Source organism: Ascochyta rabiei, chromosome 15 (genome assembly GCF_004011695.2).
Source record: "Ascochyta rabiei chromosome 15, complete sequence".
NCBI lineage: Eukaryota > Fungi > Ascomycota > Dothideomycetes > Pleosporales > Didymellaceae > Ascochyta > Ascochyta rabiei.
Window position 1 is genome coordinate 80666 of NC_082419.1, and position 1051536 is coordinate 1132201.

At 51.2% G+C, this 1051536-nt stretch overlaps 322 protein-coding genes, 3 non-coding genes and 1 pseudogene across 336 annotated transcripts in view, besides 468 other annotated features; 179 read left to right on the top strand and 147 right to left on the bottom strand.

The window, feature by feature from the left end:
• Positions 1-969: 969 nt before the first annotated feature.
• Positions 970-1022: a tandem repeat.
• Positions 1023-1059: 37 nt separating this feature from the next.
• Positions 1060-1104: a tandem repeat.
• EKO05_0008476 (plasma membrane localization protein) lies at positions 1105-4617 on the top strand (the record flags this gene model as incomplete). Its single annotated transcript, XM_038946536.1, has 1 exon — positions 1105-4617. The coding sequence occupies one exon, from the start codon at positions 1105-1107 to the stop codon at positions 4615-4617; it is 3513 nt and encodes a 1170-aa protein (XP_038796013.1).
• Positions 4058-4086: a tandem repeat.
• A 147-nt stretch (positions 4618-4764) lies between the features above and the next one.
• Positions 4765-4855: a tandem repeat.
• A 3294-nt stretch (positions 4856-8149) lies between these two features.
• Positions 8150-8185: a tandem repeat.
• Positions 8186-12394: 4209 nt separating this feature from the next.
• On the top strand, positions 12395-13180 carry EKO05_0008477 (uncharacterized protein; the record flags this gene model as incomplete). Of its 2 annotated transcripts, XM_059637319.1 has the most annotated exons (5): positions 12395-12551; positions 12649-12709; positions 12782-12844; positions 13004-13109; positions 13172-13180. In XM_059637319.1, 5 exons carry the CDS (start codon positions 12395-12397, stop codon positions 13178-13180), a joined length of 396 nt encoding a protein of 131 aa, XP_059493302.1. The 2 variants fall into 2 exon arrangements, with proteins under 2 accessions (XP_059493302.1, XP_059493301.1); XM_059637318.1 differs by having other exon boundaries at positions 12395-12709; positions 13004-13180.
• A 278-nt stretch (positions 13181-13458) lies between these two features.
• On the bottom strand, positions 13459-14824 carry EKO05_0008478 (uncharacterized protein; the record flags this gene model as incomplete). Its single annotated transcript, XM_038941589.1, has 2 exons — positions 13459-14552; positions 14605-14824. 2 exons carry the CDS (start codon positions 14822-14824, stop codon positions 13459-13461), a joined length of 1314 nt encoding a protein of 437 aa, XP_038796015.1.
• Positions 14825-15609: 785 nt separating this feature from the next.
• Positions 15610-15683: a tandem repeat.
• A 397-nt stretch (positions 15684-16080) lies between these two features.
• Positions 16081-16564: a mobile genetic element.
• A 2-nt stretch (positions 16565-16566) lies between these two features.
• Positions 16567-16734: a dispersed repeat.
• Positions 16731-16734: a direct repeat.
• Positions 16735-16903: a long terminal repeat.
• Positions 16735-21994: a mobile genetic element.
• Positions 16735-21995: a mobile genetic element.
• Positions 16853-16891: a tandem repeat.
• Positions 21827-21995: a long terminal repeat.
• Positions 21945-21983: a tandem repeat.
• Positions 21995-22372: a dispersed repeat.
• Positions 21996-21999: a direct repeat.
• Positions 22373-22814: a mobile genetic element.
• Positions 22805-24674: a mobile genetic element.
• Positions 24190-24221: a tandem repeat.
• Positions 24675-31396: a mobile genetic element.
• Positions 30371-30408: a tandem repeat.
• A 61-nt stretch (positions 31397-31457) lies between the features above and the next one.
• Positions 31458-31481: a tandem repeat.
• Positions 31482-31502: 21 nt separating this feature from the next.
• Positions 31503-35761, bottom strand: EKO05_0008479 (SNF1-interacting protein; the record flags this gene model as incomplete). 2 transcript variants are annotated; one of them, XM_038941714.1, is made up of 3 exons in its annotated part: positions 31503-31857; positions 31905-35639; positions 35700-35761. In XM_038941714.1, 3 exons carry the CDS (start codon positions 35759-35761, stop codon positions 31503-31505), a joined length of 4152 nt encoding a protein of 1383 aa, XP_038796016.1. The 2 variants fall into 2 exon arrangements, with proteins under 2 accessions (XP_038796016.1, XP_059493303.1); XM_059637320.1 differs by having other exon boundaries at positions 31503-35639.
• Positions 35466-35499: a tandem repeat.
• A 16-nt stretch (positions 35762-35777) lies between the features above and the next one.
• Positions 35778-35835: a tandem repeat.
• A 275-nt stretch (positions 35836-36110) lies between these two features.
• Positions 36111-36146: a tandem repeat.
• A 174-nt stretch (positions 36147-36320) lies between these two features.
• Positions 36321-38347, top strand: EKO05_0008480 (Kinetochore protein Spc24; the record flags this gene model as incomplete). Its single annotated transcript, XM_038941546.1, has 2 exons — positions 36321-36549; positions 36597-38347. The coding sequence occupies 2 exons, from the start codon at positions 36321-36323 to the stop codon at positions 38345-38347; spliced, it is 1980 nt and encodes a 659-aa protein (XP_038796017.1).
• Positions 36437-36471: a tandem repeat.
• Positions 36904-36935: a tandem repeat.
• Positions 37195-37246: a tandem repeat.
• Positions 37294-37330: a tandem repeat.
• Positions 37766-37812: a tandem repeat.
• A 1707-nt stretch (positions 38348-40054) lies between the features above and the next one.
• Positions 40055-41230, bottom strand: EKO05_0008481 (uncharacterized protein; the record flags this gene model as incomplete). Its single annotated transcript, XM_038946537.1, has 1 exon — positions 40055-41230. The coding sequence occupies one exon, from the start codon at positions 41228-41230 to the stop codon at positions 40055-40057; it is 1176 nt and encodes a 391-aa protein (XP_038796018.1).
• An 808-nt stretch (positions 41231-42038) lies between these two features.
• Positions 42039-43727, bottom strand: EKO05_0008482 (uncharacterized protein; the record flags this gene model as incomplete). The annotated part of the gene is made up of 1 exon (XM_038946538.1): positions 42039-43727. The coding sequence occupies one exon, from the start codon at positions 43725-43727 to the stop codon at positions 42039-42041; it is 1689 nt and encodes a 562-aa protein (XP_038796019.1).
• A 2694-nt stretch (positions 43728-46421) lies between these two features.
• EKO05_0008483 (uncharacterized protein) lies at positions 46422-47456 on the top strand (the record flags this gene model as incomplete). Its single annotated transcript, XM_038946539.1, has 1 exon — positions 46422-47456. One exon carries the CDS (start codon positions 46422-46424, stop codon positions 47454-47456), a length of 1035 nt encoding a protein of 344 aa, XP_038796020.1.
• Positions 47457-48548: 1092 nt separating this feature from the next.
• EKO05_0008484 (uncharacterized protein) lies at positions 48549-50337 on the top strand (the record flags this gene model as incomplete). The annotated part of the gene is made up of 3 exons (XM_059637321.1): positions 48549-48614; positions 48661-49797; positions 49852-50337. The coding sequence occupies 3 exons, from the start codon at positions 48549-48551 to the stop codon at positions 50335-50337; spliced, it is 1689 nt and encodes a 562-aa protein (XP_059493304.1).
• A 1055-nt stretch (positions 50338-51392) lies between these two features.
• Positions 51393-51443: a tandem repeat.
• A 199-nt stretch (positions 51444-51642) lies between these two features.
• Positions 51643-51733: a tandem repeat.
• Positions 51734-51954: 221 nt separating this feature from the next.
• Positions 51955-52008: a tandem repeat.
• Positions 52009-52065: 57 nt separating this feature from the next.
• Positions 52066-52090: a tandem repeat.
• A 280-nt stretch (positions 52091-52370) lies between these two features.
• Positions 52371-52410: a tandem repeat.
• A 7-nt stretch (positions 52411-52417) lies between these two features.
• Positions 52418-52448: a tandem repeat.
• Positions 52449-53218: 770 nt separating this feature from the next.
• Positions 53219-55108, bottom strand: EKO05_0008485 (cAMP-dependent protein kinase catalytic subunit; the record flags this gene model as incomplete). Its single annotated transcript, XM_038946540.1, has 1 exon — positions 53219-55108. One exon carries the CDS (start codon positions 55106-55108, stop codon positions 53219-53221), a length of 1890 nt encoding a protein of 629 aa, XP_038796022.1.
• Positions 55109-56056: 948 nt separating this feature from the next.
• Positions 56057-56099: a tandem repeat.
• Positions 56100-56120: a tandem repeat.
• Positions 56121-56243: 123 nt separating this feature from the next.
• Positions 56244-56389: a tandem repeat.
• Positions 56390-56805: 416 nt separating this feature from the next.
• Positions 56806-56900: a tandem repeat.
• A 393-nt stretch (positions 56901-57293) lies between these two features.
• Positions 57294-57367: a tandem repeat.
• A 1238-nt stretch (positions 57368-58605) lies between these two features.
• Positions 58606-58634: a tandem repeat.
• Positions 58635-58654: 20 nt separating this feature from the next.
• Positions 58655-58823: a tandem repeat.
• A 21-nt stretch (positions 58824-58844) lies between these two features.
• Positions 58845-60792, top strand: EKO05_0008486 (Acireductone synthase; the record flags this gene model as incomplete). The annotated part of the gene is made up of 5 exons (XM_038941647.2): positions 58845-58908; positions 59178-59218; positions 59639-59819; positions 60151-60468; positions 60662-60792. The coding sequence occupies 5 exons, from the start codon at positions 58845-58847 to the stop codon at positions 60790-60792; spliced, it is 735 nt and encodes a 244-aa protein (XP_038796024.2).
• A 453-nt stretch (positions 60793-61245) lies between these two features.
• Positions 61246-61324: a tandem repeat.
• Positions 61325-61399: 75 nt separating this feature from the next.
• Positions 61400-61441: a tandem repeat.
• Positions 61442-62866: 1425 nt separating this feature from the next.
• Positions 62867-62896: a tandem repeat.
• Positions 62897-63537: 641 nt separating this feature from the next.
• Positions 63538-68140, bottom strand: EKO05_0008487 (uncharacterized protein; the record flags this gene model as incomplete). The annotated part of the gene is made up of 3 exons (XM_059637322.1): positions 63538-64717; positions 64768-68010; positions 68130-68140. The coding sequence occupies 3 exons, from the start codon at positions 68138-68140 to the stop codon at positions 63538-63540; spliced, it is 4434 nt and encodes a 1477-aa protein (XP_059493305.1).
• A 390-nt stretch (positions 68141-68530) lies between these two features.
• EKO05_0008488 (uncharacterized protein) lies at positions 68531-70323 on the bottom strand (the record flags this gene model as incomplete). Its single annotated transcript, XM_038941718.1, has 3 exons — positions 68531-69452; positions 69502-70062; positions 70160-70323. The coding sequence occupies 3 exons, from the start codon at positions 70321-70323 to the stop codon at positions 68531-68533; spliced, it is 1647 nt and encodes a 548-aa protein (XP_038796026.1).
• Positions 70324-71759: 1436 nt separating this feature from the next.
• Positions 71760-75687, bottom strand: EKO05_0008489 (uncharacterized protein; the record flags this gene model as incomplete). Its single annotated transcript, XM_059637323.1, has 6 exons — positions 71760-71832; positions 71936-72336; positions 72383-72828; positions 72950-75334; positions 75435-75436; positions 75488-75687. 6 exons carry the CDS (start codon positions 75685-75687, stop codon positions 71760-71762), a joined length of 3507 nt encoding a protein of 1168 aa, XP_059493306.1.
• Positions 75688-75804: 117 nt separating this feature from the next.
• Positions 75805-75833: a tandem repeat.
• Positions 75834-76167: 334 nt separating this feature from the next.
• EKO05_0008490 (Rab GTPase ypt31) lies at positions 76168-77166 on the top strand (the record flags this gene model as incomplete). The annotated part of the gene is made up of 5 exons (XM_059637324.1): positions 76168-76188; positions 76248-76260; positions 76321-76710; positions 76787-76867; positions 77036-77166. The coding sequence occupies 5 exons, from the start codon at positions 76168-76170 to the stop codon at positions 77164-77166; spliced, it is 636 nt and encodes a 211-aa protein (XP_059493307.1).
• Positions 77167-77635: 469 nt separating this feature from the next.
• Positions 77636-78508, bottom strand: EKO05_0008491 (uncharacterized protein; the record flags this gene model as incomplete). Its single annotated transcript, XM_038946542.2, has 1 exon — positions 77636-78508. One exon carries the CDS (start codon positions 78506-78508, stop codon positions 77636-77638), a length of 873 nt encoding a protein of 290 aa, XP_038796029.2.
• Positions 78359-78397: a tandem repeat.
• A 489-nt stretch (positions 78509-78997) lies between the features above and the next one.
• On the bottom strand, positions 78998-79994 carry EKO05_0008492 (Replication factor C, subunit RFC4; the record flags this gene model as incomplete). The annotated part of the gene is made up of 4 exons (XM_038941834.1): positions 78998-79140; positions 79249-79695; positions 79752-79903; positions 79954-79994. The coding sequence occupies 4 exons, from the start codon at positions 79992-79994 to the stop codon at positions 78998-79000; spliced, it is 783 nt and encodes a 260-aa protein (XP_038796030.1).
• A 1369-nt stretch (positions 79995-81363) lies between these two features.
• EKO05_0008493 (uncharacterized protein) lies at positions 81364-83914 on the bottom strand (the record flags this gene model as incomplete). The annotated part of the gene is made up of 5 exons (XM_038941573.1): positions 81364-81617; positions 81670-81949; positions 82002-82631; positions 82683-83534; positions 83615-83914. 5 exons carry the CDS (start codon positions 83912-83914, stop codon positions 81364-81366), a joined length of 2316 nt encoding a protein of 771 aa, XP_038796031.1.
• Positions 83631-83666: a tandem repeat.
• A 478-nt stretch (positions 83915-84392) lies between the features above and the next one.
• EKO05_0008494 (uncharacterized protein) lies at positions 84393-87168 on the bottom strand (the record flags this gene model as incomplete). The annotated part of the gene is made up of 2 exons (XM_038941572.1): positions 84393-86968; positions 87018-87168. The coding sequence occupies 2 exons, from the start codon at positions 87166-87168 to the stop codon at positions 84393-84395; spliced, it is 2727 nt and encodes a 908-aa protein (XP_038796032.1).
• Positions 87169-87618: 450 nt separating this feature from the next.
• Positions 87619-89257, top strand: EKO05_0008495 (uncharacterized protein; the record flags this gene model as incomplete). The annotated part of the gene is made up of 2 exons (XM_038941682.1): positions 87619-87981; positions 88034-89257. The coding sequence occupies 2 exons, from the start codon at positions 87619-87621 to the stop codon at positions 89255-89257; spliced, it is 1587 nt and encodes a 528-aa protein (XP_038796033.1).
• Positions 88633-88694: a tandem repeat.
• Positions 89258-89788: 531 nt separating the features above from the next.
• Positions 89789-92605, top strand: EKO05_0008496 (Dynamin-like GTPase that mediates homotypic ER fusion; the record flags this gene model as incomplete). Its single annotated transcript, XM_038941634.1, has 4 exons — positions 89789-89955; positions 90021-90461; positions 90511-92255; positions 92307-92605. 4 exons carry the CDS (start codon positions 89789-89791, stop codon positions 92603-92605), a joined length of 2652 nt encoding a protein of 883 aa, XP_038796034.1.
• Positions 92606-93679: 1074 nt separating this feature from the next.
• EKO05_0008497 (uncharacterized protein) lies at positions 93680-95116 on the top strand (the record flags this gene model as incomplete). Its single annotated transcript, XM_038946543.2, has 1 exon — positions 93680-95116. The coding sequence occupies one exon, from the start codon at positions 93680-93682 to the stop codon at positions 95114-95116; it is 1437 nt and encodes a 478-aa protein (XP_038796035.2).
• Positions 95117-95716: 600 nt separating this feature from the next.
• On the bottom strand, positions 95717-97232 carry EKO05_0008498 (Pectin lyase; the record flags this gene model as incomplete). Its single annotated transcript, XM_038941731.1, has 3 exons — positions 95717-96426; positions 96478-96951; positions 97010-97232. The coding sequence occupies 3 exons, from the start codon at positions 97230-97232 to the stop codon at positions 95717-95719; spliced, it is 1407 nt and encodes a 468-aa protein (XP_038796036.1).
• Positions 97233-98535: 1303 nt separating this feature from the next.
• Positions 98536-99843, top strand: EKO05_0008499 (uncharacterized protein; the record flags this gene model as incomplete). Its single annotated transcript, XM_038946544.1, has 1 exon — positions 98536-99843. One exon carries the CDS (start codon positions 98536-98538, stop codon positions 99841-99843), a length of 1308 nt encoding a protein of 435 aa, XP_038796037.1.
• A 344-nt stretch (positions 99844-100187) lies between these two features.
• Positions 100188-100943, top strand: EKO05_0008500 (uncharacterized protein; the record flags this gene model as incomplete). The annotated part of the gene is made up of 1 exon (XM_038941612.2): positions 100188-100943. The coding sequence occupies one exon, from the start codon at positions 100188-100190 to the stop codon at positions 100941-100943; it is 756 nt and encodes a 251-aa protein (XP_038796038.2).
• A 770-nt stretch (positions 100944-101713) lies between these two features.
• EKO05_0008501 (uncharacterized protein) lies at positions 101714-103807 on the top strand (the record flags this gene model as incomplete). The annotated part of the gene is made up of 1 exon (XM_038946545.1): positions 101714-103807. The coding sequence occupies one exon, from the start codon at positions 101714-101716 to the stop codon at positions 103805-103807; it is 2094 nt and encodes a 697-aa protein (XP_038796039.1).
• Positions 103808-104506: 699 nt separating this feature from the next.
• EKO05_0008502 (uncharacterized protein) lies at positions 104507-106462 on the bottom strand (the record flags this gene model as incomplete). The annotated part of the gene is made up of 1 exon (XM_038946546.1): positions 104507-106462. One exon carries the CDS (start codon positions 106460-106462, stop codon positions 104507-104509), a length of 1956 nt encoding a protein of 651 aa, XP_038796040.1.
• A 913-nt stretch (positions 106463-107375) lies between these two features.
• EKO05_0008503 (uncharacterized protein) lies at positions 107376-109494 on the bottom strand (the record flags this gene model as incomplete). The annotated part of the gene is made up of 4 exons (XM_038941584.1): positions 107376-108243; positions 108293-108671; positions 108718-109410; positions 109461-109494. 4 exons carry the CDS (start codon positions 109492-109494, stop codon positions 107376-107378), a joined length of 1974 nt encoding a protein of 657 aa, XP_038796041.1.
• A 3286-nt stretch (positions 109495-112780) lies between these two features.
• On the bottom strand, positions 112781-114382 carry EKO05_0008504 (General amino acid permease; the record flags this gene model as incomplete). Its single annotated transcript, XM_038946547.1, has 1 exon — positions 112781-114382. The coding sequence occupies one exon, from the start codon at positions 114380-114382 to the stop codon at positions 112781-112783; it is 1602 nt and encodes a 533-aa protein (XP_038796043.1).
• A 721-nt stretch (positions 114383-115103) lies between these two features.
• EKO05_0008505 (uncharacterized protein) lies at positions 115104-116148 on the bottom strand (the record flags this gene model as incomplete). Its single annotated transcript, XM_038941569.1, has 3 exons — positions 115104-115400; positions 115447-115954; positions 116003-116148. 3 exons carry the CDS (start codon positions 116146-116148, stop codon positions 115104-115106), a joined length of 951 nt encoding a protein of 316 aa, XP_038796044.1.
• Positions 115655-115693: a tandem repeat.
• Positions 116149-117537: 1389 nt separating the features above from the next.
• Positions 117538-119849, bottom strand: EKO05_0008506 (RNA polymerase III subunit C82; the record flags this gene model as incomplete). Its single annotated transcript, XM_038941560.1, has 3 exons — positions 117538-119496; positions 119705-119761; positions 119823-119849. 3 exons carry the CDS (start codon positions 119847-119849, stop codon positions 117538-117540), a joined length of 2043 nt encoding a protein of 680 aa, XP_038796045.1.
• A 302-nt stretch (positions 119850-120151) lies between these two features.
• Positions 120152-121777, top strand: EKO05_0008507 (ubiquinol-cytochrome c reductase core subunit 1; the record flags this gene model as incomplete). Its single annotated transcript, XM_038941565.2, has 4 exons — positions 120152-120403; positions 120516-120690; positions 120776-121626; positions 121682-121777. The coding sequence occupies 4 exons, from the start codon at positions 120152-120154 to the stop codon at positions 121775-121777; spliced, it is 1374 nt and encodes a 457-aa protein (XP_038796046.2).
• Positions 120695-120757: a tandem repeat.
• Positions 120861-120918: a tandem repeat.
• A 400-nt stretch (positions 121778-122177) lies between the features above and the next one.
• Positions 122178-122314: a tandem repeat.
• A 296-nt stretch (positions 122315-122610) lies between these two features.
• Positions 122611-122679: a tandem repeat.
• A 190-nt stretch (positions 122680-122869) lies between these two features.
• Positions 122870-122886: a tandem repeat.
• A 132-nt stretch (positions 122887-123018) lies between these two features.
• Positions 123019-125670, bottom strand: EKO05_0008508 (N-alpha-acetyltransferase, non-catalitic subunit; the record flags this gene model as incomplete). Its single annotated transcript, XM_038941558.1, has 5 exons — positions 123019-124636; positions 124684-125153; positions 125201-125268; positions 125410-125544; positions 125595-125670. 5 exons carry the CDS (start codon positions 125668-125670, stop codon positions 123019-123021), a joined length of 2367 nt encoding a protein of 788 aa, XP_038796047.1.
• Positions 123544-123595: a tandem repeat.
• Positions 125671-125959: 289 nt separating the features above from the next.
• EKO05_0008509 (uncharacterized protein) lies at positions 125960-126326 on the bottom strand (the record flags this gene model as incomplete). Its single annotated transcript, XM_038941813.1, has 3 exons — positions 125960-126049; positions 126122-126236; positions 126295-126326. The coding sequence occupies 3 exons, from the start codon at positions 126324-126326 to the stop codon at positions 125960-125962; spliced, it is 237 nt and encodes a 78-aa protein (XP_038796048.1).
• Positions 126327-126336: 10 nt separating this feature from the next.
• Positions 126337-126380: a tandem repeat.
• A 342-nt stretch (positions 126381-126722) lies between these two features.
• On the bottom strand, positions 126723-127630 carry EKO05_0008510 (Proteasome endopeptidase complex; the record flags this gene model as incomplete). The annotated part of the gene is made up of 2 exons (XM_038941719.2): positions 126723-127340; positions 127481-127630. The coding sequence occupies 2 exons, from the start codon at positions 127628-127630 to the stop codon at positions 126723-126725; spliced, it is 768 nt and encodes a 255-aa protein (XP_038796049.2).
• Positions 127399-127478: a tandem repeat.
• A 252-nt stretch (positions 127631-127882) lies between the features above and the next one.
• Positions 127883-128507, top strand: EKO05_0008511 (Vacuolar protein sorting-associated protein 55; the record flags this gene model as incomplete). The annotated part of the gene is made up of 2 exons (XM_038941807.2): positions 127883-128092; positions 128160-128507. 2 exons carry the CDS (start codon positions 127883-127885, stop codon positions 128505-128507), a joined length of 558 nt encoding a protein of 185 aa, XP_038796050.2.
• Positions 127985-128043: a tandem repeat.
• A 363-nt stretch (positions 128508-128870) lies between the features above and the next one.
• Positions 128871-128896: a tandem repeat.
• A 33-nt stretch (positions 128897-128929) lies between these two features.
• EKO05_0008512 (Vacuolar protein sorting-associated protein 68) lies at positions 128930-129561 on the bottom strand (the record flags this gene model as incomplete). Its single annotated transcript, XM_038941617.1, has 3 exons — positions 128930-128993; positions 129050-129414; positions 129469-129561. The coding sequence occupies 3 exons, from the start codon at positions 129559-129561 to the stop codon at positions 128930-128932; spliced, it is 522 nt and encodes a 173-aa protein (XP_038796051.1).
• Positions 129562-129901: 340 nt separating this feature from the next.
• Positions 129902-129949: a tandem repeat.
• Positions 129950-129952: 3 nt separating this feature from the next.
• EKO05_0008513 (60S ribosomal subunit assembly/export protein) lies at positions 129953-130641 on the top strand (the record flags this gene model as incomplete). Its single annotated transcript, XM_038941758.1, has 2 exons — positions 129953-130414; positions 130498-130641. The coding sequence occupies 2 exons, from the start codon at positions 129953-129955 to the stop codon at positions 130639-130641; spliced, it is 606 nt and encodes a 201-aa protein (XP_038796052.1).
• Positions 130642-130753: 112 nt separating this feature from the next.
• On the bottom strand, positions 130754-132217 carry EKO05_0008514 (uncharacterized protein; the record flags this gene model as incomplete). Its single annotated transcript, XM_038946548.1, has 1 exon — positions 130754-132217. One exon carries the CDS (start codon positions 132215-132217, stop codon positions 130754-130756), a length of 1464 nt encoding a protein of 487 aa, XP_038796053.1.
• A 398-nt stretch (positions 132218-132615) lies between these two features.
• EKO05_0008515 (Protein-tyrosine-phosphatase) lies at positions 132616-135546 on the top strand (the record flags this gene model as incomplete). Its single annotated transcript, XM_038946549.1, has 1 exon — positions 132616-135546. One exon carries the CDS (start codon positions 132616-132618, stop codon positions 135544-135546), a length of 2931 nt encoding a protein of 976 aa, XP_038796054.1.
• Positions 132949-132983: a tandem repeat.
• Positions 133254-133370: a tandem repeat.
• A 550-nt stretch (positions 135547-136096) lies between the features above and the next one.
• Positions 136097-136165: a tandem repeat.
• A 595-nt stretch (positions 136166-136760) lies between these two features.
• EKO05_0008516 (uncharacterized protein) lies at positions 136761-139264 on the top strand (the record flags this gene model as incomplete). The annotated part of the gene is made up of 3 exons (XM_038941826.1): positions 136761-136909; positions 136962-137131; positions 137187-139264. 3 exons carry the CDS (start codon positions 136761-136763, stop codon positions 139262-139264), a joined length of 2397 nt encoding a protein of 798 aa, XP_038796055.1.
• A 451-nt stretch (positions 139265-139715) lies between these two features.
• Positions 139716-140769, bottom strand: EKO05_0008517 (uncharacterized protein; the record flags this gene model as incomplete). Its single annotated transcript, XM_038941825.1, has 2 exons — positions 139716-140230; positions 140334-140769. The coding sequence occupies 2 exons, from the start codon at positions 140767-140769 to the stop codon at positions 139716-139718; spliced, it is 951 nt and encodes a 316-aa protein (XP_038796056.1).
• Positions 139734-139769: a tandem repeat.
• Positions 140258-140300: a tandem repeat.
• Positions 140531-140613: a tandem repeat.
• An 864-nt stretch (positions 140770-141633) lies between the features above and the next one.
• EKO05_0008518 (uncharacterized protein) lies at positions 141634-143322 on the bottom strand (the record flags this gene model as incomplete). Its single annotated transcript, XM_038941789.1, has 2 exons — positions 141634-142772; positions 142872-143322. The coding sequence occupies 2 exons, from the start codon at positions 143320-143322 to the stop codon at positions 141634-141636; spliced, it is 1590 nt and encodes a 529-aa protein (XP_038796057.1).
• A 1331-nt stretch (positions 143323-144653) lies between these two features.
• Positions 144654-145255, bottom strand: EKO05_0008519 (uncharacterized protein; the record flags this gene model as incomplete). The annotated part of the gene is made up of 2 exons (XM_038941664.1): positions 144654-144975; positions 145026-145255. The coding sequence occupies 2 exons, from the start codon at positions 145253-145255 to the stop codon at positions 144654-144656; spliced, it is 552 nt and encodes a 183-aa protein (XP_038796058.1).
• Positions 145256-145475: 220 nt separating this feature from the next.
• On the top strand, positions 145476-146693 carry EKO05_0008520 (uncharacterized protein; the record flags this gene model as incomplete). The annotated part of the gene is made up of 1 exon (XM_038946550.1): positions 145476-146693. The coding sequence occupies one exon, from the start codon at positions 145476-145478 to the stop codon at positions 146691-146693; it is 1218 nt and encodes a 405-aa protein (XP_038796059.1).
• An 803-nt stretch (positions 146694-147496) lies between these two features.
• On the top strand, positions 147497-148732 carry EKO05_0008521 (uncharacterized protein; the record flags this gene model as incomplete). Its single annotated transcript, XM_038946551.1, has 1 exon — positions 147497-148732. One exon carries the CDS (start codon positions 147497-147499, stop codon positions 148730-148732), a length of 1236 nt encoding a protein of 411 aa, XP_038796060.1.
• A 249-nt stretch (positions 148733-148981) lies between these two features.
• Positions 148982-150196, bottom strand: EKO05_0008522 (uncharacterized protein; the record flags this gene model as incomplete). Its single annotated transcript, XM_038946552.2, has 1 exon — positions 148982-150196. The coding sequence occupies one exon, from the start codon at positions 150194-150196 to the stop codon at positions 148982-148984; it is 1215 nt and encodes a 404-aa protein (XP_038796061.2).
• Positions 150197-151477: 1281 nt separating this feature from the next.
• Positions 151478-153326: a mobile genetic element.
• A 1431-nt stretch (positions 153327-154757) lies between these two features.
• Positions 154758-155252, top strand: EKO05_0008523 (uncharacterized protein; the record flags this gene model as incomplete). The annotated part of the gene is made up of 1 exon (XM_038946553.2): positions 154758-155252. One exon carries the CDS (start codon positions 154758-154760, stop codon positions 155250-155252), a length of 495 nt encoding a protein of 164 aa, XP_038796062.2.
• Positions 154901-154951: a tandem repeat.
• Positions 155253-155981: 729 nt separating the features above from the next.
• On the top strand, positions 155982-157907 carry EKO05_0008524 (uncharacterized protein; the record flags this gene model as incomplete). Its single annotated transcript, XM_038941707.1, has 6 exons — positions 155982-156410; positions 156473-156631; positions 156806-156866; positions 156916-157157; positions 157208-157634; positions 157687-157907. The coding sequence occupies 6 exons, from the start codon at positions 155982-155984 to the stop codon at positions 157905-157907; spliced, it is 1539 nt and encodes a 512-aa protein (XP_038796063.1).
• A 396-nt stretch (positions 157908-158303) lies between these two features.
• Positions 158304-159051, top strand: EKO05_0008525 (uncharacterized protein; the record flags this gene model as incomplete). The annotated part of the gene is made up of 4 exons (XM_038941832.1): positions 158304-158357; positions 158446-158492; positions 158786-158839; positions 158898-159051. 4 exons carry the CDS (start codon positions 158304-158306, stop codon positions 159049-159051), a joined length of 309 nt encoding a protein of 102 aa, XP_038796064.1.
• Positions 159052-159328: 277 nt separating this feature from the next.
• Positions 159329-160350, bottom strand: EKO05_0008526 (Proteasome endopeptidase complex; the record flags this gene model as incomplete). Its single annotated transcript, XM_038941680.1, has 6 exons — positions 159329-159605; positions 159667-160010; positions 160075-160153; positions 160207-160219; positions 160276-160297; positions 160348-160350. 6 exons carry the CDS (start codon positions 160348-160350, stop codon positions 159329-159331), a joined length of 738 nt encoding a protein of 245 aa, XP_038796065.1.
• Positions 160351-161464: 1114 nt separating this feature from the next.
• EKO05_0008527 (uncharacterized protein) lies at positions 161465-162376 on the top strand (the record flags this gene model as incomplete). Its single annotated transcript, XM_038946554.1, has 1 exon — positions 161465-162376. One exon carries the CDS (start codon positions 161465-161467, stop codon positions 162374-162376), a length of 912 nt encoding a protein of 303 aa, XP_038796066.1.
• A 1802-nt stretch (positions 162377-164178) lies between these two features.
• EKO05_0008528 lies at positions 164179-166116 on the top strand (annotated as a pseudogene). Its single transcript has one exon. A coding segment is annotated over exon 1 (1938 nt).
• Positions 166117-166763: 647 nt separating this feature from the next.
• Positions 166764-166815: a tandem repeat.
• Positions 166816-168383: 1568 nt separating this feature from the next.
• Positions 168384-169292, bottom strand: EKO05_0008529 (uncharacterized protein; the record flags this gene model as incomplete). Its single annotated transcript, XM_038946556.1, has 1 exon — positions 168384-169292. One exon carries the CDS (start codon positions 169290-169292, stop codon positions 168384-168386), a length of 909 nt encoding a protein of 302 aa, XP_038796069.1.
• Positions 169293-169879: 587 nt separating this feature from the next.
• Positions 169880-171447, bottom strand: EKO05_0008530 (alkylphosphocholine resistance protein lem3; the record flags this gene model as incomplete). The annotated part of the gene is made up of 6 exons (XM_059637325.1): positions 169880-169964; positions 170020-170182; positions 170231-171014; positions 171080-171176; positions 171239-171275; positions 171351-171447. 6 exons carry the CDS (start codon positions 171445-171447, stop codon positions 169880-169882), a joined length of 1263 nt encoding a protein of 420 aa, XP_059493308.1.
• A 770-nt stretch (positions 171448-172217) lies between these two features.
• Positions 172218-173279, bottom strand: EKO05_0008531 (uncharacterized protein; the record flags this gene model as incomplete). Its single annotated transcript, XM_038946557.2, has 1 exon — positions 172218-173279. The coding sequence occupies one exon, from the start codon at positions 173277-173279 to the stop codon at positions 172218-172220; it is 1062 nt and encodes a 353-aa protein (XP_038796071.2).
• A 3102-nt stretch (positions 173280-176381) lies between these two features.
• On the top strand, positions 176382-177173 carry EKO05_0008532 (uncharacterized protein; the record flags this gene model as incomplete). Its single annotated transcript, XM_038946558.1, has 1 exon — positions 176382-177173. One exon carries the CDS (start codon positions 176382-176384, stop codon positions 177171-177173), a length of 792 nt encoding a protein of 263 aa, XP_038796072.1.
• A 297-nt stretch (positions 177174-177470) lies between these two features.
• On the bottom strand, positions 177471-178699 carry EKO05_0008533 (proteasome regulatory particle subunit; the record flags this gene model as incomplete). Its single annotated transcript, XM_038941723.1, has 3 exons — positions 177471-178097; positions 178149-178420; positions 178516-178699. The coding sequence occupies 3 exons, from the start codon at positions 178697-178699 to the stop codon at positions 177471-177473; spliced, it is 1083 nt and encodes a 360-aa protein (XP_038796073.1).
• A 455-nt stretch (positions 178700-179154) lies between these two features.
• EKO05_0008534 (uncharacterized protein) lies at positions 179155-180449 on the bottom strand (the record flags this gene model as incomplete). The annotated part of the gene is made up of 4 exons (XM_059637326.1): positions 179155-179278; positions 179324-180158; positions 180211-180246; positions 180299-180449. The coding sequence occupies 4 exons, from the start codon at positions 180447-180449 to the stop codon at positions 179155-179157; spliced, it is 1146 nt and encodes a 381-aa protein (XP_059493309.1).
• A 916-nt stretch (positions 180450-181365) lies between these two features.
• Positions 181366-182061, top strand: EKO05_0008535 (uncharacterized protein; the record flags this gene model as incomplete). Its single annotated transcript, XM_038946559.1, has 1 exon — positions 181366-182061. The coding sequence occupies one exon, from the start codon at positions 181366-181368 to the stop codon at positions 182059-182061; it is 696 nt and encodes a 231-aa protein (XP_038796075.1).
• A 334-nt stretch (positions 182062-182395) lies between these two features.
• On the bottom strand, positions 182396-185303 carry EKO05_0008536 ([Histone H3]-lysine(4) N-trimethyltransferase; the record flags this gene model as incomplete). Its single annotated transcript, XM_038941603.2, has 3 exons — positions 182396-183061; positions 183109-184757; positions 184817-185303. The coding sequence occupies 3 exons, from the start codon at positions 185301-185303 to the stop codon at positions 182396-182398; spliced, it is 2802 nt and encodes a 933-aa protein (XP_038796076.2).
• Positions 182600-182632: a tandem repeat.
• A 531-nt stretch (positions 185304-185834) lies between the features above and the next one.
• Positions 185835-185868: a tandem repeat.
• A 793-nt stretch (positions 185869-186661) lies between these two features.
• On the bottom strand, positions 186662-188932 carry EKO05_0008537 (uncharacterized protein; the record flags this gene model as incomplete). Its single annotated transcript, XM_038946560.1, has 1 exon — positions 186662-188932. The coding sequence occupies one exon, from the start codon at positions 188930-188932 to the stop codon at positions 186662-186664; it is 2271 nt and encodes a 756-aa protein (XP_038796077.1).
• Positions 187759-187792: a tandem repeat.
• Positions 188558-188591: a tandem repeat.
• Positions 188933-190982: 2050 nt separating the features above from the next.
• Positions 190983-192095, bottom strand: EKO05_0008538 (uncharacterized protein; the record flags this gene model as incomplete). The annotated part of the gene is made up of 3 exons (XM_038941681.1): positions 190983-191764; positions 191866-191980; positions 192051-192095. The coding sequence occupies 3 exons, from the start codon at positions 192093-192095 to the stop codon at positions 190983-190985; spliced, it is 942 nt and encodes a 313-aa protein (XP_038796078.1).
• A 2681-nt stretch (positions 192096-194776) lies between these two features.
• EKO05_0008539 (uncharacterized protein) lies at positions 194777-196186 on the top strand (the record flags this gene model as incomplete). The annotated part of the gene is made up of 4 exons (XM_038941766.2): positions 194777-194883; positions 194977-195577; positions 195629-195947; positions 195999-196186. The coding sequence occupies 4 exons, from the start codon at positions 194777-194779 to the stop codon at positions 196184-196186; spliced, it is 1215 nt and encodes a 404-aa protein (XP_038796079.2).
• Positions 196187-196606: 420 nt separating this feature from the next.
• Positions 196607-196664: a tandem repeat.
• A 487-nt stretch (positions 196665-197151) lies between these two features.
• EKO05_0008540 (Ribonuclease P) lies at positions 197152-197799 on the bottom strand (the record flags this gene model as incomplete). Its single annotated transcript, XM_038946561.2, has 1 exon — positions 197152-197799. The coding sequence occupies one exon, from the start codon at positions 197797-197799 to the stop codon at positions 197152-197154; it is 648 nt and encodes a 215-aa protein (XP_038796080.2).
• A 503-nt stretch (positions 197800-198302) lies between these two features.
• On the bottom strand, positions 198303-201347 carry EKO05_0008541 (uncharacterized protein; the record flags this gene model as incomplete). Its single annotated transcript, XM_038946562.1, has 1 exon — positions 198303-201347. The coding sequence occupies one exon, from the start codon at positions 201345-201347 to the stop codon at positions 198303-198305; it is 3045 nt and encodes a 1014-aa protein (XP_038796081.1).
• A 550-nt stretch (positions 201348-201897) lies between these two features.
• Positions 201898-203459, top strand: EKO05_0008542 (DNA helicase; the record flags this gene model as incomplete). The annotated part of the gene is made up of 4 exons (XM_038941704.1): positions 201898-201906; positions 201954-202400; positions 202449-203309; positions 203367-203459. 4 exons carry the CDS (start codon positions 201898-201900, stop codon positions 203457-203459), a joined length of 1410 nt encoding a protein of 469 aa, XP_038796082.1.
• Positions 203460-204795: 1336 nt separating this feature from the next.
• Positions 204796-205853, top strand: EKO05_0008543 (mannosyltransferase; the record flags this gene model as incomplete). The annotated part of the gene is made up of 3 exons (XM_038941686.1): positions 204796-204929; positions 204985-205162; positions 205212-205853. The coding sequence occupies 3 exons, from the start codon at positions 204796-204798 to the stop codon at positions 205851-205853; spliced, it is 954 nt and encodes a 317-aa protein (XP_038796083.1).
• A 1002-nt stretch (positions 205854-206855) lies between these two features.
• EKO05_0008544 (uncharacterized protein) lies at positions 206856-207497 on the top strand (the record flags this gene model as incomplete). Its single annotated transcript, XM_038946563.1, has 1 exon — positions 206856-207497. One exon carries the CDS (start codon positions 206856-206858, stop codon positions 207495-207497), a length of 642 nt encoding a protein of 213 aa, XP_038796084.1.
• Positions 207498-207518: 21 nt separating this feature from the next.
• On the top strand, positions 207519-208301 carry EKO05_0008545 (uncharacterized protein; the record flags this gene model as incomplete). Its single annotated transcript, XM_038946564.1, has 1 exon — positions 207519-208301. The coding sequence occupies one exon, from the start codon at positions 207519-207521 to the stop codon at positions 208299-208301; it is 783 nt and encodes a 260-aa protein (XP_038796085.1).
• An 881-nt stretch (positions 208302-209182) lies between these two features.
• On the bottom strand, positions 209183-209776 carry EKO05_0008546 (uncharacterized protein; the record flags this gene model as incomplete). The annotated part of the gene is made up of 1 exon (XM_038946565.1): positions 209183-209776. One exon carries the CDS (start codon positions 209774-209776, stop codon positions 209183-209185), a length of 594 nt encoding a protein of 197 aa, XP_038796086.1.
• A 4006-nt stretch (positions 209777-213782) lies between these two features.
• Positions 213783-213814: a tandem repeat.
• Positions 213815-213822: 8 nt separating this feature from the next.
• Positions 213823-214566, top strand: EKO05_0008547 (uncharacterized protein; the record flags this gene model as incomplete). The annotated part of the gene is made up of 1 exon (XM_038946566.1): positions 213823-214566. One exon carries the CDS (start codon positions 213823-213825, stop codon positions 214564-214566), a length of 744 nt encoding a protein of 247 aa, XP_038796087.1.
• Positions 214130-214185: a tandem repeat.
• Positions 214567-215162: 596 nt separating the features above from the next.
• Positions 215163-215196: a tandem repeat.
• Positions 215197-215335: 139 nt separating this feature from the next.
• Positions 215336-215352: a tandem repeat.
• A 25-nt stretch (positions 215353-215377) lies between these two features.
• Positions 215378-215396: a tandem repeat.
• An 843-nt stretch (positions 215397-216239) lies between these two features.
• Positions 216240-216289: a tandem repeat.
• A 23-nt stretch (positions 216290-216312) lies between these two features.
• Positions 216313-216345: a tandem repeat.
• Positions 216346-217272: 927 nt separating this feature from the next.
• EKO05_0008548 (uncharacterized protein) lies at positions 217273-219337 on the bottom strand (the record flags this gene model as incomplete). The annotated part of the gene is made up of 4 exons (XM_038941620.1): positions 217273-218751; positions 218945-219176; positions 219230-219265; positions 219321-219337. The coding sequence occupies 4 exons, from the start codon at positions 219335-219337 to the stop codon at positions 217273-217275; spliced, it is 1764 nt and encodes a 587-aa protein (XP_038796088.1).
• Positions 217346-217393: a tandem repeat.
• Positions 219338-219551: 214 nt separating the features above from the next.
• Positions 219552-219598: a tandem repeat.
• Positions 219599-219656: 58 nt separating this feature from the next.
• Positions 219657-220340, top strand: EKO05_0008549 (uncharacterized protein; the record flags this gene model as incomplete). The annotated part of the gene is made up of 1 exon (XM_059637327.1): positions 219657-220340. The coding sequence occupies one exon, from the start codon at positions 219657-219659 to the stop codon at positions 220338-220340; it is 684 nt and encodes a 227-aa protein (XP_059493310.1).
• Positions 219666-219757: a tandem repeat.
• A 268-nt stretch (positions 220341-220608) lies between the features above and the next one.
• Positions 220609-223586, bottom strand: EKO05_0008550 (uncharacterized protein; the record flags this gene model as incomplete). Its single annotated transcript, XM_038941553.1, has 2 exons — positions 220609-222453; positions 222906-223586. 2 exons carry the CDS (start codon positions 223584-223586, stop codon positions 220609-220611), a joined length of 2526 nt encoding a protein of 841 aa, XP_038796090.1.
• Positions 223587-224508: 922 nt separating this feature from the next.
• Positions 224509-224570: a tandem repeat.
• Positions 224571-224699: 129 nt separating this feature from the next.
• EKO05_0008551 (DNA polymerase alpha accessory factor Mcl1) lies at positions 224700-227510 on the top strand (the record flags this gene model as incomplete). Its single annotated transcript, XM_038941691.1, has 4 exons — positions 224700-224736; positions 224790-224947; positions 224999-225150; positions 225197-227510. 4 exons carry the CDS (start codon positions 224700-224702, stop codon positions 227508-227510), a joined length of 2661 nt encoding a protein of 886 aa, XP_038796091.1.
• Positions 227075-227118: a tandem repeat.
• Positions 227511-227847: 337 nt separating the features above from the next.
• EKO05_0008552 (alpha-tubulin) lies at positions 227848-229572 on the bottom strand (the record flags this gene model as incomplete). The annotated part of the gene is made up of 6 exons (XM_038941742.1): positions 227848-227901; positions 227955-228553; positions 228605-229135; positions 229189-229291; positions 229412-229452; positions 229548-229572. The coding sequence occupies 6 exons, from the start codon at positions 229570-229572 to the stop codon at positions 227848-227850; spliced, it is 1353 nt and encodes a 450-aa protein (XP_038796092.1).
• Positions 229367-229408: a tandem repeat.
• A 348-nt stretch (positions 229573-229920) lies between the features above and the next one.
• On the top strand, positions 229921-230738 carry EKO05_0008553 (uncharacterized protein; the record flags this gene model as incomplete). Its single annotated transcript, XM_038941609.1, has 3 exons — positions 229921-230214; positions 230280-230526; positions 230578-230738. The coding sequence occupies 3 exons, from the start codon at positions 229921-229923 to the stop codon at positions 230736-230738; spliced, it is 702 nt and encodes a 233-aa protein (XP_038796093.1).
• A 1022-nt stretch (positions 230739-231760) lies between these two features.
• Positions 231761-232781, top strand: EKO05_0008554 (2-dehydropantolactone reductase; the record flags this gene model as incomplete). Its single annotated transcript, XM_038941673.1, has 3 exons — positions 231761-231947; positions 232027-232186; positions 232235-232781. The coding sequence occupies 3 exons, from the start codon at positions 231761-231763 to the stop codon at positions 232779-232781; spliced, it is 894 nt and encodes a 297-aa protein (XP_038796094.1).
• Positions 232782-233330: 549 nt separating this feature from the next.
• Positions 233331-235100, top strand: EKO05_0008555 (uncharacterized protein; the record flags this gene model as incomplete). Its single annotated transcript, XM_038941769.1, has 2 exons — positions 233331-233414; positions 233472-235100. The coding sequence occupies 2 exons, from the start codon at positions 233331-233333 to the stop codon at positions 235098-235100; spliced, it is 1713 nt and encodes a 570-aa protein (XP_038796095.1).
• A 331-nt stretch (positions 235101-235431) lies between these two features.
• Positions 235432-235482: a tandem repeat.
• Positions 235483-235553: a tandem repeat.
• A 285-nt stretch (positions 235554-235838) lies between these two features.
• Positions 235839-235906: a tandem repeat.
• A 108-nt stretch (positions 235907-236014) lies between these two features.
• Positions 236015-236077: a tandem repeat.
• Positions 236078-236098: 21 nt separating this feature from the next.
• On the top strand, positions 236099-237973 carry EKO05_0008556 (uncharacterized protein; the record flags this gene model as incomplete). Of its 2 annotated transcripts, none has more annotated exons than XM_038941740.2 (3): positions 236099-236154; positions 236242-236745; positions 236800-237973. In XM_038941740.2, 3 exons carry the CDS (start codon positions 236099-236101, stop codon positions 237971-237973), a joined length of 1734 nt encoding a protein of 577 aa, XP_038796096.2. The 2 variants fall into 2 exon arrangements, with proteins under 2 accessions (XP_038796096.2, XP_059493311.1); XM_059637328.1 differs by having other exon boundaries at positions 236099-236133.
• Positions 236337-236388: a tandem repeat.
• Positions 236842-236879: a tandem repeat.
• Positions 237122-237154: a tandem repeat.
• A 206-nt stretch (positions 237974-238179) lies between the features above and the next one.
• Positions 238180-238330: a tandem repeat.
• Positions 238331-238558: 228 nt separating this feature from the next.
• Positions 238559-242346, top strand: EKO05_0008557 (DNA-directed RNA polymerase; the record flags this gene model as incomplete). The annotated part of the gene is made up of 3 exons (XM_038941564.1): positions 238559-238573; positions 238636-242119; positions 242180-242346. The coding sequence occupies 3 exons, from the start codon at positions 238559-238561 to the stop codon at positions 242344-242346; spliced, it is 3666 nt and encodes a 1221-aa protein (XP_038796097.1).
• Positions 238689-238718: a tandem repeat.
• A 1651-nt stretch (positions 242347-243997) lies between the features above and the next one.
• EKO05_0008558 (uncharacterized protein) lies at positions 243998-244684 on the top strand (the record flags this gene model as incomplete). Its single annotated transcript, XM_038946567.1, has 1 exon — positions 243998-244684. One exon carries the CDS (start codon positions 243998-244000, stop codon positions 244682-244684), a length of 687 nt encoding a protein of 228 aa, XP_038796098.1.
• Positions 244685-245940: 1256 nt separating this feature from the next.
• EKO05_0008559 (uncharacterized protein) lies at positions 245941-247143 on the bottom strand (the record flags this gene model as incomplete). The annotated part of the gene is made up of 1 exon (XM_038946568.1): positions 245941-247143. The coding sequence occupies one exon, from the start codon at positions 247141-247143 to the stop codon at positions 245941-245943; it is 1203 nt and encodes a 400-aa protein (XP_038796099.1).
• Positions 247144-247459: 316 nt separating this feature from the next.
• On the top strand, positions 247460-248152 carry EKO05_0008560 (uncharacterized protein; the record flags this gene model as incomplete). The annotated part of the gene is made up of 1 exon (XM_038946569.1): positions 247460-248152. One exon carries the CDS (start codon positions 247460-247462, stop codon positions 248150-248152), a length of 693 nt encoding a protein of 230 aa, XP_038796100.1.
• Positions 248153-249565: 1413 nt separating this feature from the next.
• Positions 249566-250810, bottom strand: EKO05_0008561 (uncharacterized protein; the record flags this gene model as incomplete). Its single annotated transcript, XM_038941637.1, has 3 exons — positions 249566-249857; positions 249906-250267; positions 250316-250810. 3 exons carry the CDS (start codon positions 250808-250810, stop codon positions 249566-249568), a joined length of 1149 nt encoding a protein of 382 aa, XP_038796101.1.
• Positions 250811-251192: 382 nt separating this feature from the next.
• EKO05_0008562 (Mediator of RNA polymerase II transcription subunit 6) lies at positions 251193-252227 on the bottom strand (the record flags this gene model as incomplete). The annotated part of the gene is made up of 1 exon (XM_038946570.1): positions 251193-252227. One exon carries the CDS (start codon positions 252225-252227, stop codon positions 251193-251195), a length of 1035 nt encoding a protein of 344 aa, XP_038796102.1.
• A 169-nt stretch (positions 252228-252396) lies between these two features.
• Positions 252397-253215, top strand: EKO05_0008563 (uncharacterized protein; the record flags this gene model as incomplete). Its single annotated transcript, XM_038941591.1, has 3 exons — positions 252397-252434; positions 252482-252882; positions 252944-253215. The coding sequence occupies 3 exons, from the start codon at positions 252397-252399 to the stop codon at positions 253213-253215; spliced, it is 711 nt and encodes a 236-aa protein (XP_038796103.1).
• Positions 253216-254072: 857 nt separating this feature from the next.
• EKO05_0008564 (Amidase) lies at positions 254073-255781 on the top strand (the record flags this gene model as incomplete). The annotated part of the gene is made up of 2 exons (XM_038941827.1): positions 254073-255609; positions 255660-255781. The coding sequence occupies 2 exons, from the start codon at positions 254073-254075 to the stop codon at positions 255779-255781; spliced, it is 1659 nt and encodes a 552-aa protein (XP_038796104.1).
• A 486-nt stretch (positions 255782-256267) lies between these two features.
• EKO05_0008565 (SNAP receptor) lies at positions 256268-257081 on the bottom strand (the record flags this gene model as incomplete). Its single annotated transcript, XM_038941710.1, has 4 exons — positions 256268-256330; positions 256388-256793; positions 256847-256991; positions 257048-257081. The coding sequence occupies 4 exons, from the start codon at positions 257079-257081 to the stop codon at positions 256268-256270; spliced, it is 648 nt and encodes a 215-aa protein (XP_038796105.1).
• Positions 257082-257936: 855 nt separating this feature from the next.
• EKO05_0008566 (uncharacterized protein) lies at positions 257937-259462 on the top strand (the record flags this gene model as incomplete). Its single annotated transcript, XM_038941556.2, has 2 exons — positions 257937-258626; positions 258677-259462. The coding sequence occupies 2 exons, from the start codon at positions 257937-257939 to the stop codon at positions 259460-259462; spliced, it is 1476 nt and encodes a 491-aa protein (XP_038796106.2).
• A 3018-nt stretch (positions 259463-262480) lies between these two features.
• EKO05_0008567 (uncharacterized protein) lies at positions 262481-264752 on the top strand (the record flags this gene model as incomplete). Of its 2 annotated transcripts, none has more annotated exons than XM_059637329.1 (6): positions 262481-262925; positions 262973-263152; positions 263280-263513; positions 263574-263660; positions 263708-263809; positions 263896-264752. In XM_059637329.1, the coding sequence occupies 6 exons, from the start codon at positions 262481-262483 to the stop codon at positions 264750-264752; spliced, it is 1905 nt and encodes a 634-aa protein (XP_059493312.1). The 2 variants fall into 2 exon arrangements, with proteins under 2 accessions (XP_059493312.1, XP_038796107.1); XM_038941805.1 differs by having other exon boundaries at positions 262973-263119.
• A 1665-nt stretch (positions 264753-266417) lies between these two features.
• EKO05_0008568 (uncharacterized protein) lies at positions 266418-268346 on the top strand (the record flags this gene model as incomplete). Of its 2 annotated transcripts, XM_038941835.1 has the most annotated exons (4): positions 266418-266569; positions 266626-266867; positions 266917-267245; positions 267294-268346. In XM_038941835.1, 4 exons carry the CDS (start codon positions 266418-266420, stop codon positions 268344-268346), a joined length of 1776 nt encoding a protein of 591 aa, XP_038796108.1. The 2 variants fall into 2 exon arrangements, with proteins under 2 accessions (XP_038796108.1, XP_059493313.1); XM_059637330.1 differs by having other exon boundaries at positions 266418-266867.
• An 829-nt stretch (positions 268347-269175) lies between these two features.
• EKO05_0008569 (uncharacterized protein) lies at positions 269176-270466 on the bottom strand (the record flags this gene model as incomplete). The annotated part of the gene is made up of 4 exons (XM_038941658.1): positions 269176-269674; positions 269729-270170; positions 270222-270261; positions 270314-270466. 4 exons carry the CDS (start codon positions 270464-270466, stop codon positions 269176-269178), a joined length of 1134 nt encoding a protein of 377 aa, XP_038796109.1.
• Positions 270467-271236: 770 nt separating this feature from the next.
• Positions 271237-272389, bottom strand: EKO05_0008570 (Phytanoyl-CoA dioxygenase; the record flags this gene model as incomplete). Its single annotated transcript, XM_038941559.1, has 4 exons — positions 271237-271275; positions 271323-271415; positions 271465-271679; positions 271729-272389. The coding sequence occupies 4 exons, from the start codon at positions 272387-272389 to the stop codon at positions 271237-271239; spliced, it is 1008 nt and encodes a 335-aa protein (XP_038796110.1).
• A 478-nt stretch (positions 272390-272867) lies between these two features.
• On the top strand, positions 272868-274691 carry EKO05_0008571 (uncharacterized protein; the record flags this gene model as incomplete). The annotated part of the gene is made up of 5 exons (XM_059637331.1): positions 272868-272875; positions 272927-272955; positions 273006-273146; positions 273203-273597; positions 273645-274691. The coding sequence occupies 5 exons, from the start codon at positions 272868-272870 to the stop codon at positions 274689-274691; spliced, it is 1620 nt and encodes a 539-aa protein (XP_059493314.1).
• Positions 274692-276640: 1949 nt separating this feature from the next.
• EKO05_0008572 (uncharacterized protein) lies at positions 276641-277964 on the bottom strand (the record flags this gene model as incomplete). Its single annotated transcript, XM_038941696.1, has 5 exons — positions 276641-276786; positions 276854-276875; positions 276939-277596; positions 277646-277728; positions 277779-277964. 5 exons carry the CDS (start codon positions 277962-277964, stop codon positions 276641-276643), a joined length of 1095 nt encoding a protein of 364 aa, XP_038796112.1.
• A 398-nt stretch (positions 277965-278362) lies between these two features.
• Positions 278363-278415: a dispersed repeat.
• A 112-nt stretch (positions 278416-278527) lies between these two features.
• Positions 278528-278552: a tandem repeat.
• Positions 278553-279415: 863 nt separating this feature from the next.
• Positions 279416-279474: a tandem repeat.
• Positions 279475-279476: 2 nt separating this feature from the next.
• Positions 279477-279671: a dispersed repeat.
• Positions 279600-285307: a mobile genetic element.
• Positions 279662-279665: a direct repeat.
• Positions 279666-279871: a long terminal repeat.
• Positions 279666-286959: a mobile genetic element.
• Positions 282295-282464: a mobile genetic element.
• Positions 285067-285099: a tandem repeat.
• Positions 285308-285332: a tandem repeat.
• Positions 285333-286969: a mobile genetic element.
• Positions 285355-285378: a tandem repeat.
• Positions 286757-286959: a long terminal repeat.
• Positions 286960-286963: a direct repeat.
• Positions 286960-291573: a dispersed repeat.
• Positions 287853-287890: a tandem repeat.
• Positions 290381-290389: an inverted repeat.
• Positions 290381-291117: a mobile genetic element.
• Positions 291109-291117: an inverted repeat.
• Positions 291138-291202: a tandem repeat.
• Positions 291444-291479: a tandem repeat.
• A 732-nt stretch (positions 291574-292305) lies between the features above and the next one.
• EKO05_0008573 (uncharacterized protein) lies at positions 292306-293709 on the top strand (the record flags this gene model as incomplete). Its single annotated transcript, XM_038946571.1, has 1 exon — positions 292306-293709. One exon carries the CDS (start codon positions 292306-292308, stop codon positions 293707-293709), a length of 1404 nt encoding a protein of 467 aa, XP_038796113.1.
• A 219-nt stretch (positions 293710-293928) lies between these two features.
• EKO05_15t1 lies at positions 293929-294010 on the top strand. Its single transcript has one exon. It is a non-coding gene; the product is annotated as a tRNA-Thr (tRNA).
• Positions 294011-294248: 238 nt separating this feature from the next.
• Positions 294249-295550, bottom strand: EKO05_0008574 (uncharacterized protein; the record flags this gene model as incomplete). The annotated part of the gene is made up of 1 exon (XM_038946572.1): positions 294249-295550. One exon carries the CDS (start codon positions 295548-295550, stop codon positions 294249-294251), a length of 1302 nt encoding a protein of 433 aa, XP_038796114.1.
• Positions 295551-297541: 1991 nt separating this feature from the next.
• Positions 297542-298117, bottom strand: EKO05_0008575 (uncharacterized protein; the record flags this gene model as incomplete). Its single annotated transcript, XM_038941781.1, has 3 exons — positions 297542-297671; positions 297723-297845; positions 297915-298117. The coding sequence occupies 3 exons, from the start codon at positions 298115-298117 to the stop codon at positions 297542-297544; spliced, it is 456 nt and encodes a 151-aa protein (XP_038796115.1).
• Positions 298118-299042: 925 nt separating this feature from the next.
• EKO05_0008576 (Ribonuclease H) lies at positions 299043-300561 on the bottom strand (the record flags this gene model as incomplete). The annotated part of the gene is made up of 3 exons (XM_038941783.2): positions 299043-299676; positions 299728-300352; positions 300405-300561. 3 exons carry the CDS (start codon positions 300559-300561, stop codon positions 299043-299045), a joined length of 1416 nt encoding a protein of 471 aa, XP_038796116.2.
• Positions 300562-301390: 829 nt separating this feature from the next.
• Positions 301391-301855, top strand: EKO05_0008577 (uncharacterized protein; the record flags this gene model as incomplete). Its single annotated transcript, XM_038941651.1, has 2 exons — positions 301391-301655; positions 301707-301855. 2 exons carry the CDS (start codon positions 301391-301393, stop codon positions 301853-301855), a joined length of 414 nt encoding a protein of 137 aa, XP_038796117.1.
• Positions 301856-302726: 871 nt separating this feature from the next.
• EKO05_0008578 (6-phosphofructo-2-kinase) lies at positions 302727-305057 on the top strand (the record flags this gene model as incomplete). The annotated part of the gene is made up of 1 exon (XM_038946573.1): positions 302727-305057. The coding sequence occupies one exon, from the start codon at positions 302727-302729 to the stop codon at positions 305055-305057; it is 2331 nt and encodes a 776-aa protein (XP_038796118.1).
• Positions 305058-305319: 262 nt separating this feature from the next.
• Positions 305320-305339: a tandem repeat.
• A 6-nt stretch (positions 305340-305345) lies between these two features.
• Positions 305346-305384: a tandem repeat.
• Positions 305385-306101: 717 nt separating this feature from the next.
• Positions 306102-306288: a dispersed repeat.
• Positions 306289-306685: 397 nt separating this feature from the next.
• Positions 306686-306781: a mobile genetic element.
• A 32-nt stretch (positions 306782-306813) lies between these two features.
• Positions 306814-306900: a dispersed repeat.
• A 1497-nt stretch (positions 306901-308397) lies between these two features.
• EKO05_0008579 (uncharacterized protein) lies at positions 308398-309808 on the top strand (the record flags this gene model as incomplete). The annotated part of the gene is made up of 5 exons (XM_038941663.1): positions 308398-308577; positions 308629-308665; positions 308720-308790; positions 308837-309078; positions 309187-309808. 5 exons carry the CDS (start codon positions 308398-308400, stop codon positions 309806-309808), a joined length of 1152 nt encoding a protein of 383 aa, XP_038796119.1.
• A 677-nt stretch (positions 309809-310485) lies between these two features.
• On the top strand, positions 310486-312442 carry EKO05_0008580 (uncharacterized protein; the record flags this gene model as incomplete). The annotated part of the gene is made up of 5 exons (XM_038941685.1): positions 310486-310652; positions 310725-310955; positions 311003-311105; positions 311155-311382; positions 311432-312442. The coding sequence occupies 5 exons, from the start codon at positions 310486-310488 to the stop codon at positions 312440-312442; spliced, it is 1740 nt and encodes a 579-aa protein (XP_038796120.1).
• Positions 312443-312594: 152 nt separating this feature from the next.
• EKO05_0008581 (Adenosylmethionine cyclotransferase) lies at positions 312595-314130 on the bottom strand (the record flags this gene model as incomplete). The annotated part of the gene is made up of 4 exons (XM_059637332.1): positions 312595-312762; positions 312816-313922; positions 313977-314032; positions 314082-314130. The coding sequence occupies 4 exons, from the start codon at positions 314128-314130 to the stop codon at positions 312595-312597; spliced, it is 1380 nt and encodes a 459-aa protein (XP_059493315.1).
• A 1156-nt stretch (positions 314131-315286) lies between these two features.
• On the bottom strand, positions 315287-317158 carry EKO05_0008582 (velum formation- protein; the record flags this gene model as incomplete). Its single annotated transcript, XM_038941756.2, has 1 exon — positions 315287-317158. The coding sequence occupies one exon, from the start codon at positions 317156-317158 to the stop codon at positions 315287-315289; it is 1872 nt and encodes a 623-aa protein (XP_038796122.2).
• Positions 316024-316082: a tandem repeat.
• A 1046-nt stretch (positions 317159-318204) lies between the features above and the next one.
• Positions 318205-318261: a tandem repeat.
• A 44-nt stretch (positions 318262-318305) lies between these two features.
• Positions 318306-318444: a tandem repeat.
• Positions 318445-318612: 168 nt separating this feature from the next.
• Positions 318613-318656: a tandem repeat.
• A 710-nt stretch (positions 318657-319366) lies between these two features.
• Positions 319367-319408: a tandem repeat.
• Positions 319409-320048: 640 nt separating this feature from the next.
• Positions 320049-320083: a tandem repeat.
• A 216-nt stretch (positions 320084-320299) lies between these two features.
• Positions 320300-322712, bottom strand: EKO05_0008583 (uncharacterized protein; the record flags this gene model as incomplete). The annotated part of the gene is made up of 3 exons (XM_038941618.2): positions 320300-320858; positions 320911-322341; positions 322390-322712. 3 exons carry the CDS (start codon positions 322710-322712, stop codon positions 320300-320302), a joined length of 2313 nt encoding a protein of 770 aa, XP_038796123.2.
• An 802-nt stretch (positions 322713-323514) lies between these two features.
• Positions 323515-323549: a tandem repeat.
• Positions 323550-325581: 2032 nt separating this feature from the next.
• Positions 325582-325612: a tandem repeat.
• EKO05_0008584 (uncharacterized protein) lies at positions 325603-326866 on the bottom strand (the record flags this gene model as incomplete). Its single annotated transcript, XM_038941812.1, has 3 exons — positions 325603-326535; positions 326611-326776; positions 326826-326866. 3 exons carry the CDS (start codon positions 326864-326866, stop codon positions 325603-325605), a joined length of 1140 nt encoding a protein of 379 aa, XP_038796124.1.
• Positions 326867-326881: 15 nt separating this feature from the next.
• Positions 326882-326915: a tandem repeat.
• A 515-nt stretch (positions 326916-327430) lies between these two features.
• Positions 327431-327464: a tandem repeat.
• On the bottom strand, positions 327458-330606 carry EKO05_0008585 (uncharacterized protein; the record flags this gene model as incomplete). The annotated part of the gene is made up of 2 exons (XM_038941700.1): positions 327458-328191; positions 328242-330606. 2 exons carry the CDS (start codon positions 330604-330606, stop codon positions 327458-327460), a joined length of 3099 nt encoding a protein of 1032 aa, XP_038796125.1.
• Positions 329550-329627: a tandem repeat.
• Positions 330300-330401: a tandem repeat.
• Positions 330607-331421: 815 nt separating the features above from the next.
• EKO05_0008586 (uncharacterized protein) lies at positions 331422-332708 on the top strand (the record flags this gene model as incomplete). The annotated part of the gene is made up of 4 exons (XM_038941747.2): positions 331422-331560; positions 331612-331811; positions 331856-332162; positions 332215-332708. 4 exons carry the CDS (start codon positions 331422-331424, stop codon positions 332706-332708), a joined length of 1140 nt encoding a protein of 379 aa, XP_038796126.2.
• Positions 332641-332686: a tandem repeat.
• Positions 332709-333076: 368 nt separating the features above from the next.
• Positions 333077-333158: a tandem repeat.
• Positions 333159-333453: 295 nt separating this feature from the next.
• Positions 333454-333544: a tandem repeat.
• A 35-nt stretch (positions 333545-333579) lies between these two features.
• Positions 333580-333713: a tandem repeat.
• A 2-nt stretch (positions 333714-333715) lies between these two features.
• Positions 333716-333820: a tandem repeat.
• A 555-nt stretch (positions 333821-334375) lies between these two features.
• Positions 334376-334401: a tandem repeat.
• A 77-nt stretch (positions 334402-334478) lies between these two features.
• Positions 334479-337005, top strand: EKO05_0008587 (uncharacterized protein; the record flags this gene model as incomplete). Its single annotated transcript, XM_038941750.1, has 3 exons — positions 334479-335065; positions 335112-336359; positions 336408-337005. 3 exons carry the CDS (start codon positions 334479-334481, stop codon positions 337003-337005), a joined length of 2433 nt encoding a protein of 810 aa, XP_038796127.1.
• Positions 335812-335848: a tandem repeat.
• Positions 337006-337903: 898 nt separating the features above from the next.
• Positions 337904-339497, top strand: EKO05_0008588 (uncharacterized protein; the record flags this gene model as incomplete). The annotated part of the gene is made up of 2 exons (XM_038941772.1): positions 337904-338205; positions 338255-339497. 2 exons carry the CDS (start codon positions 337904-337906, stop codon positions 339495-339497), a joined length of 1545 nt encoding a protein of 514 aa, XP_038796128.1.
• Positions 339498-340156: 659 nt separating this feature from the next.
• Positions 340157-340208: a tandem repeat.
• Positions 340209-340885: 677 nt separating this feature from the next.
• EKO05_0008589 (uncharacterized protein) lies at positions 340886-343687 on the bottom strand (the record flags this gene model as incomplete). Its single annotated transcript, XM_059637333.1, has 4 exons — positions 340886-341833; positions 341884-342006; positions 342056-343488; positions 343537-343687. 4 exons carry the CDS (start codon positions 343685-343687, stop codon positions 340886-340888), a joined length of 2655 nt encoding a protein of 884 aa, XP_059493316.1.
• A 694-nt stretch (positions 343688-344381) lies between these two features.
• On the top strand, positions 344382-348061 carry EKO05_0008590 (uncharacterized protein; the record flags this gene model as incomplete). 2 transcript variants are annotated; one of them, XM_038941602.1, is made up of 3 exons in its annotated part: positions 344382-344537; positions 344617-346858; positions 346905-348061. In XM_038941602.1, the coding sequence occupies 3 exons, from the start codon at positions 344382-344384 to the stop codon at positions 348059-348061; spliced, it is 3555 nt and encodes a 1184-aa protein (XP_038796130.1). The 2 variants fall into 2 exon arrangements, with proteins under 2 accessions (XP_038796130.1, XP_059493317.1); XM_059637334.1 differs by having other exon boundaries at positions 344382-346858.
• Positions 348062-350455: 2394 nt separating this feature from the next.
• EKO05_0008591 (uncharacterized protein) lies at positions 350456-351175 on the bottom strand (the record flags this gene model as incomplete). Its single annotated transcript, XM_038946574.1, has 1 exon — positions 350456-351175. The coding sequence occupies one exon, from the start codon at positions 351173-351175 to the stop codon at positions 350456-350458; it is 720 nt and encodes a 239-aa protein (XP_038796131.1).
• Positions 351176-351849: 674 nt separating this feature from the next.
• EKO05_0008592 (4-hydroxyphenylpyruvate dioxygenase) lies at positions 351850-353076 on the top strand (the record flags this gene model as incomplete). The annotated part of the gene is made up of 1 exon (XM_038946575.1): positions 351850-353076. One exon carries the CDS (start codon positions 351850-351852, stop codon positions 353074-353076), a length of 1227 nt encoding a protein of 408 aa, XP_038796132.1.
• Positions 351901-351917: a tandem repeat.
• A 572-nt stretch (positions 353077-353648) lies between the features above and the next one.
• On the bottom strand, positions 353649-354881 carry EKO05_0008593 (Bacterial leucyl aminopeptidase; the record flags this gene model as incomplete). Its single annotated transcript, XM_038941636.1, has 3 exons — positions 353649-353885; positions 353942-354682; positions 354732-354881. 3 exons carry the CDS (start codon positions 354879-354881, stop codon positions 353649-353651), a joined length of 1128 nt encoding a protein of 375 aa, XP_038796133.1.
• A 762-nt stretch (positions 354882-355643) lies between these two features.
• Positions 355644-355669: a tandem repeat.
• Positions 355670-356179: 510 nt separating this feature from the next.
• On the top strand, positions 356180-357177 carry EKO05_0008594 (uncharacterized protein; the record flags this gene model as incomplete). The annotated part of the gene is made up of 2 exons (XM_059637335.1): positions 356180-356334; positions 356388-357177. The coding sequence occupies 2 exons, from the start codon at positions 356180-356182 to the stop codon at positions 357175-357177; spliced, it is 945 nt and encodes a 314-aa protein (XP_059493318.1).
• A 677-nt stretch (positions 357178-357854) lies between these two features.
• EKO05_0008595 (uncharacterized protein) lies at positions 357855-360389 on the top strand (the record flags this gene model as incomplete). The annotated part of the gene is made up of 3 exons (XM_038941534.2): positions 357855-359559; positions 359607-359993; positions 360043-360389. 3 exons carry the CDS (start codon positions 357855-357857, stop codon positions 360387-360389), a joined length of 2439 nt encoding a protein of 812 aa, XP_038796134.2.
• Positions 360390-362238: 1849 nt separating this feature from the next.
• EKO05_0008596 (uncharacterized protein) lies at positions 362239-363519 on the bottom strand (the record flags this gene model as incomplete). Its single annotated transcript, XM_059637336.1, has 2 exons — positions 362239-363131; positions 363192-363519. 2 exons carry the CDS (start codon positions 363517-363519, stop codon positions 362239-362241), a joined length of 1221 nt encoding a protein of 406 aa, XP_059493319.1.
• A 493-nt stretch (positions 363520-364012) lies between these two features.
• EKO05_0008597 (Protein-serine/threonine phosphatase) lies at positions 364013-365591 on the bottom strand (the record flags this gene model as incomplete). Its single annotated transcript, XM_038941640.1, has 4 exons — positions 364013-364779; positions 364829-365264; positions 365314-365394; positions 365445-365591. 4 exons carry the CDS (start codon positions 365589-365591, stop codon positions 364013-364015), a joined length of 1431 nt encoding a protein of 476 aa, XP_038796136.1.
• A 289-nt stretch (positions 365592-365880) lies between these two features.
• On the top strand, positions 365881-366879 carry EKO05_0008598 (transcription elongation factor spt4; the record flags this gene model as incomplete). The annotated part of the gene is made up of 1 exon (XM_038946577.1): positions 365881-366879. The coding sequence occupies one exon, from the start codon at positions 365881-365883 to the stop codon at positions 366877-366879; it is 999 nt and encodes a 332-aa protein (XP_038796137.1).
• A 1902-nt stretch (positions 366880-368781) lies between these two features.
• Positions 368782-369051: a mobile genetic element.
• A 137-nt stretch (positions 369052-369188) lies between these two features.
• On the bottom strand, positions 369189-371166 carry EKO05_0008599 (uncharacterized protein; the record flags this gene model as incomplete). Its single annotated transcript, XM_038941689.2, has 2 exons — positions 369189-370581; positions 370634-371166. The coding sequence occupies 2 exons, from the start codon at positions 371164-371166 to the stop codon at positions 369189-369191; spliced, it is 1926 nt and encodes a 641-aa protein (XP_038796138.2).
• A 586-nt stretch (positions 371167-371752) lies between these two features.
• EKO05_0008600 (uncharacterized protein) lies at positions 371753-372385 on the top strand (the record flags this gene model as incomplete). Its single annotated transcript, XM_038941730.2, has 1 exon — positions 371753-372385. One exon carries the CDS (start codon positions 371753-371755, stop codon positions 372383-372385), a length of 633 nt encoding a protein of 210 aa, XP_038796139.2.
• Positions 372079-372300: a mobile genetic element.
• Positions 372386-373311: 926 nt separating the features above from the next.
• Positions 373312-373401: a dispersed repeat.
• A 423-nt stretch (positions 373402-373824) lies between these two features.
• Positions 373825-373876: a tandem repeat.
• A 3835-nt stretch (positions 373877-377711) lies between these two features.
• Positions 377712-378478, bottom strand: EKO05_0008601 (Ubiquitinyl hydrolase 1; the record flags this gene model as incomplete). Its single annotated transcript, XM_038941753.1, has 2 exons — positions 377712-378088; positions 378139-378478. The coding sequence occupies 2 exons, from the start codon at positions 378476-378478 to the stop codon at positions 377712-377714; spliced, it is 717 nt and encodes a 238-aa protein (XP_038796140.1).
• A 1067-nt stretch (positions 378479-379545) lies between these two features.
• On the bottom strand, positions 379546-379855 carry EKO05_0008602 (DNA topoisomerase; the record flags this gene model as incomplete). The annotated part of the gene is made up of 3 exons (XM_038941694.2): positions 379546-379581; positions 379631-379756; positions 379811-379855. The coding sequence occupies 3 exons, from the start codon at positions 379853-379855 to the stop codon at positions 379546-379548; spliced, it is 207 nt and encodes a 68-aa protein (XP_038796141.2).
• A 513-nt stretch (positions 379856-380368) lies between these two features.
• EKO05_0008603 (uncharacterized protein) lies at positions 380369-385268 on the top strand (the record flags this gene model as incomplete). Its single annotated transcript, XM_038941727.1, has 5 exons — positions 380369-380480; positions 380533-381982; positions 382033-383416; positions 383464-384573; positions 384627-385268. 5 exons carry the CDS (start codon positions 380369-380371, stop codon positions 385266-385268), a joined length of 4698 nt encoding a protein of 1565 aa, XP_038796142.1.
• Positions 385269-385851: 583 nt separating this feature from the next.
• Positions 385852-385886: a tandem repeat.
• Positions 385887-386562: 676 nt separating this feature from the next.
• On the bottom strand, positions 386563-387676 carry EKO05_0008604 (replication factor C subunit 4; the record flags this gene model as incomplete). Its single annotated transcript, XM_038941611.1, has 2 exons — positions 386563-387532; positions 387585-387676. 2 exons carry the CDS (start codon positions 387674-387676, stop codon positions 386563-386565), a joined length of 1062 nt encoding a protein of 353 aa, XP_038796143.1.
• A 382-nt stretch (positions 387677-388058) lies between these two features.
• Positions 388059-388199: a tandem repeat.
• Positions 388200-389099: 900 nt separating this feature from the next.
• EKO05_0008605 (uncharacterized protein) lies at positions 389100-390638 on the top strand (the record flags this gene model as incomplete). The annotated part of the gene is made up of 2 exons (XM_038941675.1): positions 389100-389171; positions 389292-390638. The coding sequence occupies 2 exons, from the start codon at positions 389100-389102 to the stop codon at positions 390636-390638; spliced, it is 1419 nt and encodes a 472-aa protein (XP_038796145.1).
• A 939-nt stretch (positions 390639-391577) lies between these two features.
• On the top strand, positions 391578-392858 carry EKO05_0008606 (uncharacterized protein; the record flags this gene model as incomplete). Its single annotated transcript, XM_059637337.1, has 1 exon — positions 391578-392858. The coding sequence occupies one exon, from the start codon at positions 391578-391580 to the stop codon at positions 392856-392858; it is 1281 nt and encodes a 426-aa protein (XP_059493320.1).
• Positions 392584-392641: a tandem repeat.
• Positions 392723-392760: a tandem repeat.
• A 151-nt stretch (positions 392859-393009) lies between the features above and the next one.
• Positions 393010-393051: a tandem repeat.
• Positions 393052-393149: 98 nt separating this feature from the next.
• Positions 393150-393193: a tandem repeat.
• A 43-nt stretch (positions 393194-393236) lies between these two features.
• Positions 393237-393266: a tandem repeat.
• Positions 393267-393440: 174 nt separating this feature from the next.
• EKO05_0008607 (Long-chain-fatty-acid--CoA ligase) lies at positions 393441-395666 on the bottom strand (the record flags this gene model as incomplete). The annotated part of the gene is made up of 2 exons (XM_038941668.2): positions 393441-393546; positions 393652-395666. 2 exons carry the CDS (start codon positions 395664-395666, stop codon positions 393441-393443), a joined length of 2121 nt encoding a protein of 706 aa, XP_038796147.2.
• Positions 393558-393599: a tandem repeat.
• A 1680-nt stretch (positions 395667-397346) lies between the features above and the next one.
• On the top strand, positions 397347-398838 carry EKO05_0008608 (uncharacterized protein; the record flags this gene model as incomplete). The annotated part of the gene is made up of 3 exons (XM_059637338.1): positions 397347-397505; positions 397558-397783; positions 397832-398838. The coding sequence occupies 3 exons, from the start codon at positions 397347-397349 to the stop codon at positions 398836-398838; spliced, it is 1392 nt and encodes a 463-aa protein (XP_059493321.1).
• A 584-nt stretch (positions 398839-399422) lies between these two features.
• On the top strand, positions 399423-400886 carry EKO05_0008609 (uncharacterized protein; the record flags this gene model as incomplete). Its single annotated transcript, XM_059637339.1, has 2 exons — positions 399423-400641; positions 400699-400886. The coding sequence occupies 2 exons, from the start codon at positions 399423-399425 to the stop codon at positions 400884-400886; spliced, it is 1407 nt and encodes a 468-aa protein (XP_059493322.1).
• Positions 400887-401593: 707 nt separating this feature from the next.
• EKO05_0008610 (GID complex subunit containing RING finger motif) lies at positions 401594-405925 on the top strand (the record flags this gene model as incomplete). Its single annotated transcript, XM_038946579.1, has 1 exon — positions 401594-405925. The coding sequence occupies one exon, from the start codon at positions 401594-401596 to the stop codon at positions 405923-405925; it is 4332 nt and encodes a 1443-aa protein (XP_038796149.1).
• A 281-nt stretch (positions 405926-406206) lies between these two features.
• EKO05_15t2 lies at positions 406207-406292 on the bottom strand. Its single transcript has one exon. It is a non-coding gene; the product is annotated as a tRNA-Thr (tRNA).
• Positions 406293-406532: 240 nt separating this feature from the next.
• On the bottom strand, positions 406533-407318 carry EKO05_0008611 (uncharacterized protein; the record flags this gene model as incomplete). Its single annotated transcript, XM_038941555.1, has 2 exons — positions 406533-406822; positions 406877-407318. 2 exons carry the CDS (start codon positions 407316-407318, stop codon positions 406533-406535), a joined length of 732 nt encoding a protein of 243 aa, XP_038796150.1.
• Positions 407319-409413: 2095 nt separating this feature from the next.
• EKO05_0008612 (uncharacterized protein) lies at positions 409414-410183 on the top strand (the record flags this gene model as incomplete). The annotated part of the gene is made up of 2 exons (XM_038941809.2): positions 409414-409794; positions 409848-410183. 2 exons carry the CDS (start codon positions 409414-409416, stop codon positions 410181-410183), a joined length of 717 nt encoding a protein of 238 aa, XP_038796151.2.
• A 2642-nt stretch (positions 410184-412825) lies between these two features.
• EKO05_0008613 (uncharacterized protein) lies at positions 412826-414344 on the bottom strand (the record flags this gene model as incomplete). Its single annotated transcript, XM_059637340.1, has 2 exons — positions 412826-413930; positions 414106-414344. The coding sequence occupies 2 exons, from the start codon at positions 414342-414344 to the stop codon at positions 412826-412828; spliced, it is 1344 nt and encodes a 447-aa protein (XP_059493323.1).
• Positions 413964-414006: a tandem repeat.
• Positions 414345-414577: 233 nt separating the features above from the next.
• Positions 414578-415096, top strand: EKO05_0008614 (uncharacterized protein; the record flags this gene model as incomplete). Its single annotated transcript, XM_038946580.1, has 1 exon — positions 414578-415096. One exon carries the CDS (start codon positions 414578-414580, stop codon positions 415094-415096), a length of 519 nt encoding a protein of 172 aa, XP_038796153.1.
• Positions 414744-414796: a tandem repeat.
• Positions 415097-418413: 3317 nt separating the features above from the next.
• Positions 418414-419468, bottom strand: EKO05_0008615 (uncharacterized protein; the record flags this gene model as incomplete). The annotated part of the gene is made up of 2 exons (XM_038941799.1): positions 418414-419353; positions 419437-419468. 2 exons carry the CDS (start codon positions 419466-419468, stop codon positions 418414-418416), a joined length of 972 nt encoding a protein of 323 aa, XP_038796154.1.
• Positions 419469-420110: 642 nt separating this feature from the next.
• On the bottom strand, positions 420111-421245 carry EKO05_0008616 (rRNA biogenesis protein rrp36; the record flags this gene model as incomplete). The annotated part of the gene is made up of 3 exons (XM_038941622.1): positions 420111-420250; positions 420306-421011; positions 421060-421245. The coding sequence occupies 3 exons, from the start codon at positions 421243-421245 to the stop codon at positions 420111-420113; spliced, it is 1032 nt and encodes a 343-aa protein (XP_038796155.1).
• Positions 421246-421628: 383 nt separating this feature from the next.
• On the top strand, positions 421629-423266 carry EKO05_0008617 (uncharacterized protein; the record flags this gene model as incomplete). 2 transcript variants are annotated; one of them, XM_059637341.1, is made up of 3 exons in its annotated part: positions 421629-422089; positions 422156-422224; positions 422279-423266. In XM_059637341.1, the coding sequence occupies 3 exons, from the start codon at positions 421629-421631 to the stop codon at positions 423264-423266; spliced, it is 1518 nt and encodes a 505-aa protein (XP_059493324.1). The 2 variants fall into 2 exon arrangements, with proteins under 2 accessions (XP_059493324.1, XP_059493325.1); XM_059637342.1 differs by having other exon boundaries at positions 421629-422224.
• Positions 421704-421735: a tandem repeat.
• Positions 421867-421912: a tandem repeat.
• A 404-nt stretch (positions 423267-423670) lies between the features above and the next one.
• Positions 423671-425224, bottom strand: EKO05_0008618 (uncharacterized protein; the record flags this gene model as incomplete). Its single annotated transcript, XM_038941604.1, has 2 exons — positions 423671-424970; positions 425043-425224. The coding sequence occupies 2 exons, from the start codon at positions 425222-425224 to the stop codon at positions 423671-423673; spliced, it is 1482 nt and encodes a 493-aa protein (XP_038796157.1).
• Positions 425225-425877: 653 nt separating this feature from the next.
• Positions 425878-427776, bottom strand: EKO05_0008619 (bifunctional phosphoribosylaminoimidazolecarboxamide formyltransferase/IMP cyclohydrolase; the record flags this gene model as incomplete). The annotated part of the gene is made up of 3 exons (XM_038941735.1): positions 425878-426317; positions 426367-427707; positions 427758-427776. 3 exons carry the CDS (start codon positions 427774-427776, stop codon positions 425878-425880), a joined length of 1800 nt encoding a protein of 599 aa, XP_038796158.1.
• A 597-nt stretch (positions 427777-428373) lies between these two features.
• On the top strand, positions 428374-429843 carry EKO05_0008620 (uncharacterized protein; the record flags this gene model as incomplete). The annotated part of the gene is made up of 2 exons (XM_038941650.1): positions 428374-428909; positions 428958-429843. The coding sequence occupies 2 exons, from the start codon at positions 428374-428376 to the stop codon at positions 429841-429843; spliced, it is 1422 nt and encodes a 473-aa protein (XP_038796159.1).
• A 1912-nt stretch (positions 429844-431755) lies between these two features.
• Positions 431756-433231, top strand: EKO05_0008621 (uncharacterized protein; the record flags this gene model as incomplete). Its single annotated transcript, XM_038946582.1, has 1 exon — positions 431756-433231. The coding sequence occupies one exon, from the start codon at positions 431756-431758 to the stop codon at positions 433229-433231; it is 1476 nt and encodes a 491-aa protein (XP_038796160.1).
• An 827-nt stretch (positions 433232-434058) lies between these two features.
• EKO05_0008622 (uncharacterized protein) lies at positions 434059-436537 on the top strand (the record flags this gene model as incomplete). Its single annotated transcript, XM_038941792.1, has 5 exons — positions 434059-434176; positions 434238-434261; positions 434323-434705; positions 434755-436343; positions 436396-436537. 5 exons carry the CDS (start codon positions 434059-434061, stop codon positions 436535-436537), a joined length of 2256 nt encoding a protein of 751 aa, XP_038796161.1.
• Positions 436538-437052: 515 nt separating this feature from the next.
• EKO05_0008623 (uncharacterized protein) lies at positions 437053-438807 on the top strand (the record flags this gene model as incomplete). Its single annotated transcript, XM_038941596.1, has 2 exons — positions 437053-437170; positions 437222-438807. 2 exons carry the CDS (start codon positions 437053-437055, stop codon positions 438805-438807), a joined length of 1704 nt encoding a protein of 567 aa, XP_038796162.1.
• Positions 438177-438217: a tandem repeat.
• An 893-nt stretch (positions 438808-439700) lies between the features above and the next one.
• Positions 439701-440677, top strand: EKO05_0008624 (tRNA (carboxymethyluridine(34)-5-O)-methyltransferase; the record flags this gene model as incomplete). Its single annotated transcript, XM_038941615.1, has 3 exons — positions 439701-439799; positions 439851-439975; positions 440077-440677. The coding sequence occupies 3 exons, from the start codon at positions 439701-439703 to the stop codon at positions 440675-440677; spliced, it is 825 nt and encodes a 274-aa protein (XP_038796163.1).
• Positions 440678-441279: 602 nt separating this feature from the next.
• Positions 441280-442662, bottom strand: EKO05_0008625 (CAAX prenyl protease; the record flags this gene model as incomplete). Its single annotated transcript, XM_038941551.1, has 4 exons — positions 441280-441864; positions 441915-442292; positions 442398-442444; positions 442599-442662. The coding sequence occupies 4 exons, from the start codon at positions 442660-442662 to the stop codon at positions 441280-441282; spliced, it is 1074 nt and encodes a 357-aa protein (XP_038796164.1).
• Positions 442663-442785: 123 nt separating this feature from the next.
• Positions 442786-442840: a tandem repeat.
• Positions 442841-442857: 17 nt separating this feature from the next.
• Positions 442858-442885: a tandem repeat.
• Positions 442886-443362: 477 nt separating this feature from the next.
• Positions 443363-443404: a tandem repeat.
• Positions 443405-443711: 307 nt separating this feature from the next.
• On the top strand, positions 443712-445988 carry EKO05_0008626 (uncharacterized protein; the record flags this gene model as incomplete). Its single annotated transcript, XM_038941711.1, has 3 exons — positions 443712-445249; positions 445300-445884; positions 445937-445988. The coding sequence occupies 3 exons, from the start codon at positions 443712-443714 to the stop codon at positions 445986-445988; spliced, it is 2175 nt and encodes a 724-aa protein (XP_038796165.1).
• Positions 445989-447106: 1118 nt separating this feature from the next.
• On the top strand, positions 447107-447980 carry EKO05_0008627 (Eukaryotic translation initiation factor 6; the record flags this gene model as incomplete). Its single annotated transcript, XM_038941588.1, has 3 exons — positions 447107-447141; positions 447199-447270; positions 447350-447980. 3 exons carry the CDS (start codon positions 447107-447109, stop codon positions 447978-447980), a joined length of 738 nt encoding a protein of 245 aa, XP_038796166.1.
• Positions 447981-448395: 415 nt separating this feature from the next.
• Positions 448396-449805, top strand: EKO05_0008628 (uncharacterized protein; the record flags this gene model as incomplete). Its single annotated transcript, XM_038946583.1, has 1 exon — positions 448396-449805. The coding sequence occupies one exon, from the start codon at positions 448396-448398 to the stop codon at positions 449803-449805; it is 1410 nt and encodes a 469-aa protein (XP_038796167.1).
• Positions 449806-450466: 661 nt separating this feature from the next.
• EKO05_0008629 (uncharacterized protein) lies at positions 450467-453897 on the bottom strand (the record flags this gene model as incomplete). Its single annotated transcript, XM_038941544.2, has 5 exons — positions 450467-452500; positions 452548-452655; positions 452711-453672; positions 453747-453820; positions 453878-453897. 5 exons carry the CDS (start codon positions 453895-453897, stop codon positions 450467-450469), a joined length of 3198 nt encoding a protein of 1065 aa, XP_038796168.2.
• Positions 453898-456000: 2103 nt separating this feature from the next.
• Positions 456001-456036: a tandem repeat.
• A 381-nt stretch (positions 456037-456417) lies between these two features.
• Positions 456418-457770, bottom strand: EKO05_0008630 (uncharacterized protein; the record flags this gene model as incomplete). The annotated part of the gene is made up of 1 exon (XM_038946584.1): positions 456418-457770. One exon carries the CDS (start codon positions 457768-457770, stop codon positions 456418-456420), a length of 1353 nt encoding a protein of 450 aa, XP_038796169.1.
• A 722-nt stretch (positions 457771-458492) lies between these two features.
• Positions 458493-459392, bottom strand: EKO05_0008631 (uncharacterized protein; the record flags this gene model as incomplete). Its single annotated transcript, XM_059637343.1, has 2 exons — positions 458493-458864; positions 459171-459392. The coding sequence occupies 2 exons, from the start codon at positions 459390-459392 to the stop codon at positions 458493-458495; spliced, it is 594 nt and encodes a 197-aa protein (XP_059493326.1).
• Positions 459393-459732: 340 nt separating this feature from the next.
• On the top strand, positions 459733-461181 carry EKO05_0008632 (UV excision repair protein rad23; the record flags this gene model as incomplete). Its single annotated transcript, XM_038941587.1, has 6 exons — positions 459733-459750; positions 459803-459850; positions 459909-459981; positions 460050-460129; positions 460182-460505; positions 460558-461181. The coding sequence occupies 6 exons, from the start codon at positions 459733-459735 to the stop codon at positions 461179-461181; spliced, it is 1167 nt and encodes a 388-aa protein (XP_038796170.1).
• Positions 460579-460615: a tandem repeat.
• Positions 460732-460799: a tandem repeat.
• Positions 461182-462129: 948 nt separating the features above from the next.
• On the bottom strand, positions 462130-468492 carry EKO05_0008633 (uncharacterized protein; the record flags this gene model as incomplete). Its single annotated transcript, XM_038941816.1, has 6 exons — positions 462130-463614; positions 463667-463968; positions 464020-464251; positions 464305-465579; positions 465625-465987; positions 466036-468492. The coding sequence occupies 6 exons, from the start codon at positions 468490-468492 to the stop codon at positions 462130-462132; spliced, it is 6114 nt and encodes a 2037-aa protein (XP_038796171.1).
• A 223-nt stretch (positions 468493-468715) lies between these two features.
• EKO05_0008634 (uncharacterized protein) lies at positions 468716-469700 on the top strand (the record flags this gene model as incomplete). The annotated part of the gene is made up of 2 exons (XM_038941632.1): positions 468716-468873; positions 468929-469700. The coding sequence occupies 2 exons, from the start codon at positions 468716-468718 to the stop codon at positions 469698-469700; spliced, it is 930 nt and encodes a 309-aa protein (XP_038796172.1).
• Positions 469701-469912: 212 nt separating this feature from the next.
• EKO05_0008635 (uncharacterized protein) lies at positions 469913-470231 on the bottom strand (the record flags this gene model as incomplete). Its single annotated transcript, XM_038941739.1, has 2 exons — positions 469913-470152; positions 470202-470231. 2 exons carry the CDS (start codon positions 470229-470231, stop codon positions 469913-469915), a joined length of 270 nt encoding a protein of 89 aa, XP_038796173.1.
• Positions 470232-470702: 471 nt separating this feature from the next.
• EKO05_0008636 (Delta(3)-Delta(2)-enoyl-CoA isomerase) lies at positions 470703-471613 on the top strand (the record flags this gene model as incomplete). Its single annotated transcript, XM_038941660.2, has 2 exons — positions 470703-470890; positions 470983-471613. 2 exons carry the CDS (start codon positions 470703-470705, stop codon positions 471611-471613), a joined length of 819 nt encoding a protein of 272 aa, XP_038796174.2.
• Positions 471614-472091: 478 nt separating this feature from the next.
• On the top strand, positions 472092-473477 carry EKO05_0008637 (uncharacterized protein; the record flags this gene model as incomplete). Its single annotated transcript, XM_059637344.1, has 2 exons — positions 472092-472937; positions 473064-473477. The coding sequence occupies 2 exons, from the start codon at positions 472092-472094 to the stop codon at positions 473475-473477; spliced, it is 1260 nt and encodes a 419-aa protein (XP_059493327.1).
• Positions 472969-473022: a tandem repeat.
• Positions 473289-473392: a tandem repeat.
• A 382-nt stretch (positions 473478-473859) lies between the features above and the next one.
• EKO05_0008638 (Tuberous sclerosis 2-like protein) lies at positions 473860-478805 on the bottom strand (the record flags this gene model as incomplete). Its single annotated transcript, XM_038941645.1, has 3 exons — positions 473860-474969; positions 475022-477294; positions 477344-478805. The coding sequence occupies 3 exons, from the start codon at positions 478803-478805 to the stop codon at positions 473860-473862; spliced, it is 4845 nt and encodes a 1614-aa protein (XP_038796175.1).
• Positions 478806-478834: 29 nt separating this feature from the next.
• Positions 478835-478902: a tandem repeat.
• A 113-nt stretch (positions 478903-479015) lies between these two features.
• Positions 479016-479060: a tandem repeat.
• Positions 479061-479104: 44 nt separating this feature from the next.
• Positions 479105-479156: a tandem repeat.
• Positions 479157-479292: 136 nt separating this feature from the next.
• Positions 479293-479332: a tandem repeat.
• Positions 479333-479546: 214 nt separating this feature from the next.
• EKO05_0008639 (importin-alpha export receptor) lies at positions 479547-482589 on the top strand (the record flags this gene model as incomplete). Its single annotated transcript, XM_038941576.1, has 3 exons — positions 479547-479616; positions 479733-482100; positions 482148-482589. The coding sequence occupies 3 exons, from the start codon at positions 479547-479549 to the stop codon at positions 482587-482589; spliced, it is 2880 nt and encodes a 959-aa protein (XP_038796176.1).
• A 474-nt stretch (positions 482590-483063) lies between these two features.
• On the top strand, positions 483064-483903 carry EKO05_0008640 (uncharacterized protein; the record flags this gene model as incomplete). The annotated part of the gene is made up of 1 exon (XM_038946585.1): positions 483064-483903. The coding sequence occupies one exon, from the start codon at positions 483064-483066 to the stop codon at positions 483901-483903; it is 840 nt and encodes a 279-aa protein (XP_038796177.1).
• A 140-nt stretch (positions 483904-484043) lies between these two features.
• Positions 484044-484097: a tandem repeat.
• Positions 484098-484378: 281 nt separating this feature from the next.
• On the bottom strand, positions 484379-485207 carry EKO05_0008641 (uncharacterized protein; the record flags this gene model as incomplete). The annotated part of the gene is made up of 2 exons (XM_038941670.1): positions 484379-485089; positions 485139-485207. The coding sequence occupies 2 exons, from the start codon at positions 485205-485207 to the stop codon at positions 484379-484381; spliced, it is 780 nt and encodes a 259-aa protein (XP_038796178.1).
• A 519-nt stretch (positions 485208-485726) lies between these two features.
• Positions 485727-485750: a tandem repeat.
• A 553-nt stretch (positions 485751-486303) lies between these two features.
• EKO05_0008642 (uncharacterized protein) lies at positions 486304-488686 on the top strand (the record flags this gene model as incomplete). Its single annotated transcript, XM_038941619.1, has 2 exons — positions 486304-486316; positions 486417-488686. The coding sequence occupies 2 exons, from the start codon at positions 486304-486306 to the stop codon at positions 488684-488686; spliced, it is 2283 nt and encodes a 760-aa protein (XP_038796179.1).
• A 773-nt stretch (positions 488687-489459) lies between these two features.
• Positions 489460-494093, bottom strand: EKO05_0008643 (uncharacterized protein; the record flags this gene model as incomplete). Its single annotated transcript, XM_038941635.1, has 3 exons — positions 489460-492744; positions 492791-493860; positions 493919-494093. 3 exons carry the CDS (start codon positions 494091-494093, stop codon positions 489460-489462), a joined length of 4530 nt encoding a protein of 1509 aa, XP_038796180.1.
• A 627-nt stretch (positions 494094-494720) lies between these two features.
• On the top strand, positions 494721-499874 carry EKO05_0008644 (uncharacterized protein; the record flags this gene model as incomplete). Its single annotated transcript, XM_038946586.1, has 1 exon — positions 494721-499874. One exon carries the CDS (start codon positions 494721-494723, stop codon positions 499872-499874), a length of 5154 nt encoding a protein of 1717 aa, XP_038796181.1.
• A 394-nt stretch (positions 499875-500268) lies between these two features.
• On the top strand, positions 500269-501393 carry EKO05_0008645 (uncharacterized protein; the record flags this gene model as incomplete). Its single annotated transcript, XM_038946587.1, has 1 exon — positions 500269-501393. One exon carries the CDS (start codon positions 500269-500271, stop codon positions 501391-501393), a length of 1125 nt encoding a protein of 374 aa, XP_038796182.1.
• A 127-nt stretch (positions 501394-501520) lies between these two features.
• Positions 501521-501556: a tandem repeat.
• Positions 501557-501782: 226 nt separating this feature from the next.
• On the bottom strand, positions 501783-503082 carry EKO05_0008646 (uncharacterized protein; the record flags this gene model as incomplete). Its single annotated transcript, XM_038941538.1, has 3 exons — positions 501783-502924; positions 502971-502991; positions 503043-503082. 3 exons carry the CDS (start codon positions 503080-503082, stop codon positions 501783-501785), a joined length of 1203 nt encoding a protein of 400 aa, XP_038796183.1.
• Positions 503083-503513: 431 nt separating this feature from the next.
• EKO05_0008647 (uncharacterized protein) lies at positions 503514-504599 on the bottom strand (the record flags this gene model as incomplete). Its single annotated transcript, XM_038941581.1, has 3 exons — positions 503514-503626; positions 503676-504233; positions 504284-504599. 3 exons carry the CDS (start codon positions 504597-504599, stop codon positions 503514-503516), a joined length of 987 nt encoding a protein of 328 aa, XP_038796184.1.
• Positions 504600-505136: 537 nt separating this feature from the next.
• Positions 505137-506719, bottom strand: EKO05_0008648 (uncharacterized protein; the record flags this gene model as incomplete). The annotated part of the gene is made up of 2 exons (XM_038941586.1): positions 505137-506406; positions 506463-506719. The coding sequence occupies 2 exons, from the start codon at positions 506717-506719 to the stop codon at positions 505137-505139; spliced, it is 1527 nt and encodes a 508-aa protein (XP_038796185.1).
• Positions 505489-505521: a tandem repeat.
• Positions 506720-507374: 655 nt separating the features above from the next.
• Positions 507375-508874, top strand: EKO05_0008649 (multidrug transporter; the record flags this gene model as incomplete). Its single annotated transcript, XM_038941770.1, has 2 exons — positions 507375-507520; positions 507572-508874. The coding sequence occupies 2 exons, from the start codon at positions 507375-507377 to the stop codon at positions 508872-508874; spliced, it is 1449 nt and encodes a 482-aa protein (XP_038796186.1).
• Positions 508875-509875: 1001 nt separating this feature from the next.
• On the top strand, positions 509876-510298 carry EKO05_0008650 (Histone H2A.Z-specific chaperone; the record flags this gene model as incomplete). The annotated part of the gene is made up of 3 exons (XM_038941593.2): positions 509876-510004; positions 510063-510072; positions 510123-510298. 3 exons carry the CDS (start codon positions 509876-509878, stop codon positions 510296-510298), a joined length of 315 nt encoding a protein of 104 aa, XP_038796187.2.
• Positions 510233-510265: a tandem repeat.
• A 4104-nt stretch (positions 510299-514402) lies between the features above and the next one.
• On the top strand, positions 514403-520917 carry EKO05_0008651 (Alanine dehydrogenase; the record flags this gene model as incomplete). The annotated part of the gene is made up of 3 exons (XM_038941773.1): positions 514403-514590; positions 514645-514685; positions 514739-520917. The coding sequence occupies 3 exons, from the start codon at positions 514403-514405 to the stop codon at positions 520915-520917; spliced, it is 6408 nt and encodes a 2135-aa protein (XP_038796188.1).
• Positions 519258-519294: a tandem repeat.
• A 1012-nt stretch (positions 520918-521929) lies between the features above and the next one.
• EKO05_0008652 (mitochondrial escape protein 2) lies at positions 521930-524219 on the top strand (the record flags this gene model as incomplete). The annotated part of the gene is made up of 2 exons (XM_038941755.2): positions 521930-523269; positions 523322-524219. 2 exons carry the CDS (start codon positions 521930-521932, stop codon positions 524217-524219), a joined length of 2238 nt encoding a protein of 745 aa, XP_038796189.2.
• Positions 524220-524692: 473 nt separating this feature from the next.
• EKO05_0008653 (Adenylate kinase) lies at positions 524693-525743 on the top strand (the record flags this gene model as incomplete). Its single annotated transcript, XM_038941709.1, has 4 exons — positions 524693-524855; positions 524916-524968; positions 525042-525196; positions 525281-525743. 4 exons carry the CDS (start codon positions 524693-524695, stop codon positions 525741-525743), a joined length of 834 nt encoding a protein of 277 aa, XP_038796190.1.
• Positions 525744-526450: 707 nt separating this feature from the next.
• Positions 526451-527140, top strand: EKO05_0008654 (protein transport protein bet1; the record flags this gene model as incomplete). Its single annotated transcript, XM_038941771.1, has 2 exons — positions 526451-526855; positions 526934-527140. The coding sequence occupies 2 exons, from the start codon at positions 526451-526453 to the stop codon at positions 527138-527140; spliced, it is 612 nt and encodes a 203-aa protein (XP_038796191.1).
• A 301-nt stretch (positions 527141-527441) lies between these two features.
• Positions 527442-527496: a tandem repeat.
• Positions 527497-527872: 376 nt separating this feature from the next.
• On the top strand, positions 527873-528685 carry EKO05_0008655 (uncharacterized protein; the record flags this gene model as incomplete). The annotated part of the gene is made up of 1 exon (XM_038946588.1): positions 527873-528685. One exon carries the CDS (start codon positions 527873-527875, stop codon positions 528683-528685), a length of 813 nt encoding a protein of 270 aa, XP_038796192.1.
• Positions 528686-529200: 515 nt separating this feature from the next.
• Positions 529201-530666, top strand: EKO05_0008656 (uncharacterized protein; the record flags this gene model as incomplete). The annotated part of the gene is made up of 2 exons (XM_038941605.1): positions 529201-529441; positions 529492-530666. 2 exons carry the CDS (start codon positions 529201-529203, stop codon positions 530664-530666), a joined length of 1416 nt encoding a protein of 471 aa, XP_038796193.1.
• Positions 530667-530884: 218 nt separating this feature from the next.
• Positions 530885-533454, bottom strand: EKO05_0008657 (Homoaconitate hydratase; the record flags this gene model as incomplete). The annotated part of the gene is made up of 2 exons (XM_038941653.1): positions 530885-533347; positions 533404-533454. The coding sequence occupies 2 exons, from the start codon at positions 533452-533454 to the stop codon at positions 530885-530887; spliced, it is 2514 nt and encodes an 837-aa protein (XP_038796194.1).
• A 613-nt stretch (positions 533455-534067) lies between these two features.
• EKO05_0008658 (Phosphoserine transaminase) lies at positions 534068-535405 on the top strand (the record flags this gene model as incomplete). The annotated part of the gene is made up of 2 exons (XM_059637345.1): positions 534068-535274; positions 535335-535405. 2 exons carry the CDS (start codon positions 534068-534070, stop codon positions 535403-535405), a joined length of 1278 nt encoding a protein of 425 aa, XP_059493328.1.
• A 1721-nt stretch (positions 535406-537126) lies between these two features.
• EKO05_0008659 (uncharacterized protein) lies at positions 537127-539404 on the top strand (the record flags this gene model as incomplete). The annotated part of the gene is made up of 4 exons (XM_038941580.1): positions 537127-537398; positions 537447-537610; positions 537658-538034; positions 538082-539404. The coding sequence occupies 4 exons, from the start codon at positions 537127-537129 to the stop codon at positions 539402-539404; spliced, it is 2136 nt and encodes a 711-aa protein (XP_038796196.1).
• A 184-nt stretch (positions 539405-539588) lies between these two features.
• Positions 539589-539659: a tandem repeat.
• A 36-nt stretch (positions 539660-539695) lies between these two features.
• Positions 539696-539727: a tandem repeat.
• A 77-nt stretch (positions 539728-539804) lies between these two features.
• Positions 539805-539838: a tandem repeat.
• Positions 539839-539964: 126 nt separating this feature from the next.
• Positions 539965-540008: a tandem repeat.
• Positions 540009-540107: 99 nt separating this feature from the next.
• Positions 540108-540130: a tandem repeat.
• A 110-nt stretch (positions 540131-540240) lies between these two features.
• Positions 540241-540283: a tandem repeat.
• Positions 540284-540413: 130 nt separating this feature from the next.
• Positions 540414-540473: a tandem repeat.
• A 350-nt stretch (positions 540474-540823) lies between these two features.
• On the bottom strand, positions 540824-542749 carry EKO05_0008660 (uncharacterized protein; the record flags this gene model as incomplete). The annotated part of the gene is made up of 2 exons (XM_059637346.1): positions 540824-541672; positions 541721-542749. The coding sequence occupies 2 exons, from the start codon at positions 542747-542749 to the stop codon at positions 540824-540826; spliced, it is 1878 nt and encodes a 625-aa protein (XP_059493329.1).
• Positions 541858-541899: a tandem repeat.
• A 662-nt stretch (positions 542750-543411) lies between the features above and the next one.
• EKO05_0008661 (Leucine--tRNA ligase) lies at positions 543412-546431 on the top strand (the record flags this gene model as incomplete). The annotated part of the gene is made up of 2 exons (XM_038941726.2): positions 543412-543798; positions 543867-546431. 2 exons carry the CDS (start codon positions 543412-543414, stop codon positions 546429-546431), a joined length of 2952 nt encoding a protein of 983 aa, XP_038796198.2.
• A 469-nt stretch (positions 546432-546900) lies between these two features.
• Positions 546901-546923: a tandem repeat.
• Positions 546924-546958: 35 nt separating this feature from the next.
• On the bottom strand, positions 546959-548215 carry EKO05_0008662 (Leucine--tRNA ligase; the record flags this gene model as incomplete). The annotated part of the gene is made up of 3 exons (XM_059637347.1): positions 546959-546975; positions 547028-547733; positions 547874-548215. The coding sequence occupies 3 exons, from the start codon at positions 548213-548215 to the stop codon at positions 546959-546961; spliced, it is 1065 nt and encodes a 354-aa protein (XP_059493330.1).
• Positions 546995-547042: a tandem repeat.
• Positions 547241-547279: a tandem repeat.
• Positions 547746-547779: a tandem repeat.
• Positions 548216-549064: 849 nt separating the features above from the next.
• On the bottom strand, positions 549065-549421 carry EKO05_0008663 (uncharacterized protein; the record flags this gene model as incomplete). The annotated part of the gene is made up of 2 exons (XM_038941661.1): positions 549065-549256; positions 549311-549421. The coding sequence occupies 2 exons, from the start codon at positions 549419-549421 to the stop codon at positions 549065-549067; spliced, it is 303 nt and encodes a 100-aa protein (XP_038796200.1).
• Positions 549422-549685: 264 nt separating this feature from the next.
• EKO05_0008664 (Peptide chain release factor N(5)-glutamine methyltransferase) lies at positions 549686-550932 on the bottom strand (the record flags this gene model as incomplete). Its single annotated transcript, XM_038941768.1, has 2 exons — positions 549686-550583; positions 550634-550932. The coding sequence occupies 2 exons, from the start codon at positions 550930-550932 to the stop codon at positions 549686-549688; spliced, it is 1197 nt and encodes a 398-aa protein (XP_038796201.1).
• A 462-nt stretch (positions 550933-551394) lies between these two features.
• EKO05_0008665 (uncharacterized protein) lies at positions 551395-553110 on the bottom strand (the record flags this gene model as incomplete). The annotated part of the gene is made up of 1 exon (XM_038946591.2): positions 551395-553110. The coding sequence occupies one exon, from the start codon at positions 553108-553110 to the stop codon at positions 551395-551397; it is 1716 nt and encodes a 571-aa protein (XP_038796202.2).
• Positions 553111-554756: 1646 nt separating this feature from the next.
• Positions 554757-555809, top strand: EKO05_0008666 (Cytochrome-b5 reductase; the record flags this gene model as incomplete). The annotated part of the gene is made up of 1 exon (XM_038946592.1): positions 554757-555809. One exon carries the CDS (start codon positions 554757-554759, stop codon positions 555807-555809), a length of 1053 nt encoding a protein of 350 aa, XP_038796203.1.
• Positions 555810-556234: 425 nt separating this feature from the next.
• EKO05_0008667 (uncharacterized protein) lies at positions 556235-558030 on the top strand (the record flags this gene model as incomplete). Its single annotated transcript, XM_038941655.1, has 4 exons — positions 556235-556482; positions 556532-557198; positions 557243-557575; positions 557626-558030. 4 exons carry the CDS (start codon positions 556235-556237, stop codon positions 558028-558030), a joined length of 1653 nt encoding a protein of 550 aa, XP_038796204.1.
• Positions 558031-558067: 37 nt separating this feature from the next.
• Positions 558068-558107: a tandem repeat.
• An 885-nt stretch (positions 558108-558992) lies between these two features.
• Positions 558993-560714, bottom strand: EKO05_0008668 (uncharacterized protein; the record flags this gene model as incomplete). Its single annotated transcript, XM_038941810.1, has 3 exons — positions 558993-559754; positions 559804-560573; positions 560624-560714. The coding sequence occupies 3 exons, from the start codon at positions 560712-560714 to the stop codon at positions 558993-558995; spliced, it is 1623 nt and encodes a 540-aa protein (XP_038796205.1).
• Positions 560715-564739: 4025 nt separating this feature from the next.
• On the top strand, positions 564740-566493 carry EKO05_0008669 (uncharacterized protein; the record flags this gene model as incomplete). The annotated part of the gene is made up of 2 exons (XM_038941784.1): positions 564740-565328; positions 565379-566493. 2 exons carry the CDS (start codon positions 564740-564742, stop codon positions 566491-566493), a joined length of 1704 nt encoding a protein of 567 aa, XP_038796207.1.
• Positions 566494-566898: 405 nt separating this feature from the next.
• EKO05_0008670 (gamma tubulin complex Spc97/GCP2 subunit Alp4) lies at positions 566899-569687 on the top strand (the record flags this gene model as incomplete). Its single annotated transcript, XM_038941820.1, has 2 exons — positions 566899-569268; positions 569325-569687. 2 exons carry the CDS (start codon positions 566899-566901, stop codon positions 569685-569687), a joined length of 2733 nt encoding a protein of 910 aa, XP_038796208.1.
• Positions 567294-567312: a tandem repeat.
• Positions 569688-570103: 416 nt separating the features above from the next.
• Positions 570104-571132, top strand: EKO05_0008671 (uncharacterized protein; the record flags this gene model as incomplete). The annotated part of the gene is made up of 1 exon (XM_038946593.1): positions 570104-571132. One exon carries the CDS (start codon positions 570104-570106, stop codon positions 571130-571132), a length of 1029 nt encoding a protein of 342 aa, XP_038796209.1.
• Positions 571133-571417: 285 nt separating this feature from the next.
• Positions 571418-571458: a tandem repeat.
• A 156-nt stretch (positions 571459-571614) lies between these two features.
• EKO05_0008672 (uncharacterized protein) lies at positions 571615-571908 on the top strand (the record flags this gene model as incomplete). The annotated part of the gene is made up of 1 exon (XM_038946594.1): positions 571615-571908. One exon carries the CDS (start codon positions 571615-571617, stop codon positions 571906-571908), a length of 294 nt encoding a protein of 97 aa, XP_038796210.1.
• A 623-nt stretch (positions 571909-572531) lies between these two features.
• Positions 572532-574742, top strand: EKO05_0008673 (uncharacterized protein; the record flags this gene model as incomplete). Its single annotated transcript, XM_038946595.1, has 1 exon — positions 572532-574742. The coding sequence occupies one exon, from the start codon at positions 572532-572534 to the stop codon at positions 574740-574742; it is 2211 nt and encodes a 736-aa protein (XP_038796211.1).
• Positions 574400-574486: a tandem repeat.
• Positions 574586-574652: a tandem repeat.
• A 141-nt stretch (positions 574743-574883) lies between the features above and the next one.
• Positions 574884-574927: a tandem repeat.
• Positions 574928-574950: 23 nt separating this feature from the next.
• Positions 574951-574984: a tandem repeat.
• Positions 574985-575115: 131 nt separating this feature from the next.
• Positions 575116-575143: a tandem repeat.
• A 637-nt stretch (positions 575144-575780) lies between these two features.
• On the bottom strand, positions 575781-578682 carry EKO05_0008674 (mRNA binding protein puf3; the record flags this gene model as incomplete). Its single annotated transcript, XM_059637348.1, has 4 exons — positions 575781-576008; positions 576060-578410; positions 578471-578572; positions 578673-578682. 4 exons carry the CDS (start codon positions 578680-578682, stop codon positions 575781-575783), a joined length of 2691 nt encoding a protein of 896 aa, XP_059493331.1.
• An 88-nt stretch (positions 578683-578770) lies between these two features.
• Positions 578771-578802: a tandem repeat.
• Positions 578803-579219: 417 nt separating this feature from the next.
• Positions 579220-579255: a tandem repeat.
• Positions 579256-579285: 30 nt separating this feature from the next.
• Positions 579286-579364: a tandem repeat.
• A 133-nt stretch (positions 579365-579497) lies between these two features.
• Positions 579498-579534: a tandem repeat.
• Positions 579535-582099: 2565 nt separating this feature from the next.
• EKO05_0008675 (uncharacterized protein) lies at positions 582100-582642 on the top strand (the record flags this gene model as incomplete). Its single annotated transcript, XM_038946596.1, has 1 exon — positions 582100-582642. The coding sequence occupies one exon, from the start codon at positions 582100-582102 to the stop codon at positions 582640-582642; it is 543 nt and encodes a 180-aa protein (XP_038796213.1).
• A 668-nt stretch (positions 582643-583310) lies between these two features.
• On the top strand, positions 583311-586519 carry EKO05_0008676 (mannose-ethanolamine phosphotransferase gpi13; the record flags this gene model as incomplete). Its single annotated transcript, XM_038941590.1, has 2 exons — positions 583311-583510; positions 583558-586519. 2 exons carry the CDS (start codon positions 583311-583313, stop codon positions 586517-586519), a joined length of 3162 nt encoding a protein of 1053 aa, XP_038796214.1.
• Positions 586520-587237: 718 nt separating this feature from the next.
• On the top strand, positions 587238-588940 carry EKO05_0008677 (uncharacterized protein; the record flags this gene model as incomplete). Its single annotated transcript, XM_059637349.1, has 3 exons — positions 587238-587526; positions 587571-587881; positions 587945-588940. 3 exons carry the CDS (start codon positions 587238-587240, stop codon positions 588938-588940), a joined length of 1596 nt encoding a protein of 531 aa, XP_059493332.1.
• Positions 588941-589817: 877 nt separating this feature from the next.
• EKO05_0008678 (Pectin lyase) lies at positions 589818-591004 on the bottom strand (the record flags this gene model as incomplete). Its single annotated transcript, XM_038941574.1, has 2 exons — positions 589818-590654; positions 590702-591004. The coding sequence occupies 2 exons, from the start codon at positions 591002-591004 to the stop codon at positions 589818-589820; spliced, it is 1140 nt and encodes a 379-aa protein (XP_038796216.1).
• A 748-nt stretch (positions 591005-591752) lies between these two features.
• EKO05_0008679 (uncharacterized protein) lies at positions 591753-593085 on the bottom strand (the record flags this gene model as incomplete). The annotated part of the gene is made up of 3 exons (XM_038941794.1): positions 591753-592793; positions 592844-592858; positions 592909-593085. The coding sequence occupies 3 exons, from the start codon at positions 593083-593085 to the stop codon at positions 591753-591755; spliced, it is 1233 nt and encodes a 410-aa protein (XP_038796217.1).
• A 1410-nt stretch (positions 593086-594495) lies between these two features.
• EKO05_0008680 (uncharacterized protein) lies at positions 594496-596580 on the top strand (the record flags this gene model as incomplete). The annotated part of the gene is made up of 4 exons (XM_038941774.1): positions 594496-594516; positions 594566-594875; positions 594927-595475; positions 595523-596580. 4 exons carry the CDS (start codon positions 594496-594498, stop codon positions 596578-596580), a joined length of 1938 nt encoding a protein of 645 aa, XP_038796218.1.
• Positions 596581-597025: 445 nt separating this feature from the next.
• Positions 597026-598117, top strand: EKO05_0008681 (uncharacterized protein; the record flags this gene model as incomplete). The annotated part of the gene is made up of 2 exons (XM_059637350.1): positions 597026-597217; positions 597281-598117. The coding sequence occupies 2 exons, from the start codon at positions 597026-597028 to the stop codon at positions 598115-598117; spliced, it is 1029 nt and encodes a 342-aa protein (XP_059493333.1).
• A 255-nt stretch (positions 598118-598372) lies between these two features.
• On the bottom strand, positions 598373-599047 carry EKO05_0008682 (uncharacterized protein; the record flags this gene model as incomplete). The annotated part of the gene is made up of 2 exons (XM_038941811.1): positions 598373-598874; positions 598926-599047. 2 exons carry the CDS (start codon positions 599045-599047, stop codon positions 598373-598375), a joined length of 624 nt encoding a protein of 207 aa, XP_038796220.1.
• Positions 599048-600229: 1182 nt separating this feature from the next.
• EKO05_0008683 (uncharacterized protein) lies at positions 600230-602816 on the bottom strand (the record flags this gene model as incomplete). Its single annotated transcript, XM_059637351.1, has 7 exons — positions 600230-600370; positions 600426-600888; positions 601093-601430; positions 601522-601842; positions 601890-602503; positions 602551-602605; positions 602658-602816. 7 exons carry the CDS (start codon positions 602814-602816, stop codon positions 600230-600232), a joined length of 2091 nt encoding a protein of 696 aa, XP_059493334.1.
• Positions 602817-603375: 559 nt separating this feature from the next.
• On the top strand, positions 603376-605934 carry EKO05_0008684 (uncharacterized protein; the record flags this gene model as incomplete). The annotated part of the gene is made up of 5 exons (XM_038941814.2): positions 603376-604332; positions 604383-604687; positions 604743-605081; positions 605324-605460; positions 605513-605934. The coding sequence occupies 5 exons, from the start codon at positions 603376-603378 to the stop codon at positions 605932-605934; spliced, it is 2160 nt and encodes a 719-aa protein (XP_038796222.2).
• An 878-nt stretch (positions 605935-606812) lies between these two features.
• Positions 606813-607097, bottom strand: EKO05_0008685 (uncharacterized protein; the record flags this gene model as incomplete). The annotated part of the gene is made up of 1 exon (XM_059637352.1): positions 606813-607097. The coding sequence occupies one exon, from the start codon at positions 607095-607097 to the stop codon at positions 606813-606815; it is 285 nt and encodes a 94-aa protein (XP_059493335.1).
• A 632-nt stretch (positions 607098-607729) lies between these two features.
• On the bottom strand, positions 607730-608788 carry EKO05_0008686 (uncharacterized protein; the record flags this gene model as incomplete). The annotated part of the gene is made up of 1 exon (XM_038946598.1): positions 607730-608788. The coding sequence occupies one exon, from the start codon at positions 608786-608788 to the stop codon at positions 607730-607732; it is 1059 nt and encodes a 352-aa protein (XP_038796223.1).
• Positions 608789-609478: 690 nt separating this feature from the next.
• EKO05_0008687 (uncharacterized protein) lies at positions 609479-611068 on the bottom strand (the record flags this gene model as incomplete). Its single annotated transcript, XM_038941713.2, has 2 exons — positions 609479-610318; positions 610487-611068. The coding sequence occupies 2 exons, from the start codon at positions 611066-611068 to the stop codon at positions 609479-609481; spliced, it is 1422 nt and encodes a 473-aa protein (XP_038796224.2).
• Positions 611069-611707: 639 nt separating this feature from the next.
• On the bottom strand, positions 611708-612384 carry EKO05_0008688 (uncharacterized protein; the record flags this gene model as incomplete). The annotated part of the gene is made up of 2 exons (XM_059637353.1): positions 611708-612129; positions 612186-612384. The coding sequence occupies 2 exons, from the start codon at positions 612382-612384 to the stop codon at positions 611708-611710; spliced, it is 621 nt and encodes a 206-aa protein (XP_059493336.1).
• A 290-nt stretch (positions 612385-612674) lies between these two features.
• On the top strand, positions 612675-613259 carry EKO05_0008689 (uncharacterized protein; the record flags this gene model as incomplete). The annotated part of the gene is made up of 1 exon (XM_038946599.1): positions 612675-613259. The coding sequence occupies one exon, from the start codon at positions 612675-612677 to the stop codon at positions 613257-613259; it is 585 nt and encodes a 194-aa protein (XP_038796225.1).
• A 186-nt stretch (positions 613260-613445) lies between these two features.
• On the bottom strand, positions 613446-614512 carry EKO05_0008690 (uncharacterized protein; the record flags this gene model as incomplete). Its single annotated transcript, XM_038941597.1, has 4 exons — positions 613446-613805; positions 613856-613986; positions 614037-614168; positions 614218-614512. 4 exons carry the CDS (start codon positions 614510-614512, stop codon positions 613446-613448), a joined length of 918 nt encoding a protein of 305 aa, XP_038796226.1.
• Positions 614513-615402: 890 nt separating this feature from the next.
• Positions 615403-615491: a tandem repeat.
• Positions 615492-615520: 29 nt separating this feature from the next.
• EKO05_0008691 (uncharacterized protein) lies at positions 615521-615925 on the top strand (the record flags this gene model as incomplete). The annotated part of the gene is made up of 2 exons (XM_059637354.1): positions 615521-615698; positions 615759-615925. The coding sequence occupies 2 exons, from the start codon at positions 615521-615523 to the stop codon at positions 615923-615925; spliced, it is 345 nt and encodes a 114-aa protein (XP_059493337.1).
• Positions 615926-616366: 441 nt separating this feature from the next.
• Positions 616367-616409: a tandem repeat.
• A 952-nt stretch (positions 616410-617361) lies between these two features.
• Positions 617362-620523, top strand: EKO05_0008692 (uncharacterized protein; the record flags this gene model as incomplete). Its single annotated transcript, XM_038946601.1, has 1 exon — positions 617362-620523. The coding sequence occupies one exon, from the start codon at positions 617362-617364 to the stop codon at positions 620521-620523; it is 3162 nt and encodes a 1053-aa protein (XP_038796228.1).
• A 470-nt stretch (positions 620524-620993) lies between these two features.
• Positions 620994-622574, top strand: EKO05_0008693 (uncharacterized protein; the record flags this gene model as incomplete). Its single annotated transcript, XM_038941535.1, has 4 exons — positions 620994-621205; positions 621281-621308; positions 621368-621881; positions 621934-622574. 4 exons carry the CDS (start codon positions 620994-620996, stop codon positions 622572-622574), a joined length of 1395 nt encoding a protein of 464 aa, XP_038796229.1.
• Positions 622488-622534: a tandem repeat.
• Positions 622575-624426: 1852 nt separating the features above from the next.
• EKO05_0008694 (uncharacterized protein) lies at positions 624427-628649 on the top strand (the record flags this gene model as incomplete). The annotated part of the gene is made up of 4 exons (XM_059637355.1): positions 624427-624666; positions 624786-624883; positions 624938-627970; positions 628106-628649. 4 exons carry the CDS (start codon positions 624427-624429, stop codon positions 628647-628649), a joined length of 3915 nt encoding a protein of 1304 aa, XP_059493338.1.
• Positions 625247-625309: a tandem repeat.
• A 1938-nt stretch (positions 628650-630587) lies between the features above and the next one.
• On the top strand, positions 630588-632076 carry EKO05_0008695 (uncharacterized protein; the record flags this gene model as incomplete). The annotated part of the gene is made up of 2 exons (XM_038941738.2): positions 630588-631510; positions 631575-632076. 2 exons carry the CDS (start codon positions 630588-630590, stop codon positions 632074-632076), a joined length of 1425 nt encoding a protein of 474 aa, XP_038796231.2.
• A 1312-nt stretch (positions 632077-633388) lies between these two features.
• EKO05_0008696 (uncharacterized protein) lies at positions 633389-636172 on the bottom strand (the record flags this gene model as incomplete). The annotated part of the gene is made up of 10 exons (XM_038941683.2): positions 633389-633657; positions 633705-634408; positions 634459-634646; positions 634694-634966; positions 635019-635438; positions 635489-635544; positions 635593-635787; positions 635832-635918; positions 635969-636050; positions 636107-636172. The coding sequence occupies 10 exons, from the start codon at positions 636170-636172 to the stop codon at positions 633389-633391; spliced, it is 2340 nt and encodes a 779-aa protein (XP_038796232.2).
• Positions 636173-638100: 1928 nt separating this feature from the next.
• On the top strand, positions 638101-639742 carry EKO05_0008697 (uncharacterized protein; the record flags this gene model as incomplete). Its single annotated transcript, XM_038941659.1, has 3 exons — positions 638101-638333; positions 638380-638980; positions 639032-639742. 3 exons carry the CDS (start codon positions 638101-638103, stop codon positions 639740-639742), a joined length of 1545 nt encoding a protein of 514 aa, XP_038796233.1.
• Positions 639743-641087: 1345 nt separating this feature from the next.
• EKO05_0008698 (uncharacterized protein) lies at positions 641088-643965 on the bottom strand (the record flags this gene model as incomplete). The annotated part of the gene is made up of 5 exons (XM_059637356.1): positions 641088-641099; positions 641153-641329; positions 641382-641465; positions 641878-643863; positions 643921-643965. The coding sequence occupies 5 exons, from the start codon at positions 643963-643965 to the stop codon at positions 641088-641090; spliced, it is 2304 nt and encodes a 767-aa protein (XP_059493339.1).
• A 156-nt stretch (positions 643966-644121) lies between these two features.
• Positions 644122-644150: a tandem repeat.
• A 629-nt stretch (positions 644151-644779) lies between these two features.
• EKO05_0008699 (uncharacterized protein) lies at positions 644780-645160 on the bottom strand (the record flags this gene model as incomplete). The annotated part of the gene is made up of 2 exons (XM_038941817.1): positions 644780-644904; positions 644989-645160. The coding sequence occupies 2 exons, from the start codon at positions 645158-645160 to the stop codon at positions 644780-644782; spliced, it is 297 nt and encodes a 98-aa protein (XP_038796236.1).
• A 536-nt stretch (positions 645161-645696) lies between these two features.
• EKO05_0008700 (uncharacterized protein) lies at positions 645697-646860 on the top strand (the record flags this gene model as incomplete). Its single annotated transcript, XM_038946603.1, has 1 exon — positions 645697-646860. One exon carries the CDS (start codon positions 645697-645699, stop codon positions 646858-646860), a length of 1164 nt encoding a protein of 387 aa, XP_038796237.1.
• An 889-nt stretch (positions 646861-647749) lies between these two features.
• Positions 647750-648580, top strand: EKO05_0008701 (uncharacterized protein; the record flags this gene model as incomplete). The annotated part of the gene is made up of 2 exons (XM_038941646.1): positions 647750-648065; positions 648165-648580. The coding sequence occupies 2 exons, from the start codon at positions 647750-647752 to the stop codon at positions 648578-648580; spliced, it is 732 nt and encodes a 243-aa protein (XP_038796239.1).
• Positions 648581-649299: 719 nt separating this feature from the next.
• Positions 649300-653024, bottom strand: EKO05_0008702 (uncharacterized protein; the record flags this gene model as incomplete). Its single annotated transcript, XM_059637357.1, has 5 exons — positions 649300-651278; positions 651423-651649; positions 651797-652218; positions 652552-652572; positions 652764-653024. 5 exons carry the CDS (start codon positions 653022-653024, stop codon positions 649300-649302), a joined length of 2910 nt encoding a protein of 969 aa, XP_059493340.1.
• Positions 653025-653608: 584 nt separating this feature from the next.
• Positions 653609-653635: a tandem repeat.
• A 2468-nt stretch (positions 653636-656103) lies between these two features.
• Positions 656104-657525, bottom strand: EKO05_0008703 (uncharacterized protein; the record flags this gene model as incomplete). Its single annotated transcript, XM_059637358.1, has 5 exons — positions 656104-656396; positions 656472-656536; positions 656600-656715; positions 656792-657321; positions 657381-657525. 5 exons carry the CDS (start codon positions 657523-657525, stop codon positions 656104-656106), a joined length of 1149 nt encoding a protein of 382 aa, XP_059493341.1.
• Positions 657526-658667: 1142 nt separating this feature from the next.
• Positions 658668-660035, top strand: EKO05_0008704 (uncharacterized protein; the record flags this gene model as incomplete). Its single annotated transcript, XM_038941542.2, has 1 exon — positions 658668-660035. One exon carries the CDS (start codon positions 658668-658670, stop codon positions 660033-660035), a length of 1368 nt encoding a protein of 455 aa, XP_038796242.2.
• Positions 660036-663375: 3340 nt separating this feature from the next.
• Positions 663376-663423: a tandem repeat.
• An 839-nt stretch (positions 663424-664262) lies between these two features.
• Positions 664263-664288: a tandem repeat.
• Positions 664289-664543: 255 nt separating this feature from the next.
• Positions 664544-667126, bottom strand: EKO05_0008705 (Mannosyl-oligosaccharide glucosidase; the record flags this gene model as incomplete). Its single annotated transcript, XM_038941777.1, has 3 exons — positions 664544-664786; positions 664835-666789; positions 666886-667126. The coding sequence occupies 3 exons, from the start codon at positions 667124-667126 to the stop codon at positions 664544-664546; spliced, it is 2439 nt and encodes an 812-aa protein (XP_038796244.1).
• A 572-nt stretch (positions 667127-667698) lies between these two features.
• Positions 667699-668310, bottom strand: EKO05_0008706 (uncharacterized protein; the record flags this gene model as incomplete). The annotated part of the gene is made up of 1 exon (XM_038946605.1): positions 667699-668310. The coding sequence occupies one exon, from the start codon at positions 668308-668310 to the stop codon at positions 667699-667701; it is 612 nt and encodes a 203-aa protein (XP_038796245.1).
• Positions 668311-668850: 540 nt separating this feature from the next.
• EKO05_0008707 (uncharacterized protein) lies at positions 668851-670158 on the bottom strand (the record flags this gene model as incomplete). Its single annotated transcript, XM_038946606.1, has 1 exon — positions 668851-670158. One exon carries the CDS (start codon positions 670156-670158, stop codon positions 668851-668853), a length of 1308 nt encoding a protein of 435 aa, XP_038796246.1.
• Positions 670159-670748: 590 nt separating this feature from the next.
• Positions 670749-672062, top strand: EKO05_0008708 (uncharacterized protein; the record flags this gene model as incomplete). The annotated part of the gene is made up of 4 exons (XM_038941703.1): positions 670749-671124; positions 671179-671343; positions 671393-671463; positions 671511-672062. 4 exons carry the CDS (start codon positions 670749-670751, stop codon positions 672060-672062), a joined length of 1164 nt encoding a protein of 387 aa, XP_038796247.1.
• A 455-nt stretch (positions 672063-672517) lies between these two features.
• On the top strand, positions 672518-673098 carry EKO05_0008709 (uncharacterized protein; the record flags this gene model as incomplete). Its single annotated transcript, XM_038941613.1, has 3 exons — positions 672518-672726; positions 672782-672839; positions 672892-673098. The coding sequence occupies 3 exons, from the start codon at positions 672518-672520 to the stop codon at positions 673096-673098; spliced, it is 474 nt and encodes a 157-aa protein (XP_038796248.1).
• A 260-nt stretch (positions 673099-673358) lies between these two features.
• Positions 673359-674064, bottom strand: EKO05_0008710 (uncharacterized protein; the record flags this gene model as incomplete). Its single annotated transcript, XM_038941644.1, has 2 exons — positions 673359-673637; positions 673684-674064. The coding sequence occupies 2 exons, from the start codon at positions 674062-674064 to the stop codon at positions 673359-673361; spliced, it is 660 nt and encodes a 219-aa protein (XP_038796249.1).
• Positions 674065-675504: 1440 nt separating this feature from the next.
• Positions 675505-676242, bottom strand: EKO05_0008711 (uncharacterized protein; the record flags this gene model as incomplete). Its single annotated transcript, XM_038946607.1, has 1 exon — positions 675505-676242. One exon carries the CDS (start codon positions 676240-676242, stop codon positions 675505-675507), a length of 738 nt encoding a protein of 245 aa, XP_038796250.1.
• A 2950-nt stretch (positions 676243-679192) lies between these two features.
• Positions 679193-680633, top strand: EKO05_0008712 (Formate dehydrogenase; the record flags this gene model as incomplete). Of its 2 annotated transcripts, XM_059637359.1 has the most annotated exons (4): positions 679193-679195; positions 679340-679366; positions 679419-679594; positions 679721-680633. In XM_059637359.1, 4 exons carry the CDS (start codon positions 679193-679195, stop codon positions 680631-680633), a joined length of 1119 nt encoding a protein of 372 aa, XP_059493342.1. The 2 variants fall into 2 exon arrangements, with proteins under 2 accessions (XP_059493342.1, XP_038796251.1); XM_038941759.1 differs by having other exon boundaries at positions 679193-679366.
• Positions 680634-681085: 452 nt separating this feature from the next.
• On the bottom strand, positions 681086-681658 carry EKO05_0008713 (uncharacterized protein; the record flags this gene model as incomplete). The annotated part of the gene is made up of 2 exons (XM_038941785.1): positions 681086-681559; positions 681632-681658. The coding sequence occupies 2 exons, from the start codon at positions 681656-681658 to the stop codon at positions 681086-681088; spliced, it is 501 nt and encodes a 166-aa protein (XP_038796252.1).
• Positions 681291-681339: a tandem repeat.
• A 439-nt stretch (positions 681659-682097) lies between the features above and the next one.
• Positions 682098-682144: a tandem repeat.
• A 270-nt stretch (positions 682145-682414) lies between these two features.
• Positions 682415-682474: a tandem repeat.
• Positions 682475-682626: 152 nt separating this feature from the next.
• On the top strand, positions 682627-688000 carry EKO05_0008714 (uncharacterized protein; the record flags this gene model as incomplete). The annotated part of the gene is made up of 2 exons (XM_038941594.1): positions 682627-687126; positions 687176-688000. The coding sequence occupies 2 exons, from the start codon at positions 682627-682629 to the stop codon at positions 687998-688000; spliced, it is 5325 nt and encodes a 1774-aa protein (XP_038796253.1).
• Positions 682976-682997: a tandem repeat.
• Positions 683293-683325: a tandem repeat.
• Positions 685726-685763: a tandem repeat.
• Positions 687693-687744: a tandem repeat.
• Positions 688001-688252: 252 nt separating the features above from the next.
• Positions 688253-688282: a tandem repeat.
• A 117-nt stretch (positions 688283-688399) lies between these two features.
• Positions 688400-688435: a tandem repeat.
• Positions 688436-688568: 133 nt separating this feature from the next.
• Positions 688569-688667: a tandem repeat.
• Positions 688668-688669: 2 nt separating this feature from the next.
• Positions 688670-688688: a tandem repeat.
• Positions 688689-688725: a tandem repeat.
• A 664-nt stretch (positions 688726-689389) lies between these two features.
• EKO05_0008715 (uncharacterized protein) lies at positions 689390-690322 on the bottom strand (the record flags this gene model as incomplete). The annotated part of the gene is made up of 1 exon (XM_038946608.1): positions 689390-690322. One exon carries the CDS (start codon positions 690320-690322, stop codon positions 689390-689392), a length of 933 nt encoding a protein of 310 aa, XP_038796254.1.
• Positions 690323-690611: 289 nt separating this feature from the next.
• EKO05_0008716 (uncharacterized protein) lies at positions 690612-691505 on the bottom strand (the record flags this gene model as incomplete). The annotated part of the gene is made up of 2 exons (XM_038941804.1): positions 690612-691407; positions 691471-691505. The coding sequence occupies 2 exons, from the start codon at positions 691503-691505 to the stop codon at positions 690612-690614; spliced, it is 831 nt and encodes a 276-aa protein (XP_038796255.1).
• Positions 690672-690723: a tandem repeat.
• Positions 691202-691226: a tandem repeat.
• Positions 691307-691350: a tandem repeat.
• Positions 691506-691512: 7 nt separating the features above from the next.
• Positions 691513-691543: a tandem repeat.
• Positions 691544-691576: 33 nt separating this feature from the next.
• Positions 691577-691606: a tandem repeat.
• Positions 691607-692268: 662 nt separating this feature from the next.
• Positions 692269-692328: a tandem repeat.
• Positions 692329-692386: a tandem repeat.
• Positions 692387-692427: a tandem repeat.
• Positions 692401-692456: a tandem repeat.
• A 40-nt stretch (positions 692457-692496) lies between these two features.
• EKO05_0008717 (uncharacterized protein) lies at positions 692497-696281 on the top strand (the record flags this gene model as incomplete). 2 transcript variants are annotated; one of them, XM_038941791.1, is made up of 4 exons in its annotated part: positions 692497-692987; positions 693036-693091; positions 693164-695519; positions 695570-696281. In XM_038941791.1, 4 exons carry the CDS (start codon positions 692497-692499, stop codon positions 696279-696281), a joined length of 3615 nt encoding a protein of 1204 aa, XP_038796256.1. The 2 variants fall into 2 exon arrangements, with proteins under 2 accessions (XP_038796256.1, XP_059493343.1); XM_059637360.1 differs by lacking the exon at positions 693036-693091 and having other exon boundaries at positions 692497-692962.
• Positions 696282-696794: 513 nt separating this feature from the next.
• Positions 696795-696835: a tandem repeat.
• Positions 696836-696883: 48 nt separating this feature from the next.
• Positions 696884-698104, top strand: EKO05_0008718 (uncharacterized protein; the record flags this gene model as incomplete). The annotated part of the gene is made up of 1 exon (XM_038946609.1): positions 696884-698104. One exon carries the CDS (start codon positions 696884-696886, stop codon positions 698102-698104), a length of 1221 nt encoding a protein of 406 aa, XP_038796257.1.
• Positions 697891-697952: a tandem repeat.
• Positions 698105-698570: 466 nt separating the features above from the next.
• On the bottom strand, positions 698571-700089 carry EKO05_0008719 (uncharacterized protein; the record flags this gene model as incomplete). The annotated part of the gene is made up of 5 exons (XM_038941652.1): positions 698571-698849; positions 698901-699220; positions 699268-699721; positions 699767-700020; positions 700071-700089. The coding sequence occupies 5 exons, from the start codon at positions 700087-700089 to the stop codon at positions 698571-698573; spliced, it is 1326 nt and encodes a 441-aa protein (XP_038796258.1).
• A 1411-nt stretch (positions 700090-701500) lies between these two features.
• EKO05_0008720 (uncharacterized protein) lies at positions 701501-702908 on the top strand (the record flags this gene model as incomplete). Its single annotated transcript, XM_059637361.1, has 4 exons — positions 701501-701582; positions 701638-701780; positions 701827-702833; positions 702881-702908. The coding sequence occupies 4 exons, from the start codon at positions 701501-701503 to the stop codon at positions 702906-702908; spliced, it is 1260 nt and encodes a 419-aa protein (XP_059493344.1).
• A 1955-nt stretch (positions 702909-704863) lies between these two features.
• Positions 704864-705018: a mobile genetic element.
• Positions 705013-705178: a mobile genetic element.
• Positions 705148-705186: a mobile genetic element.
• Positions 705187-705266: a tandem repeat.
• Positions 705267-705566: a mobile genetic element.
• Positions 705555-705753: a mobile genetic element.
• Positions 705754-706129: 376 nt separating this feature from the next.
• Positions 706130-706162: a tandem repeat.
• Positions 706163-706258: 96 nt separating this feature from the next.
• EKO05_0008721 (uncharacterized protein) lies at positions 706259-706487 on the top strand (the record flags this gene model as incomplete). Its single annotated transcript, XM_059637362.1, has 2 exons — positions 706259-706260; positions 706310-706487. Coding segments are annotated over 2 exons (180 nt in total).
• Positions 706488-711356: 4869 nt separating this feature from the next.
• Positions 711357-711440: a dispersed repeat.
• A 47-nt stretch (positions 711441-711487) lies between these two features.
• Positions 711488-711932: a dispersed repeat.
• Positions 711590-712365: a dispersed repeat.
• Positions 712255-712366: a tandem repeat.
• Positions 712367-712586: 220 nt separating this feature from the next.
• Positions 712587-712590: a direct repeat.
• Positions 712587-719808: a mobile genetic element.
• Positions 712591-712746: a long terminal repeat.
• Positions 712591-719809: a mobile genetic element.
• Positions 712960-713014: a tandem repeat.
• Positions 714104-714173: a tandem repeat.
• Positions 719649-719809: a long terminal repeat.
• Positions 719810-719813: a direct repeat.
• Positions 719814-720707: 894 nt separating this feature from the next.
• Positions 720708-720764: a dispersed repeat.
• Positions 720765-725891: a mobile genetic element.
• A 2882-nt stretch (positions 725892-728773) lies between these two features.
• Positions 728774-728945: a dispersed repeat.
• Positions 728946-732948: a mobile genetic element.
• Positions 732949-732999: 51 nt separating this feature from the next.
• Positions 733000-733029: a tandem repeat.
• A 15-nt stretch (positions 733030-733044) lies between these two features.
• Positions 733045-733423: a dispersed repeat.
• Positions 733090-733873: a dispersed repeat.
• Positions 733430-733466: a tandem repeat.
• Positions 733797-734004: a tandem repeat.
• Positions 733871-733997: a dispersed repeat.
• A 27-nt stretch (positions 734005-734031) lies between the features above and the next one.
• Positions 734032-734857: a mobile genetic element.
• Positions 734858-734914: a dispersed repeat.
• Positions 734915-735222: 308 nt separating this feature from the next.
• Positions 735223-735279: a dispersed repeat.
• Positions 735280-740421: a mobile genetic element.
• Positions 739873-739926: a tandem repeat.
• Positions 740406-742626: a mobile genetic element.
• Positions 742612-749841: a mobile genetic element.
• Positions 742616-742620: a direct repeat.
• Positions 742621-742775: a long terminal repeat.
• Positions 742621-749841: a mobile genetic element.
• Positions 748118-748172: a tandem repeat.
• Positions 748996-749036: a tandem repeat.
• Positions 749687-749841: a long terminal repeat.
• Positions 749836-750777: a mobile genetic element.
• Positions 749842-749846: a direct repeat.
• Positions 750778-750791: 14 nt separating the features above from the next.
• Positions 750792-750839: a tandem repeat.
• A 385-nt stretch (positions 750840-751224) lies between these two features.
• Positions 751225-751479: a mobile genetic element.
• A 2313-nt stretch (positions 751480-753792) lies between these two features.
• Positions 753793-756263: a mobile genetic element.
• Positions 754078-754115: a tandem repeat.
• A 12-nt stretch (positions 756264-756275) lies between the features above and the next one.
• Positions 756276-756303: a tandem repeat.
• A 31-nt stretch (positions 756304-756334) lies between these two features.
• Positions 756335-756475: a dispersed repeat.
• Positions 756476-756485: 10 nt separating this feature from the next.
• Positions 756486-756515: a tandem repeat.
• A 442-nt stretch (positions 756516-756957) lies between these two features.
• Positions 756958-757136: a dispersed repeat.
• A 367-nt stretch (positions 757137-757503) lies between these two features.
• Positions 757504-759152: a dispersed repeat.
• Positions 758522-758544: a tandem repeat.
• A 364-nt stretch (positions 759153-759516) lies between the features above and the next one.
• Positions 759517-759785: a dispersed repeat.
• Positions 759786-761656: a mobile genetic element.
• Positions 760515-760645: a mobile genetic element.
• Positions 760518-760645: a mobile genetic element.
• Positions 761656-761817: a dispersed repeat.
• A 190-nt stretch (positions 761818-762007) lies between these two features.
• Positions 762008-762056: a tandem repeat.
• A 545-nt stretch (positions 762057-762601) lies between these two features.
• Positions 762602-763926: a dispersed repeat.
• Positions 763927-764376: 450 nt separating this feature from the next.
• Positions 764377-764524: a dispersed repeat.
• A 126-nt stretch (positions 764525-764650) lies between these two features.
• Positions 764651-764768: a dispersed repeat.
• Positions 764766-764893: a dispersed repeat.
• Positions 764894-764927: 34 nt separating this feature from the next.
• Positions 764928-768330: a mobile genetic element.
• Positions 766615-766679: a tandem repeat.
• Positions 768331-768532: a mobile genetic element.
• Positions 768533-771785: a mobile genetic element.
• Positions 768609-768653: a tandem repeat.
• An 11-nt stretch (positions 771786-771796) lies between the features above and the next one.
• Positions 771797-773933: a dispersed repeat.
• Positions 772852-772903: a tandem repeat.
• Position 773934: 1 nt separating the features above from the next.
• Positions 773935-774187: a mobile genetic element.
• A 4894-nt stretch (positions 774188-779081) lies between these two features.
• Positions 779082-779090: a tandem repeat.
• Positions 779091-779124: a tandem repeat.
• Positions 779125-779132: a tandem repeat.
• A 1387-nt stretch (positions 779133-780519) lies between these two features.
• On the bottom strand, positions 780520-780844 carry EKO05_0008722 (uncharacterized protein; the record flags this gene model as incomplete). Its single annotated transcript, XM_059637363.1, has 2 exons — positions 780520-780620; positions 780667-780844. The coding sequence occupies 2 exons, from the start codon at positions 780842-780844 to the stop codon at positions 780520-780522; spliced, it is 279 nt and encodes a 92-aa protein (XP_059493346.1).
• Positions 780845-782257: 1413 nt separating this feature from the next.
• Positions 782258-787422: a mobile genetic element.
• Positions 782772-782828: a tandem repeat.
• Positions 787421-789554: a mobile genetic element.
• Positions 789555-789619: a mobile genetic element.
• Positions 789620-793725: a mobile genetic element.
• Positions 790505-790565: a tandem repeat.
• Positions 793551-793559: an inverted repeat.
• Positions 793551-793624: a mobile genetic element.
• Positions 793616-793624: an inverted repeat.
• Positions 793723-794569: a mobile genetic element.
• Positions 794570-794581: 12 nt separating this feature from the next.
• Positions 794582-795429: a mobile genetic element.
• Positions 794992-795061: a tandem repeat.
• A 2019-nt stretch (positions 795430-797448) lies between the features above and the next one.
• On the top strand, positions 797449-797883 carry EKO05_0008723 (uncharacterized protein; the record flags this gene model as incomplete). The annotated part of the gene is made up of 1 exon (XM_059637364.1): positions 797449-797883. The coding sequence occupies one exon, from the start codon at positions 797449-797451 to the stop codon at positions 797881-797883; it is 435 nt and encodes a 144-aa protein (XP_059493347.1).
• Positions 797884-798463: 580 nt separating this feature from the next.
• On the top strand, positions 798464-799925 carry EKO05_0008724 (uncharacterized protein; the record flags this gene model as incomplete). The annotated part of the gene is made up of 3 exons (XM_038941764.1): positions 798464-799181; positions 799231-799390; positions 799439-799925. The coding sequence occupies 3 exons, from the start codon at positions 798464-798466 to the stop codon at positions 799923-799925; spliced, it is 1365 nt and encodes a 454-aa protein (XP_038796261.1).
• A 1302-nt stretch (positions 799926-801227) lies between these two features.
• Positions 801228-802112, top strand: EKO05_0008725 (uncharacterized protein; the record flags this gene model as incomplete). The annotated part of the gene is made up of 1 exon (XM_038946610.1): positions 801228-802112. One exon carries the CDS (start codon positions 801228-801230, stop codon positions 802110-802112), a length of 885 nt encoding a protein of 294 aa, XP_038796262.1.
• A 1139-nt stretch (positions 802113-803251) lies between these two features.
• EKO05_0008726 (uncharacterized protein) lies at positions 803252-803416 on the top strand (the record flags this gene model as incomplete). Its single annotated transcript, XM_059637365.1, has 1 exon — positions 803252-803416. The coding sequence occupies one exon, from the start codon at positions 803252-803254 to the stop codon at positions 803414-803416; it is 165 nt and encodes a 54-aa protein (XP_059493348.1).
• Positions 803417-805381: 1965 nt separating this feature from the next.
• Positions 805382-805385: a direct repeat.
• Positions 805385-810397: a dispersed repeat.
• Positions 805386-805551: a long terminal repeat.
• Positions 805386-813829: a mobile genetic element.
• Positions 810437-810520: a dispersed repeat.
• Positions 810559-810976: a dispersed repeat.
• Positions 810670-811478: a dispersed repeat.
• Positions 811332-811512: a tandem repeat.
• Positions 811526-811555: a tandem repeat.
• Positions 811610-813824: a mobile genetic element.
• Positions 812175-812263: a tandem repeat.
• Positions 813385-813428: a tandem repeat.
• Positions 813663-813829: a long terminal repeat.
• Positions 813830-813833: a direct repeat.
• Positions 813834-813912: 79 nt separating this feature from the next.
• Positions 813913-813951: a tandem repeat.
• Positions 813952-820028: 6077 nt separating this feature from the next.
• Positions 820029-820059: a tandem repeat.
• A 64-nt stretch (positions 820060-820123) lies between these two features.
• Positions 820124-820164: a tandem repeat.
• Positions 820165-826828: 6664 nt separating this feature from the next.
• Positions 826829-826858: a tandem repeat.
• A 588-nt stretch (positions 826859-827446) lies between these two features.
• EKO05_0008727 (uncharacterized protein) lies at positions 827447-828355 on the bottom strand (the record flags this gene model as incomplete). Its single annotated transcript, XM_038946611.1, has 1 exon — positions 827447-828355. The coding sequence occupies one exon, from the start codon at positions 828353-828355 to the stop codon at positions 827447-827449; it is 909 nt and encodes a 302-aa protein (XP_038796263.1).
• Positions 828356-829919: 1564 nt separating this feature from the next.
• Positions 829920-829958: a tandem repeat.
• Positions 829959-830452: 494 nt separating this feature from the next.
• Positions 830453-831207: a mobile genetic element.
• Positions 831208-831305: a mobile genetic element.
• A 1998-nt stretch (positions 831306-833303) lies between these two features.
• Positions 833304-835436, bottom strand: EKO05_0008728 (mRNA 3' end processing factor; the record flags this gene model as incomplete). The annotated part of the gene is made up of 2 exons (XM_059637366.1): positions 833304-835199; positions 835275-835436. 2 exons carry the CDS (start codon positions 835434-835436, stop codon positions 833304-833306), a joined length of 2058 nt encoding a protein of 685 aa, XP_059493349.1.
• A 164-nt stretch (positions 835437-835600) lies between these two features.
• On the top strand, positions 835601-835771 carry EKO05_0008729 (uncharacterized protein; the record flags this gene model as incomplete). The annotated part of the gene is made up of 1 exon (XM_059637367.1): positions 835601-835771. One exon carries the CDS (start codon positions 835601-835603, stop codon positions 835769-835771), a length of 171 nt encoding a protein of 56 aa, XP_059493350.1.
• Positions 835772-836248: 477 nt separating this feature from the next.
• EKO05_0008730 (Transcription factor iws1) lies at positions 836249-837695 on the top strand (the record flags this gene model as incomplete). The annotated part of the gene is made up of 3 exons (XM_038941692.1): positions 836249-836798; positions 836849-837407; positions 837458-837695. 3 exons carry the CDS (start codon positions 836249-836251, stop codon positions 837693-837695), a joined length of 1347 nt encoding a protein of 448 aa, XP_038796265.1.
• Positions 837696-838682: 987 nt separating this feature from the next.
• EKO05_0008731 (uncharacterized protein) lies at positions 838683-840621 on the bottom strand (the record flags this gene model as incomplete). Its single annotated transcript, XM_038941667.2, has 2 exons — positions 838683-839196; positions 839255-840621. 2 exons carry the CDS (start codon positions 840619-840621, stop codon positions 838683-838685), a joined length of 1881 nt encoding a protein of 626 aa, XP_038796266.2.
• A 1611-nt stretch (positions 840622-842232) lies between these two features.
• On the top strand, positions 842233-842489 carry EKO05_0008732 (uncharacterized protein; the record flags this gene model as incomplete). The annotated part of the gene is made up of 3 exons (XM_059637368.1): positions 842233-842242; positions 842302-842400; positions 842452-842489. 3 exons carry the CDS (start codon positions 842233-842235, stop codon positions 842487-842489), a joined length of 147 nt encoding a protein of 48 aa, XP_059493351.1.
• Positions 842490-842814: 325 nt separating this feature from the next.
• Positions 842815-844210, bottom strand: EKO05_0008733 (Nucleoporin nup57; the record flags this gene model as incomplete). The annotated part of the gene is made up of 3 exons (XM_038941641.1): positions 842815-842928; positions 842981-843639; positions 843685-844210. The coding sequence occupies 3 exons, from the start codon at positions 844208-844210 to the stop codon at positions 842815-842817; spliced, it is 1299 nt and encodes a 432-aa protein (XP_038796267.1).
• Positions 843836-843958: a tandem repeat.
• Positions 844097-844115: a tandem repeat.
• Positions 844211-844593: 383 nt separating the features above from the next.
• EKO05_0008734 (ndufa8, NADH-ubiquinone oxidoreductase complex I 19kd subunit) lies at positions 844594-845212 on the top strand (the record flags this gene model as incomplete). Its single annotated transcript, XM_038941570.1, has 4 exons — positions 844594-844613; positions 844667-844894; positions 844946-845078; positions 845129-845212. The coding sequence occupies 4 exons, from the start codon at positions 844594-844596 to the stop codon at positions 845210-845212; spliced, it is 465 nt and encodes a 154-aa protein (XP_038796268.1).
• Positions 845213-845907: 695 nt separating this feature from the next.
• Positions 845908-847114, bottom strand: EKO05_0008735 (uncharacterized protein; the record flags this gene model as incomplete). The annotated part of the gene is made up of 2 exons (XM_038941677.2): positions 845908-846966; positions 847082-847114. The coding sequence occupies 2 exons, from the start codon at positions 847112-847114 to the stop codon at positions 845908-845910; spliced, it is 1092 nt and encodes a 363-aa protein (XP_038796269.2).
• Positions 847115-847609: 495 nt separating this feature from the next.
• Positions 847610-847861, top strand: EKO05_0008736 (uncharacterized protein; the record flags this gene model as incomplete). Its single annotated transcript, XM_059637369.1, has 1 exon — positions 847610-847861. One exon carries the CDS (start codon positions 847610-847612, stop codon positions 847859-847861), a length of 252 nt encoding a protein of 83 aa, XP_059493352.1.
• A 2271-nt stretch (positions 847862-850132) lies between these two features.
• On the top strand, positions 850133-850528 carry EKO05_0008737 (uncharacterized protein; the record flags this gene model as incomplete). The annotated part of the gene is made up of 1 exon (XM_059637370.1): positions 850133-850528. The coding sequence occupies one exon, from the start codon at positions 850133-850135 to the stop codon at positions 850526-850528; it is 396 nt and encodes a 131-aa protein (XP_059493353.1).
• A 3802-nt stretch (positions 850529-854330) lies between these two features.
• Positions 854331-854393: a tandem repeat.
• Positions 854394-854610: 217 nt separating this feature from the next.
• Positions 854611-854644: a tandem repeat.
• A 235-nt stretch (positions 854645-854879) lies between these two features.
• On the top strand, positions 854880-856607 carry EKO05_0008738 (SPT3 Dosage dependent suppressor of Ty-induced promoter mutations-like protein; the record flags this gene model as incomplete). Of its 2 annotated transcripts, XM_059637371.1 has the most annotated exons (2): positions 854880-855008; positions 855057-856607. In XM_059637371.1, 2 exons carry the CDS (start codon positions 854880-854882, stop codon positions 856605-856607), a joined length of 1680 nt encoding a protein of 559 aa, XP_059493354.1. The 2 variants fall into 2 exon arrangements, with proteins under 2 accessions (XP_059493354.1, XP_038796271.1); XM_038946612.1 differs by having other exon boundaries at positions 854880-856607.
• Positions 856608-857605: 998 nt separating this feature from the next.
• Positions 857606-857644: a tandem repeat.
• Positions 857645-858159: 515 nt separating this feature from the next.
• Positions 858160-860094, bottom strand: EKO05_0008739 (ATP-binding protein; the record flags this gene model as incomplete). The annotated part of the gene is made up of 3 exons (XM_038941786.1): positions 858160-858374; positions 858424-859605; positions 859683-860094. 3 exons carry the CDS (start codon positions 860092-860094, stop codon positions 858160-858162), a joined length of 1809 nt encoding a protein of 602 aa, XP_038796272.1.
• Positions 860095-860129: 35 nt separating this feature from the next.
• Positions 860130-860174: a tandem repeat.
• A 558-nt stretch (positions 860175-860732) lies between these two features.
• Positions 860733-863078, top strand: EKO05_0008740 (1,4-alpha-glucan branching enzyme; the record flags this gene model as incomplete). The annotated part of the gene is made up of 6 exons (XM_059637372.1): positions 860733-860802; positions 860856-860980; positions 861032-861244; positions 861299-862323; positions 862371-863001; positions 863052-863078. The coding sequence occupies 6 exons, from the start codon at positions 860733-860735 to the stop codon at positions 863076-863078; spliced, it is 2091 nt and encodes a 696-aa protein (XP_059493355.1).
• A 794-nt stretch (positions 863079-863872) lies between these two features.
• On the top strand, positions 863873-866696 carry EKO05_0008741 (atp2, beta subunit of the F1 sector of mitochondrial F1F0 ATP synthase; the record flags this gene model as incomplete). Its single annotated transcript, XM_038941797.1, has 7 exons — positions 863873-863883; positions 863947-864103; positions 864222-864308; positions 864362-864404; positions 864461-864777; positions 864825-865021; positions 865964-866696. The coding sequence occupies 7 exons, from the start codon at positions 863873-863875 to the stop codon at positions 866694-866696; spliced, it is 1545 nt and encodes a 514-aa protein (XP_038796274.1).
• A 923-nt stretch (positions 866697-867619) lies between these two features.
• Positions 867620-867641: a tandem repeat.
• Positions 867642-867673: 32 nt separating this feature from the next.
• EKO05_0008742 (uncharacterized protein) lies at positions 867674-868085 on the bottom strand (the record flags this gene model as incomplete). The annotated part of the gene is made up of 2 exons (XM_059637373.1): positions 867674-867842; positions 867913-868085. 2 exons carry the CDS (start codon positions 868083-868085, stop codon positions 867674-867676), a joined length of 342 nt encoding a protein of 113 aa, XP_059493356.1.
• Positions 867882-867907: a tandem repeat.
• A 453-nt stretch (positions 868086-868538) lies between the features above and the next one.
• Positions 868539-868563: a tandem repeat.
• A 293-nt stretch (positions 868564-868856) lies between these two features.
• On the bottom strand, positions 868857-869323 carry EKO05_0008743 (ubiquitin-like protein atg8; the record flags this gene model as incomplete). The annotated part of the gene is made up of 3 exons (XM_038941629.1): positions 868857-868893; positions 868948-869180; positions 869234-869323. The coding sequence occupies 3 exons, from the start codon at positions 869321-869323 to the stop codon at positions 868857-868859; spliced, it is 360 nt and encodes a 119-aa protein (XP_038796275.1).
• Positions 869324-870366: 1043 nt separating this feature from the next.
• EKO05_0008744 (Coproporphyrinogen oxidase) lies at positions 870367-871703 on the top strand (the record flags this gene model as incomplete). Its single annotated transcript, XM_038941678.1, has 2 exons — positions 870367-870627; positions 870681-871703. The coding sequence occupies 2 exons, from the start codon at positions 870367-870369 to the stop codon at positions 871701-871703; spliced, it is 1284 nt and encodes a 427-aa protein (XP_038796276.1).
• A 1983-nt stretch (positions 871704-873686) lies between these two features.
• EKO05_0008745 (Cytochrome c oxidase subunit 5B, mitochondrial) lies at positions 873687-874336 on the bottom strand (the record flags this gene model as incomplete). Its single annotated transcript, XM_038941638.1, has 3 exons — positions 873687-873785; positions 873853-874140; positions 874190-874336. 3 exons carry the CDS (start codon positions 874334-874336, stop codon positions 873687-873689), a joined length of 534 nt encoding a protein of 177 aa, XP_038796277.1.
• Positions 874337-875417: 1081 nt separating this feature from the next.
• Positions 875418-875457: a tandem repeat.
• A 1025-nt stretch (positions 875458-876482) lies between these two features.
• Positions 876483-877698, top strand: EKO05_0008746 (Glyceraldehyde-3-phosphate dehydrogenase (phosphorylating); the record flags this gene model as incomplete). Its single annotated transcript, XM_038941762.2, has 4 exons — positions 876483-876494; positions 876549-876598; positions 876655-876718; positions 876811-877698. 4 exons carry the CDS (start codon positions 876483-876485, stop codon positions 877696-877698), a joined length of 1014 nt encoding a protein of 337 aa, XP_038796278.2.
• A 1910-nt stretch (positions 877699-879608) lies between these two features.
• Positions 879609-882459, top strand: EKO05_0008747 (Histone deacetylase; the record flags this gene model as incomplete). The annotated part of the gene is made up of 8 exons (XM_038941697.1): positions 879609-880194; positions 880242-881268; positions 881318-881429; positions 881484-881585; positions 881640-881731; positions 881779-881858; positions 881905-882020; positions 882079-882459. 8 exons carry the CDS (start codon positions 879609-879611, stop codon positions 882457-882459), a joined length of 2496 nt encoding a protein of 831 aa, XP_038796279.1.
• A 1411-nt stretch (positions 882460-883870) lies between these two features.
• On the top strand, positions 883871-885527 carry EKO05_0008748 (uncharacterized protein; the record flags this gene model as incomplete). The annotated part of the gene is made up of 3 exons (XM_059637374.1): positions 883871-884314; positions 884474-885075; positions 885395-885527. 3 exons carry the CDS (start codon positions 883871-883873, stop codon positions 885525-885527), a joined length of 1179 nt encoding a protein of 392 aa, XP_059493357.1.
• Positions 885248-885330: a tandem repeat.
• A 14-nt stretch (positions 885528-885541) lies between the features above and the next one.
• Positions 885542-885572: a tandem repeat.
• Positions 885573-886166: 594 nt separating this feature from the next.
• Positions 886167-886230: a tandem repeat.
• Positions 886231-886952: 722 nt separating this feature from the next.
• Positions 886953-886985: a tandem repeat.
• A 24-nt stretch (positions 886986-887009) lies between these two features.
• On the top strand, positions 887010-888379 carry EKO05_0008749 (Pho80p cyclin; the record flags this gene model as incomplete). Its single annotated transcript, XM_059637375.1, has 2 exons — positions 887010-887863; positions 887920-888379. The coding sequence occupies 2 exons, from the start codon at positions 887010-887012 to the stop codon at positions 888377-888379; spliced, it is 1314 nt and encodes a 437-aa protein (XP_059493358.1).
• Positions 887082-887126: a tandem repeat.
• Positions 887506-887576: a tandem repeat.
• Positions 887613-887637: a tandem repeat.
• Positions 888380-889616: 1237 nt separating the features above from the next.
• On the top strand, positions 889617-892090 carry EKO05_0008750 (uncharacterized protein; the record flags this gene model as incomplete). The annotated part of the gene is made up of 3 exons (XM_038941716.2): positions 889617-890420; positions 890487-891651; positions 891702-892090. The coding sequence occupies 3 exons, from the start codon at positions 889617-889619 to the stop codon at positions 892088-892090; spliced, it is 2358 nt and encodes a 785-aa protein (XP_038796281.2).
• Positions 891821-891847: a tandem repeat.
• A 522-nt stretch (positions 892091-892612) lies between the features above and the next one.
• On the top strand, positions 892613-895924 carry EKO05_0008751 (uncharacterized protein; the record flags this gene model as incomplete). Its single annotated transcript, XM_038941684.1, has 3 exons — positions 892613-892949; positions 893014-894668; positions 894719-895924. 3 exons carry the CDS (start codon positions 892613-892615, stop codon positions 895922-895924), a joined length of 3198 nt encoding a protein of 1065 aa, XP_038796282.1.
• A 111-nt stretch (positions 895925-896035) lies between these two features.
• Positions 896036-896066: a tandem repeat.
• Positions 896067-896194: 128 nt separating this feature from the next.
• Positions 896195-896235: a tandem repeat.
• Positions 896236-896276: 41 nt separating this feature from the next.
• Positions 896277-896295: a tandem repeat.
• A 98-nt stretch (positions 896296-896393) lies between these two features.
• Positions 896394-896431: a tandem repeat.
• Positions 896432-896484: a tandem repeat.
• Positions 896485-896619: 135 nt separating this feature from the next.
• Positions 896620-896683: a tandem repeat.
• Positions 896657-896701: a tandem repeat.
• A 43-nt stretch (positions 896702-896744) lies between these two features.
• Positions 896745-896766: a tandem repeat.
• Positions 896767-897377: 611 nt separating this feature from the next.
• Positions 897378-897422: a tandem repeat.
• A 303-nt stretch (positions 897423-897725) lies between these two features.
• Positions 897726-897781: a tandem repeat.
• An 848-nt stretch (positions 897782-898629) lies between these two features.
• Positions 898630-898646: a tandem repeat.
• Positions 898647-902523: 3877 nt separating this feature from the next.
• Positions 902524-902562: a tandem repeat.
• Positions 902563-902621: 59 nt separating this feature from the next.
• Positions 902622-902676: a tandem repeat.
• Positions 902677-902994: 318 nt separating this feature from the next.
• Positions 902995-903030: a tandem repeat.
• A 32-nt stretch (positions 903031-903062) lies between these two features.
• Positions 903063-903108: a tandem repeat.
• Positions 903109-903661: 553 nt separating this feature from the next.
• On the top strand, positions 903662-906999 carry EKO05_0008752 (P-type H(+)-exporting transporter; the record flags this gene model as incomplete). The annotated part of the gene is made up of 3 exons (XM_059637376.1): positions 903662-903911; positions 904199-904342; positions 904394-906999. 3 exons carry the CDS (start codon positions 903662-903664, stop codon positions 906997-906999), a joined length of 3000 nt encoding a protein of 999 aa, XP_059493359.1.
• Positions 903953-903988: a tandem repeat.
• A 629-nt stretch (positions 907000-907628) lies between the features above and the next one.
• Positions 907629-907645: a tandem repeat.
• A 193-nt stretch (positions 907646-907838) lies between these two features.
• Positions 907839-907876: a tandem repeat.
• A 2760-nt stretch (positions 907877-910636) lies between these two features.
• Positions 910637-911923, bottom strand: EKO05_0008753 (Checkpoint protein hus1; the record flags this gene model as incomplete). Its single annotated transcript, XM_038941687.1, has 6 exons — positions 910637-910663; positions 910713-910789; positions 910853-911609; positions 911661-911673; positions 911725-911830; positions 911881-911923. The coding sequence occupies 6 exons, from the start codon at positions 911921-911923 to the stop codon at positions 910637-910639; spliced, it is 1023 nt and encodes a 340-aa protein (XP_038796285.1).
• A 291-nt stretch (positions 911924-912214) lies between these two features.
• Positions 912215-914389, bottom strand: EKO05_0008754 (uncharacterized protein; the record flags this gene model as incomplete). The annotated part of the gene is made up of 1 exon (XM_038946614.1): positions 912215-914389. One exon carries the CDS (start codon positions 914387-914389, stop codon positions 912215-912217), a length of 2175 nt encoding a protein of 724 aa, XP_038796286.1.
• Positions 914390-914779: 390 nt separating this feature from the next.
• EKO05_0008755 (GTPase activating protein) lies at positions 914780-917454 on the bottom strand (the record flags this gene model as incomplete). Its single annotated transcript, XM_038941793.1, has 5 exons — positions 914780-915141; positions 915192-915510; positions 915558-915820; positions 915898-917257; positions 917314-917454. The coding sequence occupies 5 exons, from the start codon at positions 917452-917454 to the stop codon at positions 914780-914782; spliced, it is 2445 nt and encodes an 814-aa protein (XP_038796287.1).
• A 157-nt stretch (positions 917455-917611) lies between these two features.
• Positions 917612-917659: a tandem repeat.
• Positions 917660-917902: 243 nt separating this feature from the next.
• Positions 917903-917928: a tandem repeat.
• A 17-nt stretch (positions 917929-917945) lies between these two features.
• On the bottom strand, positions 917946-918809 carry EKO05_0008756 (uncharacterized protein; the record flags this gene model as incomplete). Its single annotated transcript, XM_038946615.1, has 1 exon — positions 917946-918809. The coding sequence occupies one exon, from the start codon at positions 918807-918809 to the stop codon at positions 917946-917948; it is 864 nt and encodes a 287-aa protein (XP_038796288.1).
• Positions 918076-918103: a tandem repeat.
• A 682-nt stretch (positions 918810-919491) lies between the features above and the next one.
• Positions 919492-919600: a tandem repeat.
• A 515-nt stretch (positions 919601-920115) lies between these two features.
• Positions 920116-920201: a dispersed repeat.
• Positions 920137-922003: a mobile genetic element.
• Positions 920932-921041: a mobile genetic element.
• Positions 921939-922011: a dispersed repeat.
• A 42-nt stretch (positions 922012-922053) lies between these two features.
• Positions 922054-922529: a mobile genetic element.
• Positions 922346-922509: a mobile genetic element.
• Positions 922352-922509: a mobile genetic element.
• Positions 922526-924371: a mobile genetic element.
• Positions 923494-923609: a mobile genetic element.
• Positions 924372-924596: a mobile genetic element.
• Positions 924395-931719: a mobile genetic element.
• Positions 925949-925968: a tandem repeat.
• Positions 926778-926917: a mobile genetic element.
• Positions 926781-926893: a mobile genetic element.
• Positions 926781-926917: a mobile genetic element.
• Positions 927060-927190: a mobile genetic element.
• Positions 929793-929825: a tandem repeat.
• Positions 930034-930069: a tandem repeat.
• Positions 930966-931011: a tandem repeat.
• Positions 931688-931734: a mobile genetic element.
• A 321-nt stretch (positions 931735-932055) lies between these two features.
• Positions 932056-932064: an inverted repeat.
• Positions 932056-932652: a mobile genetic element.
• Positions 932056-932653: a dispersed repeat.
• Positions 932644-932652: an inverted repeat.
• A 205-nt stretch (positions 932654-932858) lies between the features above and the next one.
• Positions 932859-932974: a tandem repeat.
• Positions 932975-934269: 1295 nt separating this feature from the next.
• EKO05_0008757 (uncharacterized protein) lies at positions 934270-935112 on the top strand (the record flags this gene model as incomplete). Its single annotated transcript, XM_038941608.2, has 1 exon — positions 934270-935112. One exon carries the CDS (start codon positions 934270-934272, stop codon positions 935110-935112), a length of 843 nt encoding a protein of 280 aa, XP_038796289.2.
• Positions 935113-935956: 844 nt separating this feature from the next.
• On the bottom strand, positions 935957-937750 carry EKO05_0008758 (uncharacterized protein; the record flags this gene model as incomplete). The annotated part of the gene is made up of 1 exon (XM_038946616.1): positions 935957-937750. The coding sequence occupies one exon, from the start codon at positions 937748-937750 to the stop codon at positions 935957-935959; it is 1794 nt and encodes a 597-aa protein (XP_038796291.1).
• Positions 937751-938196: 446 nt separating this feature from the next.
• Positions 938197-939091, bottom strand: EKO05_0008759 (uncharacterized protein; the record flags this gene model as incomplete). The annotated part of the gene is made up of 2 exons (XM_038941743.1): positions 938197-938787; positions 938840-939091. 2 exons carry the CDS (start codon positions 939089-939091, stop codon positions 938197-938199), a joined length of 843 nt encoding a protein of 280 aa, XP_038796292.1.
• Positions 939092-940248: 1157 nt separating this feature from the next.
• Positions 940249-941271, top strand: EKO05_0008760 (uncharacterized protein; the record flags this gene model as incomplete). Its single annotated transcript, XM_038946617.1, has 1 exon — positions 940249-941271. One exon carries the CDS (start codon positions 940249-940251, stop codon positions 941269-941271), a length of 1023 nt encoding a protein of 340 aa, XP_038796293.1.
• Positions 941272-944314: 3043 nt separating this feature from the next.
• Positions 944315-946735, bottom strand: EKO05_0008761 (uncharacterized protein; the record flags this gene model as incomplete). Its single annotated transcript, XM_059637377.1, has 7 exons — positions 944315-945341; positions 945397-945666; positions 945727-946151; positions 946221-946320; positions 946368-946477; positions 946533-946556; positions 946610-946735. 7 exons carry the CDS (start codon positions 946733-946735, stop codon positions 944315-944317), a joined length of 2082 nt encoding a protein of 693 aa, XP_059493360.1.
• A 1923-nt stretch (positions 946736-948658) lies between these two features.
• Positions 948659-950212, bottom strand: EKO05_0008762 (uncharacterized protein; the record flags this gene model as incomplete). The annotated part of the gene is made up of 1 exon (XM_038946618.1): positions 948659-950212. The coding sequence occupies one exon, from the start codon at positions 950210-950212 to the stop codon at positions 948659-948661; it is 1554 nt and encodes a 517-aa protein (XP_038796295.1).
• Positions 948855-948891: a tandem repeat.
• Positions 950213-950832: 620 nt separating the features above from the next.
• On the bottom strand, positions 950833-952075 carry EKO05_0008763 (uncharacterized protein; the record flags this gene model as incomplete). Its single annotated transcript, XM_038941537.1, has 7 exons — positions 950833-951053; positions 951105-951438; positions 951491-951584; positions 951636-951723; positions 951773-951872; positions 951947-951954; positions 952009-952075. 7 exons carry the CDS (start codon positions 952073-952075, stop codon positions 950833-950835), a joined length of 912 nt encoding a protein of 303 aa, XP_038796296.1.
• A 701-nt stretch (positions 952076-952776) lies between these two features.
• Positions 952777-952876: a tandem repeat.
• Positions 952877-954306: 1430 nt separating this feature from the next.
• Positions 954307-956196, top strand: EKO05_0008764 (Ribulose bisphosphate carboxylase large chain; the record flags this gene model as incomplete). The annotated part of the gene is made up of 5 exons (XM_038941567.2): positions 954307-954362; positions 954414-954491; positions 954545-955027; positions 955075-955787; positions 955841-956196. The coding sequence occupies 5 exons, from the start codon at positions 954307-954309 to the stop codon at positions 956194-956196; spliced, it is 1686 nt and encodes a 561-aa protein (XP_038796297.2).
• Positions 956197-957001: 805 nt separating this feature from the next.
• EKO05_0008765 (Dolichyl-phosphate-mannose--protein mannosyltransferase) lies at positions 957002-959423 on the top strand (the record flags this gene model as incomplete). The annotated part of the gene is made up of 5 exons (XM_038941671.1): positions 957002-957127; positions 957186-957316; positions 957368-957920; positions 957969-958917; positions 958969-959423. The coding sequence occupies 5 exons, from the start codon at positions 957002-957004 to the stop codon at positions 959421-959423; spliced, it is 2214 nt and encodes a 737-aa protein (XP_038796298.1).
• A 449-nt stretch (positions 959424-959872) lies between these two features.
• On the top strand, positions 959873-960959 carry EKO05_0008766 (Ribonuclease H; the record flags this gene model as incomplete). Its single annotated transcript, XM_059637378.1, has 2 exons — positions 959873-960089; positions 960142-960959. 2 exons carry the CDS (start codon positions 959873-959875, stop codon positions 960957-960959), a joined length of 1035 nt encoding a protein of 344 aa, XP_059493361.1.
• Positions 960960-961036: 77 nt separating this feature from the next.
• Positions 961037-961061: a tandem repeat.
• A 542-nt stretch (positions 961062-961603) lies between these two features.
• On the top strand, positions 961604-962799 carry EKO05_0008767 (uncharacterized protein; the record flags this gene model as incomplete). Its single annotated transcript, XM_059637379.1, has 2 exons — positions 961604-962070; positions 962127-962799. The coding sequence occupies 2 exons, from the start codon at positions 961604-961606 to the stop codon at positions 962797-962799; spliced, it is 1140 nt and encodes a 379-aa protein (XP_059493362.1).
• Positions 961942-961969: a tandem repeat.
• Positions 962576-962601: a tandem repeat.
• Positions 962794-962859: a tandem repeat.
• A 571-nt stretch (positions 962860-963430) lies between these two features.
• Positions 963431-966416, bottom strand: EKO05_0008768 (Carnitine O-acetyltransferase; the record flags this gene model as incomplete). Its single annotated transcript, XM_038941708.2, has 3 exons — positions 963431-963564; positions 963997-965934; positions 966011-966416. 3 exons carry the CDS (start codon positions 966414-966416, stop codon positions 963431-963433), a joined length of 2478 nt encoding a protein of 825 aa, XP_038796300.2.
• Positions 963683-963711: a tandem repeat.
• Positions 966417-967578: 1162 nt separating the features above from the next.
• Positions 967579-967613: a tandem repeat.
• A 119-nt stretch (positions 967614-967732) lies between these two features.
• On the top strand, positions 967733-969592 carry EKO05_0008769 (DNA repair protein rhp57; the record flags this gene model as incomplete). Its single annotated transcript, XM_059637380.1, has 2 exons — positions 967733-968097; positions 968623-969592. The coding sequence occupies 2 exons, from the start codon at positions 967733-967735 to the stop codon at positions 969590-969592; spliced, it is 1335 nt and encodes a 444-aa protein (XP_059493363.1).
• Positions 969593-970429: 837 nt separating this feature from the next.
• Positions 970430-974926, bottom strand: EKO05_0008770 (uncharacterized protein; the record flags this gene model as incomplete). Its single annotated transcript, XM_038941757.1, has 2 exons — positions 970430-970597; positions 970649-974926. 2 exons carry the CDS (start codon positions 974924-974926, stop codon positions 970430-970432), a joined length of 4446 nt encoding a protein of 1481 aa, XP_038796302.1.
• Positions 974545-974598: a tandem repeat.
• Positions 974927-975429: 503 nt separating the features above from the next.
• Positions 975430-975714, top strand: EKO05_0008771 (uncharacterized protein; the record flags this gene model as incomplete). The annotated part of the gene is made up of 1 exon (XM_059637381.1): positions 975430-975714. The coding sequence occupies one exon, from the start codon at positions 975430-975432 to the stop codon at positions 975712-975714; it is 285 nt and encodes a 94-aa protein (XP_059493364.1).
• A 1289-nt stretch (positions 975715-977003) lies between these two features.
• EKO05_0008772 (uncharacterized protein) lies at positions 977004-978473 on the bottom strand (the record flags this gene model as incomplete). Its single annotated transcript, XM_038946620.1, has 1 exon — positions 977004-978473. One exon carries the CDS (start codon positions 978471-978473, stop codon positions 977004-977006), a length of 1470 nt encoding a protein of 489 aa, XP_038796303.1.
• A 1358-nt stretch (positions 978474-979831) lies between these two features.
• On the top strand, positions 979832-980113 carry EKO05_0008773 (uncharacterized protein; the record flags this gene model as incomplete). The annotated part of the gene is made up of 1 exon (XM_059637382.1): positions 979832-980113. One exon carries the CDS (start codon positions 979832-979834, stop codon positions 980111-980113), a length of 282 nt encoding a protein of 93 aa, XP_059493365.1.
• Positions 980114-980238: 125 nt separating this feature from the next.
• Positions 980239-980799, top strand: EKO05_0008774 (uncharacterized protein; the record flags this gene model as incomplete). The annotated part of the gene is made up of 1 exon (XM_038946621.1): positions 980239-980799. The coding sequence occupies one exon, from the start codon at positions 980239-980241 to the stop codon at positions 980797-980799; it is 561 nt and encodes a 186-aa protein (XP_038796304.1).
• Positions 980800-980840: 41 nt separating this feature from the next.
• Positions 980841-980857: a tandem repeat.
• Positions 980858-983189: 2332 nt separating this feature from the next.
• EKO05_0008775 (uncharacterized protein) lies at positions 983190-984264 on the top strand (the record flags this gene model as incomplete). The annotated part of the gene is made up of 2 exons (XM_038941552.1): positions 983190-983766; positions 983822-984264. The coding sequence occupies 2 exons, from the start codon at positions 983190-983192 to the stop codon at positions 984262-984264; spliced, it is 1020 nt and encodes a 339-aa protein (XP_038796305.1).
• Positions 984023-984126: a tandem repeat.
• Positions 984265-985238: 974 nt separating the features above from the next.
• On the bottom strand, positions 985239-985657 carry EKO05_0008776 (uncharacterized protein; the record flags this gene model as incomplete). The annotated part of the gene is made up of 2 exons (XM_059637383.1): positions 985239-985315; positions 985465-985657. The coding sequence occupies 2 exons, from the start codon at positions 985655-985657 to the stop codon at positions 985239-985241; spliced, it is 270 nt and encodes an 89-aa protein (XP_059493366.1).
• A 3054-nt stretch (positions 985658-988711) lies between these two features.
• EKO05_0008777 (uncharacterized protein) lies at positions 988712-988882 on the top strand (the record flags this gene model as incomplete). The annotated part of the gene is made up of 1 exon (XM_059637384.1): positions 988712-988882. The coding sequence occupies one exon, from the start codon at positions 988712-988714 to the stop codon at positions 988880-988882; it is 171 nt and encodes a 56-aa protein (XP_059493367.1).
• Positions 988883-988909: 27 nt separating this feature from the next.
• Positions 988910-991245, top strand: EKO05_0008778 (uncharacterized protein; the record flags this gene model as incomplete). Its single annotated transcript, XM_038941746.1, has 9 exons — positions 988910-989022; positions 989073-989342; positions 989395-989688; positions 989738-989830; positions 989875-989989; positions 990036-990315; positions 990368-990726; positions 990775-990938; positions 991008-991245. 9 exons carry the CDS (start codon positions 988910-988912, stop codon positions 991243-991245), a joined length of 1926 nt encoding a protein of 641 aa, XP_038796306.1.
• Positions 991246-991487: 242 nt separating this feature from the next.
• On the bottom strand, positions 991488-993248 carry EKO05_0008779 (uncharacterized protein; the record flags this gene model as incomplete). The annotated part of the gene is made up of 2 exons (XM_059637385.1): positions 991488-992810; positions 992859-993248. The coding sequence occupies 2 exons, from the start codon at positions 993246-993248 to the stop codon at positions 991488-991490; spliced, it is 1713 nt and encodes a 570-aa protein (XP_059493368.1).
• Positions 992467-992498: a tandem repeat.
• A 340-nt stretch (positions 993249-993588) lies between the features above and the next one.
• EKO05_0008780 (uncharacterized protein) lies at positions 993589-997125 on the top strand (the record flags this gene model as incomplete). Its single annotated transcript, XM_038941828.1, has 6 exons — positions 993589-993737; positions 993786-993814; positions 993868-993963; positions 994013-994640; positions 994686-996873; positions 996925-997125. 6 exons carry the CDS (start codon positions 993589-993591, stop codon positions 997123-997125), a joined length of 3291 nt encoding a protein of 1096 aa, XP_038796308.1.
• Positions 995361-995405: a tandem repeat.
• Positions 997126-1000198: 3073 nt separating the features above from the next.
• Positions 1000199-1000244: a tandem repeat.
• A 1304-nt stretch (positions 1000245-1001548) lies between these two features.
• EKO05_0008781 (mitochondrial splicing system protein) lies at positions 1001549-1003373 on the bottom strand (the record flags this gene model as incomplete). The annotated part of the gene is made up of 2 exons (XM_038941782.2): positions 1001549-1003051; positions 1003110-1003373. The coding sequence occupies 2 exons, from the start codon at positions 1003371-1003373 to the stop codon at positions 1001549-1001551; spliced, it is 1767 nt and encodes a 588-aa protein (XP_038796309.2).
• A 314-nt stretch (positions 1003374-1003687) lies between these two features.
• On the top strand, positions 1003688-1004763 carry EKO05_0008782 (Protein MAK16; the record flags this gene model as incomplete). Its single annotated transcript, XM_038941725.1, has 2 exons — positions 1003688-1003697; positions 1003748-1004763. The coding sequence occupies 2 exons, from the start codon at positions 1003688-1003690 to the stop codon at positions 1004761-1004763; spliced, it is 1026 nt and encodes a 341-aa protein (XP_038796310.1).
• Positions 1004373-1004424: a tandem repeat.
• Positions 1004533-1004541: a tandem repeat.
• Positions 1004542-1004595: a tandem repeat.
• A 2409-nt stretch (positions 1004764-1007172) lies between the features above and the next one.
• EKO05_0008783 (uncharacterized protein) lies at positions 1007173-1010509 on the bottom strand (the record flags this gene model as incomplete). Its single annotated transcript, XM_038941648.1, has 7 exons — positions 1007173-1008717; positions 1008773-1008798; positions 1008846-1009039; positions 1009092-1009132; positions 1009240-1009755; positions 1009809-1010112; positions 1010166-1010509. 7 exons carry the CDS (start codon positions 1010507-1010509, stop codon positions 1007173-1007175), a joined length of 2970 nt encoding a protein of 989 aa, XP_038796312.1.
• Positions 1010510-1011218: 709 nt separating this feature from the next.
• On the bottom strand, positions 1011219-1011683 carry EKO05_0008784 (uncharacterized protein; the record flags this gene model as incomplete). Its single annotated transcript, XM_038941631.1, has 2 exons — positions 1011219-1011591; positions 1011643-1011683. The coding sequence occupies 2 exons, from the start codon at positions 1011681-1011683 to the stop codon at positions 1011219-1011221; spliced, it is 414 nt and encodes a 137-aa protein (XP_038796313.1).
• Positions 1011684-1012282: 599 nt separating this feature from the next.
• EKO05_0008785 (endoplasmic reticulum retention protein) lies at positions 1012283-1013153 on the bottom strand (the record flags this gene model as incomplete). Its single annotated transcript, XM_038941662.1, has 5 exons — positions 1012283-1012319; positions 1012375-1012631; positions 1012683-1012961; positions 1013016-1013074; positions 1013129-1013153. The coding sequence occupies 5 exons, from the start codon at positions 1013151-1013153 to the stop codon at positions 1012283-1012285; spliced, it is 657 nt and encodes a 218-aa protein (XP_038796314.1).
• A 392-nt stretch (positions 1013154-1013545) lies between these two features.
• EKO05_0008786 (Mannosyl-glycoprotein endo-beta-N-acetylglucosaminidase) lies at positions 1013546-1015675 on the top strand (the record flags this gene model as incomplete). Its single annotated transcript, XM_038941628.1, has 2 exons — positions 1013546-1014243; positions 1014292-1015675. 2 exons carry the CDS (start codon positions 1013546-1013548, stop codon positions 1015673-1015675), a joined length of 2082 nt encoding a protein of 693 aa, XP_038796315.1.
• A 645-nt stretch (positions 1015676-1016320) lies between these two features.
• Positions 1016321-1016857, top strand: EKO05_0008787 (uncharacterized protein; the record flags this gene model as incomplete). Its single annotated transcript, XM_059637386.1, has 2 exons — positions 1016321-1016402; positions 1016448-1016857. The coding sequence occupies 2 exons, from the start codon at positions 1016321-1016323 to the stop codon at positions 1016855-1016857; spliced, it is 492 nt and encodes a 163-aa protein (XP_059493369.1).
• Positions 1016858-1018096: 1239 nt separating this feature from the next.
• On the top strand, positions 1018097-1019679 carry EKO05_0008788 (uncharacterized protein; the record flags this gene model as incomplete). Its single annotated transcript, XM_038941838.1, has 2 exons — positions 1018097-1018289; positions 1018346-1019679. The coding sequence occupies 2 exons, from the start codon at positions 1018097-1018099 to the stop codon at positions 1019677-1019679; spliced, it is 1527 nt and encodes a 508-aa protein (XP_038796317.1).
• A 491-nt stretch (positions 1019680-1020170) lies between these two features.
• Positions 1020171-1020242, top strand: EKO05_15t3. Its single transcript has one exon. It is a non-coding gene; the product is annotated as a tRNA-Ala (tRNA).
• Positions 1020243-1021242: 1000 nt separating this feature from the next.
• EKO05_0008789 (uncharacterized protein) lies at positions 1021243-1022071 on the top strand (the record flags this gene model as incomplete). The annotated part of the gene is made up of 2 exons (XM_038941705.1): positions 1021243-1021294; positions 1021542-1022071. The coding sequence occupies 2 exons, from the start codon at positions 1021243-1021245 to the stop codon at positions 1022069-1022071; spliced, it is 582 nt and encodes a 193-aa protein (XP_038796318.1).
• Positions 1021587-1021702: a mobile genetic element.
• Positions 1021596-1021705: a mobile genetic element.
• Positions 1021752-1021996: a mobile genetic element.
• Positions 1021890-1022065: a mobile genetic element.
• Positions 1021893-1022065: a mobile genetic element.
• Positions 1021896-1022035: a mobile genetic element.
• Positions 1021950-1022068: a mobile genetic element.
• An 881-nt stretch (positions 1022072-1022952) lies between the features above and the next one.
• EKO05_0008790 (mitotic fidelity of chromosome transmission- protein) lies at positions 1022953-1025161 on the top strand (the record flags this gene model as incomplete). Its single annotated transcript, XM_038941679.1, has 4 exons — positions 1022953-1023017; positions 1023071-1023213; positions 1023286-1025013; positions 1025073-1025161. 4 exons carry the CDS (start codon positions 1022953-1022955, stop codon positions 1025159-1025161), a joined length of 2025 nt encoding a protein of 674 aa, XP_038796319.1.
• Positions 1025162-1026820: 1659 nt separating this feature from the next.
• EKO05_0008791 (uncharacterized protein) lies at positions 1026821-1027261 on the top strand (the record flags this gene model as incomplete). Its single annotated transcript, XM_059637387.1, has 1 exon — positions 1026821-1027261. The coding sequence occupies one exon, from the start codon at positions 1026821-1026823 to the stop codon at positions 1027259-1027261; it is 441 nt and encodes a 146-aa protein (XP_059493370.1).
• A 2209-nt stretch (positions 1027262-1029470) lies between these two features.
• On the bottom strand, positions 1029471-1031034 carry EKO05_0008792 (uncharacterized protein; the record flags this gene model as incomplete). Its single annotated transcript, XM_038941699.1, has 2 exons — positions 1029471-1030218; positions 1030370-1031034. 2 exons carry the CDS (start codon positions 1031032-1031034, stop codon positions 1029471-1029473), a joined length of 1413 nt encoding a protein of 470 aa, XP_038796320.1.
• A 3447-nt stretch (positions 1031035-1034481) lies between these two features.
• Positions 1034482-1034534: a tandem repeat.
• A 9-nt stretch (positions 1034535-1034543) lies between these two features.
• Positions 1034544-1035078: a mobile genetic element.
• Positions 1034830-1035053: a mobile genetic element.
• Positions 1034836-1035053: a mobile genetic element.
• Positions 1034836-1035059: a mobile genetic element.
• Positions 1034842-1035065: a mobile genetic element.
• Positions 1034842-1035077: a mobile genetic element.
• Positions 1034856-1034864: an inverted repeat.
• Positions 1034856-1035619: a mobile genetic element.
• Positions 1034893-1035077: a mobile genetic element.
• Positions 1035086-1035118: a tandem repeat.
• Positions 1035400-1035408: an inverted repeat.
• Positions 1035400-1035996: a mobile genetic element.
• Positions 1035400-1035997: a dispersed repeat.
• Positions 1035611-1035619: an inverted repeat.
• Positions 1035661-1035671: an inverted repeat.
• Positions 1035661-1036229: a mobile genetic element.
• Positions 1035988-1035996: an inverted repeat.
• Positions 1036193-1036320: a tandem repeat.
• Positions 1036219-1036229: an inverted repeat.
• Positions 1036321-1036702: 382 nt separating the features above from the next.
• Positions 1036703-1036732: a tandem repeat.
• A 130-nt stretch (positions 1036733-1036862) lies between these two features.
• EKO05_0008793 (uncharacterized protein) lies at positions 1036863-1039204 on the top strand (the record flags this gene model as incomplete). The annotated part of the gene is made up of 3 exons (XM_038941702.1): positions 1036863-1037114; positions 1037637-1037847; positions 1038930-1039204. 3 exons carry the CDS (start codon positions 1036863-1036865, stop codon positions 1039202-1039204), a joined length of 738 nt encoding a protein of 245 aa, XP_038796321.1.
• An 802-nt stretch (positions 1039205-1040006) lies between these two features.
• Positions 1040007-1041714, bottom strand: EKO05_0008794 (uncharacterized protein; the record flags this gene model as incomplete). Its single annotated transcript, XM_038941787.1, has 2 exons — positions 1040007-1041507; positions 1041563-1041714. 2 exons carry the CDS (start codon positions 1041712-1041714, stop codon positions 1040007-1040009), a joined length of 1653 nt encoding a protein of 550 aa, XP_038796322.1.
• A 244-nt stretch (positions 1041715-1041958) lies between these two features.
• Positions 1041959-1044429, top strand: EKO05_0008795 (uncharacterized protein; the record flags this gene model as incomplete). The annotated part of the gene is made up of 3 exons (XM_038941822.1): positions 1041959-1042058; positions 1042109-1042141; positions 1042187-1044429. 3 exons carry the CDS (start codon positions 1041959-1041961, stop codon positions 1044427-1044429), a joined length of 2376 nt encoding a protein of 791 aa, XP_038796323.1.
• A 257-nt stretch (positions 1044430-1044686) lies between these two features.
• Positions 1044687-1044716: a tandem repeat.
• Positions 1044717-1047034: 2318 nt separating this feature from the next.
• Positions 1047035-1047959, top strand: EKO05_0008796 (basic helix-loop-helix protein; the record flags this gene model as incomplete). Its single annotated transcript, XM_038941548.1, has 2 exons — positions 1047035-1047560; positions 1047616-1047959. 2 exons carry the CDS (start codon positions 1047035-1047037, stop codon positions 1047957-1047959), a joined length of 870 nt encoding a protein of 289 aa, XP_038796325.1.
• An 87-nt stretch (positions 1047960-1048046) lies between these two features.
• Positions 1048047-1048496, top strand: EKO05_0008797 (uncharacterized protein; the record flags this gene model as incomplete). Its single annotated transcript, XM_059637388.1, has 1 exon — positions 1048047-1048496. The coding sequence occupies one exon, from the start codon at positions 1048047-1048049 to the stop codon at positions 1048494-1048496; it is 450 nt and encodes a 149-aa protein (XP_059493371.1).
• Positions 1048163-1048203: a tandem repeat.
• Positions 1048204-1048221: a tandem repeat.
• Positions 1048222-1048255: a tandem repeat.
• Positions 1048404-1048456: a tandem repeat.
• Positions 1048465-1048494: a tandem repeat.
• Positions 1048497-1048522: 26 nt separating the features above from the next.
• Positions 1048523-1048548: a tandem repeat.
• A 242-nt stretch (positions 1048549-1048790) lies between these two features.
• Positions 1048791-1048819: a tandem repeat.
• Positions 1048820-1048874: 55 nt separating this feature from the next.
• EKO05_0008798 (Factor arrest protein 11) overlaps positions 1048875-1051536 on the top strand; it is a gene marked incomplete at both ends in the record, with an annotated part of 3570 nt that continues 908 nt past the window's right edge. The window contains one exon of the mRNA XM_038941566.2: positions 1048875-1051536. This exon is cut by the window's right edge and continues 88 nt beyond it. Within this exon, the coding sequence (XP_038796326.2) occupies positions 1048875-1051536 (2662 nt within the window).
• Positions 1049139-1049204: a tandem repeat.
• Positions 1049269-1049322: a tandem repeat.
• Positions 1049770-1049832: a tandem repeat.

Genomic DNA, 1051536 nt, shown 5'->3' on the forward strand with positions numbered 1-1051536 from the left:
CCTTTCTTACCCCTTCCAGAGCCAGCCAGCAGCTCTTGGTGTGTGACTTCTTGACCTTCTGTCCAGGTGTGCGAAAGGATGGCATAAGGCGGGGGGTTATCATTGTCAGAGGATGTCTCAGACAACTTGCGCAGCACATGTGGTGATTTAGGGCTGAACAACGCTAGCCGAGTCATGTGCATCTAGACCAAAACAGGTGTCCGTGGGCTTTGCTGCATCACATCGCCCTGTTATCAACCACACGACTGCGCTCTGTTGAATTCTGGCCACGCCTACGCGTTGCACACGTGCAGCTGCCCAAATGCATATCCGTTTGCCACAAGATGGCTAGGGCGAAGACGGCTATAGACATGCGTGGCCTGGGATGCACGCGCATTTCTGCACTTGTACTGCAGAGTATGCTGGAGAGGACCACGTGTTCTCGAGAGGGGACTCCGTATATAAGCATCCGTTACTGTGCCTGGTAGGGCGTGCACAGCAGGCCAGACATGTGAAAGTGGGTCTACCAGAAGTGCGGGAACAGCGTTCAAACATGGTCGAAACTTGACTCCAAGAGCTTCAAGAGCTTCAAGACGCTTCGCACCAAACATGTACTCTTCGTAGATTGAAAAACAATTGCGCATGCCTGGTACCATGCACTGCACACATTCCATCCCAATCCAGCCGACGCCTGCCTCCAACGTCCGCAAACATGGGCTTCACTGTCATGTTCGTCATCGCCATGGCGGACTCGGGCACCAAGGCTTCCCTTCGCACGTCCGTCCGGGGGAGTTGGCCCGCGGCGTTGACGTTTCGTGCGAGCTGCATGTATCGATTCCGTATTTGTTGCGTACAACACCCACCTCCACACCTCCCAACACGTCCGCCCCCCGCGCGCTGTGCTGAGGTGCTGAGGCCGCATTGTTCATTCCTGCCCTGGGCGTGCTGTGCGAAGTATCTTCGCCTGTGCTGCTCGCCGTCTGCCGCGGCCTGCCGTCTGCCGTCCGCCGTCCGCCGTCTGCCGTCTGCCATCTGCCGTCTGCTCCCCTCCATCGCCCTCCCAGGCACGCCCCACCGACGTCGCCCTCGCCCTGACCCTCGCCCTCGCCCTCGCCCTCGCCCTCGATGAACGCCGCGCGCCAGGCGTGCCGCCCCAAGCACCAGGTGCTCGTGCTCAAGTGCTATCCCAAGTACAACAAGCAGAATGTCGAGGTGCGCGCCAACTCGTCGGAGCTGGCCTATCTGCTCTACTACGCCTCCACACGGCGCTCCAAGCTCGCCAAGGTCACCGACTTCCTCGACAAGCGCGCGACGAGCGACGTGTGGAAGGGCCGCACGGGCAGCGTGCAGGTCACGCTGCAGATTGTGCGCGCCCTGATAGACAAGTGCCCGCGCGACCTGCCGCTGTACCAGCACGCCGTCCTGCGTATCCTGCGCACCATCCTGGCGAGCAGCGACGTCGGCATGGTCGAGGAGAGCGTGCCGGTCTTTGCGGCGCTGTGTGCCCACCAGGACCCGGCCAGCCTCGCCGCCGACGTCGAGTACGTGCGCCAGTACGAGGCCATTGTCCAGCTGTACGCCCACTTCGCCGCAAAGCACCCGCCCGCCGCCGCCAATCAAAAGGCCCCGCAGAGCTGGCCCGTCGCCCTGCGCCTGCGCAAGGCCGGCCTGCACGCGCTGAAGGCCGTCGCCGAGTCGGAGAGCCTGGGCAGCGAGACGGCCCGCCAGCTCGCCCTCATCGTGCCCGTCGTGCTGGCCAACATGTACGCCGACTCCGCCGCCTTCCTCGCCCGCCTCGAGCAGCGCGAGCGCGACAGCGACGCCCACGACAAGGAGCTGGCCCTGGGCCGCCGCAAGAGCCTCTCCGCCCCGGCCCGCACGAGCACCAACGACGAGGACGAGCGCGCCGACCCCGTCGCTGCCGAGGCCACCACCGAAGCCGCAGACCGGCTGGCCGAGGAGAAGGTCGGCGTGCTGGCCCTGCAGGCCCTGCGCAACATCTTCCAGGGCGTCAACCGCGGCCAGCTGCGCCTTGCCACCTCTGCCGTGCTCGCCTTCATTGCCGACAACGTCAAGCGCCCGCACGCGCCCGGCGAGAGCTGGGCGACGAAGCTCATGGCCATCATCTGCGCCTGGGCGCCTGTGCAGGACCGCTACGCCATCTTGGTCGCCGTCGTCGAGGCCCTCGTGCGCAGCCCCATTGTGGAGGCCGACGTCGAGCGACAGCTGGTGCTGGCGACCATCATCGACCGCCTCCTCAGTTCCACCATCAACTTCATCGGCCTCAGCGTCATGGACGTCCTGGTCGGCCTCATCTCCCACACATTGCTGCTGCTCCAGCTCGGCGGACCCGGCTCGACCGTCTCGCCCCACCACCAGCAGACGACGTCGGTGCTCTCGGAGGAGAGAGCAAACGGACAGCCCTCCCCAAACAACACGGGCGTGGTGATGGAGCTGGTCAGCGAGCCCTCACACTTGAGGATGCAGCTGCTCGACGTCGTGCGCAAGTGCATGGCCGACCTGGCCACACACGTCTACTACACCGATCAGGTCTCCGACATGATCGAAGCCATCCTGAGCCGTCTCAAGCCTTCGCCCGCGTCTACCACCACCGCCGAGGCCATCGAGAACCCAGAGGAGGCGCTCGATGCCGTTGTCACGTCCGGCAGCCTGCGCGAAAAGACGCACGTCGACAGATTCTTCTCCTTCGAGACCGCGCGCATCACAGCACTCGAGGCTGTCAAAGCCATCATCGAGACCGCAAACGCGCGCCGACCAGACGGCTCCTCCGCATCGGTAGCACGCAGTAGAGTGGGCGTGAGCGTGTGGGAGGGCACCCAATGGCTTCTGCGCGATCCTAGCGGGGCTGTGAGGAAGGCCTATGTGGATGCGGTGGTCACCTGGTTGAGCTTGGAGAAGACGAGGCAGGATCTGAGGATCGTGGACAACCACCGCAGGAAGGACAGCGATCACGACAAGGGTGGGCTGACGAAGCGCGCCGTGTCGAATGCATCGCAGCGCGAGAAGTCGCCAAAGCCCGGGAGACACAGCTTCCTGCCGCTCCTGCATCTGGCTGTGTACGAGAATGCGTTGCAGTTTGTCGACTCGGAAGCGGACTACATGCTTCTGCACCTGCTGCTCAGCACCCTGGTCGAGCGGCTGGGAATCAACGCTGCGCGGAGCGGACTCCCCATGGTCATGCGCCTACAGGAAGAGATTGCAACGGTCGAAGAGCCGACCGCAAAAGTGCGCATAGGCAGCCTCGTGCATGGCTACCTGTGGGCTCTCAGCATGGCGCTCGACTTTGAAACATCAGCAATCGGCCGCACTGTCCACAACGAGATCACACGGCGCAACAACCACGGCCTGTGGCTCAAGAGCATCCGCGTACCGCCCATGCCGGCCGACCGCATCGACACGCCGCACCCTAGTCTCTCCCAGCTTCCCACTTCCGTCGTACAATCCGAGTCGCTGATCCCGTTCGACAACCGCGACGCCCTTGTCGAGAAGATGTCAGAAGGCTACTCGAGCTCGCTCCACTCGCCGCCCTCCTCTCTACCGGGCTCACCAGGCCGTTCCATGTCCGCATCATCGTACTCCGGCCTTCCCACGATCCACCAGCCCCCGACCATCGAGACCAACAACATCCTCTCCGTCCCCACGCTCCCCTACAAAGTCCGCGAAGACCTCCTCGCAGACTGGTCGCGCGAGCAGTGCCTCGCCATCAACACCAAGGGCTCCTCGAGCGCGTCCATCTCCGGGAGCAAGAGTGGAACGCAGTACACCGGGCATCGAGGCAACTTCCTCGGCGTCCGCATTCCCAACGGCGGACTCGACAGCACGGGGAGTTCGCCTGACCAGAGTCCGCGCCGCGCACACTCGCGCCCTCCATCCATGGCCTACGGTCTTGTGGGCCGCCTCGCCTCACCACAGAGGCGGAGGAGCCCGAGCGAGAGCGGGGGCAATGAGACGCCACGCAGCAGGTCGTCGCTGCGCTCCAGCGTCCGTGTTGATGACTTGAAGAGGGCGCTGAGCGGCTCCGGCCGCGCACCGCGCACATCCTACTCGATGCGGCCCCCGACACGGCGCGACGACGACGAAGAGACGGATTCGCTGGTAAGCGCGCACTCGCTCAGCGACGCCTCCTTCACGACGACCCACGAAGCGCTCGCCCGCGACCGCGCTGCAGCCCAGTCTTCCGTTTCAGACGACCCAGGCACACCCGCCGCAACACTGACACCGCGCCCGCTGCCCGCCAACCAAGACGGCAGCGCCCAGTACTTCACCACCCTCAACGGTGACGTCATCCCGCCCGTGCCCGCCATCCCCGCCGATCTGCGCAGCGACGCACCCGCCCCGCACATCGACTTTGCCCAGCAGCAGCACCCTGCCAACGGCACTCCATCGCACGCCACGTCCAGCGCCAACGCAGGAGGCGCCGTGAGCAGATCCCGCAGCGTCAAGAGCGGGATCAGCAGGGGCCGGAGCGGGAACCGAACGCACAGGGGCAGCGAAGTCGCGGCTGCGCCGGTCGTCGATGTCGGTGCTTTGCTCGGGAGCGTGGGGTTGGATGACGATGACGGTGACGACGAGGGGTTGAGTACGAGTGGAGAGGGGCTGGGAAGGGCGCCGTATTAGGACTGCGGGTTGTAGGTGGTGTGGCATGACGGTGTTGGGTAACGAGGCGTGATGTGCTGTGCTGTGACACGGTGATGTGGCGAGCTGGTGGTGGTCAGCGAAATAGTAAACATCGCTATCTTCATTATCACACCTCATGCCTTGTACCTCTATTTCCATTCCTATCTCCATCCTCACTCCTGCTTTGTCTCATGTCCTAGTCCATTCCGCCTCCAGTTCAATTCAAACTCCCATCTCCCTACCAAAACTTCACCTCCCCGTCCAATGCCCAACGATCCCTAACAAAGAAAAAAAAGGGGCGGTGGGGGATAAAAATTAAGTTTAAGCGCTCCCCTCTGTTCCCTCTTCTTCTGTTGTGATGTCTACCACGTCCTCTGCAGAGACAGGTACAAAGATGTTACGTACCGCTGCAACATAGCTTCTGTCTGCCACATGTCGTTTTCTTTGCCAAAAGCTGCCCTGTTCAAAGCACACGCAGTGCTCAATCACTCCGGCTGTGATTTTGGAGACAGAAGGTTGTAGTGCTGGCGTTGTATAGATGCCATGCATAAGGCAGTGGTGAGGTGCACGAAGTAGAGTAAAGTGCGTGTTGCAGTGCATAAAGTAGTAGCGAGGTAGACAAGGTGCAGATGAGGTGCATGAAGCAGCTCATGAGGTGGTGTTGAGGTGGATTGAACCTCACGAGGTGGTTCATGAGGTAATGATGAACCTCGTGAGGGAGCGAATGAGGTGGGGTAAGCCTCACGGCGCGGTGCATGAGGTACATGAGGCAGTGCATGAAATAGAGTGAACCTCACCACGATCTTCCCTTATACAAGGCCGTCTCGCTTCTGGAAGTTGAGGTCTACCTATCGTATGCTCTTCCTCCTCTAAGAACCGTCATATCGTGGCCGCATTTTCATATCGCGACTGCGTGAATGCGACGATAAATACATTGATGTAGGGGACAGCTGTCTTTGTTTTATTCTACACCTCTTCTGCCCTCTCTTCTGCCAAAACAATAACAAGAAAACGCATTGTCTGCGCCTGGTCTGTGTGTTGTACGAGCTTTCACTAATTGTGCTTGCACGGTCGCAATCTATTAGACCATCTTCAACGCTCAAAAATTCGACCGCCTCACTGCATGGATCTCTTGCCTTTTCCAAATAATAGCATACATAACTAATATTTCCTGCACGGACTGCGATATTTCGTATACCGATTACCTTTTTCTTCGTTGTGTTTTTCTCAAAACAGTATCTGGCCGATGTTATGTCAGACATGAGATCCTTTCTCAAAAACCTGCACAAACTAAACCCATCTCTTAAGTCGTCTCCAGTCGGCTGTGTAACCAGTAGCTATTCCTTCTTGTCCATCCTATTCAGTTCAATTGTCTAAAAATAATTGCATTCTCCCTATGTCCTTTGATAACGACTTCAAATATTGTTAATGGCAGGACTGGCCACGGTTGTTTCTTCTAGCAACATCCCGCAGAATTGCATTCCAAGCTACAGAGTGAAGTAACTCAAGGGCGCGTCTTCTCGCTCGTCTTTGTTGCTCTTACTAAGCAAAAAACAAGATGCTGAACCCTTCATGTCTTTTGAAAACGACTTCGGATACTGTGCATGGCAGGACTGGCCGCTCTTGTCTCTTCTAGCGATTTTTCTGCTGGTGATGCACCTCAAAATTCAAATTAAAAGGCCATACAATCAATTGCTCTCTACTGTTTCTTTGTACATTTTGATTGTGGGAAAAAGAAGAAATCAACCCTCTTATTTCTTTCCAACAATTTCAGGTGCTGTTTAGGACAGAACCCGCCGCTGTCCCTTTTTCAAGTTACCTGATCCAGCTGAAATTTCACCTCATAAAAATAAAGTCAAGGGGATCAAAGGCATGTCTGTCTGCTGTGTCCTGATTTCTTTTACTACGAGAAAGAGTTTCAAATTCTCGTCTCTTCTGAAAAAGCATTGAATTGGTAACCTATAGAGGGCCCTGCTGCTCTTGTCTCTTTCATAGCAGCCTCCCGCAGCTGGGAGTGCACTTGAAAATCCAAAGTCCAAGAGGCCACCGGATGCGTTCTGCTGCTGTATCCTTGTCCTTTCCACAGGCCATTCTTTCATCGAACTCTAACTCCGCAGTATCAAAAGTTGATTCTGGAACTCCGTGTGTAAAACCTCCGGACCATCAAAACCGTAAAGTTGGATATGATGTGCAGAGCTCCCGTCCTTATACCTATATCGAATTTTGCCACTTCTCCCTTTCTCAGCAACTCTGTCTTGCTGGGATTATGCCTCGAAATACAAAAGCAAAAGAAAAGGGTGAATGTCTTCCCTCCTCTGTCCTTGTTCTTTCCAAGGGTCGTTCTTCCATCAAACTCAGATTCCGCAGCATCACCGGCTTCGAGAAGTAGACAGACTTGAGAATACATGATATGCCTTCTTCTTGTATCAATTACGAGGCTCCGGTCACATGTCGGGGTTTGTTGAAGAGACGTCTGCTCCATGGTCGTTGCTCTGAGTGGGCTCATTGCGCTTGGAAGACCAGACCATCATGCGTCCAAAGAGCTTCCTTTCAACTTTAACATTTTACTGGTATCTGATTCAAGTTTTTCAAACGAAGCGTTCTTCTTCTCATTCAGCTACTTACAAAAACTGCACCTTGCTGAAAGAAAGTAATCTTGCTCCACCCACATTTGCAAAAGAGATGACCAGTCATTCCATGGGCTCAAAAAACATTTTTCCCTCTTCAGCATGATCTGGTGCTTCTCCTGTCTGAAAAGATATGTCACGTCTTGCTGTGGCTGATGAGCACGACTGCAATCAACGACGCGCTTTATCATACACTCAAGGCGCATGCCTCCCAGCTCTCGGTTCCAGATTCTTCCTCTCAAAAACCCACTGTCACATTACCATAACCTCTGCGTTGCGATCGAAAGGTACCAAGACGGTCTTAATGGCCGGAGCTGGTCGCCGCCGCAAACAACTACCACCTTTCCCTGACGTGGTTTTAAAACATTCTTTTCTCAAAAACTCCAACTGTCACAGCCATGGTTGAGGTTGGCGTCGTTCCTTTCTACACTATAACATACGTTTTCTACCTTGTTTATCAGTCTTCAACAAACGCGCACGATCCTAAAAAGGTCAGAATCAGCGACCCATGCTGTCCTGTTTTCCGCATTCCAAAATTACAAGCCTGCGGCAGTGTCACAGATACGTTGCTAAATCAACAGCAAAATAATCAAAGTTGGAAACGACTGCGCGCATGCGTCAAAGACCAATACAACAAACTTAAAACCTGCGTGAGGGCTCTTCGCAATTGCTTCTCAAACTATTTGCTCACGTACAAAGTTACTAAGCCTGATTTCTATGCTAAGACATCTTTGATTCTTCCTACAGTGGTGGAAGCTTCTCCCCTTTCCATCCTGCTTTCATTTTGTACTTCTCGAAAAACGTCGAAGCCGCCGTTATGTACATACTGCTCGCTTCCTCGTTCCTATTTTGTTCTAGTTCTATTTTAAATTTGGTTTCAACTAAGTTAATCACGACAAAGTCGGCTTTTCACTTTTTTCTCCTCTCTTCCCTTTTCTTCTTGTTTTACTCTGATTATATCTACATGTCTATACTCCGACGCGCTGTGTAGAAACTACCGCATACCTAAGCTTCCTTTCATCTCGGTAAAAGGACTGAAAACGCGCCGCTTCGTCTCACTTCTGACACCCGTCCACCCGGCACCGAGCTCTGTAAACATCGTCAGGGTCCGGTGCTTGGCAGCATGAAGAGCCTTGGGCGCAGGGAGCTGGTCCATCAGCACAGAGACCGTTCACGGGGATGGTGAGCACGACGGGATCAGGGTTGACGCAAGATGTCGTTGTCGAGATGATGTTTGTCCTCTGTCGGCTGTCAGTGATGCGGCATAGTCTAATATAGGGGATTGATGCAATGTCCGACGTACGCTTGGTGCTGCCGTCACGGTGGCGGTGGTTGTTGCCCTGGGCTTGATGTTCAGACAGCAGCAACCTGCCGAGATCTTTGCGTCCGCGAAGGCGATTAGCAAGGGAAGGAGGTTGACTACTGGTTCGGCCTCAGCCTCGCGCGCCTTCTTCTTGACCATCGTGATGGCTTGGGGGCTCGGATCCTCCGCCGGAGCAGGACAGACAGAGCTGAATGTGGTGACCGTAACAGTAGATATGACGATGGTTCTGGTTGGGATTATTGTCGCGGTGGCTGTCGCTATGGCGGGGATCTTGAGAAACGAGCTGCAGAATGTTGTTGCTGGTGTTCCGAGGTTCTTTAATACGGCGATAGCACCGTCGACTTTTGCACAATTTATGGGACCGCGAGCAGCGAGGGTGGGCTCAGCAGGCAGGGCGCTGACTGAGCCGACGGCGGCGACGAAGAGCAGATGGTAGAGCATCTGGGAACGGTCAATGAAAGTGTGTTGCAAAGGGAGCGTCCCCAGTGTACTCTTTCGCGACTTTATATCCACTTGAACAGGACCATTCCACAATTTGAGTTCCAATCACAAGCTGAAGCAGGCATTTGCTTGTCCGAGGCCGTGCCCGTTCGGCCAGGTCGAGCTCTAGCAATTCAAGACTACTTGAGCAAAGCTGCGCACACTTTGGTGCACCTGTCTAACATCGCTCCTTGACAGCTGAGGTTGTACTTGGTGGCTGAGGTGCTACGACGCGGTAGCCGTTCGAGACTGGGGTCTAGCAGCCCTGCTAAGTGCCGCATGGTGTCGATCGCAAGGCTACCGTGCTCGCATCCCGCAGCCTTGCAAGTAGAAAGTGCCCAGATCGAAGGTTGCGTTGTGTGAACGGTAGTCTCTAGAATGCCAGTTCACCGGTGAGCTGGCCATGCGTGCCATGCTTCGTAGTGGTTGATGCTTCTTTAATCAGACAGGTGTCGGCCCAGTAGCTTCCCATTGACGACAACATTACTCACTCGGTTGCTCACACGGGTTGAATTGCTATCATGAACGCGGGGTTCTTGCGTTGCTTTACCCCCTCATCGCGACAATGAAGACGGTCTGTGGCTCCTTTCGCTGGACAGCGGGGGAGTGCGAGGCTTATCTACGCTGTACATTATCCAAAGCATCATGCACCGCTTGAACAACAAAAGAAAAGGACAAAGCCTACACGTAGTCAAGCCTTGCGATGTTTTTGATCTTATTGGCGGTACTAGTACAAGAGGGTTCGCGCTCACAGTCTCGCTCTTCAAGCATTGGCACAGCATGCTATCGCGGAAAAAAATGCAGACTGCTATTGCTACGCTCGATAGTCCCGTTCTTACCCGAGGCGAGAACGAAGTTGTATTTGCCCAACTATTCATCAGAATACAGCTAAATGCTGAGATTATACAGTCACGTATAGCCAGTGAAAAACCTTTGCACATACATCTTACCGTGGGCCACGAGAATCCGGGACCTGCCATTCAAGACGAGTCGCCATTCAGGAAGATACACGATGTTATCGAATTTTTACAAGATTCCAGAGGTCACATACCGCAAGGTTTAACTTCTCTCTTCATCCTCCCACCGAGTCGTTCCTTTTCATACCATGTATCAGAACCTACTATTTCGTACCGGTATTAGAATGGAGGGCCTGAGGTTCTGACCTGTCTCTCATTTCATGATACGAATAGGACTACTTGGTTGAGGAAAGCATAACGATGTGACGGTACTCTTTATTGTCTGCTGTCTTTAAACGGGCTGGTCTCTTCATTCAACCTCACAATGGTCAAAAGGCGTCCGTTGACCTTGTCAGAATGGAATGAAGTCACTCGGTACCGATTGGAAAATCCCTGCGAGCGGGCTACTTACGATTTCAACCGTGGGTAGATCCACTATGGTCTCCGGCGAAAGTAGGGTTACGCGTAGCGATCCTCGATTACAAAACCTTTACGCGACGGCAAAGTTAAAATTCGTGAGGGTGCGGCTACAAACCAAGATGCTGGGTCCATATCCACGACCCAAGAATCACCAAGCCGGTCGTGTCGAATGATTTCCACATTTTCCTCGGCGGTGACACTATGTATTGTGTAAAGTGGTCTGCTGGGACCTCTCCTCTAATGAAGATGATCAAATTTGAACATTCACTTTGCTAAGATTGCAACCCACCTACGATCATGCGAACCAACAAAGCTATCAGCCTGGTGAGAGTGATAACTAAATAGCAATTCGAAAAAGGAACGTTTGCGAATTACTGTCGATTAAGACTCCATAATGAGAAAAAGGCTGATATACAAGTGCGGAAGCAACTAGTGCTGACAAAAATTGATAACAATGTGGTTCATGACGTTGGCATGTGTTCCAATGAGCGCAAATGGGTTCATCGCGAGGTAGTGGGTCTAGTGAAGTGCTATTTCCACAAATCTACTGCCATGATATCCACGAAACTACGAAGTTGGCAGCGCCTTGCAACACTCTCCCTAGGCACAACATGGGCACGAAATTGGAGTATACTCGAAGCATTAAAAAGTCAGGTTCGACTGATGCCAATACCAATGTCAACAGAGACAACGTCGATTCCGACAACACACCACCAACCTACTAGGACTCTGAGCCATCAGCTCAGCCACCACAATACCCTGATTACCAACGCACTTCGTCCACTGAACCGCAAACGGCGCCCACGCCACGACATGATCCCGCTAATCAACACATTTGTGTTGCTGACAAAAGCTTCTTTCCTTTTCCACATGTGAAAAAAGATGCCGCATCCACTGCGGTGCGACATCACCTCTCAAGATCGCGGCGGATTCAAACTCGTCCAGAACTCGCATATGTGCGTTGTCACTCTCTCCACTTTCGAAAACTCATAGATCGATACCTGGTTTCGATGCACCAATGGTAGCCACAGCCCATCTACCTAGAGTGCCTCTTCTACGGGAGGTATGTTCAAACCAAGATCCTCGTTTGCATTATATTAAAAAAACTAGTATCTCAAGCTCCTTTACCAGGCATTCTCTTTCCCTATGTGAGCCTCTGAATCATCACTACCGTGTATCAAAACCACATATGGACATGAAAACAGCCCAAGCATTTGTTACGTGGCCTTCCTTCTCTGTCCATTTTTCATTTTCGTGAGTGCTACACAACTCGCCAAAAGGTGATGCACATGCGATCTGCCAGTCAGAAGAAAGACTCTTCATCTACAAATCAAAGACTGCGAGAAGTAATGCGAGCTCTCTGCTTAAGAAAGACCGATCGCTTGATCATCCTCAGACTATACCACCTATCTTACACTATGACTTTCAAAAGACAAAATGAGGCATCGCATGCGGTGCCGGCTAAATTATTAATGTAGAAAACCTCACAGCGCATATCTCTCTATTACCCTGACCATCTTGTCAAACCAAGCCTTGCACCGCCATCTCCACATGTCAAACCTCTACCTCACCAGCTTCTCCTGGTACCAAATCTCGTAAATTACACTTTATTCAATCCTCGATGTATCCTCCGCTTAAAGTGAATTTGGTCCTGCAAATCGGACATTCCACGATACACCGAATCAACGCATATCTCAGCAAGAACACAAGACATGTATTCTCAGCTCATTAATTATCTCTTCCAGTCGGGGCCTAAGGTACATCATTTCTAGGTCCAATGTCGTTTTCGTATCAGACATGTGAGGAGTCATAAGCTTCTTGGATTAGCTCATCCGGCTACAAAGGAAGAGACTTGTTGGGAGTAGTCTCACAGTGCTTAGTTGTGACCTCAGTTCCTACTGTTCCCTGCTCATTTATTTCCTGGAAATGTAAATACAGTGGCAGTACTGTGCAGTGTGGTGTGGTTGCATATGGTCTCCGACAATATGATGATCATGTATATACCCCCCGCCATCCACATCAAACCGTCAACACCAGCACACCTTAATAAACACCTCAGCATCTCAGTCACCAATCCCTCGCGGTCTAAGAACGCCATCGACAGCCAGAATTCAGGTCACGTGCCAAGTAAGTACCCCGATGGCGCGCGGCCATCACGGTACTATCCACACATCCCCCACCCACGCACCCAGCAAACACACGACACCTCCGCTCACGATTGCAGAAAGAAAAATCACAAAGAAAACTGCTCTTTGTATCTGCGAACTTGCATCCAATATCCAAAGGTTCACTTACCCTGCATCCACTGCCCACCTGCCCAGCATCTCAGAAGGCGCTGCTAACAGCCCGGCAAACAGCATGTCCCACGAATCAGTGTGGTATTCGCGGCCGCGTACCTACGGAAAAGGATCACGGAGCTGGTGCGTCTCCTTTCCCCCTTTCTCTCCTCCTCTATACCACCATTCCACCAGCGTTATCATCTAATCTACTTACACCGCAACCCTCCGCATCGCCACCTCACTCCCCCAACTGTCAATGTTCAAACCATCCCCAGCGCTCCAGGTACTGACATTCAAAAGCGTAGTGACAGGCTCGCGCAAGCACGCGGGTCTAATCCGCAAATACGGACTCAACATGAGCCGACAAGCGTTCCGGGAGAAGGCGGCTGAGATTGGATTCGTCAAGGTGTGTGTTGATTTTCTTTCCTGTGTTGACTAGGACATGTGGATCGGACTAACAGACTTTAGTACCGATAGGTGGCTGATTGGGTCGATGGTGGGTGGGCAAGTGAGAAATAAGTAGGAGGGGACGGTTGGATTGGAGGTGGTCCTAGGAAAAAGCTGAACAACGCCGTTCTATCCAGATGCCAATTCTGATTCCGATTCCATAGAAGTTTTTCCTTCTTCCAACACCCCCATGCAGCGTAACCCCATGGTGTATACCGAGATCAGCAATAGCTGATTCGAAAGCATTGTAGTTCGTGCAGTTCCCAAGCCAAAATACAGCCTGAACTTCAATTGTAAGCATACGGACCTCAAAACGAGGCGATGTGGACAGACTCCAGCTGCTTCTTGAGATCAGCGAGCGTGCGGAATTCGCGAAGCGGACCGCCAGGGTTGGCCAAACCAACCGGACGACCGCCGATAGCGACTGTGGTTGGCTTCACTTCCACGTCCTGCTCGTCGTCGATCTGGGCAACAGACTTGACGTCGGCGAAGTTGCCGTAGATGCTGCTCAGCTCCTCGTACATCTTAAAGAACGGGAGACCATGGCGGGCGTAATCACTGGCACGCATCGGTTGGGTTGGAGGAGCTTCGCCGGTGACGCTGTGGTAGATGACTGAGTTGAGGATCTGGACATTGAACACCGTGGTGCGATTTGATTGCCACTCTGAGCCTAGCAGGTCAGGCTTAATGCACTGCGTGATCTTGCCTCCGGCTGCGACACTCATCTCGTGAGGCGGCTCCTGGTAGCCGCCACGAAGGCTGAGGACTAAGTGCAAGGTACTCTCGATCCCGATCTTGTAATAGGACAGCGCTTGATGAGGCTCAAGCCGCCGTCCGCCAAAGACAAGGCGCTGCTGATCTGGCGGTATACCCTCTTTCGCGTGGATGCGGGTCATGACAGTGAAAACGGTCTCTTGAAGGTCAACTCCTAGCGTTATGACCTTGCCGGTAAGTGTCTTCACAAAGATCCGATGTTCTCCATTAGGAATACGGCGAGGTGCGGACATGGTCAATAGATCAACCTGAGGCTTGTAAGGCGTGATCTCGAACTGAATACCGCCCACGCTATCCTTCCCCGACACCTGCGATTCCACGGAGTAGCCGCTGCCAAACGGCATCGCCACGAACTGTCGCACGTGGCCGCCAAACTCAGCGATACCATCGAGCCAGCGTTGTGCTGGAACAACAATGTAATCTTGCAGAGCTGAAGCAGCAACACGAGGGTCGTGGTTGGACCTATCGTCTCGATGCATAGCCGCCCACTTCGCTTGGCGCCTCAGCCTCGTTGCTCCATCCTCGACCGCCGGCTCACCGGAAATGGCATTGACGCCGCCGACATAGATCTTGATCATGTATGACTGGTCTTTTGTGCAGGAGAAGTTGATCCACATAGCTTCAGACTCTGAAAGCTGTCAGTCGCACTACTTTCTCAGGAGGAAAAGCGAGGGACTCACGGTACATGGGGAAGAACAAGCCGCCCTTAGCCCTCATCTCATTGCGCATCTTGCCGGTGTACTTAGATACAGGCTTCAGCGGGAACTTGCCAAGATCTGGCGGGAGGAAAGAAGTCTGGTGGTTGTCTGGGACACGGACAGTGCGCTGAAAAGAGATACAAAGGATGCCGTCGACAAGCACGGTGTCGTCTTCCAGCTTCATGCTTAGTGGCTCGGTCATATTGCCGAAGGTGTGGTGGTGAGTTGGAGCAGAAAAGCAGAGCAGAAAGCGCTGAGGTAGGCGCGGCGCAAGCGAGGCAGGCAAAAGCGCACGTGCCGGTTCAAGCGAATGTGAAAGAAAAGGTCCGCACGAGACCGTCTCCGCGAGCAAACGAAGTCAGACATCGTCATCAACCATCGAAGCAAGCGATTGCCAAATACAGTGTATAACAGAAAGAAAGTGATAGATTGGTTGTTTCATCCATGGTGTGCTTGTCATAAAGCAGGCAGTCTAGCACTAGTGTGGGAATGGAGTGAGAGAACATACATCAAGTACTCGTCCACGGCAGTCAGCCAAATTCCGAGCGCCAACCCACACGAGAACGCACGCCCGATGCAAAGAAAGGTGTGCGACTAACCTACTCCACACTAGCAGCTAAGAGTACTGATCCAATTGTATTGCAGGACCGCGCTGTTCATGTTGTGTGCTTCCTTGCGTCTGCAGGAAAACTAAGTTTTGGTTAAAAGGAGTAGACAGTTCATGCTGTCAATCTCCTCTAGGCCTGGCGGTACAATATATTCAAGTGAACTTCTTCTAAATGCTACACTATAGTTCCAATGCTAGTATATAACCCTACCTAGGAATTTTTTTTCTCCTCCCTAATTAAGTACTAACCTCGCACTAGCAAGACCACCCTAATATTTACAATGTAAAAATATCCAAACAAAGCAATAACCTTTCTCTATATCTAGTAAGTATAAATGCCATCTAAACATTATCTTCTCCTCTAAACAGAGCAGGAAGTTTATACCAGTACTAGTACTAGTAAATATACATATATAAACATAAACAATATAAAATACCATTTAAATACACCATACTAACCCTTCTCTACATCCAGTAGATATAAATTTTAAAATCTAAGCACTATCTTCTTCTCTTCTAAACAAACAAGTAGGTTAGTACCAGCACTAGTATAACAAAAGCTTAATAGGATACTAACCTTTCTCTACATCTAGTAGACGTAGATACCAAGTCTAGACTAGACACCATCTTCCCTCACCAACTTTACACCAACATCGCACTAACTTTGCACTAGCACTAGTAAAAAAAACAAGATGAAGAAAGATGTATACAGCACTAACCTTGCTTAATATCTTATCAAGTAGCTATATAGTAATTACAGTGTAAATATTATTATCTCCTCTTCTAAACAGAGTAGTAAGTAAGTAAGTGCCAGCGTGAAGAAAGGGGATAATGGTATGAGAAAAGGTGGGTGCTGTGAGGGCACTGTAGGCAGGCAATGGAGCAGAGCGAGATGGGACGAATAATGGGGTAATATTAAGAGATAAGACAAATCCTTAATAGATAAGTCTTAAGGTTTATAAATATTATATACGTGTATGGCCAGTAGGTCCCTAGGCTTAGCCTAGGACCTAGCTGAGGTATCTCCTGGCGTGGGGAGAATACTTATAATAATAGCCCCCCCCTCTTTAAAGGTTTGTCCTAAACTGTAGAGAGGTCTCTAGTAATATTATTAAGCTCTAGAAAAACCTTCTGTAGAGGGAAAAACTTAGCAGGAGAAATGTAGCGCTAGTAGGGGTCTATTAGTTAGCGTTTGTAGGGATAGGAAGCTGTTTAGCACGTAATAGACGCTAGTAATCCTATCCTTCTAACGTTTGCTTAGTAAGCTACTAGGGCAGTGTTACTGCGCAGCTAGGTAGATAAGTCTTATTTGCAAGAGACTAGCTAAGGCTAAGTCTTCCCTAGTGCCTTTGTTAGCTGCTAGTTAGTAAGCTGTTACTTCTGCTAGATGTTACTGTAAATAACGCCTTAGCAGTTATTAGCTCTAAAACCTATGTAGCTAAGGCTATAGGGAGTGTAATAATTATACACTAAATAGGTAATATATAAGGGGTATTATTTACTCCTGTTAAATGAAAGGTATTAGAGAAATAGGTTAGGCGATATACCTGCTAAGAAACTATACAGGGGCCTCCACTAGAACCTAGATAAGACAAAAATCACCCTTACATAGAACAAGAACAGATTATTAATACATTATTATTAACTTATTACTATTACTATCTAATCTAACAATTAAGAGTCTTACTGCTGCTACAATAAGCACTAATAACAAGTAAAATAGCAACTAGCTAAAGCTAGAGGGACGCAACAGTTATTCTTACTAACTTAAGTAAATAGATCCTCTAGTATTGCTAACTTAAGATGTAATGCAAAGCTCTAGAAATCTAGGACATTATAGACCTAGAAGGTAACACTTAACTGCGCGTAAAGCCTATTAAACTACAACCTCTACTTATCTTAGAATACAAACCAGCCTCTGCTCTAAGGAGCACTTAGGCATCCTCCTTAACATAAACTATAAGGGGCAATACACGCACAACCACACAAGAATTAATTAACCCTATTAATACCTTTATAGCAACAACTAATACCCTAATACAATACTTAGAACTCTTAGCAGAAGGAAAGGAAGCATACAACAGCAACGCGTAAGAATTTAAAATAATTTTTAACTTATATAAAATATATAAATTAAAACTACTAAGATAAACAGAAATATATAGCTATAATAATAAAACACTTAAATGCTACAGTTAGCCCTTATCTATAAGTAAGCTGCTTTAATAAACACAGCACCCTATAGACCTAGATTATAAATGTCCAGGCAGTAGTAGGAGTAGATCTTAATAACAAGATTAGAAGGGTACAAGAAAGGTACTATAAAGCACTAAAGCCTATAAAAGTCCTGCAAAATTAGGAACTATAGCTTAGTAAATACAACTAAGCTTTAACTTATATAGAAGCCCTTAAAATAGGAGATATAATATAGAGCAAGCTAGTTGTAAATAACTTCCTAAAAGCAGTCTTAAAGATTGCCCTAGTATAGATGGCAACATTTACTAGTACAGGAAGCGACTAAAGTAATATAGAGAGAAGATAGATAATAAAACTCTTCTGTAAGCATATAAGCCTAGCCTATCCAACATAAGGCAGAATAAAAAGTGCCTTTATAACAGATAGTAGAGCCTTTATAGTAAGCAGTAAATCTAACTTAAACACATAGAGGGACGCCTTAAGTATGCAAATTAGAGCGCTATCTGCAGCCCTAAACTAAAGGCAATTAAAGCGCAAAATGTATGCGTCTAGCAATAAGTCTAAGCAATTCTAAAGAAGAAATGCAGCAGAAGCTGTAGATATATGTCTAGCTTATAAACAGCGCTATAACATTAGTAACTATTACTATGTTAATAATAATTTAGAAACCTCTAAGTAGTTTAAACTAAATTAAAATATTATAAAGCTAGTATAGTATAAACTTTAACATAAGCTAGACTTATAAAGAACAGTAAACAAACTCAATACTAGTTTAAAGCAACCCTGCCTAGTAACAACAAACTCTTAATTAATTACTCTACACATTAAGACGTCTTAAACACTAAACAAGATTATTAAGTAACTAGATAGCTAAGAAATTACTTATGTTAATAAAGGTAGTATAAAAGCAGTATGTAGCGTAAGTAATTAAGGATATCTATTAAAGGAGGCATTTCTCCTAGATTCTGGCTTAACTACGCATATCTGCAATAACCTCTTAAGACTTAGAAACGTACGCCAGCCAGCAATAGGAGATTATATCTAGACTAGGAACTCTAAGGTCTAGATATAAGGATATAGTACTGTTAATATATTAATAAAGGGATCTTAAGGAAAACAAGTACTACGCTTAGACAATGTTGCGTAGTACCTAGATTTCCTCTGTAACCTAGTATTATTTAGGTTACTCTAAAGATAAGGAATATAGTAGAATAACTAAGAAGATCTAATAATGCTACGTTAAAGAAACAGCAACACTATAGCTATCCTAACAGAAAGCTTTAGACAGTAGGTTATTAAACAACTAAATATAGCTACAGTAGCACTCTATGTACGTATAAATTGCAATAGAAGATTACTACAGAGAGTAACAGCTATAATATAGCATAAGAGGCTTAGACATCTAGGACTATCTGCAATTAAGCACCTTATGCATTAATCTAAGGGGGTAAAAATTAAAGGCATTATAATAGTGCAATGTGACACATACAGACAATTAAAATTAAAGCATTAAATACAAAGAACCCTACAATTAAACAACAAAGGCCTAGGTAAACAAATAGCTATAGACTTCTATAAATATAAAGCAGGAAGCTTTAATAAGGAAAAGAGTTAAATGCTTATTACCTGCTAACACTCTTAGTACGTGTAGGACTTCTATTTTAAGGACAACAGGCCTGTAAGATCTATTATCTGTCTACTTAGGATCTTTGTCTAGTTCTTAAAGAAACAGTTTAACATTACAGTTAAGGTAATTAAGACAGATAATAAAATTGTTATAGTTAAATAAGAGGTTAAGAGATAGTGCACGTCCCTTTTAATAAGACTTAAGCCTTCTGCTCTAGACATATAAGCTTAGAATAGAGGAGCTAAATACTTAGGGGGTGTAATAAAAAAGAAGGTACCTATAATTTAACTAGACGCAAATCTACTATAGGAACTCTAGCTAGAAATTACTAGAGCAGCAGTATACCTATATAATTAGACGCTAAATTATCTAAATAAGTAGAGGTTACTGTATAAAGTATTCTTTACGCACGCAGCTACTATAAATAGTATAGTTACTAGACCTTAAAAACTAAACTAGGCTTACTTAAGAGTATATAGATGCAAAGCATTTACTATAACTAATAACACTTATTAAAGAAAATTAAGGCTATAAAGACTAGACCTAAAGGCATAGATTAGATACTTAGTAGGATACTAGTCTACCAACATATACCAAATCTAGGTCCTATTAATAGCTAAAGTAATTAGTACCTGTAATGTGGTGTTTAATAAAGAAACAATATTTAACAGCAAAATAGAGGATATTATAGATAACCTTATGCATAACATGTTAGAGGAAATTGCAACTTAGATTAGTATAGTTAAACTCCTAGCTATATAGAGCTATATATGTAAAACTAAAATGTTCTATAAGGACAAGACAACGCAGGAGAACACTCTGCGTGCTAAACAACCCTAATATTACTAAGGCAGGAAGATTGTAGAGGCATACCTAACGCCTCTACTAACTCCTCTGCTAGCAGTATTCCTAACTAAATAGATAAGCTATAATAAGACAACAGACTAACTTAAATAAGACTAAGGAACGTCTGTAATCACGCTGTAGGCAGCTGCATTTATAGCAGGCACTAAGGTAAGACACCTTAGTTAACATAAAGGAAAACCTTTTAATAAAGCTTAATTAAAGAGGATTATAGCAAAGAGAATTAAGCTGCATTAGAATAAACTCCTGCTATTACCTACAGCATACTTAAAGCTAGAGGAGCACCCTCTCTACAAGATATTTAAATAAGCAGAAAATAAACACCTGTAAAGCTATAAATAAATAGAGTTATAGACTAAAGTTCTAGCAGCTCTAGTTTAGAAGTCTAGATAATAAATACTTAACTGTATGTAGGTCTATACATATAAGTTTAACAAACACTACTACCTTAATAAGTATAAAGCAAGGCTTATAGTTAGAGGAGACTAATAATATAATATTACGTTATAAGACATATATACAGTAACACTTACAGGCTAATTACTTAGAATGCTAATTATAATTACTGTAAAATATAATCTTAAACTAAAATAATAGGATGTTATAAATGCGTTTGTCTATGCAGCTATTAACTGCAAAATATACATAAGGATGCTAAGAGGATACTAGAAGACAGGCACCTTACTAAAGGTACAGAAAGCCTTGTACAGACTCTGTATCTCCCCTCTGCTGTAGCAGAAGGAATTTACAGCAATATTAGCTAGAATTAGATTTAAATAAGTACTATAAGAGCTATGCTGTATAATTAAGGATAGAATAATTATCTTCTTCTATATAGACAATATTATAATTGCATACCACCTAAAGCATAAATAAGAGGCAGACAATACTATTAAACAGATATAGAAGCGTTACCTGTACACTAGAGGACACAACCTTTAATAGTTCCTTAGTATAGAAGTCTAACGTAATAGATAGTAACAGATAATTTAATTATTATAAGCTGCATACGTTAATAAGATTAGTTAATTAGTAACTAGACAGGACGTAAGGCATGATACGCTAATGTCTAGAATTAAACTTAAGCCTAGGAACAGTCTAGCTAAACTGCTAGAGATTAATTAATATCAGCAAAAGATTAGATCTCTGTTATTTGTAGTAGTAACTACTTAACCTAATATAGCGTTTGCTATGTCGCAACTTACACGCTTTCTAGTTAACCTAAGTAATAAACACTAAGACGCTGCTGACTAAGTACTCCTGTACCTACAGAAGACAAGGAATCTGTTACTTAACTTTAGATAGGGCAAAGGACTTAAAGTTACAAGCAACGCATTATTTGCTAACAACACTATAGACTAGAAGAGTTCCTAAGGATACGCTATTAAGCTATTTAGAGGACTTATTACCTAGAGAGCAAATAAACAAGATACTGTTACAACGTTAACTACTAAGGCTAAGCTCCTAGTACTGTCTTAAGTAGCTAAGGAAGCAATATTTACCTCTTAACTATTAAAAGAGCTTTAGGTAACCCTAAGTAATCCTATAATTATAATTAAATGCGATAATATATAGACATTACGTCTAGTTACTATAGATATTACTAAGATATAAACTAAACTTTAGCATGTTAATATACATAACTACCAGTTATAATAAGAAGTTAACTATAAAATAATTAAGGTAGAATATATCCTATCTAATAATATAATTGCAGATAGATTTATAAAGTTGTTGCTAATTAGCAAATAGGCTAGCTTTCTTAATTAGTTAGGACTTATTAAGGGCTAGAAGGGTACATTAAGGGATATCCTGCTTAAGAAGATGCAAGAGCAACTAGAGGACCTTACGTTAAAGAGTTAATTAACTAGTTTACGCAGCTTGTAATAGGATTCTAAGCTAAGGGGGTGTGTTAAATAAAAGGTATTAGAGAAATAGGTTAGGTAATATACCTGCTAAGAAACTGTGTAGGGGCCCCTACTAGAACCTAGATAAGACGAAAATCACCCTTACATAGAACAAGAACAGATTATTAATACATTATTATTAACTCATTACTATTACTATCTAATCTGACAACTCCCTATGTGGCTTACGCAGCGCCTAGCACTAGGCTAAGGGTTGCCCTAGGCGTGCCTGCTGTTTGCTTTCTGCAATCTCCTAAGTAATTAGGTGCCTTAATCCTAGGGCTAAGGCTGCTGGAGGCGTAAGTAGTTAGACGTTGTCTGCCTTGTAGGCTAGAGCAGTAAGTCCCTAACTAGTAACGTCTGTAAGAGGATTGCTAGCAGCTTCTACAGCCCTGTTCCTGCGTAAACTAGCCTAGGATTTACTTATTTATAGGGGATATTGTCTGTATACTAGCAGTAACAGTAAGCTATTAGCCTTACTATGCCTAGCGCCTTGCCTAGACCCTTACGCAGTATAGTCTAGGCTCTAGCATTTGTTTATAACATAAATCTTAGGTAAGATTACTAGTTACCCTTCTAGCAGTTAATAGACCTGTGCCTAGATATTTGTAATAAGAATTATCTTCCTGCATAGTAGATTGCGACAGGTAAGAGAGTAGTAAGAGGCTAGGTTATTACTAGAAAGCTGCTAGGTAGAGGGAATTTAGTATATATAAGGACTGTATCTGCTTACTTATAGTGCCTTATTATCCCTACACCTTTATCTATATCTGCCTTCTAGCCCTTACCTTCTATACTATAACGCCTCCTTTAACGTATATCTTCTATAAGGCTCTACCTAACTACGTCTACTAGCTGCCTAAGAGTATATAGCCTTAGCTGTTGCTTTTACAGCACTAGTGCTATACTAGCATTACGCACTTAACTACCTTATCTAAGAGTAACCCTAATAGCACTATCCTGTCCTTTATCTGTGTCTTTTATTAACGTATTCAACAGGTAAGTCGGCCACACGGGCGAGTCGGCCACTCTGCTAAGACCACACTAACATTCTACTCTATTATGGCTTGTATTAGCCTACATTAGTATTGTTTATAGTAGTATAGTATATAATATTATTTAGTAACACCTTCTTTAGGCTTTTTACACGTGCGCGAGTTATACCCTATATTATAGCACTTTTTACAGCATCTTTAGGTTACCTTACCTCCTTTAACACATACTTGCTTCCTTACCTTCTTACTATTACTACGCGCCCTAAACTTAGTTAGAGTAGTTAATTAAAGGCCTTCCTTAGCTGTTAGGACTCCCTCCTGCTGTAACTGCTTTCTTTTATGCGATTTACGTTGCATAGCAGCCTTATTTGCTGCTTAAAGCCTAGTAATCTCCCTTTAAGCTAACACTAGCTTATACGCTACTATAGCTGCGCCTTTAGCAAGCTTTTTAAAGGCCTTAACTATTAAAGTTAGTAAGCTGCTTGCATGCCTTTAAATCCTCTCTTAAACCAGCGTTAATTGCGACCCTAATTACAGGGTAGTGCTTAGGGTTTAGGACTGCTAGGGATTATCTTCTATAGTAGGTAGCGGTAGAGTACGTAGGCAGACATTAAGACCTATTATAACCTGTTCTAGGTTAAAGGGGACTATTCTAGCGCCTTAGAAGCCTCCTTAGATATTGCTAGAAGTAAATGTCTCCTTATAGGCGTCTATAAAGCATAGTAGGAACTTAGTTTTAGTAATATAAGTAATATAGTTACGTATAAGATTCTTAGCTTAGCGCCTATATACCTTCTTTAGAGGGGTAAAACAACCTATATCTAGTAGTTGTAAGAGGTAAAATAAGTGTAGAGGTATACATAGTGTAATAATCTTTACTTCCTTACAGTATTGTTAGAAGTTAAGGGAGTTGTAGCTCTTATAGCAATTAATAAGGAGCAGCTAGTACACTCCTTAGGTGCGCGTCTTTGTATAGGCATTAAAGTGCTTTAACTAGTCTAGACCAAGCTTGTTAGTAGTCTATCTGTTCTTAGAGACTCTAATAACCCAGTTATAGGGCAGGTTGTCCTCTTTATACCAGGCAGAGAGGTAGTTACAGCCTTTAAAGATAATAAAGGGTAGAATAGCCTACCCTGTGCCATTAATGCCCTGTATAACCGTTGTCCACTCTTAATTACCCTGCTACACTACCTTTAGCTGTCCTTAACACTCTAAACCTGTAACAACTACTCCTGTAGATATCTAGCCTATTATAAAGCCTGTCTTATTAAAGTTGTACATGTTATTATTCTAGATGCTATACTTAGCTTTAACATTTGCTATAAGCCTAAACCAGCCTTATATAATCTCTAGATCCTTACAGAGGGCTCTCTTATAGTTATACTTACAATTAAACTTTACTTTAAGGTTAGGGCAGCACTTAATAAATATATTAGGCTAGTTTATACTAACATAGCCTATATTACGCTTAGTACGTAAAGAATTAGCTATATTAGCTACAGCAGCTAGCTAAGGGGTAAATCCTTATGCATCTAGCTTAAGAATGTACTTAGCAATTACATCCTCCTTAGTCTAATCTATATTCTGTTAACTTGGCGTATAATTAGCTTATGTAGGTTGTCCTATATATTAATTATGTAGTATACTGTAAGGCGCGTTGTATATGGCTGCAACGCGTTATATAGTAAGGTTTACGTCTTATTTAAGTGCCTAGAGCGCAAGCTGTATTGCAGCCTCTTTTAAGGGCGTAGGTTTATGTTATTATTAAGTTATCGCGTTATAAGGTAGAATGTTGGTGTAGTCTTAGCAGAGTAGCCGACTCGCCTGTATGGCTAACTCACCTATTAAATACGTTAGCCTAGTAGGTATAGGCTTTGTAAGGACAACTTTAGCATATACCTCTACTGCGTCTAATTAAAAGAAGAGAGGTATATTAAGGTATTTCCTACACTGTCCTAGTGTCTACTCCTGCTAACTTTTATAGATTAACCCTGTTTTCTGTTAAGCCTGCAACATACTTAATTTCTTAATTAAGCATACCCTCTGTAAGACAAATAATAAGACAGTTACCTAAGGTAACTAGGTAACTAATAATAATATAATTGCTTAGGTGTAGGTGTACTAGCAGACTACCTATAACTACGCTAAGGCTTATTATAATAGCTTTATTACCTATAATACTGTAGTTTATTACTATATTAATAAGTCTAGTTTAAGTAAGACTAAGTATGCTTAAGCCTGTTAGGTTTCTTAGTTATATAACCTTAAGTAGTATATTATAGGTGTTTTTCCTCCCCCTTTTTCTTATACAGAGCTAACTTATTATAGGCTACTGTTAGGACTGTTAGTATAAAGCTTCCTAATAACATTATAATTAACAGCATAATTAAGGATTACTTCTAGAAGACAGGTAGTGCTTATAACGCAGAAAAGCAGTAGTACAATTATAGTACTAACCTGCCTTCTGCTGTTTAGGCTCTGTTAGCTCCTTTTAAGCAGTTTTTGTTATCTCTAACTAAACCTACCCTAGGTAGTTATTATTATTACAGCCCCTCCTATAAGAGAAGCCCTTCTAAGGGTTACAGAGAAGCTGCTTAAGCTGCAGTTATAGTTATAAAGACCCTCTATTCCTATAATACTTCTTAACAGACTAGTAGATAATAATAAAACTCCCCTCTCTTATAAATGTGCTAGTCTTTGCTAGTAATATATTAGATAGACGCTAGGCCTCCTTTAGCCTCTAGTTGCACAAGTCCTAGGACTATCTATCCTTACTTTCCTATTAGCTATTTTAGAGTAGGGTTTATAAGGCAGGCTTCTAAGGACGTCCCCTCTTTTACTTTAGTTACACTAGTCTGTTAGTTATAGGGTAGCCTATTCTTAATAGATTACCTACCTAAGCGTATTAGTAATAATCCTAAAGGATCTTATTACAGTAGTTAAGGTTCTTAAGTAGTTCCTAGGTGGCTTCTTTATTTAGCTAACCTAGCTACTTAACTCTGTACTTCCTTCCCTAGGTAGTAGTATCTCTATGTAACAGTATACCTTTAACTTTAAACCTGTTACTAGGTAAGACGTCTTCTAGTATACTAATATAACCTAGCTAGAACCTACTGTTTATAAGGGGTTCCCTCTAGTGCTTAAGAAGTAATATGTTAAACACTAGGTGCACTCTATCTATAGATAGGGGCAGCTTTAGCTTGTATGCTAGCTTACCTACCTTCTTAATTACTACAAATAGCCTAAGGTATTAAGCGTTAAACTTCTTTAAAGGATAACTTGTTATTAGGTTCTTAGCCTAAAGGAGAGTAGAGTCTCTCTTAGCAAAGTGTTGTTTAGACTGTTTTATATTATACTACTAGGCGTTGCCCTTTTATACATACTCTAAGGCCTCTTTTACTATTTTCTACATTTTATGCTAGTTTAATAGGCGGCTAGTAACCTGCCAGCGTAGTTCTAGTGTTACCTTATCCTTATCCTAGACAGTTTAGGGTTTTTGTAGCTAGTGCTTATTAGGCATCCTGTTAAATCCTTTAGGGTCTGTGCTAAAGGTAACCTTTATAGGAGATTCTCTGTAAGTAGAGTAAGCTTTAGAGTTATAGGCGTACTTAGCGTATAGCAGGAGGTCTACCTAGTTATCCTGTTAGTAGTTTATGTATATGCAGAGGTACGTTTCTAACTTCTAGTTTTATTACTCTGTCTGCCTATCTGTCTAGGGGTAGAAAGCTATACTTAATTAGTAGTTAAATTTAAGGTAGTAGCATATATTAGACTAGAATTAACTAGTAAATACTAAACCTTAATCTAATAACAACATATCTAGTAGTTCTTACTTTAAAAAGCTCTGCTCTATAAGCAGCTTAGCTAGGCATTAGGTAGTAATTATCTTAGTGTAGGGTAGGTACTAGACGTACTTGCTAAAGCAGTCTATAAGGACTAGTATAGAGTTATACTTATTCCCCTTAGCATCTGTTAACTTTAGCAGGTCTGTTATAAAGTTAAGGGAGAAGTACTACTAGGCTGTATTTAGCACTAGTAATAGTGTAAGCAATCTCTATAGCTTATACCTTCTAATCTTATATAGTTAGTATATAGGACACCTTTAGATATACTTATATACGTCCTTTATTAGTTATAGCTAGTAGTACTTTCTCTTAAGTACTTTAGTAGTCTTATCTATACTGTAGTAACCTCCTATAGGGTTATTATAATTCCTTAAAAGGATAGTTTAGCGTAGTATAATATTGTTAGGAATCTAAACTTTCCTACTTCTGCGTAAGGTCCTACTAGGGTTAACCTCCTAGTAGTACTGTCCCTTCTTTGCTTTGCTGTCTGTCTAGGTTATTAATAACTAGTTTGTAGGGTATGCTGCGTCCTATTGCTAGACTTACTTAACAAAATCTATTAGGAGTTCTAGAGTTTCTAAGGCGTAAGCAGAATCTCCCTACGCAGCTTTGTTTGTAAGGTATATAGGGGCACTAACTCTATTATTTAGGCTATAAAGGAGAGCTTCTGCAACGTTAAAGTCTAGTCCCCTAGCTTTAGTGTCTTTAGATTAACCCTAGCTTTAATAGCTATTAGATAGAGGGTTAAGAGCTAGGGGAGACAAGTCTCTAAGGCTAATCTAATGTTAGCAGAATTCCTTAGGGACAATTTTAGGTAGTTATTAGACCTCTGCTAGGTCTTCTATAGGTATGTTACTCCTAGATGTTACCTATACATCTTTTTAAGCCCTAGACTTTTAAATTATCTAGATCTAAAGCTTCTATTATAAGGTAGGTAGTATAGCGTCCCTAAGGGCTTACTATTCCCTAACCTTAAGACCTTATATGTAATCTAGACGTTGTAAAGGACTATCTACTACATTCTCTAGTCCTAGCTTATATTTAACTTTAAAGTTAAACCTTACTAGCTCTTCTGCCTAACAGGCTTATTTTAGAAAGAGCTTCTTTATTATTATAAAGTACCTTAGGTTGTTATAGTCTAAGAGTACCTAGATTGTTACAGGGGCGTGTTTAAGGTAATGCCTCTACTGTCTAAAAGCTTTAATAATTACTAAGAGTTCCTTATTATAGGTATGCTATCTAATAGATAGACCTTAGAAATTCTAGCTCTAGAACGCTACTGGTTTCTAGTGCTGCTCTGTTGCTACTTTAGATGTTTAGGGTTGTAATAAGATAGCTGCTATAGCAAAGTCTAACGCATCTGTAAGAATAATAATAGGCTTATTAGGGTTAAAGTGTTGTAGCACTAGGGCTTTTATAAACTTCTCCCTAATTATAAGGAACGCTGTTTAGGCTTCTTCTAGCTAGTGCTATAGTTTGTACTATTTTGTTAGTCTCTTTTAGCTTTTCTTTAGTCTTGCCTTCCCTTTTTCTAGACTAGAGACCCCCTAGTCTTCTGTTAGGTTCTAGGCGGCTGTTATATAGTCTATAAGCAGTTAGATAATTCCTAAGTAGTTAAAAATAAATTATTAATAGAAGTTAGTAAAGCCTAAGAATACCTAAATGTCCTTATAGCTTAACAGCTCTAGCTATTTAGTAATAGTGTAGACCCTCTTAGGGTCTATAACTATACTGTCTAGTGTAATAATAAATCCTAGAAACTCTACTAACTTGCTAGAGAAGACGTACTTACTAGCCTTTGCAAACATCCCCTACTTAACTAGGCAATCTAGGACCTCCTTAACGTGCTTATTGTAGTCCTTCTTATCCTAGGAGTAGATAAGGATGTTATTAAGGTAGACTACGCAGGTTCTATCTAGTAGGCCTTCTAGGGCTTAGTAGATATAGGATTAAAATGTAGCTAGCGCGTTTGCTAGGCTAAAAGATATTACTAGGTATTTAAAATAACTATACTATGTCTTAAACGCAGTCTTCTACTTATTACCTTCCTTAATCTAGAGCCTATAGTAGGCGTTATGTAGATCTAGCTTAGTAAAGACCTTTACTTTTAACAGGTAGTCTATTATCTTACTAACTAGCAGTATAGGGTACTAGTTCTTAATAGTTACCCTATTTAACTCCTAATAGTTAATGCATAGTCTTATAGTGCTGTCTAACTTAGGAATAAACAGGATAGGGGCACCTGCTAGCGACTTGCTTAGGCAGATCTAGCCCTTTTCCTGTGCTGTCTTAAGGTACTCCTAGAGGATGTCTAGTTCCCTGCAAGACAGGTTATAGATTAGGAGGTTAGGAACTTTAGCTCTATCCTTAATCTTAATAGAGTAGTTATACTTCTAGTGTAGTGCTAATATACTTATTTACTATTTACTAAAGGTAAACTATTTATAATAGAGGTGTTTAGGCACGTACTTAAGTTCCTCTACGTCTAGGGCATTATCTCCTAGGATAGCGCTGCTGTTAAGTCCTACTACTATAATTCTTAACTATTTAGTAAGACAAGCTGCCTCTAATGTCTGTCTAGCGTCTGCCTAGTAGGCGTCTGTTAGACTACCTATATTTAGGCTCTTAGGATATAGCAGATATAGCTGCTTACCTAAACCTAGTTTACTAAATAATTGTTTAGCTGTTAACAGCTAGACTCTTTTAGCGTTGTTAGTAAACTACTTATAGGTTTCTGTTAAGAAAAAGATATATAGGTCTGCTTTAGCTAGCTATAGGTAACCTAGGACTAGGTTATACCTAACAAATAATATAGACTAGAACTTAGTTAGTCTAATTATCTTAGGTACTCCTTTGCTGTTATAGTAGACTACTATTAACTAGTACTAGTTAGTTAAGGACAGCTCTATGTTGTCTAGGACTACAGCCTTTAGTTGTTAGTTAGTGCCTGTTAGGTTAAGCCCTAGGTCCCTAGCTATATCCTTAGTAATAAGGTTTAGCTCTAAGCCTAAGTTGTATAGGGCCTAGAGGGTCTTAGGGTTACTGTTAGTGTTGTTAAGCTAGACTATAACTGTTATGCAGGTTTACTTCCCCTTAGTTTCTAGCCCTAGTGTAAGGTAGGACAGGTTAGCGACTAGGGCTTGCTATTTCCTAGGTTTAGCTTGCTACTAGAATGTTGTTAGCTGCCTCTGCAGCCTCTCTAATAGCCCTACTGCTAGTATCCCTAGGTATATTATCCCTAGTTCTATAGTTAACCTTAAGATTATTAATAGTTGTTTCCCTTAGGGTTCTATCTTCTGCCTAATAAATTAGCAGCACTAGTTGTTAGCTAGGGGTCTCCTAGGTGCTTCCTAGTGTCGCTCCTAGAGGGGGTTAACGCCTAACTATTATACCTTTTAAACTTTCTCCTAGCGTCTAAAGAAAGAAGTCTCTTATTTCTACTGCTACTTTTAGTCTGTAACCCTAAGTTTAAGAGGACTGTTAAGGTTTCTGCGTTTTAGAGGGCCTATTTAAACTCTGCCTACTTAGTAATATATTCTAGACTACTATTCTGCTAGATTTTATGTTAGAGTGTAGGGGGCGTAAGGCTCTATATAAATGCTATCTTAAACTTATAGTTATTACTGCTATTTTTAAACTTTACAAAGTTATAGGGTAGTAGAGACTCCTACTTATTTAACTTTATTAGGAAGGTATTAACTAAATTATTAGACTTCTACTTATAGTTAAAGTACTTGTTATAGTTTTTGTACTGTGTAAAGACTAGGTCTTAGATAAGCTACTTCTCTTCTGCGCAGAGGTTAGCCTATATCTAGATTAATACCTTATTAATACGTTGTTAAATTAATTCCTAGTAGACACTATAGTAGATAGTGCCTATAATCTAGTAGGTATAGGTTATAGAGTCTTTAAGTACTTAAGTGTACTAGAATGCTGTATCTATATCCTTAATCTACTAGTCTACCTGCTAGGTTAATAGAGGCTTGTTATCTATCCTAAGTTTTAGCTTAGGCTAAACATTATTAAGGACTTATATTATTCTGCTAGCCTTGTTAAACATAAGGTGTTAGCTACCTAGTGCTTATTCAGCATGCGTCTGTTATAGGGTTTTAACTACCTAGTTAAATTATTATTGCTAGATTTTAATCTCCTGCTTAGTAGCACTAGACAGTTCTGCCTTATTAAGTGCTTCTAGTAATAATAGGATAGAAGCTTATAATAACTCTATTATAGGTTGTGTAGTGTGTAGTATTAGGATGTCTAGTGTTATAACGCCTACTATTATAGTATCTAACTTACCCCTAATATAAGGGTTAAGTAGTAGCTCTATAGGCAATAGCGACACCCTAAGTATGTTATTGCGTTATTAAGTATCTAGCTCCTAACTAAGGTTATTATAAGGGGGTAGCTCTTCTATGTTACTAGTATTTAAGTAGAGGTTATATTATCCTCCTGCTATTGTAATAGCTAGGTTTTTCCCGCTCCTCTACTGCTAATTAGCTGCCTGTTCTAAGAGGAGTATAAAGGATTTAAATTGTAAGGGCACTATAGGCAGGTAATAGAGTAGAGCGAGATAGGACAAATAATAGGGTAATATTAAGAGATAAGACAAATCCTTAATAGATAAGTCTTAAGGTTTGTGAATATTATATACGTGTGTGGCCGGTGGGTCCCCAGGCTTGGCCCGGGACCTGGCCGAGGTATCTCCCGGCGTGGGGAGAATACTCGTGACAGGTGCGGTACCTGTATTTACAACAGGTGCTATACCGTGCACGCCGCGCCAGGCTATGCTGGAGAAGAAGAAGAAGAAGAAGGAGATTGCACAGACGACGGCGGTTCTCAAATCAGGCCCTGGCGCCCCTCTCTTACCGCCCTCAGACTGCGTTCGCAATCCCCGCAATACCCCTTGACCCACGCCTGGACGTTCCCATCGCCCTTGTTCGCACCATCCAACAGGGTCCCCACACGGACGCACTTGTGCGTTTCGTCCAGCAGCCAGTGCTCGTACGCCGCGTGCACGACCTCCGCCTCGATGCGGTTGACGACGCGCAGGGCGACGAGCAGGTCGTGCCGCTGCGAGCCGAGGTTGCGGCGGGTGCGCTCGAGACGGCGCGGGCTGGACGTGGTGGGGTCGTAGAAGGAGTGCGGGGACGCGGAAGAGGGGTGGTCGAGGAGGTGGGTGAAGGTTTGGTGGCTGGTTGTGGTCAGAAGGAGGCTGCGGGAGGTGGAGCACGGACTTACCATCTGTTCTCGGAGACGCCGTCGGTGGGCAGGGCGAGGTCAAGGCTGGTGTCGTTGGGGTGGGCGAAGGCGTCGGCGATGTCGCGAAGGTAGACGGAACGCGTCAGGCTGATGGGCGGACCGACTCCGAGACGCGACATGTAGCTTGCGGCGTTGCGCTCGTTCCACCAGGCCCAGCTGTCTCTGGAGGTGTAGAAGAAGTTGGCTCCTCCGCTCAACAGCAGCAAGAAGACTAGCAGCTTGTGTGCAGAGACGACGCCGCCGAGTCCGGTGACGATGGCGAGCACCCAGCTCATGACCGTCGACAGGAGGCTGATGATGACGTTGCCTACGTACTGCGCAATGAAGGAGCCTGTCGTGGTTGGCCGCAGCTTGAACTTGCGTGGGCGATTGGGCGGTGGGATGTCTGCTGCGTTCATCTGCACAGCTTGTGTGCTCACGCCAATCTGACCGAAGATGTTCGTGACCTTTCCCGTGCTCTTGTTGTGTCCCAGACGAGCGACTTGGTCGTTGATGACGTCGACGAGATCTTGCGACTCAAGCTCCAGATCCTGGAGACCCTGACGCTCGATGAGCTTCTTCGCAATGCGCGGATTGCGCTTCCAGTCGATCTTGGTGTGAACAGCGAGCTTGCACCTCGCCTTGGAAACGTGCGTGATGACGACCTTGCTGAGGAGCACGAATCGCTCGTGACCTGGCAAGTACCACGGCGTCTTTCTGTCCGAGACGACGTAGCAAAGATGGTCATTCAGCACCTCGATGATCTGGTAGTCGTTGATGACAGCGGTCGCTCCGCTGTTGCCGGGCTGTGCGATCTCGTACTCAAAGTCTCTGCGCTGATGCGTCTTGTCCGTGGCTGTCCAAGGCCCTTGTACGATGCGCTTCGCCAAGCGTTCCCTGTACAGGAGCTGGAAGACGGCGCTCTTGTCGCCGAAGAGGATGTGGAAGAGAGCCTTTGCGCTGATCTCGTACTCCTTCTCGACCGCGACTCGCGTCATGCCGGCAGGAGCAAACAAGACGGGCTGGGATGGCAACTTGAACTTGGCTGTGCTCTTGCTGGCGTGGACGCCGGACGGTCCAAACAGATTGCCGTCGATGCGCAGGCTTGTCTTGATGTTCTTCCCGCCGTAGCCAGGATCCATGGGCGTGTCTGGGGATATGTCCTCCCAGCCTTCTTCGCCCGCGGAGTGCTGGCTGTCGTCCGCCTCCATCCTGATGAGTGTCTTGACGACCTCGTCCATTTTGTGTTCGCCCGAGGTTGCGTTTCGAACCAAGAAGTTGAGGCGTCGCTGCAGCAGCTTGAGAGGTTCGAGGAAGGTTTTGACCGTGACCCTGGTCGCGCCGTCTTCCCTCGCGCCCGTCTTGAAATGCAGGAAGAGGAAGTCGCAGTCCTTGCCGGGTGCAGCCGTGACCTCGTCGATCTGGCCCATGTCGATTCCCGTGATGAGGACGAGGCCGAGGTGGTTGCTGTAGAAGTAGATGTCTCTGGTGGTGACGTAGACACGACCGGGGAACTCCTGCTGCTCGGTGGGGTTCCACACAGCACGGAAGACGAGGACGAGCTTTTGGGATCGCGGCACCGTGGGGAAGAGGATGCGGAACTGTGCGTCCTGCATCCTGAGGGCAAGAGGGTAGAAGGTGGGGAAGTCTCCTTCGGAGGTGTCCGGCCTGGTCAGGTCGCCGCCCAGGCTCATCGTCTTTCGGTGAGCGGGGCCTGCAGGCTTTGGGTTTGTGGAGGCGTCCGAGGCCGCTGCTGCACGCTCCGTCTTCCACGCGAACGGCTCTCCCGGAGGCGGGTTGACGGGACTCGGTGGGCCGGAGAGGCTGCGATCGCGCGTGGCTGTCTCGTCGGGCTTGCCAGTCTTGTTGACATATCCCCAATTCACAGACCCCCACAGGTTGGCCATGAGGCCGCCGGGCATGTTGCCGGACTTGCCGATGCCCAGACCTCGCTCGCCGCTGACGGCGACGGCGGCCTTGCTGAGGTTGGTCGGGGCTGGCGGGTTCGCAAGGGTGGAGGGAGAGAGGCTCGTGTGAGGAAGCGTCTGGCCCATGACCAGGCGGGTGTCGGGGAGGCCTGGGGCAGGGGCGGCGATCTGCCCGACCTGGACGATGTTGTGGCTGGCCGAGGCCAGACTGGCGGATATGAGGCTAGCAATGCCGCCGGTGGCCGACGAAGGGTTGCTCCCGCTCAGCTGGGGCCCTGCCGTGGACTTGCGCGACAGATCGAGCTTCTCCATGATGCGCGCGGCGTGGTCTCGTCGGCCCAGGTCGCCGTCGCGGTCCGAGGCAGGGCCCCGGCGAGAGACGTCCATGCTGGCGGCGCGTGAGGCTTCGCCGGCAGGCAGGCCCAGAGACGTCTCTGCGCGGTCGAGGGCGGTGATGTCGTCGCTGGGGTGCGCAGCGTGGCCTTCGGACGTCTTGGCCGCAAACTCGGGCGCGACGGGCGGGCTGATGGAGAAGGCAGCATCGACGGAGGCGTGGGCGGCGGGGCTGTCCTTGGAGGTGTCCTCGAGGGCCTTGCGCTTGGCGAGCTCAAAGGCGGAGATCCAGTCGGTGATGCCGGCCTGGGTCTCGGCCTGCAGCAGGATGGTCGTGTCCTTTGTCTTGACCTCGAAGCAGAAGCGGCGCTCTTCCTGGAAGGCGGGCCGGATGCCGCAGAGCAGGACGCCAATCTTGTCCGACTCCTCGACGGCGCCGGAGCGGGTGGCCTGGGTGAGCCAGCCGAAGACGCCGTGCTTGACGAAGAACCAGCGGCGGACCCAGTAGGTCCTGGCGGGCTTGCCGGTGATGGTGCGCTGGAAGAGCCAGCCCTGCTTCTCGGCTTGTTCGTCGGCGGGGGCGGGGGCGGGCTTGGCGGGGGCGGCGGGCTTGGCGGGCGAGGGCGAGGGCGGCGGGCCGGCGGCGGGCCCTGGGTTGCCGAGATAGGCGACGGTGGAGGCGGCGTAGGCGTCGAGGTCGCGGGACGGGCGGGCGCTCAGCTCGGCGGCGTGCTCGATTTGGTGGCGGGCGAGGTGCAGCTCGCGCTTGAAGACGCGCTCGCCGTTCTCCATCTCCTTGCTCCAGCCGCGGACGCGCTCGACGTCCGAGTTGCCGTGGGCAAAGGCGGCCGTCGGAGCGTCGCTGGCGGCCTTGAGGTCGCGCCACTGCTCGTGGATCAGCTTGACGAGCAGCTTGTCGAGCGTCAGGCGGACCTGCGGGGCCAGGATGCAGAAGTTCATGCTCGCCTGCAGGTAGGCGCGACGGGCCTCGTGCAGCTGGAAGGCGTCCTCGCGCAGCGACGAGGCCTCCTTGGCCTTGGGCTGGCCGGCATAGCGGGCCACGGCGCCGTCGAGGGTGCGCTGGGTGGCGTCGAGGTTCTTGCGCGCCTCCTTGAGCACGCGCAGGTCGTTGTTGAGGAAGGCGCGGAGGGGCTCGCACACGCTGCTCTCGGCCCTGGCCATGCTGCGGCACGCGCTGTTCCAGTACTCGCGCGCGCCCTCGCCGAACCGCCGGAGCGCGAGCACCGTGTAGTCGTGGTCGATGATGGCCTCGGACAGCTGCAGCGGCGGGTGCGACGCCTGCACGTGCGCGTCCACGATGCCCTGCAGCGTGCTGAGCTCCGCCGCGAGGCGCGAGGTGGCGCGCACGTACGAGTCGAGCCAGCGCTCGACGAGCTCCATCTGGTCGCCAAAGTGGACGGCCGTGGCGCGGAAGGTGGGCGAGTCGAGCGCGGCTTCCTTGATCACGACGGGGCTGGCCGGTGTCAGTGTGCGCTTTCCGCTGCGGCCTCTTGCCCACGTCGTCCCAACCTACATCAGCGCCAGCGGCTTCGACACGGGCTCGAGGGTGGGCTGCTGGGCCTCCTCGTCTGCCATGATCGGGGTGTCCAAGGGAGCAGGAGCAGGCAGAGAAGAGAACAGGAGCAGGCGGCGAAGGGAACAGGAGCAGGCGGCGAGAGAACAAGATTAGGCAGAGAAGAGGACAAGATTAGGCAGAGAAGAACAAGATGATGCAGGGGAGAGAACAAGATGATGCAGAGAAGAACAAGATGGTGCAGGGAAGAGAACAAGACGAAGCAGAGAGAGAACAAGATCAGGCAGAGAAAACAACGAGAAGCTAGGATACATGATATCAACAGCAATAGCAGCCGTCAACCGCAGACAACAGTAAGCATCAAGAGCCCTGTCACGGTGCAGTCGCGGTGCACTCCCCGTACTGCTCGTACTCGCCTCGCCTCGCCTCGCCTCGCCTCGCCTCGCCCGCACTGCCGTAATGCCCGACAAAGCGCACGGATGTCAACGCTGCAGCCTGCAGGGGTCGCCCGCCTACCATCCGACCCTGGCTCTGCGAGAAAATTAGTCTTGGCGGCGCGTGAAGCAAGTCTTGGCTGTGAAATTTCAAGACGGGCGCAACCCACCCCCCGCAGCCCCAGCCATGCCCCGAAGCGCCTCCAAGAGCAAGCGCGAGCTCAACGGCGACGTCGCCGTCCCTGAGGACCGCCCGCAGAAAAAAGCCAGGCTGCTCGACCACACCGACGACGAAGACTCGGCCGCAGACGCAGACGCAGACGCAGACGCAGACGCAGGCGGTGCAGGCTTTCAAGTCAACGAGGAATATGCGCGCCGCTTCGAGCACAACAAGAAGCGCGCCGAGCAGCATAGACGTACGTCGCCGTTGCGTGTCCACAAACCACGTGCTGACCACGCGCAGTCGAGGAGAAATACGGCAAAGCCCGCGCTTTCCAGAACGAAGACGAGGACACGGAAGACTCCGAAGAGGGCGTTGAAGAAGACGATGCCGCCAACCTGCTCGACGAAGCGCTCGACGACGAGGTCATGGCCACGCTGAAGGCCCTCCGCTCCAAAGACCCCCGCATCTACGACAAGGACGCCAAGTTCTACACCGACCTGGCAGACGATGAAGACGGCAACAGCAATAGCAACGACACCGGCAAGAAGGAAGCCTCCATGACGCTCCGCCAGTTCCACACCAAGAACCTGCTCGAGGGCAACGTGCCCGGCGACGACGACAACGACGACGACGACGACGCCCCGCCCAGGACCTACGCGCAGGAGCAGGAGGACGTCCGCAGGAGCCTCGTCAAGGAGCTGCACGCTGCCGCCGACGCCGAAGACGACGACTTCCTCGTCGCCAAGCCCAAGCCCGCGACTTCCAAAAAAGACCGCGTCAAGATCACCCAGGACGACGTCATCAAGGCCGACCACGACCCGGAGCTCTTCCTGTCCAACTACATGGAGTCGCGCGCATGGGTCCCCGCCGACAAGACGCAGTTCCAGCCCCTCGAGTCCGACGACGACGAAGCCGACGCCGCCGCCGACGACTTCGAGCACGCCTACAACACCTACTTCGAAGACACCACCGGCACCAACGAGAAGCTCACCACCTACGCCCGCGACGCCGTCGCCGCCACCACCGTCCGCCGCGACGAGGGCAACACCAGGAAAAAGGCCCGCGACGCCGCCCGAGCCAAGCGCGAGGCCGAGCGGAAAGAGCGCGAGGCCGACCTGGCACGGCTGAAGAAGCTCAAGGTCGACGAGATGGAGGCCAAGGTCAACCAGATCCGCAAAATCGGCGGCCTGAGCGGGCGCGACTTCAACATGGACGAGTGGAAGGACGTGCTCGAGGCAGACTGGTCAGACGACCAGTGGGACAGGGAGATGTCAAAGCGCTTCGGCGAGTCGTACTACAACGAGGCCGACGCCGCCTTCGACAGCGACGAGGGGACGAGCAAGAAGGGAAAGCAGCCCAAGAAGCCCAAGAAGCCCAAGAAGCCCAAGTTCGACGACGACATCGACATCAAGGACCTGGTCCCCGACTTTGTCGACGACAAGGAAGAAGCCCGCCCCACACTCTCCTCGGACGACGACGACGACGATGATGATGCCATGGACGTGGACGCCGAGACACAAGACCCAGCCGCCTCCACATCCACAAAGAAGCGCAAGCAAGACCGTGCAGACGCCAAAGCCTCCGCGCGCCGCGACCGCCGGCTGATTGAGAACCTCGTCGCCGAGAACCTCAAATACGAATCCGCCCTCGCCGCAAAGCCCTCCAAGACACCCGCGCGCTTCCGCTACCGCGAGACCAGCCCCACCACCTTCGGCCTCACAGCCCGCGACATCCTGCTCGCCGACGACAAGCAACTCAACGAGTTCGCGGGCCTGAAGAAACTCGCCGCCTTCCGCGACCCCGTCAAGAAGAAAAAGGACAAGAAGCACCTCAGCAAGAAAGCCCGGCTGCGCGACTGGCGCAAGGAGACGTTTGGCGACCCCGAGGGCCCCAAGGGTGGGTTCGAGACGCTGCTCGGGCCCGAGGAGGCGCAGCAGCCTGCCCGCGAACAGCCCGGGAAGAAGAGGGTGCACGAGAGCGAGGGCGGCATCATCCAAGGCGAGAAGAAGAAGCGCAGGCGCAAGAAGAAGAGCGCCGAGGAGGAACTGTAAGGTTCTTGCTTCTTAATTCTAGGCCCGTGTAGACAACTCTAATCCATCACGTTCAACTTCTCCTTCCCATCTATCCCATCCCCTCTCCCTGTCTATACTCCTGCTATTTCTTATCCTAATTACCCACTAGTTCTAACCCTAGGCCCTAAGAATAGCATTAAAACATTGCTTAGACCTGTAGAGGCGCAGTAGCCTACTTATAATTAGATAAGAAAGAGAGTATAGGAAAGCTAGAGCTGTATAATTAAAGTAAAAAAAAAATGTATAGGTAGATATAGATATAAGAAGAAGAGCGCTAAAAGGTATATAAAAATCCTACTTCTTAACCTTAGGTATATATAGACAACTAATCTATTATATCTAACTCCTTCTTATCTATTTTATCCCCTCTCTATACCTATACTCCTGCTATTTCTTATCCTAATTACCCACTAGTTCTAACCCTAGGCCCTAAGAATAGCTTTAAAACATTGCTTAGACCTGTAGAGGCGCTGTAGCCTACTTATAAATAGATAAGAAAGAGAGTATAGAAAAGCTAGAGCTGTATAATTAAAGTAAAAAAAAATGTATAGGTAGATGTAGATGTAAGAAGAAGAGCACTAAAGGGGATATAAGAAACCTTCTTCCCTAGTATGTTATAGATAAATGTAGATTGTTTCAGTTTATCACATTCACCTTTCTTCCTTCTATTCGGTGTCGTTCTCTCTTTCCATCTGCGCTCCTCTTCTACACAATAGTTGCTCGGCTGGGGAATCGGGTAGCGTCGCGAGGGCGTGTCGCGAGGCCATTGCAGCAGGACTGCTACGGTGCACATCACCACAGCGAGCAGAAGTGTAGAAAGAGGGTGATGAAACAGCCGATCCTCTCTTTTGTCTCAGGTGGTGCTGCGGGATTGGCACGGCGTGGCACGGCGGTGTATGAGGAACTCCATGCATCCACTATACAGCATGGTGGCTAAACAGAGGGGGGGTGGGGTGTATGTATGTCTCTAGAGATTGGGGGTTGACGATTGTATATGTTTGAATTAACTATCTATTCACCATGACCGAGTCACCGTCGACTCCGACAAACTAAGCACTCGACGTATCTGCCAATGATGGATTCGAGTCGTGGTACAGCTTCGACAAGGAATTCAGATATACGGATCTGTATTCTTCTTTTGCGGTTTATCACGCTACGCTTTGCCGTCGGGTCAGCCTTCTGCTCTGCACATCCACACCATGCCGATGCAAACTGCATCCACGCTCGCAGCGCACTTGCGCTGTACACTACACATGTAGTGTCGTCGATAGTAAAGAGACGTTTAGCTCGTATAGCACGCGGCTGAGATGCTGCTCCACGATGGTGGAGTAGTCTATGCGTCTCCGAGAGAGAGGTGGGCGGTGGCGGAGTGGAAGTGCTGAGTTCAACCTTGATTACGCCCTGGGCGCAGCGCTTCGATAGACGATAGAACAATTGTACGCGGGCAAAGATTGAGTTCATGAGAAGTGGCTGGGAAGTTTGAGTTCCCATCGCTTTGGTCAAGGAGTTCTGCGTGCATGGCCTCAAGGAGTCGGTCCAAACTTAGGGCTTCGTGCGTGTGGTCGTTTGGCTTACCTCGGCGCTTTCTCCAGCCCAAGGAAAGCCTTGCGATTGTGGGATCGGGCTTGAACTCGGACTGGGTGTATAGGCGGCTGGTTTGGGCTATGCATGTTCATAATACAAGGATCAGAAGAAGCTCGCCTCGGGCCGGCACGTCTTGAACAGAGGCGACTTTGGGCGGAATACACTGTCTTTCCGCGCCGTTTGAGACACAGAAACTGGGCTTGTCGAGGCAGACTTCACCTTCTCAAACCGCCAGCCGTACGTTTCCGACTTCTTCCCCCGGACCAGGCTGGTGCAGCTCCCTCTGCCAGTGGTGGATAGATTCAAAGCACCAACCGAACGTCCCAACGAGCGCTTCGCAGAGGTGAGCCGGACCCTGAGGGAGTCCAGATGTGTTGCGTGGAACGCCCGCCCTTTGATGTACTCGCCGATCCGCAGCACTTTCCTCTCGGCATTCGCAGGCGCAACCCACGGGCAATAGCGCACGAGGTCGTCGCGTAGAGTGAGGTCGGCAATCCCGTGGGGCAGTACCTCCTCCAGCTTAGCTGCAAAGTCTGGATACCAGCCAAGTAGCATTATCATAGGCACTTCTGCTTTGACCAGCCGCGGCATGTACTTGAGCATGGCCAAGGTCCCTTGTATGGCTGGAAACCGAACGCTGGCGAGAGGGTACTCTGTCGTCGATATGGAGCCGGGGCCAAGGCGCAGTATGAAGTGGCATTCCTCCATGGTGTTTTTGACGTGGAAGAGAGCTTTGTTTAGCTCGTCAAGCCCGAGATAAGGCGACAGAGAAGGACCACTGGGTGTCGCAGCGTTAAAAGCGAATTCATGCTCGAGGTAGAGATATCTCAGTTTAGGGGTGGCGGATAGCAATTCACTGAGCGTTGCTCTACTAATGTTGGTGCGGAACAAGGTCAAGGAAGTCAAGCTGTAGCTGTGTGGTGTCCTGGCATCATTCCATTTGAACCGCCAAGGCTGAGACATGGAGCACTCAAACTCGGCAACTGTCGACGAGTAGAAGATTGGCCTTATGAGAGTGAGGTCCATGTACAAGACATTTCTGCTTGATTCGAGGTTCTTGTCTCCGAGGACAACATGGCGCAGCTTGGGGAAGAGATAGTCCGTCCTCTTTAAGAGTTGTGGTAATAAGACCGAGTAGCGTAGAAAGCCCTCGCAGATATCCAACGAACGCAAACCAGAGAATCGGGTCAACACCAGCGTAGCTAGAGCGTCCATATAGCTTCCTCGGAATCGTTTTTGCGATGGCTGCATTTCATCGTCCACAAACTGATAGAACATATTCGAAGCAAATTTGAGCTGCGCTTTCGAGAGTGTTCTACAGTCCTCGAGTCCCCATAGTCTGACTTTGGCGCTTCGATCTTCTTCTCCTAACCGCGGATTGCATCGATTCCAACACAGTCGCTCGCCAGATAGTTTGACGGAGACGACGTGAGAAGCGAGATGTGGCCGCTCGAGTAGGGTGCGTGCTAGCAATGCAAGTTTTCGTGCGCACGATCCGGATTCAGTGGCTGCAAATTTGAGGTCGCGATACAGCCAACGGGTTGTTTCTTTGCTCGTTGTACGACATGTAAGTGCTAGGGTGAGATGTTCTTTTCTAAAGAGAAAACTGATAATGTGGAAGAGAAGATTCGGAGGTAAGTCCAGAAGGCGAGCCATTAAATTTTGAGGTACGTTTGTTGCTCTTCTTCGCGCCAGTCACCATGAAGATGATCTGTGATACAGAACCAGCGGTCTTGACAATTGACAGCTCTCATCAGGTTTCAATGAACGTCCGTCAACATGCGCAGGTGCGGTTCGATGCTCACTAGGCGCCCAACATATGCATTAGTTGCTGACAACATTCACCAGAAGGTTTATTGCCGGCTTCGTGCACATTCGTATAGCATCGGCAACAGACACATCCAAAGTATCTACTAGTAGAGTCGCTGTGCAATTGGTCGCTATAACCAAGTCGCACATTAGGTTGGGAACCGATGTGGGGTAGCGTGGCGTGAATCTACTGTTACCCCTCAGAATGGGGCCCTTGTCAAAACTAGCTTCTCCTGCCGCAACAGATCTGCTCTCTGAATTCGATGCGCGTTCGCCTTCACCGATTTCGAACGAGATGAGATTGCAAGCCACGGAGATGGTACTGCGATGCCAACCCCAACGGTATCCCTGCGCGCTCTTGTCTTTGCAGGCGCTCAAGACGGTTAACCTTGGACCCCGACGGGCTAAACATAATCTCCTCGACTAGATCTCGGTGTTCTGGCTTCCTCCGACGGAGTAGCATGGGAAATAGCATGAAACCAGTAACCGACTTGTTTCTGCACGTTGTCGCGAAGTCGGCTACCTGCCCTTCAAACCACGTGAGGGACGGGTCTGCAGGCTGCCATACTGAGATACTTTCTAGGTTTGTTGCGTGTTCGAGTAGAGCGAGAGTAGCATGGTAGGTATAAGACAAATCCATCCGTGCGCTCATTGTGCATCGCGCCTCGGCTTGGGATTGCTGCAAAGTTAAGTCTTGAGGCAGTATCGACGTGTCCAATTGGTACGATAGCTGCGCATGAGACAGGTCAAGACGTAGAGACAGGTGCCTCAAATTGGGAGGGAGCAGTGGATAGATATCTGCAGTGATCGAGAACTCGACGTCGCCGGTCAGGAAAGGTATGGGAACTTCCACAGTGTGCAACTTCTCAAAGCCGGTCAGGTTGAGGAAGCCATACAATCGGGGTCCAATTCTCGGTTGCTCGAACGCGTACTTTCCCGAATCAAAATACTCGACTGCAAATACCAGGATTTTGAGAGTACACATGACAGCGTTCAGTGATGTGTTCCAGGCATCAAGATCAATCCAACGGTCTGGCGCTTCATTGCGGTCGAGGGAATCATAAGAGATGTCATACGTGAAGGACTGAAGCTGTGGGGTGCAGGCGAGTAGCGCACGCACAGCTAGAGCGCACGATGGGGAGTGTCTGACAACCACTCTTGTGATTTGTGTCGGTCGAACCCGACTAACAAACTGTTGATTCGGTAGATGAGCCATTAGACCTGGGTTCAGGGCTCTGCGCATTGCTTCCTGCCTTTCGGTCACTGAGAACTCCAAGCTGTTAAGACCATGCAGATTAAGGATCTGATCGAGATTGAGGCGACCTCTCGCGTTGGAATACGGAAGCCCAGACTGCTTATCGAAATTGCAAGACACCGACTTGATACCAGAGAGTCGCATCAGCAACGCTGGCGACGCAAGGCGTTTGTTCCAGGCTCGTTCAACGTTGAGGTTGCGTAGAACGGTGTGGAGACGGTCCATAGTCGCGTACGCGAAGTCTGCTATGTCCAGCTGCTGCAGCGTTGGTAGAGTCAGCACGATCAGTGTTGCGTATGCAGAGTATTCACGTTGGATGATGGCGTCTCGCAGATAGTCTTTGTTGGTGATTAATGTTTCGTCGCTCAGAGCGACCATGGCCTTCTCATACAAGGCCTCGTCGTCGAAGTGTTTGTCCTTGGGAAGCCAGCGTTGGCCTTCTTTGACACCGTTCTCTGATGACGGACCCAGGCGAAGTGTTTCAACTCGTGCCGCTCGCCGAGGGTCATTCAGGATGTTGAAGCAGAACCTGTCGATGCGCGGGATCTTCTCGCCTGGATGTATGACTTGGTCAACATGGCGATACAGGTAGGGCATGGCCAGTGTGCTGAGGCTTTTGTTGACTCTAGACAAGGCGTACAGGTCGGCTTGCGTCGAGTACGACGCGACAAATTCGACTAGCTCAGCCGGAAGGAGGGAGAAGCTGGCCATGATGGGCAGAATGGAGGTAAGGCGTTGCGGTCAAGATCCAGCGCTGTGGCAGTATAGCGAGGGAACATGCTTGGCGAGCGGTGCTGCCTAACGATCTACCGGTAACGAGTGTGGCTAGGCCCCATCGATAGCACGTCGCGAGTCTGCGCAGTCAGCTGTGTCCTTGCGCAAGTTCATACTGTTCATCAGTTGATGAGTACGCATGGTCCACTCAAACGCGCTTTGCCCTCAAGCTCGTGAAATGACGCGGGAGCATACACCCACACACCGCTTCTACCGCAGATTTCGCTTCTCACTCGCAACGAGTTTCAGCCACGCAGGTGTTCTGAGGAGTCTTGGACGTCTCTTTGTGTTGCTGGAATACTGCCCAGAGATCTAGTGGTGGTGAGCGGCGGTTCGAAGAGATGGCTCTTCGCATCGTGGGCAGGGTTGTCAACAATCAAATAGATTCAATAATATTGTTTTAATTTTGTTTAATTATTCAAAACAATTAAACAAATTGCCGCTGCCCTTAATAATTAAACAAAATTAATACTCTAGCTTCTAATTATTGCATCTGTTTAAATCTGTTTAAATATTTAAGCAAGGGTAGTAGAAAGGGTTAGGAATGTTATGTAGAAAAGAAAAGGTCACGTAATGTCACGTAATTAGGGCTTAGCTAAGGCTGCCCCTAACTGCCTATGCTATGTGCCCTACCTTCCCAGCTACCTGCCAGCTACCTGCCCCTTTTTTTAATATTCAATTAATTAAACAAACAAAACTAGCTAATTAGAGCTTAATTTTTAATTAAACAAAAGCCTGTAGCTAAGAATTGTTAAACAAATTAAACAGAGGCCTAAAATATTGTTTGTTTTGTTTGTTGACAAGCCTGATCGTGGGGCAAGGCAGAATTCACTACCCCGCACCGAACGCACCCATGTCGAACAGACAACCACCGATATCGGAAAAGTCGACCACGTTCGATTTTGACCACATTCTTGTGAAAAAGCTCGGCAGGTACAACATTCGATGGTTTCTGTGTCCGGCACCCGAGTCGCCGGAAAGCCGTCAGGTCTGCTTGTGTCCAGAGCAGAGGAATGTATGTTTGCGGAATGGGGTCACACAGCAATGCCACGTTGCCGCGAAGGGTTCTGAGGACGGATAGCACAATACTCAGACGACTGTCAGAGATATCACTGTATGTCGATGGGTCGGCGTAGGGTGTTGTCGCACTTTGGGTAGTGATTGCAAGATTGTTCAACTTGGACGAAACAACGAACAAACTATGTTTGCAGATTAGAGTCCTCGGGACGTTGCCGAGGCGCTCAGCAGCACTTCTCGAATAGGATATCGGTCTAACATGATGACTGGCCAGGCACAGAGTCGGGAGAGGCAAGTTCTTCTGAGTTCAGGGATTGGATGTTGCGAGCCTTGCTTGTGTATTGAGCTAGGTATTGATGAAACACAGGGCTTACAGGTCGTACGTCATTCGTAGGGTTCCGCTCTGCCCGCACGCAATTAATAGATATGGCTGCTATGCAGCTCGAGTTCCAGAACAACGCAGTTCGAGTCGCCTTGCGAAGATCTTGGTAGTACACTTGAGTGTGACTGCGGAGAATTGGTTGCCACGGAATGTGCCCGTGAGAGTGTGGGCTACTAGCACTGATTTGACGACCTCGTTATCAAATCTCAAGCCTGCTGAACGGGAGGCATCTTCGCCACCAACCTTCGAAGGCAAGGCTGGACGTTTAGACGTCCCTGCCAAGGGCATCTGCGTTTCCCGCATTGAGCAAGCGCGAATCTAGCGCAATCCCCCTCTGGTTGGCGATGGTCTGAATATTTCCACTGCGTGCCAACGGCAACTTCTCCCTTCCTCTTGTCGCTGGTCAAGTGCCAAGCCTCACTGACGTCCACCTCTGGCTGTCATGATGTGGCGACGGCGGTTCCGTGTTTATGATGATGCTCGTAGAGTTCTCCGTCGCTGGCACCATGGTAGTGGGATTTCAGGCCACGCGTTGCTGTCATAACCGCAAACGGATAACGACTACAACAACACTGTGTCGTCATTTCACAAAAACACCTTTGTACAGTCGCCACTTACGGCTGGCTACCGAACGCCCTGTACTCTCTGCCGCTCCGTGGTGACCATACAGCGCCTAGGCTCGAACTGAGGTGCCGAGAGGGACTGGCAGTAACGCCCCACCGTAGCTATCCTACGCGTCAAAGATCGAAGTGAGGATCGAGGAACAGGCAGGTGTCTCCTGCAATCTCTCGCTTAGTCTTAGCTTCGTTCCTCAAAATGCCTGGGCAACCAACGTCACTGCATCTCCATGCATCTGTTGATCGCCTACTTTCCTTTCATCACAGTCTTGACGACGTTCTTTTGATCAGCAACTACTGAGCCACCCCACACTCTTTGCCATCCTCTGTATCAATTCTCCACGCTCCTTTGTTGGTGGTCGCCGAAGTCGCGCTTGACCCGGAACGACAATCGCTGCTTTCGTCGAAGCTGTCAGTAAGTTGGCTTTTCTTCCACCACACAGTCAATAGTGGCAATCTTGCAATGAGGTCTTCACCTCCATCCGGGTGTTGCGTTTCCGGTAGATCTGGACGGGCGCAGATTGACCGTTGCAGTATATATATCGACAGTGATTCTACTTCAGAACACACATCAAACAGCACACAATCACCTCCAAGCTCTTGGTTCTCTTGACAATGCATTCTTCCGCTCTCCTCACTTCTGCATTCGCAGTGGGCGCTCTGGCTTGGCCTAACCCGTTTGAAAAGCGCCAGCAAGCTACTGTTACGGTTACGGTCACGTTCAACCCATACGCAACGCCTGCATGGACTGCGCCGCATTTCTCGCAAACACCCAACACACGTCGTCCTACAAACGCCCCGCCTCTATGGACTCCTCCACGTGTGGGTGCTTCGAGTGTCGTAGCCAACCCTGCCCCCATTAGATCATCTTCTGTCACATCGAGGCCTGCTGTGCCCATTACCTCGACCAGGCCTTCTTCTTCTGTACCACCCGTTATTGCTCCCATCTCCAACAGGCCGTCCACCTCGGTCGCTGTCCCTGTGTCAGTTCCGTCTGTCGGCGTCCCTAGACCGTCATCTTCTTCTATCAGAGCGCCGGGAGCGTCCTCCAGCGCCGCTCCAACGGCTGCGCCTTCAGCTATTGCTGGGAACGATCACATTTCCGGTACATCGCAAGCTTCTCTTTCAGTCGGACCCGAGTATCAGCGAGCGATTCTCTATCACCACAATGCTGCTCGCGCTAACCACAATGCCGGCCCATTGGTTTGGGACGATGCCGTTGCTCAGACTGCCGCCCAGGCTGCCAACACTTGCAAGTTTGAACACTACATCCCTACGGGAGCCAACCAGGGACAGAACCTTTTCACTACTTCCGGTACTGTCTTCAATGTCACTGCCGGTATAACCGAGAGCTGGTACAAGGGCGAGTTCCAAGCTATGCTGCCTTACTTCGGCGCGGCAAACATTCCCGATGATGTTTTCCACAACGTTGGTCATCTCACACAAGTGCTCTGGAAGGGCACTACCAAGGTGGGCTGCGTCTCTCTTGATTGCGGCACCAGGATGATGGTTGGCGGCCAGCCATCCAACTTGAACAAGTACACAGTCTGCAACTACTCGCCTCCAGGCAACGTTTATGGCCAATACGCAACCAATGTCGGTTCACCCATTAGCCAGAGTGATGCTGCACTAGGTCACTGGTATGACTAAACCCACTTGGTCATATATTTCAATTTGTATAATTTCCTTTCTATCCATTTCCTAGGCGTCGAAATGTTGCTCGGTGGCGTGGATGTTCACATCAGCAAGAGTCTTGTCTTTTATCCCATCCTCTTGGGGCTCGTATTTCTATGCGCTCGCCCGGGAGCCATTAGTTAGGGGTCACAATTTGTGGAGCGCGCTTAACTGTACATGCCAACAATTCACAGTCTTTACGAGACGTTACGCCATTATGAAACTATCAATAGATTATTCTTTGCAAAACATTGATTTCAATTCAATTGTTGGTCCTTCTGGCGGCTGACCGTGTCCCTTCAGACATCACATGTACTGGAGTACTAGCATTAGTGTACCGAGCGTCTTGACGCATTGCTGTACGTCGTACACGAAGCTTAAGTTGACACTCAATGCTGTAATATCCATGTCTCCCCTGTCGTCATCGTCCCAACAAACATCAATAGCTCAACTTAGCAACCGTTCTGACATTCATTTCACTTCTATCGCGTGCACATTCACCGTTTCTACCTTCTACTGCAGCAATATATTTACTAATGCCGCGAGATTACGGCCTCAACACGCCCAGCTGCCTTTCCCGAACCAACCCAGGCCATCTCAATGTGTGAACTACACGCTGCCGCACACGACCGCACCGCTTGATCGTCTGTGTTAAGCTGGGAGTGGCTCTATTATCAAGCGAAAGTGTGTCTGAGTTGACTGTGTTGGATTCGTGCTTTGTGGATATGATTGCTGGATGATTATCGCGTGAAGTATTCTGGATAGATGAGGGGGTTCTTGGTGTCTGGCTATGGTACTTGGGTGAGAGGTGTGAAACTCTAGTGTTCTTCCATGATCCCGGCTGCGGTGCCTTCGTATGTGTGAAGTGTGTTCCAGTAGCGGTGGTCGGTTGTGATTCTATGGCGGGGAGTGCTGCAGTGCTGTTAGCCGAGCGCTGTAGGCGAAGCCAAATGAAGGTGAAGGCAACACGGGCCCATTTCCACTGAAATTCACCCTCCACCAGAATCCTGCTCAACCACCTCTCCTCCACTACTGCCTGAAAGCTCGTTTTGCGCGACTACACCTACTATGGCCATCAAAGGCAACAGCTTTGGTGGTTTGTCCACTGAGCTTGAGTACATGATACTTGCTTTCGTAAGCTATCGAACCGCGCCTTCTGACAAGTGCTGATCAAATACAGCTGCCTTGCTGCGAACTCAGGACCGCTCGTCTTGTGAACAAGAAGTGGGCGGTTGAAGCAGCATCATTGTTATTCGATACAGTCAGGATCAGCCTTAGTGATACCGAGAATCGAAAGGTGAACGCCCTCATTGACGGTCCGCTAGGTGGTTTTCTCAGCAGCGTTAGAGATCTGTGCATCTCCGATTCACCCAGGTTCCACTCGCGGGAAGGGGTAAGGACTAGTTTACTTCGACTGCTCGGCGCCCTCCCCAGAGATACTCTGACCACCTTTCGGTGTCTTATTCCTCTCGATCAGCACACCATCGGCATTCTTCTACGTACCCAGTCGCGGCTCAATCATCTGGATGTACCAGTAGACATGAACGAGCAAAATGGCTTGCCAGGACCAAATTTTGTCCGTGCAAACTTGCTTTGTCTCCGTCGCCTAGTTATCACAGTCACAGGCGGAGTCGGCACCACGTACCAGGGATATTCTGCTTGGTTTTCGTACTTTTCTCTACTGGAGGAATTGTGCATACAGGGCGGTTCCTATGAGGTTGACTACTTCGAAGGTTGGACGCCACCGAGAAGCAACGCACTGCTCAAACTTCGCTATCTCTTGCTAAACGATATGTTCCTTGCAGACTCAGTTTCAGACCTTTCTGAACAAATACATTTGCCATCACTGCAGAATTTAGCAATAAGACGATGCAAAGGTACTGCTGCGCTACTGGAATCGTTCACTGCAGAATTCCCCAAATTAGAAGACAATGCTCTCGAAGTGTTTGAGCAAACCAACGCACAAGATCTGCAGGATCATGAAGCTGCTTCAAGACTTCTCCAAGTCTTGAACAGGCTTCAGGTTGTTATTTTGACCAACGAGACTTATCTCGACGATTCTCTTCTCGACTTGACAGCTCTCTGTGAGGTAGGTCGCACAATTCGCGCTGTGCACATCAGCACTTCCCTGGGAACCCGCTACTACAACGCCGACGAACTCAAGCAACTCTCTGCAACGTGTCCCAATATAGAGTTCTTATGCATTGGTCTAGTCAATCTTTGGAAAGACATCAATGATACTGAGATCCTGGACGACTTCGAGTTGTTTCCACCGAGTGGAGGCTCGCCAACACGTGTTGAGTTGAGAAAATCACTCGTAGGCAATGACTGCAGCGGAGCTTCTGAACGTTACATGACTGACAACCTACAGGAGATCTTGGCTGGACTATCAAAGCTCCGTACTCTGAGCATCGCCAACCACCCACTTGTAACCTCCACAATGGCCGAATGCCGATACCGCCATCAGCGGCTGGCCGACTCAATTATATCATTTCTTGCAGAGCTTGGATCGCCGATTGAACTGATCATCTTCAACCCAGCTTACAAAGACAACTTGCCCGACTATCTCCTTCCGGACTCCAGCGGTCATAGGTGGCCTTTCTACTCTTATCAAAGAGGCACTATTTCTTTTGCGACTGCAGTACCCCGCCCAGTTGGTATGGTCGTCGCTGTACCTATCAAGCGCGAGGAAATTGGTTTGATCGAGCCATTGTATAATTACTTCGATCAAGCTAAACTTGATCTGCTGTGGGATGGAGCGCGTAATCATGTCTACGGAGCACACAGAGGGAGGTATAGGCACACAAAGAAATACCAGAGCACGTTGAGAGAGCAACAAGGCATGGGGGAATCTTAGGTTTTCCTATATGGATTATTTCGTTCCGGTGCTAGTGATCGTCTTCAGTAGTGAACGCATATACAGTGACCTCACCTTCGTCGTGTAGTGTGATGGCGTACATTTCGCAGTTTCTCCGCTCAACTTTGATACCATGTGGCCGCTTAGTTTTAGACCCTACTCAAGAGTACTGTTCTTCCACTACAGTTTTGAGCTCAAACGTGATTTTGTAAGCCCTCATACCGTTTTATTGGACGTGAATCAGCTGCCCAGTCCTCTATAGCATCCTCGCACAATCCACCAGCACGTACCACACATTCGAAGGAGCTGTAAATGCGCTCAACTTTGTTATCATGAAGACGCCTTTTGCGCCGCGGAGACTGGTGACTTGCTCCACCGCCCTGGCTCCAACCCACGATACATTTCTCCGTCCAACGCTCCCCCTTCTTCCTCGCCGTCTCGTATCTACTGTGTATCTCCTCCGCCTCTTTCGTATCGGTAACTACATCGGAGCTGCGAGGCAATTCAAACTTGCAATTCAGATCTTCCAGCTCAGCAACACGCTTCAACTCGCGCACAACCCTCGTGACATAGTCGTGGAACGCCGTCCTCTTCTTCCCCCCATCCGCCTCCCCACCTTCCAGATCCGAGAGCGTCTTGACCTGCACTTTAACATGCCCACCGTTCCGCGCTGTGGCGCCGCTGCACAGCTGTCACGCGTCAAGGAGCACGACTTGGATTTTTCCTTTCCCACTCTCTTCATTGCTAGACCCGCTTCCCACTCCATCCTGCTTCTGTAGCTCAGCTTCGCCCTTACCCGCATCTGTGTCGGTCGGGGTGAGAATTTGATACGCAGCCAACACCGCCGCGAGTCCCGCTCCCACGACCACGACATCGCACTCCCCCGGCAAGCGCGGCGAGGAGCGCAGATCAGCGTAGACGTGTGGGTCGCAGAGCCAGTAGCTAGGGACAGGGCTGGGAACAGGGAGGATCTAGCGCGTCATGCTCGAGTCGCGGTGCTGTGTTGATCGCGTAGGTAGCGTGATGGTGTCTGATATGGCGTGGTACGGTATGGTGTGCTGCGTGCTATCGTGCTATCGTGCTGCGTGCTGCGTGCTGCGTGCTGCCGTACTGCCGTACCATCGCGTCACCGTATACCTCCTTATCCTGCAACCCCTAGTCCCAGGCTACAAATCGACCTAGTCCATGACCGAACCGGGTGGTCATCCACTGCTCCACCGTCCCGTACTTCACATAACCTCACACATCCAACCCCCCTGCGCATCCACCGTGCCGTGCGCAGTCAATCGCGTGTCCCACTCCACCATCCTACACCATCCTACGCAATCCCAATCAAACCAGTCCTGGCCTTCTCCTCGCCTGCCCTATCCCATCCTATCCTACACCAATCGCATCCACTCTACCAAGCATCAAGCACCTTTCAAGCACCAAAAAAAGTCCACCGCACCTCATCGGTACCTATCCAATCCCTCGTCCAGAGCAAGGGATAGCCAGTGAGCAAGGGATAGCCAGTGAGCGCATGAACAGACAGAAACCAAGCAAGCGCTCCGTGCCACCCACGAGCCAACAACCCTCTACATCTATCTACACACAAGCCTACCGCAGTCCCAGGCGAAAGCAGAGTCGCACAGCACAGCCGGTGCGGCGAGTCCAGTGCAGCGCCGCGCAACGATCCGTGTGTGGGTTGCAACGAGCGCGCACGCGCGGATGCCGGTGCTGCAGATGGCCGAGAGAGAGAGAGAGAGAGAGAAGACGCCCGCTAGGCACCCAAATAGTGTGAAGTCAAAAGCAAAATATAAAAGATGAAAAATCGCCAGTCGGACTGGACTTCTTTCCTACCTAAGCCTCTGCCGGCTGGCTGGCTGGCCTCCCCCCCCCAGCTTTGCACGCGGGCCATGCATGCGAGTGACGCTCTCTGCTTCTGCTGGGCGGAGGAGACCTAGCGTACCTACGCCGATGGTATGACCAGCCCTCTGCTCTCGATGATACCACGGCCGCTGCCGCTGTCTAGCTAGTGACTTCGATCGGCGTTCGGCATGGCGTGGTATGGCATGGCATGGCATGGCAAGGCATCGCTCGCCCTTCTTTCCTTCCTTCCTTCCTTCCTACCTATCTATGCCGTGCTGCCGCAGAAGTCATCATCTGCAGGCGAGGAGCCGGATTCGTTGCTTATGCCACCTTCCCAGTTGGTTGCCGTGCAGTGTTCTTATCTAGACACTGCACGCGATCTACAGATCTGTACATTTGCGCCAATCAGAGCCAAGGAGCCCCCGACTGAGTACTTCGTAACTGCAGATGAAACACTGCTACAAACCATCAGCAGCAACGTCTCGCCTTCCTTCTTCCACGTAGATGAACAAAATCACAACTACAGCATCACAGCAGAAGAGGGGTTTTGAGTGGGTAAATCCCGGATCCAGCAGAGCCCAGAAGGGGAGTGCGAGATCTCCGACGGATACGAGTCTTGACTAACTAATCATCCCTACGAAGTGAAGCGATAACAAAACTAAACGCCTTTCCAATGCCATGCTGATCGCTCCGTGTCATACAGTCTGTTGAATCGCCGTTCACTACAGTCTGTGTCAACCACCTGATGATGCCAATGCGCTACGCAAACCAAAGTAACAAAGGAAAGATACCAAGCGACGAGATAGGGTCGAGAGGATGAGGTTGAGTGGTGTCGGAGAAGAAAGAGTACAGGAGAGGAGGAAATGGTATCTACAGTTACAACTGGCCCGGGTATTGTTGTGTTGGTAAGCTCATGGTGGTGTTGAAAGTCCCTAGGATGATAATCTTGTTTTCCAGACAACGTATTTCAAAACAAAAAGGAAAAAAAAGGGAAAGGGATGAAAGTGTCAAGACTACAAGTGGCGGCAATTGCCTACCACACCCACTCAAGGTCGCCAAGGTCGTCGTCTACCACGAGGGGAGGACTGTTGTAATGGCGCCATTCCTTGCTCTTGTACTTGTTGTCCACAGCAGGAACCTTGGGAATGTTCTCGTGCTGGCTCGGACCCCAGTTGATCGGTCGCCTCCAGGTGCCAGTCCGGCTCCGCTTACGAGCAGAGTTGGGGGTTGGCTGAGCTTGCTTGGGGGACTTGATGGGCTTGGACGGAGTCAAGGGCAAGTGCTCTTTGGTTGGCGACGATTGACCACGACGGCGGTCGCCAAGAGCGGCCCACTTGTCCGTACCAGAACGCTTCGCAGGTGTCTGGTGCTCTTCGAAGATGAAGCCAGTGTTTTCACTGACGTGGTCGACGTCACGGCGCTTCGTCGGCGAACGACCCCTGCTGTTGTAAACAGTGGCAGGGTTCCTCACCTCCGATAAGCCGCCGCGAGGGGTGGAGACACCAGAGCCAGCCTCCGAGATGACCTGCTTCGCTGGCTTCTCAGCCTTGAAGGCGTGGAAGTTGTTCTCGAGCTCGGCCATGAACTGCGCGTCATCGTCTTCCTCCTCCCACAAGTCACTCCAGCTCTTGGAGAAGGCGTCGCGCTTCTTACCAAAGACCGACGACATGCTGCTGTAAGGCTTGGCCGGAAGGGAGCCAGAGATCGGCATAGGCTTGGAACGCGTGAAGCTGATTGGCTCTCGTTCGGTGTGTTCGGTGACGTCAGTCGACTTGAAAGATAAGCCCAAACCAGAGTCCACAAAAGATACGATGGACGCATGTTCTGGTTTCACAGCGTAGTCAGAGGCCGGGAACAGGTCGTCCGAGTAGATTTCGGTATCAGGGATGACCGAAAGCTGGCGGAACTGCTGCGGCGGAGACATGGCGAGAGCCTTGGCCCAAGGGAACGAGCCGTTCTTGTCCAGCGACGGGGTGCTGATGGAAGGAGTGCGCAGAGGTTCACGGTTGGCGCCAACGACGAAGGGCTCACGCTCCTCGGTACAGAACTCGTCCAGAGCCTCGTCGTCGGTAGTGAAGGTGACGGCACGAGCAAGAGCCTCCTTGACCGCGGCGAGGTCGCGCTTCTCGGGGTCGATAGCCAAGCAGTGTCGGATGACCTCGTAAGTATCCTGGGACATGTTGGGAAAGACATCAAAGAGGCTCTGACGGTCGAGAACAAAGTCGGCGAAGAGAGGATCGGACTGCGCTGGGACTGCGAAAGGGTTGCGCTGGAAGAGCACGTTGAGCAGGCAGATGCCAATCGCCCAGATGTCGGCCTTGGCAGTGGAGTAGCCGGCGTTGGTAGGATCGTACTGCTCGGGAGCCATGTAACGGTCACTGCCCACAGCAATCTCCCAAGACCAGTCGTCGGAGGTGGCCAGACCAAAGTCGCCGAGCTTCATCGAGCCATCTTGGGTGAGGAAGATGTTCTCGGGCTTGATGTCGCGGTGGTAGATGCCCTTGGCGTGGATGAACTCGACGGCACCGACCAGCTGCATCATGAAGTCGCGGACGTGCTCCGTCTCCAGGGGACCCTTGTCGAAGCGAATGGCCTCGTACAGGTCGCCATTGGAGCAGTACTCCAGCACAAGGTAGATGTGGTTCTGCGTCTCGAAGGACTGGAGAAGATTGACGACGTTGGGGTGCGCACCCAGGCGGAGGTGCACACCGAGTTCCTCCGAGCGCTCATCGACAGCAAAAGCAGACGGGCAGTTGGCAGCGGCAGAAGGCTTGGTGACGACCTTGATAGCCACGAGGTCGTCCGTCACCAGGTCCTTGGCCTGGAAGACCATGCCAAAGGAGCCATGGTTGAGGGCGGATATGGTTTCATATCGGCCGTGTAGTACAACACCTGCCTGCAGCTGATCACGCATGCACTCCATGAGGAAAGATGGGACGAGGTACAGGGAGCGAAGCAGGAGAGAACTCGTAGAGTCTACCCGGAGCTAGGCGCAGCAGACGAGGGTGACGGTGAAAGCCGCCACGTGAATGGATGAAACGACCAGATTAAGGAAGTTTTGGTGAGTCAACGGATCGACAGCCGTTAACCCAAAAGACGATGCTCTATCGAAATTTTTGAAGTCGCGCGGAAGCTTGGAAAAAGATAGCAATAAGATGTGTTGCCGTTTGCTCTGTCCAGTAGAGGATAGGGTCGGGCGGAGATGTCGTGATGTGTGGGGTGCAGTAGGTCGCTCACAGGAAATGGAAGCAAGGCGAGTCGTCGGTGGTATGCACAGCGTCCGTCGACAGGAACAAACAAGGAAAGTGTTAAGAGATTGTAATGCGCATCTGGCGGTATTAAGTTGCGGTATGGATGGCCTGGTTCAACAGGCTGCCGGACGGAATAGAGCTGCCGGACGAGGGGAGGGGAGTCCGGGGGAGCGAGAAGGGGTGTCGATGGAGGCAATCGCTGCGTAAGAGAGGAGAGTCGTTATGCGTGGAAGGCGGTCGAAGGCAGACAGTAGGTAGCTGTCTGATGACCAATTGACGGTGGTGAGTCAGGTGCACGGACTCGGGGAGCTAGCAGCGGCGGTGATTGCGGTGCCGAGCTGGCGGCGTGCGGTGGAAAGGGAGTTGGGTCTTGAAAAGAGTCGAACGTCTCTTTCACGACGCGGGGTGGAGGTCGGGTGTCGAGACGAGAAGATGTGGGGTGGTGGTACGAGGTCGAGCGTAGCTGTCAGGTACGGATTGGGAGATGGCCAGACAGAGAGCTCTCTCGCAGTCACATCCAATCAAGGGCCGGCGGCGGCGGCGAGGTAGATGGTCGAGTAGACTGCAGTGGCAGAGCTGTGTCCTGAGGGCACGGCACGGTGGACGAAGGAGGAGGAGGAGGTGGTGGTGGTGGTGGTGGTGGGTGGTGGGTGGTGTGGTGGTTGTTGTTGTTGTTGTTGTCGTGCAGGTGAGCAGCGGTTGCGGAAGGAACGAGTGGAATGCGGCAGTCGGTCAAGGCAGCAGCAGCGGCGGAGGGTGAGGAGAGGACAGCGCGGTGAGGAGGGTGAGGAGGGTGAGGAGAGGGTGGCAGAGAGTAGCAGAGAGTAGCAGAGAGTAGCAGAGAGTAGCAGAGAGTAGCAGAGAGTAGCAGAGAGTAGCAGAGAGTAGCAGAGAGTAGCAGAGAGTAGCAGAGAGTAGCAGAGAGTAGCAGAGAGTAGCAGAGAGTAGCAGAGCTGTAAGGTGGGAGCAGCAAGCAACAGCGACAAACAAGCAACGACGAGGTCAAGTGTGGTGTCTCAGGACGGCATAGGTAGGGTTGACATGGTGTGGTAGGATCGAGTGAAGCAGCCAGCAGGGTGGCCATCCCTATAACGGGGCCCGTCGAGCACCGGAGGGACAAGGAGCGGTGACACGGCCGAGACCCAGTTTTGTGCCGAAGCGGACTAGCGCAATGTGCTGCGTGATGCAAGCCGCAGGCCAGAAGCGGGCTAGGCCGGGCGGGCGACAGCGCATCATTGGGTCATTGGGGAGTCGGGGGGAGGGTCAGAGGGCGGCGCCAGCCCGGATCGGCAACCGTTCATTCGCCGCCGGGGATGCTGGCCAGGGCTGCGAGGGTGCTGGGCCCTGGCCATGGCTGTGAGCCTGTGAGGTGCTGGTCGTGCTGGTCTCGCGCTGGTCGTGCTGGTCTTGCGCTGGTCGTGCTGGTCGTGCTGGTCATGCTGGTCATGCTGGTCATGCTGGTCGGGGTGCTGGTCTTGTCCCTCCCTGCGTCCTGCTTCCACGGCCTTCGATCTGATTCCGTGCGAGCTCGTCAATCGCCAAGTCCGAACGGCCGTGGTCGCTTTCTCTGGGTCGACAGCACCGTGACAGCTCCAGAACCCGGCTCGCTCGGCCAGGGTGCAGCCGTCGCCCATGGCGTGCCACGGTGCTATTGTGCAATCATGCAATGAGACAAGCCGCCCTTGTTTCGAGCGGGCCCCGCGCCCTCATGACGAGGCTGCGAGCATGATGACGCCGCCCGGACGAGCATGGCAGTCCTGCCCTGAAACAGCCTCCCGGCTTGACACGTCTGCTTCTCTGTGCTGCCTGTGCCAACTTCCTGCGACCACTCTAGCCGCTCACGCCCCGGGCACAGCCTGGCAAATGGCGATTGGCGAATGGCGAATGGCAAATGGCAAATGGCAAATGGCAAATGGCAAATGGCCAATGGCCAAAGCAGGCGCCGGCTGACGACCTCTCATGATCGAGCTCGGAGCTCGCACGACATGCCACCGACGGCTGTCTGCCTGACAAGGCCACCTGGCCTCTCATTGGACCTGATCCGCCCCGAAACAGCGACTCCCTCTGCGAGCGTCCTCCCCCCTCCAACGCCTCAACGCTGCCAACCCTTATCCGCGCGTTATCGCGATGCTTGCCACTCCAAAGTTCCATGTGGCTCTCAGGAAGCAGCGCATCCACCTCTCCCCTACACAATCCACCGCTGCCATGAACATGCTCGCCCTCATCGAGCATGACAAATCTTTCCACTCCTGTACATGCCCACCGAGAGAGAACAAAGTCGGTGTACCAGCCCTGCGCAACACATCGCACGCTTTCACACCTCACCTGTCCTGTCTTGCTGCTCTCTTTCCGAAGCCCGGCACGCTGACCAGTACCGTGGCGCCGTACACCTGCCCGGCCCTGGCCCCTAGGCTTGCGCCGCGCTCTCTTTGTTGGCTTGCAGTAGACTGCAGTAGCCAACAACCACAGCTCACGATTCGCCACCTCGCACGCGTGCTGGACAACGTGCAGCACCGCTACTGCACGTTGCAGCGGCCAGACTTGCCGTGACCCACCTCTCTGTACCTGTTCCTGAACGCCTTCACGGCGGTGTGGAGCGACAGCACCCTCCCCCACACACACAACACCTCCGTATCTCCCTGTTGACAGCGCCTACACACATGGGAGTACGGACATTGGTGGGAAGCGGGCCCTGATCCCACGGCATGTGGGTATCTCGCTCGTGGCTCTACGGACGCTATCCGTCGCTGTGCAGCAACTGGCCAGTCTCGACGCGAGCAGCAGGCTACCCTCGCAGACACCTCGCTCTGTTGTGACAACACACGATGGTGAGGCTGACATGGTGCCATCATTCAGTCGGTGTGCGCCCGACACCGAAATCCCATCCCACCGTGTGATCGCAGCAAGGAAGTCGACCGGAGGCAAGCCCATGCACTTGTGCATCTGTTCTCACGTCTAGTTCATGTCATATCTGTAGCGTGCATCTGACTCCCGTTCGTGAAAATTTTCCCACACACATGTGTAGGGCAACTACGCCTGATTCGTCCACTATCTAGGGAATGGCTATACACCACCAATCTCCTCGCGTACACCGCTCGCTTTTTGGCATCTCGTGTCTCAGGCGGGTGCACCAACCAACGCTCTTGCCAGACACACAACACCAGCAACGCTTCACCCTCACAACACCTTCACCTCACCGCCTTTCACCGCCTCCAGTTCAACAACAACAACGACAACGACAACGACAACAGCAACGACAACAACGACATCACGACCACCATCAACGACAACAACAACGACAACAACAACGACAACAACAACAACAACAACAACGACAACAACAACAACAACAACGACAACAACAACAACAACAACAACAACAACAACGACATCAAGACCACCATCAACATGCCTGCCGCGTCTCTCGATTCTGCACGCTGGACGGCGTCCGACCTTGTGCTGCTCGACATTGGTGAGTAATCCCAGCTCTCGCGTTCCATGGCTGGGGCGAACCACTGCAGCCAGCCTCCAAGACCTACCTCCCAGCCACTGCGACGCACGCAGCCTTGTTGCAGCGGTCTGGCCAGAAAACTCGCGCACCCGCAACGAACCACGCACTGTTGTTGCTCACCCTGTTTCGCTCGCTACCCCACACCCGCTCACGCCACCGTCTCAATGGCCCTTCACCCTTTGCACAACGTTACGCAGAGCCATGCTAACCACACCACGGTCTTGTTGTAGAGGGAACCATCTCGAGTATTTCCTTTGTCAAGCATGTCATGGTAAGCTTCTCTTGATTCCCCACCGCCTTTACCCTTCTCGTCGCATGATAAGCTTCTCTCGATTCCCCACCGCCTTTACCCTTCTCGTCCTCTCGAGCGCACGCCAACCCCGCTTTCGGAAACTGGGCCAAGATCACCACCACCAAGACCAGTCGAGAGCGTAGCGGCCCGCGCTTCCATGCCACCGGTGATATCGGTACTCCCCAAGCCACTCCATTTCCTTTCGCGTGCTGTGCCTCGTTCCTCTTATCCTGAACCTGTCACCTGGGAGATCTCGGACGTTTCCGTCATCTGTCGCGTCGTTTCTCTTATCCTGGACCTGCCCCCTGGGAGATCTTGGACGTTTCCGTCAGCTGTCACGCGACGCACGTTGCTGCGGTGGAGCTCCCCTTACTGCGACGTAGCTCACCATAGCCGCAGTATCCGTACGCACTTGAGCGTCTCAGGAGATTAGCACGCGGCTCATGGTCCGACTCGGACTTTCAGGACCTCATTGCGGGGTTCCCAGCTGAGACCAAGCAAGATGCCGATTCTCTCCTGGCCCATGTCGAGGACTTGACGCGGCGAGATGTCAAGGCCGTGTACCTGAAGCAGCTCCAAGGTGGGTGATGAGTCTGTGCAACATGTCTGTTCTGTTCGCCCTTGTACACAGCCTGGATGCTTCAAAGGATCAGCGCGCCGATAGCGTGCTAGTTGGTAGTGGGGATCGAGGGCAGTTGATTCGGTCGCGTCATCGCTGCAATTGCTATTGTGGTCGCAGCGAACCGTGAGAGCGCCTGTCGCCATAAGCTCGCGGTGCCCATCACCAGCGTCTGGCTGTGTACGGCGGCGGCGACACATCTTGCGTCGGATTGCCTAATCGGGCTCCGCTATGAGATCACACCGAGACGCAGCAACGACGCAAACCCACCAGCTAGACTAACGACAAGCAGGACATCTCTGGAAGACCGGATTTACAGAGGGCGACCTCAAGACCCCGCTCTTCGCCGATGTAGTCCCCACGCTCACAGCCTGGAAGGATTCCGGGCGAACACTTGCCATCTTTTCATCTGGTAGCGTGCAAGCGCAGCTCCAGTTCTTCTCCTACGTCGAGGATGGCGCAACGACCAGAGACGTCAAACCGCTCTTCTCAGCGCACTATGACACAGTCAACGCAGGCCCAAAGCTAGAGAAGGCCTCGTACCAGAAGATCTGCCGCGAGATGGGCGTAGACGTGAAGAAAGTCACCTTCTTGACGGACAACGTGAAAGGTATGCGGTATAACCCAGCCACCCCTACAGCCCTACACTCCACATCATCATCCTTCATCAAGCCAGCGCATCTTCACCAGCATCCCCAGTCGACCCTAAAAGCGATGCGAAACACCAGCCAAGCCTCGACCAACAACGTTTGATGAACCGACCCCGCACTCCACACCACACCCCGCTGACTTGCCTTGTGCAGAGGCCGAAGCTGCGACCGCAGCAGACGTATACGCAGTCATCGTCGATCGTCCTGGCAACGCACCGTTGTCCGACTCGTCGAAGAGCACGTACCCCATTATCACGTCGTTGACCGACCTGCCCGCTTTATAGAGACGATAAGACGAGCATATCACCTAACAAGCGACGCAGCAAGGTTGGCCCACATACTATGTGGTGTATCGCAAGCAGGGCTCCTCAGCCCCCTAGACGAAACAGGATAGACCGCAATTAAAACTAAACCTTCGTAACTATCCATGTCATAATTTACATTCGCCCCGCTCCGTCCTGTTCCGTTCGGTGCTAGCTGAGAAACTCTGCTCGCTTTCTTGTATTCTAACAATAAACTCTTAACCTAATTCTAAAAACCGATAATACAAGCATACCATCTAACAGGCAACAGTAGCAAGGTTTGCCGCGGAAAGTAAAATGAATTTGTACATCATTCTACAAGTAGAACTCTATACACAAATCGTTGGCCTTTCTTCTTTCTCTCCTAGACAAATTAGAAGAAACCATGATGAAAACTGAGTTGTAATAACTATTTATATATGTTATTTACATCTTCTCTACTCTACTCTACTCTACTCTACTCTACTCTACTCTACTCTACTCTACTCTACTCTACTCTACTCTACTCTACTCTCCTACACCCTCCATCCCGCGCCAGCCAGCGCCCTACCGACTTCCAGCAATCCACCAACTTACCCCAGCCCTAAAAACAGACAGACAGACAGACAGACAGACAGACAGACGACAACAGCACGCGCCTGCAAACTACATGCACAGCCAGCTAGGCATTAAACGAGGTGCTCTCAGAACTTCTTTGATCGAACTAAGCGTGACGAGCTCGAGAGTGTGCCTAGGTGAGCGATATCAGTAAACTGGTAAGTACGTATCAAGAAGCACAAACAACGCATCATTCTACACGTAAAAGAAATCCGCAGAAGCTGTGGGTTGATTGTAGTAGAGGCTGTGTGTAGACGTAGCTTCGGTAGCTCGCTCGACGCTAGGTACTCTTGTGCCAAGGTAAGAGCGCGGCATGCTGTGCTCTGTACGCTCTGTTGCGCGACGCGGAGTCGTTAATGATTTTCTGTGGGTTGGTTTGGAGTTCGTGTACTTTACTTCCTTGCTTTGTTGGCGGGGCACGGGAGGGCTTGTATCGGGGTTTCTAATCTGCTGGTTATGTTGTGGTGGGATGGGACGTATGGATGCCAGGGCTTCGCTACGTACTCTTACAGGTTGAAGGCGCACTGTGTGTAGTCTGCTAGGAGGAGTCTGGCTACATTCGGACTTCGTCACCGCACACATGCTGGATGTGTGTTGTTCTGTTGCTGCAGTCAGGAGGAGGGGGGTTGCGATCTAGACACTTGCGTTAGAGTTGGAGAGATGATTAACGCTCGGCTTCCTTCTCACGCATCTACCAGGTCCTCGCTGGCATATCTTGCCTTGACTGGGATTGTATCAGTGCTTGGCCGCTCTGTTCTGCTTGGGCTAACTCATCTCTGTGATTGTCTGATTCTTTCTCATGCCTGTATCTAGGGCTTGAAGATGGAATTGTGGAATAGAGCTTTAGTACACATCATCTTACGAGGAAAGCGGTGTTGGAACGGAGCGGCTAACTAGTCGGTACCAAGTCCCTACATCATCATCACAGCTCGTCGTACGGTATATGGGCACAGCCATTGAGGACGCTCGCTCATCAGCTCTTCAGCCAGTAGTTTGTGCATATGTTATGGTACAGTGTAAGAGGAGAGTGCTCGTTGAATGTTAAGATGCCTCACCTGACCCGTCACATCCCCATCACAATACGAACCCCCCAGATTAAAACCTCACGGCTTCGCACGAACAAACTTTGCCGATTTCAATGCATTCACCACGTGTTCTGAAGGAGAGCCGTGGTGCCATATACAAAAGCTTCACAGCCATCCCAGAACCCCTCAACAGCAAGCACCAAAGTCCAAACACTCGCCCCGCCACCACAAACAACACCAACACCTCCATCCCCGCATCATCACACATCGGAACACCGAACCCCCGCTCCTCAGTGCAGACTCCGTACCAGCTCGACCCGTAAACCCAGAACATATCACCATAACACAACCACTGCGAAACTGAATCCATAGCTCGTAACCTGCCACAGCAGTGTTGCGCATGTACGCCGCGCTGTTTCGTCCCGCGTCAATTGAAGCAACGCAAAGCAAAGCAAAGGAAGCAAGGGCGGCTGTGCCCGCGATTCATCTCGCACCAGCAGATGTGCTAAGGCAACGTAACCCAGCTCAAATCGCCTTGGTACCATGTACCTTGATCTGGTGGGATGGGAGGGTGGCTTTTTTGTCTCACTTAGTGACAGGTGACGGGTGGGTTGAGCAGACACTGTGTTTGAGACGTGCAGGTGAATGAGTGTAGTCGTGGGGGGATGCGAAGGGAATGGGGGAGAGAGTTGGGTAGAACACGACTGGGGAGATGCTACGATTTGATCTTTCTTGAGGGTGAATTTGTGTATGAATTGTCGCAGTGAAGGACAACGGTCATGTGAGCTAACTGCGGATCAAGCTGACTACGGGCCCAACCAGGATCAGACCAGGTAATCAGACTAATCACACTTCTAGACTAGGGCGTAGGCAGCAACGTATATAGGCCTGATCCTTCACTTAGAATAATCAGACAAGGAACCTGATCAATTCTTTCACTTCGATCCTCTTGTCTAGTTATTTCAGCTCCAACATGAATGTATTTCTATTTTGGGTGTGGGTATCATGTGTCGTGCAGGCCAGCACTGAGCCATGTATGCATATGTATTTCAGTGTTGCGCTCCTCAAAACTTAATCTTCCTGATCGTGTATCGCCCCTTCGAGCTCACAGCGGCGGACTCTGGGGCCGGTCAATAGCAAGTCCAAGGTAGTAGTCCGTGAGTGCGTTCATCTCATCTCCAAACGTCGTATCCACATCCTCCATCCTCTCCATGTACGACGCTATCTCAAACCCCCTGATCGGCGGGACATTAAGAGGCGTGCCCTTGAATTTAGGCTCCTGATCGCATTCGTAGCCCAGAGCACCAACGCTCCATACTCCTGCACAGTCATAGCACTCGAGTGTCGTGGCAGTTCCAGCAACGCAGGCCGAGCCGCCACAGCGAAAGCAGCTGAAGGAACATCGCTCACAGAGCGTCGTGCTATCTGCGTCGAGCGAGGGTAGCGCTGGTCGGCCGCAAGCTGCACATTGCGATTTGCCTGCAATAGTTCGTACACTCTCATCGAGCCACTGTTGTCGTAGTTCATCGGGTATACGCTCGGCGCTGCGGCCCGAGTCACCGACTTCCTCGTAGGTGGTTGTGTTGGTACTGTCGAGGCAGGCGGGCAGCTTGCATTGCGGTCCGCTTGCTGCTGCCATTTTTCTCTGAAACACGGAAGCCTGTTCTCGTAATGACATCGTGTGATCGTTATCGCCTTGGTCGAAAGGTCCGTCGTAGTTGGGTCCTTGGACAACCTGCCGTTTGGGCATGCCACTCATGGGTGCCGATTGCAGCCGCCCGGTTTCGAGCCACTCACGTGCCTCTGCAGCTGCGACGTCGGTCTCCAAGTGGATGCTGGTGGCTGCCTTGTCACTGTAGTAAGGATAGTATTGCAGCTTGTCTGCGTCTTTTAGAGTAAAGTCATCTCTGCCTACCTCCAGAACGTGGGCAGAACCATTGACTTCTCCAAGTATAAGTTTGCTGTAGTCAGCACTGAAAGCGCCTGACATGATGCCGGAGGTGGTGGTAGTCAGGTCCTTGACAAAAGTGTCTTCTCGAGATCTGGTTACATCCCAAACCTTGACAACGCCATCTGATGAGCCTGAGTAGAGTCTCGTGGCATTCTGTCCCCACGAAAGGAAACGGACTCCGGTGTCTGTCTGATCATGGGGTATGTCATCTTGCAAAGGCATTATAGAGCTCCCGTGGCTCAGGGTGTATAGCACTTTGTGTGGCACACGGAGATCCCAGACATAGGACCGCCCATCGGTGCACCCAGCTGCAAACAAGTTCTCGTCGTGCGGACTGTGTTATGTTAGCTTGCACGCACAATGGTATCAACCCCCCTGACTTACCACCAGACGATGTCATTCATATCGTATGCCTTGCACTCGAGCTCGACCGGACATGTATGCTTTCTATCGCGATCGTTCCACGCACCCTTTGTTGTGTAAAAGCGGACAACTGAGCGAGTACCTCTGTTAACATTGCCACTGGCTACACAGCCTACGGCGAAGAGGCAGTGCTTTCTTGGATTCGGGTTGAAAGTTACGTCGAAAACATTGCGACTAGAACCATGGACGTGTAAATTGATGCCATATTCCACGTCCCAAAGACAAATATCGCCGGTAGTGTCCAGGCCGCTGTCTTCGCAGAGATTCGCTCCGAAGCCCGCCAGCAACACACTGCCACCAATCGGATTGAACTGGAGGGCATTGACGGTCATTTTCAGATCTGGGCGGCTCATGGCTTTCGCAGAAGCAAAATTCCGGACAGTAGGTTTCCAGCTTGCGTCGTTGATGACGTCCTGGTTAAGGCGGACAAGCTTGATAGAGTCATTCGTCGTCTGCTTTGATGCTGTTGCAATTACGTCTTCGTACGGCGGATTGACAGCTAATATGTCTACCTCCGCATTGTGCTTCAAACTCGTGATCAATCTTGACAATGACGTGTCCCAAACACAAACAGTCTTGTCGTAGCCAGCCGAGTACAGCCAATCTCCTGAAGGGGAGAATGCGACCGAGCTGACTGTGGTGTACAAATTGGGATCTTGAGAGACGTACATAGCATGCGTCGAATTTGCACCATTGTCCGTCCTTGTTCGATCGATCCTGTGTTCGCCCAGCTCATGAATAGTACCTTCATGAGCATTGCCAAATAATAGGTTGTTGGGCCGGTTGTACTGCATAGAATCTACATCAGTAACCGCCACAGCCCCTGCCGCGAAATGCTGGCCTTTGGGAGACCAAGCGACGGTGTGAACATCGCTTGAAGCGCCCGTCCATGTGTACTTAGGCCCGATCGTGTCCATCATCCTGTTCTTTGTTTGATATGTCAACGGACTAGACGCTGTCCTCCAACCCCTTCGCGATTGGAAACCGAGCTCGCGTTGACGGATGACAGCCGGAATAGAGGGTCTCTGAATACTGCTCAACTTTGTGTTGGGACTAGCAGCTGCATAACGTTGTATTTGCGGCGCTTCCGATAATTTACCAGTAGCAGCATCCTGAAGGAAGGACTTGATACTCTGAACACCACGAGAACGAAGATGGCGGGCGATTTCATAGGCCAGCTGCTGTAGTCGGGGTTCAGCGAGTTTTTTAAGAACTGCCCGTAAATGTCTTCGATAAGTGCTGTGGCGCGTCCGTCGGGCTGATTTGACGGTCTCCCCAACGACGTTCTCGACTATCTGCAACTCTGCCGAACTAAAGTCCACATGCAGAACAGCACCTTGCCAGTCTGGATTAGTCTGGTCCCAAGTCCACTCTTCAGATCCTTCACGCATGGCAATGCGTTGCGACAAGGACAAGTATGGCATTCGTTCTTGTTGAACACTGCGCAAACCTCTACCTGTAGCCAAGCCCAGCAAGGAGTCTTTTGCGTGAAAGTTCATCTCCAAGAGCTTGGTTTGAGTTGCGACTTTAGGTTCAGAGACCACAAGAGTTCCGTCAGCTGGTGATTCAGAGCGTATAGGCGCGTTCAGACGGGATTTAAGGCGAGGCGTGCACTTCTCGTCACTGACATCACCTTCCAACTCGTCTGCGGCGAACCTGGTTCCCAGTTTTGCCCACGTATAGTCGACTGGGGCAGTCCGTCGTGACCTCTGCCTCTGAGGGCCAGAGTCTGTTCCAGAAGACTTGTCATGATCCCTGATTTGCTGAACTGCGCGTGGCTTGCTATTTTGGTATTCGTTCTGCTGTGACATTCCGTTGAGGCTCAAACCAGCGACCTCTATCCGGGGACTCGGTCCAGGAATGTCCGCATGTACTGTCTGCCAGTCAACTGTAGCTTCTGCTGCAAACCTTGCGGGCAGATTTAGAGTTGGTGGGTCTTGTGTGCGGTCTCTTCTGTTCAGGGTTTGCGAATAGCGTGATTGTAGTTGGACATAGCTGCGTCTGGGGATTTCCCTGTTGAACTCTGCAGTAATGTCTGTCCATTTAAGTTTCTTCACCTCCTTCAAGAATATTAGAAGGTGGTCTGCTTGTTCGCTGATGTGATTTGTTTTCGTCATACATGACGGTTTGGTAGTGGCTGGAGGAGTAGGCAATACTGCAAGAGGCACTCGAGGTGTTTCTGAAATTTGCTGCATCTTTCGAGGTGTCGGTTGTCTCACAGCAAGCCCGGATGACGCAGTGTTCCTGTCGTGGTGAGGGGCTGGTGGTGGGGAGAAGGACCGCCGCAAAGATTGTGTTCGCACTGAAGCATTCAGCATATTGCCACTAGGCAGGGCTGCACGGCTTTGGAGGCCATGGTCGCTTTCATGTCTGATGACACTAGCTTCTGTCGCTCTGTCGGCGTGAGGAAGAGAGGGTTGGACAAGCTCTGGTTCATCATCCGAGTCAATCACTACGACCTCGCTCTCTGGGGTCGTCGTAAGACCAGGACTGAGAAGGCCTGTCATGGCATGGTCTTCAGACAGGCGACCAATAGGTAACGGCCGATGTGCTTGCAAGAGTACATCGTCCAGGACTGGCACAGGTAAGCCTGTGGGCTTCAGTGCTGCATTCATAAAATGGACCGAAGGCGCTCCATTCATATTGTTAAGCTTTGCACCCAGGTTGGTGTTTCGACTGGAACCCGCGACATTTTGTGCCAATGTGGGAGCTGCATCACCATGTGTGCTGGACTGCTTCACGATTTTGTTCTGCCCGACCTCCGGCCTGTCAAGTGTTGTGAGCTTCCTCCTCTTCGCGCTGTTTTCTACGTGTGTGCTTGTTCTCGCAGCACTGGGCGCCGTGAGTAGTGCTGCAGCAACATCCTGCGAGGTTGAAGCATTGCGACCCATGTTTGCAGGACTGGCGATGGTCGTCGTCGATGTGCTAGAGCTCGCATTCGTGGCTCTGCCGGTTGGTGTGCAGCTTTTCCTTGATTGTACGCCTGCAGATTGTTCTGAATGGGCGTTGGAGGCACTGCCTGGTAAAGGCACTGGGGGTGTCGACGGACGTGTTGCAGGTGTGGAGGCATACGAGGGGCGTCGTGCTGGAGCGAGAGACACGTATGCTGCTCTCGAGCTCGCCGTTTCAGAGACAATGATATCATCTTCGCTGTCAAAGTCGGAGTCAAGGGTAAGGTCCACCAGTTCTGGCTCCCTTCTTGAGCTGCTACACTCGTCAGTAGTTGTTGTTCAAAAGTGCACTGAACGATAGAAAAATGCCTGAAGATGCGCTTTCCTGGTTGCCTAGATACGGGAGAGGGCCAGGAGTCGTGTGTAACTTACCTCAGGGCCATTCGTGGCAGTCGAACGCAACGACGCGTCCATGCGAGGGACGGGGTTGGAGAGGGTGTTTGTCGCGTAAAGTGATTGGAGCGCGACCCGCGCTAGGTACTTGCATGCATGTGGAGCAGCCCAGCACATCATGCTGCAGCCTGAAACTCTCACTCACCTCGCCAAGCAATCTCACTGCACAAGTACTTTCGTAGTAGGTACTGCCGAACGAATGTTCCCTTTCAGTATCTTTGATCATTTCTTCATTCTTCACATGATGTCAAGTCTAGAATGTACGGTAGGACCTTCAGCAGATCACTCTGAGCTTGCAGTTTCGTACGTTTCGTACGTTTCATACCCTCCGGCTTTGTTCGATAACACGTACATTGGACTATTGATGCAACAAGCTGAGCTTATATCTTATCGCCCTTGGCCTCCACATCGCCATTTCTTTCATACTGGCTGTCCGTCACCGCCAATCCAGCAACCGCTACCTCTTCACCAGGTGCAACATCCTGCGGCACGGGAGGGCCCGTGAAGTTCTTCCTGCCATTAATGACATACCAGAGAAGACTGATCAACGCAAAGCCTGCAAAGACCACGCTCGCGTAGTTCATTGTGGCCGGCTCCACAGGCAAGCTGACAGGCATACAGAACAGCACTACCGACAGACAGATCCAGACAATCATAGCGACGTTGATTGCATATCCAAAGCGGCCGAGCGAGTACGAGGAGTTCTTGACCGCCTGACGACCGCGGATGACCGAAATCAGGATGGGCATGCCGTAGCTAGCCGAGAGACAAATCGTGGCAACTCCAGTAAAAGAGTTGAATGCAGCCGAGGAACCAAAGTAGATCAATCCCAGGAGGCAATCGACGGCAGTCGAAAGAACAAGCGCCATCAGCGGGACGTCGTACTTCTGCGACACCTTTTTCCAGATCTTGGACCCGGGGATCGCGTCATCACGGGCAAAAGCGTAGGTGCATCGCGACGCTGCGGTCAGCGCACCGATTCCAGCAAAGAACAGGATGCCCAGGATCAAGAACAGAAGTCCAAAGCCTCCCGCAGCGGAGCCAGTCACCGTCTTGAAAAGAAGACCAATAGGCTGCCCGTTCGCGACTTCAAGCAAAAGCTGCACGTCAGGTAGCACGAAGAGGATCGGAATCAGGTAGATGACACCGGTCACACCAGCGGCGGCCACCGAGAGGACGATGGCCTTGGGGACCTCGCGTTCGGGGAACTGCACTTCCTCGCACATGGCTGCTACCATGCCGTATCCTGTCAGCACATACGCGCCCTGCAGCAGCCCGACGAAGAACGCCCATCCACTCGGCCTAGAACTGGTCAGCTCCTCTTCCTCAAAGTAGACCCAGATGTACTTACCATCCACTCGCGCTTGCGTCATAATGTGTAAAAACGAAATCGGCATCTCTCTTAACGTCCGCCATTGTCAGAAGCGTGATCATAATGATGATGACACTGCTCCCGGTCCAGTAGATGCAGATCTTGTTGATCAAGTCGAGGTACTTGGCCCCAAAGATGTTCACAAGCATACATATAATCATGACAGCCCAGAACATAAGCACCGTCTGCCACTGATTGGGCACAAAGTCCACGTTCCAGAGCGTAATCGCACTCAAGATGAGCTGAGCACCCGAGAAATTGATCGAAAGAGTGACGGTCCAGTTGCCCACGAGCGTCAGCCAGCCAGTCACCCACGACGTGATGGGCGCCCATTCGCGCGTCGACAGCATGGCAGACCAGTAGTACACGCCGCCGGCCGTGGGGTAAACAGCGCAAATCTCGGCGAGCGAGGCGGCGATGCACAACGAGATGAGCGAGACGAGAACCCACCCCCAGAGGACGGTTACGGATTGCCCGTCGGTGAGGGTGATGTACATAGTGGTGGAAAGACCGAACGGCACGGCCATGATAGCGAAGGAGCTGTATAGTGTTAGTGGCTGACGCATTCAAAATCGCGACCGGATGGCAGAAGCCACTGCATCATTCTCCACGAACTCGAAGTTGGCATTGTACTTACAGTCCCAAAACACTGAACATACTCAGATTCCTGGGCAGTTCGCTCGCATACCCCATCTTGGCGAGCGCCGCATCGGCGTTGGGATCTTTACTCGCACTCGCGACCGACGCCTTCCTGCCCGCTGCCGTCTGCGAGATGCTCATGCTTCTCTTATTCGAATCCATATTTCCAAACTATCGCGCCAGCAGCTCTCTATTTCTAACCTCTTTTTCTGTCTTTTCTTACGATGCGCGCCCCAACTCTTGCAACGCTTCAGCCTTTCTTCCCTCGGTCTCGCAGCGCAATCAATGGTAGAGATGAAGTCGCAACAACAAGACGGAACGAATCGAAATAGGTAGAGTTGACGTCGCACGCGTGGGCCCGCAGACTATCTATGCAAAGCAACCGTCAAAGCGTCCGAAAGCAGGCAGGCAAGGAACGGAGACCCAGCAGGAATCCCAGACCGGGTTGTCGCGTGTGCAGAAAAAGCCACGAGCGCCTCTCCTCCGAAATAGCCCAGGTGCCCGAAACCAGGTGCGCAGGTGCTGAGTACACCGCGCCGAGGACTTACGACTCAGCTGCGGGGAAAGCCACAGAAAAAGGCCCAGAGAAGCGCCCGGAAAAAAAAAGGGGGGGGGGGGGGCGGCTAGACATTTTTCTTCTGTCCCGCACGCGTCTGCGTTGCTGCTACCGGTAGGTAGGTACGATGATTCAAACCGCCGATGCTAATATCTGGCGCGGCTCCAAGCTTCGTACCTAGATTGTGCTGCGTTCGGGCGCGTCCGCGCAACACGCGATAAAGGCGTGTAATAATAGTAGGTGCCGGTATCCAGCATGCACCGACCGACGCTGCATCACCGGTTACCGGTATCGCGCAGATGATCATGATCCGCGCTCTGATAACCAGATAAAGATGACACAACTGATTGGAAGCGCGCAAACTGTGATACGGGGCGCCCGTTATCGAATTGGACGAGTCACCGAGTTGCGCCCAGGTTGGAGGGAGCCTCGTGCGTCATCTGGGGCCACTGCGTTGGATTGCCCTAAGCGTGGCTGATCGGCAGATGGGGGGTGGGGACGGACTGCGTACGTATCTTGGCTATCGCCGGGGAGGAGATTGAAAGATAGATAGCTACTCCGTAGGTGGATTAAGAATCAAGAGATTGTGTTGGATTGTTTTGTAACGCTTTAGCTGTTGAATGGTAAATAGGTAGCCTTGTGAGTATCTAAGCTTCGTACCCCCTTGCGCCATGCAGAACAACTTGTTCTGTCCTAATACGCTGTGTGCTCGACTGCCTCAATCTCCATCGCATCACCAGAACCTTTGTCGTTCTCCTTCGCCTTCGGTCTCATGTTCCAGTCCAGAAAGTCAAAGAGACTCTCCCTGCTATCCTTGCCAAGCTCCTCGACGCACTGTTCTGGTGTAATGACTTCAGCGATAGTCTGCACGCGCTTCTTCCACCGCTGCGCACATGGCGCTTCTGGTTCAGTATGCACAACGTAGAATTGACGGTAATCGCGTCGCATAAGGGTTTGCATCATGGCATAGTATTCAATCATCCGAATAGTGGCGTCTTCCTGGCTGTTTGCAAGGCAGTTGAAGTAGTCGAGCGGTTGTTGATCAGCGATGGTGCGACGTTCGGAAAGGATAGGGTACTTGTCCAGAACCAAATTCGGAGCCTCGGGGGATTGATCTTGTTCGATGTAATCAGTTAATGTGAGGAGATGGTAGAGTTCGACATGATTACAGTATCATGGTCAGTTGATAGAGTCATTAGCCTCGTGCTCAGGACTTACCTCGGATGGTCAGGATCCGTATTGTCCTGGCATTTCTGGAATAGGTACTCCATCAGCTCGGGGCGGACGCAAAGCCGCCAGAGTAAGCATGCGTCGTACACTTCGTACCACGGCGACGCCGGTCCGTCTAGGCTGCGCAGCTGCTCGATCTTGGCAAAGAAGAGCTTCACGATGCTCAGTACCAGCTGCGGCGTCTGCTCCAAGACGTCGTCGGTGATATAAATAAACCCGCCATGGGGAAAGACATTGATGCAATCGTGTCGCAATACCGCTGGAGTTAACGAGACTCTGGGCTCGAAGTAAGAGGGCGGCTGCAGACCTACAGACCACACACGTATCTGGTTCTTGAGCACTTGACCGAAGCCTGGCAGGCCGGTGTACAGTTCAAAGTTCGGATGCACCTAATAGGGTCAGCGTAAGTACCACGAGTGGGGCTCTCGAACGTACAACGATGATGCCCGACCATCCTCCCTCCACTACTTCTTGCTGGAAGTGACTCCAGGAGCCATCGTACCAAAGATTTCCGACTTCAACTTTGTGCATCAACAGCCAACGCGTGATCAATTCCATAGTTTCCGAGTGTTCTTCAGGATGGTACAGCAGCATTGCCTTTCGGTCAAGTATGTAGTCGCTTGTTACGCTAGAGCCGAACATCTTGGTCATGTTCAACTTGTAAAGCTGCTCGATCTGCCGACTCAGCTGAGAGGATGCTGTGACGGTCGATGACTGCATTGGCGGGACTCCTTGCGCCGCGAACAAGGCAGAAGCCTGAGCCACATCGCTCTCAACGCCTTCAGGGGTGAGATCGGGCGTGTCAACATCAGGCTCAGCCGCTGCGCGCGACAATTTCGGTGCCGGCAGCTCACTTCGACCGTTGGTCACCTGTGTTGGATCTGTGGCGTGAATCAGCGGACTGCGATACTTCTCAACGGAGCTGCAGTGGTGTCGATATAATAAGAGTTACACAGGGCGATTCGTAACTACAAATAGCTTTTTTTTTGTTGGAGGACTTACCGAGTTTTCGAGATCGGGGCAACTCTAAAGGATCGAGCTTTTCAGAGCGGCGAGATTTACCAGGCTGTGATAGCCATCCAGTGTTTACGTGAGCGAATTTGCAAGCTTGAGCAGACTTTATGCAGCCTTCTGGATGTCTTAACCAGAAACGACACGTGATTGATGGGTTGCTGTTCTTTGCTTCTGGGTGTTGGGATCCGTAACGTGGCTCTGTTCTGGCTCTCTTCGCATCGAGAACGCTGCGAGGTACTTGATTGGGATCCAAAGGTACCGGCAAATCGAAGGGCCTATTTTTGGGTGTGCACCAGCCGGTGTTCCGATGCTGAAATTCGCAGTCGTTTTTAGACTTAGGGCAGCCGTCCGTATCTCTCAACCAGGAAGGACACGTAATGGCCACCTTCGATCCGGGCTGTGAATAAAGCGGCGACTTCTGAGATTCAGGCGCCCTCTTTGGACCATCGCTATTGGTATGGGGCAAGGTGGGACCGGTTGCGGTTTGTCCGAATTTAGATCTCTGACTGCAAGGCAGCGCATTTCCATCGATTCTCTCGGCCTGAAGGGCGGATAACCCTGGTGGGGCCCAGCCGGTATTTCGATGAGCGTACCTGCACTCGTCGTCTGGCTTGGTGCAACCTTGCTCTGCTCTCAACCAGAATGGGCAGGTCACGGGTGGGTCGGCGTACTTGGGCGGCCCTCCGCGAGGCCTCATGCTTGGGACTATCTGTACAGGCTGGCCCCGGTTGTCAGTCTCTGGAGGCGCCCACCCCGTGTTCCAATGAGCATATTTGCAAACCTCTTGTGATTTGATGCATCCATGAGGATCTCTCAACCAATACGTACAGGTAACTGGTGGATCTCGATGCTTGAATGGCACCAAATGTGGCGGCACATCGCAGACATTACTAGTGGTAGAAGCTTTTGGGAGAAGATGAATGCGAATCGGCTCCCCATTGTGTTCAGCCCAGCCTGTGTTCTCATGTGCGTATTTACACTGCTCAGGTGTCTTATTACAGCGCCCTTCGTACCAGAATGGACATGTGATAGGCGGATTGCGATACTTGAACGGCACCCAACCGTTTATATCACCCATGGAATACTGTCGCCCCATGGGATCAAGATCACGGTGCATGAAACGGCACTTCTGCGGACCGTGAGGGCAGTTACTACTGAGTCTCCATGAAGCGCACATTTGAGGGATCTTGTCGGTCTCCCATTCTGCTAGAGGTGCCGGGTCATGCGCGGTGCCGCGTCGTGGACGATCCTCGAGATCTTCTTCGGAAACCCGACGATTGGTCATATCGCGACGTCCATAAGGATCACCAGTTGAAGCAGACGTAGACCACTTAGGAAGAGTAGGTGGAGGGCCATTTACAAAATCAAGCTCGTTGAAGTCAGGCGTCCCCTCAGTGCGAGACCGCCTCTCCGCGATACCTCGAAATTTGAGTTTGTTATAGTGATGGTCAGTCGACCATGACTTTCTTTGCTGCTCTCTGGGCTGGTCTATGATTCTAATCGCACGGGATGTCTGCTTTGGTGGAGCAGTCCTGATAGCCCGCATGGCGTTTGGTTTTGGAGTACGAACATCCGCAGTTTTCGAACCTGTTGTGGACATCACAGTGCCGTGATCTTTAGCGCCAGAGATATCAACCGCTACTTTTCGCTGTATTGTTGGCTTGTTAGAGATACTAGCATTTGTCAGTCGTTGCGTCGATGGCCCATAGGCAGAGCTTTTAGCGGTTCCGGCCTGCTCTCTAATGGCTTTGCCTTCACGATCGCGTGGACTGGAACTCATGTCCGCCTTGGAGGCCTTGGGAGCCTTGAAGAGTGACCCAGTCTTCTTCAGGTGTTCTGGCTTGACAAGGGAAATAGTTGTTGATGGTCTTGACACACTCCGATCCAGCTTCCGCTGGGAGATTGTCTTCTTCTGCAGCTCACCTAGCAATGAGTCGTCAGAAGACTGTGCATCAGCACCGGACTCTTCTTCAGAAGACTGTTGCAAGGGTGCAGCGCGAGGCACAGGAGGCTGTCTCGCGTGCGAGCCACCAACAAGCAATGAAGCGGGATCGGACGGTTCCTGAGCCTCCACGAACAAACTCTCGTCCCCGGTAGTCCTCGCCCGTGCCAAGCCCAGAGGCTCTTCATCGCTGCTGTCGTCGTCAGGAACAATCGTTGGACGGCTCTGTCGTTTCAGTCTTCGGCGTTTCTTCTCCCGCTTCTCCCGCCTGCGTTCTTTGGCTGCCCCGGCTCTTTCTACTGCGTTCTCAAAAGCCGCCATGTTCTCCTCATTCTCGCGTCGAAAGGCAACTTCACCCAGCTCTTGCTTCACTTGCTCCCAATTGGAAACGAGGTCCGAACCCTCCAGGTTCGCGGGTGGCTCCCAGGTACCTTAGGCTGGTCAGTATGCAGCGAGTGTGATTAGCAGGATGATGGTGGGTGCGCAAGGGGCACAACGTTGAGATGAGGCTTTTGAAAAGTCGCTGCTTACAGCTGAGTGGTGCGTCAGTGAGTGGGAATCTAGGTCGTCCTGGACAAACCTACTCGTGGAGCTGCCAGTCTTCCCACTTGACGAGGTAACAGCTCTCCTCTTCTGGTATCTCGGCTATGATGCAGTCTGCAGTGTAAAACGGCTCTGCTGAGCCGGCATCAGTAGAGGTGACAGAGACAGCATCCGTGTCGCAGTCGGTCACGAGATCATGCTGTGCGGACAGGGCCTCGCGCAAGATGTCAAGGGCTGACATGATTGGCTCGAAAGACAAGGCGCAAGAGTAAAACCACAAGGGCGCCGGCACTCGGCGGAAGGTGGCAAACGCAAGTGCGACCCTTTTCCCAGCTTGACCGTTTGGTTGACGTGAAACAGTCGAGCAGTCGAGTCGAGAAGGTCGAGAAGGGCGACAATGGCGATGACCACGATGCCGCTCTTAGATGGCTCCAGGCTCCAGCTGCTCTGGAGCAACTAGCATGGCACTAGCCTGCTAGCGCGCTTGGCGACACCTGCCGCCGCAACTGCTCCACGCATTGCTTGTCGATGCAGGAGGCAGCCATAGCAATAGCAATAGCAATACCACCACCCACAGCCACACCGACGCACCGACGAGGCCCTGCCAGCGCCCGACTCCACGCACACTCGGCCCACGACTGCACTGCCTCCACGGCCCTCTCCCCGCGCCAGCACACCGGCGCCCTCCCCCTCGGCGCACACTCCCCCGCTCACCGCAGCCATGGCCAACGACGAATATGACGTGAGTCCCCCGTGCGACTTGTGCTCTGCTGCGAGCCTCTACTGACACGCCGCGCGCAGTTCCTCTTCAAAGGCACCACCCCCTCCCCTCGGCGTCTTCGCCTTCACGCACACCCCCGCTAATGCCACGCAGTCGTCCTCATCGGAGACTCAGGTGTCGGTAAATCCAACCTGCTGAGCAGGTTCACCCGCAACGAGTTCAACCTCGACTCCAAGTCGACCATCGGCGTCGAGTTCGCTACCCGCTCCATCCAGGTCGACGCCAAGACCATCAAGGCACAGATCTGGGACACGGCCGGCCAGGAACGATACCGCGCCATCACATCGGCCTACTACCGCGGCGCTGTGGGCGCGCTGCTCGTCTACGACATCAGCAAGCACCAGACCTACGAGAACGTCACAAGGTGGCTGAAGGAGCTGCGCGACCACGCCGACTCCAACATTGTCATCATGCTCGTCGGAAACAAGAGCGATTTGAGGCATCTGCGGGCAGTGCCCACCGAGGAGGCCAAGCAGTTTGCGAGTGCGTATTCCTGATCTGCGGCATGCGCTGTCACATGCCCCCTTATACCCACAGCCACTGACAAGCTCTTCCACAGGCGAGAACAACCTGTCTTTCATCGAGACGTCTGCCTTGGACGCCAGCAACGTCGAGCTTGCTTTCCAGAACATCCTCACAGGTACGCGCTCTTTCGCTCCCAGAAATTTGTTTCCTACACAGCGCATACAGCTTGCATCACGGCTGGATCCGGCAGTGATAGTGCGAGCACACCGCCACTTGCCTGCGACCCATCCTGCGGCGCTGAGTCTGTGACCTCAAGGACAACCGCGCTGACCAATGCCACCAGAAATCTACCGCATCGTCTCTAGCAAGGCCCTCGACCAGGGAGAAGGCAGCCAAAATGTGCTCGGCGGCGAGCGCAAGGTGCTCGAGATCAGCAAGTCGCCCGATGCAGACGCGAAGAAGGGATGCTGCTAGACGGACACTCGCCCGCGTCCTCTCTACGACGTACTGCGCCTGTGTTTTAGGCACATCTGATGGAGGCACTCGTCTAGGCAGACGATCGCACATGCGCTGCACTGAACGACCAGATACGCCTGTCATGTGCAAATGTCCACGAGTCATGTCAAGTTTCACGGCGTCCAGGATGTCTCTTTTGGTCGATTACCCTCTTTCCAACCTCTACTTCCTGTTTCTGCCCCCATTGCAGGCGCTTGGCTGTGCTGGAACGAGCCGGCCTAGAGGTCTGTGTCTTGGTTTCCTGCATGCTGATGGTCTTTTTCTTTCTGTAGTTGAAAGCGGTAATATGACTCTGCTGCTGTATGACAATGCAATGCAGCGTATACTCACTTTTACATCTTGCAAAGTTATGCGCCTCACTTCGTTATTATCCTCGCCATCAATTCAGTTTCATACGCCTCATTGGCCTCGAGACTCTGTCTTCTGCTCAGAACTTTCGATACCCCTTGTCCCCACCGACCATGTCATTGCTGATCTTCTGCACCTCGTCACTATTCTTGACCCACGCACTGCTCGCATCCGCCCACTCCCCAGACCCAAACTTATCCACACACCACTCGAGCACCCTACCCATCTCCTCCCTGATCCTCCCTTTCAGCGCTTCCCCCTCCGCACCCCCACCCCTCCTCTTCCTGTACCCCTCAACATCATCCACAAGCCTCAACCCCTCCCCAACCCCTCCCTGCCCATACACAAACACCACAAGCGAAACCTCCTCCCCTCTCCCCTTCCCCTTGCACCCCTCCGCAACCTCTCCTTCCAACCTAACCCCCTCCCCCCGCTTCTTCGGCACAAATCCACTACACGCATCCCCGACGTCGCTCAACCACAGCCGCGCATTCTGCATGTCCCCCTCGCTGCGGTGCAGAATCGAATGCAGCAGCATCCCCTCCAGCGCAGGCGCGGCCTGCAGGTGCCGGACTAGGAAGTGTGCGCTGGGAAGGTCGTGGTTTAGGATGTGCAGCGCTGCTTCGAGGGTTGGGTGGAGGGCGAGGGCGGAGATTTGGGCGGTTAGCGAGGGGGTGTGGGGATGGGCTGGGGGGTGGGTGAGGTTTGTGGAGGCCAGGAGGGTGGCGTGCAGGGTGCTGAAGGTTGGTGGTGGCATGGTTGGGAGGGGGGATGGGGGGATGCTTGGAGAGCTAGATGAGGCTGTGTGTGTCTCTCTCTCTCTGTGTGTGTGTGTGTGTGTCCTAGGTTCAAGTCTTCCAAAAAGGTATGAGTGTCTGACTCGCAGTTGATTGTCCAGATATCTACACAATACGCTTGCAGCCGTGTACAAGTAGCCAAAGCGCGTAGACATGTGACGTTCACGACTCCAGTGAGCGCTGCATTGCCGACGTCATGATAGACCCTGGTCTATACGACCCACTATCTGGGTAGGCTAAGAGTAGCAACATTTCTGCTAGAGCTGTCTTGCGATACTCGAGACCCGAAAGATTGGGACCGTCAATGTACAAGGCAGTAGGATGGGTGATGATCGTGGAAAGCTTATCACTGGTTGTCATTTGTATGTAAAGGTACTACAGATCGTAAAACATTTGAATTGAATTCGCAATCGTAGCACCCTTTGTGGGGGTCGATGTTTACAATCAAAGCCGCATTTCATCCAATCGGCAAAATCACTACAAGTACAAAGGTCTTAGGTGCGTAAAAGGGTCGCAGCCGCCAAACGCCGGAAATGTTGCTGTTTCGATTAGGTGTCGCAGGATCACGAAACCTTTAAAGTCTGGATCGCGAGGTCGAGGTATTTCGAGGTGGTCGGAGGTCGTGAGATTGCGTCAAGGTCAATCTAAGACTTGGCACCAGACCTGTCTTTCTCCTCCTTCTCCTTCTGTGCCTGGTCTTGCTTCTTCTTGTTATCGGGGTGCTCGCGCTTGGCCTCGATGTGAGCATTGCGCTCCTTCATGCGCTCCTCTTCGGCCTCAACCATTTCTGTCATTTTGAGTCAGCATGTCGTCTTGAACAGACTGTGTGTAGTCGGACGCTGTAAATCATGACTAATACAGCTCGCCCCGTCATAGAGTAAGGAATCAAACGTACCTCTCCACTGGTCCTCACCGGCATACCTCTCGTGGTGAATCTTCTTCTCGATGATGTGCTGATGTGTAGGGTCGTTGGGGTCCAAAACCTTGATTGTCTCCCACCTTCCCTTGCCCTTTGCAACATCGTTACCCTCGATAGCGAACGATGCGAGGAGGGCTGCGAGTGTGCCACCCTGCGCGTACATACGCGCCTGCACCAACTTCTGGGATCCGCTGAGGTAGGGGTTGCGGTTGACCATGGTCCACGAACCAGCCATGGAGGCAACCCAGAAGCCGAAGAGCAGAGGGTAGCGGTTCTCGTTGGCCCACTCCTTGGCCCGTTCGAACGCGGTCTTGTTGGACTCGAGTAGCGCCTCTCGCTCCCTGTCGCGCTGAATCTGCGCCTTCTTCTCGGGTGTGTTCTCGATGTCGTATGCGGCGGAGGCGCGGTCGGCGGCAATGACAGCTACAAAGCGATTAGCACTGCGCCCAGCTTCGCACCTGAGGCAAGACAAGACATACCAACAAACGTTCCTGCGGATGTGACAAGGAAAGCACGGAAGGGCAGCGTGAGTGCCCGGAAGGACGGGTATCTTCTGCTCGCACCGATTACAGCGGCGGCGCCAACTGCTGTACCGATGAGACCACCAATTGTTCCACCCTTGACCGAGGCACTGAGGCCATGTCAGCAGCTTCTCGCGTCTCTCGCCACACGAGGACTCACATGTAATGCGCCTCTTCCTGCTCTGGCGTGAGAACCTTCATCCTGTCTGGTCGAGCTTCTTCTGTGTTGCGTAATCAGGCCGGACTGGAGCTGCCGGGTCGTCTGTTTGTTCGTAGGGTGAGAGCGGGCGAAAACGTGAGTGATGTATGGTCGGAAGCAGCAGTGGAGGTGGGTGCACGCAATGCTTATAAAAAGATAATGCAGCGCTCAAAACGACACCATGGTGACGTCGCCGACAGCCCGGCAGCTTAGCGCGTTGAGGCAACGCCTTTCGGCAGGCAGGGTCTGCCTCTGCGGCCTCGCTCCCGAGCATCTGTCAGCCAGAACATCGATCGAACCACCGCGCCCTGATGTTTTGCACTCCAGATCCTTTCTGCTCCGCTTCCTGCATCCCAGCGAGCGTCTGTGATAATCGCCCCTTCGTGCTGGGTCTGAGTTTATGCCGCTGATCTCTCAGACAAAGGTCCATTCAGTACTGCAAATGCGTGACCTCATGATTCTGGGGTTCCCACAGCCTCCGAGCACAAACGCGCAAGCAGCCATGGATCGAAACCTGATCCATCAGCCCTGTGGCCGACCAGGCCGAGCAGTCAGCAAGGTCCCACAGACGACCAAGCACGGCAAGACCTCGTGCATCGCAAATTGCTCGCATCATGTGGTGAAGCCGCTGCGGCATCTCTAGCCTTGCCGCTGGCCGCTCCCGCCCAACGAACGAACGACTCATAAACCGGCCATGTCCACCACTGCAAGGCTTTTCCATGCTCCCTAGAATCTTGCGCTCTGTAATCTGCTCTGTGAATCTTAATTCTTTCCTTCTATAAGTATCGTGCTCTCTTGAATGGTAGATCCACACGATCCCGAGCGTGCCCGAGTTCCCTCCGATCTCCGAGAATTCGCTGTGAAGTCGGCCTTCAGCATCAGCAAACCACAAAACATTGCACGCCATTCGTGACGCAACCAAAACGCCTCTCCGTATCCCCGAGGAACGCTTTTCATTAAAAGAGCCAGATGCACAAGAGAAGGCGCGAGCATGATGCACAATTGCTCATATTTGGAAGGAATGTTACAACCATTTCAATGCCCACCTTGCAGCATGTTCCTTCTCCATCAGTTCCAGTATTTGAAATTTTCAGTTGACACCCTGCTTCTCTCGCCGACTCGTCAAGACCAACAGGAAGATGCTGAGATAAACAAAAAAAGCTAGACATGTTCCGAGAAGCGATGCTGATCTGACCAACACAAGGAAATGTTTCATTTTCGCCTTATCCCAATCGGTTCGACAATCTTCTTCGACATGAACTGTAGCTTGGGAATATCCCTTTGGTGAGATCGACAATGAAACGAGTGCGTTCGTGGTCACAATAACCAACATTGTGTGTTGGAACCAGATATACCTATCAAATGAGGCGTTCAACGGAAGCTGCCGGGAAAGGCTGCGCTACGAGGAATGGGGTTGTTGTAGCGGGGGACCATACCGGTGGGTGGGCCGGGGCGCGTGGTAACAGCTGGGTTGCAACACAACATGGCGACGCGCGAGCCGTATTTGGAACCGCGAAGAGAGACCATGTGCTTGCGAATCTGACTGCCGACAATCTCGCGGTGCTGCGCGCCGGAATTGGTCAAGATGTACTGAATGAGATAGTTGCCAAACTGATCACCAGCAACTGTGACACGTCAGCTTCAGGATAACATAAACGTCGGAGCATCACTACTTACTGTCGATCAAAGGCATGCGAGGACGGTCGGGACGGCCTTCGCAGACGCGCTCTAGGTAACGGTCCAGGAATTCGGTGTTACCAATCTTGAGACACTTCTCGATGACCTTAGAGGCGTATTGATCCATGCTGTACTCGGTCGCGAAGCGGAGGATGTGATCAACGGCGCGACCACGATCGGCGGGAGCGCCGTGCTCACAAATGTGCTGGATGCACCAGTTGCCGAACTGACCGTGAGCAATAACGTCGATGCTGGCTAGGACTTCGTTGATACAAGGACGCTGTGACTGGTAAGCAGATATCGAGTGGATGAGGATAGAGCATTCGGCATACCTTGTCCTCCTCCAGGCAGTTCTCAAATATATTCTGAACAACTAGACTGCCTGTCTCACCCAGAGCAACCTCATGCCACATACCTCGGAGCGCTTCGTTGACGTATCGCATGATCTGAGGCGGGGAGTCGCTCCAACGGAGTTCGAACAACTTCTGCCAAACATGGCAAGCATAGCGATGAATGACAGTCTCTGGGATACGACGCAGCAATTCGTGAACCATGGTGGCCTTGTACTCTTCAGGGACGCAATCAAAAGCCTTCTGGATGACGTGGCAACCGAAAGCGTCCATGCTGAGAACGAGCGTATTACCACGGATCGCTTGGGCAATAGCGACAATCTGGTCAGGTGTGCCATGCTCGAAGCAGCGCTGGACTAAGAAGTTACCGAAGCGGTTGATCATCAGGCAGTAGGCTTGAGCGATGATGGCCTCGACGATATCGTATTTCTGATCTGGTGTACCGACTTTGAGCTTCTGCTGAAGGAAAATCGAGGCTTGCTGGTCGTTGTTGCAGATGATTTTGTCTACGATGTACTTCCAGTTGCAGCTCATGTTGCGATCCAGCAGTCGACGATAGTTCATTGGCTCAACGGCGGGCATGTACTGCGCAGCTCCACTCTCGCTGGGCGCCTATGGGGTTGTTAACACACGTCACAAGACTAGCAGTTATAGTGTGCTCACCTGAGAGTTCCATGGAGATGGTCCCATTCCAGTAGAGATGTCGAACTCGCTCGCAACGGGAGACAGTCCGCTTCCACGATTGGACCCAATTGGTACAGGATAGTTCGCAGCTTGCATAGGCGGTGCGCCATACTGGTTGTACGGAGGATCGAAAGCGGAGTCGGGACGGCTAGGTGGATTGCTCATGCTGTTGTTGTAACCCATGCTGAAGGCGGTACCCATGCCATTTCCGATGAAATTGCCCATACCGTTGTTCATGCCGCTAGTGCGGAAACCCTGATCAAGAGGAAAGTGAGTTGGTTCATTGAGGTAGCTGTTGCCACGTCGGGCTGCTGGTTGTCCAATCGTCATTGGAGGTCGTGCTTGAGCCTGTGCTTGACCTTGATACTGAGAACCGAAGCTATTGTTCGCACTGTAAGGCGGGCGAGGCGGGTCGTTGTTCCATCCGTCGTTGGGGCGAGTTGAAGCGTTGAAATTGTTCTGGAGCTGCGTGAGGGTCTGCTCGGTCACCTCTCCAGCATAGCCGTAGTCCGCTTCGGAAGACTGACTGAGGTGCTCCATGGTAGACTTTGCGACCAGATGGCTGTGTATCTCTTGGTTCATACGAGTGACCTCATTCTTGGCCTCTTGTAGCTCCGCTCTGATCTTCTGTAGCTCTGCAACACCGACAAGGACGGAAGATTCTGCAGAAGTGGTGGTAGGTGGCGTGCTCGTATATTCCTCGGTAGCTGGCGTGATCGGAATGGAGCTGTTGGAGGAGGACTTGTAGGGGTCATCTGGTGAAGACCGCTCGTTGAGGCGCCTCAAGAGAGAGTCCATGACTGACGGATCTTGGTAATGATCACCTTGGGTCTTGCGCATGTATCAGCTGGTTTTTGATGCAGTAGGTGGGAAGAGAAAAGAATTGCTCAGCCGGAGGGCACACAACTGACCTTGAAGCCACCAAAGTGGTGTTGCGGCTGCTGTAGCTGCTGTTGTTGCTGCACTGAAGGCGTGGCAGCGTTACCCGCAGTCGAAGAACCGAGTGGCCGCTTCAGACCCTGCAAATTGGACGTCAACGATAAGCCAGATGGAGAGTAACGACCGAATGGATAATAGTTCTGGCTATTTCCGTTGATATGGCCCAGTACCTCTGGTGAAGTATCGACCCTCAAGTCTCCAGAAGGCATGTTGAACCGTGCGGGACCCTTGCGAGGCGTAGGGGAGCCGTCTGAAGTTATGTTGAAGGCCATGACTGCTGGCAGTGGGGCGGCAGGTAGATGAAAGAGATTCGAGAGATGTGCGTGGTCTGAGACGACTGGGCAGATGCGAAGATAATATGCAAGACACAGCTGCTCGATGATACTCGGTTGGCGACGTAAATGGCCAAGTAGATGAAGAAGCGGAGGAGAAAGACAGAAAACGCGACTAGATTAGCAGTTGGCAGTAGCAGTAACACGCCGGAAAGAACGAAGGGAATGTGGGAGTAGTGAGAGGAAGTGACTGCGGTGGCGATGGAAGTAGAAGGGCGAAGTTGTGGAAAGGACGCGAGTTGGAGGTGAGCTAGCGGCAGGCGTGATCAGAAGGAAGTCGCGTAGGCCAACTCTCCGTCACCTCTAAGACTAGAAATTGACAGCTACTTCAAATCGCGGTAATGATCGTGACCAGTGCTGCGGTGAAGGTGAAGATGAAATGCTTCGGCTATTATTGCTGCTGAAACAAGTGGGCATCTCAAGACACAAAACTGGATGCAGCGACCTGCCATTGCGAGTCAAGAAAACCCATGGCCAGCGCACCTTCGATGCCCTTCCACTTCGCTTCTTCACCCAGCACCACGAAGTCTGGCTGACCCACACCCGTTAGCATTGGCACTAGTCTTGCAGCCTGCCTCAGACCTTCATCATCAGCTCCCCAGATAACCAGCTCGAGACTTTCGCCTTCCAGAGGCTGAAGCCACGCAGCGCCACGCGCGTTGTCATACTGTTGCTCGCGCCCGCGACTATCACGGAGAGAGACTCCTGATTCAGATATCTGTATGGGGAAGTCTGAAACGGCACCTTCAAAGCTGTCGCCAAGGACAAGAACTATGGCATTTTTCGCGCTACTAGCAGAAGTAGCCCTTGCGGTATTGGATACGATAATCGTATCAGCGCGGAAGTACTGGTGAAGGTTGCGGGACACCTGGAGAGCGAGGTGACGAGTATCAACAGTGCCTGGGTGTCGAATGATTATCGGGCCTCGGGCGCGCAATAACGCAGTCATGGAGCCTAGCTGGCGTCCTCGCCTGGACGATGAATGTTCTACAGTGCTGGCTGCTTCCACAATCCAGGTGTTGTCGGAGAATCGGGCGCTGACTGGAGCGTGTGATTTCGCAGTGTCGGTTGCAAGTTTTAGTGTTTGACCATCGACTATGACCGCACCCTTCCAGAACGGAGGGCTGAACTCGATGCTCAAAACGTTTGACGTTTTCACAGTGTGCCCTTGCACATACACCCTACCGTATTGTCCGGGGTCTTCCAGCTGTGTGACTTTGACTCCGCCCTTGCTGCCCATGTCGCCAGGATCCCCGACCACAATGCTAAACTCTTCCATGTCACGTGGCAACTCTTCTGTGCTTCTTGTCTGATTGTGGTAGAAATCGACTAGCTCTGGCGTTGTCATGATGCCATCCCACCAATGGTTCTGGTCTGGTACCTCATTATAGCTTGAGTTGCCACCTGTCAGATGAATTTGCTGGGCTAAGAATCGAGAATGGTATGCCGGTACGTTATCGTCTACCTCTCCATGCTGCTGCTGAATAGGGATGTCGCGGGCGTTAGGCATAAGCATCTCGTGTCGGTAACTGTTCAGTGATGCGCTGACTACGGATATACGTCTAGGATCGGCAGGCTGCCACAGTTCGTAAGACACGTACTTCTGGATGCTTGAATAGCCAGATAAAGGGATCGCAGCAAGCACCTTATCTGGGCGGTGAGTGAGAGCATACCAAGTGCCCTGACCACCATTCGAATGGCCGGAGACGATCCATCGATCAGTATCGACATCCGGACCTGCCCAGTTGCCGTATTGGATCCAGTCGGGGATGGTCTCGATAGCAGCTTCAACATCAGCAAAGCCCCAGTTGTGCCAGTCGTCGCCGGACCACGGTGTCACGCCAGTTGGAAACACTGTCCATGCGCAGAGATCGGAGACAGGATCTAAGGCGTCAGTGACCTCGGTACTATCGGCCTCTAGGCCTGCGCCATGCATATCTAAAAAGACTGGCAGCTTTGTTTGCTTGTGGCGGCAAGTGGCATTCTTTGCTGGAGGTCGAAGCATAGCGTAGGATACCATGCCGCCTGGGTGTATAAAGGTCATTTTATGGGGCTCGTAGGGAGACATATGCTTGAGATCTTGAGTGACCTCAAGACTTGCGCGATGGCTGCTATCAACGACCTTGTACGTGATGCTGTAGGCTATCGACGAAGCGTTGTGAGAGGGCAGCGTGACATTGAAAGCAATAGGTCTAGTCTGACCTGCGGCAATGATAATCCTGGTGCCTTGGGCGTTCTCGGCGGCATCGTTGGTACCCTGCTCATACGTTAAATCGTCAGTGTCTCGTGCTACAAGCATCTGACTTTTCGTGCCCAATCCTATGGAAGGAAACAGGGTGCTGACATTGGTGCTAACGTTTGCAGCGCGAACTCGGGTTATTTCGATATCCTGCACACCGCTGTTACGCAGAGTTATCGAGGCATGAGGTGTTGCGAGCCTGCCATCAATGACATCGGACAAGAGGATACCGGGCCTCGCTAGATCCAGACTTCCGGAGACCTGTTCGACGCCTACGACAACGTCGATGGTTGGCTCAAGGATACCTCCAAAGGCTCTGACATCCCGAACAAGCCGCAGGTCGATTCGGTGACTTCCAGGACCGAGATGCAACACAGGGGGAGCGTTGCGATAAGTATAGAAATCACCACCGAAATAATGTGTGTCGTTGATCCAGTACTCCAATAGAGCATCGGTGTAAAGGATGATGTGTTGAGTTTCATTGCCGCCGACGATCAGCTCACCGCGCGCCCAGGCTTGATATTGGACAGATGCCCAACCATAGACGGTCTTGAGGAAGTCCCAATCGACGTTGGAATAGCTGACGCTCAGGGAGGCATTGGCCGAAGCTGTCCCACTAGAGGTGTCTGCTATCGTGATGTTCCAATACGCGGTACCATTGGCAGGTAGAGAGCTCTTGAACGTCGCTGCTGGGTCATAATCAAGGCCCCGGAACCCACCGTCGACTTCAAGAGGATCTGCGCCCCACGTGGCCTCTGCAACGGGTCAGCAACAATTTTGTCGAAATGACAAGACTCTGCGCACCTCGCGTGCCTATTTGGAATGGCCCAAGAATCTGCCATGCGCTGTTGAAAGAAAGTAGGGGCTTGTGCTCAAGTGGGGTTGACCTGGAGCAACGACATGGCTGCAACAACGGCAACGCCCACCACGGGTAGAGTAAAGAAGAAGTACGCATTGTGCGGCCACCTCGATGCGTTTTCGAGAATCAAAGGCGATTGGCAGCTGCAACTTTGTTGCTGAACAGTGATGCTGCCTGGTCTAGCCTGCGCATGTCTCTGATTAGTCTGGTGGTGGTGGCTGGCAATGGGCATGATGGTGAAGCTAGACTAGTAGATCTGAGCTGCATTCAGACGCCTTTGCGTTTGCGTCTGCGCTGACGATGGCGTCGGCCGTCCACCGTAGCAAAGATCCGCCGCCGAAACTTGTACCCAACACGAGAAGCCTTTTCGTGCAGGTCCCACGACACCTGGCGAATCGTCGGATCCTTACCGTCGGTCTTCGCTGTACGACCGGCAGCTATCCGGACCTTGCAGCGAGTGCGTCAGCAGATACGGGACTGCCCGCCGCATCCATGGCCTAGCCATAGAATCTACATGACCTCCACGACTCCTGCACCTCAGCATCAATGTTCACCGCAGAGGCGCACAATGCTGGGCCGCACGCCACATTCAAGTTCCCCGCCTTCGAACCGGACCTACTGCCAACACACGAAGAGGAGCCGTTGGGTCTGAGCTCTTCACGCAACGCGAGCCCCAGCCACGCCGCGCATACGAACGTCTATGCCACACCGTCGGACAGGTGGCAACCCCGGAAAGAAGCACGAGTAGGGTTTGCGCACAGCTCCACGCCAGGACCCTCCAACAGACATGGGAGACAGAAGAGCCTTAGCGAGGCTTTGCACACGATACGGGCACGGAAAGGCAGCGTCAGCCAGAACGCGCATGAGATCGCAGATGCGCTCAAAGCGCCGCTTTCTCCAAAGCTCGTCGTATGTCGGGGCGTATCCACTGCGAACATGACGCCGACGCTAACGGACACAGATGCTCTGCGGTGTCTGGTACCTGACCTCCATCTTCACCAACATGTCGTCGAAGACCATTCTTACTGCGCTCCCAAGACCGATCACACTTACGACCGTCCAGTTCGCCTTCGTCTCGGGGTGGTGCATCATCCTGGCAGCTTTGGCTAAGCGTTACCCACGAATGAAACAGACAATGCCGTTCTTGAAGTATGGAATCCGCCGACCTCACAAGGAGATTGTTGTAGCAACGCTGCCTCTCACTGCGTTCATGATTGGCGGTCACATTTTGAGCGCCGATGCGACATCCAGAATACCAGTATCCCTGGTACACACCATCAAAGGACTTTCCCCACTTATGACGGTCCTGGCATACCGCTTCGTCTTTGGCATCTCGTACTCGATTCCTACGTATCTGTCTCTAATACCTCTCACACTGGGTGTCATTCTAGCCTGTTCGGCAGACTTCAATGCGAACTTCCTTGGTCTCGTAATGGCCTTTGCCAGCGCCATCGTCTTTGTAACACAGAACATCGTGTCCAAGCAGATCTTCAACGACGCTGCATCAGCTGAGAAGGAAGGCCTGCCACCGACCAAGTTCACAAAGCCCGACAAGCTCAACTTGCTCTGCTATTCTTCAGGCTTGGCATTCTTGCTCACGCTCCCTCTCTGGCTCTGGTCTGAGGGTTTTACTCTCTTGAGCGACTTCTTACACGACGCCTCCATCGAGCTGTCGGAGAAGCCAGGAGCTTACGACCACGGACGACTTCTCCTCGAGTTCTTGTTCAACGGGACGTTTCATTTTGGACAGAACATTGTAGCTTTTATCCTACTTTCCATGGTCTCACCAGTCACCTACTCGGTTGCCAGTCTGATCAAGCGCGTGTTTGTCATTGTTTTCGCCGTGGTATGGTTCAAGAAACCTTTGACGAGCACCCAAGCCTTTGGCTTCGTGCTCACTTTTATCGGATTGTATCTCTACGATAGGACATCAGATGCAGCCAAAGCGGACAAGCGCGCAAGAGCCCTGCAATCGAAGAGCCAAGGAACACTGCTGCCTCTGACCACAGACATCAAGTCAAGACCAATGTTCACTGGAAGCCCAGCCACCATGTCTGCCGGTACAGGCGCATACCCGGTGGCGAGAGATGAGAAGAGGGACGATGACGGAGGACAGCGAAGGCCCGACATGGGCTCCAGTTATCTTCCGCCGGGGACGAAGCAGGAGGAAACGTGGCGACGGTAGAAGTTGGATGTGTAGGATGAGTGTCATGTATACATACGATTAGATGATAGATGAATGAACGGGTACATTTTGCGCAGGTCTCAGTTCCAGTCCCCTCCTGCGGCCTAGACATTGTCGCACTGACAGCCCGGTACGGGTTCACGTGGCGCACTTGACAGGGGTCCGTGTTTCCTTGGCAACGGCACCACGATGGCAGTTTCCGCTGAGCTCTTTCACTCCGCAATCTTGGTTCTCGTACCAGGTATGCTGCTGATCTCACCGCAGCGTAATCTGTTCCTTCCTACAACCACACGCGGCAACCGGACCCCGCTTGCGCTCGCAGGCTGCAAACAAACGAAGCAAGTGATGCTCTAGACCGTCATAGGAACGGAGCACGTAGCCCTGTACGCCTAAGCGAGCATCCTAGCAGCGAATCATCGGCGTGCACCCTCGACTTCCCCTTGCCCTGTGACATCAACGGCCACCTTTCTCCTTGCCATCAAGTTATTCTTCCCGCACACGTGCAGCTGCCCGCGGCTGTACCATTGAATCATGGCCTCTGATGCTCTCAAGGTCAACGGGAGCCGACCGGGCAATGTTCGACACCCCACCGCGCCGGGCATGATGATGAACGCTCATTTCGCCAACGTTGGCGAGGATGCCGACAAGGAGGCTTACGAGCATGGCGTCCAAGTGGTTGACGAGGACAAGGTCTTCAAGTATGTGCAGTCTTTGCACGTTTGTGTTGCAGGAGTCACATCGCTAACCAGTCTGCGCAACACAGCCCAAATGTCTCCAAATACCTCAACATCGAGCATATCATCCCAGCAGGCTTCAACTACCACCTCATCGCCGTCTTTGGATCGCAATCTACGGGCAAGTCAACCCTCCTCAACCACCTCTTTGGCACCCAGTTCGGCGTCATGTCAGAGCAGGAGCGCCGCCAGACCACAAAGGGAATATGGATGAGCAAGAACAAGCGTGAGGCCGGTGGCTCGGGCATGGCGGAGAACATCTTGGTCATGGACGTGGAAGGCACAGACGGTCGAGAGCGTGGAGAGGATCAAGACTTTGAGCGCAAGAGTGCTCTCTTTGCGCTTGCGACCAGCGAAGTCCTCATCGTCAATATCTGGGAGCATCAGGTCGGTCTATACCAGGGCGCCAATATGGGCCTGTTGAAGACTGTCTTCGAAGTCAACCTGCAGCTGTTCGTAAAGGACAGCAAGTACGTACAGCGAGCCCACGTACCATGGCGCCAGGCTGACGCTCTGCAGAACCATCCCGAAATCTCTCCTATTCTTCGTCATCCGTGACCACCTCGGCACAACACCCCTCAAGAACCTACAGAATACCATCATTCAAGATCTATCAAAACTGTGGTCCGCCATATCGAAGCCCCCTGGCCTCGAGAACTCACGCATCGAGGACTACTTCGACTTCGCATTCGTTGCACTGCCGCACAAGATCCTGCAACCAGAGAAATTCGAGGAAGCAGTCACCAAGCTGAGTCAGCGCTTTAGGGAAGGGTACAACGACCCCAAGAAGAGTGGTCTCCTCGACGAGGCGGAGCTTCCCATCTTCCTGCCCCAGTACCACCGCCGCATTCCCGCAGACGGTTTTCCAACGTACGCGGAGGGCGTTTGGGACCAAATCGTGCACAACAAGGATCTCGATTTGCCCACACAGCAAGAGCTCCTGGCACAGTTCAGGTGCGATGAAATTGCAAGAGAAGTTCTAGTGGCATTCGACGAAAAGATCACGCCACTTGAAGACAAGCAGGCGGAGGATGCTAGAATAGGGCAGCCAACGATTATCCCAGATCTTGGACCTATCATGAACGCAGCACGGGCGCTCGTTCTCAAGGACTTCGACACAAATGCAAGTCGTTATCACAAGGGTGTCTACAAGAGGAAGCTGGCAGAGCTGGAAGGCAAGGTTGACACACGACTGAAGGCTCTCAGTCAGAAGCAGATCGGTGCCGCGCACAAGTCTGGTATCGACGAATTCAGCAATGCTGTCAGCACAGCAGTCAAGCTTGGCCAGAAGAAGGGGGGCTCGTACGACTTCGCTCAGATCGTGGACTCAGAGAAGAAGAAGGCTTTGGCCAAATTCGAGGAGGATGCCAAGTCGATCGCAATCCAGGGCGCCTCTTGGAGCGATACTACACATCAGCTGGCACTGTACCGCAAAGAGCTAGATGAGGTATCGAGTCGTCTGCGCAAGGAAGAGATGAGGCGGTTGGCCACACGCATAGAGCGTTGGGTTCGAGGTCGCCTGGACGAGTCGATCGGTCTTGAGTTTAACAAACTTGGATCCGGGCGAGGCGGTTCCGGCGCACCTGAGCACGGCGAGAAGCCAGCGACTGAGAAGGACCTGTGGGACCGTGTCTGGGTCATCTTCACAGACACTGTTTCCAGTGCCGAGAAGCGCTTCACTGACCGCGCTCAAAGTTTCGACGCCAGCCCTGACGAAGTTGAGGTTGGCCTGTGGAGGTTGCGCCGCAAGTCATGGAGTGTTCTCCGCGCGAAGATTGACGAGGAGGTCATGGAAGGCAACATCTTGCTCAAGCTGAGGGAGAACTTCGAAGACAAGTTCCGCTACGATGAGCATGGTGTCCCAAGAATATGGCGCCCCACCGACGACATCGAGGGTGTTTACACAAAGGCCCGCGAATCTACTATCACTGTCATCCCACTCCTCGCTCGCTTCAAGCTCTCGAAGACTTCTTCGCCGCCACCGCTTGACGCCTGGATTGGAGAGGCCCCTGCATCTGTGTCGCCTGCCGACGAGGAGGATTTGGCGCCAATCGGCGGTCTCGACGATGATGAGGGCAAAACTTTGCAAGAGGAAATGATCGTCTTGTCCGACAGCAAGCAGGCCGACCTACTGGTCCGTTTCAAGAAGACGGCAGATGGTGTCTACGTGGAAGCGAAGCGCAGCGCCATTGGCGGTATGACACAAGTGCCACTCTACTTTTACGGACTGCTGCTTGCGCTGGGCTGGAACGAGATAGTAACCGGTAAGTTCTCATCGTTGCGTTGTACATGTCTGCAGGACTAACACGTTACAGTTCTACGTAACCCTGTATATTTCATCTTCCTCATCCTCGCGGCCATCGGTGCGTACGTCACATACACACTCAACCTCTGGGGGCCTATGGCGCGCATGGCCAACGCCGCATCATCACAGGCTCTCGACATCGGTAAGGAGCGTCTCCGTGACTTCCTCGAGTCCAGCGAGTCTGGCAGGAGGGCTATTGCGCAGAGCGGTCTCGATGACAACACGCGTCCGAGAGACGTTGGTGTGAGAATGGACAGGCTGAATGCCAATGGGAAGAAGCATGATGACGAGGACTTGGACGACATTTGATGCGCTGATGTGATGCGATGATGGGCTTTGGCTCGTTGGATTGGGTACTTGTATGCTATTGATGAAGAAGACTGTGGGTGGTATTCTTAGATTCCTAGAGGTCGGCGACAAACACGTAATGAAGTAAGTTAACATAACGAGGTGTCTTTCAATGTTGGGCTTGAGAAACTGTGATCAGGTAGACTATTACCATTAGCAGACATAAGGCTCATGTAAGAGACGTGGCTGAAGTGTGGAGAATCTGGAGCACAACATAACTCGCGATGTTACAGTTTAGAGCCACACGTGACGTCGTTGCTTAAATTCACATCACCTGAAAACAAAGCGAACATTGTGCTATTAGATCTGTTCTTTAAGGCAGGGTCGGAACCGTCAGCGTTTTAAGCAGGGCACTCGAGGATTGGTCGAGAAGAATGGAAGTCGCGCCGCTTTGTTTGGACAGAGAAGTAGCACTTCCTCTTCCTCGTCCTTCTCCGAATAACCTCACAGTGTGGCTTGTGGGCAAGTCGACTGGGTCATCTCATATGGGAGCTTGCAGAACATGGCTAGCAGTGCGGGCCTGTCGCCGATCAGTATCGATAATTCTGTAAATCCTGGATCATTGTCCGCACATGATGTAAGCTTGAGCCCTGGCTATTGCAACGAGTCTGCAACGCTCTGTTCACTGCCACACTTTGCGTGATGAATCTTTCATTGTAACGAGGGATCTAGCTCGTGACCAAAGTAGTCGCTATGAATCTCCCAGAAGATAGACAGCAGCGTGGTCTTAATGACTACAGGTACATGTACCTCTCCAACACTGGGTCACCCGTCTCGCTACTCACGGCCATCATTCATCGACTAGCTTCCATTGTTAGCGCTTGGAGGTATCCACGTGATTCCTACCCGTAAACGACTAATCATTAGGCTGCTACGGTTTTCACCTCAGGGAAGCCACAAACGACCCCAGAAGTTACCAGCTCACGTGGACGGGAACGTCAAGAGCTCCCGCCCTCCGGATATCCATCTCTCTTACACCAAACATTATCGTTAGACTATTTGATTGCCAACATAGTAAATCATTCGCTCCACGCAATGTCGGTCGTACCTTCCGTGCATCTACCCTCTTCTCAGAGCAATGATCATTCGCTCCACCGCCTTGACGCCGATGCCGATTATTCCAGCTGTGCAAACTCCATTGGTTCAACAATGCTCACTTCCCAGACAGACGTCATGTCTGCAACGCTCTCCTCTCACCAAAAACAGACTGGCGAAAACCAGACGGTGTTCTACTACTACGGTCCAGGTGATGTGACATGGAGCTCGAATGCTGATCCTCTGGACTCATACACCCGTGTCATTTACGGTGGTGTTCATAAGCAGGATGATCCGGTTGGACAATATCTTGCGGAACGAGCTATTGCGAGAAGCCTTGAGACTTCGTCTTCGGAGCAACACTCTCATCACACGAATGGTCATGCCGGACACGAAACACAGAGCCAGATGTGTAGAAACATCTGTGACTCACACGCTTACGAATACACACCGTTACAGAGGACCATCTTACATTTTCCCGATCCAGAACATATTCGCCACCTCCATACTTTGCGCAGCTTACTACCCCACATTCAGCCAGAACGGAAGCTGAGCGCGCTGAGCGGTCCTGAGATCGATATTCTTGATGGAGGTACCGGCAATTGTTTCTGCAGGGCGGTTCCAAAGAAGATGCTTGTCCTCTTTCTGGGCAGGGCAGTTGTTTGCAAGTTTTTGGCCACAGTCCAACGAGAAGACAACGAAAACTGGAGGGGTCGCCCTACTCAACAGAAGATGGTTCTGCCATATGGAGTTGCGAGCCAGGCTGCAGTCAAAATCTTAGTGTCGTGGATGACACGAGCGTGCACGTTTGCCACCATGTCCACCATGAAACCGATCCGTATACCCAGCAATTTGTTCGCGGCATGCTCCCTTGCTCAGACACTAGAGCTATTCGGTCTACACAAAGACGCATACGGTATGGACCTGGTCATATCACAGCATCTATTCGAGCGCCCTATCTACCCGGTGGAAGTCGAGACGCTTTGGACCTGCCTGGGTGATCAGAACAAGTACGTCTACGGATGTATCAGATCTTTCAGCCAGCAGCTTCGAAGTAGACTTGCGAACGCCACTGAAGACCTGGAACGTCTCCGCATCAAACATCCGTGTTTATATGCTCGAATTCAGGATCCCACACTCAACAAAATGTACAGGCCTGGATTTGGCAGGCAGTGGTTTGCAGCAACCGGTTTGCGCGGTGGCGGCGACGTTAAGGCTGAGGATGACGACTCTACAACTTCAATTTTCGGAGATCCAACAACCCGCAGAGTACAGGTTCCAGATGTATCTGGGGCTTCGGCTTCTGCCACCTCAATATTTGGAGGTCCTACGTCTCCAGTGGCTACCCAGCAACAACAGCTACAAGTCGGCCAGATAGCAAATCAGAACGCCTCAGACTACCCGTCCACCCCTCAAAGTCCTCCATCACACACGTAGCAAGCGCGACAGGTGCAGGCGACACCCCTCGAGCGACCATTGAACGAATTCGACCAAGCAACGAGAGACGGTTCCCACTCATTACCTATGGCCAATTTTCTAACGGAGCCGGCGTGGGTCTACAGAGGTCGGTGGAAGTGCGGAAGGCCCCAGTGCGGACCAGGAATACATGGCTATAGGGTGGAGCACCGTTCTTGCCCCAGATGCGGCTGGCCGAGGACGGCGACCTGGACAGCTCAACCCTCACTTATCTGGCATGATCAGAGCTGGAGATGCTCATCGGGAAGGTGTCGATTTCACAACTCGCCAGAAGCTGTTCGTTGTCGGGCTTGCAACGGTCCAAAGATTGTTCTTCAGATGCCTATCATGATGATGGTAAATGGAGGCCTGTTGCCAGATTCGAACACGCAATCATGGAACGGGGTGTTCGGAGATGCGGTATACTAGATTATCCATGTACGCTCGAGAAACTATCAGCCATAGCAGGTCATACGCCACAGGAGTAGTAGTGCTTCTCAAGCAATGAATAATTAGGTATGCACATCTGAAACTCCTCCCTCCCTGTGTCTAGTTCCTAACCAGCCACATTACACGGCGAATTTACAAGCACTGACTGTAGTAATCATTCTGCTTCTTGCAGGTAAGACCGCTGGCACATGTGGTAGAGCCGGTGTATCTCTGGCCACCGCACTGGCCCCAGGCTGCAATAGCCGCACCGCCAGAAGTAGCTTCCTTTGTAGCAGTAGGCTTCTTGACAGTAGCCAGAGTCGTCTTATCAGCCGCATTGGTGGTGGCAGTAGCCTTGGTGGTGGTAGTAGCAGGCGCGGCAGCCTTGCTAGTCGTGGGCGCTGAAACCTCCTTCTCGGCAGCACCGAGGTTGGCAGGGCCAGCGTTGGCCTTGACGTGTGCAGCGACGTCCTTGACGGTCAGAGGCGTCACGTCGTTGCCTTTGAGCGCGGAGATGAAGCTCGTGGTTGAGCCACCGGCGAGCTTGCCGCTGGCAGAGTCAACGCTGTTGGCGAGACAAGCGCGGCCGAGCACGCTGGAACATGCTGAGCCGCCGTCGACAATGAAGGTGGAGATCTTTGCGGCCTTGTCGGTGGCGGGCTGATCGACGCTAGAGAAGGCGTTGCCTTCAACCAGCGCTTGGGCGCCTTTGTAAGCGTCGAAGGCGTGGCCCTTCATGTTTTCAAAGTAGTTGTTGACTGCGTGGAAAGTGCCGGTTGTGCCGTCTTGACCAAGCTTGGGTGCGCGGCCGGCGACGTCGTGGTAGTAGTTTCGGTCGAGGGTTACCTTATCGCCGTCGCCGTCTGGATTGTGTTAGCAGATGCTATATCTTGACAGAGAAGAGGAGTGCTTACAAAACATCATGGTCCAGTAGTGGTTGCCATTGCAGCTAGCGGAGGTAGTAGTCACACCGTCAAACTCGTTGTTCGAGACAGTAAGACGCGAGGCCGAGTAATGGGAGACAATGAACAAGCGGCCGATGAGAGAGAATTTGTTGTGGTCGACCCAGACACCGTCGTTGCCACCCTGGAAGTCAAGAGCATCACCTCCCCACACAACGCCGGGGTTGATGTTAGTGAACTCGAGGCCTTGGATGATGACGTTCTTCGCGTTCTTCGCTAGGGAAAGGCCCTTGCCCTTGAGTACACCCTTTCCGCCAACACCAAGGATCGACTTGTTACTGCCGACTTTGAGCGGTTCAGGGCCAGCGGTATCGTACTTGATAGAGCTGACAGGCACATTGTCATCAGAGGCGGCACAGGAGAGCTCGCCAAGGTAGAATTGGCCGCCGTTGGAGGCACTGCAGGACTTTCTGTCGCAGCCGGAACCTGTAGACATTGGAATTAGCAGGAAAAAGGTAGCCTGCTTCGTCTTGAGGATGTTTACCTGTCGCTGTCTTTCCAGTGAAGTCAAACTCCTTGGTGATCAAAATGACGCGCTCGGTGTCGTCAGATAGGTACTTTGCGAGTTCATCTGCGGTGGTTGGGGTGACCGCAGTGGCTTCTCCACCTCCTGTGACTCCAGATGCGAAACCATAAGATTTGCCGACGACAGCCTGGGCCGAGGCGCTGGCGGCGACAGCGATGAGGGCGGCTACTTCGAAACGCATGTTTTTGACTTTGGAACTTGTTGAAGCGAAAGCGAATTTGAGATTGGGAAAGAACGTTCACTCAGACCAGCCGGAGATTTTGCTCAAGGTATGGAAAGATTAAAAATGAGAGGACCTCTGGAATACCAGAAAAAGAGTGTGGGTATAGAAAAAGAGTGTGATAAAGACTGAGATGTTCATCGTGGGTCGTCGTGAGGTTATGCAGATCTGTTTCCAGAACTAAAACCGCTATAGCAGATTGCAGGTCCAAGAGCATTTTTCTGGGCATGGCTGGGCACTCGGAAAGGGCATTGACATTGGAACAAGCTTGACTATTCGATGCTAGTGCTCTGTCTCTGGTCTTGGCGATGCGTTTCAAAAAACCGTTCCTTCCCGTTCCAGGATGACAGCGGAACCGCGGTTGCCCACATGCTTAGCGCCTCAGAAATTGGTTCAAGCGTTGCAAAAAGTATCCAGCAAAGCGACGCTAGACTTGTGTCGACCGTTCATCCCGTCAGTGTGTCGGAAATGCAATGTTGTCTATGTATGTCGTGAGGGAACCAACATCAGGGTACGAGGGATCAGAAGGCTTGTTCTTGGCGGCGCCACTCTCGCCTCAGCCACAGGACCGTTTCTGTTGCGATGAAACAAATGAAGGATCCACGCATGAATCCAAACGCGGAGTTCAAGCCGCAAACATTGTGCTTGACGGGTCTTTGACAGCAACGAAGATAGCGGGTACGAACACCCGATTGCTGTGTTGGCCGCGGCCATGTCACTGACGTTGCTGAGAATTCTAAATATGGCTTAGATTCCCTTTCAATACTCAGAAGAAATGTGCTGAGATTATGTTGGCTTATATTTCTTCTAAGGCTCTCATCTTTACAGCTGTTTGGGGTTCTGGTTTAAACACTGCCAAGGGTCATGAGCACTGGTACAAGAGTGAGAACTAACAGCAGCTACGTGTCAGGCACATTTGCCAAAGTGAACGGATCTTGTGCAGGCCACTAAGCTGGTCAACACGATATTCCAAACAAGAGCGTCAACGTGAATGATATCGTTTGGGGAGAAGAACGATACTCAATTAAATAACGTTCTTCGTTGTTTGTTGGCCCCCTATCCGTAGGACTTTTGTACCGGCAAGGGGACACGAAAGGTGGCTGACGTGTCTGACATCGTGTGCTGGTCACTGTGCGTCCAGCAAGACTCACACGTTGTGAGTGCGCTTGTGATTCCATTTCACTATGCCTCCTTCTTACACTTGTGTCTGCGGTGTCGAGCACTTTACTACTCAGAATCTTTGGCGCCACTCTTGATCTTTACCATGAAATACAACTCGCGCAAAAAGCGCGCTCAGCACCAGCCAGTACCAGAGCCATCGTCCGCGGCCTCCAAGCTAGACATTGGACATGGTGCACTTAATTTGCAACAAGGTAACACACGAACGCCGTTCTACGATGATTCGAACCATGTCGCCTACGGCTGGCAACAGATGGCGACACTTACGGACTTCCCAGGCCTACACACGCTCATACGTGGTACGCAGGATGATCCACCATTGAGCCCTGAGAAACGATCGCAGACTTGGCCAGCCAGCGGTCATCATCGGGATGTGGGACAAGATGAGCCAAGTGGGTTCAATTCACATCCTAGACGAGGGCAAGGGCCGCGCCGTCCGCCATCTTTGACTGGAACTCAAGATCAAGGCGAGCATGGTGGCGGACGAAGAGAGACTTCCAACCCATTTGTTGGTCTGCCATCTGCCAAGCTAGATGCTACAAGCACTGAGAGTATCGATAACGGTATAATCCTAGCGGCACCGGTGTTGAGTTCAAGAGATGTGAGTCAGAAGTTGCAGATCTATAAGACCAAAGACAGTGTACGGACGTCTTTGGAGCTGGCAGATGGCCTGCCTAAGCTGAAGCCACAGCACCGAGCACAAAGACTGAGGGTAGATGAACTTGAGAACCCTCAACATGCTGTGAGGAAGACCGAGCATATGTCTATCATGCTTGAGGAGCCTGCGCCTCTTCGAATCCGCGAGAAGACCACCAACATAGGCATTCCAGAGACTCTTTCGCGATCCAGGACTCTCGAGCAAGCGCAAATGTCGCGCACCAACCACCAGCAGAGCAATGCAATGCACCTTTCCGTAAGGGCTGATAAGTGGGAGTCGGATCCTCCTAGATCTGGTGCCAACTATGGCGCGGATGCGGTGTCAAGCCGGAGTCCTGAAGGCGTCAAAGTAACGGTGTGTGAGGTAAACGGACTCGAGGACAAAGAAATGGACAGTCTCACTACTGCTATTACAGAGTGGCAGGTATCTGCATCTGATGAGAAACTAAATCACGAGTATGAAGACCACAGTGCAGTACCTCAGCCGTTGGACTTGGCAGCAATTAGAACTGCAAAGGAACATAAAAGGAAGCTTACCAGGCCGGAGGTTGACTCGAACATTGACTCCGACAGAGACAATCGAAGCGGCTCTCATCCAGCCAAAGCTGAGTCCGTCCAATCGTGTGCAACAAGCATGTCTTTGGGTTTTGAAACCCTTAATATGCCAGCTGGCAACGAAAATGAGCACAAGGGACCGGGGAGGAAGTGGTACAAAGGGTTTCGTCGCTCAGAATGATGAAAGGCTTGACGAATTTAGCCAGAAATACAGGCATCTCAGATAGTGTAGGCATTGATGCATGTACTATATCAGAATGATTCCACTAATATAATAACAACGATTGAGAAGCAGTAGTGAGTCCTGTGTAGCTCGCCACAAAGCGTAGAGATAACTTGGAATCATAGTCCACAGTAAGCTTTCTTGGGCAATCATAATCTGAACCCGCCGACGTCGTTCGCTGAGGTGAAGGAGCGGGAACTTTGATCGGAGCGGAACAACCTCTGGCCATAGCTTTCGCACACACGTGTGCTAGCATTCACTGCCAGACGAAGCCAGGTTGCTAACTTTGTTCGCCAACTAAGATGGCTGGCGGAATCCAAGAATGCCTGTGGCTGCTGAACATCTATCTTGCAGTCGCACGGGAGGCTAGTACACGAGTACGCTTTGCTTCTGGTTTGGACGCACTCCGTTTCGGCGTCGAGACTGGTGAGATCAGCTTCCAGCAACTGCTGGTGCTTCCTCTTAAGGAGAGGAGAAAGATCATGGAGCAGGGCCCAACGATAGACTGGTACCTTGGCGACACGCGCGTCTACAAGCGCACCACGCGAGCCCTTCTCTTTGCCTTCTGCCCAGATATCGGCAGGCATATCACGCCTTTGGACGGACGCTTTGTGATTCGACTGCCGCAAGGCTTCAGCAACGTACTGGCGGTCAAACTAGCCGTCTTGTACATGGAACAATATCTGCTGAGCTCGAGAATTCGAAATGCGCCATGGAAGGTCGAAGGTGATATCGCCACATACATCTACCTGGCTGAGCTATTCGCCTTCATAGGTATGCCAGATGTCAGCCGCGAGCTCGAAAAATCAATATTTTCTCGATTCCAGGAGGTGCCCCTGCAGGTCGAGCAGATTCGCGCTGTCTGGAATCGTGATAACCACGTTCAGCCATCGAGGTATGTGGAAGCTATGGCTGACAACATTGTCACATTTATGTGCGTACCAAAACTACACCTGTTCGCCATCGAACACGATATCGAGCCGGAGCAATCGTATGAGCTTGTGGTCAGGAAGACGTTGAAGCGCATGAAGGACGCGTATCCAGAGAAAAAAGGGTAAATCGGTCTCCAGGCTGTCGACTTTCGGATGGCTAAGGGTTTCCATTCTAACTTTGATGCAGATGCAATTGGTATCACCATGTACGGTGCGAAACGACGCTCTTGGAACGACTGTTGGCAGCACCCAGGAACGTAGCACTGAAGCAGTTGGTGTGGACAGCCAGCACCCAGACGCCGAAAACACCTACACGACCTGCCGAGTGGATCGAGATCAGATCCATCCACGGACGCGTAGTATCACAGCCTCATTTGCCGGGCGTGAGGAAGATTGTGTTGGCCAGAGCAGACGAGGAATAGAGTTTCATCGAGGGGGAAATCGGCCTTGAATAAGACAGAGGAGACTTGTATGGGTAGTGTTTTCGACGTATATTGAGAACGGATCTGACGTTCATAAAGCTAATTTGACACATGGTGTAGACCGTGTTCGAGGTATGGTAACAGACCTCATATCAAACTTTTGTAAGTACGTGTCGACAGTTGTATGCCACCTTTTGTGATTACGTGATTTTAATCCAGGTCTGGTAATCTCCACAGAGCCAGAAAACTTCCGAGCTGAAAATCCAATAAGCCATGCAGGCACGCGCATGACAAGGGCTGCATGGCGGGGGCGTCAGGTAGAGGTGAGGTCTGGCCCAATGCGCCAAGCTTTCCCGCGATGACGTACCCTGCGTCTGTCCACATGGCGCGTTAACCATCCGTTTAGTGCACCTTCCATACGGCCGTGACAACCGACCAGCGTTCCTTCGCCATGGTCCAGACAAGATATCCAACATGTCGTCCACATCCGCCCTGCTCGCGCCCGCGCAGACGCACGCCCTATTCGACATCTTGATCCACCACCAGCTGTACGCCGAAATCGAGGCCTTCAAGTACCCCTCCACCATCAACCACTATGGATACCCGTTCCGCAAGGCAGACGGCGTGCAGACGACAAGTCCACTGCTGCAGAACATGCTCAATAAGTTTGCGCTGACTAATCCGGCGCTCAAGAACTTGGACAACAGCTTTTGGCAGGACAAGATTCAGGCGTTGGTCGCAAGGATGGCAGAGGCCGAGCTGAGTGAAAGCTACGATAAGGGCGCTATTGGGTCCAGGAAAGCCTTGGCGACAGCTGCGAGTAGCATCGCAGAGTACATTGGGAGGGGTATGCTAGGTGGATATCCGGTCGCGCTGGGAGAGGGCGACGGTAAGAAGCAGTACGACACCAACAAACCTGGGGATGTTTTGGAAGCATGGGAAGAGTGCGCCCGCACTTTCATATATGGCAATCTGCTCGATCAACTGCTGGAGAAGGTCACAGCAACAGACAAGCTGGAGGACCATTCCAGCTTAGTGCAAGCCGGACACGAGTTCATCCTGCTGAATGTCGCCTCGTTCCTCCACCACATCTTCGTCATGTCGCCAGACGGCCAGTACCTCGTGCGCCTCCTCGAGAACATACACCGGCTCATACCATACTACATGATCAAGCAGACCCTCCGCGTCGGCAACGCAGCGTCCATGATCAACGGCATGGTCAGACTGATACTAGCAAAGCTCTCCGTTACGGCCATGACCAACTGGATAGGGCTGACCAACAACTCAAACGATGGCATGAACTTGATGCAGCAAATAATTAGCACTATCTTAGCCTGGGATACTGCCGAGTTCCAAAAGAGGGCGTCTAAGCTTGAGTCTATGCGAGATGCGCCAGACAAGAAGGTCATGAAGGCGATCAAGGCGCATGTCTATGCGTCAAGAGACAGACATGAGGCTGCGCGCAACATGTCCATACAGGAGGAAAAATCCATCGTCGCAATCATTCTCGACACGGCGGACACACGCATCAAATCTCATTCTCTGAAAGAGCATCAGCACGACATAGCCATGGAGTACTACAGCACCTACCTCTCGATTCGTGACCGTGAAGAAATCACAAAGGTGTTCTGCAAATCGAACCCCGACGTCCTCACATCTGCAGTGCGTGACTGCGTCTCAGCAATGGACCCTGTCATCCGCTCCATCCACAATGCCGTTGACCTCTCCAGCACCGTCACCGACGCCGAGAATTTCATAACTGACCTCGTCAAAGCCTCCAAACCGAAAAAGAAGTCCGGTCGCAAGAGCCGCGAAACGTCCAAGGAGCGCGAAGCAGACAATGGCAACGTCGAGACCCCACCCGCCAGCGTGACGGACAGCGACAACGGTGACGCACCTACAGTGGAAGATTTCGTCGTTCTCCTCCGCAAACACGCACCCGCCCTACACAAGTTCCTCCATCAAGTCACCAAGAACGCTCCAGACCTTGCACACGACTACCTCGTGTACGCCAAACAAATGTTTGGAGAATTCAAGGCCGACGACAAGACTCGCGAGGGTGGCGCAGGGAATATGACAGGCCCTCTCCACTCGCTGTTCGAGACGCTGCCGAAAGAGAAACAGGAGGAGCTGAAGAAGCTGTTAGACGAGCACGCAGAACACTTGGGCGAATTGAAGGACACAAGTCACTCGAGGCTGGAAAGTATAATGAATAACGGCAAAACAAAGGGAAGTACACATGGGCCGGGCATGTATCTGAGCAGGTGGAATGCACTGCTCGACTCGACGCTCATCACGCCGGCGACTCTCTCTGGTCCTGTACGGCGCGGATGGGAGGTCAAAGGCGAATTGGATGGCAAAGGGCTCAAGACATCAAGTGCGTTACAGAGTTCCAAGGGCGGCAAAACCGCCAATGGCGTGAGCATCGCAAATGGCCTAGGTGATGCACAGGACCGTAAGGAGAGGAAACGAGACAGCATGGAGGAAGACAAGATGGCAACGGTATGGGAAGCCATGCGCGACGGTTGGGTAGGCGTGTGCAGGGGGCTTGAAGTAATGGGTAGTTGAAGCCCTGTACTCGTCGCGTAATCATAACCCCCGCCCTTCCACGAAGCCGAACGAAGACACGACACGAAGGAATGATACACAGGAGGCATCATAGACGCATGGCACCAGACAGGAAACCATAGACCGACGCAATGAGCAAAGAACAACGAATGATGTTACAATCCGCTACACACTCGCAACTTCGACACTACAATGCTTTCCTTCAGTGCCTGGTGACGTCGGTATTTGTTTAGATTTATCTGAAGACCGTCCACGCAGCCAGTGCAGCCCTACGGTATCGGATTCACCGTGCTCCCGTATTCGCTAGCCGCCTCATCTGCAGCCCTACACGCTCAGCGGCGTCCGTGAGCACCGAGGTTCGCGATCTCTCACGGGGCTTCACTCGGCATGAGCACAGATCGACGCGGAAGTGGCAGCTTCTGACGTATGTTGTACGATGAGGAGAGCATCGCAGGCATGCAGGTTCATGTGCGCAATCTCAAGATCACCTGGAAAGTCCAGAGATTGAGAAGAAGTATTTGTACTACGGAATAATAATTTACGGTAAGGGTTGATTCGTATTCGGTCATAGTAGACATTAGAAATGATATCATGATACAGACGCCGGAAGCTCAGCTACAAACATGCCTCAACCAGGATCCGTGGTACAAAAATGCACAGCCATTTGAACGTGATCATACAAGCGAGCCCAAGAATAGTTCAAACCAGGATCATCTTGCCTGGGAGATTATTGAGGTCAGGGACGTTGAATCCGGCTTCATCGTCGTCCCAAGCCACAGTCTCGACGCTCTGCGTCCACGCTGCAAGCACGAGTCTTGCAACCGTAGCTATATTGTCGACACTGAATGGTAAGTCCAGCTTTAAGAGCGTTTCGACCTGCTTTCCTAGGTTGTGTTCAGGGAAAGTTATGGATTGTCGGTTGGAATCTAGACTTGATCGTCTGGAGCGGCACGCCGAGGGACGTGATGAGTTGGAAGCATGACGTTTGCTTCTTGGGTCGGATTCGGGACAGTGTGTGTCGACAACGATAGGTAATGGTGTTATCGATGGAGAGCCAAGGGCACTGGCCTGGGCATCTACAGCGTTGGCGTAAGAGCGCTGAATATCATGCTTGGTCGCTTCTTGTACCACCCTCAAGACGTCTTGCGGTTTCATGTCAGATACGAGAGCCATCAAACGTTCAAGAAGCGTGACATAGCGCCGCATGCGAGCGACTTTGTCCACAAGTGCTTCGGTAATGGTGCCTGCTGCTACTTTCCCAAGACGTTCGCGTTCGCGGAACAGGAGACCTGCGTTCTGTGGCTTGTGCAGAGGTCCAAAGATATCAAGTTGTGGTGAGTGTCTGTGTACTTTGTCGACAAGGCCTTCAAGGCGCTGGAGTAGGCGCCCGGGGGTCAAGCCGTCTGAGGCCACAAATCGAACAGTGCTGATGAGCGGTGCAGAAGCAAGTGGCGTAAGGCCGCCAACGAAAGGAAGCATTGCGATAGCTTGGACGAGCGGGGTCATTGGACTTGATCTTGTTGATACTTCCACAGTATGGAAGGTAAGCTCGCGAGAGCTTGGTAGCATCGAGAGGAACCTAGTTTGCGGTGTCTGCTGAGAACGTTTGTGGATCCTAAGTGGCACACCTGAACGCACAGCTTCGAAAGATTCGTTTGTGATGAGAATGCTACTGGTCGATTTCGCATCTTGCTGGAAGGGCAACGAGCCGCAAGCGAAGTGCTTTGCAAAGAGTGATGAGTGGCCCGATCCGCTCGACGTCAGCTGGGATAAACTGCGTTTATGTTGTCTCAGCGAAATCTGGTACCTCCCGTCTTCGATGGGATCACATCGAATTGTGATACCAAAAGCGCCTTTCTCGATGAGTGTAGTGCTGGTTCCAGTGTTGCTCGCAGTACGTATGACGGGGCTGCCTAGCAGCACAGAGAGCGTTGCGAGTTCCGCAGATGTCAGTCTAACGCCCATTCGTCCATGGTAGTTCTCTGCTGGCCGTCCGTCCTTCACCCATGTACGTTGTATAGTACTTGCGCTGTCTTGTTTGACTAGTCCATTTTCCATAGCAACCAAAGTTGGCGCCGGTCTTTTGATGGAGAGACTCCGTCCCAATCCTCGCTCTACGGCGGACATGTCAAAACTCTTCATCTTTGCGAGCGGCGCTCCATCTCCCCGCCCAGTGGTTGTCCTCCTGTACGACATCGATTGCACCCTCTTGGGGCTGGTCGCACTCCGCTTTGTCGAAAGTAAAAATCTGCCCATCTCCCCAGAGTACGCAGATCGTTCCGTCATCGATCGCGGTCCGAGTTCGTTGGCGAACGTTTCGCAGATTGCCTCGAATGAAACCTCCCCAGGATGGCCATGCGGGTTGGTGAACAGTGCGGAGGAGCACAAGCCCTCATCCCCAGCTTTGACAATTCCTGACAATGTCGGTACCCATTTCGAATTGTTGCCCTTCCGTTTCGGGGCGAACAATTGTTTCCATGAGCTGGGTGTGCGAGATGGCTGATACGATTTTCCACTATCTCCGTCCACCGTGTAGATGTCCCGGTTGTTGTCCTTGGAGTGCCGGTGCACGAGAAGTCGAGAGACGAGAGCCATGACAATAAGGAAGAGAAGACCGAATGCAATGCTCAATGCGATAACTGCTCTTCTATGCATCTTTCTCAGCGTGGAATGTGTACCTTATATGGAGACTGTCATTTGTTTGGGGTGGGCCCTGTTTGGGAAATGGTCGAGCTTAGCCAATCGGGAAGCAGCGCCTTCCCGGTCACCTGTACTCGCGCCTTCGGACAAGCTGGGCTACCGCTCCTAACGAATAAGGAAGACATTCGATCGGTGCGAATCGTGTTCGGTGATCGGCTTTTGTCAGGAAAGCTATGCGCTGTGGAACAAAAGGCAGCAAAAGACCGAAATATCGCAATAGACCGTGGAGGCCTTCAAGACGCCGTCCGAGCGATGTCCTTGCACACAGCCAGGCCCATGAAAAGTCTATATGATGAGTGCGCATTCAAGTGGTCCAAAAGCCCCGACCGATAACGTGATCTTTGGATGCGCCGCTTGCCAGGATCTTCCCGCAGCCCCACCTGCCATTCCAAAATTTGCTACACAAACTTTAAATTTTGTTTTGTTTTACCGACGGTAAAGGGATATGACAGACACCAGCGGACATAAGCAAACAATGTGAAACAATATGTGAGAGACAAGAACGGGTCCTCCAGACAAGTGAAGCCTAAGGAAAATTGGAATAGAACAGCGTCGTAGCCAAGAATGAGAGAGACAGCAACCTGCACGAGGTCTATGCCGCCCCTTGGGAAGCCCTAGACTGAGGACTTAAGAGTCAGACTGTTCAGACTGTCTGTAGGATCCTGGTCTTCAGCGACCTAGGCTGAGTCGCGGAAATTCGGAAAACGGATTGCACGAGGCATACCCGTGCCTATATAGTCAGTGTTGACATCATATTGTCTCGTGAGGATGAGTGCGATGTTGGGCCGCCTTATACCTACGGTGACCGGGATCTGCGGAGCTCCGCAAGCCGAATGAATTGATGAGCGGGATGAGCACATGTGTTTTGTTAGATCCTACGGTGGCTAGGCGAATAAGTCCCGATCAAATCCTGCACTTTCAATAATGTTCTCTGCGCTGTGATGATTGCTGTAGGGTGTTCGAACACCAGAACAATCATTGTTCGGGTTGCAGTCATAATCAGACAGCGTCGAACCCAGACCGAGTAGGCGTCAGCTCCAGGCTTTTTTTGTTGCGCCATGTTCATCGTACTGGGTGTGCGAGCTGCTGCTGCACCTACAGCACTCACCCAGTAAAGCGCACCAGACATGTTTTTCCAGAGATTGTTAGTGTCTGTGCGTTGGAGTGTTTCGTGCAGAGCCTCGGTAAGAGGAGTTTTGTGCGAACCTGCGCAACTGTCACGTCTAGAAAAGTATGTCGGTGTGTCGAATAAGTCGACGCAGTTGGGATCTGCGGCGACAGAGAAAGGTACGCCCATCACGATTGCGGCTGTGTATATCAGTGCTGTTATGCGGCATGCTTCGTATATCCAGTCCCCTGACACTAGCACACCAGGCGTATGGGCTGACGGCCGCGAAGCCATACGCATTTGGATTTCAAGGACTCTGGCTTCATAGTCGTCAGGTATAGGATGCAGGTGTTCAATGTCCATGGCATCAACATCGTATGTCGCATTCAAAGCTGCGTTATGCTTCAAGAACAGATTAGTAAGATCCCTCATATCGCATAACAATTCCAGGGCAGAAGACGAGCAGTATGCGTCGTTGGCAATCGTGAAGTAGTTATATCTCGGACAGAACAACGGCGATTCGGGCACTGCTGTTTTGCTTTCAAAAGGAGCGAAGCTTGTAGGCACCCTTTCCCGGAAGGGCGGCAATACTTCGCTTTCGCAGAAGATATCGCAATGCTGGCAGCAACTAGATTCGATCAGCTTGTACGACACGGCAGGTGATGTTGGATGCATACGCCACAGCCACCTCTGCCATTGCTTTGTTGTGGGCAAACGATGGCAAACCCCCGCGTCGGGTGATGAAGGTAGCAATACCATTCTCGTGGATTCGCAGAACTTCCTCATCACACACCCACATCTCTCCTGCGAACAAATGCAGGATAATTATGAGAGTAGTGTCATCCGGCTGCAAGACAGGGTTGGCCAAACGCTCATTGATCATAGTGATGGTTTCGGCTTTGACCAAAGCTGTTGTCGTGCTGTCGCCAGAGCACCGATCGTGCATATCAAGCCATGTTGATGCTAGGTTATTAGAACTAAGAATGATATACGGGTGTGACAGCATCAGTGGCAGCCATTTCTTCGTCGTCGAGTCCGAAGCGAACGCGCGCATGCCTGGCGATATCAGGACATTTCCTTGTTGCGACAGTTTGGTACTTACACGTGCGCGACAGATACAGCGAATTGAGCTGCGGATTTTGAAATTGCGGCATTACGTCAAAAGGATCGTGGGAACCGCTAACACTGTGAAATGTGGCTAAGCCATAAATCAGCGTTCGAAGTTGGCGTTCTTCGTGTTCCTTGCTCTCTTCATAATTAGTGACAGATTCGTCCGTGATGGTTTGTATCTGCGTTTGGTATTGTGGGAAGCAGCTTGCGTTTTCAATCGCAGTGAGTTGCCAACTTAAGCTACCAGCGTCAAAGGAGTGACTGGAGCTTGGGCTGAGATCCAATGGATCCGAATTCGTGATCGAGTACGCATATCCTTGCTGCTCCTGCTCGGTATCCGATGGACAAGACGGAGCTGAACTTTGAGAAGACCTCGGTCGACGTGTACGGATAGGACTGGATGCGACATACTCCGATCTCACAGGTCTGCCGCGGGTGGTATGGCTTGCAGGAGGGCTTGGAATCGAGCCAACCTCCACGCTCCCTCTCCTCTTCTTCTTGTTTTCTTCGTGCCTCCAGTGTATCATAGCCTGCGAGCGTACGCTCCTCTTCGCATCTTCATCTCTGAATTGCGAGGGATTGGTCGCAACAAGAAACTGAAGCTGTGGTGGGCCCTCACGCGTCACTCTTTGTCGCTTCAGCTTAGGCTTTGCCTGGCTGCCTGTGTCAGAAGATGCTGGAGAAACTACAGGTGGGTTAGAGAAGGTGTATTCATCGGGCCTTCTGTATGCCTACCTTTAGCCGCATCACCGGGGCGGTCCGAAGCCATGGTAATGGCACTTCTGTGGGCTGAGAGGCCGGTGGGAGTCGCAGGTATAGCCAACAGGGGCGAGGGGTGTTACGCAATGGCCGCTTTTATTGCGAGAGGAGCACATGTTTGCCTGTCAGGCGGGGAGCGTGGGGCCTAGGTGTCGCCCGCTGAGAGCGCTAAGACCATGCGGCTGATTCGCTCACCTCAGCAAAAGTGGGCCCGTTCTCTCCATCTTTAAGGTCTCTACTAAGTTTAGCTATAGTCTAAGTGTTTGAGTAAAGCCGTGGATATGCTAAAGATCGTTTGTATCTAACCCTTTAGACGCTGGACGCTCATTATGTAAGCAAGCTGCACCTGCAACAGGGGGTGCAACAATTCGTTCGCTGTAGATGAGATGATGTCATCATCTTTTAAGCCATAAGTTTAGTGGTCGGTCTGACGGTCACAACAGTAGAACAACGTGCTTCTTAAAGAATTACACATAAAAAAAGTAAAAGAATTTCCGTGCTTTTGAGTTATAATCTAAAGATTAAAGTATTAGAAGCATATTTTTTCAGTTTTCTGTAACACGTAAAGGTTAAAGGTCAATGACCTCGTCTTACCTGTCGCGGACGAAATATTGCACCGCCTGTCGCTTTGACAAAGTAGCACGTCATCTCCTTGCTAAGCGAAAGTACCTAAGCTCTGTCTTATCAGAGCTAATTTTGATTTGGTACATTACATCATTAAGTTTATTCGGTTACTGCTCTTGCGAAAATGGGATACTCGGGATATGCAATGTAATTTCCATCCCGGTAAGCACTTGTTCAATCCTAGTCTCCAATCGCTATAAGCCTCCAACGGCGGCAGTCGATTCGGTATGGCTTTGTTTGAAAGATCAGCAACACAATTAAGGGGTAATAATTTAAAGATATTAAAGCTGGAATGCCTGAGTAATAGGGAAGGCTATACGCTTTTGCTTAGCTAATAATTTATCTGTTTATTGCCTAGTGCTATTACTCAACTACTAAGAAGCACGTTCTTACCGGCCGAATGCCCAGGCACTGCCACAACATCTAGCAATCAAAAGCAGTAAATACGACAAAAGTGTCTATTTCTTATTTGGTAGACTCATAAGGACTAGCTATATCTCCAGGCTTCATGTCTCTTCAGAAACTAGGAGCTAGAAGCGTTCTCCGGCTGAAAAATTAGTCCAAGTGGTCTTAGCCTTCCTAGTGTTCTTGGGGGTGTTCGGTGAAAGATCAAAAACTGAGCTTCTCCGCATCACTGGACATTAGCTTTGAAGATGTCAACACTTGTTTGTTTTCAATCTCAGGTGTCCAAAAGAAAACACCAAGCTGATAAACATTCATTCAATTGTGACCATTGCGATGTTCGCCCATCGACGAAACAAACATCTACACCTACCCAACTAACGTTGATGAAATCGATAGACCACCACTCACGATCCGTCTGTGGTTGTTGATGTTGTAATTGAAGCCACGATACCGCAAGTACACTTATCACGGTAGGGAACATGGTCGCTTTGTTGAACTTTACGGACTTGCAATTGCAACGCAGCCTAACCGCATTGGTAACAGATCGTTACTCTGGACCTTGCAGGTACGACAGACAAGGTAACACTGCCAAGGTGGTATGATATCGTGATCATCGACTACTGGAAAGACCGTAGGCGGATGAGTACAGTGGTGCTCGCCAGGTGACGAGGTGCAGCTTGCAGCTTGCAGCTCCTCTCTGGAAGTCGTAGGCAGGCGCGGTAGAGGCTTGTCGTTATTTTTCGACGTGATGTTCATGTACACTGCTGTCGTTTCCCACGCGTTCAAAAGCCGAGCCCGAATCCCTCAATGTTTGACACCGTCTCAGAAACCCCATTCTGCCCTGATTTCTCCACTCCTTTCTTTTCTTCCTTAACCCTTACCTTCAGATCCTCGCACTCTTCTTGCTCCAGCATCCACTGCACTTCATCAGCATGCGAATGATTCACGCCCATGACATCCTCCAGCACATACCAAACGATCGCATCCCCAAAGGGCGTACATATCAGCCTTCCTTCATAGTGACACCAGATAAGCTCCACGTCTTCGTCAGTGACGAAGAACCTCGGACTCCCCATAAACTCTTCAAGTACAAGGTTCTCGATCCGCTCAGCGTCAGCATAAAGACCAAAGAAGCGGCATGCGAGCGAAGTAGAAATGCCTTCCCTGATGCCAGGCGGTGTATGAAGTTCGCCTGTGGGTCGACTGGAAGGGTTTAAGCACCAGCGGCGCATGTAGCGGATGACACAACGACGCCATCTTTCGAAGCATGCGAAGGGGGGACCGAGATACGGTTGAACCTGTGGCTAGCAAAAAGCAACGATGTCATGGTGTCGATGCCGCAGTAGTACTCGAGCATTGATAGAGAGACAACTCTCACATATACCTCAGCGGTGGTCTCCTTCACAATGTCGACTTTCGGACTTTTGAGAAGCTTTGAGAGGAACTGTGGGTTAATGTTCTTCATTATGGTACGTTGACTTGCTCGGGCCCGCTGAGTCAATGAGCGGGCTCGAGACAGGTTTGTGAATATCCGTTCGCGGCGACGTGAGCCTCGCTAACGGCGAGTCAGAGATGAAAGGTTCGTCAAAGTGAGTTGGTGTCACTGGAACTGCATGTTGTGGATTGAAACCAAAGCAATTTTCATATAAAGGCTTCGCGACGTCCTCAAAGTGTAAAGCAGGCACCGCTACGTTTGAGTTGACGCTCTCACTGTCGCTCTGGTTCTTGGCCTCGAAAAAAGCCATCCATGACTCCAGCGCATCAGAATCAACAGCGCTGACATTTAGCGCCAACTTTTCAGTGTTCTTACCTGCTGACAACGGGGCGTCTTTGATGTGAGTAGATGTTGAACCTTCAGTCGCCGCATCGCTTGGAGCGTCGTCACCTACAGCTGAGGTGATAGGCGGGAAGGGGTAGACATTTTAGCTTTCCCATGCTCCAGGCGTACCATGCACGATGATTACGAGTGTGTACCGGCGCTTTGGGGATTCGTGACGGACTGCATGAGTACTCTCGAAGAACAGGCGGCTTGTCCACGAACACCAAGCCTCGTTCGCCGCAGTGATATTCCAGACTCCACAGTTCTGTCAGAGGGTCATAATGTGTCGTTTCGGAAAGAATGTTCGAACAAAAAAAAAAGGTCGCTTATTCTACGTTTTAATAGTGAAGATGGGCGGCGAAGCCTGAGCTTCACGTGCCATACAGTCAACTAGTTATAGGAATTTCAAACGCACTTTGACTGCGCGAGTTGTAGATTCTGCGCAATCTCAGAAACTAGCCCAGATTCGCTTCAGGAAGCTTTGATGTTCAACAGGCTCAATAAACTCATCCTTGGTATCCATGTCCTTCCTCATTCCAGAAGTTAGATCAATCTCATGGCTTCTCCACCATCTTGTCTTCTTCCAAAACTTGTATACGAGGAAGATGATTCCGAACAGGGGTAACAGAATGTAAGCATCCACGAAGGTCCCGGCGTCGAAGGGTGCTAGCGTTGTCCAGCCTTGAACGAATGCAAGGAAGACGTTGGCAAACAGACCAAAGTACGCATTCCAGGGATGCAGAGCTGATCTGAAGGGAAGCTCGTTGGGTGAACGACCTTGCGCTTTCCATGCTTGTCGGAATCGAATGTGTGTAAGTGAGATGCCTGCCCAGACCAAAAATGTCGAGACGCCGCTTAGATTGATGATGTACGAGTAAGCCTTGCCGCCTCCGGTAGATATGTTCATCATTGAAAGTACCCCAAAGAGGTTCGTGAGGACGATGGCGTATACGGGAACTCCACGACTGTTCGTCCATCCCAGGAATCGCGGGGCACCGCCTTCTTTCGCCATAAAGAGTATCGTACGGGATCCAATGTAGATGGAGCTGTTGGCTGCTGAGACGACTGTGATAAAGATGAAGGCATTGATGAGATGCACTCCACCTTCCCACCCCGCGTTTTGGATAGCAATCGTCATTGGGCTCTTCAACGCACGGCTTTCCCCGTTGATCAGGCCATCAGCATTTGCAGGACAGGTGAGGCCGAAGAAGAACGCAACGCCCATGTAGACGAACAATATACGCCAGATGACCTGTCTGATAGCCAAAGGAACTGCGACACTAGGGTTCCTTGTTTCCGTAGCCGCGACTGCAACGGCTTCCACTCCGACGTAGAAGGTTGACGCAAAAACGAAGACCTGCGCGACTCCACGAAACCCGTTTGTAAATGCTCCTGGATCACGCCAATACCGGAAGCCCAGAGCTTCATCCTGACCGATCAAGCCACCCGAAGCGTAGATGATCGAGAAGATGAAGTACGCGCAAAGACCGAACAGTTTGACCAAAGCTAGCCAGAACTCAGCTTCGCCGAAGGACTCGACTCCGAGCATCTGGAAGCCTAGGAACGCGAACCAGAATATGAGGAAGTATCCCCACAGAGGGACCTTATCGCTCCAGAATACCAGGAGCGAAGAAATAACATTGTACTCGTTCGCAAGTACACAGCCCCAAACGAGCCAGTAGTTCCAGCCCATGGCTACTCCAAAGGCCTTGTCGACAAAGCGTTCCGAGAGGGTGATGAACGCGCCACCGGTAGGGTAAAGTGTCGTCATCTCTCCTAATGACTGCGTGATACTCCACGCGATGATCCCAATGATCCCAAAGCCGATTATAAGAGAAGCCGGACCGCCATTCGAGAGTGCGCCTCCAGTGCCCACCAAAATGCCTGGGCCGATAATGCCAGCCAGAGCCATCATAGAGAGATGTCGCGTCTTCAAACCTCGCTTGACACCCATCTCGGGATCAATGCGCTCGAAGTCTTCATCGTGGTCGTAGCTTGCAGACGGTGACGTATGTCCTCCTGGGTGCTTGGTAGAGTCAAAGAGCGCCATGCTGAGACTTGCGACGCGGTGAGGGAAACACGCGTGAAAACCCCGAGGAATTCATGGCGATTATATGTATCCGACTGCCATCATCTTGGCAGCTGCAGATCTAACGCGCTCGGCAGCTCTAGCCCTATGATAGCGGCCCTGCGAACGTATGGTTGAGCAAAGGGTCGCGGTAGGCGATGACGCGATTTAGCCGCCTGGTTTCGCAATGTCGTAAGGCGACAAGGGCGTGCACACATTGCACACGCGAGTTCCTAAATTGCTGGGCATCGAGGTTCTGGATACGTACTGGCTTGTGCAAGAATATGGCGTCGTCGTTGTGAGTAATTGTGGTGTGCTAATGGCCCATGGGGTGCAGATGTTATCATGACGCTAGCTGTATTTGTCTACTAGCTTTGTTCAACCTACTGCTTGTGGAGCACACCACGGCTCTTGCTCGTGCACCCCCACACGATCAAATACACAGATTACAAGTAACGGAAGGACTCTGAACCCAAGCGACACGTTCTGATGAGCTCGTACCAGTCTGAGCGGTGGGCTTTGGAACGTCGAGCAGTAACAATATCACTTCCGCAAATGGTCAATATTAAAAATATTCGTCTAACGTAGCGTTGCTCTACAATGTTCGCCATACACAGCGGATAGCCTCCAGCTACCAGCACGGAAGTGAGGCTGAACCCGTCAGCCTTCCTATCGACGCGGCTCGGCAGCCGCCCTCGATCATTTAGTTCTTGCGAGAGAGCTCCATGCGCTTCTTCAGCTTGTAAGCGATGGCTCGCTTCCTGGCAGCAGTGCCTTGAGTAAAGGCGACACTGCCACCGAAAGGACCAGCGGCGGCACCGTTGCGGACGCGCATGACGCAGACGTTAGGGGTTCCGGCAACAGTGGCATCGCAAGTCATGCCCTGAGGCATCTGAACCTTCATCTCGAACTCGGTGCTAGTGGCAAGAGAGATTCCCTGGACACCAAGACCGGGAACGTCTTTGGTGACAGTCGCCGACTGCATGGCAGCTTCATCGGTCTAAAATTGTCAGTCTGAGCGCAAGTGGCGAGAGGGGAAAACTTACTCCTCCACTGGTGCCGTCGACATCGGCAGTGAATGGACCAGCACCATCCTGGTTAATCTGGCGAAGTGTCATAGTGACTGTACCGTCATCTGCGCACGTCGGGAGGCCAGTAGAAGCACCTGCACCCTGAGCGGCGGCAACGCGAGCCTCGGGTGGGCCCTCTGCCTTGTTACCACCTCCACCCAGGAGACCTGCGATACCAGTCGCGCCAGCAGCACCGCCAGCGCCGCCGCCGCCACCTCCACCAAACAGTCCACCGAGCAGCTGACGCCTGCGGGCTCCGGCACCAGCACCACCCTGGGCATTCTCGGGCAGGTTGTCCTCGACGCCGACACTGCCTGAGGCGCCCTGGTTAGTGGGCGGTGCTGTACCAGATCCCATGAAAGCTGCGACCATGACGGAGGCATCGACGGGGCCATTGCCCTGCGTGCGTCCGAGAGGAGTCGCCTTGCCACTTGCGATGTCGCGGTCACGAATGATGGCGGTATCTGCCTGAGAACCGCAGCCGCTGTTGGATGTCAGGGTCGTCCTAGGAAGCTGAGATAGGGACACTCACTTCGACGAACAGTCACGCGGTGTACCGTCAGCGACTGTAAGTCCTGGCATATTGACGCCGTTCGCTCCCTGGATCTCAGTGACGACACCGTGTGCCGAGACCCAAGCTGCCAAAGTAGCGACGAGTGCGAATTGTGAAGTGTACATGATTACTGATTAGAAAATCGAGATCAACTCTGATTTTCAAGTACTAGTCTGAGGCAGGGAGTAAGATTAGAGAGGTAGCGCCAGGCCGGGGAGGAGAAGAAAAAGGCGGAGGAGTTGCTTGCTGGTGATCTCCAGTTGGACGCGTGCTCTCCAACCTCTTATACCTGCCTCGATCTTACAAGCAGACATGATTGCGCCTACATCCGCCGACCAATGACTTCACCACCTCCACTCTGTAGGCGCACGACAAGCCCAACATTCCCGGTCTTCTACAATGGCAAGTCAAGATCACCATGGTTGCAAAGCAGGACGTGCCTCAGACGCGCCTTTTTTTTTGCCTTTGCCTAGGACCAAACGTGCTTGGCTACGAGAAAGCGTTTCCCCAACCGCTTGGCTAGGGTAGAAAGCCAGTGTCGAGGCTTCTGACAGGTGCCGTCGTCGGACGCAAGGTTTCGAAGCAAGCCTGGTGAAGAGCTTCGAAGGCGCCAAGGCACACAAGATCAATGCACGTCACCGAAACACAAGAGCCCATCCTCGGCGTTGCAGAAGAGAGCGAGCGGTATTGGAGAAAAGCTCACCGTGTGCAGGCGACTACTTTGGACCTCGTCAGCACGCCTCTCGAGCAGCGATTGGCAATACATGCAGCAAGGGCGTGTCGTAGCGTTGTCACTGCCTTTCGAAGCGCCACACATCCATCACCCAAAACTCTGCATTGAGCTGTCAGATCCATTGCAGCCAAGTTGCGACAAGCAAGCCAGCTAAGCTACCATCCAAGACCCGCCCCTACCGCGAATCCACAAAAGGAGAAGAAGAAAAAAGAAAGATCCTCAAGTTTCGAACCCCAGCGTTCCATAATACAGGGCCTGTGCTCCCTTCTTTCCTCACGAGCGCGAGGTGTGGTCGCGTTGCAGTTCCGTTGCTCTAGCGTTTCAGCAAACACCGTCCCCAGCCGCTCGACGATCTCAAACACGTCACGCGTAGGGATCGAGGTCTCGACGCTCCGCCTGAAAATCGCGGCACTCGTGCTCCCGAGGCAGGCTGGCGTCAGCCAAGACGTGGGCGTGGCTGTGTATGTGGTGCGCAGGGTGGTAATGACGCTGAAGAGAGGGGTGGGAGGTGGTGTAGGGATGTGCTTTTTCTTTTTTTTTCGGGGTGGAGGGAGCCTATTGCAGCGCAGCGAGGTGGGTGTTGCACACGATCAATACCAGACGATTCTTGCTGGGAGCTGGAGTGGGAGGGGATGAGAATGAGGACGGACGTGGTCATACATGTGTTTCTCCCTAAGAATGCTATCTATATTGTACAAATCCAACTCCGTGCCAGATGCTCGGGGGTATCAAATATACCAGATGCTTTTTGTGTTAGATCCGTCTGCCCACCGTGCTGTCGTTACACCGAGACCAGAGGGCCGTGGAAGTCGCGCAGGGTGGCGACGAGATCGTCTTCGCGGAAGAGCTGCAGGGAGAGCTTCTCCTGCACTTCTTTCCACTTCCGCAGCGCGTCCAGCTCGGCTTGGCTGAGCCATTTTTCCTCGTTACCGACCACGTCGGAGCGCTCGGCTTTGCTGAGGAGCGGCTGGACTTTTTCGCGCTCGAACTGGATGCGCTGCAGTATGCGCACCATGCCCTTGTAGGTGTCGTGGAGGAGCTTCTCTCGTGCGCGCTGCCGGTCGTACCAAATCAGGTGGAGGGAGTGCTTTGCTTCTCGCCTCTCCACCTTGGGAATCTCCTGGGTCTGAACGAGACCCTGTACGGTGAGATCGTTCACGATGCCGCGGATGTCGTTTGCAGACATCATCATGGCATTGCATGTTGCGCGCTCGTCGAGCTTGCCTTTCTTCCTCAGCGCGCGGATGAGTTTGACGCCCAGCGTGCCCTTTCTCGCCGAGATTGTGTTTTCAACCTCGGTCTGGATGAGCTGTTTGGCAATCTCCTCAAACTCTATATGCCACTGCGAGAAGCCTGCGCGTGAGTGCCAGGTGACGAAATGGGTGGGGTCTTCGGAGAGCAGCTGGATGTGTTTGTCGACCAGTCTAGTCTTCTCGTCTATGCTGAGGGTGGTGGGATCGGTGGGCTGGCTGAGAACGTTAGCGCTGCGGACATGGCCTCTTCTGGTGATCTGAACGACTGCATTCGGATCCAGGCCCTCGCAGATGTCGACGTCGCGGCCGATCTTCTTGGCCACGTCTCGGGCGGTGACGAGGTTCTTGGCGTCGATCTGGTTGTCTGCGCCTTCGTCGCCGGCTGTTGGCGGTTCTGGGTACTCCTCGTAGCAGCGTGGGGTGTTGGCTTCCAGGATGCGGAGCATGGTCTGGTAGATGTGAGCCGTGACGGGCCCCAAGCGCTGCTCGACCAGCTGCACCAGCTGTTCTGTGCGCATGGCGACGGCAATCTTCTCTGGATTCACGCGAATGACCAGCTTGTCTTCTGGTGGCGCAGCGCCCGCGGTTGCGTACCCGTTTGCACCGTTGGTTTTTACGCGCTTGGTCGGGTTGGTGTAGTCCTGGTCTGGCTGCCGCCGTTTTGAGAATCTCGGGACGTGGAGCCACTTGTCGCGCATGTTTCGTTTGCGCTCGAGCGTGTTTCTGTGGCACAGCGCCTTGTCTTTTGTGCCGGTCGGCTGCTGGCCTGCGAGGTCCTGATCGATGGTCTCTTGCTGGAGCCTGTCGTGCATGTCTCCTGGCGACAGGTACTGGGACTCTGTCATTGTTCTGACCCAGCCGCGCTGAATGAGTCGCTCGATGATGTCGTACAGCTCGTCGGCTGACGCGATCTCGCCGTCTTGGTCTGCGTGCTCATGCTCTTGCTGGTCGCCCGGTCCGGCGTTGGTTGCGCCGTTGGTTGCGCCGTTCAGGCCCGGTTTGACACCGTTCGCCTCGGACGAAGCGGCCTTGACGAGGCCGTTGGTCTGGGCAGAGCCGTTGGTCTGGGCAGAGCCGTTGGTGTCGTTGGCAGACCCCCTCTTCCTCTTGGTACCCGCGCCGTTTGCCAGTCCGTCGTCCGAGTCGTCCGCGTCGTCGGTGTCGGCGGTGGTGGGGAAGTAGGCTTCCTTGAGGTCTGCGATGCGCGTGTGGCCGAGGCGCAAGAGGTTGGTCATGACGTTGGCGGCCTTTGTGCCGAAGCGGTCCTCGACGAGCTTGGTGACCTTGCCGAGGCGGACGAGGGCGTACGAGTTCAGCCAGTCGATCTCGTAGTAGGTGGGCTGGGCGTCGGTGCCCGAGTGGAAGACGAGGTGCTGCTGCAGCAGGATGACGAGGCCGTACTTGATCTGGCGGGCGTTCAGGTAGGAGGCGCGGGCGACGGCGGCGAGGGTCTGGCGTCCATGGCGAGCCAGGACGGAGTAGACGCGCTGTGAGTGTTAGGGCGAGGAGGGATGCGAGGGGGAGTGCGAGAGGCAGTGCAAGAGGCAGTCAAGAGGCGATGCGAGGAGGGATGCAAGAGGCGGTGCAAGAGGCAGCCAAGAGGCGGTGCAAGAGGCAGCCAAGAGGCGGTGCAAGAGGCAGCCAAGAGGCGGTGCAAGAGGCAGTCAAGAGGCGGTCCAAGAGGCAGTGACGTACCGCTGCGAGTTCGCCGTAGACATCCTCGACCAGGAAGGTGCAGAGCTCGGCGAGGATCTGAGGCACGTTGGTACACTGCCGAGTTCGATGGGGCTGGTGGAGTGAGGCGACGTCTTACCGGAGTCTCGCGCTGGTTGTACGACATGATGCTGCCTAGATATTTGCCAGATATCCAGGTGTCCACGGGGCTACCGGAGAGACATTGGGCGGGCTGGACGAGCTGTGCGCGCGCTGCTGGGGGCAGAATTTCATTTCCAGCTCGCGCGGGCGGGGACGCAGTACTTTTGGCCGAACCCTTGCGCCGTCGTCGGTGGCCAATCACAACGAGCGTCTTCGTAAAGCCCGGTGCTAAGACCACGACCAGCGCCTTCCTCTGCTTTTGCAACCACCGTCACTCCATCTCCCCCCCCCATCCATTGCCCTCCCCCCGATCGGTGCCCCTCCACGATGCTGTCCCGCACAATCGCCTGCCGGGGCGCGCAACGAGCTGCCCGCCCGCTGTCGACGACGCAGAGGCGCGCGCTCGCGGCCCCGGCCTCGGGCTCCTTCCAGTACCAGTCCGGCGAGGCCAAGGGCGTCAAGTTCGCCAGCAGGGACTTTGCCGGCCCCACGACCACGCTCGCCCTCGTCGCAAAGGCCGGCACCCGCTACGAGACGCTGCCCGGCCTGACCGAGGGCCTCGCCAACTTCGCGTTCCGGGTATGCCCCCGATAGATGCCCCCGATAGATGCCATGCACTGCCATGCATCGCCATGCACCGCCATTGCGCCGTGCCCACAGACGAGCTCTACTGACGCCAATGGCACCGCAGGCCACCGAGCGAAGGTCCACCCTGCGCATCGTCCGCGAGTCGGAGCTCCTGGGAGCCAGCCTGACAGCCCACCACTCGCGCGAGAACCTGGTCCTCGAGGCCAAGTTCCTCCGCGACGACCTGCCCTACTTTGTCGAGCTGTTTGGCGAGGTCGTCAGCCAGACAAAGTACCAGCGTATGTCTACGTCTCCGTCTCTGTCTCTTTCTCCGTCTCCGTCTCCGTCTCCGTCTGTCTCCGTCTCTGGTACTGACCCACCCAGCCCACGTCTACAACGAGGAGGTGCTCCCCTTGATCCACTTCGCCCACACCCGCTTCATCAACAGCCCCATCGAGATGGCCATCAACTCGGCCCACAGCCTCGCCTTCCACCGCGGCCTCGGCAACTCGACCGCCTCGGCCTCGCAGACACCCTACACCAAGTACCTCGACGCCGAGACCATCGAGCACTTCTCCAAGAGCGCCTACGCAAAGTCAAACTTCGCCGTCGTCGCCAACGGCGCTGACCACGCCGAATTCTCCAAGTGGGTCGGCCAGTTCTTCGACAGCGTCCCCGCCTCGCCCGCCCACCAGCTCACCCAGGGCGCCGACCAGACCAAGTACCACGGCGGCGAGGAGCGCCTGGCCCACGACGGCGGCAACGCCATGGTCATTGCCTTCCCCGGCTCCAGCTCCTTCACCGGCCAGTTCTACAAGCCTGAGATCGCCGTCCTCGGCTCCCTGCTCGGTGGCAAGTCGGCCGTCAAGTGGTCGTCCGGCTTCACCATCCTCGGCCAGGCCAAGGCCACCCCCAGCACCCAGGTCAACACCACCAGCGCCATCTACTCGGACGCCGGTCTCCTCTTCACCTCCATCACCGGCTCCGCCTCCAGCGTCGCCGAGACCGCAAAGGCCGCCGTCGAGGCCATCAAGAAGATCGCCTCGGGCGACATCTCCAGCGAGGCCATCGCAAAGGCAAAGGCCGCCGCCAAGTTCAAGGAGCTCGAGAACGGCCAGGACATCCGCGCCGGTCTCCAGCTTTCCGGCAACGGTCTCGTAAACAACTCCCAGGCCTACCAGATCGACGAGGTCGCCAAGGCCATCGACGGCGTATCAGAGGAGGCTGTCAAGTCGGTGAGTTGGACTGAAGTTACAGGTTTGGCTTGCAGCATGCTGACATACTTTCTAGGCTGCCAAGACATTACTCGAGAGCAGGGCCTCTGTCTCTGCGGTCGGTGACCTCTTCGCGCTGCCGTACGCTGAGGAGCTGGGTCTTAAGGTGTAAATACAGTCAGGGAGAGTGTAGAGCAAATGTCGTTGCAAACCTCGTTGCAAACCTCGTGGCAAACCTCGTGGCAAACCTCGTGGCAAATCTCGTGGAAAATCTCGCTTGGCTCGGGGCTTGTGTAACATTACCTTGTGATAGTCCCAATGGTCCAGATAGATGTTTTATATGGATTCTCATTTGTTCGTCAACCTACATTGCGTTCAAGAGTAGGTGTGCGCATGACATGTCTGAACGTTTGATCTATCCAATTGACTCGAAGCAAGATTGTCCCTGATCCCAATTCAACGCAGTGCAGTCCCGTGAGCATGCACGCGCAGTGCGCTCCATCTCTCGTCACGTGCCATCGCGCCTTGTCTGCACGTCCATCCCACGACACCACACCACACCATATACGCAGCAACAACAACAGCAGCAGCAACAACAACAACAACAACAACAGCAACAGCAACAACAACAACAGCAACAACAACAACAACAACAACAGCAACAGCAACAACAACAACATCAACAACAACATCAACAACATCAACAACAGCAGCACAGCAATCCCACGACAAAAGTCCACCTCTACCCGTCGACGCTCACACAGCTCCGTTACACTACATCCACGTCCACCACCATATATCGAACCTCTTTCGTTCCCACACCACCAACCCTCGACCAGCTCAGCCTCGACCAGCCTCGACCAGCCCAGCCCTTGCACGTCGACTACGACCCAGAGGACCAGCCATGGCGCGCACAGCGTACCCTCGCGCCCCGCTGCGGAGGATCGTCAAGGCGCATGCGAATCGCGCTGTTGGGAGGGATGTGGATGTTTTGGTGCGTTGTGCCTTTTTCTTCTTTAGCTTCTTCTTCTTTAGCTTCTTCTTCTTCTTCTTTAGCTTCTTCTTCTTTTTTTCCATCAACCATCCACAGCTGATGGTCTCGATAGATCTACCTCAACTACCTCCTCTTCATGCAGGACGTCCTGGGTGAAGCGGCGATTCGGGGAAAGGTCAAGGGTGGGCGGGGCGTCAGTGCGGGGAGTGTGCGCAGGGTGGCGGAGGGGTGCTTGAGGAGGTGTAAGGGGTGATTTGTGTCTCTTTACCCGGGGGGGGGGGGGGGGGTTGTTTTATTTTTTGGCGAGGACGTGAGTGTAGCAGAGTTTGAGATTCTCGACTACCCCACAGAGAAGACACGGCAAGAAAGGGAGGGAGTGCATCAAACCAAGGCAGAAGCAGATGTACTCGTCCTACTTCCTACTTGTTCACAACACTAACAACCACCCACCCCTCGGCATACCGCTTCTTCCCCTCCACCCCAGCACCGGGAATCTCAACACGGACGTCCAACGCCCCCAGCTCCGCCCCAGCTCTCCCCACCGCGTCCCTAACCCCCGCCGCCGCGACCCCAAGCGCGACGCAACTCGCCAGCAGACCCTGCACCTCGCGCTCCCACGCCTTCGCGACGCCCACCGACTTCGCCGCTTCGGGCCCCAGCCGCCTCAGCTCCGCAAACGCCGCTCGCGCAACCTGGACGTTCCCGTCGACTTCGGCCCACAGCTCCGAGGTGGCGTTCTGCACGTCGGCCGCGAAGCCGGCGTCTGGCGCCGTGTAAGGGCCGTAGGGCTGCGTGTGCGTTTTAAAGTCCGCGAAAGGGGGTACCTCGGGCGGTTGGACGGCGAGGAAGGGTTTCATGCGGAGTTCGTAGCGGAGGGGTTCTGTGCCGAAGGGCCGTTTGGGGAGGGGGAGCAAGCGGAGGTAGGTGGCGAGCATGTAGAAGCGGGCGAGTGCGAGGCTGAGGGCTGCGGTGCCGGTTGCGGCTGCTGCGAGGCTGTCGAGGTGCCGGGATGCAGAGGCCACGGCGGTTGCGGTGCGTAGGTCGCGCGAGCGCAGGAGCTGCGTGTGCCGTGTGGTGTGGTGGGTTTGGATCCGCGAGAGGAGTTCGCGACGGCGTGTCGCGATCAGAGAGAGGAAGAGATACATGCCCGAGAACTCGTCTGGGAGGTAGATGTCCTGCTCGAAGCCGAGGAGGATGACCTTCTCGATCATCCACAGCTTTCGGTGGTACACCCATGTGGAGAGGGGGAACTCGAGCATTTGGTCTGTGATGTTGAGCTCGGCGGCGGCGGCGGCCAGATCTGTATCGACGAGGCTGGCGTCGGCTTGGAGGAGGTCCCAGCCGGTGATGACGTGGGTGAACATGCGGCGGAGACGGCATCTGTTCTGGCCCAAGGCGACCCAGAGGTCGAGGTAGGGTTGCCCGGATCGGTCGACGAATTCGTCAATGAGCATGGCCATCTGTAGCCGAGGCGGTTTGGGCAGAAGAGGGTTGCGCGGTGGAGACAGAGTCCAGTTGATCGGGTCTACTATAGGCGACGCGAGGAAGACGAGCGTCTTGACGTCTGCTAGTGGTAACGACACGGCTGTGTTTAGGATCTCGGGGTGGAAGAGCAGCGTAGACAGATAGGATCTCGAGTATGCTAGCGGTGCAGGCGATCTCGACGCAAAAGCCCAGAGGAACGATTGGTATTCGAGCGGATCTTGGGGCAGATTGATGAACCGAGTGGCCTCTTCGCAGTCGACACAGATGTGCTCAAGCAGGTCCAGCGCGTCCTTGAAGTCGAACTCGACGATCGGCCGAGGTGGCACGGTCGAAGCTAGTCTGCGTTGCATTTTCGTGCTGAAGGCCCCGGGTACAGATTGTCCGAGCTGGTGCGTGGCCTTGATGGTGGTCATACCTCGCAGCACTGGAGGCCATGAAGATGTCATATGCTCGAGCGGGTGCTCCAAATCTAGAGCTCTCAAGAAATCTCTACGGAACTCCAGTCTAGACGTGATGGCCGAGCGAAGTGCATCCTTGACATCCAGTGCCGGACTACGACGTGTTAGCGTGCTGACGGTGTGGTATGCGGAGACACCCACTCTTCCATGACCTCGACAGCAGCATCAAGCTCTCTTAAGAAGACATCCATCGGCGTACTGACGAACAGGACTCTATTGTAGGTCTGTGTGCAAAAGTCTTCCTCCTCAAAGTAATCTCGACTGGTGATTTTCGCTATCACGTAGTCGCAACCTTTGATGAGTGCTAAGCAATACGCCCTCAGCACCTGCAGCAATGCCTGCACCGAGGGCCCGTGAGCGCTTTCACCGTTGGGGAGGAACTGGGATTGTTCGAGGGTCTTTGGCTCCGGCCAGAGCAGCTTGTCGATGTAGACGGACGTGAAGAGCGTCTGGGAGAGAGGGTAGCCTGTATGCCATGCCATCTCGTAGCAGAGCAGCTGGTCCATGATACCGATCAGCTCTTCTGGCAAGAGCGGTGTCGATGTGTCGTAATCGTCTTCAAGCGTCTCTCCGGGCTCCAGGAAGCCGCTGTCCATCTTGGGATCCATGATCTGAGGCGTTAGTGTCGTCGATTCACTTCCTTTGGGGTGATGCTCACTTCGATGGCTCCGATGGACTCGAAGAGCGTGAAGTAGTCATCTTTGACGAGTTGTCCAACCTCTAGAGCTGCAAGGTGTTAGTGGTTGTGTTCGAATATGGGTTGCACGGTACGCCTGCGGGTATTTGTGCAAGGCACAGCAGTAACCACCCCTCTTGCAGTGAACTCGCCAACGACAGCCACGTGACAGCAGTAACCTGGGAGCGTACCGTTGCTAGCTTTTAGGAATTTCTCCGTAATGTCATGGATCTTGGGTGGCGGCGCGCAGATGGGCTGTCTGAACGCCTGTCGCAGCGGCAAGTTGGTTTGCGGGGTGGGATTGATGATATTCACGTGGGGGGAGCCTGTTGAACATCAACATCCATATCACAGAGAGGTGGCTGGACTGTAGTACCAGCTCCGTCATGACGCAAAGCAGCCTCAGCATCCTGGAGCGGGGCGGTGCTGTGGCGGTGAGCGCTGTCGGCCATGGTCGTGGAGGAGTAGTCCCGCGGCGATGCGGCTGGCGGGAAAGTTGGATGCACATGCATGGCTCCCAGATTTCAATACCTCTGGTCCGCCGCCTCAGGGTCACGAATAGTTTGCTTTTCAGACAACGTCACGATGGCAGCAGCCGAACGAAAGTGTGCAGTGGGCTCAAATCAGGTTGTGCATTGGCTTTTGCCCGTCCTCCAGAAAGCTCCCGTCGGCATTGATAGTACATGTATACATTCACACCTCCGCGCTCCTACCCAGACTCTGTGCTTTGTCTTTGTGCATTTAAGCGGAAGAAGCAGCCTCAGCCTTGGCGGCAGCCTGAGCGGCAAGAGCAGCGTCGTTCAGCTCCTTGACCTCGCCCTGCTTGCCGTTCTGCGCATCGTCAGCCCGCGTCACTCCACACTCGCAACTTTACGCTCGCATCCGCATCCGTGGAGAACTCACCTCCCACTTGGCGAACCTGAGCTCGCTCACGCCCCTGCGCTCGGCGATGATGCGCTTGTCTTCCTTGAGGGATCGGCGGACGACGCGCGATGCGACCTGAATGTAACGGTTGTAGCTGTCAGACACTGTTAATTGCGGCGGCTCCGGGGCGGTTGCAGCGGAGCGGGGCGTACGAGAGACCGGCGGCTTTCCAGGCGGCTGCCATTGTGATGGTTGGATGCGGGTGGACGGGGTGGTGGGTGGTTTGCGGGTTGCGGGTGGAGTTGGAGGCGTTGAATCGAAAGTTGCGGATGCCGCTCGGAGCTGCAGCTCGGCTCTCACGTGACCTGCGTCGAGGTCAAGCGTCCTCGGTGCTGCAGCACGACTTCACATCACACGCGATATTCTGGAGGCAGTCACAACGGCGGTGTTGTCGACGATGGGCCTGGTGATGACAACTTCCTATTCTCAAAAAGACCACTGCATGAAAGTCGTGTTCATCGTATTTTCGTAGCTAGGCTGCTCGACCTTGTGGCTCCTGGAGCACGGGCGGGTCTCGCTCACAAGAGGACTGAGGTCAAGGTCCCCCCTCTCCTGCAGCTCGTCTGCATGCATCTCCGTTCTACGAGTCCGTCTCCATGGCCTCGGCACCGTCCTCGTTGCCACCCTCGGCGTTCTCAAACGTGGTCGACAGCCATTCCGCAATGTCCTGGCCCTCGTACAGGGCAAAGTCCTCGCCGACGCCGCCAATGCCGACGCTGGTGTTGTCGACGGTGAGCTCCTTGTCCTGGGACAGTGACTCCTTCAGCGCGCGCAAGGCGTGCTTGATCAGGTCCTCCCTGCTCGCGCTGTCGAACTCGTCCAGGTGCCTCTCGAGGTACGTCCTGGCCATCTGACTCCTAGCGCCAATACCGCAGGCCACCATCTCCTGTGTGACGCCGCTGGGCTGGAACTCGAAGAGGTGAGGGCCCTTTGCGTCGACACCGGCAATGAGCAGGCCGACGCCGTAGGGTCTCCGGCCGTACTGCTGGGTGTTGGTTTGCGCGCGGTCTGCGATGCGTGATGTGATGTCCGAGAGCGGGATGGCGCGGTCGTATGTCAGGCGGGAGGCGAGCGACTGCTGCTTCATGAAGTTGGAGAGGACGCGGGCGTCGGAGGCGAGGCCGGCGAGGGCGACGCCGAAGTGCGAGTCTATGGGGATGATCTTCTTCTGGTACGACGAGAGCTCCTCTGCGTTGCGCTGGTCTTTGTCAGCGTCTGTTTGGCCCAGTGCATAGTATTTAGTCGTAGTCGTAGTCGTGGTGGTGGCAGTGGTAGTGGTAGTGGTAGTGGTAGTGGTAGTGGTAGTGGTAGTGGTAGTGGTAGTAGTAGTAGTAGTACCTTGATTGCTGCGAGCACCGCATGTGTCTTGCTGACAATGCCAACGACGACGGAACCCTGCTTGACGGCCTCTTGTGCATACTCGACCTGGAATATGCGGCCCTGCGGCGAGAAGGTGACCGAGTCGTTGTCGTAGTTGTTGCGGAACATGCTGGCGGCGGGTCCTGTGGGGTGTGGGCGTGAAGCTCGGCGGGGCTGCGCTGTCGGGCCTGGGGCGTAGGGCTGGGAGGCGTCGCGGTGGCCGGGCAGAGGCGAGAGGGAGCGCGGGTCGACGAGTGTGGTGGGGGTGCGAGCTGTTGTTGTGGATGGGGCAGGCAAGGCAGGCGCTGTGGACGACAGCTCTCGGTAGCTCTTGCCTGCGGTGCCGCGCTAAGTGGTGAGCGCCAAGTCCCCAACCTCGACATGCACCACGTCGAGCACCGGCTTGCGCGCGCCGCTCTCGGCCTGTCTGCCTGCGACTCCACGACTCCACGGCCGGACACTGACGCCGAACCTGCTCCGTATACACACACGCACACACACACACACACATATATACACACACATATACACGCACACACCACCCGCTACCACGTCATGGCTGGCATCAAGACCATCATCGGGCTGTCCTTTGTACGTCTGCCTGGGCGCATGACTGCGCGCTGCTCGAGACGCTTCCGTGACTGACGAACCCGCGCAGGTCCTCGCCATCGGCTTTCTGCTCGTCATCCTGTCCGCAGCGCTGTTCCACAACTACCTCACGCTGCTCGTCGTGGCGACGTACGTAGTCGCACCGCTCCCCAACTGGGTCTGCGGGCGCGCCGCGAGCCAGGATGACTTCATGGAGAGCGCAGGGAACGGCATAGTCGACTTTGGCAGGTTCCTCACCGGCTTCTTCGTCGTCATGGGAATCGCGCTGCCCACGCTGCTCTGGCACTCGGAGCAGATTGCCGGCGGCGCCGCTGCCATGTCCATGATTGGCGGCCTCACCATCTACTCCACCATCATCAGCTTCACCCTCTTCTTCCACGAAGATCAAGACTTCTGACTAGCCGGCGGGAACGAGCGATGAGACGACGCCGGCCATGAGCACACGACATGGGCTGGGGAAGCGCCGGATACGGCATGTGTTTGTACGTAGCAAGAGCACACGGATCTGCTGCTTGGATTTTGGTCATCGATTTTGAGCGTTCTTGTACTGTCATGTTGGGTAGGCTGGGAAGAAGAGGTGCTGTCCGGCCGCTTGTGCCGGAGATATTCTTAATCCAGATGGCCAGCGTGGTCTAGTGCCACCGCTTGGTGGTGTTTGTGTCGTGGAAACGCTTCGAGTGTATGCATACAGCCAATCAATAAAACATCAACCTGAACAAAACAGCAGCCCTGCGTGCCCGCCATCACAAACAACCGCTCTCCCCCCCCCCCCCCCCCCCCCCCACCGCGCTCAGCCTCGTCAGACACGGAGCCTGACTCTCAAAGCGCCAGGTTGTACGCGTACTCGTCCTCCATGTTCTGCGCAATCCAGAGGGTTGCCGAGCTGCAACACACACGTCAGCATTCGTCCGTCGGACAGACAGCCTGGCTTGGACCCACCTCAGCATGATCAGGGCATTCGCCACCACGTTGCCCGCGCCCATCCAGATGGTCGGCCAAACATAGCCGGGCACAATGTATTTCATGACGAGCACGACGACACTCCCCGCCAGCCCCCCGGCCAGCAGCGCAAAGCCCAGGAACAGCACCAGCCGCGCCTTCCAGGCCACGCCGTTGCCGCTGTAGGAGAAGCTGTCGGCCGACAGACGCGACTTGTCGATCGAGTTGATGACGAGCATGCCCAGCGCCGAGCAGATGCCCGGTATCCAGTCGATGAAGGTGACGTGCACGGGCGGGTCCGAGGGGTTCTTGATCGACTTGGACCACACGGCCACGTCGATGAGCGAGTAGAAGCCGAGCGCAAACTAGACGTGCGGTTGTCAGCGAAGCCACTGCAGGTTGGGACGGCCGCTGCCTACCATGGCTCCGGCCGTGTAGACGCCCAAGGTGCGCGTGTTGGCACTGTTCAGCCACGCGGGCCGGGGGAAGCGGAAAACGCGGTTCTCCTCCATCGTGCCGGTATTTCTGCGTGGATGTGCTCGGGTGCCGGTGTGGGTGCGTGGGTGCGTGCGTGGGTGCGTGGGTGCGTGGGTGCGTGGTGGCAGTGAAGCGTGAGCGCGTGGGTGCGTGGGTGCGTGGGTGCGTGGTGGCAGTGAAGCGTGAGCGCGGAGCCTGGAGTGCGTCGAGAGCTGCGGGTGCCGCGAGCGGGAGCTTGGGTTGGCCGCTTGGCTTGACGTCGGTGGGTCGGTACAAGCAGCCATGCAGCCACGCAACCCTACTAGGCCGACTAGGGACCCAGCGTAGGCCGATCTGAAAAAGTTCCCGTGCGAAAGTCCTCCCAGCACGCACCCGCCCTCGCACCCCCACACTCACACCCTCGCACTCTCGCACCCTCGCACCGCCATGGCGCCCACGAAACCAAGCAGCAAGGGCAAGTCCGGTCCCAAGGGCAAGAGCGCAGGCGGCGCCGCCTCCAAGAGCAAAGCGCGCGGCAAGGAACCCGAGGGCATCTCCAAGCGCAAGCAAAAGTCGCTCTCGCTCGCCAAACCCGGCGGCGCGCAGAAGACCAAGTCCTTCCGCACAAAGGACGGCAAGAAGAAGAAGCGCGTCTACACCGAGGCCGAGCTCGACATCCCCAAGCTCAACTCGATTGTGCCCGCGGGCATCGCCAAGCCAAAGGGCCAGAAGAAGGGCAAGATCTTCGTCGACGACCCTGCGAGCATGATGGCCATCATGAGCGTTGTCAATGCGCAGAAGGAGGGCCATATCGAGAGCAAGATCATGCGCTCGCGGCAGCTCGAGGAGATTCGCGAGGCGAAGCGCAAGGAGGCCGAGGGCAGGTTGGACGACAAGAAGGCGGATTTTGTGAGTCTCTCCCACACCCAAAGGGACCATGTCCGCCCGTGCTTGGACGCAAGCTGCGCGAGCGGCTGCTAACACAGACACAGGAGGACAGGAAACAGAAGCTCAAGAAGAAGAGGAAGAGGAGTTCAGAGCCCGCTCGCGCCGACGAGGCGGACACCGAGTCGCCGAAGAAACCGAGCAAGAAGGACGGCAAGTTCAAGCCCAAGAAGCGGGTCAGCTTTGGCTGAAACAAAACACCAACAACGGGGCGCGTGTGAAAAGCCTGGTCTAGGAGAGTCTACCGTGTCTACAAGTCTATGATACCCGAGTTCCGTACAATGCAAGTCTGCTTCGCCCTTTCTACGCCTCCGGCAGGATCAGTCGTCTGTTGTTGGGGTCGAAGATGGGATACGCCTTGTTGGGCGCCTCGACCTTGTCCTCGCCGCGCGAGACCTTGGACGCGCCGTGGTCGATGGTCTCGTGCACTTTGCTCAGGAACGACGCCGTGGCGGTTGCGAACCATCGGCCGCCGCCGAGCTGGAAGGACCCCAGGTGGCCGCCCCAGTTGGTGGTGCACAGCAGCGCGTACGGGTTCTGCTTGAACTCTTCGTACGGGATGGCGGCTTTGGAGGAGATCTGTAGTGTATCGTAAGAGAGACGTTCAATGATGAGAAACTCGAGACGTTCAATGATGAGAAACTCGAGACGTTCAATGATAAGAAACTCGAGACGTTCAATGATAAGAAACTCGAGACGTTCAGTCATGGAAAACTCGAGACGTTCAGTCAGGGGAAACTCGAGATGTAGACGTACCGGATCATCCTCTGCGTTGATTCCTAGAAACGGCACCCTGATCGCAACCAACGCGTCCACGCTCTGCGCGTCCCTGTAGTACGCTCCTTCTGTCGGGTATCCCCACGTCGGACACTGCACGTGTCTATCAAACTCGTACAAGTACTTGCACTTCTCAATCACCTCGGCTTTGATCCCTGGGTCCTGCACCATCTGCTCCTTGTGCCGTTCGTACAGACCCATCAAGTTCCTGCCCATGGTGCGCGAGTACACTTCGACGCCCAACCACGTCCTATTCAGCTCCACGTTACACACCTCCAGGTTCCACGGGTTGGAGTTCGCAACAGCGGCCTTGAGCACGCACTTTCCCCCCTCCTCGCCGCAGTAGTTGGTTAGGATGTTGGCGCCGAGCGAGTACCCGACGGCGTAGAGCGGGCGGTTGGGGAACAGCGCGTGCAGTTCTTGAATCGCTTGCCGCACGTCCCAGGTAGCACGTGCGTTGAACAGCTGCGGTGAGGTGATTTTGGACAGAGCGCAGCCCCGCCCGTTGACCACGCAGGCTTCCCACCCAGATGCTGTGAGTGGCGCGAGGGTCTCGCGCAGGTACACTTCGTGGCTTCCGCCGGTCAGGCCGTGGAGGGCGATCAGCATGGGCTTGTTGTCATCGCTGCCTAGGTTCTCCCACTCTCTGCTGGTGTAGAGTGCCGTGCGTTCAGGGAGCTCGGTGTCCTTGGCTGCTTCGAAGCCTTCTTCCTTGCTGACTACGAAGTCGACTGCAAAGGTCCCGGGGTAGACGGTGTGGTTGGATGTATAGAGATGACGCTTGTAGTAGATGGGTGGTCCAGGATCCTTGACGGCCGTGTACATCGTTTGGAGATGTCCATTGAAGAGGAAAGGGTTCAGACGACATGGTGGTATTGAGGACTGGGCGAGTTCTGGAAGCGTGGTCTTGGTCCCGGATTTTGTTACCAACGGGATGGGCGAGGTGTGGTGGGTGTAGGACGTTTCAGCATGACCAAGTAGCCACGACATGTCTAGGAATCTCTATGCAGATTGCTTCCAACTGTTGTTGCTGAATAAAGTTCGACTTCTGCTTGTGGATGAGCGTATCAGGTCCAACTCCTTCTCTTAAAGACTCCCAACTCCCTTACACACCGCTGTACAATGAAAGAATACAGCTCTATGGAAGAGAAACAAGAAAATGTCGTTGGTCGAGGTACAAAAATGGTACATGCCTCGGCCCATCATGAATCAAGTAATCCTCAGACGCGCGCGTGTCATGGACCAATCGCATGTGACTGCGCGAGGCGCGCCTGCTCGTTGAACATCGCGACAGCCGTTGATACTTTCTCCACACCACCAATACTCACGATGTCATGACATATCACAATGCCTGGTGATCGCACCGCGCTAGAACTCAAATTAGAACAATGGATCCACGGTACAACCAGCAATACGGCTATCCCAATGGCCCAAACGTCCCGTACACTCCGCCACAACCACAGAATGGCTACCAGCAATATGGCCAACCACCGCAGTACCCCCAGCAGTACCCGCTGCCACAAATGCAGATGCACCATGGGTATGCGCAGCATCAGCAGCAGCAAAGACAACCTCAGGTGGTCATACCGCGACCACAGAGCCAGCAGTACATGCCAATGCCTCAGCAAACGTACTCGCCGCAGCAACAGTACCAGCAGCAACCATACCAGCAGCCGCAGTACCAGCAGCCGCCACAGCAGCAAACGCAGTACCGACAAGCGCCACTACCGCAGCCTCGACCACAACCACAACCACAGGTCATGATACCTCAGCGAGCCCCGACCGCAATGCCCTACCCTCAAATGTCCAGTCCGCAGCTGTCCAGCCCAAACATAAGACAGGTGCAGATGCCGGTACAGCGCACAAGCAATGCTGGAATCTCGCAGATGGACGGCAGTCAAGATATGTATCGAAGGCAAAGCATGCAGCAAGCTCCTGCTCTGCCTGTGTCGAGTTCAGTACAACAGACGGCGTCTCACCGTGAGCCTGCGCAGCGCCCGCAGCAGAGACATTTGCATACGCCGGTTCAATCTCAAGCTCCAGCTCCAGCTCCAGCTCAGGTTCGAGCTCCAGCTCGGGCACCAACTCAGGCACCAACTCAGGCACCAACTCAGGCACCAACCCAGGCACCAACTCAAGCACAGCAGCACCAGCAGCACCGCCCTCAACCACAGGTGCAAGTCCAGATCACGCCCAAACGCACTTCCTCGCAGTCGCATACGCTGTCGAAACCCATCCAGACCACGCCAACACAGCATACGCCGTCAGCGCAGACATCGTCACAGCCAAGATCCCACCCCAAGGTCGTCATACCAAGACCTCCGTCACATCAACTCACGTCTCCCACAAAGACCGCTCAGGCTCAAGTCCCAAATAAAGCGTTACCAGCCGATCTCTCCGTTATGCTGTTATCAGCAGCAGACGAATACATCGCTGCAGCGCGTGGCATGGGATCTGTGATTGCACGGCAGAGGAGGGATGGCGACATCCAGCAGTACCACAAGCTCATGTCGACTGCAATGGGTTGCATGGATACTGTGTTAAGAAACTACAACATGCAACCGCGTGACGAGGCCAAGCTACGCCTGAGATACGCAAGCCTGCTCATCGAGGAGACAGATAATACCGAGATCGATGAGATCTTATCGAAGGGTATTTCTCTTTGCGCTCGCTGTCGCCTTCAAGATCTCAGGTACAGCATGCTACACCTTCAAGCTCGTTATCAGTTCAAGACGAATCACCGCGCTGCCTTCAAGGCTCTCGACAAGCACATATCAGAGGCCGAGACTTTCCAACAGCTTGCCTGGGTGTATGCATTCCGGTTTTTGAAGGTTTCGCTGCTGCTGCAAAGCCCCGATCGCGTCGAAGCAATATCTGCGCTGCAGCACCTGCATGCCATATTGGCTTATGCAGAAAAGCGTGGTGACGTGGCAATAGCTTTCGCCTGCAACGCGCTAGAGGCGATGGTCCATCTGCGATCCAGTGCTCAGGACCGTATAGGGGAAGTTCAGCGAGCCATTGCAGCAGCTCGGAGCTTGCAGTCTACGATGTCTGCGAAACAGCGGGGGTCGTTTGGCACGCTTTTCAGTGTCATTGACCTTGCGTGCGGCGTACACCAGAACGCTCCTGACAGCGCGAAGTCGACGGCATTGATACAAGCCACCGCAGACGAGAATGATGATGGTCTTGGAACCGAGGATGGCGTCTTCACCGTTCTGCTGGATCGAACGCCTGGTGGCAGCTTGACCACGGACACTGGTGGGATCTTCAGGAAGAACAGCGAGGGCCGTGATGAGCTGGTCTTCGCATGGCTGCCCCGAGAAGACGTCAAGGCTCTGTGTTTCCACATATGTGCTCTAGACCAGGGTGTACATGAGAAGGCACTCCAACTAGTCCAGGAAGCGCGTTCTCGAACCAAAGACTCTCTGCGCAAGCAATCTCCCTACGATATCTCCATTTCGACTGCGTGTGCACAAACACAATGGCGCAAGATGTTAGATTGGCACGCTACGTTCACCCTTGGGCTTATAGCGACCCACCGAGAGGAACAAGCAATAGCCAAAGACGCTGTGGCCACACTCACAAGGCGAGCAGCGAGACCCCCTTATACCGATCAGCAACAATACAGCCAATCGCTGTCGTATCTGGAGGCCATCATCGATCAGACGAATGGTTACTTCGACTCTGCGCTGGCCACCTACTCTTCGGATGCGTTTGTGATTGCCAGCAAAAGCTCGGCACCGACGTTATCAAGTGATTTTGGGATCCTCGCAGCGCTGAATCGCTTGCTCATTGCAAGGGATCCCGCCCATCCAGATCACCAGAACGTCGGCACGCTGCTTGTACAACTACGATCAGCCTGCGAAGACCACCCAAGCCAGTACGTCCGCATGGCATACAGTCTCATCAACGCCCTCTCAACGCTCGACCCATCCATCAACCGCCTGAAGACGCTGATGAACAACGCCACCCAAAAATCACACGACCTCTTCAAGCGCACGCACAACCGTGAATTCGTCGTCATGGCGCTATGCTACTTCACAGCACGCTTCTTCATCGAGCCCGTCACCGACAAGTCCTCCTCAGCCGCAAACGCCGTGCGCCAACACGCCAAGCAGAGCAACAGACCGCTCTGGATGGCGGTCGCGTGCGGCCTCATGATTAAGGTGTTCGAGCACCACAACAACGTCGCTGAGACGCGCAAGTACCAGGACGTCTACGAGAAGGTCCGCGTCAAGCTGCCCCTGCCACTGCGAGGCGATGATGTCGACGCCGAGGGCGAGGATGATGATGATAATAGAGATCTGGAATTCGTGTAGTGAGGACTGATGTTATACAGGTATGATGCATAGGGTGACGTTCAAGACATGGTGCAAAAGCGTATCCACAGCATGAATGTCGTTACGATATCCAACTCATGGCGTTTGGGCAAAAATGGTTTATAACTCTAAACCTAAGGTTAGAGTAGTGTTTGTAAGTCAGTAGATTTAATAACCGCATTTAGGTACATGTTCTCCTTGATGAGAACAAAGTACTTGTTGGACACGCTCTTCCTCATTGTCGTTGCCATTATCGTTATCGCTGATGAACAGCGTCGTCAATAGCCTGTCTCTCAACACTCTAGCCTATAGCTGCGACGGCATGTATGTCAGGACGCAGGACGTAGAAAGCAACGAGGAACGAATCGAATGGTCTAGTAGAGCAGCTGTGCAGGAGCTGAGCAGTCGATTGTGGAACGGTAACGGGAGTGTGGTCAAAGCGTTTTTTTCTGTAGACGTGTGGAGAGCTGGGAGATAGGCTGGAATCTGCGGAAGAGGGGCGGGTGTGTAGTTGGGGGTGTTTTTTTTTTCGCTTTTGTTGGGCTGGGCTGGGGTGTGGGGGGGGGGGGGGGGGGGGGTCGGATGAGGATATGGTGCGGGTACGGGTATGGGTGTGGGTACTACAGGTGCTGTTGTTCTCTTAGTAGTCGATCCTGGCTTGCGGCTGAAGATGGCTACGTGATTACAGAGTGATATTTTTGCAAAGCCTTGCTTTCATTTTAGCTTATTGCTATCAACGAGTAGTCGTACCTGGAGTCAGATTATACAAAGTCAACATGGATCAGTGAAAGCAACCAGCTACCTCGTCGGTCAAGCGAACAGTGAAGCATCATTTCCTCTGAAATTTTTCGGTTGTCCATGTGACACAGTAAAGCAAAACAACAATAGACGTAGCAGGCTCCCAGGGCTGCTACAGTTTCACAAGCAGGGTAGCTGAGCAAACATGAGCGGAGCAGCAGGCTTGTTGGTCTTGTTCGAGGGTAAGTACCCAATACACTTTTTCAATTTCCAGGAGACATGCCAGATGTTCTTGGGTGGGACGGACATCAATCTGAAGTCTGGGTGGAACCTAATGGTAGAGTGGAGCATTATGATTTCGCGTTCGAGACCAAGATGCAGTCATGACTAAACCGCGCTAGTGCCGAGCATCGTGAACCTCGAACGTACACGTCGCCCGACGTCGTTCGCATTGAACGTCACCACGAAGAGTAACAATGGCCATGACGACTGAGGCGCCAGATCCTCGGACATTCCAGTCGTGGGAGGATGCCTTTCAATACCCGATTCCAACGGTGCGGAAGCTCGAACAACAGCTCCGCAGCACGGCCGATGACAATCGCGACAAGCTAAGGTCGCTCGTAGGGTACGAACATGTTGATGGATATTCAAGCTAGAGCTAGCTGACTCTCTTATAGTACGAGTTACCGTAACCTCCTCGACACTGCCGAAACGATTATCGATATGGAAAGTCAGATGGAACAGGTCGAATCGAATCTTGGACGCATAGGCCAGAACTGTAACTCAAGAGTCTTGGACAGGATTTCTGGGAACGCGCTCAAGATGGATACACATACAAGAGGCAGTGGTCAGTCTTTGGTACATTGCAGATGAGAGGATTCATTGTTGATGTGGGTCTGCAGATGTCGAGCGGTATACATTTGCATCCCAGCTTTCAGTCCTACGAAATTCGCCCACAGTCCAAACACGACTCTTGAGGAAGGACGACCAGCACCTGCTCATCGCAAAGGTCCTCGTAATCTCTCGACTCGTACACAAGGCTCTCAGTCAATCGGAGAGTAAACCGCCGATTGTGGACCAGCTCTGGGAGAAGTTACTCTCAGCGCGCAGGAAACTACTGCGCAGAATCGATCGGCAATTGGCGAGCACAACTGGCGGATCTGCGAGCTTAGTGGAAAGCATGTGCGCATACGCTTTGGCAACGAGCTCTGCACCGTCTGATGTCTTGAAGCACTTCCACAAAGTGCGCAAAGAAAAGATGGTGAACGAGATAAAGAAGGGTGGAGACGAGCTTGCCACGCGGGGCATCAACGCTCTTCGACTGTGCATCCAGACTTGCCAGGACACCCAAACGATCTTTCCTCGGCGTCTGGCTGAAGCTCTCGCGAAGCTAAAGGCGCACCCTTTGATCCAGGATTCAGAAGTGCGTGGTCTCTATGAGTTGAATTTGGACGTGCATGACCGTTGGATTGGCGATGAAGTGCGGAACTATACCCCTTGGCCGCGCCACGACGAGCTTCAGCGACCAGAGGCAGAGAAGATATTGTACCGTTGGTCGAAAGACACAATCGCAGCCTTTATGAAAGAAGTCAAAATTGCTCTCCAAGATGAGGTTCGGTTGGCAGAGGTAGCAAGCCTGCGACAGGAGTTGATCGAGACCTGGATGTTATCCGGTCCGCGAATGACAGGGGTCAAATTTGCAAACGTCCTGGATGATTTGCGTGACACAATGAACGAAAAGCTGGAGGCGATTGTGCGAGCGCGTACACAAGCATTGCAAGGCGTGCTATCCGAACTTACAGTGGGTCTGGACGCACTGCCTGCTACGGATGACACACCTGGCATGTCGCTGTGGAACAATACAGCAAACGGCAAGGATTTGAGCAACGGTGCGCAGACTTTTAAAACGACTACACTCAACACGTATCAGGGACGAGACCAAGCCACTCTTGGTGTGACGGCTGCTTTCGACAAATGGATGGATTCTGTCCTGGAAGTCAAAGGCATCGTGAAAAGCATGAAGGAAGCGCGATGGGATGATACTTTTGCAGATGATATTGAGGAAGATCCAGATGACGATCTGGGCGAGTCAAAACAGACACTGCTCAGCGCAGACGATCCCCGACTGCTGGAGGATGTCACGCAAGAAGCGCTTGGTGATTCATTACAAAATCTGGGCAAAGGCCTATCTCAAATTGCGCAGAGCGTGCCTGAGTATGGGGAGGATATGGCTTTGCGGAGGGCTGTGTTCATTCTTCGAGTCATTCGCGAGTTTGGCGATCGAATACCGCGTCTGCGCCTCCAGGAAAGGTCTTCGCCGTTCCCAACGCCATTCACGCCAGACATTCTGAAACCTCTACATACGACACTCGCTGCACGTGTCGCCGAGCTGACGCTGACGGCGTACGAGGCTTCTCTTGCCACTTCGATAAAGGATATTTCTCGAACACACATCTTATGGGAAGGGCATCCACCGTTACCGAGCCAGCCTTCGCCCGGTACCTTCAGGTTTTTACGAGAGCTGAACAAAGCCATGGCGCGCATGGGCAGCGATCTCTGGGCTCCTGCTTGTGTCGCGGTCGTTAAAAGCAAAATGTCCACTGACGTTGTTCGCCTTCTAGAAAAGCATGTTGAAACTATCAAGAACTCCAAGCCGCAGAAGGAAGCCAAAGCTGCTGCAGAGGGTGAAGTGTCAAATGAAGCTGGCGGCCAGGAGAAAGACACCGACGCCAGCGTCATCAATGCGTCAGCCTCCACTCCAGACGACAAAATCACAGATCAAAGGTTGAAGCAACTGCTATTCGATGCGCTGTACATGCAGCGCTTCTTCAGTGTTGATACCAAATCCTCACAAACCACGGATGACTTGATCAGAAAAGCCGATGTGGCAGATCTAGACGAAGCCGCAGTCCAGAGGCTGAGGAAGAACGCTGTGGAGTACACGAAGAAGACGTATCTGCTATTTGCTCTGCTGGCTTGAGTTGCATTGTGTCAAGCATCAGCACGCTACCGATACAAGCAAGCTGGTCTGAACCCGCCCTTCACGGAAAACCCTCCGTTGACGCGATGACGCGTGTCCGTGTTAGCTTCGCAACGGGGACCTTCCTGGAGCTTGCCAAGCTAAAGTGCATGCAGGAACGAAATGTCGTCAAGCCACAACGGCTGCACAGCGCTGATCGCCAGGTTAGTGGCTTATCTGAATGCATGAGGATGAGCCCGCTGGTCGCGGAAGCACGTACAGGGCTAGATCATTTCAGGCACTTTCTGAACAAACGTGTCGGAGTGGAGGCGGATCTGCCTAACGTATGCTCAAATGCTATCCTGGCTACTCTCCCTCTATTACCGAAAGGCATGACATGAATGGATATCTTGAAAATGCACGCTAGACGCTGCACAACCCTTCTCTCGCACCTCCTCTCAAGCTCCTGCTCTCAGGTCTCATCCATTTTATCCCCACATCTCAAATCCTCAATCTCCTTCCTCAACAGCCCGATTTCCTTCTCCTGCGCCCTCATCTTCTCAAGCGCCATCTCAATCAACCTCGCTTTATTCACTGTCTTCTTCTCCCCCGGCTTCCCCTTCCCACTCCCCTCACTCAACCCAGACAAGCCGCTCATCCCACTCGTCTCACTGAAGATACTCCCCTTATCCCCATCAGCACCGCCTTCTTTCCCATCGCCTCGCATAACGACAAAACACGTCGTCCCACTCCCAAACGTAACTTCGCCGTCCAGCAGGAACTCGGCGAGGTCCACCATTGCGGTTTTCATGCGGTCGCGCCGCGCTTGCTCAGCCGCGCGGTGCGTGGCGCGCTTCATCATGACGCCCGTCGCCATGGCGGTGCTGAAGTGCATGCCCATTTCGAGATGCTGGCCTGACGAGATGAGCTCGTAGTTTGATTTCGAGGCCAGGAGGTCGGCTTGCGGGGTTGTTACGCCGCCTGCTGCTGCGGTGGTTGTTAGTTGGAGCTCTGACAACAACAACAACAACAACAACAACAACAACAACAACAACAAGGAAGGTAGTATCGAGGAAGGGAGACACTGTACCGTTGCTGTCTGTCGTTGCTATCGAGGATGTGCGGCGAGCGATTGGCACACGCTTTGTTGGTTGTGGTGGCTGGGTCGATACCTCGCTGATTGTGGATATCGTACTTGCGGTGTCAGCTGCCAGACTTGGGCTGCGGATACTCTGGCTCGAAACAGAGGGACGCTTGATTGGCCGAATTGGGACAGATGTCTGAATCTGCGGCTGTGGTGGTGGTTGTGGTTGTGGTTGCATCTGGACATATTGTTGTTGTTGCTGTGGTGGTGGTTGCTGGGCTTGTTGAACTCGTTGCACAGGATGTGCTTGTGACTGCGCGCTTTCGCGTACGGGACTGTATCTCCTTCTCTTCTTGAACAATTGCGGCCATGTTCTGCTCAATGGACCGCGATGTGAGTGGGTGTCGGTATCCGCCTGGTGTTGGGCTGGATAGGGTTGCATGGTGGAGAACCGGCTATGGCATGTGGGAACAGCCGGTCCAGTAGTGAGTGATGCAATCAATGTTCAGTTGTTTTGCGATCTATTTATGCCCGCAACGTCTGTTGTATTCGCAGACACGTTTGAGACAGCTCTTTTGCTGTCATTGGTAAGAAAGACGAAGGTTGTTGATTAGATGCACTTCACGACTTGTGAGATACCGATATCGCCAGTATCTATCTGACCAGCCGTCACATTAAAAGCAAAGGTGGCTCTCGCAACCCTTCCTATTACCCCCCGGGCACATGTGTCGAAGCTTCGGCTTGGCACTGCTCGCCGTTGAGGTGCTCCGCGATGTTGCCCGCTCCGACCAACCGCATTCACTCCCAGACCCACGTGTAGCGCCAAGGCTCAGTAACGCCGCGCAGGATCGCTGTCAGAAGCGCTATGGGATGGCTGATCAGCCCAGTTGAGCACTGTAAGAATGCAGAAACGGGCCTGGCTCTATTGTGGAAGGTTGCCACTAGGTGCGGCAAGGCAGGAGATCGGGTGGAAGTTACCTGGGTGGAGCGTCGTTCCTAGCTCCCGAAGACGACGGGCGGAGCCCCAGATTGACGGCTATTGCCCAGGCGGTGAAGTGACAAGAATGCAGAAACAGCATGTCTGGCGAGGGGCGAAGAGCAATAGGCTTAGTGGGTTTCGGCACGTGTGACATGAGAGCTAGAGTTATACATTAGGCTGATGATGCTAGCTGGTGGCAGATAACACCATTCAGGGCTATGCATGATAAGACCAAGGCTTCATAGAGGCTCGTTGATAGGGGAATAATTGCGTCAACGTTAGAAATCGAGACGCATTGCTAATCAAGTAGATTGTACGTGGTAGCCCCTACATCGTGCTCACTCTGCTGACCATCTCATGACTCTCATGGCTGTTCTTATTCTTCGAGTGCCCACCAGGCACGTATTCTAGATCTTCATCTTCGAGATCTGTATCTAGCGCCTCATCGCTGAGCATCTGAGGGTTGAGGGCAAAAGCGCCTTTGGGTATGAAGGTACTCGTCATGACAAGCACGGCGATAATGGTGAATTGGATACCTGCTACATTCCGTATAGCAGGCTGGATCTGGTCGTTGTTCGCGTCAGACACTCGGTCGATGTATGTGCCTAAGCACACCGATGCGATGGCGTACGTGACGATATAGGCACTGTAAAGGAAGGCCATAACAGCGCCGAGTGCTGATACGTTTTTGGTGTCCGACTCGATGCGCGCAAGAGAAGCTTGGATATAGGCGGCGAGAGAAACGTCACCAGCAGCCCAGCCGAAGCTGATGGGGAGGAAAGTGGCTGCAACAATCCACGCCTGCCCTACATCGCCTCTAGGGGGGTGCCAGAACGGGAGGTACCAGACGATAAGGAGAGCCAGTGCGTCAAGACGTAGCCAGGGCATGGGCGTCTGCACAAGGTTTGTGAACATGAAGACGAACAGTGCACCTAGCAGCTCGCCGAAGTTCGAACCGCCAACCATAATCTGTGCCCAGGCTGAGTTTCCAAGGTATCGACGGGCGACAGCAGGAGCGATGGCGTTCTCGAGGTATCGATGGCCGTAGAGGGCGATTGCGTACCCAGGAAGCAACCACATGAATTTTCTGTGAGTGAAGATGATCTTGCCGCCGGTCCAGATCGATTCGAAGAACAGATAGAAGCCACTTCCAACCGCCTTGACGTAGGCTGGCTGGCCCTCAAGGACCAAACCTTCAGCTTGGGGCGCTGCTTCTTGAATGAAGAACCAGAGGAACGATGCCGCGGCGAAGAAGATTGGTGTGATGATGAAAGAGAAGTTGTTGCCGAGATGCGGGATGAGAGCAAGCGCTGTGCAGAAAGCGCCTGCTGTGCCAGAGACTTCGTAAAAGATGTGGACGAGCGAGTCGATGCGTCGCAATTTCTGGACGTTGCCGCCCACGAGATCGCGGGGAATGACTCGTCGAATGAGCTCTACCATGCCGTAGACTACACCGCAAACACAGTCTGTTGGTTGTCAGCATGTGTAAGTCTTATTGACTAGAGTCTGGAACGACGCTCGACGTTGTTGCAGTTGTAAGTTGGAACATGAGTAGGATGGCTTACAGATAGGGATCATGCCGTCGGTATTGTAGTCTCCATAGTAGCTGAAGTCCCCCTTGGGATGTCCAGTCGGTACGAACCTGCCACCAGTCGCTGCATCCAGTATCAGGAGTGTGCTGCTCATCACTCCGAATATCAGGATGGCGCAAGCCAGAACGTTCTTCGTCGGATATCTCTTGATCAGTGGAGCTATCAAGATCGATCCGACGCACTGGAATGCCTGGTTGAGTCCGGTCAGGATACCCACACGCTGGAACGTGATCGATATGTGTGTTCGTTTCTCGAGTTCGTCATACCGATTTGTTGCAAGAGCGATAACCGAGCCGTTGAATGCTTCGAGTCCAAACTTATACATCATAATTCCAGCGATGTACATGGCTATATTCCGCCGCTCGATGGGTGTGTAGATCATCCATGTCTCGCGGATGACCGCAATGGGTTGGAATCTGGCCATGTCGGTGTGATGTGCTACAGACAGTAGCAATAAACCGAAATGCGGAGACGCAGTTTATACACCACGATAGCCGTAGTATGGTTTTTTTGAAATGCCGGCCAATCAGAGCAACCACGTATTGCATGTGCAGATTGGTAACGCTACAGCCTCCTCCAAGAAAATATGGCTGCGACGCCCGCATGGGTGACAAGAGCGCATTGTGAGGAGCGCTTGGTTTCAGTATCCATAGAGGAGAGCGTCGCAGTGGTGCCATGGCCAAGGTGTGCCGCCGACAATTCAACCCAAAGGCGAACTTGGCGGGTTGCTCCACGTTGTCCAGTCAGGGTGTAGAATGCAGCACGTGGAGAACGCAAGCCTACTCTAGGCCACCGACACCGACATGGGTTGGCGATGTGCAGGAACGCATCCTAGATCTGGATAGTGCTTTGCAAATGAACAAAGCTTGCTGGAAATATCAGTACAGGATGCAGCGTTTTTTCAGACAGTCGATTATGCAGCAAGATGATAGAAGGTATAGAAGAGAGATCGACGACGGCAAAAGCTGGAGTGGTGGCATTCGTGCTCCGTTGTCGATAACAACGCGCCAGCAACGATGCTTCCAGACAGTGCGCGACAAGGCTGAACGGGCCTTGTGGAGCTGTCCGTGTCCTCAATATCCTAATCATGGCAAGCGCATCTGCACATTTGGCTCAGAAAGACTGCGCACTCGTGGCAATCAGTGCCGGTGAATCTGTCGATCCACTCGATTCGAAAGGTTCCTGCAGTAGGGTACATGATCTGCTATCATTAAGAAACTGCAAACCGATATGCAAAGTACCCTAGCACCTGCGCAAAGGTATCCGCAAACCTCGTTGCTCAATGTCGTTGGTGAACACTTCAACCCTCTGCTTGTCAAGTCAATTCCCGAGCAATGTGACAGGTACGAACGTTGTGCACCAGTTCTCATTATACGGTCGAGCATCATGACAGCGACGCGATTTGGGTTGCAGTGTCTACACCGAATCAGCCATTGATACACTACGATGTAAAATATAATGCTAACCTCTTGGCTATTCTGGCTTCGAGCGAAAATATAATGCTAACCTCTTGGCTATTCTGGCTTCGAGCGAAAATATAATGCTAACCTCTTGGCTGTTCTGACTTTCGAGCTCGCTCGCCAGGGTTCATGCTGGTCAGTCAGGATGACTGCAAAGCACAGTCACGTTACTGGCTAGCCAGCCAGCTGCTCGCGTAGTCTCGCTTGGAATACAGCGCTCAGTACTGATCTCGTGTCGGCGTAAAGCATGTAACCTCGAACTGAGGGATACAAGCAAGGCCTCACCCGGTTCAGCTCAGTCTGAATCGTTCTCGTTGTATCTGCGAGCCTCCCTTGCTCTCTCAGCCTTCTCTTCGTCCTCGGCTTCTCTCTTCGCCAAAGAATCCCGCAGGCGCTCTTCTTGCTTCCGCCAATGACTGCCTTCTTCATAATCCTCGCTTATGCCCAACGCCTTCCTCATCCTGTCGCTTTCTTCTGCCTTTGCCTTTGCCAAGTCGTGGACTTGATGTGACTTCAGTCGCTTTGCGTTGGGGCCGAGGTCTTTTCCGTCTTTTCGTTCCTGGTCGAGCTTTCTGCGCAGAGCCTCGCATTGGTCGTCGATGTCGTCTTCATCGACACTGTGCAGGGTTAGAGTGTACATGCTGCCTACAATAACGAACAGACATACCCTTCCTCTTCAAGCTTGTCGCGCAGCTCGAACACCTTGACTTCGATGTCGCGCTTAGCCTCATGCTCGAGAATGTCTGCGTCTGGCTGTCGCGGTCGGTGTCGTGCATGATCCAAGTCTTTCTGGTACGGCGCGACCTTGTCACGGGGTCTGAGCAGTGAGCGATTCTTCTGGACGTATCCGGAGGTGCCGCTACCTCTCGGTGTCGTAAGTCCAACGTTGTCGGCCATGATGTCAATGTTGGTGGTCGAGCGTGCAATCGTTCGCGTACCTAGGAAGAAGATGCGGAGGAGTGTTCGGAGGTGGGGCCGCCTATGCTTCCAAGTTCCAAGCTGCCGACACTTGCCCCGCCAAAGATTTCCGTTGTGAACCAAAGGACGACTCACACAAGATGAAGCCCACATATCGCGGCGCTTGCCTGTCAGTTCGCCGTCCATCCCACCACCCACCATGAGCGCTCAAGAGCAGGAGCTCACCGAGCTGCCTTTCCCACCGGTGACCAAGAAGCACATCCTCAACTGCTCCTACCACAACTGGCACCCAAAATACCGCGCAGTGACACCGAAGGCGCGCCTCGTGCCCCTTCCAGCAGCCTTCCTCGACTACCTCCGCTCCGATGGCATTGTGCTGCCTCCGGAAGACAGCGACAATCCCACATGGTCCGACGACGACAGCGGCATCTTCTCTGGCGCAGACAACAACGAGGGCGGCGAGGAAGAGGATGCAGACCCTAGCGTCCACTGGCGCGACACCCACGAAGCTATCGAGAGAACGATAGAAGAGCTGGGCGGCAAAGTCGCGCCAAAGCTGAACTGGAGCGCGCCGAAAGATGCAACATGGATCGCTGCTACGAACAGCATGGAGTGTTCAACACCGAACGACATCTACCTGCTGCTTCAGAGCAGTGACTTTGTCACCCACGATCTGGCGCATGCCTTTGACGACACGGCCGACCAGCTGACTTCGCCAGACCCAGAGATAGCATACCACCTCGTTCTGCGGAAGTGGATCAACCTCAACCCGAGTGTCGAGTTCAGGTGCTTTGTGCGGAATCGACAGCTCATCGCGTTGTGTCAGAGAGACCTGAACCACTTCGACTTTCTCTTCAACATGCAAGACAAGCTGCGACAGACGATACAAGACTTGTTCGACTCCAAACTGCGAGACACGTTCCCCGACCCCAACTTCACCTTCGATGTATACGTTCCGCCGCCACACGACCGAGTGTGGGTTGTCGACTTCAACCCATGGGCTGTGCGGACAGACCCTCTGCTCTTCTCGTGGATGGAGCTTCTCACGATGGAGGTGCCTCAGGCCAGCGACACGAACGAGGCCGAGGAAGTGGTGCGCATCCCCATTGCAGCGGCCGGTGGTCCTACCGTGGTGTCTCTGGACGACCTGGATGATATTGCAAGTGCGAGCGGCTCCGACGAGTCTGATGAAGATGATATCGAGGAGATTTGGCAGCCAGAGTTCCGGCTGGTGCGGAGGGACGACCCGGAGGCCTATGGATTCACAACACCACAGTATAGCGCACACAAGCTGCCCAAAGATGTCGTGGATGCCGGCAGCGGTGGGGAGGGCATGATGCGCGAGTTTGCCATGCAGTGGCAGGAGGCGCAGAGGCTGGCTGAGCAGCAGAGACAAGAAGACAGCGAGGAGGACTAGCGTACGGTCTCTCTGAGTTTTGGGAGGCACTGGGCAGCCTTGTAGAAGTACCTCAAGCTCATAAGCGTCCAACAGCCTGTGGATCTTTCTAGACGTTTTTGGTCCTTTGCACACTACTGCTGAAGACCTATAGGCAGTGTTGAGGGAGTGAAATGTGAGAGGTGCACTCTACTGCTAAAGACCTATAGGCAGTGTTGAGGGAGTGAAATGTGAGAGGTGCACTCTACTGCTGAAGACCTATAGACAGTGTTAAGGGAGTGAAATGTAAGGTGCACTCTACTGCTAAAGACCTATAGGCACTGTCGAGGGAGTAATGGACCCTGGATTCGACTCCGGTCAAGATGGGACTAGCTGAAACGCAAAGGTGCTGGCAAAGGCCGCGAAAGCGTGTGGAGATGGACTGCAAATGAACTGGATCGCCCACTAGAGCCCTAGAGCGCGTTTGTGCACATGTGTTGAAACAGGATTGTGCAGTGGGTCCGCGTTGATTCGTTCACGGAGGTCGCGAGTGGGCAGAAGCGAAGAGAAGAAGCGGTGACGAGCGCATGACTCGCTCCCTGGTTCGCCTGCTCTGGTTACCCCGACACCAAATCCACACGGACTATCTCCCCCACGTAGCTGAGGAACCACAACAAAGCCTGTTCCAGACTGCCGTTCAGCTGTCCACGGATTCCACGAACTCCACCAAATCCACATAGTCCACTGCCTCAAAGACCGTCTTGGGGTCGATATAACGCGCTGGGCACCCTGAGACAGCACTTGGAGCGCCTGCAAACGTCCTGGACCCGCGGATCTACTTCAAGATGCGCGTCCACGCCGCCCCACGGGCGCCCGCATGCTCCCCAGCGGCAGACACGTATTGCGGCTTCCTGTCCCTCCCCACCGAGCTGCGTTGTCACATCTACGACTGTCTCCTCGCCGAGCCGCACGCCATCACCGTTTCTGCCGGCTACACGACCCTCTTCGGCCACCGCCTACGCGACAAAGCGCGCAAAGTCGACGTGCCTGGCCTCCCCCTGGATTTCGCGCCCCTCGTGCGCAGCAGCCACGATGCTGCACTCCTCTCCGTCGCCACACCGCCTGAAGTTGCGCTCGACCAGCAAGACGGGTGGAGTGGCGGCAGCCCGCAGCTGCACTTGCCCGGCCCACTCGCCTTGCTGCGCACGTGTCGCATGCTCAACGACGAGCTCAGGGACTACATGCGCGGCCGCAAAGCGCGCAACGCTGCCCGCAAAGCCGCGCGCACAAACGACACGCCGCCCACGGCCTCACACGACACAGAGGGCCTGTCGCTCTACCTATCCTACCCTTACGGCGTCCTGGTGCTGAACCACCTCTACCCGTCTCTCCTCCAGCACGCGCGCCGCGTCTACCTCTCTGGCCACTACACGAGCGCCAAAGAGGCCCATCTGCCGCTCAATGCCTCCCTCGACTCCAACACCGACCTAAGCCTTACACCACAATCCTCCTTCGCAGCGCGCACCCCAGTACGTTCCATGTGCCGCGCCACCGCAAACCCCGCGCCCCGCCTCCGTTCCACTCGAACACGCCTGCGCCTTGATCCCCCACTGCAGCAAGCCACGCCGCCGAGCAAACCACCGACAGCATTCCCTGCTGTTGACAAATCCACTTCCTCGACGGCCCTGGCAGCCCTTGCAGACACGCTCCGCGTCCTCTTCCCCCCCACGCCCGCTCCCACCGCCTGCAGACCGCCACAGCTCGTCTCTCTGCACGCGCGCATTCTCTACCCCGGCGCAGACTCGTACTCCAGCGTCTGGAGCGACGAAAGCAGCCCAGTCAGCCATCTGCTGCGAGGCATCTGTGGAGGCAAGATTGACATGCAGGTCAAGCGCGGGAGTCTTGGATGTGGAGTCAGTGTCGGCGTTGTACCGCAGCCGAAGAAGCGGGTAGTCAGTACAAGCTGGGAGAATTGGAGGGTTGTCGAGCAGGCAACTGTCGCGCCCAACGGGAGGAGGATGACCGCGAGAGGCAGAGAAGTACGGACCGAGGACCTTGATCAGTTCTTGACAGGCGTCTAAGAGATGGAAAGGAAGCAAGTTGGTTGGCGGGGATTGATGAGACTCGGATTGTACGATGCCTGGACACGATGTTGGATACGATGTTGCATTACGACGACTACGACGGAAAGCATGCGACTGCTGGCAGTCAGGATATCATCACGCGGGCCGCTTGCTCTATTCACTCTTTGCAGGCCGCCCACAGTATCATTCTCATGTCTCACTACCAAATGTAAAACCCTGAACCACCGTATCCACACCAACCCACGCCTACCACTCAATCCACACCACCGTCCCCCCTCCCCTGCGCATCTGCTCCGCATCAGCGAGCCTCACCCTAGCCCTCCACGGCCCCTCATGATGAACATCTAAACCCACCATCCTCGCCGTCTCAGGAACAATCAAATCCCCCGACCCTTCCCCCGACCCATCCGTTATCCGATCCACGCCTCCCGCACCCGCCTGCTCCAGCCCCCACGCCACCCTCCCGATCCGCCCCGCCAGCACCCCGTCAAACAGCCCCTCTCGCCGCGGATGGCTTAGCATGAGCTCGATGGCCCGCTTGCGCAGCGCCACGCACGAAGAGGGCGCGCTGGTCGCTATCAGCCACAGTGCGGAGAGCGGGCCCGGCGCGGCGGTGTACACGGGCGCAGATGGCGAGGTGGTGGCGAGGAGGTGCACCGCGTGGGACATGATGGCTGTAAAGTGCGTGGTGGGGTTGTAGGGTGTGTGTGCGAGGGGGCTGGCGATGGCGAAGTGCTGGGCTAGCGGGGCGATGGAGGAGCGGAGGCAGTGGCTTGTTTGCAGGTGCAGGAGCATGGTTTGTGAGAGGCTGCGGGATGCCGAGGGGGTTGCAGGGGCTGGGAGACTGCTGAGTTTCTTCACGCTGTGGGATACGCGCTCGAACCGCCAGACTAGCGCGTGGTGTTCGTGCTGTATGCTGGTTCGCTCTGTGCATGGTCGGACTACGCAGCCTCGATTGAAGGCGAGGGTGTCGTTGAGCAGGGTCTCAACGCGGCTGTGTAGTTCGGATAGCGCCCGTGGATGGGACATGTCTATGTCGGCACTGTCCGAGGCTTGTGGGGATGAGAAGGCGGGCTCCCAGTTCGGGATGTCGGACCAGTTTATGCTGCTCCGTGCTTGTATGTCCAGTCCAGTGAGTATGGAGCGTAACGAGCTCAACGAGACGGGGTGCGTGTTGTCGACGTGGCTCTGTGAGCTCGTCTCCCGCAGCATGCGTATTCCGCTCCGGAGATGGTCGAGTGCTGCCTGTTGTTGGCCCTGCAGATTAGCCAGGCTGCCGAACAGGACACAACAAGTCATGACTGTCAGCTTGTCTGCTGCGTCAATCCTGCCGCCCTGGGTCTGTTGCTTGACTAGTTGCTGTATGGCTTTATTCGACTGGCTCAGAGCGAACTGAAAGTGCTGGTTCGCAACATCGCTATCGACGTGTGACGACGTGCACTCGTAGAACCTCCTGTACATGGCGCCAAGAGCGACGAGGCAGTGTTGTACGGAGGCATGCTGATGGGCAGCTTGCAGAACTTGACGCTGCCAGAATACTGAATTGGAACTCCGTGCCAGCGCAGGGCCAGCATGTGTTACGAAGAACCGGAAGCTTGTGTGCTCGTCGGCGGTCTCAAGGCGAAGCGATGGCACCAGAAATGATGGCACGTTGAAAGACCGAGTCTCTGACACGAAGTCGACAATGTCTTGGCCTTTGATCAACAGGGGTGGAGATGTGATGGGTGTCCGTTCAGGCAAAGACGTCCGTACAGAGGTCAAGTCAAGATTGTAGCCGTCACACGTGCGGCCTGTGGTAGTACACCGTCTACAATGAGGTTTGGCTTCGTCACACTTTACTTTGCGTATCCTAACAGGCGAGTATCAGTACCGTCAGGTAATACGTGGCTGCCTGGAACAGCGAATGCAACATAGATATCCGTCCGCTGTGCAAACATGCAACGAAAGTACTTCATGGCCGTGCAAAGCGGTGACCGAGATCAGCACTCACTTGCACGTTTTGCACCCTGTTTTAGTCTTTGGCCTATAGGCCCTGAGCCGCGTTCTTGCCACAGGTGCGGTAGCCATGGCTGGCGATAGCGTTCAAGCTGGTTGTCCGGGCAGAAGTGCAAGAGTCTGTGCGAACAAACGAGCTTCACGCGCGAGAGCCGATGTTGTCCGTGGGTTGGATCACGTATACGCGTAGGAAGACGCTCTGTGAAGTTTGGCGATGTTGGTGTTGCCGAAGAGCTCGGACGCAGTCAGGCTGGTATCAAACCATGCCTTGACAGCGAAGCCTAGTCCTTGATAGTGTCAAAACAATAATTCAGTGTGCCCATATCACCGACAGTCTCTCATCTGGTTGTAGTGCGGGCCACAATTGGGTACCTTTGGTCAGAAAACAAACCCTGAAATCAGATTTCACAGTACTTAATACCTCTGTGAATACTCTATAACATAATGCTTGCATTGGGCAAAGATGTTCTGCTAAAGACGCTCTTTTAAATAAAGCTATTCATCAATATTTTTAGACCAACAGTAGTGGTGTTATACTACGTCGAAACAGATTTTTTTTGGTGTATTGATTTTGGTTTTTGGGGTCTGGTTTCCGTCCAAAGGTACCTAATCCTCACCTGTAGTGCAGACTGCTGGAATGTTGGCAAAGTCGCGGCGACTGGTTCCAGCAGGACCGTAGGAGTAACTTGAAGCAGTGCCGTGCTCGAAGGTAGTCTCCACAATTTGGCCAATCAAGTTCAACCTTTTTGGTAACGTAAGCGGTAAGCGAGTCGCTCAGGCAAGCGAGTCGCTCACCTTTGCCAAGATCACACCTCCTTCAACCTTTCATCCAATGTCTTAACAACCTGATCTCGAATTGCTTTCTTGTGAGGATAGGATAGTCCTTGCTATCTAAGCTATAAAATCTGACGCGTTGCTAAGCTAGTAACGCGCTGCTGCTATCTATAACGTTCCTTAAAGGACCCTCTCTAACTAACGCGCTAAAACCACCTTACAACGCAATTCCTATCCTAACTTATCCTAGCTTACTAGGGTTAAAGAGGACACAATTATACAATATATAAGGAAGCTTAATATATAAGGCTTTGCCTCTACGCTTAGCTACGTACGTAAAATAGCTAATTAACTGCTAGCTGCCTGTTACAGTAGCCAGGTTAGGAAAAAATAGGCCAGGAACCTTATACGCTAGAAGCCTAAGATTAAGTCTTACGTAAATAGACAGCGCAATTACTAGAAAGTCCTATACAGCAACCTAGCTATTATTAGCCCCTAGTTTAACCTTATATATAACGTTAAAGCTAAGTATAGTATCCTAGACAAAGATACCTACAACTTTAATAAGACTGGCTTCTAGATAGGTGTTAGGGGGTCTGTTAAGGTAGTAACTGCGTCTGAGAGGCGTCTTAGACCATTGTAGGTCCAGCCTGGTAACTGTAAATAGGCAATGTTAATTGCCGCAATTAATGCTATAGGGTAGGTTATCCCACCCTTTATTATCTTTAAAGCAAAGAACTATAACTAAGCCTAGTATTACAACCTAAAGGATTAGCAGATTAGTGTTAGTAAGAATAGCTGGACAACAAATAAACTAGGCCTAGAGTAGCTAAAGCACTTTATCTAGTACATAACAGCCCAGACAGTAGGTAGCCACCAGCTGCTAATTATTAATAGCTACAAGAGCTACAAGTTACTTACCTTCTAGAATCTGTATAAGGAGAGTAAGATTATCACTCTCTATATACCTTCTTACACCTCCCACATCCTACAGCTACTTAATGTAGGGTGTTTTGCCCTATTAAAGCAGGCGTATAAGAAGGAAATTAATGTCTTAGTAAACTGTTATATTACCTACATTAACAAGAAAGCGTTCCTAGCTACCTTTAATCAGGTTTTTAATAAGGCGTTCTTATCTAGTAATATTTAATTAAGCTTCTAAGCAACAGGCTTAGTTCCAGATAACCTAGAGGTAGTGCTATTAAGGCTTAAAGTAAAGCCTTGTACGCCATCACCACCTCTACCAGGGCCTACCCCCTAGCAACCTAAAACACTAAGCAACACTGCTGAAATTAGAGCTTAGTTAACGCTGATATTAAAGAGAATTAGGGAATACAGAAGTTTATTAACAGAATTAATCTGTAAGATAGTGCAGCAGTTTTAAAAGGGAGCTGAAATAATAGTGCATACCCAGGTGCTGATAGCAGCTAAGATAGTTAAGCTTTAAGCAGCAAATAAAGCTGCTTCTGAGCGTAAAACACGTAAAAAGAAGCAGATCTAGCATAGTAGGACCCTATCTTAGCAAGAAGCAGAGGAGATAGTTAAGCGTAGGGATGCTGATGCGCTAGTTAAGGCTAAGAGGCGTAAGGAGAGGATGCGAACGGGTGGTAGTGGACAGGGTTCTTAACGCTGTAGGAGGTGTAGTAAGGTAGGGTACAACAAGCGCACATATAAGAAAGATACTGTAGACTAATTAGATTAATTTAACGTACTATAAGCTACAGTACGACGTTGTGGTGTTGAGTTATAGTGTTGCAAAGGTCTAAGGCTTGAAAAGGTGAGCGACTCGCTTGCCTGAGCGACTCGCTTACCGCTTACGTTACAACTTTTTCCCACTCTGCACAATTCCACCGATGAATTGACATTGGCCGGGTAGCTGTCAGTGCTCACTGTTTTTTTTTTTTTCAGGTCTGTTGCCTGTTCCGCCCGTCCGGTGGTTGGGAGTGGATCGCTGTATGAAAAGGGGATGCAGGGTGAAAATTTGTGCAAGCAAGATTAGTCAGGGGTCTCTGCGCTTCGAGTATAAAAGGTCATGCATCTCCGTCCCTCTTTCTGATCTGTAGTTCGACGATACTTCATAGAATCATTTCTATAGTACACGTCCTCTTCTGAGCTTCCTACAGAAGCCACAGATTCTCCAACCTGGTTGATGACTTTCAGCCTCGATGCCCCGGAGTGAGGCCTTATTGCATCTGCTTAGGCGGATGTGGCGATGATCTTCAGCCAACTGGGCTCGTACTTCGGTCGACCTGGGCGGCAGGGCGTTGATGGCAATCTGACAGGCCTTTTTTTCATTGATGTATCTGGCTTGCCAGGTGCTCGAGGAAGAATACTTTGCTATGTACTCATTCAGTCTGTTTGTGAATGCGTCCTCTAGAATATTGTTTCAGACAACTAAAAAAGAAAACATGAAAAGTGCGACAGTGAGCGGCAGATAGCGGCTCAATATTTGGTGTCACTGACATCATGCGGTGCATGTAATCTTGGTTGTATGCGAGCCATTCCCGCGTGGGCGGCATGTCATGTAGGCGCCTGCGAACGGCTGGCAGAGTTGCAGCCATACAGATTTCAAGGGTTCGTAAGGTGTGGAGGGGGGATACGACAGTGCATGATCGTGAACCAGGAGTGAGCAAATCCTGCATGCCGCGCGAATCCACAAAGCGATATGTCGAATAGGAGGAAAGCCCGCGACAATATCTCAAAGGGTTCCGAGGCAATATGGCCGGTGGCCAGCGGCGGCTATATTCTCGAGGTGTAGCTGTGCTCATGTTCGTCGCCTCGGTCAACCGTCGGAGTGTGAAAGTGCGCGCCGAATCACGATCAGCTGCTTTCCGATTTCTTCCACTGCCTTCACGGATCCGGCACAACACTCCCACAACGACCTTGGAAACCCACTCTCCACTTCCCCGCCATTGCGTATAAGAGAGCCGTCATACCCCGCCATCCTTAGTACATCGTTGTGAATCGAACCGCCTGCTAGAAGAGGTAGTCGTTGTGTACAGCTGCAGAACTGTGACCCGTTGTTACGTCACACGCACACCGGCCGCCTGTAATCGTGCAAGACAAACGCATACGTCGAGTCATCCAGGAGCGGGGAGCCCACCGTACAGTAGAACAAGACCTGATCGACCTGCTGGTGTTGTTTGGGAGAAGAGGTGCACAGTCTTTGGCTGGGTACAAAAGCGCGCACCAACTGTTGATGCACGAAGACCACCAGTACTCACTGGCAGGGCGAGAGGCCTCTGAGAACGCCATGACGACCAACAGACCCTTCTTCGGCAGCTTTCTGGCTGCCTTTCGCGCCCAGCCTAATATACAGAAAGCTGGCGCATCACAAGCAATATCGGCGGCGTCCTACTCACACACAACTGCACCAACCCAGATACAGAACTACGAACCATCAAACACCACACGCACCATCACCACCAAGACACGATCACCTTCACCTGGCGCGACGACAACAGTGGTGCAGACCACGGGCCAATTCCAGCCCACCAGGCAACACGCGGCACCCTACCACCGCTCCACATCGCCAACCCACACAAAGGCGTTCCCCATACCGGGTGCATCGCAAAGGAGTAGAAGAGGGTCTGACAGCTCATCAGACGGCTTCAATGAGATCATGGGTACTGAAAAGTGGTACATAGGCGGTCGAACAGCAACTGGCGAGGAGAAGTTCTACAAGCTTGGCATGGTGAAGCGTCGCCGAAGCGCAGATCGCTTGAGCGTGGATAAACTCAGTATATAAAGAGAGGATAATACTCACGTTCATACGCATGCAGGAACCGGCGTTTGCGGCATTTTCTGGGCTTCTCAGCATTTGCGAGATTATGCGCCAGGCGTTTAGGAAGGGATACCACATGCCAGGACCATGCAACGGTCATGAACCAACGATACCAATATACTTACGCTTTCTCGGGCTTCTTTGCTCGCTTCTCATGTCTCTAAAAACGCCGTCTGCATGCATGCATTTGCACGTTGGGCTTGCCAAGCGTTGGACAACCCGGCTTCAGTCTTATTTCCGAACACTGACTCTCCTCAGGGAACCCGCCAGCAGCAAATAAATAGCGTAGAGACACAACCGGACGACTTTGGTTGGTCATCGGTTCGTTTCCAGCCGGCGGTGTGAATGCCGACTCGGAATCCACAGAATTGCTTCCGATGCCCTGTCACACTACTCCGCTTTTCGGCAACTGGTCACAATGGGCTACAATCTTTTCACGGAAAAGCGTCTCTACAGACTAGACTATGACGGCAACATGCTCCCAGCCGCGGATAAGACCAGCACTAACGCTGCAAGATGTGCCACAATGTCGACCTTACAGATCTCGACTCTCCTGAGTCACCATTTTTCTTACTCTTCTTAGATAAGAGAACTAACTGTAGTCGCCGATCGCTGGTATCATCCACGATAAGTATTCTGCTGGAAGCCTACAACCAACTCTCGTTCTAGAATTGCTTTCCATGACTTTGAACCATGGCTCCTCAAAACGATCTGGTCCCAGCAACAACTGCTGCGCCTCAGATCAACGAGGAACCTCAAAAACAGGCGCAATACGCTTCTATCGTACCAGAAGGTAATCAGCGTTTGCAACTTCAGCCTACGATATCCTCGATCAGTCACCATGACATGGCCCACGCGACTCACGTGGTGACTGGAGACTTGGACGAGGTCTACAATCGCTTTACTGAACGACGAAAGATGATTATAGTGGCTGCTATGTCGTTCTGTAGCTTCCTTGCCCCCATCTCTTCCACCACTGTTTTGTCCGCTGTACCAGAAGTGGCAGCGACATACAACACCGATGGATCGATCATCAACATATCAAATGCATTGTATATGCTCTTCATGGGTATCAGCCCCTGCTTCTATGGGCCATATGGCAATATCTATGGTAGGAAATGGGTATGCAATAGTCTTCACCGGCAGTTAGGGCGATACAGTATCGTACTGACGAAATCATCCAGGTGTCTGTAGCAAGCGCAACGCTCTTCACTGCCTTCTCGGTTGGCACTGCTCTAGCTCCAAATCTGGCAGCTTTCTTTGTCTTCAGAATCTTGACAGCCTTCCAAGGTACTGCATTTTTGGTGATTGGGAGTGCCGCCATTGGAGACATCTACAAGCCGGTACGTAAATTTGTCAACTCCCTCACATGATGCTGCCATACTATGACTTCAACCTTGTCCAGCCAAGCACTCAGTCCTGACGTCCACGTCAACATAAGTGGGACTACGATGGACCACTGCAATTGCAGAAGGTACCCCCTTGGCAGCTGTTCGAACTAAACTGACATTCTCCAGACTGAGCGTGGAACCGCACTAGGTTGGTTCTTGTCCGGAACACTGATTGGCCCGGCGCTAGGTGAGCATGTCATATTATACCGGATGTATTGCCTTGCTGACTGAGGAAGGTCCGTTCATTGGAGGCATCATCGTCACCTTTCGATCTTGGCGCGACATCTTCTGGCTGCAGACAGCCTTGGCGGGTACCGCGGTCGTCCTTTGTTTCTTCGTCCAACCAGAAACCATCCATGTTAAACGCTCCGAAGAGCTCAATGGCCTTTCGACCCCAGAGAAAGCGCACAAGATGTGGCAGTGGCTAAATCCGGTCCGCGTTATTCGTCTCTACCGCTACCCGAACTTATTCCTCGTTGTATGCCTTCAATACCAGGGTCAATTGGATGATATACTGACTGCTTGCAGGCTCTATCGTCCTCCTCTCTCGTCTGGAATATGTACTCCCTGCTCACGCCCATTCGCTACGTCCTCAACCCGCGCTTCAATCTCTCCAGTCCTCTCCAAGGATCGCTGTTCTACATCGCCCCCGGCTGTGGCTACCTCCTTGGTACCTTCTTTGGTGGGCGTTACGCGGACCACATTGTGAAAAAGTACATCCGTATCCGAGGCCATCGCGAAGCCGAGGATCGACTACGAAGTTGCTTGTGGTTCCTAGGCGGCGTTATCCCGGCATGCATGGTCATCTACGGCTGGAGTGTTGAGAAGAGGGTCGGCGGCATTGCGCTGCCGGTTATCATGATGTTCCTACAGGGTGTGGCGCAATTGTTCTGTTTCCCAAGCCTGAATACGTATTGTTTGGACGTTATGCAGGGTCGATCTGCTGAGGTCATTGGTACGTTTCCTCTATCTAATTCTTGTTTAAGCTCAACACTAACGTCGAATAGCCGGCAACTACTTTATGCGCTACATGTTCGCAGCAGGTGGCTCGGCCGTCGTCCTTCCAGCTGTCCGAGCTATTGGCGTCGGGTGGTTTTCTACAATCAGTGCGCTCTTTCTCGTCCTCGGTGCAGGAGCTACATATGTTACTGCACTGTATGGAAAGGACTGGCGGGACGCTATCGACGCGAAGCAAGCGGCGAAGAAGGAAGGGGACAATCAGGCGTGAACTTTGACGTTCATGCCTCATGCATAGGGTTGGAGTACTGATGAATTTCAAAGTTTGCTGCAGGACTGTTTCTCTCACTTTGAGTTGCCATTAGATATTGGTTTATCGTGGGGTGCGAATGTGCAAGACGCACAAGGTAAGTGAAGGAGTTTTAGAAGAAGCAGCTTGCATTATATACCCAAATCAAATCAAAGGTCGACATTTGTACACTGATTTCCATCGATTTCAAGCAACCTCAGAGTTCAACATGCAGTTAGTGACCTAGCTGACCCAACCCGCAAAATCCCGCTTCATCTGATTGGCCCACGGCAGCCACGCCTTGGCACACCCGCAGCTTCTCAACTTCTCACGCATCCGCCGACATCGTCACCACATCGCAAACCCACACCCGCAACGATGCACGTCTCCGAGCCCGCCCGCCCCATCCAGGGCAAGTCGATCGCCGCTTTCGTAAGCTCCCCGGATACTACACCCAGCCATTGGCCGCTTCGTGGCAGCGGCGAGGGCGTTGTAGGAGCAAGAGGCTAATTGGGAATAGAGCCAGCGCAGCCCCTACAAGGCTTACAGGAGTCCTTTCGGTCCTCAGTACGTACACAGCTTTTCTTTCCGGGGTATTCGGACGGGACGACGGAGTAAACGGGGGGCTGGAACGAGCATGGGGTGGTGCGGGAGAAGAGGCGGGACTGGGGCGGCAGGCTGCGACGTATCATCAGGATAGGAGACGGATTTATTTCGCACGCCGACTAGCGGGATCGGAGAAAAGAGAGAGACAGGAGAGAGAGGGAAGAGAGGAGAGAGGAGAGAAGAGAGAAGAGAAGAGAGGAGGAGGATTCAATGTGTGCAAGTCGAGAACTCCATACTAACGTCAACCCCCCCAGGTACACCATCGCCCCCAACTTCCACGGCATCACCGCCCGCCAGCTGATCAGGGCGTGCGTCCCCCCACCTCCTCACCCACAGTACCATTTAGATCATACTTACACAACACAGCGGTGTCCTTGCAGGCGGTTTCGGCGGCGTTGCCGGCTTCTTCGCCCTCTTCTTCTTCGCCGAGGTCCCCAAGGTGCGCGACGACATCATGATGAGGACTCCCCTGGGCAGCTTCTTCAAGAAGGAGATTGCTCCCGAGGACAACCCGTTCTAGATGCTCTGCTTGATCGAAGGGGGTGTATTATACGAGGCATGGCTTTAGCGTTGGACTGGGCTGGCTTGCTGTATATTAGCGGCTGCAAGTGCGGAATAGACCTTTCTTGTGTTGAATGCTGTTCGCTTGAGGATGTGTTTGCGTGTGTGATGAAACCAGTTTCGTGGGGTGTGGTGTGATGTTCTGGCATTGATTCATTGCTTTCATGGTCATGATTCAGCGTTTAAGTGCTCTAACATGCTCTTTCCTTCCTTCCCACGCATGCATGTCGTAATGTCTAGTTTGTAGGCAGCCTTCCAACGACCTCCTCCATCTCCTGGTCGGTGTAGATCCGGAAGCCCTTGTCCTTGGTCACACTCGCCAGCTGCACGTTCTTGCTGTCCAGCTTCTCCTCCATGACCTGCTTCAGCGTCTTGAGGACAAGGACCTCGGCTTCTGGCAGGGTAAGCGACTTGTGGAACTCGTTCTGCAGCTCTGCTTGTGCGCCTTCGGATCCGGAGCCAATTGCCTTGGCGTCGTAGCGGTAGAATGTGCCAGAGGGCTCAGCGTGGTACCTTTAATCTAATCAGCCAATGCCCCAGCTCAGCTCAGGATGTGTGGTCGCGTATGACGTACAGACTTGGGCCGTCCTCGTCGTACCCAGCGATCAACAGCGCCACACCGAATGGTCTCGACATGATGCTCTCCTCACCCTCAGCACCCTCGCCGAATCGTAGCGCAAGATCGCATATCGCCTGTGTGCAGCTCTCTACTCTCAGAGGCTCGGCGTAGTTGAAGGCATGGTTCTGGCTCTCGACTCGGGCGTGCTCGACCATGCTTCGTGCATCGGCTTGCAGGCCAGACATGGCGCATCCGATGTGGCGGTCGATCTCGACAATCTTCTCGACTGAGCTGGTCTCAAGAAGGGTGGATGTCACGCGCTTCTCTACACCAAGGATCACACCTTCGCCGGTTGCGACCTGTCGCTTGTGAGCATGTGCATGTACGGTGGCCGGTGCGCGTCTGGCGGAAGGGCATGCGTACACCTATCGCTGTTGAGCCGAGCTTGATGGCTTCTAGGGAGTATTCGACCTGGAAAAGACGGCCTTCTGGCGAGAAGGTGCTGATTCAACGTAAGTTGGAGGGTTCGGGGCAGGAGGCGGTGGGGTTACAAACTTGATTCCACGATCTACAAGACGTTGTTAGCAAGCGCATACCAGGGTTGAGGTTCTAGCAGTGACTTACCATACTCGCTGCGTGCTATGAACTGCTGCCGTTAGCAAAGAGAGCTCCGGCGGGGCTCGGTGAATGACATACCATATTGGCGGTGTCTCTGGAGATCGGTTTAGGGTAGCGAAGATGCCAAGTATGAGTCTGTTACTAGACTGTATGTTCGTAACAGAGAAAGGGCGTGCGGTGGTTGAGACACGAGGCGGCGATGTTGTGTTTGTTGGAGTTAACGCGGTTCATGTTGCCTTGCCCGAGAGCTTGACGCCAAGCCCTCCGCTAGCTCGAGAGGTCGGCCGTTGGCAGTCCGTCACTTCACCTCTACGTTAAACCCCTGAGATCTTTTCTAGTTAATCTTCACCCCAACATGTTTCTAATGACGATGACGATAACTATAGAGGGTTGGTGACTACATGTTTGTTGTCCACTCTTGACCATGTCAGAGCACTACAATGCCACTCTCCGTTATTACTACAAATGCTACTTGCGTAGATTTCTTACTTGCCCTTTGTCGATCTCTGTATATAACCTGCTCACTGCGCCTGGCATGCTACAGTCCGCTGTGGGTGTAAAAACATACGATCTTCTCATTGGGCTGTCTTTTGCTGAGGTGTAACGGAGACTTAGTACGAGGGGAGGAAAAAAACGCAGCGGTGCAACCTCAAAAAAAGATTTGTAGATGAGCCACTTGAGGTCAGTATTATATACAGGTTTGACTTTTCGCCTAAAAAAGGCAGTCTGCGAGATGACTGGCGGATTTTACACAGGGCTAGACAATGTACTCTCCGAGGTAAGGCAAACACGGTAAGAGACAGTGGTCAGCGTTGTCGATCCACTGACAACAATTCTAAGCGCTAGAATAGGATGGCTGATCGTCATTCAAGACTCATTTCTACTCTCTGAGAAGATACTAAGGGCGTGAAGAAGAACATGCGACGTGGTTTACGGGTGGAAACGAGACGTACGAACAACTAGCAATGACTGGTGTGATAAGATGATATAGACCATGGATGCAGACGTGTTGCTGTGCTCTTTTCTCATTTGAGTTCAATATTGAATGTCATGCAAAGCTGAACCTCGGGAGATCTGCCGGAGGTCCCCCGCTTCATCATATCGACTTGGAACACTCCACCATGGGCAAGACATCGGGCGAAACATCACCAAATTCCAGAAGTACTGTCCACCGTGTTGAATCAAATCGGTAGTGATGTTGAAACTACCGGTCCAAAAGATCGACCTCAAACCCCCGCCTCTCGAGGATCTGATTGACTGCATTCGGAGCGGGCTGGGGCAAAGCTTCAAGTCGATCTCAGTATCAGTAGACCAGTGTCCAGATCTCCGACAGGCGCCCTATCACCTGGCCTTCACCGGCCTATGTGAGCGCCCTCGCATCGCCGACGTAGGCGGGCAACCAAACCTAGCACCTACACCGGACTTGACCAAGAAGTACGACCTCCTTGAGATTGCACGTCTCATGGAGATGCCAGAGGGCCAAGGTGCTCTCCTTGGTGCCGCAGCGGGACCCTTCCATGTTGTTGGAATGAACTCAGAGCTCATGCCAAATCTAAGCTGGAAAAACAAAGAGGTTTCGAACGAGACACACTTTGCAAAGGTCAGGAGCGATGGCAGTGCGGTCTGTGAGAAGCTCTCTTCACATGATTGCGGCCTGATGGCAAATCTCTTCGGTAGTTTAGGGCGTCCTGGCCCTTTGCTGCACATCACAGCATCCTCACGGACCGGCCCCCTCAACTTCACCGAAGCAATCCGCGGAGCCTTACAAGATGCATTTGGCACGCGAACCATATCTCTCGGCGGCGTCTTCCTCATTTCTGAAGGCAAAGCGAAGCTGCACGTCATGCCAGACTTCTCGCCAACCCCTCTGGTCACCGATAAGCAGAAGGAGGAATGGTTGAAGTTCTATGAAATGAAGGCACCATTGGTGTGTTTAAGTGTGCTGCACTCGCACGATCCAGGACTAGACTTGAGGATCGAGCATACACATTGTTTCTCCGATCATGGCGAGGGAGGGCATTACCACTACGACACTACACCAGCGGATGTTAAGTATGAGGCGTGGTTCAACATCGCGGAGGTCTTATACCGCATCGACAGGCCTTAAGGAAATCAAACAACTTAGGGATGTTCAAAAGTATACTCCTGTGTTGCAAAGAGAACCGGACACAGGCACGATTCTTCAGAACGGAAGGGGTAGTTAAAGCACAAAAGGCGATAGATTACAGAGCACTTCGCCTACACTAGCCCCTTTCAAAATTATACAGAAGACCTTCATGCTGTATTGTTGGAGTCGATAGCTTGCATTTCTCACGTCTGAAACTCTTGCAGCAGCAAAGCTGTACTTTTAGAAGACTCATCGATTCTATTGTGTCATCCCAATGTGGACTAGATTTAAACATATTTTCCGGTACAGGCAGACCCTGACGCTGCAGAACACAAATCGAACCACACATGCTTTAGAGCCATCCAGAGTTCTCTCATCACGATGGTATCGAACGCCTCCTGTCCAACCTTGCGGTACCTCGTCACCTCGGGTGACAAAAAAAAGCCGCACACCCAAACTACCTCCTCCACGTAAACCCACAACAATAGCCTGAATAAAAACTCTAAAAAAACGGATTTATAGTGAAAATTATTCTCTACAAGATTTTGTTTTTGTAGGCTCCGGAGTCTTGTTTGTGTTGAGTAAGATAACCTGGAAGATCGCTATGGGTGGTGGTGTTCCTGAACTTTTGCTAGGGCTTTGACTAGGTATACCTAGGGTGTGCGGCTTTTATTGGCACCCGAGTACTCGTTGCTGACGCACGTCAGTGCCACGTACTGCCACGCCGGCTCGTTGCTAGTGCACGAACCGCTTCCCCTGAGTACGGACCGGCGCGCTATCCACGTCATTTCATTCCGAGCGGCCCATTCCTGGCACCAGCGGCGGCGAGCAATTTTGTGCTACGCTGAGCCTCATTGTCCGAATTCACAGCACAATAGGGCAAGCCTTGTCAAACGACACCGTGGGTTTCAACGCCTTGCATTTGAGCAGGGTGACCCTGCAGGGTGAACCTGAGGCATTTGACGTATCGCTCCCCGGATTCACACGAGTTTGCTGCTAGTCTCGACCGGCTGTGATCTCATTCGGCCCACGTTGGAGTTTTCTGGGGCGGACTTTTTGGCGACTTTTGCGGTGGAGACATTTGTCAGGATTGACGACGAACTTGTTCCACCCCACGAAAGTTGTCCAACGTTCCCCTTTCTTTCAGGATGTTCAGTAGCAGACGCGGCTGCACAGCACAAGTCAACGTATGCTTCATCGAGGTACCTGGTCAAATTGTTTATGGATCTGATCCCCAGGTGCCAATCTTGTGGATGGGGATAGGAGTCTATTTTTATCTGGGCTCGTCAGGTACGTCGCTAGAACGAGGACTGACGTCGCCTTCTAGAACCGTTGAGAATTGGCTCCCCACAGTAGCCAATGACGAGCCAAGCCGGAGCCATAAGAGAAGCTTGTTGTGTTCAAGTGTTTGTCCGTACAGCAGCGCTGAGTGCATCTTCTGTGCGGTGCAGTCGAGTGCTCAGCAGAACCAAAAGGCACGGCTGACCTGTCATCGCCGCGCTCGCAACACCAAGGAGTACCGTGTACGGGCTCGCATGGGCTGGCCAGATGAGGAAGCACGGGGGACGCGGAAGTCCTTGCCCTGCCGATCCGCAAGTGCTTCTTTCCCAATAAGCAACTAGCTTGTGCCCGATCCCTGCCGTCGCTGAGGGTCAAGCGTCATGGTCCGATTAAGTATTTACTTCATTCCGCGCACTTTTTGCCTCACTCTCAACCAACCAGTCCTATATCTTTTGGTCTCTTTCTTCCTATCTACTCTTTCTTGTATCATCAGTCCTTAGACTTTATTCCCTATTTACATAATGCGCTTCACACCTTCCGTTGTCGCCTCGGCAGCTCTCTTGTCCACTGCCAACGCTGCTATTAAGGGCTTCAACTACGGTGCCCAGTTTAACAACGACGCCGCGAAGACCTTGGTCGACTTTCAGTATGAGTTCAATGCTGCGAAGAACTTGCCCGGTACCGACGGCTGGACGAGCGCTCGTCTCTACACCATGATCCAACACGGAACTCAAAACACCGTCATCGAGGCGATCCAGGCTGCTATTAACACCAAGACCAGCTTGCTCCTCGGCCTGTGGGCCTCCGCTGGCCAGGAGTCTTTCAACAACGAAATCGTCGCGCTGAAGGCAGCCATTGCCCAGTACGGCACCGCTTTCACTGACTTGGTTGAGGGCATCTCCATTGGTTCTGAGGACCTCTACCGTATTTCTGCGGACGGCGCTGGCGGTAACCCTGGTGCTCAGCCTGATGTTCTTGTCAACTACATTAAGCAGACCCGTGATGCTATCGCCGGAACCAGTCTCTCTGGTGCCAAGCTCGGCCACGTCGACACATGGCAGGTTTACGTCAACGCCAGCAACAGCGCTGTCATTGACAACCTTGATTGGATCGGCATGGACGCCTACCCATACTTCCAGAGTACCTTCGCCAACAGCATTGGCGCCAGCAGCGACCTTTTCTTCGAGGCTTACAACCAGACTACTGCTGCCGCCAAGGGCAAGCCCGTCTGGGTTACCGAGACTGGATGGCCCGTTACCGGCGAGACCGTTAACCAGGCTGTTCCCTCGCCTGACAACGCCCGCATCTACTGGGAGGATGTCACCTGCAAGCTCGTCAACGAGAACGTCAACCTCTATTACTACATCCTCCAGGATGTCCAGTATGGCAACCCCAGCCCTTCTTTCGGAATCAAGCCCGCAGGTGACCTCGAACAGGTCTCTCCCCTGTTCGACCTGTCTTGCCCTGCCGCGGCCAAGAACGTAAGCAGTCTCCCTGTTATTCTCATGTCGTCTGCCTTGTCTCCCATTCTTTTTACTCTTCTCACCAATTTGTCATTCCTCGCATTCGTACTCTTCTACTTTCTCCCCGTTGCTCAGCCACGTTGCAAATGTCCTCGCACACAGCACTTCCCCGTACATCCTCAAGCATGGGCTGTAAAGCCCTCAGTTTGGATTGCACGGGCTGATGCAAATGCGAAGTCGAGTTTGTCGACGATACTGCCTGCAGCAATCGGTAGCAGTAGTAGCAGAGTACCACTGTCAGGGTTCAATTGGCCGAGTAACGTCGCGACGATTTTTTTTCAGGGACATACTAACTGAACAATAGTAAAACCTTCTTCTTCAACAACTGAACCTACCATCGTCACTCCTCTCGTTACTTCATCGAATACCGCAGCACCGACCATACTAGCCCCCACGGCGGTCACGTCTGAGTTTCGTTTGGCAACTCCAATCCTTCCAACACTCAGCAGCCCTACTATTGGTATCCATGGCCTTTTCGAGGCCCCAAACCTGATCGTTCCTGTCGACAAGGCCGATCCGTTCAAGGTCATTGGCAATGGCTACTTCGCACGACTCTCGCTCACCATGTCTACTGTTCTTGTCTTTGATGTTCGCCCCGAACTCCAAGGGAAGACTTGCAACCTTGCTTTCCACATGCCACCAGCCTTTCCTTTTGCAGACTTTGCGCCTGTCAAAATTCGATCGCCTGGTGGTATCACTGTGTCTATCGTTGGTCAGCAGGTCGCTTCAGCAGAGATCAGTGCAAACAATATCGGCAATACACAACTGATTGGCTCGATACCTTCCATTGAGCCGGCAAACCAGTACAGTATCGCAAGTGTTCCTTGCGCAGCTGGACAAAGGGTTGCGTATCAACTTGAGTCTACTGGAGGGCTTTCTATGGACTTTTTTCAGATGACTGCACCGCCGCTAGGACTATTCATGTCGGTGTTTTGAACTCGATGTGTCACCTGAGGATGATGATGTTGGGTTCCTGTTTGTATTCTTCTGACGGCCTAAAAGTCTAGACATGTCTGTAAATATTAATTTGTCATCCCATCCAATTGCCACACTGCTATGCTATGTGCTTCAATTTTCGCATCTCATCATCACGTAACAAAGCGTGTTTGGTGCAATCATCGCCTGCACACGCCTTCACATCGCACATGGCTTGAAGCAACTGTAACGATAACGCATCCACCTAGCGACAAGACCTCGATCTTCCCAAACCCTACATCAAAACACAGGAATCCTGTACATCTGGCCGACCATCCACAATCTCCGCCTTGGCTTTCTTCGCGCCAACTTGAGCGCTCATGAATGTCCCTGCAAAGCGTCCCATATCGCTTTCTTCCAGCATGCTCCTCGCCCTAATCAAGCCAGTGGCCTTGATCAGCTGCATGCGCCGCTTCCAACCAAGAGATCGTAGCAGCACCGAAGCAAAGGCCCCGACAAGGACAACGAGTAGCAGGGATCGCAGTACGCAGCGCAGCGCCACATGACAAGTACTGCCGCACCAAACGTCCAGCGCCGATAGAGCCGTGGTAGCCCAGTTTTCTCCGGTTTCTGCGGTCGTGAACGCGTTGGAAATAGTAGTGGAAATAGTAGTAGTGGTGATAGTAGTGGTGGTGGTGGTGGTGGTTGTGTCGGTGTTGGCCATTCTCGATATCTTCTCCAGTCACGGTGTGTATGGTGGTGGAGCGATGGTGTTGTCCGAGCTGTACGAGCACAGACACACTATGTCGTGTGGTGTTGGACGCGCTTTCAGGAGGATTAATGTGTACCGCAGGACGGAAGGGGGTTTCGAGGACTGTGGGGGGGAGGGTACGGAGCGCTGGTGTGGGCGGAGACGCATTCAGAACAATGGGTTGTTGCTGGCCCTTGGCTGTTGCGGGGGAGGGGAGGGCTTGTGTAAGGGGCCTGTGTAGTGGCTGAAGGAGGTGGGGTGGGGTTTGCTTCTTTGTTGATGCGAGGACGACGTGGAAATAGGTGCTAGGAGGATATAGAGATTGTGCAAGTGCTGGCGTCCTGAGTAGCAATCCGAGCGACTTTGCAGCACGGTTGAGGAGATTTAAAACGTGGCAGCTCTAGATTCTGGGGCACTGCCTTCAGACGAATATGTCTGCTCCTTTCTATTGTTCTTTCCTAGAGCCTTTGGCGTCGCTTTCGTGCTCATGCATGGCCGCGCTTTCCGCTTCCGGAACAAAGAACTGCACGCAGAAGCTGGCCATTTCCTTACTATTATGGACAGATCAACAGATGTGTCTGAATACACAGGGACCTGAGGATGGCTTAATCCGTCCCTCGATACGAACTTCGAGGGTCACCAGGCTAGATCGTGGTAAGGCGGATCACTGTCTTGCCTTGTAAGGGGCGAGGCTGTGGTTCCACAAAGAGTTCCAGATAGTGAGGTTCGAGTGTGGATATTATGTGTCTTGGAACGAATCGAAAGCACTGCTCGGGTGGCACAAGAAGCTAGGAATAAGCTCGCTGTTCTTAGAGGGCTGTAAGAGGTATACAGTGCTTGTTTGCGGACTACTCACATTCTAGTGAAGTGCTGCAGCACAACAGCAATATCCACGGATTATGTAGAGTCTTTGGGGATGTGCTAAAACCCTTCTTGAAGTGATGCGAGGAGGCTTTTGCGGTTCCCACGACTCAAGCCTTCTTTGGCATCGACAGCGAGCGTTTTATCAGACAATAGCGAGACCCTCGAGTCTAGCCTGCCAGGCCCAAACTCCAGATCCTAACGTAGTGCGGGCGTTGCTGCGAGCTATTGGTAGCGGACGCCGTTGACCAGGTCACCAAGCGGGAAGGGGCACGCTAGCACGGGAGGGAAGGGGCACGCATACACAAAACGGTTCGGAATGCTAACCGACGTTCACGACATGACGATGCTGCTGGAATGTCGAAGTCTTCCATTCGTAATTGGGGAGGCTTGGATGCAACCGACATGTCAAACAAGACGAGAGAGAGAGAACGTGTGTGTATGTATGTGTTATTGAAGCGAATTGACGTATTCATGAGTCATCTAATAGCGTAACAACAACCTCAGCAACGAAAAACTCCATAAAAGCAACGCGTAGAAAGCCAATATGTGCAGAAGCCAATCCAGTCTAACCACGCAAAAGTAGCAGAATATACACGAACAAACTCAGCAGACTAGCGCCACACCACCACCACCGTCGTAACTGTATCGCTATACCACTGCGATTCTGGACTTGCTAGTTGCCATCCCGGAACATGCTCCACATGCTCTTCATCCGCTGCACCTGCAGGTCGGTGAAGCCCTCGTAGCAATCGTCGATGGAGTAGTCCATGTAGTTGTGAATAGGATCGCTCTCGCCGGGCTTCTGCTGGGTAGGGCAGCTCTGCTTCTTGGGATCGATGGGACAGCCATCGGTGGCGGTGCTCTCGACGGGGGTGTCGTCAATGTAGTCACCGGGTCCGTCGCATGAGTAGCCTTCGAAGGTGTGCAGTAGGCCGAGCCAGTGACCCGTCTCGTGTACTGCGGTCTTTCCCTTGTTGAAACCGTCCATCAGGCCATCAGGCATTGTGTTGGCGTTGATGTTGCACCCGTCGCCGGCATATACGGTCGGGTCGCCCTTGCCGTTGCCAATGGCGCTGGGGAGCGTACACCGGCCCAGCACGCCGCCAGAGAGATCGGTTTGGAAGTAGAGGTTGAGCGTGTTGTACGTGCCCTGGCGGAGCTGCTTCTTCATGTCGGTGTCGTCGTCCTTTTTGCCCACGGCCCACGCGTCGTTTGTGTTCCATGTCACGTTTTGCAGCTCGAAGTTAATGTTGTACGGGTTGTAAGCTGCGTTCATAGCATCCAGCTGTGCTTGAGGCATGGCGTTGGTGATGGAGTCTTTGGCGGCGTCGGTCATGACGATATGGAAGACAGCTTCGATTTTAATGGGATCGTCGCGGGCAGCGAGCTCAGCAGCGCGGGCAGCAAGACTGCCTTTTGCTTTGCCATTGTGCAGTTGTTGGATGGTGTCCAGGAAGCTCTGGTCGGCGGACTGGGTGCCTGTGCCGCAGTCGAAAGAGGTGCCACCTGGTGCGCCAGAGGGTTGAGGGTCCGCGGCAGATGCTAGGAGGCCTAGTGAGGCAAGGAAGAAGGGAGTGCGCATTGGAGCGGTGGGGTAGCTTGTGTCGCACGGAATGCAGACGAGTTGCTGAAGTAACTTGTGGGACAATTGCTTGCTGAGGAGAATGAGTGTGCTGAAAGCAAGCTGTAGAACTGATGTAGTGATGGCTGCATAGTGAGGATGTCCACGCGGCTTTTATTCCTCATCTCAAAGATGTTGTATCTGTTCTGGATTCCTGAGGTTCTAGAATGTCCAAGTTGGTTTATTTTGGCGCCCGTCTGGATTCTTGCCTGGCCCCTATCAGTTGGATGAATGCGGCTTCACCACGAGACTTGTCTCGGTACCACGCCGCTTGACAGCTTTGACACGAAGCTTATTTCCTGGAAGACCAGAGTAGTCAGTGCAAGGATGGTAGACAAATCAGAAGAGTATGACATGCATTAATGAAACAAAGAAAGACTTCGATTCAGTCTCTCGCTCAAACACCAAAACTCCAGGCCTTCTTGGCCTCGTGGTATCCATACAATGCCCGAACCCAGATTTTACTCATAATTCGGTACAGCCGCGGAAGAAAAGACGAGGAGAAACTAGACGTTCTGAAAACAAAGACGTTGTGGCAATACCTGCTGCTATGCCCCACCAACTCGTCCGGTAGTTGTCGCCGAGCTAGGCTGATCGCTGTTCCAGGTGAGATAAGTGTGATCGCCGAGTTTTCTGCATGGCTATTAGCAATCTAGGGCTGCTTGCGTGCAGACTTGAGGCAACTGACCTCGGTTTGATGAGATGCGCGGCAAGGAACACGGCGCCGAGTAGGATGCAAAGACCGCCAACGACGATGTAGGCAATGCCCAAAAACGGGTTTTTGCCACCCATCACGGTACGTGTAGAGATCAGGATGGACTTTGTGCCACTGTAAGCCTGTACCGGAAAGCCTGAAAACATGTTAGCTATTAGTTGACACACGTCACGGGCTGACTTGCGATCGTAGATCTTTAGCCGATAGGTGCCGGCTTTCAAGACATCGTTGTCATTGCGCTGGGCAAGCTTGCTGAAAGTTGGGAGACCAGCGGTGCGCATCCAGACTTGAAATGCCTCCCACGTGTGAACGTCTGGGAGCTCGTCTAGCGAGTCGTAGCTTCCATCGATGTATTGTTCCTGCCAGTTGGGTGGGGGAACAACGTCAGACGGCTTGTATTTTGTCTTGCCGTAGAGATCGCCCTCGTGGGGCCATGAGGTACCGTTTGCCGTCATTTGGTACACTGAGGGGCTGCCTCCGTTCTGCGAAGGATTCGATGCGTTCAGATTGGTGAAGGTATCGTTGAACATGGAGTTCGCAATAAGACCGCAGGGGTAGTAGGGCTTGCCGTTGACGGCATCTAGGGGACCGCAATCACCAGACTCGATGTCGCTCAGGGAAAGAGCTGTTCCTTTCAGCTGGTCAAGATCCACGCTCTTTACGTAGCGTCGGTGGTTCTGGTAGAAGTTGGTCAGGCGGTAGTAGAAGAGAATGGGCGGCTGGATGTCGTTGGGGATCTCGAAGCTGAGAATGCACACGCTGGTGTTCTGGACCCTGCCTGAAGGCCATGTGTAGTTCTCCCACGCCTTGCCCCACTGCGGCTGCGACTTGACGGCCGTCTTGAAGGTAGCCGAGACGTCGCCCGAGGGGATGTCGGCGAGCGTGCTTGGTGCAGAGGCATCGAAGACGGCGTCGGTAAGGGGCGCCGAGGTGTTGCAGTTGGTGTAGTCAATCGAGATTTCCTGGACCTGTCGTGCATGTCAGTCCGTCGTCCCGTGTTGCGTGCATGGCAAGCACGCGAGCTTGGGCTTACCAGGGAGCTCGCATAGAGCAGCAGGCCGCCGATGGGTGCAAATATAATGCCGACGATGAAGAACAGAGGGAGGACCGTCTTCGGGGTCAAGATGGGCCTGTGCCGCGCCGTCAGTTGCCAGTGCACGCCACGCCGACTCGCTCTGCAATGCACACATACTGCCATGCCTTCAATCGCTGCTGTCGAAACGCCGTGTCTGTGGAGCCATCAGCATTGCCTCATCCCAAGGCACCAAGGCCTCTCTGCGCGCGCGCCCAACGGCCTGGCTTACTCGGGGGTCGTCTGCTCTTCGTCTTCTTGGAGTCCTGGCGGCTTGGGTCCTGGCTCGAGATGGAGTCGGTGGCCTCCATCTGCTGTGTTTGTGACATGCTGGGCAAATCCGCGCTGTTCCGCAGCGACAGGCGTGGGTGCAAGTGTCGCAAGTGTCGAGCGCTGACGACGTTGCTTGCGGCTGCGGCGGACGCGGACCAAATGGCACAGGTCGCCGGTCGCCGAGCCCCAATCCCAAATTAGCCACAGTCCACAGCCTACCATGGGCACCCACCTGACATGTCCCGCAGCCCGCTTCACCAACACCCACTACCAACGCGCGCGCACTGTGGTGATGCAATGAGACGTGAACGTCCAGCAGCCCTGCTCGTTGGATTTGTTGCGCTTCGACGGGCGTGCCAAAAGGCTACTCACGGCAGGCTCTGAGCATTGTCGTTGCAAAGGCAGATGATCATCTATCTCATCATGTGATAGCACTGCTATCTAACACTATCTACTGACAGCTCAGGGTCCACACACGGACTACAACACATGTTGTGGAGGGGGGTATCGCATGATGCAGACAAGGAAAAATGGACGGGAGTGTTCAACGAACGCCGAAAAGGGGGAAAAAAAGGGGGGGGGACACATGCAGCCCTAAATACCATGTTCATGCCGGATCCAAAAACCATAAAACGCCGTCGTGAAAGAGGAAGACTGTTGAGGTCCATTCCATCGTGCTGGAATCTGCGTGACCCAGAGAAAACACACTGACAACGCCATATGCAAACGTAATCAATCATCATCACACAACGATCCATCCAGGGACCCCGAGCAAGTGCTCGAGCAAAAGGAAGTTGCGAAACAAGCAAAACACTAGCACCTAGGTCTAGGCATACCGACGGAAGTACTCGGCGTCAAACCAGCCCACTTTGTCGTAAGCCTGCCAGAGCTTGCTGGCCTTGTTGACGTCGATCTTGCACGCTTGCTGAGCGTCCGTTCTGCGGAACTCCTTGCCAATCTTGAGGGCGTTGATGCGAGCCTGGAACACGCGTCGCTTGCTGCAAAGGTACGTTGCACAGCTGAGGCGAAGCGTGGAAGCGAGCTCCAGCTCAGCCTCATGCAGGAGGTGGCGATCGGCATCATCGGAAAGATCGAGCTTGTTGCCCTTCCACTCAGCCTTCAACTTCTTCTCATTGCCCCGGAGTGACTCCAGTGGCGGCGAGTAGTCGGGAATGGCGTTGTAGTCAAGGTCATCGCGCGTGGTTGCCGGACGCGCTGCCTTGGGGGAGACACTGCCAATGTGCTCTTCAAATGAGTTGAGTAGCTGGGCTTTGGGTGTGCGTTTGGGCTTGGGCTCGCGGGCAGTGCGAGGGGTGGCCTTGGGCAGGGCAACCTTGGGCTGGCGGGACCTGGGGGCTGGTGCAGGGGCAAGCTTCTTCGGTGATGGCCGCTTCTGGATGCCACCAGCCTGGACAGAGGACCTGCTGTAGCGCTCTTCGAATCGGCGCTCTTGTGCACGCCATGCGTTGTACGTGCCCGGGTTCCGGAAGGCTTGTTTGAACACTGTGGCTTGGAACTGGGCGATGAGTCTGTAATCGTCTTCAGCTGGCTTGTTTGCTAGATGCGCGTAGTCGGTAGACTGCATGTGCTGAGTGATGGCCTCCTGGGCCGATTGCTGCGACGAGAACAAAGGCACGTCTGGAGCAAGAGCGCCAGTAATCGATTCCCTGCGAAAGAGCGGGGGATCCAGTGTGCCCTGCTCGCTTCCGTTGTCCATGTTCTCCTTCTGGGATTGTGCGTCGAATGGCGAGATGGGTGGTGAGGCGTAGGCAGGCATCTTGAACATGGGGGGCAGTGCAAGAGTGTGTTTGTCGGCGGCGGGGTCGAAGGAAGGATACCGCAGCGCAATTGAAGGCATTGAAGTGCCAAAAGAATGGGAACGCTCCATTTCCGGCGGAGAGAGAAGCGAGGAAACGGTAAGGCGGTTGCTTGGGGGTGATTTTTGCATTGGATTTGCCATTGTCCGTACGGGTGGGAACACCAAGTTTGCTGGGCAGCAATTGGGGCGATGCGAGTTTTATAGTCGAGTTTAGGCAGCAGATTTTGAGGGGGGGTGAGAGTGGTTGGTGAAGGATGGGCGAGTAATAATTGGCGAATTGGTTGCTGATTGTTGGCTACAATGGGTGGCGAAGCAGGCAGTGATAGGGCTCGTTGAATCGTGGAACGCGGTGGAATCCAATTGACCGGCAAGGTGGTGCTTACACCATCTAAAACAAGACCGGAGATAGGACGAGAGGAAGTCGAGCCAGCAAAAGGATTCCAAGGAACACACGGGGTGGGCTGACTTATAAGAGAACACCGACTGCTAGGCTGCGACAAGGAGAGTCATCCGTCCTTTGAGACACTGCCGCCCACTGCGGCGAACAAAGAGGGTGTGTGGTTGGTGCGCGTGCCATGGTCCTCTTCAGGCATCATCATTCGCATTCACGGCCGTGGAAGGGCGACGAATAGGAATGTCCAATTGCAGGTGTGTGACCAGGGCTAACAAGCGTGCGCAATGGGTCGCTCGCTGTCAGAAATGGATTGAGTCACTGTTGGGCTCGGTGCTGTTTGCGATGCGCTGGGTCGCTCCTTCCTGGGACAACGCTCGGGCGCTCTCGCCCTAGCAAACGCGGCTAGCCTCCCTGTCGGTGCGTGCAGTGCCCGAACGACTACCACTACCACAATCACGACTCAACGTCCGCCATCATGCTTCACCTGCTCTGAAACGGCGTGTTGCGTGCTCGTTTTCGAGCACTCAATTGACTCCTGCCAGCGGTTGCAAGTCCTGCGAGACTTGGTCCGTTGCCATTGGGCGCTGAGCCCTCGCAAGATCCAGCGTTTACGTGTCACAGCACTGCCTGATGTCCGTCGGTAGGCTGCCTACTATGGCTCCCTATTTGCGTCCCATGTAATATGCCCTAGACGCCCAGTCACCGCTTCCGTCATCTCACAGTTCAAGGTGCCCTGGCGTCTGCTCGAATTGCACGCTACAAGCACCCTTCTTGCGACCAGGCTGACCGCCATCCATGTCCAAAGCATGGTTCCACACTCGCTCCACATTCCAGAGCCATTGATATATCGTGTTCATGTTCATGGCTTCATGCAGCCTATGGCGCCATTGGCAAACCACCGCTCGACTTGCCAGGGAGCGAAAAGCCCAATTGCTTTCACTCCACCTGCCTGCCGTAGCCGGTGGCGCTCTAGCGAGAACTTCACTTGCAGAGTTCTCGCACGCCGCAAACCCGCAGCGGCGCTGGCCGAAGTTGCCGCCAGTTTGCGCGACCGTCTGGTCCCATTCGACCCGTGGCTGGAGGTCTTGTGATACGGCTCCTAGAACAGTACCAGTATCATACCTGGATGTGGTCATCACCACCAGCCATGGGGCTGCACTCGGCGCTCTACAGGGTTTAATGTCAGGTCGACATGTCTTGCAGCGAAACTGTGTGCCACACGCTGCCCGTGTCAGTTGCCTTTCTGTCGTCTCTCAGCAATGCAGTTGCTCAATTGCCAGCATGATTACTCACGGGACGCACACCCATCTCGTCATTTGCATGTGAAAGTCGCAGGACCTGGCTCGTCAAGAAGGGCGAAAGTTTCGCTTCGCCGCGAAACACCCGTCCCTGCAATCCGCGACTGGGGCGGTTCGCGCATCGTCCGCAATTCCCTGGACGAGCAGGTCACGAGTCGTCCTCCGTCTCACGCTGGCACACCATCTTTGGCGGTTCGGCACAGGCCAGCCGCCACATGGATGTTTACGGGGTCCTTATCACCCCTCTTGTGTGGGGTACGATAAGAGAGAGAGATGTGACCCCTCTTCGACACCACAGTGACCACACCTCGTCTGCCAAGTTAGGCCGTCTTGCGCTGTTGCCGAACCCTGGCATCTGGAAGCAGTCGGTGCCAATTCTAAGCAAAGCCGCCAATCGCCGCATGCCAGCCGGCTTTCATCTTGTCGCGGTACCCCTCAATTGCATCCTGCGACGGCTGCAGGGCCAGCTGAGGGGCAAGCATTGGTCTCCAGAGCGCTTGTCGATACGGACAATATACCCGCAACACACCATCATCCCAAGTACAATCGTCTCAATCGTCCAAGTGTTGCATGCTGGAACTACTGTGGTAGGTATTCGATACGACAGTCCGGCCCCCTTCAGCCGTGACTGCGTGCCTCGTTGCGGGATATGGATCTGGGTATGCGCGACACTTTGCATCCGCGATCTGCACCCTCAGCACGTTGCAGTTGCGTCTGCTGATAGGCCAATGCCACCAGATGACCCTGTCATTCATTTCTGCGTCTGCCACACCGTGGAGACCCTGCAGCGGCCTCTCAGCCTGCCGCTCATCTGCTTCAACCACAGGATCGCTTGTCCAGGACCCTACAATCGTGTCAGCTGCGATCCTGTCATTTCCACATGGTCCAAGGCTTCATGTCGTCAGTCTGTTGTTCCAGAGATAGCCTTGTGCTTCTGTGGCAGCCGTCCCGTTTATTGACTGATGCTCGCCCCGCAACTCCGGCCTGCGCCGGAATAGATGAGTGCTGACTGTGTTTGCGAGCCTATCCATGTTGCGTGGGTGAGCAGCGATCATGATTTGTAAACAAGCAATGGTCAATTGCCCCAATCCCTCCCACCTGCCAAACATACTCGGGTGCAACAAACGTCCGACTATGACGACATCGATGGTGTTCACATGAGCATCCTCGTTACGACGGCTTCGGAGCATGCCCTTGGCGATTAGGATTTGAACGTTCAACATCAGCATCACGCAATCAGGCGGTCAATGGGGATGGGTGTCTCAGACTTTCGATACTAAACGCGCAGCTTGAATGTCATCGTGCATTACCGCATTTGGCTGACGAAGTGGCGATGATCATCACGTGGGCGCGCGACCATTAAGCCTGCCGCTACTGCAATAGCTTCGACTTATCTCGGCTGTTCTTCGTCGCGTCTTCCTTCACCGATTTACGCCAGAACCAAGCTTCGGCAACGATGCCAGAGCTTCTCGGCCTGCGATGTCGAGCTCGACACTCCCTACATCGCGCGACTTCGTGACGCAATTGTTGAACTCGTTGCCTTTGCCTCCGCAACACGACGCAAATGCATTTTCGCTCAACGATGCGCCGGATTCGATAAAGAAGCAGCTTCTCTCCCTGCAGGTCCTGTTCCCAAATGAGTTCCTCCCAGCACTAGACCTGCTGGACCGAAAGCTCATCACTCGCTTTCTCATCGGCAATGCCGCACCACTGCCTACTACCAGCACAAACACGCCACGTGTAAATGTGCAGATGCAGGCTAGCGACACGCTGTCAAACAACGCTGGCAATCTTATGATCCCCGACCTACCAAAACCGCTACCACCACAACAAGATACGTTAAATCTCAGCGACACTGTCCACTACGTCCGCTCCGCCCAGCAACGCTCCTCCCGCTACAGCACCTCGTACGACAGCACCACGTCCTACGAGGTGCGGCTGCAAGCATGGAACTGCACATGTCCCGCATTTGCCTTTGCTGCGTTTCCATCTGTCCTTTCTGAACCGCCAGTGTTCACATACAAACCAACATCTGCTTCGATCGGCAGCAGAGAGGTTCACGAACCGAGCAGGGACGCTGTGGAGAGTGAGGCCATGAAGTGGGTTTTTGGTGGCGTTAGTCTGGGCCTGGGTATGCCTCCGGTGTGTAAGCACCTACTGGCTTGCGTGTTGGCGGAGCGATGTAGCGGCGTGTTTGGAGAGTGCGTGGAGGAAAGGAGGGTCAGCGTCGAGACGGCGGCTGGGTGGGCTGCGGGCTGGGGAGGTTCATGAGTGGTTGACGATTATGGAAGATGGCTGCATGAGATGCTATACCCAGCCGTGACAGCGCGGCCTATCGATCTCATAGGACAGGATACCAAATCGGTCGAAACATGTTTGGCTTTCAAGGTGGTCTTTTGACGTGATGCATTATCGTCTCAAGTCTATCATGTCATGATGCCACTATATCTTCGACCCTGGCTGTTTGCTTAATGTCGTCTTTCCACCTTTCCCAAGACCCAGGAGCACATTCCTACGGCATAGGATGGCGCTTCAAGTCCTCATATCTGCTCAGTCGTCTGATCACTTTCATGGCTTCTTCTTCTCATCCTTGCCCTTCTCTTTGCTCTTGTCGCCCTCCTTCGCCTCGCCGTTTACACCATCCGCCTTCTTGTCCTTGTCGCCGTCCTTGCCCTCGTCCTGCTTCGCCTCCTTGTCCTCTGCCTGCTGCTTGTTCTGGATCTTGTTCTCGATCAAGTCGTGGAAGGCTGTGATGGCGCGGATCAAACTCGAGAGGTAGATGGCCATGAGCTGGTCGTTTGTCTTGACGCTCATTGCACGTGCGAGCTCGCCGTTGTCGATGGCGCCTGCTGCGCCTGCTGCTGCTCCGACACCGTTGGCAGCTCCGCCGACCGGTGTGGGCTTTGGTGTCGACAGGTTCGGGAGGAGGTTGAATACGTCTTGTAGATTGCCAAGAATCGCGTGGTTCACGGGCAGGTCTTCATCGAGGACCTTTTGCAGGTACTGCCCGATATCGCGCAGTCGCAGATGCAGGCCTTGCAGCGACTGGAGTTGCGAAGTAATACGGGTGGAGAGAGTGCCGACTGCAACGTCGCGGATATCACGGAGAAGGTGCTCGACACCAATCTCTTCTGCTTCTTCTGCTTCGATTATCGAGGGTGTGTGGACGAAGGTCTTGGAGGTTGTTGTGCCGTCCTGGGATCAGATGAGTATTGCAATGGAGATTCAGGTAAAGCTAAGACTTACATCCTTGATCTCTTCGACGGCGAAGTAGGCGTCTGTTGGCACGCCCACCTCCTTCGGCTGCACGTCGATGATGACGAGCAGAGGGTTTGGTGTGTAGCGCTTGAATAGCTCGTTGACCTCCAAGTCTGATGCGCGCAGCTTGGGCCCTGTGTGATACCAGCCGATGAGCTTCTCGCGTGCGTTGATCTTCTTGAACATGTCGTTCATCGACTCGACGTAGTTGTGGTCCAAGAACCATACCGATGGGTCTTTCTCGTCCTCCTCGAACGGTACTGTATCTGCTGTCAGCTTCTGTTGTGCTGGACGAGAAGGCCCCGCCGCCGCCGTGACGAGCAGGCGGCAAACGGGCGGTTCAGCGCCTACACACCTGCGAAGCTGTTCGACACCCTGACGTTGGTGCCATCGTTCTGTCCCAAAAGCACACCGACTACTCGTTTCCGTGTCCCCTTTGCCTGGCGGCCGTAGTGATCTGCTGCCGAGAGGAGCACGAGCGGCGCAACCGAGACGGTGCGGGTCACGAGTGACAGCGTCTCTGCTGTCGTGGCGGGCATCGCTGATCTGTGCTGTTTTGCTGTGTCGTCAAGGTGGGGGTGTGGCGTGGGAAGTCTAACAGAGGCGGCGTTCGTTGGTGGCGGGCGAGCTTGCGGATGGGTGTTGATGCGGCTCTGTGATGCTCACGAAGTTCGGAATACGTACTAGGCCCTGTCCTACTGGCCCGTGCTTTAGCTCCAGACACAGGTATGTACTGACCAAGAGCAAGTGGTTGTATTTTATCAAGTTTCAAACTGGCTCTTATTCTCCGGCAATACCTTCTCAACTCAATCAGATATAAGAGGCTTCAACGTGAGCCGTATGAATCAGCAACGCATGGCTTCGCAGCGACATCCAAGAGGTACGACAATCATATCATTACATCGATGGCTCAAGCATACAAAGTATCTGGTATCTAAGAAGTTACGTGCAGTAAGGAGGTAGAAAAGACAAAAAAGAGAAGCCCGCAGTGGTTTTACAACGTGGTCGTCGAAAAATAGTACTGGTCCCACAAGAATTCGTAGTCCTCGATAACACCGCCGGCAATGTCGAGAATGGGCTTGCTCTTCAGCTTTCGCGTGATAGCGTGTATCCAGGATCTGCCTCTGTCAGTCAAGTTTCGCGCAGATAGAGAGTTGTCTTACTTTGTGATGTTCTCGTAGAAGGCGCCACGCATCGTCCACCACCCAAGTGCCCAAGCACGCTTCTTCAGCTCTTCCCTTTCGAGACCAGTCAGTCCCCGCAGCCCACCAGCCAGACGCTCCTGGAAATCTTTCTTTGCAAGCTGCCTAGCACCGTACTCGATGCTCACACCAATCAGCCATGGTCGCCAGCTCTTCCTGTCGCCACTGAAGTGCTGCATGGCTAGCGCATACGCGACCGGTCTCAGAATGTACAGAGCTTCCGCCAGCTCGCCCTTGCCACTGACACGGTGGAGCAAAGCCTTTGGTGGCTTTATATCGTCTGCTGTAAGCACCTTGGACAAGAGATAGCTCGAGATGTCTGACGAATCAGGTAGGCTGGGCATGGATAGGCCTGTCCTCGGCATGGTCCAGTTCTCGGCCTCCACCGAACGTTCACTCGGTGGGGTGTCCATGCCATCTGCAGAAGCCGACGAGTCTTCTAGCGAGCTTGGGTCGATCTCTCTTTGCGGCAGGGGTGGCGATAGAAGTGGCCTCGAGTTCGTCAACCGGAGCAGCAGCAGTCGGCAGACAGCCTTGATGATCTCCAACAGTACCACCACTCGCCATCTCATCTTCTCGCCTTTCCTCTTCGCCGCCATCTCCCACAAAAGTTCAGTGAATTGGAGCATCTGGAGGACAGTCGCGATGCGTTTGTACGTTGGCGACTTTTCAGTCCAGAACTTGGTGTAGCGGTGGTGCGGGGTGAGCGGCTGTCGTCGCGTCCCAGGCATCTGCGCCATTGCTTTGGCGAGGAGGGTGTCATGGTACAACGAGAGGCATTGCACACCGCAGTGCACTGTGAGGTGTTAGTCAGCTGTGTCCGTGGAAATGAGGGGGGTCGCGCGTGCGTGATTCAGATGCGATCTCTGATTCTCGGAATCGTCCTGGCCCATGTTAGCGACCTGCCAGGTTCAAGACGAAGCCATGCAAATGTACCAGGGATGATGTATGTGAGTGATCGCAGCGCCGACTCTATTTGTGAAACTGCGCTGCTGTTCTTGGTGATGAAGTCAGAGTACATGCCCAGCCACTTGGTGGGCTGCGACAGCACCTCGGTCGCGCCGTGCGTCGCTTCTTTAATCGTCATCGCGGTCGCGCCCGTCAGTGGGTGGTTCAGTGGCTACGTTGGATCCAGCACATGAGCTGGTGTTGAAGAGATGCGCTGCGCATGGGCGTGATATCGAACGCATGGAGTGAAGTCATGTCGCGTGGCTGCCGAGGTCCGGCTTCCCCAGACCCATCCACAAAGCTTGAGGCGGCAACACGTACCATGTGACAGCGCGCTCTAGATCATGTCCTCGCATTTCGATAAATGTCGAAGCTGCGCGTCCGCTCAATCTTACAATTAAAGTCATCTTAGGCATTGCTTTTGAACTTACATTAGCTCTCGGATGGCAGAGACCTCCAGATACAAGCATGTGATCGCCCTCAATTATGAGGGAGACTTACAGCTTTACAGTATCATACCCTTACAAGTATTTCGACAATCGCTTCTCTCTGTCAATTCAACACTGCTACCAAACGCTACTGACGATCTCTAGCTCTTCTGCAACTTGCAATCATTGGCCATCTTCACCCTTTGAAAAGTACAAAGAGCAGTGTAAAGCCCACCGGTCAAGCAATGGAAGGCGATGTTCAGACGGACGTTATCCTCGTAGGGTGATTTTTTCTCCTTGTCGTGTTACGTCAAAAGGGCGGTTGGCTGCTGCAAAGATACATTTCTGACGGACATGTGACTACGCGTTTTGCTAATTGCTAAGACGCGAGACCATACTCTTTAGAGACTCACATGAGCCACGTCCGTAACACCTGCTACTCACCGGTGCAAGATTGCTAAGCACAATCCACTTCTTAGAGCTTAGTGGCCGGTATATCTTGTTGTATAAGAGCGAGGGTTCGGTTGGAGCGAAAGGACAGACATTGAAGGATTTGCATCTACTCGCAAAATCCATCTCAATTTCAATCGACGCGTTCCCAGAAGACAGCCATCTCAGCCGCTCAAGATGACCACGACAACATCCACCAGAATACCAGTGCCGCAGGTCCCCATCTCTCCCAGCCAGGACCCACTCTTCACTGCAATAAACGCATACGTGCACACCTACATGTCGCAGTACGACAATTCGCACGACTACCAGCACATCCTCCGCGTCGTATCAAACGCCAACCGCATCCTCCAAGACGAACTCAGCACCAACCCATCCACATCCTACGACACCACCAGTCTCTTCCTAGCCGCCCTTCTCCACGACGTCGGAGACCACAAGTACGCCAAACCAGACGAAGACACGTCGACCAAAATCCACACCATCCTCCTCGCCCACGGCGCCGAAGCCTCCCTCGCAGCAAAAGTCCAAACCATTGTCCACCACGTCAGCTACACCAACGAAGTGCGCAACCCAGAATCCGTCACCGCCGTGCTGGCGCAGCACCCGGAGCTGGCCATCGTGCAGGACGCGGATCGGCTCGACGCCATTGGCGCTGTTGGAATCGGACGTTGTTTTTCTTTCGGCGCGGCCAGGTTCCCCGACCAGCCTATGGGGCGGGCTATCGATCATTTTGAAGAGAAGCTGTACAAGCTCGAGGACATGATGAAGACGGCGAGTGGGAAGCAGATGGCGAGGAGGCGGACGGATGTGCTGAGGGGTTTTGCGAGGGAGTGGAGGGAAGAGGAGGTGTTGAGCTTTCGGTTGAGCTGAGTTGAACGGGATGTGGATTGAGGATGATGGGGCTGGGTTGGGTTGGGATCATAGAAGTAATCTGCTAGCATGGCTTTAACACGTGTTCTTCACTTACACAAATCCACGAAAAATGGCAGACGAATTACCGTAATGTATTCAAATATTAGTACGCATGTTTGTGCGTCGTTCAGCAGTAAGGTGACGAGATGTTGCGCAATATCAGTCAACGCTCAGGGCACCGCTCGCCAACTGAAATTGCAACCACAAATGTGTGCGACAGTGACCAACTTAAATGATTAAAGATACGTAATGATGTAGTAAAGAAGCGTAAACATCCCTCCTCACGCGGTGGCTATCGCAGGCTGCTACTACCATTGATCCTGTTGTCACCAGCACCGTTCGTTGGCGGTGTTGCAAACTGCATCGGGCTTGGCTGACCGCCCGCTCGCAAGGTCAGTTTGCTGTTGGAAGGTGTTCCTTCTGTAAATGATCCCATCGACCCGTCATCCAACGGTGTAGCATCCGACTCGTCTAGCTCCATGGGCATATCGCCCACCGGTGGCGGTGGAGGCGGTGGAGGCGCTGGTGGCTCGTCTGTCCGCAAACGTATGTTGCGAGGCGAACTGTCCGCTTCGTCTTCCCTCTTGCGCTTCAGTTCCGAAGAGGAGTCGTTTGGCGAAACGTCAACCTCGGCCATGGCTTCACAAGGGTCGTCCATGTCGATTTGGGGTGTGTCCGGTGTTGCACCCTTATCGTCTTGTGCTGCATCGACACGAGCTGCTTTCGCCTTCCCACGTTCCTCCTTCTTCTTTACGGCTTTGTCCATGAAATCCTTGACGTAGTTCTTAACCGTCTTCTCGTGTTTCGAGCTAAGCTTAGCAGCGGGGTCCTTCACGCGTCTGGACTTGTAGTCGCCTCTGACGAGCTTCTTGGCCACCTCTTTCGAAAGACGCTTGAGGTCGTCCTTCTCAAGCTTCTTACGGTAGTGTGCAGCTACGGACATGACGTGTGGAGAGAGCTGTGACGATTAGTTATCTGCTCTGCATTTGCATGTCCTGCACTTACAGTGGCCTCATAGATCCTTTCCTGCTTCTCCTGGGGCAGACTTCGCCACTTCTCGCTCTTGTGTTTCCGGTCCTTTGATTCGTCGGCAGCAGGCTGTGGGGTCGTCGAGTCTGATGGTACGGTAGGAGTGACGTTGGCGGTGATGCTAGAGATGATGTCTTGCAGGAGTTGCGTGTCCGTCTTGGATTTGGGTGGCGGCGGTGGAGGCTGATTGGCCGGCATAGTAGGTCGCTGCCACTGCGTCGTTCCTGAGGAATTGTAATAGTAAGTTGAGCCGTTGTCGGAATTCGCCTGGAACCAGCCGGGAGGCAGAGGATTGAAAGGCCGTGATCGAGGAGCTGGACGAGGACCCTGGAAGAAACCACTGGCAGGCCCTCTTGGAGCATTGACAACACGAGGACCTGATGGAGCATTCAAGTTGGCTGGTCCTTTTGGCGCAGCTGTGGTAGATGGAGATTTTGACCTAGATCTTGATCGCTCGCGACCTCTCTCGCGACGTTCAAAATGGTTCTCAGTACGGAGAGGTGTGCTTGCGTTAGGATCCCTCTTCATGCGCGGTATCCGGTAAGCAATCTCCAGCTTACTCCACGCTGCAAGAAGCTTCTCTGCTGATTCTTCTACGCGCTCATCCCCACAACTCTTGAGCTTCTCTACCGCCTCCTCAATCTTCGAGTCTTGGATCTTGTTTCGAGTGATACGCGGCAGCTTGTGCAGAATGTCTAGAACCTGCATGACGACGTTGAAATCATCCATCCAGGTGGTTAGAGTTTTCTTAAAGGTTTCGTAACCGTGCATACGAATGATACGGTGGCCGACCTTATCACTATCACTTTGCTGTATGCGGCTGAGGAGCTTGACGGCAATCCACTTCTCTGTGCATTGTCGCAAAGCTGCCATGACCTTGGGTACCCCATCGTCTTCGAGTGACCGTGGCTGCAGATCGTTGACGTACTCCTCGTCGTCCTCGCTAACCTTCTTCTTACGAGCCTTCTTTGTGTGAACTGCTGTATCCCAGCCATCGCCGTCATCAATTCCGAGCGCTTCAATAGTCGCGTGCGAGAGCTTCGTAGCGTTGTCGGACTGAGTCTTCCCACCAATGAAGCCCGAGCAGTTAGGCTCGCCGCAGTAACAGGGCTGAGGGTCCGCTCCATAGCGATCGACATTGTAGTTGAAAACCAGCTCCTCGCCTGCCTTGACTTTTCGCTCGGCAAAGATGCCCATGCGCAGCTTGTCGCCAACCACCCATTTGTCCACGAAACAATTAGGGTTGCAAGAATGGTTGCAGAAACGCCCGAGGTTGCCCTTTTTGGTCGCATCCACGAACTCGCCTTTTGTCAAGGACATGAAGTAGAAGTGCTTAATGCCCTCCTGATCGTACTGGATCATGCGACGACGGAACGTCCGCTCGTCTATAACCTCGCCAATGTATTCGAATATGAAGTCTCCGGGCGCAAGGTCTTTGTTGGCTCGCAACCCAAAGCCCTTCTTCTCTGTCTTGATGACTGTAACATCGGCGTATTGCTTGCGTTGGAAACGTTGGTTCTGGCACTTCCGTCCGCAGCTGCAATCGCCCACACACTCCATTTTGGTGGCGCGATTGATGCAGTCGGAGTCTTCGCCGCAGGCATGGTTTCGTTTTTCAACCACATCTGTTGCCAATATCGTCAGCGTCTCGCCAAGATGCAAAATCAACCGTGAAAAAACCTACCCCACTCTTCGCTACAGTCACATTCTAGGGCTGGGTCGGTTGTGCCGATGTATTTGTTCGAGTACGTGCATTCCGGAAGAACAACGAACGTATCCTTGGCTGCCCCGGTGGAGTCTGGAAGATCGAGGTAGAGCGGTGGCGGGCGCGAAACGACCTTCTGTGAGGCGCTACGGGAGAGCTTGAGGGCTTTGCCCCCTGGCCCAGGCTCCATCTTCAGCACAATATCCCCTCCAACCACCTCCTCTTTGGTGCTGTCGGCCGGTGACGACGCTTCGGAGTCGTGCTTTGGCATGGGCGACTGGGACTTTGATCGAGAGGACTTGAGCCGGGACGGGACTGCAGAAGGGGTCGGGGCGTCTACGTCCTCTGCCTTTACTTGTATGCCGTCGCTCTCACCCGCGCTGAAGGTAGCGCCTTCCTCTAGCTTCATGTCGCGCAACTCGGGCCCGAGCCGCGCTGTCTTCTTCTCTCCTTCACTGTCCGACATGATGAGCGACCGTGGCTGCGAGGGGTGTGGGGGACGAGCTGGAGGTGGAGAGTGAGGAGTTCTGGTCCTGGAAAATCAGACGCTAGTGCTTCTACACCACAGAAGCAAGTGTGCGCTCTTTCACTGCATAGCAGCCTGCACGCAGGTAAACAAACGGAAGTGCACTGACGCTGTCCACCCCAGGCTGAAGAATTGCTGGGCGGGTGCGTCTAGAAACACGATGGGCTCGAGATTGACCGGGGGCAAATCTTCGCTCCCCTTGCTGGCGTAGGTCTCCAAGTCGAATCCTCCTATATGCCTCTACACTGGAATCGCATGTCGCGCGCGACAACGGTAGTACTGAAAGGAGAGCGCTTGCGGTAGGGGTTGGAAGGTGGAGCTGTCGACATGGATGTGCACGATTCGTGATGGTCGATCGAGGCTTGAGGCGCGGTAGACTCTTCCCTGTGGTCGTGGCGCAAAGGAGCGCGCCCTGTAGTTGGCAATCGCAGTAAAGCTTTGCTTCGGCTGATATATCGCGGCCCGTTGCGCAGGCTGTTAGGCTGTGCGGCTGTGAGGCTGTGAGCACACGACGGCACCGTGTCGTACTGGTTGAAGGTGCTGTTCGCAGCCACCCTAATTCAGCTAAAGCCGAGGCGCGCTCTTTCCGGCTTTTTGCAGCCCATTTTCAACTTGATGCTTCTCACATGAGGCCAGCAATTGGCCGCACCGGCTACCCCATTGCTCTTCGGTGTCTTGTCGTCCATGTGTTCCCTTACATGGGGCGGTCTGGTAAAAACCAAGCATTGGCAATCTGTTGGAGGCTACTACAGACGAATGAGCACACTGACTATATGTCAGAACAGCGGATACTTGTGAATACTTGAGCACATTGCTCTGTGCCTCCCCGCTCAGTTGTAAGAAATATTTTGTTATCTACCTCTATAAATCCCAAACCCCCTTCTTCTGAGTCAGATTCAGGACATACGCAGCATCGAAGGTTCACTGTTCTTAGCACCAGTGGTCACTGTTATGTGAACGACCTCTGCAGCGCGATCCATGGAATCACAAGTCGTCCAAGTCTATTTGCTGCGATCATAGAGACATGTGCAGGCAGATGATGTCTTGATCTTGAACGGAGACCACCAAAACAGCGAATCCCTACAGAAGTAGCACAGTGGACCTGGATGCTGGTAGCAACCTTGCTTCTAGCAACACTTGTAGAACATACATGAACAAAGGGAGGTTGCAGCTAGAGGGAAACTGTGTCTTGCCGATTGAGCACTGCATCGCCTGTTTGGCGCAATCCATGGATATTCAAAGGAGCTGTCCTAATACGATGACCCATTGAACAGGCACATTCCCTTTGTGGGACGCTGTTACCAGGCGTATCCTCCGCCCTCATCGTTAGCTTCGTCGTTACCGTTCCACTCATCGTCGCCGCTGGGTTCAGCGTCAAGAAAGTCGGCTTCCGCGTAGATCTCTTCTCGTGGTCGGAAGTTGTCAATGCGGAAGATCACCGTGTGACAGCGACCCTGTACAAAAGAGACTTTTTCTTCTTCTGCTTCGTGTTCTGAGTCTGAGTCTTCTGACTCCTCGTCGTAGCTTGCATTTACCTTGGCTCGTGAGCGAAGGCGCGTCGAACCCCACTGCTGGTCCTGCTTCTTGCGTCTAGACAGGAGCGGTGCATCGCTGTCGCTCTCTTCTGTAGCTTGAGTTTTTGTGAGCTCTTCTGACACTCCTTCGATGAAAGAATCAACCTTTTCTTCCTCTTCAATCTGCGATTCCTGGGTTCGCAGTGAATTCTGCCCCTCTTTCCACAGCCTGTAAGCTTTGAGCGACGCGAGGTGAGGATTTGGAGGCTCCCACTTCCTGGCGAATACTGTCTGAAAAGTTGCGGTCCACTTGCTCCTGAATTTTGCACGCTGTCGCCAATCAGTATCGACCATGGCAATAATTGTAAGATCCTGCAAGTTGAGCAGCTCTTCAGCCGAGTCTACCAAAGACTGAAAGAAGTGGCTAGCTGCGGTGGAGTCCCATTTACGTAGATACTGCATGTCGAGCGTGCGCAGAGTGGTGGGCCAGGTGGGAACCTCATTCTCGCCAAGCAAGGCCTCGTAGAGAGGCTCGTTATCGGACGACATGACTAGGGAGCTGTAGTAAGTCGTATCCATCCGTAGAACTTCTAGCTTAGGACACGACTGCTTCAGATCTACAAGGAAGGACAGGTCAAGAGCCTGGTTGTGGTGAAGAACAAGCTCCTCTAAATGTGCGCCGTGAGTTGTCAGGAAGCTGGATAGTACATCTGAGAGAAGTTCTCCGCAGTTGACGATGCTCAAACTGACGAGATTCGTTGGCAAAAGTGGTAGAAGGCGCCCTCGGACGATGCCGCAGGTCTCGAAAGTAAGAGACTTCAAGTTGGGCAGGACAGCCAACGCAGAACCAACCAGCTCTTCCATGGTGGGTTCCGTATTGGCTTCTTCATCGTCATCATCATCTTCTTCTTCTTCGCGAGAGGGTTCTGGGTGATACTTGACGAGTGTGAGTTCGCGCAAGCTTTGAAACGCTTGGTCGCCGTGTATGCCCTTCATCCACAGGGGGCCATACTGACAGAATGTACTGTTCCAGCGCCAGCTGCGAAGTCGCAGTTCGGTCTCACGGAGTGCTGTAAAGAGCTCATCTGGATAAACCCACCGACGTACTCGCCGCAACCGTTCGCGGAAAGGTGGCCTGTCGATGGGGTCGAAGAAGTCGATTTCGCGGAGCGTAGTCAACGATCTGACAAGCGCCGCTAGGTCGGCAACGCTGTGCGTGGGATCTGTCAATGTAGACATTTGAGTTGCGTCAAAGGTCAGCCGTTTTGGCATCACTCGGTAGGTTTCATGTGCCTCATCGGGAGGTTGTATGAGGTGATGAACGAGGTTCCTCCGGGTCTGTCTCATAGCAAAGATCGGTGGGTTGCGATAGAGAGCTGTCAGAGCTGGTTTTGTGAATGTTGAGCAAATACGCGCCACTTGGACCAGCCAAGGTATCGACGCTGTAGGTCTCAGGTTCTCATCATGTAGAGGATGTGACGCATACACAAAGACTTGAAGGAGGATGTGGTATGGCAGGGTTTGCCAGGCTGGTTTCTGTCCGTCGGAAGGGACTGAGGGAGTCTCTGCTGCTGCGTCTGGTGACCGGTTGGGCTTCCGTATCCGGCCTATTGCCAGCTTTTGCTTTGGACGACCTCGGTCCTTACCTTTTCTGCTTCTTTGAGGTCGCGGCGGTGGAGCTGCCGTTGCCGTTGCCGTTGCCGTTGCTGTTGCCCGTCGCTGTGATGTTTTCACATGCTCGTCAGGGACCTCAAAGTCCACATCTGGGTCCTCGTCTTCATCTGAGCTGATGTCCTTGTACGAAACTTTGTGATGTCGCCTAGTTCGCGACTCCTTGTATTTCTTCCTCGAGGGTTCGGGCGCAGGAGACGGGTCTGGGGTCGTCTGTCGACTCGAGTCGTCATCGTTGGCTTTGTGCCTGGCCGATCGTCGAGATGGTGCCGTGCGCTTCCTCTGAGGTGTTTGTTCATATATAGCGCTTTCAGAGAAGTCCTCGTCACTGCTCGGCTCCTTGTATGACACTGCACCGCGCTTGCGTTTTGTGGTATCGGCCATGGTTGTGCTGAACTGTGAGTGGTTGGAGTTGAGAAGCAGACAGAGAAAGCGAGCTGAGCTCGGAGAGCTATCGAGCCGGGAAATCGCGATCGCGTATGTTCATAGAGTCAACTACCACGGCAGTTGGGCGTGCGCCGAGTGAAGGTGATGCGTGAACGTCCAAAAAGTGAAGGTGAATGCAGTCGTCTGGGCCGGAGAGGCGACACATCAGCGCACGCTAGTAAATCGCCGATAACTCCGGGACGAGGCACACTTGCATCTGGTATTTGCACGGCGTCGGGCACAAGCATGTATTTTAATCGCACTGACTACTAGTGACGCTTTCGCTGGACGGCTCGCCATCAAATGTCACTTCAGCCTGCTCAAGACCATGGTCATACTTGCTTTCTTCCTGCTTAGGTTCTCTTGATGAGTTTTGTGCTCTCGCTAGATTGTCATGGGAGGTTAGATTGCAGGAAGAGTCGAACTGAGCTCCAGCTTTCGATCGCTCGAAACACAGATCTGAACAGCCTTGCGAACATATGGTCCGTGACACACCGTCACTATCGCCTACCACTCGACCAATCTGGACTCTGTCACGATACGCGAGAAGGATTCGCACACATCGGTATCCGATTTCCTCGATGGAAAAAGCAAGTCGGGATCCTCTCCCTCGGCCCGCAATAGCGCTCCAACGCCCTGGTCGCTGGAATTGCCATTTCGGCTACAGCGCTTGGGCGTGTGCCGAGTTACACAAGGAGCAGGTGATTATAGGGTAGCATTGCTATGGTCGGAGGAACAACATTCATGATACGGTATGTCTGAGGTATAAATGGAAGCATCCTCATGCTAACATGGCGCCCTGCTGATGCTCATTTCAGACGCACCTCCCTAGTTACCCTCGAACCGTCAGCGACATCGTCGACCCGCTTCCAAAGGGGTCGCTTTCTGCTTCCCTGCAGTCGCTAACTCTTCCAGTTCTGGCGTCATGTACCTCCTTTTCTCTGTGCAGTAGCGTACGTACGCACCAGCGCCGACCGCATGCAAGAACATGCAGGTCGAGCCATTTCCCAGCCAATCCTCTTCCCCAGTTTCCCGCAACGAAAACACTTGTAAACAGCAGCTCGTGTTGACGGCCGCGCGCTTAGATGAAAGTTTGTCGCGCGCTGAGTTGTAGAATTGGGACTGTTGTCAATGTTGCATACTGCCCCTGCGTCTGTAAGGCGCCCAAAATCGCGGTGGAAAGCTAAGGGTGGCACCAAGGTTTGTACTCGGCTTATAGGGTGAAACAAAATCTGTTGTCTGTATCGCCTGGGCTGCTCTTGACGTCGTCTAAGCAGCCAGGCACAGGGTTCCCAGCCACCTCGTTCCCGCCCTACTTGTCAGGCTGCAGGATGTTCATGTTGTGGGAGGGTGGATTTCCAACGTTTGACTGGACAGCAAAAGCGGCGCATTGGCTTGCAGAACCGAAGTGCAACCTAGTACAGGATAAGGCTTTGTTGGACGTGTTGACAATACTGCGATGAGAGCTGCTGGTAGGCTGTGGTTGAAATCTTGTATTGATACTCTACTGGTAAAAGTGTTTGTACAGAGGCCGTGAATGGAACTGATGCACAATATGGTGGGACAAGGCCCGTGTATCGTACATGTGGCAAGAGAGAGAAAGGCCAGCAAAGATACGCCGAGCCAGTGCATACCAACTGTTAGAGTTCTCAAAAGTCGTAAATAGGAACAATAAAACATTAGGTGATCTGCATTTTCACATTTCAGCGTTTGCGAAAAAACGTTGAAATGCGGTGCCAGTCAGACAAAGTGAAATGGCTGGACAAGAAGCTGTGTCAAGTGAAGATGCGCAGAGAATCGATGCTTCAAGGAAGAAGCAAAAGAAAATGGTAGGCGATACGCGTAACTGGAGTTCGTGATCGTGTGCAGAGGCCCGCAGAGACCGTGTAGAAGACCGCCATAACATATATATATCAGCGAAGTGTGGTCATCGTAATGGCGTGAATGTCGTCAAATGCTTTCAAATCAAGATTGCCGCCGTAAGTGCTTTTGAGACGAAGGAAACGCTTCATATGCCGACCGTGTCTTTAAAAGAGTGAGGTGTCGTGGTTCGTGGTTGAGCCTCTTCGATCCCTTCCATTCGCGTTTCTCTATCTCTAGAGCCCGCTGAAGATGGCAAGGGCGCAGAGATGGGCGTATAAGAAGAGTACGCGTGATTGCGATTGGGATCCGCAGACCCGTAGGTGAGAGGAGACTGCATTTCGCTGGAATGTCGTTGAGGTTTCTCTAATTCCAATGGCTGGGGGCGCGTGCGCCGCTTTTTGCCCGAAGAGGATTCGGAGCTTTGTTCTGCATGGACCTGGTGCTGTGGGGTCATGGCGTTCGTGGGCAGAGCGTGTCTCATCGATAATGGTGGGGTTTGCGCTTCTGGTCGTTGTTCTGGGCTGGGGCCAGAAGAAGAAGGTTCGGGCTGGGCTGTGTTTGATTGTCGCCCTCTTCGTGGAGGGGGATAGACTTCGCCGCGTGCAGCTGCCTCCTGCGCCCTCTGCTGCGCCTCTGCCTTGGTTGGTCTTCCCCGCTTCTTCTTGTTCGCAGGTTCGTTACCAGCATTGTTCGAGGACGCGTATGCAGGGCCGCCGGCGGAGACATACTCGCTGGCATATGGGTGGGGCGGACGAGGTTGCAGAAGGCGCCCAATCGGAGCCATGTCTTGCGGGTGAGGGCGTTTTCTAGCAAGTTCGGAGCCAGGGTACATGCTCGGGTTGGGTAACGGAGGACGGCCATAAGCAGTCGTAGAGAAGGAATTGGCGATGTCGCCATATGCTCTTTGGCATGAGTGGACTGAGCGGCCTGAGAGGGGAAGGGAAGTTAGCACTCGAGCCCAGTTTCGACGCCATCACCACTGACAGTCAAGTGGCTTCCTAGGAAGCACAAAGATTGGATGCACGTACCAGAGGGCAGGGCCATGTCGTTCCACCGCACCTGAATTTGGTTGTCGCGAATGAAGCCATAGAGGACATGAGAGGGTACTGGGGCTGCCTTTACTATCTCGGCAAGTAGGTATACCTGGCAAGGGGGGTCAGTTTCCTTCAAACTGTGTATGGCGGCGTGGAGCACACTAGACAACAATACATACCTTCTCATGCTCCGTCCATTGTCGCTCTGGGGCGGGCTGCTCCATGTTGTGACTCGCGACTGATCGTCGAGGGCAGGTGCCGATAAGAAGTAGTCACGAGGAGTCTTAGTTAGCTGCACCCAGACAAATGGAGCATCGAACGATCACAGGGCCGTATAGTAAGTGCAGAAAGCGGGCGCGAAACACCCTCGCGCGCGGTTGAACAACAGGACCGGCAAGGAACAGAACAAACGAGTCTTGAAACGAAACATGAACGAGTGAGTAGAAAAGAGCATCAAAAGGACCCACGATGGGCTCTATTCGTCATGCCAGCGTAGGCAAAAGTTTGTTGTGAAAGAGACGAGAGCATGAGGCTGATTTAGGAGAGAGGGCAAGCTGCTCATGAAATTATGGGACGCATGTCGTGCATGACCCTAGCGCGAATGGTCAACGGGCCATGTCTTCCTCACAACATTCCACAGCTTCCCAGCTCTGTTCGGCTGCACAGCTGCACCTGGCCTCGATTGGGGGCAATCTGCGATGCGGAGTTGACGGCCATGTCTACGTAACAGACACTGGAGGCGTCTTCTCCTCTCGAATCCTCAAGGGTGCAGCACTCGGTGTCGAAAGGGAACGCCTCGTTAGCCAATCGCTAGTGGCCCCTGTAGGTCTGACCAGGGAAATCCTGACACAAAACGGTAGCGTCCTTACTGGCTCGGGCCCTGCCATGATTCCTCGTCCCGTGTCGGCGCGCAAAGGCGCGCTGCGCTGCCCCTCCTCGAGAGGGAACTGTGGGTATGTGGTGTAGCGGTGGTTTTCAGCGCAGTTGCTGCAGCCGAGAGCCCAAGGTCTGTTCCAAGGCGATCGACTGGTTGACGATACGTGTTCTTCCACTACCTACGCGGGCGCTTCGGCACTAGCCCGCCGGGACGAGACGAGTTGAAGTGGAAGGGACCGTGCATCTATTGTCTCCATGGATCCCACCAAAACGGTCAACGGCAGTTTGGGATCGTAGAGGGCGATGGCATATTCTGCTACCCAGCATCATCATGAAAGGGTTGCAGCTGTGTAGCTCAATGGCTGGCATTGTGCGCATTCTTATATTCTACCAGTGACAGGAGTCTGCACCTGCATTTGCTCGCCACGTTGCACCAACCAGGACTTGGAGTCGAAGAAACTCTCACCGTACTTCCCATGCCTATGGCTATGGCACAACTTCAACCAACAGCGAAGCTGGCTGGAGCAGGCGGATGCTGTTGTTGCAGCTTGTGTCCCATTCTGCGGCGCAATTTTGCAGACAGGCGTTGTTGTCGCCATTGCAAGACTGTTGACAAACCCATCGTTTTTCGTGCTATCGTTTGAGGTGGGTGGAGGTAGTTGCGGAGCTTAAAGAACCGTTGTGCCGCGACGAAACGGCCGTTGTCCAAGCGCTGTGAATGGTGGTGCAGAGCGGGCGGATCTGGCTCCTCCTTGTCTAGTGCAAAAGGGAACATGGCGTTGGTACTGAGCAACTTGGCAATAGGCGGAAAACTAGGAAATTAGTCCCGTCGAGAGCTGCAACGTGTATAACTGGGGTCTGTGCACATCAGCGTTCCAGCCAAGTTGAACGTTCTCTTTCGAGGTCGGAAACCACCGACCGCCAAGACGCTATCGCCAGTGTGGATCGCTGCTCTCACTACTACTCCTCGACTTACTGATCGCAGACAAGGAGAGACGGCATGCCAAAGACGTTGAAGAGGATTGCTGATGGCAACGGGGTCGAAAAGGCTCCGAGTCCAGCGTCCCAGCAATCAAACGCGTACAAGGGGATGCTTTGTATGATGCCAACACATCATAGCTGTTGCGAATCGCCCAGCCGAACGGGGCACTTCAAGGTTATTTTGTTCGAGGGCATACCGCGATCGCTTTCGAGTCCTGTAAGTAGCGAGCACATGTCCTCTCGAGCTATCTGTATGGTATCAGTCTCTACGAAACCTGCTTCAGTCTTCAGCCAGTGTCGACCCAAAGGGAAGACCGATTACAAACAAGCAGAATCCTGAAGACTGGGAGACATTCAAGCTCCACCATCTTGGACATGATTCAAAGAGTAGAATCCAGACAGCAGGTAGCCCTGGTCACTACAGGAGACTGCTGCTCAAAGCGCAGTGAAGAGTACCCCTTCACCTTGGTTTCATCATGTGGAACAGCGAGGAATCGACTCGCTGCGTCTAATGTTTTCCTTGGAGAGGCGGCTCGAGGGTGGAATCAATGCTGGATGCAGTGCATCGCGTGAGGGCATATTTCGTACACGCACTTTGACACTGTATGTCACCGTTGGGTATGGGTCAGGCACCGACGTTGGGCCGCCACCTTGGCCACGGTTTTTATTTGACACAAAGTACTCTGGAGGCTGACTACGCTCCAACTCATCGGCCGCTCCTATAGGTCTGTTGCCATTTGCATTGGCTGCTGCCCGTCCAGAAGTGTGGCTTCGCCGGTCTGATGTTCCAACAAAGCTGAAGCTCTGGGGCGGAGCCAGACCGCTGACGCAAGTTGGACAGGGATCGTGGGCACAGCCGTTTGAGAGCATCCATCGCCTTCAACGACCGCTAGCAGATCGACCCATCGCTCCTGCCTTGTGTTAAGCACCTTGTTTACGATTTGAGCCGCATCCACCTCTGTCGTCCTGTTTCCTTGCGCGGCCCATACTCGAATATACTTATCACCGCCCTCCCTCTCTACCCCGCGCCCCCCAAAGAAAGCGCAACATGGCTGCACCCACTCCGCCTCACCCACCCGTCTCCCCCGACTCGGGTCCTACAGACCCCAACCTGCCAAAGCTGCCTGCGGGCTGGATCGCCCAGTGGGACAACTCGTACGTTGTGAAGACGCCAGCATCGTGCACCGTCGCCCCGCCCCGCCACCACACGCACGCATGCCCCGCGACAGGGTACTGACAAGGCCTTAGAAGTCGCAAATACTACTACGTCCAGATCAGCACCGGCGTCTCGCAGTGGGACCTGCCAACGAGTGAAGCGCCCATTGGCGGGAGCCACCACGGCACACCCGCGCAGAGCACAAATCCCTACAACAAGCCTGTCGGCTCAGAGGGGCCCGGCGATGTTGGGGACGGGTCAAGAGGTATCGGAGGCGATGGACAGACCGGAGACCGCTCGCTGGGTGGCTTCGCAATGAACGCGCTCATGGGCAACAACAAGCAGAGCCACGGCGGCGGCGGGTCCAGCAACCTCGTTGGCCAGCTCGCGGGTTCCTTCCTTGGCGGTGGAAAGCAAAACCATGGCAGCGGTTCTGGACATGGCAGTGGTGGACCTGGCAATCTGGTTGGCCAGCTGGCAGGATCGTTCCTCGGCGGCGGGAAGCAGAGCAGCTCCGCAGGTCACGGCAATCAGTCGAGCGGTGGACTCGGTGCGTTGAGCGGACTGCTGGGTGGCGGCAGCAGCAGCAGTAACAACCACGGTGGCAGCAACCCAAGTCACGGTAACCAATCGTCGTCAAGTGGTGGTGGTGGCCTTGGAGGCATGATTGGAGGCTTGATGGGCGGTGGATCGGTAAGCAATCGTCACATTATGATTCAGCCATGTCTTTGCTGATGATCGCAGCACAATAAGCCCTCCAACGACTACGGCTACAGCCACGGCTCAGGCGCCTCTTCAGGTGGAGCCTACACGGGCACCGCACCACCAACATCCTACCAGCCCGGCGGCCAGCACAACAGCGGCGCCCAAAGCCAGCACGGCTATGGTTCGCCCTCACCCGCACAGCAACACGGCGGCTACGGCGGACAACAGCAACACGGTGGCCCCCCAGGGCAGTTCGGCGGAGGACAACAGCACGGCCAAAACCAGTATGGCTCTCAGGCGGGTTACGGTGGGCAGCCAGGCTACGGGCAGCAGGGCCCAGGTGGCTATGGCGCACAAGGTAACCACCTTTATCGTTCGCATGTTGAGAGTAGGAGCTAACAGGTTACAGCTGGCTACGGAGGTCCAGCACAGCACCAGGGCGGCGGCCAGGGCTACTACGGCGGCCCTCAAAATTACGACAACCACCAGCACAACCAGTACGGCGGTGCACCACAGTACCCTCCTCCCCCCAGCCAGGGTGGCGGCTACGGCGGCCACCAAGGTGGACATCCAGGCCCAGGTCAGCCCGGATGGTAGAGTGATCCGGAGGAAGTACGCGAGAAGGAGCAGTTGGAGGCTGACTGGGAAAGAGAGGCCAAGGCCAAACGTGTCGAGGTCGAGCAAGAGGAGAAATTGACGCGAGAAGGCAATGATGCTTTTCAGAAGTATCAGGCATGTTGGGAGGCAAAGTTCGAGGGTTTGGAGAAGATGAGTCAGACGACAAGGGAGAAACTCGATGAGATGAAGGGACAGAGAAAGGAAGCTGGAGAGGTAGATCAGAACCACTGGGCGGCACAGGCTTTCGACATGCTCAGTGGTGAAGGTGCATTCCAAAAGGGGCGGGATTGATACATAAATTCAGCATTTTTCCACTGTAGGCTGGAAACAGTCGTAACTATCGCTGAGGGAGGATGCTCTGGTAAAGAATCGTGTCTTCTAAGCCACGCAGGCCGTCCCTCTTCTGCTCCTCGTTTTCTTCTATCCTTTGTACCCTTCTTGTTTTCTTCACTTCTTCCCGGGATTAGCATGCACGCCCACCCGCACTCAAGACTCACGCTGTCCGTTCTTCTGTACCGAGTTCAGAATCGGACTTATGGGTGGGCTTGCGAGCAGTTCATCGTGGACGGAAGCCTGTATCTACCTGGGCTGCGTGCTCGGCAGAGTTGATGAGGTTGTAAGCCCCCATTCTAGGAGTTGGGTCGGGGTAACGGCGCAAGGCCGGGGGGTTTCTTTTTTTTGATCGTGCTGTGTGCATCGTCGTGAGGATGTGTTTGGTTCCATTTTGTGCGAGTTGTTCGGGGAATGGCGAGGTTGTTGACGTAGCGGTCTTGTCCAAGGCCGGGCACAGGTTGATTGAAAGGCTGCTCGCACATTTGCCGCGCGATAAAGTGCAGTCGCGGACGCAGGAGAGAAGCTCGCGGCGCGTTACTCTCCTAGCTGGAGTGCCATCTTTTCCGCGGTTTCACCGTGTGCTGGAGCCATTCGCCGTGTTCTGCTGGAGCTCAGTACGCGACTTCACTCGTGCCGAAAACCTCGTCCCCTCCGCCTCTTAACAGGCCCAGACTCCCTCCTTTGCTAACAAACCTCCACGCTACTCTCACCCTCCCTCCCCCCTCTTCGACGCCAGGCACGCTCCCCGCATCGCACCCGCCAATCCATCCACTGAGTGCTGCTTGGAATGCTTGAGCGTCTTGTCTTGGTATGCGGATGTATGCGCTCCGGCTGTGGGTGTGCAGGATATCGATGGGTATAGCGGAGCCCGTGGCACCGAGGTAGGCCGTGAGAGGCTGGGAGAGGAGGGCAGAGACAGTGAGAGCGTCAATGCTGTGTGTTTCTAAAGAAGCGGTGGAGTTTGAGGGTTGTTGGACGGCTGTGCCTGGTGTGACGAGGATGAGGTGGAAGTAGGACCATGCTGGTTTGCGAAAAGTGGTTTGGTGGAGAGTGTGCGTCTCTTTCTCTTTGCGTCTGCGCTTCTTTGTATCTTGAGTTGACCGACTGCCGTCTTGTGTGTCTGCTGCTGGCGCATCCACCATCAAAGTGTCGGCATTGGCATCTACGTCTGGCGCGTTCGTGGGGTTGGAGGGCTCCATTGCAGCGGTCGGTGCTAGCAATACAGCTGTCGCGTTCTTTGTTCGCGGTACAGGTCCCATTGTGCCTGTTTCGTTATATGTAATCGAGATTGTGCGAGCGTAAGAGCAGCCCAAATTAGAGCTTGAAGCTCTGACACGAACTTTTGACCGGAGTTTGCTAGCGTGTTTCCTTATCGCCGTGCTGCTACGGAGACGGGTCATGTTCACGAACAATTCGTTTTCAGTATGTGAGCTACGTTACACTTGGAGGACGACTAGTTTCGTAGACAGAATACTATTCGAGAGGCAATTATCTCCTTGTTGCTAAGAACTATCAAATGGACTGCAGCTTCAGCCCAAGTGTGTGGGGACGCAGCTATTGCCAACCAGCCAGAAATGCGAGAGGCGACAGTCGGAGAATGCAATGATATGTTCATCATGTCGGGTATTATATCGAGCCATGTCTAGCTCCACCGAGAACACCTAGAATCTTCAAGTATGAGCTCATCGTCAAAAAGAGATGACGGGAGTGATGAATGTAGTGCAGGGTCAATACGCTGCGCTAGATAGGCAGCTGCAGTGTATCACTTGCTTTCGCCGCGGTGACTCTCACCGCCCTGCGGCGCTGGCATGGCGCTCAGGTCGGCATTGAAGTCGTGATGCCAAGTGAATTCTAGCGGGCCTTTTGGCAGATTCTGGTTCAAGCTCTCGAGAAGATCTTGCAATTGCCCGGTGACTATTAAAAGAGCTGGGAGGCGGCTGAGGAGCACCTTGTTGGTGGGTGTAAGGAACTTGTCGAGCATTTCGTCGAACTCGATACGAATCGTTGTCAAAGCTTGTTCAAGGCTTTCCACTTGCTCACAGACCGCTCTAATTTTGCCGTTTTGAAGCTCTTCGAATCGACGGTTCATAGACTTTGCAATAGAGTTGTTTGCTTCAACGAGATCTTTATGCACTGTGCCAGCTTTGGCCGCCAACTCGTTGCGAGCTCTGCGTTCCTCTTTGAGTGCGGCTGTAACCTCAGCTTGCAAGGTACCCATCGACTGCTGCAACACCGCAACGGACTCTGTTGTAGCGAAGGGCGTGCTGCCTGATCTGAGCGCGTGCATAGATGTTTGCAGGCCGCTAACTGTCCTTGATAAACCTTCGGTTTGCCATTGTGCTTTTGCTATTGCTTCTTTCATTGTTGTCAGCTCCTCATTAGTTTTTGCCAGCGTTTCCGGAGAGCCATTTGAACCCGAGGGGGATCTCACAAGGGCTTGAAGCTGTGGTCCAACCCGCGCAAGGGCGTTTAATATTTGGATAGAACGCGGGTCCCAGTTAGTCTGGTTCGCGAGGTCACGTAATTGTGCGACCTCTTGCTGTAGACCAGCGAACTTTTGAACCAAGTTGGCGGGAGTTGAAGGGTATTGTTGCAGGAACCAGTGGACCATCTTTGCGTGTAGATCGTCCGTTGTTATGTTATTGTACTGGTCCTGCAGGTTCCGTACAGCAGCTTTCACAGTATCGATCGCCTGTGTTGCGCTTGTAGTGTCCAGTTTGTACGCCAATTGCTGCTTCAAATCTTGGACAACTATGTCTCGGTACTCTGCCTCGTTTTTGACGGCATTCTGCAGAAGTGTCAAGGCCTGCTCAAAGTCTGCCAGCTGTGTGGCTGTTAGACCAGGAGCTGATGACCCGATTTGCTGTGTCGCGACTTGTTCCTCCAACTTGCTCAAAGACTCGGAATTGTGTGTTATGCATTGGCTCAGTGTTTCCAATTGCTGTGTAACCGCATTTCTGAAAGGATCGAAATTTTGGTCGAAAATAGAGACGAATTTGGAACGGCACAGCTCAATATCTCGTGTGTTATTGTGAGCCTGTTCTTCCATTCGGGCGATGTCGTCTTGAACCTCATCGATGATCTGGGCCAGTCCAGTCTCACCGTTGATACGATTTTCGACTGACTGGAGTCTTAGCTGTATGTCATGGACATCATACGAAAAAGGGGTACGAGCGACATGATTGTCTTCGACGTTAAAATTTGGCACTATGGCCTGTCTTGAAGCCGTCTCAAGCTTCGTGACGCGGTCCTTGATTTTGTTTTGTTCCTTAGACAGCTTCATCTGCTCAGATTCGAGGGACTTGACTTGGTTGACTATCCTCTCTGAGGCTGACACACGATCATCGAAGATATCCACGCGATTCGCAAGGCCCTGAGTATCTTCTCCAAGGCTGCTGACAATGGTCTTCATATCTTCGAGTCTCTTGCTCAAGGAGTCGGTAGGATTAGCAAGATCGTCCACCTTAGTGCAAAGTCTTTGCTGCTCGTTGTAGAGGCGCTCTTGCTCTTTTCGACGTAATCTTGATTCTTCTTCCTGGTTCTCAATTCGCTGTAGAATAGTGGTTTGATTTGCGCTTGTGTAAGCTCTCTTGATTGGCCCGATGTAGTCACAGATGTCATCAGAGAGATTGTCATTAAATGTATGCAAGTCTTTCAGACCACCCTCGAGAGTAGTCACCTTCTTTTCCGTTTTGTCAACGTTGCTGTTGATGTCTGTGACTTTGGTTTGTAATATCCACAGCTGTCCGGGTAGATTGCGCTTGTCAAGATCGTCACATACTCTCTGGTTAGCTTCCAGTTTCTTGGACATGCTTTCAAGCGTCTTGGTATGCTCTGTCCGGAAAGCGTCCAATTTTTTAATCTCTGGCTGTAATGCTGTCTTGATCGTGTCCTCGACCACATCGGGCTTCATGGCTTGTTGTTGTTCCTTAACACCCTTGATGTCTTCCTTAATGCTGGCTAGGTCGGTCTGAACAGTAGGTTTTGAGCTCTCAAGAGCACTAAGTCGACGTGCAATATCATCTGACGGCACCGTTGGTGCTGCTGCGCGATCTTGTCTCTCGAATTGTGCTTTAAGCGCTGCCAGCTGAGCTGGCAGAGTCTTGAACTCTTCCACTTGATTCTCCAGTTTCTTGACGCGGGTTTGGAGATTCGCTTCGCCCAGCTGCACGAGTCTCAGCTGCACCTTGAGCGTTCTGACCTCTATCGCAGCTGTACCAGCTGTACCTTGGGATACATTCGTTGCGTTGAGTACCTTTCTTGATCGTAAGAAGTTCAGAGTGTCGATGTTCAAAGATTCTCTAATGGTACTATAGCTCGTCGGCAATTCCTGAGTGACGGGTAAAATAGAAGGTACCTCCGGCGCAGCTTGCATTGGTGTATTGGACCCACTGCCATGACTTATCGGCGAGATGGTGTGTAGTGGGCTGCGGCCTATGCTGGCTGTTCGAGGGCTCGCTGTTGTCGCATCACTCTGAGGCTTTTCAAAACTGTGGGATACATTGCGGTTGCTGTTTGGCCTGTTCTGGTCAACGCGGCGTTCACGTGCTGCATATGATGTAGATCCAGGCCACGCATTAGCTGGTAAACCAGCAGCAGAGTTTTTCCTGGAGTATGGGGGGCTGGGAAGATTCCTAGAGGATGCTGTGTTTGCGTACTGTAGTGCTTTTGTTAGTTTTGGTAACCTCCCTCGTAGGACTGCTCGCACCCTGTCTGCAATGGAAGACTGCTCTGATTGGCGCCTCCTTTGACTCGGAGGACTATTGCCTCGTGACCGCGTCGCGGTAGGCCTCTTCCGCCCGTCCATAGATTTTCCTACCCCGGCAAACGAGTGTGCTATCAGCACTATCAGATGGGATCTGCGAAGTTATTGTTAGCAAAACCAAAGGTGTTACAACGGGCTAGTGGTCCGGTGGAACAGCGAACATTCGCAGTTGTCCCCACTAGCATACATGCACGTGAGGAATTACAGGAAAAATCTACAGAACTGTTTGCTGATTGTAAAAAGGGTTCCGTGTGCATGTTAGGGTTAACATACCTGGTGAAGCGCGGCGGCGCGCTGGTGATGAAGCGCTTGAGATGAAGGAGACGGTTCTAACGCGCATCTCGTGCACTGAAAACTCACGCAGGTCTGGATAGAAGCACTGCAGTCGTAATGAGAGGTTCCAGAAGTTGGGGGGCTGAGAAATCGGCGGGGCGGAGCGGGAGACCGTATATATAGAGCAAGGAGAAGGCGACTGGTAGGCGCGTTGCGGTGGTCCGTGCGAGACAAGAGCTAGAAGTGAGAGCTCATGGCGCGAGCAGTCGCGAACGGAGCGCAACACCGATCTCTCACTCACCACACACCATACGCCATCATGGCCGTCGTAGGTGATAGCAGCAGCTCTTCAAGGCCTGTACTGATGATGTGCAGCCCATTACCACCATCGCCGAGAGCAAGGAGCTCCGTGGCCTCAACCTCATCGCGGCGCACTCGCACATCCGCGGCCTGGGCGTCGAGCCGGACACGCTCGAACCGAAGGTATCGTCGCAGGGACTCGTGGGGCAAGAAAAGGCACGCAAGGCCGCAGCCGTGATCCTGAGAATGGCTCAGGAAGGGAAAATTGCAGGACGCGCAGTCCTGATCGCTGGCCCGCCAAGTACAGGAAAGACAGCCATCGCAATGGGCATGGCGCAGTCGCTGGGGGCGGATGTGCCGTTCACCATGCTGGCATCATCTGAGATCTTCTCTCTGGAGATGTCTAAGACTGAGGCGCTCACACAGGCTTTTCGCAAGTCTATTGGCGTACGGATAACAGAAGAGAGCGAGGTCATTGAGGGCGAGGTCGTCGAGATTCAGATTGACCGCAGTGTCACAGGGGTATGTAGGAGAGCAGGCTGATTTTGGACCGGCACTAAACGTCTGCAGAGCAACAAGCAAGGCAAACTCACTATCAAGACCACCGACATGGAGACGATCTACGACATGGGCACCAAGATGATTGACGCCATGACCAAGGAAAAGGTCATGGCAGGCGACATCATCTCGATCGACAAGGCGTCAGGCAAGATTTCGAAACTTGGTCGTTCCTACACACGATCGAGAGACTACGATGCGATGGGTATCGACACCAAGTTCGTGCAATGTCCCGAAGGCGAGCTCCAGCAACGGCGCGAGGTAGTGCACACTGTCAGTTTGCACGAGATCGACGTTATCAACTCGAGGTCACAAGGCTTTCTAGCCCTCTTCTCTGGTGATACAGGCGAGATCCGGAGCGAAGTGCGCGACCAGATCAACACCAAGGTGGCAGAGTGGAAGGAGGAGGGCAAGGCCGTCATAGTCCCTGGTGTGCTCTTCATCGACGAGGTCCACATGCTCGACATCGAGTGCTTCTCTTTTATCAACAGAGCTCTTGAAGACGAGCTGGCACCCATTGTCATCATGGCAAGCAACAGGGGCAACACACAGATCAGGGGAACCGACTACAGATCGCCGCACGGACTGCCGTTGGACTTTTTAGACCGGGTGGTGATTGTGAGCACACACGCATACAATTCTGAGGAGATGCAGCAGATCATCTCAATACGCGCACAGGAGGAGGAAGTCGACATTTCACCTGACGCGTTGGCGCTGCTGACCAAGATTGGTCTGGAGACCGGGCTGAGATACGCTAGCAACCTGATCACTACCTCGGACCTGGTGCGCAAGAAGAGGCAAGGGCCGGAGGTGACCGTCGAGGACGTCCAGCGCAGCTTCTCGCTCTTCTACGACCCTAAGCGAAGTGTCAAGGTACGTTTGTTTCTCATTGTGGCGTATGAGCCTAGAACAGTGGCTAACGCGATGCAGTTTGTGAGCGAATCGGAGAAGCGTCTAATTGGCAATGCAGGTGACGTGTCATTCACCGTCACCAACGGTACCGAGGCTATGGATGTTTCATGAGCATGTGCAGCTTTCATTCTTCCAGGCGTATGATAGGTTTTGGATGGGTCGAGCGTTTGAGCATAGAGCATGCTCGCTGAGTGCCATGGAAAAGTCATGACTTGTAATACCAACCACACTTTTGCTTTTAGCTAGTCGAAGCGTTATCTTCGCCGCGTGTTTGCTCGTAGCAGAAATATGTCCTGCTGGAAGTGTTTCCGCGACAGTGGCTTGCATGGTCTTGCCGCCCTGTGAAAGCTTACGCGGACGCTCTGTGCAAGCCTTATTCCGGACTAGGGGGCGCCAAATTGCATCGCTCAAAGTCTCCATCTGTCATCACTGTACCACAGCGGTGGCGGATGTTCTCAAGGCGACGAAGACGCTCTTGTGTAGCTGACCAGGACGTGACAAGAGAAAGGAACGAGAACCCTGTGTCTTGGCGTGTGAAAAATGCAAAAGTGGGAACAGAGCACGCAGTGGAAGAGTACGTCACAACATCGTCCAGCCTTATAAGGTGTGGAGCGCTGACGAGGCAATCAAACGGGCGTGACCCTTTGCGGACATAACGCACGCGACACGGGCAAGGTGTGACAGGGGATGCGTATACCTCGTATACCTCGCAAGCTCAATTCTCAACACCAACCTTTCACCTCGCCCAGCCAGCCCATGACCGTCTCGGTAATCCAGTGCAACCTGATTATGATGCCACAGAACTCAGGCGTCCTTGCAACACCTGTATCGTGAATGGGTTCGCTGTCTTGGTGCTGTTCCATCGATTCATTGTCGCAATGCTTGATTCTCAACGGCCACGCGTAACTGGGCGTCCCACTGTTCAAACAAGCATTTCGTACTCGGCACTCGGATCTAACGGCGCTAGTCTTGCCCTTTGCGTCCACATGCCAAGAATTACGAGTGTCGGTCACTTCGGGGCAACGTGGGTGCACGAAGCAAAAGGCCACGGGAAGAGGTGGGCTGTGTGGGTAGGTGAGATGTGTTAGGCGTGCGCGTCGTGGGCGTCGTGGGCGTCGTTGTTTCACGCTCTTCTTGTTGTCTTCTCTCCTCTTTGCTCTCATTTTGACTTGCATTCTTTGCTCTCATTTTGGATACCCATTCCTTGCGCCTGCCCAGTTGAGTCTTGTACCTGTACGCTCTTGCGTGAGACCAGCACGCGACCTTTTTCCGAAAACCGAACACGCCTATCAACGACCTCACGCAACATCAAAACATCCCATCAAACGAATCACCACTCTGCTTACAGCTGACAATCGCATTGCGACTGGGGCTCCATCTGTATACAACCGCATATATATCGCAGCACAGACACGGTCTCGTCATGAAACTATCAATATGCACAACCATGGCGGTGCTCTTCGCAAGCACATTAGCTGCACCAACAGCGCAATTTGACAGTTCGATAAGTTCATCAAACGCACCAGAGAGCGACATCGTACGGAGAGACGGTGGGGACGGCAAGTACTTTCATGAGCCCGGGTACGTCCTCCAACTGATCACCGTCGTCAACCCTTATGTTAATTGACATGTACAGAGGTGATAATACACTCGGCCACTATGACAAGCGCTATTTCCACGGCATCGTTTCAGACGAGGAGCGAAGAGACACGCAGAAACACATGGTGCGCGCATACCTAGACTTTTTCCGCATCAACGATCTCGACACATGGATCGCTCACGGAACGCTACTAGGCTGGTGGTGGAATGGTCAGGTATGGGTCTCTGTTTCTCAAGTATCACTCCCATTACTGATTTTCACAGCGACTACCTTGGGACTTCGATCTCGATACCCAGGTCAGCGGCGCAACCCTCCACCATCTCGGCGAAGCCTACAATCAAACAAACTACTCCTACACCTCCGACGATGAACAAGTAAAACGCACATACCTCCTCGACGTCAATCCTTGGATCTGGCAACGTGAGCGCGGCGACGGTAAGAATATCATAGACGCGCGCTGGATCGACGTCCGCAACGGGCTATTCATCGATATCACTGGTCTCTCAGAGACACACCCCGACAACCAGCCCGGGATCTGGAGCTGCAAGAATTACCACCGTTACCGTACCGACGAGCTATATCCTATGCGCGAGACAATGTTCGAAGGCGTCATAGCCAAGGTGCCGTACAGCTACGACAAGATTTTGACAGATGAATACAAAGTGAGCGCACTGGTAAACACTCAGTTTAATGGACACGAGTGGAATGCAAATGCTAAAATATGGGAGAAGACGGAGGAGACGTTGAGGCAGGAAGAGGAGGAAAGGAGAAAAAAGGAAGAAGAGGAGGAAAGGAGAAAGAAGGAAGAAGAGGAGGAAAGGAGAAAGAAGGAAGAAGAGGAGGAAAGGAAAAAGAAGGAAGAAGAAGGGGAGAATAAAGTTGTTGAGCAGGCACAGATGGCGTAGTGGGCCAGCTGGCCATAATTTTATGTTTGCCGTTGGGTTCCAGGATTAGCATTGCATTACATGAGCGTTTGGCGTAGCATTGTTGGCGTAGTATTGTTGGCGTAGCATTGTTGGCGTAGATGTCACTCGAACCCAATGTTTACGACGACTCTTGAGGTAGTATATCCCTCTCTTTTTGTCTTTGAAAACCTACCGATATCCAAAAATGCGACTCCGAACACGAGAGAGACGTATTGTAGCTCGTATATGACCCTTGTGCCCTAGTCGTCTTCACAGCATCCGTTGTAGCGCCTTCCGCTTCCGCTATCGCTTCCACAGTTCTGGCCTACCAACCGCATTCGAGCCACACCTATCTCAATACACCTTGAGGCTGGAACAGTGGAGGTTCTAAAGCGACTTGAGAGCACGTTATGTTATGATCGACGTCTGGAAGGCGCATCTCCCCATGGAGTGCTCGCAAAAGAGCGAAGAGATTGAAGCGTTTGTTCGTACAATCTGCTCACAAACCTTCTATTGGAGCACTGAACAAAATTGAAAATGTCGTCGAGCCGAGCGTCGAGTTGAGTCCGTCAAAGCCAACACAATACTCAAGTTCGGATATCTCAACAACCACAATGCCCTTCAAAGAAAGCTCGGCGTAGGAAACGGGCAATTTGACCAGTGCTTGCGAGCTACTAACACGTACTTGAAAGCATCGCACAACCTATTTAAGGACGACGTTTGGGCATGGGTCGATGGTTAGGACAATAAGTTTGAACACCCAACGTCATAAAGGCAGTCTTTCAATTCATTAAGCTACGCATATGGAACTAAAGATTATGGAAGCTCAGTTCGCTAGGAGCAAAGGTTTTTAAAAGTTTGTCAAGAATTGAGGATACCGGATCGCAGCAAGGCCAGTTACGCAGCAATGAAAGTGAAGGACAGAGTCTACTCAACTGACTACACACTAACACTTACTGAATACTCTCCAGTCCCACCACGAAGGTCAGACTACGCGTCGACATGGCGCAGCGGGGGCCTCTAGATCTCCTATATCTTCCAATTGAGCTGTTAGACGCAATCGTGGCATTGCTGGACCAACTCTCCCACTCCGCGCTCGCCTTGACTTGCAAAGCAACGAATCCGTCCGCTTCAAAAGCTCTGTATGCAACATACACCAACCGCGATGCACCGTTAAAGGCGCCATTCCACTTGTTTCTGCGCACTCTCTGCGAGCGGCCCGAGCTTGCAGCCATGGTGAAAGGACTGGACATTCGAGGCTGGCGATCCGAATTCGAAGTTGCGACCGGTGCGCCATGGCAAGGTGTTACCAAGCCCAGGGAGGAAGACAAGTCACGTACACAGCGAAGTGGACCATTGTTTGTATCGATCAGCAGACCGGCAGAGAAGGTGTCACAGTCATTTAAGCTGTTTGAGGAGACTGCTGTAAGAGTTGGTCTCATGTCACCCGACGAAATTTTCTCCACGCCTGCGCTGAAGAAGACGGTGATTGTCGGTACAACATTGAAAAAGCGAGAAGACTTTGCGCAGCTGTTGAAGCATAGTGCAGAGGATGCCCAGGTCGTGCTGATGCTTGCGCTACTTCCTAACATTGCGAGGCTCTACATTGACGGCTTGTCGGTTCACTCCAGTCTCGACTGGTAATATTTCCTGAAAGATTCCGACATGGCTCTTCGAGGGCTACGCGAAGTGACCATGCGTGGCCAGATGCCTCACCGCGGTGGTCCGATGCATGCTGCCACCCTTCAATTTTTAGAATTCGTCCCCGAGGTCGAGCAACTCCACCTATCGCACGTCAGTGTTGAAACTCCTCGCCAACTCATCAACCTCATGTCAGACAAAAAGCTCACGCGTTTCTTGACTTGGTGGACGCACGGCGATGGTCGTATGCTCAGAAGTATGCTATCCGGGCAAAGGCTTAAATTCTTCAAATATAACCCCGGCGGTGAAGGATTTCCCACTCCTCACCAAGACAAGTTATCAGAAGTCCACACTATCGACCTTCTTACGGATTCAAGGCAATCTCTCAGAGTACTCAAACTTTACTCGACACAAATGAGCAAATCACCTCTCCTTTCGCAATTCGATAATCTCGAACTTGTGGAGATGCCATTTGCGGCTGATCTCTTCAACGTCATTGCCGGGAGTGAGCATGGCGATGTCGCCAATGCCCTCCGAAAACGCATTCCCGAATCTTTGTCAGCGCTAAGTCTTCGATACATACCATCATCTGACGACGTGTGCGTGGTCTTGGCAGTCCTTGCAGAGCTGAAGCGTCAGGGGGAATTCTCTGCACTCAAGACGGTTCGCCTGAACTTTTGTCGTTTTGCGATATCACCACGGTTTCCTCCAGATCACTACAACATCTTGAACCCGGCCTTGGAGAAAGAACTTATTGGGGTCTTCAATAAGGTAGGGCTTCAGCTTGAGGTCGCCCAGACTGACTAGAGCATTGTGTTCACATGACACAACGAGCCTGCTTACAAAAAGATGCGATCTTTTGATAAGAAGACCTTTTGAGAGGATATTTCGGTGAGGTATTTGGGCTTCTATGTCATGTCGGACAGACCAGGATTTCACAGACGTTCTCGTCTGGCGATGGTGGTTGTACATCTTCAGTGATCGAGATGCAGGTCAATAGAATAGTAAAGCCTCAAGCTTGATATATCAAACGGAGAAGAATCCATGTATGGTATCTTTGCACTTCCATATGTATGGCGTAGCAACATATTGATGAACTTAAGTTTGGAGGCTGGCAGTTGTACCAGGTTCTCCCGCAACCCGAGACGACATCACGTGAACGACATTGCGTGAGGGTCGCTGATGCCTTGGTATTGCGTCCTGACGTAGGAATGCATTCCAAGCGTCTGCTTTGGTAAGCTTTCAAGCAGCATCCGCGACTCTGTCCGTGCATGCTTCGTGGGCGACAAAACAGCCACTCTTTCCGCTGCTTGGCCCGATACACAGTTCATTTAAAGACCTGACGGGGATCATTGCTGCTACACAAGAGACTGTTGCGGCCAGTAGCTCATTCGTGGCGGATTCCACGAGCACGAAGATCTGGAGCTTCACGGCTTCAGTCAGATGGTACAGATGCTGCTTGCCTCGCGATGGGTACAGCGTTACTCGTATGCGTCACTTGATTGACAACTCCTTTCAAGACCACGCAAAGTGCGACATGACAAAACGGGGAAGAGTTTGGTCGCTTGGTTGTATTTAAGCAAGTGCAGTAGTAATATGTGTAAATAGAAAGATAAGTTGGCACAAAGGGGTTCCAAAAGAGGTACAAAGAAGGAAAAGAGAAATGGCAGAGAGAAAGTTGACGCCATCTAGGCATAGTCATTCAGGAGTATCCTGCCAGCGAGGCTCCTCTTTAGCGGAGTCTCATCGCTACACACCTTGATGTAAAGATCGATATCGGACCCTTTACCCATGCACCCAAACACCGGATCCTCGAGACCCAGTTTCTGTTTCGGAAGATCGACGTAGTAAGACTGCGTCGGGCAGTAACTTCCAGCGGCGCAATGTACCTTCCCGCACGCCTGCTCCGGGCTGTCGATTGCCAATCCCTTGTCGTGACCAGGGCAGTTACCTGCGCTCTCGCCCCTTGCGCAGTCGACGAAGGAGATGTCGTACCAGACATTGCCGCCGACAATGCTGTACTCGAACTGTGTTTGCTGACCGGCAACAAGGTGGTCGGTTTTGCTAATCTTCAGCGAGGCGCCGCAGCCGCTGCACGCGCTGCGTAGCGGCTCGGAGTACTTTGTGCGTGCGGGGATGTGGATGGGTGGCGAGGAGTGGCCTTGATCGACGCTCCAGAGCCAGATGTCGTAGGGACAGCGGTTACTGACGATTGCGTTGCCGATTGCAGTGGCAAGGCTCACTTGCAGTGCCAAGCTGAGAGGGAGAGATTTGGTCAACATGGTTGAAGGTGTGATGAAAGACTACAATGAATGTGTATTCTCTGTGTAAAGACGGTGGTGTTTGGGATGGTAGTCGTAAGGGGCAGAAATCGATGGGTAATGAGCGAAGTCGCAGTTCTTCACTGAGAACCAACGTCAAGGTGGTTGAAAAGATGGCAGAGAAAGGATTGTGGCGAAGTTGAAACCCAGAAAGACAAAGAGTGTGTGCAACTGTGAAAAGCTCGACGTCGTTGTGGGCTCGTTGAAGGATGGTATCCTGGCCCCTTTATAACCATGTCCGGAAGACAATGAATGCATGTTGGCTTGTTCTTGGTCAGAGGCTGCACCTCGAAACATGGGAATGCGAGAACAAAGACAGACAGACTTAGTTAGGGAGGAGATGCATTGTCGCTACCAACGATGGTGTTGGGACTCACAGTGCATACAGCTGATTCCGGACTTTGGTTGGCCCGCTGAACTGTGCAGGGCGCCCCGCTTGCAGTTCCGAGATGAGCAAGGACAGGTTTGGGCGTGAATTACTGTGATGCTGTCAAGACATCCTTGTAGCTATAGCTGTATGTATTTGCTGTCAAGGACAACTATGTGATGATACGACCGCTGCATTGTGTTGCACAGCTGTCAACACGCAGACAGACGGTACGGCTAAAGGGTTGTCAAATACTCACCTGAATAACATCACATTTCCTCGTAGGATCCTCAGCAAACACGCATAATCCCACATCTTATCAATTACATGAAGTATAGGTCGTTACCTGAAAGAACGCCAGATCACAAAAGTCGCATACGTGGGGCTCTGAAACAGTGCATGAACTCTTAGACCAAAACCATGGCGCAAGATTCCCCGAGAGAAAGAAGAGAGGCAGCGTCCTGATCCAGTGCTGGATCCACAAAGTAGCAGACGTCGAAGTACAGCAGCTCGTTTCCTGACGCAACGTGGAAGCTGCGGGTAGTGAGACCTGCATATCCAGACCTTCAGCGTGGCTGATTCTGTTTTCGTGGAGCACACCATCAGCGCATTGCGTATTTTAGACAGTACCAACCATCTTCCTGTAGTCAGGAAGTGGTGTAGATTTTCGAAACGTAGGCGTGGTAGTCGTGATGCTTGTCGCCAATGGTCAGTAGTGTAGCTTCACATGCCAGACAACATGCGATCCTAGGAACGTATTGAAGCCGCAACAAGAGATATCGAGCGATATGGATCTTGACGATTTCAGATGGGAAAGGACGTTGACGCCGATGGTGTTCTGCTGTTCCAACAGATGCGTGTCGTCCAGATTGAATGCCAAGAGACCAGCCGAAAGCAGCTTGCGACGGCCTGACCTCAAACGGCGACTTCACGTCTTCAGACGCAAACGCAGACGCAGCGTTATCCTATGCTCCCCATCTCCAGTTTGCAGCCATGTAACGATCTTACGAGTCCTGGAAGGCTGTGCTAGCGACAAGAAGGGTGGTCTCCCTCAGCGTTTTAACGCGCGCGTACCACGTCGAATGGCCGTGACGACTCGATTCATTCCCGAGGCTCCATTCGAGGCTCCCAGCGCTCTAGTAAAACATAGGAAACACCGCTTGCCGCCGTTCAAGAGGATCTAGTCTTGTTTCTCCCGGAACCTGGCAGCAGAACACGTACTTTGCCACCCAAGCAGCACAAATTTTGCTCTATCCAGCTCACGCGAGCCCACCCCAAACGCCGATGTTGGGCTGCGACCTCCCGCGCACGTCCTAGATTGACGGACTCCTTCGGCGACGTGGGAACCTTTGGGGTCGCTATGGCATTCGTCACAACGTCAAAACCATCCACATGCATGCGCTGTCAAGGCTTCTGGACGCTGGCAAAGGTCCAGCGACCAGTCGTCATGATGCAGTGTACGCGCGTAAAGCATTTGGGTAAAGATTCTGCATGAGGGAAGCGAATCGCGAGCTTCGGCCGGCCGAGCCCACAAATTCAGGCGGAGACCCTTTTGACAAACGGTCGACAGGTGGGCTGGAAGTCGATCATCGGTAGGCATTGCCGAGCCTCTACTGCAGGTCCTATCTAATCGATAGGCGTCTTATCCTCCACACTTTTCAGAATATACGACAAGTCCAGCCGCTTTCAGGGAATCTCACGGCCGGCTAGAGACGTAGTGGTTGTGTTTGTAATCCTTACGACTCCGGATGCAACAGCGATATTTCGAGCCGAGTAAAGAGGCCGGCTGAAAACGACACGATGGGAACTTCGGCGAGCTGACCTAGCCAGACAAGTCTGACAAGGTGCAGCACGAAACGTCGATGTTAAGAGATATGATGATGGGTTTTTTGTAAAGAAAAACTGCGTTTTGCCGCAGAGAGTTGCATCCATCTAACATGAAAGCAACTCTCCCGAGGACGGCTCAGCTCTGGCGCAGCCGGGAGAGTGACGCGCAACCGTGCTGCTGTACGACTCAAGTGGAAAATGATCAGGAGCATCCAGTAGATTTCCATGCTCGAATGAAGTCGCCTTGCTACCTCAGGCCTGGCTAGAATGCGGCGCTTCATCTTGCAGGAGATGAGGGTATGAGGCAACAAGTTTAAGCGACAGCGGGTAGCAAGATTCAACTTGGATGGGAGTCCTTGCAACACCCCTCCCTATGGGCAGATGTTAATTCGCCGCTTCCCAGACGACGCAGGTCGAGAGATGACGTATTTTGAGAACTGGCAGGGCATCATCAGTTTGTGGATGTTTTCACCAGCCATCCGTGGCGCAGGCCAAGAGGAATATGCATAAGCGACAGCTGCCCAACAGCGTGCTGGCTTGTCGCTTGTCGATGGACGATGATACGATGGCTCGCTCGGGAGTGTGACGAGGTGGTGTGGTGTCGTTTCGTGATTCCTGTTGTCACATGGCTCGCGTGTCGTGGCTGCAGACTGCCACGACGGACCGCCGCGAAACATGTCCCCTCTTCCCCGGCCGATGTCACCAGCGGGATCTTCGATGCTCAAGGTTCAACGTTTCATGCTGCCTCTCGTCCCGTGCCTCATTCCTTTGCGGCTCCACCTCTAGAGGCTCGCTGGCGAGTCTCGAACTTCTTCGACATTGCCGCACAGACCTGCGCATCATCTCCGCCACTCGTCGAGCCCGCAGAGCCCGCAGAGCCACAGCTGTTGAACAGCCAGGATAGGATGAAAGCTAGAGTTGCTGAGTCGGACTGTTGTGCACGCGTGCACATGTGGGTCCCGGCGGAATAAGGTCCAACGCTAAGCCCTGACCTGAAACGCAGGCCTGTCCGAACCTCGACGGCCATATGAGCGACCAACCAGAAAAGTGCAACCAACCAGAAAAGTGCAACCAACGGAACTCCACAAGGTATTTTGCTCCCGACGTTAGTGGCTCGTCTAGAAGACCTGAAGCGCGTGATTTGTGAACGCTCATTGTGCGGTTACCCCTGCGCAAGCCTGTGCCCATTGTTGGTTACCCCTGATGCCCGTCACGCCCGGCTTTGTCAACAGGGCAACAAATCGAAGCACCGGCAGACGCCGCGACACCATGTCGTTGTTGCCTTGGACTTGCTCCGTACTCCCCTGTGCCAGGAACGATGCCCAGTCCGATCGGACAAAGAGTTGGACTCCCAAACAGCGAGCGGACCAGGCATACGACCAGGGCTGGTGACAATGGACATCAAGCCGCCAGACTGAAACGAAAGGACTCAATCGGGTTACCACGGCCTCGGCGGGGTTACAATCTTCGGCTAAGAGCTGTTAGGCCCAGGCACAGGAGCCTTTGCGGAGACTGGGGCCGTGGCGCTCGCATTCATCTCGCGCAAGCGCGGCACGGCCTTAGTGCCATGTGTGTATAAAGTATGTCATCTCCTCCCGCCATAAAATCCGAGATTCAGGTCTGCGACTTCCAGGTTATCGACGAATACACTCATTCACAGTCACTCTTTGACATCACGTTCTCTACGCCCTTCGGCACAACACTCACTCAACAAGCAATCTAAGAAACTACTTCGTCCAATCAACTCATTACCAACCCCAATAACTCCAACTCCAACAACAACAACAACAACAACAACAACAACACTCTCAAAATGCGCGCCACCACTGCTATCCTCGCCCTCGTCGGCACTGCTCTCGCAGCTCCCAACTGGCAAAGGCCCCAACCGAACAAGGAGGTGGAGAACGTTCACATCGTTTACGAGACTGTCCTCTACACCGTCTACCAGACCGAGGGACAGGACCAGCCCAAGCCTACCAAGGCTTCCACCCCGGTTCCCCAGCCTCCTGTCGTGACCACTATTGTCTACGAGGAGAACACCCCTACCCCTACTCCTACCAGCCCGGTCGTTGTCTACGAGACCAAGCCACCTGCACCCCCCAGCACCAAGGCCGCTGCCACCCCTGCCGCTCCTGCTCCTGCTGCCCCCACTCCTGCTGCCCCCGCTCCTGCTGCCCCCGCTTCCGGCTACCAGGCCATTGTCGACACTTGGCGTGCTAAGATGGGCCTGAAGCCCCTTACCAACGACGACAAGCTCCAGTCCAACGCCAAGGACTGCGTTGTCTCGTCCAACGGCCAGATGGTCCACAAGCTCAACCCCGGCTCTTACGGTCAGGTTCTTGCCCCCGGCAACGCGGACGACTTCGAGCACGTCTTTGTTGGTGGCTGGCTCTGCGAGATCCCCACCCTCCCCGGTCTCGACGGCATCTGCTCCACCCAGTCTGACGGCTGGGCCTACGAGGGCCAGACCGGCCACGCCGAGATTCTCACCTCTGACAACTACTCCAAGATCGGCTGCGCTCTGTACGCCGGCATCTGGGCCTGCGATCTTGCCTAAACGATTCACGCACCATGGAGATGAGATTTCCCGGGGAGTTGGAGGCATCCTCTTGGCTTAGGGACAGGCTCGCATGGCCGGCGCTGGACAAACTTCACTTCTTCACTTGTATCGTACGTTGGTTGTACGTTTCTTGTTCACCTTAGGGGCAGCGTTACGCTGCAATTTGACTATTCACGAATTACGATGCCGATTTGCAATTCATTTCGCTCTGTGACACCGTGTGTGACGTCGTCGTCAACTTCCATGTGTAAACGAATCAGCCATTCAACAGCCATCGAAAGCTCCAGCCTTGAAACAAAAGCAGGCCAACAAAGGTCCAAGATCGACAAAGAGTGCGAGCCTGACACCCCTGACCAGCACCCCGGCGGCAGCGGAAATGAGAGCCCCAGGCGCCTGAGCAACCGAGGCCCATCCATGCACGACATCGTATTCCACAATGTGCACACCCAAGCCAAGCCCGCCCGACTCGATAGCCTGCTGCCATGAAAAACAAACCCCCCAAAGAAGCCCAGCGCCATGCCCCTCGAGCCACGAGCTGAGCAGCTGCAAATAAGGCGGCCACGTGCAAACAAACTCTCACCACCGTGTCGCGTCGTGTCGTGGCGTGTCGTGGCGTGGCGTGGCGTGCGCACGGCCGAGTGCCCGCCGCTGTCGTATCTGGTGTTGCACTTGCACAACGGCTGCACGCGTTGTGCACGCAGCTCGCCACTCGACGTCCCAGATTTCCAGACAAGCTAGCTAGCTTGTCGGTTTCGTGGCCGACCGAAGCAGCAGCAGCAGCAGTGAGAGGAAGCTTGCTCGCATGTCATTTTTTTTTTTTTTTTTTTCCATGTTCATCTCAATTTCGGCTCATCTTACCGCTTGGCCTGGTCTGATCTACAAGGCTGCATAGTTGTGATGATTGCATGTTCTGCATCGCTGGATCATCTCCCGCCTTTGTGCACACACATGGTCATTTGCCATGGCTTGCGCGGTGAGAAGGGGCGGGCGGGCGTGCGTGTGGCACAGTCTGTGTTAGTTAGTCAGGCAGGGCAACTTCCGGGTTCCGGCTGCGGGAAAGTCGTTTGCTTCCGATTCGATGTTGTCTTTCGTTTGATTTGGAGTGGTTGGTGCGAGTTATTTCCCGGGCTTGGGGTGTTTGATTTCACGCGCTGTAATTGGAATTGAGCGTGTTTGTTGTGGGAGAGCGTTGGTCGGTCGGACTTTTAAATGAGGCGTTGGGTGGTGTCTGGTGGGAACCTGGTTAGTTGTGCACCACCATGACAATCACGAGTGCATCGCGAATCCTTGTTTGTTTTGAAGACGGAGAGTGTGATTGTGGATATGATACTACATACAGTCCGTACACATTGATCCGCACGACGTGCATTTCGAACAACACCGGGCATGACCAGCATCTGTGTCTCTCTCCACAACCTTCCCGTCCAAGTGATTTCCACCATCCATGTTTGTGTCTGCTTGCACGCGCAACACGACGCATCTCAAGCCCCAGAGCACCAAAAGCCCCACTGTGCACTGCACGACAGCCGCTGCACATTCCCACCGAACCAGGCGCTCGAACAACGAAGACAATCTCTCCCTCGCTGTTTCGTGATCAGGGGAGAAGTCGAAGAGATGCCGCCGCATTCAAGCTCCAGAGACCGCTAAGCAACGCAGTGTGTAATGAGAGAAAATAAATAAATAAAAAATAAATGAATGAATAAAAAAATAAATGAATAAAAGACTGAACCTACACGTGCAACCCAAGCACAGCAATCAAGCACAGCAACCAAGCAATATCCCCAAACACCTCCAAACACCTCCAAACACCTCCAAACACGCACCCACGCCACCCCCTCGGAAGCGAAACAGATGAAGACGAAGCGAAAGACAAGACGAAGGAGCCTGCCAACCAGACAAGCGAAAAGCGAAAAGCGAAAGGGAAAGCGAAAGGGAAAGCGAAAGGGAAAGCGAAAGGGAAAGTAAAAGGGAAAGGGAAGAGGCAGATGTGGTGATGGAGGAGGAGAGCTGGGCAGAGCCGCAGAGTGGACTGGAGAGGAGAGGAGGAAGGGCGTCTGCCGATGATGGCGTGGAGATGGGGGTGTACCGAGATGGTGGATGCATGGATACTCATGTCGGTATTGGGGGAGCACGCAGAGTGAGTGCCTAGTTGGAAGACACGGGCTGGCGTTGACGACGGGTTCGTATTTGCACCGTTCGTTTGGCAGTTCGAGTGTGCTCTGCAGACCACTTGACGCTGACCACCCCACATCTCTTCGTGTGTGCCTCTAGTGGAAGGTTTTGCAGCAATGGACAGCGTGCTTGAGTGCAACGACCAAGGTTGATGTGTAGGCACTTGTTAGGCACAGCAATTGAGAAAGTGAGACTGGTTGAGGGCACGGAACGTCCGGCCTTGTTCTTCATTTGATTTTGTTCATCGTTCTCATGACTGTGTCATGATATTCGTTCGTGCCTGATCCTTATATCCGTTCGCATGGCCTCGAGCTCATGCACTGACCCAAGAAACTCCAAAGACCAAGCCCATAGGACAGTGACTGTGTGAAAGTACTCGTACAAGTCGCTCAAGTAGACGCAAGATATCAAGGTGACTAAGGAGATATTTGGTCAAAGCCAAACGCATAGCAAAAAAACGGTCCATATGCCAAAGATGTGTAAGATAGGCATCACCAGTGAAGCGACGAACACCACTCAGGAACGTTCGACTCACTGTGCGGCGGGCTGGTCGAACAGAGCACCACCGCGGGGTGCACCGCGTCCGCCCCGGAAGCCGAAACCTCCACGACCACGACCACGGCCCCTGCCACGGCCTCGGTAGCCGCCACGGTAGCCATCGACACTGCCTTGACCAAAAGTCTCCATGTTCTTGTTTCGCTCAGCGGAGCGGAACTCCTGGCCACGGCGGCTGGCAGCCTCTTCTCGGTCCTTGAGTTCTGAAGAGATATTGTCAAAGAAGCTAGAGCTCTTGTTGTATGAAGCACCGGGAATGACCACGTCGTCTGCGACTTCGCTGGCGCCATTTTGTCCGTTCGAGATCGCTTCAATGGTAGGTGGGACACCTTCGCCAAGCGGAGATCCTGAAGCGATAGCTTCCTTGACCATGTCCTGCTTGTTGAACTTGGCGTTTGCAGCGTCGAAGTCATAGTCGGTAGTGGGCACTTCCATCTTCTGCTGTGGCTGGGACTGCTGTTGGTGGTGGGCACCGCCTCGACCGCCTCGACCGCCTCTACCACCTCGGCCACCAAAGCCGGCACCAGCCCCGGGGTTTCGGGGTTGTCGGGCATGCTGTTCACGCTCACGCATACCTTCTACCTTCTGTGCAAGGTTGTTTAGAGGATCAGATGCAGGTGCCGGTGCCTGTGCCTGACCACGGTTCTGCATGTTGAGCTTGGCCATGGCCTCAGCGACGGCAGCAGTGGCCAACTGGGTCGCGTTGTTCTGCTGACCGGCTGAACCGGTAGCCTGCTGGGGCTGTGCGGCAGGAGCGGGGGCCTGCTGCTGCGCGCGAGGAGCTGACTTGTTTACGTTCGGGCTGGCGATGGGTACAGCTGGGATAATGCGACCCCCCTTTGGTCTGCCTTGCGTTTTCTGCGCACCACCTTGCTGTGCAGGCTGGGTGTGCGGCGGCGCGAGAGCGGCCGAGACGTCAGGCTTTGTCTCGACGGGTGGTGGTGGAGGCTGCTTGGCAGCAGCGGTGGGCGCAGGGGCTTTTCCAGCCTGCTTTGCGTCTGCCTTTGGCTCTGCAAGCTTGGCAGAGCCATCAGCCTCTGCAAGCTTGGGCTGCGCCGGCGACTGCTCATCCTTTGCAGGTGTATCAACTGGGGCAGCACCGCGAGGGCCTGCCGGTGGCTGGTTCTGATTCTGGAAGCCAGGAGGACCTACGGGCATGTTGGGAGGGAATGGACCAGGAGGGCCGTTGAAGCTCTGCCCTGGAGGGAACCAGCCTGGAGGTGGTGGCCCGTAGGGAGGCATTCCGAATCCGCCAGGGCCTCCAGGGAACGGTCCAGGGCCGCCGGGAAAGCCAGGCTGGGGGGGAAAGCCTCTCCCATACGGGCCTGGGCCACCAGGGCCGAAAGGAGGGTACCCGCCAGGTGGGAACTGCCCTTGCTGTGGGAAGTTCGGAGGCCCTTGTTGCTGGCGCTGTTGGTCCTGTGGCACGTCCTGACGTGACTGTCCCTGCTGCACCTATGGCAACCACGATGTCAGCGAGCGAGCTATGCAGAGGCTGAACTCTAGGCGGCTTGTAGATGAGGTACTCAGAAGGAAGGCAACGGAAAATATCCACATGGTTTTGCGCTCTCGGTGGTATAAATGATTTACATCCGAAAATTTTACATCACTGGACCAGAAGATGGGAGGGTGGGTGGTGTGTACTTACTCCGATGATGGCCGGGTCCTGAGGCATGGCAGGAGGAGACTTTTCCTTGATCTGCTCTTCAATGCGGAGATCCTTCACATCGCTGCCCCTGAAGACAATCTGTTCGTAGATGACATCTGATGGCGGGTACTCGTCCTTGCCGCCCTTGCGACCCTCTGTGCCGAACGAGCACACATTGTCTAACGAGACCGTGGAGGCTTCGGAGTTGATCTCGACGAGGGTGCCGACGTAGCTGCGAGGGGTGAGTGTGTGCGCCCAATGGCTCCCCCATGGGTGCTTACTGACCGGATATCGCTCTTGGAGATGAGCGATATGCGAGAACTACGCGTGGCACGTCAGCGGGAGCTCCAGCGTGATGGAACCAGCTGCGACTGACCCGATGAACTCGGACATGGCGGCGGAGGGGGGTATCAAAACACGTGTAGGAGAGGAACAGAAGCTCGGCGAAGGAAGGAGAAGTGAGGGAAGTCGTACGGTAGTCGTGAAGAAGCGTGGTCGGGGGGTGGTTGTGGTGTCGAGGAGAAGAGCTTGCGTGGGAAGAGAAGGATGCGATCGTGGGGCTGGTGAGACAAGCGCTTGGCGTTTGCGTTAGCGAGCCGTGAGCCGTGAGCTTGGAGCTTGGAGCTTGGATCTTGGAGCTTGGAGCTTCGGAGCCCGCGTCGCCTTTACAGTTTACCCCACATCTCGTGTACCACCACCGAAGCTGATTGCGATGAGTGCTGCTGCCGCTGGCGCTGGAGCTGGAGCTGGATCGGAAGCGGGAGCTGGATCAGAAGCGGGAGCTGGATCGGAAGCGGGAGCTGGATCGGAAGCCAGCGCTCCTGCCGAGCTGCATGACACGTACGAGGCTCTTGAGAGATACCACTGGGACGACGATGTCGAGTTCCAGGCTGGTCTGAGTGCCATCCTCGGCAGCAACAGCTCGCCTGCGCAAGCCGCCGAGCTAGCCCTGCGAGCGCGTTGCTTCTACTATGCCAGGTGGGTAGACTGCCCAACTGCGCGCGCGCGCGTGTGTGGGTGGGTGGGTCGCAGGCTGACTGTGCGAAGAAAGTACAACACGGCTGTCGACTTTGAAGCGTACAAGGCCTACCGTGACGCCCGGGGCCGACCGCCGCCACAGACAAACGGCGTGCACCCGCTCGACTTCACCGAAGCCAGCTACGACGCGCCCAGTGGCGTGATGCCAGCGCCCACGGACCCCGGCGAACCCCCAGCGCCCTACCCCACCACGTTCGCCCACATCGTAGAGCTCATCACGAGTGGGCAGCCCGTCCCCGGCATCAGGGAGATTCCGAACACGGTCCTGGACGGCCAAGGCACACTGCCCGAGAAGGCGAAGAGGAGAAAGCCGTGGGAGAAGGACGAGCCTGCGGTGGCTGCCCACCAAGGGCCGTGAAGCGCCATCACGACAACAGGCAAAGAGGACGGAGCTCACTCGCCGTGCACGATGCCCAGGGTCCATCCTAGTGGTTGTGTTGAGCTTGTCCAGACAAGTCTATAGCGAGTGCGCAATGCGAACAAGACCCTACACGCTCACATGAGCTACCAGAAACCTTTCGCCAAAGCTGTCGAATCAGGGGGGTATATAGCGAGACCAAGCAAGAAACAAGCGCTAAACTCCACCTCTTCTACATACGCTGCGTGTCCAACAGCACCCGCCCAACCTACAGCACGGCCTCTAGGATCTTCTCCTTCAGCTTCTTGACTTCCTCCTCGCTTTCCCACAGCTTCCTCTGTGCCTCTTGAAACTTTGTTTTCCACGCCGCTGTTGCGTGTTGGCCAGGTTCGGTGCCGTCTGCCTCTTGCCCACCTGCTGTCGTGTCTGCGTGTTCCACATCTTCAGTGGTAGCGTGGAGACCTTTGGCCGTCCACTCGCCAGACAGCCCACCAAACGACACGGCGAAGAAGACGTCAAACGTCTCCTTGACCATGACGGAGCCGTGGACGCTCTCCATGTCGTCTTCGTGGTCTTCCATGGGACTCTCGTACCCATCGCCGCCTGTGCGGAAACGTGCGCACTCGACTCTCTTGACACCGCCGCTGGGCCCGCCAGAACCGATCCCTGCTGCGTTGGATAGTCCGAGACAGCTGCTGATGGCTATTCCCATGACCTGACTGCTCATGACCTTCGCTGGTGATGTGGGTCCGGCCAAAGGCTTTGCATACAGTGGAGCCAGTATCGACGATGCCAGCTTCTTCGCTTCGTTGCCCCGTAGACGCTTACGTCGACCCGTGAGTGGCGCACGAATGAGCTCGGCAGCCAAGGCACGATTGAGCGTGTCGAAAGAGATCGACGGGAGTGGGGGCGTCGACGTTGACAAGGTTGCTTCACTTTGTGACCCCGGTGGTGGCTGTGGCCGAGCTGGAGTCTCGACGGGAGTGAAGTGTCCGTGGAAGTGGAGATGACTGTTGCCGCTGCCGCTGAAGGACTGCGCCGAGAAGCTTCGTTCAGAGCCAAAACTGATTGCAGAGGATGCCGCGGCGGTGCTCGGAGTCGGGTCTTCTTCACCATTGACCAGCACAGTAGGGGTGATCAATCGCACGGGATTACCAATGTTCTGCGGCACTTGCAGGCTCAAACGTTGTCTCTGAGTTCCACCAGCACTGATGACCGGCGACTCCCCTGTCGAGGGAGGAAGTGCCGACGCAGGCGTTGGTGGAAACCGGAAGACAGGCTCAGGTGCTGGCGACCCAGATTGTCTTCGCTCTACTATGGGCGTTAAAGCACCCGAGTGTCTCTGTATATCTACAGGCGTGCCTTCTCTGCTTGGATTGACAGGAAAGGTGACAAACGGTCCGTCTCGAGTGGATCGATTGCTGGGTGGCCGACCCCGTGGCTTTCCACCAGGAGTGGTACTGCTAGCCGACCAAGCTGATGATACAGCTGGCCCATGACGTCTACGTGCGCGTGGTCTTGCGCTGGAAGGGGTCACTGCTGACTGGGGTTCGTCGAAGAAGTGGTGCGCAGACGATGGCGTGACGGCCGATAAGGGATGGGGCGTCGCAGGCTCCTGGCTGTTGAGTCGCCAACGAATCTGTTGCCCACCAGACAAAGGTGACGCCGAGTAGGGAGTTACGTTTTCCTGTTGCTTCAGACGATGCGAAGCATGCAGAGCAGAAGCAGGCGTGATGGCAGATGCGGCTGTCCATGGATCATGTGGCGTAAGGAAACCGCCCATGTGGTCGGGGTGGGCGCTGGTAGGGTACGCCGACTGCGGTTGTAGTGCATTGCCAAAAGGTATAGACGTATCGAGTTGCGGCCGCTTGCGAGCAGGCGTGTCCAGTTCAGCGTCCAGCTCTTCGTCAGCGTCATCGGCTTTCCGTCTACCACGCTTGGGTTTGAATTTTGGGTCAAGTGCTCGAATAGCCAGATCTTCCTCCAGTGGCACGCCGTCACGACCGTCTTCTGGGAAAGGATCGTGCGGGGGAGGTATCTGCAGATAGTAGGGGTGCTGTTTGTCGAGCAGATACTCAAAGAAAGCATCAATGTGCATGGCGCGCATCCATCGCTGCCGAGAGTCAGTACATGGTCGAGTTACGCTCCAAAGCGGTGTGCGTCGATGTGTACGGAAGAGAAATGTGTGCTGCACGACAGCGAACTGCCAATGCGGTAGTGTGCGCGACGCATGGGAACATGGCAAGAGATCAGCTTGTTGAGAGCAGGTAGGCTCACAGTAGCTGCATCGTTCAATAGATCCAGGCGCCTGTGCCGCGCTCCTTGTTGCAAAATGGCTTGATGCAGCTTGGATCCGGACAGTACTTGCAGACGGGCAGGAAGTCATAGACGAGCACTGGCTGCGCCGCATGCCTGAGGCGCATAACTCCACTCGAAAACTGACTCGAAGGCAAAGGGGCGAGCAGATACGACCTAGCAGAGAGACGCAATCGAGCAGGCGTGCCATTGGGAAAGCGCGCCAGTAACACAATGTGAAATGACAGGTGCAAATGAAAGCATCCTTACCTTCAACCTCACGGAGTACTGCTGGACTTTTTGCGTGCTCTGTCCCTTGTCCGTGTCTGGCGGCGATACGCCGAGATCCAAAGCTAACTGCGTCCAGGTCTTGATCTCTCCCGTGCTGAACCTGCCTATCAGCTCGAACAGGGTCCAAGTGCTAAACGCCTTTCCGTCGCTCTTCGGTGGTGTTCGAAACAGCTTCACCAACTCGGAGGTGTCTGTGGAGAGGGCGAAGCTGGGGTTGCAGTACAAGACAAAGCTGGCAAAGGCATCGTCGATGGTCTCGTCGGCCACGTCCTGCGAGGGAAGCGCGCGATCGTCTGGCGCATAGCTGGGGGCCGCGTGCTTGGCCTGGCTGGCAGGCGTCACGGCGGCGGAGTAGCGCGGCGAGGCATTCGAGGGCGTCGAGGGAGGCTGTGAGCTGCGCGCCATGTCTCCGTAGAAGCCGTGGGCAAGGTGCGCGCTGCTGAGCGAGGCATTGTCGGGCTGGAGCAGGTGGGTTGGGGCAGCGCGGGAGAGGACCGACATGGGCGCATGTCGATTGCGGTTGGCACCTGTGCTCTGCTCGAGGCCCGGATCAATTGCTGGTGCACCAGCGGCTGGGTGCCGAAACCCGGCGTGTTCGTAGTTGGCTGTAAGATGGAGGCTGTGGTTCGAATCTGGCCCGTCGCCATAGTCGACTTGCATTGTTTGGATGGTACAGAGGCTGCTTGGGCCCGTCAGCGCTCCATCCGCGCTCCGTGTGGCCTGTAAACCGCAGCCGCGTTATCGCGAGCGCCGTGCGAAACACTCGATAGGGAGTTGAGCGCAACACGGTACGGCGTCAGGGTCGCGGATCCAGCGCAAGACGGTCAAACGATAGGATGCGATGCGCCCAGCGCTGTCGCCGCGGTGTTGAGACCTCCAGAAAGGTCGCGGTAGAGTCGCTGGGACGGCGCGTTGGTATATGCGTAAATGCAGACAAGAAGGCGTGTGGTTGAGACGTAATTTGCACTGCTACGGCGGCTCGACGTCGTCTGCTTTACTCGTTCGCCTGCAGCTGGAGGCGTGCTAATTATAACTCGGTCATCCCGCCCCGTTCTGGTCCACTGCACGAAGCATCACGGCTTGGGCGCCTCTGAGTGGCCAGGCAACCCGCCGAAGGAGAAGCTGCCCACTCGACTGGTTCCTTTTGCTTACAGCTTTGTTTCGGACACCTTCACAGGGAGCACCTGAGCCTTGAATGCATGCATGGTACGCTATACCGTAGCAAATATAGCATGAGTCGTGCATCTGACCTTGGTCGACGCAGGCGAGAAGCGGGTGAAGTGCTCCTCGAGCGTCAGCGATTAAGTGCCGCAACACAAGACACGAGATAGTGACAGTAGATGAAGATTGGGTCGGATGACACACATGCACGCAGTGATCGTTCTTGATACGTCTGGATCGGGTCTGTCTCTCGTCTTGCTCCATGCACGAGGACATGGTTACCAGGGAACACGATCAGTGGCCGCTGGGCAACGCTATCGGTCGACTTTAGGGATACACAAGCTGGCCGACTCGAGACCACGAGATATTAGATTGTTGTTGGTCGGGCTTGAAATGGGTCTGACTCGACGCATGTTCAATTGCTGAAGCTGAATTTGAGGCTGGATGCTGAAGCTGAATTCGAGGCTGGATGCTGAAGCTGAATTCGAGGCGGGATGCTGGCCATTACCGTAGCGTGATTTGACAGCCCCACTTTTCTAGCACTCAACGCGGGTCGCGTCTCTCGCACGCGTCGTGCCAGGTCTGGCGCAGCAATCACGACTTTGCACAAACATGGCCTCGGAACAGCGACTGCGCAGCCGACAGGCTCGTACGTTTACTCATCCTTCACTGCATGCATTCCAGCTCACTAACTCGATCCAGACGCTCCCGGCGCAACCTACCTCGCCTATACACCGAACGGAAAGAAACTCATCACAGCCGGAGTCGACAACTACTGCCGTGTGTTCACAACCGGGTCAGATGACGAGCCCATCACCGTAGACGACTGTCAAGAGAACAATGCAGCAGTGGTGGCTGGCGTGGGTACCGTTGCACATAGGACACGTCCCAACCGCTGACCGGAATCGTAGAATGCCTTCTTCATCACTGGCTCAGAAGACGGCACAGTGAGCAAGTACTCGTTGGAAGGAAACAAGTTCGAGGAGATCCTCGTCAGGACCACGCTGCCTGTGCGAGATGTAGCCTTGAGTCCGGATGGCAATTGGATTGCTGTTGCGAGCGAGTACGTTGAGACCCCTAGAGCGTGAAGACGAAGCTGACAAGCTCAGTGAACTCTCGGTAAATATTGTAAACACAAAGGACATGACCAAAGTCCGTACACTACGCGATCAGCCACGCGCGGTCAAGCATGTGTCCTTTGACAACAAGGGCGAGCATCTCGCTGTCTCCTGCACCGACGGCAATATCTACGTATACAACCTCGACGAGAACGAGCCCGAGATGATCAAGAAGGTGGATGGCATGATCAAAAGCCTGGAGACTGAGTCTGAGTCAAGCTCAAAAGTGCTTTGGCACCCTGATGGAAGGGCTTTTGCAACACCTACAGCCCTTCGTGACGTGCAAGTCATGTCGACAAACGATTGGGCACGTCAGCGCGTTTTCAAGACAGGTCACACAGCAGATATTACAGCGGCAGCGTGGTCACCAAACGGTGCCCTTTTGGCAACAGCCTCCAACGATCTGGACCTAAAACTATGGGACACGAAGACACAAAAGTTGCTGAAATCGTTTGACATTGTCAAGGCAACCATACTTGCCATGGTCTGGCATCCTACCGAGAACATACTTTCCTACACAAACAATGAAGGAGAACTGTTCATCCACACAGACTTTGTGCCAGAAGAACACCTCCCATTGTTGAACAAATCTACCGTATCGGCGCCGTTCTTCCATGATCCTTCCGAAGGCCGAGCTGGAGTTGCACCTGCACCTCAGGCGAACGCCACAACAAGAGAGCTACCCGGACGACCACGGCAACGGGATGGCACGCCTGACTCCCTAGACGACCTGCTTGGCCCAGACTTCAGAGATGACGAGGCGAGAGATGATGGCGACGAGGACATGGAGGACTTTGTCGTTGATGACGATGGTGCAGGCTACGCACAAGCAGTCAACGGCCACGGAAAGCGGACGAGTGGCCACCTGAACGGCGCTGAGCCTGTGGCTAAGAAGCGTGCCACAACTAGTGCATTGTTCCGTCCACAGATTCATGAACCCTTTCAACCTGGTAGCACACCCTGGAGAGGCAATCGAAGGCTGCTCTGTTGCTCGTTGACTGGCCATGTCGAGACGATTTCGCAAGAAGGGCGGCATAATACCGTCTCTGTAAACTTCTACGACCAGCACACTTTCCGCAACTTCCACTTCACAGACATCTTTCTCTACGACAAGGCATGTCTCAACGAGAACGGAACGTTGTTTTCATGTCAGCCCAACAGTGCTGGCGATGGGAACCCAGCAATGATCTATTACCGCCCACACGAGACATGGACAACACGAACAGATTGGCGTACCAACCTGCCTGCCGGCGAGTCAGTAACGGCCATTGCACTATCCGACTCGTACGTCTGTGTAACAACCAGCACAAACTACATTCGCATCTACTCCTTATTTGGCCTGCCCATCCGGGTCTACCGCCAAAAGTCCTCACCCGCCGTGACCTGCGCTGCGTGGCGCGACTATATCCTCACTATCGGCAACGGACCCATCCAATCCGATCTCTCCACACAGCTGCTCTACACGATCGAGAACGTCAAACACGACACCATCTACCAAGACTCTGACATCCTCGCGCTCCCACCAAACACAACCCTCGACTCCGTCTTTTTCTCGTCCTCCGGAGACCCGTACATCTACGACTCGTCCGGCGTGCTGCTAACCCTGCTGAACTGGAGATCAAACGGGCAGGCACGCTGGGTACCGATGCTCGACACAAAATGCCTGTCCCGCCTCGCGACGGGCGGAAAGGAGGAATCGTACTGGCCCATCGGCGTGGCGCAAGACAGCAACGGCGCCTCCAAGTTCCACTGCATGATCATCAAGGGCAAGGAAAAGTACCCGTCCGCGCCAGTGCCGCACCTGAGCGAATTCGGCTTCGAGATTCCCCTCTCGAGCTCCATCGACCGCAAGAAGCAGATGGGAGTCCTCGACGCCGAAGAACTGAGCGACGAAGACGACGACGAAGAAGAAGCAGCAGGTGGTCGGAAGAAGAACGAAAGCAAGCAGCAGGAGCACGAACAGGCTTTCATCCTGTCTAGCACTCTGCATGCCCAGCTCGCCTCCACGCTATCCCACACCCGGCTCTCGTCCTCACAGAAACAGGATCTCACCAACCTGGAAGTCGCTATCGATCGTGCCCTGCTGCAGCTTCTCGGTGTCGAGTGTCTGGCGGGCGAGGATCACGGGATGAAAGCATTGGAGATTGTGAGTCTGATGCGCGATGCAAACGGCAAGATGCTGGATCTTGCTGGCAAGGTTGCGGGTCGATACGGAAGAGATGTGCTTGGGGAAAAGATCAGAGAACTCGCGGAAAAGAGGGCTGCAGGGAGAGAAGACGAGGACGTCGACGATGACTTTGCTTGAGGGCCAGCATCAAGCAAAAATGCAAATCTCACTTGTTCAGCTTGATACTAGCGAACCCAAACCTTCAACGCGCAGCCTTTCACAACGCAAATTCTTTACGCGCAAACACAGTTGAAGCCATTTATCGTGCATTAGTAAGAGAGTAGTAACAGAGAAAGAGGATAATCCATCCCAAAACGCTTTGATATGTAAGCTAGCAGTCCCACAAAACTCCTTTGCTCGCCATCGCCAAATTGCGGCATTGCTTCCGAAGTGTAGCTCCGACACGGACAACCAAAGGTAGCGATGCAGAACCGAACTGCTTTTCACAACGCCGCTGCGCTCAGCGCAAAACCGCTTAGTATTCAGCCTCGACACCGTCGTCACCCTCAAGGGAATCGGCAGCAACCTCCTGAAAAAATTGTTAGCCAACATCCTGCCCGAGAAAGGAGATAAACGACTCACCTCGTAGTCGCGCTCGAGAGCAGCCAAGTCTTCACGAGCCTCGGAGAACTCGCCCTCCTCCATACCCTCACCGACGTACCAGTGGACGAAGGCGCGCTTGGAGTACATAAGGTCGAACTTGTGCGACAGAGCGGACCAGGCCTCGCTGATAGCTGTGGTGTTGGACAACATGCAGACGGCGCGGTTGACGCCGGCGAGGTCGCCGTTGGGGACGTTCTGGGGAGGCTGGTAGCAGATACCGATCTTGAAACCAGTGGGGCACCAATCGACGAACTGGATGGTGCGCTTGGTCTTGAGGTGGGCGATGGCGGCGTGGGTGTCCTTGGGGACGACGTCGCCGCGGTAGAGCAGGCAGGTGGCCATGTACTTGCCGTTGCGAGGGTCGCACTTGACCATCTGGTTGTTAGGCTCGAAGCAGGCGTTGGTGATCTCCATGACCGAGTTGGCCTCGTGGGCGGCCTTGGCGGCTGAGACAACGGGAGCGTAGGCCACGAGAGGGAAGTGGATACGGGGGTAAGGGACCAGGTTGGTTTGGAACTCGTTCAAGTCGACGTTGAGGGAACCGTCGAAGCGGAGCGAGGCAGTGATGGAGGAGACGACTGTTCAATCTGTTAGCTAAACACATCAGCACATATGGAGCTTTTACATACCCTGAGCGATGAGACGGTTCAGGTTCTCGTAGTTGGGGCGCTCAATGCCAAGGTTCCTGCGGCAGATGTCGTAGATGGCCTCGTTATCAACCATGAAGGAGCAGTCAGAGTGCTCCAGGGTGGTGTGAGTTGTGAGGATGGAGTTGTAGGGCTCGACAACCGAGGTGGCGACCTGCGGCGCAGGGTAGACACAGAATTCGAGCTTGCACTTCTTGCCGTAGTCGACGGACAGACGCTCCATCAGCAGGGCACCGAAACCGGAACCTGTTCCTCCACCGAACGAGTGGAAGACGAGGAAACCTTGCAGACCGGAGCAGTTGTCGGCGACACGGCGGACCTTGTCGAGGACCTGGTCGATGAGCTCCTTTCCGACTGTGTAGTGACCACGGGCGTAGTTGTTCGAGGCATCCTCCTTGCCGGTGACCATGTACTCGGGGTGGAAGAGCGAGCGGTAGGTGCCGGTGCGAACCTCGTCGACAACGTTGGGCTCCAAGTCGGCGTAGATGGTGCGCGGGACGTACTTGCCCTGGCCTGCAGTGTGTGTCAGAAGGGGTGCGCAAACGGCAGAGTGCAGGCAGCGGTACCAGTCTCGGAGAAGAAGGTGCTGAAGCCGTGGTCGTCGTTCTTGGCCTTGCGCTCCTCAGTGAGGTAGCCATCGGGCTGGATGCCGTGCTCGAGGCAGTAGAGCTGTCGTGTTGTGTCAGCATATTCCCGCAAAGGCGGTCAAGGCACCCGCCGTTGCCCCCTCCTTTTCGCATTGTGGGCGACGGAGAGCTGCAGACGGCGTGCGGCGAGGGGCGAACGTACCTCCCAGCATGAGTTTGCGATCTGGCAACCGGCCTGGCCGACTAGACGCGTGCAGAGTCAGTATCAACAAATATCACTAGGATGTCCCGCCCAAGACGGGGCGGTCAGGGCGCGTGCGCGTGTGGGGGTTTCATACCGTTGAGGGAGATGACTTCTCTCATGATGGATGGAGAGAGTATGAATTGGTGTAGCTGGATGCCTTCTGCGCAGAAGCTGAAGCGGCTTGACGGGGACTGCGGGTGGGGAGCAGCGGAGACGGTGTGTCGAGTGTTGTTGGCACCTGGCGCCGTAGAAGATTTAGTGTGTTTATCGCGGAAGGAGCTAGCTGGTATGGTCTTAGGTCCGTGCCCCTCTCTCTCCAACCTGTTGACCAACCACAACACCACCAACAGGACGACACACGCTTGAGTGAAGCTGCGCGCCGCTCAATGATGCTGCTCTGGTCCACGTGAGAGTATGTGATTGCCCGTGTCGAGCTTCTTTCTCACCATTTGTGCTGTCCGCCAAAGATGCGCGTCGTAGCTGCCCTGCTCTGCGTTGTGTCACAGCAGGCCTGGATGGTGAACGCCAACGTCGAGAAGACAATTTTCCTCGGTCCCAGCGCTGTGACGCTGCCTGATATCCGCCCCAGCTTAGAAGACTTGCGCCTGCACTCGCTATCGAACCTTGAACCTATCCTGCCCACCCAGCTTCCGGTGCAGTTCCCCTCGCACACGAACCCCCACGGCATCGAGTCCTGGTACCTTCTGAGTGGCCTAGAAGAGGGCCGAAGATACGAGGTTCGCATATGCTGGCCAGCGACTGTGAGTCCTGTTGCTCTAATTTTCAAAACCATCTCAGGTATAGGCACATGTTGACGGTGCTGCAGTCACCAACAGACTTCTGGCTCGACACCTACTCAATCGCACAAGTCTTCGATACCCCAAACCTCATATCATCTCTCGCAAGCTACAGTGAACAATTGGCTGAGCCGCATCTCAAGAGTAGCTTGGACACGCAGAGAACGCTGAAAGAAGCCCAATCAATACTGTTCTTGAGAGTCCAGGCAGCAGCGTCGTATTACTCGACTAACCGCTCGTTGATGGAACGTCCGCCACTAGTCGATGTAGATATCAGTAAGTCACAGTATCGTTGCAGCAAGATAACCAAAAAGCTAACAAGCGCAGTTCTCGACCCCTTTCTCCTGAACGTCCTGCCTCGCTCTTTGGTACCGGTCGCTATATACATCACAGCTGTTGCTGTTGCAGCCTGGTTCATCTCAGGCTACCTTTATCGCTGGCTGCTCTCGGTCGTTGAGGAACCTCGCGAGAAGCCACATGCAGACTAAGGTCACGCCCAATTGCGGCGAACTGTCCGTCTGAGAGGGATCGCTGCTGCATCATTCGGTCGCTACGGACAAAACCTGCGCCCGGCATGACCTCTACTACTAGCGTGCTACCTACATCTCTGCTTCTTTCGTCAAGAATGTCGTCCTTCGATCGTCTTCCGGCCGAACTGCTGCTTGAGATATGGGAGCATCTTGATGTCAACTCGTCTATGCAGTTCGCACTTGCTTTGTTCCCAACGCTGCGCCGTCATAGTCTGATACCTCAGTTAACACTACCAACGTACATACGGATCATACGCGACAACATCCAGTACCGTACTCTTGGCGGAGATATCACAGAGCTGTTGGCGAGACTACCAATGGAACTTTGGCTACAGATAGCGGAGCTGGGAAATTCGAGAGATAATATCAGTTTGATGTTCGCTCTCGCTGGCCAGTTTTTCCGGTTCCAGGGACGAGCGAGCAAGGCGACGAAAACGAGGTTGCATGTTTGGAGTCGCCGGAAGCAGTGAGAGGCTTCGACTGATTTGATTCTGCTATCTCATGAGCCGGCGCTTGTCACACGTTGAACACCGTGCCCTATAAAATCAAAAGGCGACATATTTGTTCAAGATGATGCTACCCTAGCAGACATAGCTATTAAGGATGTTAAACGTATGCGCGAGAGCAAGCATTACGTTGATTGCCAACGGTATCTAAACTCACGTGGACAGCAAATAGAACCAAAAGGTCAGCTCCTTCATCAAGATGATACGTCGATCTGATAGATTTGTTGTCACTCGATATCTGAAGTGCTTGGCATACGATGACGTAACATTCTAGCACCCCACTCTCGGCGCCTCCCCTCGCTGCCATGTGTAAACGCCGGTGTTGTTGTCCGGACCTTTATTGCGTGTACTTGGACCAATCCATCATTGCCAGTTGCTCCAACCCTTGCCGGTATCGGTGTATAACCCTGCTGGATCATCACTCGCTCCAATCTCTACCCCTCACCAAAGTAGATATCCCACACTGCAACAACAATGGCGAAGCTTGACCTTACAATCCCAAATCTCAAGCTCAACGATGGCGCCTCAATCCCCATGCTGGGATACGGCACAGGTACAGCGTGGTATAAGACTGGTGACGAGTCTAAGATTGATCAGAGCATCATCGATGCTGTGAAGATGGCAATCAAACTGGGATACACGCATCTTGACGGAGCAGAGAGTACGTTCCAGTTCACTCTCAATTGCATCACGGCAGCTTCCTCTTTATAGCTTTATCATCTGCTGATACACCAATATAGTGTACAAGACAGAACAAGAATTGGGAACTGGTATCAAAGAGTCCGGCGTAGAGCGAGAGAAGCTCTTTGTGACTGGCAAGGTTGACAAGCCTAATGTCCACGACATCGAGGGCGCACTGCAAACAAGTTTGAAGAAGTTACAGCTGGACTACGTTGACCTGTATGAATGATTTGGAGCTCTTGTATGACCTCTACTGACCAAGTGCAGCTACCTCATTCACCAGCCATGGTTCGCGCAAACCGACGAAGACATTCAGAATGCCTGGGCACAGATGGAGGCCATCCAAGCCAAAGGTCTGGCGAAGTCGATTGGCGTTTCAAACTATGCTCCTGCTCACCTGAGAGCACTGTTGAAGACCTCCAAGGTGGTTCCAGCGTGTAACCAGATTGAGTTCCACCCTTACCTGCAGCGTACCGAGCTTCTGGCTCTGCACAAGCAGCATGGCATTGCCACAACGGCCTACGGTCCGCTCACTGCAGCTACAAAAGCTGTGCCAGGACCTTTGGACGACTACTTTGCGGCTTTGTCGAAGAAGTATGCTGTCGGCGCCGGCGAGATCTCCCTTAGGTGGTGCATCGACCAGGATATCGTGCCTATCACTACTTCATCGAAGGAGCAGAGACTCAGTGACTACCTGAGGGTTGCCACTTTCAAGCTCACGCCTAAGGAAATCCAGGAAATCAACAAGATCGGTCAGCAGAAGCATTTCCGTGGTTTCTGGCAGGTGAAGTTCGAAGACAGCGACAGGACTTAGATGCAGCGTTACCAGATTATGAACAAGAATGAAAGTACAGTGACGTACGGCTTGCCGTATTAGAGAGTTAAAGTCCAACACCCATGCATTTGTATCTAAAGTGGTAGGATATCTGGATATAAGCACGTGGTCACTCCACAGGTTAAGCGGTCAGCGGCAGCTTTGCAAAAGTAGTGCAAGTGTATACGTATTCAAACAACCGAAAGTCTTCATTATTATCTAAGATAACGGCTAAGATATTCCTAACTGCAGGAGGTATTGCTATTGTTTTTCTGCCACATGTTGCTGTTCAAGCTTTGGTGAAGGCTGGATTACGTAAGCGACAATCGCGAACATTCAGCGGAACAACTTTCTCGTCATCTCCACGACCTGCAACCTAACCCCATCGCGCGCACGCCCTACACCCCAGTCGCCACCACGCGTAAATCTAGGAACCAGTGCTGTTCAGATTCAAATTACCGATCTCACGCCATCGGGCGTTGCGCAACTGTGTAACAGTCGCCTTGAGGATCGCATCTCCAGCTACCCGTGCACGCAGCAGACACCAACATGTCGGGGGCAACTGCAGCAAAAGGAAAGAAGCAGGCAAACAAGAACGCCTATAGGCGCGCGAAGAAGAAGGCACATCGCTCTGTGAGCTCTTCCAAACCTAGAAATTGCTCCCGCAAAGCCATGCTAATGAAGACACAGGAGACACCATCCGAAGCTGGCGACTCTGCGCGTGAGAGCGAATCCGCTGAACCAGAAAGCGACACCAATAACGATGTACAGGCGGTGAAGTCTGCGGACTTGGTTGACGTCGACGACATCGCGAATCAGTACGATCTAGACAACCCGCTGTTCGAGCAGTATAAAGACATATTTGAGAAGTTTAGAGAACGAACTGAGGAGGAGGTTGCTACCAAAGACGAAGAAAAGCCGGAGATCTACTACAGCGACAATGACGACGTCAGCGAGGAAGAGGATGGCACACCAAAGATCTCTAAGAAACAGCGGAAGGCCATGAGCAAGCTCTCAGTTGCTCAGTTGAAGTCTTTGGTCAACAAACCCGAGCTGGTAGAATGGACTGACGTGTCTTCCTCGGACCCGCAGCTATTAGTGGCCATCAAAGGAGCCAAAAACGTCATCCCTGTACCGACGCATTGGTCTCTGAAGCGAGAGTACCTGTCCTCGAAGCGAGGTATCGAGAAGCCGCCTTTTGCGCTGCCGAAGTTCATTCAAGAGACTGGTATTGCCGAGATGCGTGATGCTGTCCTTGAGAAGCAGGCAGAGATGACGATGCGACAAAAGCAGCGTGAGCGCGTTCAAGGAAAGCTCGGCAAACTCGATATCGATTACTCGAAGCTTTACGACGCTTTCTTCCGACGACAGACGAAGCCCGAGTTGACACGGTACGGAGAGGTATATTACGAAGGCAAGGAGTTCGAGACCAACCTCGTGAACCTCAAGCCGGGCGAATTGAGCGAGGAGCTGAGAGAGGCCCTCGGCATGGCACCTGGCCACCCACCGCCATGGCTTATCAACATGCAACGTTTTGGCCCGTCACCTTCCTATCCCAACATGCGCATTCCCGGTGTCAATGCGCCCATTCCTCCAGGCGCTTCTTGGGGATTCCAGCCCGGCCAGTGGGGTAAACCTCCAACCGACGATGCCGGTCGACCGCTGTTTGGTGGCGATCTCTATGGTACCAGCGTTCTCGAGGAGCAGCAGCAGCCCACACACGAAGGTGAGCCCGTTGAGCGCACAACATGGGGCGTATTGCGCGCTGAAGGCGAGAGTGAGGACGAAGAGAGCGACGAAGAGGAGGATGAGGATGAAGAAGAGGAGGACGAAGAGGAGGACGCAAGTGGGATTCAGACGTCGATGACTGGCGCTGCATCTGCCATGCCATCGGAGATTGGTGGCACAGAAAGCATTGGTGGCGAGTTCACACTTCGCAAGCAGCGTAAAGGTATCGAAACCGAAGAACCAGGTGCACCGCGAAGCGCATACCAAGTCCTTCCTCAGAAGAACATTTCGGCATCGGGTTTCTTCGGTGGCGAGCACGCTTACGATCTCGATGCAGCGAAGAGGGACCAGCTCGGAGCGGCGCAGAGGAAACGAAAGGTGGGCGATGTTGACATCTCTGTGGACGTGGACCAGTTGGCGGATAGCGACAAGCTGGACAAGGATGCTCTGAAGAAGGAGTACGAGTCGAGGCAGCGAGCGGAAGCTGCAGGACAGTGGCAAAGCATTGATCAAGACGATCTGGCCGACATGATAGCGTCGGAGAGCAGAAAGAGGGTCAAGAGGGAATCAGAACGTGGTGGCAAGCGGTAGAAGGAGGAAGAGGTGGATCTCTGTACGAAAGAAGTCGCGGCTGCATGATTGGAGAGCTCAACGTTGAGCCGGCGTTATGGGGTTCCAAGGGGTTCTTAGGGTTCGCTGCCAGCATTGGGATACGGCGTTATGCACGACAGCCAGCAAGAACGTGTGCAATGAACAGAGTTGAGCTTCCGAAAGTCCAGTCTTGCCGGCTGATTGGGGGTGAGATGAAGCTCACAGTGACAAAGACGCCCCAGCTGGAAGATACGGCCACGATTGCGCGCCCGAATGAGCTGTTGCTGAGGATGCAGACGTTGCGAAGTGAAGCGGGAGGATAGCGACGTACTCGAGATTCGAGATTCGAGATTCGAGATTCGAGATTCGAGATTCAAGATTCAAGGTCCAAGGCTCAGATTCGAGATTCAAGATTCAAGATCCAAGGATCAGATTCAAGGTTCAAGGTTCAAGTGACGCGAACTGGTAGGAAAGTTGCGCAAAGACCATCACATCGTCCTGCAGCCAGTCGACGATCTACGGCCATGCACCACCGCCTACCTCTGCTTCGAACCTCCACGCCGCAGGTAGTGATCACCGATACAGTCGACAAGCGAGAGACGAGGCAGAAGAAGCTTGAGACGACGCTCGAAATAAGGTTTCCATGGCTCGTTGGTTCCACCGCGACCGCTGAGAGCTCGTGATCGACGTGCATACACGTGACGCAGGGCGTTGTTCGCGTGTCAAAGCCTTGGCCCGAACTTTCCACTTTCCACTTTCAACAGTCGACTTTCAACAGTCGACTTTCAACAGTCGACTTTCAACTTGGCTGCCCAGCTCGACCACGTACAATCGCCAGGCACCAGCACCAATCGTCCAGAACGCCATATATACGGGTAGAATCTCACTTGCTGTTCGTCACCGTGTGAGACTGTAGCAAGCAAGCAAGCAAGCAAGCAAGCAAGCAAGCAAGCAAGCAAGCAAGCAAGCAAGCAAGCTCCGAGTGGGTCGAGGCAATCATGGATCGAGACCGCGAGAGAGAGCGAGACCGAAGGTTTGTCAAGCCGACACCATCGTACGCGCGCCAACCGAGCAGCCCCCGCTTGCAGTGCACGCAACAAGCACCCTCGCGCAACAGCAACTGACTTGACGTGGTGCGCAGGGACGACCGGTACTCGAATACGTACAGACCACGTTCCCCCCGGCCCCGAAGCCGCTCCCCAGGGCCTCGCGCGGACAGCTACCGCGCAGGCCGATCGCCGCCCCGCCGCAGCTCTCCGCCTCCGCGACGAGGGTCGCCACCCCGCCGTGGTCTCGCCTCGGCCGACACGTACACGCCGGGAGGCAACAGTCGCCCGTCGCGGCCCAGGACTCGCTCGCCCGTCTTCAGGAGACGATCGCGCAGCCCGCGCCGAGACGACAGCTGGAGGGCCAGGCCGCGCTCGCCGCCCCGCCGCGCCTTCTCCCCGCGACGAGACGACTTCAGGAACGAGCGGGCGAGGTCGCCGCCCCGGAGAGACGGCTATGATTCGTACATCCGCTCGCCGCGCCCGCGCGAAAGGTCGCCGCCGCCCAGGACGCGTGAAGCCTCGCCCGCTAGGAGCAGGGGTGTGCGTTCGCCTGTGAGGGCGGCTCGATACGACGAGCCGCGCTCGCGCATCACCAGGTATGCACCGCCCACCGCTGCTGGAGCGAAGCCGCACATGGCTAACTGGACCAGTCCGAGACGCACTTCCCCTCCCCCCCGCGACAACCGTGACTTCCGCCGCCGCTCGCCCTCGCCGCGACGCGAGCGCGCCGACCCATACACAGCAGACACATGGCGAAGCCGCAGGTCGCCTTCAGCCCGGCCTGCATTCACCTCCAACGAACCCTCGGGCGTGCAGTCTGCGGCAACCTCGCGGAGGTCCTCCCCTCGACCGACCGTCCACCCCAGCAGGGCCGCTCTTGTAGACGACAGGCCAGCCAGAGAGCCCGTGTCCGCGCCCAGGTCGCCGTTCCGCGAACGAGAAAGCAGCAGAGCGCCCCGCGACAACTTCCGCGAGAGGGAGAGGGAGAGGGAGAGGGAGCGGGAGCGATCACCGCCTCGACGCAGGGAGGCCAGCCCGATGCGAGAAAGGAGTCCACCGCGGAGACGGGACGCCAGCCCTCCACGAGGACCAAGGGGCGACAGAGACAGGGAGTTTGCACCCCCTACTGGACCTTCGTCTGCCCGCCGCGACGGCGACTTCCCAAGGGCACCTCCTACAGGGCCGTCCAGCCGTAGCTATCCTTCGCCCGCCCTCTCACCGCCGGTTGGGCCTGCAAGCTCGGCACCGACGGCACCACCCGCCGGCCCTCGAGGCGGTAATCCCGCGCTCAGTGCGCCTACCAGGCCTCGCGGCGGCGGGCGAGGCGGCTATCCATACGACGCACCACGCGACTTCTCTGGCCCACCACGCCGGGGATCGTGGGGTGCTGGCCCTCGCGGCGGCGGTGAGTTCCGTGGTGGCTTTCGCGGTGGCTTCCACGACGGCCCTCCCTCAGGCCCTCGGGGCTCTGCGAGCGGGCCGTCGAGCTTCTCAGCCACGTTCCGCGGCTCCAACAACTCGACCGCGACGACGTATCCGCGCACCATGCGTTTCCGGGACCATCTTGCTGATTTGCCCAAGGAGATGCCAGGAGGCCAGAGGGCGCCTGAGGTGTACGACAAGAGCAAGATCCTGCGACTGGAAGAGGAGGCCAGGAAGCTGCGTGACCTTATCGACAAGAAGGAAGACGCGAAGAGAGCCAAGCTTCGGGAGTGGGATGCGCTGGAGAGGGATGCCGAGACGGCGCAGCTTCGCGTCGATCTGGCAGAGCAGTCGTTGAGAAACCTGAATGGCGAGACGGAGGTCGGAGGGGCTGCTTTCTAGTGGCGAGCAGCACTCGGTGGTTGGAACTGCGCTGTGCGGGGAGAGCCAGGGCAGGGCATCGGTGGTGCCATGTTTTGTGTACGATGGCTCTTGGAAGAGCTGCTTCTTGCATAGGTCGTTGGTGTGGTAGCATAGTAGCGGGCGCAGGGGTTGGCAGCATGTCCAGAACGATATCGAGATCTTGACCTTGACGTTGTTGTCATTTATGCATGTCTTTGCACGTCTTTGCATGTCTTTGCATGTCTTTGCATGTCTTTGCATGTCTTTGCATGTCTTTGCACGTCTTTGCATGTCTTTGCACGTCTTTGCATGTCTTTGCACGTCTTTGCATGTCTTTGCACGTCTTTGCATGTCTTTTGGCCCGTTCACAGCCACAGCCACGGTCTCGTCCTCCAGCATTCGTCGCCGGTGGTCACTCACCTCGGCGCCTCGCTGGGCTGCTGGCGGATTTCCTCCAATGGCGATTGGCCCACGCATCCCCACCGCGATCCCTGCCGTGACTCGCAGCTGCCGGCCGCGCCAACTTTTTCCCACTCAACGCCTCCAACGTGCTCGACCGAGGTCTCTTCGTCCGCGGTCGCAGAAATGGTGGGCACCAAGGTAGGACCAGGCGCACGAGCACCGAGGGCAGAGGAAGAGCATCGTCCCTAACATGCGCACAGGAAGCGCCAAAAGCCACCCCCAAAGCTCCCCCGCGCGGGGCAGCGCGGGCGAAAGCAGCGGCAGCAGCAGCAGCAGCAGCAGCCACAGACGGCAGCGTGCAGGACGCAGACGCAAGCAACGGAGGCCCCGTGGGCGCTGAGAGCGCGGCTGCAGACGGACAGCCGCCCGCAGACGTCAACCCGAACGCCGCCCTGTCCGCCGAAGCCACGCGCAAGCGCAAGGCGCCCCTCAACACGCAGGCCAAGGACGAGTTCGCCGCCCTCCTCGAGCCCTTCTACTACGGCAAGCGCCTCGATGAGCCCATCAACACCGCCCGCGACAAGTGGAACCTGCTGCCCGCCTTCCTCAAGGTCAAGGGCCTGGTCAAGCAGCACGTCGACTCGTACAACCACTTCGTCGACGTCGAGCTCAAGAAGATCATCAAGGCCAACCGTTTCGTGCGCAGCGACTTCGACCCCAAGTTCCTCCTCGAGTACACCGACATCCGCGTGCTGTCGCCCAACCGCCAGGAGGAAGATGACCTCGAACACCACCACAGTACCATTACCCCGAACGAGTGCCGTCTGAGAGACATGACCTATGCCGCGCCCATTGTCGTCGACATCGTCTACACACGAGGCAACGCAAAGGTCAAGCGGACCGGCATCAAGATCGGAAGGATGCCCATCATGTTGAAGAGCAACAAGTGCGTGCTGGCCGCCAAGAACGATCGCGAGATGGCCGTCATGGAGGAGTGTCCGCTGGACCCTGGAGGCTACTTCATCACCCGCGGGCAGGAGAAGGTCATTCTGGTCCAAGAGCAGCTGAACAAGAACCGTGTGATTGTGGAGAGCGCAAAGGGAATCATGCAGGCTAGCGTTACGAGTTCGACGCACGAACGACGCACCAAGACATATGTCATCCAGAAGAAGGGGCTCATGTTCCTGAGGCACAACACACTCTCCGAGGAGGTTCCTGTTGTGTTTGCGCTAAAGGCATTGGGTGTGCACTCTGACAAGGAGATCTTGCTCATGGTGGCTGGAGACGACAGCGCGTACCAGGACAGCTTCGCCATCAACTTCGAGGCATGCGCAAGAGAGGGAATTCACACGCAAGAAAAAGCCTTGGAGTATATCGGACACCGTGTGCGGTTGACGAAGAAGCCACTCGGCGCGTCGCGCATGCGCAACTACCATCTCGAGGCCATTGAATGCTTGTCCAACGTCATCCTGCCGCACGTTCCAGTCGTTGGCACAAATTACCGGCCAAAAGCTCTCTACGTTGCCTTGATGGCACGCAGAGTCCTCATGGCGATGCAAGACTCCAAGCTGGTCGACGATCGTGATTACGTCGGAAACAAGCGTCTCGAACTCTCCGGGCAGATGTTGTCCCTTCTTTTCGAAGACCACTTTAAGCGCTTCAACCATGACTTCAAGCTCAGCATCGACAAAGTCTTGAAGAAGCAGAACCGCGCCCAGGAATTCGATGCTTTCTCGCACTTCAGCGTACACAAGAACCACATCACCATGGGTATTGAGCGTGCCATCGCCACCGGAAACTGGAGCTTGAAGCGTTTCAAGATGGAAAGAGCCGGTGTCACGCACGTCCTCAGTCGACTTAGTTACATTGCTGCGCTGGGTATGATGACGAGAATCAGTTCGCAGTTCGAAAAGACGCGAAAGGTGTCCGGACCTCGTGCGCTGCAGCCAAGTCAGTTTGGCATGCTATGCACGTCTGATACGCCCGAAGGAGAGGCGTGTGGTCTCGTCAAAAACTTAGCGCTGATGACGCATATCACAACTGAAGACGATGAGGGGCCGGTGCGGAAGATTGTTTTCCTGTTGGGCGCGGAAGATATCTGCTCACAGACTGGAGAAGAGATCCACGCGGAAGGTGTGTACTCTGTGTGCCTGAATGGTACGCCAATCGCCGTCACAGACACGCCCAAGCGATTCCTGAATAGCTTCCGAAAGCTCAGGCGAATGGGTCGCATCTCGGAATTCACCAGCATCCACATTGATCACGATCATTGTGAAGTCCACATCGCTACAGACGAAGGTCGTATCTGTCGGCCAATGATTATCGTAGAGAACGAGCGCTCCAAAGTCACATCGCGATACCTCAAGGCTCTGCGAAAGGGTACCATGGAGTTCGAGGACTTCTTGACAAGAGGGCTCGTGGAGTATCTGGATACGAACGAGGAGAACGATACCAACATTGCGTTGTCTGAAAAGGATATCAACCAGCACACCACACATCTCGAGATCGAACCCTTCACCATCCTTGGTGCCGTCGCTGGTCTCATCCCATACCCACATCACAACCAGTCACCTCGCAACACCTACCAGTGTGCCATGGGTAAACAAGCTATTGGCGCCATTGCCTACAACCAGTTCAACAGGATAGATACCTTACTCTACCTGATGGTCTACCCTCAACAGCCCATGGTCAAGACAAGAACCATCGAACTCACCAAATATGATAAACTGCCCGCTGGTCAGAACGCCACTGTCGCAGTCATGTCATACTCGGGCTACGATATTGAAGATGCGCTCATTCTAAACAAAGCCTCCTGTGACCGCGGTTTCGGTCGCTGTCAAGTCATGAAGAAGCACGTCACACCTCTCAAAACCTACGCCAACGGCACATCTGACCGCATCAACGCCGGTGCCCTTGATACAAACAAACAGGAACACCAAGCTATCGGCGCAGATGGAATCGCCCAGGTTGGTGCTCGCTTGGAAGCCGGCGACGCCTACCTCCTCAAGTCCATTCCCACTGACACCGCGGGTCCGGCCTCGAACCAGTACAAGGACAAGCCCGAGCGATACAAGCTGCCGGATTGCTCATACATCGATAAAGCATGTATTACCGAGAACGAAGCCGGAACCACGCTCATCAAGCTCCTGATGCGACAGACACGACGCCCCGAACTCGGCGACAAATTCTCCTCCCGTCACGGCCAGAAAGGAACAACAGGTCTTATTGTCCAACAGGAAGACATGCCCTTCAATGACGCCGGTATCTGCCCAGACATCATCATGAACCCTCACGGTTTCCCGTCGCGTATGACGGTCGGGAAAATGATGGAACTGCTCTCTGGGAAAGCCGGTGTACTCAACGGAACGCTCGAATACGGTACCGCGTTCGGCGGAAGTAAAGTCGAGGACATGTCCGAGATCCTGGTCAGCAATGGATTTTCTTACACTGGTAAGGACTACCTAACGTCAGGTATCACGGGAGAGGCGCACCAGTTCTACACGTTCTTCGGTCCGATCTATTACCAGAAACTCAAGCACATGGTGCAGGACAAGATGCACTCCCGCGCACGAGGCCCACGCGCCATCTTGACCCGCCAACCAACAGAAGGTCGAGCCAGGTCTGGAGGTCTGCGTCTCGGAGAAATGGAGCGCGATTGCCTCATCGCCTACGGTGCGAGTCAGTTGCTGCTCGAGCGGTTGATGATCAGCTCCGACGCCCATGACGTCGACGTTTGCGAAAAGTGTAAGTCTTCTCGTCTCCTCTTGTTATCCACAGATATTCTCAAGTACTGACTATCCGCAGGCGGCCAGATGGGCTACTCGGGCTACTGCAAGCTCTGCGAGAGCGAAAAAGCAGTCCGCCGCATTACAATGCCCTACGCGGCCAAACTGCTCATCCAAGAATTGGGCAGCATGAATGTCAAGGTCACGATTGGACTGGAAGACGAGTTTCCCCGACACATGGACTAGGTAGCGGATCCATTCTATTTTGTTAAGAAAAAAGGCTGTCTTGGCGGGGAGGGTGCATAGCGCTGGCGCAATGGGATTTTTTTGCCTTTCCTTCTTCTGAGTTCTGAATTACGTCTTCTGATACAGAAATCACACACCTTACTCTGTATGCTCAACTCGCTCTTGCCTTGAGATATCAAACTACTACACTCCGCGCCCCGCGGCCTTCCTGGCGGCTGCGTCCAAAGGTGCCTGGGGAGTGTTGCGCAGCGCTGTTTCCACGCGCCGCCAAGTTCTCGCAGGGCAGATGTGCTGACGGCACCCAAAGTGGAAGTGACGTCTCAAGAGATCAACCGAATCCGGCTAGAGCTGGTCCACTTCAACCTCCTCTGTTCGAACTTCGGTCTGCTGGACTATCAGCTTCCATCTACTTACGATCTGGGATTCTCGTCTTTTGAATCTTGAGATGGCATCCGAGGCCCCATTACGGAAAATCAAGACTGGCGCTCGAGCCAATACTCCAACTGGGCGCTTCGTCGACGCTAGCCCTTGAGTTTGTTTGCTTGACTCCAGAATACGATACGTACCACTTGCCTTGGCTGATACCGAAACGATCAGGCTTCGTCCTGCGAGATGTGCGCGTGGAGCTTTCTAACGCTTTACTATCTGCTGTTGTTCAGCTCAGGTCGGCTAGCATCTCCACGTTGTCAAGCGGCAGCTGTCTTTGAGAGCTACTGTGTTTGTTCCGAAATGCCGATTGTGCCAACCTTCATGCTAAAAGGTTCCATGGTGTGGTGACATGTACACGCCGTGTAGGCTAGGGCGCAAGAGGTGGAGAGCTCGAGGGCGATGTGTGGCGCCGCTGGCGCGGTTACGTGCTGCTGAGGCTTGGAAAGGGATCTACTGCCTACGAAAGCTGGTGTTGAACCTGAGCTTTTGCGTATCTAAATTCTAACTCTCTTGCGTTACATCAGCTCATTCTTTTGCTTCAAGCATGCCTTGATGGTAAGAGCCGCCTGTGGTGGGAGAGGTTGCCTCCGTAGCTGCGGCCGAGACTCAAAAAATGCTAAAAGTTAGGCAGCACAGCTATATTCGCCTTCAGGGAGCTTAGCCGTGAACTAAGCTTCTCCGCGATCAAAGGGCTGAGTCGCTATTCGGTGTTTCATATGGAGGTATGCATTGGCAGACCAACACGCGGACAAGGCGGGTCTCTCCCACGCAGGCGATTTCACAGCCACCTCTAAAAATGGTACTTAGCTCGCTGGCTTTTCTTCTTCCCCCCTTCGCAACACAGCTTTGTCATCACCAAATATTAAAGCTCAAGCTATGAACTAGCGACGACCTTGGTGATTCTCCACCTAGAACTTGTGTCCTGAAACTTCGACACCGTGCTTTGCGGGTTAGCTTTCTGAACTTCTGAGCAGCCCTTCCTTGCGCCTCCAAATCTGTACAAGTATGCACCCCCACCTGATCGTAAGTCGAGCATGTGGTAACCACTCTTAAAGCTAGATTGGATCCCATCCTGTTATTTCAGGTCGCAGTGGCAGAGTCTTTGAGACACCCAAACAATGTAAGCTGGATGTCTCTCTAACCTAGCATATCTGCTGAACTTTCTGCCGCAACCCATCTAGAGTGTTAGCTTACCATTCTCCGGATTGCCCCACTCTCCATCATGAACCTGGATGTCCATCTTGATGAGCTCATGCTCGAAATCTGTCGAGACCTGATCAGCGACTCCGAAAGACTGCCCGCCCTGACCCGAGTGTCACGTAACATCCGCCGCCGCGCTTTCGAGGTCCTTATGAACAACTGCACTATCGATTTGTCTTCCAGCAGAAATCAAATCATTCACAGCGTAATGGCACACTTGTTTGCTCTCGTACACGACACTACTGTACCTGTGCCAGACGTGGCCATTGAGAGTACAGGGGATCCACTCGTGGACAAGCTCGTGAAGTATGCATCCAAGTTCAAGACTCCCAAGATCGACGCATTCGATCGCCACTGTATTCGATCTACCGTCAGCGGCTCAGTACTTTTACAGTACATATCGGCCGTACAGGTGCTGGAGAGTGCCACCATGTACGGAGCTAAGTCATGGAAGTCGAAATTCAGACGGGGCAAGATGGAAGACCTTCTGCGCTTTCTTCTGCGTGTCACGCGACACATCAGCACTCTAGAGATGGGACGCTCTTTGGAATGGATGGGTCAAGGTGGCATACAAGGCATGTGTCCTATGCTTCATGCACTCAAACTCGATTGTATTATTCGCCAGTCCTTTTCACACAAGTGCTGTAACTTCATTCAGCTTTTGACCACGAAGATGCTTGAATTCACTCGCAAGGGCGTAAAAAATTAGACGTTTCAGTTTCATGGGACTCAACTACTTGTGAAAAACCCTCCGCTTTATGGGCCGTTGGGTATCCCCGATGGGCTTGCAGAAAGCGATTCGGGCGTGTCGTGAACTCGAGAACCTTCGAATACTCGCTCGATTTCGATCGCTGGTCGAAGCACATCTCGTCGAGGCTGCGGCACAACTTAGCTCATCTGATCTCCGCCCTGCTCGCGAATTACCAGGATATGCTCAGGCATCTTACTGTCTTTGACTTGGAGGCTCAGGCGCGCGGCCTATGCCAGGACGTGGATCGCCTCTCTCAGGTCACAGTTCTGAGGACGTTGGCTATCAACCACCATCATCTGCATTCTCGCCCCAGAGGCGGCTACGCCGCCCCGTGTATAGCTGCTCTCAGCTCTCCCACAAGACCCCGGCTTCCCTTCTGCTGTCGCTTCCACCATCTCTCCAGAGGCTGGAGCTGCAAGTATGTAACCAAACATTGATCACAGGCACGCTCCTCGATTTCTCACACGGCATGGACATCTTCAGTGCTCTCCCGAGCCTCCGCACCATCAGGACAACGTTCGAGCGCCCCCTTGGGTCCTCCCCGCGTGACGAGGAGCAGGAGCCGAGGGGTTTGATTCCAAGACTGAACGCACATGGAAGCTGCACGGCGCTACAACAAGCTGCCCACCGCGTTCCCAGAGCTTACCTGATGCAGTTCGTGCCTGGTCCTGAGCCTCGGCGGCGTCCTTCCTGAGAGTCAGCCGACGTCGCCGTCCTGGACACGGTTCACTGGCTGCGACCTTTAGCTTGCCATCGCTGCTTCTCCAAGTCAAGCGTCTTCTTCGAGACCTCCGGCGATGCTCAGCCCAACTGACCCACACTTCTGTTCTTCCTTCGATTTGTTCTTGTACTTTCCGTCACAGACGACAACTGCATTGCGGCTGCTCACCTGGACCATCGCAGACCCTGGTGTGGCGAATACCTGTGCTTTCTTCTCTTCTGCAACGACTGAAGGGCTTCAGAAGTGTTCAGATAAAAAAGGGCTTATTTGTGAAGCTGTACGGCGACCTCCACAGGGCGTTCCAGTTTTGTGCACGTCACTACAACGAGTAGTATCCATGCTCTGAGCAGGGGGTTTTCTAGTTCTATATCCATGAGTGTAGGTGGTATGTAGACAAGGAAAGAACATCACAATAGCATGCAGGTTACGTTGCAAAGCTGATGTGATTTTGAGTGACTCTACCTTAATTTCTACAATGTCTATAGTCTATCCTTTACGACTCCTTGAACGGACACCCTTTGTCGGCACTTTGACTCTTCGTCTTCTCCTTCACGACCTTCCACGTCAAGTCCATGAGCCTTTCGCCAAGCTCGACGTCGTTCGCCTTGTCACTGCCCTTCTCTACAGTGGCAGGCGGGCAGATGTACTGACCGCTCTTCTCAGTTGTAGTAGCAGCGTACATGGTCGATACCGCGCCCTCGAACTGAGTCTTCTTGAACGGCGCAAGACCAACACTCATGGCGTATCCACCAAGTGGGAAGGCCTCGTGGATATGCTCCGTGGACTGTCTGGTCTCGACAATACCAGGGTGGATGGCGTTGGCAAGGATATTTGGGTGTTGAGAGGTGAGGTGGCGATTGAGGTACTTTGCGTACAAGAGCGCTGCGAGCTTGGAGCGTCCGTACTGCGGTTGTGCGCCGAGGTCGGTGTTGAGCTCGTCGACAGAGGCGAATTGCGTGTCGCTGGGTGTTTGCTCGTGAAGGTTTGAAGATGTGCATACAATGCGGACCTTATCGCCGTTCTTTGCTGTCTCCTTGAGGATGGGGAGCAAATGCGAAGTAAGTACGACGTGGCCGAAATGGTTCGTTGCCATGTGTAGGTCGACACCATTCTTGGCGAGCTGGTATGTCATGATTCCGCGTGCGGCATTGTTAATCAGGATGTCAATTCTGTCTGTCTGCTCGGCGATCTTGAAGGCCGTGCGACCGGTCTCTTCCCAATCCGAAAGGTCACACTTCATCCATACTACACGTTTGGCCTTGTCCTCACCCATCTCCTCTTTTATAGCGTTGATGGCGTCGGCGGAGATGTCATCGGACTTGGAAAGGATGAAGAGCTTCTTGATGTTCTTGGAGAGCAGAGTGTGTGTGCAGCCATAGCCAATGCCTTCTGAGCCACCAGTGACAACGGCAACCTTGCCAGTCAAATCTGGAACAGCATCGAGCGAGAATTGGTTCTCTGGTGATGCCATTTCATTTCCAGGGATAATCTTGCCGAGGTTCTCGGAGATGGTGTTCTTGATGGCCTCCATACCGGGTATTTGTGATTTCTGTGAGACGGGTGCTTTGAGGCGGTCTGTGTTCTCAGTAGAGTAGAGTCGGGACGACAGAAGAGTTGTAAATGCTCGCACGTGTGATGTTTGTATAGCTGTGCTTCTCAGTGAAAGAGCAGGTCTTAGTAACTTTGAAGATTGCATGATTGGAGGTCAGCTTAAATCTCATAAGAACAGGTATGTCGCTGGACCCCATCGAATCTGGCGTACACAAAGAGGACCCCATCATGACGTGCACATCCAATAGCAGTCGCCCTGATGTATCCAGCCTTCCCAGTGTGGAGTGAACAGCAGACGCATGATTTCGTGATGACGCCGTGATGTCGATCGACCCTAGCGCGGCGCTAGCGTGTCGCCTATCGATACCGTGCGGGTAGCTCTTGCTCCACGCGACGACGCCACGACGCGCTCTGTTTGTGTACTCCGCGGGGTGATCTTAGCTCGACCAGAGCTTGGAACCATGAGCACCGATCCGCTCCCTCCCGAGCCTCTCGAAGTCCAAGCCGCACGCCAGGTCCGCATTGATAGCGACATAATCAAACTTTGCTGCAAGCCTAAACCTCCGTACACCATACCGACAGTCCACGGTATCGGGCTGTACACGCATGTAGCAGGTCCCAAGATTGTACAACAAAACCCGCACGGCATCTATGCCGATAGAGACGATGGCGAGGTTGCTTTGCTACCGCTCGGTGGCCCTCACAAGATCTTACCCAGCAAATCACTAAACAAGGAGGTAGCAGCGATTTACAAAAAGTTACAAGATGCCGTTCAGGCCGAAGAGAAGATATGGAACGACATGAGGGCTGCTGCTGAAGCCAAGGGTGAAGCTGCCAAAGACGCATACAAGATGAGCCTCGAGACTCTCAAGAAGAAATACGGCGATATCAACACACCAACATCAGAGAGCGCAAAGCTACAGCAAGACCACTCGCAACAAAACAAGCGGAGACTCTCTGAAGCAGTGGGCAGTGGAACGGACGAGGTACTGAAGAGGAGAAGAGTCAGCTTTGCTCAGCACTCAGAGGCTCGACAGCAAAGTACTGATGTATCTATGGGCGGAACAGGTACGCATGAGGAGAAGCAAGAACGTGCGAGCAAGGCCGGTAATATGTACGAGGCCTATCGAGACCCACGAAGACAAGGGCGCTGAGAGTACTGTGGATGTCGAAGGCATTGTCGAGCATAGCCAGGTCTGATTTGGGGGGTGTTTTAAGCGTTCTTGGTCACAGCGGTTCCAGCAAATACCCGGATGGCGTAACTCTCTTACTATTGCCACTTGAATTGATTGATCATTTTAAATGCCAGCCGCCGCATTTTTTACAACCAACCATGGTGCAAACTGGATGTTTGCCAAGGCCATATTGATTCCACTAAGTCCGTTCTAAAAGTCTTCGCTGAACGTCTCTCAACAAGAAGCCAGATTAAAACATGTTTTGATAACGTAGGCCTTAGCTAGCGCACTGAGCTTACACAGCCCTCTTTTCCGATTTGGTTTGCCTGTGCCTTCCATTCCCAGGTAGATCATTACTACAAGAACCATGAACTCGCATACAGACTTTTGGTTACCCAACTCTCGTACCCGAGTACAGGTTGATCGTTGGCCACGTATGAAGTGAGAAGCTCAATGAAGATTCACCATTGCGAACAATATTGCCACCGAAGCCGTCACGAGCTGCCCAATCCCAACCGACAAACTCTAATCTCCTAAGAAGATACCAAAAATGACAACAATGATCCAGATCAAAGCAATCACAATACAGGTGCGGGGCAGTTCCAAGAGAAAGCGTTCAGTCTGCAAATCAAGCACGAGCTCGATGCCGGGCAGTGCTTCGAATGATCCGCTCGGGTTTTTATGACTCGGAACCTCGAAGCGACTGCTTCAGAGTTTAGCGACGACATGAGAAGATTGAATAATTAACCCACCAGCTATCAAGGATGGTGCTCTCTTGCGCTATATCATCCAAAGTTTGCAAAGTTTGCGCTCTCGCTGGGTACAACGCACAGTCTTTGATCAAGCATCGCCGTTTCATTTTGTAATTCGACGGCTATTGGCTTCTATGTCGACTTTGATGCATTCGTCTCCATGCAAATCGCGTCTTAATTCACAAATCTCGGTGTGCCAGCCATTATGGCAACAAGGATCGAACTCCAAGACATAGTTGTTGCGTTTAGAGTAGGTTGAGCTGTGAAGATCTAACGAGGCTGCAGAACCATGTGTGTAACCTAAGTCAGTCTGATTGAATTGTTGGCTTTACTGGTCTGGAGCACTGCCACTGGCCCGATCTGCAGCCTCATCCATGGCGTTTATGGGGCGCTTAGCGTATCGCAAGGCTGAGCAGCTGCCAGTGTACGCGACCAGCGCACAGCCTCATAACTTCTAACCAGAACCTGGAAGAGCTTGGGTTGTGCTGAAGGGTCTTGAGAAAGCAGTCTGGAAATGAGTTGAAATGGTCGTCCTTTATTTCTGATAATCCTTTGCTCGCTATATGGACATCTCGGCGCCTGCGTTGCTTATCATTCTAGCCGTAGTGGAGAGGTCTCACACTTCCAACTACTACAAATGCTAGGACTTCCGCTTATTACCTGTGCCAGTTTTCCCATCCCTAGTCTTACGAGTATGAGCTTGATCTACCGTGAGAGTGAGAATTAAAGCCACTGATGCCGCAAGTAGCTGTCCAAGTGCCGTCGAGACACTCCAGTCCCCGGCCAGCCCACCTACAGTAACCCCGATCCAGATGATGGCTATGATGACCCAAGCCTGTGTCATGTGGACTGGCATTTCACCAATGATACGATCGATCTGCCATCCTAAGACAATCTCAATTGCCGGTACCTTTTGATTAGGATCAGGATTACTGTTCAAAGTGTGAGCGAGTCCCACTTGAAGGGCAAGATCGACATACTAGTCTTTGAGTATGACACTTCTAGACAAGGCTAAGCCGTCCAACGTGTTGTAGTCTTTGCGAACAGCTTTTGCTGGGTCTCTGGCACAGTCTCTGATCAGACCAACCTTGAGCAAGTTGTTTTCTCGTCTTGAGGCTTCAACGCCTTGTAACTCGATACAACTATCAGCCTCAAATATTGAAGAGCATTCCTGGGCGTGTAAGTTCCTTTCTGGTTCGCAACAGTTATCATTGTAATAATCGAGCTTCGAAGGCAGCATCGCGAACTTTTTGTCGATGGAGTTTTGTATGTCATCAAGATCTAGCGGCAAAATCTCCACTCGAAACTGATTGGCACTCTCAGTCCCTCCCAGATAGCGGAACTGGAGCACGTCGTCAGCAGTGACCGTTACAAATACGTGTAGACTTACCTCGACCTCACGAGCATCAACGACACCATAGAATGGTAACCATCTTTTCCACTTGCCATGCTCTTGGTAGCACATGTCAACAATCTTGGTGTAGATAGTAGAATCACTCTCAAATTTGGCGTCCTTGATCGAGTCGGTCATTTGGCTAATGCTCCCATTCTCCTGTTTGATCTCCTTACGGACGCGACGTCCGTCTGGTCGGAAACATGGTATTTGAACGGCGTAATCTTCTTCTTTCCCTCGAATGCAGATGAAGCATAATTGCTGCGCATCGGTTGGCAACGTACGCTCATTAAAAAACAACGACAAAGGCCAGAGCCTGGTGGTAAACCTGAGCTTTAAAGAACCCTTGGTCTCCCCAAGGTCATATGGAATCTGGAGTGCCGGTGGGCTCGCGTCTCGATTTGATTTCATCGCACTGCGCATCTCAGGCTCTTCTGAGTCTGCAATCGTGGCCTGTCGTTCCTCGTCGTTCGTGGTCGACCGCGCAAACATATCGAATGGCGCAGGAGATCGAACAAATGTAAACAGCATACAAGAGTGGGCACTCCGAGGCTATATGATTTCTCAGCCTTGCAGATTAGTTGTTCGTGTCTGCCTAAACACTGCCACCGGCCTGATATGCAGCCTCGTCGAAAGCGCTTGCACTCGGCGCTTAGCTGGACGCAAGACTGAGAGGCCATTTCCTCACAGCACACGGCCTACTCGGCAATGTGGAAAAAAGGAACGAACTGACAGGCATGGGCTCCTCTTCTGTATCGCTTGATCTCACGGTAATGCGCGCATGGCGTTGTTATTGAAAGAAAATAGAGTAGTATTGGGTATCATAGTGGTCAAATACGAAAGGCGAACGGCTAAGCGTGAACCATGGACATGCCTACGACGCGGAACCGGCCGGAGTTGTAGGGCTTGTTAGTCCTTTGCTCTTCCTCCTTTTCCTTCTCTCTTCTTTCGGCAGACCGGCCAAACTGCTTTTCCTGCTTGGCGCGTCCAAAGCCATAGGCGTTGCGATGCCCTTTGGTGTTGCTACGACTGACGGCGCCACGCTTGTGGGCTGAGTGTCGGTCTTGATAGTAGGCTGAGAAGCTTGCGAAGCCTGAGTGGCCTGCTCCTGGGCTTTGTTGCGTGCGTCGACATGGCTCTTCGAGTTTGTAAAGACAAAGGCACCAGGTTCGCCCAGCAACGGGTTCTCGTCCATGTACTCGTCTCCATAGGCGTGTGACAAGTTCAGAGATTGCATGAAGAGGTCGTCTGAAAACTGAGTGGTAGATGTGGTAGGGTCGATAGCTGCTGTGGCGTCTTTTGTTTGCGATTGCGAGGTGGACGCATCAGGATCTGTGGGCGCGAGCGCAGGGCTGCCAATGCGACTGCCAGCAGTAGCGACCTTGACGGAATCATAGGAAGGTGGCATGTATGTGTGGCCAGTCGCTGGCGACCAGTGCGACATGTTCTTGGACAGCTCGGCCATCTGCTGCATTCGTGTTGAGACAGTCAGCAGGCGTGCCTGCACAACATCCAGTAGACTTGGTGCCATGAGAAGTCGTGTTCCCTGCGTATAATAATTGCCTTCAACGACTGTCTCCGGATTGCCAGTCTCTCTGTTCTCGACCTTATGCTGCCGTTGTATGAGCCAGGGCTGTCCCTCGGCCTTTGGTTCGCCAGCTACGATGAACTGCAGCCCAGAGTTGTATTTGCGTAGCTCTGCCTCGTACGTAGGGCGATCGTTGAGGAGTTGCATGCCATTGGGGTGACCTTGTGCAGTCGAGTATACGGCGCTGTTGTTACTGTTTGGCTCGAAGAAGGGTGAGTTCATGTGGTAGAAGATGATGTTGTTGTCGCTGTCCAGATGCGCAAGAGGCATCTGAGGGTCGGCATACTCCTGCTCATCGAGGGGCGGTATTATGGCCGGCATGTTGACTGCGGGTTCGGGACGTGTAATGTTGAAGAGAGAGGATGGCTTTGAGTCGTGGGGAAGAGCTCGACGGTCCAAGCTCCACCGAGGCAGGCACCTCCGTCCTCTCGCCGCAACTTTCCTTCCTAGATCACTCACTTCCCTCACTTGCACCACACAACCCTCCACCATGGATCTACTACAAACAGTGCGCAAGGAGGGAAGCCGGTAGGCGCCGTTATACCGCACGATAGGAAATTGCTAACACGTTACAGTGGCGGCCGCAACGAATTCAAATGGGAGGATGTCAAGAACGACGCGCAGCGCGAGAACTACCTGGGCCACTCGCTAATGGCGCCAGTTGGGCGCTGGCAGCAGAACCGCGATCTCAGCTGGTACGCAAAAGGCGACACCGAATCTAAGGAAGCCGAGGCTATGCGTATCAAGGAAGAGAAGCGCAAGCTGAAGGAGGCCGAGGAGGATGCCATGCTCGCAGCCATGGGCCTGCCGGTCCCAGAACGAAACAACGCCAACTTGACACCATTAGGCGAAAGGGCGCACGAAGCCGATGTAAAGGATGCAATAGAAGAAAAGGCGAAAAATGGCGAATATGAGGACAAATCTAAGAGGAGGGACAGGAAGGAGCGGTCGAGGCGACATAGAGACGATGGCGACCGTGAGAGGCGCAAGAGACATCGCTCGAGGACTCGTTCTCAGGACCGAGACCGCCGCCACAGACACCGAGACCGCTCAGGGTCCCGCGATAGGCGGAGAGATGGCGACCGAGAGCGCGACAAGCGCAGACACCGATCACGAAGTCGCGAACACCGGCGACGGGACGATCGTACTGAAACCCGAAGAGAACGCAAACCAGGTGAGGAGCGAACTCGATCACGGTCCCGCTCGAGAGACCGCCGCCGGAGGCATGATTCTAGAAGCAGGTCACCACACAAAGCTGAGAAGAGGCGAGACTGAACGCAAATACAAGCGCATCCTTTCATGGACCTAATGAGACCTCTGGATCAATATGAATCATTCCCTATGTAAGAGTGGCAGCATCTTCGAGCATTGTTCGGGAACCTCCCTACAACGTCCTTTTCTCAAATTGCTGGATTGAGGCCGTATCGGTAACACGAATGTCATCCTGAGGACCGGATCACCAACAGCAAGTACACGCACATACGAACCGTAGTATACTCCTTGCAACCGTCGCTGCACCTGAAGTAACCACTCATAGTGTAGTTGCGAATGGTGGGACCCGATTGCTTGGTGTGTCTATGCGTGTACGAAGCTATGCGTAACACACTACCAGAGAGGACTAGCCAATGCAGTATTGATAAACGCCAAGGCTGCCAAGAGCTAGGCAGATTCCTACATCATGGCGGTCTTCCCACTCTTTATGTAGGCGCAGTCAGCCTTGTTGCCTGGCTTGGTCGGTAGTGGCAATGGGAATGCTACTAAGTGTTCGATCAGGCTGGCTGCACGCGGGACTGATGAACCAAAAACTGCCGGGCAAGATTCAAATCCATGGCGGACATCTAGTTATCGTTGCTAAGAGAACAGCTCACAAAAGCACGTTGACGTGTCAAAACAATATCGCTGCTTGTGATCGCGTCGTTGCATCTGTGTAGATGTACCTACCCCTCAATGCCGGTACAGGCAGACCTGTTCCGAGTAACGTCGGCTCTCCACAAACTCCCCTCTACGCATGATGCAGAGTGCATAGCGTCCGAGTCTTGGCTTACACAGCATAGCTTTTCCACATGGTCAAACCAGTCTCATATATAATAGCTTTCCCGTGGTTTTCTGCACATTTGATTCGAACTTTAACGTGCTTCATAAAAGGAACACTGCATCGCAGACACAATGTCGACTCCAGAGCCCAACATGGGCGTAGCAGACTGGAGGCAACTTGCCCTCTCGAAACGCGTCTCGACGTTTAACAAAATCCCCCATGAATGGCTTCTCCCTATCGAACAAGCCTCGCAATACACCGAGACGAATGCCATCAGCGTGCTAGACGTACCACGGTCGTGTGGCATCCTGACCCAGCAAGAGCTGGACATTACAGAGAACTACGATGCCACTGAGCTCGTTCAGCATATGGCCAGCGGTAAGCTAACCAGTGTGGACGTCGTTACGGCGTTCTGCAAGCGCGCCGCCATCGCCCACCAAACCACGAACTGCCTGACGGAAATTATGTTCTCGGAAGCCCTCGCGCGAGCCCACGAATGTGATTCCCATCTCGAGAAGACGGGCGAAACCCTTGGCCCGCTGCACGGCCTGCCCATCTCGCTCAAAGATTCGTTCAACGTCAAAGGTGTCCAGAGCACAATCGGCTATGTCTCTTTCATTGCTCACCCGCCCGCGACCACCAACTCGGCCGTGGTACAGATCCTCTTTGATCTTGGCGCAGTCTTCTTCGTGAAGACCAACCTCCCGCAAACCATGATGACAGCAGACAGCCACAACAACGTGTTTGGACGCACCTTGAACCCTCACAATCTGTCTCGCACTGCGGGCGGCAGTACAGGTGGCGAGGGCGCACTCATCGCGATGAAGGGAAGCGTGCTGGGCGTCGCCACTGACATTGCAGGCTCGAACCGCATCCCCGCGCTCTGCTGCGGAATAAGCAGCATCAAGCCCACGGCATCGCGTGTCCCTTTTGCAGGCGGTGCGCCACCCGGACGTCTGGGGAGTCCGGGGCAGATTCTGCTGGCGATAGGACCGTGTGGGCGTTCGATACGGGATTACGAGTTGTTTCTACGTGCGGTTGCGCAGGCGCGGCCGTGGCTGCTAGATCCCACGGCGCTGAACATTCCGTGGCGGACAGCAGATGCCGAGATTAAAAAGAGGAAATTGAGATTCGGACTCATTCGCAGCACGCCTTCGCGCTCTTTGCACCCGCCAATTGCGCGCGCGTTGCACTCTGCGGCGATGACTTTAAAAGCTGCTGGTCACACAATGGTCCTGCTTGACGACAGGATTGGGGATATGTACGCCGATGTCGAGCTAGCGTGGAAATACTTTATGCTTGATCCTTCAGGTGCACCGTTTCAGCATATCCAAGCGAGTGGCGAGGATCCGATCCCAAGTTTGAAGATCAGCGGCTGGCCCGAGCTGAAGGAATGGAAGCCGAGTCTGGACGCCTTGTGGGAGATGAACATACAGAGGGCGGGCGTGTTGAAGAAGTATCATAATTTGGTGACTGGAGAGCAGTTGGATGCCATCTTGATGCCAGCATATCAGGCGGTAGCGCCGAAGCACGACACATATGGATTGCCGATATACACTGCATTGGTGAATCTGTTGGATTATCCTGCGGGTATACTGCCGCACGGGAAAGCGAACAAAGCAGCCGATGCAGCGTTCCTGGGGGACAAAGTTACGTATGAACCGACCTGTAAGTTTTTCTGGTCCTCAGATCGCAGACTTGAGGCTGACACATAACAGATGATCCCGAAGCAGCTGAGGGCATGCCATCACACATCCAAATTGTCGGCAAACCGCTCATGGACGAGGAACTGCTTGAGATCATGAAGACCATCGAAGCGGTGTTGAAAGATAGTTCTTAACTGCTTGAACACAGAACCGTCGTCCATCCAGCTCTCCAATCCACCCCGCTATTTCCACAAGGTCCGACAGAAACGGTAAAGGTCCGCTGTCGAGTCTGACAGTTGACGTGCGAACCTGTGAGGCCCGAGTGACGAGGGGTTTGGAGTTTGGGACTGGGCGTTGTCTTAGTGTCATTGCAACTTACGACTTGTAGCAGATCATGTGCCTCATGATCCGTGCTCTGTAGGGACAGGTGCTGATCAACTGATAACGCCAAAGAACACCTTGCTAAATCACACGTGATGATGTGTGGGCCTACTGCGTCGAATGATCCGTCATTGTTGACATTGCTTGCTGTAGATTGCATGTTACAAGATATGGAACTGGGTATATTCGTCAACCGTTACCTGAGTCGTTACTATGCTCCGCTCCAACTCCAGCGGCACTTGTGTTGCAGCAATATACCAATTCGGTGAAAGCTGTGGCGAGCTGGTGCGTGTACGCGTCTAGAAAAATCTCCACCAAATGAACACGATGACGATGAACGCAAGACCTCCAATCGGACCGTACTGCAACTGTTAGCTTCATGCTCGCTGCTCTGGCAGAACCCACCCGTTTTCACTCACCTGCTTCAGCAGGAGCTCCCAATTAATCCTGACTGCCGCCTTCTTGTATTTTCTGCTGTCTTCCCTTAGTCTGCTCGAGATGTCTCCCATGCGCTCTAAGCTGTCTCCTCTGTACAGCAGATCCTCGATGTTCTTCGTCATGACCTTTGTCACGTCTTTCAACTCATCGTTGAGTTTATCGAGATTCTGTGTTGCCCGCGAGTCTTGGTATGTCTTCTTGGTGCGCTGGATGAAAGTGTCGAACTCTACGAATGCGTACGGCCGGCACGACGGTAAGAGGTACTGTTGTGGCTGGTAGATGGTGGTGAACTCTTGCGAGAGATCAGAGAGATACGTGAAGGCGAGCTTTCGGGGGTAGGAGCGGTCGCATATGCAGAGGAAACAGAGATCGCCGCTGATGAGGTAGCTGTATCGCATGTCAACGTGTGGAGGCTTGATATCGGAGGCGCTGCGACGCACTGGTATGTGTAGGAGCCGCTTTCGATGCTGGCTTGCGGCTCTGAGTTGCGATTTAGGCGGCGCTGGACGAGCTTGACCTTGCCCTTGACCTCGCTGAATTCTGCGTCTTCTTGCCCATCGTCAACCGAAGCAGTCAGGATCAGACCTGCAGCTCGTTAGCACCCTGCCCAAACAATGACGTCTGTCTCTCTGGTTTCCTACCGTCGAGTCGCGAGATAATTGTGTGCTTGATCATGATTGCGGGGCAAGTGAGAGAGGATGTGGGAGCCTAGAATTGATCTTTTGCGCGCAGAACAAACCAAATGTCTGTCTAAAATGTGCAAAGGTGGTGGTGTTGAGGCTACGTGTCGAGGTTCAAGCTGGCTGCCATGCTCCTGGGCCAGCCAGGGTGACGACGCGGAGGTTCGCGAACGGACCATCAACACCAACACTCGACTTGACCCACCACAACACCACCCATCGCAAGACTTATCATGTTCTTCTGCAGCTCGAAATTTCACCCGTGCCGAGATATAGGTTCCAGTGAAGCGCTACAGCAACGAAGTACGCGCGCGTGTGCAAGAAGCAAGCTTGATGCTGAAGACAACGTGACTTGGCGCGTCAACAACTCCAACCACATGTCTGTTCGACACTCTCATCTTTTACATTCCATACCTCTCTCTGTACCATCTGCAAGCACGTACTAGCTCCAAGCTCCCTATGATCAATTGGTGATTAGGAATTCGCAATCACCGAGCCCTAGTCTCGTTACTGTCTTTCCCGCGTCACGATCAGTGTCACCCTACCTCAGCTGCGACTGCTCTCTTCTGAGGTGGGGTTGTCCTCAGCCTAACGCATACACCTCCAGCTTCAGGCCTCCAATCGCCTTTTCTCAGCTTGCACGGTACGCACACGCTCTTCACCTCAACGCTTGTCTACACGGCTGAGCGTATACCCCGCATTCCACACACCATCTGGACGTCTTTTATTTGTGGCCCTACTCACCATTTTTTTATGGAACCCTGTCAGTGGACAGGTAACGCGCAATTTGCCATGAAACGTCGCCTTTGTTGCACTCATTGTGATCGTTGTTTCGACTGACAAAGACAGGATGTCAAACAGAGCAGATCATGCTGGCAGCGATAGCCTGTCATACAACGCTTCGACTACATACACCAACAACCAAGCACCTCTTCAACAAACGACCGTTTTGACTTTATCTACATCCAAAAATAAGACCACCATGGATCAAGCAGCTTTGGGAAGCTCCTCTCTCTCCACCGCAACTGGTGGTTTGCATGCTTCGGCCAGGTCTGTTACGACTAATCCTTCGGTCCAACAATCATCCTCAAACCCCAGGCAACCACGTTCTGACTTGGATGGTGACAATCTATCCGAGCCTTCCACAAAGACAGGATCAGAGATACCCGCCGCATCAGCATCGAGCCATGCCATGGATTGTAGGGCTGGGCGAGCATCAAAGCGTATCAGGACAGATATTGGAGATGCGGATATATCACCAGTGCGTAAGAAGATTGCAAGAAATCCCAGGGTCGATGTAGTCATGTCAGTCACGAAGTCACCGCCCCAGGCAAAAGCACCGACCAACATGAGCAACGACAATCAAGATGCGTCAGAAAGTGATGAGTCTCCGGTCAGACCCGAAATCCAGGCCACGGCCACGCCAGCTGAGTTGGTAGCTCCAACACACAAATCGAAACCAGAGTCAACGACTGCGCCGATGAAACCGATCACCATCGCTGGTCGTTGTCGCGCTTGCGACACTTGCAGAAGACGTAAAGTGAGTGCCGAAACCCTCTCGGTGGGTGTCGTTTGGCTTACAACTAATAGGTGAAATGTAAACACAAAATCGCTGAGGAAGGGATCGATGACAACGCCAATTTCAAAAGAAAGACAACCCCGAAAAACTCCACGGCTAAGACGTCGAAAAGAAGAAAGCGTGTGCAAACTGATGGGTCAGACGGGCCAGCAAGCCTTGGAGCAGCGGCTCCGAATGCGGAAGCTCAAGGGGGGCAAATGGATGATGCGAATGATCACGGACAAGAAGTCGAGGAAGAGGTACCTAAGGAGACTAAAGCAAAGAAGAGAGCTGCGCCAAAGAAAGCCGAAGCTCCGCCAGCACGCATCAGCACACGTAACCGTAACGCTCCAGAGCGCTTTGGAGACCTTGAAGAGCATCCATCCGCCAAGGCAACCCCACTAAAGAAAACCACCAAAAGGGTTTTTGACCCTGTCTACATTACCACAAACTCTACCAGTCGTCTCGGCAAAGCAGACATGCATCGCATGCTTCTTTCAGATGCTGCGTGGACCAGCCTGTCAGCTGAGCAGCAAGTGACACTTGTCTCCATGCTCCCTAATACCTCTGAACATCAACAACTCATAACGAGGATCGAGGCAGGCGAGACAGAAGACACCAGACCGTGGGCTTTCACACTGTCCAACGACTGTTTCAGGACCGATGTTGCCAAATTCAAGGAGGACTTGAAGAACGGCCATCTGGCAAAGACATGGCAAGCCGCTGCCGAACAAGCTGTCATCGAGCGCGCAGCGGGCGAGTATGACGCATGGAAGGCTGAGGAAGCAGAACTGTGGTGGGGTCAGAAGGGCAAATGAATGGCTCAAAACAATGGTATGCAGGGGACGTTAGAGCAATGGCCAGCTAGCGGACTCACTTGTCGTGTCTAATGACCGAAGAGCCAGGTTGGTCTAGACTGACGAAGAGGGAGCGATGCAAGGCATACGCATAGTCTGGATGTGAAGAAACCGCTACAGCACCTTGCAGTCTCCAAGCAAACATGTAGAATCACACGCTCCAACGTCCCGTGGATATCTCCAAACTGTTACATATAAGATCATTACACATCACGCTTGCCTCCAATACTGGCCGTATCCTTTCCCCACTGCAATTATGCCATTATCCCAACCAGCATTCCCAGACAATCAGTACCTCGACACCATACTAAGTCGTGTTGCCCTTTCTAGCGCCGCAAGCCCCTGTCCCATCTGCCAAGAACCCTACTCGTCCTCCTCCCCACCCGTCCTTATCCCGGAGTGCGGGCACATATTCTGCCGCCCTTGCATAACAGCGTGGTTCGAGAGCGGCTTAGAAAACGCAAACACATGTCCTCTCGACCGCGGAGTTCTGTCCTCTTCGCAACGAGGAGCAGATGCGTCGGACCAGGACGGTGCTTCAGCGCTCGCACGCAGCGTGCATCTAGGTCCAGCGAGAGACATAGTTGAGAGGCCAATTGTAGAGCTCTTCATGGGCGGGGAGATCATTGCCGTTGATGGTCTGTTAATGCGGCAAGGCTGTAAGTGCGTAATCAAGGATTTGTGGTTCCTCACTGCGAGATTGCTACAGTCTACAGAGGGGTTCTGCGGTGGTGAGGTGGATGCGCTGGGGCTAGATGTTAAGCTTTTGAGAAGCTGCGTTCAGGATGCGCTGCCGAGAGGAGTCAGGTGTGGAGAGGAGGGTTGGAATGCGTTGTACGGGTGTGCAAGGCAGATGTTGGTGTGGCATAGTGAGGATGGGAGAGGTGAGTGGGAGGGTGGGGAGGAGGTGCTGGTGGAAGAGTTGAGGGGGTTTGTAATGAGTCTGCACGGGACTTTTAGTGGATAGTTAGGACTATGGTTGGATTTGGTAACCTATGTCACGCTGTCTCGCTATCCTGTTGTTGTTGGCTTAGCAAAGCGTTCTCAGTATGGCGTTGGGATAGTTGAACCACTGAAAACTTGACTCATTGGAGACGGGACGGGAAGTGCCCGATCATTCACCATGTGTCTTGAATGAGACCTAGGCTTGAGTCTTTTCCTGTAGTTCTGCTGACTGTATGGTTTGCTCAAAAGTATCACGCATGGACAATCGCTCCGAATCCGCAACAAATGATACAATGAGGATGTCAAAAACGGGACGAGCTGGATTGCGGTCTGACTGGAGACTGTGTCCTGGGGGAAGATATGGGCCATCCTGAAGATCTTCCTGAGTCCTACAGATAACCTGGGATATAGCACTATGCTTTGGAGAAACCAGCATGGTGCAAGCTTGACTCAAGTCGATGCGTGGATCGGCGCTACTCGGCTATACGTCATCTCGTCGCACTTTTCCATCCTTTCTCATCTAATTACCAACCATCTAACTTATTTAATAACAGTAGGAAATCCGAGGTATCTATTGGTATCTGCGAAGGATGGTCTTTGAGAAAGTGTGGATGTTGAAACAATCGTTTACCCGCCCTCTACGAGGTCCGGTTTACGTGACTGCCTTCAGGACAGCCCAGATCAGATGAAAATCGACAAAACATCGACTCAACACAAAATCAGTTGCTAGCCGAGCTGTTATGACCTGTTCCGTTTTGCAGAGTCGCGATTATCACTTCTGATCAACGTAAGATCTGAGCAAAGCGAAGAAACACAAAGCTTGCTAACCGAGTCCAAGCTTGTCCAGAGAAAGAAAGTGAACTCATGGACGGACGACTGCCAACCTTCAAACAACCAAAAATTGTGTGCAAAATGAGGAGGTTTGGTAAGGTTCTGTAGTCATGCAGATGTCCCACTGGATTACCGTACTGCTCATCGAGAGACCTATGCAGTAACGGTTGGCTGCTCAATCAGGTTATTGGAGCAAGGATGTTGTGGGAGAACGTTGCCAAAAGTGTGGCCATTGACTGATCCTACTTCGACGCGTAATGGTCTCGCCTGCTTCGATTGAACAGGTATCTGATTGACTGATGTGTAGCGTTCTGATGAATTCGACTGGAGAGGTATAGTTCATCTCGAGCGTCGTCGGATCTCTACTGACAGCGTGTGGTCGCTCTCTTTTGATTGTGGTTATAAGTATGCGCAGTATTCTTCCCCTTGAAAATGGAGCGATTCGACACTAGTCAGTAGGATCTGTTCTTTCGCACGGTTGGGCGACGTGTTTCAAGAGCTTTCTGCTATTTGAAGAAGCCCAAACCTCTGGAAATGAAGTGAGAGTGAACATCGAGGGATGTCGGCAAATCCAGTTCCTATTTGCGAGTTGAAAAGAAACCTTTTCAGCGTTGTATCCACGAACCGATTGACTCGTATGAACATGAAGTAGAGGTTGATACTGCACATCTCTATACTTTCAAAAATAGTTTCAACAAAAGGCTCACAGTGCGGATTGACACTGGACGTACATTGGTGGCCGAGTGCACAAATCACATGATTGTAGCCGTGCTGAAAGGTACCGGTACGGAGTTTTTAAGTCACTACGGAGAAGCTTCACCTTTACCGACACCCCGACATCAACGAAACTCCGCCCACCACCAAGATACGCAGCTTCAGGCCTGAAATTTCGCGCGACCGCTCAAAAAGAGTCTCAATAGACTTTCTTGCAAGTGCTGGCTGCGCACTCTCTATCTGAGTGCCCTGAATATCGCACCCACCACGACAACTTCTCAACGCCGCCGTTTCCGAATTTGACAAAATTTATGCGAAGCCAAAACTACCGCACTGCTCAGGTTTTCGAAACATCATAGCTACTCACCAGTGGATGTCTTAATCTGTTTTCCCCACCTTGCTTTGTCGATATCGACCGACCCGACGCTGCCGCTGGCTCTTCCTTAACCCCACTCCAAGGAACACCAGATACAGGTTGAACTTGGCGCGATGGAACCTAAACCCTCAAAGGAGATTTATCGACCTGACTCAGAGGCACCCTCCAAGAAGCTTCCAGAACATGTCGATGGCTTTATCGAGGTGCAAACTCTAATTGACATCCACAAGTATCTTGGCGAGAGCGAAAAAAGCGACGACATCTCTCTAGCCGCTTGGATAAGGGAGCGATACCTTTACGAGCCAATTTCCGAGGAAGCTCGTCAGATTCGCGATGTAGAAGGCTTTGCTAAGCTTGACGCAGCATATCGAAGGGTGCGATTGCTTACAGGGAAGGCGCAAGATAAGTGGCCATTCTTCTACAGGAACTGGAAGAAGATGTCATCTATTGTTGTCAAAAACGTTGTTCTCGGGGACGCCGCCATGAGCACGAACGTTCCAGTCACTAAAGGTGGAGTTGGGGATTCATCCACGAGCAATGGTTTCGTTGGCCAGCGTGGTAAAACTCGTGCGCAAGTTCGCCAAATATTGGCTGACAGTGCGTAGATTCTGCCTTATATGAGCCAAAGTTGCAGGTACCGTTCTTTACTAAGAAACCCACTTCACACCAGGTGCTGTCACAGAAGTCCTCACAACCAGCTCCTTCCGTCTTAGCCAGCCAACCCACGCCAGAGCAACAGGTTCAACATCGAGGTTTGTTATTCCGAGACTTTTCTCTATTTCCAAGTAGGTTGGCATTTGTTGTATCGATTGTGTTAACTGTCGCAACCCTGCGGTCCTTATTGCTATTGAACTCGTATTTTTCAATGTTTTGTACCACGTCGTTGGATAGTTTCTTTACTGACCGTAATAGCCCCAGAACCTTCCTATACATTCACCTCAGACACAACACTAGAGACTACCGTCTACGATAGCAATTCAGACCCGTCTGCATTCAACGGCACTGTCAACAGCACGGTAGTACCAACAACCGCATTGCGAGATGCTAGAGCCGGCCAAGTGCGTGGCTCTTATGGACGCTTTGTAAAAAGCACACTCTCTCCCATTACTGCGAGAAGTGGCCCTATCATCAAGCCCGTGAAGAAACGTAAGTCTACGGATCCTCACTATCGTTACGACGATATGCCCAAAGGCTGACAATATATAGTCAGAACCAAAGCTGCTCTCCATGCTGGAAAAGAAGAAGATGCATACTCGAGTAGCGAGGATGTCAAAGCGCCTCAGGCGGCTCATAGTATGTGATCTCTTCTGATCTGCAACATGCAGCACTAACGATAGCAGCTGTCGATAGTGGGATCACCTCAGACGACGACGATGAGGTCATCCAAAGCAGCAGTCCAAACTCGAACAAAGATATGGAGACTACGAATAGCTCAGTTAATGGTACGTAGTTTCAAGAGCTGTGTTATCGTTGTAGTGCCAAATATCAACACACTCCATGGTCGGCTTTCGCTTACATACCCTTCTAGACTCACCTGCATCATCTGTCCTTGCCGCTGAGGCTGAGGCTGTGCCATCTAATCTTGATCGAATGCCACCGGGACTCATAGGAAGGAAACGTAAGAGTGAGCCCGCGACTCAACGAGGTGCTAACAAGCGCGTTCGTGGATCACGGGGCGGAGTGCTCGGCAGACTCCGCAAATCTGAGCCGACGGCCATGGATTCTCCACCAAGCATAGTCGAAGACGCAAAGATCAGGCAAGTACCATCGGAGGGAGCAGATATTTCCAAAATGGCCACGCGGCGCAGCACTCGGAAGTCTGCTGTCTCTACTCTCAAGCGGCCAGCTTCACCAGAACCTTCTGCTCGAAATGGCTCGCAGGCAGTGCCACAACAGAAATCAGACGAGCCCAACAGTCATCCTGTGACAAAGGACGTCGTCGTTGCCCTTGGTAGTGATGGATCGGCCACAACGAAACCCAACGGAGCCTTCTCCATGAATGCCAACGGGATCGACAAGCCTGTGCGGGACACCTTTGCCGAGGATATGCCTAGCGATTCCCTTGTTCAGTCAGCTATGTCCAATTCTGAAGCTCCGGACACGCGGAAGGCCTCCAAGTCGTCAAAGCAGAAGAAGCGGGTCTCTTTCGTGCCAGAAACCAAGGCTAATGTGGCCGTTGATTACGAATTTTTCGCTCGAATTTATACTAGTGGGATAACAGAGGAGATCAGTTTGTCAGAGGAGGATCTCGATCATAGAGGGGATATCGCCAAACGTTATGCCGCGTGGCAGAAGTCAGGGGAGGCTAGTATCACATTCGAAACCTTCAAGAACATCGTGAAGTTCGCGAAACAGGATTGGCCGCGGTCAATAAATCGTCCATGACCACAGAAAATCACCAAGACAACGAAGCATACGAGGGAACAGCGAGGAACGATGACTATGGAAGATGCTCGAGCATTGGCGACTAGGAAGCTCTACCAAGTAGTAGGTGGATAGCTTCAAAGCGGCTCATTTGTGCTCTTGTTTTTGCCAAGCAAGGTCCCAAAAAGCCTAGATACATCTAAATAAGGTTTCAAGAATCTACCTCAAGCGCTCATTTGAACATATCCCCTGTGCAATACTGCCTGGTGGCCTTTTTGTAGTGCATAGCAAACATTCTGGTGAGGAGATTATTCGTTCGAACACGCGCAATTTCAGATATTCGAATTTGCCTTGGCTGGCAGCATTACAGTAGAACGCAACCTAGAGCGTTAGTTCGACTAGACGTGAAGTTTATTGTGGCACAGTTTCTAAAGCTGGATATGCTAAAACATACATCTGTATGCAAGGGGAGCCTGAATGAGGAAAGGCTTGATCCATCATGAATTGCCCCTCAATCGCAGAATACAAGACGTAGTTTCTAATGTTTTGTACAGTACTAGCTAGATACGTTACATCGAACTGCGCCGGCTTCACAACCACCAACTATCATGACAACTTTCGAGATCGTGGCCCTCGACAATGTCCACACGGCTTCCACAACGTCAGATCGTCGCTTTTACAGACCATCCTATTGGCTATCTCGTCCACCACGTTGGTGCCTCTAGATGGACCGCCCATCAAATTTTGTTCGCTGATGGTCTGTTCGGCTGACTTCTAAAAATTCCATCACGCCATAGCCGCAGCTTGTGCGAAGCCAACACTGTGCCTGCACTGTCAAACACATCTCGTGCAGTCAAAGCGCATTTTCGCACAGCTCGTGGCTGCAGAATTAAATTCAATACACCTCTGCCTTCGTTTGCAGGTATCGTATCTCAAGTTTGCCTTCTGCTCCTTCTAGGTCGAGCGTTCCACAACGCAGCAAACATCAGCCTAAATAAGTAAAGTTGATTGGACATGAGAGCCAATACGGAGATGAACCATCACACCTGGGCACGAGATTAAAACACTAGGGGAGAAGAGATGTAGTTAAGCGATGCAAGGCATCAAGTACACGTTCATGCTGCATGGTTCCGCGTGACCTTCGGTATCACAGAAGCGGAACAATACCATTCCATGACGGAAACGTAAAACCAATGCCCAAGAGACGGCATGAGTGGGCGCAAACAACGTTCGTTTCGATAGCGTGGAGCTGCGAGGTGAACAAGCGGCGCAACGGGAAGACGACGGAAAAGGAGAGACTGCGGCGAACCTGCGAATCAGCGTCGGCGGCCCTGGGCACACGCCGTCCCCCGTCTGCCAGGGAATGCTCTGTGGGCCGCATATCAACGATGTACTCACCCGCTAGCACTCTCCCTATATGCATGACTCTCAAGGCTGCAACGACACCTTCGATGGCCTTTTTCCCTCGTGAAGGTCCAGACGAGCGCAATTTCAGTTGGCGTGCCCTTGCGAGCATAGGGCAATCTGACCAGCACCCATCGACAGCTAGCAGTTCGCTCCTACAGAGCCGGATCCTGTTACCTATCTTACCTGCACATCCTCAACATTCCCCTTGCACCTGAGATCACGTTTGCTGTAGTCAGCCTGTACCCTACCCACGCGTCAAGAGTTGGGCAAAGCGAAAAAATGCGGCTGTATGGAAGCGCAATTGCGCTGCTCGCAGCAACAAGCGCCGCAGAGCCAATTCCACGTGCTGTTCAGGCACCCACGGTCGATCTCGGCTATGCAGTGTATGAGGGAAGTTTCGATGGCAACAACACAATCAATGCTTTCAAGGGGTAATGCGTCTGATTGAAATACAGCTGTTGAGCTTGCAAGCTAAAGAATGTATCAGAATTCGTTATGCTGCACCACCTGTTGGCAAGCTTAGGTTTGCTGCCCCTCAAGCTCCAGACAAGAACAGGACCTCGATCATCCCAGCTACTAGCGATCCTCCATTCTGCCCACAGACTGGTGCTTCATCAAAAACGCCTGCTGCTTATGGGTTTACCTCGGCTCTCGGAAACGAAGATTGCTTATTCTTGAATGTGTATGCGCCAGCGAACGCCAAAAATCTGCCCGTATTCTTCTGGATTCGTACGTTTTCCAAGCAAGGTAGCGTAATATCACACTGACAAGAAAGTAGATGGTGGTGGCTATGGCCTGTTCAGTGCTACAGGCCTTGACCCTACTGAGTTCATGAAGCAGAATGACAACGGGTTCATCAGCGTTATTATTCAGTACCGTCTCGGTGCTTTTGGTTTTCTCTCGTCTGAAGATGTCAAGAAGGGTGGTGCTCTCAATGCTGGTTTACTAGACATGAACTTCGCCTTGCAATGGGTGCAGCAATATGCTAAAAAGTTCGGTGGCGATCCAACTAGGGTCACGATAGCTGGCGAAAGTGCTGGTGGTGCAGCCGTCTTGTACCAGAGCATGGCTTATGGCGGAAAGCAGAAAGACAACCTCTTCCACAATGTAAGTGCCTTTATGAGGCCCGGTAGTCAGAATCTAACAGTAGTCAAGGTTATCACTGCTAGCCCATGGATCCCTTTCCAACATAAGTACAACGATGACCAACCCACTAAAGCTTACAACGACTTTGTCACAGCCGCAGGCTGCTCGGAATCCACGGAAAAGCTACTGTGCCTTCGCAGTGCCGATACGGTCATCGTCCAGAACGCCAGTGCCCTGGTCTCAGAGGCTGGTCCGTTTGGTACGTTCGCATTTTTGCCCGTAACTGATGGATCGTTCGTCAAACAACTCCCCAGTCAGCAGCTCGCTGCTAGAGCCGTGAAGGGAGTACGTGTCTTGTCCGGCAACATGGCCAATGAAGGTGTACCACTTAGCCCTCTAACTACTCGCACCCTTCAAGATTTCAGGAACTACATCGGCACCACCTTCCCCGACTTCACCCAGTCCGAGAAAACCGCCATTGAGAAGCAGTACTCCTATGTCGGTGACACCGAAGACGTCAATCCCGCGGCCCCTCTTTTCGCGACAACAGGCACTTCCGTGCCTACGGCTGTTAACCAATCCACCTTTGGCACCGGCCAGCAACAGCGCGTCCTTGGCGTTTTTGCCGAATATGCTTTTGTGTGCAACAGCTACTGGGCTGCATCGGCCTTTCCCATGTCTTGGAAATATCAGTTCAGCGCTCCGCCTTCTTACCACGGATACGATCTGCAGGCGCTATGGTCCGGAACACCAACACCTGGCGCGAGCTTCAAGCGCGCGTTTCGCAAGATCTGGGGTAACTTTATCACTGCAAACACGCCTGTGATCTCTGTTGAGGATGCCAAAGGTGGTGTTGCCAACAGTACGGTGCCTGTTGCAAGCGGGCATGGTGGCAACATCCAATGGCCAACTTGGGATGAGAAGAATCCTGTTCTGCTCAACTTGAATGCTACAGGGGGGGTTGCGACGTTTGTGCAGGCGACAACCGATCTCTTCTACAATGTGTACAGTGACCCGGGTGTTAGCAACCAGATCAGTCTGGCTAATGCGAGGAACTGGGAGGGTGAACGAGGCAAGAGGTGTGATTTCTGGAAGAGTGTAGCCAAAGACGTGCCGTACTAGAGTGCAGCATGTAGTTGCTCATGCAAGTGTTATTTTAAAACCTCAGCATGTGACGCTGCAGTAGCCGGGTACCAGCAGTACGTGCTGCCCAGCGAATTCCACTTTCACGAAGGCAACATACAAGTCCACGTACTCATTGGTGTCCTCCAAGTTTTACGATTCTTGGGATAATACCATTAGCTCTCTTTGTTAAATTCTTATCTTTAGCATCGATCTGGCCTGCCAATCCACAACGCGGCAACGCCTTCGGGAACTTTGATACGTATCACTCCAACTACGTTCGGATCACGCTATGTCCATGTGATAAGAAAATAATATAGTCCAAGCTTCATCGGATCAGGCGCCCAACGAGGATACTACTTCGGAGATTTACTTTTCGGACCTACGCTATCGTAGAAGAATGCACGGAGAATCGTTTTGATCGTGGGTTGTACATCGACGTAGCTAGCGCAAGGGGGCAGGACTGATTGAGGGAGCATGGCGAAAGGCTTTATGAAGCTCGAACAAGATGCACTTTAGGATCTGGAGGAGGTTGGAGGCGGCAGCTTAGCTGAGGAAGTTAGCGGTGCTGACATTTAATTCTGCAACCCTTTTACAGTTCAACAGGAAAGCCCTGGTTGTCTATTCCGTCGCTTATCAGCGATTCCTATCCCAGTTGAAGCCGATATATGTGTTCAGGATCAGTTACTTGTAAACTCCGAAATTGACTTCATGACAACTCTGCTGAACCGTGTTGTTGAAAGTGGTTCCGGCCCATGCGCTAGTCCATGTACCTAGATTATCTCCTTTGCGCTGTAGTCGTAAAATCATCGAGCAGGCAGTAGCTACCCTATCGTCGCACACTCCAAGTTGCCTTCCTCATGCCCGGTGGCAGCGGCCCCGAAGGACCATCGGCTTCATCATCGATCCTCTCGATCGTAGCCCAGATCTTTGAATTTGGCTTCGCAATAAGCTCCATGCTCTCCAGCTGCTCCCAACCGCCATGTGCTGCAGCTCCATTTTCCAGATTCGTCTGTATGCAGCTGCTATTCTGTGTTCGGTCGTGTCTCGTGAGGCTCAGTGCAAGCGCGCGCCGGTTTCGGTACGATGTTGAGCCAATGGTGGTTGTGTGGCCTTCGGAAGGTGATACTTCCGGCCCAGAGGTGTTACGAGGGAGGTTGCTTTTGCGCTTACGCATCATGTGCCAGATAATGGGGAGATTGGTACAGAGGATGCCGCCTAAAGGCTCAAAGACGGAGTATGCGCCGAGTGGTACATAGTACCAGGTGAAATCGGGGTTGTTATGACCAAGAATGACGGTGAGACGAAGAGAAGAGACAACGCAAGTCCTACAAAATGTGTTCGTCAGTAGGCTACGAATGTTGTAATAGAACGCAACTTACGCAAGACCAACACAGAAAATCAGACACAGAAGTAATTTCTTCTTTGTCTGTAGCTGTAGGTGCCATATCATGGGAACAGGCATCAAGAAAATCCATATATCGCTAACCAAATTTGAGAGGTTTGTAAAGTAAGTGAACGTGACAATAGCCAAGCAAGTACCATTCACGGTATGCTCCCAATAGGCATTGAGTGGCCGACACACAAGGAACAGTGTGACCGTGATGCCAATCCCCCATGCAATTACGAAGGCGACGGTTACGAGGACAATCTTGCGGAACACGGGGTAGATAAAAATTCTCCAGTAGAAGGCAAGGATACCGAGTTTTACTGATACAAGTGCAAGGTCGTAGAAATGGCTGAAGATGAAGTCGCCTTTCCGAACCATCGTCTTGTCGAATTCAGATACGTAGACAACGTGTCTACCCATACCATGAGGAGGGCCTATTGTCGTAAGTGACCACCGTGAACTAGTGTTGTACACGATGAGCTTACCAAATCCTAGGCCACTTGCACATTGCCCAATTAGACATATCTATCGGACGCTGTCAGAGCAAAGACATATTGGATGGTATGGGTGTACATACTGTTGCAATGATGATGAAGTAGTCGTCTAGGTGTATGCCAATCTTGCCAAGGTGCTTTGAGTACAGTCGCAATCCGGTGCTGATGATTGCGGCGGCAATTGGGACGCTATAGACCCAGCGTATCTCTGTTACTCTCGAGTCGCCCTCATGCATAGCTGCTAGCTGCGCCGGTGTAAACGGAGGGGCCATCTCTCATGCCCAGCCAGTCTATGTCGTTGTTTTGCTATTGTTGTTGCGAGTGACGTAGTTATGAGGCTGAAAAGCCTGGAACGCCTTTACACTGCGCTTCAATGGGGTCATGGGAGCTTCGAGGGAACATGATCCAAGTCGCGAATATAACGCCTATTCGGTCGATACGCTAAAGAGGGAGACGGGGAAATTATAGCATCGTTGCGCGCCGTGATTGTCGAATCGACTAAGAAGCGGAGGGGGCGCGGCGAAGAGACAGGCCGAGCGGTCCGAGTGAAAGGGCAGAGAGCTCAAAAGGGCCGTCTTTTATCGCATGTATATTAAGAGTTCGAGTCGGAGATGCCGCTTTGCATCCAGCTGCGGTTGGACCTTAGAAAATTTGTGCCACAGCCTTGGGAGAGCTGGTACAATCTTGATCACATAGACATCATAGATGTGTCTGGATGCGATGAGATGTGCAGCAGTGTTAAGCAGTGTGTAACCACGAAAGACGTGGAGGCTTCGGGAGCTGCAGTACTCTCAGCATGGGGAAGACTTCGCTGGAAAGCTTTGCTTATCATGACACAAAACATAACGTTGGCTTAAGCATCGGCACCACGGAAGAAGCTTGTGTACATGGTTCCATCACTGTTTATTATCGCTCTAGACTATTCGGTAGAGGGTATCGAATATACCTAGGCTCATTTGAAGATGTCCCATACCAAGATCCTCTATCCTGCCAGACACTGTCAGATCTATACGCCATCATTGAAGCTGTAGTCCTTGTCCCATCGCTGTCTTTGTCAGCAGCTGCAAGATATGCAATCTGAGAATCACCTACTTTGTCCCAAGGCTTACTTGAATCTACAAAACGCAAATCTGTGCCCACTCTGATTACGTTTTCTGGATCGTAATTCATGGTTGAAGCGTGGATCTGGAGATCATCAGCCATTACTCCAGCGCTGCAGGCAAAAACAACTTACCGCGAAAGGAGTATGCAACACCACATCGCCAGCTTCGTACGATGTCACTAACCACTTCCTGTCGAAAGTCTCAGAGTACTCGCGCGCGCCGTCTGCTAGTAGACCAGTTGCAAGCATGTTTTGGTTAAAAGCGTTTTTAGCCTCCTCGTCGGTCATGCCACTCGCTTTCGCCTTGCTTGTGAAGTCTGCCTCAACTTCTTGTCCGAGTGTATGTCCTGGACGAGTTTCAGTTAAACGTTCTCGCGTACGGTTCTACAGACTCACCATTCTTCAAGTAGATTAACCCCCCACCGGTAAGACTGACATCACCCATTGGCACCCATGCAGTGACACTGGTCGGTTCGCCATATCTCAGAAAAATCTGGTCGTAATGAACGCCGATGGCTTTATTTCCTGGTGTGTTGTTGCGAAGCAGACTCCTTCTCACTGGAAGCGTGTTTTCGTCGCCCCATCCTGTCATACGTGCAATGAAGTCTTTCAGGGTTGGATGCTTGCAAAACTTTTCTTTGTACCAGTCTTCGTAGTGTGCCTGCAGAGCAAGATCTACAAACCCCTTCGCTGTCTCTTCTCCAGGTCTTCCATTACCACCAGTTGCGCCAGCCCCGATACCTGGGTAGTCCGCAGGGTTCTTTTCAGGGTCGAAGATGCCATCGACGGGTTGTGTCCCTGGCTTCAAGACACCACTTGGGGATAAGAAGCTGAAGTACTCCTCGCGGGCTTTCAGGACATCTTCCTTTGGCAACAATCCCTTCAAGAAGACGTAACCATCCTCGTTGTATCTGCACCGTAGCTCTTCCATAGGCATATTTGGTGTCGACTGTCTCAGGGCGCCGACCTGCTCTGGACGAAGGAGGCCATCATTCACATACAGTCTCTCTCCGTTGAAACTTGGAACGTCTCGTTCTGGTGATGAGGCATGAGGCATGTTGGTACAGTGACGTTCGAATGCAAACAAAGTGCAGAAAACTTCGAAGGGGATAATTGAGTTACGAGTAGTGACGGGATTCTTTCGTAAGTTTAAATGTCGACCCAACGTGGCGGTATACTCCTTTACGATGACGATACCGGTGGAATTGCTTCCTACGTTCGATGACTTGAATCCCACATGCGACACGTGCGTATGGGGAAGCGGGGCTGAGAGCTGGGTTATCCCGTTTTCGATCAGCCCTGCGGCGGTTACGAACGCTAATATTTACTAAGAGCACGCTGTTCGATTGGGTGAAAGCCTGCATCTTCGGCGACACTGTTCCCGATGCAGAAGCGGGGTCCAATTCTGCTGCAATCCTCTAAACCTCCGTAGGCGAACCACACAGCCGCAAAACCTGGCGTCCATCCTCGCTGACGGGTAATTGCCCCGACAACAGACATTGGCCGCCAGATAGCCTTTCTGGACGGTGACACAAATGCCATGGTATGCGATATCGTAATTGGAAGTGCACTGCTTGTTTTCTAATCTACATAGCAACCGTTGTCGCACGCGTCATTACAGATGTAAAATTTAGCCTTCACCCCAAGTAAACAGACACTAAAGACTGCAACAGGCGATGGGGGACAGCCAAGATGTGGACGGTGTGAGCAAGCCAAAAAGCAATGCGTCTACGAGACGGGACGGCGCTTTCGGCGGTCGTCCATCCAAGAGACCTTCAGCGAAAATCAGCCTTGGGTCTCCATGCCTCCTCGCAGTACGGAAGCATTACTTACCTGTGCAGCAATGAAAAATAATGACCAATCTGAACAGTACAGTTCTTGGATGAATCGAACGACATACGCTCCCAATACTCTGATGAAGTATACTTCCCGTTCTACAGTCCTCCTACCGCACAAAGCTTCTCACCCCAAGCACTTTCGTCTGTAAGTGGTGGAAACCATACAGGCACGCCGTCGACCTCTGTTGTCACACCTGCCGAGGGCCTTACGGTTCTGTCGCTCCTCAACTCAGAATCGCCGGCTCAGTCTCACCATAACGCTGTTTCTCCTCCTTTTGATCATCATGCACCCTCGAATACATCACACCCCGATGAGGCTCGCATGTTCGTCTATCAACAACCTCCAGGTGAACCTATTCTTTGGCCTCTTGAGCATGAGCAAGAGGCAATGTTGCTGCGGCACTACATTGAGAATGTAGCACTATTTGTAAGTAGCACGATACCAGAAGCTGAATATCTGCTGAGACTCGTCAGTTCGATATGATTGATGATGAGTGCCATTTTTCTGTTCATGTTGTACAAAGAGCGAAGAAAGACAGCACATTGATGAATGCCATCTTAGCCCTATCTGCACGCCAGCTTAGCCGCACCACAGATTTCGATCCGTATATTGCAGATGCATATTATCAGCGTTGCTTCGACACACTCATCCCCGCGCTCAATAACAATAACATCGCGATCAAGGATGAGTCGCTTCTTGCAGCGACCATCATCTTGCGACTGCTCGAAGAGATGAACATCTCCATTATCGGCAATGATCCACAAGGGCACCTGTTTGGAACTCAGGCTATTATACGCGCCGCAGAGCAATCGTATGCTGCGGCAAGTGGGCCAAGCTTCCGACAGGCTATCTATTGGGCCGCTTTTCGCCAGGAGCTGTGGATATCGCTGATGACACAACGTGCCTTTCAGCTACATATCTTCCCAGCTGATCGGTCACTTGAGCCTGCTAGTGATCCAATATGGGCTACACGTACCATTGCTCATCTAGGCGATGTTTGCAATTTCGCATTTGGGGAAGACAGGCACAGTGTCTCACGCTACGGCCAGCTCATGGACGAGAACAGATCCTGGAGAACACGAAGACCTGACAGCTTCGATCCTTTCTACTATCGGCAAGACCGAGACGGCAGCGGAAGAAACTTCCCTGACATTCGGCTGCATGAGAAATCTCATGTAATGGGTACGCAGTATAACACACTCGCTCATATGTTGTTGGTTGTGCATGACCCTACGATCCCACAACTCGGCCCAGCGCATAAGCAGTCTCGCGCAGTGGTGGACAGGATGGTGCAAGAGGACGTTCGCACCCTCTGTGGTGTTGCGCAATCGAACGAGAAGTTCTTTCCGTGCAAGTTTGTTGCTTGCTATGCCATTGCTCTTGTCGGCGATCGCTTCCCAATGAGAGACGATCAAGAGCAGTTGCGCGAGCTTTGGTATGCGTGCGAGCGTTCGCACGGGTTTCCGCCAACAGCAACAATTCAGCAGCTTGAGGAATCCTGGGGATGGCACAATCACTGAGAGTTGGTATCTCGTATCAGCTATAGAGACTGCTCGCGAGATGCAGAGCACCTGCCTCATGTGCCACTCGTGGCATTTCAGGCGCTGCGCTTCGACAGAAAGACTTTCCAGTTACCGTCCTTAATTTCTTGAACCAGCGATGACTCGCATTGTGGATCGAACGCGGTGTGTAGTGGGTCAAGACTGGGCCGACGCTGAACATAGCATTCCATATCGGCGTGAGCGTTCAGTAAGGGTGCTTATGCCACACGTAATTCCAGTCAAAACGAGTGTATCATGAACGACCACGTATACGGTCGAGACGAGCAGTGAGGTGGAGCATCAGATATCAATGTCTCGTGCTTTCTTGTGGCTTGCTGTCCTCTATGTGGGTCAAGGAGAGCTCCAGCCAAATGTCTGCCGGAGAAGAAGAAACAAATCGATTGTCTCTCTTTCAAGATTTGACACATAAAGCCCTCCACTGGATCCACTTCCTTGAAGATACCCGGAGCCACTTCATCACACACGAGTGCAATCATAGAAGATGGTCATCAACGTATCGATGACGTGGGTGCATCACCACATCCACGTCCAGCGTTCGAAGTGCCTTTCGGTTGGCAAGATGCAGCATCTCCGTACTTCACACGTCGCTATTTCCACTTCACAGAATATAGCTGCTCTCAAAGTGCGTTAGACGCCTTGAGTGACACACTCCACCTCATCTTTAAGCTTGATCCACAAGTTTCTGGAACACACAAAATCTACTTGCACACTGGCCTCATCTCACCTCGTGACCCTGGCATCGTAGATATATCGCGTTTGTGGATGGCATGTTAGCTTCTCATGAATGCATGTTTGTTAGGCTGCGTTACCGATGAGCCGGGCTTTGCTGATAGGGCCATGGATGCATTGGCGGAGAAACTTGAGCCAGGCACATGTCCAGATGTTGTAACAGTTGCTCATCTCTTCAATACAGAGCAGAAGGGCATACCAACCACACTAAACCAACTTGTGATTGGTCGTTTCGATGATGCTTCACAAGCGGACCTTCAACTTCTGGACAACTTCAGCATGCCAGTGTCATTCTCCCGAGTTGCTCTCTAGACTGCACCGCATCGATTCGACCGAAATATAGATGCAGCTGTGCAGTCAGCTTGCGAGTATCACATACACAACACTAAGGAAGTCTGCTATAAGACGGTATTGACTCCAGCGTATGCGCTGAGTAAGAGGAAACGCGCAGAAGTCCGTGAGCTATGTGCTAAATATGCAGAAACGACTATGGCGAACGTCACACATAATGATGTCAAGAGCGTCGATCGGGAAAAACGCAGAGCTGATGCAAATCAGGCACTAAGGAAAGATACAGGCAGGACCTGGGTGGGACCAAGAGATTGGAGATTGAGATATCTGTGGAAAGAGCTGACGTCGTGAAGCAAGGTCTGGGGAGGCTCAAGAACGAAGTCTTTGACGACCACACGTCGAAAGATGCAAGGAAATGTCAAGAAATGACCGCATCAATCAACGAAATAATGGCGGCCTTCGACTTGAGGAGAACACTAGACAACTCACCCATTTCCTAGGGTCGAGATATTGAAAAGGGAACTGCTGCGACCTCTGTCCCAATCATAAAACCAAACAGCGAAACGCCGGGTTTCGAGACGACAACCTCTCACTCTGAGTCGCAAATTCAAGTCATCCACGTCTTTGCTGTGGAGTCTCCTGACAGCACTGTACACAAGTGTCCTCATTCTATGGAATGAAAGGGTTTGAAGAATCATGGGCAAGGTTTGAACTGCCCTGGCGCATACCCTGAGTCTACTCTAGGCGTGGGAGGTGCTGCTCTGGGGGAGAGTCGATTGAGTAGCCAGTGCTTTGTTGCAGCGTATGTACAGTACTTTGTGGATGTATGGGTACATATGTGGTCTTTGTTACAATGTCGAGTAGAGGTTAGAAACTTTCAGCTCCTCCTAGAAGATCGCAGTCCCGTTGACATGCGAACTGACACCTCCTGGGCAGTTTGCTGGCGCACTCGTGAAGAAGAAGGTCCACCTGTTCTTTTCTCTGCAAGTCTGTGCCAGTTTCTCCAAATCAAGCATTTCTCCCAACGGCATTCCTGTCATGTGTTAGAACGTCTACTCGGTGAAAGCCAGGTCACGGCCAGAATAGCAGCTGCGACTTACCCCAGAGTGCCAGGATGTATTCCTGTCGTGTGTCAGAATGTGTAAACAGTGATAACAGAGCTACGGTTCAAACGATGTGACTTACATGTAAGTGATAATCTTCGTGCGTCGGCCATGCTTCAAATGCTGGTGCATCACCACCGACTGTTGCGAAGTAGCAATCATGCAACCAATCTAAAATCTTCTGTTCCTGACTCACACCAGCATACCGTGCGCCGTCCTCGCCATTGGGACCGTGGCGCTTCGCGGCTTTTGTTCTGTCATCATCAGACTTGCTGTCGTACGCTTCCTTCCAACCTGATCGAATGAACAACATGTCTCCAATCTTGATATCACCACCCTGGGCTGCTGGACGGATATCGATACCTTGATCTTTTCCGCACTGATACAGTTCCTCCCATGAGATGGGGTAGTAATCATAAGGATCGTAGTTGATGCCTTTTTTGTGCGCATAGCCTCGGTAATCAAGCAGGATTCCGCGGCCTGCTACACCGTGCTCGGCCCAGTGGTGAATGGAACACTTGTGGTTCGCGGACGGCCCGGCAATATCAGAGCCTTTGGTCCCGTTGTAGAACGATCCAGTGGGGATGTGGGCAAAGTGGCGGAAGCCATCCCATTGAGTTCCGGATTGCGTATTTAAGTGGTAGAGGTCGTCATATGCGATGCCTTCCAGGAGGGTCTTGATCTCGTGCTTGAATGTTTCGCGGCCAAATGCTGGCTGCCCGGGAACATTCAAGGGAAGACTGAAGTCCATTCAGTAATGTTTCGGTGATAGTAGTTGGCTTCACTGACTTGACAGGTACGATCTCACCAGATCTGATCTCTTTGGCAGCAGCAGCTACGCGTGTGGGTGTGAGGAGGTTCAGACGGCCGATCTGCTAGTGATGAATATATGCCAACGTCACACGCAATTGTCAAATCGTACATAGTCATCGTTGCCCCATACCCAAGCAGCTTCTTTGGGTGCCCCCGGGATGTCAGGAAGCTCACTTCTGGTAGGGAACTTGGTGGAATTCGGATCCCACGGTATAGTCGTGGCAGTTTTGTTCATGGTCAAGAAGTCGGTGATCTGCGTCAAGCGCGAGTTGGCGGTGTTCTTTGGGTCTGCCATTGTGATGATCTGTTGAAGTCTCTCGGACTTGGGTAAAATGGTAACGCAAACCAGAAAAGTCAAGAAATGAAGCCATATAATATACCCCACTAGTGCCTACGTAATGACAGTCGCCCCGCATTTCTTCGCTGTTAGGAGCATTGTCAACATCGAACCGCCGAGGCATCCAAGTTGTGGGGTCACCTTGCCGCGCCGATCTGACTTTCGTTAGCTGACTCGGCTTGTCAGAGCCCTACAATGGTATTCGCAATGGCAGTTTCTGCGATAATGCAGAATCTGGAACGCGGTGGAGCTTTGTAAGGTTCTGCTTCGAGTCGAACGAAGATAGGTCTGTTTATGTGTGAGACCATCCATGCGCGCGAAGCATGACGTAACGCCTGTGCGATCTGAAGCTCGGGAGGCATCAGGTCATCGGACCATGAGATTTAGAGGGCGGACCATAGTCTAAGCCGCATAGAGTGGCGCTAAGACTAAAGCAATATTAGCGCGCTAGGCACTAGAACATATTTATAACATATTTTTAAGACATTTTATGTAAAATAATAATATAAAAATTTTTTATAACTATAACTACTACTAATACTACTAGCATAGCTGCCTAGCAAGCTACTACCTAGCTTAATAGCAACATATATCTTAAAGAATATCTTAGAAATATATTTCTAATATATTATAGGTAAACTATAAGAATTATTATACTTTCTACTACCTACTATATAGCTGTCTAGCCCTTACTTTTAACACTATAGGCAGCCTGTTTATCTATATTAGAGAGGTCTTCTACTAAGAGGACCTAAAAGGCAGAAACCTTTATAGTGTAAGAATAAACCTAGAATATTTTTTTAATATATTTTAACTTTATATAGTAATAACTTAGTAGGTAAAGTATACTATGTACCTATATTCTAGGCTAGTATAGCTATATATAGCTAGCGCCCTCTTTATACAGTACTAGCTACCTACCTACTATAGAGTACTAGTAAGTACTATATAAGTCTAAATACTATAATATATTTTTAATATATTCTAAGTTTATTATAGTTTAGTATAATGCTATTATAACTACCTACTGTAATATTAAGGCCTAGATATACTAGCAGCAGCTAGCCCTTACCTAAGCCTAAGGCCTACAGCCCCCTCCCTAGCTAGCAATCCTCTAGCTAGATAGTAGTGTAAGTGCAACATCTTCTAAACATATTTCTAGCTTATTTTAGTACATCTACTAAATATCTTTTAGCTTAATATTATTTATATAGCTACTGCTGTAGGTACGCTTAGTAGAGCTAACCTCTACCCTAACTATAACTAGTTAGAATACCTAAGTTAGTTTTTCTATAATATGCTTTTAACAGGTTTCTAATATATTTTAGCCTATATCTTTTTTACTAAGAGTAGTTTAGCCTATAAGAACTGCAATCTGTAGGTAGGCCTACTAGCTGTAGAAGAAAAGGATAATAACAATAACAATAACAATAATAATAATAATAACAATAATAATAATAATAATAATTAGGAGGAGGATAGGGGAGATAATAAGGAGAACCTAATATCTATTAGGTCCTCTGTCCTCTCCTCTATCCCCTCTAACCTTACTAGCCCTTAAACACGTTTATAACGTGTTCCTAGCTTATTTTCTATACTATAGTTATATATAATTATAAAATTAAGTATAGTTACTTAAGATTTCTCTTTAGGTATTTAAGAAATTGTTAGGCGCTAGGCCTGGGGGTACCTCTGCTAGTCTTGGCGAGCTACTATAGGGCTAGCCAGCCCAGACTATATAAAGGTGTTAGAGGTTATTACTAATACTCTAGTAATTAGTCTTATTACTACATACTACGTACCTTAATACACCTGCTATCCTCTTTAACCCTATCCTCTCTTGTAATTACTTTGTATACTCTTTATATTCTAATTACTCTTATATTATAATTAAAGATAGACCTAAGCTACTATAAGTCTTAAACTAAATTATCTAGGCTTACTGTCTTTAGAGAGGGACTAAGACAACCTACCTGTAGGAGAGCTGGTAGAGCGTAAGGTAACACCTCCCTCTGCAGATAAGGAGATACCTTAACAGACACTAAGTGTCTATAGTGCCTTAAGAGGATCTATAGGTCCTCTAGGCAGTATATCTTACCTTAGAATTTGCATCTATAGGGCAGCTTTAGCTAGAGAAGGCTAGAATAGCCTAGAAGTAGGTAATTAATAACAGGAGTTAGAAAACTTGCGTAACTAGTTATAAGAGACAAAAGACTATAAGGAACTTTCCTCTTTCTATAAACTTAGACGCAAATACAACAAAGGAGATCTAGTAATAATCCTATCCTTCTAAAAAGTACTAGAAGGGGTAGAGAAACTACAATCTTCCCTATCTATAAACCTTCTATAACCTAAACCCCTATAGAAGTACGTAAAGCGCAACTGCGCTAAATACAACTATTAGGAGAAAGATTGTAAGAGATACTTCTTCTAATCTCTAGTTAATTTCCTTATAGAGGAATAAAAGATTAACTTTAGCGTAAGGTACCTCTTAGAGAACCTAAAGATGTTGTAGCAGGCCTACTGCATAACTAACTGCTGTAATTAGCTAACCTAGGAACTAACATAGTAAGAGCTAAAAAGAATTATACTAGACGCTTTAGAAATGCTAGCTAAACGCAAGTAAGCAGTATACAAATCCTTAAAGTAATACAAGTAGTAGAAATTTTAGTCCCCTATAGATCTGTTAGATTTTATACGTCTACTATAGGAGGAACTAGGCAACTTATATACGCTAGAGCTTTAAGTCCTAGAATATATTGCTGTACTACTCCCTAGTATATAAAAGGACTTATTTCTTATCTTCTATAATTAAAGGGACACAATCCTAAAGGTAGAGGAACAAGCTAATATTATTAACTAGAGACTGGGTTAGTATAGCTAACAGCTACCTAAGAAGACTCTAGCTAAGGGTAAGATAACTAACAAAGGACTACAGAAGCGCTAATTTAGTAACTCTAGGTTAGAGGGGAATACAAAAACCCTAAAAAAGTTATTTAAGTTTAAGAAGTTCTGTAAGGAGCTAGTAAAGGGTAAAAAGGGCTAAGATAGGCTATATAAGACCTAAAACGCGTGCCTTAAGTATAGAGAAACTAGTTACTACTGCCCTAACTACCTAAAGCTAAAGTTAAACTAGAAAGACCCTGCTCTAGATAAGTTAGGAAAAGACAAGGGACCTAAGAGCTAATCTCCTCTCTTGTAGCCTATATTAAATTGTCTAATAAGAAGAAGGAGAATATCTCTCTTTATAAGGTAGTGTACCTAGAATATATATGCCTACTTATAGTTAAAGCATCTATAGGCAACGCAGAGAATGTAGAAGCCTTAATAGATAGAGGGTTATAACTAAACTTAATTTTAGTTCTCCTAGTAAAGGAGCAGGATCTAGAGGTTATACTATTAAATAAAATAGTAGCTAAAGGTGTAGGCAGAGCAGAATTGCCTATCTATAGAGTAACTATAGCAGAAGTATCTATTATTAACTCCTGTAGAAGATAGGAGGTCTAACAGATACCTTTTATAGTTACAGACCTATAAAGGTACAAGATATACCTTAGATTACCCTAGATTAACTAGATAAACCCTAAGCTAAGCTATTTAAGCTAGTGTATGCTCTTCTAAGGGAAGAAGTATAAGGACTCTCCTAAACTAGAGAAAATAGCGTTAGAAGATGCTAAAGAGTTTAAACACACTATAAGAAGTCCCTTAGTAGACGTTTATATATATATAGTAAACTTAGTAGGTATACATAACCTAATATCTGCTAAAAAGAGCCTAATTCTAGAAGTGTATTGCGAATATGCGCACTTAGGATTAGAGGATAATGCTTAGGTCCTACTAGAGTATAGAGAGCACAACCTAGCAATTAATATTACAGAAGGAGCTACTTCCCCCTACTAACTGTTATATAGTCTATCTGTAACAGAATTAGAGATACTTAGGAAGTATCTAGCAGAATATCTACAACGTGGCTAGATATAACACTTAAGGTTGCCAGCAGGGGCGCCTATTTTCTTTTTAAAGAAGAAAGATAGCAACCTATAACTGTGTGTAGACTATAGAGGTCTAAACAAGATAACAGTTAAAAACTACTATCTATTGCTACTAATTACAGAGTTACTAGAACAACTAGTGTAAGCTAAGTTTTATACTAAACTAGATATACATAAGGCATATTACTATATCTAAATTAAGGAAGGGGATAAGTAGAAGACTGCTTTTTAAACTAGGTATAGACATTTTAAGTATATAGTAATGCTGTTTAGACTTATAAATGCTCCTGCCTAATTTCAGGCCTATATAAACAAGGCACTAATAGGATTAGTTAATGTAACTTATATTATGTATCTAGACAACATATTAGTATACTCTAAGACAGAGGAAGACTATATTAGACATATTAAGAAGGTCTTAGAGAGGCTTTGCAAAGCAAACCTCTATATACGCTTAGATAAGTGTAAATAGCACTGTTAACGTATAGAGTACCTTAGGTATATAGTCTTACCTAAAGGGGTAAGTATTAACCTAGACAGGGTTAAAACAATCTAAGAATAGCTAATCCTGCGCATAGTTTGTAATATCTAAGTATTTATAGGCTTTATAAACTACTATTAGAGATTTATTACAGGGTTTTCTAAATTAGCCTTGCTATTAACCTAATTAACCTAGAAAGGGCTAAATTTAGCTAAATCTAGTTAAGTAATAAGGAAGGAGGAGAGTTAGCCTCTTAAGCTAAGCAAAGAATCCCTATAAGCTTTCTAGAATATAAAGGATTTATTTATTAACGTACCTATCTTAGTTTATTTTGTACCTAGGAGACAGACTAGGATTAAAGTAGATACCTCTAGAGGCGCTATCTTAGGAATCCTTAGTTAACTAGTCCCTAGGGAGGGGAAGCTGGCCTAATAGAGGCCTGTAGACTTCTATTTAAAGAAGTTAATCTAAGCAGAGTATAACTATAATACTTACAACTAGGAACTTCTTATAATTGTCTAGAGCCTACAGCATTAGCAAAGATACTTAGACAGTACCTTCTTTAAGATCTTAATAGATTACTAAAACCTAAAATAGTTTATAGAGACAAAGGTTCTTAGCTATTAGTAAGTAAGGGCATACTTAGTGTTATCTAAGTTTAACTTTATAATTACTTATTACCTAGGGTCTACAAACCCTATAGATAGACCCTTACAGTGTCCTAATTACATAAGAGAGGCGTAAGACCCCTTATAAAAGTATAATAAGGCTTTTATATAACCGCTTTAGGAGATCCTAACTAGAAGGAACCCTAATACTCCCCTAGTAGTGGCTATAACCCTCTGTTTGTCCGTAAAAGGAAGAAAGGACATAAGGGATCTTAAAAGAGAAGAATTAAGAGAGAACAGTTAGACAGAGCTAACAACAGACTTAGACAACACAGACAAACTCTCTAGCACTAAAAAAGAGTTAAGCAACGTTAAAATAGGACAAAATAACCTAGAAAAAGATAATATAGCTAAGGAGAGGTGTATCTTAATTATAAGGCTAAAAGATAAAGTGTAAGTTATTAAAGAACGTTATAATAACCTAATATTAGGACACTTTAGAGCACAAAGGACCTTAGAGAAGATTTAGCGCAGATATACCTAGAGGGGCATTAATAAGGATGTATCTAACTACTACTACAACTGCTTAGTATATAGGAGATTAACTACTACCTAATACAAACCATATAGGTTATTATAACCTTTACTAGTGCTAAGCTAACTATAGAAGGACGTAATAATAGATTTTATTATAGAACTACCCCCTAGCAAGGTGGCTAGGCTAGTGTATAACTTAATATTAGTAGTAGTGTACAAATTAACTAAAATATTACACTACATACCAGCTAGGGCTAATTAGGATAGAAAAGACCTGGCAAATACCTAGATTAGAGAAATTATCTACTTACACAGCGCGCTAGCACAAATTATCTTAGATTAGGGGCTGCTAATGAACTTAAAGACGTAGGAAACCTTTAACTACTATTTAAACTTAAGACAAGTCTTAACGTTAGCCTATTATCCCTAGACAGATAGCTAAACAGAAAGGCAAAATTAGACTCTTAAACAGTACTTACGTTGCTACTATACTCTAGAATAAGATAATTAGGCCCTATAAATTTTAATTGTAGAATTTGTATATAATAATAGCATTTACGTATCTATAAATGTAACACCTTTCTAAGCCTGTTATAGTATAGATCTAAGGAGTATAGATTAGCCTACTTTAGTATTAAAAGGTAGAGAATCTCCCCTTGTAAAGGAATTAGCTGCTAGAGTTATTGCCTTACAGGCTACCTGCAAAGTAAATATAGAAAAGTTAAACAAGTATTAAAAGAAACACTTAGATAAGAAACAACTACTAGCACCCTTTAAAGTAGGCGATAAAGTACTAGTCTCTAGTAAGAACATTAGGACAGTACGCCTAAAAAAGAAGCTAGACTAGAAATACCTAGGACCTAGGACTATTATAGCCTAGATTAGGCCTAGTGTATATAGAGTAGACCTGCTAGGAATAAAAGGGATCTATCTAGTATTCTATGCGTTACTGCTAGACCTATACACACTAAGAAGTTAACTCCTATCTATATAGGAACAAATACAAGAACCTATAGTTAAAGGGGAAGAGAAGGTGTAGGATATAGAAAAAGTCCTTAATAGAAGGTAACTAGACAATAGACAGTAGGAATACCTTATTAAGTAGGACAGATTCCCTAAATTAGAAAACTTCTAGGAAATTAGTACAAATCTTTCTAAAGAAGTGCTAAAACAATAGTAGAAAACTATAAAGTAACTGCTTAGACTGCGTAATAAGACATTAAGGTTAAAGTCTAAAAAAGAGGGGGACTAAAAAGGCTAAATACCTTTACTTAATTATAATTTTTCCCTATAGGGGTTTTTTAATTAATAAGTGTTTAATAGTTTACGCTAAGGGAAAATATAACCCTACCTTACCCTAAGAAATACAGACTAGCTAAAGCAGATATCTTTTAGCCTATTATAGCTATTTCTAATATAAGGAGATAAAGAAAGTTACACGCTATATTATATAGTTATAATTATAAGTAAATATAGGAGAATTAGTATAGAAGAACACCTTTCTAGTATTATTTAGACTATCTAAGAGTGTAATACACCTAATTGCCATATTAGCCTAATACTGTCTACTAACTACAAACTTAGGTATTATTAATCTAAACCTTCTATTATAAGGAATATCTACTAACTATAACTACTACTATAGGTATAAGTGGTAGCCTTACAACTACTATAAGGCTTCTTAGCAGCAGCAGCAGCAGCAGCAGCATTAGCGGCAGCCTGTTCAGCAGCCTCCTGCTCCTCCTGCTCCTCCTAGAGTTAACTAAGGGTCTTTCTAGTGCTAGCAATATGGTACTTTAACTAAAAGAAGTTAGACATTGTTAAAACAGGTTAAAACATGCTATAATACCTTCTTGCAGGGGGTAATAGGCGCATCTAGATTAGACCTACTACTGCTTTCCTCTAACATCTTCTTTTGCTTTATCTTAGCCTTAACAGCGCTAGCCTTAGATTAATCTTACTTCTTAATATAGATGCTAGACAAGGTTAACTTATGTGTGTAAGTGTTGCTATTATAGAGTATAAGTAGCTCTTTCTATAGTAAATAGTTCCTATAAAGGTTAGATTATGCTGTAATAAGCTAAAACGCGTTAGAACGTACTCTTAAATTATACCTAGCAATAAGCTGGCCTAGTTAATAATAGACTTGCCTATTGCAGTCTTCTTGTTAAGGGATATAGGCGTAGTAGTAGCAGGTGTTGCAGGGGTAGTCTTAACTCTAGCAGCATTAATAATAGCAGCATAAGCAGTAGTAACTAGGTAACAACTAGAGTAAAGGCGCGCTATGTTGCTAGAAAGCCTTAAATAGCTGTTAGCGTACTTATTAGGGCCCTAAATATGTTAAAAGATACTAAAACAAGCTAAAAGGAGATAAAACACGTACTAATAGGCAATTCTTGTTGCTATTATAACACTCTCTATAGTAGTAGGCCTAGGCTTCCCTATAGTGCAGGCTACCCTATAAAGCTAGGTTAGTAGAGAAATAACAGTCCCTATAGACATTACTATTAGCAATATAGTAGAGATATAGCATACAGCACTGCTTAGCAGTCCTACTATTCTTAGTAATGTTAATCTTGCAGTAGGCAGGCATTAACATAACAGCTATAGCAAATAGTAGTTAGTAACAGTTAGAAATAGTTAGTAGTAGGTAGTAGCGGTTAGGAGCAGTCTAAAGAGGTTACTAGGGCGTAATGTACAGTGCTATCTGCTAAAACGTGTTAGAACGTGCTAGAAAGACCTAGAAAATCCCTTAGCTATCCTTATAAAAGTGCTAGACAGAATAGGTTAGTACTTACTAAAACAAAGTAGGATATAGTAGTAACTAATAGAACTAGGGGTATAGATAGCTTATATGCTGCCAGCTACCTAGTTAGAGCTTTAGCCTGCGCAGATAGCTGCCTAGACCCTAGAGGTAAAGTAAGAGGTAAGAGAGGATTTCTGTTTAACTTTTACTAGGTAAAGGCAGAATTAGTATTAAGCCCTATCTAGCCTTACAAGGCGTCTAAAACGCCTAAACCTAGTTAGAATTAGCTATAACAGGACAGACAGAGTAAACACGTCTAAAGCTAGGCTAAAATAATACAGTATTGCTAATTATACTATTGTTTAAGCTAAACAATCTAGAGAAGGAAGGCATTATTAGGCGCTGGGCCTAGGGGTACCTCTGCTAGTCTTAGTAAGCTACTATAGGGCTAGCCAGCCTAGACTATATAAAGGTGTTAGAGGTTATTGCTAATACTCTAGTAATTAGTCTTGTCACTACATACTACGTACCTCAATACACCTGCTATCCTCTTTAACCCTATCCTCCCTCGTAATCGCTTTGTACACTCTTTACAGAAATATAGAAAGCCTAATGTGTGTATTATATCTTAAAGAATTACTTAGAAATATACTAATTTTTAAATAAGTATTCTAATATCTATTAGTAGGTAAATATATTATAAATATATTCTATATAAACTTACCTTTAAGATATAACTTCTTATAGTTTTGATATAGGTAGAGAATACTATTTCCTTTTAATATCCTAGCACATTCTTTATAGTTTAGCTGTCCCTTCTTTTTACCTAATTTTACGTTACTAGATTAGTAGAGTAGGTACTTAAATATAAGCTTTCCTTTTAGTATATTTCTCTTAAAATATATTTAAGGAATCTTTAGTGCTAGTTTAACTATAGTAAGGCTATCCTCTACTAAAAGACTATCTATAGAAGCTGTAGGTAGGCTAAACTATTATATAGGCATATCTAGAATACGTTTAGGTTAAACCTGTTTATTATTATCTGTAATAGGTCCTAGGGGCAAGGTAGGTTAAGGAGAACATGTTTTAGACACGTTCTTAGTCTATTCTAGGTTAGAAGCAGAATAAGCTTTTAGAATACTGTAGTGCTGCTTTATTATATTATAAAAGAAGTTAAGAGCTTTATGCTCTTAATAAACAGTAGACTAGCTAGTCTGTTAGGCTGCAGGCTTATAGTCTAAATAATACTTCTTAAGATAGGTAATAAGCCTACCTTAATTACTAAATTTCTACTAAATATATTAGTAATATAGTATAAAAATATTATTAAAGTATACTCTATAAAGTTAGTTCTTATATATAACAGCCTAATAGAACAACTCTCCTTCGTAGATAATAAGTTCTCCCTGCTTGTTATACTTACTAAACCCTACTAACCTAAAAGGTAATATTAGTAGAGTAGCATACTTATAGTATAAAGGCTAAATATATTAGGAATATATTTATAGTATATTTATATAAGCTTATATAAAGTAAGAGAGTCTTAATACCTATATAGTAGAAGAGTAAAAAGAAGTATTTAATAGTTAGTAGTAGAAAGGAAGGTAGTTTATTAAGACATGCTAATTCTTTACTTCTACTAGCATTAAATTTTTTTTACTAAACTAAGCCTACTTAAGGAGTAGGGAAACGTAGCTAGAACATGTTTTAAACACGTTCTTATAGCTAAAGTTCTTTCTTAAGTTACTACATAGCTAGCTCTCTTCTTTAAATATTAAGCTTCTGCTCCTTTATATAAAGAGTGTCCTCTCTTTGCTTAATATCCTACTCCTAAACTTCTTTTTTAAATTAAGCTTTCTCCTACTTCTGTTTAAACTCTTATATCTTATTCTATAGTTAAGATGCTAATTAAGTATTACTAGATTAAGGTATTTAGAACATGTTTTTAACGCATTTTATGTAATATACCTAACTTAAGTCTCTAGTTAAGTAAGAGATTCTCTTAGTGTACTTTTAATTTGCAGATATCCTAAATCTTTTCTTCTTTTCCTTTATTTAATATAGCTAGAAGAATTGGCTTATAAAAGAGCTAGTATATCTTTATCCTTACTCTTATAAGTTAGATTAAATACTTCCTACTCTACTACTCTTTCTTAGCGTCCTAAAACATATTTAGAATATACTTCCTACCTATTATATAGACAGCACTTACTCTTCTTATAACCTATATTATTATAGAAATATTAACTTAGGCTTAGTATACCTTAATTATTATATCTATTTCTATATTAATTTCTATTTATCTACTCCTAAACATCTTAAAGGTCTATTTATATAGCACTGCTCTAAACATATTAGTAACACGTTTAAGGCCTATTTACACATCTTACCTTTTAACTCTAGCTAGGAGCTGTAGCTATTAGCTAGTCTAATAACCCTTTAACTTAGCCTACTTAGCTGCATTTAAATATAATTCTAACCTATCCTAAATTTATTTTAGGATAAAGCTATATACTTAAATAAGACTAGCAGCTATAACCTAATTTTTCTTATATTTAACCTAGTTAAACATAGTAGATAAAAATTTAGTAGCTAATAGAAATTAATTAGATATATTTAAATATCTAGAAAGAGTTTTATTATTAGTACTTATACTAAAGAAGATTGCACAGCTTATAGTACTTAGCAGCTGTTTTAATATTAAGTAGAGACTTTAAGTGTCCCTATAATAAGTTCTTAATATATTCTGTCTATAGATATTCTTAATCTATACTTTATAGAAAGTAGATATTATAGAATTATATATAACTTATTAGTTACTACTACTATAGTTAATTAGAAGGATTAATTAAAGAGAGATATCTTCTAAATCCTAAAATTTGTTAAAGGCGTGTTTAAGCAACGTTAGAGTAACTTACTAGCTATCTGCTTGCTATCTATGTTAATAGTAGTTCTATAGAACCTATTTGTATAAAGATAGTACTACTAAATAGATATACTAGCTCTTTTAGTAATCTTTATAAAGAATAGCTTAAACTAACTCTTATATATCTAGCTTTGTTATAAGTTAGTAATAATTTAGCTACAAGTAAAAACTAGAACTAGGTTAGAACGTGCTCTTAAGGTGTTATAAATTAATTATACTTTTTCTATAGTTAGGTAAAAAGACAGTAAAGAGAACCTCTAACTATTCTCCTGTAAGTCTCTTGACTAACATGTCTATTTAAAATATCTGCTACTTAATAAAGATTTTTGCCTATTTATTATAAAAGTAGATAATACTTATCCTAGCTATAGAGGTTATAATATATTAAATATATACCTAGTATACATAAATATCTTTAAAATAAGTTAAAGGTATATTAACTTACTATTATAGGTTCCTAATATTTAAGTCTCTACTTAAATAGAACACCTTTAATATCTCTACTATATAGAAACTAAGTAAGCTTCTCCTTATTAATAAGACATATAATATAATCTTTATTAATAAAGGTAGTACTTAGATCCTTAATTAAATAGAATCTATAGCTAGCAAGATATGTAACTAGCTAAGGTAAATTTAAGAAGTCTGCTAAATATATTAGTAATATATTATAGGTTACTTCTTAGTATATACATCTTAATGTCTAAGGAGTTAGTATTAGATAAAGAATATTTATAATATCTAGTATATAATCTAGTTCTATAATAAATAGAGAAAGAAGAGTATATAAATATGTTCTAAAGATAATAAGAATAAAGTATAGAGTATTTTCTAGATTATCTAGAATAATTATATAAAATATAACTAGACAGTTACACTAACAAATAATCTAGCCCTATTCTTAAGGGTAGTTAACACCTGTTATACTTAGAACATACTTAGAACTTATTTCCTACTACTTACTATAGGTTTAGAGATTACCTATTATAGGCTTAATAACGTTATACTGCTCTCTACTATTCTCTTTATTCTCTAGTATAGGGAGACTGTTCTAGAAGAGATCTACTAGATAGCTTACATCTACCTCCTTTTAAACCTATTAGAAAAGATGTTTTTTATCTATATTTAGTTAATATAATCTATAAGTAATAAAGAACTTATATCTACTAATACCCTAAAACATATTAAGAATATATTTAACTATATTACATTATATCTAAACAGCTTACTTACCTACTCTTATTAGCGCCTAACCTATAGCTTGTATGTGTCCTTTTTTAGTATATAACACCCTTTATTAAACCTACAGTTAATACTAATATATAGCCTAAAGAAGATATTAGTATAATATACTTAAAATATATATAGAACACGTTTATACACCTATACCTGCTTTTATTTAGTTATTAAAACTCTCTTAGAGACACTACTCTAAATCTTATAGAGATTGTTATATATCTCCTCTATAACCTTACTATATAAATACGCTTTTAATCTATTCTAAAGATATTTATAGTACTTAATACTAGTATACTTATACTTCTATCTATAAGCATAGCTATTAAGAAATAGACAGAATATTAGTTATTTATATAATATTGCAGCCTTAGAGTACTAGAACTTAATTAAATATGTTAGAAACGTAGTAGAAACGTATTCTAGTAATATACCTAAGTTACTTATACTAGTACAGCTTCTTATATCTATAGTAATCTCTATATAATTTTAGTTAGCTAAATAATATATATATACCTATCTTAAAGACCTTTTAGATATAGAGGCAGCGCTGTACTATACTTAAGCCTAACAGTATTAAAAGTAGTACCCTGTAAACTTCTAGGTATAAATTAGATCTTTGTCTATAATATATTAGAAATATATATAAAACACATTTATATCTACTATACCTAATTTCTCTCTTTACTACTCTAAATAACACCTAGCTAAGTAGTAAGATCTATTTTAACTACTTCTAGAGTATTATAAAGACTAAAGCTACTCTCTTTTCTTTTATTACTATTATAGTTGCTGTTACTTAGGGTAGAATTAAATATATATAAAAGGTCTGCTATACTACAAAAATATATTCTTAATAGAACTAAAATATATTTAATTAAGTTATTAAGTAACTCTTAGTAAAAACTTATTACTATACCTAATATAGCTGTACTAGACTATGCTATCTTTTAGAGATCCCTGCTAAAGCATGGTCGCCTGCCTATCTAGGTTTAGTTATAGTCCGCCCTCTAAATCTCATGGTCCGATGACCTGCTTCCTGGAAGCTCGGTCCGTCGCTCTTCGACCCTTCCTGTAGCCCTTACCACAATATTTACAGATCTCAGCTGCGTTATTTTCCATGTCCAGTAGACGCAAAAGTTGTGGTTGATGACAAGAAATTGAAGGGTCGTGAAATGACTGAGAATGTTTGATGATGGCTGCCAGTGCGTCTTATTGTCTGTCGGCGGCGCCGCAGTGCGCCTTACTTTCATTACCCCTATCAAGCCAAGCAATGCTGACGGTCGTCGGATCCTAGCCTGAACTACTGCCATGGCTGCTGAGGTGAGAAGCTGGGTGTCTTTTGTGGATTCGACTGAATCATCACCTCAATCACATGTAGGATCTGTATTTGCTATCATAAAAGACGTGAGGACTATTTCTGGTCTCGTCGTTGACTGTCAGAGACAGCGATCCAAGAGAAAGATTATTTCTTATCTTCTAGGGGTCCAGCATTGCCATTGCCCATCCAAGAAGTGATATCCCAAATACTTTCGTTTTCATGATGGAAACCTCGTACAGGGAAAACCCCGAGATGGCCCGTGCTTCCGAGCCCTTCCTTTTGCAGCCTGTGTTGTGAAGTACGTACCGACGTACATCAACTCATCTCAATCTATACAACCAATTCCACCTGAGAATCTCCTGCGACTACAGATCCACTAGTGTGCTTCGGGGGCAGCAAAGAACTCCTGGACTCGATTAGACACCCTCTCTTAGGGCAATTGTCTTTACTGAATGCTTCGACATCTGCGATCGTTGTTGAAGGCTACCCTCCGACTTGGATTACCTATTTTGGCTTTCATCTTGATCTTTCACTTTCTGGAGCCTCTCAACAAGCAAATGCCGCCATCACCGTCTCAGGAGGTTGCATCCACTCTGCTTGCAGAAAATGGTCTTGACCTACTGTCAATATCATTATTGCAGTCGCTCTGGGCTGGATACGGGCAGATATGTCACGTCACTGCAGCCGATGGATTGGCTCCAGATTTCTTAGCTTCCCTGCCGGGAAATCTGAGGGACCCGCTCGTGAAAGAACACAGGGCCAAAATCGAGAAGCTGCGCAAGTCTTCGAAATCATATGCTGCGGATTCGACACCCCAACATACGCACTCCTTCATTCTCAAATTGATCACACCGCCACCAACAAGAGCAGGAGATGAGGGCCACACCAGGAAGATCTTGAGCTACCAAGTTGAACAGTATTTTTACAGTCACTTAGCACCACAGCTGCCTGCGTCTGTGTTCGTCGCAAAGTGTCTGGCGAGCATCAACAAACACCACTCGGATGGTACTTCTACCACCGCTATGATCATGAGAGATTTGAAGCAAGAGTTTCCTGTGGCCGGCGAAAAGCGAGGGTCCTTATCACGCACCCAAGTCAAAGCTGCACTAGACTGGCTGTCTGGATTCCATGGCTTCTGGTGGCCTCGAGTAGGTGATCTTGATCGCACCAAATTGGTGCTCCCACCGCTAGAGGAAGTCATGCATGATGGCCAAGATGCATCGGGCAAGACTGTCTGGCTCAACGGAGGGTACACCTACCTGGCTACGCGACGGAAAGAATACGACGGCCTAGCAAACGACTACGAATCTGAGTGGAGAGAGGTATTGACAGAGCCGTCAGAAGGCCAGAGCCGTTCTATCTCGGAAATGGTCGCTGCGTTCCTCGCACCATCGGTGTCGGGACACGGTCCTATCGAACAGTACCAGACGTTGATTCACGGGGACGTCAAGTCAGAGAACCTCTTCACCAGTGAGTCGGGAGAGGAAGTAGCGTTCTACGATTTCCAGTACACTGGTCTTGGTCTTGGAGCATGCGATCTGGCGAAGCTATTCACTTGCTCTGTGCCACTCAGCATGCTAGTGATCGATGAACACGTCCCGCGCGCGTTGGAGATGCAAGATGGCGAGAAGCAACTGCTGGAAAGGTATTGGAAGAAGCTAAAAGACACAAGCAAGAAAGAATATGCGTGGGAGATCTTTGTGCAACACTGGGAGATTGCTCTGGTTGATTGGCTACGCTTCCAGGCGAGCTGGGGCTTTTGGGGTAACACTGAATGGTTGGAAGCGCGTGTGAGGAGCATTCTGATGGATAAGAAGTTGAAGACCGCGTTGCAGAGGTCGACTGGTAGGACGTAATCACGGAGTTGGGATGGGTCAGACAGCCGCAATGAGGGGTTGTGTGCCCCACTTACCCCTCAATTCAAGAATCACTCGTCCACAGGCTCACTGTATATATTACTGTATAGAAAGCGTTCTGACGTTGATGCTCAAAGTAAGCGATTAGATTTTCTAGTATATAAATATTATTATTTCATTATTCAGCACAAGCTTGGTTGAATGTATCGACTTGAAGATGCCCGTTTGGCTTAGTGGTACAGCGTCTCACTCGTATGCCTGCGAAATGAGAAGATCCTCGGTTCGATTCCGAGAATGGGCACTCTTTTTGCATCTTCGTAATATGTTGACATCGCTTTGCCTGAGACCAGCATGGTCCACGACTTCCATGGTGGTCTTTTTTTTTTTTTTTTGCGTGGCCAGCTCTCCAAACGCTTCATTTATACTAGGACAGTTCTAATACATCATGGAGTAGGTGATCATGAGCAAGCTTCTCGCCGTTATTTTTATCTATGTATTCACATTGTGATCTGTATGTGGCTATAGAAATCTATAGGAAACTAAGCTGGACCAAGTCCATCAAAGAAGACCTCACCCAGAAGAGTGTATAATACCTGCTGGCCAGCCCATTGTTCCTCTGCAGCACCCCTGATCCTCTCAGCAGGCAGCACAAAGCCGTAGTCGCCGGTGTCAGGAAGCTCAATGGTATAAGAGAAATCAGCTCCACCAATAGCATACAGATGGTCGGGGGCAGCTCCAGTGGTAGTATACAGGGTGGCACCACTGGGTCCGAAAGTGAAAGTCGTGCGTCTGTCAGAGCTGTCGCGGATCGTCTCGCTCAAGACTGAAGCGGTCTTAGTCCACTTGCCGAGTTCGGGAGCGTACCACTCTTCCTTGGATCCGAAAGGCGAGAGGATGTACTGTCCATAACTGTGCCAGTCGATATACAACTTAATTCCGACAGTGTCGCGCAACTTGCGTGCGTAGGCATCAAGGCCCTGGTTCTCGATTGTATCCGACGGCTTCTCACCCCTGTAGGCCTGCGCGCAGGCGTTCGTAGATGCGCCCAGCGAATTCGCATCCCAGCCGTACTCCCAGTTACGGTTGATGTCGGTGCCATAGCAGGTTTGGTTCTGACCTGGTGGGGGAGGTGTGCGAGTCTTACGCCAAAGTCGATCCTTCTCTTGCGAGTAGACGAAGCCATCTGGGTTGACGATGGGGAAGATGTGAAAGTCGTATTGGTTCAGGACTGACTGCGTGGTGTTTGTGGCGTTCTTGTGAGCGTTGATGAGCTGCAGAGTAAGATACTCCACGGTCTTGGAGGTAATCCACTCGCGCGCGTGCACATTGCCGTGGTAAAGCACCGCGGGCTTTCCAGGACCTGCGTCACCGTATAGATGAATTCCCTGAATTGTGCGGTTCTCGTACGATCGACCGGAAGAGACCAGCTTGGAGTTGTTCGGGAAGGCCGCTTGGAGATCGGCAATATATTGCAGGTGCTCGGCGTATGGTGAGTAGGCATCGTACCATGACAGGTCTTCGATATCACGTTTGCGATAGGCTTTTCGTTGGCCTTCCTTTTCTATCGAGTCTCCGAGATCCTTGTGCAGAGTGCGGTACTTCAGGCCAAGCGACTGGAGTTTCTCGAACTGATCTGCCGAGACGACAATATCGACGTGGGTATCGGTATCCTCCCACTGCTGGTAGGAGATAGTCGAGAGCTTCTTCTGCACCTCAGCTAGGTGGCCCAATGTGTTCACACGAAGAACCTGATAGCCAGCATAGGAAACGGCACCGCTGGACGCGGCAACAAGGCCTGCAGCAAGAGATGCCAAAAGCGAACGCACAACGAAAGTCTTCATGCTGCAGTGTAACTCAACGAGGTTGGATGGACAAACTTGACGACCAAGAATCGGCCACTTTTATATACTTCTGCAGTGCTTGACATATTCTGGTAAGCGTCTCAAGTTATGGTGACGGCGCCACGATTGCGTGCGATGTTGGCTTTGTGCGCATATGATCCTGCAAGAATACCTGGTGGCCCGTCTTTCGCGACGGAACGGTCTTGTCGTACAGATCAGATTAATGTCAGGTACCGTTCTTACCTTCCACTTTAGTGCTAGAGGTTGCATGGCATTTCTTGACATTACCCAAAACCGCAGTTTTCGTGATACTCCTCATTGATGACGATCTCGGCTGCAGTGAACTTTGTGCCTGGAAACCCTCTGCAAGCTGGGTTCACCTCAATTGATTACGTGGTGGACGGCAGGCCAAGGGGGTCCTGGTTGAGTGAACACAGGTGTGGCTGGATATTTTCGTCACGCTCAAACCACCAGACTTCCAACGACCGGGAAGACTGGGGAGGCTGGAAAGACCGTCGACGAAGAGCTCATTTGGCGATGGAAACTAAGAGACAGTGCGAGAAGGTAGGAAGACGCGTGAGCGTGCCAAGAAATATAAGTGGGTCCAAATGACGCCAACATCGTAGCGCTGAACTCTCCAGAGGTGGTCAATCGCCACGACTTTGCCTACTGCCTGTTTCAATGAGAGTGAAATTATTGGTAAGTTGAAAACGAAGCATTGAATGCGCACAGCTCGCGTCGACGCCCGACACCAGAACAATATAGTCTTGAAAAATGTGTAAGGACTCAGATCCAGTGACCCGGGACCGTAACGACATGAAGGAAAGAGGAGAATTGACTTCGACGGTTTCGCTCAATGGCTATTTGTGGCGGGTTTATTTGAGCCGTCCAGGAACCTCTATACCTCCTCGATCATCTGATCTATGACCGTGTATGCAGGTGGGGAATTCGCACTGTGAAGCAACGGGTGAAGCGGTCGGTCGTCAACAAACTCGTCGCTCAGGCCCATGCCATGGTTTCTGCTTGCGGCCCAGATGCACTTCAAGATCTTCTGTAGCAGGAAGGAGGCGAAGAATCCAGGAATGAAACCGACGATGAATTCGCAGTCAAGGCCGGTTTCGAGCTTGACATTCCCACAGTGATAGAGCCGCTTCTGCGCGTATGACAGTGGTCGTTGGTATGCTGACCGTGATGTATTGCGTATTTATTTCAACGAAAATGCAAGGTGGGGCGGCTAACTCGAAAACATCATCCGAGTTGATAGCCACTGGTTCAGTCAGCAGGATCGGCACCAGCAGATGAATGATAGAGCCGATATGTTGAAAAAGTAGGGACGACCATTTGACGTTTGGCAGCGGTCAGCGAAAGCAATTCCGAGCTTATATTGGCGACTTTGAAGATTACGACGACGAGAAGTTTAGATAGAGGGAAGAACAAGGGTTCCAGGCAAGTACCTCCTCCATTCTGTACGAGTGTGCGTAGCTGTGGTAGCTCGCAACCACGGCTGAATTTTTTCCAAAAAACAATAATATCGCAGCATTAAGGTATGGACCATGAATTTAATCACGATGCTCTGCTGCACCACAACAGAATTGCACACAAAGGTGCAATTTGAACAGTATGCATCTTGCTACGCTGTATATGGCGTACATCGAGAGACCTATGTTGACATGAAAGGCGACTTGGAAGATCATCATGAATACAAAGAACTGGAAATGCTTCTCAAAAGGGGGCTGCAGGTGCATCTTGAGCGATCTAACGGTCAAACGGCGTCGAAACAATTCGTAGACATGTGAAAGAAATGGATACCGCAGCTCAACATAGCTGGTTATCTAACAAAACGCAAGACCACTTGCACCATGCGTCAAAGGAAAGATTGTCAAGGACGAGAAAAGGGTCAAACCCCCAAGCGATTCACTGGTTCAACCAGTTGGACGTACCACTGAATTTACCGTACAGATCCTGCACAAATACATAAACCGCACCCTAGACTACGAGCACGTCGGACTCGTCGACGGTCTTGACGCCGCATTGGTTGGATTCGACTGTCCACAACCATTCACCACGCCCAAAAGCGTGTCATCGACCGCAGCATCATAAGCCGCGCCACAGTTGGCGTCGCTACTCGACGTCAGCGTCACCGAAGCGCCGAATTAAATGTGATCGACGTACCTAGCGCCACCAGACGCGTTATTGAACCACGAGCAGACATCGTGCGAAAAGCAGTCCTGCGTGTACGCGTTGCCCAGTGCTGTACCAGAGCAGCCTGCGCCACAGCGGCCGTTGCATGAATAACTGTTCTCTGTCAGTCTGAACCATGTCTGCAATAGGTAGGTGTATCGATGATTGAGGGTCGGGACGTACTCTCCGCCTGTAACGCTATTGGTACCAAAGTTGCTACCGACAGTGCCAGTCCAGCTACATGTTTTGCCTGCGCTGTTTTTCCATGTAGCGGTCGCTGTGGCACCGACTTTCAGGCACGTCACGGCGCGTTTCTCGAGGAGCGCGGTCGGGGAAGTGGATACAAGACCTGCGAGGGCGAGGGGTGCGAGGAGCGTGAGCTTCATTGTGGGTGATGGGTGTTTGAAGGCAGACGAGACGGTAGATTTCGGTTGGTGTATGGGCGTTGCGTCTTCGTATATGTGATGGCCCGGTCTTCTCTGTTTACTGACGTGTATTTCGGTCTTATATTAAATGGATCCCTTCTTCCGTCAAAGCCGAGGGTTTGCTACTCACGCAGCGAGCTTGCGACGGAACTGGATACCGTATAGAGCTCAAGCATACACCACAAAGTCGTTCAGTAGAACCAGTGTACCACGTGCATTCGCATTAGCCTTCTGCTAGTAAACAATCGACGTACACGCATAGTTTCGGGCATACTTTTCCACCAAGTTCTCCGTCTAGGTCGACCAGACACCTCAATCAAGCACCCGTTAGTACAGCGCAGTGTGGACTTAGTACAAGGGGGGTGCCTGAACGGGGCAGAAATACGAGCTACTTGCACTGAGAATCTAGTGATCTTTTACAAGAAGAAACCCCGGCTGTGGCAAATCGTACTTCCACTCCGTTCAGGCACCTCCCTTGCAGCTGGTGGTAACTTGTTACACGGCCCTTTTAGTATTCACCATGTGGTTGATCTGCCCGACGTGTAATTTACTGCAGGACGTATTTCCTAATTCGGGTCGTCACCAGCCTTGGCCCGTCCGCATACAGCAGTGACGTTGCAAGTCCGGGGTAACGACATGCAAGGGTTCGATGTTGCAATGCCGTTGCACCCCACATGTTCGGCGATTTGGAAGCTGTGTCATTTGTTTGTTGTGGACAACAGTGTTTCGATGGTAATGTATTGTCGATGATCAATCCCTGTAGACGTAACAGTCATCTTGCGCACTGAACATACATGGCCACGACATTGCAACTGACAGACACCGGTAGATGTTCGCTACAGTCAAGCTCGAATCTATTATAGTCTTCGGCGACACTCGTTATTAATTAGATACCGTTCAAAAACGCTCTTCCGAAGCCCGCTCCTGCACCAACTGATTGTTGTGGCGGTGCGCTCTCGTCAGCCGCAGTCTGAGCTGAGACGTTGGCAGCGGTGAAGTGTGGCGAGGCCTGGTTCATGAATTGCTCGGCGGAGAAAGTGTCAAAAATCTCGTCTTCTTCCCTGTCCTCTCGTTCTTGCTTTTTGACTTGCTCCCACTCCTCCCTCGTCTTGATGGGGCTTATCAGCGTGGTTGAGAACTCGATTTGACCTCTCAGCTCTGGTGTGCTATGTCTTGAGCCGTTCACAGCCAGCTGGTCAGCTGCAACGTTGCCTGGATTATTGGCGTGCCCCTTGATCCACTTGAAGTTTGTTTTCGCCTTGCATGCTTCCCTCTCACATACTCTGGATACGATGGGCTCTACAAGGTCCCTGTTTTCAACATCTTTCCCAGCCGAGTTTTTCCAACCATTTCTCAGCCACTTCGGAGACCACTCTGTGATGCACCGTATTGAGTAATATGAGTCGGTGCAGATCAAGATGTCCCGATCGATAGGAGCATGATCGAGTGCTCGGGCGATAGCAGTCAGTTCGGCACGCTGGTTCGTCTGTTTCGACCCCCGCAGTGGCTCAGAAACATTCCTACTTGTAAGGTCAGCTTGTGTTCAGCCGAAGTGACCAGAGACCATTCACCTCTTGTCGTTTGGGCCAAAGTAGACGCCAACACCAGCCACTGCTCCAGTTTGACCATTTCCCAGTGCGCTGCCGTCGGTGTAGACGACGACTTGTCCCGTGAAATCGCCAGTCGGTTGCTTCTTCATGGCCATCAGCTCGGACTCGGTCTTGTGTCTTATGGCACCACTCTCGAGATCTATCTTCAGTGTGCGGTCGAAGCCGTCTTCAGCTCCATCGGGCAATGGCCCCATCCCGGGCTCATACGTGACATTGTCATTAGGGATGCCCGCTGTTGCCTGTCCATTGTTCTTCTTGTGCTTCTTCAACACGTTTTCACTGGTTCTGCCATCCTGGTCGACTGCAGATGGTGCCTCAGACAGGTCACCTCGCAAGCTGATGGGTACGCTGTGATCTCGTCTGTGCTCGTTGACAAAGGTCTGGGCTTCTTCGCGTGTGGCAAAGCTTTGCTGGAGCCCACCACTGCAGCCCTTGATCTGCGCTTGTGTCGACGGCCAATCTGTGTATACGCCAGGAACGTGCCCGATGGCTACACCATAGAATTTTGCCTTTCCTGACTTGGCTGCAGACTTGTGTGCGCTTTTTACGAAAGCTTCTGCGTCGGTAAGTGAATCGAACTTTCTGTCTAATCTCGTCAGCACGCATGGCAACGGAGCGGAAGTGAATACAAATCCCACATTCGGCTTTTGTGCCTTTGGTCTGTGCCTCGCAGTCACGCCAGCTGTAGTATACGCCTGGCGTTTGACCAACCCTTACGGCGTAGAAAGTAGGCCCCGCACTCCTCTTTCGCTTTCCGCTCGATGTGTTTGACGTCACTGACTTTGCGTCGCCCATGTCGTCGTCGTTTGTTCCTTCGTCTTTTTCTTCTCCAGCAAGAAACTCGTCAAAGCGAGCTTCGGATATAGGGTCTGCGTGGGTAGATGATCGCCGGCAATGGCGTGGCCAACGCGGTCGTTCTGGGAGCAAGAAGAGTGTGGAACAGGTTTTGGTGGCGTGCGTATCTTTGACGCGCGATGGCCTGCCCAGTTCAGCTTTGTTGGCGAAAGAATTAGAAGGTCAACTTACAGGCCGGAGGTCCGCAACTGGCTGACTGGGCGCTGACCGGCAAACAGCCTAGAAAGCCGTTTCATGTACTACACAGGACGAAGGGTAAAAATGTGGCGTTGTGTCTTGGCCAGACCGACTCGCTGTCAACACCTCACGCTGGTTGTGGTAGGGGAGGGGAGGGCAGGTGCGACCCAGGGCAGCTTGGGAGGTTGAGCAGGGACCCCTGGCGAGTCGAGGTCTCTCTTGCCTGGCATAGCAAACATCAATCTCTGCCAACCTAGCTGTCAGATCGTAACATGTGTAGACCAGACAATGGCAGCAGTCGTCATGCACATTAGTAGACACGGCAGCCAATGTGACGTCCAAGAGGATCACTACAATAGCTCGACACGGGCGGGGCGAAATGTCGCGATCCGAGCCTCGGCGTTATGGCGTCCGAAACTAGAGATCTAGAGACTACTCGAGGTTCACATGAACTGGACTTCTCGTGCACATCATCATCTGCCAGAGTGGTCTGTTGACTGCAATACAAGCTGTGCACGGCCCCAGCCCAGTTCACACGACGGCCACGTTGTTGTCAGGCTCACTTCTGCAAACACGCTCAACACCCATCGCCATGTTTGAAGGCCGTCGTGTCGCTGACCGCTACCACTTGCGCCTTCACCGCGCACGCTCCGTCATTCTCACCCCGGCCGAGATGGTAGAGATTCGCGCAGCGCAGCGAACCTTTGAAGGAGCTTACATTCGTACTGCCATTGGACAGTTCTCGTTTGCACTCATCGTGCTCAAGATCTTCACGGCCGAGTTCTACTCGATCGGTGCGCTGTTCGCTGTGTATGGAGCAGGCATTCTGTTCATCAGCTTGTTCAGACGACAGCAAGGTGTGTGCACCATCGAAGCACAGGCGTGGGCGTGGAGCTGACAGACGACAGGCAACAGACAGTTCTTCTCTGAGCTGGGCGAGGATGGGCTCCATAGGAAGAAATTCAGAACGAGTGGGAATGTGGTGAGCGTGTTGACGGCGTTGAGTATGTCGGCGTACATCTGCTTGCTGGTGCTCACGCTGCGACTCGAGACTTGATCAGCCGCCATGCACTCACTATGATGACGAGGCGTGGTGTTTGCGCCTCACTCGTCAGGATGAAATGCTCGTGCGGAGGAAGGGTCAGCTTCCCGTCAACACACATTAAACGCCCAGGTCTTGGACAGGCACGCATTACTGACACGCCTCCAACCGGGCTTGCACAGCTGCACAGTGCAGCGTCTCGAACCATTTCAAGAGGCCGACGTGGTCGCGAAACGAGGCGCTAGATATGGGTAGCCCGGTGCCCTAGATGTCGAGCGACGCCTAAATAAGCACCGTGGCAGCGAGCGACAGAGGATTCGTCGTCTCGAGCGCGTGTGTGATCGATTGGAAGCTGACGTGGGGCGGCCGTGTCGAGCAGGACAGCTAGGCGGGACGTAACCCTCCCAACAGAGAACAGACAGCAGACGGACAGGGCAGCTGCTCACTTCTTTATCTGAGCTTGATAAGACAACATCGCGTTCGTCGCGCAGAACCTGCCCACCGTCAACGTGTTCCTGGAGGCTCAGCGTCCGCTCTCCACCAGTTTTTGGCGGCGGACCGTTTTCAACGCTCACTCTGGTGGATACTGCATTTCGCATTTCGCATTTCGCACTGAACCCTGCCTGGAAAACAGGACAGTCATCGGCCGTGGCTCCCTTTCGACACGAACTACACGGAGGTAAAAAAGGACGCGCATCGCCAGCCTGCCTTTCCGACTATCTCCGCGTGCGTTCGCCCCAGGTACTTCACCTTGTCCTCTCTTTCCTTCACACGCTGCCTCACGACTTCACCTGCGAGCCTTCTTGTGCCCGCGCCCGTCATACTTGACACTCGTGGTCCGCGCTCAGTTTGCAGGGTGACTAGCAGCGGAGCTTCCCGGTGCGGCATGGCCGAAATCACACTGCCAAGACAGCATGCAACGCAGCTACATCATCAGCGTCGACGCTCCTCGGTCTCCAGCAACCCAGCAATCTCGACTCGCCGCACCAGCCCGCACTCCATTCACGCTCGAAACGTTCTCATGAGCAGCCTCAGCCAGGACCAGCAACACGCGCCGTCCTCGACCCCAATCAACGGCAACGCCGACCAAGCCCCGCGCTCCACGCCCGCCCCGCCTACCATCCCCTCCGCAGGACCCCCAAAGAGCGTGCAGGCCATCAAGGAACTTGCCGCCCAGCGCGGAGAGCTCAAGCCCCCACCTGCCTCAACCAGCGGCGCTCACCATCACCACCACACCCATAACCATGCGACCACAAAGGATGGCGTCGGCGTCGCCCTGAGCGACACTCCCGCGCCGTCGCAGCCAGGAAGCCCCAAGGGGTCCGTCCCAGAAGATCAGTCTGCCGAAGCGCTGCGTACTAACAGACCCAGGGCCCTGACGAGGAACAGCAGCGCTGCCTCGACGCCCCGCATTCGCCCAACCACGCTCGACATCCCGGGCCTCACCAAGTCCAAGGTTTCGCCCGACGGCAAGATTGCCCAGCGGGATGTCGGCTCCAAGCTCGTCATCGTCATGGTCGGCCTGCCCGCGCGTGGCAAGTCGTACATCACCAAGAAGATGACAAGATACCTGAATTGGCTGCAGCACGACACGAAAATTTTCAACGTGGGAGAGAAGCGCCGTGTGGCGGCTAGCGGACACGGCTTTCGCCTGTCGCAGCAAAGCCTGGAGAGAGTTCCTTCTGGAGTCAGGAACGCGCTAGAGCAACACAAGGACTCGCTCCCTCAGATTGCTGCCAACATTCTCATCAACGGCGACACGGCAGCCGCGGATAACGGAGTCGTGACCCCACTGAACCTAAAGGATTCTCTCCGCGACCCAAACAACTCCGCCGCTGTCGAAGAAACAGATGTACCCCGCGTGCAAGTTACATCGCCTGGTCCTCAGGCGTCAACGCAGAAGAACGGCGAGACAAATGGCGATCAGCAAGGGAACGGAGAGGAGGGCATGGACCAATCGGCTGACTTCTTCGATCCTAATAATCAAAAGGCCGCCCAGATCCGAGAGCAGTGCGCTATGGAGACCCTGGACGACCTTCTCGATTATATTCTGAACGGCAACGGCTCTGTGGGCATCTTCGACGCGACAAACAGCACTCTCGGTCGAAGGAAGCAAATCATGGAGAAGATCCGTGCGCGAGCCGGTCCTGAGCTGAATGTTCTTTTCGTCGAGAGCGTGTGCCAGGACAAGAGCCTCCTCGAGTCGAATATGCGTCTGAAGCTGTCTGGACCCGACTACCAGGACAAAGACCCCTACGCCGCGCTCGAAGACTTCAAGAAGCGTGTTGCTATCTACGAGAAGGCCTATGTACCCATTGGCGACTACGAAGAAGAAAACAACATGCCCTATGTCAAAATGGTCGATGTAGGCCGCAAAATGATCTCGCACCAGATTAAAGGCTTCCTCGCTGGTCAAGCGGTCTACTATCTCCTCAACTTCAACCTCGCACCACGCATGATTTGGATTACACGACACGGCGAATCTCTTGACAACGTCGCCGGCAAAATTGGCGGCGATAGCGACCTTTCCGAAAATGGGCGCAAATACTCAAAGGCAATGACACGCTTCATTGACAAGCAACGTGCCGAATGGGCCATTCGTCAAGCTGACAAAATGGCAAATACCCACTTCCCTCCCGTTCCGGGCGACCACACTCCACCCAACCCGTACTTCAGTAGCGATTTCGAACACAACAATTTCTGCGTCTGGACATCCATGTTGAAGCGTAGTGTCCAATCGGGACAGTACTTTTGCGACGAGGAATTCGAAGTCAAACAGATGCGCATGCTTGACGAGCTCAATGCGGGTATCATGGAAGGCCTCACCTACGACGAAATCCGTACCAAGCACGCAGACGAATATCTTCGCCGACGCCGCGACAAACTCGCTTATCGCTACCCTGGCCCTGGTGGCGAGGGTTATCTCGACGTCATCAACCGCATTCGCCCCGTCATCGTGGAGTTGGAGCGCATGCAAGACCACTGCCTCTTGATCACGCACCGCTCAGTGGCTAGAGTTCTCTTGGCATACTTCCAAGGGTTGAACAGGGAGGACGTGGCGGATCTAGATTGTCCATTGGGCATGCTTTATCAGCTTGAGCCCAAACCGTACGGTGTCGAGTTCAAGGCGTGGATGTACAAGCCTGAAAAGGACGACTTTGACTATCTGCCCATGTACAAACTGAGGAGGGCAACGACCAATCCGCAGCTCAACTAGGGGTGGTTCTTGCCGGAATGAGTTGGATGAGATGAGAAACGGTGTTTCGATGGGTGTATTACTATGACCTGGGTCCTTTGTGGCGGGCTTACGGGTTTCCCTGCGTGCTCGCGGCAGCATTCTTCCTCATGTCTCTAATGCTCCTTTATCATGTCTGAATGTTTTTGATGAAGTTTGATGCATCTGTCGGCGTATATACTATTGGGCCGGCTGAGACTAGTTTTCCCTTCTCCTACGGCCTATGCATCTTTCACTTGCGGCCTTTTTTTTTTTTTTTTTTTTGCATTTTTTTTGGCATTTTTGCATTTTTGCATTTTCGCATTTTTGTGCATATCTAGACGAACAGACCATCTTCTATATTTTCCTGTCTGCTCTCTCTGCTGCTTATGAGCGGTTGTGATGCGCTTTTGCTTGGGTCCAGGCTGCATGTTGACCATACCTTTTTTTGCTTCTCTCTGTTCCTTGCTGTTTCGATTACACGCTTTGCGCAGGAACGGACCGACAGACACCTATTCGCTTGGACCCGCATGCATGTTTATACCGTTTTAAGGTCTCCCTCGATATACCATGGTGTCAGACATATGCGAGTAACGGCGTCTAGGTATACTGTGTATGTACGGGCCGATAATGCAACAACGCTTGACATCTGGCTAAGCCAACAAGGGAGTCTTGGCCGCTGCACAGTCCTTGTTGCTTCCGTGATTTCAGGGAGAGTTAAATACAAGGGGTTTGGCCTGTCGCTACTGCGTGACATACCTTCACTATGCCTGTTACCGTAGCAGGGAGATGGTAGATCGATACCCTACTTGTTCAGGATCGTCCGTATCCTTATCAAGAATGGCAGTAAGGTCTGATACAGCCTCACAGACACTTGATTATGCCAAGCACCTGTATATTCAGACCCGCTCAATCGTCCATATGCAGTCTTAATATCTCCACTCTTCCAGTCCAGCATGGGCGGCCGTTCGTATCTACGAGTGGGGTGCCTGAGCAAGTGGAAATACGAGCTGCTTGCAATAAGCATCTACTGTGGTATGTCCCCTACTATAGTCTCCGGCGAAAGTAGAGTCCCATGGCCAGTGTAACGTGGAGAAAAAGCAGAGGCTTGGCAAGTCCGACTTCCAAGGTATTCTTTGGCTTTTTACTTTGTCATCTGCAATGGCGTCCGTGCGCGCTCGCTATAAACCATCGCACTGGCCATGGGACTCCACTTTCGCCGGACACCACAGTAAGTTTTGTTAGTATAGCGCCGGAACAGGGATGCTCAGCTATATCATATAGCTTAATACTGTCATTCTTTACATACAAAAGCTAGTACTTAGTGTGACCTCCCTAAGTGTTAATCACTGCCTGGCAAGTAACTGCATAGGCAACCTGTCTTAGAATACCAAGTAGGGTAGCAATCTCTACTGTGGTTACCGGCGAAAGTATTGTAGGTGGAGACCAGCGACAGGGGTCAAGGCCGAGATTACGAAGCGTATTGCTCACGATACTCGCCAATCGGACTAGCTTCGCAAGCTGACTGTGCATCCGTCTATCCAATCTTGAACTGTTAAAGTTGCATTACGACAACTAAACTTTCAACCACACCGAGCCCACCTACAATACTTTCGCCGGTAGCCACAGTAAGTAGGTATGCCTTGCTAGTTTAAGAGTCTGGACCTGGAGGCGTTGGTCCCGAGTAAGGTGCTTACTGCGGTAGGGAGGGGTAGATAGCTGGGTAGGAGAGGGAGAGGGTCGTGGCATTTTGATAAGAACACGCTGAGTGTAAATTAACAGATCAGCATTGTATTATATACAGAGCTAGGTGGGATTCGGTGACATGTAGTCAATAGGGCCATTCAGCAATCTTCGGAAAAACCCCTGTCGTACTAACAAAACTTTAGGGACTACAGTAGTGCTCGTTTACATGAAGGACCCCAGCTGCGGCAAATCGTACTTCACTCCGCCCAGGCACTCTCCTTGTACAACGGACTACGTACAATCTACACAAACACATCGGTCGCAATTTTGCCGTGTGACGTAGGCAAAACCAGGTATAGTAGCCAACCTGTTCTCTTGTATTGGCTCAAGATCCCAGTGATTCCCTTGTCGCAAAATTAGAGTCTATAGAGTTCATTCTCCTATCGCACGTTGTGGACGACGGAACCCCACCGACTCGTTGCCACACCTCTGACGCAGGAACGAAAGCTAGCATCAAGGGGCAATGTGCAGAGAGATGAAGGTGAACTTGCACGAAGGATCTGGTGGCGTGCAGCAATTCGGGCCGAGTCCGTCTGCTCGGACGGCGGATCCCTTCCCCACCTCCCGAAGCCAGGTGCATCTGCAGCCAGCCGCGGCTGTGTTCCTGTTCGCTGCACACGCGGAGCAACACGAGGGTCAGCCGCGTCTTGCGTTCAACAAAACGCTGCTATCTCGACACTACGACGTGGCAGGGTCTCAGCTTCGCCGGTGCCGCTTAGTTTGCGACCCATCGCCGCTACAAGATCTTTGTCAAGAAGACAGCGACTGTCTATTATTAGTGAGACGTGTACGAGATGAGGCTTTACAATGCCAACACTCTACCTTTTGCAAGCCCCAACACTGCCAGGGTGAGCTCCCCCCCTAGGCGTCTGGGTGAATAGCTGAACAAAGTTGTCAGCCCATAATCAGAAGCAATATTCGCGCATGTAGAGCTAGTATAGCACCTCCGAGTGATTGCACAGCACGATTGCAAACAGCACATGCCAATGCAAAGCTCTCCAGATTAGTGGAATCAACTCATCCTGCTCCACTGGTTCATGCGGAGCTGAGACTACTTACATCAAACATGTTCTCCTAAGGACCTTGGCCTGTGACACGTTTGGTACGCACCAGATCACAACTCCCGAGGACCGATGATTGAGTGGCGCAACTTGGTAGCGCCACGCAATGAAGTCCCCTACATGAAATCCGCCCTCCCTTGCATGCCGCGTAATGAGTGAGGAGTATGCCCTTGAGGTCGCGCTTCATCTACCGAATAAGTCCCTTTCACGTTTTAGTCGTTGTTAGGCGAAGATTCGGGAAAATTGCTTCCGTTTGCGGCGTGATTTCATGCAGTGACTCTCGTTAACCGCTCGTTCCTACCTATTGCTCACAAGCGTGCACGACTAGGGTGTTCGGAACGATCGACTGATCCGCAGAGCGTACATCTGCGCGGTCCTTTCTCCTCTTCGAGACCTCGTCCGCAATCAGCCCTGAAACCTATTTATCAAAGACTGAGCAGCTTGCCTACACGACATTGTTCCGCAGAACCTCCGTGGTTTCTCCTATCTTCACGTCTTCCAGAAGACGGAGTTTGACCGTCTCATGCTGATTAGCCATGGACCAACTTACACCTGAGGAGCTGGCCAGTCTGGCTGCAGATGATCGAGGGCCTGTCTGCAGAGATGTCGTCATTGCATTCACAGTCATGTCGTTCGTCTCAGTCTGTCTTCGGCTGTTTGTGCGGGTCAGGTATCAGAGGACTGGGTGGGAAGACTGGACGATAGTTTTGTCCACGGTAAGCGAGATGACTTGGCCGCCAGGTACATCCGCTGATGTACTGCTACAGATTGCATCCATAGGAATAGCTGTGTGCCAGGTGCTTCGTAAGTCCTCGAAGCCCTTCCGACTCCTAAGAATGTACGACTGACGCTACAAAGAGGTCGGAGCTGGAAGCGGAAAGCACGCAGTACTAGTGCCTTATCCCGAGGGGTTGTCGAACATTATGAAAGTATGTCGCAACCAGTGCGCTTTAAGACCTTACTGACAGCATCAAGTATCTCTTTTACAGCATCATTGCCTACAACATCAGCCTCACCATCACTAAGATATCTATCTTGTTGCAGTACCACCGCATCTTCACAATACACAAGATGCGCATACCCGTATATGCTGCATTGGCAATGACCAGTGTGTGGGGGCTGACGCTGCTGTTCACCTCCATATTTTCCTGCATTCCAGTGGAAGCCTTCTGGGAGGTGACAGAGCAAGGAAATGCGAAATGTGTCGACATCATGGCGTAAGTTTCTTTCTCGTTAGCGCGGAGGGGAGATGAACCGAACGTCTGAAGGACACCGGCTGCACACACTCCTCACAAGTGTGCTTACCTTGCTGACACATTCGGCAGGCTATGGTACACAAATGCCTCGGTCAACATCGTGACAGATATTCTAGTCGCCGCCATTCCTATACCGGGTATATGGGGATTACACATACCTAAACGCCAGAAGATTGCTCTTCTCGGCATTCTCACCATAGGCTGGTTCATTTGCATCGTCTCGGTCCTACGGCTCTGGAACGTGAGCGTGTTGGGTCAACACAGGGACGACATAACCTACTACAGCGCTCCAACGGCATATTGGAGTGCGATTGAAGCCAACCTCGCCATCGTATGCGCATCCCTCCCGGCCCTCAAGCCCTTGGTCGTCAGCATCGTTCCCGTCTTCGGCACTCGAAAGAGTAGTGGGCAAGGCTCAAACGCGGCGAGCGGGAACAACCACAGGCTGCGCAAGCTGATGAGTAGAGATACACTGAAGCACAGCGGCGACAAGGAGCAGTTGACGGGTGTGTCAAGCGCTAGCTGTGGACATTCATTCGCGTCGAGTCCGTCAGAAAGTGGGCAGAGTAGGAAGAACATCTACGTAACCAAACACTTTGAACAGCATGTTGAGGACATCAAAGGACCAGGGAATTGCGATAGCCAGAAGGAGGTAACGGCAGCCGAGATCCTAGCACGTGGAGATGTGTAAAATCACGGCAAGGTACAGACGAGGTACACAATCACCATTGTTCACCCTGAAAGCACTCGCTTGCGTTTTGATGTCGTTCTCGTTCAAAGGTTAAATCCGCTATCCAGAAGGCGTAAATGGGTACGCTAGAGCGACCAATAGGCACTCTCACTGCGATGACGTAACGAGCCAAGTCCTGTTGATCTGTGTAATGCAGTCGACCCGCGTAGATCCGTGCACCTGCCATCTGGCGGATGTTGAGCGGACGATCAAACCAAAGAAGCCGGCCTGTCACTCACTTTCTGTAGTGGAGAGACGCCGAACGGTCCAACCTCATATCAACCTTAACCCAGCCTCAACTTCTCTCCGAACTTCCTCGGACGTCGCGCTTGGCTGTGTCGGTGTGACAGAGCGGTGCTTACTCATGATGCGTTGGATACCGTGGTGTTGCACATGCAGACCTGCATATCGTGTTCACGCCTTGGTCAACGAAAACGATTCGCGCTTGTGCAATGCTGATTATGATGGGTGCTTCTCCATGGTCGGACTGAGCAGCGCTGTACTGCACGTGTGCCGTAGCTACGCAAGCGTACCTCGACAGGACCCTGATGACGAAAATACCTGGGGATCCGAACCGAAGTTCAGGTATATAAGCACATGCATGGCCGTACGCAGATGTTCTAACCGTCCTGCTCAAGATGACTTCATTGCGCCGGGTCTTTGCTACTGCAGCACTCTGCGTGCTTGGTGGACAGACTGTTCTGGCAGCGCCGCTCTCGAGTGCGCACGACCTGGCAGTTGACTTGGGCTATGGCGTCTACCAAGGCGCTCACAACTCCACCACGCAGCTCAATGTCTGGAAAGGGTGCGTAAATCTCAGAGACATACAGAGCAGGGTTCCCCACACCGCGATCTAGTACGCTGACGGTCTGTGTAGTATCCGTTACGCCGCTCCTCCAACAGCAGATCTCCGCTGGCAAGCTCCAGCTGCACCGGCGGTCTCTCAAAACGGCACTGTGAATGCGACTGTTTTCGCGCCGGGATGTCATCAAGCAAAACCATCACCGTTCCTCAGCGCCCCTTCACCTTCCGGCAGTGAGGACTGCCTGTTTCTCAACGTCTATGCACCCGACTATGAGGAGGGAAAGAATCTGCCCGTGCTTGTCTGGTAAGTCTTGCTCTGGTCGTGAAGCGGCGTGCACTGACATAGGCCAGGATCCACGGAGGTGGCTATGGTGCTGGTAACGGGCGGCAGGACATGAGTGAGATTATCAATGCGAACTCGAATAGCTTTGTTGCTGTTTCCATTCAGTACCGGGTAAGACATCAGAAACACAGCTCAAGAAACAAAGTTGACGCTCTACAAGCTTGGAGCGTTTGGATTCCTTTCTTCGGTGGAGGTGGAACAGAACGGTGTCGTCAATGCCGGCATCCTTGACATGGCTTTTGCTTTGCGTTGGGTGCAAGACCACATCGGTCAGTTTGGAGGAGACGCTTCGAGAGTCACCATCTCGGGCGAAAGTGCCGGTGCTGGCGGAGTGATGCTGCTCGGCATCGCGCAGAACGGTACGCTGGGAACGTCTCTCTTCAGTGGTGTATGTGGATTGTTTCGCCATTCTTGCGATCGTTCTAACAGCATACCAGATCGTGGCTGCTTCTCCCTACCTCCCACCGCAGTATAACTTCGATGCTTCGATACCAACGCAGAAGTACCAGAGCTTTGCTTCCCGCGCCGGCTGTGCCAATTCGACAGAGACGCTCGCCTGTCTTCGATCCAAGGACTCCACGACATTGCAAGCGGCCAACTCAGCCGAGAACAGCGCCAACTTCTACGGCAACTGGGCCTTCCTGCCCGTCACGGAGCCAGAAACCGGCTTCATCAGCACGCTCCCCAGCGCGTCTCTAGCCGCCCAACGCGTCAACGGCCAGCACGTCCTCGTCGGCAACAACGCAAACGAAGGCGCGCTCTTCGTGCCGCCCACCATCAACAGCACCGCAGCACTGCAGACCTGGCTCCAAGACGCCTACCCCTCCCTCTCAGCGACGGATCTCGAGCAGATCCTCACCGCCTACCCAGCATCGAATGCGACCAGCACCTCCAAACACGCAACTTCTGGCCTCGGTCCCGCAACCGCCCTCGACGTCAGCCAACTCGCCACCGGCCCCCAGCAACGCGCAAACAACATCTACGGCGAAGCCACTTTTGTCTGCCCATCCTACTTCCTCAGCGACGCCTTCGCGACCCACACCCGCACCGCCCACCACTACCAGTACTCGGTGCCCGGGGCGCTGCACGGCAGCGACGTCCCGGCGTACTTTGGCCCCGCCACGCCGAACCAGCCGCCGTTGTGGACCCAGGTCGTCAGGCACATCTGGGGCGGCTTTGTGCAGCGCGCGGCCCCGGCGAGCGCCGCTGGCCTGGGGAACTTGACGTGGCCCGCGTGGGTCCCCGACGGGGAGAGTCGGATGCTGGATTTGAACACTACGGGGGGCGTGCCGTATGTTGAGCCGTTGATTTTTGGTGTGAATGTCACGCAGTTTAGGGAGCCGGGGGTGGAGAATGTGTTTCGGGTTGTGGACGCGTTGAGTTGGGAGGGCGGGAGGGGGCGGAGGTGTGCGTTTTGGAGGGACATTGCGGGGAGGGTGCCGATGTAAGGGGGGTGGAATCGTAGGGACGTGGGAGGCGAGGATGGATGAGATGAGTGTGAAAGCGTAGGATTGAAGAGGATGTCTAGTCCTTTATGATCAGGATGGTATCAAGATGGACTGACACCGCGCGCAACCATGTCCAGACGATACACTACTGCCTATGTAGCCCCCGAGATGGCCGCAGAAGTATCAGCATCGCCCGTCTTCTCCTTGTTCGCCGGCTCGCCCTTCTCCTCAGGCTTCGTCGCCGACTGCGCGAACGACTGCACAAAGTCGGCAATGATATCGTCGATGTGCTCCGTACCGACCGAGATACGGATGAGGTCCTGTTCACGACATCAGCACAGCGCGAACAACAGCAGAAACAAAGCAAGCGTACCGCAGTAACACCCGACGCCTCCTTCTCCTTATCGTCCAACTGCTCGTGCGTCGTCGTCCACGGGTGGATAGCCAGTGTCTTGGAGTCACCCACATTCGCAACATTAGAAATCAGCTTGAAGTGATCCACCACCTGGCTCCCCGCGGCCTCCCCCCCTTTGACGCCAAACGACAGCACGCCTCCGAAGCCGCGGGGGAGGTACTTCTTAGCGAGCTCGTGGGACGGGTGGCTCGCAAGGCCCGGGTACGAGACCCAGCTCACGTTATCGTTGGTTTCGAGCCAGTGGGCGAGGCGCAAGGCGTTGGAAGCGTGGCGCTCGCAGCGCAAACTCAGCGTCTCGACGCCGAGGAGCAGTTGCTGCGCCGCAAACGGATTCAGGGCTGCGCCGAGATCGCGCTGGATCTCGACGCGCGCGCGGATGATGAAGGCGATTGCGCCGAACGTGTCCCAGAACCTCAGGCCGTGGTAGCCCTCGGACGGGTCGTTGAACTGCGGGAATCGCGAGGCGTGCTTGCCCCAGTCGAATCGCCCGCTGTCGACGATCACGCCCCCAATCGTCGTTCCGTGGCCGCCGATCCATTTCGTTGCGGAGTGCACCACGATGTCGACGCCGTGGTCGAGGGGGCGCACGAAGAAACCGCCGGCGCCAAAGGTGTTGTCTACGATGACAGGGACGCCAGCTTCGTGTGCGACTTTGACAATGGCCTCGAAGTCGGGGACGTTGTACTTGGGATTACCAATGGACTCGAGGTAGATGGCCTTTGTCTTATCGTCGATGGCAGCCTTGAAGTCCTCGGGCCTGTCGCCGTTGACAAACTTGGTCTGGATGCCCAGGCGCGGGAGGAAGACTTTGAACTGGTTGTACGTGCCACCGTAGAGGTTGGTGGTGGAGATGATGTTGTCGCCTGCGTGGGCTAGCGCGTTGATGGCGATGAACTGGGCCGCCTGGCCAGAGGAAGTAGCGAGCGCTGCCACACCGCCCTCGAGTGCAGCGATCCGCTGCTCGAACGTGGCAACCGTGGGGTTGCCGATTCTGCTGTATATGTTGCCGAACTCCTTGAGGCCGAACAGCCTTGCGGCGTGGGCAGAGTCATTGAACGTGAAAGACTGCTGGAGTTAGTTTGGTCTGGCCCACGCCGGGTCTGAGGCTCAGCAGCATACGGTAGTCGCGTATATTGGCACGGCGCGTGAATTCGTTGCCGAGTCGGGGGTCTGACCTAGAGCCGTTGTTAGCAGCGATGCGCTTCAAGGGCTGGAGAAGCATGCCGGCGTGCAATTGCAGCGTCTCAAAGTTCTTGGAGAGCTCCTCAGCCATGACGAGCGATCAGTACAGCGAAAGGAGCAAACGCGGGGAATAGGTAGAGTGGGAGGAGGTCGAAGGAATTGCACGAGAGCGGTCCTCAGTCACGTAATGCACTGTACGAGTCCCACCAGTTCTGAAGCTCGCTGTCAGACCTCGTGGGATGGCTGCGAGATTTATACAGCTCCACCTCATCCCGCCCACGCGTCGGCCGCAGGGAGCCCACAAGCCCGCCGTGGTGCCTTGGTTCGTTCCTGCTAACCCGATTGTCGCACACCCAGCAAAGGATTGCTGTCAGACTGGCCGTCTGGAGGCACGACTGCAGCGTAGCCGATCGCGTCATCTAGGGAGGGGTAGCTCACCCCGCGCTGTGTAAACAAACGGACTAGGTGACGACCAGGGTCTGGCCGACGCCGGCTCAGATTCCTACACATTGTTAGTGTGTCTATGCAGATATCGGACACGGCCGTCACGAGAAAGATTTGCGTTTCAGCAACACACGAGGACGCTGATGGGAACGAGTCATTTCCGAGAAAGATTTGTATTTCGGCAACACAGAAAAGGACGCTGGTGGGAACGATTCATTTCTTTTGAGCGCGTCTAAAGCTGACATGCCCATGTGTACCGAGGCACAAACGTGCATCATGAGCGACATGGCAGCAGACAAGACCATGTGTACTGAAATACAAACGTGCATCATGAGCGACATGGCAGCAGACAAGACCATGTCCAATCCCTCCATCTCTTTCACCAAGTGTTGCAGACAGCCGCCCCGGTCCTCGCAAAAATCTACCGACATGGGACGGGGACTGATGACAACAATGCAAGCATCATGTGGTAGTGTACGACTTGGCTCGTACGCGGACCTCAATTCACACCACCATCAACAAAAGACAAAGAAGAGCGGTGCATTAGGAAGAGCGGCAGGTGGCCGTTGCAGAGAGCGTGTGTACGTGAGGCAGCATGGTGCAGACATGAGCTCAACCATCATCCAAAAACGGTTGCAGATATATAAAGGGAAATGTCGCGAGGTCGCACATGGGTCGCTCTCGGGTATATCGATGTTGAAGGCAATCAAAGTCAGCTAGCGCCCAACCCCGTTACGCCAAGGTACAGTTGCAGAGCAATGGATCGATCAAAGGCACGTTTGCATGGGAAAAGAGGGTTGGGTCTAGACGTTGACCTCTGGAACGTGACGCTGACGCTGTGTGCCGTCTGCTCGTCGGTAGCTCATGGCCGCTCGGTCCATGGGCTCCTCCATGTCCGGCTCGTCGTAGGTGTAGCCCGGTCCCGACGGCACCGGTCGCGCACCTTGCGTCAGACGCTGCGTCATGTGACTCTGATCGAAGGTGCTGGAGAAGGATCGTTTTTGTCCAGAAGCTGACATGGGCGGAAGACTCGCGGCAGGGTAGCTGTGCAGAGCGTAGTTGGCGTTGGTAGCGTCCGAGTTGGCAGACATGGTAGCAGAAGAGAGGGTGTTCATGGGAGAGTTGTATGAGGGTGAGACGGGGTCCAGCTTTTCTGTGCCAATGGGTGGTTGCAGCGTCTTCAGTGTGGGCAGAGCGTGGCTGTTGTGCGGGTGCATAGTGCTGGGGCCAGATATCGAGGCAGCGCGCGCTGGTGTTTGCATGGGCTGCAAAGGCTGGCTGAGGGACTGCGAGCGTTGTTGGTAGGCGTCTACAGGACTGTAGGGCGACATGAGCGGTTGTTGGCTTGAGGGTGCGTATTGTTGAGTCGGCTGGGGGATCGAAGGCCTCCGGTAGTCGATCGGTTGATGGTGCGCGGCGGGTTGTTCCTGGCGGGGCTCGTAGTGAGATTGCTGCTGGTGGTGGCTTGGGTATCCGTACGACTGGCTCATTGGCATTGGGGCGTGAGTCTGGTAGCTGCTGTAGGCAGGCTGAGACGGAGGCTGGTGCTGATGCTGATGCTGGTGCTGGTGCTGGTGCTGGTGCTGGTGCTGGTGCTGGGGTTGCTGCTGAGGCGGCTGCGAGTACGAGGGCTGAGGCGGCTGCATCATGTGGCTTGCTGGCGGAGGCGCATACTGCTGTTGCTGTTGATACGGAGGCTGATACTGGGGCTGGGCTGGTACGTGAGAGTAGCCGTTCGTCTGAGGCGGGGGCATTTGCTGGTAGCTTGTGCTTGGCTGCTGGTAGGCCTGTGCCTGTGCCTGCGCCATGTCCTCCATGCTGGGGCGGCGAGGAGGCGCGAGCGAAGCATTGCTGGCATCAGACATGGAGCGAGGACGTTCATCTAGGGGAGCGCCCGGGGCCGGCATGCCGGGCTGTTGGCCATAGGACTCGGGGGTTGAGGTGCGTCGTGCTTGCTGTCCATAGTCGTTGTCGTCGTCGTAGGTATCCCAGTCCTTGGTGCTCTTGTTCTCACGGCGTCTCATCCTCACGTCACGGCGTATGCGGACACGGCAGCCTTGCTCGGCGACCATACGGCTGAGGGCGGTACTCTCGGACAGGCCTGGGAACTTCTTTGCGGAGAAGACGGCAAAAGGAGCTGACTTGACCTCGCAGCGGTTGGTGACGAAGCGGTTACCGTCGTGGATGACGTTTGGGTCGTCTGGGTCGAGATCCTTGACTTCGCTGAGGTTCTCCAACAGGGCAAAGCTGAGACGATACTTGCCCTCGTGGCGGACGGAGAGGTCGGGGAAGATGAAGTAGCCAGCAGGGGTGGGGCGGTCGAGATAGGCCATGCCGGCGACGGGGGTGCCGGTGAGGACGGGAGAGCTGGAGATGGAGGGAGCGGTGCGGCCGGCAGCGAGGGGGCGGGCATTCTCGAGACTGGCGTGCAGGAAGAAGTTTGCGTTGTAGGCGAAGGTGACGTCCTGGTCGTTTTCGAAAATGTGCAGCTCGACAATGGGTGGGGGGTCAACAGGACGGCGGTCAGCACTCGACTTGGCGCCACTGCCACAGGCACGGGCACGCTCGGGCTGCTGGATGACCTGCAGCTCATAACGGATGCGACGGCCGTCCTTTGTCTGGCGGTGAGAAGTGTTCTTGGTCTCGTTGGAGACGGGAATGACGGAGAGAGACATGTTGCCGGGGGGAGGTGATGGCTGGGGTTGAGTCAGTGACCGCGTGGAGGGGCAGGGGGAGGGGGAGGTGGAGGTGAGGATCAAGGTGAGGATCAAGGTGAAGATCAAGGTGAGGATCAAGGTGAAGATCAAGGTGAAGATCAAGGTGGACGTGTTTCCAGGGTGCTCGACGTCAGGGCCAGGACCACGAGCAAGGTTCGAGGGGCGTGCACTTACGTCGCGGACCTCGGGCCTGGAAAGGTGAGGGAAAACGAGGAACAGGAAGTGTCAGAACCTCGAGGACGGAACTCTGGCGTCTGGAAGGGTCAGGACGATGGTATGCGGCGCCGGCGCCTCGTGAGCGTGCCAGGAACAGCGTCCGCAGCACCGGCTCGCCAGCCCGGGCGGTCGGGCATTCCAGCGTTACGGGAAAGGCACGAAGACAAAGAAAAACACTCACGCTTGGGACGCTTGGGACGCTTGGGACGAAAGGCAAACAAAGAATTGAGTGGCGCGCAGGCCAGGCCGTCTTGGAGTCGGCGACAGCAGGGCGGTGGAGGGGTGCGATAGGCGGTAGTCGATGTGGGCGAGGTGGTGTCGACGAGTGCAGTGCGATAGGCCGTGGGGATGGGCGAAGTGGTGTTGATGAGTGCAGTGCGATAGGCCGTGGGGATGGGCGAAGTGGTGTTGATGAGTGCAGTGCGATAGGCCGTGGGGATGGGCAGAGTGGTGTCGATGAGGGCAGCGGCGAGGCGCTGGACAGGGCGAGGGTGTTCGCTGCGGTCGCTCTCCCGTCGAGGTCGCTGTGTGGTGAGCAAGAGAGGGCAACGAGGACGAGGACGAGCAGTGCAGGCCCAGAGAGGAGGAGCGAGCGCTGAGTGGTGGGCGAGCGACACGTCTGGCGGGCTGGCTACCTAAGAAGCTGGACACGCTAGCCAAGTCTGCGATTCACCGTCTCCAATCTCCATCTTTAGCCGACCCGCTCCTTTGTTCAGGCCTGGTCCGCTTCGGTTCCTCCAGCACCCAAGCGGTTCGCGGGTTCGCTAGCGCACTGGGCCAATGACGCATGAAGCCTGAAGCCTGAAGCCTGGGGCCTGGAGCCTGGAGCCTGGAGCCCGAAGCCTCAGCACGGCAAGGCCTGCGACGTGCATGGGCGGTCCGAGAAGGATTGACCTATTGACCTGTGGACCTATTGACCTGTGAACCTGTGAACCTGTTGACCTGTGAACCTGTTGACCTGTTGACCTGTGAACCTGTTGACCTGTTGACCTGTTGACCTATTGACCTGTTGACCTATTGACCTGTTGGTATCGCCATGGCCATGGATGCACCGGACGCCGCATCTCATCTCACGGCGCCTCACGTTGCTACCTGTCACTGGTCGCACCACCGCTGGGCCGGGCGGCAGGCGGCGGGCTCACTGCGGGACGCCAACCTGACCAAAGCTCCGGCACCCTCCAGCGCTCCATTCCTCGACTGTGCACTGTGCACTGTGCACTGTGCACGGCGCACGGTGCACGCTTCACTCTGCCCAGACCAGGCCTTGCTCCCTGCGCGCCCTGCTCCTTGCCGTAACCCACCGCGCCAAAACTCCTGTGATTCTCGTCAGCCTACACTGCTTGCTCGCTGCTCATCGCTCTGTCGTCTGCATCACAGCGTGCCATGGGGCGCATGCACGCCTCACACCGTTTGTGTTTCTGCCTCTTGCAACCCAGCGCACAAAGCTGCTGTTGTGCGACCAGCGCGCGCAGGCAGCCCACCCACGGCAGCCAACATGGCCTGATGTCGGCACCAAAAGGCACCTTACCAGCTGCTGGTCCTCGGGGCGGACAAACGCCGCGGTCCGTGGCTCCCCATTCCCTGCCGCCCTTGACCTGGAAGCGCAAGTGCTCCACTCCATGTGCCACACCCCCGCCTGATTGGCCCATCTCGCCGCCGGATGCACCCTCCCCACTCCGCACCAAGCGGACGGTGCGCGCAATTTCCCGCCCGTCGCGATTCGTGTGCCCATCAGCCCACCGCCCAGCACGACTCGTCTTGTGAACAAGGGCCGACTGCTGCACTCACTACCAAGTCATTCTTTGGCTCTTTTCGAAAAGAGTCTGCACCCTGTGCACGTGAGCTGCAGAGCTTCGTTGGGTAGCTTACCAAGGAAAACTGGATCAAGCGCGTATTTCTACTCCGTTCAACCCCCCTGGTAGCTTACCAAGGAAAAGTGGATCAAGTCCTTCCCTGACCGTTGCCCGCTCCGCTGTCCGCTCCGCTGTCAGCCTGGCATACACAGCCGACACCGAATAGACTCAATAAATCTACGGGTCCGAGGGCACGGCGCTGGGCTCGAGGAGTACTGCTGGCTGGAACCGTTTCCATGTAGACGTGACAATCATCGCTCCCCACCCAGACCACGCCTCAGGACGACCCAATCTCCAGGCTCGCTGACATGGCTGACGGCCACACCACCACCATCTCCGAGACGCTGCACTGTCGCCCGAGCGAAACAAACCCCAGAGCCTATGGTCTTGTAGCTGAAATTCCCTCATCATCCTCATCACCATCCTCATCACCATCCTCATCACCATCCTCATCACCATCCTCATCACCATCCTCATCACCATCCTCATCACCATCCTCATCACCATCCTCATCACCATCCTCATCACCATCCTCCTCATCATCCTCATCACCATCCTCATCACCATCCTCACCATACCATCGACGCAGCCCAAACATTGACCACCCCAACATGCGCACACCGGCCTTCCCTCTCCAGCCCCAGCCCGCCACCCATGGAGTACCCATCACGCACAGCGTAGCATCATCGACGCCTGCAACCCTCTCCTCGCGCCACGCCGCAGGCACTGGTTCGCGCCAGCCACAGTGACGTTGCCTTGACGAGTCGAGACCGACCTGCACCCCGATCCCAACTTCAACCCCAAACCTAACGCCCGTTCCGGGCTCACGGCAGCGCACGTGCAAGGCTCGATTAGCCTATAGCAACAACCTAGGCTGAGTCATGTAAACAAGTCATTTCCTTGGTACTTGTTTAATTACCTTGAATAAGTAATTACTTCATCTCCATCAGCCCATGGCTACAACCTGAGCTCGTTTATGCACACAGCCAATTGATCGAGTCCATCTTCGTTTGTAGAACGTGAAGCACACTCAACAACCACTTGCCAATAGCACCCTCGTTTCCCACCCCTTGCTCTCATCTCCCGTCTTGACGACAACCCACGAGTCTGGCTCCAGGTCTGAGGGCGAGAGCGCGATGCCGCCATCAGACGAGTCGGTGTCGTATGCCTCGTCCACCAACACTCCACCACCACCCGTCTGCTTCTTTTCCTTCTTGCCGCCTGCTGATTGGCTACGGATACCTGCGCTTGTGCTACCGCTCACTCTTTCCTGCACCACCCTCTCTTTCTTCCCCTTCTTGTCCTTGTGTGTTTCCCTCAATTCTGGGCGGAACCTCTCTCTCTTCAGGCGCTCGACCTCTTCGCGTGCTTTCACAGCCATCTTCTTGTCGTCCTGCGCGATGTGGGCTGCGAACTTGTCCCAGAGACCCGTCGCGCGAGACGGTGTGGGTGTTGGTCCGGCCGCTGGTTTCGGCTGTATGTCGCTGCCATCTTGTGGGGAGCTGGACTCGCCTCTGGTCCGCTTCCAAGGCGGAGAGGGTGGCATGGATTCGGTTGTGGTACGGCGATGAATGCGACGTCTGCTTGGCCTGCTTCTGCGTCAGTTTACTGGTAGAAGTCTCCTCTGAAGCTCATACGTACAGTGCTTTTCTAGGAAACCTGGCCAACTCTTCTCTCGAGCCGTGATATACGCAGCCACTAAGTTTGCTTTCAAGCAGAGCTTGTTCTTCAAAAGCACAGTCCTTCTTTGAGCTCGTTTGCGTCGCTTCCTTGTAAACACCCTGATCACAAGCTGTGTCAAACGCCTTCTGCTTGTCTGCTGGCAATGTAATGCCCTCGACTAACTCTTTCAAATCGGTCACGGGTACATGTTGCTTGTGTGCATCTCGCACGTCTTTGGCTGAGCGTTGTGGAGGGCACCTTGGTACATGAGCGCTGCGCAGTCCATGAATTCCAGCGGCGGCTCTCGAGCGCACTGTTTGTGCGTTAGTCTGTAGGATACCACCAGGTTCGACGCTATGTTCGAAGAGTTGCATAGGCTTATGGAAGACCGGCCGCGCGAAGGTTGGTTCAGTAGTCGGTCTCAAGGTACGGTCAGCCCGAACATGATGGAACGCTGGTTGCCATGGCCGCTCTGATGTCTGAATTCCGCTTTCTCGAGGAGACTGATCCTGCTTAGTATGGTCGTGGGCGTGAGAAATATACTTTTCCGCAGTTCGTGGCGAGTTCTGTGAAGGACTAGCAGTATTGGAGCCAAAGCGAACATCTCCAAGCTCCTCTCCGTCATCGAAACGGGCTTGGGAGAATGAAAGTGAATTGACTTTCTTTGACCGACGTTCCCCAATACCCTTGCTTGTGTACTTATAGTCACCGCCAGCAGGACGAGTGCGTGCCGCACGGAGCGGCTGGGCTTTTGGTGGAGAGACTGCAAATCCGAAACCATACTGTTCATCCCATTGCAGATACTCATCCTCTCTTCGACCTCGGTACGATTGAAATCGTGAGGTACTGGACTCTGGCGAGTAGCGCACTAGGGCAGTCTTAGACTCTTCTTCGTCATTATTATTATCGCTGCAGTAAGGTAGGTTCTTTGATACTGAGTTCACCGTTGCCTTTTGTGCGTCGTGAGGTGGTCGGCCTGAGGATACAGGTTCTTCATCAAGCGGTTTATATGCGCCATAAAACGCTTTGTATGAGTTCGATCGCGGTCCAGTATAAATCGGCCAGTGTTCATGATACGGCCCTGCTGCAGTCTCGTGATCGACCTGTCCTTGTAGACCCGCCTCTCGCAGATCAAATGGCACACCATCTGGACCGAGATAGCCGCTCTGCGCAGCAGTGTCGTGCTGAGCATGACTTGAGCACGTCTGCTGTACAATCCACCCATCATGCTGCCTCGGCCGTTCGTACTGCTGCTGCAATTGCTGTGCCTGCGAACATTCATAAGCACCACCACCACTGTGAGCCCAGTGTGTCGAGGACACCTGCCCGTGTCCCATCACGAACGGCGGAACACAGCCTGACGGCGACCAAGACGGCGATGTGCTCGCAATCAGCTGCGGAACCTGGTACCTAAACCCGTAAGCAACGAACCGCACAGCTCACTGTTAGAAAACCCACTGAGCCTGTTGATCAGCCAAGTAACCTCCTCTAGACTCATGACTGGACACGGTACCATACCGCCACGTCTCTGAATCCTGCAGTGGGGTTCGCGCAGCGTGGAACCCGCTCTGGCCGGCTGATTGTGAGTGGAGATGCTGGGGATACTGCAGCCGCAGGTCGGAAAGCTGCGGCTGGTGCGAGTGAGGTGGCTGTTGTTGCGATTGCCAAGTGTCCTGCCGCTGCTCGAGCTGGCCAATCCTGTCTTCATCCATGGGCGCGGTGAAGACGAAGTAAGAATACTGCTGGACGAGGGAAGCCCACAGGGTTTGAGCAAAAGACATGGTGGCGGCTTGGCGGAATTGATGGGGGTGATGAGAGGAGGAAGTGGAGGTGAAGGTGAGGATAAATGGGGTTTATTTGGGGCCTCGATTGGGGCAGGAGGCTAGAGTACTCGACATGCACTTGCCAAGGCAGCATTAAGATAAAGACGTCGTTGCATGCAGATAAATGGAAAGAGGGTCAGGAAGTGCATTCGACTAGCTCAAGGCAAGGAACTGATTCGGAAGCCGTATGATGACTCGTAAATAGTGCGCATATCTAATTAGTTGCGTCCCTCGCATTTGGTTCGTCACCTTCTCTATATCGGAAGGTCGACTATCCAGGTGGCACCACGGGGAGGCGCAAGGGTCCGACTTCTACCACCCGTCCAGCTCTTGCGGTCTTCCAGCACATTCGTGCCCGACCCAATTTCTCCAGGCAGAGTATACGCACCTGCCCCGCTATCGCCGACAACCACAGAAGCGAAGAACCACGATTTCGCGCGAGTACACGCACTTGAGCCAACAAGCAGACTAGGACAGTCAAATAGGACGATGAACCGAAGAGACGAGAAGTAGGATGGATCGAGGTTTCGAGAGTCTGAGAAACGCCACTTGGGTGAAGCTCGCAAGACTCTCGAAACGGGACCGGAGGGTGCTTGCAAGTAACAATACCAAGGACCATATGGCCTGTCAAAACCCACACCAGGAGCCCGAGAGCAGCCGCGTGGGTTTAGTATCTGTTGGCATCTTCCACACGCTTCCCCCTGAAAAGGAGAACACTCGTGGCGGGTTTCCCTACTGTGCAAGTTCCTCGTTGACGATCGACGACGACGGACGGACGGAAGGACGGACGGGACGCGAGCGGGTGCTCTAGCGAAGGGAATCGTGATCTGGACACAGAGTGTAGCCTCGATGGAAATGTGGGCGAACCCAAAGGGACAAGTGGAACGTGCAGCGAAGGTGCCTGTGGACAAATTGCCATGGACCGTACGGTCTGTCAGAGCAGTCTCCAAGAGACTGAATTTCGCAGGCATCTCCCACACGCTTCCCTCTGAAAAGAGAGACACTGATGGCGGGGATAAAGATCCCTGTCGCGCAGGTTCTTCGTGCGGGATCGTCAATGGGCGAGCGCTGAGGTGGGACCCCGTCTCAAGCCAGAAGGAACAAAACCGGATGCGAAGGCTGAGAGAAGCCGATACAAGACCACGGGGATGTAAACGCCCCAAGACATTATCGCAACAGACCCCAGGTCACTGACCTGAAGCTCACACCTTGGAGCGAGGAGTATCTGCCTTTCACTATGCCATGGACCGTTAGGTCTATCAGAGCTTTGTGAAAAGACTCCATGTCTCAGGCGTCTTCCACGCACTCCTTTCTCAAAAGAGAGGCACTGGTGGTGGGGGCCACCCCCTGATCAGCAGGCTCCTCGCTCCCGACTGGCGAACGGACGCAAGGTGTGGACGAGCGAAAGCCAACACCGTTGTCGCAGCGTTGTCTATCGATCGTGGTATTTCGAGTCGAGGTCACGGTCAGCCGGACTGAAGCACCCCAAGAAGGTTAGGGGTTAGTTTCGAAGGGTGCTTCAGATCAGCAACCGCGTGGTCTGCGACTCACGAGCATGCCACCTCACCATCCCAGCTCTTGATGAAAGATCCTTTGGGTGGGTGACACATACCAGAAACCCGTTGCCCATGAAGGCGAGATCGAAGCGGTCTCCTGCTGTTGTTCAGCTGCCATCAGATCCCTAGAAAAGGTAGCCGTGCATCCTTCCAGCTTCGCGCGACCCGGCCATGGACTAGACAGCTCGTCAGAAACTGTAGCTCAATCTGCTGGGGTGCCAGTCGTTTTTCCGACAAAACCTAAAGTGGTGAAACTGCATCAATACTCGGGGCGTTGTCGCAATGAGCTCTGCCGTTCCTTGGTCCAGCAACCAAATAGCTCATGGAGTCTTTGCCAGCGGTTTATGAGGTGCACTTGTGTTTCCTTCCTAATTGTGCTTTTGTAGTCCAAAGCATACAAGTCCTCGGCAGTCCCTACATGTATGTAACCGCAGCATCGAACAAGAGTGCTTCTGTGCAATTCTGCCAAGGGCATTGATGCCTGTCAGAGCCTGTGACTCAGTATCTGCTGGCCTCTCTCACGCTCGCTGACCTCAAAAGGCCGCACGGGTGATGGGGTTGGTAACCCTGCAAACGAAGGTCTTGTTCGAGCTTGGCTTCGGGTCATCTTGTGACAGGAGAGTACCATGTCGGTGTATGCCACAACCTGTGACGGTGATGGTTACCAGCAGCTTTTGAAAAGATCGATGAATGTGGTAGGTAGTAGGATAAGTGATCGAAGAGCAACAACGTGGAAGAAAGAGACAAGGCGCGCGTTGGTCGGAAAGAAGGCGCCGCGATACGCAAGAAGATGATCTAATGTAAATGAGGGCAAAGACAAAGCAAGATGATGAACTCCGTGGCTCGAGAGTCGTCCTGAAGGAGTAGGGAATCGCGTATCGAGGGTCAAGTAGAGTTGCAGGTCCCTAGTAGGAGGGACGGTTGCAAGCTTGGTGCAGAAAAGTGTCACGGGACAAGCGTCTCTCGACTTTGGCTCTTGGCTGAAGTGGCCTGACGCGCAGCAAAAAAGCTAGGTACCACAGTAAACAGCACCATACATCGTGGAAACACAGGGTAAGGGGTGATACCAAGTAGCTCTTCGGAGGAGCCGGGAACCAACCCTACCACGTCCGGTAATGACCACACGCCAGCAGAGTAAAGCACAAATGTGCCTGTCCCGTCGTCTCGTTTCGTTGTTGTTACCTAGGGCGATCGGAGGAGACGTCGGTCGAAGGTGCCAGCGCGCCGCTGGCAATGTACGATCCGATGGCCATTCCGCTCGCCGAAGTTGTCTAGTCGCTAGTCGCTAATCGCTAGTCGCTATCTTCCATCAGTTCGGCCAATTCTGCTTCCTCTTCGGCAGTCATCATGCCCTCCTTCTTCTCTGGCTCCATCTCCTTTGTCTTACCGAGCTGTTCGTCTTCAGCTTCCTTGACTGCCCTGGCGAGCTTGTGCGCCTCAAGGCTCCACTGCCGGACTGTTGCGTCGATGCTCACACTGACCAGCCTCTGGCCAGGCAACAGGACCAGCGCAGTGACTTCTTCGAAGTGGCCGGAAAAGGTATGATGCAGCTTGCCACTGCTCTTTTCCCATACGCGAACCTCCTCATCTCTGCATGCTGTGACGACCCAGCCGCCATCCTCGTCTACAGCTACGTCGCGCACAAAGTCGGGGTGTTCGAACGCCGAGTCATCTTCCCAATTTCTGCCCCTGGAGAGACACTTTGCGGTTTTGTCCGCAGAAGCTGTCCAGAGGTCTCCGTCCGAGTCGAAGTGTAGGGCGTCAATGCTGGTCTCATGTGCAATGAGTGGCGAGGACTCCATCTCCGAAGCCGAGTCAAAGCCAATGGACCAACGTCGTATCTCTCGGTCGCTGCCAGCACTGAAGACCGTTGCCGAGTGTTTGTTCGCTTCATAGGCGGTGAAGTCGAGTGCGAGCGCAAGGATCCCCCGTGTGTGTCCCTTCAGCGTGTGCAGCTTGTTGCCGGTGGCTGCGTCCCAAACGATGATGCTTGCGTCTGCCGAAGCGGAGACTAGAATCTCCTTGCCTTGCAGGGTGAAGGGCAAGACGGCCTTGACGAAGTCGGTGTGGCCTTGGAACCGCGTGGCCAGCTTTCGCGTGGACAGTGTCCATGACCAGACCGACTTGTCCCAGCATCCAGCGTACACGGTATCCGATCTTGGCGAGACAGCCAGCGATGTGAGCGGGGCAACAGGCCCAGCCAACGTTGCCGATACCTTTCTAGTCTGCAGTCCAAGGCACAGTCAGCGGGGGCTCGGCGCAAAAGGCGTGCGTGGGCGACGAGGGGAGGGCCGACCGACTTCAAGGTTGATCCGCTTCACGTTGCCGGCAGCCTCGGCGACGTATATCTGCTCCTCATCGTGCGGATCCGGGACGACGGCGAGGATCTTGGACGGGAGCCTGAGCGGGGCGCCATGGTCGTTCTTCGACTTGGCGGCTTTGCGCGATGTCTCGTTGAGCGAAGAGCTGTGGCTGGTTAGCGTGGGGCCTCGACGTGGCAGAGCGCGCGTCGTACGTGGTCTGGAAGTAGTGCCCTGGGTCATTCGACCGCGACATGGTGTGTTATATAAGGGGGACGGGGACGGGGACGGGGGCGGGGGCGGGGCTGAAGGTGACGTGTGACTTGTCCGGTCAGCTGCCTGCCCGCCCTGGGCTTGGGCGTCGAGAGGGCGCGCTTGCATGCAGAGACCCCACCTACCACGTGAGCCAATTGGGATGGCCCTGGGAGCTGCTTTCACCATCACAGGGACAACGAGGCGCGGGGAGCGGAGGCTAGCAATAACTGTGTGTGTATTTCAAGATCCCTATGTATTAGTCGCGGTACGGTGCAAGAAGGCTGAAGCAAAACGCCAACGTCGCCGTGGAAATGTCAAGCCCAAAAGATGCAGTCCTCTATCTCGAGCTAGATAGCCCAGGTCTTCCGTGCAAAGAAAGACAAGTCAAGTCAGGTCGTAAGTCATGAATAGGTCGTAAAGAGTGAGGCGCGCATCCGCGCACCCGTCGTAACACTCGGCATAGACGCCTTTTGCCTGGGGGGTATATGCCCAATATCCAAATGTGCAATGCAATCATCAAGTCGTAAGTGTGGTGAGGGCGAAACGCATCCACAGCCTGCGTTCGGTTTCAGCTTCAGTTCCAGTTTCAGTTTCAGTTTTCGAGGGCCCCGGCCGACGCGCTCGCGGCGAACTCTCGGATCGCCCATCTCCACCCGCCGCGCTGTTCACCGGAGTCGCGAATGCCGCCGACCCAGCCTTCGACTCGCCGCCGCCAGACAGCTTCCTCTTCACGCTGTCTGCGAATGAAGCTCGGGCCTACGTCGAATTCTTCGCCAACAAAGGTTGCATCGTCGGCGTTGGTGGCGCCGCCTGCTCCACCGGCAAAGTGGCTGCCGCCAACAACACTCTCGTTGTCTTTCAAGTCATCGAGGCCAGCGAAAGGGTCTTCTTCTTCGTCTGCATCCCCGACCGACATGGGCGACTGGGGGTTGGTCGAGTGTCGTGGGGCTTTGAGCCAAGTCATCTTTACGGGATCGAACACCATTCGGCCCTCGTACTGCACGCCCCGTGGAGCTGAAATCTGTGAGATCAAGGCTGGACGTGGCGGTGATGGCGCAGGCGCGGGTGCAGGCGGCATCTTGATCAGACGTGGCGACGACAGGTTCTTTTGTGCACAGTGGATCGACGATAGCAGCGTGTGCGACATGGACTGCGAACGGTCGTGTGCGCGGCCGTGCGACATGCCTGGTGGCGCAAAAGTCGGTGTGCTTGCTGTGGTCATTGCGAGAGTCGTGGTCGAGTTGTTGGGCTGAGAGAAAGACACGAGAACATCTTCGTTGCCTTCCCAGCGCTGCATAGACGGGTTGTAAACCATTCCTTTTTCGGCTGCATTGGTGTTAGCGACAACATTGGGACGTGCAGCGCACATGTCTTACTCTGTGTGTATGGCTGTGTCATCTGCCTGATCAGTTGTGGCTTCTGACCCGAGCTCTTCTTGCGAAGAGAAGTCGGGCTTGTGTGCGGGCTCCGAGCGGCAACCTGTGCCTGCCAGCTCACGGGGCGGGGTGTAGGCGCAATGGGTCCTTCACCTCGCGACCTTGTGCCTGCCAGACGCTGTTCACGGGCATTCCTACTAGCGGCAGTGTCTCGAGCGAATCGTGGCGTAAGGTCCGTCTTTGGCGGGCTCTTGGGTGTCTGGGGCAGCGGCGTAGCCATTCGGTCTGGCATGGGCAGACGGGAGGTGCTTGTCTGTGATCGGAGGGTCTTTGTGCTTGCGGTGTTGCGTGGAGTCTTCTCGTACTGCTTCTCCTTGGTGGCCGATGTGGGCAGGTCATCGAAGAGGTCGAGCTCGTGGCCGTCGCCAAAGTTCCTCTTGCGTTGGGGCTTTGTCAACTTCTTCGGCGGCGGTGGGTGACGGCCCAGAGCAGAGGGCGCCAGGTCGCGCCGTGCTCCAGCTCGAGCAGGCGTCTCCAACTGGCCGGAGATGGACATGCGAGAATGAGACCGCATCGAGGGCGACAGCGGCCGGCGAGGGTCAGAGTCGCGTCGGAGGTGGCCTTGGGAGCTCCGCGTGGTGACATGGTGGGATTGGGCGTTGGAGCCGCCGGCGGGCAGGAAGGGTACACTCGAGCGCGGGGTTGACTGAAAGTTTGCGTTGCGGAGCAGCGGCGCAGAGCGCTTTGCCTTTAGGTACTGGGCACTGGTGGTAGTGGGCATGGGTCGAGTGTTGCCATGCATGGAGGCGCCGGACTCGTAGACGGGCGTGAGCCTAGTACGAGCGGTAGTCGCGGTCGTGGGTAGTGGTCGAGGGATTTTGGAGCCCGACGGCTTGTCGGTGAAGGTGATGGAGGCTGTAGGCCGGGCGGCAGGAGGTGTGGCTGTCTTGGAGGCAGTTTTCTTCACTACGATGTTACGGTTTAGCGTGAGCTTCCTCGTGTCAAGGACCTCCCCTGCACCCAAATCAAGGCCATCCATGAAGTCTTCCTCTTCGTCTGCGGGCCTGGGTGGGGGCTGGGGCGAGGATGTTGTTTCATTCTCGAGCGGCGGCGAGGTGACGGGGGTGACGGCAGGCGACTGGGGGAGGGAGTGGGGCAGGGCCAGCGAGGGGAACGTCGCGGGCAGGTCGAAGTCTGCTTCGAAATCATCGTCGGTGGGTTCCTGGTGGACGGGCTGCTCGGCGGCGTCGGCCGGGGGCACGTCCTCGGCAGGGACTGCGGCGGGCACGGATGTCGGGGGCAGGTCGCGCTGGTGCTGGTGCTGGTGCTGGTGCAGTGGTTGTGGCTGGTGCTGGTGCAGTGGTTGTGGCTGGTGCTGGTGATGGTCGGCGGCCTTGAGCTTGATGAGGCGGGCGTTGAAGTCCAGGGGCTCGGTGGGCAGCACGAGCCCGGTCAGGTCGTCGTCTTCGCTCTCGAGCGTCATGCAGCTGCCCAGGCTGGGGCTCATGGCCGTGGCCGAGGCCGAGGAGCTGCGGCCACCGCGAGGGTCTCTCTTGGTGCCGGCGAAGCGGATGCCCAGGCTGCCCTCGCCCCAGTCGTCCAAGTCGTCGTGGTCGTCGGCGGGGGCGGGCGGCACGGGGGCCTTGAGCTTCAGCTGGCCGCCGGCGGTGGTGTCGGGCAGCTCGAGGTCGTTGCCCCAGTCGTCGTCGAGGTCCATCTGCCTGCTCGTGCGCGGCTTCCCGAGGCGCTTGATGCTGCCGCCCAGCAGGGCCGAGGCGGGGACGCTTGTGGGGATGGGGATGCCGGCCTGCTTGGCGGAGAAGATTGCGTTGTGGGTGGACAGGTGGTCGTCGGGGGTCAGCAGAACCTGCCAGTCGTCGTCGGCCGTGTTGGAGTCGGAGCGCACGCTGAGGCGTGACGACAGCGAGTGGACGGTCGAGTTCTTGAACAGCAGGCCGTCGCTGTCCTCGAAATCGGCGTCGTCCCAGTTCTCGATGCCCGAGACCATGCTGTTCATCGAGGCTATCCGCCCCGCAAAGCTGCGGTTCGGAGCAGCCATGGCAGTGGCAGAGCGGGTCGGCAGGTCGCGACGGGGGCGAGCGTGGGCGCGTGGGCGCGTGGGCGCGTGGTCGGCGGCGGCGGCGGCGGTGGTGGTGGTGGTGTAGCAGGCCAGGTGTGCGTCGGGTGGACGAGGTTGGTGTGCTGGCCCGCTGCCGTTCGCTGTTGCTGCAGGGTGCGTAAGCGAGGCGACGAGGCCCTGCACGCTTGGCCGTTGCACGCTTGGCCGCTTGAACGCCGGGGCGGTCGCTATTGCTGGACGCGGCCCACGCTGCGGCCGGAAGGCGTGCAAGCCCGACGCGTCCATGCAGCGACCCCTGCCCGCTGTCACACCGAGGGCCGCAGATGCGCCAAACAGACAGCAGAGGCGGTGCGGCGGTGCGGCGGTGTGGTGGAGAGCGAGGGCAGGATGCACGCAGGATCATAGGATGCACGCAGGATGAACGATGGATGATCATAGGCCCCCCCCCCACAGACGGCGGGCGTGCGCGTGGAAATAGACGTCGCCCTCGATGCCCTGAGTCGTGGCCAAACTCTGCGCCGTCTCGTGTGCCTGCCACGCTGCAGCCTCAAGGCAGCAGTCCTCTCACACGCGTGCACTGAGATAACTAGCTTGGCCTCGCCCCTCGTCCCACACGTCAATTGCTGTTTCGATAGTCCCTACGCCCGGGTGAAACCTCCGCCTCGCGTGCCTGCATTCGCTGCATTCGCTGCATTCGCTGCATTCGTCTCCACGCTCGTCAAGCTCTCGTCCACAGGGACCATCCTTAGTTTGTCCTTGCACTCGGCCAGGGCTGTCCCCAGAACGACGCCTGCACGCCACCACCTCAGCGTCATCTGCGCTTCACCTTCCGTCACTGGAGTGGTGGAACGCTGCGACCAGACTTGTAGACACGCTGCGACCAGACTTGTAGACACGCTGCGACCAGACTTGTTCAAGCTCTGCAACCAAGCTTGTTCAAGCTCTGCGACCAAACCTGTAGACAGCTGCGACCAGACTTGTTCAAGCTCTGCGACCAAACCTGTACAAGCTCTGCGCAGCCCGTGTCGCGGCAAGCAAGCAAACAAACAAGTAAACAACCGATCAACAAACACTCCAAGCTAGGCTAGCGGAGCACCACCATGCATCGCCGCATCGTGCCCGTCGAGCCGGCTAGCGGCCGCGGCGAAATCGTCGTCATCGACGTGCAGCAACACGGCCCTCACCAACTCGATGTCCGCCTGGTCGGATGCGAAGGAGAGAGTCCGTATGTGGTGAACAGTAAGGGTGGCCCTGACGCCCACCACCGTGGCCTGGCTGACATGCATGCAGTCCAACAAAGCCAGCTTCCCACATTCAAACACAACTTCAAGGGCACCAATGCAGAGTGGGAGGCCGTCCTGGCCTACTTCTTGCTGCAGAAACAGCTGGCGCCGGACCAAGCCAATTTATTGAAGGGTGCACGTATCATCTACGCCTTGAACAAGGACGACCTCCACCTCTCGATTCGGCAAGACGTCCAAGGCATCAAGGTATGACCACAGAGCCCCACCACACCCTGATCTAACCTGGCCAGGTGACCTGGGGCGAGATTGTCTTGCCCAGGGACGACGAGTTCGAATTCAATCCGTTCGAATGGGCTCAGGCATCAGCCCAAGCCCATTCGCAGACACTGCGGGAGCTGGTCGAGCTAAAGGCGCGCATCGACAGCGAAAGGGACACCATCGCCGAGCTGCACGCTCAGCTGGATGACTTTATCAAAACGAAGAATGAGGCTGAGACGGCTATGCTGCAGCAGTTCATGGAGTTGCTCAACGAGAAAAAGAGGAAGATTCGAGACCAGAGCCGTCTCCTGGCTGGCGCCAAGGTCGACAAGTCTACAGGTGTGCATGTCACTTGACCGAGATGCTGTTTAGCTAACCTGTTGCTTTGAAGCACTCGCCATACAGTCTGCCAGGACGGAGACCCCGCGCAAAGCAGGTCCATCACGCACCTCAAAGCGCAAAGCCCCTGCAAAAACAGCCAGAGCAGCACAAGAACAGAACTCTGATGGTGACCAAATGGAGATCCAAGAGGCCAGACGCGAGGAGCAGGCTGACGACGAAGACGTCCCTCGACCTGCTACTCCCGATCGTGGGTCTGATGCTGAGACCGAGTCCGAGGACGATGCTTCTGACAGCGGCCTAAGGAGCGGATTGTTTGTGACGCCCAAGTCGACTTCAACCATTGCACGGGCCACAAAAGAAGCTGCACCCTTACATGACGGGCCGCCACCGCCGCGCGCTCTCCCTTTTGGCAGAGCGGGCACACAAAGCCAAGGCCCGGCGAGGAAAGCACGACCACCTCCGCCGCCGCCTGCGCATGATGATGATGATGATGATGATGATGATGATGATGATGATGATGAGACGGACGAAGAAGAGTTGTAAGCAGCAGACGGTTGCATGCCCACTCGCCCTAGAGTCAAGTCTCAAACCTTGCTTCTGCGCCTAATCGCAAATTCTGGTCAATGGAATTCAAACCAAACAAGCAAAGTTTCTCGTTTCGAACCTTGTCGCGTGACGGGGAAAGGTGACGCGCAAGCTGGGAGCGTTTGGAACGTGGAACTCGGAATTTGAAACCGCGGTAGAGAGGACAGATGCCATAGCAACGCATCTGTACCGGACCGTAGAGAAGCACCAACGAACTCGACGATGCTGGTCATGACGTGCCACCATTACGATTGCCCCCGTCGAGGCCGAAGACGCTCATGTCACAAAGTCCCTCTGAGCCTCTCCGTCTGCTATAACCTGTTCCATGTGTGTGTGTGTGTGTGTGTGTGTGTGTGTGTGTGTGTGTGTGTGTGTGTGTGTGTGTGTGTGTGTGTGTGTGTGTGTGTGGGTATAATACACGATCAGCGCACAGCGCATAGCGAGATTACAGATTCTGGTTCCCACCAGTTGGCGCTTGCCGGAGGTTCGACGCGGCGAGCGATGCGCGGAACGACAGACTGCCCTTGGCGCAGATCGCCGCTCGGATCGCTCCTCGGACCCAAACAGGCCGGCTGGGTGGGCAACCGAGAATAGAAGGCGAGACGTCAGGTTCGGTGATCTGATCGGGGCGGGGCGGGACCGAGTATGTGCCAGTCGCAGTGGTAATGGCAATGGCAACGATGTAGCAACGATCAGGACGCTAACGACGACGACAGCAACGACGACGACGACGACGACGACGACGACAACGGCGACAACGACGACGACGACGACAACGGCGACAACAACGACGATAATAGTCTGTGTAGCGCTCTGCAAACGTGGATAGTGACTACTGACCACTGACTACTGACCACTGACTACTGACCACTGACTACTGACCACTTGTTACCGACTACTGATTACCGACTACTTGTTACTGACTACTGACTATTGATTACTGACTACTTGTTACTGACTACTTGTTACTTATTACTGACTACTTATTTTACTGACTACTTATTACTTGTTACTTATTACTTGTTACTTATTACTTGTTACTTATTACTGACTACTTATTACTGACTACTGACGTGTCATGTGTTTGCAAAGAAGGGGCGAGACAGCAAAGGCAGCGAAACATCTGATTGGTGAGTTGGTGAGTTGGTGAGCGGGTTCAGCCGGGCTGGCCCATTGGCTGCACAGAACCCGTCTGTCGCCCGGCCCACTTCACCATGCTCGTGCCAAGCGGTCACCGTCCCAAGGAAAGCGTTGCGGCCGTTGCGTACCGCTCTACCACCGCTCTCTGTCGAAATCGCGCTCCCAGGAATCGCGTCGCGAACACTGGCTGGCCTGTGTCTAGGCAATGGTTGGCTTCTGCTCAGGCGGTATCAGCTACACAGCGCATCGGAGGCTGAGGTAGCACCCACTTGTTCTCCCGCACCGTACGCTGCTGCTCTCCCCCTATGCGCGCCGCCGCCTGCCTGCTGCGATTCCATGGTACTGACACGCTCTGCAGCCCCCAACTGTCCGTCTTGGGTTGCGCCCCCGCGCGCCCGCCCACATCTGCCATCTTTCACCGCGATCCCCCCCAAGTCGAGCCCCCACCTCCACCGCCCACCACCCATGAACCGCGCCTCGCGGCAACGTCACGTCACGTCACTTCACGCCAAGCACACTCGCCCGTCTTCTCCGCACGCGGCCTCTGCACACGAACAACTGCGGTAGCCGCGACCGCGCTCTCTCGCCATGTCAGGGCCCGAGCTGCCGGACGCGCCGACCACGCGATCGCTCAAGCGCAAGGACTTCTCCAAGGACGACCAGGATGAGTTGGAAGAGCTGGACAGGATATTCGAGCGCACCAAGGCTGTCGTGCCCCCGAATCCCTACATCCTGTCAACGCCCTCCATGGACCCATACCGATACCACTCCCAGCAAGAAGCCCATGCGTGGATGTTGGGGCGCTTGTGGCGCCATGATGAGGAGCACATGCAGTATAGGACCTACCTTTACCGCGAACCCTGCCAGGATTGTTTCGAGCTGCAAGCGGGAGAGGACGACGAGCCAGAGCCGGAGCCACAACAGCCAGAGCGCCCGAGGTCGCAAGCCTCGCAGGCGTCCAACACCGCAAGTCAAGCGCCCAAGAAGAAGATCAGTCTGTCTGCCTATAAGAACAAGCAGGCCAACGGCGTCCTCACACCAACACCCGGCTCCAAGCTAGCCTCGCCCAGCTCACTACCTTCAAAGCCGCCACCAGCGCATGCAAACGGCGCAAAGGAGCCTGAGAAGCAGCAAGACTCCGTTCAGAAGACGGCAGTGTCAAGCTCACAGAAACAGTGCGTCAATGCCACTGCATGCAGCGACAGAGCTAACACGATACAGACCCACCGCCGAAATCCACAACGGGCGCAAACCGCAAAACGACAGGCAAGGTAGCAACCGCTCTCAACTACCGCCGCGCCCTCCAGCCCCACCTACCAAGCCCACCGATACCGACGATGCGAGACCCATCGACAAATCGAGTCCTTCCAACTCCACACCTCACGGTCTGCCACCCATGCTGTCGCCGGTACACGAGCCTTTGAGCAACCCATACGGACTGCCCAGCATTCTGTCGCCCACCCTGCCTTCCACTATACAGGCAGAGCTGGACAGACTAGAGCAGCAGCGGTCACGAGCAGTCTCGAGCGCGTCCGCCTCTTCGACCGAACCCAAGAGCCAAACACTGTCAGTACCGAAAGAGAGGGAGCGACCGCAGCTTGCCGACAAAACTGTCAAGACCGAACAACGCATACGATCAGTATCAGTGAGCGGAAAATCGCCATTCTTTGCTCCCACAGTTACAGTGGACGACAAACCCCCTTCCTTGATAGTGAAATTGAAGTTCTCAAAGGGCAAAGCGGCGACTGTGAAACAGGTACTTCGCTTACCCCCGAAGCGGCCTCTGCCAGAGAAGAAAGAGCGCCAGGACCCGCCGAAACAGTCTCCTGTCAAGATCCGCACAAAGGTTGTCGAGGAACCCGGGCAGAAGAAAGCAAAGCCAACACCGAAGATCGCTGCACGTCGACCCGACACATCGACAACATCCACATCCACACCCACACCCACACCAACTCCCAGTGCCAAGCCTGCGGTCCCGGCCATGAAGACTGCAGAGAAGCGGCCCAGGACCGACGATGACGCGTCACTCGCAGTGCCGCTAAAACGACAAAGAGCGCTTTCTGCCCAGGATCGGCCCAACACCCCAACACCGCAAGCCGCCTCATCTCCTGCCTTGTCGAACAAGGCCAGCGCTCAGAAGAATCTGGGGCAATATGTAACACCGAAGAAGGACCACAAGGCTGTAAACATGCTCCGTACCGGCTCCTCTGAAAGTCAAGATGCAACACCCGGTCGGTCAGGAGGCACTCCGGCGAGCTCCCGGCCTGATGCACGAGTCGCGCCGACGTCTGCCCCTCTGACGGGGAAGAAACAAGCTGACATTGCTCTGATGGCGCAGACGTCCATGAAGCTCAATCAAATGGGCCGCGCATTGAAGCACGAAGCTACCAAGATACTCACCGACAAGGGCAACAAGATAACGAAGCAGGACGAGAAGCGAGCGGCGGTGACCAATCTGGAGTGCATACTGTAGGGTGGTCCCTTTCTCTCCACAAGACAACACTAACCAGCACACAGCTCGTACATGGCTGCTTACTATGCCCAAGACCTCTCGCTCCACCTGCGTAACCGGGCTGGTGAAGTAGAACAGACGTGGAAAACGCTTCTGCCTTTGTGTCTGTCCTACGCCCGCTGCACCAAGGATTTTGTGCATCTCGACGGCCTACGCTCGTACCTCAGTTCCGTCATTGCCTCGACCATCTGCACGTGCGTTGCTCAGCGTTCGTCCATGGCCAAAGCGCACGATTCGCCTCAGGACGTCACACACGCCCAGCTCGCACGAGAACACACGTCTCTCGCGGAAAACTTTGCGCTGCTATCGGACCACGCAAAGAAGATGGTGGTGCACTACCAGGAAGCGAGGATTGCACTTCCGGTCGAGGACATCCAAACCATGTACAAGAAGACATGGGCCGGTCGAGAAGGCAATGCAAAGCTGATCAAAGAGCCGGAGAGGATCAGCGGTGCGCGCATGTCCGGGCCTTATTTCCTGCCCATTTCCAACGACACGACGCCCATCCAGGCTGTGCGGTTCGGGTTGAAGTTTCTGGGGGAGTACTGCGAGAGAGAAGGACTGAACTACTCGCTGCGGGTCAACCTGAGCAAGCCCGAGTAAGCAGCTTTGCGCTGCACCATTTCCCAGGACGATGGCGTTCTACACGATCTATTCTCTCCAAGCATACGTTGTATGTCTCGTTTGATTCAGCGGTTATTCATGGTGTTCTATTGTATAGCGAGCCACTCTGATCTTGCCACGGTGATACCCTCGAGGCGGAGACGCCTCTTTTGACACGATTTTTTTTTTTTGCGTTCACACGGATGCATGTACAGATATGGGAGGCTACGATAGAGTAGGACATGTGCTGGATGAACGTGCACGATGGCTCAATGCAAGCGGATGACGACCCCTAAGACCTTTGACATGGTGAACGACTGCGTGGTGTACGCAACGCGGAGTGGTAGTGGGTGACACAGAATGCAGCGACTTTCCGACCGTCCATCGGAAGGCAATGGAACGGACGATTGTTCGCGAGTTCGCGCCCCGGAAAGGCCTGCTGCATGGAGTCGGCGTGTAGAGCGTGTACTAGGGCAGCTACCGGCGTGTGGCGGCGACACGGCCCCTTGGTTATCTCCTAGTCGGGTTAGGCGATAAGGGTCCCGAGCTCAGCTAAGCTTTTGGGTCGCGTGGAGTAGCTTGGTTGGGGAAAGGCGCCCTTCAGCTTGCAACGACAACGGCCGGGTCTGATAACATGCGGGGTGGAGGGGAGTATAAAACGTATCTTGCCCTCCTCGAGGGAGCCGGTATCTCCGTTCTCCCCAAATCTTGCTGGTCACTGTCACTGGACTGCTGTTTGACTTGGTGACTCGCTGCAGCCGAACGACTCGCATTCCATCGCGCAACAGGTTCAAGCGCTGAGGCCCGCCCGCCCCCGCATTTCGAGCTCCCGGCCAGCGCTCGACATATTTCAGTGAGACTCGGAGCGTAGCCTGTGCCTCGACACCTCAGCTTCGCAATGGCGCACCTCCTCCGCACAGCAGGCCGCGCGCGGTCGTCGATTGTCGGCCCCACTGCACAGGCAGCCTCCAAGGTGGCGGCCGCGGTGTGGCGCAGGCAGTATGCTTCTGCGGCGGCCGTGGCTGCTGTCTCCCCGGACAATGGCGAGCACGCCTTCTTCCCTGGCGAGCCCAGCCAGCCGATGCTCAAGACACAGATCCCCGGGCCCAAGAGCAAGGCGGCCATTGAGCGCCTGGGCAAGGTCACCGACACACGCAGCTTGAACATGATGGCCGACTACACGCGCAGCAACGGCAACTAGTATGTGCAGCAGTATCGACGAACCGAACAGGCGATTGACGTTTCGCAGCATCGCTGACCTGGACGGCAACGTTCTCCTCGATGTCTACGCCCAGATCGCCTCGATCCCCGTGGGCTACAACAACCCCAACCTGCACCGCGCAGCCACTTCGCCCGAGATGGTCTCGGCCATCATCAACCGCCCCGCGCTCGGCAACTTCCCCCAGCACGACTGGGCCGACATCCTCGAGACGGGCATTCTGTCCGTCGCGCCCAAGGGCCTCACCCAGGTCTTCACTGCCCAGGCCGGCTCCGACGCCAACGAGCTGGCATACAAGGCCGCATTCATGTGGAAGCGCCAGCAGGAGCGCGGAGGAGCCGATGCCGACTTCTCCGCCGAGGACGTCAACTCGTCCATGAATAACCAGGCCCCCGGTGCCCCTGACATGTCCATCCTGTCCTTCAACAAGGGCTTCCACGGCCGTCTCTTTGGCAGTCTGTCCACCACCCGCTCCAAGCCCATCCACAAGCTCGACATCCCTGCCTTTGACTGGCCCCAGGCCCCCTTCCCCGCCTTGAAGTACCCTCTCGACCAGTTTGCCGCCGAGAACGCTGCCGAGGAGAAGCGCTGCCTGGAGGAGACCGAGCGCCTGATCAAGGAATTCCCCAAGCCCGTCGCCGCTGTGGTCGTCGAGCCCGTCCAGTCCGAGGGCGGCGACAACCACGCCTCTCCCGCTTTCTTCCAGGGCCTCCGTGACATCACCGCCCGCAATAACGTCATGTTCATCGTCGACGAAGTCCAGACGGGCGTCGGCGCAACCGGCAAGTTCTGGGCCCACGACCACTGGAACCTGCAAACCCCGCCGGACATGGTCACCTTCTCCAAGAAAGCGCAAACCGCCGGCTACTATTTCGGCAACGATGCGCTCCGTCCCAACAAGCCCTACCGCCAATTCAACACCTGGATGGGCGACCCAGCACGCGCGCTTCTCTTCCGCGCCATCATCCAAGAAATCGAGCGTCTCGACCTCGTCAACCACACCGCCGCCACCGGCGACTACCTGTACAGCGGCCTACAGCGGCTATCGGAGCGCTACCCGCAGGACATCCAGAACCTGCGCGGCCAGGGCCAGGGCACCTTCATCGCGTGGGACACCCCACGGCGCGACGAGATCCTCAAGCAGGCTAAAGCACATGGTGTCAATATCGGTGGCTCTGGAATGGAGGCGGTTCGTCTTCGTCCCATGTTGATCTTCCAGCGGCACCATGCGGATATGCTGCTCGAGAGGCTCGAGGCGGTGCTTAAGCAGTAGCTGTGGTGTCCTGTCATTTGACCTGATGGGTTTCTGGGGTGAAGCATGTATGGAGTTTTTACGGCGTTTGGTTTCGACAAATCGACATTTGAATTGAACATATCGGTATTCTTGGGGCCGTGCTGGATGCAGTCGTAGTTACCCCCCAAGTAACATGTGAATGACGACGAAGACGTTGAAGATATCACTCATTCATGAATCTACACAGCATGGTATACAACTCCACATCCCATCACGTGACGCGTTGGGAGTGCACAGATTGGCTGTTGATACGTTCGCCGGCGGGATGTTCAGCATCGACACCCGCATCCCCAACGCGCAGCACCCATCGACTCAATACAGGGCAGCGGCAGGCTCCCTATCCGCGCTCAAGCTGGGAGACCCATTGCCCTTGCCGATGGATGGCCAGCATAGACACTGCGCGCTGTCGGGCTGTGCTGGGATCACGGTAAAGAGTTTCTGCTTCCTTCTGCTTATTGGATGGAGATGCAGTGAGTGTTCTTGCTATCTAAAATTGACTCTCCTACTTTCAGCGCTTCATGAGTACCCTTCTGCGTTCTTAATATCTCCACTATAGCTTTAAGTGGTTATGCTAAATTTACGTAATTTAGCTAGAGGCTACCTATGCGTAGATACTTCTGCTGTGTAACAGTGGGTGTGTAGAGGTTAGGTAGAGGTAGAGGTAAGGGTAGGAGAGGTACTGCCAGAGGTTTCCTAGCACGTACTAACATCGTAGCAAATCTGATAGCTAAATAGAGAGAAGTGTTTAGTTCCGCGTAACTAGTTACAGCGCAGTTTAGCTAGCACCAAACGCTCAGTGCTCTAAAGACCGGCCATACTCCCCAGGGAAGAAGAAGAAATGGAACGCTTGAACTTCTCTACGCACGGTAGCGAACCCAGTCAAGCTTTGAGCATATGTGCGTTACAATGCTTGCAAAGCGTGAGCTGGAGTCTTCTCTTCACCCAGAGAGAGAGTTGCAAGCTGTTGTGGCTCCTGCAGAAGTACTGTGTGTAGTGTCCGAATCTGCGCAACGACCTATAATCCGTCTCTCCCAAGGTGAATTTCATGGCTGCTGAGCTACCAATACCTTCTCTGCTTGTAGCGTGCTCTGGTATGGCTGTAGTCAGCTACGTAGAAGAAAGATGCACTGCTCAAGCGCAATTAGAACCAATCCGTATGAAAGGGATGTAGAAAGCTAACAAGCCTATGGGTGGCGTTGATAGCATTGAAGTCATAGATCCAGCCATGTATTACAGCGCCAACTCTTCCGTAAGTCCATCTCGAATCATGGAGTACATCAGAGCTCACGCCTGAGAGATCCAAACCCGCACGTTACTCGACTTGCTCGACCTTGGACCTGGCAGGCTACCGAAGCTGCAGCTCAAGATCAACTACAAGGTACATTGAATTCCAACGCGTTGAAAATTTCCTCTCGTCTCTGTCTGAATCCGGTATACAGTGCTCTGGGTAGCTGTTCGCCCGTCATGACTCCAGGAAACGATGGCCGATTGAGGGTGGGAAATCTACCCGCGGCCGCCATGACATCGACCTGCTGCGCAGGGGATTCTGCGAGTCTCACCGGCACGCAATCCGCCCTGTCGCTTTGGCAATTCGGGAAGCATAAATCCAGCAGAGGTCCTGCTTTGTCTGGTGGACAGAATGACGGCACTGACCGACAGGAGAAACCTTTTTCGCATACCGACTCTTCTACTTTGCACTTCCTGTATTTATTTAGGTCTTTTAGGAACCTGACGTCTATGAGGCCCGCAGTCGCATTTGGTGATATGTCAAGCGAGTCTGATGGAGGGCCCTCTGGACCTTTGAATCGAGCGGGAGCTCCCGTACTTGGCTTGGGGGGTTGTTTACGTCCTGTTTTTGTCCGTGTGGAGAAACCGGTAGAGCCAGGGGTACAAGTGCTTGAGTTGGTCCACGCGGCTGTTGCGACATCTCTCCACAGCCGGCTCATGTTATAAACGTTATTCGGCGTGTAATACAAGCGGCAGTCTGAAGGCTCGTAGCGAAACTGAAGCGGAATAAGATCGTCAGGACGCATTTGGTCGCGGATATTAATCGAAGCGAACTTTGTGAAGGCTCCTGTATCTTTGCGCGGATGGAGGCGCTGGAAATCATCCTCATCGCCCAAAACGGTCTGCAGCCAGTCGTAGTCATTATCAAGGTCGTATGCTGTATAGGGGGCAGCTCCCCGGTTGCCACTCGCTGTTTGCATTGGTCCCCGTACAGGGCGTCCTCCCAGAGATATTGTTCGTACGTTCGCCATCGCCGTCATAAGCTCGACAAATATTGCGCAAGCGGAGGAACATAAACCGTCAGTGAGCTTGGATAAGATGTTAGATTGTTGATTGAGAAGTGGCTCTTGCTACTCACTAGTACGATGTTGTCAGGGGCCCATTTCTCATTTTCAACAGTGGAGCTCGAGTTTTCCCAAGCGCCATAAGTTGTTCCGAACGTGGCTCTGTCGAAGGCTCTGTCACTGAGATTGTAAGATTGCTTGAATGCAAGTCAGTGTATGTTGATCGTCAGCGATGACCGAGATTACCTTGTTAGAGAATTTATCACCGTGGTCCAAGACGGGTCCAAAGTACTCCGCCCAGGAATTGAATTCAAGACCTGTTGCAGCGTTGATGCGGTTCGTTGCAACCCATTCCGATGCAGCAAAGAATTCGTGGTCGTCAGATTGCTGGTCCAGAGATGTATCCAGGGACTGCCACCACTTTGTATACGCCGTCCCAAGTATGTCTGCTATCTCGTGACTCCTGATTCGACTTCCTGTGTAGGGGCTGATTGTGGGAAAGAACTTCTTAAATGTTCTCAGGGCAAGAAGTATGAGTCCGCCGCCGTTCTGCTGGAGATCAATGATCACACGCTTAGTGTTCTTCGCTGTCGCGTTCCCGATAAACTCGTCAATAGCGTCTGAAAAACTGTTGACATGGTTTTCTCCTTGATAAAAGCTTGGTATGCTGAGTATGCCGGTAGATATGTCCTCCATGATGTACCCGGAGACGACACCGGCGCCAACGATCGATAAGTCTCTCTGAACAACGACCGGATCATTTGGGTATGCTTCAATCAAACCATTGGAGACACTGCACCAGTTCTTGACCAACCCTGCGTCACTCGAACAGTGGAGATTTGATTCTGTTGGAGGTGCGACCAGATTACTTGAGTTCCACGTGATGTTGTACTCTGCTGGCCACCACACTGAAGGAGCACTTTCATCAAAATCAGCGGGCACTAAACCCATTACAAAATAATTGTAGAAATCTCCAGGAGTGGTCAGAGGGCCAGTGTAAGAGTCTTCCACATATATCGCAATCCAGATAGTGTCCAGAGTGGTGCCATTCTCAAACGTGAAGTTGAGCTCGTTGCCTGGATAGAAGATCAGACGCTGAAATAGACTCAGATACCCTTGCACATCATTGGCAGGACTATCCATGAGCGAATTCCAGTCGGCGTGTGGTTCCACATACCCGTCGGAATTGAGTTCTGCAAGAGAAGTCAAGTATTCCACGACTTCTACATTGTTGATTTTGGAGACGGGTGATGGGTTGTATTGGTCTATTGTAGCAGCGAGTAGGTCCTCCTGTAGGTAGATTTGAGGTTCTCTAAGGCCGTCTTGGGAGACAGATATGAGTGTGTAAGGACTGGCGTATCTGAAGGGTGACATTATGCCTGAATCTAAAATGACGTGGCTATCGTGCATGCGCCTTACGAGCAGCTGTACTTGTGCTTCAAAGGTGTATTGACTCTTGTACATGCCTGAGCTGATGTTTGCTCTGATATACTCGAGTTCCTGTTGGACGTTGACAGGCGGCTGCTGGTACCCTTCAGGAGGATTCTCCAAGAAGGTTAATGTGCTCTGGAATTCCAGTGTTTCATTGTAGTAGTCGATGAAACGAGAGGCTACTGCAGCATCGAAAGGTACTCTGCTAACACAATCGTACACGTCGGATGCGGGGAAGATGAAAACACCTTATGTACGTTGGTTAATGGTTACTTTAAGATTTTATAGTAACAGACCTTGTTGGGCCTGGCTTATGACGTTCAGGCATGGTAGATCTGACGAGACCGTATCCTGACGCTTGTGAAGGTGACCGAGTGAGATTCGTGGCGTAGCGCGGCAAGCGCATGCTAAGTATAGCAGTAACAAGCTCCCAACTATTAAAAACATGTTGGCAAAGAGATAAAGCACTGAGCGATCGATTTGGGTCCACTGGTAATGAAGACGATGGAGATGTCCTGGAAATCCAACTGCAGATGTTGCAATCACACAATGTACGAAGCCCCGCTACTTATGAAGGAAGCTCTTATAGAGAAATCCTGGAAACGGAAAGCAAAATTAGGAAAGGCTGACAAAAAGGCAACAAGGCAACTGTCACCGACGATGCGTGTGCGTTAATTTTGCAAGCCTCAGATAAGCATCAGCCCCGAAGGACGATCCCATAAGCTAGTCCTCCATGCTAAATTTAGTTAAAATTATGTAGGTAATATATTATAAGGTAATTGATGGTCATAAGGCTGGAAAGTGGTATGATCAGTGTGGAAGAGGGTTGGGGGCCAGATCCTGCTTGGCACACCCTAATTGGTCCTCTGCGTGGTTGCAAATCGGTGTTAACTCTGCATTGTCATGGAGCAGAACGCCTCTGATGCACCTTTGTTAGTCGTTAATGGAACGGTGCAGGTAAGACCATCTTTGCAGCCTGCAATCTTTTATCAAAAAGGGACGGCCCATTGAGCGGCAGGACTTGTTTGTGCATCTTTGTACTGCTCTAGCTACGAGTGATACAGCATCCTTTCTTGATACAACAGAATAACCCATACGAACCATCGTAGGCGATTAAGAGACCTTTTGATTCGGCTGCACCATGCGTCGTGCTGAACAAGAAGAACAGCTTGAACTACCCATCGACTTTCACGCTGGTCTCTACTGTGACCTACTTGATGACATCAGGTTTCGAGCTTGGAAACAAATACGTCGGCGCTGGCAATTGCACATTAATGGAGGGCCGGGAAGTGGCAAGGTGAGTAGCCGAGGAAACATTTGCGCCATCTATCACGAAGCTCGTCTGAATGATAAGAACTAATTCAGTTGTCCCAAAGACCACTCTAGGAATTCAACTTGCGAGACACCTGCAAGACGAAGGCAGGTTTCCGATAATACTGCTCCATGTCCACGATTACAAGCCACCCGTTGAAGAAACTGCTACGCTGTGTAGCCTCAGACTTCTTCACAATGAGGCCTACCGGTCAAAGAAATTCACCAAAAGCAATGAGCCAATCATAGTCAGCGGGCTAGATAGCTTGGCGTCAAACTCGGATTCCCAAGAACTGCACAAAACCCTGGCCAGATGTCTCTATGAATCAAATGGATGTTATCTCATCATTGATGGCCTTGACAAGTGTCAAGAATCCATCCAGAATCAAATGTTTCAAGGATTATCTGCCTTCGAAGCACAAGGACTGAGAGTGCTCGTTCTCAGAGGTGCGCCCGAGCTGCAGCCGTTCGACTGTTACTATTACTGCTGCGACAATTGCCAACACTCTCCCGTCGAAGCAGATGGTCTACAAATCTATTGGCAGTGCTCAACTTGCAACTATCATCTCTGTGACCCGTGCAAATCTATTGGTATGGATTGCAGTAGCGAACACCTGCAGATGATCGAGCCTTATAAGACTGTCAACATTGAGCTTGCCCCAAATCTCTCGGGGTTGGAAAAATTTGTGCAGCTTGACCTACGCAGGGAGTTTGGACAGGGTGTTGGCGATGAGATAATAGAAGATATTCTCGGACGGAGCGAAGGCAATATCAACCTTGCGAAGCTGAGACTAGATCATATCCGTGATTCTGGATCACCTCGCGATGTTTTATCCGTTAAAGATCGACTTCCTCGAGAAATTATTGCATTCTTCGACACAGAAATACAAAGCGTCAGCATCGGAGATCCTATGCAACGTTATCAAGCGCTGATTGCTTTGGTTACGGTGGCGGAAAAAAGATATGTCTCAGTATTCGAACTCGAACAAGTGCTGGGTTACACCGATAACTCTGAGCCAGGACCAATTGACGAGAGTTATCCATATGTGCACCGTGCACTCAACGCAACTCATGGGATGCTTCGTACCACTGTCTGGCTCGGCCGCCAGGATCCTAGCGACTCAGAATTGGATAGGCACAAAGTCACCCTGTACACAGAAGATTTGTACTGGTACATTCGTGATGACTATAACGAGGATCTGACTGTGGCTAAACAGTCTCTGCACCTGGCATTGAGAGAAGAAGAAACTCTGAATCGCAGCGACAGCTTGGGACAGGTGATAGGAATGGACAAAACAGACGTCGCAAAAATCAAATGCCTTAAAGGAGAACTGGGGCAGCCGAGAATCGTCAACGCTATACTCAGCGATCCAGGACCCATCTGTGAACCTTGTAAATATATTCTGTTCGAGAGCGAAGGTAATTCCGGATACCTTACTTGTTTTGACTGTGTTTTTCCGGTACAATGTCCCATATGTTCCTACATGTACAAGGAAATGAAGGACAATACGAATACTTCATCCGGATTCCGCTGGTCAAGACGGACGATGGGCCGAGCCTCAAATGTTACTGAGCAACTGTCTGTGAATTTAAAACGTGGTGGCTTCGGTACGACAAAGCTTGAGCGGACCTTCATCTTCATGCTCAAATCAGAGCTCAGTCTGGTTCCTAACTCGAATGACCTACGGACGAGTACACATCTTGGACACACCGGCACGCAGATCAGATCATGGCTCCAAACATGCCAGGATGAGCATGATCACTGTGGTCACAGAACTTCGAATTCGTATGTCCCCAAGCGCCTTGTAGACGTTGATACAGGAATCGAAGGGCTGTTCCGCATCATACCAAAGGCCGACAAGCGTGATGGACCTTACGTTACGCTGAGTCACTGTTGGGGCAGGAGTCCTAACTTTCTGGCACTGACTACAAACAACATGGAAAGGCTTATGGGTGAGGGGTTCTTATCTTCGGATCTACGCAACAGAAACTTCGACGAAGCGATCCAAGTTGCAAAGCATCTAGGTGTGAGGTACATTTGGATTGATTCTCTATGTATTTGCCAAGCAGGAAAGAAAATGGATTTCTCATCAGAAGGTCAATACATGCATCTGGTCTATCAACATTCCCTTTGCAACATTGTTGTGGCCGATTCGGAGAACGGGGACGGCGGGCTGTTCAGGCTACGACCACCAAAATCATTATTGGGTACAAGCATGAAGCAATCATGGGTAATACTGGAAAAAGACTTATGGGATAAAGAGTTGCTTCAAAGTCCTATCTACAAGCGTGGCTGGGTCTTCCAAGGTAATGTACCAGTCTTCATCTACGGAGCAACACTGACCACAAGCAGAAAGAATGCTCTCCCCTCGTATTGTCCACTTTACACGCTCAGAGGTATTTTGGGACTGTAGCGCAGTGAGCGCATGCGAAAGTCTGCCGCATGGTATCCCACTTGCGCTCTCTGCAACAGCCACCACGGATCGCGGCTGGCGTGGCCGTCTGCAAAGACAGAACTCCAACCAGAAAGCTGTAAGATCCACGACTGAAGACTCGCTTGAGTCGTTCTGGAAGTCTGCTATCCTTAACTATACTTCATGCGAGCTGACGAACCAGTCCGACAAGACATTGGCTATCTGGAGCGTTGCGAAACTAGTGCGAGACCAGTTGGAACTTGAGGATGAGTATGGTTGTGGTCTTTGGGCTAATGCGCTTCACGAGCAACTAGCTTGGCAAGTGGAAATAACGAAGAGAGAAGCCAGGATGGACTCGCTACAAGCAATATTCCCGAGCTGGTCGTGGGCTTCTGTGAATGCGCCAATCCAGTTACGTGACCGCATTGTCGAGAAAAGGTCCTACACGATCAAGAGTCACGAGAGGAATCGAGTCAGTTTCAATGAGTTTGTGGACAAGGCAACGCCGCGCGACCGCCAGCCGAAGTTTGCAGCATCCCAGTCACTTGCCATCTGCGGTTATTTGATTCCCGGGCATGTGTCCCAGAATCATCTTGACTTCACTTACAAATTTGAGTACACAACAGCTGCTACACCCGAAGACATCAATTACTTCAAGGTTACACTTGATGAGGTGCCGATTTTAGCACTTCTCGCTGTACAGGGGCTTCAATTCCTGCCGCTTGTAGCTAGGAAGATTAACGATGAGGGCAGCGCGTATTCCGGCACCGGACTTGTGCTCATTGCTAACCACGACTTTCGGCAACTCACTCAATCCAAGCTCAGAAGGAGGATCGTGGAGCTGGCCAGTCTTTATCGACCCCGAATTTCGGAGAACCGAAACAGTGAAGACTGCAATTTGGAAATGAGAAGACTGCGTGGAAGCATACAACTCCTAGACTCGTGGCTGCGCGAAATGAAAAAGAAGGATCAAGAAAAACCAAACCTTGCAGCACTCTCGTATCGCAGACTTGGTGCGGTACAATTCAGTGGTCTAGCTGCGGAAGTGTGGGACGAATTTCGCAACAGTGAGGAGAGGCGTCTTTGGCTAGATTAAGCACTTCGTCGACCAATATATTCAATTGAACGTAGAAGGCTATGAGAACAGGTGGTACGTAGTTCATAGTCAGACTTGTTACCGACCTAGATGCTGTAGAAGCGACAAAGATGATGGCGTATACTAAGTAGACCATGGCACACAACTTGATCTGCACGCTCCATTTCCCCAGTTGAAAATTTCCATGCTTTGGATGTCTACCAGCAAGCTGACGAACCGTAAGAAAAGCGATTGGGACGAGGCACAATATGTATAGCGCAATGGTAGGTAGGGAGACGAGTGAATTGAAAGTTGCCGCTGAGCAGAGATTGATAAGCGACAGGAGGCAACATCTAAAGCCAACAAAGAAGAGCGCAGGTATCAGTACATGTAGTGTCGGACGGATCTATACGCCTGTTAGTTGAGCAATTTTACTATAAGAAAAAACCTACATAGGTAAAGTGTTGATGGAAAGGAAGACCTTTATCGGATACGAAGCGCCAGACCAAACGAGCTACAGAGGCAACAATATTGAAGTTGCCTATCTGGTTTACACAGATCTCAGTATTTATTTCATTAGCTCTTGCTAAATCTTTACTCAGTGTTCTTTTTAATTGCATTACTTCGAAACAAATAGAGTCGCAAACCATCATATAACTTACGCCTATGGTCGCTTTCTACGCCCTTTTTTTTCTCTAATTCCGGTCTTATTCCAATGCCAGTTGCCACCACCTTGGGTTCTGATGTCAAAGATATACTCTACAGATGGCAACATATACTACCCGATCACGATTTTTAACATATCGACGGACGCTCTGCTCGCTATCTGGATCTTTCCAATCATTTCAGGTCTGCATATGAGGGCGCGCGCCAATTTTATTGTCATGTGGTTGTTCGGTTCACGGTTACTCATTTGTGCAGTGGATGTAGGGCGGATGCTAATCATTTGTTAGGCTCTTCAATCGAAAGATCAAACACGTAAGACTCCGTGTCCTTACCGAACGATAAAAAAAATCGGCTTTTTCGCATTCAACCCTTTCTCTCTTCTTTACAAGTAGGCCCAATGAAAATACACACCCCTGCAGCTCAGAGCGGCGCATCAGCATCAAGAGCGAGATGCAGCGCTGCCGCTCGCAAATCCCATTCGCAACACTGGGCGGCCGCCCAATCGAACACAAACCAAGCAAACGGGCCTGAGGTTGGGCGAGCTTCCTAAAAAGCATGGAATGCATTGTATGACAGCCTGACTAGGAGCCTCAATAAGACACCCAGCATCTCAGAGCAACCTCTACGATACCAGCAAGAGCAAGGTATCGCACTATCCACGACTATGTACGCAGGAAGAAGCGACCTCCAATAAAAGAGTGTACATCATAGTCAATTAGTAGCTACGTCGTTATCAAGTGAAATTGTGCACAGAGGAGAGGGCACAGGTTAATTAGGGGGTGTCAGGGTGCAGAAGGATGTCCATGTAATTCATAATCGAGCGTAAGATATCACGCGATGACACGGTAGATACGGAAAGCTCCTCTTACCGGTTCAGTTCTGATGTGCTACTTTTTCCTCGTACATCTGTGTATAGAAGTCATCTTTGTAACGGCTCAAAGCTAGGGCTGGTCGAGTGCGAGTCGAGAGTAGTTATGTACAGATATGCACACATATGTCGATATGTCTGATCTCAATAGCTGATTCGGCGCAATCCCTGGTTCTCCGGCTTTTTGTATGATGGTTGTACGCAGGTGGTTAATCCATGAACGAAACAATCCTAAAAAGCCTTTTGGGTGATTTACAGTGCCATCGCTTGCGTGACCACATGCCTAAAATATGGCATTCAAAGTATTGAGCTGAGACGTCTTCACGTTCAGCTGTGCTAAGCGTGGTGTCCCTTCGCGCATTCAAAACTTTCAAGAAAACCGTCGACCGGATCTGATTGTGGTGAGCTTCTACTTGTGTATTCCTAGTTTGTGGACTTGCAGTACGCATTGGTCAGAGACTGAGAGTTCGAGCTGCTTTGTACTGTGTAAGTTTGAGACATCCACGACGCTTGTACTCATTAAGAGTTAGTCACTGTTTCCCACACTGCAATATGGCACAAATACGATTAGATGACAGTGTCAGCTCTTGTTTATTGAGTCGGGATGATTGGGCATAGCGGTGCCACATTGGCGGCAAAATGTTACTGAGTTGGGATTGGGTACAAAGCGCAACTGACGGAGGATAATGTGTGCAATACCAGCATTTCAAGTGGAAGACATTGTACGCCATCCTTGGTTGAGCAAAAGAAGCAAATGATGTACATTACATAGTATGTACAAGATGCTGGTGTCTCGCCCTTCTTTGTAATATGATAGAGAGGTTGTACGCTCGCCATGATTCCGTCATCCAAGTTTCGTTACGTCTTCTTCCTTTTGAAAACTATGCCATTTCTCCCTTCCTCTCTTCCCTCAAAGCGTTCTTCACAATGGCTCCACACATTTTCGCATACGGGTTTGTTCGAACGCTCATTTCTCTTGCAGCCTCATCGCCAAACCGCGCAGCTGCTGCAAAGTCCTTCGATGCCAGCTCTTCTAACTCGCTCTTATCCATTCCTCTTAGTTCTGTTCCTGTTTCGCTTGCTTTTAGGTACAAGAAAGCACGATGGGAGTATGCTGTCCGTAATATGCGCGCCTGATATGATGATACCGGTGCTATTGGTGCAGCTGTAGGCAGTGAAAGAAGAATGGCGTGTGCTAGGTCTGTGAAAATCATTTCGATGTCCGGTCCCGGCGCGGAGAAAATGTTTTGATCGGTCGGTAGCGATGCTTCTATCTTCAGTCTTTGCAACATGGCCCGGTTAACGAAAGCGCTTGGATATGTTGGGTTCGATGTGATGATATCGTTTAGACTTCTTATTGCTAAGTCGATAGATGTGCTACTTGAGTCACTCGATGCTCGTTGGACGATTTGGTTTTGTTGAGTTTCGAGGATGGACAGTTGCGAGGAAGATATGGTAGGGTGAGGTGAGATTGATTCGTCTATCGCGGACGCATCTTTTGACTTCGCGACTGACGATGGGAGAGTCTCGGGATCGAAAAGCGCGTTTAGAATGCGGGCGTCGTTTGCTGACAACGAGGTGTTTATTATGTCAACGGCCATGTCAGCAAGGATATGTAGTAGATTGTTGACTTGTGGTGATGAAGCCCCGAGTTTTGATGTTTTTATTGTTATACTGATAATCTTCTGTGACTGTCTTTTGGCCGTTGAGGAAATTGGTCTGATATCGTTTGTAGGTTCGGCTTAACGGCCGGGCAGCCCAGGAGGCGGCTCCTGACGGGTTTCGATGGCCGCTTTACCATGAACGGCTAGGGCCCCTCCCAAAATGGACACCACCATTTCACCAACGCTCGCTGCTTGACAATGTGTATCTGACAGCTTATTAATTCTTGGGCATCGCGTATAGGCCCTATTTCGGCTCCCTTGTGACAACAGAAAGAGATACAGAGTTGTCAATCCTATTGTACGCCACAATGATCCGAACGCATGCTTCGGGTAGCGGCGGTAGCGGACATCAGCGGACAAATAGTGTCGCTTCAGGAAGGCACCGCACGTACGTGCTCTCGGCATAAGGAGTCTGATCACCGCAAGTGAGCAAACTTCGCATGGATTACAATCACGTCGGTTCTTCAAGGAAAGCAGTGAGTGGCGGACATCCTGGTAGATAAAGGCAAAAGCGGACCGCCCGGATTGAATAGCAAGTACATAACTTCGCACTTCTCCCGTCTACCTGAGTGTATAACTTATCACATAAGTTTCGGATACTTCCTGACAACATGGCCCCTGCAGCTATCTCACCCCCAGGCTCCCCAGTCCCTCCTGCCACATCTTCTTCTTCTTCTTCAGACCTCGCCTCGTACCGCGGATACCACCATGTCCACTGGTATGTAGGCAACGCTAAGCAGGCCGCTTCTTACTATGTCTCACGTATGGGTTTCGAGCGAGTCGCATACCGTGGTCTAGAGACCGGATCCCGAGCGATCGCCTCCCACGTGCTGCGAAATGGCAACGTCACATTCATCTTAACCTCGCCTCTGAGATGTCTTGAGCAGAGCAGTCGCTTCAGTGAAGAGGAAGCAAAGCAGCTGAAAGAAATACACGAGCACCAGGAGCGTCACGGTGACGCCGTCAAGGATGTTGCTTTCGAAGTTGACAACGTTGACGCCATCTACAACGCTGCCGTCTCCGCTGGAGGTGTGTCCATCGCCGCACCATACGATATTTCCGACGCACACGGTACCGTTCGACTCGCCACCATCCGCACATATGGCGACACAACACACACCCTGATTCAAAAGTCCACGTACAACGGCATCTTCCTTCCCGGCTACCGCGCAGAAGCCAAGACTCTCGACTCACTGAACCGCTTCCTGCCGTCTGTTCAGCTCGAAGCCATCGACCACTGCGTCGGTAACCAAGACTGGGATGAGATGGAGAACGCATGCGATTACTACGAGAAAGTGCTTGGCTTCCATCGCTTCTGGAGTGTCGACGACAAGGATATCTGCACGGAGTACTCGGCCCTGAAGTCCATCGTCATGGCCTCACCAAACGAGGTGGTCAAGATGCCCATCAATGAGCCAGCTAAGGGGAAGAAGCAGTCCCAGATTGAGGAGTACGTTGACTTCTACGACGGCCCAGGAGTACAACACATCGCGCTACGAACAGACAACATCATCGGTGCGATTACCAACCTTAAGGCGCGAGGTGTCGAGTTCATCAAGGTGCCTCAGACATACTATGATAACATGAAGATGCGTCTCAAGAAGGCGGGTCTTACACTGAACGAGGACTTCGAGACCCTCAAGAGCTTAGACATTCTCATCGATTTCGATGAGGGTGGTTATCTGTTGCAGCTATTCACCAAGCACTTGATGGATAGACCAACAGTTTTCATCGAGATCATCCAGCGCAACAACTTCAGCGGTTTCGGCGCAGGCAACTTCAAGTCATTATTCGAGGCAATCGAAAGGGAACAGGAGCTCCGAGGTAACTTGATATAAGATATGGATCGTGTAACAGATAAAGCGTCCCAAACTGTCCTCGTTATTAGCTCGATATTGATGGCGTTGTGGGTCTCTCCATACCAGCATAGCAATACAATTTTTTTCTGGACAACAAAACGTCTACGTATGCTCTGTGTAGGCTCTCAAACAGTCCGTATACCCGTAAGTGAGCAAATATGCAAAGCTACTTTAATCTGCGCCAACACCTGCCCTGCCTCAGCACGGTCACCCGAGTTTGTTGATTCTCATTGAAAATCTCAGCAAAGCTGCGGCGGTACCATTTGAACAGTCGCTAAGATTGTGGAGATTAGGCAGCCATCTCTTCAACGATGATGTGTACTCGGGTGTACTCGGCTCCTCGAAACCGCGAGTGATACGCAATTCCGAGACTGGGGATTTTATTCTTGAATTATGTGAACAAAATGGACCGGCAATATGATTTTACTCAGTCGAGATCCGGGAGGCAATCATCATTTTCCTGTCGCATATCCAATTTCAAATCGTCAACACCCAACGCCTCTGGGTATCTAAACTCAACAACTCCAAATATGCTCACCGCACACTTTTCTTCACTGGCTCTTACTGAAGCCAAGTTCGTACAGAAACCCAAGCACGAGCTGGCCGTGTTGGAGGACATGCTTGGGGTCAATGTGTTCGATGGTGTCGTTCGCTGTATGGATATAAGGATTGCGGTACTCGAACGCAGCTTCGAAAATGAAAGATGCCGGGTAACCATTCCTTGTAGCGGAGCCATGATCCGAGCAGGCATAGCCACACACACTGTTGACGCGTTCAATGTCGGTATACTACAACCGATTAAATTTTCGTGACTGGGAAATAATGAAGAGCGCGGAAACCTTACCTCATCGATGATACGGCCAACGTACTCGTTCAAATTTGGATCGGTAAAGTCTGTGATTAGACCAAAGCTCTCTGGCTTGCCTGCATTGATTGTACCTTTAGTATAACCAACCATATCCTGGTTCAACATTGCCCAGACGTCTTTGCCAGCGTTGGAGTACTGCGTGAAGATGTCTTGACTGCCACGTAGGCCACCCTCCTCAGCAGCGTACCAATGAAATTCGATACTGTTTTGCAACTTGCTCGGGCCAAAGTCCTTGTCGGAAAGAAGCACACGGAGCGACTCGAGCAGCAGGAAAGAGCCCGAAGCGTTATCATCCACACCTGGCGCTCTGGCTTCCAGACGGTTTGCGCCATTCACAGAGTCTAGATGCGCACCAACAACGACCGTTCTGTTGCTACGCCCAGGTACCGTGACTACAATAGACTTCTGTGGCCAGAGTGCGTGCGGAAAGGCCTTGGCAGTGACGCCCTGCTTTTTCGACTTCAAAACCACGTCCTGCACCTGACTTAAGAGCCACTCGGATGCTTGAGTGCCTGTGACGGTCTCGGAAAAGCGTGTGTGGTAAATTGCATACTTCTCGAGATTACTCTTGATATTGTCCCACTTGAGCTTGGGGAACAGGCGTCTGATGTTCTCTTCGTATTTGAATTTGGATGGGTATGGAGCAGGAACCTTGACGGCTTTGACCTCGGCGTTGAATTCTGTGATATCGAAGAAATGACTTCCGCAGCCACCGCTCTGTCCTGATCAGTAACACATCATAGTTTGAGTTACATCAATCACTTACAGACGACAACTCCCATCGCTCTTCTTCAGTGATTTGCACAGTCCGACCGGGAGCTGTTTCAATAGTATACAAAGCTCTAGGCTTAATCTGCTCCGGCTCCGCGATGACAGCGGTAGCACAGGCCGCGGCAATGAGAGTAATGGCCTTCATGTTATTGACACAGTTTGATATGAATTGGCGAAGTAGGTCTGAGCTGGGAGGTACGAATCATAGCGAGAACTGCTCGATACAAGTACTATCAACCTGTCTGTCGCGGTCGCCAACACGACATGCAGTCAGCGGATCCATCGCGTAATAACATGCTGTTTGCGATATTTCAGTAGTCAAGCTGGCAACACCAAGACCGGGAATATGCTGAAAGCACCAATGAATATTTTGCAGCAGTCTAAAATAATTCTCGGCGTTCTTGTCCCTGTGGAGCATGCGACGAAATGTCTTGTCGACTGCCTAATATGATTTAGTCTCGAATTGACTTTGCTGGTAGCGAGCATTTATGTGCCTAAAGCCAGTCAGAATTATCCAATATCTGCCTGTAGGATGGAGAAACGGCTGATGTTGATACCTGTGGGCATGCCGGGAGGAAGGCTTTTAGCGTTGACTCATGCGAACTAACTGTTGAAGGCCTGATCAAGGTAGTCAGGTAGTATTTAAGCCAGCTGTAGGCTCGAATACAATATCTGCGCGTCGTTCTGTGAGTATCTCAGAATCTTGCAAAGACATAAGGCGGTGAGCGGTCGTAGATTCCAGTTTCTACTATACGTGGCTAATATCTCGCCTGAAATCAAACGGTGCTACGCAATGTGAAGAGAACCTGGTCAAGACGCATAGTCGTGCGTGGTACAATGGCGCGTATTTCGTTTGTTGATGGTCGAGCGAATAATCTATCTAAGTTTGGTACCGGACTCTTTTTCCCACTTTATTTCACTTCACTTCACTTCCATTCTTGGTAGCCAACTGGATCGCCGCAAGCCGTAAGGTTAATACGCTGTTTTTTTTGCAGAAAGTTTGCCGCAATCTTTCCTGCGGCTCTCCCACGCTCGTCACGCGACAAACTCCCGTTTGAGTAGACTTGACCTACGCTCGTATTCGCTCAGTCCTGCACCAACTTCGCCTTTTACTCTGGAAGCGAATAAACTGTACTTGTTCTGTTATCAACTCGCTGTGCAATGCCTAGATTTTCACGCTTCTACTCTCCGTCCGAGGCGGAAGCACTTGCTAATATCACGCGGCTCCTTCCTCAACCGACGGAATGTGCGCCGCAGTTCACTAACAGCGATGCGGAACAGTTGTCTGGTCTTCTCAGTAGCAAAGTCGTCTATTCACGGCGCCCGCGGAACGATTTCAACCAGCCACCATTCAGTCTACCACAACCCGTACAGCCCGTCGAGCAACTATTGAGTATATCTGGTTTCAGTATCTCTCATGAAACCGTACATCGCAGTAAGAGCATGCACTATTCGAGCTCTTCCGAAAACTTAACGGAGTGGAAGACCAGGAGTCGGACGCCAAGCTCGGACGAGCCATTCCCTTCGCCAACCTCAAGTGTCAAGGCCGAGACTTCGAGCACCAGCAACAGCTCACCGGAGGATGATTCGGCGCACGCGTGGGTCCATATTGAGGAAGATGATCGTTGCTTATTATGCTAACATCGACCAGGGCTGCACCCACGCTGGGAAAGCGCGAATACAGCTGCGGCTTGTATTCAGACTACTACGCTGCCTATCCACAAGATATACTTCAAGGCATGGACACCCAGTTCAGCAAATACTCCTACGATCTTCACGAAGGGAGCACTGCTATTCCATTCATCATGGCCCAGGCTCCAGCAGACACGCACGCCCAGCTAGTTGCAGTCGATCGAAAGCTCTGGACAGCAGGTGGTAGCAATACTACTGAAGACACTCCAGCAAACGAGACAGCTGCAGCCACCGTTCTAGAACGCTTTCAGAACATTGAAAATCAGCGCCTGGCCTCGATCAGGCGGATCACACAGGCAGAGGGTGCCAAATCGGAAGATGTATACGCATTACACAACGACAGATCCATTTCAAAACGCGCGGCATTCATTGCGAAGAGTCAAGCCTCAAAACATAGCTTGCTTGTTGTTGGCAAGTCTGCGAACCAGAGACGCCCCGCGATGCATAAGAACAAGAAGCGGAGATCGATCATGCTATCGCCGCCCCCCACGGATAGGAAACATGAGCAGAAACTAAAGCCAGAGCTACCGGCTGAGCAGACAAGGCCAACCATCCTGATCTTGAACCAGAAGGAGGACAATCAACGACGCGACATGGACTCCGCTTTGCAGGGAAAACGTCTTGACTTGGACAACACGCAACATGTGCATGAATTGATGGAAAAATTGGGCAAGGCGATGACAGAAGACCATGAAGCCAATGAGGGTCAGATAGTGGGGGAAAAAGCGGGAGTAGGTGCATCAAATTAGACACGAGCGTCGCTGACATCTGAAAGGATAATTTCTCAGACGAGAAAATTGGGGATCAGGTAAGCAAGACGATGAGATTGAAAGGAAAGACGAGGAGGAATGCAAAGCATCGAATTGTACGATGAATGTTCGTCTCAGGCTGTGTACAAATGGTGTACTCCCGAACCTGGGGCATTGCAGCTCTATGAATATAACACTCGCGCAGCAACGCAAAGCAATTCAAATTAGAATTGTCTCATTCGGTGAGATCTCAATGTAGGCAATGGAGTTACCGCCATGTCGTGCTCGGTGTTTACTAAAGTCTTTGCGAGCGATACCACTGGCCAAAGCCGAACGGTGCCCCGCAATAGCCGGTAGGTCGTCAGCATGAGCCGTCGGAGAATCGCATTGAAGTGCAATTTCTGCACGCAGCTCAGCAATGTGAATCTCCAAAGTGAACCGAGAACACTGATTTCTTGTTCCAGGTCAAGCCGAGCTGTGTAAACGTTAGGTTCACATCGATCCGCCTCAAATGCTCGCTCTGTGAACAAGAAGGCTGTTAGCGTCGGCATTCCGCGGACTCGGCACTCGGTCCCGACGGCGCTTTACCCACAGGCAACCCTTTCAGTCACTACCCGCCGCCAGACTTAACAGTCTTGTTCCTGCGCCATCCGCGCAGCACTCCACCAGCCTGTGAGATGGCCACAACACAGGACCCGAACAGTGCCTTGGGTACACAGGATGCAAATTCGACCACTAAGAAGCGGACCCACCCCGAGGACTTCAAGCGCGCCTACAAGGCTTGCATTAATTGCCGGCAGCGCAAGGCAAAATGCATTCTGGGCACTGGGCCGGACGGTGGTGAGCTAAAGCCACCGTGCCAAAGATGCAAGCGAGAAATGCGAGAATGCGTCTTCAGATCTGAACGCTCATGGGTGAAAAGACGAAAGCCTGGAGAGGTGAGAGATGAGGAGGAAGAGGAGACTCTGAGCTCGAGACCTCAGACTCAGCCCCCTGCGCCTGCACCCGTACCTACCCAACCGTCTCCCGCGCAAAGGTCATCTATCTCGGGCCATGGATTCACGCCTGTGCAAAGTCCTTATTTGAATGGACGTGCACATCGCTCTGACATCCTGTCGCCACCGGCTCATTTTCGCCGAGTATCATCGTCTCAGCCAGATCTTGCCCACTCCGTGATGAGGACTGTTGTTTCTAGCGGCAGTGATGCTTTGAACCTGCTCTTTGAGGCTGCGAACCATCGCGATGCTATCGATAACCAAGAAGCAAACGGGTCGCAGGCGTACGAAACCCCAAGGTCAGGACCGTCTTGTGGGTACGATGCTGGGTCGCCGTACCACACATTCCGAGCGCAGCCAGTGCAGATGTCAACACCATCGCCAGAGACGCTCAAGATATGGACGTCATGTCGATTTGTGCAGATGGGGTGGTTTTCTGCGCACGAGGCCGTTACCTACGTGGATCTTTTTTTCAAGAACTGCTCACCTCTATCGCCTATCCTCGGCGACTTCTACTCGCATCACGAGAATCACTACTCATTAATAGCATTGGACCCGTTCCTGTGTGTCACCATACTCATGATATCGTCTCGCTACAACATCCTGCCTGGCGTAGGAGGTGCATCAAGAGGCTACTTTGTCCACGACCGATTGTGGGAGCAGTGTCAGCGCTTCATCATGAAGATCATGCTCGGTCAGGTCAAGCCTTCAAAAGCACAGAGTCGGACAATTGGCTCAATCGAAGCGTTGCTGCTGCTTTCAGAGTGGCATCCGCGCGCACTGCACTTCCCCACTGCGGCGGACGGATGGGACTGTGAGCTGATGATCGGCGCAAACAACACCACAGCAGAAGGCGCTAAGCTCTTAGAAGGAGACACGACATCAAGTCGATGGCTTGAAGATGTGATAGAGCCTGCCAAACGATCGGATCGGATGTCGTGGATGTTGATGGGCTCTGCCTTGTCGATGGCCCAAGAGCTGGGCCTGTTCGAGGACAACGCTAGCATCGACAAGGATCAAAGGTCATACCCCAAGTCGTCTACCGAGTTCCTGATATTACGGCGCATACGAGCTCGGAAGCTTCTCTATGTCTTGCTGGAGCAGCTGTCGTGGCGTCTGGGCTGCACTTCTATGATACCGCAGAGCCTGAACCACGCACTGATGGAGAAGATCCCAGTAGATTCCGCTACTGGCGCCGTTGAGCAGTGGCAATCGTTCATGAGTGCATGGGTCGAGCTCACCAAGCTCGCGCGGTCTGTATCTGACACTATCTATCCCTCTGCAGCGACAACGAAGAGCTTGCTGCGGACCGGACGGTACATCGGACTGTTGGAGCACTTCCAACCGCTATTGACCTCGTGGCGCAAAAAGTATCTAGATCCTTGTAGTATGTACCTTCAAATTTGTGTGCTGCCCAGACTGACTCCCGTGCAGAACTGAAGGTAGGACTACATGACATGCTCACGATTGAATACCAATATGTCCGCATCTACACCAACTCAGTAGGCATGCAAGCAGTCGTCGAACGAACCCTCGCCGAGACAGATACCGATGTCCCACAGGACGATATCTTACCCATGAACCTCGAGCCCAGAGACTACGACTTCATCCAAGAAGTCGTAGACGGAAGCTGTCAAATTCTGCAAAAGGTAGTCCAGCTCTCAGAATCAGGGGCCCTGCGCTATTCGCCCGTGCGGATATTTCTGCGCATTACGACGTCGTCGATATATCTGATCAAAGGTCTGAGCTTGGGATCACGGAACCAGAAACTGCAGTCGTCGCTCGACATCCTGGATGCCGCAATCCGCGCTCTGCGTGCCAGTACGTATCACTAGCTCTTAGCATCCATGCATAACTAACAGACACGCAGGCGTTCTCGATGACATGCACCTCGCCTCCCGCTACGCCACTCTCCTCGAACTACACGTCGCTCGCTTACGCGACAGTTTCGTCGTCTCCTCGCGCCCACCGCGGATTCCATCGCGCGCCACGTCTGCCGAGAGGAATGGCACCACGGGTATGGACTTCCTGAACAACCATGCTGGTCAGTCGGCGCTTGCGGGGCTAGCAGGAGATGTAACGGGCATGATGCCTGACGATGATTGGCTAGCACTGCCTTTTGATCCGGCGATGGCGCCGTTTGGACTTGACAATCAGCAGAATTTCCAGAGCTTTGACGATGGGACACTGGACTTTATCTGGAATCTGCCCATGTAGGATACAGCGAAATTGTTGGAGCGAACAGAAAAAGAAATCGAGGAATGATTCTTGTGTATTGCTACATATCAAAGCGGCGTAATCCAAAACGATAGTACTACACCGTTTGGGAACATGAACAGCGCATCCGACTGACTATGCACGATATGCAACGACCAATCCAGATGAATTACACTGTACTTTGCACCGGCCCATACACCCCAAGGCCCTCAGCATGCACCTGCACTGGCACACGCTAGCATGGAATCTTTTCATCTCTCTCTTCACCCTCCACCCTACGAAAACCGACCACAAGAAGATCCACACCCCCGATCACAAGCTGTAGCCCGCAATCAGTGGCTCGCATCGAACCCCAGCCCCGACTTCGGCTCCGAGAAAGCGTTTCCAGCTGTGCTCTCAACGCGGAACCTCTGACAGTACAAGGGGACAGTGACGAAGATACTTTTCCATTCCCAACTCGTCTCACTTTTACTTTCGCTTCCACAGCCCAGCATTTACGATTGACAGTAGGAGTGTCTCCGCAACTCCAGCCAAACGGCATGTTCCGAGCCCTCGGTGCATATCAACATTTTTATTTTTTTGATTGGCACCATTACGCGTGGCAGTGAGAAGAGATGTCTAACATCACGGAGGTGTGCTTTGGTCGGCGCTCAACTTGTGCAAGTAATTGTATTTGGTTAGTCGCATAGATACGTAAGTATTACAGATTACTCTATCATAACATTCCCTTCCCTCGGTCAGAACGTGTGCAGCGTGCCCTCTGATGCAGCTTCGTCAAGTTTTGAGCGGTGGCTGCGAAAACAAGGTGGACAAGGATATGTGTCAAGTTCAGAATTGGGGTAGGATAAGCAGACGGTATAGCATGACTGCGAGGCTCTTCCAAATGAAGCATTAACCCTGAAACTGTCCCAGCTGGTGTCGGCACCGGTAGCTAGCGCATCAACAGCAGCAGTAGATAGGGCAGTCTTTCCATCGAAAACACTGGGCCGGATTGGAGCGGAATCAGCTAGCTTGTTGGCTGCCGGAGTCTGGGTCTCTGGTGTAGCTCCAGGTGTATTGTCGAGAACAGGTGTCGCCTCAGGTGTGGGGTTTACGGCAGGTATAGCTCTGGAGCAGTTGTTGCGACATTTGACATGACTTTAAGTGTTACCGCCACATCGGTCGAAGACTCAGGTTTAGTATCATAAACGAGTGGTTGAATCGACTCCTGGAGTGTTCGCTAGGGTACAATGGACGCAACTTCAGATAGAAGCCCAAAGACACATATGTGGTCAAAACCCCCACAAAACTCGCCATTCATACAGCTAAGGAGATACCTAGGGTTTTCGTTGCATGAAGGACCTGGTTCTTTGTGGTTCTCTTTGTGTTGGAGTTGGAGATTGTTTTGTGTAGTTTGGTCATGCAGCGTTGGAAAATCCAAGGATGGCGCTGCAACAAAACTTCTTTTAGAAAACCCCCTGGATTCAAAGCTTTCGGAGAGCTAAGCAGCTCAACAGATAGACCAAACGGTTGCCCTTGTCAGATTCGATGCGTTTCCAAATTTACCTCCAAATGGCTGCCGAAGAGATTTTTTGCTTCAGGTTAATCCTCGTGGTTGTTTGATTGTCGTAGCGTAATTCTCGGATTCGAGAATTCACAGATCCATCAATCGAAACTTATGCACAAGCTCCAAATTACTGTCTTTCTCGACGTGTTGGAAGGAGAGCTTTCGGCAATACGTGGAAGGAGCAGTGACTGAGGCTAGGCCAGTCGTTCAGTGAGCGTGTGGTTTTAGATAGCCCGTACTGCGAGCATACAGTTACACTGGCTGCGTACGAGACCATACGTACGTGTCGGTGCACTGGCAACCTCAAGTCTCTTTGATGGCTTCAAGCTCCTCTGGTCTACCACCGCCAACCATGTGTGTGCCATCACCATTTCCGTCAAACCAGCGACTGCTTCTGTGCCAGCTAGGGAGATTCTCTGAATCTTCGTCCTCATTCTTGCAACCACGTCTACACCCACCGCCTTGTCGCCAGTTGGTACTTGCCCATTTCATGCACCGAGCGTACTCTGCGCATCGACCAGATCTTCTTTTTTTGTTGGCAGAGAATTCGGTGAGTGTCTGACGAGGAGAGAAGCGTCGCAGGGTGATGATCGAGTGTGCGCAAAAATCAGGTATCGGGACCGATAGATGCGTCAGGGCCAGAGCGGTAGTCTCGAGCGATTCGAGAGTGTAGAGTAGTTCAATAGTCGAGGATGTAAGGAAAGGCTGTTGCGGCTTTGAGAGTGTAATAGAAGATAGTGACGATGCTTTTCGCCGAAGTACCCTCTTTTGCCCTGGTCCCAGCTCTCTAGAAGGCATATGCCCATCCTCCACAGCTGTAGGAACCGGTGTGATGGCTCGAGCAAAGGCATCATCCATCTCTTCAAGAGCGCCAATGGCTGGGCCATCTATCTCCCACTCGAGCACCTCTTTGCTGCAGTCCGCCATGCCCATATAGATGAGATCCTTGAGCTCCATGAGCAGCTCAAAGATCATACGCTGCGGTATTGGACGCTGATCGAAGAGCGTTTGTATGGCTGGGAGGAACTTGCGTGCTATTTCTCCACCGGTGTAGATGTTCTTTCCGTGCGAGAAGGGCGCGTTGTCTGCCATCTGGATTTCGACTTTTGACATCTGGCGACTGATTCCGGCAGCTAGATGGCGGATTTGTACGAGGGGGTTTTGCGTGAGGGAAGCTTGGAGGGTCGGAGATAGATCTGGGTTCATGTCAGCCTTGCTGTCTTGATCACGGCAGAAGAACAGGTGCAGCTGCGTACCTGTAAATGAGACCTCGCCAGCAAGCATGACTAGAGCTTCGGCAAGCTCTTTCTCTTTTTCTCTCAGTTCTCGTCTCTGCGCCTGCATGCTCCGCCATGGAACCACAAAGCTGATGCTCTTCCCGCTAACATCCACTGCCTTTCCATCTTCGAGTTCTGAGGTCGTTTCAACCACGTTTGTCTTGCCGTATTTTTTGCCCTTGGAAGCTCGTACGTCGTCTTGGTGGTATTGAAGCGTGAGGTAAAAGTCATTTTTGTCGCGAGTGTTGCGAAGGTTGCGCCAAACCCCTACCAGGGCTTTTGCAGAGAAGATTTGTTGTGCAGGCATGGTGATGCGCAACGTGGAACGTCGCTCACATCGCAGAGTACGAACGTATAGTTTGCGACGTGTTGCTACGCGTACTCGACTCGGTGTCGAAAGAAGGTACGTGAGATGTGAGGGTGGAGCTTGCTAAGCTGGCCGTGCGTGTGGATTCCATCCTTGTTTACTTTTAGCTTCAAGTGGTAAACACGTGGGGCCGAGGTGGGGTGCTCTGTCGCTGGGAACACCAAAACGTCACCTTGCATGGTGGTTATAGATTTTGCTAAGATGCTCTCTTTGGTTCTACACAAAGCTGAGTATATTTTGACCGGTGTATCCTGGTATCTATACATACAGAGCTATCCCTCGCCTAACACCGACGTCCCATGATGGTAGCAAGATGAGCCCCAATAGACCCAAAATGTGCTGATGCGCCGAAGAACACCAAACTATGCATCGCTACAAGTAAGCGAACAATGACTGTCGAATCCAGAGCCAATCTGGATCTACGTGACCCTGTTTACATCAGACCCTGCATGCCATTCGAGGCGTACGCCATGGGCTTGATGTTCGGATGCGGCACGGCGTCGAACTGTGTGTACCTAAGCTTGTAGTCAGGGCCGATCTTAATGAAAGCTCCCTTGTTGCTCGTGCTGTCGCAGTAGTTGGGTGCAGAGAAGACAGTGATGCAGCGTCCGTCATGCTCAACCTCATAACCCTCCATGCGAACTTCATGCGATCGAATGATGGCCTCGAGGCCGTTGTTCTCGCAGAAACGCTTGGTGATGTCGGGTCCGAATTGCAGACCGACACCACGCTTGCTGGGTCCACGTCCAGGTGCAGTCTGAGGGTCGGTCCAGAGCATTTCCATCATAAGACCAGACTGGCCCGGTTGTCTCTGCTTGAATCGGTCAAGCTTCCTGACATCGTCCAGTGTGATCTTGTCATCCGAGAACAAACCACCATGAAGGACAAAGTACTTCTTGCCGATGAGCGTTGCGAGGGGCAGTAGTGAGAAGGACTCGGAGAACAGCTTGAAGATGCGCTCGGTGTACTTGGCTCTGCATTCACCCTCAAAGCCGTACATGCGGTTCATATCGTCGGTCTCGTGGTTTCCACGGTTGAGGAAGAACCTATCAGGGTATAGCCACTTGTAGGCGTACAACAGAAGGGCGATCTCGGTAGACCATGATCCTCGGTCGACAAAGTCACCGTTGAACAGGAAGGAGTGCTTCTCAGAAGGCTTGCCAGCAAGCTTGAAGATGTTCATGAGATCGAAGAATTGACCTGAATGTAGTCAGTACCGTCCAACGGCATGTTTCGCCGATTCACCTACCATGTGTGTCACCGCAAACTGTAACCTCATGTCCTTCGTCGACATCGTACTCGATCATGGTTGGCTCCTTCTTGGAGATTTCCATGACAGCAATGATGATCTGGTAGGCGTACTTCTTGGCCAGCTTCTTTCCGTTTTTGAACCTCTCAGTCATGTCTTCGATGAATTCGGGCGTCATCTTGTCTCCCAGCTCTGCGCCGTCGTAGCCAGTCTCCACGATCATGTTGTCGATGTCCAGACCCTCTGCGACCGATGGCGCATCCTCGACCTCGATGGCCTTGAGGAAGGCATCTCTCTTGATGATTTTCTCGCATTCGAGCATGCGCAGCTTCGCGGTCGCATCATTGGGCGCTTTCTTAACAACGAGCTTCCAATCCCTCAGAGCGTCTCGGTGCTTCAAAATGAGGGTGTTGGCCGAGGCGCGGCGGTAGTATGCCTGAATCTACGGTGAGCCTTTGCCGGACCTGTTGTGCGGCATGCCCTACCTTGACATTGTTGGGGTCGAGCTGGATGGCCTTGTCTGCATCTGCAACGGCAAAGCCGTATGCTTCGACCTTCAGATTGGCCTGCGGAAGCGAGTAAGCAAGTGGTCGTGTGCAGCGGCCAAGCCACGTACCTGTGCGCGGTTGGTGTAGAAGGAAGGCTCCTTGTCATAGGTCTCAATAGCCTTTGTGTAGAAGTCTAGCGCAGTAGGCCAGTCGTGGGCCTTGAAGGCGTCGTTGCCCTTGTTCTTGAGCGCTATGGCTTCCTCCTTGACGCCCATGATGCGTCTAAAGTTTGTGCGGCGTGGCGGGGTATAGGATGCGTACGAGTACGGCGCGGGCAGGCGCGATGGGTGGAGGTGAAAACGCGAGTTTGGAAGTAGTGGGCAGCGAAAGATGCTTTCCAAGAATGAAAAGGTGACGCACAACAAATTGTCGCGAGCTGCCAGCGCCTTGAGCTGCTTCCCGCGCCCTAACGAGTTATCAAGCCTCCAAGGTCCCCGCTATTCGCCTTGCCACCGACGCATTGACCAATCGGCGATCCCTGCAGTGGCCTAGCTACCCGCCAGCATGCCTCCCAGAACTCCCAGAAAGGGCCTCGCTACCAAAAAGAAGGTGGAGAAATACATATACTTGAATACAGACAGCGAGGAGATCAGCCCGCCCACCTCTTCTGTCAAGAGCGGCAAATCCGCCAAGAAGAGCAGTCCTTTCAAAGGCGAGAGCACCCACGCAAAGCAACCTCACCGGCGAAGCTGGTCTTTGGCCGAGTCTGACGAGGAGAACATCGATCCGGCAAACCCCCGCGGGCTCCCAAAACCATCTAGCGTAGCGAACCGCGGTCCGCCGAGCCACGACCAGCTGCAACAGAACAGTCTTGCCAACGCTCTTTTCCCACCTGACGAACAAAATTACCTTCCAGCACAAACCGAAGCACCTGCAGCCGACATCACTACAAGCCCTCCGTTTCCGCCCCACTGCCCTGACAGTGCTGTCGAAGACCTGCGCAGACCGATTCCTCTAGACAACCCTGACGCTCAGGTCGAACAGCAGGCCGTTAGCCGCGTTCAAACTTCACAGTGCCCAACTCGCGTCGAGCGCTCCAACTCGGACCGTACCATCACCTCTCACGCCCTCGAAACTTTCCCATCTGACCCTCCAATCTACGAACCCCTCACCAACATGGCCAACATGATCCCCGGCGGCGCCTTCGTTCCACCCAACCAGCAGCGTAACCTGCGCGCTTGCATGGTCTGCTCCGTCGTGCGCACCCAAGCACAGTTCATAAGTGCCGGCTGCCCCAACTGCGAAGACATACTTGAACTCATCGGCAACCCTGAAAACGTCACCGACTGCACATCAGCCGTCTTCGAAGGCTTGATCACCGTCGCAGATACATCGAAGAGTTGGGTCGCGAGGTATCAGAGACTGGAAGGATACGTCCCCGGCGTCTACGCTACACAGGTCGAGGGCATTCTGCCTGAAGAGATGGTTTCGGCTATTGAGGCTGCGGGCATCAACTACGTGCCCAGGGATGGCAGCGAGGACCAGATGATTCCCAAGGACTAGATGTCCAAGAGGTGATATCAATCACTGGCATTGCCGGCGTGGAGAGGAGGAACAGTGAACAGTACGGGCCATTACTTTTGCATCTTTAGCCATGGAGTTTCGGTAACAGGAGCATGCTCAGATGCAAAAATCTTTCAGATACCAGATGAACAGACGCGTACCACTGGAAGGAACCTACTTGTTTCAATCATTGCTGCGCACTGGGGTACGATAAGGTTGGATGCTAGAGGGTGTTGAAGACCCTGTCGACAAAATTTCGGCATCATAGTATGGTAGAGAAAATCGATCCTTCACATACGACCATAGGACGTTGAAAACAAGTTCTCTTGTCTGAACCACTATCTGTCGTGGTACCTTTTTAAGATTACTATTACCCGTTTTCAGCACCCTTACCGCCAACTGCCAAGTACAAACATGACTAACTACTATAAGTCAATTTGTTTAGTTGCCTCCATAGGACTGGATTTGGGAGCAGGTTTCAGGAGCTGTACATACGTGATATGTATATCTGTAGCCTATAGCCCAAAGCTTGCTAGCAAGCCTCTCCTTCTTCTTTTTCTAGACTGCAGCTATTGGCAAAGACGCACGTTCATTCAATCTCGAGCTTCTTTGAGAGAGCGCTCGTCAGGGAAAAGAGCCACAGCAATTAGTCATCCAGGTTGTTAGAGATGCCTTTTTAAAAAAATTAGCCTTTAATTCGTACCAGTATACAACAAGGCTATAGACAGAGTATCCTCCTACAATACACACGTTTAGGTAACTAAGCCAGCACACAGATCCATTAGCTATGTCGTAAATGACCTATAGATAGTATAGGAGCTGGTTATACCAGAACGATATCTGTAAGTTTATCGTAGAAATCCTTTATACAGGTGGGCATTAGGTCGTCGCAACCAGAAGCGTACAATTCCATGTACCCGTATCGGAAAATTGTTTCTCAGTCTCCTGTACTCAACTCTTCCAACATCAAACTAACATGTTTAAACTTTGCCACAGATTTAACAATACCCAGGGGCAGCCATTGCACAATGACTTCATAACATCTATCTTGCGACCGAAGAATCTCGATAACGTGAGGGGAGAGAAAGAACTCTACTGACCGGTTACGATCTAGCGTGTAGTAGGCCGTGTAAGATGTCGTTTTGTCATCGCGCTCATGACCAATACTTGCGGCCCAGGAATGCTCATCGAAAACGACTTTCACTAAAATCAACGGAGTTCTTATAAACAGCTGAGAATCGTCTTTTCGCTTAGCCTCGATATCTAAAGAGTCATCAATAGTAACTCGTCTCGCTGTTTGCAGCTGGCGATCTTCGTGTATAGTGAGGCATTCAGTTAAGAGGGAAACCATGCGGATTTTGCCACTCGAGGCCCAGCTCCAAGTGCGAAACTTCAGGTCCCGAAATTCTGTACCTTTTTCTAAGAGGAGTAGAATGCTCACTAAATATAATATCTGTTGTACCGAACTAAATTGATTTTGCTGTGTCCTTTGCTTGCTGCGCTGACTCAAGGTGCTTACTACTTGCCTGAACATTGCTTACTATTTGAGCCCTGCCACAGTATCGTCGCCCTTGGGTCAATGAGCACCTGCATCAAGTAGCATCTTGACCACCTGCTCGTGGCCCCCAGATGAAGCTGCATACCGTGCGTTGCCGCACTCTCCACCCTGCGCGTCGACCTCGGCGGCTCTGTCGAGCAGCATTTTGACTGTCTGATAGTGTCCAAAGAATGACACTAGTATAGGCGATGGCCAGGCAAAGTCCAAATGCAGGAGTGCTTGAGACACACTTTTGAGAACTCGAGGGTCCGATTTCCTGAGAACGAGAACGAGTGGCATTGTCCCGTGCCACTCTAGTGTGGGTAATGCAATTGGGTCTCCTTTTCATGACATGCACGATGCAAGAATTAGGTTAAATTACCACCTAAGCAAAGCTTGTAATGATAGGGTTGTAAAAAGTAGTACAGAGTAGACTATCTAGTTCAAAAGCAGAGTTAAGATATTTTAATATCAGAGTTAATTAACAAGGTTAAACACAAACTATAAGAGTTGTGTTTCTACAATCTATATACTAAGAAGATATAATGCTTATTAACAAGTAACTAGAGTTAGTTGGTCTAATAAGATACATAAGGGTGCTTATAGACAAGCATAACGTAGATTATTTTTAATAAAGGCTACTCTATTACACCACACTAAATATACATAAAGAGAATAAGTATTATAATGTAGAAGAGAAGTTTTAGTATATTTTAATAACTATAAGCTATGTCTAATGAATGCGTGACGAAATATTTTGAGGATCTCGGCCTTATGCATCTGATTCCGCCAGTCTTAGCCCCGATTCAGTTTCCTGAAGCCGCACTTTGACCTTGGTACTATGCTTCTGCATATCACCGACGTTGTCAAAACATTGGTCGTCTTCTTTATTCGACTCCAGTCCATGATACATGAGAGCAAGTGGCTCGGACTTCCAAGCAGCAACCTTGTACTTGAAGGACTGATGTATCGTGAGGACGAGGAATACAATTGTCAACAGGAGTATAAAGCCCAGAAATGTGAGCCACGGCCATCGAACCCTAATGTAGAGTTCTAAGGTCCATGCTGTGCCGACCACGGGCTCCATAGGGCTCAAGTCAAACATGATGTCGTCGGATTTGATCGCTTGTTCTTGGTTGTTGCCATCTGTGCGAATGAACGTTGTCATTGCCTTAGCGATATTGGAGAACATCTCTTTGGAACCAACTGCGTTCACCATCTCCAGCGTGTCCCAGAGGATCGCCGCTGGGGGTGCGTCGAAAGAGAAATTACTCGTAGTATCAGCGCTGAACATGAAAGAATCTTCATCGGCAAAACGGTCGAGCCACTCGACATACCTACTATTACTGAAGGTAAATCTCTGTCTCAAATAATTATAAATTGAGAAGGAGGGAGTTCTCCACACCGTAAACTGCGATGCACTGCTCTTACTATGACCAGGAAGGCTCATATTCCATGAAAGTCCGCTAACAGTCCATGTTCTCTGGGATTGCACCTCATGTTCGACAAGGCTGTCGTTGACAACGGCTGCTTCATATGTTTTCACGCACCAAGACAAAGAACTTTCAACAGCTTCCGCAGATGCATTGAGATCGCTGGCGGATGCGTTCAGCACTGATACGTTGATAACATCCGGCTCTTCAGACGATCGATCTCTTGGCTGTACGCTCGCCGCGATGGTAGAGGCATCGGAAAGAGATTGATTGATCCGGAGCCCGTTGGGTAGCGAAAAGTTGCAATAGGTAACATTCTTGCCATAGCTCTTAGGTTTCCACGACGTTTTACTAGTGAAACAAGATTTTTCTATCATTTGCGTGTGGTCCTCGCAAGAGGAGCATACGGCTAGGGAGTCGAATCTCGGGAACCTGCAGTCATTTGTCGGGCAATCTGGTACAACATCTAGGGTCCCCAGTCTTCTGGAGTTGAGGTAGATGCCAGAATACAATAACCCGCTTAATTCTAGCGGTATGATATCTAACGTTTCTGGATCGTATTTTCCTGGGCCATGGACCCTGGTAAGTGTCTGTGAGTAAGAGCGAGCCCGAGCTATGGTAGCAGGATGTCTCGTAAGTGTTGAACGCGTTTCTATTACGATAGTCTGTTGCACCGCTGGACCAATGCCGACTGCTAGAACAGTGAGAGCTGCACCAAGGCAGGCTAATCGCCTTTCAGACTCTATGTTAGCCCATTTTCAAGGATACAGGAGACACAACGCACCTGCTCCTGAGAACCCAAAGTAATTGCAGAGCGCCCCAAGGACCTCGGCTAGCAGCATCATAAGTCGTCAAAATGCCTAATGAGTGCTCCTTTTTCGCGTAGTTGATCCAAATTGATTGGCTGATGCATGCGGCAGCTGGTACGAGTAGAAATCCTTTTGTAATAGTTGAGAGCAGAGCCACAGCAGAGTTGAGTGTGATACCATAACGCCAAGCTGGCTGCGTCTTGCCATCAAACGCTATGAGCAGACCAACTATTCCACAATACCCAATTAGGCTGCACAAACATGCAGCCATCTCCCAGCCCCACTCCCTCAAATAGTGCATCCATCGCTTATAGAGGGTAGCAGTGGGCTGTGTTTCCGCGCGTAGACTCGATTTTGCTGTGTCCTTCGGCGACGTAAGAGGACGCAACTCGATGTCCGGGCCTGGATCAAACCGTGTGAGAGCCTCGGGCATGGCTGACGTTGTGTAAGACGAAGGCGTCATCCCAGCAGCAGAATTTGATAACTGTTCTTCCGCCCTCTGATCCATGAAGTGACGGGATGGATGATGCAGTCAACTGGTATCATTCGAAAGGGGGCGATATCAATGTGGTGGTGGATATGAATGACGCACTCAACATATATAAGGTATGGCATGTTATGAGTGTCAAGGTAGATGCTGGTTTGGGGTATAAGCGTGATGGCCGGCCTGATAAGCCTGCAGCGGAGGTTGAAATTTCCGCCAATGACGACGCGCAGATACTCTTGTATGGAAAAAATGCAGAGCAGCAATTGGCCAGAGCTCTGTGTTGGGCGTCTAGGCGCCCTGTGCTAATTAAACATGATCCGAGTCAAATACAGGGCATACCGCTGTCCTACAAGCTCAAATTATGGTTCTTCTAATTACAACAGAATAGACAATAGTTGTTCCTAGTCAGAGCGCTGCATAATGCTCAGTACTGTCTATGATTAAACTGTACGCTTACAGTGTGACGACCCGACATGCCACTGTCATCGAGCGATAAAATTTGGGCCTTCCTCCTGCACGCGAGGCAGTGTTCTCCCATCATTATCGATCCCAGCACCGTGACTACAAGATCGCTTCAGGCGCTTCAGAACGATGGTCAACGCAAGTAATGGACATAGTTGATAGGCTTCGACGTACAGGTCTCAGCGGGGTGGTCAGCCTGCCACAACTGGTTGTCTGTGGGGATCGGTCGAGTGGAAAGAGCTCTGTTTTGGAAGCAATCACTGAGATACCGTTCCCGCGCAAGGAGAACCTTTGCACAAGATTCGCAACAGAGATCATACTACGCCGTGATCCGACGTCTTCAATCGAGATCGCAATCAACCCCGACAAGAATCGCCCTGAACACGAACAGAAAGAACTCCGATCATTCAACAAGACCATCACAGACTTTTTGCAATTACTGGCTATTATTCAAGATGCCACAGCTGCCATGTATTTTGAGGTTCACCAGCCCGACGACAGCGGCCCAGACGTCGTTCCAGATGACGACGCGGCATGGGCGCAGGTTGGCGAGCAGATGGCCAAGGCGTGGGCCAACGTCGAGGCACGGGCGCAGAACCCCTTCCAGGAGGGGGAGAGAGACGAGGTAAACCCGTGGTTGGAGTGGACGCAGTGGCTGCCATATTTGGTCGGCATGGAGCGGCCCGAGCTGATGAAAGAATTCATGGTACGCTATACCACCGTATTCTTCATACGCTCTCATGGCGTAGAATTTCAGTGGAGCTCAGCAGTGAGGTAGTGCCGTCGAAAGTGTTCACCATGCTATTTGGCGTAACTCATGTGACTGGGCAAGCACAGCAGGGGTAATCGACCAATCATGCTATCATACCTTGTTCATGAACTTACGCCCAAATCAGGCGTATTGCACAGCACCTACCGTACACGAACACGTAGCGATTAGGGACGCGATCGCACAGAAGACGCCCCTCAGAAGTAGTACCAATTTTGGTCTGCTTTGAACAACTACCTGCAATTATCCAGTGGTCATCTTTGTAACAATCTATTGCAGATACTAGTCTGTAGTATGCTGCTGTCCTTCTTATGAATTACCAAAATTGGAGTATCTGCGCGCCCCCTAGCCTATAACTCGATTTCAGACGACCTCTTGCAAAATTTTAAGTGCGGATCATAGAAAACGCATAGCGGAGGGAAGAATCAATAGACCGATACTATGCTATTCAGGTAACTTAAGTATAGACACAGCTCCAAATTTATAGCCAAAAGCAGCCATGCTTCGATACGTAGCCAGGCGGTACAGTCGATGGCTGGGAGGAAGCCAGATTGTGTTCTCCCCTCCACGTAAGACCCAGTCTTCTCGAAAGGAGACCGCAGAGATCTGTTCAGATGTAGTGTACTGCTTGTTGCAGACAAGCAAGGTGGGATACGTTCCAAAGTTGGTGATGATATGTGACGAGTTGTGGGAGAACTTTAGCGAGGATACAGAGACTTTATTTTAGAGTGTGCAGAGCTTAGTGCCAGTGCCTGCGTCCCACAGCTTAACTGTATTATTATCAGATGCTGACGCCACCGTCTTGCCGTCTGGCAAGAATGCTACTGCCTTAACCTAGCCTTTGTGTCCTTCTGGACTCTGAAATAGCGCGTTGTGCTCTAACTTAAGTTAAGGCAATCTCTTTATACATGCTGGCAATTGATTAACAAATTGCTGCTTGACTATGCTTTTAGTTAGTGTAAACACTGTAACGACACAGGATGATAGAAGGCTCTAGGATGCGTGTGTATCTGCTATGAGGTGTATGGGAGCACTGGGATAGGTAATACAGAGATTCTTCCATTCCTGTAGGTCTTGTACGAGAGGATACTTAAAAACTAATTATCTAAGACTAATTCTTCTTGTTCCTTTATACCTTTAAGTACAGGGGAGTTTAGAATATAGTAACTAGGGTGCAGGAAGGAAACAGAACGTAAAGGGCTGAGTCGGATGTAAGTTAAGGTATAACACTTCTGGGAAACTGGTGCTTTACAAGTTTAGGATTATAGATAGCATTTTCTAGGATATTAGTGCCACATAATAGTCCTAATATAATTACTTTACACTGCTCTTGTATATGTTCTGTTGTGTAGTCTTAGGGTTTTAGTTTTGCTGTTTGATTTCTTCTACTCTGTCCGTAATCGTCACCCGTACCCTACCCCCCAGTTTTTGGATAGCGCTAACCACACGCTTGACCTCACGCTCGATCTCACGCTCTAGCTCGCACTTGACCTCACGCTCTAATACATGCTTTAATACACGCTCTCTGCCACAATGCCAGCTCAACCGGAGCGGCCAGGACGAAGAAACGGGTTGAGGTAAAGTATGAGATAGAGCGATTGAAAAATGGCTGCAAGGGTAAGCGCTAAGGAGGCTGGGATTTCTCAATGGAAGCACTAGGGCCGGGATAGCAATGACCTTAGCGAAGGGGGCTTAACCAACTCAAAGCCACCCTCCACCAGGCTGTTCTGCAAGGCCGTCTGATCCTTACTTCCGAATTGTCCTATGTTCTGCATTCCTGCATAAGGCAGTTAGTCTCTCTAACAGCGAGAAAGACTACGGCCCAAGTCAGTACCTTTTTTTGTTGATAGATGTGAACTAAGACGAGAAGGTTTTCAGCTGTGTTAAGGAAGTGGTCTCATACATCACAACGTGCTAGGACCGGTTTCCCTTGCGGAGCTTTGTCGTCTTCTGTCTGTGAGTGCGTCAATGGGTGAATCTTTGCAGCATCCTCCGGCAAGGACTATGGCGAGGCTGATTTCGCTGTCAAACGCTGTGTCAATGCCGTCAAATGCCCCTTCAATCCGCGACCTGACGGACTCAGCAGGAATCCGAATTCCTGTTGTATCGCAAAGTTAAGGAAGATTGGCACCCTAGGCCGTAGAGTTTCTTTCGACTAAAGTGCGTAGTCCCGCAGTTTCACTGGTCAGGAGCGCCAACCCAAACCGAATCAACCAAACCAGACCAAACCAAACCGACAACCACGAGCAATTACCCACTATCACAGTGAGGCACACATAACAGGCAGTCCGCCGCGCAGCAACGCCCAAACACGATGCAGATCAGTCTGTGCGACCCTAGCCAATGGAGTGGACCCCATCTCGAGAGATCAGAACGCCTACTCAAAAAGTCGAAACGGCGCTCGACAAAGAGCAAACCCACATGGAATTGGAGGGAAAATGTGAACTTCTGCTTCGCCAATAGAGTACAGCCTACTGTGGGAGCATTCATCCAAGAATCTCTGCCACAGATCCGTAGTGTCAATGATCACATGGTAGTGGATGCGTTCGCCGCAGTCTTGACAACGGAAGCCAAGGAGAGTGGACCAGAGCTTGTTGAATCTCGGATATCGCTGCTTGTATCATTCAGTTATGCAATCTTGAAGAAGCCGGATTTGCAAGTGAACCATGCAAAAGACTGGCGCAATGGCGCATTGATTGCTCACGCGATCATAGACGATCTAGTCCGCGAGGGCATGAAGCCGGTGCAAGCTACAATTTTACTCATCATGTGTAAGTGTATCTAGCGTCATGGTCACTCATTAGCTAAGGGACGTCAGCTGGGCCCTATCGTCCCTACCACTACCGGTACATGACGGAGACTTCTCGAAACTACTGGGTGCAGCAATTGAAGGGCTTGCATGCTCCCTTAGACCACGACGGTGAGAGGAACAACATTTGTCTCGCAAAGCTGCTCCCTGAGTTAGACAAATTACTACAGTCTGTACACATGTCATTTATCTGAGTTGTCGTCTGACAATAGCAGACTCGAAGATGTACATACCGCCCTTGGTTAAGATTCACGTGTACCACCTGCTTCCCAGAGCCCTAATCAACAAACGACGCCACTGATACTGTCAGTCCAAGACAAACAACGAGCACCGTTTGTGAACCGCTACTATATACGCAAAACAATGCATCTCGATCACCACAGATTGTAACGCTATTGCCGATGGGGACGGGATCGAGCATAACAGATCTCGCGCACACAGACCTCTACTCTCGACCGACAGCAGCATTGCTAACGGATGAGCAGGGGAATGGATGCTCCAATCTGAGCCTACAGCCACTTCAGGATAGCAGCAATGCTCAGACGAGTTTAACCACCTCAAGGCCCCAGAACCTGAGCAGCGCAACAACCTCAAGTTCGTCACGGGTTCCAGGCATTATCTCTGACCCTTTGGCACTGCAAGTCGATTTTGAGCTGCCCGTGGTAAGCGTGCATATTTTGAATGCAGTTTATGACCACCGGCCAGAAACGAATCAATGTAATGAGGGCTGGCGCATACGACAACCGCTTGCACAGAGCAAGGAACGTAGATCTTACCAAGCAAGGCACGTTAAGAGAGCCTCATTACCAGGTATCGTGGATCCAGGAAGCCGAGCATGCGTTCAAATTGCGACCGAAAATCTTGTGGCTGAGCCTCTGGCTGATCCTCCAACAAAAACCCACCAATTGGAGAGTCACTTATGCCGCAATTATAGCTCCTCTACCAGTATGGAAAGACCTCTTATAGAGAACAACTCTCCAGTGCCACAGGAAATCAGGATAGATGTCCTTATTGAAACTGGAAATCCTTGTGTTGTGGACATCAAGGAAACAGCGTTGTTGTCACCTTGTCAGCTTGGTAAGACCACAGCGATGTCTACGTTAAAGAACGAAGTCGGCACCTTTGGAAATGTCCGCAGCCTAAGCGATGGAGTCAGAGAGCTCTTGTGGCAGCCCCTCGACAGCGTGCCAGCAAGCCCTAACGGCAGCGCTACAGTAAAGAGGACAACGGCGGATGTTAGCACTCATGCACAAGATGACTGGCTACAGACCTTTTCCCACGTGGAAGAGATCAACCCCAGCGACGTAGTTGATAGCGTACTCAACAGTTGGGACAATAGGTTCAACAGGTTCTTTCGAGCCAGCCTGTCCACTCGTACAAATGCTGCTCTCAATATACACAATCTCACAAACGTGTACAACACAAGATTTCCATATGCGTCACAGCAATTCTTCAGTCGTATCTCTGTCGAGTTGCCATATGAATCAGCAATATTCTCCTTGGTACAATGTGGCGACATTGATGGCACGAGAACGCTACTTACGAGTGGAAAAACGTCACTTGATGCAGTCGATCCTTACGGGCTCGGACTCTTATATGTAAGCAGTTCTAGAGCGGCACTGTCACGCTATCTGACCGTGAATACTAGTATGCTTCTTACTACTGCTGGAGAGGACACAGCCCTATTGTCTCCTTCAATATGTGCAAGGCCCTGATAGACATGAGCGTTAACGTGGCTTGGTGCGATGAAATCGGGAAGTTGGTGCACAAAGACTCCGCTTGTCTGATCTTGTTATTTCCAGCTCAGCACGCCAGAAGAAACAATGCTGGACAACATCTTGTGTTCCAGAGCGATGGGACACCACTCTTCACGGGACATGATGTCAGCTTTCGCTGACATTGCATATCTGTTCAAATCGAATACAACGGACCTCCGGACAAAGTACGTCGCAAGTCGTGAGTTCACAGAAGTACATGAAATCCTCTTGAAGCTCAATGACGACGACGATGGTCTAAGCAATTCCCTCAGATCACTGAATGCTCAAGGTGAACTTCCTAGCGTTATCGATCGTCCAGACCATCGAGGCAGGAGCCCATTGGCTTGGGCAATTGAGTATGGCTGGGCAGACGCTGCTAGGATGCTGATAGAGTTCGGTGCAGACTCCAATCAGTCGAGACATTCAGTCAAAGGCGCATCGCCGCTTTTACACCTTGCCGTTGCTGGACCGAATTTGGGACAGTTTCGAGAAGTTATGAGAATCTTACTCAGGGCAGGGGCTGACATCAATGCCAAGGATCATAAGGAATGGACTGCGGTGCATGTGGTGGCTTCATGGAGCTCGGGTGATATGATGGTAGATCTTGTCAAGGAGCACCCGGACTTGAGTGCGGTCACCAATACCGGTCACTCAGCGCTTGATCTTGCGGTTGACGCAGGGGCTGACGATCTTATGGTCGTACTTCTGCGAGGTTCTTCTTGCTACGAAGGATGAATGAAACCGGATTTATGCAGCCGAGCAATTAGACCTAGTCGCGTGCAGTCCTGACAAGAGCCATGAGGTTGAACCCAAGGTTGTGACCTCGCTCTCGTTCAATGTAACCTCGCACAACTGCCATGCTAGCCTCGCTAAGCAGATCATCGTCGTGGTTCAACAGTGGCCCTTTGTCGATTGGGCCTTTTCTATCACCATCAAGTTCGAGGATGTGGGAATGTCTGTTCTTGACAAAGCACACGTAGTGATAATCAACCTCCTCTTCCGCGTCTTCTGGCACATTGCTGTCACCTGCCATAGCAGCTTTGCTGTATGTTTCTTCAAGCCTCGCGGAGGCTTCTAGAGTCCGTGCGAAGTCTCGTGGTGGTACATTTCGATGACGAAGAAGTTCTGCTAGGAGAGAATCTGGATCTGAAAAGGGGTAAGTCAGATGTACTTCTTCCAAAGTTGAACAGACTCACCAATGAAACTCACTGCATCCCCATTGCAGACAGCATGGAGAATGGCATAAAGGCCACAGGCATTATTGATTGTCTGTTTGAACCAGATCGTACCATCCGCATCAGGCCCAGTGTTTTCTTCTCGATCCGCATCTTCAATAGATCTGTGGGTTTCGTACGTCTCTGAGGTAGGGAAGATAAGAATGAGTGCCAGTGCTGGGCGCGGAAACGATGCCACGTCGTTGAGTGACAAGACCTCTTGGAATGACAGAGCTTCGGAGACTCCAAGCTGATGAATGAGCAAGGTGAAGACATCGGGATTAGACTCAAGGGGAACGAAGTGCTTTGTGTAGCCACTCATAGTTGTGGATGAGTGAATAGCGTATAACTGGTGACCACAGCAACGCACACATCTAGCGGCACATCGAGGCAGTAATCTTACACACCACGTGACCGCCAAGCTTAACGACTCCACCGTCATGGCGAGAAACACTGTCCTGAGATGGGATCACTCCCAGCTGACCTCAGTTTCTACCTCCATATCTGGTCGTCGCTCCATATACTTCTGTGCTCAGCAGCTTATCCTCACGGAAGCTATGACAAGTAATGTGTGACAGCATTTACTAGCAATCAAGTCGAGGCTTTTCTCCTCTGTCCTACCCAATAGGCTACCGGTAGGTCATGGCAGATCATAGTTTAGTGCAGCACAATCAGCCACAAGCCTCGCTGTTCCGCGAACCAATTCGTCACCCCAAGCCGATCACTGTCTCCGCTCCAGCAAACGTGTGCAATTCGAACAGCGTTTGGCACAGGCGGAGAGACTCGCGCTCCAGCGACCCCTTGCGCCCTGCCGCGATTCAGGACGCCGTCTTATACTCGTCGCGATGCTACAGCACATAGTCTAGCACCAGCCGCGTCTTGATGCTGCCGTATGCGGTTCAATTTATGGCGAAATTGGCTCACGGTCAACACGTGAAGAAATGTGTACATCGCACGTAGTGCAGCTCGAGGTTTTTTTGCTGACGCGCAACCTGGTGCACGAACACGTTTCGAAGGCGGGGCTGCTGTCCTCTCGGCGCTTCTTGACATCCTGCTCAACTTCACTTTTACTGCTTTTTACTCATCCCTCACAGTAATGTCTTTAGTCGGCACCCTAATCTCTTGCACATACTGTGGCAACTTGCTGGACAGAGTTGCACCCGAAGTGCAGAATATCGAATGCCAGTGTTGCCAAACGCTAAACCTACGTAGCTCTCGCAACACCCGTCAAGAACGGTGGTATGCTGATAATTTATAACGAAGTGAGAAGACCAGTAAAGTTTTCGGGCCTACTCCATGCCCACCCTGAGTTTCCTGTTCGAGCCTAGCGTGCCCGCTCCATTTCCAGTGGGAATGGGCCGCCCTACTTGGGTAGATAGATAGATATCCTCAAATCACTTCACCAAAAACATACTTCCGAACAGCCTACAATCGCGTCAGCGGAGAAGTGGGTACGCCGAGACTCAGTCCTCACCATAGGAAGGACACCCGGATGTTGCTGCATGCGAGCATACACCTTCCGATATTGCTCAACGGTTTCGTTCACAACCCGAGCCTTTGTCGTTCGTCCATTGCAAATGGCTTTCATCTTCAGCTCCAGCTACACCTGTCATTAGCAGCTCGTGATGGATATGGATCAAGGACATTATCTTACCTCCTTGCGCAAAAAGGGCTTCATCAAGTTAGTCTCAAACCCCATGTTCTCGTGGCCTTCAACCAAAGCGACCCCTAGCGTCGTGGGTATAAATTCCCGAACACCTGTTAAAGCGCCACCGCTACCAGCACCGCTATCTCTGCCGCCTCGACGACGGGCTATTGCAGCTCTACCTCTACGACCATTTCTGACTCTCGCTTGATCTGGCACGGCGACAGCATTGTGCCAGGAGTAATGGCATAGACCGTCTGAATTCAACATTCTAAGTGGATGTTTACTGTGACTGACCGGTCACTAAAGAGGCCAGATCAAGTGAACGAATCCTTGATCGGTCAAAAATGTCGAAACACGGTTTTAGGCAGACGGGTCGGTTGATCAGGACTCGGGCTGTGAGACAGGGGTTACGATAAGATAAGCGAAGGGAGCAACTAGAGCCGATCAGCTGTAGCTCGAGCCAACCGCAACGTTCACTCACTGCAGCATTGACCCCGTGAAGCTTGGTCGGCATCACCCTCTGTCCCGTAGTTGCAATTACCATCAACAAGGCGTGCGTGTTTCATGAGCGTAGTCGAGAATGCTGCGCCAGCCTTAGGTGCCCCGGAAGATGCCCCCAGGCCGAAGCAACACGAACCCACGGTGATGGATGGGCTGTCTAGCTCCAAGATCACGGGTATGGGCCCATTTATCAATATGGCGATCAAGCCTTGTGCTGACAAGACTAGTCGAGTACCATGATCCTTCCGGCGTGTTTCCATTGGTACAAGAGGACCTAGCTGCTCGACTGCCACTCCGGAATCTGCATTGGAAGGCACATACCAGACCTCTGAGGTCGATTGACTCCCTCCACGTGGATCTTGTGCCAAGCCAAGAGACTGCACAAGACGCAGGTACCGCTCAATCCACATTGGCGCCTCCTGCACAAGGAGTGCCGAACCGTACCACGGAGGAGATGATGAGACCACAGGCCAAAGAGAAGGAAAGGCGACATCAGATTCCAGGCCTAAGACGGACTCCATACTTAAAGGTATATCTCTTACGATGCGATGATTCTGAGACCTATAAAGGCACAGCACGCAAACAACTACGTGAGTGGATGAAAGATCACACGCCACCAGCTCAGAGCAGTTCGGCCAGCACACAAGAAAACCACGACGCCTACGAGTGGATGATCATCCATGTTGTTCTTCCCGACACTCCTGCAGCAAGTCAGCCGCGTGGATCGGGAAGTGCGGCCATTGGAGAGAAAGAGAAGGGTGGCACAGCCTCAGTCTTCAAACGAGCATCGACTACTATCCTCGAAAAGATTCGCGCAGACTTTAACATTGCTTCTAAATCTGCGCCTGATCGGATTGCTCAAGTACGGCTGAAGAAAGAGAGGGTACCACCCCAGATGTTGCCGGCTGCAGGCTCAGTCACAGCTCCGTCAGCTGCTGAGACTCAGCAAGAACACGATGGTGCCTGGACTGATGTTATCACCAAGTTCAAAATCTTGATACTCTCTTCTTTCGACCTTCGTGTCAGCCAGTACGAGGAAGATATTCGCAAGAACGATGCGCAGCGCTCCTTCCCAGGCTGGAACTTTAATACGTTCTTCGTATTGAAGGAAGGACTTGCGCGAGGATTCGAAAGCGCAGGCCTTGTTGATGATGCGCTGCTTGGATACGACGAACTATCCATTGGGCTTGATACTGTTATCCAAGACCAGACAAATGATGGTAGCGCGTTGCAGATGCTCGGCCATTCCGAGGATCTGTATGAGCAAGTGGTGAAAGTGTTAGAGCAGTCACAAGAAGAGCACAGCAACAGCGAAGATTATGTGCATTTCCATGATGACAAGCCGATAGACGCTCAAAAGAAAGACTATCGAGGGCTCATCCTAGCTAACAACATCTCGATATTCGAGTTCAGGGTGTACATCTTCGCACGTCAGATGTCGATTCTTCTCAGGATGGGCAACTCACAATCGGCTCGAGCAGACCTTGCGAACAAGCTTCAGCCACGGCCAAACGCCAGCGTCACACAAAAATCAGTCGATGACAGTCATCTTGGGACAAGATCGAGTGGCCAAGCAGTTGATACTGAAGACCTGCTCTCGCTTGCTGAGCTCTGTACTCGAGCACTCAACTTCATCACGTTTGCGGGTCGTCTGTTGCGAGAAGACCTGACCAATGGGTGAGTGGTCTCCTCATCTTCTTTTGCGGCATTACTGATACCTTCGATAGTGCAAAAGCCCACGGAACCATTCTGCCTGAGCAGTTGGTGGATAACCTGGTGCGATCATGGACTTTTTCTGCCCTGGACCAAGTGTTGCGAGAAACCTCGACTTCGTCGCTGCCATTCACAAAATCTTTCAGCGACGTAACTACCGCGTCGTCCGGTAAAAGCCTATCCTTCAGCGGTCGCAGCAAAGAACAGAAGATGAGTGTTTTGGAACCCAAGTCAATGATGCACCCGTCCAGATCTTCATCTCGCTCAGGTTCGACAGATCCTCCATACCTCCAGCCAACCACAAGCGGCCAAGTAGTATATGAGAACGGACAGTACCAAGATCGGCCAGCTTCAAATCAGCCAAACACGATTAACCAGTCAAAGAATGGTCTTATGGATTTAGCTGGGCAACGAGCGCAGCTTATTGGCATCCAACGAAGACTGCTTGAGCACATTGGAAAAACATTAGGATGGGCCGTCGGGTGGGCCGCTATACTTCCATCGCTCAGCCAAAGTGAGGATTTTACTGAAGTACACCTTAACAGCGACGAGGAAGAGGACGAAGCAGTAGCAAAAGAATCTGCAGATGTCAAAGATACTGAGGAACCCACTCGTGCCACCTCTGGTATCTCTGCCACTGCCCTTATCGGCGCCCTCACATCGGTTGACCACTTCCGGCAATTCTATGAGACTCTCAGTGACCAGATATTTCAACATTACAGAGCCGCTGGACAAGTCAAATCTGCAGAAAGTGTCACAGGCGACTTAGCAGCCCTTCGATACGAGCTCGGCGACTTCCGAGCGGCGGCCATGTATTTTGGTAGCATGGCAGGTATAACGAGCAAAGGCTCCCCAGATGCTAGCCTTTCGCTTTATGCCAAGAGCAGATGGAACAGTGTTGTAGCCACTATGTTGAAGATGTACGCTCGCTGTCTGAAGAAGCTCAACCGTAAGGATGAGTACATTCGGACACTGCTTGATCTTCTTGCAAGATCTTCCGCAAGTAGGATATCTCTTAGCAGTTCATCGAGGCGAGCGAGCGACGATGACACCTCTTCCATGCCGCAAAACTGGCTCAACGACGACAGAGTCGACACCGGTGGTGTGCTCAACGAGCTTGTTACTTACTCACAACAGCTCCCTTATGATGTGTCGGTCCAGATGGCCGACTACTTCACCGATGTCATAGTTGAGCCATACGTACGGCACTACGAAGACAAGGATGGCTTTCAGCTCCGTCTCCAGTTCAGACACATTCTCGAAGACGAAATTGAAATTCGCGCAGCTAAGATTCGACTTGTCAGTGCCGACTCGACGACTGCCAAAGATGTTTGGCTCAAAACTCCAGAAGCAATGACAATCAAGAGGGGCTTGACTCGCGTGTGGCTCGGATGCAATGTAAGTAATGCAACGAAAGAGTATCACAAGGTACTGATATATGACAGGTGAACACAGCTGGCCCCTACACTGTTGATAAAATTGTCTTTGAAGCGAAGCGCATTGTTTTTGTTCACGAACCTGTCAGCAAGACAGAGGCTCCAACACCTCTTGGTATCATCGCTTCCGCATCTGTAACTTCTTTAAAAGCTGCAAAGAAAGCCCGCATCCAATGCTTTTCCCGCGCCGAGGCGCTTGAGGCGCGTGTCTATCTCTCTCACTTCATACATATCGACAAGCCACGGCATATCGAGATCACCTGCAACACCGGCGCGAACGAGATCGAGCATGCAGAGATTCGACTTAAATCCGCATCAGCAGGTCTGCGCCTACGAACAGCCAATGCGAGCGTAGAGTCGGAAGAGCTCACCATCGAGGACAGCCAGAAGCCTGGAGTCATTTCTATCGGAGCTATGACCGCCAATTCTAGCGTTACGCTGAAGGTACCCTACGATATGGAGACAATCCTCCAGGACCTCACGGTCAAGGCCGAGATCGACTACTACACAACTAGCGGCCAATTCCAGTACTTCTCGTCCTTTATGATTCCGGTCGACCTGCCACTAGATGTCAACGTACACGACCACTTCAAGAGTAAATCATTGTTTTCAAAGTTCAACATCAAAACTGCGAACCAGGTACCGCTGGAGCTACTAGACGTCGAGCTCGAAGGCTCGGAGGAGTTCAATGTTCATGCGCCGAGAAGGTCCAAGCAAACTACGCATGTTTTCCCGAAACAGCCAGTAGCTGTCACGTACAAGATCACGAAAAAAAGCATCGATGCTGAAGAGGGGAGACAAAGCCGACCCTCCAAAGCAGGTCACCTCGCTCTCATGGTTGAATATCGCTGTCTGAATGAAGACGTTCTCGATCGCCTACGGGTGTTATTTGCCAATGCTGTCAAGGGCAGTGCTGTTGCTCGCCTGAGTCGGCTCTTAGTAGCAACTTTCATCGAGCGAGCTGAGCGGAAGATTATACCATATCAGTACGAGAAGATCGCTGTACTCGAGAAAGTCGACATCGGTATTTTCGATGAAGCGGACTGGACAGAATGTTTGGATAGCTTACCGCACTCTGCACGCGAAGAAGCGAGATCCTGGTTGCAGGACTGGTTAAAGGTGAGCCTTTCTCAAAGAAGCCCTGGTAACACACAGCTGACGAGCGAACATAGGACCACAAAACTGTGCACCTGCCCAAGACCAATTCGCCTACTTCACCACCTACCTCTGCTCCCCTCTCACCCCACCCACCTCGTCGCATGGTCATTACAGTCTCCATCCCTCAAACCCACATCTTACACACGACGTCTCTGAATCTCACGTCACCCTCATACAGTCCCAACATCACCATCGTTGGCCACCCTCTCCACGCAACCCTCCGTATCTCGCACACTCGCCGCTGGGCCTCATATGCATCGCTCATTGCGGCAGCAAACCTCGATTCGGCGGTTGATCCCATCGAGTTCGTCTACACGTTAGACGTAGCACCAGATCAGTGGCTTGTGGCCGGCCAGCGACGCGCATTGTTCACGGCTGTGGAGGACGAGGTGAAGGAGTTCGCGATCATGCTTATTCCGCTGAAGGCCGGTAATGTACTGTTGCCGAGTGTAGATATCAGGGCGAGGATCAAGCCGAAGGAGAAAGACGATGGGAAGGGCGGTGAAGAAGAGATTTTGAGTTGCGAGACGGACTACTTGAGCTACGGAGAGAGCGTCATGGTGGTTCCTGATGTGAAGAGTAGCACGGTAGGGGTAGGAGATATGAGTTTGGGTAGTCCAAGGAGTGTCGTTTGGTTGGAAGGTGTGGGGCAGTAAGGGAAAATATCGCATAAGTAAATAGACTCATCAAATTGTACAGTCCTGGGTTCCCCAGACCACCAGCCACTATTAATATCCAGCCTACTGCAGTACATCTTAGCCGTGAGCAACCAGTTTGGGTTTGTTATCCTGGAAATCCCTCCCCACCATCTTGACCTCAACATGCCCCAGTGCCAATCTGAGGATATGCGGCAGCCTCCTCGTGGCTTCGGACATTTACATCGCGGAGCAGAAGCCGCTGCTCTCATACCCCCGCTTCATGTACGGAACAGCTTTTTAGAAGAACTCTAACGCTATTTTCGTATAAGCTAGGACGATACTTGTGGCAACGACTTCGTCAAGTGATGACAAGGCACACACGTGATCGAGTGCATTTGCACAGCAGGAATGCTCCAATCTGGGGGAAATTGGGCTACTTCTAGCACTCTGATCATCTTAACCAAAGTCTGCTCAGCGCTAAGAACCCATGGTGCAAATGAGGCTCTTTCGGCAGATAAATTCCCACTCTGTCTGAAGATATCGGCCACCAGTCACACCAGTCAATGTAATGGCTGCTGGGCAGTAGAGCACCGCCACGAATCAACAATGACTAAATCGACAACAATAACAACAACAGTAGCCTCGATAGTACTGCTTGTGGGGGAACAAATGGATCGACCGCGAATTTTGCGTTTGCCATCACACTGTGCCCTCTTCACTGTGAACATGAACATACCAGACACCTCGCAAACCACGGTGGCAACCAATCCCCACTACACAAATCCAACCCAACAACCCGCTCATCCCATCTCATCGCAGCAAACCCACAACACGCAAAAGAACAGCCTACCGGCATGCCCTGGCCCGAACACCACGAAGCCACGTACCTCACGGCCAGCATTCTCATCTTCGCCGGCTTGCTATGGTTCGCCAAGAAACACAATCCAGACTTCCTCGTAAGCCGTCCAACACACACCGAGGAGGAGCGAGATGGTGAGGATGTTATGTCGGTCTCTTCGGAGGAGGAAGTATACGTGAGTACGAGGTCGAGTGTGGGGGGCTTGGGATTGCCAGGGGGAGGATGAGAAATGAAATGGCTGACGGGAAAGATTGGAAAGGGTGAAAGAGGGTGTAGAAAGCGGTATTGGACAGCGATGATAGATCAAGGAGGTCAAGATACGGCAAGGGGTATGAAAGTATGACTTGTGTTGTACATGCTGGTGTCCTTTATTGACCATCTTTCTTCCAACCGTACATGTGACACGCCAAAACGCCAGGCTAAATGCAGTGCAGATGCGACTCGTGTTACGACTCACTTCGATGGCATGAGGAAAAGCTGAGGCTGCATGTTGATCTTGCAGAGCTTGGCGATACATCCAGACAGCTGCAGTAGCGTCTGTACACCTTCGAGAATGCGCATATGAGTGAACCCAATCTCTTTGATGAACTCTAGCTTCGCGTGCTCGCTGAGGGTGTCGATGGTCTTGGTGACCCTGAACATGGTGCTGATGATGTCGTGACACGAGTAGCCCAGGTCCCACAGCTCTTTCAGTGTTGTCATTGCATCGTCTATCCTCTGCTCGTGGCACGCTTTGATCATGGCCTGCACCTTGATGGGGTGTGGGCTGTCCACCACCTTGAAGACGTTGTCGGCGTTCAAGAAGCCGAATCCAGCGTGTGTTGATTGAAGGTTATTGATCGCTTGTCGCATGTCTCCTTCAGCAGAGAAGACCAGCGCGGCGAGTCCGTCGTCGGAATACTGTACGTTCTCGGCTTCGCAAACTTGCCTGATTCGGCGGACGACTTGGGCATCGGTGAGGCGGGCGTAGCGCAGGATGGCGCACCTCGATTGGAGTGGCTCGATGATTTTGTTCGATTGGTTGCATGCGAATGCGAATCGTGTTGTAGCGCTGTAGATTTCCATGGTTCTTCTCAGCGCCTGTTGCGCTCCGCTTGTCATGCTGTCTGCTTCGTCGAGGATGACGAGCTTCTGCCTGCCTGGTGGCAGCGTCACCTTCTTCTGCGCAAAACCCTTTATCCGGTTCCGCACAACGTCGATACCACGCTCATCTGAGGCGTTGAGCTCCAACACGGCTTCCTTGTAGGCGTCGCCCAGCAACTGTCGCGCGAGACAGAGGATGGACGTGGTCTTGCCGATACCTGGCATGCCAGAGATGATCATGTGAGGCATGTTTCCGTCCTTTGCGATGATCTTGAGGCGCTCGATTGTCTCTGTATTGCCGACGACATCGTCGAGGTACACTGGACGGTATTTCTCGACCCTGTGTCGCCATCAGTCGTGGTGGAGTGGTGTGATTTGGCGTTGTCAATTACCATGGCAGCTCGTAGTTGGCGCCTCCAGCTGCGTTGGGATTCGCTCGCACGCCCTTGGTGGCGGCAGCTTTTGAGGACTCTCCTTTCGACATGTTGGGCTGTGGCTGTCGACTTTGCTGGAGGGGCTACGCGTGAGACGCGACTTGACGCGGTTGCAGGGGTGCTGCTAGCGGCATCACGTGCGATCTCTCTGGCATCTCAGCTACCAGCCTTGCAAGGGAACAATCTAGCCCTTCGGTCAGAACAAAGCTTGACCAAACGTCATCGGCAGGACGCATGCCATTGGCGATGCGTTGCAAGGGTGGTCTTTGCGGTCTTCCGGACCGTCCCTAGCAGCTTCACAGTCGTTGTCCGAACCCCGGTCCTGGCAGTGAAGATCTCCGTGGCGCCGGCCGCCGGGCACGACTTGTCTACATAGTACATGTCAGATGCAGCCGCGTGCAACGAGCGTCTCGCGCGGCATGCCCAGCTTCAAACATGAACATGCCGACCATGAATATGAACATGCCGACCGTGAACATGAACATGCCGACCGTGAACATGGACATGCCGACCGTGAACATGGACATGCCGACCGTGAACATGGACATGCCGACCGTGAACATGCAGAACATGGCCTCGATGCACCGCGTCGCTGACGCCAACCTGGCACTAGCCCTTGGCGCAGTGCCGGCTTCAAGGCCATGATGACATACATGGGACTGCAATCGAAGGTCGCCGGCGCATACGCAGTCGGACACGCAATACAGTCGGACACGCAACGCATCCGTCACCAGGCACAAGGCAAACGCTTCTCTTTGCGCTTGCCAGTGCAGACTGTCAGGCGGTACCGAGGCATCGAATCTGTCGGTCTCAGGTTTCTTTCACGCATGCGCCACGTTGCAAAGTTGCAAAGCTGCAAAGAGCTCCGTTCGTATGGAGGACAGTGGTCGAGCGCAAGGCTTGACCGGGTTGACCGAAGCGCTCAGGCCCACGAAACGCTTGTAGTCAAATCATGTCTCATGGCAAAGCACCGCCACCGGGCGACGCAATGCGACGGCCAGGCCTCGGACAGGCACCGCTCCTGTTGGCTCGAGGGTTTTCCAAATACTGCAGGGGCGGCGCCTGCTCCCAGACGGTTACGTGGGTAGCCGCACGATCCGACCAGCGTCCGCAGCCCGTGGTCAGCCTCCATGTGCGTCGTCATCACTGGGCTAGGTACTGGCAACTGGTTGATCGCCCCTTGTGCAAATAAGACTTGCAAAGCCCGCGCCTATTCTTCACCACTATTTGTCACCACTATTTATCACCACTATTCTGCCCGTTTGTCCGTCTTCACCGTCGCTAGCTTTGCTCACCTCAACCTTGAACCCTCCCTCGTCGTCACGCATCCAGCAGCCTGTTACGCACAACCCGGGTCAGCCAGTCCCGACTGCGACTTACCGCGCGTCAGATTTCCAGGCGCCACCGCATCAGCCGGGCATCCCACACATATAGACGGCTCTTGGATCGACTGCTGCATTCAGAGACGCCGTAATGAAGTACTCGACATTTCTCGCCGCACACTTGGTGTCGTCTGCGGCTGCGCTGAAGCTTGCGCCACGACAGGTAAGTCTGGTCTTGGCTTTCCCCGGAACGTTGCGAAGCGAGTCCTACCGTTGCGGCCTGAACGCCCGAGCTGCGGCACGCGTCATCCATCCTTGTCTGGAGCCAGACTGACAGCACCAGAACCCTAGAGCAGTAGGCCTTGATATCCAGCGCCGAAATGTTGTCGACCCAGTCGCCCACGATCGGCTGCGCCGGCGGCAAAAGACTGTCCAGGAGACGCTTGACAACCTAGAAACCCTTTACTTCGCAAATGCAACATTAGGCACACCGGAACAAATCTTCCGCTTGCACATCGACACGGGTAGCAGCGACCTGTGGGTCAACACGGTCAACTCGAAACTGTGCACCGAGCGCGGTAACCAGTGCGGCGAGTCTGGGACGTACAGCGCCAACGCATCGTCAACATACCAGTTTGTCAACAATGCGTTCAACATCTCTTATGTCGACGGCTCTGGCGCATCCGGCGACTACGCAACAGACACGTTCCGCTTCGGTGGCCAGACCATCACAGACATGCAGTTTGGCATTGGATACACGTCGAGTTCGCCCGAGGGCATTCTGGGCATTGGCTACACAATCAACGAAGTGCAGGTCAACCGCTTTGGACTGGAGGCCTACCCCAATTTGCCACAGAAGCTGAAGGACGACGGCACAATCGCGAGCGTTGCCTACTCGCTGTGGCTGAACGACCTCGATGCCTCGACCGGCAGCATCCTCTTCGGCGGTGTCGACACGGACAAGTTCTCCGGCCAGCTTAGCACGTTGCCCATCCTGCAGGAATCGGGCGTGTATGCCGAGTTCATCATCGCCCTGACCGACCTGGGCATTGGCAACAACAAAACGGCGCTCTTCTCCCATTCCAATGTTCCTGTCCTCCTCGACTCCGGCTCGTCGCTCATGTACTTGCCTGACAATGTTGTGACGGCTCTTTACACGCAGTTCAACGCACGCTACGACTCCAACCAAGGCGCTGCTTTTGTCGACTGCGGCCTTGCCAACCAGGACGGCTCTCTCGAATTTGGATTCAGCGGCGTCACCATCTCGGTCCCTTACAACGAGCTCGTCATTACGGCTGCCGTCAGCCGTGGACAAGCCGTCTGCATCCTGGGCATTGCACCGGCGGGTAACAGCGTTGCGGTGCTTGGAGACACGTTCCTGCGATCTGCGTACGTCGTGTACGATCTTAGCAACAACGAGATCTCGCTCGCCCAGACCAACTTCAACGCGACCAGCTCGAACGTCGAGGAGATCCAGGCTGGCTCCGACGGAGTACCAGGCGTCAGCCTGGTTCCGAACGCAGTCTCGACGGCAGTCGTTGGTACGGGCGGACCGCGTGTCAACGGCCCAACGATCACAAACATTGTGACGTCGACTGCTGGCGCAATGCCCATGATGACTGCAAGTCCGTGGGCAGCAGGTGCTGGTCTTGCCGGCGCAGGTCTGCTGATGGGGTTCAATGCCTTGTGAACAGCGGAAGTCTCTAACGAGTTTCCTATATCTACTTTTCCGACTGTGTATTCTCAGAGGTGCATCGGGTGGCGTTCAGCATGAGGGGGGCATGTGGATTTGATATCCAGGATGTGCCTATACGGGAGCATCTACATAGACCGAATCGTACATGCTTCGCGCTTTGACATGAGGTCATGCACGTAATTGGACCAAGACATCACGCTGGGTGTGATGGTGAAGTCATGGCTCTCAGCATCGAGTCATGCTTCTTTTGGCGTCATTCCAATACTTTTAGCGTCGATTGAATACGTTCAGCGTTGATTAAATACTGAGCGTTGATTAAATACCGAGCGTTGATTAGATGCTCTCAATGGTAATTAGATGGTTTCAATGGTAATTAAATACTGTAAGTGTTAATTAAATACTGGAAGCGTTAATTAAGTACTTTCAACAATAATTAAATACGTTTGATGGTAATTAAATACTGTAAGCGTGAATCAAACACTTCCAGCGTCAATCAATACTTCCATCGTCAATCAATACTTCCATCGTCAATCAATACTTCCAGCGTCAATCAATACTTCCATCGTCAATCAATACTTCCATCGTCAATCAAATACTCTCAACGGTAATCAATACTTTCAACGGTAATTCAATACCTCCAGCGTGAATCATCATGGTTGGATTCTAGACGGTGGTGGCCAAGCTAGTGCTGCAGGCAAAGGCGAACAAGGCAGCCTAGCAACCACCCTACTCCCGGACGCAGCTCTCCCACGCGCAAAAACAAACACGCTCGCAATCAACACGCCCTTGGGCGCCCCCGCCGCCACTTCCACGCCATTGGCACGTCCTGCTCCCCCCCCGCATCCACGCGCTGCAGCTGCTCTACGTGCACGAATCGCCGCAGCAAGCAAAGATCCCGCTGCCCCTTTGGGTTGCGCTAGCCTGCGGGTCGCCATGAGTGACGAGACGCCTGCCGAGCGGGTGTCCCGGTTCAGAGAGCACACAAACACGACCAGCTCCATCCGCCCCCCGCCCGACGAGCTGTGGAAGGAGGTGGGCATCGAGTCGCTACTCGACAAATTCCACGACGAGAACGACAGCACGCCGGCGGTGCGCAAAGCCAGCCACCCGCGCCAGATCATGTCCCCGACAGCCCCCGCGCAGCCTTGGACGGCCGCAGCACGCAAGGGCAGCGACGCCGCGGCCACGGTGGCGACGGCCGAAGGCACCTTTGGCCGCTTCTCGCGCGTCTTTGCCAACGTCTTCGGCGGCGTCCTGGGCAAGCGCAAGGCCGGGCACACGGACGCCGAGCCCAGCGTCGGCGCCAGCGTAGAGCAGGCCCGGCTGGACGAGCGCAAGAGGCAGGCCGAGGAGGCCTACCACATGGCCAAAGAGCAGGGCCTGCTCCCCGCCCCCAAGCTCTTCGTCCGCCCGGGCATGGCCCCGCGCGCCTGGTCGGCGGGTGGGTCCCTCGACGCACACTCGCCAGCAGACGATGCTGACTCCACGCAGACACGCCCACGCGCCCCCGGCCCCCCTCACCCCGCGCACCCCCGGCAGCATCGTCCGCTCGCCCTCCAAGAAGGACCTCAACAAGCAGAAGAGGCTCTCGAAGCGCGTCTCCAGCCTCGAGGTCAAGCTCGCCTCGGCCAAGAAGGAGCTCCAGTCGGTGCTGGGGAACGAGTGCTTCCCCGCCGTCCCTCCCTTGCCCCAGCACCTCTCCCACGCCCGCACCCACGCACGAGCGAGCCCCACGCCCAACACACCGCACCTCTTCAGCGACGACGCAATGCCCCAGACGCCATCCGCTGCCTTCGCCGAGGGCGCGAGTGCAAGTCTGCCCGGCAACCTCGCCAAGAAGCGCAAATCCGTCGCCCTCGTAGACAACGACGCCAACGCCGACCTCGACATGGACTACGCACCCACCACGACCGCCGTCGCGAGCGACCTCGACATGTCAGACCCCGAGCCCGAGCCCAAGCCCGAGCCCCTCGCCTCCCCCGCCCCCGAGCGCCAGCGGACCATCAAGTGCGTCAAGAGCGACGCCAGCAAGCGCCTGAAACGCACGAGCAGCCGCCTCACCCGCAAAGTAAGCAGAAACAGCGTCAAAGACAGCGACCTCGACCGCGACCGCGACGACAAAATCATCGTCGTCAAGCCCGGCGGCCCCGTGCCCCCCGTGCCCACCGTACCCCAGGGCATCCCCGGGAAGAAAGTTCAAGTCGCCTCGGATGATGGATTTGGAGGTCTGGGCCACGAGATATTCTAACCTCGCACCCTGGACTTGTTCACTCGCTGCAGGACCTGTGGGCCTTGGTTCTGTATGTACGCGGTCGATTGCATATGTAGATATTTCCTGCACGCTTTCTTTGTTGGGCTGGGCATCTTTCTTTTTTTCTTTTTTCTCTTTTTTTCTTTTTTCTTTCTTGCATATAACAGCGGGCTTGCACTCCGCAATCGGCCGCCCCGTCACGAAACAAAGCCCCGGGTGGGCTACGATGCTTTTACGATGCAATGGCTTGGTGATTTTTGTTTATTTTTTTTTCTTTTCTTTCCTATTGTTCTATTTTTCTGGCTCTCTGGCTTTCTGGCTTTCTTCTCCAGCGCGCCGTAATCAATCAAATCCATCATCCATCATCCATCAGTACCGTCTTCGAGTCAGACATTCCGTATGTACAGCAAGAGATTGAACAGCACCACAGTGTCACTGCATGCGCGAGCGAGAGCCTGATCAGACGCTGTGGATGGAGACGGTCTATCTATCTGTCCTACTCGTACATTCAACACATCGACATGGCAGCCCCCCAAAAGCCCCATCTACAGCTTCGCCTTGGCCTTGCCCTCGGCGGCAAGCGCCTCCTCGTAGCAGTCGTCCAGATGCTGTCGGAACGCCTTTGCCGTCTGCGGGCGCTTGAGCTTGAGTCTGGAGAAGGTCAGTCAGTCAGTACAGCACAGTACAGTACAGTACAGTACAGTGGGCGGCATTGTGTTTGTCGCGGACAGAAGACGGGGAGCCTAGATGACTTACGTAGGGGTGAGAAGCTGGTTCTCAATGGTAAAAGGGTCGAGGAACAAGCGCACAGCCTTGACCTTCTCGTAGCTGTTGAACTTGTTCTTGGTGCCTATTTTGGTCAGCTCTTTGAGAACCGCCTGCTCGATTCGCTTGTCGCCCAGCACGCTCTTCAGCTTGGCCAAGTCGCCCTCGGGGATCTTCTCGCCGAGGACATGGGACGCGAATTGCGGGAAGAGATCGGGCGCAACGCCGAAGATGGCCACCAGGAACGACTGGTGGCTGTCGCCGTGGACGTAGGCAGACGCGATCCAGCCGCAGTTGGCGAGGTACACGTTCTCGATGCGCTCGGGCGAGATGTATTCGCCCTGCGCCAGCTTGAGCACGTTCTTCTTGCGGTCGACAATCTTGAAGCGGCCCATTTCGTCGACGAGGCAGATGTCGCCCGTGTGGAACCAGCCGTCGGCGTCGATGGCCTTTGCTGTTTCCTCTGGGTTGCGGAAGTACTCCTTGAATGTTGTCGTAGAGCGGACGAGCAGCTCGCCACGAGGGTACGGCTTGTCCGAGGACAGGTACTCCATGTCTGGTACGTCGGCGAGGCAGACCTCTGTGTTGGGTGTTACGCCGCCGCAGTTGCCGGATGTAAAGTCGTTCTCGTGCTGGATGAGGGACACGGCGTACGTCTCGGTCAGGCCGTAGCCTTGGGTAAAGTTGCTGCCGAAGACGATGCGCAGGAATTGGTGCAGGCTGGGGTCGATGGGCGCAGAGCCGCTGACGAGGACCTTGCAGCGATCGAGACCAAGGCCACCAGCGACCTTCTTGGCCCAGATGCGGTCGTACAGCATGTGTGTGTTGGTCGGGTTGTGCTTGTCGTTGACGGCAGCTAGCTTTGTAGAGACAACGTGTCGTGAGAGGGCACCCTTGATGCCAGACTGCTCAATGGTTCCCTCCTTGATCTTGGCACCGAATCTGTTGTACAGGCGTGGGACGCCTGAGAAGACTGTGGGTCGGAGCATTTGCAAGTCCTCGACGAGCTCCGCAATGTTACCGTGGAAGTAGCCGATCGCTGAGCCGGCTGCCAGAGCTCCGTGCTCACCCAGCCGCTGGTAGATGTGGGCTAGAGGCAAGAACGAGCAGATGATCTGGTCGCTGCCAGAACCGAGGAGCACCATGGTTGTGCATGTCGCGGCGTGCGCATTGCGGTGGCTTAGCACGACACCCTTGGGGTTGCCAGTGGTTCCTGAGGTGTAATTGATTGTCGCAGTATCGTCTGGTGTGGGTGGATTGACGGGCAGAGGCTGCTTCTCGCCCAGTGCCTCGACGTCACGGATGTAGTGGATAGTCACGCCCAGCTCACTCGCCAACGAGTTCAAGAGATCTCCCTTGGACTCGCCAGGAAGCTCGCCAGCAGACAGAGGGTCCAAAACGACGATGATCTTGAGGGTCGGCAGCCGGGGCTTCAGCTTCAACAGCTGTGTGACGTGGTTCATGCCAGTGACGACACAGGCAAGCTCGGCATGGTTGATGATGTACTCGGTCGTGTCTGGGCCGAGGGTGTCGTAGATGGAGACTGAGTAGAGAGCCTGCGACATGCACGCCAGATCGGTAATCTGCCACTCGGGCCTGTTCTGACACCACAAACCAACGCCGTATTGCTTGGCAGCTGTCACGCCGGCCTGTCTGTGAAGGTGGACCAGGCCGGCGCCGAAGTTTTTGCGACGCTCCGAGATTTGCTCGTAGCTTTGCCAGACATAGGCGCCGAATGTCTTGGTGACGGGGTCGTATGGGCGATGGCCTAGGCAGTTGTTCTTTGGATATCTGGCTGCGCTGGCCTCGAAGGCCTCGTGCGGGGTGTTGATCTCAGGGACCAGGCTGTCGAGCAGCGGCTTGTCGGTAAACCTCCAGTGGCGGTAGACAGCGCTCTTGCCATCTGTCGCGGTGCCTGCAAGCGGCAGACTGTACGGATGGCCCTTTGGGGGCGGAGCGTGCAGCTCCTGCGCGCGCTGGAGCTGGGGATCGGTGGTTCCGAACATGGCAGGCGATGACGGAGTCCTGCAACTACGACGGTGGAAGGAGGGTTGAGCGCACGATCACTCGATGTGGACAGAACTCGAGCTGTCTGCTCCATGGCCAACTGTTAGCTTCCGCTGACGTCGGAGTGTCCGAGCCGCACGACATACCTGGGGTGAAGCTGGAGCGCCACCGTGTGCGGGGAGAAACAAGAGGCTCCAAAATCCAAATAGACCAAATGCACCTAGGCGACGTGCAGCAGTGAAGATGTGGACAGTGGAACTTGCAAAGATGCAAAGATGCAAAGATGCAATGTACCAAGGAGCTCCAGGATGCACCGGACGTTAAGGGCAAACCCACATTCCCTTCGCAGACGTACCGAGGCACGTCGGAACCGCCGACCGCTCGATGAAAACTGGAGCCAAGCTGCTTGCGCGTTGGACTCGGACCAGACGATGCGCTTCCGGCAACTCTGCGCCGTGCAACAGCTGCGGACTGCGGATCCTCCGCTTTCCTGGAGACGGCCAATTTCGCGTCATCCGTCACAAGCAAAGTCTCGTCTTCTGAGCATGGCTGCTCGGGCTTCATTATCGATTGCAGTATCAAACGAAAAACACATGCGCACATGCAAAATGCAAACATGACGCTTCACGTGTCGATCGGGGGGGGGCCACACGCACGCGATGCAAGCCATGCAGCGGGAGCGAGCATTCGGCCGTAGAGTGATTGGCTGCTCCGGATCACGAGTATAGTTGCACCATTTAGGAAAAGGCCTCGGCATCTCCACGCCAGGATCTTGTGCGCGACACTCCAGCTGCTTTGCACGCTTGATCAAACTTTCCACATGCAGTAGGTTACGCCTCGCAACGCCAAGATCCAGCTCCCGGGCCGCCGGGCTCAGGCTGTTGTCCACAATGTACGACCGGAGGCGTCAGAACCACAGCTTTGCTATCCGACAGGCCAGCACATCCTGGACGTTGCAACCCCAACGAGCCGTGAGTGCTTATTTCAGACACAGAATACATGTGGGAAATGGTTTGATTGCGCTGTCCTTGGTCTACTGCCGGCATTCCACCTGGTCACAGCATGAGCTTGGCAGCCTCCACACTGTGTCTTCGTCATTTTCCTCAAGGCCATCTCTCACCACTATGTACCACTCGTGCAACTTGGCCTAGCATGGCTGTTGAGATTGCTGTTTGTAGTACAGACGCAACAGCGTTGGGACGCAAGTCCCGTATTGTGGCAACCACACGCGTGGGAAAATAAAGCGCAGTGGGCGTATGGATCCCAGCAAGTCAATGTACGGTTGCAGGAAGTGGCGTTTGCGATCAACAATAGTTCACCTTCGCCAAACTCTTTCGTGGCCGAAAAACCTCTTTTACAGTGAGGTAAACTGTCAAATCTTACCGAAAAAAGAGCACCAAGACGTTCATGTACAGCAGCGACGCTGGCCTTTGAATCAACGCTATTACCATGGAGACGTCAGTTGGAGTGGAGATTGGTTGCCTGCTGTAGCACCGAAAGCCTGCAACGCCTCGGTTTCGAACGTTGCACAAGATAATGACCTCAAAACATGAAAACTGCATTTCATTTGCTTTCTCCGATCTCACATAGGATTCCTACCATTCCGCACCCACTCGCCATATCAACGGCTCGAATGACTCCAGACATTCCAACTCGAAACCCCCTTCGACGTACAAAATATGCATGTCGATGCCAAAGATGCTCTCGGGTCCTCGATACTTGCCATTGTCGTTACGCTGGTCTCGGTCGCGCTGTTAAGCTTCTCGCTCAGACTCTACACTCGTGGAAGACTCCTACGCAACCTCGATACTGATGACTGGCTTCTCCTTGTCGCAGCAGTAGGTGGCATGATGTCGAGACTGTCGAAGACTTACTGATGTCACTACCAAGCTGTGCACGATAGGAGTTCTGGTAATTACAATCTTACTGAGGACAAAGCTAGAGAAGCAAGTGTGGCCTACCACAACCGACAACGATCATACGACTTCGCTATTGGTATGGGTATTTGCCCTTTTCCATATTGTAGGCCTCGGTTTCGTCAAGCTCTCGGTGGCTCTTACTGTGCTAAAGTTTGCTCCCCGCAACTGGCACCGACACGTTAGCCTGGGGTTTATCTGTAGGTTGGACTTGTAGCTACAGGCTCAATCGCCACTGATCTTTGCAGGCTTGACGACCATTCTCACAGTGCTCTGGTTAGGGTCCACGTTACTTTTTGGTGGCCCTATCACTGTCGACTGGAGCTCCACTAGTAAACCCGAAGCTATCTGGAGGCTTGCTAGCTTCACCAACAGCGTACTGGACGTGGTGACAGGGTTCCTTGTTGCTTTGCTCCCTATCCCTGTACTCTGGGCCCTACGTCCTGGTCTATTAGCAACTCTGGCTCTACTTACGATTTACATATGCACCGCTGTGGTTATAGCTGCAGCGATCGTACGGATGTATTTGCTCCACACACTCTTGCAGAACAAAGATGTGGCACACCCAATTCGAATGGACATGCTCTGGTCATCTATAGAACTTGCTTCAGCCATGTCGGCGGCTTGCTTGTTCACATTACAGCCCCTAGCTTCGTCGATCAAGCTTTGTTTTTCCAACCGACGCAGTAAACATCTTCCAGCATCCCAAGCCGCACCACGATATCCATATCCCTCCCAGACGTACGCCTCGACTGACACCGTCATACATCGCCCCGACGCCCCACATCTACTCAGCCTGCGCTTTCACGACGCCGAGTCCAATCTTGATTTCGACATTGAAACACCCAATACTCGCACTCGAACGCAAACACTGCGCTCCCGGGCGACCCACAGCCGCAACGTATCGGACTGGTCTCAATTCTCAGGCTTCACATACTACACTACTACAGCCAACTCGTTGCACGACGCATCGCCACGCAGGTCACGAGTGGTGAGTATGAACGAGATGGAGCTGAGGACCAGGACCATAGGAGTAGGAACAGCACGCGTGGACAATGCGAATATTGGCATTGCCGTCACGACGCTGCACGACAAGCCCGTGCGAGACTCGGGTGCTGGTGAAGAGATGGCAGAGTTGGCGAGACTATTCGCAGATAACAGTAAGGATTGGGGTACGGAGACGTCTCGTAGTGTGCGCACAAGTGTGACGACCAATGAGACTCGCGCGAGCCGCCATAAAAGCGATTACTCATGAAACGAGTAAGGATGGATATTCCTTTTTTCTTGAACATACATATTTGACTGGTCAACATCTTAGTCTGTTGGTTGTATAGATGAGCACATGTCCGTAGCAGATACCGTAGCTAAAACCGTTTAGCTTTGACCCTCTACCACACTTCAGCACTAGGTCATCAGAACCAACCCGGGTCCAGGCATGAACAGCCACTGCAGCGATAGAGATCGCCTTGGACATTTTCGTAAGCATGGTGCGTGTGAAGATAAAGAACAAGCAGGAGGCATTGTTATGCACTAGCCATTTTGGGCATTAGACGAATGCACCGCCTCCACCTTCCCAGGCTCAGCCGCCTGTAAAAGAACAGCGCATCGCCGGTCACCACATTCGGAAAGCTCAGAGACGTCGGCAAGACAGCCTTGGGCAACAGCGTACTTCCATCTAGGCAGATCCAAGATGGCTGACAAGCTGTGCACAGGTGTGCGTCTCGGCGGAGGCAAAGGTTCCGCCAGCGTCGTTGAGCTACCACGGTTCACTTTCACTTGCTCACCTCTGGCTTCACACTACTGAACATACGAACTTGTACAGACGCATTCTACTTCGTAATGGCTGCAACCTCCGGTAACACTGGATCTAGCGATCCGGACATGGTACTGATTGGCGAACTCATGGAGGAGATGACACGACGTCCGCCCGCTATCTGTGCAAGAAAACTTCTTGTCGAGCACTACATGTCCATAGGATGGCTGGAGGCTGCTGTCGACAATGCGAAAGAGCTGAAGAACTTGGCGCCAGGGGATTCCGATGTCGCAAAATTCCTCCAGATACTCGAGAAGAAGCCCGAGCCGCCTGTTCTAGAGAAGAAGCCACTACCACCAGCATCAAAGATGCCTGCATCGCGAAGCATCGAAAAGCTGGAGTGGGATCCCAAGTTAGGACGGTACAAGAAGACTGTGGTGCCAAACTCTGTCGAGAGGAAACCGCAGGTTTCTACTGTTGTCGTGGGCGATGATCTGGATGCAGCACAGCAAGATCTCGTTACCGGCTATCAAGCATTGCGAGCGAAGGCAAATTTCATACTCGCCGATCTGGTGCACCTACAAGTTCTGCAAAAGAAAGCAGACCTTCTTCCTTCCAGAAGCACTTCTAAGATCCAGCAAATTGCGAATGGACAGGCGGGCACGTCGGCACAACTGTGCACCCCACGAAAGACAGCTCGTGCTATGCGCGACAGCCCGCAGAATGCTACCAGCATTGCTATTGCAGACATGGAGGAAGCGATGAGATGGCATAAGACCCTCCTCAGTCATGCTTCGAGCGCAAGTACTGATACAATCCGGGATGCCCTTGTGAAACGGAAAGCTGCGCTGGAGATCGCGTTACCCGACGAACTGAGAATACATTGCGAAGTCGCCATCATGCATATGGAGCACGAGTACCTCGAACGTAACTACGTAAACACTGAGACGATGTATGGTGACGAGGTGAAGGACATCCCGCGATCAAACTTCTATGTCACCGAGGACAACTACGCATGGGATTTGGAAGAGCTCGTAGCTGCCATCAAGGCTGGGAGTGGCGTTCTGCGTAATCCGCTAAGCAAGCAGATGTTCACACCAAAGGACGTCAAAGGTATATACACGCATCCGTTGGCTAAACCTCTCGCTGCGCTTGCAGTTGAGCAAAAAGAAATGTCCAAAGGAGTCCGTCCCGAAACCATCACCCATATGGAAAAGCTGTCCAACATACTACTTGAAGACCAATCTACCGATGCCATGCCGAGCCGCCACGCAGTGGACGAGTTCTTAGCTTACGTCGCAACCTGTCAGTACACCCTATTTCGTTTGTGTTCGTCCGAGAAGTATACTGATGTCCGAGCAGTACCCGAGCTCGAACAAAACGCCATCCAGGGCCTCAAGTGTCCTGCAAAGGACAGTCATACTGGTCAAGCCTACGACTCTAGCATCGGAGAGGCAGTACGCGACGCAAAAGGCAATCGAGTTTGTTTTCACAAAACAGGCGATTTCATCAGACAGGCAGCCGCGCATCTCCGACAGAGGCGAGGGTAGGTAAGAATGTCGCGCACAAACCTGACATTCATGCGTAGTGCCGCGCCTGATGCAGATAAATGCGGCGTCGTGTAAACCAAACCCAGGGTGCTCTCTTGCTAGGCACTCATATTGACACAAGATTTTGAACCCAATACCAATGGAGACACTGTGACCCATCGTGTCTCGGCTCTTAGTCGGCGTATATAGCTCCCACAAAGGTGTTCGTCAAATCATGGGATAATACGAACTTAGTACACTCGACTGCAAGGCATAGACAACTAGCTCTGCTCGCTTTTATTTTTTCGTCATGTCGTGCCCTCGCGCATTTGCACAGCCTAGTCGCTGACCGCTTGACAGTGCATTCATGGCGCTCACGATCGCTGTGCTTCTAGCCGTTTTGGGCTTTCGGTCAAGCCACAGATGGATGAGCCTCTCCGGTTCAGCCTTGTGCGCAGTATGATATGAAACTATTCAGGCCACTTCCACTTTACCGGCATGGTGGGCTCTCCTACGGTACCGCAGTTCTACAGTCTTGAATGGGGCAGACTGCTCCACCTGTCTGCCTGAGAGTTCGCTACAGCCTTCCAAAGCTGGCATACTCTCCCTATGATCAATTTTGGCGATAGACGCTGAAACAAGACTGCTTTCTTTTCAATGTGAGTAGTCTTCTCAATAATAATCATAACCGTGTACCTGCAATCCACAATCTCGGTCTCCCATCTACGATGTCAGAAACCACGATAATGCATGTCAACGATTTCCGAACGAGGAGAAGGATACCATTGAAACACTCCTTGCTCTTCAACAAAACCAAACATAGCGAAGACTGGCATCAAGCGATAGATGCTATAGCCGGTGTGCTACACCCGTCAGATCCGAAATTCCCGCACGCTCCCTTACGGCAAGCTACCGACGTGTATCTTAAGAAGAAGGGCAAGATCACCCTAGCGGATGCAGACATACGCCTAGCAATACTTATTGGTGCTCACGAAGCGAGAGACATCGCTATTGCTGCTGCAGCGCATGCTATGACAGCGACGAGTCTAAGAGCGACGCTACATGTAGACCTAAATGTTGCGCATGGAAGCTACTGGGGCTTGGAGACGTGGCTGCAGTGTCTCATAGCAGCAAATCATGGCAATCCGGCCTCAGTCACAGATATGGAGGCAAAGTGGGCGCAATACCTACTTCCCTTCGCAACACACGGTTCCGGAGCCGCAGGGAAGATCTTGATTGGTGTGAGCCGAGCATTGAGGGAGTGTGCGACATCAAACATGAACACAGTACCGGAGTTTCTGACTTTGACATGCCGTGCTTTGGCCGACTACGCAGCACAGTTGGAAGGTTTACGACTGAAGAACGACTGGTTAGTCGCCCACGGGGCCTCATACTGGATGGCAGAGCTTGGACGCACATCGCCAGCAACAACGCTATCGGGACTTCTACTACCAGAACACATACTCGATGCCCAATTTCCAATATGGCGGGTATGGGCGCGCTGGAGGCCAGACTTGGGGCGTATCACGCTCTTGAGCAGTATGGACAGTAACAACGCAGCCTTGCTACCGGAGCTGCTTGCTCTCGAAGGCCCAGACTTCATTAACGGCACCGAATGTACCTTGAGAAACGGTCTTGTCGAAAGATACGGATCAGGAAGGGACCGGGTCAAGTTGGGAAGGCTATTGATTGAGGTACCTGGTGGGACTAAAGATGGCCTGAGGAGTCTACTTGAGGGCGCCAGTTCGACGCTCGAAACAACGTGGGTAGCAGTGTCAGCAGATCGACCAAAGATCCTGTGGCTCTTTACAGAGCTTACCATCAACCGACCCATGACTCAGGAAGCCTTGAATCTTATGCAAGCAGTTTTATATATGCAAGAGAGCATCGACTCGGACCTCTTGATCGCCATACTGCGTACATATACTGATCACGGCTATCTTGGAGGAAGCCAAATTCGAGAACTGCAACGTCTTGTTCAATTGTTTGACCAGGATCGCGCATCCGGTCTTCGGGAAATACTTTTAACGCCTACAACATTGCAGGGCATTACGAAGTGCATAAAAGACTGTCAATTTGCAGTACGCACACTTATCGAGCAATGCCGGCCGTGGACGGAATTTGCTATTGAGCTCTACACATTCTGCAATGCAGTCAAGTCCTCGAAGAGCATCCCCGTTATGAGGGAAAAGATCATCAGTCAGATGTGCTTGCTACTTCCTTCAGCAGAGCATATGACCATGGCTGTTGAGATATACACTGCTGCGCAAAAGCTCCGGTCACAAACCTCAAGTTTGGAAACAAGCAACGAACGAAATGCTACGGAACGGACCGGCCAGCGCATTCCAGCGCCTTCTTTTCTTACTGGCCAGCTTGAGGGATTGAAACATCCCTTGGAGATAGTTGCGGAAGAATATTGCTTGCATCACCTTTTGGCACAAGAGGCGGCCAGCTACACCTCTCAACGTATGTTCGACTCCATCTTGAGGGTATGGGAAAGCCCATACAAACCAGAGCTTTCTCAAGACCGAAAAATACTAGCGGTCCTGGTAACGAAACACACAAGCGATGATGCCAACCTTGGCATCAGGTGTCTCAACGGAATAGCTTCAGCAAATGAACAACTAGGTCCAGGTCTCTCGATCGGTGATGTCAAAAATACCCTCTCAGGCTTGGAGAGAAACCCCGAGCGAGCCATTGTCGAGTTCACCAGACTACTCGTACAGTGTCCACCGACTGAAGATTTCAAGGCGCAAATCCTGTGCTGGCGAGACTTTGCGTACCATTTACTAGCGCAAGAGACTCATTTTAGAGTCTTCAAGGAACGAAATTTGGTCGGCTATACATTGAGAACGATGAAAGCGTTAGAGTGGTTATCTTTCCTGGCCGACGTGGAAACCGTGTTTGCTACTGGACCGAGTCTGCCTTCGGAGCAATGCACGATACCGCCCATCCTACGCTCTGAATTACAAGGATGGAAATGGCAGCTCGTGCCTTATTCGAAGACTCTCAAGCGACTAGAGGAGGCTTTGGACGACAAAAGCGAGGCAATGAACTGTATCTTGAGCGGCAGCGGTGCAAAAAGTAAAAATCTCCGGGCAATACTCCAGTGCTTGAGATCCGCCGAGGGGAAGCCCGTGGAGCCATTTCTGCATAAGATTGTTGGTCTTCTTTCGACAAGAGCTAAGAACGACTGGGAGATTTCAGATTGTCTCTCGATACTGTTACAAGCTTCTAAAGAAACAGTGGAGGTCTGTAAAAAGATATGGGACGCCAAACATGGCTATATGGATATTCCTGGTCTTCCAACTCGCGAGATACAGCCTACGCCTCAGACAGTTAATCAACGCAGATCAGTCGCAATCTCAACCTTGAATTCGACGGCTCCAGATACTTCATGTTCGACGGTAGTATCGACGCCAACCGATCCGGCCGCTCTGAAGTATCACGTCCCACTTTCGGTGGTCGAAGTCATGGTGGCAGGATGGCTATTGGATGAGTCGGTTGATGAGAGTACCAAGAATGCAGTGCATTCGATCTCTTGCTTGCTCAAGGTCGTGCAAACAGGATTCGAGATTTGTAAAGACCAAATCATCGAAGCGGCGAGTTTCTGGGAGAAGGTCGAAGATGAGCTGTTGCAAGAAGCCCAAAGACTGCAAGGTCTACAAAAGGCACTTAAAATGAAAGATCCCAAGGGAACGACTCTCCTTCTTCAGCAGCTCGGCGTGCCGGATACGACTGAGCTCGATGAAGAAATGGCAAAACTTCCCGCTGGAGTAATCGATGTGGTGGAAAGGGTTGACGACAACGAAGTTGAGATCAGCTTCTCCTTGGCCCACTTCACCCTGCTACAACGCACAGCGATCGGCATCCCGGAACTTGCCAATACGCTTCTACTCCGACTATACCGTGACGATAGCAAGAATTTACCACCGTCGTTTTGTTTGCATTACAGCACCGATACAAACCTCGAAACCATGGTCCATTCATTGTACAGCTGCTCAAAAACATCTGAAAATCCTACGCAACAAATATGCACGTCTGCACATACGACCCTCACATGGCAATTGAACCGTATTATTTATTCCCAATTACGCAGAGGGGAAACAAGTATAGCGGCTGTACATCAGGAAGTGGTGGTTTGGCTACGCGATTATGCTCAAGTTTGTGTATCGTGCAGTACCACGCACAACGCCCAGATGACCCAACTTCGTCGCTCGACCCCCTGCGACCTCTTCTCCTGTGCTCGACTCTGGTACAATCTTCCTCTTCAAGTCAGAATACCTGAGATACGAACCGACACCTTCGCTGTCGACATAGCTCTTTCCTCTGTCTACGCTGCTGCTATGACGGGAAAACCAGAGCTGCTGCCTGACTGCCCAATCCGTGGCAACGAGGCCGTAAAGTCAATCCTCAACGCCCTCCCTCGTATGGCAGTCATGCGCGACGCCGTCAATCTCTCCTCCGTACTCGCCTCATACCACGCATCGGCCGAGAAATTAATATCCTGGGCCGTACTCCACCACCGCGGCTTCCTAGCCACCGCAACAGGACTTGTCAAAATCCCAAACCTTCCGCCAGGAACCCACCAATTCGTGCTCGCCAATGCGAGCCCCATGCTCGAAAAAGCATTCGTGTCGAAAATTCATTCGACCAATCGAGACACCACTGTTCTCTTCCACGGCACACCCCTCGACCGCCTCCCCGCTATCCTCGCCCAAGGCCTCCGCATCTGCTCGGGCACATCACTCCAGCGCACTGGCGCCGCACATGGAAGAGGAGTGTACCTCTGCGACGACCCGGCTACGAGTTTCTTCTACAGTCCTGCTAGTCTGAGCTGGAAGAACAGTGGTTTGAGTAACATGAGGCTGTTGTTGGGATGTGAGGTTGTTGGGGGTGGGAACAAGGTTAATGGAAATATTCACGTGGTGGAAGATGTGGAGAGTGTGATGGTCAGGTATATATTGCTGTTCACACGCGAGGCGAGGGTACCCATCAGAGGCCACATTGAGCCGGCTATGGCGAGTGGAATGAAGGCGTTGAGAAGCGGTGCGGTATAGATTTGGGCCTTGTTGCCTCAGATTTGTCATGGTCGGACATCACCTATGCATCGATTTACTGCTCTTCATCCCCTCATCGCTGCTGGACTACCATTGCACTCGCTGTCAGAGGTGTTGCTAGCTTGTCAAGCCCGGCCTGAAAGTGAGGTGAGGCTCGCTTACGATAGTGCAGCTGTGAGTGGGGTAGATAGGAGACTTTCCAAATTGCCAAAAAGAAACCTCATCGATGCAAGTCTCCTACTTGTGCAGGCCCCCCAGACCATCAGGGACGCAAAAAAAGATGCCCTCTGCCAGAATCGAACTAGCGATCTTATCATTGCATTCAGGTGAATACTAGTGATACGCTTTACCACTAAGCCAAGAGGGCTCATTGCTGAGACCAAGAGATTCCAACTCTGTTGGATTGACTTGTGGCAAATTTTCGGATTGTCTGCCATATGTAGTCGTTGAGAGGTTTTCGGCGTCGTCTTCTATGTCACTCTCCTAGATGTTTCGTATCGTTGTGGGGCCGGCGATGTCTATATTAACAATGCTCGCTAAGCTCATTTGCTATTTTGCCGTCTCTTTTAGCTCGCATAGGATCGTGTCCATGCATGCCTTCCCCACTTCACCGCTTCTTCGAAGTCTGCTGCTTTTCAGGTGCTGGGCTCTGGCCACGGCTGTTCGCGCCAGAGTCTGTGGTCTTCCCTGCCATCCACGATGCGAGATCGAAGTTCTGGATCTGCTGCGCTGTGTTTGTCGTGCCTGATCCCAATACGCCGTTCTTCTGCATCTCCTCCATCTCAGCCTTCATCTCTGGGTCCATGTTCTCCATCAGCTTGGGCATGCCGAACATGAGCAAGCCGGAGAAGACTGCCATGAGAATCATGGGGTTCTTCAGGAAAGATAGTGGTGAGACTGTTTGTATTAGCATTTGCTGTGGTGGAAGTGTACGGTGGTTATGAGGCTTACATCCAGCGCGCTCCTGGTAGAACTCCTTTTGACCCACCGGTCTTGCCTCGATTACGAGACCATTGCCACCCTCTCCTCTGCTCTCGCCCTTGTTGTCCCATTCGTTGCCCAAAAATGTCTGCCATGCCCTGATGACCTCCTTCTTCTGCCCGCTTCCCTCAACGGACTCCTCTACGCTGACGTCGATGCGCAAGGGCTCAAATGCATAGTCCCGGCAATGCACAGTAGCAAGATAGCTTCCAGCGCTGACGTTATTGAAGTTGAAGGTGTTGGAGCGGGTCAGGTACGCATCAAGTGGGGGTCCACTAGATTGTAGAGTTGCGTGGGTTGTGGAGGAGAGCGCGGAAGGGTTCACAACGTGTGTAGTTGGAACCTGCAGGAGGAAGCGGGCGGCAGATGTGACGGATGCCAGCGAGGCGAGCACGGGGAACGAGGTGCGCATGGTTGTGTATGTAACGGCGTTGATGCTCTGACTGTGGACCGTTGCTTGGTGAGGGCGATGATCTGAAGCTGGGAAGCTCTCCAGCGGCGCTAGCGCAGCTTATTGCTTGGCGCTCGAACAACGTTCATGACTTGGGTTATCCTTCTCCCAGCTTTTAAAAGAACTTGGCTTCTGAATACTTCTTAACCGCCGACAGTATTGCTCTCTTGCTTTTGCAGATTCCTCAAATGACAAATTCTCATGAGGCAACGTACCAAATCATGGTTCAGGCTATGGATCACTTGGGTGACTTCAATTCAGAAACGCCGTTTATTGTACATAACAACCGCAAACGCGCGCAATCTGTTCATACCCCAACCGATGATGGAAGGCCACCCGTTTTATTGAGCGCAGACACGGTCGTAATTCATGAACTGACGTCGATGTACCAAATGCATCTCGGAAACTTTGCAAAGACAATAGGGTAACCTTATCACATATAGCGACGTCATTCAAGGCATTTCTTCATCACCAACATCGCCAAATGAGCGCTCAGATGGAAAGTTGCTGAAGCCTCTCGGTTTTATAGACAACAACAGTTTTCTCGTGGCGGCGTTAGAAGTTGACCATAACGTTCGTGCTAAGACGGAGGGTCTTAACGCACACAATAGCTACCATATATCCTCCTCTTACACCCACCCGTACACCAGAGACACTGCTATCTCACGAATCACCAGACCAGTCTCTGATATCAGCCTCGGACATATTCTCGCCTACATCGCTGCCTTCACACATGGCAATAAGTCCAGGTAGTCCAGGGAGCCCAGGGCATCCGTCAGGTTCTGTCAAAAAAAAAACGAACATATTATGCTCACCATCGCAACACAAGGATTTTCGATGAAGTTCTCTTTCACATGCCGGAGGCGGAGGAACATAAGAAGGCGTGACGAACACAAACAAATCCAGTCAAGTTTTACCATTGGACAATACTTCTACCCAAACACTGCTTCTCTCTCTTTCAACTCTTGACCTACTCTATGTGGCAAGCATAGGCCGCCTTATCAGAGCCGAAGTTGAGAGTTTGCCTGTGATCGAAGTGAGTGTCACTTGTGTAAAAGATATTCGTGCTGGAAGTGAGGTGAAAACCGACGCTACTATAACATTTCCTCTAGCTTCTGCTATTTTCCTCATATCGTCTCCTACACCACTACACCAAAGTTGCAACTGTCGATCATGGCGGCTGTACGCGCGTTCACTTCTATTCTACCAGCTGAGATGCAGCACATGATCTTCAGCCGGGTAAGTTCTCTTACTCACGTTCCGCATTTGGAGATATACGTTAATTTGTGCTCAGCTGCCAAAGTCAGACCTCAAGAACGTCCGATTTAGTAACAAATAATGGAGCGCAAACGCAGCTACTATTCTTTGGAAAAAGCTCACAGTCGATTTGATCGACAACGACACCCAGAAGATAGTTTCGATCCTCAACTCCGACCCCAATGGTATCCTCGATAATGTCAAGATCCTTTCCATCTCCACTATCGGATATGATCTGGGCTAAATCCTCCAGCAACAGGCCAAGGTATCTCTGCTTGTGTTACTAGGCGCTCTCCTAAGGAACTGTCTCACCACCTTTGATAGTAGAGAGTACGTCCTTAGTAATCACGACCTCGGCATCCTCTTGCGTAACCAAACCCAAATACAAGACCTGGCAGTATCGCTCAATGCAGAAAGAGGTGGTCCGCCAGGAGTAAACTATGTCAGAGACACGCTTTCAGTGCTAAAAACACTCCACGTCAGAGTGCTCGGATCTGAACACTACGCTTACCAAGGTTACAACAACTAGTTTGCCTACGCGCCAGAGTTACGTGATATGTGCATCGAAGGTGAGGCACACTCGGCTCCCAATGACTTCGATGCTTGGGTTTTGCCACGTCAAACACCGCTGCTTATGCTCCGCACCATCGTGCTTAGCGAAGTCCGATTGTCTGAGTCGCCAAGGAGTATTGTGGACTGTCTCTACCTACCTGATCTCTGGCTTCTGAGAATCCATGGCTGTGACAATATTGAACCATTGTTGAGGTCGTTTTCAACTGCATTCAAGAAGACACATCGCATGTCCCTTGAGACTCTTGAAATACATGCCTTTAGATCGTCCATATCCCTGCCTAGAGTTGCAGCGGAGCTCTTGCGAGCTGTCACAGGTTTACGCACTGTCAAGCTCGGCTTCAGCAATGGCGATCTGTTCGAACTGGAGAGTCTCATGGGATGTGGTCAGACGATCGAGACGTTAGAGATCTCCCATAAAGATCCAAAACGTCGATACAGTCCACAAAAACTCCAGCAGCTGACGAGCAGCTGTCCGAACTTGACTTCTATTGGATTGAACCTTGTCAGTCTGAGCCGCACCATTCGTGCCATGCGGCCATATGAGCCGCTCCAAGTATCAACGTCAGCAAACTCTGAACCGGCTCTCCATAAATTTACGAGATCGCTGGTGAGTATCCATCTTCAGATTCTCTGGTGTTCCTTATCTGAATTTTATCGCAGCAAGTGCTTGCGCAACTACCAAGGCTCGAGCGGCTTTGCTTGACACACCGTCTACGGAGGAGCCGTATCTACAACGCATCTGAGCGCCGGTGGCATTACGCACAAGTCGCTGACGAAATCATGCGGGTTCTTGCAGACAATGGTTCCCCTGTGCACGTGCTCCAATTCTGTCCTACTTGGACATATGATGACGATATCCATAATGTTGTATTTGATGAGAGTGGCCACGCATGGCCCAGATACACGTACAAACGAGGTGTGGTGTCTCTATTTGGAGATTCATCAGCCGGCACCAGGACTGTGGCTGTACCTGTGAAGGACGATACCTCGGACTAAGATCGGTTGCTCAGGCAAGACATGGATTGTACTTTCCAACGAAAGACGAAGGCAACAAAGCAAAATAATACATGGATTGCTTGGCCACACTCCAGAAGATTCGGCGAGAGAGGTCCTCCGCTAAATAAGCTTCCGGCTTGATATACCACGTGGGCCTTGCAGCTGAAGGCAATTGACTTCAGCCCTACGATCAGACGGTAGATACAGGCAAACAAATACAAGTAACATAATCTTTCACTCTCAGTTCAGAAAAATGAGAAGTCCATAGCTTTTCCCAAGATTTCCGAAGCAATCTGGCACTGTCTTTACCGTCAACGACAACAACCACTAATCCATCAACTGGACTACCGTGCCATGCGTTCAGACACAAACCGGATCCATTGTGCGCAGATTTTGTGACAATGGTTGATCTACGTATAGCTGGCAACCCAGGCTTCCCAAGTGGTCGGATTGATCATGAACGCCTGACGCCCTTCCACTCTCCAGTGCCCATGACATCCTTGAGCAATGCCGGCGGGCGAGGCCGAACGATCACATACCCATACGCAGCATGTCAGCAACCCTGCCTACTGACTCAACATGGCCTGACCAGTTATCAAGAGAACGCGTGAGTAGGAACGACCAAACAAAGGAAGCACGGCGGCCAATGAGTGTGCGGTAGATCGACGTCCCAGATCGGGACGCTTGCGCGGAATAGACGAGAGAGACACGATCTAAAGACCGTAGCGCCATCTCGCTGTAAGCGAATCAGAAGATATTATGAATACTCGCATACAATGAAGATGTGCAGGTGCATCAAAGGCCTCCCGCGCTATCATTCGACCGAGACTTGTGAGGACGGTTTATGCAGCAATTGTCCATATGCACTTCATCAGGACCTCTACTACAGGGAATGCCAACATGCAATTCACAGCTTCTGCGTCATCTCTACGCAACGCAACGCAGCCAGCCCTCAAAATAGCCATCCAATAGCTCCCGCAGCCTCATGACGCACAGCGCCTACCAAGTTACCAACTCGCTTTCAGCAGCATATGACTCGCACCCTTCGCCTCGTCTCGACACGCTCACCTCTCGACTCAGAGGCCTCGCTCGCCTCCATAGTTCCGACCACTCATCACAGTGGGGGCGGCAGCCATCCGATCGCCCAACACCGCCGGCCTTTGACTAGTTCTTCACGATTGGGGGGGGGGGCTAGTTGGCAAGAGCCGAGCGAGAAGATCGTCCAGCGCCCCGAAACCTTCTCGCTGATTCATGTCCCTCTCTTTCAGCAGCGCGTGGACCTAACCAGCACCGCTGCGTTCAGAACGGAGAATTCGTGCTGTCCCGCACCCTCGGGACGTTGGGAGCTCGACGGTGTCTACGCCACCAAGAGTTCGGCGTTTGTTAGGGCTTGCTTTGCGGATTGAGCCGCGACACGAGGCCCCTCCCCCCCTCCGACTCGAGAGAGCGCTTTGGTACCTTTGCACGCCATCCTTCGTAGCTGCCGATGCAGGTCCCCAATCGGCATTGGTGATTCGTATTTTGTCTTTCTTTGTTTCCGAATATAGACAGCGACTACACGGCAGCTATCTGTCAATCTTACGGCACTTGATGGCGGGTGCACAATGTTTGTACACCGATTATGTTAAACAGCTGGAATGAAATCGTCATGGTGCGAAGTGCTTTTGGCGACGCCACGCAGGCGACAACGCGCTACCTACCGATACAGGCAAGCAGGCGAAATTCCAGGTCGGGCTCGGTTCATAAATATGGAGATTGACGGCACACGAGTAAAAGAGCGGCTGTTTCGACTAATGCATGGTCTGAGCGCATAACGTTTCAAGGATGCCTGTAGCGATCCCAATGCGGGTCGTGAGTGTTGCTAGTGGAGATGTTCATCAGTAGGAAGGGGGTTTGAAAAGTGTTGCACAACAATGGTGATCTGGCGATCGAAGGGTTGTTTGTCTGGAATTGAACGTCTTTATTCTTGTCATGTGAGGTGGCGTCGCGGCACGTCGTCTCTGTGCGACAGATCTGCGTGCCCTGCGTTCTTGATGGCTGCAGTCCCTGCGCTGCCCAGCCACCGTGCTCCCAAACAGCCGGTGCGTCATCGCGCACCCGATCCTCGCATCCAATCACTACAATTGCAACCACCCTTGTGACTCAAAATCCCATTGAGCAAATCAAAAGCAAACAAAATGGAAATGTCCGAAACGCCCCCTAGGGTATAAGGGCGGCGGTATACCGACCCAGGGTGAAGAAAAAGGTAATGATGAATGATCATGAGACATGGTATGTTTCAAGATACCCAAAAGACTGAAGTCCAAACAACATCGGAGCGTGAATGACGTGCCAGAATCCCTAGCATCTTCTCGTCGAAGATTGAGCATTTAGAAGTTAAATGACAAACGAAAGCGTCGTATGTGGGAGGTGGGTGATGGATAAAATTTTGTCCTTGCAGGGTCCATTAGATTGCCGGCGTTTTTCGAACGTCTGATAAAAGTGAAGTGCGCGTGGGCCAGAACATGGCGGAAGTCGAGAAGAAGGGGTAATGGTGAGCAAACAAAGCGAAAAACGGTTGTTCTCGAGGTAGTCTCTATTCCAGGATGCGCCAGAATCGAGCCCAATGCAGATGAGGTATTGAAGTAGGCCTAGGCCGGGTATTACGAATGGAACAGATCCCAGGCTCTTGCACACAGACCAATGAACTCTTCCTTCTTCTTCTGCTGTGTCTCTGGAGAATCGCGGCCCTCTCCGAATGGTCCAATGCGGGGAGCTTGACGGCCGAGAGGAGGAGTACCGGCATCTCGCTCGTACTCATCACGGCCACGCCTCCTTGAGCTACCGCTGCGGTGGAGGTCAGCGTGCGGGGGGTATGCCGACTGGCCGTTCTTGGGCATGGGTGATGGCGGTGTAGGGGGCTGGTGGCCGCCGTAGTGAACAAGACGAGGCAGGAGATCCTCACGACCGCCAGACAGTGATTGCACTGCCTCCTCAGCTGACTTGTACTCACGAGGTCTCGACGTCAGTGGGGGTGGTACTGAGTGAGGGGCAGCGAACCCTGGCGACGGCAGAGGTGGCTGCTGGTTTGAGTGTGATGAGTGGCCAGGGCTGAAATGATTTCTCGCAGTGTGAAGAGGCTCTGGGAAGACGTCCGAGATTGGCGGCAAGCGGTTGTTGGTCTGTTGTGCTGGCACGTGGTGGATGTGAGAGGTTTGGGACAGTCCTGATGGGCCGTTGACAAGCTGCGCATTGCTGCGGAGACCAGTGAAGGTCTGGTTGATGGGTGCCGACTGGATGATCCTGTCGTTGGCGAACGTCTGGTGTGCAGGAGGTGCAATGGACAGGCCTGGAGGGGGTCCCTTCCTGCGAGATGTGTGAGGAGTCTTGATGGGCCTTCCAAATGCGCCGACCTCGGTGTTTCGTGGGGGCTCCTCGTCGACTGAGGCGCCCTTGGCGCCGTTCTTCTGGCGTGCCTCGATAATCTGCCTCTGCCTCTCCCTGACGTCCAGACTGCGCTGGAGTTGCGAGCGCATGGTAGGGTCCTGGGTGTGGAAGCCAGGGGACAGACATGCGAGACCCATGTCCATGACGTTGGCACTGCCTGGGCCAGAAGGCCTGGCGGTGAGGGCGCCGGAGGAGTGGACAATGTTGTGGTTAGACAGGTCCAGGCGTCGAGGGCGATGGCGTGTGGTGGTGGTGGTGGGCATATCTGGCGAGGCAGGCTCCTTCTTGACGACTATTCTGGGAGCTGGGGGGCCGCGTGATCTGCTCGAGGAAGGACGGTTAGACACTGCTTTGTGTGCATGGGCATGGGCATGTGCGAGTGCATGTGCGAGTACATCCTGGCGCGGGGGCGACAGCGAGGTCGAGGTGGGAGAGGAGGAAGAAGTTTGACGGCGATGCGTCGAAGGAGAACGAGAGGAAAGACTGAACGACGTACGAAAGAGGTGAGCGCTTTCCCTCCGCTCTCTGCTGCTGCATGGCTGCATCACTACTGGAGGAGGTAGGTGAAGCATTGTGATCAGGCAGTTTGGAGTGCTTGGAGGTGGGCGTCACGATGTGAGGTGACAAAGTGGAGGGCGCAATGGCAGCATATGTTCTGCTCAAGGCGGACCCGTCAGCAGCAGCTGGTGCCACATGCTGCACAGGGATCGGGGAATTGGCGACGACGGTGGTCATGGCTGCGTCGTATAGTGGCTCGGACAAGGTGGACGGGGAGGGGCAGGTAGATTGTAGGAGTGTCGCAGGATGCTTTAGATCCAGTCCGCTACACTGCGCGTCGAGGGAGGGCCACGGCGGGGGATATTACAGGCTGGGGCAGCTGGAGCAACTGGGGCAGCTTGGGGAGGCAAAGAGCGAGCGGCCAGTCGAGGGTCGCAGCGTGAGTGGCAGAGAGGGTTTGATGCGCGCGAATGCGTAGGGAGGAGCGACAGGCCGCGGTGAGGGGATACAAAGGTAAAAACGGAGGCACGGACACCAGCGCCGCAGCGCTGCTAAAGAGGCAGCGAGGCACGAAGGATGGACGCGGCATGGGGGCCGCGGTGCAGCAGCTCCAGACAGGCCAGGGTTTCGCTGGCCGGCACTGGTTGGCACAGGTTGGCACTGGTTGGCACTGGGAGGCACTGGTTGGCGCTGTGCATGCTCGACGGTGCTGGTTCCGCTGGGCAGGCTGGCTGGTGGGCGAACAGAGTGTCGCTCCCGTTACAGCAGACGGGCGCCACACGAACCATTGTTTCGAATCCACGGCTCAACTCCTCCGTGCTGCGCTGCACTGCTCTGCGCCGCTCTGCGCCGCTCTCCGCCGCTCTCCGCCTGTCCTTTCGGCTCCTTCAACCCCCGGCCCGTCAGAGCGTCAGACGCTACAGTGCTACACACCGCGCGCCGCTGCTGCTCGCCCTCCAGCTCCAGCTGCGCGTGTAACGCTGCCATGACTGGCCGCCCGGGTGCATGCAGCACGTTGCACATCCAATTGCCATTCCTTAGCGCGCCCAACCACCGCCCAATCACCGCCCGCTCCGCCCGCTTATGCTCACTCCTCCGCTAGCCCGAGGTCCCTTGTTTCACACCCACGTCTGGTCCCGCTCAGAGCGGCGTCGTCGACAGACAGCCAATCATCGCCTGGCCCGCTGCCCTTGATCCTGCTCGTTTCAACGCGCTGCTAGACGCGGACTCGCTCGCTGCCACCTGATGAGAAGAATGAAGACTGCGTTCCACTCCCAAACCGCCGCCCGCGCCGCAGCACAGCACCAGCGAGAGGCCAACCTCGTCTTCTGCCAGCATGCACCCAGCACAGCCCCAGCATGGCCCCAGCATCTCCCCTCGTCAATCACCTGCCAGCCCAACGCTCGTTCAGCATCATGTCACTGCTTCCACGTGGTTGACGGCATGAACCTGGCTGTGGGTAATAACGGGTCCACGTAGCGTATATCATCTCCAACATCAGCTCCCTTGGATACACGCAATCTGGCTCCTTCGAGCATCTCTCCGTCCGCCACTTCCATTCAAAATACATGTGCATGTCGGAAAGCAGATGAATACCTGCCGTCCTGTCCATCTCACGCCTGCTTCGTTTACAATTCAATCATCCTGCCTTTAGCACGAGCTTTACCAAACGTTTCTTGTCTGGCCACGAGCTAAACTTTTAATCTAATCTTGGCACGAGCTAAACTTTCGATCGAATCTTGGCACGAGCTTTACCAAATGTTTCTTGTCTGGCCACGAGCTAAACTCCCAATCTCATCAGAGGTCACGGTCCTTGTCCCTTGCCCACAGCTCCAAACGGCCGTCTGTCACTTCTGTCAGATCCACAAGCACGGCCGCATGACGGCTATCTCCTCCCCCATTTCAAGATCACGGCCCACTCCAGATTTACCCTCCTTCGTATTGCAATCAAATGTCCTTGAATCATGCCAGCAACCGTGTGTGCCGAGTGCACCTGTTTTGCTCCGCTCCGCCCATTTCCCGCCTCGCCTAGTGCAATTTGCTCATCTCCGCTCACCTACTCAGTCCGTAAATCGACCACATTTCACATGCTCTACAAGAATCGACAGGAAAATATCTCAATCAGCCACACTCTCACATGGCAGAGAAATTGGATATGACAGCTCTGGACTTTACGTGCAATAGGCAGTCCAGAAGTTGTCAGCGTAGACAGAGACTCTGCTTGAGCTACGCGTGATTATGTGTACTCGTCTACAGCTTTGTCGTCTTATGAGGGATCTGCAGTCTTGCGCCAGAGACTTCACAAACCTTTTTCTGCTCTGCATAAGCCTGGCGTGTGCGAAGCTGCTCAGACCTTCAGGGGCATTCATTTTTACCCGGATACTCGACCTTGATCATCACGCCTTGACACTTCCTGCAGCGGCGATCAGGTACGGTTCAGCAAGCAATTTACCTGTTCCAGAAGCGGTAGTCGCTTCGATATCGATGCGTGTGGGTCTCGAAGGTGACTTGCATGCAACCGAGCAATCGGGACAGGCCCTGTCAGAGCTTACACCGAACAGGAAGCTGGTATACAAGCTGTCTATCTCGAGATCAGTCATATGCCTGATACTGGCATGCAAGCTTGAGTGCAAGGCGTCCGTGAGAGTATCATGTCATATTCAACCGCCTGCTGAAATCAAGGCTAGGGTTTGAGCCTCAGCCCGCCTTCCTTAAGCCAACGCTGCGCCACTAATCTGCAGGTAGATCATCTGCATGGCTGCATGGCACCACTAGCGGCCTCGCCCATCCCAGATGTTATCAAACGCTTTTCCAACCTCCAGCGAAGATCCAATCTTACAGATCACGAACCATAGGTCCATGTCAAGAGTCAGGACTCATTGCGACCTCACACCACCCCAACCCGTCATCTCAACCTTCTCAGATCCTCACACATCCCGGTCTCACAACCGTCCTGTGCCACCACACATGCGTAACCTTCCCCATCGATCTGCAACCTGTCGTCCCACCGTCCTAATCCTCGCTATGCCATCCACTTTGAGCCGCACATGCCCGTTACAGTCACCCCATCGGTATGCGCTGCACGTCACACCAATATTCTCACTTTCCCCGCATGTCGCACCGCAAGGTTAAGATACTGCAAAAGGCTCTAAAGAGATGTGTTTGAGACACAGGACGTGAACACCCGAGGAGAGTAATGGTGAGCTCAGGTAAGGACTCGACACTACGTGTCGCCGCAGCACACCGCCATGTGCGTACCCGTCTCGGCTGGCGGGCGATCCCGCACATCCATGACTCTCCAGCAACCCTTTGAGCCACTGCTCGTGGATCAGTGGCCATCCGTAGTCGCTCAAGCCATTTGCAGCATGCCAATGTGAGACTCTCCGACACTCACTTCATATATCTAAACACAGCAGCGGAGTACTAGCCTAAATCGTATGGTCTGCGACAGTGACTGCTACAGTGACTTGAACGCCTGCATACTAACTCGATATGGCGAGTAGATACAAAGGCACGACAGCTCGCTTGCAGCATCGCGGAGATACACTATTAGCGATGGTGTGCTCGAGTCTCGCGTCCTGATACCAGACAGTACACAGCAGCACAAGCGATATGAAAACCACTCTCACCTGACTCCCTCTAACAAGTGGGAAGGAGATGCATGTCTCTCCAGCCCTCCCAAATGGCCTTGCCTGCAAAAGAAAGATCACCGCTTCATCTACACTACGTACGTAAGAGCAAGTAAGCATCAGCTCCGCTACGAGTCTCGGCGTTGACCAACTTGCAGAAGGCCGATGCACGACTCCTGTCTGACATCCAAGTCACACTGTAAGAGGCCTCTGCAACAAGGACGATAAGCACATGCCTCGCTACCAAACCTATCCAGTCGGAGAATATCTCCCAAATATCTCGAAATTGTAACGCAACGTCAGCATGTGCGACGCTCCAGCTCTGCAAAAAAGCGTGAGGACAGTCGAGTCAAGATGCATCGATGGCATGATAGTCACGGACTAGACAAGCCAAAGCCAAGCCAGGCACACGTTACAAGTCCCAAGATGTGTGAGTGCTGAACATGATAAGGATTTGGCTGCTGAGACACGATACAATACAATGCTCGAAACCCTCTCAGCGAGGCATTAGGTAAGGAAGAGAGGAAAATGTGAACAAAGGATATTGCGCGTCTGTTGGATCCATCCACCTGAACGCCCTGATGCACCATATTGCGTGATTTTCGTGCAAATTTGAACCAAATGTCCGGACGTCAACGTCGGACGTGAGAATCGTACGGCTCGTAGCCAACGGCGTTTTACGCCTTGAGCGAACCGAAGTCGCCGTTGGTGAGACCGTTGGGAACAACGTTGAGGCTGAACTTGCTGAAGTCCTTCTTCAGGTCGTCAACCTTGTTTCGTGTGCCGTTGGTGGCCTTCTGGTCCTTGCTGTCTTTCGAGATGTCGTGCTTGCTCTGCGTAGGGCTGCCAACGACCGTGTCGTCGGTCTCCTCGGCGTCATCGTTGTCCTTGTCCTCAGCCTCCTGCTCTTCGCCCTCGGCTTCGACTTCCTCGCCCTCGGCGCCGTCGACAGACTCGGACGCGTTGTCCTCAATGTCGGCATTTTGCTCGAGCTCGGCATCGTTCTGCTTGATCTGCTCGTCGACATCGATGAGGTCCTCGCCCTCGGCCGGATCGTCGCGCGCGTCGGGAACGACTTCCTCGTCCAGCCTCCAGTCCTGGATGGCGCAGATGATGTCGACTGCAAGCTGGCCGTTCTTGCGGAGAGCCTTGTCCCAGTGCGCAGGCAGGCCCTTTTCGAGCACCATCATGCGCGCAATAGAATGGACAAGCATGTGGCGCATGGGACTGCCGTTCTCGGTGTTTGCGTAGATGTACTGCACGCGACGGAGACCGGGGTACGAGTCGCTGAACTTGTACCATTCGCGCACAACTTGCAGGACATCGGCGATGAGATTGGGGATTTGGAACTTCTCGGCCATCAGGTACAGTTCGAAGAGCACGCCTAGGTCGGACTCCTCGCGGGGCACGGGGAGCGAAGAGCTGTAGAGCCATCCAACAAATGTCTTGAAGGCATTGTCGTCATCTTCGGGGAGGCCGAAGCTTTGTGTGTTGCTGCCCTTGGCATAGAAGATCTTGCGGAAAAAGGGCGAGTGGTGGCACAGCAGCTTCTCGTGCAGAATCCAGTGAGTGTTCTCCTCGCCAACATAGATGTCGACCATGGAGCGGGAGAGGAGCCTAGAGTCATTATGTCAATTACGGTTCATGCATACTCGCTAATTGGACTCCGCTCCAGCCACGCGAGTTCATTTGAGACGTACTCATTGAGCGGCTTCTCGTGTGCGCCAGACATGATGGGTGTAGTGATCTTCGACCGTTGCGACTAAATTAAATCGGCACTAAGTGGCGGCGCGTGAACGTTGAGAATCTCAACGGTCAACTCGTGGGTATAAGACAAGAAGTCGAAAAGGTATCAAAAACCAGATGAATGCAGAATGGACAACTTGAAATGTGGCCGTGCCGACCCTATAAGCTGGCAAGGAGGCTGGGAAGCAGACATGCATCGTTATGACGTCGACGTTGACGCTGTGGTGTGGACCGGCACGTTTCTTGGAGAGACCCCTGTCAGAATGAGCGGCCTGCCAGGGATCTTGGAGATCAAATCACCCAATGCGCATCGATATTCGCTAACGCCATCTCATTTTGGCGCCGTTCTGGATTCGAAAAGGCTGTCTTTGACACATTTAGTGGTGTGAGCTTGTGAAAACGTGCGAAAACCTGTGGGGGGCTGGAAGGCGATGCCCACAGTTGGACTGCAAGTAAGGTCTGGAGCACCAACTGCTTGGAATGCTGAGCCATCTCGAGGAAGAAATGGTGGAACGCTCTCATTTCACCAGCGCTTGCTCTGCAAAAAAAGGGTATAACATTAAAGTTTATCGACAACCCTGCTCTTCCCGTCCAGATCCCGCCCTGCAGCGGGTACCTGTGAGCTCGCTCATGCAGCGCGTCGCTCCGCGGGCATGTTCCTCCGCTCCTTTGAGGTCACCTTCTTGCGACGGCGCTCGATGGTCCTGTCGCGCTGCTTCGACTTCATATTCTGGAAGCGGTCGATTAGGGCAAGCTTCTTTTGCTCGGCTGTGTAATTTGTTAGCGAACGAACGTAGTAAACTAACAACAGCATGCAACATACACTTCTTTAGGTAGAACGGCTGCTTGCCGTCCTTGACCAGCTCCTTCTCCTTCTTTTTGTGTTCTCGCACAACAGCCTGCTGCTCATCCTTCCTCTGCTGCGCTTTCTGCTGAGACTCCATCGACTCCAATTGCTTTCTCATTTGTTCCTTCTCATCACCGTTTCTTGACTTCTTGATAGCCTTCTTGAGTTCCGCAATCTCGGACGCCTTGTAGTCGCTCAGGAACGCATAGCGCCTGCTGACCGTGTTTTCATCTGGTCGAGGTCCACCAATGTTCTCGAATCGGGGGTCACGGAAGACAGGTTTCTTGACATCGACAACATTTCGCTTGCGTGAGACCATGCGCTTGCTCGACTGCACAGCGGGTGCGTGTTTGCTAGATCGTGCGTGCGGCGCGGCATCTGATTCCGAGTCGCCCTCTCCTTCCTCGTTCTCGTCTGACTCATGGTGCTTTGTCTTGTTCTTTTCGGCGATCTTGGGCTTCTTGCTAGGCTTCACCTCGCCATTTGCAAGCTTCTCTGCTTTGATCTGCCGTAACCGCTCTCTCAATGCTTCCAGTTTGTCTTCCTGTGATTTGGAAGAATCGTCGCCCCGCTTGCGCTTTCGGTCGGTCGATTTTGAGAGCGCGTCTTGTGCCTTGGCCAGAGCTCCAAACGACACTTTGCTCATCTGTGCTTGTACTTGGTCGTCCTCAGACGCATCTAACTATGAAACATGAGCGCGAGACTGAGAAATCAGTCATCTGATACTCACCACTTCCTCGTCTTGAGAGCCATCTGCGTTCTCATCTGCACTATCTGAGCCCACAACCTCTCCAGCACCAAATTCGAGCACAGACTCAGAGGAAGATCTATCGGTCACTTCATAATTCTCGCTTTCGTCTGAGCTCTCTTCAGCAGCGCGCAGCTTACGATCAAGCTTCCTAGAGAGTGGCGGCATTTTGTGTCTTTTTAATCAGACTGAACATCGAAGGCGGTGATGCCGGCTTCTAAAAAGTTTAGCCCCACCGTTCAACCATAGTTTAGCCGGCGCAAAACCATGAGAGGCAACAGCGAACTTACACGTGCATGCTAGACAGACTTCTTGCTTGGACTTCATGCTGCAATTTTCACTTTCACCTTCACACCTCTTCCAACCCGTCTTGAAAACACTGCACGCCGCTAAGCGAGCACCGTTTGTTCGCCATGTCTGTCGAAAACGAACGGTATATTCCCCACGACGCTGCAGTTGCAGAACCCAACACTAACCCACACAAGGCCACTGTCGGTCGTCACGACAGCGCATCTCCTTTACACACCCACACAAGGCCTTCTGTCGCCGCCATGAACAACAACTTCAATCCTTGGGCGCAGCCGTTTTCGCCAAACTATGGCTACCCAGGACAGCCCCACGATCAGAATCGCAACCGCAACCGCAACTGCAACCGCAATCAGTGGCACACGCCATCGCAAGGCCATACCGATGCCTCGCCTGTAGCAAGCGCGCCATGGAACACAAATCATGTGCAGCCGCAGGAGTACTATCCCAACATTCAGCAGATTTACACCAACTCCGCAACACCACAGGCGCAGGCACAGGCGCAGGCACAGGCGCAGGCACAGGCACAAGCCTACTACCACCAGTGGGCGCAGTATTATGCATACAACCAAGGATTCACGCCAGCCAACGCCCCGCAGCAGGCTTTCGGACAGCAAGCTCCGAGCCCCTATCCCTTCTTTGCGCCATCCTTTGCGGTCGCGCAGCCTCACACAGGCCTACAAAGTGTCTCGAGTAGCGACCTACAGTATGCCTTCGACAAGCTCTACAAGGGCACAAAAGCAAGAAATCGCAGGACTAACGCCAGCCACAGGGCATCAACTCTATTCTCTGATGACGAGCCTGTGCAGGCAGTTGCAGGTAGCCTAACCAGGGCGCAAGAGTATGACTCCCTTCGTCGGGTTGGCATCAGTTCGCGCATTAACAAGTCTTATAGAGAGCCCGCAGCGTATCCCACCACCAAACCCACTGGAAGAAGCAGAGACCCGAAAATCATGTTACCTGCGCCTACGCCGACCGAAGCGTACATGGCTCAAGCGGCAGGAGAACCATCCACGGTCGCATTGTCAGGTCGTATACTCGTCATTCTCGACCTGAACGGCACACTGCTCTATCGCCCGAACAGGAACAAGAAGACGATGATCGCACGACCCTTCCTCATCCCCTTCTTGCGATACCTGTTTTCGAACTTTGCCGTCATGGTGTGGTCTAGTGCTCGTCCTGAGAACGTGGCTTCGCTCGTAGAGCAGTCCTTGGAAGAGGATCTGAGGAAGACTCTTGTTGCTCAATGGTCTCGCGGCGATTTCAACCTGAAGCCTGAACATTACAACCAGAACGTGCAGGTTTACAAGAATCTGGATATTGTCTGGAACAAAGAGGAGATCCAGCAGCAGCACCCGGACTATGCCAACGGAGGGCGCTTTGGGCAACACAACACTGTTCTGATCGACGACTCAATGCTCAAGGCAGCTGCGCAACCACACAATCTCCTCCAAATAAGCGAGTTCAGCGCTACAACACAACAGATGCAGGAAGATAAGCTGCGTGAGGTTGCCGGGTATCTCGAGGCTCTGCGTACACAGCAGGATGTTTCCAAGTTCATGAGGAAGGAGCACTTTCAACACAGCACTGGTAGATGGGCGTATGAATGGCCAGAGAAGGACGCCGCCACTCAAGGAACTGCCTACCCGGGTGGTGAACTGCAAGGCAAGGTCTCAATGGAGAGCCCATCGAAAAAGAGGAAGAACAAGCAGGACAAAAAGGCCAAGAAACGCGAGGCAGCTGCAAAGCTCAAGGCAGCTGGAGGTGCTAATCAGGGCAAAAGCATTGAAAAGGCAGACGAGGCCGAAAAATGCGAAAGCGATGATAGCAGTGAGAGTGACGAGGAGGCACAGAAGGGTCAAGGCGGTGTGAAGCTGGCTTAAGCATGTTGCCAGTCGCGATGATCTTGTATACGCGGACTTTGGTATGCATAAGTGGTTGCGTGCGATGACGGCCAGGCTTTATTGGCAGAACAGATCGCAACGCCCAGGTATGATTGTCTTGCATCTTATAGTTATATCGATGTAGAGGCTCCTAGATACCCAGCGATAATGAGACAGGATTGAGGTGTCCTATAGTAAATGCTTGCTAGAGCTGTTCACGGTTATTCCATCTTCCTACATTCCAGAGTTGAGGCCATTACCCCCCTCGCGATGTGTAGTGAGCTGCACAATAGGTCGTACCTGGATTCATAGATGCACAAACACCTTGATCGCCATGCGCGTCTATGCTACTCTTTTGCTCCGTCCTCACGTCTGAGTCTGTATAGTCTTCTCTGCAAATGCACTCAAACATCCCTCGTGTACTCGCTTCTCTGCCTCCACTCACTTCCGTACCTGAAGATAGCGGCCGGGATTAGAGCTACCATGGCCGCCACACCTCCCAGTACCGTGAAACCCCACCCGTAACCTAGATACTCGGCCAACGGACCCGTCGCCAGCGGCAAAAACGTCCCCATCAGACACCTCGTCACGATGACACCCGTCATCGCACTCGCCGAATAAAGTCCGCAGGCATCTACAACGTATGCTTGCAGTGGGATGATGTTGGTGAGCAGTGTGAAATCGAGGAGCGCAACGGAGGCAAGCAGAAGCGGTACAGGGAGTCGGTATTGTGCAATCCAGCCATACGCTGTAACGCTGAAGGGTAACAAGACAGAACCGAGGACTGCGAGGGGAAGGCGGTACTCCGGTTTGCCCACGTCTGGGGTAGAGCTTCGGTTGCGAAGCGAGACGTAGATTCTGTCGAGGGAGAAGTTGCAGAGCACGACGCTCATGAGTGAGCCGATACTGAAGATGACGAAAGCCGCGCCAGTCTCTGCAGGGTTGAAGTTGTAGGCTTCTTGCAGGATCAAGGGCAGGCTGATGGACATGACGTAGAAGAAACTGAAGGATATGGAGGCTTGTAGGGAAAGAGCCATTAGCACGCCGGAGCCGAAGAGGACAGCAAAGGGGCGCGTGAGGGCGTGCCAAATTTTCAGCAAGTCTTCGTGCTTGTTCTTCGTTTTTGCAACCTCCTTCTTGAACTCGCCGCTCTCGCGCTTGATACGCGCCATCCGCTGGTGCAAGATAGCCATCTTGTATGTCTCGCGAAAACACGTCAAGAAAAGGATCTCAGCGACGACGGCTAGACCCGCTGCCATCAGTAGCACTTGTCTCCAGCCCAGGGTTTGGGCAATAGCACCTGCGATGGCTGGACCAATCGCACCGCCGATCAGAGGTGCGAGCGAGATCAGACTCATAGCTGAGCCGCGCTGGTCAGATTCGAATATGTCGCCAATAATACTAGGGTTGAGCACATTGGAGGCGACAGCAAAGCCGGTGAGCCATCGCGCAGCGATCAGGAGTTTAGTGCTCTTGCTGCCAGCAGTGAGAAAGGTGGCGATGATGAAGACGATGTTACATCCGTTCATTACGGGATAGCGACCAAAAACTTCCGAGAGCGGTGCGATGAGAAGCGGACCCGCTGCTTCGCCGAGTTCCCAGATGGTGACGAGAAGGGCGCTGGTTGATGTGCTCGCGTGTTTGCCTTCGAGCTCGTCAACTATGTTGGCTGCTATTGGGACGACGCCGATGCACGTAAACGTTCTGTGTATTCGTAAGCGTGAGTTTGAACATCTCGAACAACGAGACATGACAGCGAGTACAAGAAGTTCTTACACAGTAAATGCCATGAAAGCGAGAAGAAATACAATCAACCACTTGAACTTCGGGTCCCATTCCCTAGGATTTTCAGGGTCTCCCGCCTCAAAGTCCAAAATCACCTCATCATGCTTTCCGTCCGCGTCAGCATCTTCAACGACCGGTCTGAGTAGTGGCTGTTGCTCTTCTACTGTTGCCATCGTTCCCCAACTCTTGCTGGAGATATTCGCTGTGCGGAATTGGTGTCTAAGAGGTCAAAGATCAAAACACGACGGAGGTACTTTTTTAATTACCAAGCTATGCTTATAGTAAACTGGAGTGTTAGCGCAAATCACGAATTTTTAATGTCCCGTAGCGTGATGCGATGAGTGGGTCTGACTCATGTGAGAATACGACCTGCCGAGAGTCGACCGTAGCATTTTGCATCAACGATCGAGCGACAGCTGATGAAATTTCAGGAGCATTCTTAGCTGTTTCTCGACATTCTCGTGCGCAAAGTGAAAGGTGATCTTCACGAGTCTCTACATCGACCGCGGAACGGGTGCTACCAGTACCCGAGAGGTATCGTCTATGTACCGATGTCCAATTTGTTGGATGTTCAGCACAAGCACATAGTGTACATGATGGTTGCATTACCCCCAATGAGTTCGCATCTCTGATCATACGTATTCTGTCGATGATTAGCGATAAAAGAGAGGAATGTGAAAAGGTCATGTTGAATGTGTAGTTGTCCGTCCCTGTAATCACGTGACCGTTTTGATATCTATGCGTTGGGGAATATGTTCCCAATCAAACCATCCTACGTGAACTTCGTAAACCCATGCGCCTGTTGGAAACACACATAATCCACTTCTTAGTGGTGGAACAGTCTGATGTGCTGCTCGACGAACGTGATACCCAGCTTCTCGGCGGTCTCAAAGACGGCGCCGTCATTTTGGCTTCCTGTTGGTGCAGCGATGTACTTGGCACCACTCCTGTGCGCCCTGAAGACATTGTCGATAAAGGGGAAGAAAGCGTCCGAGGACAGCGCAACGCCCTGGAGCTTCGACAACCACTCCTTGCGCTCCTCTGGGGTGAACGACTTAGGGACCTGGCCTTCCTCAAAATTTGCAGCGAAGTCATCGTACTCAATGCCAGCATCGGGGACGAGACCGGAGCAGAGGAGATCAATGGCGTTAGACTTGGAGGGACGCTTGGTGCCCTTCTTGAACTTCAGGTTGAGGGTACGTTCGTGGAAGCGCATCCACCAGTTGTCAGCCTTGTCGCCTGCTAGACGTGTGCAGTGGATGCGGGCTAGACGTTGATTAGCAAAGGTACAACATTTCGATTGTTTTGGACTTACACTGCTGACCGGCACCAAGACCAACAACCTGACCGTTGAGCGCGTAGCAGACACTGTTAGACTGTGTGTACTTGAGCGCAATGGTAGCCACCGTCAGATCACGCTGCGCAGACTCGGGCAGAGGGCCGGTACCCTTGGGGACAATGACGGTGTTGAAATTGTCCGCAGGCGCAATCTTGGCATCGTTGCGGTGCTGCTTAAGAGTGATGCCGTAGACCGTCCTTGTCTCCTCGGCGGATGGAACATAGTCGTTGTCCATCTGAAGGACGAGGTACTTGCCAGCCTTCTTTTTCTTGAGGATTTCCAGAGCCTCCGTGGTGTAGCCGGGCGCGATGACACCGTCAGAAACCTCTCGGCTGATGATCTTTGCAGTTGGCAGGTCGACCTCGTGGGACAGGGCAATCATGTCACCAAAACTGGACATCCTGTCGGCGCCACGAGCCCTAGCATAAGCCTGGGCGAGACCAGACTTCTCGATACCCTCGATGTCGTCGACCATGTAGACCAGCCTCTCCTCCGCGCTGAGGGGAACACCAATAGCGGCACCGGCGGGAGACACATGCTTGAAGCTGGCAGCGGCTGGGTAGTTCAGCGCTTTGCTCAGCTCCTGGACTAAGGGCCATGCATTCAATGCATCTAGCAAGTTGATGTATCCTGGTGATCCACAAAGAACCTTGAAGGGCAGAGGCTTGTCAGGCATGGAGACCGTCGCAGGCTTCTGGTGGGGGTTGGCGCCGTATCGCAGAGGAAGGAACTGGTCGCCCTCGCCAGCGTACTTCTTTCGGAAAAACTCAGAGATGGCACTGTCGTATGCGGACGTCTGCTCGAAAGCCTTGAGAGCGTATCGCTGCCTGCTCTTCTCAGAAACCTCGCCATTGTTTGCCTTGAGCTCGGTAAGGAGGTCGTGGTAGTCGTTGGGGTCACTGATGATAGTGACGCGCGCGTGGTTCTTGGCCGCAGCTCGCAGAAGAGTGACACCGCCGATGTCAATCTCCTCAACAGCCTCGGGGATGGTGACGTTGATCCTGGCGACGGTCTCGGAGAAGGGGTATAGGTTACAGACGACGAAGTCGATCTTGTCGATGCTGTTTGCCGAGAGGTCCGAGTCGTCCGAGTCGAGGTTGCGTGCGAGAATGCCGCCGTGGACAGCAGGGTGAAGCGTCTTGACGCGTCCACCGAGCATCTCAGGTGCCTTGGTAATGGCAGAGACATCTTCGACGGGGAAATTGGCCTGGCGGATCATCTTGGCCGTGCCGCCAGAGGCGAGCAGCCGGACGTTGGCCTCATGAAGACCCTTAGCCAGGTCGAGCAGACCTGTCTTGTCGTAGACGGACAGAATAGCTGTGCAGTGTTAGAAGGAACAGCTCCTCTCATTCTAGCCAGCCACTGACCAGTTTTTTGGCCACCCATGTTGATCGAATGCTTCAATGACTATGTGTGATCAAATGAAGTGGGAACGAGAATACGAGTCAAAGAGTTTCTGGGGTCGAATAGCGCAGACGCCCAGCGTGGGGTGTCTTGATATTTTTGCGCAGCAATCTGCCCCGCTGTGACGATGCTCCCTCCCCTCGAGTTCCGATCTCGCTGACTTCGCGTACGCTACGGCTTCCCCCTCCGGCAGCGCTATCGAGCAAACGGCATTACCAACAGCACCGTCTCCCAGTCCACCATCGACTGCTGGAGCGGCTGCGTGATACCATGCTGTAGTTGATCCATTGTGCTGATTGCATACTTCCCACTTGCACCACATAACCCCAGCTTACATGACTAGCGCTAGCCTCGGTTCTCCAGGCTCTTCATCGCCCAAGCTTACTGGATCATCTACATCATCTTCGGGCTGTATGACAGGCGGTGTTGTCTGTGGAAGTTCGTGTATGATTCTCCAGCTTCGTATATGATTTGTCGCACCACGTTATTGCGCTAGATATTCCCATCCCGTGTTCTACGTGACAGCGCCGTCGAGCAGAGCAAGCTACCACAGCTCGAAGCTAAGCGTCACACGCCAATATGCCAGCCCAAACAAACGCCGGAGATCTGATCGCACACCTCAAGTCCGTTCTCCTCGAACTCAACGCGCACCCGTATCCAGAAGTCGCGTGTCCTCCAGAGGTACCCAAACGCGCATCTGTCGCCCTGATCTTACGCGTGCAACCAAACTACAACCATTGGCCAGCATATGCAGATAAACCTCTGCACTCTGCATCACAACATCCGCCAAAACCGCGCCGACGATCCTCCGCGGCTTCAGCATCCAGCCACAAGCTGGAGTTTGAAGACATCCTACACGCCTTCTTCGAGCAGGACTGGGTGAAGCATGGCGATCCTGAGGTGCTCTTCATCAAGCGAGCGACGAGGATCGGCGATAAGTGGAATGGGCACGTAGCTTTGCCTGGAGGGAAGAGAGATCCAGAGGATGACGACGATGCTGTCACCGCTATGAGGGAAGCGCTCGAGGAGGTTGGGATCGATCTGGGTTACCACAACGCAATAGCAGTTGGTAACCTCCCTCAGCGGATAGTCACCACAAGCTGGGGTAAAGTCCCGTAAGCATCACCACTTATCCTGTTAATCATTGGTGCTGATACACCCAGACTCATGGTACTTTGTCCCTACATCTACCTCCTTACCTCGCCCTCCTATCCAGCCCAACGCCTCCAGCCCACCGAAGTAGCCTCTTCGCACTGGGTGCCCATCCGCGCACTCCTCTCTCCCGTCCTCCGTACCCACGAATACGCCGACGTAAGCGCGCGCCTCGCGAAATCCGAACTCGGCATAAAGCGCTGGTTCCTGCAGGCCATGCTCTCGAAGATGATGTTTGCAGCCATCCGCCTCGTACCCTCCAGCTCCACACACTGCGCCACGATACCAGACTTCGTGCCCGCTTTTAGTGCACCGCCAAAGGGCGCGGTTGGGAAAGCGAGGGACTTGGTCTTTGGAGAGGACCGTGGGGACGGAAAACCGCCGCTGTTGCTTTGGGGACTGACACTGGGCGTTGTGAGTGATTTCCTGGAGCACATTCCGCCGCACAATGCGCTAGAGCTGTGGACGTACCCCACGTTCACGAGCTGGGATGTGAGGTTCGTCATGTGGGCCATGTCATATCGATTCAGGCGTCAGAAATCAATTGAGATGTCGTCTATGTCTACGCGCTCCTCCACCACTGCGGGCGAGCAGGACCTGCCGGGCTTTGGCAGCGAGGCTGTAGGGCCCATCTTCAGCGAAGGAGAAGAGGCGGTAGGTAAGCCTGGTGAAGTGGGGATAGCAGGGCTGGGTGTTGGGCGTGGATGGGGACAAACTGGGAGGGCAAAGATGGTTGCAAGAGGTGCGGCTGTCAATTCGATGCTGGAGGGATACTATCCCATTGTGAGGAAAGCCGTAGCAACGGCGCTGGTGGGAAGGATAAGTGTGTTTGCGCTGCTAGCATTTGTAGCCTGGAAGAAAGTGGACTGGAAACGGTTGGTGAGCCTAAAAAGATAGAGCTCGCTGACCTTCTTCGTAGATAGGTATAATGCATACCACATAGACGTACAATCGTAGATATTATTGGCATCCCCTGCAGACCTTTGAAAAACTTCCCTCACCCATTGCCCGCCAAGCTCAAGGTTCACTGACTCCATGTCCCCACGCTTGGTACTGTTTGAGAGAAAATTACCTTGGGAAGCGCACATCGACGCTAGGTGCAATCTCAGTTAAGGGAAGGATCCGTACAACGGCGGGCAGGGGCCGATCGTGCTAAATGGATCTGGGTTTGGCTGGCATGTGAAAGTCTGGAGAAGACCCACTTTGGCGACGTTCAACGTTGTTTGAACGCCACGGTATAGCTGTGTAGTCGTGATTTGCCACGATGTTGTGTTGAGAAAGATTAGATTTATGTTTTGCTCGGAGTGTAGGTGTGTCTGATAAGAATTAGTGTACTGTATGAGCCAGTTCCGTCATGACAAGAACGTTTTTAGCTGTTCACAGTCGTTGGTTGACCTTGCAGACTTGATATCAAGGAAGATGCAGCAGCAGAGCGTGGTGGTTGTAGTTTCAGGCAATTGGTCGGCTTGGTCGGCTTGGGCGAGACGTGTGGTGGTTGATGCCTATCATTGGTCGTCATGAGCACCGGAGTAAATCGGTGGCCTGCAAACAGCTGAGTCCTGCTGTCAGCGGCTCAGCTATGCGGGTGTGTTGAGGCGATTCCCCCTTTCACATGAGCTGTCGAGGCGCTTTCATCCGATAACATCTGATAGCGATTGACACGATTCTTGCAAGGCGTGGATAAGCATTGATTTGATATGTCGCAATTCGAGTTGTACGTCAGTGTAGTTTAGCTCAAAGCTCACCGCCTTTACTGCCTTGACCAAAGCTATGGCTCTTAGGTCAGCATCTGGTACGAGATACATCGAACACTCGGTCAGTGTATGACAGCCTCAAGTTTGCCACAACAGGAACGGAGCTGAAGCCTCGGTAAGGTGGTTGGTCTCACCAATCACCTTATCGATAGAGACGCTAGCGCGATGCCCTGCAGGAAGGCCGGTGGGTCTTCGAAGTTTGACCCCGGCTTTGCACGAAAGGATCCGTTGGTGAAAATGTGCAATTGCATCTGCTGTTGCGTCGCTTTTGGGTTGCCAGTGTGCGCAGATACTGTCTCCGTTGCCTCGGCGCATCAGAATGCCATGTTACACTCGGAAGGTTCTCGGACGTTGGCGCAAAGCGGGTCGGCGCAAACTTGGTACCTGCTGAGATTGGGCCTCTAGGCGAGGCTGCAGAGCAAACCAACGGAAAAGAACGCGTGATAGGCGGTGCAAGTTGGCGGTCTAAAAGCCGTGCCCCTGCGCCAAGACAGCGGACAAAGCAGCGCCCCAGACAAGGCAGAAGGAGGAGGCGTGTTGAGGCTACAGAGTGTGCGATGCATGCCGCCACTGTGGATACTGTAGACAAGTCGTGTTTCGCACTCAGTGTAGTGCTCACGGTGTTCAATGCGGTGGCAAGTGTAGCCAGAAGAAACCAGTCTGGCATTTTTCCGAGTGGAGAGATGGAGATCGGAAGTGCATTAGCAGTCGAGCTGGAGCTGTCTAATTGGGACCCCTGTTCTCGAACACCTCTGCTCGCGACGCTTACCAGAGTTGTCAGGGTCTACCCAAAATTCCAATCGACACCGCCTGGCGCATCTTTGGTGCTTTAAAAACTGCAGCCCGCTCTCAATTGCTTGCCCTTCAATTCCTCCTGGATTCTTCTATTCCGCGACGGTCTTCAGCCTATCGTTCTTTTGTTGTCGTTGCAGGCATTCGACCTCAACAAACGATCTGCATCTCAACAAGTCTTCTGCAACTTGTCCCTTTCGTTGCCCCTCAACCACGGGCACTCTTAACGCCATCCTCATCGACATCCCATTGTTGTCTTCACGATGGCTGCCACCACCACTGCCCGCCCTGTGGGTGCTCTGAGGCGCAATGTCACCGCCGACTCGGCTCCTTCGACCATTGCAAACTCGCCATCCGACTCCCTAGCTGGATCGGCTTCCAACACTTCCCTGTCGTCGCTCGGCTCTGAGGCTGACATCGTCGCTAAGCCCGCCGGCAAGCTTCTCGATACCTACGGCAACGAGTTCGAGATCCCCGACTACACCATTGGCCAGCTCCGCTCTGCCATCCCCAAGCACTGCTTCGAGCGCTCCGCCGTCCGCAGTCTGGGCTACGTTGCCCGCGACCTTGCTCAGCTCGCGGCTACCTTCTACCTATTCCACAACTATGTGACGCCCGAGACCATCTCTTCGATGCCCGTTCGCGCTGTCCTGTGGACTCTGTACACCTTCATGCAGGGTCTGTCTGGAACCGGTCTTTGGGTCATGGCCCACGAGTGCGGTCACCAGGCCTTCTCTCCCTCCAAGGTCCTCAACGATACCGTTGGCTGGGTCTGCCACTCCGCTCTTCTTGTCCCCTACTTCTCCTGGAAAATCTCCCACGGCAAGCACCACAAGGCCACTGGCCACATGGAGCGCGACATGGTCTTCGTGCCCAAGACCCGTGAGGTCTACGCTTCCCGTGTTGGCAAGTTCGTCCACGAGCTCCACGAGTTGACCGAGGAGACTCCCATCGCTACCCTCATCCACATGGTCACTCAGCAGCTTGGTGGCTGGCCCACGTACCTGATGAGCAACGTCACCGGCCACAACTTCCACGAGCGCCAGTCCGAGGGCAAGGGTGTCGGCAAGAAGAACGGCTTCTTGAAGGGCGTCAACCACTTCAACCCCTCGTCTCCTCTGTATGAGAAGAAGGACGAGAAGCTCATCCTGCTCTCTGATGTCGGCATTGCCATCACCCTTGCTGCTCTTACCTGGGTCGGCAAGAACTACGGTTTTGCCAACCTCCTCGTCTGGTACATCATTCCTTACCTCTGGGTCAACCACTGGCTCGTTGCCATTACCTTCCTTCAGCACACCGACCCCACTCTTCCTCACTACGACGCAAAGACCTGGACTTACGTTCGCGGAGCCGCTGCTACCATCGACCGTGAGTTCGGCTTCATCGGACGCACTCTCCTCCACGGCATCATCGAGACCCACGTTCTCCACCACTACATCTCCACCATCCCCTTCTACAACGCTGATGAGGCTTCTGAGGCTATCAAGCCCGTTATGGGCAAGCACTACCGCTCTGATACCGAGGGTGGCTCGATCGGTTTCATCAAGTCCATGTGGAAGAGTGCTCGCATGTGTCAGTGGGTCGAGCCCACCGAGGGTGCCACCGGTGAGAACGCTGGTGTTCTGTTCTTCCGCAACCACAACGGCCTTGGTGTCCCACCCACAAAGGTCATGGCCCCGGTCGCTCAGACGACTGCTGGCAAGGGCGCGAAGATGGAGATTGGCCCTGAGGACGAGTAGACTATACGACGAGAGTATGATCTAGTGCAGATCATGCTGTGCTCTTTGAAAGGCGTTTGGGGTAATAGTGTTCTCTTCTTTTTGCTTGGAGTTGATTGTTAGGCTGCGTAAAGGCGGATAGATCTCGATATCCTGGCTTTGGAGCGACTTGCAGTGAGGCTTGTAGATCGACACGGCGATTAATGAAATGTATCGATATGTTCACCACTGCTGTCATCTATCCGTGTCAAGCGATGTGTGCTTTGGAGCTGCAAAGATGAGAGAGGGACGTAAAACTATCGTGATTCAAGCTTGCACGACCCCCGCCAACATCCGTGTGAGCAGCCGCGTGCCAGGCGTAACTGTTATGTCAAGACTCGCAGCACGTAGCGTCAAAGCAGCATGCAACGATTGCGAGGCTTAAACAAGACGGACATGTGTCTCTTCACACAGCATCGTCTTTTCGCAAAAGTAGCGAAACATTCATCTTCACAGCAATATGTAGCGACGTTGGTAAGGAACGAGATATCATCAGATGCCTCCTCTGCTCCAGCTACCTCGCACGGTAGGTCGTGCTCTGGGACACGTAATAGAGGAGGGCCGAGTAAAGGGCTCGACATTCCTACAATAAATTGTGTCCGTAATGAGTGAAGAGAGGAAAGAGGGTGAGGGCAACCGAAGAATTTTGTTCAGCGCACGACGCTCGGACGCCTGACCAATCACGCCTGCCACGAATTGGATGATTCCTGGCCTTGGCAACGTGCTCATGGAAGGTGCATCTGATAATCTGCAGCTACGACACGACCTCCCGCAATACGTCCCATCGCCCCCCTTCACACGCCCCCAACATGCTGCGGCAACAATTGATCCGGTCGCTGAAGAGGCCTGCCCACCGCGCAGCCCTCAATGGCAGCCGGGCTTTTACTGCCTCGGCCCCCCGGCCTGCAGAGGTCGAGCTCACAATCGGTTTGTGCCACCCCCCGTTGCCCGCGAGGCCTGCGAAGGCGAGCGCTGACATGCTGTACAGATGGAAAGAAGGTCTCAATCGAAGGTACGCTGCCTCACTGACCCCGCTCGCAGCTGCAGACACAGTCCTAACGCCCCCCGAACAGCCGGCTCGGCCCTCATTCAGGCCTGCGAAAAGGCCGGCAGCACCGTGCCGCGATACTGCTACCACGAGAAGCTGATGATTGCCGGTAACTGCCGCATGTGTCTGGTCGAAGTGGAGCGGGCTCCCAAGCCAGTCGCCTCGTGCGCGTGGCCGGTGCAGCCAGGCATGGTGGTCAAGACCGACTCGCCGCTCGTCCACAAGGCGCGCGAGGGTGTCATGGAGTTTCTGCTTGCCAACCACCCGCTCGACTGCCCCATTTGCGACCAGGGAGGCGAATGCGATCTCCAAGACCAGTCGATGAGGTACGGCGCCGACCGTGGACGATTCCACGAGATTGGTGGCAAGCGTGCTGTAGAGGACAAGAACATCGGACCTCTGATCAAGGTAGGACTCTCGTCACAGGACCTGCAAATTCTATGCTTACGACCCCCAGACTTCCATGAACAGGTGCATTCACTGCACGCGATGCATTCGTTTCTCCAACGACGTCGCTGGCGCTCCCGAGATGGGCTCCACTGGCCGTGGCAACGACCTGCAGATTGGCACATACCTCGAGACTTCCCTCGACTCTGAGCTTTCTGGAAACGTCATCGATCTTTGCCCCGTCGGTGCCCTCGTTTCGAAGCCCTATGCCTTCAAGGCTCGTCCCTGGGAGCTGTACAAGACTGAGACAGTTGATGTCCTCGATGGCCTTGGCTCCAACATCCGCGTCGACTCTCGCGGTATCCAGGTTATGAGGATTCTGCCCCGTCTCAACGACGATGTCAACGAGGAATGGATCAACGACAAGACCCGATTCGCATGCGACGCTCTTAGCACACAGCGCTTGGTCAACCCGCTCATCCGCGTCGATGATCAGTTCCAGCCTGCATCTTGGGAGCAGGCTCTTGTTGAAATTGGAAACGCCTTCAAGAAGATTGCCCCCAAGGAGAACGAGATCAAGTTCGTTGCCGGGCACCTTGTTGAGGCCGAGACTCTCGTGGCCGCGAAGGACCTTGCTAACAAGCTTGGCTCCGACAACCTGGCTCTTGACCAGCCTGGAGGCAGCCAGCCCATTGCTCACGGTATCGACAGCCGTGCTAACTACTCGTTCAACTCCAGGATTTACGGTGTGGAGGAGGCTGATGCCATTCTTCTCATTGGTACCAACCCTCGACATGAGGCCGCTGTTCTCAACGCCCGTATCCGAAAGCAGTGGTTGAGGTCAGACCTCCAGATTGGTCTCGTTGGTGAGGACTTTGAGAGCACGTTCGAGTACTCGAAGCTTGGAGACAACGCCAATGACTTGAAGAGTGCTCTGTCCGGCGAGTTCGGAAAGGTGCTCCAGGGTGCCAAGAAGCCAATGATCGTCGTTGGCAGCGCTGTCGCTGAGCACGCCGATGCCAAATCCATCTTCGAGCAGGTCGGTTCCTTCGTCGAGAAGAACAAGGCCAGCTTCGCCACACCCGAGTGGAATGGCTACAACGTCCTTCAGCGAACAGCTTCCCGCACAGGTGCTTATGATGTTGGATTCACTGTCCCCTCGCCCGAGGTCGCCAACACCAAGCCCAAGTTTGTCTGGTTGCTCGGCGCTGACGAGATCAACGAGGCCGAGCTGCCCAAGGATGCTTTCGTTATCTACCAGGGTCATCACGGTGACCGTGGCGCTCAGCTCGCTGATGTTGTCCTGCCTGGAGCTGCTTACACCGAGAAGTCTGTTACATACGTCAACACTGAGGGCCGTGTACAGATGTCCCGTGCTGCTGTCGGTCTGCCTGGCGCTTCAAGAGAAGACTGGAAGATCATCCGAGCAGCCTCGGAGTACCTCGGTGCTGAGCTGCCCTACGATGACGTTGAACAGCTTCGCGACCGTATGGAGGAGATTTCTCCCGCTCTCAGGAGGTACGACTTGGTCGAGTCGACTTCTCTGCCTGGCCTCAGCAAGGTACAGCTGGTAGACCAGAACAAGGGATCGCAGGTATCTGGCCAGGCTCTCGAGAAACCCATTAAGAACTTTTTCTTCACAGATGCCATTTCAAGAAAGTAAGTAGCACTCTGTCTCATCCGCGAATTCACGTCATGCTAAAAACTTTAGTTCGCCGACAATGGCACGATGCTCAGCAGCGAAGGAGCAGAAGAACCCCAAGACCAACTTCATGGCACCTGGATATCCTGACCCTCAGGTCGGCTACGGGCCTCAGGGAACACCTCAGATCGCGTCGGCAGCCAACATCTAAGCAAACGTAAAGCATGGGTTTGAGAAATCAGGAGGGAGTTTTGAATTGTACATAGGCTCACATTTTCCTTTATCAGTTCTGGCATGCGACTTGCATGATGTTGAGTGTATGAGAATACCAGCGTATTTGTTCAACTAGGAGATCTCGTCGTGATATATACTTACGATGTCGTTTACAGTCTACAATGCACTGAGGCCGACAACGGTCCGGTCAGACGCTTTTGATGCTTGATTGACACTTGCGCGAATTAACTCGTCATGCCAAGGAGCTATTCCAGTTCCAAAATCTTGTACCTTCTTCATCTGTGAATCAAACAGAGTCCTACTCAACATAGCAAGCGTTTGCCTTTCCACGTCATATCTGATGCTCTCCAAAGCAACGAAAATTTCTTCTTGCGATACTGTTACTGCTCCGGTCAAGTAAGCACACTGGTGTTTGTTCTAGCCATTGTTGAGCCAACCCCACATCTACCATATCTTTGGTATTTCTACGAGCTTTCGAGGACAACAATCACGATGCCGACTTTGGCGTTGACTAATTTCAATATTGTGTGCGCCTCCTTGGGTGGCTTCGTCACATTGTTTGGCCTTGTGTCTTATTTGATGAAGGAGAAGTTCTACCTTTCAGAAGCATGTAGGTCTAACATGACAGCCACTGTCTTTGCTCAAAATCTCACAGTTGCAGTGATCTCTCTGATTGCCGGACTTGTTTTCTCCCCACATGCCACCAACTGGATACGACCACACGAATATGCGCTGCAATCAGTTGAGAACTTGGACGCTATCACGTTGTACTTCACTCGAGTTGTTCTTGGAGTGCAGCTTGTCCTTGCTGGAGTTCAGCTGCCTTCCAAGTACCTGAAAACAGAATGGAAAAGTCTGGCTTTGCTGCTCGGTCCGGTCATGACGACTATGTGGGTCGTTACCAGCCTCCTCGTCTTTGCAATGGTCCCTCACATAAGCTTCCTGCAGGCCTTGGCGGTTGGTGCTTGTGTCACACCCACGGATCCTGTGCTATCTAACTCTATCGTGAAGGGGAAGTTTGCGGACAAGAACATTCCCAAGGAGCTTCAGAAAATTATCGTTGCTGAATCTGGAGCAAACGATGGCTTGGGTTATCCATTCTTGTTCCTGCCGCTTTACTTGATCCAGTACATCGGGAGTTCCGGACATGAAGACGGCAAAGCAAGTACTGCGGTTGGCTTATGGTTTGGAGAAACATTAGGATACACCATCATCTTGAGTGTAGTCTATGGCGCCGTCGTGGGGTGGCTTGCGAAAGAGCTATTGCACTGGGCTGAAGAGAAGAAGTACGTTGATCGCGAAAGCTTCCTGGTGTTCGCCATCACCCTGGCACTATTCATTGTTGGCACCGTGGGCATGATTGGCAGCGACGATGTTCTGGCATGCTTCATTGCTGGAAATACGTTTACCTGGGATGACTGGTTCCGGCTCGAGACAATGGACGACTCTTTCCAACCCACTATCGACATGCTGCTCAACGTATCAATCTTCATTTGGTTTGGAGCAATCTGCCCTTGGGCTGAATTCTACCACAATAACGTAATCCCCATATGGCGCCTAGTCATCCTTGGTATTCTGGTCCTCCTACTTCGCCGTCCTCCCATCGTCTTCGGTATGCACAAGCACATTCACCAGATCGAGCAGAAACGACAAGCACTATTTGTTGGTTTCTTCGGTCCTATTGGCGTGAGTGCTGCCTTCTACCTCTACGTCAGCATCGAATTCCTCAACAAGCTCAAAGTCAACGGGGAGACTAGAGAGGACGCAGCATATCTCATAGAAGTCATGAACGTGGTGATCTGGTTCCTGATCATCTGCTCGGTCGTTGTCCACGGCCTCAGCATTCCCCTTGGCAAGCTCGGATTCTTTATTCCCCGAACCCTGTCACGAGCCATATCAGCACGAAGTGACGAGCCAGAGCCCTTCTATATCGCAGAAGACGCTGATGACGCAACTACGGACATAGAGCAGCGTCTTCGACGGCGGCCTGGATGGTCCCGCACAGGAGGCGATTCGTTGCCGAACCGCGTGGTGCGCATTGGCAGATCCATCATTCGATCCGGAGACAACTCGAGGAGTCAGTCTACGAGTAATGTGCAGACCCCTGTGCCGTTATCGGCCGCCCCAACAGTAGCAAGAAGTGAAGGAGTGGTTGGAGCTGTCAGTGCCTCCACAAGCACGGGAGATGTGGGACTTCAAAGGACTATCAGATTTCCTGATGAACAGCCGCTGGGAACCAAGCCATGAAGTTTGGAACATCAAGGAGATGGTTGATATAACGGTCATCTAAGATGGCTAACAAGTGTCATGCCAAACGACACAAAGTCTCGAATTTTGAACCCAGTGGATGTCCCAAGAAGAAGGAAAAGTAAGCAAAAAAGTAGAACACAAGAAGAAGATGAAAAGACAAAAGCAAAATATACCGGCAATGTGCCACAACCTTTCATGAATCACTGTACTGCTCTAAGCACAGTAAAAAATGTATTGACTGAACTACAGATCATGCTCAGGGACGGCATTTCCACAAACGCATACATGGTAAATCCTACTTTTATCAAGGTTCACGTCACCCAAATGCTTGTTCTGCCTACCTCGCAGCTTTTTAGCTATTGGTAGCTATTGCAGTAACCCTGGATAGCTGAAGTCGCACTGGGATCCATTGCCTACATAATGGCACGGATAAGACAAATTCTTAACCCTTATAAACCGGCCATAAAAAGTAGGGCAAGGTTCTGGATGATTAGTGACACGACGTGCAAATTAATATTCTTGCATATCACGGGATACATCTAAGAGCACTCTTGTGCATGTCTGGCCCAGATAGTCTCCAAAGTCTCGCTGTCTTACTTCCATCGTAGGTTGTGTCATTCTTCTTCTGTATCATGTGTAAATACTGGGATCGCCGTCGTTCTGACATGACGTAGCCAATGAATCCAGATACTTTTAATGACTTCTTAAGCACCCCAACTACATGGTCGAGTAAAGAGGAAAGCAGAAGCTTTGGCGAGTGCAAGCCTAATCATGCCAGTGTGCAACCTCCCCCTCTAGCGCCTTGGCCCCTCCACCCATCGTCATTGGCTGCGTAAAACCCTACCTACGCACACCTCACCTCCTCTTGACAGCACGTGAAGCGCGCGCAAATGGCCTCCAACGACGACCAGGGCGCTTCGTATGAAGCCGAGCATGTGCACGAGGTTTACGAAGAGATTGCATCGCATTTCTCATCCACCCGCTACAAGGTGTGCGTCACCCCTCCTTCTCTCGCTACAAGACCGACTAACCACATCCAGCCATGGCCGATAGTGGAGAGGTTCTTGAAAGAGCAACCAGACGGTGCTGTTGGCGCCGATGTGGGTTGTGGGAACGGGAAATATCTGGCTGTTAACAATGAGGTGTTTATCGTAGGTTCTGATCGGTATGGTGTCCCCCACTTTTCGTGCTATTCGGTTTCTTCATGTCAATGTGAAGGCTACCATATGTTTGAAGAGGAATACGTTGACGTTGACACATGACTAGGTCAACAAATCTGGTCAAAATTGCAACACAGCACGAACCACACGATGTTGTCGTGGCCGACAATCTTTCCCTTCCGCACCCACCCCACAGTTTCGACTTCGCCATCTCCATAGCTGTTGTTCACCATCTGTCCACACCAGCCCGGCGAGTGGAAGCTGTGAAATGCATCTTGGATCTCCTACGTCCGTCACAAGCAGGCGCAGAGGAGAGCGGAGGCAAAGCACTCATCTACGTCTGGGCACTCGAGCAGAAGAGCAGTCGGCGAGGGTGGGACGAGGGTGGCGAGCAGGACGTCATGGTGCCATGGGTCATGACCGCAAAGAAGGAGAAAGTCCCGAAGAAGAAAAAGCCGCAGAAGAAGAGGGGCCAGGACACCATCACGCAAAACGGTGATGAAGCAGAAAAGAGCGCAGAGGAGCCAGCGGTGGGGAGATCAGAAGAAACGGTGGAAGCGAAGCCAGAGGGTGATAAGACATATCTGCGATACTACCACTTATACAGGAAAGGCGAGCTCGAGGAAGACATAGAGCAGGCTGGTGGCGTGGTCATTGAAAGTGGGTATGAAAAGGACAACTGGTGGGGAATTGCAAGGTTGAAGTAGCTCTCTGAGATGAATCGACAGAGTCAAGTCAAATCGAGAGCCTAAATAAGAAACACCACAAACCGACCCGCGGTGCCTTTTGACCAAACAATGATGATCAGTTCCACCGCCTCTTCTGATCGTGGGTCCCCTTTGTGAGTGACGACCTTGGCTTCATTCGTTTTACGAGTCGCAATAGATAATGGGCTGGTCTGGATCTTCGCCTTGTTGACGTTGCATGTACTGTCTGGCTCTTCAGGGCATGTACTCGCTCGAAGCCGAGAGATGCAGACGGGATGAAATTATTTCCTTCGTGGGTGGCTTTCTAGGTAACGTGGCTGCGTGTCGCGACTCGGTGGGATATGCCAGGTGATACAAGATACAATGAATGTGGTTCTAATATAAAAGAGAACATATGGGGTTAATGGTATGGGGTTGGCCAGTGTGTGCAGCAGGTTCAAAGCCCAGCACATAGAGGACGGTCGTTACTTGAGTGGTCATTTGGGATATGGGTGCTTACTTATAAAGAACCCAAAATCAGATGAACTGAGTTACAGGGCGAGTGATTGAATCCTCGCAATTTTTGATCTCTGACCTTACCGTCTTGAAAGGAGTGAAGACCGTCAGAACTGGTGCGGTAGCTGCGGGATCCCTGCCTTCGCCCCTGCTGTTACCTTGTCGTTCGTAGATTGGGCCAGTAAAGCGTGCGCGCTCTCCGTCAAGGGGAACAGCTGGAAGTAGAAACCTACAGCTCCCGCTACCAGAAGCACATAGTACGCTACTGTCCAAGCAACAGCCTGCCCTCGGTGCGACCATGCGCTCTTCGATCCGTCATTCTTCTTGTCTACATCTGGTGGTCCAATCGGTACTCCAGCTTCCACACCAACACGCCCGTACAATCGAGGGAGGCCCATCCAATTGCAGAATGTGTGTGCGAGTATGCATGTATAGACGTTGCCAGTACGGAGGTACAAGAATGTAGCAAAGAAACCAAACAGCGACGTGTACGTAAATTGGAACAGCGACCGTAGCGTAGCCATTAACATTGGAACTTCTGGATGTGTGATGTGGAACTCGTAGAGGTGGTGCACATGAGCGATGCCAAAGTATAGCGGAGTCAGGAAGACGATTTGCTTCTCGGTGAAGCGCGCGAGTAGGTGCAGTGGGACCATGAGCGAGCGCCATACGATCTCTTCGCTGACCGGGCCCTGTGGTGAAAGTCAGCATTTGTACTGAGTGTTGAGGTTGGCGTACGTACGACCACGAAATTTCTATATCCAATCCAACTGCTTAGCGTCTCGTGTACTCCCTTCAGCTTGATCCAGTCTTTCCAGTCATCGTCTACAATTCCATTCTCGTACAGGGGGCCGGCGAACAAGATGCACACTAGGAGTATGCCTCGCGCAATATCCAAGATGGAGATTGGCCACAGACCGAATAGATGCAGCAGCCGATAGGCGGAAACATCATGTTGGTACAGGTACAGTGCGGTGATGACGGTACAGGTGATGGTAGAAAAGGTCACCGCGCGGGTCCTGGCGCGTATAGAGGAAGGCGCATCGCGAGTGAGGGTGGGAGAGGGCCTTGTGGTCGCTGACAGATAGAAGGGGAGTACGTATATGACCACGAACGCAGCCTATAAGCGTGCTGGTCAGTACGCTTCTTGAATATGCTCGGTGTGACAGCGGTGATAGGCTGGGAACAATAGTAGTCGTGGAGGGGTGGGTAACTTGAAACGCACCGACAGTAGAGCCGCAGCGGTGGGAGAGACCGTGGGCGCCTCGGGAACTGCGAAGGCGTCAGACTTCATCATAGCCGTGGTGCGAACGCTGAGCGCCGAAATGGAAACGTAGACGCGACTTCAGCGTGGTGGGTCGCGCGGGCGGTAAAAGGTGCAGAGCCGGAAGGGAGCACACAGGCCAACCATTGTCCTCAAACTTACCGCCTTTGACGCTATCGTACATGTCGCTGAGACGCTCTCGCCAACCGGTCGCGGGCGGTGGCATCGTGTGTGTGCTAGCTGTCGCAAGCCTTTGCATCAGAGTTTGAAGCCAGAAAAGAGCTCGATGGTGGGCTTATACATGCAAGACTTCTCCCTGCGCGTTGCTCGAGCTCCAACATTCAACATACAGCATTCAGCATTCAGCATCAGCATCAGCATCAGCATCAGCATCAGCATCAGCACCCACCTTTTACCATCCCACCAACCACACCACACCACTGCCACACTTCGCTATCGATACCCCGACCGCCAGACAAACACTGCAAACGTCTTCCATCACGTGCACTCCAGACCTCCAACAGCGCCTCTTCCCGTTGCATCCCTGCTTCGCGCAGTTGTACAACCGGCAGTGGCCAGCCATCGCCTAGTGAAGATCAAGGGGAGACCGTTGCCTGGTCCGTGGCAGCACGTCACTGGCTCGTTAGATCCTCCTAAAGTCGCCTTCATTTCGCGCTCAACCCACTACGCGTCGAGCTGTTGATCGATAGTTCGACAGGGGCCCTCGTGGGCGAGAGCGAGGGGTTCCTGGAGGGAATCGCGTCTCTGAGCGATCCTGCGGCTCATAGACCCAGTTGCTGGGCAGCGAATCATCAATTTCCTCAATTTCCAGAAAAAGGTCTCTTTGCACAACTCGAAACTTTCGGCACGTGCTCCGGCACCGAACCAGGGGGAGCGCTGCACAATTGGCTCTGCATTGGACACCCTGCAGCTCGCAGCGCGAACCTGCATCTTGCAGCAGCCAGCTTTCGACGACTAGGCCGACGCGGCCGGCCACGCCTTCCTGGGAGTTATCATCTGGTGTCCACTCCTCACCTCCATCCTCTCTTTTTCGAAACTGCGCGCTTCTTAATGGCCTTGTGCCCCATTCTGTCACTCTTTTGACATGTTTGTACATTGTTTCTTGCCATTCCTTCTTTGACCTGACGTTTCAAACGTCGCTTTTCCTGTCGTGTCTCTTATTCCTACCCTTATCCTTAATGGTCCGTTTCAGCCCGTCCACACTCGTCCGAGACCTCACATTCTGTGGCACCTGGAACAGCATCGCACCACAGCATGTCTTCGAACTCTGATCCACGCCATCGCGCAACCAACTCGCAAAATACCATCACATCGCCGCTCGCACAAGCTCCCAGGCTCATTCCGCCGTCGCAACCGCGACCTGCTTCCGCTTTCCGCAGGCCGCTCTCCGAGGCATCAGACCAATCCAACCGCCATTCAGGCCCAACCATTCGCATAGTCGACGATCCTGGGAACGATGTTTACGACAAATTTCCATTACCAAGTGAACCCTCGCAGATCCTTCCACCTCCTCGCAATGCGCCAGGTTACGTGTTCGAGACCCCAGGATCCCGTGTTTCAAGTGGTAGCCGTGTTGCCAATGCCCTCGCAAAGTTCGAAGCCATTGGCGCCGGCACCACCCTTGCTCCACAGCCACCCGCCCATCGTCCAAAGAACACTTTCAGACACTCGGTGTCCACCAACACGTCTGAGGACGACACCCTTGTGGGAACTTTCAACTCGCGATCCTCCTTGCGATTTTCCCAAGGAAGCACACCCCCGTCTTCGCCCGGCCAGCATGAATTAAAGGACTTTGAAACAGAGCTAGAAGTACTAGAAGAAGAAACTACTCCTCCCGCTCGAAGGTCTACTATACGCGCTGTCCCGCCTTCATCGTCCGGTGGTGAATCAGTTACAAGTCGTACTCGTGCCTTATCGCCCCAGGAATCTGTTGCATCGTTTGCCTCGACTACGCCTGCGGCCTCACCTGCCTCACCTAGTAATGCCGACCGAAACTCGACGGGTGTCAGTCGACCGTTACCGAAAGAGTATACCCCGTCTGCCGGATCTGAAGACGGACGCCAGCAGGCTCTCGATAGTGACTTTTCGCATCGACAACTTGTATTGAAGCCATCCACGGAGTCGTTTGCATACTCTGACATTTCGTCCACCAGCATCGAACCCAAGCAACCTACCTTTTCGCCATCACCAAGTATTCATGAAGCGAGTACAGCCACTTGGGCAAGCGGGATCAAAGTCAACTATCCCGTCGTACGTCCCCCCACGAACAACAACCAGCGGGCCGAGTCCCAGACCACACCGAACATTGCATCACGGATGCTTGACCTCGGTCTTGCGCACAACTGGAGCTCTCAGCTATCCACTATTGCATCCGTTTCGGAACGTGACTCCCGATCACTTGCGCGTGGATCTCGATCGTTCAGCCCGAGATCGCTGTCATCCGACAGCTATGCAGAGAGAAGCCAGACTCACTTGCCAAGGAGGAGAGGGCAAACAGTGGGAAGCTACAACTCATCCTCCGACAACTACTCTTCTGAGCCTTCGGAGTCGGCAGTCCCCCTGCCGCTATTCTCGCCTCAACTGCAACCATCCAGCGAGTACAACGAGAAAAGCTTTGGAGATGAGGACCTTGATACGGTCTCGCCACTGCCTCCATCCAACACGATCCGAATGAAGAACTCTGGGTACCTGCGAAGGCAAAACAGCGATACATCTTTAAACTCTTCGCGACCAGGCTCATCACAATCCGATGTCTCCACATTCAATCGTAGCATTATCCCAGCATGGGCAAGGTAAGCGTTTAAAAGCCTTAAATTCATATCAGTTACTGACACAGCTTCAGGGCATACTATCAGCATGGTGAACGCATCTCAATGATGGCACCTCTTTCAGAATCATCTGGTAGCATACGTTTAGGAACTTCGCACAGCGGTCGCACCAACACGCCATCTGAAAGCAACTTCCCAGCGCACATTCATCGTCCACGCAATCGGCCACGTAATCGCGGATCGCACGCTGATACCATGTCGCTATCCTCGGAACAGCTGATCGATGACGATGGCTATGCAACTGGACCTCACATGCAACCCATTAGCGGCTGGTCAACACCACATCTCCGCACTGACAGGCGCGGATATCCTCGCTACAGCTTTTGGAAGGCACCTTCGATGGACAAAGATTTCGGCAAGCGACCCTTTAGCCGTCAAAACAGACAGATCCTCCTCTTCACCCTAGGATTCATCTTCTTCCCTGCATGGTGGATCGCATCTTGTCTGCCCTTACCATTCGACCCGGCTTCGGTACAGAACGAGAGTCAAGTCGACTTCGAGCAGCAGTATGCCCAACAGATCGCGACAGTAGACAACAAGGCCTATCAGAAAGCCAGTTGGTGGCGCAACTTGAACCGAGTGATGTCAGGAGTTGGAACGTAAGTTTGCGTGTGTCTGATCTCGAAAAATGTGTTTACTAACCCGCAGCAGGCTCTTAGTTGGCGTCATAGTTGCACTAGGCATTCTGGCTTCCAGAATGTGAAGCTCTGCTCTCCAACTCACAACGACATCACCGGTCTATACCACGTCTCCCAAGAACGTTTTTGCCACATCACCGCCATTTATGTATCTGCCATACCCGCCATTTCTAACAGCTCTCGATAACGAACCGACTTACGACCTCCCTGATGCCTTTTACGCCTGTTAATGTATTTCCTCGCTATATGACTGGTGCTCCATCGGGATTTCCACGAAATTTCGATTCGAGTCACTTTCAGCAGCGCTGTTGTACAAATCTCCTTTGATTGTTTAGACGCATCCTGCGCGCACATTGCATAGCTTAGCGGGCGTTCTCTTTGCTTCTGACTACCCATTTGTTCTATATTGCAGCCGCAGTATGCGCGCAAGTTTTCTTTTTGTATATCCAAAGATTTGAGGTCCGAACAGGGATCGCTGGGGTTGTAGATGTGTACCCGGAAAGGCAGCATCACAGTGCTTGCTCATCGATAATCATAGTTTCAGATCAACATTTGGTCCGCAAACACTGACTTTGTCGATTCATCAATCGACAACAATTTTGAAAATTCCACCAATGCATATTATGCTTGATTTGCGCCCTACTGCCTTCACTCTTTCTGAGTTTGCACAGCCTCCGTCTCACCTTACTTTTTGTGACACCGGTTAAAGCACAGTGACATGGTGCAAGATTTGAGGGAACGCGGCTTGGCCATCAATGCATCTGAGCATGAACGTGCAATCCTAGCTGTGGTGCACGAGGCTCGCTCGGGTACTGCCTGATCTGCCAAATGAGAGGACGTTTCATGATTCGAGTAAGAGACGGCCCAAGGGAAAACCATGGCCACCTGCCTTATGACTGTTCATAACCGAGTCATTTTTTGTATATCATCGCTTTGGGAAAGGATGCTGTGGCGAGGTGCAGTCTGAGGCTGGAAGGAGCGATTCGTAAGGATGAGTCGAAATAGTCCAAGCGCCTGGTGGGGCAAGCATGATGTCGCTCTAGATACAAATTGATCTACCGCCTACTGAATTCTTCAAAGAACGCCAAAGAGCTCTACTGCACGCGACTCCGCCTACCCTTCGCACTTTAATCGTCCTTCCTACCCAACAGATCCACAAGAGTATCGCACAAGACCAAGCATCATGGCTGTCCGCGCGCAATTCGAGAACTCCAACGAGTACGTACAGAGCGGGGCAAATGGCGCCGCACGAACAGTTACTAACCAGTGGCGCAGAGTCGGTGTCTTCTCTACACTCACCAACGCCTATGCGATTGTCGCAGTAGGCGCTTCCGAGAATTTCTACAGGTATGTATATCTATGTGCGCAAACGCAGACTGCCCAACAGCCTCGCCAGTACCAAGCCAAACTAACACACCACGTGCAGTGTCTTCGAAGCTGAACTCCAGGATGTCATTCCTATCTGTCACGCCACAATTGCCGGAACGCGCATCGTCGGCCGTCTGACCGCCGGCAACAAGAAGGGTCTCCTTGTTCCCACCACCACAACCGACCAAGAGCTCCAGCACCTGCGCAACTCGATACCAGACAGCGTCAAGATCCAGAGGATAGAAGAGCGATTATCGGCCCTCGGCAACGTCATATGCTGCAACGACCACGTCGCACTTGTGCATCCCGACATCGAGCGCGAGACGGAGGAGATAATAGCAGATGTGCTTGGCGTAGAGGTCTTCAGGCAGACAATCGCAGACAACGTTCTCACAGGCTCGTACATGGCCTTGAGCAATCAGGGCGGTATCGTGCATCCCAAGACATCGATCCAGGACCAGGATGAACTGTCGAGTCTGCTTCAGGTCCCGCTCGTCGCGGGCAGCGTGAACAGAGGCAGCGCGGTTGTTGGTGCGGGTATGGTTGTGAACGACTGGATGGCCGTCACTGGTCTTGACACAACAGCAACTGAACTCTCTGTCGTTGAAAGTGTCTTCCGTTTGGGCGAAGGTGGGGCTGAGAAGATCAACACGACGTACAAAGATGCCATGGTCGAGTCATTCTACTAGACGGCAACTGTTGTGTTGGGGCGATTTTTCTTTTCTCCTCTGGCAGTTCAAATGCCATGGATCCAGGCGAGTCAGCATGGCGTGTCCAAGAAGAATTGAGCAAGAAAACGGATACATGGCTGGTATCTATATGCTCTTCTAGCTTAGTGACTGAATGATACCACGACAAAAAGCAGTATATGTTGTACCAGACGAATGTGAACACTGCCGCGGCAACTCTTGTGCTCCCAGGGCTCAAGGCGGTGACACTTTTCTGCCGCTAGGCTACGCCATCAAACGCTCTCCTACCTTTCACAAGCACATACCAACCACACTGCCGCCGTAGGTGCACAGCTGCATGATTATATGACACAACCTCGGGCGCGTTTGATTCGTGACCAAGCCGCCTACACCCTGTGCGCGTTTTCTGCGCGACATGGCTTCTTCCAACTCGACGGCGCTCACGAAGCGCAGCGCTGCTAGTGCACTCATGCCGCCCCCTCCAGCACCAAAACGAATAAAGCGACCTTCTGTGGTCCTTGACGAAGACACATATGTCTCGGCAATATCACACATCATTCGCCGCGACTTCTTTCCAGGACTGGCCGAATCAGATGCGCAGCGCGAATACCTCAATGCGCTCGAGAGCAAGGACAAGTCGTGGATTCGCGAATCAGGGAAGAAGCTCGCTCAGGCCATGACTCCTGTGCCACATGGCCAACGGCGAGTAGCGGGAAGGACGAGATTCGACAGATCAGGCCTGAGTTCGACAGACAAGACTCCAAGCGTATGGGGGGCCGACACGCCCGTCACCGTTGCCGGCACCGAAGCAGAATTAGACGAAGACGGGCTAGGAAAGCTGGACAAAGTCGACTTGGACATGTCCCTCAATGCCTTCCAAGCAAAATACACCTCGGAAGACCAGGAAAGCTTCAGCGCTATAATCGACAAGCAGAACTTGAAGAAGTTTGAGAAGAATACCTGGCTCCACGACGGCAACCGCTACGCCTCCAAGCAACGCATCGCCCAGCAGAAGGTTATCGAAGCCCGAGTGCCAGACTCGCAGGCCCTAACGGTTCGTCCGAGCCAGAACCTCGATGACCGTCCTGCCGCACCCACAATGCACAAACACACCGCCTTCAACACGCTCATGTTCGCGCCTGATTCCGTCGAATCTTGGGCCCCGACAAACCGTGTGCGCGCCGAAACCGCATCCCTCGCCCCTCCCAAACAAACACGTTACGCAAACACACGCCTTCCCACCGAAACCGAGGTCCCACAGCGGCCAACAAGTCCAACACTCTCTGCGATCCGTGACGCTGTGTCAGGGAGACCAAGGCTAGGTGCGAGTGAAGGCGGATATACAGGTAGCGAGACACCAAGGGTGAATGGATACGCATTTGTCGACGCCCGCCCCCCAGATCCTGACAGCGAGGAGGAGGATGCGCCCGAAGATCTGCTAGAGCGATTTGGCGTCAGCAGCACGAGCTCAGCAACCCGATTCACCATCTCCGATGCCTCTGAGCGCGAGAAGATGGCGCACAAAATGGTCGACGCCATCGGTGTCAAGCGCGCCGCAGGCTCAAACAGCAGACCAGGCCCCGCAGGAAAGGGACTCGGCATCTTCACCAGCGAGACACCGCGATTCATGAGCGCGCCTACACCCGCAACGCGCCTCGCTGCGCGGACGCCTGGGCGGAAGGAGAAAGGCGATCTCACGCCTGCGGCGCAGAGGCTCTTCGAGAGGATGGGCAAGACGCCGCGAGGCAACGGTGCTGGCGGGTTTGGTAACACAGGAAAGGGCCAGGACTGGACGCCCAACTCGCGAGCAAAGAGGAAGTTATGAGGGAAGTGGATCGGGCGAGTACGAGGCGAAGCGGGGGACGACGTCGACCTGTACGAAGTGCTCGAGCAGGTCGGCAGAGATCGAGTGATACCCCCAAAACATATAGTGTTCCTACGTTTCAAACCCACAGTCTTATCACAGACCCTCACAGTATGAAAATGATACCGAGTGTGTGTTTGTATTTGTGAATTCAAAAATAATAATCCCAATAAAGTGTATTAATGTGCAAACTTGCCCGTGTCCAAAGACAAGACGAACGCTAGCTGACCAGCCGCCCGTGGTATTAGAAGGGGAAAACAAGAAATACAGGGATACAAATTACGGAGCCGTGTGTCGACGCTATGCCAAACGCCAACGCTGAAGCTAACGATATGCCGCAAGGCATGGACTGGCCATGGAGAAAGCATAGAGATAGTGAATAACAGATAATCCAAGAAACCAACACTGGAGGACACATTGTATACAGTCGACCCGCTTACCGATGGAGCCTTTGTTGGCCGCTCTCTGTTGCCACAGCTTCCACATACTGCCGCGGAAACTCTCGATCGGCGGGCTTTTGTTCGGTCCGCTGAATCCTCCTTATCGCCACCACTTGCGTATAAAGCAAGACAAGATCATCTCCAGTGGAGAAGTGTTCGATGCCGCGTATGGGATGGCTTTCCTAACTGCCGCCTCTTCCTCTCCCTCCACCAGGACCGTTGTACGTCCTGAACTGCGTACCCGGAGCATGATAGCTCCTATAAGGACGCCTAGGCCTAGTCTGGGGACCCATGAAACCGTTATCCCGGCGATCGCTCTGTTCGTTATGCGGGTTGGGCTGTAGTGGCGGAGGTTGCGATACCGGTGCTTGGCTTTGTGGTGGTGAGAAGGCGGGTGCTGTGACCGGCTGGCCATATGACATCGCCGGGCCCGAGTGTGGCGGGGGCGCCATGCTTGCAGGGAGGATGGGTTGGCCTCCATATTGGTGGATCTTGAGGGGTGGGTATGGAGAGACGTTTGGCTGTGGGGGAGGCGGTGCTTGGTAGGAACCGGGTGGCGGGGCGTACGCATGCTGATATGGTGACGGGTAGGTGTGACCATATGGCCCCGGTGGAGGAGGCACGTGAGGAGGGTGTGACGCTGATGGATAGTTCGGAGCAGATACCTGATATGGAGGTCTTGACGCTGACGGCGGAGGAGCCGGATCGTAGTGAGCGAAACGGAAGTTGATAGGTGCCGATGGCGGTGGACCAGGTGGTTTGGGTGGTAATGAAGCATATGGACTTTGATGTGCGGCGGTGGGCCCATGTCGACTCAGTTCACCACTGTAAAGCTGTGGAGGGCTCCCCTGATAGGGTGAGGGACGAGAAGCTTGCGAGCTGCTCGAACGTTTATCACGGTCCCAAGGCGCCGGCCCCCTGTCGTAGGATTCACGGTGGTGCGAGAGGTGTCCATTGGCATCAGAGCCACTTTGTAGCCCGGCAGACGGATACTGTGGATCATATCCGGGAGCAGTCTCACGCCTCTCTTGTGGTTTGTTATCGCTGTAATATTCAGCCATTGGGTGGTGAGACCTGTCCGGGGGAGGCAATCCATGTTCTGCGTGTTTTCTGTCGAGCAGTTCCCTAATCTTGCGCAACGTATCTCGTGGATCTTTCCGAAGTAAAGACTCGTCAGCTTCCACTGGTGGCAGAACACTCGGTGGCTGTAGGCTTGATTGCTGCCAGGTCATCCTATTTGGTCGGACTGGAGATGGTGGCTCGCTGGCCTGAGGCACGGGTCCACTCAAGGCGTCCATCAGCTGTTGATCGACAAGATGCTCAGTCTGTTCAGATTGCTCTGGCTGATTGACAATGTTTTCTAGACGCGCAGCGCCGCCTCGGGACGGTGTCTCGTGTTTTATACTAATGTCTCGTCTCGATGGTGTGCTCGGTAGTTTATGCTGCTCCTGTACCGGATGTTGTGATTCTCTTGTCCTCGAGACTGGCACGTCCTGATCGTCGTTTAGCATGTCCATTATCCTATGGGTTGTTCGCGCAGGGATAGGCTTCTCGGAGACCTCGGGGTTCATGAGGTTGGCTCCGTTGGGCTCAGACCGTGAGGCATCTTGAATATAGCTCAAGGCTGACTCTGTCGTCCTTGACGGACTAGTGTGGGCTGCTTGTGAAGGTAGAGCCAATGGTAAATCTGCAGGAGCAGAGACATGTGATAAGTGTCTGGCCGGTTGCTGTTCGACTAAAGACGGTACGGTCTTCTGAGGCTGTTTTGCTTCCTCGTGTGCTTCGCCTGAAACAGTGACGTTGGTAGTGCGGGTGGGCTCTGCTACCGAAAGATCCGCAAGCAGCATAAGCATGGTCGCTTGATCGTTCGGAATGATCTGGACTTGTGGCAATTGAATTTGCGGCGATGGTGTCCTCTCAACATCATGCGCAGCATCCGTGAGACTGCTGATATTGTAATGCGCGATCGCTTCCGTGCGGTCTGGTCCAGCAAACCGAGCGAAGCCACCAGACAGTTCCTCAATCGAGTCGTCCGCACCGTCTTCTTTATCGACAAAGACGGCGCGAGCTTGTGCAAACCGCTTGCGCCTGACATCGTCTTTAAGTTCTCGATCAGCCTCGACGTATGCTCGACTACGAGATGCAAACTTAGAGCTGAGTCGATCATCAACACCTTGGGTTACACCATCAGTGTATGTTGGTGGCAGCACATTGTCCTGGATATCGTTAGAACAGTCAATAGAAGATACTTGAGGTGCCCTACCTCATCGTCTGTGGCATCGTTCTGCTCGGCTTTCCATTCTCGCTCTATCTGCTTCATACGAAAGTAGCAGCGTTGCAGACAGTCGTCTCGCAGATCTTCGAAGCGATTCTAGGACCATGTTAGCGTTTTGTATAGAGCGCGTACCCAGGTCCCGATGACATACAATATACTGCTGCTTCTGGATCCGCTCTTCGGCTGTGCGCACTCGCTCCAACTGGTCCATCCGCTCTGAGCGCCATGCAGCGAGGTAATCAAGTTGAGTGTCTCGTTTCTGGTCCAAGCCCGCCATAAGAGGTTTGTACTCCGGACATTGCTTGTGGTAGTCCGGATCATCTTCAAGGTTTTTGTTTGTCCTTTGTGCTAACTCGTCTAAAACGCCCTTTAGTACTTTTGCAACACTTCGATAGCTTGTTTTGAGGGTGAGCTGTCGGCGCAGATCCACTTCCACGTTGGTGTCCGGATGTGGTTGGCGTCGGCGACCAGGGAGGCGCTTTGGAATCTTCACAGGCGCATCGCCGTGAGCTGGCAAAACATTTTGAAGATTGAGATTGATCGCAACATCAGGAACCTGCTCTGGAGAATTTGGTGCCGTGCTTGCATCTGTTAATTCCGGAGGCTGGTCGGCTGAATCGGCAGGTGCATCTGTTGTTTTGCGCTTTTTCCGGCGCGGTTGTTGTTCGGAGACATCGCTTTGAGTCCGGGTCAGAACACCATTCGATCGCGCTTTGCGGGACTGCGTCGAGTCGTCTGATGCGCGCCTTCTCTTCCCAGCGGTCTTCGATAACCGCAGTGTTGCTTCTGGTACGGAGTCGTCCAGATTTGGAGTTTGTGTTCCATTCATAGGCGTGTTGTTACCAAATGAACCATTTGGCGAACCAGAATCGGTCGACATTCGCTTGGCTGGTTCATCGTCAAAGTCTGACTGTTGCGCAATGTCGTCCAAAGAACTTCGACGGCTGCCAGAAGCTGCACTTGACGGTGCAGCTGGGCTCGTATGACTAGACGACGTCTTTGCAGCACGTCGTGTTGTCATATGTAATGGGATGTCTGGTGCCAGCCGGGACTGCTTCCAGTCTTCTCCTGGTTGCTTTCGCTTAGTGGATACTGCACTAGTCCCGGCACGCGCTAGTTGCCAAGTCAGGAACAAGTTGTATGAGAGGCGAGTGCCAGCGTCAGCAGTGAGAAGTAGGGGATCATACCGGATGACTTGATGTTGCTCTTCTTGACTGGTGTTGTAAGTCTGCTCTTGCGTTTTGTAGGCATTGCGGACGACCTAGGGCTTGAGGATTACCTCCTAATTCGTGACCCGGGCTGAAAGAATGTAACATACCGAAGGTCTCCTAGGTTCATAAGTACCTTTCAGAGTGAATGCGAGCTCGCAAAAAAACCGTGAAGATCTTTCAGATATGGTAACTCCTCGAGGCGGATGTAGACCTGCTGAGACGGTAAGCAAGTGCGGATGGCTGCTGCACACGTATCATCGGAGCGTGCAAAGTCAAGAAGAACTAGACCAAGTGGTTTGAGTGGCCTGAGCGGCTCTACTAGTGAAGATGCGACACAGTGTTTATAAAGCGCTAGAGGCTGGATGTGAAATGGTACTTACAGTGAACAGTGCCAGCTGGCACGTGTAGTAAGGCTTGCTGAACCACGCGATGCCAGAAGCGCGGCCACCAGGGGATATACTTCTTTATCGTCTTCGAGACCTTGAAATATTCCAGCAAAGGCTTTGCGGGACGTCGTGTGAGCCGCAATGGCAAATCCAGCTTCGTCTTTGGGCCAACCTTGCGGAGGAAAATGCTCCTTAGGGTCTAGATGGAAAGGAGTGTCAGGCGGAGGACCGTCGTCAAATATCGTTCAGATGAACTAGTGACCGCGGCGATCGCATTTTATGAGTTTGGGGGTTTGCTGAAGGCGCTGGAGGTTGAAGTTGATGGTTTGAAATGGTGAATCTCGTGCTGGGCTCGTCCACGGATCCACCTTGTCGACCAAATCAGGCCTAGCTTTTTCTCGGTGGCCAATGAGCTCCGGACAGTACGAAGAAAGGCCAGTCTGCACAACAGAGAGGAACGAAAATCTTTACAGAATGTCTTATCCGGGCTCTTGAACCAAAGCACTTAGGCAACTCCTTGCGACCAGGGGTCTTGATCAGGATACAGTACATGCGCAGAAACGTCAAGAGCAGTTGGCATACCAGCCTCGCGCTTGCAGACGCCACCAACCAGATGTGGAAAGAGCAAAGAATTCTTACGCTGAATATCACCTCATCATCTTGGACGCATTTGCCTTTGTCTGTTTTTACACTACAAAGATCGAGTACGGATCCGTCACCTCGCCATGTCTTCTACATGGATGGTCTCATATGCTTCGTTCGAAGTTTCATTGTCGCACGTCATTTAGCTGCGACGCTAAACAGGATCGTCTTCCGCCTCGGACCTTGCAGATTCTCCCCCTTTCATGCAGCAGACGAAACGAGTGCGAATGCACGCAAGGAGAATACCTTGGGGGCCTTGAACTGCTACTGATGAAATGTGTGCGGCGGCGCGATTGAATGAAGTGGTCCTTCCACTCTTTGTGTTGGTTCTTTAGAGGTCACAGCCAATCCAAAAGCAGCAGAATCCAGCTGCGCGTCAGCAACGCGCAGACGATGAATGTTGACTGCATGTGACCAATCAACGAATCTTTTTGTTTTTGACCCGTTCTTGTGCTGCCTTGCTCGAATGGTAGTGAAGAAGGAGCAATCGGAGTTCGAAAGTATCAGCATTCACAGCTGGTTAACAAGAATCTACCTGGGTGTTGTTGTGAGAGCAAACGAAGAGCTCCCGCATCCGAGCCTTATTACAACAACGGAGATTATACATGCCCATATCAGCGACAATTATTACAGGTCGATTTCAACATTAAAGCAACTTCCACCACCCTTCCAATCTCCCACGCTAAGCTTCGTTACCCGTCTACCCGCGCATCTGCTCGCCTGCGCACAGCGTCATGCGCGACACAGCGCCAACACAACATACGGTGAAGGTTGCTCCAGCGATGCAGAACCCACGATCCGCGCCTTCCAGATTCGCAACACCGGGAACTCTAAGTTCGGGTGTACAGGCATCAAGGCTGCAAGTTACAAGATAGCAGCAGGTATACAGGGTAGTGAGTACCGGTAGTACCGGTATTTAGGGCTGGCAAACTCGTCGCCCGTTCGTTGCGAGCAGGCATCATGCACGTTTTCTCGGTGGGGCCGCGCGCTCCGAAGCACACGTGTGAATCCTAAGTAATCAGCAGCATCGAAGGTCTGCGGAAGGGCTTTGGAAGCTGGACCGGACGAAATATGGGGTACGGAGATTGCGGTTTTGCCGTGAGATCACGATGTTCGTTATGAACGTTGGGACGCGAGTCAGGGGGGATGCACAAATGATGTCAGAACACCACCGCAAATTTTGCAAGACGGGGAAGCTCAGAGTGTGTAGTGTGCTTGTTGATGTGGTTTGTTTGTTGGCTCCCATTGCTGGGTGAGATCTATGGTCCGGCCATTACTACTAAAGGGTGTCGCAAGAAGCAATACTACTGGTAACAATACTGCTGCGACCAAGACTAAGTCGTTGTGTGGTATCATGAAGGAAAACGCTGACCAGAACGCTTGAAGCTCAAAGCTCAATCACCAGTATGTGAGAGCTGAGCTGGATGAAGTGAAGAAAAGGTATAACGCAGTATTCAAACGCGAAGTACAAACCAAATAGATGGAAAAGAAAACCTTTGGTTTATGGACAAGGAAATCGTAAAGCGTGCAGCACAATAGGTCCGTCATCACCATTGTGCCACCCCAAAATGAGCAAGACGCCAGAGACTTGAAATCTAGTGCTTCGTATGTACGAATATTCATCGATCAGGTGAGGTCCGGAGGCTGACCTTTCGTGAGCCGCTCATGCTGCTACTCGGCGACGAGTTGAGAATGAAGTCGGGGATGGGGGGTGTCATCTCCCTGCTAGGAGGCGAGGGTGTCCTGGGTCCTGCGTGAGGACTGATCGTGCGGCCTCGGAGGCTTTGTGCAGAGGTCAAAGGACTGGGACTTGTGGTGTTGTTACGCAAGTTGCTGTTCGATCGCATGCGCTGGTATGGTCTTGCCGGACATGTGATGAGTTGGTCAGCCAAAGGGCTGGCGACGATGCTTGTGCCAGGTGTGGCCTCTGGCGGCGGGATCGGACTCTCTGTCCTAAAGAGGGGATGGATGTGTGCCTCACTGACGGCAGGACTGGGTGGTCTTGAAATGTCTGGGATCATGCGTGGGGCAACAAGGTCTTCTTCGGACAGCTCCTCGTCAATTTCAGGGAGGAAAGGGCCATCCAGAGCGCGTGCGGGAGTGACTGATCGACTGCCCGGGATAGGCTCCAGAGGTGTGCCCTTCGACGGGGCTGTCTGCATCACAGCATCTCGAGCCTGGAGACCAACGCTGCTAGTGTCCCAGCTGTCGAAGCCATCTGAGTGGGATACATTGTCGATTGAGTGAGCGTCAGAATAGATACTCCTTGTGTCGCGATTGAAAGAGGGTCGGCTGATCAAGGTTGTGCGGGAGGTAACGGGTCGGACAGCGTGACGAACGGATTCCCGGAAGGACCTGAGCGACTGCGATGAACGGCTGGAGAAGGTTGGGGAAGATGGATGGGCGGGCTCCATGGTAAACAGGTTTCTGTTTGGTGTGGCGCTTCGCATTTCTGACATGACCGAATCCCTGGGGCCGGAGACGGTGATCGGTTGGAGCTCTGGAGTATGGCGCTTCCAGAAAACCGAGGAGTATAGCACAATTTGATTGAAGCAGGAAATCGCCCAGACGATGACATGACCAGCGAATAACCCTTCCCAGTTAGAGATGGGTCCTGATGACGAGGTGCTCAAGACCTCGTTCCATTTCGATCTGATAGAGATGATGAGGGCAAGCGATACGGCCAATGCAGTAGCGGACAGAACGACACTGACTCCGACCAATGCTTTCCTCGCTTGAATTGATCGCTCCATGAAACTGTCTCTTCGTCGTGCATATTGAACCACGTAAAACCCGATGCAGCACAAAGACACAACATCCAGCGCACTTGCTGCGGCGGCAATGTGAAGAAGAGACGCTTGTGTGGTAGAGATAGACGCTACCTCAACGATCGAGAGTGCAGTGTCAGCAGCAGTACTTGACCACGCCAGAGCCCCGAAGAGCGAGACGTAGAACTTGCGAGACCCAAACATGCTGTTGCCCACCAAAGCAAATTCAACGAACAAAGGGAAATGAAGAGTGCTCCAGTATCGATGTTGAGATCAGATGGGTACGGTCAGCGAGGATACTAGGAGCCAGTCCGGCTCAGTGGGGTTGTTTGTTGCCGACTTCGGTGTTTGATGAAACGTTCGGTGGAGAGGCAGTTGTGGATCGCCAGATATAGATAGATGGTCGATTGGCGATGCAATATTGGTGGTGGTTGAATCCTTTCAAGGAGAGTACGAGGGAAGTCGACTGGGCAATGCGGATGGGAAGAACGAGTAGCTCGTCGGTGTTGCTGTGGTAAGACGCGAGGCGGAGTACCAAACGCGTGAGGGTCACGAAGCGAAATGACGAATGGCTGTAGACGCAGCTAAGTATAGTCGAATTCGGTCGAGGGCGACGCGGAGGCCCAAATAGGAAGCAGGCTGTTGAACGAATGTGTGGCTGATGCTGGCGTCAGGTCCGGTCGACTTTGTACATAAACAACGGCGTGGAGACAAGGGCTGTGGTTGGTGGAGCGCACAAGTGAGCGTTTGGTAGAGGACGGGAGCGAAAGGAGTGTTGAACGAAGGACAGAACGGCACCGCATAAGAGGAGAGCATGTGGGGGCTCACGAGAGTTAATAAATTTAGCAGAGAGCAGGAAGCTGATTTGTGTCATTGTTCAGCAGCCGGGGGGGGCAGTCATTGCGTTGAGCAACGTGGAGACGAGACTAGGGATCCACGCCCAAGCTAGCATCCTGGATGTGTTGCAGGCATTGTGGGGTGCGATGTCGAGAACGGATGCTCGCACGACCTCTGCACCTCTGCGATGCACGCTGACAGCGTCGCACAGGGTCTGAGGCACGATTGGAGAAACTCTGGCGCAGCAGGATGCAGCACATGGCCCGGCAGCTGAAAGCACAGCCTGCCAGCGCGCGACGAGTGAAGCAGGGAGAGGGAGAAGAAAATTCATTGACAGCCAGGCGGAAATGCAGCGGTTGCGACCAATTGCGGATCGTCAGGTCTGGGCCCCGGTGCCCACAGCGTCGTAATGTTTGTGTAGGGGCTGGTAGGGGTCGCCTGTCAAAGTTTCTAGGGTGGAGCTGCCGCCTTGCTCAGTCTTCATTTGCGACGCGTTGTTTTGAGCTTGGTTTTGAGCTTGCTTCTTGGAGCAGCATAACAAACAATCCCGGGTTGGGCTGTCACGAGCTGAGGCTGCGGAGAAGTGCCAGAAGGCCAACAGCACTATGCTGTCATCTCGACCACGGCAGCTGATAGCTCCAAGCTCCGAGCTCCAAGCTTCCATGCTCCGACTTGTCTCTTCAGGCGCCTACTAGCCCAAAGGTCGTGGTAGCACAATACTGCGAGGCCAGCATGTCCGAGGCAATGTGAAACAGCACTGACCTTACCTTTCGCCTTGGTTGGCGGTCACGGTTCGGTATCCCGAAACAAACCAGGAGAAACGCAGAGGAATAGAAAGCGTCTACAGTTGCATGCGGACTGCGGCTGTGGGCGAGGTGCATGCAGGTGCGGGTGGGCGGCGGCATGTCCGCGCTGTGTTGTGTATCTGTTGACGATGTTCGGAGTGTTCGCCCCCAACGGCACATCGGCGTATCGGCGCATCGGCGCATAGCAGCAGCAGGTCTTGGCGATGGACGGGTCACGTGCAGCGAGCCTGTGGCTTATGTAACCCGTGGGTCCCGCATCTGAGAGCGGCGACGACGGTGATTCTGCCTGGCGCACTTCCATTGCCTTCTCTTGCTTCCCACAGGCAAACAGTCCACCGGCGGTCAAGCAACCCGCGGTACATCCCCCAACACAACCACTGCCTCTTACCTGCCCACCCTAAACCCCATCACCTCTTAGCTCTGCTGCATCTGAGCCGCCCGCCCTTATAAGCCCCGCCTCCCACTGCGTCACCGCACCCAGACAGCTCCACACCGCCCAAGCATTCACACTCCAGCCGCCACCATGAAGATCACATTCAAGGTACCGTGCCGCTGCGCCCTCTGCACCTGAGCGAGGCTGATCTTTTGCGCAGGATCTCAAGCAGAACAAGTTCGTCATCGAAGCCGAGCCATCGGAAACGGTACGTCTGAGCGGCAACTCTTCCCTCATGCATTGCAGTCTTCTAACACGTCGACTAGATTGGCGAGCTCAAGGCAAAGATCCAGAGCGACAAGGGCTGGGAAGTGCCCCAGCAGAAGCTGATCTACTCCGGTGAGCTTGCCTCTGCGCCCGCCAGCGTGTCGTGACACTTCGTCTGCAGGCGCTGACTTCAACTACAGGCAAGATCCTCCAGGATACCAACACTATCGAGTCGTACAGTATCGAGGAGAAGGGCTTTATTGTCTGCATGGTTTCCAAGGTCGGCACCCCAAATTTCTCAGCACCGCAATGTCCGCTAACCGCCGTTGCAGCCCAAGCAGCCCGCCGCATCCGCCAGCAGAGCTCCCTCAACACCTGCGAAGCCAGCAGCGCCAGCTCAGACACCCGCTGCGCCTGCAGCTCCCGCCGCGCCGGCTCCCTCATCCTCGACTACACAAAATGTCCCCGCCACACCCTCGCCAGCCCCTGCGCAGCAACCAGAGCGCTTCAACGACCCCTCGGCTCTGACAATGGGTGGCGAGCGCGAGGCAGCCATTGCCAACATGGAGAGCATGGGTTTCGCGCGAGCAGATATCGATCGCGCCATGCGCGCCGCCTTCTTCAACCCCGACCGTGCGGTTGAGTACCTTCTGACAGTAAGACAGCCGGCGTTTCTACCGCATTCGACATGTTCTGACCAACTTCTAGGGTATTCCAGAGAGCGCGCTCCAGGAACAGGCACAGCAGCAGGCACAAGCGCGTGCACCGACCTCGCCACCGCCCGCTGCGGGAGGGAACACAAGTGCAACACCCGCCGCTTCTGGAGGAGATGAGCCGATAAATCTGTTCGAGGCTGCTGCGCAAGCTGGTCAGGGCCGCGGGGGTGCTGGTGGTGCACGCTCAGGAGCTGCAGCAGGCGGAGCTGCAGGCGCTGGTGCTGGTGCTGGTGCGCTCAACGCCAACAGCCTCGACTTTCTGCGCAACAACCCACAATTCCAGCAGCTACGACAGGTCGTACAGCAACAGCCTCAGATGCTTGAGCCGATCTTGCAGCAAGTCGGCCAGGGCAACCCTCAGTTGGCGCAGATGATCGCATCAAACCCTGAGCAGTTCCTGCAGTTGCTTGCCGAAGACGCCGATGATGATGCGCCACTGCCCCCGGGCGCACAGTCCATCTCCGTTACGGAGGAGGAGCGTGAGGCTATCGAGCGCTTGTGTCGCCTTGGCTTTGAGCGCGACCTAGTGATCCAGGCTTACTTCGCGTGTGACAAGAACGAGGAACTCGCCGCTAACTTCCTCTTCGACCAGCCCGAGGACTTGGACGACCAGTAGAGGTTGTTCAGACACCTGTGCGCCTGCTGTCCGACCACACTATACCCGATTCCGTCACATCTCCATCTGATGCTATTGTTACAATGTCACAATCACCATTTGCAATATTGGGCGGCAAAGTCCTGATGCCACCCCAGCCTCTTCGCTCAGCGCAGGAGAACCCGCGCGCGGAATGATTAGTTTGGTGCCTGCGTTCACCCGGCGATGACACGGTCAGGAAAGAGCAGGGCCTGGAGGGCCGGCAAAATGGTTCGCTTAGCTACTCCACCTCGAACGTGTCGAGGCGGTTGAAGAATTCACAAACCATGAAACGTACACTTTCAATTACCCTGTGTCCTATACACATTGTGATACAGAATTGCTTAGCCCTGTGCACTCTCCCCCACCGAGCTAGAGCCTGCTGACCAAATACTCCCCCCAGCCTGCAGAGATCTTGGGGGGAAAGGCATGAATCGTAATTGAGCGCGCATTGCAAAAGCCTAAGAAATACGCACAGTACGGACCATGAGTTCCCTATAATCAACTTCACAATCTCCAAGCAGATACTACATATGAACCCTAAAGATAGCTGGTGTATTGTAAAGACGAGAGATGTCGCAGGATTGCGGGTGAGGCTCGATCGACCAAATGATGTGGAGAGCTTTCGGGGAAAGAAAAAGCGTGCTTGTTTTCCTAAACGGACGCGATGTGAAACAAAGCCCTAACTCTGCATGGTGAAGGTCCGCAGGGGGTTTTTTTGGGACATATCCCTGTGATCTGAATGTGCTGCGATTTCTTTTGAAGATGTAGTGTGAGGAGGAATGAACAGCGACTGGCGCTTAGTACACATGGGAACAAGAAGTTGAACGTGATGCAAACGCGTGGAACAGGTATATTACATCAAACCACATATCCGCTTCCGCTACATCGTTCATGCAAACAGCAACCACCGTCCTCATCGACGACCAATCAAGACCCAAAGTTCATCTTCAACGCAATCGTCGGCTCACCTTCTTCCTCCCTCTTAACCTCCTTCTTCTGCCCCTGCCCACTCTTCAATACGCCTTGCAAAAAGTCCCTCTGCTCCGCACTCAGCCCGGCGACCACGCCTTTGAACGCTTCCTGGTCTGCCTGCGCAATTTCTAACAACCTGCCCGCCGTCTCTTGGCCAGTCTTCGCGTCCTGTTGCACGCGCGCCAGAAGCGCAGGAATGACGACCTTAGATGCGAGTTGTCTCTGCTCTGTTGTTGGCAGGGTAGAGATGAAAGTGACGAGAGTTTGAGCAAGGAGGGTGCGTGACTCCTCAAGGCCCTCAATATCCGAGGGGTTGGCAAGGAAAGAAAGAATCTGTGGGAGGATCAAAGCGGCGATGCTGGATTCGAAAGCGCCCTTCTTCGGAATAAGAACGAGAGAGCGGCAACAACCGACAGCAACCTTGGATGTTGTCACGGTACCGAGACAATCGAAAAGACTATCAATGAACAACTTGATGAGAGGGTCGTTAGACGCGAAGGCCGATGATGCTGAGCTCACAAGAATTGTTGTTGCTAGGATGATGTTCTTCTCGCAAGCAAGCGCGGCGTCGAATTCTCGTTGTTGTGCGTGCCGCATGATGGTGAGGAACCGTGTCAGCGTTGCGCGTACTTGCTTGCTGGTATCGTCTGTAGCCTCAGCATCGCGAGTCAGGCTGGTGACAAAGCGCTTGAAAATGGGTAGTGCTTGCGGCACAACTGTCGCCTGGCAAGCCCCGGTACCAAAGATAGTGGCGAAGATGTGTAGTATGCAAGCGTGCAGATCAGCTTTGATGATTGCAGGGAAGACCTGAGCAGCATCAACCAGCGCAGCGAGTGCAGTCGTCAGAAGGGCGACGGCTTCTTCGTTCAGCTCGTGACGAGCTTTGGAGCTGCTGTCTTCCATTCCGGGTACCAAACCAGAAAGGACCAATACCATTATCTTTGTCAGTTCGAATAACTGATCGATGTCCTCTGAAAGATGATCATCACCAGGTGCTCCTCGGTCCCTCCTAGCAGATGGATGTCCGAGACACAGGTTCCTGGCGATTTCCACGATCACTGTTTGCACAGTCAGGCCTTCGGTGAGTACGAGGCGATCCAGCATGTCCATCGTTTCAGAAAATATGACTTCCTGGTAGATAGCCTGGCCAGATACTGATGGTCGTAAAATCTTCTTGAGAGCCTGGAGGATCTCTAAAATCTGCTCCTTCGAAGCTTGCAGATCACCTGGACGTCCTGCTAGAGCCTCAAATGCCAATCCAAAGAGTACGAAGAAGAAAGCCACAGGCTCATCTCGGTAGTTGATGTGGTCTGCTTTGGCAGGCGTTTGCGGCTCGGAGAACTCGGTCTTACCATCGAGAGCATCGAAGACGAACTCGCTATCTTCATCAATCAAGCTGGCAATAGCATCAACAAGGTTGAGCCACGATTCCTGATAGAACTATGTATGCACTGTCAGCGCACGATATCGTGATGTATTGGGATTCGCATACCTTCAGTAACGTCTCGCGGTTCAACGCGGCGTAAATAGTATCGAGACTCCCGGACAACGATGTAGAACCCATCGAAGATGAGATGTCAGGTTCAAATCTTAAACGAGCGTACTCTCGCAGAGATGCAAGCCACAATGGTGTAAGTTTTGCGATGTGCGGCCTCAGAACGTCGACCAAGTAGGTCTGTTCAGTACTGGCGATCTGAAGCTCTGCCCAGGCCGAGAAAACTGACATCTTAACCATGACAGCTGCGTTCGAGCTCAATCCTCGGAGATCACCAATGGCCGCGGTCTCCGTCTCACCTGTATTTTGTGAGTATCAAGTTAACCACTGCTCTACATGACGGAACTTACTTGAAAAGTTCTCAAGCGCCGAGATAAGAAGCTTGAGGATGCGACCCATACGGTCCACGTCCGTAACGATACCTGTGGCGATGAATGTTGCGCACACGTTGATAGCCTCTGCTGCAAGTTCTGGTGACGAGTCTGCTGCGAAGGCTGGGGTGAGTGCGGAACCGATCTGCGCTTGATACTGCTCAAGCAGAGTGACTTCTGCAAAGTCAGGGTCCGGAGTCTTGCCGAATAGCTAGATGATAAGTCAGTTCTGATTGAGGATTTGAGAGTCTCAGAAGAAAGTACCTTCAAAACCTGATCAATGATCTTCAGACCACGAATCCGCAGCTGAACGACCCCAGCAGTGGACGCAGAAAACGCGATGCGCACAACGTCAGCGACTCTGTGCTGCAAAGCAAGGACACATGGCGACTCTTCTCGGAAAGCGGCCTCCTTGCTGACCATAGCTACCAACTCACTCAAGAGGTCCATGCCAATGGTTCGTACTTGCCACTTGAGAAGCTCTTGACTTGTCTGCGAAGCTTGACCGACCTCAGCACCAGGTGCATTCGCAGCAGCAGCAAAACCAGCGACTTCTTCATCTTGTAAATCTGTTGCGCCAGCTTTTGGCTTGGTTTCAATCACTTCTTGTGCTTCAACCTTCTTTGTCTTGGTCAGTACCGAGTGGCAACGCTGCACCCATGCCGCAGTATCTGTTAACCCGGTTTGATGGAGCCAATTACGCAGGATGTTCCGCACGACCTGTTGATCAGGTTGTCTGTCAAGGACATGCCATAGTGCATCTTCCAAACCAGGGTCAGCCGCACGGATGATCTCTTCGGTATTGCGTCTCATAAGGTTGTGAAGACCATCAACTGCCATATCGCGAATCTGCGTCGACGGATTTTCTAGTGAGTGTTGCAAGTGCTTTACGTAGTGTGTGAAACGCATCTGGCCAGGTGCATAGAGCGAGACGTGTTCCTGGCAGCGAAGAGCCTCAATTCTCACTAACTCGTCGGGCTCTTTCTCGAAGAGACCAATCAGCGTCATGATCATGTCCCGTGCCTTGGCCATCTCTTGCAAGTCTGGGCCAAGAACATTGATGGTACTGTCTATGCATCGCGCAATGACGGCTGGTGTTGGAAGGTCGATCTCGATGTTGGATGAAGCTAGCGACGCAGCCTCTTCGTTGTGGGAGTCCGCAGCGTAAAGCTGTGCTAACATGCCAAGGGTGCTAGTGACATGACTGGAAAACGATAGGCCTGCAGAGTCTGCCACCCGCGAGAGACTATCGATGGCGGAGAAGTGTACGATAGGATGAGGATCGTTGCCAAGGGACATGAGAATCCCGAGTATGTTCTTCAGGTGATAACTGGCAGCCATGCCACCGAGCTGGGACAAGATGCAGCCCAGTGCGTAAGCATAACCTGAACGAGCGAATGGCTCACGGTTCGCAACAATCTGATCGACTAGATAGTTGACCTCACTGCGCGTTAGGGCGTTCCCTGAACTGCTGCAGAGACGGCCTAGGGCCTCGCCAGCCAGCCTACGAATAAACGGGTCAGGTAGAATGACGAACATCTCCACATGTTAGTAAGAGTAGCGTCATGGCTTGGGTTCACTTACATGTAGAAGCTCTTGCATGACCTTCTCCACTGCTGCACCTTTCAGGCTACCGGAAGTAGAGCGTGTCTCTTTCACAGCTACCTTGAGTGCAGATAATAAACCGTACGCAATGTTTACCATCATGGCGGTTCTTCTGTTAACGTCGCGCTGCAGACTTCCAGCTGACAGGAACGATGTCATCTGCTCCAGAATACTTTCTTGGACCTTTGGCGTCTGTAGAGGCAAGCAGATCGCAAACAGCCGCAGTGCGGAGTTCACAACCTCGGTGGCTGGAGGATCTGGAAGCTCTGTGGAGTCTTGGGAGAGAGTGTTGTACAACGATATCGAATCATGTTCGCGTGCGCCGCAGATTGGGGAGAGCAGCTGTTGTTGTGAGTCAACTGGACTATTAGGTGTGTGATTTCCACTTACTGTACGATCAATGATAGCTTCTGAGCCATGTCTTACCAACCAGTGGTGTCCATTGCTGCTATCGTGCTCCCCTGGTAAGGATCTGATGTCGAAGCCTCGCACCAGACCAGTCACGCCAAAGCCATGGTTATCTGCGACCTCCCAGATGCTCTCAAATGAGCCTGCAGCACTTGCGATGGCCGTACTGAAAGAACTGGTGGTGTAGTTGTCCGGATCTGCAAAATTGGCCACGGCAAAAGAAAGCAGATTGGTCTGTAGCAGGACCTCGTTGCTGCTCGCAGGCGTAAGGTCTACGAGCTTAGTGTAGCACTGTAACACTCTTCTCCGGACCATGAGATCAAAGTCGTGCAGCTGCAGTGCAGGAGACAAGCGTTGCGAAACATCGTCGGTGGTTTTCTTAACTGGTAGCGTGTTCAGGAACATCGTCGTGTTCTGGAGCATCGCAGCTAATCGCTTCGTAACGTCCAGCGTCAGGAGCCTGCTGTTGAACTCCAGAAAAGTCGATATTGAACCTAGGGCACACTCGCGCACATGAGACAGATAGCTGAGCTCGAAAACGTTTCTTTGGACCATGTTGTCCTTGTTGAGCGGCTTTGGTAGTGCATTTTTCCAGAGAAGAAGCAACTGCGACAAGTGTATCTTGACGAAGTTTGGTCCGAGTGTCATTAGTCCACCGATTAAGATCCAAGCAACTTGAACTTGCGTAGCCGAGATCCTCACATCTGAGTTGCCAGCAGACTTGAGTAATGTCGTTGCCTGTGAGAGGACTCGCGAATTCACGTCCACAGAACCGTGCAATGGCTGCGAGGTTGATGTGCTCAGCACTGCAGAAAGACCGTTTGCGAGACCGACGCACTTCCTAGGTGACTGTCTTCCACTCCCAAGCAGACCAAGCTCTCGATTGACGCTGTTCATGCATATCGTGACGGCGGGCAAAAGTTGAAGCGGGCAAGCAAGAACGAAAGATCGTATGCAGGACGATGCATGCACTTGTACGGTGTAGCTTGGGTGCTGTAGGATCTGGATAAGCGCATCTCGAGAATGATCTGCAATGACGTTTGAAGCAGATCCTAGGCTGTCGAAGAGAGCTGATAGGGTGCTGAGTGCCCCGATCAGAGTCTGTTTTGACGGCTCCGGTCGCTCCTTCAGGGCCTGTGGATAGTCCTTCAGAATCTCGTTGACAAGGAATCTTGCGGCATTGAGTTGTCCAGATTCTCCAAGCATCTCACGGCCAATGACGGTTTCCAGGATGACTGCCACATACTTGCGAGCGCTAAGGGTGCGATATCGGTTTTGAGTGATGACTTGACTGGAGAGAATGTCATTGAACAGACTTTGTGCAATCTCAGAGTACTTCGATTCGACAATCTGCTCTCCCAAGCCGCGCAGCACCTTCATATAACAGACAGCGATACCAGCTCTTGCGCGATGGGTCGTAGAAGGTCGGCAGTATTGTGTCGAGAGAAGTTTCAGGATAGTTGCGATAGTAAAAGTAATCTTCGCAGCCGATTTCTTGGGCGCAGGTGACTCCGGTCGCTCCATGATATCGTCATCGCCACCATCGATGGTCGACATTCTCTTGTTCTTCTTCTTCGTAGCGCCAGTGCCCACTCGCGTTATGCCCATGATTGGATCCTCTGCCGTAGCAGTCTCAGAGTAGTTCTTGACAAGTGCGGCGGAGACAGCTGAAGCGGCGGCATGGCGTAGCGTAGCCGAGCTACTGTCGATAGCCTTCCACGCGGCTGTCTGTAGCTTGTCGAAGTCGGTCGCATTGTCGAATAGGGCGGTGTACCTGATCAGCTGCTCGAGACAGAAGCATGCGCTTGACTGCACGAGTAACGACTTGTCTCCAGTACACGCATTCCGGGCCTGCTTCCATGCATCTCTTGCGACATTCTCCTCTGCTGAGGGAGTGATGCCCTTGAACACTTTCCCCACTGCCTTGAAAATAGCCGCCCTCAGCCCGGTATAATTTTGCGCAAACTTGATTAGACGTAGCAGAGACATTGCGGCTACTGGTGCCAGGTTGATTGCGCTGTCTCCCGCAGCCTCGAATATGCAGCCCAGACAGTGCGTCGCAGCATGCTTCGCCCTGACATCCTTCTCGCTCTTACCTACTCCATTGAGTATGCTGACACACTCGTTGATCGATTCGAAGAGAAGCTTGCGGTCTCCCTTGCCTAGTATGCCGGCGAATGCTCGTCCCAAGTTGTTTCGAATCACTCGCGTGGGCGCGGGCGAGGCCAGATTGATGACTTGGAACAGCTCCTTTTTGATGTAGATTTGATGCGCAGAGGCACCATCGGCGTCGAGCGAGTCAACATGGCGCGCAAGGTCGGACGTGAAAGTTAGGAGGTACAGGTCTTGCTGTTCAGTGGGAAGTGCGTGCAGCTTCTTGACGTCGAGCTCAGGGTTCGAGGCCTCGTCCCTCGCAGGCTGCTCATCAGATGCGGCCATCGGTGCACTCGTAGCCTGTGTGTATGTGGTTGGGGTGTTGAACTAGACAGCTCATTTACATGGCGGGGTGAGCTCGCCTGTCAGTTGCGGAGGGGTGCACAGGTGGAGCTGTGGTGCTCACTGTGTTGCGGAGTTCGGGGGTGTCTTTCTTGGCGGTGAGCGATGAGCTCAACTTTTGTTCCAGGCCTCCTTGTACTACAGCCATAATTTCGATATCGTTTCAATGACGGCCCCATTCGCTCGCGCAGTTCGCGCTTCACTGTCGCTCGAAGGCGCGGCTCAATGCGCCTGCCGTCAGGTCTTGCGACCGAGGAAGGTGCGCGCCCTGGAGCAGCAGGTGCGATGTTTGAGCGCCACATCTAGCTTCCAATCTGGCCATTCGTATGCCATATCTTACGAAAGAACACCGAAAGACACAAACTAATTCGGTGTACAGTAAATGGGCGACCATCAAGCACGACAAGGCCAAAAATGACGCCGGAAAGAGCAAGCAACGCTCTCTCATGACCCGCGATATCACCAATGCCGTCAAGATAGGTGGACCAAACCCTGACATGAACGCGCGCCTCCACCTAGCCATATCAACTGCAAAGAAGAGTGCCGTACCGAAAGCCTCGATCGAAGCCGCCATAGCACGAGGCCAGGGTCTCTCAGCCACCGGCGCGGCGCTCGAAAACCTTACTCTGGAAGCCATCCTGCCTCCTTCAATCGCCACCATAATAGAGTGTCAGACAGACAACAAGCTGCGTGCGCTGGCCGAGCTGAGGCTGATTGTCAAGGAAGCGGGTGGTCAGGTGTCAACAGTTGGGTTCATGTTCGAGAAGAAGGGCAGGATAATATTCAGCAAGAAGGAGAACGCCGGTGTGGACGAATTGCTTGAGCCTGCGCTAGATGCCGGTGCGATGGACGTGTTCGAGGATGAGGAAGGGCGTGTTGTGCTTTTTACCGAACCTGCGCAGACCAACAAGATCGCGGAGTCACTTGCAAAAGAGCTGGGGATGGAGGTTGAGGAGAGCGAAATCATATATGATCCCAAGGAGGATACCAAAGTCCCACTAGAAGATGGAGGTGCCGCGAAAGAACTCAGTGAGCGCTTCCTGGACAAGCTGCAGGATGTCCAAGGGATTCAAGGTGTGTACATGAACTGGAGTAAAGGGACGATACCAGACGATCTCTGGGAGGAGCTGAAGAGCAAAGTTACGGTTTGAGCTGTAAATTTCTGTGAATATAAATGTATAATACAACACTGTACAATAGTGTACACCGTTGGCGACAAAGCGCCCCATCCTGAACGCCCTCTATGCATTAGTGTCGCAAGGACAGTCGTTCATCTTGTTCATGCTACCTTCTCAACTCTCCTCGACCACCTCAAGGCAGACTTTGCGCGCAGGCGCAACGCTACTCCACCCGCAGAACTACTCTACTCGTCCTTGCTGATGCCCATAGCGGCCATGCGCCTCTCCTCCTCTTCTCTCCTCCTCTTGTTCTCCAAATTTCTTGCCTTCAGCCTCTCCAGCTCCTTCGCAATCTCCTCGCGCTCATATGGAATTCGGTGTGTCTGCTCGGGTTTCGGCCAGAAGTCTGGGACCGAGAACTTGCCGTCGAGGTTTGTGCCGAAGTAGTACATGATGCTGATCGGGAAGAGAATATACATGCCGAACTATGGAGATGTCAGCCCAGAAAATGATGGGGGCGGAACAAGAACGGACTTTGGCAACTTCGAGGTTAGGACCACCCATTTTGGCGCGAATGTTGGAGTATGGAGGAATGCAGAGTGTGGGGTTGCGCAGGCGTTGTAGTGTTAGTGGACTGATGAGGTCGAAGATATTTGTGGAGATCGTTCGGAAGGAAGTTGGAGATGGCCAATCGATAAGCGCGATCGCGCTTTCCACTTTCGCGTCTTCACGTGCTCGTATCTCCTATGTGGATCTTGCCATCAGGGGAAGCAAATCTACTTGTATTCTGCTTGAGTCTGTGGTACCACGTCCTTCAAGGCCTCTATCATCTGCACTAAGGTGTCCCCTGGTTGTAAGACTGCGTCGGCTATTGACCGCTGATCAGCTCTCCGCATTTCGATGAGCCTCGGCTCCATCTATCTGATCTGACGTTTGCGACTCTCAACTTTAGGTTCCTACACAACACTATATACAGCGAAGCTTGATAGTTGGTGAACTCCCAAACTCATCAATTGAACCCAAAATACCCCCAACATGTCCGAACCAGGCATTCTCGTCGAGTACAAGGGCAAAGTAGCCATCATCACCCTCAACGTTCCTAAGAAGCTCAACGCTCTCAATGGTGACCTATATTACCAGCTTGCACGCGCCATGAATGAGGTTGCCGCCCATGATGAAGTCTTCATTACTGTTCTTACCGGCAAGGGACGCTTCTTCTCCGCGTGAGTCCCCAGATCTACCCATGATAAGCACCAAGTGTGATCGAGGAATACAATTTGCAATTACCATCAGTCATACTAACAATACCACCCAGCGGCGCGGACGTAGCCTTCGGCGCTGCCCAAAAGTCCTCCACCGATATCGACGAGCGCCAAATGTGGCTCAAGAACTTTGTCTCCAACAACCTGCATATCACTCACGCCTTCTACACGCACCCCAAGATCCTCGTCACCGCTCTCAACGGCCCCGCCGTCGGCCTCAGCGCTGCTTTGATTGCCTTTTCGGATTTCATCTACGCCGCCCCGCACGCCTACATCCTGACCCCCTTCTCCTCGCTCGGCCTTGTCGCCGAAGGAAACGCATCCTTCGCATTCGTCAAGCGACTGGGGATCAGCAAAGCCAACGAAGCGCTCATCATGTCGAAACGAATTTCCTGCGATGAGCTGGTACAGACGGGCTTTGTGAATAGAGTATTTGACGTTGGGTCGAAAGACAGCCCCAAGTTCCTGGAGGAGGTGCTCAAGGAGGTTGACGACAGACTAGGCGATCACTTGAATGGCGAGAGTTTGATCAAGATCAAGGCACTGATCAGGAAGCCCGATATGGATACATTGGACCGTCAGGGTGTGGAGGAAGTGTTTGGTGGGTTGGGTCGGTTTTTGAAGGGCGTGCCGCAGGAGGAGTTCAGGAAAATTGCGAGTGGAGAAAAGAAACACAAACTGTAGAAAGTCCAGATGTGATTGAAGAGGAGCGAAGAAATTCCGGGGTTTGGATGAGCTTCTTCTTGACACTGTATCAGATGACGAACAAACGGCTCCTTCGATAGTTCGTAACGTGGAATTTCCATGTCAATTGCTGACACTCAATTCAGGGTTTTACGAGTGCATGACCAACCGCATATCTGCTCAAGAACTCTCGTTGGCGAGCGGTAGTGATGTTGTGTGCGCCGATGATTCGGACAGTCTGTTGTTATCCCCTCTAAAGGACTGAAGCAACCGCCTTCACGTATAGCTTGTTTTGGTCGTAACCTCGACAGCACGTGGAAGTGGGCCCTTCAGCCCTACGGCAGATCCCGCGTCTAACCGTCGTGAAGTGTTCTCCGATTACGGTCAAGATATCCCCGTCCACGCCTTGGCGATTGATGCAATCCAAGATGGCAACTCCAAACAACATCCCACGCATCACAATCCCCAGCCCGTCGAAATGGCCACACCGAGGCTCCCCTTCCTCTGGCCCATGCTATGGAAGCCCTCAAATGCGCCTCGGATTCGCGCCCGCGCCCGCGCGCCCCCTTCAAAGCGCTCTCTCGCAACAACCGCATACCGCTGCGTAGAAGCTCCTATCCAGCGATACGGCACAGCGCACGAACCGGCGCCATACCTGCGGGAAGAGCTATCGAAAGCAGACCCGACGCCGCCCAAGATCCCGCACGATCCGGCCAGAGATGTGGAAGAAGAGGACGACGAACACGAAGCCCACATACCGACCTCGACCCCCTTAACGCCAGGCCAGACTAGCTCGATAGAAGACACGCCCCCAGCATACGCACCGCCCGCAGCGCCAAAAACCGGCGACACAAAGCCCCTCGACAGCGTCCTCCACATGCCCGGCCCCTCGGAGGAAGACCACAAGCCGCCACACCTCAAAACGCCGCCGTACGTGCACCACTTCGACACCTACGGGCTCGTGCAGCAACTGTCCAAATCCACCTACAGCGCGCCGCAAAGCATAACGCTCATGAAAGCCGTGCGCGGCATCCTCATCGAGAACATGCTCCTCGCGCGGCAAGGACTCGTGAGCAAATCCAACGTGGAGAACGAGACGTACCTCTTCCGCGCAGCGTGCGCAGAGCTGAAGACGGAAATGGGCAACGCGCGGCGGGGGGAGGTGGAGCGGATGCGCACCGAGCGGGCCCAGCTGCAGCACGAAGTGGACATTCTGGGGCAGAAGCTCGGACAGGAGACCGGCAGCGTCAAGGACGAGCTCAAGGGCCTTTTCGACGATCGCAGAATGGCGGTGAGGCAGGAACAGAGGAGTATGGAGACAAAGGTAACCTTCCTTCCCTTAATCCCCCCCCAAAATCTTCCATCTTTCATCTTTCATCTTTTTCCTTCCTTCTTCTTTCCTTCCCTTCCCGCTACCAACACCCCACCACCTAACACCCCCGCGCCGCAGATCCAAGAACTCAACTACCAAATCACAATCAAGCTCAACTCGGACGCGCGCTCCGAAGTCGAGGGCCTCCGCTGGGTGCTCACCCGCCGCATCGCAATGGGCATAGCCGCGCTGGCAACCATGGTCGTGATCCTGCTGCAGTTCAACTCGAGCCGCAAGCACGAAGCGAAAGAGGGGGTGGCGAAGAAGAAGAGGGAGGATGTTCAGCAGAATACTGGCGATGCGGGTGGTGGTGGTGGTGGAAGGGCGAATGGAGGCAACGGAGGAGGAGGAGGAGGAGGTGGTGGTGGTGGTGGAGCAGGGGCGGAGGAGCAGAGGTTGGGGATGAGTGGTATTACGGCTGTGGGGAGTCGGGCGCAGGATGAGGCGCTTGGGGGGGAGTTGTTGGCTACTGAGGGGGTGAGTTTGGGGTAGTCGTGTATACAACAAGAACAATACAACACTGTCGTGAATGTGAAGAAAATTGCATGAAAAACTACTTCTGAGAATGGGCGATGCGTGGTTTGGGGTCGAGTGGAGACATGTGCTATTCTCGTTACTATACACTACGAGCCACGCGCTCCTTCTCCTCATCTTCTAATCCTGAATCCATGCATGTCCACGTACACGTCTTGCATGAGGGCCAAAAAACTTTTTCGTGAATGCTCAAGCACCCAAACACCGTGCGATGCATCCCAATACCGCCATGGGTTTAAAAACGACAAACTTTTGTGGGTAATGATAAATGGGGGTATATGTAAATGCGAGACGCGACTCCAGCGGATAACGACGACCTTGCGGTTGATGTGGTGCAGAATCACTGGTCGTGAGAGGAGCTGCTGATGGAGCTGCGACTCGTGCCTTCAGTGATGAAAGTGACAATACTGGAGCGCTGGAAAGGGGACGCGATGCCGTTCTGGTCGCGGGAGGTGGGGCTGGACAGAGCCTGGCTGCCACCGACGGGTGATGCGGGCGTGGACGTTGGATGCTGGTCGCTGATGCTGCCGCCGTATCGTTCGCGCAGACGCTTGATCTCGCGGAGCCGGTTGCGCCAGGACGAGATCTGCTCGCCGCCTTCTCGCTGGAACCAGACGTCGGAGAAAACGCATGCGTTGATGGCGATAAGACGACAGTAAGCGGCAATGTGCCTGCCACCGAGAATCTTTGTCTCGGCAGCCGGAGAGATATCAGGGAAGCCAGGTTTGGACATGACTTGCACCTTGTAGTAACGATCTTTGCCATCGGGGTCGGCGTCGATGCGACGGTCCACGAAGCTCGCCCGAGATTCTGGCGAGATGACAATGTGCACGTAGTTGAACGCGCCTGGGAAGGTGTCGAAGTTGTAGGGTAGACCGGAGTCGTTGAAGATGATGTTGACAAAATCGTTGCCAATGTGACGCTTTTTGTTTGGGTATGTCATGTCGTCGTTGGGGTCTGTTGGCATCATGGTAGTGATGTGGTACACCAGCTCTAAGCATCTGTCGCGCCAGAGATAGGTGAACTCTCCGTCTGCGTCGCCGCGGGTGTCGAGACCACCGGTGTTGAACTTGGCATCCTTGAGACGACACAATGTGCCTAAGCCGCTAACAAACGATGTGTAGGCAGGAGAGCCAATGTCATTCATGAAAATGTCACGCTCATTGGTTTGCCCTTCGCCTATGTAAATGACACCGACTTTGTGGCTATCGATTGTTGCCGTGCGATCGAATGTGGCAATAGCACGACGTGTCATATCGTCGTCTGGCAGAGCAACGGTGGTGTTTGTTAGATCCAGAGGCGCGTAGAAGCTTTGGAAGATGTCTTCTGGCAGTATGCCGACATAAGACGAGGAATAAAACGCGTCAGACGCAAGCCCGACCGTGATTGGCACTTGATGGCGCGGAGGCGGTACAAGCGACGGTCGCAGCGTAAAGAAGCGTGTTCCACACTGTGATGGACGAGTCAGCATTGAAAAGAGTCACCTGTCACAAAGTACGTACCGGTCGACGGGACGTGACCTGAGAAACACCCGTTCTTGCTGCTGTCTCGATCGTCAAGAGGCCGTTGTTCACGATCCATGTCTTCTTCCAGACCTCGCCGTCGCCTGGTTTCGAGAAGTTCTCATTGCGTACGGTATGATCCCGATCCGTGTAGGCCACCATGTTCATAATGTCCACAATGACCTGACCTTGCTCTTCCATGGTATGTCTCCCCGAGCTGTCCACGGTCAAGAGGTTCTTGGTAATCCATGGGATTTGCCTAGGCCGATCTTCCATCTTGAGTGCCATGAACCAGAAGGTTACGACATGGAAAGCCAATGAGTATAGATAATGGGGCAAGTCTTCTTCGACAGCGTGTGACCGTTGGGAGCCGTTGTCCGACGTCGGTGTAGGTTCTCTAGCCGGGCCGCTGTGACGCAACGAACTGTGGCCTCTCTGTGACAGGCTCGGCATGGCCGCGCGACTGCGTTGGTCTCTGATATGTTGCAAGTAGCGGAAACACACTCCAAACACAGTCTTGAACTCTTCCTCGCGGAAATTCTTGTACAGCTCTGGCAAACGGGCCAAGGAGGTAAGAAATTCTAGGATGTGAATTGCAGTCGCGGGCTTGGTTACAATCTGAGACATCTTCTGGATGATGGTGTCAAGAGACTTGCTGACAGACAGAGGAACCTCGAAGCAGCAGACGGACAAGGCGTGGATGCACCACTTGGAAGTCTTGTCCCACTGCACGATCCCTTGCAAGAACGCCTTGACAAGGTCATCCTCTTCGCTCTTCTCGAAATACTCGTGGTAGCTGAGGATGACTGTGAGGATGTGGTACAGGCACACTGCTACATCGGCCTTCTTGAGTAAGGTGTGAGGTGGAGGCTCGTGGAAGCTGTTGTTGCGGACTTGCTCGCAGAGGACGTTCCTGAGCATTCGTAGTTGCACTACGCAGCTTCGCACCAGAGCCTGATTCGACAATTGAGGTCCTAGGTGGACCAAAACATAGCTGTACACCTCCCAGTCAGACGGTCTCTGCAGCAATGAGATGATCAGCTCCAGCCACAGTGTAATCTCCATGTCATGAACGTCATCGCCGAGTGGATATTTGCTGGCATCGATGTGAGAAAACACGACACGACTAGGCTCGGAAGTGGGCTCTTCAGGCAGGCCTTTGGGCCCTGGATACATCCACAAAGGGGCGATCGGCTTCGATACACGGCCCGCTGTAGTAGTCGCACGACCGTTTTGCCGATGGAGGGAAGCATGTGGACTAGAGCCAGAAATCTTGCGCCCTGAAGATGCATCTTCGGATCGTGCGTGATCGTTCAACACAGACCCGTCGGTCTTGTCAGTGACAACGGCAGTTTCTTCCGTGCGACACAGCTCGGCAGCTATCCGCTCACCTTCCGAGGAGGCATTGACGGTAAGAGCGTGGCGTGAATCGGCACGCAATCGGAAGAGCAGCCTGAGCGCGGTCAACCGCGAATCGTTGTCGTACTTGTCGTTGCCTGCGATTCCTCGAATGGCGTTGTACAGAATGCGTGTCTTTTGCGCCGCATGGGCAACGTTTCGAATGAAGAGTCGTACAAAGGCCACGGCTATAACGTTACAGTGAGAAGGGTCTCCTTGATCAGAGCTCGGGAGGAACGCAGGCGATGATGACCATGGTTGAGAGGGGTTTGCGGCTGCTAGCCGTGGCTGGTCCAGTTTCCTCTGTAGCAACTGCATGACCTCTGAGAATCTGTCCAGCTGCGCTTTGTCGGCAACATCAACAGCAAAATCCACAAGCGCTTCCAACACTTGAACATTGCCCTCGGGTTCGATCCTGTCGAGCAGTATCGCAGCGCTCTGAGCAGCAACGTGCGTTGCGCAAAGTTGCTCCACCGCGTCGTAAGCGTCCCGGAGTGTCTTGATTGCCATTATTCGGACAGCGTTTGGCCTGGTCGCATCGTGCAAGGTTGCAGCTGCCACGTTACGAGAAGCGTCTAACCAGGCGATGTTGGAAGGGTTCAGGAGTCGCTCCTCGGCGAAATACTGAATCATCTTTTCTGCGATGGGGTCGCTCAGGCGGTTGGCGCAGTGCAGGAACAGATCCATGACGGCGTTTTTCTGCACATAGTCCATTGCGTTGCTTATGCGATCGAGTTTGACCAGTAGTCGGAAGATACAGTCGTCTTCGGTTCGACGGACGGCTTCGAACCTGGCAGATGGCACGGCAGGATTGTCGGCATGTGGACCGAAGTCTTCGTCGTGGCCTCCTAGAGAGGGGACTTTGTCCGATTTTGCTGGTCACGTCAGTATATCGCAGAGTTGGAGAAGAGGAAGGAAACCCACCAGCTCGCGCGCTACCATTCTCCAACGCGGACTGTGGCAACCCATGCGTGTCCTTGCCCGAGGCAGTTGGGTTCTCGGTAGATCCGGCCATCTTTGCGCGAAATCGGTCTTCATCACGCTCAGCGCAGACACGAACAATGTCTAGCATATCGGTCAGGTCTGCCTCGGCAAGCAGTGCATCCGTCATGGCTTCTTGCGCCAGTATAGAGTCGATGAGGTCGATGACGAACTCCTCCTGTGTGGCGTGCGGCTCTTTGATGGAAGCTTTGAGGGCGGAGAAGATGAGCGACATGGGAACCTTGGGCAGCTCGCTCTGTCCATCTTTCAGTACCAGCAGCTGCAGGACCTGCATGGTACCCCTGTATAGGCTGCTCTGTCGGTTCTTGATCGATGGGCCGTCTCTGAGCGTGTGCAACAGCGACATGATGGCTGCCTGGCCCACGTGCGACTTGAACAGGTTGCTCAACGTGTTCCAAGTCTGGTCCCGGAGTCCAGCCATCTGGCGGTGAATGGCGCAGAGAACCTCGAGACTCGGCTTGAGGGCGTTGATTGGGACGTGGACGTAGGTGATGATGGTGTCGAAGAGCTTGATGCAGTTCTCCATGTCGCCTTGTTGGGTGGTGTTCTGGCAGATGTACATGGCGCGTTCGAGGATTTGCTCGAGATTGTTGTCGGTGAGGATCCTAGCGTTGAACTTGCAGACATCGGTGGCGTACTGAAAGATGCGGCCGAGATTGTCGGTCTCTGGCAAGGGGTGGTCGACGCTGCGCTTGCTGCTTGCTTTCCGGTTCGAGCTGAAGGCGTCGCGGCTGGCTCTGAAGCAGGCATCCAGGGCGTTCAGCACAAAGGGCACAATGGCGGACTCGCAGGCAGCAATGTTCTTGCCGCCGCTTGTGAGGGTGGAGATGATGTCGAGGCGCCATTGGAAGCATCGTGTGGTGCGGGTGTAGGCGGCAGCGTCGAAGATGAGGGTGCGCTCGACGGGGGTCAGCTTGGGGTCGAGGGAGATGCTTCTGAGGAGCTTGAAGCCTGGCTCGGCGACGTGGTCGGGCTGGCTGGGCAGGATCAGGTCGCTCGCCACGGACCACAGGGCGAGCACGTTCTGCAGGGGGTATTCCTCCAGGATGGCGCATATGCTGTCGACGGCATCTGCTCTCTCGGCGAAGGGACGGGTCTTGTCCAGCTGCGCGAGCAGGCGTGGCAGCTCGGGCGGGCCTCCGGTGACGTGGGGCCTGGCGGACTCGGCGGCGACGTGGGTGATGCGCTGCAGGCTATCGGGGCCGCTCGCCAGGGAGGAGGGAGGCAGGGAGCCGACAGACAGCGCACGCACGGGGTTCACGGGCGGCGGCGGCGGAGGGGAGGGGTCGGCGCGCGGGCGGGTGCCGGTGAGCCTGCGGAAGGCATTGAGGATGTCGTAGGACGAGGCACGGCGGTCGTGGTCGGGGTCGGCGGGGGGAGGCATCGGGCGCTGGGGAGGACGCAGACGGCGAGGGCTACGCTACGCTACGGCGCGGCTACGGCTACGGCACGGCTACGGCTACGGCACGGCTACGGCTACGCGGACGGCTGCAGCAGCGCGGGCAGGGGCGGTGGTGGGCGGGGTTCGCGGGTTCGCAGCAGGGGCGCAGACGCTTGGTGTCGGTCATGGCCCATGGACGAGCGTGCTGTGCGTGTGCGGGCGTGCGGGCGTGCGGGCGTGCGGGCGTGCGGGCGTGCGAGTGTGCGATGCCAGACGCCGTCTAGGGGCGCAGGGCAGACATGGGCGGCGGAGGAGGCGGCGGCGGCGGGCGCTGAGGCTGGGGCTGCGCAGCGGTGCAGAGGGGCAGAGGGGCAGAGGGGCAGCCGTACAAAGGGGCAGCTGTACAAAGGGGCAGCAGTGTAAAGGGGCAGCAGTGCAAAGGGGCAGCAGTGCAAAGGGGCAGCAGTGCAAAGGGGCGGAGGTGCAGCGGTGCAGAGCTGCAAAGCTGCAAAGCTGCAAAGCTGCAAAGCAAAGCTGCACTACCAGGCGATGGTGTTAGAGCCAAAAATCTGGGGTACGCTGGGACCGTGCGCTCTACGTGCGAAGTGGGGCGCGCCGCCTCACAACCGCCCAAACATTTCACATTCCAGCGGGAGCTTTTTGCACCTGCACGCTCCGGCATCGTCCTCTCCCCTGCACCGGCCCCCCTCTGCACCGGCCCTCCGCTGCTGTCCCGTCGTCGCCATGGCCGCCGACATCCCAACCCTCTCCAGGCTGCTCGAGGCCAGCCTGGACCCGCGCCAGAACAAGCAGGGTGCGTAGCTCGTCCCCTCTGTTGTCTGTTTACGCCGTGTCCCGCAGTGCCCCCCTTCCCCCCCGCTGCATGCACACCCCCGTTCTTCCTTCACACCCCCCACTGACCCCCTCCAGCCGAGCAGGCCATCACCCACGAGCAGGCCAAGCCCAACTTCTCCCTCTCCCTCCTCCACATCGTCGCCACCGACTCGGCCCCCGCCACAATACGCCTCGCCAGCGCCCTCTACTTCAAGAACTTCATCAAGCGCAACTGGGTCGACGAGGATGGCAACTACAAGCTGCCCCAGGACGAGGTCGCGGCCATCAAGCGCGAGCTGCTCGGCCTGATGGTCTCGGTCCCCCCCAGCCTGCAGGCCCAGCTCGGCGAGGCCATCAGCGCCATCGCCGACAGCGACTTCTGGGAGCGCTGGGACACGCTCGTCGACGACCTCATCTCGCGCCTCACCCCCGACAACTCGACCGTCAACAACGGCGTCCTGCGCGTCGCACACTCCATCTTCAAGCGCTGGCGCCCGCTCTTCCGCTCAGACGACCTCTTCACCGAGATCAACCACGTCCTGTCCAAGTTCAGCACCCCCTTCCTCACCCTGCTCCAGAACACCGACACCCTCATCGCACACGCCCACGCCGACCCCGCCGCCCTCAAGAGCGCCTTCACCACCCTCGACCTCATCATGAAGCTCTTCTACGACCTGTCGTGCCAGGACCTGCCCCCCGTCTTCGAGGACAACGTCGCCGCCATCTCCTCGGTCCTCCACAAGTACCTGACCTACGACAACCCTTCGCTGCACACCTCCGAAGACGACGAGTCCGGGCCGCAAGAATACGTCCGGGCCGGCATCTTCGAGGCCCTGATGCTCTACATCCAAAAGTACGAGGATGCCTTCGGCGCCCACCTGGCTCAGTTCATCGAGACCACCTGGAACTTTCTCATGACCGTCGGGCTCGAGACAAAGTACGACATCCTGGTCAGCAAGGCGCTGCAGTTCCTGACCGCTGTCGCCTCCACACAGCACGCCGAGAACTTCAACAGCCAGACCGTCCTCGTCCAGGTCATCGAGAAGGTCATTCTGCCAAACCTGACCCTGCGCGAGTCGGACGTGGAATTGTTCGAGGACGAGCCGATTGAGTTCATCCGGAGAGATCTGGAGGGCTCCGACAATGACACCCGCCGACGAGCTGCCACCAACTTCCTCCGTCAACTCATGTCCAAGTTCGAAGGCCTCGTCACGAGCACCTCCCAGACCTACGTGGACGCCTACCTCCAGAACTATGCCCAGGACCCTGCCAACAACTGGAAATCAAAGGACACGGCCGTGTACCTCTTCACGGCCATCGCAGCCAAGGGCACCGCGACGGCCGCCCAGGGTATCCTCAGCGTGAACGAGAACGTCGACGTCTTGGACTTCTTCCAGAAGCACATCGCCTCCGACCTACAAACACCCGACGCAGAGGCCATCCTGAAGGTCGACGCCATCAAGTACCTCTACGTCTTCCGCAGCCAACTCTCCCCAGATCTGTGGCGAGCGGCGTTCCCCCTGCTCGTCAACAACCTCGGAAACGACAACTACGTCATTCACACATACGCTGCCATCGCCGTCGAGCGCGTCCTGTTCATGACGGACGACAACCGCCAGCCCATCATCCCCAAGGGCGACGTCGTAGCGTCGTCCAGAGACCTCCTGACACATCTGTTCAAGCTCATCACCAAGAACTCTGCCCCCGAGAAGATCCAGGAGAACGAGTTTCTGATGAAGTGCGTCATGCGTGTGCTCATCTTCATCCGGGACGGTGTGCTGCCCATCTGCGAGAACATCCTGATGAACTTTGTCGCCATCATCAAGGTCATCAGACACAACCCTAGCAACCCGCGATTCCAGTACTACCTGTTCGAGGGCCTAGGTGCCCTCATTCGCTTTGCCGCGCCAAGTCACCCTGAGGCCTTTGAGACGAAGCTCTACGAGCCCTTTGCGACGTGTTTGCAGGAAGGCGTCGAGGAGTTCTCGCCGTACATCTTCCAGCTCTTCTCCGCGCTGCTCGAAGCCAACCCGTCAGGCCAGTTGACCGACTACTACCGAAGCCTGTTCTCCATCATCATCCAGGGTGCCGTCTGGGAACAGCGCGGCAACGTGCCTGCACTGGCTCGCCTGCTCAGCGCCATGGTCACCCGTGACGCGCAGCGCATTGTCAACGACAAGCAGATTGAGCCGATCCTCGGTATCTTCCAAAAGCTCGTCTCTACCAAGGCGCACGAGCTGCATGCCTTTGAGCTCATCGACGCCGTCGTCACCTACGTTCCGGCCGAGGCTCTGCAGCCTTACTTCGTCACCATCCTCCAGCTGATGCTGCAGAGGTTGTCCAACATGAAGACAGAGAACTTCCAGCAACGCTTCATCGCTTTCTACCACCTGGTCTCTGCGCGACAAGACAAGGGTCTGGGTGCAGATTTCTACATCAGTGTCACTGACCAGGTCCAGCACGAGTAAGTGATGCTACGGCTATTCTGCAACTGTAGCTAACCCTGTGCAGCGTCTTCAAGCCCATCTACTTGACAGTCATCCTGCCCGACACCCAGAAACTTGCCAGACCCACGGACCGCAAGACTGCCGTAGTCTCCTTCACCAAGACGCTTGGAGAATCTCAAGCCTTCGTTGACCGTTACCCCAAGGGCTGGGGCCTGACCACACAGCGACTGCTCGAGCTTCTTATCAACCCACCTGTGCCTTCCACCGCCGATGACCTGATCCCAGATGCAGATGTCGACGAGGTTGGCTTTGGCGTTGGCTTCACCCAGCTCAACACATGCAAAAAGGCGCCGCGCGACCCCTTCCCGGAGATCACCGACGTCAAGCAGTGGGTTGGACAGTACTTAAAGGACGCAAACAGCCGGCACGGTGGAAAGATTGTGAAGCTGGTGCAAGAGAGACTGAACCCGGAGCTGCAGCAGGCTCTGTCATTGTATCTGAACTAGGACGATTCGCGTACTGTTGGTGTTGGAAGCGACCGGCGCTGAAGTGGATAGACGATTGCCAATGATATGATACCAGGGAAATGGTGGAGTTTTGCTAGATGGCATAGCGATTCGCATCAAAATTTACTGCTTCAACACGTGGCTCATCCAATCTTACGTGCCGTCAGTTGTCGAGAGAAGCGGCTAGAAATTCGAGACGACATGACGAATCATGTACCTTCCTAATCGGGCAACGCGCATGTCGTCTCTCGACATCAAGGGCGTGTTCTGCGTGGTGGTATCATCGTGAATGACAAACACTAGTCTTCATTCTGACTCAAACTTGGGATCACCATTGGTAAAAGGGTTCGAAAACCTCATTGCATGCAGCGCCTACACCGATCCATTTCAACATTCGTCCACCTCCGCAGCACCAGGACTACTTCATCATCAACATTCACCTCCAACCCCAGCACACCAAGGTCTTGCAAAACCATGGCCTCTCCAAGTCTCCCGACCACCAGAACAGAAGCCCTGTACCAGAAAGATGGACATTTGTACACGCACTCCGCGCCCATATCGTCTGTGCAGCCACTCTCCTCGTTACCACCAGAGACGCAGGGCTTATTCAAACCGCCTCCTGAAGGAGACCCGTACATTCTAACCACGCCGCAAACCATCTTCCACGCGCAAGGCGGCGGGCAGCCCAGCGACACAGGGACGATATCGTCCGGCGAGGCGGTGTTCAACGTGCATCAAGTGCGGCGCGTGGAGCCTGCGATTCTGCACATGGGGACGTTCCACAGCGCCGCGACCTTGTCCACGGAACGCGCAACAGACGAGAAACAGCAAGAGCCCGCGCAGCAACACATCGACGTCCCGAGACGGGTGCTCCACAGCCGCCTCCACACGGCCGGCCACATCCTGGGCCTCGCCGCCGCCGCCCTGAAGGAGCAAGGTGTCCTCCCCGCAACCCTCGTCGATGGGAAAGCCTCGCACTACCCCGGAGCCGCCTTTGTTGAGTTCAGCGGCCTGATCCCCACCGACGCGAAACCCGCACTGCAGGCCAAAACCGACGAGCTGGTCTCCCTCGACCTGCCCGTGCGGATCCACTTCTGGGACGAAGCCCGGGCGCGCGCCGAGTGCACGGGGGTGCTGGAGAGCTTCAAGCAAGACGAGGACGGGGTGAGGGTGGTGGAGATTGGCGACGCTGGGAGCTATCCGTGCGGGGGGACGCATGTACGGCGTACGGGGGAGTGCGGGAGGGTGGTGGTGCGAAACATAAAGAGGCAGAAGGGGGTCACCAAGGTGAGTTACGAGGTGCAGGATGCGTAGGTGTAGGAGGGGTAACTATATTCTCAGTAAGTCTGCTTAGAGTATTCTAGATCTGCAAAAGGGGTAGTGGGGTAGAGGTAGTTGTAAGGATAGAGCTGTCAGTTAACAGGTGTGGTTGCTAGTTAGAATAGAAGAAGAGGTTTTATTATATTTAATAAATAGTAGATAGTGTAATATAGTGTAGTAGATTATATAGAGTTAAGAAGGTAAGTGTATTCCGCAGTGAGTCTGCTTAGAGTGTTCTAGATTGGTAGAGTAGGCAGTAGGGTGAAAGTAGTTATGAGAATAGAGCTGTCAGTTAGTAGGTGTGGTTACCAATTAGAATAGGAGAAGAGGTATTATTGTGTTTAATGAACAGTGGATGGTGCAGTGAACGCTAGATGAATGCAGTGCAGTCCGCGTGCAACTTGCTTGCCAGGGAGATACGTCGTGGCGGCTAAGAAGAGGACAAAAAGGACAGAGTGCGCGGCTCGTCTTAGCAGCAGCCTCCCCAGCCTTGTTGTTTGCCTTTCTTCGCGGCGTCGTTCATACCCAGGCTGATGCCAGCACGGTTGCCGCCTCCCGCCCCCGGACCTTTCACGCCACTTCTCCGGTCGTTGAGGTCGTATCGCCCGGCCTCGATGTTCTGGTAGATCCTCTCTGCGACTTCCAAGAAAGCTCTCTCCACGCCCTCTCCGCTCTTAGCTGACGTCTCCACGTACTGCATGACGCCGTTTGCCTTGGCCCACTCCTCGGCCTCCTCTCGCGTGACTTGTCTCTTGTTGTCCGCCTCTGACTCTGACACCGTCGACGAGGCTGCCAAATCACTCTTGTTTCCCACTAGGACCACGACGATTCCCTCTTCGGCGATCTGTCGCAGGTCGTGCAGCCAGCTCGTCGCACTGAGGAAGGTGTTTTTGCGCGAGATATCGAAGACGAGGAGAGCACCGGATGCGCCTCGGAAGTAGCTCCTCGTTATACTCTTGTAGGTCTCCTGGCCGGCTGTGTCCCAGAGCGAAAGCTTCATGTGCTTCTGCGCCGGGTCCTTTTTCGACGGCGAGGGTGGAGGCTCTGTTTTCGAGGGGTTGTTGATGCTCAGTGAATGCGAGGCGGGTGGTCCTACGGGCACGATGCGCGATCCAAACTCGACACCGATCGTGACATCGTGGTGGGGTGAGAAGCGGCCTTCACAGAGGCGGACTGTGAGCTGTGGGAGTCAGTACGGGAGGATGCAGCTGAGCGTGGTGGCTACGCACACTGGACTTGCCGCAGCCCGAGTCGCCCAGCGACACAATCTTTGCAATGTAGTCCCACGGCTGAGCCATTTGCAGGGGCGGGTTCCGCAGAACGGGGCGTGGAGTCTGGGGAGACTTCAGGCGCAGGCTCGTGCTGTTGCGCCGAGGAATCGGGACACTTCCTGGGCCTGCGAGTGTGGGCGCTTGTCGCAAACGTAGAAGGCGCAGTGATGCGATCCAAAGCAGCTCAAAGTGTGCTATGTGTGGTGGGAGTCGGCGGTCGAGAGGGTGTCGATTGCAGGGTCAAGAGGCGTGGCCTGCGATGCGATCATAGCTCCTGCCGTGCTTGCTCCACAGGGGCCTGGAGAGGTCCGTCTGGGAGGTCCGTCTGGCGCAGGCAAACGAACGGGCATGTAGCACACAACCTCGACTTCAGACAGATGATGCAGGCCACACAACAGGGAGCGAGACTGCTGTTCCAACCGCTGGTCCGCCTGTTGGACTGGACGGGAACGTGTCCCACACCACGCCTTGCCTCTGCTCGGAGGTGCCCGCCAATAAGTTCAGGACCACCAACAGGCGTTGTAGATGGTCAAGACATGGAATTACGCAAGCACGCAAGCACGCAAGCAACTCCCCTCGTTGGCCTCATCGCCACGAGTCCTGAAAAGGAAGAATGCTGGCCCTGTCTCGTGACGACGATGCAGGACAGACTCCGGCAGAGCGTGACGTTGAAGACAACCGGTGATGCATAATCGATAGCAGTAGCGCGTGGCTAGGCCCGGGAGTCAATGGCGTAGGTGCAGCTGCTGAACGCAGGCGGTACCAGACCCCACAGCTCCAATCCCCATGTCGTGCGCCTCTGCTTGCCTCTCTACCTGAAGACTGAAGTACCGTGTTTCCCAGCTCCCTGTTTCCTATTCTTCCCCAGCAGCCACACGCGCCACAGCTTGCAAACAGCCGCATGTCTCTCTGCTGCGTCATCCGCTTGCTGCCTTGTTGTCCGGCTCCCGCGCTGCCTCACTGTCCGGCTACCGCGCTACCGCCTCACCGACAAGACCCAAGCTCGACCCCAAGGCTGCACCCGCGTTCGAGGCGCCAGGCAGGCCGCGAGAAGCGTGAGAAGCGTGAGAAGCGTGCGACGCTGCACAGGCACCAAATCACTCGCTGAACCACCTCGCCCGCCATGTTCTCCGAATGTAAGCCCCCTCGCGCCTTATCAGGTACATGTGACAGCTGCCGGCGCCTCTGTCTCGAGTGGGCCCTGGAGCTCGTGTGACTGACAGGCGTGCTGCACAGATGCCTCCAAGTTCCTCTCCCAGTCTCAGTCGCGGCTGTCACTGGGCCAGCCCGAGTCGACGTTTGCCCGCAACCCTTCAGACCGCCAGCGTCCCTCGTCGCGCGCCGCCCAGGCCTACCTGCAGCGCCGCAACATGCCGAACCCGTACAACTCCCAAGCCATGTCGCGCTTTGCCTTTGCATCGCGCACCTCCAACGCCCCTGCGCCGCTCTTCTACTCCGCCACCGACGACTTCCGCGAAGAGGACGACCATGTCGAGCACGACCGCGAGATGGCCGACCACTACGCCCTCCAACGCTCGCGGCGCCAGTTCGGCGCAAGCAACCTCTCCGAATCCTCTGAAGTCGACGACGACGGGCTCCACCGATCGGACCACACCTTGGAAGCCGACCGCGACGAGAACGATGCGCCCGACTACGGCCTAGGTAGAGGCATCAAGAGCTCCTGGAAGGGGGACAAGCCAGCACGGGGGAGATCGACTACCCTCACACGACTCGACGACGAAGAGCGAGATTCGAGCGTGCCCCTGTCCGAGTCAACAGAACCGAGCAGCAGGGGGAACGGGAGATTGGTCGATGTAGAGCTGGCTTCGACAGCGAGAGGCAGTATCGAAGAGCTGGACAGGCAAGAAGCATTCGATCACAAAGACGATCCACCGCCGTCCTACCAACAATTCCGAAATATGCCGAGAAACAAGCGCCTTCGCAGTCCACTACGGACCACCCTACCTGTACCGCAAGAAACAGACGAAGATGTGCTGCTTGAACGTCCGCGATCCATTAGCCCAGACCGTCAGACCGTCCCAGATCTTGTCCCTGAAGACATGACAGCACCCCCAAGACACAACTTCTTCTGGGCTGAGCTGTTCGTTATCGTACAGTGCGCCATGATTGGCATATGGTTCATCTCCTTCCTGCAAGAGTCGCCGCCTGGGAAGAAGAACCCACTCGGAGACACAGTCTATACCGTTCTCCGGTCCTCTTTCCACCTCATAGGCGTCTACTCATTGGTATCCGTTGTTGTTGGTCTACTATGGTTGTCCCTGCTACGCTCGTTTGCCCGACCTCTAGTCTACTTGATGCTTGTCGCAGTACCGGTCATCTCCTTCTCCTTCTGGCTGTATCCGTTCATTTCGAGCTTGAAGGGCTCGTGGCATGGAAACAGCACACAAGACAAGGCAATGCGCTGGCTCTCATTCGGCCCGCTCATACTCGCCATTTTCTGGATCTACACAGCCTTCAAGGCACGACACTCGCTGCACAAGGCTATCGGCATGCTCGAGTTCTCGAGTGACATCCTCAAGTCGCAAGCGCCCCTCCTCATGGTTGGCGTTGCAACACTTGCCGCCGTGATGCTCTGGTCATGGCTCTGGATCCTGATGTTCACTCGACTGTTTCTTGGTGGCCACTTTGCAAGCAATAAGTCACGCTGGATCGTGGACGCCAGTACTTGGTGGCTTGGGATTGCTTTCTTCCTCAACTACTTCTGGACATTGGGCGTCATTGCCGGCGTGCAGCGAGCAACAACAGCAGCAACCGTTTCCCAGTGGTACTTCCACCGCAACACGGCGCCCACACCACCAGCCTTGACTGTTGTGCAAGCCTCGCTCAACCACGCTTCGTACACCATGGCTGGCACCATTTGTCTCTCGACCCTGATCTCGCTTGCAGTGCGACTGCCCCTCATCGTCCTCCCCCGACGCATCGCCGGCATGATCGCCATGTGCGCATACTCCGTTGTGCCCACCCCAATCGCCGCCTTGACGAACCCTCTCACCCTGACTTTCGCATCGATCCATGGCGTGCCTCTCAACCAAGCCGCGCGCGGTCTCTCTCAGATGAATTTCATCTCAGCAGCGTCCCCAACAACCACGCTCGGCCCAAGCTCTTTCAAAAACCACGGTCGACCTTCACTCCAATCCTACCGCCTGGCCAAGCTCTTGCTGCACGCCATCCGCTGGGTCATCACCATAACGCTTGGTTTCGGAGGCTGGGTGTCGACCGCAAGAATGCTGCAGATCGGCAACGAGACCGTGCCGTACAAAGGCAGTCTGTACGCCTACATAGTGGGCATCATCAGCGCTGCAATCGGCTGGGGCGCTCTGGGCGCCATGGAGGGCGTTCTGGGCGGCATTTTGGACGCCGTACTCGTCTGCTGGGGCAGCGAGGTCGGGCGAGACGGCCAAGGCGAGGCGCGATACTGCGTCGATGCTGGACGACTGTTCGACGACGAGGTCAACGGACGCGGAAGGGGCCGATTCGAGGCGTGAGTCATTACATCAAGGCGCATTTCGGTGTTTATGGATTCCCCGGCGTTGGTAACCTACTACACCTACACTTAGAACTGGATACGCACGGTGTTTTGGGTATATCCCTGATGGCTTGCAGCAGTCCTGCCCCCTCTTGCATTACCTTGTTAGTTTGCGAATTTATCCTTGTTTTATTCCTGCTATATCTTTAGTAGTGTAGGTAACTTAGTAGTTAAAGATTCCCTAGCGTTGATAACCTACTACATCTACACTACAAACAGAATACGCACGGTGTTTTGGGTATATACCAAATGGCTTGCAGCAGTCCTGCTCCCCCTTGCATTACTTTGTCAGTTTGCGAATTCGTCCTCGTTTCATTCCTGCCATACCTTCGCTGGTGTGGGTGAAACGAAGCCGCAGACGCTTCGGCTCAAGCAGGCCTGATATCTACGCCCTCGAATCCGCACTCACCACCTGGCGCACAAACACACAGCACTCAACCTGGCCCTCGGCGAGTCTGGCCCGGGTGGAAGTGCGGAGGCAGTGGCGCGGGTAAGGGAGCTTGGGGCGGAGCAGATGCGCATATGATGGCTGCGGTTGCTGAGTCGTCTGCTGGAATGGTAGGATGGGGGGTTGACGGGGTGTGTTTCCTTTGGTCCATGGAGGTTCTAGTCTGGGGGGTTTTTTTTTCCGGCAATACTTGTACGTTGAGACCAAAGTTCAATGCATCAACACATTGAGTGAGAAAAAATCAACTGACATGCGCATATGTACTTCGACAACGTAACAACGCCCTACTCTTCAACCACCCTCTTTGCAACTATGATACATGGTTCCCGCGCATGCCACGATCTCAACTTTGGCTCGCCGAGTACATCGCCACCCTGCAGTAGTGTCTGCGTACTGCTCCTTGGCCTCGCCACATCTCTGCTCTCTCCCTTGAGAATCTCCGCCTCGTCAATCGTAGCGCCAAACTCAAATGTCCCGCTGCACAGCGCGACAACGCCCAGCTCCGACTCGACAGCCTCGCCGGGTTGTATGACGGCGAGCTTGGCCTGCAGCACGCCGGACCACGAGAGTCGCTTGTCCAGTTCTAGCGCGAGGTTGTGCGGCAGGCCGGCGAGGTAGGGTTGCAGTCTCAGCAGCGGCGAGATGGGGCGCGGACTGCGGTTTTGCACGCGCGTTTTTAGCGTCAGGAAAGTGTCGACGGGGGCATGGAAGCGTGCGGCACCTAGCTGCTTCACCGCTGCGTTGTCTTCGTGCGGATCGGACAAAGCAATGTTCATATCCACTGCTATATCGTCGAGTCTGATGGCCTCGACCATGCGCGCTGAGAAGCGGATGCTGCGCAGCTCGATGGAGCCATGGCGGCCGCTGCCTTCTTCTGCCCAGCTCCCGCGCACGAATTTCAATAGTGCTTTGCGGTACCAAAACGCTTCTCTGCTTGCGCGCTCGGTTTCGGGCGAGATCTTGCTGGTACTGACGACGAATTGGCGCTGGTTGGCTGGGTTTAGTGATGGGACGGCAGCGTGGGGGTCCGGGAGGTAGACGCGTGGAAGGACAACGACACAGCGATGTACGTGGCCGGGTTGGATGACTTCGGTGACGGTGTAGGCGTTACTCCAGTCATCATCCTGGTCATCATCCTGGTCATCGCCGTTGTTTGGTGTTGATGGCGGCCGGACCTCAAGAGTGATGGAAAGCGGGTTGGGCCAGGAGTTGCGGAGGTCAAGTAGGAGTAGGCAATACTCGTCGTCGTGGCCGAGGGTGCGCATGTGCTGGAAGAAGGTCTGGAAGTGGCTGCTGTTTCTGTCTAGCAAGGCAGACGTTGCCGTCGCCGTAGAATTACCCGGCTGTTTGTTCCGGCTGAACCAAGCAAAATCGTCAGATAGCGCTACGATATCAGGGCGCTGAAGCTGAACACTCGCGTTGACTGTGATCGATATGGGTACGGACAGATGTCGAGTGAAGAAACGATCTTGTACCTCGGATCTTCGCTTGCCTAGATGAGCGTAGTTGATTTGAATGGTAGCGTTGGTGAGGTGAGTACGACCGACGACTTCAATGGTGAAGCTCGCTTCTGCACCGGGTGCGATATTGAACGACTCCTCCTCGTCATTCTTGCACCAGCGCAAAGATGGGAAATGTGCTAGTTGCACCTCCAGCTCGTGCAGTTCGGCAACGGGAAGTCCTTTTTCTGTAATACCCGCCTGCATCGCCGTTGTTGCCGAGTCCTGGAAGGTTACGTGAACAAAATCAACTGCCGTGGTCTTCGAGGTGTTCCTGACCGTCACAGTAAATTGTTTGCGCTCTCCTTCAAGCACCATGAGTGCTGACTGAGGTAACGATACCTTGGAGACTACAACAATAGGCTGGTCAGGGATGACATTGAAGGTCAACGTTTCCGGTTGCGGCGCAGAAAGTGCTTTTCTTGCAACCGCAGGGTCGACTGCGGTCGAAGGTCGAGAAGCTGGGGCTCCCAGACATGCTTTGAGACCTATTCTCTTCATCTTCGATTCTCGTGTCGGCCTCCAAGGCTTCGAGAAGATAGGGAACAAACGCTCTCGGCACCCAATGACTTTGATGTAGCATCCGATGACCTTCATCGATCCTGAAGAAAGCGCCTTGCCGGTGATCTGGAACTTCTGAGTCCGGTAAGGACCTAGGAGGAAGTGTTCTTCCTTGCCAACGAATTCAAGACCATCCGCAGCAATTCTCAACGACTGCACCTCAAGCTCGAAGTCGTACGGATTCTGCAAGGCTAGAACAAAGCGGTAATCTTCGTTGGCGACGAGGATGGTCTCTGATGCGCCGGTCTGTGGCTTCTTCAACCATGGGTTGTGGATGAACGGGCCCTCTTTGCCGGACGTCGCCAGCTGTAGCTCCGCAGAGCGATGCTGTGTTAAACGTAAAGGCACGGGCTCCTCCAAAATGAAAAGCCCGCGAAGCAAGAAGTCATCCCAGTATTCAGTCTCCATATGTTGCAAGCCAAGTTTGTTCGCCGCTGCAACAGTGCGAGATATGTTTGAGAACAACCTGACTTGCTCCTCTCGTGGCAGCGAGACGAACACATCAGTGCTGTTTGGCCTTGGAGCTGTTCCCGGTCCTGCAACACGAAGCAGCAACGCAGTAAAGTGAAGTACCCCGCTGAAGTCCGGCAAAGCTTCGCAAAAGTTCAAACACATTCGCAGAACCTCCAGCTTCAAGCTCAGACTCCCAAATGATTTCAGCGTTGATATCTTCAAAATATGATCAATCAGCCGTTGACTAGTCGCATCGTGGGAAGAGTCCAATATTTCTGAAGCTGGAGCGTCGAAATAGGAACCTTTCGAGTTGGGTATCCCGTATATCCGCCCCAACAGGCCAAGGAACTCGTCGATGCCATTCTCCGCCTCGGCCTCTCCAAAATTCAAGGCACCAGCACCAGATGGGTGCCCACTCAACATGTTGAGTGCAGTAAGTCCAGCAGCAGGATGGACGCCCATCTCTGCTGCGCCGATCTTCCGAGCTTGGACCAAGCCCGGTATAAGTGATGTAATGAACTCCTTTATCACAATAGCTTTCTTCCGCTGCAAGCCCAAGGAAGACAGCACAGATGCAACGCCAGCAAGTACTAATACACGGTCTGTTGGGTTCATTCCTGATGCCTCTACAGGGCCCGGCAGCGCTCTGAATAGCATCGTTGCAATATCGTTCCGTGTGGGATGAACACTCAATCTCGGGACCGAGAGCCTTGGCTTCTGCACGAACGGGGTATTTCGAACCAAGTGTTGAAGAGCATCATAATCAAGGTACCCTGCAGAGAGGTTCATAGCGGCTAGAAGCTTAGAGAATCTGATGACACATTCTGAGAGCGCTAGTGGCGGCATAGCTTCGCCTGCAAAGTTCGCCGCTCGACTGTACATGTTCAAGATCATGTTTACCAAGTCTGGGAGTAGATGATTGAGGCTCTCGAGAGCCACCTCGTGACTAGAAGGTCTTCTCGGTGCAGACATTTCAGACACGCTGTTCGATGGCGTGTGGTCGGGCGATTTAGACGAAGATGATTTGTCGTATATGGGGAAGCAAATGTGAGGTATCTGGTCCTGTAAGCGATGTCACTAGTTTGGCATACAACAGACTGACTTGAAAATCCATGCCCGACCATGCAAATAGCAAGAGGCACACCATGATGTTCTCCAGAGCTTTCGCTTGCCACAGGTGATCACTGTAAGCTCGAGCTCTGGTAGCACCGTCGGTCAACTCCCTCATAGCCTCATGCCAGTGCCCCGCACACATGTACAGAGAGCCAATTACGATGCTCACTCGTCCGCGTCCCTTATTGCGCGCACGCTCTCCAACACCACCAGACCCGAAGCCTTGGATAGAAACGCGGTCAGAGCTGGCATCTTTGGCAAGCTTGGCAGACGTTGTGCTATTAGAAGGTGGGGAGTTTGGGGCGTTTACGCCTGGTATTTCATCAAAGGTCGTCGGAGGTGTATGAGTTCCTTGCGTGGATGGCGAACCAGTTCTTAGATCGTCTGTCGACAACGGGCCCCCGGATGATGATGGTAGCACGGGCATAGACATGCGATGCACGTCTTTTGACTGTGCACCAGAGATGGGTGACTCAGGTCTGCTGCCTGTGGGAACTTGCGAGTTTCGCCTCGGAAATGGAGAAGTGCCAGAGTCTGGACTGGCCCAGCTAGGAGCGTTATCTGCCGATCCGCTATGTGACGCGGGCGATGCAATTGTCGGCAGAGCTTGCATTGATCTAGCAAGCGTCGTCAACTCTGCCAACAGCGTTGAAGTCAGATCGCACATGATAGTCTTTAAAGTGGTGGTTTTAAGCTGCGCCATTGGTGGCACTACAAGCGTCTCTTGGGGCAAGCGCGGATGCCGAGATTGAGATGTGGATTCAAACAACATAATGCTGTGATGATAAGCCTTTGGAAAATTCTCTTTGAGGATCTCAGCTGCCGAGGATAGATCCTGTGCATTCTCGTCGTCGGCTGCGGGCTGGACAGGTGAGTCGTCTCCATCGGCATGTGGCCCGTCCAGCCATGGATATTCAGTCGCATCTGCGATTCCGATCACCAGAAGTGGCTCCCGGAATTGTTCAAGGGGTGACAAGGACAGCTGTGATGCTGAAGGCAGTGATGTTGACAGATCATACAGAAGTGTTCCATTGGGAAATGCTAAAGGAGAGAACATATCTGCACAACGCCAAGATCAGTAATTGTTGGCCTCAGGCGCGATTTCAAGGGCTCGTACTCCTGTCTGGCCGAGGATCGGGGCTAACATCTCCAAGTCGGACAAGAGAATGCTGCCGCAGGAGGTCGACAAATGCTAAGAAGCGCGAACGCTTGATACGGCCGACGGGGAGAAGCTGCGCTTTGATGCGCGCAGGGGCAATGAAGTCCATCGGAGAGAGGGGCTCGGCTGCCATCGCCACATTGGAGCCTGTTGAGTGACTTGGCGGCCGAGGAGGATGAATGCTACCGTATGTCGCGAGTGGAGTTGGCCTTTTGATGCATCGCGAACCGCTCGGTGAACGGTAGTCGGTCAATGAGATTTGGCTACATGGCGGTCACAGCCCAAAAGGCAGACTAGGCCTGTTTCGCTCACTAGCCGGCTGAAACGCCACTTCTTTGTCGCCGTGTCAGAAACGGCGGCCCTTGTCTTGACAATCACTGCATCGTTCTCTCGTCTCTTCTTTGAGTTTTACTCTCGCATAGCGTTGCATGATTAGAGGCTTTGTCATAGCGCTGCTCGTGCGTTCTTGTTATTTCAGCGCGCGGTCTTGCCACAACCACGGTTAAGACTTACACAAGCGACCTAGACTCTTCCTGATACTTGCTTGACACAAGGTCCCTCTACACCCAAATATCTGCGGTTGCTGCAACATTTAGAGATCGCTACTTTCTCACACCTGCTCAATCTTGTACGCGAGCAGGTCGAGTGTAGATCCGGCGTCAACACCCTCCAGGAGGCAACAACATCGCCACTCTAGCTCTACGCAATACCTTTCTAGGCAAGGAACCACGTATTACTGCCACCACTTTGAGCGACAAAGATGGCTTCGATAGACTTTGCGCGGTTGCGCAACCAGACCATGGCCGATGGTCTCGACAGCGAGGTTACGGTCAACACTAGGGCATTGATAGACAAGGTTCTAGCCCGGTATTCAAGCGAGCATACAACATTACGAGAGTTAATACAGAACGCTGCGGACGCCAAGGCCAACACCGTCACCATCAGGCTGGAGACTGATCCCTCATTAAGTATCCCGACGCCCCAAGGAGCGGAGGACCCTGTACTGCTCAGACACATCATTCAGAACCATACATTGAAGCGATTGGTAGTCACCAACAATGGTCAAGCCTTTACCACCGCAGACTGGAGCCGACTAAAGAGCATCGCGGATGGTAACCCTGACGAGACTAAGATTGGCGCGTTCGGTGTGGGCTTTTACAGCGTCTTCGCCGATTGTGACGAGCCTTTTGTAGTATCTGGAGATAAGACTATGGCGTTCTATTGGAAAGGCAACACGCTTTCTACCAAGATAGCATCTGTTCCGGCGGGTCACGACACGACGATGACCATCTTCTCTCTAGACTATCGGCAAGCGAATCCGGCATCGCCTTCCTACAGCCCCTCGAAGCTGCCCAATTTACCAGATCTATGTCAATTCCTCGCAACTAGTCTGACATTTGTTGGGCTCGAGAGCATTGAGCTGCACGTGGATGACTACGTGGTTGCATCTTTCTCGAAGAAGATCTCACCCCCGGAGGACATCCGAGTACCGCAAGGCCTCAGGACAGAGACGGAGGGTGGTCTCATGCGTGTCACACATGTCACCCGACAGCATTCTCAGATAGATGCGGAGTGGCTCAATGTGATGGCTTCGGCGCAGCTGCCCCCAAAACGCGCTGCCGATCTAGTGCAGCAAGAAGTCCGCAATGCGGGAACTACCTTGAGGAGCTTCTTCTCAAAGTTCTCTGCTCCAGCCCCACCACCCATTGTGAAAGCTGCGAAACCAATACCGACAGAGAAACTCGGCTCGGACCAGGCTGTTGCAGGCGAGTCAAAGGGCACGATTTTTTTGCAAGTGTACACCGTAGAGGCTTCTACAAAGGTGTCGCAAAAATTTGCTGCCGAGATCGAACGGGCCACGAAGAAGTCACCACCAAAGTCAACGAAGATCGCTCTGTTGACTTCGCCTTATCAAGACCCATCAGCTATGCTCTCGACCGGCTCCGGAAGCACCGCAGAATTGTCCGCGAAGATATTTGCGGAAGTACTACCTACAAAATCCGGTCGCATCTTTATTGGATTTCCAACGGCTCAGACCACAGGTTACCTTGCCCACATCTCAGCTCCCTCACTCATTCCTACAGTCGAGAGAGAAAATGTTGATATGAACGCACGATACATATCCACCTGGAACATTGAACTCTTGCGCGTAGCTGGCTTAGCGTGCCGCATATCTTACTTGTCTGAGATGGCTGAGATTCAAGCCCGCGTCAAGGCGGAATCCGTGGATGCCCTGGTGCCAAGAGCTATATACACCTTGCAGCAATTCACAGCGAATGCTTCCCATCCATCGACAGCGCTGGGTGAGAAGATTGATGAAGCCTTCTGGAGCTGCTCGAAAGAACGCTCGATTGCCATTCTTTCCACCAAGGGCGTTATGGCTAGTAGGAACGTACGCATGCCTGCAGAGACGCTGAGCTTTCTTGGCGAAGTTCCTATGGTACCTCAGCAGCTCGCTACTGAAGCTGTTACATTTATGCTCAGCTTGCATAGGCGCGGGTTCATTACTGAACTCACAATGCAAGATATTCGCCACGGGCTAGAATCCCGTGCGCTCAATGAAGAGGAACTAGGCGAGTTTCTACGGTGGTGTGGCGCGAAACTCGAGAATGGCGAAATCGACATCCCTGGATCGCGCAGCTTGTTCGAGAACACCGTGGCAAACATCGACGTTCAACCAGACAAAAACTCGGGCAGAATTCTTGCTCTTGGGGATATTAGCACATACGTGAACCCGGCCAGGATCACACCAACGTTGCCGTTGCCAGCTGATACCATACCATTCGTCTTCACGAAGAATATGACAGCCAAGCAGCTGCAAATGTTTGGCTGGATTGAGCTGTCGATGGTACGTTGGCTTCGGCACCTCACAACACCGCCGCAGCTGACAGACTTCACTACTTCCGACACACTAGCGTTATCAGTACTCAGCCTGGCATCGAAGTGCTGGGAACAGCTTGACGGCACCTCAAAGGAAACAGTTGTGAAGATCCTCACTCCACATGCCATCATGCCCACCAAAGTTGGCCTACGACGGCCACAGGAATCTTACTTTCCCACTGTAAAGTTGTTCGACGACCTGCCTACAGTGAAGCCTTTCGCTGGGTCGAAAGAGAAGTTCCTACAAGCTCTTGGTGTTCGGAAGACCATTGATCTACCTATGGTGTTTGACAGAATGCGAAACAACGAAGCTGCTTCTGGTTCCGAGAAATCATCTTGGAATCACGTTGATTTGATCAAATACTTTGCGTCGGTTATTGACGAGATACCAAAGAAAGACCTGGATCGACTGCGAGAAACGCCGTTCTTGCCCGGGGAAGGGAAATTGGTCAAAACGGGGCAGGTGTTTAAAGCTTCAGAGCTTTATGCCCCGGATCAAGCTATGTTATTGCTTGGTTTGACACAGGCCAAGCTGCCATTCGAATTCAAATCCAGTTCACGCGAAGGTGCGCTTCTTCTCCGCCTCGGTTTGAGGCAATGGCCTGACTCTGCCACCATTGCGAACGTTCTCCACCGCGCCGGTCAAGCTAGCGATCAACAACTGTATCTGCAGACTTTGGACTACTTCTTGCAGAACTACTACAAGAACAACTACGGTGCAGAAGTGGCCAAGTTCGCGGCTCTCACTCTTCCAATCCTGCCGACAGAGCAAGCACCCTTTCCGAACCTCGTTGCACCCTTCCAATGCTACATGAACGAGAACTCAGCATGCTTGGGCTTTGCCATTCTAAGATCTGACCTTCGTCCACATGCCGAGAAGCTTGGAGTCAAACGAGACCCGGCAATTGCACCTTGCGTTCAGCAATTACTCAAGGCGCCACCAAAGAGCAAAATCGAGGCAGAGATGCAGTTTGCATACTTTGCCAGCAGAGGAGCTGAGTTGGATCAATCTCGTGGACATTTGAACAGCCTGTCGACTGCCAACATTGTACCCATTTTTCGGAGCTACTACCTTGATCCAGGCTGCAGTGGCTTTGAGGACAGTTCAAAGCGACAGACGGGCAAGACCGAGATGCGAATCCACCACTATAACCCCCCGGAGCACGTGTTCGTTGGTCGTGATCAAGAGTATCGAGGTATTCTTGATTACGTCCATTACGGCGCGGAGGCTACAGCATTCCTGTTGAAAATCGGAGCGAAGCACGAGCCTAGCATTCGCGACCTAGCAGAGCTTCTTACATTCAAACCAGGTCGCTTTCTTAACACTATCGGCCAAGAGAAATACCTTGACTTGCTTCGAAAGCTGGCTGAGCATGCACCTACTCTGTGGAAAGACAAGGCGCTTGTCGAGAAGCTGGTGGCATCAAGAATACTGCTGGGGTATAGAGATATCAAGGAAGATTCTAAGAAAGAGGAACCGGCAGAGGATGATTTGGATGACTTTGATGAGCCAGGCGTGCATCGCGAGTGGTCGCTGAATAGCGCCAAAGAGATTGTCATCATCGACGATGTCAACCATCTGTACAGATTCCGCGATTATATCATCGCCGCTCCACAAGAAGAAGTACTGGAGGAGTTCTACTTGCGCTTCGGTGCGCCCAAGGTATCGGACCTTGTCAAGACCAACCAAACTATCGGTGCAGTAGCTCGCGACCAGAGTCCTGCCATTGGTCTGCGCAAGGATATCTTGGAGCGTGCTCGGCTATTTCTTCACGAGTATGAGCGTGATGGCTCATCGAAGGCCATCCGGCACGATGCAAAGTGGCTTGCATCCAATTTGACCGTACACTGCGTGTCAGACATCTCTATACGTTACTCACTCGCAGACCGCAACGTTGCAACCTCGTCTAAGAAGACAGCAATCATCCTCAAGATGCGGGCTGCTGGATATGTGTTAAGCATCACGCCGAAGTATGACTTGTATGAGGTCTCGAAAGAACTTGTCAGGCTCTTGGTTCTGCGACCGAAACAGAACGACACAATCGCTTTGGAGCGTATCCTTACAGAGCCATTGCGAAGGCTGCAACAAAAGGGTATCAATGTCGAGCGTATCCTTCGCCGAAAAGAACACGAGGCCCGCATTGCAAAGCAGCAAGAAGTAGAGCAGGAGCAGGAAGATCGTCAGCGTGCGGCGGAGCAAGCGAAATCTGCTGTTGCCAAGACAGGAGACACTGAGAATATCCCGCCACCCTCGACTCCTGAGAGATCTAACAACATGCCTGGTGCATTCGGTAACAGTCCAGATACCTCGATGGAGATTGCTAACAATAACCGTCAATCGATGGACAATGGTCTGATCAACAACTGGGCGAAGAAGCTTGGCTTCAAGAATGCGCCGGCGCCTGAGACCAAGGGCACCGACGGGCCTCAGATCAGTCGCGATATTCAGGCGACAAAATCAAACATCCAGAATGCGATCAAGGAGTGCAGGCCAGCTGGCCAACAGAATATCAATACCAAGCATCACCAAGATCCAACAGAACTCGACAGAGGCGGTTACTGCAATGGTGAGCAGTGGGAAAACCTCCACAAGGCATTTTCTGTTCCGTTCAATGGCAGACACGTCGACATATACTACGGCCGCGACGAAGCTGCGCCACCTGCAGAATTGCAGTCACAGCTGAATAGCTTCCTTCCTCTCATCTTTGGGTTGACTGGCATATTCCAGGTCAACCCCGCAGCTGTCAATATCTTTCTCGACAAGAAATCCAATACCGTCGCTTTCAACCTGAACGGCAGTCTATTCTTCAACCTGGCGTGGTTCATGGCGCTGCATGCGCCAAACTTTGGTGACCGGGAGGGTCGATTGCGAGCCCTGGACAGCTGGTTTTTCACCTATTGTCACGAGCTGGCACACAACCTGGTGGCGGACCATAACGCGAGGCACAATTGGTACAATCAGCAGATTGCTATCGAGTACAGCCAGCAGTACCGTGCAGCATTGGACAGTTTTACGAAGAACCTCTTGATTTGATTTAGACCGACTTTTCGTTGATCCAAGGACGGTCCGTGTCCAAGATGAGTGATACATAGCATGGCGTTTCATCTTATCTATATCCTGGTCCTGTAGCATTTTATAGACATCTCTGCATAATCTCCTTGCTAAGTAGCCCTTCGTGATATGCATCTCTTCATTCTTTCTTCACTTTCACCTACCATTTCTATCTCCGTTTGCAAGCTACGTCACGACGTATTTTTTCACTGCGCCCAAACTTTGTTGCTAGAACCATCGAGGACAGCAGGTGAAGGTTGTCTTGGTACCGTTTGTGCGCACAGTAGGTATAAAATCCTCTCAGCCTCAATCTCGTCTCTCTCTCCACCCCTCTTCACATCTTCCCACTCTCAACCCGCATCTTGGTCCAGTCAAGATGAAGGTCAACAACCTCACTTTCAGCATCATTGGCTTTGCCAGCCTCGCTACTGCTCAGAATGGCAATGACCCGCTCATCTTGAACAACCGCACTGGCTTAGCTCCTGTAGTGTACGACACATTTTCCACTTCGTACACCAAGCTGCCCGTCAACGAGACCGCGGGCAACGGCTTGTCTCAGGTCTTGCCTGTCACGGCCCCGGTCACGCAGTCTCCTGTATACGCCAACACGTTCTTCCCCAAGCCTACCACCTCAGTTCCGTGTTGGCGCGATGGTTATCCGTGCGGTCAAGACGGCGGCAAGCGTATCCAGCGCCGGATCGCGGACTTTGTTCGTGCTACGCCTGCACCCACCATCGAAGATGTTCCCGCTAGGACTGGCGAAGTCAGCATCGACATTCCTCGTTTTGTTGACATGGCTGTAGCTCTTCGCGTCCCGCCACCAGAGTTCTTCAACTCACGCCCTGACATTCCCGTCCCCGGTGAGACTGGCGACGCAACCATGAACATCCTCCCGATTCCCACCGAGCTCATCGACGGCACGCAGTACGACGCTCCTCCAGAACCAACCAGCACAGGTACCGCCGTGACAGACATCCCCAGCGAGACCAGCGAAGCCATCTTCTTCATCCTGCCCATCTCGACTCTCCCACCCTCCACCACTGCCCGTCCCTCACACTGGCGCGGCCCTGTCCCCTCCTACACCATCGACTGCAACCGCCACTACTGCCCGACCAACACACGCTCCGTGTCCACCACCTCGTCCACCCCTCTTCCGACCACCCACCCCGTCATCCCGCCCACAGAACCCTACACGACCCAACGCCCCGCCGTCCCTCCCCAGGTCACTACCCCAACAATCAACACCCGCAACGCCGGCGTCCCAATCGACTGGTGGCGCGGCCCCGGCCAACCCATCGTGCCCGATCACCACATGGAGGCCATCGCGCCCCGCTCGTCCGACTGCGAACTGCACTACTGTCCGTCGGGGACGTCGACTCTAGCTAGCGCGGTGCTTGGGGTCGCGACGAGCAAGACGACGTTGAGCACCGTCGTGGCGTCCACGGGTCCGGGCCACGCGTCGTTTCCGGCCGTGGTGCCTGGAGTTGCTACGGGAGGTTAAGGAGGGGGTGGATTTGCCGTGTGTGTGGGTTGGGGGGTTTGGGGAGGATTCTGAGGATTCTGACGCTTGGGCACGACTTCGATGGGGGCTTGCTGTCGCGTGCTTGGTAGCGTGTCCTGACTGTCTGGATGAAGATGGAGATGGAGATGGAAGTGCAGATGGACACCAGTGGTAAGACGTATGACTCGTACGTAATGGTATTTGACACTCGGTTGGAGGATACTGCGGAGGTTCCACGATGGCTTAGCAAGAGCACTGGAAGGACATAGCTCTGCGGGCTCACTTTCTTCCACGCTCCACGCTTCAAGCTAAGCTGCAATACAAAAAATAAACTCTCCACCACCCGCGCCCCTGCAATGTGATACTCAATCCGACACAACTCGTCGGAGTCAGATCCCAACCCCCTCAAGCGGGTACCCCACACTCTCAATCGCCTCGGGATACTTCAACCCACCCTGCCTCCTCACTTCATCCATGACTTGCATAACCGCCTCGCTCTCCTCCCAGCCCATTACATCGCTCTCCAGCTTCCCATCCCTGATGCAGCGCGCGCACTCATCAGCTTCCCAGAACATGCCGTGCCCGTCTCCCGGGACCTCAAAGTCCTTGCGTTGGTACGAAAAGTCTGCAAGCTTTCCGCGGTTGGTGTTTTGCGCTGGGATGAGGGTGTAGGACAGTGGGCGGTACGAGGGGGCGGCGATTGAGATGTCGCCGTGGGTGCCTTGGATTCGTACGGGGTCTGCGGATGGGTGAGCGGTGTTGGGATCGTGGCTGACTCTTATGTTGGTCAGTGCAATTGCGTGCGCATCACCGTTGCCTTGTTCTCCCTCTTTGGTCCCTACGTTCGCGCCGGGGAAGTCTAGGATGATGGACGTCATCTCGTCGCACCCTGTTTCTCCATATAAACTCATCGCGCCTTTGACGACTGGATTCTTTTTCTTCGCGTCGCCTTGGAGGTGGTACAGCACCAGGAACACCCACGTCAAGCTGTAGACTCCCAGATCCAGCAGCGCGCCCCCAGCCAAGTCCGTGTTGACCATCCTATGCTCCTTTCCAAACTCCCGCTCCACGTCGTTCCAGAAGCTCAGATCTGCGTACACGCGCTTGATCTCCCCGAGTCGGCCGGCGGAAACGAAATCTTGAATCTCCCGCGTGAGGGGGAAGAAGCGCGTCCACACTGCTTCCATCAGGAACAACTTCTTCTCCTTGGCTAGATCGAATAAGATGCGAGCCTGCTCGGAATTGACTGTGGTAGGCTTCTCAACGAGTACATGCTTGGCAGCTTCGAGAGCCAGGCGCGTGTGCTGGTAGTGGTGGGAGTGGGGCGTAGCGATGTAGATGATGTCGACATGAGCATCCTTGACCAGATCGCGGTAGGAGCCGTAGGCTTTTGCTGAGTCGGGAGCGCCGACCTCGCGGAGGAAGTCTGTTGCGCGGGATGCAGAGGACGATGAAGCGGCGGCTGCGATGACATGGCGGACGTCGTTGGCGTCGCGGGTCGAGGGATCGACGAGCAGGTCCTTGGTGAAAGCTGTGAGGGTAAGGGGAGTGAGGGGGAGCAGGGCGTGAGGAAGTACTTTTTGCAATTCCACCGGTTGCTGGGAGCTTGTCAATTCTGTATCTGCATGTTGGTGTTGGACGAGAAATACCTAGAATGCCCCAGCGCAGTGTGAAGGGCTCAGACGTCATGGTGGATGGGTACGCTCAGAGAGACTTGAGTTTGTGCTGGTTAGACGGAGGCAGGACATTTGTACTTTGGCTGTCAGGTGGGAAGCGGAAGACGTGCGTCCGCATTGCTTTTGTGAAGTGGAGTGGTGGTTAAATGGGAAGGCGCCCCGCAATGAGACATGTACCGTAAAGCCGGGTAAACAGCCGACGTTTGCCAGATAGGGCGGCTATGGTTATAAACACATTCGTACGTATCATACCAGTAAAAAAAAAGAATACAAATTCCAGGGTATATACAGAATATCAACGTTTCCTACCTAGTGTTGCCGTATTCGAGCACCTAACCCCTCTCGACAGTCGCACAGTCGCAGCTTTGTACACTACACCTTTGTGCATTCCTGACAGCAGCGTTGGACAGTCTCTGAAACTCTTTCAGCAGAATCGTTGCACGCTTACTTGCTGGCCAGCTTCTTGCGTGCCTGGACGGTGTAGGCGTAGAGCACGTCCTTGAAGGCGAACAGGAACGCAGCAGTGATGACGCTCTGGGTGACCTTGGGGCCAATGCCTGCCAGTGGTTAGCCAGCAGTCTGTCTCGCCAGCCTCAGCACACTCACCTCCGTACAGTCCGCTGTAGCCCTCCTCGTTGATGATCCTCTTGAAGGTGGTCAACATGCTCTCCCTGGGTCCGTCCTTGCCCGCAACGTGCATCCTGCTCTTCACGGTGATGTAGGGGTACGTGATGCTCGTCGCAAGCAGCTTGCCCAGGGCGCCCAGGAAGAAGGCGTCCTTGGGCATGACACGCCTCTTCTTCTCGAGCGCGTTCTTCATCTGCTCGAAGACGGTGTACTGCAGGATGGGGTTGATGACCAGCACCAGCGCAGGGGCAACGCCGGCGAAGAGGCGCAGCGGGCCTTCCTCGCGGATCAGAGCCAGCAGCGTGGCGAGGGTGGAGGGGGCTCTGGCGGGCGTGGAGCCGGGGAGCAGCTGCTCGTCCGACTCGGACTTGCGCGTGGTCATGCGCGTGTTGACGACCCAGATGGGGTTGGTCAGGAGGACCGTGGCTGAACCCGCGATGGCGCCGGCGATCATGGACTCGATGGTGGTGAGCTTCTTGGAGGCGCGACCGGCCTTGAGTGCGGCGTTTTCGAAGAAAGCGCGGGTCCATTCATACCCTGCGCAGCCAGTAAGTGTCTTGCTAGTAGCATCACGACCGCGGACGCACAGTAGTAGTAGACGAAGTTGGTGACGGTGATGCCGAACAGCGCAGAGTCCAGGCCTGCGTACAGCCCCGTGATGCCCTCGCGCTTGATGATGCGGCGCGCAGCTCCCAGCGTCGACGACTGGGCGCGCTTCGACTCGACCTGGGCGCGTGTGGAGAGGGTGATGAGGGGGTACGTCAGCGCCATGGACAGCAGGCCTCCGCCCGCACCGGCCAGAGCGTGGGCAACATTGTCGCTCTGCTGCGCTGCCGTGCTCGGCGGGAGGGACTGCGTCGACTCGGCGAGCTTTACCTGCGCCTCCTGCTTGATCTCAGACATGGTGTCGATGGCTCCGCGTCGTCTTGGGTGGGGTGAAACGGTTGTAGCGCCTGGCTTGGCCGTGCTATTGTGTCGTGAGGAGAGACTGGAGAACGGAGACTGGAGAACGGAGAAGGGAGAAGGGAGAAGGGAGAAGGGAGAAGGGAGAAGGGAGAAGGGGGAACGGAGAACGGAGAAAGGAGAAAGGAGAAAGAATAAAGGAGGGGCAGAAGAGGTTCAAGTCTCAACCAGGCCTCCGATTCACATCAGACTCTGTTGCAGCGTGCGGATCCAGAGTCATTGTGGAGAGTCGGATTGCGGTCCGCACGCCTGTGAGCTCATGGCGCATTCCGGGGTTGCATGCACAACCTCGGCAAAGCATACCCCATGGCGTCCACATGCAATCTTCTGAGAAGCCGGGCATCACGCATAGCTACTAGCGACTCGTCACATGTCAAACGATTGAGCTGCCAATCTTGGATCGGTATTGGCTTGCTTGAAATGCCTGGTGTTGGGTCATGGTACCAAGTTCGAGGAATACACATCGACCCAGAGCAGCTACCTTCCATACTTTTTGCGCTCCATCATCCTGAAGGGAACATACAGCACAGCTGACAACACCAAAGCGACCTCGAAACCAATATCCCCGGTCTTCTCCGCAATCGGCCCCACAAACCAAGTCTGGCTCATCCCTGGAATCACCAGCCCAAAGCAAAGCACGGCAGCCCCAACAGCAGCAAAGCCTGGAGGGAGCTTCGTCGTGTCGTCCCAAGCACCCTCGTCCTTGGTGTATGCGGCAAGGCTTCCTTTCCGGAAGACCAGGTGCTCAGTGAGCACAACGCCAATAAACGCTGCAGCCCAGTACCCAATGAGGCCCAGGAAGTTCTCGAGGTTCAAGAAGAATGATTTGGCCGCTGGGATGGCGACGCCGATGACGATGCCGGTAATCAGCACGGCGTAGAGCACGCGCGGGATGCGGAAGAACCATGGAAGCGCCATCTGGAAGTTCAGCGTGATGGCGTACATGGTCGCCGACAGGTTACCCAACATGCTGAATGCGAGGACGACGGTGACGAACCGTCCGAAACCACCAGCGGGGTGCAGCATGGCTGCCAACACACCACTGGCAGCGTTGAGCTCGTAGCCTGCTTCCCAAGACGGAACGTTGGGCACTGCACCGCCCATGGCCGCTCCCAGCGTCATGAGCAGGATAGTTGGCAGCGCGAGCCCCGCGTAGGTGTACAAGGCGATGCGGGAGGATGGAGCCTTGGGGTGCATGTAAGTGCTGAAGTCGCTCGCGAGCGCGGCCCAGGGGAGCATGAAACTCGCGACCAGGCCACCGAAAGACAGGATTTGTTGGGCGCTCGCAGCGGGAGCCTCTACTTGTTGCTTCAGCCCTTCACCACCACATCCCGCAGCAATGACCAGCGCGATGACGGCAGGGATCCACGCCCAGCGCTCGTAATGATGCAGAATGCGGAATCCGCAGAATGCGACGAGCATAGCGAGCAGGGAAATGATGACGATGCCGATTGTGGCGTTGATAGTTCGGCCTTCCATTACGGCAGACAGTGCCTGGCCACCAATCGTGGCATCAACCACGCAGAAGCCGGTAAGTGTTGCGAGGTTCAACAGCACGAGAAGCGACACAAAGTACTTCCCAAAGGCGAAGCGGGCTTGCACCAGTTGACGCATACCAGTCTTGGGCCCAAATGTGCAAAAGTACGCAACGGGCACCGTCGATATCAAGGTGAAGAACAAGATGACGAGCGATGCATCCCGCAAGTTCAGACCGAAAGACGCGGTTCCTACCATGCCAAAGGTAACTCTATACTGCACATCAGCAGCAGCTCTCTCCTCATCATCTTCGATCCTGTGGCTTACGGCAGGGGGTTGCAGCTCATACAGAACCACAGCGTGAAGATGTTGAAAAAGTTCGTCTCCGTCCTCTCATCGTAGGGCACTGGTATTGCGCCTTGCAGTTCGACATCTCCGCGTTTCGCTAGCAGATTGAGTAGGCCATCCAGTCCTCTGACTCTTGATGCTTTGCTTCGATGGGGTGAGGTACCTGGGGAACCACTCTTGCCAATTTGAATCTTCCCCAGCTCTTCCTCCGACGCTGCTATCATGGGAACAACCATGGCTGCTGAATCCTGAGACGTCCAGGCGGAGTGCAGGCGTCAGTTTCCAGGAACCTGGTACGAAGAAACCTATGTGGAGTGTAGCGCGTCAAGAGATGCAACAATGATGGAACCTTCTTCCTGCGAACCACTGCAGATGCGATGCGGATGACGAGGTTTCTTCGAAGAAAAAATAATTCAGCTGCTGTAGACGTGAACCAGTTTTGCCTCTATCAGCAGCCCAGAATCTTTTCCCGCTTCGATACCCGTTTGGGGCGTGACTCCCCATTATTTTCCGTGGTGCGCAAAACCTTTCCCGTCCGGCCTTGTCCCAGCAGCCGTCTTGCCCGCAATGCACGTCGGCCACACCCGCGCGCATCTCAGTGTCGTCGCCGGGTTTTAGCGAGTCTGGACGGTTGACTTTTCCTTTTCGATTCCATGTGGCGCTTGCGTAGCCAGTTGTGGTTTAGCGCTCTGCTCCCATTTTGGTCAAACGCTGTTGTCGGACGACTTTGCCGATACCTCGCCGGTCGGAAGCTGTCTCCCGTCATTCCTATAGGATTGCGGCGACAGATGCTCCGAGATGCTGAGACTAAAGAGTAATGATGGGAGCATTATCGTGTGGGATTTTGAAAGAGAGTTCTTCGTCTCGCAATTTCCGTGAAAGTACGCTGTCATGGCCGCTGCTGAGCCCAAAAAGATCGACAAGGAGGTGGGTGAGGAATTGGAGCTGGCTGTTGGGACCGACGAGGCGTATAGCATTTACACCAATAAAGAGAAGTGGTGGATTGTTGCTATGGTTGCCTTGGCTGGGTTCTACAGGTACGTTGAAGATGCCGGGCTTGATCAACATTAGCTGACAAGTCCATTTAGCCCTCTGCCAGCCAATATCTACTTCCCAGCTATACCAACCATAGCAAAGGCCTTCCACCAAACAGTCGACGACGTCAACCAGACTGTCACAGTGTACCTCGTGTTCCAGGGCATCTCGCCTATGCTCTGGGGTCCAATCAGCGACAGGTATGGCCGACGACTGGTCTTCCTCGGATGCCTTGGTATCCTTGTAGCTGCAAGTATCGGACTTGCTCTATGTCCAACGGATCAGTTCTGGCTCCTTCTTTTCCTACGATGCTTCCAGTCTGGGGGGAGCGCCAGTACCATCGCTCTCGGAGCTGGCGTGATAGGAGATATATCAACAAGCAGGGAGAGAGGAGGATACTTTGCAACTTTTAATCTGGGTCCCATGGTTGCGCCATGCATCGCGCCTGCCATGGGCGGTGCCCTTTCTCAGGGACTTGGCTGGCGGTCGATATTCTGGAGCATTGTCATCATGGTCGCTGCCTGCCTCGTCCTCATCGCCCTTTTCCTACCAGAGACCCTCCGCTCCATCGCAGGAAACGGAAGCATTCCCGTCCCTCGCCACTCCCGAGCCATCATCCCCATCGTTGGCCGCAAAGCTACCCAGGAAGCTGCTGACACCGAGTCTCGCGCAAAGCCGAAGCACTCTGTCAATCCATTCGTCCTCTTCACCTATCCGGACGTCATCGTCCTGCTCACCTTTACTGGCATTGTCTACGCCGTGAACTACACCATCACAGCCACCATTTCCTCCTCTTTTGCTAAGATCTATCCGCACCTCTCCGAAACAGTGCTCGGGCTCTGCTACCTGCCCACTGGCGCTGGTATGATCATCGGCAGCACTGTGACCGGCAAGGCACTGGACTGGGAATACGACCGTATCAAGAAGCGCTCTGGCGATTCCTTCACCATCGAGCACGCTCGCCTGCGACTCATGCCTTACTACTTGACTCTTTTCGTCATGTGCGTCATTGGCTGGGGATGGACCATCCAGGCAGAAGCGCCCATGGCGGCGCCGCTGTGCCTTGGGGTGCTGTTGGGATGGACAAGCATGGGTATCCTCAACACCACCATGACGCTGAACATTGACATTTTGCAGTCGAGAAGCTCAGGCGCCACAGCATGCACGAACCTGGTCAGGTGTTCGTTGGCGGCGATTCTTGTGTCGGTCATCGATCGCATGACGAGCAAACTGGGTGACGGGTGGACGTACACGTTTTGGGGTGGCATTTGCGCGTCGCTGGTGCCGCTGATGTTTTTGGAGATCAGGAAAGGGCCGCAGTGGAGGAAGAAGCGCGAAGCAGCTGAGGAGAAGTGAGGACGAGATTCTCGAAACCAGTCTGTTTGTTTGAGCGCGAGTGTGAAAAGTTATATACCCCGATTGTAGTTTGAATTACGACGCATTGTTTATCTCAGAAAGCCAGTCTCTGCCATACGCCTTGTAGAATCAGAATCCCCTTTCCCCAATACTGGATATCACCGCCACACACTTACTAGCGACGATCACACCGCACAAGGCCAACGTTCCACACCTATCTAGAGCCTCTACGTCGTGCATATGTGCAATGCAAAGCAAATCAGACCATGGTGCTGCCCACACTACGGCCTACAGCATCCAAGCAGTGACTATGGCTTTCTCGAAGAACATGTGCACCCACACCACCAGCAATTTGCACGCGCATGCATAACACCTCCGCGCCATTGAACGTTGGTGGCACCGTTTAGCGAGCGTGTTCCGCGTCTTCAAGGCATTTCGCGGAACTAGAATTGAATATGAGCCGGGTACGTTATCAAACCATGCGGACAACCTCTTTGTTATCATCGAAACACATCTACGTCCTGCGGAAGTTGACACTAGTTTATCCTTCGAAACAATCAACCTGGCGTTGGTGCACTGTCTTGGACGCTGTTGGAGGCTTGCTGGACGTGAGCTAAGGATGTACTTTGTTCACCATGGTTGAAAGAGGAATTGTCGAATCGTGCTAGCGATGCTTTCATGACATGATCAGCTCTAAACCAAACACCTTCAATCCACAAGTAGCAGCCATTGCTCTATGCGTTCTCGTCCAGTTCCAGGCCCAGAGCGAGCAGACTCGATGTTTGCTGTTTGCGCATCGGGAAAGCGTTGCCCCAGTGATCAACAAGCTGTGCTTACCGTATGCGGCGCTAGTGTGGATGAATAGTGGGCGCGCGGTGCTCACCATCACAGCATCGTGTTCATCGTCGCAAACCATACAACTCACGCACGCGCTAATCGCACCGCCTTCCGAACGCATCACCCAGACGTCCGCCAAGTGCAGAAACCAAACTACACACTCCATGTCTGCCCAGTCCAACGACCAGCAGATGGAAGGCGTCCAGGACACCAAGGGCAAGGGCAAAGCCCCTCAGCAGAACGTCGTAGAGGAGTCTGAGGATTCCAGCGATGAGTCTGCTGGCGAGGATCAGGTGCGCTTCCTTCACACACTGTTGGTTCCCGTGTAGATAGCTAACCAGCCTACCACAGGCCGCCGAACGTACGCTCCCCACCTACCACGACGAGTGAGAGCAGCGCTAACAGACACAGCCGAGGAGGCCGACGAGGACAACATGGAGGAGATTGAGACATCCAACATCATCCAGGGCAGCCGCACGCGCGGAAAGACGATCGACTTTGCCAAGGCCAACCAGGAGCTTGAGGGCGAGGACGACGAGGACGAGGACGACGACTTTGTCGATCCGGACGACGAGATGAAGGACTAAGCGGCGCAAAGACTGCAGTCTGGTGGTCTGGTATGTCTGCGCGTTTTCTCTCGTCACTGGGTGGAGAGCGACTCGTGGAGGGGCAGAATGTTGACAGCAGTAGGATGGCACCAACGCGATCACGAGCGTCCGACGTAGGCAGTTTTGATCGAGTACGGCGATAGGATAGGGTACATGGAGTGTTCTGGCGGCATTGGGTAGCGGGTAACCCACGTCGAGTTGACATGGAGTCTTGGCACGGTTTGCTGGATAGCGAGGGGCTGTTGTGTGCGCGCGCCGAGCGCGTTACTCCTGGCGCCATGCGTTTCTAGTGTAAAACTCGTAGCCACAAAACATAACGAAGGAACGATCATGCATCCAAGGAACCTGGTGTTGATGCCTTGCTCAGGCTGCCGTCGACGCTATCTACGCTTTACTCACTCGATGTTGACTACCATGCAGCCCATTGTTGGAGACGCAAACGATACCAAACGCCACTACAGCTTTGACGGCTGTAGCAGTGTAGCGCACCTCCCAAGAAAAGAACCAAGGCACACAAGGGACTTGCCTACCTCCTACCTGGACCGCGGTAGGCGTCGGAACAAGAGACACGCAGCACGCCCACTCCTCGGAACGGATTCGGAACCAGGACGCCCATCGTATCGTCGCGGCGCGGCTTGTCGACACCCCTCGCTCGAGAGTCGGGTGGATGGATGTACCTACCGTACACGTTGGCCCCATGCATGCAGGGCGCGCACTAGCTTGCACCCGTCTTCTCCGACAGCACGACACTGGCCCATTATTCACGATGCTCGCGCGCTGTGCGCTGTGCGGAGGTGCCTGCGCCGATGCTTGTTCGAACGTGCGTGCAGGGTTGCTGTTTGGGGACTGGCCGTGGTGGGCAGGATGGGGCTGTTTGTGGGTAGCGTTTGGACGTGCGTTGGATCCTTTGTTGTTGGTTGGTAGAGTGTGGGGTTGTTGTGTTTGGGTGCTGCGCGATAGCGAGGGCGGGCTCCGGTATTGGGGGTGGTCGGAGATGGCCGTTGTGAGAGAATTGGGTGAAAGGTGGTGGGTAGTTGGGATTGCGCTGATTAGCAGGGAGCTCGTGCTGGTATGGTTGCAGGTGCAGATAGGTTGAGGGTTCGGTTCTTTGCTAACTGGCCAGGTTGTTGGATGTTCTATCGTGCTCCGTCTCTGCCATGTTGCACTGCAGTCAAAAAATAAGCATAAACTTGTATGCGCAGTGTAGCACAGCTTCCCTGTCAAGAGCTGCTGGTGCAGGTAGCTCGTAGTCATTTCCTTTCTGCCGACAGAAGTACCAAGAGTCTCTTCTGAAGCAGAGGGCTCGCCTGATTCGTCGAGGCCATCGGTAGATCTAGGCCGTCTCTTATTCCCAGATCTTCACTACAAGGCCGCCTGATTTCTACCGGAGACGACAGAAGCGGCATTGCGAGGCATGGCATGTGCAGGCTAGCGTTTGTCGACGGTCCGTTCTCCCGCGGAAGTCAAAGACATCACCACCTCGAGGAGGTTGGGCGTGCCACTGAGGAGGCGACACGTTGTTTTATTCTGCTGATCCACAGTCGTAGGCTGGCCAAGCTGGGCTTGAATGCGAAACCACGACGAGGTGCAGTGTGATGCGCATAGGGATCAACGCTTGAACAAGCCAGGCGCTCATGAGCTGCAAACCGATGATGCTCGCGAGAGAATGACTTCCGCATTGCCTCGACACAGTTGTCAGGCAGTGTGTGAATCATCACTTCTGCGCCCCTTCCAAGACACGGAGAGCGGCAACGTTGCACAAGAGCTCGTCTCATTGTTCACTGCTGGATGGCATGTTGGGACGGTGCTGGTAGCCCACAAGCAGGATTCTCGTTGCCGCACAAGCGGGCATCGCCTGGAGTATCCGCGCCTTGGGACTGGCAGGCGATCCATCGATCAGCCAAGCCAGGGTGCGGCGATATCGGCGGACTGGTCACTGAGCGATGTGGAAATGGGCTGGGATGGGCTGGTGGAGGAAATGAAAATGAAAGCGCGTGTTCGTGTTCCCGTGACTCATAGGAACGCGTCCAGGAGAGGACGGGTACGGTCTGTGGTAAGAAGAGGCTGGCGCTCCGGCCTATCCCGAAGTCGATGGAGGTGTTGGCTTGGGAGTTCGGTTGAAGGTTGGGGAATGCTACCGTCGCTGGCGTAAGTGTTGTCGGTGGATCCCAGCAACAGGGCATGGAACGGGAGAGTGAGACACATTGCTGTGGTGCTTCCTGGCCGTTCGCTTACACCAATCAGAGAGCCTCTCGTTGCTGACCATGTCCGCTGCATGCCCTGTGCGTACGACGTAGGTAGCTGGGTTGCTGGGTAGCTGTAAGACAGTAAGACCATCAGATGGCTACTATGTAGTAGGTAGTATGCACCGTGTGGATTTGCTCATCAGCCACGGCCGGGCCCACACACAAGACCTGTGCCTGCTACGAGTCTACGACAGGATGGCCGTACTTCGACATGGCGAATAGGCGTCACAGCTCGGCCGTCGGCATTCCGCTGCAAAGGGCGGGATGCTGCCTTGTCCTAGCCAGTGACGTGCAAGCGCGCATGCTGCCAGCGCGAGGTCCGCTCTTGGTGCACGCTTGAGCAGAGATAAGGACGAGATGACGCTCGGGAATTACGGCGACGCAAGAGAGCAAGAGAGCAGCGGATTGCCGCGCCAGTAAGAGCCTTCCGGATACAAAGCAAGCAGCGTAGGTGGGCTTGGTGGGGCTCGCGGCGGAACGATGCATGCTGCACGAGACGGTCATCGAGCATTGACAGTGCGACGTCGGCGTCTGTTATTGGGCGCATGGCCAAACGACTCACTGACCGCCTGCAGCGGACAGACGCCTTGGGCCAATCTAGGGCCGCTGGAAGGAACGCGTTCGGCAGAAAGCGTGGGGTAGCCTGCCAATTTTCCAAATCCAAACGCGCGACACCGCAATGTGCAGTCGTTCAGCGAATACTTCCTTGCCAACCGAGGGCCAGGGTCGCGCCCGTCTGCTACGAGCGCACTCATCGACGGGGCGAGCGCCAATGGGGCGCTGTTGCTCCGCAGTCCGCACAAGAGCGCCGGCTGGCTTCAAGACGGTCCTTGGGAGCGGCGGCGTGACAAAGGCTTGATTGCCATGTGCGGCCTTGAAAAGTTGAAATGTACACAAGCTCGCCCTGCTGTGTCAGTGTGTATACGCAAGCAAAGCCCCAGCAAGCGAGACGCCAGACTCGCACGCACACCGAAGACGCACTCTGCGAGAGCAGACAACGCCCCCGTTGCCGCGCTTCTAGGCCCGCCACTGGACACTGCTGGAGGTGTGAAGTACTAGCGCGTTCAGAAAAAAGACCCCACCAGGGAGCCCTCCGCGCCCTCTCTTCATAAGCCCTGCCACCCAAGCTCCCGCGTCTACTTTCCCACCTGCTCCCACCCCTCTCTCTCTCTTCGCTCACAACTTGCTTGCTGGAACGCCGCGAGTCGACTGCAAGGCCTGGTCCCTTCTGCCTTACACAGCAAGTAGGTCCACCTGTTCCACCACACTCCTCTCCCCTGCACCCATCGCCCTTTGGCCACCCACTGTTCTCGCTCTGCTACACCATCCGTCTGCACGAAGCCATGTAGCGAGCCCTCTACATCCCAGCACACGACCCCGCGCCACCTCATTCGTCAATCCTCTTATCACCATCTCTGCTGCTACGCGACAGCCATCACTTACATCTGAGCGGGACCGGCGTCGTTTGCACCAATTCACGCTTCTCAAACCACCTCTGGGCCTGGTGACGTAGGCAGAGTGTGTTCGTCCGCCTTCTGCACAGGATCAACGCTTCGAGCCTCCAGACCGCGACCCTTGCCCCTCTACACCCAATCTATGATTTGGAGCTAAGCCGTTGGCGCTTGCTTGTGAAAACTCTCAATCTCGTTTTGCGACCCGCAAACAGCAACCCAAGCCTCTCTCATCGATATCGAGACTGACACCCTTCCTCAATAGCTGCCAATTGATTCCGGGACATCAGTTCCCTTCTTGATACCCCAAACGCCGCCACCAGACGCGGTTCGCCCTCCTATATACGCCACCTTCGATCCCAAAACCTCGGCCTTTCGCCGATATAATGGGTCGAGTTTCGTTCGCCGAAGATACCAAATTGCCTGACGAGACCTACATCGAAGAAGAACCCACAAAGCTCTTCGAGTACCAAGATGGCCCGGAGAACAAGTCTTGGGCGGGTGCGCTTCCCTTGAAGCAGGGTCTCTACGACCCTTCGCTGGAGAAGGATGCTTGCGGTGTGGGTTTTGCCGCGTAAGGGACCTGGGTACCATCATCTCGAAGCGGCGGAAACTGACATGGGAACAGTCACATCAAGGGCAAGGCTAGCCACAAGATCGTTACCGATGGTAAGAGCGCAGAGACACAAGTTCCTGCGTGCAAGCTGCTAACTGTCGTGCAGCGCGTTCACTGCTATGCAACATGACCCATCGTGGTGCCGTGGGTTCAGACGCACGAGATGGCGACGGTGCAGGTGTCATGACCTCCATCCCTCACCGTTTCTTCCTCAAGGAGTTTGAGCGCGAGCAGGGCTACAAGCTACCTGCGCTTGGCGAATACGCCACGGGCAATCTGTTCTTCAAACCAGATGCCACAATCTTGGAGGAGACCAAGACCATGTTCGAGGACGTCGCAGATCAGCTCGACCTGCGAGTACTTGGGTGGCGAAGGGTGCCCCGCGACTCTACATTGCTCGGTCCTGCTGCGCTCTCGCGAGAGCCCATCATCCTGCAGCCCTTCGTGGTCCTGAAGGCGGCTTACGGAGACGCACGGCAGCCCAAGGAGGATTTCGAGAAGACCTACGATGCTGGCTACTTCGAGCGTCAACTCTATGTCCTGCGCAAGCGTTCTACACACGTCATCGGTCTGCACAACTGGTTCTACATCTGCTCCCTGAGCAACAAGAACATTGTCTACAAGGGTCAGCTGTCACCTGTCCAGGTTTACGAGTACTACCACGACCTACTCAACGTCGACTACGAGGGTCACTTTGCACTGGTGCACTCTCGATTCTCCACCAACACATTCCCTTCATGGGACCGCGCTCAGCCTCTGCGATGGGCAGCTCACAACGGTGAGATCAATACATTGCGAGGAAACAAGAACTGGATGCGAGCACGTGAGGGCGGCATGAAGTCCAGCCTTTTTGGCGACGAGCTTGATCTGCTCTACCCCATCATCGAGGATGGTGGTTCCGACTCTGCAGCTTTCGACAACGTTCTCGAGCTGCTCACCATCAACGGTGTCCTGTCTCTGCCGGAAGCGGTCATGCTCATGGTTCCTGAGGCATGGCAGGGAAACCACACCATGGATCCCGCCAAGCAGGCTTTCTACGAATGGGCCGCTTGCATGATGGAGCCTTGGGATGGCCCTGCTCTCTTCACATTCTCAGACGGCCGCTACTGCGGTGCGAACCTGGACCGTAACGGTCTGCGACCCTGCCGTTACTACGTCATGGACGACGACCGCATCGTCTGCGCGTCTGAAGTCGGTACCATCTCCATTGACCCCGAGCGGGTGGTTCAGAAGGGCCGTCTGCAGCCCGGTAAGATGTTGCTCGTCGACACTGTCGCTGGACGCATTGTCGACGATGCCGAGCTCAAGAAGTCGGTCTCTGAGCGCAGCGACTTCAGCGCATGGATTGAGAGGAACCTCCTCACCCTGCCTAAGATCGTCAAGGCTGTCAGCGAGAAGGGCCTTGACCTCTCGTACACGATCACAGAGTCCAAGCTTCACGAGGACTCTCGCCTGCGAGCATTCGGCTACTCACTCGAGCAGGTCAGCTTGCTCCTTGGACCCATGGCCGCCGACTCCAAGGAGGCCCTCGGATCCATGGGCAACGATGCTCCTCTTGCTTGTTTAGCTACTCAGCCCCGTCTGCTCTACGAGTACTTCCGCCAGCTGTTCGCACAGGTTACAAACCCTCCCATCGACCCTATTCGCGAGGCTATTGTCATGTCTCTCGAGGCTTACGTCGGTCCCCAGGGCAACCTTTTGGAAATGGATGAGTCTCAGTGCCACCGAATGCTTCTGCCTTCGCCTGTTCTGTCTGTTGAGGAGTTCACAGCCATGACCAACACGCACACTCTGTACTCTGACTGGACAGTAAAGAGCATCGATATCACTTTCGCGAAGAGCGAGGGCGTCGAGGGCTACATGAGCACTCTTGACCGCATCTGCGAGGAGGCTGCTGAGGGTGTCAAGAACGGCGACAGCATCATCGTCTTGACCGACCGTGCGACATCCAAGGACCGTGTTCCTGTATCTGCCTGCCTCGCCACTGGCATGGTCCACCACCACCTCGTTCGCAACAAGTGGCGTTCCAACGTCGCTCTCGTCATCGAGACCGGTGAGGCCCGTGAGGTTCACCACATGTGTGTTCTCGTTGGATACGGTGCTGACGCCATCTGCCCTTACCTCGCCATTGAGTGTATCCTGAAGATGCATCGTGAGGGTGTAATCCGAAAGAAGCTCTCCCCTGAGCAGCTCATCGACAACTACAAGCACTCTTGCGACGGTGGTATCTTGAAGGTCATGTCTAAGATGGGTATCTCTACCCTTCAGTCTTACAAGGGAGCCCAGATCTTCGAGGCTCTTGGTCTCGATGACTCCGTTGTCGATCGCTGCTTTACTGGAACTGCCTCTCGTATCAAGGGTATGACTTTCGATCTCATCGCCCAGGATGCATTGGCTCTTCACGAGAACGGTTTCCCATCTCGCCCCATCGTCACGGTCCCCGGCCTTGCTGAGACTGGTGAGTACCATTGGCGTGATGGTGGTGAGCCTCATATCAACGACCCTACTGCTATGGCGAACATCCAGGATGCGGTCCGCACCAAGAACGACAAGTCGTACGAGGCTTACTCTATCGCCGAGTACGAGCGCATCAAGGACTGCACACTCCGTGGTCTTCTCGATTTCAGCTTCGACGACCGCACACCTATCCCCGTCGACCAGGTTGAGCCATGGACAGACATCGTTCGCCGTTTCGTCACCGGTGCCATGTCCTACGGGTCCATCTCTATGGAGTCTCACTCTACCCTTGCTGTCGCCATGAACCGTCTGGGTGGCAAGTCCAACACCGGCGAGGGTGGTGAAGACCCCGAGCGCAGCTTGCGCATGGAGAACGGCGACACCATGCGTTCTGCCATCAAACAGATTGCTTCCGGACGTTTTGGTGTTACATCCAACTACCTCGCAGATGCCGACGAGTTGCAGATCAAGATGGCCCAGGGTGCTAAGCCTGGTGAGGGTGGTGAGCTTCCTGGACACAAGGTGTCTGGCTCCATTGCTAAGACTCGTCACTCGACTCCTGGTGTCGGTCTCATTTCCCCTCCTCCTCACCACGACATCTATTCCATCGAGGATCTTAAGCAGTTGATTTACGACCTGAAGTGCTCCAACCCCCGCGCTCGTGTCTCCGTCAAGCTCGTCTCTGAGACCGGTGTTGGTATCGTCGCCTCTGGTGTCGCCAAGGCCAAGGCCGACCACATTCTGATCTCTGGTCACGATGGTGGTACCGGTGCCTCTCGATGGACTGGTATCAAGTACGCTGGTCTGCCCTGGGAACTGGGTCTTGCCGAGACTCATCAGACTCTCGTCCTGAACGACCTTCGTGGTCGTGTCGTTGTTCAGACTGATGGTCAACTCCGTACCGGACGTGACGTTGCCATCGCCTGTCTGCTTGGTGCCGAAGAGTGGGGGTTTGCTACCACTCCCCTGATCGCCATGGGCTGCATTATGATGCGCAAGTGCCACTTGAACACCTGCCCTGTCGGTATCGCTACCCAGGATCCTGAGCTGAGGAAGAAGTTCTCTGGTACACCCGAGCACGTCATCAACTTCTTCTACTACATCGCCAACGAGCTCCGTGCCATCATGGCCAAGCTTGGCTTCAGGACCATCAACGACATGGTCGGCCACTGTGAGGTCCTGCACATCCGCGATGACCTTCGCACAGCCAAGACTGAGAACATCGACTTGTCTTTGATCTTGACTCCTGCGCACACTCTCCGCCCTGGTGTCGCCACCTTCAACGTGCGCAAGCAGGACCACCGTCTTCACGTGCGTCTTGACAACAAGCTTATTGCTGAGTCCGAGCTTGCTCTTGAGAAGGGTCTGCCTGCTCGCATTGAATGCGATGTTGTCAACACCGACCGTGCTCTTGGTGCAACGCTCTCCTACCAAGTGAGCAGACGCTACGGCGAAGCTGGCCTTCCTCAGGATACTATCCACGTCAACATCCGTGGTTCCGCCGGTCAGTCTTTCGGTGCATACCTTGCCCCTGGTATCACTCTCGAGCTCGAGGGTGACGCCAACGATTATGTCGGCAAGGGTCTCTCAGGCGGTCGCCTGATTATCTACCCGCCGCGCACTGCAGTCTACCGTGCTGAGGAGAACGTCCTGATCGGTAACGTCTGCTTGTATGGTGCTACCCAAGGCACCTGCTTCTTCCGTGGTATCGCCGCCGAGCGCTTCTGCGTCCGCAACTCCGGTGCCACTGCCGTTGTCGAGGGTGTCGGTGATCACGCTTGCGAGTACATGACAGGTGGTCGTGTTCTCGTCCTGGGCTCTACTGGTCGCAACTTCGCTGCCGGTATGTCTGGTGGTATCGCTTATGTTCTCGACATCCACCACGACTTCGAGCAGAAGGTCAACCAGGAGATGGTTGAGCTCTCGCCCATCGAGGAGCCCGAGGAGATCGCGTTCGTCCGCGGTCTCATCGAGGACCACCACCACTACACCGGCTCCGAGCTTGCTGCCCGTATCTTGCTTGACTTCACCCGTGCCCTGCCTCGCTTCGTCAAGGTCATGCCTGTTGACTACAAGCGCGTATTGCTCGAGGAGAAGGCCAAGGCTGCTGAGAAGAAGCGATCGGAATACCCTCTCCCTCTTCTTGCTGGCAACCCCGTACGCGCTGCGCACGAGGACTCCCGCAAGAACGAGCATGAGCACGAGGCTAAGGAGAAGAAGAAGGCTGATCTGCTCGACATTGAGGAGAGTATCACCGACGCCAAGGCTGAAAAGAAAAAGGCACTTGTTCTTGACAAGACCCGCGGCTTCATGAAGTACCAGCGCCGCTCTGAGAAGTACCGCAACCCCAAGACCCGTACTCGCGACTGGGCCGAGCTTTCGCAGCGCCTGAACGAGGACGAGCTCAAGTACCAGACTGCTCGTTGCATGGACTGCGGTGTACCTTTCTGTCAGTCCGACACTGGTTGCCCGATTAGTAACGTCATACCGAAGTGGAACGAATTGGTCTTCCAAGGACAGTGGCGAGACGCGCTGAACCGGCTTTTGATGACTAACAATTTCCCGGAATTCACTGGTCGTGTTTGCCCTGCTCCTTGCGAGGGTGCTTGTGTACTCGGCATTAACGAGGACCCCGTCGGTATCAAGTCTATCGAATGTGCCATTATCGACCGCGGATTCGAAATGGGCTGGATGGTGCCTACGCCACCCCAGGTCCGATCTGGCAAGACTGTTGCCGTCATTGGATCTGGCCCTGCTGGTCTCGCCTGTGCTGATCAGCTCAACAAAGCCGGCCACACCGTCACGGTCTACGAGCGTGCCGATCGTTGTGGAGGTCTTCTTATGTACGGCATCCCCAACATGAAGCTGGACAAGAAGGTTGTTCAGCGCCGTGTCGACTTCCTCGCTGCCGAAGGTGTGGACTTCAAGACTGGCGTTACTATCGGCGAAGACGGCTCAGAAACTCTTGACTCCCTCCGTGAGAAGTACGATGCTGTGGTCTTCGCCACGGGTGCTACGGTGGCACGTGACCTGCCCATCCCCAACCGCAACCTGGAGGGTATCCACTACGCTATGCAGTTCTTGCACAAGAACACCAAGTCACTCCTCGACTCTGAGCTTGCCGACGACGCTTACATCTCTGCCAAGGACAAGCACGTTGTCGTCATTGGAGGTGGTGACACTGGTAACGACTGCATCGGTACCTCCGTTCGTCACGGTGCCAAATCTGTTGTCAACTTTGAGCTGCTGCCCCAGCCTCCAGCTGAGCGTGCCCGTGACAACCCGTGGCCACAGTGGCCTCGTATCTTCAGGACCGACTATGGTCACAACGAGGTTAAGACCCACATGGGCAAGGACCCTCGTGAGTACTGTGTCATGTCCAAGGAATTTGTCGACGACGGAGCTGGCAATGTAAAGGGTATCAACACCATCCGTGTCGAGTGGACCAAGTCTGCATCTGGCGGCTGGGACATGAAGCAGGTCGAAGGCAGCGAGCAGTTCTTCCCTGCTGACCTCGTCTTGCTCTCCATGGGTTTTCTGGGTCCGGAGCAGCGTGTCATGAACGAGGTTGTTGAGCTTGATGGTCGCAAGAACATTAAGACACCCGCTGGCCACTACAACACCAACCTTCCCGGTGTCTTCGCCGCTGGTGATTGCCGTCGCGGTCAGTCCCTCATCGTCTGGGGTATCAACGAGGGTCGCCAGTGCGCTCGCGACGTGGATTCCTTCCTGACTGGATACGGCACTCAGCTCCCAGTCACCGGTGGTATCGTCAAGCACACCCCTCTCATGAACACCCACAAGCAGCAGATCCCAGTCGCTGCTTAATTCGAAGAGATAAATCGGAGTTCACAAGACAAATGTTTATGAAAGATGTCATGATAAAAGATTGGACCACAAGCATGCTTATACGATATCCGTTTTTTGTTTTTTTTGCGTTGCCTATCGTTACCTGCAAGATTATACCTTTTTCGACGGAGTCATCTGGCAACATTTGCAGTATGAAATCGCTCTGCTTCTTGCCCTATATTACCAATTTTGTACATAGAATTCAAAACGTACACTTTAAGCAACGTTCACATTTAAAGTGATTGGAGTGATTTTCGCGTTGCTCACCTGGTTCGCCTTGTACGAAGTACGGGAAGCGCGCCATCGTGTTGCAGCAAAAGCTGCTGGAGGCCTTCAGCGTGATCGTCACTGCTGTCTGAATTTACAAAAAGTTGTTGCAATCTTGTAACGCCTTTTTAGGTTGTTGACGGTGAAGAGAAAAGCATTGAATCACTCCTGTATTTTTAAGAACTGTTGGCTTGTGCCCGGCCTTCTCTGCAACGCGAGCGCACGCGTCGTTGTGCTTGCCTGCCAAGATCACGGACCCCATGACGTCAACGCGCTCGTCTCCTCGACCGTTGCCTGCGACATGTAAACCAAACCATCGGTATCAACATCTACAGCATCCGAGATGCTCTGACAGTGAAGCGTAACACAAGATGCTACCACGCTCGAGCTGGCAGCATGCAGGTCGAAGGCCATTGCAGGGTCTGACCAGGTAAACAAGGATCCTTTGTGGAGGTTGCAGATCATCGTATAATACTAACAATCCATCAGAACATCCTGTCTCACGTCAGTCCCTGTCACTATAACCCCCTACAGGTTGAGGCAATCACCATGGAAAATCCCAACAAGATGTTCTTCGCTGCAGGCTGGTGAAGATAAGACAGGACACATCAGTGCCGGCCCCAATGAAGGAATCCTCTTTTTCAACAATGTCTTTCCAATATCGATCCGGAGGTTTTTGGGATTACCAGCACCGCGACTTCTGGACCGTCTTGTTGCTCCAGCAATGTCAGGAACCGGCCCGCAGCAGGTCATTGAGAGGGCCAAGGCAAAGAAAGGCCTGCAAATTACTGCAACCGAAGTTCTTCCACGCATGCGAGAAGGAGGTGCATTTGTCAAGTTCACCCACGATGGAACAGCGTCCACATCTGAGATCGAGAAGGTGCTTCAACAATATCTGAGAGATGAGCCCGTCAAACCGTGGTGGGCGCCGTTCCGGCGGATGCGCACCAAAATTGTTAAGGGCCGTCCCTGGGTCGAAGATATGATGCGTATGCCAGCACCACGGCTCAGAGTGGAATTCATCTCTGGGGAGCCAGGAGGTAACCCTGCAGATGCCGTGGAGTTGTCACAGGAAGAGTTGTTCCAGTTCTTCCGCCCATACGGAAAACTGTCGGATATCGTCATGCAACCTCCAGACTCGAAGCTGTTGCCAAAGTTTGCGCATATCGATTTTTCGACCATGGGCAAAGCTATCATGGCCAAGAACTGCATGCATGGCTACCTAGTCTCGCAAGCGGAAGGTGGTGGGGCGAAGGGAACGATCTTGCGCTTGAAGTACGAGCAGAAGATCAAGCCAAGATGGGTCAGAGACTGGCTCTTCAGCCATCCACGAATCGTCATCCCTATCCTTGCAGCCATCATAGCTGGTATCACGGTCGCAATCTTCGATCCCATCAGAACCTTCTTTGTCAAAGCACACATCACAAGAATGTTGCATCTTGAGGACAACAGACTTTACAAGTGGCTCAAAGGGTATGCCGAAGACCTCATCCGCGGCAAAAAGGACGATGACGAAGCTGGAATGGACGCCATTTGGGATGACCGCAAGAGCAACATCGAACAGGTTCAGACTTGGCTCATGGAGACTGCCGATACCTTCATTATTGTGCAGGGACCCAGAGGATCTGGCAAGAGAGAACTCGTGGTTGACCAAGCTCTCGCGGATAAGAAACTCAAGCTTGTCATTGATTGCAAGCCCATTCAGGAAGCCCGTGGCGACAGCGCTACTATAAGTGCTGCCGCCAACTCTGTTGGATACAAGCCTGTGTTCTCCTGGATGAACAGCATCAGTGGCATGATCGACATGGCTGCTCAAGGTGCGACTGGTGTTAAGACTGGCTTCTCGGAGACTCTTGATTCCCAGCTCAGCAAAATTTGGAATACGAGTACCACTGCGCTCAAGCAGATTGCGCTCGATAGTCGACACAAGTCTGACAAGGATGCGAACTTGGGCGACGATGAGTGGCTTGAAGCACATCCGGAGCGCCGACCCGTTGTAGTCATTGATAACTTCCTGCACAAGAGTAACGAAGGCGGTATTGTCTACGACAAGATCGCTGAATGGTAAGTCATGCTTGTCCTCTTACTCCGTTATTACATTGCTGACCATGGACAGGGCTGCTCGTCTTACGACTGCAAACATCGCGCATGTAATCTTCTTGACCAACGATGTCTCCTTCAGCAAATCTCTTTCAAAAGCTCTTCCCGACCGTGTGTTCCGCCAGATATCCCTTTCCGATTGTTCGCCAGAGGTTGCGAAGCGATACGTCATAACTCATCTCGATGCTGACGTTCAGGACGATCCTGTGCCTCACGGCAAAGAGCCTAAGCCAGCTCCTTCGCAGTCACGTACGGATCTTGACGAGTTAGACACCTGTATTGAGCTGCTTGGTGGCCGACTTACAGACCTCGAGTTCCTCGCACGACGGATCAAGACAGGGGAGACACCCCAAAAGGCCGTCCACGAGATGATCGATCAGTCCGCCTCGGAGATTCTCAAGATGTATATCTTTGGCGCAGAAGATGAGGGTGGCAACAGGCACTGGAGCGCTGAGCAAGCATGGATGCTCATCAAGGAGCTCGCGCAGAAGGAGAGCTTGCGGTACAACGAGGTGCTACTTGACGATATCCTAAAGACAGGTGGCGAGACTGTTCTGCGCGCTCTTGAGCAAGCTGAGCTTATTTCCATCATCTCTGGGCCCAACGGACGACCATCGACGATTAAGCCTGGAAAACCGGTATATCACCCCGCCTTCAAGCGGCTTACAGAAGACAAGGTGCTGAAGAGTCGACTTGATCTTGCAATCTTCACGCACCTGACCAAGATTGAGAGTGCGACTATCGACAAGTGCGAGAATGAGCTGTTGCTGCTCAGCAAGCTCAAGAGCCAGCCAGCACAGATGGCAGGCAGAGCAAACTACCTATTGAACAAGATGATGGTGAGCCAGGACAAGGTGGAGAAGTACGAGACAGAGATGAAAGGGCTGAAGAAGGTTCTTGGTCAGGAGTATTGACCGCTGAACACTTATACGATACCACTCTCCTGCAACATGTAGCATGCCTCAGAATTTGATATCCCGTTGCTTCCATCTCGAGCTTACTTTGGCGCACGCGTCCGGCCATTGACCTCGCTGCCCCGATGTTGATGAGTCTTCGCTTTCAATGAGACACAGCTTACTGTTCGCGTGCTAGCATTCTAATGCGAACCCTGGCATTTCTCGCGCCTATTGTTCTCGCCTTGCACCACGTCTCTAGCTCAGGAACAATTTCTCCGTCCCACGTCATTGGCGCTAAATAGCTGGCTTCGACTATTACCGCGTCCGGAGTCCGTGCATCCATCGAGCCGAGCTGCGGACACGCGAACTCCAAGCTCTCCAACCTCATCGACTTTTCCTGCGACTGCCATTGCGCACCACCCCGACGCCCATCACTCTTGCCTCAACAACATCCGTAGCGTCTCCTCGCGCTCCGTTCATCTTTCGACACCATGGCCCCTCTCACAGATTCGGCGGTCTCTGACCTGCAGAGCACCGTCTCCAGGCTCGAGAAGCGCATTGCAGAGCTCGAGACCAGGCTGCAGGGCCAGGTTGGCATTGCGGATCAGTCACAGGAGAGCGTCAGGATGATCCTCATGGGGCCGCCCGGTGCTGGTACGTCTCTCGGACGATTGCACGTGGGGAAACGGGGATTTTGCTAACACAAACGTGTAGGCAAGGGTACACAAGCGCCGCGCATCAAGGACAAGTTCTGCGCATGCCATCTCGTACGTTGGACAGCCTCGCGAACCACAAAAATGGCTGTGGTTGGTTGTGAGCCGAAATCGCTGACAAGGGCAGGCTACTGGAGATATGCTCCGCGCACAGGTTACTGCAAAGACAGCGCTCGGTCGCGAGGCCAAGAAGATCATGGACGCTGGAGGTCTCGTCAGCGACGAGATCATGATCAACATGATCAAGACTGAGCTCGAGACCAACCAGGAGTGCAAGAACGGGTACGTGGGAGCTTATACCTAGCCCCAAGGCTCTCACTGGCCGGCTACACTGGGGATATGTTGCTAACCTACATTGTTCCTCAGTTTCATCTTGGACGGTTTCCCACGAACAGTCACTCAGGCCGAGAAGCTCGACGGCATGCTCACAGCCACCCAGAAGCCCCTGCAGCACGCTGTTGAGCTGCAAATCGACGACTCGCTGCTCGTCTCGCGTATCACTGGCCGCCTTGTCCACCCCGCGTCTGGCCGCTCATACCACAAGATTTTCAACCCTCCCAAGTCTGACATGACCGACGACGTCACTGGCGAGCCCCTCATCCAGCGCTCCGACGACAACGCCGAGACACTCAAGAAGCGTCTTGCGACATATCACGCACAGACCGCACCCGTTGTCAACTACTACCAAAAGACTGGCATCTGGAAGCCCATCGATGCAAGCCAAGAGCCTGGCCAGGTCTGGAAGAGCTTGCTCAAGGTCTTTGACGGCAAGGCTCACGTTGCTGGACAGACCGGCAGCTTGTTGAACAAGATTGGCCTTAAGAACTAGATTGCGTGAAAGCAATCTAGGATCAGCAGGCGGGATGAAAGGCCATGAGCAGCGTGAATGCGTTCAAGGATGCATACTGGTGCAGTCTGGAGCAGCGGAAAAGTCGGTCTCCACATGCTTTAGCATGGTGGATGCACGGTGGAATGGAACTCCAACGGTCTCTGTGCTTGTAACTGCGATTCTGTTGGATCTACTTGCTGGTGCATTGGAAGGAAGTCCTGTTTCAACAGTGTATGTGCATATTGCTCTTGTGCGGTCTAGCTCTGAGATACCTTGAGACTAGAGTGCTAGGAGTTGTGGAAATATATATTCATCCCAACTCCCACTTCATGCACTGTGAACTTATCTAGGCACTACAGTCAGATGCAGCAACGAGTACTACTCCAGACTCGGTCGACGTCAGAGCTCAACGGCGCAGCAGGCAGCCGCTAACGCGTGCCATGTGCCATGTGTAGCTTTGTTCGGCTTTTAGCCATTCATCCTCCGAGCACCCCAGCATCGTCCCAAAAATCGACGGCGCATCGACAAGTGTCCTCCACAGTTTCCACAATTGCACCCCACACCTGTTCACCTCCGACCTCAGACCCAGCGTATCAACGCCAACAGCCTCCACTCAGCACCAGCTTTTCGCAACAAATCCACGGCGCATTGCGGCGCATAATTAGCCAAGATCAAATTGTCCAGCAGCGCACCGCAACACGCCCATAATGTCCAGTCGTTTCGGCCGCGACACAGCCCGTGACGACCTCTTCAGCAGTTACAACCGATCAGCCTCGCCCTCGAAATCCAAAAACAAGAGTCGCGCATCGCCATACAACAGCACAGGGGGCTACGGCCTGCCCTCCTCGTCTGAAGGACCAGGATTCTCCGCCTATCCCAGCGCGAATGCGAACACGAGCTTGTACGGCGGGAGCAGCTACGGGGCTGGGGGAGGCTATGGTGTAGGTGGCAGCGGAAGGGACGGTGGAGCGAGAGACGGGGGGCTAGGGGGCTACAGAAGCGCGACGCCGAACTCAAAGGGCCAGTACGCGAGTGCGACGCTGGACGAGCTGGAGAGTCAGAACGAGGAGCACACGGGGGTGCTGATTGGGAAAGTGAAGATGCTGAAGGATGTACGTGTAAACTCATGACGCCACAACTGAGCTGCCCTCATGGCACTGGAGCTGCTGCTAACGCCCTGGTCTGTCTAGTTGACGCACCTCATCGGTGACGAAATTCGCGACTCGACGACCCTCGCTGAGAAAATGAACGACCAGTTTGAGAACAGCAGGAACAAGATCAAAGGCACCATGAACCGAATGCTGAGTATGGCGAAGAAGACGGGCGTAGGGTGGAAGGCGTGGTTGGCCTTCTTCGCCGCGCTGATACTGTTGTTCTGGTGGGTATGGCTTGGGTGATTAGGCTTACGTACGGACACGCATCACTTCATGTACATGATTATAAGCATTTGGCGCGGCGTTTGGGCATTTCTTTGGATGCAGAGCCGGCGAGGTGTTGCAGAGAACCTTCTTCTGATCAGCGGTAAATCCACGACTACTTACCTACACGCGAAACAAACACACCACCGACTCAATTTCTCCCACCTCAACAAGCTCACGCACCACCACCTCTGTAACTGAAGTGGAAATCTATGCAGTGAAAACGTGGGTCTTATGGCCTTTTTGTCATTCACTGTGCGTGCGTCTAGTGGCTTGGAACCTGCTTTGCTCTGCTCTGCTCTGCTCTGCTCTGCTCTGCTCTGCTCTGCTCTGCTGTTTTGGGAGTGTTGGCTTTGTGTTGAAGGGAATGGGCTGTGATGATGGGAGGGTGCGTTTGTCTCACTTTAGCAGAGTCTGGTATGCGATTATGCGAAATTCAAACACATTCGTTCCACGCAGTATGGTGATCTTTTGGCTTCCGGTTCGAGGTGATTTCGTGCGTAAAGACATGTCTTCCACTCGAGACGTGCAATCGCGCTCTATTTGATGTGTTTCACTCGATGGATTGCTCGCGCTTGTTCCAGCGTCTTGCACATATAAGTGTGGTATTTGGGAGCGTTTGGCTGCTTGCTGGTAATTTTCTGCTTCTTCAACCAACCCATCATCGTTGGGGGGTTGACACAAATATACCCCTGCCAACCCCTTATCGTCATGGCTCTCGGGTGGCTGATGCTTGTTCATTGGGAGCCTCCTGGTATCGAGACCATGGTTGACGACGGGCTTTGCCAACTTCAAGTACATATCGATCGGTTCGTCAGCATCAGCGGCATGACTACACAGTGGAAGCACCGTGTTCTTCATCAGCCTGCCTCCGTCTTCGTTATCGTCATCGGTGTGAGCATTCTTTGGATTGTTCTTTCGCATCTCTCTTCGTGGAGGCATCAGCATGTTGTCCAGGCACCGGCAACACAAGAGTCGTCTAGTCTCACCTCACTTGAATCATCATCGCCACCGCCTCGAGCCAACAATAAAAACACTTCGCCAACAAGTAATGATATAGTCCGCATTGTCCTAACGACAGCAGTTCATCGCCCAGCAGGTCCCAGCTTGAACGTCTCCTACCTCCGAAATGGCAATCATACCGTTGTACGCACCAGCTGTGTGTCAAATCCAGAATCACAGACACCGCTCGTCGCCAACCTCAGCAAGCAAAACTTCTTAGCACTTGCGGAGACTGCGCCTGTCAGCTACGACACGCTCCAGCGCAACGGCATCCTCAATCGTGATGGAACACTGACGAAGAAGTACAGCCCTGGCTTGGGCAAGGGGAAGAAGCTCGCGCTGGATGATAAAGAGGCAGTGGGTTCCTACGACAGCCCAACGGCAACTTCGGGGCGTCCGAAACAGTCTCCGAGGACCACAAAGGAAGTTCATTGTCAGGCAGAGTATGTGAAGGCACTCTGGGTGGACGATCCAGATGATGAGCTGGTGCAGCATTTATCGCCTGCGAAGGGGAAATGGTAGGCATTGTGAGTTCTCATCGGTGGGTTTGGGTCGCTGGGTGGAGGTTGGGTTTGTCGAGTAGCTAGCACTTGCGACTCATTTGGTACATGCCATGAACATGTGTGTCGTCTGGAAAGTGATGTGGAAGACCTGATGTGAGGGGTTCACCTCGAGCGAGTTAGCTAAGTCACAAGCAGACGTAGAGCATGAAATGAAGCTGCCGTTATGAAAATCATACCTTTGTGCAAAGTCTCCATTCACTTTCCTTCGTCTCTGGTTAAAGTCACACTGCATTGGGAAATCTGTCAAGTTTCGTCATGCGTCACTGCTGCCGATGATTCGCTCAGGGCGCGGGCGATACCATACACGCTAGGTGCCTGCCATCTCACCGTGAAAGTGAACCAACTCATCTGATTCACCAGGCCGAAGCTTTCCTGCTCACTTCAGCACGCACAGACGCAGTGTGAGCACCGACACCAGAGCTGTTCTCGAATACTTATGCCTTCACTTCCAAGCTCGAGTCTTTCTTTAACACGATGGAGGCCGCTACTATCTCTCCCACCACATCTCCTGTCAACATATCAGCCGCCGACACACCTGCGTTTGACCGAAAACCCTTAGCCATGGACGCTCGTGTCACTACTGGTTTCTCCATTGCAAGCACAGTTGAAGCTGAAGCCGCCACACCGCCACCTCGCCTGCTCGACAGCGACCCCAGCAAGTTTCGATCACTCAAGCAGGTCATTGTTATCGGCCGTCCTGGGAGCGGTACTGATGGTAAGGTCCATATGGCGAACAGTCTCGTGCGTTACTGACATCGGTGACAGGCATTGGTGATGCTCTCAAGAAGCTCAACTTCAAAGTCTACGATTTTCAAGCAGCAAGCAATCGGTACGAGCGTGATTTCCCGCTATGGGTGGAAGCTGCTCGCCTGCGCAACGAGGGCAGGCCGTACAACCAGTCTGACTACGATAAGCTGATCGGCGACCACAACGCCCTTGTAGGCGCGCCTACCTCTTTCTTTGATGGCGACTTCGTCAAACTGTACCCTAACGTCAAAGTCATCTTAGTGACACGCCAGCCCGACGCCTCGGCAGTTGCTGGTCTCCTTGAGAGGGTTGCATCTCGTTTCTGGTGCCATTTCGATCCTGTTTATCATGGCAACATGTACCAGTTCATCATGCTCAACGGTGGTTCGGAGCTTGCCCAATGTGTTGGAATCAACGAGCAAGTCATTCGTGAGGCTGTTCGGGAGAAGAATCTTCTCGAGATCCACAACTTGGTTGCATGGGTGCCACTGTGCAGGTTCCTCGGCGTCCCAGTCCCAGATATGCCTGCGCCAGAGCTTCACGACAACGCGATTGAGGCGGAACTTGCTGTTCGTCCACAGCGCGCCCTTTCAGAGACACTGGATAAGGTACGCCGCGTTATCGTCAAGACGTTGACTTATACCTTCACAATGGCCTTGATCACTGCGACTGCTACACTGGCAGTCATCATCGGAGCCCTTGTACTTGTAAAACTCTTCTCCATGGCCTGCAGGCTCTTCGATTTCCTCGTCGTACGCTCCCAAATTTGCGACGTAATGCAATCGGTTGCCGTAGGAGCAGCGCTGATCGCTCTTCTCTGCGGCTTTGTTGCAGGATACGCCCTGGGTTCTGTTCGTCAAACGAAAGTCGTCGAAATTGCATCGCCCACACCTGAATACCAGCGCAAGTTCGGGAACAGCCGCAGGAAGGGCAAACAAGGCCGCGGCAGGCAGTCTCATAACGATGAGAACACGCGCCCTGAGCGCCCCGTACTGCCTTCATGGAGCGGCGCGCAGAATGACATTCGCAGGGACGATGCGGCAATGTACGAAGAGGGCCGAGCAAGCTTTGAGGAGTGGAAGAACGACAAACACGTGACGTTCCATGTCACACACAAGCGGACTGAGGGCGGCCAGCAGTTCTTCAGTGGTCCTCGCAAGGTTCTATCGGTGACGGAGGAGACGATCGAGTAGGCGACGACATGGACGGCCAGCGGTGAAGCCCTGATGAGGAGTGGTTTTGATACGTTGTAGCTCTCGTCTATATGCTACAACCGTAGCCAAGCGCATACAGAAGGGTGCGCGGAACCAGCTTTTGGACAAGGGAAGCAACCTGTACAATATAATCTTAGACAAAACGAACGCCGGCCCATGCAATGTATCTAAATGGGTATACACAGATTTGACAGCGTTCAAACGGTACCGCCAATCTCCTTCCTGACCCAGTTCTCAAGGCCACCAAGAGCGATGATCTCCTGCACGTTGGGAGGAAGCTCACCGACCTTGACGTTCCACTTGGCTCCGTTGGGGCCCTCCTGCACGTTGACAGTGCTCCTGCGAACGTCCCACTCGAGCGTCCAGCCGGTCCTGCGAGTCAGCTGCCTGGCCTCGGCGGGCTGAGCGGTAGCAGCAGGTGGCGGCGAGTCAAGCGACTGGCTGTTCTGGCTGGGCTCCTTGATAGCCTGCTGGCTCGTCTCGACGCTCTTGGACGAGAAGACGTCTCTCAGCCTGTTGGCCAGCTTGGGCACCTCAACGCCCATCAGCGCGTTGTTGATGCTGTTCCTGCTGAAGATGTTGCCGAAGCTGCCAGCAACCACCAGCGGGATGCCCTTGGCCAGGATGGCAGTCGCGGCCTGCTCACGGCTGCTGCCGCAGCCAAAGTTGAAGCCCGAGACGAGAATGTCGCCGGCCTTTGCGCTTTGCCCGAAGCTGGGGTCGTAGTTCTCCATGCAGACTTGGGCCATCTTCTCGCGGCTTACGTCGTCCTGGTATGTGTATTTGCCGGGGTAGATGCCGTCGGTGTTGATGTTGTCTGCGTCGCAGAAGACAATCTCACCGGAGATCTTCTCGGGGAAGCCGGGGAGGATTTCAGTGAGGGTCTCGGCTTGCGGAGATGTTGCTGCGGGCTCGCTGGCGGCCTGGACGTCAGGTTCGGTGTCAAAGGCGCCAATGGCTGATTCCGCATCCTTGATGGCCTTCTCGATCATGTCCTCGATGGTCATCATGCGCTCTTCCTCAGGGATACCGTCGCCTTGTCCGCGACGGACACCCGCGTAGTCTTCGGGTGCTTCGTACCATCCGGGACCGGAGATTTTGCCGGAAAGCGCGCTGGCGGCGACGACCTCGGGGCTAGCTAGGTACGCCTTGGCGTCGGGAGAGCCCATGCGGCCCTTGAAGTTACGGTTGCTGGCGCTGATGCCGACCTCACCGGGCTCGAGCAGACCTGTACCCAGGCCAATACACGGACCACATCCGGAAGGCAGTGGCTGAGCACCTGCTTCGAGGAGAGTCTGCCAATCACCGGACTCCTCAGCAGCCTTCTGCTCCGGGATGGATGCAGCAGCGATGTAAAAGTTGACGTGGTCAGGGATCTTGGGGACCTTGTCGCCGTTTGCAGCAGCGGCCTCCTTGAAGACCTTGGCAGCGGCCGCAAGATCAGATGCGCGGGAGTTGGTGCACGAGACGAGGTAAGCCTTGTTGATCTTGATGTCCTGGTTCTGAAGCTCGATGAGAGGGGTGGCGACCTTGACGGAGTTGGGACCAGCGACGTAGGGTGACAGGGTGGACAAGTCGAGGAAGAGCTCTTTGGCGTAGACAGCTCCCTTGTCGGCAGCCAACGCCGGCTTCCAGATGTGGCCAAGCTGTTGTCCGACAATGCCGGTAGCTGTGAAGAGCTCGTCGATGCGCTCGTGTACGAACTGCTTCTGATGGTGGTCCTTGGCCTCGCCCTCGCCCATGGCTGCCAACGTAGCCCTAGCGCGAAGCCAGCCGTGCAGGACCGAGTCGATGGGGAACAGACCAGTAAGAGCACCCCATTCAGTTGTCATGTTGGCGATGGTAAGGCGGTCGTCGACGGGGATCGTGCGCAGGGTGTCGTCGGATCCCGTGAACTCGATGGCGTGGTTGAGAACCTCGTCCTTGTTGAAGAGGCCCGCGAGAGCAACAATGACGTCCTTTCCAGTGACACCCTTGGGCATGGTGCCGCTCAAGGTGACCTTGGCCACAGGCGGGACCTGCCACCAAGTCTTCCCGGTGGCCCAGATACTAGCAGCATCTGTACGCACCACAGGCGTGCCGAGACATCCAATGCCACCGTACATGTTCGAGTGACTGTCCGAGGCGACGGCGAGTGTGCCCGGCCAGGCGTAGCCCTCCTCGACCATGATCTGGTGGCCGATGCCGCGTCCAGCGCCGTAGAAGACCACGTCGTTCTTGGCGGCGAAGTCCTCGATCTGGCTGTACTTTTTCAAGTTCTTCTCCGTCTTGTTCTGGACGTCGTGATCGAGGGTCATGACAATCTGCTTGGGGTCGTTGATCTTGGTGGCGCCAATGGACATGAACTTGAGCGCAACAGGCCACGAGTTGTCGTGGGTCATGCACTTGGCGGGCTGCAGGGTCACATAGTCGCCCGAGCGGATGAGCTTGCCCTCTGCGACGCCGACTGCATGGCGCTGGACAATCTTCTCTGTGAGGGTCTGCGGCGTCTTGGGGGTCTCCTGGAAGGTGCCGAGGAAGTTGGCGGCAGGGCCTTCCCGCAGAGAGGGGAAGACGTCCGGTGTGTCACGGCGGGCAGCTGTCGTGCCGAAAGCGCGTGGGGCGAGGTTGAGGCGAGAGGACTGCGTCGCGACGCGGGACAGGCGAAGACTCGAGGGCAGCTACAAAGACGTCAGTCAGCACGCATCCCACGCAAGCCAGCCATCACCAGACATACGACAGCCACTCGGCGGCCCAGGAGTCGCGCAGCTCGCAGTGACATGGCCATTGCTCCCAGATGGACAACTCGGTGGATTCGGTGTTGATTCGCGATGCGCCTTTCTTTCCCCAGACATTTTTCGGCCGCCAAGCCAGCCTGTGCAGCGTCCGGCCGCGCCGACACCGCAGCCGGCAGCCCAGCTCATCAGGGCCGCTCGGTGGTGATTGGCCGCCTTCTGCAGACGGCCAACGACTCCTCTCCAAGGCATCGACGGCAGCATGCGGGCAGCCGCCGTGGACGGCTGGTCCAAGGGGGCTGGATGCACTCGTGGACACGTTCCTCGTGCAAGTCCTGATGCAACGGAATGCCGGTCTGGCGGCTGGCGGCACCGTGACGGGCGCGACTCACACCTGAGCAGTGGAAGGGGAGTCATGCTATGACGCGACAGCTCGAGAATTTCCACTCCGCAGACACAGCCTCCGGTCAATTGACTCTTGGGTTCCATTGCAGCTGACCTCTTCACCCTCTCCCTCACACACCACGCCTGCCTCCACGCCTGCCTCATCCACGCCTGCCTCCACGCCTGCCTCCACGCCTGCCTCCACGCCTGCCTCCACGCCTGCCTCCACGCCTGCCTCCACGCCTGCCTCCACGCCTGCCTCCGCTCCATTGCATTGCCGCCATGGTGCAACGCTCTGACGTCAACTATTTCGGCGCTGGCCCCGCGCCCCTCCCCACCGCCGTCCTCGAGAAGGCATCGCAAGCGCTGCTCAACTACCAGGACAAAGGCCTTGGCCTTTGCGAGATCTCCCACCGCTCGCCAGAGGCCAACGCCATCCTTGCCGAGACCAAGCAGGCCCTGAGCGACCTGCTCGAGATCCCCCATGACTACGACATCCTCTTCCTCCAGAGCGGCGGCAGCGGCGAGTTCAGTGCGACCGTCTACAATCTTGTGTCGATATGGGTAGAGAAGAAGCGCGCCGAGATTGCCCAACAAGTCGGAGACAACAAGGACGAGGTGCTGACGAGGCTCCGAAAGGTTGTGGACGACGAGCTCAAACTCGACTACCTCGTCACAGGCTCCTGGTCGCTCAAGGCTTCGCAGGAAGCTGCACGCCTGGTAGGCGCCAAGCACGTCAACGTTGCAGTAGACGCTCGCAAGGCCAATGATGGCAAGTTTGGCAAGATCCCATCCGAGGACCAGTGGAACCTCACCCCGCCCTCATCGGGCGGTCCTGCCTTTGTCTACTTCTGTGACAACGAGACTGTCGACGGCGTCGAGTTTCCTTCTTTTCCCAAGAGCCTCCAAGGTGAAGATGCGCCCATTGTCGTTGCTGACATGTCTTCCAACTTCATTTCCCGCAAGGTGGACGTGAACAAGTACGGCGTCATCTTCGGTGGCGCCCAGAAGAACATTGGCAACACAGGTATCGCCATTGCCATCCTCCGCAAGTCCCTGCTTCCTCCCCAGTCGCCCTACGCTTCGCCAGATTTGCTGAGGGAGCTCAACCTCGCAGTGGGACCTATCGTCCTGGATTACCCCACAATAGCAAAGAACAACTCGCTGTACAACACCCTGCCCATCTTCGACGTCTGGGTCGCTGGTCAGGTGATGAAAGGACTGGTCGACTCCTACGGCGCCAAACGCATCAGTGGGCAGGAAGAAATCTCGGACGAAAAGGCCAACCTCATCTATGGGGTGCTTGACAAGTGCTCTGACGTCTACCGTGTTGTGCCAGACAAATCTGCGCGTAGCAGAATGAACATCTGCTTCAGGGTCGCTGGTGGGGATGCAGACAAGGAGAAGGCATTCCTTGCTGGTGCCGAAAAGAAGGGCCTGCTGGGTCTAAAGGGTCATCGCAGCGTTGGGGGCATTCGCGCCAGCAATTGTAAGCATCCATTCCACCGACCTGTACTCAACGCCGTTGAGCTAACTGTACACTCTACAGACAACGCCGTTTCCCTCGACGGTGCAAAGCTCCTTGCTTCCTACATGGAAGAGTATGCCAAATCTGCGTAGACAGTCGCTCACTGACAATTCACTGTCGAGTCTCGGTCCAGGTGACTACCCCGTCACAACGCATGTCGTGCCCAGAGCGCTTCATCTATGATACCATCTGAGCCACAATGAAATCAAAATTCCCAACTTCTCAATCGTCACGACGACATTGCTCTCTCATGGTTCACAAGATCAAACCTGCTTCTGCAACGGTCCAGACCGTGCTCGTCCTACTTACCCGCCGACAAAACGTGTGGGCAAGCCTATTGCAGGCGCTCGCTTGATGACACCAGTTTCTCATGCCGCCCATTCGTCACAATCGCACCTCCCCCAGCCAAAGGTGGCTGACCGTTGTCGACGGTGAGTGTCAAATCCACGATAGCGTAGCGAAATGACCTTTGTCGCTCAAGGACAGTCTGCATGGTCACTTAACCCCAGCTTTCAGGCACAACGATTACCCGGCAGGCACGGTTCGGCTTTTGCTGCCGTTGATCATTTCCACCACGCACAGACATGACCCAAGAAGCTCACAGGTCTTCTGGTTAACAGTCCGTTCTCGCCAACAACACGGCAGATGTTATGCTGCTCAGCCTTGATAGATCGACTCGTCAGCCAGGCAGCTAGACGGCAGTTTTCAGAAACGTCGACCGCCACTCTCCACACTCTCTTGCATGATCATGCATGCGCTACATCGTTTGCCTCCATCAAAGCATTCACTGTGGCGGACAGGGTCCGCTTAGTCGATCTAATTCGGTATGGGCCCGACGGTCTGAACCTTGCAGCCCGCAGTGGATTTTTCTTATGCCTCTCCGCTGGGCACACCCGAAGTCCCTGAAGTTATGCAATTTCCTCCGAACTTACACAAGATCCCGGCATGCAGGGTGGGGCACATGGGGATCTGGCGTTCTCAGTGTCTCGAGCAGGGTTGAAGCGAAGATCTGCGGCACGACCTAAACTTAGCGAGCATCAGAACGTTAGTTCAACGTCTCCCAACCTCACAATGACAACGAATGATACGCCACGCGCCGATGTTGACAATCCCGATGCGGCAATAATATTCTATGGCGACATTCGGCACTGCGTCGCAGAAACGAAACCTTTGAGCCCAGAACAAGCGCTCAACTTTTGACAGGAAGGAGACAGTTCCACAGCAGTGGCAGCCTTCCCGGCACTGCGGCAAGCTTTCGCACACAAAGTAAAGTATGAGCGAAGCTACGGGTGCAAGCTCCTGAAGGAATACGCCATGGTGAGTGTCTGGGTACAAGCAATGCCCACCGTCTACTTCTGTGGCAATCAAGAGAAGCTTCTCGAGACGGGTCTGCCTGCTTCCGCTGCCCGGGCTCCCTAGTGTGCGTGCAGCTTGTGAAACCCCACCTTCTCCAAGCAGCTGAGGATTGGATCAATAACACGGCTGAATCTGGATAGCGTCAATGCTTGCTCTCCCTCAGCGAATCGATTGACAGGCGCCTCAGGACCACTGTCCCGAAACCGTGCGCTGCTGACGCCCGGTCCTAGTTTCCTCATATACTGTTTGACGTCTCATATTCGCCTCCTCCTACGCCTAATGCTTACCCTCTCTTCCATTCCTTCGTTCTGCTGGCAGGCTCAGGCACCTCTTACTGAAGCTGAGTAGTCACTGTTGTTGTCTCCATGAATACCTAAGCGGAATTACACCAAACAGCCGCTGTTGGTAACCAGCGAGATCTCTTCTTTTCTTGTGTTTTGTTGCAACGGTGGGCACAATGGAAGAATGGGTTGCTCATTTGCCTCTGCTTGAGGCTCGGTCGCACTTCAATGTGTCGCTCAACACCTCGGCCGTCAGCGATACCTCGTGGACTTCGACAAATTCGACAAGAGCCGTGATCGCGAGCTTGCAGTTGGCCCAGGTACAAACGCTACGCACCATGCACTTGGCTCTGGGCGTCTTCAGTCTTGCGCTTGCATTATCGACGGTCTACCGAATCTTATCAGACGCAAGGAGAGCGGCAGCACTACAAGTCACTCTCCGAAAGCAGTGAGTACAGGTGAACAACGCCGCTCAAACCAGGCTGACGTGTTGTAGAAGGTTCAACTCCCTCCAAAACGTCCATCCCGCCGAGACATTTTCACTCGCGCTGGCTAGCGGTGTGGCCCTTTCGCAAATTATATTCGTATCAGTGCAGGGCACGACTCTCCATAGTGTATTATCTAACAGCTGTCGAATGCTGGCCATGATCACCTACCCTGGTACGTTACAATCTCTTGCAAGCGGAGGCAACGGCTGACGAGCAAAGCGATCTTCGCCACGGGCTACATCACACTCGTCTTCGGCATCGAAACGGCCCTTCGGTCCTTCAAGCAAGAGCGTTTCGCGCCTCGAGGAAAGTGGAATACAATACTATGTATCTTCACGGTGGCTTTCTTCCTCGTTCTGACCTGGATACCGACAATTGCATGGCCCATGTTGAACAGGTGTTTTGGCAGTCTGATTTTCTTCATAATGCGCTACGACCTCCTGACCCTCGTCCTCCTCGTCATTCTGGTCTCATTTCTTCTGCTGTTGGCCGCCATCATCAGCGTCCAGCTTATGCGAAATGCTGAAGTGGACCCAAACGAGCGCATTGCGGCATCGAGGATGTGCTACTACCTACTTTTGACCGCAGTCATCTACGTAAGCGCAGCGTGTTCGAGAAACAGAGCCCAACTGACGATCTTTAGATCCTGGTCATTCCCGTTGAGGTCCAGACTCTCCGGGAGGACTTCGACAGTGCGCTTGGAGGCTCTAGGTTCGCAGAAACGTCTCTTTTCTCCTCCGGTATGATCATCTCGTTCTTCCACCTCTTCCTCCGCACGAACGCGAACCGAATGATGATTCGACCGATTGGAGAGACGAGAGCGCAGTCGAAAAAGCAGCGACCGAAGCTCCGCTTATTTGGCCCCAGTGATCTAGAAATGAACATCAGCGGACCCCTCGCACTACAAGGTGGACATCGTCCAGACAGCAGACAAGGCCTGATCGATGTTGGCCCGGAGAAGAACCGCTTCGACTTCGACTCAGAGTACTTTCAACAACCAGAAAGAGCAATGACACCGGGATCGAAACTTCAAAGCCCAATCGACCTTGCAAAATGGCCACTTCCCCCGGACATGGACGAGCTCGACGAGGAGACGCGAAAAGGCCAGGAGCGGAACAAAGCAAGTTATTCGGTCTTCCCAACCCGGGCTGAGGATGTCCCTCGCCTTCCTGCCACCGTCTACAACCCGTCGAAAGCCAACAAGGGCGAATCTAGGGTATCAAAGCTTGCGATGCGTCGATTCAACCGCCGAAGCTCCGTCACAGATGTCGGTCAAGCGTTCGACTCAATGGCCAAGCCAAGCCCGTTCTTCGCCAAGGGCAGGAGTCGCCACGCCAGTACAGATAGCAGTGCAACCGTACAGATTGGGCTTCGCTTCTCGCTAGCACCCGCGACACTTGCAGCCGTCAAGTACATGTCGCCCACCGCCCCCAATCTCCCCAGACTAGACCGCAGCAACACGGAGACGAGCAACGAAAGTCTGGATCTTCCTCTGCAAGCCCCCTCACCGACCGCAAATGCCGACGAAGTCCTCAAGCCCGCGGTATTTTCTCCACCCACTCAACGCACACTGTCGCCTGGGAAACCGAGCCCAGCCCGGACACCAGCGTTTCCCCTTACACCCTCGCAGAACAGCAGCGCCTACCTCCAGGCTCAGCGCGCGAAAGTGCTGCCGCCCGCACCTGCCGTCCAAACCGAACCTCGGCTCCCTGCACCCGCGGTGATGAGCGGGCTTCGTATGAACCCAGTGACACCGGCAGCTTCGGTCGCAGCCAGTTCACCGACCACCACCTCTCCCACATGGAGACCGACAACACCGGGGCCAACAACGCCTGTAGCCTCCCTTGCCGCGACTCTTGTGCGCTCCAACAGCGGGAGGTCGGCCGCGTCTCCGTCGCCTACCGCCAGGATCCCACTTGGCCAAGGCACCATGTCGCGCAGCCCGCCGCCCAATGGGTGGCTCTAGACGGACGCCTGAGGCAGGCAGGTCGCATATAGACTGGGAAGGCGTTAGACTGATTTGTACACTACAGGGTTGCTTAGGTGGGGCTTGGGCCATGTGACGGCGTTCCGGTTTCACCTGTCTTGGGTCGGGAGTATCAGCTTTTGGCTCCGGCGTCTCAGCTTGCCATGACCACACCACACTCGCTGCTGTGCTGTGCTGTGCTGTGCTGTGCTGGGCTGGGCTTGACTGGGCTGGGCTGGACTGAGCTGGGCTGGGAACAGGGCGCAGATATCGTCGGTGGCTCACGAGGCCCTCTCTCTTCTTTCTTTTTCTTCCTTTCTTTCACACTCTTGACGAATCCCGCTTGATGCGCCGCATGTAGCACTCTCTCACTTGCTCAGCTACCTACCTAGTACCTACACACGCCACGCCACGCCACGCCACGCCACGCCACGTGTTTGTGCTGCGCACATGCACTCGCTTTATGACTCGACGCCATTTTCTTTTTCTCTTCTTTTTTTTTCGCTGTCTTTACATGCTTCTTCGTCATCTCAAGCCACGTCGCGTCTCGCCAGTCTCAGTAGCCGTAGCCATAGCCATAGCCATAGCCATAGCCATAGCCATATCAATATCAATATCAATATCACTCAACATGACAACCCACCCCATCTTCTCTTGCCTGCATTCAAGAGCACCTCGGTTTCTTGGTCGCTGCTTTGGAATCGAGAGAGAGAGAGAGAGTGAGAGGACGGGCTGTGGCGGGTTGTGCGAAAGGTGTGCTGTTGTGGGATTCAGATCTTTTGGATCTTGCTCTCTCTCTGCTCTTGGTTGGTGGTTTCTTCTTTCTAGACTGGGCGGTGCGGTGCGGTGCTGTGCTGTGCTGTGCTGTGCTGTGCTGTGGGGTGGTTGGTTGGAGGGTTTCTCGTGGGCGCGTGCGCGCTGTGCGGAAGCAGGCTGGCGAGGGAGGGAAGGGGAATGCTGGGGGGATACGGGGGTCTGGCGCGTGGTTCTGGGTTGTTGCGGGGTGGAGTTGGGTTGGGTTGGTTGTTTGTTTGGTGTGTTGTAGCTTGTGTATTGTGTCTTGTGTCTTACACATGAGCGCAGATATAGCTAGTCCACCTCTAAAACATCCACCTCGCGCTCTTCTTCCTGCGCTCTTCCTGCGCTCTTCCTGCGCTCTTCCTGCGCTCTTCCTGCGCTCTTCCTGCGCTCTTCCTGCGCTCTTCCTGCGCTCTTCCTGCCCTCTTCCTGCCCTCTTCTTCCTGCCCTCTCTATTCCAAGTCCACAGGCACGAGCGCTCTTTACTGCAGTAGTAGAGGTTAGTTTGTACGTCTCTTACTTTCTTACAGGAACATGTGTATGTTGTTGTTAGATGTACTGCTATCGTACAAGAGGGATGTATTTGTTGTTGCCTTGATCGTTACCTCTCTACAAGGAGCGTCAGCCCGTCCAACGCTTCCAGAACATCCAGGCCGGGCTCTTCTCGGTGCGCTCGCTGTTCCGGAAGCGGTGGCGCTCTTTGCCGCGGCGGCGGCCGACCCAGGCGAACCAGACGGCGAGGCCGACGGCCATGAAGGCGACGACGAGCAGCGTCTGCACGGGCTCTGCGAAGACGGCGCGGCTGAGCAGGAACAGGCTCACGCAGCAGAAGATGATGGGCGTGGTGATCCAGGTTTTGTAGGGCCGCTCGAGATCGGGCTCGCGCACGCGCAGCACGATGAGGCCGAGGACGGTCTGGAAGTAGAAGGTGTAGCCGGCGACGCCGTAGAAGGTGACGAGGGTGTCGAAGGAGCCGACGAGGATGTAGACGGCGGTGATGGCGGCGTTGAGCAGCATGGCGCTGATGGGGGTGAAGAAGAAGCCGGCGTCCGGGTCGGCGAACCAGTGGAGCATCTTCTTGGGCACTCTGCTGGCCGCGGTGGTCTGCGCGTTGAGACGTATGGCGCGGTGGCTTTCGCCCAGGCCGATGGAGCCGAAGAGGGCGGGCAGGTAGCCTTCCTTCCCGGCTGCGTAGACGAGGCGTCCGCTCGTGAAGGTGGTGGCGTTGAGGGCGCCGAAACAGGAGCCCGACACGAACAAGGCGAGGACGAGGGCGCCGACGGGACCGAAGACCTGGGCGCCAAAGGCGACGGCGACGGTGTTGGAGGACTCGATGACGGTGGTGGGGAGGACGAGGAAGTAGGAGACGTTTGCGAGGATGTAGCAGAGGATGACGAGGGGGAGGGAGGTGTGGATGACGCGGGGGAGGTCGCGGGCGGGGTTCTTGAACTCGGCGGTCACGTAGTTTACCTGGGATGCGTCAGCGTGAGCGTTGGTGGGGGGGAGGGGAGCGGTTACGTTGTCCCAGCCGTCAAAAGCCCACAGGCCGGCGTACAGGGCAACGGCCCAGTTGGTGATGCTGTGCGAGGTGTTGTCGAACCAGCCCTGCTTCTTCCAGTCCTGGTTGGGGTCGCCGTTGTAGGAGAGGCCGGTTGCGGCGACGACGAGGCCGATGACGAAGACGCCGAGGAGGGCGAGAAACTTGAGGAACATGAAGACGTCTGCGCTGCGGGTGCCGAGCTTGGTGGAGACGCAGTTCAGGGCGGTGACGAGGACGAGGCCGGCCAGGGCAATGGCCTTGTTGAGCCATGGGCTGGCGTCGTCGGGGTCTGGGCCCACGGCAGCGCGCACGAGGTACTCGCCGAAGATGATGGCGATGATGGCAGCGGAGCCGGGCTTGAGGACGGTGACGGCGCACCAGGTGAAGAGGAAGCCGGCCCACTCGCCAAAGATGGTGGAGAGGTAGACCTGGGCGCCGCCGTTCAAGGGGATGGCGCCGCCGAGCTCTGCATAGCTGGCGGCGCCGGTCCAGGCCAGGACGCCGGCGAGGGCCCAGATGACGAGCGAGGCGCCCGGGGAGCCGGCGTTCTTGTTGACCTGCGAGGGCGAGGAGAAGATGCCGCTGCCGATGATGAGGCCGATGACGAGCGAGAGGCCGTTGAGGTAGGTCAGGCTCTTGTTCTTCTCGAGGGCGGCGGGGTTGAGGGCGGCGGCGGGGTCGAGGGCGGGATTCGAGGGGGCGCCGAGGGCGGTGTAGCCCTGGGCGGTGCTCGAGAGCGGGAAGAGGTTGGGCGCAAAGTCAAAGGCCGAGGAGAGGCTGTAGGAGCGGTTGTGTCGCGGGCGACGGGCGTCGGCGTGGCGGTCGGCGGGGTCGAACAGGGGGTCTTGGTCGTCGAGCGACAGTCTGCGCGAGGACGGGGCGGGCGAGGCGGGCGAGGCGGACGAGTCCTGCGAGGAGCGGCGCGAGGGGTGCGAGGACGAGGCCAGCGAGGCGAGCTCGAGGGAGTCGCGCGTGGGCGGCGGGAGGCTGGCATAGCGGCCAGCCATGGGTGCGGAGGGAGCGGGGCGGTGGTGGACAGGCTACGACGCAGCCATGGGCGGGCAGCGGATGCGGAGAGGGCGGGCGGTGCGTGCAGAGAAGCGTGGAGGGCGTGCAGGGCGTGAGAGAAGAGACGGCAGGCCCTCGACCGCTGCACGCCGGCGGTGCTGAGGCTCTGCCGCCCGGGGCGGAGACGAGCTGCACGCCTGGCCCTAGCGCCCGTCCAAGCGCCCGTCCAAGCGCCCGTCCGCCCAGAAATCATCGCCGCGGGAGTGTGGGAGACGAGGACGCCGCCCGTCTCCCGCGACACGACCTCGCCCACTGGCCGTGTCTCGTCGCGTGTGCACGCTCTCCAGCGATGCAGCGTCTCAGCGTCTACCGCCGTATTGTCCTGCCCTGCCCTCGCCGCCCTGCCCTGCCCTGCCCTCGCCGCCCTGCCCTGCCCTGCGCCCGCCGTATTGTCCTGCCCTGCCCTCGCCGCCCTGCCCTGCCCTGCCCTCGCCGTATTGTCCTGCCCTGCCCTCGCCGCCCTGCCCTGCCCTGCCCTCGCCGTATTGTCCTGCCCTGCCCTCCCCGCCCTGCCCTGCCCTGCCCTCCCCGCCCTGCCCTGCCCTGCCCTCCCCGCCCTGCCCTGCCCTGCCCTCGCCGCGCTTCCTCATGGCCCGTCCACATGGCGGCGCGGGAGCGCGCTGCAGCAGAGGCCAGCATCGAGGCGCTCACGGCCAAGTGGCAGCCGCACTGGGACGCCCTGGTCGCGGCCCAGCTGGAGCCCGCTCCCACCCAGGGCAAGGCGTACGTGCTGCCCATGTTCCCCTACCCCTCGGGCACCCTGCACCTCGGCCACCTGCGCGTCTACACCATCTCCGACGTCCTGGCCCGCTTCAAGCGCATGCAGGGCTACCGCGTCCTGCACCCCATCGGCTGGGACGCCTTTGGCCTGCCCGCGGAGAACGCGGCGATGGAGCGCGGCCTGCATCCGGAGAAGTGGACGCTGCAGAACATCGCCGCCATGAAGGCCCAGATGAAGCTCATGGGCGGCCGCTGGGACTGGGACTGCGTACGTCGTGCACGCATCCATCCATGCCTTCCTACACCGCCCCGCCTACGCTGACCGTCCGCGTCTAGGAGATTCGAACGTGCGACCCCGCCTTCTACAAGCACACCCAGCGCCTCTTCCTCATGCTCCACCACCGCGGCCTCGCCTACCAGGCCGAATCCCTCGTCAACTACGATCCCGTCGACAAGACGGTCCTCGCAAACGAACAGGTCGACGCCCATGGCTGCTCCTGGCGCTCCGGCGCAAAGGTCGAGAAGCGCATGCTCAAGCAGTGGTTCCTGAACATCAAGCACTTCCAGGAGCCCTTGCTCAACGACCTCACCACCCTCGCCGAGAACGGAAGATGGCCGGACAAGGTGCTGGCCATGCAGAAGAACTGGATTGGCAGGTCCGAGGGCACGAGGCTCTGGTTCGACGTCGAGGCTCACCGCCGTCACGTGCAACTCGACCCCGTCGACGTCTTCACCACACGCCCCGACACCTTGTTCGGCGTCCAGTACATCGCCCTCTCGCTGACCCACCCCATTGTCCACCGTCTGGCCCCACACGACGATGCCCTGAGAGCTTTCATCTCACGCGCAAAGCACCTGCCGCTCGACACCAAACAAGGCTACCGTCTTCCACACGTCCTCGCCCGCAACCCACTCGCTCAAGTCACAGGCGCCACCGACTCCGCCATTCCCATCTACGTCGCCCCCTACGTCCTGGACGACTACGGCTCCGGCGCCGTCATGGGCGTGCCAGGCCACGACGCCCGCGACCACGCCTTCTGGACAACCAACGCTGGAGAGGAGCCCATCAAGGTGGTCATCACTGCCAGAGCAGGCGCCCCTCCTCGGCCACTGCACCCTGGCAGCAAAGACGATCAGATCCTGACCGCCAGAGGCTTCCTCGCCCCTGATGTTCCCGAGTTTGCAAACATGCCCTCGAAGCAGGCCGCAAAGCTCATGGTCAAGAAGCTTCAAGCGTCCGGCAAGCGTGCAGAGCAGACTGCCCACTGGCGCCTGCGCGACTGGCTCGTCAGTCGACAGCGGTACTGGGGCACGCCCATCCCCATCATCCATTGCCCATCCTGTGGCCCGGTACCTGTTCCGGACGCCCATCTGCCTGTGGAGCTGCCCCATCTTCCCGACAGCTTCTTCCGAGGAAGATCGGGTAATCCCCTCGACGACGACGAGCACTGGAAGAAGACGTCGTGTCCGAAATGTGCCTCGCCAGCCCAACGCGAAACCGACACCATGGACACCTTCATGGACTCGTCCTGGTACTTCTTCAGGTTCTTGGACCCCAACAACACGTCGTCGATCGTGAGTCCCCAAAAGGCGGACAGAGGCATGTCCGTCGATCTCTATGTCGGCGGTGTCGAGCACGCCATCCTGCACCTTCTGTACGCTCGCTTCATCTCAAAGTTCCTGGCTACAACGCCCTTGTGGCCAGCAGGGCGCTTGGTCAACGGCGAGCCTTTCAACCAGCTCATCACCCAAGGCATGGTGCACGGCGAAACCTTTACCGATCCTGAGAACGGACGCTTCTTGAAGCCTGACCAAGTCGACACAACGTCCCGAAACCACCCCAAAATCAAAGCCAGCGGCCTGACTCCAAACGTCAGCTTCGAGAAGATGTCAAAGAGCAAGTACAACGGTGTCGATCCCGCTGCCACCATCGCCAGATACGGCGCCGACGCCACACGCGCCCACATGCTGTTCCAGGCGCCCGTCACGGACGTCCTGGAGTGGGACGAGAAGAAGATTACAGGTGTCCAGCGCTGGCTCCATCGCGTACTTCGACTGTCGAGCGCACTGTGGTTTCCCGATGAGGAGTTGGAAAAGTTCAGAGTCCCACAAAACGTCGACGAAGACACCTACGAGATTGTGGCGCGTTACCATCGGAATGCAGGAAGGACGGGAACCACCCCAACCACGCAATCAGAGCTCATCGCTGCCCTCCATGCCGACGAAGCGAAGCTGTGGTCCAAGACCCAGCAGACCATTGCCAGCGTCACCGAGTCCTACTCTCACTCCTACTCGATGAACACCATCGTTAGCGACCTGATGACGTTGACCAACACCATCTGGGACGCCCCACACTCTTCCCGGCTCATGGGCTGGCTGAAGTGGTCGGCTACCGTGCACCTGATCCGCATGGTTGCCCCAATCGCTCCGGGAGTCGCTGAAGAAGCATGGCACAACCTGTACCACCACACCTGTCGTCCTAGCGAGCGGAGCAACATGGTCCCGTCGGTTTTTGCACATGGCTTTCCTACCGCGCATGTCGACATCATTCCCCACCTCAACCCCACGACTACCTGCGTCGTCCAGGTAGACGGCAAGCGAAAGTTTCAAGTCGAGATCCAAAAAGCACCCCCCGTACGCCCGCAAGGTGAGACGGCAACACGCGCTCTCGACGTCGTACACCAGGTGTCCCAAACGCCCAAAGGCCAAGAATGGCTCGCGAGAGACACGGGCAAGCTGTGGTCCATGAGCGAAACCAAAGAGTCCCATCCCAAGCATCCAGCCATGCCCAGCGACTGGAAGGCCATCGTCGTCGGCCACAAACTCGTCAACTTCGTCAGCCCCAAGCCGCCCAGAGTGGAAAATTCGGCCTCGGAAGCAGCTACCCAGCCTCGCGAATGACCCTCGATCCAATGCTATCCACGCCAAGACCCTCCCTCCTTCACGGCGCAGACGCCGGCCTCGACCGTACGTCGTCAGAGCGAGGGTCGGGGCACGAGAAAGAAGCGTGCCGTGTCTGGCACCTGACGTCGCGCGCAACCCGCGCAGAGCTCGCGAATCTGGTTTCCAGCGGGCCGCAACACCCCCGAGCACCGAGACGGCGCGGTGGGGACTCGGTCGTCTTTGCGCGGGCGGCAGCGAGTGGCGCGACGCGTCTGAGAAAGGGGGATGAATCAGAAGACGCTGGACTTGTCTCGGTGGGTTGTGGGTTACGGGTTACCGTGGTTTGTATAGTACAGTTTGTTTTGTAAAATAGGTGGGATAGGATGTTCCGGCGCTGCTTTTATGGCACACAAGCTGTTCTAGATGGCCTGGTCTTGTTGATTACCTCGCTGTTGTACGTCTATCCACACAGCTCCAGTGGTCTTTGTACATGTATATATATATATATATCCATGCAATCACCACACCGCAACCCACAAACCCGCTCAAGCACCCGCCCTCGCTCGAGGTCTCAACGTCAACCCCCCCTCTCCCCCCCCCCCCACCGGCCTCACCTCTCGCCGCCCTCCTCTGCGCCTCGATCCTCCTCCCGATATCCCCCCCGCCAGCAGCACCAGCACCAGCAGCGCCGCGCACCACGCCGCCTCTCAACAACTCCCCCACGACCCGCCCCCTCACCAGCGTCTCCTCCACCAACCCCTCCACCTGCGCCGGTCCCACGCGTCCGTACCAGATCCCACACCCTTGCAGCGCACTCACGCCGCTCTCCTCCCCCTCCCCCTCCGCCCTCGCCCTCGCCCTCGCCCGCCACCCACCCGGCACGTACACCACCACGTTCCCCGCGAACTTGTGGCCCCCAATGTGGCTGATCTGCGCTACCTCCGCTGCGATCCCCCGCCGCTTCAGCTCGGCGCGGAACGCGCGTTGCAGCAAGGGTCCCAGCACGCCGCAGCGGGCGTCGCGACCGCCGTGGCCGCATATGAGGATCAGTGGGTGGGTGATGGTCTCCGCGGGGGGCAGGAGGGCGGACTGAGAGGCGTCGCGGAGCAAGGCTGCTTTTTGGGTGGGGGAGAGGGCCGCGTGCAGGGGGTGTAGGCTGGTGGGTTTTAGGTACGCCGAGGCGAGCGCGGTGAAGGCAGTCGGTGTGTGGGGGATGTTGGGGATGCGGAGGAAGCTGGGGAGCAGGTAGGCCGTTGTGCTTGTTTCCGGGCTTGGGGAGGCGGGGAGGGAGGAGGCGGTTACGAGTATGTTTGTGAATGGCTGGTGATGGGGTTAGTTTTTATTTTTATTTTTTATTTTTTGTTTTCTCTGCTTCTTCCTCTTTTGCCTCCTTGCTTGGACTTGGTCGCGCTGCTTCGTCTCTTCAAGCAAAACTCGGATATGGGCGGGGGGGAACAAACATCGAATGCCGGCCCGCCTTTGCCTATCACGCCCTTCAGCCCCTTGACAAACTCGCCAGTCGCCCCGCCCTCGTCCTCGAGCTTACTCGTCCAGTCTTCCTTGCCCGTGCAGATGAGCACCTGCTCCGCGTACGGCGCCATCGTGTTCAGCAGCGGCGTCTTGCGGTCGATGTCCAGATCCGCGGGTGTAGAGGCGCACGCACATGTTGGCGCTGGACAGGATTCCGTGTATGGGATGGAGTGGACGGGGGATTGGAAGCGGGTTGCTGTTGTTGAGAAGGTGCGAACGCTGCGTATGCATGGTGCTCGAGCCCTTGCTAGCCGTGCGAAGGCAAGCTTCATTGTGTGGTGGTGAAGTGAGGACGTTGTGTTGGAAAGTCTGGGGAAATTATCTGATGCTCGGAAGGGTTCCGCGCAGTGATGACGACGCGCAGTGGACTCGGACATGGCGGAGCTCGGTGGTCGGACATGTGGTCGCAGAACATCGTTTCTGAGACGACTTGGGGCTGGTCGTTTGCAAGGCAAACGTGGAGTCTGTTTAATGGTTGTGAAATGAGGTGTTGTCAGATGAATGGAAGAAAGCTCTTGCACGTTGTTACAGTATGTGTTCAAGGTGCAGATGCATGGTAGCTGACACTCTTTCATCTTGACTACAACCACTGCCACACCTCTTCTTGATAACAGTGCTCCTGCTTTGCGTCTCTATCGTGCTTTCGTCATGTCTTCTTCAGGCCTGCCGTCACCTGTCAGGTTCCCCCATACTCTCAGGCTTGGTGCTTGTGAGCGTCACTCATCATACAGCTTTCCGCTCGGTCCTTGCTGCTTCACACCAATTCCTTGCAAGCTGACACAGCACGCTCTGGCTCTGTGCATGACAGATGGCAGATGGTTTCGCGATCGTGTCCGATACGGTGTCAGGCAAGGGCCGTAGTCTGCCTCGCAGCCACTCTGATCACGGAAACCGAACATTGTTGATCAGCCTCTGCATGATATCAGGTAGCTTCCTCCCAATGGCTGCCGCGGCTCGCGACGCGAGGACGTTGCTAGCACGATAGCACTGTCGCAATGTGTGCCGTTCGGGCTGCATCGTGCTGAGCTATTCGTTTTCCACAGCGAGACTTGCTGGGAGAATCCGAAACGGAGCGAACCCTCGTCTCGCGCAGTATTGATATCCGTCATGGTTGATGCTGTTCATATACCCATGCCCAGCCCGAAGAGTACCCCCGACACGACGACAGCAACAACCATCTTGCCGATGGGTCGCTCAGCTGAGACCGCATCGGATGCTGCCTGCATGGGCTGGTGTGCAGGGAAGGCGTTTGGCAAGCCTGCGTCCAAAACTGCAATAGGCTTCTGACTCGAATGATCATCTTGCGATAATTTCTCGTGTCCTCGTTAGTAAGTGTTGGAGAGGGATCGACAGTTCAGGGCACGTACATCTAGGCTTAGCGTCGCGTGGATCTCAGGGTTCGCCAGCGCCAGGGTACAGGCTGTAAGGAAGAACACCAGTATGGCATAGACGGCGCGGAACTGCACAGTGAAGCGCATGGCTGCTTAGTACTTTTGGATGGGCGGAGCTCGGGAGTGAGATTGCGGTGGTCGAGGCAGGCAGGTCTCCACCATCAAATACCCCGGATCTTCACGGTCGCTCCCTGCGTCAGCCTGCATCTGACAAGTCCTAGCCTTTGTACAACCTGCGCGTGACACGCACGCGGTGCAGTGTTCGTGAGGCAGCAAATGATGTGCGAGGCCGCGAGCATCCAATCGCCGTCTAGCGTATTTCGTAGGCGTCCGAAACATATCATTCGCTAGCTATTCTTCCCTCGCTTTCACGTTGGATTCATCGACCACAGGGTGGTGAAACGAGGGAGACAAATCCCTAGTCGACAAACTCTTTGGTGTGCGTTGGTCAGGGTCTGGAGTCTTCGGTGGACTGGTTTTCCCTAGCCAGGATGCTCCTGCGCCGCGCCAGCAGACCACGGAGCGAGCGTTGCCTTCGCCATAGATGCAGTACCCACCTTCAGTCGTGGCCCGGCTGGGAGACGCGTCCGGTTCATCTCTCCATATCTCGACACCATCGAAGGTGCCCATCTCTTGAGCCAGCTGGGCAACGCGCAACGCCTGCTCAAGGTCTGCAACTTCCAGGAGCACAATCTTTGCTTCCACTTCGTTTGCAATGTGAAGAAGACGTGGGTAGAACACGTCTCCTTGCTGCGTGTCATCGAGGTTTGGTTTTGGCGGAGGCACAAGAGACAGCTTTGGCTCGAACGCTCGGACCGAACGTGTGGTAGTCTTCCAGTACGCGGAAGGAGAGATGTAGGGTGGATTCGAGGTCAATATGTCCCAGAATGGTGTCCATCGATTGTAGTTCAACATGGTCTTGAGAGGCAACGGAGCTCCTACGGCTAGATCGGCGAATGGATCTGCGAGAACATCGGCTTTCGCAAACTTGATCATGCCGTTACCTGTTTGAATGCTCTTCTCGAGTTTGCTGAGGTTGTGCTGTGCTAGGTTCATGCTCGCGTCCGAGATGTCGATACCAACCATGCGCAGATCCATGTCTCTGCGTGTGGATGCGAACTCATGGCGGAACAACAACGGGATGCAGCCGGTGCCGGTGCACAGGTCCAGAACACGCAGCTCGTTGGGTAGGTTCTGCGCGGCTCGGACAAGCTTCGCCAGGTGTGTGACCGACGCTGCCGTGTCTTGTCTGTTCCCCTTGTGAGCCCGTTCTTCTCTCCAGCAAGCACGGCTTCCTACCTCGGTATCAGCACACCAGGCCTGCACCTTATTTCCAAGTCGCCAAAATACTCTGTCCCTAGCAGGTACTGCAGTGGTTTTCCTCTACCTCTTTGGGCTACCAGCTGGCGGAGCAATGCGCCCTTGGCCAATGTGTCTCCCTTGACGCGACGCGCTTTCGCAACTTTCTCGACGTGTTCGCGGAGCCATCGCAGCTCCTTCTGGGCCGTGTGGAGATCGCGACAGGGGCCAAGGAGATCTGGAAGAAAAGCATCTATCGCACGCGCTTCGCGAAGGAGCGCTGTTGGTATGCGTGGCATGTCGTATGCACATGCATGTTGGTGTTCAGGAATCCCATGTCACTAGCGCAGAGACGGAATCCACCAGTTGGGTGGACTACCAGGAACACCAATCCAATTCGTGGTACCATAGGTCACACGTAAAGTAAGCATTGATCAGAGCCGTTCAACAGAAGAACTGGGTCTCTTCATCGAGGCGTCGGCGTGAGCGATTGCCATTGCGATCTAGCTCCTGGTTGAGATTTAGGTAGGCCACAGCATCACGGTGAATCGGTCGGTGGCGGAGCTTGATAAGACGATGTTGATGCGTAAAGAACCCCCTCGCCCAGCAAATTGTACTTGTCGAAAGCAATGTCACGGCGTCTCATCCTCCATCAGATCAGATGGCTTCCACCTCTACTCTTGAGAATTCAGTTGATACTTGCAAGGGAAATCGCTCTGGAATATCATCGTAGACGTAGAGTCCCTACGTATCGATTAACGTCACCTGTACTCGCCAGATGGCCACTTCTTCCTGTTATGCCCCTTCTCTCTGTGCTGAAAAGAAATCGTAACTTTCTTAGGGCCACCATTGCGTCCTTCCTCATAGTCATACCTAATCCTTCTGTATCGCAACTTGGGGTGATCCTTGATCTCGTCTCCGCTCATCGCCACCGCTCCTTGCTCGTTTCCTAAGAGATCGAGAACGGGTTTCAGAAGCATTGCTGTGCTGAAGAAGCTCGCATCTCGAACAATGGTTCGGTTTGCGCATGCGAGCAGGTAACACAACGCGCCGAACTGTATGATTCCGATGGTGCCCAGAATACTCGATACGTACCGCCAACTAACGTTGAGCTGCTGGCTGTTCTTGTCGCAGACCTTGTTGTTGATCGTGATATTATGCCGGATGCCATGGTCATCGAAAGCAGCTATTGCCCCGATTGTGAATCGCATGATGATGTCCTCGACCGTAGAGGTGTTCACGTTCTCTCTTGGAGACCAAGGTGTGCCCTGTGGATATAGACGAAACTGCAAATCGCCCCAGCCTGACTGCTTAAGTCCGGTCCAGCCGATGGCACCAGCTGCTAGACTAGCGAATGTATCGTCACTAAAGATACGCTGATCGTTAGGATCGATGCCAGCATGACTCTGTCCCTCTGTTTGACAGATCGGGTGGACTGTGTTCTTACAACGCCACAAGGAAGTCTTGGTGACGGTTTTGTCGATCGCGTCTTCTTCGTCTTCGTTCTGGAATACTGTGATTGTCGAACATCGGGGTCCGCAGCCTTCAACAAACGTGATGTAGGATATCATTCCGTACCCGTTTATGGGTATGGAAACGTTATCCCATGTTTCCTGACCATGTAGCTTGGCAACGATATGCCGAACCGGCTTGGTTTGAATGCCTCCCTTGACGTCATACTCATCACAGGTTGCCCTGGTCTGTATGCAGCGATCGCTCTGCACATAATCGCTATATGGGGACTCTGGGTTTCGGTAGAAGAAGCGATATTCGTAGTAAGCATCGCCTCTGTACAACGGCGTGCCAGGCAGGCTTGAGAGATCCTTGAATGATTCATTTGCGCGAAACGATGGCCAGGACTGTGCGTCCATGCCGAACCTCCAAGCTGTCTCTCGGGGACTTACAGAGCCTGGTTTGTCGACCCAGCTTGATAGATCCGCGACAGCCACTTTGCCATATTCTGCGAGTGGACATACATACGGTTGCATCGGCCAGAACAGACTAAGCGAGGCAACGAGAACCTGGCTTCCGACATTGATGAGCAGCCACACAAAACATGCGAGCCCGAACCAGTGGTTTGTTCCAGGCCTCATGTCTTCATGACTTTGGCCTTTTCCGACAAGCCACCTGCGTCTGCGTAGACTCGGCAAAGATAAGACCATCAGTTTAGCAACATTCGTCAGCTCATCAATTCCCAGAATAAGATCGAAAGCCTCCACCGATACGTAATGTTTAGTGAGTATCGACCAGCGAAGAATCACAGCGTATCGTCTTAGCGATGCTAGTAGGTTGAGACCCAGGCAGATCGAGATCGCAATAGTGAGAGCGTTGAAGATCCGGACTTGATAGTCATCCAGCGCAACAGGTGAGCGAAAGCCTTCCCATGCTTTTAGGCAAATGCAAAGTACGCCTCCAAACAGCACTGTTATCATGAGCTTGATGGTTCCAGCCTTGACAAGTTCCACCCAGGAGTCCATGCGATCGTAATGTTTTGAGTGGCGACGATTGTGACTTTGGCCTTGATTTAGAAGAGAGTGATCGTCTTCCACATCCATCTCCAGTCTCGGGGTCATACTTGAATAGGTCGTGTTTCCGCCGTCCCTGGAGAAGTTTTCTAGAAAAGCAATGGAGGGAGAAAAGGTGGAAGAGGCTGGGGTTCCCAGGTCGTGCAAGGTTTCATCATGGATATAATGTATGTTTGACTGGTCGAGTTGTGAAATTGGGGGAACATCATGCCCCGTATTGGCACTTCATGGCGCAGGAGATGGAGATCGGTCCATGTTGGTTAGGGAGGTGGTTGCGCCGCGACTGTACAATAGACACAAAGACGAGAATATCGTTCGTTTCTATCTAAACGCGCGAAGCCGAGATTTAAAGAAAGGCTGAAGGCTGTAAGTTCGGCACTGCAGCCTGTTTAAGCAGCCTGTCGAATTTTGGCCCCCAAAAGCTCTGCAAAGTCTGACGAAATCTGGCAGTCCAAGCCACCACCAGCATGGGGAGCTGCAGCCACATGCTGGGCAAACATGGGATGGGTCGCGCATGCTGGTGTTGTTATCATGAATGCGACTGCCAGGCTATGAGAATGGCTTTCGAAGTCGCAGTTTAGTCGGCAATGTCATTTCGTCGCAGACTTTGTTGACGTTGTCCGCGTAGTAGCTATCAGCTGCTGGGGTTTGAAGCAATGTTCGGTCCTTGCCTGAGAGTTGCCTCCTCTAATCAGTGGAAAAAGAAGCGGCTTGTAAGCAGCACACTATCAGCCTGAACGCCGCACATAATGTGTCACGCCTTCTATGGGTTTTGGGCATACAAACCATGAGCCTGAGTATATTCTACTGATACGTTCAAGAAACCTGTCAGCATTGCTTTGCCAATTCCACATGCGCGCACGATTCGGGGCCTCTGATTCGAACAACCGTACACGGTCTGCAAGCTGTGCACAGCGGGTCAGTTGATGTAGGTTAGAGCCATCGGGTGTGGTGTTCATTCGACGCAGGGATAGATCAAGATGGTCGCTCGTCGATTGGTCAACGGTTCAGCGCACAACTGTGAGCTCAGCGTCGGTTAGCAAATAACAGGAGTCTACCAGTTTCAAGGATTCTCGACAGAGCCACCTTCAGTGCCTTCACAAAGCTTGGCGAACATGCAGAACGTGAGATGGAGTCTAAGAGAATGCAAACCGTTGGGGGCTAAAGTGTTAGCACAGCACCAGGCCAATAGACAGCGTCAAACTTGCGTGGAGGCTTATCAGCGGACCAGTCACGAGCGGCGACCATGGACCTCTTCAAAACATCTTAAAGATGACAGACGCCACCACCACTATCTGCTGTGACAACAGCTGTCAGCAGGTCAGGCTCGCTGAGGCTAATTCTTGCTCCGCCCGGTTGCGATCGAGCCCTGGCTGGAAGGAGTGATTCTGGGATGTCATGTTCCAGAGTCGAGGGGTTCCGTTCAAATTTCTTGTTGGGTGTGATGAAGAAGGTGGGGGTCAAGAAGGTGTACTCGGTCAGGCTGTTCAGATCAGCTAGCGTCTGAGCTTGGGCCACCACAAGCTCCAGTTTCCCGAGCGATGCCGGCCGGGTGCATCTCCAATATCAATACAACACACTCTCTTTGTACATTCACTATGTCCTGGGTCAAGCGGCGGGCTGGTCCCCTGATCATTCTCGGGACTTCTGCGGCTGGCGGCGCCGCGTATCGCTTCTTCGGCCTCTCCAAAGCGTCCGACGAATCGCTCAACCCTCACACGTTCACACCGTACACACTCGTCGATAAACAGCCCGTGTCTTCGACCAGCGCAATCTTCACGTTACGGAATGCCAATGGCATTCCTGACTCGCAAAGTGTCAAAGAGGTGGAAAAGCGTAGCGTCTGGAGTGTGCAGATAAAGCAGCCACAACTGCAGATTGCACGCGCATATACACCTCTGCCGCATACAGCCGACGGCAAGAAGGACGAGAATGCGCCTCAGGACATGAGGCTGCTGATACGACAAGAGACTAGAGGAGAAGTGTCGACGTACTTGCACAAATTGCCAGAGCAAGCAACGATAGAAGTCCGTGGTCCAAATGCCGAATTCGAGTTGCCCCGCAATGTCAAGGAGGTTATATTTTTGGCAGGAGGAACAGGCATTGCGCCAGCTATGCAAGTTGCCCAAGCATTGAGCAGGAGGACCGGCAGCCAGATGCATATTCTTTGGGCGAACAGACGGCGAGAGGAATGCATAGGTGGTATCAGCGATGATAAAGGGACTCCAAAGCCCTCACAAAATCGATTGGGATGGTGGAAGAGTGTCCTCATTGGCTCCAGTGAGACTGCCACACTAGTCGGGCTCTCTCAAGACGACACAACGGGAAGCGAAAAACTCCAGGAGAAAGGACTGATTGTGAAAGAGCTCGACGCGCTTAAAGAACGTAACACGATTGCCACGCAGGGACTGCGTGTTCAGTACTACGTCGATGAAGAGAACACATTTATCCAGCCTGATGATGTGACCAAAAGAATGGTCAGCGCATCGCAAGAGAAGGGATCGAAGCTGATCATAGTCTCTGGTCCCGATGGCTTCATCGAGCACTGGGCTGGCGGAAAGCTTTGGATGGACGGCAGGGAAGTGCAAGGTCCACTTGGAGGTGCGTTGAAGGGAATGGACTTGGGCGACTGGAAGGTCTTCAAGTTGTAAAAGTACTGTATGCTAACAAAATGATACCCACGTCTATACCTTCTTAATCATATATATGCTGCCATGAATACACTACTCGAGACGGTACTCCTCTAACTCAACCAGAGCGACTGCAAGAGCAATAAAGCGGACAAAAAATCTAGAAACATGCCTCAGCCTTGTAACGTCGCACGACATTGCCATTTGTGAAAGAACGGGATTCGTGAAGAGTATCGCTGGATCGGGCTAGACGAGCGGATATGGTCGGTGTTGAGTGCGGGCAACTTCCGCGTCTAATTACTGTACGCTTTCACCCATCTTCATTCAGACATGGATATTTTCACTGCTGCTCTCGCATAAAACTGCCGAATTCTACAAGACCATGCTGTAGCTCCGCACCACCTCAAAACGTCGCACCGCCGTCTTTGTCTCACAAGACATCCAATATGCGTACCGATCCTGAAATCGGCAGGTGGCCATCGACACCAATCAGCGCACGCGACGAAGAGGACCCCAACGCGCGACCAGCTTGCTTCAAGTCGACGCTCCAGGAATGTCTCTCTGTACTCTCAGTCACAATGGCTGTAGCTATGACGAGCATCCTGACTGGTGCAATCACTGTTATGAGCTCTTTCGCGGCCAGAGATATTGGAATGACTAACGCAGAAACCACTTGGATGAACGCTGCAGTATCGTGGGTACAACGTTCCAACTAGACAGGCCAAGAACTGACTTTGATACAGTCTATCTGCCGGTTCTCTACTTCTCTTCTTTGGCAGCGTTGCTGATCTCTTCGGTCGCAAGTCTATGTTTATTGGCTCTATGTTCCTCTTCTCCATCGTCTGCCTGGGTACCGGCTTTGCCAAAGACGGTGTTACACTCGATATCCTCTGCGGCATCTTGGGTATATTTTCGGCATCTGCAGTTCCACCGGCGCAAGGTATACTCGGTACGATATACGATAGACCGAGCCCGAGAAAGAACAAGGCCTTTGGCTGCTTCAGCGCAGGCAATCCGCTTGGTTTCGTCTTCGGCACCATCCTCGCCGGACTCTTCACGCAGCTCTTCAGCTGGAGAGCTGGATTCTACATGATCGCGATCACATACTTCCTCACCTCGATTGTCGCAGCATTAACAGTGCCTGTGGACACAATGCCCAAGCAGAAGTTCGATTCAGAGACACTGAAGAAATTGGATCTGCCAGGAACAGGCATGACCATTGCTGGTATTGGGATGTTCTGCGCCGCTCTCAGTCTCGCAGGTGACGCTCCAAACGGCTGGAAGACGCCATATGTGCTGGTGTTGTTGTTCCTCGGTCTGATCTTGATTATCGCGTTCGTTGTGTGGGAGCTCAAGTATCCCTACGCTATTGTTGACATGCACGTTTTCAAGGACAGAGATTTCTCTTTGGTAAGTTGGCCTGTTCCACCTATACGCACCACTAACAGTTGTAGTTACTTCTCATCCTGTCTTTTGGCTTCCTCGGATTCCCAGTACAGACATTCTGGCTGGCGCTTTACTTCCAGACCGAGCTTGGGTACTCTGCTCTCATGACCGGTGTGCATATGCTGCCTATGGTTGTAGTAGGAGTGCTTGCAAACTTAGTTGCCGCGTTGATCCAACACAAGGTCTCGAACAAGCTTATCATGGGCATCGGCGCGTGGGCGTACGTGATATCGTTCGTTCTTACTGCTGTACAACGATATGGGGACTCGTACTGGGCGTTCTCATTCCCTGCTTTGTGCCTGTGTGTGATCGGAGCAGACCTCCAGTTCATCGTGGCCAACGTGAGTGTTTCTTCCGTCTGGCAAAGGCTTCCTGTTGCTAACTGTAGCAGATGTACGTTCTCTCTTCCATGTCTGCGAACAAGCAGTCGATGGCAGGCTCGCTACTCCAGACCTTGACGCGACTCTGCACCGCTGTTGGCTACGGAATCGCGACTGCCATCTTCGACGCTGTTAAGAGCAACCCTTCGAAGTCCGGATACTATGCGAACAACGTCGTTGAGCCCTTCGCGGCAGTGTTTTGGTTTTGCGTAGGCGTCGCCTTTATTGGTGTGGTCTTTGTCCCCTTCCTTCGCATTACTACGCAAGGGCACAAGGGTGACACAGGTCGAGCGAAGCAGGATATTGCGGATCCTTGCCTCAACAGCGGTCTGGCTCTCGATGACGGCCACGCTGTCGCTGCTGCAGGCGAAAAGACGAGGCATATCAGTGCCGGAGAAAGCTCAAAAGCATCCTGATTTTTGTGTATATTGAAAACCTGTGACTGTTTAGAATAGACACAGGTATACACGTAGACATAGACACAGACACAAACCTGATGTCTAGTTTTGACAAACAACGTTCTAGCCAACACTCCACTGCCATCACCACAAAGCAGTGCTCCGGCAGGGCATCGCGTCAGCGTCGCTCTCTCCTCGCAAACCCCGAGCCCCACTTCCCACTAGATGAACCACGCTAAGGTTAGGGGACGATGAAAGGCCCTGCTTGGCTCTTGTGTGTCCTTGTTACGAAGTATCAGAAAATAATACAAACTTTGACATGATATCGTTTCTGACCACGGGTTCTTGAGCGTTTCTACAAACCCAGTGGAGAGGAGAGGAGAGAGCAGCGGTTGATCTTGCGCAGCAACGGTCGGACGAGTATCAGGAACTCGAGCGGCTGGTGTTGCTCCGCTGTGATGCTGGGGGAGGAGAGGGAAGTGCGTGAAAGGGGACTGTTACCTAAGTACCTTGGGAGTGTTTCATGGATCGTATCATTGAGGATTTGACGTGGTGAGAGTTGCGGTTGCGATATCGCGCAGCAGGCGTCTATATCTCTTTCGGCATGGTAGTCGACAGGTGGAATGTGGTATGCGAGAGATCTTATGTGGAATACGTGCTGAACACAGAGTTGAACTGGTGGCTCAGAACTACGACGGAGCGAGGATTCTCAATGGCGAAAGCGATATTGGAGGGTTTCCATGAGTCGTTTGTGCACTAGGTGTGTCATACACCCGTGAGTGTTTCCACGGTTAAGGTGAACCGGGAATTGGCATGGATCTGTCTACCCACCAATAACGTGTCCCTGTACCGGACTTCACGATAAGCCTGTTCTTCTCGGGGATTTCATGTTGAACAGCATCGATATCGGATTGGCATAGTGATACTAGCTGAGAGCAACAAAGAGTACGCTCTAAGGTCCTTTAGATGCCACTGCCACTTCAGACCTTTTCGTTATGCTCCCTCGAGTCTAGTTCCGCTTTAAATATACCTGGCGACGCGCCAGTGACTGAGCTCCTCCTCCTCTCAACATCTCTTGCCTCCTCTGTGTCGTTGTAGTCTACGAGCAAATTACCGTGCCTATCGAAACGATGCGGCAAGTCATTTGCGATCTGCACACAGTTGAACGGGTTTGTGGTCTTGTGGAAGATCTCGTCCATTTCCTCGAGGGAACGGCCGGCGGTTTCAGGGAAGAAGAAGTACACACTGGGTACTATAGCGGCGTTGATGACCGCAAAGATGATGTATGTCTGATATCCAATATTGGCGAAGGCCACAGGCGTCACCATCACCACCATGAAGTTGAAGGCCCAGTTGGCTGTGGTGGAAATTGCGTTGGCAGGGGCACGGATTGAAAGTGGTGTGATTTCGGCAGGGTAGAGCCAGGTCATGCCCAGCCATCCAACAGCGAAGAAGGAGTTAAAGACAAAAAGCATGACGGTGGCGACGAGACCGCAGGCCTTGTTTTCAATGTTGCTGGTAGCTCCTGCGAGGATAGCCATGGTGATACTCATGCCCACAGCGCCAAACAACATAAGTGCACGGCGTCCAAATCGTTCGATCGTAAAGATGGCAATCCATGATGCGATCCAGTACTCCGTGCCGTTCAAAGCGGATAGCAGGCGACTCATGAAAGGTGAGAGGCCGATGGAGTTCTCGAAAATTGTTGCTGCGTAGTATGTGACCAGATTGATGCCTGAGATCTACGCTTGTTGTTAGATCTTGGCTATGAGAGCTGCTGATCGAACTTACCTGCTGAAACATCTGGTTCACATAGGCTAGCACGGTGCGGTGGAAGTTCCTGTTGCGGTTGGTCTTGAAGCACTCCCTGAATCCGCCTCTTGACATCTCGAACACAACATCCTTGACAGCCTGGAGTTCTGCGACAATCTTCTTGTCTTCTTTTGGAAGGTCGCTCAACGCAGCCAGCACCTCCCAAGCTTCGTCATCTCGCCCCTTCAGTACGAGCCAACGGGGACTCTCAGGTAGTCCGGGAATCAAGATGAGGATGAAGATTGCGAGGATGATCTGGAAGGCGATGGGGAAGCGCCAGGCGATGGAACTCGGCTCGAGGAAGGAGAAGCCCAGATCAAGCCAGTAACTCAGCATGACACCGAAAACAATGAGCGAGCCTTCGATCATGACCATTTGTCCTCGTCTATGGGGTTTTGATGTCTCAGACTGCCATGTGGGAACCGTACTAGTGTTCATGCCGTTGCCGAATCCAGTGATCCAGCGTCCGACGATCAATTGGGCCAGGCCAAACGCTGAAGTCTGCAAAGCAGCACCAACGATCATGATACAGCTGCCAATGAAGATTGTCTTCTTGCGCCCGAGCATGTTGCCAAGCCAGATGGTGGCCACAGCGCCGAAGAAGCATCCTAGTGTGTATGCACCAACGGTAATGGCCTGGATTGTCGCAGTATGGCTGGCATTACCTCCAGGTGAGTTTGCGGTGTCGATTTCGGGAAAGTATCTTAGAAAAGAGCTCAACGTGAGCAGACCACCCATGACACCCTGATCTGGAGACTACGGTAAGTAGCTGGAAGAAACTGTAACGGGCTGAACGTACCATATCCAAAGAGGGCGAAATCAGTACCCGCAACAACGGCAATAGCGATGTTGAGCTTTGTGCCCTTGAGGCCGTAAAACTTCTTGCCCATGATGATAGCTTGCGGGCGTCTCGACGCGTACTGAAGAAGACCAGGATAAATTTCGAGAGACAGACAAGTCCCAGCCAGGCTTTGAGAGCAAAGTATGTACGATAAGCAGGGCAGAGGGCGCGTTGGCCGGCCTTATGAATCATGGCTGGTCAACAATGCTCCCAACGATGTAACCGAATTCGTTCTCACAGTTGATTCTACTAGCGCACAGTTGTCATGCAGCATCCGCTCAAGCTATGGATGACGATGACGTCGTTTGTTGAGCCGCGCTGTGGAGTGCGGGGATCGTTGCATCATTTTGGGGATGGTGCGGAGGTGGGGATCGAAAAAACTGCAGGACGCCATCTATGATTTGCTCCTCCACAACGGCCGTGCTTGGTGGTGGCTACAAAGTGCGCGCGGATTGCCAGATCAGGGAGTTCCGAGGCCGTGTCGTGTAAGGGTTGGTTACGCTTCGGCTCATTTCCGGAAGCGCATCGTGTCGAGGTGGAGCATCGTTGGAGCCAAGTTGGTGTCCAGTCGAATCAAGCCGCAAAAGGTCCGCGACCATTTGCTTGACTGCACTTCTGGGCACGTCTATCAAGTTGCATCGAGACAGGACGGTCAACGTTGCGATCTTCATCTCGAGCCATGGAGTTGGGAGACGTCGAGCGCCGTTGGGATCGTACTTCCCATAAACCTGGTCTATCCCAGCGTGTTCCACGAGGGCATTTCAACGTCGCGCGAGGAACGCAGAGTGGATCCACGACTTCCAAGCTCAACAGGCCTCGGGATATCTTAGGCAACGCTTGTCCGAACTGCACGACTTCTCCCGCATCACGTGTCCCAAGTGTTCATTGCACCCGCACGACTTACCAAACGTGGAGATGCCGCCTGACTCAGCTATCCTTGCATAGCCTCGCCTACCTGACAACAGCAAACAGGACCGGAGGCTGGAGCCATCGGTGCGCTTCGCCTCGTATCGCGAGCTGCATATTGTCGATATAGAATATTTTCACCAACGTCGGCATTCGTTTTTTTTTTAAAGTCAAGACTCTATATCTACCGAGGTATGTTCTATAAAACAGCAATCGTTCTCCAACCACACCGATTGGACAACTTCACTACAGCGCACATCTTGCCCCTGTCTTTCCCCACAGCGTTTCCGTTAATGACGTCCTTCTCAATGATGTCCCCTGCAGAGGCCGTACTAGCGACAGGATCCACTTTCACTTTTACACCCCTCTCTGTTTTGTTTGTGCTTCTTGCGATTCATGCTTTCTCCTCTATTCTCCAGCTTCCCGTGCTGTTTCTTGCATGCCTGAGCTGCTTCCGTTGTCTTCGCCTCACGATTCATCCTACTGGCTCGAATCATTGACCGGATCGCTTGACGAGCTTCGCAACACGGTGGAGCACCTCTATGTACTGAATTAATGAGTTTAGTGCCTTTGTAAATCACCGAATTCACCAAGCCTCCAAAAGGACAGCAAAAGAGCCCGTAGATCTTGTCATCCTCACGAGATGTCTCTTCAAAGAAGGTACCTAAGATGTTGAAAAAAAATACAAATCATGTTAACATCACTTAGGAGCAGATGCGTGGAGTATCAATATCCCACCGGGGTACAAGATCGTAGGGGCACAGCGCCTTCTTCTATACCGGACCGGTTTTGGTATATGTTGCCCTAATTTCATACCAAAGCACTCTGACATATAACTTCAATTCGCCAACAGCTTAACGACTGTACTCAGATTGACCCTAGACATCCTTGCCTACCGCAAGCGACCCCTCTCCACTCGATTCCCTAGCTAGCGCAACAGGATCGAGGATGGGGTGTTTTGCAGCCCGTGTTACACCAGGTGGGACAGATATTGCGACCCGTTCCTCTCTCTAGCTTCTTTGAAGAGTTCTTACTGTTAGTTTCCAGTATTGCTAAGCTGATCTAATCTGCAGCATACAGAGGCTGGACCAATGGAAGGGACAAAGGATTGGCCTGTTGCTACTGCTAGGCACCTTGAGACTGAGAGTAAACTCAGTATGACAGTCCTTCCTGTGACTATGCGTAAGACCTGGCGGCCTTGGTTGAATTAACGCAAAGACTCTAGCTGAGATGTCTTTAAAACCACTAGAGTATAAAGATCGCTTAAGAGCATGAGCGTCGGCTTGGTGCGCGTCGAGGGTGCCCTCGCTACACAAGTACCGGACTCTTACAACTTCTTTCGGTTTGTTTAGTTTGATCTGCATCATATATTTATTATCCTACCTACGTCAATATCCTCTTTAGAGTTCTGGTACCAAGTCACGTCATCTCAGCTAACGGCTTCTCGTTGGCCGACCACCCCAGCGTTCACCAACTGAAACAGCATAAGGGTATTAAATAATAAACCGGAGTCCTGCTCCGAGCAGCTGACTATGGCTTCTCCTGCATGGCGCTCACCAGTAGACACTCCGACTCGTTGCTCCACTAGCATGGCTTTGGACTCATCTAGTACCAGCATTAGCCACGTTGTATACTTTGATGACTATGGGTAGCCCAGTCCGCAAATGATGGATGATGAAGCGCTCCAGGCTGCAGAAGACAGTGCTAAGATCGAATTCAAGCCGTACGACAGCGATGGCAATGGATACATATGTGTCTTTGTGCTTTGTTCGTATCAGGTCGATGCGTTTGTAGTTGGGCATGCGGGGCGTGATCCAGCGGAAACCGGCTCAGGGGCCGACATCTGGAGCATCAAATGGGTCTTACTGCAGGAGCGAGAATCAAACGGTCACTCGTCCATTCGGCACCGAGAGCTGACACTCCACTAAGAGCGAATCTAGGGGTCAAGATCTTTGGTGCGGTGCATGTGCTCAAAATCTCGTATCAGGCCAGCACCCACTGCCTCGATGTTATTGATGACAAAGGCACCAATAGCAACATTCTGCTCCAAATGGACCCCCAATGATCACTCTGGACAATACTGGCAGCTCAAGATGAACGACGACAAAGAAACCTGCCCCATACGTGCCCTGTTCCTCGGCCCAGATCGACAACTCAGTGTGCAAAGTGGTCAGAATATTCCGGTATTGCAACTCATCAACCCGATTTGAAAATCCAGTCTTGGATCATTGGGCCGTAGGAGACCGAAACACAAGTAGCTTGACAACAATGGAGGGAGAGAAGACCACCCAGATGAACGATGACAACAGTGGACGGCCGACACAGAGACGGTCCATTGAGCCCGGCTTTTGATCAAGGTGGTCAGCTAAATGGTCATGTTTGCCCCAACTATCGCTGAGCGCCTCAATACATTCATTCAATGCTCTCGCAAGCTTTGACGTTGTCTAAAGAGCCGGGGTCGCACCTTAGGCGGCGGGAATTGCTGTTTCTGCTCCGTTAGGGCCTTCTGCCCACGCGCTAACGTCGGAACTTTTTGCCTTAAGAGCCGCATTGAGGCTTTCCGCGCCAACATCCGCCAGCGGCTCCTTCTTCCCCAGATTTTCTAGCGGGCGCCATGGCCTGCAGAACGCGGAGAAGCCTGCAGCTAAGTGTCAACACCATGCTTGATGCCTCCGTCGTGCAAACCATCAGACGCCGATTGCCAATCGCGGTGCTGCGACCCAGGGCAAAGCGTTTCTCCATTTTCGACTACCAAGGCTCACATGCGCCCAAGCTCACTAGACTGGCCTGGGTCTTCCGGCCCTTGATCCTCGGTTGTTTCTAAGGCGCTGGCAGATGTCGTCTAGTCTGCTCTGGGAGGAAACCCCACCTTTTGTGCCAATCAGACTGCGTTGAGGCCGCAGGAGATTTAGCTTCTCAGTTTGCACGCGACTTTCGAGATGTTTCCCATTTCCGCAGAAAATTTGCTTAAGTTGAGGAGGAAAGCGCCGCAACGTCGTCTCACCCCCACCGTTCAGGTGACATCCGTTCCACAGCTTTCTGCTCTCTTCACGGCATTCCCAAGTGGAGTCTGCAACACAAGGGATCCACAAAGTCCCGCTACCGCGTCCCTGGCTACCGGCTGCTATCCGTGCGACTCTCGTGTAAGGGGCAAATCCCACTACCAGTATGGCGGAAGGAAAGGATATCCAGCCCACCGCGGCGGTGAACTCACCACCCCTCTACGATGACCATGAGCAGCACCACAAGAGCGCTGCCGACAAGGTCATCAACGATGCGCGCCTTGCGACCGAGAAGGAGCACAAGATGACCTTGTGGCAGGGCATCAAGCTCTACCCCAAGGCGATCGGCTGGTCGGTCCTGATCAGCACATGTATCGTTATGGAAGGCTACGACGTCTGCTTGCTCAACAACTTCTTCGGTTTCCCGCAGTTCAAGCGCAAGTACGGCAAGCAGCTTCCGAACGGCACTTGGGAGATCCCCGCGCCGTGGCAAGCTGGGTTGTCGAACGGTGTCATTGTGGGCGAGATCATTGGACTTTTTCTCAATGGGTGGATCAGCGAGGCTATTGGTTACAGATACACCGTTATGGCGTGCCTTTTCCTGATCATCTGCTTCACGGCCATCTTCTTCACGGCGCAGACGGTGGTTCACCTGTTGGTTGCGGAGATTCTGTGTGGTATCCCCTGGGGAGTGTTCCAAACGCTGACCATCACCTATGCGAGCGAGGTGTGTCCTGTTGCGCTGCGCGGATACTGTAAGTCCATGCTATGACTGCTTTTGTCAGTTCGAAGCTAACGATCTCAGTGACCACCTATGTCAACTTCTGCTGGGGTCTCGGTCAAGTCATTGGGATCGGGGTGATCAGAGCCATGGTCACCCGCGAGGACGAATGGTCTTACCGCATCCCCTACGCTTTGCAGTGGATGTGGCCTGTGCCGCTCATTATCGGTGTCTTCCTCGCTCCCGAGTCGCCTTGGTGGCTCGTCCGCAAGGGTCGCCTGGAAGATGCGAAGAAGTCTCTCCTCCGACTCACCAGCTTGGATCGCGAGACTGACTTTGACGCCGAAGAGACTGTTGCCATGATGGTTCATACCACTGCGCTGGAGGAAAAGATCACCAAGGGTGCCAGCTACTTGGACTGCTTCAAGGGCGTTGACCTCCGCCGCACAGAAATCGTCTGTATGGCCTGGGCTATCCAGAACTTGAGTGGTAATGCCTTCTCTGGATACTCATCGTACTTCCTGCAGCAAGCTGGTCTGGACCCGTCGACCTCGTATGACTTTGCCATGGGCCAGTACGGTATCAACATGGCCGGTGTCTTCGGTGCTTGGTTCTTGATGAAGTGCGGCATTGGCCGTCGATCACTCTACCTCTACGGTCTGTGTGGCCTCTGCGCAATGCTCTTCGTCATGGGCTTCCTTGGACTCGTCCCAGCCGCACACCGCGAACAAGGCGCGTTGGCGACAGGCGCGATGATGATTGTGTGGGCCATGTTCTACCAGCTCACCGTCGGCACGGTATGCTACTCGCTCGTCGCCGAGCTCTCCACCCGCCGTCTTCAGATCAAGACGGTCGTGCTGGGCCGCAACCTGTACAATGTCGTCGGCATCATCACGTCCGTGCTGACGCCCTACATGCTCAATCCCGGAGAGTGGAACTGGGGCAACTACGCAGGATTCTTCTGGGCGGGGTCCTGCTTCCTCAGCATCGTGTACACATACTTCCGGCTGCCGGAGCCCAAAGACCGCAGTTTCGCAGAGCTGGATCTGCTGTTCGAGAAGCGGATTCCAGCGCGCAAGTTTGCGAGCACAAAGGTCGATGTGTTCGAGGGCGATACGCTCGAGGGCACGCATGTTTTCGAGTCGTATGAAGAGAAGGTAGATGCTGTGCACAGGACCGAATCGGTTGTTGGAGCCTAGGTGCTAATGAGTTCTCAGGTGGTGGCATGAGTGCCAATCAGTGTGTCTGTAGGGACATTATGAGTGTGCACATGGATGAGACGATTGATCTGTGATGAGACAAGATGTTGATGACGATGATTAGCGTTCTTTTGTAGTAATGCGTTTACTCTAGGCTTTTAATGAAACGAGTGTATATGACGATTGTTCGCCGTTCATCAGTTGCTTGCTTGCTTGCAATGAGTGTTTACGAGCCTTGCATTGGGCCTTGCTGCATCATAGGGCCCCACATAAGCGAGCCCTCGACGCGTTGTTCGTTGGTCGTTGTCCCTCGTTCGGTTTACCCAACGCAGTCGCAACAACAAACAACAAACTGTTGGCGCACAAGCAAACACGGCCAACCTCTATGGAGCGCCCGCCCCCGCCATGTCTTCTCGTCACCCCGCGAACGTGAAGCCGCTGTCGACCGCCGAACGACGCTCGGCCAATGCGAACTACACGTCCACCGCGCGACCCCGCGTCGCATCAGGAACAGGGATAGGGACAGGGCCCGGAACTGGCGAGGGGGACGAGCGGCGCGAATCGGCCAGGACGTCGCACCGGAGCACGAAGTCAGGTGCCATGGGCACGGCGGCCGAGCTGAGAGAGCGGCGCACAGAGAAGCGCGAGGTGCGCGAGAGGGAGACGGAGGTACGGCGCACACGAAGCCCGCTGAAGCAGTCGACCGAGAGCCGCGCCCATGCCCGAAGCCGCGCAGAGAAACAGGCGCGCGAGGCAGAGTGGCCGCCGAGGAGCGCAACATCGAGACAGCCGTCCGAACAGCCACCGCCGCCGCCGCCGTGGGACCCCCAGGCCTCGCTGATACCGCACACGAGCGCGCCGCTGGCCACGCGCATATCGATTCCCCCGCTCGCTGCGACCGCGCCCGCCGCCCTGCAGCCCACGCCGCTCGCCCTGCTGTCGCTCGACGCGCAGGAGAAGGCCGTGATTGAGGATCTGCTGTTCGTCTTCATGGGCTTCGAGGGGCAGTACCTCCGCTTCGCCGACGCATACAACCCCCACGAGGAGAAGGAACGGCTGCTGGGCCCGCAGTTCAAGCTGCTGCCAGGCCTCGACCCCAGTCTGAAGGACCTCACCAAGGCCATGCTGCGCACCGCGACCCACTACATTGCCGTCGAGACGTGCGTCGAGGTGCTCAGCCGGGACCAGTATGGCGCCGTCAACCACGCCCTGTGCGCAGCGATACGGCGGCTGCTGAAGGACTACCTCACCCTGATTGCCCAGCTGGAGCACCAATCCTTGACCAACGACTCCTTCACACTGCATGTGCTGAATCTGCACATGAAGCAGACCAGTCACATGCTCTTTCAGCTCTACACAACCGGCATCGAATTGCTCAAGGCGAACGGCATTCTGGAAGACGAGAAGGACGAGGAGACCGACGACGACACCAACGACTTCGAGAACATCCTGGAGTCATTGCGCGAGGGAGGAGCTACGGTCAAGAAGATGTGCAAAGGCGGCAGCGTATTGGGTCTGATCACCAGGCGGTTATCGTCCATGTCTGGCGACCCTGCTGCTCGAACGCTGCTCACGACACTTCTGCGAGAGGCCAGCAGACCGTACATGGCCATGCTGAACGAGTGGCTACACCACGGAGGCATAAAGGACCCTCATTCAGAATTCCTTGTCAAAGAGCAACGGAGCATCAAGCGCGAGCGCCTAGACCAGGATTATACCGACGAATACTGGGAGAAGCGGTATACTGTCCGAGACGCTCTTGTGCCGCCGCAGCTAGAAGCGGTCAAAGACAAAGTGCTGCTGGCAGGAAAGTACCTCAATGTTGTACGCGAATGCGGTGGCGTCGATGTCAGCAAACGCGTCGAGGATGCACCTACCAGCTTCGATGACCCGCGATTCCTGGACAACGTCAATTCCGCCTACGCATCCGCCAATTCTTCTCTTCTGAACCTTCTTCTTACCACACATCAACTGCCCGCACGACTGCGTTCCCTCAAACACTACTTTTTCCTCGATCGTTCCGACTTCTTCACTTATTTCCTCGAAATGGGTGAGGTGGAGCTCAAGAAACCAGCGAAACATGTCAATGTTGGCAAGTTACAATCCCTCCTCGACCTCGCAACACGTCATGCCGGCTCCGTGGCTGTCGAAGACCCTTACAAAGAAGACATCAAGGTTCAAATTAATGATGTGGGCCTCACCAATTGGTTAATGAAGATTGTCAACGTCCAAGGTCTCGATCAGGAAGCCGCGACCTCGATATCCAACTACACTCCTGCCAACACAGACAGCATCACGAATGACAAAGACATCACAGGCTACCAGGCACTTGTGTTCGACTATAACATGCCGTTCCCGCTCTCGCTGGTAGTTAGCCGTGTTACGCTTACACGCTACCAACTCCTCTTCCGCTTCCTGCTCAGCCTGAAGCATCTCGAAACCGATCTCGGCAAGTGCTGGGGCGAGCAGGGCAAGAACTCGATGTGGAAACACAGGTCGAAGAATCCTCGTATCGAGCAGTGGAAACGCAAAGCCTGGACGCTGCGCGCCCGGATGATGGTCTTCGTGCAGCAGCTCACCTACTACTGCACCGCAGAAGTCATCGAACCGAACTGGGTGTCACTTATGTCAAGACTGAAGGAAGAAGGAAAAGCAAATGAAGATGTGACCGGGGAGGGGGTGAAGAGGACGGTAGATGAGCTGATGCAGGACCACGTTGACTTTCTGGCAACATGTCTGAAGGAGTGCATGCTTACCAACAGCAAGCTCCTGAAGGTGCGTTCATGTCTCTGCCTTGCTTCTCAACCGAACTATCGCTGATGCACCTACAGATCAACAACAAAATCATGTCTACGTGTAACATGTTTGCCACCTTCACTTATTCCCTCTCCCGCTACCTCGTCACGTCAGACCCAGACCTTGTCCAACAGGTCAACGACGCCATCTCCTCTCAACCTCCCAACTCGTCACATCGACACGTTGTTTTCGACCCTCAAAGGCTCGATAGGATGTTCGACATGCTCACAAAGTACGAAGACAGCTTTACCAGGCACCTTAAGATTCTGCTGGATACGCTAAACTACCTTGCTGCGACCGAAACGGTGGTGTTCTTGCAACTTTGCGCGAGACTGACAAGTGCGGGAGAGGGGTTGAGTGGGTTCCAGGTGCCCATGGGCATGGAGGGCGTGATTTAGCTGTACCGGAGGGTCATGGCTGCTGTGTCTTGGCTGCATCATTCAAGTGGCGTCTAGGGTTGGGCGTGCAAAGCCGTGCGCTGGAGTCCAAAAATGGGGTTATGGGGTGTAACTGGCGTATATCGATACCTGGATGCTTGCAACGTACGCTTGAAATGTCATTGCTTTTGTGCTCCTCTCAAGACGATCGGTATTGGGTGATGCCGACGTCGATGCGGAGCGGAGGATGACAAATATCCGATGGCGTTGGACATGGAAGCCTCGCGAACGTCACTGAATATCTGGCGCCACGGGCTCATTGTCAGCACCTAGCTGCGAAGCTTCATATCTTGATCACCTACTAACATCATCACTCACTCGCAGTCAGCACATCTTCTACGTCTCCCTACCCCTGCTCATACTCGTACGCCACCAACATGGCCACCGAATCGCCTTCAGCCGCCGACGAGCTGCAAGTTACCCTCACACATCATGGCAAACCGACCACTTTGACTTTTGCACAAGATGCCACAATATCCGAGCTCTCAGAGAAAATCTCATCAGAGTTATCCATACCACCGTCAAATCAAAAGCTGCTCATTGGTGGCAAGCTTGGCCTGCAAAAGCCACCGTTCAAGAACCCCGCGATACCTCTCAGCGATTTCAACACAAAGAAGATCACCCTCATGGGCAGCACGACTGCCGAAGTCTCCTCGCTCAACGCCAGCATATCCGCTGCCTCGGCTCCGCGCCGCCCCGGGCCCATCAAAGCCGCCACACCCGCGCGCAACCGCGACTACAAGCGCATCCAGGACGACGCAACGTACACGTTCCACACGCTCCGGCCACTCCCCTACCTGCCGAACCCATCGAGATCGCTAGCGTTTCTCGAGCGCCTCCGCGACGACGCCGGCATCAAGGCCGCGATGCGCACGCACAAGTTCAGCGTGCCGTTGCTGACGGAAATGGACCCAGCCATGCACACGACGCAGGAGTCGCGCACGCTCGGGCTGAACCGCAATCAGGGCGAGGTTATCGAGCTGCGCCTGCGAACAGACGCGTACGATGGGTACAGGGACTACAACACGATTCGCAATACGCTGTGTCACGAGCTGGCGCATAATGTGTGGGGCCCGCATGATCGCAATTTCTGGGAGCTGTGCAAGCAGATTGAGAGGGAGGTGCAGCGGGATGATTGGAAGAGTGGTGGGAAGAGCGTGGGTAACCAGGAGTTCTATGAACCGAGTGAAGAGGAGATGAATATGTGCGACCATGGCGGCTGGACTGGTGGCGAGTTCGTGCTGGGGAGTGCAGGGGATGGAGGCACGTTGGTGAGTAGCGCTGGTGGGAGCGTGGCTACAGGGAGTCTGAACAGGAGAGAGATACTGGCAAAGGCTGCAGAAGAGAGGGCGAAGAAGACGAAGCAGGCTGACGAGGAGAGTAGAGGCGCTGGGCCTGCATCATAGTCTGCGCTGTGTTGTGTACCAAAGCTTGCAGAGCTTCCTCGACCCTACCTGGCTATGCGCATATACCCTCCTCGCGTACTAATAGCACTAATTTCACCGCCTTACCATCATGTAACCTCTATTCCTCATGTTGCCATCGTGCAGTCTGTTTTCTGATACCGTGACGTCAAGCCAATCGGCAACAACGGAACCTCCTTCCCACACACTACCACCCTAACCGGAGCTACCCCACAAACCTCGGAGCTGACCCCAGCCGTGCAGTGCAACGCCAGCGCTAGTCGACGACCTCCGCTCCTCCGCCTCAGCTCCTCCGCCTCAGCTCGCTCCATTTCTTCTCTCCTTCCTCTCATAGCAAAGCCTCGCCCAGGCCTATCCAGCAACCCCATCTCCACCTCCAACAACTAAAGCGCTCAAAAGATATCAACGACCAAACATCCCAACCACCTCAACCGCCTCACTTCCCGAAAAGAAAAAAAAAAGAAATGTCCTTCTTCCTCCCCTTTGTGCTGGCCCTCGCCGTCTTCTGGCTCCTCATCGGCATCATGCTCGCCAAGTTCCTCGCGCAGAAATACAAGGGCAGGCCGTGGAGCGCGCGCACCGTTGACACGCAGTACATATATGGTTCTGCGCTGGCGAATGATCGTAGTGCTGGTGGTGCGTATGGAAATGGATATGGGTATGGACGTGTAGGGGAGAGAGCTGGGTTTGGTGCCGGGTACGGGAGGGAGGGTGCGGGATTGGGGAGGTTTGGGGAGGGGAGGGTTAAGGGGATGTGAAGACCTTTTCTCTTCGTCTCAAGGCGATGTCTGATGAATGAGGTGAACGTCACGTATTAAGATGTATCATCAAGTAGTGTCTCGCCCAACACAGAGACATTGGCTTTCGCCAGGGGAAAGATTGGTGATTCTCTATCTGATATTGCATTGCCGATGATAAGACAGTTGACAAACACTGCTGGCTCGAACCACTCAGGTCCTGCAAGCACTGCAAAGAGTGCAAGTCACGAGCATCTGAAAATCTGAGTCGAGCTGAACAATGAGTGCCGTATCGTTAGGTCGTTTCAATTCTTTTCATTCAAATAGCGCCCATCGTTTCTTTTATCGAGCCGTGTGAAGCGCATCGTACTTCACTGTCTCCGCAATTCAGTACTGCCGCAGCAACCTTTGCGGCGACGACACGCACACTTTGCTTTCACTTTTCGCCGCCGCCATCGTTTATTTATTTCCCCATTCGACGGTCGATATTCACTGTTTCTACTACCACATAGTCTACAACCGCGCAGGTTTTGCGATTCAACCGAAGCACATCCAGCAAAAGACAACTTCACGACTGCCCCTTCGGTTTGGTACCCTGCAGATACCGTATCCACGTTGTCAACATAACCCACCACAACACAGCCATGAATACAAACCGCAAGTCAAACATGCCTGCTGCAGGCTCAACTTCCTCGCTGTCTGCCATAGCAAAGGCAATCACGAACTTCCTCTTTGGTGAAATGCCGCTCCCCACCTCTTTGTCACACTACTCTGCCTTTTTCGCCGGCCTCCCGACAAGTGCAATGGGTGCCTCCGCCCTCTACAAATACCTGAACCGCAACAAGTGCGACCGCGCCAAGATCCAGCTCGCAGTCTACCACATCATCCATCTCTTCCAGCACCATCCAAGCTATCAAGCACTGCTGCAACACCCGCAAGAGCTTCTGATGCGCATGGAGCCAAAGGTGTTGTGTATGTTGGACAAGCATCTCACGAAGAATGAGGCAAATGAAGTGACTAAGGAACTTAAGCGGACGTATGAAGCGCCTAAGGTTGAGGAATATACACGTAAACGTGTTCGCGAGAACGAGTGTAATGTGATGCTAGAGCAGATGGGATCAGACACCATTGGTGCTCGGGCTCGGGCTCGGGCTCAGCGCGGTTTCTTTCCAGAACTTGACCTGGACTGGACCAAACGCACTCAGGAGCCCAAGCTCATTCCAGTTCAACCAGAGACTAAGCCTTCTTCTCCTCTAGAGACACGAGGACCACGAAGCGACTTGTATATTCAGGAGAATGCCCTTGACGACTGCAACCTGCTCATCTCAGACCAGAATCAGCTCCGAGTTGAATGTGGGCAGTACGACGAGGACATGATGGACTTGGATTACTCTAGCTATCTTACACATCCCAACACCACCATGACGCCATATCCTCACGACCGTCGATCTTCTGCTCCTTCGCCCGAGTCGAGCCCACCTTTTACTAGATTTGAGTCTTCACCTACGCCAGCTATAAAGGACGATAGCTACGTACCCGACGACGAATTTGATGCAGCCGATGGATTAGATGACCTAGAGACACCTGTTACTGAGACATCGGAGGGGTCAGCTGAGGCAATTAGCCAACAGCATATGAAGTCTTCTCAGCAGCCCCGTCGTGAGGGTTACGGCTTAAGCTACGATGATACAGACCTGTACTCTTCGTCGTCTTCCGAAGAGGAAAACGTATCAGCACCTACACCCCCGCCTGACGAATATACGCCGCCCGACTGGGTCAATCAGCTGCTTCTGAAGACTAACGATCTTCCGTCAGGGGGATACGCCATCGATACACCCCTCCACGAACCGCGACCCTTGTCAACACGCCCTCCAACTGTGATCGCAATGGTTCAGGGCGTGAACGGCCGCGGGACTTCACTTCTTCCGATACCAGAAGGCGGCTCAGACTCGCCCCATTCGATGGACGACCGAATTATCCCACAGGAATGTTTTGACGCTGTTTTGCCCGCTCAGGAAGAGAATGTGCCTCGTTTTGTTCCAGAGATACAAGTGCAGACGAGCACGACTCAAGCTGAAGACATGCAACTCCCGTTCGCACACTGGTCCACCACTCCAGAAATCACGTACTCAGACAGTGACAATTCCGAGTCTAAGACTGGGTCTGAGTCGTCCGCTTCCTCTGTCGAGGCTCCTCTCTTCTCTGAACCTCGCATAGCAGCTTCACCAGCACCGACCGACAAGCCAGCGCTGCCAGTCGCTCAGCAGACGACCAACATCTCCTCGACAACAGCCAATAAACCCACTCCCACCCAGGAGACTCAGCGGGCGGCGAAAGAAAGCGAAACCGAAACAAACCCAGAACCGGTCGCCCCTCAAGCTCACCGCTCAACAGTGCGTCCAGCACTGAGCCCTGGCACAACTACTCGCCAACAGCTACCTCTCGAAGACCAGCCCTCTCCACCCAAGAAGCGTAAATTCCCCTCGACCTCGCAAGAGCGAGAGCAAGAGCACACCACCCAACCGTCCCCAAAGCGACGACGCACATCACCACCACGCGACATCACAACCCCGCCACCATCACCGCCGCCTTCACCACCGACTTCATCACAGAAGCGCAACGCATCTCCTTCACAGAAACGAGCACCGAATCTACGCCATCGTCGTCGCTGCCACAGTCGCGACTACTCTCGCTCTGTACCATCACCCTCACCGCCCTCACTACCAGCACCAGCAGCCGTCACCCGCACGACATCACCACCGCCAGCGCCTCGTTCCGCCGCTATTCGCACGCCGGGAACGGGGACGCGCAAGTTGATGCGCAGCAAGGCGTTCGGGGGTGTGTATACGGAGTAGCAACAACTTCAGCTGTCTTGTTGTTGTTGCGCGGCGGTAGCCGGAGATGTCGCAGTGGCCGTGCTGGCTGGAGGGCTTGGTAGCTCTAGGATGAGTGATCGCTGGGCGGTGTGGTTGGCGGCAGGTTGGCTGGGGTATGGGGTTATGTTCTGCTGTGCTGTGTTGTGTTGTGTTGTGATTGTCTTCGACTCCGCTACGTACGTTCGAGGAAACGAAACGAAACGAAACGAAACGAAACGAAATAAAATGAAATGAAATGAAAAAGAGGGCCAGACCAGCATACATACGAACAGAGTTAGTATGTTCCAAGGCTCCTGGAAGCAGAGGATACCATATCTTTCTTTAAATAGGGCGACTTTCTCTCCCTTTTTTCTCCTTCTTCCTTCCTTCCTTCTTTCCTTGCGTGTTGCATGGTTTGTACGTACACTTTTTTTCTTTCATGTTCATCTGTGCGACTCCATCTACAATGAAGCGAGTTTTGCAGATACGAAACCGCACGCCGTCCTCACTCTTGAACAGGCAAGGGACTGCAATCGTATCCGAGTCTGGGTACCATGGGAGAGGAACAAACACATAAGAGAGTGAGTGACTTGGGGCCAGTGTTTGGCTGTGATGTAGTGTATCAATAATAGTTTCATTATGTCCATCCCATTTTCACAGACATCTACGAGCACTACTATCTTGCACCCCTTCGTCGCTCTATAAACCCGTGATAGGCGCAGCCCTTGTTGTTACCAGCGCCCAGCGAACCCGTCGTAAGTATGTCATACCGTGGCAATCCATTAATACACCATGTCGGCCGTAACCCCTTCTTTTCTCTTTTTGTGCAATACCCGATGCTCTTTTTAGCAAAATTTGTGCGACAGACCGACCGAGTCGCCTTTGTGTGCCGACTAGCGCAAGTGATATCTGTCAGAATCGCAAGAAGTATGGAATATGAACAGTAGAATATGCCGACCCGCCCAGTACAAATGCATGTAACGAAGAATGTGAAGAGTAGCGGTACGCGTTGTGAACATTACATTCGTGTCGAGTCATTCATGAGGTGGCTTCCTCGAGCTTTACGCCTTCAGAAACCGAGGATAAAGCTTTCGAGGTCAGTCTTGCCGAATGTACAGGTTCGTCAGTGATAGACGCGGAGTTGGAGAAGAGTGTGCTGCTCTGCGATGACTGTGCCGAGCTCGAAAAGCCTGGTGTGGGTGGCAGGTCGTCACGTGTCTCGGTGGGAGAGTCAGCACGATCAAATCGGTACATCTTCTTTTCGACCTAGGCGACGTCAGTACAGTGATGGGTAGTGGTGAGAGAAGAAGCACTTACCGAGAGGATCTGCTTGCCAGAGATGATCTTCTTCGCCTTTTCTAGTTCAGGCTTGAGTGCCTCGACGAAGGTTTCATAATCGGGGCGGCCAAGTGTCTCGAGCATCTTCTGGATGACGTAGTTGCCATACCCGTCCTTGAGTAGGCTCAGCAGACTGTTTTCACCTCGCTCGTTCTTTGTGATGACGGTCGATACGAGCTCGCGACGCTCCGCATCGGTTCCGCAGATCAGGCAGCGCTCAACAACGTTGCTAGCAAACTTGTGTTTGCTGAACATGAGGAATTGATTCCTGATCAGTGTAATCATCTTCCCGCGGTCTTCGTCCAGCCCATGCTCGATGACATGCTGGACCACGTAGTTGCCGTACGAGTCGGTGATGAGCTTGGGACCGGCTGCATGTAACTCAGTGAGTATGAACCTGCGTTGGGGCTCCGGAATCTTTTCAACCAGTCGCTGTATGACGCGGCAGCCATAGGAGTTGGTCGAAAGACCGTCGATTTGGCCTCTGAAAGAGTCAACGATAGGCTGGATGTACTCAATCGGCACTCGCTCGACGACTCTCTGAATGACATGGTTGCCGTTCTGGTCTTTCACAGTCTTGAGAACGTCCTTTTCAAGCTCCTTGACCATGGCAGCTTGCTGGTCCACGAGTACATGCTCTAGCGCTTTCTGCACAACTCGACAAGCGTACATCTGGTTTGACAGTGCAAATACGTGGCCTTTCATCTTTCCAGCCAGGACTCGTTTCTGGATTTGATCACCATGTTCGAAAAACTTCTGAATCACATAGTTTCCGAAAACGTCTTGCATCAACTGTAGCGCGTTCTTCTCCAGCTCTCGGAAGACGCGGTCTTTGACCTCGCTGTTGGCAGTCTCTAATTTCTGCTGAATGAAGCGAGATCCGTGCTGGTCTCCAGCAAACTCGACGACGTTCTCGTAGATATCGGTGAGCTCCCAACGTTTGTTTTGCTTGCTCTCCTTCTTGAAAGAGTCGAGTACGAGACTCATTGCACCGATGTTGTCTGCGGCCTGCTGCATCCGAGGACCCCGAGGAGCTTCGAGAACGGGCATCATGGGTGCCATCTGGACCATAGTCATATGTGGTGGCAGTGCAGTCATGGGAATACCGTTCGGCATGGCATACTGGTAGGCTTGAGGGTTGCGCAGTTGATTCATTGGCAGCATGTGCTGGTACTGTTGGTAGTACTGAGGGGCTGCAACGTTGCGCCGTTCCAGTTGGATCTGATACCCGGCCAGTTTGTTCTGCACAAGTGCGATATTGTTTGGATGGTTGAGCCCTTGTTCGCCGCGGTAGGTAGGGTTGAGGTAATCATGTACAGGGGGAGTGTGAGCATGCGAATAGAATGGGCTTTGTCGAATCGCGGTGTTGCCGTTTGGCGCACTGCGGGCGTCGTAGTTGACTGATCGGAACTGTACGTTAGGGTCGCTGACCTGGCCGTTGGTGCAGCTGTCAGGTGTGTATGTCCCTGAGCTACGGATGCCTTGTGCCTCAGGCTGAACGGGCAGTTGTGCATCTTGATAGGGGTCGCTCGGGTCGCTCATCCCTTGACTTGCAGGTGTGAAGGCTGGCGTAAAAGCGTTGATACTGAATGAAGATCTGTGCGCGCCAAGACGGGGCTCTTGCTCATGTTCAAGTTTCATTTGGGCTTGCGAGAGGTGCAGCGACTCGCTGTGCATTGAGCCATTGCGTTCCTGGAAGGGGCGAGGATTGGCGTGGGACAAGGAAGAGTTCTGACGCGTGCCTGGCTGGGCATATCGAGCAAAGGAGTCAGCATAAGGGTTATACTGACCGCCTTCAGCACCATGTCTTGAGGGCGGCAGGCTGCCGCTGCGCGAGGGAGCGCCACTGGTTGTGCCATAGTGGTCTGATCCTGTTACACTACGTCGATCGTCGATGGGCGAGTGAACAGCTGCGTCCGGCCACGAGGAGACGGCAGGATCGGATCGTTGCGGGCTAAGTTCGGCCTGTCCAAACCCAAAGTTGGAGAAACTGTTGCTTAGCGAGTCGACGTTGCGCGAAGTGAAGTTGGTCGAGGTAGGATCGAGAAGTGGCTTCAGGGCTCTTGCGCCTTGCCCGTGGTTCACGGAGGCAGTTCGCGAGACGGAGAAGAGCGAGGATGGGCTGTCGCCAAACTGGGGTGCGTTCTGGTTTTGTGCAACGGAACGCTTCCGTGCGGGTGATACGCCAGAGCTCCTGATGTGGGAATTGTCTCCCCAGACCTGCGACTGGCGACTCTGTCTCCACTCGGATTCTGAGGAAGATACAAGAGAACCGGAGCCTGTTTTGCCCTCGGCGATATCGGCGGTCGCGCCAAGAAGGGCATTGCCGTCTGTGGTAGTGTCAGACTGCTGCCATAGAGCTCGAGCGTGCGGCTGCGTGTTGCACATACCTCTGGGCCGCGAGTTATCTCGGGGTGTAGGGCCAAAGCCAGAGCCGACTGGCTTTGAGTTCCAGATGCTGTTGCCCCAGGTGTAGGTTGAGCGATCGGTATCTGTATTGTTGAGTGAGATGCCCCCTGCAAAGTCGCGGTTTCTCGTCTGGAGCAAGCTCGTTAGTTTGTGGGCAGCTGGGAGTATGGTGCATACGTACACTACCTGTCATGGTGGCCATGCTACGACAAGGAGTTGTGGGCGTTGCGCGGTGAGGTTGCGCGGGGTGGTGTGGCTAGTGGGCGGAGCAGGCTGTAGGGGGAGGTGGAGGTGGAGGTGGAGGTGGAGTGGAAGTAAGCTGGACTAGACTCAGGCGTCAGCGCTTGTTGCGGTGGATTTGCGGCGCTGAAGACACGACTCACCTGCAAAGTGCAGCGAGTGCAGTGGGCGCAGCGGGTGCAGTGGATGCAGCGAGGGTGCGAAGAAAAGACACCGAAGACGTGTGCAGCAGAGGTGGTGGGCAGCAAAGGGAGGAGGAGCCGCCTGTGCGTCGGGCAGGGAGGGAGCACGGGTAGATATGTGTAGGACCGCGGGCGCCCTTGGGTTTGTGTAAGGCGGGAGGTTGCGTTAATCGCTGTGCATGCTAGACTCGAAGCGAGGGTACTGCGCGCCAGGCGCTGTCGACACGGAGATGCGCCAGCGGGGGTGCGAGGCAAGGGCGTGGTGCTCGAGAGCGCGGAATGCGAGCCGTGGATGAGTTTCTATGCGGGCAGGGCGCAGGGCAGAGCGCAGAGCAGAGCGCAGAACAGCCAGGCTGGCCGTGAGGGACGAGCACGTGTGCGTGAGGAGCGGGTGGAGCGGGTGGAGCGCGGTGGAGAGCGCGGTGGTGAGGGTGAGGGTGAGGGTGAAGGCGAAGACTGGTGTGCGCAGAGAGAGAGACTCTGGGATCCTGCTGCGGTTCCTAGAGAACGAATGGCGCAGAGAGGCGACGACGGGGATCGACAAGCGGCCGCTGGGGAAAGGCGCTAGTGTCGCAGCCTAGTAGCGACAGCACAACAGCACAACAGCACAACAGCACAACAGCTGACGGCCTACAACTCCGCCAGGCGCCGGACAGACAAGGCCGTTGATGCTCTTCCTTGACTGCCAAGGGCGTGTGGGGTTGCAACCTGGGGCAGCCCTCTCCGGCTCTCCAGCTCCCCAGCGAGATGGCGCTGAAGGCTCGGGGCGCACACGATGGGAGAGCGGCCGTGGCGTTGTGCGGCGCTGTGCGGCGCTCGCGTGTGCAAAGGGATCGATGCGGCACCGCAATCCGGGCGATCAATCCAATGTGGCAGAGAGACAAGACGAGATGAGACAAGACGTCGGCCCTGACATGGAGGGGACCAGCGCAGCATTATGTACAGCCTGAGGCGTGTTTCACGACTGCCCTGCCGCCATGCCGACCCTCTTCAAACTCGCCCTCGGCCCCAGTCATCTAGGCAGGCCCAAGCTCCCGCTGCTAGCTGCTAGCCCTCATCCTTTCTCTCTCTGCTCATCGAGCGGCGTGGACGTTTGCCTGCCACGCCAGCCAATGAGCCCCCCCTCACCAGCTGTGCCCATGGCTTCCCGTTGACCGTGGCTGCGCGTCTCGAGCCACCGGCTTCTCTAGTCCAGCCAGGGAACGCCTTCAACCTAGCTTGCTCCATCGTCCATCATGAGTCCAAAGCTTCTTCACCTCTTGGAGACTACGTCACACAATGGCGAATGCACCGTTCCAGACGCGCCATTGTTGCGCGTCACACGAGTCACCACGAACAGCTCCACTAACAGACCCGGCTCCTGCAGTTACACATCTGCTTGCAGCATTAGACGTACCCAAACGATGCGAGACTGTGACTCGGCTCTCGCGCATCCACAGCAGCATTAGACGTACCCAAACGATGCGAGACTGTGACTCGGCTCTCGCGCATCCACAGCAGCATCGCTTCTCCACCTTGTGTTCACATCTGTGCTGGCGCCCTGCTATGCCCAGTATAGTGGCTGCTACCAAGTAAGACATCCATCCGCCAGGAGCTCTAGCAACAAACTATATGTTCCATCTACTTACCACTCTCCCATCTCTCGTGTCCTTTGATCTCCATGAAGACACACCCTGCAGCTTCACCGCTCTTCGCGCATAAGCTGGTGGTACAACCAGCGAGTACATGCAGAGTGCAGCCAAAGGCACGTGAGTTGTCCTCTCGGCCTCACAGGCGACAGTCGACGTGTGGAGACCACAGCAGGTGGAACAGCCTTAGGAGGTCAACTATCACATAGCTTGACAGCCGGCTTGGCTTTGTGAGGAGGACGGCATCAAACGTTCCAACGTCTCAGAGTAAGGCCAAGCAGTGCAGACGTGTGATGCTCTTCGGGGATCACGGCCTCGGAGTGGACAGTGGAACGTCCAAGTGGCGTGCAAGCCTGCATCCGCGGACCTTCTGCACCACCAACAGACTGACAGCCAGAAGCAGCAACCGGGGTCTGTCGAGCCAGGCATGGAGAGGAGCGTTGTTTGTTTGATGACACGCCTCAAGCCTCACGATGGGCAGGCACGTGGCATCACCTGCTCTCCATCGGGTTTCAACAATGGCACGCGAGGATTCCACGCCGACGCATTCCAGGTTGCCGCCCCAACAAGGCCTCGCTGGGCCATTGTTCAGCATCATCCTGACACATCCCGCACCCACGCGCGCCGTTCGTCTCAGCTATCAATGTCATTTCCCCACGATTTCAACCGTCACAGCCGAGACAAATCGTGGACCGTCTCATCCACCAGCTGCTGGAGTCTACACAAGTCAAAACGAAGCGTCGGTCAGCTGGGTGTTTTGTCGTTGCGCGACCATTGCTGATCGTCGACAATAAGCAATCCTCTAGACAGCTAGTTTTGGCCCACTAGTCAGGCACGCTTCTGGCCTCTTACCCCTTGCACTTGTCCTGACCTGGTCGTCTTGAAGGCTGCCGTTCGCTGGCCGTTCGCAACTCCACAACCACCCTGTAGACAAAAAGGAGGTCATGCGCCCTATATTGGAACATCCATTGGATATCGTCGTGGCGCAACATTTGAACATATACAGCGCGTCGACATCCAGGAACGGGGCGACTGGCCAGACTCTGCCGTCATTAATTACGACCTTCCTCTAGCGCGGCGCTTCCAGCGTCTTTGGGGTTAGTGGAACGCGTTGCGCCCCACTATTACCTGCGTCGACGGTGAACAGCCTCGTCTGCCCTGCGCCAAACAAAACTAAAGCGTGCCTTTCCCTCTCAACCTTTGCCTTCCTTGCTCCCTCACGGTCCTGCCCACTGACACCAACATTCCCTTGCGGTACTGCATCACTCTTTCTGCAGTATTTGCGTTCATTCATTCGACCTTGTGTCTCTCGTTCCCTATCTCTATCTCCGGTGACGACAGCGCTTCTTTAGGTAAGTCTTAGTCCTCCACACGACCTGGAGGTACTCCGTCAAGCGGCACACTAAACACTCACACGGGCGGATTGGTTTTCGCGGAGGTAAACGAGCAATGCTAACATGGGGACAGCAAACACGATCTATAGTTACTATTCACTACAACCACATCCTCTGGAACGCCATCTACACGCTATAACGAACGCATCTCCACCAACTACCCAACATGAAGAACACGAAGAACCTCGCTGCACGCTCCGAGGATGGAGGCCGGTCCAACAACACGACCGTTGCGCTTTTGACCACGTTGGCGATTCTTGTCGTCCTGGCCCTAGTCCTCATGGCCGCACTCGTCTATCTCCGCAACATCCGTCGCGCAAGGAAACAAGCCGAACAAGACGCACAATTGCCCCTTTACGAAAAACGACAGTCAGGCCGCCGACTTACCATTACTGCTATGCCCTACGGCAAGGGTCGCGAGTCCGTCATTGTTTACTCGGAGAAACAAGACCTTTTGAGCAGCGCTGCAAGCTCACCTACCAGCCCGGTACCCGAGATCCGCATCACATTCCCTGATGAGGTCGACGAGTCCGGCAAGCCCCAATCCGGTCGCGTTGTCGTTGTCCGCGTTGGTGAGCACAGCGTTGGGTTAGAGCCTGTCAACGACGACCTGCCCCCTTACCAGCGCGGCGCATCCGACCGCTTCGACTCGCTAGACCTCGACCGCATTGGAGGCCTGAAAGAGAAGGCCGACAAGTACTACGCCTAAGCTTTGCATCTATACTGCCAACGCCCGACCGGACTACAGCAACAGATCCGGTGCCCCGGGCTACATTGAGCCACTTGGCTACGACTACTTACTTTGATGACGGCTAAAAGCGCTGCTTGTCAGTTTCTAGCCTTTGCCACGCCCGTCTGGAAGGCAAGGCATGGCTTTGAGCCATTTGTAAATTTCTTGGAGTTGACTGGCCCTGTATACCCTTCATGTCTGGCTGTCGCTCTGCCGAGGTTATGTCCTCTTACATACCTGTTATTCCTAATGTATGCTATGCCAATCTCTCGAGCGTCTGTAGTTGTGCAGCAAGAGGGCAAATACAAACCTTGAAGAACGATGAACAAATGCTGCGTTTGGTGCACGTGAACATGTATCGTGATGTGAAGTCGTGCTTTCCTAGAGACGGTCAAGACGGTGCTGATGCGGCAGGGGCGCCTCGTGCAAGCCATCTTCAGCCATTGCCGCAGACGGAGCACCTCAATGGATCCACCAGCCGCATGAAATGTCGGGGGTCTCGGCGAAAACCGCAACCAAAACATCACAACTCACCTCCACCCACAGCGCTTTGCACGACATCCTCCCTTCATGGATTCTTCCACTCCTTGAGGCCTCTCTCATAGCGCCATCTCGAATCCTGAGTCCCTGAGCTCCTCCACGTCACCATGGAGAACAGGGAGATCTTCACGTCTCTCGAAGACATCACCGCCGAAGCAAAGGCCAAGGCGGAAAAGCAGCGTGTCGAAGAAGCGCAATTGGGTGGCCCAAAGCCGACTGTTACAGATGTGAGGACCACGAAGAAGGCTGGAGAGGTCTACTTCAAGGCGCAGCACGGGATCGTGGTTGCTTTCTTTAGTTTCATACTGTGTGTCCACCACCAAACTGCAAGGGCACAGAGCTGACGGCTTCCAGTCTTCTTCACGTTCTTGGCATATCCCTTTTCACGACTGGCTTTCTGCTCACGCGCCTGGTCCTCCCACACAAGTCCGAATGCGCCGTTCCTCCAATCGAACTCACAAAAGGCTACGTAGCTGGCGATGCGGGGACGGGGTGCTGGCACCCCAAGACATACGATAAGGCTATCGTGGTCATTGTAGATGCGCTGAGATACGACTTCACGGTGCCATTCGAGGCTCAATTCGAACCTGTCGACCTTGAGAAGCAAGCCGGTCGCGTCCAGGCCGCTTCCTCGATAAAGAACATCGCGCCTCGACACTTCCATAACGCTATCCCGGTGCTCTACGAGACTGCGAAGCAATCGCCAAAGAACGCCTTTCTGCTGCCTTTCATCGCGGATCCGCCGACGACGACGCTGCAGCGATTGAAGGGTCTCACCACGGGAACCTTGCCCACCTTCATCGACGCTGGAAGTAACTTTGCAGGCACAGCGATCGACGAGGACAACCTGGTAGCGCAGCTGAAGGACGCAGGCAAGAGAATTGTCCATCTGGGCGACGACACATGGCACGCGCTTTTCCCGGGATACTTTGAGCCGAACCTCACCCACGCCTACGATTCCTTCAACGTCTGGGATCTGCATACAGTCGACAATGGCGTCACAGAGCACATATTCCCATTGTTGAAGGCTGAGAACTCGAGCAAATGGGACGTCATCTTTGGCCATTACCTAGGTGTGGATCACGCCGGGCATCGCTACGGTCCAGATCACCCCGCCATGGCAGCGAAGTTGGACGAGATGGACGCAGTTCTCAGACGCATGATTGAGGAGATTGACGATGACACGCTACTTGTCGTCATGGGAGATCATGGTATGGATGCCAAGGGTGATCACGGTGGTGAATCAGATGACGAGATTCAAGCTGCGGTGTGGATGTACTCGAAACGAGGCGACTTTGGTCGCATCGATCCTTCTTTCGCGCTTCCACCCGCACATGCAAAGGACAGGTCGGTTGCGCAAATCGACCTCGTTCCCACACTCTCGTTGCTCCTCGGTATGCCTATTCCATTCAACAACCTCGGAAAGCCGATCGACGAGGCTTTTGCTGGTGTAAATGGAGACGGTTTCGAAAGCCTAGCGACAGTCAACCGTTTGACAAGCGCCCAGATCCATCGTTACCAGAGCGAGTACGCTAAGGCTCGTGGTCTCGATGAGGACACCTTTTCTACTTCTCTGTCGCTTTGGCCTGCTGCCAACGAAGCCTGGACTTCAGTGTTCCAGCGAATGTCCTTCGGTGGAAGTACGGCTAAGGGAGCCCAGACGAAGGCAGCCTACGAAGCTTTTGCTGCTTACCAGCAGGAGACACTACGCATTTGCCGTTCGCTTTGGGCTCGCTTTGATGTACCCAGGATGATCAACGGTGTCCTGATCTTGGCGCTCAGTGTGCTACTTATTGCACTATATGCTCGCGGTCTAGTCGGAGACCGCGCTGAGCTTACACCCGTCTTCTTCACCAGAGGTCTTTTGGGCACCGTGCTTGGTGCCGTGCTTGGGTTTGTGGCGTCGCTTGTATTGCCTAACGCACCAAAAGAGCACATCGTTATCTTTACGGCGGCTATGACTGGCATCGTCGGTGTTCTGTCTGCATTCCTCTCTTTCCGAAGCCGTCTCGGGTCTCCGTTTCCTAACAATATCTGGGGCTGGATAAGCGTCATCTTTACCCTCTCGTTATCAGCGGGCTTCGCAGCCAACTCCTTCACCATCTGGGAAGACGAGATTCTTCTACATTTCCTAACTACTTTCGGAGTCCTCGCTGTTGTGTCTTCTTTCCGCCAGAAGAGCACGTCAGACCGTACACTCGGCGTGTATCATTCGGTCCTTTTCACGGTTCTGCTGCGAGTAGCAAGTTTCTCAAAACTCTGTCGCGAGGAGCAAATGCCCTACTGCAAGTCGACTTACTATGCGTCTGCTCTCTCCACCACCTCTGCCCCCTGGCAGTTACTTATTCCCGCCTTCGCTGCGCTTCTTGTTCCCACGTTCATTAAGAGCTACTACGAGGGAACTAAGAGTTACCAACACATGGCTGTAATGTGGATTGGTATTGTACTGCGCTTTGGTCTCATGCTGTCCGCTGCATACTGGGCCCTCGATGCCGCCGACGACGGCGACTGGTACCCAGCCTTTTCCAGTATCATCAAAACCAGCAAGCAAGCGATCGCCCAGGGTGTTCTAATACTCGCGCTTGGACTCGGCTACTCACTCTACAACTGGTCCAAGCCGCTCCTCAACATCGAGATGGCCAACCAGGGCACTCCTAAAGAACAAGTACTCATCCACGGCTATGCAAACGTCCACGGCAGCCGCTACGCCCTCCTCATTACGATATGGTATCTTGTCGTCGCACTCCTCCAGAAACCAATGGGTGCAGGTGCTATAGGCATTCTCGTCTGGCAGCTGTTCTCCCTCTTTGAAATTATCGACACAAACAATCTCCGCCAATCGTCGATCGGCCCCGTTGTTCTCGGTATGCTTGGTTCTTTCCACTTCTTCAAGACCGGTCACCAAGCCACCTTGTCAAGCATACAGTGGGAGTCCGCATTCATCCCGCTCAAATCCATTCGCTACCCTTGGACACCACTTGTTGTAGTTCTCAACACATTCGGTGCACAGATTCTTTGCGCTATTGCGGTCCCGGCGCTGGTATTGTGGAAAGCGCAGCCTAAGCAGCAACGCTTGCTTAGCACTGTAGTCAAGGCCGTTGCTACCCACATTCTGTTCTACGCCGTCATCAATCTCGCAACCACGATGTGGGCTGGCCATTTAAGGAGACACCTCATGCTTTACCGCATCTTCAGTCCAAGGTTCATGCTCGGCGCTACCGGTCTGCTTGTCGTTGATGTTGTGGCAGTCTTTGTGGGGCTATGGGGCGCAAGGATGAGCATGCTGAGCGTTGCGGAGGTGTTTGGTTTTGCGTAGAGAAAGAAGCATGAGAGGACTGTTGTATGATCAAAGAGCTGTTGTATTGCATTGTATAAGGCTGTCCATGCCAGGTATTTGTTTTGTATGGCATCGAGATGGTTATCTCGCAAGCATTAAATACATCGTTTCATTGCCACAGCTCGCCTACTATTCATAGCACGCGTGTCTCCAGCGTTCTCAAACTGTCAGATACACTGCCGTTTGCTATTACGTCATTCTCGCTGGCGAGGCGAGGTGAAGGCAGCTCTGTTGCGCCTGCCGCTGGCGTTAGCTACAAGTACCTCTCTCGTTGCGAACCCCAACTGTCATCCACCACACTCCACTCGACAAACCCACGTCGACTTTGGTCATCTCTTCTTGTCTGTTATTACTGCTGCTACTTGGAACTGCACTTTGCCTTGCATTGAGAGGCTCCCTCCCACTAGGTGGGAATCACTCGGCAGCTCAGCTTGTAGCCACGCCTGGGTACGGCGCCGCTTGTACTCGGTAAACAAATACCGTCATCGCCGGTCGGGCTTCTGATCGGCAATTAAAATAGTGGCAGCTTTGTAGAAGCGGTGAGCGTAAGTTGTTTGGAGTGAGGGCATCAGCAGGTAAGAAACACGATCTGCTGAACTGCTTCTTCGACACCGACCGCTACCAGGATCCAATCAATCATTGCCAATTCGAACCAAACACCACAAAACAAGAGCACTATTCTTCCTCATTCAATATAATGGCACCAATTCATGTGCAGGACGAGCTCATCGATGATTCGAGCAGTGAGATACCAGTTATTGGTCTGAAGGGTTCACTAAGCCTCAAGGACCGCTTCATATCTCGACTTGGCCGCCTTCTGAATGCAGAAGTTGTTGCGCCTGAAGTAGAAGGCTCGCAAACAGTCAGCATATATGTCATGCCTTCAGCTTGTTTCGTAAAGAGAGATACGGTGTACGATAAACGGGTTCGAGGCTTCGTTAACGATATCCAGCGCGCGCTGAGGGACGTAGCCAACGCTACTGATGGTAGGTGCATCCAGCGATCTTTAGAGCATGGCTAACCTAGCAAGGACCTCCAATGGATCAGGCATTACAAGACCAATGGGATGTGGTACTCCTCTATGTGGCTCAAAACACCGACGAGACCATAAAGAAGCTTTACCAAATTTTTGAAGATTACAACAACAAATTTGGCGCATTGGTTTCTCAGATGCTGGGTCTCGATGATATTGACGAGAGCGGATCTTTGCTGGACACAGAGTTGGGTGATCTTGTTATCCAGTTACATCAACTGGCTCAAGGGTACGGCGGCAGCATCAAAGAACAGAACGACTTGATCGAATTCGCGTGGAAGCTGCCCCATTGTTGTCCCGCTCTGGCAGTGCGCCTCAGATGTCTTCTTGGAAGAACATTCTCAAACGAACTGTACGGACTCACATGCCAGCTCGGGCAACCTTTGCGTATGCACCACACCATGATACGGGCCGCGACTACGTTCGAGATATTCCGAACTGTCAAAGTCTACCTGGGATCACCGCGTCCCCATTGCCGTCTGGCCGTCAACTTACCGGCAAAATGCTCTCTCACAAAGCAACACCAACCACAGTCTCTTCAACGTTACCAAAGTACTCTCTCAACATTCAACCAGGCCCAACCAACCAGGACTTTCGCGGACATCATTCGACCCTATCTTGCGGAAGAAGACTCTAGACTAGGTATTGCAAGGCTCCAGCCTGCGCAGAAGCAAGCTGTCGCCCTCTTGATAGGATCGATTTTGAGTGATGTGCCGGTACCCGCAGGATCCGAAGCGTACTACCAGTTCGGTTTCGTGACCTGTCGCAACGATTTCGACGAGCGGAAGTTGAGTTGCTACTACCAAAAATTTCTAGAGTCAACCCTTGATCCGACTGTTGTCTTCAAGAGCGTTGTCAAGGCCCTTGAATTTGGGACGCTGACTGGGCTGTTACGCAACAAAGGCCACCAAGATCTGGAAATGTCCTTTCCATCACTGCAGAAGTTTTTGAACAACCCTCTTGAGGAGCGTCCCTCCATTCATCGCCTTGTACAGTTCATACGCAACAAGTCTAGCGATGAGCCTGTGCCTTGCCTTAGACGAGACTACGGCTTCAGATTCTGCACTCAACGTGAGCATGTCACGGCTCTCAAAGCTCTATACTCCATGATCCTGGACAGAGCGGAGGCCGTAAAACTACATGATGCATGTCGATCTGGTTGGCTTCGGGAGTTCGCCGTCGAAGTTCTTGGACATGTCGACCCAACTATGCGCCGTTTCTTGCAAAACGACTACCCACATCCTGCCATTGGCTTTGACAACTCGACAGGAATTGAAAACTACATGAAACCGCTGTTCAAGAGGAATCTCGGGGCCGATCCTGATCTGTTTGGCCTCGATCACCTTAGCGCTCGTTATTCTCATTGATGATCGAATACTTCGGCACAACGACCTTGAACAGATCGGGTAAGATTGAATGCACGGCGTTTGTTTGTTATTTTTGGAATCGGTTGACCTCTGGGAAAACGGCCTTGTTTAGTTAACTCTCCGATATGCAGCTCTCGGACAGCAGCATCACTAACGGCGATCCATTTTTTTCCTGACGCAGATCATGTAGCCCACCCTAATCCAAGCTTACCCTTAGAATAAGAGTCTCTTGCAACCCTTGCTCAGCCCCCGTTCAACCTTTCCCAATACACAAACCCCTGGTATCTTCAAAGCAGACCCACATCGATTTGTTCCGACTAGATGGAAGCCGACAAAATCTCCCCAAAAAAGCCAAGAGCCAGCTTATTCTCTCCCTTTCAGCGTGGTCACAGTCATTCTAACTTCTTGCATTCACTATTCGATATAACAGGACTCATGAGGCATATTCAAGCTAGTGTGAGCAGAGCCATGCAGAGAAGATGATATGCAAACAAGACCATCTGTGTGATGGACAAGAGACCAGACTGTCGATAGGCGGATATTTTACATTAGTACAATCTGCACAGCCTGTGAGATCCTTGTTAAAAGGATAGTACTTCTAGAGACTCCAGGGATCAAGAAACAGCACATTGATCACGGCCACGATCGATGCGAGTCAATTCTGCCAAGCGCAGTATGGAGTTATGACGGCCAAAACAGAAACATATATCTGATTTTCAAGTCGTAGATGGAGAAACTCCCCAATGTCTGGTTAGAGGATTAGAAGTGGTATGTCATTCAATCAACGCAGCGTCATCTTGACTGAAATCATCGCGCTCAAGATATGGATCGCTGGTAGTGAAGTGGCCTACAAACAGTGTAGTTTATACTTGGTAGTCTACAGCTTGCCAACACCAGCGTTGCTCTTAACACTCGCCGCAACCTCGCTCGCAGCCTTAGCCTCCACGCCCTCATCAGCAAACCCGCTCAGGAAGTCGGTCGCACTGCCGCTCCAGTCACCGCTGCTGGTCAGCTGGTTGGCCTGGCACGTCCTGCCGAGTGGGCTGCTGCACGCGGCGCCGTCGTCGGTGGCGGCGTACAGGAAATCGACGCCGTCCTCGATGGGCTTGGTGACGGACTCGAAGACATTGCCCTCGGCGAGTACGCGGCCGTTCTCCTCGGGCGCAACGGAGAACGCGTGGCCCGTGTTGTCGTACCAGTAGTTGTTGTAGGCGTGGAGGAGGGTTCCCTTGTCCGTTCCGCCGACCTTGGGGCTGCGGCCGGAGGTGTGGTGGATGTAGTTGTTGGCGAAGGTGATTTTGTCGTCGGAGCCGATGAGCAGGAGCGCCCAGTAGTGGTGGTTGTCGCAGCTTGCGCTCCAGCTTGTGGAGCCGTCGATCTCCGTGTTGGAGATTGTGACGCGGTTGCTGGGGTCGTAGCCTGCGACTATGTGCTGGCGTCCGATGAGCGAGGTCTTCACGTGGTCAATCCAGATCAGATCCGTCCCGGCGAGCGTGATGGCGTCGCCGCCCCAGATGTATTGGGGGTTCAGCTCCGTGAAAAGTATGTTCTGGACGATGACGTTTTGGGCCCCATTGGCGAAGCGGATGCCCTTGCCGCGGATCACGCCTTTGGTGCCTTCGCCGACGATACTCTTGTTGGAGCCGACGTTGATGGGGGTCAGCGCTGCGAGGTCGTACGTCACAGAGACGGAAGGATAATCAGATTTGGTGCACTATGGATGTAAGCAAGGCATTTAGGTTTACGGTGGATACTGCATACCCAGTCTGCGCCGTTGATGGCATCTTGGCCGCCATCGCCAGGGCATTTGTTGGAGTCTGGGCGGCATCCATCTTCAGTCTTCTCGCCTTCCGTTCCGATGAAGTTGAACTCCTTGTTCAGGACGATCACGCGCGCTTCGTCGTCAGTAAGGTAGTTGGTAAGCTCCTCAGTGGTGGTAGGGTAGACAGGCTCAGTGTCTCCACCGCCAGTTGTTGCTGCAGCGAAGCCAAAGGGAGTACCAGTAACGCCTGCAGCTGCTACACTCGAGGCGAGCAGCGAGAGAAGGAGGAGTTTTGAAAGCATGATAAAGTCTCGATTTCAACAAGACGATTGGTAAAGAGTGACTGGCCCGCAAGCAAAAAAGAAACGAACGAATGTGAAGAAGTGAAAGCCCAGATTTGGATACTCGATACTGAGCCTCAATTGACGAGCTATTATACCTTCTTGATATCCCCTTGTGCAGCGCCTAACTGCGTACCAAGTCGGTCTCCGCTTACTACAAACGAGTGCCCTTATTGCTCGTGACGCGTTTACTCTTGGCATGTTTCTTGCCATGCAGACGTCACGCGAAGGACGAAACGCACTACAGGCATGTCAGTATCTCTTTGAGAAGCGAACCGAGTGGGTTTGATTCGGATCACCGGTTCCAACGGCGACAACCGAACGTGTTGTTTCAGAGAGATAGAAACAACTGGGGCAAGGAACGATCGACGCATGGAGGAAGGCGTTTCAAAGAGCAGCACTGCGTCTTGGTAGGCACAGCCAAGACAACGGAAGCTGTCTGCGAGGCGCTCCAAGCCATCAGTATATTGAAAGAGGTGATTGAGATGTGACAGCGGATGCGGGCGGAGGATGCCAACAAGGCGCCAATGCCTCCGACTCGTTGAAATTATTACTATTACATAGACGATGTAACTGGCCGAGCGCGCCATCAAATGTTGGGACAGCGCTGTAAGGGTATATAGAGCTAAAGAAAACCTAAGTTCGGTGTGTTGTTCAGAACGCCTTTCATGCAATCGCTAAATCATCAATCGTAAAAAAATTCTCGGTTTTATTTGGTTGCAGTCGGTGCAGCTCGTCCAGACGAAATGCTGCTCGATGGTTGAGACGTCCGGCTACTGCGCTGAACCTCGCGCAACGCTGCGGCGTAATCGCTTTCTGCAGTCATGCCACGCGTTCGACTGTCCAAGTCATCCATGAAATGGTGTTGCAGTTTCCTGACATCAGTATGCGTGCGCTCCAATGCACTGGGTACCATGTCTTCTGGAGCCAACTCGGCATGGAGATCGATGGGATCGTTGGAGGATATGGAGTCCTTTGGCTTGCGGTGCCTTCTTGGTTTGAAGGGGAAATTGCTGGAGTGGATGTAGTCACCGTCTGGACTGCGAACCTGCTGAAGTACATTCGCTTCTCTTTCCATCTCTTCCCAGGTAGCTGCAAGCTCCCCATTGTTCCTGTTACGGCTGTCGCTCATGTCCCCGGAAAAACTGCCCAAACGACTGATTTTGAACGCTCGTAGACGATCCAAAGCCATTTTGAAGTCGTCCAACACCACTGAGTCCGTCAAGCACTTGAAGACGAACGCGAGCTTCCAGAAGGGGTTTATGCCTGTCGCTAGTCCTACGAATCGAATGGCACCGGTGACGCAAAGAATATCGAGGAGAATAAACACCATGGACAAGACCATGGCCAGAAGCATAATGGCGAACCGTGGCGAGATTCTGAGGATCTCTTTCAAGCCCATTTCGTACTGGGTCTTGATAATCCAAAACAGGTAGACCGTGGTTATGATCCACCAAGGGTCCCGACATAGCGCTTCCCATGGCCGCGTTCTCAGAAAGATAGTGTTGATTCCATGGAAGTAAGCAAAGTTTGCGTAGATCTCCGCTATCCAGTATGGCTGCACCAAAATTACAGAACCGATAAAGACATAACTGACAGGTTTCGAGAGGAATGGCTTGATCTTCATCCAGGCAATGACGTTGTGTAGTGACCAAGATGCGTTCAAGAAAATGGCCGATACAGACAGCCACCATGCATGTACAGGGCTGTCGAAGAAGAGATAGAAGCCTTGCCAAAGGCCTATGATGAGCTGTCGATCACGTCAGATGGAGGCCTAATGCGCGTCAACGTCAGACTCACCTCAAGTAAAATCAGCTAGGCAAGGTTAGCATTGTTTCTTGCGAGTGGTGGCCTGAAAGACTCACTTTATGCAACAGTACGCCTCTTCGCATGTTTGCCAGAGTGATAAAACCCATGATGACGAGCGACCCCACAAGGTAGCCCATCGCCCAAGCTTCAAGGACCAATTCGCCGGGGTTCGTGGGTTTGGGGACCACTTCTCCCTGAACCCAGCGTTTCGTAGGATCCGGAATGGGGCTCATGGCGAAGGCAGATTTTTCGAGATGGCAGTTATCGCGTGAGATGCCGAAAGGCGTGCCGAGTGATTCACTCGCAGACTCGGTCGATGTCAACCTTCAACAAACCCACCATGGCAGATGGGAAGAGCTAGCTGGGGGGAGACGAGCGCGGACGGGGGAGCGCGAGAGGTAAGAGGTAAAAGAGAAAACGAACGAGCGACGTGGGCGTTCTCGTGGCCCTCCGCCATTTCTCCGCAATGCCATGGCCTATGTGGAGGACGTGGGCAGAGGCTTCACGCGCGGACCTGGTGAGTGATGGCACTTTGCTGGAAGGAGCGATAGCGTCATCCAAAAGAGTTGGCCTACCGCCACGGTCTCAACGGTGGACGTAGAATGATTCAGGATTCGCTCATGTTCGGCAAAACAGGACCCAGACTGCGCAGAGGCTTACAGTGATTTGCCGCGTACGAGAGACGTTTGTCATGCTTCGATTCGCCGCCAACGAACATCGTTCGAAAGCTGACGACGCAGCGAGCGCTGCGTCGACGGAGAAGGTAGGTTGCCGTTGTGCAGAAAACGCCGCACCGTGCTATTCTTGCAGTCGCCTTGTCATGAGCAACTGACGAAGCCATGCCACATGGACTGATCAACCAAAAAGCGGATGGCGCGGCACGGTGCCTCGGCGGCATGACATGAGGCGAAGCCAAAGGAAGGCTGCAGCCCCATGCTGCGGCAGCCGGAACGGCCTGGCCATCGAGCCGGGATCCGGGGGATGTGCTGAATTGGCTAGTCTAGGCGAAGCTACCTATCTTGTGAGCTCCGGATGGCTGCCGAAAGTCAATAGTTTCTGTGGTAGATGAACTCGGACCAACAGGCCAGGTTGATGGAAGCCACCGACGCCTGAGTAACATGTGGACTTGTGCAACGCGGATCCTTTGGACGCTCTGCGTCGTAGGGTGTTGTCTCACGGCTGCCATGTACTACCTTCTAGCGGCCCTGCATGACAGTTTCCCAGACAAAGAGAAGTTCCCGTTCTTTGATCAAAGTTGAAGCTACAGCACGGCAGTCTGTGCGCATGAGGCTCTAAGATCCCAATCCCCGGATTCATGTGTATCGACAACGTGATATGGGTGTCTGAACGGTACTTGTTGTTGACTATGACAAGTGTATGGCATCTCAAGCAGAAACATGGTTTGCTTGTTGGGGCAAGCAACAGCGAGGTCGACTTTCTAGCTCCAACATGAGTAGACTCGACTCACTCTCAGTCATGGAAGTCACCGCAGGCTCGGCGCGCAATGCAAACACGCCTACGCCTGCCCCACGTCATTTTTAGCCCCGCGCGTGGAAGCAAATAATGAGCATCAACACCGCCAAACAGCCTCAACACAATCCAACACCCCTCCGTACCAACTCGCTACTCTCGCTACGCACGCCATGTTCAAGAAGAAGCCAAATGTACGTACTGCTATCAGCCTCAGTCCCGCTCTGTGCTCACTCTGCTCAGATCAAGCCGCTTTCGCCGCTCAAGTCTAGTGATCGCCGCAGGACTGCAGATCAAATCATCGCCGACTTTGGCATTGAAATACCCGGGGACCCCAGCGCCGACCCTGAAGACAAAGCAGCCTCCACAGCAGGCCTGACAGCTGCACGGAAGTCGATTCTCCCAGAGAACGCGCTATCTGCCCGCTTCACAACTACAGCAGGGCCAGACTTGAAGCAGGTGTCTGGCACAATATACGTTGGCAGCCATGAAGGCACGGGCGGTGAGCAGAGGATACTCTGGGTCAAAGTTGGGGAGCAGATGTACCCTACAGGTTGGCACCACTGCACAATGCTCGTGTAGCTCACCTGCTGATACAGGACAGTATACACCCTGTGGCACAACCCCAAGATCGTACCACTCCTCTACACACCTCTCTACGTCGTCGAAAAGCTACAGGGTGGCGCAGACCTTATGACCCCCGGGCTGCAGCGAGGCCCGCCGTTCCCCAAGAAGGCCACCAAGGGCGCCATTGTCGCCATCGCCAGTCTCGAGGCACCTACCGTACCCATGGCAGTCGGCACGTGTGCCATTGATGTGAGCGCATTGGGGAGTACACAAGGCACAAAGGGGCATGCCGTGGAGACATTCCACTGGGCTAGGGACGAGCTGTGGTCGTGGAGCACTGGCAATAAACCAGGTCGTGACCCGCCAGCTTTGATCGAGGCTTGGGATGAGCAGGCAGACGACGATACAAGTCTGGTCGAACGGACAGCAGCAGTAGATCTAGATGATAATGACGGAGGTGTCTCACTTGATGCTGATCCCACCGAGCGATCAAGGGCCGAACAGGCACAAGGAGTCGACGGCGAAAATGCACCAAGCAACAAGGACTTTGTCGATGTTGTCGAGGACAAGGAACTGACCACCAAAGGTGAGTGAGCAGGACTTTGAGACTTCGCATGTGCTGATCCTTACCAGAAATTGACGACGCCTTCAAGAACGCTTTCTTCTACGGCGTACGACATCACATGGAACATAACCGAAGCCAACCAAGCTTTGGCCTGGACTTCCCACTCTCTCAGTCAGCTGTCATGGCCTTGCTTGTCCAGCCTTTTCTCCCCACCTACACACCCGCACGAACAGCCTCTCTACAGATCAAGAAGTCAAGTTGGAAGAACCTCAGAAAGTTCATCAAGCACCTCGATAAGCAGCAGGTTGTCAAGAGTAAGGACCGCGACGGCAACGAGGTTGTCATACAAGACATCGACTTCAAGGACCGACAAATTGAGGCCTTTGTACCATATCGATTGCCAAAGAAGGACGCATCAACAGGAGCAAGCGCAAACGGCAAGCCAGCTGCACCTCTGTCAGCAGAATCCTCGGTGGGACAGAAGCTGAAGCTTGTCTCGTTGCTACGACCCAAGGAGAAGCTAGCTCCTATCATTCACGCAGCTAAGGCCGATCCCCGTGGCTTGTATACCCCTCACGAACTCAAGCAGCTCCTCATCGCCTACATCGAGGCTGAGAATCTTGTGAATGCAAAGAATAGACGCCTCATCACCATCAACCCGCAGCTCGCAGATGCGCTGCTTGGCTCAACTGCTGTAGACAACGCTGCGCTTTCTACAGGGACAATCGCTCGAGACGTGCTTGCCGAACGCATGGTCGCCGCTGCATCACCTTTCCATGTCATACTTCGAAACGACGCTGATGTCAACGATGCGAAACCCAAGGCCGGCGCACCACCAAAGATTCAGATTACCCTTGAAACACGGAGTGGGAACAAGACAGTGACCAAGGTCCACGGCTTGGAACCCTTTTATATCGCGCCACAACCACTTGCTGACGAGCTGAGAAAGACATGTGCTGGCAGTACCAGTGTTGATAAGCTGCAAGGCTCAAGTCCGAAAGCTCCGGTCATGGAGGTGTTGGTTCAAGGCCCGCAGAAGGATGCTATACTCAAGGCGCTCGAGAAGCGGGGTGTAAATAAGAACTGGGTGGAGGTCGTCGATAAGACAAAAGGGAAGAAGAAATAGTGCATTAGACGATGATTGGTGGCACTGCGTGGTAGATACACAGGTGTGCATTGCATAGCAGACCTAGAGTATCCATAATAACAACAGTGGCCTCTCGTACATGGGAAGCCCTCAAGAAAAATTCGACGCTCTTTCTGCAATGATGAAAGTCTCCCATTTGTTCTCAGCTTAATCTGGGAAGCTGGTCATTGATCCAAGGCCGACGAAGATGACAGAAACAGAATTGCTTGCGAATGAAAAGCATCGCTTTCTGTTTCGCATCACGCAGTCTAAGCTAAGCCTGAAGCAGGAAATGCCTCGGCTTTCGACAAGATCGAAATTGTGACAATAACTAACATCAACAGTCCTCACAGCCTTCTTGGCGCCTTTCCTTTCAACTTTTTAAGCTCTTTCGTTTATCTGTACATATCTATTATCGTCTGTTTGCCGCAGCGGCATGGTCACAATGACGTACGCTGTGAGCATCGTTGTTGCTGGAGCTTCGGTCGCCGCGCTTGTGACCAACCCAGCGTATTGCAAGAACGTGCTGCTCGGGATAGTCAGAGCCATGGGTGTTGGTGCTCCAGGAGGCATATGGAGGTTCATTGCCATTCTGCTGGCCCTGGCAAACCTGAAGAATCTGCCATTTGTGTGGCACGTACGTCTCGTCTTCTTTCTCTTTCTCTCCTTCAACAACCCCCAGCTAACAGACCCTCCCAAGATACGCATTTTCCGCGCCCTCATCTACCACGTCTACTTCCAACCGACCCCAATCCCACCGCACGCACTCTTCCAGCCTGTAATCACATCGACCCGCACCCCGCTCCTCGAAACAGACTACAACCTGCACAAATCGAACAGCACTTACTTTGCCGACATGGACATATCGCGAACCCACCTCTTCACAGCCATCATCCGCAACGGCATCAAGAAGAACAGTCGTCTGTACGGCGCCCGCAAATCTCAGCTCGACGGCGCAACCGGCGCCACGGACGGCACGCGCGGGAGCCACATCATCGCCCTGGGCGGCATAGTGTGTAATTTCAAGCGCGAGATTCTGCCGTACCAAAAGTTCGAAATGTGGACTAGGCTGCTGTGTTGGGACAGGAAGTGGTTTTATCTCGTCACGCATCTGGTCAAACCTGGGGTTGGCAAGCCCGAGAGCTGGTCGCTGCAGCCGTGGAGGAAGACAAGGAAGCCGTCCAAGGATGTCACCGAGGAGGACTTGCTGAAAGCCGTATATGCGACAGGTATTGCCAAGTACGTTATCAAGAGGGGAAGGATCACTGTGCCTCCTGAGCAGGCGCTCATGGATGCGGATATGGTTCCTGCGAAGCCAGACGGCTGGATCTGGCAGGGTGCTGATGCGAACGGGCATGCGAATGGTCTACTACCTAAGCTTGATGAAGGGACAGAATGGAATTGGGACATTATTGAGGCTGAGAGGCAGCGTGGGTTGAAGATCGCACAGAAATTCGCCGAGATGGACGGCATGCATGAGTACTTCGATGGTGGCAAGAAGGGTGCGCTGGGCGAGTATCCAGATCTGCTGTTCTAGAGTATAGTGATATCCCTAAGATCACGTTGTAGATATTGAACAATACATGGAGAGACGTCACAGTAATTAGAATCATAGAATATGTAAGCCCAAGCAATCGTCATTGAATTGAGAGAGGTTTTCCGTAAGACGCAAGTAATAACTTTAATTCACACCGAGCTTCGCTCGTTCACTACAATAATAACGGCCACCGGAACACCTACTTCGACTGTCATCATCTTCCTTCACAGCTTGCGTTGCGCAGACAGCCGCTGCTCAGTTGAAGACTCGAATGACGTCTACCTTCTGACACGAAGGGTTCTGGGGCTGGTCTGTCACACCAATCTTCCATGACAGCGTCTGGTACAGGTAGGACCATCTGGTGAGGCAGATGTACCAGTTCTTGACCTTGCGGGTCGGATTGTAATAGCTTGGGGGGCTGACAGTGTCGTCCAGAAAGCTCGAGATGTAGGTGCAGCCGTCCTCTTCGAAGGCAATGGAGGTATGCTCCGAGATGCCGGGGTAGAACGTAGGATTGACGACGTTCGAACCTGGAAGCGGTGTCATGGTCATTGCAGATGGGACTGTCAAGTTGCCACCAGCTCTCAGGATCCAGCTCAGAATACCATCAACATCAGCAGCGCCTGGTTCCCGATGGTCGTTGGAGCTGATGTTATGATAGAAGGTGGTGTACGAGCTTGGTGGATCCTGAACAGTCTCGCCGGTAGGGCAGAGGCCTTCGATAGCCGCTCCTTGGTGGCAGGCTCCGAGAGCAGTACTGTGACACTCAGCTTCAGCTCAACAGTCAAGATATCCTTAAATGTCTTACCCATTGAGAGTCGAGTTACTAGACTTGATGATGAGACGGAAGCCTGGAGACTGCAGGTCATAGTAGCCTTGTGCAGCCGTAACAGCTGAAAGGGCGGCAATCGTCAAAGCGATGAGTTTCATGGTGCAGGAATGCTGGTATTTATTCGTTGTTTGAATGTAGAAGGCTGTTCGTGGTGTATTTGAATGCAAATGCTACTCGGTCGGTGCAGCTGGAGTTGGGTTGTAGGGGAGAAAAGAAGAATCAGAGGAGTTAATAAGTAAGTTTGGCCGCGCGTAACCTTTTAAGCAAGCGTTCTGGATCATGGTGGAAAGCGCACCGATACTCGTGTGGAGGCCAAAGGTGAGGGGTTACCAAACAGTGGAAGTGACGTTTGGATCCTTGCCTTGCGTCCAAGGAAGCTGCGAGGGCAGATCTTGGATGAGTGCGGTATAGATCTGGCCGTGAGCAAGTACCAATCTGATGGTTGAAGCGAATCGGAGCTTATCTTCGCACTCAAGAGATGGCTTGTGAAGCTGATGGGCGTTCGATGTTCAGCCCGGTACTACAATGGCTTGTTGTTGAAGTTGACACAATGGAGCCGATGATGCTCGAGCATTATGCACAACAAGACTCGATTGATTTCTCACGCTGTGCAAGTGCGCAAGCTAAATGTCTGTGCCCGCCTCTATCGCTCTTACAGATAAGGAGATCTTGACTATTACAAGACTATGGCTTGATGAACTTGTCGCAGCTACTCACGGTTACCATGTGAGCCGGTATCTATGGTTGAAGGGCGGGAGCATTGAAGCAGACCCTGCTTGCTTGCGTATGCAGGGTGCAACGACGGGGACACAAGTCCACTTGTCACACCCAAGTGCTAGGGTCGTGTACCGCGATTCATAAATCTCTCGATTTGTAAAACACCAGGAAGAAAACTTAAGAGGTCCTGTGATGCAAGGTAAAGTTAAATCTCGTCAGCAGTCCATTATTAGGAGAGTGGCGTCTATAAGATTGGTAGTCTGCGCATTGGACAATAGACGTACGACAACTGCGTGCTTGGTCATACAGGTCTGTTCCACAACAAGTGGCGGTTTTACACTATTCTATGTGATTTTGGGTAAATTTTGGATATTAGAAGGGAACACATTGGTTCGCAGAAGTGGAAATAGACTCGAGAGGAATCAGGAGAATTCGGCGTTTGACCATACGAACCCAATGCATGGAAAGCCTCTGTCAATCCAAAAAAACATAAGACCATGTGCGTAGAACAATTTTGTATGTCTTCCGTCCACATCATCTAGATGTCGCGCAAATGATGTTAGTCAAGGGCGCGACTCTCCGGCTGACGGCACGATCTCCTGCTCGGCTTTCTCTGTGCTCGATCGATACTTGCGCACACTCTTCAAAATATGGTTCATGGATGCCTCCTCGTTACGCTCAACCTTGATGTTGGGCATAGGCCACTACAATATCACGTTAGTCAGTTGACTTGGTCGTCATATGCTGTAAGCTACATACTTGGCTATCGAAAGGCTTATCGACCTGTCCAATACTGGGAGATATGTGACGACCAAGCAAAGTTTTTTCAACAGGACTGAGCCGCTCGATCATGCTATAGGACAACAGTGTACCCGAGTAGACGCACTGTGACTGGTCAATCAGTCCATTGATGCAAAGCAAAGCGGTGGAACGTATGACGTCTGTGGTTGTCAATCTGTTCGTTAGATTTGAATCTTCCTCAATAAGTGCGTGGAGTGCAAGATTGCCGAGATAGACAAGGAAAAATATACCCCAAGCATCGTAAGCCTTGAAGCTGTGTCGTAGATATCGGAGACGCACGATGGTCTCGAAGCGAACATAGGCTTCGTCTTGTATCTGAATCGCCGTTCTTCCGTCAAATAAGTGTGGTGATGCCAAGCTAGTTTTTTGTGTTGTGACCTGCCCTTGGAAGAGACTATGCATGAAAATATAAAACTCAGTGCTGACGAAGAAAGGTCAGTAAGTGCTATTATAAGAGCTTTTGGTGAAAAACTTCCAAGGGAAAACGCCCCAAGGTGTAGCCGAAGACCCCAAAAATGAGGCGCAAGAGGCAGGACCTTTGGTTTTTGCTCGTGTTGCGCTACGTTATTTGGGGGGTAATTGTCTGTGGGAACCGGTATAGGAAAAGCAAGGACAAACAACTTACTGGACATTGAGATGACAAGGAAGCGAGATTCTGCGTGGAGCAAGAGTGACAGGGAGTTGCTTCATCAGTCCATCCAGTCTCGCCTTGAAGTCGAGTACTTGTTGAGGAGATAGTTCCTTTTCTTCGTTGTGGACAAATTGCAGCAATGATATGTCGTTCACGATGAGTCTCAAATCAATTGTAGCTTTGATCACATGCCCAAGGTACATGCGTGTAACGGTCGGGCTTAAAGGGTATCTGACGTAAATGTCACCATACCACTCTAGATCAACGTCTGGATCTGGGGCTGCAAACGCCGGTGGATTTCTTATGAAGGGTGGGCGTCGATAATAGTAGCTCTGTGCAAATATTAGCGAAAAGAAAGCAGTGCTAATGAGCTTCTTTGAGGAAAGATCCGTTAAAAGACATGAATCCAGGGCACGAACGTACCACAGCGACTTGCCACAGCCAGAGCGCCCATGCAGTAAATTCTCGTCCTTTTCGAAGTCTGTCATCCGATTGGACAGACACTGGTTCAAATATCCGCAGGTTGTGCGCCATGACGACAGCTTGTGAGATATAGAAGTCTCCTACAGTACTTAGACCGTTAACATTCAAGATAGCGTGTATCACTTGCGCAGCGTGAATAGAAGTGAGACGACTAATGCCCATTTCTAATTCCCATAAGCGCTTAGCTTCGAGGAGAAATCGGTTTTGAAGGTTGTCGGTCATCGAGATTTTGGCTAAGTCAGGTATATCTTTGTACGCTTGCTGACTATGTTAATAAAGTTTGAAGCGAGCTAGCTGTGAGCACCTACACAAGCAGCAGCAAGCACGGCATTGACCAGAAGAGACGAGCAAAACTGCGTGCGTCGTGCGGCCATATCTTCAAGGAAAAGATCCTTGTTAAACCAGAAAAAGGCGACATGGTGACGTGAAAGGTAAATGGTGACCAGGCGACGAAAGAGGCCGTTATCGGAAATGACATTGGTCCACTGTCTTGCGTGTGTTCGATCAAGTATAGGTTCCACTACTTCAGCAGCGTGACTGGGCATCATGTAGGAATCCACGCATTCGCCCATCTTCGATCTGTTCAAGGTCACATTGTCAGGCAGGAAGCTCGGTGGCTTAAAGGTTGCTTCATACAATGGTGTGGCAAGGTAGGGATTGTCAGGAACCAACAAGAAGGCAGGCATCGAGTCCATGTACGGAAGAGTGTATCGCAACCTGGTCTCTGGGTGTACGCGTAATTGCACGAGCAAGTCTCCGTCCCTGACATGACGGAGAACGCTCTCAACATCTGCGCCCATTTTGATACGCCGCAGTATCTCGAGCGACTCACCGTCTGGACGTGTCTGGATGAGGCCAAACAGTTCAGCGTATGCCTCATTTCGTGCTTGGAGAGCATCATGTCTGCGTTTCACTGCTTGACCTTGAAGGGATGTTAACTCGCCTTTGCAAGCAGGCTATGGAGATTACCTTGTGTCTCAGTGAAATAGGCAATGTAGTGACAATGGGTGGATCGTTTCTGACACTAGTACGCTATCAGTGGATGTCCCGACTACATCGGTATGCTCGAGACGAACTTCCCAACAAGTCGGCCGTGCGCCGTTACACTTTGTCTTCCTGGTTCTACACGCCTCACATGCAGAGGCAACGCGGTCTCGACGCCGAGACTGTGGTGGCGTCACCCCTCTCACCGTAGTGGTCGATAACAGGGGGCGAAGGGGGCGTTCCTGCTGCATTTGAAGTCGAAGGAACGAGGGCGCTGCAGTGGTCTAGTAAGCGTGGTTCCTCCCCTAGCCTCGCTGCTTCGGGTCTCGGGTAGAGGAACAATGCAAATGCTGTGTTACCATCAAGGGGTCGAGAGCTTGCCAATGGTACAATGCCGCTTATCGCAGCCAACACTGCACGCAGTGCAGTGTTGGCTGGGGGGCCTGTTCAGACAGACACTTTCCGTGCTGCAGCAGTGCCACGTCAGGGATCAGGGACCAACACGAATTCAAGATAAGTTGCAGTTCGCGAATGGTGTTGCGCCATGGAAGCGGACTGTATGTTCAATACGGATTGATTGTTGTTGGAGGATCATGCGTGAAGTGCTTTAGGGACTGTGAATCTTGTGCTGAGATTGGCCGTTGAATGCGAGGCTGCGGCGAAGGGGTGCATCGACAAAGAAAAGAGCGCCCAATGGGCTTGCAGCCGCTGTTCATGGTGTGATAACGGCCTGCACGATCCTGTGGCAAACCTCACCGCCCGTCGTTAAAGCCGCACCATTGGCGGGCAGAAATTCCGTCAGTAGATCTCATGTGGCACAGGTGCGGCGGGGTTGTCTGGCAGACGTTCCCAGCCATTCATAGCGACGCTGCACGACCTCTTTATGGCACCACCGTTGGCGCTGCGTTTCGATATTTCGCCATGAACAACAACAGTCTGCGACCTCTTCTTCCCGCAACACGTCCGCGCTCACCACCGCCATCAGGCCCCAGCTCCAAGAGGAAGCGCGTCTCCGTCGCCTGCAATGAGTGCCGCCAGAAGAGAATTGGCTGTGATGGGGCACGCCCCGCATGTGCCGCTTGCCACAGGCGCGACAGGCGTTGCGTCTATATGAACGATGAAAACCTGGAGATGCGCCCGACCATCCTCAAACGGGAGAACATTGCGCTACGGGATAAGCTAGCCGTCCTCCAGGACATCTTTGAACATCTCCAGGGCAGAACACAACATGTTGCTCACGATACCGTGCAACGCTTGGGTGCGGGCACCAACCCCTCTGACGTGCTGAAAACGCTCCGCGGCGAGTCGCCACGCACTGCTCTGTCAGAACAAGCCGCAGCAAGAGCTATCCTTCCGGCCGTTCACTCTGACTGCGAATTGGAGTTACTCGTCCGACACCCTAAAGCGTATTGTGTCTTGGATCTTCCCGTCGTTGCGCAGGATACTGTGAGCACCCTGTTCTTGGATGATGAATCGTCACACGCACATGTCTCTGAGCTTGAAATCGTCAAGACCACAAAGAAGCAATCTGGTCGTCCTCATTATTGCGATTCGCGGCTTGAGAAGCTGAACATTGACTTCTGGACTTCCGTGTCAATTTCGAACGAACATGCGGCGTCTGCAATATCCTTGTATCTCGAAACCCACCATCCAATATGGTGCTTCTTCGATGCGTCGCAGTTCGTTGACGACCTAGTCAAGTGTAGAGTTGATTCGAACTCGACATGTTCTCCTCTTCTAGTGAGCTCAATGCTCGCGTTCGCCCTAGTATGATATTCAAAATCTACTTGATATAGGCGAGCACTGATGTGGCTTAGCAAGGCTATTCTTCGATCTATCCGGAGGCAGCAAAGCACAGCTACCAGTTCGAACAACAAGCTGAAAAACTTTTCGCCGCTGAAAGCACAACCGACACTCTGCCCACCGTCGCAGCCATGGCACTCCTCTACATATCAATCGCTGTTCGTGCAGACGTACCAAAAGCCATGAAGTATTTGATAGCAGCAAAGGACGCAGCAAAGAGGATGAAGTTGTTCGGCGAGCCCGACCCAGCTACGTTTGGGTCGCTGAAGACAAGAGAAGCAATGAGCCAGACTGCTTGGGGGCTTTTCAACTTTCTTGTGTAGGTAAACTTTAAAGCATCTTTTCCCAACCTGAGCATTGACTTTTGCATCCAGGCAAATGAGCCAATTTCAAGTAGTAGCGCCACTTGAACATCCACCTACCATGCCGCTACCAGAGGATCTGAGAGCCAACCAAGCACCCGACGACAGCCACATGGAGGAGGCCGGCAATGTAAGTCCTGTCTTCACAGAGGTTCAGCAGGCTCACTCGATCTTCTGCAGGCTTTGGGTCATTGTTAATGAGATATTTCTTGTATACCGGGATAACAAGATAGGAGCAAGATCGCTGGCTTTTGCCCTTGGGAAGTATCACAAACTGCTCGAGCTGGTAAGCACATTGCCCAAATCGATGGTCAGAGCAGACAACACCCCTCACTGGGTCCTCATCTTTCAGTAAGTTCTTTCTCCATTGGCACACTGAGAACGCAGCCCTGTAGCTCTAAGAAGCCACCATGAGTCCATGAAACAGTGTTGCCGAAGGTATTTTACATCTGAATTCCGATGATAGTGCGATCGCTCTTGTCTGACAATGTTGCGAAAAAAGCTTGACATAACGCCGGGACTTTTACTCCTCTCGTTTGCTCCAAATATTTTGGCGTTTCGACATCCACATCGAGCGTACTAACAACGCGTAGTACAATACTCCACATGGTTGTTTTGGACCTCTTCCGCCCATACATTGCGTCAGATGAACAGCATGGTTTCCAAGCCTATGTCCCCGGACCGTCGTCGCCAAAGACTATCTTCGCGGCATCAGTCATGCAGCTCAAAGGTCAGTCCCGGAATGTTCAGCATTTAAATCTTAATTTTGACACTCAATGCAGGGATTTTGTTCGCATTTGCTATTCAGTACACGCCAGCATACTGGAATCTCGCACTCAGCTGTGCCATGGTTTTCACAGTGAATGCTGTACTGAACGACGTGTCCGACAAGGAAAGACACAACTACTTGGCGTTCTGCATATCCATGAGTCAGAAGCTTCTTCCATCCTATGTCTACATGATCGAAACCATCCGAGCAATCCTAGCCATTGCAACAGACAAGGGCGCTATTACGACTTCTGATGCAATCCGTATAGAGGCTCAGTCGGCAGCAATGCAACGTGCGAAACTCATCAATCGCAGCAAGGGAGGTTGGGTCGTAGCGCCGACATTGAACGATAACATCGCCGGTGACATCAACACACTAACAGAACGATTCGAAACAATAACGCTTTTCAACGAATTCACGGAAGATATAGCTTGAGTTGATACAAGCAGGCTCATGGGCGCTCACTAAATCCTTAGGCCATCGTAATTATTTTCCTAGTTCCTTACGTCCTGCGGTCGGCGCGCTGTACACCCTAGCAGCATCCTGTAATACACCTTTCATTGTAGCGGAACGGTCAGCAGTACCTAAAACCAAGTCAGATACGTTGTCCGATACTTACGGTTCGGTTTAGCTAGAACAACCATTACAGCATCCACATATCTCAAAGCCTCTCTTCGTTTCATTGTGCATGCTACAAAATGACAACGATCCCGCTTACTCTCGGCGACTGCCGTCATTAGAAGACAATAATTGTACCCGCGAGAAACCGATTTCAGCTGCGCCCTGACTGACGAGACAGCGGCGTGTCATCGCCACTCGAAAGTGTCGCAAAAGCCTCCGCTGCAAGGTCTTTCTTTCATATTACGCATTCTGTGTCCTACAACATATACTCGACTAAGCTGACTGTCTCTAAACCTTCAAGGCTAGCAGTGAAATTGTTCGACTTCGAAGGTCTCGGCGCACAGATTACAAGACCTAGCGTCTGTTCGCATCTCGTCTAGTCAAAGGAAAACTATGTACACAACCGTATGGCCATCTCGAACAAGCTGTATTCGAGCAGCGTGCGGCAATGCTTCAGGGCAGCATCGAAACTCCATTCATCACATCCTGGTCACGCTGCATGATTCATCGTCACAAGTATTCATAAGTGGGAACTTAGAATGTAACTTGATAGGTGTATTGACTTGTATAATGGGACGTTCCCTCCATTCAGTGTATACGTATGCAGTACAAGACACACAGCGACCCTTGCAGGTTCTTCGAAAGAGCAGAATATCGACAGGACGATTGATCGTCGCATCGTCTGGATCACGTCACTGATAGACAGCCCGGTGATCGCAACGCAGAAACGCCGGCATTCCTAATCTCAGACGAGTCAAAGAGCAACGACGGCAGCACACTTGACTGGATCCATGTCTCATCTGGTCTAAAGCACATCGACAATACCGCCAATATAACTTTAAGTAGCCATCTGCCGTCAGCGCCTGAGCGCATGTCGAAAGGTACCTGCAAAGTGCGGTCCGACACAGAACGAAAGGCTGTCTATTGGCGCTAATAACGGCACATGGTATGCCCCCAAGCCCAACAACACGGAACATGCTCCGAACAGGGATGAGACATGGAAGACAGCAGCGAACGCATGCCTGCAAGGCGATCCACTACAGCGAAGACGCGTACAACATCGCTATCTCGTCATGAGTATGAATCATGACGAAGCGGCAGCGCGGTCGGCTGTGGAGCCGTCGCAAACCCGCAGAGCAACTTCGAACCAGGCCTCTGCATTCTAGGATGAGTCAGTCTCTACGCTATGAGATTTTCTGGAGCAGAACAGGGGGCTCGAAAGGTGCACAATCAGGTTTTTTACTTTTTTCAACAGTAGTTTTCAGACAGGGATAACTGAATGAATGACATTCTAACATCATATGAAGGGAAGGGCCGGAGAAGATAAAAAGGTGCTTACACTTTATGGCGGACAGTCGCGCAAGGTGTGGACCTCGCGCGTTGATGCAGCGACGCGAGCGTGCATTGGTGGGCTTTTGAGAGGAAGAAGAGAAGTGAAGCTCGACGCGTTGCGAAAGTCGCGAAGAGCTCGAGCCAGCTTAGTCAGTAGCGCCGTTCCAATTACCTGAGAACGCGTGCTTCGCGATTCACTCGAAAGCATTGACATAAAATAAAGACATTGCATTGTTCGGGCACCTACCTGTTCGTGGACTTCAGGCCTCAGGTTCATCTACCGTACTGCTGTGCCGCTCTTGAAGGTCGCACTGTCTTCATCCCAGCCCCGCTGGCCATATTTTCTGTGCTTCCCGCGCTGCTTGTGCCCATCCTCACAACCGTCGTAGTGCTGCCCGTGCCTGTCATCCCTCGCATTTCCATAGCCGCTTCTTACGTCCCATTCGTCATGTCCATAGCCAGAGTCTCTAGCCCTATCTCTCCTCCTGTCCTCCTTGCCTTCACGGTATGCACCACGATGTCTATGTCTTCCGTGTTCTCTGTCATCACGCCCTTCCTCTCTTCCTTCGCGGTAAGCGTCTCGGTGTCGATGAGGCCGTCCTTCTTCGCTATGGCTCCGCTTTTCCTTCGCGTATTTTCTACCACCAAGCCCACCAATCAGCAGGCCGGCTGCTGTACCGAGACCAGGGAAGATGGCATCGCCAAGGATGCCGCCAGCACCGGCACCTAAGAACGTATCTCGATCCTCATGCTTCTTTTCGTGGCCCCTGGTACGATGGCTACTAGAGTAATCATGCTCTCGGTCGCTGTAGTCTGATTCATGGTCTAAATCTGTTGAGCGATCATAGTCGCGCCTGCGATCGTAACTTCGACAGTGACTGTGTTTGCGTCGTAGAGATAGGTCGCTGTCCAATTCGGTCTCTGAACCGAGAGCAGTCGATTCTTGGTCTGCAAATCGGACTCGAGTAGCAGGCTGGGAGTGGCTACGGACGTGTTGTAGCGGTGCGCCCAAGTAGCCGTTTGGCTGATGTGGTGGAGGTGGAAAATATGGTGCTACTGCTTCTTGGTAACCCTTGGCAGGGTACTGCTGCTGCTGTGGCGGATGTGATGGAGGGTATGCTTGAAGCTGATTTCCTCGCTGAGTGGCATATGGCGAATACGAGGGCGGTGGGGTGCTGATGTAGGATGAGTTATTATACTGTTGTTGCGACCATGGTTGTGCTGGAGGCTGTTGATGCTGATACTGCGCTTGTTGAGGTGGGTATGTAGCAGACGGATGCTGGCTATGATATTGTTGCGCTCCTTGACTGCCTAAATAGTATTCGGCGGAAGCCATCTTATTCCTTTTCGCAAGCGCTTGCTTCAGTCTGATGTGATGCTTGACACTCACAGGTTGTTTAGGTTATGTATGAATAGTGGAGGGTAGATTATGATGAGATCCACGGCGATGTGCTTTCCATGTATATCTTGGAAGGTAAGACTCAGTCAGAAGGAACGAAAGACCGAGGTCGTGGGAAAATCAAGAAGCAGCGAGTTAAAGTATCAAATCAGCTCTAGAACGAAGCCAAGTCTATGAACAGTCTCGTGCAGCAGTCACATTCAAGCGTAAGTATTGAGTAGATTCGTTATTTCTACGTCATTCTAGTCAACAGATCATAGTCCTAGCGTCTGTCTTGTGTCAGCCTCGGCCGGAGATCGATTTCGGCGTGATGCGAACACGCGGAGCCGCAAGGTTGAGGCTCGGAGACGATCAATTATGACTCGTCTTAACGTGGACGGAAGTACCTCAGTTGGTCACGCGAGATGAAGATGCCTGCTGCAACAAGTAAAATCACAAACAGAACGACACGGCTCACGGTGATGGCACCTTCGAATTGATGATGTCTGCTGCAGCTTGCCGGATATCCAGACATTCGCCACATAACCTAAGTCCTAAGGTGGAGGCCGGTATTCAGGCCAAGATGATCCCGGGCCAATCAAACTACGCGCCCGTACATCCTGCGCATGCGAACTTTCTGGGCACTCATCATGCCTTCGAAGCAGTGCCATGATATGATACAAGCGGAACATCTTGGGCAGACTGTGTTTCCTCATCCGGCGGTCTGCGTTGGTCCTCCTTGCGCATAGGCACGCCCTCGACCTTTTTGATCCTCTTCCCCTCGACGGCGATCATGATCCCTGCAACGCCTGCTACTATGCAACCCAGAGCAACGAAAAGCCCAGTTGCCCAAGATGGCCTTTGAATCCGGTCGTAGTGCCACATATAGAAACAAAGTAGTATTTGGAAGAAGGTGTTCGAAGCGTTCATCCACAAAACAAAATCCATCTTCCAGGGGATAGTCGGTGATGCACGCGAGCCTGTCGGGGGAGGGTCGGGAATTTTGCTGGCTGGTATTGGTACAGCTGGATCCTCAGAGCTAACCTTTGTTGCATCTACCTCTTCAGAGAGCTGTTCTGAACCAGGAAGTCGGAACCATCCTCGATGTATGCCAGCAAGTCGTCGAATGCCGATCAGCTTGGCCTGGCTGCCTCCAAGCCTCCACCGTGCCCACCAATATAGATCGCGAAACCTCCACGGAGCAAGGCCGAAGCCAGTAACGCAGAAAAGCGCATTAAGGATTTGCGAGTCAATCTCAACCCATATCCTGCGAGGAGAATTGATGTCGTCGCATGTAGGCGTGCACATGGCGGGAGCCGCATTGCATAGTAATAGAAAGAGCATGCCGCCCCAGGCAACAACGTTGAGGCCGTACACTGTGATTAGGAATCCCGGGATGGTCAGGAACCATTTCCAAAATCCTTTCAACCCAATCGTGAAGGATCTTGTCCACGGCAGCTTGGGCGGCGGTATGTATCCATTCGCATACTAAACGCATCTCAGTCAGTACATGCATGGCTAGAAAAACTGAGGGTAACGGTAGCTATCAACCAACTGCGCGCGAACTTTATTGACCACTTCCATGTGCTTCTCCAGCCGATGAGCTCGATCTACTTTGCGGTATAGGCAGCGTTAAATGTAGTAAAAGCGACTTACCTGAAGTGATGTGCCCATTGGTTGGCGCATTGCAGTTTCTTTTGTTTTGTCGGTCAAATGCGAGGTCGTGGGCTCTATGATGCCAGCCCCGGCATCTTTAGCATCATTCTGAGCGCAGTAGTTCGATGCGTATTCGCGAGTCTCAAAGGACGATCTCTCTTCGGTCAGTGCTGGGAAAGGTTCCAGGCCGAGTCTACCAGACGACCCTTTCCTGTTGTTAGCAGGCCGTTCGTTGCTTTCTTGACTGCCACGGCGATGTTCTCGTTGACGTTGCTCGTCCCAGCCCTCAGAACCAAACGATCCACGCCTGATGTCTACCAGCGAAGGTGCCTTGGATGCAACGCCTCCTGTGGCCGCCCACATGCCCGGTGGAGGGTCCGCATTCATGAGCTTTATGCTTGCGCTTCGTATTCTACTCGATGCTGACGAGGCGTTGGTCGAGGTGCGCGCGCGCTGTTTCTCTGCAGTCGTTCCGGTCGGAGTAGGACTTGAGCTGTTGTGAAGACCCCCAGGTTGTGGAAAAGGGACAGGAGTCGAGATATTTGCGTGGGAGGCGCTTGAATTTGGATTTGAAGAAGCCATTGTACCTAAACCAAATAATAACAATGGGCGACTCTACGCTTTTAGTAAAGTTCGGGTGAATTGCAGCGCCTCCTGCTTGCGCGCCGGTCGTCAGCCAAGCTGGTCAACGGCTGCTGGTTGCGTTGGCGAGGCCCCTTGGCGAACCTGGTTGCTGGGTATAATAAATGGCAGGTGCTGCCAATGTCTATGACGGAGTGTGTGACCCGCAGGGGGCAATGGGCAGCGCAATGATAACATGCTGGGGGATCGGCTTCTTGTATGCAATGTTGGTGGTTGGTTGCGCCTAGTTGGTTGGGCGTGCTGGGTAGCCGCGGTGGAGCCATGGATGCAGCGGCGCAGTATGTCGCAGGGCTCGACCAATAGACCATCATCAACAAGACTGGGAAAGTGGGCGCAGTAAACAATACGCGTATCTCGTTCTTTGGCCGTATTGAACATCAACTTCGTCATTACTTGGTACGCTATGTATGTGGCTGAGCATCCCATGGTTCCTTTTATTTTTCCTAACTTGCTAATTGTTGATTCGTGTACCTTGATGGGTTGCTTGATTCACTGGTGGATTATTGTTCTTCGCAACATCGCGTAGAAATGCGCGATGCATGACCAGCAGATACAAGCTTGCATCAAACGATCAAGTAACTAAAGAAGAGTCCACGCAGCACCGAAAAAGATCGACACACCTGAAATACCAAGGGCGAGCATGAATGGTGTGTTTTCGCCCTTGAGCGACGGAGGAGCCGCCGCTGTTGACTGCTCAGCCGGCGCTGACCTGGACGCACTGGCCGTCGCGTTTCCAGAAGCAGAAGAGGTTGCGGGTGCGCCAGTGGATTCGGGTGTCTCTCCCTGTGGAATTGACATGAGGGGATCAGTCGTTTGCGAGATTGTGGGCAGGTGAGGATTCGTGAGGATGCCAGTGATTGACGGTGTAGGTTCTGACCCAACAGGAGGCAGAGACTCGACAGGCAGAGTTAGTGTGACATCGCCATCACTGATGCTGCTGGGTATAGGTAGAGACTCGACAGGCAGGCTCACGGTAGGGTCACCACTGGGAGTGGTAGAGCCTACAATGGTCAGCTACTCAGCCTCAGACATGGTAGGAAGATGTATGTTTGCGCACATGCGTAGCACGGTTCCTTGATGCAGACTGCATAGCAAGCTGATGTCGTACCCGTCGGGACTGAAGTTTGAATGGTGAAGACCTGCTCAGTCGTCTGGATGAGCGACGACGGAATGTCCGTCACGATGCTCTCGCTCTGCTGCGCTGCAACGGCGCCAGCCAATAGGAGCAGAGTGGAGCCAACGGTAGTAGAACGCATGGTCAAGGTCGCTGCAGATGTTCAGATGGACAGGGCCGGCCAGGTTAGGAGTGGGTGTAGCGTTGGTATTTGAGTAGTCGCTCAGAGCAGACAGAGGGTTTACTGGGACACGAGAGCGTTGTAGCCTGACCTGCGCTGCTGCGCTGTTTGCCAGTCAAGCCGGCCTTCGTGGTTTAGCGGCTTAGCGGATCTACACAATTCTTCGCTCCTTCCCGAGCTGGACGGCGCGCTTTCTATCTCAACTGTCGCGACACATTGCACCACCAATTGCTGCAGTCTTCCCCTCGGCCATGACGACGCTCACCAGCGCCAAAACGGCAGTCGCGCCAGCTCAGGTGCAAGTGTTTGTCGCAGACTCGGCCAGGCTCTCCACTTCCACACACCTTCCTGGTTTGCACTCGCTCGCTCTGCAGATACACCACAACCTCGAGTACCAGCATTACTGGACTGATCTCAAGGTGCACACGCACTCGCCTCTTACAAAGGAACCTCTGCCCCGGCCACTCGTCTCGGGCCTGCCACCACAGCGCCTCTACGTCCACCCTGACGAGCAGGTCGAGCTGCTGAAGAACGCCGACCGCCAGCGCAAAGCCGCCGAAGCAGCAGGGGAGAAGAGCGGTCTAGATGTCAAAGCGCAGCCAGAGCGCGAGTGGGTACTGCCGACCAGATTGAACGAACAATGGACCCTGCGCAGGCTGGCTGAAGTCTTCGACGACATCAGCATGGTCCCGCCCCAGATTTCTGCTACCGCTCAGGACATCGCACCCAACCCATGGAGGACAACAAAGAGAGTAGTGTTGGCTACAGTCGACACCGACAGCACCGTTGTCTACTACATCGTCCACGATGGAGTGGTGAAGCCTCGCCAGAACTGAGCGTGACTTACACTGCAGCTCAAAGCTCTTGAGCAGCATACAGTCAGCCGTGTCGTGTGCCAATGCAACAACGACTGCCTTGGTTGTGTTCACAAGCAAGATGGAGCTGGTAATGGGCAATGATGTATTGCTATCGTACCATGCTCCAAGCTAATACACACCAGCGCCCACGTCCTGCCCTCGCCCTCAAGGAATCGCAGTGTAGACCGTGTCTCCGGGCTTTGGCAGCTCGTAGAAACGAGTCATATCTACGTCTCTCTCAGACGGCATCTGATGCTCTTCGGCCCACCTCCTTACGCCCTCGTAGTCACGACATCGATGCTTCGTGTTGAAATCGACAAACGCCGTTGGGCTGGTATCGCCCTCAGACTGCCACCACACTTGACCCAGCACCCCAACATCGGGGTTGCACATCAGCACTTGCCTCAACATGTCCAGGCAGTGAGTAGCATGGATGCGGACAATGTATTTGGAGTTGACGAACGGGCCTTTCCCTTTGGCCAGATAGTAATCGTAGTTCCAATGCAAGGTCTTCCGTATTAGATCCTGCGCATTGTCAGCTTTCAGTACCACCCAAGTCACAGTTGAAGTCGTACCAAACAGTGCAGATGATGTAGACCTTCGACGTTGGCTGGAAACCCGCCGCCGTATTCACGGCTGATCTTGACTTGATGCTGTCGTATGCCTGAATGCTCGGCTTCGCTCTCCGCGACAACCACGCTTCGGACTATACAAGGGATCAGCACTGAACGACAAAAGCAACGAGGCACTGCTCACATCCTACACCCAAGGCTTCCCAAGCAGCATCCACTTCCGGCCCGGCTGACTGTCGATATACATTCTCATGTAGAAAAGACCCGTTGAATTGCTTGGTGTGCCACCCTGGCTCCACATCTTTGACTACCGGCGCTGCACCTCATCAGCCGCTGTCCTCTAGCTTTTCGACTCGAGCTCTTACAATACTGGGAGATGTGGCTCATGCAAAATGCATCTGCATCTGTTACCATGTGGGTTTTGCGTACACTGAGCGCGATCCAGAACCCTGCACTGAGGTACACGACACTACAAATTACAAGAGTCTTGAGAGCTACCTGGTACTCTAAACCCGGTCCGGGAGAGGATTGCTTCGAGCTCAGTGAAGGCGCCGATGAGGGTGATGATAGTAGCGTCTCATTGTCGAGACTCTCAGCCTCGCTTCGAGAAAGACGGGCGCGGGCGTGTTTGGGCGCGCTGCGAAAGAGACGAGCGAGCATGTTGAGAATGATGCACGTCTTGCTATCGAGTGTCCAGAGGAAGACTACTAAGATGGAGGGCAGCGTAGGAGAAGAGCGTACCAACGCCATGGACCCAACGATTCTTTCCTTCAATGCGACTCTCCGTTACCCATCACGCAGTCCTGCATGATCCCTACCGTGTACAATGAGCACATCGAACCAGAAGTCGACACAACCATACTATCCGTGTGTCATAATCTGGGAACGCTTTCAGCAATGCTGGGAACGTTGCAAGTGTAGTCCAGCCTACCAATCATCTGAGGACAGAGAGAAAGAGCGGTTCCTTGGTCGGTCAGCAGGCAAACACCATGCTAGATCTCAACGACATCGCAGTTCCCCATGCGTTTGCACTGCCATGATACGTTTCACACCATGTCGCACCGGTTCTGGTCTTCCGCGGTGATGCTAGAGGATTCCACTCCAAGCACCCGCTGTTGGCACACTGTCAATCCGGAATGGGGGCCACAAAGCTCAAGACATGACCTTGGACTGTCGCACCCGGGAGCGCATACCCATTTTCCTGTTGTGCAAAAGAGCCTGCTTTCACGTTGACGACCCACGAGAACCGCACAGCTTTGCACAGAAGTCTTGTTCTCAGGCCTAGAGACTGACTGACAACGCAACGAAGTCGCTCTAGTCGCTGTCTTTGTTTGCTCTGACCCTGCACACAGGTGACTTGGTGCGCGATGACGGGACGTGGACAAAGGCAGCCCGCAAAATACGGTCGCACGGTATGTGATTTCATTGCCTGAGTGCATACTGGTACCTCGTGAAGCCGTACTGGCTGTAATCGACAATCAGCACCTCTAGTCTCGTTGAGATCTGAAGTGTACATAGAGATCGAGTTGCAACTCTCAGCAACACTCACCTCATCATCATCATCATCATCATCATCATATCATCATCATCATCATCATCATCATCATCATCATCATCATCATCATCATCATCATCATCAACCTCAATATCCAACACCTCATCATCGACATGCTTTGCTCAACCCTCATCGCCGCCAGTCTAGCGACTCTCGCCGTCGCCGCTCCTACGGACATGAAGAGCGCAAAGCAGGTCGTCGACACCAGCTACGGCACATACAAGGATTATGGCAACTACGGCAAGTACGGCACCTACCCAGGGAGTGTCGAGAAAGCAGCTCAAGCCATGGGTAAGGCTCGTCCCCGTTTCTCTCCTCTGCGAGACCTGTCAGGGCTGATTACCTCTGCAGCCAACTCCAACGTGAAGAAGAGGGGCGTGCTCAAGAGCGACGTCGAATCCGCCGCGGATGCAGACTACGGCTCGTATGGTAAATATGAGACGTACTCGAACTATCAAACCTACCCTGGTGGTGTTGAAAAAGCGGGTGCGAGGATGGAGACGGCTGCGGCGCAGTAGATTGGCCTCGTTGAGCGCACGGAGTGAACAAGGGCGGGGGACGGAGACGAGGATGGGATCGTATACAGTCCTTTCTGAGCAAATGCAAGAACGCGACGACGGACAGTCTTTCAGCAATGTTCACTTGGCAAACTGGGATTGAAATGTGACGGGCACGCTACACGGAGTCGACCTAACCTTGGCCGTACGAGATGCGGTAGATTTACCAGCTGTGGCGGATAGTCTTCAGAAAGTACGTGTCCCAGGACGGTGTCGAGGCGCAATCATCTACGATTGCAAGGCTGCGATACGCATGCTGTGCGCGGAGATCAAGGCTCTACCCCAGCTTTCTCCCTGCCTCTGCAGCTGGTGCAGATGAACCTGCAGGGGTGGGCCATGATGTAAGATGCAGGTGTCGTACCATGTTGTGCACGTTTTCCTGCATGTGCTCTTTCTTTGGCTTGCGAGGTGCAGATGCACATCCAGATGCACATTGCACATCCAGGTCCATGGCCCTCGCGCAGACTTCTGCAGTCCTCGACTCGGCCGATGCGCATGGCTGCTTGGTGAGGCAGTAGCGGCGTTAACGGGGAAAGTCTCCGCTAGCTGCCTCAGCCCCGCAGCGCCACATTCTAGAGTCTAGACGAGCTTGTTGACGCAAAAGACCGGCGGACCTCGTGCCTGTCTGATGTGGGGGGCAAATACGAGGATGCTCGCAAGGATTGTGGATTGTGGGTGATTGGTGATGTCTGAGTAAGATAGGAGTCTGGCCGAGAAGCTGAGGAGCAACGCAGGCCGGTCAGCTAGGCAAGCTCGAGCTTCGGCGTCGTCAGCGTGTCAGCGAACTACAGGCCACACAATGCACCGTCCGTCGTCCGTCATGCATCCTGCCCGGCTCGCACTTACATAGTAGTATGTACGCACTTACCATGCCCCACACGGTGGGTGCGGACCCAATCGAGACTGCAGGGCAGTGTGTGCAGCACAGGAGCTGCGCACTCTGCGCTATGCTCTGGACACTATTGTGCATGAATGGCTGTGATGCATGCAGAGTCCCTCTGGCACGGCTTGAGCGGAGCATGGGGGCATGGGAGCATGACGTGCTGGGATGCTGGGATGCTGGGATGCTGGCATGGCTCCAGGCCGAGCGCATCCGTCCTGCGACTTGAAATACTAGAGCCCCACCTGAGAGCCGCCTCTGTGCGCTGGGGGTGGAGAAGACGAAGCTTGCCTCGAGCCCTGCGTGTGTTTGTCTCTGCTCCCTATCCCTCGCCTCGTCCGGTCCAAGAGACATCCGCCTTGGCCCCCCGACATGACGCTGTTTTGACTAGAAGCACTACTGCGCAACACTCCAGTCCTCGGCGCTTCTGCTCAGCACTCAATGCGAGCCCTGTCTCTGCAGCCCCCTACGCGCAGGCCCGGATGACTTGGTCGACTCCGGCGCGACCGCAGCCGGCATGACCACTTCTTCGCACCCGCACTTCGAACACGACGACGTCCTGGATCTAGCCGGGTACGGGCTCACTGACCTGCATCCGGCCAGCAGCAATGCCCTCGGCCTCAGCCCCACCAGCAGCATCATGGCACAGTTCCCCGGCTTCGACAGGGCCTTTGCGCATACGCCCAACCAGGGATACCCGGCTGACCCCGTCCACGTCCACAGAGGCAGCGTGGGCGGCGTGAGCGAGGACAACATGAGTGGCGCTGGCAGTGTCCACCCGCGCGGTCTGAGCACTGGCGGCAGCCCAGGCGTGTTGGCGCAAGAAGCGCGTACCACCAGCCCTGAGACTGCGCCTGCAATGGGCATGTTGGCTATTGGCGACATGCACAACGCCCCGGTGCAAGGTCTAAAACTGGAAGGGAACGAAAGCGCAACTCTCGCCGCCGCGGCGAAGCGCGCCAAAGACAGCGAACAAGACACGCCGCAGTGGAGCGAGATGAAGACCAAAGCCGGCAAGGAAAGGAAGAGGCTGCCGCTTGCCTGTATTGCCTGCAGAAGAAAGAAGATACGCTGCTCGGGCGAGAAGCCGGCTTGCAAGCACTGCGTGAGGAGCAGGATACCGTGCGTGTACAAGGTCACGACCAGAAAAGCGGCGCCTAGGACAGACTATATGGCTATGCTGGACAAGCGCTTGAAGCGCATGGAGGATCGCGTCATCAAGCTCATACCAAAGGAAAGCCTGCCTTCGGTGGCGAACGTGGGCAGGTCAGTTGTCAAGCCTGCGATACCTGGTGCACCGCCCAAGACGCCAGCAACTAAGAAGCGCGCCGCAGAAGAAGCTTTCGGCAACGAACTGGACGAGTGGGCAAGGTCAAAGGGCCGCGACACAGAGGCAACAGCGATGGCCTCAACATCCAAAGAATCAGACGAGAACAAGCTGCTTACAGAAGGTGCGGACAGTTTACCATCCAAGGAGATCCAGGAACATCTCGCCGAGGTCTACTTCGACTACGTATACGGCCAAAGCTATCCACTGCTACACAAACCGAGTTTTATGCGGCGATTGAACACAGGCAAAGTGCCACCAGTTCTCATCCTGGCCATGTGCGCCATCTCAGCGCGCTTCTCAACACATCCACAACTGCGGACCGAACCATGTTTCTTGCGCGGCGACGATTGGGCGCAGAAAGCAAGAGAGATTGCGCTGAAGCGGTATGATTCGCCAAATATTACGATTCTAATAGTCTACCTGTTGCTTGGTCTGCATGAGTTCGGCACATGTCAGGGCGGACGAAGCTGGATGTTCGGTGGCATGGCGCAAAGGATGGCATACGCTTTACAGCTGCACAAGGAGAACGAGTACGACCCACTGGTAAACGACCCAGAGAAAAAGCCGCTCAGCGCGACGGATCGGGAGATTCGGAGGAGAACGATGTGGTCGTGCTTTTTGATGGATCGTTTCAACTCTTCTGGCACAGATCGGCCGCTGTTTGTGCACGAGCAGTACATTGAAGTGCAGTTGCCGATCAAGGAGCACCTTTACGTTCACGAAATTCATGCACCGACGGAGAACTTAGAAGGCGTTGTGCCGAACCCATTGCCGCCTGACAGCGGACATCTAGCAAATCCACGCGAGAACATGGGCGTTACGGCGTATACTGTTCGATTGGTGTGTGTTTGGGGGAAGCTGATCAAGTACATAAACCTTGGTGGCAAAGAGCGAGAACCGAAGCCGATGTGGTCGCCAGACTCGACGTTTCACGCTATCAAGAAGGAAGCTATGGAATTTAAGGACTCCTTACCTGAGATGCTCGTTTACACCCCGGAGAACCTCAAGAGCCACGCCATCGGCAAGACGGCGAACTCGTTTTTATATCTGCACATATTATGGCAACAGGTCATGCTGTTCATGCACCGATTCGCGCTCCCTTCGACAGCAGATAGCCGACCTCCGAAAGACATGCCACACGACTTCCTGACAGGCTCCGCGCGCGCAGCCCTCGAATCTGCGAATCAAATCTCCATCCTCATCAACGAAGCTATGGACCACAACGTCGTCGCTCCCTTTGCTGGATACTCTGCTTTCTTCTCTTCTACCGTTCATGTGCATGGTGTGTTCTCGAAGAATGCAAAGCTCGAAGCACAATCGAAGAAGTACCTGGCTTACAACGTTAAATATCTGACAAAGATGAAGAAATACTGGGGCATGTTCCAATACATTGCTGAAACTTTGAAGGATCTGTACCGACAGCATGCCGATGCCCAAATGAAAGGGCCGGGAGCAAGCGGCGACCAGAAGGGCCGAAGCAGTATCTTCCAGTACGGTGACTGGTTCGACAGATACCCTCACGGTGTTTCGAAGACAGACTACGAAGATGCTGCCGAGTCGAAAGCCAACGAGCCTGGTACGGATGCTGTACTTGGCGAGAAAAGCGATCTACAGAGCGTCGAAGAGTTCTTTGCATCGCTCTCTCCACCTTCCCGAACCGATCAACGCAAACAAGCGCGGAAGAACAAGCTGAAATCTGTTCCCAAAGCTGCAGCAAGTGCTGCAGAAGCACCCAAGCCACAACGTCAGAACAGCACCAGAACTCAACCACTCGCGCCCTCACACCTCCAGCATCAACAACCGATAGCACACATCGCTATCGCCAATGAAGCAGTCATGTCCACACCACCGGCCACTAGCTTCGACCCCTCCGCCTACTTTCCAACGCACTCACAACCACAATCCACTTCGCAACAATTCATCGCCGAATTCGCCGGCCCACATACCCTTTTGCAAAGCGGCACCTCACCCTCCCTCCCGCACATGCCGCACCTTCAAACCGGCCACACGCACTCGCAGAACCACATGGACATGTCGCCCTTCCCCGACCTGTCCGCCGACTTCAGTGCATCATTTTGGAACCTGGAAGGTATGGTCATGGGGAACAATAATATCTTCAATCCAATGAGCAGTTACTTTGTCCCATTCAATGTTGAGCCGCCGAACACGATGGGTGGTGGGGGCGATGGTGCATTTGACAGTCAGAGTGGTGCAGATTATGGATTTGGGCTGGGGCAAGGGCTGAACATTGATTTGAACATGATGGATGACGGGCGGGATGTAGATGGACAGGGAAGAAGAGGCACTGGGACTGGTATAGATTTGGAGGGCTTCGATGGGACGAGCTGAGAGGACGGGTGTTTGAATATGCAAGGCAGGAGGAAGAAGATGCTTACGAAATCTCACGACGATGAAATGTATAGATGTAAATGTAGAACGCTTTCGCATGTTCATATGAAACTAATCTTGAGCGACGCAACGAACCGCGTTGCTAACACCTTCATTACGGAGGTCCAGCCTCAACCATAGATTCTCGTTTGTCGGAACTCCAAGGATCATCGTGATGCACTTGCTGAGCGGGTGGAAGCTTGTAGGATTCGAGGGGATTCCACGATAGTCCCCCTTGGTCCCGGCTTCAACGCTAGTGGCTTAGCGTGGTTTAGCCTGGCATCTACGTAGCCCTGCGAGCACAGAGCACACCGAATCGCCCAACTTGTTCAGATACAAACAGCCCCCACCAACCCTCAAATACCACACAAATTGCGCTGCACGCATAGTCTACCTTCAAGTTCCCATCGAACCCACAAAAATCACCTCAAATGGCTTCTGAAGTCGTTTCGAAGCTCCAGAACCTCGTCACAGGCGAGTCGAAGAGCGCCCGCAAGAAGAAGGCCAAGCAGGAAAGCTCTGCCACGGCGGTCCCAGCTGCCACTGAGATCACATCTTCCGAGGCGGGCGCAACTGCTGGCTCTGACCCCAACGGAAATGTCAATGGCGACAGCGAGAACTCGTACATCAAGGAGCTCCAGAAGTGAGTCGCAGCCCAGCTCCCGAGCTCCCGCCCACATATGGAAAGAGCTCATGTGCTAATACCCAATGTGTGCAGGAACATCCGTAACATTAACAAGAAGCTGGTAAGTTCGCTTCCCCGCACCAGCCTTGCCTCGAGCTTCCTCTGACGTGTCGCTTGCAGAACGCTACCCAAAAAGTCGACTCCATCATTGCCGAGAATCCCGGCGTCTCCCTCGATGACCTCGCCGCCTCTCGCAAGATCAACGCCGACCAGAAGGCTCAGGCCCAGAGGAAGCCCAAGCTCCAGGCTGATCTCGCACAGCTGGAGGAGCAAGTCGCACAGTACAAAAAGTTCGACCAGGAATACCAGGAGAAGCACGCTCGTGAGAGGGAGCTTTTGCAGAAGTCACACTCCAGCGAGCTTGAGGCGTTGAGGGAAGCAGTCAAGGCTGAGGCGGCGATCGAGCAGAAAAAGGTCTTCCGCGAGAAGATCCTGACACTGTCTCGCTTTTTGAGGGCGGCAGCTGCTCGTCGCCAGCTGGAAGATGATGACTCGGATCTCACCAAGGCTTTCGAGGGAGCTCTCTTGCAAGTGTACGGAGGAGATGCTGTTGCCGTCGCTGCGGCTGAGAAGCTGATTGAAGGCGCCGAGGATGGCGTGCCCTCCACTGAGGGTGTCTTGCTGACTGTGACTTGTACGCTACCCACTCTCTCCCATGAAAGAACGCAACGCTAAATGATGGACAGACTCGCAAGTCAAGCAGGCCGCACTCGAGGAAGCTCCCTTTGCCGCAGAGGAAGCGTGGGTTGACGACGTTGCGCAGGCTCAGCCTACCTCTCCTGAGACAGAGGCGCCAGAGACAGTGTCTGACCCTACCGTTACGCACGCAGGTCTGACAGAGCTTGACGCTGGATCAGCAACCGTGGGCCATGCGCACGCTGATCAGTCAGGCGCACCAGCGGCAGCAAGCATCGAGCCGGAGGCTGCTAACGCTGCTGCGACAGCTCAGTGGGACAAGCAGGCCGCTGGCCAGGATGAGCCCCTCAGCGAGCCCTTTGAGATTATTCCCCGCGACCCTGCCGAGACGGAGGCTCCCCACGAGACCGCCCCAGTCACCAGCACCCAGAGCTGGGCTGATGACACGCCCGAACCGGTAGCAACGCAGACGCCTGCCAGCGATGGGTTCTCCGAGGTCCAGCACAACCGCGGCGGCCGTGGACGTGGAGGACAGCACCAGGGTGAAGGACGCGGTGGATACAGGGGCCGTGGTCGCGGCGGTCCTCGAGGCGGAGGCGAGTTCCGTGGACGTGGACGTGGCCGTGGTGGTGACTTCCGAGGTGGCCGAGGCGGCTTCCGCGGTGCGCCCCGCGGCGAGTCGTCTGCGTAAAGACGTCTCGTAACCCTTCTCTTCTCTTCTCTTCCATTTTGGGTTTTTCTGAGGTACATGGCTCCTCTTTCCAGGATTGGAACCTACACCTCGCTCCCATTTTGAGCATTTGAGCGGATGGCAAGAAAAGACTAGCTTCAGGGCGTTTGTACAACCAGATTTGATCACTGCATAGCATCGGAGCGCCGGCTTTAAGATGGTGGCCACTGTACTCTTACGACTGGGCGGTAATGAACATGGATTTGTCACGGATTGGCCCTAGTGGGTGGTGATGTTGTGATTGTCTGCTGCTGAAGATAAGTTGGAGAAGTTCAGATCAGCAGGATGTGGTGACCATGCTCCTCAATGGCTCGGGACGAGGCGTCGATCCGGAGAAACCTCGATGGGGGATGTGCTGCGCGTCATCTGTCAGGCAGAGTGCCGAGTGGAGCGGTGCCCCCCCGTGTGGAGGTGCAAAACGTTGCAACACTGACGAACGGCGACGATGTCTGCTCAGCCACCACGACGCTTTCATCGGTCCAGAGATTGCTGCATTCTGTGGTAGGCCATGGCAGATGGTACGAAATATCATGTCTATGTATCCATGCTCAGTACGGCGTTTGCAGGTGCAGTCCTTTTGCTATGAAGCCACCAGCATCCACTTAGCAAACAAGCCGCCACCACCTCCTGCGACCCATGTAACGTGCTGGGGTACACGTGGTAGTGTGTTCTGACGCGATGAATCGCTCGCGCAAAAGGCGTCTCCATTCACGACTCCACGGTCGGTCAGTGTGGGATGATTTCGTGCGGCTCAGTACAGCAAACCCCAAGCAGGCCATCAATGCAGTGCCACGGCGTGACGCTCTGCTGCAAGGCCATGCAGCCGTGCTTGTCAGCGAGACCGGTCGACCCAGGTACAGCGGGTTGAGGGTGTTGCAAAGGGGCCGAGACGGGGGCTTTTGTTCTACGGGCGTGGTGCCGAGGGCATGCAGGCGCGGTGAGCTAGCGGGAGCTTGCCGTTGACGCACGCGCGCTCCACGCTCCACAGCAGTGGTGGGAATCAAAGCTTATCTGCACTTTTGACATGTTTTGTTTCACGCGGTCTGGGGTTTTAGATGTAGACAAGCTGCTCAGTAGATGCTAGGTTGTGGTCCGACTGGTGCACGGTGTGGTGGGTGGTGTGGGAATGGCACCTGTCTTTGCACGCATTGCCAGATACTCTGCTTCTTATTAGACATCATGGTGCGTCGAGCTGGCATTGTGGGTGGATGTGCAGCCAGTGCGGATGATTGGCAATCTGATAAGATGGCGTTTGTCAGATTTGGATTTGCGTCGTGCATGACGTGCATGCCAAGTCTCCGAAGAACACACATGCCATCGTTGTTGATCGCAGACGCCGTGACGGAAGCTGGTGGAGCATGGGAGGAGTGGGTACAGAGCGCGCCCTGACTGCTTCTGAGGCCAGCCAAGCGGAGTGAAATGCAGTCGTCTCCAGCCTCCACAGCCCCGTCTTGCTGTTTTCCAAGGTGCGGTGGTCTGAAGATCGAACGACCTCACAAGGCGGGCCCATCCCTGCTAGCAGCCACTATTGCGGAAGCGAACGCTGCAACCTCCTCGTCCCTGCCCTCGCACCTCAGGAACGACAACACCGCCCCCCACACGACCCCGACTGGTGGAACCGCTGCCCTGCTGTGCGAACGACTCGGCCAAGTCGATGCGCTGTCCGCAAAATTGCTGCGGTCTCGACACTTGGACCCCCGCCTCCAGTGGCGAGGTTGCGACTCGCTCGAACCTTGTCCACATCCGCTAGCCCCAGCGCTCCTCCGCGCCTGCCCCGACGCCCACAGCACGCCTCGGCGTCTGCCTGTCCACCATGGAAGCACCCGCCATGGAGGCACCCACCGACGTCGTGGCCTCTGTCGAGACGCCGCCCGCCGTTCAGCATGACGACGCCCTGCCGAAAGCCGCCTTGACGCCGCCTACAAGCGAAGACAACGACCCCAAGAGGGAGGCGAGGATGTCGTCGGAGCTCTCCGACATCGATAGCGACGATGGCGAGGATATCGAGCCCGACCACTACTGGGAGGGCGGCAAGATCCCCGTCTTCAAGCCGGTATGTCGCAGAGAGGCACGGGTGCTTTTGTGCTGCACCTGGGGTGTCGCATGATGCGCAAGAATGCCCACCACCCAAGCGCACAAGGAAAAGATGCGTGCTAACCACGTGCTGTGCAGACTATGGATCAGTTCCGCAACTTCAAGCGCTTCATCGACAAGGTGGACAAGTATGGCATGAAGTCTGGTATCGTCAAGGTCATTCCGCCCACAGAGTGGTATGTACTTCTAAATGCAACCTGCATCTGAGTCGCCAGCTAACCACCGCACAGGCGCGGCTCTCTGCCCGACCTACACGAGGCTGTCAAGTCCATACGAGTCAAGAACCCCATCACGCAAGAGTTCACCGGCCAGCACGGTGTATACACAGGAGCGAACGTCGAGAAGCAACGCTCGTACAACCTGGCGGAGTGGCGCGCAGTGACGAACGAACCGCATCACCAACCGCCGGCGAAGCGAGGCGAGACTCGCACTGGCCGGAAGGCTGCTGCAGAGGTACCCACGCGCACACGATCCACCCGAACCGCCCCAAAGACTGATGATGGTACCCCTGCCTCAAGGCGCAAACCTGGCCGACCTGCACGTCGACGACGCGGCGTCAAAAAGGAACAGGACGACGACGACGATGACGACGACGAAAACGAGGCAGATACGCTCGATGTTCCTCCTACACCTACCTCACCAGGCGCAGAAGCCCAAAAGCCAGCAAGGCGTGGTGGTAGAGTCAAGAGGGAAGACGCGCCTTCAAGGCCTCGTGGTCGGCAACCCAAGGTTCAGGACGAGAAGAAGTCCGTTTCTTCTCGACGGCTGAACAACAGAGGGGCAGTCAACGACTACATCGACGAAGCCGCCTTCGAAGATTTCGACTATCTTCTAGAGGGTCTTGACGAATACACGCCAGAGCGATGCAAGGAGCTTGAAGAGTACTACTGGAAGACGATCTGGTCCGGGCAGCCCATGTACGGTGCGGATATGCCAGGATCTCTGTTTGACGATCGAACAACGTCCTGGAACGTAGCGAAGCTCCCCAACCTGCTGGATGTGCTCGGAACCAAAGTCCCTGGAGTCAATACTGCCTACCTCTATCTTGGCATGTGGAAGGCGTCTTTCGCATGGCATCTCGAGGATGTCGACCTGTACAGCATCAACTACATCCATTTTGGTGCACCCAAGCAATGGTACAGTATCTCGCAGGAGGACGCACGTCGCTTTGAAGCGGCCATGAAGAGCATTTGGCCAAACGACGCCAAGAACTGCTCCCAATTTCTGCGACACAAGACCTACCTGATCTCTCCTCAGCGTCTCGAAAGGGACTTCAACATCAAGGTCAACCGACTCGTCCACTACGAGGGCGAGTTCGTCATCACCTACCCTTACGGCTACCACTCCGGTTATAATATCGGCTACAACTGCGCAGAGTCTGTCAACTTTGCCACTGAGAGCTGGTTGAGTTACGGAAGGATCGCCAAGAAGTGCGACTGCGAACCGGACAGCGTCTGGGTAGATGTCAACGAGATCGAGCGTAAGATGCGAGGCGAGCCTACACCCGAGTACTACGAAGAAACCGACGATGAAGACGATGAAGATGACGGCGCCGATCGCCTCCCGAGTCCTCCGGCCAGCGTTGCTGGAAAGATGAAGAGGAAGCCTGGTAGGAAGCCCGCCACAAAGAGGAAGCGTGGAAAAGACGAGCCTCAAGAGGCAGCGAGACCGAAGAAGCTCAGGAAGATCCGTATTCGCCTGAAGATTCCGGGTCGTGGGATGCCATGCATCCTGTGTCCCAACGACGTCGATTACGACGATCTTCTGCCCACCGACAACGGCATGAAAGCCCACCGCATCTGCGCTGACTACACGCCTGAGACTTACATCTCAAACGAGACTGTGTGCAACGTCTCCAACATCGGCAAGGATCGTTTGGAGCTCAAGTGCAACTACTGTCGCTCGAAGCGTGGTGCTGTCTTCCAGTGTTCACAGAAGAAGTGTACGAGGGCTTTCCATGCTACATGTGCGGTGGCAGCTGGTGTACAAGTCGACTTGGGCACCATGCAGACCTTCGACGCAGAAGGCACAGAGTACTTCTATGATGGATACGACTTCCGCTGCCGCTTCCACCGGCCGAAGAAGAGGAACAACAAGACCGTTGACGTGGATGCACTAGAGAAGAACAAGTTCATTCTCAACTACGGCAAGACGCTGAAGCCTAAAGATGTTATCCAGTTTCAGTACGTAGGTGGTGAGATGTACCAGATCTACGGCGCACAGGTTGTTGAGAACAGGCCTGGCGAGCAATCTGTTCTTGTCGACGTACTCCCTGATGGCGATCGTGTGGAGGTGGAGTGGAAGTACATTCTGAAGCTGCACCCAGACGAGTCGCAGCGACCGAAGCCATCTGCAAACGCCCAACCCCTACCTGAGCATCTCAAGGAGAATGATGCGTCCCTGGATATTGCGAACCGTACAGATGGTGTTCCTGAAATTGGTGACCCATTCCATGATCCCAACTCCGAACAAAAGTGGGCTGAGTGGAACACGGCACCTGAAGTCACTCGAAGGGTCGCCAAGGTTGATTTTAGCAAAGAGAACAGGCTCTGGTATTATCTCGGAAAGCCTTCGACCGAAGCTAAACCACAGTACACCGAGGATCTTGCGAGGCCAAGGAACAACCCCAAGAGCAACTTCCTGGACACTGTCAAGCCTCCACCTCCGCCAATCCCGACCTTCCAGCGACAATCATACCCGGCATCATACCCCATCAAGCCGGCTCCTCCTGGTATGGCACCACGCACGCCAACGATGCAGCAACATATTGCCCCTGCAGGCGGCCGGCCTTATACCTACAAGCCTAAGGAGGGCATGATGACTGCGTGGAAGTCGCCAGTGTACAACCCGGATACTCGGCAGAATCCCAACTCCCCTGTGGCACATCAACCGAACGTTAGCTACGACCACAGGGCTGGACCACAGTATGGGTATCCTCCCCCTCGTCCTCTGCCACAGCAGTTTCAGTACCAGCCATATGCGCCTCCGCCACACAACTACTCTGCTCAAGGCTATGCATCACAGGCTGCGTCCTCAGGGTTGCTGCTTGACGGGATCGACAAATATGCTCACACGAACCAGTCTCATCAGGCATTGCCTCCGCATCCGTACCAGTCTCAGACTAGTGCGCAAAGTCCGCGCCAGCTGCCTCCCTTCCCAGGCTCAAGCACTGCGCATGGTTCTCCTGCACAGCAAGGTCAAGTATCACCCTCTCACGGGCATAACATGCTGAGCACCCCATCTGGGACTCCCAAACCTCCAATGTACGCCGTCACACCCTCCTCCTCCGTTGTTTATGCTGCCCAGTCCCCTACTGAATACCTTGCCTACGTCATGAAATACCCATACCTGAAGAATGCATACCTCAGGAGACAAAAGACTTACATTTCTCCTTACAGTCCTGGTGGTGAAATCGCACCGGAATGGAGGCCTCAGCCACCGCAAGCAGCCAACGGCGCAGCAGCCACACCGCCAATGCACAGTGCATCAACAGGATCTCACGGCTACTACCCTAGCCCGTCACCAGCCTCGATAGCCCCAAGGCCTGCGGCGCAGTTCCAGTCGCCTGACGCATTCCAGCGAGGCCTCACCCAAGCCTCGTCTTCAGCTACCGGCGCTCCAAAGTGGGAGCAGATGCTCAAGCAGCTAGCGACATCGACTGGCCCGGAAACTACACCGACTGCGACATCCCCAACACAACCGCCACAATATCCACCCCTGCCACGCTCGAGCATGAGTTATGGAATGCCACACGCACCGAGCCCCTTCCAGAAACACACTCCGCCGCTTCCGCCACCAGCAGAACCACAACGGCCAATACCCAGCCCGATCAGCGATGACGGCAACGCGGGACTCGTGGCTGCGAAGCCGGTAATGCTGCCGCCGCAGCCACAGCACGCGCCAGGCAAGGTCCATGGTGCAGAGACATGGCGGTTTTCTTAGTAGAGAGAAGAGGGATTGTATGAGTAATGACCATGGAAGGGGTGAGACGAATGTATGATTACCAGTGGCGTGAAAGGCGTTTGCTTTGGGGGATTTGTAGATGAAGTCATGGATCGCTTCTATCTACGTATTTTAATCCTGTTTTTTTCTCTTCCCTTACCACTGGGGGGTCCTTTCATATTACTTCTTATGATGAGGATTTGCACGCGAGGCAAGACCAATTTAGTCATTACCGGAAGAGCGCACTACATATATAATACAAGCAGTTGCAGCTCACACATCACGGCCATTAGTGGGCAAGAAGTGATTGGAAAATACAAAAGCAAAAGCGAATTAATTGATAGTTACATCTGAGCTCGTCTTAGCAGACATACCAAAGTCTGCCTGTACCCCTGGATCGTGGTAAGATGCGAGCTCGTCCAAGGGGGGGCTCCACAAGGTTGCCACCCCTCGCTTCTCAGGCGACTCGCACATGGAGTCTAAAGATCTAGCTTTCGCTGCGCCTTTGGATGTGCCTCGTTGACCAGTGTACAAGTAGATGAGATTTGAAAAGCTGGCCACGGATGACTGGACTCCGTTGCACGGCTTCCGCGACTTGTAGTTCCAGATGTGCTCGTGAGAGCTGTCTGCAACTAAGAAACAGATGCCTGCTTCGTTACCTGGGGGTTCAGAGTCTCTCGGAAAGGTCATCCAGAGACTCGCAAGGCTTCGATGCGTTGCTCCGTTGCCAGAGTACTGGGATCGTCCTGATGAGACAGCCTGAAAATGACCGGTTCGGAAGTGTATCTTGGGCAAAACAGATGGACTTCTATCGCCGTCGATATCTCAGTGCGACGAAAGTTGGTATTCGATATCAACACTAACGAACGGACCGATCGTTTCGAATGTTTACGCGAAAAAGTCTATCCTGACGAACAAGACGACCATCAAGACTGAGACTTTGATCATAAGTAGAAGAACGGATCGTTCGTCAGTTGTAGCGCGCGGTGAACATGAGCGCTCATCGGTGGATTGCCATGACGCTTCATGGTCGTCGTTCGCGAGCTTCGATCTCAGAGGGAAATTGCAGTAAGGCAAGCTGCGCTCCAATCGATAAAAGAGAGGACCTTCTTCCAGTAAAACGACTTGCCGCATGATGGGCCTGTCATCTTCACCTTCAGAGCTCGCTGCTGCTGCGATTTGCTAGCTGCGAGCGAGTTCCGATGTGTGTGGATCATAAACTGCGGCAGACAGGTCTAACCTCACCTGGAGAGTGCTTACAAGCAACATGGCCAAGGACCTTGCGGCCTGCCAGAGACCTGTGGTGAAGCGCAAACTCAAATTCTGTTGGCATCTTTCACAGCGAATATATCTCGAAAGAGGCACCTCTGATGGCGGGTAACGCGAACGTTTCCTGCTGTGCAAGGTCTCCAGGTCGAAGAGTAGATTAAAAGTAAACTGCTCTCAGTCTCGTGCTGTGAATGTCGACTGAGGAGTTCCTAGACAGGTGACCATCTGGTCGTGATAACGAGAAGGGGTGCACTTACAGAGGGTGACCGGGGTGAAGTGGGGTGAAGGATTGCGAGGCAGAGCTCTTACCTCAAGCTCGACGTGTCGAAACACGCTAGCACGCTCCCACGTGCTTGGGCTCAAGAGTGGGAGGCACGATAATGAATTACGTACGTCAGCCACCTTGTCGAGGGCAACGAGCAGCAACGACGCAATATCGATGCTCACCACAAAAGATTTCTCGTGAATTTGTGTCAGTCCATCACCCGGACCAGAAAGGAAGCTGGAGGTGGACGTGACATGTGTTGATCAATCAACAACCTGGCTTGCCAGCGTAGCTGCGCTTACGTGCATGAGATGTCGAAACAACGAGTTTTTTTCCGTCGCTTACTTTCCACGTCTTGCTTCAATCTCTTCTCTTACTTAGCAAACATCATGGATAACGACAATATGACCCAGTATGACCAGCTTGTTGCCGCGGGATTGCAGGACCTGGTTCTCCTACCTGATTCTGACGCCTACAAAGATCGACAAACCTCCTATTGGGCAGCCAACGTTGCGATGCATCCTAACTGTATCGTCCAACCACGCACGAAAGAAGAGGTTTCCCACGTTCTCAAAGTGCTCGTTAAGGCTGGAGGGCCGATTGCTCTCCGCAGCGGTGGCCATACCCAGTGGGCGGGTTCTAACGATGTTCACAAAGGCGTCACGATAGACCTGGGACGCATGGCAAACGTGACTTACGATGCACACTCCAGAATTGCATCGGTTCAGCCCGGCTCGCGGTGGTCTGAGGCCTATCGAAAGCTTCTGGGTCACCAAGTTTGTGTGACCGGGGGTCGTGAGGGTCAAGTTGGTGTGGGTGGCTTCCTGACCGGCGGTGGGAACTCGTACTACGCTGGACTTTATGGGTTGGGCTGCGATAACGTCGCCAGTTTTGAGGTGGTCCTTGCTAATGGTGATACTGTTCATGCCAATGCCAATTCCCATTCCGATCTTTGGACCGCTTTAAAGGGTGGTTCGGGAAATTTTGGTATTGTGACCCGTTTCGACATGTATACGTTTCCAGCACATGATCTTTGGGGTGGTATTCGAGCTGCGGTCAGGAGTGAAGGGGACAATCTCGCGCAAACGTTGGTTGACTTCACCGAACAAAACTGCAAAAACCCGCAGGCTGCGTACATCCTCAACTATACCTTCAATCCCGAGCTCTCTGCAGATACAATTGTCGCCCATGTCATAGTGGATACCAACGGTACAGCGAACGCACCTGCATTCGACGCGATTCAGAAGGTACCGGTGATCGTGGGAGATGTCAAGAAAAGAACTATGGCCGACATGGCCGATAGCTACAAACTTCCAAGTCACCAACAGTAGGTTAACCGTTCATCTCCAGTCCTGTTCGATAGATAAATTCCACCCGGCTGATATTTGTAGGCAAGTCTGGTTCTCGCTTACCTTCAAAAATGAAGTCAGTATTATTGAAATGGCCAGCAAGATGCACGACGGCCTAGTCGACGAACTCAAGACCTTGATGCCGGCTAGCGACTTCACGACACAGTGTCTGTTCCAACCCATGCCAACTCTATTCGCGGGACACTCAATTCGTCGTGGAGGCAATGTGTTGGGGCTCGATCAACTCAAAGAAAACGCGCTTTTGTGGCTGATCGTAGGCTCTACGGTGACTCCTGATGAACATGTGATCATGCGAGAGAAGTTGAAGGCCTTCTCGTCAACGCTGGAGAAGTTCGCCGAGTCGAAGGACCTTAGCGTCAATTGGCGCTACCTGAACTATGTCGACGAGACACAGGATCCACTGAAGAGCTACGGCCAGAGTAATATCGACTTCATCCGTAGGGTTGCGGCCAAATACGATCCGTCTGGCGTGTTTCAGAAGACGTTGGTTTCGGGTTGGAAGATCTCAAAAGTCGAAATTTAATTTAAAGCAAACCAGTTCGTTTTGACTGTTGACATGAAAAGCGTAGTTGGGACTTAGCTAGAGAAGCCATGTCTTATAAGGACAGGCATTGTGTTTAGCATCTACAAAGATGGTCAACATCATGTTCTTAGGAAAGAAACTCTTTTCCTTCATTATATTCGCTCGTGAAGTTGCCATATCTCTGCTACTTTGCCTCATCTCAGTTACGCCATTGGAAATGCAGGAGTGTCCGTATGCGCATTCCTGTTCCTGAACTGTCTTGAGGGCTCGCCACCCAACAACAATCATGCTGCTCTGTACTTTCTTAGGTCTGTGTCAGTCACTTCTCAGTGCGGCGGACCGAATAGCTTACACTGCTTCACGAAAACATAGCCGCAATCAACCATCTTCATAGTAATCCTCATCGCCGTAATCAGATGAGTCGTCTTCGAAAGAGTCTATGTCGAAATTGCCATTCCAAAATTTCGTACATTCTCAACAACCAGAATGCCCGATGTTGAGTGCACCCAATATTGCACATTTCCAGTAACACTCTGCGTAGTGGTTTCCAGATACTGGTTGTAATCTCAGTGCAAAGATTGAGGTGTTACTTTTGCAGTACAGTGCTACTGAGCATTAGAAGCGCACCGTCGGTTTCGTAGTCGTGTTCTCCAATGGCTTCAATTAGTCCTATGACGAAAAGCTCTGCGGTATCTCGATCGAATCTTCAAACATTTTCACCTCCGTTTCTTCGTCGCTATCTTCCTCCTGATCACTGTCGTGCGTTTCCTCCCGATTGTCGGGAATAAAGCGTGTGTGGCGGCAAGTAAGACGCTTGTTCGCACTCTCGTTGTCGGATAGAAGCCACTCCGTGAGACTGATCTCGCCGAAAATGTGAGGGCAACTGTTCTTGCCGGTGAATCGTGTGGGTACGTGCGTGGTGTCGAAGCCATTAAAGCAGATGTTGCAAGTGTCGAGCCTACTAAGGCCATTGGCGAGGAAATCTCTCAAGAGGTTAGATCTGAAGCTTCCATCGTTGCTTAAGGGGGGGAGGGGTGGGAGGAAGGATTGGAAGTGTATCAGTAGACAAATCATGATCCACTGTACGTTCACATTCACCTTCTCACCACCGACGCTAGCCTGTCAAACTACGACGTCAATGTTGAATATCCTCACGGTGAACGCATTAGTGAACGGTGATAATACACTTCTGAACCGAGATGCAGTGTCATAGGAGTTGGTCATTAGAAGGCTATCGGAACATGTCATCGCAAATAAACAAAGTTGTGACCCAATCGTGGCACCACCTACACCTTGAAAAGTAACAAAACGTTCACTCCATTCTCGTACCTGTTGCTTCACCTACATGGGAAAGGGGAGCTACCGGATGCTGCTCGCGCTTGAAGCCGATCTTGACGCGTCCAACACGGAGCATCATATCTTCGAACCTAGTCTCCATACGCAGCACGGTCTCACGATACATGGTCGCGGTCGTCCAGTCGTACGAGCAGCCGATGATACGCTTCATGCCGCCCTCGGATCCCGCCATCAGGAAGCAGGTTGGTGGACGTGCGGCAAGGAAGAGTGTAGCAGTCATGTTACCTAGAAAGTGTTAGTCTTGATAAAAAACATGAACACATTGTACCTACCGGTATCAACAAGTGTGAACAACCTCTGCTCTCCTGGCCCAGCATGTTTGCACTTCTCCACCAGCGCCTTCACTTCAGGATCTGTCGTCGGATCATCGGCCACACACTCATTATGTTCATTCCGATGGTGCCTCGACAGTGGACTGGCGAACGGCGTCCACCTTAGCCTGTTCAGCTTACCCCCGAAGATTTGTGTCTCAATCGTTTCGAGAGGCATGTAACCCTCAAAGCCGAATAACCAGCACTGCTGGTCCCAGAACTTGCCGAGGTAGAGCATACGAAGTAGCCAGGGTGATAGGAGCATGAGGATTATTGAATAGATAATGATGACGACACCAATCAGCTGAACGACCGAAAGGCCTGGTGCACCAAAGCCTGTAGGTAGGGCAGCAAGAATAATACCGATTAGCAGCACAAAACTGCCGAGTCGAAGCATTGTTTCTGCAATGGCGCGTTTCCAAGATGGGCGACGGGTGTTTGCTACAGGTGTGAAGGATTTCCAGCGTACATTGGCCGCGCGACAGCCGTCGAGAATAATGCTGTCATCAGTACCGACGCCTGCGATGCCAACGTCTTGAGGCAGGATGTCCCACAGTTTGGCTCCGTAAGCGTCGTTCATAGAGTGCCAAGGTTGGTTGGGGGTTTTTGGAAGCACACAGACTAGACGTTCGAGGAGTTGTTCGCTTCCGTTCGCCAGGGAGAGACTATGCGGTTCAGTAACAGTGATATTTACAGCGATAAGTAGATGGCTCACCGTGCAAAAGCCTGGAACGCAGTATCTGTGGGGTCGATCTTGGGTCGAATCCGAACGAGGCCCATAAGTGCATAGCTATGATCACCGCGGAGGTACTGATGAGTATCTCGTTTGTGGAGACATTCCAGAGCAAGGGTGACCAGCTCAAGCTGACTTAAGATAAGGTTACCCTCGTAGTGATCGATGAGCTACAAGCGTCAGTAAGAAATATTCGTCGAACCGACACGAGACATACCTGGCGAGCGATATGAGCATCTTCCTTCCACACCTTCGCTGCAAACTGATTCTTCGGAACATGCAGCGGCTGTGCGAGGTCACTGCCACGCACATAGACCTTGATATCTTTACCAGCAGGAGCCAGCAAAACTTCTGGAAACGTCCAAATTCGTCTACCCCATTGTTGTAACATAAGGTCTGCGGTGCTGATGCCTCGTCTGTCATCTGGTGGTCGTCCGACAACAATGGCTAAAGACTGCGCACCCCGTATCACGTCGCAAATTCGATAGACCTAGAAGATTGTCAGCAACTTTTCAGACAGAAATCCAGACCCTTTTACTCACGTCTTCCTGGAGTTGATCAGGCTCTGGCATACAAGAACAGCCAACCCAGTACGCCATTACTCCAGCGTTGCGAGCAGCCGCATCAGCCATCTGATGCAGCGTCATGAAGTCATCACTGCTCTGAAACTGCTCTGCTGTATATGCTATGAATACATACGACAAGTTGCGCTCAGCCTTGTATTGAGTGATCCACTCTTCGACATTCATGATCAAAGCTGGTTCGCCCTGCTCCCGTAGGAAACACAGGTAGCGAGGACGTAAGATACGTTCAGCGACCGGATTAGCAGTGCTGTGACCTCTTGGGCTATCTAACTCCATGGTGTTGCGCGCCACTTTGGGATAACCGTAGTAGCGATAGGGTACTGGATCATAGCAGCCGCCATTACGAGGTGGGAGCGTAGCTGGACTTGGAGTGGATATCTGAAATGCTTTAGCATTAGAAGGGCTGCATAATTCGAATACTAACGTACCACAAACGTGATTGCGAGAGAAGTGATGAACCATTTGAGACATAGCATTGGCATGTCTGACAGTTTGTTAGTCCGGGGTCTATTAAAGCCGTAGTCCATCGTACCTTCACTCGTAGGCTTCCCATCATTCTTGTTGGGATCCACGTGATTGAAGGGCCAATTGGCCAGCCTTAGGTATAGTGGGGCAATATTTCGAATGAACGTGCGACGGTATGTAGATGTGACATGATTATCATAGATATCATCGACGGCTTGCACTACTAACTTGGAGACCTTGCCATCCCACGATGAGATATAACCTACTGCTTTTAGCTTGGACCTGGTAGGTTCTTGCTCTACTTACGATCGTCGTAATCACCGACCCACTCACGCTCGAAGACGTCTAGGTGACGATGTTTTGCGAGTTTCTGATATCCCAGGCCAGGTTTACCTGCCGATATCAGTCTCATAAATGTCGTACAGTACCCGCAAGGGACTCACGGTAAGCGGTAGGAGATTCCCATTTCCATGACGTATATGGATCGAACCAATGCCTGTAGCCTTTCAACTCCATGGGAAAGTACTGCAGTCTTGTGTTAGGTCTGAAAGTCTCTGGTCAATAGATCACAAGATTCATACCGGAGAATACGGCTTCTCATGACTCGAGACTTCTTCAACCGAGGCTTCGGCGATGTTGCGAACCATGATGAGATTATTTAAGTTGCGCTATCGAAAACAAGAGCACAGTTGAGCCAGTGGGTTTGGTTTCGGGGTATACTGAGCTGACTGAGTTGGGTAGGAGTTCACCGACTCCTTTCCAGATCTGTCAGTAAGGGTTGGGGTGTGTGTAAATCTTGAGCCTACCTGGACCGAGAAATGCAGCTGAGGCTTATACGCAGGTGCTGATCCTGTAAAAGGCTGTGGTTGTGCAAAGACTGGTTGTATCACAAACGGAGAATTTGAGGCAGTGTTGAAGCCACCGTCATGTGCTGGTGGGCTCTGAGCGAGGACTGGAACTTTCGAGTACGGTGTGCTACCAGGCACAAAGCCACCACCGTGTGATTGTGGGTACTAAATGGTTGTTAGCGGCGAAAACCACAGTAGTAGGAGTGCTGGGTCACGAACAGTCACTTGCGAGTTGAAATGCACGAATGCACTACCGTTAGGATTGTAGCCACCACCGTGGAGATTTGGGGGTGCAGCATATGCCTACTTACTGTTAGATCAACCACAGAATAAATGTTACGCCAATATACCATTCACGGACTAGACCTCAACCACTTGGTTCAAGATACCTTGATAGTCAGGGAACTGACTTTTGTATGTGTCCATGAGCTGGAGAGGCTGCCTAAATATGCTTTGGGCTGAACTGTTAGTTCAGGGCTTGAGGACAATCTTAATGCACGCCCGCATTGCAGGCCTGTCTCCACCACAGCGCCTATGTATATTGCTTGAGACTGACCCTGGTAGCTTTTTCTTGAGGGTCAGATTATACAAACCTAGCCCGCTCCAAGTTACCACTTAAAGCATTGTGGCGTCAGAATTTGATTCCTCCGAAAAGCCGCGTCAAAGGCTGTATGGAGCTATAGTAGAGAGACACGGACATTGTACCACTGTGGACGTTGACTATCCAGTCAATGTTGCTTCATCAAAACTACATGTAGAGTCAGTACCGCTTAGACGAATAGTCGTACCAGTCTGCAAGTACTTTGTTTCCACATGGTCAGGCCTAAGCATCTCCGCCCCCACGGAGTACAAGAAGGCCATGTTACACCACAGTCATTTCCTATGAGCTAACATTGGAAGGGCTGATAGGTGTAAAACGAAAGGTCGGGTGATAGCTCGCTTACCCTTGCACTCAGCTCAGCTTGTGTTTCTGCACAGAGGAAGTTCCCATGGCCTGTCTTATGCGCGGGAGGTCCGCGGCTACCAGCTAATTGCGCTCGCAATGTACATCGTCCACTGTTCAAGGGTTGTTGAACACAAAGAAACCCAGAGTTTTGAGGTGTTCTGTCGGATGCTTTGGGTTTTCCCCAAAGTTTGACAGGTGAGTTAGCAAGACTCCGTTGCATGGACGTGATTCATGGGCTGAGAGAAAATATTTGCAGACCATGCACACATGTTCTTGGGAGCTTGCAAGATTAATCTTGTACCAATGGCCTAGCATGATTCGCTTTATCGTATTCGCAACCTGGATGGCGTTAGACAGGGGTTCAAAGGGGAGCAGCTTGCCGATTGGTATCTTGGCGCTTTCAGCCTTGCGCCACAGCTCGTATTTCAGGCCCTGTAGCGCTATAATGTTCATCATGTCGCATGGGAGAGGTCTGAATAGAGTGCCCTGGGGTTTAGATTGCATGCCGAGAGTCCACTTGTGGCCGAAGCTGAAGACCCACGAGCTGATCCTCACTGCCAGACTCGTTACAATATCTTCGCTTCAGCCTTCATGCAGGAGCACGTTAGCTTGGAAGGAAGTACAGTGAGTGCCAGGGCAGAACATAGTCTGTGCAAGGTCTTCAGTACTCTGTTTTGGCTTGGCCGGTAATCACAGTCAGTAGTATCGATTCTGTTTCAATAACATCTTCAACTTTACCTGTGTTCATATCCACTACATGTAACGAACTGGTTATTCCAAGATGGCAACATTTCGGAGTATGACAGCAAATCGTCAGCCATTGCAAGACTTCGATAGGGAAGTTTCGAGAGCCTACAGCTCAGAGTCGTTAGACGCAAAGAGCAGACTGTTCGATACCACGCTGCCTTTGCATCTTTTTGAATGGTCGCAGGGCAGTCAAGATGGATTAGAGATTAGCGACATCAAGTCTGTCTCTGAACTGGAAGCAAGGGAGCCGGCGACAGTCCGAGTGATGTAAGTGCTAGGTGATCAATGGGACGTGCTGAGCTGACTGGTGTAGATTCGCCCCGCGAGACGTTCCAGTCCCAGAAACTGTTGGCGGACTGTTAAGATTGTTCGATAAGTTTGGCATTCCAAGCGCATTTGTTGCCGAGAGCATGCAAAATATCTCGCAGTCTTTTGCAGCTCAGAAGGACATCGATGGCACAACATACGTATGGTTCCATTTTCTCTGCAAGACTGTGTCTGTATCAGAGGGGCGTATCGTCCATCAACAGGCTGTTGCAAAAGATAAGGATGAAGCTGATCAGCTTCGCACTCGGGCACAAAAGCTAAGCCAGGCAGATTTCAACTGGTTAAAGCCAGGGTTTGTCCTGAAAGTTAGGAAGCAGCAAAGTTCGTCAATACCTCTGAGCCGGACAAGGACTTCGAGCAGTGATGCAACTATGGCTGCAGCGTCTTCGGAGCCAAAAGTCGAGCTTTTCTGCTTTGGCGCACCAGCAACACTAGGAGGCCGGTTCCGGAAATTGAGGGACATAGCAATCTGCGATGATCTGATGCATGATCCGTACGTGCTGCTAGAGATCGTTCTTGAAGAGATGTACAAGGTACTTGACCAAACTGGATGGGCCATCTCTCGCATCTTTGGAGATATCGAAACAGTAAGTTGTACTCCGCAAGCGTTTTGATCGAAATCTGTTAACTGTGCTTAGCAAACTCTAGATATGGCAACGACACCGGGCAAAGCTCATGAATTACCTCGAGATCATTTCACCGGCCTTCACAATCTGGCAAAGCACACAACATACCTGCGCGAGAACTGCGACTCTGCGCTTGCAACGCTTCAGGGCCTGCGCCATCACCATGCAGCAGTGACTGGCAAGCACCCCGAGCCAGCTCAAGAGTTCACTCGACAAGCTCTTGAGTACCGCAAGACCCTCTTTGAGTCTACACAGCGCCGACTGGCCAGTCTAGATAAGCGCATGGCGAACATCATCCAGCTGTCCTTCCACCTTGTCACCCAAGGCGACAGCCGAATCATGCAATCCGAAAATCAGAGCATGAAGACTATTGCAGTGATGACTATGATTTTCATGCCACTTAGCACCATCGCAGGGATCTTTGGGACTCAGTTCATGAGGTTGGATGAGAACGCGCCGTTCCGCATGCACGTATCACAGGACTTTTGGCTACTGTGGATCATCGCGGCACCGTTGACTGTGACTGTCATTCTGATTTGGCGCGTGTGGTATTACGATGCGAGAGGACGGTTAATCGATGAACTGCCGCCGCGTGGAAAGGGTGAGCGAGGGTGGCTGGGATGGAAAACGATGGTTTCAAGACCAAGAAAGCACGACGTTATGCACACGGACCACGAGAAAGCGCATGTACATAACGCGGCAGCGACGGTTCTTTCCACTTAAACACCATATGTAAATCCATCGTGTTCTTGACATCTCAATCCCTGGGAAATTTCGTCTGTCTGTTGTCACTTATGTCTGTCGGGACGCTACAATGCATGTGAATGGGTGCTCAGGCTGCACCTTCGTGAACGGCTTGCACTCAAGTAGATCAAAGCAGCTACGGATGACCTTCTACACATATGCAGTTACCAATTCGCCAGACACATACTTCCGCACCTTCATAGTACAGCTGATTTCTCTACACCAGACACATTAATACACTCATTCATCCACACACAAGTTCAACAAACAACACCTGTCACATTGCACCAAGCCACAGGCATAGCTGGTTTCACGATACTCTCATCATGCCACAATCACGACCGTCAAATGCTACAACTACAAATCCCAGCGGCACCTCATCAGCGGAGAACAATGCAGCCCCAGTCCCAAGACAATCAACTTACCAGGAAGAGGCAACACTTTTGGAACAAGCACTAGGCGCAGGCCCCGCACGCGGACTCCCACACGACGTGGATCTTGTTCCAGATGAGGCACCCGAGGAACACCCGGAACGCGCGAGGGAGCCTCAAGCGGTCATAAATGCACACATCAGAGAGTAGAGCCTCGATCGTGACGGAATACCGGAGTCCCAGGCCCGGCTACAGCATTCAACCCCAGTCCAGGGCCCACCGCCGGTCCTCCTACCGCCACCCCCACGGTTACCGGTGCCGCGCTACTTTGATCTCAATCCAGATTCCACCTGTGCGTGGGACGAGACGACTCTGGCATGGATGATGGGACGCGCGCCCATGTACACTCTTCCGTACACCGTCTCGTACACTGTGCGAATTCTGCCGCACTCGACACTCCTTAGACAGCGTTATGGACGGGCCCTGGCGGGACTCGATACGAGTGAACTGGACACTGAGATTGCGAGGCGCGTTTTGTTGCAGCCACAGAGGTGGCCTAGGCTCTTCTATTGGATGGAGTGCTTGGGAATCCTGGACAGAGTGAGGAGATATCGGGACGCGGATATCGAGAGGATGGAAGACGAGAGGATGGATTTGTAGGCGGCAATATAGCATAGGTTCGATCTGGGTCTTGCTTGGGAGGCAGGTAGCGGACATGCAGAACTGGTGTCAAATGCATATGCAAGCTATCCATCTACACATGCCAACTGAATTCCTCGTCTAGGACACAAAGCGCCTCGCTACATGCAAATGCCGAAAGGGTATAATGACAAAGTAAAACGTTCTTCTCAAGGCGCATCAATGCAGATCGTCCTATACTGACCATACTTGAACAACGTATGGACAACGAACAGAGAAAACGGGAACATAGATCGTGCTGGGTCGAGAGGATGCTACCGTCGGCCCTGTCGGTGTATCAGTATCAGACTGTTTGTGTGCAGGGCTTAGAGCTGCATACCAGGCTACTTGATCCTCCAACAGCTAGTCGCTGCTTACCCAGCCAGCTTTTGGGTGCTTCGCTCCTCCTTTGTAGAACAACTGTATTGCTCTGGAGGCGCATGGTCATATCGTACCATGCAGACGTGATGAGTTTGTTCTCGCGGCGTAGGTTCTCGACCTCTTGCTGAAGTTCAACCTTTGGTTTTATTAGCTCATGCACCTCAACTGATTGGATGGGATTTGCATACCGAGCCCTTCTCCACTGTCTCCTTCTTCGCGGCGGCCAGTTGTTCCCGCAAAGTATTGTTTGCGGCCGTCTGCTCTTGGAGATCCTGTACAGATCATTAGCAGGTGTTTCTCCTGCATGTCGGTGTTGAGGGAGGAGAAAGAAACAGTTGCAGAGCTAAGTATACTTCTTCGCCGCCAGGCGAGGGACAAACTTGCCACGTTGTCTGAGCCATTTGATGAGTAAAACTCAGTGCTGGCTCTAACAGGTGCCGGCCTTCTCTTCGGCGAAATCAATTGTGTAACACGCCCCCAAGTAGTTTGTCCCGTGCCAGTCGTCGAAGTCGATACCTCAGATAGCGACTTGCTCTTCTCCAGGTGACCTCTTTCTTGCAATGCTGGTGAGATGAGCGTAGCGGCAGAGAATGATGGATCGATGCGTTGCTGCGTCTTCATCGCTGAGACTGCTACATCAAATGCGGAGGGTGGCTTGGTGCGGGAATGTTGACTATTGCTTACTTTTTTCGCCTTCTCAAGCGCTGCTTCTGACGAGAGTACCGTTTCTGCGATTTCTGACGATGTCGTATCAAGAACGCTGGACTGTGTCTCTGCCGGCGCACTGATGACCAACTGTATCTGGTCGCGGACCTGTTGTAAGGTCTCGGCTCTTCTAAGCTCAAGAAGCTCAGGGGACAGATGCTCGCGGTCGAGTAATGCTGCTCGTAACAGGCTAGCTTTCTCTTCATTTGCCAGCTCCAAGTCCCGGAGCTTCTGATTTGTTCGTTGTTGTAAAGCCAGCATTCGCTCATGTTCGGCTGAGACAACCTTGGTCTTCGCCTCGTCGTCGAGGTCAGACTTTTTATTGAGCTCGTTCCGAAGTTCGGCAATTTGCAAGTCCTTCTCTCGCAATCTGCGATGTACCTCCTCGAGCTCGTTCTCAGCCGTCTGCAGCCTCTCGTTCTGCTCGAAGAATGGCTTCTGACTTTCTTCGTCCTTGTCTACCATCATGTCTGAGCGCAGACCTAAGTTCTCGGTCATTTGCTTCAGCGTCTCAGCTTCAAGACTTTTCAACCTAGCTGTCAGGATGTCGACCTTCTGTTGCAATGCTATTGAATCGGCAGTCACTCGTCCTTCAATTACTCGCGAAGAGTCGGGCTCCGAGGCTTTCTCGTCTCGCTCGAGCTCTGCCTCGAGGCTTCCGCCATGATCAGCATGCCTTGATGATTCCAGGTCTCGTATACGGTCTTCCAAGTCGTTCTTCGCGTCCTCGGCTTTGTACTGCAACTCTCTTGTTTGTTCGAGCTGCTTCTTCAATAGCAGGTTTTCGTGCTCGATTCGCGTGCGCTTGCCCTTCTCCTCAAATATAGCCTGTTCGCAATTGACGAGTGTTGAGCTATTTTCCTTGTTGACTTTGTCGAGTGCCTCGCATCGCTCCTCGACGTCCTCGAGCTGCTGCAATCGTTCTCGTGCCTGTTGATAATCCTCGCGCAGCTGTTCGAGGTTCTTGGTCTCCTTGGTGAGCGTCTCGATCTTCTTTTTGAGGTTCTCATTCGCCTTGGCTCGTTGACTGAGATCGTCACGCTCCGCCTTGATGAGTTGCAGTTCGTCGCGCAGGTCTTGCTTCGACCCTTCCTCGGCTTGGAACCGCTCTAACTGCCTAGCCTGCTTTTCCAGGTCTTCCCTGGCAGTCGCGAGGTCCGTCTCGAGCTCATCGATCTTCTGTCGATCGTACGATAGCTCATCTTGTAGTTGCTTGACGTCATCCGAATGCCCCGGTTGTGCTGCACGGTTGTCGATATGTACTGTAGCCTCGGCAAGGTCCTCCTCGAGTTGTGAGATCCGGTTGCGTGATGTTTCCAATTCTCTTTGCAGCTTCTCAACGTGTGTTCTCAAAGCGTGTCTGTCCTTGTTTGCCTCAACAAGCTGAGCTTCTTGTTCCAGCTCCGAGTCCCTCCCAATTGCAGTGACGTTGCCAGACACGGCTCGTGTGGGTGTTCTGAATCCTGAAGGATTAGGTCCTATCGTCAATTCTGTATCCACGCCGAGCTCCGACATCCTTTTGTCCAAAGCCAGCATTTCTTGGATGGCCGTCGCGATTGTCTCAGCCGTCTTAGTTCCCAACTGAGACATAACTTTCAGCATACGTTGGTTACTTTTCGGCGAGAAAAAGGCTGCAAGCAGAACCGCCAAGGTCAGCTTTGCGGTGAGCATTGTCGAGCCCTCCCATGTGCCTGCCTGCAGGTCTGGTATCATGCGCTTCGTGAGGACCGGTAACTGTCCGCATTCGTCTCGTATGTATGTGGATACGGTGCGCTCGATATGCTTGAGGTTTTGCCATCTTGGGATCCAGTTATTGCTCTGACGGCGGTCATTGCTCTCTTCGAAGATAGGAAGGGACTCGCTGAAGTACTCGGCATCGATGTCGCCGAGGATCTGCCAGATTATCTGCCCATCTTCGAGTTGATTCCATGCTGTCACTCTGCCCGGTAGATCAAAGGTGTTTACCTGTCGAGTCTTTATTAGCCCGGCTCCAATTCATGGTGGGTGGCCTGCATCGCGTACCCAGTCGAGCAGAGCTTTGAGCAAATCTGGCTTGAAGTCATCCATATTGATTTGGAGGGCTCACCACCCACAGGTACGCGGTCGTAATCTGGTGTGTGTCTCTGAGTAGACCGAGTCGAAGCTATGCATCATGTGTGGGCGGGGCAATCATGCAAAGGTTGTGTCGGCAGTGATGTCGACGCGTCGCTGATCGATGGGCTATGGGCGGTGGGCGGTGGGCGGTGGGCGGTTACGCTAAACAGATCGTCTCCCGCCGCGGAGGTGCACGTCAAAATATCGCGCTGAGGCGGAGCGAGGGGAAGTGCCTGGTACAGGGACTGCGTAATGTGCAAAACTATGCGCATAAGGATGCCATCGTGCTGAGACACCAGTGGCCCGTCTCAGCGTGTCGTGAAATTGAACGGTCAGAGGTTTCCCAGTTTGGTGGGGTGCTCCCACCAGCGCCTGCCGCCGCAGGGTCCACAACACTGCCGCATGAATGGCAGACCAAACACTTCATATTTCCTTCTCTTCAATCGGTTCCCGGAAAATCTGCTGCTTCTCTGAAAACATGAGGTCGGCCAGAGATCTGCTGTTTGTCGGAAAGACAAGGATGTGTGCGAAGTGAGTCAGTCAGAGAAGAGCAGTAGCAGTCCTGTGGCAGCTGTGCGAAGGTAGTCGACCATAAGCAAACACTCAAAAGTAAACGTGATCAAATTGCTACCAGGTGTCCCAAGCCATGTCTTGCGCCGTACTCCATGTTCCAACGCCGAATTTCAATAGTGATTGCCGTGTCCCATATAGTCAAAGACTTCGCGAAGAAGAAGTTGTATACACATCAAGTTGACCAAGGTCACCGTCTGCGCCGTGAGTGGCGTGACTACTCTTCGCCTTGAGTCGTTACAATGCCGTCCTCCTCGATCTCGACTTTGTACTGCTCGCCCATTGCTGTCACGAATTCGAGAGCGGAGGCAGGGGCGTGGGCGGCGAAGCCCTTGATGATGTCTGAAAAACATGTCAGTACAGCGTGCCCAGCAAATATACTATGCGTGTACATGGCGTCCTAAGCGTTCGGCCAGGCGCACTCACTGTACTCGTGGGTAATAACACCCTTGGCCTTGCGGATGCCCTCCTTGGCCTCTTCTACGATATGGTCTGGCGTTTCGTTCGGGAAGCTGATAATAACGGATCTCTGGGGAGCGACAGCCATCGTGGTAGCGGCGAAGAGTGCGGTCAAGACGGAAAGGGTAGCGAAGCGCATTTCGAGAGAATCAATCGAGGTTTGCGAGAGCCGAGAGAATAGGGTCTTTATCAGATGCGTCGTTTGATTGTGGAGATACGTCGCGGACTCGTGGAGGTAATCAGGAAGGTGGTAGCCTGGGGTTCAATTTTGGGTGCACGGTAGCGGAAGGAGCATGCCTTGGGAACGCACGTCATTCTACCGGAGAAGGCGCGGCGCCGCTGTGAACGCCCTCATCACCACTCGTTTCCTCTACCATCATCGTCCTTGGCACTCCGCCCACCCGCTCACTCTGCACTCGACGCCTCATGGGCGGCTGCGGCATTACAGAGTGTCCAATTGATTTTCACAGCTAGCTACCGGTGAGGCAGGGTCCCTGCATGCTACCTGTCTCCAACACCTGCAGCTACGTGTAGCGTTAGCCAACGGCAATCGTAGCGCTCGGAAGGTACATTTGTCAATTCTGTCAGACGGACTATAAGGATCAACATTCAACATTGATATGCGTGCTACGTTCGCTTCAAAAATCGTCAACGGGTGCTGAACTTAAGTTGCCAATGCCCACCAGGCGAACACACACGAAGTCTCGCCTGGGTTGCAGCCAGTGTAGAAAAAGACGCGTCAAATGCGATGAGCTGCTCCCGCAATGCTCCTCGTGCGTTCTGCGCGGCGAGAGCTGCGTCTACCTGAGATTCCCAACCAAATCAACCCCTGTTGCAACCTCCAAAGCAGCTGCACTCCACGCCAGTCCCACGTCAACATCAGAGGCAGAGACTGGCAACGACTCCCCAGCTCCTATCAACATGTATCAGGACAGTCCAGATGAAGAGTCTTGGAACCCAAATAGAGTGCGCGAGCTGGAGCTGCTCCATCACTGGTGCATGAAAACATCCAACAGTTTTACTCCAGAGTTGGTGGGCTTACTCCAGGACTATCTCGTCAAGGAGGCTTTGAACAATACACACCTTATGGAGGCTCTTTTAGCACTGGCGTCATTTCACATCGCCTGCGAAACAAATGATTCAGCTGTGTCTCGCGACTTTACAGGCACAGGCATGAGTTACCAGACCAGGGCCATAGCAGGCTTACGTGCTGTCCTCGGCTCTGTCTCACCTGAGAACTGCGATCCAATCTTTGCATCATCTGTACTCATCATGGTATGCGTCATGGTGTCCCCCTTCTTGCCTGTTGGTCACAGCCGGACTTTCAACTTCGTCGCCGAAGCAATTCTTCCACTCGCCGACATTTTACGCGGACTTGGCCTTGTCATCGAAACATCTCAACGCAGAGTGCAACAAGGTCGTCTCAGTGGCATGTTCAACGTTACCTGGCCGAGTCTACCATATTCAGCGGTGTCATCCACGATAGAAAACCTACGCAAACTGAATGCGAGCGTTTCTGACTCCTCCACTACATGCGTGTTTGAGCATGCCATCCAAGCTCTTGAGCAGAGGATCTTAGACAACAGTGCTGTATTTCCGTGGATAGCACTGACAGGGTTGGAATACATCGAACACCTCAAGATGCAGAATGGCGTTGCACTGGCTATTTTCATGGTCTGGGGTGCTCTGATGAGCATGGCAGACAACATGTGGTGGGGGAGGTTTTCAGGGAAGAACTTGGTAAACGAAACGTCCATCATACTAAGTTCAAAGGGCGAGAGGTACGCATGTGTCGTAACATGGTGCCGGCGAGAAGTCGGATTAAGCGAAACTTCTTGATTCTCACTCGATTTAGAGACCTTCAGGCCCTCAGACGAATACAAATCCAGTCATCGCAGCTTCTCGTGTTCGCTGTACCCTGGCTTAACAGTGATGGCGTGCTATCTGCGATAGTAGGTAAATTGGATGGGCTTTGATCGAATTGATTGCACTGCTGTCTTGCCCTCATTTACCTCGCATCTTTCTTCCTGTAGACAAAGAAGACAAAGACGACAAGCACGATGTAGAAGAAAGCTACACAAATGGATATTGTGCCTCGGTATTGCAGCACATCTATTGCCTCTAAACACGTTAAACCCAGGAAGAACAACAAGATTGCGTTGTGTTGCTATACATTGTCTCCTTGAAATGCCGACGCCCACTGGGTCGTCGATAATCTACACTCCTTCATTATGTCATCTCGGAGACTACACCGCGACTACAGGCCATGTTACTCGCTTAGGTAGGGAGCGCGTTATAGTAGTATCCTCTTGTCTCTCTAGGTGTTTCCTAAGTCTCGCTCGACAGCAAACACATCTTCACAGTCACAATGACCATCTCAGGCATTAAATCTCCTACTATTCCCTACGGAAGCACTGTTGTGGTAACTGGCTGCAGTGGCTTCATTGGTTCCCATGTAGCTGACCAAGCTCTCGCTGCTGGCTACAAAGTGCGCGGTGCTTCGCGAGATGCAAACAAAAACAAATGGCTCTCAGACTTCTTTGCGCAAAAGTACGGCGATGGGAAATTCGAGCTGGTCTCCGTTCCAGATTTGACCAAGGAGAACGCCTTTGATGAAGCTGTGAAAGATGCGCTTGTCAAATGATCAACAGATAGAAGGTCGAAAGAGCACCAACACCGATGCTAACGATCCTCAGGCGCAGCCGGATTCATCCACGTAGCGCACGACATGAGCGGCTCAGGAAACCCAAAAATCGCTATCCCGCAATCCGTCAACATGACGCTCAACGCACTCAAAGCATCCGCCGCAGCTGGGCTGAAAAGATTCGTGTACACGAGCGGTTCCTTTGCAGTCACGCAGCCCAAGCCGGGCGTCAAGTTCACCGTGGACGAATCCACGTTCAACGACGATGCTGTCCAGGCCGTGAAAGAGAAAGGCAAAGCCGCAGGCGGCGCAACAGTCTACGCCGCCTCAAAAGTAGAAGTCGAGCGCGCGATGCAAGCGTGGAAAGACGAGAACAAGTCCCCCATTGTCATAAACTGCGGTAAGCAACGCGTTGCCATGCATCACTCGACCCTCACGATAGGCTTTTGATTGAGCTTCAACCTCTAGGAGGATACAAGAAAAACTGACATGGAACCAGTAAACCCAAACGCAAATCTCGGTCCCGTTCTCCAGCCCACGCACCAAGGCTATCCAACCACGGCCGGCTGGACCAAGAACCTCTGGGACGGCAAGTACGACCAACTGAAGCGCGTTCCAGAGCACTACATCAACGTGCAAGACGACGCGAAACTGCATCTCATTGCGCTCGCACACCCGGACCTGCAGGGTAGGAGACTACTGGCCATGGTGGCGCCCGCACCTGTGAGCGAGATTGTAAAGATTCTGAGGGACGCGTATCCGGAAAGGAAGTTTAAGGATTTTGAGGATCATGGGACGGATGAATGTGTCAACGCCGAGGCTGAGAAGGTGGAGAAGTTGCTGAGGGATGCCTACGGGCATGGATACACGAGCCTAGAAGAAAGTATCAAGGCAAATGCGAAGGATCTGAAGTAGTCCGCACCTGAGAAATAGGAGAGCATGTAGTCATATAAAACACAGAAAAATACCGAGGTCACTTCGATGACTAGCACGTTGAGTAGGCTGTATTTGTGGTCATCTTGTTAGGCAGGAAGAGACTGTGTTGATGCTACGGATCACAGAAAAGCTTGCGAATTTCGATGCTTTCATTTGGTGCCTAGCAGCACTGCTATCTACGTATGGTGCGGTACATTGAAAATGAAAACCCCCCCATGTTGGCGAGAAAATGACCGCCGCTCAAACTGCGGCTAGGCTCGTGCCATGCTGAACGTTTTGTTGCCCATTACGAGTGCCGAAGAATACAATGGTGTGAAGCAAGTGGGTAAGTGTAAGACATGGGGAAGAACGGGCAAGGGTTGTACAGAAACAAGGGGAAGAAACGAAAGCTCCATGCAGCGCCTGATGATGCATCACAGCCCAAGCTTTACACATTGCTGCTGTTGTCGTACTATACAAAGCGATCTGCCAAGAGCGAGCGATATGAATGGGAGCTAGAGGCAATGCCACGAGCATGTCGGTAAGCAAGAGGGAGACTTATAAGAAAAGATCGCACCTCGAGGATGGCCAGCCAACACTAACATCAGTACAAGTAAGCGACTCGACTGATAAGAATGTTGCGTAGTGATGAGGCGTGAGGGGATTTGGTCGAGCGAGACCATAACTCGTTGGATCATAACGTCGTCAAGGACCTTCAGCTAAAAGAAATTGCTCACTCCGGCGGGCTGAGCAACGCCGTACTGCTGGTAGGCCGGGTTGTGTAGAGAGTTGTTGAAGTGGTGGGGCATAGGTGGGTTGCTCAAGCGATGCGGCTGACGGTGCGGCTGAGGCGATGCGATGTTTGCGCCGTAGTTTGCGGAAGCGGTGTACATTGGAGGCTGGAAAGAGGAACCTGCTTCAGAAGCTTGAGCCCCAGGAGCTGCGCTCGGGGAGACATGGCCAGAAGGAGCGCGACCGGTGAACGCAGCTAGACGACCCTCACGCTCCTGGACCTTGGTCTGGATGCGGCGACCGTATGGTGTCTGGCGAATCTGGGGCAGGATGGGGCGCATGGCTTCCATGAGATGCAGGCACAGCTCGGGCGGAGCAAACTCGAGGGCAGTCTGAATGACGTAGTTACCGTAAGAATCGCGCATGAGCCTCTCAAGCTGTTCGACATCGAGCAGCTCCTCGATCATAGCAGCCTTGGTTGACATCTCAGCACAGCGGATGCACTTCTCGATGACGTTGGAGCTGAACTTTTGCATGGAAAGCTCGGCGATCTTGCCCTTGAATCCAAGGCACATGGGTGTTGTGAAGTTGGGGTCGTTCAGATCAAGGATGTACTGAACGACGTAGTTTCCAAAGGGATCTTGCACGAGGTGGAAACTGTGTGCGGTGATTTGGCGAACAAGGTCGACCTTCTGGAAACCAGAGGCGTGGTCGATGCAACGCTGAAGAACACAGCATCCATGGCGGTGGGTACCGACAGTAATGCAGTGCTCGCCTACAGCATCGAAGATAAACTGGGCCTCGGCAGACTTGAGATGGTTGAGGCACTTCTGGATGACATGGTTACCGTTCAGATCCTGGATGAGATCGACGACTTGGCCAGACAAAGCCTGGATGATGATCTGAGTCTGTTCCTCGGTAGAAATGAACTCGATCATCTTCTGCAAGGCTCGAGTGCCGTGCTGGTTCAGCGCGATCGTAACCATAGCTGGAGCGGCGTTGCGGACGAGAGTGGTACGTTGCTCGTCGTTGGTGAACTCCAGAAGCTTCTGGCACAAGTAGTTGCCAAAGGGATCAGTCATGAGCTCGACAACATGAGGAGCGGTCTCGTCGAAGATGATCTGAAGATGCTCTGTGTTGCGCTCCTCAAGCTTCTTTTGCAAAAATCGGCAGCCGTGCTGGTCCTTGCACAAGCTATAAATCTCGTGGCGCGGCATGGTCTTCAAGTCGTAGTTCATGAAGCGGTTGGCGTCGTTTTGCATACGACGGCTCTGAATGACACGAGCTTGGCTATCCTGGACACGGCCATTGGGTCCGTAGGTGGCGTAAGGGTTGAAGTATTGGCCATTACCAGGGTACAAACCGTTAGGACCGTAAGGGGAAGGTCCACCGTACTGAGGGCCAAGGGACATGCCGTTCATAGCACCGTTGAGCATGTTCATGCCATATGGGTAGTAAGGAGCGTTGCCAGGAGTGGTGCCAGAGTACTGCGACATGGCCGGCGAGCCAACTGTACTACTGATGGAACCGCTGCCTGGTGCTGCGGAGGTGATGGCAGGGCCGAAGGGAGCAGCGCTCGCATGCAGACCGGATGAGACAGGACGATACTCCTGCTCCTTGAAACCGGTGGACAACTCACGGCTGTGGCGATGAGACACAGCATGAGGAGGAATGCGGCCAAGGTTGGCATTATGTTGGTTGAAATGCTGCTCTGCGTGTGTGTTGACGTTCCCGTTCATGCCGTTGCCGCTACCGTTGACTCCGTTTCCGTTCTTCATTGTAGGAACATTGCTCGGAGAGAACGACTGAGTCAATTTGGGCATGCTGTTGTGGGGGCTTGCATAGCTGGAGCGCTGGTTGTCAGACCTCAGGGGGCTGGTGAAGTTGAACTCAACGGATTGACGATTCTGCTTGGGTGTCGTCTGGCCATTGGCGTGGCCATTCTCGTATTCTTCAGCCTGCGAGCCTTTTCGGAAGGTGTTAGCAGGAAGCGACTGTTGGGCCTGGCGATGGGCACGGTAACTTGGCCAACCAGTGGGCTGTGCTTCCGGGCCAGGGGATTGTGAAAGGGCCAAATCAAGCGCGGCGGAAGAGGCAGAGAGGCTCGTACCATTGCTTGCGTCACCACGACGGACAAGGATGGGGAACTTGTCGTTTGTGTTGCTCATCTGGAGGTAGGCCTTGTGATCGGGAGAGGCGGCCGGGTTGTGCTCCTTATCCTCCTCGCCAAACAGATAGCCGGTGGTGTCGATGTGGCCAAGTACGGATGCCAGATCTGGGAGGTTGTCACGTCCACGAAGGTCAAGGCTAGTCACGGGCATGGACATGCGGTTGTTCCTGTGTGAGCTATTTGTAAGTTCCTGAACCTTGTGCGTGCAGCTTGAACGCGTTGGAATGTGAAAACGTGGGTTGTGGGGCTTGTGTTACGCTGTACGTCGCCAACGTAAGAGAGCCAGGTAAAAGAAAAGGTGCTGGTGTACTTACTTGCGAGAGACTGGGCTCAGAGGAGTGAAGTCATCGTTGTCGAAGTCGTCATGGTCCTCGTCTGAGTTGCGTCGAGTGCCCGGCACAGACTGGGATGGCAACCCGTTGTTGTTGAAGAACGAGGTTGGAGGTGAGGTGACCTGAGAGTTGGCGCGGCTGCCACGCGGCGTGATCTTGGAAGGCTGAATGCTCGACATGCTGAATCGGTTTGGGCGTGAAAAGGCGTTGGGAAAGCCGTTGTCGTTGTGCTCAGGTGGAGTAGTAGGCTGGCTGTGTGCTGGCTTGCCGTAACGTACTTCGGAAGAAAGACGGTGAATCTCCTCTTCGCCGCGTCGAGACTGCAAATCAATGAGCTCCATCTCAGCCTCAAAACGTCTACGCTGCTCCTTCAAGTATTCGTACTCAAGCTTCTTTTTCTCGAGCTAACAATCAGTCAGCACAGTCACGCGGCTGTCAGGCGTCAGGCGTGTGTTGATATGAGGCAACAATGTCACACTCGTGACAGTGGGAGCTAGGTGCAGAAAGATAGGAAAGATATGGTGTAAATGGGTAACCGAGTCTCCAAGAGAACCAGGGATGGATGTACAAGCGATACTGGTAGCAATGGTGCGGTGGGTGGAGTGATGAGAGAGAGCGTGTGTTTGGTTCAGCAAGCAACGCGGAAGCAGGCTTGGCAGCGTGGGAGAAGCACGTGGATCGAGGTAAGAGAGAGAGAGGGGGGGAGGGGGGGTAGAGGTGAATGCGCCTTTGCTTACCACTTGGAGCTTGTGATAGGTCTAAAGGTGAATTCGTCAGCCTTCACTCTTATTCACATAGTATTGTTGGCAGCGAGTGTTGGTGCAGTTCGGTCCAGAGACACATTCGCACACACAGAATGCGCGCGCAGGCTTGACCAAGATAGCACACCCACAGCGTTTGGGCACGCCTCGACGCCTGGGATGGAATACGAGAGGGCTCCGCTACGTACCGCAGTAGTGAACTCGGCTGGCTCGGCGGCCTGTCTGCGCTGCTGGCCGATGGGCGACAGCGGGGTATTGAGAGTGGGGATGTTGTTCGTGGTGAAGCGGCGGTGCAGCTGGCCACGCACGTCGCCGGCACTTGAGCTGGCAGCCTGGGAGCCAAAGGTGCTGCGCAGGGGAGAGGTGAGGCCAAGGGCAGCAAACGACTGCTGCTCCTCGCGAGGGGAGCGGAGACCGCCGCGGTCACCGATGCCGGTGGAAAAGGCCATGTTCAACTAGAAATACACTGCGTCCAAGTCAGCACATCTGTCCCTCGCGTCCGGAGCATGATGTGGGGTGCGGGCGGTGAGGAGGGGTGCTGCAGCTGCGCAATGCGCGCCTGCCCTCCGAACAGCGCACACAACAGCGTGTCCAGGCGCAGGCGCAGACAGGGGCTCTACCTACACAGTCGAGGTACTCGTACTCGTACACAGGGCCGGTGCCCTCGGTGGCCTTTGTGGTGCGGACGCGAACGAGCGATGTCGTCGGCCTGGCAGTGGGCGGTGCTGAGGGCTTCAGTGGTATGCCAGCGGCACGGGGTGAGGCCTGATCTATGCGCCAGACCAGCCAAAACGGGGTGTGCGCGGCTTGTGGAAGGGACCGACAGTAGGAAATGTCAAGATGCACCGCCTGTCAGCCCTCGAGTGTATTGGGAACTCTGTGTGTAGAAGGGAAAGAGCGACCTTCCGCTGCGAGGTCCAAATGGCAGGCGTGGACCCTGAGCACTTTGGGATGGCGTCGTGCATACGCGCTACTGGAGCCCTCACACGGAAATCCGCATTGCTTCACGACGACCCGTGCCCCAGCCTGGGACGCACATGCACTGCATGCACTGCGCTGCCTCGATCACGCCGATCTACATAAACGTGCCTTCGCTGTGCTTGCTCCAGCTTTCCTCGTTCTTCATCCCTTTGCTTCGGCAATGAGGCTCAGCAGCAGCTGTCAGCCCCTCTGCCAGCCACCGTGCCACGGTCATTTCGCAGCGCCTCGGCCCACCCCTTGGGAAGCTTCTGTCCAGGCGACCCAGGCGACCCACAAGCTGCCCAATCTGCGCGGTATCCGTGGTGCTGAGGGCTCCTTGACAAGGTGACAAGCACTTGTCCCGGCCTCTGGACCCCTCCAGGGATTCTGAGCACCGCCGAACAGTGGGCGCCCGGCAAGGCTCACACGTCATTCAGCAGCAGCTTCCATCCATCGTCACACGGCCCGGCCAATCATCCTCCGCGAGTCCGCCTCTCGACTGGCAACCAAGGGAGGGCCAGCACCATTGTTCACTTCCACGGCCGGAGAGCGAGCAGCGGGGCCGTCTTGCTCGTTCTAAACGCCGACAGATGCCGCCTGCTGTAATTAGTAGGTACCTTAGTGGTACTCCCCTCATGCTCTGTCAACAAACATCGACACGAACAGTGAGTGATGAGGGGCAGTGTGAGGGTCTGGGAGACACACACCCAGCTTCGACAGCAACTGCGCTGGGCACAGCCTCTCTGAAGAAGCTCCCGAAGTCCAGACATGTTTGTTGATCCTTCTGTTGAGTAGCAGCATCACTTTCCGAAGGCGGTGAGCATCGCAACCACGCGGGCCGCAACAACCAGCATAGCACGAGGTAATGCCTCTCGTGATGTACTGACGCTCAGCAGACCTTGCAACATCCTACCGACACTCAGCAAGAGAACATGATACATTTCTCTTGCCACAATCATTCAAGCACACAGGGAAACAGGCCCCATGGCTCGTTCTTGCCCAATCCACGGCTATCATGGCAGACGCGGTTAGGCTAGGAACCGCATCTGCAATACCACACCGCTGTCTCAAAACAGACTGCGCTAGGCCCTGCCCGCCAGGTTTCAAGTCGAGGGGTCCAGCCACTCGACTTTCTGTTTCCCCGCACTGCGAATCGGCTGCCACCGTCCTAGCCCGCCCTCACTTTCTCACCGAGGTGCACCCGCCCACACGAGAAGTGATCCCGACGGCGCCAACATCGCCCTCCGGTGGAAACGAAGAAACGAGGTATTGATTGGTCTTAGCAACGCTGCATTGGACTGGCAACCGCTCAGCTGCAGCCTGTTCCCGCACGAAGAAAAGAGATTGCAACACATGTACACCCACATTTAACTCGCCTCACATTGCACCCGCGCCGCAGTGGGGCATGCTTCGAGAACGCCGCCCGTCGTCGGACGTCTGCTGCATGCTCCCGTGACAGCGCATATCGGACGCCCGCAACGTGCGCTGGCAGAGCAAGCAAGCAAACGTGGCAAGTCTTAATCAGATCAGAGCCCCAAACCTTATTCTGCGGTGTCAGTGCTGGCTGTCAGTGCTGGCAAGGCGAACTTGAGGGGCACGCAAGGGCAACAGCATGGCGGGTACTGTGGTGACGCGATGTCATTGATGGCCTGAGTTGATGAAACAGTGCTGATGCGCGCTTTTACGGCACGGCGTACTGCCGATGACTGCTGCATCTGAATTCTAGCTTCGGCTAGGACAGAGCCATTGTTAGGCTGATAAGAAAGGTGATGTTTGTCATAGACTTTTGTGTCATATATCAAGTCAAAATGTACAAAGAAACAACGTCGTGATCAAGGAGGTGCGAGTAGGTTATACAACCAATGCATTGCATAGGTTGTTTATCATTATCTACACATTATCATCAAACATAGCTCGGTGCCGTCTAGTACAGCTTCAACAAGCGCTTACCGCCCGTGACGCTCTTGCGGACCTCAGAAACGCTCCTCTTGGTGGTGGTGTTGCTCACGGGCGAGCGAACTGGGAAGCCCTCCCACGAGGTGGCGTACTTGGCAACGGCAGCAGCAATACCGCGAGCGTGCAACAGCCACGCCTCTTGGTCGAGGTTGGCGACAGTGTCACCGGCCTGGTGGTAGTTGGTGACCATGTTGACATGATGTTTTGAGTGCTTATCAAAAACTGTAGAAGGTTGGAGACGGTATATAGGAGTTAACTTTGCAAGTCAGGATGCATCTTTGGAACAAGCAGATTGGAACATGATTTCTATTTAGTGGTACTGAAATAAGTTATGAATAGCCATTTTGAAGTTGGTGAAGAAGAGAACCACCTTCGCCTGCCTGTAAAACCCACTTTGTATGCCCATTGCTGAGTTTACTATCGAAAAGATTGCATGTGTACTGATGGACACAACAAGAACGAGATAAACAAGCCCAGGTGAATGATGATGGCTGCTTGTCCTTACCAGAGCCTTCAACCCAGTCTTCTGCATATTCGTCGATCCAAGGAAGCCGAGAAAGGCGGAGTTCATCAGGACCTCACGAGTCTCTGCTTGCATCTCGCCCACCAATCTCACCAGAAGGGTGTTTTGGCCTTGTGCATCTTCTCCCTGAATTTCTCCCACTTCTCGTCAGTCTTGTTGTGATTGTAGTTAACGAGAGCTGCGATGGCATCGTCCCAAATCTGTGCATACAGCCTGATGCCGCCGGTGAACTTCCAGTTCGTGATCCATGCAGTAAGAAGGCGATAGGTGATTGAAAGGCCTTTGTAGTCGTTCAACTTCTTCGGGTCGAACGTGAAGGGTTTCGGCTTCCATGGTGAACCGATCGATTTCACATGCAGACCGAACTGCCAAATCCAGGGACCTAACTGTTCGTCAGGCACTGTGAGCCCGAGGGCGATGCGGCGGTGAAGCAACACAATGCACCACAAGAACCTACCTTGAGGCATGCCCTGCAGGCCCACTTTAGAAATGATCTGTGGAAGCTCGTTGGAGAAGTTCATACTATTGGCGTCAGCTGCGTATACTCAAGTACCTAGGTACAGTTCAAAGAAAGTGGGTACTTACGATGCATTCCAGAAGTCGTAGAACTTAGTCTTTGGGATTGGGTCCATCGTGAACCAGTGGACGTCTTTGTTAAGCCAATTTCTATTGTTAGCAAAAGCTCTCTTTTGGAAGACATCCTAACAACAAAGGTGGATGTAATCCTTGGTTCCCAGTCGACCTGAAGTTGGAGTGCGAAGTCAGCAGGTATCTCACATGTGCTTCGTGCGTAGATTTGACTGACCACCTTGAGCGAATTGGGGGCCGATTGTGGGTATCCCAGATGCGGTTCCAGCCAACACCATCAGCTTGAATGACTGGGCAGACGATGACCAAACTGAACGGTGTGGCTGCTGCCCATCTAGCTATGGTAGAAGCAGAAGGTTCATCCTTGAAAATGGCAGTGTCCCGGTCGGCAGGGTGGTGAAGAATGTGGGATGTCTCAGCCTTGTAGACATCTTTTTCTACCACCTTCTCGGAGAAGATTTGAATATCTCGCACAGATATGGGCACCTCTTCACCCTTGAACTTTACCCCTTTTGCTAGCATAGCAGTAGCCAGCGCTGCCTGCCAAGTGTCATGATACTGCCACGACATCTGACCAGGTGTGTACTCCATCGGAGGATGGAAGTATCCGGGATAATCTGGACGTGTGTCGGTGAACTCGGGGAAGACGTTTGGATTTGATTTCAAGCCTGTAGGGGAGAGTGGGTGGTCGAACCTCCCACCGCTCTTGAATGTGGTGACTGTGTCGTCAATGGAATGATCGGCATATAAGACACATTGAGCTCTTTTGCTACTATACATCCGAAACGCTTAGAAGTTTCGAGGAGGTGGACCATATGCCAAGTACTCGCTTTCGAGCTTTCGGGAGAGAAGCGACTCGTGGTACCCTCAGGCTGTGGATGAGTTGTGGGGTTGTAAGTGGCATCTTTTGCGTATGTGTTCATTCTGTGTTCTGAGAATGCACTCGAGAGCTTGAAAGAAGTTCAAAACGCCGTAATGATTTGCCAGATAAACCAATCAGGGTTGATGGGAATGGGCGACAAGTTGGAAAATATCCAAGGGAAGATGTGGGTTGGCTGGGTGGTGTGAATGAGCGGGGACGGGGCTTGAAACGCTCACTGTTCAGAGCAAGAAGAAGGAGACAAGTGTTCTTATATGATGTGAGAGACACTGCTCTCCCGACTCACCGCGTAATTATTCAATTGCCGTGCTACGTTGTATCTTTCCGTTTGTTCTTGCAGGCATTGTTATTTATTGATCGACTCAAGACCAGCGTCTGGCAACCCCGTGTTACCGTCACAGGTATCGATGATTGTAAGGGTACCTGCAGTGACGCAAACAGTGGTCATTCGCTTCTATCAGTAGTAAAGACCAGACTCTCGGGTCGGCGGTGTGGGTATAAGCCTTCAAATCCGTCGTTCCGTTCTATTTCCTTCTTCGTTTGTTCTTTACCTCCACCTTTCCTTCTCTTCCCGCCGGTCCCTTTGATTACAGTATCAGCGCACTACAGACAGCCAACTCCACCTCTCACTACGTTGTTTGACGACACGACGTGCTCTTAGACTGGGCTCAGCAGTCAGGTAGGCTACTTATGCTCAGCTCTCAGATCATTCGGATCAATTGCTGACCGTCGCCGAGTATCAGACTCATCATGCCGTACCTCCCAGATGGGGACAGTCCTCATATCACCGCCGGTATCCCTCTCGAAAACCTCGCCACCTGGATTGATAGTGGTGCTGACATTCCGCGCAATGGTCCGCACACCCGCAATCCCACCCAATTCGGCTGCACGATCAATCGAGATTTCAAAGTCGACTCAACAAGGACACGACTCGAGAAAGGCATGCAGGGTAGCTTGATAGAGGAGAAGGCCTTCGACATTCCGAAGCAAGGCAAGGTTCTGAAGGTCAAGATCTTCATCGAAGGTGTCACGCCCTATTGGTATCTTGACCTCAAGACGAAAACGTACGTCTGGGTCACGAATCAGTGGGTACTTGCAGACTGTGTCACAAAGGGCGAGCCTTGAAGGCCTGACATCAAGAACTGGCCGGTCAAACTCGAGCTCCAAAAGCTTCAATTCGACACTATGACATGGACGCAAAGCCCTGCTACTGACACAAGTCTGCTGGGACGTACAATCACGGCGCTCATCACTGCTTTCCACTCCTCGCCGGCACCATTCGTGGGCACGAAGCTTGAATCTCTTGTCAAGAAGATGAGCATAGATGCTATCTCAAGAATCATTACCAAAGGTATCCAAGATGCAGGAGTCAGTGGCGTTCTGGAAGAGCCGAACCTCGGAAGCCAGAGACTTCTCGATACCGCCACTCACACAATCGACGACAATTATGAACGAGGTATTGGTGGTGTTTACATCAGAGTGCATGATTCGAACAATACAATATCCTATTGGAAGAAACAGACGCAATACCTCTATGTCGGCAAGACTGTGGACTTCCGTGAACGTTGGTCCAATCACCGATATACGGCGACAAAGTATGGTGAACTCACCCGGAACTCGGAACGCCTGGGCATGTGTGCAGTCTGCATCATTGCAGATCAGTACATTGAGAATTTCGCATATCTGGTCGAGCAGATATTCGTGTGTCTTTTCGGCTCATACCGTCGTTTTCTCTTGTCCGACAAAGTAAACAAAGGGAACGCCTCTTCTTGTCTTGCCGCCATGGAGCATGCCAACTACTTCTCTGAGGTCGCTCGGCTCGTGTTTGAGCAGACTGGATGGCGCCGGATTCTTAGCCGGGCACAATTCGATGGGGTTGAGGGGGCGAACTTCGAATCACCTCTACAAGAGTGGACAGTTTCTCCGGAACACCTCCTATTGATTCGCACCGATACGAGGATCAAATATCAGCGGACTGGATGCTCGACTCCCATGGCATTCTTTCGCAGCGCCAAAGCGAAGGTGTCAAATCACAACAACAAACCTCACACCAATGGAACGACCCAACGCACTTGGCCTCTTTGGTCCAAGAAAAAGACCAGCGGCGGTGTTGCAAAGAAAGCCGTCGTGTTTTCCATCACGGACGACGGTAGAGATGGTACAAAGATACCGCTTACTGGCGTTCCGTACTACCTTGTGGTTGAGGTTTGCAAGGATGGAAGTCCTCATCCCAATGCATGGTCACGCCTTTCGGAGGTAGGTCCATTCGAGAACTGGGATCAAGCACGCTCTTTCGCAGTCCGGATCGAATGGAAATTTCCCCAAGGTTCTGGTAAATGGAGATACCGATACGTCCATACTTTCTGGACGTTCAGATATGCAGACACCAAACAGCCTGGGGCATTGCAGGCCTACGCCAAAGCTATCGCCTTCCTGCAGTGGCTTTTCAATGCGCCTCCGAACCATTCCTATGACTGGATACCCTGTTTGAGGAGTGATGTCTATGTTCTTCAGGTCTATTATGACCTACACAAGCAGACGATTTCAATCTAGTCTCAGGTAGAGAAACTGGTCATGAAGTTTGGTGCAATGAAACCGTCAACCACCATAATCACGCAGCTCAAAGCGGATCGCTTGAAGCTGGAGAACGTGAATGGCCAGTTTGGTAAATTCAACGGGCCCACCACACGGACGCGATGCGATGTATGCACTTTGCTTCCCTTCGACGCCTTCAACAACGGGGTATTCCAGTCGGGATGCAGAAGAGTCGGAACTTCGAATGTCTGTCAGGTCTGTCACGCCTTGGGCCGCCCTTGCTGTACATGGACGTTGCATAGCGGCATCAGGGATCCTACTACTTTCAAGAGTGCCGGAAACGTAGGCACAGATTCGAAACATATCCAAGGCGTGACTGCTGAAGATATCGCTTACCATGACATCGTGTTCTCTGCTTTGTGTCTTCAGCCCCTTCCGACCACTGTGGGAGAGGTTCAGCCCTTCAGGAACCGACTTATCGAGCTGGATTCGTCAGTGAAGAACGAGGAGGATCCAAGTGATGTACCAATTTCCACGGAAGAAGCTGCAGATGAAGACGAAGAGGGGGAACACTAGGTGTTCGAAGCCCACACTGCTAATGCGGGCTCTCTTGGTGAGTTTTTATTTGTGAGCCAGACTAAACGCTCGCTGTTCTCGATATCGTAACTTCTGTGTTAACGTCACTGCAGGCATTCACAATAACAAGACAGCAGCAGTTTTGAACGAGACTCAATCGGTTTCGGGTTCATTCGAGCCAATTACTCCGCTTACTGCTGGTGACAGCTAGATAGGTATAATTTTGCCCCCAGTTACTGCTTTTCTATGATTATACCCCGGCTGTCATGTACTGCTCTCTGGGCATACTCGAAATCATGTGGATACGCTGCGGCGACCACGGACAGATGCGACGGTGATCTTGACTTGTGTTTTCCAATATGTTTACGGTTTTTTTGGGGGAAAGGAAGGGGTGAGATCATCCTCAGCCGCAGTACCTGGAACAACAAGTACATATGCCTTATTCTGAAAACGGATCACTTTTTGTACCGACGTTCTTCCTTTAACAATTGACATTGGGTGATCTCATCATCTCATTAACATACTATTCTGACTCTAAACAGACACTCCTCCGCATGGCAAAGGTCATTCATCATAGCCTTCGCCAGCTTCAGAATCTTCCAACGACTCTCGACGTCTTCAAAAGAGTCGCGGTGGACGAAGTGTCTGACAATCTTCCATCCCGCCACACAGTAATCAATTTGGAGAGCTGTGAAGTCCTTGTCCTTGCCCTCCTCAGATTCTTGGACTTGTGCTTCTGTTGGGACATCGCATCTTGTTCGAAAGACAGTATATTGCACGCGCTATCCGGAGAGAAACGACTTCGATGTTCGTTTCTATCCCTTTTGTAGACTTGATTTAACGAAGTTTTGGTTGGCCGGCTGTAACCTGACAAAGAAATAAAGCCGGCCAACCTGTTCGATCCGATATAACATATTCAAAGACAGTGTGCGAGCGTTAGAAGCATGGACAGGTGAAGATGCACTCTCAGATCACGGTAATTGTATCCATCACAGCGGGTATGATGGCGAATACATGAAACAAGAGACGGTGGGAGACGATGGAAAATAATTCCGTGGCAATGGGAGCTTCGAGAGCTCCGCAACGAGAAGAGCAACCCAGGAATTTACGACACTACAAACGTCAACGAGATTCATCACGGGTATCTTCAACAGGCTCCGTATTTGGCTGCCAAGTATGGCATTGAATCGAACATGTGACCCGGTGTTCAGAGACGAGAGCACGATGTGCCTGCCACCGAGAGCTTTTCGCAGTCCACCGTATCGTTGTGTTCTAAGCGCGGCAAGTTTACGACACACAGGCATGTTCTTGGATCTTGGTTATGCAGGCCTGTCGAACCAAAACAATCATAACAGCCGAAATATGCGAATGCAAGCTCAAGTGCCCTCAACACAGATGGCTACCTCCTTGGGAGCTATAGCTATAGTGGCCATGGTTGATGTCTTTCGGGCGAGCAACCACTTGTCATACCAGGACCAAGGTTACATGCGGGACAGTACACACGAATAGCAGCAAGATTTTGGAACCTCGTGATAGAACTCTTTGCAAATGTCAAATACCATCGCATGAGTCGACCAGAGGTCTCATGCTGTCTGCTGTATATTCAAGTGCAACCCAGGATACGTCAGTCCAAAGTATGGCTCAGCAAAGGCGATCTGCCAGTCAATCGTAGAACGTACCTATTCCAACGTTGCAAGCGCAAGTGCCCCATATTATCAGAAGACGGAATCCAATAAAACACCTCGACGGAACAGTTTCGTTCTTGACTTCCCTGGGCGCTCTCGTTTTGATGAGCGAGGATATGAACCACGCGACTAGAAAGATCCAAAGACCCTCTCTGTCCCAAAGTTAGTAAAGGAAGTTGATGGCACCAGAGGCATGTTTGAAACTTTAGAGGAAGGGATTGCTCTATGTCGAGGTTTCTTGCACAAGCTGACATCTGACCAGAGAATTGTAGTTCCATGCCCTTCACCTCAACGAAGAATGTTCGCTTGTAATTCAGGTATTGCACCAGCTGTTTTGGTATATGAGTCTCGAACCATCACTGGTGTCTCTAATCTTTTGCCTCGTCTGCGAGTGTTCTGCTACAACTGCGTCGTCCCTTCCTCTTACAGCCACCCACCCAGCCGGTTAGCCTCCCGTACCGTACCTTCTGCCGATCTTGGGATCTTAATCCATATCTAAAAAAAAAAAAAGTGGTTCTAGATTGAGGCAGATTCATTCGGTACGAGATGATACTTGCCAAGATCGCTGTTGGCCTTAGAAATAAAGCGCCGTTCACGATGGTGCTGATGATGGCCCAGCTTTCTCCAAATGGAGGTCCTGGACGCTGGGCCACTGCATCACAGGCTTTATGCATAGACTCCATAGATCAGATCTTCGAGGAAACAGATGGATGTGTTATTTTGAATGTGTCTGAACCCTGCACCAGTAATTCCCTTCGGTGTTTACCATCGTGCCTCCCTCAATCGTGCCTTCCATCTGAACTAGCGCAACACGTGGGAAGGAAGCTCCATATCTCAACGCTTTAATCACTCACTTCATGTTGTCAGAATCGACATAAAGTAAGCGATTTTGCAATAAATAATGCACACAAAGCTCGTAACTGACTAACTATCTCGTAGTTCAAACTTTTCTGCGACCACGACGCCAGGCGTCGACCTGACGGCCTGGGCCGAAACGTCGGGCATGACGCCCGATGGTGACGATCCGTTCTTTGGTAAACTAGCAATTCTCTATATTCCTATTCACACGAATCGTTCGATGTTATCCTGTTTGCTGAGTACTTGCGCTCGTATTTACTTACATATGTACGTACTTACATACGCACTCAAACACGCACCCACTCACACACGCACTCACTAACATACGCACTCACTCACACACGCACTCATTAACATACGCACTCACTCACATAAGCACTCGCACACGCACGCACACACTAGCACTTCACCAATGAAACGAGTACCGGATGGCTGAAGATCCGAGAACTCCATTCAACTTTCCATGATCAGCCTTAACACATTACCTGTACGAGGTTGCTAACAAGTGTTGCGTATATAGAAGGGCAAGATGACTACTGTACGTATCATATTATTGTTGTACCCATCACTAGACGATTTATACTGACGTGCATCTAGTTCCCGCGCCCATTGAGGAAGAAGAGGAGGCCGAGGCTGAACCTGAGCCTCTGCCGAAAGAGATCCGTAAGTACCTAGATTATCACTGGTCTTCCCATACATGTCTCAACACTCGTGCGCTTTCAGTTTTTCAATGGAGTTCAAGAAATTTGCGAGTCTGTGTTCTACCATCCTTGTCGTTGTGGTGTCATAGTTGATGGACTGTCTCGATAATAGCACGACCTTTCGAGGCCCTTTACCTTTCATCTGGATGCATACTCTCAGCGTATAGGGAATACAGCCCTGCCATCTTCGTTTTGCCAGTTCTATCAGGTAATGATAACGCAAGTATCTCACTGACCAAATATAGAGACAATCGAGTCTGAGGACGAAGCTGCGGTCCCGGCGCGAAAGCGCAAACAAAAGTCGGCGCCGTTGGCTGAAAATGCCAACGGCAAGAACAAGAAGCCCAAGGGCAACGAGAAGAAGAGCAAGAAGAAGAAGAAGAAGAAGAAGAAGAGCAAGAAGAAGGAGGGGGATGATGATCACAATGACGATGACGATGACGATGACGATATAGAGATGGAGAAAGGGGTGGGAGAGGAGAAGGAGAACGTCGTGCCGCCAACACGACCCAGGCGGAACAGAAAGCCTGAGAACTATAAGGAGGTACTAGCTTAAGTTGTTTCCGAACCAGAATTTGTTGTTGTCTACATTATAATGCACCTAACATTCTACTACTTCCTATGCTGTACGCTTCTAGCTTTTGTCCACTGTACATAACCCACGTATCACCAGCGTTCTCTCTCCTTCCCCGTCCATCTTGTGTATTTACAACTCGTCCCTGACGGTCTCTCCGCTCAAGTCCGGCATGGCCATGATCTTGACAACCAAGCTCGTCCAGCCAGTGAAATGCTGGGTCCTCTGTCCCTTGCCCGTCTCCGGGTTGTACTGCTCCCAGGCAAAGCCTGTCTCCTTCCAGCTCTCGTAAACGGTGTTGACGAGGTTCTTGCGGAGGTCTGTGTATAGCTGCTTTGCGCGCTTCTGGTGCGGTCCCTTTGCCTGTGCAACATTCTGCGAGTGTTAAAAATGATGAGTCAGTGAGAGGATGGCAAGACTTACCAAAAGGCGCTGCACAGCTAAGTAGTTCATGTTCATCCAGATCGGGCCACGCCAGTAGTCCTCGCCAGTGTGATACAGCTCGTCGCTCTTGCTCAGACTCCTGAGACCATACTCAGACCACAGGTGGTCCTCGTCGCCAATCAAGTCCAGAATGGCGCCAAGGTGCTTGCTGTCCTTGTCGACAAGACCAGTCAAGAAGGGGAAGAGAGAGACGTAGCCCTTGTGGCATACATGTGCGTTCTCCTCGTAATCGTCGATAGTAGCATCGCAGTAGGCCTTCTCCTTGCTGGACCAGTGTAGGTCGTCAATATTGCGAACGATAGCCTCGTCGTACTTTGCGAACTCAGCCGCATCATCCTCTTCGTCGAGATAAATCGCAACACGCTTGATAGCGCGCGTCATCATACCCATCCAGCTGATGAGATCGACGTGCAGCTCACCAGGGTGCGGTGGCTGAGCGCGAGGGTAGTCGTCAAGACCAGAGGTCAGGATATGCTGCGGTGTGCGTCCCCTCCAACGGTAGCCTTCCTTGGAGGAGAAGGCCTCGCGATCATAGCTCTTAATGTCGCCTGCCTGTGTCTTACGGAACCAGAAGTAGTGGCGCTTGAGGAGTGGGTACAACTCGCGGAGGTACTGCAGTGCGGCCTCGCGGTTCGCAAGGTGCATGTAGTAAGATTTCTCATGCAGTAGCTTCTTGTTGTCTGAGTCGGTCTTCTGCGCATCGAGCTTGTCGAGGAAGGAGTTGATGACCATGAACAAGGTTGGGGGGTTTGCGTAGTGAGGATACTGCACCTGGAACTCTGCAGGTACTTTGCTGCGAGCCTCAGGTCCAAGGATTTGCTCACGACCAATCCAGCCGTCCTCGTCCATGAGCTTGAACCAGCTCTTGATGATGTCAAGTGTGGTATCAACATCCCAGTCGATGACAGGAAGCAGATGGAAGCCTTCGTCCCAAAGGAAGCCGCGAGGAAAGAATGGTCGAGAGGGGATGCTGGTGAATAGTTCGTTCGGTCCAACACTCTGAGCCTCGTTTCTGCCACGTGCTTCAGCAGCATCTTCCCAGAATCCTTCGTTGTCTTCCTCGTAAGCCTCGTCGTACGAGCGGTCAACACGAGAGTCGCCATAGAAGTAGCCAATGCCACCGATCAAGTTCGAGAACAGCGACTTGGAGAATTCAGTGTAGCGTTCCTTCAGAAACGGGGCTTGCGGCTTGAAGATGTCGGTGAAGCGGGTCGCGAAGCCTGAGGTAACAGACTTGATCTGCTCGGTCATGTCGTCGGCGGTAATCTTGGCAGGCGCAGAGCCAGACGAGAAGATGATGTCGAACTCGAAGGCGCCATCGAACACCTTCTGGACCATGTGGATGTTGCCAGCTCCCGGCTGGTGCTGGATGGTGTAGACCTGCGCAGGTGGAGGCGGGTTCTCTTGGCCGTACTTGGGTACCAGTTCATCGATCTGGCTCTTCATGTGGGCGAAGAGAACGGCCTTGATCTGCCACAACGCGTCGTCGGGCACCTGTCCACTGTGCACCAGCGTCCTGTCCAGCGGCTTCTCGTCGTAGCTGGGGTGGTCGAAGTGCGGGTGTGCTCCTTTGCCCTCAGTGACCCTCAACTCGAAATCGCCTAGCTCTGCGGTCTGGCCCTTGAAGACGACGTCGCCAGGGATGCCAGTCTCGTCTCTGTTCGGATCCTCGACCTCCAAGCTGCCGAGGCCCTCGAGGGTGTTGTACCAGATGACGGTTGTGGTCAGGTCGGGCGATGCATCCTCGCGCGGTGTGCCCTTGATCCTGGCGCCCCAGCTGCCGCCGTGCTCTCCACCGGGGAATTTTACGAACTCGGTGGTGATATCGATGCGGTTGGCAGGGTCGTGGATCGTCTGGCGGCCACCGCTGCGGACGTCGTATTCATCCCAGCCGTAGCCATCGAGCTCGTGCTGTTCACACGTGTGTCGGAATGCTGCGCCGAGTTAGCAAGTGCGCATCCTGCATCCATCGATGCATATCCTGAAGCTGCGCCGTAGCTGACGCCAGGTCAATGCAGCCTGGCACTCACTGTTCTGTACCGTCTGGTAATCCTCCACTCTCGTCCACAGCAGACCGCCCATCAAACTCTTTGGTATGCGTGGCCGGACGCCAAAGTACAGGTTCGGCCTGTACGGGCCCCAGAGCAAGCTGTCATTGCTGGCCTTTTCGATCTCAGCGACCTGCGCGCTCGCAACAGGCAATTGCGATTGAAGAGTGAGCAAACATGTAAGGCCTGTCCAGAGGCTGCCGTGTCTAGAGTTGCGTGGCATGTCTGTACCACCTGCTATCTAGAGGTAAGGAATGAAGCCTCGCATGAGCTTTAGATGAATGGCGGGAGCGCATATGCATACGTCGCGGAGTTCGGTTCTTTTGATTGGCTGCAAGCGGAAGGTGAGGTGGGTCCAAAAACGCGCTCATCGCATTGCACTAGTATGGTCATTCGATCAACTTGGATCAGGAATGGGACTGGGATATCATTTCTCTTAACTGCAAGCTTTTGGTATGGTTACAGCAGTACCAGGGTTCCCTCTCAGAGCCCCACACTTCTCGATGCAGTCATCTGTTGATACAGCCAGCAAGAGTGTAAGCTTGTGTAGAAGATGCAAGAAGGATAAGCGCCATACCAGAAAGCCTGCTCTGCTACACGAGGCCACCGTAGCTGCTGTCTGATAACCGGAGCCCGCCGTGCCTTTGCAGCCTGACGTGCCCAAACGCTGTCTCGTGGGATGCGGCACCGGATTCGTTGCCGGAGTTGCTGAATGTCAGGCTTCGCTGCCTGTGTACAAGTGTTGCCATCATTGCTTCTTCTCTCAAGGCGCCTCTTCCGTTCCTTGGGGGTACTCTAACCTCTACCAGGACTCAAAGGCCTGTTGAAGCCACCCTGCCTGTTCATGTACTGCCTAGCCTCCATCTGCTTATCTCTCCTGATCCCAAAGTTCTTGTCATTTCCTGGCACCTTTGTGTTTTTCGTGCTCTTGAATCCTGCGAATCCCATCACCTGCGCCATCTCCCACGTCTCGTCGTCCATGCCCTCCGGCTTGACGCGCTCCTCCTTCATCACTACATCCTTGGGCTCCTCGTCCTCGAAGGGGTCGGGTTTGATGGTTTTGAGAGGTGGCCGTGACGTGTTGGATGGGGGCTGGCGCGGGCCAGGACCGCTTCGTGGGCCTTTGGGAGGTCCTCTGTCCTCGTTGCGTCCGCGGTCGCTGCGGTCGCCTCGTCCTCTGCCACCACGGCCACCTTCTCGATCGCGCTCGTCTCTTCGAAAAGGTGAGCGGGAGCGGTAGCGTCCTCCATCTCTTCGGCCACCCCGTTCTTGTCGTGGACTTCGTGACCGGTTGCGGCGCTCGCTGACCATGTTGCCTCGCTCGTTGTCATGGTCGCGGCCTCCTCTCGGTTCGCGCCGGCTGTCGCGATCGCGCGCTTGATCGCGTGGTCTTTCGCTATCTGACATTGTGTGGGTTGTTACGCGTATGGAGTGCGTCGCGGCAAGTAAATGTTCTGAGAGTGATGCAGGAGCGGACGCTAGGTTGAACTTACTATATGCGGAAAGTTCGCTGAAGAATCGATCACTGAGCCAAGACGCATCTCTTTGGCCCCATGGAATGTAGTCGGTTCTCAGTACACCGAACGGGTCGGTGCTCCGTATAATGCATAAACTCCTGAAGAAGAGGTATGCCAGGCTTCTTTGGGTAGAAGTACGGGTAAGAGGTCTAATGAGAGATTGTATAGGAGTCAAAATTGAGCCCTTAGAGAGATGATTCCAGGCAACTACTTGAAGGGTAGAACAATGCGTCTGTAATCAACATTTATCGTGTTCTAATTAAGTGCAGAGGAACCCCCTCTGCCTTGACAGACACACTTCGATCACATCACTGACAGTAAGATTTCGGTCTATCGAACTCCTCCAGATGCAGGGTATATCATGAAGCACTCCCTCCTAATCGTGTCAATAGTCACCAGCCCCAAGCAGTAGCAGTCTAGGTCCTCAAACTCAGATCTCATCTTCTTCCTCGTCGAAGTCGTCCTCCTCACCCATGTCATATAAAATGCGACCGCCCTCGCCAGCGCCCTCGCCCTTCTGCGCATCGAAGTAAGGGAGCACCACACCTTCACGCGCCTGCTTCTGCTTATCTGTGAGGCCAAGATTGAAGGTTGACTCCATCTCGTTAGCCGCAGCATTGACAAGACCAGTGACTTCATTGCTGCTGTAGGCAGGGACCTGATCAAGCAGCGTGACAAACTCGTGGCGCAGTGTGCCGAACGCCATGCCAGACACGGGCGCGTTGTAGTCGGATCGTCGAGCCGCGCGCAGGAAGTAGGTTTCACTTTCGGGGCGCCCGGACTTGCGGCGGAACTCTGCTTCTATTACGATGCCGCGGTGATCGTTGGCATCGAGACACTGTACGATACCTTCTGCACTCTGAAGCAGACCGTGCGTCGGCTCGGGGAGACTGCGCTCTTTGGCCGCCCTCGCGGCGAGGACGTGTGCGAAAGATTTGCAGGCAATCACAGTGGTAGCCATGTACTTGAAGAGATCGAGCGGTTGAGGTGCGTACGCCTTGTGTGCGTCTTGGTCAGGAACGGTGTCTTGGTGATAGACACCGACAAGTGTCGATGCGAACTCGCCGGCGACCAGGTTAAACAATGCGCCCATGTCCACGCTCTTGACACTAAGTAGCTCATATAGTGAGTCAATGATTACGAGGCTCTCCTTTGCTTCGCTCAATGCTTTCCGGATGTGCTGTAGAATTTGATCGCCTGTCTCGTCGCCGTATGCAGGGACGCTGCGAACAGCAGGATGGAACCGAGTGGCTTCGAAAGACACCACAACAACATTGACGTTGCGAGACAACCCCCGTCGTACCAGCTCGCCGACGAGGGGCATAGCACGCTGGTTGAGGTCATCGAGTATGAGAGTGAAAGGTGATGCATTTGTACGAATGTTGAGAACCCTGGAGATAAGCTGGAGAGAGTGGCGCTGATACTGCGCAACATTCGTTGGACGTGCCATATCAACTTTGGGTGGACGAGCCTCTGGTTTACGTTTGCGTTTGCGAATGTGGCTGGTGTGGAAGTTGTCCTTCTTGACCCAACGGTTGCAGTCGATGGCGCGGAGAGAAAGGGCTTCTTTGTGTTGATCACAGTCCTCAAAGATTGCAGACAATCGATCTTCTCGTAGTTGGATCAGCCAGTTAGGCAGCGTACCGTCTGCTGGAATAAGATGCTGAAGGACGTCAGGAGCTTTGAGAGCTGTATCCCAATCAACATTAGCAAAGCCCGTACTGCGCTGATAAAGCATCTCAAGAAGGTTGCAATTGGGAAGGCCGCGAGCGTTGGCGGATTGTGCGGGTGCAGTGTCCAAAATATCAGAGAAAATCCCACGAGCGAAGTAGTGAAGACAGGAGGAGAGTAAGTACGAAAGAAAAGCAGCTAGACAGCTACGAAAAGTCAACAGGCTGGGCTTAAGAGCGGCTAGTATGAGATGGGCAATTCTGACGCTATGTGAAGTGGCAGACGTACCTTTGATGCTTGAAGTGAAAGGGAAGTGTCTTGGTCGATGAAGCTGTAGAAATTTCGATACTGCCCCTCAATATGCCGACTTGATGTGACGTAGCCAGTTTGGTTCACGGTGTTTTCTCGAATGTAGTCCCGCTCAAGTTCTCCAGCGCTCCTCTAGATCATAAAGCGTACATAGTTAAGATGGTGCTTCTTTGGAGGTGAATGGTCCCCGTCATTTTGGGTTGGTGCGTCACTAGCGCGCTGGTTCCGGAATTGGGTAGTCACTCCCCGCAGATCGTGAACTCAACCGAGCAGACTTCCACTGAACCAGTTCAATGCGAGAGATGAGTGAAGAATCGCGATGACAACAACAACGTACACTGGCCTGTCATGACGAGTAACGCGTCTGCCTCCACAGCAAAGCCGCCGCGGCCGCGGTCCCCACACTTCCCACCGCACAACGCTCCACGCGTCTGGTTTATCACGAGAGGAGTGTCCTCAATCGCCATTGCGTTGGCGAAGCAGGTTCTGGAACACGGCGACTACGTGGTAGCAGGCGTTGTGCCAGTCGAGTTTGAGAAGGGCGAAGGCCAGTGTGAGGATTTCAAAGCATTCCTTGAGGTAGTGAAAGACACCGAAAGATGGCGAGAACGCTTAAGAGTTGTTGGGTTGGACGCGAGGGTTGTTGGCCAATGCCAAGCGGCTGTTGCTGAGGCTATTGAGGCGTTCGGCCGGATCGATGTCTTGCTCTGCGCAGCCAGCGAAGGTAATGCGATCGCTTTTATCGGACATTGCTGAACTGACGCATGTCAACATGTAGCCGTCATTGGGACTGTCGAAGAACTGGCGCAAAGCAGCCGAACAATCAGCCTTGTGGATGAGATCTTTGAGATCAACTTCTTCGCTAACGTGAACATCATCAAAGCTATACTGCCTGTGATGCGGGAAAGGAAGAACGGCCACATGATTGTGATCACTGGAATTAGTGAGACACTTTCCTATCCATACATAGTTTTCCTGCTGACCATTTGGAGCTGGCCACCTTGGAACTCCGGGACTCGGTCTGTACTGTTCATCGCAATGGGCTATCGAGGGCTATTGTGACGTGAGTCTGCGCACGGCGCTTTGCAGTCATGGGCTGACTAGTATCAGAGCCTCGCCTATGAGATTGCACCCTTCAACGTCAAAATGTCTATCGTTCAGGCCAACATGGAGGTCAATGTGCTTACCAACAGGATCACTTCAGTTCCACCGATGCGGGAGTACCTACAAGAAGAGAACCCGGCACCGCTGGCTCGAGAAATCTTCTCTGGCCTCCTCGACAGGCTCGACAGTATCGAGAACCCACGTGAGACTGCAGATGCGACATCGCCTACATACAGTACTTCCACGATGAGCCCCGAAGGAGCCATGGCTGAGTCCACTATGGGTGACCTGCTGAGTGCCGACACAATCACCTCGCTCTATGCACCGTTGCCCTCCGGACTGAAAAGCTCGCTGATCGCTGAGACAGTCCATGCTCTCACCGCGATTGGAGGGCATGACAATCCACCTGCAAGGCACATTGTCGGGTCTGAGGGCGTGACAGCGGTGAAAGAAAAGTTGATGACGACAAGTGAGGAGCTGGAGGATTTTATCGAGGTCAGTAACGCTGTTGACATTGCAAAGGACTATCAGTCTGTGGAACCCTCAGCGTTTGACTAGGTCATGTGGCTGGTTTGATGACTGCCTGTCGCGTGGACGAATGTTGTGCACAGAGCAAACGCAAGCGACTATAACTGTAGCGAAAACTGCGGGTCTTGAGCTGCACTGCTCCCACTGGCGTAAAGAAAGGCAGTATTCACGTGTTCACATCTCACTATTTGAAGCTACAATGGATGAAGACCTGGCGACATAATCAGCGCACCCGTTTGTAAGGGTTCCATAGAGTCAGCCTGCAGTACTTCCTTGGGGCGCGCTTCACCTGAGCCTTTTCTGCTGCATGCTTCCTTCCCTAGAGGGGCTTAGCAGCATTCTCTTCACTTCGGCCGCTTCTACGACGCGCTTGGTGAGCCAGCAGATATATATTCCCACAAAACTCTCCTTCCTGACTTTCTGTCAACGCTCAACTTTTCTTAACGTTTCCCATTCAACAACCACTTTACCCTCTGCTCTGTAGTATGTACGCTACCGCTGTCTTCCTGCGCATCACCTACCTTCTTCTTCTGGCCTCCGTAGTCCTGGCATTCCCTCACGATCGAATGGTGAACAACGAGTTCATCCGCGATGTCGGCGTGCTTTTCTCCCAGAGTAACTTCACAGGCAATGTCATGTTGCTTGTCACGCACAAGCAGGAGCACAAGTGCGAGACTGTCGATCTGTTTATTCTGTAAGTACATCCGATTTCTCTCTCAGCGTGCCAGCGTGTCTCTAATCAAACCTAGTGGTGGTAGCCTCGGTTCAGTCCAGATTTGCGTCCCCGTGACGTGCATCTTCTACAAGGTAATAATTGTATTCGCTTCCCGGAGATTGACGTGGCTAACATACTGCGCAGACCAATGACTGTACCATGTCAGAGGACAGTAACGACTACTACTTCCAAGGTCCTGTCGACATTGACAACCTCCAAGTGCTCCCCGATTTTGCCTGCGGTTCCTACGAGTGTGGCTCTATCGAGTTTATGGCCAGCGTGGTCGGTAAAGCCACCGGGGCGCTCACAGACACTGAGGGTGGCCATTACGGTCCAGTCGTTCGTAACTAGTTGGTGTCTCGTCCAGTACTTCAGCTGAAAACTTTGTTGATCTTGGTACAGGTGCCGAGACTGTGTTTCTTGTGATTTTGCAACACCATCTTTGCAAATGGTGTAGTCGGCAGAAGCAAGCGTTGTGGTTCAGTAGGTGGATAATATCCCGAACAGTGGAAAGGTTGCGAAGACATCTCACGATAAGCGTGGACTGCAAAGAAGAAAGATGATATTTAATAACTCCTCGTCACTCAAGAAACCTTGAAGTATCATCGCCTTCAACCCAATCTTCTCTGCTGTCCCAACAACGGTATCTGCAAGCCATCCGTGAGTCGCACCCTGGGACTCGGAATATCAGCCACCTTGGCTCTCTTGGGCGACCCCCCAGTCTTGTTCCACATCAGGACCAACTGAATATGTCCAGGCGTGATACCCAGCTGCTGCGATCCCCAGTGATACTGCCACACCGAGAGCTTCTCATTGCGCTCCGGCGCCTTCTTGGCATCATAGTAGCATGCAACATCTCCGAAGCACAAGAACACATACGGGAAGCCGTCCTAGCCCACGTTAGCACGTGATGTATAGGGGGTGTGAGAGCCTTACAATTGTGTACAGCCCGTCATAGATGTCGCTCAAGATTGTCGCGTTGCAATTCCACGCATGATCACTCCCGCCGTACATGCTATCTGTGTTGCGCTCTTGGCTCTCATCGGTGAAAGTGCAGTTTCCCTTCTTCGTCGACAGCGTGTACGGGAAGTCGTTGAGCCGCGTGAAGATGCCACATGCTGCTTCGTCGGTAGTCGCGACGAGCTTGCCGCTGTCATTCAGGCAGCCGATCTTGTCTTTGGTCGGTGATGCAGTGCCCCAGTTCTCCGACTTGAGGACATAGATGTTACCGATGCCGGTGAAGTTGGCTTGTGTGATGCCGGCATTTGCGGTGAACGCGAGGAGCAAGAAGGCAAGGATGCTAGTGAGTCCGTGCATCTTGGTCGTCTGGAATGCAGTATAGGGGATGCTTCGATATAGTGCGAAAGATCCACGACAAGTTGAGGGGATTTGAGACACACTTTATGGTGGACTAGCAGGTGTTGTTGGTCGCGTGAATACACAAGGGAGGATGCAACCGGCCGTTATCAGATCCTTTGCTTAGGATGACCCTTCCTCAACAACTCCTTGCCGCACTTTCTGCGTCTTAGACAGAAAAAGATTGCTGGACCTCTTGCTTGCGTCTTGTCTGATTAACTTTACACCGTTCGCAGCTTCTGAATCAAGCAAATGGAGGGGTCACAATTGAGTGGCTGGCCTGATAATTGCGACGTTCACCTCTTTGAACGACGGGATGTGCTGACAGGATGGAATGCTTGTTCTGACTAGCGAATCAGCACGTGCGTGTAGTACCAAATCCACCGGAAGGTGTACCACGTGCCACATCAATATGGGTTGACCGAACGAGATGCCAAATTGAGCTGACGAGGATGAGTGTTGGGTCAATAGAGGGAACCAATGCATGCAATGTGCTTCAGATAAGTCGATTGAGGAAGGTAGATGGTCTTGGTAAGTTGCTTGTCAGCGAGAAACCGGAGGCTCGGAGTCGGACATTGGGGGAGCGCCCGAGGTCTCGCGTTGCAGAAACAGCTACGAGCTAACCATTCTTGATAGTAGGTGTTTAATGCTACCTATGTTCTTGGCCATCCTACAACCTATAGAGACGTTATAAGACCTCAGCAACTTCCCTTAAATCCAAAGAGCAGTAACAATGGCGCTAAAGGCTTCCAGTATTACTGCTTGCAGCTTAAGAGGCCGCTGCTAGGGCAGTGTAGCCAGCTTTCTCTGCAACGCGAGAGGGGAGAATGCAGGCTTTGGCGAGGCTAGTCTAGTGCTTCGCTTTTAACTGCCGTACGTTACACAGGATCTCGAGCTTCCACGTCCGCCCATGCATTGTGCGTGTTTAGATTGTTACTAGATCTTTTCGTACATTGATCTAGCAAAAGCAAATAATTTGTGCTGATTGCCTGGTGTAGAAAGATGTGGCCATGTCCTGGGAGACTGAACAGACTACATCCCCCCTCAAAACACGAACATCATGACGCGAAAACGAAAACAGTACGATCGACCATTCGTTGTCATGTTGCTCGTTGTCCCCATCTTCCAAAGCAAATGAATTTTGTTCCGCATCCTCGATGCTCCTCCCAGCCCTGGAGTCGTTCAATCATAAGTAAGGTTATTACCGCTGCAGATAACACGGCAGGCCTGACGGTCTACACCAAGCTCCTTCTTCTTGACACAATCCAAGCAGAGCCCTTTCACTGAATCGTATATTTGTGTGACATCTACAAGCAAGGTTTTCGCTTCTGGAATAATGCTGCAGGAGCAGTAGTAGTTGGTGCGGTACTTAGCAGATTTGAAGCTCGGTATCTGCGCGAGTCAGGCCTGGAGGACTTTAACAGACATGGTCTGCAGCGGCCAAATTTGGGTCTTGCGAAATTCTTGGGATAAGAAGCCAATCGCCTTCTGGTAGGCTTCGCAAGTGATCTTTCCCTTTGCCACGATCGGATTCAAGGCCACCAATGCGCGCTTCTGGGTCTCATACTGTTCTTTGGTGATACGCTCAAGTAGTCGAAGCGGTAGAAAGTCCTCGCCGTTTGACATAGCGGAGATGCTCAGAAGGTCACACCGGTCCCGAATCAGACTCTTGGAAACTCGGAGAAATTCTGGTGCCAAATCAAGGAGGTATGCGGCAACTAACATCTTTTCAAAGTCTGGAGCAGTGGGCTTCTGCAGAAGGTCTGCAATCCAGATGATGCTCCATGCTCGAACTGCGTCGACACAGTCATACTTGTGACAAATCATAGCAATGTCGGCGAACTGAGTTGGTGTTATGGTGACACTAAGATCTGCCGTACGAGTGTGCATGATCTTGCAGACGATAGCCATCGAATCCGCGTCGTCCTCTGGAAGAGAGACCACGCGTGGCGAGGCTGGAGTCAGAGCCTGTCCTTCAGCGAAGCGCCCGTCGAACATGACTGCGAAGACTGGGGACATATAGCTAAGCAGCATAGATGAGACGAGGAGCTTTTTCTCAGTCTGAGGCGCCCTGCCCACATACAACTCTACGTCGCCTCGCTTGGCGATGATTTCCGCGGCAGTCGACATTTCAGCCATTTCCGTGGATCCTTTATGTACTCAGCGCCTGTTGATGCGAGAGAAAAAAGTTGCCCTACCTTTTTGTGTTCGTTCGTGTATAACGTCGATCAGAGGAGATTTTGCGGTTGATCGTTTTGATTGAGGAAGTGGATGTCGCGAAACGTAGGCAACTTGTAGATGTCTCAGAGCTGGGCAAATTTGCAGCTCTTGGACCAAGTAGAAAAGTTTGAGCGATTGCTGAAGGTGAGAGACCTGGGAAGGGTAGCCGTTTTTCGAATCTCACCTTCACCTTCACCTGGCATTTGACACCTAAGTTCGGACTGTTTATGCCAAGTTTCAAAACGCGCCTCTCGCAACCGAAAGAGCAATGGAAATGCCCATTGTATTGACTGACATCGAATGAAGCATGTATGCAGCTCCTAACAGTACTTGTAGAGCGTTTGCACCTAGTGTTGTCGTGAGCATCTACGAGCTGGGTGTTGCAACGCTCTTCGCTCTTGCTGGTCTCGCGCGAACGCACTTCCCAACCTGAGCTCAGAGATGCGCTCACCAAAATGGTTCTTTCCATAATTCGGTAGCTCCAGCCAACATTGTTTGTTCTTGCAACTCCAAGCTCTTCGACGTGACGTGGACGACCTGGAGAGTTTTTCGCCTACCGTTTCATCCTGAGATCTCTGGTGCACTCGAATCGCACACCTTGGGCAAGCCTGCGTACCTCATCCTGCTTGCGCCACGCACCACAGAGCTTCGAAGCGGCTTCAATGAGCCATTCTTCACGCAATCTTACAGCCAGATCGTCTTTTTCAAACGCGACCGCTGGCAGCCGCAATGAAACACGAGGGGGTTCCCTCGTCGCGCGCTATACGTCATGCGGGCGCTGGGCCCTCGTTGGTTCGATCTGGGCGATTGGAGCGCGCCGTGGGGACTTGACCACTCGATTGCTCATAGGCTGCCGCGAAAACAAGGCCTCGACTGGAGCTGTTACCTACTCGTCGCACGATGCAGCCTTCTGAAGAGGAATGCCATTGCAAAGACATCCCAGGTAAAGGGCTGAGTCGCCAAAGAGAAAGACAGTGTTACAGTTGCACGAGAGGCTGAGGGTCTCGACCGAGGGGATCTTGAGCTATGCGAGCTTGATGCGTGAGGCTTCAAGCTTCGAGCCAGGAGCTGCCACGTCAAAGATAGCGACGGGTTTGAATGCGATCTTCAAGGGCTCCTCGGGCTAAGGGACAATGGCATCAATTGTCTCGAATAGACCGCAACTGCCGTTGTCGGATAGCTCGCCCGTAAGGAGAGAATGGGTGCGAAAGCCATCGCTAGCCGTGGGTTGGTATCCGGGATACCTGGATGTCCCGGATAGTCTATCTTATATGGATATCTCTAGATCTAGACATCAGGCTTAGCAGTGCCTCGTCTACGGCGCTCCATTCTACCTGCATGCTTGGGAGCAGAAGGACTGACGGAATACCGCCAAGGTAACACCTGTTCGTTGTATGTTCCAGATTCTGGACAACAAAAGCTGGATATCCCGGATGAAACCGATATGACTGAGGAAGTGAATATCAGATAATCACATCGCATCATGGTATCGGGCACAAGTACTGTAGGTGGGTAACAGCGCCCAGGGTACGGATCGATGATGCAAAACTGTCACTACACATACAAGCCAATGAAAGTAGTCATGGTTGCCGATTATCCCTGTCGTGTGCCCTGTGGAGAGCTATGTGAGTTCCAATACGTAGGCTTTTAGTCAAAAGCCACTGCGCAACACACCCACACTACTTACGCCTGTTACCATTAGTAGATCTGGAACGTGAGACGCGCATTCGGTTCCGCGGTCTCGGTTGCGTTCGGCCGGCTTCGCAGCGAACCATCTCCTATCTTATCAGCCAATCGCCGAGCCCGAACCCAGTCATTTGCGACTTTTGTGCGAAAGTGCGCGGTGACATCTCGCGCCCGTAGCTCCTCCGTAGGCTCACCCCCGCCTCGACACGCTTGGGCGTCTAGAATGCTCGGCCACATACCCACCTGCCCCGCGTAGTCGCAATAGAGCTGCTCAGCACTTTGGTGATGCCGTGGTGGCTGCCAGGCCGTGTCAGCATGCATTCCTCGGGTCGATGTGCTCTTTCGAAGCTGCAGCGGATCCGCGATGAGCGATCGCAGGCAGGATGGACACAGATCAGCGCAATTGATCTCCAGAGCCCACTCGGTAGCTATATACAGCTTCGCCTTGACCTCAGGCTTCACTACGCCGCACCATCTGGCATTGTCGGAACGCATACGGAATGCAATCGCTACGAGAGCTTTGCCGAAAACTCTATGTACAGCCCCAGTTTGCATGTACCTCAACCGTCCCACCACCGTGCCATGGCAACCAACCTGCCGATTGGCCTCGTGGCGTCTAAACCCAGCCTAAGAGCTAGCGTACTGACGTATCAGCGGAGCATTTGTATGGATCAAATGGGTAAGTTGGTATAGCAGAGCTCCCCTGGCGCGTACTCGGACGTGTTGGCGCCATTTGTTGCGACCCCGCACCGACTGCGGTGCGAAGCAATTCCAAAGATGACAGCCATGTCCGCAGTAGACAGGGGCCACTTCTTTGGAGGCGATTCTGCATCACGAAGTGGGGAGGGCTGAACGTGATGCGCTCCGTATGACCCAAGGTTTCCAGACTGCGTGCTGCTGCAAGCAGGACGCGGTGGGTACCTGCAAGTATATATAAACCCCTCACAACCCCTCAATTGCACTCGGCAACAAACGTTACAAAACCCATTCCCGAAGAGTTCGACGTCACTTCGAACTACATCAGGTATAACCATCCCTGAACCCCCTCTTTTGATCGGGACCAGGGACAACAAGCTGACAGGTCGGTGTTGCGTCAGCTATACGTACCGAAGTACCTTTTCTCCAGCCGTGACTATATATCCTTCTACGGGGCCGCAATTATCCTCACATCAACCTATTCACAATGGTATTTCTCCGCTCAGCTTCTCGTCTTGCACGTCCCGCGTCGTCGCTCTTCACAGCTCGTGCTGGCCCACGACTGACGTCGGGCGCTGCCTTCCTACGACAACCGAATCAGTTCAGAACGCTAACAGCAACCGCTTCGCAACAGGGCAAGGTTCTTCTCGTTCTCTACGATGTATGTTGGACTACCTTTCATGGCTCGGAAGTAGCGGCTGACAACGTCATAGGGTGGTGTCCACGCTCAGCAGGAGCCTCGTCTTCTCGGTACCACTGAGAACGAGCTCGGTCTGAGGAAGTGGATTGAGGAGCAGGGTCACGAGCTCGTCACCACCTCCAACAAGGAGGGCGAGAACTCCGAGTTCGACAAGCACCTTGTTGACGCCGAAGTCATCATTACCACACCGTACGTTGAGCTACCCCGCATCGCCACTAGAGCGCCCCACCGTCACGCGCGTGCGTGAGCTTGTTGCTCTAGCGTGCGACGAGATGGAAATGGAAGTGAGCGACCAGGGCTGACAATTGTCGACAGTTTCCACCCCGGCTACCTCACAGCAGAGCGCCTTGCTAAGGCCAAGAACCTGAAGCTTGCCGTCACTGCTGGTATCGGTTCCGACCACGTCGACCTCGATGCTGCCAACAAGACCAACGGCGGTATCACCGTCGCCGAGGTCACTGGATCCAACGTAGTCTCCGTCGCAGAGCACGTCGTCATGACCATCCTCACTCTCGTCCGCAACTTTGTCCCTGCCCACGAGCAGATTGCCCGCGGTGACTGGAACGTCGCCGAGGTTGCCAAGAACGAGTACGACCTCGAGAACAAGGTCGTTGGTACCGTCGCTGTTGGCCGCATTGGTGAGCGCGTCCTCCGCCGTCTCAAGCCCTTCGACTGCAAGGAACTTCTGTACTTCGACTACCAGCCTCTGCGCCCCGAGGTGGAGAAGGAGATTGGCTGCCGTCGCGTCGAAAACCTCGAGGAGATGCTCGCGCAGTGCGATGTTGTCACCATCAACTGCCCCCTGCACGAGAAGACCCGCGGCCTCTTCAACAAGGATCTGATCTCCAAGATGAAGAAGGGCTCATGGCTCATCAACACCGCCCGTGGCGCCATTGTCGTCAAGGAGGACGTCGCCGACGCGCTCAAGAGCGGCCACCTCCGCGGATACGGTGGTGATGTCTGGTTCCCCCAGCCTGCGCCCAAGGACCACCCCCTCCGTTACGCCCAGAACCCCTGGGGCGGAGGCAACGCCATGGTTCCCCACATGTCCGGTACCTCGATCGATGCGCAGGAGCGCTACGCCGCAGGTACCAAGGCCATCCTCGACTCGTACTGGTCGGGCCGTGAGGATTATCGGCCGGAGGACTTGATCGTTCACAAGGGTGATTACGCCACCAAGGCGTACGGGCAGCGCTCCAACGCCGAGCGCACCACGGCTCCCAAATAAGCGATTGATGTTAGCGTGTTAAAACGAATTTCTTTTTCCTGATGGGGCGGCGAGGTCTTAAATACTCTGCACTTTGTATAAACCAATATATCCCAGTGAACGTTACTGTTTCTTCCTCTCTCTGTAGTGTTGTTGATTGTTCTTCTCTGTGATGTTATGCATTGTTCTTCTCTGTAATGTTTGGCAGTGTGACGAGAAGGTCCACTTGGATAGCATCAGACATGGTGCCTGAACAAGGTCTAGTTTGGCGTCTCTAGTGCTGTAAAGGTGGTATGTGACCGTCTTTGGGTCTCCAATGGAATATGATGATGCTTAAAAGAAAAGTCTAGTTTGGCGTTTCTAGTGCTGTAAAGGTGGTATGTGGCCGTCTTTGGGTCTCCAGCGGAAGAAGACGCGCAAGTACAATGTCATCAACGCAACCAGCCCAGGCCCAAGCTGAGTGAGTGCCATGCTCAACGCCTCGAGCGAGACAAACTGCGCCTCGTATCGTCGACACCCTCCTCATCCTCACTATCATCCTTGAACCCCTGCTCCAGCTCCCTGCCCAGGCGTCTCTCCTCATCCACCAGGCTCCGGCGCTGCTCCAGAGCCTCCCTCCGGCGCTGCTCCAGAGCCTCCCTCCGGCGCTCGTCGATGGGATCAAAGCCGACCATGCCCTCGCCCTCGTCGTCGTCAAAGTCGGACGAGTCGTCGTCGTCGTCGTCGTGCACGTGGATGGGCGGCTGGCGGGTCCAGGTCGAGGGCATGAACAGGGCGTACAGGGCGTCGGAGAGGGTGGTGCGCCAGGTGGTGGCGTGGGTGGAGAGGGTGGTGGGCATGGGCAGGTACTGGCTGTAGCGGGTGCGGTGGCGGCGGATAAAGGGGAGGATTAGGAGGGTTGCCGAGAGGTAGAGGGCGAGGGCGATGAAGAGGGGGGTGAGGATGGCCTGGAAGGGGGGTGGTGGTTAGTGATAGCTCACGTGGCAGTCGTGTGTGGCCGTGGTGTGTGGTCTACGTACCCGCAGGAAATGCGCGAAGCCTGCCATGTCGCAGGCACTGTCAAGAGCCGTCTCTCAAAGACGTCTGACGGTGTCTGCTGGGTGCTGGGTGCTGGGTGCTGGTGTCCTTTATGCCGGCGCTGACGCAGCCTTGAGGGGCTGAGGGCAACAAGTCGTGCTCTTTGCCCTGGAGATGGTGCAGGCGGTATATACACAGCAAACTCGTCCACTAGGCCGGCACTGCACGCCGACACGCACGGCAGAGGTTGGTGGGCGAGGCATGGCAACCAGGCGGGCCATGGCTGAGGTTGACCTTCCCTGCCAATCGGACTCGCCAGCGCCCCGTTCGCAGGCGCAAGCCACAAGCACGCGCCCGACGACTAGGGCTAGGGGCATGTCTCAGGAGAAGACGGCAGACTGCGAACCCCACGCCGCGAAACACGGTGGAGCAGACCTTCCTGCACGCTCCCTCTGTTCACCACCCAGCCTGCGCACTGCTACTGCCACTGCCACTGCCACTGCCACTGCCACTGCACAGGGACACTGGGCACGTGCGAGTGAAAGTATTCGGTGCATGCAGAAGCCATGCACGAGAGCCGCTAGCAACTCGGCCCCTTCCCGCTCCCACCTGCAGCCTGCACCGCCCTCCCTGGACCGAGATTCCTGGATCTTGGATCTTGGAGACCAGGACAAAGAGCCAGGACACGCCACACCCCGCTGCCCCCCTCGTTTCAGCACACGTGAGCCTGGCCAGGCCGCAACCCTCTGCCTCTCGCCGGCGCACACGAGGGACACGTTGGGCGAAGAGAGAGAGAGAGAGAGAGAGAGAGAGAGAGAGAGAGAGAGAGAGAGAGAGAGAGAGAGGTGACAGAAAGAGAGTGATAAGAAAGCGACAAGAAGAGAGCGCCAAGAGGAGAGCGCCAAGAGGAGAGCGACAAGAAGAGAGCGACCAAAAGAGGAAGAGACAGACAGAGCGCTGTCGACCGTGACCGCACGCAGACGCCGCCGTGCATGCCATGGACAGCAAAGGTCGGCAGTCGTCCACGTCCAAGTTTTTTGGGCGCCGACACAAGGACAAACCCAGCGGCAGTGAGACACGCCCGCCCGCAGCAGAGTCGCCGCCGGGGAGTGCCCATGGCTCGCAGTCGTCACGACACTCGCACCGCCACTCGAGCAGCCAGGCCTCTGCCGACCGCCCCGTGTCTCTGAGCGCAGAGGGCATCTTCGCCAAGGCCGGGCCCATCAGCAACTTCGACTACAACCAGACCGTCGAGCCGCACCACCTCAACAAGGGCGGCGGCGACTTCCACCAGTACCCCGTCTTCGACCCATCTGCCATGCCGCCGAGCAGCTACGACCGCGGAGGCGGCAGCAGCAGCAGCAGCAGAGATGGGCCGCCCCGCCCCCCGCCGCACGCAGGCACCACCATGACCTCGCAGGGCCAGGACCGAGGCGTGAGCATCCAGCAATGGGGCGCCCGCGACAGCAACAGGCCCTCGAACGGCACCAACTCGTACTACGCCGCCGCTGACTCGTCCGCCTACACGCGCGCCTCGTCCGACCAGGCCTCGGTCTACTCCAACGACTCCCGCTCCCGCGGCAACAGCATCTACTACCCCAAGACAAACTCGCAGACCACCTTCTCCTCCATCGGCCTCGATTCGGGCAGTCTGCTGCCCATGGCCACCGCCACCCCGCGCGACTCGCACCGCCACAACCTGCTGCACGCAGGTCAGTCTTCGCCCTTCGGCTCCAACGCAAACCTCGGCCAGAAAGGCTTCGACATCGAGCGCCCGCCAGACCATGTCGTCGAGAAGGAGTTTATGAACCTGATGGTGAAGCGTGGGTGGAAGAGCTTGCCCGAGCAGGCGCGGCGCCAGATGGAGGCATACAAGATCGACAAAAAATGGACGCTCGTGTACCAGGACAAGCTGGCCGAGTTCAAGCACGAAGAGAAGAAGCGCCAGACGCAGCGCAATACCTACGGCGGCGCCAATCCAGACATTCTGATCCGCGCCGAGGAGGAGGGCTCGCCCGAGTGGTACGTCAAGAAGGTCATGGACAACTCCATCACCAACAAGCAGATGTCGAGTCTGGAGATTAGTCTGCGCACCCAGCCCATCGCCTGGGTCCGTGGCTTCATCGAGGCCCAGGGTCAGATTGCCCTGACCAACGTCTTGACCAAGATCAACCGCAGAAAAGGGACAGGCCCCGCACCTCCGCCGAGCGCCTTCAACCAGAAGACCGAGAACGATGTTGAGCGCGAATACGAGATCGTCAAGTGTCTGAAGGCGTTGATGAACAACAAATACGGTGCAGACAATGCCCTGAACCATCCCTCCATCATCCAGGCCTTGGCAGGTTCTTTGATTTCGTCTCGATTAAACACCAGGAAACTCGTGTCAGATGTTCTGACTTTCCTCTGTCACTGGGGAGAGGGTGGAGGCCACGAGAAAGTACTGAACGCACTCGATAACCTCAAGGCGCAGTATGGCGAGAACAGCCGCTTTGACGCTTGGATGCGCGTCGTTGAAGTTACAGTCGATGGTCGCGGCAAAATGGGATCTATGGTCGGCGCTTCAGACGAAGTTCGCAGCGGCGGCATCGGTGTGGAGAACTTGCTGATGGAATATGCCATTGCGACACTGTTCTTCATCAACATGATCGTCGACGCTCCCAAGCGCGACTTGCAGCTCAGGATGCACATTCGAGCCCAGTTCACCGGCTGTGGCCTCAAGCGTATCTTCAAGAAGATGGAGGGCTTCCAGTACGATGTCATCGACAAGCAGATCGAGCAGTACATGGCCAACGAAGCCGTCGACTACGAAGACTTCCTCGAGCGTGAGAACAGCTCCATAGTGGACAGTGTTGATGGCGGCGAGACCAAGGACCTTAACGATCCTTCTCAAATCGCCGACGCCATCATGAACAAGGTTGGCGGCACTCGCGCGCAAGACTACTTCCTGTCTGCCATGCAGCATTTGCTGCTCATCCGAGACACCGAAAGCGAAGACCGCAACAGGATGTTCCAGCTTGTAGATTCGATGCTGAGCTACGTGGCTATGGACCGCCGACTGCCAGACATGGATCTGAAGCAGAGCCTTAACTTCACTGTGCAGTCTTTGCTTGACAAGCTGTACACTGACGGCGAGGCCCGCCAAATTCGGGACGAGGCTAACGCGGCACGGCAAATTGCCGACTCTGCCATCGCTGAGCGCGATGAAGTCAAAGCAGAGCTGGAGCTGGGCGCAGATGGCCTGGTGCAGAAGTTGCAGAAGCAGGTGGCAGAACAACAACGCATCATTGATCTTCGCGGCAGGCAGGTTGAGCAGATGAAGGCTGAGCTTGCAGAGATGCAAAGGATTCGAGCGCAGGAGCTGCAGCGCAACGAGCTGGAGACACGTGAGCTGTATCTCATGCTCAGAGATGCCCAGGATGTCGCTGCTTCAGCATCCAAGAAAACCGGCAACGAGGGTCTAGGCGCCTCGGATCCTGCGCAGATGCAGGGCATCATGGATCGTGAGCGCCTTATGAACAGACTCGAGATCCAGCTCCAGCGTGCTAAAACACAGGCTACGCTTGAGGGCAAGACCCTTCAAATGCAGCCAAGTGAGAAGCTGAGGGAGCTTAGAGAGAAGATGGATGGTGCCATGGGCGAGATGCCAGAGGATTACGGCGACGGACTTCAGCCTAACTCGTTCGGTTCTGTACGAGCAAAGAGTGGCGTGCCTCGCAGGAAGCCCGTTCCTGGCGGAGCTGCCGGCGATGATGAGATCATGTACGATGTCAACGAGGATGATGAGGACGTGGTTATTGAGAAGCCGCGTCTTGTTCAGATGCACAAGCCAAAGCTCAGCGCCTCCGCAGCCAACGCACTCATGGGCGAGATTGCTTCCACTGTTCCAAAATACAGCGGCGACGAAGGAGAGGCCAATGGCGCCCCCACTGCATCGATACCACCTCCACCACCGCCGCCTCCCGGCGCTCTTGGTTTCCCTGCTGGTCCCCCTGGTGCTTCTGGAATACCACCCCCTCCGCCACCACCTCCCGGTGCTCTTGGCTTCCCTGCTAACATACCTCCTCCGCCGCCTATGCCCGGCACTAATGCTAATATCCCTCCACCTCCGCCCCCACCTCCGCCCCCACCTCCGCCAGGCAAGCTTGGCTTTGGACCGCCAGGTATCCCACCGCCTCCGCCAATGCCCGGCGCTCCTCCGATGCCAGGCGATGGCAGCATGCCACCTCCACCACCCCCGCCGCCTATGCCTGGTATGAAGCGACCTGGCTTCCTCAACAAGGGCTCCTTCAACGCTGCGCCATCTATGGCCTTGTCAGGACCTCGGCCGAAGAAGAAGATGAAGGCTCTTCATTGGGACAAAGTCGACTCGCCGAGCTCGACTGTATGGGCCACTCACGGCCTCACTGCAGAAGAGAAGGAAGAGAAGTACCAGGAACTGTCCAAGAAGGGTGTACTCGATGAAGTCGAGAAGCTCTTCTTGGCTAAGGAGATCAAGGCAATCGGCAAGAAGAACTCAAAGAAAGAGGAGAAGAAACAGGTCATCTCCCGCGACCTCATGCACAACTTCCAGATCAGCATGGCGAAGTTCTCGTCGTACTCGGTTGAAGACTTGGTGCAGATGATCATCCACTGTGATACGAAAATCTTGGATGACAACGTTGTCATGGAGTTTTTGCAGAAGAACGATTTCTGCGACATTCCCGACAACACCGCCAAGCTGATGGCGCCGTACTCGAAAGACTGGACTGGACCCAATGCTGGCGAAAGCAAGCGCGAGCAAGACCCTAACGAGCTCACACGAGAGGATCAGATCTACCTGTACACGGCCTACGAACTTCACTTCTACTGGAAGAGCAGGATGAGGGCGCTCGCACTCACGCGCACGTACGAGCACGAGTATGATGAGATATCGAACAAACTTCTCGAAATCTCGCGTGTTGCGGACAGTCTGAGGAGCTCGTCCAGCCTGATCAGTGTTTTGGGATTGATCCTGGACATCGGTAACTTCATGAACGACGCCAACAAGCAGGCCAATGGTTTCAAGCTTTCTACGCTGTCTCGACTGGGTATGCTGAAGGACGACAAGAACGAGTCTACTTTTGCCGATGTGGTTGAGCGTATTGTGCGCAACCAGTATCCTGGCTGGGAAGGCTTCACCGACGAGATCAGTGGTGTCATCACGGCACAGAAGATCAACGTAGAGCAGCTGCAAACTGACGCGAAGAAGTACATCGACAACATAAAGAACATACAGATGTCGCTCGACGCAGGTAACCTCTCTGACCCGAGCAAGTTCCACCCCGAGGACAAGGTCTCCATTATCGTGCAGCGAAGCATGAAGGAAGCCAGGAGAAAGGCAGAACAACTGCAAGTCTTCCTCGAGGATATGCAGAAGAGCTACGACGACATCATGGCATTCTATGGCGAAGACCCTACCGACGACTCCTCGCGCCGCGATTTCTTCGCCAAGCTGGCCAACTTCGTTCAGGAGTGGAAGGTACGTTGCCTGTCAATCCAACACAATCTACACGCTAACCACACTACAGAAATCCAAAGAGAAGAACACCTCTCTCGAGGAGCAACACCGCCGCAACGAAATATCTATGCGTCGCAAACAACAGGCTGCCGGCCCCCTCTCCCCAGCCTCCACTTCCGACGACGGCGCACCCAAGTCTCCCGCTAGCACTGGAGCCATGGACGACCTCCTCCAGAAACTGCGGGCTGCGAAGCCCGAAGCGCGAGACCAACGCGATCGCCGCCGTCGTGCGCGCCTCAAGGACCGCCACCAGGTGCGCGTTGCGTCGGGGCAGCAGATCCCCGAAATCGGCGTCAACGTCGAAGACGACGGATCTGTCGTGGGAGAAGAGAGCGAAGGCAGTGCGGATCCAGCGAAGCTGCTCAGCCCAACAAGCGAGACGAACGAGAGCGAGACAGTCTCGATAGGCACTGTCACGAGCCCAACAGCGCTGGGAGCAGATGTAGCAGACCGCGCGGCTGCCATGCTTGAGGGCCTGCAGAGACCTGACGCAATGAACAAGGACGGCAGCCTTTCCGTACGCCGACGACGCGAGTCTGCCGACTCGGAGCGCGAGCGGCGACGCAGACGCAGACAGCAAGCCACCAGCAAAGCGAGCGAGGACGGCGGGCTCATGAGCCCCAGCATTCCCGAGGAAAGAGAAATCGACGGCGCGAGCGACGCGGGCGGTAGCATCGCCGGCGACCGGCCTGGCACACGCGATGGCACCGCCGACGACCGACCCGTCACCCGCGGCAGCGACGACATGCCCACCACACCGACGACGGTCGTCGTACCGCCCAGCCCGGAGCAAAAGGGGCGGGATCTCCCCACGCCGCCCCCCGATGAGGCGTGATGGCCGTTACAGTTGAATTGTTGTTATCAAGTCGTACCCGAGGCCTGTTTGCGTTTGGGGCGTTGAACCATTGGACTTTGGAAGCCTGTAGTTTTTGATATGCTGCCTGTTGATGAGAGAAAGAAGGGAAGCAAGGGAGGATAAACCGTCTGACGTTTTCGCAAATACCCGTTCCGTTGCTTATTGGGACATAGACTCTCCATGTAATACAATACCTCTTCTTCTGTTTTTACCTTTACACTTTTTCTTTTGCTTCTTCTTCTTCTTCTTCTTCTTCTTCTTGGTGGCGCTGTAGAGGGCCGCCGCGGTGAATACGTCTTTCGCGCCCTACAAAGAAAGGCATGATGCGCTCCACCAGCGCCCAATCCAGGGCTGTCGTCGTGGGCGTTGCGGCGAGGCCGATGAGCGAGGCCGATGAGCGAGGCCGATGAGCGAGGTGCTTGTGCGCGGGGAGAGGTGGGAGGTGGGAGGTGCTGGGTGGTGGCTCCGCAGAGGAGGAAGGTTGTTGCCGAGAGGGTGGACGGGTGGGGGAGTGGTGGGTGTCTGGAGAGGGACGGCAATGTTTTAATTTTCTTTTCTTTTCTTTTCTTTTCTTTTCTTTTCTTTTCTTTTCTTTTCTTTTCTTTTCTTTTCTTTTCTTTTCTTTTCTATTCTTTTCTATTCTTTTGCGGTTGTTTGGCCGTTTTTGTTGGTTGGTTTGTTGGTTTGGTCTTGCTTTGTTTGGTGGAGAGGAGGTGGATTGACGGTGTAGGTGGTGTGGTGGGTATTGAGGTGCTGTGTACGCGCATGATGGGCTCCTGCATCGTTGGTCTGTTGCTTAGCGGGTACGTGGATATGGAAGAAGTAGGGTTTGCAAGTGCACCTCAAGTCGCAATAAGATGAACAGATGAATGACTTGTTTCTCTCTACCTCTCCTTCTCTGGTCAACAACCGCACCTACGAAACACAGACACAAACAGACGTACGTGACATGCTCGTACAGATACCACCCGCCAAGCACTCCACCCCGCACGAAAGGCATGCGTGCGCACGGGACCCCGGCTCACCGGTACGCGCCAAGCACACCACAAACCCAGCGCGTCGGAGTGGACGCCGCCCTTTTTGTCGGCGGTGCGGCGTTGTGGCGGTCCGGTGATGAGGGGCCGAGCATGGAGATGGAGATTCAAGCTCCGAGGGCGCAGCTGGGTTCGAAGTGTAGGTAGATGGCTGAGAAGGGGTTTGTGGGGGCTGTACACTTGTGTGGTGTTGTTTTTTCTACTTTATGCGCAGTATCAATGGTGGGTCAGAGTGTTTGGTTGAGGGGGAGGAAAGGATGTGGCAGTGTAGTCGACTTTCCGATTGTATTTCTTGTATCTGGGAGATGTGGAAAACGACTCGTCCGTCGCAAGCTCAAACCGCTTCCTGGTGAACGACCGCCTGCGCTGCAAAGCTGCTCAACACCTTGTCGACCGCTGCCAGGCTCGTGGTGCGCATGTCCATCCGCCAGTTCGGGTGCTGGTGCGGCTTGACAGGCGTCTTGTCGTCGCTGGCGTCGTACTGGTATAGCTCTAACCGCGGCCCGAAGAACAGCATGCCGTGGCCCTGGTCGACACGACCGATTACGCCGAGCAGGTCACTTAGCACGTCGCCGCGGACAATCTCATTGTCTCGCGACCAGCGGTAGAACGTAGCAAGGTCGTCGAGCATAACGACGAGACCTGTGTGCGTGCGGTACTCGGACGTCCCGACCCCTTTGACGCGCTGCTTGACGACAAAGGCGGCCATGTTGTGGAGGCCGATTGAGTGCCATGGTGCCTCATACGAGCAGTGGATGGTGGTTGCTTTGGTGGGGCGCTTCGGCTTCTTCAATGGAGGAGTATCGGGGTCAGAGTCAGGCTCATCGCTCTTTTTGAGCCTGAAATTTATGCCATAGTCTGAGAAGGGGCCCAAAGCTGCCGGCTCGACCAGATAGTCTTGAGATTCGGGATAGTGGCGCTGGAGCAGGGCATGGGCAAGGGCTTTGGCATGCTGCATGTGCGCGGACGTCTCGCTGATAGGGTGTGCATAGCTGGCGTGGTAGGCATCGTACAGCGTCTGGTCATCGACAGGCAGAGAAGATTTCTCCTCGGGTTCCGTCTCAGGTGGTGTTTCTGTCACTGCATGAGGGCCTGTCGCTGGAGTGGTATGTGTAGTGTGCTCGACAGACGTCGACCGGGCGGGTTCCGGTATCTCAGTGGGTTGGTCTGGCTCGCTGTCGTAAGGACCAAAGAGGCTGTCACCGGCTCTCATGTCTGGGACAGCGTCGTTCGGACCCGTGTCTGTGGGAAGGGTGTGTGGTTCCATGTCGCCAGCGGTGAGTGGAGTGGGTATGTGAAGGGTGTTTGCTCGAGTGGACTTGCAAGCTTAGGAGGGTGGTCGTGTGATGGATGCAAACGAGTAGACGGCGAGATGTCTAGAGGTACAAACACGGCGAGTACAGCTCCCTTGGCGCTGAAAGAGTCTGGTTGCCTCCTGAGGTGAATGCCTGCCGCAAACTCCAGGTGAAAGTGAGATTGGACTCGTCCTTTTCTCGGCACTCTTCCACTCCGCTTATCCGTGGAATGACTGCGCTGTAAAGGAGGCTTGATAGCCCTCAATCCTGCATGCTTGTGTCTGCATCGCCTGGTATCTGTTCAATCGAGGCCTCTGCTGTGCCTTCGCCCTCGACCTTCTTCGCCTGCGCCTTGGCCTTCTTCTTGACCTTCTTCTCCCTGTTACGCCTGGTCCTCTTCTCGCGCTCGGCTTCTTCCTTCTCGGCGGCCAGCTTGGCCCTCTCGTCCTGCTTTTCCTTGTTGGCCTGCTTCTTCTTCCTCAGTGCAATGCGTGCCTTCTTGCCCTTGCGTGTTCGCTTGTGGTCCTTGTCTTGTACGGTGGCCAACACTGGGGGGTGTCCAACGAGGACTGCCTTCTTCATGCCGGCTGGTGTGAGGGTGCGCACCTTCCAGGGCAGGGCACAGGCGGGCCAGGGCAGTCGCGACAGCTCCAGCACGGTGTGCCCATCGATGGCAGAGGCCTGCAGCGCCAGCTCTTCGTCGCTGGTGGGCTCGTCGGCAAAGTAGTAGCTCTTGGGCTTCTTCAGCAAGAAGCCTGATCCGTCTCCCTTATCCAAGCCAGGCGAGGTGAGCCTGACTTTCGAGGTCGACGGGGCAGCGTTGGCTGGGGCGGCGAACAGGCGCAGTTCTGCCTCGTCCTCGTCCTCGTCCTCGTCGCTCTGGACTGCATCGGGGGCATCAGCAGCATCGTGCTCGGCGGTGGTGAAGGTGAATTCGGTAGCTATGCGCTGGCGCAGGAGGTCTTGGAGGTCTTGGATGTCTTGGAGGTCTTGGATGTCTCGAGCTGGCGTCGATGGCGGGGACTCGTGTGGCGATCGAAGGTCGTCGCGGCGCACCCTTGCTCGGCGATGCAGATTAGCGGGGCGCAGAGGAGATGAGTGGCATGAGCATGGCAATTACCGTTTGGCGCTAGACAGGTCGAAGATGGAAGTCATAGCTGGGTGCGTCTGCAGTGCGGGTGCGTCTGCGTCTGGACTGGGAAGCGCAGTCTAGATGGTGAAAGGATGTCGGCGTCGGTCGTCGGTCGTCGTCGACGATATGCACGGGCTCATGTCAGAATCGTTCAATCGTTAGTCCCAGGCCGTGGCCACGAGGGCGGAAGCAGCCGCCGAGCAAGAGCAGCAGGGGTCCCGCCGGCTGGCGTAGCCGTGATGAAAACCGTGCGAGCCGCGGACAGGCGGTTGAGAAAAGATTGCACGCGGCGGTCCACATTGATGAATTCAATCAAAACGGTTACTAAGATGAATAAAACCTGGTAGTAATTTGAACAAAACCCGTTACTACGTTGAATAAAAAGGGGCGCTCCACGCTGAACGTCGACGATGATGAGAATGGCGGCACTGGTCGTCTTTGTGCATGGCGCTGGCGTCGACTCGGACTGACGGACTGGCGGGCTAGCCGCACGCAGCTGGGCCTCGGCCTGTTCCAGCGGTGGCGCAGTGGCGAAACGGGCGGGCGCATGGCACGGCTGTCGACGACGCTCGTCCAGACCACCTCCGATGCCGAAGGAGCGCATTTGCCTTGTAGTCTTTTACCATGTTGTTGATGCTGCTGCTGTCTTAAGCGACATGGCGTGCCCACAACGGGCTAGCAGTGGATGCCCTGCCCTGTCATGCCTGCGTTCCGCGGACATCAGCACACACGCGGCCCCATCGTGGGCAGTGTGATTCGAGCTGACTTGCCCTTGACTGTTTATCGGTCTGTCGGTCTGTCGGTCTGTCAGTCTGTCTGTCGGTCTGTCTGTCAGTCAGTCTGTCAGTCCGTCTCTCGCTTTGTCCGTCTCTCTCTCCGTCCGTCCCTCTCTCCGTCCGTCCGTGTCTGTCTGCACCAGTCGTCGACGTCGTCCTTGTCTGTCTGCACCAGTCGTCGACATCGTCCTTGTCGTCACGTCACCCTCAGACCATGCCACGGTGAAGAGCGCGCACCATGCCCATACTGTCCTGGCCCGAGGCGGCTCGAGAGCGCGACCTGCAGCGATACTACCGCCCATGGCTCGACGCGCAGAGCCTCGTCGACAGCTCCGTTGGCATCGGGGAGACGGGCCTTGCCCGCGCTGGCTACCAACCCAAGGCCTCGCGCGACAAGAGCCTGACGGCCTTTGCCCAGCTCGCCGCCTTCCGCCTCGACGTGCGCCGCTGCATGGTGTCGCTGATCGACTCGAACCGCCAGTACATCCTCGCCGAAGCCACCAAGACGGTCTCGCTCTTCGCCCCGCAGGCTGAACACCCCGACGACGATGTCTGGCTGGGCAACGCTGTCCTGAACAAGACCGACGCCGTCTGCTACCACACCTTCGCCTCGACCTACACCGCCAAGGAAGAGAACGGCGACACCACCACGGCCGAGTGCTTGGTGATCCCGGACTGCCGGTTGGATCCTCGCTTCGCCGACCGTGATTATGTGAAGAGCGAACCAGGGTAAACTCCGCCCAAACTGTCCTACTCAACCCTCGCTCAACTATCTAGGGTTCGATTCTACTGCGGCGTACCCATTATAACACGCGCCGGACACCGCATTGGTGGTACGCTCCTCCAATTCGCATTCCAAATGCCACTGCCACGCCACTGCCATTGCTCTGCTGACACCGCTGCAGTCTACGCCGTCTCCGATGAACGCCCCCGCGATGGCATCAGCGCCGCAGATATGCGATTCATGCAGGATGTCGCCGCCGCCGTCATGGAGCACCTCGAGCTCGCAAAGGACAGCGACGACCGCATCAAGGGCGAGCGCATGGTGCGCGGATTGCAGCAGTTCATCGAGCGCTCCTCGGTCGCCGACATGCGCGACGAAGCCGGGCCCAGATTGTCCACCATGGAGCGCCAGACAGAGAACGCCCGGCTCCAGACCCTCGAGGAAGACGACGCCCCGGGCACCACCACCCCCTCGACTCACTCCAAGCACGCCCAGCGCAAGGCCCACACCGACTCCGACACGGCCCGCATCTTCCACAGAGCCGCCCGCATCATGCGCCAGTCCACCATGGCCGACGGCGTTTGTTTTTTTGACACGTCTGCCGCTGGTATCAAGGGCGGTCTCTACGACGACGGAGACTCGGATGCTAGCAGCGACGACAGCGTTACGAACAACACCACCGACTTTGACACGGCCGACTCGGCCGCAACCACCAGACGCCGCCGCCGTCAAAAAGTCGCTTTCGCCATAGACGCTGCTGACCAAAAAGCTGCTGCCTCGGAGGCAGACAGCAAGCCTTGCCCCGTCATCGGTCTTTCGCTGCGCCAGAGCACGGCCAACGCAACCCAAAAAGACTTTGCCTTCAACGAAGCAGCCATGGAACGCTACATCCACCGTTATCCCTTTGGCAAGTTTTTCAACTACAACGAGGACGGTGCCGGCATCAACTCGAGCGACGAGAAGTCGGAGCGCTCCGAAACAGACCAGTCCGATCGCACCCAAACCTCGCCCACAGGCGCCCCCAGGAGGCGGAAGCGGAGAGAGCGATTCATCCCTACCGAGTTCCTCAAGGTGCTGCCCAACGTCCGGACGCTCATCTTCTTGCCCCTGTGGGACCCATCGTCGGAGCGTTGGGTCGCAGGAGGCTTCATCTGGACCACGCAAGCCGGGAGGCTGATGAGCCCGGAGAACGAGCTGCCCTACCTCCAGGCCTTTGGGAACAGCATCACAAGTGAAGTAGCACGCCTGAGCGCGCAGAAGGCGGATCGCGCCAAGACCACCTTCATTGCTTCCATCTCCCACGAGCTTCGGTCGCCCCTTCACGGCATCCTCGGGTCCGTCGAGTTCCTCCGCGACACAGTCGCCTCAGCGTACCAGGCCTCGTTGGTCTCTTCTATTGAGACCTGTGGCAAGACGCTGCTAGACACCATCGACCACGTCCTGGATCATGCAAAGATCAACAAGCTGCGTAACACGAGCGTACGCAAGAACAAGCGGGGCGCCGAAGGCCGAACGAGGAGGCTGCCATCCGATAACTCGATCCTTGGCGTCACAGCCGACTTCGACCTGGCTCAGTTGGTCGAAGAAGTCTGCGATACCGTCTGCGCCGGACACACCTTCCGTCAAACCCACAGGACCAACGTAGTGGCAACAGACATCCACACGGAAACCATCGGCGTGAGCGGAGCAACAGGCGAAGACAACCCTACGGCCAAGGACGGCACACTTGTTGTTGGCAAAGACAACCGATCTGTCGTCGTCTCGCTGATCGTAGCGCCCTATGTCAGCTGGGCTGTCCGCTCACAGCCCGGTGCCTTGCGCAGAATCGTCATGAACCTCATCGGCAACGCTCTGAAGTATACCGACTCTGGCTTTGTGGCTCTCAATCTAGTCCAGTCCGGCAACACTGCGCACCACATCAACCTGTCCCTGACGGTGGAAGACTCCGGCCGCGGCATGTCTCCCGAGTTCCAGAAGACAAAGCTCTTCTCGCCCTTTAGCCAAGAAGATCCATTCGCATCTGGCACTGGACTGGGGCTCAGCATCGTCAAACAGATTGTGGAATCTCTCAAGGGCGAAATCCACATAACGAGCACACTGAAGGTTGGTACGAAAATTCTTGTCACCTTGCAGCTGCCCGCCGGTCAGAGCGGGACTACAGTGCATAACCACAACCTTTTGCACGCTCCAGAAGCTCTCAAGGGAGCTTCTGTCAGCATCCTGTGTGAGTGTGACTCTATTGGTGGCGAGCGCGGTATGAAGGTCAAGGAGTCCATGCACAACGCCTGTCAAGGCTTCAACATGGATATCCTAGATATTTACGACCCCAACCTGTCGAACAAAAAGGTCGATTTCCTCTTGACTGATGCACCATCTCTCGATCGACTGCTCCAGGAGTCGAGTTCCAGCTGGGTCAATGAGTCGCCCCTTACCGTGGTCTGTGTCTGCACAGACACTGCTGAGAAGATAGCTTTGGAGAGACGACTTGGCAGACAGATCGATGCTCTGGGTTGGACAGCAGAGGTCCTCACTCAGCCGTAAGTTGCGAACAAACATGCTTTAGAGTCTACAACTAACCACATCCTAGGTGCGGCCCCCGCAAGCTCGCTCGCACGCTTCTCCAATGTCAAAAGCGCGCCTTGAAAGCGAACAGCGAGCGCCACCTGTCCCGTTCCATGACCACGCTTGGCCTACACCATCACCAGACTCTCGCTCCCGGTGCTCTGACCGAGGAGCAGCGCAGCGTGAGTGACAACATCATCGTCCAGTCGCCGAATGGGGATTCCGTCATCACTGCCTTTGGCGCGCCCTCGCCACCGCCTGTCCTTCCTTTTTCCTCGACCATCACACCACCTCAATCCATCACACCTTCCTCTCCAGCGCCGATGGACGGAAACGAGTATTTCAACCCGCATGTTCTACTCGTCGACGACAACGCCATCAATCTCAAGCTCCTCGTTGTGTTTGCGAAGCGGCAAAAGCTACGCTACTGTGAGGCGGTGAACGGGCTCGAGGCGTTCGAGACATACAAATCAGAAGCCTTGTCCACCTCACCGCCGACACGGCCGTTCGACTTCATCTTGATGGACATCAGCATGCCCATCATGGACGGTCTGACGAGCACGAGGAACATTCGCAAGTTTGAGAAGGAACACAACCTGTCACGGAGCCACATCGTGGCCCTGACTGGACTAGCCAGTGCGCAAGACCAGCAAGACGCACAGGATGCCGGCGTGGATATGTATCTTGTCAAGCCCGTCAAGTTTGCCGACATCAAAAGGGTTTTCGGTGCAAGGTGAGGCAGCACAGCATGGAGCAGGTGGAGTTTAGGTAGGCGAGGCACGTTGAATTTTCTCTCTTGGATCAGCATTTCATTGGGCGATCTGCATGGTTAGGTACGAGCATCACGCATCGGAGTTGGTGGGTTGCTGCATTTACGCAGAGTTTCACATGGATCGGTTTATTCCTCTAAAATTTGACGTGCTGGAGTGCACCGTCAGACAATCTAAACTTTCCAAGGTCAGGTAGCTGCTTTCTTCCATCAGTGATCTTCGCTCCGTCATTTGCTCTACACACACGTCATACTCTGGACGACTGGACAAGATTCCGGGGGTGTAAGTATCGTTCGCCACAGGCCTCTAGACGAGTGGTGGAGGCTAACAAAAAAACCCTTGTGGTAGTGCTTGAAGAAGACAGCTGGCTCGACGTAGGAGATTGGGACACTAGAAATTGCTTTCTCGATGTCTTGAGGGTGAGAACAATCGAGAGAGAGACTTGGGGTGTCATGGGACGTAGCAGCATCTGCTTTCCCTTCACCTACTTCACCTCACCTCACCTCACTTCAGCACCACCTGCGCAGCCATGAAACTTCCTATGACCCCCCTTCCCAGCTCCAACCAAGATGTCGCACATGCTCGACTTCCCCCTTCGTCCCCTCCCACCAAATCTCAACTTCCCACCCTACGTAATTTTTGGTATTAACGGCACAGACGTCACCTCCGCCCTCCCACCTCACATCCCACTACAACTCGTCCTACACTTCGCGCCCACACTGCGGAAATGGGTCCTACCCGTCCCAACTCACACATGCCTCCCGCGAAGCGCTATGCAGTATGCACTGCACACACCTTCCGTTGGCATCGACATCCGCGCGCCGATTGAAGCGGCAGGGCTGTGCTGGATACTGACGCGTATGTTGCACCTTGCCGGCATAACGACACGTAGAGAGGCGTTCAATGTGTTTCCCGACCTAATCATCGCACTCGCTATTCACAACGCATGGCTTGCGCTCGAGCTGCCACACGAAGGGCTGACAGGGCTGCATATGCACGTCACCACGCAGCTGCTCATTGGATCGCCAGCGGTAGGTCTGGCAGACATGCAGAGGGTGTGGGCTGCATTCCCCTCCGACTCGAAGGTTGTGTGGGCCATGGGATTGAACTTCACGCAAGCGTGCGCCGAGGGAGGCTACGAAGCCCGCGAAGGGATAGAAATGGCAGCGTGGTTCCAGTCAACAGCCGAGCTCTGGGGGTTTCTTAAAAGTCTGCAGACCGCAACACCAATGCCACTGGCGGATGGAGAGACACAGATCCCGATACTCGCCCCAGAAGAGAAAGAAAAACCCACCACCATCACAGGCCTCCGCACCATCGGCCGCAAAGCAGGGAGAGCCATCAAATCGGCCCTCGTCGCAGCAACCCGCCGACAATCCAACCCAACGCAGCACCAAGCACCACCTCGAGACCCCAGCCCCGCACATCGACGCCAAGCGCGAGAAGGAAGCGATCTTCTCGCCCTAAAACAGCGCTTGCGCAGAACGCAAAGCGATGGTAGCATGCGCTCCCTCGACACCGCTATCTGGATCCCGCGAGAATTCGGTGCTGGAGACGGTGCAGCAGGCGAAAACCCAGAACAGGAAGAAGGACAAGAGGAAGAGGAAGAGGAAGAAAAAGAGGAGGAAAGAGAGACAACTGCTATAACCATGCCCTCCCTCTCTACTCTCCTCAACGACCCCATCAACGATCTCGTCAGCGGCTACGTCAGCAGTCACATCAGCGACGCACTCGAGACTATCCGACGGAGGCGCGAGGCAAGACTTGCAAGAGGTAGATCCTTGGGCTAGGTACTATAGGGACAGTAATTGATGTGGAGGTAGAGGTGGAGGTGAAGCAGTAAGGTGCTAGGTTCCAATACGTAATACACGTTCTCTAGCAAAAGACAGCGACTGCACTGTTGCAGAAGATCCGGCACCACATCTTCTGGCAGAGCAGGCAGTCTGCTAGTCAAGGAAGGGTCTAGGAGAGGGAGGTTGGGGAGTAGGAGGGAAGGGCAATGTGCGGAGAATGGGTAGTGATGGCTTCCGACGTGTCTAGTTGTTTGTGTCGGAAAAGTGCAGACAACGGCATGCAAAAGAATTTAAATTCCTCGCTTGCTTCTAGGCTGCTGGAGCGAGACTACACTGGGCTGGGTATATATGATTTGCCGTCGTGAGCGCTGAGGATGGCTGTAAACAAGACATTACTCTTCGGGACGCCAGGTACACCAATCACTCGAATTCAGTGATATCGGCAGACGACAAAACTCGAAGCTCAAGCCGCGCTGCTCTTCTTGAAGATGTACCTCAAGGCTTTGACGCGCTCCTTGATAGAGCGCTGCTGCGTCACTTCGTACAGCGGCTTGTGCTCTTCCTTGATGTCGTGCTCGTCTTCGTAGTCGACGTGCACGTAGGCTCGCTCCACGTCGGCGAGACCTTCGAGCTTGCGCTGCAGCGTCTGGCTGACGTCGTGGGTGATTTTGAGGGGCAGATTCTCGTCCATGACGATGTCGACTTCGACGTAGTATTTCTGCCCGGCGTGGTAGGCACGGCACTGTGTTTGTATTAACAGCTAGTAAGGCCGTGGCTTGGTGCGGTGGCTTACTGTATCGACCTTTTCGATGCGGTTGTCGTGTGTGACGACCAGGTACGCGAGCTTGGACAAAAACTCTTTCGGGGCGGACTTGCCGACTAGAAGCCAGACGTGGTCGAATGCGTTGGCGGCCCAGGATACAAGGATCAAGAGACCGATGAGGATGGCGCCAATGGGGTCGACATACCAGACGACGCGGCTACCAACAATGGACATGGCAAGACCAAAGGCGTTGACGACAATGTCATTGCGGTGGTCTATAAAAAAGACGTGGACGGAAGGGTAGCGGCGGAAGATGAAGCAGTAGGCGCATAGCGAACCTTTGGCAAAAACTGCATGCCATTAGTGAAGTGCGATGTTTGAGGCAGACACCGCTTACTGGCCACTGCTACGAAAGCAATAGGTATGATGTGAAGTTCTTCGGCCTCTTTAGCACCAGCACCTAGTGCTCGTCCCGACTCGATGATTAGCTGGATGGCGACTGTCGTCATCAAACAGCAGAACATGATGATACCGATAGTTTCTATCCTGGTACGGCCGACGGGATACTTGTAAACGCTTGGCCGTGCTGCCATCCGGCTGGTGACAAGCATGACGCATGAGGACACAAGATCCATAAAGGCATCTGCTGCAGTCGCAAACAGAGATAATGAACCCGTGGAAACTGCGGCGTACATCTGAATTATAAAGAGGCAGAAGTTGACGACAAAGGAAGCATTGACGGCGAACTTCACTTTCGGTCCGTTCTCGATCGTGTCTAGAGCAGCCAACCGCTCCTCGTCTCCACTTTGAAGAAACTGGTCGATCAGTTGGTTTTGCCTTGTGTAGAATTTCTGTTATGGTCAGCGGGAGTGGCTTAGCATGGATGTTCTACATACCTTCATACGTTTCTTGTTGGCCTGAGGATAATCGGCCTTCATCTGTGCCTGGGTTACGTTTGATCGGCGGTGCTTGCCAAGATCCAGCGGATCAGCACTGTTGACAGTGATGGTAGCATTACCCTTGGCGACTTGTGTGGAAGCTGTTGTTGTGCGTGACAGGTGTTGAATAGCATCTACAGGCACTGAGGAAGTGGTGGTGGGGCCTGTTGTCTTGTCGATCACTTGGCTCTGAGACTGCTCATTGGCAGAGGCTGAGTAGATTATCAGTAGCAGAGTCTTTAGACAGCTGCCTGAGACTTACTCTGAGGTTCGGAAAACATTGTCTCCGGTGATACCTAGTACTAGACGTGTGTCGATCGCGGGGCAAGTTGTGTATTGACAGGAAGACATTCATCTCGACATTGGGATAACGAAGTAATAAACAACCACCGAATTTGCCACGGTCCGTCGCTCCGCCCTGAGGAGGCTTATGTTCGAGCCTGGAAGTCATAGTTCGCTTCGAGGCCGCGATGTACTGTGAATTTGCGTGACTCTGTGCAATGGAGGAAAGAGGAAGCGGAGCTTGAAACTCGTTAAGCACCCAGCAGACCTCCTCAAGCAAATCGAGTTACTGCAAATGCCATCTCCAGGCATGCTTAGCCTGATCTTGACACCCCGAGGTGCTTGGCAGCCTGCAGGTGCGGAGGAGCTGGGGTAGCTGCCGTCCTCGACCGAATCGAACCCAAAATTAAATTGGAGCACCAACGGCGCACGAAAAGCTTGGTTGGAGCGACAGAGGCTTCAGAGGGCACAAAAGCAAGAATAGTGGATATGTTGCAGGTTGGCAGTGAAGTGTGACATCTGGGCAGCCGGTGGTGCAGGTTTAACCGCGCACCAATCATGTCATGCGCTAACTCGCTGTGGTGCTCCTGGGAAAACAACAGCATCTTCACACTCCGATGCCAGGTCGATCCACGTTTCGGCCATACTCAGGGCGAAACCCGTTGGAGCTTGGCCAATCACGTCAGGACAAAATGACCCATTGGCTTAGCCGAGGTCGTGCGCCGAGGTTCTCGAACTGGAGTTGCAGCAGAAGGCTTTTTCGACGCGTCAATACTCCTACGCTTCGCAAGCTGTCCCACTCAGTGAAAACAAGACTTGGGCCGCAACAGTGCAAGCCGCATGATTGCGGGCCCTACCCCAGATCTACCTGCGGCGCGCCCAGCCGCCTCCCCAACTTGCCTAGCATGTCAGCCGCTTGCCAACAATCTTGGGAATCACTACAAGCAATCGTATCCACTTGCAGCCTTGCAGCCTCATCCCATTGTTCTCTTTTCGATCCACGCATTCCTGGAACAGGCTTGACATAAACTTAGTGGCAACGTCTGAACCTCCGCGCTCTTATGTGAAGCACCTATCCTAACACAGATCTGTGGCAAGGATCACTGTATCATGAAAACCTCCACCTGATATGTTCTAGAGGCATGCCGATCAGTCAGGACACGGTTAGTGATTCTGACGTTGGCCGAACCCTGAGATCGAACATATAGCCGCCTCACGCCGAGCCTGCAGTCTTTACGTTCAAACCCGGGGTTCGACCACTCTACAACGCTCTCCGGTAGAGACTTGTTCGTCATTTTCTTCTTCATTTCGTTTCGTGCATCGTCGCTGGCGACAAGACTGCTGGAAAGTCTGGATTAGACTCTGTGATTCTTCCCTTTAATATCGTTGTTCGAAGTAATTTCTGTCACGATGCCTACCATGGAAAAGCCAGTGTGCGGGAGCGACGCAGACGGCGCTGCGTATGACTTTCCTCTGCACGTTGCTGCAGTCTGTAAGTGGTCTCTACCAAAGTCAGAATGTGTAGTGGTCATCTAACGATTGTGCAGTCATCGTGTTTGCTGCCTCGATTGGAGGAGCTGGGTTCCCCGTGGTTGCAAAGAAAGTCAAGTGGATGAAGATCCCACCAACAATATTCTTCTTCTGCAAACATTTTGGTACTGGTGTCCTGATTGCTACAGCATTTGTCCATGTAAGTACGGCATGCAGAATACCCTCACATTATCTGACTTGCCCAGCTTCTGCCGACCGCCTTCCAATCGCTCAACGATCCATGTCTTCCAGACCTGTTTACCGAGAAGTACCCTGCTCTGCCTGGTGTCATTATGATGGGATCGCTCTTCATTCTCTTCGTGGTTGAGATGTGGCTCAACGCGAAGACTGGTGGCCACTCCCACGGTAGCGCCACTGGCAATGAGTTCGCTGGAGGTGCACCTCCCCCTGGCATTCAAGCTGCTATGAACAACGCTATGCAAAAGAGAAACAGCTATGACTCTGAAAGGACCATGCTGACCATCCGCGACGACAAGAAAGGCTGGGTCGAGAACACATACCCAGTCGGCAACTTTTCTTTCCCTAAACAAAACGACGAGATGGAGCCACGATCGGAGATGCCTCCATGGTTCATTGTCTTCTACGAGCAGTATGTCCGTCAGCGTGAGGAGATGGTCAATATGATCAACCGCACGATGCCAGCCTTGCCCAGCTATCCCCAGGAAAAGGCATCTGAAGCACAGGTATCATACTTCGACGAGGATATTGAGCAGGCTGTGGATCCTCTCGTGCTCAAGAAGCTGTCTCTCCAGATCACCCTCATTGAAGGTGGTATTCTGTTCCACTCCGTATTCGTCGGTATGACCGTCTCAATCACAGCGGAGGGTTTTGTCGTCCTCCTCACCGCCATCGTCTTCCACCAGATGTTCGAGGGTCTCGGTCTCGGATCTCGCATTGCAGCTGTTCCTTACCCTAAGGGCAGCTGGAAACCATGGGCGCTTGTTGTTGCATTTGGTACAACTGCACCTATTGGCCAAGCCATTGGTCTCTTCACGCGCAGTTCGTACGATCCGAACAGCGCCTTCGGTCTTATTATTGTTGGAGTTTTCAACGCTATTTCATCTGGTCTCCTCATATATGCCGCACTTGTTGACTTGCTGGCCGAAGATTTCCTCTCTGAAGAGGCCAGCCACAACTTGACCGGCAAGGACAAGACACGGGCTTTCATTTACGTGCTCTTGGGCGCTGCTGGGTAAGTTTCCCAGGCTGGTTTTTGATTTTAAGCTGACACCCGCACAGTATGTCCGTCGTAGGAGCATTTGCATAAGTGGCCCCTGCTGCTTAGCATTCTTGCCAACCTGCTTGGCTCCTTTTGCATGGCTGGACGCCACTTGTCACAAAGCAGTCGCAGCATAAGATCGACGCGATCTTAGCATGTTCCAGACAAACGCATACCTTTATTTCCTTATTGCCTACCCGAGGATATCTCTCTCACCTTTCCTTAGACCTTGAGCTTAAACCCACGACCTTTGTATAAACATGGAGGATATGGTGTTCCGGATATCTCAATCTCTTCAATTCTAAAACGGGGCAGCCAGTCTCTCATTAATGCGATTACTCTAGTGTAATGACATCATCTATTCTGTTGCCTATCAAAAAGACGTATATGCTCATGTGGCAGGGCTAAGGAGAATCCCACTTTCGAAGTCTGACATTAATTTGATCAAATGAACAAGTTTCCAATGATTTCTTGGAGTCACATTGTCCGTCTGAATACTTGGTCGATATCTCCATATATGTCTTACAGCAATTCTGCTCTAAGCGGATTGACAGAGACATCAACATTTGCACCGCACTAAAGCCATTGGATGTCTCCAGCGAGTGACCAATACATCGCCTCCAAACCAGGAAAGCGGAGGTTGCCTTTGAAATGTGATCAAGTTGTCCAAGCAGAGGTTCCCTAGGAGCAGAGCGACGCGGCAGAGGTCCCTTTGGTGGTGGCGGCAATTGAACAACGCTTCGCCAGAGATTCGCAAAGAAAGCGAACGGCGACGTTCCTGTGCTATCTAATGTTCGCTCTACCACACCTCTTTTTATACCACACAATCTTCTATCTTGTCGACCACACAGTGGAGATGACTTGAACATCTTACGGACCGAAACAGCACCGCTACCGGCCACCTCGTCGCCGCGATACTTTCCCCTTCGGCGAATACGTTGCCGGAAGTCTGTTTGTCGTGCGTGGTACATAATCGTTGACTTGGCTGAGCTAAACTGTAGCAAAGCAGCACTGCTGATGTAGCAGGCGCACCGAGCATGACCGATTCACTGCGGGCGGACTTGGCAAGGCTGCAAAGTGAGTCAAACCTGTTTCACCGGGCAATGCTCGAAGAGCTTTGCTGATGCAGGATTTGAAACTGCATTGCAACTCGGTTCGAGAGAGGTTTCAGGTTCAGAACGAGCTACAATGCTTTTGGGAAGTATCTGAACTGCTTCTGGTAAAGACGACGGTCTCAATTTGGCGGGGCAGAATTCGTGATTTCGTAACGCAATTGCAGCAGAAAAGCAGTGTGATGTCTGTGCTGCCCGTCAGCAAAGGGCTGTGGCATCTGCAGCACTTGCCTCTACGAAGGAGCTCGTTTTTTTTTTGGCCGATTGCGCGCCCTTACCTACTAAAACACACCTCTTACTTCAGCGTAGACACCCTAGCTACGTAACCTAGATTAACTTATTAAATTTATACTATCTTATAGTATAAGTAAGGTCCTATAACGTGTTTCACCACCGAGCGGCGCACCCCCACCAAGCGGCGCGCCCTCACCAACATCGCGACTATTACAGACTATTACTACTGCACCACAACACTGCACTAATACTTACTCTAGCCTAATATATTATTTAGAAGTGTTGCTATTATCTGTATCTATAATTTCTGCTATATAGGTATGTGTGTTATAGCTAGTCTTACTATAACGCCTATAGTGCCTCTCCTTACGTACCCTCTTTACAGGCTGTTTAGCTGCCTCCCTACTACTATAGTCCTTCTTAGCTATTAAATCCTGTACGTTACCTACTGTAAGACTCTCCTCTATTTAAATATACTTTCTTTTATAACTGCGCTGCTCTGTTAGAGTAGCTATTGCCTTATAAATACTAGCTAGTTCCTGCACCTATAATACTAAATTATAACCTATAATAGCTATACCTTTTATAAGTAAATTAACAGCCTATAGAAGAGGAGAGACTAGTAATTCTCTATGCCTTTGTATGCGCTTACAAACTAGCATTAATTACGCCTCTATCTCCTTTAAGGTAGCTGGCGTTTTTAACTCCTATAGAGTAGCCTCTAGTAGTAGAGGTATTAGCGTGTAAAGCACCACATTAAGCTTTAATAGCACTTACTCTAGGTTGTAGGGTACTAAACTAGAGCCTCTAAAGCTTGCTGTTACAATCCACAGAACACAGGAAGGATGTAAGCCAATTACAGTGCATAGGGCACAGTAAGTACAACAAGTTATTAGGCTTAGCGTAAGCAAACATAACAGCGTCCACACTTAGCAAGAGGCTAAGAATTACGTAATATAATTAGGCTTAGCATAATTAGTGTAATTAGTAATTAGTGTAATTAGTAATTAGTGTAATTAGTAATTAGTGTAATTAGTAATTAGTGTAATTAGTAATTAGTGTAATTAGAGGATCCTTAACACTAATTAGTCTGTATTACTACTACTATTATTAAAGTATATAGTTAGTAGGAACACAACCCTTATAGTTTGTGTTTAACCTTATTAATTAATTTTGTCTTTAGAATCTTAACCTGCGCTTAAACTAGACAGTCTACTCTGTACTATTTAGTGCACCCTATCTTTACAAGCTTTGCTTAGTTAATAACCCTAACTAATCCACCAGTACTTATCCCTAAGAACCAATAGAATCAGTGCTTACGGTCTTTAACTAAAGTACAATTTTAACACTTGCTAGGATATTTTTCTTTATAATTGCCTTATTAAAAGTAATGTAAAAGGCTAGTAAGAACGTCTCTTTCTTAACTTGTATAACAGAGTACTTTACCTAGCTATTAATCTTAGCAGAGTACGCCTGCTTTAAAGGGGCAAAATAGCCTACATTAAGCAACTGCAGTAGGTGTAATAAGTAAGAAGGTATATAGAGAGGTATATGTGTAAAGGTGGAACTGCATCTGGAAATGGGGATTACTGAAGCAGGAGATGGACGTTCGCTTGGCGCCTCGCTGCTTTACTCTGGGCCTGTGCACCAACCCCACTACATATAGACCCCCCTCGCTCATCTTTTAACCCAACCACTGTCATCCTCTGTTCTCACCCCAGCATTGCTGTCTGCCTTGCTAGGCGACCTCCCTGTTTCTGTAAGGCATTTTCCTCTCTATTTCCCCTTTTAGATCTATAACAACACCGCGCTGCCTGGTCTGTGCGATATTGTCTGCATCCACAAGCAGCAATAAAGAGCGCCCCTAGTCTTTAGAGTTACGGCTGCAGCCATCTTTAACCGTCCTTTTTAGCCAGTACTAGACTCTCTCTCTATCTCTATTCCATTGTCTATTTCACCTACCTCTCTTGCAAGTCAATTATCTAATCTTTACGTCTTTTAAGACTATACTAATAGTTAATACAGTCTTATTCCTTTTCTTGTGTTACTCCTATGTACTGCAAACTATTCCCCCTATTATACACAATAGAGCTGATCTTTTAGGTTATGCGCTGCTACTGCCACGTTAGCAGCTACCCAGTATGGCAATGGTTGGTCTGCTATTGTTTTGCCAAGTTGGACGCCTGGCAGGATTGCGTCAATACGTGGTATCTATCCAACAAGAGTCCTTAGTTCTGACTTTGCTAATCTAAGATGCCTGCCTATTTCACAGGAAATATAACTAAGAAGGTTTATGTAGGACCTGTTTTTAGACTAACAGCAGGCATAAATGCAGCCAGAGCGCTACAACTCTACTGTTTTAATGTCACATAACGGCAGGGCTATTATTATAACGCCTCCATTGCAGGGGACAAACAAAGGTCTAGAGCAAGTTCTTAGATACCGCATGAACGAGTCCCTAACTCTATCCCCAGCTTAACCCCCTTTCGCAGTCTGTAACAATGCCATAAGTTGTGGCCTAGAGCTAAGTTGTCCTCTCTAAGGGAGGGGTAATATCCGGCATAGTCGATAATAAAGCAAGAGAATTAGGTCCTTTAAGTCTGATTGGCGAGACACAGACCACATGCAAAAGGCCCCTAGTTGCCTTAGAGACAGTCACGCAGATTCCAGTAAGAACTGGGAGACTAGTTTAGGGGGAAAAGCCCTCTGTGGAGCTTACAACACCAGAAACTTATGTGTTAAGGGACCAGTAGAGGGATCCTAGTGGGTCTCTCTATCTTAAAAATTTAGACCTTATGCACAATGGCTGTGCTACAACAAAAGCCCTCCTATAAGAGGATATTCATAGTAGAATGCACAGAGATTAACTAATCACTATTAACATTATCCTTATCTTGGGACGTCCCGCCCAAGGTTTCCAGCAAGCACAGTCTATTAATCGCTAGATGCCATTTATGCGTTGTCTTAGAGCATTCGTTGCCTCTCATTGCTCAGCCACAGGTGGCTTGTCTACTTAAGCGTTCTGCCTTCCCTCTGCAATATCACGACACAGCAGCAGCAATGGCGAGCTCTCTTAACACCTTTCATCTTTCACACGTGGGAGCCTATTCTAAGTTCATTCCATACACCAGACCACCAACGTCAAAGCCACGCTCACGGTATCGTTCCTCAAAAAGTGTCGCTCCTACACCCAACAAACACCATGTCCTGGATAACACCTTGACAGTAGAGCTGAATATGGAACCAACGCCTGGGAATGAGGACAAATTCACAATGGTAAAAGCACGCTTTCAGCTGACCAACCTTCCTGGCAAGTCTTCGCAACGCCGCTAAGACAGCGACTATCACTAATTGTTTCATCACACAGACAGCAGTGAAGCTTACAGTTCCAAATTTGGTGGTCGTGTTGTTAACAACAAGGATGAGCTTGTCATCGATGTCGAGCTTCAGGACGAAATTAGTCGCAATGGCCTCGTACTTGACCGATATGCCAACCTCATACAACAAGAAGCTGTAGATCGAGGTCTGGCTCAAACGAACTTAACAGAGTACAGCTTTAACAGTACGAGTTATGAGTTTGTCTTTAACTCTATCCTACTGGAGGAACTAACATACATGCAGATGAACGTGGAAACAACAACAGCATACACGAGGTTGGTACTATCTCTAGCTGTAACACCACTTGTCTGCAACAAAATGATCTTGAGACCATGTGCTTTATGCAGAGAGACTTTGTTGAGCAACCCTGCACTAGTACCATAGAGGAGTGGTCAATCCAGCCTATTGCTGTCAATAATGGCAGTCGCGGTGAGTTCTTGGCTCATCCAGCTACATTAGCTCGCTTGAAACATTGTTTTCTGATATTGTGCGCAGACATCAACATTATAGCTACTAATAATAACAAAGCTGATTGCGATATTAATGGACACGAAGAAAGCCAGAGTTTAATTGTTTAGATTGGTAAAACAACAAATGTAGACAGTCAGCGTCAGCATGTAGAGACTCCTGCTGAACACAATCCTAATAAAAGCCGGCTCTCTACGAGCATGGAGGATATGCTACGCTCAGATCCAAGGGACGAAGTGGGATTAGTAGCTGATCTGCAGCAGCAAAGCAAATCTATACCCAACACCCTTTAAATTCTTACAGATAGTGCATTGTTCAGCATAAGCTTAAGTAGCAAAGGGAAATCACACGTACAAACTAGCAAAGGGTTGTTAATGAATAGAAGCAGTAGTTAGCTTTCAATCAGTGGAGAAGACAAGTGCTCAAATCACCTCCCTAGCCAGTCAATGCAGCAGATTAACTATTGCGCTGCTATAGAAACTATAAGACGTCTATCCGTTGTTTTGTTTGGAGGCTAAATGGAGGAGCAAGGTAAGCACACATGACTTTAATCCAGCTGCTCTTTCTAACACAAAGAAGACAAACTATACACACGCAAAATATCTAGTAGTAATAAAAGTAGCAATGCTGTTAACAACAATGAGATTTGCACAGCAGGTGTTGTATCCCTGACGCGTAAACGCAGACGCTCAATCTCAGCCAAACAAAACAGTCTTAATTCGCATTCGACAATTAAACAGAGCTCTAAGGTTGCCACAACCTTAAAGAAGCATTAAAAGCCATTTGCTCGTGGCAGGTCGCTTTCCAGCCATCCTTTAATCCAACAACCTCTTCTAGGAGCGCAACACAGTGGACATGATACTAAGCTTAATTGTAATGATTACAGTAACTGTTATAGAAAAGGCAAAGATCTTAGAAGTAGCATGCAAACAACGTTAGTTGTACAGCACTCTAACTTGTCTGTACCTAAGCAGAAGCGCCATCTTTGCAGCACAGACAACAAAGACAAGTACAAAGTGGAGAGGATTCTTGAAGCGCGCTTTTACCATGGAAAGTTACAGTACTGTGCGAATTAGACTAGATATAGAGACAATCCAGTGTAGTACAACGCGTCTAATTTTAAGAACAGCCTACACAGACTCCTTAATTTTCACACAGCTAATCCAACTTAAGTAGGGCCTCTAAAAAGGTTGCGAAAGTGGACACAAAGCTGGGAGGAGGACAGAGACGCAAAAGACCACCTAAGCGATAACAAACCTCAGAGGTTACGCGAGAGAGGCATTGTGTTGTAAGGACTAACTTGGAGTTATGCCTATCTTACTTGTACATAATAGCAATTTCGTAACCTATATTTAGACGCTTCTGTAGTTCTATAAGAATTCATGCTTCCACAACCCAATCTGCTAGCTGACTAACTACAGCACTGGAAAGTTCGCCATGACCTTCAGCCTTTCATTTGTACTTATCCGGAATGTGGCATTGTCAACATGCTTCAGTCAAACCTCAATAACCTGCTTAGTACGGACGTGTAATCTATAATTGAATACAGCAGTGTTAGGACCATCCAACTTGTGTTTCATATCAAAGCATCTCAACAATAATCACGATCACTTAACTACAGCGAACGCACAGCAAATTGCGTCATTTGCTCTCCCTTCAGTCAAGTCCTTGCACGCCTAATACAGTGGTCGCCAGATTGTGCACAAAGAGGAGATGTCCGTCCTCCATAAGACATCAAGAACCCTGTAGTTTTAATTGTAGTTGCGATTTTAAAAGCATCCAATACTTACTGTGTTATAGATAGCTAGGTGGATTAATACATCTATATAATAGCGTCTAAAAACACCTCTATCCTAGGGGACTTCTGTAAATATTCTAAAGTTCTGCTTTACGTGTAACTAAACACTGTACTTATAGGAAATAATACAAAGAAAAGAATTAAAGAGGAATAGAATTATATATAGGCTGTAGTAGCTTATATAATAGAACACCTGTGTAATATAATAGGCTTCTTCTATATTAATAGACACTATTTTCTTAATAAGTAATGCTAAGGGGGGAGCTGGCAAGATTACAGATACTAATAAGAGGATAAGGATAGTTTATATAGACTAAGTTAAAGCTTTAGACCTATTATCTTTGTTCCTAGAAGGCCTACAATTATAGCAACCTCTAAGCAGCAGGCCACAGTATAAAGTTATAGAAGTTAGTTGTATTAGCGTCCCTATAGTTAAGACAAAAGAGTCCGCAGTGCCTCCTGGTAGATTTTCTAGAGAGCCCGCGCTAAGAAACGCCGCCTTGCACCTTAACCGCGACACTAAGCTATAGAAGGACTCTAACTATTAACTACAGTGTATTTACTACATGCATAGATAATGTAAAGTAAGTACTTTTCTACAATTATACGTTTATGCTTAATAGCTATAGGTTTAACACTAATACATGCATAATAAAGGAGGTAATTTGTAGATAAGCAGAAAGACAACATAATAATTACTTAAATCTAGTGGGAATTATTGGCAACGCCAGCAACGGCAGTTGCCCTCTGCTAATACCACAACACACCTACTCTAGGCTCTGTTATTGTATAGTGTATTAGACCTATACGCCCTCTATAAATACGCTATCTAAAGCCTAACCTAGCCTCTAGGATTTAATGGCTGCCACTGATTAATGTCCAAACCTAAAATCAGGTCAGTGAGTTATTATGGGGCGCTCAACGGTAGCCCTCCCTAATGGCTAACGCAGCACCTTTCCTACTTAACCCTTGACTATATCACTCCTAAGCGGCACAACTCCTAGGTAAGAATGAAGGAAGCCCCTCTAAGCTGTTCTAATAAGGTAAGACAGAAGTAGTAGAGCACGCTCCTGCAGAGTAACTATAAAGAAGGTTTATATTTCCGCAACAATAGTTTTATAGGGGCCTTTTGTCTACTTAAATAGTAATGCTATTTAATCCTAACCCTATTAGCCCTAGTGCTTAGAGCTTATCTAACAGGAGTAAGTAAGATATAGGCAGATTACATAAATAAGTGCCACTATAGGGTTAGTGTTGCTAGGACCAGCATCTTCATTAAGGCAAGACTAATTAAATTAGGCATAGTTACTAGCTCTATCTTTATATAAGAGCTTATGTAATCTATAGGGCTAGTACTAAGTTACTATAACCTGCCTAGTAAAGTAGGTGCACAGCGTTGTATCTTGCTATGCGTTAGACACGCATAAAGCCAGAGACTTACAAGGACAAGGGCTCTGTTCCTGTTAAGACTACGCTGGCAAAAGGGTAGGGGGTACCCTGGGGTTAGGTAGGGGTTGGGTACGGTCCGCACGGACCAGGGGTAGGGGTAGGGTAGGGGTAGGGTCTATATGGGGTAGGGGTAGGGTAGGGTCCGTACGGATGTTAGGTAGAGGTAGGGTAGGGGTACCTCTAGCGTAGGGTAGGGGTAGGGTACAGTCTGCACGGACCAGGGGTAGGGGTAGGGTAGGGTAGGGTTTGGGGTAGGGTCTGTAGGGAAGAGGTAGGCCTAAGTAGGGCCCGTAGGTGTTAGCGTGTAACTCTTTAACTAAAGCAGGTATTGTAAAACTTTGTACTACAGAAATATAGAGCAAGACAAGCGCTTTTAAATAGTCTATATACTGTAAGATTCCAATTAAAACTAGTAGAGCTAGAGTAGTTGTTACGTAGGCCTACATTGTAACAACCTAAGACTTACACAACAACTGCTGTAACTCTACCAGTTTTAATTAGAATCTTACAGTATATGGATTGTTTGAAAGCGCTTGTTCTACTCTACATTTCTGTAGTACAAAGTCCTACAATAACTGCTTTAATTAAAGAGTTACACGCCAACACCTACAGGCCCTACTTAGGCCTACCTCTTCCCTACCTCTACCCCTACCTGTAGCTCTTATAGTAAAGTAGTTATTATAAAACCTTATACTACAGAAATATAGAGCAGAATAAGCGCTTTTAAACGATCTATATACCGTAAGATTCCGATTAAAACTAGTAGAGTTACAGCAGTTGTTGTGTAAGTCCTAGGTTGTTACAATGTAGGCCTACGTAACAACTGCTCTAGCTCTACCAGTTTTAATTAGAATCTTACGGTATATAGACCGTTTAAAAGTGCTTGTCTTACTCTACATTTCTGTAGTACAAAGTTTTGCAATACCTGCTTTAGTTAAAGAGTTACACGCCGACACCTACCCTACCCAACCCCTACCTAACCCCTACCTAACCCCTACCTATACCCTATGTAGACCCTACCCTACCCCTACCTATACCCCATGTGGACCCTACCCTACCCCTACCCTCTTAGCATAGAATTAGCGTAGGTAGGGGTTGGGTAGGGGTAGGGTACATCACGTGATGTACCCCTACCCTACCCTACCCCTACCCTTTTGCCACCGTAGTTAAGACAGGCTTGTTAGTTGCTGCAAGTGCCCTATCCTGTGCTATTGCGAAGGTTTAAGTAGCTGCAAGCTTCCTTAGTTCCGCCAGGATGCTTAACGTCTTACTCTACCTCTAATTGCAAAGTGTTATGGACTGGCCTTAGGGTAGGATGCAATAAGGGTTAATATAGTATTGTATCTCTTAAGGAGGTAACACGTTGCGCATCCTTCTAATATGTCTGTAGGGCACGTAACCACCCTATCTTACTTAAGGCTTAGACAAGGTCTAAGCCTATAACATACCTCCTTTCCCTATCTCTCCTTAGCTAAATATATTTTGTAGGGTCCTTTCTGCGTTTTTTGTAGATTAGAGGGACGCTAGTAGTAGGTAAACCCTAGAGCCAGTTATAGTTGCGTAAGGGCCTGCCTCTTAGTAAGTTAGCTACTAGTCTAGTCTCTAGTTTACCTAGGGTAGTCCCTGCGCGCACCTAGGTTGTTTTTGTTTTATCTAGCACACCTACCTAAGTTAGCTACTGTACCACTCCACGCTCCTACCTAACCTACCTATCTTACGCCTACCCTATTTTTTATATCACGCCTATGCTTAACCTACTATATCTGTCATCACTTCTAGTTATAGCTACTAGGCTACTAGCTAAGGAGCTAGTAGTCCCTCTAGAGGGGGTAGTTGTAGTCTGCTACAGTCCCTCCCCTCTACCTATAACATTCCTCTAGTATTTTTTTTCTATAGTTTCTAATTTAGTTATAGGGCCTAATAGTATATATAGAAAGCTTACTGCTGTTATATAGGCAACTATAAGGTTAAGAGCAATTTAGATAATAAGGACCTAGTTCCTATCTCTACTAGCGCTGTTCTGTACTACCTATACTACCTTCTTACTATCCTTACTAGTTAGCCTTATACGTGTCCTACTTCTGTTATAGGTCTACCTACCTGCTAACCTTCTACAGCTAACTGTATTTCTAGTGCTAGTAAGACGTACTATACCTGTGCTAAGTATAAGCATACTTACATATATAATAACAACCTCTTTACTACAAATACTAAGCTCTACTACGCCTAGTGTAACTTTAAGCAGTACATCTAAGTATATGTCTCTATCCTAGCCCTATATTCCTAACTAATAGTAGTTAAGGTGTTAGTAAGCGCTAGTAACGCCTATATTAAGACGCCTAGTACCTAGAGTATAGGCGCTAATAAGGCTAACTAAGGGCGTTAGCCTATCTTCTACTGTAAGTTACCCCCTTAGCGCCCCTGTAGGTCTTCCTTTCTAATATAATAGTCTTATTAGGTACCTACTATAAGTATTAGAGGGTATATAAGGCTGCCCTTAACTTAGCCCTAGCTAACCCTACGCCAGTAAAGCGGCTAACCACCTCTTACGCTGCCTATGCCCCCACTAAACCTAGTACCTAGGTTACCCTGCCTACTACGCTGTTGTCTAGGCGTTATAGCAGTAACTAGCTTAATGCCTACCTTTAGTAGTTTATAGCTACTATAGGGTTAGCCTTCTAGTCCTAAACTAAGCGTATAAACTAGATAGAGGTAGTCTAGGCCTATACTACTATAAGTTTTTCCTTCTATATTAGGTGCGTAGCTAACTTAATCTAAAGGATGCTATTAACTAAGTTAAGCACCTACTTACTATACTCTGCTACTGCCTAGAGTACGCTCTACTATCCTGCTTATCCTGCTACTACTACTCTAACTCTCCTAACAAGCGCTACTTGTCTGTCTGTTAGCTCTGCTTACCTCCCTACTATTACTACTCTCCTTCCCCTATTAAGTTACCTACACCCCTGCGCTGTTGCTACACTCCCTCTCTTATAGAGTTACCTATGCCCCTATACTATTACTATTCCCCCTTCCCTATAAAGCTGCGCTTATTTACCTACTATTACTACTTACTATCTATTATAGAGCCGCACACGCCTTACTATAACTTTAAGAAGATATTATAGCTAACGCGTAGCAGTACTATTAAGGCAGATAAGGTAGATAATAATAACAACTATAAGGTTAACTACTGCTGCTACATTGCGCAGAACTAGGCCTAGAACGTAGCTACTGCTGCCTGTTACTCCCTGTCTGTTAATAACTCTATCTTTTTTAAGTATTAAGGCTTACTACTGTTTGTCTAGTAGTATAGAGTATAAGGTAGCGTTGTGCTAATACTATAAGGTCCCTAAGCTCTCCTGTGCTAGGCTGCGTGCCCTATACAGTATCTCCTAATAGAACCCTATAAGGGTTATTATAAATAGTAAAAGTTTCTTCTTCCTTATATATATTCTTAATGTACTATGTATATTACTATAAAGACCTTCTATACTATTATATTCTGTAACGCCTCTAGTAGTTCCTACATTAGCTTTGTATATACTTTCTATTTAACTAGAACCTATAACTTATTCTGCCTACAGGCCCTCTTTTCTTTTAGAATAGACTATACCTCCTATTTAGCTAGGGTTAGGTTGCCCTCCTCTAGGACAACTAGCAGGCCTAGTCTACTTTCCTACAGGCGCTGTGTTAGTAATAGGTTAGAAGCTGCACGTTCTAGTAGGTCTACATACACTGTCTTATAGAGGTTACCTAGCAAATCTAGAGTAATAGTTAGAGGGGTAGGAACTGCAACTACTGTGTACTAGGCTTATAACTAGTTAAGCTTCTAGCTTAGCCTATTAGTTTTTATATTGTAGAGGGAAAACTATACTCTATCTTCTATATAGTACTACTCTATAGGCCTATAGCTACAGTCTGTTACGTTCTAGGTGTGTTATTATACCTATGCTATAGCTGCCTAGGTAAGCTCTATACCCTACTAGAGGTAGTCTAGGAAATAGACTACCTGTCCCTGTAGGGTGTTCTAGCTAATAGTTAGAAGTACTGTTGTCTGTAGGAGGTCTACATTATAGCCGTAGAGAAGCAGGTTAGAACTAACCCTAGTAACTAAAGAATCGCAATTATTAAGAGCTAGTTAGCAGGCTAGAAGGCAGTTAGGCTAGTTATTCTGTTTAAAGTTAACTATAACCTGTAGGACTACCTACACCTCTTAGTTAGCCTACTCTGTCCCTCTGTCTGTCTAGGGGTAATAGGCTGTAGAGAGCAGCTAGTCTACCCCTATAAGGCTACACAGAGTTGTCTAAAAATGTCCCAGCTAGTCTAAGCTACAGTCTAAGATTATAGAGCTAGGAAAGCCTTAGAACTACTACTACATGTTGCAGAAGACCTTAGTGTAATATTCTGCAGTTATAGAAGTTATTACCTTAAGCTACACATACTTAGAGAGTTAATCTATAATAACTAAGAGATAGCGCAGTGTATCCTTATTAGCCTAAGAAAGGTTAACTATAAAGTCTATTAAAATCTAGGACTAAAAACAGTTAGTAATAGGCAATAGCTAGAGTAAGCCCTACTGTTAGCGCTGTAACATATACGTGCTAAAATAGTAGTAGTTATAGATATAACGCTAAATGTCCTATAACATCCCCTTCTAGTAGAAGTTATATCTAATAATATAGAATATAGCATTAGCACCTAGATAGCCTGTTAGGTTAGATTTATATGCCCTTTAGATTATTGTAGTTATAAGTAGCTTCTAACGCAGAACCTATATAACTCTACACTACAGCAGCGTACTATAAGCACTAAGCGTATAATCTATAATTTACTAGGTAGTCTTAGCCTTAGGAGGGAATTAGCAGGCCCTATTATAGATAGTAGACAGGCGTACTATATGCCCTACATCCTACTAAACGCCTTTATTCTAAAGTAATTGCATGTGCATATTAATAAAAATCAGGGGTATACTAGAGCCTAGTATACTAATTACTAATACTAAAACTAGGGTTATTATCCTATAGACCTCCCCTAACCTCCTATTATAGTCCTGTTCCTAGCAGCTTAGTACATCTAGTTAGGCTGCTAGGTGTCCTAGGCAGAAGCAAAGGTAGAAACAGAACTTTAACAGCTCCTCTGCCTATTAGTGCTGCCTCTTACTTAGCCTACGCGCTGTTATAAAGTACTAGAGGTTCTTATAGTTAGTTAGGATAGTAAACAGCCTAGCAACAGACCTTAATTTAGCTGCCTAGACCTTTAGGCACTTTATAACAGCAGTTAACTCCTTATTATAAATAGTGTAGTTCTATTATTCTGTTATAAGTATAGCAGAGTAGTATGCTACTAGGCAAAGCACCTTCCTATACTATTAAGAAAGGCAGCTACCTAGCGCCTTACTAGAGCAGTCTGCCTCTAATAGTGTTTCTTACTTAGAGTCCTACTAGGCTAGAACTAGTTCTGTTATAAATGCGTTCTTTAGCTAGTAGAACGCTGCGTCCTCCTCCTACTCCTACCTAAACAGGATATCATTCCCTGTAAGTTAATTAAGTAGGGCAGCAATATTAGAGAAGGCTAGGATAAAGTCCTAGTAGAAGTTAGTAAACCCTAGGAAACTGCAGACCCCACGTAAAGACTATAGGGCTTCCTAATTATAGATAGCCTTAACCTTCTTAGGATTAGGATAAATATCATTTCTAGCTTCTATAATATATCTTAGGTAGTGTACTTCCTTTATTATAAATACGCACTTCTTAAAATCTAAATACAGCCCTATATTGCGTAGGAGTATAAGGACTCTACTAACCTTCCCTAAGTAGTCTGTCCTAGACCTACTACTATAAACTAGGACATTATCTAGGTACGCAGTAGCATAGTTACCTTATATCTCTTAAAGCGCGCTGTTAATGTAACGCTGGAAGGACGCTAGTGCTCTAGCCAGGCTAAACAGGTAGACTAGCTACTTAAAAAGCCTAAAACAGGTACAGAACGTAGTAAGGAACTTATCTCCTTCTACAACACAAATCTAGTAAAATACTAAGTAGATATTAACCTTAGAAAACTAGCAGGCACCCCCTAGTGTACGTAAGGTCTCCTTAATAAGAGGGAGCAGGTACTAGTTAGTAATTGTAATGCTATTAAGTGTGTAATAGTCTACGCACATACACCACCTACTAAAGGACTTTTTAACTAGTAGGACTAGGGCCCCTGCTAGGGAAGAGGAGGCGTAGATCTACCCCTTGTCTATTAGTGCTAACACCTGTTTCTATAGCTTAAGTAGCTAGTCCCTTAGCATGTTGTACAGAGGGCCCTAGGGTAGAGGCTTCTCCTTTCTAGACTAGTTGCGTTGTAATTGTATACAGTAATCTATCTAGCCCCTATATAGGGGAAGGCTAAAGGCCTTACTCTTATTAAATAGGTCCTAAAACTAGACTAACTTAGGGGGAAGATAGTCTACCTCCTCTGCCGTCCCTTACGCTCCTAGGGATTAAACTAAAAGGATTTTAGTAATATTGTAGAGGCTTATAGAGACACACCAGTCCCTAGGCAGGTGCTTCTAGAGCCTATTAGCTAGGGTCTTATTAAACTTAGTTACTAATAGGAGAGCTATGTAAATGTTTGCTGTATACTGTAAGAATTTATAGATAATAAGGTTCCCTACCTATTATATCCTTAGTGTGCCCTTTTCTATATCTAATACTACACCCTCTTGTTAGAGCGAGGGCTTCCCTAAAATAATATCCTAGCTTAGACCTAGCACTACATAGGCTACAGCCTGTAAGCGCTACCTGTCTAAGTTATACCTAAACAGGACTAAATAGGAGATTACAGACTTTCTACTAGTGTCTACTGCTTATACTAAGTGTTGTAGCAGCACCTTAATAACGTCTCCTCCTAAGTGCGCAGCAAAGTTATTACTTACTACGCTAAAGTATTTACACCCTAAGTCTACTAGCATATTAGCCTAAATTGCCCTATTAATAAATAATAGAATGTAGAATAGGGGTTGGCTATAGAGTCTGTAATAGCTCCCCTAGCAGCCTATAATGCCTCTACACTAGTAGTCTCCTCTGCTAATATACTTCTACAGCGCTTCTAACTTAGACTTATATTAGGAGTAGCTAGTTTCCCCTATATAAACTAGCCTATTTCTTACCTAAGATTATTACTGCCTACACTATAGTTACTACTATGTTAGTATAATCCTAGTAAATATATCCCTTTTTACTGTAACAGGTACATAGGTTAGCCTCCTAGCGTTGCTAAAATACCTTATTAGGAACCTATGTAGCCTAGTTAGGAGCAGACTACTTCTAACCCCTACGCTTAGCACTGCTGCTAGTGCAAACTGCAGACATAACTGTTATCTTAATATTACTGTCCTTATTATGCTTAGGCAGCGCCTAGGTAGGAGTGTAGCGCAGCTAGTTTTCTATAGCTATAGTCTTAATGTCTACAGTAATAGACTTATACTCTATAACAGCTACATTATAATCTATATAAGTTACTCCTTAGTTTATTACTATATTATAGATATTTACGTTTAGTGCCTAGTAGAGCTTTAATAGGCGTTGTTCTCTGTCCTAATAGAGGCTGCTACTTTACACTAGTAGCTGCTTAAACTAGATAAAAAAGTCTAAGAACAACTTGTTAGGACCTTAACAGACGCTTTCTAGTTTCGCCTAGGCCTATTCCTAGCTGTAGTTATTGCTGTAGCAGAATTCTAGGTATACTAGGAAGTCCTCTAGGCTCTACACGCCTTAGGTACCCCTAATCTTATAGAATAGAGCTATATCTTATTATACAGACGTACTAAGCTAGAACTATATAAAGGTAAACATGTCCTATAGCCTACTAATAAAGGACGCGTCTACCTATAGCTTATATTCTATTATAACCTACTATACCTTAAATAAGGATTTGTTCCTAGTAAAGGCCTTGCCTATAGGAAGAGGTTTTCTATAGGCTGTAGACGTCTGCATAGGGGTATATAGGCCTAGGGTAGACGCTAAAAACAGTACTTTATAAGGTAGGTTAGGGGCTAGGGTAGACGTTAACAGGTACAGCGTTGCTTCTAAGGAGGATAATAGGACTATAGACGCAGGTCTAGTACAGGTGTTAGCTGTTTATACTAGAGACTCTATAAATATATATATATTAGAGTTATTGCGCTTAAGTAATACTATACGCTTATTAGCAGCTAATAAGGCTTACTATAAGTTTGTTATAAACTATAATATCTAGGCTATAAATTTCTAAAGGGTTAAGGGGACAGATTTGCCTAAGGGGTTATTCTAGGAGCTGGATAACATAGTACAAGTGCTAGCTGTTCTCCTAGAAGAAGAGATACAAATGTTATAGACTAGCCTTAGAGTAGAATGTAATAAGGGTTAATATAGTATTATATCTCTTAAGGAGGTAACATGTTGCACGTCCTTCTAATATGTCTGTAGGGCACGTAACCGCCCTATCTTGCTTAAGGCTTAGACAAGGTCTAAGCCTATAACATAAAGTGCTTAAGCATGTATGTAATTACGTTACCTAGTAAGTTAAACAGACACCTAAAGTACTAGCTGCTGTTTAAAAGGTATATAAACCCTTAGCTTAACAAGTATTTTTAAGTAACTTTATTAAACATAGATATTGCTAAGAGTAACGTAAAGGCCTAAAGGCAAATGCTATTAGGGTAGGTTATACTTCTCTAAAGCAAGATTAGGCACATACTAACAGATTCTAAGCAGAAATAACATCTACCTCCTTATTAACTAGCGTAGCAAAGAAGAGATCTATCTTATTCTTGTTCCTAATACTAAGCAAAAATTAGTTCCCTAACGCTAGACACTAGAGGCCCTAAGCATTCCACACTTGCAGCTTATAGAATGAAATGCAACAACTTAAGCCACTTAAGTCTCTAAGAATTATAATCTCTGTTTATAACAGGTATAGTAGTTTATAGTAGTTTGTAGAAAAGGGAACATACTTCTACTAAGAGCTTTATAGTTATTAACAGTTAGTTATACTAAAGGTTAAAGGAATTAAGAATAGGGAATAAACTTTGTTTAAGGAGAGTTACTAACTGCATAGAAACTCCTGTAGTAGAATTATCTTTTATAGACATGTGGTGTTTACCTTTCTATTAGTTTATAACATTCTACTATAAGTATACTTTTACTTTAAGTATATAATATATCTCTCCTATAATATAGTTATGTTAAATTCCTTATAGTTATATAAGTAAGCGTTTTACTACTATAGATTAAGACTATAAGGTGTAGTATAAGCTAGTAAGTAGCTTTAGTATTTGCTTAGGTGTAGGATTAGGTATACGTAAACTTAAAGTTAGAAGTTAGAAGCTAGACAATATAAATAATAGCCTGTAGAATTTATATTGTATAAGGGTGTCAGATAACTAACCTTGCCAAACCAAGTTAAGGGGTTGGGGTTAACCTTAGTTAACTTAGGGGCTAGCGACACACACACATAAAATTAGCCATTAAGATAGATAATTATTAATTAATTACCTTTATTATTATCTTTGCATATTAAGCATATTATCTAATAATTAAGAGTCTTACTAACACTACTAAAAATACCCTTCCAATATATTACTATTAACAATGCGTAATTTAATAATAATTCTTATATATTATATAACCTACACATCTTAGTTATATTAACTATAGACCTACTACGACTCTCTAGACGTATAGGAGAAGATAGACCTAAACTAGACTATCCCTCTAAGGACTAAGCTATAAGTACCTAACGCTCTAGACATTACTAACTATAAGAGGAGGCTAGCCCTTAGCAATAATAGATAAGGAAACTCTTAGCTTCTAGAAATCCTATCTAAACTATTAGCTAACAGCCTAAAGGTATAGAAGGAAGATAATAACTATTAGAAGAGCTGCCTTAAATCCTATAAGATAGGAGATAGAGACTACTATAAGGAACAAACCACCCTAGACAAGGTAGTAATATTTATCTAAAGCTTAGTATTACCTTACCTTATAAAGAACTGCTTCTACCTAGGTAAATTAATTTAAACATAGCTTATTAGCCTTAAATATATAGTTAGTATTAATGCTAAAGAAGAATAATTACGTGCACGCTACTAATACCTAGCAGCCCTTAAACTAATAAGATAACCTAGAAGCTAGAATACCTAGCTCCTTAAGTATAACTATGCTGTAACTAATACTAAAACTAAGGGTGTTACTAAAATATATAATATACAAGACACTATCTAAGACTTCTTAGGCTTAGTAATAAAAATAGCACTAACCTAGCTAATAATATTCTAGGACTATAGTAGATATGAATAAGATATAACTTATAAAGAAATAATAAAATACTTCTAAGAGTATATAAGTAAGTACTACTTTAAGGGGAGATAGTAAAGGGGCGCCTTTGCTATAGGGAACAACTTAACTCTTGATACTAGTAGTAAATCTACCCTAGACACTAATAGGGATGCCTCTTATGTTGTTAAAAACGCATTATCTACTCCTACTACACAGGGGAGTTAGGGAAGACCTTGTTAAAAACAGAATATTAGTTAAATAACTATATCTAAGCAGTCCCTAAGAGGGGATACAGCAGCAGCTAGAGGAGCAAAATGCTCTACTTGAAGACAATGCTATAGACTAGAAGATTACTACTACGTCTATAAAGATAAAATACTAGAATAGTTTACCTTATATAATAGAATTGCTAAGATAGTATAATTTAGGATAGAACAAAATACTAACCTTTAAGATTAGGTTAGATCTGCAAAATAAGCTTACACTAAGACAGTAGCTATTAAGACATCCTAAATACTAGAGGCACCTCTAGGATAACTACAGAGATAGAAGATATTAATAATTAATATAAGTCTAGTTAAAGAATTATATTATATAGAGCTACTAAGCTACCCTCTTAGGAACTCCTTTATTCTTAACTTAGGATTAACAATCTATATTATAAACAATAAGGACTAGATATAGGGCCTTACTCTACCTATATTAAATAACTACCTATAGGCAGTAAACTCCTAGGTATAAATATAGGGATATAGCACTGTCTATCTCTATCTATTAAATATAAGCTAACGAACTACTCTTAAACTACATAATATAGCATAGTGCCTAGACATACTTTGCAACCTTGTCTTTTTCTAACAACTACGTTAACAGGGTATCTAGTAGGACACAAAAGGAGATATAACTTAGCTTAGACAAGTAGACAATATAGCTATTACATCCTTAGAAAAACAATATAGATAATAGGTACTTAGGGAACAGCTATAAACAGCGTTTGTAATATAATTAATACAAAGCTAAACACCTAAGACTGCTACTGCTCCGCTATAGCACAAGCGAATAGGGCACCCTAGAGCTGCTACTATTAAACACCTTATCTAACCATCTTAGGGGGTAAGAGTTAGAGGTATTACTACAGTCTAATATAATGCTTACAGACAGGCTAAGACTAAGAAGTAAATTAGTTAAATACTACAAATAAGTAATAAAGGACTAGAAGAATGTATAGTAATTAACTTCTACTTATCTAAAGAAGGAAGCTTTACTAAGGAAAAGAGCTAATTGCTTGCTGTTAACAGGCAATCTAGCTTCCTCTAGGACCTCTATTTTAAAGATAATTAACTAGGAAAGATAATTATCTACTTTCTAGACACTCTTATATAATTCCTGTTGAAACAATATAAGATCTAGGTTAAGGTAATTAAGTGTAATAGTAAAATTACTATAATAAAACTAGAAGTATTGCAATAGTTTGCTGCATATTTAATTAGGCTTAAGCCTTCTGTACAAGACACTTAAGCATAGAATAGAGGTGTAGAACGCTTAGGGGGTATAATAAAAGATAAGGCATGCACTATAAGATTAGACGTAAACCTACTATAGGAGATATAGCTAGAGATTATAAGGGCAGTAGTATACTTACACAACTAAATACTAAGGTTATTAAATAACTAGAAAATACCCTATAATATGTTCTTTACCTATACAGCTTAACTAGCTAGCTTAAATATATAAAGTAGGAAACTAAACTAGGTATATCTAAAAGTATATAGATATAAAGCCTTTACTCTTACAAGTAACACCCTTTAAGGAAAATTATAACTCTGGTAACTAGACCTAAGAGCATACGTAGGATACCTAGTAGGATACTAATCCTTAAAAATATATTAGATATAGATTTTAACCTTAGTAAAAGTTATTAGCATAAGAGATATAATCTTTAATAAGGATACTGTGTTTAGTTGCTAGACTTAGGACCTAATAGACAACCTTATATACAGCACTCTTAAAGAGATAGTAATATAGACAAGAAGCGTAGAGTTTCTGCCTCTACCCTAAAATAAGGCTAAAATCTAGTTATTCTATAAGGACAACACTATTACATACTTAAATACTATAGAAGATTAACTAGGATATAATAATAGACAGAAAGCTAGACATATATATCTAACTCCTCCTCTAACTCTGCTACTAGTTACGTTGTTAATAAACACGTTGTTGTTATCCTAGTTAGCAAGAGGTAACAGCTAATTAGGAGTGGGCAGGTGGTACTAGTTAACTGCTAATTAGTTAGAATTAACGCTAGCGTAATCTTAAGGAACTTTATAAACTATCCTTTCGAAAGCTGTATTTATAGCTAGTATATAAGGCAGATGCATAGGCACATACTACGGCAATAATATTAATAAGGCTAGGTTAGGACAAATGCTAATAAAGGGGCTTAAGCCTTATTAAAGCTAACTCCTACTAGAGCTAACAGCATAATTAAATATAGAGGACTACCTGCTTTACAAATGATTTAAAGAAGCTAAGCAAGAACACCTTAGTAGCTATTAGAACATAAAGTTATAGTCTAAAGTACCCCTTATAAAGACTAAGGTAACACAATACTAGATACTTAATTATATGTAGGTATACACGTACAAGCTTAATAAGAACTACTACCTACTTAAATATAAGGCGCGACTAGTAGTCTAAGGTAACTAGTAATAAAACATTACTTCTAAAGATACCTACGCAGTAACACTAGCTAGTAGGTCCTTTAGAATGCTTATAGCAATTTCAGCAGCACATAACCTAGAACTTAGGTAGTTTAATGTTATAAATACTTTTATTTATATATTAATTAATAGAGAAGTTTATATAAGGATGCTATGTAGGTATTAGAAACTAGGTATAGTCCTACAGCTACATAAGGCACTATATAGACTAAGAATCTCTCTACACCTTTAGCAGAAGGAATTTATATCTACTCTAACAAGCTATAGATTTGTAGTTATTCCCTATAAACCCTAATACTTACTTAAGAATAGAGTTACTATCTTCTTCTATGTAGACAATATTATTATAGCTTATTACCTAACTAGAAAAATAAGGCAGATAAGGCCCTTAGCTATATTACTAACAAATACTCTGTTACAGGAGGAAACAATCTGTAATAGTTCCTAGGAGTAGAGATAACCTAAGATTAAGACAACCTAAGGATCCTTCTCTTACAGGCGTTATATATTAACAAAATTAGCTTCCTAGCAGATAAGACAGACATACAACACAACACACTAATATTAAGCATTAAGCTTCTACTAAATAAAGGGGAAGCTGTAGCATCAGAAATTAACAAATACTAGAGAAAGATTAGATCTCTCCTCTTTACTGTGGTCACTACTAGGCCTAACATTGCCTTTGCCACATCTAGGCTGGCACGATTTCTGACTAACCCTAGACAGCAGCACTATAACGCAGCAGAATAAGTACTATTGTACCTACAAGGGACATAAGACCTATCCCTTACCTTTAGAGGCAACAAGCACCTAGTAGTTGCTAGCAATGCATTATTTGCTAATAATACTCTTAATGGGAAGAGCTTCTAAGGATATACTATTAAACTATATAGAGGACTTATTACCTAGAGAGCTAATAAATAAGACACAGTTACTACAGTAACAACTAAAGCAGAGCTACTTGCCCTAGCATAGGTAGCTAAGGAAGCTATCTTTATCTTACAACTATTGTTAGAACTTAGCATACACCTCTTATAATAAAAAATTACTATTTAATATAATAATACCTAGACTATCTACTTAATAAATAAGGAAGTCTTAAAACTCTAAACTAAACTACGACATATAGACATTTATAACTACTAGCTGTAATAAGAGGTAAATAAAGGCACTATAATAGTAACCTATGTCCTATCTACTAAGATGTTAGCTAACAGACTTATAAAGGCTCTACTTGTAAGCAATTAGTTAACCTTTCTAAGGTAGCTAGGACTAGAGAAATGTACTGAACAAAGAAAGCTAGCTAACACCTAGATAGAATTACTTAACTAAAAGCTTGCTAACCTAGAGGTATAATAAGAGCTAATTATGTCTAGCTTTAATAGGGCCTTAAAGCTAAGGGGGTGAGTCAGATAACTGACCTTGCTGAACCAAGTTAGGGGGTTAGGGTTAACCTTAGTTAACTTAGGGGCTAGCGACACACACACATAAAATTAGCCATTAAGACAGATAATTATTAATTAATTACCTTTATTATTATCTTTGCATATTAAGCATATTATCTAACAAAGGGTAATATCTTAAATTACATAACTGTACGCCCTACTTATTAGCACTTTATCTTTTAACCTTATAGCCTATGTTATTTAAACTAACTACACTTCTCCTAACTTCTCTGTAAATAAGAAACGTTATCTCTTAAGTCTTTACTTCTTTTTCTGTTTAATCCCTCCTTTCTATTACCTTTGTTGCATCTTCCCTGCATTACATTCTCTCCTTCCTCTAGCACTGCTAGCCATTTCAGTGCCTTCTTGTTGTTCTTGGCTGCAGTAGCAATGCATTCTCGCAAACAAATAATAGCGTTTATCTTACATTAGTAAGAAGGCATGTCTTTTATACCTACTACTTGTAATTAGATTAGCTAGGTCTATTAAGATTCTTATTAAGACATATAAGGCCAAGAACTGTAAGCTAGTTTAGCTATTTTAAGCAGACTCTTTATACCCTTATTGTTTCTCTAGTCTACTTAAGCGCTTGTTTTACAGGGTGCTAGTAACTGCGTATTAAGAGGGGCTAGTAGGGTAGGAGCTAAGCTGTCTTCTGCAACATTAGCTACTTAAAAGAGTATTTTAGGTTTATCTAAAGGCAGCTAGCAGTATTAGTAGCTTTTAGAGCTAGGAGCTTAGTATAACACATACTAGCATCTAGTTAAAGTCTAGATCTTCTACTATTATTATTAAATCCTAAGAACTTATTTTAGAGTAACAGTAGTAGAGAGTAATGTTTAGAGAAGAGAAGAGATATCTTTAAAAGTAAAGTAGAGGACCTATAGAGTTTAGGTTTAATAATAAAAGGGCTGTATATACCCTGTGTCCTGCTACTAAGCTTATATCTAGCACTCCCTACACCTTCTTTTTAATATATTCTTATAGTACGCTAGCTAGTAATGTATAATATCTAAGTTTCTATATAATGCCTAACATCTGTGCAGATATAGCATACAGTGCCATTTAAGCTCCTCTAAAACATCTGTGCACTTAATTATGGTAAGAGATGCTTGTAGCTTATTAATTGTAGATCTATAATCAGAATATCCTAGTTACTCTGCTATCCTTCTTTACATGTATCCCCTGTCTAGACCTAACTCAAATTGCTCTCTCTCTTCGCGCAAGGGACGAAGGTCTAAGTGCGGTGACCGCAGCTTTACTCTAAGAGCGGGCATAAGCAGCAGCACCGTTTGCTATAAGACGCGAAGAGCTTCTAGTACAGCCAACACCTACTCTTTCCTACGTCTTTCTGTTAAAAGTATCCTACAAGGCTACTACAGGATTTAGTAGTTTTATCTACGTAAGGGTTTATGTGTTACTACTTAGCGCTACATATAGAGGCGCTGTCCTTCTAAAAATAAAGTAGGTTAAGCGCAGTAATAGTGCGCCTTTTTACAATTCTACTCTAATAAATAGCTGCCTTGCTAGACTGTTATAACCTGTAATACTATAATACTAGTAACACCCTATTTATATAATACTTCTTCTAGTGCTAGGCTTAAAAGCTTATAGTAAACACGCTTAGTACGTAAAGTAGACTAATATATTAGTTAAGTATATTAGGGGGCACCTCTCTATACTAGTACTCTATAGCTCCTTTCTAGCATAACTCCTATTCTTCTTATTAGCTTTGCTTTCTCCTTTTCCTTTTGGCTTTTGCTAAGTGTCCTGCTTATATACATTAACGCTAAAGACTAACTTAACTTAAAAGGCAGACTCTTAGAGCGCAACTATTACTTAGAAAGCGCTCTCTCTTTAATGTTTAATATAGCATAGATAGGCTTATTAATTACTAGTATAGCTAGGATTATAGCTATATTCTGCTTAAAAAAGGAAGGGTATAGCTAGCTTAAGATAGGCGTAATGTGTAGTCTTTAGCTTACAGTTAGCACTAATGTAAGGAAATAGGCCTTTTTAATTTAATATTACTAACTTATAGTTATAGTTTAATTAGCTTACCTATATCTTATAGTTCTTCTAATATCTATACTAGACTATCTAGTTAACGTATATTATAACTGTTATAATAGTATTAGATATTATACCTAGTTTTATATAGGTACACTACACTTTAATCTTAATCTTACTAATAGTAATAAGGACTAAAGAGACGTGCTATGCTAAGAAGTTACCTAAACCTGCTTACTTTGCTATAATATTACTCTTATCTACAGCGCTCTTGTATTAGCTACTAGAGAGCTATAAACTCTATAGTGTAGTATAGACTAAACAGGGATTTATATAATTATTAAATACGTTTATTGTTATAAATGTAGTTACAGTATTAGTTTAGCTGTACAGAGTAATGCTTCTTACTAGCATATTGCTTGCTAGAAACACTAATAGTGTTAACTTGCGCTAAAGCGTCCTTCTAGTATGCTCTCTCTCTCTTCTTGCATTGCTATCTCTAATATTAGCAGGTCTGCGCCTCTACCTAGTTGCTATGCTGTCTCCCTTTTTGCTTAGCTAGCATTAAGCGCTAAATCACTAAACTAGGAGCTACTTAGTTAATTAGGGCCACTAAACGCAATACTGGAGGCAACTTTATAGGTTTAGATAGTGCTTTAGATGTTCTAGCGTAGTAATAGAAATAAAGAGTAATATTTAGTAGGTATAGGTGCTAGTGTGGGTTTGTTTAGTGCACTAGATTACGTGATAAGCAGTTACGCTCTTGATATAAGAGAGCTATTTAGGTTAGTACTATCCTAGTCTTAGTAGATTTTAGTAGCCTGTAGTGTTCTAAGCTTAATAATTAGCTATAAGATAGCTGCTATCTAGCTGTGCTGCATAGACAAAAGTTAAATCTATCTTTTCTCTATTACCTCTGCTTAACCTGTACATTGTAAGACAGCTACTCTGCTTTAATATAGTGCTAAAGCTGCTATATAGACTGTAATATAGTTATAAGAGTGTTGTTAGATGATATGCTTAATGTGTAAAGATGATAATAAAGGTAATTAATTAATAATTATCTGTCTTAATGGGTCATTTTATGCGTGTGTGCCGCTAGCCCCTAAGTTAACCGAGGTTAACCCTAAAACCCAAACTTGGATCGGCAAGGTCGGTTATCTGACAAAAGGTTAACTACTTGCTTGCAGGCAGAGCCTTTATAAGTCTGTTAGCTAACATCTTCGTAGATAGGACATAGGTTACTGTTATAGTGCCTTTGTTTGCCTCTTATTACAGCTAGTGGTTGTAAATGTCTACATATTGTAGTTTAGTTTAGAGTTTTAAGACTTCTATGTTAATTAATTAGATAGGCTAGGTATTATTATATTAAATAGTAATTATTAATTATAAGAGGTGTATGCTAAGTTCTAATAATAGTTGTAAGATAAAAATAGCTTCCTTAGCCACCTGTGCTAGGGCAAGTAGCTCTGCTTTAGTTGTTAATGTAGTAACTGTGTCTTGTTTATTAGCTCTCTAGGTAATAAGTCCTCTATATAGTTTAATAGTATATCCTTAGAAGCTCTTCCTATTAAAAGTATTATTAGCAAATAATACATTACTAGCAACTACTAGGTGCTTGTTGCCTCTAAAGGTAAGGGATAGGTCTTATGTCCCTTGTAGGTACAATAGTACTTAATCTGCTGCGTTATAGTGCTGCTGTCTAGGGTAAGTTAGAAATTGTGCTAGCCTAGATGTGGCAAAGGCAATGTTAGGCCTAGTAGTGACCACAGTAAAGAGGAGAGATCTAATCTTTCTCTAGTATTTGTTAATTTCTAATGCTGCAGCTTCCCCTTTATTTAGTAGAAGCTTAACGCTTAATATTAGTGTGTTGTGTTGTATGTCTATCTAATCTACTAAAGAGACAATTTCATTAATGTATAACGCCTATAAAAGGAGGATCCTTAGGTTGTCTTAATCTTAGGTTATCTCCACTCCTAGGAACTATTGCAGATTGTTTCCTCCTGTAACAGAGTATTTGTTAGTAATATAGCTAAGGGCCTTGTCTGCCTTATAGCTTCTAGTTAGGTAATAAGCTATAATAATATTATCTACATAGAAGAAGACAGTAACTCTATTCTTAAGTAAGCAGCAGGGTTTATAGGGAACAACTGCAAATCTATAGCTTGTTAGAGTAGATATAAATTCCTTCCACTAGCGGAGTAGAGAGATTCTTAGTCTATATAGTGCCTTGTGTAGCTATAGGACTATTCCTAGTTTCTAATGCCTACGTAGCATCCTTATATAGTCCTTTCTATTAATTAATACATAAATAAAGGCGTTTGTAATATTAAACTACTTAAGTTCTAGGTTATATGCTGCTAAAATTGCTATAAGTATTCTAAAGAACCTGCTAGCTAGTGTTACTGCGTAGGTATCTTTAGAAGTAATATTTTGTTACTAGTTACTTTAGACTACTAGTTGCGCCTTATATTTAAGTAGGTAGTAGTTCTTATTAAGCTTATACGTGTATACCTACATACAGTTAAGTACCTAGTGTCCTACTGCCTTAGTCTTTATTAGGGGTACTTTAGACTATACCTTTATAGTCTAATAGCTGCTAAGATATGCTTACTTAGCTTCTTTAAACTATTAGTAAAGCAGGTGGTCCACCGGTTTAATTGTGCTGTTAGCTCTAGTAGGAGTTAGCTTTAATAAGGCTTAAGCCCTTTTATTAGCATTTGTTTTAACCTAGCCTTATTAATATTGTTGCCCTAGTATGTACCTACATATCTGCCTTAAATGCTAGCAATAAATGCAGTTTTCCATAGGTTAGTTTGTAAAATTCCTTAAGATTGCGCTAGCGTTAATTCTAACTAATTAGCAGTTAACTAGTACTACCTGCTAACTCCTAATTAGCTGTTACCTCTTACTAACTAGAATAACAACAACGTGTTTATTAACAACGCAACTAGTAGCAGAGTTAGAGGAGGGGTTAGATATATATGTCTAGCTTTCTGTCTATTATTATAACCTAGCTAATCTTCTATAGTATTTAAGTGTGCAATAGTGTTGTCCTTATAGAATAACTAGATTTTAGCCTTATTTTAGGGTAGAGGCAGAAGCTCTACGCTTCTTGTCTATATTACTATCTCTTTAAGAGTGCTGTGTATAAGATTGTCTATTAGGTCCTACGTCTAGCTACTAAAGACAGTATTCTTATTAAAGATTACATCTCTTATACTAATAACTTATACTAAGGTTAGAATCTATATCTAATATATGTTTAAGGATTAGTATCCTACTAGGTATTCTACCTATACTCTTAGGTCTAGTTGCTAGAGTTATAACTTTCCTTAAAGGGTGTTACTTATAAGAGTAAAGGCTTTACATCTATATACTTTTAGATATACCTAGTTTAGTTTCCTACTTTATATATTTAGGCTAGCTAGTTAAGCTGTATAGGTAAAGAACACATTATAGGGTATTTTCTAGTTTTTTAATAACTTTAGTGTTTAGTTATATAGGTACACTACTGCTCTTATAATCTCTAGCTATATTTCCTATAGTAGGTTTACGTCTAATCTTATAGTAGGTGCCTTATCTTTTATTACACCCCCTAAGTGTTTAGCACCTCTGTTCTGTGCTTAGGTGTCTAGTGCAGAAGGCTTAAGCCTAATTGATTATGCAGCGCACTATCTTAATACTTCTAGTTTTATTATAGTAATTTTACTATTATAATTAATTACCTTAACCGAGATCTTGTTTTGTTTAAACAGGAATTATGTAAGAGTGTCTAGGAAGTAGATAATTATCTTTCCTAGTTAATTATCTTTAAAATAGAAGTCCTAGAGGAAGCTAGATTAACTGTTAATAGTAAGTAATTAGCTCTTTTTTTTAGTAAAGCTTCCTTCTTTATATAAGTAGAAGTTAATTACTATACATTTTTCTAGTTCTTTATTACTTATTTGTTGTGTTAACTAATTTACCTCTTAGTCTTAGCTTGTCTGTAAGCATTACATTAGACTGTAGTAATACCCCTAACTCTTACCCCCTAAGATTGTTTGATAAGGTGTTTAATAGTAGTAGCTCTAGGGTGCCCTATTTGCTTGTGCTATAGCAGAGTAGTAGCAGTCTTAGGTATTTAGCCTTATGTTAATTATATTATAAATACTACCTATAGCTGTTCTCTAAGTACCTATTATCTATGTTGTTTATCTAAGCATATGATAGCTGTGTTATCTACTTGTCTAAGCTAAGTTAGATCTCCTTTTGTGTCCTACCAGATGCCCTGTTAACATAGTTATTAGAAAGAGACAAGATTGCAAAGTATGTCTAGGCACCATGCTACGTTATGTAGTTTAAGAGTGGTTAGTTAGCTTGTATTTAATAGATAGAGATAGATAGTGCTATATCCCTATATCTATACCTAGGAGTTTCCTGCCTATAGGTAGTTGTTTATTGCAGGTAGAGTAAGGTCTTATATTTAGTCCTTATTGTTTATAATATAGATTATTAATCCTAAGTTAAGTATAAAGGAGTTCCTAAGAAGGTAGCTTAGTAGCTCTATTTTATATATTTCTTTAACTAGACTTATATTAATTATTAATATCTTCTATCCCTGTAGTTATCCTAAAGGTGCCTCTAGTGTTTAGGATGTCTTAATAGCTAGTGTCTTAGTGCAAGCTTGTTTTGCAGATCTAACCTAATCTTAAAGGTTAGCATTTTGTTCTCTCCTATATTGTACTATCTTAGCAATTCTATTATATACAGTAAACTATTTTAGTCCTTTATTTTTATAGATGTAGTAGCAATCTTCTAGTCTATAGCGTTGTCTATAAGTAGGGCATTTTTGCTTCTCTAGCTACTGCTGTATCCCCTCTTAGGGACTGCTTAGATATAGTTATTTAACTAATATTTTATTTTTAATAAGGTCTTTCCTAACTCCCCTGTGTAGTAGAAGTAGATAATGCGTCTTTAACAATATAAGAGGCGTCCCTATTAGTGTCTAGGGTAGATTTACTACTAGTAGTAAGAGTTAAGTTGCTCTCTACAGTAAAGGCGCCTCTTTACTGTCTCCTCTTAGGGTAGTACTTACTTATATGCTCTTAGAAGCGTTTTATAATTTCTTTATAAGTTATATTTTGTTCTTATCTGCTATAGTCCTAGAATATTATTACCTAGGTTTACGGTGGTAAAAGGGTAGGGGTTGGGTGGGGGTAGGGTACATCACGTGATGTACCCCTACCCTACCCTACCCCTACCCACGCTAATTCCATGCCAAGAGGGTAGGGGTAGGGTAGGGTCCACATGGGGCACGGGTAGGGGTTGGGTAGGTTAGGTGTCAGCGTCCAACTCTTTACCTAAAGCAGTTATTGCAAAGCCTTGTACTACAAGAATGTAGAGCAAAACGAGCGCTTTCAAACAGTCCATATACCGTGAGATTCCGATCAAAAATGGTAGAGTTACAGCAGTTGTTGTGTAAATCCTAGGTCGTTACTACGTAGGCCTACGTAGCAACTGCTCTAGCTCTACCAGTTTTGATCGGGATCTCACAGTATATGGACCATTTGAAAGCGCCCGTCTTGCTCTACAATTCTATAGTACAAAGTCTTGCAATAACTGCTTTAGTTTAAGTGTTGGATGCCGACACCTACGGGCCCTACTTAGGCCTACCTCTTCACTACCTCTACCTCTACCTGTAACTCTTACAGTAAAGCAGCTATTAAGAAATTTTGTACTGGAAAGATATAGAACAAGGAGAGCGCTTTTAAACAGTCCATATTCCGTGAGATTCTGATCAAAACTGGTAGAGCTAGAGTAGTTGTTACGTAGGCCTACGTAGTAACAACCTAGGATTTACACAATAACTGCTGTAACTCTACCAGTTTTGATCGGACTCTCACGGTATAGAGACCGTTTAAAAGCGCTCGCTTTAGTCTATACTTTTGTAGGACAAAGTTTTGCAATAATTGCTTTAGTTAAAGAGTTACACGCCGACACCTACAGGCCCTACTTAGGCCTACCTCTTCCCTTTAGACCCTACCCTAAACCCTACCCTACCCTACCCCTACCCCTGGTCTGTGCGGACTGTACCCTACTCCTACCCCACGCTAGAGGTACCCCTACCCTACCCCTACCTAACATCCGTGCAGACCCTACCCTACCCCTACCCTATGTGGACCCTACCCCTACCCTACCCCTACCCCTAGTCCGTACGGACCGTACCTAACCCCTACCTAACCCTGGAGTACCCCCTACCCTTTTGCCAGCGTACCTAGGTTAGCGCTATCTTTATTACTAAATCTAAGAAGTCTTAGATAGTGTCTTATATATTGTATATTTTAGCAACATCCTCTATTTTAGTGTTAGTTACAGTATAATTATACTTAAGGAGCTAGGTATCCTAGCTCCTAGGTTATCTTATTAGTTTAAGGGCTGCTAGGTATTAGTAGCGTGCGCGTAATTGTTCTTCTTTAGCATTAATACTAACTATGTGTTTAAGGCTAATAAGCTATATTTAAATTAATTTACCTAGTTAGCAGCAGTTCTTTATAAGGTAAGGTAATACTAAGCTTTAGATAAATATTACTACCTTATCTAGGTTATTTTGTTCCTTATAGTAATCTCTATCTGCTATCTTATAGGATTTAAGGCAGCTCTTCTAATCGTTATTATCTTCCTTCTATGCCTTTAGGCTGTTAGCTAATAGTTTAGATAGGATTTTAGGAAGCTAAGGGTTTCCTTATTTATTATTGCTAAGGGCTAGCCTTCTCTTATAGTTAGTGATGTCTAGGGCGTTAGGCACTTAAGGCTTAGTCCTTAGAGAGATAGTCTAATTTAGGTCTATCTTCTCCTATACGTCTAGAGAGGCGTAGTAGGTCTATAGTTAATATAACTAAGATGTGTAGGTTATATAATATATAAGAATTATTATTAAATTGCGCATAGTTAATAGTAATATATTAAAAGGGTATTTTAGTAGTGTTAGTAAGACTCTTAATTGTTAGATAATATGCTTAATGTGCAAAGATAATAATAAAGGTAATTAATTAATAATTATCTGTCTTAATCGCTCATTTTATGTGTGTGTGCCGCTAGCCCCTAAGTTAACCAAGGTTAACCCTAAACCCCTAACTTAGCTCGGTAAGGTCGGTTATCTAACACTTGCTTACAGGACTAAGGTCTCTCTAGGAACAGCAGCAGTAATAGTTATTACAGTTATCTAGCTACTTATAAAACAGCTCTATTGCAAATATAGGCACCCCTATAGATCTACCAAGTATACTGCCTTATCCCTATAGTAGGGGGTTACGTTAGCGTAGTATCTACATAGCCTTAGCTGCTTAACTATAACTTTATATAAGGCAGATTTTAGCCTTATACCCTTTTCTAAACCTTTTTAAAGCTGCTAGGTACTTAGTAGTAATAGGTCTTTTCTATATTATAAGCTATTTGTCAGATAACCGACCTTAATAAGCCAAGTTAGGGTTTTAGGGTTAACCTTGGTTAACTTAGGGGCTAGCGGCACACACACATAAAATGAGCGATTAAGACAGATAATTATTAATTAATTACCTTTATTATTATCTTTGCACATTAAGCATATTATCTAACAATTCAGAGTCTTATTTATACTACTAAAAATACCCTTTTAATATATTGCTATTAACTATGCCTAATTTAATAATAATTCTTATAGATTACACAACTAATACACATTAGTTAAATTAACTACAGACCTACTGTGCGTCTCTAGACGTATAGAAGAAGATAGATCTAAATTAGACTATCCCTTAAAGGACTAAGCCATAAGCACCTAACGCCCTAGACATCACTAACTATAAGAGAAGGCTAGCCCTTAGCAATAATAAATAAGGAAACCCTTAGCTTCCTAAAATCCTATCTAAACTATCAGCTAACGGCCTAAAGGCATAGAAGGAAGATAATAACTATTAGAAGAGCTGCCTTAAATCCTACAAGATAGCAGATAGAGACTACTGTAAGGAACAAGCTAAACTAGACAAGGTAGTAATATCTATCTAAAGCTTAGTATTACCTTACCTTATAAAGAACTGCTGCTTACTAGGTAAATTAATTTAAATATAGCTTATTAGCCTTAAATATACAGTTAGTATTAATGCTAAAGAAGAACAATTACGCGCACGCTACTAATACCTAGCAGCCCTTAAACTAATAAGACAACCTAGAAGCTAGGATACCTAGCTCCTTAAGTATAATTATACTGCAACTAATACTAAAATAGAGGGTATTGCTAAAATATACAATATACAAGACACTATCTAAGACTTCTTAGATTTAGTAATAAAGATAGCGCTAACCTAGGTAACAACATTCTAGGACTATAGCAGATAAGAATAAAACATAACTTATAAAGAAATAATAAAACGCTTCTAAGAGCATATAAGCAAGTACTACCCTAAGAGGAGACAGTAAAGGGGCGCCTTTGCTACAGGGAACAACTTAAATCTTGCTGCTAGTAGTAAATCTACCCTAGACACTAACAGGGACGCCCCTTATGTTGTTAAAGACATATTATCTACTTCTACTACATAGGGGAGTTAGGGAAGACCTTGTTAAAAACAGAACTTTAGTTAAATAACTATATCTAAGCAGTCCCTAAGAGGGGATACAGCAGCAGCTAGATGAGCAAAATGCCCTACTTATGGACAACGCTATAGACTAGAAGATTGCTACTATGTCTATAAAGATAAAGCACTAGAATAGTTTACCCTACGTAATAGAATTGCTAAGATAGTACAATTTAGAATAGAACAAAATGCTAACCTTTAAGATTAGGTTAGATCTGCAAAACAAGCTTGCACTAAGACACTAGCTATTAAAACATCCTAAACACTAGAGGCACCTCTAGGATAACTACAGGGATAGAAGATATTAATAATTTACATAAGTCTAGTTAAAGAATTATATAATATAGAGCTACTAAGCTACCCTCTTAGAAACTCCTTTATCCTTAACTTAGGATTAACTATCTATATTACAAACAATAAGGACTAGATATAAGACCTTACTCTACCTACATTAAACAACTACCTATAGGCAGGAAACTCCTAGGTATAGATATAGGGATATAGCACTATCTATCTCTATCTATTAAATACAAGCTAACTAACCACTCTTAAACTACATAACGTAGCATGGTGCCTAGACATACTTTGCAATCTTGTCTCTTTCTAACAAATACGTTAACAGGGCATCTAGTGGGACACAAAAGGAGATCTAACTTAGCTTAGACAAGTAGACAACACAGCCATTACATCCTTAGATAAACAATATAGACAATAGGTACTTAGGGAACAGCTACAGACAGTATTTGCAATACAATTAACACAAAGCTAAATACCTAAGACTGCTACTGCTCTGCTATAGCACAAGCGAATAGGGTACCCTAGAGCTGCTACTATTAAGCACCTTATCTAACAATCTTAGGGGGTAAGAGTTAGGGGTATTACTACAGTCTAATGTAATGCTTGCGGACGAACTAAGACTAAGAGGCGAATTAGTTAAACACTACAAACAAGCAATAAAGGACTAGGAGAACGGATAGTAATTAACTTCCACTTATATAAAGAAGGAAGCTTTACTAAGGAAAACAGCTAATTACTTACTGTTAACAGGTAATCTGGCTTCCTCTAGGACTTCTATTTTAAAGATAATTAACTAGGAAAGACAATTATCTACTTCCTAGACACTCTTACACAATTCCTGCTGAAACAATACAAGATCTAGGTTAAGGTAATTAAGTGTGATAGTAAAATTACTATAATAAAACTAGAAGTATTAAGATAGTGCGCTGCATAATTAATTAGGCTTAAGCCTTCTACACTAGATACCTAAGCACAGAATAGAGGTGCTAAACGCTTAGGGGGTGTAATAAAAGATAAGGCACGCACTATAAGATTGGACGTAAACCTACTATAGGAAATATGGCTAGAGATTATAAGGGCAGCAGTGTACCTACACAACTAAACACTAAGGTTATTAAACAACTAGAAAATACCCTATAATATGTTCTTTACCTATACAGCTTAACTAACTAGCCTAAATACATAAAGTAGGAAACTAAACTAGGTATATCTAAAAGTATATAGATGTAAAGCCTTTGCTCTTACAAGTAACACCCTTTAAGGAAAGTTACAACTCTAGCAACTAGACCTAAGAGCATAGGTAGGATACCTAGTAGGATACTAATCCTTAAACATATATTAGATATAGATTTTAACCTTAGTAAAAGTTATTAGCATAAGAGATGTGATCTTTAATAAGGATACTGTCTTTAGTGGCCAGACTTAGGACCTAATAGACAATCTTATGCACAGCACTCTTAAAGAAATAGTAATATAGACAAGAAGCATAGAGCTTCTACCTCTACCCTAAAATAAGGCTAAAATCTAGTTATTCTATAAGGACAACACTATTACACACTTAAATACTATAGAAGATTAGCTAGGTTATAATAATAAACAGAAAGCTGGACATATATATCTAACCCCTCCTCTAACTCTGCTACTAGTTACGTTGTTAATAAATACGCTGTTGTTATTCTAGTTAGCAAGAGGTGACAGCTAATTAGGAGTTGGCAGGTGGCACTAGTTAAATGCTAATTAGTTAGAATTAACGCTAGCGCAATCTTAAGGAACTTTGCAAACTATTCTATAGAAGGCTGCATTTATAGCTAGCATATAAGGCAGATACATAAGCATATACTAGGGCAACAATATTAACAAGGCTAGGTTAAAATAAATGCTAATAAAAGGGCTTAAGCCTTATTAAAGCTAACTCCTACTAGAGCTAACAGCACAATTAAACCTAGAGGACTACCTGCTTTACTAATAGTTTAAAGAAGCTAAGCAAGAGCACCTTAGTAGCTATTAGACTATAAAGTTATAGTCTAAAGTACCCCTAACAAAGACTAAGGTAGCAGGATACTAGATACTTAACTGTATGTAGGTATATACGTATAAGCTTAATAAGAACTACTACCTACTTAAATATAAGGCGCGACTAGTAGTCTAAGGTAACTAGTAATGAAACATTACTTCTGAAGATACCTACACAGCGACACTAGCTAGCAGGTCCTTTAGAATGCTTATAGCAATTTCAGCAGCATATAACCTAGAACTTAAGCAGTTTAATGTTATAAACGCCTTTGTTTATATATTAATTAATAGAGAGGTCTATATAAGGATGCTACGTAGGTATTAGAAACTAGGCATAGTTCTATAGCTACACAAGGCACTATATAGACTAAGAATCTCTCTACTCCTCTAGTAGAAGGAATTTACATCTACTCTAACAAGCTATAGATTCGCAGTTGTTCTCTATAAACCCTGCTGCTTACTTAAGAATAGAGTTACTGTCTTCTTCTATGTAGACAATATTATTATAGCTTATTACCTAACTAGAAAAATAAGGCAGATAAGGCCCTTAGCTATATTACTAACAAATACTCTGTTACAGGAGGAAACAATCTGTAATAGTTCCTAGGAGTAGAGATAACCTAAATCAAGACAACCTAAGGATCCTTCTCTTACAGGCGTTATATATTAACAAAATTAGCTTCCTAGCAGATAAGACAGACATACAACACAACACACTAATATTAAGTATTAAGCTTCTACTAAATAAAGGGGAAGCTGTAGCATCAGAAATTAACAAATACTAGAGAAAGATTAGATCTCTCCTCTTTACTGTGGTCACTACTAGGCCTAACATTGCCCTTGCTACATCTAGGCTGGCACAATTTCTAACTAACCCTAGACAGCAGCACTATAACGCAGCAGATTAAGTACTATTGTACCTACAAGGGACACAAGACCTATCCCTTACCTTTAGAGGCAACAAGCACCTAGTGGTTGCTAGTAATGTATTATTTACTAATAATACTCTTAATAGGAAGAGCTTCTAAGGATATACTATTAAACTATACAGAGGACTTATTACCTAGAGAGCTAATAAACAAGACACAGTTACTACATTAACAACTAAAGCAGAGCTACTTGCCCTAGCACAGGTAGCTAAGGAAGCTATCTTTATCTTATAACTATTATTAGAACTTAGCATATACCTCTTATAATTAACAATTACTATTTAATATAATAATACCTAGACTATATAATTAATTAATAAGGATGTCTTAAAACTCTAAACTAAACTTCGACATTTAGACATTTATAACCACTAGCTGTAATAAGAGGCAAACAAAGGCACTATAACAGTAACCTATGTCCTATCTACTAAGATGTTAGCTAATAGACTTACAAAGGCTCTGCCTGTAAGTAAGTGGTTAACCTTTCTAAGGCAGCTAGGACTAAAGAAACATACTGAACGAAGAAAGCCAGCTAACACCTAGATAGAATTACTTAACTAAAAGCTTGCTGACCTAGAGGTACAATAAGAGCTAATTGTGTCCAGCTTTAATAAGGCCTTAAAGCTAAGGGGGTGTGTTAGATAACCGACCTTGCCGAGCTAAGTTGGGGTTTTAGGGTTAACCTTGGTTAACTTAGGGGCTAGCGGCACACACAAATCAAATGAGCCATTAAGAAAAATAATCATTAATTAATTACCTTTATCATTATTGTTGCACATTAAGAATATTATCTAATAAGAATATTGCGCTAAGGTCTTCTATAACACGTAGTAGTAGTTCTAAGGCTTTTCTAGCTCTATAATCTTAGACTGCAGCTTAGACTAGCTAGGACATTTTTAGATAACTCTGTGTAGCCTTTTAGGGGTAGACTAGCTACTTTCTACAGCCTATTACTACTAGACAGACAGAGGGACAGAGCAGGCTAACTAAGAGGTGTAGGCAGTCCTATAGGTTATAGTTAACTTTAAACAGGATAACTAGCCTAACTACCTTCTAGCCTGCTAACCAGATCTTAACAATTGTAATTCTTTAGTTACTATGGTTAGTCTTAACCTACTCCTCTACAGCTATAATATAGACCTCCTGCAGACAACAGTGCTCCTAACTGTTAGCTAGAACACACTACAGGGACAGGTAGTCTATTTTCTAGACTATCTCTAGTAGGGTATAGAGCTTACCTAGGCAGCTATAGTATAGGTATAACAACACACCTAGGACGCAACAGACTACAGCTGTAGGCCTGTAGAGCAGTACTACGTAGAAGATAGAGTGTAGTTTTCCCTCTACAATATAAAAACTAATAGGCTAAGCTAGAAGCTTAACTAGTTATAAGCCTAGTATACAGTAGTTGCAGTTCCTACCCCTCTAACTATTACCCTAGATTTACTAGGTAACCTCTATAAGATAGTGCATATAGACCTACTAGAACGCACAGCTTCTAACCTGTTACTAACACAGCGCCTGCAGGAAAGTAGACTAGGCTTACTAGTTGTCCTAGAGGAGGGCAACCTAACCCTAGCTAAATAGAAGGTAGAGTCTATCCTAAAAGAAAAGAGGGCCTATAGGTAGAACAAGTTATAGGTTCTAGTTAAATAGAAAGGATATATAAAGCTAATATAGGAACTACTAGAGGTGTTATAGGATATAATAGTATAGAAGGTCTTTACAGTAATATATACAGTATATTAAGAATAGATATAGAGAAGAACAAACTTTTACTATTTATAATAACCCTTATAAGGTCCTATTAGGAGATGCTATATAGGGCACGTAGCCTAGTGTAGAAGAGCTTAGGGACCTTACAGCGTTAGTACAACACTACCTTATACTCTATACTACTAGACAAACAGTAGTAAGCCTTAATACTTAAAAAAGATAGGGTTATTAACAGACATCGAGTAATAGGCAGTAGTAGCTATATTCTAGGCCTAGTTCTGCACAATGCAGTAGTAGTAGTTAACCTTATAGTTGTTGTTGTTATCTACCTTATCTGCCTTAATAGTGCTGCTACACGTTAGCTGTAATATCTTCTTAAAGTTGTAGTAGGGCGTGTATAGCTCTATAACAGATAGTAAGGAGTAATAGTAGGTAAATAAGCGCAGCTCTAGAGGAGAGGAGAAATAGTAACAGTGTAGGGGTATAGGTAACTCTATAAGAAAGGGAGTATAGCAATAGCACAGGGGTATAGGTAACTTAACAGGGGAAGGAGAGTAGTAACAGCAGGGAGGCGAGCAGAGCTAACAGACAGATAAGCAGCGCTTGTTAGGGGAGTTAGAGCAGCAGCAGCAGGACGAGTAGGATAGCAGAGCGTACTCTAGGCAGCAGTAGGGCGTAGTAAGCAGGCGCTTAACTTAGTTAATAGCATCCTTTAGATTAAGTTAGCTACGTACCTAATATAGGCAGAAAAACTTATAGTAGTGTAGGCCTAGACCGCCTCTATCTAGTTTATACGCTTAGTTTAGGACTAGAAGGCTAACCCTATAGCAGCTACAAACTGCTAGAGGTAGGTATTAAGCTAGTTACTGCTACAACGCCTAAATAACAGCGTAGCAGGCAGGGTAACCTAGGTACTAGGCTTAGTAGGGGCACAGGCAGCGTAAGAGGTAGTTAGCTGCTTTACCAGCGTAGGGTTAGCTAGGGCTAAGTTAAGGGTAGCCTTATATACCTGCTAATGCTTATAGTAGACGCCTAATAAGACTATTACGTTAGAATGGAAGACCTACAGTAGCGCTAAGGGGGTAACTTACAGTAGAAGATAGGCCAACGCCCTTAGTTAGCCTTGTTAGCGCCTACACTCTAGGTGCTAGGCGTCTTAACATAGGCGTTACTAGCACTTACTAACACCTTAACTACTATTAGTTAGGAATATAGGGCTAGGACAGAGGTATATACTTAGATGTACTGCTTAAAGTTATACTAGGCGTAGCAGAGCTTAGTGTTTATAGTAAAGAGTGTTATAGGCTTAGACCTTATCTAAGCCTTAAGCAAGATAGGGCGGTTACGTGCCCTACAGACATATTAGAAGGACACACAACGTGTTACCTCCTTAAGAGATATAATACTATATTAACCCTTATTATATCCTACTCTAAGGCTAGTCTATAACATTTATATCTCTTCTTCTAGGAGAATAGCTAGCACTTATACTATGTCAGCTAGCTCCTAGAATAACCCCTTAGACAAATCTGTCCCCTTAACCCTTTAGAAATTTATAGCCTGGACATTACAGTTTATAACAAACTTATAGTAAGCCTAATTAGCTACTAATAAGTGTATAGTATTACTTAAGTATAATAACTCTAATATATATATATTTGTAGAGTCCCTAGTATAAATAGCTAACGCCTGTACTAGACCTACGTCTATAGTCCTATTATCTTCCTTAGAAGTAACACTGTACCTATTAACATCTACCCTAGCCCCTAACCTACCTTATAAAGCGCTGTTTTTAGCGTCTACTCTAGGTCTATATGCCCCTATGCAGACATCTGCAGTCTATAGGAAATTCTTCCTATAGGTAAGGCCTTTACTAGAGACAAATCCTTATTTAAGGCATAGTAGGTTATAATAGAATATAAGCTACAGGTAGATACGTCCTTTATTAGTAGGCTATAGGACATATTTACCTTTATATAGTTATAGCTTAGTACAGCTGTATAATAAGATGTAGCTCTATTCTATAAGATTAGGGGTACCTAAGGTGTATAGAGCCTAAAGGACTTCCTAGTATACCTAGAATTCTGCTATAGTAACAACTACAGCTAGGAACAGGCCTAGGCAAAACTAGAAAGCGTCTGTTAAGGCCCTAATAAGTTGTTCTTAGACTTTTTTATCTAGTTTAAGCAGCTGCTAGTACAAAGTAGCAGCCTCTACTAGGACAGAGAACAACGCCTATTAAAGCTCTGCTAGGCCTTAAACATAAACATCTGTAATATAGTAATAAACTAAGATATAACTTATATAAGTTATAATATAGCTATTATAGAGTATAAGTCTATTACTATAGATGTTAAGACTATAGCTATAGAAAACTAGCTGCGCTACACCCCTACCTAGGCGCTGCCTAAGCGTAATAAGGATAGTAATGTTAAGATAACAGTTATATCCGCAGTTTGCACTAGCAGCAGTGCTAAGCGTAGGGGTTAGAAGTAGTCTACTCCTAACTAGGCTACGTAGGTTCCTAATAAGGTATTTTAGCGATACTAGGAGGCTAACCTATGTACCTGTTGCGGCAAAGAGGGACATATTTACTAGGATTGCGCTACCACAGTAGTAACTATAGTGTAGGTAGTAATAATCTTAGGTAAGAAAGAGGCTAGTTTATATAGGGGAAACTAGCTGCTTCTAATATAAGTCTAAGTTAGGAGCGCTGTAGGAGTATATTAGTAGAGAAGACTACTAGTGTAGGGGTATTACAGGCTACTAGGGGAGCTATTACAGACTCTATAGATAAGCCCCTATTCTATATTCTATTATTTATTAATAGGGTAGTTTAGGCTAATATGCTAGTAGACTGAGGGTATAAATGCTTTAGCGTAGTAAGTAATAACTTTACTACGCGCTTAGGAGGAGACTTTATTAAGGTGCTGCTATAACACTTAGTATAAGCAGTAGACACTAGTAGAAAGTCTGTAATCTCCTATTTAGTCCTGTTTAGGTATAACTTAGACAGGTAGCGCTTACAGGCTGTAGCCTATGTAGTGCTAGGTCTAAGCTAGGATGTTATTTTAGGGAAGCCTTAGCTCTAACAAGAAGGTGTAGTGTTAGATGTAGAAAAGGGCACACTAAGGATATAATAGGTAGGGAACCTTATAGTCTATAAATCCTTACAGTATACTGTAAACGTTTATGTAGCCCTCCTATTAGCACCTAAGTTTAATAAGACCCTAGCTAATAGGCTCTAGAAGTGCCTACCTAGGAACTAGTTTATCTCTATAAGCCTCTACAACATTACTAAAATCCTCTTAGTTTAATCCCTAGGAGCGCAAGGGACAGCAGAGGAGGTAGACCCTCTTCCCCCTAAGTTAGTCTAGTTTTAGGACCTATTTAATAAGAGTAAGGCCTCTAGCCTTCCCCTATATAGGGGCTGGATAGATTACTATATACAGTTACAACGCAACTAGTCTAGAAAGGAGAAGCCTCTACCCTAGGGCCCTCTGTATAATATGCTAAGAGACTAGCTACTTAAGCTACAGAAACAGGTGTTAGCACTAATAGACAAGGGGTAGATCTGCGCCTCCTCTTCCCTAGTAAGAGCCCTAGTCCTACTAGTTAAAAAGTCCTTTAGTAGGTAGTTTATGTACGTAGACTATTACGCACTTAATAGTATTATAATTACTAACTAGTACCTACTCCCTCTTATTAAGGAGACCTTGCGTACACTAGGGGGTGCCTACTAGTTCTCTAAGGTTAATATCTATTTAGTGTTTTACTAGATTTATATTGTAGAAGGAGATAAACACCTTACTGCGTTCTATACATGTTTTAGGCTCTTTAAGTGGCTAGTCTGCCTATTTAGCCTAGCTAGAGCACTAGCGTCCTTTTAGCGTTACATTAACAGCGCGCTTTAAGAGATATTAGGTAACTATGCTACTGTATACCTAGATAATGTCCTAGTTTATAGTAGCAGGTCTAGAATAGACTACTTAGGGAAGGTTAGCAGAGTTCTTACGCTTCTACACGATGTAGGGCTATATTTAGATCCTAAGAAGTGCGTATTTATAATAAAGGAAGTACACTACCTAGGATATATTATAGAAGCTAGAAAGGATATTTATTCTAATCCTAAGAAGGTTAAGGCTATCTATAATTAGAAAGCCCTACAGTCTTTGCGTAGGGTCTGCAGTTTCCTAAGGTTTGCTAACTTCTACTAGGACTTTATCCTAGCCTTCTCTAATATTGCTGCCTTATTTAATTAACTTACAGGGAAGGATATCCTGTTTAGGTAGGGGTAGGAGGAGGACGCAGCGTTCTACTGGCTAAAGAACGCATTTATAACAGAACTAGTTCTAGCCTAGTAGGACCCTAAGCAAGAAACACTATTAGAGGTAGTCTGCTCTAGTAAGGTGCTAGGTAGCTGCCTCTCTTAATAGTATAGGAATGTGCTTTGCCTAGTAGTATACTACTCTGCTATACTTATAATAGAATAATAGAACTACACTATCTATAATAAGGAGTTAACTGCTGTTATGAAGTGCCTAGGGGTCTAGGCAGCTAAATTAGGGTCTATTACTAGGCTGTTTACTATCCTAACTAACTATAAGAACCTCTAGTACTTTACTACAGCGCGCAGGCTAAGTAAGAGGCAGCACTAATAGGTAGAGGAGCTGTTAAAATTCTGTTTCTACCTTTGTTTCCGCCTAGGACGCTTAGCAGCCTAACTAGATGCGCTAAGCTGCTAGGAACAGGACTATAATAGTAGGTTAGGGGGGGTCTATAGGATAATAACCCTAGTTTTAGTATTAGTAATTAGCACACTAGGCTCTAGTACACCTCTACTTTTTATTAATATGTATATGTAATTACTATAGAATAAAGGTATTTAGTAGGACGTAGGGCATATAGCGCGCCTGTCTACTGTTTATAATAGGGCCTGCTAGTTCCCTCCTAAGGCTAAGACTACTTAGCAAATTGCAGATTGTACGCTTAGTACTTACAGCACGCTGCTGTAGTGCAGGGTTACGTAGGTTCTGCGTTAGAAGCTACTTATAACTACAATAATCTAAAAGGTACATAAATCTAACCTAACAGGCTATCTAGGTGCTAACACTACATTCTACATTATTAGACGTAACTTCTACTAGAAGGAGATGTTATAGGACGTTTAGCGTTATATCTATAACTACTACTATTTTAGTACACATATGTCGCAGCGCTAATAGCAGGGCTTACTCTAGCTGTTGCCTATTACTAACTGTTTCTAGTCCTAGATTTCTATAGACTTTATAGTTAACCTCTCTTAGGCTAATAAGGATGTACTGCGCTATCTCTTAGTTATTATAGATTACTTCTCTAAGTAAATGCAGCTTAACGCAATAACTTCTATAACTATAGAATATTGTGCTAAGGTGTTCTACAACACGTAGTAGTAGTTTTAAGGCTTTCCTAGCTCTATAATCTCAGACTGCAGCTTAGACTAGTTAGAACATTTTTAGATAACGCTGTGTAGCCTTATAGGGGTAGACTAGCTACTCTCTACAGCCTATTACCCCTAGACAGACAGAGGGACAGAGTAGGCTAACTAAGAGGTGTAGGCAGTCCTATAGGTTATAGTTAACTTTAAACAGGATAACTAGCCTAACTACCTTCTAGCCTGCTAACTAGCTCTTACAATCGCAATTCTTTAGTTACTAGGGTTAGTTCTAACCTACTCCTCTACAGCTATAATGTAGACCTCCTACAGACAATAGTGCTCCTAACTATAAGCTAGAACACACTACAGGGACAGGTAGTCTATTTCCTAGACTACCTTTAGTAGGGTATAGAGCTTACCTAGGTAGCTATAGCATAGGTATAACAACATACCTAGAACGTAACAGACTGCAGCTGTAGGCCAATAGAGCAGTACTACGTAGGAGATAGGGTGTAGTTTTCCCTCTGTAACGTAAAAACTAATAGGCTAAGCTAGAAGCTTAACTAGTTATAAGCCTAGTACATAGTAGTTGCAGTTCCTACCCCTCTAACTATTACCCTAGATTTACTAGGTAACCTCTACAAGACAGTGTATATAGACCTACTAGAACGCGCAGCTTCTAACCTGTTACTAACACAGCACCTGCAGGAAAGTAGACCAGGCCCGCTAGTTGTCCTAGAGGAGGACAACCTAACCCTAGCTAAATAGGAGGTAGAGTCTATCCTAAAAGAAAAGAGAGCCTGCAGGTAGAATAAGTTATAGGTTCTAGTTAAATAGAAAGTATATACAAAGCTAACGTAGAAACTACTAGAGGTATTACAGGATATAATAGTATAAGAGGTCTTAACAGTAACGTATATAGCATATTAAGAATAGATATAAAGAAGGAGAAACTTTTATTATTTATAATAACCCTTATAGGGTCCTATTAGGAGATGCTGTATAGGGCACGCGGCCTAGCGTAGGAGAGCTTAGGGACCTTACAGTGTTAGCATAACGCTACCTTAAGCTCTATACTACTAGACAAACAGTAGTAAGCCTTAATACTTAAAAACGATAGAGTTATCTACAGATAGGAAGGAATAGGCAGTAGTAGCTATATTCTAGGCCTAGTTCTATATAATACAGCAGCAGTAGTTAACCTTATAGTTGTTGTTGTTATCTACCTTATCTACCTTAATAGTGCTGCTACGCATTAGCTGTAATATCTCCTTAAAGTTGTAGTAGGGCGTGTGTAGCTCTATAATAGATAGTAAGTAGTAATAGTAGGTAAACAAGCGAAGCTCTATAGAGGAGGAGAAGTAGTAACAGTATAGGGGTATAGGTAACTCTATAAGAAATAGAGTATAGTAACAGCGTAGGGGTATAGGTAACTTTATAGAGGAAGGAGAGCAGTAATAGCAGAGAGGTAAGCAGAGCTAACAGATAGATAAGCGGCGCTTATTAGGGGAGTTAGAGCAGCGGCAGTAGGATAAGCAGGACAGTAGAGCGTACTCTAGGCAGCAGCAGGGCATAGTAAGTAGGTGCTTAACTTAGTTAATAGCATCCTTTAGATTAAGTTAGCTACACACCTAATATAGGCAGAAAAACCTATAGTAGTATAGGCCTAGACTACCTCTATCTAGTTTATACGCTTAGTCTAGGACTAGAAGGCTAACTCTATAGTAGCTATAAACTGTTAGAGGTATATATTAAGCTAGTTACTACTATAACACCTAGACAACAGCGTAGTAGGTAGGGTAACCTAGGTACTAGGCTTAGTAGGGGCACAGGCAGCGTAAGAGGTAATTAGCTACTTTGCTAGTGTAGGGTTAGCTAGGGCTAAGTTAAGGGCAGCCTTATATACCTGCCTATGCTTATAGTAGGCACCTAATAAGACTATTATATTAGAAAGGAAGACCTATAGAGGCGCTAAGGGGGTAACTTATAGTAGAAGATAGGCTAACACCCTTAGTTAGCCTTATTAGCGCCTACACCCTAGGTGCTGGGCGTCTTAATATAGGCGTTACTGGCGCACACTAATATCTTAACTGTAGTTAGTTAGGAATATAGGGCTAGGACAGAGACATATACTTAGATATACTGCGTAAAGTTACACTAGGTGTAGCAGAGCTTAGCGTTTATAGTAAAGAAGTTATTATTATGCATATAAGTGCGCTTATACTTAGCGCAGGTACAGTACATCTTACTAGCGCTAGGAATGTAGTTAGCTATAGAAGGTTAGTAGGTAGGTAGGCCTATAACGGAAGCAGAACACGTATAAGGCTAACTAGTAAGAATAGTAAGGAGGCAGTATAGGCGGTATAGAACAGCGCTAGTAGAGATAGGGACTAGGTTCTTATTGTCTAAATTACCCTTAACCTTATAGTTACCTATATAACAGTAGTAAGCTTTCTACGTACACTGTTAGGCCCTATAACTAAACTAGAAACTATAGAAATAAGAATATTAGGGGTATGTTATAGGTAGAGGGGAGGGACTATAGCAGACTATAACTGCCCCCTCTAGGGGGACTACTAGCTCCTTAGCTAGTGGCCTAGTAGCTGTTACTAGAAGCGATAATAGATATAGCAGGTTAACCGTAGGCGTAATATAAAAAAAAATAGGGTAGACGTAAGACAGGTAGGTTAGGTAGGAGTATAGAGTAGTATAGTGGCTAACTTAGGTAGGTGCACTAGATAAAACAAAAACAACCTAGGTGCGCGTAGGGACCACCCTAGGTAAACTACAGACTAGACTAGTAGCTAACTTACTAAGAGGCGGGCCCTTACGTAACTATAACTAGCTCTAGGGTTTACCTGCTACTAGCGTCCCTCTAATCCACACAAAACGCAGAAAGGACCCTACAAAATATATTTAGCTAGGGAGAGATAGGGAAAGGAGGTATGTTATAGGCTTAGAACTTATCTAAGCCTTAAGTAAGATAGGGCAGTTACGTACCCTACAGACATATTAGAAGGACACGCAACGTGTTACCTCCTTAAGAGATACAATACTATATTAACCCTTATTGCATCCTACCCTAAGGCTAGTCCATAACAAAGAGGTTGTTATTATGTACGTAAGTGCGCTTACGCTTAGTATAGGTACAGCACGTCTTACTAGCACTAGGAACATAGTTAGCTGTAGAAGGTTAGTAGGCAGGTAGGCCTATAACAGAAGCAGGACACGTATAAGGCTAACTAGTAAGAATAGTAAGGAGGTAGTATAGGCGGTATAGGACAGCGCTAGTAGAGATAGGGACTAGGTTCTTATTGTCTAAATTACCCTTAACCTTATAGTTACCTATATAACAGTAGTAAGCTTTCTACGTACACTGTTAGGCCCTATAACTAAACTAGAAACTATAGAAATAAAAATATTAGGGGTATGTTATAGGTAGAGGGGAGGGACTATAGCAGACTACAACCGCCCCCTCTAGGGGGACCACTAGCTTCTTAGCTAGTGGCCTAGTAGCTATAACTAGAAGTAATAATAGACATAGTAGGTTAAACGTAGGCATAATACAAAAAAAATAGGGTAGGCGTAAGATAGGTAGGTTAGGTAGGAGCGTAGAGTAGTATAGTAGCTAACTTAGGCAGGTGCAGTAGATAAAACAAAAACAACCTAGGTGCGCGTAGGGACCACCCTAGGTAAACTACAGACTAGACTAGCAGCTAACTTACTAAGAGGCGGGCCCTTACGCAACTACAACTAGCTCTAGGGTTTACCTGCTACTAGTGTCCCTCTAATCTATAAAAAATGTAGAAAGGACCCTACATAATACATTTAGCTAAAGAGAGATAGGGAAAGAAGGTATGTTATAGGCTTAGACCTTATCTAAGCCTTAAGCAAGATAGGGCGGTTACGTGCCCTACAGACATATTAGAAGGACACGCAACGTGTTACCTCCTTAAGAGATACAATACCATATCGACCCTTATTGCATCCTACCCTAAGGCCAGTCTATAACATAGTTAACCTAAGCTTATAGAAGAGTCCTTAGAATTAGTAATCTTTAGATAGTTAATATGTTAGTTGTAATATATACTTATTAATAACCTTAGCTAAGATACTAAGCGCCTTAATAATCTATAGCTCTTTTATAATAACTAAGTTAAACTGTAGGAGTAGGGTATCTATAATAAACTTAGTAGTATTATTTAACATAGTCTACAGCTACTACAGATAATAAGCATAGATAAAGACAATACTATTACTAATTTTTGCTTTCTTACCTTAATTAAGTTATTAGGCAGATCTTAGTTTAGATAATCCCTAATTAATGTTGTAGCAGACTCCTAGACCCTGTTTAAACTAGCTGCTCTAAGATATTATTAGCAGTTAATTACCCTATAAGCTAAAACTTGCTTATATATTATTTAGGTCTATATTCTTAAGCTATATAGAGAAGCTGTAAAGCTCTTTTAGTTTCCTATAAACTATTGTGCCGGTGCACACAGTAACTTCCTTAGTAAGAACTAGGATGCTTAGCTAGTGTACGTAATCTAGCCGGCAGAGGGGTATAAGAGACCTTAACAGGAACTGTTAAGGCAGGACACCTACAACAACAGCTAGAAACACTTACTTATAGGATTTAATTACTGTATCACCCGTCTCTTTAACCCTTAACAATGATGATGATAAGTATCCTTCCTAATGTGCCTGCTAACGAGATGCTTCGATACGTATACTAGAACACTATCCTTAGGTCTTTGTTAAGGTATGTGTTACGTTATTAAGCCTCTTCTAAAGACTTTCTTAAGGCAGATTCCTTGCTTTTTATTGCTTTTAATATCCTAGAGAGGCTTTTAATCTAGGTCTAACTTCCCTCTAACTTTTTAGTAATTGCTGTTAACTTACCTTCTTTCTTTTTTAACTAATTAGTCTTCCCTTTATAAGTTTCTTTAGCCTACTGTCCTTTAGCCTTAAGCTTATCTCCTATCTTTTTAAGTGTAGTAATAGTCTCTTCTCTCTCTAAAATAGTGCTTTGCAGATCTGTAATATGCTTCTCTGGGACATCTTTTTTATTTTAGAATTAATCTAACTTATTGGCGTATAACTATAGGGTAATCTGTTACTTAGCTGTATGCCTTTATATTTTATTACCTAAGTCTTTACTAGCTTTTCTTAGTACTTTGTTCTTCTCTCTTATGTTAGCCTCTAACTTAGGAATACAATTAACTAGTTCTGCTAGACTTTAAAATCTATGCTTAGAACAGAAAGCCTCTAACATATTAATAAAACCCCTTACTATTCCAACTGCTTTTTTAGGTAAATTAATGCTGTTAAAAATAGACGTCTTTTTCTAAATTTCTTTATTTACTTCTATAGACATTTATCTCTCTTAAGCTTAGTATAAGCTGCTTTGCTATTATATTGCTTAAAGTAAGTTAGCTTTATAAATACTTTTATACTTAACCTCTCTATAAATAGCAAGAAATGCACCCCTCTAGCATGCCTTATTTTAGAAGCTAATCCCTTAACCTCTCTAGAGAAAGTCCCTATACTACATCTTAATTAAAGCTAGTAGCTTTCTCTTAGTACTAGCAAAGCTATAAACTGGCGTAGAGGAGTAAATAGACATTATATTATACACTATAATTAGAGTTTCCTCTTACTAGTTAAGCCTAAGATGTAACTTCTACAGCGCTTCTATCTTATTACAGCGTATTGCTATTAATTAAAACTAGTAGCACATAATAAGGAGCTATATCTAGAGCTATTGTATTATACGTAGAAGATCCTAATTAGTTACTTACTAATATTAATAATAATAGAGCATCTAGTAAGGGCTTATTTGTAGAGTTAAGGAATAACAGCAATCTGCAGATGTTGCCTTGCGGCCTGCGTTAAAGAAGCTGCAGAGTTGTTTAGCACTAAAGCAAACAATCTAAGCAGATGCGCTAAGCACACAACCTAGTAGGTACTGCAACGCATCTTTTAATTTAGCTAAGACCTACAAGTTTACTAGGGTAGGCCCTATCTAACCTGCACGCAATTTAACTACAGAGTAGCACCCTGTCTATTAGCGCTAGGCGCTTGTTAGTGCTGTATCTTAGCCTTAGTATTTTATATAGTATAGTAAGAGACATATAAGATTATTACTAGAATGTTAGTTATGTAGTAGATTAGTAACTTAGCTATTAGAGGGGTTATTAATATACTTATAGCTAGCTTCTGCGTTCTAGTATAAGAGATTTCAGGGGTTCTAATAGTACTAGTCTTACTGTAGGTACTTAGGTGCAGTAGCGCAACAGTTTACGTAAGAACGTGCATTAAGCATATTTCTATAGACAGTTATGCTTACCTTATAAAACATGCAATAAGGCCTTACTAAGTTAGAACTAAGGTAAGGTTTAAGATATGTACTATATTCTAGTCTTAGTATAGGCAGTTAAAGATAAGTTAAGCACGTGGCTACCTAGCTACTACTATGCTACCTTATTGCAGAATGTTAAGTATAAGCTATTATCTAATTAAACGCCTTATCTAAATACACATAGCCTAGCAAAATAAATAGGATTAATAAACCTTAATAACTACTAAGCGCTACAAGTATTAGAATTAGAGCAACTAGACTGCTTGCCCTAAGCTGTAGCTACTAGTAATTCTATTATTAGCTGTTCTAAGTGTATGTCTTCTAATTCTATAGGGCGTAGCTTATATTAGTTAATACGTAGTAAAGAAGGTAGATATTATAACTAACTAGCTGCACTAGTAATATATCTACTATAGTATTAGGCAGAAGTAGTGCGCTTTTTAGCTAGTATCCTAAAGATAAGCTAACTTAAGTTATGCTAGACAAAGGTACTATAGCAAGCAGCTAAACAAACTCTATAACCCTAGTAAGGCAACATAGGCTTATCCTCCTACTTAGAAATAAACACACTAACTACGTTAATAGGTAGGCGCTAGTTAGACTAAACAGCCTAACCAGACTATAAGCTGCAGATGCACTACTACTATCTAATCTTGCTAGTTATTGTCTGTGTAGAAGGACTAGTAGTATTGTTCTAGTATAAGTATCGAAGCATCTCGTTAGCAGGCACATCAGGAAGGATACTTATTATTATTATTGTTAAGGGTTAAAGAGATAAGTGATATGGTAGTTAAATTCCATAAGTAAGTGTTACTAGTTGTTGTTGTAGGTGTCCTGCCTTAACAGTTCCTGTTAAGGTCTCTTATACCCCTCTGCCAGCCAGATTACGTACACTAGCTAAGCATCCTAGTTCTTACTAAGGAAGTTACTGTGTGCACTGGCACAAACCTCCCCCCCCTAAGAGCTTAGCCCTATTAAGTAAATAAACTAAGTTAAAACTAAACTCTAAACTAATTACTAACCCCCTTTATTACTCTGCTTGTTCCTTTCCCTTACTGCCTCCCTATTTCTGCAATCTTGTTAAGGCCCTGGTTTCCTAAGTAGGTTACTAACTAGAGTCTTCTAATAGCTTAGGGGTAGGAGAGTCTAGTACGTGTCTTAATAAACCCTAGTCTAAGGCACTGCCTAATTTGTATGTTTTCTAGGTAGTAGCCTCTGTTACTTTAACAGTTAGACTATTAAATAACTTATTAAGAGCACCCCTCTATATATGCTGTCTGTCCTATAACTCCTATCCTTTCTTATGTTCTAGTACTACTCCTTTGCTAGTAAAGAAGGATTAATTAGGGATACCTAACTCTTTATCAGCTCTAAAGCAATACTTCTTAGACATCTTTACCTACTACTAATGCCTCTTTCCTATAGTAACGTTGTTATCTCTACTCTTCTAAAGAAACTTTACAAGCTTCTTGTTATTAAGACTAAAAATACAGAGTATCTCTTGCTAGACTAGATAAGAGTTATACTAAGCCTAGTAATAGATAGCTTTAGAAATCTAGGAAGAGAAAGGTAGCGCTATGTCTGCTGGGAAAGCATAGGGAGCACTACTATACTTGTTTAAATAACCTAATAGTAATAAGGGTCCTAGCGTAAGCATCTAATAAGAACTGGCAATGTCCTTATATAATCCTATCTCTAGAATCTCTATAGTTTCTCTGTCCTCTGTAAGTAGCACGTACTAAGAGAGTATAGTTCTGCGCCTTATTATAGATAGTCTAGTAGACCTATGTAGCAGTGCTAGGTAGGAGATCCTAACGTCCCTATACTTGTAAGGATACTTCTTCTACTTAGCACCTACTGCGTCTTATGCTAACTTAGGGTAGTTAACTGTATCTACCTACCCCTTAATATAACTATTACGTTGTTTAATTCTATTATCTTTCCTCTAAGCTAAGTATTCTAGAACTGAATTGTAGAAGCCTTCTAGAGTAATAGTACAGTTGTCTATATCTTTATTATTAAAGGATACTAAGCCCTATATTATGTCTATTCCTCTTCCTAACTCTATAGCGTTATAGAGGTTGCAATCTATATGCTTAAAGAACGTCTAATCTCTAGGCTTAGTATATTTAGTGTAGTATAGGTAGGAGATTAAGTTAGTTTATTAACAGAGTACTATATAGTAAAGCTAGTACTGCAGATTACCTCTTACTAGCTGTTAGATAACAGAGTAGTACATAATCCTACACTACCCTAGGTTACTTTTGCTATGCTTTATATAAGTATAATAGTTATATATGTTAAAGCATTTATATACTATTTTCTAGAGTTCTAGATTGTTTTAAAACATAGAGGCAAACACAGAGACTACAATAGTGCCCTTCTAGTTTAGACTGTCTGCCTTAGCTTAAAAATGTTAAGATAGGTGCTTAGAGATAAAGTCACTCTAGGTAAGGTTAAGTACTGTAGGAACTAGGCAGAATTAATAGGACTGTAGACTATCCATTATGTTTAGTACACAGAGCTGTTCTTAAAACAGGATTCTAGTTTTTAGGTCGCTCCTCTACTTTCTCTAGCTGGTCTTATTCTTATATATTAGCATAAGCAGGTTAGATATTATAGTAGTATTAAGAGTGCAGACTAGTAAGCTAAGTTTACTAGCAGTGTACTAAGAATAGGGAAAGTAAACTTATAACAGGTTAACTATGTAGTAGGTAATTATTCTTCTACTAGCACCTTCCTCCTTTTAAGTTTCTTCTCTCTTACAGCACTCTTAGACCTATACATCTAGGAGCTTTACACGCTCTAGATCCTTAAGGAGCTTCTAACTAATCTTTATGCAGAGGAGAATAAAGGCAGATTAGCTGTTAGTGTATTTGCACTTAGCGCTATCCTAGATATTATTTATTACGTCTTTACTAATCTCTGCGTCTTTCTGCATAGACTAAATATCTAATGTTAATAGGTAATTAACTTTAGGGCTTATAACGTCTTAAAATAATCTAAATTCTAATAGCCTAATTAACAATTGTTCCCTAGTCTAATAGTCCTCTAGCACTAAAGTGACGGAGCTAAATTGCGTTCCTCTAGACTGTTAGTGCCTCTAAATTGCATCTATTGTGCAGCGCTGCTTTCCTATTTTGTTGACACCTAACTTAAAGGTACGGTGGCAAAAGGGTAGGGGTTGGGTAGGGGTAGGGTACATCACGTGATGTACTGTTAGGCTCTTGGCCTTAGACTCTTAGCCTCAGGCATGTAAATGCGTCCACCTCTGACCTAAGGGCAATAAGTACTGTTCTGGCCGCTGTCTCACTATTAAAGTGAGCATTGTTACCTTTTTGGCATGCTTGGCACAGTGGGCAGAGCCGTGGCCTTGACATGTACCCCTACCCTACCCTACCCCTACCCACGCTAATTCCATGCCAAGAGGGTAGGGGTAGGGTAGGGTCCACATGGGGTAGGGGTAAGGGTAGGGTAGGGTCCACATAGGGTAGGGGTACGGGTAGGGTAGGGTCTACATAGGGTAGGGGTAGAGGTTAGGTACATCACGTAACTACACATCTATCCTGTTAAAGCCTTTTTTATTAAAATATTCTAGTTGTTAAGCTTTAAATATTATTATAGAAAATTATTACATATAGGTGTGTTTATTAATTAGCAGCGTATATTATATAAACATTCTATAAAACCCTAGTTCTCTCTTTTTCCCCTCTTATAATATATAATTATTTAGCAGAGGGTACTAATAAGCCTCTAGTAGTATTGCTTTGTAAGAGCTATATCCTTTACCTTAATAGTAACTTACTTTGTATAGATAGCGTTTATGTTTACCTCTTTAAATATTAGTTTTATATTCTTCTGTAAGAAACTAACACATACCTTTAAAGACACTAATAAGGAAAGACTTAGCAGACTTCTAAAGAGCCTCTAGAGCGCTAGCCTAGAACTAAAGATTATTCCTTAGTTAAAGAGCAACTTCCTAAACTACGCGTGAGAATAGCATCTTAGGTATTAACAATTTAGTTAACCTCTAGTATTAACAGATATCGCGCAGCGCAACTACTACCTTAGAATTAGTTATTAAATATAATAATAGAATGTAATAATATACTGCTAGCCTTATAATAGTACCTGTGCTTTAGTGGCAGAGCAGGCGCCTTACAGGCAGACTTGGCTGCTAAGGGCTTTCTTACTAGCGTGCCGCCAGTTACAGCTAATCCTTAACTTAGGACAGCCTTATTCCTGCAACCTCTAGCTATGTTAGCTGTAATAGTTAGCTGTAATAGTATGCTGTGGTAGTAGGCTGTAATAGTAGGCTGTAGTAGTAGGCTGTAAAAACAAGTGTAATAGCAGGTGTAATAGCTCGCAGGCTGTAATAGCTGTAATAGTAGGCTGTAATATTATGGTACGCCTAGTTTACGCAGCAAAATTGTAGTAGTATAGCTGTTATAATAGTGTAGTATTGTAGTGTAAAAGGTAATAGTAGAGTTTATTAATAGGTTAGTGTAATAACGCGTGCAGAGGTCTGTGCGCTGCTAAAGTTTAGGCTGCTGCCTAACGTAAGAAAATCAGAATCTGTAGCTAGTAGAAAGTTATTACAACTATTATACACCAGCGTAACTGTAATAAAAGCTTATAATAACCTACTAGTAATATAAATACGCTAAGCGCATTCTTTTAGCCTAGGCTGCGTCTAATTCTAATTTAATTTAATATTATAAGACGCGTTGCAAATGTTTCCTATTACTTTAGCGCTAGCGTTTGTTGTTTAAGCGCTAGTAGAGGCTGCTGCCTAGCGCAATAAAACCAAAATCTATTGTAAGTAGGGGATTATTGCAACTATAATGTACAAACAGTTATGCAATAAAAAACTGTAATAACTTATAGATAGTACTAATACGCTAAGTGTATTCTTTTAGCCTAGGCTGCGTCTAATTCTAATTTAATTTAATATTGTAAGATGTGTTGCAAATGTTTCCTGTTGCTTTAGCGCTAGCGTTTGGTGTTTAAGCGCTAGTAGAGGCTGCTGCCTAGCGCAAGAAAACTAAAATCTATTATAAGTAGGGATTATTACAACTATAATGCACAAATAGTTATATAATACTAAACTATAATAACCTACAGATTTTACATATTTACTAAGCGCATTTTTTTAACATAGGTTGCACCTAGCTCTAAGCTGTTTTAATATTATTAGAAGGGGTTTTAATGTTTTTTGTTGCAACAGCGCTAGCGTTTGTTGCTTTTGCGCTAGCAAGACTAGGACAGGTTAAGCACAGACTAGCTGCTAAAAAGCTTACTACCGCCCTGCTCTTCTATAACACCTTCTATATCTATAATATCTTCTGTTTATACAATACTATATGTTATTACTACCTCCTATTAAAGTTAGCATAATTAAACCTAACGCTAATAATATTGAGAAGGAGGAGGAGGAGGAAGATATGCTAACCTTTACTAGCACTACAGGTACTAGTAAACCAGCTAGCTTTACCGCTAAGGAGTAGGATTAACTAAATAAGTTAGTTATTACAGCCTGTTATAACAGTTAGTGTAATAATACTAGGGTTTCTATTTAAGAGACTATAAGATTAATTAAGTCCTTAATTCTTGTGGTTGGATTAGGGCTGCAGGCTGAAAGACTGGCACAAAAGTCTTATTTAAGGGAGAGCTTAGCGATAGTATCTGCGCAGTTTAACAAAGAAATTAAGCTGCCTTACGTAGTAAAGAGAAGGAAATTATTAATAAGGTAAAGGCTGCTAATTGTGCAGCAAAATACCAGGCTAGGCTGAAGTTAGGTTAAGACTAGTCTTATGCTTTAGCAGATCTTAATGTTTAAGCTGTAATAGTAGCCTAGACTAAAGAAGATGTAGATTAGCGACGCTTTAAGTTATCTGCTAGTAGTTAGTTATTACAGCTTCTTATTACAAACATTTACTAACTAAGAACAGCTAAGTGGCTTAAAAACAAGCTTAAGACTGTTTATAAGAAGTGGAATAATCTTAAGTATAAAATAGATCTTTGCGCACACTAACAGGCCCTTAGAAAGCATGCAGAACTTGCTTAAGACAGTTCTACTGCTAGTTAGACTACTATAGGCTAAGGTAACAAACAGCTCTTTTCTAATAGTAGCGTTGTTAGGAAACTGCTCTGCTAAGAGTATTAGTAAGGTCTTCGAAAACTTAAAGATAACACCTTTGAGAGCAAGAAGGAGAAGGAAGAATAGGAGGCCTTCTGTAATAATATGTTACCTAAGAGCATAGCAGTTACAACTAATAATACCTAGCTGTAAGTTATTACATTATATTATTATATATACTTACTAATTGCTGTAGTTAAACTAAACCTCTGTCTCTCTTAAATAAGATTAGTTAGGATACTAAGCTTGTTAGCTATCGCCTATTTATTCTAGCACCTAACAATAATAAGTGTAAGGAGGAGATTAAAGAGTCTAATTCTAAGCTAGAGGAGTACTATTAATCTATGCCAAATGTGTATAAGACTAATAAGCAATTTTACAAATTGTTAGCTAAAAAAGATATAGAGGAATTAGGATCTAAAGGATCTAACAATAATAATAAGATAGATCTAGATTAGATATAGAGCTAATGTTTTAGCTTAAAATAACAGCTAATTAACACATACATGGCCTCTTTTGCAAGATCTGCTAATTTCTATTTAATTTAACGTACTCCACGGTCGAGCGGATCACACGATCGAGCGGATCACTCTGCCAAGACCACACCAAACCTCCACCCTACTACGCGATGCCTCAACAACAACACCAATCTACGCCCTTAAGAGAAGCTGCGATACAGCTTGCGCTTTAGGCTATCTAATAAGACGCAACACTTACACTGTAACGCGCTATAGCTATATATAACGCACCTTACAGTATACTACACGCTTAATACACAGGACAACCTACATAAGCTAATTATACCCTAAATTAACAGAATATAGATTAGACTAAGAAGGTTGTAATTGCTAAGTACATCCTTAAGCTAGACGCACGAGGATTTGCCTCTTAGCTAGCTGCTATAGCTAATATAGCTAATTCTTTGCGTGCTAAGCGCAATATAGGCCATGTTAGCACAAACTAGCCTAATATATTTGTTAAGCGCCGCCCTAACCTTAAAGTAAAGTTTAATTGCAAGTACAACTATAAGAGAGCCCTCTGTAAGGATCTAGAGGTTATTAGGGGCTAGTTTAGGCTTGTAGCGAATGTTAAAGCTAAGTATAGTATCTAGGATAATAACACATACAACTTTAATAAGACAGGCTTTATAATAGGCTAGATATTAACAGGAGTATTTATTACAGGCTTAGAGCGTTAAGGACAACTAAAGGTAGTGTAGTAGGGCAACTAGGAGTAGACAATAGTTATACAGGGCATTAACAGCATAGGATAGGCTATTCTACCCTTTATTATCTTTAAAGGCTGTAACCACCTCTCTGCCTGGTACAAAGAGCCTAATCTGCCCCACAACTGGGTTATTAGGGTCTCTGAGAACAGATGGACTACTAACAAGCTTGGTCTAGACTAGTTAAAGCACTTTAATGCCTATACAAAGACGCGCACCTAAGGAGTGTACTAGCTGCTCCTTATTAATAGCCACAAGAGCTACAACTCCCTTAACTTCTAACAATACTGTAAGGAAGTAAACATTATTATACTGTGTATGCCTCTACACTTATTACACCTCTTATAGCTACTAGATATAGGCTGTTTTGCCCCTTTAAAGAAGGTGTATAGGCACTAAGCTAAGGATCTTATATGTAACTACATTACTTATATTACTAAAACTAAGTTCCTACTATACTTTATAGGCGCCTATAAGGAGACATTTACTTCTAGCAATATCTAAGGAGGCTTCTAAGGCGCTGGAATAGTCCCCTTTAACCTAGAACAGGTTATAATAGGTCTTAATGTCCGCCTATATACCCTACCACTACCTACTATTAAAAATAAGCCCTAGCAGTCCTAAACCCTAAGTACTACCCTATAATTAGGGTCGCAATTAACGCTGGTTTAAGAGAGGATTTAAAGGCATGCAAGCAGCTTACTAACTTTAATAGTTAAGGCCTTTAAAAAGCTTGCTAAAGGCGCAGCTATAGTAGCGCATAATCTAGTGTTGGCTTAAAGGGAGATTACTAGGCTTTAAGCAGCAAATAAGGCTGCTATGCGATGTAAATTGCATAAAAGAAAGCAGTTATAGCAGGAGGGAGTCCTAACAGCTAAGGAAGGCCTTTAATTAACTACTCTAACTAAGTTTAGGGCGTGTAGTAATAGTAAGAAGGTAAGGAAGCAAGTTTGTGTTAAAGAAGGTAAGGTAACCTAAAGACGCTGTAAAAAGTGCTACAACGTAGGGCATAACTCACGCACGTGTAAAAAGCCTGTAGAAGGTGTTACTAAATAATATTATGTGCTGTACTACTGTATAAAAGGCCAACGTGGGCTAATGCGAGCCATAATAGGGTGGAGGTTTGGTGTGGTCTTGGCAGAGTGATCCGCTCGATCGTGTGATCCGCTCGACTGTGGAGTACGTTATTATTTTGTATCTCTACCTAATTAGAAACTCGCTTAAGATATCTAAGCTAACCCTAAGAAAATAGTAAAACAACTAGTTCCTAGCACTAAATATAACAATCTTGCTGTTAGGGACTTAGGGCTTAGGCTTGCCCCAGGCAGTTTGTTAAAAAGTTTTTCTATTATCCTGTTGCCTTAGGATTAAATATCTATATTTGTTACGTCTACATATAACAAATATGTCATCACTACTAGTAGACACACCTTCTACTCTACCTAAGCTTCTTCTATCTCTTACTTTCTCTGCTACACAACTTATTAAAGGGGCGTTTCTAAAACAATTATATCTTATTAAACGGCCAGTATCTCTAGACTCTAATACTAGTAATAGTAAGGTAACTATTATAGTATAGGATTAGTAGTAGACAACTACATTATAGAGAAGCAATTCTGCTTCTAAAAAGCTACATTAGGATGCACTAACTTACTTAGGCTAGATCTAGAGTAGATATAGCAAAGCCTCTTAGGTATAAGATAGCTATCTATACGTATACTGTTATAACTATAGGTTAGTTCTTTAGCGCCTAGTTATAAAAGGCTGTAGGACTAAGCATCTTGTCTAACACCTTAGTTTATAAGCCTGCAGACAAATTAAGAATTCTACTTATACTTTGTTAAACCTCCCATTATATCTATACACTGCCCGCTAGCAAAATGAAAACTAGTTTTCTTCTAATCCTGCATACTCTGCTTTAGCCTTTAAAATAGAGCTTGTGCAATTAGTTGTTAATAACAACCTCTTATTTTAAACAATTAAACGGCCGTCATTCTAACAATTTATCTACTTCCTAAGGCTAGAAGCTGTAATAACTACCTGTTATAAATTTGGCCAGATGTTCTAGAGCCTATTTAAGGCTGCTAAACACGCTCTTCTCTAGGATCTTAGTTCTAGTACCAAATTGTCTATTGCATTAGATACCTAGACTCCAAGCAATTACCTTAGCTTCCTAGCTATTAAAGGTTACTATATAAACAAGAGCTAGAAATTATAAGAAGTCCTTTTAGACTTTATTCCTATGCGTAGAAAACATACAGAATCCTCTATAGCACAGTAAGTTCTTTAACTTCTTTAGGAAACTAAAACTATAAAATAACTGCTTGCTATTACTTACGATAATGCTAGTAATAACAGTGCATTATTACAGACCTTAGAGAGGTTACTACAACAGAACAATATTACTTAGGATAGTAGAGAGAACACTTTTCCTTATCTTGCATATATAATTAACCTTATTGTGCAAGACATTATTTACTATCTCTAACTTAAGGTATTACTAGAACTAGAGCATGCACAAAGACTGCAGCAACGCTATATTAGGGGTATTAAAAACAGCATGTCTGTTCTAAACTCTCTCTAGAAGGTAGAAATTATTTATTACATTCTTTTATTACATACTAAGTGTAACACAGATCTAAGCTATCTGCATTGCAATAGATCTATCACCACAACAATTTAAGAGGTTTCTTACACTATAGAGTAATATTCTAGTAAAGTATTAACTATTAGTTATATAAGATGTTAGGACTAGGTAGAACTCTACCTACGATATGTGTAAGCGCGCACTAAAGCTTTAGGTCTACATTAATAAATAGTTAGAGCAAGAAATTGCACTAAAGGCACTAAGCTGTAGAGAAGGTGCTTCTACATATACTAAGGTAGCAGAAGCTAATTTTAAAGATCTTAAGAAACTCTAACTAGCAGCAACTAAGTAGCAGCACCTGCGGGCTGTTACAATGATGCTATAGTAATTTAAGAAGGTATCTAGTGCCCTTAGCAAGACTTATAAGCCCCTTATCTAGCACATCTAGCTAATGTACAACTAGCTATTTAATTTCTTAGATTAGATAACTAAAGAGCTTAGCAACAACCTAGGTCACGCTAATAACTTAGAATAGCCAGAAGTTGTAAAAGCAGCTGCGTAAAAGGGTTATGTTTATCTGTCTAAGTACTATTTAAAAACAGAGGATAGTTATAGGTTCTTGTTTAACTATACAACTATTTTAGATCTAAGCTAGAAGCTTACTATGTATAAGGTAATGTTATTACAGTAGTTTATTACATACTATTACTAACTATGTTATAAGGATAATACCTAGGAAGTTTAAGATAAGCACATGTACTAAGAGTAATTCTTACAATACCTAGATTATTATAACAACAATAATTTAGGTTGCTCTACATAAGTACTTTACAACCCTGTTTAACAGTTAGTAGAAGATAATTAGTTCTAAAAGCCCGCAACATTAGTCTAGCAACCTAATAGGAGCTTCTTATCCTACAGTTAGAGTTTAAACCTGTCTAATAATAACGAGGAGGTGGCTTATACCCGCTAAGAAGGAAAGGCCTATCGTAGTACCCCTTGCATACAACAGGGAGATGGATTTAATCTACTAGATTAGTAGAAGGTTAACGCTGTAACTTATCTACAACTTGTTTGTGTAGCAAAAGATATACTTACAGTACTAATAATAGAAGTTAGAGTTAAACAGGTGTTTAACACAGCTAGGGATGTGATTAGGGACTAATGGCACAGGTTATCTGCTACTACAATACGCTAGATTATAATTCTAAAGGATTCTTTTGCTTTAGCACAGATACAAGAAGGGGAGGAGGCAGCTTTAGATGAGCTAGATAATCTCTTTAAGCTACTAGCTTGTTCTAGTCTAGAAACAGAGGTTATAGAAGAAGAGTAACACAGTAGTAGTACTAAAGAAACTAGTCTATTAACTCTATCTTAGCGAGAACAGCAGCTGCAAAAGAGAGCAAGCCTACTACAGTATTAGAATACATAGTTCTGTAATAAATAGCTGTTATAAATAGAGAATATCCTAGTATTCTGTCCTCTATTTAAATCTTTTAAAATTAAGTTCTTTATGTATACAGCATTTCTAAGTAGTATACTATTAAGTATATTGTCTGTAGTATTATAGAAGATTAGGTAACTTTAACCTACTCTACCCTACCCCTACCTAACCCCTACCTAACCCCTACCTAACCCCTACCTAACCCTACCCTACCTAACCCCTACCTCTACCCCTAGTCCGTGCGGACTATACCCTACCCCTACCCCACGCTAGAGGTACCCCTACCCTAGCCCTACCCAACATCCGTGCGGACCCTACCCTACCCCTACCCCATGTGGACCCTACCCCTACCCTACCCCTACCTAACGTCCGTGCGGACCGTACCCAACCCCTACCCAACCCCAGGGTACCCCCTACCCTTTTGCCAGCGTACTTAAAGGCTATCTAGTTAAGGTTGTTAGGTGTTGCAGACAACAGGTCCCTTTAGTGTTCTTGTTTAATGCTTTTAATAACATCCTTAGGGAATTTGTTACCTATTAGGAATAGCTTTGTATTAGTCTATAGCCTTATTAGAGTAAGGGATAATCCTCCTAGGGAAACACTTAATTAGCCTGCGGCCCTTATGCTTGTTGCTAGCTTAGTAAGCAACTGTAACCTAGATAGTAATGCTAAAGGGGCTAGTATCTAAACTCTGTTAAGAATATACTCTAGCGCTGCTTATATTGGTATAAGGAAGTTCTTAGAGCTAAACCTTATAGCATTTAATACTGCCTACTCCTAAGTAATCCTTTCTTTTAGCAAGTAGGGTGTCCTAACACCTTTTAGGTTAAAGATTAGTGCTAGTAGTTAGGTCTTCTATAGTGTAAGTGCTTACATCTACTATTAGTATGTTTTTAAAGTTAGGTCCCTAGTTAGGCACACGTTCTACTCTGTTGCTTTTAGCTTTAGTACGCCTTTACCTAGTGCTTTTACTTTTACTACAAGTAGGTAGGTCTTGTTATTTAGGTGCGTAATAAAGTTTATTATTTCCTGCTAGAGCATAGTAAGGGCTTAGTAGACTGTATTCTAGTTACATAAGTTATAGAACTTGTCCCTCCTCTTTTGTAGTATAGATAGGCGTTAGTAAATTACTAAGTTAATAAACTTAGCAAGGTTGTTAGTGTCTACTCTGCAGATATAGTATATAATTAAGTTAAGTGTTACATACTCTATAGCAGACTATAGGCAGTATAGTGTTACCACGTTTACTAGAATATTTTTGCTGTTCTTATTTTTGCAGATGTACTTTATAGCTTGTGCTATTTCTATTATCTTCCTCTAGTTATAGTCTGTTGATAATTAGATTGCTAGGTATTAACTATTAAAGTTGCTTATACCTCTGTATTATGCAACCAGGTTTAGGGTTTACTAGATAATGTCTAATATTAAGTGTATTATAGCTGCTAATTTATTAAACTTAGTAACTACTATACTTATCTAGAAGTTAAGCCTTTCCCTTTGCGCCTATAGCTCTCCTTAAGTAATCTCTATTATAAACTAGCTAACTCTAGACCCCTCTATGTATAGCATTAGGATATTAGCAACCTTAGCAATATCCTTACTCTTAATAGCCTTTAAGACTAATAACTACTACACTACCCCTTCTCCTAGTTCTAGCTCTTTCTGTGTAATTACCCTTTACTGTAATATTATAAACTTTGTATGTAGTTAAGTAGGTGTAAAGAAGTTACAAGCTAATATTGTAAGGGAGAGAGTTAGAAGTAACAGGGTAGCTCTGCTTTAAGAGTGTCCTAGGCAGCTGTGGGCCTACTTTTCTTCTACGCTTTTACTTACTATTTATGTTTTTTACTTACTATTTGTAGTTTTACTTACTTACTTTTACTTGCTATAATTATTAATTACTTATAAATAGTTATTTTAGTTGTAAGCTGTTAGCTTACACCTTTCTCTGTACTTAGTAAGTGCCTAGGCTAAGTTATTTTTGCTAGCGTTAAGTTTTAGCTAATTAGGAGTTAACTAGTAAGACCTAGTAACTGCTGATTGGCTTATAGCTTCAGCGGTTAGGGTGTTATCCCTCTATCTTTAGTAGTCCGTCCTATAGACTGCACTGCTATTCCTTATTATTAGAGTCTAAATTAGATAAGTTATTGTATATTTTATATTACAGTCTTTTGTACTATATAAGAGGTTAAGGGTGGATTTTAATACTTAGTAAATTGTAACTAGTAGGTGCTCTTCCCTTGCCTGCTGGAATAGGGGTGCTTAAATTCTTAACAGCCTTATTTTGTCTGCTCTATAGAAACATGTCCTTATAGTTTTAATTCTAGGTATCTTCTCTCTATACCTTTATAAGTCACCTCTCTTCTAACTAAATATCCTCTAGTAAACGCTTACAGAACTTCTTTATTCTCTACCCTAGTACTGTATATAGCATGCTAGTTCTGTTAAGGTCTTTAAGTAAATAGGTGCCCCTATCTAGCTATGTTCTGTTAAGTAACACTTAGTATAGCCTAAGCCACTTCTTTCTTAACTTCTTATCCCTAGATATGTTAATTTGTCCTACTAAGTCCTACAGTAGAACTAGGTCTCTAGGGTTAATTTGCTTATGCTAAACTTTGTTGTTATTATCCTAATATTCCTTTTTTAACGCTCTTAGTTAATTAGTTGTGCTAACTGCATCTTTTAGGAACTAATCTTAGAGATCTAACTACATAGCCCTAATTGCGAGTAGTTAAGCCCTGTTCTTAACCTTCTAGAATGGTAGTGTTTGCCATATTAGTAGTAACAGTTCAATTAGAAGAACTAGGTTCTAGCTAGTAATAAGTTAATATGCTAAGTATCCTATAGATTGTATAGAGATCCTGTTAGCTAAGAGCACTATTAGGTAGTTGTCCACCTATAACCCCTTAAGCTTTGTAAGTGCGTTAACAATAGGTTTATGTCCACCTTCTACTTTTTCTATTACTTAAGGGTTGTGTGCAGATGCCTGTACCTTCTTAATCCTGTAGATTAAAGTAAGCCTCTTAACTACTTTAGCAAAGTCTAGTCTGCTGTTAACTATAAGTCTTCTTATAGTGCTCTACCTATAGACAATTTCTTTGTATAGGAACTTTACTACTGTTAACAACTTATTATTATAAAGCGCCCTTGCCTCTATCTACCTACTTAAGTATTCTCTAGCTACAACTAGGTACTAGAAGCCTCTATTTATTAGCATGTGCACAACGTTAACAGTAACTAATTCCCACAGTGTATAGGAGTAGGTACTAGTTAGCATATCCTTTATAATCTAAGTTACTCTAAGTTAGTACTTCTTACACGTAGAGATTTTTCTCTTAACACTCCTGTACATATTAAGCTAGTAGTATTATTAAGAGACTATAGAGAATACTACGTTTATACCCCTATAACTAATAGCTTAGTAGATGTCCTATATAACTGCAGTTTAGATATCTGCATTATTAACTACACACCTAATAGCAATATTCCTTAATGTTTTTTAGAATAAGTAGCTGTCCCTCTTAAAGAAGTTTATAGCTCTCTTCTTCTACGCCCTGCACTCTTTTCTGCTTAGCCTAACTAGGGTCTTTAGGGAGTGTAGAAAAACAGCAATGTCTTCTAATTCTTAGGAGTATTCCTGTCTTAGAATCTAGGTGGTCCTTGTGTTAACCTAGTCACCTAACTCTACGTTTGCTATTAGGTTTTTAACAAACTCTTTAACGTTAGATTTAGGTTGGTCTAGGTTCTCCTATCCCTCTAGCTTTAGGTATCTTAATAGTGCGTCTGTAACTATATTCTTCTTTCCTAGTATATAGCGTATTTCAAAGTTATAGATGTTAGGCGCTAGGCCTAGGGGTACCTCTGCTAGTCTTAGCGAGCTACTATAGGGCTAGCCAGCCCGGACTATATAAAGGTGTCCGAGGTTATTGCTAATACTCTAGTAATTAGTCTTGTTACTACATACTACGTACCTTAATACACCTGCTATCCTCTTTAACCCTATCCTCCCTCGTAATTGCTTTGTACATTCTTTACACTAGAGTAGAATTACAGCAAGCTACCTGTTTATAACTAAGCCTAGAAGGTCTAATAACAACCTGTTTAGCTAGGCAATTAATATTTAAGTATTAGTCTTAATAATAAAATGTATACTATATAGCTATATCCTAAACTTCTTAAGTGCCTAAACAACTGCCTTACATTTAAGCTTTGTTAAGTGCTACCTGCTTTCTGCCTTAGACTAGACAGTGCTTTTAAATCTGCATAGGTGTTATTTTCTATCTAGGTCTATTTATTTAAGGTATGCTTCTGCGCCCTTATTGCTTACATTAACTAAGAGAAACACTAAACTAGGATTTTTATAAGATATTGTTATAAGCGCAGGTACGTTAATAATGTGCTCTTTTAGAAGTAACATTAAGCTCTGTTCTGTGTTGCCCTATTGCCATACTGCGTTATTCTTTAATAACTAGAATAGTAGCTTTGCTTTTAAGGCAAACAAGGGTATCTAGATATAGTAGTAAACCACAATTCCTATAAACATCTAAACCTCCTTTAGGTTCTAACACTCTAGCTAATTTGTAATTTTGTTGACTTTCTTTTGTGCTAGATATCGTCCTTCTGCTAAAACTTTGTAGCTAACTACCCCTACTTAATTATGTCCCTAGTAGCATTTAAGTCCTAACACTGTTCCTCTAGCTCTTTCTACATCTGCAAGGACCCTGTCTAGTTACTAGATGTGCTTAAGCACATATTGCCTAATACTAGGTAAAGCCTCCTTACTATTATAATCTGTCTTTAGGCTACTACTAGTAACGTTATTAAGGAAAGGAAGTGTATCTAGCTAGTAATCCTTAAGAATTTTTTTTATAATTCTTTAGAAGACAGCTACTAATTTAGTAGCCCCTTAAACTAGGGTATATAATTATAAAAGGCTAATTAGTGTTATAACTGCTGTTATGTCTCTGCTATCTTTGTGTAGTGTTATCTAGTTATAACTAAAAAAGAAGTCTATAAGTAATATAATCTTACAGCTAGCAAACCTCTTAGAGAACTTGTCTGTAGTTAGAGGGGTTCCTATATCTTAAACAGAGACCCTATTTATATATTAAGCGTTATTAATAAACTAGAATCTACTGTCTTTCTTACACACTAAATGCTATAGGTTTCTGTATTAGCTGTTGCATTGCTTAAGTATTCCTTATTCTAGTCTTTTATTTAACATCTTAATAAGTTCCCCTTCTAGACTTCTTATAATAGAGAAGGTCTTAACCTGCTAAGCTTTGTGTAGGATTGTCCTAATCTAGTATAGAGGAGAAACCTCCTTCTAAATCTGCCTAGATTTAGAAAAAGTAAAAGCTATAGCTACTTCTCTGTTTAGGATTATTTCCTTAAAGAGTGCTATCTCTGCTAGGAATAGAGTATTGCCAAACTTCTAATCTTTTATTCTCTAGAGAGTAAGCCTTTTTCCTCTTAGGAACAGGGCATATTACCTTTTAAATAAGTAATTAAAAGGCCTAATATTGTGTAGCCTTAAACTAAGTATTAGCTGCTGTTGTTTATATACAACTCTTTTCTAGTCTTCCTAACTAAGTTCTATAGGTTTATTAGGTTATAGATTATTAACAGGTTAAAGCTTTACCTCTACTTATTTATAAAGTATATTAACTTCTTAGTTTTTAACTATATTATGCTAACCTCTTATCCTTAATAATTATAAGTTTATTTAGGACAGTAAGACAAGGAAGTCCTTATCCGCATGTACCTGCCTAGGGTCCCCTCCCTTAGAGATCTATTAGAGGCTGCTGGCATTGTTCTGTGTAAAGATAAAACTACTTAGGCCTTTTAAGATTCCTAAATCTATAGTTATACGTAGGACGTAGTAGTTTACGTCTGCTAAGTAACAGAACTTTAGTGTTGTTAGGTCTTTACTAGTATCAGAACATCCTAGCCTAATTAAGGAGTTCCCCTAACTTTTCCCTTATCCTAGTTATGCTTAACTAGGGTAGAGTAATAAGGAGATAGGTCTGATGCAATAAAGGTAGCGTTCCTCCTACTATTATTAGACATAATACAGCACGTAGTTCTTCTAAAAACGTTGTACTATATAGCTAGTCTTACTAACAAGCACTATAGCGTTCTAAGGATAACTAATCTTGTTAGGTTCCTTACAAGTCTGAAGTGCGTTAAGGTTGTAACTTCTCTAATCTAGACTAGGACATTCCACAACATTCTAAGAAATAGATCTATGCTACTATTAGCTGTAATAACGCCCTACTCTTTTCCTATTAGGTGTGTTATTTCTTTGTACACTATTCCTAGCGCTTAAGAAGTACTAAACCTTATTAAATTTATCTAAGCTCTAGTATTAATTAAGTAGCTAACTGCATATAACCTAATATAAGCCTAGCATGTTAGTAAATCCTAGTGCACTAGCTTCTCTAACCTAGTAGTTTCTATAGTTTTAGCTAGCTTATATAGAGGATCTTTATTATCCTATGTATTGCTGTGTGCTTCTACCTAGTAGCTCCTATAAGCATTCCTCTCTAATCTAACGTTAAAGCATTAAGCCCTACTGTTCTTAATTGTAGGGTAATTTTTGCTAAACTTAGCGCTAGTGCAGACCCTTATAATTTCTGGCTAATTAGCAGTTAACTAGTAAGACCTGTTAACTCCTGATTAGTTTAAACCTCTAGCCTCTAGGATCGCCACGTTAACGCTCCTGCTAACTATTAGGTTAGAGTCTAACTCCTTTATAAGCTTTTAGAACATTACTTAGATATAACCCTAGGAGACTAAGTCTCTAACAGTAATCCCTTATATTTCTTAAAAAAGAATTATAGTTAGAATCTTGTTTTTAGACAGTTTGAGTAAGTCTGCTATTCTATTGTCTAAGCTAGTTATTAAATGCTTCCTCTTTTGCTAATTTAATAGTAGAATAGTTTCTAATACCCTCTTTTATAATAGCAGTTTAATAATAGCATATAGCTAACTGTAAGGCTAACTAGCAAAAGGTATTATTTACTTACTCTCTATTAGCAAAGGGCTTAACCCTAACAAGTCTTTAATATCTACTGCTAACTTATCTCTAGTATTATTGTATACTTGCTTAACTGTAGCTTATTAAAATGTTAAAGGTCTTTCTTTCCTAACTGCAGCTCTCTAAGCTCTTTCTAGGACAGTATTAACTTAGCGGTCGCGTGCCTTATCTAACCTAGTTACTGCGTTTAAGGAGGAGCTATCTTTAACGTTATATACCCCTAGTACAATGTCCCTGTTATTAATATAATTAAGACTATAAACTTTGTAATAGTCCTTATTAAGGATTTAGAAGTTCTAAAAAGAGTGTAATAACTTATAGTCTAGCTTATAATTATCTATTGTAGTTAGTGCGCTAAAACTCCTAATAATCTTTCCCTATATGTTTAGGCCTAGCCTAGATCTATACATTACCCCTCTAGGCCTAAAGTCTATACCTTTAAATAGATTAGGCTTAACTATAGAGGCTAGCTAGTCTAGGACATCCTATAAAACTTTAAAGTACTCTTAAATCTTCTGTTTTAACTAATTAAGTTAATAAGTAGGTAGGACAGATCCTTAGATAGGTTTAATTTAATAGTAAGTAGGACTAAAGTAGTATCTGCGTTAACTGTCTTAGTTAAGTTAAAAACTACACTACCCTATATAGGTAAGTGCTCTGTATAATTTACACTTATAGGCTTAGTAGTTTAGCTCTCTATATATGTTGCAGGAGTTATTATACTCTCTTCCTTAGGAGTAGTTTACCCCTTATCTTAGGTTAACGTTCCTAGGTGCGTTAGTAATGTAAGAGCTATCGTTCCTTTCCTAGGTAGCACTAGCTCTAGTTACTTAGGAAATAAAGCAAGTGTAATTAGTAGGAGACTAAAGGATCTCTCTTATCTAATTGTTAGAATTTATAAGGGTGCTATCCTCTGCTAGGGATAGCTTCTATCCGCCTATTGCCTAAACAAGCTCTTTAACGTCTTTATTAACACTAGAAGGTAGAAGTGTTTTATTCTTACTACCCTAACTAGCTAGTTAATCCTTAGCCTAGGTAACAATAGACTTAGAGCTAATTAGCTCCTTAGTGCTGTTTATAAGGCGCTGGGTTTCCTTAGTATATTTATTATCCCTTCTAAGTGCTAATTTCTTCAAGCCTTAGTGCTGCTTATGTACCCTTTTTATAAAATTATAGATATTATTAAGTATAAATAAAGATTAATCCTTTATATCTAGTCTGTTTTACATGTTAAAGAGGATAAGGTCCTTTTTAACCTTTAGCAGTCCTAAGAAGAAGTAGTATCCTTCCTTAGAGGTTAGAATTAATTATTCTTCTAGTATATATTACTGTATACTATAAAGTTAGTATAGTAGTGTAATAGTCTAGGGAAGGCTTAAGAGGTTTCTTTAATATAGGCTTTAAGGAACGCTTAATTACCTATGCGTTAAGCAGTGTCCTAGTCTTTCTAGTAATCCTTTATAGCAATCTAAAGCTCAACCTAATTGTCTAAAGCATATAGTTTTAGGCGTTTAATAAACCTCCTGCAGTAATTATAGCAGTAGTTAGGGAGAACCCTAACCTTCTACTTGTTACTTAACCCTCTGTTTTCTGCTATATAGTTATAGTTATTAAGGAACTCTATAACTTCCTTTCTATTAAAGGATAGTTAGATAGACCTTCCCTTTATTAGAACAATAACCTAACAGCTATTTCCTGTTAGAGAAGATAGTGTCTTTATAGAGTCTAAAGGGTTGTCTATAGTAGTGTATATTAGTCCTTAGTAGTCTGTTATATTAAGAAGATAATAGTTTCTTATAATTAGAATAATCTTAATTGCTCTGTCTGTTAGAGCAGCTTAGTCCCTGTCTTTTATGTTCCTCTTATCCTAAGTCCTAAGGAATAGGGCTAAGCAGATCCTAAGGAATAGGGCTAAGCAGAACTGTGCAGATAATGTATATAATAAGTATTAGAAATTAGACTAAGATAGTCCCTTAGCTAAGGCTTTTCTAGGTTAACTAGATGCCTGCCTTGTTTTAAACTTGTTTTTCTTGTTTTCTAAATAATAGGTCTGATAGTAACGTCCTGGTCCAGAATTAACAGGATAATTCCTAGGCCGTGCCCTAGCCTTTAGAGTGGCAGATATTCAGATAAAAACGTCCTAGTCCAGAGTTAACAGGATAATTCCTAGGCCGTGCCCCAGCCTTCAGAGTGGCAGATATTCAGATAATAACGTCCTAGTCCAGAGTTAACAGGATAATTCCTAGGCCGTGCCCTAGCCTTTAGAGTGGCAGATATTTAGATAATAACATCCTAGTCTAGAGTTAACAGGATAATTCCTAAACTATACCCTAGCCTTTAGAGTAGCAGAATTTTAATATTACCTGCTATACTGTGCCCCCTAGTTAGGTTACTATTTTGTTCTAGTATAAGTATTAAAGCATCTTGTTAGCAGGCACATTAGGAAGGATACTTATTATTATTATTGTTAAGGGTTAAAGAGATAAGTAATATGGTAGTTAATTCTATAAGTAAGTGTTACTAGTTGTTGTTGTAGGTGTCCTGCCTTAACAGTTCCTGTTAAGGTCTCTTATACCCCTCTGCCGGCCAGATTACGTACACTAGCTAAGCATCCTAGTTCTTACTAAGGAAGTCACTGTGTGCACCGGCACAGTATCTATCTAGGTTACAGGAGTATGTCTAACAGCTACACTTGTAACAGTATGCCTAGAGACAAAGGGCGTGTAACACGCTTAGGCGATTACTTATCTAAAGTGCCCCTGTTAGTAGAAGAAGTAGAAGCCTAGAAATGTATATATACAGCTATTCTAGTTAACAGAAACATATACTCACACTCCCCTTATAACTCTATAGATTATAATAAAAGCTAGAATTATAGTTTACTAGCTATTAATAGAAGCGCTAAAGATAGCAATTACTAAATTCTAAGGGTTATAGGATCCTTAAGGCAGATAAACATAGAAGAGAACTAAGCATTCTAGTATAAGTTTAACAACTCTTAAAATAAGTAGGGTTCTAGCTAGTAGCTATAAGTGGATAGGATGCGTTTAGTAGGACGTCCTTGTTAGGATTAGCTAATTATTAAGGTTGTTAAGTTGCTATATAGTAGGACACGTTAGTAAATCCTAACTTTAGTTTTATTAGCCCCTCTATATTTACATATTTCTACTTCTTAGACTCTGTTGCCCTAATGTCTTTAGCTAGTCTATTATAACAAATATAGAGGACAGTCCTCTAGTCTAGATAAGACTTTTCTATAAGCGTTAGGAGTGCTAAGTGCTTATTAGTAGTGTTATAGTAACAGGACACTATTATTTACTAAAAGAAGGTTCTTTATAGCTTAAGTATAAAGACAACAATGCAGATATACTTCTTAAGGTAAGAGGAGCTTTAATACTTACTAACAGCTATAGTATATAACTTATATAGACCTACAGCAGCTATTAATATATATAAGAAATAAAGTTGCTTAAAGTTAAAGTAACTTACCCTCTACGTGTTAGCAAAAAACTTACTACAGTTACTTAATAGCTTGCCCTAGAGCGCTTTAAGTGCAGCCTTATTACGCTGTATTATATATTAAATATACCTGCTAAGTAAATACCTACTGTTATACTGTTACAAGAGCAGGTCTAGCTTAACATAGAAGAGCGATGCGACTACGCAGCGCACCACAGTATCAATCTCCAAAGATAGAGAAATGTTAGCTTGTCTTTTAGTGTCGTTGTCAAGTCTTGGCTTGGCTCAGCGCTGTCAGAGTCGATGCTAAGCCCGGTAGATGAGATAGAGAACGTTGCCCGCCAGTACAGAATTCTTACAGCTTAGCATGATTGTTTTGTCCTGCGTCTTCTCCAGCAGGAGATTGCGCAGCCTGCGAACCGAGACGTTCTCAAGGAGGCTAGCATCCTGGAATGTGCTGACTTTGTACTTTGCTCATGTGCCTGGGCGGAAAGAAGCTGCGATGTACAGTTAGTTGTAGGCAGCAAGATGACTGCAGAAGAGGAGGACTTATCCTAGCGCTGCGGTCACAGCACAGGCGCTAGTGCAGCTGTTAGATTTAAGACTAACAAGGGTAGAGCAGGATAGAACGCGCCTACATCTCCCAGAGCAGCACTTCCTAGCTCTGCGCCCGACCTTGATGATGATGATGCTGTCTTTACAACTATCAGCTTTGCTGCATCTAGAGAGTCTTAAGGAGCTATAATCTAGGTCTCCGCCCACTTTCTTAGGCTAGTTTAGTTAGTAGAATTGCAGTACAAGGGGTGTCTGCTAGCTGTAGCTACTAGTAAGCTAACTGCAGTATATACACCTATTACGCACAAACAGTCTAAAATATACTTATTACCGCTTAATAGTGTCTTTAAGGACAGAGTTAAGGTTTTTTAGCTAAGTGTAAACTATCAGCAAGATACAATGCTATTAGCTTAAGTGCGCAAGAGAGAAAGGAAATGTTAGGAGATAGCCGCTGCTTAAAGGTTTGCTCCAGCGTCTCTAGAAATCTTTAGATTAACTTAGTTAGCGTGCAGTTGTTAATGTAATAATCTATAGCAACTACTGCGCCTTACTAGAGTAAGTAGCTATTTGCTCTATTCTTCTAGTAACTCTAGACAACTTACCTATGCTAATCTTAAAGGCAACTCTAATAATACTGCTTATGCACCCTCTATTAATGCATAAGATACCTACTTCTACTATAGGTAGGTGTAGTTTAATAGCTACACTACTTAGCAGAGCTTATCTGCAGAGGAAGCAGTAGCAGACGCTAAAGGTCTAGGGACTGTTATTGTTGTAATCTCTAAATACTACTGCACACTTCTTGCAGACTGTACTGTAACCTGCTGCGCAGACAGTACAGGCACGTGCTGCTGCTCTAGATGCTGTGTTACTAGTCCTAGAAGTATATAAGGCCATCTCTACAGATATATACTACTATCTTTCTACTAATAAGCTACCTAAAGTAGTAGGCAAGGTAGTCCTTAACTAGATTAGTAAGGCTGCTCTATAGAAAGACGTTGTGTGTTTCCTCTAAGGCAACACTATAAGACTTACTTACTAGTTAGAACGCTAGCTAGTACAGCGCGTTATAGATGCCCCTGTAATTAAACACTACTCTAGCATTAGCAGATATGTGCTGTAATAAGGGAAAGGCATGTACTGTGCGCATTAGGAGTATAACTGCCTAGGAGTAGCGTAGAAGCTAGCAAGGCGACTGTAAACTCCATTAGCTGGGTTAATAGAGCAAAGTGCTAAAGAAAGTTCAAAAGGTGCATTGCCAAGTCTGGGACGATAATTTAGGGATCTAGACGTAGGTTATAGAGTGCAGCGTGTGGTAGGCTTTTCTGTCTATCCGCACGCGGTCTAATCTCTCTATTAGACGCTCTTTTAGACGCGTCTAGTAGGGCTCAGCCAACATAGCACTGCTTAGGAAGATAGTAATAACATTAATAGCAGTAAGCCAATGTTACAGCTCTAAGTCCAGGATTATCTCTTAGAGGGAACCTACTAGTTACTATAACTACGTTTAAAGGCGTGATCTTTAGTAGAACTAATAAGTAGCTTTAATTAAGCTATAGGGCTAGAGGCTATGCTAACTACTTGCAGACGCCTAGGTTGTTTAAGAAGGGGCAGAAGATGTCTAGAGAAGAGCATAGAAGGTGTGAGGGAACATTGTCTACAGCTCTCTTAACTAGTAGATAAGACTTAGCCATTGTGTATTAGAGGAAGAGCAATCTCTAACAAGTGTAATAGGTCTGTTAGACTAGACGTTTATGCGTAGTTCTAACGCTGCAGGACAGAACCCCTCTCTGTTAAAGGTGTAGGAGTAAGATTAAATGTCTATGTTGCTGTGCTAGTTTATTAGCAGTGTAGATTGCTTCTTTGTTAAGATATTAGTTTGTGTCTAATATACCTTAATATGGCACAATCTCTCTTACCTGCATTAGGCTTAGAGCTTTTTAATCACTCTTAATAACTACACAGACTAGGCTGCGTTATTTTCTACTCTCTTTCTAGGATTTGCGAGACTAGAGTAAAAGTAGGGTTAGAAGGCGTTGTTTGTCTGCAGAAGTTTACTTATAGATTAGTGTGTAGTCGCATCTTTGCAACAGATCTGTTTTTTGAGGGCTACATCAGTTCAATTCTATCTCTGTTAAGAAGGAGCATTGTCAAAAATAGCTGTACGCCTCAGCAAGCTGTAACAACAAACGCTTCTGTATCAACTGTATGCTAACCTTAATCTGGTCTTGTCTAGAACGTGCCTGACAAGCTGGTGTTGTAAGCGGATTGAGGGACTAATGGGGGGCAATGTTAACAGACCTCGAGATGCTACGTATAAGGGATTGAAGAAGCCAAAGCCACATAGGGACCTAGTAAGGCAGGTCCGCCTCCTGTGTTTAAACTACTGAAACCACCGTTGCTTATGTTGTACTGTTTGTAGATCTCTAGTGTAGTCTTCTATTGCTAATGCACACTTACTGATTAAGAAGTAGGTAGGTAGTCTTGGTTATGCTATGTAGGATTTAGAGGCAGCCTAGGGTCAACCTAAGGGACGTGTTGGTAGGCGGCGGAGAACTAAGGCAGGTGGCTGGGAATAGAGACACAAGCTATAAAGCCCTTAAGACCTTTAGGCATATAGCTTGTTAGCAAAGTTGCCTTAGTAGAGTGTAGTACGTACCTAAGGAGACAGCACCTTAAAGAAAGATAAGGTAAAGTTTTATAGCTGTCTTGTAAGAGCACGCTAGCCTTAATATAGGCTCTTTTCAATTTAGGCCCCTATATTTGGGCCCCTGCATCTAGGCTCTGTATCTCTTTTAGGACCAATTTTTCCCCAAGTACTACCTATTTTTAGCGCCTTTGCTGGACCCAGAAATAGGCCCTTGTTGACTTCGAGGCCGTTTCATTGACTTGACTTGGACAGACTGCTGACAGTAGGATGGGACTCAATCACTAGCAAGGGGCACAGTTTGTCCCTAGCAGCAGGTCCTCGGTAGGTGTAGGACGTGAGGAACCTTGAAGAGCACCTCAGCGTAGGAGCACAGGTTGATTACGTAGCACATGTTGCAGACTAAGCAGATAACAGACAGGAGTCGCGTGAACAAAGAGGTTGCGCTGCCTACAAGATCTGCCTTATACATAGAATTTGTCCTCTTTAAATATTTCGTCAGATACAGTACACCTCGCCCCTACACCATTCCTCAACCAAGCGTTGATGACCACTATGTCTTACTGTACTGGTTAGTCAAAGCGGCTACAGTAACTGTGGCCAAGCTTTTGCTGAAACCAATTAGGCTTTTGTCGCACTTGTGGGTGCTGTAACGTTACTTAGCGACAGGACTGCAAGGTGCCACCTGTCGCGTTATCCTGAGTGGTGTTATAGGGAAAGACAAGTGGTTGCGCTTAGCAAAACCACACTGTCTGCCGTTCCTTGCATGCTATACTAATAGCAGCGTTAAATGCAAGTCTAAGGTGATTGCATGCTAGTGCTGAGCCTACTTCCCTGTTAAGAGTTATGCATGAGCCATACATGCCAGTCGTCGCAGATGGGCAATACTGGCCTTACAGTACAGGAGCTTTGCAGTACAGTACTGTACTATAGCTGCTGGCGAATGCAGTTTCACCCCTGTGTGTAGTGCAACACCATTTCTACGAGCTATAAGCAGCAGTCTGTAACCCTATCTGCTCCATCTAGTAAGGTGTCTCGCCTCTACAAACTAGGCTTAGAGATAAATAGGTATTTAGTCTGACAGTCTGTAGAGTGGGGACGTCTTAAATGAGCCGCGTGTTTTGGTACAGAGGGCCGTCCCATCCTTGTCCAGTACAAGAAAAAAACATATACACTCCTTTCTGCCTATAAATCGCCTCCTACCCACAACGCTTGCGCTACTACATTTAGCTTCATCTCTCTTTCTAAATGCAATGTATTATTTTAGACCTCTGTTAAGTTCCAGATCCTCTATCGTAGACGCCTTAGAATAGAAACATTTGCAATATTATAAAGGATTGAGTTGTTCCGGCAACTAAAGAGAGAAATGAGCTCCACTCTTTTGGTACAGTCAGATAAAGGGGAATCGCCACAATAGAACAAGCTGCTGCAATTGCTGCTGGAATGGCCCAGCGCCATCTTGCAAGGCGGCCACGCTTTTGTTTAAGAAGCGTAGAAACGACTAGCCCTTGAACTTGCACCAATGTAGCTTGTATAAGGAACCAGAAGTCTGCGTTGTTTGCTGTTCCTTGGAGATGAAGTGAACGGGAGTAACTGAAAGCGAACAATGCGGCAGGAGCCACAGCACAGCTGAAGACTACTAGCCACAAAACGAAATGGTTGGCTATCTTGGACCCGGCTGTTGTATTAGGCTCAGTTGCCTTCCTGGGCCTGCTAGCAATCTGGATTTGACTAAGTTTGTTGTCACGTTTTGTCCCTACATTATCCACTTGTACCAAGCTTTGAAGTTCTGGCCTGCAACATACGTTAGCGTCCTCTATCTAAGTAAAACATTAGCAACTAACCATGTGAGTAAGCGTTAAGAAACATAGGATTTGTCTTTGTCAACATAGAGGTTACACAAGTTGTAATGTAACTTAACAGTTTCGTCCAGCCGCATCCAGCGTTCTTGGATCGGACTAAGGAATTCTGGGTCAAAAAGACCCCAACGAGCAGTATCAACTATCTGGGTCTGCATGTTGTCTGCTTGACTCTTGTACTCTCCTACAATACGATCAAAGTCATCTCGCTTTTAAGACTAATTACTGGAAATTTAATTACTCTTAAGCACCTCTTTAATGATGCGCATGCCTTCTGTCCAAATAGGAATAAAGTAATTACCTTTCATGTACAGCTCGCTAAATTAACATTGCCCTAAGTTAATGTCTTTCTACTGCTGTTAGATATTATGACAATCTTCTATCCAACAAATAGCTTCGGCTTTGCGAGTTTTATCTGCAGAGGAAGCCCCTTTTTAGTAAAACTTTTAAACTTAGAGGACAAGTCAAAGGTCGAACAGAACTAAAGCCTGTGCGAGAGGAACCTGGGCAGACATAAGAGGAGGTCCATGTTGGTCACAGATAATAAACCTTAGAGCTGTTAGGCCTGCATCGCGTTAGACAACATAAGAGTGTAAGCCACTTTAACTTACTAGGCATGTGATAGGCTATGTTATTAGTTTGTTTGCGAAGGCGTTTTAGGGAATTCTTCGCATTATGCGTGGAGCTTGACGCCATTGTATGCGTTTCTGTAATTAGAGCTTGTAATGCGTTGATGGACAGAGATCGGAGGCTTACGATATGCTTATTCAACTGAAGCCTATCTTTCATCTAGCTTTGCCTGCTGCGGAACTGTGGAAGAAGCACAGTTAAAGAAGAACAAAGAATGCAGTAGTCTACTATACTTATTGTGGTGTCACTGGTTAACTGACTATCTAAGCCATGTTGATGTCAGCGTAGGCAGCAATGTTGTTTTGATCCACGTTCGTGCCAAGGCTGAAGGCGCCTACCAGTACCAGTAACATACCCGCACAAAGTGGGATGCTAAGACATCTGCTTACAAATTGCGAAAGTTGTGTTGCAGCTGCCTTTAGGGATGAAGCTGGCTTCACTAGCGGCTGTATACAGTAACTAACACTCCTCTAATTTTATCCAGCTGTACACGTCACATTGTGTTGCAGGGCAAGCGCTATCATAAACCTAAACTGTGTTACTAATTGTGTTGCGCAAGGACCTAGATATAAGCTGAGCTATAATGCTAAACAATACAAGAGCATACACACTCTTCTTAATATCCTATACCTACAACCCCGCACCTACCTGTGCAACACATTGATTCTACAAAGAGCAACTGGGTTATTAACCACAGAGATGACATAGTCACATGCCTTCTGCATGCCTAAGATAGGCAATAGGTTTCTTTGTTAGCAACCTACAAGTCAAGAACTTGTACAAGAAACTTCACGCTATTGTAAACTAACTGGCATCTGGTCCTTACCTAACCTAGTGTAGGGCAGCCTAAGTACATTGCTGCCTTTGCTTTTGTAAGGTTATAAAGAGAGGGAGCCATGCTAGTTAAGTGATGGCAGTAAAGTGCAGGGAAGGATCACGTTGCTTAATACGATCTCTGGTCTTAAACGTATCAGCAACCAGTTCTAACAGGTCCTATTTTGGTATTAATGCGGTATTTGAGCTATTGGTCACATGGCTGAGTTGGTGGCAATAGCGAGATTGGAACCTTTATTATCTGTAGTCCGTAACACTGTGGCTCCTAACTGTATGACGCTGCTTTGCGCGCTGTCTTGCAGGTTTAGGTGTGAGACATCCTGCCGCCCTGGCGTCGCAAACAATGTGGGAATCTGAGCTAGACTAAGTGTTGCCTAGACTTACTTAGTACAGAAGTACTCGTCAACAGAGGTTCTAACCACCTGCCTCCGAGTACATCGTCAGTAGTGAGACATAGATCTTCCTGCTCTTTGTTGTTCCGCCACACGTACCAGCTCTTTATCGCCTAGATGGAACGCGCTTGGAGCATTGAGTTACGCTGTCTTCAGCCGTCGCCAGCTGCCCCTAGCTTTTCTAGACCCCTACTGGCAATGCCTCCACTATTTAACATTCCTTTACTAAAAATTCATAAAATATGCAACATAATCTTAACCTAATTTGCTATGCCTGTATTCTACAGCTATAGTCCTGCCAGCTGCAGAGGCATACAGAATAGGGAAACAGGCCTGTTAAGACGCACTAACGTTATAAGATGCCTGCTAAGCAGCTATACTAGTGTCAGATAATATGCTTAATGTGCAAAGATGATAATAAAGGTGATTAATTAAGAATTATCTGTCTTAATCGCTCATTTTATGTGTGTGTGCCGCTAGCCCCTAAGTTAACCAAGGTTAACCCTAAAACCCTAACTTGGCTTAGTAAGGTTGGTTATCTAACACACCCCCTCAGCTTTAAGGCCTTATTAAAGCTAGACACTATTAGTTCTTATTGTACCTCTAGGTTAGTAAGCTTTTAGTTAAGTAATTCTATCCAGGTGTTGGCTGGCTTTCTTTGTTCAGTATGTTTCTTTAGTCCTAGCTGCCTTAAAAAGGTTAACTACTTACTTGCAGGCAGAGCCTTTATAAGTCTGTTAGCTAACATCTTAGTAGATAGGACATAGGTTACTGTTATAGTACCTTTGTTTACCTCTTATTACAGCTAGTAGTTGTAAATGTCTACATGTTGTAGTTTAGTTTAGAGTTTTAAGACTTCCTTATAAATTAATTAGATAGTCTAGGTATTATTATATTAAGTAGTAATTGTTAATTATAAGAGGTGTATACTAAGTTCTAATATTAGTTATAAGATAAAGATAGCTTTCTTAGCTACCTATGCTAGGGCAAGTAGCTCTGCTTTAGTTATTAATGTAGTAACTGTGTCTTGTTTATTAGCTCTCTAGGTAATAAGTCCTCTGTATAGTTTAATAGTATATCCTTAGAAGCTCTTCCTATTAAGAGTATTATTAGCAAATAATGCATTACTAGCGACTACTAGGTGCTTGTTGCCTCTGAAGGTAAGGGATAGGTCTTGTGTCCCTTCTAGGTATAATAGTACTTAATCTACTGCGTTATAGTGCTGCTGTCTAGGGTTAGTTAGAAATTGTGCCACCCTAGATGTAGCAAGGGCAATGTTAGGCCTAGTAGTAACTGTAGTAAAGAGGAGAGATATAATCTTTCTCTAGTATTTGTTAATTTCTAATGCTACAGCTTCCTCTTTATTTAGTAGAAGCTTAATACTTAATATTAGTGTGTTGTGTCGTATGTCTGTCTTATCTGCTAGGGAGACAATTTTGTTAATGTATAACGCCTGTAAGAGGAGGATCCTTAGGTTGTCTTAATTTTAGGTTATCTCCACTCCTAGGAACTATTGCAGATTGTTTCCTCCTATAACAGAGTATTTGTTAGTAATATAGCTAAGGGCCTTGTCTGCCTTATATCTTCTAGTTAGGTAATAAGCTATAATAATATTGTCTATATAGAAGAAGATAGTAACTCTATTCTTAAGTAAGCAGTAGGGTTTATAGGGAACAACTGCAAATCTATAGCTTGTTAGAGTAGATGTAAATTCCTTCTACTAGAGGAGTAGAGAGATTCTTAGTCTATATAGTGCTTTATGTAGCTGTAGAGCTATACCTAGTTTCTAATGCCTGCGTAGCATCTTTATATAGACCTCTCTGTTAATTAATATATAAATAAAGGCGTTTATAACATTAAACTGCTTAGGTTCTAGGTTATATGCTACTAAGATTGCTATAAGCATTCTAAAGGACCTGCTAGCTAGTGTTGCTGCGTAGGTATCTTTAGAAGTAATATTTTGTTACTAGTTACCTTAGACTACTAGTTGCGCCTTATATTTAAGTAGGTAGTAGTTCTTATTAAGCTTGTACGTGTATACCTATATACAGTTAAGTACCTAGTGTCCTACCGCCTTAGTCTTTGTTAGGGGTACTTTAGACTATAACTTTATAGTCTAATAGCTGCTAAGGTGCTCTTGCTTAGCTTCTTTAAACCATTAGTGAAGCAGGTAGTCCTCTAGGTTTAATTGTACTGTTAGCTCTAGTAGAAGTTAGCTTTAATAAGGCTTAAGCCCTTTTATTAGTATTTGTTTTAACCTAGCCTTATTAATATTGTTGCCCTAGTATGTGCCTATGCATCTGCCTTGTGTACTAGCTATAAATGCAGCCTTCTATAGGATAGTTTATAAAGTTCCTTAAGATTACGCTAGCGTCAATTCTAACTAATTAGCAGTTAACTAGTGCTACCTGCTAACTCCTAATTGGCTGTTACCTCTTGCTGACTAGAATAACAACAACGTGTTTATTAACAACGTGACTAGTAGTAGAGTTAGAGGAGGGGTTAGATATATATATCTAGCTTCCTGTCTATTATTATAACCTAGTTAATCTTCTATAGTATTTAAGTGTGTAATAGTGTTGTCCTTATAGAATAACTAGATTTTAGCCTTATTTTAGGGTAGAGGTAGAAGCTCTACGCTTCTTGTCTATATTACTATCTCTTTAAGAGTACTGTGCATAAGATTGTCTATTAGGTCCTAAGTCTAGCTACTAAAGACAGTATCCTTATTAAAGATTATATCTCTTATGCTAATAACTTTTACTAAGGTTAGAATCTATATCTAATATATGTTTAAGGATTAGTATCCTACTAGGTATCCTACCTATGCTCTTAGGTCTAGTTGCTAGAGTTGTAACTTTCCTTAAAGGGTGTTACTTGTAAGAGTAAAGGCTTTATATCTATATACTTTTAGATATACCTAGTTTAGTTTCCTACTTTATATGTTTAGGCTAGCTAGTTAAGCTATATAGGTAAAGAACACATTATAGGGTGTTTTCTAGTTATTTAATAACCTTAGTGTTTAGTTGTGTAGGTACACTGCTGCCCTTACAATCTCTAGCCATATTTCCTATAGTAGGTTTACGTCCAATCTTATAGTGCGTGCCTTATCTTTTATTACACCCCCTAAGCGTTTAGCACCTCTATTCTGTGCTTAGGTATCTAGTGTAGAAGGCTTAAGCCTAATTAATTATGCAGCGCACTATCTTAATACTTCTAGTTTTATTATAGTAATTTTACTATCACACTTAATTACCTTAACCTAGATCTTGTATTGTTTCAGCAGGAATTGTGTAAGAGTGTCTAGGAAGTAGATAATTGTCTTTCCTAGTTAATTATCTTTAAAATAGAAGTCCTAGAGGAAGCCAGATTACCTGTTAACAGTAAGTAATTAGCTGTTTTCCTTAGTAAAGCTTCCTTCTTTATATAAGTGGAAGTTAATTACTATCCGTTCTCCTAGTCCTTTATTGCTTGTTTGTAGTGTTTAACTAATTCGCCTCTTAGTCTTAGTTCGTCCGCAAGCATTACATTAGACTGTAGTAATACCCCTAACTCTTACCCCCTAAGATTGTTAGATAAGGTGCTTAATAGTAGCAGCTCTAGGGTACCCTATTCGCTTGTGCTATAGCAGAGCAGTAGCAGTCTTAGGTGTTTAGCTTTGTGTTAATTGTATTGCAAATACTGTCTGTAGCTGTTCCCTAAGTACCTATTGTCTATATTGTTTATCTAAGGATGTGATGGCTGTGTTGTCTACTTGTCTAAGCTGAGTTAGATCTCCTTTTGTGTCCCACTAGATGCCCTGTTAACGTATTTGTTAGAAAGAGACAAGATTGCAAAGTATGTCTAGGCACCATGCTACGTTATGTAGTTTAAGAGTGGTTAGTTAGCTTGTATTTAATAGATAGAGATAGATAGTGCTATATCCCTATATCTATACCTAGGAGTTTCCTGCCTATAGGTAGTTGTTTAATGTAGGTAGAGTAAGGTCTTATATCTAGTCCTTATTGTTTGTAATATAGATAGTTAATCCTAAGTTAAGGATAAAGGAGTTTCTAAGAGGGTAGCTTAGTAGCTCTATATTATATAATTCTTTAACTAGACTTATGTAAATTATTAATATCTTCTATCCCTGTAGTTATCCTAGAGGTGCCTCTAGTGTTTAGGATGTTTTAATAGCTAGTGTCTTAGTGCAAGCTTGTTTTGCAGATCTAACCTAATCTTAAAGGTTAGCATTTTGTTCTATTCTAAATTGTACTATCTTAGCAATTCTATTACGTAGGGTAAACTATTCTAGTGCTTTATCTTTATAGACATAGTAGCAATCTTCTAGTCTATAGCGTTGTCCATAAGTAGGGCATTTTGCTCATCTAGCTGCTGCTGTATCCCCTCTTAGGGACTGCTTAGATATAGTTATTTAACTAAAGTTCTGTTTTTAACAAGGTCTTCCCTAACTCCCCTATGTAGTAGAAGTAGATAATATGTCTTTAACAACATAAGGGGCGTCCCTGTTAGTGTCTAGGGTAGATTTACTACTAGCAGCAAGATTTAAGTTGTTCCCTGTAGCAAAGGCGCCCCTTTACTGTCTCCTCTTAGGGTAGTACTTGCTTATATGCTCTTAGAAGCGTTTTATTATTTCTTTATAAGTTATGTTTTATTCTTATCTGCTATAGTCCTAGAATGTTGTTACCTAGGTTAGCGCTATCTTTATTACTAAATCTAAGAAGTCTTAGATAGTGTCTTGTATATTGTATATTTTAGCAATACCCTCTATTTTAGTATTAGTTGCAGTATAATTATACTTAAGGAGCTAGGTATCCTAGCTTCTAGGTTGTCTTATTAGTTTAAGGGCTGCTAGGTATTAGTAGCGTGCGCGTAATTGTTCTTCTTTAGCATTAATACTAACTGTATATTTAAGGCTAATAAGCTATATTTAAATTAATTTACCTAGTAAGCAGCAGTTCTTTATAAGGTAAGGTAATACTAAGCTTTAGATAAATATTACTACCTTGTCTAGTTTAGCTTGTTCCTTACAGTAGTCTCTATCTGCTATCTTGTAGGATTTAAGGCGGCTCTTCTAATAGTTATTATCTTCCTTCTATGCCTTTAGGCTGTTAGCTAATAGTTTAGATAGGATTTTAGGAAGCTAAGGGTTTCCTTATTTATTATTACTAAGGGCTAGCCTCCTCTTATAGTTAGTGATGTCTAGGGCGTTAGGCACTTAAGGCTTAGTCCTTAGAGAGATAGTCTGATTTAGGTCTATCTTCTCCTATACGTCTAGAGAGGCGCAGCAGGTCTGCAGTTAATGTAACTAAGGTTTGTATGTTATGTAATCTATAAGAATTATTATTAAATTGCGCATACTTAATAGCGACATATTAAAAGGGTATTTTTAGTAGTGTTAGTAAGACTCTTAATTGTTAGATAATATGCTTAATGTGCAAAGATAATGATAAAGGTGATTAATTAATAATTATTTGTCTTAATGGCTTATTTTATGTGTATGTGCTGCTACTGTGTCTGTGCGCACAACGACCGGAGTCGCGCAACAACTGAAAACCACGTTAATACTTAAAATTAGATGAGGCTATAGAGCCACCCACAACAGCTATTATTTTGAGATTTTGTAGTGTAGTACTAATTAATTACTTGCAAAAAAGATGTACTATTTAAATTTGGCTGGTAACTTGACGTTGCGGCCACGTGATGTGGTTTTAAGTGGGGGAGCTAGGGACGGCGATGGGGGACTACAACCACCAACATTATCCCTAGGACTACGTTTTTAACGCTTTTTTAGCTAGGTTACTTATAAAGCTTTCCTTTTACCCTTTTAAGGTAATTATATAGCTTTTGCAGCATTAAGCTCTTGTTATTAACGCTGCTTTTTAGCCTTCTGTTTAGCCTTCTAATTTGCTGTATTAGCCTTCTCCTTCTTACGCACTACCTTAGCTGCCTCTTATACTACACGCCTCTCCTCCTTCTCCTTCTCCTTAACTAGCTTCTTAGCAGCCGCTACTTCCTTACTAGTAGCTTTTCTAAGCCTCTCCTCCTTCTCCTTACGTTGTCTAACTTGCTTACAGAAGCATGCTTCGTTAACCTTTCTAGGTAACCAGAACACTGCACCACCATAGTACTCCTGCCGTTGCTGCAAGTCTAAGGTTTTGCTCTTCTTTTTGTGCTTCTTCTGCGTCTTTAGAGTCTTTTTAAGGCTATCTATCTTATACTAGAGGAGTAAGGTTTTAACTAAGATATAGTAGATTAATTGTCTTATCTTTTTAACGTTACTCTTACTCTAGTTTTTAACCACACGCCGCAACAACGTCTCTATTTTAAGCTAATCCTTGTTGCTATAAACAGACAATAAGGACCTATCTAAATCTAAGCTCTCTAGTGTTTTAACAAAGTAGTAGAGGATAATGTTAGGATTAAGTAGATAGATACCTGTTGCCTTAAAGAACTTAAGTATTAGCTTTTCAGTAAAGCTACACATCTACGCTGGCCAGCATAGGCAGAAGAAGTCTGCTCTAGTAATAGGTGTGTTATTTTAAGCCTTATAGATGTGTGTTATAACTACTTTTAAGTACGCTGTTAATAGAGGCTTAAACAGCACTACATTAAGCGGCTGGAGCGTTTAGGTTAAGTGAGGGGGAAGGACAGCTAGGAGGATCTTGTAGTTATTATAGTACTTAATAAAGTCTATTGTTACGTAGGATCTGTGGCTATCTAGTATTAAAAGCCTCTACTTTCTTTGTGCTTTCTTCTTAGTGTAGCAATTAAACACCTGCTTAAGCTAGGCAAGGCCTATATCCCCATTTGTCCACCCTAAGGAAGATAATATAACTATTACAGAGTGTTTTCCTAGCTTAATTTTAGCTACCTAGTCTAATTTAATGCTAGCGTTAGCTAACTTATAGATAATGCCTAGTAGTAGTACTATTCTATTACTACAAACACACGCTATAAGCGTCTGCTAAGCTTAGTTACTATCCTAGATAGATGCTTTAATCTCTCCCTTTATCTACATACGCTTGCTAAACATGTGTTTTATCCTGCCTGTAATGCTAATTATAAAGCCCTTCTTATCTATATTATATGTGTAGCAACCCTTAATAGAGTATTTAGAGATTTTGTGCTATAGCAGGTTAAAGTAGAGCGTATATTTATTGTAGGAATTAGTGTTATAACATAGTTAATCTATCCTAGTAGAGTAACACAAGATAAGATAGATAGAGTACTTGTTAATAAAGCAGGTAACCCAGCTCTTACTAACTAAATTTTAAGCTACTAGCAACGCGAAATTCTAGATTATCTCTCTAGTAGGTAGTAAGTAATAAGTACTAAGCAACTCTATGTACTTTACAAGCTCTATCTCCTGTTGTGGCGTTAAACGTTGCTAGTTAATGTCCTTAGTCTCCTAGGAGTCCTAAACGTGCTTGTGTCTCTAAGCTAGAGTTACGTGGTTAACGCTGAACCTAGTAGCAAAATGCTGATACACAAGTTTTTCGCCTGGTTTTAGCGCATTAATTGCTGCAAGCGCTTTGTTAATAGCTGCCATAGTTGTTGAGTTACGACGCGTCAAAGTATGGTGTAGTTGTGATGATTTAGTTGTTGCGCGACTCTGGTCGTTGCGCGCACAGACACGGTAGCCCCTAAGTTAACCAAGGTTAACCCTAAAACCCTAACTTGGCTTGGTAAGGTTAGTTATCTAACAATTCTATAGTTATAGAAGTTATTGCCTTAAGCTGTATATACTTAGAGAGGTAATCTATAATAACTAAGAGATAGCGCAGTACGTTCTTATTAGCCTAAGGGAGGTTAACTATAAAGTCTATTAAAATCTAGGACTAAAAACAGTTAGTAATAGGCAACAGCTAGAGTAAGCCCTACTGTTAGCGCTGTAATACATATGCACTAAAACAGTAGCAGTTATAGATATAACACTAAACATCCTGTAACATCCCCTTCTAGTAGAAGTTACGTCTAATAATGTAGAACATGGCGTTAGCACCTAGATAGCCTATTAGGTTAGATTTGTGTGCCCTTTAGATTATTATAGTTGTAAGTAGCTTCTAATATAGAACCTACGTAACCCTACGCTATAGCAGCGTGCTATAAGCACTAAGCGTGTAATCTGCAATTTACTAAGTAGTCTTAGCCTTAGGAGGGAACTAGTAGGCCCTATTACAGATAGTAGACAGGTGTGCTATATGCCCTACGTTCTACTAAATACCTTTATCCTACAGTAATTGCATATACGTGTTAATAAAAAGTAGAGGTGTACTAGGGTCTAGTGTACTAATTACTAATACTAAAACTAGGGTTATTATCCTATAGACCCCCCCTAACCTCCTATTATAGTCCTGTTCCTAGCAGCTTAGCATATTAGGTTAGGCTGCTAGGCATCCTAAGCAGAAGCAAAGGTAGAAACAGAACTTTAACAGCTCCTCTGCCTATTAGTGCTGCCTCTTACTTAGCCTGCGCGCTGTTGTAAAGTACTAGAGGTTCTTATAGTTAGTTAGGATAGTAAACAGCCTAGCAACAGACCCTAATTCAGCTGCCTAGACCCCTAGGCACTTTATAACAGCAGTTAACTCCTTATTATAGATAGTGTAGTTCTGTTATTCTGTTATAAGTATAGTAGAGTAGTATACTACTAGGCAAAGCACCTTCCTATACTATTAAGAAAGGCAGCTACCTAGCGCCTTACTAGAGTAGTCTACCTCTAATAGTATTTCTTACTTAGGGTTCTACTAGGCTAGAACTAGTTTTGTTATAAATGCGTTCTTTAGCTAGTAGAACGCTGCGTCCTTCTCCTACCCCTACCTAAACAGGATATCCTTCCCTATAAGTTAATTAAGTAGGGTAGTAATATTAGAGAAGGCTAGGATAAAGTCCTAGTAGAAGTTAGTAAACCCTAGGAAACTGTAGACTCTGCATAAAGACTGTAGGGCTTCCTAATTATAGATAGCCTTAACCTTCTTAGAATTAGGATAAATATCCTTTCTAGCTTCTATAATATATCCTAGGTAGTATACTTCCTTTATTATAAATACGCACTTCTTAGAATCTAAATATAGCCCTATATCGCGTAGGAGCGTAAGGACTCTGCTAACCTTCCCTAAGTAGTCTGTCCTAGACCTGCTACTGTAAATAAGAACATTATCTAAGTATGTAGTAGCATAATTGCCTAATATCTCCTAAAGCACGCTGTTAATGTAACGCTAGAAGGATGCTAGTGCCCTAGCTAGGCTAAATAGATAGATCAGCTACTTAAAGAGCCTAAAACAGGTGCAGAACGTAGTAAGGTGCTTATCTCCTTCTACAACACAAATCTAGTAAAATGCTAAACAGACATTAACCTTAGAGAACTAGTAGGCACCCCCTAGTGTACGCAAGGTTTCCTTAATAAGAAAGAGCAGGTACTAGTTAGTAATTATAATGCTATTAAGTGCGTAATAGTCTACGTATATACACTACCCGCTAGAAGACTTCTTAACTAGCAGAACTAGGGCCCCTGCTAGGGAAGAGGAGGCGTAGATCTACCCTTTATCTATTAGTGCTAACACCTGTTTCTATAGCTTAAGTAGCTAGTCCCTTAGCATGTTATACAGAGGGCCCTAGGGTAGAGGCTTCTCCTTTCTAGACTAGTTGCGTTATAACTGTATATAGTAATCTATCTAGCCCCTATATAGAGGAAGGCTAGAGGCCTTACTCTTATTAAATAGGTCCTAAAACTAGACTAACTTAGGGGGAAGAGGGTCTACCTCCTCTGCTGTCCCTTGCGCTCCTAGGGATTAAACTAAGAGGATCTTAGTAATGTTGTAGAGGCTTGTAGAGACAAACTAGTCCCTAGGCAGGCACTTCTAGAGCCTATTAGCTAGGGTCTTATTAAACTTAGTTACTAACAGGAGAGCTATGTAAACGTTTGCTGTATGCTATAAGGATTTATAGATAATAAGGTTCCCTACCTATTATATCCTTAGTATGCCCTTTTCTACATCTAACACTACACCCTCTTATTAGAGCTAGGGTTTCCCTAAAATAACATCCTAGCTTAGACCTAGCACTACGTAGGCTACTGCCTGTAAGCGCTACCTGTCTAAGTTATACCTAAACAGGACTAAATAGGAGATTATAGACTTTCTACTAGTGCCTACTACTTACGCTAAGCGTTATAGCAGTACCTTAATAAAGTCTCCTCCTAAGCGCGCAGTAAAGTTATTGCTTACTATACTAAAGTATTTATACCCTAAGTCTAATAGCATATTAGCCTAAATTACCCTATTAATAAATAACAGAATATAGAATAGGGGCTTGTCTATAGAGTCTGTAATAGCTCCCCTAGTAGCCTATAATACCCCTACACTAGTAGTCTCCCCTACTAATATACTTTTATAGCGCTTCTAACTTAGACTTATATTAGAAGTAGCTAGTTTCCCCTATATAAACTAGCCTCTTTCTTACCTAAGATTATTACTACCTATACTATAGTTACTACTGTATTAGCGCAATCCTAGTAAATGTGTCCTCCTTTGCCGCAACAGGTACACAGGTTAGCCTCCTAGTATTACTAAAATACCTTATTAGGTACCTATATAGCCTAGTTAGAAGCAGACTACTTCTAACCCCTATACTTAGCACTGCTGCTAGTACAAACTACAGACTGTTATCTTAATATTACTATCCTTATTACACTTAGGCAGTGCCTAGGTAGAAGTGTAGCGCAGCTGGTTTTCTATAGCTATAGTCTTAATATCTACAGTAATAGACTTATGTTCTGTAACAGCTACGTTATAATTTTCATAAGTTACTTCTTAGTTTATTACTATATTACAGATGTATACGTTTAGGGCCTAGTAGAGCTTTAATAGGTGTTGTTCTCTGTTCTAGTAGAGGCTGCTACTTTGCACTAGTAGCTGCTTAAACTAGATAAAAAAGTCTAAGAATAACTTGTTAGGACCTTAACAGATGCTTTCTAGCTTTGCCTAGGCCTGTTCCTAGCTGTAGTTGTTGCTGTAGCAGAATTCTAGGTATACTAGGAAGTCCTCTAGGCTCTATATACCTTAGGTACCCCTAATCTTATAAAATAGAGCTATATCTTGTTATATAGACGTACTAAGCTAGGACTATATAAAGGTAAACATATTCTATAGCCTACTAATAAAGGATATGTCTACCTACAGCTTATGTTCTATTATAACCTACTATACCTTAAATAAGGATTTGTTCCTAGTAAAGGCCTTACCTATAGGAAGAGGTTTTCTATAGGCTGTAGATGTCTGTATAGAGGCATATAGGCCTAAGGTAGACGCTAAAAATAGCGCTTTATAAGGCAGGTTAGGGGCTAGGGTAGACGTTAATAGGTACAGCGTTGCTCCTAAGGAGGACAATAGGACTACAGACGTAGGTCTAGTACAGGTATTAGCTATTTATACTAGGGACTCTATAAATACATATATATTAGAGTTATTATACTTAAGTAATACTATATACTTATTAGTAGCTAATAAGGCTTACTATAAGTTTATTATAAACTATAATATCTAGGCTATAAATTCCTAAAGGGTTAAGAGGACAGATTTGTCTAAAAGGTTATTCTAGGAGCTAGCTAACATAGTATAAGTGCTAGCTGTTCTCCTAGAAGAAGAGATATAAATATTATAGACTAGCCTTAGGGTAGGATATAATAAGGGTTAATATAGTATTATATCTCTTATAGAGGTAACACGTTGTATGTCCTTCTAATATGTCTGTAGTGCACGTGACCGTCCTGTCTCGCTTAAGGCTTAGACAAGGTCTAAGCCTATAACATTATCTGCCTATAGCAACAAAGACTAGCTTAAAATAGAGACGTTGTTGCGGAGGGTTGCTAAAGATGAGAGGAGTAAGGAGGTGAAAAAGATGAGACGATTAATCTACCATATCTTAGTTAAGGCCTTACTCCTCTAATATAAGGTAGATAGCCTTAAAAAGATTGTAAAGAAGCAGAAGAAGCATAAAAAGAAGAACAAAGCCTTAGATTTACAGCAGCAAAAGGAGTACTACAGTAGTGCTGTTTTCTAGTTACTAAGGAAGATTAAAGAAGCACACTTCTGTAAAAGGATAAGAAAGTAAGAAGAGAAGGAGGAAGCACTTAGAAAAGCAACTAATAAGGATTTAGCAGCTGCCAAGAAGCTGGTTAAGGAGAAGGAGAAGGAAGAGAAGCGTGTAGTAAGAGAGGTGGCTAAGGAAAGGCGTAAGAAGGAGAAGGCTAATACAGCAGATTAGAAGGCTAAACAGAAGGCTAAAAAGCAGCATTAATAATAAGAGCGGAATACTAAAAAAGCTATATAATTACCTTAAAAGGGTAAAAGGAAAGCTTTATAAGCAACCTAGCTAAAAAAGTGTTAAAAATATACTTCTAGGGATAATTTTAGTAAACATAGTCCCCTATTGCTGCCTCTAGCTGCCTTAACTATTACCACCTGCTGTAGCCGCAACGTTAACCTTCTAACAAAATTTAGATAGTACATCTTTTTTGCAAGCAATTAATTAATGCTACACTATAAAATCTTGTGATAACAGCTATTATAGGTGGCTTAACAACCTTATTTTTGTAAGCTGCTTAGGTTGTTAGGGTGCGCGTCACGCAAATCTGCGTGTTACACGCACAGACACAGTATGTAGCTAACGTACCATGTCTGTGCGCATAATGCGCGGATTCGTGTAATGCGCACCTAACTACTTTTCCAGCTATAGATAATTAAGACTATAGAGCCACCCACAATAGCTATTATTACAAAATCTTACAGTGTAGTACTAATTAATTAATTGCAAAAAAGATGTGCTACTTGAATTTTGCTGGTAGTTTGACGTTGCGGCCACGTGATGTGGTTTTAGTTAGGGGAGCTAGGGGCAGCAATAGAGGACAACTACTACCAACACCACTAGTATAACTACGTTTTTAACGCTTTTTTAGCCAAGTTGCTTCTAAGACTTTTCTTTTACCCTTTTAGGGTAATTATATAGCTTTTATAGCGTTATGCTTCTGTTGTTAACGCTGCTTTTTAGCCTCCTGTTTAGCCTTCTGAATCGCTGCGTTAGCCTTCTCCTTCTCACGCGCCTCCTTAGCCACCTCTCTCGCCACACGCTTCTCCTCCTTCTCCTTCTCCTCTACTAGCTTCTTGGCAGCTAGAATCTCACGCTAATCTGCTTTCTTAAGCTTCTCTTCCATATCAAGACGTTGAACGACATCATATCGATACTCAGCCTCTCGACGCTTACTTGGTGACCACATTACAGCTCCACCATGGTATTCCTGATGCTGTTGGAGTGGCAAAGCATGGGACTTCTTTGATCGCTTCTTCTTCTGCTTTAGTGAGCTTTTGAGTTCCTGAACCTCATCGTAGAGTAGTTGATTTTGTATAGAGATGTGGTGGAGTGAGCGCAGCACTTTCTTGGTGTCCTTGCTGCGTCTATCGCTGGCAATACTCCGTACAAGCGTCTCAACTTTGAGCCAGTCTTTGCCGCTGTATACAGAAGTATTAGAGTCGTTGGAGGAGACATCAGACTCCTCGTATGCGTGGAGCTATTTGTGATAAGATGCAATTCTTTATTGATTGGCTACCCAAGTTGATGAAGACTGAGATGTGCCCCAAGATCTATCCATATGATAGTACCTGTGAACATGCAACTATCGAAATGGCTTGTCGAAACTATGTCGTTGTCCTGAGCTGTGGCTCTTATCCGGCGCCCGCATATCCATGCGACAGGATGTGCTGTAGATACTGGTCGTGTAGTGTCGACGGAGGGTATGAGTCCAAAGCATCAGCAGCCTTGTATGCTAAGGTTCTTCTCGAATATGATTGATATGTCAGAATCCCGTTGACGGGTCATGTTATCTTGACAAGAAAAAATGATGACATTGTAAGATGAACATTGTAACGTTATCTACGAGTTCGAAATGGAACGAGCGTGCGCCTCAAAGAGTGGAGAGCACTGCTCGAGTGAAAGCTCTTCGCCTCTCTCTAATCTCTGAATATCGGATTCGTTGAGTGCCTCTTCAGGTGGGAAGCCTACGTAAATTGGGCACGGCAAGCGAATGTGCCTCTCTTGCATTGATGATGTTTGATTATAAGCATAATCGCCTATAATATGTTGTATCTGCCTCGCGATGCGTTGGTGTACAATGAGCGCACTAAGACTAACAGTTTGCAGGAGCCTGACTGTGTCACACTGGGTCAACACAAGCACTCTCCAACTGCAAACACCCTTATTAGTTGTATACAAAGACTCCATAGATAAAACCGCGTCGATTTTGTTGGGGAGAATTGCATCTGCAGCCTCTGCTGTTTGTAAGGTCCATTCGTACGCTACATATTGGCCAGAGTGGTCCAGTTGAAAAGCTTCCACAAGTGTCTTGTTGGAAGAAGCGAATCTGCGTGTCAGAGCTGTGGGCGTTTGAAAGTCGACGATGTTGTTTCTTGATGTGGAGGCTTGATCTACCGTTATATCTTCTGAGTCGCCCAATTTATAGTGCGCAATCGGGATAGCAGGCGGCGTCTCTACCTTATGAGGTTTCGCTGTATGAAACATGTAAGGTTCTATGCAGGTGAAAGGTATGTTGCACCGACTGCACATGTAGTTTCCATCCGCTATGCCACATCAGCTTCCAGAGTTACTAGCGTTGCGAGCATTGTCATGTTGAACGGGAGCAACGTACAACCTGGACGGAGAATGGATCTGTTCTGAGCAGCTTGCGGGGGTGTGTACTTTACTGCAACATTCTCGCTGGACGAAGGTAGTCGCGTAGCTGGGGTATCAGATATGCTACCCGTAAAACACGTCGTGATGTATGATGGAAGCCATCCAAGACAGCTGGAAAACCCCTCGTCTTTCTCAAATTTCGTCTTGTGCCGGATCTCCTCTCCCGATCGCGTACGGTTCCAATGCGATGGGTAACCCTCCATAACGATCACGAGCGCTTTTTGTCTCTGTGTGATAATTAGAACTGAGAGTGATAGGGGTAGTATACACATACGTTCGCCGTCGTAACTGACGCAGAAGCTTGGACCATTGTGCCTTTGGGTTTTACAGAAGATAATGACCTCATGAAAGAAGTCAACCGGTGAAAGACTGTCAGGATGATAAGGTGTTGATATGGGGAACGTTGCAGCATTGTGGGAGATGTACATGGTATATTATGCACATCAGCCAGCGGAACGTCAGCTCGCTCTCGGACTTTTCATCTCATGAAATGACGTCTCTGGGTAGCTATGGGATAGCTTCAGCCAGTCCCCTTCAGTGACGAACGAAACGAAGGGCAAACGCGAGCGCGGATATCAAACATGTCAGCGCTTAGGGTCAATACCTGTCAGCTTCGTCGTAAGCCATACTTGTGGCTATCGTGTTCCTACAACAGGGTTCGCGAAAGCAGATCATCGACTCGTTGAAGTCTGGGCGCGCGACGACAGCACCACCCCTGTATCTTTTTTTACCCGTCTCCACTACGTACCTGAAGAATCGTGGAATTTTCACTCTGAGACGGCATCTACATTCCAAATGCATAGACGGCAGCGTATGATGGGGCTAGCCTCTCTTCATCTCACTGGCACCCAACTCGACAGTAAAGTACGATGTGTGCATGTATGCAGACGGCGCATCCTGGCTGCTTCTAGTTCATGCATACAATACATCACGCCTCGTGGCCACCTTAGGGCCTGCCTGCCTCGCAAAGTCAAGACACGTTGTTGCATATTGTACGACCAGAGTTTCTTTGTCCTCGTGATGACTTGCCACCTTTCATACCAGCTGTATAATCAAGAGTTCAACATGAGGATCACACTAATTATCTTTAGCCCGGCTTCGGGAGCGTCTCATTGGTTTCACAATCACAGCGTTGTCATAAGCCCTGTGGCCCTGTACAGCTACCTACGAGATTGCATAACGTCACGAGAGGTTCTGTTTGGATGTGATGTTTCGACCAAAGGAAGATAGATCGCCTGTCGCAAATTTCAGCCGTTGTATGAAACGTTCGATAACAATTCGAATGAAAACCTGTACCAAATGGCGATCGAAGGCTCAGGATGTCTTTGTCAGTGAGTTTAGAGTCCTTCTTTCAAATTGGCTGCAACAGAAGCAGCAAAGCAAATGACCGGGGGATGAAAGAGCGGTAAAACATACGATTGAACGACCTCTCCGCCTCATGAGGGTGTGCATGATTTATCTTGGACAGCAGCCGCTCCGGATCGCTCTCTTATCAACTACTTCCCTCAGCAACCGGCGCAAATGGTGCGCATAGACGTATACCATAACAAGCAGGCATCTCGTGAAGATCCAGATGCACTCAAAGGGCGTTATCGGGAAATAGACAACGGTGGGAGACAATAAGGCCGTGGCGTGAGTCAAATCTGTGACCGATGTTGGTGGCGCTGGGAAAACTTGATTGGGGACGATCTGTTCTAGACTAACCGCTTTGATTAAAACCTTTGGTTCAAAGCAATGCGGTTAGCATATAAGTTATAGCCAGATTGGCCTCCTGAAATTGCTACGTCCTGACTATTCCACGCACCACAACATGGCCGCATCACACGAAATCGCCCAACTCAAGGCCAAACTCACATTATACGAAGAGCATCATCGCATATGCAACGTGATTTGCCAGGCTTCACGCAACTCAATCGATGAAACATTGGTTGCGATCAACGCTGAGCCTCAGCATATTCAGATCATGTCACCCTCACCCAGTGTACACCATGGTGGCTATCCCCCAGTATCACCGGGCCTTAGGATTATTCGTTTCTCACGGGATGATCTGGAGAAGAGCAGCAGGAAAAGAAAAAACTGTACTGATAAGACTCCAAGGCAGCCTCGGCAGAGGTGGTTGGATGCCAGGACTGCTGTCATAAAAGACATCAACAACAAACAACTTCAAGTGAGAACAATACAACATCCAGATACTAGTCTGCTGGGAACAGAAAATTCGGCGTTTGGAAGAGGAAGATTACTGGCGAAAAGTGTCGCTAGTCTACTCGTGCAAGCTCAGCTTGTTGATTCGCAGGCCCGCGTCTGGCTGTTTTCGTTCCTTTCTTCAATCGTGGCACTGGTGAAACTGGCAATACTATCTGACACGGAGGTTGACGACCTCATGCGCATCCTGGACGTTGACGGAGAGCGTACTTATTATTATAGGCGGCAAATTCTGGCTGGAGCGGCTTGGATGAATGATGAAGTGTTACTGGGATTGTGCGAGAAAGGTTGGGAACTTAACCACGCCACAGCTGCTGTAGCCTTGCGTAAGTGCTGCTATCACGGCTCGGATTCCAACGCTCAAAGTCACTATAGACGCACCCTCTCGTCCATTCGAGTACGCTCAGATCAAACACAAAAGTAATAAAGATCCTATCGTTGAGGCATTTCATACGAAGAAGGGATTGCCACATTTTGTCAACATCCCCAGGTGGTCTATTCCTGATCAGGTCCTGACGTGGGAGCTGGGATTGAGGTTTGTGTGGTTCACTACTCGGTTTGAATGCACTCTCACGCTATGCAGTAAACAACATATAATCGAAGCGCTTTATCCACCTCGCCCATCACGCGACAAACCCGTATTGAATCTGCAACAGATCGCGCCTTCTACAGTAGCCGTTACGAACGAACAATTACGATTCGTATCACGACAACCAATCCCAAATTCGACGGACGTTCTAGAGACTTACGACTGGAGAACGGACGATGCTGTGACAGTCATTAACCCCACTAAGTCAACGGAGACAGCAAAAAATACACGACCCGCGTATTCTGACCAAACGTACGATTATTATTACGTCGCTCTGGAACATGCGACGACTTCACGTTTATCTAACCCTTCTCTGGTGGAAGCAATACAGCAATCCAAGCAATGGCAGGAAGAACAAATACAATGGAGTGAAGAGCCTGCAGACGATTTTCGAAAAACAAAGTGTCTCACCTTTGGGCTCGTCAAAGACTTGACCGAGAGATGCATCGTTATGGCCGTAGTGGGTGGCCCACCAGCCTAGCTAATGTGTACCATCCATCTACGTGTTGTATTGCAACGTATAGGCGCAGTCTGCTATCCAGAAAAGCTTATCGCCAATGTAGACGTTCACTTTGCCGCTCACCTTTATCGCTTCCCCAGTCACTCGTCTGATCATCACCTCTCCTTTCTGGACACTCACATCGCCGTCTTGTTTAACTATCTCGGCGCCCAACCCAGTGTGTTCACGTATTTCAGCCTCATCAGCCATAGAATAGATCGATGGCGATATGGTGTATATGGCAGTTGATGTTTTTCAACTATCAAGCCGAATGCCCCTTCTCTCTATCGTCGGACGGAGATTGTAGGTGTGCTCAAGTTATCTATCAAAGCATTAGCTCTGAATCATCAATACAAGACTGTCGGCAAAACACACATTGGTTGTACAACTTCTGGACAGATAGAACTATCCGCCTTTGCCGACGAGCTTCAAGCGACAGATGAGGGGGAAGACGTGGGTGCCCCTACTGAAAGCGGCGAACAAGAAGATGTTTGCGGAAAGGCGGAAATCGCGATTCTCCTCGCAGATCGGATTCGCGGTATCACGTACTGCACGCAAAATTTTGTATTTGTTGCGAAGGATTGACGTTGATGAATCTGCAGGGAACAGACTATAATGTGGCGGCCGTTGGGTTGCGTTGCAAGGAAGGCGAAACTTCGGCTGGGGCCCAACTTTGTCAGCCAAGAGATATAGGGCTAAAAATTATGGGTGCGAACGCGGTGGCGATAGCGACGGTAGGCTTTGCATAGAGTCAGGGCCGTGCTTGTGTGTTTGCAGTGCAATCCTACTGAACAATGAATAGTTGAAGTTGCTACGTGGCGGACACCGCACGGGCTTCAGGTCACGCGAGCTGCGGGGTATGTTGGTCAAACCACGTGCAAAATTTCGAAAATTGGCCACTTGGTTCTTAGCGATCCAACAGCCGAAGCAAAGACGGAAAAATGATAAAATACAGTCAGCCAAGTCAGTTACGGATTGATACACAATTTAACGAAGTATAATTGGATGAATGATCACCAAATGTACTGCGAACTCAAAGTTGACGTGCAGAACAGCTTTGGTTATCCTAAACCAGACGCTCGTGCTGATTGGTTGCTGCCTTGTATCAGGGTTGAGCGACTTGGCATGCGAGTGTCATCTTTAGCGCCCGATCCTCCATTATAACCAAAGGCTGGAACTTAAACAAGACTTCCATTGGCAGGCTTCCTTCTTCAATCGACTTCACTTACCAACTATTATCACCAGGTTCACTTGTCGACACAACTCTTTTCCCCTGTATTTATCATGTCAGAGCCTCTGGCCACATTCTCCGATGGAACGGCTGTGCCGATGGATGGGAAATTCCATGTCGATCCATCTTGTCCGCTATCAATCGTGAAATATCTCGAGCCATGGCATCCTCCTGGGGTATCAGAAGTGCTGTCCGGTGGCAACACAGCTCGACTGGGTTTACTCCCGGATGGAACGATTCTCAAATATGTCTACGATAGAGACGATCAATGGGCGATGAATGGCCTAAACATCGAGCATCAGATCCTCACAGCGTTAGGCAGCCATCATAGGCTCGTCAAGTACTATGGTCAACACGAGAATGGCCTCAGGTTTCAATTCGAGGTCAATGGTGATATTCGCCGCTACTTTTCAAAGATGGACTTCAAAACCATTCCCATCCAGCAACGAGAGAAATGGGTACATCAAGCAGCAGAGAGCATTGCATACATCCACTCAAAACACGTTATTCACTGCGATATTCACCCTAACAACTTTCTTCTTGACGACGAGCTCAACCTTCGACTCTGCGACTTTGCTGGTTCCCTTTTTGGCGAGCTAGATGGAAAGGCAATGGAGAGCACGCCCTTCTTCCTCCCAAGAGATCCCCTCTCTAGACCGAATACGAAGTCTGACCTGTTTGCGTTGGGATCCGTTATGTACTATATCATGGCTGGCTGTGAGCCGTATGATGGCTTGTCAGAGGACGAGATAACTGCCCGCTTCACTCGGGGAAAGTTTCCAGATGTGGGTGAGTTTGAATGTGGCAGGACTATTAGTGGTTGTTGGACTGGGAAATTCAGTAGTGCTCAAGAAGTGGTAGTGAGTCTTCCGGGAGGAGCTGTTAGAGATGTCAAGGACGCTCACTCCATAAAGAGTGACTCTTATCCAGTATCTTAGTCTGCTTGACATAGTAGGAGGTTTCTAGCGGTATTTATCAGTTGTGCAAACGCCTCTATCTGGCCTGAGTTAGTGTCTTCATCAATGTCGTGCATTGGTCTGACCAGCTCATTCTCTCATTAACGCTAAGGATCAGCGAGACCGTGTCCTCCCAACCCCCCAAAAAAATATTGGTATTCTCGTGATCTGGCTACAACAATGTTCTACTTGCCCTCTTCGGAGAAGAATTCGATGCTCGCCGGTGCTAGCAGCTCTTGCAACGTCCAGCCTTGCGTAAACCATCAGCCCCGTCGAAAGGCTTCCTTCCACGTCTCCGAAAGGCGTCAGTGTTAGCCACCTCTCTGGTACAAAGACATCCATTAGGCGTATACAACGCCTGGATTCACGCTAGCACCAGCCAATTATAGAGTTGATGGTAGTCCTAAGCTTATCGCTTGTAGACTCGTGAATGCAGCAGGTATCTACCCAGTTCACCGGTACTGCAGGTCAGCTGCTGCGGCTTATTTCTAACAGAAGCAGATTTGGCGTAACTGGTCCTAACCTTGCCTGTATCGGCTCTCAGCTCATTGTACATGAGTTCTTGACCGTTGGTCTAAGTGTGCGACAAGATGGCACATGGAGGAGATTTGTCACCGGAAGAAACTAGCTGGAAGCCACCGCCTGATAAGCACTTTAAAATCTTGTCAAAGTGAAAGTCTTTGAACTTATTGTGTGTTCAATGCGGGCTGACCGTAGCGCCAAGGTGGTCCTTTCCCGTGCCACATGCTCGCATGATTTCCTGAAAACCAATAATCCTAATGATGGTCAGGATTATTAGCGTTGTGCCGAGCGTCTGACTTGTTGTGCCCCATAGATAACCAATCATGACAGTCCGTCCCACAATTAGTTTTAAGCATTAATCAACGAACCATGAACACTTCGTAGACGCTCTGTACCCGCCACAGCATCATACGGCTGAAGACTAACTTCTTAGCGCTTCAGAAAATTGTATAAGGTCTAGATTGTGTTCCGTGTTCTCAGCTTTGTCCATAAGTCAACATTCTTCATTCTTACTCCTCTTATCTGAACCACTAATAGTCAATTCCTCAATTACATCACTCTACTCAACACCCAAACTTCACAGAACTTCACCTGTCAACATGTGCGAACGTCATGTCAACACCACCGTCTACACTTGTGGTCATTCAAAGACCACCTACACAGTCGAACGAAGTGGAGGCTGCGCAGGAACGTGCACCACTGTCCCGGATAAACACATGGGATCGACTAAGGCTCGTAGGCCTTGTGATGCTTGTCTTGCATGAACAATGAAATGTTTTGGTAAGTTCAGCATGATGTACATTCCAACCAAAAATTGATGATTGACTGAGAAAGGGTAGAGCCTTGAGCTCAGCAACTATGTCGATCAGGGGGTACAATTGCGTTGACTGAACAACTTCTAGGAGGGCCACAGAAACGGACGTTCACTAAAGGCATCTGTGAGGCGGGTTTTTTTGATATGTGTTCGACGAAACCTTGGGACCGGTTAGTACGCTATGGGTCATTTCAAACGTGCAGATACCTTCGCTATGAAAAACTAGTGCCGCGTTAAATGCCTTCCCGCCTGTGTGGTAGAGTGCCATGTTTTGCAGCAGAACATATATCTTCTTCTACAGCACCGCCATCTCACTCTTGGTGCTCCTAAGACTGACAGAGAGATTCTGACTGAACTTGTTAACCTTGTAACAATATTTAGGAGCCGCTACGAGCATTTTGGCTGCCATTGCGCAATGTTTAACGCAAACTCGCCGTTACCTCCAGATCGTACAGCTGCCAATGTATTTGAGAGATTCCTAATCGGTTTCAGCCGCGATGTCCCTGCAGCTATGCCTGGATGCAAAAGGTTGGCGAAGTCGACGCGTTGCTGAGTACCACAGCACCGCCCCACTTCACCATACCGATGATATGGCCAGCTTTCTCCTCGCCCATACGTAGTCTGACTTCTATCTATGACTACTTACATCTCGCCCCAAGAAGTAACGTATTTACATATAGCCAAGTGGCAAGCCTCCTGCTGCCCGACGTCTCCGGTGCTTCCGACAACGTCTCGCACGTACGCCTACCACATAAGCTGTGGAACAGAACGAAGGGCCAGCAAATAGGCACGGCGATGCACAGTTGTAGCTGTGCGGCGCGAGACGGTTTTTCGTCGAGAATGGGGGATAAGTTATCACCAAGACCCGATATTCATTACTTAAACACCAAGCGGACGAGCAGATACTGTTGGGAGACTTCGACCTAGCTCATAAGATTTAGGAGGACTAAATGAAAGCTAAGGTGCGTCCCTGAGTGACGACACACTGTGTCGCGAGACAAGAACGCGGTTCAGACCTACGGAGTAGCACTTGCGCAGGCTTGTTGAGCTGTACCTTACAGAGCGAAACTTAAGGGACCTAATCTACTAGTTAGACGCGATAGTGCTTAGACTAAAAGTTAAATTAACATCTAAAGATAGGTGCAATAAAAGAGTTTAAATTAAAGTTATTAGCCTATAATGTTTTTATTAATAACTATACTAAAAGAAATAAGAAAGCTAAATATAGAAAGAAAACAGTCTATATGTAGAAGTTAAGGGGAAAAAAGGTAGTTAATATACTAGACATGTCTTATTATCTCTAGAAAACCCTTTATGTGTTTAGACAATTAATAGATATAGATACCTAAGGTAAAAAAGTCTTCTTTTTATGCATGTTTTATGCATTACTACTTATGGAAAGAGCTTTCCCTAACCTATTCTAAGAATATAGTAAAGTCTCTTTAGCTAATTAATTATTATTATACTCTTCCTGTATTATTGCTTAAATTTAACTCTTAAGAAGAATAGTACCTGCAGTAATAGGCTTTAGCTCTTTACCTAGTAGCACAAGGTAGATCCTAGGAAAAAGAATAATAGGGTTATTATTAATGTTGTAATTAAGACATATGTTAGCTTACTAGCCTAAAGCTTAAATAGCAACTATTTAAAGCTAGTAATCTAGATATACTTAAAGTTAGACGTAAGTAGCTATATACTATACTAGGTAGTACACTAAACCTCCTACGTATTACCTAGGACGTCTCTAAGACAACTTATAAAATCTTTAACTAACATAGGCATTATAACATCCTTAATGCTGTTATCTCTTATAAATTCTTTAATAGCCTTAGCTACTAAATGATCTTCTACACTTTTCTGTTAGTCCTATAGCACTAATAGAACTATACCTTATAGAAATCTCTCTTTATTTAGTTTAGTTTGTTATAGGCTTAGACCTTGTCTAAGCCTTAAGCAAGATAGGGCGGTTACGTGCCCTACAGACATATTAGAAGGACACGTAATGTGTTACCTCCTTAAGAGATATAATACTATATTAACCCTTATTATATCCTACCCTAAGGCTAGTCTATAACATTTATATCTCTTCTTCTAGAACAACAGCTAGCACTTGTACTATGTTAGCCAGCTCCTAGAATAACCCCTTAGATAAATCTGTCCTCTTAACCCTTTAGGAATTTATAGCCTAGATATTATAGTTTATAATAAACTTATAGTAAGCCTTATTAGCTGCTAATAAGTGTCTAGTATTACTTAAGTATAATAACTCTAATATATATGTGTTTGTAGAGTCCCTAGTATAAATAGCTAATACCTGTACTAGACCTACGTCTATAGTCCTATTGTCCTCCTTAGGAGTAACACTATACCTATTGATGTGTACCCTAGCCCCTAACCTGCCTTATAAAGCGCTGTTTTTAGCGTCTACCTTAGGCCTACATACCTCTATACAGACGTCTGTAGCCTATAGAAAACCTCTTCCTATAGGTAAGGCCTTTACTAGGAACAAATCCCTATTTAAGGTATAGTAGGTTATAATAGAACATAAGCTGTAGGTAGACATATCCTTTATTAGTAGGCTATAGGACATGTTTACCTTTATATAGTCCTAGCTTAACACGTCTGTATAATAAGATATAGCTCTATTTTATAAGATTAGGGGTACCTAAGGTGTGTAGAGCCTAGAGGACTTCCTAGCGTACCTAGAATTCTGCTACAGCAACAACTATAGCTAGGAACAGGCCTAGGCAAAACTAGAAAGCGTCTGTTAGGGTCCTAGCAAGTTGTTCTTAGACTTTTTTATCTAGTTTAAGCAGCTACTAGTGCAAAGTGGCAGCCTTTACTAGGATAGAGAACAGCGCCTATTAAAGCTCTACTAGGCCCTAAACGTAAACATCTATAATATAGTAATAAACTAAGAAGTAACTTATATAGATTATAATGTAGCTGTTATAGAGTATAAGTCTATTACTATAGACATTAAAACTATAGCTATAGAAAACTAGCTGCGCTATAACTCTACCTAGGCGCTGCCTAAGTGTAATAGGTATAGTAATATTAAGATAACAGTTGTGTCTGTAGTGCGCACTAGTAGTAGTGCTAAGCGTAGAGGTTAGAAGCAGTCTGCTTCTAACCAGGCTACGTAGGTTCCTAATAAGGTATTTTAGTAATGCTGGGAGGCTAACCTATATACCTGTTGCGGCGAAGAGGGACATATTTACTAGGATTATGCTAACATAGTAGTAACTACAGTACAGGTAGTAATAATCTTAGGTAAAGAAGAGGCTAGTTTATATAGGGGAAACTAGCTACTCCTAATATAAGTCTAAGTTAGGAGCGCTGTAGAAGCATATTAGTAGAGGAGACTACTAGTACAGGGGCATTATAGGCTGCTAGGGGAGCTATTACAGACTCTATAGACAAGCCCCTATTCTATATTCTATTATTTATTAATAGGGTAATTTAGGCTAATATACTAGTAGACTTAGGGTATAAATACTTTAGTGTAGTAAGTAATAACTTTACTGCGTTCTTAGGAGGAGACTTTATTAAGGTGCTGCTATAATACTTAGTATAAGCAGTAGGCACTAGTAGAAAGTCTATAATCTCCTATTTAGTCCTGTTTAGGTATAACTTAGATAGGTAGCGCTTGCAGGCTATAGCCTACATAGTGCTAGGTCTAAGCTAGGAGATTATTTTAGGGAAGCCCTAGCTCTAATAAGAGGGCGTAATGTTAGACGCAGAAAAGGGCACACTAAGGATATAACAGGTAGGGAACCTTATAGTCTATAAGTCCTTACAGTATATAGTAAACATTTACATAGCTCTCCTATTAGTAACTAAGTTTAATAAGACCCTAGCTAATAGGCTCTAGAGGCGCCTGCCTAGGGACTAGTTTGTCTCTATAAGCCTCTATAACATTACTAAAATCCTCTTAGTTTAATCCCTAGGAGCGTAAGGGACAGTAGAGGAGGTAGACCCTCTTCCCTCTAAGTTAGTCTAGTTTTAGGACCTATTTAATAAGAGTAAAGCCTCTAGCCTTCTCCTATATAGGGGCTAGATAGATTACTACATATAATTATAACGCAACTAGTCTAAGAAGGAGAAGCCTCTACCCTAGGGCCCTCTGTATAACATGCTAAGGGACTAGCTACTTAAGCTATAGAAACAAGTGTTAGCACTTATAGACAAGGAGTAGATCTACACCTCTTCTTCCCTAGCAGGGGCCCTAGTCCTGCTAGTTAAGAAGTCCTCTAGTAGGTAGCGTATATGCGTGGACTATTACACACTTAATAGCATTACAATTGCTAACTAGTACCTGCTTCCTCTTATTAAGGAGACGTTGCATACACTAGGGGGTGCCTACTAGTTCTCTAAGGTTAATATCTGTTTAGTATTTTACTAGATTTATATTACAGAAGGAGACAAGCACCTTACTGCGTTCTGTACCTGTTTTAGGCTCTTTAAGTAGCTAGTCTGTCTGTTTAGCCTGGCTAAAGCACTAGTGTCCTTCTAGTGCTACATTAACAGCGCGCTTTAGGAGATATTAGGCAACTATGCTACTACATACCTAAATAATGTCCTTATTTACAGTAGCAGGTCTAGGACAGACTACTTAGGGAAGGTTAGCAGAGTCCTTACGCTCCTACGCGATATAGGGCTATATTTAGATTCTAAGAAGTGCGTATTTATAATAAAGGAAGTATACTACCTAGGATATATTATAGAAGCTAGAAAGGATATTTATCCTAATTCTAAGAAGGTTAAGGCTATCTATAATTAGGAAGCCCTACAGTCTTTATGCAGAGTCTACAGTTTCCTAGGGTTTACTAACTTCTACTAGGACTTTATCCTAGCCTTCTCTAATATTACTACCCTACTTAATTAACTTATAGGGAAGGATATCCTGTTTAGGTAGGGGTAGGAGAAGGACGCAGCGTTCTACTAGCTAAAGAACGCATTTATAACAAAACTAGTTCTAGCCTAGTAGAACCCTAAGTAAGAAATACTATTAGAGGTAGACTACTCTAGTAAGGCGCTAGGTAGCTGCCTTTCTTAATAGTATAGGAAGGTGCTTTGCCTAGTAGTATACTACTCTACTATACTTATAACAGAATAACAGAACTACACTATCTATAATAAGGAGTTAACTGCTGTTATAAAGTGCCTAGGGGTCTAGGCAGCTGAATTAGGGTCTGTTGCTAGGCTGTTTACTATCCTAACTAACTATAAGAACCTCTAGTACTTTACAACAGCGCGCAGGCTAAGTAAGAGGCAGCACTAATAGGCAGAGGAGCTGTTAAAGTTCTGTTTCTACCTTTGCTTCTGCTTAGGATGCCTAGCAGCCTAACCTAATATGCTAAGCTGCTAGGAACAGGACTATAATAGGAGGTTAGGGGGGTCTATAGGATAATAACCCTAGTTTTAGTATTAGTAATTAGTACACTAGGCTCTAGTATACCCCTACTTTTTATTAATACGCATATATAATTACTATAGAACAAAGTTGTTTAGCAGGACATAGAGTATATAGCACACCTACCGACTATCTATAATAGGGCCTGCTAGTTCCCTCCTAAGGCTAAGACTACTTAGTAAATTATAGATTATATACTTAGTGCTTATAGTATACTACTATAGCATAGGGTTATATAGGTTCTGCGTTAGAAGCTACTTATAACTATAATAATCTAAAGGGCATATAAATCTAACCTAACAGGCTATCTAGGTACTAACACTACATTCTACATTATTAGACGCAACTTCTACTAGAAGGGGATGTTATAGGACGTTTAGCATTATATCTGTAACTGCTACTATTTTAGCGCGCATGTGTTACAGCGCTAACAGCAGGGCTTACTCTAACTATTACCTATTACTAACTGTTTTTAGTCCTAGATTTCTATAGACTTTATAGTTAACCTCCCTTAGGCTTATAAGAACATACTGCGCTATCTCTTAGTTATTATAGATTACCTCTCTAAGTATATGCAGCTTAAGGCAATAACTTCTATAACTATAGAATATTGCGCTAAGGCCTTCTGTAACACGTAGTAGTAGTTCTAAGGCTTTCCTAGCTCTATAATCTTAGACTGCGGCTTAGACTAGCTGGGACATTTTTAGACAATACTGTGTAGCCTTATAGGGGTAGACTAGCTACTTTCTACAGCCTACCACCCCTAGACAGACAGAGGGATAGAGTGTGCTAACTAAGAGGTGTAGGCAGTCCTATAGGTTATAGTTAACTTTAAACAGGATAACTAGCCTAACTATCTTCTAGCCTGCTAACTAGCACTTAATAATTACAACTCTTTAGTTACTAGGGTTAGTTCTAACCTACTCCTCTATAGTTATAATATAGACCTCCTGCAGATAACAGTGCTACTAACTATTAGCTAGAACACACTACAGGGACAGGTAGTCTATTTCCTAGACTACCTCTAGTAAGGTATAGAGCTTACCTAGGCAGCTATAGTATAGGTGTAATAACACACTTAGGACGTAACAGACTATAGCTGTTAGCCTATAGAGCAGTACTACATAGAAGATAGAGTGTAGTTTTCCCTCTATAATATAAAAACTAACAGGCTAAGCTAGAAGCTTAACTAGTTACAAGCCTAGTATATAGTAGTTGCAGTTCCTACCCCTCTAATAGTTACCTTAGATTTACTAGGTAACCTCTATAAGATAGTGTATGTTAACCTACTAGAACGTGCAGCTTCTAACCTGTTACTAACACAGCGCCTGCAGGAAAGTAGACTAGGCCTGCTAGTTGTCCTAGAGGAGGACAACCTAACCCTAGCTAAATAGGAGGTAGAGTCTGTCCTAAAAGAAAAGAGGGCTTACAGGCAGAACAAGTTACAGGTTCTAGTTAAATAGAAGGGATACACAAAACTAATATAGAAACTACTAGAAGTATTACAGAACATAAAGGTACGCTGGCAAAAGGGTAGGGGGTACCCTAGGGTTAGGTAGGGGTTAGGTACGGTCCGCACGGACTAGGGGTAGGGGTAGGGTAGGGGTAGGGTCTATATGGGGTAGGGGTAGGGTAGGGTCCGCACAGATGTTGGGTAGAGGTAGGGTAGGGGTACCTCTAGCGTGGGGTAGGGGTAGGGTACGGTCCGCACGGACCAGTGGTAGGGGTAGGGTAGGGTAGGGTTTGGGGTAGGGTCTGTGGGGAAGAGGTAGGCCTAAGTATGGCCTGTAGGTGTCAGCGTGTAACTCTTTAATTATAGCAGTTATTGTAAAACTTTGTACTATAGAAATGTAGAGCAAAACAAGCGCTTTTAAACAGTCCATATACTGTAAGATTCCGATTAAAACTAGTAGAGTTACAGCAGTTGTTGTGTAAATCCTAGGTTGTTACAATGTAGGCCTACGTAACAACTGCTCTAGCTCTCCCAGTTTCCCTCGGAATCTCACGGAATATGGACCTTTTAAAAGCGCTTGTTTTGCTCTACATTTCTATAGTACAAAGTTTTACAATAACTGCTATAATTAAAGAGTTACACGCTGACACCTACGGACCCTACTTAGGCCTACCTCTTCCCTACCTCAACCCCTACCTGTAACTCTTACAGTAAAGTAGCTATTAAGAAATTTTGTACTAGTAAAAAGTAGAGCAAAACGAGCACTTTTAAACGGTCTATATTCTGTGAGATTCTGAGGGAAACTGGTAGAGCTAGAGAAGTTGTTACGTAGGCCTACATTGTAACAACCTAGGATTTACACAACAACTGCTGTAACTCTACTAGTTTTAATCGGAATCTTACAGTATATGGACTGTTTAAAAGCGCTTGTTTCACGTTACATTTCTGTAGTACAAAGTTTTGCAATAACTGCTATGGTTAAAGAGTTGGACGCTGACACCTACCCTACCCAACCCCTACCTAACCCCTACCTAACCTCTACCCCTACCCCATGTGGACCCTACCCTACCCCTACCCGTACCCCATGTGGACCCTACCCTACCTCTACCCCTACCCCATGTGGACCCTACCCTACCCCTACCCGTACCCTATGTGGACCCTACCCTACCCCTACCCTCTTAGTATAGAATTAGCGTGGGTAGGGGTAGGGTAGGGTAGGGGTACATCACGTGATGTACCCTACCCCTACCTAACCCCTACCCTTTTACCACCGTACATAAAGGCCTAAGAGGCCTTTGCAGTAATACATATAGTACGCAAGAAGTAGATATAGGAAAGAAGGACTTTTATTATTTATAATAACCCTTATAGGGTCCTATTAGGAGATACTGCGTAGGGCATAAGGCCTAGCGCAGAAGAGCTTAGGGACCTTACAGCAACAGCACACTGCTACCTTACACACCTACTACCTAGTAACTAGCAGTAAGCCTTAAGACTTAAAAAAGATGTTGTTATTTATAGATAGGGAATAACAGGTAGCAGTAGCTGTGTCTAGGGCCTAGTTTTACGCATTATAGCAGCAGCAGTTAACCTTATAGTTATTATTACTACCCTCTATATCTACCTTAATAGTACTGCTACGCGTTAACTATAATATTTCTTTAAAGTTATAGTTAGGCGTGCGCAGCTCTATAGAGGAAGGTAAGTAGTAATAGTAGGTAGGCGTGCGCAGCTCTATAGGGGAAAGGAAGCAGTAATAGTAAGGGGGCGCAGAGGACCTTATAAGGGAGGGAGAGCAGCACTAGCACAGGGGTGTAGGCAACTCTGTAGGGGAGGGAGAGCAGCAGCAGCAAGGTAGCAAGCAGAGCTAGCAGACAGACAAGCAGCGCTTGTTAGGGGAGTTAGAGCAGCAGCAGCAGGATAAGCAGGATAACAGGGCGTACTCTAGGCAGCAGCAGAGCGTAGTAAGCAGGTACTTAACTTAGTTAATAGTGTCCTTTAGATCTAGTTAGCTACACACCTAATATAGACAGAAGTTCTTATAGTAGTATAGGCCTAGACTACCTCTATACAGTTTATACGCTTAGTCTAGAACCAGAAGGCTAACCCTATAGTAGCTATAAACTATTAGAGGTAGGCATCTAGTTAGTTACTGCTATAACGCCTAGACAACAGCGTAGTAGGCAGAGTAACCTAAGTACTAGGCTTAGTAGGGGAACAGGCAGCGTAAGTAGAGGTTAACTGCTTTGCTAGCGTAGGGTTAGCTAGGGCTAGGTTAAGCACAGCCTTGTACACCTGCTAGTGCTTATAGTAGGCGCCTAGTAAAAATATTATATTAGAAAGGAACACCTATAGTAGTAATAAGGGGGTAACTTACAGTAGAACACAGGCCAACGCCCCTAGTTAGCCTTATTACTACCTACACCCTAGGTGCTAGGTGTCTTAACATAGGCGTTACTAGCACAGGCTAACACCTTAGCTACTGTTAGTTAGAAATAAGAGGCTAGAACAGGAACATCTACGTTAATGTACTACTTAAAATTACACTAGGTATAGTAGAGCTTAGTATTTATAGTAAAGAGGTTGTGATTATAGATATAGACGTGCTTATGCTTAGCGTAGGTATAATAGGTCTTACTGGTGCCTAGAACGTAGTTAGCTATAGAAGGAATTAGCAAGTAAGTAGACCTATAATAGACGTAGGCACTTATAAGACTAACTAGTAAGAATATTAAGAAGGTAGTAGGGGTAGTATAGGACAGCGCTAGTAGAGACAGGGACTAGGTCCTTATTATCTAAGTTGCTCTTAACTTTATAGTTGCCTATATAATAGCAGTAAGCTTTCTATATATATAGTTAGGCCTTATAACTAAATTAGAAACTATAGATAAGATATACTAGGGGTATATTGTAGGTAGAGGGGAGGGACTATAGCAGACTACAACCGCCCCCTCTAGGGGGACTACTAGCTCCTTAGCTAGTAGCCTAATAGCTATAACTAGAGGTAATAACAGATATAGCAGGTAGAGTAAGAGCGCGTACAAAAAATTAGGTAGGCATGTTATAGGTAGGTTAGGTAGGAGCGTAGAGTAGTATAGTGTCTAACTTAGGCAGGTACGCTAGGTAAAACAAAAACAACCTAGGTGTGTGTAGGGACTACCCTAGGTAAACTACAGACTAGACAAGCAGCTAACTACTAAGAGCTAGACCCTTACGCAACCACAACTAGCCCTAGAGTTCACCTACTACTAGCATCCCCTACGCTACGCTAAATATAAAAAGGACCTAATAACAGTATATACAGCCTAGGGGAGATAGGGAAAGGAGGTATGTTATAGGCTTAGACCTTGTCTAAGCCTTAAGTAAGACAGGACAGTTACGTGCCCTACAGACATATTAGAAGGACACGCAACGTGTTACCTCTATAAGAGATACAATACTATATTAACCCTTATTGCATTTTACCCTAAGGCTAGTCTATAACAGGTAGGATCTTAGCCTTCTAGGCTTATGTTAGCTTATATAAGCATAATATAACTTATATATTATCTTTACAGAGCAGCCTAAAGCCTAGCACTATATATTAGTAGTAATATATCTATTATTATTACTTTATATAAAAGCGTTTTAGTAGAAAGATATAGCTTTAGGACTATCTACTATTCTTATTAACCTCTATTTAGCACGTTAGGACGCAATTCCTTAAAGTCTAGACTCTTTACTACTCTAGCAACTGCAACGCTGTAGTTGTTAGCGTTAATGTCTAAGATATCCTAGTTAATCTTTAACTCTTCTCTAGAGGTGTTAATAAACCTAGTAAAGGCAGCGCTGTTGTTTGTTGTTCTAACACCCTTAATCTTCTATCCTGTTTACTAGTAGATAGTTTAGTAAAGCGCCTTCTTACACATCTTAACAAAGGTCTAATTAGTAGCCTGCTGTTTCTTAAGCTTATAGAGAAGCTCCCTTCTACTTTAATTAGCTTCTCTAAGCTGCAGCAGTGTAGCTACTAGTTTGTTGTTATTGCTTATAGGGAGTTACTACATTCTAAGCTCTATATCTCTTATCTTATTACCTACTTAGGTAATCTGCTGCTAGAGTATAGCCTTATTCTGCTAGAGCATTATGTCCTTTATCTCCTATATTAGATACTCTTAGCATAATATTATAATGCTAGGGCCTGTTAGAGCAGAATATATAGAGTTACAGGACAAGGAACTAGTACACTGTAGCTGTAGAGAGGGCGACGCTTGGGGTGCCTTTACAGTCGCTTAGCTGCCCTCTAAACGCCTTAATCCGCTTAAGCAGTAGACTTTGCAGAACAGGCTAAATCACGCGAAGATTGGTGCTAACACTCTTAATAATATCAGGAGCCCCTTTCACCCCATTAATAGTCTGAAAGAGGAACTAAACGCTCTGAAGGGCCGACGTGGTAATGCCTACAGTAGAGGCAGCAATGCTGAGAGGATCTACCATTGTGATGAAAGAAGGTTTAAAGCACTAGACTAGCGCTTCTAAGCTGTGCAAAGAAGAGGCAGCTATTATAGTTTATGTAGTAAGGGGGTAACAAAATGTATAACAATTAAGGGCTGCAGCTTTAGCTAGAGTTGTAGGTAAACAGTAGCTAAGGGGTTGCAGCCCATCATCTTGCACACCTTGGCGCTGCGCTATTAACCAGCCTAATAAGAAACAATTAGTACTTGGTTGTACTCTGTGTTGCAAAGCAGAACTCTATACACGGCTCTACGTTGTATATTTTGTAGAAGTCTTGTTACAGCTATAGCATTGATGTTGCCCAATGGCTAGCAGCTCTCTACCCTATTCCGCTTTCATTCATGGCACGTCCGCAACCAACAGAGGTTAGGAGTTTGCCAGCGTCAACCTTGGAACTATTAACTATGCTGGGAGCGACAGCAGATCTGGTAAAGTGCACTGAATCGCTCTTGTTCTGCTGCCAATTGCTAACAAAGCCACTTGACAGACCTGACTGAACAAGCGGTCGCTGCTTGTCGTAACGCGCTCTTTCTTACCAATCCTCATGTCAACTGCAAAAGTCTAATCAGCGCAAAAGGCGTAAGAGTAGCAGGCACATACAGATAGATAACTAACAATAAGCGCTACTGCATCTGGCTGTACAACAATCCTAGTAGTAGTAGCAATAACAACAACAACGCGTGCCTGCTGTGGATCTTAGGCAGACCAGGCAAGGGCAAGACAATGATGTCTGTCTTCCTAATAGAGGAACTAGAGAGACATACTGCTAGCAGAGAAGATACAGAGCTAGTGTTCTTCTTCTACAGCGCCAAGGACAAGAAGTGTAACATAGCTGTAGCTGTACTGTGTAGACTAGTGCACTAGGTTATTACTAAGCAGCTGCAGCTAGTTAAGCACGCGCTGCTGTACTTTAAGACACCTAAGAGAATGTAGCAGACACTGTTATCTCTAGAGACGCTATAGCTTATCTTTAGTAAGCTTATTGCAGACATAGAACTTAGGACAATGTTCTGCTGCCTGCATGCTTAACAGGCTTAACAAGTGCCACAAGGACACGCTAAGAGTGCTTTTGCTAAGACTTGTTGCTTTACTTGCTAGTAGACCTCTACTATTAACTTAGAGCACGTTTAACCTAGTAATAGTTAGCTAAGATATACCTGGCCTGTAAGACTGCACAAGGGTAAGACTAGATTCTAATAATAACAAGAAGGTAGTTAGTAATATTGAGCTGTTTGTGTCTGCACGAGTACAGGAGCTGTTAAGGATTAATAGGTTTAATAACAACTTTTAAGCGTCTGTGCAGACAGCCCTCCTAACACGTGCTAGGGGTATATTCTTATAGGTAGGCTTTGCAGTGTATAAGTTGTTACAGAAGCAGACATATAGTAAGATCTTAGAGGCGCTTAAGAATCTGCTAAGTAATCTTTTAGCAATTTACAGCTGCATGCTGCTACAGATCCTAGCTAAGCAGAGAGAGATAAGCTGTGCAATCTTACGCTAGGTAATAATGGCTTTCTGCCCCCTACAGCTACAAGAGCTGGCTGCTGCAACAGCTGTCTAACCCTTCTCCCCTTAGGTAACTATAAGACAAGCAATCCTTAATGCGATCGCTCTATGCAGACCTCTACTAAGGGTGCAAAAGCAGGAGATCAGCCTAGTCTACCAGTCAGTACAAGACTACTTGCTACGCAACAAGCGCGACAGCAATGCAGTGCTAGAGGGGTTTTAGCTTGAGGCAGAGAGCGCACACCTTAAGCTGGCATAAGTATGCCTAAGCGGCGTTGCGCAGAGCAACTTGCAGCATTAGGCTGTTAACTTAGACGCTGAGCTAGACACTTAGAAGTCTCTGCTGCTGTGATATGCAACGCTTTACTAGCCTAAGCACGCAAAGAGCTGTTATGCGCTAGTAGTAGAGCTTATAGACCATTATGCGATTTTCTCCTAGAGAGAATTGTCTTTGCAAAACAACTGGTGGGAGACCTACAACAAGAATGTAAGAAGTTATTAACTTAAGCCCCTACTAGCTCTGCACATGGCGTGCGCTTTCAGCATCGTACTGTGGGCAGAAGCGGTACTAGCAAAGAAAAGTTGGAGGCTAAGATACCACCTGTGTGTAAATAAGAAAAATGCTAGTGGGAGACTGTACTGCACTTCGCAGCTTGGACAAAGAATGAGGCAATGGTGCAGTTGCTGATAAACAGTAGAGCGGACATCAAGGTAGAGAACGTTCGCGGAGAGACAGCGCTGCACAAGGCAATTTGGGATGGAAACAAGGCAATAGTGCAGCTTCTAGTAGGGAGAGGAGCGGAAATTGGTGTAAAGGACAGCGGTGGAGAGACAGTGTTGCACTCGGCAGCTTGGAGAGGTAACAAGGCGGTAGTGCACTTGCTTTTAGACAGAGGAGCAGACATTAAGGCGACGGACAAGTATAGGAGAACAGCACTCTAGCAGTATGCTTGTTAACAAAATTACAATACAATGTGGCAAGCTTGCCTGCAGGACTAGAGTGTTGCCGCCTCTATATTGTGCTACAGTCTTGTCGTGCTCCTGCCTTTGCTGCCGCGATTTGTCTACATACTGTAGTATGATATCGCCATGACCATATCTACAACTTGTAGAGAGCTTTCGCCTTTGCAGAGCCTTGCAAGCATCCATGTAGCGGCTAGCCCTAATAGAGGTAAGCTTACTTTAAGCGATACAAGAGCCCTTGTAGGCTAAGTGTATTTTGTAGTGTGTAGACTGGAAGCTAATTATGCAAGCCAGTCTAACATCCGCACAGTGACTTTTAACTGCGTAGATTTGATTTAGATCTAACAAGGAACAGCACATGCCTTGTGTCCATTCAAAAACCACACCTCTGGTTAGGGTGTAACCTTATGGCTGCACGTAGCTGTCATTTAAGGCTTTAATAGCGTCTATCTCTTGCTAAAAACAATTAGTGGCGACCTCTAGAGGGTTTTAATTGTATTTTAAGATATTTGCAGTAAAGATACTTAACTTAGGTCCTAGGATTGCATGTATGCCTAGGGCTACATAAAGGGTTAGTCTAGAGACAAAGGTTAGTCTAGAGACTAGCAGACAGGGATTTTCCTATGTAACAGCTCTGTCAGGCGTTAGTTTAGCGTGAACTGAGCCAATGTGCAGATTTTTAAAAGAGATTATAGGCAACATCGGGATCCTCACTTGAAACCAGTTGAGGGGCGGAGACCACAGCACGCAACAGATACTTGATCCACACATCTTGTAGCAGGTCCTGTGCTAAGCATTCTAGCAAAAGTAAATGTTAAAGACAAGGGGTGCACTGGTACATGAAGTGTACGTATTGTGGAAGTATAAAAAGCATGCAAAACTGTCATCCTAAGTGGCTTCTGCTTCGATTTATACGAAACCCCCTAGGATGACTTTACTTGGTAAAGAGCTACTTGGGATGACATAATATAAATAAGCGCACTGCTCAACCACTACTGGAAGTACTCGTCAACAGAGGTTCTGACCACCTGTCTCCAAGTACATCGTCAGTACTAAGACACAGATTTTCCTACTCTTTGTTGTTCCCTATACGTATCAGTGTATTTCCCTTCCTGCTCCTTTTAATTAGTCTGCAGATGCTATACCACGGACAAAATGCTAGTACACTCATTACTCTGTCAGCCGTCATATCTATACTCCAGACATATCCTTAAGGAAAATCTCATATTAATGTCCGTATCAAAGCAAGATGTCTGCTTAAGTGCTGCAGCACGTAGAGGGAGAAAGGGAGAGGAAGCCATAACTTAATTAGAGGGCACTAGTGGGTTCAGCATGGCTCTATCTTATCCCTGGCTCTTTATTACCTGAATGGAACGCGCTTGAAGCATCGAGTCACGCTCTCTTTAGCCGTCGCTAGCTGCCCCTGGCTTTTCTAGACCCCTACTGGCAATGCCTCTACTATTTAATATTCCTTTACTAATAATGCATAAAAGATATAACATAATCTTTACCTAATTTACTATACCTATATTCTACAGCTATAGTCCTGCCAGCTACAGAGGTATGCAGAACAGGGAAATAGGCCTATTAAGACGCACTAATATTATAACATAACTACTAAGCAGCTATACTAGCTTATAATATAGAAAAGACCTATTACTACTAAGTAGCTAGCAGCTTTAAAAAGGTTTAAAAAAGGGTATAAGGCTAAAGTCTACCTTATATAAAGTTATAGTTAAGCAGCTAAGGCTATATAGATACTACGCTAATATAACTCCCTACTATAGAGATAAGGCAGTATACTTAGTAGATCTATAGGGGTATCTTTATTTATAATTAGGCTACTTTATAAGTACCTAGATAACTGTAATAACTATTACTGCTACTGTTCTTAGAAAGACCTTAGTCTAGTAAGCAAGACAGAGTAGTTAACTTAGAAAGTAGACTTAGGTAACAAGAGATGCTCTATTATAAGTAACATATAAGATTTAAAGAATATTAGCTCTAAATATGTCCTAGGTATAGATTAAATCCTTATAAGCAGTAATCTAGGTGTTTAGGTTAGGGAGATGCACCTAGGTTAAATAATACACTCTTATAACTATTCTTTAGTTTATATAGCAGCTTTAGTACTATATTAAAGTAAAGCATCTGTCTTATAATATACAGGTTAAGGAGAGGCAATAGAAAAAAAATAGATTTAACTTTAGTCTGTGTGGAACAGCTAGATAGCAGCTATCTTACGGCTAATAATTAAGTCTAGACCACCTTAGGGTACTAGAATCCACTAAAACTAGGATAATACTAACCTAGATAGCTTTCTTATATTTTAGAGCGTAACTGCTTATAACGCAATCTAGTGCACCTAACAGACCTACACCTATATCTGTACCTACTATATATTTCTCTTTATTACTATTACTACGCTACAACGTCTAAAACACTATCTAAACCTATAAAGTTGCCTCTGGTATTGCGTCTAGTAGCTCTAATCAACTAAGTAGCTCCTGGTTTAGTGGTCCAGCGCTTAATGCTAGCTAAGTAAAAAGGGAGACAGCACAGCAACTGGGTGGAGGCGCAGGCCTACTAACATTAGAGATAGCAATGTAAGAAGAGAGAAGGTATACCAGAAGGATGCTTTAGCACAAGTTAATAATAGTAGTCTTTCTAGCAAGCAACACGCTAGTAAGAAGCATCGCTCTGCACAGCTAAGTTAACGCTGTAACTATGTTTATAATAATAAACATAATTAATAATAATATAAATCCCTTTTTAGTATGTGCTATACTAGAGAGCTTATAGCTCTCTAGTAGCTAACGCAAGAGTGCTATAGATAAGAGTAATATTATAGTAAAGTAAGTAAGTATAGGTAACTTCTTGGTATAGCACGTCTCTTTAGTCCTAATTACTATTAGTAAGATTAAGATTAAAGTGTAATGTACCTATATAAAACTAGGCATAATATCTAATACTATTATAACTATTACAAAGTACGTTAACTAGACAGTCTAGCGCAGATATTAGAAGAATTACAAGATGTAGGTAAGCTAATTAAAGTATAACTATAAGTTAGTAATATTAAATTAAAAAGGCCTGTTTTCTTATATTAGTGCTAACTGTAAGCTAAAGACTACATATTGTACCTATCTTAAGCTAGCTACACCCTTCTTTTCTTAAGGAGAACGTAGCTATAATCTTAGCTATACTAGTAATTAACAGGCCTATCTATATAATATTAAATATTAAAGAGAGAGCCCTTTCTAAGCAATAGTTACGCCCTAAGAGTCTACCTTTTAAGCTAAGCTAGTCTTTAGCGTTAACGTATATAAGCATAGCACTTAGCAAAAGCCTAAATAAGAAAGAGCAAGTAAAGCTAATAAGAAGAATAGGAGATATGCTAGAAAGAAGCTATAGAGCACTATTATAGAAAGGCGCCCTCTAATATACTTAACTAATATATTAGTCTACTTTACGTACTAAGCGTGTTTACTATAAGCTTTTAAGCCTAGCACTAGAAGGAGCATTATATAAATAAGGTGTTACTAGTATTATAGTATTATAGGCTGTAACAATCTAGTAAGGCAGCTATTTATTAGAGCAGAATTATAGAAAGGCGCACTATTACTATGCTAAACCTACCTTATTCTTAGAAGGACAGCGCCTCTATATGTAGCCCTAAGTAGTAACGCATAAACCCTTACGTAGTTAGAACTACTAAGACCTGTAGTAGCCTTATAGGATACTTTCTACAGACATATATAGGAGAGAGTAGGTGTTAGCTATACTAGAAGCGCTTCGCGTCTTATAGCAAACGGCGCTGCTGCTTGTACCTGCTCCTAGAGTGGAGCTTGCGATCACCACACTCAGCCCGTCGTTAGGAGAGAGAGAGCAACATGGGTTAGGTCTAGACAGGGGAGACGTGCAAAGTGGGTCCACAACTAATAAGCTATAAACATCTCTTACCATAATTAGGTGCATAGATGTTTTAGAGGAGCTTAAATAGCACCTTATGCTATATCTGCACAGATGTTAGGTATTAGGCAGAGACTTAGATGTTACGTATTACTAGCTAGCATGTTATAAGAATATATTAAAAAGGAGGTATAGGGAGTGCTAAACAGAAGCTTAGTAGGAGGACATAGGGTATATACAGCCCTCTTATTATTAACCTTAGACCCTATAGGTCTTCTAATCCTTTCTTAAAGATACCCTCCCTCTTCTTTAGACATTACTCTCTGCTACTATTACTCTAAAATAAGTTCTTAGGATTTAATAACAATAGTAGATAACCTAGACTTTAACTAGATACTAGTATGTGTTATACTAAGCTCTTAGCTCTAAAAGCTACTATTCCTACTAGCTACCTTTAAATAAACCTAAAATGCTCTTTTAAGTAGCTAATGTTGCAGAAGACAGCTTAGCTCCTACCTTACTAGCCCCTCTTAATATGCAGTTACTAGCATTCTGCAAAATAAGCTCTTAAGCAGACTAGAGAAAAAGCAAGGGTATAAAAAGTCTGCTTAAAATAGCCAAACCAGCTTACGGCTCTCAGCCTTGTAGGTCTTAATAAGAATCTTAATAGACCTAGCTAATCTGATTACAAGTGGTAGGTGTAAAAGACATGTCTTTAAACGCTATTATTTGTTTGCAAGAATGCATTGCTACTGCAGCCAAGAACAACAAGAAGGCACTGAAATGGCTAGTGGTGCTGGAGGAAGGAGAGAATGTAATGCAGGGAAGCTGCAACAAAGGTAATAGAAAGGAGGGATTAAACAGAAAAAGAAGTAAAGAACTAAGAGACAGTATTTCTTATTTATAGAGAAGTTAGGAGAAGTATAGTTAGTTTAAATAACATAGGCTATAAGGTTAAAAGATAAGGTGCTAATAAGTAGGGCGTATCGTTGTGTAATTTAAGATATTACTCTTATATAATATAAATTCTATAGGCTATTATTTATATTGTCTAGCTTCTAACTTCTAACTTTAAGTTTACGTGTACCTAATCCTGCACCTAAGCAAACACTAAATCTACTTACTAGCTTATACTATACCTTATAGTCTTAATCTATAGTAGTAAAACACTTACTTACATAACTATAAGGAATTTAATATAACTATATTATAGAAGGGATATATTATATACTTAAAGTAGAAGTATGCTTATAGTAGAACGTTATAAACTAATAGAAAGGTAAACAGCACATGTCTATAAAAGATAATTCTACTACAGGAGTTTCTGCGCAGTTATTAACTCTCCTTAAACAAAGTTTGTTCTCTATCCTTAGTTCCTTTAACCTTTAGTATGACTAACTGTTAACAACTACAAAGCTCTTAGTAGAAGCGTGTCCCCTTTTCTACAAACCATTATTCCCCTTATAAACAGAGATTATAATTCTTAGAGGCTTAAGTGGCTTAAGTTGTTGCATTTCATTTTATAAGCTGTAAGTAGGGAATACTTAACGTCTCTAGTATCTAGCGTTAGGGGAACAAGTTTTTGCTTAGTATTAGGAACAAAAATAAGATAGATCTCTTCTTTGCTACACTAGTTAACAAGGAGGTAGATGTTATTTCTGCTTAGAACCTATTAGTGCGTATTAAGTCTTACTTTAAAGAAGTACAACCTACCCTAATAGCACTTACCTTAGGGCCTTTGCGTTGCTCTTAGCAATATCTATATTTAATAAAGTTATTTAAAGAGACTTATTAAGGTAAGGGTTTATATACCTTCTAAACAGTAGCTAATACTTTAGGTGTCTATTTAACTTATAGCGTACCTTAATCCTATATATGCTCTAAGCACTTTGCAATTAGGGGTAGAGTAAGACGTTAAGCATCCTAGCAGAACTAAGGAAGCCTGTAGCTACTTAAACCTTTGTAACAGTACAGGATAGGGCACTTACAGCAACTAACAAGCCTGTCTTAACAGGAACAGAGCCCTTATCCTTATAAGTCTCTAGCTTTATACGTGTCTAATATATAGCAAGATACAACGCTATACACCTACTTTACTAGGTAGGTTACAGTAACTTAGTACTAGCCCTATAGATTGCATAAGCTCTTATATAAAGACAGAGCTAGTAACTATACTTAAGTTAGTTAGTCTTACCTTAAAGAAGATACTAGTTCTAGCAACACTAACGCTATAGCAGCACTTATTTATGCAACCTACCTATATCTTACTTTTTCCCTGTTAGATAAGCCCTAAGCACTAGGGATAATAGGGTTAGGATTAAATAGTATTACTATTTAAGTAGACAAAGGGTCCTTATAAAACTATTATTGCAGAAATATAAACCTTCTTTATAGTTGCTTAGCACAAGCGTGCTCTGCAGCTTCTGTTACACCTTATTAGAACAAGCTAAATAGGTTTCCTTTACCCTTACTAGGAAGTTGTACCGCTCAGGGGTGTTATAGTCAAGGGTTTAGTAAGAGGGCTGCTGCGTTGGCCGCAAAGGACAGCTACCGGTAAGCGCTCCATGGTAAACTCATCAGCCTAATCTCAAGCTCGAATTTCTGTTAGTGGCAACTGTGTCATCCTAAAGGCTGAGCCGATTTCCGAATCCTGCATTTACAGAGTGCATATTGATCCAAGCGATGTAATGACTGAGCTAGGAGTGAATGTGCGATGGTATTGACAGAGAGTAACTGCTGTTACTAGTGCTCTAAGCACTTCCCCGTGAATTTGACTAGCCATCATGTCGTCTTCCTGCTGACCAGTAAACTACCTTATTTATCAGGCATGTATTAGCGTTAAAACTATAGCTGTTAGGCATAAACGTTTTATTGTAGAGAGATACTTACTTTACATTATTAACTTGTGTAGGGTATAAGTTCTGATTGATAACCAGAGTCCTCTTATTGCTTAGTGTCTTAGATAGGGTGCTAGGTGGCGTATCTTAGTGCGGGTACTCCTGGAAATCTACCAGAAGGCACGGCGGACTCTTGTCTTAACCACGATGAAGCCGATACAACGGACTCTCAGGATATCACACTGTGGCCTGCTGCTCATAGGTCGCTGTAAAGGTAGGCCTTCTCAGAATAACATAAGAAACCTAATATTTCAACTTCGTCTATATAAATTATCCTGCTCCTCTTATCAGCACCTGTAGTCTCTCTAACTCTTCCTACATAATTTTTTATTAAGAAAACAAGGTTTTCTAATATAGAAGAAGCTAATTAGCTTATACAGATGTTTTATTATGTAAGCTACTACAGCCTATGCATAACTCTGTTCCTCCTTAATTCTTTCCTTTGTATTGTTTCCTATAAGTATAACATTTACTTGCTTACAAAGTATAACTTTAGCTTACTTATAGAAGCCCTTTATAACATAGGTGTTCTACAGACGCTATTATATAGATGTATTAATCCACCTAGCTATTAGTAAAGCAGTAAGCATCAAATGCTTTTGAGATAGCGACCTTGATTGAATTACAGGGTTCTCGATGTCCTAAGAGGGATGGCTATCTCCCTTTCTGCACAGTTCGGCGATTACCGTATTGGGTGTGCATTAACTCGACTGAAGAAAGAGGCATTTAGTTTGAGAAGTCTTTGATTGAACATCATGCAAATTCTGCTCAGCTTGTAGCAGGAACGAAAGCTGATGAAGAGGAAGATCAAAAAAATGATGGGCAGACTGTTGAGAAGGGGAGAACGGAATATCGACGAATTCTTGGTAGTTATTTGAACGGATGAAGTAGCTCTCGAGTCTGCCTAATGTTCGGACAGAGGTTCAAGTGGAAGAAAATATGTTGCGACAAGAGGGAGCAAAAGGAAATCTTTCTGCTTCCTCTGAAGTAGGTACTAGGTATACTAGAGCAGGCCTTAGGCGTTGCGACAAAATATGATCCAAACAATAAGTGACGATAGCGGGCTCTGCATGACCATATTCCACCAAGGAGAATGCTTTTGTTGAATTCTTTCTGCAAATGTCTGACCACAAACAGCCTCTGCAAATCTATTCTTATCGTTTCTAGCCCTCCATGTTACCAACCAGCGGCCTAAGACAGAACACCCACTTAAACTGATGGGAAGAGATGGGCTCAGGCCCTCAAGATACAACATCCAGAACCTTGATCGAGAAGAGTTACAACGCTAAACTATAATTATTGAGTAATTTGCGCGCAGCAGCCTGTTTGCTCATTGAGCGGTTCACATTCATCGCTACAAGAACAGCATTATAAAAAGTCAGAATAGGTTTCTCCTGATGCAAAAATCTGCAGTGCGTAAAACACCATCATCCCTCATTAGCTAGAGGGAGACCGAACCAGTACATTCTCGAGCCACTTACTATTCAGACAAGAGGTGCGCCGTAAAGAAAGGAAGCGTCCACTCGCCGAGACCCCTCAGCTTTCGAACGGCGCGTGCCACCTTCTATACCTCGCTTTCAACCCTATCATCAATCCCAGGGTCAAAAGCTGGCTGAATCTCTGCAGCAAGTCAACACCTCGCCGATCTGTCACTGTTTCGATTCCCACCTCTATTTCAGCTGCAGATCCGTAACCACTTGCATATCTGTGTCCATCCCAGCACCTGCTCCTCTACCTACTACTTCACCTTGGTCATCTCCGCCTGTAGCTGTCGCTGTGTCAGCGACCATGGCTTCGCCCCTGTCTGGCAACCTCCTCAAGCTAGGCTTCTGACTAGATAATAGCGCTATTCAGTCACGTGGCTGATGTCACATGATCATTCCCTTGATCGCCTATCTTGACAGCTCTTTTATGCATCTCCGATGGGTAGGTGGCCACTAGTTAACGAGGAGGAAGCTTGATTGTTTCGGGTGTCGCACGTCTATACGTCTATCTAGAAACAGGCAGCATCTGAGCGAACCAAGCGCAAAGAAGATACCATTGGACTGGTACGGGGCTGTAGTGATACGCTCATCGGGCTGGTACAAGACTGCATAGATCTTGGACTGGTACGAGCGTTGTACTGACATAAGATGGCACTTGTTCGCCTCATACCGTGTGGTTTATGGCCATCTTATGTCAGTACACCACTCGTACCAGTCCAAGATCCCTGCCGTCTTGTACCAGTCCGGCGAGCGTACCGCTACATTCTCTGTACCGGCCCACTGACAGTGCCATCTTATGTCAGTACAAGGAATGTAGCGGTACGCTCGACGGACTGGTACAAGACCGCACGCCTGTGGACCGGTACGAGGGATGTAGTCATCGGGCTGGTACAAGACGGCATGGATCTTGGACTGGTACAATACGAGCATTGTACCTGACCGTCCATGACGACAATGCAGGCACCGCGCAGACAGCCTCACCTAACCTCGCAACCCACAGCAATCGTTAACATCGCGTCATAGGAGTGCAACTGACGGTGTCTTGGAAAGACCTGCTAAGGTTGATCCGTGTAAAACTACTTAAGATGTCTCAAATCTGCGATGAGCACAAGTTGATTCTCCAGGGCAAATTGCGGAACGTGAGCGGATGATGATTGAGAATCGCGTCAACGAAGAGGCTGCGCTGCCTGCGAGATCTGGCTTGTACGCAGACTCAGCGGTATGTGCAGGGCAATATCATTGTGTGCTCTGTGGTGTGTGTGTCGTGTGTATTTTGGCCTTAGTACCCAAGTTCAACTTATCGACAGGAACCTTACCGGTACGGCACGACAACTAGTGCAGATCACGTCCAAAACAGCACTGGCCTGCGCCTGTACAAGGTTTCTGTTTGAATCCTTCGTCGAAGACACCACAATCCCACATTATTCATCAAACAAGTGCTGCTGACTATTATTCCTTGCTGGCTAGCCAAAGCCGCTGATCGCAGTAATTGGCCAAGCTTATACTCTCTGCTGTATTGTACAGTAAACAGTCAGCCTTTTGTCACGCTACTAATCTTGTACTTGGCGAAGGGAACAGAGGTGTCAGCAGTTGCGTCATCCCGAGTGGTGTTGTGGGGAAAGACGAGTGGTTGCGCATGGCAAAACCATGATGCCTGCCATTTCTCGCAAGCTATACTTATAACAGCGTCGACTGCGAGTCTGAGTTAACCTCATGCTTATGCCGAGCACATTTCCCTGCCAAGAGTAATGCGCGGTTGGAAATCATATATCTCAGGAGGCTAAAGACCCGTATACTGTATTGATTGCATCAACGCTAAGACGTGACCTTTTACTATGCCTGACAAGGTCTTTGTGTTTCAGTGAGATACTCCATGTATTTCAAGGGCATGCCTCTTGAAGTGCGACACACCATGCAGAATAGCACAGCAATGAGGATGGCGGCATTGGAACTCCATTTGGTATTCCGGGAGACGAAAATGAGTCTCTACGTGCTTGTTGAGAACGTCTTTTCGCGGTATGTGGCGCATCCTTCTGTCGTATGTGAACTCCTTGTTGCCTATACAGATCAGGCATACGGGTTGGTGGAGCACGATAGGGTATGTGTGCTGGCACTGGACCTCCTTGGGCTCCTCGCTCCTGGATGCACCAGGGTCGTGGTCGACAGTCTCGCCATTCCGACACTGTGGCAGGGAGAAGACCTCAAGACTGGGATGACCTTTACTGCACTTTCTTAGAGAAAGCACACCGTTGTCTCCAACTGCGACAAATTGTTCCATCTTTCGCTTCAAAGCCTTGGGCTGACGTGTCTCTTGTAGCTGACAAAGTCGAGCCGAGGTGCGAACGAATTCAACGCGAGTCTTGTCGTTTTCGAATGGCCTGAAAAGCATGCTGGCGATGGTGGCTCGCTCTTTGAGTTCGAACTCAGCGGCTGGTAGTGTTAGAACCTCACCCGCAGCCTTTCCACTGAGTTGTCTGGCAACCTTGATAGTATCGACAGAGTCGTGGAACTCGCGAATGGCTTTATCCAAGTGTTCTCTATACAGCCGTTGATATATGCTACCAATTTTCCGCTTCGTCTCTTCGTAGTTCTTGTAGAGAGTTATCCCTTTGGCCTTCTCTAGCGGATAGAACCCTTCTTCGTAAAGTTGTTGTCTGTAAGCCGCCCTATCTTTGCAAAGGGACACCAGTATTACATCCTTCTGTAGCTCTTCCTTTTGCCTACCATTCAGCTCCGTAGGTGCACGTCGGTCCCGCAATAAGCCCATCCTGGCAACAGATTGAATAAGAAGATCCTCCAAAGGGCTTCCAAAGTAGATAGACTGGAAATCGCAGGCAATGTGTGTTAGCGTATAGTATTTTTCGTATGTGCTCCCAAAGTGGCCTATAGTCTAGTTTTGTTCCACTAGATCAAGAGCGCCTGGTTGGTCCCATGAGTTTTGGTATAACAGAGATAAAACGTAGCATAACACGTACTTACTGTTGATATTCCTTCCAGAAGCACGTCTCAGCTGGTAGAGCTCTAAAGATTCTTTAAAGCCTGCGACACGCCCCAATTGTACAAAAGTATCACAGTATTTTAAGTACAGAAACGCCTTATCCCTCAATATGCGGGCACCTTCAGTGGTGCTTTTAACGTCGCAGAGAAATAGTTGGTTCAGAATTCCTTTCTTCCATTGGACACGCAGCACGTCGCGGCCAACAGGTATATTAAGGTCAAATATATCCTGAACGCTTGCAAAGTCGTCTCTCAGTGCATCTCAGCCAACGCCAATGCTCAGAATGTACGAAACTATGCAAAATGCAGGCATTCCTTCTAGACGAAAAGTGAACTTTTTCCTACAGCCCAATGGTAATCAGCAGGACTCTCAAAACGCGCAATCGCTGTTCAACTTACGGTTTTCCGTCTTTCTCCTTGTTTTTAACGTGCTCTAGATTAACGTTCGCCACTATGGTACTCCGCCTTAGATCTTCAAGACTACAAACCTTCATAAGCTCGATGTCTTTGAAAGAGAGTGCCTTATTGCTGCCTTTGGCACTTGCGCTTTTAACAATAGCTCCAGGTCTTGTGGCTGTAGCGGCGCTAAGAAGGAGAAGAAGAGAGATTTAGACTCGGACGAAGCCATAAAGGGGTTTTATGTTGTCCACCCAGAGCGCATAGAGGATGGCATAGAGATCCTGGACATACATAGCATGCTTTTCCTTCTCTAATTTGTCAAGTTTCAGGGTTGGAATCCACTATCATGACGTTAGCACGCTACCACAGTGAGAAAGCTTAATTCTGTGAGAGTATATTACGTTGCAAACGTCCTCCAGGACCTCAGCGTCCATGTTATGGCTGGTGAGATCCTTATAACACATGCTAATCTGCTTCTAATAGCTTCGCATTAAGCTCTCCTTTTTAATTTGGGAATATTTTTTCCGCCAGCTTAGGTACGCTTTGAAGATCTCTGGGTCACACGCGCGTAGTTGTTCCTCTGGACTCCTCTTGGTTTGCTTTGCGATTTTGAGACAGTAACTGGTGCGGATGCTTGCGTTAGGAAATTGTAGAAACGAAGGGCAGGCGTATGAAATGGATCTCACCTATTCCAGAAATCGCCTTCCCTCTGCCACAATCTCTTGGTGTGAGGGGTGTGATTTGGTTTCGCCGGCCCCTCAACCTTAAATCGAGCAATATTCTTCAGAATCTCTTCGGCTTTGGAGTCCAGATCCACTTTGGATTTTTCTTCTGAGACAGAACCAGTATCTGTGGGGATGCCCACTAGGGTATTAGAATTCTGTTCGGTGTCTGTTTCTAGATCTGAGCAACTGCCTGGAGAAGCCAGTTCAGGTTCCAAGTCTAAGTCCGAGCCTGAGCTTGAATCTAAGTCTTCCTCGCTGCACAAGTGCTAAGCCGATAATAGGCTTAGTTAACAAGATGAACGAAGGGCTCAAGTAGAGGCAGCTTTCTTGTCCATGACGGCGGTAGTCCACCTTTGTTAACTGATTGGCTTTGTAGAGGTCGGCATTGCAAGAGTACGCATGCAGCTCAATAAGGAAGGTGGATGGACAGGAAGAGTGCTGATAGTAGGAGAAAAGGTGAGTAAGCCATTACTTTAAGTAGGCACTGGCTATCGTACCAACATATGACTAGTGTCATACTTAGATTAAGTGAAGTGCTGACAGAAGTGCTGCAACCCCAAGCTAAAATGCAACAGAATGATAGGGTTGATACGACAGGGCAAGGCCCCACTTGGCGTATTGAGGGAGCGTGCGTTTTCAAAGCGGCAACGCAACTAAAGCTAAGCGAGGTGGAAAGGCTGCCAAAGGCGGCCGCCAAATACATCCATTTCCGGATGCTATTCCACTGTTACACACATTTAAGTAGTAATAATCTTCTGTTTCTTATAGTACTTATAGAATTTATAGCTCTAGTAGCTCTTATAGCTGTCTATAATTAGCAGATAGTACGCACCTATAGTACGCTCCTTTATATGCGCATTAAAGTGCTTTAGCTACTTTATACTAAGCTTGTTTATTATCTAGCTATTAGCGCTAGTCTTAATTACCTAGTTACAAGGTAGTCCTGTATACCAGCTTAATATAAGGACCTTACTACTAAAGATAATAAAGGGTAGGATAGCCTACCTACTAGCGCAGATACCCTAGATAATTATAACCTAGTTATAATTACTTACCTATATCTTCATAGGATTACTTTGCTTCTTAGAGCCTGTAAAGACTATCTAAGCAGTAATTATACCTATTATAAAGCTAGACTTATTAAAGTTATATATATCTTTATCTAGGATCCTATACTTCTCCTTTATATTCCTAACTAGCTTAAACTAGGGCTTTATAACGCGTAGATCTTTATTTAGAGCTTATTAATAATTATATAAGTAACTATATTAAAGCTTAACCTCCTTAGTACGCGTCCTAAACCTATCTACCTAGTTCTTACTAATAGGTCCTTTACTACGTGTAGTAAGGAGATTATTAGCTATTTCTTATACTATAGTCCTTATAGCGCCTATTTCTTATATATCTAGCTTAAGTATATATACTACTATTACCTCCTCCTCTATCTTATCTAGCTTACTTAAGTTAGGTTAATAGTTGCGTTAGGCGCGCTTTCTAGCACGTTGTTATCTTAGCGTTATTTCTAGAACGTTAAATACCTTAGATGTATATTTTATACTATCTAGTGTAGTAGCTTCTATAGCTTAGATAGTAAGGTAGAGTATACCTTTGTTATAGGATTGTTGCGCGTAGCATTATAGTAGTATTGTTGTAATAGTCTATAATAGTTGCGATGTTAGTAAGGGCGCGCCGCTTAGTGGGGGTGCGCTGCTTGGTGGTGAAACACGTTATAGTTATTTACTTTTTATAAAAATTATATCTATTTTACTGCTGATATAGTACGTGTAAAAAGCTACTATTAAGAAGAAGTAGAAGATCTCTTTTACTACTTTCTTACTATAAAATAAATAAATATTCCTATATAACTTTTTTAAAGAAGTATTTCTTTATAAGATAGCTAGGTCTTATAAGATATAACTATGTTATGCTGTTGTTATTCTACTATTTGTAGGGTATAATTTGGTAAGGATTCGCTGATTTTTTCATGTTCCACGCGAATGATCGACCAAAAAAACGAGCTCCTTCGTAGTTTTTTTTGCATTGTCCTGAATTACAGAAATGCATATAACCCACAACACATCCACCATCGCGCACCGAACGATGCGATCATGGAAAGGGGTTCGACAAAAAGAAAGGTTTACCTAACCAGGGATGCATGGAGGAGCATTGGCTATGGATAGAGTGAGGTGCGTGCCGTCAAAAGATAGGCCTGCGCAGCAGCTGCCCGCCGCTACGGGCGCAAAAAAGATGAGTCTTGAGATGACCTAACCAGGGGTCGCTGAGGATTTGTTAGGATTCGAACGCTGGACCTTGCGAGTAAGGGAATACTTACAACCTGGAATCTCTTGATTGCCGATTGAATCGTAGTCAAGCGCCTTGCCATTGGGCCATTAGGCCAATTAGTTGCTTACTAATTGATGAAAGCGCTTTAAATAGTGGTCATTATATTCATATTGTATTTTGGCAGACTCGTGGATATCTGGAGAATTATCACGATTCTCGAGACGGTCCTTGCTAGATTCATCTATGGGCTGCAGCAATCATTTTCTACGATGTGGGGTAAAGGAGATTTTCTCCCACCGAACCTTTTTCCACCCCACATCAATGTAAATTGACCTCGCTTTTTGACATGAACAGACAAACAGTCTTACCAGATGCGGCGGCCCTCTAAAGCTCAGTCCCGATGCAATGAATGGGGTTGTAAACAGGTGGATTGTTATCTACGCGAGCTTTTATCTACACTCAGCTTGTCGCAAATTGTATGAATTGGAAGTTTCCGAACGCACTCACCCCATTAGACTTGGCGCCGTGCATGTTGGACTGTACTAAATGAGTCTTAGGTGCAGTCTGGGGCGAAGATTCCGAGCGGAAGATTTAGTGTGTGTATGGAGAGATGATGCGTTCAAGATCACGTTATTACCCAATCAATCTCACTGAACCATATCCACATCAGGGCAGTGTAAGGGCGATCGTCGTTTCTATAGTGCACTGGGCATTTCTTCTACGAGCGTACGACAGCATATCTTACTTTCGATGCTGTAAAAGCGCCGACAACCCTACACAGTTCGTCAATAGAAGCTCATCTTTATGTTCTGGGTCACTGTTCGAAACCAAAGTACGCGAGTTCTTGAACTTCTCATGACATTATCGTTACCGCTTGTAAGGGCTGCAGAGCTGCAGAGCGATCATGGATCAGTTTGCTGGTCGTTTCGGAACAGCACATACCAGAAGCGTGTATAATTTAACATGAGAAGACAGTGTGGACTGCTTGCGTACTGACGGAAGAAATTGGAAAGGCTCTAGGAGTTACTCATTCAAGTTGAGAATGGCAAAGCAGTGCGCATACCAGCCCACATACAGGTTAATACCCGAAATATTGAATATGAATACAAGGATGCAATCCGTCATGGCGAAAAAAGACATTATTGTGCAAGAATAATTGATTGGTAGACTAATGATATGGTGAGGTGCCCAGCGCAAGGCGCCTAACAAGAATCTGTACGCTGCGCATTTACGCAGCATTGAACACACAGAACCCAACGCCACGCTATGCATCATCAATTCCTCGGCCCATCTTCTAATATGTACACCCCTTCAAAAAGCCCTGACCTTCTTCCCCTCGAATCCCATTCCAGCCTCAGCTTTCCTTTTCCCAAGCACCGAGTCCGGCGTGCTCGGCATTGGAATGCCCGCACCCTTACTGTATTCCTCGAAGCATGTTGCGTGGTAGATTTTTCCACCAGCCTGCAGCGCGTCCATCCACACGAAGTCATTCGCATCAACATTCCACTGCGTCTCGAACTTCTCCTGGCAGATGGGGCAGGGCGCGTGCTGGAGTGCTGGATCCTGCGGAACAAGCACGTAGCGATCTTTGGCTTGCTTCTTGGGCTTGGCGACGGCGTTGGTGGAAGTGGTGTCGTTTGTAGGTGTAGTCTCATCGACTTCCCGGTAGTCAATCCAGTCTTTTTCTGACATGTACCAGCTACGGTGCACACCACGCTTAGCAGCATCTGGATCTTTGACTTTAAAGTGCCAGTCCATGTGGCGGGCTTTCTTCTCCTTGCCTTCGGATGTGTTTTCGAAGCGGCGGCCACAGGTCGCGCAGATATTGGGCTTCGCCTCGTAGAGACGTGAGATCAAGTAAAGACGAGGCTTCTTTATCGACGCGGTCGTGAGTTCGATGTCGCTCAGGCCGTTTGAAGGCGCCGAGAATTGTCTCGCCATCGGTTGCGCAGCAAAAGGGGCTCCGTTCGAGGGTGCACCACCAGGCATACCGCCAAGAGCAGCGAGCAACCATTCAGCACTTCCTGGCGCTGGCGCTGTGGTTACAGGTTGTGGAGGGGGTGGCACCGGTGTCTGTGGTGCAGGAGGCGGTACGGCACCAGGCTTATTGAATTGTGCAAGCAAAGCTGCTAGATTCGCTGTAGGATTCGCTGCTGCTGGAGTAGCGGCCGCTGCAGGAGCAGGTACAGGTGTCGGTATAGGTAGTGGGAACCCTGTGAAGGGCGGAGGTTGGAACGGAGCAGGCGCTAGTATGGATGATGACTGCGATGGCGACGAGACCCGTTTCAGAAGATCTGCCAGATTAAATGTTGGAGGTTGGGGGGTCGGCGTAGGCTGTGGTGTCGTCTGCACTGGTGGTCTAAAGCCGGCTAGTAGCTGTGCAATATTCGGCGGTGCGCTCGCTGGCGACGCACCAATAGAAGGGAAGCCGGGTGGCATACTTTGCGAGGGATATCCTTGTACTGGTGTTGGAGGAGCAAATGTCGGCATTGGTGCAGGTGCAGGCGCCAGTGACCGGACTTGCTTGCGCACAGCTTCGAGCTGTTGCGGAGGGAGAGTTTGAGTGTCGAGAATCTGCTTGAGTGAGAGAAGTGCTTGAAGCTTTGTTCGAATGTCTCCATCAGCAGGGTTATGTGCGAACGAGGTCTGCGTGGTGGCGACCAGCTGGGCAATCTCAGCCTTGAGATCTGCAAGATCAACCGACGACATTGGCTGAGGACTCTGAAACTGCTGCTGGAAAGGCATGGGCGGTGTAGCTGTGGGCATAGGCGCGCCGTATTGAGGGGTAGGCGGCAGACCTCCTGGCCGACGTGGATCATTCGGAGCAGCATATCGAGTCATGTTCTGTGGTGGCGATGAAGTGTCCCTCCAAGCTACGTTCGAAGGCGGTCGTGCAGGGAGGGCATGCATTGGTCTTGGAACTTGTGTCTGGGCGGCAACTGTACGAATCTTGTTGACAGCATTTTCAATATCTCCGGTGACATTGCCAGGAAAGACAGGACGAGGGTCCATAGACTCGGGTACTGATTGTTTCCACGTCCTTAGCAGGCCTTCCATTGCCTTACGAGTAGCCTGATCCACCACGAGATAGGCATCCATGAATGTGCGGTAGAGGTTCCGTCCAAGGTAGACGGTGTACGGGGTGCCGACGTTCTTGACGATGGAATCGAGGACATAAAGGGAGGGCAGCTTCCATTCTGGACGAGTCTGGTACTCGTTAGTCACTTGCATGGTTCATTGGAACAAGACATAAAGAGTCGGTAGCAATGCTGGTTGACTTACCGTTCGAATGTGGTTCTCCAGCTCAGTGGAGATGGCCTGCGCATACTCTGTGTTCTCCTTCGCAATGAGGGTTAGATTGCTGATTTCTGGTCTACTGTTCATCCTCAGATCTTGTAGAGCATCGCGAAAGTCAGCCGCCACCTCAGCAGCAGGTAACGACATGATGGGCAGAAGGGAAATGTGTTTTGGGGAAGGGGTACGAAGGTTAGGTGTGAAATGCAGTCTCGCTGAATGCCTTGTAGTCGGTAGTAGGCGATCCAAGCAGGCCGTTTTTGCAAACAAAACAAACGAATGCTTCCTCTCTTTCGAACGCACGGTGTGACAGGATGTTTGTGTTGCTACTAGCTATGACCTCGCTGGGTGTTGCAGCAAGAAGACTGCGCCAGGACAGCCAGGACGGTGACAAGACTCGCTCTCCTCCAGCCACTGAGCTCCACCCACTGCGTGCCTTCCTCCTCAGCGCCAACAATTGTGAAGCAGCGTGCAGTCGTGAATAGACCGACGAGGATGTATGCGTGATGTAGGCACCCGCTTGAGTGAACAGGTGTTGCGGCTGTGAAGTCTGCAGGTGCTATTGCGCGTCGGGCAGGGTTAGTCAAGAAATGGGTGGAGGCAGATTTAAGGGATCAGGGCGACGAAGGGTAAGAGGTTTTATAGGCGCTGCAATGTAAAAACCCAGCGTTGGCCAGTTCGTGAGAAGGTGGAACCGTGGTTTGCGTGGTAGCTGGACCGTAGCAGCATCCGCTGCCGCTTCCCCAGCGCCAAGCCTCGGCCAATAGTAGGAGCGCTCCGCGCGTCATTGGCAGTCGCGCTCAGCAGCAACTTTCGCGCAACGCAGACATCCTCTCTGCATTGTCCACGTCTCTCACCTGTAGCACTACGATTCTAGGCTTACAGATTCCATTACTGCTTTGATTTGCCGTGTTCACGTCGTCACATCCGCTCTAACGCTCCTACTACACACAATCTGCGCCATGGAGGACGTCGAGTTCAACAAGTCGCATTCTAACTCGCCGCTGCCCGAGGCAGGTAACGACCCCAACGACCCTCTGCGCCCTGAGATCGACGAGGAGAACTCAGTTCCAAACCCTACCAACGCTACGACTTACCAGGACATGGAAGTCACAGAAGACAAGGAGGAGATGCCTGATCAGGACGACATCGAAGCTGGGCTGTCGGACAACGAGTCGGCGCTATCAGATGCGTTAGACGACGACCAGCTCGATGAGCAGTTTGGCGACTTCGACGCGAGCAACATTGCCATTGAGGAGCGCGCTATCGACGAAGACACAGTCAAGCAGATTGGCGTGCACAAAAGGAAACGAGCGGCAGGCGAGGGCGACGAGCCCAAGAAAAAGAAGAAGCGCGCCGAGAAGCCGCGTCGCAAGAAGAACAAGGACGGAGAAGAGGAGGCCGGAGACCTAGGTGATGGTGGGAGAAAGAGCAAGCGGTCGAAGAAGGAGGGCAAAGTTCGAGGAGCTAGCCCAGACGAAGAGCCAGATGCCAACCTCACTCCTGAAGAGCGTGCGTCAACCAACCGTGATACTCAAAATGTGATACTAACAGCTGTGCAGGCCGAAAGCGTGCGCTCGAGCGCCAGATGGACGCCATTGTCAAGAGCAGCTCGACTCGCCGCCGCAAGAAGGATGGAATTGATCTTGAGCAGATGGCTGACCAGGAAATCGAGGACATGCGCCGCCGCATGGCTCAGGCAGCTGAGATGGACAACGAAGGCCGAAAGCGCGGTGAACCTGCACGACACAAGCTGAAGCTTCTGCCCGAAGTGGTCGCCCTGCTCAACAAGAGCAACCTCAAGGAGTCAATAGTAGATCCCGAGTCCAACATCCTCGAAGCAGTACGCTTCTTCCTCGAGCCTCTCAGCGACGGCAGTCTGCCAGCATACGATATCCAAAAGGAGCTATTTGCTGCGCTGTCTAAGCTGCCCATCAACAAAGACACACTGGTTGCCTCTGGTATTGGCAAGGTCATCATGTTCTACATCAAGAGCAAGCGCCCTGAGTTGACCATCAAGCGACAAGCTGAGCGCCTTTTCACAGACTGGACTCGTCCAATTCTTCGGCGCACGGACGACTATCGCAAGAAGGAGTTCGCTCAGGCAGACTTCGATCCGACGTATGTACACATTGGTTTCAATGACGAGTATGTTGCTAACGCATTTGCAGAAGAAAGATCGCATCTGGCAACTCTGCTGCCAACAGCCAAGCAGCTGCTCAGGCTGCCCAGAGGAAGAAGGCCCTTGAGGTTCCACGATCATTCCAGCGCGCCCGCATGGAGACTGGTCGTATGACATACACCGTCGCGCCGAAGAGCAACGTTTCTTTCAACGAGGGCAACAACGTCCGAAGGGATGTGGATATCCTAAAGACAGTAAAGGCCAGACAAGGTGGAGGCAGGCGGTAAACTGCTTTGATCTTCTATATATCCTTGCCACAGCCTGCCGTTGGAGTTTAGTGGCGTTCTTGCATGCGCTTGGGTAGGCCTTGTTAGCCAGACTGCATATTCGGAGTTTCGAGGCTGGCTTGCGAGCTAAAGCTGATTTGTATTCTATGAAGATTCACGCATGCATCATCAATTTTGAGCGTCATTCGACAATCTACACGTGGAACAGTGGTGAAGGTGGGAGAAGCGCACTGGCTTAAGAGACGAAGCTTTCCTAACAACTGTACCAACCCTCCAACACAGTGAACACAGTTCAGGGGCAGCGAAAAGGCCGAAGTGTACGCACCATCAAGCGATAAGCTTTGCTGTCCAGGCTCCTACATTTTTGGCCTCAGACGACTCAAGTCCACTTTGCTTTCGGCTTCCCGTAGACTCAAAGAGTTGTGATCAATGTATACAATACTTACCTCGCTGCGTCCTCCGTTGCGTTGACTACCGATGCTTCCTGTCAGTCTCCAAGGGGAAGGAGCGTCGATGTCAATATTGAACTCTGGACTTCACCGCATTTTCAAAAGAGTACTCTTCCGGCTAGATGCTCTTCTGTTCGAAAGCTGGATTTGGTGGCCGCCTCAATGCGAGACGGGCTCGATGTCTATAAGTTTGATTTCTTGGCTGACAGGCGCTTCAAGCCTGACTTGTATCACCTTTGCCGGTCCTCGCACATGCACCTCTCCGAGTTTGGTGTCGCTAGGTGTTCAGCCTGCTGGCATGTTATCTCATCTTGAGTGTGGCTTGTTCTTTCTCTGTTCCCACGTGGACCAAGAAACAACTGCACAGAGTTGGGCATGCGTTCGTTGTTGCGCTCTTGATACGCCTGTGAAAGCATCCTGTTGATGTGTAGTGTAAGATCACACTCAAGCTCGTTGTTTGATGCAGTTCCTAGCGAAGGAGTTCTGAGTGCCCTTGTGGATTTTGACAAGCGTATACACTACAAATTCATCGTCTCCGTCACGACCCGAACGCATCGATCCGGAATAAATTGATCGTATCCACAAACGTACTGTCGTTGTCCTCATTGCTTGCGAGATCCACTCCGTCTCTCGTAATCATTTTCGTCGCACCTACAGTATTGAGGTTGTAAAGGTTGATATCGTAGCTTAGCTCATCACCCTCGACGCTCAGGATCCTCGTTTGGCACACAGCACCGGCGCCCTTAGCTGAGCATGCGGTGCTGTAGTTGTCGAAGAAACTGTACAGGCCCACGCCGTACCCGAGGATGTTGTTGCTGCGCAATATTCGTAGACCCCATCCGCTCGCGGTGCTGGCAGTAGAGTTACTCGTGCCATTGATGAAGGGAGCGAAAATGGGATCGTTCAGCGCTGGGTTAGGAGGGAAGGGAATAGTAGCGTCGGGGTTCGGTTGGTAGTAAGCTGTTTCGGTCTGGATCAGGCCCATGAATACGTTACGTGTGTCGACGAACTGGTATTCGTAGAGGGCGTGATGTTCGACGGCGGTACCCCAGCTAATAACTGTTAGCATGCTGCGTATAGAGTCTAGATGAGAGAAAGGCAAAGACTTACAGCCATAGCTGACCGCGCTGACTCTCAATATGCAGACCTCGGCCTGCGTAGATGGTAATCTGTGTATTGTTATTACTCGCGTCGTCCAGGTCGTGATCGGCGACCCAGAGCCAGTTATTCTCTAGGTAGAGGCCGGTGCCAAACTTGGTGACGTGGATAGACATGTATGCAGCTATGCAGTCTTGGACCAAGTTCGCGGACGTAACAACAGTATTAGGGGTCTTCTCGCATTGTTCTGTTTGCAGGTTGGAGCCAGCGAAGCCACCAATGCGTGTGTGGACGTCCCACATACCAGCTGGAGTTGAATCGTAAGTAGCGAGATTGTATTCAATAAGGATTGCGCCCTTTTGCTGTCCTTGTGTACTGACGAACATGTCGGACCATTCGATCGAGCCTTGCTCGCCTGGCTGTGCGACACGTACCACGGGTTGAGGGTTGTTGATGTCGTTAAAGTACTCGCCCGCTGAAAGAATGACGGACGCTAGGGCCTCGCCGACAATCTTGGAGCCTGGGGGAACATAAATGGTCCCGGTAACTTTGTAGAAACCGGCGTCGACGAAGAGGATTTTGTTTTCTTTCTGAGCCTGCAGTAATGCAGCATTGAGTGCAGCAGTATCATCAGTCGTACCGTCACCAGCAGCGCCAAGCTCTCGAGCACTGAGGAACGACGACAGTGGAGCTGAGTCGTACTGCGGCTTTGAACGCGTGTAGTACCTTCCTGTGGCGTCAAGCAATTCAGCTGGTCTCTTACTGGGTTCAATAGGGCCTCGTGCCTCGACAGGACCCTCAGGTAGGTAGCGATGGCCGTCAGCCCAAGCAGCGATAACTGTTGAGCCAGCTGTACCTTGAAGGTAGGTTGAGTTAGGCCCCGCAACAGCAATACCAACGTTGTTTAGCTTGACGTTCTCCAGATACAAACTTCCTGCTGCAGCAGGCTCGGAGTTGTCAGTCCTGGCGGTGACAATACCGATGGGTGTGTTACTAATCTCGCTGTCGAACAGGGTAATGGACCCAACATTGACGGCCGACGGACCTCCTGCCGAGATGTTCAGACCGACTTGGCAGTTGTTGATTTTAACACCAGAATACGTCCATCCCCAATCCCATAACTGGTTGATGGCCGTGACAACATTGTTGAAAGTCAAGTTGCGCGTAGTGAACTGCTGATTACCAACATTGAAACCGTAGTTCCCACCCTCGAAGACAAGATCGGTCATGAAGCCTCCGGAGCCCTCTTCGACGAATAGTCCTTGGTGTTGTGTACCGTTGGCCGCAGACATCTTGAAGACGACATTTTGGAGGCTCGTCGTCTGCGCAGTAGGCCAGTGCACTCCAGTTGCTGAGACGTTGGCCGGGATGTTGGTCATGTCCAGGACGAAATTACGGATCTGACGGAAGAACGTATTGGTCGGTCCGAAGCCGGTTTGTCCGGGACGAGTGCCAGTGCCTAGATAAGGGCTACCGTCAATTAGTCCGAGGCCTGTAAAATTGGATGTAGCAAGTAAGATTGGAAGACAGTTCGGGTTGCCAATGAGCTGTCGAAGTTAGCAGTCTTATCTTTGTGACATGATGGGATGGCAAACCTGAGTGTAGTAATAATCGATAATACTCGAAGAAATCAGATAGGTCCCTTCAGGAAAGTAGACCAGTGCGGGTGTGTTTGTACTGCTCTCGCATTTGCTGGGTCCACATCGACTGCCCTGAGTAACGGCTCTCTGGATTGCTGCAGTATCATCGGTGACCCCGTCACCAAGAGCACCAAAATCTTTCACATTTCTAAAGATCGTGTAATTGTCCGGATTCGGGTTAAACGACGCCAGGCCCTGGTGTTTGATGCTCTCGAGCCAGTACGGGGCGCATGATCCAGAAGTTGCAGTTGATGAGGGTGCGGACGGGTTGCTGGTGCCGTTCGACTTGGTAGGATACGGCGCGACAGTGTTGGTCGCAGGCTGGGTAGTTTGAATGGTTGAAGATATTACAGAGCTGTAGACTGAAGCCAGCGAAGAGCTATTGGATGATCCCGATTGTGATGGGACTGTAGAAGTTAAAATGTGACTTTGGAATAGTTTCCATGTTCAGACATGCCAGCACTGTATGAGCGAGCGTGAAGCGCCGAAGCGCAAGTCGAAAGGCTTAAGACCACAGTCCTGAGGAACATCCTGTTTAGATGACGATAAAAGAGTGACAGAAGCGGACTACAAGACTTGCTTGACTAAAACTTAAGGCGCGGGAGCACATATTTAATAAACAAAAGTCAGGAGCTGATCTACACAACCCTGTGAACATGAATCATCACGGTGCAGTAGGGAGGAGATGGACCACAACTCGCTCGTAATAGGACCGCAAGCTCGAAGTTAGACTTGTGGCTTTACTGGCGTGAATCTGAAACGCATCTTTGCAGGGGTTGGACCCCATCGTTGGTGTCTGGCTTGATCAGATGCTGAAGACTCAGGTATCACTGTGACCTTGTGCAACGCTGACGAGGCAAAGATCAGCTCCATTATTGTGGCAAGGACGCGTTGTATCTCTGAAATGAAGAGTTTCATCGACTGATGTTATTTCGGTATAACTTGTAATGCGTAACCAAGCATGAACAGAGCTCAGGGGTGCATGTCGTCTACCATGTAAGATAGGTGCTTCTGGGGAAATGATTTCAGTTTCCTCATATAGGGCCGGCTGTCACCCACGTACAAATGCATGAAATACGACGCGATTCAGCATCAGACCGTCAGAAGAACTCGATGAGCTGCATATGCAAGCTGTACACAGCAAGATCTTGTAGAACAGGTCAAGACCAAGATGATTGGCGCGCATGCACGTGTTCAGCCAACCCATCTTATCGGCAAAACACCGTGTAAACGCCGACATGCTTCTTTGAAACTTTGCGAGTGAACGTCATCTTCGACATCTGTACATCCACAACATCGACCAAGTCCGCTACTCTTCTCCATCCCTTCACTTTCAGCCATACACACAAGATGTTCGGAGGTCAGTAGAGCCATGCGATGAAGGGAAGCGGAGAGGAGCTATACTGACGGTTTGCGCAGCACCACCCCAGCCATCCAAGCAGGAGCTTGAGCGCGCCGAGGCGCAGACCATGCTGGACATCAAGTGGACAGCTGCGTCAGCTGTTGTGCTCTACCTCTGTACGTTTATCTCTTTCAGAAGAATGCGTGTAGTTGCTAACGGTGCTCCAGCGCCTTTCCTCGTCGATTACGTCTACAAGCTCATCTAAACGACTACGACGAACTGTTCGAGGCGCAATACCTGTATAATCTTTCAGCGGCGTTTATGCTATCTGTGTCTTAGGTGCGCTTGGATGTGAGCGCTTGTACAACACGATGGAAAGCATTGGGATATATATTTGTCAATGGGAAGATGACACTTCAAAGATACACCTGGATTTATGACAGATTCGAGTGCCACACAAGCGAGCAATGGCATTGGAATCTATGCTACGGGCTCGAAGAGCACCAACGTGGTATCTCGCAATGCCAAACTTTTCACCAACGAGATGATTCATAGATGCTCCTTCAGCTGTACGTGCCAACGCTATATGATTATCGCTTTGCTGGTCTCTGCTCTTTCACCTTCTCATATTCGTCATACTCTTGCTTTGTGTCGTCGACCCATTTCTTGAGGTGCTCGAGCTGCCTGTCATAGTCCTTCAGGAGCTGGTGTTATAGTTAGCTTAGGTGTATTCTCTTATTTGAATAACAGACGTACCTTCTCGAGCGCCTTCTGGTCCTCTTCGGAGAGCATTTCGCCATTCTGCTGGCTTTCGATGTTCTTGACCAGCTTCTCTGTCTCCTCCTGTAGTATCCGCGCCCTCTCACGCACGCCTGACATGCGCGCCCAGATCTCTTCTTGCCGTCCTCCGAGAACGGGGTCAAACGTCTTCTTCTCGAGCTCGATAAGCTTCTTCTTCAAGTCCTCTTCCTGTGTGTCCATGACATAGCCGCGGTTCCTCAGGATTTGCACCTTTGTCGCAAGCGCCAGTGTTCGCTGTGTGAAAACGATGTGCTTTCGTTTGGCCTCGGTGATACGTGATGCAACGTTCAGCTCGTGGGTATCCTTGAGTACAGAAAGGCTGTTGTTGATCTCGTGAAGGCGCGTTCGAAGTGCGTTCACGGCCATTTGCTGCTGGCGTATGCGCTCTGCTACCTGCTCAAAACCACGGGCCAGAACAGGGATGGCGCCAGGCGCAGGCTTCTTCGACAAAGCTTCCTCCCACTTCCTCTCATCCTCTCCTGGCTGAGGACCGTAGAAAGGCGCTTCTTCGGGCTTGACCGAGTTGTAGAAATAATGAGTAAAAACGCAATCAGGGTTCTCGGGGTCCCATTTTCCGTTTAGCACCGCGATTTGCTGCTGGACAGACTTCTCGCCTGATTTCAGTTAGCGGAGGCTTGCAGAGTTGGCGAACTACATACGATGGCCGTTGATTGAGGCGCCAGCATAAGGCTGGGCTGTTGACTGCCGCAGCTGAGGCAATCCATCGCGAGTTTGCTGGAGGCTCTGGGCCTGAACTTGATTCAGCCCCGGCGCCGGCTGTAGTGAGTTCCCAAACAAGCTGTTACTGAACTGTTGTTGCTGCTGCTGCTGCTGCTGGTGTTGTTGAGGCTGCTGCTGCTGGGTTTGAGCCTGGCCCCACAGGCTTGAAGACTGATGTTGCTGTTGTTGTTGTTGTTGCTGCTGCTGTTGCTGAGCCTGGCCAAGTTGCCCACCGAACAAGCTAGATCCAGCATTCTGTTGCGGTTGCTGCTGTGTGGAGCCAAAGAGACCGCCAGTCTGGGGCGTTGGTGCGGTGTTGGTACCGAACAGGCTGGGTGTTGTGGTATTCGACTGCTGCTGCTGCTGCTGCGACCCTCCAAAAAGTCCTCCAGCTGGCGCTGTCGAACTTCCAAATAAGGTTCCAGTCTTCTTCTCTCCCCCAGTGTTTCCAAAGCTGAAAGACATGTTGGCGTGTGGGTCCAAGAATGCGCGGTACAGTGGTGTTTATGTACAAACGCGCTTCAGGTACGCGCTAGGCGATGCGGAAAGAGCGAGCGCAGTAGTGACAGAAGGAGAAGCTCAATCAGTCTGCATGTCGAGAGTGAAGGTTGCCTTGAGGCTTGCGCGAGGCGTTGTGGTGATGCAAGACCACAATGGGTGCTGTATTTGGGTGCTGGCTGCTTTGGCGATTGCTGAAAGCTTTAGGCCTGCAACCAATCATATCACAGGTCAGTCTGCTTTGCAGGGCTTGGCGGTGTTCGCAGAGTCCGGCAAGTGTGGAGACCACCAGCTCCAACCTCAGATCGCTTTGGGAGCAATTCGCCTGCCATTGGCACCTCACACTCACCATGTCGTCGCGTCAGCCCCGGTACACTTCTCTCTGCTGTCCCACGACCGAAAACGAGTGCTAACACTGCCCAGCTTCAACCAGCAAGCCCTCATCGACACCACCCCTCTGCCCGACGACATCCCCAAGGTCAAGGAGCTTGGAGCCAGTTCTGCGCCCCTCCTCAGCGCCTCCTTCTTCATTGGCGCGCGATGCAAGGCCTTCAACGATGATTACATGATGTGCAAGACCGAGTCCAACGGTCGGGGAGAGCTTGAATGCATGAAGGAGGGCCGCAAGGTCACCAGGTGTGCTGCGAGCGTGTAAGAGTGACCGGCTTCGCGCGGATAGGAACAAGTGCTGACAATATGCAGCATCAGCGATATCAACAAGGAGTGCCTTGACCAGTTCCGCAGCCACTGGCAGTGCCTTGAGAACCACAACCAGCAGCTCTGGAACTGCAGGTCGGAGGAGCGGAGGTTGAACAAGTGCGTGTTCGACAAGCTGGTCAGTATGAGTGTATCGCTTCTGTGGGGTTTGATCACTAACCAGAGTAGTCACTCGAGAAGACGATACCAGATGCACCAAAGGGCGAGACCCCCGTCCACCTGAGGACGCGCAACATTTTTGCTACCCACTAGTTTTGTACATATTACCCGGGATACGACAATCAAGAAATTCCTTTAAACTGAATTCAATACTTCACTTGCAGTGGATACTTGTGGTGGTTCAAGACCGTGACTGCGGATAATGGTCGATGAGCTGCGACAACACTAACGTCAAAGTAACATCACACCAACAGTAGTTCACTTGCAAAAACTCAATACAAATCTTCCTTGATGACATTCAACATAGTTGTATTTCTCGCAGTCCGTTCTTCTTAACGCACGTCTGCTCACTCCTAGGGCACTAACATATCAATGACTCGAGGAGAACTGGATTGGAACCATCGCTGTTGGGTAGAGATAGGGAAGGACTCGTCGATAGCATTTGGTTTGTTGAAAAGACACCGAGCGGAGCCAGGGATAGGGAGGGTTGGACAAAGGTTTAAGGAGAGCCTGCGCAATACCTGCTAAACATAGAAACAAGTAGAAAGCAACAGTGTTTGAAGGCAGTAAGGGTCCTTACTCTGCAATTTATGTTGCCGCTCCGTGCTTTCAAGTTTTCTGGTGGAATCTATGCTTTGCATTTCAGATGCTATTCGACACGTGTTCATAGTGCCTCATGCGAAGGAGTGCCTAATACGAAGGAAGTTGGGTATACGTGGTTAACTCCATACCAGTACTTCAATGCATGATCGTAATTTCGTTCAATCGTACCGTGTCATCTCATGCTTTCATCCTCTCCGACCGCCACGCGCGGCTCTCAGGAATTGATCTCTCAAGCTCGGCCTCTGTGCAGCTGGTGAGCTTCTCAAGAACGAGCTCCCTTCCAGGATCGAACTGCTGCCATCGATGCCAAAGCTGCTTCTCCCATTGCCCAGACTGGCTCCAAGGTCGATCCTACGCCCTATGCTGTGTCCAATACCGAGGTTTTGTTGTGCGCCTCCCGTGCTTGGAAGACCGGAGCTACGTCGTCCGGAGCTGCGTCTACCAGAGCTGCGGCGTGCACTCTGGAACCCAGAACTTCGTCTCATTGAGCGTGTTGTTCTCACAGAGCTCATCCCTGGCAGCCGACTTGCTGCATCATCGTCGCTGGAGTCTTCGAGCTCGGAGTCCGTGTGCTCGTAGCTACCCGCCTCTGGTATATCGTCGTCCAGGTCGCGCTCATCCTGCAACACACCCGCCATCTCGGCCTCTTCCATTTCCAACATGGCGCTAACCTCCGCCTCCACCATGCTCCCCTCGATGAATGAGTCTTCGTTGAACGGTATGCTCTCCTGTTCCCGTGCACCATCTTCTGTGTCAGACACGCTGCCTTCCTCGTCTGAAGAACTATCTGAAGCAGACAGCTCGCTCGCGCTTGCTTCCGCCTCAGGCACATCGTCGTCCAGGTCCCTCTCCTCCACCTCCCCGTTCTCCTCCATTCCCTCCCTATCCTGCCGTTCCTCCGCATTGGTGGCTTCTTGTTGGGCTGCCGCAAGGTCCATCATAACTTGCTCGCGGCGCGCCATGATCTCCTGTTCTTGCTTCTCAAGCTCCTCGTCTGTGGTTGCCTGGAGCGTTTTGGTGACACCCGGAGGCCTAATCCACCCGGCTCCGAAGCGTTGTACGTTTGCCTTGCGTTGCTCGAAGATATTCTCATCTTGGGTGAGGGTTGCGAGGAGAGTGGACGTGCGGTGAGTTGGGCGTCGTTGTTGCGGGTGTGGGTGTGGTGTGTTGTTTGGAGGGGACGTGGAGAGGTCTTCTGAGGGGAAAGAGTTGGTCACGCGGTGGGAGGGCCATAGGCTGGCGTCCTAGTCATTTAGTTAGTGATCTGAAAGCCATTGTGAATGTAAGGCTGTCAGAGCATGCTGGAGGATCCGTTTTGTCTGTTTTGGTGCTGAAGTACTGACAAAAGAGTATACATACCGCCCGCGGAGCAACCATTGGTAGCGATAGCATTGCGTGTAGGACTTAAATCGCAGTTGAGCTGCTATACAAAAGTGTCGCGTGCAACTGCAGCAGACGCGTTGGTGGAGCAAGCACCTCGGCAGTAAGCTTGTCGATCACCGAAGCTATTGAGCCAATAACAAGAGGCGCCACCCAACGTGCTTCACCACCCTCACTTCGAACGGCGACGCTCGTTTCATGACGTGACTGTGTAGATATGGTACGTAGCAGATAATCCTTCTCTTTAATAATCTCACACTTGTACCTCTCCCCTTCATCCGTTCTTGAGACTTTGTATACTACAAGCTGTTCTCCTCTTAACGTGATTGAGGGGCTCACGACTACTGGTCATTGAACTCAGGGCTATACTTTGTGCGGCAGACCCAAGACCCGAAAAATTCAGGAAAGGCTCCTCTTTTTAGAGCCACTCAATCCTCTATTGCGATACAAAAGTCACTCAAACATCATCATTTCCACGGCTCGATTTCAGCTTATCAGACTCGCTCGATGTTCAATTTGAAAGTACTCCTCAATATTGCTTTACTGGTAGTACTGGTAATAGCCCGTTCCCAACCCCATGTTCATCTGAAACCTACCGACAGTGACAACGACGATTTCTGGGCCAAGAAGCCAATGCACACAACAGACCTCATGGCAGGCAAGTCACACTCGACGCTCGACACTACAGTCACCCGAACGCACGTACCCACGGGAATACCAAGTCCTCAAATCCCGCAAGTAGAAGTGGACGAGCTGTGATGTTCAGACTGTTCTCTACTGCTAGTCCAAGGCTGGCGTTTGGTGGTATCCAAGCCCAGTAAGGGAAGATACGCATCGACATAGGAGTATGGAGCACATCTATGTGCGTGGAGATACCAGGTTTCACTTCTTCAAGTCAACTTCGCCTGAGAAACTCACAACTGGCTGCTCGGAGCATTTGAAAGTGGGTGTGACTCAATCGACCGCACGGGTACTAGAGTCTAAGCGTTTCCTCACTATAAGGGGTATTTTCCTATCCCTCTGTTGAGTCCTGTCTCTCGAGGGCATCTGCTTTTCCACACTATACTAGAAACTACTCGTCTCGTGCTATCCCCAGTCATGTCGAAACTGCAGTTGTGTATGCCCCAATACTCGCTCAGTGCCTACTTCCATGGCAATATGACTGGGGGAAGAACGCACGACCGTTACACGTGGAATAGAAATCCGGAGAGACATGCGTATGGGCAAGAACTGCCTGCATTTCCAGATGTATGTAGCAAGCACTGAATTGATCTTCCACGCGGAATTTTTATTTGATCATTCAAAGACCGACGGCCTTTGTACAATATTTACATTTTTTACCCTTTCGGCACAGCGTACGAACAACACACGTGGTTTAATCTCACATAAGGAGTAATTGAACAACCGCAACACAACTGAGTTCACAGCAGTAACTTCCTACCGCTTTCCTTGCACGAATTTGCCGGAAAGCTCAGAGAGCTTATCAGCCGTTCCAAGCGCTACATGTTCCAAGGCAACATCAAGTGTTGCCATGATATGTCTACGCCTCACTTCAAATCGACTTCCCGAGAAACAAGGACGAAGATTACGAAAGACTTGTGCGAGCATATACAACGGTGTAGCTCTGTAATAACACGTCCTCCTACCTGTCTGCTGCAGATGGGATATCGCCTGGGAAGGAAGGAAGCTATTCCAAGTCTGACTCGACCCAAGACTGCATTGCAAAGCCAACGCTGGTGAGGATGTACAGGTATGCTGGGAAGACATACATGTCTTGTCCTGGTAAGGAACAAGGGCACTGGAGTTGCCTGATTGGAGTGGAGAGTCGTCGGTAACTGCGAGTTGGCACGACTCATATTGTCACTTGACTCGAGAGGTGACGAAGGACCGTCAGGCTATGCATCTGCTTCGACACGAAAACTTCCATGCTCGAACTGTTCAAACTCGCGGGAAATCTAGGCACAAACTTTTGGTTCGAGTGACGCATGAGAGTCTGTATCAAAGGACGAAGATTGCCGGGACAACGCATACACATTGCAAGGCGGAAGAAGGTGATGAGCTGAGTCGCGGTCGATGGAGTCAGTATGTATGGGGTCTGCGGAACGAGTAGTTCACGGCTCGGGTCGCCGGCTGACGGGCACCAAGGATATTCTCCGATCAATATCCAATGTACCTTGTATGCTACGGAGAGTTTCCGTCCATGTGTGACTTGCGGAAGTAATGGGTTGCAGTGCTTCGTTCGTATCGGGGCAGCGTCCAATTGCAGTCAGCCTATCTCAGGATTTGCCTCCATCTCTGGCACGGATCCTGTTCTTCAAGAATGGGTTACACTCTTGCAAGCATGGCATGATACGGGCACAATGATCGATGATTTGATGGTGGTCTAAGCCAAGCATGCTGCTTAACAGGCATTGTAATCGTTAGCACTGGCTCAACAGCATGTCGAGTCCACTTTTCGCAGCCACCCTGCATGAGCCGTAGCTTAGATCCCGCGGTCGCTTGCGTTCATGTACTCTACCTTGGGGTACGTTTGTATCTCTACGTTCGTCTGCTCAAAGATGCTTGTCTTCGGACGCTAATTCAAGGTCGTTCCCTTCAATTGCCACCATCGCGCCACGGCATTTGCATCCCACGCAATTAGTCAACCGGGAATAAGATTCTAAAAGGCTGCACTTTCACAGGCCCTGCCAAGCGGCACGATGAACACAGCTTTTTGGCTATTTTACGTCTTGACATCAGCATCAGCGTTGTCGTCAAGACTCGTTGTCGTCGCCCTCCCCGAGATTGCGCTTGGATGGACGCAAAATTTGAGCCACGTAATAGAGGCCAGATCTCGCTCTCCGACGATCCGAAACCGACCAACTAACTCCACAAACCGCGGCCGCGATGCTCACGATGCCATTCGAGGGCGCTGGATCCGCGTCCGTCAATAGGCAATGCCTATTCGCAGATGTGAAGCTTCGAACAACGTAAACGACTAAAATTACCGCTTAGCCGTTCGTCTATTCGTTCTCGACTGACGAGGTGTTGATGGCCGCAATGCTCCACTTGCAAGTGCGTGATGTGGTGTTGGGTAAACCTCGGGTGGCTGCTCAGCGTGAGAGGAGAACGTCGGAACGAGGGACGAGCAGGATGTCGGATAGCGGATTTGCTTTCCTCTTGCTGACAGCTGGAGTCGAGCCGCGTAGCCGCAAAGACAGGGTAGGAGTGCGCTACGGACAATCTGAGCGGGACGTTCCAAGGGTTGCGGCTCGCAATCTAGGCGTTACTGGCGCGCTGCTTGCTGAACGGTGGGGCAGAAGCACGATGCAGGAGAGAGAGAGATTGAAAGGAAACGTTCGTGTGTGCATCGATAAACTAGAGTTGCTGGGTGCTCGACTGTTCGTGTTTGGTGCGCGTACTGTATCGCCACATTATTCGCACTAGATGTTTCTCAGCCTCAGGCCTGTCCAAATAGATTAACGAGGTGCAGATGCAGTGCAGATTAACCGCTAGCTGCTCGAGCCTGATAAGAGCCAAGGTTGACGACGTCAAACGGAATGAGGGGCAGAATCCACAATCAACAACAGGAGGGGTATGTCCCAAGCACATCGATGCTCATACCTATAACAAGCCTTGTTATGCTATCTTTGGCCGCTGTTGAGCTCGTGTCGTGCCGTCGTGCATGCAGTCGCATCCTTTCACATAACACAACCGGCGGAATACGGAGTCGAGAGCGTTGCGTGATGTCCGACCGATGCAGCTTGTTGCCACGGGTGGCTACGAAAAGGGGAGGGCGTAGGCGAGCCTTGGGTGCAGCTTGAAAAGGCGTTACGTGCTGATTGAAGGTGGTGCATCGGAACAGCGAGTTATTGGTGGGCGTCTTGTATGGTGTGCATCACGGTTGCGTTGGCGTCCGTAGACGGACTGTGGATTGCATTGCACGTACCTTGGTTGCCTGACTGACGTGGAACGGAAACCCATGGTTTGTGCTATGAGTTACTGGCAGCTAGATTGGATCGGTAGACTGAGAATGTTGGAGAGACACCATGGACTGTTGGCTGATTATGGACATACTTAAGGTAGCTGGACGTCACTGTTGGTTTGGACGTCTAGGGATGGGTATGCGGCTATTGATGAAGCTCATGAATGGACCGCAAGCGGGACGGTGCAGTAGTTCATGTAGCCCCTTGAAACATGCGCGCAGTGCTCCACCACACTGAAGCTGGAAGCCGAAAGACTGTGTCGACAAACAGTTTACGAAGAAGGCGTGAGCTTGGTCCACATGTGAGGTTTTGCGTCCAGTGGTGCCATCTCGTCTGCATCCATTGCTTCGGCATGCCGATGGTTACAAGTGTGCGGTATGCTCGGGTTGCCGCAGTTAACACGCCTTAGGTAGATACAGGCTTTGTGTTCCTGGTGGAACTTACAGCGCTATACAAACACGGACGCCTCGTGATCTACAACGCATGGTTTGCTTAGAGACTGCAACACATGGACAAATGAATAGGACGCTGAGATGCGTCTCATGAAGCACTTAGCTTGCAATACTATGATACGTCGTTGATCTGACATCTCGAGATTGTAAAAAATGTTGGTAGGACTCGATCACAGCTTCTCGTTGCTCATCAAGCATAATCATAATGGCTGTCCTTGCGACTAGTATTTGTGTAAGTTGTGTGTGGTGCTGCGTCTGCTGTGGCTATGACTGTAAGACAAAGCAGAAGACAGTGACAAGTCACCGCGTGGAGCAAAGTCGACCATGCTGCTGCATATCGCTGTACATTCAAGGGCAGGCGCAACTAGATGTGCGTACATACGGTCCGTTGTGAACGACTCAATCTGACGAAACAAAATCAACTTTTAGTAGCTCGATTTGCTGGCCTGATGGATACTTTTTCTTTAGCCTGCTTATTAACAGCATCAACGTTAGCTTAAGCTTCCAGACTTGCATCTGCAGGGTGAGTTGAATCTGGAGATTGGGCGTCTGTCAGGCCTTTCGAGATCTGGGGTGCGTCGATAATGTCACCGTGGCACAGGTAGAATATGTGACATGTGAAAGAGAGTGTCACGAGATGATCTCTGAGAGTCAAGTCTGCATGTTGCTTGGGAAGCATCAAGTGCAAGCAGGCGACATGGCTAACCTTTAGTTGAGTCGTTTGACTGTTTCCAGGATTCGACTTGATGCGTATTAATCGTACCGAAGTCATAGCCTCGCATGTTGAGATGGAGTGCGTAGAGGTCTGTCACAAGCAGAAGGCACATGGATGGAGCCCGTAACTAACCACATCCTCGCATGACGTTATCGAACCTATCAAACACACGTACAAAAGGTTCAAATATTAGCTTAGCAAAGGCGGGTAGGGGTACGTTATATCTTGTCAGTACGTCACGTGGATTGTATTCTCCGTGATAACGGTACGCAGTTGCTAAATTCGAGATTACTTGTAATAGCCTTGAAGCAACAAGAGGTGAGGTCAGATTTTGTCCGGGCTAGATTAGACTCTAAGACGACTGAGATGGCGGGGACACGTCAAGACCCACCGTTTCCAGTTCAAGAGTCTGGGGTCGCTGAAGATCAGTGGAAAAGAGTTTCCCACCTGTTCTATCGATAAGGAGTGAGCAGCAAATCACACTCTGTGACGGATGAGCGCAGATACGGTGTGTGGCAAGCGTGCAGTGACACACTTGCTGATGTCTGGCTGGACTGTCACGGTTTGGTAAAACGTTCTGCAATAATGAGCTTTGTGAGGAGTCGATGACCTCAAACGCAAGCCAAGATACGAGGCTGAGCGTAACGGCGGCTCCAGGCCAGGACCGAGAGCCGACGCCAAGCCAACGAGTAGGAGTCGACACTAGGGGAACTGAGGATGGGTTCTTGTCAGTTGGCAGACAGCCGAAGTCGCTCTGTGAGTCGTTGCGTTCCGAAAATCTCAGCGGTAGTGCATCGCCACTAGAGGCGGGGAGTGGTTAGTGGGAAGCATTCGTGGGGTCAGACTTTAATGCATTACAACAGGGCAGGATTAATGAGGTGATGGCGCGGTGGTTTCTCTGACGCGGCAGATTGCGCGAGTTGGACACATTGGACGAGTGCAAGATGGCTGGCACAGAGTTTTATCGAGTCGACAGGGGAAGAAGAGCGTGCGGCAGCGGCCTTGTCGTGCAGGCTGTTGGCCTGGCAGGCCTGGCAGGCTGGCCGCTGGCAAGCGTGGTGCTGTGCGTGGTGCTTGGCTTGGGAGCAGGCAGACGGCGCGCCGGCTAGGTCTTCCTGCTGGGTGCTGGATGCTCGCGGCCGCAGCCTTGCGGAAGAAAGATTTGGACGGGTTGGCTGGCAGACTGGCGGAGACGGCCACTCGAGGCCTCTGGAGAAGCGTCCAGAGCGAGCGAAGCGTGGCGCGCCGTCGGTTTGCCGGATGCCAAACCGCGGGCTCTGGGAGGTCAGCTAGCGGTGCACAGGCGCGACGCAGCAAATGGCTGGCTGCATGTCCATCGTGCAGGATGATCCGCATCATGACATGGGCCCATGGCTGCAGTGTATCGTTTTCGATGAGAGCACCACGGCGCAGTTGCACGACAAGCAGCCGACTCTTTCCGCTGAGGGCTGTCGGGCTGTAGGCCTGTAGGCCTGTAGGCCTGTCACGGCGAGCCTGTTAGCTGTGCGAGGATTGAGCAAGTCTCATAGCGCGCGATAAAAGAGCCCAGGACGGCTGCAGCAGCTAGCAGCGCACCGAGTGCAGTCGACCGTGCCCGGCTCGTGCATGGTGATGGCGGCGATGTTCAGGTACATCTCCCGCACGCTTGCGTTGCCTTTGTGGAAGAGACAGACGGCCCTGAACAGGACTCGTGGGCGCGCCTGAAGCGGGCTTTGATCGGTGACCACGCAGCGAGCAGCCCACGTTCCCGGCTGCGTTTGCCGCCTGTCTGGGCGTGGTGGCGCCAGCAGCCGGTGTGGGTGCAGGAGAGGGAACGTCGTGGAAAAGTAGCTGTACAAGTGCTCGCTCCATGGCTTGACGGTGTTGGTGCGCCAGTGCAGGGGTGCCCTTGGCGGATTGACGTTGCTTAGAGTGCGGCGAAGAGCGACGAGCGACGGAAGCTTTTGTGCTGAGTGGGGTGCATGGTAGCTGTTAGCAAGAGAAATACAAGCCCGCGTGCGCCCATACGACCTCAATTCACTCTCCGCAGTCCACCCTTCCCCTCCTCCTCTTCCGAACACGCAACGGACGTTCGCTGCCCTCGAACCAGCACAACGCCTCACCACACCTCACCACACCTCGCCTCGCCTCACATCACCTCACATCACCTCACATCACCTTGCAGCCGCCTCCCTGAAACGTTTTCCTCGCTAGACCCAGGAAGACGCCCAGTCCCGGTAGGCGATCATACGCCTTGTGATTGGCCCACTTTCGGCTCCGCACCAGCTCCTCCATCACTTCTGACAGCGCCCTGCTGCAACAACGCTGCTCGGCCGCGACTTCCCTCCTCAACCCCGGGGCAGAGCCATTACTAACCCCGATTATTGCTATCGCTCGCTCCATCTCCGCCTCCATCTTCACCTCCACCACCCACGCTCGCTTTCTTACCCGTTCATGTTCGGTCTCGTGTGAACGATCGTCTGGACTACTGCAAGACGGCCGCGCACCGCCTGCAATTGACAGACAGGACCCACCCTCGACGGCTACCAGGACAGAACACCCCCTCCACAGTAGCCCCAACGCCCCCCGCCTTGATCTGACAACTACCACATAGCGACTCGATAGTTGCCACATCCCACATCAAAGGCGTAGTCTGCACCTTCGCCATGGATTTCTCCACGTTTGTCAACCCAGCTGATCTGACCTTTGACGGCTCTGCCCAGCAACCCTTCACCACAGCCAACTCTTCCAAGTTTGACACGTTTGATTTCTCCGCACCCGCCGAAGAAGAGCTGGTACATAAGCACAAGGACTCTGCCGTCGACCTGACTAAGCTTCATCAGTTTCAACAAGAGCAAGATTACTCATCCACAAGGACGAAGAGGGTCAAGATCGAGCCGACCGTGTTCGACGCTTTCCTCGACAACTACTCTTCAGAGTCCAACACACCGTCTCCTGCTGCAGACTTTGATTTTGTCTACAGCACCGCCAACTCACCCGGCGAGTTTGCGAGAGAGGAGAGCCGCACGAGCTCACCTGAAGTATCCAACGACATGTCAGCCTACACCCCGGGTACCGCTCCTTCCGCCTACGGATACCAGTCTCCAGAAGCCATCCACATCCCCCAGGTCGAGGACAGCCTCTCGCTCAAAGTCACCATGGACAGGACCAAGACGCGTGCCGAGACCCAGACCAAGGTCACCATGGTCTTGGATCCTTTGCCTGAAACCTACAAATGGGCTCGCTTTGCCCGCCAGACCATCTCGAAGCCGAAGCAGCTGGCGACTGCAGAAGAGATCCGAGACAATCAAAAGAAAGGCGCAGCTGTCTCCATTGATTTCACCCTCGTCTGCGCCGTTGCGGTCGAGGAGCAGAAAGACATGGAACTTGCTTTTGCACGTGCTCGAGGTGAGGGTGAATTCCCTGCCAGAAGTCCACGTGTCGACGTCTCCGAGCTGGAGAAGGATGACCCCGCACACCCTCAAAACGGCGGTGCAGTCATCATCTGCAATGGCTGTCAAGAACGCGAGAAGAAGCGGTTCGGCCGCAAGAAGAAGCGCAACGAAGAAGAGGAAGAGGAGTGGAGCACCTACGATGACAAGCGTATCATCATTGTCAATGAGAAAGAGTTCAAGCGACTGGCAGACGCCGATGCCGCAGATAGCAAGTGGGGCTCAGGTGCAAAGAAAGTCGAGTTCTCCATGCGCATTGCATGCTACTGCAGACATCAAGAGTCCAAGACGCCAGTCGGGTATAGGGTCATCTTTACAATAAGGGGCGCCAACCGAGAGCTGCTAACTCAATGTGTGTCTGAGATTCTCCAAGTTACCGACGATCACAAGAACAAGGAAAACCCCCAAACCGAGCTTCTGTCGCCGTCTCTGGGCCTGCAAACCTCTATGCCCAATCAGAGCCAGCAATTTCAGCAATATCCATTATACCCGCAATACCCAATGACGACACAATTCAACTTCACTGCGCCAGCACCCACACCCTACGGCTACAACCATCCCCCTACAGTCTTCGGCATGGAGTCGCAACCTCCAACACCCATGTACTCGCGCCCTCCTTCGCCCGGCATCCACTCACAGCCAACCACTCCAACTCTGAAAGCATTCAACTTCGGCAACTATCCTCACTTCAGCCAGGCTGTTGCCCCCCAGCAGCTTACGCAGACCCTGAACAGGGTGGTCAACCCTCAGCAGACGCTCCAAACGCTTCGCCACCCCGTCACAGCCCAGCAGTCGCATCCTCTACCAAACTACGCTGCTGCACCTCAGCAAGCACCCCAAGCAATGAACTTCTCCATGCCTTCGCAGCAGCCTCCCCATGTCAACACCCAGTTCTCGCCGACAGAGACGGGGTTCTACGAATTTCCCAACTGGCAAGCTTAATACCTTTTGGCGCTGCATTACGAAAATTGAAACATGGAGTTATCATGGCGTTCCTTGGCGATCGATTGACTTGGGTACTGGACAGTTGCATCTTGAGTGGCGAGCTTGCATAACGGACATTGCAGCTTACGGCGTATCACAGCACAGAACATGGCGTGCTTCATCATTACTTCTACTACGTTTACGAATTCGTTCCCTATACAAGCCTGGATACAACCTTGCTACTCAGACGAATATGCTTTTAATCACTAGATCAACGTTATTGTTGCTTCCATAATTGCTACTGCAGACCTCTCGTGAGGCCGTATAGACTACGAAACAATCAAACAGATACCACACTTCACACCAATTGATTACGGGAAAACTTGCCCCCAACAGTAAAGACCTGGTTGGACTTTTAGAGGCAGGTATGCCGTGGCACCTGCCCCTCATGAAGCCTTCCCAACCCCGCATCTGACACCCAGTCCTCGTCTCGCAGACCCTGGCGTCCTGAGGGTTCACTCCTCATCCCCAGATGCATGGGGACCACAGCATGCATGCAGTCAGCTCCCTATCCGCACCACGAATCGTTTGAAACCGCCGTGCGCCTTGGTGCTCTCGCCCTCCCCCTCGATCCAGACGTTATTATCGCTATCTACCGACCAGCCCCCAGACATGACATGGCACACTTGCTCTCGCACCAATGAAGTAGCACCAGCATCAGCACCCCGCCGAACGAGGCCATGCACTGCTCGGTACGACGTCCATCTTCCGCAGCCGCCGAAAACACAGTATCAAGGAGCTTACCTACAGCTCGACCCCCGCCAGCGCCCGCACTGCAGTCCAGACGCGCCAGCTAGGTGATTGGGTCCCCACCGCCCCACAGCGCTTGAGACGATGGATCGGTGAAGAGCAGACGTCGCCAAGGGCGCGGGTTTCATCAGCACTGAGGGGTACTGTCCTGCTCATTCGATCGGTCTGCACAAGCGGTCTGCGCTCTAAAGCGGCACCGTTGTGCTGGTTCGCGGGTCGTGGGTTGCGGTTCGCGGTTCGACGGTAGCTTGGGGAGCGCCGTAACGTCTGTTGCACAAGGGCGGAGGTGTCTGTTTGGATGTTTGTTTCTGGACAGCAGAAGAAATGAAGCGCTTTCGTTTTACAGCCTGTTCGCTGTGGAGACACGTAGATGCAACAGGATACTGCCGGTTGGAAATCGCTTTTCACACACTGGGTCCTGGCTGTTGACAGACATGCGCGACGCGGTGCATACAGACTGACCAGGCTTTCGTCTCTCTCATTTTACTACGTTACTTCGTGAACGCTTATGAGCGATTGATATTATCTACATGAAGTCGAAACGACCATCTCGACGCTAACAAATGCCTGTTGTCATGAACTGCAGCAGCCCGGTGCCGTGAGCTACATCATCCATCGGCACGCTTCAGCATATGTTGAAGCATAGGTGTGTTGGGTCAGCGTTCTACACTAGTACACTCCCATCCTGGGCAACGACCAATTCGGTCCATTCGGCAAACGACAAAGGAACATCACAGGCCGACTCGCACACGGTCTTCCCCTAGAGTCCCGCCGCGCCAGCTTTCCTGTACTCTTCGAATGTATGGACATGACCAACCGATGAGTCCTCTTTGCTGCGAAGCTCTTCATCCCATTTTTCTTCCTCCTGTGTCAGTGCAGCTTGGAAGGCACTCGACTGACCTCGGTGGAAGTACAGTGGAGCGGTTTTCAGGAGAGCAACGTCTTGCGTGACTAAAATGTGCTTGACACTCGAACCTGAGTCTCGTCAGCAATTCGTCTGGACGAGTGGATAGGATGACTATACCAGGCGTTTCGTACTTGGCCTGCAAAAGCAGCTGGTCAACGACATGCCGCAAGCCACGCGCGCCTGTGCCCATTTTGCTGGCCTTGCGCGCTATCTCTCGCAGGGCACCATTAGTGAAGCGCAGTTCGATATTCCTTAGATAGAATTTGTGTTGCTCTTGCGAAAGGAGACTGTTCTTGGGTTCAGTGAGAACACGAACCAGCGCTTCCTCGTCAAGAGCAGACACAGCACAGACGGTAGGGACGCGACCGATCAGCTCAGGGATCATGCCATATTTCTGGAGATCGGCTGGTTGTACGTGATCAAGTACGTTGACCCGCTCTTCGGGCTTCTTCTGTCGGACACCACCAAACGGATTGGGTTTCTCGGGTGGGACGAAGAAAGGAGCGTCTTTTTTGAATCGGGCCGCTTCCTCTCCTCTCAACATGACCCCTTCAGCAGATGCCTCGGAGCTCGACGAGCGGATGGAAGCACCGAACCCTATACCTCCCATCGATTTGCGGTCCAAGATGGTCTTGTGTAGGTTGGCGAATGCGCCGGTGCATATGAAGAGAATATTGTCGGTACGTATGTTGAACACTTCGTCCTTGCCACCGCCTGGACTACCACCTGAGAGTGGGCTTCGTGGATTGTCCAGGGGGGTGTTGGAAGAGTAACCACTTGTGCTGCCAGAACCCTTGCCAGCGCTCTTCTCTGGCTTGGCACGCACTTGGACAGTCGTACCCTCGATGATCTTGAGCAAAGCTTGCTGTACGCCTTCGCCTCCAACATCCTTCCCGTGCGACATCTTGGCCGAGGCGATCTTGTCGATTTCGTCCAGCACAATGATGCCATGCTCTGTAGCTTCGATGTCATGACCTGCGGTAGAGAAGAGGCGAGACACGCACTGCTCTACATCGTCTCCAATGTATCCAGCTTGGGTAAAGGTTGTGCAGTCTGACATGGAGATAGGGATGCCTAGCGTCTTCGCCAGGGTTTTGCACATCAGAGTCTTGCCTACGCCGGTAGGCCCTAGTATGAGCACGTTCGACTTGTCTATCTGCAACGGCTCGGCATCAGTCTCTAACGAGGGACCGGCTTCTGCTGGCGCCAAGGAGGACGACGTGTAAGAAGGATCGCTATACGACGGCGAATGTGCAGGATCGTAGGCGTGTACAGCAGCCTGCTGACCTGGAAAGTCGTCTGTTTTGCTCAGTCACGATCCATCCATTGGTGGCAGAAGCACCTTGTGGCGTCAAGATAACGAGATTTGGATCTACCTTGTACAGGATGCCTGAACGCTGCGGCTCTCCGCTGCGCCTGCGCCTCCAGTCTGGCTTGCTCATCTCTCTGTCGCTGCAGCTCCTGTATGCGCAAGTGGTGTTCGTGTATGGCGACACTCAGCACCACCTTGGCGCGGTCTTGGTCGACCACGAACTGATCCAGGTGCTGTCTCAGCGCCTTGGGGGTTACGAGACTTGCTCCCACGTTGGATGTGCCTCCCAGCGGGCCACGTGTTGGCTGATCAGTCTCGTAGAGGTTGGAGAAGCCCTGGCCGCTGAAGTCGGAGCGGCGGTAGGCAGACTGCGCGGGGCCTCGGGTGTGGAGAGCACGACGGCCGATGGTGCACAGAGCGAGATGGGATGCGCGGGCCTGGGGCGAAACAACGACGGTGAGCTTCCTGGTTATCATGGTGGGGGGCCAGTCGCGATGCGTGTCACATCACGGGCGCAAGAGCAGAGCAGAGCAGAGTCAGAAACCGAAGCAGGAGCCTGACAGCAATCACGAGCGTGCGATAGTGCCAGGCGGGCGTGGACGTGGGAGGAGCTACAGCTCTCCGCATTGGGCCGAATGGCTGCGTGCGGGGGCGAGACGCCATCCCCAGACGTGGGTCCGTGAGAGCCAGCTAGCACAACGGAACGCAGTCCACAGCAGCCTCGCAGCGGACAAGTCAGTTAGCCAGTGCCGTGTTGCGCTCATGGCAGCCTCGCGAGAAAAGAAGCCGCCCTCGAATTCGAATCGCTGCGTGAATCCTTCCGACCCCTGCGCTGCGCGCTGTTGAGTCGCGCTACAGCCAGCCCAGTCCTGAAAGGTAGCAGAGCTATGACGTTGGTCGATGGCTGCGACCTCTCGTTGAGGCCTGCAGCCAGACACTTGGGCAAGGACCCCGCAAATCACGTCCGCTTGCTTGCCCGCTGTCTAATTGCGAGCTCGTGCATGGTTTGCGGTTAGAAAGCCGTGCACTTGGCTCCATCTTCCTGCAGACCCAGCCGACCCAGCAGCCTGATAGCAAACTTCCCGCCGCAGCACGTTCTCCACCAAACACCAACATGGAGCTCGTCAACGCATCAGCGAACTCAGTCAACGACGCCCCCGCAAAGGGCAGCAACGACGGGACGGGTATGGGTACTGCGCCCTGGCAGCCAGCCATTGACTGACCAGCTCCAACACAGGCATTGTCCAGCTCGACCCTTATCTGGAGCCCTTTACGGGCGCGCTGAAGAGCCGCTACGCCAAAGCCCAGCACTGGATCAAGACGATTGAGGAGACAGAAGGCGGCCTCGACAAGTTCTCAAGGGCAAGCAAGGCCCAATTGCCTCTGTTGACCGTGTAGCTAACCGCCCATCAGGGTTACGAGACCTTTGGCTTCCACGTCCAACAGAACGGCGACGTCGTATACCGCGAGTGGGCTCCAAACGCCCTGCGTGCATACCTCATTGGCGACTTCAACGACTGGAACCGCGATGCGACACCCATGACCAAGAACAACTACGGTGTCTTCGAGGTGACGGTACCTGGCAGGAACGGCCAGCCCTCAATACCCCACGACTCAAAGATCAAGGTGGGTGTGCTAGGGACGCTCGTTACAAACATGTGAGGCTGACAGTTGGACCAGATCTCTCTTGTCGTCCCCAACGATCACGCACGCCAAGAGCGTCTCCCCGCCTGGATCACCCGAGTGACCCAGGACCTCAACGTCTCGCCCGTCTACGATGCGCGCTTCTGGAACCCTCCCCAGAAATACCAGTTCAAGAACAAGCGGCCAGCGAAGCCCCAAAGCGCTCGAATCTACGAAGCCCATGTTGGTATCTCATCACCTGAGCGCAAAGTAGCCACCTACAAAGAGTTCACACACAACATCCTGCCAAGGATCAAACATCTGGGATACAATGTCATCCAGCTCATGGCAGTCATGGAGCACGCCTACTACGCCAGCTTTGGCTACCAAATCAACAGCTTCTTCGCTGCGAGCAGTCGCTACGGTTTCCCAGATGAGCTCAAAGAGCTGATCGACACTGCACACGGCATGGGCATCACGGTGCTGCTCGACGTTGTCCACAGCCACGCGTCGAAGAACGTCCTTGATGGACTCAACATGTTCGATGGCAGCGATCATCAGTACTTCCACGAGGGTGCTAAAGGTCGACATGAGCTGTGGGACAGCAGGCTGTTCAACTATGGCAGCCATGAAGTCCTCCGTTTCCTGCTTAGCAATCTACGATTCTGGATGGAAGAGTACCAGTTCGATGGTTTCCGTTTCGATGGTGTCACGAGCATGATCTACACCCACCACGGCATTGGTACAGGTTTCTCAGGTGGCTACCACGAGTACTTCGGGCCTGGCGTCGATGAGGAGGGTGTCGTGTACCTCATGCTGGCTAATGAGCTCCTACACCAGCTGTACCCTGACTCCATCACTATCGCCGAAGACGTCTCAGGTATGCCTGGTCTTTGTGTCTCTCTGTCTCTAGGCGGAATAGGATTCGACTACAGACTAGCCATGGCTGTGCCTGATCTCTACATCAAGTGGTTGAAGGAGAAACAGGACATTGATTGGGACATGGGTGCCCTTGTCTTCACATTGACAAATAGACGGCATGGCGAGAAGACCATTGCCTATGCTGAGTCGCATGACCAAGCGTATGTTATCAAACCTGCCATTTCTAGTAGCTGCTAACGCATCATAGACTCGTAGGAGACAAGACCCTGCTCTTCTGGCTCTGCGACGCTCAGATGTACACCAACATGTCTCTGCTCTCGGAGCTGACACCCGTCATCGACAGAGGTATCTCCCTCCACAAGCTGATCAGGTTGATTACGCATGGCCTGGGAGGCGAAGGCTACCTGAACTTTGAGGGCAACGAGTTTGGCCATCCAGAATGGCTAGACTTCCCGCGAGAGGGCAACGGTAACAGCTTCGACTATGCTAGGAGACAGTTCAACCTGGTCGATGACGACCTACTTCGCTACAGATTTCTGAACGAGTTCGACAGCAAGATGCAGTGGACAGAAGAAAAGTACGGCTGGCTGCACTCGCCACAGGCTTACGTCAGCCTGAAGCACGAAGGTGACAAGGTCATTGTCTTTGAGCGTGCTGGCTTGTTGTGGATCTTCAACTTCCACCCTTCGAACAGCTTCACTGACTACCGTGTCGGTGTCGAGCAAGAAGGCACCTACAGGATCGTTCTGAACACGGACAGCAAGACCTTCGGTGGCCATGGTAACGTCGCCGAGGACACGAGGTTTTTCACAACGCCGTTTGCGTGGAATGATAGGAAGAACTTTTTGCAGGTCTACATCCCGTCCAGGAGCGCAATCGTAAGTTGAGGTAGTCTTGAGTCCGTTGATAGCTGCTAACCATACTGCAGGTGCTGGCGTTGGAGAACACGTTGTAGTAGAATGTGGAGGGCTGAGGGTTCAGAACCAGGATCAAGGATCACCTAATAGCATATATGTTGAACCCAAGCGTCATGCAAGGATACCATCAAGAAAACCACACTGTGTAATGTAGAGCATGAAGTCGACTGCGAAGTACGAATCTCTGTATACCTTGTGTTTTGAAATGAGCAAAGCATCCTAGCATGCTGCAAACTAAGCGGGCCACAAAAAGCTCAATTTGCAATTCTCTGGATTATGGAAGGCAGTCAAGTTGGCTTTGTTGCAAGCATCCCTACTTCACAACTAGACAAAAGACTACATGGCTCTGTGCACATGTTGAACAACCACCTTAGACTCGCGCAAGACCTCCAGGCTTCGTTGAAGCTCTGAGCAAGTCTACAGAGAAATATGAGCTTCCTAACGCCCTTGAAGTCTGCAATACCCTTGCCTTGTGATTCATTATACTCTAGAAGATGGATGACCTCTACACTGAGAGATTCGGAGGGAATCGGGAAGAATCTGTAATTACACGTGACGTGCATCAGTAATGACTTCAATGAGCAGCACAGCCTCTCAGAATGCAAGACAAACGTGGTGAGAGCTCCCATGAAGTCCGGAGCGCTGGAAACGTCATCCACAGCGGGTGCAAAGGTGTGGAGAGCTCCAGTGCATTTGTGCTGGTGTGAGAGCCCAAAGCGGTAAGCGTGATGGCCCGCGCACCGCCTCCGGGCAGAGCTCAAGTTCTTCTCCCTCCTCTCAAGAAGACACCCGTCTCCTCCACCCACCACAACCGTCTCATACATCTCACACAATGCTGAGGAGGTGAGTCTCGACCCCGCTGAAGCCAATTGATGATGGCACGCGCGCTAATCCGATGAATTGCAGCCAGTTCCAGCGGTCCTTCCGCTCCCTCAAGCCTACCCAGGCTGCGCGCGCCTTCGCTCCCATCACCAAGAGCTTCGCCCCCAACGCGGTTCGCTTCGCTTCCACCGATGCCGCCCGTGATGGAAAGATCTACCAGGTCATTGGTGCTGTCGTCGATGTTCGTAGATGCCCCCCTCGAAAAGTTTTCCCATGCCGGCTTCGTTGGAGCTACCGCCCAGCTGCCGAACCATTGGAAAGCATCGCATCAACAAAACAGACGCTGACGTCCATCGCAGGTCAAGTTCGACACCGAGCAGCTGCCATCCATTCTGAACGCCTTGACCACCGACAACGGCGGCAACAAGCTCGTTCTCGAGGTTGCGGTAAGAACGCCAAGCAAAAGGACGTAGCGAACAACATCACTAACAAAATGCAGCAACATTTGGGTGAGAACATCGTCCGTTGCATTGCCATGGACGGTAAGTCTATGCCACCCGAATCGATCGCTTTGGATGATTCTGATGGAATTCTGCAGGTACCGAGGGTCTCGTCCGTGGCGCTAAGGCCACCGACACTGGCGCTCCCATCAAGATCCCCGTCGGTCACGGCACTCTTGGTCGCATCATGAACGTCACTGGTGACCCCATCGACGAGCGTGGTCCCATCAAGGCCACCAAGTACGCTCCCATCCACGCCGATCCCCCGGAGTTCACCGAGCAGTCCACCTCTGCTGAGGTCCTGATTACCGGTATCAAGGTCGTCGACCTCCTCGCCCCCTACGCTCGTGGTGGTAAGATCGGTCTTTTCGGAGGTGCCGGTGTCGGAAAGACTGTCTTCATTCAGGAGCTGATTGTAAGGATTCCGAGGCATATGGCGACAGCACAAGCTAACAAAAGCAGAACAACATCGCCAAGGCCCACGGTGGTTTCTCCGTCTTCACCGGTGTCGGTGAGCGTACCCGTGAGGGCAACGATCTGTACCACGAGATGCAGGAGACCTCCGTCATCCAGCTCGACGGCGAGTCCAAGGTCGCTCTTGTGTTCGGTCAGATGAACGAGCCCCCGGGTGCTCGTGCCCGTGTCGCTCTTACCGGCCTGTAAGTACATGTCTCTTTCTTGAAAAACCTCCACCTACTTTGTACTTTCCTTTGTTACTGGGGACCTCCCGCGTTCATGTACACTCACCTTTGTACCTCCCTTTCTCACTGAGGACCTCGTGCTCTCAAACCTGAAAGGCAAAGGACCTTGATGGCTACCGTGCGATCGATCGGATGATGGAGAACGCCTGGGCAGAGAAGAACCGAGGCAAGGTCAACAAGAATGCCGACAAGGTCTGGCTGAACGCAAAGACTGCCCTCTGGTTTGCGTGCGAAGCCTGCGACATCGCCCTGCAGAGCCAGCATACTCTCGACAAGCACGATGCTAGCCAGGCCAATCTCGATCATTACTGTCCGGTCTGTGATAAGGCCTTCGACAATGACTGGGACCTCATGCGTCATGGGGCTGGCAAGCGACACATCGACAAGGAGCTTAAAGCCTCACAATGATGGCTGCACCGAGGCCGGAACTGGTGCATTACACACCACATCCTCATGGCGACATCTTCAATTTTGTCGGTGGCCTCAGCATCTGCTCCAGCATGTATCTCATCGTCAACATGCCCTTTGGCGACTACATGGCTTTTCGGCACCTGCCCCTCATCACCAACCCGGGGTTTGGTAGCTACAGCGCCTTCTGGCCCTAGCCCCTCCATCACCGCCAAATCCCGCTTTGGCGACTACAGCGCCTTCCGGCACAATTTTTTTCTCTCTCAACTCCCCTTTTCGCAACTTCAGTGCTCACTTTCTGCTTTTTTTCTTTCCAACTTCAACTCAACCTCTGTCGCCTGGACGGTGTCCATACCATGTTGTCACCATCACGCCTTTTCAACTTTCGATCCCCCCCCTCCCTTTTTTTTTGTATCCTCTCATCTTCGAACTTCATCGACATGCTTTCACAACCACTACCAACGCCTGTACATCATGCTAACTACGTCGAAGTACGGTGGCTGAATACTTCCGTGATGAAGAGGGCCAGGATGTGTTGCTCTTCATTGACAACATTTTCCGTTTCACCCAGGCCGGTTCTGAGGTGTCTGCTCTTCTCGGCCGTATCCCCTCTGCTGTCGGTTACCAGCCCACCCTTGCCGTCGACATGGGTGTCATGCAGGAGCGTATCACGACCACTTCCAAGGGTTCCATTACCTCCGTCCAGGCCGTTTACGTCCCTGCTGACGATTTGACTGACCCTGCGCCCGCCACCACCTTCGCCCATTTGGACGCCACCACCGTCTTGTCCCGTGGTATCTCCGAGTTGGGTATCTACCCCGCTGTCGACCCTCTCGACTCCAAGTCCCGTATCCTGGACCCCCGTATCATCGGTGACGACCACTACGACACCGCCACCAAGGTCCAGCAGATCCTCCAGGAGTACAAGTCGCTCCAGGATATCATTGCCATTCTTGGTATGGACGAGTTGTCGGAAGCTGACAAGCTTACCGTCGAGCGTGCCCGTAAGATCCAGCGTTTCCTGTCGCAGCCCTTCGCTGTCGCCCAGGTCTTCACCGGTATCGAGGGTGCGCTTGTCGACCTCAAGGACACCATCCGCTCGTTCAAGGGTATCCTGAACGGTGAGGGTGACGACCTTCCCGAGGGTGCCTTCTACATGGTCGGTAACCTCGAGTCTGCGCGTGCCAAGGGTGAGAAGATTCTTGCTGAGCTCGAGAAGTCGTAAGCGAGCGGTGTGGTGGGCGAGACATGAGAGTCGGTCACTGTGTCGAGGGCAGTCGCTGGTAGTCTCACTTGTACAAAACATATACCTCCAAATGTGGGATTATGAGCGGGTGCTTGGAGCATCGTGGCTTCTGTAATCTATCATGCATGCAAAGAAACCATTTCCTTGTTCTTCAAACTTGTTCCACTGTGCTATGTGTGATGTAGTTGATTCAGTATGCGCTCTGTCGTATTCCAGATAATGTCGGAAGTAGTAGCTCTTGGCAGCCACGTCTTGAGGCTTAGCAGTATTTCGCTAGAACTTGTAACAGGTCAAGGTATTTGTAGTTCTCTGACTACTTATGAGTTTGCAATCTTCGTGCAAACTCACTTTGATTGCATACTAACATTTCAAAAGAGACAGAGAATACTCGCTCGCCTTCAAAAACGACATTCTAGCCTCGTATATCATCCAGCACTGAGTGCCTCAAAGCTCGCCAGTCCTGCACCTCTAGCCGACAACCTGACAACATTCCAACTGTGTACACATTTACTCCAACAGCGACACCTGGAGGTCTGTGGAGATATTCAGGCCAAGGATTTAGGTAGTGAGAAAGATGTGCCATTCGCCAACTCCTCCCGAGCTCGTGATGCTTTGGTCAATCTGCTTTGAATGAACTTGTGTTTTCCAGCAATATCAAGGGCTAGAGTCCGAATCTCGTTGTGGGTGTATGTTATCATTTGGCACTGAAAGTCTCCACGCTTCTCAATCTGCGTTTCACCCCTTCTCCTCCACCGGTGAACATGAACGAGGATCCTGGTGGTGAGACAGCATTGCCTCGCGGCGCAAGACCATGTGGACGTATTATCGAGACAACAAAAGGGGTATCGTTCGTCGCACTGGACCATCGTCCGTCTACCGCTGCTCGGCCAACAGTAACAAAGCCCCCCCCCCCCCCCCCCCCCCGGCAGACTCGCTGCTGCAACAGCTACAGCCCACTACTGCTTCGGAGCCACAGCCCCTTCGCCCTGCCACGCCAGCGCCCATCTCCTCTTGAGAACATCTATCGAGCCCTGTGTCGAGCGGCCCTTCTCTTTCTCTTCGCGGTTGATGCGTGTCGCGGCGGCGGCGAGGCCAATCGAGACGGCGAAGAGGGGATCGAGGGCTCTGCGTCCAGGATCAGCATGCGTGCGTAGTCTAAAGGAGGGGAGGGAGGGAGGGAGGGAGGGAGGCGGACCTCGAGATGATGTACATGCTTGCTGTGGTCGAGCTCTGTCGGGCGCCGTGTGTGTTCTGCTTTGCAGCTTGGGGTTTGGGGAGGAGATGTGTCCGATACCGAGTCAGAGTATCACAGCGACAGCGACACGCGAGGTTGCGGTGACTAGGCAAGCGTTGTGGTGGATGCTGCATTGTCAAAAGTAGCCATCATCTTCCCCAAGCTTCAGATTGGCGGCCCGCCCACGTTAGGCCGCGGCCTGTGCGACGCGTCTGGGAATGCGCGACGAGCGTGCCCCGCGACATGTACATGCTGATGAGAGGCCAAAGCCGCCTAGAGCAGCAGAATACGCTGTCGCACGCCTGCAGCGCCTGCAGCGCCTCACGCAGGCCTCAGGTACAGTAGTATCGTGCGCTTGATTGTGAGCCGGAAGCCCCACTGGTCATGTGGACAATGTTCAGATGTCGTCATCGTCTCAGAGGCCGGCTGAGCCGCAAGTCACGGTGGACTATCAGCGGCGCATAGAGCTTCACGAGGCGGGCTTAAGATGTCACGAAACAATAGAAAGTGTGTTCAAAGGAAGATCTGGTGCATTCAGGCTTAAGTAGTGATCAAATTACAGTAGCAACGCACGGGGAGGCCAAATGAACCAACCAACCAACCAACCAACCAGCCAGACCTCGGTCTTATGGCTATGACTACGCAAGCACAGCACCATACTGAGTTGAAACAAATGGACGTTGCGCTGCTGTGTACCGAAGCCAGCCTCTTCTCAGACCCAGTTGTAGGTGCCTTGCGCTGGCTGGAAGGAAGTGGCCACCGCGCCCTCCATCACCGTCATGTGCATCAGTCATCCAGACCATGTGTCGTGTTGTAGTGAAGAATAAAGAAAGCCCGTGAGTCCGAAACGCCCGTGAGTACATCGTGCCGCGTGTTACCGAAGAGATAAGAGGGGAGCGAGCTCCTTAGATCGCCTCACCGAACGTGTTCTCGCCCGAGTAGCTGCGGCCTGGTTAGCACATGTCTCCACGACAGTGGAGTGTATGGGGAACGTACGTGATGTAGAGGAAGCCGTCCTCGTCCTTGTGCTCCTCGTATATCGAGCTCATAAGAGCGGCTGTGGGTGGCAGGACCTCGTCGACGAAGATGAAGATGGCCTTCTCAGGCGACAGCTTAATGCGCTTGCGGATAACATAGACGAACTGGCCGACGGTGAGGTCTGCGGGGACCAAGTACTTCTTCTTGTCGATGGTAGCGATATCGGACTTCTCGACCTTCTCGCAAATGACCTGGTGCTGTTAGCTGCATGTTCCTACACAGAGGGGGCGGTGGGCAGACGTACGGGAATGCGGTCGTTATACTTCTGGCGAATGCGCTCAGCCTCGGCCTTGCGCTTCTCGAACGGGTGCTCGTCCTTGAACTTGGAGCGCATGTTGGCGATGGTGGGTTTACTGAGCGGGTTTAGGTGGTGTCGTTGGCAGCGGCTGGTTGCAGAAGGTTGCGTACGTGGTGTGGCGTGGCAGAGGTTATGTAGGTGGGAGAGAGTGCAGCGGTGTGGGAGCTCAAGGCAACAGACGGGGGAGCGGGGCCCAAGCAATCACCAGGGTACGCTTAGTCAATCCGCGACATGCGTTCCATGGGAAGGTCACCGTACCAGCCACTTCACTTTATTGGCAAGCGCATTCTGGAGCGAGACTTCCCAGATGCTCTTCAGGGTATCCGCTTGTCACGCACAGCACCGCCCTTCATTGTTGCGTGCACAAAGTGACTCTTCTTCGCTATGGCGTGCTGACCGCCTCCGCCTCACAAGTCACTTGCACAGCTCCCCATGACCCAGCCTAGTCCTGAGTCATCTGCGACGAGGTACTCATGGAAACCTCACACGCTTCTCGAGCATGAAGTACTTGCCCTTTCTGCGAAAAGCCAAACATACCCAGATGGGCATCAGCCTTACAGAGCGCTTGGCAGGATCGAGTATCTTGAGCTCACCACAGAGGCACCCATACGTGTGTAGCCTATGGACCTTGCCAGAAAAGGCTCGCGAATCAAAACACCTGCAGATACGTTATCGTTCTCTATCAGGTGCATGGTTCACTTCCATGGTCGTGTCGTCAGGACTCCAGGTGGAAGAGCCAGCTTTACTAAAGGTTTCCGTCAGCAGCATGGACGACCGGTTCACTGTCGAATTCCACAGCTCAGACCTTGGAGCGAGAAGCCTGCGAAGGACTCCCTGGTGTCCAGTGGAAGAGCAATCAGTAATCGAGGGCGAAAGATGGCTTATGTAAGTAACTAGTCCGGCTCATCCGCCTCGGTACCTGCATGGTGGAAGCATCATGGTGTGACACTCGACATTCTCCAAGACGATACTGTTCTCGCAGCACAATCAATATAAGCCATTGCGGCTCGCCTGCGCCTCCTTCTTGCATGACCACACCATAGCCTTGTGATTCCCACCCAGCCCAGGATTTGCCCGCAATGCTTCCTCGACCTTCGTTCCGCGTAGCCAGAGCTCTGGAGCTTCCCATCAGCTATGCTCCACGCCAGTCGTTACGCGCAAACTGCCCGCAGAACAAGTATCGCCAGGGCCAGCGAAGATGTATGGGCGAGTTCCCTCGCAACTACAAGACGAAGAGACCAGACCCCTTGGAAGAATGGCGGAACCCTCCGCCGAGCAAGTGGCCGAACAGGATCCGGTTGCTGATGCTACCCTTTGTGGGCGCCATCGTCTACTCTATGGTACGCATAGATACTACACTTCAGAGCTTGAAGCCAGAGCTGACCATGTACAGTGGACAGATTCCGACTCGCTGAAGGCCGAAACACCCTCAATTGCCCAGAAAGATGCCCTTCTCAAGCGCGAGAACGGTGTTTCCGACCAATCGCCCATGCGTCTGCGAATGGAGCAATTCATAAAGCAGCACCAAAAGCACATTATCTCTGAGCTAGAGAAGGTTGACGGCACAAAATTCAAAATCGACACATGGCAGAGGCCGCAAGGCGGCGGTGGCATTACTTGTGTGCTACAGGACGGCAATGTCTTCGAGAAGGGCGGCGTGAACACATCAGTCGTCTACGGTCGTCTCCCCCGTGCCGCCATCCAGAAAATGCGCGTCGACCACAAAGCACTTGATCCCGACGTCGACTCGCTCGAGTTCTTTGCCGCAGGCCTCTCCCTGGTATTGCACCCGCACAATCCCAATGCGCCAACCGTCCACCTAAACTACCGCTACTTCGAGACGGCCGACGATCTCGGCAACACCAACGCATGGTGGTACGGCGGCGGCTGCGATCTCACGCCCTCGTACCTGTACGACGAGGATGCAATTCACTTCCACAGTGAAATCAAGCAGGCGTGCGACAAGCACGACAAGGCATACTACCCGCGCTTCAAGAAGTGGTGCGACGAGTACTTCAACAACAAGCACCGCGGTGAGACACGTGGTGTCGGCGGCATCTTCTTCGATGACCTTGACGAGACAGAGAAGGACCAGGAGCAGCTCTTCTCCTTTGTGCAGGACTGCATGTCTGCATTCCTGCCCTCGTACCTGCCCATCATCAACAGGAGGAAGGACATGCCATTCACAGAGGCACAGAAGCACTGGCAGCAGATCAGGAGAGGGCGATATGTCGAGTTCAACCTGGTGCATGATCGTGGCACAGCATTTGGACTGAACACCCCTGGCGCAAGAGTGGAGAGTATCCTCATGAGCTTGCCGCTCACATCGAGGTGGGAGTACATGCATGCACCTGAGAAGGGCAGCCGGGAAGAGCGCCTGATAGACGTGCTCAAGAACCCTAAGGAGTGGGTGTAGCTAAGCTGGGTATAGATGAGCCGTGTTCATATTGTAATATGCGACAATTCAGGAGACATTTGAAGCAGGATCAACTGACCTTTGAAAACACATCTCGTTTTCTCACACACGGCAGCATCATCGTATGATGAGCATCTGATTCTTACCACCAAGAACCGAGCCAGACATGGCCCATCACACAAGAACCATCAACTGCGTCCAACGTTCTCAACAGAAGCAGTGGACATTCCAAGCCCGTGAGTGTCTGTTAGACTCGAATCCATTGCCCACAACCCGCCGCTTGCAGGAGGGGAGAGGGGAGAGCGTATGCTCCCTCGAGGCAGCCATGCGAAAAGTAAAGAAAAGAAACCAGCGCGCAAACAGACCACATCAAGGATCTTTGATTCGATCGGATCGCGTTCGACCAGCCCACAGACTCGGCGGCAGAGTAAGTCCGTGTACACGGGCAACTATTTCTCTGTCGAAGTGGGTGGGTCCGGCTGATACCGTCAATGACCAGCACGCATACGATGCTCAAACGTGCGTGCCTGAAGTGCCGCATAGAGATCTCGTGTCATGTCAAACGCTGCGCGAGTCTCCGTTTGGAGGTTCCGTTTTTGGGTGTTGCATTGAAGTAGGACGGGAAGCAACAGACTTGTCACAGTCTTCGAGTCGGTCTTGATAGACTTCAAGCAATGCATACTGCGTTGCAATTAAGAGTGTAAATCCTGCTAGGAGGCTGTGTGTAGGTGCTGCGGTAGAAGAGCCACTTAGAACTGTAGACTGTACCTTGAAGGAGAGTAGATGGCTTTGCGATTTAAAAATTGGACGGAAGGTCATAAGTTGGACCAATGATACATGTTGTCTGGCTCCACATTCTCCCATGATGTCCAGGACTCGCTTTGTAACGATATCGCCGTCACCGGGCTTCCCCTACTGCTATTTTTAGACCACTAGAAGCTTTCCCCCAGGATGCAGCCCTCAATCTAGTATGCGATCTCGTACCGCGTACGAAGCTCCCTACGCACGCAAAGACCGGCCGCGGTCGAGCTGGAGACCTCTCGACCTTTTGTTACCATCCAGTGGCGATGTTTGTGATGCTCGGCCGCGGATGGGTTCCCGATCTTTCAGTATGCGACTGTAAGCTACAGTATAACCCATGGTAAGCTTTGGTCGTGCGACTGTTGTGATGCATTGATTGCCGAGCTCTTAGGGAGTGTGCGCATCGTCAGTAGGTATGTACTATTGCCACATCAGGTGATCTATAGTGTGTTCGCAATAAGACGCGGTAACACAAGTGTAGTTGGAGGCGGAAACCCTTCGACAGTGTCCAGGGCCCTTGTCTGGCGTGAAAGATGACCGTCGATGTGAGAAGTCGTCGATCTGGTGGTGTTGAATATACCTGTGAAGGTTTGTGATATGGTGAACTTGCAAATGTGCCCGTTGCGGTACTCTTGAAGTCAAATTGCATGTCTCCATGTGGTGTAGTCGCATCATATATCGCTTTTAGCAAGGAGAACCGGAGGGAATATGGGTTGGATCCAGAATGTGCTTAATCGTCTTATTGCGTTCAGCTGCCTTTGGTGAATCCTTCGAGTCTTCGCAAGTCGTCTGATACCAAATGTGTTAGCAGATTGTGGTCTGGCAATGCCGACTCACCGTAGCTTTTGCCCAATCCAGAAGAAGCTATTCGCAGTTTGTCAACAGCCCACACAAGCAGCCGGATAGTTTTGAGAGTAGAGCGCATGTATTGGGGAGCTCTGTATGCGTACACTGTGTTCTAGACACAAGATCGTAGTGGAGACGGTAGAGCAAAAATCGCAAATGCCTCTAGAATTTCTGTACACGGAGGGACTAATATGACAGGGGCCAATCCAGCAGAGGCTCGTAACCCTTTCGATCTTGTTGTATATCTGACACATACAGCACCAAATAGAATTTGACCCAAGGAAATGTGATATTGGTATTGGTATTGTGTTTGATATCGTGCTTCTACCCATTCGTTTACTCGTCGTTGAGCTTCTGGCCGGGAGGGAGGTTCTTCTCCGAGACCGATTGGACCAGCATGCCCTTGTAGCCGGTGATGGGCTCGGATCCCTGGGCCTGCAACATGTGTTAGCACACATAGCGACACGAGACGTGCTGCAATTGCAGCAGGGAAGCTGTGTACCTTGAGGTACTCCTCGGAAGCCTCCTGCCACTCCTTGGTCATGGTGCGGGGCCTGATGGGGCTGGCGAACATGCGGGTGAAAGCGAAAACAGCGAAGGCACCGAAGCAGACGGCGACGGACAGGAAGAGGACCTTACGGCCCTCATCCGGAGGAGGAGGACGGCGGGGGCCGTGGGGACCGAAGGCGATGAAGTAGGCTGCTTTCTTCTCAAGAGAAGAAAGGTCCTTCCAGTCGTTCTTCATGCGGTCCCTCAGCGACATCCAGAGGTCGGCCTGCTCCTGGGGAGGCTGCGGACTGTCAGCAACCATTCCGCTATTGCGATAGCACATGATTTACAAGATCTTCCCAGCGAGACTCGATGTTCGCAAGTGTAGGGTTGGAGATGGCGTGTGCCTGGCGGAACTGCTGGAGCTGGCTGGTGACGGGTGCGGCTCTGGGGACGGCAGCGGAGCGCGTCGCCCGGACGATCGAGGTACGCAGCATGGCGGCGGTAGAGTGGAGAGTGTCGAAAAATGCGAAAGAAACGGAGAGAGCTTCCCTTCGAGGGACCTGCAGCTGCCAATGGGTGGTGATGATGACGATGGTGATGGTACAAGGAGACGGTCGAGCTTGCAGTGGGCGGCTTGGCAAAAAAGCGAAAGTCATTCGACCGGTGACACAGACCACGCCAGGAACGGCGCGCCAATGAGCGCAGCTGCGAAACTCACCCTCACGAGTGAGTGGGAGCAGGGCCGGATATCTTCAAAGTATTGCGTGCGCCTGGTGCAGCCTGGTGTTGAGAGATCCATGTTTGCTGTGCAGGAGACTGTTTGCTTTGCTCCGGCCATGTTTCTGCGCTCACTCAGCGTGGAAGAGCGACCATAGCAGCTCCACCGCACTGCTGCAGGGCATCGCAGCGTATGTCTGATAGCGCTCTGGAAGCCGTTGCCGCAGTGAAACCTTTAGAGATAGGGTACACAGCTGTTCTGGCTCATGTGTGGTCGATGGAGGGGCTGAACTGCTCGGTCGTAACAGTCACTTGCAACAGTCAATTGCAACAGTCACCGAGGAGAAGGATTGTGCGTTAGGGACAACTTGCTACAGTGTGTCCAATACTACGGGAATGAGATGGACCTATATGGTACTCAAGCCCAGGCGGCATATGCGCGGTGCGCTTGTAGCACCTCGCTGATCGCATTGCTAAAGCTCGCAAACTGCCTCAACTGCAGATGGCTGGTTCCAGAGGGGCTGACAGCAGTCATCTAAACCGAACACTCGGATTCCCAAGTGTCAGGGTACAGATTCAGAGAACATTCCCCACGCAAGAAGGCTCATGACAACGTCAATTTCCGTGGGAAGATGAGGTCGATTTGGCGTCGTGCATCTTCTAGTCACCTGACCAAGATGCTGGTGACGGAGCGAGCAGTGACAAGTCTAACACTTTATTCTCGTCGATCTTAGAGAAAGCAGCTGTCTGATCGTAGAGAGGAGCTGTCTGATCATACGGCCAACTGGAAGTCCAGACCTATTCTCAACGTCTGTTGCTTGAGGGCGTTTCATGGTGTAAATAGCTGTAGCTTGGCAAAATCTCAAATTTACGGTAAAGCTCGAGCTCAAGCTCGAGCCTGTCAGCCTTGCGAAGCTGGTAGCTTCGATCACTGCCTCACGCGTAGACGCGATACAAGTGCTCCTCCAGTCTTTATGCAGGTACCTTGAGGAGTTCTGGACGCCGTTGTCGCACATCCAACATCCATGTCAGGTGGTAAACTCGGATCTGCTTGAGCTGACCCCTCCTCTAGCCCTGAAGTCTCGGCCGCGGATGCGTTGCGCCTCACATCTCAGACAACCTCAACGACTACGTGCTTGACTTTGCGTGGCGTTGAAAATCTCGGTGGTAACACCAGATGCTCGCCTCCCCGCAGTGTTTATAATATCGGATGATCGAATGATCCCGGATCACATCAGAGACTGCCGGTCACGTCGAATGCATGCTTCGGCCAACTAGCTTGCTCTGTACCGCCGTGGCGAGCATTACGAGACGTGCGGATACCTCTTTCGTAAGCTGTTTAGAGATGTGCATCTGCGATGCTGGGCATGCTTGGTCTGTACGGCGGTTAGCAAGACCCAAGTGAAGCAGTACCTATGCATATGCAAGGATAGCGGCTGAGCACATCGTGGGATACAAGTCAGTGTAATGAGGCTCTAAGTGGGCACCAGCTCGAGGCTCCAAAGAGGGTCTCGGGCATTCTTTGATCTCAAGTTGGATGCATCCGGGACGCTCATTTACCCCACTGCTTTCCGCATGCTCTCACGATGGCAGCTCGGCACCCGAGGTACGGTTGCAGCTGTGCAGCCTGGTAACCAGCTCAACGCAGCCGGCCGGATGTGTGGGAAAGCTTACAGGAGCCCATTGGATGCGGCCCGCGTCGCAGCTATCAGATTGCAAGTCCTTTCTTCGACCTGTGACGTGAGTGTTGGGAGACTTAGCCCCGCCCCACCAACACCGCGCGCCCTTCCCAGCCCACCACAAATCTCTTCCTCCAAGCTTCCAGACTACTTTAGATCCCTTTAAAGCGTGAGCACCTCTTGACTTTCCAATCCATCACTCCTACTCAATTGACACTTTTCACAGAACAACAGTCTATCCATCATGGTTGTCAAGGTAAGCAGCTACTACCCCTCACCAGCTACCAGCAGCTACTGACGTGCTTCACAGGTCGGTATCAACGGTTTCGGCCGCATTGGACGTATTGTCTTCCGCAATGCGTAAGTTATCCCTCCATGAAATCAATCGTGGTAGCAACAAGCTGACAGCATCGCAGCATCGAGCACAACGACGTTGAGATCGTCGCCGTCAACGATCCCTTCATCGAGCCCCACTACGCGGTAAGCTTCCCCCAACACCCAAAGCCCCGGCTCAGCAGGGACACAATGCTTCGCACTCTTATTAAAGAACAGAACACTGACAAAACCTACAGGCCTACATGCTCAAGTATGACAGCACACACGGCCGCTTCAACGGCGAGATCAAGGTCGAGGGCAACAACCTGTCCATCAACGGCAAGACCATCCGCTTCTACACCGAGAAGGACCCCGCCAACATCCCCTGGAGCGAGACTGGCGCTTTCTACGTCGTCGAGTCCACCGGTGTCTTCACCACCACCGAGAAGGCTAAGGCTCACTTGAAGGGAGGCGCCAAGAAGGTCGTCATCTCTGCTCCCTCCGCTGACGCTCCCATGTTCGTCATGGGTGTCAACAACGAGACCTACAAGTCCGACATCGAGGTCCTCTCCAACGCCTCTTGCACAACCAACTGCTTGGCTCCCCTCGCCAAGGTCATCCACGACAAGTTCACCATTGTCGAGGGTCTCATGACCACTGTCCACTCCTACACCGCCACCCAGAAGGTCGTTGACGGTCCCTCCGCTAAGGACTGGCGTGGTGGCCGCACCGCTGCTCAGAACATCATTCCTTCCAGCACCGGTGCCGCCAAGGCTGTCGGCAAGGTCATTCCTGACCTCAACGGCAAGCTCACTGGCATGTCCATGCGTGTTCCCACCTCCAACGTCTCCGTTGTTGACTTGACTGTCCGCATCGAGAAGGGTGCCACCTACGACGAGATCAAGGAGGCCGTCAAGGAGGCTTCCGAGGGCAAGCTCAAGGGCATCCTCGGCTACACTGAGGACGAGATCGTCTCCTCTGACCTGAACGGTGACGACCGCTCCTCCATCTTCGATGCTAAGGCCGGTATCTCCCTCAACAAGAACTTCGTCAAGCTCGTCTCCTGGTACGACAACGAGTGGGGTTACTCCCGCCGTGTCCTCGACCTTTTGGTCTACATTGCCAAGGTTGATGGCAACGCTTAGGAGTCAGGACAGAGCCAGGCTATGCCTAAGCTTTGAGCGCTGAAATGGGAAGGACATGAAAGCCACTGCGTGTTAGTAGTTCCTGAATGAGATGAAAATACGCTGGGTTTGCTGCACCAAACATGTGTTTACGCCAGACATGAATCAATGAACAATAGTACAACATACAACTCTGCACCCATCCTGTGATACTCGCATTAACAATCATGATGACTATCAGCACACGGCATGTACTCGAAGCTCCCCCTGCCCGTCGACGGTCGCTAGCTCACGGAAGCTACCCCTGTCGATGATTCTCTAGCGTATGTACACCAGCCGTTCCCGAGGCTACAACATCCGGGGCAACACGTGCGGGTGCGTTCCCGAGGAGTAACGCAGTGTGTACGTTCAGCGTTAGTTCCCGACGTTAAGACCCGTTTCGACCGTGGAACTGCTCCTTTTACGTATGGGGAACAGATGAGGCTGCGTCCCGGAGCAAATCGGGTGCAGAGTGGTCGGGACTGGAAGGGTGGCTAGAACCGGCTTTGAGGATTTTGGGAAAGACCAGAGAGGCGGCAGCGAGGCTGCGGCTGGTGAGTCCAGGTTGAATGTCCTTCTGATAAGCCCTGTTGTTGTGGGGTCGGAGGCACGTTTTTCTGTTTTGAGAGAGAAATAATCAGACATGCCGTCGTAAGTACATTTCAGTGATCCGTCTGGTTATCTTGATCCGGATCTACCAAAGACTCAGGGTAAATCACGTCGAACATAGTACCTGTCGATCCAGTTGCCCGGAAACAAGTTGCGAACGTGCGATCAATCTTGAACAAGCTCGACGCTGACTTTGATACATTCCGTTCCTTTGTGGCCAGAATCGAAGACGGAATCTTGTCATTGGAAGATGGGAAATCCGACATCGAAGTTTAGCTGAGAGGGCACTGTTTTAGCGATCGCCTAGGTACTGAAATCGATGCATCAGGTATGCGTGGATAAGTGATCGCCCACATCGGTTCCGTTCACATGCAAGAGTTCATTGTGCCTAGGAAAGGTTCTTTGCAATGCATTAGATGGATTATAGCTACGACAAAGCAAGAAATTGACTAAATAGGTGAGAGAGTGAACAGTATATAGGAGCCAGGGCAGAGGTATCATACTGATTAGGTTAGCGTTGCTTAGTCACCAACGTCTTCGGGCGCGTCTGTCCGATTAAGCATCGCGACTGTCTCTTGCTCTATCCAATACCCAGTCGGCATTATTAGCTGCAGTCAAGCCGCAGTTACTCGTTGCACAGCTCCTGCTTACTACAGCTGTCTACTCTATTGTTTGTCCACTCACCGCCTTGGGCGATCACGACTCAATCAACCACAGACCCTACATCCTGTGAAGGGCAACATCACGGGACAAGCAGAAGCTCAACCTGCTACACTCGATCGCACGAACTTGGTCGCTTTTTCCTTGTGCAGGCTGCTACCTATTTCCAGATTCGAACGTAAAACGACCAACGAACACTTTGCGTGTCACGTTAGAAAACAGACCCAAAAGAAGGTCCCGAGTCCTATCTCCATGAGGTAGAAAGTCTTGGTAAGTTTGCTCCTTTCTGTACACTTCCAGTGTCCTCAGATCTGCTGCGCTGAGGACACATCTTCCCTATGTCTGTTGGTTTCACGTTGTTTGTATAATACTCCTTGACTTTACTGTACTCTATCTGTTTCTTGCAAGCATTTGCCAGATGATAATTGGGAAAGTATGCTGTTTGGTTCCTCTCTTCGTTGTTTGCTACTTCACAGCCGTTGATGGATTTTCTCTTGCATACCCCTCTGTTGCTGTGTCGCGCTTCCACTATCCTGTTAAAACTGACTTGAAACTATAGCTGCTGGTCTCGATCCGTCCAGTGCGAGGTGCTCAGCGCTCGCGTTGACTCTTTGAACACAAAAATGAACGATGTGGACGTCCCAATGGAGGACGAGATCATCGCTTCCACGGAGTGCAACGGTGGCCCTACAGACTATACGTCAGAGTTTGTGATTCCAATCGATGTTTTCCCAACCCCTAACATGGCGCATCTGCCAAAGAACGCGCAATTGCCACCCTACGGTCCGTCCAAGAGCGTGTCGTCGATGCGTCCAACATCCCGCGATGACCGCTCAGACAAAATGGACCTTGTAAGAACCACTCCGCATCGACGTGCAAGCCCACAAGTACGGATACCGCCCAAACCTAGATCACAGGCTCTGCCATACGCAACTTTAAAGACAGGCTTGGTTTACGATCCTCGTATGCGGTTTCATGCCGAGCTTCCTAGCGACACCTCGGTGGACGAAATACACCCTGAAGATCCACGGCGCATCCACTCTATCTTCGAGGAGATTCGGGAAGCTGGGCTCGTGCGTGGGCCAGAAAGTTCAGACAGCGACGAAAATGACGAGTATTGTTGGAGAATTGGTATTCGATACGCCGAGGAACACGAAATTCTGACGATTCATACAAAAGCCCATTATGACTTTGTATATTCATTACAGAGTACGTTTTTACTTCCGGTATTCTGAGTGCAACTAATCAAATCACAGGCATGCCTGAAGAGGAGATGCATGAATGGATGGATAAATTGGACTCGATCTATTTCAACCACTCTACTTATGATTGTGCCAGACTAGCAGCAGGCGGCGCAATTGAGGCGTGCAAAGCTGTCGTGCAGGGATCTGTGCGCAACGCGATCGCTATCATCAGACCCCCAGGGCATCACGCCGAGAGTTCCCAACCTTCTGGATTCTGCATCTTCAACAACGTTCCTATTGCAACACGTGTGTGTCAAGATGCATATCCGCAGACCTGCAGAAAGGTACTGATTCTGGACTGGGACGTCCATCACGGCAATGGCATCCAGCACGCGTTCTACGACGACCCAAATGTGCTCTACATATCTTTGCACGTTTTCCGCAACGGTCACTTCTATCCCAACCTACCTGACGGCAACCTTGACTTTTGTGGAGAGGGTGATGGAATTGGAAAGAACGTCAACATCCCGTGGGATGATCATGCTATGGGCGATGCTGAGTATCTCTATGCCTTTCAAGAAGTTGTCATGCCCATAGCCAGCGAGTTTGATCCGGACTTGGTAATCATCTCGGCTGGCTTTGATGCTGCTGAAGGGGACGTGCTCGGCGGCTGCTTTGTCACTCCGGCTTGCTATGGTCACATGACACACATGCTGTCGCGCTTGGCGAAGGGTAAGCTTGTGGTGTGTCTTGAAGGAGGCTACAACTTGCGCTCAATCGCTCGTTCTGCACTTGCGGTGACCAGGGTATTGATGCAAGAGCCCCCGGACCGACTAAGTGAAGACTTGCCCGCGCCAAAAGATAGTGCTGTCCGTACCATCGAACAGGTCAAGCATCAGCACTCGAAGTATTGGAAATGCCTGTATCCCAAAAAACTTGAAAGGACTGATCCGGGATTTGCCGCTACAGACGCGTTGCATAATGTTATAAGAGAATGGCAAAGCCAACGTCTGGCCAGAGAGCACTGCATGACACCTCTGCCTTTGCAGATCAACCACCCTGACCTTGCACCGACGTTCGAGCACAATGTGATTGCAACGTAAGTACTGCGTATCAGGGGAACAACAGTAGCCACGCTAACTTTGTAGGCCTGACTTTATGGAACGCAGGCCGCTTCTGGTGATCTTCCACGATCCGCCCAGCTTTCGAGATCACCCGGACCCAGTCACAGGACGAAGAGAACTGCACAACACATGGCTTGTAAGTGAACACTGCAGTCTCGTGCTGTGTAATCGCTGACCTCTGGACCCAAAGACTGATGTAAGCAAGAGCTATATCGACTGGGCCATAACAAATGGTTTCTCCGTCATCGACGTGAACGTTCCCCATATCGTCACCGTAGAGCAGCAAGAAGGGGTAGGTCGTTTTTGTCCTCGCGATTGCCAAGTAGTCGAAGCTGACAAGAACCAGTCAAGCTTAGGCTTCGCCAGCGCAGATGATGCCAAAGCTCGGTCTGACAAAACCCGCGAAATGGCCAACTACCTTTGGACAAACTACATTCAGTCAGTTACTCATCGCAAGACATTTGTGTTTACTGACAGATATGTAGCCCCAGCGACGCAACTCAAGTCTTCTTCATGGGGATAGGCGATGCTTATCAGGGCCTGGTTGACTTGTTGGGCCGCAATGGTGAATTTACCGAGTCTGATTGGAATCGTTGTACTGACCGTTATAGAAACTACCACAGATGAGGATAGTAGGATAGAGATTCTCATAGGATTTGTGGCTGAATCGTCCATACAGTCCGTCAAGCGTCCTACAGATGATGACATAGGAGCCTGGTATTACTACGTACGTTCACGACGAGCCCGCACACAGCGTTCACATGTGCTGATCTTATGCCTTTTAGCACACCAAGATCTTCGTGAAGCAGAGCCACTACGCCTTCAGTCGAAACTCGAAAAAGAAACTACGCAAGAAGCTGGGGAATCTCCAGCAGTCGGACTGGGACACACTGGACGAGATGCTGATGGGCCACCGGGATGAAGTGCAGGAGCTGCTGCTAGAGAAGAAGAGCGAGTTTGCGGAGGAAACTGAAACCTCTACTCCTACTGACGACGACCAACAGGCGGCACAAAACGGTGGGTTTCGAAGCCCTCCTCTAGGCCTCGACACGCAAGCCATAGAAGCGCGGCACGCTAATGGGCTACGAGGTCTACCGCCTCTTGGTGTCTTCTCAAGTCCAAAGCCCAGTGGAAGTCCAGGGAGTCGAACGAGGAGGCCGTATTGAAAGTGCCGATGAATGGAGCTTATTGTTGACCGTGCATCATCCTTGTGGGATGGCACGGCGTTTGGTCTTTCGTTGCGCCACCGTACTCTAGAGCGCAGCACTTGCATAGTATTTTGGTAGGAGTACACGTGTGCCTGTCCTGTACCTCGTGGCAGAGGTGTTGTTTGCAACGACTGAGGCGGCCTCAGATAATGCCAATAGAATCACATGTCAGCTTGCGCTGCGCTAACACACGATGGGGTGAGCTGGAGATCGTCTCCGATACGCGGAAGTACCCTGTTCTCTTTCCATATGCAACCGCCGTCCACACGTCTTCGGGGCGTGTTCTGCCGAATCTTACTGCCGTCTACCAGCGTGTTTACTGACAAACCCTCTCCTAGGATATGTGGGTTCACATCCTCGGACTGGAAAGCCCTTGCCCACGTAGCTTTCGTACCAAACTCCGACTGTCCGATCTCTGGTATTCTTCGTACCTCCACCTGCGCATCGGCATTTCGCATACTCCAGCACTTGACTGGGACGTGCTGATGTGTAAGTCTACGGAGAAGAGGTGAGCAGCCAAGACTGATGGTCTCGCTTGCTAATCGCAAAGCTAAGCTGTTTCCATCCTAGCTGTACTGCCATGCAACCGGCGTGTCTCCAACCACGACAGCTGCGCTTTGTTCTGCTAAGCGACTGCCAGAGCTGAGGTCACACAGGCTTTTACCCAGCAACGTGTAGAGAGCGTAAGCTCCTTGTTTTCAGTCGACGATTCAAAGTCAAGAGGGACGGGAATTCCGCCCTGTCAGCAGCGCGAAGGAAGCGTATCCATGAGCTCTCTTCAACACCGCCTTCCTGTTGCAACCATGCTGCAAGGCAACCCGTCTCGAATAAGACCAGCGCATGCATGCTGACGGGCGACCCCGCCGCGGCAAAACTCAATGCCACCACATTGGCACGCTGCAACCCATGCTCAGCGGGCGTCGTGAACCACAAGCGAAGGCGTTCAGCTGGTGCAAGATTCGCCAACGCCTGTCTGCACTGCAGGGCTGGCAACACCGATAGGTCGAGTGTGTAGTCTCGGCACTCGGCTGAGAGGTCTGTCGGTCAGCTATGAAGCGATGATCCCTGAGGCTGGGAGGGCTGTGCGGAGACTTGGTGCTGACAGAGGGGCGAGACATGCTGTGCTGGTAGGTTGTGTGGAAGGTGGGCATGCAGCATGGTTGTTTATAAGCTGAAGGCCTGCCTTACGCGCCGGGCTCTTTCCCTGCCCTTTCGACGCCCGTCGTTGACCCAGAGTATTGCTGTCATCGCAAAGGTTGGAATCGGGCTACCGCTGGGAGCTTCCATCGACAATCGCCCTGTCGCACGCTCGACGATCATTTGCTGGTCCGGAACACCGTCTACGATCTCTTACCTATAACCGGGAAACATGGTCCGCTTCAGGGTCGCAAGGCTTGTTGTGGCAGTCGCTGCTTGTCAGCTTTTGTCGACGACCTCAGCACAATCGAGACTGGCAACGGCGTCGGCATCACTTTCATCACAGAATGGCCTCGTCTCGGCGACCTTGGCTCCGACTCCGATAAGCCTGCAGAGCGCGTCAGCTACAAGGTCAGGTGCTTCGTCGACATCCAGCGCGTCCAGTGAGCCGCAGACTCATCTCATCAAGGTCGGGTCCGGGGGCTTTAGGTTTGTGCCGCAGGAGTTGACCAACGTGTCTGTCGGAGATACTGTGACGTTCGAGTTCTACCCTCCGGATCACTCCGTACTACAAGCAGAGTTTGGCAGCGCCTGTGTGCCGTACAGCTACGCCGACAAAGACCATGAAGGCAAGGGCTTTTGGACAGAGACGCAATGGGTCAATACAACGGCAGATGTAAGAAGCGACACCTCTACTCCCTCTTGAGCGACACCTCTACTCCCTCCTTTTAAGCAACACCAGCACTTCATCCTCTTGAGCAAGACCCGTGATTACGATCCCAAGCTCTTTTGCACGGCCAGCGTCAGACCGGAATCTAGTGCTGACTGGACGCAGATCACACACTACAACATCACCATCAACGACACGGCTCCAATCTTCTTCTACTGCGCCGCTCCCAACTCGTGTATAGGCGAGCTCATGGTCGGCGCCATCAACGCCAACAGCAGCCAAACGCTCGCGGCCCAGATCCAAGCGGCCAAGGACGCAGACTTCCAGCTCGCCGTCGGCGACCCCGTGCCCAAGGAAGCGACGTCTACCCTCCTCAACGGCCCCACGGCTACTTGGGCATCGAGTCCCACGCACAGCCCGTCTTCGGGCGGTTCGCGCCTCTCGGGCGGGGCCATCGCGGGGATCGTGGTGGGCTGCGTAGCGTTCCTGGTGTGTTGCGCAGCGCTGTTCTTCTACGTCGGGCGGTCCAAGTCGCTCAAGGAGGTGATCAAGCGGCAGGATGCCACGGCGGCGAGAAACTCGACGCCCGGCCCGGATGCGGGATACTTGGGGCACGAGCAGCAGGCGCCGCGGTACGGGAGCCCCGCGCCACCGTACGGACAGCACAACGCGACGGATCAGTATCCCGGCGGATGGCAAGGGAGTCCTCCGATGCACCAGGGCCATCTGAGCATGATGAGCCAAGTGTCTGGCATGAGCCAGGAACAGTGAGTTTTTTTTCTTTTTTTCTGTTTCTGTCCAAAGCCCTTTTTTTTTTTGCCCCAATCCCTTCTTTTTTGTTGTCCAAAACCCATCTTCTTTGTCCAAAACCCATCTTTTTTGTCCCAAACCACTTTTAGTTGTGGTTCAAAACACTGTTTTCTGTGTCGAAATCACTAATTTCTTTTTCTTTTGACCAAAATCCTTTTCTTTTCTTTTCGTCCAAATTACTTTCTTTTTACTCTTTTTTCTTTTGTCTTTTCGAAAATCCTTTCTTTATCTCCTTTCTCAAGTCACAGACAAAGGAACCGTGCTCACCATGTATAGACTGGATTACTACAAGCAGTCGCAAGCGCAGGCGCAGGCTGCACCCGTGGAGCTACATTCGCCAGAGCCGGGACAGCAGGAGTTCAGGGCGGAGCTGGAAGGTGGAGCGAACAAGGCGGCGACGACAACGTAGGAGGGGGAGGAAGCAGGACAAGGACAAGGACAAGGACAAGGACAACAAGGCAAGGCAAGAGGGAGATTGTGTTTGTGTGGCGCAATTGAGCTTCGTTCCGGGTGCACACACGTGGCTTGGACGGGCGCTAGGAAATGTTGCTGGGATCTGCTTTTCGTTCGCTTCGGCGGACCGACCTCCTTTGATACCACGGCTCAGGGAGAAAGAGCGAGCTTTGAGGCGATTGTCGTTCGCTCCATGAGACACGTGGTCCAGATAGATGGGAGTCTTGTCAGCCTGGCACCAAGCTCGATCCAATAGGATAATGATGCACGTGCTTCTACTTGTGCCGCAGCCCCAGTCGCGCTCCCAAGAGCATTCAGGGCATGTCTGGCGAGGAGATGGGTAGGGAGATAGAGCAAGCACGCCAAGCGTCAAGGGCGGCTACGATTCGCGTGCTTGCCGTGCTTGCACAGGATGGCCGACGCTCGCAGGAAGCCACGTGGGTCAGTGTGCATCCGTGGTTCGAGCGCGCGGTGCTTCGGCGCTTTGCTCGTCGAAGCCTGCGTCTGATTGGGAAGGAGCGGCGGTGCAGGTGGGTGCAGCTACTGCGGTCTGCTGACGGCGTGTGTGTATTTGTTGTGGTGTCTGGCATCTACGGAGAGAGAGAGGGAGAGAGAGAGAGGGAGAGAGAGAGAGGGAGAGAGAGAGAGAGAGAGAGAGAAGGTGGGTTTTGCAACGTCTTTCCCACTGGTCACGTGTGCATGTGTGTGCATGTGTGTGCATTGTATGGGTTATGGTGGTGGATGCAAGACTCGATGGTGGAGGTGGATGAGTGTTTTGCCAGCCTGGCTCGATACGGGCAGGCGGCGGTGTAGAAAGAACGACCGTCCAGGTGCAAGACAGCCGCTCGTCGGGGGCCTCTTCGCTGTGGGTGGTAAGGCTGACGAGCAATGGGGTTAGCGCGGCCAGAGAGCGAGGCGGCTGTGTCATGGGCGCTCGGTGGACGGCAGCAAGGGAGAGGAGCGCCCAATGGCAGGGGGCAGCGCCGACACGTTCGCAGTGCCCTCGCGCAGCTGGTGTGCGCCTGCACAGATGTGCCATCATGGCGGCATGGCGGCACGGCGGCATCGCATTTCTCTAGTCGCTTCACCACCCAACGCATGCAGCGCCTGCCCGCCCGCCTGCCTGCCTGCCCGCCTGCCTGTCCGCCTGTCCGCCTGCACGGAGCAGCCCAAGAAGCCCAAGGCGTCTACGAGCCTCTTTTCTCCAGACCCCGCTGCCGCCCGCCGTTGCGCCTGCCCTCTCCGTCGCGCCTGCCCTCTCGACGTCGCGTGCTGTATCTGCGTCCGAACATGAGGGTGGTGCTGCACGCGCACTCCTACGACACCACGCAGGAACCGGAACCGGAACTGGAACACACACGCCCGTGAACCACCCAGGCCTTGCTGCACCTGCTGCACCTGCTGCACCTGCTGCCACCGTCCGCCGGGGTGCTTCGCGATGCTGACTTCGTCCTCGCCCACCATCTCCGCGCCGTCCTCGCCCTCGACCTCGTTCCACGCCGCCCACGCCCACTCGCACTCGCACTCGCACTCACACCCGCACCCGCACCCGCACCGCTCGTCGTACCATGCCTCGCGCCGCACCTCTGCCTCGTCCTCGTCCTGCGCCCCCTCTCCCCGCTTCACCGTGAGCACCCAGGCACCGCGCCGCTTCGACACCCCCCACACCCCCAAAGCCGTCCCGCTGTTCTCCCCTTCGCCCCAGGGCACCAAGCGCGCCTACGCCGACGCCGCCACCCAATACTCGCCCGCTGGGTTCCCCCCCACCTACCACCTGCCCCCGCACTCGGCTGCACACCAGACTGCCCCCGCTTCTCTCACCGCCCCCGCCATCGTGGATACCCGCCAGCCTGCGGGAGCCGCCTCTGCTGCGACTGCCGCCACAGAACCCCCTGCGCCGTCTGAGCCTGCGCTGCCCCTGGACCCCGAGCCTGCCACAGCACAGCAGCACCAGCTCCAGCACCAGCACCAGCAGCACCAGCTCCACCAACATGCCCAGCCCCAGAGCGCAAGGACGCCAGGGGAGCCTCCGCGCGAGGAACAGCAGCAGCAGCAGCAGCAGCAGCGCGTGCTACCCACCGATGCAGCCGCGGCTTCGACCAACGAGGTGCCCTCATCCCCCGCCAAACGGCTGCGGCCGCCAGAAGCAAACGTCAAGGTCTTGCCGCTCAAGTACGAGACGTGCGACGCCAAGGACCTGGGCGTGCTCATCTCCGACATGCTCATGGAACTCGTGCATCTAAACGACGGCTATCCGCTCCGCGACGGCCAGCTGACGAGATTCCACTCGAGGTACCTCGCCGGATCAGCGTCCAACACGCGCAAACAAGTACTGACTTTCTGCCCAGAGCTCCGCCAGGCATATCGGTCCGCGATTACCTGCTCCGCCTCATCGTCCACGCTACGCTCTCTCCGCCGATTCTGCTCGCCATGGTCTTCTACGTCGACAAGCTGTGCGCTACCTACCCAGCCTTCACCATCAGTAGCCTGACTGTACATCGCTTTCTCATAACAGCCGCAACGGTAGCTGCAAAAGGTCTCTCCGACAGCTTCTGGACCAACACGCTCTACGCAAGAGTAGGCGGTGTTAGTGTAAGGGAGCTGGCGCTTCTCGAGCTAGAGTTTCTCAGGAAGCTAGACTGGCGCATTGTGCCAAAGCCAGAGGTCTTGGTCGACTACTACAAAGGCTTGGTAGAACGAGGCCATGGATACACCATGGAAAAGGAGCCCGAGTCCGCTCCGCCTACCAGCCTCCAACGAGTAACAAGCCCAACAGGGTCAGCAACCGGCATACACACGAGCCTATAAAGCTTCACGACACCAGAGCAATCGCTGGACAGCATGCTTCCAGACATGTGCCAGCCGCATGGCTTGCAGCAGCTCGCTTGACTTGCCTTTCTGTGGTCAAATCACATTTTCACAGCACAACTTGAGGATAGGTGCCGTGCCATGGTTGGGCAACAACGTCTACCTCCATGATGACACTCCGTAACACGCAAGAAGAGGAAGGCTACCGTATAGATTGGCCGGCAGGCTGAGAGGGAGCATCAGATGTCGCTATACGAAGGAAGCTCTCTACCGAAGAAGGCACAACTCGCACACTAGGAAGGGCGAAAGTTGGCACGCTGATTCATGACAGCAACTCCAAGGCTGACCACGTATGTGGCAATGTGGCATGGCTCCGCTTGGGAGATATCATGCAGCCACGGATCAAATGAGCGAAGGGAATTCAACGACGCACACACTTGTGGGGGGCATAGCATAGAGCATGCGTAACCGCTGGCTAGTTCAGAGAGCGTGGGATGGCATGAATTGCGATGGAAGGATCGTGCAGGCCATGTCTGCATGGCCCATGACAACCATTGGATAGACGGCGTTAGTGAAGTTAGAAAAAAATCCCTCCGATTCACCCAAGTCGTCTCGTGTGCATGGCTAGACCAGGGAGCAGCTAACAACGTCGGTCGTGAACAACGTGGAGAATCGACACCCAATAACACCATCGCACCCTGGTCAGCTCTGTACCGCAGCACAATAGTGAGGCTAGAACTCCACATTCCATGCGCTCGTCTCTGTATCCCTTTCGCTCCCTTTTGTAGTCACGACTGCGTCGCTGGCAGCCAGTACCGAAGAATGCCATGCGCAACGTCTGCAGCATGCGTAGACCATGTCGGCGTCGGCTTACCTAGTAGTGACCTGACTTTGAAACCGTTTGTCCGCCAGAGCCTCCCTCCACCCCACTGCGCACGCGAGCCACTTCTGGAATACAAGGGAAGAGTGGTGCTCGCTCTCTCCGAAGACCTCCACCACGCAAGTCGATCGGCGCTTGTGAATCGCGGCAGGCGCGTCAACATCGCTAGATAGCGGCAGCGGCGCAACCCAGACCATGAGAGTGAGTGAGTAAAGTCACGAGAGCCCTCGCCACGGCTCTCGCCATGCGGCGCATCGCTGTGCTTTCCTGTACTTCTCCGTACACGACAGACATCCAGCTGACACGCCCACCAGAGTCCCACATAGATGTTACACACGACCTTGCTATGCTCAAGACATGAACTCGAATGTTGCCAGGTGGGAGCTGGGCCAGCAGCCACACGACGCGAGATGGGCGAATCAGTATCCCGAGGCGTCCCATGCGTCTCTGCCATATGCGTTCCCTGAAGAGCCCGTTTCGCGCCTTGCTGAGGGCTTCGACCAACTATCGCTGAAGAAGGTGCCGAGGACACGCACTTCCCCCGTAGCCACGCGCTCGAAAATCACACGCCATGGCTCCCACAACGGACCCATACGACCGTCGTCTAGCGGAGGAGAAGCGGGCATGCCTCCGAGCCGACCGTTTGCCTCAGCCCGTCGCACGGGGTCGTACTCACAGCCCACACCTCTCGAAGAGTTCCGGGGGTCGAGACCATGGCCTCCACGCGGACACAGACAGGGCGACGCGCTCGATGCGCGCCAGGCTGAGGATTGGATATGTGCCGGAGCGTCTACGTTCAAAGGCTACGGAGAAGCGATACAGAACGCGCCGGCAGGCTACCACCGCTTCTATGCTGTCATGGATCGCGAACACCAGAGCAGAACAGACCGGGCGCCCTTCCAGAAAGACGCATACCGGGACATTTCTCTCAACCTGCTGGGCGCAGCAGAAAGCCAGTTTCCTTGGTTGTCTCTAGAACAGCCGTGTATGGCATATGCGTTTGGAAAGAGTGCTGGAACGTCCACGTTGAATCACTGGGTCAGCAAGTCTGGGAGCCAACCAGCTCCGAGCAAGCGGACGAGCGAAGCAACGCCCAGGAGGATGAAGCTCCTGCAGATCTTGGATCGGTTGCAGAGGTTGGAAGGAGGGCTCGGGGAAGATGTCAGTCTACAGCTCCGCCTCGAGGACAGCATTTGGAACGTGACCTAACCGTTTTTTTTTTGGCAGAAACCGGACGAGATGCAACACTACCTCTACAGCTCGCTCATCGAAGATCCCGCACGTCTCCATGGTCGCCCTTTCATGAGCATCGAGCAGCAGATCCAGGACCTCACCGACATACTGCTGAATCCGCAGTGGATAGATTTCTCGAACCCAAAGCATCAGGTCGTGGCCAAGTGGTTTGATTCACCAGACCAGCGCAAGAAACAGGACTTCTTTCACCAGCTGCTACTCTCCGTTGAACTGTATCTACGCATACACTCGCAACAGCACAACCACAAACACAAGCGGAGATTGATACCCGAGCTGCACCCTACGATTGCTTGGGACCTTGCGGTTGCACAGCGTTGGCTAGAAAACATGTCGATTACGAAAACGCGCACTTCTACCACGCAGAGCACGTTTAGCTTTAAGCTCAAAAGCAAGAGCAGACAGCGGGAAGCCCTGCGGCTGTTCGCAGCGACGCTGAAGTGGCCCAACATGGACGAAATCGAGTACGTTCTCGATGAACAAGACCCGGGCGAGAAGGCTCTCGAGGACCGCTCGGCAGACGCCATGTCCTGGTTCTCCGGCATCCTACTGCCGGGCAGAACGCTTCCCTGGCTGATTATGAATAGCCTGATAGACTGCGATCGCGATACGGGCGACGCCCTGAAATACCTCACCCACATGCAGCCCGCATCAGGCTTTCAGTATCGGGCAAACACGTACTGGTCCAGCTGCTGCATTGTGGGGAAAGTACTCGGCGCTGCGCGCGGCGTCAAGCAGATTGCTGGCTGGGTGGGACCGTGCATCTACACGCCAGACCTCAAGCGCACCGAGTGCGTCAAGGTCAAGCAGTACGAATCGCCTGAGCCGCGGCTGACCGAAGACGACGTCGTATCCATGGAGGAACGTTCCAACCCCCTAGGTCCAGTGGACGAGACGTATCCCGTGGACGACTACGAAACGGCCATGCCAGACACGGAGGATGTAACGGATCTGATTCGGATCGAGAAGCTGGGCTTCATGCCCGCAAAGGAGCAGCCGTCGTCGACACGCAACCTGCCGGGGGCACCGCTGGTGTTCGATGCCGCGATCCATTTCGCATGCGGCGGGAGCAGCTGGCCGTTGAGGTTGAAGTACGATGTCAGCTTCATCCATGCGTTCCCTTGCCATCAGGGCCCGCACGGTACGTAGTCATTCCCGAGCAGCTCCCTTGTTCCCGCTCATGCAAGCCAGTCCTCTTCTACGACTTCGCCTACACGGCCATCAAGATAGACGACGGCCTCGTCGATGTGCGCGACTGGGGCCAGCAGAGCGGCCGCGCAAGACGCCCCAGCCCCCGGTCCTCTCCCAACAAGAAGAAGAAGAAGAAGAAGAAGAAGGAGGCGGTTGAGGAGAGGGTGTCTGCACACGAGCAGGTCACCCGCGTCCTGGCCATCGAAGCACTCGGCGTCAGCGACAACGAAGTCTTTGCGCGCGCATGGTGCGCGCATCATGGATTCAGCGCGGTGGTGGCCAACACAAAGGAGACGTGCATGGCTTGTGCGATCAGGGAGGCGTATGCGGCCTGCGTGCGTGTCGTTATACTGACCGAGGGCGGGAAAGAACGGGAGAGCGATGCGTGATGTCCAAGAAGACGATCATGAAGACGATCATGAAGACGTGGGGGGGGGGGGGTTGTCGCTCTGTCAACGTTCCGAGCCTACTTCCATGGAGCTGCAGCGCAAGGCGGGTGGGTGGCGCGTGCGTGGCTGACGTTCGGAGGCAGGCAAGCCAGGGTTCATTCATGCAGCGGCGAGGCGTGCGGGCAACCGGCGCGAGTCCTCGGGCGACATCACGTAGGTAGAGCTTGGTCCGCCCGCAGCCTCCCGCAAATTCACGTAGAGCTTGGAAAACGCTCGCACGCGCCCACAAGGTGCGGATTCATCTGTGCTCGACTGTGAGGTTGGAGTCGGACGTCTTCCTGTCATCCATCGCCCGTACCCCAGTACGGATGCGGACATCTCCCCGCAAATCCACCCCCGACACCTCACCGGTCCCTCTGTCCACACCTCGCCAGGGCTTCCAACCCATCTTCCCAGCCCGCGAGGCCGATCCATTGCAGGCTTGCATCGACCCGCGGCTCCGGCCCGCACCCGCCCTCGACAATGGGCCGTTCCACCATCCCACCCGCCCTCGCCGAGCTCTCGAAGCCTACCTCGCCCGATGCGCAAGTCGCCGCCCTACGAAACCTCAAGAACGAGATTGTCGGACACGAGCAGAGGAAGGAGCTGGCCGTCACGCATGGCCTCGTCCGCCCCCTCGCCGCCTTGCTGGACGAGGGCGCCAGGAAAGGAGGCAGGAGGAGACACAGCAATGGCGCGGCCCAGGAGCTCCAGAACGGGTCCGCCCCTCGGTCGCAGACACGGCACGCCAAAGACGACTGGACGGTAGACGACGAACTCCGACTCCAGGCTACGCTGGTAGTCGGCAGTCTGGCGAACGGTGAGCATGTCGTGGCACAGCACGGGAGCTGTCGAGACTACCATGGCTGATACAAGGTGCGCAGGTGGCCCAGCATTCACAACCCCCTTGCTCGCAGGCCAAGTTCTCTCTCCCCTGCTCGAAGCACTACGACCGCGCGAGACACCGACACGACTGCTCACGGCCACGCTCATGACCCTCAACCAGATCGCCGATGCCGTTGCGCAGGAGAAGCCGGGGTCTGACGCGGGCGGGCAGAGCCTCGCGGCCGCGGTGAGAGAGCAGCTCTACACGCCATCCGTGGTCGAGAACATGGCCGAGATACTGGCGCAGACGCCTGGTCCGTCCCAGGCCAACCACCAGCAGGCCCTGCTGGCGACGCAACTGCTTACCAAGACATGCGTGGAGGAGCCTCAGAAGAAGATGCTCGTAGACGCTGGGATACTGCATCTCCTGGCTGGCAAGCTAGCCAGCGTTGCGGCGGCAGACCAACGGCTTCCTCAGACCGAGTCCACGCGGTCGCAGCGAGAAGAGGTACCGTGGAGCTTCTCGTCTGCCATCATGGAGGCTGTCGCAGTCATTGTCAGGGACTCACACTTCTACACCGCACGCTTTCTATACTCCCAACCTATACAACAGCTCTTCGGCTGGCCCAAGGAACGCACATCGACCGCATACGATGCACCGAGCAGCTCCACACAGCCCTTGTGGGACACGCTGATACCGCGTGTGCAAACCATGACGAGCAAAACGGACCCTTACACCAAATCCTGGCCAGCCCTGGGCTCGTACACGGCAGTGGCTGGCGAGAGCTACACTCGGCTACCTAGCATGGAGTCGCTGCAACAAAACTCCAGCCGCAGCATCATCACAGACGAGTCTGAGTCGCCTCTGTTCATATGGCTCATGTATGTGGCGCGGCGTAGCGAGGGTGCGGAGCGCTTGTCTGCGTGCCATCTCCTGGCGCTGCTGAAGAAGTTTGGCGACAAGTGGCCGCTGAACGATCCCTCCAAGGTGACGCGGGAACGACACTTCTCGTACTTGGTCGTTCCCTTGGTCGTCAAGATGATCGAGGAATCCTCCGAACAGGCCAAAAAGGCACACACGCTCAGCCCTGCAGCGAGAGACGAGATGCGATTCGTGCTCGAGCGCTCGCCCCTCGTCCTGGCCGAGCTGGTCGCTGGGAACAAGGTACTTCAAACCGCTGCAGTGGATGCGCGAGTCCTGTCTACGCTTGTGCAAACACTAAAGAGGTCTTTCGAGCGAGTCACGACAAACGCGAAGCCTCTCTGGCAACCGAGATCTGCATCCTATCAAGTCAAGGACGCGGCCATCGACCCCGAGTCTTCTAGCCTGGGAAGGCCCGGGCTTGACGCAGGTGTCCTGCATGCATACAGGTGCAGGGAGAGTGCGCTGCTGGCTCTGGCGGCAATAGCCGGAGACCAGGATGGGTACCGGAAACTGGTGATCGAGATGGGTGCTGCGACACACATCATAGAGTCCTTGGTCCCCTACTCGGACTCGAGCGAGAAGGACGGCAATCCTGACGCTGTCCTCAAGGCAGCTTGTAACGTTACAAGATCGCTGTCGAGATCGGTCAGCGTGCTCAGGACAAGTTTGATTGATCATGGGATAGCGAACCCCGTGTTTGGACTGCTCAACCATCAGAATGTCAAGGTGCAGATCGCGGCTACGGAGGTCATCACCAACCTGGTTCTGGAGGTGTCGCCAATGCGCACTGTAAGTGTACCACGCGACCTGAAGGTTTGCAGCGCTGACGCAACGGACAGGAGATCATCGAAGCGGGAATCATGAAGACACTCTGTGAGCATTGCCGCTCCGCCAACTTCGATCTTCGATACGGCAGTCTCTGGGCCCTGAAGCACCTCTGTCTTGGCATACCGTTCGCCATGAAGATACAGTGCCTGGACGAGCTGGGCGTCGGCTTCTTGATGCAGACGCTCAGTGGTGAATCTACCAAGCCTGCAATGGCCACGCCGAACGCTGCAGGTGAGAGGGTCGATATCCTAAACGCCGTTGATGAGCCACCCATGGACGTCGACGAAGAGCCATCTTCTTCTGAAGATGAGGACGTGATGACTGACAGCATACCATCGATGCGACGGCACCAGCGCCCCGGCTCTCGGTACGCCAGCGCAACCAACATCCGCGACCGACTCCAGCAGATCAAGAATGACGAGCTAGACCCGCGGCTCAAGCTGGAGCGCGAAGACCAAGCAATCCAAATGCAGTCGTTGGATTTCATCCGCAACTTCTGCTCCGAGGAAAAGCAATCTGGCGAGATGATCGACCATCTCCTCAAGACCTACGGTCACAGTCGTTTCTTCGAGATGCTGGACTCAAAGATTCGCCCAAAACCCTCATCTACCACAGCCTCCTCCCAACACGCACAGACACAGACACAGGCCGATCCCGCTCCCTCCTACTGGCCCGGTACAACACAGCAACGCCCCCCATATCCCTCTTCGCCAGCCACACAGCCGAATTGGACGCTCTACCAATCTTGGGAGATCCTAAAGGCCGCCGTGTTCATCTTTGTACATCTCGCCAACGGGCGACCACACCACCGCTCTCTCCTCCTCTCACAAACATCCCTCATGCGGCACGTGCTCGCTCTCTTCTCCTACCCCAACCGCGACGTGCGTCTAGGCTGCGCGTGGATGGTCATCAACCTCGTCTGGGTCGAAGACCACACCGACGAGAACGCGACGAGGGAGCGCGCGCGCGTGCTCAGAGACATGGGCTTCGAGAGCGCAGTAAACCTACTGACGAGAGACGCGGATCTGGACGTCAGGGAGCGCGCCAAGACGGCAAGCGATGTGCTGAACAGACTGAATGGAGAAACCGTCCCAGAGGGAAGGAGGACAGCCGACGCGCAAGGAAGAGCAGGAAGCGGGTATGCAAGTCCGAGCCAGACATTCGGTGTGGACGGACTGAGAGGGCTGCAAGGGTGGAGACATGACCCACGAGGTTGAGAAGCGCGTAGTACGGACAGAGAGCGAGAAGCAGCATGTACAATCTCACGCCTACACCCCGCGCTTCCGAACATTGCGTCCCCGACGTGTACCGGACGTGCTGTCTCGTTTCACCTCGACCACATCCAACCACACCCACCACCTGCCAGCACCAACTCCCTCGTACCTACCTCCTCTCCACCCCACCTCTCAGCACTTCCACCCATGCTGCACGCTGTAATTCAGAATCTGGGAATCATCATACTCTGCTCTACCCTGCCTATTCATTCTTCTCTCTCTCTCTCTCTCTCTCTCTCTCTTTCTCTTTCTCTTACGATACTTGCTTGGTTCTTGATGTCTTTGCTATTCTGCTTATATATATGTATATATATTCTCTGTTATAACTCTTTTTTAACTCTTTTATAACTCTTTTTAAACTCTTTTTTATGTATTTACGCAGTATGTAGTGAATTAGAATCTAGGAATGTTGATGCTCTGCTCTGCTATGCTACGCTCTGCTATGCTATGCTCTGCTCTCTCTCTCTTTCTTTCTCTCTCTCTCTTTCTTTCTCTCTCTCTCTTAAGATACTTGCTTAGTCCTTAGTATCTATCTATTCTGCTTATATATTCTCTATTATAACTATTTTTTAACTATTTTTTAACTCTTTTTTATGTATTTACGCAGTAGGTAGTGAATTAGAATCTAGGAATGTTGATGCTACGCTCTGCTATGCTACGCTCTGCTATGCTACGCTCTGCTATGCTCTGCTCTCTCTCTCTTTCTTTCTCTCTTTCTCTTACGATACTTGCTTGGTCCTTAGTGTCTTTGCTATTCTGCTTTTATATATTTATTATATATATATTCTCTGTTATAACTCTTTTTTATGTATTTACACAGTAGGCAGTGAATTAGAATCTAGGAATAACAATGTTTCCTCGTCGGGGGTCGCTGCGGTGCTCGAGAGGCAGTTTGTTGCCGGGACTTCCAGTAGGGAGAAAGGGAAAGGATAGCACAATCAGCCGACAGCATGTTTCGGATAGATGACTGCTGAAAGGAAACGGCGAGCCACACTCATGTGTCCCGAGTTCCTCGCCGGGCCAAACGAGCATCAGAGCGAGGATGTGGGGATGCGGAGTCGGATCAACACCTTCCTCTGTTCTGCTTTCTCCTTCCGATAGTCCCGTTTCCATACCTCTCATGGCACTATGCAGCCTCAGCCCATCCCACGGCGCGTATCAACTTGCGCTAGGAATGGGGGGGGAGTGCACTACGGAATAAGGTAACATGGCGTTTCTACCCGTCTTTCTTTCTTTCTTTTCCCATCACATCTGCTGCGCACGTTCTCGAATTGCGGAGAATACAATCCGTACCCCCCCATGCTATCCGCCTACCCTGTTTTCGCGGAACAGCGGCAAACGCTTCTCCCGCCTTTTCCACGTCCAGCCGTCGACACGTCGAGGATGCTTTCTCGCAGCAGCGGCAGCGGCAGCGGCAGCGGCAGCGGCAGCGGTAGCGGCAATGGCAGGCGCTCCCCCACATTTGCATCCAAAATCGGTACGAGCGACCAACGTCTCCTGTTGGGACTCCGAGGAGACGACTCGATCTCGTGTGTGGAATGGAGCAGCGCCCTCGTGCTTTGTGCGAGGAGCTGTAGGCATCGCGCGTGGTCGGATTGTCGAGCACGACGGTCACACTGGCAGTGCGGGAGGTGTCAAACCCCTGCAAAGTGGCTGGCGCTCGTTTTTCGCTGCGTTTTCAATAGCTGGTCGACCGGGTTCCGCGTACTCGCTAGCAATGCCCTGGCTGCCTTGTCGAAATCAAAAGAACGCGAAGAAAGAAGGAGAAGAAGAAGGAGAAGAAGAAGAAGAAGAAGAAGACATGCCATCTGCTTTGGGCTTCTTGTCTACTTCTTACACGCTCAATGCCTTGCACGGCATCTCTCGCATAGCCTGGTAGAAACCGCACGTCCGGAAATCAGTTCCAGTGAACGACGAGCATGCTCTGCTCTCGGAAACAGTAACAATCTCGGTACACGTCCTGCTCGTTGCTGTCTTCGCTCATCCACCAGCATACACCGTACCAGCATCAAGACAGAAAAGAGCACCAAGAGCTCTGCGCTGTCACCCGTCTCTCGAGAACAATCTGGGCGCTTCGCATCCTCGCACAGACTGTATTCCCAACCCCTCACTTCTGGCAGACATGGATTGCATTTCCTCCCAGCCGTCAACATGAACAACGTATGCCTGCTTTTTTTCCGCGCCCGAGTCCGGAAATCAAAAGTGCGACGACGGATGCTCGCTCGGTCTCTCTGCCGCTCTCGACACACGCGCGGATCAGGCGTGTGTGTGTGCCTTGCTCTTCGCACAGGGGGATACTTGATGGTGGGTGGAGCGAGCAGGACTGCCGGGGATAAACACGGGCAACGCCGGCCGTGCGGTGACTGCTCCGCTTCAACACCGATCACGCAGGTCGTCCACACCGTTTTATGCAGAGACAGTGGAGGTTAGACAGCTATGGCTGGGATTGCTGATTCTCTGCTCCCTCTTTGACTGCGTGCTTGGCGGGGAACGGCACCGACCAGACCGAGTGTAGCGAAGCAAAGTGCGTCCGGCTTTCCACGTTCGGAATCTCCCTTCTCTTCTCTCCGTCGTCTTCTTCGTTGAGATAAGCAAGTGAATCGAGCAAGCGTTCTCGCGCTACGTGCTGGTTGACTCTCACCTCTTCCTATATATATATATATATTTCTTTTCGAACGCTCTACCATGCCTTCTCCGGGATCTTTTGCCAATGATAACAATGATAATCATGTGTCGCGGGTGAGTTATTGCAGGTGGAAGCCCAGAATCACTACGTGCGGCACCAATTACTACGACAGGTATCGTGTCTCGATGACGAGATTGCAAGCTTGCAGCACTCTTTCTTCCTCGCGTCTTTGCAGCGGCTCGCGATGGAGAAGGAAGGTCCGTCGCTGTCATGTGCTTGTGAGTAGCTGCTCTTCCTCGACTGCTTACAGGGCCTTCATCCTTTCTGTCAGCATCTTTATCGAGGGCACTGTCTCCTCAGCTCCTATGATCTCGTATTCCTTCATGGAGAGCGAGAAATTTGGCTTGACAGATAAAAGTCATGTGTTTCTCCGTTGTCCAATTCGCACAGGAGATGCGGGATGCGCAATTCATGTTGTTTTCAGCCGCTGGGATTGCAACCATCGCCCTGCTCGTGTGTGGCGAAGATGTTGACGTCTGATATCCTAGGACGTACACGTACTGTTCGCTTGTGATGTGCGACTTCGATGGCAAATCGATACAACAAGCAGCAAGTTGTCTTTGCGTTTAGTATATTCGTGCGCATGAGATCGCCAGCGTGGAATCACAGTACGTAGAAAACATACTTGATGTGCTGTCAGAATGCTGTTGCGACCTACGATAACACGGACTGCTATGTCTGTCATCAAAGACTCGTATCAGTTACAATGCTCAAGCACTCCGAAGTCTTTCTCGTAACAAACATCTGCTGCTGAGGATGAAAAGCAACGGAAAGATCGGCAAACACTGTATTGCGTGAAGAGGGCGATGGTTCTGATGCCAAACTGAACGCCAGAAAAAGCGAGCCGTGAGCACGAATCCTGGTCTCGTGCATGTTCGGAACCATCAGGCAATGAAACAGAACCGTCACTGACCATTCGAGCGCCGGCAGAATGGAAGCGTTTAGCGCATCTGGGTATTGCTGGCGGTGAGTGTGGGGTCATCTAAAACTCCGGGTCAAATTCGTTGAGCCAATCTCGAGCACCCTAGATGCACACTGGCTGGCCTACTGGGCGTTTCTCACGACGCCGCAGCTCGCATCGAAAATTTGCCCACGGCCGGAACGCATTCGCCAAGATGCGCACAAAAAAGACGCATTTCACAAGCCGACGTCGGAAGGGATCGTTGCTGGGCGGAAAGGCTTGGCACATTACTGCAGGTGTAGTACAGGCGCACAGTAACGTCTGGGCAGTAGCGGGGAGCCATCGTACCTCGTGTAGCGTATGGCGGGGAGGTGCAGGACGAACTCATAACAAGGGAGGATCAATAACAGGTGACTAGAAATTGACCAGAAGAGCAGGTGCGTTGCGCAAGGAATCATGTGCTTCAATAGTGGTGTCCGTGGCCTACTTGGCAGGAAGACTAGAGGCTTGTGATAGTTAGATCCAATCGCACATTGTACCGTGAGATGTCTGGGCAGAATCGCCAGGGAGGAATTGGCAGCAGTGGGCGGAACGCCGCGATCAAGAATTCAGTGTTGTACTGAAGACATTGCGACGCTGTGTGTGCAATCTCACAAAAGGCGCGTAGCCGTAAGGCTCACAATCTCAAACTGTGTTGTTGATTACGTTTCAAAGCCACCAATGGGCGATGGGGGTTGGCCTAGTTGAGACTAGTGCACCTTCTGGATATGAGGCGCTAAAGCTGCCCCTAAGCGGGTCCAACAGCGGAACGAAACAGAAGCCGCTTGATGCGTTCACGCTTGCTGCAAACACGATGCAGCAGGTGAAAATTCGTCGACCTGCAGGTGCATCCAGCCTCACTCTGCAGGGCGCTGTGGTTCTGCCACGACTCGGTGGAGTCCCGGTCCTTTTCCAGACGGAGATGTCGATCTGGTTGCGCAATTCTGGAGGATGGGGGTGGAGCTGCCGCGGCGCCAAGCAGATCACCACATTTTTTCATGCGTGAGTGTTCACGGGTTCATGTGGGCATGGCGACGACGTGCAACATACACATAGTTGATGCTTGGATGTAACAATACTAAGCCTCAGGTGCCAAACGGGAGGCTGGCACACTCCGGAAAATGCTCGTTGCGCCATATATGATCCTGTGATTGATGGAGCGGGTGATGATGTGCTGCGTGCGCAGTGGTAGCTTTGGTGTATCAAATGGTCTTCACTGGTCGTTGAGTTGCGCAAGGAACAGTTCGCACATGAATTCCTTCCAGAAGGTTTCTGAGTTGGCAAAATTGTCTGGAGCCATTGAGCAAATCGATATTGCTCTTGCCGTCATTCCCACAGAACGCCCGAGACAGACGTGTAATCCCGACCCGGTTCATGAAGTTCTAGACGAGGTTGACCTTTGCATTTGGGGAAGAGTAGGCAAGAGGTTGGGGGTGAAACATGCATAGTTGCAGATAAGCAAGTTTCCTGCCTGGCTCTTTGTAAAACACGATGGCGGTGGTTGGGACGGTTTTCGTAGTCCAGGAATTGCGGGACTTGACGGTAGGTCTGAAGTCTGTCAGGGTCCATGACAGGACACACAAAGCTTCGCACAGGTCGACCTGCAGGACGAGTCTGGAGAAGAGGTGGGAGAGCACATCCTGCGTCAAGTCGCGGAGAAACTGAGGAGAAGCTGGAACGAGCGGTACGGTTAGTGATGGTCTACAGGTGGGTACAGACCAATATCCGAAGCGCTCGGACGTTGGTCTTGAGATGTTATCTTAGGCGCTCCACCTGGTCGAGGTAATGCAGGCACAAAATGGTTCCCTGTTCATTGTCGGGGAGCATGATTGGCATTGCGAGTCTGAGAAGACTTGTATCGTGGAGTTGTGCTCAATGAAACAAGACGTCGGAAAAATTCTCCAGACGAAACGATAGTTGTCCAGACACGCGGCTCCCGCGTGCAGGAGCGGCGCCTGAGGCAGGACATGAGCATGGTGCGGCAGTAACGTCGACGGTCCGACACCGGGAAAAGCTTGCGATTCAAGGGAACACGACAAGAGAACACGGCAAGAGAACACGACAAGGGAACACGACAAGGGAACTTGGCCGAGGCAAAGTGGTAAGTCGATGGAGTCGCGATGATAGGCATGCGCGGTCATTATTCCCGAGCGCGATGCGGCGGTGAGCCTGCTCAAATCAAGGTGCCGGCGAAGCATCGGCAGTCGCAACTAGTGGATCCTTGGAATAAGAGGTCACGTGCGCATTCTGGGCCGGTGAGTGTAACTTCCGCATTGGGGATGCCTTCCATGGAATGTAGACTTTGGGTGGGCTGGCCGCACACGGTGCCCCAGGACAGCGCAACAGTATCCAAAGTGGGAGGCCCTGCGTTTAATGAGTCCCCAGTGTTCATTGCGACGGCGCGCGCTTACGCTACATCAGGATGTGTTTTCGTATTACTATAATATCCTCTGTAATTGGAAGCGCTGTTGCCCTAGGCAACTCGGCACGCTGGGCACGCTGATTCGGCCGACGATGGGGCGTCTACTCATCAGTCTCAAGGGCTCGACGCGTCTCGGTGACACGCCTGCATGGCCTGCGGCGCCGGCCAGTCTCGGTGCTTCTGCAGCAGAGGCGGTCGCAGCGGGCGCGGGGGCGGACGCCGGCTTGCGATGCAAACAGTTGCTCCTCTGGACATGCCTGATCGCTGCAGTGCACATGGGGCCTGGAGAAGGCTCGGATAATGGATCATGGCCATGCACGACTGGCTGCCTGGCCGTGCCAGCGCGCACCAGCTTGCGCAGGGAAGGGCAGAAATGGGGCCGCGAGCGCACTAGAAGCGAAAATTATGAAAAACGCTCATGGCGTGGGGAATGCTCGTTGAGGCTCTGCGGAACTGCCTCTCGTGCGAGCCAACAGCGGCGGAGGGGAAAATGCCTCGCTGGCGCACCTCGCAGCTCGCACCTCGCAGCTTGCGACCAGAGCTGCCTGCAGGAAGCGCAAGTAGGGCGGCGACACGCTGCAGCGTGCAGATGCTCTCTATCTCTCGCGCTCTCTCTCTCGCGCTCTCTCTCTCGCGCTCTCTCTCTCCCCAAAGCTTGCCTTCTTGGCTGCAGAAGCTTGGTGCATGGGGGTCGGAGGCTGATGCCAGGCTGCGACGCTGCGACGCCTTACTGCTCTGGGCCTCGTGCAGTTCGAGGCAGAGATGTTGGAGGTGCTGGCTGCTTGCTCCCAAACGTCATATGCTAGTAGCACCATCCCTGCTGGCGTTGCACGCGGTCTCGTGCTATCCCACACGCTTAATTTCTCCTGCCGCTCAGCGTCGCGCTATGCTGTTGGGACCCAGATCGCGATGGGAAGGGTGGATGCCGTCGTGCAGTGGTTGCCAGCTAGCGGCTTGCCGGGGTGGGAGGCACTGGAGGCACTGGAGGCCCTGGAGCACTGAAGGAAGCTCGCAGCCGCCGCGGCAGGCACCAAGCCCCAGCCCCAGCCCCAGCCCCAGCCCCAGCCCCAGCCCCAGCCATCCAATGCAATTGCGCGCGCAACGAGCAGCACACGGGCATCTCCTGGTTGGCATGCCCTGGCACGTCTGGCCCATCTCGCTCGTCTGGCTCGTCTGACCGCAACCAAGACTGGCGTCGGCGGCGGACGTGGACAAACACTCGCTGCATGGGGCCAAGGCCGCAAATCGCCTCGAGCACGGGCCGCCAATGACATAGCGTCTGCGCGATTTATTGTAGCTCTTTCGGTTTGTTGTGAGCGGCGCCAGGGGACGTGCGCTCCTCAACCTTGGACTGCTATCGACGAGGCCAATCACCAGCCATCGGCACAAACGGATCCAGCCAGCAGATTTTTCCCTGAGCGCCTTTGGATATAATCCGCCGCGGTCCCTCCCTCTTCATTCTTCTTCACAGAGAAGGACTTGCTCGCTCCTACCGATTGCTGAGCTTGCCCGACCTTGACAACCCCCTCCCCTCCCTTCCTCCGGTCGCTGGGAGCCTTCTCTGTGATTGACAACTACCACACCCACTAATAATTCGACCCCCGACAAGCTACGGAGCACTCTTTAATCAACATGGCACCCGGCGAAGATGTCGAGCGCGGGCGCGCTAGCAGCGCTGCTGAGCGCCAGAAGTCCATTGTCTCCATGACCGAGTTCGAGGGCATGGACGAGTACACTGCTCTGCAGAAGTACATCCTCTTCTACCGCGACCCCAGGGCCGCCGGTCACCAGCAGGAGGAGGCCCCCAAGAAGAAGCGTTGGTGGCAGAGTGGCGCCGGCCAGGGTCCCGTCACCGACGTGGCCGCTGAGGTTCCTGATGACTGTATGTATCCCACCGTCTGCATTTCTCTCCACATCACGGCAATCATCATCATCATCATCATCATCATCATCATCATCGCGCCTGAACTTGGTGGCGCGCTGAAGGGCGCGTCGCGCAGAGCTCCAAGCTGCACACCGGGAGCTTGGAGCTTTCTGCAGCCAATGTGGGCCTCAACATCACGTGCGAACGCACTAGTTGTCGCACCACCCGCCCCACAACAGCACCCCAGCAACCATCCCGTTTTTGTGCATGCTCACCAGAAACGCATTTGCTAACTCATCATGCAGTCCTCAGCACTGAGCTTCGCACCGGTCTTTCCACCACCGAGGCCGACAACCGTCGCAAGCGCTATGGTTTCAACGAAATCTCCTCGGAGAAGACCAACCTGCTGAAGCAGTTCCTGGGCTACTTCACAGGTCCTATTCTTTACGGTATGCAGATTTGCACAACTTGATTGGCCGTGCACCACTAACGCAATGCAGTCATGGAACTTGCAGCTCTTCTCGCTGCCGGTCTCCAGGATTGGGTCGACTTCGGTGTCATCTGCGGTATTCTTCTTCTTAACGCTATCGTCGGTTGGTACCAGGAAAAGCAGGCCGCCGATGTCGTCGCCTCCCTCAAGGGTGACATCGCCATGAAGGCGACCGTCGTCCGTGACAACCAGCAACAGACCATTCTCGCCCGTGAGCTCGTCCCCGGTGACATCGTTGTCGTCGAGGAGGGTGCCACCGTTCCCGGTGACGTTCGTCTTATCTGCGACTACGACAAGCCCGAGGACTTTGAGCTTTACCTGAAGCTCAAGGCTGAGGACAAGTTCCACGACGGCGACCCAGAGGACGAGAAGGATGATGATGACGAGGAGAAGTTCGATGAGGAGAACCCCATTACCCAGGGTGTTTCCCTCGTTGCTTGCGATCAGTCTGCCATCACCGGTGAATCCCTCGCTGTCGACAAGTACATGGGCGAAGTTGCTTACTACACCACTGGTTGCAAGCGCGGCAAGGCCTACGGTATTGTCATCGCCACTGCTAAGCACTCTTTCGTCGGTCGCACTGCTTCGCTCGTCCAGGGCGCTCAGGACCAGGGTCACTTCAAGGCTATCATGAACTCCATCGGTACGGCGCTTCTCGTCCTGGTCATGTTCTTCATCCTCTTGTCCTGGATCGGTGGATTCTTCCGTCACATTCCCATCTCTGTCGCTCGTGAGGGTACCGACAAGTCTGTCACCCTTCTCCACTACGCTTTGATCATGTTCATCGTCGGTGTCCCCGTCGGTCTTCCCGTTGTCACCACCACCACCCTCGCTGTCGGTGCCGCCTACCTCGCTGAGCAGAAGGCTATTGTCCAGAAGCTCACTGCCATCGAGTCCCTCGCTGGTGTTGACGTTCTCTGCTCTGACAAGACCGGTACCCTCACTGCCAACCAGCTGTCTCTCCGTGAGCCTTACGTCGCTGAGGGTCAGGATATTAACTGGATGATGGCTGTCGCCGCCCTCGCCTCTTCCCACAACCTCAAGTCTCTCGACCCTATCGACAAGGTTACCATCCTGACCATCCGCCGCTACCCCAAGGCTCGTGAAATCCTTAACATGGGCTGGAGGACTGAGAAGTTCACTCCCTTCGACCCCGTCTCCAAGCGTATTACCGCCATCTGCCACATGGGTGGTGACAAGTACGTCTGCGCCAAGGGTGCCCCCAAGGCCATTGTCAACCTTGCCAACTGCGATGAGATCACCGCCAACCTCTACAAGGACAAGGCTTCCGAGCTTGCCCGTCGTGGTTTCCGTTCCCTCGGTGTCGCCTACCAGAAGAACGACGGTGACTGGATCCTTCTCGGTCTCTTGTCCATGTTCGACCCCCCTCGTGAGGATACCGCCCAGACTATCATTGAGGCTCAGCAGCTAGGTGTTCCCGTCAAGATGTTGACCGGTGACGCTATCGCCATTGCCAAGGAGACCTGCAAGATGCTTGCTCTCGGAACCAAGGTTTACAACTCTACCAAGCTTATCCACGGTGGTCTTACCGGTACCACCCAGCACGATCTCGTTGAGCGCGCTGATGGTTTCGCCGAAGTCTTCCCCGAGCACAAGTACCAGGTCGTCGAAATGCTCCAGCAGCGTGGTCACTTGACCGCCATGACTGGTGATGGTGTCAACGACGCTCCTTCCCTCAAGAAGTCTGACTGTGGTATTGCTGTCGAGGGTTCTACCGAAGCTGCCCAGGCTGCCGCCGATATTGTCTTCCTTGCCCCTGGTCTGTCTACCATCGTCCTTGCCATCAAGACTGCTCGCCAGATTTTCCAGCGCATGAAGGCCTACATTCAGTACCGTATCGCCCTCTGCTTGCACTTGGAAGTCTACCTTGTCACCTCCATGATCATCCTCAACGAGACCATCCGCTCCGAGCTCATTGTCTTCCTTGCTCTGTTCGCTGATTTGGCTACCGTCGCCATCGCTTACGACAACGCTCACTCTGAGCAGCGTCCCGTCGAGTGGCAACTGCCCAAGATCTGGTTCATCTCGGTCATCCTTGGTCTTCTCCTCGCTCTCGGTACCTGGATCGTTCGTGGCACTCTGTTCCTGCCCAACGGTGGTATCATTGTCAACTTCGGTGCCATCCAGCCCATTCTTTTCCTCGAGGTCGCCCTCACCGAGAACTGGCTTATCTTCGTCACTCGTGGCGGTAAGACCTTCCCCTCGTTCCAGCTGATCATCGCCATCTTGGGTGTCGACGCTCTTGCCACCATCTTCGCCCTCTTCGGCTGGATGTCCGGTAGCGATTACCAGACCAACCCTCCCACAAACAACTCCAAGTTCCAGGAGCGTGGCTGGGTAGATATTGTCACTGTTGTCATCATCTGGGCCTACTCCATTGGTATCACCATCATCATCGCCATCGTCTACTACCTTCTCAACCGCATTGCATGGCTCGACCAGCTCGGCCGCAAGGACCGCCACAGGAAGAACCCTCACATCGAGAACATGATTGCTGCTCTCAGCAAGCTTGCTCTCGAGCACGGAGTCGACAAGCACGGAACTCAGCGTTACGTTCTTGCCGCCCGCGCTGCCGAAGAGGAGGACGACGAGTAAATGTAAATTACGGTGCATGGATGCATATGAGAAAGATGAACGGCTTATTTGGTTGGTTACATGTACTGGCCATGGGCGTGATGAGCCCACCTCATTAGAGAGGTTAATAATCAGTCGCCGACTCTTAATTACTCTCTGTATACCAAGGAGCCTATTTCTTTGTAGTAATTGATACCGATTGAAGTTTAGCACCCCCCATCTTGCCTCTGCCTATGATATTTACAATTTGTTATGGTGAATTACATGCTCGTTTGAGAACAATCGCAACAGCCTTTCAGCGCAACGACTCGGTCATTTGTTCATGCGGTCGCTCAGCGCAATTTGCAATAACGCTCCAAGTGAATCCTCCACCTGAGGCCCATCTGACCTTGTCGGCGCTCCTTCTCGACATCGGGCGAATTCACAGGTGTCAGTTCTTAGTGAGTTAGACGCCGCTTCTCTGGCGCTTCGCAAGCCTCGCAAGCGTCCTCGGTGTCAATCAGCCTTATCGCACATGTGCATGCATGCATCCAGCCACGCTGAAAGACCGCAGGGAAAGCTGGTCGAGTTGCGATCAGCACGATGTCTGTCAACTGGACAACCAACCGCACCTTGGGCCAAAGCTGATCAACCACCCGTTTCGCTCCTAACCCCCCCCCCCCCCCCCGGCGCAACTATCGAAGTCTCGCTATCCTAGAATCGTTCATGGTCGTTGGCTGCTGGTGCGATAGGTCGTCGCCACTTGCTGTCTGCAAGCAGCTAGAGTTTGAACGGAGGGGAGACGGACGCAAACCTTCAAGCGGGGTAGATCGGCAGCTGCTGGTGTATGCTGGGGGGGGGGGGGATAGGATAGCCTATGTGACGACGACAACGACAACGACTACGTCGACGAACGACAGTTGGGGGGCAAAAAGACCCAGGGTGTCGGGTGTGTGGGTTTTTTTGCGGTGCATTTGCATCAGCTCATCGGCTCTCTCCCTCTCCAGCGGCCGATCATCCAGCCAAGGAGTGGTAGCGAAGGCGTCGTGAAGCGTTGTGCAGCGTGGAGAGATAACGAACGGTGCAGATGATTGGTGAGTACCTCGCATTGATTGGTCAATTGCATGTCTGTAAGGCTTGCGCTTGAGGGGAGATGTGCATGCAGTAGCGTGTAACGCTTGCATCGTAGGGCAGCTGGTTGCATGGTTTGGCTGCAAGTCGATGGTGAAGCCGTGGGCTGGAAACGGGAAGCAGCATGATAGGAATTGATTGATAGCTGATCCCGCGGCTGGGCGTGTTCAGTCATCGGGTGTACGCTTTCGTGGTGAGTGTCAGCTTGATGTTGTGCGTCGGTCGATATGGCTACTGTCATGGAGCTGGAAGCTTCAGAGCTTGCACAAAACGTACCCACGTGCTCATTTCATTAGTGTCCAGCACGCTGCATCAACTGATATTGCCTCTTGTAATCGTCTTTCACACGCTTGATCGTCTTCTCGACGTCAATCCTTGTCTCGTGGGTCCCGTTTCACAATGGCCATGCGCATCGCGAGGAGGCTGGTGAGCCGTATCCGCATGACGTATTCCCGTCATCTCAGACCCCCATGTCCACGTCCTCCACGTCTGCAAACGGCTCGCACGGCGTGCATGCCGATCACTGCGACCATGATGCTTCTACTCGCACGAGTCGGAGCTGTGGGAGTGCGAGGGCCGGCTAATCCATGCCGATGTACAGCACAAATACGATGCCCGCGCCACCCATGTCGTGGGCGCGTGGGCGACACGAGAACGGAACATCATTCAATAATCTGCGAGTCGCTTCGCGTATTGCCAAGACATGATCACATCACAATCATGCTGAATTGCTTCTTCAAGTGGGCAATGGTAGTTGCGTTGCTTACCCGCGATGGATTATGCAGAGCATGGCAGGGGGTCTGGAAAGGCGACATGGTATGTCTGAATCGCGACATGTTCGTGCTTCCGCGGTGCATGTTTCCGTTTGCAACCCCGTGCAGATGAAGTGATCAACTCCAAGCATCTGCCAACGTTCATATTCCGAAGGATTCAATGCTTCGGGACGGTGAGTGGGGTATGTGTGCTGACGTACGTGTACGCATTTACTACGCAACTCACTTCGAGACTGGAGGGGTTTGCATCTCACTCCGCGGTCCAGCCTGCTGACCGACATGGTGCACCTGCGATAATGCTTGACATACACCAAGATTTCTCGGTGCCTTCAGACGTACAGATACAATGTGTGTAGTGATGCAGGAGCTCGAAGATCGGTCGCCAAACTGTCACGAAGTCACGGGTTCGGCATACCACAAGGCTCGCAGCTCTGGCAAATCCAAGCCCCGACGCTGTCTCAAACATGTGTGACACAGTTTGTATCACAGGGATCTGAGCCAACTCGTTGGTAGTCGGTTTGTACGAGCTGCGAAGCTATCCGCAACTTACCAGGAGCCTCAAGACAAGAACAGGAGCCGTGGGCCGGATTCTCTGCCAACAGATAAGCGGGTAGTGTGGAAACCTGCCTAACACTCCAATAGCCAGAGCACCGGATACCGAGATCGACTATCATCTTTTCGATTATAGAGTGCATGTGCCTAGTGAGCGACATATGCACCGTAACGTCGACTCAGCACGCGTATATACATCCCCACCTCTTCACCGTGTTCAATACTCCTTCTCAATCTACAGACCTCCATGACTCCTCACTATACTCCCTTAAAAACACCTCACACCTTCCACCTTCCACCTTCCACATTTCCCACACCTGGTAGCACCATCCTTCCCTTGAACACATCGAGCACTCAATTCCTCATTTGCAGCCCGGCCTGCAAAAAAATCGGCACCGCAAGCAAGTCAACTTCTTCCAGAGGCGGAAAGCAATGGGTGGGCGTGTGTACATCGACGCCAGACCGTTTCCCAACTGCAACGAGGCGGGCGAACTTGGATTTGACAGGTGCGTGTGCCTTTCTATTTACGTCATCCACCCGCCGCAGCCAACTTCTTTCTCGCCGCTAGATGCGGTTTCGAAGTGTCCGAGGGGAATGAATGGCTTTGAGATGCGGATTTTACACTTTCCCCCACAGCAACTTCACTGCCCTGTTTTACACCATCCAAAGCTCCCGACTGGATGGTCTGCACAAGCGCGTACTCTGCCCAGCGCCAATATCACCCTTACTTGCCTTTACGTAGTACTCCTCTGGCTTACCCCACAGCACCAGCGCTTCTATCGTCTTTGAACACGCTTCTTCGCAAAACCACTTGACGAAGAACACGCGCTGCTCTTCGTGCCCCACCGCCACATCATAGGTCCCATCATACGTGATACTTTGCGAGTGATTCTCCATATACAGCTCCGATAAAAGCCGACCAGTTCGAAATTTGCGCCATGAATGGCAAAAATTCTGAGCCTCTGTGCTTCTTTCAGATGCTCGTTGCGGTAGACGATGCACATGTGGGCGTTAATCCGACAATCCATGTAGGGGCCATAGAATATCAGCGTGTGTAGAGAAAACGTGCGTAGAAGACATCTTGATCTATATGCCGTGTCCAGCGTGATGGCTCATCGTTGAAAGGGAGGAATTATTGCCCTAAATCGCAACAGGCGGAGGTATCGTATGACCTGGTATCTATATCATCACTCGTAATCTTCAGTACAACATCTGGGTGTTCCTCATGCGCTGTATGAACTGACATAGTACTGCAACAAATGTTAGCTTATGCTTGATCGTTCAGATAGGGGATCCTACTGTCAGAACAGACTCGTCTTCACCATTGTCGTTCGGCAGGTAGACATAAAGGATTAGAGCGTGCTCGTGGCAGAAGCCTTTGCGATATTAGCGTCTATCAGGGCCAGTTCGTGTAAGAAGCATAATAAGCAGCCACTTACAGGCAATAACTCTTCCACCAAGTCTCCCCACGCTCATCACTTTACCCCAGTCACGGCCGTCAATCCGCACTGTCGCCCATCCCTCTTCGCTGCGTCCGTCTGCCGAGCCCAGCTGCTTCATGCGTGTACTCGGGTGGACAGCAAGCCCATTCTCGCCTCCTGCTATCTGCGCAGGGTCCAATTCCGGGTTGCTAAGATCCGTCCAGACGGAAGATATACTCATAGCGTCTGTCTTGATGCTCATCTTAAGGCAGCCGTGCATGTTCGCAGCGAGCTCAAGCCGCGTCCGGGATGTTGCTGAGCCCGATCCTGACTTTGTATCCGCAAGCGCTAGCTTTGTGAACCTGTCGCTGATGCTCTTGAGCTGCATGAGAGGCGGCAGGATGATGTGTACATCTGGCTCGCGAGTCTGCGGCTCGTGCAGGCTAGCTACTGTATCTGGGGCAAGCACCCGTACAGGAATCTCTTGCGTAACAACGGTCTCGCGATTACCCCCAAATGCATTGTCGAAAGGTGCATCGAATCCATCTTCGTTGTTGGAGCCGGCAGTGGGGAAGGCACTGTACGAGTTCGAGGATGTGGTGGTGACAATAGTGAGGGCCAGCATAGGCATGTTGTCCTTCTTCGTAAGGCGTATCTGGGCGGATGTTGCGTTCAAGGCAGATTTGAGGGCTCGATTGAGCGAGATGAGGGGTACTTCGAGGTTGATAACATTGTTGGCAGCAGACTGCACAGATATCGTCTCGAAGATGGCGTCCTGGGTGGCGTGTTAGAAGATTTGGCGAGGTGCCAAAAAAGGTGCGCTTACAATGGATAGAACACTGTATCATGTCAGAACGGCTGCAGACACATGAGAGAATGCGTCGACTCACGCCCAGACCTGAGTGCCCTGCTCGGGGATGATGGTGAAGCATACTTGCTCCTCGCTGAGCTTCACCCATGCAAGCGGACCGAGCGAGTTGAGAGAGGCGGTGAGCTCTGCAGGATGTTAGTTGTTGGTGTGGCCGTATAGCAGGGCACGTATATACTTGTGAAGGTGGAGATGTTCTGTATCTGCGCTTTGAAGCGCATCGTGCTAGCTGGTGGAGGGGAGTAAATGGGGTAGACGCGTCGCGTAAATGTTCGCGGAGTGGCTGCAAGAGCCCGAGGCAGCAACGTCATCGTCGCTTCCATCACACTTTAGGAGCATTTTCCACTTTCTCCCAACACAACTCTGATGGTTGAATCTCCCTGTTGGTCATCGGAAAATACATGAGAACCGTTTGTTCGAGAAATACATGCCTACATTGGTCACATCCCATCCCCCTGAGCGGACGTGACAAATCGATCGCTACCAAAAGATACCTTATCAAACCGTAAATCTTACCACTGACTTTGTACCTGCGCATATCCTCGCTGTGGCGTTGATGGATATCCACCAGCCATCTGTGGTGCACATTTATGCTCAGGTGGCGGCGGTGCACCTTGTCCGTACCCTGCGTAAATCTGCCCATACCCGTTCCCTGGACCCTGGTGATACATCGCTGGTTCAATACCCATCTGTCCACTCGGCTGCTGATCTTGTGCAGATGCTTGGGGTGGATAGGGATTTTCTGGCGCATAAGTGGGTAAATTCATCATACCCTGCTGCTCGTGGCTCGCGTATCCATTCGAGCCCATTTGATTCGAGCCCATTTGCATCTGGTGCTGCCCAGATCCTTGTTCATACGCATTCTGTCCAACACCAGCAAAGGCTGCGTGTGCTGCTGCATTTGCGCTCGCGGCTCCGGAACCGTTATCAACAGGCGCTGCCTTGGTCTCATCGCCCGGTGCGCCTACAACATAGCCCCACGTCCCCTTCGTAAGCTTCTCTTGTACGAACTTGACCTTCTCTGCAATCTTGTCCGGCATTTTGCCTTTGCAGCCTTTCAATGCCCATGAGCATGCCTTGACCGTGTCTTTCCACATTTGTCTTTCACTTGAGCTGAAGGATGGGTTGCCATGCTCCTGACGTACGCGCTCGAGCACACCCATCATGAGGCCTTGGATACGGTTCGTGACATTCTCTTCGGTAATGTTCTCTTTTGGTAACAAAACATGAAAGTTGCTCTGACCGCTTACTCGCAAGCGGGATGTGCTGAAAGAGATGTCGACAGGTGCTGCGACGAAGACTTCTTTGACTGCCGCAGCTGGACTTGCTGGGCCGACCGCGAGGCGTGAAAATGCTGCAACGCCGCCACCATCTCTGGAGGTGGTATCTTTGAAGAGACAAAATGGGGCGTCTGCCAGCTGCACTGAGTGGTGTACTTCACTCTCTTTGCCCGCGGCTTCACACTCTCTCTTTCCATAACTTCGCGCATCAACGCATCGACGTGCCCAAACTTTACTCCTGGGATCAAGATGCTTCTTCACGACGCTCACAACATCCGAACCATAGCGTCTCTCACTCGCTCCTCTGAGCCGAAATGCGAATGTCACGAGCTCGTCTTGTGCCGTGTGGAGGTGGGGTCGTGTAAGCGAGGAGGGAAGGAAAGTGTAGATGTAATACGCGAAGAAGTACATGTAGGTCCCCAGATTTGGGCTCGTAATGCTTTGAGTGCTGCTGTCGAGGAAGAGGACTGGTATACCCAACTTCTTGGCATACGATTGCAGCCGCTCGAGATCCGGCAGTGTATTGCTTCTACCCGCAGGCGACGGCTTAACGCCATTTGCGAGGTGTAGTGAGTTCGTAACACTGATTCCCGCGACAGCGTTGCGCAGAAAGGATGTCGTGGTGTTGATGAACGACAACAACGTCCCGACAACCGCTCCATGATGCCAGACAATCTTTCGCGTTTTCGATACTGAGAGTGCTCGTTCGAGTGTTGTCCCCACGCGCTTGACCACCTTCTCCACATCATATTTACCGGTGCCGTAACTGCTTGGGCGGTAGTTCCATCCTCGGACTACGACGATACTCGTGTTGGCGTACGCACATACTGTTCCCTCGAGGCGCTTGCTTCCCGTCTCACCAGTGATGTACTCAACCAACTCACGCAACCTCTGAAAGGCCTCTCTGCCCCTGCTGTCATCCGCAATGATGATCATAGCGCCTTTCATCCCTTTTACCACATTCTTCGACCCCCGCACGCCTAGGTCGCAAAGCTTTGCGAGGACGCTAATCAGCTGCAGCAAGCTATCGATATCGCTGTCTGTCTCCCAAACATGCAGGGCTTCGGGATCACAAAAGATGTCGACTGTGTCATTCGAAGCGGATGCGAACGGTGCCTTGTTGTCCGAAGGAATCGAAGAGATTGACTTCTTGAGTACTGCTAGATCGCGCGACCAAGGACCTGAGAAGTGTGACATGGTATCGTGGCTGTGGCGGTACTTGCGCCTGCGCCTGCGATGTCGATGCTTGCTGGCACGTTCGGTGAGGGGCTGCGCGCTTCGAGACAATGAAATGCTTCGACCACGTGCGTCTGAGGGTGACTTTGGAAAGCTTTGTGAAGTTGGGTGCGGTGATAGATGGCGCAGTAACGTGGGAGGGTGGTCGAGGAGACGCTTAATATATTCCATGGTGCACCGTTTCGCGAGGTGAAAGACAGTGATAAATGGTCCGTCAGAACTGTGATGACGGGAGAACGAACGAGAAGAGCATGTACGGAGCAACGCGCTTCACACAGAATCTGTGCAGTTAGTATAAGAGGCACGATTGCTGGTTGTATGCCAAAGTGACATTCAGAAACGGTGACAAGAGACAGAAATGTGAAGAGAAGACGTTGACGAATCGTTGTTTTCGCCAGCTGGCAGAACCAGGAGAAGAAAGAAGAGCAAACCCATCGGCTGTCAAAACCAACAACGCAGCCGCGTGACCATTACCTGAACTCCAAGCTGTGCTGATGTTCACAGCCAACCCAAACGCCAAACAATTTGATGCAAAGTAACCGGCAACATAGAAGATAGGCCTCACGACCCAACGCCACCACCCTTCTTGACGACCTCTTCTTTATCGAGAACCTCCACCTTCCTACTCAGCAAAGCCCGGAGCTCAGGGCTGATGACCTTGGCTTCTTCACCCTCTTCAGTGCTTGCTTGCTTACCCTTGTCGGTGCCGGAAGACGAAGCCTGTGCATTCGAGTCAGATGTCTTAGGCATGGGTCCCGGCCCTGAAGCTATCACGGCAGCCTGCTTCCTTTGCCTGGCCTGCGGTGCAGATGGAAAGTTGCCCTTCTTGTCGACTGTTTCGACGGTTCTTTGGAATCTACGGAAGAGTGACTCGGCGCGGACAAGTGTCGACTCCAGGTCCATGGTTCCAGAAAGTTCGTTTACTTGTCATGTCAGCAGAGGTCGTTTGCACGTGTGAAGTGATGTGACATACCGTACTTTAGCACCTCATCGAAGTGCTTCAGATGCGCTAGTATGACGTCTCGGTGCTTCTCAAGGATTGCAAGTGCAACGAAAATGTGGAAATTGCTGCTGTAGTAGTCGGTCCACAGCGATTCCCATAATCGCAGAACGTCCGCCCACTCGAACTCTCGCTTATACCAGACAAGCAGCATGCGAAAGAAGAAAAAGAAGTTAGTCGAGTCAGCCGACTGAAGGTGCAGGTAGAGCTTAGGGTCCATGAGCTGGACCAGGTGATCGAGGGTCGTGAGCTGTCTACGCATGCCAGACTGGTCGCGAAGGAAATTCCGCTCCTGAGGGACGGTCAGCTCGGTGAGTTACTCAACGACTGTGAACCTACCATCCGATTCATGAATCCAACAAAGCCCCAGAATGCAATAGCATCGTCCTGCATGACCGCATAGATGGGTGCAAGGAGATCGCTCATGCCTTGAACGTAGCCAAGATCTTGGTTGTACTCGTTGTAGGTCAAGAGCATATCTTTCATTTGCTCCAGGTGCACGTTTGTGCCCACGTCTGCGAAAGGTGAATCGGGATCGGGATGAGGGATGTCCTCGCCTTCGAAGATTGGGATCGTGCGATCTGTTCGGTGAACGTCCTTTTCTATTGAACGTACCCCATCAGATGGGGACAAGTCAGCCAAGTTTCGTGCGTCGTGAGCTGCAAGTGGGTGTACAAACCTATGCGATTCTTCTGCTCCTTCCACCATTCCGCCTGCTCCTCGGATTGGTTGCCGTCGACCATCCTTTCCCACCACGCACCCTTCAGTCGGATATATTCGTCTCGACGGCTGTTGAGGTTGGCCCGGCGCTCCTCGTCATTGCTGTCCCAGTCGTAGACACCAAGAAGGAAAAGCCACGCTTCTTTTCGTACACCATCATCCGGATGTAGGCCACCGTGGAAGATGCGCTCCTTGACCTCGTCTGGCGTCAGCTGCAGTCGGCCTGTGCTGTCGAAAAATCCCTTCCATTCTTCCAATGTAACGGGCTTCCTTCGATCCGCCATAGTCATCTTGTCCATGTCGAGAATCTCAAAGTCGCCAAGGTCGCCCTGCTCCATAGCCAACACGTCCTTGGCAGTCCATATCCTCTGGTTTCGTTCCCGTTCGCTTTGCTCAGCGATACCCATGGCCCACCTGGCCAGGTAGATGCGCGCGCTGTCAAACTCGTCTTGCAAGGTTTGTACTTCAGGATTCTGAATCAGGCGCCTAACCTGAGGCGGAATCTTGGGGTTGTCCGCTACGGCCTGTGCAGTCCTCCTTGTAAACGTTGTGACCTGGCTGAGCTTCTCGAGGAAGTTCCATCTTGCTTCTTTCAGTGCTTTCGTAACAGGATCCATGCCACCGTCCCTCTTGCCCGGTGTCTGCGCCGAAGAAGGCTCTCCATCTTTGTTCTTCTTCGCTGAATTGGGCGCATTCTTACCAAACGACTTCTTGTCGTCTTCGGTGGGCTCGATTAGGTATATGCTTGGATCAGCACCAGATCGTTCGATTGTCACATATCGCTTCAGCCACCGCAGAACCTCGTCGCCACCCCAGAACATGCCGCCGCCATCGCCAAAGGGATCGAACGTCTCCCGTGCGAGCTTCTTCCTCTGCAGGATGGTGGACTGGCATTCGCTATCGTGGAAGAAGAGGGCAGGAAAGCTGTCGCCAGTTCGTGTGTTGACTACCACGCTTCCAAACCACCACCCCAGGCTCGGCGGTCGTACCAGCAGAGAGTATATCTCGCTCACAGGTAAAGCGAAGGCATAGCCAGGCGTGACGGTACGTGAGGAGGTTGTTGGCGGCGGAGGAACGAGGTAGGAGGTCTTGGGAGGGGAAGCCGAGTCTGAAAGGTCGACCTTCACGTATGTGTCGTAGGCATCACCCAGGCCGGACTCTGGCATCCACGCAAGAAGCAGCGAGGATGCGCTGACGCTTTTCGCAGACGAAGATGAAGTGGGACGCGCATCGTTTGTGTTCTTGGGCGACTTTTGCTGTACGAGTGCTACGAAGCCTGGTATGTTGTCTTTGGCAGACGGCGAGGGGTGGACGTATACCTGCACGTGCTGCGTCAGTCTTCACGCCACGAGTCACGATGATCTGAGAGACAGACTTTGCTCTTAGTATAAAGTAACTTGACGCCGCTCCCACTCTCGGCGTGTCTTATGGTGTTGTACTCGCCCTCCTCGTCGTCACTCATATCGTAGAACGAGGCGGACGGCGAGGGCGGGCTCGGTGGTGCCGGAGCGGACATGGCGGGGCAAATGTGCTGCAGCAACGGCCCGAGTTATGAGCGTGTAGTACAGAGCGCGTTCAAAGTTGTTCCGAGGACAAAGTGCAGAGTTCCAGGTGTTGTGACACTGCTCATGGGGCACATGGGGCAAGAGCACATGAAGTGGCTGCTGCTGCATCAGAGGTGGCAGAGGTGGCAGAGGTGGCAGAGGTGGCAGAGGTGGCAGCGAGCAGCGCAGCTAGTCAGCGGGACATGACGTTGCTGTGTGGCGCACGCGGGGAACGCGCTCATCAACATCCTTGCTTTGCAACGATAGGGGAGAAGCTTGCGAGTCTGCGCATGTGGTATTTGGACTACTACGTCAAGTAAGAAAAATACATAGGCTCCACAGGGGCCCCCCAAGCGCCGTGCTGCCGAGTCGCAGACTATGCAACATCCAAGCCCTTGAATGCCCAACAACTCCAGATGCGCCAGTGCCAGTGCCAGTGCCAGTGCTGTATGTACGAAGAAGCTCAACGCATGCGCGGTCCGCTCGGCAGACCGACACGTCCTCCACCTGGTGGAGCACGCGGTGGGGCGCCGCCGCCGCCATAGTTGCTAGTTGCATAGGGGTCGTAGTCTCCAGACGAGGCTTGCTGTCTTCCGCCGCCGCCGCCGCCGCCGCCGCCGCTGCCAGCTGAATAACTGCGCTCGTCGGGGTAGGGTGGCCGCCCAACTGGTGCAGCTCGCTCGTACGAACTCCTTGCTGGAGGCCCAGAGCCGACAGACGACGTGCTTTGCGCCGGGCTTGTCGACCTTCCCGACCCCCACAGTCGTTGTTTGAGCCTTTCCTGTGCTGATATGCCCGAGCCTGAGCCTGCGCTAGGTGGCGGTGAGGGGTCGGCACCTGGGCGTCCTCCTGTTGCGACAGAGCTCTGGTAGCTTCCGGCTCTTTGGCTGGGCAGGGGCCTGCCCTGGACCTGCGGTTCTGGCGTGAGGGAGCTGCCCGTTCGAGCCTGCAGCGGTCGTGCCCCTCCGCCTCTTGCTCCTGCTCCACGGCGCAGCGATAGAGGCTCCTGTGCCGGTTGCTGTGGCGCCGGATTATCCCAAAGATCGCTCAGTCCTCCACCTCCGCGTCCCGTCGGCGCCGCCTGGCCTTGCTGCCGCCCAGCCGAGGACACGAATTGCTGCGCCGGCTGTGGTTGCGGGGCTCGTGGGTCGGGTGGCAGCCATTGCGGGAAGGGTCGACCTTTCTCAGTGTAGTACGCGCGTAGGACTCGAGAAATGTGCGAGTCTTCTTCGGTGTCGCCGTCGTTCTCGTCAGAGAGTAGCTGCCGGCGCAGGTTGGTGTACCGTGACGTGGTGTTGGTGAGGAGGTTGTTGAGGTACGATGACATGTTGCTGCAAGAACAAGGTGAGCCCGAGGTCGCGTGCGTGGCAGGCGGTCGAAAGACTGTTATTAGGGAGTGTCGGTGCGCATGCCCAGGCGGGGTTGTGCTTCAAGGCAAGTGGTGTGCAATCGTCGTGTTTCCGATTGCTCGGCGCCCAAAACACCGACCAGCTCTCTGGAAGCGAGCTGAGCTGCGCCTTCTCGTACCACACAGCCCCACCCATCTCCATGTGCCCATGATCCATCTACTCTTCCGATGCAAAGACACACGCTGCCGCTCATCTTAGAACGAAGGCTCTTCGCATCCATGCTGCTCCAGCTCACTCACACGCTTGCACATGACCAGGTCTGACCTTTGACTCCCAGTGCATCTTATACATAACGTCTCAGTCATTTGCAACATGCAGACAAGTTTATATTCAAACACGCAAGGAACATCTTGGATGTTTGCTACATTCGAAACCGCTTGAAACAGCTTGACGGATGTCATCCGCACGAGGACGAGAGTTTGAACGTCACAACCACCACACCTGTGTATTTTCTGTTGGTTACGACCATCAATCGAAGGTGCTAATCGAAATTCCGCTCTGGGAAAGTGACTTGTAGTCAAGAGCTCGCAACGCACCGTTACGTTTGACTCTGGAATCCAGTCACGTGAGCTAGTGTTGCCTCGAGCCATGGATGGGGGTTTACTAAGTAATTACTTAGTAAAATAGTAATTACTAAATAGTAATGCCGGAAGAGGTTTAGCATATAGTAATTTACTATTTAGTAATTACTATTTAGTAATTACTATTTCTTTTTACTAAGTAATTACTATTTTTTAGAGAAGGAATTCTAAGCTTTTCTATGTTTTTTAGTAATAGTAGCTGTAGTATATTAGTAACCCTTTTAATCTATTTATATAACTAAAATAGATTTTAATGCTATAATAGAGAAATTACTATATTAGCACTAGCTCTAATATAGAAAAGAAAGGTTAAATAAAGGAAGTAATAAGTAGGTAAATAGGTATAACTTTATAACTATTAGATCTAAACTAGTTAACCAAAGTTAGAATTGTATAATTAACTATACTAGAGAGTTATATTATATTATTAAAGGAGTAAAAAGGTTTAATAGACTACTAAACCTATATTTAGGTTATATTATATATTTTAAGTATCTAATTAAAAGTATAAGGATATTCTAAAGCTAAATATATTTATTTTAAAAAGGAATATTAACATAGGTAATAGTTTAAAAATTTTTAGAATCTACTATTGTTATTTACTTTAGTAATAAGAGATATAAAGTCTTAATTTAAAGAGGTTTTACTAAAGAGAATACTAGTATAACATACTCCACAGGTAAGCGGATTAAACAGGTGAGCGGATCACTCTGCCAAGACCACACTAAATCTCTACCCTATTATAGCTCGCATTAGCCCACTTTAGCCTTATATACAGTAGTGCAGTATATAATATTATTTAGAAACATCTTCTATAGCCTTCTTATATGTATATAAGTTATGTCTAACATTATAGCACTTTATACAGCGTCTTTAGGTTACTTCCCCTCCTTTAGCACGCACTTGCTTCTTTACCTTCTTACTATTACTACACGCCCTAAACTTAGTTAGAGTAGTTAATTAAAGGCCTTCCTTAGCTGTTAGGACTCTCTCCTGCTATAATTGCTTTCTTTTATGCAATTTACGTTGCATAGCAGCCTTATTTACTACTTAAAGCCTAGTAATCTCCCTTTAAGCTAACACTAGCTTATGCGCTACTATAGCTGCGCCTTTAGTAAGCTTTTTAAAGGCCTTAACTATTAAAGTTAGTAAGCTGCTTGCATGCCTTTAAATCCTCTCTTAAACTAGCGTTAATTGCGACCCTAATTGCAGGGTAGTGCTTGGGGTTTAGGACTGCTAGGGCTTATCTTCTATAGTAGGTAGTGGTAGGGTACGTAGGCGGACATTAAGACCTATTATAACCCGTTCTAGGTTAAGGGGGACTATTCTAGCGCCTTAGAAGCCTTCTTAGATATTGCTAGAAGTAAATGTCTCCTTATAGGCGTCTATAAAGCATAGTAGGAACTTAGTTTTAGTAATATAAGTAATATAGTTATATATAAGATTCTTAGCTTAGCACCTATATGCCTTCTTTAGAGGGGCAAAACAACCTATATCTAGTAGTTGTAAGAGGTAAGATAAGTGTAGAGGCATACACAGTGTAACAATCTTTGCTTCCTTGCAGTATTGTTAGAAGTTAAGGGAGTTGTAGCTCTTGTGGCTGTTAATAAGGAGCAGCTAGTGTACTCCTTAGGTGCGCGTCTTTGTATAGGCATTAAAGTGCTTTAACTAGTCTAGACTAAGCTTGTTAGTAGTCCATCTGTTCTTAGAGACTCTAATAACCCAGTCATAGGGCAGATTGTCCTCTTTGTACCAGGCAGAGAGGTGGTTACAGCCTTTAAAGATAATAAAGGGTAGAATAGCCTACCCTGTGCCATTAATGCCCTGTATAACTGTTGTCTACTCTTAATTGCCCTACTATACTGCCTTTAGCCGTCCTTAACGCTCTAAGCCTGTAACAACTGCTCCTGTTAATATCTAGCCTATTATAAAGCCTGTCTTATTAAAGTTGTATATATTATTGTCCTAGATACTATACTTAGCTTTAACATTTACTATAAGCCTAAACCAGCCCCTAATAATCTCTAGATTCTTACAGAGGGCTCTCTTATAGTTGTACTTGCGATTAAACCTTACTTTAAGGTTAGGGCGGCGCTTAATAAACATGTTAGGCTAGTTTATACTAATATAGCCTATATTGTGCTTAGCACGTAAAGAATTAGCTATATTAGCTACAGCAGCCAGCTAAGAGGCAAATCCTTGTGTATCTAGCTTAAGGATATACTTAGTAATTACGTCCTTCTTAGTCTAGTCTATAATCTGTTAAACTAGCGTATAATTAGCTTGTGTAGGTTGTCCTGTGTATTAAGCATGTAGTGTGCTGTAAGGCGTGTTATATATAGCTGTAGTGCGTTACAGGGTAAGCATTACGTCTTATTTAATTGCCTAGAGCGCAAGCTGTATTGCAGCTTCTCTTAAGGGCGTAGATTAATGTTGTTGTTGAGGCATTGCGTGGTAAGGTAGAGGTTTGGTGTGGTCTTGGCAGAGTGATCCGCTCACCAGTTTGATCCGCTCACCCGTGGAGTACGTTATAGATAATAAATCACATAATTATATTATTACTACATAATAAGAAATAGGTTTAGTTAATTAAAAATATATTAATATTCTATAGATAGATATAATAGCTTTATACTATAATAATTTTATAACACTTCTAAATCCACAATTTAAGCTAGAGATATTCAAAACTCTAAAGTATAATTATAGTACTATAGAGTTAATAAAAGATAAGTTTACTATTATATTTAATAATTATAAAAATAATTATAAACCTTATAATACTAATACTATAATAGAGGAAGATATTAATAATAATATAGATTAGAGTAGTAATAATAAGTTTTTTAAAGATAATTACACCATTTTAAAAAAAGAAGAACTAGACCTATATTTAGAAGAAGATGTTATAAGTAAAAATATAAGAATTTTAGACTATTATAAAGTTAATAGAGATAAGTTTCCTATATTATATAACATAGCTAAAGACTTTTTAGCTATAACTTCTAGCTCTAGCCCTAGTAAATCTACATTTAGTAGAGTAAGTAATATAATAACGTAATCGGCCATTAAGTCGGCCAGGCAATTAAGCCGGCCACCTTTGCCAAGATCACACCTCATTCTACCTCTCATCTAATGTCTCAACAACCTGATCTTAGATTACTTCCTCGTGAGGATAGGATAATCCTTGCTATTTAAGCTATAAAATCTGACGCGTTAATAAGCTAACAGCGCGCTGCTGCTATCTATAACGTTCCTTAATTAACCCTCTAAGACTAACGCGCCAAAACCACCTTACAACGCAATTCCTACTACAGCAGATTAAGGCTTACTAAGCCTAAAGAGGAGGTAGTTATATAATATATAAGGAAGCTTAACATGTAAGGCTTTGCCCCTACGCTAAGCTACGTACATAAAATAGCTAATTAACTGCTAGCTGCCTATAGTAGTAGTAAGGTTAGAGAAAAATAGGCTAGGCACCTTATAAACCAGAAGCCTAAGATTAAGTCTTAGGTAACTAGACAGCGCAATTACTAGAGAGTCTTATGCAGTAATCTAGCTATTATTAGCCCCTAGTTTAACCTTATACGCAACGTTAAAGCTAAATATAGTATCTAGAACCAAGATACCTACAACTTTAACAAGACTAGCTTCTAGATAGGTGTTGGAGGGTCTGTTAAGGTAGTGACAGCGTCTAAGAGGCGTCTTAAGCCACTTAGAGTCCAGCCTGGCAACTATAAGTAGGCAACGTTAATTGCCGCAATTAACGCTATAGGGTAGGTTATCCCACCCTTCTTTATCTTTAAAGCAAAGAACTATAACTAGGCCTAGTATTATAACCTAAAGGATTAGCGTATTAGTGTTAGCAAGAATAGCTAGATAACAAATAAACTAGGCCTAGAGTGGCTAAAGCACTTTATCTAGTATACAACAGCCTAGACAGTAGGTAGCTACTAGCTACTAATTATTAATAGCTATAAGAGCTATAAGTTGCTTACCTTCTAGGATCTGTATAAGGAGAACAAAATTATTACTCTCTATATGCCTCCTTACACCTCCTATATCCTACAGCCACTTAATATAGGCTGTTTTGCCCTATTAAAACAAGCATATAAGACAGAAATTAATATCTTAGCAAACAGCTATATTACTTAAATTAACAAGAAAGCATTCTTAGCTACCTTGAATTAGGTGTTTAATAAGGCGTTTTTATCTAATAATATCTAATTAAGCTTCTAAGCAACAGGCTTGGTTCCAGACAACCTAGAGGTGGTGCTATTAAAGCTTAAAGTGAAGCCTTATACGCCAACACCAGCTTTACTAGGGCCTACTACCTAGCAACCTAGAACACTAAGCAACGCTGCTGAAATATTAGCTTAATTAACGCTGATATCTAACCAGATTAGGCAGCACTATAGTTTATTTCTAGCTTTAATTATTAAGATAGTGCAGTAGTTTAAAAAGGGAGCTAATATAATAGTGCATTCCTAGGTGCTTATAGCAGCTAAGATAGTTAAGCTTTAAGCAGCAAATAAAGCTGCTTCTAAGCGTAAAGTATGTAAAAGGAAGTAGATCTAGTATAGAGGAACCCTATTACAGCAAGAGGCAGAGGAAATAATAGCTGCATAAGAGGTGGTGGTGCAGGCAGAGGCAGAGAGGCGTGAGGAGAGGGTGCGAACAGGTGGTAGTAGAGAGGGTTCTCAACGCTGTGGGATGTGTGGTTAGGCTGGGCACAATAAGCGCACATGTAAGCAAGATACTGTAGACAGAGTAGATTAATTTAACGTACTGTGAGCTACAGCACAACGTTGTGGTGTTAAGTTATCTGCGTGTTAAGGTGGGTGGCTGCATAAGGTGGCCGGCTTAATTGCCTGGCCGACTTAATGGCCGATTACGTTAACTAAACAAAGAAATAGACTATTTGTCAGGCGCTAGGCCTAGGGGTACCTCTGCCAGTCTTGGCGAGCTACCATAGGGCTAGCCAGCCCAGACTATATAAAGGTGTTAGAGGTTATTACTAATACTCTAGTAATTAGTCTTATTACTATATACTACGTACCTTAATACACCTGCTATCCTCTTTAACCCTATCCTTTCTTATAATTGCTTTATACACTCTTTATATTCTAATTACTCTTATATTATAATTAAAGATAGACCTAAGCTACTATAAGTCTTAAACTAAATTATCTAGGCTTACTATCTTTAGAGAGGGACTAAGACAACCTACCTATAGGAGAGCTAGTAGAGCGTAAGGTAACACCTCCCTCTGCAGATAAGGAGATACCTTAACAGACACTAAGTGTCTATAGTGCCTTAAGAGGATCTATAGGTCCTCTAGGCAGTACACCTTACTCTAGAATTTACATCTATAGGGCAGCTTTAGCTAGAGAAGGCTAGAATAGCCTAGAAGTAGGTAATTAATAATAGGAGTTAGAAAACGTATATAAATAGTTGTAAGAGACAAAAGACTATAAGGAACTTTTCTTTCTTTGTAAACTTAGACACAAATATAACAAAGGAGATCTAGTAATAATCTTATCCTTCTAAAAAGTACTAGAAGAGGTAGAGAAACTATAATCTTCCCTATTTATAAACCTTCTATAACCTAAAACCCTATAGAAGTATATAAAGCGTAACTGCGCTAAATACAACTATTAGAAGAGAGATTATAAGGGATACTTCCTCTAATCCCTAGTTAATTTCCTTATAGAAGAATAAAAGATTAACTTTAGTGTAAGGTACCTCTTAGAGAACCTAAAGACGTTATAGTAGGCTTACTGCATAACTAACTGCTATAATTAGCTAACCTAGGAACTAATATAGCAAGAGCTAAAAAGAATTATACTAGATACTCTAGGAATGCTAGCTAAACGCAAGTAAGCAGCGTATAAATCCTTAAAGTAATATAAGCAGCAGAAATCTTAGTCCCCTATAGATCTATTAGATTTTATATATCTACTATAGGAGGAACTAGGTAACTTACATACGCTAGAGCTTTAAGTCCTAGAATATGTTACTACACTACTCCCTAGCATATAAAAAGACTTATTCCTTATCCCCTATAATTAAAGGGACATAATCCTAAAGGTAGAGGAACAAGCTAATATTATTAACTAGAGACTAGGTCAGCACAGCTAACAGCTACCTAAGAAGACTCTAGCTAAGGGTAAGACAACTAACAAAGGACTATAGAAGCGCTAATTTAGTAACTCTAGGTTAGAAGGGAATATAAAAACCCTAAAAAAGTTATTTAAGTCTAAGAAGTTCTGTAAGGAGCTAGTAAAGGGTAAAAAGGGCTAAGACAGGCTACACAAGACCTAAAACGCATGCCTTAAGTGCAGAGAAACTAGTTACTACTACCCTAACTGCCTAAAGCTAAAGTTAAACTAGAAAGACCCTGCTCTAGATAAGTTAGGAAAAGATAAGGGACCTAAGAGCTAATCTCCTCTCTTATAGCCTATATTAAATTATCTAAGAAGAAGAAGAAGAAGAATATCTCTCTTTGTAAGGCAGTGTACCTAGAATATATATACCTGCTTACAGTTAAAGTATCTATAGGTAACATAGAGAACATAGAAGCCTTAATAGATAGAGGGTTACAACTAAACTTAATTTTAGTTCTCCTAGTAAAGGAGCAGGATCTAGAGGTTACACTATTAAATAAAATAGTAGCTAAGGGTGTAGGTAGAGCAGAATTGCCTATCTATAGAGTAACTACAGTAGAAGTATCTATTATTAACTCCTGTGGAAGACAGAAGGTCTAACAGATACCTTTTGTGGTTACAGACCTACAAAGGTACAAGATATACCTTAGATTACCCTAGATTAAATAGACAAACCCTAAGCTAAGCTATTTAAGCTAGCGTATACTCTTCTAAGGGAAGAAGTATAGGGACTTTCCTAAACTAGAGAAAATAGTATTAGAAGATGCTAAAGAGTTTAAACGCACTATAAGAAGTCTCTTAGTAGACGTTTATATGTGTATAGTAAACTTAGTAGGTACATATAACCTAATATCTGCTAAAAAGGGCCTAATTCTAGAAGTGTATCGCAAATATGCGCACTTAGGATTAGAGAATAATGCTTAGGTCCTACTAGAGCATAGAGAGCACAACCTAGCAATTAATATTGCAGAAGGAGCTACTTCCCCCTACTAACTATTATACAGACTATCTGTAATAGAATTAGAGATACTTAGGAAGTATCTAGCAGAATATCTATAACGTGGCTAGATATAACACTTAAGGTTGCTAGTAGGAGCGCCTATTCTCTTTTTAAAGAAGAAAGATAGCAACCTATAACTGTGTGTAGACTATAGAGGTCTAAACAAGATAATAGTTAAAAACTACTATCTATTACCACTAATTACAGAGTTACTAGAACAACTAGCACAAGCTAAGTTCTATACTAAACTAGATGTACATAAGGCGTATTACTGTATCTAAATTAAGGAAGGGGATAAGTAGAAGACTGCGTTTTAAACTAGGTATAGACATTTTAAGTATATAGTAATGCTGTTTAGACTTATAAATGCTCCTGCCTAATTTTAGGCCTATATAAATAAAGCACTAATAGGATTAGTTAACGTAACTTATATTATATATCTAGATAACATATTAGTATACTCTAAGACAAAGGAAGACTATATTAGACACGTTAAGGAGGTCTTAGAAAGGCTTTGTAACGTAAACCTCTATATGCGCTTAGACAAGTGTAAATAGCACTATTAACGTATAGAGTACCTTAGGTACATAGTCTTACCTAAAAGGGTAAGTATTAACCTAGACAGGGTTAAAATAATCTAAGAATAGCTAATTCTGCGCACAGTTTATAATATCTAAGTATTTATAGGCTTTATAAACTACTATTAGAGATTTATTGCAGAGTTTTCTAAATTAGCCTTGCTATTAACCTAATTAACCTAGAAAGGGCCAAATTTGGCTAAATCTAGTTAAGTAATAAGGAAGGAGGAGAGTTAGCCTCTTAAGCTAAGCAAAGAATCCCTATAAGCTTTCTAGAATATAAAGGATTTATTTATTAACATACCTATCTTAGTTTATTTTATACCTAGGAGACAGACTAGGATTAAAGTAGATACCTCTAGAGGCGCTATATTAGGAATCCTTAGTTAACTAGTCCCTAGAGAGGGGAAGCTAGCCTAATAGAGGCCTGTAGACTTCTATTTAAAGAAGTTAATCTAAGCAGAGTATAACTATAATACTTACAACTAGGAACTTCTTACAATTGTCTAGAGCCTACAGCATTAGCAAAGATACTTAGACAGTACCTTCTTTAAGATCTTAATAGATTACTAAAACCTAAAATAGTTTATAGAGACAAAGGTTCTTAGCTATTAGTAAGTAAAGGCATACTTAGTGTTATCTAAGTTTAACTTTATAATTACTTATTACCTAGGGTCTATAAACCCTGCAGATAGACTCTTACAGTGTCCTAATTATATAAGAGAGGCGTAAGACCCTTTATAAAAATATAATAAGGCTTTTATATAACCGCTTTAGGAGATCCTAACTAGAAGGAACCCTAATACTCCCCTAGTAGCAGCTATAACCCTTTGTTTGTCCGCAAAAGAAAGAAAGGACATAAGGGATCTTAAAAGAGAAGAATTAAGAGACAATAGTTAGACAGACCTAATAACAGACTTAGACAACACAGACAAACTCTCTAGCACTAAAAAAGAGTTAAGTGACGTTACAATAGGACAAAATAACCTAGAAAAAGATAATATAGCTAAGGAGAGGCGTATCTTACTTATAAGGCTAAAAGATAAAGTGTAAGTTATTAAAGAACGTTACAATAACCTAATGTTAGGACACTTTAGAGCACAAAGGACCTTAGAGAAGATTTAGCGCAGATACACCTAGAAGGGCATTAATAAGGATGTATCTAACTACTACTACAACTGCTTAGTATATAGGAGATTAACTGCTGCCTAACATAAACTATATAGGTTACTATAACCTTTACTAGTGCTAAGCTAACTATAGGAGGACGTAATAATAGATTTTATTACAGAACTACCCCCTAGCAAGGTAGCTAGGCTGGTGTATAACTTAATACTAGTAGTAGTGTGTAAATTAACTAAAATGTCACATTACATACTAGCTAGGGCTAATTAGGATAGAAAAGACCTAGCACACACCTAGATTAGAGAAATTATCTACTTATACAGCGCGCTAGCACAAATTATCTTAGATTAGGGGCTACTAATGAACTTAAAGACATAGGAAACCTTTAACTACTATTTAAACTTAAGACAAGTCTTAACATTAGCCTATTATCCCTAGACAGATAGCTAAACAGAAAGGTAAAATTAGACTCTTAAACAGTACTTACGTTGCTATTATACTCTAGAATAAGATAATTAGGCCCTATAGATTTTTATTACAGAATTTGCGTATAATAATAGTATTTACGCATCTACAAATATAACACCTTTCTAAGCCTGTTACAGTATAGATCTAAGGAGTACAGATTAGCCTACTTTAGCATTAAAAGGTAGAGAATCTCCCCTTACAAAGGAACTAGCTGCTAGAGTTATTGCCTTATAGGCTACCTACAAAGCAAACATAGAAAAGTTAAATAAGTATTAAAAGAAGGACTTAGATAAGAAACGACTACTAGCACCCTTTAAAGTAGGCAACAAAGTACTAGTTTCTAGTAAGAATATTAGGACAGTACGCCTAAAAAAGAAGCTAGACTAGAAATACCTAGGACCTAGGACTATTACAGCCTAGATTAGTCCTAGTGTATACAGAGTAGACCTGCTAGGAATAAAAGGAATCTATCTAGTATTCTATACATTAATGCTAGACCTATACACACTAAGAAGTTAACTTCTAATTATATAGGAATAAATATAAGAACCTATAGTTAAAGGGGAAGAGAAGGTGTAGGATGTAGAAAAAGTCCTTAATAGAAGGTAACTAGACAATAGACAGTAGGAATACCTTATTAAGTAGGACAGATTCCCTAAATTAGAAAACTCCTAGGAAATTAGCACAAATCTTTCTAAAGAAATGCTAAAATAATACTAGAAAACTATAAAGTAACTGCTTAGACTGCGTAATAAGACGTTAAGGTTAAAGTTAAAAAAAGAGGGGGACTAAAAAGGCTAAATACCTTTACTTAATTATAATTTTTCCCTATAGGGGTTTTTTAATTAATAAGTGTTTAATAGTTTACGCTAAGGGAAAATATAACCCTACCTTACCCTAAGAAATACAGACTAGCTAAAGTAGACATCTTTTAGCCTATTATAGCTATTTCTAATATAAGGAAATAAAGAAAGTTATATGCTATATTATATAGTTATAATTATAAGTAAATATAGGAGAATTAGTATAGAAGAACACCTTCCTAGTATTATTTAGACTATCTAAGAGTGTAATGCACCTAATTGCTATATTAGCCTAAAACTGTCTACTAACTATAAACTTAGGTATTATTAATCTAAACGTTCTATTATAGGGAACATCTATTAACTATAACTACTACTACAGGCATAAGTAGTAGCCTTGCAACCACTATAAGGCTTCTTAGCAGCAGCAGCGGCAGCAGCAGCATCGGCGGCGGCCTGTTCAGCAGCCTCCTGCTCCTCTTATTCCTCCTAGAGTTAACTAAGGGTCTTTCTAGTGCCAGCAATCTAGTACTTTAACTAAAAGAAGTTAGACATTGTTAAAACAGGTTAAAACGTGCTATAATACCTTCTTGCAGGAGGTAATAGGCGCATCTAGATTAGACTTACTACTACTCTCCTCTAACATCTTCTTTTACTTTATCTTAGCCTTAACAGCGCTAGCCTTAGATTAATCTTGCTTCTTAATATAGATGCTAGACAAGGTTAACTTATATATGTAAGTGTTGCTATTATAAAGTATAAGTAGCTCTTCCTACAGTAAATAGATCCTATAAAGGTTAGATTATGCTATAATAAGCTAAAACGCGTTAGAACGTACTCTTAAATTATACCCAGCAACAAGCTAGCCTAGTTAATGATAGACTTGCCTATTACAGTCTTCTTATTAATAGATATAGACGTGGTAGTAGCAGGTGTTACAGGGGTAGTCTTAACTCTAGCAGCATTAACAATAGCAGCATAAGCAGTAGTAACTAGGTAGTAACTAGAGTAAAGGCGCGCTATGTTGCTAGAAAGCCTTAAATAGCTGTTAGCGTACTTATTAGGGCCCTAAACATGTTAAAAGATGCTAAAATAAGCTAAAAGGAGATAAAACACGTACTAATAGGCAATTCTTGTTACTATTATAACACTCTCTACAGTAGTAGGCCTAGGCTTCCCTATAGCGCAGGCTACTCCACAAAGCCAGGTTAGCAGAGAAACAACAGTCCCTATAGACATTACTATTAGCAATGTAGTAGAGACATAGCATACAGCACCGCTTAGCAGTCCTACTATTCTTAGTAATATTAATCTTACAGTAAGCAGGCATTAACATAATGGCTATAGCGAATAGTAGTTAGTAACAGTTAGTAACAGTTAGTAGTAGGCAGTAGCAGTTAGGAACAGTCTAAAAAGGTTACTAAGGCGTATTGTGCAATACTATCTGCCAAAACGTGTCAGAACGTGCCAGAAAGACCTAGAAAATTCCTTAGCTATCCTTACAAAAGTGCTAGACAGAATAGGTTAGTACTTACTAAAATAAAGTAGGATATAGTAGTAACTAACAAAACTAGGGGTATAGATAGCTTATATGCTGCTAGCTACCTAGTTAGAGCTTTAGCCTGCGTAGACGGCTGCCTAGACCCTAGAGGTAAAGTAAGAGGTAAGAGAGGATTTCTGTTTAACTTTTACTAGGTAAAGGCAGAATTAGTATTAAGCCCCCTTTAGCCTTATAAGGCGTCTAAAACGCCTAAAACTAGTCAGAATTAGCTATAACAGGACAGACAGAGTAAACACGTCTAAAGCTAGGCTAAAATAATACAGTATTACTAATTATACCATTGTTTAAGCTAAACAATCTAGAGAAGGGAGGCATTGTTAGGCGCTAGGCCCAGGGGTACCTCTGCTAGTCTTAGCGAGCTACTATAGGGCTAGCTAGCCCAGACTATATAAAGGTGTTAGAGGTTATTGCTAATACTCTAGCAATTAGTCTTGTTACTACATACTACGTACCTTAATACACCTGCTATCCTCTTTGACCCTATCCTCCCTTGTGATCGCTTTGTACACTCTTTACACTATTACCTACTACTATAAAACAGTTAATAACTTTAAAATCTTAGAATATTATAGATAAAGAAGAGCTGGAGATAAATAATAGTAAATCAGATTTTTCTACTATAAGTGTTAATAATATAGAAGAAGAAATTAGATATAATTAGATAGAGGAAGATACCTTTCTAGAATATAGTACATGTTCTTCTATAGAGTAAATATAATAGAAAGCTTTAATCTTTTATATATAACTTTGTAACTAGAGACTGTATATAGTAAAGCTATAATAGTTATTAAATAACCTTAGTTTTTCTTTAGTGTATAAGTGTTTTTTCTAGATATCTAATTTACTTACTTTATACTAATTACATCTGCTTCTATATAGTACTTAAGTAAGAATTTTATTTAGATAAAAAAGAGTTTAGATTATATTATATTTTACTATAGCTTAAACATAGAACTAAACCTTACTTATAATATAATAGAAGATTAAAATATATAATTTTAATTTAGTAATGTTTAAATAGATAGTTAGTTAAAAGTTTATTAGTTTAGAGTAATATATTTTACTTTAGATATACTATACTAATCCTATTTCCTTCTTTTAATATTCCTAATAGTAGTTAAAATAAAGTTCTTACTTATAAAGCTAAGAATTAGAATTAAACTTTCTATAAATGTATTTGTTTGTTAGTATTTTATCTATTAAAAAGCTAAAACTAAATATTTATAGCTTTATTAAAGCTTTAATCTAATTTATATATAAAATTCTACAAAGCTTATACTTTCTTGTATTTCTACTATTAAAGTATAGGCCTACTAGTTATAATATTTAAGATTAAAACCTAAGCTTATAAGGAATCTATATAAAAAATTTTAAATTTAATACTATAATATTCTTTATATAAGCTAAAACTTAGTAAAACTTCTAAGTATATCTAGATTAAAAGTATATAAACAATTAGATATATAAAACCTACTTAAGGTAGTATTTCTAATAACATTTTTTAAATAAACTAGAATTTTTAAGCAAACTTAAACTCTTTAACAGAAGGATTTTTAAAGCTAGATTTTAAAGCTAATATACTATAATTTCTAACCTAAATAACTGCTATAATATTATAATTTTCTATATAAAAGCAAAGTTAAAAAAAAAATTAAAAATTTCAAGAAATTCTTATTTTACTAAGTAATTACTAAAAAATAATTACTATTTCTAAAGTGTTACTTTACTATTTATTTTTACTATTTAGTAGTTACTATATAGTAAAATAGTAATTACTTAGTAATTACTATTTTACTATTTCCCCCATCCATGCCTCGAGCTCCATCTCTCCGAGAATACTTGTCAATGACCGATTTAGGCCTTATTACGGTAATCCACCACTAAAGCCCTGAGTCCTCAGTTCGATCACTTCACGTGCCTTTCGGCTGAGCCCTGCGCAATCGTCTGTAAACTTTCTCTTCGGCAGGCCTGAAAAAGAACACAGGGTCAACAATCCTATCTCTGGACTACAGATCTGTTTTCCGAATATGGTTCTAGATGTCAAGCCCATAATCAACACTCTTCTCTATTAGCCGTGAAGCACGCCATAAGGCGGTCCAAATAATGCGGATTGTCTACTCTTTGTGTAAAAGTCTGGCTTGTTTATAGTCGACATAAGAACAATACATTAACACGTTACGAAATAATGGAGATTAGACAAAGGCGTATCAACTCGACATCTTAAGATGTGCTGACCGCAGATCAAGCAGTTTGCTCCCTAAGATTCAATTGCACATTCAAGCAAACCGACGACCTCCGAAAAGCTTTCGTGAAGTATCAGAGCCACGAGCACAGCCTCAAAAATGATCTCTGGACTCTAGAATGGTTGCACCCAGGGAGACCGCCGGTCAACATGCTCGTCGACGACTTGGTGCCAGGTTCAACAAGACTTGGCCGAATACGCGTACAAGCCTATGCCCACGAGGCTTACAAAACGGCCCTGGCAGAGGCGTCATAGCGGCGTGCTACCGAATATCTACACTACAAACGCTAGCCCATCTGCCGAAGTTCGTGAACTGGATCATGCAGCACAATGACCCAGTTGAAGGCTCAGACTGGCCCTGTCGCGCAGAGGACCCGAACCGGCAACTCCCAGCGATGCAAGAGAACGACAAAGCCATTCTGAATATGGACCAGGAGCTGGTCAAAGGATGCGTCCCGTGCCGGCTAAAGGCTTTTATGACACACTACTGGGGGAAGGTACGGATTGGAACCAAAGAACGGCCTAAACCCTTTGCACATAGTCAGGTTGCCATACTGCCTCTCCACACTTTAGGCGAGCGCTGGATGTGCAGACTGCCAGAGGGAAAGAAACGGAAAGGAGAGACCCCTTCAGACTTTGCCGCACGGCGACTCGCTCGAGAAACGGCTCACGATCGTGACTTGCGGTTATCGAAGGCTTGCGGTCAACATTGTGCTGATGAGTACTTTGGATTCATTCACGCTGGACTATGGGACAGTATTGATCCTACGCAAGTCAGGCATCTTTCTTACTGGATCAAGTGCTAACTTGCTGCAGTAACCAACGTCGCCTAAACGAATTTAAAGCCTTCTTCATGCTCCAGCGCCACGAAGAGACTAGATGCTCTCACTGCAACGCCTACCGCGGGACAGCCGATTATGAAGCCTCGGAAGGAATCGGATTTTCCAATATCAAGCCCGTCGTCAAAGGCAGCGACAACCTCCTAGCCGCCCTCGAGCGTTCCATCTGGCTACAAGCCGACACAAACGAGGTACTGGAATGCACCAACTGCGAAGAGACCGGAGCAACAACCGCAAGGCAAATCGAAGCCGCACCCGAGTATCTGCGCATCCATCTCGATCTATCAAAAGAAAACAAAAACCGCAAACCCGCAGACATCAAAAACAGGACTCCAATCCAGATACCAGACACGCTCAACCTCACACACCGCGCCCGCACTCCAGAAGCAGGACAGGCAGCATGGCCCCTACAATACAAGCTCATCTCCGTCCTCTACCACGCCGGAGATACCGTGACGACCGGGCACTGGACCGCGGGCGTCTCGCGTCCCATTCCGAAGCCGCAACGAGGCAAGAGGGACCCGAACGCACCGTCGGCGGCATACTACTTCTGCAACGATGAGACAACTCAAGAATGGCCGGCAGATGGTGGTGTGAATCCGTTGACGATGAATCCGGCGGGAAAGACCGAGGGTGAGTTCAACGCTGTTGTGCTCATGTACGAGAGGCTGCCGAGAGTGGCGCCGAAGAAGGATTACACTGCTGAGTTGGGGACTGAGTTGGATGGCACATACTATAGAACTAGCAAGAAGAAGGGCGATGGGAAGGATGAAGGTGGCAACAAGCGGAAGATGGCCGATGGCGGGGACGAGAAGGGGTTGAGGAGGTCGAAGAGGTTGAAGGAGAAGGACATGTAACGTTTGCTGATTGACCAGTCACTGTGTTTATCGTCCCCCATTTTATAGACTGTACAACAGTTCGAATGGATGCTTCCGCAATAGAAACACTACCGGATGATCAACGGCCAAGCTACAGATCCTCATCATGACCACCCCTCTTCTCAATGACCTTCGCCTTTCCCTTCCTTTTCTGGTCTACGGACCCGCTGCTCTCACGCTCTTCCGCAGCCCTGTCTCCAGGGGGAGATTGCACAAGGCCGTCCATCCGGGTATTGAGCCTGGCCATCATATCCCTGATGTGACGCTGATAAGCATCTGACGCGCCTTGAGAAGACTCTTGACGTGAGTCGCTGCTGGCGTCTTTTTCAGACCCCTCATCAGGCTCCCAATCACCAGCCAGATCCATGTAGTCACGTAGACGAGGGGCTGCTGGAGCCGCATGATGCTCATCGGAATCCTAGACCGACATGTCGCCGCCCCGTTCCTTTCGTCTTGGCAACGGGGGTGGAGGATCTGGTGGAGTGGTGGAAGCAACTGTGTCCAGCTCTTCGGAAGAAGCCCAAGGTACGATGTTCATTGGTGGCGAGGGTATATCATCTCCAGCTGGTGAAGCCAGAGACTTGCTCAACTCCGAAACTTCTGATAGCTTGCGTGCAACAGCTGGGTTCTTGGATTCTAAATCAGAGCCTCCTTTGAAGATGCCTGTCCTGTCAATTTGCTCGTGCAAAGAGGGCGTTTCTATAGAATATCCTTGCGTGATGTGAGCCATTGCGCCATATCTGGGCACACGGTTTGGTATGCATCTTGTCTTTCGACGACTGCGTTCTTTTGACTCGGATTCTACCTTCTCCGCTTCCCACTTCTAGTAGGCTTCAGGATCGCGTTCGTGTTGGGGACGGAACGTGATCCTTGGCGTGTTTGATGATGGCTGGTCTGCAGTATCGCTGGGAGACTTCTCCATCTCTTCTGATGATGGTGTGGCGCTGCCTTCGCTCTCCGAACGGCTCTTCGCCGGTGGCCTTTCTGCGTAATAGTCCTCCCGAGGTCTGTTACGAATATCCCCGTCCCTGAGTTCTGGAAGCTTGCTCCGTTTGTCAAATACAGAGGTCAACATGTACTCTTCAACGCGTACGGAGTTGGAACCGCTGGGTATTCTGTCGGTGTGCACCAGCTTTCCGCCGAGAGGCCCATAGTCCAGTTTGCCGAAAAAGGTGTCTTTCCGGCTGCTCTGAAAGGCGTCGGACCCAGCGTCGGACCCGGGATCATTCTGCGGCCACATTTCCATACCTTTGCCTCCAAACATTTGGTCCTTCGTTTGAGACAACTTCATCTTGAGCTGTCTGATTTCATTCTCCATGTATATATTCCTCCGCTGCAGTTGCTCAAGATTGTACGCTGTCATGAAAGATTCCGAAGGGTGAGTCGGCATGATCCTAAAATTTCCAACCCCCTGAGGAAGTCTTCTCTTGTCAGAACGAGGGGGTATAGGCGGCGGTGGCATCATACGCGTGTCGGACAGTACTTCAGGTGATGACCTGGGACCAGCCATAGCATTCAAAGGGTCCCCGTTGTTCTGACTTTCTCGGAACTTTTTCAAGTCGGTTATCCTCTCTTCCAGGGAGATTTTGCGTGGACATCCCTCGATGCAACCATGTTCTCGACAACTGTCAGGTAGGTCGTCGAGCGTATACACATCGGCAAGACCGTGTCGTCTCTCTGGTTCCAAACTGACCGGCTTCAGAATATGGACTGCCCACTCACCATCACTCGTATGGGCAAACTTTATCCTTCGATCTTGATTTTCGGGATCTTTCTTGAAAGAGTATCTGATGTCCGTAAAGTGCTCCTCCGGCCAGCCAGCTACGAAGTCGAGCATTGTATTGACATCGTCAATGAACTCATCCGATAAAATGAAGTGTGTGTCGATGCGACTCCTGTCGACATTGAGCGAATTTCGCTGTCTTTTCGTATTGCGCCAAGGTGTGGAAGGTGGAGGGGTCTGATGCTGATCCTCATCTGGAAGAATTGCCGAGTCTGTTCGTTCAAGAATAGAACGCTTGAAAGCAGAGGATGCAATCCAATCTCCATAATCATCAAGAAGCCTATGCTTTCTCTTGGGAGTGTCTGCTATTGGGTGGATGGCGGATGATGCTGTGGGGGTCGATGTTGGCGATCCTTTCGATCTTTTTGTTTCAGGTCCCTCCTCGTTGCCATTGCGTTCCGCTTGGTCGTATGTGTCTTGCTCTACATTCCAGTTCGCTTCCAGTACAAAACCATGCGCTGGTTCCTGCATCCGTGCTGTCTCTTGTTCCGCCTCGTACCCAACCTTTCGCGCTCGCATCATCCTTAGGCGAGCCTTGTGCAAGTCTTCGTTGTGTGCAGCTTCGGCCTTCGTATGCGTTCTCGCTTGTTGTCTCTTGAATCGCTCGATCTCCTCTCTTTCGGTTTTCGCAGCTTTGAGCTCCCGCCAGCGGACCTTGGCTTCAGAATTGACTTCCATCTTTACGTCGGATTCAACGTTACTGCCCGCAGCAACGATGTGGCCTCTACTCTGATCGTCCAGGGCACCAACCTCCTGATGCAGAGGTGATAGTCGCTTGTCTCGTTTCTTTCTCTCGACGGAAGCAATGACATCGGCACGCCGTTTAAGACCCATGTTATGGTTGAATGGCAGAAAGTCGGTGGGGTTGTCGATACGGTTCAATGCGAAAGCGAGTGTAATTGATGCTGGAAGAATGTGTGTAGAAAATTGATGGCTCGAAGCACGTACAATTAGGAGAAGTGAGCTTGGAGCAGATGCACAGATGCGCACCCTAAAGAAATGATAGGTGGTACATTATGCAGCTTCCTTATGCGATTGAACCTGCTAAGTCCAATAAAGATAGACCGAGATGTAGAAAGCAGGTTCCAAACAGGGAAAGCGCTCGACTCGGGTATTAAAGACGACTGTCATGCTTGGAGACGCGCAACTCTGGCGTGTATTCTTTGATTCCTGTGCTATCGATTGCAGTAGTTACTGATCGGTCTCTGTCAGAAGCTATCCTGCATGCCACTTGCGCGCTGTGGACTCACCAGGACCACATCCTCAGCCCCATTCTCAACTCATTGAAACTTCATCTTGTTGATGATGCTTCCAATGCCCTTGACATAGATCTCCACTTCATCTCCATCTTTCACAAAGGCCTTCGGCTCCATGAACAGCCCGACTCCACTCGGTGTACCAGTTAAAATTGCAGTTCCCGCCCTCAGCGTAGTACCTCTACTGAGATGCTGGATAATCTCACCCACAGTGAAAATCATGTCATCTGTTCCAGTCTCTTGTCTCTTCTCCCCGTTGACCTTGGTCCACAACCTCAGCTTTTGCGGATCTCCCACATATTCTTTGTGCGCAATGCACGGCCCGATGGGCGCAAATTTGTCGAAAGACTTGGCGTAGCCAAATTGACCGCCTGATACTGAGGCCGGGATCTGGAAGTTTCGAGCGGAAACATCATTCCCAACTGTATAACCGAGGATGTAGTCCTGCCAGTCGTCTTTGGTGGCGTTCTTGCAGTCCTTGCCGATAATGATAGTAAGCTCGCCTTCGTAGTCAAGGTTACTTTGGCAATCACTATGGATGGGAATATCGTCGAGAGGTCCTGCGAGGGCATCGCTTGGCTTCATGAAGATTGCAGGGTTGGAAGGGATTGTGAGCTAGAGTCGTATGTGAGTAGGTCAAAGAAGATGACAAGGGATTGAGACTGACGTTACACTCCTCAGCGTGCTGTTTGTAGTTGAGACCCACGCAAAGGATGATGTTTGTTGTTGGGAGGGGACATAGGAGCTTCGATACCTTGGCTTTGCTGCCTTTCTTGCTGAATCCGCTCTTCACATCACCCTCAAGTACCTCGACTTCTTTTCCTTGAATATCCCTCGTTGGCGTCTCTTTCTCCAAGTCGCCGTAGTAGGTCTTCCCATCATCGGCTTCAAACCGGATCAAATGTGAGAATGCTGCCATGGCGAGGATTCTCGATGACGTCGAGAGAAAGCGTGATTGTTGCGGTCCGAAGCTCTTGCACGTTGTTAGTGGACCAATAGAGGCGATGCGTGAGCGTGAGCAAGCGAGAAATTGGCGGACAAACATCAGACACGATCAATCGAGGTCTTGCTTGCTCAAGTTTACGTCGCTGATGGTTATGTGGGGAGAGCTCTTGCCCCACAATGGTGGGGACGCTTCGGCGCCGAGGACGCGTTGTTCCCGCGATGGAGGAGCCCCTCGAGGTTGCCGCGAGGTCGGCCTCAGGCTCTAACTTCTCACACTTCACTTTATCAGAGTAACTCTCCTATCTTCTACTACGGAAGTAGCAACCGCTAAGAACTAACAAAAACGCACAACCCATACCGTATAGAAATTGGATAAGTCGTGTAAAGTAAACAGGCTCTAAGAGTGGTCATGTATTTTTCAAATCAGGCAGACAATGAAAGAAAAGTCAAGGATGCAATATCAGCATCGCCCTTCGTTAAGATGGACGACGCCGGGAGGTCGCGATGCCGCCAATCGGGGGGAAACCCCCATCATCAAGCGGAAGTCGTCGCGGAGGAGCCAAAGATCAAGACCGAAGACGATCGAACTGTGTCGTCTGCTTCAATGAAGATCAGCTTTACGAAACCACAGTCCCGAAGCTTTCTAGGTATTGCGAGCATGCGTAACCCGATATCAGCCTTGATTAGGTGGAAGGAGAAAAACTGCTTTATTCTGCTTCAATGCTGTGAACTGCCAGCAAGCGCTCTATCCGTTGTATCAATTTCTTGACTACCTAGGCACCTTCGAGCTGGAGGCTTCCATCATTGCCGTTGGAGCATATCCAGGCCGGTGTCAAAAGTGCCGAGTGATGCGTTTAACACAGCCCTGGATGACTTCAGGCGTCCCACGGTGCTGCTGCAAAGGGTAACGGTCGCTCCAGACTTCTGGCACCCACAAGGGCGCTGCGCCCTCAACTTCGCGATGATCGCCAGTACAGCCACATCGAGAACAGGCGTATCTTTTCGACAGCCACTACAATATGCATGTACTATTACAACGCGAAACAAGGTGTAGTCCCAGGTTATCCCATTCTTGAAACGACTCGCAGAACTCTGACAACCTCCCGCCACGATCTGTAATTTGCTTTAGCCATGCCATCTCTGACACAGTTGCCAGCCGAGATGCGACAGCAGATTCTCCTGCTAGTTCTGCCAGATACTCACCGGGTAGAGTCTGCGGTGCCAATACAATTCATCCAGCTCTTCCACATCAACCAGCGTCTCCGCCTCGACATGGTCGCTGTGGCCGGCATCTGGACGCCCATTCACTACATCTCTTCTCCTTGCACGCTCACAGCGCGCTCGCCACGCACCCGCGGCTGGAATCTCAACCGCATTTGCCTGGACCTCTTCTCCACATCCTTCCTCGGCCGCATCGTGAATAGATATCCCAACGCACATCACCCTAACTACCTGCACCCCGAACTCATTGCCCTTTGGAACAACGCTGTTCCGTTTCTGCCAAAGGACGTTGAAGAAGTCTGGTTGGGTGTCACGCCAGCGCCAGCGGAGAAGCGCGTGCACCACCCCACATGGCAGGAGTGTGGCCCGCGGTGGATCGATGTGTTCGTGCATAACGATCACGCGAGTCAGAGGTTCTTGGGTGGTCATATACAGGATGTAGCGGCGCTGGTCAAGAAGATCGATGATCATTACGAAGGATGTGTGAGTATCAAACTCTCGGGTAGGCTGAGTGTAAAGAGTGCTTTTTTCGTTGAAGCTATAGGCCAGGAAGTTGAAAAGGATTTGGAGTTCGTGGGAAGGTGGGTGTCAAACGAGGAAGCGCCGGGTGCTGCTGTATCATCGCAGCTGTTGTGTCCGATGGCGCGGAAGAAGCGCCGGTGTGGTACGCATCTTCTGGCGTGGCTAGGCAATGTTGCTTGGAGTAAGGAGGCTGGTGATGCGTATGCTGGACTTGCGGATCAGGGTTTTGATAGGATGCTCATGGAAGACATAAAAGGGATTGCGAAGCTCTGCGATGGCGAGGGCATGATAGTGTTGCTGCCGGGGAACATTTTGAGGAGGGCTTTCCAGCACCGAGTTGCGGCGGATTTGGGCTTGAAGACGGTCGAAGTAAGCGAGGGGAGTGATAGACATGTGGTCGTGCGGCGGTAGCCTGAGGTTGTTCTGCGTATGTCTGAGAGCGCATTCCTGCAACCAGGACTTCATCAAGGGGGAAAAAATGAGCCATTCAGTTGCGGATCAACAATGCTGGGTTACCTGTTGGGTGCTCTTCTTACAGTAGTGATAACAATTGAGAAGACGCCGACTTTCTCCTCGCTTTCAGACCACATGAATAGCTCTTCCTCTTTCCACTCGATCTTATCCTCTCATGGGTGATTCGTTCTAAAAAAACGTCAAACTTCAAATTCCAAAGGTTCTTGCACCCTAGACTAAAACCTTCTCCACACATTGTGCAAGCGCGTTCGCTATTGCCGATTGAGGGCTGGCCTTGCTTGTGGGTGGGCGAACCAGCCTCGTAATAGCAGTGCTCTCACAGGGTTGATTGCACGCAGCACGTCTTCTATGTCAGCTGCGTATTTCGAGCCGCTGGTGTCAGGTTTTCATGCCGACGGTTGCTTTGTGCACTAATCAAGATCACGAGCAGGCTAATTCAAAATCTTGATGTATAGCACAGACCTGGCAGCGTTGCATAGAGGGTAGCGCGTGCAATAGGTCGCAACAATGGCACGCTCGGATAAGATCGAGTATGCAATTTCTGCTTCAAAGCGTGGAAATCTGTGCTGATTTCGTCGCTGTCGTCTTCAGCCATGCACAGTCTTGCAAGAGCGGCGTAGGAGCCATACGGATGACTGATGATTATCTTGGCCTCATTCGTGACACCGTTACTGTCTATATCCATTCTTTGAGAGATACCAGCTACACGTTCCATCAAGATCTGCTATCCAATGCGTTTCCCAATCAAAATTGCATCGCTCCTCGCCCTCTAGATCAGCCAGCCCAGTTTCTCGCAAATCCCAATGTATCCTAACAGCCTTGCTTAATTCTTGTTTAATGTATAACCTTTATTAGTCAGTACACCCTGTAGCCCTCTCTAAAACTCCTGGCTCTTATTAAACATCTCTGCCTCTTTGTCGTGTTGCTGGATTTGTTCTGCTGAGAAATAATACGCACACGATTTGTCAGTGCCGAAATGGTCCCATTCTCTGATTTGAACAGTAAGCCAGGAACCCTAAAAGGAAAAGAGAAAGCGAAGAGAAAGGGAGGATAGGGCAGCATACCTCTTAATGCGGATCAAACATTCCTTAAGAGGAACGAGACGATTGTTCCAGGTAGAGCTAACAAATGCTTCTAATTGCTTAAGAGTCTACTATGGGGATGCCGCATCACCTTGTGCATTAGAGGGTTCTTCTCCGCTGTTAATGTTTCGTAAGCTTGAATTAAAATAGACTGAGACACTTGGTATCTGAGTTGATCCTTCGTAGCATTATCAAGCGTTCTGAAGTGTCAATCCCGTAATCCAAAAGCAACGGAGGATTAGCTCTGATAAACACCGGAGTAGTTAATGATGCATGAAATCTGGGCTTGGTCGTCGATGTAAATGTTGCCAGCATAAAAATCTGGGTGCCAAAGTCTGGGAGAAACAAGCTCTAGGTCTTGGGGTATAATGTGCGGAATTGCTAATAGGAACTTTTGCAACAAAGCTGTGTAAGCCTCTAGGGAATTTTTCTCTAGACTTACATACTGCCATGGTGATTTAGTGGGTTCTTGTTAATTTGCGTGAGAGTTGATCCAGTCAATCTCACGTTGAGTGATAGATTCTAGGTATTCAGCAGAGGATATCCCTATAATTGCTTTAGCGTAATCCTAAATATCATGTCTGGACACCTAAAAGGACCATGGTATCGCGTGTCACTGTGTTGTTCCTCCCAAAACTCTCTCCGAGCAATGGGTCCGATGGTGATTTGACGTGACCACCACACCTTGCAGACAAGATGTAACAACAGCAGGTTCACATCCTGCAATCCCACAATCCTTAAAATATAATAAACCTAATCTGCCAGTATGTATAAGCTAAGTTAATTACAAATTAAGCATTAGAGCAGGCTAGATTATACTTGTTAGAGGAGACTAGGAGTAACTTCCTTTTAAGATCTATAAACTTACAAATAATGTTAGATTTTAATTAAAGTAGAAAATCCTGCCAGAATTTGTGGAGTTGAGAGCCTCTTGCTTCTTCTACGACGATGTATTCTGCCTAAATAGGGTTTTGGTTAGTAGCACTCTAAGCGAGAACTTTTGGGACAGGAATGTTTAAGACAGTTCGAGCAAACTCTATGGTCGCCACTTCTGATGAAGTAGTAAATACTAAACTCTACTAGAACCACTAGTTCTACTTGTAAATGACCCTTGTATACTTAGCGTCTCCCGTGTTTTTTCCTAATTGAAAAAAATACAGTTTAACATGTCTCCTGTCTCGAAGTCTGTCTTCAAGCGATTTCTCGACACTCCACTGATCGGCAAAGTTGTCCAAAAGATTACAAGCACATCTCAGACTTCCAAGAATGATCAAAAATTCAACTTTCGCGCGAGCAAGGGTACCGTGCTATCAGACGTTGTCCTGGATAAGCTAGCAATGTATGTGATGAGATGAGAGCTTACGCCTAATAGCGCGGGCGGCTAATTCTCACGAGAAGCGGCGCAGCTCCCTTGGCACAATGTTGGGATCAACGGCATTCTAACAATAAAAATCCGTCAAGATAACACGAGATACCTGTAATCGGATTTCGACTCAAAAGGGCCGTATGCAGGGTAGCGGCGAAGTAAGCGCGATAATTACCACGGCACTACACCATACAACATAGCACTGTACAATACGTATGCCCTTTAGAGAGAAACGCTTGGAGATGGTATACCAGGGTAGAACTTGCAGCTTCGGATGTTTGGTAATACAAGCGGTCAGACCAAATCAGAGCCGGTGTCCTTTTCATCAAGAAGCAACTTGGCCACATATGTACAACCCAACATAAGTTTGCTCGTTCTTACGTGTTGCCCAGAACTGCACATCATGCTACAAACTTGCTTTTAAACGAGAATTAATATTGTTAGCTAATAGTATACAGGTATACAGGTATAAGTACCGGATCGTATGGAAATTTTTCTCTTCCAGAGCCAGGCTGTAATATATGTACAATCCTCAGATATGAACGAGATCGGCGACGTGATGACTTCCCATGATAATCCCAAATGACTTTTCGACTACGCTCCGCGCGCGCTCAGCCACAGGGGTTTGCATTTCCTGCAGAGACCGAAGCGCGTTTTTAACATAACGAATCATTGTCATCTTGTCCACAGAATGAGATAGAGGGTACGACAAACCGAGAAGCAGGACAGCGGCCGCTTGCACTACGTGGTGGACGATACACCACCATGGAGTCTGCCCGTAGATAGGACGAGCGCTGCAATTATCCGGTAAGAGATCAATGACCAATCTTGCAGATTCGATGCAACGATTGCCCAATTGCGCAGCGAAATCCGCTTCTGCGTTATCCTTCCATTGATCTCTTTGTGCGCTGAGAAACGGGCGTCCAAGTAACATTCTCGCACTGTATAGCTTGAATTTGAGGACTGTAACTTTACGCGCGAATTCTTCGTTTGCAGTATAAATAGGGGACCGAAGGTTGAAGTCCACAGGAAGCGACACGATCCATTGGTCAAGACGCTGGTTCAGTCGAGTGATGTCTCGACTAATCTCTATCGATGATTTCATTGCCGTTGTAGCAGAGTAAAGCGCTACGATTATGTTCTTGGTGATGGTGGAGAGTTCGAATGTGGCTTTGAAATACACCCCGGAACCAATCTCTACAGTGCCGGGCCCTGTAGCCAATTTGGGAATCTGTTGAGAGAGTCTAATTCCAACATACGAGACCTGGTTGATTGAGCACAAATTGGTGTTGCCCCAGTTTGTCTGGCGGTTGTCGTTTGTTTCGTACAAGCTTTGATCTTCCGCCCTGGAAAGGGGCAGTGGTACTGAGCAACACGAGTCTGCAATTATACTGGGCCGGCCGGTGGCGACGCTAATAGAACACTCCAGTGAGTAGAGACTCCACCATATGCGGCACAATAACTCTCGTTTTGATGCAGACGCTGATGGATCCTCGTTACGAATGTGAAGGCCTAGGGTGTATGCGAAACTGATAGCCAGGCTCACTGTTGTAGAAGCGCTACGATTCTTAGTGTGACGTTAGTCAATTAAAGATGGAAAGGCTATTCACGCACCGGTTTAATTGGCCAAGGGACATCCAGTAGAGTGAGAGCAGACCAAAGGCCTGGATCTGTGGCACGTCTGGGTGAATCGCCAATGTAGCCTTGTCAGAGATCAACGCCATTGCTCTGGCATGATACATCGCACAGATACTTCCATCAGTAGAACAGTGGCCCTCCACTATGTTTAGATAGCTCGCACTGATTGCAAACACAAGGTTCAGAATCGCCTGCCACTTTGGATTCGTTCTTAGCACATGTCCCTTTTGTAGAGACACAAGATACCTGCGACACTGGTTCGTGAAAGTTGTTCGATGTAGAATGGGGAACGAGTCGTGAACGAACATCATATAACAGGATAACAGCTTTTTAGCTGTCCCTACGTGTGGTGCTGCGTATGGATCTTTACAAGGGTTGAGTTCGGTACTTTCCCCGTCGTCCCAGAAGTTGTATGAGCCTTTGTACTCGTTGTCAGAAGGATTTGCTGGATCCTTCCGCTTTTGAGTTGCGCTACTTTCTTTAATCATGTCGGGATAGGCCATCGTTGCCGCTTTCAGCCATTGAAGCTCTGAGCTCTGTCCGATGAAGGTATTTGCTCCGCTTTGGCCGTCGCCGAGCAAATTCCCATCGAAAACACCCAGCAAATGCATGCTGAAGTTGTTTTGTTCGCCCAGCTTATCAGGTTGTGAACCATCTTCATTCTCTCTGGGATCGATTTGAGAAGTAGCTGGCGGAGTTTCCGGAGAAGGCTCTATCAGCTCCTCCTCAGCCTATTGGACAGGTCAGTAGCCTACACTTCGGGCCATAGAGCGTGCAAACATATTGCACACCATCCTTACATCTACCAGCATGTCTGCGATCGAGGCTTGGTCTGACTCATGTACACGAGACCGAAGTCTTCTCAAGAGTGCATCCATCCGCTGGCATCGTTCGGTGACGCTTTTTGAGTCAGTATAAACACATTTACTTGATGCTATCAAACTCACACTTTTAACCGGTCCTTGCGAGGCAGCACATATACGCAGTCGCGACTCGTTGTCAGGCAGCGCTTACATTGAGGCTTTTCACCAGTGCATTTGAGCTTGTAAGACTGACACTGGAAGTCGAGATGCCATTAGTCGGAATGCTTGATGCTTTCGCTATTATCTGACCGTATCCAGGTATGAGATGTATTGCTGGTACGTCTTCAGAGATGTGGATGTGAGGAGAATTTGAGAGAACAACGTACTGTTGTACATGCGCGCGGAATTCGATGTATGTCTTTTTTTGTCTTGCATCTTTGATCATGTTCTTGCGGTATGCCCTTGAATGAAGCAGTGGCCGACTGTAGTGTGGAATATGGGGTTGAAGACATCGCTCATCGCTTGCACTAACAAAATCATAAGAGGAATCGCCGTTCACCAGTGAAGATCTCTAACAGCAACGAAGTCTGGAAATGAGTGTAGCAGTGTAGCGGGAACCAAAAAGAGGCTGAGCTAGCAAGTGTATAGATATGGCCAGGAAGCCTTGCTTCGTTCTGAATTAGGCGCCCGACAAATTTGTGGAGCCGCGTCCTGGGACTGTTCGCCGCGCCAATCATGGGAGTGAAGGAGATCAGCCCGCCAAGAGCTCTCTGCGTCTATCCCGCATACTTGACATGAGAATGTTACCTATGGGTCGATCTGCATCTCGAACAGGCCTCTCCCTTTCGCCGCCAGCTCAGACTCACGTTTATGCCCTTCAAGTTGCCTGCATCGTTGACAGTTCCAAAACATACAGGCTTGCTGTCGTTGACGCTATGGATAGTCAAAGAAGCCCAGAGCGTCAAACGAACTCCTTGGACACCACGGTACTACTGTGGTCACAGCCGTCACGGAGAAAACATGGAGACTGTACATCCTTTGTCATTATCGCATAGTAGCCAAGACCAACCTCATGCCGCTCAGATACACAACATGTGGCAACAACCAACACAAAATTGCGGTGGATATCCCTTACGGCTACCCGCGTGGTGTTTGTTGCATGGGGTGTATCATCCACACATATACCCAACGCGCTGGAGTGCATCGGTGTTACCTGCCGATGTATCTATGGTACGATCTAGATGCCTGGACCCATGATTTGTAGAACCGGTTTAACATTCCGAATCCCCAGCAGCATAGCTCGCGAAATTAGCGGCGCTTGTGTGCAGTTTCTGGTTTTCTTTACGCGGTCCTTTCCTGCTCTCGAACCACACACAAGGGTAAACGATGCTCACGGTACAGTCCACATCCATCGCCACGACGCCACCGACTCATCGACGGAAGCGAATGGCAGCACAATCACATTGGTTTCTTTCTGCACACGGTACAACGACGAAGAATTGCATCAATTATTCTGTTTGTCCACATACCAAAGCATCGTGTAAGCATGTATCCAGCCCTGCCGCACTGAAGACGATATGCAAGCCAAAGGTAGGTATTTCATCCGATCTATCCGTACTGGTGACCTGGTCACTTCGATTTACAACAACACGTTCGCGATAGCACACCCTCTTCTCTTGTCGGAATCGCTGAAGGCTTGAAGATCAGAGCCTGCTCGAAGCTATCGAAGGACAGTGATGGTGTCCACTTTAGGTAAGGGCTTGAGAAAGTCTAGCAATGCCTCGCACTGTTGTGTATGTCGAGCCGCCTGAGGGCGCCAATGATTTGCATGTAGATCCTAGCAATTGCATCTAGCAAAAGTCAGCACCTGATGCTTCTCTGTTTTGAAGCACCGGCATTTTGAGCGACGTAGGGCGTACGCCACACGCTGGGGTACTTGACCCTCACTACGAGGACTCGATAAGCAAGTTATATGCATAAGATCCTCCTGTAGCGCTACCTTTGGTTTCTGCACTTGGCATTGTTCACACGCACATACCCCTTTTCGATATGTCCGTGCTGGAGGACTTCACGGTCCTTGTGGATGGGTGGCTGTCGCGTCTTCCGGAGATGAAAGAGGCGTCCCAATTGCTCAAGCATAGCTGGGCAACGTATAGTAGTGCTTCTGCTATCTTTGTATTCCCTTTTCTACACCTTTCTTTGAACTCTTAGCGTATTCTGCGGAAGCTATGTTATTTGCCAGATAATCTCGACATCAGATGCGACTTTGTTGAGGCCTCCCGTATCAGCCATACAAGCATGGGCCTCTTTGTTGTAAGCTTGCCTCGCAGACATGTAGAATCCCAGAGGCAGTGTGCACCTCAAAGCAGCCGTGCTTGTCTGTTTGGTAGCGCTCGTGTGTAATGTGGTATCATATTTCTACTTTGGTATCTTCGTCACCCACTCATGGCTACATCTCCATGCTGGGCTCCGGCGTTAGCGATCGCCCCGGGATCCAGTCTACTCAAACAGCCCGGGCAATTGTGTAGAACCATATGGCAGAACATGTCGCAGTCAATACAGAAATGGCTCTCGCAAGATCGGCACTCGTATCTCGCACTCTCGCTGGCCTTTTGGTCTCCGTTTTCTTCTTCATCATCATCATCATCATCATCATCATCATCGTCATGTCCACCATTGGCCCTCTGATTATGCCTGTCTGTGTGCCCGTTCAATATGCTGCCAGTTGTGGATTGCCTCTCCTTCTTCAGCGCCCTTGCAGCCAGTTCCTGTTTGGATAGGATTTCAGGAAACGTAGTGAGACATCCCACGCAGTCTCTCGAGTTCTTCTCGCGTGCACGCTGCCACGACACAGTAGCCCAGTTTCTCAAGGGAAAGAGGTGGTGGTAGCTGCGGGCCAGATGTGTCGAGAGGAGGAGTGTAAGTTGGCAACTGGGACATGTAACTGGAAGAGAACACACTTTCGCACTGCACCACGAACACGTGTAGCCGCCGAGTGTCAGGTTGCCGTGGCATGCACATATTGTGGGCACGTCTTCGACGACGCGCGAAGGAAAACCCATCATCATCAGCGCAGCACCTTTCTCAGGCTGCTGAGGTGTAGAGGCGGTATCTGAGCGGATAACAGGCGGGGTGGTAGTTGCAATGAGGAGCTCTTTGAGCATCTCCTGATCCGTCGCGATTGTGTATTCACCCTCATCGCCAGCATTTGTCCGTGTTACTATCTCCTGGCATATCTTGAGACGTGCGCCCATGCCTATTATACTGACACGGATGCGGTCGCGAACACATGCCTTGACAGTTTGGTGTATGTCGCCAGGGTCGAGAGAAAGGAGGGAGCCGAAGACCACGATGACTTCTCGTGTGCCGTGGTTTGGCGTGTGGTATAGTGTTGCGCGCGCGAGTTCGAGGGCGTTCTGAAGACTGGGTGCGCCCTTAGGCTCTTTGCCCGTCTCCTTGCTTCGAAGGCCTAGTATTGCTGCTGCATGTTCTGCTGGGTTGCCTGAAAGCTCGGAGACTCGTATACAAATGCCATCGTGCATACCGAGGACGCTCATTTGGGAAATGGGATTCTGCTCAAAGAATTCTCGGACGTAATCTTGTGCATAGTTAATCATTGTGTAGAAGCGATTGGGTCGCATGTCCTTCTCCATCATGGCCTCTGACAGGTCCAGCACCAGAACGACGTGCCGTATAATGCCTCTTTGAAAGGGCTTTGTGTCTTTGCGTAATCGTTTGCGCTTGCGCTCCTCTTCTCGTTCTTGCACACTCTGTCCCATGTCCTCATCGTCGACGGGTCTTATGGTCTTTTCGACAGTCCGCGAGTCTTCAGTCTCCCATGCTTTGCGCGCTGGCTTGGGCGCTGGCTCTTTCGTGATTTGCCTTCCGTCGCCTGCTGGCTGCGCTGGCCTGCTTGAGCTGGCCCGAGATCCTACAAACTCATCACCAGAAACCTCATCCCCGTCGTAAGAATAGTCCGAGTCGGCCATGGCGTGCGCGTGCGTGTGCGCCGGTGAGTGATTGTGGTGGGTATGAGGGACTGCAACCGCCTGCGGTGCTGATGGAAAGGTTTACGTCCAGGCGCGCGCGCGGAGAGCCGACAAGCGTATGCTCGCTTTCGAGGGAAACAACGGGCGTCCAAGCAAGTGTGTGGGGTACGCTATAGCGAGAGGAAGTGTGCGACGGATGAGCAATGAAAGATGACGTCGTGAGCTCTCATTCGTAGAGTGCCAGGGAAGCTGCGCTAAGATGGAGCATTCTCGACTCGAGCTAAGTCCAGCCGAAGTCTCACTAGGTTGCGACAGTCCCAGTGGTAGGGAAGATTTGTGAAGCTCGAACGATTGCGTGTAGATCCGCCTTTGACAGCCTTGACAGATTACGTGAGCACGTGAGCACGTGATGACTGGACGCGTTCTCACGTTTTGCATGTGAGTATAACATAACTACATAAAACTGCTCTCTTCTCCCAGCAAACATTATCTGTGTATCGTAAACTAGCAGCATGACGCGTAATGCGTCCAAAGATTCCCAAAATGGTATACGCTATGCTAGAGAAGTCATGAAACATTACGCCATATCTTGTACATCCCCCAAATGCCCTGCAAGGTCATCAATCATACGAGCCCGAGCCGGCGACCGTTGGCATCGGCCAATCGTCCTCGGTGATGCTCGACCAGAAGACCCAGACCATCACTACGGAAAGGAGCGTGAACAAGGTCTCGAAAAGACCGCCGTTGATCTTGCCAGAGGTGCCGGTGCAGATGTGGACACTAATGACGTATTGGAAGATCTGTCCGATGGCAAAAAGGATAGCTGCGCCAAGCAGGTAGACTACGAAATGGTGTTAGCAGCGGTAAACAGGGTTGTGTGTACAATACATACGCATTGGTTTGCGCTCTCCAAGAACGCGAAGGACAAGGAACGTCTCCAGGCAGAAGAAAACAACCAGGAAGACCAGAGGAACGAGTTGGTAGAGGGTGTAGAGGGCATAAGCCTGGTCGTCTCCGTACAAGGTATCATCCCAATAGCCGGTCCAGCTGAAACCAGTATCAAGGGCAATGTAGCCTGTCCCAACGAAGATGATAACGGCGGAGATGAGGAGCAGACCGAGCGAGATAGGGGTGCCATCATCCAAGAGTTGGTAGCCAACCAGACCGTTGAGCATCAGGATCCAAGACGTTGCAACGATTGCAGCGATATGTACAGCGACAAAGGCCTGCAAGACAGTCAGCCCATGGGTCGCCGTTCCTCGATAGCGACAAACGTACCAAGCGCACAGAGTTGTTCAGAGGGAATCCGCCTATTGTGAAGATCGCACAGATTGAGATGATTATGTAGCCGAGGAGGAAGAATTGCATTTCCCTGTCACCAGTCAGTCTTGCAGTTTCCAGCCTTTATCGTCGAGTCGTGTACCTTCGTCCAACGGCGGCCTTCTTCCTTTCAGATTTCCAGAGCAAGAAGAAGGTGGTGAGGATTGCGATACCGCAAAGTATTATCGAGCCTTGGGCCGTCAGCTTAACTCGGACTGCGCGCGTAGTCAATTTACTGACCCAGATTGTGCAGCCTTTCACCACCGCCAACAGAGAAGCCTTGGAGTGTGCAGCCTCCATTCCATCCTCCGCCGTTCCTTGTGGGTGCTTGGCTGAAGAGCTGTAGTGAGAGCACGGTTAGCGGCGCGCGCGCGAATGGATCAGGCCAGGGGGCCAAGGGCGGGAGCAACGCACATAGCATACTGCGAAGATTAGCATACAGTGTCCGAGAGTAGCGTATCACTCGAAGCGCTTACCTGGCAGCGTCGACCAGCTGTTGCCCGTGTCGCGACAAAAGTCGTCAAACTTTCCATACCTCGACATGGCGGGCTACAGCAGCGCAGCCTCGCGTTTGGTGGAGGATCTGAGAAGTAGCAATCGCCGTCGTCTTCTGTACTGCAGCGTGATGCTCAGGCAGCGAGTGGAGTTGACAGTCCTGACAGGGCAAAGGTAGCGAGAGTGAATTGTGGAGGAACGGAGCGGGTCGTGAGAGATGATGTGCACAGTGCACAGTGCTGCTGGTACGGTGGCTGGAGCTTCAAACCAGAAACTTGGTCTAAAGGTGGGTGGTAACCAGGTCAGGGATGCAGCTCGTTGCAACACCAGTTTTTCACGCTCTGGAGGTATTCGACGATGCGCTGCAGCTGTTTCTGCTAAGCGGCAGAATGCTGTTTGCAAGAACAACTCCTGTTGCTGCCGCGAGACGAGCGCATCCAAGCCTCTCTAGACTCTCTCGCACTCTCTCCATCACGACTCACAACACGACGACGGACCAAGTAACAAGCGGGCCGAGCAGGCTGGCAATTAGACACACGGCCAATCACAGGCGCAGCACTAGCACGTTTCAGGTGGATCGCCACTCTTGCCGAGAGTGTCTGGCGGCAGAGCGACGCCTCAAGGCTCACAACCGGTTTGCGTGCACAACGAGTCCATGGCAACAAACACGGTTGAGATCGAAGTGGGTACTCCGTTACTGTGGGTGTCGTTTTGGTTCAAGCTGTCGAGTCGGCTGCTTGGATGTGGTGGTTCGTGTTCGTGTTCATGTTCATGTTCATGTTCATGTTCATGTTCATGTTCATGTTCATGTTCACGTTCTGTTCACGTTCTGTTCACGTTCTGTTCATGCAGGTAGCATCCTCGACTCCCAACGGTGTTCCTGTCGATGGTCTAGCAGCTGCACGTCAGGCCACACAGCATTTGCTTTTGTGCATTGAGGATCGCCAGCCAGCACGCCAGCCATCTTTGTGGAGCTACCGAAGCGCTGAGCAAGTCTCCAGTTTCACGTGCCTGTCCTGGCGCAAGCATTTGACGAACGGTTCGCGCCCATCAACGAAGCTTGCTCATCTTGAACATACCTAGTTGCATGACGTGCACAGCTGCAGTGTTTCACTCGTGAGAGGCAGCTGTGTTTCGAGCACTCACACTCGAACGCAGTCAACACGCGCTTCTCACACGTGGGCTCCGTCGTGCGCCGTAGCTGGCATGGTACCCGTACCTGCTTAGAGTTGTTCTCAAGCTCGATAGGAGATTGGGTTGACTTTGTTGAATCGCCGTGTTTCTGCCGCGCACATCTGGCGGGTTTGGCGCAGCTTTGTCCACCGCTAGTAGCCGCCATCAGCGAGCATGCAGAGAGAGGTTCGAGACCAAGTGCAGTTTGCAGGGACAATGCTGGGGTTCCGGAGTTGCAATTCTCCGTGACATCTGAAGCTGTACATCTCGAGCGCTCCAACCTCTGCAAGCACCCTGCAACTGTAGAGATAGGTAGCAATTTCACAGCCTCCAAGTGGACATGCCCCCACGAGAACCTGCACGCCTACATCATCGCACAGCCAGCCGCTCCCATCGCCTCCAACAGCACGCTGCGATTGTTTCCCGGCTCAGCCCGGACCGAGTAAAGGCAAAGGGACTTTGCCAAGCCACAGGAACAGCAAGCAGGGCTCAAGCTGACAGGGTAGCTCACGTTTCCCTGATCACGAAGCCGTACTGGTATCGTGCTCTTTTCAGTCCCACTGCCGTCCAATGTGACCGCCCTTGACCGCTTAAGCCCTAGGCCCACATAACACCTGTCGCCTGCACGTCACTCGCGACCGCCTTTCGACCCTCGTCCAGATCCATTGCATTGGAGTTGGCTGCTCCCTCAGCCTGCAACCTTCACCATTCCTTTCAACTCGGGCAGCAGTCGGAGACCTGCGAACATCCCTCTCCATAACCTGAGCTCGTCCTCGCGCCCCCGTGACGGCGACTCCGCTTATCTGCTCGACAACGATAAGGATAGCGCGCGGTCCTCGTTCGACACGCCTTCGCACTCCGACGACCTCTCGCTCTGGAGTGACACCGGCGACCTCGTCGACCAGCTTGCCGACCAAGAAGACCCCCTTGCTATCCGCTTGGAAGGCTATCCTCCGCCGCATCGCCGACACCAGAAGCGTGCACGCTTTGCATCGCAGGACAGCATCAACGAAAAGGGTCACCGCACCCTCAGACTCGAGGACATCGAGATACCCGATCCTGGGCTCCGTACAATTTCCAAGGCGGAGAAGATACTCGCTCAAATCATGGCGCCCAACGATGGGCCCTCCCGTATCCACGGCTTGCATGGAAAGAAGCTCATGTTAGCAACGCTGCCCAGCTGCTGTCTGCATGATGTGCTAACATCAGCTAGCTACTTCACCAGTGTATTCGTCTCATTAGGCGTTTTTCTGTTTGGCTATGACCAAGGCGTCATGTCTGGTATCATCACGTACGCTGCCCCGAACCCCTCCGTACTCGAGCATGTCTGATCCAAGCATACAGGGGTATCTACTTCAAGGACTACTTCAACCAGCCATCAGCTGTCGAGCTGGGCAGCATGGTAGCTATCCTGGAAATCGGCGCTTTTATTTCCTCACTTGTGGTAGGCCGTATTGGAGACGTTCTTGGTCGACGCAAAACGATCCTCTATGGTTCGGCCATCTTCGTCGTTGGTGGTGCTCTGCAGACCTTTGCCAATGGTATGCCCATGATGTTGCTGGGGAGAATCATCGCCGGTCTTGGTGTAGGAACGCTGTCCACGATCGTACCCGTATACCAGTCTGAGATCTCACCACCCCACAACCGTGGAAAGATGGGCTGCATCGAATTCACTGGCAACATTACCGGATACGCATGCAGTGTGTGGGTCGACTACTTCTGCAGTTACATCAAGAGCGACTACGCGTGGAGGATTCCATTGTTCATGCAGTGCATTATGGGCACTTTGCTGGCTTTGGGCAGTCTGCTCATCTGCGAATCGCCAAGGTTGGTAGCGCTGACCTTGCAGATGGATTGGTACTGACAATGGGCAGATGGCTTCTGGATAACGACCATGACGAGGAGGGAATCGTGGTCATTGCTAACCTGTATGGAAAGGGTGACATCCACAACCCCAAAGCGCGCGATGAGTACCGAGAAATCAAGATGAACGTGCTGCTCCAGCGACAAGAAGGCGAACGCTCGTACGCGGATATGTTCAGACGCTACTACAAGCGTGTCTTCATCGCCATGTCCGCCCAAGCCCTCGCGCAACTCAACGGCATCAACGTCATTTCGTACTATGCACCTCTCGTCTTCGAAGAAGCGGGATGGTACGGCCGTCAGGCTATCCTCATGACCGGTATCAACGCCATCACGTACCTGCTTTCTACAATCCCGCCATGGTACATTGTGGATACTTTGGGGCGCCGAAAAATCTTGCTCTCTGGAGCCCTGATGATGGTCGTATCGCTCTCGGCTATTTCGTACTTCATCTTCTTGCAGGCGAGCTGGACACCGAACATGGTCGTCATATTTGTGATGATCTACAACGCGGCATTCGGATACTCATGGGGTCCTATTCCGTGGCTCTACCCGCCAGAAATTCTGCCCCTCAGCATTCGTGCAAAGGGTGCCAGTTTGAGTACTGCGACTAACTGGGCCTTCAACTGGCTGGTCGGTGAAATGACTCCTATTCTCCAGGAACACATCCAGTGGCGCTTGTACCTAATTCACGCGTTCTTCTGCGCCGTCAGTTTCGTTATCGGTAAGCCTGGGCACTCACAGTCGTACCACAACCGGTTTGCTGACAATCTGCAGTCTACTTCATCTATCCCGAAACGGCCAATGTCCGCCTCGAAGACATGAATTCTCTATTCGGAGATGCTACAACGGTAGCAGCCACACCACAACAGCGAGCAGAGGCCGAATCCTTGTTCAGCGGCAGCGGCCGCGAAGGTCGTGGTCGTGAACGAGATGGGTCGAGTCTTACTGCCGAAGCAGCCATTCCCGGCCTCGACATCGAGCCACCTGATCTGGAGAATGGCAGGTCTCCTCCCAAGTCCGAGAATGGAGATGGCGTCGGCGGCTGGATCTCCAACATGGTCAAGAGAAGCAAGGGAGACAACGACGGCACGGGTGGAAAGTACAAACGCGTCGATCAGGACGAGGACTAGACGCTTGCAACATCTCACTGATTGGCATTTCCTGGGGATTTCTGCATACTTTGGTCTGTTGCAAGCGACTTGGTTTAATATCCACGAGCAAGGCTGCTCGACATGTAGGTTTTGGTTGATAGAAGGGGCGAAGCATATCTTAGAGAGGGAGGTTGGAAAACCTCAGCATTGTACTGTCATGAGCGATTTAGTTGTCAACAAAAGATGCGCCTATGTTAAACATTATTCGGACCCTATGGTGTTTCGGCCTTGAGCTAAGGTGATCTGCCGGCCCTTTTCGACAATTCGCATGCTTGATACCTGTAGCCATTTTATACATGCGTTCCGCAGCCGCTAATCTAAGTACCAGCAAAGACTTGACCTGGAAATTCCACGACCCCTTTGTCTTGTTGATGAACACGAACACGAGTGCGTCAGCTTTTCACGTGAGGACAAGTGGTCAATAAGACCTCCCCCCCCCTACTAGTGTAAATACAGCTCCCCCGAGCCTTGGGAATCTAAATCGGGAACCCAGCAATTGATCTCCCCAACCGCGCTGCAGGCCCCAGGGGCTGTCAGACGTTGCTCTTCACCGTGAGCTTTTCCCATGTTTGCAATTCCTTCGGGCTCTTTCTTCTTTTCTTCTTGAGCCTGTTGTTGTTCCTTAGCAACAGACGTTACACAGGCCTGTGCGACAGCCTGATTCGACAGCAAGCGCTCGTTGCGCTACGCACCCCTCGCTTTCTACGCTGCGCTCGTATCAGCCACGAATCCTTTCTCGACTCTGTCGACACTGCGCAAACACTTCCAAGTCCTCTCTGAAAACATGGCGACAGCGCGCACAACAGGCGCTGATGTGCAGACGGAGGAACTGCGGAAGAGAAATGTAGCTGGTCAGACAGCGTCTCCTGTGGCAAACGAAGCTCAGATCCGGGAGAAGTCAAAGGAGAAGGTGCGCACTCTTGCAGAACAGGAGAACATGATGAGACCTCATAGCTGACGTCCTCTAGCCATTCGAGATCCTTGCCTTCCTCGATGAGTACGAGTTCATCTGGGCTCCGCTCATCTTCACTGCGCTCGCCTTCTTCACGCGCATGTACAAGATCGGGCTTTCGCCAATCGTCACCTGGGATGAAGCTCAGTAAGCAGAGAACATCACGGTGCCGCAGGACACGTTCTAACTAGGAAACAGCTTCGGCAAGTTCGGTTCCCACTATCTCAAGCGCGAATTTTACTTCGATGTCCACCCTCCCCTCGGCAAAATGTTGGTCGGTCTTTCGGGCTACCTCGCAGGCTACAATGGATCGTTTGAGTTCAAGTCTGGCGAAAAATACCCTGAGGAGCTCAACTACACCTTCATGCGCCTTTTCAACTCTGTATTCGGTGCTGTCTGCGTACCATTGGCCTACTTCACTGCAAAGGAACTGAATTTCAGGAGACCAACCGTCTGGCTCGTCACTCTGGCTGTTCTTTGCGAGAACTCGTACACCACCATCAGCCGCTTCGTCCTCCTCGACTCTATGCTTCTCTGCTTCACATTCACGACGGTCTTCTGCTGGTCCAAGTTCCACCGCCAGCAGCACGACCCCTTCTCTCCTGAATGGGGCCTGTGGTTGATGCTGACTGGTGTCTCGATTGGATGCGTGTGCAGTGTCAAGTGGGTTGGTTTCTTCGTCACTGCTCTGGTCGGACTGTACACCATTGAGGACCTTTGGAACAAGTTCGGCGACCTCAAGATGCCCAAGGTAAGGCTCTCTTCTCAACGTACTATAGATCGAAGCTGACTTGGATAGATGGAACTCGTCACGCACGTCGCGTTCCGTATCTTCGGTCTTATCCTCATTCCTTTCGCCGTCTACACCTTCTCCTTCTACATTCACTTCTTGATCCTCGAGAACAGCGGTCCTGGTGATGCTCAGATGAGCTCGCTCTTCCAGGCCAATTTGCGTGGTACCGATGTTGGCAAGAACAGTCCTCTCGAGGTCGCATACGGCTCCCGCACTACACTGAAGAACATGGGTTACGGAGGAGGCCTGCTCCACTCTCACGTCCAGACCTACCCAGAGGGTTCAGGTCAGCAGCAGATTACTTGCTACCACCACAAGGATGCCAACAATGACTGGTTCTTCTACCCCAACCGCCATGAGATTCCATACGAGGCCGACGAGCAGCTTCGCTTCCCCGGCAACGGCGACGTCATCCGTCTCATTCACGCTCAGACCGGCCGCAACCTCCACTCGCACCAGGTCGCCGCTCCTGTCACCAAGGCAGACTACGAGGTATCTTGCTACGGTAATACGACAGTTGGCGACACCAAGGATCACTGGGTTGTTGAGGTTGTTCGCGATGCTGCTTCAAGAGATCACTCTAGGATCCGCACACTCACGACTGCCCTGCGTTTCAAGCACAAGGAATTGGGTTGCTACCTCCGTGCTGGCAACGTCAACCTGCCGCAGTGGGGTTTCAAGCAGATTGAGACCACTTGCGTCAAGAAGAACAACCCCCGCGATGTCTACACCCACTGGAACATTGAAAGCCACACCAACGAGAAGCTCCCACCTGGCAACCCAGGTGATTACAAGTCTCCTTTCTTCCAGGATTTCATCCACCTCAATGTTGCCATGATGACTTCCAACAACGCGCTTGTCCCAGATCCCGACAAGCAGGATGACCTCGCTTCTGCTTTCTGGCAATGGCCGCTTCTTCACGTTGGTCTTCGCATGTGCGGCTGGAATGACGAGAGTAAGTCTTACCCCACGCATCCCTTTGGATTTTACCTAATCGTATCTGCAGTTGTCAAGTACTTCCTCCTCGGCAACCCATTCGTCTACTGGGGCAGCACAGCCAGTCTCGGGATCTTTGTCCTTATCGTTGTCTTCTACGTCGTCCGCTGGCAACGCGGCTACGACGACCTCAAGCAGTCCGAGATCGACCAGATTCACTACTCTGGAATCTACCCTGTCATCGGCTGGATTCTGCACTACCTTCCTTTCGTGGCCATGGGCCGTGTCACCTATGTTCACCACTACTACCCTGCACTCTGGTTCGCCATCCTGACGATGGGTTTCTGTCTTGACTTCACAACAAGGAAGCTCAACAACCAGGTTCGCTGGGGTATCTTTGCCGTACTGTATGCGGTCATCATCGGACTTTACTGGCTCTTCAGAGCTATTTCCTTTGGTATGGTTGGACCCAGCAGCCAGTGGAGCCACCTCAAGTGGTTCGATAGTTGGAAGATCACCGATTAAATTGCTCAAACGAGCGGTTCGTAAGAGAATCCTCTGTGAAAGAAGTCTGCACTGTGTGGCAGACGACGGACGTGTACCAACACTTTTTACTTGCGTTGCGACTTACAAACAATATTTCTTTGCCACACCTCTAGGGATTATGGATAGAGTGCATATGCGAATCGACTATCGACCTGGCCGATTAGCAAGGTGTTGGATGGGGGGAAACGAGCGTTGGGCTGCATTTCATAAAGTCTCGGAAATTCGACTCAACACCTTTATCTTGTTGGTCATCTTTTAAATGCAATTGGCGACTGTGACTGTGATGACTCGACTGTTGCTGCATAGAGAGAACTGTGGAGCTCGGTAGTCGCGTCGCGCCAGTCTACCAGACTACCAGTAAGACGCGTCGCGTCTCCCACCACTTCACACCGAACAACATAACCCAGCAACACAACCAAGTGCACAACATGGCCGACACACTTGAAGATGTTGAGATGGAAACACAGGAAATCGAGCAGGAAACTCCACCTGACAATGTCTTCATCGCACCATCAATCTACAAGCCCGAGGTCCTGGCGGGCAAGTCGTACTCACATTTCTCGCCTTTACCGCAGCAGATCACTGACGACACGTCCACCGAGTGCGTTCTTGGTGTTGACGAAGCCGGGAGAGGTCCAGTGCTAGGTCAGAATCAACACCATCTAGTCTTCCGTGGCAAAGCTAACGTTCAATTCAGGTCCAATGGTGTACGCCCTCTTCTATCTTCCTCTCCCACTACACCACTCGCTCCTCGCCGAAACCCACCATTTCGACGACTCGAAAGTGCTCACCCCCCAAGTCCGATCGAACCTCATGCGCACCCTCTGCACGCCCGGCACTGATCTTCACGCCGCTGGCGGGTGGGCAACCCGCTCCCTCTCCGCACAGGACATCTCTGCGCACATGCTCTCCCCCAACCAATACAACCTCAACGCGCAGGCCATGGACGCGACTATAGATCTCATTAAAGGCGTGCTTGCGCGCGGCGTAAACGTCAAGGAGATCTACATCGACACAATCGGCAAGCCGGAAGTGTACCAGAGGAAACTCGAGCGCATATGGCCCACCATCTCAATCACTGTCGCAAAGAAGGCGGACAGTTTGTACCCTGTCGTTAGCGCTGCGTCGGTTTGCGCCAAAGTCACTCGCGACGCTGCACTTGATGTGTGCTACGAGTTGTACCACACACCTGCCGAAGCCGCCGCCCATGCCCAAGATAATGGAGGAGTGAAGGTTGCCTGGGGCTCTGGGTATCCAAGCGATGCACGAACGAGCACGTGGTTGAAAGCAAACATGGATCCTGTATTCGGTTGGGGGAACGAGTGTCGCTTCTCGTGGGGTACAGCGAAAGAGCTGCTCGAAGGCAAGAAGGCGTGCCTTAGTGTAGACTGGCCGGTCGAGGAGGATGGAGATGATATGCGCATGACTGACTTTTTTACGGGCGGGGAGAAGAAGGGGGATGAGTTAGTGGAGTGGTTTGGAAAGAGGGTTACGTTGGAGATGGAAGCTTTCTGAAGGAGTTATCGCTCACAATCAGAACACGACAACACGACGATGTCTGCAGCCAAAGCAAACGAAAAACCGATCCGCAAACACACACACACACACACACACACAGTCAATCTCGGTGTTCATGCTGCCACATGGGGGCCTCGGGTTTCGGGCCTGGTCGACTCGCGTAGCCAGACCTTGGTCCCCGGGCGTCTATCAGTAAACTCCGATGAGCCACCCCAACCACAACACGAGGATGTCAACATTCCCGGACATTACCAGACGTGGCAATCTGCGTACCTGCAGCAAGCTTGCAAGGCTGTCTCGAGGCGCCGGAATTGCAGATCGGTAGAGCATCGCCCGGGTTGAAGAAGAGAAGGGAATGCAAGGAGGGATAAGTAGGCGCAGTCCTGCTAAATGTGCGGCTGTTTGATATCTATGTCGTCCTGCTCACGCTCTTCCGTTGTGTCCATGCCGCACTGAAATCAATTAGTCACAGTATCTGGCCAAGTCTGAGTACATACGATATTCAAATCAGGCCAGAGCAAACGAGCGGTCTTGCGACCGGCAAGAAAAATTCCAGCGTCTACGACTCGTACGTTTACCAACTCACTCTTCCCGTCAGCTTCTTCTACACTTCATTTCAATACCCTCGTTCTTGCAGCATAATGCCTTCCTTCTTCACCTCGTCATCACCCAAGAGGAACACCCCAGTCTTCGCCGGTCTCGACGACCCGTTCAATTTCCCCTCATCCAAAATGCGCTACAAGACGCGCTTACATTCTCGCACATCCAGCCCGGACTCAGCAACGGACTCGGGCTACGGAAGCGCTGCTTCTCTGGAAGATGTAGATTACCCACTGAGTCCCAAGTCCCAGACACCCATCAAGGACAATCGCAGACTGCAGAAGAAAGACGGACGGTGGGGGCTGCAGAGCTACGAGTACCAAAGCATAGCCAACGACTACACGGCTGAGCGCCAGCCTATCCTCCTCAATGACAATAACAGCAACAGCAACAACAGCAGCAGCAGCGCGACACCCAGACGCCATGCCGATAACAACCACGAATGGAAACCCAACCCCAACCACACATTCACACTGATCTGTCAGCCCGCCCCCGCAAAGCCAAAGTGGTACACCACGCGCCTCTACGGGCGGGCGCTGGAGCTGAAAGAAAAGCACGAGGGAGTGACGCAGCTCCAGCGTTCCATGGCGCCTGTTCTTCGACGGCCACCGCGGAGCCCAAGGAAGGGGAGTACATTGCTACATCCCTCATCACCGGTACCGACCGTCAGCAAGCCGTGGACCCGAATCCCAGTACCTTGGATGCTCCAGATGGATGCGACGCGCGTCTGTGGATCTGGGGAGCTGGGCGAGCAATGCAGGGGGAGGAAGGCGAGTACGCTGCTTCATCCTTCTTCGCCGGTCATGTCGACAGCTGCGTTTACAGCTACATCTATAACGTCGTCCACATCGTCGTCCACATCGTCGTCCACATCGTCGTCCACATCGTCGTCCACATCGTCGTCCACATCGTCGTCCACATCGTCGTCCACATCGTCGTCCACATCGTCGTCCACATCGTCGTCCACATCGTCGTCCACATCGTCGTCCACATCATCGTTCACATCGTCGTCCACGGCTACGGCTACGGCTACGGCTACAACTACGCATCCACGCACTCTCCGCTCCCCGCGCCACCGCTCCCCAACCCCCCTCGGCATCCCAACCACCAGCGCCCACCAACCAACGCCAACGCCGCTGCGCATCCGCCTCCGCAGGCCTTCGTCGGTGCTGCATTCGAGTTTTTCGGACTCGGACGGCGAGGAGGACGGGATGGGAGACGAGGTGTGCGGTGGTGATGGTGATGGTGATGGTGACGGTGGCGGTGGCGGTGATGGTAATGGTAATGGTGATGGTGACAGCGACAGCGATAGTGTTTGTCACGCAGACGAAGAGGGAGGAGTGTCCCAATATAGGACGGCAGCGCGTAACGGGGTGATACTCGCGCGGTCTGCGCTGGTGGCCCGAGCGCAGAGGGTGAGGGTTGGGGGTGGGGGGCTGTTGGTGGCGACGGACGTGTGGGTTTGAAAGCTGGGTATTATGGGTGATGTTTGTGCTTTTGTGTGTAGAAGGTGGTTGTGGGGCTATTGTGGATGCTGGGGTTGTGGATCGGTGGTGTTACTGCACGTGTTGGATTTGAATGTGACAAGGGTTGAGCTGGGCTATGGAGACAGCACTTGATCCAATCCATCCAGTTGGCAAACCTGCTGGTATTCAACTTCACTCGACAGAGGTAAAGGTCAAGAGAGCCATCCGTGCCGCGCATCTCCGCCTGCCGACTGCGTAGCCCGGCCTGCAACTACTGGCTGAGTCCAGCGACAGCAGCTCCTCTAACCCTCGACACACCCCGTCCTTCAGTACATCCCGTCCTTCAGTACACCCCGTCCTTCAGTACACCCGACACACCCCGTCCTTCAGTACACCCCGTCCTTAATACTCAGCCAACTGCAGCCGCCGCCCGACGTTCCGGCGCACAACGTCGCGATCGACGGCCGGCTCGGCAGCCGCGTTCTGGCTGTTCGCGTTGAGCGCCTGCCGCAGTATGCCGGCATCGAAGAAGCCATCTAGGAAACGGGGAATCAGCAATGAAACACGGAAAGAAACAATGCAAGACGAAACACGAGGAAGTCTGTAGATGGTGGTGGGTAATGTGGTTGTGCTGGATGCTGGATGCAGGAGACGATGCGATGCGGTGCAATGCAATGCAATGCCAACGGACAAGGGGGAAATATGCTTGTAGATGTGGGGAGGGTCGGCTCAGGAAGTAAAGAACACGGGCCGCTTGATAGCGCCGCTGGGTGCTCTTCCGGACCGTGTCTTGAGCACTGCGCCAGTGTTGAGACGCGGCGAGCTGACAAACACAGCCGTCATGGGTCTGAACGGAGGGGATCGCGGAGGTGTGGGCGGCAAGGATAAAGCAGGGGTGCTGGGAATACTAGACGCATCGTCCAGACACAGAGATGGGGGAGAAGGGGGAGAAAGAAGGGGTGCCCTACATCCACCGAGGCCATCGTCATCCTCATCGTCTGCTACGCTTTCCGCAGGCGTCTGGCCTTTGCCGGCCTCGAGGAGGATATTGCGTCCACGGCTCTTGAAACGGCCTGCCTTGGGTCGGTCTTCTGCTTCCCGCGCTCGGGAAGCGGTCTTGTCGACGCTGGTGCCTCGGCGCTTGATTTGTCGGAGGAGTTTTCGCACTTCGAGGAAGTATGATTCCAGTGCTTCGATGTAGCGGCTCGTCTGGCGGTGCTTGGACGATGCGCAGATGGATATCGACCCGTCTTTGATAATGTATCCGATGCCAAAGCCGTCGGCTGATGTTGGGCCGAAACCGAACTGGCGGAGCGATGGGTTGCCGCAGTTGGATGTCGAGAGGATTGTCGTGTTGATCTTGTCCCAACCGCCGTCTGCAAAGAGCGATGGCATCGAGTGTTGGACTGGAGCTGGTGGCGAACTGGATATACTGCCATTCTCAGACAGGACGGAGTTGCGGTGGGGAGATATGACACCGTCGGGGCTGGACGGGCGTGTCGAGTCCCAGCCGTCGCTGCTGGCTGCTTCGGCACCGTCTTCGTCGATTGCGCGCTGCCAGATGCAGTACAGGGCGTAGAGATGGCGGTCCGGACCTTGAGCTTTGGCGCAGATCTTGGTGTTTTCGGTGTGCTTTTGGCATGCTTTGCGGAGTGCCTCAATCTTGGTTGCTGCTGGGTTCTCGCCCCAGAAGGTCTTCAAGAAATCTACCGACTCTTCTGTGACTGAGCGGATGGCTTCTGTTCGTCCGTGGTAGAACATCTTAGTCATTGCTGGCTCGTAGACGCATTCTATCCTGCCATAGAGACCGTAGTAGGCAGCCTGGAAGGCCATCTGCACGAACGCATCAGGCGAGAAGCCCATAGACGTCATGAAGTTTTTTCCATAGTGAGGAAATTCGAGTGTTGCAAACTCGTTTTGCTGGATAAGATCTGCAAGACGCGTCTCCGCAAAACGAAGGGCGGTGCTAAGCTCTGGGACCATGTCCCATTCAAGCTTGTGAGGTGTAGTCTGAACATCGCCAAAGCTCTCCGGATCTCGCTTCGCAGGGTCGGGGCTCTGGGTTGCCCAGAGGCTTGGTGCACTACCGTTAATGGTCCTTGCAAATCGAAGGATCGTGTCGGTGTACACGTCCGAGGCAAAGCGAAGGACTGTGTGGCCGTCGACACCGGTGTGTTCGAAGTTGATGCCTGCACTTCCGTTTTTACACACGATGATCTGCATCTTATCGTACCATCGATTCGTGCAAGTACCCACCTGAACGCCCCGCTCCACCTTGCTGGTACCGCAGAGCATATTCATGCACAAGTCAGCGCCACTCTGCGGTTCTGTGTAGTCCAAGCACAATATAAAGAGCGCGGAGTCGACAATGTTCAGACTGTCGGAGTTGTTTGAGCCCTCCTCTCGGTGCAATACGTCGCGCAGACCGGACCAGACTTTGCGGTTCTCTGTGCTCAGCACGCCTAGCGCCCCCTTTGCAGCTTCTTGAATGGGAACTTCCTGTGCGTCCTCTACGATGACCTGCAGGTTCAGAGCGATGTCTTTTTCAGTCATGATGAGGTCGTTGTTGTCATCAAGGACGTCAAACCAGTAGAACTGGCCGTGACACATGACGACGACGTGTTTCGAGGTTGGGTCTTGTCCGATCTGGCATCCGTTCTCGGTCGGTATCCTGGCCGTGCCAAACAGCCTCGAGTACTGGTACATGCAGAGTGGCTGACCACGGATTGTGTCGGGTGGTAGCTCTTCCAGGCGTACTGCTCGAACGAATGACAGTGCTGAGACGACCAGGGAGGCAGCACGGGTGACTTGGTTGTTACGAGCTGGGGTAGGATCATCTTCGAGGAGAAAGAAAGGGTTTAGGTTCAGCACAACCGGGTTATCAAAGTTGAGATATGAGTCGTACCCTAGACAATTGTCAGAGAAACTTGTTTCGCGTACTAGAGGTATGTTCCAAGGCGGCAAGGTATGGGAAAGACGTACAAAACTGCTCAATGTAGTTGGCTTTATCGCTAGCGTACTTCTTCAGCTTTTCTTGGAGCACAGCGCCGTCTGCTTTCAGGAAATCTTCGACTGAGTGCTGCGTGTCGTTGTGCTCTTTTGCGGACTGCAATGGCTTCAAGGCAGCCAAGTACTTCTTGCACGAAGCGTCAAGTTCGGGTATGGGCAGCTTAGGCAGCGCGTCTTGAGAAGCAAAGGTGATGCCTGGCTTCGAGTTTGGATTTGTGGAATTGGCCAAGGGCGCCTTTGCTTCTGCGGAGAAGGCCTGCTGGCTCTCCTTGGCTGCTTCCATGGAGCGAGCGGTGCCGTTTTCGTTGGAAGTAGACATGGCGGTGGTTGCCAAGGATTCGTTTAGGGATGAGGGTTGGGTGAAGGTGCGGGCTGTCATGGTGGTACGTCAGTCAAGCGTAGAGCGGAGAGATGCTGGTGCTGATGTTGAGTAGCCGCAAGGCACTACGGTAGAAGTAGTGACAGTCCTGAAGGCAGTAGGCCGGCATGAGGACACGAGCTATCTGCAAGAGGAGGCAATAAGGTGTGGGCATAGGAGCTTCTTATATGGAAACGGACGAAAGGGAACAAGCTGGGGTGGGTGGAGCGGCGTGACGACTAAGCATGTGAAGTGGACGGGCGAGTTCCTCGTTACGGACAGGGAGGTGCGAGGAGCTCTCCTGTAGCCGGCCGCTGATACGGAAAATGAGCGGCATGGTGGTGAATGGCCCGAGGAGCTAAGCGCAGGGAACGGGCTTGCAGGGAGATGCAACTTACTGGGTAGCGCGGAGCTCTAAGTGAGGTGCAGGTTAGGAGGACCGGCGGAGTGGTAAATGACAGTTGGTAACAGAAGGAACTGTGGCTGCTGTGGTTATTCTGGCGGCTGCAGTTATTCTGGCGGCTGCGGTTCTTCTGGCGGCTGTGGTTCTTCTGGCGTCTATGTGACAAGCTACTACGCTGATGTGGATATGGTGACCCCACGAACTTGTTCACAAGGGGGTTAAATGACGGGAAAAGCAGCAGTATGGCGGCATAAGCGCAGCAAGGTGGAACAATCTCGGCCAGGAGGATACGGAGCTCGCATCAGGCAGGCCCGAGGTGTTGGTGGGCGGTGCTGGCACTCACGCGGACGAGTGGAAGTCGGTGGTGGGTTGAGCTTGTAAGAAGCATGCAGCGTCACCAACGCGGGCCTGGGTCTGCCAGCCAATCGGGGCGTGGCCAGCCGTGGGCAGCTAGGGGACGAGCAGGCGTGAAAGACGGCTGTGGCTCCAGTTCTGCGCCGTGTTTCTGAATCCTGACTTGTGCATCGCCTCGTGCGCTCACGGCTCACGAGGGCGAGTGCGACGCAGACGTCTGGCACAGGACGCAGCCAACTACCCAGCATGTGGAAACATAACAGGGATGTGCTGCGTGGCTGCAGCTCCAAGGCTGGAGAGGGAAACGCGGGGGTTCGCCGCGGGGGAGAGCCTAAAGCAGCTCTGCAGCTCTGACGTCTGCCGGTCACGTGAGCTGGGTGAACGAGGAAGGAGCCCCACGGCCCCACTGCACGCACCCGCACCTGCCGAGCTGAAGTTGGAGCTCGAGCTCGACGCGACTCTCCGTTCGACGCGACGCGCCCCGGACTCTTCTGTGGCCGTCTTTTCTGCGCCGGATTCTTCTGTGGCGGACTGGCTCGGACTCTCCTGCAACCGCGCCCATGACCACCGCCAGCAACCCATGACCGACTTGCTGCACGTGCTGCCTGACCTGGAGACGAGGCCCTTTTCGCACCTGCTGCCCTCGCTCGACAAGGCCCTCGTCACCACAAACGACCTGCTCACCCTCGACGTCCACCATGTCGCCAAGCGTGCCCAACTGCCCGCCGGCGAGCTGAGGAAACTCGTCGACGCCGTGGTGCCTGCCCTGCACCACCAGCTCGGCCTCGGTTTCGGTGCCGACGAGCCTTCCACGTCTGCTTTCTCGGCCGCATTGGGCGACCCTCCAGCACCCTGGCGCTGCATAAGCACCCTGGACGACCAGCTCGACGCTGCCTTGGGTGGCGGTATACCGCCTGGCTACCTGCTCGAGGTCACTGGTGAGAGGTATTTGACACCATGCACCATGCACTATCCACCATGCACCGTCCACCATGCACCGTCTACCGTCCACCATCCACCGTCCACCATCCACCGTCCACCATCCACCATCCACCATGCACCGTCTACCGTCCACCATCCACCGTCCACCATCCACCGTCCACCATCCACCATTCACCATCCACCATTCACCATCCACCATTCACCATCCACCATTCACCATCCACCATTCACCATCCACCATTCACCATCCACCATTCACCATCCACCATTCACCATCCACCATTCACCATCCACCATTCACCATCCACCATTCACCATCCACCATTCACCATCCACCATTCACCATCCACCATTCACCATCCACCATTCACCATCCACCATTCACCATCCACCATTCACCATCCACCATTCACCATCCACCATTCACCATCCACCATTCACCATCCACCATTCACCATCCACCATTCACCATCCACCATTCACCATCCACCGTCCACCATCCACAGCAACAAGACTAATCGGAAGCAGCGGCGCTGGCAAAACACAACTACTGCTCACCCTCCTGCTTGCTGTGCAGCTGCCGCCACCGCTCGGCCTGGCCAAGACCGCCGTCTACATCTCCACCGAAGCCGCCCTCTCCACCACGCGTCTCGCCCAGCTGCTGTCCTCGCACCCAGCTCTCGACAGAGTCTCTCCGCATGAGCGACCCTCACTGGCCAAGGTCCTGGCCATCCAGACCCCCGACCTCGAATCCCAGGAGCATATTCTCCGCTACCAGCTGCCCGTCGCCATCAAGAAGCACAACGTGGGTCTGGTCATCCTGGACTCGGTCGCCGCCAACTATCGCGCCGAGTTCGAGAAGAAAGGAGCAAGCAATGGCGCCGCCTCCATGGCCAAACGGGGGACGCAGCTCGTGCAACTGGGCGCGCTTCTTCGACACCTAGCCCACACAGAGGGTATCGCAATCGTCGTCGCCAACCAGGTCGCCGATCGTTTCACCAAGCCGCCCTCTGCGCCCCCCTCCAACGCCGTTTCGCGCAATCCGTCTGCCAACAGCCAGGGCACTCGCGACAACACACCCCAGCCCTCCAACCCAGCTCTCGCCCTGCCAGCCTCGCAGTCTGATGAACTCGTCTTGTTGTCGCCAGACCCACTAGCCCTCGACCACCAACAACGCTGGTTTACCGGCTGGGGCGACTTACCGCACACTGCCCCTCACACCTTGAAGACGCCATCTCTTGGCCTCGTCTGGACGAACCAGCTGGCGTGCCGCATCGCCTTGATCAAGCAGCCCGTGTTCGCCAATAGAGGACCGCTTGTTGTCGCACTAAACGGTGAGGATCAGTGGAACGAGCCTGAGGAAACGCACATCTCCAAGTGGAGGAGGTGGGTGAAGGTTGTATTTGCGCCGTGGGCCCCGCCTAGCGAAGGTAGGGGGTTGGAATTTGAGATTACGACAAGTGGGATCAGGTCCGTTGTCAACGAGGTCAAGAAATAAATACCATTTCGGAAACAGCCATGATCTTGTTGCTAGTGTGCTTCCCCGGGATCTACCGTGCAGGACGATCAGCCAATGCAGACATCCACTTCTACAAGTGCGACATCGCCTCCCACTTCCGCGGTGTCCAGCACGGCGTAGCAGCTGCAGCAGTTGCTCGGCCGCAGTCCCAGGTTCCTCATCAACAACGCCCACATCCTCGACGCACACACCATCCTCGCGACCACCGACGCCTACCTGCGCAGGATCAGTCTGCTCAGGGCGCTGCCCAACTGGGTACAAGAGAGGGTTAGGGGCCAGGCCAGTCAGACCATCACAGAGAGTAGTCATGTTGGGGGCATGTAGTCAAAAAAAAAAGTTGAAAACAAATCCTCAAATTATCGTCGCGCTACGTCGCTTCAGTATGCTATGCACATGCCAGACTTTTTGCGCTGACAGCAGCTCAACACTGCTGTTCAGATGCATCTGTAATCCCATGTACCATCCCGCCCTGTACCACACGCTGATCGCTTAACGCCATACGAGACGATGGGCATTCCAGCACCATCAAGCTCTTGGACGCCAAATATCCAGTCGTGCACATGCCGATGATGCCGGAAAATGCCTGCCGCTGCTATCTACCTGTACATACCACCATGCGTTCGCCAAATGAGCAATGGAAGTTAAATGCAGACTCCATACGCCTTTAACGGAATCCTGAATTGGCTAGAACTGACACGCACCCTGTGTAGAGAGGGAAATCCCAGCCATGGACCACGAGGGTTCAGATGCAAGAGCAAGGCGTTTCAGCGCAAGACCACACCCTAGCCAGCATAGCCCATGTCAAGGTGCATCCTCTCAGCCGCGAGAAGCGCGCGTCATGTCATTGCACCGGCTGACGAGAGCCGAGATGCGGCGAAGAAGAGGGTTACCAGGCGTGCCCTCGTTGAGATCAATGTACTTGGCGGTCAGGCGCTGAATCATCACGTCCATGATCTTGGGGACGATGTCGCGAATCTCGTTGTCCTAAAGCGGGTTAGTAGGCATTCACATCAATGACAGGAGCAGGAAGCTTACTTGAGGGTTGACGCTCTGCAAGACGGCATCGAGCCAAGCCAACCGCTCTGACAGGTTACGGTCCAGTGGCTCAGAAACGACGGCACCAGTGGATAGGACGAGCAAGGGACTAACTTGTCTCAGATAGCCAGGGTTGCAGCGTACGAAGATGGCATCGAAGAGCTCATCTGTACGAGGCGATTGCAGCCACTGCATGGTGCCCTGCTCGTAGTTGCCCTCGGTCAAGAGCTTGGTAATTGACTCAATCTCGAGCTCCTCGGGTGTCTTCTGTTTGGGAGGTGGTGCTACTTCCTTCTTGGGAGTAGGCGCCTGTGGTGGCTGGGTCATGGACTGCTGAAGCTTGGCGACTTGAGCCTGGAGCTCGGCCTGAGTCGCAACCATCGACTGGATCGTCTCAAGGCAAGTGTGCACAGTGTCGGTGAGTTGCGTAATCTTCGCCGCGTCCTCTCGTCGCTGCACCTGCGACTGACGAAGCTGCTCCCCAATCTGTTGCTCGACAAGGTTGGATAGCTTACCAATGGCGGGAGTGACAACGGATCCAACCGAGGCCACCACAATGGGCTCGAAACCACTGGAGACCTTCTTGGCGACCTGATCGGACAGGGATTGGAAAAGCTGAGGATTTTTCAAGGCTCGGGATACAGCATCGGGGATCTCCTTGGACAGCTGAGGCCCAAGAGCGGTTTTGAGGTTACTGCCGATGCTCTGCTCGAGAGTGGAGGAAGTCTTTGCAAGGACTTCGGGCAGCAGCACGTTGCGAATGTTCTCATCGACCATTTTGCGGATAACGCTCTCGACGTTCTCGGTTAAGGTGCTGGAGACGAGACGAAGAATGGCCTCTTGTTTGGCCCCATTAGCAGCGTTCATGACACGCTTGTCTTCGTCAAATCGCTTATACATGACATCCAGCTCGCGAGAGAAGCCCTTGGTAATCTCGGCTGACATGACCTGTTCGAGCTTCTTCTCATCGAGCTCAGCTGGCGCAGCGGTAGGTGCAGGTGCCGCTGCAGACTGCTGCATGTATTTGCCCATGAGCTGCTTGGCCCACTCAGGAACGTCAGCATCGGAGGCCTTTGCAGATGATGGCGCAGCGGGTCCAGCAGGCGTAGCGGCGGCCGGAGCAGGCACTGGGGTCGTCTCAGGCGCTGGAGACTTCGCTTGTGCAGAAGCCTGAGCGATCTGCGCGTATGATGAGGGAGGTGGACGCGTCGAAGCTGAAGCTTGAGAAGCAGTCTCGGCGGCCGAGCGCTTCTTCTTCTTCTTTTCCGACTTCTCAGCGCCGCCGTTGATCATGGCAGCACGAGCAGCATCCTGCTTGCTCTCCACCTTGGCAAGGGTAGAGGCACGCATCGCAGCCTCTGGCGTCATAGACTGTCTGGAGACATTGCTGCTCTCCTTCTTCACGCTCTCACGGACCGAGCGGTCGGATACAGACCTGGGTGCGGCGGGTGCATCGCCAGCAGTAGAAGACTCGTCACCAGTGATAGTGACAGGTGCAGGTGGCTTTAGCTGAGAAATGGAGATGATGCCCTCCTCTTCGGCCTCCTTCGGACAAAGGGGCTCGCCAATCTCCTTCTTCCATCCAAGGTCGCTACGACGGATGCGCAGGACACACACACCCTTGGAGTGCATCACATACAACTCGAACAAAGCGGCGTTGTCCGGGTCGTCCGCATCAACAGGTCCAGCAGGCTCGTTGAGCATGTGGAGGCTCCTAATCTGACCCTTGGAAGCAAACGAATACTCAATGATGCTGGTCATGATAGCGGTTGCGTTGACAGGAGGCAGCGCGCCCTTGTTCGCAAGACGGGATGTGTACTCGGCCTGGCTCAGAAGAGGCAAGTTGTACCTAGGGCAGGATACGTGCACAAAGAAGATGGAGTTGCGCGTGGGATGAGCCACCGCCATAATGCCGGTCTTCGGGTGGAACGAGACACTGCAGATAGCATCAGATTCGTTTCCGTGTGGCAGGTTGATTTCCTGGACTGCTTTGCAGAGTCCAAGATCCCATAGCTGGAAGGAGTGGTTCTGCTTCATGCCAACCATGACGTATCGCAGCGCAATACCCTTAGTGTATGGCTTGTCCTTGTCAAAGAAGAAGACTGAAGTGGGCCACGACTTGGCGTTCGGTGTCGTGGTGTGGAACTCGAGCAGGGTGTCAGAGACTTCGACATTCTTGGCCGGACTGCCTGGAATACCCAGTTCGGGTTTGGTAAGGGTGCGGATGTCCCAGAAACGCATGCGACCGGCCTTGTCCAGGGAGACGATGACAGTGTCATCCTCACTGAATGTGAAATCTTTACCGGCCTTGCCAGTAAGGATCTTGAGTGAGCGTTCCTTCAGGTACTTCTCGGTGTGGCAAATGCGGGACTTCTGACGAACGTAGGTTGCGGCGACACGAGGGAAGACAATGTGGATAGATTTGCCACGGCCGACAGCAAAGAACTCGGGGTGACGCGAAGACGGCTTGGCGCGGGTCTTCAGCTGACCGCCAGAGGTATTGTCGTCTTGCGAGGGCGATGGAGGAAGCAGGAGTCCTTGCGAGTCGAGATTTTCGCCGAACTGATCCTCACGAGTAGGGTCAATGGATGTCCAAAAGACAGTACCGTTGACGCCGATGCCAAGGATGCTCTCGAGAGACTGCTGAGTGTCTTCTCCGGCGTTGCACAGAGCGATGTTGAAAATGCGTTCTTGGTGGTTCTCAAAAACCTGTCGGTAAACGCCATTCTCTTGGCGAATGATGCGGAAGCCACCCTTCTTAGTGAGCGTGTAAACAATGAAATTCTTGCTGGCCGACACCAGCGAACGATCGATCTGATCAAAATCCTTCTTAATCCTGGCGATGTCCATGAACAGCTCCGGCTGGAAGAAAAGGCGTCGGGGAGGCATGTCGTTGACAGTGATGGAGGCAAAGGCGCGCATAGGGAATCTGTAGACTATTACCGTCTGGTCCTCGCCCTTTGCAAGACTCTCCTCAGCCTCGGCAGTCTCCCAGTTCTCGACAACGTCAGCATCGGCTACCTCAGCAGCGACCTGTTGCAGAGCAGCAGCAAGAGGCTTGGGCATGGACTGCTCAAGCTCCTTCATGTTGCTCTCCTCCTCAAGCTCCTTCGTAATCTCAGTAGCAATATCAACCATGACCTCCTCAATCTCATTGATATCGTCAGCCGTGACGTTGTTGAGCTCCTTCGCGATCTGAGAGGTGGACTTGCCCTCGGCCTCGGCAAGCGCTTCTTCGACCTGCTGATTGACCTGCTCTCCTAATTCGCTGACAGCCTCAGCCACGGTTTCGTGTGGGTGAGCGGGAGCTTCTTCGGCGGCAGCAGTGGCGGCGTCGAGGACGTGCTTGGGCTTGAGAATCTCGATCTTGGGCGCGGCAGATCTGGGTGCTTCGGGGACGGGAGTGCGATTGCGGGGGCTAGCAGCCGCAAGTTGATCGAACGGATTAACGTACGTAAACTTTGGCAGCTGCGATGCGGCTTCAGGCTGGTGGCGAGGAGCATTGCCCATGCCATTGTTGCCGAAGACTCCCAAAGGCGAAGCAGTAGCACTGGCTGGGGTGTGGATGGTCGCGCTCTCCAAACCTGCATCGGCCAGATCCTGCGCGAGGTCGTCCACAGCCGTCTCAGGCATGTGGGAGAGAACCGGCGGCGAGAAAGCAGCGGCCGAGGCGTGCGAAGAGCGAGCAGGCGACTGCGAAGGTTTGGGGTGATTCAGCAATCGCAGAAGCAGGTCCTGAGGATTCTCGGATCCCGAGGCTGCGGGTGGAGAGTGAACCGTAGCCACAGGCACAGAACCCTGCGAGCCTGACCTGTTGCCCATGAAGCCGGCCACAAAGTCGGAGGCTGAGACGGTGCGACCATGTGCTGGAGCCACCGGCGGGTGCGGCGGCGGCTGCTGCTGCGGCTGCTGCGGCTGCTGCGGCTGCTGCGGCTGCTGCGGCTGCTGCGAGACACTGCGCTGCCCGAGACCTGGCTGGGCGTTGAAGCGCAGCAGGTTCAGCAGGTTCGCCGACTGCTGTTGTGGCGTCTGCTGAGACACGGAGCCAGCGCCGTGTTCGGGCGCGGGTGTGTTTGCGGTCGACAGCACGTTGGGCGACATGATAGCCGATGGGTGGTGCGGGATGGGTCCACGCGGCGCGGGAGAGAAGACAGGCGATGATACCGAAGGTTGTTGGTAATGAGGGTGTTGTTGCTGCGAGGACGGGAGCTGCTGGTGATTGCCACCAGAAGCGCCGCCGCCGTTGAGCCGCTGAAGCAGCTCCTGTAGATCAGCCATGGTGAAGGCGACTTGAGCGATCTGGCTGCGCGTTAGACGCTGGAGGTGAAGGCGCCACAGCAGGCAAGCACGCGTTGGAATCGCGCTGAGCGGGCACTTACTTTACTCTGCCCAAAATTCGCGTGTGGGTGGGCCTTGGCCTCTCAAGAAACGAAAACGACGAGAAATTCGAAATGCTCTGATGCACGAGATGGCTCAGGCAAACTTTTGATGGGGTGAGGGAGCTGCAATGTCTGCAGTGAGAAGTCAATGGTTGACGTGCTGTCACAGCCATCGATTAACTCAATCGTGCGCTAATGGCCGAAAAGGGAAAAGTGCAATCGATCGGCTTTGCAGCGTCATACTTGTGGTGATTTCAACTCCTGACGCTCTCTAGTGCCAGTATGGAGGAACATGACAAAATCTAATCAGACCTTCATTCAATCGTTCCAGTATCGTACGTCTCATCCAGTGGTATTACTGGACCAAACAAAATACGCTTCCTGGTTTTGCAGAGCTGGGAAATGCTGGACGCCGTGCATGTAAGCTTTGACAATCGAGATGCTAGTGGAAGGCACTTGTATTGCTCACATATCGCGTTGTACTCAATATGCGCCCTGAGGCGTTACAATCCCACTCGCTTTGCCGTCCTCTTCCCTTCCCATCCCCGAACCATGGACCTTCTTTACATCCGCCACCTTGTCTTCTTCCTCTCCTCTGACGTGCCTCTTCTCCCTCGTATCGACCTCCGATCACAGCAATTCCGGCCTGGAGTAATGCCCACGTGGGTCGGCAAAGACAACCCTTGACTCCCATCCGCGTGCGGATGCAGGAATGGCCATGCCGATACATGAATCCCCTCTCTCAAACGTATTATATGGTACTTCAACAGCGGCTGGATATGTTCCCAGCAGCTCGGTGCGCCGACTTGTTCCACACCCTCAATATTGTTTACATTGTTCAGACTCGAGCCGCCGGCGTCACCATAGACGGTGCGTTCCATGTGTGTAGGCTTTAATTTGCGACGCTTTATTACAATCTCGCCGGACGAGGAGATGGTACACTGGGAGATGTAGAGCGAGTTGTGATCGTTCTACAGCTATTTTGGCTTGTCGCGCGGCAGCACAGATTTATTCCATTTCTTTTGAGCCGTACGAGAGTGAGTTTTTGATGTACTTTGTGGCGAGTGGAGGGTCGAGGGGTCACGCCCTGTATATTTGTGTGAAAAGGATACCTATTCGGTAATTTCTGGTTTTGGTCTCCACGAAAGCAGTTGGCTGTAAATCACCAGACCCATGCCGGATACCCTGCTATCCAGACCTCAGGAAATGCAACGAGCTATGCGCCATTGCTCGCCGCCTCTTCGATCAACCGACATGTCTTGTCTACTGTCGCTTGAAGGTCGAACCATACAGGCTCATGCTGCGTGACTGCAACCTTTACTGTGTCGGACATGTTTGTATGCGGATGAGCGTATAGATCTCTTGATGTTGTCTCTGAGTAGAAGTTGTAGGCACTGGACGCGTCTATGAACGTAGCTTTGTGGTACCACGTGTGCTTTATAGCTCTCTAAGCTGACGAGATTCTCTTCTGCAGCTATAGTGTGCTCCTCACTCCTGTATAGCACATCCGGAACCATCCCGCTTAGTGTACCCTGGACGGGTACCATGCAGATAAGCGGCATAATTCAGGGTCCAGCGGCGTCCAAAAAGAGCTGCCGAGAGTGCCTATTTGGGCCTGACACGTTCGCACTTGTGGAAGGGTGTATGCCCCGGAGTACCTCTCTTGAGTCGTGGACATTGAACTACGCACATATTCCGTTGTAGATCTGCAGTTGAATGCAAAGGTCCTTGTCTCGAGGTCGAATAGTTAGCTGATAGGTGATAAGCGGAGTGAGGCGCCGGTGACAGCGCTAGGATCTGGATACCTATGCGGGGTAGAACTAATCCCTACTCGCAGATTGTCAGCAACAAATACGACGCGTTGTTTCGGGTTCAAATTATTACTCGAATTCTAGGATGATGTAGGATGACAACGAATCAATATTTGGTATCTGGCTAGGTCTCACTCCATTTCTTCAAATCAAGCCACGAACGTCCTACACATTCCTTGCGGGAGCCGCCTCGCCCTCAGCCAACTTCTTCTCTTCCAACGTGACAACCTGCTGGAGAGCAAGATCATCGCCTGGCATTGAAACCCTCGATGCAGCATCCGCCGCTTCAACAGGAACATGATCCCTAACCACAAGCCAGGTGGGATAAACCGACAACACCAACAGAGCTGTATTAACGCCCAGAGGCACGCGACCGCCTTTCCATTTCTTCGTGTTCAACCCAAAGGAAACGGCCTGTGCGAAACTCTCTTGGCCTCGCAGAACACCCGCAAATCGACTGAGCTCAGAGATGTTATCTGTCTTGGTCGCCAAGAGGTAATACAGCCAGCTAGACGATGCCTGCCTGGCAAAGTCCCAGAGGACGATGACGAAGAACGCTTCCACGAATCCGGCATCTTCCCAATCATACACCGGATTGCTTCTCGTGTATTTTTCTTGGATGACCCAACCGTACACCCATGCCACAACGTGTAAGAGTATGATATAGTAGAAGCCATAGGTAATACGCTTCTTTACAGTCAACCGTTTGTTGTCAAGGAACATCGATATGAGTTGCGAAGAGAGGAGGGTGCCGAAGTTGGAAACGAAACCCATGAGAGCGCGGGCACGCACACCAAAGTAGTAAGATTTGAAGTTGCTGCTGTACTGGTTGAAGAGCACCGCGTAGAAGATTGGCAGGAGAAGCATAATGTCTTTGCGTTTGGAGATGCGCCAGAGAGCCTTGAGTTCCCCTTTGAAGGTTTTCTCCTTTGAGATGAGGACTTTGGAGCCATCGGAGCGCTGCACTTTCTCGGGCGAGGAGAGTGCGAGAGCGAGGGGACAGGCAATGCACTGGAGTGCGACAAATACGAGGTATACTTGATACCCGACTTTGCCCTTCTTCTTTGCGGCGGAGTTGTTGTTGAGTGCAAGAACAATGGCACCGCCGACAAGAGGACCGCCTGTGCGGAACCAGAGCCAGATATTCATGTACTTTCCTCTCTTGCCAGGTTCGGGGTAGCCTAGGGCCACTGCCCCCTCGGAGACCCAGAAGAGACCTGCACTGACGCCGCAGCAGACGGCGCCAACAAGGACTAGCCAGACGTTGCCGTAGCGATTGTTGGTGTAGAGACCGGCAGAGTAGATGGGGTATCCGACAGCACCGAGGAAGAGTGTGTTGGAGAAGCCAATGCGATTTGCGAGCGGGCCGCCGAACAAACAGAAGAAACCCATGATGCCGAACACAAGTGCGTTGGCGGCATTAACCAAATACGGGTCGAGTGCTCCTCCAGCGCCAAGATCGTTCATGGCGTTCCATAGACCTGGCGCCAGAAAGCCTACGCCTCCGATGACAAAGGCGTTGAAGAGCGTAGACCGGTACCACTTGCGTGGGGCATCGTCCACAGATGGCGAGTTTGAAACTGGGAGAGAGACATCTTCGACCGAAGGCCCCTTTGCGGAGTCGTGAGTCGCCATTACGACTTAACAAGACCCAACGACCGCTTTGGAAGAAAGAAGAGCTGGTAACCCTTGAGTCGTAACGGCTTCTCGTGCTTTATATCAACTCCTACATGTGGCGCGGTTGCACGCAATTGTTACATTCTCGCCAAGCAGATTGAAAAATCTTACTGTGTACCTAGGCTTGCGACATACAAAACCCATATTTTCTGTCAATGTCGACATCGCAGGGTTGCAATTTCGCAAGCAAAGCGGCGGCAGCTTGTACGTACATGGTAGGCGATCCACCTTATAAGCTAGTGCCATTGCCAAGAAAGGAAGGTGGTCCCACATAAGAGGCGGTTGGCGCAAACCCGTCAGTTCGTTGTGGTGTCGTGATGGTCGCGAATATTAGAAAGGTTTGATTTGAGTCGAAACTTCGTGTTCCGACTGGATGTTACCTGGCAACATCTCCCAACCGTGGAGTAAGCAAATCTTGGGTGCTGCCTACAATGACTTGGTTCCGTTAAAACTCTGATAATGCTTTAGTCGTGACTCCCTTCTTGACAATGAAATTTGCTCTTGCTCTTGCTCTTTCGCTGCCGCTTACGTTGTAGAAAGAGTGGGCTACAACAGACCACAATCTAGGATCTCGGGAGCCAGGCAAGTTGGCTGCGCTGGCTGTTTTCTACCTGATACATAGAGACTTCTGTAACCTGCAAGGCTGTGTCGTGCAGCTTACATTCGGGTTAAGAGCATAGTAAAGCAAGGGTTAAGATCACTCATCAGTGTCTTGGTTGTAGACGGAGGAAAATCCCTGCTTACTAGCTACCCAATTGACAAAGAGCAAAAACAACAGCTCAGTACAAGTTGATGAATTTTAACATGTGGACTTTCCCTTTCATTTCAGCTCCAAGACCGCAGTCTTTAACTTTGCGGACAAGGACAGTCATCGTACGCAGCCTCAAAGCCTCTCTACAGATATGTGCAGATGCGCCATCAGTACACGGCAAACCTAATGGCTCGGTCTGAATTGCGTATGGCTGTATCAGTAGAGCGTCAGATGCGAGTGCAATGCGAAAGGCTTCAGGAACGTGGTGTTGAGTTTGAGTTCGTGGGGTTATGTAGTGCCGTGACGTAGCTGTTGCACGGCCCGTGCCAAAAAGGCTGCGCTCTCTTTACTTCCCGCTCCCAAGCCAAGCTTCATCCAAACACCAACGAGACAACGCGAGCACGACTAGCACGCGCGAAGCCTATCAAGTATCAAAAATCAACATCCGATCAATGCTTATTGTAGGCGGACCATCGCCAAAACGGTCCCCGCATCGCTCTTTAAATATCCTTGTTACGGCGTATGACCTAGGCTTCGGTGCTTCGCAACTCTGTCCCTCATCAAAATGAGGCACTTCACAATACAAGGCGACACGCAGGCTAACACCCTGACTTTCATTTACTCTCTGTTAAAATTGAAGCCCTCGCTGTCATTTGCGTTTGTGCTGACTGGTGTAGGTTATGATGTGGGCTGCTTCACGTTTCAGGACCACACTCGCAAACCCAGACTGCAACATGTGCTATCTAGGCCCGGAAACACTGCTATCCATAAGTCGCCGCGGCGTAAAATCAAATCGGTCGGAATTGCTATAACATTGATAACGTCCACCTACAATACCATACACTAAAATAATTTAATTCGTCTTGTGCTGGTCACTCGCTAATAGTATTGCGACTACTTCTAAAAAATTCTGCCTAAGATCTTTCCACAACTTCCACTTTCATCATCAGCTTAATCGTAATCGTCTACGACATGTACTGCTCTACTATCCTCAGCACCGGCTTGTTTGCCGCCACAGTCTTTGCCCACGGCAACATCACAAGCCCTCCAGCTCGCCTGCCCGGCCCAGCCATGGCTAAGGTCTGTGGTCAAGCCGCCGTCACGGCCATCAACGCCGACGGCACCGGACCGCTCGAGAACATCCCCAGCAACGGCTCACCCCAGTGCAACATCGGTCTGTGCAAGGGTGCTCAATTCGCCGACAACCAGAAGAACGTTCAGCAGTACGCACCTGGCGAGCAGGTCAATTTCGCTGCCGTACTTCCTATTCCTCACGAAGGGCCGTGCAACATCTCTATCATCGACACTGCCTCCAACACAATGGTCCAGACACTGCTAGTCTTTGATTCGTACGCGGACGAGAACTTGGCCCAACTGCCTCCCAACAACACAAAATTCAGCGTTAGCATGCCAACAGACCTGCCTGCTGGATCTTGCACACAACCCGGAGCTTGTACTATGCAGTGGTTCTGGTTTGGCACCAACGCACAGCAGACTTACGAGAACTGTGTCGACTTTGTCATGACCGCATAACCGGTTGTTGCGATCGAAGAATGTGCTGAAAAGAGGTAAGAGGGGGGGGGGGGGGGGGTTGTGTCTGCGCAGAATGCGTCAAAATCTGTATCGATAGTATATAGCTCGCATACGATACCCTAGAATGTCTCGCACTTCCAATGAATTAATGTCATCTATTTGAGTTGATGCTCTCTAAGTGTGCTTCTGCAGTCTCCGTGGTTGACTTCGATCGAGATTCTTGCTGGTTGAGCACACGAAGCAAGCGAGATGTGACAGATGTTTGGAGTCAGTTTCTCAACTCTGAGATGCGGTTGAAGTTGACTTGAGTGGAAGGGCACTAAATCGGATGGACGGCGTTGGAGTAAACAAGCTGCTCTCAAGATTATCAATAGGCCGGCGGTTAATGAGAAATTCGCAGGTGATCATGGTTCAACCTTCTCAATTCTTCCTTTGATTGTAGCGCAAAGGTCTTTGTCATGGTCCACAAATGAATCAAGGAAGTCGACTGTGCACGAGTCAGCGGACTCTTGATACCCTACCTTAGTCTTGATTGGTGGCTTTTCGATCTCTATCCATTTCTGCTCCTCATCATGAGCAGCCTCACACGCTGTTAGAAGCGGAAGAGGACACTGGAATAAACCAATGTACTGCAATGATGCATGCAGATTATTAGTTAAAGCAACCTCACTGCGAGATGTCTTCTGAGACAGATTTCCAAGTAACGAACAAGCTTCCACAAGAGCGACGTATTAAACATGAAGGGGAAGCCTGCCCGGACATTCTAGCAAGCCGAGAGCCATGTTCGTAATCATAATTACCTTTCCTGTGTGTCGAATGGCACAACAAAGTACGTCGTTGGAAGCCGATCAGAGACCTGATTGTAGTAGAGGCGTGCATCGATACTATCCAGTCTCGCAGTTAAAATTTGTCTTGTTAGTATTCGATAATTCCCGCGACTGCAGGCGAGTCGAGGATATCGCGTCGATTGCTGAGTTGAGGAAGACACTCCCTTAAGACGTGCTACCTAGCCGTTACTGGTCACACTAAGGGCCGCCATCCTCTTACATGTTTCTCGACCTTCCGATGCTCATTTCTTTGAATCGGAAGCAGCTGATCCCCGGATATCGGAAGAATCTGAGGCCGCAGGGCATGTGGAGTGCAATTTATCGGCAATTGTGGTTCACGGATTTTTATTGATTGGGAAGCCGCGTGCAGGGACACTGCCGTTTTCAGACAACGCACAGAGTCTGCTTGGAGCTCAATAGATCCATCGAGGCGGGCCTCCTCCCCATTCATTTGCAACAGAGGCGATGTTTTCGCGGAAAGGAACATTACTGCGCCCAGGTGCAGTAAATCATGACAGCTTGTCAAGTTTTGAAGTTATCAAATGATCCAGCCTCGTCTTCGAAGCAAACTAATATTCAGGCCTGACAGGGCTTCTTCGAGGAGCCGGAGCTGTCAAAAACGTCGTGGAGGCGCGCGCTATCGTCGACCCACTGTAGGTTTAAAGTGAAACAAGCAAGGTCTGAGGGTTCTAGGCGAGGTACGGCGAACGCTACCGCCGGAAAAGACGTCAGCGATGCGGGCACATCGAAACAGATAGATGAAGGCTCAGCCAGAAGTTCATGCATCTCTGCACGTCCAATTGAGATTCAGTTTTCTGGACGCTTGGGAGATGTTGTCAAGCCTCGCACCCCTCGTTTACCGGTACTGGTCCCGGTAGCTAAGCGCTAGCGCTTGCCTTCCCCTCTCCACATCTGACCTATTCACCTCATCCTTCCCCATCGCCTCATCGAAGGAGACCGATGGAAGCATGCTAGCTAATAGCAATGCATAAGCAGAATGTATTCTCCAACTTCTGCCATACGGTGGCCGCACAGCAATCTTGACTTTTCCGAATCGGTTTTTCATACGACTCAACGCAGCCTCCTCTCATTCAAGTTGGCGTTTCGACTGCAGCAGATGCCTGCGTTGATCAGGAACTATCTACCAAATCTGTGACTGCTTTGCCGCCCGTCCCATCTCCAAGCATCTGAAACAAGCATCGGGAAGAGTTCGACCTCAGCACCCAGCTCTCCCCTGAACGCTTGGTACAATCAAGCTTTTGATGACGGCTTTTATTCCCGTTCAGTAACAGTACCCAGTTAAACTGACAGTTGTACAGGGCTAGTGTTTACCCACGATGTTTCGGGGAGGTCAGTTGCTGGATATAAAGGTCACTTTGTACGCTCCAACATTGTTTCCTCATCACACTCATTCAGTCATTTCGACAGTTCACTCTTTTCACATTCATTCACCCTTCATTGATTGAAGCAGATAACATTTTCTTACACCTTCGTTGATCTCGAAGCTCACTTTTGAACACCATTCTTTTCAACCAACCAAACTTTTCAAACAAATCATCAACAATGCCTTCCAAGATTCAGATCGCTGCCATCCTCGGCGCTGTTGCCGCCTCCGTCAACGCTCACGGTCATCTTGCAGCCATCAAGGTCGACGGCACTGACTTCACTGCCTACGACCCCTCGTTCCAGTACCAGAGCCCCCCTCCCGAGGTCATCGAGTGGTCCTGCCCCGAGTGTCAGGACAACGGCTTCGTCGACCCCTCTATGTACACCGACGCAACCAAGATTGCCTGCCACAAGGATGCCACCGCTGGTGCTAAGACCGCCAAGGTCGCTGCTGGAGGAAAGCTTGACATCCAGTGGACCACCTGGCCCGATTCTCACGTTGGTCCCGTCATTGACTACATGGCCAAGGTTGACGACGCCACCGCTGCTAAGGCTGGCGATTTGAGCTTCTTCAAGATCGATGAGGCTGGTTACGAGGGCGGTGAGTGGGCTGCCACCAAGCTCATCAAGAACAACCAGACCTGGTCCGTTACCGTCCCGAGCTCCATCGCTCCCGGCCAGTACGTTCTTCGTCACGAGATCATTGCCCTCCACTCGGCGGGTCAGGAGAACGGTGCCCAGAACTACCCCAAGTGTAAGTCGTAACCCATGTCCTAACCATATACTACATGAACTGACTTGGTCTCAAGGCATCAACTTGGAGGTTACCGGTTCCGGCACTGAGACCCCCGCTGGTGTGGCTGCTGACAAGCTCTACACCCCTACCGACCCCGGCATTAAGGTTGACATCTACTCTGGCGACCTTAGCGCCTACAAGATCCCCGGTCCCGCTCTCTTCAGCGGTGCCAGCTCCGGCTCCAGCTCCGGCTCCAGCAACTCCTCTGCTACCTCCCCTGCCGCTACCTCTGCCCCTGCCGCGTCTTCTGCTGTCTCTACCCCCGTTGCTTCTGCCACACCCACCGCCGCTGCCTCCTCGGCCGCTGCCGCTGCCGCTACTCCTACCTCCACTGGCAGCTCCGACTCGTCCCTCCCTGAGACCTTCACCCTCGAGACTTTCATCTCTTGGTTGGAGAAGGCTGCTGGCTCTTCCAGCGCTAAGGCTCGCCGTCACGCCCGCGCTTTCCGCGGTTAGATTAGCAACGCGATGAATGACATGGGCTCCTCTTCAGGGAGTAGATATGCATTATGTTGATAGATGGTTGAAGATAGGAGGTGTTCTTCAGTTCTTGTACCTAACCTTTACCATAGTCGAAATGGCTCACGCTCATTCTCTCTTCCTAAGTACAAGTAACACTAACCTGACCGTAATGATACAGATTTGAGGTCTGCAACAGCCCGTTCATCGCTGAGCTCAGAATCCTTGCACGCATAATCTATTTGGCAAACAATGACGGGTTGCAGGCGAAAGAGACTGGGGGTGTAATGCAAAGACGGCCGGACCCTGTTTGAGGCTGTCCGCTCGTAAACCCGTCTTCCGTCGGTCGATACCGGCAAGTTAAACTGATGTGAAAGACAATGTGCAGGTGGAAAGGAGCGGAACTTTAGATTGATGGCGTCTTTCTAAGTAGCTAGAGTTTTAATTATCATTATATTTAAAATAAATCGTTCCTCATCCATCAACAACACCATCTCCGGTATAGTCCAGAGGCTAGGATATTCCGCTTTCATGTCCTCGGATCTGAAGCACCGGAAAGACCCGGGTTCGATTCCCGGTACCGGAAACGCTGTCTTTTTGCCTGGTCACCATGTCTAGAGTGCAGTGCATCCTTTTGCTCTGGTGAGTGGGCACACTTTTAAGTTGCATCTTCTGTCTTCAATAAATGAGTTCAAGGCTCTGGAATTCCGTTGTTTCAAAATCTGCCTCGCAATATATCCCCGTCTTTGCGCCACACGTCAACCCTTCATCCCTCACATCAGGTCGTCTCTCTCACCTTGCACCCAAAACCCCTGTCCCCACGAAAACCTGGAGTCTAGCAAATCCAAAACAAGGCCAAGACCCGCCAATGACAGTCACCGGAGCCTTTTTCCAACGCCAAATCAAAACCCGGGAACTCGGAAATTGGTTATCACACGACAGAGAAAATTGCGTCCCTGCCTGTGCATCTCCTAACGACGGCTGTGCACCTGCGATGCGCCTGCGCACCGATAAGCCTTGTTATGACTTTTGATAAAGCAAAGCGACCCTGAGACATGTCAGCATTGAGCGCTGCAGCCATAATCATTTGCCTAAGTGGCTTTTGCTTGCGAGGATAGTCGCCGGCAGCTTCCAATACTCAGCACCTCCTCGCGGAACTGGCGACGTTGGATGGCTGTGCTGTATCAAACCACGTACCTAGGAACCCCTGTGTGAGTCGCTCACGTTCCCCCAGGTTGCATGTTCCATCTGTAACATGCATGGTTGCCTGGATTCGGAAGTGTGCGGATTCAGTTCGTGTGAATTGCGCCTGTTCCCTCGCAGACATGACACTTTGTCGTGCCGTCCCGTTTGCAACTTGTGCAGTTCTTGCCTGTACCATTGCACTCATCGCATTTGATCGTGCCGAGTCCGCGGCAGGTTGGGCATTCCTTCATCGTGTGTGATGGACTGTCGATTCAGGGTCGAAGGGGAACGAAGTAGGCAAACGTGAGTAGGAGGTTGGGAAGGGTCGCTGATCAACAGCTCGAAAGTGTGAATGGAGTGATAAAGGAGTGTTTCCACACAAAGAGAGAATAGAGGTTTATATTGACAAGAATGCACGAGTGCTGATGCAGCTGTCAGGTCAGAGTTTCGAAACGACAACCCGATCTTCAATCTGGGCCAGGGTCTTTATATAATCTCCTGTGAGAGTTGCGCACAGGTCCGGTCCGCGCTCACCCTCAATCTTGCTTGTAAATACGATATAGTGAAGCGGGATCGTTTGCCCTGCTTAGCCACGAGACCAGGCAGCTTCATTAGGAGCTCACGGCTCGCGTAGCGGGGTCGATATGAGGGAAGACCACTCACGTCTTGAAGAAGAAGCTTCCAAGGCTACAGTAGGTCAAATATGGCGGAAACATTACGATGGTCGCGCAGGTTCCCTGGCGTGTCCTCATCTTATCCATCTCATCCGAAGCACATGCCGCTCCCCGTACGGTGCAGCATTACAAGTCGGTCTTACCAGAGCGTAAGAACGCCTGATATGCTTGGCGGTTCGATCTTTTCAAACAGCTTGCGGCACCGCCACAACCGGGCTCCACCTGTCCGTTGGACCGCGCTGCCGTGCCTCAGTTGATCCATATCACCATATCTTCAACGAACAGGCCTATCAGATTGCGGAAACTCATTTCGAGTCTTCTCGCGTGTTTCTCATGGCCCTCCACTAGCAAATCACGTCGCTGATCCAGATTTGCAAGGGTGTTTCGCCTAGGCCGAACCGATTTCCCTCCTCAGAGGCACAGGGCGCAGCTCAATATTCTGCAAAATTGGTGGGCTGAGATGTGGTTGGGCAAATATTGATGCTAGTGCAATTGTCGGGCATAGAGGACGACGAGGCATTGTTCGAATGCTGCCTCATGTGTCAGGCCTCAGGCAGAAAGAGATGGCCCCGTGCAACTGCTTGAAGCGGAGATCATATTGCGAGTATGAATACACTATTGCTGATCATGCAATAAAAGTTGTCGACCTTCGGATTTATCGTAACCTGAAACAGATAACCTTCTTGTAGTGGGTTCAAGCCACTTGTCTAATCGTATGGCTGTTTGCACAGCCTCGAATCCTTCCGTCACTAACACGGCGCAAGTTTACACAACCTGTGTCCGCTTTACAAAAAGCACGTAAAGCTGAGTTCAGCTTACAGCTGCATGCCTTACGAGAGTGCCAATGGTCAAGAACCGAGAATGGGATCCCAGGAGGAACCTCGAGTTGAATGCAAACGAACCTGGTCTGGTCAAGCACAGCCACACAAGTCCCCCACGAGTACAACATTCAAAAATCGAGAAGTGATCGCATTTCACAGGCGTACAAATCACGCAGTACAGCGAAACCGAGACAAGGCAAGCATTCGCATGTTGTAGAATGCGTCAGACACCGGTTAAGGTACGCGGCCTCAGGCGTTTACGGGAACTCAACATATTCAATGTTTCAATCATCCCGAGGTCTCCAAAACCTTTGAGGCGGCTCTTCGAGGAACTTATGTGGAGGGCCACGTCACCCACCTCAGTGAACGTCCGAAGCGGGAGACCACTATTAGCTCCAAAGAGTGATCTTTGGTCGGCCAGAGAGCCTGGTTGTTGACATGGAGTGCCGGTGCCATCGCCGAATTGTTTGGTCCCACCGTAGTAGTGTGACGAACTGTTTTGTCTAAATTCACTCTTCATGACCTTATGCCAGCGATACACTCTGTCGTTCCTGTCGAATTTTTGTCTGTGCATTATTTTCTAGAGATACACAGGAATTTGCACAGGAATTTGCGTCTGCTGCTGTGTGTCGATTGTGCATAAAGTAAGCAAAATGGGCGAAGAAAATACTGTGAGCTACATCAAACAAACCAAGAAATTGTCTGGTCCGCGCACGACAAGACCCTAGCCTGGGATACCAGACATTTATCTTCCTTTAACGCGTTGTAACAAGCCTTGAAGAACGTTAACAACTGCAATCGCTTGGCATGTAATGGCAACGCACGTGGCGCGAACCGGTCGGAAGACTGACATCATGATACTGCAGCCACTCACACCCGATGAAGTAATCCGGCTGAAGGATTGTGTTGGTTACTGAAAAGGCTCGGATGCATGCCAGCTCATTCAAGCGTGTCAGGAGCTTGCATGTAGTGCATAATTTTCTGGCTTCCGCACTGGAGCAGTTGTATGTCTTGGTGCATTGGTCTCTCTTTCAAGCTGAGTATCCTTTACCTGATGCGTTGATGATCGCCGTTGTGTGTCTTGCAATAAGAGCTCTTTTCCTCAGCCTCCAGAATCGGCATCTGGTCTACACACTTTGAGAATGCTACAAGATCTTGTCGTCTTGTCGCTGCAATTGCGACCTTAAAGTTCTTGCTTTCAACTGTTTCGGAAGTCTGTTCCGAGTCAATTATGTTGTTTCAAAGCTTCCTTTAGCCATTGAAGGCTGGCGTGATGGGTGATGGCAAGGCGCAGGAAACGGGCGAAAGCCAAGATTGTGACGCGCTAGATCTGAGATGCACCAAGACTTGACCTCCACCCCCGCCTGCTTTTCCTTGGCTAACACCCCCCCCCATGTCCCGCCCTTCCATAGATCTTTCTACACTCACTCCGCCAGTCTTTTCTCTTCCATAACTGCGATACTACCGGTCATATCGTCGAGCGCATCGTCGCACGAATGGAATAGCTGACGCAACATCAGCTACTCGTTCAGTGTCTGTCGATGTTCAAGCAGCAACTACGAATGGCGTTTCCTTGATGCAGTCTTGTCCTGGCTCTGATGCCTTGGCTAGTTCTTGTCAATACAATGGAACAGCCTCCGGACAAGACAACGAACCCTCTTGGCTCCTCAGGCAGGCTCCATACAACGACGATAATGCTGCGGCATATTACAATCATCATGCAATTGAGCACTTGGCACGCAGTCGGTGTCGCCGTTAAGATTCATGGCAAACATGCTCGCAGGATCAGCGCTCCAGCATGAGGGTTACAATAGACTCTTGGGCGGAGAAATACCTTGTTGTGCGTCCTGCGCAGCAGATCACTTCAAGTATTTAGCTGCGGGTTTTCCCACAATTCACGCGCTCGTAACACGTCTATTTCCCCTCTTTCTGTGAAACTTAGCTGGGAGACCTCAACGCGCTATGGCAGACCCAGGTGCCGTCAAGCAAAACAGCGGCATCGCTGCTGTACACCACAATGAAGGCCGTCGATCTTCTGTGGCCAGTGTCAATTTAAACAAGAATATAAATGCCAAGTATGTCTATAAGATCTCATTTATTACCAATATCCTAATGCCACCTGTAGAGTCTCTAACCCTCTGACCGGCGTCTCATATGAAACATTGATGCGCGATGTCGAAGACTTCGCACGTGAACATGACCTAGAAGATATCATCAGTCATCTAAAGAAAGGTGCTCTAGTCGCTCAAAATCCAAACGGGTTTGACAACATTGAGATGCTCGTTGAGGAAGACAGACGATACCTTCAGTTGGAGAAGCAGCACAAGTGGAAGCATCCCCTGCAGCTATACGTCACGATCATTGTGTGCTCTATTGGTGCCGCTGTACAGGGCTGGTAAGTTGTAGGTAAAGGCGAACCAATTGCAGATTTCTGATAAAGTTGATAGGGATCAGACTGGATCTAATGGAGCAAACTTGTCCTTTCCCGTTGAGTTTGGAATAGGGGAGGGAGATACAGAGGGGTCTCCCAACCGTTGGACGCACAACTTGCTTGTTGGGCTCGTCAATGCTGGCCCCTACATTGGAAGTGCGCTCATCGGTTGCTGGGTCAGCGATCCTTGTAACTACTACTTCGGCCGTCGTGGAACCATCTTTATCTCTGCGATCTTCTGTGTGCTTACTCCGATCGGTGGGGCGCTTGCACAAACCTGGGAACAGCTCCTTATCACTCGCATTCTTATGTAAGAACTTATGGAATTGAGCGTTTCTGCTTACGCTGATAAAACACAGGGGTATTGGCATGGGCCTGAAGGGCTCCACCGTTCCTATCTTTGCAGCAGAGAACTCTCCTGCACAGATTCGTGGCGCGCTTGTTATGAGCTGGTAAGTGATTCTATCAACCAAAAGTCTGCGACTAAGACCGGCAGGCAAATGTGGACTGCTTTCGGTATTTTTCTGGGGTATTGCGCCAACCTAGCTGTTTACCAAGTGCCTGTGATTGCATGGCGTCTTCAAATCGGATCGGCATTCATCCCAGCTGTGGTAAGCTCATTGAGACTCAAAGCTAGACATGCACTGAACTTTACAGCCTCTGACAATTGGGATCTTTTTCTGCCCAGAATCGCCTCGTTGGCTTATTAAGAAGAATCGCTACCGCAAAGCCTGGCAGTCACTTGTTCGGCTTCGCTTCAGCCCTGTACAAGCAGCCCGTGACCTCTACTACATTCATGCTCAACTTCAAGTTGAGGCACAGATCATCGGCAAGTCGAACTACTTGCAACGCTGTATCGAACTTTTCACCATCCCTCGAGTCCGCCGTGCAACTCTGGCTTCTTTCGTCGTCATGATCGCACAACAGATGTGCGGAAGTAAGTAGCACCTTTTAAGCTGCTGTAGAGGTCTGACACTGATCAATTGCAGTCAATATCATCGCTTTCTACTCTAGCACCATCTTTAGACAAGCCGGTGCTTCAGAGCGAGAAGCATTAATCGCCTCCTTTGGATTTGGTCTCGTCAACTTCGTATTCGCCTGGCCTGCTATCTGGACCATCGACACATTCGGTCGTCGAAGCTTGCTCCTCTTCACCTTTCCGCAAATGGCCTGGTCTTTGCTCGCCACTGGGCTTTGTTTCCTCATCCCTGAGAGTAGCCCAGCCCACCTGGGTCTTATTGCTATGTTCATCTACATCTTGGCTGCTTTCTACTCTCCGGGCGAAGGTCCTGTACCCTTCACCTATAGCGCTGAATGTTTCCCTTTGACACACCGGGAAGTTGGCATGGTAAGCATTATACAGGATGAACCAAAGAACTGCGTTAACGTAGGACAGGGCTGGGCAGTTGCTACGTGTCTCTTCTGGGCTGCAGTGCTCTCGATCACGTTTCCACTAATGTTGTATGCTTTGACCCCGGTTGGAGCTATTTGCTTCTACGCAGGTCTAAACATGATTGCTTTCTGCATGATATTCCTATGGCTTCCAGAAACCAAACAAAGGTACGTGTCTTGCTATCTTTTCTTTTTCCAACCCCGAGAGCTTGTCACATAAGTGCTGACCAAACAAAGGACTCTGGAGGAACTAGATTACATTTTCGGTGTACCCACGAGGAGGTTCATTGCTTACAACTTCCGCGTCGCCTTGCCTTGGTGGTGGAAGCGCTGGGTCCTCTTTGACAAGTCCGCGAAACTTGCGCCACTGTACCACTTCGATGGAGTCGATGGTGCTCGTATTCCCGACTCTGAGCACGAGTCAAGGAGATCAACCAATAACGAGAAGTCAACCACGGTTACCAGGGAGATGTGAAAACAAGATGTGTCGTTTGAAACACTGGAGCAGTTCTTCAAGTTGGGTGGGAATAACAGAACTGTGCAGCTGAAGGAAGATGGTGGAGTCATTGAGAGGTTGTGACGAGAAACATTCAATGCAATGTCATTGTTATCTACTACTAATGCATACATTCGCTAGCAGGATCATACCTCAGTGTTGGCCTTTTGAAGCAGGCCGCTTCTTCTTTCAATCAAGATTGTATACAATGATTATCTGCTTCAACACATGAAGTCATGTGTAGCCTTGAGTTGAGTAACAACCCCTTGAAACACAGCTTTCTGCAGTTGTACATCCTCGAGACTATTCGCGCGAAGACTAAAATCACAGCGTATACACCTTCTGACAGCATCACTATACTTCGCGCCAGCGTCATCGGCAAGCTCATCAGCCAACCTGTATGCTGTGTTGAGTCTTGTGAGGAAGCTACCCTGCAGATCGGCGGGATCTCGCGGCCCATCCTCATCTTCGTGGAGGTCAGACAGCGTCTCGCCGTACCACAGTTCGATCAAAGCAACTCCTAGCGCAAACAGTGGTTGATTCTGGATTATCCGTCCTAGTTGCTTTGGGATAGTGTTCGTTTGAGAAGAGACATTTGTATCAAGCCCAGGGGATACAAACGGCTGATCATACAAAGGAAAGCCAGGACGTTCAACAAAGTATATGTTGTCAAGCCCCCAGTTGTTTTCAAGCCAGGGTGTCTCGTGAAGTTGCAAGACACTTGAGGCCAGAATGATAGCTAAACGTACACGTTCGCGATTGGGAAAGCGGCGCTTACGCTGCAGAGCGCTTCGCAATGTGGAGACCGTCCATTGTTCGGTATCGGATGGCAGCGTCCTGGTTGGATATATCTTCAGCCCGTATCTTTGTTTTACTATCTCATTCTCGAGTAGCGTCAGACAAACATCGCGATGAGGTTTCTGAAGTGTACAAATAGCTGAGCACAAGTCTTTGATAGGCTGCAGATTGGGCTCTGGTTCCAATGCAGCTTTGACAGCTCGTTTGGCGTGCGACACAAACCGTACACCTTTGCCATTTTGAACAGCACACACTGTGCCTTTGGGTATGGATGTTACACTTTCACAGGTAACGTGGATATCTGCTTCGTCCCATGTCCATGGGTTTAACTTGACACTATTCACGATGGATTGAGTGGGTCCGTACTGAAAGAGGACGTGGAATGGGTCGCGCATTGGAGCCTCGTCTTCTTCGTCTTCTTCTTCGTCATCATCGCTTGACACATCCACCATTCGAGGTTCCAAACGTAAACTGATAGCATGATCTGCTTGGCAAAGACAAGTCCATCCTGAGTTTATGGCTGAATAGAAGCCTTGGGCCCGTTCGTTGATGATCTGGAAATTGGGAATTGACGAGCGGTCAACGCGCTGCTGAGCCTCGATGTTTTGTCTCTGAACAGTCAAGCGATTCAGAACCGTATTTGCTTGACGAATTGTAGTCATCAGATCATTGTAGTCTGCTTTACTAAGACTGAACTTGAGGCGTTTGTAGTTCTCTTTGAAGGTATTTTCGTCTGAAAATTGAGGCTGCATCTCATCAGCAAAGTTCATGTTCAGTCGACACCAAGGTCGTACTTGACCTGAGCTTCCAAGCCTCAATCTTTCTTTGAATTTTTCGACCGCAGCCCTCAATCTGAGGATAGTATCCAGATAAGGACTGTAGCTTGCGCCAAGACGTTTTCTTAGCTTCCGCTCGAAGCTCACCTTTGCCCAAAGTTCGCCACCAGGGTCTGCCAGGAACTCCGCCACGTCTCTCGCATCGACAACGCCCAAGACCAGTGATTCGATGCTGTTTTGGTACACAGCAGTTTCGCCCCTCAACTCGCCAACCAGCATCTCGACCTCTCTGCCGTACCTCCAATATCGTTTCGTCACAGCGATACCTTTTCCGTAGAACTCTAATCCTGCAAGCAGCAACGGCAGAGATCCCAAGACGAGGCCAGCGATTTCGATACCGGTCGCCATGACGATTGACAAGGCTGTATACAACAAACTTCTGCTCAGACACGATCAGTTTGCGATCCGGAGTTATCGCGTGGGTGTGCAGCTTTGTGTGTCGCTCGCGAGCTGGTTGACTCTGCACATATCCGCGAGATGTGGTGAAGTTGAAGACTACAGGAGACATCAAAATCAGGCAATATGCAGCGGCAGATGCAAAGCGGGGTCTTTGGCCCCCACAGCTGACGTCTCGTGCACTGCAGCCAAGGAACTGTTACTTCTGCGGCAATCTCTATGAACTCGCTTTTAAGACAGTAAGGTACACTGACTCAAGTTCCAACGTTTACATTTTCTTGATGTCACCCCAATGGGTTCGACCAACGCTATATCCACAGCCGTCGACGACTGTGCTCGCGCCTTTCTTAGCCTTGCCGGAAGTTTGGAAAAACCAACCCGGTTTGCTGAGCAAGTAGCTGCTGAGTCGATTTTGGATGAATTCGATCGCTTTAAACTATGGTAAGACTTAGGTTGAGTTGCGCTTGTTGCTCTGCCTAACCGTTTCAGGGCGGGCAATATCGCTGCACACAGAAAAGGTCAGCCCCGAATCTACCTACGCTTCAAGGGATGTTGCTAAGCCACGGCAAAGGCCGACGTTCACTTGAGAACAGACTTCGCGATGCCACTCGTCTCAAAGAGGAGACCTATGGCTTACTCACGTTATTATCCGATGCATTGAAGAAGGGTAAGTCGGAAACTTCCGAAATCTAGGTCCTCGGCTCTAATGACAATAGCACTGTCCATTGTCGAAGGAGAATGCATACCCTGGGACGAGGAGACATACTCGGACTCTGAATCTGAACCCTCGGACGACGAGACCAGCAACCCAGATCTCCAAGGCAATACTGAACTCAAGCAGCTCTATGCAAGCACAAAGACGACAGTAACGTCTCTCATGAGGATTTCTATGGCTATACGAGAACCAGCCCTCAATAGTCAGTCAAGGAGTATCGACAAGTCTCACTTCCAACAGCACGATATACAGCATGTTCAGAACAAGTTTCCAAGCGCACCAGGCTATCTGACTGAAAGATTGGGTCATGCCATATCTAGCCGGAGGCAATATCTCGCTTACAGGGAAACCCATCATGAAAAACTGACCAAGGGTATCGATAAACTTGGTCTTGAGGCAGCACGATCGGAGTTCACTACTAACTCAACGGAAGCAACGAGGCTGCAACGGACTGGCAGCTTCAACATACTAGACGACGACAATGATACAGCATCTCAGACGTCGTATGCAACATCCATCAATGCTACAGTGAGGGCGCCCAAGCTTCCTAAAGAAGCCCGAGAGAAAGATTACTACGACTGTCCTTTCTGTTTTGCTTTGATTGCTATCCACACAACAGCAGCTTGGAAGTAAGTTCATCATGCCGTGTATTGAGCGATATCTAATCGATGCAGACGTCACGTCTATCAAGATCTCCACCCCTATTGTTGTACGTTCGAAAACTGTACAACCGCTGACAGACTATATGACTCTCGGCATGCCTGGTTCGCGCATGAGCTTGAAGCTCACCACTCATCTTTCCAGTGCGTTCAAGGGTGTTTGGAAGCTTTCCAGACCGAGTCGGACTTCGAGGGTCATATCAAATCCAAACACGAAGATCTTGCAGCGCCAGCTGTCTATTCAGCACTCAGGCGGGCTTCCGCTAAAACACCTGGTATTAATGAGGAAACAACTTGCAAGCTATGTGCCAGACGTATGACATTGCGTAAGATGCAGAAGCATTTAGGCCATCACCACGAACAGCTTGCTCTGTTTGCTCTTCCAGCGAATTTGGACGATATCGAGGACGACCCGGATGAGGGAAATCAAGATTCTGTGCTAAAGGTTGAGGGAGACAGAGAAGAGGAAGGAGAAGATCTGACCGACACAAGCGATACTTCCGAAACAGAAGAACTTGTCCAAAGGAGCGATGACCTGCATAAAGATCCAGTTTCAACCTTCTATGATCAAGATAGTGAGATCCAATACCATCCAGATTCCGGGCATCGGGGACTTGTAGGCCAGCACGTGTACAACTCCAGTCATGGGAACATTGACGGAGGTCATGCATACTTAGGCGACACCAATTTCGACAACGACAACGACGACGGCGACGACGAAGATGAAGATGAAGATAACTCTGATCCCTTCGCAAACTCCAGACAAGTTCATATCGATCGAGTGACCGACGCTAAAAACCAAGCCAACGTGCAAGAGAAATCTGATTCTAAAGCATCTCAACAGAGTCCAGCGAACAGGGAAGATTTGATAAAGGCATTGGAAGGAGCTGGTGAAGAAGGGTTGGATATTTCCTTTCTTGGCAATGTGCTGACAACTGTGGGCGAGACGGCTCAAGCTACGAGAGACGAAGCAGAGCGAAGAACGAGCGTTGCTCAACAGCGGGCAATTGACGCGCTTGAGGCAAAAAAGAGAGATCGAGAAGTAGTAGAGGTTGAAGAAGAGCCTTACATACGCCAATTGTCGTATGGAGAAGAGGACACTGAAAGAACGATCGAGGCGCCAGTAAAGCGTGGAGAGGCTGAGCGTGAGAGGAAAGTAGCTCAACAGGCAGCAGTAGATGACTACAATCGGGAGAAGGCTAAAGAAGAAAAGGAAGCGGAAGAAGAGCGCAATCGAATCATCTATGAGTACGAGCGCAAGAAGGAGCGTGAGGAGCCAATTCTACTGAGGATAGAAGAAGAGAAACAGAGGCAGAAAGACAAGGAAGAATATGAAGTCTTTCTGTCAAAGCAAAAAGACAAAGAAAATGTAGAGAAGGCACGAAGGGTGGTAGAGGATAGAGACCTTGATGAGATCATGCGTAAGCGTCTGGAAGAGTTTGACTTTCATGAAGACCAGATACAGACCATGATTCAATCCGAGCAGACGAAAACGGGGGGAAAGGGCAAGGCTGCGATTTCTACAAACGACGTCTCTTTGAATGCCCCACAGCCTACCTACGCCAAGGTTGCAAGAGAGCATCTCGACGTTGAAACTCTCCATTATTACGACATCCTGTACGAGTACGACGAGGATCCCAACTACATCATCGTTTTGAGAGAGTTGAATGAGAGAGAAGCTGACATCCTGTTCGAACACACTCGACGACTTCGCAGTAACAATGGGAAACGTCTTTTCATAGAAGCAGAAGGTAGTGGCAACCGCACGTCAGAGAAATCCGGGTCCGAGGTCGAGAGAAGCGAGAGGTCGCAGCCGCAAAAACTTAGGATGCCCAGCGTATCTGATGTACATCAGCAGCAGCCAGATGAATCATTGCACTTGGATCTTTCTGGCGACCACTCCGAGAAGGAGATCGCCGAGAAGCAGTATACGCAGCAAGGACAAGCCACTCAACAATACTCGACTCTCTCCCCCTTTGGCGGGTTGGTTAACCCTTTTCCAGCTGATCGGGCCTCAGAGCTGCCGTTATACATTGGGAACAGCGACAATGAATACGAGAGGAGCAATACTTTTGAGACGAGCTCTGCAGCGAAGAGTCAAGAGAGAGATACAGTGCAAATTCCAATCACGGAAACTAAGCGTCGAGCTTCTTTTTCGTCCAGAGCATGGCCAAAAGCTGGTTACAGCAGGATTACATCTCTTGTACGTGAACTCACTACATGTTCAAAAAGAGACGGCTAACACGAAAAGCAGACTCCAAAGTATAAGAAAGGTGATCATGTGCAGATGGGAGTAGTTGAGAATGGTCAAAGGATGAAAGGAGTTTTCACCATTCATGGTGCGGAACCAAACAACAGAGGGTGGTTTGAGTACAGTTTGGCTGACACTTTCACCGGCAAGCTGTACAAGAACGGTGCTGCTGTCCACGAGAAGGACTTGAAGCCAGGCACGTGAGGGGGAGTAGAGACAGAGGCACCTAGTTCAAGAGAGCAAAGTAGATGTAGCAGAGATGCTCGGAGCAAATCACCCTCCGCTGGTGACGCTTTTATTCTCAACAAGCATAATCGGGATTGACGCTTTCTTTTCATTGTGATAGGCATAGCGCTGCTCGTTACGCACTATCAACTCATCAGCGTTGGTGTTCCTCTTGGTCTCATGATCCCCAAGCCGCGCTTCACCTCGACCGAGCAGCAGACAGGACAACAAAGGCTATATGCCAAAAAAAATGCCTACCCTCCGTCCGTTCAAGCGCAGCAAGATGCACAATAGGGCACTTTGCAACTTTCACTACCGTCGGCTTCAGATGGAATAGCACGTCAGCAAGAGTGATGGACGACTAAAGCCTCGAAGCCCTTAAGTCGACAAACGCCGCACACCTTTGTGATCTGACCTCAAACAAACAGCTCCATGGTGCACGATGGATGCAAAGGGTAGATTTTGGAGGTTCTGGTTCGCAGGCAGAAACACTGTTGCCAGTAAGGACTGGACAGATTCAATGTGACGGACAGGACTTCGTTTAAGCAAGCCACCCGAGTACCTGTCTGTAAGCGCTCAAGAAAAGCACCAAGCACACCCACTCAAGCTGACTGCGGAGCGAATATAGCATTGGTACCACTCAACGGTAGCCAATCATCATACTGCTCAGCTGAGCACAATCACTACACTAACCTTATCCGGGCAAAGGCTGAGCGGCGCAGTTCGAGTCGTCAGCCCTATGCAGGACCCTAGTGATGCGCTTGTCGCGTGTGCGTAAGATGGGATCAAAGCTAAGTGTGGTACCTATTTTTGGGGGCCGTGTCGCGTGCAGACTCGAAGTCCGTTGGCGACCATGAACAGCGGATTTGAGTAGTCCCAGTGAGGTGTCTGCAATGCAATGTCTGTAAGCCCAGTATACTGAAGATAGGGTTTCCCAAATATAGCGGGAGGCTCTGCGGATGTCGCGCCTTGTCGTCAAGCGTGAAGTTCCAGGCTGATGGTATCCGGTTGTGTCATGTCAATTTTCGGGAAGTGAGACGATGCCGTCGTCGAGGTCATACTTTCGGCACAGTGGGACGGGGACTGGGAAGTCAGTGTGAGTGATTTCGCCGGGTAAGGTTGATGGAAGGTCTCATTGGCGTGCTCAATGACTCCTCGGCAAACGAGGCGCTGCTGGGAATAAGTGGTAAGACACCATCTGTAAGCATCGATTGGTCGGATACTGTAACGGGCGCGGTCATTGGAACAGTCGAGTTCACATTTGCAGGCACAGCGCAATCAGGAGTCTGCTCAGCATCATGAGTCAAGACTTGCACCAGCGTGCCTCGAACGATGAAGCCGAAGCCTGCGTCATGAATTCCAGCAGACATGCACAACCCAGTCTACAATTGCGGCACAACCTCCGATCCAAGCTCACATCTGGCAGCGGCCGCCATTCCAATCTGGGGTGCGCTGTGACGGGCGTTGGCGGGTACCCGAGGCATAGCTGAACAACGTGCGCTGAAATGAGGTATCAAATGGTTGATATGTGCAGTACGAATTTCCATGAATGCATATGCAATGTCCCTGTAATGTTTTGTCCCTGATGGTGTATGCATTGACGCGGTGCTGTATGTTGTTACGTTGGAGGGCCGTTGAGCCAGAGACAGGGCCCGCACATCGCTGTCCGTCGAATGCTGAAGAACAAAGGCTCGGTGCACTGCCATGCGCTGTATTCCCGCGAACGCGCAAGACGGAGGGACACGAGATGATTCGTCAAGCAAGAACTCTCCAGCCTTGGGCGGCCTCCGCAACTGGACGACGAGATTGTAACGTCGTCCAGGTCATGTCTGCACGTGGCCTTAGGCGGGCACAGCGGCATTCGTCATTGCTTGCAGAGGTCATGAACGACAACCAGTCAAACATGGACATGTACGACCAGCAAAAATGAGCACTGATGACCAGTTCCGGTTATAACCAAGCAGTAGGATCCCATAGCAGCGGTTCCTGGGTTCCGGTTGGCAATCACCGGCGCAGCCCACGCCGCATCGCCGCATCGCCGGAAGTCGAAGGGCGCAAAGCCCACACACGGATAGAAACGTGTGTATCATCGCTGAAACGAACGTCCTATTCGTGGGAAGGTGAAGAGTCGCATGCAGGGCGGCGATGCTGTATGACTGTGTCGGACGCGGCCAATGAGATCTTGCAGCGCGCTGGTCAGAGAACTTTGGGTGTGTGCCTGGGGGAATGCGAGGGGAAGAAGCAGTGTTGTCTCTGAACGCGTGTTCAGGGCTCGTAGGAAAGCAAATACAGGCAGCACATCAAGAACCTCGCAAGCCAGTTCTCCTATGTCGGAGGACTTCAACGAGGCAACCGCAATGTCGTGCACCTCTTGTTCCATTCCTATAATATCGCGGTGGCCGCCGGCTACCTCTCGTCTACGCCTGTCTTCCTTAATCAGCGCAGCACAGCAAGTTCAGGGTCCAAGTGCGTTCATAATCAGCCGCATTGCGCACGGTTCCTCCTACCTTGAAATGTGGCAGGGCACATTTCCCGTTTTAGTCTTCGTCAACGGCGCAGCTTGTAAAGCTCCGACGAACGATCGCACGCTCTGACTAGATGCCCTGATGGGATGCCGGAAGCTAGCGAGGGCAAGCCACGGATGCGGCCGCTAGATTGGTGGTGAGCGTGGTGGAACGCGTGGGTAGTGTATAAAGATGCCTGGCCTAGGCAAACGGTAGGGGTGTCATCCAAGTCACCAGTGCACGGTTCTGAGAGGCCTTTCGCAGTCCACCAGTTTCTTCTCTTATAAGTCTGATTCTTCTCTCTAGAAAGTCGGTTCAGCTTATCTTCCATCCTCTGCTTCTCCTACAGCATCGTCTTCTGCTCAACTCTGTATCAACATCTTCAAACACCTACACTTCAACATCAACTCAATGGGTCGCGACGGCTACAACTAAAGCACACTATACCACCACCACAACATCGAAACCCGCATCTACCCCCACCACAGTACATGTTCATCTCGTCAAACCAATGGGCCGAGACGGATACAACTAAAGCTTCGAACAAGCAACCCAAACAACCCACATCCAAACCACGACCAACACCTCGAACCATCATCGAATCACTCAAGAGACGCCTCCTACAACTCAACCCCCGTCAAAGGGTCACCGTCAAGATGGCCGGACGCGGAGGCTACAACTAGTCCTTCTCACCACAATCCATCACCGCTCTTCTGTAGACACGACAATGACTAGCATCCACCGCCACCAACTCTTCGGACCGACGGACCACCAAAGCGCTGCGCAAGCGGCACTCCAAGCGCTGGCGAGCATGACCACATCTTCGACGTGAGCATGACCACATCTTCGACGTGAGCATGACCACATCTTCGACGTGAGCTTGACCACAACCCGGCTTCGGCCATGTATCTGTATCTTTGTCATTTCCATGCTTCTGTACACCAGCAGAGCGTTCTCTGCGTTTCCATCTCGCGTTTGAGCAAGCGATGGAGTCACTGGTTTCTTTGATCGAGGGTGCGACTTGATATACGCGATAGCGCGGCTGGATCCAGCACAAGGACGGAGATCAGCAAAGGGTAGAAAGACGGGCAACAAGCTCTTCACTGAGCGACAGCATTGGGTGGAGTTTCACGGGTGTTGTTTTCTCTTTTTTGTCTTGCATTGGGGTTCTATACTGGTCCTGCGTTCTAGACTAGGGGGTTTTCTGCTTGGTTCTACGAATGAGATGGATGGCTGCCCTAGAGGTAGCTGTACACTAATTAACTATTAACACATACTGACTTTCAGCTCTGTGTGTTGTTGTTAATTGTCTTTTTTTAAATTGGTGTTTATTTGCCAACACAGAACCTGCAGTGAAATCGTTAGTGAACGTGATCTACAATACTAGATAAGAGACAGAGATCAGCAAAGGGTAGAAAGACAGGCAACAAGCTCTTCACTGAGCGACAGCATTAGGTGGAGTTTCACGGGTGTTGTTTTCTCTTTTTTGTCTTGCATTAGGGTTCTATACTAGTCCAGCGTTTTAGACTAGGAGGTTTTCTGCTTAGTTCTACAAATACAATAGATAGCTGCCCTAGAGGTAGCTGTACACTAATTAACCATTAACACATACTAACTTTCAGCTCTGTGTGTTGTTATTAATTGTCTTTTCTTAAGTTAGTGTTTATTTGCCAACACAGAACCTGCAGTGAAATCGTTAGTGAACGTAATCCACAATACCAGATAAGAGAGCGACGTTACAGCAGACTGCCAAGCCGACGATGAAGCAGTTGCCTGAGCCGTTGCTGTCAGACGCCACGCTATAACAGTCGAGGCTTTCCCCCGGCAGTGCTGGGGCCGAAAGGGGTCCATGCGCAAGGCGCAAGGCTCCGGGGGCCGAAACATTGTCAGGGAACGACTTACTTGTCAAACACAACACCTAGCACTTCCTCCACGTCCCCTCCATCTCCTCGCCCAGTGATTCTGGCTAGTGCTTCGGCGGCACTGCGGAGGGACTCTGCAGCCAGCACTATATCAATGTCGTCCGTAGCATCTGGTTCGATCCCGTAGGCTGAGTGCTCCTCGGTCAGTTCCGGGGTGACAGCCGTCAAAAAGGCCTCTAGGTGTACGATACATTCGGAGAGGAGGATACGCTGTCGCTCAGTCGCGCCTAGTGATTCTTGCCAGATGGAGGGGTCGGGGTCGGAGTCAGGGACGAGTGCGGCGGTCATGTCGCGAAATGCTCGCATAAGGGTGGCCAGGAAAGACTGCATGTTTCCTGGATCGCTCCTGTTGAGATTGATTGCTGTAGCCTCTCTGCAAGAGATGAAGGTGATGCGCTCGTCCGCGACACCGAGAGTCGAAACCATCTTCGCTTTCCACGCACCCTCAGCCCCCTTCCTAAGTGGGAGCTGGTCGATCTTGTTGATTGCAACAACGACATGGACACCTAGCTCGACGCACTGCTTCGCTGTCTCGGTGACTTCAGGATCCATTTCGGCTGTTGCGTCTTGGACTAGGATCAGGACATCTGACTCGAGTGCTCGTTGTTTGGCACGTTTGATGCCTTCCTGCTCGACTGCACCCACGACGTCTGCCCCTACCAGACCTGCTCTGCGCAGGCCAGCCATGTCGCCAATCTTGACCAGCCAACCACCCAGGTCGACGCTGACGTCCACAATGTCTCGAGTTGTGCCGGCTTCGTGTGAAACAATGGCAGCCTCCCGTCCGACGATGCGGTTGAGCAGACTGCTCTTGCCAGCGTTTGGGGCGCCAAGAAGAGCCATGCTGATGCCGTTGCGCAGCAGCTCGCCTCGAACTGCATTGGCCACATGTGCCTCCATGTGCGCACGAAGACGCTGGACTTGATTGGCAACGGATGCACAGAGTTGCGCCGGGGAGTCGTCGAAGTGTTGGTCTTCAGAAAAGTCGATGAGGGCTTCTAGCTCTCCTCTGGCTGCAAGCAGCAGCATGCGCCACTGCTCATAGCGCACGGCCAGGGACGAAGTTGTACCCCGGACGGAGATGTGGCGCTGCTGCTCGGTCGATGCAGACAATGTCTCCCCCAGCGACTCGATCTGCGGCAGGTCCATACGGTGGTTGGCGAATGCGCGACGGGTAAACTCTCCAGGCTCGGCGTAGCGGATCGAGTGCAGGGTGGAAGGCACGGCAGATTCCCCGCTAGGCCACGCACACTGAGGTATGGCAGCCAGTACTGCGCGAACGATGGCAGGACCTCCATGTACGTGCAGCTCCAGCAGGTCCTCGCCCGTCACCGTGTTCGGACTAGGAAAGTAGAGGACGAGGGCGCCCGAGTCGAGCAGGGTTGCGGGCGACGGCGGTAGATGGGGGGTGTAGAGCTTGCGAAGAGTGGCATAGCGGGTTTTTGGGAAGGCGGCGGTAGGACAGAGTCCTTTGTAGATCTATGGTAGCGTGAGCATGCACGTAGGCCGTCAACCAGATGGAGGTATCATGCTGCACCTGTCTACATGCCGGCCCCGAGAGCCGGATGACGGCTATGGCAGCCTTTCCAGACGCCGTAGACAGCGCATAGATGGTCGGCTCTTCCACGCCGGACTGGAACCGACGATGCTGGATGAGGGTCACAGGCCAGCGCAGAGGGCGGCAGACAGGCCGGCGCAGAGGGCTGGTGCAGCGTCGCTGGAGGCCTGCGCGAGTCGCTGGACAGGAGTTTTGCCGCAAGTGTTGGCCGCTGCTCCTGAAGGACGAGACGACGGCTCTCATGACGGCTCTCATGACGGCTCTCTTGACGGCTCTCGTGACGGCTCTCTTGACGGCTCTCGTGACGGCTCTCTTGACGGCTCTCGTGACGGCTCTCGTGACGGCTCTCTTGACGGCTCTCATGCCGAGAGCGCGACGATTCCTGACGACCTTCACATGTCGCCGGCCATGTCTGCGCGCGTCGTGGTTCGCTCCTTCTCCGCAAAAGTGGTCCCTGCGCCGCTGGACCCACCGAAATCTGGAATTCCCAAAATGTTTTCGAGCGAGCGCCGCCCCCAGCTCTCACCAACAACAGCGCCCAGCCGACACGACGCACGATGGCTTCCGGTAGGTCGAGGACGGCGGCAGGAGCGCCTCTCCGTGCTGACACTCCGCAGACGAAATCGTGTGGTCCATCATCGGGACCGACTTCTGCAGCTACAAGCTGAAGACGACGAAAGACCAGACCTTCTGTCGCAATGAGCACAACGTCTCTGGCTTCTGCAGCAAGCAGTCCTGCCCACTCGCCAACTCTCGCTACGCCACCATACGCTCCGACCCCAAGACCGGCGATCTCTACCTGTACATCAAGGCCATCGAGCGTGCCCACCTGCCCAACAAGTGGTGGGAGCGCATAAAGCTGCCCAAGAACTACACCAAGGCGCTCGAAATGGTCGACTCGCACCTGCAGTACTTCCCCAAGTTCCTCGTCCACAAGAACAAGCAGCGCTTGACGAGGTTAACCCAAGTCAACATCCGCATCAAAAAGCTGGCCAAGGAGGAAGACCGCCTTGGTGAGAGGCTGGTGCCCCGCCTGGCACCCAAGGTCAGGAGGCGCGAGGATGCAAGGGAGAGGAAGGCGCTGGCTGCTGCAAAGGTCGAGCGCTCCATCGAGCGTGTCTTGATCGACCGTCTTCGCTCGGGCGCTTACGGAGACCGCCCGCTCAACGTCGAGCCGAATGTCTGGAAGCGAGTCATGAAGGGCCTGGAGAAGGAAGGCCAGCTCGAGCGCGACCAGGATCTCGACGACGGGGAGCTGGAAGAGGACGAAGAGGAGAACGAGTACGAGTACGAGAATGGCGTCGGCGAAGTCGAGTATGTGAGCGACATCGAGGGCGAGTCAGACGACGAGATGGAAGACTTCGAGGATTGGGTTGGTGGGCAGAGCCCAGACGAAGGCTCAGGCGACGACAGTGCGAGTGCGAGTGCAAGTGGAAGCGAGCAAGAGGATGAGTCTGAGGGCGAGGACAACGAAGCTCTCAAGAAGGCGCTCGCCAACCTGAAGAGAAAACGCCCAGCTGCACCTCCATCCAAGCCGAAGAAGAAGCCTGCAAGGGATCCCAAGGCAGCGAAGCGCGAAATCGAGTACGAAATCGAGAGAGAGCCCGCCGCTCGAGAGACTCTACGCAACTAATACCCTATCTTTCATCTTCACAGCACTGGCGTTCGCTTTTGGCAAGGAGTTTCAGCATCGTAGAGGCTGGTATGGAAAAGTTGCGTAGCACGCATGTCTTGCAACGTTGTGTTGCAACAATATCTACGGCCTTCTCAATCAATGTGCCAGAGGGCTGCAGTCATGTTACAGCCTCTAGCTGAGCTTTCCATGTGCATCATCCCATCCCACAAATGCAGTGCCCAAGGCTAGCCAAGCACCAGCAACAGAGATCCCTGCTTCGTTTCATCGTCAAAAACGGCAAATCACCGAGCACTCGGGGCGCTCAGTCTCCCCTGCTGTCAAGCTTCCCTGCAAGGAACCACATTTTCTATTTACAGACCTTCTGTGCGTACGATGCTCATTTCAACGGCAGTCATGTCCAAGCAGCACATAAATCCGCATTCCCGGCAAGACGTCAAGCATTTACCAACCATTCGCTTCACACCCATTCACCCACAATGGTCTTCAACATGAAGGCTGCAGGTATCCTAGCTACTGCCACAGCGGTCTCGGCGTCTGTTCTTCAACTGCCAGTCGTCATCGAAAACAGCTATGTTCGTCATTTCAGTATACGATTGTGAAATGTCTGTTCTAACAATCTATTAGGCCTCTGTAGAATTCTTGGTCGGCACGCCCCCCGAGCCCTACCGTCTCCTCTTCGACACTGGCTCCGCGTCTGCCTGGTTCACATCAACTAGTTGCACCGCGGAGTCGTGTCCCAGCCTGGGCTCCTACAAACGCAACCACTACTCTGTCAACAGCTCTTCTACCTCCACGGACCTGCACGCTTTCTCTGGCATCGATTATATCGCTGGCGACGGCATCGCTGGCGCTGCCATTCGCGACGTCTTTTCAACCCCCGACGGGTCGTTGGAATGGAACCAGACCTTCCTTGCTGCCAACGAGAGCTCCTGGCGCTGGATCACCGCCGACGGGTTCCTGGGACTCGGCTTCAGTTCCATTGCTCAGAACGCGACAACACTGGTCGAAACCCTACTTTGGGACGGAAAACTAGACGAACCCCGCTTTGGCCTCTTCTACGGAACGAACCTCAAAGACACCGGTGACCAGAACGGCGTCTTGACTATCGGCGGCAGTGAAGAGGAGAAATACGTCGACGGCGAGGTGGTGTATACACCGCTGAGGAAGGAGAAACCTTATGAGCTATGGCGCGGGCCCCTGCGCTCCGTCAGCGTCCAGTCGCCGGGCAGCAAAACGCCACCGTGACCATGAAGACAGGCCAGCAGCCCGTGACGACGGACGCAGAAGGCGTCTCGCCCTCTGCAAACGTCACATGGGAAATGTGGGGATTTGGCTCAGCCGTCTTCGACACAGGCGCCGGCCGCGTCTCCATCCCCGACGAGATCATCGATCCGGTCTACTTCAACCTCGGCTGGAACCTGACCAAGCTGCTGAACGGCGAGGAGAGCATGGACTGCCAGCACATGAACGCTTCGTGGGCTATCACCTTCACCATGGGCGAGGGCGAGGATCACACCAAGGACGTCAGCTTCAGCATGCGCGGCGATGAGTTTCTCAAGGCTGGCGACCAGTGCATGCCGCCGTTTGACAACAGCGGAAACACACAGTTCGCGCTCATCGGCGCCGCGTTCTTGCGCCGCTGGTACACGGTGTTTGACTTCGGCGCCGACAAGGTCGAGGACTACCAGCCGCGGATTGGCTTCGGCCGGTTGAAGAAGGAGTGGGATTATCTCTCCCACTGAACAGCTAGTCTTGTCCTTCTCGTGTCACGCGACATGAACACGAAGATGCTCTTCTTGTAAATACCTTCTTCTGTAGATGAACAGTTTTTTTTTTTTTCCTTCTCTTACATCTTCACTACATGCATCTCCCCCATTATCAACACGATCCTAATAGAACCCTACAAACGTACAGCCCCCCCGCCTACTCATCACCAACCTCGCTCTGACAGCTTTCACGCCAACGATATTGACCTACTAAAATTGCAACATCCGTTGTGGTTTCTGTCCTTCTCCCCCACGGGCTACCGTTTCATACTTGCGACATAGCGTCCTTGGCTTGTCTGCGCTTTGTTGGGCATCTAGCAAATTTGCGCGTTCATTAATGTGTTGGGCTTGTGGGGCTAATTTGCTTCCACCCCTGTGTGGCATCGCACAACCCGTTGCAGAGCTGAGTGAGACGAGTCGTTGAAAGAAGATGGGGGGCGGCGAAACCTGCTGGAAAAAGGGGTTGAACAACGAGTGAGTAGTCAGAGGGGGAGATTGTCGCAAGGTTAGGTGGAAGCATAGGCGTGAAGGAAGATACGGTCAGCACAGGGCTTGTAGAGAGGAGACGGTCATTTTCTTGGATTTCTACCGACTGCTGCTATAGCTACAGCCGATCTAGCGTTCACAGCCTTGGTCCAAGTCACGACAGGTAGTTGTTGGCCTTCAGCCACTCCCGGACAACACCCTCGTCTCTCTTCGCGTACTTGGCGTAACTCCTGATAGTGTCGTCGATGACCTCAAGACCCTTATCATAGCCACGGGTGTCCTTGTTCTTGAAGAAAGCGGCAATCTCGTCAGCAACCTTCTCATCAGCAAACTTATTGAGACCGAAACGCAAGAATCGTTCAAGGACGACAAAGTTGCCCGACAAAGCAGGGTACACGGTCTGATCCCAATTGTCACGGATGTACTTCCACACTTCGGGGCGGACCTTTGAGTTGTTGGCCAGCGCAATGATACCAGAGTGCTTGTCCTGGGTGGCCACCTTGTTTGAGAAGACGAACTTCAAGAAGTCCTGAGCAAGCTCAGGTGTCTGCACGCGACCCATGGTAACCAAGCAAATTTCTTTGCCATCAATCGACGATGTCGAGAGGTATTCGTTCTGGACAGCCTTGTAGGCAGATTCGCCACCGTTCTTGATAGCGATGCCGAATACAGCGCGGCGGAGCGAGGGGTGAATAGCAGACTTGTCGTTCCCAGATGTGTAAGCGTCGAAGCGCTTCAGAGCTTCATCGACAGTGGCCTTGTGGCCAACCAGACCGGCCGACAGGATAAGGGCCGCGCGAAGCTGGCCAACAAGGAAACCTTCACCGTCCTTGAACTCCCAGTCAATCTTCTCAACTGCAGGTGTGACCAGTTTGAGGTGGTACTTCCTCAAAGCTTCGCTGACATCCTCGTTGCTGGAAAGCACACTGCGGACATTGCCAACGTTGGTCAAAATTTGCGACCACACCAAGTAGTCCGACTCATCTTGGAACTTCTCTACTAATGCAAGTAGACCGGCAGTGGAGCCGAACCCAGCGATAGAGTTAGCGTAGGCATCGCCGATCACACCAATCTTATCTTGCACTGTAAGCTCGTGACGGGCTTCACCGAGCTTCACAAGGCGCTCTGGTGGGTAGTTTGTCCTGTAGAATCCAGTGAGGTTCTTGTTGAGCTGGTAGAAGTCACCTTCCACGTTACGGATAGTCTCCTCTTTTTGGGTCAGAGCACCTGTCTCGTGAAGAGACGCAGTAGAAGGAGACGAGCCAGCGTGCAGTCCCAATGGGATCCACCACACTGTCGAGTCTTCTTCAGGCTTGACATCACCAGCGAGCAGGAAGCGCTGTTGGCGGATGCCAATCTGGCCGGGCTCTTCGGCAACAGTGACGACCGGGAATCCAATCTTGCGAACCCAGAAGTCCATGAAGCTGCTGACATCCTGACCAGATGCTTTGCTCAAAGCAGACCACAGGTCGTTGGTAGTGGCGTTGGAGTATTGATGAGCCTTCAGGTAGTCGGCTACACCCTGGAGGAACACCTTTTCGCCGAGATGAGCGCTCAACATACGAATGACAGAGCTGCCCTTCAAGTAGCTGATATGATCAAAGATTTGATCAACTTCAAGGCCATCGTAGACGGGTACTTCGATGGGGTGGGAGGTGCGTAGCGCATCGAGTGCGAAAGCTTGTTGCACGGAATCAGTCTACAAGCAATGTCAGTCACCACGGAGCAAAGGTACCTCGTGCTCTTGAACGTACAACAAATTGTCCCCAAACATTCCAGTCTGAGTCAAGTTAGTGGTATTTCTGCTTTGCCTGTCGCAGTACTTACCAGGGTACAGGTGGTCGATGGCGAACCATCCAACCCATGTGGCGAAGCCCTCGTTGAGCCAAAGCTCGTTCCACCAATCCATGGTGACCAAGTTACCGAACCACTGATGAGCAAGCTCATGGGCCACAACGTATGCTACCCTGTTCCGGTAGCTGTCTGCCGACGTTTCGGGGTCGAAAAGAACGGCGGTGGTACTGCCGTACTGTCAGTAATCGTTGTGGTGCGCCCGGTGCTTGCACTACTGACCGGTAGGTGATGAGACCCCAGTTCTCCATGGCACCGTGTGACTAGAAATCCCGGGTCAGTCTACGAGCCAATAGTTAAGTGTTAGGGGTTACGCATGATTGGCTGCTGGTTCAGCACAAATATGCGTACGCTGAGCGTGAAGACTCACAAATTCGTGAACAGCCAAAAGATCAACCTTGGGAAGCGGGTAATCGACCTGGAAAACCTCCGAAAAGTAGTCGACGATTTTATGACAGTTGTCCAGCGCGAACTCGCCCTGCTTCTTGAGTCCTCGCGTAGTGTAGACCCTTACGGGGATACTCTTGCCGTTGTACTTGCGCTCGGTGAAAGCCTCAACGTACTCAAAGTCACCAATAGCCCAAGCCAACAGGTATGTTGACATGACGGGGGTGGTCTCGAACACAACAGTGTGGAAGCCATCGCGCTTGCTCTCCTTTGTCTCCTTCTCTGGCATGTTGCTGAGAACAACTTGGTCCTTTGGGGCCTCGATCTCGACGTCGAAGGTTGCCTTCAGGTTGGGCTCGTCGAAGCAGGGGAAGGCTCGACGGGCGTCGCATGCTTCGAACTGGGTGCTGTACATGTAATGGAAGTCGTCGTCTTTGGCGACCGAAGCTGGCACTTCTCCCTTGGGTGTGTACTTGGAGCGGTAGAAGCCAGCCATAATCTGTGAGGTGATCAGCGATGCCCATAACAGCGCCACTTCATAGAGTGACATACGTTGTTGATGGTGCCCTCGAACCTGACCTCCAGGGTGACCTCTCCCGAGTAGTTGATCTTCTCACCAAAGTCGAGTGTGACGCGCTGGCGCTTCTCATCGTATGATATGTCCTTGGCTGACTTGGTGGCATCGCCAGCCTTCAGCTCTGCGGCATGGACCTTGAGCTGATGGGCATTGAGCACCAACTCAGAGAAGCCATCGTCTTTTGTGATCTTAGTGTTGATGGCAACAGTACCCTTGTAGCCAAACTTTCCGCCGAACTCGATGTCGTGAAGAGAGATGGCGTAATGGGAGGGCTTGGCCCTGTTGAAGCTTCTGTTAGCTCTGCTGTGCGCGGTGGTAGCGGTGCGACTTACCACGCGGGGAGAATGTCTCGGTCTGACGCCATGTCTGTGAAGCTACTGGTAACTTCGCTCTGGCAGAATCTTTTCTGAATACTCAGAACAGCTGGTCGAGCAAAGGTAAGTCCGGGCCTCGGTCTTGGTTGTACACGTGAGGTAGAGTGCGGCTCTGTAGCTCTTGTGGTAGAGCTCAAAAGACGCTTAGCAACGGCTGCGGTACGGCCAGAGATAGGTACAGGTCTAGGCAGAAGCTTAGTCCAGAGCTGTGGGCGAGAGCTCAGTCTCGAGTAGTGAATAAGAGAAGCCAGCTTTGAGAAAGGGAAGGAGCGAACAGAGTGAGTGCGCGGAGTGGGGTGCATGATGCTGATGCTACATGGCACCGCTCGCTCGGGAAGGTGCCTCTCGCGTCGCAGGACAGCCGCTCTGTTCACACAACGTCCAAGTACACGCGGCCCCAACAGTATTTGACACTAGTGACTTTGTACACGGTAAATTTGCGACTACACATTGACTTGCACGCAATCACGCCTGCCTTCTCTTACTGCTGAAAGACTCCAAGATACACAATCGTTGCTGGAAACACGAGATGGCGCAAGCTGCGGGGACCTCGGAACCCTGCTCCCAGCTTAGCGCGGGGCTCTTTTGGAAAGCATCAGGTAAATTAATCAGAACACGAGTAATGAAATGAAAAAAGATTGCAGGTGAAAATCGAGGATTTCTTCATTGGATTGCTGGTTCTAGAACTGTTTTGAAGCAGAGTGTGAAGGCGCCGGCGAGTAAACCTGCAGAGAGTGTTCACACGCGTCTGTGATCACGACTAGACGTTTGCTATTGTCCTAGGGTCTGTTCCTCTTGCTCCGTGTAGACACCGAGTTCGAAGAGCCTATGAGAGAACAGCGTCGACAGGCAGTGGTGATCAAGCCGTCCAACGCGGTGCGAAAAGCGCAGGATCTAGCGTCTGCCATTCAAGAACGCGAGAAACCCAACTAGAGTGTCCTCTTCAAATACTAAAATCGTGTCAAAAGTCACCGGCACCGTTATGAGCCATCCTCTTCCCACCAGACGCTCCTATATCCGGATCAGGACGTCCAGGCACTGTATCCTCCACTCCTTCTTGCCCAAAAGGCCCTTGACCCACTCGTTCATTGCACCTGTACTCGCTTTCCCTCTTGCTCCGTTGACTGCGCCCTTGATCAGCTCCTGTGCGGTATTTGTGGCCACCTGCGCAAAGACACCGGCTGTCTCGAGCAGCGACGTTGTCTCATTCAGCGCGAGCCCACCTGTGTCGGAAAGCGGCTGATCGAACCATGGTGTATGGAAGTCGAATAGCGCAACGACGAGTATAAAGAGGAGTAACGAGCAGTAGACGCAAGGGCGGTTGAGGAAGTATGTTGCGGAGATGAAGAGGACTAGGTAGACGGGCGACGCGTGTGTGCGAAGTCTAGGTAGATTAGTGAGGCTATACTGCCACAAGATAAAAGGTCCGGCTTACAGGAAGAAAAGCACCGGTATCCAGCTGCGTAGGCAGAACATTGTCCTTTTGTGCGCAAGATTGCGGCGGGCAGTGAATGAGTGCTCTCCAGGAATTTCAGCCAAGATTGAGATTCAAAAGCGTGGGTGCACAGCTCAGAAGTGAAACAGGGAACGGACGAGTATTATTAATACAAATACTATATTGCAAGCAAAGGCAAAAGTGGTGAAGGCGGTGGTCTGTATCTTGTCCTAGTCTTGACAGGCAAGCGCAATACATGGATGAGGCTAACACGTGCGCGCCACTGCGGACTTTCATGAACGAATGACGCACGATTGGCTTGTCCACGGTAAACGCAACGCGCACCTGTGCTGTTTGCAGTCCTCATGTGTCATTCGTAACGTGTCATGACATGACGCTATATAGCTGTATTGTAGCCCTGTCATCCGTAGAGCATCCGTCCTACACGCATCTGACCAAACTCTCCCGTTCGTGCAATTCATATAAACAACTACCAAAGGCCAAACTATACGTCCTAGTCCAGCCCAGGATCGCTCTCCAAAACGCCAATCATCGAGGGTTAAAGTACATGAAACTTGCGCGCCAATTGGTAGGCTTTCGAATCGAAGATTTGGGCTTCGGCCAATTCCTTTTGGAGCTTCTAGACAGGGAGGTTGAATTTTTTGCCTTGGACGACCCTGGCGTGCGTTAGCAGTCATCTTAAAAAAGAGTAACGATTGTTGAAGAACTGACTTTGTGTAGTAGATGTAGAAGAAATCCGAGTACAGAATCGTCTGAACAATACCTGCAATGACAGCAATCGGGTCATAGAAGCGCGGCACGTCGAAGAAGTACCTGTATATCCAATTGGGAATATACAACGCGCGGTAGGCGCCCAGCGCGAACAAGTAGTGTGTTGTGATTGTCTCTGCTTCACCGGTCCTCTGCAACATGAAGAGCTGGGGCAGGATAGCAACCGATTCTAGCCAAATGGAGAAGGCCCATAGAATCTACAAGCTCATTAGCTTCTTGTCTGTGCCCCATCTTGTGCCTCAATTTACCTCAGTCAACGTGTACTTGTACGGGAAGAGTACCGCCAGGACTGTGCTTGCCGCTAGCAAGTATTGTACTTTGAAGGTATCGAGGTTCGGGTCGTGGGTGGGCTTGTAATCGTTGAGCATGAGGTACACGGTGTACGCCGATGTGCTGATGAAGACAATCTTGAAGACGGTGTTGTACAGCGCGTTGGGATCGTAGAAGGTCCAAAGGAGGTCAATGTACCGACTGAGATACACAATCAAGTACAGGAACTGCGACTTGAACGAGATACCAGCCGCACTCTGGTTTAGCATGTCAGCCTTTGAGGAGCCAATGCCGCTCTTCGATCAACATACACTTGAAGTCTTCATCTTGTGCAAAAGAATCAGAATTGAGAGCAGATGGGACAAGTCCCCTGTACAGCCATTGTTAGCATGCGCAACACTTGAACAAGTAAACTTGGACTTACCTAACAACCTGAAGAGATTCATCATTGCGACGCGCCCTTGGCTGGAGTGTGACTTGTGGGAAAGTGCAGCTACTCGAGCGTTGGTGAAGACTGAACGTTTGCGCGACGTTGATAAAATGACACGTTTGGATGCAGCGCAAGGCGTAGGGTTGAGCTGATCCTTGCATTGCCAAGGAACAGCCCCCCGAGTCCCTGCCGCGGGAGATCGGACGTCACTACCGCAACGCCATACCCAGAAGGTCGTGAGTTCCCTTCGCAACGACACAGAGCTATCCCAAGTTACAAGATCGCGTTGAAGTCGGCTTGAGCAGTGCTCTCGAAAGCTGCGGCACAAGACTATGTAGTGCTGGACTTGAAGACTACCGCGGACCAGCCCTAGCGAAGGAGTTGGTTGCAACAGCAACACTATGCAACAACATGGCGATTTTGCTCGGCTGGAAAGACGTCTTACGACCCATACGCGATGGCTATCGACACCTTTTCCCCGCTCCAGACACTGGTCCAACACCTGAGGAGCGTCAACGGCAACGCGCTGTCGATCAGTTAAAAGGCTTCGCCTATTTCGACACCTTCGAACAGCTGGAAGTGTGGACTGAAGCTGACTCTGACCCTCTCCAACGAGCCAACACGCCTTTGTTAGTGCGTAGTGTCAGTCGAAGAGACGGCTTGGGCAAGGCTAATGTCCTGCTCTGCCACGATCATGCGGGAAATTACCATGATTACGAGGGAGTCTCGAGTACTGGGTTGGAAGACGAAGAGTATGCATGTGAATATATGCAATTTTTCGAAACCTTCATCTACTTTTCCCACAAACTCGTGTGCGTCCCGCCACCAACCTGGACCAACGCACTTCATCGCAACGGAGCGAAGGCGCTAGGCACAATACTGATGGAGCCGCAAACACCTGACTCTGAAAAGCTGTTACAATACGGTGACGATGGTTTATCTTTTCCGCTGGCGAGGAAGCTCGCAGACATTGCAAAGCACTACGGGTTCGATGGCTGGCTTGTGAACATTGAGAAGCCATTTCCAACAACGAGCTGGAACGCAGACATCTTAAGAGCCTTCCTTCGTCAGTTGAAGTCAGATTTGGGAACTGAAAAGGAGCTCATTTGGTGAGAATCACGCACCCATTCGAAAAAAATTGGCTGATTAAGCAATAGGTATGACGCATTGACAACCTCCAACAAGGTCTCTTATCAGAATGCTCTGAGCGCACCAAATCTCCCATTCGCACAAGCTTGCGGCAGCATCCTAACCAACTACTGTTGGAAAGAGAGTGATGCAGTCAACTCGGTGCACAAAGCCTTGCAAGATAACCTGTCGTTGCGAAAGGTTTACTTTGGTGTAGACGTCTGGGCACAGAATACCACCAAGCTCTCGCATCCACGTATTACGTATCCTGAGTACACCGGCGGTGGTACCAACACCGGCGTCGCAGTAGCCAAGCTTGCGGAACTAGGACTCTCAGCTGGCGTCTTCGCACCGGCGTGGACCTTTGAACATTTCCCTGGCCATGGCAAAAATGTCGAGCGGACAATGTGGGAGGGAAAAGAGCTTCCGGAAGACATCGGCTGCTCATGCGGCGACTGTAAGAAGCGCCACCGCGCGAATAGTGCAACGCCAATCGCCAGATTCGCAAGACAGTACAGTGCTGGCTCTGAAGCGTTCTTTTTCACGGATTTTAGTCGTGCGTTCCACACACACGAAGAGAGAGAGGGACGCGTTTTATTCGATGGCTTGAAAATGCACGCGCAACTCGGGTCACAGTCAGTCTTGCCTCTGGACGGGACGTCAGTCTCCTCGACAGCATTGCGGCACAGACTGGAAGACCTCCCCGGTCGAACGCAACTTTTGATTGAAACCCACAGCAGTCTTTTACCGTCGACCAGATGCATGGCTTGCTTCGATCATCATCGGGTTTTGCCATTGTTCAAACTCGACATGTCAGTAGACAGCTCGCTACAGCTCAGAGTATCTTTTCGAGATCTTACGGATGGAAAATTATCTTTCTACGTGAGGACTTCTGGTACCCAGCATCGTTTCCCGGTCCATACCACTCGTAACACATACGTCCTCGATACCATGATTGAAGTCGCTCCTTCTTCGATGCCGTGCCCTCGTTTAGAGGAGCTTGGTGTATACGTAGATGCATTCGAGGCTACGGGCGCTACACGACTTGCAGAGGTGGACTCCATCTGCATCAAGCGCGTCACTTCTAATGCATCACTCCAGACCCATAACATCTACAACATCCGTATTTCCGCCCTTGGCGAAGGAGATACACTCCATTCGAGAATCAACTGGAGTCATACTTCCAGTAGCCGGCTGATGGACGGCATGCCATTCAGTGACGTAACAGGACCTTTCTCATACTTTGCAGTACATATCGATGGTCTGGATCTGGGAAGATCGTATGCGGCAGAACACATACTCTCGGCTTCTTTGCTGGACCAAATGGCCGAGCGTAAAGTGTCCGCAAAGATCACAGGTATAGGCTTTGATTGGCAGGTGCTTGCAAGCGCAAGCACCACGCTGCAATTTTAAGAGGGGCATCTTGAATCAACCGGAGATAAAGCGGTTAGTGCTATGGTATGACATGCGCACAACCCAAAATTGTAAACACGGGAGGACGATCGAAGCTAAGAATAATCTACGTACACTTCAGTGCCACTTCCTGTCCTACGACACAACCCTTTGTGCGCTCGATCGCTACTCAGCTCGTCATCTGCTATTGTTGCGACTCAGTCATTGCAGTACTGACAGACCTGACACGCTTCATGCGCGACCAGGGGTTCAGCCCTACCTGAAACATGGAACCGACCAGCTGTGGTGCAGCACTTGTCAGGCATTTCCAAGCAGCTGAGAAACATTAGATGTAGCCGACCACTCACAAGCCCGGTGCATAGAGTTCTGACCTGGGCTTCCAAGTTGCCGACGATTGCATTGCCGGTGGTTGTATCGAGACGGCAATTTTTAGAACACAGAAGAGAGTATAGAGGGTATTGAGGCGCACTTCTATGCCTTGCTCCCTCCATTTCTTCGATACACTTTTACGCCTCCGGATTTAAGCGCTCCTTAATTCTGGATCAACTACTGGGAATCTACAAGACCGTTACTTAGACGACCAAGCATCACTGCCAATTCCATCCCGTATAGAGAGTTCCATTTCTGCACCAAACTACATCCAGGATGATGAAAATCAACCCAATGCACCCCGTGCGTGGCACACAAGTCATCTTCGCCATAATCGTTCTCGGTCTCATGGCCTACGGTTTGTCTTCACCAGCCTCTGTCATCCTAATACTAACCCAACAAGTATCCTCATGGTGGACATCGCACTGGCGCCAAAGTTCCCCCGCGCAGGTCTCCTTCCTAGTCTTCGTGCCTGTCTGGTCTCTACTCACGCTCATCCCCATATTCCTCATACCGCTCAAATTCAGCCATCTGCTCTCTTCCGCCGGCATTCGCTGGGGTCTCGTTGCACTAGACGCACTCACGATGCTATTCTGGTTCGCTGGATTTGTGGCGCTGGCGGTGTTTTTGAACGGCAGGATCTGCTTTGGCCAAGTGTGCGATGTGGCGAGGGCGGGAGCAGCACTCGGGGGCTTGAGTTGGGCGGTTGCCGCGGGGGCTTTTGGTTACGAGACATATCTGGCTGTCACTGCTGAGAAGAGGAGAGTACCGGCAGTGCAAAAGCCCGATGTTGCTATGCACCAAGGCGTCTAGCAGTGCTCAGATCGGGGCAGGCGACTCCAATGGGTTTGATGAGGGCGGCATGAGGCTCCGGAATACTGGCTTCGACAATCGGTTGTCAGGTTTAGTTGAGCCGTTGATAGGCTTATTTTTCACGAATCAGTTGGGCATGCCTCGTCGTATGGACAATACGATAGCCAGTGTCTTCCATCAATGTTTGCGAACAGTGAAATTTGCAGTTTGAGTGTAACATCTCAGCAGATATTAGTTTTTATGAACAATCCTTTGCTTGATTTCCGTGACACATGAGAGACGAGCCGGAACTCGGCGCCATGTTGCGGTTAAATCACAGACCCGGAACCTCGAGTTTTCAAGATAGGGGTGGTGACAGACTGCGACATTGCAATCAGCCTGAGGCAGAATAGTTGCCTGATCATTCTGGAAGATATCGTGTGAAGCGCTTATGAAACCGAAGGGGGAAGAGTTGATGAAACGTTCTCGGTCTCGAACTTCGCCACGCAGAGCGGTCACCGAGTTTCTTCTAGATTTGCTGTAGCTGAGAAAATGATCACAACATGTTACTTGCACAAGGACTGATATATTACAAGAGTCAATCGGATAATCGGATTGAATAGATCTCTCGAGTTCTTCGGAGTCGCTTTTCGTTCAGTCTGTACCGAAAATAAGCTTCTGAAACCGAGATTGTGGCGATCACGTTTGGACCCTGCATGACCTCCACTTCTGCAATACATCAAGTCCTGCGCAGTAGCCAAGCTGTGTTGACACATGCACTCCGACTGCCAACGAGATGTCATACCTCCATCACTGTGTCGTCCTGACGCTCGATCGGTAGGAGCCCTGATTGCCAGTCGTTTGACGTACGAGAGAATATCGGACTATAACGATCCGTATGTCAGGTACACAAGAGCAACGAAGTTTATTAATAAGCCAGGCCTCCACAAACGGCAAGAGAAACGTTCGTGAAGATCGGTGCGCTGCTTGGCGGGGTAACGTCGTTCCCAACTAGATACAGGGGCCGTGAGGGGGCGCCATGGCCGTGAGTCGTTCTAGCACAGTTGGTGATACGATGTGATACCATTTGTGGCCAGACTGCTGACCTGCGAAACAAGTACCTTCGTTTCCTCGCGATGCTGTACAAACCGCGCCTCTTTCCCTTCCCGGCTACGGCTGAACAGTATCTGGGAGCTCTTTCATCTTCGCCATCCATAAGCGGATTCTTGGACATCTACACATTCATCGACAGACAGCAAGATGCCAAAAACTGCAAAGTTCACAACGATTACTCCGATGCCGGCGGGCATCACTCGTAAAAGCGTCCTCGACATGTACCGAGACCATCTGGCCATGATCGACCTCAACCCACTCGTGATCGAGCGTTACAAGTGCAAGCCGCCCAACTACGCTCCAACTTCAGAGTACTATGCAACCTGGTATACAATCAAAGGTACTTGATCTGGACCTTGCTCCCTTGTGATGAGTAGGCTAACTAACAACTACAAGACAAGGTATCTTACCTGCCTGGAGGCCTGGCGACAGGGTCGGTTTCTTACCACGCTGTCTTCCACGACCTACCTGATTGCCTTGAAACACATGTCTACGCACCACTTGGTCTAGATATTCGCGGGAAATGGAGTGTAGGCGGGTCGCTACCAGGCGAACCTAAACAACATACTGAAAGCGGCCATAAAGCCTCACGCAATGGTCTCTATATTCGTGAGGAGGTCAGCATGACATGTTCGAAACTACTGCTGGGCTTTGTCAAAAAAACTTTCAAGGACTCGCATTCACGACTTGTCGAGAAGCTCGTGGAACGAGCACACATATTGGAATCGAACTTTGCAAACGAACGATTGAAGGCATTGCGACACGTCGAACCACGAGAGCGTATGGCCCATGGCGATATCTTCATTGCTCCACCGCCTGACTATCAATTCGCACCCCCACCATACCAGGCACAAGCTTCGCCTCGCTTCTTCCCACGCTTACGGAGCCAGAGTGTCAACCCAATCCCTACCCTTGGTCTGTCCCAATCGTCCTCTTTTAACGAACGTAGCGCATCTGTTTCGAGTGCTCCAGCACAACAGAACCGTCTATCTCCTTCTCAGTCAGCACTGCATTCGAACGGACCTGAACAGAGTGTGTATTTGTTGCCAGCAACAACATACGACGGTGGCTTGTCTGCAAGTTTCAATCGGCCGATTTCACTTTATCCTGGTAGGGCATCACATGCACCATCGATTCGCGTGGCGTCTTTGTACTACGAGACCATGGTGGACGAAACGGGGTCAGACGAGGAGACGGACGAAGAAGCTGAGCCAATCTCTACGCACACTGTTAGCCCACCGCGCATTCCCGAAGCCCGACCTATATCTTTCAACTTCGCGTTCAACCAGATTTCGCCCGGACCTTTAACTCCAATCTCCAACGAAGAGCTGTTGGCGGACATAGATGCCGCGATTGATGAGAGCTATATTTACTCATTGCCAAACACACGATACGACGCCTTACCCACACCGAACTATTTGCACGCAGCCAGCCAAATTACCACCCTCCCTGCTACGACTTACGAAATCCTTCCAACAACTACGTACAAGGCTCCACCTACGACCATCTTCAATACCCTGCCAGCAACCACGTATAACGCCACCCCAGAACCAACGCTTGATATGCTCCCATCAACAACCTACACACCAGGCCCGTTCCTCCCTTCCACGACGTACGAGCTGAAACACGAGAGGAAGGACTCTGTCATACCGTACCACGCGTACTCAGAATCACCTCCAGTTCCGCCGAAGGATGGGAAGTACAGGCGTCCGTCGCAGGTCGCAGTCTAGACCAAAGCAGCTCGGGGTCGTTTCGAGAATGTGTTCATCGCGGCCTATTTGTTCCGCATGGATGTTGGAAAAGGCGCTACTTTGTATTTCCCTTCCCACTTTTGTCCTTTCCATATACCCACACCTCCGTAGCAGTTTGGTACCTTTCAGCGCTCTGATCTTGCCATAGCACAGCATCATGTACAACAGATTTATAGAAGACTTTAACGATCATGTTCAGAACTCCTTTCACTCGATTGAAGCTCGAAAGGTCCGTGCTAGTCTTGTGTTCTTTAGTAGTAGGTTTTGTGTGTTCCGGTGTCGTCCGGCGAACTCGGCAAAGACCTTTGCACACTAATACTCCTAGCCCCTGAATGCATACAGCGACATAACAGTCGAGGTGGAGTGGATTGCGGGGCTTTTTGTTGATGTGAGAGGCAAGTCTTTTTCACATAGTAGTATATATCTTATTGTTTTTGACGCATTTCCATCGAAAGAGCAACAGCTTCATCGGGCTTGTGGTTTAGTGGTATAATACTCCCTTAGCATGGGAGTGGTCCAGGGTTCGATTCCCTGCAAGTCCATCTTTTTGCCCATGCGGTTTTCTGTGGGTAGTTGTTTTGTCGGTTTTGTGGTCGTGGATGAGGCCACGGAGTACCCTTGGGGTGCATTGGCCAACCCTCGGCGTAACCATATTCAAGAACACAACACTGTGCTCACATCAGTCTGTTGCTGTCTGACACTTTCTTTTTGACCTCTGATTAGATGGCGTCCATCTTCGGGCCAGGGTACGGCTATGTTCACGCCACCGAAGGTAAATAGCACTTGTAGTTGCCCGAAATCCACAGCTACGTATCTCAACCATATTTTCTTAGTGTGTCATTGTCTTGTACCCAGAATTTGACATGTTTGGGAAGTTGTTTGTGTTTGGCAAAACGATATGGTACTCAGGTGACGGTGCCAAAGCATTCCTAAACCCATCGCCTTGCAGGAATGCTCTCGACCCTCAATCGCCTTGCCAATGAAGTCAGACACCACGTGCTGCAGAAATCGTTCGGTTGCACGTTCGCCTCGAAGGGTTAGTGCTGTCGGTAGTCCGTGATCTGCACGAGGCTGTCAAGCGAGAGTACTCGATGGGCATCCATGGACAGCAAGGTGCAGGCCAGCCAATGGGGTCAAACCAAGATCAGAGACGTCGTGGTATATAGTCTGGAGTTGGTCCGCGAAGTCTTGCGTCGTTTGCGATCACCATGTCAATTCTACCTCTGGATTCCTTCTTCCGCGGCCCATACTTCTGGTTCAGCCAAACGGCGGGGCTAGCGCCTTCCAGCCTAGCATTTTGGCCACTAGCGCAGCACACACCTGCCGCTGCGGACGATTGATATTTTCTCTGTTTGCCCGCTGCCCCTCGCTCTCTCACAAACACTCTACTTCGAAGCAAATATCTGAAGTTTCTCACCTTCGAACTCTCCCTTACCCCAAAACTCAACAGTAAGTTTAAGCTTTTGCGCATTCCGAAGCGTGCGACTCGTATTCTGTGCGCAACAGTCTCTAACATGCAATAGGTTTATACCACTTCACACAATGGATTACCAAGCTCCTGCTCCTGCTGCCGGTGGCCGTGGCTGCTACAACTGTAAGATTTCCCGATTTTTTGCCTCCAAAAACGACCGCACCCAGCCACCCACTCTTCGATCAACGATTTGGTGAGCCTGGGGGTGCAGTGTTCTGTACGGGCTGGATCTGCTGGAGAGTGCTTCGCCAACTGCGGCGATCTTGATTCGTAAATTCACGAAACGCACCTCCCTGTCTTAAGCCACTCTACGATATCCTTTACATGATCCACATAGCACATTTAAGCACCGGAAACTAACATTCTGTAGGCGGCGACAACTCCCACCGCGCTGCCGAGTGCCCTACCAAGGGTACCCCAACCTGCTACAACTGCGGCGAGAAGGGCCACGTTAGCCGCGAGTGCACCTCTCCCCAGGCTGAGAAGACTTGCTACCGCTGCGGTGGTACCGGCCACATCAGCCGTGAGTGCACCCAGGCTGGTGGTGCTCCTGGTGGCGGTCGCGCCGGCGGCCAGGAGTGCTACAAGTGCGGTCAGCAGGGTCACATTGCCCGCAACTGCTCCCAGGGTGGCGGTGCCTCCTACGGTGGCGGTTTCGGTGGCCGTGGTGGCTACGGCGGCGGTGCTGGTCAGGGTGGCTTCGGCGGTGCCCGTCAGACCACTTGCTACTCCTGCGGTGGCTTCGGCCACATGAGCCGTGACTGCACTCAGGGCCAGAAGTGCTACAACTGCGGCGAGGTCGGTCACTTGTCCCGTGACTGCCCCCAGGAGACCTCCTCTGAGCGCGTCTGCTACCGCTGCAAGCAGCCCGGCCACGTCCAGAGCGCTTGCCCCAACTAAACGTTTCGACCGAACCTCGTCGATTACCATGATCTGGAGTGAGCTTTGATGCAGCCCATCGCATCCTTTGCGACGCGGCTGGCATGTTCGATTGTTAGAGATTGCGCCCACGATTCACGAGTCATCGACACGATCACGATTTCCTTCTCTGTACATTTTCTCATTCTGCGGCTGGCTGCCGTTTTTCGACGCTTACACGAAAAGCATATCATCGCCCGGCATGATTGGACTTGGCTCTTTTCTGCATATGACCGAACTTCACAAGGGTTGGTTACGAAAAAGTCTTGATTCAGGAAGATTCTGCGTTCGGTGGATACAATGTGGGTGGGTAGGAGAGCGGATCCTTCGATAGCGAGCAAGGAATGGGAGTAGTGATGGTCTGCGAACGAATACGACTATGAGAAAGGAGGCTTTCGCGGCCCGGCAGATGTTTTCTAGGTTTTCTGGCAACAGCCAGAAGGTTGAGGATGACATCTGCTGCGCAGTGGAAAGACCTTGCTACCTTCATCCAGTTTGGATGCCCCAGTTGATTGTGTTTTGCATTGGCGTGATGTTGCGTTGACGATTCCATGTGCAGAATGTGCTGTGGCTCCTATTGTTCTTCCGCTGGGCTACCGATGTTGTGGTTGACCTATGTCAGGTGATTGTTGTTAGTCTTGTTATGTACCAGCTGCGCATTGCGTATTGGAAGAGCGTCTTAGAAGTCTTTGCACAAGAGATGAGGGTGCTACTCGTCACTGCCAAGCCAAGCTGGCACTAGTCCGTATTCGTCCCACCGAGCGCATCTAAACAAACGGTCAACACACTCAACCCCACAAACTCACTACGCGTCATATAGCACTTAACGGCGCGCTCGTCTTGCATCGCGAAGCTTTCCAGATATGGCACCTCAACGGAAACGCGATAATCGCGAGAATGCCTTCTTCAATGTTGGTGTACAGGGTCGGTAAGTAAATAAACCCTTGGAAACAATGCGCGCGCAGCTGACCGCCTCTACAGCAAGACCGGTATCACGCTGGAAGAGCGTGCGCGCGATGACAACGGCCTTGAGGCTATCTCAGGCATCTTTTCTTCGCCAGAGAAGTCCCCACCCAAGCGCGGAAGTACGAATACTGCATCAGAGTCGATGGATATCCAAGAAAGTACGTATAGGTGCCATAAGGAGCTTGCGCGCACGCGCTGGTAGTCACAGTGGGCTTGTGTTGACATGTCAGGCTCTATTCCAAACATCAACACCTCCGCCGCCATCTTGCGCAACAATCGTACTCACCTCCCTCCACCACGATCGCGATCGCCTATGAAAACTGCGCTTGGGTCTTCGCCGCGCCGACAATCGTCCATGGCACCGCGGGGCAGCTCAATTGCCCCGTCGAGCCCCATACGCGCAACGTCACATCCTGCAGTAGCCAGACGATTGGACTTTGAGGAGGAAGAGGAGGACGCCAGCTTGCAGGAGACGCCAGCTTTGAGCGGGTCGGGCCAGCGCCGCGGGAAGCGCAACGACATCTACACGTTGGAGCACTCGCCCAGCCGGCAACACAGTGCTGTGCTTGAGGAAAGCGAGCTGCAGGAAGAGATCTCTGCAAATAACGAAGAAGAAGAGCTGCTGGTTATGGCCGAGATTGAAGAAAGCTTTGTTGCTCAGATCAGGGATGACTTGGTCACTGGCGTCGACGCGGTCGAATCGCTGCTCGAAGAAGAGACACAGTTGGAAGAGGACATTGTACAAGAACCTGTGAAAGAGAAAGCCAAGAGAGGCAGGAAGCGAAAGAGCGATCTGGCAGTGGTTACAGAAGAAGAGAGCCCAAAGCCAACCAAGGCACGAAAACGGGGGCCAGCTGCAGCGCAGGCACTCGAGCCAGCGAAGAAGGGGAAGAAGGCTGCGGCTGCGCCCGTTGTTCCATCACGACGCTCGAAGCGTGTGTCCGATATCAACGAGCAGGAACCAAATATGCCTGAAGAAGCATCTGCTTTGGACAACTCTGTTGTGGCAGATGTATCTGAGCAACTGGAGGAGGTGTCTGTAGCCCCAAAGCGTCGCGGGCGGCCGCCAAAGGCTCAGAAACATGCTGAGGTTGAACTACTTGCTCCGGCCAAGAAAACAAAAACTGCTGCTGCCAAGGACGCCGCGAAAGAAAAAGCAGGTCCAGTCTTCATGAAGCCCTCGAAACCAGTGGCGATATCGAAGGAGAAGCCAGCGCCCAAAGGCAAAGAAAACGTAAAGGCGGCAGACAACGTGTCAAAAGACGAAGCTGGAAGGCCAGTGGACTTGTACGGAAACCCCCTGAGCAAAGCCGACATAGAACGGATGTCCACAGCCTCGGTGGGATCGCGGTACGGCCGGGGCCGCCATCTCTCCGTGTTCCGCGAAATGGAGCCTGATGCAATTGCCCGAGTCGGGCGTACTGGTAGACACCGCGTTGCGCCTATCGATTTCTGGAAGAACGACCGGATCAACTACAACCATGATGGTAGCATGGCAACTGTCGTCAAAGCACCATCACCCGAACCTGTAACGAGAACATCGACATACTACAAGAAGGGCAAGAAGAAGACGCTCACTGCTATTGAAGAAGATGAGGTAGAGCTCGACCCTTGGGAAGAGGATGACGGCTTCTTAACAGGCAACTACAAGGATTACGATCCTGCAAATGAATTCACTTCGCCTGGCCTAGTAGAAGGAGTCCTTGCTTGGTCTGAGAAGGGCATCAAGCCCGAGGCAGTCGGAGATGGCTCTTTCCAGTATGCTAGGATAGGAGGGAGTGGACCTGCTGGCTTCCTCAACTGGGGCATGATTGAGCTTCGCGCCGACCAGATGAAACGTTCAAAGAACTCAAGAAAGATGCATATGGTGTTCAACGTTCAGTCAGGCGCGGTCGAGGTCAAAGTTCACGAGAACGAGTTCACAGTACACAAGGGTGGGATTTGGCAAGTTCCTCGAGGTGAGTTCTGTCCTCAAAGTCAAAAAAAGACTTGGACAACATGCTTACGAATCCTCCAGGCAACACATACAGCATCAAAAATGTCAGCAGCGGGACAACTCGCATCTTCTTTGCGCAGGCTCGCGAAACATTCGCAGATGAAGAGTAATCCAGAGCATGGGGGTGATGTGACTGTATTGCTGTCTACCTTTAGCAAGCGAAATGGAGCGAGTTGTGAACGCTGGCACGACACAAGGCCTTGTCTCGTTTATGAAATCCAACTCTTCCCGAAAAGACTGTTGCTTTGCGCCTTGATGTACATCATTGTTCACCTATTGCATCCTTCTACCCGATTCCAATCCTTCACCGCGTTACTCCGTACGCAGGCACCCGAACCACAGCTCACTCCCTACACCGACAATGTCCTCCCCTCACCGCTGCGTAGTTTTCATCCTGATCATGGCTGCAAAGAGTAATTTGAGCGGCGACGTGAAACGAGCATCGGGTGCATGCACACTGTGTGAAAAAGGAAGCGAGTGGTTGTACAGACCGACCTGCAAGCCCTCACTACCACCTTTCCAGAAGAAGAAGAAGAATCGGAATCTGAATCTCGACAGACCGTTGCCGCAGAGCCGAACCAGTATCTGCGCCATGTTGTGCTACGATTGACGAAAACAGCTGTCAGCGTGGAGATGAGCGCAGCAGTTGGCCTTGCTGCCGCCTCCACGCTGATATCGATCGACCCATGAACACTCGATGTCGTCTGCAGCTACCGACCGAACAGGCCATGTTCTGACAGTGGATGCGCTGGCTACAACTTGCACCATCAGGACTCGTCTGGCAGCATCGCATTTGCATCGAGCCAATCGCGTGATCCGACGACGCCTCACATCAGGCGTTGGTGCAGTCAGTTCTGCGCGTCACGGTTTTCATGAGCAGCATCGCACAACATGCTCGCTTAAGGCTGACAGTGTCAACGCACCTGTCGCGCTGCCAGTCTCGTCACACATGCCGTGTCACGAAGCGGAAGCGGGAGCATCCATGGATGGGCCCCCTTGCACGATGCAGGCGCATGTGCATTCTCGAACTGTGGGCGCTGTCTGAAGGGGATGCTGAACTCCCGTCTCCCCAAGCGTTGTGTGACCGTGACGAGCGTGGTGACTGGCTAGATCTCCATAAGTACAACTCGATCGGGGACAGGGCCGTGGGTGGCTGAGCAGACGCACTGCAGGCTTGCCTGGTGGCGCAAACATCACACGAACGCATCTAGGGTCTCGCATGCGGAATCGCATGTTGTGCTATTCTTGTTTCCACGTCCTGCTGTCTAATCAGACTGTTCTCTGCAAAGGTGTACTGCTCCACTCGGCTGCAGTGACAAGCGTTGAGCGGTGTGCAGCGGTGTAGATGGCCAACGGCTCGAGGTAGACGTCCGGTGAATATGGGGACATGTATCTGAAGCTCAGAAGCGTCGGTAAGGCGGTTTTGAAGGCCGTACTGGACCTGTTGTTTTGTACACAATGTCCGGAGCTAGGTATGCACGATCTGGGTCTTGCAAGTTCGAGCTGGTCGGGTGGCGAGGTTCACGAGAGGCGGTATGTAGTAAGTACTCGTGGTTCAAGAAGCGGTGTATTGAGGCGAGTGGTTGTCGAATCGATGCTCATACGTTGCGCGATTTCGATGCAAACCAATTAGCAATATGACAATCGACGTGTAACAGCTGTACATCTCCATCTCTGACTGGTAAACTCGATGCCGTAACATGCTTGAGGTAGAGAACACTCGTTCTCATGTGTGTGTTGGCTCAAAAGGGTAACGACAACACTCTCGTATGTGCAAACTCTTACCACGCACGCCTGCACGAATGCCACATACCATTCGGATGTCAAACTTTACACGCCCCACAGCCGAAGGGCGTTCATCGACCGCCATCAAACTCAATCTCATCAGCTGCCCTACACAACCTCTAGATTACAGCACGTACGGTGACGATCTCCACCCGTACCGGGAAATGCTCAGCGTCTCTTGCACATCGCGTTCAGACTCGCACCATCTAGCGTCGGTACTTTCCAAGCGGTCTGGAACGGCGGTCAGCCGAGTCATGTCAAAAAACGACGGACTGAGTTTCGGTCTTTTAGCGGACATTTGGTGCGAACCAGCTGCTACGATCTACCGAACGCATCATCGCCGCGTGAGTGTCTTTTCCCGGGGGTCCACTGAGTGGATATGGGATGCTACGGAATTGGATGCTGAATGTGCCGTTGTCGCGTGATCTTGGAACATTTCTTGTCGACGGCTCTGCCAGAAGTGGAGTCCCAAGAACCTCGGTATAGACAGGTCTTGTAGCGGTGAAGATGTCGCCTTGTCGCATACCGACACTCAAGCAGCACGGATGTAGACGAACAGGTAGAAGTGAGTGCTCCGACAAGGGCATGGCGTTGTGCTCGTACTGCTTGAGATTGCAGCAATGCGAACTGCTCGTTCCGCCTAGCCAGGCCGCGTTCCCAACGATCGTCATCCATCGCAGTGATCGCTCGTTTCCACAGTGGTGTGTTGTTACTCAAGGCGAACCCTCTCATGTCGACAGATGGCAATCGAAGGCCCGTAGAATGTTCCTGGCCTTCTTCTCTGTCACTAGCTCGTGTCAAAGCTCGTTTGGGCAAGAAGAAAAGCTGGCGGGGTCATTGCTGTGATCCATGGTTCCCAGGTCGTCAGGGATAGTTCGTGGTGTGTGCGCCGACAACGGCGGCGTTTTGCCCAAGACAGCGATCCCGGCAGATCGAGAGGGAAAAGACATTTCAGGGCGACCACATCCCGTCAAATAGATGACTCTGCGACAAGGCGGCCTGGCACAAGAGCGTGTGTCAGACGTCACGATTCGTGTTGGCGAACAGGTGGTGCACGGGAGGACCTTCTCGAAGGAAAGTGATCACCGGCGACAAAGCGTTTGGACCATGCAGGGTTGACAGGTTTGAACATGTTCGCAGCCATGCAACCCCGGAATAAGGATGTAATTCGGACAAATAACCCCAGTAAGCACTCGTTCGTGTTGGGTGTGTTCGCCGGTTTCTGCTTGCCCTGCTAGACTGGCATGAATGTTAATGCCGAACATCCGCCATGACGAGCACCCGTTCCCTTGTGTGAAGAACGGCAGGCGAGACTGCGACATGACTTCTGACACGCAAAAAGCGGTCAGTGCCCACCGGAGCATGGCGTTGGACCAGAGAAGAGGCAGCAGGGATGCCTCCCAGACAGCACTCACTCACTCTACGCCCTAGTTTCCAGCCTTGCAGCCTAACGTTTGAGGGCATTTTCTCGAACAGGTACGGTAGGTGTGCTCGAGTGAGTTGATCGCCGCACCATGGTATCGATAGGACCGAGCTGCGAACGCCGACGATCCAAGCAATTTCCTTGTGCGCGCCTGGGCGACCACACGAACTGGTCTGCGCTGTCATGTTTTGCGTTCGGAGATGGCCAAAGGGTGTTGAACGGTTCAGCCAAGTTCATGCAGGAAGCAGCGTGACTCGCCTGTTTTCGACGACGGCAGGACGGCGAGGCATGTGGCTGTGCTTGAACAGCTCAGCAACCACACCTTTTCTGAAATCAGGCCCTAAGATTGACAGCGCGACCTGCAGATAGCCACGTATTCGTCTCTTGACCGACTGAATGCAAGCCCTTCGTTAGTACGTCATCAGAAGCGATCATCTGGGGTAAATGAGGCGGCCGAGCGAGTCGAGAGGGACCCCTTGTTCACCGCCACGGCATCGGACATGGGGTGCTTGACTCTTGGGCAGCGAGCTTGCAGGTCTGAGGTGTCGATAGAGGCTACTGGGCTCGGAGATGAATGAGATGGTATTCTACGTCGGTATCCATGCGCTGGCGCAGCGCGATGCAGTGACGCAGAGATGCTTCGCTATGCTAGAGAATCCTGACAGGCTAATGCTTGGTTGAAAGTACAATGTAGATATCCGCGCCACGCTATGCCGCAGTTGTTCGTGAGAAAGTGTAGATGAAGTCTTGAAATAAGACCAATTCTCGAAACCAAGCCCAGATGCGCAATCGGAACCGCCAAATGTGTGTTTAAAACATGCAAGAACAGACGAACCACGATGCTGGTCTAAAAACTCCCACCCTGTAACGTTCGAAACGAAACGATGTAAGATGAAAGGACGTCCAAAGGAAAGTGCAAACCTGACCCACGCTAAATGCCGCAATCGTTGCCGCTCGAGATGTGTGTGTGTGAAACCATCTTTGATCCATCTATGCTCCCATAATATTGTTTTTTGCGTCGATGCGTATGTTGGGTTTTGAAACGTCGGAACCGAGTATGAAGAACTTGTAGGCGTGCTAAGACCCCAACTCATGTCGGTTCCAGCTCGCGCGCGTATACGTAATGTCAATTGCCAGCAATCGGTCATAGCAGAGTGTTCTGCGAAGACTACCGCTGCGAACGTTTGCACTCGGCTCAGGTGGCTTTGGGCTCAGGGAGCTACAGGAACAGGCGGCGAAGGTAGAGCAGTCGTGGCCGGTCGCTCAAACTCGCCGGACTCTCTCTTGAAGCTCTTGATGCTGCCCGTCGCACTATGCTGTGATAGTCTGTCCGGACTTCGGCCACCCTGACTGCGTGTATCTAGATCAGACCGAGACGGGCCTGTGGCACCACCCTCCCACCTCTTTTGATATGGTTCAATGTAACTGAAGCCCTCTCTCTTGATGTCGGACTGCATCATTGGTGCAGGTGCTGTCCTTGCCCCACTCACGAGATCTTCCACAGAAGCAGGGTGTATTTGCGGCAGGGGATGGCTGAGCTGAGGTGGGACACTGGATCTTGAAAATGTGTTTGCGCGTCGGCGGCTAAACGAGTCGTTCCTACGTCGGCCCTGGCTCGACCCGCTGTCGGTACGTTGGTGAAAAGACTGGACTGGACCTTGTTGTGAAGGCGGAGGAGTGGACTGGTATTGCTGCGCAGATACTGGTGGAGGATTATGCATCAACTGCCCAGCGTTTGCAGGCGTAAAGCCGTGCGAGGTAGGCGCGGGTACGGGTGCGGGTATAGCGGCGTTTGGAGAAGGAGAGCTGTTCGATGTCGCAGACGGGTGGAGTTGGAAGACCGGAGCATTAGCGCGCGCGCTCATCTCTTGCTCGCCCAGCTGCCAGTGCATAGACTCAGCCGATCGCCAAGGGATACCCATCTCTGTGGCCACCTTCTGCCACATTTGGTCCTTGAAGCTAGTATGTTGTCAGTGAGTGACCGGAAAGTCGCAGTTGAAATAGCGTATCAAAATAACAAGGCTGAGTGAAAGTCCAAAGAGCGGCACAAGAGAAAGTATGGAAAGAGGATCAAATGTCCAAATATTCTCGGGTTTCATGGTGTACGTACCGAGCATATAGCCTCGCCAGCTTGTTCTTCTTTTCCTCGTCCCAGATAGCTCGCTTTTCCAAGTAGTTCTGGTAGCGCAGTCGGCAGGAGATGGAGCTTCGTCCGGGAAGGCGTTTTGCGATATCGTCCCATTTCATGCCTTGCCCACGCAACTCGATGGTAAGATTGTCTTCTTCGGGCGTCCATTTCGACTGTTTCTTAGCTGGACTTTCGTCTGGGAGAGGGGTCTGAGAAGCTTGTCTCTTAATAACTTGGTGGGGTGGAGATCGATTCGAGCCAGATGGGCCGTGGTGAATAGATCCAGGACCAGGAGGCCCGGTATAGAGCTGACGAAATTGAGGGTGAGACGAGGGATCCGGGTGTCGCTGGAGCTCTGAGATTGCTGGAAGCACAGGTCCACCCAGCATTGCTCCCGGGACTGAAGGCGCTGATGTTGGTGCCTGGGCTGGGTAAATGGGGTTTGGACCATAAGGCGACGCTGTTGCATATGAAGGTGAACCACTGATATATGCGGGTGACGCTCCATGTGCCGGGGATGTGCTGTATGCCGAGGGGGCTGTTGTGTATGTTCTCGCTGCAGTTGAGTTGGAAGCTACTGAGGCTGAGCTCTTCTTGCTTGCCGGGGACTCGGAACCACGAGGTTCAAGAAGGAGGTTGATGTCCATGGTGTTTGAGGGGAACGGCTCACGACTAGGCCATGCACTGATGAAGATCTGTTGACCGATCTAGTTCAGCCCGTCCAGGGGTTGCAAGCTCAATGACGGAAATCGGTTGGTGATTATCGATGAAGTGCCGCAGCGTGATCACCTGACGACGATCAATGCTCTGTACAATATCGAATCACACAGCAGCTTCTTCTCGGACCAAGTTGTTTCGTACGAAGCGCTTCGATACTGATGTCTCGATGCGTGACGGCGGAGAGGCAATCAGTTGATTACGTTCTGGGGTTGGCAATGAAGCAGTGTTGGGTATCAAGTTGTGTCGAGGTGTTTCAAGCCTCGAGGGAACGTGATGGAGGAAGATGAATCGATGTCGAGTTGCCGATTGTTGATGGAAGTGAAGCTGGGTCTGCTGTGAGGTAACAAGATACAGATGGAGCTAGAGGTGCCGATGTAGGCTAAATTGACAAGTGACCAGTTGCGAGGTACCTACGAGTCTTCACGCTCTGACTGGTCGCTCGACTCAAGCTACTTAGTATACGGACCAGGGCAGTCGAGCAGGGGCGTGAAACAGGCCGTCCAATGGGTCTGTAAATGGCAGATGCACTTAGCCACCGATTTTGCAAAACGGTCGAAGGAAGGGAAACGTCGTGTCGCGAAATGCATGCAGCCCGGCGAGAGTGGAGGAAAGGTAGGGTCGAGGTACATGCTAAGGAGCACGGATGTTTGAGTAGAGGGACTTAGCGTCAAGTGTAATACGAAGACATGCATCCCTTGGGCTGGGAGCCGCCTCACTGCCCATAGCGGTAGGGATCCGGGGGCTTGGGATTAGGATTTACGTTTCTGACTTGACACTGACTACTTAGGCGCTATCCACTGCCTTGAGTTGTTGGCGGCGCCACTTTCGGCCCACAGACCACACCAAGGCAGCACTGTTGATCTCAGAGGCATGTCTACCGGGGACCTAGCGAGAGTCTGCCAAAAGGAATGATTTAAAGACTCAAAGGCCAGTGACCCAGTCTACACAGTACAAACACAAGTGCAAGGAAAAGCAGATCCTGCTCTGTGTTCGTGGGTAATGGCGGTGACGTACCCCCACTTGGAGGAACAACGCATCTGGAGATCAGGTTCATCTTCGCCTCGTTACTCCTCTTTGCTTTGCTCATACGCTCGAGCCCGACCCGCAGCCTTTCTCCTCGTCAGGCCTCCATGCGCCTCGAATTGAGGCTGCGGTATCTGCGGTGCTGGCATCAACAGGGGCAGTTGTCGCGATGACCAGAGCATGCTCGAACTTGTCCAGAAAGGGCAGCGAATCAGACGTGGAACTTGGCGGTGAACACTTTCAGGGATGCTGGAGGTCAAGCCAAGGGTCGCGTCCGAAAGTGCAGAAGCGCGATGACCTGGCGCGGCGAACAAGATCTGCAAGCATCCTTCGTCCGCCCTACGGCAAGGAGCGAAGGCAGGTGTGTTAGCCTCGCGAACGCTGACTTCATCATGGCGGTCCGGCGGTGATGTGTTCTCTGCTAACGGGGTGGATGGGTTCGAGGCATGTGTGTCCACATTTTCGACAAGTGGTTTTGCAGTTCATGCTCGGCAAAGCACTCCACAGTGGATGTCAGTGTCCATGACTGTCCACGGCTGGCGTCACTTCGGAGCAACAGAGGCGGTGAACTGCGACGAACTGCCGAGTGATGGCCGTGATGGCCGTGACGTTTAGCTTTGGATGGTGCACCGCGGATGGTGCACATGTGTTCGATGGAGCCTTTGTGTAGCTCCGGCCTGACCCGTTGTGAGGCTAGGCACATTTTGTCAACATGTACTACCGCGCCCACGTGAGACATGCCTCTCAGCCAAACGGCGGCGCAGTCGACTCTGTGTTGTCTTGCAGAATCCACGTTGTTGTGCTAAAGTCTGGCGCTGTCACGTATTTTCAAGCCAGTTTCCAGCCGCACAAGGATACGGAGGTGCGGCTTGGTGGACAAGTGCATCACGCATGGCAGGCAGGTAGCCAGGGATTCGTAACGATGTACATATAGTACATGGCGGTGAGTGCAGCCCGAAGCCGATGTCTGAGTGTCGAAATAGCAGGGGGCTTGCCGGGCCTAAAAGGCCGAGGTGCATTTGGCTGGGGTCGAGCGAACAGTCGTTCCGTGCGCACTCCACGCTTGAATGGAAGGCTGACGGCGAAACGCGCCTTGACATGGACATGATGAAAAGAAGGCTCGCAGATGGCATATGGTCTTGCCATCTGTGCGCACTGTGCAGCATGACAACAAACCCCAGCCCAGGCCCCTGCCGCAACTGCAGCGTTTCAACGACATGGACTGCTGAATCGGGAGCCACTTTAACAGGCGCCTGCTTGCGTGTCACACAGCCATCGCACTTGTGCAGCTGGCTGTGGATGCTTCGGCTAGTTAGCCCAATGCAGACGAACAGCGATGCCAGTTGGCAGTCCCTCAGCCGAATCGTTCATCACGCTGGACGCGAAGGCAGACACTTGCTGTGGCGCAGTACCTTGGAGGAACTGGCAAGCTGGCGGTAGGCGACATGATCTTGAGGGAGCGGTGAGGCTTTCGAATGCTTGGACCACGGACCACCGGACACGGTCAAGCAGAGGCTGGCGGCCTGTGTTGTCTTCGATTCATGTTCACCACACACCGGACAATGGCGGCTTAACAGCAGCGCCGACAGTGGGCCGAAGGATGGCGAGCATGTCGCTAGGAGCGATGATACCAGACCGTGGCCCGACGTGTGGGTGGTTTCGAGCAAGCATTGGATGCAAGCTCGAGCCATGGATGGGGGTTTACTAAGTAATTACTTAGTAAAATAGTAATTACTAAATAGTAATGCCGGAAGAGGTTTAGCATATAGTAATATACTATTTAGTAATTACTATTTAGTAATTACTATTTAGTAATTACTATTTTTTTTTTACTAAGTAATTACTATTTTTTAGAGAAGGAATTCTAAGCTTTTCTATGTTTATTAGTAATAGTAGCTGTAGTATATTAGTAACCCTTTTAATCTATTTATATAACTAAAATAGATTTTAATGCTATAATAGAGAAATTACTATATTAGGACTAGCTCTAATATAGAAAAGAAAGGTTAAATAAAGGAAGTAATAAGTAGGTAAATAGGTATAACTTTATAACTATTAGATCTAAACTAGTTAACTAAAGTTAGAATTGTATAATTAACTATACTAGAGAGTTATATTATATTATTAAAGGAGTAAAAAGGTTTAATAGACTACTAAAGCTCTATTTAGGTTATATTATATATTTTAAGTATCTAATTAAAAGTATAAGGATATTCTAAAGCTAAATATATTTATTTTAAAAAGGAATATTAACATAGGTAATAGTTTAAAAAATTTTAGAATCTACTATTGTTATTTACTTTAGTAATAAGAGATATAAAGTCTTAATTTAAAGAGGTTTTACTAAAGAGAATACTAGTATATAGATAATAAATCACATAATTATATTATTACTACATAATAAGATATAGGTTTAGTTAATTAAAAATATATTAATATTCTATAGATGGATATAATAGCTTTATACTATAATAATTTTATAACACTTCTAATTCTACAATTTAAGCTAGAGATATTTAAAACTCTAAAGTATAATTATAGTACTATAGAGTTAATAAAAGATAAGTTTACGATTATATTTAATAATTATAAAAATAATTATAAACCTTATAATACTAATACTATAATAGAGGAAGATATTAATAATAATATAGATTAGAGTAGTAATAATAAGTTTTTTAAAGATAATTACACTATTTTAAAAAAAGAAGAACTAGACCTATATTTAGAAGAAGATGTTATAAGTAAAAATATAAGAATTTTAGACTATTATAAAGTTAATAGAGATAAGTTTCCTATATTATGTAACATAGCTAAAGACTTTTTAGCTATAACTTCTAGCTCTAGCCCTAGTAAATCTACATTTAGTAGAGTACGTAATATAATAACTAAACAAAGAAATAGACTATTACCTACTACTATAAAACAGTCAATGACTTTAAAATCTTAGAATATTATAGATAAAGAAGAGCTAGAGATAAATGATAGTAAATTAGATTTTTCTTCTATAAGTGTTAATAATATAGAAGAAGAAATTAGATGAAATTAGATAGAGGAAGATACCTTTCTAGAATATAGTACATGTTCTTCTATAGAGTAAATATATTAGAAAGCTTTAATCTTTTATATATAACTTTGTAACTAGAGACTGTATATAGTAAAGCTATAATAGTTATTAAATATCCTTAGTTTTTCTTTAGTGTATAAGTGTTTTTTCTAGATATCTAATTTACTTACTTTATACTAATTACATCTGCTTCTATATAGTACTTAAGTAAGAATTTTATTTAGATAAAAAAGAGTTTAGATTATATTATATTTTACTATAGCTTAAACATAGAACTAAACCTTACTTATAATATAATAGAAGATTAAAATATATAATTTTAATTAAGTAAAGTTTAAATAGATAGTTAGTTAAAAGTTTATTAGTTTAGAGTAATATATTTTACTTTAGATATACTATACTAATCCTATTTCCTTCTTTTAATATTCCTAATAGTAGTTAAAATAAAGTTCTTACTTATAAAGCTAAGAATTAGAATTAAACTTTCTATTAATGTATTTGTTTGTTAGTATTCTATCTATCAAAAAGCTGAAACTAAATATTTATAGCTTTATTAAAGCTTTAATCTAATTTATATATAAAATTCTACAAAGCTTATACTTTCTTATATTTCTACTATTAAAGTATAGGCCTACTAGTTATAATATTTAAGATTAAAACCTAAGCTTATAAGGAATCTATATTAAAATTTTTAAATTTAATACTATAATATTCTTTATATAAGGTAAAACTCAGTAAAACTTCTAAGTATATCTAGATTAAAAGTATATAAACTATTAGATATATAAAACCTACTTAAGGTAGTATTTCTAATAACATTTTTTAAATAAACTAGAATTTTTAAGCAAACCTAAACTCTTTAACAGAAGGATTTTTAAAGCTAGATTTTAAAGCTAATATACTATAATTTCTAACCTAAATAACTGCTATAATATTATAATTTTCTATATAAAAGCAAAGTTAAAAAAAAATTAAAAATTTCAAGAAATTCTTATTTTACTAAGTAATTACTTAGTAATTACTATTTCTTAGCAAAATAGTAATTACTAAAAAATAATTACTATTTCTGAAGTGTTACTTTACTATTTATTTTTACTATTTAGTAGTTACTATTTTACTATTTCCCCCATCCATGGCTCGAGCCATGGATGGCCCAACACCAGCCCCTCACGTGTCAAGCTCGAAACACGCCAGAACAGCCAGTGTTCAGACGCATCGGCAACAACCCCACTGCTTCGTGGCATGGTGTTCAAGTGCGTGGGGCTAGCAAAATCAATCTGACTACCGGTCTTACAGCATCCCTGGTATGGACACACGCACGCAATCGAGCGAACCACGTTCTTGGCGTTCGCTTAGTTTTCCCAATGAAGCTTATGCAGTGGGTGGGCAATTCGGGGCAAAGGATGGACTTGCAGTCATCTGCAAAGCGATCATGGTATAGGAAGATGCTCTGTGTGCTCTGGACTCTATTTTGAGCAACGCAAGATCAGTCTTGCCCGCTGCTTTGCTGCTGCTGCTGCTGCTGCTGCTGCTGCGCACGCGACTTTCCCACGCTTGCCTTTTGAGATTTCTACTGTCGCAGCAGCTACTGCACCTGCACCTCCGCGCCAACCAACTTACAACATCCCGCTGCTTAGTCTCTCCCGCCGCCCCCCACGACCCAACATGTCACTCCAGAGCGTGTCAGATGTGCCGCTTCTCATCAGCTCCCCCAACTCATCCTCCGAGCGCCGCATCTCGCCATCGTGGAGTATTGCCCACCTGAAGAGCCGGCTGGAGCCTATCACCGGAGTGCCTGCGAGCAGCCAGCTGCTTTCTCTTCGAGTTGCATCTCAGGATCCTGTACCACTCACCGGACTGGATGAGGAACAGACGCGTTTGGCGCAGTTCCCTTTGCAGCCCTACGCCGAGATCACCGTAAGTGTGTCTGCTTTCTTCTGCTCCTGTTTCGCCAACGTCACCTATACAGTTTTGGTCCGTTGTGAGCAACTACAGCTGGCCTCTCTCCAGCTGCCACATCTCACTTGTCTCGGCCCGGCTGCGCACACGTTCCGTGTGCACTAGTTGAACAGGTGCTTTGCACCATCATTCGTCGCCTCGGCCACAGCCCCAAGGCCGTTGCCGACACGCCTCTTAGGTACTTGCATAGCTGGAAGCCCCGCAGCGCCCCTCAACAGCTTCAATCCCGTCGGTCATCCTCTTGTCCTCGTACAAAACACCTCTGGGATCATGGTTTGATGGCGTCTAGCCTGTGGTCTAGATCTACCTCTAGAGTGGATGGTCTTCTGTCTTGTCGTTCTATCTCCGTGTTTGAAGACTTCTGATGAAATTTGTCCCATTTATCCACAGGATTGGCGGGCAGGAAAGCATGCCCAACAATGCTCCGCCAACGAATCACTACACATGGACATGGTTACTGAACTAACCTCCTGGTCCTAGGTCGTTGACACACGCCCACCTGCGGCCCGAACGAACTTCTCAGATCTATCAGCCGTCGACAAATATACCATGCCGGCGGAGGAATACGAAACTCGAACTGATAGTGTTCTTGCCTGGAAGAAAGCCCAAAAACTTGGTCGCTTTGATCCAAACGCGCCAAGCATAGAGCAACAGAAAGTGCTTGCATCCGAGCGTGAGATTGAAGAGAGAGGTAAGCTACTTGATTCCGTTTTTTTGGGGGTACGCGCCTGGACTCGTATGACTGTGGCGGATGCGACTTCCACGTGAAAAAGCAAATTTCCGCTGCATGCAAGAAGATGGTCAACCTCATAACCTTTCTGGTTGCAAGAACATGTCCTGGATGTGTCATTCCCCGGACATAGCTCCAAGGGGACAGCTGCATATGCACGACTCGTTCCTCGTACGCCATCGCACTCCACTACAGGAGGGCGCTGAATGTCTCATCCTGTAATCTCTCACGGAACCGGAGTATCCAAAGAGGCGCCATTCAGCTCAAGGAGCATTTGGTTTCGACTGTCGCCCCATTTGGCACATCGTGGCAGGTCTCAGGCCAAGCGCCATGCACCTCTATCTTGATGGAGGGCATGCACATTTTTGTGCGGAATATATGTCGACCAATCGTTGCCGCGCCCAGTTCCTCTACCGCTAAACGATGTTACGATCCGTATGTAGGCCGAAGATCTGTTGTCTTTTCCGAGATCGCGTTGGTATCATCCATGTTACCGGGACCAATCGTCGACGTCAGCTACGCTTTTCGCTGAAGTCGCGTACGTTGCTCACCTGCGCTGCACGTCCTCTCTAGATCTACATCAGGTCTCGATCCCGAAAGCGCATTTCATCAAAAGCGTGACAAATTGAGCAGTTTCGCACCTGATGCGGGTGTGGCATAGCACGCACAAGCCTTAATCATGCCACCGCGAGGATCTCAACATCGAGCAACAAGCGCCTCATTTCCCCGACATGATGACAGCAAACGTTTCTACGCAGATGTGGGTTCTGTAAATCAAGATCTCGTACAGCAACGAATAAGCCTCAGTCCTGCTACACCCGCTTCCCCGGCTGCAAGACAGCCTTGCTGAGGCACATAAGCCGCATCCACGTGCATCGGTGTGCATGACGCACGTGCGGCCCGTCACTTTCGACCAAGCGACGAACTACTTGTCAACTCTCTCGCGGCGCTTAAACAAGCATCTCGTAACCTGCATTGTCTTCACATCTTCGCCACATACATTTACGCAATCTCTCTAGGTCGCACAGCTAACCCCCTCCTAGGTCTTGCTGTTGGCGGCCGTGTCCGCCTCCTCCCCGAATCTGACGCGCGAAGAGGCACAGTAAGTTACACTGGTCTCGTCTCGGAAATCCCCGGAATCGGCGCCTGGGTCGGTGTCACGCTCGATGAGCCAACGGGCAAGAACGATGGCTCGGTCAAGGGCAAGCGGTACTTTGAGTGCGCGAACAACTACGGCGTATTCGTGAGACCTGAGCGCTGTGAGGCTGGAGATTTCCCGGCGCTAGATATGGATGATGAGGATTTGGAGGAGCTTTAGCATGGCACAGCAGTGGACTTTGGACTGTGGCGCAGCCGTTGGTATTACACGTTCTGAGCTTCAAACGGCATGGTGTGCGATGAGGTTTGACGTTCCATGGAATGAAGGTCCAGTCAAGATTCAAGGTGATTCTGCAATGCCCACCGACAACTGTACAGACGTAAGGGGGACTGGCACTTTATCTGCCGAGACCACTCCAAAGAAATCCAGTCTACAGACTCAAGGTGATTCTGCAATGTCCACCGACAACTGTACAGACGTAAAGGGGCCTGACACTCTATCTGCCGAGACCACTCCAAAGAAATCCAGTCTACAGTTGCCCCATCGTCATCACTGGCAGCGTCTTCAGCATCACGAGTTAGGTTTTGATGGTCACCTGGTTCGTCTAGAGGTGCCATACACCATACAAAGACCTCTCTATCCACTTTCTTGCTTCGACTGCATCATCATTGCTATCGCTACGGTCGTTTCCGCTAGTCGTCACCAATCATTCCTCAGTGATGCGAGAAGTGAGACAACAGGTCAGAGTACATGTTCGCCGTTGGCCTTTCGGTGCTGGTGTTCGACGATTCGAGCAGGCCGTACCATATCCTTTGTGAATGTGTTCGACTACTCGCCGTTAGACAGGCCGCTCCCACAGCTATACAGGTCATGCTGCGAGGTAGAACGCGCGTTGATGGCTCATCGGTGCAGCTTCTGGTGGGATTGAGGACAGCTGAATTATTCGACGGACGAGAAAGTATCTGGAAGTCGTACGTCTAGCATAGGTCGTTGGAGGGGGTTGTAGGATCAAGGTTCGCATTCATGTAAAATCGTATACGACTAGCGCCTGACTCCCCTCCCTCTTCTCCCGCAGCACGATCACGTTCTGCTCGTCAAATCCAACCCAGCCTCGGCTCACACTCGAATCGTCAAAACCCTTGTCGAGCGCCGACCTGAGCCCAAAGTTCCGTTCGCTTTCCTCGTCTTGACTCCCCTGGTCTGCAGCCTTGGAGGGCTGCACTCTGACGCTCAGCTCGCCGTTCTTGAGTCGTCGTCGACTTGTGAGCGAGGCCATGCCGCCTTCTAGATCCCAGACTCGCAGTTCGTCGCCTAGCCTGCTGACTGAAACGGCTTTGCCGCGCATGCCAACGTATGCGCCGGAGATGGAGGATGTATGACCCCAGAGGCGGTTGCCGGAGCTTATAGAAAGCGTTGAGGAGGTCGATTTGACGAGGTAGAGAGAAAGTGTATTGTCGGGGTGCGCAACGAGTAGGTAGGGGTGAGAGTAGGACATTGATGTTGGCTTGGAACTGCTTGGGTTGCTTCTCAATAGAGGCTCGCGTGATGTGCTAGTAGTAGGAGAGGATGTACGGGTACTTGACGAACATGTCGAGCGATATGCTGAGAGTGTAAAGGAGTGTTCGTCTGCTGCAGTAGCTAGTCGTGACCCGAGCAGCTCACCCTTGTGCGAGAGGTTCAGTTCTTGAACACCGACTGTCCAGCCAGAGAGGTAAGTGGGCAAAGAATATGCAATCGCTGCAGTCATGCTCGTTGCCGTTGTGCGTAAAGATAGCGACACAGGAGGCCATGCAGTGTGTGACCGTAAAGAATACAGAAGCTTTGGAGGTTCCAGCCGGCTGGAACCACCCTGCGCTTCGGCAAAAGCATAGAGAGATAGGAGATGATCTTCGGTCATGGTGAGAAGATAAGGTGAAGACATGGCTAGCGCAGACAGCATTCCGTTCGATGAAGCAGGGTGCGTGAAGAGTGCGTCGAACCTCTTCTGATCTCGATGCAATGCGAAGACCGAGAATGAACCGTCCTCAAACCCCAACACAACTCTTTCGCACCCGTCTTCACTGTCGGACGAATCGATAGCCATGGACACGGGTAGTTGCAATGTGTCTGTCGCAGCCACGTTTAATGGGGTTGACGCCAGTAGTTCGCGCTCCTTCTTCACGTTCCATGCTCTCAGCCCGCTTATTGAATCGGCCGCATATATAGTGCTGTTCGACAGCATGACCAAGAGTGGTGGCTCCGGAGGCCTCTCAGAGACTATAATTTCGCTGACGGCACATTGTCCCTGTGACCAGTTGTGACGCAAGCGGTACTGTTGCTTCCACTTGGTTTTGGCACCTTTTTTGACCAAGGCACCATCGTCCAGCCACTGCGACAACCTCGAAGAATAGTGTAGTCGGTTGTGTGCGCCTGGGTTCTTGATGCCGGGTATGCGTGTTGCGCGGGGCAGGACAAACGTTCGGTAGTAGGCTGCTTTCCACAGCTCCGAATCGACGGCAAGGTGACTGAACTTGGTCGATATTCTGCCTGTGTCAACACGAGATACCGCATAAGTTGTCATGTGTGCAGATTAGCTACCTTTGAGAAACCAAGAGTGACGACACAGGCAAGAACGACAGAATGCGCACCAGCAGCTCGTCGCTCAATCTCGACAACCTGTCCACCTTGGCCACGCGCCGCGCTTTTACAACAGGCTCAAGTTCATCGTCCACCTCACGCGACCGCTTCATGGTAGAGTATTATGCTCTGAATGGCAAAGGCGCATCGTGCCTGCGGAGTGGAGAAGGCGTTATCGTTATCACTTCCAATATCGTCTGTGCGCTGTGGCGCTGTGGCGAAACGTGACTGCGCGTTTGCATTAGCGTGTTATCGAACATCGCCGTCAGGCAGCAAACATCATTAGCCCAGAGCGATCTACGGTATCTTTCTTGCGTGCGGTCTCTTCCACCTTGGCTATGTGAATATTGTTGAACTATGGCGGACTTTGCGAGTTGGGTGAACAACAACAGAAGCCTGTGGACACGCGTCTATGATGAGGTCATTGCGCCCGACTTCGAGAAGGAGTGGAAGAAGAGTACGAATCACATGTGTGTTACGCGCTATAACAGGCTAACGACGCGTCAGGAGAGGAAGAGCAAAAAAACGAATTGAAGCAGAGTGCGTTCGCAGCTTATGCTCACGAATGCAACTAATTTACGACAGGGGACGAGAACCAGGAACTTCTGTTCAAATATATCAACCAACAGATTGTCAAAACTGCGCATCTCGTCGAAGAGAACGAGAGGCTCGAAACTGAGCTCCAGCAGAGGGTTGAGAGTACCGCACCGTCGACGACCTTTGAGGATGCAACTACTACTACGTCGATGGGCGTCTCCGAAGATGAACACCGTAATCTCGCCGAAAAGTACGACGAGCTGAGCAAGAAGTATCAGGATCTGTCCCAGAAGGTCAAATACCTCGAGAGGAAAAACAACGCCGTCATGCAAAAAAACAGAGATATGAAGGACAGCGTGCGCGCGTGGCAACAGTACGCCGATCGTCAAAAACCAAACCAGAAGCCTAAGGGCGCGTCTAGACTTGATGAAGGTCCATCAAGACTATTAGCTGTTTCTCACAACGATGAAGCTCCGCCACATATGCCCTCGAGCCCACGATCCGTCGGCACTGTACGAACGCCATTGCTCTGCGCTGATCGAGGACACTCATCACCAGCTCCGAGCGTGTTACTCACGGATCCAGAAGCTGTCCATGAAGCAGCAGCATACCAAGACGAAGGATACCTACCAAGCGCATCTGTTACCCCTAAAGGGCCGACAGCTGTGAGCCGTAGCGAGCCTCAAGATGTAGCGCGTGGTGATTCTTCCCTGAATGTGGCGTCGGACAGAGGAGGCCAATTGCGAACGGCAACTGGCGGAGTACCGAGCTCGAGCCAGACCACCGTGGATGAAGCTGCTGACCAGGCGAACCGGCTAACTCAGACAATTGATGTCGAAGACGAAGATGATTGGCCACAAATCGTTTCCGAGCGGTCGCTCAAGCGCAAACGGGATCAGCACCCAAAGGTCGATATATACGCAGGACGCTCCTCAGATGGGACTCCTGCAAGACCTCACCGTGTCAAGGATGAGCCACTGAGCAGCCCACCACCCGCTGTGCATGTACTCATGCGCACTGAGACAGTCGACCTTGATGATCCGGCGCCCGACAACCTCGCAGTACCCCAACCTCCGCAAGAATCGCCTTTCATGCATTCAAACACAGCCGGCGCCTTTCGCCATCAAAGATCTAGTAGCGCGCCGTTCTCACAAGGTCCAGGCCGGGACAACACCCATAGAGACCACAGAGCAAGGGATCATGTATCCAGCGTTCAAGCTAGGCTTCAGGCTGCTGCTGCAGAGATGCGAGCACTCAGCGTGCCCACGAATCCACACCTGGAGGACCAGCACGTCCTTCAGTCTCTTGATCCCAATATTATGGCTCCAACCTCCGAGCATTACATAAACAAGCGCTTGAAGCAGGTCGAAGTCCGGCGCGTTGAGCATAGCTTACTCGCAGAGTCTGGTGAAGCGCTCCCCCCAGTCGACGAGAATGAGCTGCGACTACCTCCAAGCGCCGCTCGTGCACGCTTCAACCACAGGATACGAGCGACCAAAGATCCTCAGACACCTGCAAGACTATTGAAACGAACCCCCGCATCTGGTTCACCGCTTGTCAAGCAAGAGCAGCAACGCACTCCTCCCGCTGGTACACCTCGGCCTGCACAAACACCATCAGGATCAAACGCACCGCGAACATCCACATCGAGTGCTCGTACAGACCAGCAACATGACATTGTACCCGATGGTCGACCGGTCTGGAGCATGCGAGCTTCTGAAAAACGACCTAGCGCTCCGAAATCGAGCACGTCTCCTTCCAGCATGCAGTCGCGTCTACGCACAAAGCCTGTGAGGGAGCTCAAGGTTCATGATTTCAAGCCGAATCCAGCCTATAACCAGGGTTATACATACGCGTTCTCAGAAGCGGTCCGCAAACGAAGCGACCGGCTGTGTCTGCCAGGCTGCACCAACCCACAATGCTGCGGTTCTACATTTCGCCGCCTAGCTGAGGCGCTAGACGTACTTCCTGCGATACAGGAAGAAGCGTTACTGGAGGACTATCTCGGCGATGCATACAGCAGTGTCATTTGCACGCAGATGTCGTCCGACGAGCGTGCTGAACTGGTACTGCAAGCACGCACAAAAAAGATGGCCAAGGACGTGGGGAAGCATCGAGAGGCTTACGAGCGGCGCCGAACACCTCCAGGCTTCTGGCGCGTCGACTTTCCTACTACACAAGAGCAGGAAGACGATAGAGTGCGAGCTAAGGAGCAAGAGGCCAAGACTGTGCATGAGCGATGGCTGGAAGCACAGCAGAAAGGCGGAAAGTGGATTTTCAGGGACGAGTGAGACTGGTCCAGGTGTGGTTGGTTGTAGAGCTGTGCTGAAGTCGACTCCGTCCAAGAGCTAGACAATGAAAGACTTTCCTGGCGTATCGTTTGTGTCGAACGGCGCGACTTCCTTTCGGCTGAAGCTGGAGCCATGGCACCTGCCGTCAACAACACCATTGCCATCTTCTTTCCCGTTCTGCCTGGCTCGTCGCCCCTCTGGCGTCTGTGTACTTGAACTACTTTATCGCGCATTCTGCCCCTGTCTCACACTCAACGCACCACCACCACCATCACCACCACCACGACGGACAGTCAGCATTGACCTCTGCACTTCACTGCAAGGCTTACCCAACCAGTCTCACTGCATTGAATACCTCAGCATCCTAGCTCAGGCTGCAATGGCTGCATTGGCACCACCACGCCCATCTCCGTTTGCCGGCCAGCCCTTCGATGTCGCCGTCGCAGGTACTGGAGCGCTAGTTGAGGAATGGCTGGAGGTGCGCAAGGTCTCGGAGACACCGGGGGTGTGTTCCCCTACGTCTTCTGTCCTTGTGTTCGTCTCAGAGTACTCACTACTTGGGCAGTCCACGATGGCCAAGTCCAAGAAATGGTACCACGGCTGCATCAGTGGCGTCCCCATCCTAACGCTTGTGAAGCGCCTATGGACGGCCTCTGGAGAAGGACTTCGCACCAACCGATACCGTCTTCCTCGCTGGGTTTACCTCACTGTGTTCTCCATGATGTGGGCTGCTGCCATCGGTCAGGTGGCTGTGGCCATCCCTGAAGCTTTGGAGGCGTCGCGCGACCAGTGGAAGAACAGTCAGCCCAAAACATATGATGACCCTATGTGCAGCAAGCTTCCAGTCGACCGTGCTTACCGCATTCTGGTGAGGGGTGCAGTTGCCGGTCTCCCTATGCTGGTCACCTTGACCATCTTCCTCTTCCCTGCCCTCTACAAGGCTTGAGGGTACTGTCTGCCTATTTTGTCAAGGTGCATAGAAGAAGCAAGCAGGAGATGTCAGAGGATGAGACTAAAACACGTTTACTTGGTGACGGAGATTCATTGTGGTGTGATGTGAGCCTTCAACTACTGCAGCAGCCTCCCTACCTCTGGTTGACCGTACAAGATTTACAAAATCCAGTGAAGTCGTCCAGCCTGCGCCAAGTGATCACATAGATCGATGCTGTAGCACAAGGGCAAGGCGGTCGAGAATGTGGGGGAGGTGTGTGTCACATGCCACCATCATGTGTCTTGTCTGCTGATGGTCCTGATTGCTTAGGCAAAGTGTAAGGGTGTCATCTGTACGATACGATCACTAGGTTCAGTACAACGTGGGAAGACAAGCGTGAGCCGTACTGTTCGCGATGATATGGCTGCCTTTCGGTTCATGATGCAGCCCGATAAGCAGTTGCAGATCATCGTGGGCTGTGGAGATCTGTAGGCCGCGGTTTGGAGCAGCGCAGAAGAGCGTCAGCACCAGGCTCCGTGGATGTCGAGAACCACGGCGTTTGGACGCTGCACTCGACGACAAGGCAAAGGTGAGCAGGGACGTCGCTTGCTAGACGTCGGCGAAGGAGCTCACCATGATGCGCAAAGGCTGCTCGAGCGGCCGCGGCAGCGGCTTGAAGGTGGAGAGCCCTGGCATGGCGCGGGGCGGGCGTTTGATTCGCCACGCCCTTAGCGCGTTCCCGCTCGGCATTGTGATGCGAACTCATAAGACCTCCCGTGACCCAGCCCCCGTTCATGTGACTTCCACCCGCAAGCACCCTCTCGCCATACAAGCGATATTCGCAGCAGCAAAGTTCGACCATTACTGCAAGCCGCCCTTTCTCTGCCTCTCCCATCTTGCAGCTGCGATTCCGACCGCGCCGTTTTGCCTCTCGGGTTCAAGTTGAAGCCTAATCCGCCTGATCAGTACTGAGCTTCCAAGCCTCACTCACGTGTATCCGCGGCGGGCACGAACACCAAGATCGCTCAGGTAAGTCCCACATATCTGCGCGTCGGTCGCAACGCTTCGTCTGGACGTCGCATCGCGCTGCGCAGCAACGAAGGGGCTCGACATGGCATGCGATGCGACCGCGGCGTTCGCGCCTGTGCCGTGGCCGCTGTGGCCGCCGTGGCCGCCTCCGCCAGCGTTCGCTGGGCGCGTTGGTGTTGTTGCTCCGCGTCCCGCCTGTGCTCGGTGCGCGCGTCCACGGCGACGAAACGAAGCACGACGGCCTTGTACACTGCGCGGCACCCGCACGTTCGCACGATACGACGGTCCTTTTTTGGGAGTGACAGTTTGGTCCCACAGCGACAGGCAATCAGTGCGCCGCGTTGGTCGCTTTGCTGGAAGCTGCGTCGCACCGCCGTACCTGCTCACCTGCCTGCGCCCGTGCTAACGTTTGTCGTTGGTCAGGACTCTACGTGCGCCTCCTCCGCGCACGATTGCTAGATAGCCATCGCACGCCTTGGTGTCGACTGTAGGGAAACGCGCGCCTGCTCCCTGCCTCTACCATCTGGGACCGGAACCAGGACTCGAACGGCAATCGTAGGCAGCTTAGAGGTTGCGTTGCCTTGTCATTCCGTGGGACCGTTGGACGACCTCCTGTCGCCTCTTGTACGCGCAGCAGCCGGGACTATGGCAGACATCGCCGGCTACCACACTGACGCCAAGCTGGGCCAGGACCTCCACTCCAACAAGCGTAAGCGCGACACGCGCGACCAGGGCATGAACAGACCGGCCCCAAACATGGGCAACACGGACCTGACCGACCAGGACACGGCTTTCCATCTTGCCGCACACAACGCTGGGACGAATGAGGACATGCAGCAGTTCGACATGCATCAGAACGGCGGCGGCAACACGTCGAGCGTGGGCGACACGGCTGCTGCTGCGTTGGCTTACCATCAGATGACGGTACCTCAGGCGACAGAGCTGCAGTTCCAAACACAAGGCACGGGCGGCGATGGGACCTTCAGCATGAGCGATCACCAGCAGCAGACTAGCATGCAAGACTTCAGCCTCGAAGCGTTGAAAGCCGCGACGCAGACGGGCCGTCCTGGGCAGCCGGCCAACAGCGATTCACCGCCACAGAGCGCGTCCCACAAGCCGCCCGTCGGTTCTGACGAGTGGCATAAGGTGCGAAGAGACAACCACAAGGAAGGTAGGTGAAGTCGATGGGGACGGTAGCGTTGTTTGATGCTGACGTGGTGGCGCAGTGGAACGTCGGCGTCGCGAGACGATCAACGAAGGCATCAACGAGCTCGCCAAGATAGTTCCGGGATGCGAGAAGAACAAGGGCTCGATCCTGCAGCGAGCGGTGCAGTTCATCACGCAGCTGAAGGAGAATGAGCAGCAGAACATTGAGAAGTGGACGCTGGAAAAGCTGCTGACGGAGCAAGCGATTACGGAGCTCAGCGCCAGCTGCGACAAGTTCAAGGGCGAGTGTCAACGGGCGTGGGACGAAGCGCAGATTTACAAGCGGGCGTGTGAGAACGCGGGCATCGTGCCGGAGGAGATCAAGGAGCGAGAAAACAACGGTGAGGCGACGGGCCCCAGCTGACTGTAGGTTGGCGGGCAGTGGAGGGGGGGTTGTGCAGGGGCGAGCCGTGCAGAGAGGTATGTGCAGGGGGGGGCAGTGCAGAGAGGTATGTGCAGGGGCGGGCAGAGGGAGTGGGCGCGTCTTGTACAGAGTGTGGTGGGTGCAAGTCCCGTCTTTTCATGTTTATTGGACTGCTGGTCGTTGGCTACCCGTACACGATGCTCTGTTTGTTTTCTGCTCTGTTTGTTTTCTGCTCTGTTTGTTTTCTGCTATTTCCTTTCTTCGGCAACGGCAACGGCAACGCTAACGGCGATGGCTCGATTCATTCCTGGCGTTATTCGGCACCTCAGCGACGCTCGTTCCAGCGAGGTTTGGGGGGTCACGTGCGTGGGAGGCAAGCCTCCAGGCAGGCGGTCCTTTGCGGTGCAGGCGCAGAGCAGAGCAGAGCCTCGCCTGAGTAAAAGACATGGTGGCATGGTGGCCTGGTGGCATGGTGGCATGGTGGCATGGTGGCATGGGGGGGGTTTTTCTTTCTTTCTTTCTTTCTTCTCTTACTGAGGCGCACCTGGCCTGGCCGCTCTTACGGCGGTGGTGGTGGTGTGGTGTGGTGCCGGGACGGTAGTAGTAGTAACGGGACTAGACGTCGTGTGGAAAGACTCGATGCATGCCCTGTCTGACTTGGACCTGCATGGAGACTGTGATGTGGTTGGTGGTCATGGCGACTGTGATGTGGTTGGTGGTCATGGCGACTGTGATGTGGTTGGTGGTCATGGCGACTGTTACTGGTGGTCATGGACGAGGTGGGAAAGAGGGACGGACCATGGGCTGCGGCAGGTGGTGGGTGCCTGGCCTAGCCCCAGCCCCAGCCCCAGCCCCAGCCCAAGACTCCCGCGGACAAGACACCACGCCAGGCCCCTCCACGCAGCACGCGCGACCATGGTCGACCACCACGAGCTGCCGGCGGCCCCCATTGTGCCTCCCGGCGTCGACGAGGGCGATCTCCTCGGCGTAGTGAACAGCGAGCCCCTCGCGCCCCTCGGCCCTCGAGAAGCAGGAGAGGCTGTCCGGGCGCGGGAGCCCGTCGAGGCCGTCGAGTCTGTCCAGCCCGTCCCCGAGGCCGAGCGCGCAGACGTCCAGGCCCCCCTCGACACGGCCACCCAGCTGGTCGACGAGCGCGATGCAGGCCACGCCGGCGCCCTCCCCTCGCTGCCTTTGCTGCCCTCGCTGCCCTCGCTGCCCTCGCTGCCCTCGCTGCCCTCGCTGCCCGCCCCGCCCGCCCTGCCCGCGCTCCCCAACCGCCCGGGGCTGCAGCGAGCCAGCTCGGTGCCAACGCCCGCCCCGCTGCACCTCCCCCCGCCTGCACCGCCCGCCCAGCCCCCGCCCGAGGCCCCCGCCGACTCGCTCTCGCTCTCGCTCAGCCAGCTGCAGCACCTCGTCCACGCCGGTGGCCTCCCGCGCGTCGAGCCCACGCCCTACGCCTTCACCTACGACGATGCCGCGAGCCTGCCCGAGGAGCTCGAGGAATGGTTCACCTACGCCGTCGAGGAGCAGGCCATGCTGCTCAAGGCCCACGCCAGCTTTGCCCAAGCCTGGTCCGCCTTCCACGGCCGCGCCGACGCGAGCCACCAGGACGCCGGCCTTGACTGGACCAGGGCAGACCCCGCCCAGCACGAAGCCTTTGTCGCCCAGCTGCTGCACGCCATGGCTCACGACGAGCCGCCAGAGAGGCTCCAGAGCCTCGAGGCCTTGGTCTACGTCCTGCTCGGCTGCTGGCACGAGACTGCGGGACTCCCAGCTGCTACCGGGGGTCATGTACACGGCGATATACGCGGTGCTGCCAGTGCTGCCAGTGCTGCCAGTGCTGCCAGTGCTGCCAGTGCTGCCAGTGCTGCCACCGGTGCTGCTACCGACGCTACCACAGACACGGCCACAGACACGGCCACAGACACGGCCACAGACACGGCCACAGACACGGCCACAGACACGGCCACAGACACGGCCACAGACACGGCCACAGACACGGCCACGGCCACAGCCACAGCCACAGACACAGACACAGACACAGCCACAGCCAACACCACCGAGGAACACGGCGAGAAACGCACCTCTGCTGCCTACGACCGATCCGCGCTGCAGGTCGAATGGATCCTGCGCAACGTCCAGCTGCTGCCTGCCACCCACGGCTTCCAGACGCTGGTCCACATCCTGCGCTCGTCGTGCATGCGCGCCTGTGGCCTCATCTCCGAAGACGAACAGCACGACGGCAACGAGGCAGAGCGCCGCGAGGTGTGGTGCGCCATGACGGCCGTCTACGCTGTGCTGGAAGTCGCACGCTACCAAGAGAGGAAACACGACGACTTGCGCCTCCGCACCGCTGTGCTCAACCTCCAGGACCCGGGCCTGCTCATGTTGCTCGTCGAGCTCATCTCCAAACTGCGCTGGGACGAGTCCATCAGCCTTCCCCTCACCAAAGTCACCTTGCTCCTGTGGAAAGCCATGCTGGTCTGCTTCGGTGGCCTGGCCGAAGCGGACAAGGCGAAGGAGTCGTTCAAAGACCACTCCCTCGATGCCGCCGATGCGCGGGGCCAGCCCATCATCACGGCCTCCCCGCTCGACTATCACCTCTTCCGCCAAGAAATCAGCTCCAAGTATCCAGCCTACAACCCCCCAGCCCCGCTGTTCCCCCTCGAACCGGAAAACCACTCCATTCTCCCCCCGCTGAGGAACCACCCAAGCAAAGTGGCAGGCAATCACGTCTTTGGATCAGGTCTCGGGGACACAAACGGCAACAACACCTCCATCCTCCATCAGCCTGTACACATTGCCACCCCGGCCCCCTCCCCCCCACCCTCACCGGCTGGCCCTGGTGGCAAAGGCGGCAAGAAGCAGAACTACCAGACGAACCAGATGCTCCCCTTCTTGTATCCGCCACTCGACGAGTCCAGCAACAACCTGGGCGGCAAAGGCTCCACCGATCTCCAGGACATACTCGTCGGTCGCAAGTGGGAGGGGTCCGATATCCCTGCCTCGATCCTGGAAGCGGCTGAGCTGTTCGCCAAGCGCATGAAAGCCACACGTGCTATGAAGCAGTTGTGGGAAGAGCGTGTGGCGTTCATGAAGTACGAGCGGGGCTGGACCGGACCGGACGATCATCCAGATATCGAGGACCTGAGTCTCGAGCCGAGAGAGGACGCTCCCAACAAGGAGAAGCCGCCAGCTGGGAGCATGGAGGAGAGGATGGACTTGGTGGAAGACTTCTACCGCAACGCGCTATCCAGCCTGCAATCTCTTATCATAGTGCTGATCAAGGCGATCCTGGCGCACGTCACCGTCCTCGTCACGCAGTCCAGTGGAGCGAACGGTCTGCAGAGCGGCTTCCAGTACCAAGACCATGCGAACGGCACCACAGCGCAGAGACCGGAGATGGATGGCATGCATGGTCACAGCAACACGCCTGCGACCAACGAAGAGCTGGACGCCATGCGCACCCAAGAGGTTCTGGACAAGGCAGTCACGGGCACGCTCATGCTGATTCTCAAGTGGTTCAAGGTGTCTCACATACTCAAGTTTGAATACATCACGCAGCTGCTGGTGGACT